The 1,153,433-nt window shown below is 32.6% G+C and overlaps 1 protein-coding gene, 1 non-coding gene and 1 pseudogene across 3 annotated transcripts; 1 reads left to right on the forward strand and 2 right to left on the reverse strand.

Moving 5' to 3' along the window:
- LOC100919581 overlaps positions 1 to 4,172 on the forward strand; it is a 27,020-nt pseudogene extending 22,848 nt beyond the window's left edge.
- Positions 4,173 to 116,736: 112,564 nt separating this feature from the next.
- Positions 116,737 to 903,544, reverse strand: SNTG1 (syntrophin gamma 1). 2 transcript variants are annotated; one of them, XM_031946418.1, is made up of 18 exons: positions 903,440 to 903,543; positions 710,116 to 710,169; positions 691,122 to 691,256; positions 672,202 to 672,258; positions 657,158 to 657,215; positions 654,734 to 654,777; positions 654,587 to 654,628; positions 565,976 to 566,078; positions 561,930 to 562,012; positions 519,738 to 519,868; positions 511,113 to 511,242; positions 421,708 to 421,746; positions 297,452 to 297,568; positions 292,804 to 292,875; positions 245,733 to 245,885; positions 238,826 to 238,918; positions 189,047 to 189,157; positions 116,737 to 119,485 (listed from the first exon to the last, which is right to left on the reverse strand). In XM_031946418.1, the coding sequence occupies exons 2-18, from the start codon at positions 710,140 to 710,142 to the stop codon at positions 119,321 to 119,323; spliced, it is 1,560 nt and encodes a 519-aa protein (XP_031802278.1). In that variant the 5' UTR covers positions 710,143 to 710,169; positions 903,440 to 903,543; the 3' UTR covers positions 116,737 to 119,320. The 2 variants fall into 2 exon arrangements, with proteins under 2 accessions (XP_031802278.1, XP_031802279.1); XM_031946419.1 differs by lacking the exon at positions 672,202 to 672,258 and having other exon boundaries at positions 903,440 to 903,544.
- Positions 903,545 to 1,056,528: 152,984 nt separating this feature from the next.
- LOC111719464 lies at positions 1,056,529 to 1,056,647 on the reverse strand. Its single transcript, XR_002769599.1, has one exon. It is a non-coding gene; the product is annotated as a 5S ribosomal RNA (ribosomal RNA).
- Positions 1,056,648 to 1,153,433: the final 96,786 nt, after the last annotated feature.

Raw genomic sequence — 1,153,433 nt, forward strand, 5'->3', positions numbered from 1 at the left:
AGGAAATTAAAGGCATTTCTTGTTATATGAAAAAATGTTCTAAATCACTATTGATTAGAAAAATGTAAATTAATACAATGCTGAAGTTCCATCTTATACCTCACAGATTGCCTAAAATGACAGGAAAAATAATGAGAAATATTGAAGGGGATATGAGAAAAATGGAACACATGCATTATTGTTGGCATTGTGAAATGATTCAATCATTCTGGAGAGCAATCTATAACTATGCCTAAAGGGTAGTAAAAGTGTATGTACCTTTTGACCCAGCAGTGCCATTATTGGGTCTGTAACCCAAGGAGATCATAAAGGAGGGAAAAGGACCCACATGTGCAAAAATGTTTGTTGCAGCCCTTTTAGTGTTAGCAAAGAATTGTAAAAGGAGCAGTTGCCTATCAATTGGGGAATGGCTGAACAAGTTGTGGTGCATGAAGGTAATGGAATATTATTGTTTTATAAAATTGGTGAACAAGCTGATTTTACAATGGTCTGGAAAGTTTTACATGAACTGATGCTAAGTGAAAAAATCAGAACCAGCAATACATTGTATACAATAACAGCAGAAATCTGTGATGATGAACTATGAAAGATTTTGTTCTTCTCTGTAGTTCCAATCCAAAGCAATCTCAAGAGACTTTGGACAGAAAATACCATCTGCATCCAGAAAAAAAAATAATTGAGGAGACTGAATGTAAATCAAAACATACTATGTTCACTTCCTTTTCTTTTTATGTCTCCCAAGGTTTTTTCTTTTTTGCTCTGATTTTCCTTCCCAACATGTTTCATAAAGTAATGTATATTAAAAATAAATAAACATACCACTATAAAAAGGAGAAGGAAGAGATGGAGGAGGGAGAGAAGGAGAAGAAAAAGAAAAAAATGAGGAGGAAAAGGAGAAGAAGAAGATGATGATGAAGATGATGTTAATAACTATGATTACTCATGCCACCTTTTGTATGTTACAGAAGTTTTAGTCACTGGAATTCTAGCACTTTAAATTAATAAGTGAATTTACCTGTAATATATATGTTAACTCTAGAATTTTAACATTTATCTTGGTTAGCTTTAGGTTATATTCTCTCTAATCTCTGACTTTTTACATGAATTTATTAAGGATATCAGTAGTAACTATTTAAGTCCTGTGACTAAACAAGATGTAGCTATTACTTTTAGTTTGCAGATGCAATTTTATTGAAAAATCAGATAGGTCATAAAGGAAAAAAAAATCAACAGTGTGACTTCAGGTTAACACCACCCCACAAGCCCTTAAAAGAGTTTTGAAACACACCCTGTTGAAGATGCTTAATCAGTATTAAGTTTCTAGGATTATGTGTATTCTATACAGTATAGGTGATCTGGTTAGTTTTAGGCATAGACACATTTGGAAACTAAAAGTAGAAAGGACATACCATCGGGCATAGGATTCTATATTTACAACTTGAAGGAACTTTATAGGCCATCTATTCCAATTTTGTCATTTTTGTTATTTAGCCATTTCAGTCATGAATGATTCTTTGTGACCCAATTTGGGCTTTTCCTGGCAAAGATAATGCAGTAGTTTACCATTTTCTTCTTATTTTTTTTTCAGGCAAGTGGCTTGCTTATGATTATACAACTTAGTGTCTCAGGCTAAATTTGAACTCAAGTCTTACCAACTCCAGATCAGTATTCTATCCTTTAAGCCATCATCTACTAGTGTTATTTTAAAGATGAGAAAATTCATCTGGCTGCAGAGAATTAATCTGATTTGCTCAGGAATACACAATACTTGGCAAGCCAAGATAGGGAAACTAAGTCATCCAACTCTATTGTACCAACACTGACTTATTTCACATGTTTTTAAAGTCAGTTCTTTATAATAATAAATAAAAACAAAAACAATTTTAGGATATATTTATTATATGCTTATTAAGATAAGGTATTCATAGATAAAATAGAAAGTCCCATTAAGGGAAAACAAGACTAAAGTTTGGAAGAAAATTTTGGTTGAAATGAAAATTATGATATATCACTTCTAATAAATGACTATGATAATTCTATATCGACATTAATATATTCACCCCACCTTTTGTTTTTCCTGACTGCTTTACAGTCAGTGTATGTAAATTCCAACCTGATATCATTTTTCTACTTATACCATTTATTTTGTATTCATCTGTTCTTATTCTTTCTCAGTTCAGTAAACAACCTTTCTTATTGAGCTGACTTATGAAAACTGATGTTTTCCTAAAATTGCCCTGACCTTTCTGTTTTGAATTTGCCCTTTAGAGAGTCACCAGGTGAATAATTCAGTGACTTAGAAACATGAGTCTCTTTAAACAAGCCCTATTATTTTACACCTCAAATACACATTAAACAAAATTGACCCACATGAAGAGAAAGGGAAAGATATCCTCTTTGAAAATCCCCTTTTACCAAATGTAATTAGAGTTGATATTCCTTTGGAAGGTAGATGAATCAATTGCAAGAACATGGTGAGAGAAACAATTGACTTAACACAAAGCTAATTAACTACTCATCTCACAATACTATTCTTACAAAATGGTCAAGTGCAATTGATTCATTCCACTCTAAAAATTCATCTAAAAGTAACCTACTTCTTCTTTCCCATGACTCCTATTTGAAACTTCAATTGATGAAGACATTCGCAGAGGGAGGATAAAACTGTCACATATTATCTAGGTATTGCTTTTGAGTGAATTCACATATAATAACTATTAACTCTTTTTTAAAGATTGGAGTAAGGGAAAGGAGAAAAATAGGAGAAAAAGTTAATTTTACTGGCCTCCCTAATTCAATCTCCTCTTTTAGCCAATTTCTTTAAGATTCATATGTTGCAGAAAAGGTTCTGACCTACATTCTTAGATTTTCTCAGTCAATGTCTGTTTGTTAACCCAGCTCTGTGATTGTGGCAGTGTAGGCATCCTGAATTCCTTTCTCCCTCTTTGCCCCCTGTTCCCTCTTTGCCCCCTGTTCCCTCTTTGCCCCCTCCTTTTCTTTGTCCTGTTCCTCCTACTTCTCCAGGCTTTTCAACCCTCCACTCCCACAGGAATCACACAGGTTAGATTCTTTCTGCTTCTGGACTCGTACTGCATTCCAACCTTGAGGAAATAAGGTACCAAATTGGGATGCTATCTCAGTCACCAAGGAGGAAATGGTGGCAAGATGGACAATTCCAAGAAGATGTTCTTATCATTGGTATCATTGACCAGGATGGTTTGTATTTGGATGAATTCTTCTTGGGAGGTGGTGATAAGATCTATGGAATTATACCTCAATTATATTCCTTCAATGCCAGTGGATTGGCTATCTCTTTAAGAACCCCCAGATTCATATTGAAGGAAATATAAAATTATATTATGCAGCTCTCACTGAAAATACTTGAAGATAATGATGTGAAACTTGAAGAAATCTACTAGTAAGAAGCCCACTCTACAGCTTCTTGATTCAAGGAAGACTTGTGGGCTGTGAAGTTCTACCAAGTCTTAACAAGTAAACTTTATGGAAAAGTACAAGAAATACAGTAAAAGAAAACTAACCCTTTTAATCTTCTCTCACCATTTGGAGCAGCAAAACTATGCTTACTGAATTTTGGTGAATTTCTTCAAGGCCTCCAACCTGTTTGTTGTGAATGGTATTTTTTTCAAACATGAGAATCCCTGGGATTAATTTTGTAACTGTAAAAATTAGCCAATCTGTAGTTGAGATTCACCATGGACAATTGGAGAGTTTCGGTTTGGGGAATCTGGATCCCAAGCAAAATTGGGGCCATACCAAGGACACTGTTGAGAGTATGCAGCTAATCCTTAGGCTGATGAGCCAAAACTTTGCTGTTGCAACTGATGAAGTCCACAATGTTCCTGAATTTTTAGTTAAAACATTTTTTTTTACATTGGGAAAATTATTGTGTAGGAAGGAAAGTATAAGAGTGAGGTGGATTGATGTAAGATGACTGGCAAGATCCATGTGACTGTAGATCTAGTGCAAGTATTACAAGTATTATTACAAGTAATTATAACTATTACAGGCCAATTGAAGTGGACTTTCTGCAAGGAGATTGTACTAAAGCAAAACAAAAACTAAACTGGAAATCTACTGTCACTTTTGATGAACTGCTGAAAAACATGGTTGAAGCTGATGTGGATCTGTTGAAGCACAAATTCAATGCCTAAGATTATGACTTCTGATTCCCATTTGGGCAACTGGTTTCCTGAAGAGACATGATCACCTTAATCAACCCTAAAGTTAAGATGAAGAGTTCATTTTTATTTCTTGGTGTGGTAGAGAGGAGGAAGATTTAGTCACCTCCAACATTAATTCCCCCCCCAATTCTTTGAACCTATTGATTGTCTCTTATTGTCTGGGAAAAGTATAATCTTTCACTCTCAGAAAGACTGTAAAATGAAAACTATGACCATACCAATGCCTCGTTCCACATTGTCTCATTATAGATGCTTCATCCAAAAGATTTTATGTAATAGATAGGATGGTTTTAATTGGAAAGCATTCATTTTACTGAAAATTATGTCATTAGACAATAGAAAGAGTGGGTCTTTAAGTTGTCTTCTTTTTTCATATTAAATTGGTCTTTCTACAAGTCAGGATTAAAAAAAAAACAAAAAAACTCAACCAAGTTTGTTTTCTCATCCAGAGATTCCCTGTACCAATGAAATCATAAGTCCAGTCCCTAATCCTAAATCATTTTAAGACCTGAAATCAATTAACTAGTTAAGTAAAGAATAAGGAAAATATCTGCAGAGATAGCTTTTAAAACCCATTTAAAAAAAAACACTTTTCCAATGTTTGATAGCTCCTTGAGGGTTAGAATCTCTGTTGTATTTCTTTCTTTCTATACCCACCAAATAAATATATATTATATGGAACTGATATTTATATTTGTTATTTCATACTTAGGAAAACCATCCTTGTGTCACCAAGCTAAATTCATTTCTTTTAAACACTCTGGCTATCAAACTGTCAAAATTTACATGTTTACATGTAAACATGTCATATTTACTTGGAGTGACTGAATCCATTGTTTTGATACAGTGCTTTGAGGCAGCCAAATTGTGCTGCCAAGTGGATAGAAGGTTGTGCCTGAGATCAGGAAGCTGTTTGACCCTGGGTAAGTTACTTAACTCTTTGTCAGCCTCAGGTCCCTCATTTGTAAAATGGAATAATAATATCTACCTCACAAGATTGCTGAAATAATCTCTTGAAATACTATTTATTTATTTTTTTAAAATTATAACTTTTTATTGACAAGACCCATGCCTGGGTAATTTTTTTTACAACATTATCCCTTTCACTTACTTCTGTTCCAACTTCTGCCCTCCCTCCCTTCACCCCCTCCCCCAGATGGCAAGCAGTCCTATACATGTTAAATATGTCACAGTATAGAAATACTATTTATAAAAGCACTTAGGGGTAGGTTGAATAGGTCAGAAAATTCCATACTCTCCTGATTTCCTCCACAAACAAAATTAAATTGTACCTCAGGGCTAACACAGATGGTAAAGAACAGATAAGACTTGGAGAAGAATAGGCATCTTTCTAAGACAACCATAGAAGGCATAGAAAAGAATCCATTGAGAAAATTGGAATTATGCTGAATGGGTTATCAAACTGTGTATACCTTTTGATACAGGAGTGTTTCTACTAAGCTTTTATCCTAAAGAGATACTAAAGGAGGGGGGGTACAACTAGGTGGTGCAGCAGATAGAGCACTAGTCTTGAAGTCAGGAGATCTTGAGTGATCAAATCTGATCTCAGAACTTAACACTTTCAGCTATGTGACCCTGGGCAAGTCATTCAACCTCAATTACCTCAGCAAGAAAGATAAAAAATAAAATATCCCAAGTTGTCCCTGAAAGTTTGTTTACAGCATCCAGAGGCAGTGAAGTAGGTTAGCTGACACTGAAGTTCTTGCTTTAGGATTTTAGATCAGAGGGGAGAACTGAAGTGATGCTAGAGACACTATTGCCTTGCTCAAGAACTAAAGGTGATTACACTATTGAGTTATTATTAAAAAAAAAAAAAAGACCAGGAAAAGAAGAAAGAACCTGACCATAGAAAGCTACTATGGAAACAGGGAAGAGCAAGGTTCATCTTCAAAGGAGGATATTGAAGTAAAAACAAAACAAAACAAAAACATCTCAGCTACTTCAAAGTTTAACATTAAATGACTACTGACTCAAAACTAATTTTTATAAGAAAGCTAAAAAAAAAAGAATTTCAAAATCAAATGAGAGAAATTAAGGAAAAGCTAAAAAAAAAAATTCAAGAAAAAAACAAGATCATGATAAGTAAGTCAACCAACTAGAAAAGGAGATCCAGAGTCACAAAGAAGAAAGATTCTTTGAAAATTACTCTTGATCAAAGGGAAGCTGCTGAAATTACAAGTAATCCTGAAATAATAAAATAAAATAAAAAGAATGAAAAAAAATAGAAAAGAATGTGAAACATCTCATAAGAAAAACAATAGATCTGGAAAACAGATCAAGAAAAGAAAACAAGAATAATTGGATTATCTGACTGTTGCGACAAAAAAAAAAAAAAAAAAAAAAAAAAAAAAACTTGATTCAATAACATAAGAAATAATTAAATTGTCCTGAAGTAAAACTTGAAATAGAAAAAAAAATCCACCGATCACTACCTCAAAGAGATCCTATAAAAAAAAAAAACAGATAGAAATATTGTTGCTAAATTTCAAAAACCCCAGATCAAAGAAAAAAATTTATAAGCAACAAAAACAAAACAAAAAAACTATTCAAATATACTGGCATTACAAGAATAATTGTATGGGATTTATCACATGCTACAAAAAAGAGCCAGGGAGGGAGAAAAAAGGATAGACTCATTTCTGAGATGTTCCCAAAAAGAAAGAGATTGATGTGAGCCAGATAAATTGTATTAATACATATTTTACAGCTTCACAAAAGAATGGATTTTAAAAAAAAAATATTCCAAATGTGTCTTACATATATGTTTAATAATAGCTTTGCTAAGGGATAATTTAAATCTGGCATGTAAATTGACATCTCTGCTTTTTCTCCATTGCCCTTGTTCCGCACATGAGAAATTTAAAAGATCTATTCTCCTCCTCACCCTCAACCCTAGAAATACAATAGAGTCAAGGGTATTGATTAAAAAGAAAGTCATGACCCTAAAGGAGAGCTAGGCAAGAGAGGTGCTATCTCTTGTTACCATTCTTTCACTAGAAATAGCTGGGCAATTTTCCTATTTTACTAATAAGCAAAACAAAACTCAGGGTAAATTAGGTAGCACAGTGGAGGAATTGCCAGAAAAACTCATCTTTATGAGTTCAAATCCTGCCTCAGACACCTACAAGCTATATGACCCTGGGCAAGTACTTAATCATGTTTGCTGCCTCAGTTTCTTCATTGGTAAAATGAGCTAGAGAAGAGAATGACAAACCCTTCCAGCATCTTGATATTAAATAGGGTCATGAAGAATTGGACTGGGATCTTTCCACCTTTGGACTCAGAGTATGCTTGTGTGTGTGTGTGTGTGTGTGTGTGTGTGAGAGAGAGAGAGAGAGAGAGAGAGAGAGAGAGTGTGTGTGTATGTGCATGTGCATGAGCACACACAGATCAACCTGCTGTTTCTCCCCAAGGACAACAAAAACTGAGTTTTTCATCTCCTAACAAAAGACCTATCCTTTTGCCTTCTTAAATACCATCAGTTAAACACTGTCTCTGAATTCTGGACAGATGAATTTGTGATATCACTTATTCACTTTTCCCAGTTCTTCGGGGGTCTTTAATTACAATGCTAACACAATCTTAGATTATCCAAAGGATTAGTCTGAATAATATTTCCTTTTACATGCATTTAAAACACACTTAATTAGAATATCTTTGTAATTCACATTTGAATATTATTTTATATTTTACAAAAAGCCCATCTCACTATGACTCAGACAAGGAGGCAGAAGGTGGATTATGCCATTTATCTTACTTTTTTGGAAATTGGGTCTCAGAGTGTCAAAGTGACTCACTAAAGAAACCCCCAGATAGAAAGTACTGGAGCCAAGACATTGGACCCATGCCTCTAGATGTCTTTTCCAATGCTTGGTCTTTCTAAAAAAAAGTTTTATTGATGTATTTTGTTTTCATATTACAAATATTTAAAACATACTTTTACATCACTAGAAATCACTGAAGTCTTGTTAAAAAGGTAAAATCGTTAAAGGAAAACTAATAATAGAGGGACTTCATCTGAAAATACAAGAAACAATTTATATCTGCAATATTCTCCCCCACTCCTAACACCTTCTATTAATTTCAAATTAATAGCAATATGTTCTCTTTACCTTTGATCCTTCACTCCATTGGAAAAAAAGAGGAAACAAATTTCTTCTTCCTTTTTTTTTTTGGGGGGGGGGAGGATAAGGTAATTGTGATTAAGTCACTTGCCGAACTTTATGCATCTAATAAGTATTTAATGTTTGATGTCAGATTTGAACTAAGATCATTCTGACTCCAGGGCTGGTGTTCTATCCATTACACCATCTAGCTTCCTCCCAAAACAAAATTCTTTGAAACAAATATGCATAGTGAAGAACAAATTTTCTCAATAGTATAGAAAATTATATATTTACAACATAGAAGCATATGGTAATATGTGTGTGTATTTCTTATTTGGTGCCCTGTCACATAGCTATGATAAATAGCATATTTCATCATCTGTCATCTGGAGTCATGAATATACATAACAGTTCTTCAATGTTTTAAAATTATTTGTTTTTACAGCATTTAAAAAAAAATTATCCCCCCGGTCCTTATCATTTCCTTTTACTTCTTAGTAGTTCTTTATTTAACATTATTTTTACTCCTTTATAATCACAAAAATATGAAATTGTGGGGGTTTTTTTGCATTTCTGCAAGGTTTTTATGTCTTAAGACATGATAGATTTTTGTAAAGGTGCCATACTCAGCTGAGAAATAGTTCTATCACTTGCTCTTTCTATAAAATTATACCAGGGGAGGGCAACTCCTTAATGAGAAATAGTTATCTTTTAACCAAAAGCCTCAAATGCTTTGGGTCCCAAAGACTCATGACTAATCATGAATAAGTCATAAACTATAAAATGTTCAAGTTCTGGAAACATATCTTTGAAACTTTAAGTGGTTATTCTGCATCTAAGCAAGTACAGTTTTAACCAGTGATGCATCTGAGATTTGTAGCTGAGAAAATGACAGAAAATGTTAAACTGCGTTTTGGAAACACTTTCATAGGCACGTTTAAGGGAAAAAGAAAAAAAAGACGTGCTTGATATTCACATCACTGAACTGATGAAGAAGGAAAACTTATGAAAGTCAAAAAATAGAAAACTTTCAAGCTCTTTAAAATAGATTTTGTTTGAAATCCAAGTGAACATGTTGTTTTATTTTAGCCAGTGCCTGATAGCATTGCCAAACCTCCTAACCATCCTCATCCATTACACCCAACTTTCCATTCAGCCCACACAAGCCTGCTGTTACTTTACTTCTATCATTGTAAATCACTGACATCAGATAATGCTAACTCCAGAGTTACTGACAATGCCATTTCCCCTATTAGAATGAATTCTATATCATGCTAAGCTTTTGATTTGATTTCTTCCATTTTTGTTTGCTGGCCTTTTCCCTTTCAATGGATTTGTTATATGAAGAAAAGGAGAGATTTGAAATGAGATGCTGAAGGCTTTTTTTTTAATCTAGCAAATTTTAATTTCAAAGGGTGAAGAGAACTGATGTTAAAGGATTTAGAAAGCACTTGTTACTTGTGAAGAATTGTGGCATTTTTCCTATTATCTTCCATTTAGCCCATTCATTATGTAATGGGGACAAGCTGGAGAGCTTTTGTATTTTTCATTCTTTAAAATGCCAGGGCCTGGACCAGTGCTCCACCTGTTCCTGGTCCCAGACTTGGTTCTGTTTAGTTATATTTATATGTCTATACTCATATGCAGAAAACCAGGCAGATGTGAATATTGTTTCTCTGGCGATCTTTTGTCCCCATTGTTGTTTTTCCTATTATTTTTCTTATCTAGACTTAATTTAAAAGAGGGAAGGCTGAGATTACTTGCCTCACTTTCTCCTCCAGAGTCATGTGGATTCAATGAGCAGACATAGAGGTGACTCTAGATGTAGCACAAAGATTTCCTCCTTTCAAAGCTAAGGTCTTTAACAGGTCTGGGTTTGACTGAGGTCACCCATTTAGTGATTAAGGCTGGGTAGCAACTGAGGCAAAAATGATCTCTTTCACTTAGTCAAAAAAAAATAATTAATCTTGGAGAGAAAGATCCTCAGGATTTTTGGCCAAACACAAATGATTATTATTTACATTCGCTCTGAGTCAATCAAGATGCAATTCACTTGCTTAGCATCAACTCCCTGAAGTCATGGTCCTGATGTGGTACAGTCCTTAAGAAGGATATAGCACTAACTCTAAAGCCTGCTTGCCTTGGGAGTAATATACTTAGAAATGATGAATTTTTCTCCTAAGCTATCCTGCCCCAGTTTATTCTAGATGACCAGAATACTAAGACCACAAATATTGCTGGCTGTCACAAAAGAACCTGCTGCCTGTGATAAGGAGGTTTTTGAAACTAATAAGCAATAATAAGGAGGTGCTTAAAGTTGACATAGGCACAGAAAAATTTGGGTGTCCACCACTTGACCTAGGTGACATTTAAATCCTAAAAACACACCACCAAAATGTTCCCCATGAGCTCTACCTAAATAATTACTGGTATTGTATAAAGTCAGACTTGAACCACTCTTCAACACCACCTCTAAAGTATAAAATTACCTTATCAGTGACATGAAGCACCTGATTTCTTTAACTTTTCCTTATAAATTTATCTTTCTGCTCCTGATTTTTTGCTAACATATTTTGGAATTTTTCCAGCTCTAATTAACATCGAAATTAAAATAAACTTTGCTCCTTGACTTGGAAATGGGTCTGAGCCTACAAATTCTTTTGAAACATTTCACAACAGCAGCCTGGAAACCAATCAATTCTCAAATGGAATATATCAGTTTCTTCATTGTCTTGACTAGACTCTGCCAAAAAGCTATGGCTTCTTCATGGCTAGGGTTAATGTGATTATAAAAACCAAGCTAGCTGGCCTAGAAAATAATGACCTTAAAAATGCAACCCTTGAGGATAATGTTGTATATGTTTTCTTAGGATTTAGATATCTCTGCCTTTAGATTATTTTGCCCTAGTTTATGTTTTATGGCCAGCTTTAATAAGATAACTAGAATGAGATGCCCAAACTAACCAATCCCCAACTTCACCTCTAAACTATAAAATCAATATATCATTTATAGTCTGGAGCTAATTAGTAACAATAATGAAATGCTTAATCAAATCACTCCCCAACTACACTTCTAATATCAGTGACATGAAGCACCTGACTTTCTCTCACTTTTTTCCCCTACAAAAATTACCTGTTGACTTTTCCCTGCTTTTTCACTAGTTCCATTTTGTAACTAAAGCCTTGGCTTTATAATAAATAATAATAAAAAAATCTTACCTCTTGATTTGGAGATAATCAAGGCCTATAAATTATTTTTTTTAAATAGCTTTTTATTTACAAGTTATATGCATGGGTAATTTTATAGCATTGACAACTGTCAAACCTTTTGCTCCAATTTTTCCCCTCCTTTCCCCTACCCCCTTCCCTAGATGGCAGGATAACCAGTAGATGTTAAATATATTAAAGTATAAATTAGATACACAATAATTATACATAACCAAAATGTTATTTAGCTGTACAAAATGAATCAGACTCTGAAATATTGTACAATTAGCCTGTGAAGGAAATCCAAAATGCAGGCAGGCAAAAATATAGGGATTGGGAATTCAATGAATGGTTCTTAGTCATCTCCCAGAGTTCTTTCACTGGGTGTAGCTGGTTCAGTTCATTACTGCTCCATTGGAACTGATTTAGTTCATCTCATGGCTGAAGATGTAGGTCTATAAATTCTTTTGAGACACCCATGATTGCCAAAAAGGACAGAGATTGAACCTGTGATTTTATTTTATTTCATGTAGCTCGCAGGGAAAGATATTTTCTCCACCAATGTTCCCTTTGCGAATGCATTTCTGCATCTTTTCTGCAACTTATAATTGTGATTTAGAGAGTAGCTTAGAGCATCAAAAGAGCAAAAGCACCAAAAGATCTAACTAAAATTACAAAGAATATTTGTTTCAGAGACAGGGCTTGAATTCAGGTCTTGCTGGATTTAATGTTAAGACAGGTCTCTCTTTATGCTAACTCATAATTTCTTTTTTTTAACTTTCCTTTTTTTAAATGTATTTATTTAATATGTCTCCTACTTACATTTAAAGCAATTTTTACATTTGTTTCTAAGATTTTTTAAATTTTAGATTCGCTCCTTTATGCCCACCCATAATTAAGAAACCACTTGTGAAGTTATACAAAACATTTCCAAAAAAGTCAAGTTGTGAAAGAAAAAATACATTTCTTACCCTAATGAAAATAAAAATTCTCAAGAAAAATTAAGTTAAAAAGAGACAGACAGAGACAGAGAGAAAGAGAGAGAGAGAGAGAGAGAGAGAGATACAGAGAGAGAAACGAGAGAGAGAAAGAGAGAGAGAGCTTTGATTTGTATTTCAATTCAATTAGTTCCTTCTCTGGATGATAGGATTTTTCATCTTTCTTTCCCTTCTTACTTGATTTTCTAAGCCTCTTGAGCTTTTCCATGTTCTGTGTTCAATTCTTATTTTTCTTGGAGATTTTGGATGTAGGAGCTTTGACTTTGTTATCATCTTCTGACTGTGTGTTTTGATCCTCTTTGTCACCATAATCATTTTCAATTGTAAGAAACTTTTTTTTAAATCTCTACTCATTTTTCCAGTCTATCACTCTGTTTTTAACTCTTTGTTAAAGTAGATTTGTGTTTCCAGGGTAGAGGGTACACTGTCCCAAGCTTCAGGAGTTTTATGAAGCTGTTTTCAGAAATTCTTTTAGGAATTTGACCACAATCATGCTTTTCTATCCTGGAGCTATTAGTTGTGTCCCTGCCTCACAATAGCTGTAAAATCTTGTGTGCTGGCCAGTGTACTGCCTGGGGAAGCTGAAAAATTTGCTACTCTGTTTTTAGGTGTTATGATGCTCTAAAATCTATTTAGAGTTATTATTTTAAGAAATTCAAAGCTGTTTGTGGAGGAGGTTGGACAAGTTCCTGACTTCACTCTTCCATCTTGGCTCTGAATCTCTCTGAGGTATCATAATTTCTTCAACTCAACAAGGCAAAATGGTCAGAACTAAAAACTTTGCTTCCTATGAGTCCTTCTTCTCACTCTAATCCAACTCCACTCCTCTAATTGAGGATGCTTCCTTGTGGTGAGGTAGTGAATATTTAACAACCAAATCTTGGGGAACGGAGAATGTAAACATAACACATTGAATGTTTAATCTTTATTAATATTTTCTTCATCATTTCAGAAGTCTAGTCAATCATTAAAACAACTAATCAAACCCTGATTGGTAGTGTTTTCCAATTTCCAAAGCACATGTTGTAAAAACTTAATAATTAGCCCCTACCAACTATTTCAAGTTGAATGTAGCTCAACCTGGATTGTCCCCCAAAGTCTAGGGTCTCATAGAGTCATTTTATTTGTTTACTATATGCTGTCTAAGAGGTCCCAATAGCCTCACCAATCAAACTATTGCCACTACAAAGACAATTACCAATTCTCCTTATCTAGTTCAAATCTCTTGCCAACTCCATCATTTAATTTCCAATTCCCTGTAAAACCTCTCCTTCAGGATGTCCATACAGCTTCAAACTCAATATGTTTAAATATAACTTTTAATCCTATCCTGAAAATTCTAAATAATCCCTTTGACTTCCTTTGTTCTACTAGAAGCCCCAAATAGTCCTCTTATGAGATAAGTTTTCAACTTTGGTGTAATTCTCACCTCCCCCTCTCCTCCACTGCAACCCTCAAATTCAATGAATTGCCAAACTTTGTCAGGTTTCTCCCTTTTCCCTTCTTTCATGAAGTACCATAATAGATTCTGAATTTGTTTTACTCCTTTCAATATCTTCTTTCTCCAATTCATCATATTTACATCTATAAGCACACAAATGTAATATATAAATCATATTTTCCTTTAAAAATCTCCTTTTGTAAAAAGAAAAATTTGAGCCACAGAGTTATAAATAAGTGTCTTATAAAAGTTCATATCATTAATCACAATGCAAATTTTCCAAAACTAGGATCCTCAAAATGTTGGTATCTTGCAACCATGTCTACAATTAAATTAATTTCTAGAAATTTCATTTCAGCATATTTAGAGTATTTGAAATATTTCTTCTTTTACATGTTAGAAATTTATAAAAATCTTTAAAAGGAATCCTTCAACATTTAATTGTATACATCAGCAGGACCATTTAATAAGGAACTTCTGGATGTATAGGGACAAATGATAACTACTCTATTTGCTCAGTTTATCTAATTAATGTGTATTCTTGTATAACAGAGAAAAATGATCTTAAATTCAGGAATCAGTCAATCAACAAGCATTTATTAAGAGGCTTTTAGATGCCAAATATGGTTTTGGCTAATGAGAATAGAAATGCAATAAAATCAAATACATACTGATTATGACTCTGAGAAAATCACTTAACATTTCAGTACCCTGGACAGCTCTCAGAACAAATGTCATTCTCCATTGATAAGTTAGATGGGTTTCTCATCAGGAATTCACTATTATAGCATTAAAATTAGAGTTCCCCAAAATACTCTATGTATATTCATAATTGATAACTATATGCACACCTGTATCCCTCAGATATTATAAAAATGGAGCTAGAACTGGATGTAGTAATATGACAATAAACTAATTGCACACATATATCAGTGAAAGTGCAAATCTGGAATCCATTTTTCCTGTAAAAAATAATGAAATAAAAGTGTCTAGTATGTATTACAAAATGCATGCATTTTCATGAGAAAAAAACTCAGTTCTTTTCCATCTTCTTGCTGTCTGAACTAAGAACCCAGTTGGGCATAAAGAGGTTGAATGTATTTTTCATAAGATCTCTTTGAAAATGCAAATGCATTTATTTTCTAATTTATTCTTTCAAGGGAGACGTTTTCTCTAACTCACAGCTGCTGTCAATAATGAACAAAACTTGTTTCTACTAGATTTCAAACTCACATTTCTACTGTTAGAATGTTTATAAAAATATAATGGGCTTTCTTCTTCCCTCTTCAAAAAAACAAACAAACAAATAAAATCCACCAAAAAAAAAAAAAAAAAAACCCTAACAACAACATCAATAAAAAACTTGAAGGATGGGAATGGCACCTTTTCTGAAGAAATTTAAAATTGTTCATTTGATTTAAAAGAAAAAAAATATTTTTAAAAGCACCAAGCAATATTACATGGGACTCAGTTTCTGTTATGCCACTTGACAGGTGAGTAGCATTTCCCCATACCTGTTTCTTTGCATTTCACTTTGATCGAGACAAGGAATGAATAGGATTTAAACTGACATATAATTCATATCCTGACTATTGATCATCTTTTAATTCCTCCTTTCAAAATCAGATGGTAAGTCAAAAAGCTCCTAAGACTTAAACAATCCAGTCACATTTAGGGCATAGAAACTTTAACCAGATAAAAATGTATGTCACTTTCAGCTGCACCTGAAGCAAGTAAAAATTAAGCTTTTTATTTACAAGAGATAAAGAGTAGTTCTTATAATAACAATACAACTGCTTATTCTTCATATTTTTGTTGCAACTGTTTTTGAAAAGCTAGAAGATTTAATTTCTGCAAATTTAATATGGTAGATAGGTGCAATATCCATGTTGAGTGATAGATTTAGGCAAATATCCTTATCATTCCCTAATGAAAAATGTATTCCTTATTTCTTTTCAGTATATTTCTGTATTTTTATGTTTGTTAATGCTTGTTTAGTTCATAATAAAAGACATACATACATTTCAACATAATCCATATTAACTTATTAAACCAGAAACTTCAAAAAGCAGCATTACTTATTTAATAATTTATTAAACATGCAACATTAACAAGGAATTGTGTGGGGTTGTCCCTCCTCATGTAGTACCTTTTTATCTAATGAGTCATACTCTATATCAGATTCATACATTTAAAGATGGAAAGGACCATATAAACTGTTTCTTCTTAAATATCTTTATTTTTTCTCTTATCTGGCTTCTTATCTTATTATTGAAGTGAAATTTCTCACTCCAAAGTTCCCAGTGATCTCTTAATCACCAAACACCTCTCAATTTTCATTCTTCTTGATCTCTCTTCAGCTTTTAGGTCATTTTTTCTCTTTCTCTTTTAAGCTGAGTTCTCTGATGTAAGGGCTGCTGGGCCTTTTCTTTCTACCATTGGTATCCACCTGATCCACCTCACTCTCGTTTGTACTCCAAAAAGCTGTAGCATGCGCAGCAGTCTCACCTTGTAAAACATTTTGGTAGATGGGCTAAACCAGGGTTAGGGTAACTGAAGGATCTTTTTTTTTCTTAGCTTTTTATTTTCAAAATACACATAGATAGTTTTCAACTTTCACCCTTGCAAAACTTTGTATTCCAGGTTTTTCTCCCTCCCTTCTTCCCACCCTCTCTGTTAGAAAGCAAGTAATCCAATATGTTAAACATGTTCAATTATATACATATTTCCACAACTATTCTGCAGAAGAAAAATCAGATCAAAAAGGAAAAAATGAGAAAGAAAACAATCAACTGAACAACAAAAAGAATGAAAATACTATGTTGTGATCCACATTCAGTGTCCATAATACTCTCTCTGCATGAATATGGCTCTCTCTGTCACAAGTCTATTGGAATTGGACTGAATCACTTCCTTGTTGAAAAGAGCTGCATCCATCAGAATTGATCACCCCATAATCTGCTTGTTGCTATTAACATTCTCTAGACCTACTCACTCCACTTAGTATCAGTTCACTTAAGTCTCTCCAGGCCTTTCTGAAATCATCCTTTCTTATAGAACAGTACTATTCCATTACATTCATATATCATAATTTATTCAGCCGTTCTCCAACTGATGGGCATCCACTCAGTTTCCAGTTTCTTGTCACTACAAAAAGATGAGCTACAAACATTTTTGCACATGTGGGTCTTTTCCCCCATTTTTATGATCACTTTGGGATACAGACCCAGTAGAGATACTTCTAGATCAAAAGGTATGCACAATTTGATAGACTTTTGGACATAGTTCCATATTGCTTTCCAGAAAGGTTGCATCAGTTAACAACTCCACCAACAATGTATTAGTGTCCCAATTTTCTCACATTATCTCCAACATTCATCATTATATTTTCATGTCATCTTAGCCATCTGAGAGATGTGTGGTTAACTGAAGGATCTTAAACCCATCAGTGAATCAAGGGGCTATTTTCCCCAAGCATGTAAAGACTTCTCTTGATGGGTAGATGAGAGCAATTTGTTCCAATTGATCATGAGGTAGATGAAGCAGGTATTGCAGATCACTTAGAGCTTAGTTAGGCAGGAAGATGTCAAACTAATCTACTGCACCTCAAATCATCACCAGTTATCATGCCACTAGACAGTGATAACTTTGGATGACAGAGTGAGACTGACTTCAAGCAACTGTGCCTCACTTAAAAACCAACTTACACATGAATCAGAAAACATCACTCAAACCATTTTAGAATTTCTACCTATCCCAAAGTCCTGTAATGATAGGAAAGTAATGACAGCCAATAAAGCAGCAGATGTGGATACACTGGGAGCTCTAGTCACAACCCTGCACATAGGTGCCCCATGCCATAAGATCATCTTCTCAGTGGAAGCACCAGTGGTGTTTGGCAGTTCCCTGGCTGTCTATACAGAGAGTAAAATTCCATCAGATTAGCCACATTGTTCTAATGCCAAACTTAAATTTGTCTAAAAGATAATTCTATGGAGAACTTACACGTGACAAATGTTCATATGATGGTCATTAAAAGAAATACAAGGACAATCTCAAAGTCTCAAGAATTTTGTAATTGATTGTGTGACATGGGAGGCAATGGTATAGAACCACAGAGCATGACATGCCCTCATGAGAGAAAGGGCTGTGCTTTCTGAGCAAAAAAGAATTGAAGATGTATAGAATTAGAGAAAGCACCCCAAGTGCTCACATGGACTATTCATGCCCAACCTGTGGTAAAGCATTCTGAGATGGTCTTGGCCTGATCAGCCACTGTATCTTGAATCTAACATAGTGATATCATTTTGGTCCTCTTTGAGAATGAAGAACAGCCAACCAAACCTCTTTACATGTCCAAAATAAAAACCATTATTTCATTTCCTTCCTATCCTGTATTCCTAACTATGCTACTACTATTGAGGGCACCATCATCCTCCTATTCTGAAAATCATTCTCAACTCCATGTTTTCTCTTTTCTTTCCATATTGAATTAGTGTTAAGTCCTTACTGTTTCTACCTCTCATATAGGCTTCCTTCTCTCCTCTGCCACAGAATACAAGCCCTTATCATCTCATAGCTGAACTATTGGAATAGCCTAAATGTTAGTCTCCATGTCTCAAGTCTATACTCAACTACAATCCATGACCCAATAATCTGTCAAATTGATCTTCCTAAAATACATACCTGACCATTCTATATCCTTATTCCTTTGACTTAAGGGGTTCTTTATCATTTCCAGAATCAAAGATAAAATCTTCTACTTGGCTTTTAAAGCCTTTCATAGCCTGACCTATTTCTACTTTCCTAGTCTTATTGTACCTTATTCCCCATCTAACCTGATTACATACTTTGAGATACAGGACACTGTCCTCCTTGTTGTTTCTTGAACATGAAATGGGATCTCTTAATAAGGAGATTTTCACTATTTGTCTCCATACACGGATTTCTTTCTCTCTTTTCTATTTTTTGGCTTCCCCAACTTACTTTGAGTTTCATCTAAAGTCTCACCTTTTACAAGAAGCTTTTCCAAATTCTCCTTAATTTTAGTATCTTCCTTCCTAATTATTTCCCATTTATTCTATATATTTCTTGTGTATATACTTGATTGCACTTTACACACACATATATAGACATAGTCCTACATTAAACTGTAAGATTATTGAAAAGAGAGCCTTTTTTGGCCTTTCTTTGAATTCTCTGTTGTTGTTCTATTTTATCATAATCCCTGGCATATAGAATTGCTTAATGATTGACTGCTGAATCCTCATTTTAATTTTTGATCATTTATTTTAATTTATTTTAATTTTTTCTATTAGTATTATTTATTCTATCATTTCTTTCTCCCCACAAAAAGAAAAAGAGAACCCTCATGGTAAATATTAATAAACAGAAAAAAAAACTAATCCCCATTGAACATATTAAAAAAAAAAAAAGTGTGTCTCATTCTGAATCTGAAGTCCATAAACTTTCTGTCAGGAGGTTGATAACACAGTTCGTCATTAATCTTCTTGAATTATGGTTGATCATTGCATAAATCAGAATTATTAAGCCTTACAAAATTCTTCATTTGCACAATGTTTTTTTGTTTTTATATAATTTGTTGCTCTGGTTCTGTTTACTTTGCATCAGTTCAAATAAGTGCTCCTAGTTTTTTTGAAACTCTTCATTGCATACTTTCTTATGATATGATACATATGCCTTTAAGTTTATATAGTATAATTTGTTCAACTATTCTCTAATTATGGACATCTGCTTTATTTTCAGTTCTTTCCCATTACAAAAGAGTTGTTACAAAATTTCAATATAGTTAGATCCTTTTCTGTTTCCTTTGCTCTCTTTGAAGGCCTAAGTCAATTAGTCCAAATCCCTGATTTTACAAATGACAGAAGGCCCAGAGTAGTTCTGTGACTTGCTCACCATTATAAAGGAAGTAACAAGAAAAGATGAAATTTAAAAACAGTGTTTGGTTCTAAATGCAGCATCTTTTCCTGTGCATAATACTTCCTTCTGGAACAATAGTAATTTCTTCTTCCATATGGCAACACTTTTAATTCTTTGAAGATATGTATAATTCAATTCATGTCAATATCTCTAAAGTGAACAAAATTCTGTATTAGGTACTGGGGAGATAATAATGCTAATAAAGTTTTCAGCATAGTTGGAGGCACCTATACCAATAATGCTAATACAAAATACTATTTGATAAAAATGATAAAGATGGTAAACAATGTTTTAGGAAGCTTAATGAGGATCCAATCATTTCCTTCTGGGCTTATCAGGAAAGAATTCTCAGGATCAGGAAGGGAATGTGAGTTAAGCTCAAAATATTTTTTTTTTGGTTTCAGCAGAAAAAGAGATGGAGAAAAGATACTCCATACCAGAGAACTCAAAGTCTCAGATGTAAAAAAAAAAAAAAAAAAAAAAAAAAAAAAAAAAAAAAAAAAAAAAAAAAAAAAAGAAAAGAAAAAAAGAAAAAGCTATTGTATTCCCCTGTATCTTCCATTGTTTAGGCCAAATATCTCTAATTCCTTCAACTGTTTCTTATATCACTCTATTTCCAGACCTCTCACTCTCCTTTTTGCTGACCTCATTTGTCACTGTGCCTCTTAAATCTCAGCAACCCAAACGCTGACAATACTATTCTAATAATTGCTATGAATTTTTGGTCTATTCCCTGCCTTGATCTGGACACCATGCCTCTAATAATGCAGTTTGACATTGTATTTAATTATTCTGGAAGCTAATGTAAATAAAAAAGCTTTCATGCAGAAAGAAAAAATGACCAAAGGTCTGCAGTGAATAAACATACAATAATAAAAAGAATTCTGAATTGTCATCCAATTGCTAAGGTAGATGAGCCATTGAAAAAGCAATTAAGAAATCTGATTGGTCTATGAAGAAATCATCAATTATCTCAAGATATCAACACAAAAGTAATCCATACACCTCTTTTAATTGAATTCTCATTCATTAATGAAAATAATAACGTAAAGATAGAACATTTCCTAAAGATTGATGTTTGGCTGTTCTATCGATTATTCCTATGTTTGCCATTTATCCCTAGATATTTTCCAGCTCCTTGATCATTACTGCTAATTTAGAAAATGTAGCTATGAAACCATGAGACCATTACAAATCAGCTAAGACAAAAAGACAAGAGTGATTAAAGGGCACTTTCTGGAAAAGTATATTCAGCAAATAAGTCCTTCCCAAACAATATTGTTAATTGGCTCCACTATGGTCATCCAAGGCCTTAACTCCATGGAGATTGCAGAAAGACCCAATTTACTTAGAAGAGCCATTTTAGAAAACTTTGAATTTGCAGTTTAGATCTGCCAATTCGTAATTCTGTAAGTGCGGATAAAATGTAGGACTTGAATTTCCTTACTTATAAAACAGGGGCAATAATATTTACAATATATTTCACAGTGTTGTGAAAAAAGTACTTTGTAAAATTAAAGCATTTATGCTTTAAAGCAATAATGTTAACTGTTGTTTCTGATATCATCTGATATCATCATCATCGTAATCATTGTTGTTTTTTACCAGGGTGTCTAGGGATCATGAGACTTTTAAGGTACTCACTCTCAATTTTAGTTCTAAAAAAGTGGATGATAACATATCTTCAGAAAGTATGTCTCCCTGGTCTCAAGCCACATAAACTAAGCAGAGATTATGGAAATTTTTTTTTAGGTTGACAGGGAGTAGGAAGAGGGGCAGAAATGGTACCATCTTCTCTACAAAACAATCTATGAGGATGTACTTTCTAAAAGTGTATAGCCTTCCTTCAAATCTTGATCATGCTCTCCCACAAAATAGACCATAAAAAATCTAACCAAAAGTAATTAGCTATGCTCCAAATCTTTGAATATTTTGTGGGTGTCAGAGAATCCCTGGGATTGTTATTCTCATTGTATTGCCAGTTTACATTCTTGTTATAAATGTTTTGGATGATAACTGAATTTTTTAAATTATCTTAGCAAAAATAAATGGGAAAACTATTTAATAAGAAAAAAATCGCTTCTTTATGAGAACAAAAATCTAAATTTTTGATATTCATCATTCCTTACGTTTCAAAAATATTCTATTATATACCAATACTATTTGCATATCCATTTCTCATTCATTGTGTATTTATTTGTTTCAAGTTTGTTTTTGTTTTTTTTTTTGCTATTACTAATGACAATGCTATTAACATTTTGTAAACTGATAAAAACAATAACTAAAAATTATATAGCATTTTTAAGATATACAAATTCCTGGACATGCTTTTCTTTTGATTCTTATAACAACCTTGTTCAAACTTATTCCCATTTTAAATATGAGAAAATGTGTTGAGAGATCATATGAGTTGCCCAAGTTCATAGAGTTAGGAAGTATCAACTTGGGATTTGATTTCAAGTTAATTCTTCTTAGACGGTGCTGTGTATAGCATGCCAGCCCTGGTGTCAGGAAGATCTGAGATGAATTTGGTCTCAAACACTGATTAGCTGTGTAACTCTGGGCAAGTCATTTAACTCTGTTTGCCTCAATTCTTCATTGCAAAATGAATTGGAGAAAAAAATGGCAATTTCAATATCTTTGCCAAGAAAACCCTAAATATTGTCACACGTTGCCAGATAAAACTGAAATGATTAACCAAGAAGTTTAAACAAAACAAGAAGTCTTGCTTATTTTAAATACACTACTCTCTTTATAGCTATAAAAACAGCAATATACTTCAGGATACACTACTAATAGGGTACACTAGCCAAGAGTTATAAACAATTTTTACCACTTTCCTTGTATAATTTCAGATTATTTTCTAAAACAGTTGAAGCAATTCAGAATTCAATCAGCATTAGAATGTCTCTCTTCTTAGAACTTGTCCAATAATGCATTTGACCATTTCTATTTTTTTTTTCAAACTCTATGGACTGTATTTCAGAGTTTTTTTTTTAATATGCATTCCTGGGGCACCCAATTAATGTAGTGGGTAGAGCACCAGCACTGATGTCACGAGGACCTGAGTTCAAATTTGACCTCGGAGCCTTAACATTTCCTGCCTATGTGATCCTGGGCAAGTCACTTAACCCCAATTGCTTCAGGAAAAAAAAAATAATGTATTCCCTTTATACTTAATTGGTCTATAAGAAATGATCAGGAGAATGATTTCTGAGAGGTCTGGAGAGACTTAAATGAACTGATGTTAAATGAAGTAACAAAATGAAACAACAAAATTATGTAACCACAACTCTCATGAACTTGGCTCTTTTCAACAATGAAGTAATTTAGGCCTATTCTAATAGACTTGTGACAGAGAGATGTAAAGGGCTGAATCTCTGAACAGATGCACTTGGATAACTGAGCACTTAAGGCTAATTACCAATTGGACAATATTCTATTTGCATTTGCTTGGAAAATGGCCCACCCTACCATTTTGTATGGGCTTGATCTGTTGGCCTATAGAAAGATTTGGAGGAGGGATTAAAGGGTAGAGTAGGACTAGCAAAAGGTGACTCTAGGCAGAAGAAGAAAGAGAATATTCCTGTGTCCATTCTTTCTCCTCTCCCTTCCACAAAGAATAAAGATCAAGGACTTTTGCTTAGCCTGACTCTGGCTGATTTTAAAGTATCCAGGGTGCTAATGCTGTCTTCACAGAGAGAGCCATCTGCATCCAAAAAGAGGAGTGTGCAGACTGAATGTGGATCATAATGTAGTATTTTCATCTTTTTGTTGTTGTCTGGCTGCTTTTTTATTCTTTCTCATTTTTTTTTCTTTTTGTTTTGCTTTTGCTTGTGCATCATGATAAATCTGGAAATACATGTAGAAGGAGTGTACATGTATAACATGTATTTTATTATTTGCTGTCTAGGGTGGGGGGAAAGGAAGAGAGAAAAACTTGGAACGTTTTGCAAATGTGAATGTTGAAAGCTATCTTTGCATGTATTTTAAAAACTAAAAGCTATTATTAAAAATAAAAAGAAAAATATTTATTTGATAATTAGTGATTCTGAAATAAATTTTACTGGTTGTATATGAATTTCTTTAATCTTTTGAAAAAAGTTTGTTCATATATTTGATTATTTGTCAAATCATCATTGATACTTTCCTGCAACTATTCTAACCAATGCTAGTCCTCTGAGTCATAATTTTGATTCTCTAAGTTTTAGTATTCCATGTTTTGTTGCAAGATAGTACTACCAGGAGAAAGTTTATGTCAAAAAGATTCATGTTTGTATTAGACTGAGATTACTGAAATCATGGTATGATTTCCCAAATGTAATTTAACTTATTCCCTTCATTCTTTGCATTTCTGGGCTGATCTCACTCTTCATTCAACAATGCAACAACTATTTATTAAATATCTAACTCATGTAAGGTGCTATGTTGGGTATTGTGTATCCAAAGAGCACTACAAAATACTCTCTAATATACCTGTTTGTTTTTCATATTTAAATGTTTTCCTCGATTTCTGTCCTTCCGCACTTTTTAGGCTACTTAGGAGATATATTCACAATTAAATATAATTCAAAACTATTTGAGGAGAGAGAGCAACTGGGAGAATCAGTGAAGGCTTTGCAAATAAGGTATATGATAGGCTATGATTAGAGTTATGTACATTAAAATAAAAGTGGTAGGTACTAGGTAGTAAACAGGATTTAAGGAGCAAAGCTTTGAGTAAGCATTTAAGGCCCTAAAATATGGTTTTCCATTGTTTAAGAATATCTGTTTCACAGATATAATGTTAATTGCTAACAAAAACCATATGAGAGTATAAATGAACAGAGACCATGGTTTAACTATGCACCTCAACCCCCCCCAAAATTTGAGATTTATAAAGACTGATTTAAATTCAGGGGCTTTTCACTAAGTATCTCTCCTTTATTTCTTCCTTTCGTAATTTTTTTTGGAAGTGTCACTACTTGCGTTGTTATTTTCCATTCAGAATTTCTCCTATGAACATCAAAATTTGGTTTATTTCTCAGACCCTAGATTCAGTTGTATTATCACAAAAAAGAAGATTCTAAAGATGTGCCTATGTAAGTGCATGTGGTAGTCTATAAATTGGCATTTGTGTATGTGTGCGTGTATGTGTGGTGTGTGTGTGTGTGTGGTGTGTGTGTGTGTGTGTGTGTGTGTGTGTGTGTGTGAGTATGTGAGAGAGAGAAAGAGAGAGAGAGAGAGAGAGAGAGAGATAAAAAGAGAGAGAGAGAGAGAGAGAGAGATAAAGAGAGAGAGAGAGAGAGACTTGTTAGAGTTGCTTCTTTTAGTGACAATTGATCTTATTCAGTAGCCCCTGTACCATTTGGAGTTTATTCATTATGATAACACCATTCATAATGAGAAGAAATTGCAATCTCTCAGTATTTATATGGCATCTTCTATTTTGGACTCTGCTCACAACATCTATGGCACTGGTGACCACCTTTGTTAGTCAATCTACAAATTTTATACTTCAATTAGCATCAGTAATCATAAGATTGTAGAACAAAGGTGTCTGGTTTTATTTCAGCAAAGAATATTATTTGCTCTTAACATATCATAGTGGATAAAGTGCTTGACTTAGGAGACAAAAAGAGAAATTCAAAATCCCCTGTATAATGCTGCTTGAGTAACTTAACTGCTTCAGTTTCCTCATCTGAAAATGGGGATAAAAATAATTCTCATCTCCCATGATTGTTTTGTGAAGTTCCTTTACCATTTATATACTACAATATATCTTACTGGAATTGAATTTTCACTCTTGTGCAATTCTGGGTTAAATGAACAAACATTCTTGACAAGCAGGAGAACCTACTACTGTGTAGTATTTTCACCTTTTTTTATTGTTGTCTGCTTTCTTTTTTCCTCTTTCTCATTTTTTTTTCTTTTTGTTCTGTTTTTTTCTTGTGCCACATATATTCCAGAAATGACAAAAATGCACTTTCCATTTACTTGTATTATTTTACACTCCAAGGATCTGCCGTTTCCTAAGCACAAACACTTCTTCCCCTTGTGTGGGCCATAGGTCCTATTCATGTAATAGCTCATCTTCATAGGTTATGGTGGTAATGAGACTAAACTTGTTTGACTGACCTCATGTGGCAGGTAGTCCTTAAGAGTTCATGGCAAAGACCATGCTTGAAGTCTTTCAGCTTGATATGGTTTACCACAGCTTGTGTCCAATTGGTCTAGCTTCTAGAATCTAGTCTCCTCCATGGCAAAATAAAACATTAGCATTTGGCACGAGTGGAAGTGAGCATCTCCTATATCACTACTGTAGTTCTGTAGGAGGCATAAGAGTTAAAACAGAAGCAACTAGTTGCTCAGACTTTAAAATAACATTTTTACATGGACCCTTCTGTGTTACTTGGGGCTGTCCTCATATAGGCTTAAGGCATCCAATTAAATTCAATCAGCATCCCATCATATTTAGTTCAATAATTGGATTCAATAAACCTTTCAATTTGATTCAATATATTTTAACTAAATCCAAATAATAATTATTGAATGTTCCCTTGCTTTGAGGTGCCCAGATCATCCCACTGTTCTTGGGTTGGGACACCTTTTAAGAACAATTCCAGGAAAATAGTGTCACTAAGCTTCTTGTTTCTGGGTTAATTTCTGTTTTATTTCCTTAGTACTGCATTAATGATATTTTTAAGACCGTTAATAATGATTGGATATTGCCTCATAGAAATGACCTAAAATGAATTATAACATATTAAAAATAATCCTGTGGCTTGTAATAATCACATGGATGCCTCTGAGATATCTACTGAGCCACTTTTAAAGATCTGAAGGAATGACTGTTAGAATCTAGAGCATGAATGTTTTCCTTTGATGTCTGTGTTTCTATTGCAGATATTGATTTTTCTTTAAGTCAGTTACCTCATAACAAAGCTGTAATGTGTGAAATGGGATTTTAATTACTGCTTGGTGACAACTCTTTAGGCTATAATTTTTCTTGTTGATATGAACGCTTTTTAGAAAGAAAACCTATTTTTCAGTTTCCTTTAATGATTAAGATACAGTCTCTCTTGCAACTCTTGGGACTGGCTTATCACAGCAGAATATGATGAATTTGATTAAGCTAAGTGACAGCAATACATTATAGGCATGGCAAGTTTTTCATCCATTATCCTAAACAAACACGTTTATGTTGAGACAGGAGGGGTTGGGCATCACTTTTCCTTTGGAAATAGTTGAGTATATTTTGTTTTCATTTTGCTTAAACCTTATAGGATGATGCTGGTTTTCATTAAGGATGCTTGGGAGCTCCTTATTTAATGTGCAAATCTCATGGGCAATTACATTTGAGCTGCATTTTTTAATTATTATTACCAAGAATGAACTAGTAGGAAGAACAGAGAATTACGGATCTGGATTCCTTCTGTAATTTTTATAGTGTGATCATATGAGTTATTAATCTTCCCTTTTACTATTCAGAGCTGAGGATGGAGAGTAGATGGTATTCAGGGAATTTAATGAGATATTACAAAATTGCTTTTACTACTATCAATGAAAATAATGAATAAAATGTAAATATAAGCAGATTGCTTTCATTTTAAGTGTGTTGACAAATAAGAATACTTATACTAAGGCCATTTTTAAGTGAAATCATATATGTAAAGCAGTTTATAATGCATAATGTACTACACAAATATCATCAATTATCATGATAATCATTATCATTATATTATCATTATTGTCATCTAAAATCTTACATTCATGCAAAATGACTAGGAATTAAAGAGGAAGCAAAAAGGTCTCAAAACAATAAAAAAAAAAAAAAGAACTTATTTATAGGCAATCTATAAGCAACTCTTTTTCAAAAAACTTTACATAGTTTTTTGATCTCTTCTGAAATCACATTTCATAATATTAATCATAATGAAGATAAAACATTTATAAAGTGAATACAATTTTGAAAAGTTTATAATGTCTATCTCATTTGAACTTTACAATAACTTTCTAAGATAGCTACCATTTTAAATATGAAGAAGCTGTGAGTCTGAGAGATCAAGTATCTTATCATTACTTAGCTAATATTTCTAAGAAATTCAGACTTAGACTTCAACTATAAATCTAGTGCTCAATCCATTATATAGTTTTATTTTTCCTTTGACCAAGGTCAAAGGAAACATTTTTATATATGTGTGTCTGTATACACACACACACACATACACACACACTATATATATAATGTATGTATATATATATATATATATATATATATGCATATATAATCTCTTCCTCCCATGTAAATTTCTTTAGATAAGAGTTATGCTTTCCTTGTCTTTCATTTTCTACAATCAGCACTGGAAATCTCTACAACCTTGCCTTATGCAAAGTGTGATCAGTTTGGGGATGATATTGATTTGAGTATACATATGTGATTATCAGATCAGTTTTTAGGATTACATCATTATATATTCATACTAAATTGATAGCTTTCTTAAGTCACTGTTCCTTTCTATCAGCACTTTTTATCCATATCTTAAGGTCCAAGAAAATTAAAGATGGCTATCCCGGAATATGAAACTTGTCTGATTCTTAATCGGAGCTACAATCTAGGACTATAAACTAAGTTTTGTAAACCCAAATATTCCCAATCCATTCCTGGAGTGAGGGGAAGACACAATTTTTGTTCTATTACATTTGTAAACCACCAGTGGCCATGGCAGTAAAGGTTTTGAAAATCTTGTCAAACAAATAACATCCTGTATTTTTTTTTTCATTCTTCTGATTGTTTATATCCCCCATTCCAAGTCATCATTTTCCTCATGTCTAAACTATATTGAGTAGTGAATACAGTAATAACCTTGGAATCATGAAGATCTAAGTTCAAATTCTGTTAAAAAATTCTTATTAGCTGGGCATTTCACTTAATCTCATTTTATCTTATTTACTTCACATTTAGAATAAAAGGATTAGATTTATTGCCTGTTAAGATCAAATCCAGTTCTAAATCCATTATTCTATAGTAATTTTCTCATAAAAGATTCCTGGCTGTTCACTGTCTAATCTAGCCTATGGTTAGCACTATTTACCACTGTTAATTTAATATCCTTAAGACAAAGGTTTTCACATAACACAATGGTGCTTAAAATATTTTTAATGGCTTTTTATTGCTTTCAGGGAATATCAGAACTTCTTAGTCTGTAATTTATGCATATCCTCTATCAGGTGGTATTCTATATTCCAAACTTATCTCCTGATGCTGCCATACATACATCCACTGCTTTGATGGAATTAACCATTACTTTTTAACCATGTTTCATGCCTGCCTTTATGCATTTGTTCTTCCTACTTTCCTATCTGGTATGTCTTTTCTACTTCTTTCAATTTACCTAAGCCTTCTTTAAAGACACAACTTTTTAAATTGAGTAAAATTAAGCAGCTATGACAATTTTGTATGTATTTACCTTTATGTTTTGTTTTAATTTGATGTTTAAATCAGTATATAATCCAAGAGTTCACAGACAGTTGATTCTGAAATACTGCTAAATCTGTAATTAATTATCTTGCTTTTTCTAGCTTCTTCTAGAGATGATAATGATAATGATAGCTAGTATTTTATCATTTACATAATGTTTTACAACTGGTATTTCATGGGGCACTACTTTAGAAAGTGCAGTGGATAAAGAACCAAGTCAGGAAGACCTGAGTTCAAATCTGTCTTCTGACACTTAAAACAACCTAGCTTTTGTGACTCTGGACAAGTTATTTAATTGGCAATTGTCATGCAAAACAAAGAAAACCCAAATATTATCTCACAATAACCTTAGGAGGTAGGTGCTGATATTATACCCATTTTACAGAGGAGGAAACAGAAGACAAGAAGTGACTTGCCTATTCACATAGCCAGTAAATGTCAGAATTTGACTTAATTCTTTGAATGTAGACTTGTTATTAATGTCAGAGTTTTTTTTTTTTTTTTAATGAAACAAACTTCAAATCTTCTTTATAAGACTGTTTTCATGGGGGAAAAGTGAGATCCAAGAAACCAATTCACAAAATAAACTTTTAAAATATAACATGTTTGTAAGTCAACAATTGTTTGTATAAAATATATACCACACAGATAATGCATTTCATTTTTTCAAGTAATGATTTTTTAAGTACTTCATTTCTACTATTTTCCAACTCTGTTCTTGTGGAGTAGATCTAAGTTCTATGAGTGTGCTATTTCTGTGTGATCTCCAATCTTTGGACATTTTCAGTTTCTGATGCAAAACCATAGTTTCCAAAGTAGGTTTTACTGTCATTCATTGAGCTTATTTTCTTATTGAAGTAATAAGTAGCAAGATATATTTCTAATTAATTTTGAGGATCTTGTTGAGTTCTTCACAGAATACTGATCTTTTTCTCATTGACAACAAATGCTGACTCAAAATTTACAATAATTTAGTGTTTGCTTTTGCTTACTGTGAGCATAAGTACACTTTACTTACAGTGTTTTTTAAAATTCCTCTTTTAACATCTCTATTTTGTGTTAATTCTTCAATGATGTCATCTTATTCTTCCAACTTAAAGTTTTCTTTCCTCCTATTAAGCAAGAGTTCTGTGAAATGATATGGCTTGTTGATTTCAATTGTGTGGGAAAAAAATTCTACAAAACAATTTATTCACCTGGCCAAAGAGAACTTTCTGACTTTTTTTTTCTATTTAGCTGTAATGTCATATCCTTTAGTATTATTTATGAGAATTTCAGCATTCAGCAGATTTCTCCAGTAAATTATCAACTCAATGGTTACCAGAAAAAGATTTAACAATTAAAATAATTGTTAATCTGACTCTATTTCTCTTATTTAAAGAGATCTAGAGAATCATAAATTCTCATTGTTAAGAATGGACTTCACTGATAAAACCTATTATTACCCTACTTGCACAGAGATAATGAAATCAGGGTACTGAATGAAACATAAATTTGTACAAGTACAATGCTGTATTTTTTTTCTGCTTGATTTATACATTAACTAATATGTTAACTAAAATGATGTAGGTTGAGATAAATAAATTTTTGTTCATTAAAAATAATTATAAAAAATCAACTTCATATTATTTAGCCCTATATGTAATGGAATAGGAACAGCTAAGTGGTCTAGAGCACTGCTTCTGGAGTCAGGAAGACTCATCTTCCTAAGTTCAAATTTAACTTTGGATAATTACTAGCTATGTAATCCTCATAGCTAGGCAATGGCACTAAAGCTTGTTTGCCCCATTTTTTCATCTATGAAATAAAATGGAAAAGAAAATGGCAAAAACACTCCAGTATCTTTGCCAAAAACAACAAACAAGCCAACAAATCCAAAATGGGGTCATGAGGAGTTGGGCACAACTGAAAAACAAAATAAGATTCTTTTCTATAATATTCATATCAAAATAATCATCTGAGAATTAAAATTCTCTAACTTTGGGAACTTACTAACTTCCAAGATAGCCAATGCCCCTTTTATACAATTCTAAATATTAGAAAGAACTCCCTTCCCCTCTTTTACATGAACATAGATTCTTCTTTTCTACATCTTTTCACATTGATCCACATTCTTTCCTCTGAATCCAATAATGAAAGTCTAGTGCTTCATCCACAGAATGGGTTTCCAATGACTAATTGTACATAATTGTACTAAACCATATTTCTTCTGTTTTTTTCTCTCTAAACTAAATAGTTTCAGATCTTTCTAATAATCTTTATGTGTCATGTCTTTTACTTTTTTATCTTTTTTATTGTTTTACATAGTATTTTTCCTAAAATGAGGTACCAACTGTGTCAAATTTATAAAAATAATAACCAGCCCCCAGGTGACAAATGGTCAGAGAATATGAACAGGACATTTTCAAAATATATTAAGGCTATCTTGTGAAAAAGGCTATCTTGCTCTAAACAACAACTGACTAGAGAAATGAATATTAAAACATCTCTGAGATACTGTGACACACTTATTAGATTGGCCAATATGACAGAAATGAAAAATGACAAATACTAGAGAAGATGGAAATACTGGAAAATTCTATCCATCTCCAGAAAGAGAATTTATGAATTCTGAATACTGATTGAAACACACTTTTTAAAGTTTTATTTTTCTGTTTTTTTTTCTTTTGTCTTTGTTTTCTTTTTTTACCATGGCTAATATTTCTATATGTTCTGCATGATTTTACATATTTAATCAATATCAAATTCCTTGCTTTCTCAAAAAGGGAGGAAGATTTGAATCTCAGAATTAAAAAATGTTATTTTTAATATATCATTGACAATTATTTAATGAAATAACTTTAAAATTAAAAGTGAAATGTGGCATTGAGAACACAATCTGTCAGTTATGGTTGTGATCACATAACTCTGGATACTTAGAATTCAACAATTTAAAGTATAGATTAGCATCTTGATATGATTGCTTACCAAAACAATTCATATTGTTTAAGTGCAGAAAGAGCTTTTGGCAAAAACACAGTATCCATTTTTATTAAAAAACATTAGAGAGCATAAAAATAAATAGAGTTATCCTTAAAATGATAAGTAGTATCTATCTAAAATCACCAGCAAACATTATATGTAATGGAGATGTAATTGAAGCCTTCCCATTATGATCAAAGGTAAAACAAGGATTCTCATTATCACTTCTATTATTGAATATAGTACTAGAAATATTGGCATTAGCAATAAAAAAAGAAACAAAGAAATTGAAAAAAATTAAATAGGCAATGTAGAAACAAAACTAACACTCTTTGAAAATGATATGATGAGATACTTAGAGAATCAAACAAAAATTACCTGAAATAATTAATAACTTAGCAAAGTTGTGAGATATAAAATAAGCCCACCTAAATTAGCGAAGTTTCTGTATTCTACTAATGAAGTTCAGCAACAAGAGATGGAAAAAATTACACTTAAAATAACTATAGACAATATAAAATATTTGAGAGTCTGCTTTCCAAACAAATTCAGGAGCTATATGAACAGAATTACAAGGTCTTTTTTCATGGAAATAAATTCAGATCTAAACAATTAGAAAAATATCAATTGCTCATGGTTAAGCCAAGCTAATATAGTTACAATGATAATTCTATCAAAATTAATTTACTTATTCAGAATCATACCAATGAAACTACCAAAAATATGTTACAAAGCTGGAAAAATAATAACAAAATTCATCTGGAAGAAAAAAAGATCAAGAATATCAAAGGAATTAATAAAAAAAAATAATGCTGATGAAGGTGGCTTAGCTGTACTAATTCAAAAATTATATTTAAAAGCAGAAATCATCAAAACTTTTTGGTATTAGCTAAGGAATAGAGTGGGGGTATACCAGTGAGATAGGTTAGGTTCAATATCAATTGCTCATGGATAAGCCAAGTGGATTTAGTAACAATGATAATTCTATCAAAATTAATTTATTTATTCAGTGTCATACCAATGAAACTACCAAAAATATTTTACAAAGCGGGAAAAATAATAACAAAATTTATCTGGAAGAACAAAAGGTCAAGAATATCAAAGGGATTAATAAAAAAAAAATAATGCTGATGAAGGTGGTTTAGCTGGACCAATTCAAAAATTGTGTTTTAAAGCAAAAATCATTAAAACTATTTGGTACCAGCTAAGGATTAGAGTGGGGGTATACCAGTGATATAAGTTAGGTTCATAAGACATAGTAGTCAAAACTTCAGTTTCTGCAAAAAGAACTATGTGACAAAAGCTGCTGGGAAAACTAGAAATAGTGTCAGAAACTAGGCATTGACCAATAATTCACAATATGTACCAAATTAAGATCAAATTGGGTACATGTTTAAGACATAAAAGATGATACCATAAGCAAATTAAGAGAACAAGGAACAATTTCTCTGTCAAATCTATGGAAAAGGAAAGAATGTGTAAGCAAACAAAATTTAGAGAACATTATGAAATGCAATTGAATAACTTTGATTAAATTAAATTTTAAAAAAATTTTTGCACAAACAAACCTTAAGGATCATGCCTAAAAGAAGGGGCAGGTCAGTTCTCCAAGACCCTCCACAATTGTGAATCATAACACTTAAAAGAGTTGCAAAGTATCCTTCACAGATATTCCTTGTGGATTGGGAATGAAATAAATTGAAGGCAGAGGGAAAAGGAGAGAGGTTAGAGAATGCAAATGCCTCTCGGTTTCCTTGTATCATCATCATCCTTTTACATGAAGAGATCCATTCTACAGGTCTAAGTTAGACCTCCAGCAGCCACTGGCAGGTGGCTCCTGTATCACAACAAAAACTGATGTAGCCAAAATCAAAAGGAAAGCAGAAATCTGGAAACAATATTATAGCCTGTGTTTCCAATAAAGGTCTCATTTCTAAAATATAAAGAGAACTTGGTCAAATTCATAAGAATACAAATTATCACTTCCAATTGATTAACAGAGAGAGGATAAGAATAGGCAGTTTTCAGAGAAAGAAATCAAAACTTTATAGTCACATGAAAAAAAAATGTTCTAAATCAATAGTGATTAGATAAATATAAATCAAAATATCTCTGAGGTATCATCTTACACCTTCAGTTTGGCTAAGATGACAGGAAGGGAAAATGATAAATTTTGGAGAAGATGTGGGAAAATAGGAATGCTAATGTATTGTTGGTGGAATTGTGAACTGTTCCAACTATTCTGTAGAGTGTTTTGAATTATGCCCAAAGAGAAATCAAACTGTGTTACCATTTGATCCAACAATACTAATACTAAGCTGTATCCCAGAGATCATAAAAAATGGAAAGGGCTCACAAACATAAAAATATTTATAAGTTATTTTTGTAATGGCAAAGAATTAGAAGTTAAGGAATTATGCAACAATTGGGCAAGTTCTGAATAAATTGTGGAATATTAATAAAATTTTTCCATAAGAGATGATAAGCAGATGAATTTCAGAAAAACCTGGAAAATCATAGGTGAACTGATATTGAATTAAGTGAGCAAAAGCAAAGTATCATTATACATAGTAATAGTAACACTGCATGATGATCAGCTTTGCTAGACTCAGCTCTTTTCAGCAATTCAAAGATCCAAGACAATACCAAAAGCTTATGATGGAAAAAAGCCAGTCACTTGTAGAAAAGGAGTGATAAAGTCTGAATGCAGATGCAAACATACTATTTTTACTTTTTCCCCTTTCTTATAGTTTTCCTTTTTTGTTCTGAGTCTTTCTTTACAAGATGATCTATGTGGATATATGCAGCTATATCTATATCTATCAATCATATTGCAGTCCATTTATACATTCCCAATCTCTCCTGTTTATCTTTATATTTTCCAATACATCCTGCAAAAAGTACATATATATATATATATATATATATATATATATCCAATATATTAAAGATTAAATATCATTAAATATTTCAGGGGTACTGCTAATATAGACTGTGTAACTGTTGTCATTTGACTTGATTTACCTTATTTTCTGACATGTTTTCTGAATGATTTCCTTTTTGGAATTTCTTGCATAAAAGTCATATCATATTGCATAGAGAACTAAACTTGTAGTCAAAAATACCAGAGCTTAACACTTCCTAATGAGAATTTCTACCTTTGAGACCCTAGGCAAGTCTTTTAACCTCTTTTTATATAGTAGATTTTTATTTTCAAATAGATGAAAAGACAGTTTTCAACATTCACCCTTGCAAAACTTTGTGTTCTGTAGTGTGCTTTCTAAAGCCCCCAAGTTGGGGTGCCAAAATATACCATTCAGACTACCTCTCTGGAGGCCCTTGGGATAAGCTGGAGTCCTTGGTCTTAGTAGAGGAGTGAAGAAAGCAGGAGACCCATGAGGAGGGTCATAGATGGAGTCTGTTTATTTCAAGTCCTCTCAGCCCCTAAATATCTTAGTACATTCATATCACTACAGCACACTAAGCAGGTGAAACTATAGAACCATTACATCACCACATCACCACAGCACACTGTGCAAGTGCTAACTATAGTAGCATTACATCACCACAGCATGTGTTAACTATAGGCACCCTGCTATAGATATGAAAATGCTTTTTTACTGTAAGTATCCTTGCTTCAAGTAGAACACAGGTGGGCACATCCTCCTTGACTTCTCAGGAAGGATGAGAGCACCAAAGGGAGGTGGGGAGCTGAACCAGATATTGTCAGCAGGTCCCCTCTAGGCTGAAGGGTCTTATACCTTACCCATAGTTCTCCCACTATCTGCAGCCCTCCAAATGTTTCTCCCTTCCTTTCCCCTATCCCATTCCCTAGACAACACAAAATTTAATAAAGGTTAAACATAGGCATTCTTCTAAACATGTTTCCACATTTTAACATGCTGCACAAGAAAAATCAGATCAAAAGGGGGGGAAAAGCAAGCAAGCAAACAACAACAACAAAAGTGAAAATATTTTATTATGATCCATATTCAATCCCAATAGTATTCTTTCTAGATGCAGATGACTCTCTCCATCACAAGTCTACTGGAATTTGTCTGAATCACCTCATTGTTGAAAAGAGCCAAGTCTATCAGAGTTGATTGTCACATAATCTTGTAGTTACTATGTACAATATTCTCTTGGTTATACTCATTTCACAGTTCATGTAAGTCTCTCCAGGCCTTCCTGAAATCATCCTGAGATCTTTTCTTATAGAACAATAACATTCATGTACCATAACTTATTCAGCTATTCCCCAACTGATGGGCACCCACTTATTGACCAGTTCCTTGCCACTATAAAAAGAGCTATTACAAACTTTTTATTTATTTTTTTGCAAATATGGGACCTTTTCTCTTTTTTATGATCTTTTTTTGGGATATAGACCTAGTAGAGACACTGCTGGATCAAAGGGTATGCACAATTTGATAGTCCTTTGAGCATAGTCAAAAATTATGCTTGAAAATTAACTTCTTTTTTAAAATCTGTAAAACAGATAATAATATACGAAACTAGGATATTGTGAAACTCAAATGATATAATGCATGTAAAACACTTTGCACATCTTTTTTTTTTTCACTTTGCACATCTTAAAGTATTGTGTAAATGGTTTTCATAAATATTTTCTCTTAGATTGTATTTCATTGTTTCTATTTTCTCATGTGCCTTTTAACATATTAAATTCATAAATATCTACTAAGTACTTTCTATATGCCAGGTACTATGCTAGGCATTGAAGATATAAATAATAGTAAAAAAAACAGTCCAGGATCTTTAGGCTAATTAGGAAAGAAAACATGCAAAAGGAAGCTGGACAGCAGGGGTGGTAGGAATATACCATGGATAACCTGACAGGGAGTATCTTGTTAAAAGGAAGCAGAGTTATAGATCTAAAGTAGGGTTTGAAAATCTAAATGCTGCCTCTTTGGAAGAAAGCAATGGGAGTTCAGTGTTCTACCCTCTATCCAATAAATCAGAGGGGAGAAGAGACTGAGATGGGGAGGAGGTAAGCATCTAAGGCTGACTTAGTAGCATGATTATGAGATTTACAGTAAGTGACTCATTCTTGGAGGAGCATGTTATTCTTTGGAGTTGTAAACAAGCAGAGTAGCAGAAAGATAGTGAATAACTTAACAGTTTCCTATTTTTCCACATTGATTGTTTATACAGTTTTCAACTTCTTTCTTTAGCAGGCATTTTGTTTTTGTCATCATAATTTTAATTTAAGAGTATGAGAATATTCTTACTGTCTTGGGTTGACTTCCTCTATAGAATATTAGATCATAAGGTCCTTCTTATTCTCAGTAGATATCCTTTGATATCTATTCCTGAAAAATCCAAAGTCTGTTTCAGTCTACCCTTAGCTTTCTCTTCTTTCTCTATCATGAATTTCAAAATGGCATGGCCATTTTCATTCCAAAGTTTCTGTCAGTACCACTTCCTGAAAGAATTTCTGTTTTTTGGTCAATATCAGTCCCATTTGTGACTTCTTCCACTTTGGAAAAATTAACTTATCTTTAAGTAAAATGTAAACAACCAACCACCAAAATAAAACAAAATAAACTTATTTTTAAAGCTTTTCTGCTTATGGCACAGGTAGCTCTAGAAGATGTTGAAGGTAATTGAAGTATTTTCTTACTATTTCATATTTTCAGGTAAGATTTGTGATTTATGTTTTCTACTTATACATTTTGACTAGATTTTTTGTATAAAACTATATTCAAAATATATTTGTTTCTACTTCTACTGATGTTCATGCAAATTTTATTAGCATAAAGAACTTTAAATTATGGTTCATTGTTTTCTTCAAATAACTATATCTTCTTGAGGAAGAATTCTGTTCTACCACTTTTTTATATAGTTCATGCGTTTTGCATAAAACATTCCTTTCTGCTGTGATGCTCCAGATACCAGTCTCTACTTCACATAATCTAATCATTTCAGTTTGTGAGACACAGAATCTTGTAGAACTATTGAGATCCATTATCTAGTTATGTATAGTCTTACTTAATGGGTACTATTAGTAAGAGCATAATCACATGACAATCCACAACATATTTTTAGTTTAAAAGTAGTTAGTTTTCAGACCCAAAAATGTTTTGAGCCAATTATGCATTCTCCATCTTAGTCATAAAGAATGATTCAGATTTCATCTCTGTGACTTCGTTCACACTGTCCCCCCCTCAGGAACAGACTGCCCTTATCCCTCCTCCAGTATTCCATCTGCTGAAGTTTCTCTCCTCCTTATGTAAAGCCCAACTCAGATTCTACCATTTTCACGAAGCTTTCTGTGACCCTCTTTGGTTCCAGAATAAAGTGATCTCTCTTCAAATTTCTCTTAGCTTTTTGTGAGGCCTTTTCTTGGACATTTTCCTCATCTTACCCTTACCCTACTTAGATATGGAGAGTTTGTAATCTCATTAAGCCTAGGTAGCATCTATCTATCTATCTATCTCTTTATCTCCTTTTATAACATCTATATCTATGTACTTAGAATAGTATCATGGATATAATATGTGTATAATCCTCACATACATTATCTCTGTCTCAAAATATCTATATTATATACCTGCGAAAGAAAATAGGGCAATGGAACTTTGCCTAACGGTGCCAAAATACAGTGAATACTGTGTTCTACTGTGCCAACTCTCTGCTCTACCTCCTAACTATGCTTTCTCTCTAGATTTCATGTCTTCTCGCTTTTGGTTAATGCTTTACATGTTTGGCTGCTTTTTCCTTGCAAGACCATAATCCATTATAGGTCTGTCATTTTGAGAATACTCTAAGACCCTATTCTAAGCGATGTGTTTTTTTTTTTTTTTTTTTCTATAGTCATTTATTTGGTGATCTCACACATTAACGTGAGTTTAATGATTCTTTCTATGAAGAAGATTTATCACTTTATTTACTCTATTGTAGTCCTCTAGTCTTAACTTCTCCATTGTCAAATTCCTGTGGAAAATTTCTGAAAAAAATTTATTTATAGGAACATCAAACTAAACAGGTCCAAAACAAACAAACAAAAACAGGGTCTACTTTCACCAAGACATAGCCCTGTTCTGAATTTCTCTGTTTATGTGAAAGTCAACACTATTCTTTTAGTCAATCAGTTTCATAATTATGATTCTCAACACCAAGTAGTTGTTCCATATACTCAATTACTTGTCAAATCTTGTTATTTATGTTAACAATATCTCATGTATATATCTTCTTCTCTATACTTACAGAACCATATTCCTAATTCAGGTCTTTATCACCTGAACATTTTAAATATCTTCCTTGGAGTATTAGTTTTGTCATCTATAAAATGGGGTTGGGAGATGAGGGAAGACCTTTTTGAAAGCTCTAAATGTATAATCTAATAATCTTAGGTCCCATGATTCTATAGTGTTCTTTTTCTCTTCTTTCTCAGGGATTTCAAGCAGTTAAGAATAATTTATTAAGCACTAGTATGGTACTGTTCTAAGTATCAGGGCTACAAAGAAGGAAACAAAATAGTTTTTCTTAAATACCTTTTAGTCTAATGGAGGAGATAATGTATCAACCCCAGCTTCTTAAACTGGTTCACAACCACATATGAAGTCTTCTAACTGAATGAGTGTGTGGGGGTGTCACAAAATGATGATTTGTTATTGGTAAATGTTTGATTTATATACCCATTTTATATCCCTATGTACCTAAAGGTACACAAAAATTTCTTGGGTGAAAAGAGGTAATGAGTGGAAAAAGTTTAAGAAGTTCTCATATAAACAACTATCTGCAAAATGACAAAACTTATAGATAGCAACCGGAGGTTATTTAACAGGTGAACAAGGGACTAGAGGCAACATTCAAAATGTTTAGTGAAGTAGCTGGGATGTGAATTAAGGAAATTTAAAGTTTAAAAACTTGAGTTTAAAGAAGTCAAAAAAGCTAGGAGGAAGGAGGAAATGGAAAGAAGTAAGCATTTATATAGCAACTACTATGTTCAAGGCATTGTGCTATATATTTTTTTAACAAATGTTATATCATTTAATCCTTACAAAAACCCTATGAAGTACCTGCTATCACTATTCCCATTTTATCATGAAGGAAAATGAGATAAAAATAAGTTAAGTGACTTCATTATTTATAGTAAATGTCTGAGGTTGGAACTGAACTAAAGCTTTCCTGATTTCAGGCTCAGTTCTCTAGCCACTGTGTCACCTAGCTGTAGAGGGGAGAAGTGAGAATATTTCAGGCATGGGGAAAATAGTGAAAAGGCTTGAAGTGGGAAAGATAGAGCATCCTGTTCCAAGCACATTAAAAGAGAATAGCATGAAAGTCACAGTTGTTGGGTGGTACAGCATGTGGATGAGACTAAAATATAAGAAGATAGAGAAGGTTGAAAGGTACCAAGTTATAAAAGGATTTTAAAGCCAAACAGGGGTCATATTTGGTAGTAGAAACAACTCATTCAGTGTTCATAATTTTGAACATCATCTCTATATAGATTATTCTCAAATTTACATACCCTGTCCTAATTTTCCCCTTGACTTTCAAACCCAAACAGTGACTGCAGGAAAAATTTTCCCCAAGATCCCATAATATCTCAAACTCAACATGGCAAAAACAAATATATTATCTTTTTGACCATCCCCTCGAAAGGAACCCTGAAAATCTCCCCATGTGATGCTTTTATTCTAAAAGTTTCACTACCATGCCTTGAGTAATCTTTTTCCTCATCTCCACTTTATAGAACCCCTAACTCCTTTCCAAGTACAACTTAGATACTATCTACTATAAGAGGCATTTCTTGTTCCCCAAAATTAGAGCTGTGCTTCCTTCCTGAACTAGTTTTTATTTATTATTTATAAAATTTTGCATATGGAGCAACACAGAGAGAACTGACCTCAGAGCCAGGAAAACCTGGATTGAATTCTATCTTGGTAGTGTTTCACTGGGCAAATGACAACCACCAAGGCAAGTTTAAGAACTTAAAAAAAAAAAAAAAAAGGTTCCTAATCTTTACTGGGAGAGCAAGTTACTTTGTTTTGAAATTCCCATGATCTATGGAATAATAGATGTAGACTAAATTCAAGCAGTTTGTATGCATGCCTCTTTAAGATGTGTGTGTGTGTGTGTTTATATATGGTATGAGATGGAGTATTTAGTATAAGTGTGTGTATGTTGCTTTTCCCCAGTAGAATTTGAACTCCTTAAGGCTATAAAGTTGTTTCATTTTTTTTTTTTTCATTTTCAAGACCTTCCACATAATTGTCATTCTATTTATTTTTTAATTGAATTGAACCTAAATGAAATGCATATTTCTTTCTTGTTTGCATGTTAATGTTTGGGAAGAATATATCTCCCTGTCATGTAAAAAGAACTCTTCCAGAAAAGTATGCAAAAACTATTTCCTCCTCAGAATAAACAATTTTGAGTTCCTTTGAAGAGCCTCAGAGTATGTATGAAATGGCAGCTTCAGTTTCATTAAGCTATTTTCCTGATTCAGAGGAATGTAAGTGTGTCTTTTCAGTGATCTACTCCCATCTGCCACACATCAATTCCCTAGAAAATAATGTCCAGTGGTAGATAGGAGCATAAACTCTTTCAGGTATGAAAAATAGAGCCAAACGTTGTTTAACCAATGCAAATTTATATTATTCTCATATCATAATAAATGTTATGATCACTGCCACTGTTTTCTTTTAATACTACCAAGCTAGCAGAAGAAAGTTTATGAGTTATCAACTTAAAAGCTAGAAATTCAATGCATATAATAAAATAAGACAATGGAAATTTTATAAAAATGCTAGGTTCATTTTATAGCAAGATAAAACAAAGTAATACCATTGTAGCTGTTAATGTTATTGCGATACATACAAAATTAGTTCTATACACACTGGTTTCTTACTAGACAAAAATGTAAGTACTGAATTATTTAATTCATCCACCTTTATGAATACAATGAAATGCATAGGCAAGTATAAATCCCACAAAATGAGAAGAGATCATTCTTATTTATATATTTATGTTTGTCATTAGAAAAATAATTTTTAAAGTTTTTCAAATCATCTTGCATTAGAGTGGTGCAATGTAAAGAGCATTGATTCAGAGTGTTGAACTTATTTTTGTGGTCTCTAAATTCAAATCTCAACTTTGCCACTTACTTTTTAAATAACTTTGGGTAAGTCATTTAACCTTTGTGGAGTTCAATTTCTTCATTTGTTCAATGAGGGAGTTATACTAAATGAATTTTAAGGTCTCTTCTAGTCCTAGAAGTATAATCGTGTAATATATACATGGAATGACCATTATATACTATGGGGCTCCACATACTTCACACTGGGAATTTAGATAACTAATTATTTGCTAAACTGATTTACTCATCCCAATCTGTTTTTATACTGACAAAAGGAAGATCCCAGAGAAGAACAACCACAGTAATCTCAAACTCTGTCATAAACATAGGAGTAACTTTGTTGTGGGGGGATATATTTCCTACTTACTGCTATAGTACTTAAGTCCCCAACAGGTACTTCCATTTACACAAACCTCTCTCCTAACAAAGATGGGATATTTAGGTCTTAAAATTTACTATTTACTTAACCAAAAAAAGGGAAAAGAAATAGTGTCATTATAGGAACTCCATGTTAAAAAAAAATTACAAACAATAACAAACATACCACACTCTACACATAGATACATACATATGTACATATCTACATATAAACCTAGGTCACATTTTTTTCAACAAATGTACTTGCTAAAAGAGAGAAAAAAACATATACTTAAAAATACCTCAAAAAGAATATGAATATACAAAAATGTATTTAGGGTAACTTGCAATGCTGAAACAGTAAATTTTGAGGTTCTGTTTTTAATCTCAGAAATTATATATAAAAATCCCTTAAAAAATAACTTCATTGTTGGGCAGTTGCTTCTATTGTTAAGCTGATAAAATCCAGTCTGCTTTTGACTAATCCCTAACTATGCATAGCTTTCAAACTGTTTGATTTCCTGAGTGATTTCTCTGATTCTATGCTTCTGATCTGTCTCTTTCTTCTCAGTCTCTCAGTCAGTCTTAATCCTCAACAGGAATCTTAGTATCCATAATTTTCAGCTTCAGGTTTAGTTGATAAAGTCTAAAATCTGTCTTTTCACTTCTCTTATTGTTGGAATCTTTACAAAGTGGTAAGCCATTGGAGTTGATTTGATCTTAGAAGAAGATATTTTGGGCCAGAACTTGAACTAGGTACTAAGTACAACTGATGGAAACAATGCTTGTGTTCACACCTTTAGAGAGCTCTAAGAACTCAATGGAGTTCACAGTTTGGGAGATTCAGGGTCTAGGAAGAGATATCTGAATTCACACCTTCCTTAGGACCAGAGAGCACTCTGGGAGATAACCCAGAATCCCTCTCCCTCCAGAAGGTGGGGTTAACCTTTGGGAGATCACACAAATATAGGGAGCTTTTGAAGCTTGAAGTTACTTCTTCAGGTGGAACTGACTGGAGGTACAGAGAGATTCATTGCATCTTCCAACTTGGTGCTGGCTGGAGGCTGAAGAAAGCAGAGTCAGAAGCCAAGGACAAAGCTGCAAGATCTCTTGGAGCCAGGCAGAGAGAAAGGCCTCAACTAACCGGGCTAATTTGGAAGGAGAAATAAACGTTTGCATTTTTACCAGCTGGCTGTGATTTTGGAGTAATTATTTATTTCAACTGAGACTAAGGCTGCCTCCCAGGAAAACCATCACACTTATTTTCTTGGATTCAGTTATGGGTCCTTTCTGTGAATAACTCAACCTAAGTTTTTGACAAATAATCAAATTTCAATTTTTTTCTTCATGGCCAAATAAATGCTATTTATCCCATACTCTTTATCCCTGGTTATTAACCCAAAAGTTCTCTGTTTTTCCATATACAAATCACAGAAATATATTGCGTTTTAAATTCATTACAAAATTCAAAACTTATGATCTTTAAAACTGAGCAATTGCTATCCCAGAACTCTGAGTCAGGCAATTTCAGCAACTTATTTTTTTAGAATTATAAACACACCTATACTCCTAAATAAAAGATCTATCAACTCAAACTTAACTCATAAACTGCTTTATCTTAGAAGACTTGTGTCCCAGAAAAGTCAACTGTCATAGCCTTATAAATCTATAGCAGATGTAAATTTCATCTATGATTTTTTATCTTTTCTGTAAATTTGCCTTTTTCAGGTTTTCTTAAAAGTGGATAATTTTTTTTTTAATTTTTTTTATTTAATAGCCTTTTATTTACAGGATATATACATGGGTAACTTTACAGCATTAACAATTGCCAAACCTCTTGTTCCAATTTTCACCTCTTCCCCCACCCCTCCCAAATGGCAGGATGACCAGTAGATTTAAAATATATTAAAATATAACTTAGATACAAATAAGTATACATGACCAAAACATTATTTTGCTGTACAAAAAAGAATCAGACTCAATTATTGTACAATTACTTGGGGAAAAATCAAAATGCAGGTGTGCATAAATATAGGTTGGGAATTCAATGTAATGGTTTTAGTCATCTCCCGAGTTCTTTTTTCTGGGTATAGCTAGTTCAGTTCATTATGCCCATTAGAAATGATTTGGTTGATTCGTTGCTGAGGATGGCCTGATCCATCAGAACTGGCTCATCTAGATTGTTGAAGTATATAATGATCTCCTGGTCTCTCATTTCCCAGCATCAGTTCGTGTAAGTCTCTCCGGCCTTTCTGAAATCATCCTGTTGGTCATTTCTTACAGAACAGTAATATTCCATAATTTCATATAACAATTTACAGCCATTCTCCAACTGATGGACATCCATTCAGTTTTCCAGTTTTAAACCACTACAAAAGGGCTGCCACAAACTTGTGCACATACGGTTTTCCCCCTTCTTTATAATCTCTTTGGGATATAATCCCAGTAGTAACCTGCTGGATAAAGGGTATGCACAGTTTGATAACTTTTGAGCATAGTTCCCAAACTACTCTCCAAAATGGGTTGGATTCGTTCACAACTCCACCAACAATGAATCAATGTCCCGTTTTCCCAATCCCCTCCAACAATCATCATTATTTTTCCTGTCATCTTAGCCAATCGCAGGTGTGTATGGTATCTTAGAGTTGTCAATTTGCATTTCTGATTAATAATGACTTGGAGCATCTTTTCATATGACTAGAAATAGTTTCAATTTCTTCATCTAGAATTGTCTGTTCATATCCTTTGACCATTTTTCAATTGGAGAAATGGCGATTTTTTATAAATTAGAGTTAATTCTTATATATTTTGGAAATGAGGCCTTTATCAGAACCTTTGACTGTAAAAAATATTTTCCCAGTTTATTGCTTCCCTTCAATCTTGTCTGCATTGGTTTGTTTGTACAAAACTTTTCAGTTTTAAATAATCGAAATTTTCTATTTTGTGATCAGTAATGATTCTAGTTCTCTTTGGTCATAAAAGACCTTCCCTTCCACAGGTCTGAGAGGTAAACATCCTATGTTCCTCTAATTTATTAATAATTTCATTCTTTTTTTGTGGTCTGAACCCATTTTTATTTATCTTGGTGTCGTGTTAAGTATGGATCAATGCCTAGTTTCTGCCATATTAGTTTCCAATTTCCCAAATTTTATCAAACAGTAGTTCTTATCCCAAAAGCTGGGATCTTTGGGTTTTCAAAGACTAGGTTGCTATTTTTTGACTGTTTATCCCTTGAACCTAATCTATTCCACTGATCCTAATCTATTCCTTAGCCAATGCCAAATAGTTTTGGAACTGCTCTTATAATATAATTTTAGATCTGGTACATAAGCCACCATCATTTGATTTTTTTTTCATTTTCCTTGAAATTCTTGACCTTTTGTTTTCCATATGAACTTTGTTGTTATTTTTTCTAGGTCATTAAAATAGTTTTGGGGTCTGATTGGTATAGCCTAAATAAATAGATTAGTTTTAGGTAATTTTCATCTTTATTATATTTGCTCCCCTATCCAAGAGCATTTAATATTTTCAATTGTTAGACGATTAATTTTTGGGTGAAAAGTGGCTTAATTTTGCTCATAAAGTTTTGATTTTCCCTTTGGCAGATAGATTCCTAAATATTTTATATTATCAGTTTACTTTTAAATGGAATTTCTTTTGTAACTCTGACTGTTGGATTTTGTTGTGAAAAAGAATGCATGCTTATGTGGGGTTTATTTTATAACCACAACTTTGCTAAAAGTTGTGGATTATTTCTAATAACTTTTGCAGAATCTCTGGGGTTCTTAAGTATACCATCATGTCATCGGCAAAGGATAATTTGGCTTCCTCATTGCCTATTCTTATTCCTTTAACTTTTCTCAGCTCTTATTCTATAGCTAGGTTTCTAATACAATATTAAATATAATGATAGTGGGCAACCTTGTTTCCTCCAGATCTTATTGGGAATGGTTGCAGTTTGTCTCCTTACATATGATGCTTACTGATGGTTTTAAATAGATGCTGCTGATTATTTTAAGGAAAGTCCATTTTTCCCCAAAATTTTTAATAGGAATGGATGTTGGATTTTATCAAATGTTTTCTGCATCTATTGAGATGATCATATGGTTTTTTTAATTTGGTTATTAACATGGCCAATTATATTGATAGTTTTCCTAATATTGAAACCCCATTCTGGTATAAATCCTACTTGATCATAGTGTATTATCTTTTGGAGATGATTTTCTGTAGTCTTTTGTAATATCTTAAAGATTTTACATCAATATTCATTAGGGGATTGGTCTATAATTTTCTTTCTTGTTTTCAGCCTACCTGGTTTTATCAGTACCCATGTCTGTTCATAGAAGGAATTTGGTAGGACTCCTTCTTCCCTATTTTATCAAAAATTTATATAGCATTGGGGCCAATTGTTCTTTAAATGTTGGTAAAATTCCATTAAACCATCTGGTCCTGGGGATTTTTCTTAGGGATTGTTTTTGCCTGCTACTTTTTCTGAAATGGGACTATTCAACAATTTACTTCTTCCTCTTTACTAAGTCTGTATTTTTGGAGGTAGTCATCCATTTATTAGGTTACAAAACATAAAGTTGAGCAAAAATTCCTTATTATTTCAATTTCCTCTTCATTGGTGGAAAGTTCTCCCTTTTCATTTTTAAGACTACAATTTCATTTTCCTCCCTCCCTAATCGATTTCAAAAGGCTTATCTTTTTATTGGCTTTTCATAGAACCAACCTTAGTTTATTAATTAGTTCAATAGTTTTTACTTTCAATTTTTAATTTCTCCTTTTAATTTTAAATTTAATTTTATTTGATTGGGGTTTTTTAATTTTGGTCTTTTTTAGTTTTTTAGTTGCAAGCCCAATTCATTAATCTTTTCTTTCTCTGTTTTATTCAAGTAAGCCTCTAAATATAAAATTTTTATTACCCTTTGGCTGCATCCCCAAATTTTGGTAATTGTCTCATCATTGTATTATCTTAGTGAAATTATTAATTGTATCTATAATTTGCTGCTTCACCCAATCATTTTTAAGATGAATTGTTTAGTTTCCAATTCTTTTTGGTCTATTTCCCCTAATTTTTGTTGAATGTAGTTTTTATTGCATCATGATCTGAAAAGAAAGCATTTACTATTTCTGCTTTCCATTTAATTTGGGTCTTTATGTCCTAAATATTAATTTTTGAATGGTTCATGAACTGCTGAGAAGAAAGTATTTCCCTTCTATCTCCATTCAATTTTCTCCAAAGATCCAATATACCTAAATTTTCTTATTCTATTTACTTTTTAATTTCTTTTTATTTGTTTTGTGGTTTGATTTGTCTAATTCTGAGAGTGCAAGGTTGGGTCTCCTACTATTACAGTTTGTTTCTATTTTTCTTGCAACCCTCTTCTTCTCCTTTAGGAAGTTGAGGCCATACCATTGGTGCATATATGTTTAATATTGATATTGCTTCTTGTTTATGCCCCTTTAGCAGGATGAGTTACCTTCCTTATTCTTTTAATTAGATCAATTTTTTCTTTTTGCTTGATCTGGATAAGGATGGCTACCCTTTTTTGACTTCACCTGAAGCATAATGTTTTGCTCCAGCCTTTTACTTTTACTCTATATGCATCCCCTGCTTTAGATGTGTTTCTTGTAAACAACATATTGTAGGGTTCTGACTTTGATCCAGTCTGCTTCTGCCTCCCTCTTTTGGGGAGTTCATCCCATTTACATTTGGTTAAATTACAAATCTTTTCCTGCCATCCTAATAACCCCAAGTTGTGTTTACTTATTTTTTGCCTCCCCAACCCTCTTTCCCTTTTCCTTTTCCCCTCTTTACACATTTATCCTCTTTTAATCCTCCCTCCCCCCCTTTCCCCTTCCTTCCCCTTATTCTTTTTCTTTTCCCCTTTTTCCTCTCCCTTTTAATACAAATTTTTCTAAAACAAATTCAATTATTTTTTTACCAACCAGAAATAAATTCCAAATTTTTTAAATTCCCTCAGTTTAATTTCCTTAGTCTTTTTGGGTTTTTCTTTTTTCCTTCCCACCTTTCTGCCATTCCCTTTTCCAATCACTTCCCTTTTTATTTATATCAATTTTTTCAAATTATAATTATTCTTTTTTGTAACCACCAAAATCTTTTCCTTATTTTTACCTTTCGATTTTGGTTTTTTTGGTCAAATTTTTTTTTAGTTCTGGTTTTTTTAAAACAAATGGAATTCTTTGTTTATTAAAATTTTTCTTCCCGGAAAATGCTAACTTAATGGGTATTTATTCTTCTCATCTCAGTTCTTGTGTTTCGGAAATATATTAGGCCCTTTTTTCCTTTAATTTTAGAAGCCAATCTTGGGTATCCTTAGTCATCTTTTAAATGGTTTTTTGGTGCTTGTTTTTTTCCCTTTTTTTGTTCTGAAATTTTGCCCAATATTCCTTTTTTTTTTTTAGGGTTTTTTTAAAGGGTTTATTTCTTTCAATGCCCTTTTCCTTTTTCATTCACTGGGCTTTTTGATGTTTTTGGGAAAATTTCACTCTTTTTTTTATTATTTTCTCCAAAATCCCAGATTACTCTCCTTTATTTTCTCTTTTTTTTTTAATTCTGGTTTTTCTTTGCAGTTTTGTCTTTTTCTTCTCAAAATTCAATTTCAATTTGTTCTTTAATTTTTTTAAAAATTATTTTCTTCTAATTTTTACTTTTTCTGTATTTCAATTGGTTTTGAAGTTTTTTTTCTTAATTTTTTCTTTTAATTTTTTTTTTTATGAATTATTTTTTTAAAAACAATCCTACTTTTTGCTTTTTTGTCTTTCAATTCGGACCTCTTTTCTTCCCAAAAGTTTTGCCAACCACAAACCTCTTTCCTAGGTTCTTTTTTTCAATTCCCAACCCCTGAATTTTTTCCAACGATTTCAGGAAGTTGGCTCCGGGCTTCTCTTTCCTCCCAATCCAACTCTTTTGAGACTTTTAATGGCTCTTTTGGAGATTTGTTAAGGGGACTCTGAACATTTTTGCTGTTTGGGGCCTTTTTGTGACCTGCTTTTTTCGCTGAAGTGCCACCACAAATTTGCTAAGCTTTGCCTGATAAAATGGGGAAAAAGCTTATGGAAGGGCTCCCCTGCATTGGCTCCCGGGCCCCCCTGGTAATAAATAAGGAACCCCCTGGGGTTGGGCCCCTTTTGGACTGTCCTTACCCTCAGTTTTTTTGATAATTTTCTCCCCGTTGGACCCCCGGGGAAAACCTTTTTTAACTCAGTTTTTTCCCGGGAGTTTTTTCCCTTCTTTTTTACAATTGTGGGGTCAAGAATTTTTCTCATTAATTTGATAAAAGGGTAAAAAATTGAAAGTGCTTACTTTCCTATTTTCCCCCCCAAAAATGGATAATTTTAAAATATATTTTACCACTTTTTGCTAAAATTAATATCCTTTTCACTTAACAGTAACAAAAGTTTTATTTTTTTGTATATATTAATGTCCATAGACCAGGAAAATATGGTTGGACTTCGGGTTAGGAAGACCTCAATGCAAATTTTGTCTCTAATACTTACTAGCTATAAAACCCTGGAGAGATCATTTCTGTCTGCCTCAGTTTTCACAATTGCAAAATGGGGGTAAGAATGTCTCCTATCTCATTGAATTGTAAGGATAAAAGGAAATAAAATTTGTAAAGTGCTTTATAAGCTCTGAAGTCCTATATAAATACAAACTATAATAATGACAATAATTATTAATAATGATAATAATTTTATTCACTTTTCTGCTTATAGATTTATATAAAAAGCTTCATTTTAATATAGTAGAATAAACTTTCCTAAAAATCTCCATCCTCTAGTCTATGTACCTTGAATACTTCACAATTACTGTATATTAAGGTATCACATGATTCATCGTACGAACAAGAGAATTGCTATGTATGCTCCAAGAAATTTCTGTGGGTGAACACCTGCCTCATCCTTTTCTTAGAGATGTATAGCATAGATAATCCATCAGGGAAAAGGCCAGGTGAGATGAATCATGTTTTGTTCTGTTTTATTTTTTATTTTGAAGGAGAATTTATAATGAAGACTAAGAAATTATGATGTGGCCTTAAACTGTTGTTCAGTCATTTTTTACTTCTTTTTGACTCTTTGTTACTTTATTTGGGGTTTTCTTATTAAAGATTTCAGAACAGTTTGCCACTTCATTCTCCAGCTCATTTTGTAGATGAAAAAAAGTGAAACAAACAGGTTAAGTGATTTGTCTGGGGTCACACAGGTATTAAGTGTTTGAGGTAGATTTGAGCTCAGAAAGGTGGAAACTTCCTGATAGTATGTAGCTGAGTTTTCTAGGCCACTGTGCTACTTAGCTGCCCCTAGATGAAACTATGCAACCACCAGCATGTTTGATAGGAGACTTAACAACCCCTTGTAAGAATTTATTTACCATTTGACATTTCAAATTTTAATGGAGAAAGCATGATAAAGTGGATAGAGAGCTTGCCTGTGAATCTGGAAGACCTGTGTTCAAATTTTTCTTCTGATATATGTTATCTGGGTTACTCTGGGCAGGTTAAGTACACTCCCAATGTCTTGGATAATTATTCTGGGATAAAGTGAACTTCGTCCTTGGAAGTTTATATATAAAATGTATTTTAAAAATTAACATTGTCAAAGGTTTGGGAATTTTTCAATACAAAGTATCCTGATGTCTAAGTTGGTTAACTTGAAGCTTGAAGAATTTATGAAAAATGAAATTTATAAACTTAGTAGAGAAGTAAGAGGTCTAGAATAGAGAAATGTCTTGTGCAAGAAGGAAGATCATAGTGTACCCAGAGGGAAGTGACATAAAAATATAAGAAAAGTGAAAAGAGGACTTTATATTTGATTCTGGAAATTCCAGGGAGTCAATCTAGCTCATTAAATGGTGGGGGGGGGGGAGGGCTGTTGTATTCCAAAGAAATTTGGCCAAAATTATTCACTTGATTACAAAAAGAGAATTAAATCCTATTTCTCCTGGCCCCTTGAACAGGATGTTCCCCTTATAGACTCTCCTCATTTTAAAATGGTTTGGGATGCTAAGGAATACTACAAATTCCTATGCCTCATCATTTATTTCTGTCTCTCAGACCTATGATTAAATTTTATTTCAACACCCAAATTCTTCCCTAGAGTCCGAAATACTACTTAAAAATATAAACATATTATTATCATATTTTGGATATATATTAACATCTGCCTTAGTATTTATCAGTATTTATCAAAATCAAGTGCCTAGAGTGATTATACAGCTGCCTCTGTAATGAATTAATCCTATACCTTTCATGTTCTTCAGTCTATTTAATTAATGTGTTTGTTCAGGTCTATATATTGAGGAGAATATTTAATTCTTTCATAAGATGTCAAGAACAAAGAGTTGAGAACTCTTTTACTTGAATCACTATGAATAGGTTCCCTAATATTTCCGAGTTTCGGGTTTTTTCATCTGTAAAACAGATATAATTCTAAGTACTTAGATCACACTTACAGTATCATGGGGAAGCTCCTTAACTTCTTTTGAATTGATTTCCCCCTTTCTAAAATCAGGAAAATAATATCCATAGTTATGATGGAGGATTGTTGTGAGGTCCAGGTGACCTAATATATGTAAAATGCTCAGCAAAACTTGACATAGTTGATTCTTATAATTTTCCTTCCAGTACAATTGTGAAGAAAGTTCAGACAGATCACCCCTACATTTGCATTTTCAGTTTTAGCCTCATTTGAACTGCAGACCTTTAACTTTAGCTACCTATGAGATTTTCCCATTTAGTACATCTAAAAGCTACAAGACATGCCCACCTGAAACACATCCAAAACTAAATTTACTAACCTTCTTCCACAACCTGACTCTTTTTAGCTTCATTATTTCTATTTTCATTTCCTCAAGGGTTTTTGTTATTCTTCCATATTGAAACTCATCTATCATATGCAGGCCATTACTTGGTCTTGCCAATTTTGTCTCTTCAATATGTCAAAAAAATCTATCCAATCAATGATTCAATCAACAAGCATTTATATGTGATAGGCACTCTGCCAGGTGCTAGACATCTAAAGGCAAAGAATAAAACAATTCCTACTCACAAGAAGCTCATATTATAAAGAAGAAAAAAACAAGTGCATATCTGAATATTTAGCATAAATTTAATCTATAAACATATATTAAAATTATATGACTGCCTATTTCAACTAGTCTGGAAGAGGCAGTGACATTCATTGACAGAATATCACTGCTATTTGGAACAGAAGATTTCTAATATATTTCAGATCCTGAACCAACTTTCCTCATGCAGCCTAGTATTCTTTTCAATCACTTTTCTAAATAGCAACAAAAGTTGACACTTGGCACAAATCGTTAGGATTGCCCTATGTAACTGAAAATACTTCACCTTTAAATGATGCCTCTGAAATGGGTAAGATACAAGAGGAATGAAAATTATATTATCACCATAATCTCATACTCACTTATATGAGGCTGAGATAAAGATGATTCAACTTGCTATATTGTTATTATTCCTTGATATATAAAATGTTCTACAGACAATTATTATACAAGTAGGTAAAATAATTGATTTTTATATTTAAATAAAAATATTGGAATGTGAGCTCTTACTTTGTAGGCTCATGGAAATCAGTTTTACTACAACTCCAGTACCAGATGGAACAACAAGGATAGCATATATCTTAATTTGTTTTCATATAATATCAATCTCCTTGGCCTCAATATTTCAATTTTTTTGTGTGTTTTCCATAGCTTGGACATTATAAGTTTTTTGTTTAGTGTCATTTTAAATTTTTTTTTGTATGAATCAGAGTTATATCTGGGTAATTGTGGCCAATAGTTTGCTTTGTGATAATGATCTGGTTCCAATACAGTTTACTGATTGTGATCTTTGGGAAATTTGGAAATATATATATTTATAGTATGGAAATTTGTTACCTCTCAGTTCATGAAAAATGACATATCTGGATGGCACATAATATTCTGGTAATATAATAGATTCTAATTTTTTATAGTTTATAGGTTTTTGCATTTCTCTGCATAATCTACACTGATCACCAAATCCTGGCTTCTTAAGGAAAATCTTGATATAATTTTTCCTAGTAGCCATAATCTCCTGATCTTAAATGATTATAATAAATTTTTCTGTTTTTAGAAACAAATATGAACAATTCAGTCGAGTTTAATGCTTCTTTGTTAATGTATTACTGGATGAGTTCATATGGATATTGTGCTTGGAAGGTCTGTAGATTCTGTTAGTGGATTTTAGCTTTTGGATAGGGTTCATCTAGAGGACATAGGAGCATAATGTACATAATAAACAACTTTGGGTTACATTTGACAAACTCAATGGCTTGAGTCTGTTATCAGCCTTTGCCACTTACTGCTTTGAAACCTGCTTGTGGCAAAAGTATGTTTCTAGGATTTTTACATATTTATCATAGTCTAGTTGTCATTATATGACCTTCCAAATTGGAATTTTAAATTGTGTCCTCATTGTTTTCTCAATAAGAATGAGTCTTTGATTTTGTTTTAATTTTCATGTTAGAAAATATGTAATTTTGCAACATTATGTTCTCCTTTATTACAAGACATTTCTCTTTACTTTTCTATACTTTATATTACATTTTTAAAAAATTCTTATTGCTGATTTTAAGCCCTCGGCACTGCGAGTTTCACATTTGCTTTACCTTCATCCTGCAATTTGAAAGGATCTCTTTGACTCCAAATATCTAGAATTGGCACCTTATATTTTTTAGGGAATTAAACTGATAACAAGGGACTGAATTAGTGTAGGGAAAATGGAAATAAATGCATTAGACTCACTGTGTAGATTGTATATGGACTATTTATAGAAAATAAGACCAGAATCACAGAGGGGGAGAAAGTATCAGGAAGGGTTTAATCTGTGTCACTGGAAGAGAAACCTACAGTGATGGCATAAAAGATAGCTCTTACTATCTTAGCAAAATGTTAAGCGGTAGTTAGAATTGTATATCAGAAATATATAATCTTTCATGGACTAAGAGATGACAAATTTCCATGCTATAAATATATATATTTCAAATTTCCCCAAAAATCTCAATCAGCCAACTGATTGAATCTAGTCACTTCTTACAATGTAAAATATTCCTCAACATTACCCAGATATAACTGATCCATTCAAATGCAAAAACACAAAATAGCAATTCAACAAAATAACGCTAAACCAAAAATTTATAATGTCCAAGCTGTGTGAAACAAAACAAACAAACAAACAAAAGAAAACTTTCTTTAAAAAAAGAATAAATAGAGTTGAGTTGTGGAATAATGTAGATTCATGCATTTTAAGCACATTTGGGGAATTTCAAGAAATATTTGAATATTTTAAAATTACTAAAGTTTAAATTGTCTGAAAAAAAATCAAAATTCTACCTAATGGAAGTGTAGTTGCATATATTAGCAGTTACACTTTATAAAATAAAATATAAAATGTTAGGCTTACCAATTAAAGTAATTTAAGTAAATTCAAAGGCCGGAGGGTGGAATGAGGTGGGAGATACTTCCCAGAGAAGTGAATAAAGTTGATAAACTATCTATAATAAGTAACCAAGCTTTTCTTAGTGACATGCCAAGCGTACACATACATATAATGGCATGTAAAAGGTCAGTCTCACTCTTAACTGCCAAATAAAAATCCCAAATGGTGTTCTTTCTTTTGCCAAAACGCAAACAGACCTTTGCTTTGTGGTAATTCATTTACTACATAGAACCAGGACAGCAGGAAACAAGATGCCTTTAGCTAGGTCAGATGGAACAAAGAGCTTCTAGGGAATGCTAAGATTTCTAACATAACCATTTCCTAATCTATTTGACTTGGAGGAAATGTGGAAAAATTGGATTTAAAGTATGCTCATTTCCAAAAGCATCAAAAAATGTTAATTTGTTTTAAAAGGAGCCAAATGAGTGTGTTTTCATGTATTCATAGAATTACATATATTGAGAATTTTAACACAGAGAGAAATTGAAGGTCACACTCAAAGTTCTGTCCATTAATATTTTTTCTATGATCATTTTGGGAATGTGAGAAAATTTAGATTTGAACATGACACCTGCTGAAAATGTTAATGTCTGCGCAAGTGCAGCTGTGTGCCCAATTAATCCAACAATTGGCAGAATTAAATATGCACAAGAGAGCATATCTTTTAAAACCAAAGCAGAAGTGCTTAATTGAGGCAAATACTTTCTATGGTGTGTCCTTCCTTGGAGGAAGAAATGTCTGAAAGTTGCCAAAATTTACTCATGCAGAGAGAAGATATTGATATTATTAGGGTCCAACTTCTAAGCCCACCTGACTATCTACGGTTGGAAGCATATAGATCTCAGCCATTTTTCTCCATGGAAACAGGTAAACATCTGTAAATTTAATAAGTCAAAACAAACCCACTGTTTAAATATACAATCAAGCCACTTTATTTCTTGCTAAAGCTTTTAGACCTCTGTTAAGAAAAAGAAAAAAGAAAAAAAAGGCATTTAACATCACTTGTTAATGTCATTTGCTTTTATCTATCCTCTAGACTGAATGGGTTTATGATAATTTTAATAGAATGGGTTTTAAATTTAATTTGAATGCTTCATTCAACCACGGTTATCTCAGAGAGTGTACACACTTGCTTGAGGTGCTATTTCATTAAATATTTTCTTTTCTTGATAACACTAGATAAATTCTGTCCAATTCACCAGAATTTGCATTGTAAAATAAAAGGGCCTCAATGATAAAGCATCATTTTCCCTTAGTATTTTTATATTTGAAGTTGAATTTTATTTGTGGAGTATTTGATTTTATATCTCTTTAAAGATCTTATCTTTAAATCTTTTAAGGTATCATTACTTATTCATGTGACCCTTGAGAATTGTGTGGCATTGGTGAATGGATACTTAAAAAAATAAACAGAAACTAATCTACATATCCAAGGTAAAAGCCACTTTTAAAACAGCAAATGTATAGGAAAAATAAACTAGTCAATATGGAAAAACCTCTCCCATGAAAAGATCGATCTTACATCTCCATCTCTTTCAACTTAAATTCCCTTTTTGCTGAAGATTCGTTTTAAACTAACAAATGCTTCTGGATCATCTCCACTTGCACTTCCTCTGGATATGTCAAATCTCAAACTAACCTTCCCAAACCATGCTCATGTCCTTGCAACAAATGGGCTGAGGCTTGAGTTGATTTACTGATGTCCCAAGCACGTGAGGCTAAATAGTAATTGGACCATACTCTATTAATATATATGCTTGGAGAAAGAATGGCCCCTGCCCACTCTTTGTGCATGTCTTGATGTGTTATTTAGGAAATGACGATTTTGGTGGGTGATAGAGGGGCAGGAAGAGAGGCGGAGAGAGACTGCTAGCTGTGTTCTGGCCTGGTGGCTTCTGGTCTAGCTGGCTTCTTGATGCAGCTGCTGACATTGCTAATCTCCCTTTACCTCCAATCCTTCTTCACCTCTTCTGAGAATAAAGATTGAAGATTTTCCCTTAACCTAAATTCCTGACTCAGGCTGATTTTAAAATACACAGTCATCACACTTGCACAAACCACATACCCTATCTATTAACTGAATTTTACTAATGATTTATTCTCCCAAGTCAGAAATCTTGAGGATAAGCTTTGTCTCCTTCCTTATCACCTGCATCCAATTTCTCATTAAGTCATATTATTCTTTTTTTCAAATGTTTCTTATTGGTTTCTAGTAAAAGCCCTAAACACCATACACTTGGATTATGGCATTAACATTAGAATTGGTATCTTTGACTCCCTTCTTTTATTTTAATGAAAAGTCATTTATTCTTATCAAGATAATTATTTATTTATTCACCCCTTCAACAAATATCTATTAAGTGATTTCTATGTGCAAAGTATAATGGTCCCTGATGCTGGGTTGCACAGGAGTTATTTTAGAAGTTGATATAAGCTTTGCCCAAAGATGACAATAGCCCATCAGTCTTAAAATGTCAATTCCAGTCTTGTGTTTCCCGATCAAAACAAACAAAAAAACAAAGAAACAAAACCAATTTTCTATTGCTTTCTTGTCAAGTCTAACTTTCTTTACCTACCTATCCAGAACCTGTATAGACTAACCTCTGCCTATATAATTTCATTACTCATCACTTCCCAATATTATACCTTTCTGATTCAAACAGTCCATTCTCCTCATTTTATCGTCAATACACAATATTCATCACCACATCCCTACCTTTGCTTCTACTAGCTTCTATGTTTAGAATCTCTTCAAAGCTGATAGATCAACAAGTATTTCCAGTGTCAAGGAGTATGCTAAAATCCTGGGGATTTACAGAAAAACAACCATAGTCCCTGCGCTAAAGGAGCTCACATAATAATGGATAAGGTCATGGATAAATAAGTACATAAAAGTGGATAGAAAATGACTTCAGAAGGGAAAGTTTTAGCAACTGCAGAAATATCTTCTGAAGTCTCATTCTGAGGTAATTTTTAAAGAAAACCAGGTAATCTAAGAGGCAACAGTGACGAGTGAGGGCATTGGAGGTATTGAGGAAAGTCAGGGTAAAGACTCAGAGAGGAGGGATAGAGTATTTTGCATTAAGAAATAGCAGATAGGTTATGTAAGTTCTTTGTCTATCTAAAATTTATACATCATGTTTTCTAAATCTTCTATCAAAACTGAGACTTCTATAATCAACATCCTACCCCTAAATATCTTCCTTCTTTGAACTGCTGCATATGGGTTCCAGATCAGACAGATCCGTGTTTATTTTTTCTTTATTCTAATTGTGCTAGCCTTGTCTCTCCAGCAGAAGATAAGATCTTTAAAAGCAATGAGTTCTTATTTCTGTGTCCTCCATTGCACAGCACCATATCTACTTAGAATACCAGGTAGATTGCCCATAAGTACTATTTGATGGATTATTTAATTGAGAAATCAGTTGAGTTTTCAGATAGTTTACAGTACAAAAATTAACTCCTGCTAAATGTGTCCTATTTCATAACATCCATAGTCTTGTGCAATAATATTGCATTATGGCAGGTGAAGCGATTATCCCTGAGAACTTTGACCTGACTAAAAGATTTGGTAGGTCAAGAATAATTTACTACTACTGTTCCTGGTGATACATGCATAGTAGGAAGAGATTCATCTTAGCAACAGGTGTTATACCAGCAATAGCATAAAACATGGAGAGAAAAGGTCTGGCTTAATTTTTTTTATGATTCTTACTATCTGAGTAACTTGGGGACAGTTACTAAACATTCCTCCTGCTGTCATGTCATCTGCAAAAGGAAGGATCCCTAAAATCTCATCTAGCTTTCAATCTTTTTCAAAATAAACATTTCTTTGACATCCAAATCAATATCAAAATAAAAAAAAATCTGTGATTATTAAAAAGGTTTGAGAAATGTAGTTTTTTAGGTGATTTATCATTATATTAATAAGACCAGCACAATATTAATAAAAGGATGGTCATTTGGCTATCTATCTTAGATCAAAGAAAATCATGGTGGCAGAATGACAATTAATATATCCTTCCAAGAATAAATGTTAGTCATGTGCTGAAAGTGATATCATGTTATCTTTGTACAGGGAGGCTTATTTTTATGACCAGACCACCTTTATCTTTGCACATTCTAGTCAAAAAATATAAATACCAAAAAATTTGAACAAAACACAATGGCTACTCCATTTGGGTGGTGTCTGAACAAGAAAGTTCAATCTTGTCACCAACAATGTGCTTCAAGAGACTGAACTTTTAAAATCAGGACTTTAGAAAAATTGAAGATGAGGGACACTCTGGATCTTCCCAAATCATTGTTTATAATAGTCATTTCTCTAAAATCTGAAGCCAAATATAAATAAAATTATAAAGCAAAACAAAACATTGTGTTGAATTCTACCCCACCCTATTTTCCTGACTCTTCTGTGTATTTATGGGTGTGTTATTTTTTCCTAGCTCCTTTGTATCCCTGGTGTTTAGAACAGTACTTGGCACATGGTAGACACTAAATAAGTATTTATTAACTTAGATTGGATTATGTTGGGAAAGAACTGAAGGAATTTATCATTCACACAATTTTCTAATCATTTAAACTACATATCAAATCACTAAGATAAATAATATAGTATATATGATGTATGTCGGTATCTATATTTATCTACACATTGATAAATTGTAATAAAATTACATTTTTCTGTTTTAGATATAGTAATCCATATGAAGAAAAAAACGATCAATATGATGATGGATAGCAGCTGTCTAATGAAAAGCTAAGACTCAATGCAATCAGCAGTACAGACACACACACACACACACACACACACACACACACACAGTTGAATCTGGGATGAGCCAAGCAATAAAATAAGAGTGATGAATATCAATAGGACTGAACTCTGTGGGATTTAGATATAGTCAGTGCTATTAAAATGATATAAAAGGTATTCTAGGACAACAAGCTCAACCTTCAGAGAAATCTGTATTTTGGAAGAAAAAAAAAAAGGAAAAGATGCAGTAATGCTTTTTCAGATAAAAGAAGATTTAGACTGAGGGGCACTCATGCAGAATATTAGTGTCACCAAACACAATAATAAGGGAACAGAATGTTGCTCAGTATGTAGTATATAGCAATTGATCAGTGCCAAGAATATGAAAAGGTAATTGTAGATATGAGAGCCACCTGTTTCCTGCTGTTCCTACTATTTTTGTGTAAACACTAATATCTATTGGAATATATCCTGGTAGTCATTAGTTTATTTAATTTTTTTTTGTTTGCTTCATTTTTAGATTTGTTTTCTAACAAATGAACAAAACATGATAGCACAGCAACCCTACAGATTTTTTTTTTCAGTTTGGGTTTATAGAGGTAGCTTTGACAATTTGGTGCATTTTTGATCCCATTTTAATTTGCCTAGATGAACAAACCAAAAATCACTATCTTTAAAGCTGTACAGTTACATTTGACCTCAAGGCTCTTTCTTTTTTAGGGGGAGAGGGAGTGGTGGTGAGAGAAGACACTGTAGAGGAAAAGAGTGATGTTGGTTAACAAATACTTATTTAATTAAAAATTCCTCTTGCTAAACATATTTGGAAGCCTTCAAAATTCTTAGGCATAAATTGTCACCATTTCATATATTAAAAGTTACTTTAAAAAATGTTTCAATTATCCTATTTGGGGAAATTGTAGTGAAAGGAGTGTTGGACTCAAAGTTAGGAGATGGAGGTTCAAAGCCTAAGACCTTGTGCTTATTACCTGTGTGACTGCAGATGTCAATGTACCTGAGACTTAGTTTTCTTATCACTAATGGGAATAATAGTGGCTGAATGTCCTATCTCAGAATTATTGTAATGAAAATACTTTGAATATAAACTTTTGTATACATGTTACCATCAGTTTTATTATCCATCATACTTACTTAAAGGGTTATAATTCCATTCCACATATACCAATTAATGGAAAATACTATAGCCATTCTTCTTTTGTTCAGATTTTATTCCACATAAAATTGCATTACACCTGCATTACATCAACTGGCATTACACAACAGACCTGCAAATACATGTGCCTCTAATATTAAGAAAGGAAGTAGGGAAGGATGTAAATATTTTTTAGTATTTATTATATATTGGCAATTGTGATAAATGTTGAAAAGAAGAAAGTTTTGTCAAAGAGTTGAAGACTCAGATGGTCAAGAATATGAATTTATGCCACAATGTCATATACAATTTTATATTTTTAATTTATGACTGTTACTTTAATCCTCAAAAGACCATTTTTAGCAGTAATTGCACTTAAACTTTCATAAAATTTTAGTTTTTCTTTTCCATTAAGTTGATTATTTCTACAGAATATTTTTGAAATTGTGCATTCAATAGCACTAGCTTGCCTATTGAAAACATCTTAAACTCTTCAGGGGTCAATTAAGACTTGTCCAATATAGCTTCTACCTCTCTCCAAAATCTTGTTTTTAAAGTTTTTCATCATCATCAGACCCTCCATTCTAGTAACTAATCTATTGGAATAGCTCATCTGTATTTATAATTTGTCATGTCCATCCTTTCATAGATGGTAGAAAACATTCCATCTTATTCAGTTGGTAATGCAACTCCTTCTTCCTCCATAATGTCTTCACAGATACCTTGGCTTGAAAGCCTTTTCTTTAAACTCATATAGCACTTGTTACATCAAGCTTTGGGTTTCCTTTGTAATTTTATGCATGATTTATTTCTTAAAGGAAATTATAAACATTTTAAAGAAAGACAGCTTTTACTTACTCTTTGTGTATCTAGTACCTAGGTCAGTATTACAGATATGGTAGATGTTCTGTAAGTTCATTCCTGTAAAGATGGAAGATGATATTTATAAATGTAAAAGCCAATATCAATTCTAATGGTGATAAATAATTATGCAGAAAATAGATTCATTAAGATAAAAGATTTAAAAATAGAATTTTCCATTATACTTTTGTTTGATTGCAATCTGTTTAATTATGAAATTCGTAGCCAGTTTTCTCTGCAAACAATTGTTATTGAAAAATCACATTTTAATATAGTATCTATCATGTGCCAGGAACTGTGATAAGTGCTTTATCATGATGATCTTATCTGATCCTCACAACAACCCTGGGAGAAAAATGCTATTGTTATCCCTATTTTACAGATGAGAGAGGTAGGGCAAACAGAGGGTAATACACTTGCCTAGGATCACATAGCTAGTAAATGTCTGAGACCAGAATTGGAGTTGGATCTTTTTGATTCCACGTCCAGTATTTTGTTCACTTAGACTTGAAGATTCTACTAGGACAAAAAGAAAAACAATCACTTCCTCTTGTTAAAATATAATCGATTATACAAAAACATATATATCTAAGTTTACAATAAATAATAAAGGACATTGGATAAAGGACATTGCAGTGGAGAGAGCCAACTTTGGAACAGAAATGCCTGTGTTCAGGTTCAATCTCTTATACATACTTGTGTAATATTAAACATGGAATTTAAATTCTCAGTGCTTTCAGCTATTTTCTAAGATTATCAATTCTAAACAAACTGCTAAACAGCATTGGCATCCTCATCTGGAAATTATCTAACACCATGAAATTTTCCTCTCTGGAATTAAAATGGATATGAAACTTCAGTAAATAATTTGCTTTATTCTAAGTACTTTAAATAAATAATGCTTATTTCTCAGTAATTGACAGTGAAAAGTTTTAAATGAGGATGTTTGGATATGGCAAGTTAAAGTGAATTTTGAACAGTTGCAGCACTGTTCAGAAGGTTTAGATAAACTTATCCATAGTACCAGGTTTTTCTATAACACAAAAAAATGACTCATATCCTTTGGTTCATAGAATAATTTATTTTATTATTATGGGTAGAAAAGTCAGTACCCTACAAGTATCCATCTTATCTCATCACAGATTATTTCCAGTCTTCTTCTTCTTCTTCTTTTTTTTTTTTTTTCCTGAGGCAATTGGAGTTAAGAGATTTGCCCAGGATCACACAGCTACTAAGTGTTAATATCTGGGATCAGATTTGAACCCCGGTCCTCCTGACTTCAGGGCAGCTTTGCCATCGAGTTGTCCCCTTTTTATGTTAATCACACAGGCAGGAAGTATTAAGTGTCTCAGAATGGATTTGAACTCAGATCCTCCTGACTCTAGAACTAGTGCCCAATCTACTGCTCCATCTAGCTATCGCCTTTATTCTCAAGATGAAGAATGTCACTGGACTATGCTTTGGTTAGAAGAGGGCAGCATAACTGGAAGAAAAAGTAAAAAAAAAAAAAATATATATATATGTATATATATATATGCCTTAGTATGGTATAGTAAGTGGTCACTGAACTTTGTCAAAAGATTCTAGTTTACAGACAATTTCTGATGCTTGCTAGTTCTCTGATCCAATTCAAGTAGTTACATGCATTTTCTAAACACTAGTTTCCTCATCTTTAAAATGGTGGTGACTTCTATTCCAGAAGATAGTAGTAATAAAAGTATTTATAATGATATGAAAGTAAGTTTTGCTATTATTTTTTATTAGACTCGATTTTCTCAGTAACAATAAAATGATAATAATATTTTTTATTCAGCTCCAAAAGTAGTCATTTGTTCAACTTCACTCTAGTTTCTAAAACACTAAATAAAACAATAAGAAGACTTGTAGCATAACAACTTATTCCTTGGCTATATAATAAATGAAGGACATTTATATTTTACTTTAAGGTTTGAAAGTACTTTGCAAAAATTATCTTATTTGGGTGGAGCCAAGAGAGCAGAGAGAACACACACTTCTTTCTGATCTTCTCCCTGGAATCTCAACTAATAAGCAAATTCAGCCTCTGAAATAGTTCTAGATTGGCAGAATTCACAAATATTGGGAGTGCAGCAAATTACCAGCAGAAGATAATTCCAGAGATCACCAGAAAATTTCTGTTTGGGTTGGGCCAGAGGGAGGTGGCCAGGTGCAAGACACTAGCATACTCTGTGCAGACCTGGGGTGGGGTGTGGTCTCCACAAAGTTGTGCAGAGTCTGCCTAGTAGAAAATCTACAGGGAGAACTCTACCACAGTGTTGGCTGCTCTGCCATGGTTGCAAACCAATAGATCAACAGAGAAGTTATAAAACATCCAACAAAACACAAAAGGTAAATAATGAATCACTAAGCACTGGAGTCTCATGGGACCTGGCCACACCTACCCAGCACCAGGAGTGAGTCAGCATGATCTCATGCCATGGCCACTTTTAGAGGAATCTTGGAAAACCTCCCTTACCCTAAAAGCAGATCCCAACTTAAATAATAATAATAATAATAATAATAATAAGCATTGTGATATGGGAGCCATCTGCCAATGGCTGCTGGAGGTCTAACTCAGATCCTCATAGAATGGGTCTCCTCATGTGAGAGGATGATGATGCTATAAGGAAACTAAGAGGCCATTGCTATTCTCTGATCTCTCCACTAAGAGACCGTTGTGTTGTCTGACCTCTCTCCTCTTCCCTCTTCCTCCAATTTATTCACATTCCCAATCCACAAGGAACATCTGCATCAGCAAAGGCTGCCCTGCAACTCCTTCAAGTGTTATGATCCACAGCTGTGGAGGCTCTCAGAGAATTGACCTGCCCTTTCACCTAGGCATGGTCCTTAACAATTCCCTATTTTTTTGTTTTATGGAAACACAATTATTTTCCCCCACAGCATGGTCAGTTGGTACACACATTAACTGTTATCTAAGTCCGCATGCTAAAACATATCTGAGTGTGCATGCTAGGGAGTGCAAACAGCACTATAGCAGGTGTTGAATCTTGTGAGATGTCATGGAGGCAAACTTTCAAACAGAGAAGAAGATTATAGGAAAAAGATTTTCATAATTCTCTCATTAGTCTTCTAGCTCAGCCCTTTGATGTTTTGGCCCACTTAATTACCCCGACTAAAAAAGTCTTACCAAGCCCCTTCTCCCTTTCCTTCCTCACTTGTTACCAAAGGAAATATGGGAATTCTACTCATGAATAGTTCTCAAGACCTGCTGCTTCTGAATTTCTAGGCCAAGATGAAGGAGAAGGCACATGCAACTTTCTAAAGTCCTCTCATGCCCTCACAACCAACATTAAATTCAGCCTCAAAAATAGCACCTGACTGCTAAAATTCACAAAGATTGGAAGCACAACAATTCGCCAGCCAAAAATAATCTGGAAGATTGCCAGAGCAGGTTTACCCTGAGGGGTGGGAACAGACTAGCACAGGCAGGGAGATAGGAGAGACTAGCGTCCTGAGCAGACCAGAGGCAGAGGTGACTTCTGTGGCTAGAGAAGTTATAGAGACGACTGTGCCATAGGCTTACTGCTCTGCCTTGATTACAAAGCAATAAACTGGCAGAGAATTTAAAGCCAGAGACAGAGGTTATACTCTAAAAAATGCCAGAACCTAACAAGATCTGGCTATACCCACTCAAAACCGGAGTGACTCAGCACTGACCACAGCAAAACTGTGCAGCTGCATCCTGCAGGCAGTTACAAATCTGCATGTCAGGGGGGCACAGCCCAGGGCAGCCTCTAATCTGCCCAGTGGGGGGCTCAGCCTGGGCAATAGAACTTTCACAGCTGACTGTGCTTCCCTGGGCAGGGACACTTCTAGTCCCTAAGGGGCTATTCACTGGTCAGCTGCTAATACCCACAGCCCCACTGCAGGCTTTGGACTGGGGTAGTGCACTTTCACTGCTCAGTGTCTAGCCCCAGGGCAGTTGTTAACCCACACAGCAGAACGCTTCATAGGGCACTCCCACAGCTCGGCCTAAGTCACTTCTGGTGGGGTATTCTTTCCCAGAGTACTCCCATACCTTGCTGTTCTTTGTAGCTGGTTGTCAGGACAGCTACCTGTCCACATACCTCTCACTGTTCTGCAGAGGAAGCTGGTAACCTCCTGGCCCTGAAAGCAGACCCTACAGGCTTTAAAAAAAATGAGTAAAAAATCAAAAGGATGATTGATAGTTTCTATACAGAAAGAAAACAGGTTTTCAACCCTGAGAAGGCTAATAGCAGACAGTCCCCAACACAAAAGGCTCTCCTAGAAGAGACTATTAAAAACCTTAAAAGAGAGCTAGAAGAAAAATGGGGAAAGGAAAGAGAAGCTATGCAAGAGAGTAACAACTTCCTGAAATGTGAATTGGAAGAGGTAAAACAACTCCCAAGATGTGCAAGGAAACAGAATTTGTGAATTGGAAAAGGTTAAGAATTCCCAAGAAAGTAGGATTTGTGAACTGGAAAAAGAAAATAACTCGCAAAAAAAAAAATTAGTGAAATGGAAAAAAAATTCCATAGAGCAAAACAACTCATTTAAAAACACAATTGGACATATACAAAAAGAAGTTAAAAAAAAAGTTGTAGATTATTTCTAATAGTTTTTTGTTAAGGACCATGCCTAAATGAAGGGGCAGGTCAATTCTCTGAGAGCTTCCACAACTGTGGAAAATAATACTTGAAAGAGTTGCAAAATGGCCTTTAGTGGCACAGGTATTATTTGTGAATTGGTGGCAAGAGGGAAGAGGAGAGAAGTCAGAGAATGCAGCTGTCTCTCAGTCTCCTTGTGTCATCATCATTCTCTCACATGAAGGTAACTATTCTACAGGTTTGAGTTAGACTTCTAGCAGCCACAGATACTGATTCCTTTTTTTTTTTTAATTTAATAGCCTTTTATTTACAGGATATATACATGGGTAACTTTACAGCATTAACAATTGCCAAACCTCTTGTTCCAATTTTTCACCTCTTACCCCCCCACCCCCTCCCCTAGATGGCAGGATGACCAGTAGATGTTAAATACATTAAAATATAAATTAGATACACAATAAGTATACATGACAAAAACGTTATTTTGCTGTACAAAAAGAATCAGACTCTGAAATATTGTACAATTAGCTTGTGAAGGAAATCAAAAATGCAGGTGTGCATAAATATAGGGATTGGGAATTCAATGTAATGGTTTTTAGTCATCTCCCAGAGTTCTTTTTCTGGGCATAGCTAGTTCAGTTCATTACTGCTCCATTAGAAATGATTTGGTTGATCTCGTTGCTGAGGATGGCCTGGTCCATCAGAACTGGTCATCATATAGTATTGTTGTTGAAGTATATAATGATCTCCTGGTCCTGCTCATTTCACTCAGCATCAGTTCGTGTAAGTCTCTCCAGGCCTTTCTGAAATCATCCTGTTGGTCATTTCTTACAGAACAGTAATATTCCATAATTTTCATATACCACAATTTATTCAGCCATTCTCCAACTGATGGACATCCATTCAGTTTCCAGTTTCTAGCCACTACAAAAAGGGCTGCCACAAACATTCGTGCACATACAGGTCCCTTTCCCTTCTTTATAATCTCTTTGGGATATAATCCCAGTAGTAACACTGCTGGATCAAAGGGTATGCACAGTTTGATAACTTTTTGAGCATAGTTCCAAACTACTCTCCAAAATGGTTGGATTCGTTCACAACTCCACCAACAATGAATCAATGTCCCAGTTTTCCCACATCCCCTCCAACAATCATCATTATTTTTTCCTGTCATCTTAGCCAATCTGACAGGTGTGTAGTGGTATCTTAGAGTTGTCTTAATTTGCATTTCTCTGATTAATAATGACTTGGAGCATCTTTTCATATGACTAGAAATAGTTTCAATTTCTTCATCTGAGAATTGTCTGTTCATATCCTTTGACCATTTTTCAATTGGAGAATGGCTTGATTTTTTATAAATTAGAGTTAATTCTCTATATATTTTGGAAATGAGGCCTTTATCAGAACCTTTGACTGTAAAAATATTTTCCCAGTTTATTGCTTCCCTTCTAATCTTGTCTGCATTAGTTTTGTTTGTACAAAAGCTTTTCAGTTTGGTATAATCAAAATTTTCTATTTTGTGATCAGTAATGATCTCTAGTTCTGTTTTGGTCATAAAGACCTTCCCCTTCCACAGGTCTGAGAGGTAAACTATCCTGTGTTCCTCTAATTTATTAATAATTTCATTCTTTATGCCTAGGGTCATGAACCCATTTTGACCTTATCTTGGTGTACAGTGTTAAGTATGGATCAATGCCTAGTTTCTGCCATATCAGTTTCCAATTTTCCCAGCAATTTTTATCAAACAGTAAGTTCTTATCCCAAAAGCTGGGATCTTTGGGTTTCTCAAAGACTAGGTTGCAGATACTGGTTCCTGTATCACAACAGTTTTTAATTTGATTCTCTAGGGTTCTCTAAGTATACCATCATATCATTTGCAAAGAGTGATAATTTGCTTTCTTCATTACCTACTCTAATTCCTTTAATATCTTTTTCTTCTCTTATGGCCAAAGCTAGCATTTCTACTACAACAGTGAATAGTAATTGTGATAGTGGGCAACATTTTTTCACCTCTGATCTTATTGGGATTGGTTCCAATTTATCCCCATTACATATGATGTTTTTGCTGATGATTTTATTGTCAAGTCGCAGGAGTCTTCTGCAGTGAGCATCACCACACAGAAAGAAAGCTCTGCTTGAGCATAGAAGCTCCAGACAGCATTGACCATGCCCTGGGAGTCAAGCGGGCTCTCCCTGCTATAGAAAGGGTGAGGTAGTGGCTTACCAAAAAGAAAAAGAAAAACAAAAACAAACAAACAAACAACAATTAAAAAAAAAAAAACCTAGTGAACAGTCACCAAATGGGAAATCAGCTATCACTAGAAAGACTGAAATCCTTGACTTCTAGTGAAAAAAAAAATAAATAAAAAGCTTTAGTGTTCTCCATTCAATAGCTCCTCACCTGACTCTAGACAGTATCCAGATTCTATAGTCCCTCGTCCTTCTCTAGAGAGAGGAGAGCAACAAAATGCACCTTGAGCTGTAATGCCAGAGAAATTGAGGCAAGATAGAGATCAGTTTAAGAAAACTGAGGCAGTAAAAGAGAACTATGGCACAATAGAACAAGGGAGAATTTGTCAGGGACCAGCTATAGAATAGAGAACAAGTCTAGAGAGAGACACAAGGGAATTCTGCAAGCTAGAGAAAAGGCAACAGGAAAGGCCTCTTTTCCTTTAAAGGTGTTCACCAAATTGAAAGTAGTTAAGGAGTTTTAAAATAGTTTCAGTCTCTCCCTCTAACTCATTTCTTGCTGCAGTCAGAGTAGAAGAAGAGAAAATAAAGAAAGACGTTATCTTCACTCTTAACAATTTAATTAAATTTGTTTTGGAATTTTATTCCCCAACCATCGTTCCAAAGGTCTTTCTTGAAGCTGCAACCTGGCCAGTGTTGAAACTTAGAAAATAAACCTTTAATTGCTGGCAGGGACATAGAATGCCAATCCAGAAAAATAGGAGAGAATATACTAAGAGCAAAAATTCTTGGGATTGAGAAAATTAGAAGTGAAAAGTTCCCACCTGAAAAGTTGGGTAGGACAGTGAGAGAAAGGACATAACCTGCTTTCCACAGCTAGGCTATTCATCTCCCCACAAAGAGCCGAGGAATTAGCATTTTAACCAAGTGCCCTGAGACTAGGGTAAAAAAAAAAAAAAAGAGAGAGCAGTTTGGAATCCCCTGTCTTTAAAAAGGCTGTGACAAGAGGCACTGCTCTAAGGCAGGATGGCTAAATCAGGGAAACCAAGTCCCATTTAAAACATTTGGGACAAGCATGCTTCCTGAGAGGACAGGAAGCTGCCACTCTTTAAGATCCCAGGCAAAGGTTCTGGGAGGGGCATGACCCACTTGTCTGGATTGCTGGTAAACTTCTATTAGTTTAAAAATTGGTGAAAACTTTTCCAAAGATTTGAGAAGATAAGATTGAGTCCCCAATCTCCCACTGTACAGTACCCCAATAAGGGGACAGTATGGGAGCATTTAAATAACAGGTTGCCAACCCATATGAGTGAGATCTGAAAAAGGCCTTGATTCCTTTGCAATCCCCACTCCATGGAGGAGGGGGAGGAAAGACCAGAGGTGCAGAGTGAGGGTGAGGGAGAAAGAAATGCAATCTTACCCAGGGTTCCTCTGTTGATTCCACGTTGGAGTTTCTGGGAGTAGCAGCCAAGGGTAGAAACATGTCTCCAAGCTTGCTCCAGTTCAGTGACCTTTCTCCTTGTGGCTACAGCCTGATCATTAAAGACCCCAGTATATGTAACAGTGGAGTGGGAGAAGAGCTCAAGCATGGCTTCTCTTAAGTTTCTTCATTTATCTCCCAAGATAGATCAAAGAGAGTGCTGTCCTTGGACCTCCGAGAGGGGTCCCCAGAACAGACATGTGTCTCCTTGGTCTGAGGAGAGGTTAAAGAGACACTTCCTCTCCGTTCTAGGAGTTCCTGCCTGAGGGCAGGGCTTTCTGGTGAGAGAAAAAGGAATTTAAGAGTGCTTTGAGATCCAAAGGAAGGTCCTTTGTCTCTGGAGGGGCTGGACAAAGGGAGTTTCCTCAAGCCAAATAACTCTGCTGAAGGAAGGATTTTTAGAGGCAGAGGTGTTTCTAGATTGCAGGAAGGCAAAAACTTTTGGTTTTCCCAAATTCTTGAAGCATCTCTTGTGTGTCTAGATTCGCTACAAAATAGAGAAAGAAAAAAGGTCTTTTATCTTGTCCAGAGTTAACTCCGGTATTCTCTATGGGAGAATACTGCTTCAACAGCTCAAAACCCAAATTGGTTCGGAGTGTCCAGAGTTTTAGTATTCTGTTCAGTTGCCAAATGATATCTAGTTTTTTTGGGTTCTGTTTGGTCAGGGAACCAAAATGATAAGGTTTAGATTTATGGAACCAAAATGAGATTAGGGTTTCTGATGGTCAGGGGGTTAAATGATAAGGTCTAGTGGAAGGTTCAGGGTTCAGGGAACCAAATGGAGAGGTTTGGCTCCCCTGCAACCCCTTGGGATTTGGCACAAGGGTAGGGAGTTTTGGGGACTCCCTTTTGGCGGCACAGAGGTTCTCTGTAAAGGAATTTACAGACCGGAAAATCTACATTGATAAAAGGTTTATTATGGGGATTGGAAGTAAGGTTAGAAATACCAATAGACAGGCATAAAGTCTGGTTAGGGAAATAGGTGAGGGTAAACAGAGAATAGCACTGGAAAGAATATTCCAGTGGACAGAAGCTCCTTGGCATCCAAAGCATGGTATAGCTCGCATGTTTGTAACCTCTGCCTAGCAAATGCTTTTTCTGCATCTATTGAGATAATCATATAGTTTTTGTTAATTTGGTTATTGATATAGTCAATTATGCTAACAGCTTTCCTAATGTTGAACCAGCCCTGCATTCCTGGCATAAATCCTACTTGGTCATGGTATATTTTCCTGGGGATTATTTTCTGTAATCTCTTTGCTAATATTTATTTAAGATTTTTGCATCAATATTCATGAAGATTGGTCTATAATTTTAGGTATCACTACCTTATCTGAGTCATAAGAGGGATTTGGTAGGAGTCCTTCCTACCCTATTTTTTCAAATAGTTTATATAGTATTGAAATTAATTGTCCTTTAACTGTTTGGTTGAATTTACATGTAAATCCATCTGGTTATCGGGATTTTTTCATAGGAAGTTGATTAATAGCTTGTTCTATTTCTTTTAAACGGGACTAAAATTTAAGTAACTTATTTCCTCTTTTGTTAATCTTGGCAATCTATATTTTTGTAAATATTCCTCCATTTCTCTGAGATTTATTAGCATAAAGTTGGGCAAAGTAACTCCTAATTGTTGCTCTAATTTCCTCTTCATTGGTGCAAAGTACTCCCTTTTCATTTTTGAGACTAACAATTTGATTTTCCTCTTTCCTTTTACTAATTAAATTTACTAAAGGTTTATTTGTTTTGTTGTTTGTTTGTTTTTTTATAAAACCAGTCTCTTCTGTCCTAATATCAGTTTTTGTATAGGTTCCATGGTCTACTATATGTTTCTATATTTTCTACTAAGAAGAAAGTGTACTCCTTTCTGTCTCCATTCAGTTTTCTCCAAAGATCTATCATACCTAACTTTTCCAGTATTCTATTTACCTCTTTAATTTTTTTTATATTTATTTTGTGGTTTGATTTATCTAATTCTGAGAGAGCAAAGTTGAGAGCTCCCACAGTACAGTTTTGCTTCTCTATTTCTTCCTGCAGTTCTCTAAATTTCTCCTTTAGGAATTTAGATGCCATCCCACTTGGTACATATAAGTTTAGTATTGATACTGCTTCATTATCTATTTTACCCTTTAGAAAGATGTAGTTTCCTTCCTTATCTCTTTTAATTAGATCAATTTTTCCTTTTGCTTGATGTTTGAACAGGATGGCTGCCCATATATATATATATATATATATATATATATATATTTACTTCACCTGAAGCATAATAGATTCTGCTCTAGCCTTTTATCTTTATTCTGTATTATCACTCTGCTTTAAATGTGTTTCTTGTAAATAACATATTGTAAGATTCTTGCTTTTAATCCAGTCTGTTATCTGCTTCTGCTTTAAGGGATAGTCCAACCCATTCCTATTTACAGTTAAAACTACCAATTCTATGTTTCCTGTCATTTTATTAACACCAAATTATACTTTTCTCTTTCTTTTTCCCCTTTCTCTCATCCCTAGTATTTTACTTATGACCATTACTTTCCTCAAGCAGCTCTCCCTCTTTAGAGTCCCTCCCTCTTTCTTATACCTTTCCCCTACTATTTCTGTTTTCCCTTCTATTAAGCCTATATCTTTTCTTTTCCTTGTTGCCCTCACACTTTTCTATAAGGTGAGAGAAGTTTTTCAGTGGGCCCAAATATGTTTAATATTTTCTCTTTGATCCAGATCAGATGAGAGTAAGAGTTACACAATGTTCATCCTCCTTCCTTCTTTCCTTCAGTCATAATAGGTTTTCTTTGCCTCTTCCTGACATGTAATTTTCCCCATTTTATCTCCATTTCCCCCTTTTTCTGGTACAATCCTTTTTCCACCTATAAGTTCTTTTTTTATATTGTAACTAAAATCACATTATATATGCATTTTCTATGTATACCCATAACAGAGATACAGTTCTCAAGAGTTTTTTTTTTTCTTTTTTACCTTTTTATATTCTTCTTGAGTTCTATATTTGGAGTTTAAATATTCTGCTTAGCTCTGGTCTTTTCATCAGAAATAAATGGAATTCACCTATTTCCTTGAATGTCTACCTTCTTCCCTGAAAGGAAATGTTCAGTTTGATGGGTAATTTACTTTTGGCTGCATTCCAAGTTCCTTTTCCCTTCAGAATATCATATTCCATGCCCTTCGATCATTTAAAGTGGAAACCGCTAGGTTCTGAATAATCCTTGTGGCTCCTTGATATTTGATTTTTTCTTTCTTTTTCTTTTTCTTTTCTTTTCTTTTCTTTCTTTTCTTTTCTTTTCTTTTCTTTTCTTTTCTTTTCTTTTCTTTTGGCTGCCTGTAATAGTTTTTCCTTGGTGTGATAGCTCTGAAATTTAGCCGCAATATTCCATAGAGTTTTAATTTTGAGGTTTCTTTCAGTAGGTATTCAGTTAATTTTTTTCAATAGCTATTTTATTTTCTGATTTTATGACATCACAGCAGTTCTTTTTTTTTTGATGATTTCCTGAAAAATAGTGTCTATGCTCTTTTTTTCATCATGGTTTTTGAAAGTCCAATAATCCTTAGATTGTCTTTTCTATATCTATTTTCTTGGTCAGTTGTTTTCCCAAATAAGTATTTACCTTTTTTCCTATTTTTAAAATTTTTTTTGGAGTTTTATTTGACAAATTCTTAATGTCTCATTGAGTCATTCAGTTCCATTTGCTCAGTTCTGATTTTTAGTGAATTTTTTTTCTTCATTTACTTTTTTTTACTTATTTTTGTACTTGTCCAACTGAGTTTTTAAATGAGTTGTTTTGTTCTATTTTCCATTTCACTAATTCTATTTTTCAGGGAGTTGTTTTCTTTTTAAGGAGTTATTTTCTTTTTCTTTTTCACAAATTCTGTTTTTGTGGAAGTTGTTTTCTTTTCCCATTTTGTCAAATCTATCTTTTAATGAGGTATATCTCTTTTCCAAATCCTCTTGCAAAGTTTTCATTTCCTTTCCCCATTTTTCTTCTAGCTCTCTTTTAAGAACCTTTTAAATTTCTTTTAAGAGAGCCTTTTGTGATGAGGGCCACATTATATCACTCTTTTGGACTTTATCTGAAGACAATCTGCTTTTAGTCCCTTCGGGTTTTGATATCTATTCTTCTCTTTCACTATAGAAGCTATTTAAGATTAAAGTTCACTTTGCTTTTTTACTCATTAAAAAAAAAAAAGAAAACAAAATAAGTTGAGGACTGCCTTTAGGTCAAGGGAGGTTTTCCAAGCTTCCTCTACAAGTAGCTGTGGCTGTGCTGGGTTAGTGCTGATTCACTTCTGTTGCTGTCTGGGCATGGCTAAATCCCATGAGATTCTGGCACTTTGGGGTCCACTATTTACCTTTTTGTGCTTGTGTTGGATGTTTTACAACTTCTCTGCTAATCTACTGGCTTGCAACCAGAGCAGAGTAGCCAATACTGCTGCAGTAGATTCCTCCCTGTACATTCTCTGCTTATGGAATTTCCACCACTGTGGGACTCTGCGTTGAGCTTGTTTCCTGCCTGCTTGTATTTGGCCTGCCTCCCTCCTTGCAGGATTGAAACAGACCATTTTTGGCAATCTTTGAAATTATCTTCTGGTGGCAATTTGTTGCAGTCCCAATAGTCATAGATTCTGCTGTCCAGAACTCATTCAGAGACTGGATTTGTGAATTAGTCTGAGGGTTGTGAGAAAAGATCAGAAAGAAATGTATGTCCTCTTCACCATCTTGGCTCCACCCCAAACTCCCTCATTTTTAACCTAAAGTGGTAAAGTGATTTTATAAAGATTATAAGATTGTACACAACTGCATTGATATTTGAACTTAAATCTCACAACACTCAACCTTGTGAGTGTTTCTTTCTTTTGAAAATTTGAAAATTATCCTTTTACTTACTGCAGCTTCCTTGTTTTTCTTGTGTCTTTTGACACTTACAGTAATAGAATTTAGTTATTTTGACAGCATTCAATTCATTTGTAATTAGACAAAGATCTCATACATAGAAAAGCAATGATAAATCAAGCTTTGTTGCAGTCTAATCTTTATTCCCAGATCCTTTTGGCTCACTAACCTTTTTTTTAATTGTTTTTAAAAAAAGAATTCCAATTTTTTTTTTTTTGTTTTGCAAGAGGAAGGGGATAACACAAAGTGAAGACTAAAGTTTTATTTGTTTCTCAATCTGACATGACCAAAAGCATTAAGCAACTTGGTTAATGTGCTAATGATTAGTTTCACCATAATTTCTAAGTTGTTCCTCAGAAAGATGGCATTGTTTGTCCCTGCAGATAGAGTTAAAGACTTTCCTAATTGGCAGAAAATGCCAGGCTTTCTGTTCACCTCAAATAGTTAAGCTCTTAGACTTACTTCTGAGACAGAACAAGGCATGAGAGTAGAGCTTTTGTTGATTTAACATATTTAATTTAATTAAAGCAATAATTCTTTCCAGGTAGTTCTTGTTACTTTCCTTTTGACTCTATAAGTTTTCATTAAAGTTCACCCTATAATAACATACCTTATTTACTACCCTGTGATCCTGGACTAAGCCATTGTACCTCATCTACTTTAATTACTGGAGTATCAAGATTCTTGGGAGGCAGAGCCCAGATGGAAGGGTAAAGGCCGTGACTTATCTGAGCTTTCCCAAATTCCTGTCTAAACAACTTTAGAATAATGCCATAAATATAATTATGGAGTGGCAGAACCAACAAAACATCAAGCTGAAGGAATTTTCCAGCCTGTGGTAATTGAGATGGTGGGCAGAAAATATCTGGCCCACCTGTATGTTCTGAATCTAGAGCACTGTGGAATACAGTATACTCTACAGTAAATCATCATCACAATTTGGGGGCTTCTGCATCAAAGGTCAAATTCCTTTAGGAGTTCTCAGTCCACAGACAGGAAAGGGATCAAACAATTGGTTGGGAGATTACAGGAGACTGCTGATACAGAGTACAAGGCTGTGTTGCATTGCCCAAATAAGATTCGGGTTCATAATTTCAGGATGAAACTCAATCAGGGAGCAGGGACCCTAAAGTAAAGTCCGAGGAAGAAAATAATACTAACACTTATGATCATAGGAGAATAGAAGCATGAATCACAATTCTAGGATCAATGAGTGAAAGCACTTGTATTTACAGGGGAACAAAAGCTCTTTTCACAAGTCCAGAATAGAAAAGGGTACTTGTGGTCACTCACAGAGCAGGACTTAGAACATACTTCTACTTAGATCATTCCACCTTCATCAACATGTTAAATTCTATACATATTTCCACAAGAAAAATCAGATCAAAAAGGGAAAAATGAGAAAGAAAGCAAAATGCAATCAAATAACAAAAACAAAAAGTTAAAATACTATGTTGGGATTAATACTCAGTCCCCACAGTCCTCTCTCTGGATGCAGATGGATCTCTGTCATAAGACCATTGGAACTGGTCTGAATCACCTTGCTATTGAAAAGAGCAATATTGGCCAGAATTGATCATCATATAATCTTGCTGCTGCTGTGCAATATGTTCTCTTCATTCTGCTTTTTTACCTTAGCATCAGTTCAAGTAAGTCTCTCCCAGGTCACTCTAAAATCATCCTGCAGATCATTTCTTATAGAACAATAATATTTCATAACATTCATATACCATAATTAATTCAGCCATTCCCCAACTGATGAGAATCCACTCAGTTTCCCATTGCTTGGTGCTATAAAAAAGGCTGCTACAAACATTTTTGCACATGTGAATCCTGTACCCTTTTTTATGATTTCTTTGAGGTACAAGCCCAGGAGAGAGACTGCTGGGTCAAAGGGTGTGCACAGTTTGATAGTACTTTGGGCATTGCTATGTGGCACAAATAACTATTTCCTACTGGAACAAATAACTTTCTCTACACAACAAGGCTCTCTATAGATTAATCTCTAGCCTGCCTCTCTATAGAAATGATATATAACTTCATTTCTCACTATTTCTGAACACTCTCCATTTTCCTTATTGTAATTCCAACACATACACAAAAACACATACATATACAGACACACACAGAGAGAAACAACTTATCACCACCTCCATGGCTTTGTTCTACTATTTCCTATGCTTAAAACATCTTTACAATCAATTAATAGATCAATAAACATTTACTATTCCAAAGAGTATACCAAAGTCCTGGAGATACTAAGAAAGGCAAACATAGTTCAAAATTCATATTTTAATGGGCAAGATAACAGTAAATAAGAATAAAAGTTAAGTAACATCAGAGGAGAAAGTTATAGAAGCTTCAGAGATTAGAAATATCTTATGAAAAGATGAGCATTTGATCTGATTCTTATGAGAAATTAGAGGCAATAGTGAGAAGTAACAGTATTTCAGGCAATGAAAAAGTCAGGATAAAGACTCAGACTTACGAGATACTCTGCCTATCCAAAATGTATACATCATATGATCTAAATCTTCTATGAAGATGGAGCCTCCTATCATCAGCATACAAGTACTTCTGTCTCCCAATATCTTCATATCAAGACAATCTGGTACTAGTTAAGAAATAGGGAGTAGATGAGTGGAATAGATTAAATAAACAACTCAGTTATTTAGTTGTTTCATCAGTTGTTTGACTCTTCATGGTCCTATTTTAGTGATTTCCTTGGAGCTATTTTCTAGTTGAGCTTATAGATGACAAAAAAGAGGCAATCACAGTTAAGTGACTTGCTCAAAATCATCTTGTTAGGAAGTGACTTAAGGCCAGAATTTAACTCTGAAAGGTGAATTTTGTTGATTTCAAGTTTAGTGATCTATCTCTGTGCCAGCAACTGTCCCTATACACAGTAGTAGATGAACATAATAATCAAGTGTTTGATAAATGAGAACAAAAAGTCACTATTTTACAAAAATTGTTGCGAAAACTAAAAAGCAGTTTCACAGAAACTAGGTATAGACAAACCTTTATGTGCAAAGTTAAGGTCAAAATTGTAATGTAATGGACATAGTGGGTTATATCATAAACAAATTAGGGGAGCATGGAATGTTTTATCTGTCAGATTATGAATCTGCTCAGTTTGGAGTGAGTAAATAAAAAAAAAAAAAGAATAAAAAATTTCTCTTTCTGTACCATGTCAATTCCTCTATGAAGTCTTCCCTGATTTTTCAAACTAAAAACAAATACTGCCTCTTCAAATTTTTCAAGCCAGCACATATAGACATTGCAATTATTACATTTTAATATATTTGTGCATCTTATTTGCATCCAATAGATTGTAAACTCCTTGAGAGCAAGAGCTTTGTCACTGTTTACTTCATTATCTCTAAAAAATAGCATTGTTCCTTGAACATAGTAATTGCTTGATAAATGTTTGTTAAATTCTATGAAACTTTAGATCTTTGATCTCCTGTCTGGTATTACACTTTCATCCACAATCACTGTTTTTGAAAAAAGTTACTGTTGATTATACTTCATCACAGAAGGAAAAAAAAATATGAATACTATGCAAATGCAATGTGATACACCAAATAAATATCCATAAAGCAATGAAAAAGGTACTTTACTAATCACTGAAGATATACACAGATGAAAAAAGGCATTACTCCTGCCTTCAAGAAATTTATAATAGCAACAATAATAACTAATGTTTATATAGTACTTTAATATTTAAAAATTATTTTATATATGTTAACTCAGGAACAACAAAGGTAGAAAAAGATGATTTTTTGGTTCTAGTAAAACAATACAAAGCTATTCTTTATTCTAGATAATATAAAAAACAATCTTAGTATAGACAGAAGTAATTTTTTCTAGCGCAATCTATTGTCAGAAGATTAGACTATTCCAGCCTGGGAAAAGAATCGTCCTTACATCATATCTTATATGGCAGGAAAATTATTTCTCTACTTTTCTCTAATACAGAAAAAAATAGAGATAGGCAACTAAGTGGTTGATAGGATGAGAATTTCTATGAGTGGTATTTAATTATTCCAATGAATAAGATGGAGAACAATTAGTTTAGAGCATGAACAGATCAAATATCATGGGGTCATTGGCAGTGATATAGCACTAGGTATATTCCATGACAGACATAGAGTGTTTGTGTGAAAAGTGAAATAAACATTGAGTAATCAAGGCAATGTTCATCACTAATTGTACAGTTTAATCTTAGGCCTCATCAAGATGTCATGGATATGTGTGTATGTGCATGTATATGTCTATGAAGGGGATGGAAATAGGAGATATATGCATGAGCATTTATGTTGATCTGGATAAGTGATTTGTACTGCAATCTTATTCACCTCCTTACTCTAATTTAAAAATGTATAACAATACGGAAAATGAGTAATGATGAAGCTGTGATGTCAGTTCTAATCCAATATTGACTAGCAGAAGAGTACCAGCTGAGTTTTTTCCTATTTCTAGAACAGAATGCTAGAAATGGATATTTATAATTTAGTCGTTGTTTCTTTTCCTCAGAGACAGTGTAGTGTAGGGAATAGAAATGATCTCGATTCAAAACATAGTTCTGTCACTGATCTCTTGACTCTAATAAATCACTTAACTTTTTAATGTCCCAGATATTTTTCTACTACTATTGGTTGCAGAGAAGATGCCATCTTACACTCAAAAAGGGAAATTCCTTCATTGGGAAATTACTTTCCCAAAGAAATCAGAAGTACACTTTCTATCCTTCTTCAGACTTTTTTTTTTCTCATGTCATCTGAGTTACTTTTTTTTTTTTTGAAGGGGAATCAGAAGGTAGTTTGTTATGTCTGTAGTTCTATTTTCTTTAAAAAAAGAAATGCTTGACAGCTAATGAGGCAAGTTTAGTTCCTCCTAAATATTCATATAGGAATTCTCAGTGTTTTTTTGGCACTCTGCTTCAATTGTCATACCAGTCTAAGACATTCAGGATAGGGAAAACACCATGTACAATCTGAATAGATATTGAGGGAAAAGCTACAGAGTTTGAACAATATAAAGTTGATTAAAACCAATATTTGACCTTTTCACTTGCATTCACCATCTTCTGGTTTCAACTATTTATTTTTGAAGAGGAAGAAAAAATGATCTTTATCTTGAGATAATGTCTGTATACTTTGGAAGAGGCAACACCATTCTTTGTACTATTTCAGCAAAACCATACATAAAGCACATGTAACTTCAATTTCCCCTGCATTCTAAGTACCAATCCAAAAGAGATTCATTTTCAGGTTTTGCCATTCATTTCCAAGGGTAGGAATACAATAGAACCAAAATTACATTCTTCTCCCTATACTTTCACATGGGTGAAACCAAGAAGTAAAATATTTCCCTCCTAAATAATCTAACACTGTATTAAAGAAAATTATGTGTGTATTGCAAATACACACATGTTTAACATACACATCTTCTATTTTAACTTTTATTCAGCTTAGAGATTTCATCTGAGCCATTATATTAGTATAGCTTATGTGGTATTCTGTAATGATCAGTTGAGCTTAAATGTCTATCTTATGTCTATCTTATGTTAATTGTCTATCTTATGATGTTAATTTTTCTTTTCATTAGGCTATGTAATTATGTGGTGGAGAATAGCATAAATAAACAAAAACAAAGCCTCATGAGTTTAGGGGAAAGCTTTTGGCAAAGACACCCATGGATATTTGTATTTCATGTTCTGCTGAGTCTTTTAACTTTATTTAAGACACCTGGTTTTTGGTAAAGAGAATGCTTTTATGCTTATAGACGCGGATACTTTTGCTGATTCAGCTATTCTTCATGTCTTTCCTCCACTATCATTTCAATATATCAATGCAGATTATAATGAAGAAATGTTCAACTAACCACATTTCCTAATATCATTTATTTTTGATGACATTTTCTTTATGATTTCAAAATGCTACAAAAATACATACAATGTGGAAATATCTAGCTCTTATTAAAACAATTATTAAATGTTCTTTTTTATATTCATTACACAAATCAACTTTTCATTCATTTTAATACATGAGCAAGTTTCTATGAGCAAATTATTTAATTTAAGAAGTTAACTTGTTAGTAAGTTAAAAGTCTTGTGTGTATATATTTTTGCTCTTAGAACATAAACACATGGTTATGTACCCTAAGTTAGTGAAATGAAAACCTCCTAGTGTTATAGGTACGGAGACATAGAGCTGTATGGGATATCAGAAGCTGTGTAGTCCTACTCTCTTATCTTACTTTTCTGGAAACTGAGCACAAAATTGAATGACTTGTACATTTATAATTATAGATTTTTAAATGTACATATACCTCACTGCTAATGAAACTAGAATCACTCAATGATTAATCAATAATTAACAAAATATTATTAACTATTTGCTACATGACAGATACTGTGCTAAATACTAATGATCCAAAGATAATAGTGAAATGATTGCTGAGTTCAATTAAGGGGTTTGTATTCTAATGGAGAAGAAAACACATACAACTACAATTATACAAAGTAGTTAAGGGAGGAAAATCATTAGCTAACAAGGGCATCAGAAAAGGTTATAGATGTTAACACTAGCTGAATCTTGAAGGAAAGTTTAGATTTCAAGAAGTGGTGGTATGGAGAGAGTACTTCTTAAGAATGAAAAACAATCAATACAAAGAAAATTTAGCATATAGACCTTCAGATAGACCAGTATCACTGAATTCTTATGGAAGAATGGAAGAATGGAAAGGGAGTCAGATTTTGAAGAGTTTTAAATATATGTAGATATATACATATATATTTGCTCTGATAGGCAAAAAGGTAGCCATTGGAATTTGCTTATCAGGAAAGATAATATGATGAGAAAAATTTTAGGAAAAATCAAGTAGGCAGTTATATAGAGGATGTCTTGGATTGGGCAGACCTGAGAAAAGAATATCCAATAGGATGCTACTGTCATAGTCCAGGAAAGACATGATAAAGCGCCTGAAGAAGGAGGTTGTTGTATGAAGGCATAAAAAGAAACAAATGCAAGAAATATTGTAGAGATAGGATCTAAGTTAAGCATATATCAGTTCAGCCACTTCTATAATTTATACAAAGTGTTATTAGCTGTTGAATGTTTTCTACTGAAACAATAATTTACTGAATCAATTCTTTCTGGCCTAAAGGAATGCAATTTTGCAAAGACATCTACCATCTTAGGAAATGGCCTTGATTCTTACTGAACTTAATTAAACCCCTGATAGAAAGTGAATTAGTCTGCAATTCATATTTACTAATTTTCCCATTAGGGAAATATTTCAGGTAATGCTGAATTGGACTGAAATAATTAGGGAAACATTTACCAGTGTTTGCCAGTGTTAACCAGTATGTTATGTACCTAATATATAAGTTCATGACTCAGGCACAGGGGGAAAAAAAACATATTTTGTTGTTTAAAGGGACACACATGTTCTTAATTGTTGGTATAGTGTCAGAAATAGTCATCATGGCTAAAATAAGGACTCACTGCCAAAGGGGCTTTAAAGAAATGGTCATTTTTCCCCAAAATATCCAAACATTATTGGGGCAGCTTCCATTCATAATGAAGAAAGGAAAGAGGAGGAGATATTCAAACTGGAAGCTTTATGTCCCTTAGAAAGCTGGAAAATGCATATTAAGCTTTTTTCTATCTGGAAGCTTCAAAGTATATTCAAAAGATTAGCCCTCTCCTCTTTTTATTTTTAAACATGGTAATCTGATACTATTCTTGTTGAAGATATTTTTTCCTAAAAAATTACTCCATTAAAAACATAAGTAGTAAAAATATTTCAAATTTCTGCAATATGTTATACAATAAAATTTATATATACTATTATGTTTCATCTTCATATAAACCCTGAGAGGTAGGTACCATTATTCTCTCCCTCCCCCATTTTATAGAAGAAGAACATGAGAAAGAAAGAGGTTAAGTGGCTTGTCCAGGAATACATCTTTGTATCTAAGACATGACTTAAAGCTCTTCTTGACTCATAATTTAATTTTCTATACAATACATGAGAAAATTATTTTCAGTGGTACTTCTTCCTCTAATCAACATAAGCTTTTACATCAGAGGGTATTATGTTGTTGTTTTAATTAGATATAAAGCCAAAACTAAACTCATATTATTAACCACTTAAAACTAAAGTTCTTGTACAGCCTTATCTTTGATATTATCCCTAGATTCATATATAGAAAAAACATGGAAGAAATATTTTAAACAAAAATGTGTGCTCTAAGCACACATACTCTTAGATGATAAAGGTGGCATTTGAACTCTATCAGTAAGTGGAAAATACTTGTGGAGGCTGTGTCATTGATTATAGTTTCAACTTCATCCTTAAGAGCTGAAAGTTAACTATGTGCTTAAAGGTTAAAGAAAAAACCAATAGGAGATGAAAACACTAGAAGAGGCAATCTTCTGAAAGTGAAAAGTATCTGCTGAATTGGCAAGCTAGGATAATTAAAGAAGAACAAAATCATCAAACTAGAAATAAAAATTGGGCAAAACAAAGTCTACTACAGAAAAGTCTCCAAACAAAATGGAAGTGACCTACAAATAAAAGTCTTATCTAGAGACAAGTTGGAACAAATTTGAAACTGGTCATGTAAATTTGTTATTATTTTATACTTTAAGACTAACCAACTTTATATTATAATTATTTTTATCTTACTTCTTCTCCCTCTCTTCCACCTATGAGAATAGAAGCTCCATCATGACAAACAACTCAGAATTCTTGGAAGAATAAATACCTGGGAAATGCTTGTTGATGATTCTTTGCAATGACTTCTAGACCTGAACCTACTGCTGGAAAGCTCCATCTTAGAGTTCAAGTTCATGCCTTCAAAATTCATTCTTCATGTTCAACCAGAAAGCTATTTTCTTGTTAACTTCTCTAATTTGTGAAGATCAAAAAAACAATATTATCTTCAAATCACCCAGGCACTTAACTTTTAGCAGACTTTGGATTAGCCTCTTTTAAATACTTCCATATCCACTAACCAAATTTATTAATTCTGCTTCCAAAGCGTCTTTAAAATCCATCAACTTCTCTCCACTAATATTGTCATTACCATAGTTCAAGTCTTCACTCACTAACCTATCAAGATAGGCTTTTGCATCCATGGAATAACATATGGATTTTTGACAGCATTTTTTATTGTTTGTGTAATATTAGGCAAATTATCTAACTTTATTATTATATTATCATAATTATCTAACTATCTAGGACAAACTTTCATCTTTTATACAATGTGAGGCTGCACAAATGATCTTGAAGGCTGCAAAATCTCTGAACATTAAAAGAGAAGAAATAAAAATCAACAAATGCATAAGAAACCAAAAAAACATTAGAACAGAATACAAAAAAATGAAAAATAAAAGAAAACATCAAAAATCAAATCATATGAATATCATAATTTGGAAAAAGAGTCAAACAAAAATACTTTAAAAACCATTATAGTTCCTAAAAAACATGTTTTAAAAGTCTGGAGACTAAATTTCAATAAAATATAAATTGAAACGTTCCAAAACTATTAGAAAAAGAAAGCAAAGAAAATAGCAAGATCCCACTGTTTATCTCATGAAAGGACTTATAAAATAAAATCTCCCATGAGCACCATAAGAAAAATATTTTCCACATTAAAAATATTATTGCAAGCAGATAGAAAGGAGTTTAAGAAACTTCAGGGGAACTTATACAAATCTTCTAGCTTTCAACTCTAAATGAGAAGATGCTGGAATGCAATATTTATCTATCTATATATTCTTAGAATTAGGAATAATAACATGCAAAGATGAATATAATATCATAGAAAAAAGTAGATCTTTTATAGCATGGAAGACATTCAATGGTTTGAAAGACCAGAGATGAATATGGATTTTGAATGCTAATACAAGAAATCAGAGAAATCTATAAAGGTAAATTCAGTCAAGCATGAATTGCCATAAAGTGTAATCCTTGCTGTCACCATTCAATGAGCTAATGTTATCTATAAGCCAGAAGTTTTTTTTTTTTTTTTAATTAAGATTAGTTTTAATGAAAGAATGTCCATTGTCAATAAGAAATAATAGGAATGTGAAATGGAAAAGGTGATTAATAATTAATTTTAAAGTAACTGTTTTCCCTTTAAACATTTGTTTTATTTATGTAGTATTTTATTTTCCCCTGATTACTTGCGAAAATAGATTTTAATATTCATTTAAAAAAATTTAAGTTCCAAATTTTCTCTCTCTCTCTTAGTTCTCCTCATTGAAAAAATAAACAAAATGATATGTTAAACATATATAATAAGGAAAACATACTTTCATATTTACTATATTATAAAACATTGACCAAAAAGAGAGAGAGAGAGAGAGAGAAATAAAAAGTAGGCTTAAATTTGTATTTAGGTACTATTAGTTCTTTCTTTGAGAATGGATAGCATTTTCTATCATAAATCCTTCAGAGTTGTCTTGCATCATTGAATTGATAAAAATAGCTAAGTCATTCATAGTTGAGCATCTTATAGTATTGCTGTTACTGTCTACAATGCTTTCACAATTCTACTAATTTGACTTTGTATCAGTCCATTTAAGTCTTTCCAGGTTTTTCTGAGAGCATCCTATTCATTATTTCTTACAACACAATAGTGTTCCATCACAATCCTGTACTACAACTTGCCCAGGCATTTGTTGGATAATTGTTGAGTAGACCCTCAAATTCTAATTCTTTGCTATGTGAAAAGAATTGCTACAAATATTTTTGTACACATAAGTCCTTTTCCATTTTTTAACCTCTTCTGGTGTACAGTACTAATAGTATTTGTATTCAGCCAAAGCATTTTACATGTTTTTATAGAATTTGGGGCATATTTTCAAATTGTGCTCCAGAATGATTGGATCAGTTTAGGACTTCATCAATCATGCATTAATCTCTCAATTTTCCCACATGCCCTTCAATTTTTGTAATTTTCCTTTTCTGTCTTATTAGTCTATCTAATAGGTACAAAGTAGTAATCTTAGAGTTGTTTTAATTAACATTTCTCCAATCAGTAGTGATTTAGAGCACATTTATATGATTACAAATAACTATTTCATCTGAAAATTTTTCATATCTTTTATTCATTTATCAATTGGAGAATGGCTCCTTCTTTTAAAAATAAATTTGACTGAGTTCAATATATATATTTGAGAAATGAGGTCTTTATAAGAAAAACTTACCAATAAAAGTTTTTCACAGTTATGATTGCCAACTATTTCCCTTTATTTTATTTCCCCACTGTTGCTTTTATTCTCTCTCTCCTTTCACCTTATCCCTCCTCTAAAGTGTTTTCCTTCTGGCTACACCTCCTCTAATCTATCTTCTCTTCTGTCCCTCTCCTTTCTCTTATCCTTTTACTTTTCTGTAGGGTAAGATAGACTTCTATACACAATATTCTATATGTTATTTCCTCTTGTAGCCAATTCCAATAAGAGCAAAGTTAAAGCATTTTCCATAACTTTCTTTAGCTTTCCCTCCATTATAAAATTTTGTCTCTTTTCTGTGAGATAGTTTAGTCCATTCTAGCTTTCCCTTTCTGCAGGCATCACTCTTTTTCATTCCTTAATTTTATTTTTAAAGATATCATCCTTTAATATTTAATTCATACCTGTACCCTCTTTATATATTCACTCTTTCTAACTACCTAAATAATGAGAAAGTTCTCATGAGTCTCAAGTATTATCTTCCCATGTAGAAAAATAAATAGTTCAATCTTATTGCATTTCTTATGATTTCCCTTTCCCAATTATCCCCTTATGCTTTTCCTGTATCTTATATTTAAAAGTCAACTATCTCTTCAATTCTAGTCATTTCATCAATAATATTTGAAAGTCCCCCACTACTTTGAATGTTCATTTTTTTTCCTCCAAAGGATTATACTCAGTTTTGCTAGGTAGGTGATTTTGCTTGTGATGCTAGCTTCTTTTTCCTCCAGAATATCATATTTCAAGTGCTCTAATCCTTTAATGTAGAAGCTGGTAAGTCTTATGCTGTTCTGACTGTGGCTCCACAATACTTTGTTTCCTTTCTGTTGCTTCCAAATTTTCTAGGAGCTATGGAATTTGGCTACAATATTCCTGAGAGTTTTCATTTTGCAGTCTCTAGAAAGTAACTGGTATAGTCTTTCAATTTCTATTTTATCCTTTGGTTCTATAATAGCATAGTAGTTATCCCTGATAATTTCTTTAAAGATGATATTTAGGCTATTTTTTTTATCATGGCTTTCAGATTGTCCAATAATTTTAAATTATGTGTCCTGGATCGTGATTTCAATTTTTTGACTTTGTTTTCTTCTTCTGAGTGTGTTTTGATCTTTCTTGTCACCATAAAACATTTTTCAGTTCTTGGCTCATTTTTTTAGTGTATTTCTTGACTTTCAACTCTTTGCTAAAAGTGGGGTTCTGCTTTCAAGTTGGAGCTATCTGAAGCTTCAGAGGTTTTGCACGGCTATTTTCTAGAGAGCTGTAAGTTTTCAGTTCTTCCATGTAGGATAATCTAAGGTAAGGTATGTTTTAGCTATTTTCCTGGACTGCCCTCTGGTCTATGAGCCACCAAAAGCACTTTTTTCTTCCCTGGAACTGTGAGGAGAATCCCCACCCCAATGCATTTCTAACCTCTGGTATGCTACTGCTCCTTTTTTCCCTGGGACTGTCACCTTCCATCTGGGTATGGGTATGGACAAAGCAACAGAGTCCTGATCCCAGTACCAGCAAGGAGATCCCTATGATCTCCTTCTGACCAATTGTTTAATTTCTTTACCATCCATGAGTTGAGATCTCCAGAAGCTGCTAATTCTGCTGATTCATTCACTCTCAAGGCCTCCTACTAGCTTGCTGAGGTTTGGTATATATCTGTGTAGAATGCACTGGCATAACTAGCACTGGCAAGACCTACAATGGACTGTGGTCTACTTTTACCTTGATGAGACACAGTTTTTCTGTCAATCTTCTAAGTTGTTTTGAAAAAATACTTCATCTCATCCTTTTGTGAGCTCTATTGCTACAGAATTTGTGTTAGGGCATTATTTATTGGTGTAGTGAAGAGTTTGATGGAGAGCTCAGGTGAATTCATAACTTTTCTCCATCATTCTGGCTCAAAAGTCTGTAACCTTTTATTTTTTAAAACAAATGTGATCTTGAGGTTACACAACCATGATTTTCTCTCGATATAGACCCACTATTCTTATGATTACTTTAGACATAAAGATAATATTTATTAAAATTAAACTTTTGATTACTAATTTAGCATGCAAGAAGTTACTTGAGGAGAGCGACCAAGTGCAGGGATAATCAGGAATTGATTACACTTTGAATTCTTAGGAAACCTTTATTTAAAAAAAAATGTAAAAATGACTTTTTTCATTTAAGGTGTACTCAGGATAAGAATGACACTGATGTTTTAATTCTCAATTTCTATATACATATCCAAAGGAAACTGAATCATAAATAATTATGAGCATATGCAAGCAAAATCTTTTCAATAAAAATGGAAAATGTGTGAAGTAGGATCATGTATTCAACTTTATTTTTATGTCTCAGTGCAGTATATATATATGTACATACATATATATATACCAAATACTTTGCAAATGTAAATTGTATTATATTAAATATATTATCATTAAAAGGTGCATAAAAGTAGATGAATTCCTTTCCCAGAGGTTTCACACAGATTAATTAATCTGCTTTTATCCTTCTCTAGATATTATTAATCAAAACACAGGCAACCAGGTGTTCTTGAAATACCTATTCTCTTCTGGATATTATATACATGACAATATATGAATTTGGCCTACTCCATCTATTATGATGTTATCATCCCTAATTATTGTGATTGTGATATATTGTCAAGTCCTATTAAATAAACCTCATTATTTTCTCATCATGTCACCTGCTGCCCCAATTATAGATTCCATTATCTTTGATTTCAACATTTCCTTAAATAAAATTATACATTTATTAATGTTTTAAAAGATATGCCAGGATGAATATTATTAGAGCCATAGTGAAAAATTTCAATTATAATTTGAATTTAATTGTAATTATAGTTTATAAAGGAGTTTTATGTGCACCATGTTATGTTCTGCCTTAATCCATGGTGGTCACTTACTGAATGCTGTTGATGGGCACACTTGCTGTCTAGGATTTGATGCTCAATTTTAATTGTAGGAGGGAAATGCTCACGATAATAAAGTTAGCTAAGATTACCTAAATATTAATTCCACTTGAATTTAACAGAAAGAAGAGATCTAAAGATTTCTCAGTCTAGCCATCTCATATGATAGTTAGGAAACAAGGGTAAAGAAAATTTAGCAAGTCTTTCCTCTCTACATTCCTTTCATACAGCTATCATAGGGATATTATTAAGACAGGTCTGGGGGCGGAGCCAAGACGGCGGAGAAGACACACGCGACTTTCTAAGCTTTTCTCTTACCCTCTTTATCAATATTATATCGCGCCTCAAAAATAGTCTTGACTGCTACAATTCGTAAAGATAAGAAGTAGAACAACTCACCGGCCAAAGAAAATCTTCAGTCTCGCCAAAAAAGGTTGGTTCCGGGGCCAGGGGGGAGATCGGCCCAGACAGGGAGAGAAATTAGGTTCCGAGGAGAGTCTCAAACCGAGGGTGAAGGCACAGATCTCAGCACAAGCGCACAGCCCCAACCTGCAGTACGGACTTTTCCTTGGGGCAGTTGTGATCCTGCACGGCAGGAGGACGCAGCCCGGGTTAGCCTCCAATCTGCCCAGTGGGGAGCTCAGCTTGGGGCCATAGAGCTTTTCCAGGGCCGATTTGCATTGTGCAGAGACACTGGGGCAGAGTTCTGGGCGGTCTGCAGTCTGCGGTCTGCGGTCTGCGGTCTGTGGTCTGCGGTCAGCTGCTAATACTCACAAAACAAATAAGAAAGAAATTAAAGAAGTAAATAGAATATTAGAAAAATTAGGTATGTTGGATCTTTGGAGAAAATTGAATGGAGATAGAAGGGAATATACTTTCTTCTCAGCAGTTCATGGAACCTATTCAAAAATTGACCATATTAGGACATAAAGACCTCAAAATTAAATGCAAGAAAGCAGAAATAGTAAATGCTTTCTTTTCAGATCATGATGCAATAAAAACTACATTCAACAAAAAGTTAGGGGGAAATAGACCAAAAAGTAATTGGAAACTAAACAATCTCATCTTAAAGAATGATTGGGTGAAGCAGCAAATTATAGATACAATTAATAATTTCACTCAAGATAATGACAATGATGAGACATCATACCAAAATTTGTGGGATGCAGCCAAAGCGGTAATAAGAGGGAATTTTATATCCTTAGAGGCTTACTTGAATAAAACAGAGAAAGAAAAGATTAATGAATTGGGCTTGCAACTAAAAAAACTAAAAAAAGACCAAATTAAAAACCCCCAATCAAATACTAAATTGGAAATTCTAAAATTAAAAGGAGAAATTAAAAATATTGAAAGTAAAAAAACTATTGAACTAATTAATAAAACTAAGAGTTGGTTCTATGAAAAAGCCAATAAAATAGATAAGCCTTTGGTAAATCTGATTAGAAAAAGGAGGGAGGAAAATGAAATTAGTAGTCTTAAAAATGAAAAGGGAGAACTTTCCACCAATGAAGAGGAAATTAGAGAAATAATAAGGAGTTATTTTGCTCAACTTTATGCCAATAAATTTGATAACCTAAGTGAAATGGATGACTACCTCCAAAAATATAGACTTCCCAGACTAACAGAGGAGGAAGTAAATTGCTTGAATAGTCCCATTTCAGAAAAAGAAATAGAACAGGCAATTAAACAACTCCCTAAGAAAAAATCCCCAGGACCAGATGGATTTACATGTGAATTTTACCAAACATTTAAAGAACAATTGGCCCCAATGCTATATAAATTATTTGATAAAATAGGGAATGAAGGAGTCCTACCAAATTCCTTCTATGAAACAGACACGGTACTGATACCTAAACCAGGTAGGCTGAAAACAGAGAAAGAAAATTATAGACCAATCTCCCTAATGAATATTGATGCTAAAATCTTAAATAAGATATTAGCAAAAAGACTACAGAAAATCATCTCCAAGATAATACACTATGATCAAGTAGGATTTATACCAGGAATGCAGGGCTGGTTCAATATTAGGAAAACTATCAATATAATTGGCCATGTTAATAACCAAATTAACAAAAACCATATGATCATCTCAATAGATGCAGAAAAAGCATTTGATAAAATCCAACATCCATTCCTATTAAAAACACTTGAGAGTATAGGAATAAATGGACTTTTCCTTAAAATAATCAGCAGCATCTATTTAAAACCATCAGTAAGCATCATATGTAATGGAGACAAACTGCAACCATTCCCAATAAGATCTGGAGTGAAACAAGGTTGCCCACTATCACCGTTACTATTTAATATTGTATTAGAAACGCTAGCTATAGCAATAAGAGCTGAGAAAGAGATTAAAGGAATAAGAATAGGCAATGAGGAAGCCAAATTATCACTCTTTGCCGATGACATGATGGTATACTTAGAGAACCCCAGAGATTCTGCTAAAAAGTTATTAGAAATAATCCACAACTTTAGCAAAGTTGCTGGTTATAAAATAAACCCACATAAGTCATCAGCATTCTTATATATCACTAACAAAATCCAACAGTCAGAGTTACAAAGAGAAATTCCATTTAAAGTAACTACTGATAATATAAAATATTTAGGAATCTATCTGCCAAGGGAAAATCAGAAACTTTATGAGCAAAATTACAGACCACTTTTCACACAAATTAAGTCTGATCTAACCAATTGGAAAAATATTAAATGCTCTTGGATAGGGCGAGCAAATATAATAAAGATGACAATATTACCTAAACTAATCTATTTATTTAGCGCTATACCAATCAGACTCCCAAAAAACTATTTTAATGACCTAGAAAAAATAACAACAAAGTTCATATGGAAAAACAAAAGGTCAAGAATTTCAAGGGAATTAATGAAAAAAAAATCAAATGATGGTGGCTTAGCTGTACCAGATCTAAAATTATATTATAGAGCAGCAGTTACCAAAACTATTTGGTATTGGCTAAGGAATAGATTAGTTGATCAGTGGAATAGATTAGGTTCAAGGGATAAAACAGTCAACAAATATAGCAACCTAGTCTTTGACAAACCCAAAGATCCCAGCTTTTGGGATAAGAACTTACTGTTTGATAAAAATTGCTGGGAAAATTGGAAACTAATATGGCAGAAACTAGGCATTGATCCATACTTAACGCCGTACACCAAGATAAGGTCAAAATGGGTTCATGACCTAGGCATAAAGAATGAAATTATTAATAAATTAGAGGAACATAGGATAGTTTACCTCTCAGACCTGTGGAAGGGGAAGGTCTTTATGACCAAAGCAGAACTAGAGATCATTACTGATCACAAAATAGAAAATTTCGATTATACCAAACTGAAAAGTTTTTGTACAAACAAAACTAATGCAGACAAGATTAGAAGGGAAGCAATAAACTGGGAAAATATTTTTACAGTCAAAGGTTCTGATAAAGGCCTCATTTCCAAAATATATAGAGAATTAACTCTAATTTATAAAAAATCAAGCCATTCTCCAATTGAAAAATGGTCAAAGGATATGAACAGACAATTCTCAGATGAAGAAATTGAAACTATTTCTAGTCATATGAAAAGATGCTCCAAGTCATTATTAATCAGAGAAATGCAAATTAAGACAACTCTAAGATACCACTACACACCTGTCAGATTGGCTAAGATGACAGGAAAAAATAATGATGATTGTTGGAGGGGATGCGGGAAAACTGGGACATTGATGCATTGTTGGTGGAGTTGTGAACGAATCCAACCATTTTGGAGAGTAGTTTGGAACTATGCTCAAAAAGTTATCAAACTGTGCATACCCTTTGATCCAGCAGTGTTACTACTGGGATTATATCCCAAAGAGATTATAAAGAAGGGAAAGGGACCTGTATGTGCACGAATGTTTGTGGCAGCCCTTTTTGTAGTGGCTAGAAACTGGAAACTGAATGGATGTCCATCAGTTGGAGAATGGCTGAATAAATTGTGGTATATGAATATTATGGAATATTACTGTTCTGTAAGAAATGACCAACAGGATGATTTCAGAAAGGCCTGGAGAGACTTACACGAACTGATGCTGAGTGAAATGAGCAGGACCAGGAGATCATTATATACTTCAACAACAATACTAGATGATGACCAGTTCTGATGGATCAGGCCATCCTCAGCAACGAGATCAACCAAATCATTTCTAATGGAGCAGTAATGAACTGAACTAGCTATGCCCAGAAAAAGAAACTCTGGGAGATGACTAAAAACCATTACATTGAATTCCCAATCCCTATATTTATGCACACCTGCATTTTTGATTTCCTTCACAAGCTAATTGTACAATATTTCAGAGTCTGATTCTTTTTCTACAGCAAAATAACGTTTTGGTCAGGTATACTTATTGTGTATCTAATTTATATTTTAATATATTTAACATCTACTGGTCATCCTGCCATCTAGGGGAGGGGGTGGGGGGGTAAGAGGTGAAAAATTGGAACAAGAGGTTTGGCAATTGTTAATGCTGTAAAGTTACCCATGTATATATCCTGTAAATAAAAGGCTATTAAATAAAAAAAAAGTTTAAAAATAAAATTATTTATTTTACACATTAATTAAAATAAAAAGACAGGTCTGAAAATTGTCTCTTGCACAAGAAATTCTTTTGGTTTCCTGTTACCTTTTGGATAAAAGTTTAACATTTACAATATGTCCCAAATTTATTGTACTAGTTATTATATACTCTTTAGTAAAAACTAACTGGTTTTCCTGCTGTTTTAACATAGCCCTCAATTTCTTATCTCTGTGACTTAGTATGGACTGTCATCCATGCCTGGAATGCAGACAGCTCAACAATTTCTCTTCTAATCCTTATTTTCCTTGAAGGTTCAGCTCAGATAAGACTTTCTACATGCTGCTTTTCCTGATGTGCTAATAATCTGCTTCTGTAAATTGACTGAAACCCACCCCCTCAAAATACAGAGAAATCCAGCTAAATTGAAAGCAGAATAGTTTTAATTCAGAGGAAAACCAGGCACTTAGTACTGAGGCACCCCAGTAAAAAGTGCAAGGGAGCCCACAGCCCAGGAGAGTCAGGGGAAACTTATGCTTGAAAACCTCAAAGGGGAGGTTCAGGGAGGAGTTGAGAAAAATATTGGACAGTCTTTTCCAGTAATATGTGGGACAAAGGAACAGCTGATCATATGACTGGTTCTTCTAGTTTGGAGATGAGTGTGATATGCACGGCTCAGCAAGATCAGTCAGAGAATTTCATCAAAGACAACTGGGAGTGATTAAGATTTTGGCTCACTGCAGGTTCCTTTTGACAGATGAGATTATTCTTTATATAGTGCACCTGCCCTGATAAGGTACCTCCTAGGAAATAGACATATTAACCTCAGGGATACTTCCACATTTCCCTCCACCATATTATCTTGTTCTTATTTTGTATATAGGTATGTAGAGACAGTATCTGCTTATTTGTAGAGAAAATACTGCTCTTTTTGAATTTGTATCCTCAATATCTAGCCCGGTGCTTGGCATGATGCTAGATAGGTGGATTGATTGACCCACCTAAAGTCATATAACTGATTATTAATTATTTTAAGACTGGTACTCTTTCAATAAAAAAAGAAACAGACAAAAGGAAGTCTAACATATACAATGCTTAATTTTTAAAGGAAGGGATAATTTGTGTGAAATTCATAATGAAAAAACAGAAACTATGAATTGGAGATGAAATAACTTTTTGTTGAACTAAAACTTTAAAAAAAATTATACATAATTTTTCATAGTTCTATCAACTGTTTTATTTAGATAAAATGAATTCTTGACTCTATACCTAATTTCACCTTGGACTGACTAGCATATAATTCTGATTAGAAAAGCAAACAAATTTACACATAACTGGGTCATAAAAATTACCATTTTAAAGACTATCTCTTGTTCATAAATATGCATATATATTTGAAAAAAAATTTCTTTGGGAATATAAGTCATTTCAATCTAAGAAGACTTACTTCAAATTCAAAAGAATATATGCCTTCAATTTTTCTAAATTTAAGGAGAATTTTTTTCTACTTAAAACTCTTCTGAACTGCCAATGAAATTGCAGCATGTATTTTGCTGAAAATATATGTTTCAATACATTACTTCAGTTGGTTCTTATGTGTTTTATAGAAAACAAAGTTAAGGAAAAGTCTAGGACTTATTTAAATTGAAAAACAACAGCAAAGATAAGTCCACTATCACTAACCAAAGTAATAGTTTTCATTACCCAAAAGCTTAAAAAATTAAAATAACTTTTAGACAATGCTATTGTATTACATTTATATGTTATAGTTTATTCACTCATTCCCCAATAATGGAGAATCCACTCAATTTGAAATTCTTTGCCACCTCAAAAAGAGATGCTATAAACATTTTTTGCACATGTGTATCCTTTTTCCTTTTTTATGCTCTCTTTGGAATACAGACCCCAGAGTGGCACTGATAGATCAAAGATTATACACAATTTTATAACACTTTGGGCATAGTTCCAAATTGCTTTTCAGAATAGCTGCATCAGTAGATTTTCCACTAACAATGTATTAGTGTCCCAGTTTTCCCACATTCACTCCAACAGTTATGTTGAATAAAATATAAGGATCTTTTTCTATCATATTAGCAAATCTTATAAGTGTAGAGTGGTATTTAAGAGTTGTTTTAATTTGCATTTCTTCAATCAATAGTAGTTTAAAGCATTTTTCCTCCTATAACTATTCATAGTTTTAATTTCTTCATCTGAAAACTCTTTGCTCATATTCTTTCATCATTTCTCAATTATGGAACAGCTTGTATTCTTAGAAATTTGACTTCATTTTCTCTGCATTTTAGAAATAATACTTTACTCATTTCTAAAATATACAATTAACTAAATTTATATTGCACATGAAGAATTGCACTTATTTAACATATATTGGATTAGCTGCTGACCAAAGGAGTGGGGGGAAAGAAAGGGAGAAAAAAAATGGAACACAAGGTCTTGAATGGGTAAATCTTGAAAACTGCATATATTTAGGAGAAAAAAAGAAATGAGGTCTTTATCAGAAACACTGGCTGTACAAATTGTTTCCCAGCTTTCTGCTTCCATTCTAATCATGCAACCATTGACATTTGTGTAAAAACTTTTTTTCCTCTGATGTAATCAAAAATATCCATTTTATATTTTATAATGTTCCCTCCTGTTTGCTCATAAATTTTCCCCTTCTCCATATATCCAAGTAAATTATACCTTATAATATTCTTATAATTATATATTATAATATTCTTATAATATCAACTATACAGTGAGATGTTGGTCAGTGCCTCATTTCTGCCATATAGTTTCATAGTTTCCCCAATAGTTTTTGTCAATAAAGAATATTACAGTACCTAAAGACCGGGAGTCTTTAGTTTTATTAAACAATATATTATATAGTCACTAAGTAATGTGTCTTGTGTACCTAATCCATTCCACTGATCCATCACTATTTCTTAAGTAGTAGCAAATGGTTTTGACAACTGCCACTTTATAATATAATTTTATATCTGGTATAGCTATGCCCCCATCCTTTGCAATTTTTCAATACTTCTCTTGATGTTTTGATATATTATTTTTGCAGGTGAATTTTGTTATTTTTCTAGCTAATAAAATAATCTTTGATAGATTGATTGGCATTGCATAGAAAAGTAAATTAATGTCGATAGAATTGCCACTTTTATTATATTAGTTTACCCATTCTGTGAGCAATTGTTAGTATACCAAATGTTTAGATATGAGTTTATTTGTGCAAGTATTTTTTTAATTATGTTCATATAATGTCTGAGTTTGTCCTGGCAGGTAGAATCCCAAATACTTCATATTGTCTACAGTTAATTTAAATAGAACTTTTACCTCTTATGCAAGGCTTTTAAAATAAAATATGGAAATAATGCAGATTTATGTGGGTTTATTTTATAGCCTGAAACTTTGCTAAAGTTGTTAATTATTTTAAGTACTTTTTTCAGTTGATTCTCTAGAATTTTCTAAATATAACTATCATGTCATATGCAAAAAGTGATAGCTTTATTTTATTATTGCCTATTCTAATGCCTTCAAATTCTTTGTCTTCTTTTATTCCTAAAGCTAACATTTCTTGTATTATATTGAATAATAGTGATCATGATGGACATTCTTTTTTCAATCCTGATCTTATTGGGAAGGTTTCTAGTATATTCCCATTACATATAAAGCTTGCTGATGGTTCTAGATAGATACTGATTTTCATTTTAAGGGAAAAAAATCAATTTATTCCTATACTCGCTAACATTTTTTATTTTTTTAATTCAGTAGTGTTTTATTTTTTCCAAACACATTCAGAGATGGTGCACAAAATTCATTCCTGTAAAATGCTGCATTCCAAATTTTTCTTCTCCTTTTTCTCCTCCCCCAAGACATTTGCTATTACTTTTATGGGAACTATTACAATCATCTCAGTAACTAAATTTGCAACTATGGTATCAGACTTGATTCCTCACTCACACTAACATCAAACATCAAATTTATTTACCCAACTTATCATTCAACCTCATCATTCCGTATTCAATAAACACTGGTGATTCTTAATCACTTCCAGGATCAATATAAAATGCTCATTCATTTGAAGCTCTTTACAAACTGAACCTCTCCTATCTTTCAGTCTTCTTACATCTTACTACTCCACATCCCCACCCCTTCCTCCCACTTCCATATGCATGGGTTCCTTGGTTTTCTTTTATTATTATTATTATTATTAAAGTTCTTTTATTTTCAAAACACATACAAAGACAATTTTCAACTTTCATCCCTGCAAAACCCCACATTCCAAACCCTTCTTTTCCCTCCCTTTCCCTCAGACCCTACCCTAGAAAACAAGCAATCCAATATATGTTAATTATGGGCAATTCTTCTATACATATTTCCATTTTTTTCTATTTTTTCCTTTTTTTTTTTTTTGTTTTGTTTTGTTTGGTTTATTCCTGAACTTCTATATAGTCATTCATTTCCACTTGTTCTATTCCAATTTTTAATGAATTATTTTCTTCAGTTTCCTTTTTAATCTCTTTTTTTCCATTTGGCCAGTTTAACTTTTAAATGAGGTGTTTTGTTCATTAGATTTTTTTTTCCATTTCACAAATTCTATTTTTCAATGAATTGGTTTCTTTTTCATACCTATTTTATAAGGAGTTATATGCTTTTTCCATTTTGTCAATCTATTTTTCTAAGATGTTATTTACTTTTTCCATTTTATCAAATCTATTTTGTAAGAAGTTAGATGATTTTTTCCATTTTCTTTCTATACTCCCTAGTGTTTTTAATAGGAATGGTTGTTGGATTTTGTCATATGCTTTTTCTGCCTATCTTGAGATAATCATATGATTTTTATTAGTTTGGCTAATGATATACTCAATTATTCTAATAGTTTTTTTTTTTTTTTGAACTAGCACTGCCTTCCTGGTATAAATCCTATTAGGTCAAGATGTATTATCCTGGGGATAACTTGCTGTCATCACTTTGTTAAATTTTATTTAAGATTTTTGCATCAATATTCATTAGGGAAATTGGTCTATAATTTTCTTCCTCAAAAGTGTTTTGACCCTACCTGATTTAGATATTAACCCCATAAAAAGAATTGGTAGGATTCCTTCTTACCCTATTTTTCCAAATAGTTTGCACAACTGGAATTAATTGTTCTTTAAATGTTTGGTAGAATTCACTTTTAAATACATCTTACTCTGGAGAATATTCTAAGGGATTTCATTAATACATTATTTTCTTTTCTAAAATGGGACTATTTAAGTAATTTATTTCCTTTGTTAATTTGGGCAATCTGAATTTTGGTAAGTATTCATCCATTTCACTTAAATTATCAGATTTATTGGCATACAGTTGGGCAAAATACTTCCAAATTATTACTCTAGTTTCTTCTTCATCAGTGGAAAGTTCATCCTTTTCATTTTTGATTATAAAAATTTGACTTCTTCATTCCTTTTTCTAATCAAATTAATTAAAGGTTTATCTATTTTCTTGATTTTTTTCATAAAAACCAACTCTTAGTTTTGTTTCTTAGTTCAATCGTTTTTTTTTTTTTTATTTTCACTTGTATTAATCTCCACTTTTATTTTCAAAATTTTAAGCTTGCTATTTAATTGGTGGGTTTAAATTTGGTTTTTTTCCTAGTTTTTTTTTTTTTTTTAGTTGCACTCCCAATTCATTGATCTTCTCTTTCTCTATTTTATGCAAGTAACCATCTAGCAATATAAAATTCCCCTAAAAACTGCTTTAGCTGCATCCCATAAATTTTGGTATGTTGTCTCATTATTGTCATTCTCCTGGATGAAATTTTCAATTATATTTATGATTTATTGTTTCACCCACTCATTCTTTAGGATTGATTATTTAGTTTCCATTTAATTTTTAGTCTATTTTTTCCCTGTCACTTTATTCCATGTGATTTTTATTGTCTCATGATCTAAAAAAGAATTCTATTTCTACCTTTCTGCATTTGATTTTAAGGTTTTGATGCCCTAACACACAGTTAATTGTTGTGTAGGTTCCTTGGACTGACAAGAAAAAAGTGTCTTCCTTTCTATCTCCATTCAATTTTCACCAAAGGTGTTTGAATCAGATTTAATGAGATCAATACAATGCTCACTCCCACTACCTTCTGTCCCTCAGTTGTATTAGGTCCATTTTGCCCATGATGTGATATAATTTACCCCATTTTACCTCCACTTCTCTATTCTTCCAGTATGATTGATTTTCCATCCATATCTTTTTTTAAAATATCATCACAGTAAAGTCAAATTATACCCATGCTCTCTAAGTATAGCCCTAACAAATATACAGTTCTCAAGATTTAACATGCTATCTTCCCTTTGGGGCATGCAAGCATTTTAACCTTTAAAAGACTTTTTTCTTTGGTTTCTTTGCTCATAAAAGCTTCTTTTGTATTCTATTTTTGAAGATCAAATTTTCATGCTTTGTAGACATGGGTAAGTCCCACATTATGCTGGGGTTCACCTAGCTATTTGGCTTTTGTAGTTGCATTGGATGTCTCACAGCTATTCTGCTGATCCACTGGCTTCTGAACCAGGACAGTGTAGCTAGGGATCCAGTAGATTTCTCCATAGCATAGATGCCATTCCTGTTCTGTGCTTGGGTTTCTTGAGTTGCCTCATCTCTCCTCACCCAGCCAGATTGAAGCAGACCTTTTCTGAAGTTCTTCCAGAATATCTTTTGCTAGAAACAGTACACTCCAAATGTTTGCAGGTTCTGTCACTCCAAAACCTGTTCAGAAGCTAGATTTGGTATTGATCTGATGGAAGCTAGGAAGAGTTCAAACAAAGACCTGTATTTTTTCCATCATCTTGGCTCTACCCCCAAAGAAATTATTTTCCTTAGTGGATTTTTTCCTATTTGGGCAACTGTGTTTTTTAAGAAATTATTTTCTTTAGTCAACTTTTGTTTTTCTTTTCTTTTCAAAGCTATTGACTATTTTATTGCATACTTCTCACTTTCCCCACCAATTTTTCTTCTATTTACCTTATTTATTTGACTTTTGAGATTCTTTTTGAACTCTTCCAAGAAGACTTTTTGACACTGAGATGAAGTAAAATCCCCCTTTGATGTTTAGGTATTTTTGCCTTCCTCTGAATTAATGTTTTGATTTTCTTTGTCACAACAGCAGCTTTTTATCATCAAGATTCTTCTCTCTGTTTCTCTCTCTCTGTTTCTCTCTCTGTCTCTCTCTGTGTGTCTCTCTCTGTTTCTCTCTGTGCTGTTTTCTCTATTTATCTCCTTGACCATTTTTTTTCTCTCCCTCTACTTCATGGCTTTTAAATATGAGTTGTACCCCTGGGATTCTGGAAGCACGATAATACACTTCTTGTGCTGGAAACCACATGCAGGGTCACTGGCTTTGAGCTCTAAGATCTTAGTTATTTAGTGTTTTGATAACTGCACTGGGATATTCTGACTTAATTTTGCTTATTGTTGCCTGGTTTTCAAGGATTGGGATTTGCCTTCTGAACTGGGGCTGGAATTTCCACAGCTGGTTTGCTGTGGCACTGTCTTATCAAATGGGAGCAAGGTTTTTGGTTGTTGATCTATGCTGTGACTAGTAGCCTTCTGCTGGCTTGCCTGTACACCATCTGCACAAGGCCACACTGGGCTTTCTTTCCCTTTCACCCAATTGAGACCCACCTTTCCTAAAGTCATTCCAAACTATTTTAAGCTGTTTCATTCTATTTCTTTTTAAGTTCTGTTTGGCTCCTGATTTTTTTATTTATTTAATGGCCTTTTATTTACAGGATATATACATGGGTAACTTTACAGCATTAACAATTGCCAAACCTCTTGTTCCAATTTTTCACCTCTTACCCCCCCCCTCCCTAGATGGCAGGATGACCAGTAGATGTTAAATATATTAAAATATAAATTAGATACACAATAAGTATACCTGACCAAAACATTATTTTGCTGTAGAAAAAGAATCAGACTCTGAAATATTGTACAATTAGCTTGTGAAGGAAATCAAAAATGCAGGTGTGCATAAATATAGGGATTGGGAATTCAATGTAATGGTTTTTAGTCATCTCCCAGAGTTCTTTTTCTGGGCATAGCTATTTCAGTTCATTACTGCTCCATTAGAAATGATTTGGTTGATCTCGTTGCTGAGGATGGCCTGATCCATCAGAACTGGTCATCATATAGTATTGTTGTTGAAGTATATAATGATCTCCTGGTCCTGCTCGTTTCACTCTCTCCAGGCCTTTCTGAAATTATCCTGTTGGTCATTTCTTACAGAACAGTAATATTCCATAATTTTCATATGCCATAATTTATTCAACCATTCTCCAACTGATGGACATCCATTCAGTTTCCAGTTTTTAGCCACTACAAAAGGGCTGCCACAAACATTGGTGCACATACAGGTCCCTTTCCCTTCTTTATAATCTCTTTGGGATATAATCCCAGTAGTAACACTGCTGGATCAAAGGGTATCACAGTTTGATAACTTTTTGAGCATAGTTCAAACTACTCTCCAAAATGGTTGGATTCATTCACAACTCCACCAACAATGCATCAATGTCCCAGTTTTCCCACATCCCCTCCAACAATCATCATTATTTTTCCTGTCATCTTAGCCAATCTGACAGGTGTGTAGTGGTATCTTAGAGTTGTCTTAATTTGCATTTCTCGATTAATAATGACTTGGAGCATCTTTTCATATGACTAGAAATAGTTTCAATTTCTTCATCTGAGAATTGTCTGTTCATATCCTTTGACCATTTTTCAATTGGAGAATGGCTTGATTTTTATAGATTAGAGTTAATTCTCTATATATTTTGGAAATGAGGCCTTTATCAGAACCTTTGACTGTAAAAATATTTTCCCAGTTTATTGCTTCCCTTCTAATCTTGTCTGCATTAGTTTTGTTTGTACAAAAACTTTTCAGTTTGTATAATCAAAATTTTCTATTTTGTGATCAGTAATGATCTCTAGTTCTGCTTTGGTCATAAAGACCTTCCCTTCCACAGGTCTGAGAGGTAAACTATCCTATGTTCCTCTAATTTATTAATAATTTCATTCTTTATGCCTAGGTCATGAACCCATTTTGACCTTATCTTGGTGTACGGCATTAAGTATGGATCAATGCCTATTTTCTGCCATATTAGTTTCCAATTTTCCCAGCAATTTTTATCAAACAGTAAGTTCTTATCCCAAAAGCTGGGATCTTGGGGTTTGTCAAAGACAAGGTTGCTATATTTGTTGACTGTTTTATCCCTTGAACCTAATCTGTTCCACTGATCAACTAATCTATTCCTTAGCCAATACCAAATAGTTTTGGTAACTGCTGCTCTATAATATAATTTTAGATCTGGTACAGCTAAGCCACCATCATTTGATTTTTTTTTCATCAATTCTCTTGAAATTCTTGACCTTTTGTTTTTCCATATGAACTTTGTTGTTATTTTTTCTAGGTCATTAAAATAGTTTTTTGGGAGTCTGATTGGTATAGCGCTAAATAAATAGATTAGTTTAGGTAATAGTGTCATCTTTATTATATTTGCTCGCCCTGTCCAAGAGCATTTAATATTTTTCCAATTGGTTAGATCAGACTTAATTTGTGTGAAAAGTGGTCTGTAATTTTGCTCATAAAGTTTCTGATTTACCCTTGGCAGATAGATTCCTAAATATTTTATATTATCAGTAGTTACTTTAAATGGAATTTCTCTTTGTAACTCTGACTGTTGGATTTTGTTAGTGATATATAAGAATGCTGATGACTTATGTGGGCTTATTTTATAACCAGCAACTTTGCTAAAGTTGTGGATTATTTCTAATAACTTTTTAGCAGAATCTCTGGGGTTCTCTAAGTATACCATCATGTCATCGGCAAAGAGTGATAATTTGGCTCCCTCATTGCCTATTCTTATTCCTTTAATCTCTTTCTCAGCTCTTATTGCTATAGCTAGCGTTTCTAATACAATATTAAATAGTAACGGTGATAGTGGGCAACCTTGTTTCACTCCAGATCTTATTGGGAATGGTTGTAGTTTGTCTCCATTACATATGATGCTTACTGATGGTTTTAAATAGATGCTGCTGATTATTTTAAGGAAAAGTCCATTTATTCCTATACTCTCAAGTGTTTTAATAGGAATGGGTGTTGGATTTTATCAAATGCTTTTTCTGCATCTATTGAGATGATCATATGGTTTTTGTTAATTTGGTTATTAACATGGCCAATTATATTGATAGTTTTCCTAATATTGAACCAGCCCTGCATTCCTGGTATAAATCCTACTTGATCATAGTGTATTATCTTGGAGATGATTTTCTGTAGTCTTTTTGCTAATATCTTATTTAAGATTTTAGCATCAATAATCATTGGGAGATTGGTCTATAATTTTCTTTCTCTGTTTTCAGCCTACCTGGTTTAGGTATCAGTACCATGTCTGTGTCATAGAAGGAATTTGGTAGGACTCCTTCACTCCCTATTTTATCAAATAATTTATATAGCATTGGGGCCAATTGTTCTTTAAATGTTTGGTAAAATTCACATGTAAATCCATCTGGTCCTGGGGATTTTTTCTTAGGGAGTTGTTTAATTGCCTGTTCTATTTCTTTTTCTGAAATGGGACTATTCAAGCAATTTACTTCCTCCTCTGTTAGTCTGGGAAGTCTTTTCCAATTCACAGATCCTACTTTCTAGTGAATGCTTTATTTTTTCCAATTCACAATTCTTACTTTCCTGAGATTTTTTTACTTTTTCCAATTCGTATTTCAGGAAGTTGTTGCTCTCTTGTAAGGCTTCTCTTTCCTTTCCCCATTTATCTTCTAACTCTCTTTTGAGACTTTTAATGGTCTCTTCTATGAGAGCATCATGTAAAGGAGGACAGTCTGATGCATTTTTGCTGTTTGAGGTCTCTTCAGGTTTGCTGACCTGCTCTTTTTCTGCATAGAAGCTGTCGATTGTTCTTTTCATCTTTTTATTCATGTTTTAAAGCCTTTAGGGTAGGTCTCCTAGGCAAGGGGGTTACCAGCTTCCTCTGCAGAGCAGGGAAAGATGTAAACAGATTTCGGGCTCTGAGGTATGGGAGTGCTCTGAGTGAGAGTTTTCCCTTCCCCCAACAGGAAGTGGATTCAGCACTGGCCCAGCTATCAAACTGCTTAGTAGGGCTGAGTGGGTTAGCGATTGCCCTCGGCTAGAGACTAAGGGGTGAAAGTGTCACTGCCCCAGGCCGGAGCCTCTTGTGGGACTGTGAGTATTAGCAGCTGACCACAGACCGCAGACCACAGACAGCAGCCGCCCGGAACTCTGCTCCAGTGTCTCTGCCCAATGCAAATCGGCCCTGGAAAAGCTCTATGGCCCCAAGCCGAGCTCCCCACTGGGCAGATTGGAGGCTAACCCGGGCTGTGTCCTCCTGCCGTGCAGGATCACAACTGCCCCAAGGAAAGCCCGTACTGCAGGTTGGGGCTGTGCGCTTGTGCTGAGATCTGTGCCTTCACCCTCGGTTTGAGACTCTCCTCGGAACCTAATTTCTCTCCCAGTCTGAGCCGATCTCCCCCCTGGCCCCGGAACCAACTTTTTTGGCGAGACTGCAGATTTTCTTTGGCTGGTGAGTTGTTCTACTTCTTATCTTTACGAATTGTAGCAGTCAAGACTATTTTTGAGGCTCGATATAATATTGATAAAGAGGGTAAGAGAAGAGCTTAGAAAGTCTCGTGTGTCTTCTCCACCATCTTTGCTCCGCCCCTTGGCTCCTGATTTAAAGTTTTTTTGTTTGTTTGTTTTTTTCTCCCAGGGAGCTTAGGTAAATTTTTTGGCTTCTTTCCATCATCCTGTAGCCACCCCACCTTTTTTACTTTTTACACTTTTAATCCAGCAACAGTGGTCTCCTTGATGTTCCATGAATAAGAAACTCCTTCACTTGGTTGTGGACATTTTCTCTGGTTATTTCCCATTGATGGAAAGATTTCCTTTCTTCATCTCTACCTCCTAGCTTCTGTGATTTTGTTCAAGTTTCAAATAAAATCTAAATTTCTCCAGAATGTTTTCCCCAATCTCTCTTAATTCTGATGTTTCTCCCTTTTAATTATTTTTGTTATATCTTATATAGCTTATTTTTATTTACTTATTAGCTTAGTCTTTCCCCCATTAGATTATAAGAAACATGAATAATCAGAGTAGCAGCTAAAAAAGCACTGGGACTTTAGAATATTTATTGAATGGCTTTTAATAAAGGGAATAGCTAGAAATCTAGTTGCACATAAACTGGAATGAATTAAGATGTGATACTAGATAGAAGACTAAAGTTCACCCACAAAATAGCATACACTTTGAAACATAGACCTGGTTCATTGTTAGGGATAAGGAAGATAAATGCAGAGTTGAAACAATATACCTTTTTTTTTTTTTTTTTTTTTTAAGTGGGCTTAGTTGTCATGTTTCCAGAAGTATTCAGTATTTTGGTTAGAAATACAAAAGGAAGTAGGTGGGTATGATAAGGGATAAACTTACTATGTACAAAAGATTTTGCCAAGTATCTCATTGGATTCTCATGATAGCTTGTGAGGTATGTAGATGTTATAATAGTTTTACAGTTGGGAAAAGTGAAGCAGAGCTTAAATGACTTTCTCATGGTTACATAGCCAGTAAATGTGAACTCTGCTCTTCCTTATTTCAGATCCAACTACAAGATCAAGATTGTGAAAAGAACATAATGATGCTAGAACTGGGATGGCAGATTTGAAGAACAAAGAAGTGGTATTACAATGAGGATAAATAAGAGAATGGAGTTAAGATAGGGAAAACTATATGTTTAGAAAATTAACATCAAAGATGGGAACTTGTGAGTTGAAAATACAAAAAGTTATAGCGAGTGGGGTGAGGCAAAGTTTCATTTGATGAACTGGGAGACCTTGAGTTTTAGAGGATATTGGTGTGTATTTTGAAGTGCCCAAGTGAAAGAATAAGAATGTGTTAGAAAGAAAAAAAAAAATCCTACAAGTTTGGAAGTTTGTGGGAAAGGGAGAATATGAAAGTTGGTAAATCTTATCAACAAAAATATGGCTAGATTTTGTAAACATATTGGAATAATCCTGCAGAGGAAGGGTCTGTAAGTGACACTAGTATGGCAACTTCTTCTGACTCAGTTTGTGTAGGGATGTAAGAGAAAGAACAAAAAGCCCTAGGGAAGGTGGTCAGTTATGCATTGTGTTCCAGAGAAAGAGATCCATAATTCCAAGAATATGGAAAGAGTATATATATAAAAAGAGAAATCAAGAGAATCAAGAGAAATTTATTACCAATGGAAAAGACATTTAAAGAAAGTAAAAATAGGAAAAAAAAGGGATTAGAGAACATCAAGACTAACTTGGTTGGGGACAAGAATTTAAAAAAAGGTAGAAATGAAAGGAGAATTTCATATTCAGGTAAATTAATTCCTGCTCATTAAGACTGAAGACATAACAGGGCATATGTACTTGTTAAAAATATCAACATTCCATATTTCTGTGACAGCAGATGATGATGGTGCTTTATTTCTTCCTCATACATTAGAGATCTGGGCATTGGTATCAGGGAGTGGCTAGAGATCTTGGTCCCCAGGAAACGGAATGATTACCATGTGGTACTAGAAATAAAGAGTCTTGCCCAGGTTTACAAAGTTAGTGAGTATCTTTGGCCAGATTTAAACTCAGTTTTTCTGAATCCAGCTTCAATGCTCTATCTAATCTAACTAACTAAAATCATCTAACTGCATGATGTAATAATTATAATAAATATACATTCCACACATGTCAGATTGGCTAAGATGACAGGAAAAAATAATGATGATTGTTGGAGGGGATGCGGGAAAACTGGGACATTGATGCATTGTTGGTGGAGTTGTGAACGAATCCAACCATTTTGGAGAGTAGTTTGGAACTATGCTCAAAAAGTTATCAAACTGTGCATACCCTTTGATCCAGCAGTGTTACTACTGGGATTATATCCTAAAGAGATTATAAAGAAGGGAAAGGGACCTGTATGTGCACGAATGTTTGTGGCAGCCCTTTTTGTAGTGGCTAGAAACTGGAAACTGAATGGATGTCCATCAGTTGGAGAATGGCTGAATAAATTGTGGTATATGAAAATTATGGAATATTACTGTTCTGTAAGAAATGACCAACAGGATGATTTCAGAAAGGCCTGGAGAGACTTACACGAACTGATGCTGAGTGAAATGAGCAGGACCAGGAGATCATTATATACTTCAACAACAATACTAGATGATGACCAGTTCTGATGGATCAGGCCATCCTCAGCAACGAGATCAACCAAATCATTTCTAATGGAGCAGTAATGAACTGAACTAGCTATGCCCAGAAAAAGAACTCTGGGAGATGACTAAAAACCATTACATTAAATTCCCAATCCCTATATTTATGCACACATGCATTTTTGATTTCCTTCACAAGCTAATTGTACAATAATTCAGAGTCTGATTCTTTTTGTACAGCAAAATAATGTTTTGGTCATGTATACTTATTGTGTATCTAAGTTATATTTTAATATATTTAACATCTACTGGTCATCCTGCCATCTAGGGGAGGGGGTGTGGGGGGGGTAAGAGGTGAAAAATTGGAACAAGAGGTTTGGCAATTGTTAATGCTGTAAAGTTACCCATGTATATATCCTGTAAATAAAAGGCTATTAAATAAAAATAAATAAATAAATAAATATACATTCCAAATATTTGTAATTTCAAAATACATGGAATTAAAAAGCTATCAAAATATAAGTACCTAACTGAAGATCAAAATTGGGGTAAAAGAATGGAATAAATATCCTCTCTGTTACTTTGTCTGCTGTTGAATCTATACCAAGAAACTTTGAGAAATGTCTTATTTCTTAGGCTTCAGTTATGAATCACTTATTGCCTGTTGAACATTTCATATCAAATGCTCCTAGAATTATCTTAAATTCAATACATATAAAACTGAATTTAATATATTTCCCAATTTTATTCTTTTCTAAATTTTTATATTTTATAGAATTACCAACATTATTTCAGTGGCTCAAATTTGTCATCTTATCCTTATTGCTGACTTCTAATTCTTTTCTACTATATATCCAATCATTGCCAAGTTGATATGTCTATCTTTGTTATATCTCCCAGAACTGATTTCTTTCCCCCACTCTTATAGTTACCACTTCACCTCCGCCCCTGATCACCTCTTACCTAGATTATTCTGGTTGGCCTTCTAGCCTCAAGCCTCTTATTACCCTATTCTTATACTACATATTGCAGCCAAATTTTCCTCAAGCACTGAACAAACCCTGAGATTCCTTTACTCAGCTAACTCCAGTGGCTTCTTATTGCTTCAAAAACAACAAAAACAACAAACTTCATCTATGCATACTCTCTATATATCCTTTCTATCAACAAACATATTCATATGAATATATATGTATATATATTTACATATGTGGAACTACACACATATGTACATAGCTTTTAAAGCCTGGTAGAACTTGGTTCTTTCTTGGAAGTTAGTCTCTACTCTATGCCATAATCCAGAATAATTCTATTTATATAACTATATCACTCCTTTACTAAAAACTCTCCAGTACATCCTTGTTGTCTCTTAAATAAAATTGAAAGTCCCTTTCCCTGGTCTTCAAGATTTTTCTTATTCTAGATCACTTATTCTTGCAGTATATCTCATATTTTAATTCTATTTTTATTGAACACTCTAGCCAAACTGGTTTTCTTCTGACCTTTGTTTATACCTTTCCCCATTTCTGGAATGCTTTTCTTCTGTTTCATAGCTCCAATGGCATGTACTCCAAAAAGACTTATCTAATTCTTCTTCTTCACTTTGTAGGGAAAAAAGAACATTTCTATATTGTAACTTTCTGAGCCTTTTAATAAGTCTTATATTTCATTTATTACATCATATTTTATGTAATAATTGTGATTATTTCTAATCTTTCTAATAAGTTGCTTTTACAGAAACCTTGTTTTCTCCAAACTTTGTATCCATTCTAGCACCTAGCACTGTGCTCTACAAATTCTAAGTTCTTTATAATTATTTAGTCAACCCATGACTTTGGACTATTCTGTGTATACCATCAAAAGCCATTAAAGGATAACAAGTGGCCAAAATCATGAGTTACTTAATATGGTTAAGGTCTCTATCCTAACGAATCTTATCATTTTAATGACAAAAAAAAAATCAACCTAGCTTTTTGGAGCTAAGTCCACTTTATCTTACAGAGGTCATATAGAGAGTCTGTGTTAACCTTAAAGTTTCAAATAAATTTAAATGATTTTCATTTCAAAGAAAAAAAAACAACACTGTGAATTGACATTTCTGAGAAGGTAACTGACTAAATTCTTCTATACAATATATGGAAGGAAGATTCATTGTGAAGATTAATGAATAAAAATGATTATAAATAATGTTGAAAACATAAATATCCCAGATGTTTCAAAACTGATAAAAACATGGGATAAAACCCAAATTCTTTTGTTTTATTAATTAGTAAAATCTTAGTTGCAAAATCATGAATTTAAAACAATAAGGTTCTTGACAGATTATAAAATCCATTCACTTGAAGAAACTGAGGTCCAGAGACAGGGATGTTAAGTGACAGATATGAGATTCAAACCCATGTCCTCTGTCTCTAAACAAATGCTTTTTTCATTGTAAAATACCATCCTGTTGTGTTACATGATTTAATTACAAGTTCTGACTTTGGAGATATTTTGAGTAACTTTTAAACAGTCAGAAACAACTTTGAGTAAATATTTTAAAATGTCTATGAAATATGTAATACATATATAAGTATATGTACTTATGATTCTGGACCTTTTCACTAAACCTGCAATATGGTTATTTAGGGTAGTCAGTAATGCATTTTATAGCCAGAATCCTTATCCAGTAAAATGTTTTTTTTTTAATAGAAAACATAAAATCAATATTAAAAGCATGTAATTGAATTATGAAAGTATAAAAAAAATTAGCAGCAATAAGGGACTTATGGGAAGTGAGTTTTTCCACCTGGGATTACAAAATAGTGTCTCAGACCAGGAAAGCCTTGCGACTTTTGAACTGCAAGAAGATGAAAGAGATCTGAGATGGATATACACTGATGATGAACCAATAGCAAGTGAAGAGTACTGCTAAAATTGAACATAATCATGAACAGCTGGAGCTTTGTCAGTCTCACTGATCTGCTTAAGCACTGAACTGCTTTAGACAGATTTTGTTCTTTGACTGAATATGTCTGATTTGCCACTCCATGGGAAATGCTTAGAGTATCAATTCTCCCTCCTTCTATTCTCCTATTTTTAATGCTACCGGTATAGCCTGAAGAATAACAGTTAGAAATTTTCTGAACACATACATAGACACATAGGTTTTCTATCTGTATTTTTATAATGGGTTTTGTCTCTAGATAGCAATAAGCTGTTTTTTATCGTCTGAATGATTTGTGATAAAGAAGAGTACAAAGTATATTCATAGTGAGGAAAGAATAAAGGATAAAAGGGAACCTGTGAGACCAATTGTTCTAGATATTAAACCTTCTCTCCAAAAACTAAAAAAGGAAGGTTTTAACAAGGGAAACACAGTAGGGATAGAAATTTCTTGGCCTTTTCTATTTGGAATTCTAAAGCTCTATTTTATTTTTAAATCTAATATTTACGTTTCTTGATTTTATCTCTAATTTTCTCCATATTTTACCCAAATTAAACATTTTTATGGATAGGAATACTTTTGTATTGCATTGTATTTTAGCTGAACAAGCTAAATTGATCAGTTTGTACATTGTTTTTTTGGTGATTAGTTAAAAGTTGTAATTATTGATGCATATGATATATTTTTGACAGCAATGCTTTTAAAATATGTTAACTTTTTTGTTGTTGTTCTGTCATTTCAATTGTACCTGATTTTTTGTAACCCCATTTGGAATTTTCTTGGCAAACATATGGGAGTAATTTGCCATTTCCTTCTTCAGCTCATTGTATTTATGAAGAAACTGAGGCAAAGTTAATAAGTGTCTAAGAACAGATTTGAACTCAGGAAGATGACTCAGTCATCAAACCCAATACTCTACCTAGTGTTCCACCTAGCTACCCATACTGTCAACTAATAAATGATAATATTTATAAGAAATTACTGATGCTGAGGCAACCTTGAGAAAAAGAAGGAAGGCATTATAAATGTTTTTAAGAATAATGTGAAGTTATTTTGGGGGACTTCAGAGTAATCCATTTAAGGATATTAACAAATGCATACTAAGGATATTCCATGTTTACTGCCAGACTTATATAGTATCATATATTCATCTAATACAAAAACAGAATAATACCTTAGTATTGAACTTGATCTTCCATAAGGGGAAAATAATGTAATGACAAGAAATGAAGTAGTAGAAAAATTTTACTATATACACAAGAAGATATGAGTTCCTCCTCTTACTTTGTGGAAGTAGAATAGAAACTCTTCAGAGAAAACTTATTTGCTACTAATGAAATGCTCCCATTTCATTAAAGGCCTGTGATTTCATTGTGTATTTAAATTTCAGGTGAAAAAATTTCCTCTGACAATTCAGGTCTATGACTTCTATGCAACTTATAGACAAAGTTTAAGTCATCTGCCCTGGATCACTTGGTTAGTATGTATCAGAGATAAGTTTTGAATCCAGATTTTCAGTGTTTGGAGGCCAGCTCTCTACTATACCAGAATACAATTTTTATACTTACCATATAATCAAATCAAATCAAATATCTCTTCTGTTTAATCGCTCAGTACATCTCAACTGCTAGCAGATGGGATCTGCTAACTCCTTGTATATAGACTGGAATATGCTAAATTCTTGGTTTGAGACCATCAGTATTTATTTTGTCTTTACATTCTCCAGTATTTCAGTTCAGTCTCTTGTATCATTCTTTAATTTTATTTCCCCTTCCCTCCCCGGGGTTCCCTCTCATCCCCCATCAAAAATATCAACTATTTAAACCCTCTCTTTAGTTAAGGATTCCTTATCAAATCTTGCCAATCAGATGTCACCAATCTGTAGTCAGAATAAAATTTTCTGGGGAATGTAACCCCGGGAATTTTTCTCTTGGCACAAAGCACATTGGGAAATATAGTTGAATTCATCTGAGGAAAATTAAAAATCCATAGATCTTGCAAATTATTTTGACTGCTAAGAAATATCTATAAGCACATATTATAAATATCATTTTTTGCTTGGAATATATAACAATCACAGGTCTTTTAAAAAAAAAAAACTTTTTTGGACAATAAGAAAAATGGGAAATGAAGTTCTATTGGGCTTTTTTTAACCTACAATAATGTGGAGCCAATATATGGTGATAGGATCAAGTTGTCATTGAGAATAGTATCACATCTCTGAGTACAGGTGATAAGAATCTTAAACAGGGATAATTATAGGCAAGATTGGACCTCAGACAAAATTTGTCTGTCACCTTTCCATTTTCATAAGAAAAACCCCAGATTCAGCTTCTGATAATCTCAATAACTTATTTTCTCATTGCCTTGCCCTCAAGTATTTATCCTATGGAAATTGATTTGATGAATATATTCATAATGATGACAATAATAACAATATTTATGAAAGCTCTGAAAGTATTTCTAGAAGATTTCTATAGAAACAAACTTAAATGATATAATTTCACATCTTACAAGATAGGGATAGGCTAATATTTTTGAAAGAAGAGTCTCTTCAATTAAGCACTTAGTAGTAGAATTAACATTAAGTAGCATTCTATAAAAATGTCAAGAAATGTATCTGTACCTTCATATGCCTTCCCTGTCTCATTTCCTCCATAACTAACATAAGCACATGCATTGATTTTTATACCCAAGTCATAGAAATAAATATGCAAATCTAGTAAAAAGTATTTATTTTCTATTTTCCAGTATGCTCCAATACAAAAGTACAGTTTATTAGTAGTACATTAATGAACTTAAACATCTAAGTGACTGTTTGTCACAAATATTAATTTACATTTTACAAACATCCACCAAAACAATTAAAAATGAAATAAATATATTTATAGTTTAACTTTCTATTTTCATTGCAGTTTTTCATATTTATAAAATATATAACACTTTTAAATTTTATTTTCAAAAACAAATTTAAGTGTGCAAATGAATGATAGGGTGTTTTAAATTTTTTCAAGAATAGAAATAAATTAAAAAGTCAAGATCTTGGAGGCATGAAATAGTAATTCTTTAAGAAGGCCTGTTAAGGATAATGATGTTCGTAGAAACTCAAGGGCAGTGGTTCTAAACTATGAAAGTGTTTCCACTTACCTTAAAAAAACACAAGACTTTGCTTGTACTTTTTAAGTTTCTTCTGCCTTCTGCCTTCTGACAGTAGACCTGAATTAATCATTATGATTACTTTTTTCAAGGCCAGTGCAGTGTGGGCTTCTTTAAAATTTTAGGATTTGACCTCTAAATTATAGTAGTGGAAAGAAAGGATTATATAAGAACTAATGAACACAACTCTCTCTAAAGTACAATTCTCTGCTGACATAGCTAACAGGGAATTAATGCAGTTTTTCAAGTAGTTGCTGAATGGAAATCCAATGAAAACATATTTTCAAATTGTAAGTTAGAAACACTTCTGAAACATGAGCAAGGAAAGATTTCTTTTTTCCACATAAAAACTTTGGCAAGATATTTTGATGTTAATACTTAGGTGATATGTTCTTTTTTTCTCTTAAATATTAACATTTCCTCCAAAAAATAAATATCCTTTGATAGCTCCTAAAATGGCATATCCTTTAAAAAAAAAAAAATTCTATAGCTAAATGCTAAATGGAAAAAATAAAATAGAAGTATCCCAGAGAGCAAACCATATTACTGTATAGATATTAGGAAGGGTATGAAGTGATACTTAAACCCCTTCTATGCTAGATAATGCTTCAAAATGTCCCTTTTAGATCTGAAGTATGTACACTATTGTACAAAGAGGAGGACTTAAAAGTATTTTTATAATGCAAAAAAACTCCAAGGCACTGAAGGGGTTAACATTTGTAATGTATATTTAGGTGCCTGAAGGTTCTACTATTCAAGTGTTGTATTACATACAACTGTAGATGTCTCTAGGGATTGTAATAAATAAGTTTCATGCAGCTAAATCTAAATTATATGGGAATATTGTTTACCTGCTCACTATTTCATCATTTCTAAGAATTCTCATTCATAAATTTTAAACAATAATAAATAATAGTACTTAACATTTATGTAACAAAAGTAAAATGAAATTATTAATTGTCCAATGAATGGAATTAAAATACATTTTCTAATATGAATGATGGTAATCATGTAACATAATTTTGCCTTGTGACTTATTAAAACATCAATAATAAGAATATGGAAAGTGTTATGAATTTTAGCTCAAGGTATTTTTTGTATTCTAAATTAGGAAAAAAAATGTGTGCATGAAATGCATGTATATTAATAGGTCAGCATTTATAGGGAATATTTTTTGTAGTTTTTAATCATCAGTTTTCATATTATGGGATACAAATAACATTTTTTATACACTTCTCATTTGAGTACTAGACTAGGCAAAAAATCAGTAATCTAGTATCCAGTGAGTTTCACAATGAATTGCCCATTCATTTTTTTCCTTTTTAATCACAATTTAAAAAGGTTAATGTTGATGTTCCAAATTAGTTTTCCAATATACTAGTGCTTTACATTGAAATTATAGTATTACAACAGTGGAATTTTTTGCTTCCTGTAATAGTGATTCCTTATTCCCCATAGGCCAGTTCTCATACTATATAATAGTGCACATGTTTACAAAACTCAACATAAGTTTGAGGCAATGGGGATAGGTCAGAATCAGTGCTTAAATATTTGGTGGATTTCTACTCTACCCCTACAATGCATACTACCCAGTTGTCCGTAATTGGGCCTATGAAGATTGCATTTATGAAGACTTCAATATGATTATGTTTGTCTAAAATTGGCTATTTTGATAAACTGGGAACATGAAGATGCCAATTCTGCCATTTGCACAAGAATAGGACAGCTTCTAGTGAAGTGAGCTGGTCACTGTGAATCAGTTTTGCCACCCACAGAGATTCAAGGCTAGCTAGTCTTACTAACTGACACATCTGATGTGTCACATCTTGTTTCTCATTGAAATCCTAGAGCCTCTGTTAATAATGAAACTCATTAAATTAGTTTGCTGGTAAATGTTTAACAACTGGCTCTCCAAAAACATCCACATATGATATACTTAAGTTTAATCTGAATTATTAACATCATCTCCATTGCTTTCTTAATGAACCAAATAGATAAACCTCAATTTGTAACATTTGGCAATTTCTTATGTTTAAATGTTCATACTCATTTTAACAATTATTTCTTGAGATCTCATAGGAATTCCAGCACTTCTCTGCTTCATTATCTAGATTTCTTAAGCCCCACTGCTTCTAGAGTTAGAGAAAGCTTTTTATAGAATTATCCAAATAGAGAATCTGACCCTATTTACATGAATATGAAAAATATCAGATTTGGCTTTCTTTTTCTAGTTGAATCCCATCATAATTAGAACCAAAAAAACTGTGTCAGTGTACTCTTGCCTCACCCTGACTCCTGAAAAAAGAAAAAAAAGATGTAGTTCTCAGAATAATTTTATACTTACTCATTGATACTTTGAAATCTAAAATAGAAGATTAAATAATATCTCACAAAATATTTTCTCATTCTATTGTATATTTGATTTTGAATACTTTCTGTCTTGGTGAAAATTAATTTTTAGGTCACAATTTTATATGATTTGAAAAAAGTTAAAAATTAATGTTGACATTTAAGACTTTTTACTTTTTTATGTCAAATATCACCAATATACCTTAGTTAAAAGATATCATTATGAATTTTCAGATGGAAAAAGGATATTAATAAATATAGAGCATATTTCTATCTCAGCTTTTAGAAATTAAATAATTACTTCTGCCTCAGATCAAATCCACAAAATTTTCCCGGCTGACCATTTATAATTCAATTGAATTGTGACTGGTAAACTGATCTGGTCTCCTAAATATATATACAAAAAAAAAAAGTATATGCAAGTATTTTGGTTGATAAGCTCAAATCAACAACCATTATTCAGCTACCTGATAATATTAGACTAACTAGCTTGATTCCCAAATGGTTGTTCTATGCAGAACACCATAAACATGTGCTATGTAATTTGAATGTTCTAGCCATTCAGAATTAAAACTAATAAAAATAGAACTACAGAAGAAAATATAACATGTTGAAATTGGGTTATTCATGAAGGTTACTTTTTATCAATAACTCAAAAGATATTTTCCAATAAATTTCATTAAATTATGATTGCTTCACATTTAGAACCTTTGGAAAGTATGCTTCCTCATATATGTATTGGAAAGGTAATTTTGCACACCTTACATATGTATGAGAAACAATAACCACATACTTAGAAAATATTTTCATAACTAAATTCTTCAAGACATAAAACATTTAGATCGCATGTCAATTATGGCATACATTCCAAACACACTCAACATACTATTATTAGACCCAAACCTTCAAAGAGCTAAGGCAGAGTGGTTTAAAAACAATATCAAAAAATTGAAAGCAAAGCTCACCATTGCCTAATAAGCAACAACTGACTGTTGAATTCAGTGATATCCTACAGTAAATGAGTTATAAGAAAATGCTTTAAAAGTGGAAAATTCTACTTTCTTTGCTGGTTCTTCTTGGTCCTTAGAAATGTTTGCCATTCAGCACATTTGAGAACCATTCAGGAATAAAATAAAATAATCACTAGTTACTCATATTCATAAAATCAATGGAAACAATAAAATATGAATGTAAATTTCATGTACTCTCTATAAATAGAGTTCTGGTTTAAACTCTCTTTTAAGGGAGCCTTCTTTGCTTTAAAGAAAAGATTTTCCATCTTTTTTCAATATTAGGTCACACACACATAGTAAACATTTTGTCATATTCACAAGCGTGTGTTTGTGCAAAATTAATTTGAAAAAAAAAATGAGGGGTGAGGCTTGAATATTCATACGATGCTCCCAGTAAAGCCATAGCTTAGAACCAAGAAGATGGTCCAGGGTATTCAAGTAGTGTGTTTTTGAAATCTGACCAGTGGTAGAAGCACTAACTATTCCAAATTTACAGCTCCTCCATTTTTACATTCACCATGAGTCAAAACATCAAGAATATACAATACATTCTTGTATTATGAGCAAGATGCAATCTTCAGAGAGTGAAATGTCTGTAAGATAATATTGTTCTATCTTCATAGCTTACTTATTTCATTTTCCTCTAATAGTGATATTATAAAGTAGCCATGCCATTGAACTAACAAATCCCTGGCTATAAGACTGTTTTGTAAGTAAATCTGAGTACCTGATTGATTAATCAAATCTGAATGACAAAGACTCCCTCTCCTGTTTTCTCTTATATATTCTAACCTTTTTAATAATGAAAATTTCATTGGGTCACAGACACTAGGCTATTTCAATTAGGTCAATAAAGTACATTAGAATAAAAATAAATTTCCCCACAATAAAGATAGAAAAAATGAATACCAAATCCAGTTACATTACATATAACTAAAATGATGTGTATTTCATTTTCAATCGGCATTAAGGCCTATGTCTGGAAAGTTATTACAGCAGTGATCCAAGAAGTCATTTCATATTTTGTCTGTGATGAATCAGCATGATTATCTGTTACAGATGGATTACAAAGGACTAAAGATAAAACAATGAGAACAGAATGACAGTGTTACATACACTATGGAGCAGGGGTATAGGTAAAAATTTATAATAAGAATTAAAGTGCTTTCTTCTTTGAGGAGATATTTAGACAAATGTTTTTCATGCTAGTCTCCTTGTAGCCATAGGGATCTGTCTTTTTCTTGCTTTATGTCACTTATAATACATAGTTGGGATATTGTTCAGATTCAGGGTCTAGCACATTGTCATAAAAAATAACCTGGAAACAAGAAAATGACCATTCCATTTGTAGTTTCTTATTGGGCAGTTGAAAATTTTATTCCATATTTGTGTTTCTTCATGTTATTAATTCTTTTGTCTCTACTTTTGCTTAAAGTGGTAGGTTGGTACAAATAGATCACTGTAAAAGCATATCGATCCTCTGCTGGGTTTTCAGCTAGGGTTATTTACAGATGTCTTGCAGAACTGAGAGTAGTTTGTGATCCATTGGGACATTTCTTTTGCCAAAACTGCAGTATGAACTTGTCTCTTGGATTAGTGAATTTGTGGTTTTTCCAGGGTCTGTAGTGATGAATATTTGTACACAGTTTATTTGTGGCAGTATGAAATATTGGGTATCAAGTTGTATATTTTACTTTGCCAGTAGCAGCAGAGGAAGCAGAAGTAGAAGCTGAGGCAGAGGCCTGGTTGCCTAAATATAAAGGGTCCAAACAAGCTACTTTGGCAGCAAAGAAGGAATGAATACAATGGAGAACAGCAAACAGATTGGAAAACTCCAGCTCCTGAAAGGAAAAGCAGAAACCAGGTTACATGAAAATAAGCCAGCCACTGATTCTTGAGAAAATTCACAATAGCAGTGAATATATCTGGATATCAAGCCAGGAACAATGATTGATTATATTTAAGATATAAAAACTACATGTATTCTACCAGTCTTAAAAAAAAACAAAACAAAAAACAAAAAACTAATTCTATATTTCATTCTCTGCAGCTCTGCAAGCTTATTTCAACTAATGGAGGAAAAGAAAATTAACATGTATAGACTATAGTTTCCTAAGTTACTTATTTATTAATGAGCAATATATGGTATTAAATCGCCAAGTTATAGTATTATTAAAGTGAATTCTATTTTGGGATGAGTAAATTTCACAGTCAGAAAGGCTGAGTAGTTGGGTTGAGGCAATAAGTCCACCAATAGTGCTAAAGAGAGCACCAATCCCTTTCACACTCTGAGGCTGCTTGTACAGAGAACCCAAACCCATGACATTTTCATTAAATTAGACTTTTTCCCTGAAATGTCAAAAGTAATGCTTTTTGGAAGAAAGGAGAACAAGGAAACTAAATGATCTCCCTTCAAAGCCCAGTAATTTGGCCCCAGGGTATGGTACCTTCTCCAATTTGCCATTATCATAATCTTTTTTTGTTGTGTACGTCTATGTGGAAGACTTTTTCTATTGGGTTTCAAGACAAGCTACACCATTTATAGGGCAATTCAAAGACAGAAGTTAATATATTAGCTTAAAGAGAGCTCAATGTGAGCAGTTATTGAGTGCTAGTCATAGAGTTAAGAAGACCTGGGTTCTGCTTAGGGTTGAGGAATACCCTCAAACATTTTCTGGGGCACTTGGGTAATATGATTCTGGTCAAGACACATAACTTTTCTCAGCCTCAGTTTTATAACATTGTAAAATGGAGGTAACAATAGTAATTAAGAGGATTGTTGTGAAAATTGTGGAAGCATAGTAAAATGATTTTTTTTCATTTCTCTAGAAATGCTAAAGATAGTTTTTCTGATGACTAATTTTCTAAAATGGCCTTTCCAGTCTTCAGGTTTAAAGGTGGATTACTGAGGACAAAAGGGCTTTCTAGGTAAAGTAAGCTATAACCAAAATTTGAACAAAGAATAACTCATGTTCCTTTTAGATTATGCCTTCCTCACCCAGGAAGTAATTGAGCTCTAGATCTAGCTAAGGGCTGTGTTTTTTTTTTTTTTCCTTATTTCCTGAACTGTTTGATTCTATGGCCCACTTTTCTCTTTTGAGAAAGGATTTAAGATACTGATATCAAGAAAAGGTCCTTTGTTTTATTCCTGGAAAACACTTTGAGAGTATAGTCTAGGGAGGAAGGAAATAGTGTCTAATTTTGGGGGGATGTTATTACCACAGACTGTATTCTAATATATTATAATGATTTTCTTGTTCAAAATTCTCATTAAATATTATTTAACATGATCATGCTATAGAAAATCCTGTCTCAAGGTATAGAAAGACTATGTCATTTTGGAAGCCTTTTACACTAGGTTAAAAATGCTTAGATATTAGATTACTATTAAATTAAATGTAATTCTTTTGGTAGTCTTGTGCCTATAGTACAAGACAGAATATTTTCTTCCAGAATCAAATGAGATAGTATGTGTATCCAGCTTTGCAACACTACCAACATGGAAGCTACAGTACTAAAGGGCTATAATGATGATGACTTTGTCACATAATATCATCAAGATCAGTGTTCTTGACAAAATTTGAGGTTGGACTAGATTGTCTTAGATTTTGTCTACCTTTCAATCTTATGACCTTTTAAAGATTTCATGGAGTTTTAGAGCTAAAAAAAGACCTTAGAGAACATATATTTTAAAATCCCTTACTTCTCTGTGAAAACTATATTTAGAACAAAATAAATGCTTTACACAAATTCACATAGACAATGCTAAGTCTCAGACCCCTGTCTCCTGACTATTCCATCCAGTGTTTCTTCTTTTATATCAAATCTGCCTTTGGTTAGCATTTTGCCTTACCTAACATTCAGTAAATCAGTTTACATTATTATTGGAGCAGACCTTATGACATCTTTTGTCATGGTTTTTGTTTTATGAAGCTGGAATTTTATCAGTGTGGGGAAGTTCTGGTATAGATTTGTCTTCAATTGCAGCACATCAGGAGCTAATCTGTACTTTGTAGTTTTAATTATCTAGCCCTTTTAGATGTTAAGTGACTTGACTGAATATCAGTGGCAGAACTTGAAAACAGACTTTCTCTCCTTAAGACAAGCCACAATGGCTGGCTGCCTCTCGAGGTTCTGCATGCTTTACAATGCACTATATAGAACTACAAAGGAATCAAATGGCATCATTGATGTCACAGATAAACAGAGTACTACAATTAAAATGAGAAAAAAGAGAGATTACAAATACACTGTTTGCAACTGTAAACTCTTTTCTCCCATCCACTTATCACTCCAACCTAGCATGGCATTTGTTTTGTTCCCTCTCTCTTTGGATAGCCCAGTACCCAGCATTTTGCATAAAGTTAGGGATACTTCAGGGGTTCCATCTCACTCAGCATGAGCATTATAGTCTGTCTACTTTCTTTTCTCTGGTTAACCCCCAATCTTTTGCATTCTGGCTTCCAACCTTACCAGGTAAAACTGCTCTTTCCAAAGTTATCAGTGATCTCCCTGGAAATTCTTTTCTCAATTGTCTTGTCCATTCTATGCTACATTTAGCATGACTGGTCTCTGTCTTTGCTGGATAATCTCTCTTCTCCAGGTTTTGTTGACATTCTAGTCTTTTTTTCCTACCAGTGTAATTCTTCCTTCTTAGTCTCTTTTGGTAGTTTATAATCCATATCATGCCACCTAAATGCATTTAGAAGTATTCCCCAAGGCTGTCCTCTGAGCTAACATCTTTACACTCTTGTTTGGGGAACCTTATCAACCCACTAGAGTTTGATTATCAATTCAGATGACTCCCATTCTTAAATAACCATCACCTTAATTCAAACACTTTTCATTTCTTACCTAGATTATTGCACAGATTTCCTATCCCAATTGGTTTCCCTGAATGAAATCTCTCTTCATTCAATTCCATTCTCCTCCAGACTACCAAAGTAATTTATATTAAGCATAGATCCCTAGATGTTATTCTCATCAATAAAATCTACAAGCTTCCTATTATAACAGGATGCTCAAACCAAAATAATTTCTCTATTCCTTAGATATAACATTGCAGAATCTCTCAATTCTGAGCTTTTTCATGGGCCATCCCTCATTACTGCGATGCTGCCTACTGCATCTTTATAGAATAAATCTTTTTCAAGATTCAAGCAAAGGATGACAATACTATCTATACTGATCTATTTATTTAGGACTATATCAATCAAAGTCCCAAGAAATTATTTTACTGACCTAGAAAAAAATAACAATAAAATTTATTTGGAAGAACAAAATGTAAAGAATTTCAAGGGAATTAATGAAAAAAAAAAAAAAAAAAGCAAATGAAAATGGCCTAGCTATGTTGTGCCAAAGTTCCCTTTTAATGTCCTGACCCAGTTTCTCCAATTGTCCTATTTAGTTATTCTGCCTCAGGTTATAACCTTTCCCCCTTAATATTTGATGAGATAAAGATCTACCTCAGTTGCTCTGCTCCAAAACCCCAGGCTATAATCATTCCCTCTTAAATGGTTGATGAGATGAAGGTTTTATATCTTTAGGTTATAGACATTCCTTCTTAAAGTTTGACAAGATAAAGGTTTATCTATTTTAAATGTCATTAGGATATCAGTAACCTCCCTCCATTGTGTCATTCTAGGGGCCTCCCCCACCATTAGGTTATCCCCATCTTCTCCCCCATTATGTCATTGTTCTTGTTATCTTATAAAAAAGCTTGCTGTGCCAATACTCTGGGGTGGATTCTTTGAGATGATAGTCTTGTCTAGCCCTGGGACCAAGATCCATCTCTCTCCATTTAATAAACTATTGAATTGGTCTCTAACCTCTGTCTTGCTCAGTTTCTTTGGCATTACAGCTACACCAGATTTAAACTATGTTATAAAGCAGTGGTCATCAAAACCATTTGGTGCTGGTTAAGAAATAGACTAGTTGATCAGTGGAATAAGTTAGGTTCACAGAACAAAATAGTCAATTGCTTAACGACTTAGTGTTTGACAAATGCAAAAATCCCAGCTTTTGGGATAAAAATTTACTATTTGAAAAAAACTGCTTGGAAAATTGGAAAGGAGTATGGCAGAAAGTAGGCATTGACCTACACATAACACCATATACCAAGATAAGATTGAAATGGGTTCATGATCTAGACATGAAGAATGATGTTACAAAGAAATTTAAAGAACATAGTATAGTTTCCCTCTCAGATCTGAGGAGGAGAAAGGAATTTGTGACCAAAGAAGAGCTAGAGATCATTATTGATCACAAAATAGATAATTTTGATTATGTACAAACAAAACTAATGTGGACAAGATTAGAAGGGAAGCAACAAACTAGGAAAATAGTTTTATATTTAAGGGTTCTGATAAAGGCCTCATTTCTAAAATATATAGAGAACTGACTCAAATTTATAAGAATTCAAACCATTCTCCAATTGATAAATGATTAAAGGATATGAACAGACAATTTTCAGATGCAGAAATTAAAACCATTTCTAGTTATGTAAAAAGGGGCTCTAAATCACTATTGATCAGAGAAATGCAAATTAAGATAACTGAGCACTACACACCTCTCAGATTGGCTAAGATGACAGGAAAAGATAATGATGAATGTTGGAGGGGATATGAGAAAACTGGGACATTGATACATTGTTGGTAGAATTGTGAATGGATCTAGCTCTCCAGTGATCTGGAAAGCAATTTGGAACTATGCTCAAAAAGTTATCAAACCATGCATACCCTTTGACCTACCAGTGTTTCTACTGGGCTTATACCCCAAAGTGATCTTAAAGGAGGGAAAGGGATCCACATGTGCAAAAATATTTGTGGCAGCCCTTTTTGTAGTGGCAAGAAACTGAAAACTAAATGGATGCCCATCAATTGGAGAATGGCTGAATAAATTGTGGTATATGAATATTATGGAATATTGTTTTTCTATTAGAAATGACCAGAGAGATCTGGAAAGACTTACATGAATTTATGTTAAGTGAAATGAGCAGAACTAGGAGATCATTATACACGGCAACAACAAGATTATACAATGATCAATTCTGATGGATGTGGCTCTTTTCAACAATGAGATGATTCACATCAATTCCAGTTGTGGAGTGATGAAGAGAGCTATCTACATTCAGAGAGAGGACCATGAGAACTGAGTGTGGGCCACAACACAGCATTCTAACTCTTTGTGTTGTTGTTTGCTTGCATTTTGTTTTCTTTCCCAGTTTTTTTTTTTCTTCCTTCTTGATCCATTTTTTGTGTGTGTGTGTGTGTGCAGCAAGGTAACTGTATGAATATGTATACATATATTGAATTTAACATATTATTTTAACATATTTAACATGCATTGGTCTACCTGCCATCTAGAGGAGGGGGTGGGGGAAGGAGGGGATAATTTGCAACAGAATGCTTTACAAGGGTCAATGCTGAAAAATTACCCATGTATATGTTTTGTATATAAAAAGTTTCAATAAAATAAATTAAATTTAATTTAAAAAGATTCAAATAACTATTATCTTCTATGGGAAGACTTTCCTAAACTTTCCAAAATGCCTTCTCTCACTAACTATATTTTATTTTTGAATTTACTTCTTATTTTTCTGTTTACTCTGCATACACAATTACATGCATGCACATATATATGCACAGCACATATATACATTCATACATTCATATTCACAAGGGTATAACTATCCATGCATTTATATTTATATACATGAATGTATATAGACAAATACACATATACATGTGTGTGTGTTAGTGTGTGTATTATATGTGCTTGCTTACACAGGGTTCCTTGAGAGTAGGGATAATGTTAAGGACTATGTCTAGGTGAAGGGGTAGATCAATTCTCTGAGACCCTCAACAGTTGTGATTCATAAACTTGAAGGAGTGACAAAGCAGCCTTCACAGATGTTCCTTGTGCATTGGGAATGAAATAAATTGGAGGCAAGAGAGAAGAGGAGAGAGGTCAGACAATGCAACTGCCTCTCAATCTCCTTGTATTATCATCATCCTCTCACACGAAGAGATCCATTCTACAGGTCTGAGTTAGACCTCCAGTAGCCACTGGCAGGTGGCTCTCATGTGATAATTACATTCTTTATTTGTATTTTGTATGTTCACAGCTTAGCCCAGAGTAGATACCTAATACATGTGAATACATATTAATTTATTAAAAATAAGTTGCTTTTTTCTAGTATTCTGTTTACTGCTCAGAATCTGGTCCATTCACAAATAATTTGTGCTTATTTACAAATCACCCACCCCCCCAAAGAAAAAAGAAAAAAAATTGAAATTGAATTAAAGGGTGATTTGCAATTAATTGAAAAAAATCAATAAACTTTCAAAAAATTATTAATGCCAGACTGATTGCTATCTGAAATCAGTCTTTGAATCACAGGCATTGATGAATGAAGCATCCATCTAAAAAGCTTGACCAGATAAGGATGATAAAGTTGGTCATGTATCTGAAACCTATATTATATGAGATGTTCAAGGCAATGAGGCTGTTTTAGCTGCAGCAAAGAAGACTGAATGGAGATATTATAGTTGGCTTAAATTCTCCAAAATATAATAAATAAAATGTGGAAAACTAATTAAATTTATTTTCTGTAACTTTAATTGAATTGCTTTAAATCAGATCACCATCTTTCTGAGAACTTGTCATGTGGGAATATTCACTGGGAAGGTGACAGGGGAAGTGGAAGGAAAGAAATTGAAAAATACAATCACATGTGATTTTTTAGAATCTTTTCTATAGTAATGTTAAGGACACCTTTCACTTAATGACAACTGAAATTTATATGAAGATTTAAAGGTTCCAAAATAATTTACATAAATTATCTTATTTAAGCTCAACTTTTTGATATCCTATGGGTTCCACAAATATTACTTCCCTATTTTATAGATGAGACCAGCAATCTTCAGAAATAACTTTGCCACAGTTACACAGTATCAAACAGCAAGATTCAAATCCAGTTTGCATTAGGCTACATTTTTAGTATAAAATGCCATATTTTCTCTCAATATCATATAGCTTCTTACACATTTATAAGTGACATTTAAATTCAATTATGTTATATTTCATCTTGCTTAAAACTACAAAAAAATTATCATCTACAAACTGTTTCTTTCCTACTTTTTAAAGATAAAAAATCTAAATTTGAGAATCAGTGTTGGATAAGCATTAGAGGTATGTGGGAGATGATTAATTTAAATTCCTGGTTTACTTCCAATTAGTAATATTCAGTTGAGTTTAATTCCAAAGGGAGAACGATTATTATTGCTGCACTTGTCTTTTGTAATATAGTTAATCAACCTTGTGAGTCCACTTGTTTAACCAATGCTTAAGGAGCAAATGACCAAGCCTGATATGATGAGATAAGCAACCAGGGGAAGTCCCCACTCACCCTTTACCCCAACCCTATCCTGCTCCCACTTATTTTGGATTGTTTCTCCACCCTTATTATCCCTTCTCTAGAGACATAGCCCTGTGGCACTTGGTCAACTGATCCTATGAGCACTTGAACAATGGATGACCCTATTTCCACATTGCAGGAACTGCCTGAAAAACTATTTCCCAACCTATTGTCCATCATGGGACCAATGAAAGACCATATGTGAAATGTCAAAATAAAGATCTACCAACCAAAAAGACTAAATGTTTTACTTTACCTCTTTTGGATTATCTGGGTAGCAAGCACTTTAAAACTAAGACTTTAAAGAAAGGTGATATCTCAGATCATAAGGAAGGTCAGAGGACAACTTCATCAGAGAGAGCCTTAATAAAGCAGAAATTTCTTCCTCAGCTTTTTTACTGCAATTTATACAATTTTAGACCTCATAGATATTTTGTTTGAGTAAAGATCTCTATTCTGGTCTTCCTTCTTTTATACTCTTATTATATTACCATGAACAAGTCTCTTCATTTTTTAATGATTTCATGTAAAGGGAATCTATAAAAAATTGTTTGTCCTAATTCAACATTAAATTTCAGGTCCGGATCTCTCATCCCTATCCACATTGAAATCTCTATCCTTGTTTTTTTAATAGTCTAATATTAGAACACCATGCCTTTGATAATAAGAAAATAATGACTCCACCCTTCTGCATAACTCATTCTGTGAGATACACCTACCTAGTAAGAAGTATATTCAAACTCCTCTACTACTTAATAGATAAGTATTAAGGCAAAAGTTCCAAATCTTTCTTGAATCATGGTACTTTAAAGGCTCAGTATTTTTTTTCAAAGCTCCCTTAGGCCAAAAGTTATACCTAAGAGTCTATTAAGCAGTTAGGTTCAAACAACTCCATAATCTATACACTAAAAGCTCAGTGGTCATTAGAAACAAATGGATAAATTGAAAGAAATAACAATATTTTTATTACATTCTTAAATATAGTTATTGACTAAAAGGATGAATGTGCCTATTGAGCACTATTAAACTTTTTAAATGAGATTGAATACTCCTACCCTCATTTCCTTTTCTACAAAGATTATTTTTATTGCAGCTACCAGAGACCAGGTTTGCAAAGTTACAACCTTGCAAAGAAAATGATCTAAAAATTGTAGACATAGCTTAAAGCAAAAATAATAAAAAAATAACTCAAACATTGGTGAATATAACAGATGTGGAACACTATTGTGTTTCCCTTGAAAATCTAAAATAGGAGCAGCTAGGTGGTACAGTGGATAGAGCATCAGCCCCGAAGTCAGGAGGAGCTGAGTTCAAATCTGCCCTCAGATACTGTACACTTCTTAGTTGTGTGACCCTGGGCAAGTCACTTAGCCTCGGGGGGGGGGGGGATATATGTATATATATATATACATATATGTATATATATATATACATCCAGAGATACTAAGTACACAATTTGAGCTTGTAATTATTAGAGAGTTGTTGAAGTAAATAATGGTAAAGTGCAGATTTGACCAATATTATACAAACAGTAATTGCTGGAAGTTATGACCCTAAATGTAGTAATCTAATAAATACATTGCTGAACAATCACTACTGATCTTGCTTTTACCATTGTAAGGGTCACAGGAAGAGGAGGAGTCATGCACTCCACAGTCAGGAAGTTAATAGAGTCTTTGAAACCCTGAGATCCCCGGATGTGATTTGCTATGAGCAAACAGGGACCGTCTCGTGAGTGGGAACTCTGGCCACATTGAGATTGCATCATCAATGGGAAGTGTCTCCTTCTCTGACTGGCTGTGAATATGACCTCATAGATCCTATTTAAGCAATGGGATAAGGAAGTAGGTCCTCTCTGACCTGGTGATCATTTGGGAGTCAGCAGAAGGTCATCAAGAGGTAAGCTATGAACACATGAATAAAAGACCTTGAGCTTGCATGTGTCTGTTTTCTAGCATGCTACTATGTATCTAAACCATTGTTCTTATGAATGAAACAATGGCCAGAGATCTCTTAAGATCTCAGACAGAAGTAAGCTTGGTAAAATTGGTTTAAGCACTGCAAAAGACAGTGACTGGAGATTCTCTGAGGGCCTGGGAATTTGGAGAGATGGGCAATAGTAAATGCAGAGTAGTACAAGGGTGTTCACAAATGAAGTGAATGCCTAGAGTAAGTATTTACATACCATATGTTTAGATTTGTATCTCTTCTAGAAATCTTTTAACTATATCCATTCCAAATGTGAATGATTCTTGGTATAAGGAATTTTTTCTTTCTAAATACATACAAGTGTGTTCCACTTCTATGGTAATAGGAAGGGAAGAGTTAGAGCATTTTTTTCAGCAAAGAAAATGCATTCAATTCCTTTTATAATGCTGAATTCTAAGTAACAAAAAAATTAGCTTCACTAAGGAGAGAATAATAAGTTATGTTAGATAATATATCAGGGAAAATAATTCTTAGTAGAACTAAACTGTGAAATTTCCATAACTACTACTAGGTAAGAAGCTTTTTTGCAAATAGATGCTTTTTCTTGTTTGCTTTGAATATCTACTAATAGAAAGTTCCATATCTCTTCAAGTAAATAAACTTCAAATATGATATTACAGCTATGTTATTATTAACATAACAGTATACAATTTATTAATTTACTTTTATGCTTTGCAACTTCTTTAAAAAAAAAGTTTTTTTTTTAAGTTAAATACTCACTAATAATTTATCCACATGTAGATTTTTTTACAAATCCATTGAAATATATTGGCTATGGAAAATATATGGGATATGGAAAATGTATGAGAAGGAGGACTGGGGAAAGGAGGGCAGCAATGGATGTTTTGAAGAACCTTTGGAAGGTGGAGCCAACATTCTCCCCCTAAACTCCTCCAAATACCTTTAAATAATGACTAAACAAATTCTAGAATTTCAGAACCACAAAGAGATGGGAATGAAACAATTTTCCCGCTGAAGACAACTTGGAAGATCAGCAGAAAAGGTCTGTTGCACTTGGGTGAGGGTGGAGCACAGACTATTGCTCAAAACTAAGGCTCAGATCTGGAGGGAATTTGGAGCAATGCCCCCTGTAAAATATCTCATTTAAAAAACAGCCAATCTAGAAAACATCCAGAAGAGAAAATTTAACTGTATTAAATGTATATGCACCAAGTGAGCAATCAAATTCATAGAGAAGATTTTGAGCCAGTTACAGGAAGAAATAGAAAGCAAAACTATTAGTTGGGGAATTCAACCTTTCCTTGTCAGAATCAAACATATCTAACCACAAAATAAACTAGAAAGAAACTAGGGAGCTTAATGGAATCCTAGGAAACCTAAATATGATAGACTTCTAAAGAAAATAGAATAGGAATAGAAAGAAATAAATCTTTTTCTTGGCAGTACATGGCACTTACACAAAAACTGACCATGTATTAGGGCATAAAACAATCACAATCAAATGCAGAAAGGTAGAAATAGTAACTTCTTCCTTTTTAAGACCATAATGCAATAAAAATCATATTCAATAAATCAACAGGGAAAGATAAACTAAAAACTAATGGAAAATTAAATAATCTTATTCTAAATAATAAGTGGATCAAACAACAAATTATAGAAATAATTCATAATTTCATACAAAAGAATGACAATAATGAGCCAACATATCAAAATCTATGGGATGCAGCCAAAGCAGTTCTTAGGTGAAATTTTATTTTTCTAAATAGTTACATGAATAAAATAGAGAAAGAAGAGTTCATTGAATTAAGTATGCCACTAAAAAAGATAGCAAAAGAACAAATGAAAAACCTACAATTAAATATCAAATACAAATTCTGAAAATCAAAGGAGAGATTAATAAACTTTAAATTAAGAAAACTATTGAGTTAATAACACAGAGGTAATATTATGAAAAAATCCAACAATATAGATAAACCTTTGTTTAATTTGAGTAAGAAAGAAAGAAAAAAAAAAAACAAATTACCAATATCAAAAAATAAAAGGATGAATTTACCACCAATAAAAAGAAATTAAAGCAAGAATTAAGAGCTATTTTCCTCAACTGTATCCTAGCAAGTCTGACAATCTAATTGAAATGGATGAATACTTACAAAAATATAGATTGTCTAGCTTAACAGAAGAGGAAATAAATTACTGAAATAGTCGTATTATAGAAAAAAAAATTAAACATGCCATCCATGAACTCTCTAAGATAAAAATTCAACAGGTCTAGATAGATTCACAACTGAATTGTATCAAACATTTAAAGAACAATTAATTCCAATATCATGCAAACTATCTGGAAAAGTAGAGAAAGAAGGGGCACTGTTGAATTCCTTTAATGATACAAATATGGTATTGATAGCTAATCCAGAAAAAGCCAAAACAGAGAAAATTACAAAAAAAAAAAAATCCTTAATTAATGTTGGTACAGGGAACCAAGCCAAGATAGTAAAGAGTAGACAAATCTTTGTCTGAGCTCTTCCTGGCTTCCACCAGATCAAGCCCCTAATGGGTTTTGAAATGAAAGAATCTACAAGTATTTGAAGTGAAACATATTTCCAGCAGAAAATATTTGGAAGAATTTTAGTAAAAGTCTGTCTTAATCTGGCATGGGGTGAGTTGTACAAAGTGCAGGGAGAACCTGAGTAGATAGGTTTCCATGTGCTTGTGGAATCCAGTGAAAGAGTCAACCAAAATGCATCAGTTTTTGCTATTCTATCCTAGTTTAGAAGCCAGTGGATCAGCATACTAGCTGTGAGACTTCCAATGTAATAACAGAAAGCAAATAGAGAGCCCTGAAACCCCAACATAACAAGCAGGACTTAGCCATGTCCACTCAGGTTGGAAAGAAAGATGACGGCACTGACTCAGGCCAGCGTGAAGCCTCTGTTGACTATAGAGGAAGCTTCTGACAATTATCTTTTTGCCATAAGGGCAGACCTCGACTTTTAAAACTGAGCAAAGCAGCAAAAAAGAGCTGTAAACATAGATAGCTATTAGAGAGACAAGGAATAACAGACCTCAAACCCTGAGGACATTAAAAACAAAATGTCTCCAGATGAAATCTCATAGTTTCACACATAGAGTGATATGTGTTGCTCTCCAACTCAAAAACCCTCTTGGAAGAATTAAAAAAGGTTATTAAAAGAAAGTTAAAAGAAAAATGGGGAAAGGGATTTATTGCTCTGGAAAAGGAAAAACAGAAATTACGTGAAGAAAATGAGCCCTTAAAAAATATTATAATGGGAAAAAAAAAACAACTCCTTGAAAAAAAGAATTGGTGAAATGGAAACTGAGAACAACTCCCTAAAAAATAAAATTGATAAAAATACTTCAAACGGCCAGAAATAAACAATTCAAATATCGAGGAGTCACAATCAGGATTACCCAAGACTTAACAGCATTTTAAAGGCTCAAAAGGCTTAAAATATTATATTCCTAGAAGGGCAAAGCAGTTTGCTATATACCTATGCAGCAAAATTATGCACTATTTTTCAAGGAAAATATGTACAATCAATAAAATAGGGGAATTTTATTTATTTTTGATGCCCTTCGGGCATATTTCCAAATTGTTCTTCAGAATGGTTGGATAAACTCACAATTCCTCTAACAATGAATTAGTGTCTTGATTTTCCCACATCCTCTCCAACATTTATCATTATATTTTCCTGTCAGCTTAGCCAATCTGAACAGAAAATTTGATCTTCAAATATAGAACTCAAGAGAAGCATAAAAATGTAAAAACAAAGGAAAAATAAAAATTTTAAAGATTAAAAATTTTACATCCCTATACAGGAAGATGATATGTTTAATTCTTGATAACTGTAATTTTGTTATGGATATGTAGCTATAATTTGACTTTATTGTGATGATATATAAAAAAAATTAGGGATGGAAAAGGAATTGTACTGGAGGAAGAGGAAAAGGGAGGTAAAATGGGTTAAATTACATCACATGAAGAGGCAAAAATATAACAATTGATATTTATCTGAGTATTGTGTGAACTTTAATCTCATTAGATTAGGCTAAAAGATATTTAATAAAAATGAAGTAATAATATCAGACATATCTAGTTTGATAGAGAAACTTGTCTCACTCTATAGGAAAGTAGGAGGGGAAAGAGAAAGGAAAGAGGAAAGCTAATAGCAGGGAGAACAGAAGTAGAAAGGGAAAAAAATAAGAAAGGGGGGGGCTATAAAGGAAAGGACTAATTAAAGGACATGGTGGTCAAAAGAAAAATACTGGAGAGGAGTGAAAATGGGAAAGCAAAGAGAAAAGTATAACTAGGGCAAAGTTAAATAACAGGAAATAGCAATTTTAACTGTAAACGTGACTTGGATGAACGCTCCCAGAAAATGGAAGCAAATAACAGATTGTATTAAAAGCTAGAGTCCTACAAAAAAAAAAATAAAAATCCTTGTTTGCAAGAAATACATTTAAAGCAGAGTAATACATGAAGAGTAAAGGTAAAACACTGCAGAAAAATTTTATTGTGCTTCAACTGAAGGTACCAATCCTGACCTCAATATAAGCAAAAAAGAAAAATAGATTTAATTAAAAGAGATATGGAAAGACATGACATTTTGCTAAAAGGGTATCATAGACAATGAAATAATATCAATACTAAACATATATGTAAAAAGTGATATAACATCCAAATTCTTAGAGAAGTTAAGAAAACTGCAAGAAGAATCACAGTAAAACAATACTAGTGAGACATCTCAAACTTGCCCTCTCAGAATTAGATAAATCAAACCACAAAATAGACTAGATAGAAGTTAAAGAGGCATATAAAATTTTAGAAAGTTCAGTATGATAGACCTTTGGAGAAAATTGAATGAAGACAGAAAGAAATGTGCTTTTTCCTCAGGATATATAAAACCTACGCAAAAATTGACAATATATTAATGTATAAAAACCTAAAAATCAAACATACACCAAAGCTTATTTGGAAACTAAATACTCTAATTCTAAAATGAGAGGGCTAAACAACAAACCATAGAAACAATTGATAATTTTACCCAAGATAATGACAATCATGAGAAAACATAATAAAATCTATGGGTTGAAGCCAAAGCAGTTTTTAGAGAAATTCTTATATCTCTAGATGCTTACTTGAATAAAATAGAGAAAGAGAATATCAATGAATTGGGCAAGTAAATGGAGTTTTCCTTAAAATAATCAGTAGGATCTATATGAAACCATTAGCAAGCATCATATGTAATATGTACATAATAAACTAGAAGCATTCTCAATAAGATCAGGGATGAAACAAGGTTGCCATTACAATTCAATATTGTAGAAGTGTTAGCTTTAGCAATAAAAGAAGAAAAAAAGAAATTAAAGGAAATCAAATAGGTAATAAGAAAACAGATGATATGCAGATGATATGAAGATAGAATTAGAGAATCAACTAAAAAAACTAGTAGAAACAATTCACAACTTTATAAATTTACAGAATACAGAATAAATCCACATAAATCAACAGCATTCCTCTATGTTACCAACAATGTCCAGTAGCAAGAAATAAAAAAAAAAATCAATTCCATTTAAAATAACTATAGATAATATAAAATATTTTGGAGTATTTATAGATAATATAAAATATTTGGGAGTCAGGAATTATATGAACACAATTACAAAAACTTTCCACACAAATAAAATCAGATCAATCAATTGGAAGAATATCAAGTGTTCATGAGTAGGCCAAGCTAAAATAATAAAAATGACAATTCTACCTAATTAAACTACTTTTCAGTGCCATACCAATCACATTGCCAAGAAATTACAGAGCTAGATCATCAATGGAATAGGTTAGGTTCACAAGACACAATAAATAGTCAATGACTATAGCAATCTAGTGCTTCATAAACCCAAAGAACCCAGCTTCTGGGATAAGAATTTACTATTTGACAAAAATTGCTAGGAAAATTAGAAGTTAGTATATCAGAAATCAGGCAGTGACCCACATGTAACAATCTATACCAAGATAAAATGGCTTCATGATTTAGACATAAAGAGTGATATTATAAGGAAATTAGAAGAACAAAAGATAATCTCTCTCTCAGATCTGTGGAGAAGGAAGGAATTTGTGGCCAAAGAAAAACCAAAGTGCATTATGGAATGCAGAATGGATGATTTTGATTATATTAAGTTAAAAAATTTTTGTACAGACAAAACCAATGCAAATAAGATTAGAAGGGAAGCCATAAACTGGAGAAAAAAATTACATGCAAGGGTTCTGATAAAAGCCTCATTTCTATAAAGAGTTGACTCAAATGTATAAGATTTCAAGCCATTCTCCAATTGACAAATGGTCAAATGTTACCTACAGACAATGAAGAAATAAAAACCATTAGTATTCAAATGGAAAAAATGTTCTAAATCACTAATGCAAATTAAGACAATTCTGAGGTATTACTACACACTTCTCAGATTGGCTAAGATGACAGGAAAATATAATGATAAATGTTGGAGGAATATGGGAAAACTGGGACATTGATACTTTGTTGTTTTAGTTAACTTATCCAACCATTCTAGAGAGCAATTTGGAACTATGCACAAGGGGATATCAAATTGTGAATATGCTTTGATCCAGTTGTATCTCTACTGTAGTATCCCAAAGCAATCATAAAAAAAGGAAAAAGGATTCACCTGTACAAAAATGTTTGTAGCAGACCTTTTTGTAGTGATAAAGAAATGGAAAGTGAGTGAATGCCCATCAGTTGGGGAATAGGTGAATGATATATCAATGTTATCAATTATTATTGTTTTATAAGAAATAATCAGCAGGATAATTTCAGAAAGACCTGGAGAGACATGCATGAAATTATGCTAAATGAAATAAGTAGAACCAAGTTAGAACATTGTACAGAGGAACAAGATTATGTGATGATCCATTCGGATGTATGTGGGTCTTTTCAACAATGAGGTGATTCAGGCCAATTCCAATTGACTTGTGATGGAGAGAGCCATCTGAATCCAAAAAAGTGAATTGTGGTGACTGAATGTAGAACACAACATAGTATTTTCACTTTTTTATTGGTATTTTTCTTCCTTTTTGTTTCCTTTTTTTCCCCTTTTTGATCTGATTTTTCTTGTGAAAATATGTATAGAAGAATTAAACATATTTAACATATATTGGATTACTTACTGTTGAAGGGCAGAGGTAGAAGGAAGGGAAGGAGAAAAAATTTAGAACACTATGTTTTGCAAGGGTGAATGTTGAAAATTAGCCATGCATATGTTTTGAAAATAAAAAGCTATTATTTAAAAATAAATTTCAATGTAAACGTTAAATAAAATATTATGAAAGATTATAACAATTTATTAGCATGCTAATATATTATATATAATAATAATATATAATATACATAATATATAATAATATAAATAGGTGAGATTTATAACAGAAATGCAGGGTTGATTCAATATCAGGAAAACTATTGCCATAATCAACCATAGCAATAACAAAATTTACAGAAGTCATATGATAATCTTAATAGATGCAGAAAAAGCTTTTTGACAAAATACAGGACCCATTCCTAATAAAAACATTAGATAGCAGAGGGATAAAAGGAGTTTTCTTTAAAATAATAAAAAGTATGTATCCAAAACTGCAAACATTATTTGTAGTGGAGAGAAGCTGGTCACATTCCCAATTAGATCAAAGATATAACAAAGATGCCCATCATCAATGCTATTATTCAATATCCCACTAGAAATATTGACTTTAGCAATAAGAACATAAAAGAATTACAATAGCAAAGGAAGAAATAAAATTATAATTTTTTGCAGATTATATACTTAGAGAATCCTAGAAAATCATATAAAAGCCAACTCAAAACAAGTCACAGCTTCAGAAAAGTACAGTATATAAAACAAACTCACACAAATCATCAACATTTCTACATATTACTGATAAAGCCCAGCAGCAAGAGATAAAAAGATAAATTCCATTTAATATTACTAGACAAAGCAAAATCCTTGGAGGTCTACAAACCCAGGAACTATATAAACACAATTACAAAATATTTCTCCCACCAATAAAATCAGATCTAAACAACTGAAAAATCTCAGTTGCTCATGGGTATTCCAAACTAATATAAAAAATAACAATTCTACCTAACTCGGTCTATTTATTCAGTGCCATACCAATCAAACTGCCAAAAATTATTTTATAGATCTAGGAAAAAAATAATAAAATTCATCTGGAAGAACAAAAGGTCAAAAATATCAAGATAATTAATGAAAAAAAAATACAAAGGATGGTGACCTAATAGTGCCAGACCTAAAACTGTATTATAAAGTAGTAGCCCTCAAAACCATTTTATTTTGGCTTACAAGTAGAATGGTGGATCACTAAAAGGTATATATATATATATATATATATATGTATATATATATATATATATATATATATATATGTCACAAGCATACGACTTTAGCAATGATTATAGCAATCTAATATTTGACTATAGCAATAACTAGAGCAGTCTAATATTTCATAAATCCCACACCCCAGATTCTGTGATAAGAACTCATTATTTAACAAAAAATGCTGATTAAACTAGAAATAATATATCAAAAATTGGCATAGACCTATATCTCACACCCCATACCAAAATGAGGTCAAAATGGATATCTGATTTGGGCATAATTTTTAATACCATAAATAAATTAGGAGAGCAAGGGATAATTTATTAACAGATCTTTGGAGCAGGAAGGAATTTATGACCAAAGAAGAACTAAAGAACATTATGAAATGTAAAATGGAGAACTTCAATTACAATAAATTAAAAGGTTTTTGCACAAACAAAAGCAACAAAAACAAGATTAAATGGTAAGTCCAAAGCTGGGAATCTTTTTTTACAACCAGTGTTTCTGATAAAGATCTCATTTCTAAAATTTATAAAGAATTTTTAAGAATTCAAGTCATTCACCAATTGAGAAATGGTCAAAGGAAATATTCAGATAGCAAAACTAAAGTCAATAGTTTTTTTTATGTATAGTTTTATGAAAAAAAATTATTGAAAAAAACTCACTATTGATGAGAGAAATGCAAATTAAAACAATTCTGAAGTACCAACTCTCACTTCTTAGGTCGACTAAAATGGCAAATGTTGGTGGGATTATGGGAAAACTGGGACACTAATGCATTGTTAGTGGAGTTATAAAATGATCCAATCATTCTGTGGAGCAATTTGGCACTATGCCAAAGGACTATAAAACCATGCATATCCTTTGACCCAGCAATGCCTCTACTAAGTCTGTATCCCAAGGAAGTCATAAAAGAGGAAAAAGGAGCCACGTATGCAAAATGTTTGTAGCAGCTCTTTTCATGGTAGCAAAGAATTAGAAATTGAGTAGATACCCATTCATTGGGAAATGGCTGAATAAGTTGTAATATATGAAGATAATGGATTATTATAGTTCTATTAAAAAAAAAAAAAAAAAAAAAAAGATGAACAGGCTGATTTTAAAAAGGCCTGAAAAATTTGCACAAACTTATGCTGAGTGAAACAGGGCAGAACTAGGAATATATTGTACACAATAACAGTAAGAATGTGTGATGATCAACTACGAAAGAGTTGGTTTCTCTCTGTGGTTCAGTAATTCAAGGCAATTCCAACAGACTTTGGATAGAAAATGTCATTAGTCTCCAGAAAAAGAACTGTGGAGATTGCATGTAAATCAATACAACTATGTTCACTTTTTTTCTGTTCTTTTTTTTTTTTTTTTTTTTTTTTTTTTTTTTTTTTTTTTTTTTAACCTTCTCATGGTTTTTCCCTTTTATTCTGCTTTTTCTCTCCCAATATCGTTATGGGCCAGAATTTGAAACAAAGTGCTAAGTCAGTGGAATTGAGACAATAGTTATCTAATTTAGAATGGTGCTTAACAATTCTCTAGTTCAGTACATGTATTTAGTACTTACTATAGTTCTACAATATTCACATCTTTAAGAGAGCATATATGTTAGCAGCCTCAGCCAGATTTCAGTCAGGGAGATTCAGGAGCCAGAGAAGACAGGTGGGAGCTCAAGCTCTCAGAACCAAGGCCAGACAGCTCTCCAGAAAGCTGCCCAGCCCCAGGAAGGAGATAATAAAGGATCTGTACTATAAGAAAGCTAACTGGGCTGCAAGGAAAGAGACAAGACTTGGAAAGAGACAATAAAGGATTTGGACTTTAATCTCTGCCTGCACTTTGTGTGGTGATTACTGAACAGAAAAGAAGGCTGCTCCCAGAGACCCCCAAAGGGAAAAAAAAAAAAAAAAAAAAAAAACAGAGTCGAGAATATTACACACCATGAGTCATAAAGAAGTGTATATTAAAAAAGTTAATATACGTGTATAACCAGAAAAAAAAACAATTAAAAAAGATTAATTGGAGTGCTTTTTACATCAGAAAATAACTTCTGAATCACAAGAAATCAACTCACAAAGTAACTTTTGAAATACAATAGTAAATAGGCAACTGTTTGTAGGCATTATTATAATTTAAGAAACTCATATATTTCAAAAAAGGAATATGTTGTGTTGTAATGGGCTGAGGTTTGAGTTGATGCACTGAGGTCCCAAGTACGTGAGGCTAAATAGTAATTGGGCTATACTCTATTAATATACATGATTGGATAAAGAATGGTCCCTGCCCACTCTCGGTGCAAGTCCTGATGTGTTGTATAGGAAATGACGATTTTGGTGGGTGGAGGCAGAGAGGGAGACAGGAAGAGAAGCAGAGAGATTAGGGCTGGGTTCGAGACTCCAATATGCTGGTTGTGTGGCTGCTGGTTGAGCTAGCTTCTTGACTCAGCTGCACACATTGCTATCGCCGATTCTCTTCCACCTCCTATCCTTCTTCACTGAGAATAAAGACTGACGATTTTCCCCAACCTGAATTCCTGACTCCTGCTGATTTAAAAATACATGATCTTCACATTTGGCGCCCAATGGTGGGAACCAAGGACTGAAGAAGTCTCCGGTGACCAGGAACTTGGATGAGTATTGTTAATAGACAAATAAGGAACTTATTTTCTTAAAAACTAAACCAGTAATCTTTTTTTTTGGCTAAAATGGGACAAATGCTAGCTAAAGACTCCCATCCTCGCCCCAACCCCACCCAAGAGTGGTGCTATAGAAGCATGCATAAGCTGATAGAAATACATGGGTTACTTATAACTTGGGAACAGATAGTGAGATTTGTGGGTATATTAAACTGCATCTCCCCTTGGTTCGTAGAGGAGGAGCAGATCTCTCGAGATAACTGGTCCTGGGTTGGACAAGAGATGTTCATGCATTTCAGAGAATGTGGTTCTCACTCAATTTCCATCTAGGCATTTTATTTATACAATATATTTCAGTTAGCACTAAGAAACCCTATCCCTAGAAGAAAGAAAAAACCCATTGCTCCAGCTCTCAGTAGCCAAGTAGGGAGGCCTGATATTAAGGAGGAAGACAAGGAAGAGATTAATGACCATATCCCCACAGGGCATGGAGACTTAAGTGAGCAAGGGTGTGGTGACCTGCCCCCTCAGGAGGCAGCTTCCCCACCCCAGGAGCAAGTGATTGACTCTCCTCCACCAATCCACCTCCGGGATGGAGGGAGGAGGGGCAGTGGGGGGGCGGGGCAGTGACAGGACCAATCATGAGCAGACTGCAAGAGGGCTTAATGAAGGCCAAAGAAAAGGGTGTGGACATCCGGGAGCTTCAGCCACTTATCTGTCAGGTAATTTCCCAGTCTAATGTCTCAGGTCAACAAAGTCGAAGATACGCCCCTTTTAACATAGAAATCATTAAGATCTTAAAAGGCCTGCTCTATTTATGGGGCTACATCAGCTTATGTTAAGATGCTGTTACAGAATTTGGCTTTGAAATCTTTTACTCCTGATGACTGGAAATCTATAAAGGTGCCTAAACCTGGACAAATTACATGTGGCTTTCGAAATAGTGAGTTCCTTAGGTACAAGCCCAACAAAATAGTCAAAGTTGTTCATGCTGTGATCACCTGACCTACTATAAGGTATAGGTCCATATGCGACGTCACAGCACAGGTTAATTATTCAGTAGCAGCATATGAGCAAATTGTTGCTAATGCCATCAAAGCGTGGGCTTCGATTCACAATAAAATGACAAGGTGAGGCCTTCATTAAAATAATGCAAGGGCCAGGATGAGCCTTTGCTGACTTTTGTGGGACGTGAGACTGCTACCACAAGAACAATGGGAAAATCCAACAAGATGTTTTAATAAGGCAATTGCTAAGGAAAATGCTAATGAGGTGGCAGAAGGATTATACTAGGACTGCCCAAGATGCTCCTTTGAGGAGTTCATAAGACGCTTGCCACAGTGGCACAAATGCCTTTCTAGCCAGACCATGATGCAGACTTCCCCAAGATCCCAACATGGTAGACAGGGTCCCTTCCGCAAGGGACTTCTAGAGAACACTCAATGCTTTAGTGTGGTAAAGTAGGGCATCTGAAAGCTCAATGTTGGTATAGAGGCAGAGTGAGAAAACAGGGTGGGAGAACAAGACCCAGTATCCCATGTCCAAAACAGAGGCTTCCATTGGGCCTCAGAATGTAGGGTTCAGGGAAACGGGATGAGGGACCAGCCCCAGGGCCCAGTTTCAAAACACTTGAGATGGCAGCCAATGGTGCACCGAGAGTGCCCTAGACGGCCAATAACCCAATATGACAATCAGCAGGAAGCCAATGATGGCAGAAAGGGATTACACTAATCAGCCAGGAAGCAACCTGATGGGAGAAAAGGGATTACAATTAGGAGAATAGAGTTGTGGCGAGTGAGAAACTGAGATACTCCCTGGAGAGGTGAAATCTGTTCCTCGCCAGCCTATGGATCCCTTGCCCCAGGTACAGTAGGCTTGACCATTTTACTCCTGAGAGTACGTAAAACGGTCCATCCACATACTGATGTGCAAAACTGGGGAATGTAAGATAAATTCCAGTCACCAATACAGGCAGACAATATGTGACTTATCACCCAGGAGAAATAGAGCATCAGGTTTACCTACAGAATCCTAAAGCAGCCTGGTGATAGTTCCCAGATTCTGATTCCAGATCACAAAATCCGCAATTTACTGGACAGCAAGCTGTAAAACTGACCGACCTATGCTCACAATCTATATAAAATGGCCTTCCATTGAAGGATTGGTAGACACTGGTGCAGATCGGATTGGTCATTAGAGGTGCCAGCTGGCCCAGTCATGGCCAAAGATTAAAGCAGACACCTACATGTCTGGGGAGGATCTAGCAGCTGGAAGTTAGTGCTGCCCTATGAGATGGACTTTTGAAGGTAAAACAGGAGTTTTTACCTTTTATAGTTGAAAATCCCACAATCTGTGGGGAAGAGACGTTTTACAGCAATTAGGGTTAAAATGAGTACTTGGTTTTAAGCAGGTGCTGTTGAAGGCCTGCCAACCTTACCTCTTCCATCCAATGGAAAACTGATACACCAGTGTGAATAGAGCAGGGCCCTTAAGTAAAGATAAAATTCAGGCCTTATTAGATATAGCAGGAACAGTTGAAGGACACAAAACTTCTCTAAGTCCTTTGGAATTCCAGTGTTTGTTGTGAAAAAGAAATCTGGAAAATGGAGGATGTTAACGGTTTTAAGAAAAGGAATGAACAGATGGAAACTATGGAATCTTCACCTGGAATTCCATCTTCTACCAGTTGCCTAGAGAATGGCCTCTTTGGGTCATAGTATTAGGATTGTTTCTATTCTATCCTCTGGATAAGAAGGATATGAAAAGATTTGCCTTTTCAGTGCCCAGCATTAACTTAGCTGAGCCTTATAAAAGATATGAATGGATAGTTTTGCCACAGGGAATGAAAAAACAGCCCTACTATGTGTCAAATGACATTTTGGGATGTGCACCTGAGGAACAAATGTTAGAGGCATGTCTACAAAAGACCATAGAAACACTAAGGAATTACAAATTATACATAGCACCAGAAAAATTCAAAGACATGCCCTTTCAATATTTAGGATATAAGTATACCCTAAGGTGCTTATAGTTCAAAACTCCTTAAAACAGAAAAGCTAAAACATTGAATGATTTTCAGAAATTGATAGGAGATATCCAATGGATGGACCAGTGTTAGGCTTGACTACCTTATCAGTTACAACTGTTATATGACATTTTAAGGGGAGACAGTGCTTTAAATTACCACGCCACTACAAAAGAAGCTCAAGAGTCTTTGAGAGAAGTTGAACTGGCTTTATCCAATGTGGTTGGAAAGAGTCACCAAAAACCCTTGGAGATACTGCTTTTACACAAGAGGCACCCAGCAGTCCTTCATCAAGGACACAGGTGATAGGGGGTGAACCTCCTCACAACCAGAACAAAGCCTTACACCCTACCCAGTGCTTGTGGTTAGCATTTTATTAAAGGCACTAAGGAGCAGTACAATATCTGGGACAAGACCTGACAAGATATACACCTTTAACCAATACACAAATTAATGTTGTGAGACCATCCAGAGTGGAAATTTTATTAGCATGGTCCAAATTTTTACATGGGTCTCATTAAAGATAACTGATATTACATAATTGTAAATGGATTCTTGAAGAAAAAGTTTCTAAGTTCTCTTAAAGGACAACTACTTCACGGATGATCCAAAATAACATTTGTGCTGTGTACCTCATGATCTAACTCTAAAGAGAGTAGTCAGAACTCCTTTTCAGTCCACTCAGCAGAATGAATTGTACGCGATCATTCTAGCCCTTACTTATTATCCAGGAGACATAAATATAATATCTGATTCGGCCTATTCAGTAGGTGTGGTACAAAGAATTGCCAAGCCCAAATAAAATTTGCAGTTCTATATATCAGCTCTTTAAGAAACTTCAAGAGCAAGTGAGAAAAGCATCCAGGTAGATCTATATATTACATGTCCACTCTTATAGTGGACTCTGATCCCATATTTGATGGCAACCAAAGGCAGATAGCCTTCTAACTATGTTGGTCAATACCCTTTGTTCCAAGAAGCTCAGGCATCTCATTCTAAATATCATCAGGCTGTTGAGCTTTATGTTTACAATGGAATAACAAGAGAGGAAGCTAGGAGCATAGTAAAAGCCTGTACGGCTTGGCCTTCCTTTCCACGCTCCTACACTGCCCAGGGAAGAACCCTCGTGGTTTGAGACCCAATGAAATCTGGCAAATGGATGTACCATTACAAATCTTTTGGTCGTCTGTCTTTCATCCATGTTGTAGACACCTTTTCGGATTCACTTTTGCAATGCCAGCAGCAAAGAGACAGCCGAGGGTCACTGAATTCTCATACAAGCATTTGCCATTATGGGTCTGCCACAAGCAATAAAACAGACAATGGTCCTGCTTATACTTCAAAACATTTTGCACACTTTTGTGACAGTATAAGATTTTAACACCACGGCATACCTTTTAATCCTCAAGGACAGGCAATAGTGAGAGGAGAAACAGAGTATTAAGACGCTACTCCAAAACAAAAGAAAGGGGGGAGCCACAGGAACCCTAGAGAACATCTAAATCTAGCTCTTATACATTAACGTCTTGATTTTGGACAAAGATGCACTGGCTCCGGCAGACAGGTTTTATAACCCACCGGAAGGTCAGTGTCCAGGTGCGAGCAGCTCCACTATCTTTGATAATCGCCAGGTGATGTGGAGAGACCCAGAAAGTGGTGAATGGAAAGGACCAGATAGGCCAACTGCTTGGGGAGAGGTTTGGATTCTACAGGTGGAGAAGGAATCAGATGGTGCCAACGAGCCATATTCGCCTTGTCCATCGCAGAGAGAGGAGCAGACCCTTGAAACAAAGGAGAAGACCCAAGAAATATCGGTTGGTTCTATTGTGATTGTGCTCACCATTGAAAGAGTGTGGCAGTTATGGCGTTTGACTCATGGACATCAAAGATTGTCGGATTTAATACCTCAGGAATCATTGATTCTCTTGAGACATAGGACTTCGAAACCCTCAGGAATCATTGGACTTGGCCATAGACTTGAAACCCTCAGGAATCATTGATTCTCGAGACAAGGGATTTGAAAACTTCAGGAATCATTTGATTCTCTGAGAAATGATAAGACTGTTACATGACTTAAAATCTGCTGGAATCATTGGATTCCCTAACACATAAAAAGACTTTTGCAGGACTTCAAAACTAGGGGATCATTGGATTCTGACATGAAACAATGGACAATAGATTGGTTTTGGACTATTCTTGGTTGCTGAAGAAGGTGTATGTGTGACTGTTGTTTCAATACCTCCTTCTAGGACTTGGTGATCTTTTCCAACACCATGTTGATTTATATTGTTTGCTTTCTGCTACTATGTGTACAATTCATGTTTGTTACACCACATCGAGCCTGCACTGACTGAGGGGAGGGTCATCCCTATAGCCTCTGCGTTAGCTATGTTGTTGTAATACCTCCCATGCTGATGGGTTTGTGAAAAGACCCTTCAGCCCAGAAACCCGCTACAACACCCATTTCCTTTGGTGCTTTCATCTCCCTTCCTGAGATGTCAGGTAGGGTGATCATCTCCTTTTAGTGCTTTCACCGCCTTTTCTGAGAAGTCAGGAGGCTGTGATCACCTCCTTTCGGGCTTTCACCCTTCTGAGAAGTTAGGAAGGCTGTGATCACCCCCTTGGGGGCTCTGACCTCCTGAGGAGTCAGGGGATGGCATGACCACCTGTGTTCTAAAATGAAAGAAAGTGGGAGATGTAATGGCTGAGGTTTGAGTTGATGCAATGAGGTCCCAATGTGAGGCTAAATAGTAATTGGACTATACTCTATTAATACACATGATTGGATAAAGAATGGTCCCTGCCCACCCTCCGTGCAAGTCCTGATGTGTTGTATAGGAAATGACGATTTTGGTGGGTGGAGGCAGAGAGGGAGACAGGAAGAGAAGCAGAGAGATTGGGGCTGGGTTCGAGACTCCAAGCTGCTGGTTGTGTGGCTGCTGGTCGAGCTAGCTTCTTGACTCAGCTGCACACATTGCTATTGCCGATTCTCTTCCACCTCCTATCCTTCTTCACTGAGAATAAAGAGACTGACGATTTTCCCCAACCTGAATTCCTGACTCCTGTCGATTTAAAAATACACGATCTTCACATTGTGCTTATAAATACAATAATACTAAAATAATAATAAAGCATTTACCATGTGTCACATTCTAGGCTAAGAATTTTTCTTCAATTATCTCATTTGAGCCTTGCAACAACCTTATGAAGTAGGTGCTATTATTATTCCCATTTTGAAGATGATTAAATTGAGACAGATAGAAATTGAGACTTCCAGGGTAAGCAAATGTGTGGGGCTTGACTTTATGAGCCTGAATTTTAACTCATATTAAACTCGATCCATGGTACTATGTATATATGATTATGTGTACTGAGCTACTGATTTCTTTATAGCATCACAGAATCTATCTTGGGAAATATAGAAATACTAGTTTGTATAGGAATTCAGCATGTGGCATTGGTTAAGTCTTTCTCTTCTATGGGCCTCACTTTCCTCATTTTGGAAATCAGTAGCTTGGACAGAATGGACTAAGGTATGTTTCAACTTTAAAAATCTCTAAATATAGTCTCTTTTCATTTCCAAGAATAATAAAGTTATTGTGAATTTGCAAATAAAAGCAGTACTTCTCATTACTTTGATGCAAAACATTATACATTTTCATTCCACCCAGGAATCTTTAAAAGTTATTAAGAGACTTTCAGAAAAAAGAGAAAGAAAAGATAGAATTATTGGCTTTCTGATTAATGAGGCGAGAATTTATGAGTTTCTGCTGTCAGTGATAAAAATAAGTTGACTACCTAGTTGCAATATCATGTTTAGACACAGAATATAGAGAATTAAAGCAACAGAACAACAACAAAAAACAAATATGCCTTTGGATAGTCAGCAGAATTGCTAACTTCCTCATAGCCTAATTGTATTCAACAATCATTTCTGAAGCAACGATTTAAGTTTTCTCAAGGACACCATTGAACCCTCATATATAGAAATACTAATCAGTATGCTTTCAACAAATTTTGCTCCAAATAATGTATAATAAAGAGCCAATAACTAACATACCTGATATTAAATAGCATAAAAGGGCCCTTTTTCACCTTATTTCATATGCCCCAATTTTATGGTAGAAATACAGATTTTTAATTTTTTTCTTTCTTCCCAGTGAGTTTGCAATTATCACTAGTACCACTTCTGAATCTCTGAAGGGATAGAATATAAAGATTTTTTTTTGTAATTTTATAAACATTCTAGTAACATTAAACGTGCTTGTTATCTGTTCCTTCTGCTTTCTTTTTCCCAATTGGGTGTAGATAGATTAAATCTTTGTCTCACAGTGATTTAACAAGTAATCACAATGTTCTTTCACAGGATCCCAGAATAGCATAAATATTTCTCCTTCTGTACCACCCCAATACCTATTTAGTCTTCTCTCTCTGACTTGGCTCACTCACTCTTCAGAAAATTTTCCTCCTTGATCAGATCTTAGAGAATATTGGTGATGGCTATTTTCTATTACTTCACTTGTGTCTTTTAAGACTAAGTATATTTCACTTGCTGACTTGCAGAACCAATATAATACAATAAAACACTAGATTAGCTGTCAAGAAGTCTAGATTTTACGCACAAGTCATCAACTAATTAATTGGATAACCTAGGCCAAGTGACTTCACCTCTCCAGGACTAAAATTCCTCATCTGAAAAAAAAGAGGATTAGATTATAATATCTCTAAGATACCTTTTAGTTTTAAATTTCAACAGTCTTAAAATTAATCAGAAACATATATGTGTATATACATATATGTACATATTTATACACGTATGATTGTGTGTATACACAGCTATATATACATATATCTGTGAGTAATCTATTACACAAAATGAGTTAATATCACTAAATGTTTGGAAAAAACACAAAATGCTATAAGAGTTTCAGTAGACTAATGTAATAACTACAGTGCTTTGCACAGTGCTTTCACAAATTAATACAATGTCTGGCACAGAGTAGACATTTAATAAATGTTTATTGATGATTTGTTTATTTATTAAAGCTTTTTTATTTATAAAACATATGCATGGGTAATTTTTCAACACTGACCCTTGTAAAATATTCTGTTCAAAAATTTCCCCTCCTTTTTCTCACCCCCTCCTCTAGATGGCAAGTAGTCTAATACATGTTAAATATATTAAAATACATGTTAAATCCTATATACACACACACGTTTATACAGCTATCTTTCTGCACAAAAAAAAATCAGAAGAAAAAAAACTCAAAGAAAACAAAATGTAAGCAAAAAACAACAGAGAGAGCGGGAATGCTATGTTATGATCCACACTCAATTTCCACAATCCTCTCTCTGGGTGTAGATGGCTCTCTTCGTCACTGAACAAGTGGAACTAGTTTGAATCATGTAATTGTTGAAGAGAGCCACATCCTTGATGATTTATTAAAATCAACATGTTCATGGGGATACTTTCATTGATTACTAGCTTATATTTAAAATATTTTCATGTTGCAAAGTGCTGACATTCTAACAACTTGATGAGGTACATAGTTCAAAGTTTATCCTCTTTTTAGAGATGAGGGAACCGATGCTCATCATGAATAATGATTTGTCACTGATTGAGTGTTAGAGACATACTTCAGACCTGTTTTTCTTATCTTCAAATGCAGTAGACTTTCTGCCTTATGCAGTAAAGAAAACTGCACTAATAATTTTGGCACATCTTCTACAATATCTTTATTGATTGATTGATTGTAGATGATGGTTGATTTTTTTTTTACAAATGAATAGTGTTCAATGCTTGCAACTTTGAAATAAATTGAGACAGTTAAAATGAAATATTCCACAAAATGTAGAAAAAGGGTTATACAAGTAAATGCACTTTTTCTTTTAAAATCACCTTCATATTTCCTACTTAATTATAATCTATTGCCCAGTATAAGTTATTTGCAACCCTTGTATTAAGAGCACAATAATGTAGAAGACTTTTACATTAAGCCAATGAACTCTCAAATAAAAAAGAAAAGATTTAAAATTGAATACATTGGAAAATTTCTAATTTTTTTTTGTAGTTATTCTAATTATTCCCTCTTGAAGAAAAGGTGTCTATAAACTTAAACTGCATGAAGAAAATATGTTATTTGTCAAAATGGACCCGTTGAATTAAATTTTTCCATATTAGAATTTTTTCTCATGTCTCGATCCATATTCTTTTTTTAAATTAAACTTTATATTTTCAAATTTTATGTATGAACTATTTTCAACATTCACCTTGCAAAACCTTGTGTTCTAAATTTTTTCCTTCTTTTCCCTCAACCTCCTATCCTACATGGCAAGTAATCCAATCTATGTTAAACATATGCAATTCTTCTACACATATTTCCACAAATATGCTCCACAAGAAAAATCAAATTAAAAAGGAAAAAATGAGAAAAAAAAAAAAAAAACAGATGCAAGCAAACAAAAACAAAAAAAGCAAAAATACTATGTTGTGATCCCTACTCATTCCTCTCTCTGGGTGCAGATGGATTTCTTCATCATAAGACCTTTGGAACTGACCTGAACCATTTCATTGTTGAACAGAGTCACATCCATCAGAACTGATCATTGTATAATCTTGCTATTGCCTTGTATAATTCTTGATACATATCCTTGCTGCTTTGTGTTGTAAAAAAAAAAAAAAAAAAAATCTGGTGGAACTCCTTCTTCATTTATTTTTTTCAAAGAGTTTAAAAAGTATTTGAATTAATTGTTATTTAAATGTTTAGTAGAATTCCCTTGTACATCCATCTGGCCTTTAAGATATTTTTTTTAGGGAGTTCATTGATGGCTTGTTCAATTTTTCTTCTGAAAATAGTGTTATTTATTTTATTTCCTCTTTTAATTTGGACAATTCACATTTTGAAGATAAATTTCTGTTTCGTTTAGATTATCAAATTTATTAGCACACAATTGGGCATAATAGCTCCTAATTATTTCTTTAATTTCTTCTTCATTGATGGTGAATTTATCCTGTAAACTTTTGATTCTGTTACTTGGGTTTCTCCTTTCTTCAAATTTACCAAAGGTGTGTGTGTGTGTGTGTGTTTACAATAAAGACAGCTTTTATTTTTATTAATCAGTTCAATAGTTTTCCTACTTTCAACTTTGTTAATTTCTTTTTTATATTTAATTGGAGATTTTAATTTGTCCTTTTTCTAGCTTTTAAAATTTTATGCCCAATTCATTGTTTTTTTGTTTTTGTTTTTTTCTTCCTATTTTCTTTCCTCAACTGCTTTGGCTGCATACCAAAAGTCTTGGCAACTGTTACATTATAGTCATTCTATTTGATAAAATTATTGTTTCTATTATTTGTTGCTTGATCCACTAATTGTTTCTGATTAGGTTATGTAGTTTCAATAATTTTGAGTCTACTTTTGCATGGCTCTTTATTACATGTGATTTTAGTTGCAACATGTTTGAAAAAGATGCATTTAATATTTCTGCTTTTCTGCACGTGAATGTGAGGTTTTACGCCCTAATACATACTCTATTTTTATGTAGCTATATTTTACCACCAAGAAAATGATATTATAATATTTTATACTCATTCAATTTTTTCCAGAGCTTCATCATGTCTTTTTTAGACTTCTATTTACCTTCTTACCTTCTTTCTTATTTTGTAGATAGAATTATTTAGTTTTAAGAAGAGAAGGTAGATATTCCCCCACAAATGTAGTTTTTTTTTTCATTTTAAATGGCATCTAAGGGAGAATTAAGACATTAATTTTATCAGAGATGAGTTTTCACTGGGGCATTATTACCTATGAGTTTTCTTGTTGTAAGGTTATCTCTGTGATACCTAGAATAAAGTAAGAAATCACCATATATAAAAAACACCAAATAAAAATTATATCTTTTGTAGAGTTACTTCTGAAATGGCAGAACAAAAATCGGATCCTTAAATTTATTAACCGTTTTAACTTGTTAAAAAAGTAATTATGATAATATCTTTTGATGGGTGTGCTATTTACAATGAGAGCAACAATCATTATATCATATTTTCTATTTGCCATGTCCTTTAATGAGACATAATTTAGGCCAGTGGTTCTCAAACTTTTGTTTTCAGTATCTTTATCCTATTAAAAATTATTATTTCTCCAAAGAGTTTTTGTTTATCTGGATTATATTGATAGACATTTACCATATTGGAAATAAAAACTATTTTTGAATTTGTAGACCCTCTAAAAGGGTTTCAGAGATCCCCAGGATTCTCTAGACCATACTTTGAGAACCACTGATTTAGGCTGAAACAACTCCAATTGATATAATATGTAGTTTGATGATTGGCAAGAAGAAAGAAATGGTATCTTAGATGGTGATGTGAATATATTTTTTTACAAGTTGAAATAATAGATTTAGATCATTAACCTTTTCAGCAGTCTGATTAAACTTAAGGACCCCCATCTCAGAATAATGATTGCAAATGCATATCATAAAATATACATAATTTCAAACAAAATCAATTACATATGCACATATTTAATTATATATGCATATATACATATATGAGTACATACACACACACACACACACACATAGAGAAAAAGAAATGAGACAAAGAAAAAGAAAGAGAAGGAAAAGGGAAGGAATGGGGGGGGAGAGAGAGAACTATCAAAATATATATTATTTGTTTATCAATTTATTTATTATATTTACTCATTAATATTTATCATTATTTATTATTCTTTATTTTAAAGTTCATAGACCCCAGAGGAAGAACTCTTGATATATGTGTTTATATTCAGATATGGAAAATAATGTTGATCTTTTAGAATATATTCCAGATTGGAAAGGAAAATAATGTCCTTTTTAATTTTTGCCTTTTTTGGAGTTTCTAACATGTAGCAAAAATCGTGTGCTCTAACATTTATCAGAAAAGTTGGTGCACACAAATATATACACACATTAATACATATATACACATCTACTGATACGTACATGCATATATACACACATATATCTGTGTGTATGTAACCAGCTAGGTGATATAATAGATATATCACAGGGCTTGGAGTAAGGAAGATCTGAGTTCAAGAGTGGCCTCAGACACCTCTAAGCCTTGTGATTCTGAGCAAGTTGCTTAATCACATTTGTCTCAATTTCTTCAAATATAAAATGAGCTGGAGAAGAAAATGGCAAACTACTTCAATATCTTTGCAAATAAAACTTCAAGTGGGAAAAAAAGATATATGCATATACATACATACATACATAGTTACATACACACATATATTTGCCTACAACCATAATTTTACTAATGGCTTTAAAATATCTTAGTTAAATATCATAGTTAATATATCATAGTTAAAACTAATAAACTTAAAAAGGTCAAGAAATGAAGCTTTAAAAATATGAAATTTAAAATATCTAATTTTCCTCCCTATATGTGTCTACTTTTGTAAGTACATAATTATTTTTAGATAAGTCTTATCAAGGAGATTTGCATTCACATCCTGACCCTGACATATATTAGCTATGTGATTCTGAATAAGAGCTTATTTAACTTTTACAACAGTAAGAGTATTAATTGAAGAAAAGTTGTCACGATACATTAGAAGGGGTTTCTTACATCAATGAAACCACAGGTCTACATAAAAATAGGTATCTAAATGTACAAATATCTCTGTGTTTTAATGTTTTATAGTTGCCTTATTTTACTTTTTATTTATATTTATGAAAGAGAACAAGTTGTCTGTTATGGGCCAGAACTCTGAAACAAGGATTCTTACAAGATGTTAAGTCAGTGGAATTGATGAGATAATGGTTATCTAGTTTAGCACTGTGCTTAATAGTTCAGTATGATTGATTTAATCTTACAACAAATAAGTGATATAATGATTACTTTATACTCAGTGTAGAGCATATAAGCTGGGAAGCTCAGTCAGATACATAGCTAGGGAAATCAAGCAGACTGGAGGCTGAAGCACAAGCCCTTGGACTCAGATTCATTCATCCCATCTCATACCCTGTGGTGGCAGGCCTGTCCTCCTGCATTTTCTCCACTGAAACACCAGGCCCCAAGAAAGGAGACAAAACTTTGAAAGAGATAATAAAGGATTTGGACTTTAACCCCTGGCTACTCTTGTGGTGATTACTCAACTGAAAAGAAGACTGCCCCAGAGACCTCCAGAGAAAACAAAGTGAGAACATTACAGCTATGCAACATCATCTTTCCTTTGGTTTGCTGAAATTCCATATTTACATATGAATACACACATATTATCTGATGTTTGAATGATGAAAACTTTCTACTCTGTTGGATCTTATACAATTCTGATATAAAACCCTTGTCATCACTGTACTCAACTCCAGCTATGTACATAATACAAAAATAATTTGGCACACAATTATATTTGGTTCACAGCCTTTACTGTAAGCCTTATGATGTTTACTGACATCCTCAGATTCCTTTTATGTTGCTTACTATATCAGAACTTTAGAAATATGTATGAATTTGCAAAGAGCAAATACTAAAAAATTCTCTTACAAGTTTCTATGAAAACCAGATGAAATGAGTTAAAAAGACAGAAAACATTGATGTTATTTTCAGAGACTGATTTTCATTATTCCACCTGCATTTATTTAATTTTTGGATAAATGAAAGAATGCTGATTCCCCTTATGGTTTTATTTTGTACTTATTTCATAATATTTACCCTGGAAAGAAATGCTCATGTTTTCACAATATATAATCAATTCAAAAGAACTTCAGAAAGAATTCTTAAGTCTGTAAAGATTTTACTATTAAGCATGTGTATAGGTTACTTTAAAAAAAATAACTTCAGCATATAGCTTTCAAAACATTTTCCATAAAGTCTAAAAAAATCAATGGAATAATTTTGTCCTCGTCATGTGACTCAAAATCACAAAGGAATAAACATGTCTGATTGGTCACATATTTCTTCTATTTCTGAAAATAGTCATCATTTTTCCCCTTGAAGAGAGTCATGTACTTGGGGAGGAAAAATATAGCATGGTACTATAAAAGGAATAGATAAAACCCACATATTGGGAATTTGGAGAAATCATCTCCTCAGGGGGGGAAAAAAGTAGCCATTAGAGGTCAAAGAAACAGAATTGTAGGGTTGTGTTAGTAGATAGACTCTCAAAATGTATTTTAATGCAGCTAGATAAGTCCATTGATTCTATTTTCAGGGAAGGGTCTCTCATTTTTGGAGACCTCCTGTTCTGATGAGAATAATTGGAGACCTTTTTTATCTCATGCCCCACCAAAATGCTTTGATGGAATTGATGGAAAAATTCCTACTAAAACAAATCTGATTTTTGCTTATCTAAACAACAAAGTTAACAATTTACATTCTCAAGATTAAGCCTTTGTACTACTCACATCACTTGACATGCTTTCCTTTTTATTCAACTTTCCCAAGTAACTGAACAGCATCATTTGCTAGTTTACATTTGCCACTTGTACTGTTGCCCTAAAGTTGTATTTTAAGTGCTAATAGAGTTACTGCCCTAGCAATAGTTCACAAGCTGATGCCAATTGAATAATTTTATCTTCTAATGTCTTCCTCTTCATTTATTGATCTTCAGCCAAATGGACTAAAGTATGAGGAATTATTCTCTGGGAGAATTGTGAGATCTCTGAATTGAGGAATTCTTCAATGCTATAACAGACTATCAGTACTTCTCCCTCCCCCCTCCCCCCCGTATTTCTATAATAACTATTGATGAACTAGAATTGCTTCAAAACTTTCTCCATTCTTAGTATAGTAATAGGTCTATGAAGAATTTTGTCATTATGCTAAAGGACTTTTATTTTTATTTTTAATTTCCTTTTATTATTTGTGACTGAGGGTCATTTCTTTTACAAATTTTGATTCAATGAAAGTGTGTTTTCAATTAATATTAATTTTACCTGACCAAAATCTGACTCATCAAATAAAAGAAGATTATTTGATGTTCCCCAGACAGAAGTCAAAGATGAGACAGAGTATTTTAGTTATTTGTTAACTTCTCTAGCTAACTGTTGAAAGATTTTCCTGTACAGTCTTTTTGGTTATCTTGGTGAGCCCCCTCAAACCTGCTAAACATTACATAAACATAACCTGGTAAATATTAAACTTTAAATTGACTTAGCTAACTTATAGAATTTTTTGATGGAATTTATTTCCTTAGAGTTTGTATGAGATTAGAATTATTTAAAAAAAATTTTTTTTCACTTTCTATAGCATTGGAGGCAGTGAAAATGCAACTTAGGTCAGGGGCTACCATAATACTCTACTTTGAAGTAAGTTCATTTTTATTATCATGATTAAACTTTGCAACAAGGTTGGTATTTACATTATGATATTATTATTTGTGACTTGGATTTGAGCAGAAATGGTGGTCAATTATTTTAAGCAATAATAAACTCAAAAATAGAGGGGAAAGCCTGATAAAGTAGAGAGTAATATGCAAGTTGGATAACAGATGAAATTTTGCTTAGGAAATATGAAAAGTACTATTTTCATGTTTAAAAATAAATAAAATTATTATTTATTTTGTTTTTGACAAAGATTAATTTTACCTGAAAGGAAGTTAGTCATTATTCTTGAATCAATTTTTCAACACAATTCTATTTATATTCCTTTGAAGTGGTTTTGGTATTTTTTTTTTTTTTTACATTCTAGTGAAATCTTTTCCAGAGTTCATTTTCATGCATGTTAATAAGAATGTACCCTGGATTATTGTGTGTGTGTGTGTGTGTGTGTGTGTGTGTGTGTGAGAGAGAGAGAGAGAGAGAGAGAGAGAGAGAGAGAAAATGCTCAATAAATATAAAAATAAAATTAAAAACTAATGGAAAAATAAAAATATAAACCAGGTTGTGCTTCTCATTCTATATTTTAGGCAATTACATAGAGGATAATCTTATGACTCAAGTATTTTATTAAAGTCCATATTGAAATCTGAAATCCATAATATAGATTCATATGTACATTTTTGGCATAATATATATATATATATATATATATGTATATGCATATGGTATATGTATTTTATAATTACATATGTGTGTATGTTTGTGTATGTGTGTGTAATTTGTGGTAGTCTACATAATTGTTTTATATAGGAAATAAATATCTATACATTTAACAGATCTGGAAATATGCAGGTATTGAGTCTTAAATCAAGAATACTTTGATATGATTCACAAAGATGGGCAAATTAAAAAAAACGCTTAATCTCATAATTTTATATTTTCTTAACAATGACTTGACATGTTTTTAATGTGTTTTTTTAACAATGACAACATAACAATAACAAAGAAGGCAGAATAGATGAAAGGAATTAAGGGCATTTCACATAAATAGATCTTGTAGTAAACATATCTTGTCTGATAAAGTAAAGTTGCTTTACTGCTCACTTTTCAGAAATCTGTATACGTTTTATGCTTATCCAATTAATTCCCATATTAAAAATAAAATTATATTCCATGGAGGAAGTATTTATCCAAGAAAAAAAATTACATTTAAGAAAATATTATTTTCCCCAAAGATATACCTAATGAAAAGCAATAATCTCTTGAGAAAACCTTGATAAAATTTAAAAATAAACCACAAAATAGAAATACCAGATACTCAGAATTCTTTGGGGAGTTTTTCATGTCAAAGATTCTTACTGCAGTTCCATTTCATTCCCAAGTGTGACCACTCCGCCTTTACTTTATATAGTCATGATTCAGTCAAAATTTTATGTCTCAATCATGTGGATTTAACAAGAATGAGAGTGTTCTCTTATCGAACTTTTCTTCTTTTGAGTGACTAGATGGAGATGTTAAAAGCTTCTAGTTGATGAGCTTTTGCTTCCTTTAGAAGTAACAATTTAGAAAGTATTCAAAGACTTTGTAATTCTTTACAATCTTAATCTTTAAATTTAACTCCCTTGCCTTCATGTCATTTCATAATGAATGAAATAGTGAAGTAGCATATTCACATTATAAATATACAAAGCAATTATATCAAATAAAATATTTTTCTTTCTTTATATATTATTGAGAAGCAACATGATATAGTGGATAGAGAACCATCCTGAAAGGGAAAAAAAAATATTGGGCTCAAATTTTATTTCTGTTGCATACTTACTTTGTCATATTTAGTAAATGGCAACTTTTCTATTCTTCAGACAATTCTCAAACATTCTAAGCTAAAAAATTGCTAGCTAGTATTTTTGGAATGCTTTAAATTCTGTGAAACACTTTTTCATATATCTCATTTAGACTACATAACAATCCTTATATTATACATTTTGCAGATGACAAAACTGAGGCTGAGGCAGATTTGAATTCAGGTCCTCTCACTCCAAATCCAACAGTATTATCCACTATTTAATCTAGCTGTCTATATGTCAAGATAGTTACTAGTGGAGGGAATTTCCCCATTAGGATTTCTCTACATAAAAGAAATCAAAAATCTGTCTTGTCTCCTCTCCTTCCTCCCAAGTAAACTTTAATAATCGTTTATTTTTCCAAGCATATGCAAAAAGTTTTCAACATTTACCTTTTCAAATTCTTGTGTTCCAATTTTTTTCTCTCCCTCCATTCTCTCCTTTCCTCAAGCAATATAAGTTAAACATGTGTAATTATTCCAAACACATTTACATATTCTTTATGCTGTGCAAGAAAAATTAAACCAAAAGAGGGAAAGAAACATGAGGAAGAAAACAGATCACAACAGCAAAAGGTAAAAATGCTATGCTTTGATCCACAGTCTCCACACTTCTCTCCCTCTTTATACAGATGGCAATTTCCATCACAAGTCTATTGGAATTACCTAAATAATTTTTTTTAAAAAGGTTATGTTATACTTTCATAAAAATAGAAGAAAGATAATTTTATCTTTAGAATGATTGGCTATGGACTGAGATCACTTCACTTCAGATAGGTAGAAAAGACAATGATATAAATGAGGGAAAAGTAATTCTTTAATTGATTACTACCCTTACTCTTCTCCCTATTAAGTTTTTTTTTTTTTTGTCTCCATCCATTATTCTTTTTTTGTTTCCTTTTGCATTTCTGGATATACCTGTTCATATTTCTAATGGTTTGAGTTGCATGATCAAATTTATGAATTACTTATTTTATCACTCATGAATAAAGATAACAGATAATTATCATAAGATCAATCAAATATTTTGAAAGTAAAAACAAAACAATAAAAAAGTCATTGACTCAATAATGGGTTTATATGATGATCATGCATTTATTATAATTTCCCCCTCTTATACAATTATCTTCATTTTCTCCTGATAAGGATGGATAAGCAAGGTAGGTGAATGATAGTTTAATGTTATTCTAGTTTTTTCCTTAATACCTAAGAAGAACTAGAAATATGACAAATAAACTATAAAAATAACAACAACAACAAATTAAAGAGGAGGAAGATATCTAATAAGGAAGATTATATTATAGGGGAAAATCAACTGAGAAACTGAATAATTTAATCAGCAAAAAACAATGATATGGTTTATAAATACTATAGTATAAAAGAATTTCATGATAAAAATTAAGAAGAGAATAATTGTACAATAATTAGATAAAATCATGATGGAGTATGGAATGAAAACAAGAACCCTAAAAATAGTTTCAAAGAATTTAAAAATGGAAGGAAGGGATAGCAGCTAAAATAGAAATATTGCATGGAACAGAAGGTCAGGGATTTAGGAAAGTAGCAAAGACACTTAAAAGTAAAAGGAGTTAGATTTGAAAAATCCAACAATATAGCAAAGAACTGGAAAATCAAAAGACAGCAAACTTGAAAAAAATCAAGTACCCAAGCAAGCACTTAAGGCCTTACTATAAGCTTAAAAGTCTGTTAGACTCTGAGGAAAATAATAATAATAAAATAAAACCTGTCCTTTAAGGAGCTTACATTATATCACAGGAGATATTTATTATAACAATTCAATTCAAAATCAGATCTAGGGAACAATTTTAAAATTTTCATGTCCTCAAAAACTGTTTTTTTTTTTAAAGCACCTGAATACTGTAATATATTGAATCCAAAACAAATTATCAGAAGTATTAGGTGAGAACAGAATGTAAATTAATAAAATTCATAGAGATAAATATGAGGGTTCAGTACTTATATTCAGAAAGCTGAATTAATTTCAGTTAATTTTTTTATCCTGACTAGTCATTAAATTTTGAAATATTCTGGGAAAAAAGAAGAGGAGGAGAGAAATACATTTAAAACTCTTCATAATGTAGAAGAAAGGAAATCACAAATCTGGACTTTAAAAAAGGAATGTTAAAGAAGACAGGAAAGGACTGGAAAAAAAGAGACACAGACACTGAATCATAGACTGAGAAACAGAGACAGAAGTAGTCTGAAAGAGATAGACAGAAAGAGGTATAGAGGATGAGTGAGGCTACATTTAATGCAAATATATAAATTAAACAACAGTGGATATTTTTGAGTTTGGGAATAGAGGAAAAAAAATCCAACAGATATTTACATCACTGATTTAAAAGAAAAAACAAGGTAAAAACAATTATGCTACATTTGAATTGAAAGAGAAGTGGGAATTAAAGTAAGAGGATGAAACTATTCTAATATATATTAATCACTAAAATATAGTAAAGATTGCATATATTTCACAAGAAACACTATAATAGAATATCTTGCAGTGTATTTTTAAATAATTATTCATATTAATGTGACGGCATTAACTTACTCATAAAATGAATGAGGATGGCAGAAAGGGTTAGGAGACTAGCCCTAAAAACTTATAGTGTATAGTCAACAAAAGTTTTAAAGAGAACTAAAATTAGGAGTTGGAATATAATGCATTATGTTTCAGTTCAATTTTTTTTTAATAGAGCATGACTGACAATTTTAATCTTAGAAAAAATTCTCCATCACACAGATATAGCTGAGAAAGACAAGAAGGGAAGTAATATTATCCTTAAAGTATAAATGATAGAATAAGAAATAGTAAGGAAGATTCTGGAATGGCATCTAAGGAAAATCTAATTAGAAGGCAATCACTGTTGGTGACTTCTACATATGCCTTTCCTCACAACTATATATACCAAACCTACAGGCACCAAAAAACCAACCAACCAAAAAAAACCAAAAAACAAACAAACAAACAAACAAACAAAAAACTAATTAGGCATTCAGTTAATTGTGGCATTATTTATACTTTTATCACTAAAAATAATTTCTAAACTACCATTTTCTTATCTTTCTGATGTATGTATTTTGGTGGAATATGTATTTCCAAATACTAAACTTTCAGGAACACATCTACACTTTGGAATTGTATTTTATTTGTGTTTTACTTCAAATAAAAATGGTGAGGAACACAGTTGTTTTTTGCTATTAAAATACTCAATTCGGGGGCGGAGCCAAGATGGCGGAGAAGACACACGCGACTTTCTAAGCTCTTCTCTTACCCTCTTTATCAATATTATATCGAGCCTCAAAAATAGTCTTGACTGCTACAATTCGTAAAGATAAGAAGTAGAAAAACTCACCGGCTGAAGAAAATCTGCAGTCTCGCCAAAAAAAGTTGGTTCCGGGGCCGGTGGGAGATCAGCACAGACGGGGAGAGAAATTAGGTTCTGAGGAGAGCCTCAAACCGAAAGTGAAAGCACAGATCTCAGCACAAGCGCGCAGCCCCAACCCGCAGTACGGGGCTTTTCCTTGGGGCAGTTGTGATCCTGCACGGCAGGAGGACGCAGCCCGGGTTAGCCTCCAATCTGCCCAGTGGGGAGCTTGGCTTGGGACCATAGAGCTTTTCCAGGGCCGATTTGCATTGGGCAGAGATACTGGGGCAGAGTTCCGGGAGGTCTGTGGTCTGTGGTCTGCGGTCTGCTGTCTGCGGTATGCGGTCTATGGTCAGCTGCTAATACTCACAGTCCCACATGAGGCTCCGGCCGTGGCAGTGAGACTTTCACCCCTTAGTGTCTAGCCCAGGGCAATCGCTAACCCACTCAGCCTACTAAGCAGTTTGATAACTCGGCCAGTGCTGTATCCACTTCCTGTTGGGGGAAGGGAAAACTCTCACTCAGAGCACTCCCATACCTCTGATTAGCAAAAGGAGGGAGGAAAATGAAATTAGTAGTCTTAAAATGAAAAGGGAGAACTTTCCACCAATGAAGAGGAAATTAGAGAAATAATAAGGAGTTATTTTGCTCAACTTTATGCCAATAAATTTGATAACCTAAGTGAAATGGATGACTACCTCCAAAAATACAGACTTCCAGACTAACAGAGGAGGAAGTAAATTGCTTGAATAGTCCCATTTCAGAAAAAAAAATAGAACAGGCAATTAAACAACTCCCTAAGAAAAAATCCCCAGGACCAGATGGATTTACATGTGAATTTTACCAAACATTTAAAGAACAATTGGCCCCAATGCTATATAAATTATTTGATAAAATAGGGAATTAAGGAGTCCTACCAAATTCCTTCTATGACACAGACATGGTACTGATACCTAAACCAGGTAAATTGAAAACAGAAAAAAGAAAATTATAGACCAATCTCCCTAATTAATATTGATGCTAAAATCTTAAATAAGATATTAGCAAAAAGACTACAGAAAATCATCTCCAAGATAATACACTATGATCAAGTAGGATTTATACCAGGAATGCAGGGCTGGTTCAATATTAGAAAACTATCATATAATTGGCCATGTTAATAACCAAATTAATAAAACCATATGATCATCTCAATAGATGCAGAAAGCATTTGATAAAATCCAACATCCATTCCTATTAAAACACTTGAGAGTATAGGAATAAATGGACTTTTCCTTAAAATAATCAGCAGCATCTATTTAAAACCCCAGTAAGCATCATATGTAATGGAGACAAACTGCAACCATTCTCAATAAGATCTGAGTGAAACAAGGTTGCCTACTATCACCGTTACTATTTAATATTGTATTAGAAACGCTAGCTATAGCAATAAGAGCTGAGAAAGAGATTAAAGGAATAAGAATAGGCAATGAGGAAGCCAAATTATCACCTTGCCGATGACATGATGGTATACTTAGAGAACCCCAGAGATTCTGCTAAAAAGTTATAGAAATAATCCACAACTTTAGCAAAGTTGTTGGTTATAAAATAAACCTCACATAAGTCATCAGCATTCTTATATATCACTAACAAAATCCAACAGTCAGAGTTACAAAGAGAAATTCCATTTAAAGTAACTACTGATAATATAAAATATTTAGGAATCTATCTGCCAAGGGAAAATCAGAAACTTTATGAGCAAAATTACAGACCACTTTTCACACAAATTAAGTCTGATCTAACCAATTGGAAAAATATTAAATGCTCTTGGATAGGGGGAGCAAATATAATAAAGACGACAATATTACCTAAACTAATCTATTTATTTAAGGCTATACCAATCAGACTCCCAAAAACTATTTTAATCGACCTAGAAAAATAACAACAAAGTTCATATGGAAAAACAAAAGGTCAAGAATTTCAAGGGAATTAATGAGAAAAAAATCAAATGATGGTGGCTTAGCTGTACCAGATCTAAAATTATATTATAGAGCAGCAGTTACCAGATTAGGTTCAAGGGATAAAACAGTCAACAAATATAGCAACCTAGTCTTTGACAAACCCAAAGATCCCAGCTTTTGGGATAAGAACTTACTGTTTGATAAAAATTGCTGGGAAAATTGGAAACTAATATGGCAGAAACTAGGCATTCATCCATACTTAACGCCGTACACCAAGATAAGGTCAAAATGGGTTCATGACCTAGGCATAAAGAATGAAATCATTAATAAATTAGAGGAACATAGGATCGTTTACCTCTCAGACCTGTGGAAGGGGAAGGTCTTTATGACCAAGCAGAACTAGAGATCATTACTGATCACAAAATAGAAAATTTTGATTATACCAAACTGAAAAGTTTTTGTACAAACAAAACTAATGCAGACAAGATTAGAAGGGAAGCAATAAACTGGGAAAATATTTTACAGTCAAAGGTTCTGATAAACGCCCATTTCCAAAATATATAGAGAATTAACTCTAATTTATAAAAATCAAGCCATTCTCCAATTGAAAAATGGTCAAAGATATGAACAGACAATCTCTCAGATGAAGAAATGGAAACTATTTCTAGTCATATGAAAAGATGCTCCAAGTCATTATTAATCAGAGAAATGCAAATTAAGACAACTCTAAGATACCACTCACACACCTGTCAGATTGGCTAAGATGACAGGAAAAAATAATGATGATTGTTGGAGGGGATGCGGGAAAACTGGGACATTGATGCATTGTTGGTGGAGTTGTGAACGAATCCAACCATTTTGAGAGTAGTTTGGAACTATGCTCAAAAGTTATCAAACTGTGCATACCCTTTGATCCAGCAGTGTTACTACTGGATTATATCCCAAAGAGATTATAAAGAAGGGAAAGGGACCTGTATGTGCACGAATGTTTGTGGCAGCCCTTTGTAGTGGTTAGAAACTGAAACTGAATGGATGTCCATCAGTTGAGAATGGCTGAATAAATTGTGGTATATGAAAATTATGGAATATTACTGTTCTGTAAGAAATGACCAACAGGATAATTTCAGAAAGGCCTGGAGAGACTTACACGAACTGATGCTGAGTGAAATGAGCAGGACCAGGAGATCATTATATACTTCAACAACAATACTAGATGATGACCAGTTCTGATGGATCAGGCCGTCCTCAGCAACAAGATCAACCAAATCATTTCTAATGGAGCAGTAATGAACTTAACTAGCTATACCCAGAAAAAGAACTCTGGGAGATGACTAAAACCATTACATTGAATCTAATCCCTATTTATGCAACCGCATTTTTGATTTCTTCACAAGTAATTTACAATAATTAGAGTCGATCTTTACATCAAAATGTTTTGGCATGTATATTATTTGTATCTAAGTTATATTTTAATAATAATACTGTATCCGCCATTTAGGAAGGTGGGGGTAGAGGGAAAATTGGAAAAGAGGTTTGGCAATTTAAGCTGTAGTTACATGTATATCCTGTAAAAAAAGCTATTAAAAAAAAAAGGAAAAAAAAAAAAAAAAAAGAAATAACCACAACTTTAGAAAGTCGCTGTTATAAAAAACCCCATAAGTCATCAATTCTTATATATCAAAAAATCCAACAGTCAGAGTTAAAGAGAAATTCCATTTAAAGTAACACTGATAATATAAATTTAGAATCATTCAAGGGAAAAATGAAATAGAGAAAATTAGACCACTTTTCACACAAATTAAGTCTGATCAATAATTGAAATATTAAATTCTGATAGGAGCAATAATAAAGAGACAAATACCAAACTAATCTATTTATTTAGGCATACCAATGATCAAAAGTATTTTAATGACGTAGAAAATAAAACAAAGTTTATATGGAAAAAAAGGTCTAGAATTTCAAGAGAATTAAAAAAAAATCAAATGAAGATGGTAGGTACCAGATCTAAAATTATATGATAGAGCAGCAGTTACCAACTATTTGGATTTAGAAAGATTAGTTGATCAGTGAATAGATTAGGTTAAGGGAAAAAGTCAAAAATAGAACCTAGTCTTTGAAACCCAAAGACCCCAGCTTTGATAAAACTTACTGTTTGATAAAAATTGCTGGGAAAATTGGAAACTAATATGGCAGAAACTAGGCATTGATCCATACAAACCACCAAGATAAGGCAAATGGGTTCATGACCAGAAAAGAATGAATTATTAATAAATTAGAGGAACACAGGAGTTTACCCGACCTGGAAGGGAAGGCTATGACCAAAGAGAACTAGATCATTACTGATCCAAAATAGAAAATTTTATTTACCAAACTGAAAAGTTTGAAAACAAAACAAGAGACAAGATTAGGAAGCAATAAACTGGAAAATATTTTACGTCAGTCTGATAAAGGCCATTTCCAAATATATAGAGAATTAACTCAATTTATAAAATCGCCATCTCCAATTGAAATGGTCAAAGGATGAAAACCTGATGAAGAAATTGAAACTATTTCATATATGAAAAGGCCCAAGCTATTAATGAGAATGCAAATTAAGACAACTAAGATACCACACACACCTGTCGATTGCTAGATGAGAAAAATGATGATTGTTGAGGGGATGGAAAACGGGACATTGATGCATTGTTTGGAGTTTAACGAACCAACCATTTTGAGAGAGTTTAACTATGCTCAAAGTTATCAAACTGTGCATCTGATCCACAGTGTTATACTGGGATTATATCCCAAGAGTATAAAGAAGGGAAAGGGACTGTAGACGAATGTTTGTGGGCCTTTTGTGGTTAAAATGAAACTGAATGGATGTCCATCTGAGATGGTGAATAAATTGTTAAGAAAATTAGGAAATTACTGTTCTGTAAGAAATGACCAACAGGATAATTTCAGAAAGGCCTGAGAGACTTAACGAACTGATGCTGAGTGAAATGAGCAGGACCAGGAGATCATTATATACTTCAACAACAATACTAGATGATGACCAGTTCTGATGGATCAGGCCGTCCTCAGCAACAAGATCAACCAAATCATTTCTAATGGAGCAGTAATGAACTTAACTAGCTATACCCAGAAAAGAACCTGGGAGATGACTAAAACCATTACATTGAATTCTAATCCCTATATTTATGCACACCTGCATTTTTGATTTCCTTCACAAGCTAATTGTACAATAATTCAGAGTCTGATTCTTTTTGTACATCAAAATAATGTTTTGGTCATGTATACTTATTGTGTATCTAAGTTATATTTTAATATATTTAACATCTACTGGTCATCCTGCCATTTAGGGGAGGTGGGGTAAGAGGGAAAATTGAACAAGAGGTTTGGCAAATTGTTAATGCTGTAAAGTTACCCATGTATATATCCTGTAAATAAAAAGAATTAAAAAAAAAAAAAAAAGGAAAAAGAAAAAAAAAAAAAGAAATAATCCACAACTTTAGCAAAGTCGCTGGTTATAAAATAAACCCACATAAGTCATCAGCATTCTTATATATCACTAACAAAATCCAACAGTCAGAGTTACAAAGAGAAATTCAATTAAAGTAACTACTGATAATATAAAATATTTAGAATCTATCTGCCAAGGGAAAATCAGAAACTTTATGAGCAAAATTACAGACCACTTTTCACACAAATTAAGTCTGATCTAACCAATTGAAAAATATTAAATTTCTTGGATAGGGCGAGCAAATAGTATAAAGATGACAATATTATCAAACTAATCTATTTATTTAGCCATACCAATCAGACTCCAAAAAGTATTTTAATGACGTAGAAAAATAACAACAAAGTTTATATGGAAAAAAAAAGGTCTAGAATTTCAAGAGAATTAATGAAAAAAAAAATCAAATGAAGATGGCTTAGCTATACCAGATCTAAAATTATATGATAGAGCAGCAGTTACCAAAACTATTTGGTATTGGTTAAGGAAAGATTAGTTGATCAGTGGAAAGATTAGGTTCAAGGATAAAACAGTCAACAAATATAGAACCTAGTCTTGAAAACCCAAAGACCCCAGCTTTTGGATAAGAACTTACTGTTTGATAAAAATTGCTGGGAAAATTGAAACTAATATGGCAGAAACTAGGATTGATCCATCTAACACCGAACCAAGATAAGGTCAAAATGGGTTCATGACCAGGATAAAGAATGAAATTATAATAAATTAGAGGAACACAGGATAGTTTACCTCAGACCTGTGGAAGGGGAAGGTCTTATGACCAAAGAGAACTAGAGATCATTACTGATCACAAAATAGAAAATTTTGATTATACAAACTGAAAAGTTTTGTACAAACAAAACTAATGCAGACAAGATTAGAAGGAAGCAACAAACTGGGAAAAATATTTTACAGTCAGAGGTTCTGATAAAGGCCCCATTTCCAAAATATATAGAGAATTAACCTAATTTATAAAAAATCGCCATTCTCCAATGAAAATGGTCAAAGGATATGAACAGACAATCTCAGATGAAGAAATTGAAACTATTTCTAGTCATATGAAAAGGTGCTCCAAGTCATTATTAATCAGAGAAATGCAAATTAAGACAACTTTAAGATACCACTACACACCTGTCAGATTGCTAAGATGACAGGAAAAATAATGATGATTGTTGAGGGATGTGGGAAAACTGGGACATTGATGCATTGTTGGTGGAGTTGTGAACGAATCCAACCATTTTGAGAGTAGTTTGAACTATGCTCAAAAAGTTATCAAACTGTGCATACCCTTGATCCAGCAGTGTTACTACTGGATTATATCCCAAAGAGATTATAAAGAAGGGAAAGGGACCTGTATGTGCACGAATGTTTGTGGCAGCCCTTTGTAGTGGTAGAAACTGGAAACTGAATGGATGTCCACAGTTGAGAATGGCTGAATAAATTGTGGTATATGAAAATTGGAATATTACTGTTCTGTAAGAAATGACCAACAGGATAATTCTCAGAAAGGCCTGGAGAGACTTACACGAACTGATGCTGAGTGAAATGAGCAGGACCAGGAGATCATTATATACTTCAACAACAATACTAGATGATGACCAGTTCTGATGGATCAGGCCGTCCTCAGCAACAAGATCAACCAAATCATTTCTAATGGAGCAGTAATGAACTTAACTAACTATACCCAGAAAAGAACTCTGGGAGATGACTAAAACCATTACATTGAATCTCTAATCCCTATATTTATGCACACCTGCATTTTTGATTTCCTTCACAAGCTTAATTGTACAATAATTCAGAGTCTGATTCTTTTGTACATCAAAATAATGTTTTGGTCATGTATACTTATTGTGTATCTAAGTTATATTTTAATATATTTAACATCTACTGGTCATCCTGCCATTTAGGGAAGGGTGGGGGTAAGAGGTGAAAAATTGGAACAAGAGGTTTGGCAATTGTTAATGCTGTAAAGTTACCCATGTATATATCCTGTAAATAAAAGGCTATTAAATAAAAAAAAGGAAAAAAAAAAAAAAAAAAAAAAAGAAATAATCCACAACTTTAGCAAAGTCGCTGGTTATAAAATAAACCCACATAAGTCATCAGCATTCTTATATATCACTAACAAAATCCAACAGTCAGAGTTACAAAGAGAAATTCCATTTAAAGTAACTACTGATAATATAAAATATTTAGAATCTATCTGCCAAGGGAAAATCAGAAACTTTATGAGCAAAATTACAGACCACTTTTCACACAAATTAAGTCTGATCTAACCAATTGGAAAAATATTAAATTCTCTTGGATAGGGCGAGCAAATATAATAAAGATGACAATATTACCTAAACTAATCTATTTATTTAGCGCTATACCAATCAGACTCCCAAAAAAGTATTTTAATGACGTAGAAAAAATAACAACAAAGTTTATATGGAAAAACAAAAGGTCTAGAATTTCAAGAGAATTAATGAAAAAAAAAAATCAAATGAAGATGGCTTAGCTGTACCAGATCTAAAATTATATGATAGAGCAGCAGTTACCAAAACTATTTGGTATTGGTTAAGGAATAGATTAGTTGATCAGTGGAATAGATTAGGTTCAAGGGATAAAACAGTCAACAAATATAGCAACCTAGTCTTTGACAAACCCAAAGACCCCAGCTTTTGGGATAAGAACTTACTGTTTGATAAAAATTGCTGGGAAAATTGGAAACTAATATGGCAGAAACTAGGCATTGATCCATACTTAACACCGTACACCAAGATAAGGTCAAAATGGGTTCATGACCTAGGCATAAAGAATGAAATTATTAATAAATTAGAGGAACACAGGATAGTTTACCTCTCAGACCTGTGGAAGGGGAAGGTCTTTATGACCAAAGCAGAACTAGAGATCATTACTGATCACAAAATAGAAAATTTTGATTATACCAAACTGAAAAGTTTTTGTACAAACAAAACTAATGCAGACAAGATTAGAAGGGAAGCAATAAACTGGGAAAATATTTTACAGTCAAAGGTTCTGATAAAGGCCTCATTTCCAAAATATATAGAGAATTAACTCTAATTTATAAAAATCAAGCTCATTCTCCAATTGAAAAATGGTCAAAGGATATGAACAGACAATTCTCAGATGAAGAAATTGAAACTATTTCTAGTCATATGAAAAGGTGCTCCAAGTCATTATTAATCAGAGAAATGCAAATTAAGACAACTTTAAGATACCACTACACACCTGTCAGATTGGCTAAGATGACAGGAAAAAATAATGATGATTGTTGGAGGGGATGCGGGAAAACTGGGACATTGATGCATTGTTGGTGGAGTTGTGAACGAATCCAACCATTTTGGAGAGTAGTTTGGAACTATGCTCAAAAAGTTATCAAACTGTGCATACCCTTTGATCCAGCAGTGTTACTACTGGGATTATATCCCAAAGAGATTATAAAGAAGGAAAGGGACCTGTATGTGCACGAATGTTTGTGGCAGCCCTTTTGTAGTGGCTAAAACTGGAAACTGAATGGATGTCCATCAGTTGGAGAATGGCTGAATAAATTGTGGTATATGAAAATTATGGAATATTACTGTTCTGTAAGAAATGACCAACAGGATAATTTCAGAAAGGCCTGGAGAGACTTACATGAACTGATGCTGAGTGAAATGAGCAGGACCAGGAGATCATTATATACTTCAATAACAATATTATATGATGACCAGTTCTGATGGATCAGGCCATCCTCAGCAACGAGATCAACCAAATCATTTCTAATGGAGCAGTAAAGAACTGAACTAGCTATGCCCAGAAAAAGAAGTCTGGGAGATGACTAAAAACCATTACATTGAATTCTAATCCCTATATTTATGCACACCTGCATTTTTGATTTCTTCACAAGCTAATTGTACAATATTTCAGAGTCTGATTCTTTTGTACAGCAAAATAACGTTTTGGTCATGTATACTTATTGTGTATCTAAGTTTATATTTTAATATATTTAACATCTACTGGTCATCCTGCCATTTAGGGAGGGGGGGGGGGTAAGAGGTGAAAAATTGGAACAAGAGGTTTGGCAATTGTTAATGCTGTAAAGTTACCCATTTATATATCCTGTAAATAAAAGGCTACTAAAAAAAAATAAAATAAAATACTCAATTCATTTTTATAAAAGTTCCTGTAGTATGTAGATATGAAAATATAAAAATAATTTTAAAAAAACTCCTTCTAGATACCACAAGGAATAAAACACTAATGGGACTACAGTTCTCCCTGTCACATATAACATTGAGTTGTGAGCGTGGAGCCAAGATCCTGGAATAAAAGAAGGCAATGGCTCTAGCTCTCCCAGTTTCCCATATAAACCACATGAAACTAAGCTTCTGAACAGAGTCTGACAGAATTAACCACTCTCAAGTTCAAGATAGATTGGAAAAAACTTTGAGAAAGTCAGTCTCTTTAGGGTGAAAAGGATGCTCAGCCCAGTTCAGACAGAGTCTGGAAAAGCCAGTGAGAAGTGCTTAATCACAGCAAATCAAGACCTGAGATCCTCAGTGCTGGGTCAGTGCAAGAATAGATCAGTAGGGTTGCTTTTAGTCTCAGTTCATAAGACAAACTCTGAGAAATCAGGCTTTTTCCTAAAAAGAGCAGACAAAGCCTACCCCTTGCACAAACAAGGGTGCTTGTGCTCAAACCAAAGGGTAAGAGCTTGGGATAGTGACTGAAGTAACCAGGCAGAGTTACATGAAAAACATAAAGAGTCTAAGAAATTACAAAGAAATAAGAAAAAAAATCAAATGAAATGTGAGAAATAGAAAAGAATCTTGACCACTATTATGGAAACAGGGAAGAGCAAAATACCAAATAAAATAAATACAAAATGTCCACAGAGGAAATCTCAAAGAGTGGTATGATTTGATCAGTGAAGCCCACTTGTCTATCGTAAAAAGTCACTACAATATAAAACCATAACAAACAAAACTATAAAACCAAATAAGACCCAGTATAGAAAAAACGAGATAAGAATATGAGAGATATTCAGAAGACTAACATTGCCTGTAAAATAGGAAATTCCTAAAATAAATTGGAAAGAAAACAAAGAGCATTAAACCGATATTAGACGGAACAGAGATTAAGGTCAAAATTAGAGGTAACAAGGAAATCTAAGTATCACTCTTTTTAGATAATATGATTATATACTTAGAGAACCCTAGAAAATCAACTAAAAAAATTAGAAATGATCCATAATTTTAGCTAAGTTGCAGGATACAAAATAAATCCACATAAATCAGCAGCAATTTTATACATCACTAACAAAGTCCAACAACAAGAGATAGAGAAATTTGATTTAAAATAACTGTCAATAGGATAAAATATTTGGGAATCTTTCTGCCAAGGAAAGGTCAAGAACTATGTGAACAAAACTACAAAACACTTTCCACACAAATACATTCAGATCTAAACAATTGGAAAAATATCAAATGCTCTTGGATAGCTTGAGAGAATAAGGATGACAATACTATCTAAGCTAATCTATTTATTTAGTGCTATACCAATCAAACTCCCAAGAAACTATTTTATGGAGTTAGAAAAATAGTAACAAAGTTCATCTGGAAGAACAAAAGGTCAAGAAATTTAAGGGAATTAATGAGAAAAAATGCAAATGAATGTGGCCTCGCTGTACCAGATCTAAAACTATATTATAAAGCAGTAGTTATCAAAGCCATTTGGTACTGGCTAAGAAATAGAGTAGTCAATCAGTGGAATAGGTTAGGGTCATAGGACAAAACAGTCAATGATTATAGTAATCTGGTGATTGACAAACCCAAAGACCCCAGTTTTGGGGATAGAAATTCACTATTTGTCAAAAACTGCTGGGAAAATTGCAAACTTGTATGGCAGAAACTAGGCACTGATCCATACCTAACTGTATAACAAGTTAAGATTGAAATGGATTCATGATCTAAATATAAAGAATGATATTAGAGACAAATTAGAAGACCATAGTATAGTTGATGTCTCAGATTTGGGGAGGAGGAAGAGATTTTTGACAAAAGAAGAAATGGAGATCATTACTAATCACAAAATAGATAATTTTGATTATATATATATATACATATATATATATATATATATATATATATATATATATGTATATATATATATATATATGTGTGTGTGTGTGTGTGTGTATTGTACAATCAAAACTAATGCAAACAAGATTAGAACAGAAACAATAAATTGAGAAAACATTTTTTACAGTCAAAAGTTCTGATAAAGGCCTCATTTCTAAAACACATAAAGAATTGACTCAAATTTATAAAAATTCAAGCCATTCTCTAAGTCTCATCTAATTCTCTAATAAATGGTTAAAGGATATAAACAGACAACTTCAGATGAATAAATTAAATCTATTTCTAGTCATATGAAAAGGTATGAAAAGATGCTCTAGGGGTGGAGCCAAGATGGCAGAGAGGATACAAATTTCTTTCTGAGATCTCCTTCTACCCTAACAGTAATTACAAAATTAAATCTCTGAAATAGTGCTGGACTAGCAGAATCCATGAATACTGGAAGTGCAGCAAATTATCAGTAAAAGATGATTTCAAAGATCAGCCAGAAGCGGGGGGCTCAGGGAGGGAGGAAGAGCACAGAGGACAGTGCATGCTGTAGACCTGGGGCAGGGTGCATTCTCCATAGTGTGGTGCAGACTTCATGCTGTGGAGAGTCTACCAGGAGGACTTTACCACAATGTTGGTTACTCTGCCCTGCTTGCAAGCCAGTAGATCAGCAAAGAAGTTAGAAAACATCCAACATAAACACAAAAGGTAAAGAATGAACCCCAAAGCCCCATAGTATCATGGGACCTGACCACACCCACCCAGCACTGGGAGTGAATCAGCTCAATCCCAGCTCACCTCTGCCATTTCATGGTGCCTGTAGAGGAAGCTTGGAAAGCTTTCCTTGCTCTAAAAGCAGATCCCAACTTTTTTAAAAAATGAGTAAAAAAGCAAAATTCACTTTAACCTTAGATAGTTTCTATCATGAAAGAAAAGAACAGATTTCAAACCCTGAGGAGACTAAAAGCAGATTGTCTCCAGATGAAGCCCCAAAAGATGACATAACCTGGTACCAATCACACAAGGTATCCTAGAAGAAATTAAAAATGATATTAAAAGAAAACTAAATGAAAAATGAGGGGAAAAAAAGGAAAACTTTGCAAGAGGGTTTAGAAAAAGGAATATAAGTCATTAAAAGATAGGTTTGATAAAGTGGAAAAAGAAACAAACTCCCTAAAAAAACAGAATATGTGAAATGGAAAAGGTAAAGAACTCCCAAAAACACAGAGTTTTTGAATTGGAAATGAAAAACAACTCTCAGGAAAACAGAATTGTGAATTGGAAAAGCTAAACAACTCTCAGCAAAACAGAATATGTGAAATGAAAAAGAAAATAACAAAAAAAAAATTGTGAAATGGAAAAATATTTCATAGAACAAAACACCTCACTTAAAAACCCAATTGGACAAATTCAAAGAGAAATTTAAAAAAAAAGTAAATGAAGAAAATAACTCACTAAAAATCAGAACTGAACAAATGGAAATACATGACTCCGTAAAAAATTAAGAATCAGTCAAGCAAAACCAAAAAAAATAAAAAAAATAGAAAAAATGTAAAATACCAACTTAGGAAAACAACTGACCTGGAAAATACATCTAGAGAGATAATTGAATTATTATTCATAAAATCAGAAATTAAATTAGCCATTGAAAGAATTCCCCAAACACTTCCTGAAAAAGAACCCAAAATTAAAACTCCAAGGAATATTGTGGCTAAATTTCGGAACTATTAGGTCAAGGAAAAAATATTACAAGAAGCCAGAAAAAAACAAACAAACAAACAAACAAAAAAACCCAAAAAACCAATTCAAATATCTAGGAGCCACAATAAGGATTACTCAGGATCTAGAAGCTTCTGCCTTAAAAGAAAGAAGGTCCTTGATCTGATATTCCAAAAGGCAAAGGAACTTGGAATGCAGACAAGTATAAACTACCCTGCTAAACTGAGTATTTACTTCCAGGGAAAAAAAGATAAATATTCAACAAAGCAGGTGAATTACATGTATTTCTAATGAAAAGACCAGAGCTAAGCAAAAAATTTGACCTCCAAATATGAGATTCAAGAGAAGCATAAAAAGGTTAAAAAAAAAAAAAAAGAACTCTTGAGAATTATATTTCTGTTATAAGAATACATAGAGTGCATGTATAAACTGATTTTGCCATTATAACATAGAAAAGGAACAGACATGGAAAGAGGATTGTACCAGAAAAAGTGGAGGTAAAAAGAGGGAATTTACATCTCATGAAAAGGCAAAGTAAACCAATTATATTTGAGGGAAAAAAGGGAGGGAAATAAAAATTGTGTGAATCTTACTCTCATTAGATTTGGCTCAAAGAGAAAATATTAGACATATTTGGTTTACAGAGAAACTTCTCTTACTTTATTGAAAAGTGGAAGCAGAAAGGCAAAAAAAGGGAAGGGGTAGGCTAAATAGAAGGGAATACAAAAAGAGAAGGGGAAAGGTATAAGAACGAAGAAGGGAATCTAAAGTGGGAGGGATTGTACTGGGGGAGGGTTGCATAAAGCAAGTGGTACTCATAAGTTTCATAATGAGGAGGAGGTAAAGGGAAAAGGAAAGAGAAAAATATAATCTGAGCATAATAAGATGGCAGGAAAAACAGAATTAGTAGTCTTAACTGTAAATTATGAATGGGGTGAACTCTCCCCTGAAGTGGAAATGGATAGGAGACTGGATTAAAAGCCAGAATCCTACAATATGTTGTATGTAAGAAACACATTTAAAACAGAGTGATACATACAGTGTAAAGGTAAAAGGCTGGAGCACAATCTGTTATGCTTCAGGTAAAGTTAAAAAAAAAAAAGCAGGGGTAGCTATCCTGATTTCAGATCAAGCAAAGGAAAAAAATTGATCCAATTAAAAGAGAGAAGGAAGGAAACTATATCTCGCTAATAGGTATGAGAAACAATAAAGCAATATCAATACAAAATATATATGCATCAGGTGGTATAACATGGAAATTCCTAAAGGAAATGTTAAGAGAGCTACAAGAAGAAAAAGACAGAAAAACAATAATAGTGGGAGATGTTAACCTTACACTCTTAGAACTAGACAAATCAAAGCACAAAATAAATAAGAAAGAAGTTAAAGAGGTAAATAGAATATTAGAAAAGTTAGGTATGATAGATCTTTAGATTAAATTGAAAGGAGACAGAAAAGAGTACACTTGCTTCTTGGTAGTTCATGGAACCTATACAAAAACTGACTATATATTAGGATATAAAGACCTCAAAATCAAATGCAGAAAGGCAGAAATTGTAAATGAATTTTTTTTCAGATCATGATACAATAAAAATTACATTCAATAAAAAACCAGGGGAAAATAGACAAAAAAGTAATTGGAAAATAAAAAACTCATCCTAAAGAATGATTGGGTGAAACAGCAAATCATAGAAACAATTAATAATTGCATCCAAGAGAAGGACAATTATGAGACAACATAACAAAATTTGTGGGATGCAGCCAAAGTGGTAATAAGGGGAAATTTTATATCTTACTTGCATAAAATAAAGAAAGAGAAGATCAATGAATTTGGTTTGCAACTAAAAAAGCTAGAAAAAGATGAAATTAAAATCTCCCAATCAAATACTAAATTTAAAAATATAAAAATAAAAGGAGAGATTAATATAATTGAAAGAAAAAGAACTATTGAATTAATAGATAAAACTAAGAGTTGGTTATATGAAAATACCAAAGAAATAGATAAATCTTTGGTAAATTTAATTAGAAAAAGGAAAGGAGAACATCAAATTGTTTGTCTTAAAAATGAAAAGGGAGAACTTTTCACTAAGAAAGAGGAAATTAGAGCAATAATTTGGAGTTACTTTGTCCAATTTTATGCCAATAAGTTTGATAACCTAAGTGAAATGGAAGAATACCAACAAAAATATAGGTTGCCCAGATTAAAAGAGGAGGAAGTAAATTGCTTAAATAGTCACATTTTAGAAAAAAAAGAGAAATAAAACAAGCTATTAATCAACTCCCTAAGAATTCTCCAGGACCAGATGGCTTTACATGTGAATTCTGTCAAACATTTAAAGAACAATTAACTCCAATACTATATAAACTTTTGCAAAAAATAGGGAACAAAGGACTCCTACCAAATTCCTTTTATGACACAGACATGGTACTTATATTTAAACCAGGTAGGATGAAAACAAAGAAAGAAAAGTATAGACCAAAAAGTATATACCAAGAAAAATATATAACAAAAGTATAGACTAATAAATATTGGCCCAAAATTCTTAAATAAAATATTTACAAAGAGGTTACAGAAAATCATTCCCACAATAATACACCATGACCAAGGAGGATTTATTCCAGGAATGCAGGAATGGTTCCATATTAGAAAAACTATAAGCATAATTGACTATATCAATAACTGAATTAACAAAAAACATAAGATCATTTTAATAGATGAAGAAAAAGCATTTGATAAAATCCAACACCAATTCCTATTAAAAACACTAGAGAGTATAGAAATAAATGGACCCTTTCTTAAAATAGTCACTAGCATCTATTTAAAAGCATCAGTAAACATCATATTTAAGGTTCATAGGATAAACTGGAACCATTTCCAATACGATCACAAGTAAAACAAGGAAACAGTTAATCACCATTACTATTCAATATTTTATTAGAAATGCTAGCTTTAGCAATGAGATGAAAAAGAGATTAAAGGATTTAGAATAGCCAATGAGGAAACCAAATTATTACTCTCTGCTGATGATAGGATGGTATACTTAGAGAACCCCAGAAAATCAAATAAAAGCTATTAAAAATAATCCACAACTTTATCAAAATTGCAGGATACAAAATAAATTCTCATAAAACATAAGGGTTTTTACATATTATTAATAAAATCCAACAGCAAGAGATACAAAAAGAAATTCCATTTAAAATAACCGTGTCAATAGTATAAAATATTTCAGAATCTATCTCCCAAGGGAAAATCAGAAACTATATAAGCAAAAGTACAAAACACTTTCCACACAAATAAAATCAGATCTAAACAATTGGAAAAAATATCAAGTCCTCTTGGATATGTCAAACAAATATAATAAAAATGACAATATGACCTAAAGTAATATATTTATTTAGTGTTATAGCAATCAAACTCCCAAGAGACTATTTTACTGTCCTAGAAAAATTAACAACAAAATTTCTCTTGAAAAACAAAAGGCCAAGAATTTCAAGGGAACTAATAAAAAAAAAATCAAGTGAAGATGGCCTACCTGTACCAGATCTAAAACTATATTATAAAGCAGCAGTCATCCAAACTATTTGGTACTGGCTAAGAAATAATCAATCAGTGGAATAGGTTAGGTTCATAGGACAAAACAGTCAATACTTATAATAATCAAGTGTTTGACAAACTCAAAGACCCATTTATTTCTATACTCTAGTGTTTTTAATAGGAATGGGTGTGGGATTTTATCAAATGCTTTTGGGATAAGAATTCACTACTTGAAAAAAACTGCTGGGAAAATTGGAAACAAGTGTGGCAGGAATTAAGCATTGACCCACACTTAACATTGTATACCAAGATAAGATCAAAATGGGTTCATGATATAGACATAAAGAATAGTATTATAAATAAATTAGAAGAGTATTGGATAGTTTATCTCTCAGACCTGTGGAGAAGGAAGTAATTTGTGACCAAAGAAGAACTAGAGATCATTATTGATCACAAAATAGAAAATTTTGATTATATAAAGTTAAAAAGCTTTTGTACAAAGAAAACTAATGCAGACAAGATTAGAAGGGAAACAATAAACTGGGAAAACATTTTACATTTAAAAGCTCTGATAAAGACCTCATTTACAAAATATATAGAGAATTGACTCAAATTTATAAGAAATCAAGCCATTCTCCAATTGATAAATGGTCAAGGGATAGGAACAGACAATTTTCAGATGAAGAAATTGAAATTATTTCTAGTCATATGAAAAGGCTCCAAATCACTATTAATCAAAAAAATGAAAATTAAGACAACTCTGAGATACTACTATACACCCCTGAGATTGGCTATCCTGACAGGAAAAGATAATGACAAATGTTGGGGGAGTTGTGGAAAACTAGGACACTGATATATTGTTGGTGAAACTGAATGAATCCAACCATTCTGGAGAGCAATTTGAAACTATGCTTAAAAAGTTATCAAACTATGCGCACCCTTTGATCCAGCAGTGTTACCACTGGACTTATATCCCAAAGAGATCTTAAAGAAGAGAAAGGGACCCACATGTGCAAAAATGTTTGTGGCAGCCTTTTTTGTAGTAGCTAGAAACTGGAAACTAAATGGGTGCCCAACAGTTGGAGATTGGCTGAATAAATTGTGGTATATAAATGTTATAGAATATTATTGTTTTGTAAGAAATGATCAACAGAATGATTTCATAGAGGTCTGGAGAGACTTACATGAATTGATGCTCAGTGAAATGAGCGGAACCAGGACATCATTATACAAGATTATATGAAGATCAATTCTGATGGGCGTGACTTTTCTTCACAATGAACTGATTCAGACCAGTTCCAATTGTTCAGTAATGAAGAGAGTCAGCTACACCCACAGAGAGAACTATGGTAAATGAGTGTGGACCACAACATAGTATTTTCATACTTTTGTTGTTGTTCACTTGCATTTTTGTTGGCCTTCTTAGGGTTTTTTCTTTCTTTCTAGATCCAATTTTTCTTGTGCAGCAAGATAACTGTGTAAATATGTATACATATATTGGATTTGACATATATTTTACACATAGTGCAGTACCTGGCATCTGAGGTGGGAGTAGGGGGATGAGGGGGAAAATTTGGAACAGAATGTTTTGCAAGAGTCAATGTTGAAAAATTACCCATGCATATGTTTTGTAAAGAAAAAGCTATAATCATCATAATAATAAAAATAATAAAAAGGGGCTCTAAATAACTATTGATCAAAGAAATGCAAATTGAGACAACTCTGAGATAGCAATACACACCTCTAAAATTGACTGAGATGATAGGAAAAGATGATGATGAATGTTAGAGGGGATGCGGGAAAAATGGAACACTAATATATTATTGATGGAACTATGAATGGATCCAACCATTCTGGGGTGCAATTTGGAACTATGCTCAAAGTTATCAAACTGTGCATACCCTTTGACCCATCAATGTTTCTACTGGGCTTAAATCCCAAAGAGATCTTAAAGGAGGGAAAGGGATCTATATGTGCAAAAATGTTTGTGGCAGCCCTTTTTATAATGGCAAGAAACTGAAAACTGAATGGATGTGCATAATTGGAGAGTGTTTAAATAAATTGTGGTATATGAATGTTATGGAATATTATTGTTTTGTAAGAAATGATCAACAAGATGATTTCAGAGAGGCCTGGTTTGACTTCTATGAACTGATTCTGAGTGAAATGAGCAGAACCAGGAGATCATTATACAAGGCAACAACAAGACTATATGAAAATCAATTCTGATTAGATGTGGCTCTTCTCAACAATGAGCTTATTCAGACCAGTTCCAATTGTTTAGTAATGAAGAGAGTTACATATACCCAGAGAGAGAACTATGGGAATTGAGTGTGGACTACAACATAGCATTTTCACTGTTTTTGTTGTTGTTTGCTTGCATTTTATTTTGCTTCTCTTTTTTGCCCCTACTGGTTTGATTTGATTTTTCTTGTGTAGCAAGATAGCTATATAAATATGTATGCATATATCGGATATAACATATATTTCTACCATCTTTAACAAATATTGCACTACTTGCCATCTAGGGAAGGGTGTGGGGGAAGGGGGGAATTGGAACACAATTGCAAGAACTAATGTTGAAGAATTGAACACATATATGTTTTTAAAAAATTTTTAAATGAAATTAATTAACTAATTAATTAATTTAATTAAATTGGCCAAAGGGAAAAAAAATCCACTAAAAAAAACTTTTAAAAGTAGAATTAACCAATTGGAAAAACAGATACAAAAGCTAAGTGAAGAAAACCACCTTTTGAAATGAGGCAAATGGGAGTTAATGACTTTGTAAGATAGCAATAATCAGTCAAACAAACTAAAAAGAATGAAAAAATGGAAGAAAATGTAAAATACCTCATTGGGAAAAGAGCAAAGTCAATCTAGAAAAATAGATATATAAGAGGCAATTTAAAAATCATTGATCTAACAGAAGGCCCTGATGGGAAAAAAAAAAAAAAGACTCTAGATATCATTCTTCAAGAGATCATTAAGGAAAACTAATATGCATTGAAAGAATCCATCAATTACCTTTGGAAACAGGTTCCTCAAAGAAAACCTCAAAGAATTTTGTTGCAAAACTCCAAAACTACAAATTTTTTTGTTTTTGTTTTTGTTTTTTATAGTTTTTTACTTATAAGATATATATATATATATATATATATATATATATATATATATATATATAGGTATATATATATATATATATGGGTAATTTTTCAGCATTGACCCTTGCAAAACCTTCTCTTCTAACTTTTCCCCTGCCTATCCCAACCCCCTCCCCTTGATGGTAGGTAGACCAATACATGTTAAGTATGTTAAAGTATATGTTAAATACAATATATGTATACATATCCATACAGTTATTTTGCTGCACAAGAAAAATTGGACTTAGAAATAAGGTAAAAATAACCTGAGAAGAAAATCAGAAATGCTAGCAGACAAAAACAGAGGGAGTGGAAATGCTATGTTGTGGTTCATACTCATTTTTCATAGTTCTTTTGCTGGGTGTAGCTAGTTCTCTTCATTACTGAACAAATGGAACTGTTTTGGTTCATTTCATTGTTGAAGAGAGCCATGTCCATCAGAATTGATCATCATATAGTATTGTTCTTGAAGTATATAATGATCTCCTGAATCTGCTCATTTCACTCAGCATCAGTTCATGTAAGTCTCTCCAGGCCTTTCTGAAATCATCCTGCTTGTCATTTCTTACAGAACAATAATATTCCATAACATTCATATATCACAACTTATTCAGCCATTCTCCAATTGATGGGTATCCATTCAGTTTCCAGTTTCTAGCCACTACAAAAAGGGCTGCCACAAACATTTTTGCACATACAGGTCTCTTTCCATTCTTTAAGATCTATTTGGGATGTAAGCCCAGTAGTAACATTTCTGGATCAAAAGTTATGTACAACAAAACTACAATTTTAAGCAAAAAATACTGCAAGCTTTCAGACAAAACCAATTCAAATATTAAGGAGGAAAAGTCAGGATTACCCAGGATCTGGTACATTCTATAATAAAGGATCAGAGGGCTTGGAATATCATCTCACAGAAGGCAAGGACCTGAAGTTACAAAAAGGATTAACTACCCAGCAAGACTGAGCATCTTTCAGGGGAGGCAATAGATCTTTGATAAAGTAAGAGACTTTCAATCAATTCTATTGAAAAAAATCCAGAACTCAACAGAAATGTTATCTATCAACACAAGACTCAAGAGAAGCATAGAAAGATATATAAGGGGAAAAGAAAGATATATCATTTAAAGGTTAAACTGTTTACACCTCTGGAAGGGAAAATGATATCTGTAATTCTTGAGTATTGTGATTTTTACTGAGGCAGACAGAGTGGGGCATCACTTGGACTGAAGATGTGGTTGTGAATGGAGTCTGATGTGATGATATCAAAGAAAAAGACATTAAGGGATGGAAAAAATATGTATTGGAAGAATAGAAAAGGGGAGGTATAATGCAACAATTAGATCATATGAAGAGGCCCAAAAGTCCCATTCCAATAGGGGAAAAGAAAGGAAGGGGATGAACACTGACTGAAAATTGATCTCATCAATTTTGACTCAAAGAGGGAATAACTTAATTATTCAGTTTGATATAGAAATTTGTCTAACTCTATAAAGTAGGAGAAGAAAGAGGAAAAAAAGGAAGGGAACTGATAGAAGGGAGACAGAAATGGTAGGGGGGAAAAGGTGAAAAAAGGGGCAGGGGTGATAGAAGGTAACAGTGGATGGGGTGGGTTTAAAAAACTGCTCAAAAATGTAATGACAAGTTGCAAAGAGAGAACAAATGTATTTAAAGAGGAGACAATAAGGAGGGGAATACAGAGTTAGTAATCCTAAATGTGAATGTGAATGGGATGAACTCTCCCATAAAATGGAAGGAATAGGTGAGTGGATTAAAAAAAAACAGAATCATACAATGTGTTGTTTGAAAGAAACATATTTGACACAAACAGGTACAAACAATAAACAAAATTTATTGTTCTTTAGCTGAAGTGAAATGGAAAAAAAAAAAAAAAAAAACATCAGTATCAATCCTGATCCCAGATAAAGCTAATGCAAAACTGGATCTAATTAAAAGTAATGAGAAAGAAAAGACCATCTTGATCAAAGATACCATAATCAATGAAATAGTAGCTAAATATTAAATGTATATGCACCAAGTAGTAGAACATACAGTTCCTTGATAATTTATTAAGCCACTTATAGGAAGACATAAACAGCAAACCTCTATCAGTGGGGGATCTCAAACTACCCTCTCAGAATCAGAAAAATCTAACCACAAAATAAGCAAGAGGGAAACTAGGGAGCTTAATGGCATCCTAAGAAACCTAGATATGGTAGACCTCTGGAGAGAACTAAGTAGAGATATACAGGAATACATGTTTTTGGTTTTTGGTTTTTTTTTTTCCTTAGCAGTACATGACATTTACACAAAAACTGATCATGTATTAGGACATTAAAAACTTCACGATAAAATGCCAAAAGGCAAAAATAATAATTGCTTAATCTTCCAACCATGATGCAATAAACATATTCAATAAAGAGGCAAGGAGAAATAGACTAAAAAACAAATGGAAATTCAATATTCTAATTCTAAAAAAATGAGTGGGTCAAACAACAAATCATAGAAACAATCCACTACTTCATCCAAGACAATGACAATGCTGAGACAATACCCCCAAATTTATGGAATTCAGCCAAAGCAGGTCATAGGGAAAACTTTATATCTCTAAATAGCTACATGAATAAAATAGAAAAAGAGAAGATCAATGAATTGGGCATGCAACTAAAAGAACTAGAAAAAAAAAAGACAATTTACAAAAATTAATTAAATGCCAAATTAGACATTCTAAGACTTAAATGCTAACAACATTGAAATTAAGAAATTTATTAAACTAATAAAACTAAGAGTTGATTTTATGAAAAAAACTATAAAACTGGTTAATTTGAAAGAAATTAAAGGAACAATCAGGAGCTATTTTGCTCAACTGAATGGCAGCAACTCTGACAATCTAATCAAAATGGATGAATATTTACAAAAATGTAAATTGCTCAGATTAGCAGAAGAGGAAATAAATTAGTTAAATAGGCCCATTTTGAAGGAAAAAAAAAAAGATTGAACAAGCCATTAATGAAATCCATAACAAATATCTCCTGGATTAGATAGATTCACAAATGAATTCTATCAAACATTTAAAAACAATTAAGTCCAATGCCATGTAAACTATTTAGAAAAATAGGTAAAATAGGAGTCCTACCAAATTTCTTCTATGACAGAAATATTGTACTAATACCTAAACCAGGAAGAACCAAAACAGAGACAGAAAATTATGGACCAAATTCCCTAGTGAAAATTGATGTAAATATTTTAAACAAAACATTAGCAAAGAGATTATAATGATGTACCAGCTATGACCAAATGGGATTTATACCAAGAATGCAGGGCTGGTTCAGTATCAGGAATACTATTACCACAATTGATCACATCAATAACAAGACCAACAGAAACCATATGATAGTCTAAATAGATGCAAAAAAATACTTTTTGGCAAAATACAGCACATATTTTTATTAAAAACCATAGAGAATATAGGTATGTGTGTGTATATATATATATATATATATATATATATATATATATATATATATCTTTCCCCCTTAAATTAATAAGTAGTCTCTATACCTAAAACCAACAGCAAGCGTAATGGAATGAAGTTGGATGCATTTCAATAAATTTCAGGGGTGAAACAAGGATGCCCATTATCAGCACTATTTATTCAACATTGTACTAGAAATGTTGGCTTTAGTAATAAGAAAAGAACAGAAATTAAAAGAATTAAAATAATTAAGAGTAAAGAAAATCACCAATCTTTGCAGATGATATGATAATATACATAAAGAATCCAGAAAACCATCCAAAAAACCTACTGGAAACATTTCCCAACTTTATAAATGTTTCAAGATATAAAATAAACCTTCAAAAAAATCAGTATTTCTGTATATTATTGACAAAGCCCATCAGCAAGATATAGAAAGAAATATTCCTTTTAAAATAATTTTAGACAAAATAATATATTTGAGGGTCCACCTGCCAAGACAAATCCAAGAACTATATGAACACCATTACAAAATACTTCTCACACAAATAAAGTTAGATTTAAACAACTGGGAAAAAATAGCAGTTGCTCATGGGTAGGCTGAACTAATAAAATAAAAGTGACAATTCTGCCTAATTCGATCTACTTATTCATTGTCATATCAATTAACCTCCCAAAAATTATTTTATAGAATTGGAAAAAAATAACAAACATCTGGAAGAATAAAAGATCAAGAATATCAAAGGAATTAATGAAAAAAATGGAAAAAGATGGTGACTTAGCAGTACTAGAAGTAAAACTATATTATAAAGCAGCAGTCATAGAAACCATTTGCTATGGGCTAAATAAAGTGTTGAATCAATGAAATAAATCATATACACATGACTCAATAATTAAGCCTATAAGTAATCTAGTATTTGATAAATCCCCAAACTCCAGCTTCTGGAATAAGGACTCACTATTTGATAAAAATTGGAAAATAACATGTTAAGGACTTGATATAGACCTACATCTCACACTCCATGCCAAAATAAGTTCAAAATGGCTACACGATTTGGGTATAAAGGATGATACCATACACAAAATAGAAAGCAAGGGATAATTTATCTATCAGATCTTCGAAGAAGGGAGGGATTTTTGACCAAAGAAGAACTAGAAAACGTTATGCAAGGCAAAATGGACAACTTTTATTACATTAAATTATTATTATTTTTTCCCAAACAAAACCAACAGAACCAAGATTAAAAGGGAAGTACAAAACTGGCAAAACAAAACAAAACAAAACAAAAAAAAAAACTTTATAACCAGTGTTTCTGATAAAGGCCTCATTTTAAAGATTATATAAAGAACTGTGTCAGATCTATAAGAATACAATTCATTTCCCAATTGATAAATGGCTAAATGTTATGAAAATATAATTTCCAGATGAAATTAAAGCCATCTATAGTCATATGAAAACATGCTTTAAATTACTATTGATTGGAAAAAAGCAAATTAAATCAACTCTGAGATACCACTTCATACCTCTTAGATTGACTAAGATGACAGGAACAAATAATGATAATTGTTGCAGGAGGTGTGGGAAAACTGGAACACTAATGTATTGTTGATGGAGTTGTGAAATGATCCAAATATTCTGAAGATTATTCTGGAAGTATACTCAAAAGGCTATCAAACTGTGCTTATCCTTTGACCCAGCATCACCACTACTGAATCTGTGTCCTAAGAAAATCATAAAGGAGGGAAATGGACCCACACATGCAAAATATTTGTAGTAGCTCTTTCTTTTAGTAACAAAGAAATGAAAAATGAGTAGTAGCCCATCAGTTAGGGAATGGTTGAATAAGTTGTGATATATGAAGATAATAGAATATTATTGTATATTAAAAATGATGAAAAAGATTTTAGAAAAGTCTGGAAAGATTTAAACAAACTGATGCTGAGTGAAACAAAAAGAACCCAGAATACACTGTGTACAATAATAGTAAGACTATGTGATGGTCAATTATAAAATACTTGGTTCCTCTCAGTGATTGAGTAATTCAAAGAAATCCCAATAGACTCCGGACAGAAAATGACATCTCTGTCCACAAAAGGAGATATGGAGATTGAATATAAATCAATACATTTTATTTTCACTTCACTTTTCCTCTCCCATGGTTTTTCCTTTTTTTTCTGCTTTTTCTCTCCCAATATGATTCACAAAGCATAGTGTATTAAAAATAAACTAATTAATAAATGAACTAAATATCTATTTACATAAATAAAACATTCTCTTCCTTTAGCAAATATGATTTTAACTCACATGAAGCCATTTTTCAAGAAGACTATGTTTTAAATGTAGAAATACAAAGTAACTGAACCTCAGCAGTTGCTCCTGTTAGAAAAGTATTTGTTTTCTGTATTTTATGCTTTGGTTGAATCGTTAAGAGGTATATTTGAAAGACCTACTCCAAATTGGTCTTCAGTAGATCATTTTAATAATTTCCTTTTTGTCAAATTATTGTAGAAAGAATGCTTTTAATATTGTCCAACATAGTGACATCAATGTGAAACCGAGAACTTATGTAACATATTGTATAAATGCTTTGACCTCAATGATGATGTCAAGAGTCCCTGAGTTCCTAGCAAAGGGCTTGTAGTAAAATTTTTATTATAATAAAAATGGTGGGGAAAACTAAGTGTAGGTAAAATTGTATTTAAAGTACATTATTTGTCTTATGCATGTTAATTATTAATTATAATAGTATAAAGTAATATGTTGAATGATAAGACTGAATCAAGAAATCTTAGAATTATAAGCATCCTTGAAACTCATCTAGTCTAACCTGTAAATAAACAGTACTCTTTTTCTACTACATATCTAAGCAGTAGCCTGTCCATTGATTTTGTATCCAGAATACTTCTTGTATCTCAGCATTCTTTTTCAATTATATCATCATTTTAGTTTGGTTCCTCACTATCTTTTTTTTTTTTTTTTACTTTTCTATTGTACTTGCCATTAATTAATGACCCAGACTTTATTTTCTCTCTTTCATCTTTCATATTGGTATAAATGTAGCCTTTCTAAAGCATAGTTCTCATTCTCAGACTTCCAGCAGGTTTACAAATGGTGTTTACAATTGTCTATCAAAGAAAATCCAAATTCTTTCATATGCTATTTAAGAGCCTCTATAATCTTGTTCCAATCTACATTTTGGGGGCATATTTCATAGTATTGACAACAAATTTAGAAGTGGAAGAAAACTAGTTTATCTAAACCTCTTCATTTTCTAGACTAGGGCATAGATAGGATATTGACCTAGATCTGAGTCTAGTGCATTAATTCACTAAACTACATGGCTATCTGCTTATATATTTTCTGTTCTTTAGTCAAAATTGATGAGAAGACAATATGGTATAATGTGAAATATATTGACCTTAGAGTCAAAACATTTGTGTTTAACATTCAGTTTTATATATTCGTTAACTGTATGACTTTGAACAAGCTCTTTCTCTCACCTGGGTGCGAGTTTTCTTATCTCTTGGTCCATTGTTACCACAGGTTTGTGTCTAAGCTAACAATGTGTGTTTCTGTGTCTATTCATGAATCTTATTTTGTTCTCTTTGGTCTTCATGCACACCTTTCTCTGTATCTAGAAGGTCCTGTCTCCATTCTAATTTATTGATATACATTTCTTCCTTTAAAGCTCACGTCAGGTATAATCCTACATAATTAGTACTGATCTTTTCAGTTAGAAGTGACCCTTTCCCCCCTTGAATTTCTTGAATTCCTCTTTATGATTACTTTTGTGGACTTAATTAATATCAAAGTTATAGTTATTCTTATCATTACTATACTAGAATATAAGCTCTGTAATCAATGGTGTTGTCTTTTTCATTTTTATATTTCTTAGTACATTGTTTTGTACATAATTAAAGCATATCAAAATTTAGTTTTAGAAAATTATAAGGAAAGTACTTTTCAAGCTGTGTATATATTAATAAAAGAAACACATTTAAAACATAAATTTATGATTTTTATCACCAAAATAATTTGTTTTATTTTGAACAGTGTTGTTTGGCTTTTTTCAAGTTTATTTCTTTACACTAATTTTACCTTTCCATTTTTTATGCTCTCAAATACCATATCTAGGATGATAGTGTATAAATATATAGGACCAAAAGTCTTAGAGTGCTTTGACTCCAATCCCTTAATTTTACAAATGAGGAAAATAAGGCACTCAGGGTTATCTAAAGTTGAATTTGAATGGAGGTCTTCTTGACTTCAGGTCTAGTTAGTGCCTTCTTTTCTCTACCAGACTGCTTCCCATGTACTTTCTTCCTATGTTGTTTGTGGTGTAACTTAAATGGTGATGTTTATTTGAAGTCATATTAAAGTCATGTTTTTGTTCCCCATACCTAAATATGCTAAGAAAATTAGTGACAGATATTCGGAATATTTAGCATAGTATATTAACTTTATAAAACTAAAAATTTACAATTGGGAGAAAGAAAATTGGTCTCACCCCTTTTATTCCATATGTACCTGCTGAGGTAAAATGTATCCTGTTATTAAATATAACTCTTAAGGTTAATAATATTTTGCATTTCTTTAGAATAATACAAACACATCACAAATACATATTTATAAATGATTTTTTTACTAAAAATACCATGATGTATATCTAAAATTCTCCATTGCAAATTACAAAGTGATTAATGAAATAGTTTACATTCTAACAAATTGTTGTGGCCTCATGTGCATATAGTTTATAAGATTAGACAATGAAAACATAGAGTAACTTTTCTCTGTTCAGATTTCTTTTCTTTTTTTTCTTTTTTTCCCCTTTTGGTTTGGTCAATAAATAGTCATTTCACAATTGTGAATCCATCCCATGTTTTTGGGACATGATGGACTTTCAGAAGGAATAAGTACCCTATTGAACTTTTGACTTCACCAGTTCACTCAAGTTTTCTGTGCTTCCTATGGGTTTTGATACAATTATAGATGAATAATAGGATAGATGTTTTGCTTTTACCTTTGCTTCAATCTGCTTAGTATCTGGATTCTGAAACAAAAATTTGATTTTGCTTTTGCCGTCATCTGAAGAACCTTTAAGCTGAGAAAACTTGTACCTCCAAAGTACAGCCTGAAGGGGAAAAACACACACACATACACACACAAAAAAAGATACATGTCAATGAAATTAATATCAAGCTGTGGAGAAAACTAAAAAAAAATTTTCTTCTTTAAAAACAACATTATATAATATGAAAATAATAAGTCATTTTATCTTAATTTTAGAGTGACTCACATTTCATGGTAGCCAAAGCACATAAATATAGGTATTTATCATAATATCCTTTGGTTTCATGACCTTTCTAGCCATCAGACTGGGCATATCCCCAAGTTTACAAATGACTTAAAACTACAATCACTCAGATACTAATGAATTCTTTTTAAAAAGATAAATTTCACTTTAATAAGAGGTATTGTTTAAAAATGCAAACACATTACTTACTGCTTTAGCATTCAATACTAATGTGATCATTTTTTATTTGGTAATGCTGTAACTTCCTGATAAAGTTCTAAATGACAATCTTTATCACATGATAGATATGTTTTCTAACAAATAAAAGGTAAGATTACATAGGAATGAAAAGACACAGCATTCTTGTGCAGTAGGAATCCAAAGAACATTGTTGCTGCTATTCCCTCATCATCATGTCAATTCTTTACTAGTGAGATCTCTAACTATAATTGATCTGTGAAGTATCAAGTGGGATAAAGATACTGGAAAGTAAGTTGTGAGTTTTTTAAATAACAAGGCCAGAACAGAGAATATTTAAATGACTAATCAGGGAAAATAACCCATTGAGGAATAATGTTCCTTGTTCAGTCTGCTAATCACTGAATCCTCATGCTTCAGCAGGGTTAGTTATAATACTTGATACTTCAGAATGACCACAGATAAAGGAGTTCAAATAATAAATGCCTACAGATTGAAGAGTTCAAATAATAAAAGCAATATACTTAGTGTCAATGACATGTTGGAAACCAGAGACAAATATAAGTACAGAAGTAAAATCATAGACATACTAATAAGTATACTACTTAATATTTCACTCCTCATTCATTCTTTCTGACTCTAGATCAGTCACTGATGTGGAGAATAACAAGAATGACTTCAGACCTCTTAGTTATAGCTACTTCAGCTGACATTGGAGAATAGGTGGCTGAAGATGTAAAAACTAGCTAGATATTAAAAAAAAATGAGAGCAAAGGGGACAAACAACATCATAAATACTGACCAGTTATGGCCCATAGACAACTCCAGCTTTAAACAGAGCATAAATAAATACTTTTCTCTACTCACTCATTTAAGTCCTTCCTACAATGTCTTAAAAAAAAGGTAGAGCCACATTCCATTCTAACTTCATGTAAGACCTGTAAAATGCTATTATTATCTTCATTTTACAGATCAGTAAACTGAGCTAAACAGATTAAGTGGGTTTGCCTAAGGACATATAGCTACTAGGTTTGAGATCAGAATTTAGCTTAAATTTTCTTGAATCCAGGTCTGAATCTCTATCCATTATGCCAACTAGGTAGAAGGGAGCCATTGTGAAATCTCATGAGTGAATCTGAAGTTAGCTGATTTTCTGAACAGGGCCAGTAGTGGTTATCCCATAGTCAGGCCCCTAAAAACAGGTCCTAGCTGTGATCTATAAGAACAGAAATGAAGAATAGAAAAAAACAAAAACAAAAACAAAAAACACTTTAGGTCACTGTTTAGGGAGACAGTGTGGAGTTAGTACCTGAAAACAATGAGAATCACAGGAAAAAATACTGTCACTTGGCATCCAAGTAGCAACAGGAAGAGGCCTGAAACAAATGTGCTCTCCAATATCTTGCTATATACTCTCAGGGCCCCAATAGGAGATAGAACCAACTCCTGATTGGTTATTGTGTAAAGAAGAATAACAGAGAACTGAATGCATGATATATAATCAGCAAACCAAGATGTAAGCTGGGACAGAAACAATGAGTTCAAGCTAATACCAATTACTCTATCAAAATTGGTAGAAATAGTTGGATTCAAATCCTAAAAGAGATAGTAGCCCAAAGTTCCAGTAAATATTAGATTGGCCATAACATAACATACCAAGACAAGAACTAAAGTTGAAAATATGAGTGATCTAAAGGCAGCAGAGGTGGTGATAAATATTATTTAGTAAGAAAAACACGAAAGAAAGCAGAAAGAAAAAAAGAGCTAAAGAAAAGACAAGGTAAGCATGGGTTTATAAGTATCATCATGTAAAATTTTAATTATAAACTCCCCCAAAATAAGCTAAACAAAGTTAAAAAGAAGAAAAGTATAAATAACAGATTTACAACTTCATTTATAATCCTGTCATAATAATGTTAAATGTTCATGTTTGTTGATATTTATGCATTTTGTAATAAAAAATGTAACTTCAACAATTGAAAAAAAGTAGAGTGGTACAGACCTCATTCAATAGAAATTGAGTTTATATCAATTGTTTAAAGATGTGATTTATGGTAGGAAACCATATTCTTTAAAATAAGTAAATGTATTTTTAAGTAATACAATATCTTCCATGATATATATTTACTTAATTTCTCCATAATTTCTGTTTCTCTTCTTCTACCTTCCTATCTCTCTTTCTCTCCCTCTCTGTCAGTCTGTCTTTCTCTTTCTGTCTCTGCCTCTCTCTCTCCCTTTTTCCTGCCCCCCCTCTCAGTTTGTTTTTTTTCTCTTTCTCCCAACTCCCTCTTTTATAATATATTGCAGCCTTTTATACCTGCAGTCTACATACCATATAGTTTTCCATTGTCCTCCTTCCATTGGTTAATCATTTTTTGAGACTAGTAGCATTCCATATCTCACAATTATTCAATAATCTTTGTACAGTATTAATATTAAAAAAAATACCATTCATTTCAAAAAGTTTTGGGACACTAAAAAGGCTACTGAAGTTTCCTAAAGGTAAACAATCTATTTCACATCTCATGATCTGTTCTAGTTCCAACTTATTATCCAATTGCAATATCTAGTCAAGGTGCACACATATACTCACACAATAATGGATGAGCTTTTTAGGTTGCCCAGGCATTTAAAAAGGTACATGAGCAAAACAAAAAATGCACTTCTTACCTGGCAACATGTTGAGAATAAGGGATAACTCCTTTGGTATTGTTTCAGTTATGGAAGGTAGTTAAGTGACTCAGTGTGAGGAGTATCAGACTTGGAAGACTTAAATCAAGCCTCAGATAACTACTTAAATTAATCTCGATCTGTCAGTTTTCTCATCTGTAAAATCGGTATAATAATAACACCTATCTCTCAGGTTCATTATGAGGGAAAATGGGATAATATTTGTAAAGTTATTTGTAAACCATAAAATATTACATAACTACTAGTTGTTACTGTTGTTGTTGCTAAAACATAGGAAGCCTTTCCTTTTTTTAAGGTAAATTAGGTGGAGAGCTATTTTTTTATAGTAGAGTACTAGAAAACATGGTTTCAAATTCTTTTTTCAAATCCTCACAAGCTGTATGAATCTGAGTAAGTCACCTAACCTCTCATACTTAGCTGACTGTAAGGTAAGGATGGTAAGGAAGGTAAATGGCTAAGGAGGAAATGAAAAGTTGAACTCTGTGACCTTTTAATGTACCTTTTAGCGCTGTATCTTTGACCCTATGTCTTGGAGTGGTATAGACAAAATTCACAAATAATGGATTACAATCATTATGTTGGAAAGAATGTTCACATTTTTTGAGTTCACAGTTCCACTTGAGTAATTTAAAAATATTCGACAAAGTAACTAAAGCATTATCCCCCCTAAGATTCTCAGAGAATTTAAATTCAACCAATTTCTCAAAAGTTCTAACAACTTTAAACTACATTCTGTAATCACAAGGTACCCAAATTACTATGAAAGGTAATAGCAGAGCCAATTCACTCCAAGATAAGCAGATCTCCACATGCTTCTCTCTCTCTCTCTCTCTCTCTCTCTCTCGCAATTTTTCCCTCTCTCAGAAATCATGAGGCATTTTGTTTTTCATACTTGGTTACTTTATGGAATAAAGATAGACAGGAAGGGGGATCAAAAAATTATCTTTCTACACATGAAAACCAACATTCCCATATTCAAAAGGAAGGATTTGTACTGTATCATTTAAAAAAGAATAGAAAATGTATTATATCTCAACCATAATAATTTGTCCTTATTTGTACTGTTTAAAACTCTATCTTGATACGGTGGGTCTTTGAATGAGGGCATGCTGCTTGGCCTGGCTCTCAAAAGCACATTATATAACATATGGTCCATTAAGTACTCATTTAATAGTTATGAAAAATGTAATAGCTAGTCTTAGATAAAGTATGAATTGCTACCAACCGTGTTTTCTGAAGGTGAACAAAGCAATAATTTGATGGTTGGCCAATCTAGAGCTCTAAGGAAAGTATTAATTTTTTTTTCATTCTCTTTCCTCCCATTCTCAGTGGCAAGAAGAATAAATTGCTTGACATTTCAAAGAAAGTTTATCAGCTATTGATTGCCATATAATCTTTAAAAACAACAGAAAGCATTTATAAGTTTATTAATACTAGTTTGTTGTTCAGTCTTTTCAGTCATGTCCAATTCTTCATGATCACATTTGGAGTTCTCTTGACAAAGAAAGTGGAGTGATTTAACTTTTTCTTTTTCAGCTAATTTTACAAATGAGAAGACTGAGACAAACAAATAATGTAGGAAGAGGCAGCATCACATGAGAATATAAGCCTAATACAATGACTAGTTTATAATAGGTATTAAGTTGTTAATTGATTAATTGATCCTTGATAAAGTCCTAAACACAGAATCATATTGACCTGAATTTCAAGTTCATCCTTTGACACATTAAACTTGTTTATATAGAGCTAATGGACTTTATTGTATAGGGGAGTGATATGCTTAGGCATTCTTTGTGAAAATCATTAAGTGTGTATACAGGAAAGATAGGAGAAGGGAGAGACGTGAGCTAGAGAAGACAATAAGAAGACTGTTTCAATATCCTCTGCAAAAAGATGTGAGGATTTTAAATAAGGCAATGAGTATGGAAGTGTTTAGAAGCAGTTCATTGAAAGAGACATTGTAGTTAGAAATGACATAATTAGGCAGTTTATTTTATATAGAAGTTGAACATGAATAAGGAATAGAGAATAACTGATTATGAAACTGGGTGATTGGAAAAATGGTGATGCCTTTTACAGAAATAGGGAAGGGGAATGATTTTGAGAGAAAAGATAAAGCATTTGATATTCAACCTTTTTTGTACAGTTATCCCTTCTACATTGTGACTTTCTCCATCACAATTTTGATATATATTTTGGTTGGCATAAAAATTAAGTGAGAATTTTGAAGAGGACTTTTGTGAAAGCTACAGATGACATGCAAAGGCTAGCAGATGATAGAAAAAAAAACTTTAGAAACTCATAACTGCATAAAAATATATGTATAATATTGCATAATATCAACAAATTTTATCTTTTCATACCATAATAATTCAAACTTCTTTTCTGGTATGAAAGGGAGGAGCAAAAATTTTATGTGGATTTTCCAGACCACTAGGTGGTGGTGGGAGGTGCCATGCCCCTAACTTTTGCAATGTGAAAGAGATCATTGTTAAAGAATTTATCCTAGTGAGCAGATAAAAAGTGTGATCACATGTCAGCTATGCTCAGTGGGGTATCTTGTTTATGCATTAATTGGATCAGATGGTTGTTGAAATGTTGAGATGCTGGAATCATGGAAACTGTTTACTGCTTGATTTATAGTTTTGTGCTAAATCATTCCTATAAAGAATCCATGGAACCTGGCATACCATCTTAACATCACTATTTCTGAATTGAAGTCAATTCCCCCCCTTCTTCTTTCTTTTAGAAGGCACATTTTTAAAGCTATAAAAGCTCACAGTGCTTTATAATTCTTTTCCAGTCCTGAAGCTTAAATGAACTCTTAGGGAGGACTGCTGTAGAACACTAGGAAAACAAATAATGTATCTACATTCCTGACTATAAGATCATCAGATTATATGATTGCAATCTTTCAAAAATGAATTATGCAAAAGGATGTTTTTTTCTAGAAGGCATCCAAACTTTAATTTTTATTTTAATGAAAACTTCATTTAGCTGTTTTGAATATCAAATAGTAACAGATCTATTTGTTTACGTCTATGCTTTTTTAAATAAAATTGTCCAAATTTTATCACAGAATTTTGACAACATGTGGAGTGAATCTAAGTGGAATAGTTCTAACTAAACATAAGGAAAAAAAGTCTAACTTAATTAAGTAGATATGTTCTATTGATGCTTTAAAAAATCTTTTACTTTAATTCAAGAAGCATTTCTTAAACACAAACTATGTGGCAAGAGAGGCAATATATCTCAATAAATACAGAACTGGTTTTAGAGTTAGGATACCTGGATTTAAGTTATAATTCTAACCCACTATCAATGATATATTGTCTGTGAGTCCCTGGGAACATCACTTCTCAAACCCTTAGGTATTATAGCATATCATAAAACTGTCGAAGTGTACAAGTGTTCAGGAAAGAGTACCTCTTTTGGTACTAGGTGTTAGGGCTGTTGAGACCTTTTTAGGGCTACTTTCCACCTTTTGTGTCTAACGAATCACCCAAATTTAGATTGAGAGTAAGTATTGGAATATAAATTACTGAACAGTTATTGATCTCCTGTAGCCTCCCATCCAGAGGTTTTGGTTACCAGTCATGCCTAATTCCTAGGCCTTCAGAAAATCTCTGTCCACTTTCTCATACAGTGGTTCTTTACCAATCTTACCTCAATCAGAGGTCTTCAGAGATCTCTGGCCGCCGCTTCACCAAGCGGTGGTTTTAACCATCAGCAGAGCATCCAAGGACAGCATCTTGCAAGCTCAAGATCTTTATTCCACATGTTCACATCCTGCACTCTCCTGAACTCTTACTGACCTCCTGCTGACTCCTAGTGATCTCCCTTGAACTCCTAATGAACTCCACTTACATCCTAGTCCCCACTACTTATACAGCCAATTAGAGAAGGAGATTCCTCCCATTGATGATGCGATCTCAATGAGACCAGAGCTTCTGCTCACAAGGCAATCCACTTTATTCACAGAAAACCACATCTGGGAACCTCAGGCTTCAAGGTCTTTGTATTTCCTGATTGCACTGTGGGAGTTTTCTCTTTGGACTCTTATAATCTCCTTTGCTAATTTTTTTCCCCAATTTGGAATCACTAACAACACTGAAAATACAGAGTCAGAATATCATTCACTGTTCTCCCAACATGAATCCTCCCCCCCAAAAAAAGTGTCATACACATGCACAGCTTTTTATGTATATACTCCATTCTCACAAGGAAGATATGTTGTGCATATGTCAAAGACAATATAGTGCATTACAATGTTCACTAGATCTAGAAGTCCAGGGACATGGGTTCCACTTCTGATAAGTCTTAGCCATATATTAGAGAAGACATTTAAAAGTACCTGGGTCTAAGTTTTGTTGCCTATAAAATGATGGGTTTGGACTTCATGACTAGTCTTTGAGATTCTTTCTAGATCTAGATGTAAGAACTATGAATATGTGCACAAGGTGAATAAAACATCTCTAAGATACTACCTTACACAGATCTGATTTTCTAACATGAAATAAAAGGAAAATTTTAAATGCTGAAAAATATGTGGAAAAAGAGGTTCAGGTTTGTGAACTGATCCAATCATTCTGCAGAATCTGGAACTATAACCAAAGGACAAAAAAAAAAAAAAATCTGCTCAGGACTTCTAGGGGTGTAGCCAAGATGAAATGGAGCCAGAAAGCTGCTCAAGCTCCCTCAGTTTCAATAAAAAACATGAAACCAAACCTTTGAACAGACTATCACTACATGAAACCACTCCCCAGCTCAAGAAAGACTGGAAAAACTTCAAAAAAGATCATTCTCACTAGGGTGAAAAAGATGTTCAGCCCAGCACAGACAGACTCTGGGAAAGCTGTAAAAGGGTCTTAATCATAGCAAATCAACAACTAATATCCTCAGAACTGGCTCAGGAGAGGAGCAAATTGCGGGGGGGGGGGGCAGTTTCCAGTCCCAGTTCAAAAGGCAAACTCCAGAAAACCAGGCTTTTTCCTGAAAAGAGCAGGCAAAGCTACCCCCCTGCAAACACAAGGGCCCTCTTTGCTTAAAGCAAAGATTTAGAGCTACACAGCAAGCTCACCTCCTTTACTAAAGGAGCAGAGTTCAACCATAAAAGTAAATGAGAAAATGCTAAAAGAAAAAGAAAAAAAAATGAGCAAAAAAAAAAAAAAAAAAAAAAAAACAGAAAAGAACCTTGACCACAGAAAGCTACTGTGGTGAAAAGACAGACAATATAGAAAATGACAAAATGTACACAGAGGAAAGAGTGATATAAATTGGTCTCAAGCCCAAAGAGGCTTTTTGGAAGTGGTCATAAAAGAAATTAAAAGTCAAAATAAGAAAGGTAAAAGGAAAATAAGAAAGAAAATGAGAGGCATTCATCAGAGTCAACAGCTTAAAAAGGAAGGAAAAATTGCCTGAAGAAAACAACTCCTTCAAAAGTAGAATTAACCAAAAGCAAAAAGGGACACCAAAGGTAACTGACAAAAACCACACTTTAAAATATAGAACAGAGCAAATGGAAGCTAATGACTCTGTGACACAGCAATAATCAGTCAAACAAACTAAAATGAATGAAAAAAATTGAAGAAAATGTGAAATATCTCATTGGAAAAACAGGTGACCTGGGATATAGATCTAGAAGTGACAATTTAAAAATTATTGGCCTACCTGAAGACCATGACCCAAAAAAGAGCTTGGATAGAGTTCTTCAGAGATCATTAAGGAAATTGCCCCAATATTCTAGAAACAGAGGGGGAAATACTCATTGAAAGAATCTATTGATCACTTTCAGCAAAAGATCACACAAAGAAAACCCCAAGGAACATTATTGCAAAACTCCAGAACTGTAATATCAAGGAAAACCTGTTGCAAGCTTCCAGACAAAAACAATTTGAATATCAAGGAGGAACAGTCATTATTAAGCAGCATTTGGCAACTTCTACAATAAAGGAAAAAAGGGCTTGGAATACCACATTCTGGAAGGCAAAAGAATTAAGTTTGCATCCAAAATCTAACTATTCAGAAAGACTCAGCATTTTCTTTTCAGGGAAAGGAATGGATATTCAATGAAGTAAGAGACTTTCAATCATTTCTATTGAAAAAAAAACAAAACTAAACAGAAAATTTAATCTATAAACATAGGACTCAAAAGAATCATAGAAAGGTATGTGTGAAATATATATATATATATATATATATAATTTAAATGTTTAACTATTTAGATACCAAGATTGGAAAAATGATATATGGAACTCTTGAGAACTGTATCTGTCACTGGGGCAGACAGAGGTAGGCATCACATGGTTGAAGGGTATGATTGAGAATGGTCTCTGATGGAATGACATCAAAGAAAAATACATTCTGGGGTGGGAAAAGGTCTGTACTGGAAAAAGGAAAGGGAAAGTATAATGGAACAATTAGTTTACATGAAGAGGTACAAAAGACCTTTTACAAGCCAGAGAAAGAAAAGAGGGAGATGATTATTGTCTGAATCTTGATCTCATTAGGTTTGGCTCTAAGAGGAAATAACTTCATCATTCATTTGGGAATAAAAATTTATTTTACCCTATACAGGAGTAAGTGAAGAAAGAGGAAATAAAAAGGAAAGGAGGGTAGAAGAAAGGGCAGAAATGCTAGGGGAAAAGATAAGAGAAGGGGGAAAAAGGTGATGCAAGTTAAGGTAGTGGGTGGAGGGGGGCTAAAACCAGCTACTGAGACAAGGGGGAGAGTTGATAGGAGATAAGGTAATCACTGTGGTGAGTAAAAATCATCTAAGGATAGGGTGGAAATAAAGAACAAAAATATATCCAATGGAGAACATTGGGTGGAGGGAAGCATGGAGCTAGTAATCACAATTGTGAATAGGAATGTAGCAGAGTGGATTAAAAAAACAAAAAATGTGTTTTTCCGAAAAAACACATTGGACACAGAGAGACACATAACAGAGTAAAGGTAAGAGGCCGAAACAGAATTATTATGCTCAATTGAAGTTTAAAAAAAAAAAAAGCAGGGATAGCAATTCTGACTCAGATAAAGCAAAAGTAAACACAGATCTAATTAAAATAGCTAAAGAAGGAAAGTAGATCTTGATAAAGGGTACCATAAACAATTAAGTAGTAAGGATACTAAACATATATACACCATATGGTAGAACAGCTAAAGTCTTAGAGAAGATTTTAAGCCAGGTACAGTAAGAAATAGATAGCAAAACTATAATATAGGGGACTTCAACCTTCCCTTTTCAGAATCAGACAGATCTAACCACAAAAGACACAAGAAAGAAATTAGGGAAGTGAAGAGAATCCTAGAAAACCTGTATTTCATATACCTCTGGAGAAATTTCAATATGAACAGAAAGGAATAACCATTTTTTCAGAAGTACATGACATCTATATAAAAATTTACCACATATTAAGGCATTAGAATCTCACAAACAAATGCAGAAATAAAGAAATAGTAAATGCTTCATATTCAGATAACAATGTAATAAAAATTATATTCCATGAAGAGGCAGGAAAAGATAGAATAAAAACCAAGTGCAAATTAAATAATCCAGTTTTTAAAAATGAGTGAGTCAAACACCAAATCACAGAAACTTTCAATATATTCATTCAAAAGAAGGACCATAATGAGACAACATACCAAAACATATGAAATGCAGCAACAGTAGTTATAAGAGAAAAATTTATATCTCTAAATACCTTACATGAGCAAAATAAAGAACAGATCAATGAATTGAACATGCAACTAAAAATCTAGAAAAAGAACAAATTACAAACCTTCACTTACATAATAAATTAGAAAATTTTAAACTAAGGAGAGATGAATAAAATTGAAGATAAAACTATTGAACTAATAAATAAAACTAAGAAGTGGTTTTATAAAAAAAATAAAACAAATAAACTTTTGGTTAATATGAATAGAAAAAGGAAAGGAAAAAAAATCACTAATATCAAAAAAGGAAAGCATGAACTTATAACCAATGGGAAAATAAATTAAAACAACAATTAAGAGCTCTTTTGCCCAAATGTATGGTAGCATATCCAACAATCTAATGAAAATGGATTAACATTTGCAAAAGTATAAATTGCCCACATTAATAGAAGAGCAAATAAATTACTTAAATAGTCCCATTTTAGAAAAAGCAATAAGACACGGCATTAACAAACTCCCCAAGAAAAAAAAATCTCCAGTGCCAGGTGGATTCACAAGTAAATTCTATCAAACATTTAAAGAACAATTAATTCCAATACTATGTAAACTATTCGGGGAAAAAAAAACACTTAAAGAAGGAATACTGCCAAATTCCTACTATGACAGAAATATTGTACTGATACCTAAACCAGGAAGAGCCAAAAAAAAAAAAAAAGAAAAAGAAAAAAAAAAGAAAATAAAATTTCAGACCAATCTCCCTAACAAATATTAAGGCAAAAATTTTAAATAAACTATTACCAAAGAGATTATAGCAACACATTGGCAGGACAATATCCTATGACCAAATGGGATTTATACCAGGAATTCAGAGCTGGTAGAAAACTATTTCCATAATTGACTACATTAATAACCAAATGAAGAGAAATCATATGCTAATCACAATAGATGCCAAAAAAAGATTTTGACAAAATATAACATCTATTCTTATTAAAAATACTAGAAAGCATATAGATAAAGGGAGCGTTCCTTAAAATAATAAGCAATATAGGGACAACTAGGTGGCACAGTGGATAGAGCAAGATTATTGAAGTCAGGAGGACCTGAGTTCAAATCTAGTCTCAGACACTTAATACTTCCTAGTTGTGTGACCCAAGGCAACTCATTTATCCCCAATTGCCTCAGCAAAATAATAATAATAATAATAATAAGCAGTCTATTTAAATCCAAAAGCAAGCAATATTTGTAATAGAGAGAAGGTCGACACATTCCCAATAAGATCAAGAGTGAAATAAGGATGCCTAATATCATCACTATTATTCAACGTTGTACTAGGAACATTGGCTTTACCAATGAGAAAAGAAAAAGAAATTCAAATAATGGGAACAGGCAATGACAAAATAAAGCTATCACTCTTTGCAGATGATATAATGATACATTTAGAAAATCCTAGAAAATCATTTAAAAACATACTTAAAACAAATCACACCTTTAGCAAAGTTTCAGGATGTAGAATAAACCTACACAAATCATCATTTCTAGATGTTACTGAAAAGCCCATCATGAAGGGATAGAAAGAGGAATTCCATTTAAAATTGCTATAGACAAAATACTTGGGGGGTCTACCTGCCAAGACAAACCCAAGAACTATATAAAAACAATTACAAAAAACTCCTCACACAAATAAAGTCAGATCTAAACAATAAGAAAAATACCAATTGCTCATAGATCAGCTGAGCTAATATAATAAAAATGACAATTCTCCCTAAATTGGTCTACTTGTTCAGTGCCATATTAATCTAAAAAATATTTCATAGAACTAGGAAAAATAATAACAAAATTCATCTGGAAAAACAAAAGGTCAAGAATATCAAGAGAATTAATGAAAACAAATACAAAGAATGGTGGCTTAGCAGTATCAAACTTAAAACTATATTATAAAGCAGCAGTCATCAAAATCATTTGATACTGGCTAAGAATTAGAGTGGTAGATCAATGGAATAGATTAGACTCACACAACACAATAATCAAAAACAATAATAATCTAGTATTTGATAAACTCCCAAACACCAGGTTCTGGAATATGAACTCACTATTTGACAAAATTTCTGGAAAACTGGAAAATAATGTCAGAAATTCAGCATAGACCTACATCTCACAACTCATACCAAAATAAAGTCAAAATGGCTACATGATTTGGGCATAAAGGATGATACCATAAACAAACTAGAAGAGCTAAGAATAATTTACTTATAAGATCTTTGGAGAAGGGAGGAATTTATGACCAAAGAAGGATTAGAGTACATTATGAATGTCAAAGTGGACAACTTTGATTATATTAAATTAAAAAGCTTTTCTGTACAAATAAAACTAACACAAACAAGATTAAAAAATATGTACAAAACTAAGGGAAATATCTTTACAGCCAATGTTGCTGATAAAGGTCTCATTTCTAAAATATATAAAGAACTGTGTCAAATCCATCAGAATACAAGTCATTCCCCAATTGATAAATGGTCAAAGGATATGAAGAGAAAATTTTCAGATGATGAAATTAAATCCATCTACATTCATATAAAAATGCTCTAAATTAACTATTGAACAATGTAACAATTCTGAGGCAGCACATCACACGTCTCAGATTAGCTAAAATACAGAAAAGGTCCTGATCCACTGTAGAAAGAACTTCCTTATCTAGGTAGTCTTTATGCTTATGAAATTACAGTTTTTGTTCATTCATTTTTCAGTCATGTACAACTCTTTGTGACCTCTATTGAGGTTGTTTTGGTAAAGATTAAAATTATTATTATTAGTAGTTGTAGTAGTTAAATAAAGAGTAGTTTGGCATTTCCTCCTCTAGCTCATTTTACAGATGAGTAAATTGAGGCAAACAGGCTTAAAGGACTTAGCCAGGGTCATATGCTCACTAAGTGTCTGAGGCCAGATTTGAACTCAGGAAGATGAGGCTTCCTGACTCCAGGTCCAACACTCTATTCACTATGCCACTAGCTGTCTGCTCTACAATTCTCTATCTTTCTACATTGTACTTTCAATCAAAACATTTATGTTTTAATCTATATTTTTCTTATACACATTGAGAAATTACTTATATTTCTTGAATTAATTTGTTCATTCTTGATATATTGTTCTTGAAAGATAATCTTATGAACCAAAGATCATCAAAGTGATTGTTCTAAAAAATTATATTTAATTTTTAATTTCCTGGTGAAGGAGTTAATGTATTTTATAAGTAACTAATAAATTCTCAACTCCTGTCTTCTTGATCCATTAGTATTTTTCCCAAGTTTTCTCTTAATTTAAAATATAAGTTACTTTTATTCAGGAAAAATTTTTTTTTATGTTTTCTTTGTATCCTAGCTTATGAATATCTATCACATGTTCACTAAATGATCATTTGATTGATGTTAACAATATCTTCTATGAAAGAAAACAACTCCTGATATCAATGTAAACATTTTCTCCTTTAGAAGAAGATCACATTAGAAGTATCATAAACTCAATAATTTTCCTACCTAAAGATCCTTGACTAAGACATTATCCTTCCACAAACTATATTTATTTTTCTCAATCAGAAAAATAAATTAATCAATACTTAATTCTTATATCTTCAATACTATCACCATCACAAATATCTTTATTTATGTGGCATTTTTGTGTGAAGCATACATTTATGTTACTGTTAAATATTCATGAAATAAATATTTGTATTGCATATTTATAGAGAACAGAAATTATCTTGCTTATATTTTAAATGGTACCCTAACAAATTTTTTTTTCATTATTTTGTACTACACATGGGTTTTACATACTTTGGTTCAGATATAGTTTCATATCAGATAATCTCAGAGAAAGAGATGGCTATGATGACAGGCTTGTGAAATTTTTTTAACTACAGGTTTAATTCATTTGATCTTTGTAATAACACTATAAATTAAATGCTTTATTAACCCCCTTTAAAAAATAGAAATTGGAGCACAGCGAAGATGAATGACTTGCCCAATATTAGGAATCTGGCATGTATCTGAAATGAAATTGAAGTTTGATCTCCTTGATTCCTAAAACTACATAAATGTACTCTTCTTAACAAACATAGGTCTTCACTCTTACCATATAGTATAATTAGTGTATAACATTAATAATATGATTACAATGATCCTCATTTTAGAAGTGTTCATGAGTTCTAAGTTTCAATATGGATAAGGTCAATTGTAATACAAGTTGGTTAATGAGGGAGAATCCTCTGAAGGAGGATAATTTAAGAATATCTATTTAGAGTTGCCTAGAGCTCATTGTACTACACTGGAAAGCAAACTTCATTAGCAATCAAAGGAGCTAGTTTCAAATTTAAGTTTTGCCTCTTCTTCTCTGTATGACCCTGGGCAATCCCTTTACTTAACTAGACATTAAATTCCTCATCTATAAAATGTGAAAGTTTGACTAAATAGGCATTAAGATTCAATCCAGCTTTCAAGTGAAAATATATCTTTCAGTAAAATATCCATCTTAAGAAAATCATGAGTATAAACAATTGGACAGTTTCAATTCTACTCATGCATAATACTTCTGGATAAAAAGGAAAACATTTATTATGAATTAAAATTCCATGAGACAGTTATAAAACCACTCTAAAGCTTTAAAAAGAAATATTTTTTAAAAAATCCAAAGAACTGTTGCTGATATTTATAATCACTTAACTAACCAACAGAGCTAGGAGGCAGCCTTTGGAAAATGTTTCATACATGACATCATATTGTCAGCACTAAACTGCCTCAGCTGTATTTCTTACTTCCCTTGAATGTATTTTTATTCATGGAAAATTGTTTCTGAAAGATGATCCTATGGAGAAAAGGTCACCAAAATGATTGTCCTAAAAACTGTATTTAATTTTCATTTTCTGCTCAAAGGAGGGGGAGGAAGACAGTAATGCAACTTAACAATAAGCAACAGGAATTTCTATTAGAATTTTGGCACTAAATGTTTAAGGATTCCCTACTTTACAAAGAGCTACAAGAAAGCTTTTCCTCAGTCGTCTTACTGTCAACTCTAAAATCCTTCTTGTTGAGCTACCTGATATTTAACTTCTCTCTCTTTTTTTCTCTTTTTATATTTATTCTGTATATAATTTCATACAGCTTCATGCAATATCAAGTCTCTTCCATTAGAATTTAGGCTATTACTGAAAAGGAATACTTTCATTTAGTGTCAAATGCCCAATTCTTATCACAATGCACAGGAAGCAATTAATGAATGCTTATTGATTGATTGATAAATTGAAAAATTAGTTCTCTCCAGATTTTCAGTGAAAATTAAACCTAAGGTGATGTCTATAGCAATTCAGTTCACACCTAGGGAAAAAATATTAAGTGAGCCATATGACTGAATATTTTAATAATACTTTTCATTGTTTTAAAAATATAGTCCCCCACAACCCAAAACAATTCCATCTGACTGAAATATGGAACCAACACATTGAGGATCTTTCATTATTTTTCTTATGAAAAACACAAGCATTTTGAATTCACTTTCTATGTTAGGCTACATAAAAGGCACAATGAGAAATAAAATCAATTCTATTTTACTGCTAAATGGCACTTGGAAGTTAGAAAAAAAGTGTTTTAATTTTATAAAGAGATGCTAGTGTAGGCCATGTGTTACTAATTTAAAAATCTTGAGCATCATGGACATTGAATGGTGATTGCTCCTTTTCTTTTCTTTCTTCACCACTGCCTCTCCACCATTCCAAAGTCAAGCAGAATACTTTATGTGCTGATTTGGAGAGACTCCTCTTCATAGCATGGATGGCAAAGAATCGACCCCTCTTTATGTCCAAATCATGTACCCATTTTGACCTTATTTTGGAATGTGGTGTGAAATGTAAGACTATGTCAAGTTTCTGACATATTATTTTCAGGTTTTTCCCAGGAAGTTTTATTAAATAGTGAGATCTTATATAAGAAGCTGGAGTTTGAGGGTTTATCAAATACTAAATTACTATAGACCTTAATTATTGTGTCATGGATCTCTAATCTATTCCACTAATCTACCATTCTATTCTTTAGCTAATACCAAATGATTTTGATGATTATTAGTTTATAATATAGTTTTAGGTTAAGTACTGCTAAGCCACCATTCTTTATATTTGTTTTCATTCCCTTGATATTTTTTTTGTTAGTTTTTAGTTCTGTAAAATAATTTTTGGCAGTTTGATTGGTATGGCACTGAAGTAGACAAATTTATGCAAAATTGTTATTTTTATTATATTAGCTCAGCATACCCATGGACAATTGATATTTTTTTCCTATTGTTTAGATATAACTTTATTTGTATGAGACGTGTTTTGTAATTGTGTTCATATAGTTGTTGGGTTTTCTTGGTAGATAGACCCCCCCAAATATTTAATTTTTCTATAGCTATTTTACATCAAATTTTTCTTTCTATCTCTTGGTGATGGGATTTTTCAATAATAGAAATGCTGATATATGGGTTTATTTTGCATCTGCAACTCTGCTAAATCTGTGAATTGTTTCCAGTAGGTTTTTGGATGATTTTCTAGGATTCTCTAAGTATGTCATCATACCAGCTTCAGGAATGAGCAGGTCTTTCATAAGCTAGGTAAATTTTTGCTTCTAAACAACTCAGAATTAACTGTATATCTAAATCAATTGATTTAGAATAACTAAATCAATATTTGGTCTCCTCTAATCCCATCAAATTCTCTGCATAGCTCACCGGAGGGGTCTATTCTTTGCCATCCATGCTATGAAGAAGAGTCTCCAAATCAGCACATAAAGTATCTTGCTTGACTTTGGGGTATTACAGAGGCAATGGTGAAGAAAGAAAAGAAAAAGAGAAATCACCATTCAATGACCATGATGCTCAAGATTCTTAAATTAGTAACACATGGCCTACACTAGCATCTTATTTTCTTGAATTATATGTATCATAGAAATCTTAAACTCAACACGATCATAATTGAACTCATGGTTATTTCTTTGAAGCCTTCTTTCTTCCTAACTTCCCTACTATTTTAGAGGGTACCATCATCTTAGTTAGAATCTAGATGTCATCCTCAATTCTTGAGTCTCTCTCATTCTCCTTATGCAATCTTTTACTAACTGATTTGAATTCTATTTTTAATTAAAGCTTTCAATTTTCAAAACATTTGCATGGATGATTTTCAGTATTCATCCTTGCCAAACATTGTGTTGCAATTTTTTTCCCATCCTTTCTCCCACTCCCTCTCCCAGATGCCAAGTAATCTAATATATGTCAAACATGTGTAATTTTTCTATACATATTTCCTCAAATATCATGTTGCACAAGAAAAATCAAATAAAAAGGAAAAAAGAAAGAAAACAAAATGCAAGCAAACTATAACAAAAGAGTGAAAATACTACGTCTATACTCAGTTCCCACAATTCTCTCTCTGGTTACAGCTGGCTCTCTTTATCACAAGACCTTTGGAAATGGCCTGAATCATTTCATGTTGAAGAGAGCTATGTCTATCAGAATTGATCATCATATAATGCTGTTGCCATGTGTAATGATCTCCTGTTTCTACTCATTCCACTTAGCATCAATTCATGTAATTCTCTCCAGGCCTCTCTGAAATCAGCCTGCTGATCATTTCTGATAGAACAATAATATTCCATAAAAATGCACATACCATAATTTATTCAGCCATTCTCCAATTGATGGGCATCCATTCAGTTTCCAGTTTCTTGCCACTACTATAAAGGACTACCACAAACATTTTTTACACATGTGAGTCCCTTTTCCTCCTTTATGATATTTTTTGTCATAGAAGTCCAGTAAAAGCACTGCTGGATCAAAGGGCATACGCATATTTGATACCCCTTTGGACAAAGTTCAAGTTGCTCTCCAGAATGGTTTAATCAGTTCACAACTCCACCAACAATGTATTAATGCCCCTATTTTCCCACACTGAGAAACAGCAATTTTCATTATCTTTTTCTGTCATCTTAGCCAGTCTGAAAGATGTGTAGTGTTCTCATAGATGTTTTAATTTGCATTTCTCTGATCAATAGTGATTTAGAGCACTTTTTCATGTGACTAGAAATGGTTTTAATTTCTTCATCTGAAAATTGTTTTGTTCATTGGCTTTGATCATTTATCAGTTAGAGAATGGCTTGAATTATTATAAATTTGAGCCAATGCTCTCTATATTTTATAAATAAGGCCTTTATCAGGATCCTTGAATGTAAAAAAAAAAAAAAATCCCCAGTCCATTGCTTCCTTTCTAATCTTGTCTGCATTGGTTTTGTTTGTACAAAAACTTAATGTGATCAAAATAACTTTTTTATATTTAATAATGTACTCCAGGTCTTCTTTAGCCAAAAATTCCTTCTTTCTCCATAAATCTGAGAGGTAAACTATCTTTTGTTCCTCTAATTTGCTTATAGTAGCACTCATTATGTCTAAATCATAAACACATTTAGTTCTTATCTTGATATAGAGTGTTACGTGTGGGTCAATGCCTAATTTCAGCCCTATTAATTTCCATCAATTCTATTTTCAAAACATCTCTCATCAATATCTTTTTCTGCTCCAAGGCCTGATCACCTTTTGCCTGGATGCTTCATTTCTGTATGAGTCTCTTTCTACTCCAGGCCATCTTCCATTCAACTATGAAAGTGATCTTCCAAAACTCAGATCTGACCATATCATTCCCTTATTCAACAATCACCAGGGGCTTCTTATTACATTCAAGATCAAATATAAAATACTTATTTTGTTTTTTAAAGATCTTCATAAGCTGGTCTTGTCCTACCCTTCCAGGCTTAAAAGGTATCTAGGTGGATGAAAGTTTAGATACAATGAAATGAGCAGAAGCAGGAGATCATTATGTACCTCAACAACAATACTGTATGAGGATGTATTCTGATGGAAGTGGATTTCTTTGACAAAGAGAAGATCTAACTCAGTCTCAATTGATCAAAAATGGACAGAAGCAGCTACACCCAAAGAAAGAACACTAGGAAATGAATGTAAACTGCTTGCATTTTTGTTTTTTCTCCCGGGTTATTTATACGTTCTGAATCCAATTCTCCCTGTGCAACAAGAGAACTGTTCGGTTCTGCACACATATATTGTATCTAAGATATACTGTAACCTCTTTAAATGCATGCTTGCTATCTGGGGGAGGAGATAGAGGGAGGGAGGGGGAAAATTAGAACAGAAATGAGTGCAAGGGATAATGTTGTAAAAAATTACTCTGGCATGGGTTCTGGCAATAAAAAGTTCTTTAAAAAAGCAAAAAAAAAAAAAAAAAAAGAAAAGAAAGTGTAGATACAATATATGCATAGAACTAGGAAAAGCTGAGTTTAAATATGAAGTCAGAAACTTACTAGATGTATGATTCTGAACCAATCACTCAACCTCAGTTTTTCAATATAAAATAGAGATAATAATAACACTAATATGCAGGGTTGTTATGAGGATCAAATGAGATTAATATCCAATTTTTAAATTACTTTGCCTCTGTGGGGGGTACATAGTAGGCATTTAATACTTATAATCTTTCCTTCCCTTCATTCTCCTTTGTCCCTTACAAATATTGTAATCTTCAGTTACATTGGCCCCCTTATTGCCCATTGTTTAATGTCCAATTCTTCCTTTGTTCATTTTTACTGGCTATTTCCCTGTACCTCAATGTTCCCCTTTTCATATCATCCTTCTAACATCCCTGGCTTCCCTTAATTCCCAGGTAAACCATACTTTCTAATTGTTGTTAATGCTTTTCCTCTGAGATTATTATCATTTTATCTTGTTTGCATGTTGTCTCCCCCATTAGATTGTGAGTTCCTTTGTCCATTTACTTTGTATCCCCTGATAATCTCATTTCCACTAAAACTAATCTTATTTCATTAAGTTTTTTGGGGATTTATTAATTGCTAAATTGACCAGACTTTTCTCAACCCTCATCCTTCTTGATTTTTCTGCGGATTTGACATTATTGACTACCTCATTCTCCTGGATACCCTCTCTACTGTGCTGCCCTCGTTTCCCTACTGCCTCTCTTACTCTACCTTTCAAATTTCTTGGCCAAATCATCATTCATGTCATTCCATAGCCTGGAGCTTACTGCTGAAACAAAAACAGGAAGCAAAAGTATAACAACACCAGTTCCTATACAAAGAGCTTCCAGTTTTGACCTGGAATCTTTCTCAAGGAAAATGTGTTATTATATTTCTTCTTTACTTGCTTCAGTTTATCCATATCTTCCACCTTCTTTGACATGCAGAACAAATAAGCTTCAATCTCTGCAATTTTCCTATTGGAGTCTCAATTGTTTTGATTGGTGAGTGCTGCTCCTGCTCCATTGCTTCACCAAACCCTAGGAAAGTTTCTGCTACTACTACTACTACTATTACTACTACTACTGCTGCTGCTGCTGCTGCTGCTGCTGCTGCTGCTGCTGCTACTGCTGCTGCTGCTACTACTACTACTACTACTGCTACTACTACATCTACTATTCTTCAGCTATCTTCCCAACAGTAATCTTGCTGCCATGTACATACATTTTAAAACAAACATCCTATTTCAAGTCAAAGCTAAGTTCCTCATGCAAAAAGCTTTTTTTCCAGTTCTCCTTAATCTTAGTGCCTTCCCTTTGTGATTATTCCCAAATTATTGTTTGTATGTCTATATATGTACCTGTAGATGTATACATATGTAGACATATGCATATATGTGTGTGAGTGGCACATAATAGGTACTTAATAAAAGTTGATTCTAGAATTTAGTTTGAGGACACTACCATCCTTCTAACTAGCTAAGATCAAAATTTTGGCTTTATTATCATTTATTTTTTCCCTTTACCCCCTTGCTTCCCATTTAATTAAAGTCAAGTCTTATTGATTCATTTTTCATCTAGACTTCTATGGTAGCTTCTAGATTCCTAATTTATATTCTTTCCTTCAACTTTTCACACTATGTTATTACTCTCTCCTTTTTCAAATAATTATTGGTGCATATATATGTGTATCTACATATATTTATTATCAATGTGTACCCAAATATGTATTTTATCTCTCCATTGGAATGTAAGCTAGTTCACAGCATAGATCATTTTGTCCTATATTTTAATCTTTATCACCAATCACATTGATGTGCATATAACAGACACTTAATAAATACTTGCTGACATATGGTGAATTGGATTCAAAGCTACTAGATAATCTTCAGAAGGAAGCTCTTTCCCATTCCTCACTGATCTATTCATTGTGGTATGCTGGAACCTAACTCCAACTTTCTTACTGAACTAAGGGTGCTTATTCTGTCTCTTGTGTTAGGTTCAAATATCACTCCTTGCAATTCTGAGACAGAGAATGGCATTATAATAAGTGAGATATGGTGCACTACTATGCTAATTTGAATAGTATAGAGTGATGGCCTATATATGCCTCCAAAAATCAGTATTACATACTGGTAAGGAGATAATCTCCTTATAACTCTTGTTATGATCTTTTATTTATTTTTTTTATTTTACATTTTAAAATAATATGAGAATATAGTCAGAAGCTATTGTGCTATAATATGATATAGTTCTGTGAAATCTAGAACAGAAGTTCTTAACTTGGGAGTCATGATTTTTTTAAAGTTGGCAACTATATTTAAATATAATTGATTTTCTTTCTAATCCTAAATTTAATTTTAGGCATTTAAAAATATCATTCTGAGTAGTCTATAGAGACTACTCTGTAGTCTCAGAACTACTAAAGGGGTCTATGACACAAAAATTATTCCCTTAAGGTAAACAAACCTCTTAACAAGTAGCAAAGACACTGTTATTAGGCAACTCAAGAAAGATTTTTATAAAGTCCTAATTGTAGGTATATTAAAATAGTTAACAGTGTGCTTACTTCAGTTCAATATTAGTAATCAGGATGATTTAGCAGTCAAAATGTTAATGTGATATAAGGATATTGACTAGGGAGTTGATAGGTTTGTTTGCTTGTTTTCTATCAGATTACTTCTGAAATAGTCTTCCACTTTGGATCACACTGCAAATATGCAAAACAAGGCAATAAGGACTGCGTGAGATATTAATGCTGTAAGATAGGTGAGTTTTAGTTTAAAGAACCAGGAATGATTACTCAAAGAACAGCAGACTCATAACAAATAAGAAGTTTCTACTCATATCTGAAGGGATATCATGTAAAAATGGGAATAACTGTGCTTTGCTTTCCCTTGGAGGATAAAACTAATTGAAAATTCAAAGAGGAGAAAATTAAACTTAATGTTAAGGAGAAAAGGCTCACAATATTGCCTGAAAGTACTATAGGCTGCCATCATAGGCTTTAAACAATCATAGATCTTCACAGACCCAATTCTAGATAAAGAATAATATAATTAAGATTTTTATTTTGATCACCTTTGCCCATTTATTTGAGCCTTACTATCAATATTCAAACATTTAAGAAAAAAAAAGTTAAGTGACGATATATATATATATATATATATATATATATATGGCTTAATTTCTTATAGGTAATAATAATAAGGGTATCAATATTCAAAAATTATATGGTATTTTAAGGTTTGCAAAGTTTTTTTTTAATGCAAATAACTCCTTTGCTCTTCACAACAATGCTGTGAGGCAGATATTATTATTATAGTCATTTTATGCCTGTGGAAAATGATACACAGAGAAGTTGAATGACTTGCCAGGCTCAAGATAACATACCTATTAACTGTCAGGCAGGATTCTAACTCTGGTTTTCCTGATTCCAAGTGCAGCTGTAGTATTAGAAGTGAGATTGCAAATCTCACATGCTGTCAAGGCTCTAACAGAAATAGGTGTCTTTAATTATACATATGTGGATGTATGTGCATATACATATATGTAAATATCTATGCATGTCTGTATATGTATATGAATGTTTTGTTTTATTTTAGAAACTGGAACTTTCTACAATGTAGAAGCAATAAGGCTATTACTGAAGATTCCCACCCACCCACCCCCGGAAAGAAAACCAGAATAACAAAAAATCAAATAATCTTTTTGTCTGGGTTGCTGAAATTAAAATATTTTATGGATGTCAAACAATGAATTGGACAATTCAAGTTTATTTTAATTATAGAGATTGTATGCAAGGAAGAAGTGGACTGTTTTGGTTTCCATACCCACTGGACTCTTAGATTTAAGGTCAACACATTCAATCACAATAGTAATCCAGGTAAATTAGTTACAATTAATAAGGGATCTATGTGAGCTATATTTCTTTGATGAAGAGATGTTAAAACGTCAGGCAGCAGTGTCATTCCTGCGAAGGGGAAATAGTCTAGACTTATTATTCATATTCAATAAGGCCAATGAATTGAAAGATATCTAAAAGAAAAGAAAACCATCACCGAAATTAATTTGCTATTTTCTTCAGCTATTAAACAAGGAGATATATCTCCTTATTATTGGATAGATATCTGGCCTTGAAATCAGGAAGAAATTTGTTTCAATCAAGCCTATATAAATGTGTGATCCTGGGAAAGTTATTTAATCCCTTAGAGGTATTGGCAACTCGAAGATAATCAGAGAAAGTGCCAACCTAAATGAGTAGAAGATAATTCCTCACTTGGGGATGGAGGAAGTCCCATTATCAATAAAATTACAGATCCAGTTCTTATAGTCATCTCATAAATAAGAGCTAATAAAATAATAATAATAGTATAATAAAATCCCCTCTTGGCTATATCCAATTGCTTTCAATGAATGTAAACAAATAAATTTGTAGATTAGTCCTTCTAGAAATTTAGACAAGATTTAGTATAGAAATGTTAAGCTGGCTGCTCCTGTTGCTAGAGTCATGTCTGACTTTTGATTATTTCTTTTGAGGTCATCTTAGCAAATATAACAGTAGTTTTTCATTTCCTTCTCTGTAAAGGGCTGAAACTCCAAAGAGGTGTGCTTGAATCAGACAACTGAGCACTTAATGCTAATTACCTATTCGATATGAGACAGTGACTATTAGCATATATTTGGAAAAATGGCCCTTCTCACCATTGGTGCTGGCTCAATGTTTGGGGTTAAGATAATCATAGACAAGGATTAAAGGGTGAGACAAGCCAGACTCACTTGGAGGCAGGATGAGGAGGAGAAAGGTGGAGATTCTGGACTTCAGAATAAAGAAGAGATCTTTGGCAAAACTCCTGGCAGTCAGTCTGCCTGCTTCTTCCCCTAAAATCCAAGGACTTTTACTTAACCTGACTCTGGCTGATCCTGAGGCCTCTATAAGGAGCTAGCGCAGACTTAAGGCTTCTTCAACTCTTTTAGGAAAACAGAGTTAAATGACTTGCCCAGGATCACATAAGAAGTGTATGAGGCTATATTTGAACTCAGGGCCTCTTACTCCAGGGCTGGTGTTGTATCCACTGCATCATCTAGCCACCAATTGTGTCCCTCTAGTAAATTAGAAGCTTTTTTTGAGTTCAATAATTACAGCATTTAATTAAAAAAAAAAAAAAAAAACTCATCCTTATCACTCCAGTACTTACCTCAGTGCCTTGCATATAATAGGATGCCTTTTAAATCTTTTTATTGAATTATTGTCACATAATGCAAAACTGAAACCATTGATAGAGTTTATATTTTTAAGTTCAGAATAGACAAAGCAAGAAAATCCAAATAAACTAGTGTTATCAAACCAAACAAGATCTTGATCTCTAACTTTCACAACTAAAGACTGTAACATTATAATTTAGGATGAAAAAATGTGTTTAAAATATATTGATGCCTTAGGTGTCATTAAAAACAGGCCTGGAATTCATTATATTTACATTTTTGCATTCTAAGGTCTTCTAAAACAATTTATAAACCATATGAGTTATTCTTCCTATTAGGCTTTATGAAGCAAAAATTCTGCTGTTTGGCTCATAGATAAGGAGATATGTTTTAAATTACCTTAACTTTAGCAGTTGCTCTTGCTAATTTTTTAGATCATTCTGTTTAAGGTTCAAGAATAAATTTTGCTCTGTCTTTAAAGTCCCTACAATACCAATCATATAATCATATGGCATTTGACATTAACCCAGACTCCCACCAGTAAAAACTACAACCTAAATGTTTTTTGTTTTGTTTTATTTTTTATCAATTCTGGTTAACCAACTTCCTTGTCAAGCAGTCTTATTTTCCAATATGACAACATTTCTTTCTTGTTCATCCTGCTTTTTTTGCCAATAAGAATAAGCAGAAATAGATAAAATACAAGATAATTGTCTGTCTCTTGTCATTCTCACCACAATTAACTCACAAGAGACATTATTGCCAAAAAGACAAAACTAGTCCCCAAGAAAGCGATTATGCAGTACAAAAAGTACTAAGGTTTTCTGGACCTCTGATAGGCATATGTTTAGGATTGAGAATATTTTACTCTTGTTTCATATGTACACTTTCTTATTTATTTCCCATTTATATGAAACACATTATCAATAACACAATTTATAGTACTATTTTTTCTATCTATAAACTCAAATATATCTGTTCATGAAAAGAATGGAAGCAAAATTGTTGAAAGATTCAGAAAAATGAAATTACTGAATAATATTTGGAATATAGATATAGATTGTCCTCAAAATCTTAGAACAGTTCAAGTTTTAATAAACTTAATTTGTACTGTTAGGATGGTCTGTAGATAGACAGACATATATATATATATATATATATATATATATATATATGAATTGTGATGTGAACAGGGAAAAAAAATATATATATATATATACATATACACAACATATCTGATTAGAAGCTGAAAAATGACACATACATTTCTGTTACTAAAATAATACAGAACAATACCACAAAAGTTATATATAGAAGAATTACACATGTTTAACATATATTGGATACTTGCCTATTAGGGGAAGGGATCAGAGGGAAGGAGGGAGAAAAAAGTTTGGAATATGAGGTTTTGCAATGTTAAGAACTATTATGAATATATTTTGAAAATAAAAACCTTTATTAAAAAAACAAACATTCCTACAAAAGTCTTTGACTACTATCATGTTTTGAAATTTTTCAAGCATTGATGTCTTCTATAGTTTTAAATATATCAAAGATTCTACAAGTTTTCTTCTCTTTAAATCAATTTTATTTTCATGTATTATGGCTCTGGGATAAGGTTATTCCTTGGGTTTTATCCAAACACTCTTTAATACTGAATGTTTATAGAAACAGTTGAATATCATCTCATGGGCTTTAATGATATGAAATAATCAATTTTTAATAATAATTGTATTTACTTTAAATTTTTTTAGAATCCCAGAGTCTCAGACTTGGAAGGTACCTAGGAGGTCATCCTACCCAAAATAGAGCAGGAAACTCTTTTATAATGTAACTGATCAGTGACACCAATGCTGTTTAAGAATATTTCTAATGATGTAGAACTCATTACTTTAAGAAGCAGTCCTTTCCATTTGGGGCCAGCCTAATTTTTAGTGATTTATTTCTTTTTCTCATATGTAATTGAAATTTTCTTTTCATTAGATATCCTCATTACTTATAATACTGCCCTCTAAGGGAAGCAGAACAAGTCTGATGTAAATACTTGAGGAAGGCTATTATTCTTCACCTATGTCTCCTTTTTCCCCCCAAGTAATTTCAGTTGTGCCTGATACATGGCATGGTTTCAAGTACCTTTACCTTTGTAATAATCCTCATAAAGTGCATACCACTTTATCGGTGTCTACTTGTAACATATGGTACATATGAATGCAATTTTTATATGTGGTCTGACCAACATAGAGCATAGCAGAAATATTACCTTCTTTGTCCTAGATTCTGTGTTTTATCAATAAAGCTTAAGATCAGAGTTTTTTTTTTTTTTTTTTTTTGTTATTGTTGTTTGTTTTGTTTTTGTTTTTTTTGCATGTGGTTGTTTGTTTGTTTTTGATTCTTTTAGCTGCCATGTCCCACCATTATTTTTGGGTTTTGGTACTTAAGAACAAATGTCCATTTCCCCTGTGCTAGTGACAGTTCTAAACCCAAATATAGGACTTTACTTTTGTCACTATAGAATATGATGACATAATCATCAAAGTAGAAAGACAGCAAGGTTAGAAATCTGATTTCAAAATCCTCTTTCTGACACATACTAGCTGTACAAATCACTGAAATTCATTTAGTTGTTGATATTTTTCCTTCTTTTTTGAAGAGGACAAGTGACATCACAAATTATACCCTGACTTGCACATGAATTGAAATGAGGTAAAGTTGTTACATAGTCAGCCTCCTTGTCTTTTCCTGAGTCATTGAAGTCCAATATCAAAACAAAGGGCAAGACAATCAGTGATTGTCCAAGATGCAGTGAAAGTTGACCCTGGTTTCTTTGGTGACTGGCAGAGCTCTAAGACTCCACAGCATCTGATTCTATTACTTTTCATGGCTATTGGAATAAATTTTTCTCATCTGTCTATTCTGCTGGGGAAGGTCTTCATATGCTGAGATTATACAGAAGAGTGGAATATCCACCAAGTTATAGGGAAAGTATATTGATAAAGGCTGTTTGTTCATGGGGGAGTTTCTTATACCAATAAATTAGTCCAGTCCCATTTCTATATTACTAAGGAAAGTAGAGAATGGTTCAACTGTTCTTTTTTCCCTGCCAGAATTTGAGCTTCAGCAAATAATGAGATAGTTTGCTCATTTTCTCACTACTTCAGTCTTCCTTGTTTCTGATATTTATTCATTCATTTATTAATTTGTTTATTCATTTACTTATTTTTAGTCCTTCCACATGGGAAATTCTGCAAGATACTATCAACATAATCTTGTTTCTGGTCTTTCCCCTATTGTTACCCAAATATTCACTACTACGTTTCTAGTCCCTTTCTTCCCACCTTCAAGGAATCCTTCTAGAGGTACATTTTCTTGATCTATTGGATCATTGCATTTTGTTCTTTTTGAATAAGGCATATCCTTCCTAGATTCCAACCATAAATCACATCCCACCAAATCTCAGCAATATTTAAGAGACTGGGTTTATGGATTTTTTTTGTCAATATCTCTAGTTTCATTTTATTGTCTATTCACTGTGTATTTATGTAGCAATTATCTTAGATCATGAATACTATTAACTATTCTCCTTCCTGGATGAGGTAATGAGGCATAGTAAACAAAGAAGACTTGAAAGACAGAAATTTCAAATCCTTTCCCTGTGAGAATTGGCTCTGACACTGTAAGTCACTTCTCACAGATCTTAGAACAACTCATTAAGATAATAAATTACAGAAGGAGTATTGATATCTTTTAGGAAGGGGAATTTCCTTACTTAAGAATTCTTTAAACCAGTGAAATATGGGCCAGTTCTCTATGCAAGAAAACATGAGATTCCTCTTATTGTTATATTTTTTGGCCTTTATAGCTGTCACACTGTAGAAGCTCCTTCCAGTGGTCTCTTACTTTGACTGGCCAGTTCCTGTGGAACTTTCATTATAAGGAAGGACCAAGTAGGCCATGTTTACTCCTTCATTTCTTTCCATCTCTGCTCCTGGTTTTCTGTGTTTCTTTTTCCATCATTTCTAGCACTTTTCTTGTCTTGGACCTTAGATATCATGTCTAGTAGATTTGTTACCCTGGAAGATAGTTCTGAGATAAATCTTTTCATTCTGTAACATCTTCTGCTTCAGTAACTTCCCAAATCCCTTTTTTGTTTCCTTTTATATGTTGTCTTTTTTCATTGGATATAAGCTTCTTAAGAGTAGCGGTTGATTTTTTTACTTTTTTGGGGAGGTAATTATTTGTATTTTCAGCTCTTAGCACAGTGTCTGGCACTTAGTAAGTGCTTAATAAATGCTTGTTGATTTAACTACTACATTCCTTCCCCTCAAAAAAATTCATTCTCTCTCTCTCTCTGCCTCTCTGTCTCTGTTTCTCTCTGTGTTTGCCTCTTCTATCTCTGTCTCTGCCTCTATGTCTTTGTGTCTCTGTGGGTATTAGATATACCCACACTTCATTTAATTTTCTTGTACCTCAGTTTCCTCATGTGTAAAAATGAGAAGGCTGGATAAGATTGTCTCAAAAAAATCTTCTAGTTGTCATATTCTATGACTCATTTGGTAAAGATCTTCCCAGGACAGCTTAAGGAAAGCTATTTTCCATCCCAGGTCTCTATAGAATGTCTCAGTCTTTGGCTGGATAGGCTTACCTTTCCCTGGACCCAACTTCTCTTTATTCTTTGGGAAGAACTAACTAAAATGTGCCATTCACTATGATAATCCATCTAAAACCAGGAAATTCCTGGGAGCTGTTTCCCACCTTGGAGTAGGTTATCAAAATTTCTAACTTTGTACCCAGTAACAGAACTCTATTTCTCACAACCATTACTCACAAAAGAATTGAACAAGTAGCAAAAAAAAAAAATTAAAAAAAAAAGCTAAATCATACTTATCAAACTCTCATGTATGTCACCATGTTCTCCCTATACACCTCCCATAATCTATCCTAAGTTATCCCTGCAGAAAAGAAATATCCAGCATTAATGGTAGATTCATGAGTATTGCAGATTCCAGGTCTACAATGATTTATCAAGTCAGAGTCAGATATTTGGAAGTATATAAATTCATAAGCAGAAATATGATAAATTGTGATGTGAACAGGAAAAAAAAATAAAGTTGTCTAAGATTTGACAGAATCTAAGAACTTTTCCCCTTTTCCTCACTTTTAGCTCCCTCCAGTCCTATTCATCTAACTCCATTGATAGGGCAGAAAATTATCAATTAGCTAGAAATGAAGACCTCTCCCAACCCTTAGTGGGGATGGGATTGATTTCCAGGCCTGTTATTAACAAAAATAAAAGAAGCAAATGGGGAAGGGACTGCTATCCTATGAATTCTGGGGGTTGTTGTAGATGATATGATCCTGGAAGGAAGCCATGTGCAGGGGCCAGGGTGAAGGATGAATATTGCATTTCTCTTCTCTTTCATGAGTCTAACTGATCTAGAACTTCTGGGGAAAAGAAGGGTATGGCTAGCTTGAGTCAGAAGCTTGGTGGTCATATAATGGTTGCTATAATCAAGGCCTGATGTGATGTTATTGGCTGGTAGAATGGAACTTTTTTGATAAAGAGCAAACTACAATATATTTTGTAACTGTTTACAATATGTATGTGAACATGGTAACATGTGAAATGTGTATACTTAATATGATTAAACAGCTTTCTGCATAATATATTTTATATATGCAAGACAACATGATAAAGTACATAGCCTTGAAGCCAAGTCTTCACTCTAACATGTATTGATAATGTGAATGCAAGGCAAAATTTGCTAAACTCTCAGTGCCCCGGGCATCCCTACATGATTATAAAACACAAAACAAATGCTAATGTTTCTTTGTAGCTAGAATTTCTTATACCTGGGTAATCTCAGTTTCTGTTTTCCCCTCCCTAGCACCCACCAAAAAACAGTGCTGCATTGGAATGATATGTTGCACTGTTCACATTACAAGATAAAAGGATCCAAAGTAAGCTTGAACAGCCTAGAGGATTCTGTTTATTTAATAAGAGAAAAGCTGAGTTCCTGTGATGAGGAAGCTTAAAGGAAACTTCTTGTGATCACCAGATAGGGGAAAAATGATTGAGGTCCTGGCTATGGAAACTGGATTTCCCAAAGAAAAACCCTGGAGGTTAAAAAAAAAATAAGAAAGAAAAAGAAAGTTCAAGAGTGACAAAGAAAATTGCATAACCATTTTTTCTTCTAAGTTCTGTTAAATCAGTTGAAAATCAATTGACTTTGATAGTGCCTAGAAAATAAAAGTTGATATACTCAAAGTCCTGCTTGTCAAGAATTGCCCCATGCATTGTAAACTTCAAAAAATCATCCTAGATCTTAAGTTATAATTCACACATGCCTGAGAGTTTGAGCCTGATTAATCAAGAAAGAGGGAGCTTCTAAGTCATTTCTAGTCACTGACATTGCTACTCTCTCTATCTTGTTCCTTTCTTTTCTTCTCCCTCCCTTTTTTCTCTCTAGTAACAATAATAGTTATTCAGCTTGATGGTTCTATGGATAGTGTTAGATTTTGATTCAGAAAGTCTTTAGCATTCTGTCTCAGATAATAAGTTTTGTTATTACACAGCAATTCACTTACCCTCTCTTTTTCAGTTTCCCGATCTATAAAATGGGAATAATAATAGCACTTAGCCCACAAATGAGTTAAATGTCAAGAGTTTCGCAATTATGAAAAACTAAAGAAATACTAACTATTATGTTTTTAGTGTGGCATGAGGGGAAAACAAATATATAACTACCTACTATTTACTAAGTGCTATATATTGTCTCACTTGAGCATTTTTTAAAGATTTGAAAAACTCTGTTTCCATTTTATGATATATAGTATGATATATGTAACATTATCCATATCTAGTAATTAGTCCAAACTAGCAGTTAGTAAATGTCATAAGAAGGAATTGAACCCATGTTCCTCCAGATGTCATTCCATAACCACAAAACATGGATATTATTCATACATGAATCCTAAATAATATCTATTAGTATTTAATAAAACAAAAAAAATAGGTCTTTTGTAAAATCTGTTGAATGCTCAGAATTTGAAATTGAACCACTGGTTGGGTTTCATATCAAGAGATATCATTGCTTTGTGGTTGTAACTACAAAACTGAACATCAGCCCAGGAAATGTTTCTAGGCCAGGCACATGTAAAAGTTGTAAACGATATTCTCTGAATACTGAGAATCTGTTTCAGTCTGTATTTCTTCCTTTAAAAGCCAAACACCTCCGATGAAATTCTGATTGTTACATGACAGATTTCTTTGTCCTGGTTATTATTTCCTTGCAACCTACAGCTATGTCACATTATTTGGATCTGGGCTTCTGTGTGTCCTTTAAATTATTTCCTTGGCTTTCAGTTGTTACTATCTTCTAATCTCCTTTAACATGTAGAAGCTACTTGTACACTGCATTTTTCATTATGATGGAATTCAAGCATGATGAACATTTTTCCAATGACAGTAGCCTTGTTGCTATAATAATAATAATAAATGATAATAATAATTTCTAGTATTTACATAATACTTTAAGGTTTGCAAAATTCTTTACAAACATCATCTCATTCTCCCCCCCCCAACACACAATAACCCTCCTAACAAGTAGATGCCATAATTATTCCCATTTTACAGATGAGGAAACTGGGGAGACAGAGGTTAAGTGGCTTGCCCAGGGTCACAGAGTTGCTAAGTATGTGAAGTGTAATTTGAAATTAGGTCTTCCAGCCTCAAGGTCCAGTGCTCTAGCCACTCTGACACCTAATACCTACTGGGGTATCCATGCAAAGGAACAATAATCTCAATCTCTTTAGAATATCTATTCAGTTTTAAAGCATCCTTGAGAGTTTACATGCCACAACAAAATTGTACTTCCTTTAAAAGTCATTTATGTTAGAATCTGTTAAGTCTGCAGAACTTAGTGAAGGAGTAATAGTGAGCAGTGAATGTATGATTATCCATTTATGAATCATGTGCTCTACTGCATTGCAAACTTCTTGAGAAACTATTTATGTAATCAATTGATCAACAAGCATTTATCAAGCACCTACAATGTGCAAAGTCCTGCCTTTTTAAGAACTTACAATCAATTATAACAATTTGTATTTTATTGAATATTGTCATTGTGGCATCCCTATTTAGCAAAATGTACATTACTAGGCATTCTATAAATTTTGGTTGAATGAATTAGGGTATACTTGTAAATAATTTTGCCATTAAACAATGATACCTGATAGCAAGATTAATAAAGGGAAGTTCTGCTTTCTAAATAAAAAAAAAATACCCTTGATCAATCATCCCACAGAAATCAGAATGCCTATACAAGCATTTATGTGGTGATCATAATTCACATCTTGCCTTTGACATTTATGGCTTGTGTGACTTTGAGCACTGACTGAGCCTCCCTGGCTCTCAGTTTCTTCATCTTTGGATCTACTATGATTGCTCTTTAGATTTGAAATTTCTTTGGATATGACCAAAAAAAAAAAAAATCCAGGAAGCAAGGGACTGACTGTTAGGTACTAGTTGAGTGAGAATATTCTTTCAAGTAAATTTTTGCATGTGACTTTCTTCCTTTTCTATAACCATCCTTTAGTGTCTCTGGATCCATGAACTTAAAAGTTATTGAATAACTTCAGAGCTCTTTGTAATGCTAATATTGTCACTGTAAGCAACATATGCCATTATAGGAAATGTGGAAGAACTGATTACAAGTCAACTACTCCCCCAAGGTAAATTTATAAAAATGAATTTGCATATGGCTTAAAATAACTATGTACTTGCATATAATTGATAAGACTGAAAAAGTACACAAGGGCAGGATTTCACATTATGTGTCTTCTCCCAATAGGCCTCAAGAGAAGCACAGGGAGACAGCCTAAAGCAAATACTTTATATTTGAAGAATTCAGCAAGTGCTACTAAAGTCTGGTACTTCAGAAATGGTTCAATAAAAGCAGATAAAATTGGATTTATGTCTTGGATAGTTTGAAACAACACCTCAAAGCTAATATTAACTGGGGATTTTGACTTTTTCAAGATAAAACTTTAGAAAGGTCAACAACTTTTATCATTTTACAACTTTTTTTCCCCTTTGGTGAGATATATATTCTTTGTTGATTTTTTGTCAATTATTGACTTCAGATATTTTTAAGATGGACACTACTTCTTTTCAATTAAATACAGAAATTTCCCAATATCATGATTTTATACATCATGTCTATATTTACATATCATAAATTTGTATTTACAACTCTAAGCAATTCAGAATTTTACCTTTAATCAGAATTGAAAAATTAATGAAAGCATAACATTTTTTTTTACAAAACACTTTATGTGTAGAATTTTGTGATTTTTTATGAAGATATAGGATAACCTCTTTGAAAATAAAGCCTGCTACTTTTGCAGGTGTTTTCCTGTATCTCCCTAGATCTGCCACTTACTATCTGTGTGACCTTGGGCAAATTACTAAATCTGAGCCTTGGTTTCTTATCTATAAAATAATGGGGTTCCACTATGTGACAGATACACTATAGGACAAATGTGGAGGTCCAATATTCCTAAGTAGCTTTTCCTTAATGTCAGTATTTGTGTTTTTCTTCATAGTTTTTCCTTAATGTCAGTATTTGTGTTTTTCTTCATAGTATCTGTGCCTGATAATGGAGTGACAGAGAACAACTTTTGGATGATGGCATTTCTGTGAAAAGATCAATCATAGACATAACCTTGAGCTTTTGAGCCCTTCTCTATTAGAGGACAAATGATGTCAGATATGAGGTGATTCTTCTAGAATTGTGGTACTGCCCTACACATTTGAAGGAAGTATAAATTCTCACATTCTAAAAGTAGAAAATTTATTGAGCTTTAGAAATGATTTTTTAGATCTGTTAACAGGGAGAAATAAAAGATAATGCATTCAATTTCAGTTTTTGGAAACAAGATTTCTGTGCATCATCTAGAATCTGCTTTAACTCATTTTTACATAAAGACCCCCCCTAACATTATATAGTATTAAGAATGCCTAATTTACAGTCAGAAAACCTCAGTTCAAGGTCTCAGTTTATCATTTACTGTTATATGATTGGAAAGTTACCTCACCTAAATCTTTATTTGTCTAACCTCCCTTACTTTTACCTGAATCTCATAGTTACCCAGAAATAAAAGTATATGGAATTGTGAATATCTTTCAGTGGCAACATAACTAGCCTAAGGAAACAACTGCATTCTACTTGAAAGGTTCACTTATTTGATAAAACATGTTTTTATGAAATCAAAATTATATTCTCCACTTTCAACATTAAAAAAAAAATCCTTGCCTCAGATGTAGAATGAATATTAATTAACTTGTTTAGTTATGATTATATATTTATAAACTATGTCTGCATTTTTTTCTTTAAGCATGGAAAAATCCAGGATTATGTTTTATGCATTATGTTGACATAAATCATTATGGATGAATCTTTACCAACATCAAGCAACAGATATTTTCAAAAAATGAACCCTATACTTATTGACAAGTATTTCAATTTTGATCATATGTTAGATATTCCAAAAATTATTTAAAAGCCAATCTAAGTGTGGCTAAAATTTTTCTGAGAAGATATACATTATTATGTCTTCTATGAGATTAGAAATTATAGCAATTTACAAGGCTGTATATTTATTTAAACATTTAGCTATCTAAACAAAAGCTTTATTATTTTCTCTCTTAAAAGGTTACTGCCCACCACTATGGCAATAGTATGGTAGAGTAAGTAAAAGTATGGTAGAGGAGTAAGCAGTGGTAAGAAGTTGATTCCTCTAAAGTAGTGATGATATGAATTAAGTGTGAGTAAATTATAGGGTGCTACCTGAATAATAAAAGAGAAGGATTCTTAATGGTACAAAAATTATATATCAAGAAAGTAAAGCAGAATGTCATTTATTATTTTTAAAGCACATACCAAACTTAGTTAACATGAAAGGAATACATTAGGAGTATGAAATAGCATATAATTACTGCAGGCCCAGTTATACATGGTCACACTTTGGATTTTTCTTTTCCATGTGTAGCTCAAGTCATTTTCTTAATTATTATCAGCGAACCAAAAGCAAATTATTAACTAAAGCAAATAGTTCTCTTCTATAGTTAATCGTATGTTATTATTATCTATGCATTTTTAACAAAATGGCCAGCTACATTTTTGAAACATTCATGCTCTTTACTCAGGAAATTTGTTCAGGGAACATAAACTAGAGAACTTGGAGATTATCTGATAAAAATTCTTCCATTTAACAGATTATAAAACTGTGGCTCAGAAAGGTTAAAAAGTGTTTAAGTTCATATTGATGTTAAGTAACCAATTTAGGATTGTATCCAAGGTTCTTTAACTACAATCTAATCTGCTTTGACCAAATTACAAAAATGCATGACAATTCAATATTTAATTATAAGAAATACTATTGTTAGAATCTAATTATTAGAAATACTATTTATTTGAAGTTTTAATATTTATAAATCTCTTTACTTAAGCTCTCTTGTTTGATAGATTCACATAGGTGAGTGTCTATGCCGAAGACAGGGGGAAATAGATGAGGTTTTACTTTGTAAACTTCTTGAAGGAAGAAAGTGTTTCTTTAATAAATCAGTAGTCACCAAGTAGGTTTAACTAAGTGATACAGTGGAAACAGTACTGGTCCTGGAGTCAAGAAGAGGAATCGTCCTGAATTCAAATCTAATTTCAGATACTTGTTAGCTACACAAGCTTATTTAAGTCACTTTACCTGGTGTTCCTTAATTCATCATCTGTAAAATGAATTGGAGAAAGAAATTGCAAACCAGTTAAGTGTCTTTATCAAGAAAACCTCAAATGAGATCATATAGCAACAGACACAACTGAAAAATGACTAAACAATTGAAAATAATCAGGCCTTTTTTAAGAGCTTATTATGTCCAAGATACGTTACCAAATACAAAAGAGACAGTTACAAAACATTTTCTATCCTCAAGGAACTTGTGTTCTTTAGGGGAAGACAGATGTGTTTGTGTGTATTAACATCAATATGAACTTAAACACTTTTTAACCTTTCTGAGCCACAGTTTTATAATCTGTTAAATGGTATATATATGTGTGTGTATGCATGTATGTAAATAAAATTATGATGAGGTCCTTGGTAGCTAGTTGGACATTGGTAGAGTCTGAAATATTGTAAACAATCTGTAAGCCAAGCTACTCTCTGAGGCAAGCAAGGAGGAGCAATGATATAATTATCTTAGGGTCCTTGCATTAATAAAATCATTAAGATTCCATAGTTTACTAAGTTAAATTAGAAATTATGAAGTCCATTCTGGAGGTTATATTTCCTCTATAAAAGAACTTACTCTTATAGTAAACCACACATTATCTCCCCCTGCCACACACACATACACAAATACACAGACTCTAATTCCTTTTTAATATTGGCTTAACCCCAATATAGTATACCTTATGTAATGTGGGTTCAGGAATTTACCATGTCTTAATGGAGTCTTCCTTCTTAATGACATTTTCTTCCATTTGTGCATTCAGCTAGGGAATCTAGTTCTTGTCTTTCCCCCTTGTTAATTGCTAAAAACCCTTATGGATTTAGTCCATCATTAACAGCATAATAAAATCTTTGCATCTTGATTCGGAGAAGGCCTAAGACTACAAATTCTTTTGAGCAATCTTGCAACAATGGCCCATAACCCAATATAATTTGTGGAGTAAAATCTTTTTTCCCCATCATTTGGTGGCTAAACCTCAACTAATGTAAAGAAATTAAACACAAAATAATTCAAATGGAAAAATCTTGTGTATGAGTTGACATTTAAATTGAGCTTTGAAGGAAACAAAGGATTTTAAAAAGTAGAATTGAGGACAGTATTTCTAGAAAACTCATCAAAAGAAAAACTTTCTAGTTATTTTTAAATAGCTCTTGATGTGCTTGTATTGATGCACAGAAACAGGAAAGGGATTATTATGGGTGAGAAACATTAAGAGGATCATTTATCCAAGAACAGAGCACAAAAAGAATTAAAAAAAAAAAAGAAAAAACAAAACCTGGTCCTTTTATAGGAAAGGGGGGGAAGGGAATAAGCACCTACCATGTACTAGGCCTAATGCTAAGTGCTTTATATTCATTTGATCTTTAAAATAACCCTGTTAAAATAAAATAAAATGGTAGGTCCTGAGGCATATAACAATTAGGTGATTTGTCTATGGTCATGTAATTAGTAAATGTTTGAATGAAAAATTTGAACTCAGGTGTTCCTAATTACAGGGCTACTGCTCTGTCCTCTCTGCTTACTAAACTGTCTCTAGTAGAATCCAGGTCATGAAGGGGTTTAAATGACAAAGATTGGGGAAAATAACTGCTTAAACAAGAGTTGGCATACTCACACCTATAGAACAGTTTGCTAGACATAGCAACAGTTATGTTAAGTCAAGTAAGTGCTTGACATAGGAGAATATTCTATCCTCCTGGACCCTATCATTTTTGGGTTTCTGTGACACAGTTTTCTCATGATTATAATCCTATTTGCCTAACTACTTCTTGTTGTTTCTCCACCCCTCCCCCATTTTCCCTCTCCTCCAGAGTAGTTTATTATCATGTTTAAGTCCCAAGCTTCTGTTCTAGGTCTTGTCTTTTGTCACCTCAGTTTCCATGTTTTTTACTAGTATCTCTATGACTCTTAGAGCTTTTTCTAGCCTGAATCTCCAGAGTACCAAGCCCATAATATCATCTTACTATTATACATTTCAAATTGAATATTATATAAGCATGTCAAAAATAGCTTAACCAAAGAAGCTTCATTAATTTTCCCTCTGAACCTGTCCAGATTCTGAACTTCTCAATTTTCCTTGAGTATACCACCCTTCTTCCAGTTACCATGACTCTCCCACTTTCTCCATAATTGAGTCAGTTGCCAAGTCTTTTCAATTCTACTTTTCCAAAACACTCCTAGTTCTTCCTACTCATGTGGCCAGCATTCCAGGCCAGATATGCATTATTTCTCATCTGAAAATGCTGTAGTAGACTCCAAGTGATCTCTCTCAAATAGATTCTTTTTTTCTTTTGGGGTGGGTGGAGATATGGGAGGAGAATGGCAAATAGGAGAATCTGAATATATGACATATATAAATATATGCAAATTTTAAAATAATTTTTTTATTTTAAAAATGCAAAAAAATACATCATTTATATTGGAGGATTATTAATGTGTAATGATCATAAATTTAGAGCTAGAAGATATCTGAAATATTTCTTGTTTCAACACCATTATTTTATCGATTTGGAAACTGAGGCAGAAATTGTTACATTACTTAGCTAAGGTTACCATAACAGTGGAAATAAATTTAAACTGAAGCAGCAAAGATCCAAGTAGGATCTATTTATTAGTTAGGCTAGCAGTAGTCAATAATTGGAGTCAATGACTTTTCAGTAATCAAAGACCCCAACAGAGAGGAGAGGGATTAAAAGAATGACAAAGAATACTTTGAGCAATATAGGTGTGTTTTATGATTGGTTAGAAAATTTAAAACCCTTTGATATCAGTTTGATATTATGATTGCTTGAACCTCTCTTTCTGAAACCCCCTTAACCATAAAATTTGTTTTGGATCACAAGACTAAATGATTATTAGTCAGTCATGTCTGACTCTTTGTAACTTCATTTTGTTGTACCAAAGTTCCCTTTTAATGTTGTGACCCAGTTTCTCCAATTGTCCTATTTAGTTATTCTGCTTCAGGTTATAACCTTTCCTTCTTAATATTTGATGAGATAAAGGTCTACCTCAGTTGTTCTGCCCCCAAACCCCAGGCTATAATCATTCCCTCTTAAATGGTTGATGAGATAAAGGTTTTATATCTTTAGGTTATAGACATTCCTTCTTTAATATTTGACAGGATAAAGGTTTATCCATTTTAGATATCATTAGAATATCAGTAACTGTGGTGTTTTCTTTTATATAATATATAATCGTTCTCTGTGAGCAGGTTTCTTGGGGAGGTTTTCTGGAGGTAGCCTTAATTTCAGTTCAGAGTAATAATCACCTCAAATACAGACAGCTGATAAAATCCAAATATTTATTTTCTCCTTCAGAGTCTTGTCTCCTTGCTTGGGGCTCGGTAGCTTTCTGAAGAGCCTTTCAGACCAGCCTTGGTCTCAGTGGGGGAAGTGCAGGAGGCTAGCTACCACAGTGGTGTGAGATGAAGTGAATGAATTTGGTTCTGCCTCCCACTCTGAACTGATGCTCCTCCAGTCTGAATCTTTTCAACTGAAATCTGCTGACTGAGCTCACCTGTTTTTATGCTCTCTCAAAGGTTGACTCCTCCTCTGAGAGAATGCGTTTCTGATTGTGAATCTCATACAGAAGACTGACTTGTGAATTTCCCAAAAGCATGAACTCCAATGAGTACTTAAATCATTAGTGAGCTAGAGAATGCTAAATTACCATGCTAAATTAGGCAACTGACTTATCACTTTGTAAGGATTCTAACAAGTAACCTCCCTCCATTGTGTCATCCTAGGGGTCTCCCCCAATTAGGTTATCCCCACCCAGGTACCTCCTCCATTGTGTTGTTGTTCTTGTTATCCCATAAAAGGCTTACCCTCTGAGTACTTCGGGACCGGACTCTTTGAGATGATAGTCTTGTCCAGCCCTGGGACCAACCATGGATCCATTGGTCCCAGTATTTCTCTCCATTTAATAAACTATTGAATTGGTCTCTAATCTCTGTCTTGCTCATTTTCTTCCACATTACACTACTTCCAACCAAAACTGAAAAGTAGATCCATTATTATAGGTGAGGGATCAAGCTTAATAAGGTTTGAAAGAATGAACTCTCAAATTTTTATTGTGAGAATCTACACCTCAGAAATTGGCAAGATTACAAATCAGGGGCTAAATTATTGTTTTGTTGATTTTCTAGATTTTAGAAAATAATGAGAAAATTTTAGTAATGAACATTAAACATAAAAGGTGAATGCATTTTTTTTTCTGCCTATAGAACCAGGTGCTAAATATTTGTCAACACTTCCCTGAATGTATTCTAAAGGTACTGTGTTATTTATCACAAACCTTTTTCACTTAATTTATTACTGATTGTCTCCTTGGCAAAATATATTAAGAACCATGGCAGAATTAAAATACAATTTTGATGCATGAGGGGAAATAGGAAATATCTGGCTGTGTTCCAAAGTTAGAATCCAAAGAGATAAAACAAAAGAATATCTATCTATCTATCTATACACACACACATATACATATGTATGTATATGTGTGTATATGTTTGTACACACAAATATATAGATAGATAGATACAGATACATAGATATTGATATTTTCCTGTGTGAAATCTTCCTTGTTTCTCTGTCTCTTTGACTTCCTTTTGATTCAGTTGTTATTTGAACAACTTCTTTTAATCTCTGACTGAAGGTAAATTGTGACCTAGAAATACCCTTAAAAAGATAATTTAATACAAAATACTAATCTAAAATAAAATTTTAGAGGTGAAGAAAATTATAGAGGTTACCTAATCAAACACATTCAAAGAAAAAATTCATTAAAACACATTTGAGAAATTTTCATCTAGATTTTGTTCAAAGAAATCCAAAGAGAGGGAACCTATTAGCTCCATTGATAGAACCCATTTCATTTTTACATCATGATAATTATCAAGATGCTTGTTTTCTCTCCTTCCACATTTCCCACTTGAAGTCCATTGTTATTAGTTCAACCCTCTGTGGAGTAAGTAATTCAGCTCTATTCCTTTTTCAGTGAAAGTCTTTCAGCTATTCATTTTCCCTCTGAAGTATATCCTCAATTTAAAGCTTTCTATTTCTTTCTCTTGATCCCCTCATGATGTTTTAATAAGTGAGACCCATTACATTCTTGGCTGATCAGCTTTAGTTTAGGTTAAGGAGTAGAGGTGGGGTATTTTGTAATAATTATTTTAAGTTTCAATCTACTCTCTCTGAGACTAAATGAATCTTCAAAGGGAAGATTGTGTCTCTGATTTGGAAGGAGTTAGATGAATGTTGTTATACTACAATCCTTGCTGTACTTTTTTTTTGCTACATGTAGTTATTAGGTGATACAATGATTAAAAGACTGAATCTGAAATCAGGATAAACTGGAATTAAAATTCAGCCTCAGATACTATTCATGTGAATGTGGGTAAGTAACTTACTTTCTGTTTGTTTCAGTTTTTTCATCTATGAAATGAGGGGAGAAATTGGCTTCCCAGAATTATTGTGACATTAAAAAGATAATCTACTATTTATAAAATATTTTTGAAAGCTTAAAGTACTATATTAAGTTGTTATTATTAAGTTGTTTTTCAACAATATCCAGCTCTCTGTGAGCCCATATGGGATTTTCTTGACAGAGACACTGGAGAAGTTTATGTCATTTTCTTTTCAAGCCCATTTTATAGATAAGGAACAGAGACAAACAGACTTAAGAGACTTGTCTAGGGTCATTCAGCTAGTAAATGTCTGAGGCTGGATATAAATTCATGGAGAAGTGTCTTCCTGACTCTAGGCCTGGCACTGTATCTACTGTGTAAACCTACATATTTTTCAGTATTGTGAAAATGATTGAAATTAACTGGTTAAGTGAAACTGGGAGAAATTTACTTGTTAAGTGATATTAGGGAGCACAAAATATGGGAGTTTATGAATGACAGTACTAGTAAAATCTCATAAAATACTTTTTAAGTCTCTTTCATGTAATTGTCAATGGATTCTTTCTATTTCTACTTTGTTCTCAGTTTCTAAGAGTCGAGATAATTTTCTAAGATATTTTGCTATATGAAATTTAGGTTTTGATTTTAGTTCACTGTGTTCAGATTCTTATTTTTTTCTCTTTTATTTTTTTTCTAGGTCAATTATTTTGTTATGAAATACCTTATATCTTCTAAGTTTGTGTTAATATTTCTCATTGTCTAAAGGAGTCATTAGCTTTTATCTGGTTGATTATAATTTTCAAAAGTGAATTTGTTGCTAGTATAGGGTTTTGTACCTCCTTTGCCAAAGTTGTGTCCAGGTCTTTCTCACATAGTTCCCATTTTGTCCATTTTTCTCCTCTAACACTCCCATTTTATTTACCAAAACAAAACCCTTTTTGAATCTCTGGCTTTATCTCTACTATATACTATAGTTGAATTCTGGAGTCCAAAATATATTTTTATTTGAGTTTTGCTTAGAAATGTTGTGCATTCAACACCTTCTTCTGAATTTATGTTTTTCATGGCTCTGTCACCATGATAGCATTTTTTGTATCCCCTCATTTTTTCTTCCTCCTTAATGGACATAACATTAAAGCCTGCCTCTGCACACTTTTGGAGGGAACATTATGGCTGATTTGGTTGCTTTCTTGGCATAGTAAGTATTACCCAACACTTAATTTTAATAGTCATCCAGAAGAGACAATTAGCCCAAAGTAAAGACATTTATTTACTAAGATAATACTAATAATAGTAGCTACACAATATTACTTCTTATGCAAATACACATCGCATCACTTGGTAGTATATTAATGAGCTGAAAATATGCTAGCAGTGAGGCATATATGTAAGAAACTAATAAGAACAAGGCCAGTGGATACATATATGTGTTACATTTTGTTTAACATATTAATACTTTGTTTACCTTGCTTATCTAACCCCTATTTTTTTTTTTTTTGTGATTATACCAACTAGGTTGAAGGAAGAATTAACTTCTCAAACTATATAAGATCTATTTGAACACTGTTAAAACTGAAATATCATACAGATTTATTTTTATTAATTTTACTTTAATTTCATTATTACAGCTTCCTTTATATTTATGTAGAGAAAAAAATAGGGACAAAATCTATGATATGTTTATTACACTGAACTTTTAAATGAAGAAACAACCCCTACCAATTCATGTTGGTATCTTTGACAAACTTCATATTTTATATTTTGATCTGGTTATTGGTAGTTGAAGGTAATATAAAATTATGGAATACTACCCAGTGCTATACTAATGAAAAAGATATAATAATATTAGTTATTTGTTAGAAACTTAGTTAGGTTTTGGACTGGTTAATGAACTAGACACAATAAATAGTAACTGAGAAATTTATATGAATATGAAAATAATTGATGAGTAGAATTTTCCCATGATTTGGTCTTGGTCCTTTGCAATTTCATGTTTTAAAGTCAATGAGTTGTAGAATGATAGAAATGGCATGATTATCAAGTTAGATGGCACAGAACTGGGAGAAATAAGCCAATGAAATAGTTTTTTTTTTAATGGAATTAAATATAACTTAACACATATACATGTGAAATTCCTTATGGTTTGAAAATTAATTGTGCAACTATAGAAAGCCTAAGACATGGCAAAAAAAAAAAAAAAAAAAAAAAAAAAAACAACACTTAAATGGGAAGTTTTAGCAGCTTTTAACAAGTTCAATTCAACTCAACAATAAAACATGGGATTCCTCCAAAAGAATAAAAACTAACTTCTAATACAATATTAGCTAATTACTACATTCATAAAGGCATGGTGATTTAAAAAAAGTTATATATGACAATTCTGCTATACTTTGCCTTGGTCAGACCATACCTGGAATATAATGTTTATTTTCAAGTAGTTATTTCAGGAAAGACACTGACAAGCTAGTGCAACCAAGTGTGGGTTTCAAAAGTATTGAAAAAATTGGAAATCATGCCATATGAGAATTGGTTGAAGAAATGAGGGATGAATTTGGACAGATTTTAAGAAAATATGATTGCTATCTGCAAATATTTAACAAACTGCCAAGTGATAAAGGAATTAAACTTGTTGAGGTAGCTAGAGATAGAACTAGGAATAGTATTTGAAAGGTTAAAGGATAAGATTTTTTATTATATAAAGGAAAACTTTCCAACAATTAGAGATACTGAAAAGTGGAAAAGGTTGTGTCAAGAAGTGGTAAGATTTCCATCATTAAAGGTCTTTAGTTATCTAAAGGCTGAATAATCACTTGCCAATTATGTTGTAGAGAAAAGTCATGTTTATTCATCAAATATCAAGCTCTGCTTTCCCTTCCAATTCTGAAATTCTTGGTTTCTTTCTTCATTTAAAGATAAGACTCAACTCTTTGATGGCAGTGATATTTGTTAAGTCTTTTACATTAAAAAGCTTAAACTAATATAAATTCTGCTAACCTAAAAATGACTTTAAGAATGACAATGTTGATATCTATCAGTTTGAGAATGGCTGAATGAGTTACGATATATGAATGTAAGGGGATGAGATGTTATTGTTCCATAAGAAAAGATGAGCAGGCTGAAAAAGTGGAAAGACTTACAAGAACTGAGACTAAATAAAGTGAACAGAACTAAGAGAACATTGTACACATTAAGAACAAGAGTATGTGATGATAAATTGTGATGGACTTTACTCTTTTCAGTGATTCAAGGCAACTTGAATAGACTTGGGATGGAAAATTCTATTGGTATCCAGAGATACAATTGTGGAGACTTGAATGTGCATCAGAGCAAAGCATTTTCACCTTTGTTATTATTGTTCTTGTTTGTTTGCTCATTTTTTTCTTTCTTGTGATCTTTTTTCCTTTTTTGATCTGATTTGTTTTGTACAACATGACAAATGTAGAAATATATATTTTAAAGAATTACACATGTTTTACCTAGATCAGATTCCTTGCTGTCTTGAGGAAGAAGGTAATAAAGAAGAGAGGAAGAAAAAATTGGAACATGAAATATCACAAAAGATGAATGATGAAAACTATCTTTATATGTATTTGTGAAAAATAAAATGAAATTGGAAAGCAAACAAAATAAGAATGACAATTAGTGAATTTAAGAGAGAAATAATTTGCCATTTTCAACACATTATTTGGCTCTCTGGCTGTCTCTAGATATGTCCACCTTTTGTAAAGTGCAAAGAGATTACTGTATTTTCCTTCTTCATTCCAAATTATCATTCTTTCATTAGCCAGGTAAAAATCAAAGAACATAAATTTTCAGAGAAAGTCATTGATGTGAATAGAAATCATTTTTTGGTTCTTTTTGTCTAGCAATATATGTCATTGAAGTAGAATATAAACATCATGTTATATTATACTTCTAGGTTGTATCATACTGAGTACTTGTTTTTTATTCATCTTTTCCCAGCTTTTTTTTTCCTTTTTAAAAAAATTTGAGCTTTGCTCTAAGGGTGGAAGGAACACTGTTTCAGGTTTCTTGTGCCTGTAGCTGGCAAGACTAGGTTGTTTACCTGGTTAAATGGTTAGAGCAATTTCCTGCTTACTTTGCCATCTTGGCTCCCAGAAGTGTACAATTATGTCTATATCTAATAAATAGAGAAGTTACCTGATATAAATTTTATCTTTCCTCTCTTCTACTGTCCTTTTCAAATGGTGCAAAAAAAAAAAAAAAAAAAGAATTCAATTGAGAAAGAACATGGAATAGATGGAAGCAGGGAAAGAGGTAAACTGAATATGATTAAAAACTTGCCTGGATAATATTGAGTTCACTCTATATTCTCATTGTCAATATTGCTGAACATATTATGACATCAAATGCTCTTTCTTGGTAAATAATTTTTAAAAATTACAAGCCAATAATGGAAAATTGGGCTTCTTTAATCAGAGTAATTATAGAAAGAAATCCCTCTGGGAAGAAGAGAACACCAGCTTTCTTGTTTCTATGAGCTTAGTTCTCAAAACCAACATTTTAGTTCTACTCAGCATTTTTCTATTCACTATCAGTATGTTTGAGTAGAAGAAAATAATCAATAATTGCTTTTGCCTGCTATTTATGAAAGAGACTATATTCATTTTAGTTAGAAAGGGTAACAGATATGAAGGAATGGGGGGGGAATTGAAAAAAAAAAAAACAACAAAGTATTTTTTAAAAAGTTTGGAGAAGTAGGGCTACACTGATGTTTCTGTTATTTATGTACCCTTTCATGCATTCCATACCTTTAGGAAGATTTTTTATTTATAAATCCATTTGCTTATGACTCAAAGACAGAAAAACTTAAACTGATAGGTGTAGCATTAAAGAACTAATTTTCAAAATACAAGGACTTGGATTCAAATACTGCCTCTGACACACCTGATAATATGATATTAGGGAAATTACAGAAACTCTCAGTGCCTTAGGAAACTCTTAAAGAATATGAATATAAAATTATTAAAAATAATGATAATAATAATTAATTGAATAATACTAATATTGGTAGAAAATTTCCTCGTGGAAGATCAATGAAATCTATATTTTAATTACTTGAATTTCAATCACCAGATTGTGATATTTTTTGACATACAGGAAATTCACTTATATTAAAGAAATACTTTATTATCAATTAATTTATTTATTAATATAACAAGAATTTTCACAATATAATATGACTGCCACCAATACAAAAGAAAAAAAAAAAAGGTTGCACATTAAATCAGAAATCCAATATGTACAACTTGTTATCCTAAACTGATATAAAATTTATGATCATTATTCGAAGGAAATATGAATAAATTCATGTCGCTTAGCCTCTGTGGCCCTTATTTACCTCATCTGTAAAATGCTGGATTGGGGTAGTTGACCTTTAATATTCTTTTCAGCTCTAGATCTATGAATTCATGAACACAGGGGACATAGCAAATGCTTTGGTTCCACACAATCCTTAAATATCTTTAAATGTGAATGTTCATCATGGTGGAGTGTGATGACTAATGGTAGAGATTATTGCGATTCCTTTTACTGCTTTGGACTTTCTCCTTGTCAAATTTATTTGGACTCAACCTTCATTTCTCACTAAGTGTTTTTGCCCCCTAGATGGAAATACAATAATTTTCTTAGCATTTACCAACTAATCAGATTCACTAACTGCTTCCTGGCTCCTTCTGGGAAACTTGCCAGAATACCCATGGTATGAGTAAGCACATAGTGATATACATTGTTTGAGACATTTGTATCCTCATTATCCTCAAGCTGTACAAGTCACAAAAGTTGAAAATCAAGACATCAATGGCTTTGATCTGTCTTGAAGATAGAGCAATAAAAGCTTTAGGCTCTCAAAAAAATGCATGTAAGGCTTTTAAATAGACTTCCCCAAATTTATTTGATTGCTATAATGATGCCTCTGATGTCATTAAGAATCACAATGCAATAAGACTACCCATGGAGTCAACACATGTATGTAATAATTCTTTTTGTTCCTTTCTGAATTTGATTTTGTAGGTCTGACCTTTGAATTTCATTTAAATTAATGTTTTGCATAAATATACATATGTTGAGTACATGTTATTTTTGTGTGCATGTCTCTGTGTGTGTTGTATGTGTGTGTGTGTGTGTGTGTGTGTGTGTGTATGTAAGAGAAAAAAAGAGAAAATGAGTGGGGTAAGGGATGACAGAGAAAGACAGGAAGGGAGAGAATTTCAGTAATACCAGAAAGCTCAGCTCTCAAACATTCATCTGTGTTTTCATGCCATAATTTAGGATTAATTCTTTTATTTTAAGTCTTTGCCTGCTCTTAAACAATGGTAATAATGATAGCAAAAATATCAATGGTATGATTTTAATCATATGGAGGGGACATGCCACAAAACCAGATCAGTAATTAAGGCTTTAGTATGAAAGAATTTACTAGATCATTTTCTGAAAACAAGTTTTGACAAATAGCTAAGTTCAAATAGTGCAAAGACACCAGGTGCCTGATGCAATAGAAGGCTCTATTGCAGTGGTTCTCAAACTCTTTTTCTCAGTATCTTTACAGTATTAACAACTATTAAGAATATGTCCAAAGAGTTTTTGTTTATATGGGTTACATAATAGATATTTATCATAAATAGAAAAAAAATTAATTTTGAATTTGTAGACGCTCTGAAAGGATTTCAGAGACCCTCCAGTATTCATTGTACCACACTTGAAAATGGAATAAAGACTCAAATTGTTTATCTCTAAAATTTCTTCCAAATCAGAGATTCCATAAGTCTGAAATAGTGATTAGGAAGGTAAAAGCACAAAAAAACCTTATCATAAAAAAAATTACTTTTATGCCAGCAATTTTTATATAGTACAAGAGAAATAGTTTAGAGACATCTTTAAGGCAATTCTTATTACTGAGACACATTTTTTCCTTAGAATAAGGGAATAGCTCACTGAAGTGCAAATAACTACAATAATCATTTACTACATTTTGGATTTTAGCAGCATAAATACTTATTATCTTATCAGTTTTTATTTTGAATATTCTATAATCAGATTAAAACACTACTCAGCCCATTTTAACTAGAAAACAACCCCTTAGTTTATGCTATAACCTAGGGAACTGGCAAAAGATAATTGGCTATAAAATTATAAGAAAATGTTTTAAGTATATTTGTTAAAGTCCAAAGTCTGAATGCCTCCACCAATATTATTAGTCAGGAGTGAAAATTTTACCTTTGTTGCAGCATCGAAGCAGACAAATCCCATACTAAAGTCAATAGTTAGTCCCATTAGATGACTTTCCAATACACAGGCATAGGTCTTGCACTAGAAAGATTAAAAAAAAAAAGTTACTTTATATGAGAGAGATCTAAAGAGACTGTTCTGCCTCACTGCACAAAGCTGCTATAAGAATTGCTATATATTGACAGAATCATACTGAAGATATTTTTAATAAGTGGTATTTCTGATGCCTTTATGTTATAGTTTTTCTTAAACACTAATGAAAATTTTGTTTAAAATTCTATCATATTATGTAGTTTTGGGATCCTCTGATTCACCAAAATATACCCTGAAGCAAAGAAATATAATGGAATTCATGACTTGGTGAAAGGTCTATAATTTGAGCCATGTGCTAAACTGATATAAAGAGATGGCCTTTCATAGTTTTTGAACAGAAAACTATAAATATGTTGCTAATATAACTGTAGTCTAAGAATAACAAAAGAATGACCATTCTTACTTAGCAAGACCAATTTACAATCAATAACATTTTAATGAAGATGGAAGCATAACAAATCTCCTTCCATACACTCTAAATGTCTAATCTACATTGAATGTTTTCTTCACTATACCTTCTGAATTACTGAGAAAAAGATTTGCAAAATATACATTTCATCCAGTTAGCTATTACCATAACAAGAGAAATATTCTAGAGACATTTTTAAGAAAACCTTATCACTGAAATAGATATTTTTAAAAGTAAGAATTAGGAAATTAGAAAGTCAAACTTCATTACAAAAAAGTATTTGATTAAATTTGATAGGAGAAAAGCATGTAATACCATGCTAACTCCCATTATTTTCCTATTATAAGAATTGGAAGATATTTCCTATTGGTATAAAGAATGAACATCAAAGTTCCTATAAATTTAAGTACTTCATTGACATGTCTTCAGTTTAGTCAAAACACTCATCATTTCCTTCCCAAATTTCTTCAAATGTAATTCAGTAAAGAGGTGAAGTGTATATACTGACAATCTGAGTCTTAAACACAATTTGCCTAACTTCTTGAGTCTGCATTTTCTTTCTTGATTCTATTTGTATCTCTTCTATTTCATTATCTAGTATTTCCAGTCTAAAAACAAAAATGCCTTTTAAAATTAATCATGTAAGGGATAAGAATAGAGGGCACCATGCTCTATTTATATAATATGATGTATGATTATATTTGTGGACCAGTTGCTTTATTTGCATTTAAAAATGATCTATAGAGGAATCTTGACAATGACAGATAGTCTTATTTGGAGCAAAATAGAAAAAAAAAATAGTCACCAAATCTATTGTACTTCATGCTTCAGACCTGCATTACCAATTTTGACTTCATTAGAACTGAACATAGTTGATTTTTTAAAGTGCCACTACACTGTTCAGTCCTTGTAACACTTTGTAATACTATTTGAGGTTTTCTTTGCAAGGATCTTGAAATGAGTTGCTTTTACTTCACCAGCTAATTTAATAGATGAGGAACTAAGCAAACAATGTTAAGTCATTTGCCCAGGGTCACAGAATTAATAACTATGTGAAATCAAATTTGAACTTGGGTGTTCCTGATTCCAGGTTCTATGTGCTATCCACTGAGCTTCTCATACCACTGCATTACATTAATCAAGTTCTGTATTACCTAAATGGCTCCATTCATACAGGCCACGCTAAAACTTTTATTACTTATATGATCCTTACTTCCTAAAAAAGAAATTTCTTCAGTAATATATTTATGAATAACTTCCTCTTTATAAGTATAAACTCATTTACAACAAGCAAAAAGTGAACATAAAGTTACCCATTTGTTAAACAATAGCAACATTAAATAAAGGAAGATAATATCAATGACCCAGTTAAGGGATAGGGATTTGAGCTGTTATTTCCCTAATATTGAGCATTCTAGGTGTAGACATTCTCTTTAACATATAGATTTGTACCTTCTCTACAACTTATTTGCCTAGACAAGATCAGAAAGTTACTAGTCCAGGGCCACACCACAAGTCAGAAGCAGGGCTTAAACTCCTGGTCTCTTGGCCACGAGACTAGTTTTCTATTCATTATGTCACTCTATTTATCATGGTACAGTGAAATAAGGGCTAAATCTTGAGTCTGAGCACATGAGGTCAAATCCCAGCTCTATTGCTTTCTATCTGTGTAACTGTAGGAATCTCTCAGGCTTAAGTTTCTCATCTATAAAAATGAGAGGTTTAGACAACATGACCCTGTGATGTTCTGACTAAAACCCACTTTTGGAAATGCTTATTAGAAGCTTGCAATTTAATGATTATAATATAAACTCCTTGAAAACCAGACTTTTTTTTTTTTTTTTTTTGGTATATATCCCCAGCATCTAACACAGTATTTGGCACATAATATGCACTTCAATACTTGTTCATTGATATTTGCCCTAATTTCCATAGAATTGCTTTTTTAAATTTTGTTTTTGTCTTCTTACTTTTGAATTTTTAAGAATTAATATACTTATGATTTCCTTGTGAGGAAGTTTTTCTACCAGCACCTTCTCTGCAGCATACAAAATATTAGAACATTGTCTTTGGGTATTTAAAGATAAGTGATACATCACTTGATGTTAAAGTTGAAGCAATGGTTTTCTGACTCAGCAGCTAATTCTATATGTACTATATTACACCGTTTCTTACTTTAAATGGAACTAGGTGGCACAGTGAATAGAATGCTGGGCCTAGGATGAGTCAAGAAGCATTTATTAAACACTAACTTGGAGACACAGTTACAAAATATAAGTCCTGCCATCAAGACAATGTAACAATGTGATGTGATTATTGCATTATAATTGTTAAGAAAATATTTTTGCATATGTGTGTGTATATATGAACATATGTGAAAAATGGAAAGTAGATGGAAAATTATTTTAGAAAGGATGGAACTAAAGGGTACAGGAAGACAACAGTCAAAGGCTTTACATTCAAGAAATTTAAATTCTATCAGATAAGAAAATCTATCAATATATTAATATGATCTATAGAATAATTTTAGAGAAAAACACTGGAGTCAAGAGTGATTGGCAAAGACCTAATAGAGGAAAGATTGAGTTGAGTTTTGTAGAAATTTGGTAACTATCCTTCAGGAAAAATAGAGGACTTTCTTTCCTCTCCTCTCCACAAAAGAAAGTTAAAATAATTCTGTATGAAATAGATGACTAATTATTTCCTTGTACTCAAAACATTAATTTTAATGTACTTGAAAAAAATTAAATCTACTTGCAAAAAAATTCCTCTTGGTTTGAATTTGGGAGGATTTCTGAACAATATAAATGAAGAGCATAAAAAATATTAGTGATGATTGCATTTGGGGAATATCTGCTACCATTATTCAAATAGGTTTCAAATTATAATAGAAACATGATTTCTCTTTCAAAATCAATATCTAATTTACTCATTGCAATGTTTTAGAGAATTCACCTGAAATTTTCACATGGACTGACTATCTGTGCCCAACCTGTCATAAAGCATTCTGACCTTGTATTGGTCTGATAAGCTATACTCTGGGATGTAGTAGCTTGAATTTAGTCCTCTTTGAGAACAAAGGACAACAACTAGCTAATCACTAATTGATTTTTACTGCCAGCATTTAGCAAAGTATTTGACATGCAGTAGATAGTTAATACATGATTATTGACTGATTGATTAATAATAGGTACTATTATGTGATCTTAGGATATATAAAGATAGATTATGAGTGAAAAATATTTTAGTTTTCTTTCTGAGCAGATTGATTTCAGAAAAAATAGAAAAAGTGATAAAATAAAGTGCATGAGGATTAGTAGAGAGATAATAATCTTTCTATATTCCCATATAAAGGAAAATCCAAAATAAACATATTTTTAACAAGGAAAGATATCATTCATATTCTTCTTTACTCGTTTACTTTCCACTGGAACTTACTTTACTCATAGTCTTTATTTCCATATAAATTTCAGGGTCCTGAGGCTTTTGTGCATATGAAAAAACTAAACAGATAATCTTCAGTAGGTAGACATATTCAAATTCTTGCAATTTTAAAAGATTTTTTCTCCAAAAATGTAATAAAGTGAATTATATTTGATTACATATTTCTCATAGGAAAAAAAAAACACAAACAACATGAAACATGATAAATTCTAAATTAAAAAATAGATATTTCATTTCTCATTTCTACTGCACTCCAAGTGCAATGCATCTCAAATTGGCTTATGAATAATTCACCACCATAAGTACTTCTTGTAACAATTCAAAGCTTTATGCAGTTGCTCAGACCTAAAGCTTAGAGAATATGCACCACAGATCCAAAGTTTAGAAGAAATGAGACTCTCAAAATATTAACTTCCATTCAGGCAAACATTAAAAAAAAAATGACCCTATAGCCATTATATGGCCATTGATCTTTCTAAATGAAAACAATCAAAATGATAATTAAAGAGGCATGAAGGTGAAATAAATACATTCCCCTATCAACTTCTATTCAATTAAACATTATTACTAATGTAAAAAAAATTAGTGTTGAGATTTCATCCAAGATTCTAGGAGTAAGATATTATTTTAAAATAAAAGATTCTTCTACTTCAATTATTCAGAGTCAATTTTTTAAATTATATTTTGTATTAAAAATTAGCAAACATTGCAGTATGTTTAGGCTGTGTTAGGTTCTGAATAGTTTGTATAACAAAATGTTGTCACTGAAATAATCTTTCATTCCTAGTATATTTTTTCCACAGGTACATGAAGAAATGGGTAGAGTTAATATAGACAGACTGAAAAAGAACTGAAGCACTCTTATGCCACCTCTGCCATCATCCCTATTATACAACAATTGTTACACAATAGTTTTATACAAAGAGGTGAGTTGGAAAACATTGAAATATGTTTCATACTTAATCAAAAAATAATAATGATACTGGTTCTATGGGTTTATGACAAATAAATGTACTAAAGATACTGAAAAATTACTTCTGTGAGGTGTAAAGAAGATTTTTTTTTATGAAGTGAGAATTTCAATTCATGAGTTATACATTCTAGAACATCTATTCATGGCGATTGCTAGTATAATAAATTTGTTTGTTTAAATGACAGCAATCTTTTTGGATGGGTTTTCAAGGAAAGAAATTACTAGCAAATCTTACATCAAATACTCACTTTTCACAATGCCTAGAACACAGTAACTTTAGTTCTTTTTTTTCTTTTCCTCCTCCTTCTCTCCCTTGCTCCCTTCTTTCCTTCTTTGCTTTTTTTCCTTTTTTCCTTCCTTCTTTCCTTCCTTCCTTCCTTCCTTCCTTCCTTCCTTCCTTCCTTCCTTTCTTCCTTCCTTCCTTCCTTCCTTCTTCCTTCCTTCCTTCTTTCCTTCCTTTCTTTTTTTTTTCTTCCTATCTATCTATCTATTCCTGTTTACTCTTGGCTACCTTGAGGAAGACAAAAACATAAAGAAAGGGGCATTACACAACCAAATATATGTAGAAAGTTTTTTTTTTCCTTGAAAAAGCAAACATATTGTAAATATAATTGATGTCCATTAATTGGGGAATGATTAAACCAGTTGTGGTACACTGATGTCATGAAGATTTGTGAGATTTAAAAAATGATGAATTATGAAGGATTCATGAACTGCTGCAAAAGTAAATAAATAAAACAGAAAATAATGTATCTGGTCTTAAAGACAAAAGATCAATAAAAACCTCAGATTGACATAAAATGGCTGATTTTCTAGCACATATTAGTTCTATAAGTAGACCACAGAAATTTAGACAGATTTAATGTTTAAATCTGTGTGATTAACACATATAGATATAGACTTAAGTTTTTAACAACAATTGCATTATTCCTCACAGATTTCATTACAGAATGTGTAACTTGTTAATGGCATTGTACCTTCCCAGAAAGATATATTTGAAAAATTATCATTTTTATAGTTTAAATTTTAAAGTTCAAGTGTTTCTGCCCCATAAAATATTTAAGGTTTGTTAATAATAAAGTACCCAATCTCCCAATAGTCATGTTCTTAATCTATTATTATCTCAATTTGAAAATATTGATTCATTATTTTGTAATTCTATTTAAAATGCCTCATCACTCAGAATTTGTCTCTTTACCTAGGCTGGTCATTTCCATAGCAACTACATTGTCTTAGATGATTGTTTGTTTGTTGTTGTTGTTTTCATGTATAAACTGTTGATATACACTAATGTTTTTCACACAACAAATGTTTAGTAAATTCTATTTATTTAAGTTACTGGAAGTATGTAAACATGTATTACACAACCTCCTATCTACTCTCAGAAATCTCCATCAATACGACCTGCATCCAAAAAGAGAAATATGGTGACTGAATATGGATCAAAGCATACGATTTTCACTTTTTTGTTGTTTCCTTTTTCTTTCTCATGGTTTTTCCCCCATGTTCTGATTTTTCTTTCACATGATGTATATGGTATTATTTAGAGTGATTTAGATGTATAACCTATATCAAATTTCTTGCTGTTTTGGGAAATGGGATGGTAAGGAAATAAGAGGAAAAAAATTTGGAACTTAAAATTTTATAAAAACTATCTTTACATTTGTTAGGACAAATATAATACTAAAAAAATTTCTTTAAGCTATGTATCTTCTGGTACTTTTCCCCAGCTGCACAAATATTGAAGGGATAATGGTTAAATGATAAAATTGTTTTGTCTTCCTCAATTTATCTTCAATTCATTTTAATATAGTTTTAAATTTAATATTCAAATATTGCTTTTTATAAATTCAACTCTATAGCATACAGGAAAACATAAGATTCTTTGCTACAGGAAAATTCAACTTCTTAAATTAACTTTATTTCTTTTAAAATTAAAAGGTATTCCCTAAAAGAGGCACTCAATTGGTTCTTACCTGTATCCTTTCAACTTCTAAAAATGTTGCTGTTTGGAAGGCTTTCTCCCATTGAGCAAGGTCACACTCTAACTCCACTGAAAAGTAGAGGTCCTCTCCAGTTTCTGATTGAACCCCAAAGCAGTGTTTCCGACGGTCCAGTAGATCACTGTCCTGATGAAAACCTGAAGTTATATAATCTGGCATACATCAATTCATATTTCTTATATGACCATGCCTTAAATATAATTCTAGTAAAAACTAGGTAATCCAAAGAGAGAAATATTAAAGGATATCATGAAGTTTTTTTTTAAATATGTAAGCTAGTCAAATGTGTTATTTGTTGTTCCAAAATGTTTCAACTATGTGATTTTGAGTAAATCATTTTAGCTTCAGTTTTTTCATGGGTAAAACTGGGATGGAATTTCTATTTTAACTCATAGAAAGGATTATTGGAAGTATGAGATGAGATTTTGTATATCAAAGACTTTCATTTGTTTTTTAAACAATACCCCTGTCAAGTCATGTTCTCTTTCAGCACTTTATGCAATCATACTTGTTGAAAAAGGAGTTTCCCCACTAAGAAGTTCCTAATTTCATGAAAATCAGTAGTCCTGATTCTGAAATTTGGTCCCTATAAAATCTGATATACACATGGATTTATATCTGAAAAATAATGTGGAATTAAAGATAGAGAGCTGGTCTGAAAGTCAATGAGGACCTGTGTTCAGTTTTCATCTCTGATTACTGTCAAATTCTCAATCAGAACCCTAAGCAACTCGCTAAAAGAATAATTTATAGATTAAGAACCAAGGAGGCAGAGGGAGTTCCCTCATTCGTAGTTTCTTATATCAATGAAATTGGAGGTCTGGTAGGAAATCAAATTAAATAATCATTATTATTATTTATTAAAATAGTAATATCATCTCTAAAATAAAATTTTCAATCAGCTTTGATATAAGAAAGTAATTTGTCTGCACATAAAAGAAAATCAACAACATGTATCTATGAAATATTTTTTTTACTGTACTATTCAACTATTTTTCCAATAGTGTATAAGGTCTTTGACAGTAAACCTTGTACTTTGCTGCTACCTATAACTTATTTGAAGTCATAGAATTATATGCATTCAAAACACACAATTAAAAAAAAAATCACTGGAATGTTAAGTTCTTGTGGTGAAGGATTGAGTCATTCTTTATATCTCTAGTACAGTGATTAGCACATAATAGGCACTTAATAGATTTCAAATGATTCCTTTGAATCATTAAAATAGACACATCCTTCACTTTGGACAAAGCATATAAATGTCTGCCTCATATTTAATCATATTCTAATGTGCATTAAAGATTTTTGCTTCTCTTCCAGTGGAATGTGTGCTATTTGTGTGTAGGCATCGTGTCATTTTTCATCTTTGCTTTTCTAGCATACTGCTGAGCATAGTATATTGGACACTTAATGTATATTGAATTTAATTTTCTCCCAAAAAGTTCTTAAGGTTAAACTTTAGATAACCTAGTCTATAAATAATCAATATTTATCAAAAAATTAAACAAATCATCCCATTCTCTCATTATATGCAAGATAAAAAGATAAGAATTCTCCAATATTCCAGAAAAGTGATTGAGAATAGATTGAAGGAATAGACCCCCAAAATAGTCATCAATGGTTCTATGTCAACTTGCAAGGAGATAGATATCTTATGGATTGTACTTTTTTATTATAGCTTTTTATTTTCATAACATAAGCACAGATAATTTTTCAACATTAATCCATGCATAGCCTTGTGATTCAAATTTCCCCCTCCTTTCCCCCATTCCTCCCCTAGATGGTAAGCAAATAGATTGTACTTGATATCTACTCTTCTCTTGATATCTACTCTTCTACCCAGTATGGTAAGAATGTTGATTCCCTTGGCATAACTGAAATTTGTATTAGGCCAACAATTTGTGATAAAATGTTTTATATTTGTTTGTTTTCTTTTTAACTTGTTGGTAAAAAAAAACACATATGTTTTATTAACTTATTTTATTAATATATGTAACTATTAAATGTATGAGATCTCCAGAAAGGGCAGATAACCATGGAAAATTTGATAAGTAACTTCATCATTAGCTAGTTATTAGGTATCAATTAAGTTAACTGATATAATTAATTAATTGTTTACAGGTACTAATCAGAACTTGGGGAAAAAGAAGCTAAAGTCCCTTTACAATAGTTTAAACTTATAAGAAACTCACCAGTCTCTAGCCTCCAGCCTCCTCTTGAAATAGATATTCCCCAGCACCTATAGTTCAAGTATTGTGCTAGATACTTGACTTGCCAGGCACACACACTGCATTGGGAGACTTAACAATCTCTAATTAGCCTTAGAGGAATCTTGTCATTGAGTACTAGTATGAGATACACTTACTGAGAAGTCCATTGAAATCAGGTAGATAATATAAACTAAGGTTTGCACACATTGAATAATAAAATTTTATTTCTGGCATTGATTATTGTTAGTTTAATCAGTTCTTTGGTCACAGTAGTTAGCCACAAGTAATAGTAAATTAGTTTTGTGTGTGTACCGTATATTATGCTTGGGCTGATTCATATTCTCATGAATGAGGTGAAATTTGTATTTTAAATCTTCAGAGCATTTCATATGATGATTGATAAAAAGGTACTAGGGTTGCTAATCTCATAGAAGAGAAAACCAGGATAAGGCATAAGCATAGTAATCATCCTTCAGTATTTTAAGAACTGTGGCTTGTTTTGTTTTATTCCAGAGGACAGAACTAGGAGTAAAGGTTAGATGTTACAAAGAGGTAAATGTAAGCTGAACAGAAAGAAAATTTATTTAACAATTAGTCTATCCAAGGACCTATGAGGCTTCCTTCCTTTCACTAGATTTTTAAGCCAATATCTTGATTGCTAGGTTTCTAATATTGTAGAGCACAACTTTTTAAACTGCGTCATGACCCTATGTGGGATTTCATAACAATATATGGGGGTCATAAAATTATAATTTGTTATCAATAAATGTTTGATTTGTATACAATGTTCTATACATATGTTTTGTATGCTTGAGGTCATGTGCAAATGTTTTGGGCAAAAGGGGATCATTTGTGGGAAAAGTGTAAGAAGCCCTGTTGTAGAAGACATTTGAATAAAGATATGCATTGGATGAGATGGTCTCAAGTTATACCTTTTAACAATGAGATGACTTGATTCTGTAACATATCATTTACTAATACCATTCACAAGTCAACTAGTCATACTTCTAGATGGTTGCAAGATGTAAACTTTCTCCCTCTGCTATTTATCTTCATTTTATCCTCTATATAGCTTGTCTGTATATTGTTGTTTGCATGTAATATCTTCCCCATTAAACAAATGAACTCATGAGCAAGGACTGTCATTTATCTTTTTTTAATATCTCCACTATTTAGCATAGCACCTGGCACATTGTAGACACAATAAATATTTATTGCTATAAGGCAATGTGTGGGGAATAACATGTAGCTAGGAATAGGAAATAGGGATAAAGTAAATGCAAGGGCAAGGAGGACTTCTTTAACTAGAGTCTCCTGATACCACTGAAGGAGTAAAAAAAATATTGGCTAGTTGGTTCTAAAAGGCAAACTAATGGAAGCAGTTTTATCTGTAGCACTTTGAGATGGTTTATTTAAAAAAAAAAAGGATGCCACCTGTAAGTTAAGAAGAATATATCATTCAGTATTTTTTGATAATTTGGACTAAATAATGGATTTTAAAATGTAATGAAAATTACATCTGTAAAATAAGTGTTCTCTAACATTATTTAACCAAAGTATGCTCAAATATGTAATAGAACTGACAGATTGAAAAATGCCCGATCAGTTCTTTAACTCCTACTTCCAAGTCTGGTACTTTTCTTGATACTGATGATGATTCCCATATCTTCTTTGATAACTTTCTTGATAGCTGTTTTCTCCATCACTGATGCATTATGGTTATTACATATATTTTCCAAAAGTCTCTTTAAATGATAATACAGACATGCAACTGGACACTTTTAATAGAAGAACCTACAGCTTCATGGAAATATAAAAAACACATTTTATAGATCCTTTTAGCTTTTGTCACTTTTATCCTTTATTTTGATGCCCTTATTCTTCATTATACTCCATTACAAAAATCAATCTCATTTCTAGACAGAAAATATTAGCCTTATTTTTCATATCAAAAATTGTCTTGGATAATTTAAAAAAAATACTTTTGAGTTTAGATTTTTTTTTCTTTTTCAGTTCATTTTTATTTTCTAAAAATTCCATTATAATTTTTCTCATTACACTACCCCACTAAAGTATTAGTGAATTATATTTATATGGAACTTGCAAGTTTACAAAATATTTTACACAGACACTTTTAAGAAGGGAGAAAGATCTTTAAATGGGGAGATCTGTTTGATGGAGGTGGTGGTCAGAAACAAAATACTGGGGAGGAAGGAAGGGGGAAAGGAAAGAGAAAAGTGTAACTTGGGTTAAATAAGGTGGTGGGAAATAAAGAATTAGTCATTTTAACTGTGAATGTGAATGGGAGGAACTCTCCCATAAAATGAAAGTAGATAGCAGACTGGATAAAAGGCCAGATTTCTACAATGTGCTATTTATATGAAACACATTTAAAGCAGAGTGAAACATACAGAGTAAAGATAAAAGGCTGAAGCAGAATCTATTATGCTTCCAGCGAAGTGAAAAAAGCAGGGCTAGCCATCCTGATCTTAGATCAAGCAAAAACAAAGATAGATTTAATTTAAAGAGATAAGGAATGAAACTATATCTTCCTAAAGAGTAACATAGATAATGAAGTAATATCAACACTAAATATATATGCACCACATGGTAGAGCTTCCAAATTCCTAAAGGAGAAGTTATGAGAGCTGCAATAAGAAACAAAGAGCAAAACTATAGTAGTAGGGGATCTCAACCTTGCTCTCTCAGAAATAGGTAAGTTGAGTCACAACAGATAAGAAAGCAGTTAATGAGGTAAACAGAATTTTAGAAAAGTTAGGTATTATAGATCTTTGGAGAAAATTGAATGGACACAAAAAGGGGTACACTTTTTTTTCTCAGTGGTTCATGGAACCTATACAAAAATTGACCATATTTTAGGACATCAAAACCTCAAAATCAAATTCAGAAAAAAAAACAAAAAAGTAAATGCATCATTTTCAGATCATGATAAAATAAGAATCACATGCAATAAAGAGTCAGAGGAAAATTTAAACCAAAAATTATTTGGAAACTAAATAATCTTATTCTAAAAAGTGAGTGTGTGAAACTACAAATCATAAACACAATCAATAAATTCATCCAAAAAATGACAATAATGAGAAAATATGCCAAAATTTATGTAGCCAAAGCAATTTTTGGGGGAAGTTTTATGTCTATAGATGCTTACTTACTTGCATAAAATAGAGAAAAAAAAAGATTATTGAATTGAGCATCCAACTAAAAAAGCTAGAAAAAGAACAAATAAAATATCCCCCAATAGTACCAAACTTAAAATTCTGAAAATAAAAGGGATGATTAATAAAATTGAAAGTAAATTAAGAAAAAAAAATGCACCATTTTTATGGAAAAAAATAGATAAACTTTTAGTTAATTTGATCAAAAATAAAAGGAAAGAACAAAATCAAATTGTTATTATCAAAAATGAAAAAGATGACCTTTCCACTAATGATGAAAAAATTGAAGCAATAATTAGGAGCTAGTTTGCCCAAATATTTGCCCATAGATATAATCATCTAAGTGAAATGGATGAATATTTTAAAAAAATAGAGATTGCCCAGATAAACAAAGGAAACAAATTACTTAAATAGTCCCATTTTAGAAAAAGAAATTGAACTTGCTATTAGTTAACTATAGGGCCAAATTAATTTACATGTGAATTCTACCAAACATTTAAAGGACAATTAATTTCAATATTATGCAAACTCTTTGGAAAAATAGGGAAAGAAGAAATTCTTCCAATTTTTTTTTAATGATACAGACTTGATGCTGATATCTAAACCAAGTGGGGTCAAAACAGAGAAATAAAATTATACTCCTATTTCCCTAATGAATATTAATGCAAAAATCTTAAATGAAATATTAGCAAAGAAATTGCAGTAAGTTATTGCCAGGATAATATACCATGAGTGAGTAGTATTTGTACCAGGAATGCAGAGCTGGTTGAATATTAGGAAAACCATTAGCATAATTGATTATATCTATAACCAAACTAACAAAAATCACATTGTTATCTCAAAAGAAGCAGAAAAAGCATTTGACAAAATCTAACACCCATTCCTATTAAAAACACCAGAGAGTATAGGAATAAATGGAATTTTCCTTAAAATGATCACTAGCATCTATTTAAATCCATCAGCAAACATCAGATGTAATGGCAATAAACTAGAACCATTCCCAATAAGATCATGGATGAAACAAAGTTGTCCACTATCACCATTACTATTTAATATTTTATTAAAAATCTTAGCTTTCATAATAAAAGAAGAAAACAAGATTAAAGAAATTAGAACAGGTAAGGAGGAAACCAAATCATCACTCTTTGCAGATGATATGATGGTATACTTAGAGAACCTCATAAAATCAAAAACTACTAGAAACTATTTACAACTTTAGCAAAATTGCAGGATAGAAAATAAATGCACATAAACCATCAGCATTTTTAGATATTATTAACAAAGTTCAGCACCAAGAGATACAAAGAAATAACTCTAGGTAATATAAAATATTTGAGAATCTACTTGCCAAGGCAAAATTAGGAACTAGATGAACACAATTACAAAACACTTTTCACACGAATAAAGTCAAGCATCATCAATTAAAAAAATGCCAATGCTCATGGTTAGTCTGAGCTAATATAATAAAAATGACAATACTACCTAAATTAATCTACTTATTCAGTGCTATAACAATCAGATCCCCAAGAAATTCTTCACAGAGCCATAAAACATAATAACAAAATTCATCTGGAATAACAAAAGGTCAAGAAATTCAAGAGAATTAAATAAAAACAATGCATATGAAGGTAACCTACCTGTATCAAACCTAAAACTATATTATAAAACAGTGATCATCAAAACTAGTTGGTACTAGCTAAGAAAATGAATAGCCATTTACGGCCAAGATGTCAGAGTGGAGGCACACAGCTGTGTAAGCTCTGTGTTTTCTCTCAGAATTCATTTCATGACAAGTATCTGAATTAATGCCTGACTGAAAAAAAAAATCCCCACAAATAGTTACCAAGAGAAGACATCCTTGAAATTGGCCAGGAAAGGTCTGGTTTTGCTTGAGGGCAGGGACAGTTTTAGATTGGGCGCAGGCTGAGGGCAGGCAGCAGCAGCAGGAGCCGAGCAGACCGGAGGGGGGAATTGGGTGTGATCTCAGCCATCTCTGTGGGGAGAGCTTTGCTACAGGATTGGATACTTTGCCCTGGCAGCAAACCAGCAGACATGCAGAGAAGCTAAAAACACAGAGGGTGAATAATACAACCCCAACCAGCTGGAGTCTCTCGGGGACTTGGTCACCCTCCCCCACAGCATCTCAGCATGGTCTTAGAATCTCAGAGCTAGGTGCAGCACAGACATTGCTGTCCTAGTGCCTCATTGCTATTGGGCAAATAATGAATTCTTATCCCAAAAGTTAGGATCTTTGGGTTTGTCAAACACTAGATTGCTACAGTTGACTATTTTGTCTTAAGAGCCTATTCCACTGATCAACTAATCTATTTCTTAGCCAATACCAAATGGTTTTGGTGACTGCTGCTTTATAATATAGTTTTAGATCAGGTACAGCTAGGCCACCTTCATTTGATTTTTTTTTTCATTAATTCCCTTGAGATTCTTGATCTTTTGTTCTTCCATATGAATTTTGTTGTTATTTTTTCTAGCTCATTAAAATATTTTCTTGGAAGTCTGATTGGTATAGCACTAAATAAATAGATTACTTTAGGGAGTATTGTCATCTTTAATATATTCGCTCTGCCTATCCAAGAGCACTTAATATTTTTCCAATTATTTAAGTCTGACTTTATTTGTGTGGAAAGTTTTTTTTTTTTTTGTTTTTTTTTTTTTTTTTTTTTTTTTTTTTTTTTTTTTTTTTTTTTTGTAATTTTGCTCAGATAATTCCTGACTTTCCTTTGGTAGATAGATTCCCAAATATTTTATGCTGTCAACAGTTATTTTGAATGGAATTTCTCTTTGTATCTCTTGCTGTTGGATTTTGTTGGTGATGTATAAAAATGCTGAGGATTTATGTGGATTTATTTTGTAACCTGCAACTTTGCTAAAGTTATGAATTATTTCTAATAGCTTTTTAGTAGTATCTCTGGGGTTCTCTAAGTATACCATCATATCATCTGTAGAGCGATAGTTTGGTTTCCTCATTACCTACTCTAATCCCTTTAATCTCTTTCTCAATTCTTATTGCCGAGGTTAGCATTCCTAATACAATATAGAATGGTGTACCAGATCTAAAATAGTATTATAAAGCAGCTGTTACCAAAACCATTTGGTATTGGCTAAGAAATAGACCAGTTGATCAGTGAAATAAGTTAGGTCATAGGACAAAATAGTCAATAACATTAGTAATCTAGAGTTTGACAAACCCAAAGACCCCAGCTTTTGGGATAAGAATTCACTGTTTGCCAAAAACTGATAGGAAAATTGGAAATCAGTATGGCGGAAACTAAGCATTGACCCACACTTAACACCGTATACCAAGATAAGATCAAAATGAGTTCATGATCTAGGCATAAAGAATGAGATTATAAATAAATTAGAAGAACATAGGATAGTTTATCTCTCAGACATGTGGTGAAGGAAGGAATTTGTGACCAAAGAAGAACTAGAGATCATTATTGATCACAAAATAGAAAACTTTGATTATATCAAATTAAAATGCTTCTATACAAACAAAACTATTCAGACAAGATTAGAAGGGAAGTAATAAACTGGGAAAACATTTTTACCATCAAAGGTTCTGATAAAGGTCTCATTTCCAACATACATAGAGAATTGACTCTAATTTACAAGAAATCAAGTGATTCTCCAATTGATAAATGGTTAAAGGATATGAACAGACAATTTTTTCTTGAAAAAATAGAAATAATTTTTATCCATATGAAAAGTTGCTCCAAATCATTATTAATCAGAGAAATACAAATTAAGACAACTCTGAAATACCACTACATACCTGTCAGATTGGCTAGGATGACAGGAAAATATAATGCTGAATGTTGGAGGGGATGTGGGAAAACTGGGAAACTGATGCGTTGTTGGTGGAGTTGTGAACGAATACAACCATTCTGGAGAGCAATTTGGAATTATGCTCAAAAAGTTATCAAACTGTGCATACCCTTTGATCCAGCAGTGTTACTACTGGGTTTATACCCCAAAGTGATCTTAAAGAAGAGAAAGGAACCTGTATATGCAAAAATGTTTGTGGGAGCCCTTTTTGTAGTAGCTAGAAACTGGAAATTGAATGGTTGCCAATTATTTGGAGAATGGCTGAATAAGTTATGGCATATGAATGTTATGAACTATTATTGTTCTGTAAGAAATGACCAGCAGGATGAAAATAGAGATTCCCAGAAAGACTTATATGAACTGATGCTGAGTGAAATGATCAGGATCAGGAGGTCATTACATACTTCAACGACAATGCTATATGATTATCAATTCTGATGGACATGGATTTCTTCAATAATGAGATGGACCAAATCAGTTCCATTTGTTCAATAATGAAGAGAGCCAGCTACACCCAGCAAACGAACCATGGGAAATGAGTATGAAGCACAACATACCATTTCCACTCCCTCTGTTTTTTTCTGTTTGCATTCTTAATTTCCTTCTTAGGTTATGTTTACTTTACGTCTAAGTCCGATTTTTCTCATGCAGCAAAATAACTGTGTGTGTGTGTGTGTGTGTGTGTGTGTGTGTGTGTGTGTATTGTATTTAACATCTACTTTAACATATTTAACATGTATGGGTCTACCTGCCATCTAGGGAGGGGGGTGAGGGGAAGGATGGGAAAAGTTGGAACAGAAGGTTCCAAGGTTACAAGGGTCAATGCTAAAAAATTAACCGTGCATATATCTTGTAAATAAAAAGCTATCATACAATTAAAAAAAGTAAATAAAATATTATGAATTATCACAGGCTAGCAGATCCCTATTTTGTTTCATCAGCCTAATTACTACAAATTGTATAATAAAATATGAAAGTTTATCTAGTTTCTCACTATTCTCAGCAAGCTTTTCATCAGATTTGAAAGAACTCATTGTCACTTATCAATTTAATTCCCATGAAAGGCTTATGGTAAAACATTTGAAACATTTTAAATTGTTAAAATAAAAGCCAACAAAAACAAAAAAAGTAGATCTTTTCTATCATAAACAAGATATTTGCAAAGTCATGCAAATGAATTTATGGATCTGGTGATGTCTACATTTAATACTTGTAATCAATAATGACTTTTTTAGAAATATGCATATGATTATTTGATAAAAAATTCTATTATTTTAGATGATTTAGTAGCCGCTTTACCAAGATAACTACTAAGCATCATTAACATTGTTCCCATATAAATATTTATATTAATTTAAAATGGTGAGAGTCATGAAATATCAAGAAAACAAGTCTGCCATAATTTATGAATTAGTTTCATATAAATACCAGAAACTTTTCAATATGAATCATAAGACATATAAAACAATATTGCAGCAATATTAATAGTAATAATATGACATACATTTTTATGCAGTTAATAATTTTATGATTAATTTAGGTTCTGGCATGTTTTCTTGATTTTAGAAATGTAGAATTAGAGACATTGAATCATACCTGATGAAATTGTAAGGGTGAGATTTGTGTTGCAGAAAAATATCAAAATTTGAGATCTAGTCAGTCTGATTGCATATGTAAAGTGATTTGGGACTAAATTAATTGACTATAAAGAATTGTAATCAAAGTTTTTTTTTTTTCTTTTTATATATGTACAACTTGAAAGCCAATGAAATGGTTCCATTTCATGGTGATTTAATGATAAAAGATTATTTATTTTCCCCAGACACATTTGCAATAGGACTATTGCTTCAAGCTCTACCTTTGAAGTGATATTTTGAAATAATTAAAATATAATTTCAAAAATTAATATTAGTTTTTTTTTTCTTAGACTCACTACTGTCAAAAGAACCATCACGTTAAGCTATCATGTATAAGTAACATATCTTATGGTTTGAAACAAAATAAAATCCACAATTTGAAAATGAAGTCATTTTCAAATAAAATTTTAATTTCAAAATAAAATATCTGGTTTAGGATATTAAAAACTAACTAAAAGTATTCTCAAGTTACTAACTTGCCAAATCTGTAAGAAAATCTGTATGACTATAGTGTAATACAATTTCTTTTGTATGCCTTGGAGCTTGATATTATTAATTTTTATGATCCCACACTTTGTACATGGAAACTTGGCAAGTAATTTAACTATCTGCCAAATACTTAGTTCATCAGAACATTGCAGTTGCCTGACCATGCTAGAGAAAGGAATTAGATTTATAACAATTTATGAGTAACATTATTTTTATGCTCCTATATGCTCAACCATTTTGCTTCCCTTTAAATACCAAAAGAAATACAGAGCATGAAATGAAGTTCCCATTATGGATAGTAGCTGGATATATGAGAAAGAAGAAATAGACAAGAATAACAAGTATTTTGAAGGGCTTGGCATCTTCAGATATGTAAGTTACATACAATGCCTGAGAATGTTTGATTTTTTTTTTTTTTCATGTGGCAATTGGGTTTAAATGACTTGCCCAAGATAACACAGCTAGGAAGTGTTACGAGTCTGAGGCCAGATTTGAACTGAGGTCCTCCTGACTTCAGGGCTGGTGCTCTATCCATAGCACCATCTAGTTGCCCCTGAGAATATTTGATTTGACTCTAAAATTGGCAGAATTGTCTGGATTGAGATGCATGCTTTACACAAGATTTTTTTTTTCATGAGATGTTTCTAGTATTGTCTCATACTTATTAAAAGCAGTTATTATGAGAGCAATGGATAACCTTGACACTTGTGATTAGGGCTACATGTATCCAGAATATTTAAGGGTAGTAGATAATATAAATATTACTGAAATATTCTTTAGTAAGTAAATTCAAATAAATACAAGTTTACCTAAAATATGAAATATAAATACCTATGCTTGTTCAATAAATTTACATTTAAATTCATTTCAAAAGTAAATAATTATTGAATCAAAATAGTTATTTGGGTATCTGAGTTGTTTCGAAGACTTGCAGAGAAAGTATATATCAGTCTCTTAATCTAGGAGCTACATTTACAAATGAACTCTGAGAACTAGAATCTAATTTTGCTATTTTAAATACTATAATCATTTTTCTGTTTCTCTTTCTAGTTCTCATCAGGGATTCTTGAAATTTTTCATTTACTTTCTTTTACAGAATTCTAGTGTACTACTTTCACTGAATTATTTCACAAAAATCTTCTGGTCTCTGTTTTTCTCTGTCTCTGTCTCCATCTCTGTCTCCCTATCTCTGTCTCTCTGTATTCCTTTACATTTGCCCATTTTAATTGCCTTGACTTGAAGACAGATGACCTAGGTTCAAATTCTAGTGCCATCACATATTACTTATATGACCTTCTGCAATTCATTTAGCCTTTCTCAAATTCAGTTCCTTCATCTTTAAAGAAAGTTTGACTTGATGTGTAAGTTTCTTTTCAGCTTGAAATCTATGATACAGGATCATATTATTTGTGTGCGTTGATTTACATAAACATTGTCCTGCTAAGACATTCAATTTGCTTCCAGTTTTATTTTTAATTACTGGTAATTCTCCTATTTAAAATATTTAAATCTCCATAATGATGGAATTACTTGGTCAAAAGGTATCATTTGTATAACCTTTACTGTATGTTTATTGCCAGATATATCTCCAAAAGCCTGTACATGTTAAAAGTCAACACAGTTAATATATTTTGTGAAGCACTTACTGACTAGGATTTCTGTTCATAGCTGAGATCTTGAGCGGGGATTGCAGGGAGACGGGGATGTAGCTGCTGCAAAGTATGTTTTAGGAGAGTTTTCCATTGCTGACTAACTAGCAGCAACCAAGTAACAGTAAGTTCTTATCCCAAAAGCTAGGATCTTTGGGTTTGTCAAAGACTAGGTTGCTATATTTGTTGACTGTTTTATCCCTTGAACCTAATCTATTCCACTGATCAACTAATCTATTCCTTACCCAATACCAAATAGTTTTGGTAACTGCTGCTCTATAATATAATTTTAGATCTGGTACAGCTAAGCCACCTTCATTTTATTTTTTTTCATTAATTCCCTTGAAATTCTTGACCTTTTGTTTTTCCATATAAACTTTGTTGTTATTTTTTCTAGGTCATTAAAATAGTTTTTTGGGAGTCTGATTGGTATAGCGCTAAATAAATAGATTAGTTTAGGTAATATTGTCATCTTTATTATATTTGCTCGCCCTATCCAAGAGCATTTAATATTTTTCCAATTGGTTAGATCAGACTTAATTTGTGTGAAAAGTGGTCTGTAATTTTGCTCATAAAGTTTCTGATTTTCCCTTGGCAGATAGATTCCTAAATATTTTAGATTATCAGTAGTTACTTTAAATGGAATTTCTCTTTGTACCTCTGACTGTTGGATTTTGTTAGTGATATATAAGAATGCTGATGACTTATGTGGGTTTATTTTATAACCAGCAACTTTGCTAAAGTTGTGGATTATTTCTAATAACTTTTTAGCAGAATCTCTGGGATTCTCTAAGTATACCATCATGTCATTGGCAAAGAGTGATAATTTGGCTTCCTCATTGCCTATTCTTATTCCTTTAATCTCTTTCTCAGCTCTTATTGATATAGCTAGCGTTTCTAATACAATATTAAATAGTAACGGTGATAGTGGGCAACCTTGTTTCACTCCAGATTTTATTGGGAATGGTTGCAGTTTGTCTCCATTACATATGATGCTTACTGATGGTTTAAATAGATGCTGCTGATTATTTTAAGGAAAAGTCCATTTATTCCTATACTCTCAAGTGTTTTTAATAGGAATGGATGTTGGATTTTATCAAATGCTTTTTCTGCATCTATTGAGATGATCATATGGTTTTTGTTAATTTGGTTATTAACATGGCCAATTATAGTGATAGTTTTCCTAATAATGAACCAGCCCTGCATTCCTGGTATAAATCCTACTTGATCATAGTGTATTATCTTGGAGATGATTTTCTGTAGTCTTTTTGCTAATATCTTATTTAAGATTTTAGCATCAATATTCATTAGGGAGATTGGTCTATAATTTTCTTTCTCTGTTTTCAGCCTACCTGGTTTAGGTATCATTACCAAGTCTGTGTCATAGAAGAATTTGGTAGGACTCCTTCATTCCCTATTTTATCAAATAATTTATATAGCATTGGGGCCAATTGTTCTTTAAATGTTTGCAAAATTCACATAGTAAACCACATCTGGTCCTGGGGATTTTTTCTTAGGGAGTTGTTTAATTGCCTGTTCTATTTCTTTTTCTGAAATGGGACTATTCAAAGCAATTTACTTCCTCTTCTAGTTGTCTGGGAAGTCTGTATTTTTGGAGGTAGTCATCCATTTCACTTAGGTTATCAAATTTATTGGCATAAAGTTGAGCAAAATAACTCCTTATTATTTCTCTAATTTCCTCTTCATTGGTGGAAAGTTCTCCCTTTTCATTTTTAAGACTACTAATTTCATTTTCCTCCCTCCTTTTGCTAATCAGATTTACCAAAGGCTTATCTATTTTATTGGCTTTGTCATAGAACCAACTCTTAGTTTTATTAATTAGTTCAATAGTTTTTTTACTTTCAATATTTTTAATTTCTCCTTTTAATTTTAGAATTTCCAATTTAGTATTTGATTGGGGTTTTTTAATTTGGTCTTATTTTAGTTTTTTTTAGTTGCAAGCCCAATTCATTAATCTTTTCTTTCTCTGTTTTATTCAAGTAAGCCTCTAAGGATATAAAATTCCCTCTTATTACTGCTTTGGCTGCATCCCACAAATTTTGGTATGATGTCTCATCATTGTCATTATCTTGAGTGAAATTATTAATTGTATCTATAATTTGCTGCTTCACCTAATCATTCTTTAAGATGAGATTGTTTTAGTTTCCAATTACTTTTTGGTCTATTTCCCCTAACTTTTTGTTGAATGTAGTTTTATTGCATCATGATCTGAAAAGAAAGCATTTACTATTTCTGCTTTCTTGCATTTAATTTTGAGGTCTTTATGTCCTAATATATGGTCAATTTTTGAATAGGTTCCATGAACTGCTGAGAAGAAAGTATATTCCCTTCTATCTCCATTTAATTTTCTCCAAAGATCCAACATACCTACTTTTTCTAATATTCTATTTACTTCTTTAATTTCTTTCTTATTTGTTTTGTGGTTTGATTTGTCTAATTCTGAGAGTGCAAGGTTGAGATCTCCTACTATTACAGTTTTGTTGTCTATTTCTTCTTGCAACTCTCTTAACTTCTTTAGGAAGTTGAGTGCCATACCACTTGGTGCATATATGTTTAATATTGATATTGCTTTGTTGTTTATGCTACCCTTTAGCAGGATGTAGTTTCCTTCCTTATCTCTTTTAATTAGATCAGTTTTACTTTTGCTTGATCTGAGATAAGGATGGCTACCCTGCTTTTTGACTTCACCTGAAGCATAATAGATTTTGCTCCAGCCTTTTACCTTTACTCTATATGTATCCCCCTGCTTTAAATGTGTTTCTTGTAAACAACATATTGTAGGAGTTCTGACTTTTGATCCAGTCTGCTATCTGCCTCCTCTTTATGGGGAGTTCATCCCATTCACATTTACGTTAGAATTACTAAATCTGTATTTCCTGCCATCCTAATAACCCAGATTGTAGCTTTACTTATTCTTGCCTCCCCAACCCCTCTTTCCCCTTTTAAACTTATGTACCCCTCTTGTATCATGATACTTATGCACTTTATAATCCCTCCCTCCCCCCTTTGAGTCTTTCCCCCTTCCTTCCCTTATTACTCTTTTCTTTTACCTTTTCCTCTCCCCTGTTTTAATGAGGCGAGAGAGAATTTTCTCTAAACAAATGTCAATTATTTTTCTTTGAGCCAACTCTGATGAGAGTAAGATTCACACAATGTTCCTCCCCTCTCTAAATTCCCTCAGATATGATAAGTTTCCTTAGCCTCTTTGTGGGATGTGGTTTCCCTCTTTTTATCCCTCCTTCCCACCTTATTCTGCCATCATCCCTTTTCCATATCTACTTCCCTTTTTTATGTTATATCAGTATAATCAAATTATACATGTATTCTTTTTGTATATCCACAACAAAAATACAATTCTCAAGATTTATTTTTACCTTTTCTGCATCTCTTGAGTTCTATGCTTGGAGACCAAATTTTTTGTTTAGTTCTGGTTTTTTCTTCAGAAACAAAAGGAATTCATTTGTTTCATTAAATGTCCATCTTCTTCCCTGGAAGAAAATGCTCAGCTTAGCTGGGTAGTTTATTCTTGGCTGCATCTCAAGTTCTTGTGCCTTTCGGAATATCATATTCCAGGCCCTTCTTTCCTTTAATGTAGAGGCAGCCAGATCTTGGGTGATCCTTATTGTGGCACCTCAGTATTTAAATGGCTTTTTTTTGGCTGCTTGTAAAATTTTTTCCATAATCTGATAGTTCTGAAATTTTGCCACAATATTCCTTGGGGTTTTTATTTTAGGGTTTCTTTCAGAAGGTGTTCGATGAATTCTTTCAATGCCTATTTTACCTTCTGATTCTATTACATCTGGGCAGTTCTCTTTGATGATTTCTTGTAAAATAGTATCTAGGCTCTTTTTTTCATCATAGTTTTCAGAAAGTCCAATAATCCTCAGATTATGTCTCCTAGATCTATTTTCCAAGTCTGTCGTTTTACAAGTAGATAATTCATGGTTTTTTCCAGTTTGTCATTTTTTGTTTTTGCTTGACTGATTCTTGCTGTCTCAATGCATCATTAGTTTCTATTTGTTCAGTTCTAATTTTTAAAAGAATTATTTTCTTCATTAGCTTTTTTACTTCTTTCTGTATATGTCCAATTGAGTTTTAAATGTATTGTTTTGGTCTGTGGAATTTTTTTCCATTTCACTAATTTTTTTTTTAGTGAAATATTTTCTTTTTCCAATTCACAGATCCTACTTTCTTGGGTGTTCTTTGTCTTTTCCAATTCACGGATCCTACTTTCTTGCTAGTTCTTTGTCTTTTCCAATTCACAAATCCTACTTTCTAGTGAATTCTTTATTTTTTCCAATTCACAATTCTTATTTTCCTGAGATTTTTTTACTTTTTCCAATTCGTGTTTTAGGAAGTTGTTGCTCTCTTGTAAGGCTTCTCTTTCCTTTCCCCATTTATCTTCTAACTCTCTTTTGAGACTTTTAATGGTCTCTTCTATGAGAGCATCATGTAAGGAGGACAGTCTGATGCATTTTTGCTGTTTGAGGTCTCTTCAGGTTTGCTCACCTGCTCTTTTTCTGCATAGAAGCTGTCGATCATTCTTTTCATCTTTTTATTCATGTTTTAAAGCCTTTAGGGTAGGTCTCCTAGGCAAGGGGGTTACCAGCTTCCTCTGCAGAGCAGGGAAAGATTTAAACCGATTTCCGGCTCCAAGGTATGGGAGTGCTCTGAGTGAGAGTTTTCCCTTCCCCCAACAGGAAGTGGATTCAGCACTGGCCCAGCTATCAAACGGCTTAGTAGGGCTGAGTGGATTAGCGATTGCCCTTGGCTAGAGACTAAGGGGTGAAAGTGTCACTGCCCCAGGCCGGAGCCTCTTGTGGGACTGTGAGTATTAGCAGCTGACCGCAGACCGCCCCGAACTCTGCCCCAGTGTCTCTGCCCAATGCAAATCGGCCCTGGAAAAGCTCTATGGCCCCAAGCCGAGTTCCCCACTGCACAGATTGGAGGCTAACCCGGGCTGGGTCCTCCTGCTGTGTAGGATCACAACTGCCCCAAAGAAAAGCCTGTACTGCGGGTTGGGGCTGTGCTTGTGCTGAGATCTGTGCTTTCACCCTCGGTTTGAGACTCTCCTCGGAACCTAATTTCTTTCCCCCTTTGAGCCGATCTCCCCCTTGGCCCCGGAACCAACCTTTTTTGGCGAGACTGCAGATTTTCTTTGGCCAGTGAGTTGTTCTACTTCTTATCTTTACGAATTGTAGCAGTCAAGACTATTTTTGAGGCTCGATATAATATTGATAAAGAGGGTAAGAGAAGAGCTTAGAAAGTGGCGTGTGTCTTCTCTGCCATCTTGGCTCCGCCCCCTTTGCATTAATTTCTGTTACTTGTTATGTTACAACTTTTTTTTAAGTTATTGCCTGAGAAACTTATGACAATTTTCACTGTGATCCACAATTATGTTAATCCTGATTATATTTATCTTTGTCCTGATTGTATATCAATCCATCAATCTAATTAATTATAGATACGTGATCCAGGGAAGGCAAATATTTCAAGGATCAAAGCAGGTAGTGATAATTGTAAAATTATAAATAATACATTTACTGTGTGATAAGGCTTATTTTTAATAAATTTACTTGGCTTTGATAAGACTTAACTGAGCTGGGGGGCAGAGCCAAGATGACAGAGAAGACACATACTTCTTTCTGAGTTCTCCTACTACCCTCACATTAATTACAAAATTCAGCCTCTTAAATAGTGTTTGACTGGCAGAATCCACAAATATTGGGAGTGAAGCAAATTACCAGCAGAAGATAATTTCAAAGATCACCAGAAAAGGTTTGTTTTGATTGGGCGCAATCACAGAAGGAGACCAGGAGCAGGTGTGGTGGGAGGGCATGGATGCAGAGCATGGAGGCCAGCAGATGCTGAGCAAACTGGGGATGGGGTTGGGGGAGATCCTCCAGGGATGATTCCATCAGACTGTTGGCTACTCTGCCCTGGTTGCAAGCCAGTAGATAAGCAGAGAAGTTAAAAACATCCAACACAAATGCAAAAGGTAAAGAGTGAACCCCAAAGCTATGGAGTCTCAGGGGACTTGGTTACACCTACCAGCATTGGAAGAGACTCAGTGAGATCCCAGGGCAGCCATTGTAGTTTCTTGGTCTATAGAGAAAGCTTGGAACCTTCTTGCCCTAAAAGCAGATCACACTTTTTTTTTTTTAAATGAGTAAAAAGGCAAAGCTAGCTCTAACTATAGACAGCTTCTATAGTGAAAGAGAAGAACATATTTCAAACTCTGAGGAGACTAAAAGCAGATTGTTTCTATATTAAGCCCCAAGGGGTGATATAATCTGATCCACACCCCACAAGGCTCTCCTAGAAGAAATTAAAAAGGATCTTAAAAGAGATCTAGAAGAAAAATGGAGTAAAGAAAGGAAAACTCTGCAAGAGGGTTTAGAAAAGACATATAACTCATTAAAAGAAAAATTTGATAAAGTAACTCCCTGAATTGTGAATTGAAAATGGTAAAGAACTCCCAGGAAAACAGAATGTGTGAATTGAAAATGGTAAAGAACTCCCAGGAAAACAGAATTTGTGACTTGGAAAAAGAAAATAACTCCTTAAAAAATTTGTGAAATGGAAACAAATTCCATAGAACAAAACAACTCATTTAAAGACTCAATTGTACAAAAAAAATAAGCAAAACAAGTAAATGAAGAAAATAATTCATTAAAAATCAGAACTGAACAAATGGAAATGAATGACTCCATGAGACATCAAGAATCAGTCAAGCAAAACCAAAAAATAAATAAATAAAAAGAAAAGAAAAGAAAATATAGAAAATTGTTAAATATTTACTTGGGAAAACAATGGATGTGGAAAATAGATCTAAGAGAGATAATCTAAGGATTATTGAACTCCCTGAAAATCATGATGAAAAAAAGAGCTAGACACTATTTTTCAGGAAATCATCAAAAAGAACTACCCAGATGTCATAGAATCAGAAGGTAAAATAACAATCGAAAGAATTCATCAAACACCTCCTGAAACAGACCCCAAGGAATATTATGGCTAAATTTCAGAACTATAAGACCAAGGAAAAAATATTACAAGCAGTCAGGAAAAAAACAAAAAAAAACTCCTCAGTGGGGGGGAGGAGGGGGTAACAATAAGGATTACTTAGTATCTAGCAGCTTCCACATTAAAGGATCAAAGGGCCTGGTATCTGATAATCTGAAAAGCAAAGGAACTTGGAATGCAGCCAAGAATAAACTACTGAGCTAAACTGAACATTCCCTTTCAAGGAAGATAGGCATTCAATGAAACAGATGGATTCCATTTATTTCTGATGAAAAAAATCAGAGCTAAACAAAAAATTTGACTTACAAATATAGTACTCAAGGGAAGCATAAAAAGATAAAAATAACTCTTGAGAACTCTTGAGAACTGTATTTCTGTTATGGGCATATATAGAGAGTGCATATAGAAATTGATTTTACTGTTATAATATAAAAAAGGAACTAGAGGTGGATAGGGGATTGTACCAGAAAAAAAAAATAGTAGAAGCAAAAAGAGGGAAATTACATCTCACAAAGAGGCAAAGGAAAGCTATTGTATCTGAGGGAATTTAGGGAGGGGGATGAACATTGTGTAAATTTTACTCTCATCAGATTTGGCTCAAAGAGAAAATATTAGACATATTTAGTTTACAGAGAAACTTCTCTCACCTCATTGAAAAGTTGGAGGGGAAAAGCAAAATGAGAAGGGGTAGGCTAAATAGAAGAGAATGCAAAAATAGTAGGGGAAAGCATAAGAAAGGGGGGGGTAGATTTCTAATGGGGAAGGATTCTAAATAGGGAGGGCTGCTTGAGGCAACTGTTGCCCAAAAGTTAAATACTGGGGAAGGGGATAAGGGAGAAAGGAAAAAGAAAAGTATAATCTGGGGAAAATAAGATGGCAGGAAATACAAATTAGTAGTTTTAACCATAAATGTGAACAGGGTGAACTCTCCCATAAAGAGGAGACAGATAGCAGACTAGATTAAAAGCCATAATCCTACAATATGATGTTGCCAGGAAACACACTTAAAGCAGGGTGACAAATCCAGAGTAAAGATAAAAGGCTGGAGTAGAATGTATTACACTTTAGTGGAAAGTTAAAAAAAAAAAAAAAAGCCAGGGTAGCCTTGGTGGTCTCAGATCAAGCAAAAGCAAAAATTGATCTAATTAAAAGAGATAAGGAAGGAATATGTATCTTGCTAAAGAGTAACATAAATAATGAAGGAATATGTATCTTGCTAAAGAGTAACATAGATAATGAAGCAGTATAAATTATATAACATATATTCACCAAGTGATATAACATCTAAATTCCTAAATGAGAAGGTAAGAGAGCTTCAAGAAGAAATAGATAGAAAAATTATAATAGTGGTAAGAGGTCTCAACCTTGCACTCTCAGAACTAGATAAATCAAACCACAAAATAAATAAGAAAGAAGTTAAAGAGGTAAATTTAATACTAGAAAAGTTAGATATGATAGATCTTTGGAGAAAACTGAATGGAGACAGAAGGGAGTACACTTTCGTCTTGGTAGTTCATGGAACCGATAAAAAAATTGACCATATATTAGGACATGACCTCAAAATCAAATGCAGAAAGGCAGAAATAGTTAATGCATTATTTTCAAATCATGATGAAATAAAAATCATATTCAATAAAAAATCAGGGGAAAATAGACCAAAAAATAATTGCAAACTAAATAATCTCATCCTAAAGAATGAATGGGTGAAACAGCAAATCATAGACACAATTAATAATTTCATCTAAGAGAATGACAATAATGAATCAACATACCAAAATTTGTGAGATGCAGCCAAAGCGGTAATAAGGGGAAATTTTATATCTCTAGATGCTTACTTGCATAAATTAGAGAAAGAGAAGATCAATGAATTGGACTTGCAACTAAAAAAGTTAGAAAAAGCAAATTAAAAATTCCGAATCAAATACTAAATATGAAATTCTAAAAAGAAAAGGAGAGATTAATAAATTTGAAAGTAAAAAAAAATTGAATTAATAAATAAAAGTAAGAGTTTGTTTTATGGAGAAAAAACTAACAAAATGGATGAACCTTTGCTAAATTTGATTAGAAAAAGAAAAGAGGAAAATCAAATTGTTATTCTTAAAAATGAAATGGGAGAACTTTCCACCAATAAAGAGGAAATTAGAACAATAATTAGGAGTTACTTTACCCAACTTTAGGCCAATAAATTTGATAACCTAAATAAAATGGATGAATACCTACAAAAGTATAGATTGCATAGATTAACAGAGGGGGAAGTAAATTGCCTAAATAGTCCCATTTTAGAAAAAGAAATTGAGCAAGCAATTAATCAACTCCCCAAGAAAAAATCCCCAAGAGTAGATGGATTTACATGTGAATTCTGCCAAACATTTAAAGAAAAATTAATTCCAATCCTATATAAACTATTGGAAAAATAGGGAATGAAGGAGTCCTACCAAATTCCTTTCATGACACAGACATGGTACTGATACCTAAACCAGGTAGGATAAAAACAGACAAAGAAAATTATAGACCAATATCCCTAATGAATATTGATGCTAAAATCTTAAATAAAATATTAGCAAAAAAAAAATTACAGATAATCATCCCCAGGATAATACACCATGACCAAGTAGGATCTATACCAGGAATGCAGGGCTGGTTCAATATTAGGAAAACTATTAGAATGACTATATCAATAACCAAATTAACAAAAACCATATGATCCAACACATATTTATATTAAAAATACTAGAGTATAGGAATAAATTAACTTTTGCTCAAAATAGTCAGTAGCATCTATTTAAAACCATTAGTAAGCATCATATATAATGGGGATAAACTGGAACTATTTCCAATAAGATCAGGAGTCAAACAAGATTGCCAACTATCACCATTACTTTTTTAATATTTTATTAGAAATGCTAGCTTTGGCAATAAGAGATGAAAAAGAGATTAAAAGAATTAGAGTAGGTAATGAAGAAACTAAATTATCACTCTTTGCATATAATGTGATGGATACTTAGAGTACCCCACAGTATCTACTAAAAAGCTATTAGAAATAACTTACAATTTTAATAAGGTTACAGAATACAAAATAAATCCACATAAATCATCAGCATTTTAAAATATCACTAACAAAATCCAACAGCAAGAAATACAAAGATAAATTCCATTTAAAATTACTGTTGATAGTATAAAATATTTGGGACTCTATCTGCCAAAGGAAAGCCATTAATTATATGAGCAAAACTACAAAACACTTTCCACACAAATAAATTTTGATCTAAAGAATTGGAAAAATATCAAGTGCTCTTGTATAGGTAGAGCAAATATAATAAAGATGACAATACTTTCCAAAGTAATCTATTTATTTAGTGTTATACCAATCAAACTCCCAAAAAACTATTTTAATGACCTAGAAAAAATAACCACAAAATTCATCTGGAAGAACAATAGGTCAAGAATTTCAAGGGAACTAATGAAAAAAAAAAATCAAATGAAGTTGGCCTAGGTGTACCAGATTTAAAACAATATTATAAAGCAGTGGTCATCAAAACCATTTGGTACTTGCTAAGATATAGACTAGTTGATCAGTGGAATAGATTAGGTTTACAGGACAAAATAGTCAATAAGTATAACAATCTAGTGTTTGACATACCCAAAGACCCCTGCTTTTGGGATAAGAATTCACTATTTAATAAAAACTGCTGGGAAAATTGAGAACTAGTATTGCAGAAATTAGGCATTGACCTACACTTAACACAATATAGCAAGATAAGGTTGAAATGTGTTTATGTATAGATCATAAACACATTTCAACCTTATCTTGGTATATGGTTTATGTATAGATCATAAAGAAAGATATTATAAACAAATTAGAAGAAAGTAGGGTAGTTTACCTCTTAGACTTTCCTTTTCCACATATGGAAAAGGAAGGAATTTGTGATCAAAGAACGAGAGATCATTATGGATTGCAAATTAGATAATTTTTTATCATATTAACTTAAAAAAGTTTTTGCACAAACAAAACTAATGTAGACAAAATTAGAAGGGAAGCTATAAACTGAGAAAACATTTTTTACATCCAAAGGTTCTGAAAAAGGCCTCATTTACAAATTACATAGAAAACTGACTCAAATTTATAAGAAATCAAGCTATTCTTCAATTGATAAATTGTCAAAGCATATGAACAATTTTTAGATTGAAACTATTTCTATTCATATGAAAAGGTACTCCAAATCATTATTGATCAGAGTAATACAAATTAAGACACCTATGAGATACCACAACACACCTCTCAGATTGGCTAAGGTGACAGGAAAAGATAATGATAAAAGTTGGAGGGGTTGTGGGAAAACTGGGACACTGATACATTGTTGGTGGAATTGTGAATAAATCAAACCATTCTGGAGAGCAATTTGGAACTTTGCTTAAAAAGTTATCAAACTGTGCTTATCCTTTGATCAAGCAGTGTTATTACTGGGCTTATATCCCAAAGAGATCTTAAAGAAGGGAAAGGGACCTGCATATGCAAAAATGTTTGTGGGAGCCATTTTTGTAGTAGCTAGAAACTGGAAATTGGATGGATGCCCATCAATTGGTGAATGGCTAAATAAATTGTGGTGTATGGATGTTATGGAATATTATCCTGTAAGAAATGATCAGCACAGGCCAATTTAAAACTAGCTCAATTTTCTGCTAGAAGGATTTGTAATAACTTTTTATTTTTTCTAACTGCTAAACTGGTGAGCCTAACTTCCTGGCTCTGAAAACTTCTTTATTTTGAGAGAATTAAAGTTACCTTTTTGTATGTGAATTAGTTTCACATGATACTAAATTTAGTTAGTGATGATAGTATTCAAGTAATCATGTACCTTTGTTTTATTTTATTTTTTTTTAATTTAATAGCCTTTTATTTACAGGATATATACATGGGTAACTTTACGGCATTAACAATTGCCAAAACTCTTGTTCCAATTTTTCACCTCTTACCCCCCCACCCCCTCCCCTAGATGGCAGGATGACCAGTAGATGTTAAATATATTAAAATATAAATTAGATACACAATAAGTATACATGACGAAAACGTTATTTTGCTGTACAAAAAGAATCAGATTCTGAAATATTGTACAATTAGCTTGTGAAGGAAATCAAAAATGCAGGTGTGCATAAATATAGGGATTGGGAATTCAATGTAATAGTTTTTAGTCATCTTCCAGAGTTCTTTTTCTGGGCATAGCTAGTTCAGTTCATTACTGCTCCATTAGAAATGATTTGGTTGATCTCGTTGCTGAGGATGGCCTGGTCCATCAGAACTGGTCATCATATAGTATTGTTGTTGAAGTATATAATGATCTCCTGGTCCTGCTCATTTCACTCAGCATCAGTTCGTGTAAGTCTCTCCAGGCCTTTCTGAAATCATCCTGTTGGTCATTTCTTACAGAACAGTAATATTCCATAATATTCATATACCACAATTTATTCAGCCATTCTCCAACTGATGGACATCCATTCAGTTTCCAGTTTCTAGCCACTACAAAAAGGGCTGCCACAAACATTCGTGCACATACAGGTCCCTTTCCCTTCTTTATAATCTCTTTGGGATATAATCCCAGTAGTAACACTGCTGGATCAAAGGGTATGCACAGTTTGATAACTTTTTGAGCATAGTTCCAAACTACTCTCCAAAATGGTTGGATTCGTTCACAACTCCACCAACAATGCATCAATGTCCCAGTTTTCCCGCATCCCCTCCAACAATCATCATTATTTTTTTCTGTCATCTTAGCCAATGTGACAGGTGTGTAGTGGTATCTTAGAGTTGTCTTAATTTGCATTTCTCTGATTAATAATGACTTGGAGCATCTTTTCATATGACTAGAAATAGTTTCAATTTCTTCATCTGAGAATTGTCTGTTCATATCCTTTGACCATTTTTCAATTGGAGAATGGCTTGATTTTTTATAGATTAGAGTTAATTCTCTATATATTTTGGAAATGAGGCGTTTATCAGAACCTTTGACTGTAAAAATATTTTCCCAGTTTATTGCTTCCCTTCTAATCTTGTCTGCATTAGTTTTGTTTGTACAAAAACTTTTCAGTTTGGTATAATCGAAATTTTGTATTTTGTGATCAGTAATGATCTCTAGTTCTGCTTTGGTCATAAAGACCTTCCCCTCCACAGGTCTGAGAGGTAAACTATCCTGTGTTCCTCTAATTTATTAATAATTTCATTCTTTATGCCTAGGTCAAGAACCCATTTTGACCTTATCTTGGTGTACGGCGTTAAGTATGGATCAATGCCTAGTTTCTGCCATATTAGTTTCCAATTTTCCCAGCAATTTTTATCAAACAGTAAGTTCTTATCCCAAAAGCTGGGGTCTTTGGGATGTACCTTTGTTGTTAAACTCCTCATAAATGTTTATTATAATTCTTTATTCCTAAAATTCAGTTCCCTAATTTTAATTTCAGTTTTTCAATGTTAAATTTTAGTTCTTTGTAATCCATTTGAAACTGGATTACTTCCTTCTTTTATTATAAATTTGACCACCTTATCTGCATAGTATAACTTCCTTATTTACATTTTTGAATACAAAAGACTGTCCTTAATCTCAGTCTTTGTCTTTCTTACTGTGAAGTCACTGGAATAATTTATTGATAAATTGCTAGCTTTGTTTAATAAATTAATCATACTTAGAATTTTGTGGCTCAGTTTACCTCTCTCTCTCTCTCTTTTTTTTTTTTTTATTGAGGCAATTTGAGTTATGTGACTTGCCCAGGGTCACACATATAACTAGGAAGTTTTAAGTGTCTGAGCCCAGATTTGAACTCAGGTATTCCTGACTTCAGGGTTAGAACTCTACCCACTGTGCAACCTACTTTTATTTCTCATGTACCATCAACCAGGTACTTGGCAGGTTAATGAATTTGGAAACTGTAATATTTTGATAATTGTTGTTCATTTGTAATTGTATGTTTGTGTTTTTCACATTTAAAAATATTCTTCTGAAATGGCATTCATATTTACCAGATTGCCAAAGGGAATCATGACCAAAATAAATAAATAAAGTTAAGAACAACTTAACCACTTTGTTCCTCTGTGGTAGGGCAGAGGCTAGGATATAATATATACAAAGATCTGTATGCTGTACTTTAGAATGTTATGAGGGCAAAGGAAAGCTCTTTTAAACAAAATGACAGTAAAATCTGAGGGAGGAGAGGATAATTTTAAATGAAGCCATTATGGAAAATTCCCTGATTAAGGTGGAACCTAAGCTGAGTTTGAAAGGAAAAGATCCAGAATGGCAAAGATGAGGAAGGAATACATTCCTAACTTTGGAAACACCCTTTGCAAATGCATAGAGGATAGAGAGGGTATTTTCAGAATAAGAAAGACTAAAAAACTGAATAATACAATTCATGAAAGGAAACAGTATGAAATAAGGCTTTTAGAGCGGGTTAGTGCTGGATTGTAGGAGGCCTTGAATATCAACCTAATAAGTTTGTACTTTGTCTTATAAGAAATAAGGAATCAAAGAAGTTGTGAAAGCAGAGGATATTTGCATATAAAGTTCATAATTTTGGCAAATTTATCAATCAAGGAACAAGTATTAAATTGATCAAATGGACACCCTGAGTACTACTTAATCCAGATGAAAGGTGATGAGAGCTTGAACATGGCAAGTTGTGACATTGTCCATAAAGAGAATAAAACAGATGAAAAATGTCTTATGGAGGTAAGATTAAGAGAATTTAGAACCTTATTAAATGTAGAGGGAGTAACTATGAAGGAAGAATCAAAGATTATTCCGAAGTTTTAAGTGTAGGCAAAAGAAGATAGTGGTACCATAAACAGAATTAAGGTATTTGAGAGGGCTGATCCTGAAGTGAGAAAGACATGAGTTCAAATTCTTCCTCTCACATATACCAGTTGTGTCCCTATTTGCAGTCATTTTACATCCCAGAGTTCCAAGCTCCTCTTTAAGACTATACGTTATAGAATCTGCATTGGCAGGAGGAATCCCTATGCTATAAAAACTGTAAGTCTGAACCAAATAAAATCTTGTAAAATAAATATATAAGAAATTAAGAAGACCATAGTATGCTTATGAAACATTAGAGAAACTCAAGAATGGAAATTGATATTGATAGAAGGAGCTATCTATCTATGTAAATAGATAAATATATAGATATCTCTTTATATGGGAGGTAGAAGGAGGGATGAAGGGAGAGCCAGAGACAAAGAGACAGAGACAGACAGAGGCAGACACACAGAGACAGACAAAGAAAGAAACAGAGAGAGACATACAGAGAGACACACAGGAAGAGAGAGAGAGAGAGAGAGAGAGAGAGAGAGAGAGAGAGAGAGAGAGAGAGAGAGTTACTCATTTAAACTGAAGCAATAACTGAATTCATAGCAGTCAGTGAAAGCATTATGAAACAGACAGAGGCAAAGTAGTCAATAAGCATTTATTACTATGGGCTAGACAGTGTAATAAGGAAAGATTTCTAGGGGATAAGTACTTTTCATGGGGAAAAGGTTTATGGTGAAAGAATAACTTGAAAGGGTGATTATATGTCTCTCACATTGTCTCTGCTTTTAGAATGTAGCACAGATAGGAGGTACAGTGGATAGAGCAATAGGCCAGTCAAGAAAACACATCTTGAGTTCAAATGTGAGATCTAGCTGTGTGACCCTGTGCAAATCACTTAATCCTGTTTGTCTCACTTCTTCACCTGTAAAATAGGCTGGAGAAGGAAATGGTAAACCATTCCAGCACTTTTAAATTTTCCTTTTTGATTTGCTTTTGTCCATTATTGAATCATAAAGGCACATTAGAAAATGTTCAAAGTTCAAATTGAGAAAATCAAGTTCTATAGTCAACTTTGCTCATTTCTAACTAGATTAATTAGGCTATTGAATTGAAACTTGAATGTTTGCCCTCAGTCTTGCTTTTTCCCTCTCGTTCTCTTTGAATGAAATTTAAAATCATTCCCCTTTAATGTCTCCTCAGTGGATATTGAAAACAGCTGGTCATTGCTCTCTAAAAAAAAAAAAAATAACCTTCCTTATACTTGAATACCATTATTGGGTCACTTCTTAGCTTTCGCTTGCTAACACTAAATGGAACCATTTCTTTTACTCTTTCCTCATAGGTCCTATTTTTCAACTCTTTAATTATCGTTGTCGTTATCCTCTGAACCTTGTCCAACATTTTCTAATCTCTTAAGTACCAAAAGTCTAAAACTGGGCAAAGTACCCTCACAAGTATATGACCCTTTGTGGAACACAAAGGGAATTACTTGTGTCACTTACCAACTGCATTTCTATTTATATAACCTAGTATCATGAATTAGGATGCCTGGGGAGGGATAAAAAGATCTAGGCAATTGTGAGCAGCTATATTTGGTCAGAAGAATGCCTCAAGAAATTGGTTCCATTAATATAGCACATTTTGTCAGAGTGAGGAGGATGTTTCTGGCCATATTGTTCAATTAGTACTCATTAAGAGAAAGTGGTCTGTTGGCCTAACTCCTGAATACCCTCAAGAAAGCCAGTGGATAGAAGGACTCTCATACTTCTGGACTGGGAACTTTATTTTATTTTATTTTGGTGACAAGCCCAGAAAGACTTCTCACTGTACAAAAATAAAATAAAAATTGTAAATACATAAATATTGTGTCCTAAGTTAGATATAACCATAGTTACTTTATTACTATTCTTTAAAATATTTAGTCTCATATAGGAACATACTACTGAGGTGAATATTTCTTGTTCAAATTGCATTAATATTACTCCATAAGTCTGCTGTGTATAGAGAACATAGGGTCCAGAAGACAGATTGATAAATAATCGACATTCATTCAGGAAAAAGTTGTATAGTAATACTCTCTGAATTGTATATTTTCTGTTCCTGAATGAAGGTGAGATAATTATTTTGTATAACATCAGTTGTAATACATGATTTTAAGCCATGAACAACAACTCTGAGATACTACCTCATACATTTCAGATTGTCTAAGATGACAGGAAAAGACAATGATTAATAATAGAGGGAATGTGGGAAAACTGGGACATTATTGCATTGTTGGTGGAGTTGTAAACTGATCCAACCATTCCAGAGAGCAATTTGGAACTATCCCCAAAGGGCTATAAAAGTGTGCAAACACTTTGACCCAGCAGTGTTTCTACTGGGCCTGTATCCAAATGAAATTATAAAGGAGGTACAAGAACCCACATGTGCAAAAAAAGGCTTTTAGCAGCTCCTTATGTGGTAGCAAAAAATGGGAAAAGGACTAGAACCCCAACAATAGGGGAAACAAGCATACTCAGAATGCATTGTACACAATAACAGCATGATTATGCAGTGATCACTTATGAAAGACTTGTTTCTTCTCAGTGCTTCAGTGATCCAAGGCAATCCCAATAAACATTTGTGTGTGTGTGTGTGTGTGTTTTTTGTTTGTTTTCTTTTTAGTATTTTTTTCTCTACGATGTTTATGACATAGGACACATACATGACCTTATTATATTTAATAGTCTTTTGGGGATAATTTCAGGTTTCTCTTAAGAATGCTCTACATTCAAAATTCCACCAACAATGCATTTGTGTCCCAGGTTTCCCACATCTCTCCAACAATTATCATTACCTTTTCCTGTCATTGTATTCAATCTGAGAGGTGTGAGATGGTACCTCAGATTTATTTTAATTTGCATTTTTGAATTAATAGTGATTTAGAACATTTTTTCATATGACTATAGATGGCTTTAATTTCATCATCTGAGAATAATCTGTTCATATCCTTTGCTATTTACCAGTTGTGGACCAATAAACTTTGGATACAAAACACTTTCTACATCCAGAAAGAGAAATGTGGAGATTGAGTATAAATCAACATATGCTATGTTCACTTCTTTTTTCTGTTTTTTTTTTCTTATGGTTTTTCTGTTTTGTTCTGATTTTTTCTCTCCCAACATGATTCATAAAGAAATGTGTATTTAGAAAGTTAATTTACATGTATAACTAGAAAAAATAAAAAGAATATCTCCAACTAAATATTACATTATATGTATTCAGAATATACTCAAGTATTCAAAGGATATGCAGACTCTTAAATATGGGTTTCCTATATCTAAAACAATATCTTTTCCAATGTTCTCTCACAAATTCTCCCCAATGGGCTCATCCAACATGTTGAAGACTCTCCTAAATTAGCCCCTAACATCTGGAGGGGCAACTTTAAGCATTTGGGCCATGCATTAATTCCTCCTCAAATTCATATGTAACAAGCACGATTTATATATACATATATATGAGTGTGTATATAATTATTTTATAATACTCCACTATCTAAAAGAAATTATTAATCTCTGTGTTTTCTCCTACTATGTAGATAACAACATATTTACTTTTGTCCATTCTATGCACCTGTTATCTATGTCCTTGTAAAACTTTTCTGTAGCTGTTTCATCATGCATGTGGCCTTCCTTATTTTCTTTTAATATTTCAAGGGTATCAATGGAACAATCTGATCATCCTTTTACCATCCTTTAATTTTGCCATATTATAACCCATTTTCCTTTTTTATCATATAATTCATTAATGTCAACTACCCTTTTTTTAGTATTACTTATTGGTGATATGTTACTGACTGTTTACACCTACCATTTACATATGTTTTATATCCTGTTCCTTGCCATGAGTGATGATCATCTTTTGCTCTTTGGAAGTAGTATGTTCCAGGTCTTGCCATAAATCAACACTGGTCAAAAATGTTAATTTGACAAAATAGGCCTTTGCTATTAGAGAAACTTGGGGATCATAATAAGTATTTTATAACATCTTGAAAATGATATTCCCTGCTTTTTAATTTTGTGTTCAAGTCATAATTCATTTGTACTTTCTGTCCCAGAACCACATGTTGCCCAAAAAAAGAAAAGTTCCTTAGAATTTCTCCTTAAATACATCTTGAAATCTGGACAATATACTGTCTTCATCTATTTGATCTTTCCTACATGAATGCGTAGACCAAAATGCTACAAAGTTGCCACAGATTTCTTCTTGGAGTCAGTGTGAGATTATGTGACTTAATGCAACATCATTTATATACAGTAACATCTCGAGGGTCTTGCCATCTATAAGGAATCATTCCACAGCCTTGACTCTTCTCGAGGTCTCCTCTGTAATGCTGGTAATTATTTTTGAAGAGCATTTATCTCTGTTTCGTCTCATTTGACATTTATTATCAATCTTTTGAACAGAGTTATCTCATCTTCTAAGGGATTTTGAATGATATAGTTATGTGCACAGGGGACATCTTTTTGTAAAAGAATCTGAAAAGGGCAGCTAAGTGGAGCAGTGGATAAAGTGATGTAACTTGAGTTAGGAAGACCTGAGTTCAAATTCGGTCTTAGAATGTGTTATCTAGGCAAGTCAATTAACTCTGTTTGATTAAGTTTCCTGAGTTGTAAAAGGACCTTGAAAAGGAAATACCTAACCACATCAATATCTTTGCAAAGAAAATTCCAGAGCACATAACAAAGAGTTGAATTCAACTGCAACAGCTCAATAACAGAAACAAAAAATGATGTTTGGGCCTGCCAAGATGAATGCTTTTTAAAATAATTAACAAAATTACAAAATGGGATCTTTATAGTAATTTTATCTTTAAATCAATTATGAAGCAGAAAAGATGTGGTTCAGAATTGAACATGATATAGATTTGAAGCTCATAAGGATTTTATATAAATAAGAGACTAGGCATTTATTTTGTTAGATGTTGCAATTTTCTTGGTCCCTTTTAAGAATCCATAAAGTCTGAAATTTGTCATCACTTCTTTGCTCTCTTTACCTACTTTAGACACCATGTAATAAAGTCCTTCTAAAAACTTCACAATTATATTTGCTCCCTTCTCTCTCACTGTTCTCTTTGTTACCATTTATATTTCCTCTATAAGCCCCCCCAGGGAATAAAATTTTAGAATCACTTGACAAGAATTTAAAATCTTGATTGCTTAGATTAAGTTTAAAAATCATGTAAAAGTAGTGTGATACTTAACATTCTCTGGCTCCATTTCTATCATTCTGACTCTGTCTCTACACAAAAAGAAGAGACCCTATACAGCACCTTTGTCTCATGGGTTGCCATAAACAGAATTCCTCATCAGTCTACGTGGGTTGTCTCTCTGTACTCAGCTAAGCTTTTTCCCAGAAAGCAGATATGGTGTATTATTTTGACCTACACTTGAAGTCTTTCCAGAATGGTGCGACTTACAAGAATAAGTGTTTTTATCAAATTGGACTCCAAAATATTGGGTCAACAAAATTTTTATAGGAAAAATGCTTTAGGCACTAATTTCTTACATGATAAAAATATACTTTCCATCATAAGAATTTAGATTTTACAGTTAGTATTGATTTTGAAATAATCATGTTTTATTAGCATTTAAAAACTGCTTATTTTATGATTTTGAATAATGCCTCATTGAAAAATAATCTTGGAATTAATACACTTGGACTGCACCTCCTCAATCAATACAAAGAGAAAGCTCCAATGACAGTTTACAAAATGAAATTGGGCTGAGGTGATCAAATTGATCAAATATAAAATAAAGAAATAAGACCATCTTAAGGGATCTCAGAGATAACAGTTTGAAATATAAAAAGGGGCATTGGAATGAAGAAACAAGAGAATGAAAAAGATCATGGATGATGTACAGGGAGAATAAAGGACATGTCTTAAAGCATAAGTTTTATGTCTACTTTCTCATTTGTATGAATATTTACGGTAATAATAAATAAACAAATCTCAGAGTATATATGACAGCATCCTTATTTGGGATATAGAATTGGAATGGGAATGAAGTTAAGACTAGAAGGTGATATATTGATGTATAACCAGATAATAGAAATGGACTCCCCTATTCAAATTATTGATACTATTTCCTTGTCTTATTATGACACTATTTAAGATGTATTATTGATGAAAGATTTTTATATCTGAAATCTAAAAGTCAAAAGTCAAATATACTGTGGAATTGTGGAATTAAATATTTATGTTTTCTTCCCTTTGGCTCTTACCTGAACTTCAATTCTACTGACCCTTTAGCTTTGGAGTTTCTATTTACAAGCAACTTTTTTTCTATTACTATGATGAAGGAGAAAGAGATAAAAGTTGTGCTCTTGTGAGCATGGGCAGAGATAGAAAAAGAGATTGCTAACATTCTGTCACCAGATTTAGCCTGAAACACTCTGACTATAAAGTTCTATGGATTTAACAGTTTCCTTTTAAGGGAATGACAGGAATGCTTAAAACAGCAATTTTACCAACAGCAACAGTTCATAGTATAGATAGCAACCTTAAGATAAAATTAAAAATCCAATTCTTTTTTATTTTAATCTTTTAATAATTTGATAATGTTTTAATATTTTGAAATTTTTAAATGGTCCAAATTAAGTCTGTAGAAGAATTTCTTTCAAAATTTTATATTGGATTAATCCTGTAATGTTTCATTGTAAACAATCTGCCTATCACAAATCTAAGGCTTTTCTATTGTTGTGTTTTTTTTTTTTTTTTTTTTTAAATCTTGTCTGTTCTACTGGGAATGTGCAATATGAGAGTTTTATTTTGATTAAAAGTCCTTAAATTGTTGTTACTATAGTAATTTGTAGAAAAGAAAATTCCATCTATGGCTTGAAATTCTTTTTATTTTTGAAGGCATATTATTATAGAATGGTTTATTCTTTCTCCTAGTGGCATGCAGATTTAACAGACAGATCAACAAAGTGAAGAAGTGCTAATGATCGAGAAAATTACTAGTCTCCAAAAAGGTTCTCATAATGGAGGGTAGCAGACAGAACACTGCCCTGGGAGTCAACAAATGAGGGCTCTATTTTTATCTCACCCACAGACTCCTTGTGGGATAAAGACCTTGCAAGTATGACAATTTAAAAAAAAATATATAACACACACATGCATACACACACACACACACACACACACACACACACACACAAAACCCTTTTTGGGGGAAGGAGCAACAATACTATTGCATTTTTCCAGGGTCATGAAAGATTTTTAACTAATAAATGTTACCTAGTTCTTTGAGCCAGTTCCTATGCCTTTTTTAATGCAAAGTATTATAGGAAATAGACCTTGCTATCATACCCATCTGATATTAATTGAAATCAATTTATCTAATTCCAAAATGCCTTCCACAGGAATGAAGCTTCTTTGAGAGTCACAAAGATATTCAACAAACTACAAATCCATTTCCAAAGAAATCCAATTAATTATTTTTTAAAATATCTGGAACGTGTTCAAAAGACTGTCTTGTGGCACATGTGGTAAAAGTCCCAATACAACAGATGTTCACTTTTATCGTTACAATTTTTTTCAGCTTTTTTATAGGTACTAGAAAGCCCAATAATTAAGAAAATGTTGGAAAAAAGGAAAAACAAAAATATTGGATTGATGTAATTATTAAGTGAATATTTTAACATGCTATGCCTATAATTAACATCATCTTAGGGCTATAATTCAATTCAAAACATTAAACACTTATGAAGCAATTATTATGTATCAGACACTATACTAGGCAATGGAAAAATAAAGACAATACTGAAAATATCTCCAACCCTCAAAGAACTTACATTTAATGGAGGGAAGTAATATGTATGAGGACAAATAAATATAAAATACATAAAAATAAATATAAAGCAATTTTTGATTGGGAGTTCTAACAGCTAAGGTAGAGAAATGATTAAGAAAGGCATCATGGAGATATAACATATATATTTTGAGCCTTGAAGGAAATTATAGATTTCAAGGAGTTGAGATAAAGAGAAGGAGCATGGGACACAAATTTTTAAAAGGACAAAGCTGAAAAATAAAATGTCATTCAGAAGAAGTAGAAGTGAGCCAGTTTGTCTGAAATTGAGTGATTGAAGAGTAATAATTATTGTAGGTTTCATTGTCTATTGTGAAACCATGCAAATAAAAATCAATTTAGCTTTAGCTAATGAGTTTATAAAAGGTAATAGCCTCATAGACTGAAATTTCAGCAAAAAGTTAAATAAATATCAAATTAATGCACAGAGGTAGTATGACAATGCATAAATAAATGCCTTGAAGCTAGGAAACTCTAAGTTCTAGTCCTACCTCTGATACAAACAGCTTTTTTTTTTAAACCTGGGAGAAGATCTCTAGCCACTCTTTAGCAGGAACAAGTCTCAGGGGGTGGGGAGAATCAGTGGTAGCAGTGGGGTTTACAGATCTCTCAGCTCACAGATTATAAGAGTATCTGACAATGGGTCAGAATATTTACAGGTTTCCCTTTGCTGCACCAGGAGCAGAATTCTGTTGCATTATGTATATTTGGATTTGGGTCACACAATTCTGGGTCTTAGTCTCAGTGAAAGGGGAGTACTACCACTGTAGAGCCTGGAGCCCCAAGAGAGCAGGCACTCTGGTAACAGTTCAAGAGCTAAAAAGAATGCCTAAGGTCACTTACAAATAATTTCATAGTATAGGAATAAACAAATCTCTCCTAGGTTATACCACCTTGAAAGTTCCAAACACAGGTTCCCCAGATTTACCTCTAAGACTAACTAACTAAATAACTATTATATATATATATATATATATATATATATATATATATATATATATATAACCCTGAAGCTTGGGAAACCTCATCTTCCTCCACTTGGAAAGCAAAGCTTAGCATGGAATTAAAAGTATAGAGTTAAAAGTCAAGAAATAGACTGGAAAATGAGCAAACAATAGAAAAAATAATTCTAAGCATAGAAAGATACTATGGTATCAAGGAGGATCAAAAAATACATTTAGAAGAAGACTGTTGATCAAGGTCAAAATGAAAAGTAAATTCAAAATTTCTTATTGAAAACCTCAAAGAAGAATATAAATTAGTTTCAGGTCCTGGTAGACTTCAAACAGGATTTTAAAAATCAAATGAGAGAATTGAAAAGAAAAATGAGGGTGATGCGAGAATAACATGAAAATATAGTCAATATGATTGTAATGGAATACTATGCTGCTTTAAGAAAGAATGAGTAAAATACTCTCAAAGAAACATGGAAAGATTTACATGAAGTGATATAAAGTGAACTGAGCACAACCAGGAGAACATTACGTACAGTAAAAGCAATATTGTATGATGATCCAACTATGAATAACTTAGCTATTCTCATCAATGTAATGATCAGACTATTCTGTAGGACTTATTTTTTTTTCCACTTTTTTTTTTATTTAATAGCCTTTTATTTATAGGATATATACATGGGTAACTTTACAGCATTAACAATTGCCAAACCTCTTGTTCCAATTTTTCACCTCTTACCCCCACCCCTCCCTAAATGGCAGGATGACCAGTAGATGTTAAATATATTAAAATATAACTTAGATACATAATAAGTATACATGACCAAAACATTATTTTGCTGTACAAAAAGAATCAGACTCTGAATTATTGTACAATTAGCTTGTGAAGGAAATCAAAAATGCAGGTGTGCATAAATATAGGGATTGGGAATTCAATGTAATGGTTTTTAGTCATCTCCCAGAGTTATTTTTCTGGGCATAGCTAGTTCAGTTCATTACTGCTCCATTAGAAATGATTTGGTTGATCTCGTTGCTGAGGATGGCCTGATCCATCAGAACTGGTCATCATCTAGTATTGTTGTTGAAGTATATAATGATCTCCTGGTCCTGCTCATTTCACTCAGCATCAGTTCGTGTAAGTCTCTCCAGGCCTTTCTGAAATCGTCCTGTTGGTCATTTCTTACAGAACAGTAATATTCCATAATTTTCATATACCACAATTTATTCAGCCATTCTCCAACTGATGGACATCCATTCAGTTTCCAGTTTCTAGCCACTACAAAAAGGGCTGCCACAAACATTCGTGCACATACAGGTCCCTTTCCCTTCTTTATAATCTCTTTGGGATATAATCCCAGTAGTAACACTGCTGGATCAAAGGGTATGCACAGTTTGATAACTTTTTGAGCATAGTTCCAAACTACTCTCCAAAATGGTTGGATTCGTTCACGACTCCACAAACAATGCATCAATGTCCCAGTTTTCGCGCATCCCCTCCAACAATCATCATTATTTTTTCCTGTCATCTTAGCCAATCTGACAGGTGTGTAGTGGTATCTTAGAGTTGTCTTAATTTGCATTTCTCTGATTAATAATGACTTGGAGCATCTTTTCATATGACTAGAAATAGTTTCAATTTCTTCATCTGAGAATTGGCTGTTCATATCCTTTGACCATTTTCAATTGGAGAATGGCTTGATTTTTTATAAATTAGAGTTAATTCTCTATATATTTTGGAAATGAGGCCTTTATCAGAACCTTTGACTGTAAAAATATTTTCCCAGTTTATTGCTTCCCTTCTAATCTTGTCTGCATTAGTTTTGTTTGTACAAAAACTTTTCAGTTTGGTATAATCGAAATTTTCTATTTTGTGATCAGTAATGATCTCTAGTTCTGCTTTGGTCATAAAGACCTTCCCCTTCCACAGGTCTGAGAGGTAAACTATCCTATGTTCTCTGTAGGACTTATGATGAAAAGTGATGTTCATTTGCAGAGATTTATATCCAGAGTTATAATTTGTAGATCCTTAATGCAGATCAAAATACTTTTTCTTTACTTTTACTTTTTTTCCTTTTTGTTTCTGCTTTCTTTAACAGAATGATTTAAATGGAAAAGTGCTTTGCATTACTATACATGTATAACTATATATGTATAATTATGGAAAGCAATTTGACATGGTGAGGAGAGGATGGGAGATAATTTTGAATTCAAAATTTGAAAAAGAAAAAGCTAAAATTATTTTTACATGTAATTGGGGGAATATTCAGTAATATCAAAAAGATTTATATCAACTAAAAGTATACTAAGTGTTAAATCTATCTCTTTATACCAGTTCCAAAAAATAAAGCACACACATACCCATACACACACACACACACACACACACATGCATATCCAATAACTGAACTGAATTAAATAAGCTAAGGATAGGCCAAGAAATTCTCATGGGTTAGGAACAAAAACAAAATATTGCAACTGAATTAAAAAGAAATTTTAAACACTATTTAAATCATGAAGCATATAATAGAAATAATAGTCCTACTGGCTAAGATTTTAATATCAATGAATAAGGACAAATGATGGCATGACTCCAGGAAATTGGATCCTTCTTTTATTGTGATCAATTGCAGAATCATTTAATCCTCTAAGTCTCAATAATGGGTATAAAATGGTGGAATGAGTATTGATTTTGTTATTCAAAGTATACAAATACAGAGTGAGTTTTCAATAAATCATGCTGACTGAGTGTGAACAATAGTCAAGAGTTAGAGAGCAGATCATTTATTAAAAGACAAAGTAGTGGCAGAAGGTTTGCTTGCTACTCAGAGCTACCAAAGGTATCTGGACAATCCCTGTGATACATTTGTCTATTCCCCGCCCCCCAAAAAATAATTGCTAAAAGACCTAGAACAAAACTTCTATGGCTTTTATAGACAATCTTTATAAAGTTAAAAGAGGAGTATCAGAGCATTGAAGAGCAGTTAGATTATTAGCCTTGGAGACAAGGAGATATAAGATTAAGTCCTTTCACCCATTCTACCCATGTAATCCTCAGCAAACCTCTTAACCTCTCAGTATCAAAGACAGCTCTCCGAGATGACAAATTACAGTCCTAAATTCTGGACCTTGCCTGATAAAAAGTTTCCATAAGTCAATGAAATTACATATCCTGGGAGAAAATAAACATTAATTACATAGAACTAAAAGCCTGGGATGAACCTGGACCTCAGGAGAACTGGAGTGGGGCTAGGGTGGTGGGGAGGGAAAGGTGGGAGTTATTAGGCCAGAGCCACTTTGGAGGGAAAAAAGATAGGAGTCACTGAAGCAGGGAAGGGGGAGAGTTTGGATCCCTAAACTAAGAGACGCTGGGAAAGGACTTGACCTCCCAATAGCCAAGGAACCCAAGAACCTGAGCCTATTGACTTGGGGGTGGGGCTGCAGAACTGAGTCCCTCCCAAAGCAAGGACTCTCCTGAAAACCTAGAACCAAAACCAGTGCAAGGGCCTGTCCTCCAAGGGGATCCACGCCTGAGCACCCCAATAGGTGCTTTCACCTATCTCTACCTACTGCTCCAGCCTCCAGGAGAGGCTGTGCAGCCTCAGGGGACCTTGGACCCTGGAGTTCTGAGCACCCAGCGCCCTCAGCCCCTTGTCCCCCCTGCTGATGGCCGACGACCCACTGGGAGCTTCCGAGAAGGGAGAAATGGCTCCTGGGACAATTTGTTGTTGTTGTTGTTGTTTCAGTTGTGTCCTATTTTTTTGTGATCTCATATGGGGTGTTATTGACAAAATGGTTTGCCATTTCCTTCTGCAGCTCATTTTATTGATGTGGAAACTGAGGAAAACATCATTAAGTGACTTGTCCAGCATTACCCAGATAATAGGTGTCTAAGGCCAGATTTAAACTCAGGAACTAGAATTCTAACCACTGTGAAACCTAGGTTCCCTGTGAAGTGAGTATTCACGGTGATAAGAACACAAATCCATATTAAAATTTGTGAGTTACCAGAGGTACATATATACTTACTAAGAAGCAATCCTTAAGATGTATTCAAAATGTTCCTATTGCCTTCTTTGATTCTTTTGAATAAATACTTTGAGACAAAGGAGGAAATAACTAGTCCCAACAAACTGTAAATGCTCAATTTTCCTTTCGCTTCTTTCTTAATATGCTTAATACAATAAGCACTTCTCAGCTTGAGAATTACATATTCTATTATTTAAAGATAAGAAAAAAAATGAAAACACTACCAAATGCAATTCTATGATAATAGTAATTCCTGAAAGATTATTAAATAAGTCCATTAAGAATATTTTTAGAGGATCTAAAGGAATGATAACAAGGATTGACGTCTTGAGAGGGAAATCTAACATCCTTTGAGAATCCAAGCTTAAATGCAGAAAAATGTCCTTTTTTTGGTCTGAAAAAGATCTACTTATATCAAATTTCTCTTCATGTGTACTTTTTTGAAATATCAAGAGGTATCAGTCATGACAGAGGAGGAATTTTAAATAACTAACTTGTTTTGCTGAATGAAATAAGATGATTGGAATATAATAAGAATGCTTCCTGTAAATAGATTTAGTATTCCAATTGAAATTATTTTAACATTCAAAGATGTTGATAAAATAAATGTTATAGTAGAAAGAGTACTAAATACATAGTAATAAAACCTGTATTTAAATATTAATTCTTTTTTGTCAAATAGTTGGACCATGGACAAGTCATTTAACATGTCTGAGACTTTCTTAACGCATGCTTTGATATATATTAAAACAATAATGATAATAATGATATTCTACTCAACACACAGGATTCTTATGAGGAAAGTGGTTTACAAATTCTGAGATGCTATATGCATGTTAACTACCACAAAGTATTACATATTGAATTAAAATCTGGGCTGGAAGACAAGAAGACCTGAATTCAAATGTTGTTCCTGAAACATAGTACATATGTAACTATATCACTGCAGGCTAGTTATTAATTTTTCTACCTGATGTAGAAAAGGGCAGTTAGTAGCAGAATGTATAAAATGGTGAGTCCAATGTCAAAAAGATTTATCTTTCTGAATTCAAATCTAGCTTCAGATATTTACTACTAATATGATCCTGAGCAAGTCACTTCACCCTGTATGCTTTAGTTTCATCTTCTGTAAAATGAGCTGGAGAAGTAAATGGCAAACCACTCCAATATCTTTGCTACTCAGAGCTACCACAGGTATCTGGACAATCCCTGTGATACATTTGTCTATTCCCCGCCCCAAAAAAACATTGCTAAAAGACCTAGAACAAAACTTCTGTGGCTTCTATGAAAACCTAATAAGGGGGTCACAAAGAGTCAGATATAGTTGAAAAGTGACTGAACAAGAACACATGACCTAACCAATTGTTTAGTAATATAAGTTACAGAGAAGTCATCAACCTATATCAGAAGAGGTAGACTCTTAATTTGAACATTCCATATAATAAATAAACCACAGGCCCCATCCTTATCCAGATTTCCAACATTATTTTCACTCATTTTCTAAATCCGGTTATAATGCATCTGTCTTACCTTTTATTGTTACTTTAAAAAATATAAAACAATGATTCCTAAGCATCCCTGATAAATTAAGTTTGGTGGAAAGGCATCTCAAAAAGAGATGCTATTCTTGATAAAAGAATAAATATTTGGTAATTATCTGATTTGTTTCATTTTGAAAGGATCTAATAGAATTCCAGTTTATTATTTTATCTTCATTCATGTGTACCAATCTAATTTATGCTTGAAACAAAATCTTCTTTGAAATATCATAAGCAATGTAAGATTTGCACTAAACTTAAGAGATTTCTGATGGAAGGCACCCTTTTCTCCATTAGTATACAACTCTGTTTTAAAATAGATAACTTATGCAGATGTTTTCTTATAAATGTTATTCCTTTACTTTATACTTAAGTTAAAATACTCATTGTTTTATATCTTCAGTTTTACACTGTGTTGGCTCTGTGCCTCATGGGTATTGCCATACCTTAGAATACATTAAATATACACAATGATTAAATCACATTAATATGAAAAAATTATTAAACAATGAAATAAATGAATATTAAATAAATGGGGGGGTAAAGAAACTAGATGCTTACTAATTGTCAAATCCCAAGTAATACTATTCTCAATTGTAGTCATTTGGAAACATAATACAGATAGTACACAATGGCTATATCAATTCACAAGTCCATCAATAGCTCATTGATATTCCTATTTCTCCGAAGCCTCTCTAACTTTGACATAGCATAGGTCTATAATCCAAAAGGATAGAAAAAGAAAAGAGAACGATATAAATTAAAATATTTATAGCAACTCTTTTTGTGCTAATAAAAAAGCAGGAAAATATGAGGGTGCTCACCAGGTTGGGAACTAGATAAATTATGGTTTATGAAAGAAGGTAATAAGTTAATACCATAAGAAATAAAAAAAAGGATTGATTCAGAGAAATCTTACAAGATTTGTATGAGTTGCTACACAGTGAAGTAAGCAGAACTATGAAAATATTTACATACAAACAACATTAAAAAGACTAACAACCTTAAAAAAAAAAACAAGATGTCAATGCAATGAACAGCCATGATGTCAGAGAACTGATATAATTCATGCTACTCAACTGAGAAAAACAAGATAATTAATTCAAAATTTAAAATAGGACTTGTACATATGTGGACATGTGGGGATTTGTTTTTCATGACTGTATATGTTTTTACATGACTTCTATTTTTCTTTTAAATGGGGGGAAGAGAAAATAGATGCTTGTTAATTGAAAAAGAAAATGAAATAAAAATAAACACCATGTACAATCACATTGATTTTTCTGTTGCTCAAACTTTATTTTTTGTCATTGAAAATTTAACCTCTCACCTTTGCTATCTATTTATTTTTTAGCCAGTAGAATTAACATGGACAACTCTAGAGGACATGCCATGTCAAAATAAAAATTGATATGCCATTATTGACAGAGTATTGGAAGATAAGATATTGACATCTACTCAAGAAATCAGAGTAAGGAAAAAGTGGGCTTTTTTGAATAAAAAAATCAAAATACTAGAATTCCCCTTTGGGACTAGATTTGTTAGTATTTGAATAACTGAGGCACTTTATATTAAAATCCTCACATCTGCAGGAAAAAAAAAATCAAGTCTTACTATAAGATAGAATGAAAAATTGATGGACTCAAAGAGCAATAAGATTTTATAGCATGATGTGAACTGACAAAAAAAAAAAAAAGCAACCTATAGGTGATGTTTCTCATGGACATGTGAATGGAAATGAATTTGCAGGAGGGGAAATCCAAACTGCACTTATGGAATGACAAGCTTTAAGTAAACCATTTATAAAGCTATAAAGGAGTTGAGGAGTCTTGCTAAAATATTTCTTGGAGATATTGGTTTAATTTACAGTTATTACCCTCAAACAAAAATAAATTTGCTATTATCCAGAGATATAATGGGAAAACATACATGCAATATACTTTCTTGATATTTTGTGAAGTCATATGTTCATCGCAAGTGTCATGTGAAAAATTCAATTCATGAGATTACCATTCCTTAAAACAGATATAATAGAGGTGAAAGAGTAATAAAGGAAGGAAGGAAGCACGATCAAGGGAATGGGCACTGAGCATGCAAAGACAACCTGAAAAGATGGGAACAATTGAATCTGGTCAGGTAACAACTAGGAAAGTATATAATCAAAGTAAAATAAAATTTAGGTATCTGAATACAGACTCATTCAAGAATTTTAGAGCACTAGATAGAATTAGGAAAACTTTTGAAGCTTAAAAGTACTCTTATTTTACAGTTGATGAAAACAAACATTACTTTAGACACCAGGCATTAAACTTATGGAACTCATTACTTTAAGTCTAAAAATATAAATAGTTTTAAAGCAAAGTCATGGAACGATAAAAATGCTTATGGCACATAATGCTTAATGAAGGGATGCCAAACATATCCAGTAGGAGGTGTCCATCTTTTTTTATCACTGACATAGACAGTAAATCATTTTCTTATTGCCACTTTCAGAAATAGGAAATTATACCACAAAGGTCATATCTCTGAGCCAATATGACAATATAAAAAGGTGAGTGAACAGACTAAAGCAAACACCAAAAAACCCTGATTTATCTTAGTTTTATCTGAGGAAAAAAGAGTTGAAAAAATAAATTTGTGAAATGAATTAATAACCTTAAAGATAGGCAGTTCTATTAATTCCAAAAATAACAGATTATTTAGAACTTCAAACTCTTTTTACAATATTTATCATTGGTTCTCTTCAACAATGAGATGATTCAAACCAGTTCCAATTGTTCAGTAATGAAGAGAGCCATGTATACCCAGAGAGAGGACTGTGGGAACTCAGTGTGAACCACAACATAGCATTTTCACTCTTTCTGCTGTTTGCTTGCATTTTGTTTTCTTTCGCAGGTTTTTTTTTTCCTTCTTGATCCTATTTTTCTTGTATAGCAAGACAACTGTGTAAATATGTATACACATATTGGATTTAACATATATTTTAACATATTAAACATGTATTGGACTACCTGCCATCAAGAGGAGGAGGTGGGGGAAGGAGGGGAAAATTTGGAACAGAAGGTTTTGCAAGGGTCAATGCTGAAAAAATTACCCATGCTTATGTTTTGTAAATCAAAAGCTTTAATAATAATAATAATATTTATCATTAGGGAGGAAAAGTTTCATATATTCAGAATGTTATGGAAACATTTAGATTTAGTTATTTAACTTACACATGCGTGCACACACACACACACACATGTATTACCCTTAATGTATGCCTTCATAATGGTTTCAGCATTCTCTTTCAAAATTAGCATTTATGAAATAAATATTTAACTTCATTATATGTTATGTTCTACAAAAACTTATATTTTTGAATATTTACAGTGTTAAACTGGGATAAAGAAGTTAATTTTCATAAATTTTGTAAGAAAATAAGTTACAATGCTTTCAAATGACTTATTTCTCGATTCAATTTTTTCAAACTAGGGTAATGCTGTGGAAATGAAAGAATCTTTGTTTCATAAGACTTGTCAAAACTTGTAGTTCTTTTTGAATTTTTTTTGCCCCTGGTTTTTCAACAATTTTTGATCATTTATTTCTTGTCTATTCAAAGAATCTATTTTCAGAATATAAGGAGTTAAAAGTATACTGAATAGTTTGCTTAAAATTGTATTAATAGCGATAAAAGTCATTTATTTTATATGAGTGGAATGTGGAGTTGTGTTTATATTGCAGAAAAGAGGACTGATTTTGTAAGTAGGAGAAACTTACATCTAAAGTGCTATTCTGACATTTTCCTAGCTATGTGACTGTGGGCAATTCATGTAACCTCCTAAGAGTCAATTTACTTACCTGTAAAATGAGATAAGAATACTTTCATTATGTATGTCACACAGTTGTTATGAAGAAATTATTTTAACTTAAAATACTATAGAAATATAAAAGAATATAGCACAAAGCTTTTGGTAGAATTAGAAAGAATATTAATTTAAACTAAATGAAAATCTTTTTAACACTGTAAATATGCTGATAGATTTCTCCATTTTAAATTGGTTTTAAAATCACATCTCTATTAGCTTGGATTGTTACTTAAAGGTCTTTGACTAAAGTAAGGAGAAAAAGTTATCCAACTTAATTTTTAATGCACCTACTATGTATCTCACACTATTCTAATTGTAAAAGATACAGACAAAATGAAACAATTTGTCCCTTCAAGGAGATTATGATGGAATTCAAACATATATTATTCTTAGACATTGTAAAATGAATGACTGCAAAACTGGTTGAAAATTGGGAATTTTGGCATACCTAGATCATTTGGCTTGTGTCTGTTCATTTTGGCACATATTTCTTTGTGCTTCAGGAGAGTCTAACTTCACAATATCTCTTGTATGGATCTCTTGCTCTCCATTCATATGATTAACACTCTAGTTCAAGTCCTTAATTCTATTCACTTAGATTAATAGTCTTCCAGTGGTCTCCCTGCTTCTCATTTCTTCTCATTCCAACAGCAAAAACTGGCAATTTAATGGCATACTTTTTTTGTTTTGTTTTGTTTGCTTGTTTTTTTTTTTTTTTTTTCTGACCTATTTGCAAACTAAGTCCTCTAAATTATTCAGTGAATATTGTTCTGGCCCATCAATGATAATAGTAAAATATACAGTTAGAAATGTTCATTTAGCAGCTGTTTCTATTTAGGTCAAGTTCATTTATTTTGTTTAATTGTGGAGCCTTTTTGGTTTTATTCATATTCTACCTGTAATGCTTAAGAATGTCTCGATGCTTAATACACATACATACAACTAACAAATAAAATTTTACATATATTTTTCATACCTTGAAGATTTTAAACATAATCTCATAAACTGAGAATGTTTTTTCTGCTCGTGTCCAGTCCCAAGTGGTTACCTTAAAAAAATGAGAAAATTTTATGGTAATATCATAATTGTTAGGCATAAAATTCATTTTTATTTCCTCTAATCTTTTCTCCACAAAACACAAAGTATTTATTCATAAAGACTTTTATAGATGAATTTTGTCTTGCCTTTCTTCAAATATGTTTACAGAAACCAGTATGTTAAAGTATTTATTTGTTTTGTTAATGCTGTAAAGTTACCCATACATATAACCTGTAAATGAAAAAAAAAGTATTTATTTGTTCAATTCAATTGCTACTTTTTCTTTCCTCATTCCTTTTCTCACACCTTCAAAAAATACTTTATCATTCATTAGGCAAAAGGCCTAATGTGTCTGCATATTTTGCATTATTCTTTGACTTTTAATTTTTTTAAAAAAATATTTTGTTGATTATTTCCCATTTCATGCAAAAATTAACATTTAAGAAAGGTTTTTTTTTTTTTTTTTTTGTTTTTTTGTTTTTGTTTTTTTTGCTTAGCTAATTGGGGTTAAGTGACTTGTCCAGGGTCACACAGCTAGGAATTGTTAAGTGTCTGAGACCAGATTTGGACTCAGGTCCTCTTGACTTCAAGGATAGTGCTCTATCTACCTAGCTGTCCCCAAAGTTTTTTTTTTTTTTTTTTAAGAGCGTCAAATCTCTCACACCTGTAAGCTTCTCTCCCCTCCTTGAGAAGACAAGCAATCTGATATGGATTTAAAAAATGTGAAGTCATGCAAAATATATTTTCAGATTAATCATCTTGCAAAAACAAAACAAAACAAAACAAAAACATAAGCTACTACAAATGAAAAAAAAAAAAATAAACCAAAAAGGTACACTTCAACTTGTCTTCAGAATTTATCAATTATCCTGTCTGTAGGTGGATAGCATTTTTCAACATAAGTCCTTTGGAATTGTGTTGTATCAGTCTTAATCAAAATATCTAGGTCTTTCACAGTTGATCATCCTTACAATACTGTTGCTATGGTGTATAATGTTTTCCTGCTTCAACTCACTTCACTTGCCATCAGTTCATTAAAGATTTTCCCAAAAGCATACTGTTCATTTTTTCTTATAGCATAATAGGCTTCTATCACAATCATATATCATAACTGATTCAGCTATTCCCCTATTAATGAAAATTAACTTGATTTCCACAAAAAGAACTGCTATAAATATTTTTGTACAAATAGATTCTTTTTCATTTTCTTTGATCTATTTGAGATACAAATCTGGTAGTAGTATTTTGAGATGAAAGGGTATGTACAGTTTTATAGCCTTTTAGGTATGGTGCCTAATGTTCTTCAGAATATTTGGACGAGTTCACGGCTATACGAAAAGTGAATTGACTCCCCAATTTTCACATATTCCCTCTCGTATTTGTCATTTTTCTTTTCTGTCAAGCCAGCCATCTAGTAGGGATCAGGTGGGATTTCAGCATTGTTTTAATGTATATTTCTCTAATCAGTAGCAATTTAGGGCATTTTGTCTGCATATTTTAAATGTATATTTGAAAGATATTAAATTTCCTAAGTATTTCACAAACAACAAATGATGATGTTTCATAAATCCTCTGTGAAATATTAGTTTTCTTCCTTTTATTCTCTTCCTCTCAGTCTCTTTCCTTTCTCTCTTTCTTTTGCTTTCCTTCCTTTTTTTCTTCCTTTCCCTGGTAAACAAATCAAGGAATTATAGAGGAGTTCATCATAAAATGAACAAACATAGAGCTTTCTCTGTTTAAAATAATGTTTCTATCAAAGGCTCAAAAATATTTAATTCATGAAAATCAATTGGATTTTCTCACTATGGTATCATTAATGCACAAATAATTTGAAGATGATTCACGTATACAAAGAAGTATTTTTACATTTTATAAGATAATGAATTCAAAAGTCTTGGGAATTAATGAAGGGATCTAAATTCCTTTTTATTCCTTTTCGTAGATCTCAGAGAAGGCTATTGAATTTAGAGTTTACTCAGATTCTATTATAGGAAGTGTGTAATATAAGAATTATAATATTAGCATTTTAATGAAAGTTGGTTTTCTAGGACAACCAACTTTTAAAAGCTGATCTAATTGATAGTTGATCTAAAGCTATCATAGAGATAATACTATGATAACTAACCATCACAAAGGTTTATTAAATGCTTCTCAGGTTCTAATTTTAGCTATGACAATTTTTTTCTTGAAGGTTTTTTTTTTTATTTTCAAAACATGCAAGCACAATTTTTCAACATTGACCCTTGAAAAGCCTTGTGTTCCACTTTTTCATCTCCTTCCCCTACCCATGATTACATATAATCCAATATATGTTAAACATGGTACAAAATGTTTTTATGTTAAATCTAATATAGGTATATATATATATATATATATATATATATATATATATATATATATATATATATTTATACAATTATCTTGCTCCATAAGAAAAATCAGATCAAAAAGCAAAAAAAAAAAAAAAAAGAGAGAGAGAGAGAGAGAGAGAGAGAGAAAGAAAGAGAGAAAGAAAATAAAATTCAAACAACCCACAACAAAAAGAGTGAAAATGCTATGTTGTATATGCTTTCAGTTCTCACAGTCCTCTCTCTGGGTGTAGATGGCTCTTATCATCAGAAGATCATTGAATCTGGCCTGAATTAGCTCATTTCAACTTCATAAAAGCAGTTTCGAGTCTCTCCCTTCCCTAACTCCTCAACAGCAAAATTAGAAAGAGAAAAGGCAAGGCTGAGTAGAGCTAGGACTTATGCCAGGAGATGCCTTTCCATTTGATTTTCACAAGTTTAATGGTGCCCAATGCCCTTAGAAATCAAATAATCAGAGTAGTGAATTTAGGTAGGACATACTAACTGTTGTTGAAATGCTTTATTTGAATAGCTAATGACAACAGATGTACTTTAAATGCAAATTAAAATACAAGAGTTGCTTGATAGTTTCAATTTACCAGACAAGAATATAGTTTAAGTGTGTATGGAAAATAATTAATATTCAAATAAGTTCTATTATGTAATGCAAATAGGGAAGTTATTTTCTGGCTGACTGACCAGTGATTGTTAAACTTTGTTCTATACTATTTCCATGGAAATTTAGCCATTAAAATAGAAAATATTATTTGTTTTCTAATCCTTTAAAAAAACGTAATTCTTATTCTATCTGTTCCTTTTTGTGTTACTATTGGAGCTTCTAGCTAATGTATTAAATCTCCTTAAAATTCTCCTTTGGCATGAATTATCTATAAATGTACTGATTAATCAGAAATTGAACTAATAAAATCATTGCACACACTTCCTTTGGCCCTTCCTCCAGGAATTCTTCTTTGTAATGCTCATACACAACATGAGTAGATGATCTTGCTCTGGTAGCTTTTCATTATGTAAAGTTCATGGTCTGTTGGAGTCCATAACTGAATCCTGAGGTGAGAGGTTGACCATTATCATTGTTTCTAAGCTTTACATTTTGAAAAAAAATTCAAATTTTTCATGAGTTACCAAAGTTAAGGAAAAAAAATTCAAGATAATTCAATCCTCTGGTGAAAGTTCTTTTGGATAGATTTTGGGCTCCAAATTTAAATTATTTTATTTATATTTACTTAGATTTTCTTTAAAAAGAAACATTTTATTTTTAATTTATATAACAAAACAAGGATTTTCAAAACAGTATAATAAAAAAGATGATTGCACATGAAACTTCAAATTCTTGCATAATTTCCTATTTTTAATACAAAATACAGTTCTATAAATTCATTTTTTCCTTCCCCACTATCACCATATTATCCCTCCATCTCTCTTTCTTTCTTCCTCTTTTCTTGATTATTCTTATTCTTTTTCCTTTCTTATCTTTCTTTTTCTTGTCTTTTTCCTTCTTTCACAAAATCATAGAATTCAAGAATAGGAAGGGAGGTCAAGAGATGCCTAATCCAATCATACAAAAAAAAAAAAAAAAAGAATACCTATTTAACTTAGCCAGAATGTGATTATTCATCTTGTGATTGATGGTCAATAAGTACATTTCTCTAACTATCCCATTATACTTTTGGAGAGCTCTGTTAGGATATTTTTCCTGATCTCAAGCCTGTAGTTGCCTCTTTGTAGCTTTCACTCATTTTATTTTTCTTGGTTCTGTCCTCTGGAGCCAAAAAACAGAAGTTTAATCTTTCTTCTGTGTGATAAGCCTTTAGATAATTCATGACAGCAATTTTTAGTTTCCAGCCTGACCATGCCAAGTTCATTCAGTTGTTCTTCATATACGTCCTTCTTCTATTTTTTTTTAAAATCTGGATTTATAATTTAATTATTTTGGAAAGTTCCTGAGGCCCCCTGGAATTCCACCAGTGGAGCATGACAACTCTTCTCTAAATTATTATCTTAGAGATTAATTAACTTGTTGATGGTTGCCTATCTAGGATGTCTCAAAAACCAGACAGATATCTAGATTTATTCTATTTCTGAGGCCAGCTTTTCTTAGGATATGCTACAATGGTTCATATTGATATTTAATAATAGAATTAAGTTGAGTATGTGATACATTTCTATATATTACAAGAAAAAATCAGTTAAAATAAAAATATGAAAAAATATACTTACTGGAGGTGCCAGAAATTTATAAAGAGAAGAGCCTCTCAGTGCTAAAAACTTTGGCGTGTATTTCCTATCTTGAAGTGAATCTTGTTCTCGTTCTTCAGTCCAGCCCATGTAGACTATCTGAGAGGGAAATTAATAATTTCGGTCTTTGTTATGCAAATATGATAAAGTATTTCTAACTTTTGACTAAATATTTTCAGTTAAAATGATAAAAAGGCATATGTTGAAAATTATTTTTCCAAAGCACATAAGGATAGGTGTCATAAAAACAAAAATATAGACCAATATTTTCAAACATTTTAGACCCAAGATTAGAATGGTTTGAAAATCCCTATAAAGACAATAAAGTGAAAGACATGAAGACCTGTTATGTAAGCCTGAGGTTTTCTGTACTATCTTTCTATCTTTCTCATTGAAAGGTGATAACTTCCCTTATTGTCTGGATATGAGAAACTAAGCATATAATGATTTTTCTTCTTATCCAAGAGGGAAATCTGCTACATTATTTACTGCTCTTAAACTTGGGTAGAAAAAGGGAGTAGGCCTGAGATTCAGTTCATTTGTATGTGAACTCCCCATATAAGGAAATTCCTCCTTTTGACATCTTCAATTTATAGTCTTAGAGGTTGCCTAGAGCCCTGGAAAATTAAGTTTCTTGCCCAGAATCAAAGAGCTGCTATGAATCAAAGATGGAATTTAAACTCAGGTTGTCCTGAATGACTCCAGAGCCAGTTTCATATATACTATAACATATTGTTTCTTAAAATAAAATTGCTATATTTCTGGTAATTAGTAACATGAAACAAACTGCTCTCTTTTTCTCTATATATATGACATATATAAATTGTGTAAGCTCTTTATACATTTGCAAGTGATATAATAATGCCAATTATGATTTATACTATGTAAGCTCTTTGAGGGAAGGAATAATTATTTGTACTTTTGTCCTTTTTCCATAACCCACCTGCTTAGCTTAATGTCTGTGATGCCTACACATTCAAGGAGACTCTTAGCTAAAATAATATGCTGCATTCTTTCAAGTAGTTTCTAATTCAGAGACTGGTATTTAGTTCTATAATCTATCACAGTTACAATTTCACTATGCTAAGCTGGAGAATTCCTGGGTGATTTTTGGAGGGAGGCTGACAATTGTTCAAAAGATGAAACATGAGAAAGAAGAACAGAGTCAAGAAGGCAGAATAAGAATTAGCAATTTTGCATTCATTCCTTTACATTATCCCCTACAATAATTGCTGGAAAGCAGAACAAAATCTGATGCTAGAAAGCCAAGTACAAGATACAGTGAGTCATTTTTTCCACACTTAGGGCAGCTCAAGAAGACTGAAAAAGAAATCTGTAAACATTGAGTTGAGGATTGGCCAGGAGCTCAAAAACAGGTGTGTGATAGCATTCTCGCCCATTTCCCATTTCTAGCTCATAGTTCCAGGGTAAGAAAAAAAAGTAGTTATAGTATTGAGGGAACAGAAACCCTATCTGTTTAAGGAGCAAGGAACAAATTTCTGGGGAAAAAGTAGTTTTGTAATTTTGAGCCCAAGAAAGGAGTAAGAATCGAGTTCTGACCTTTAGCCCCATACAGAAGCTTATAGTACAATAGAGTAGAAGAAAAAAACAAGGAAGAGACTGCAGATTAGAAACTTCCAACAGTGTAACTAACTATGACTAAGTCCAGCAGCAGTTTATAAAAATTGAATCACACCCACGTCAACAAACACAAAATGGATCAAAAATTTTCAGAGTAGAGGGCAGTAAAGAGAAATTTTCCTGGATCATATAAGGTTAGAAATACCAGAATATTACAAGTCCTTAGACTAAGAAATGAAAGCAATAGAATATTAGAGACAAGACAGAAGCAGAGTGAGCAGAAGACAATATTAACATAACTTCCAAACTCAAAAAAAGACTGGAAATGTGAATAAACAGAACAAAACAAACAAACAAAAAAAAAACAAATATAAAAAAAACCTTCTATGATTATAAGAAAGCTCAAGGCACAAATACAGAAGACAATGATCTGAGAATATCTATAAGTAAAGGCTCAAAAGAAAATACAGATTGTACACAAAACCAACAAAATTCCTAGAACAGTTAAAGATAGAAATAAAAGAGCAAATTTTTTTATTATACCTTTTTATTTACAAGATATATGTATGGGTAATTTTTCAGCATTGACAATTGCAAAACCTTTTGTTCCAACTTTTCCCCTCCTTCCCTCCACCCCTTCCCTCAGATGGCAGGTTGACCAGTATGTGTTAAATATGTTAAAGTATATGTTTCATACACTATATGTATACATATCCAAATAGTTATTTTGCTGTGCAAAAAGAATCAGACTTTGAAATAGTACAATTAACCTGTGAAAGACATAAAAAATTCAGGCAGACAAAAATAGAGGGATTGGGAGGTCTATGTAATGATTCATAGTTATCTCCCAAAGTTCTTTCACTGGACGTAGTTAAGTAGCTTCTTAACAATTGAAATTGTCCAAATGGAAGCTAATGACTTCATGAAATATCAAGAAACATTAAAAAAAGTCAAAAGATGGGAAAAATAGAAGAAAATGTGAAATGTCTCAAAGGAAAAATGACTGATCTGGAAATAGAACAAAGAAAGATGATTTAAGAATCATTTGACCACCTAAAATAGTTCAGTTCATTGCTGCTCTGTTGGAACTATTTGGTTCATCTCATTGTTAAAGAGGGCCACGTCCATCAGAATTGATTATCATATAGTATTGTTGTTGAAGTATATGATGATCTCCTGGTCCTGCTCATTTCACTAAGCATCAATTCATGTAAGTCTCTCCAGGCCTTTCTGAAATCATCCTGCTGGTCATTTCTTACAGAACAATAATATTCCATAATATTCATATACCACAATTTATTCAACCATTCTCCAATCGATGGGCATCCACTCAGTTTCCAGTTTCTGGCCACTACAAACATTCTTGCACATATAGGTCCCTTTCCCTTCTTTAAAATCTCTTTGGGATATAAGCTCAGTAGTAACACTGCTGGATCAAAGAGTATGCACAGTTTGATAACTTTTTGAGCATAGTTCCAAATTGAAGAACAAAAATTACCTGTAAAATCAAATAAGAGTAGTAGCACACAAATTGGGAAAAGAACAGAGAGAGACATGCAAAAATATTAAGAGAAGAAAACAATATAGTAAAAAAGATACAAAAATACCCCCCAAAAGTAGCTTTTTTAATTAAAGTTTTTTATTTACAAAACATATGCATGAGTAATTTTTTTTTTTTTTAACATTGACCCTAGCAATGCCTTCTGTTCCAAATTATCCTCTCCTTCCACCAATCCCTCCCCTAGATGGCAGGTAATCTAATACATATTAAATGTGTTAAAATATATGTTAAATCCAATATATGTGTACATATTTATACAGTTATTTTGCTGCACAAGAAAAATTCGATCAAATAGGAAAAAAAAGAAAGAAAATAAAATGCAAGTGAACAACAACAACAACAAAAGAGTGAGAATACTATGTTGTGATCCACATTTAGTTCCCATGGTCCTCTCTCTGAGTGTAGATGCTCTCTTTGTCACTGAACAATTGGAACTGGTTTGAATGATCTCATTGTTGAAGAGGGCCACATCCATCAGAATTGATCATTGCATAGTCTTGTTGTTGCAGTGCAGGAGAGAGCAAGTGAGGGAGGGAGCAAAGGAGGGAGAAAAAGAGGGAGAGAGGGAGAGAAAGGGAGGGAGGGAGCAAGTAAGGTAACGCACTGGGGAGCAAGCAGGAGCACACGGGGGAGAGGAAGGGAGGGAGGGAGTGAGGGAGGGGGCAAGGGGGAGTGAGGGAGGGAGCTAGGGAGGAAGAGAGGGAGAGATAGATGGAGGGAGGGAAGGAGAGAAAGATAGAGGGAGGGATAGAGGGAGAGAGGGAGGGAGCAAGGAAAAGAGAGAGGGAGGGAGCAAGTAAGAGAGCAAGGGAGGGAGCAAAGAAGAGAGTGAGGGTGAGAGTGAGGGAGGGAGTGAATGAAGGAGCCAGGGAGAGAGAGGGAGAGGAAGAGAGGAGGAGAGGAGGAGAGGTGGAGAGGGGGAGAGAGTGAGAGAGGGAGGGAACAAAAATGGAGGGAGAGAAGGAGGGAAAGATGGAGGAAGGGAGGGAGAGAGAGATGGAGGGAGGGAGCTAGGTACTCTGGCAATGAAGTATGGAGTGTTTTTTGAATTCAGTGAAATAGAATGGGGTGAGAGATAGGAGTAAATAATATGACTATGCATAGGGTGGGACTAGAATGATAAGCAATGAGAGGGAAAACTAGGAAAAAAATATATATCCTTAAATCTATTTCCATGTTCAGCATAGGCATGAATATGTTATAGGATCATGCTTAAACATATAACTGTGTCCTGCACACTTGGGGATAGGAGAATAAGTTACCAATATTGGATGTTTCACTAATCCCCTAAGAGCATTATCAACATTTTGAAGACTAATAAATAAATATCTTGTTGTAAAGATTTTTAGAGTTCTCTGTATCTGATCAATAAAGACATATAATGCTTAATTTCTCCTAATATATTAGGGAGCTCAATGAATCTTTGTTAAATGAAAGAGAGTGCCAGGGGAGAAGTCAGTGAACAGTTTGATACTAGCATAAATGGAATATGTATTTGAATTAGTATCATGAGAAGGTACAGGAAAGAAGTGGGGTGAGGATTCTAACATAAAGGAGGTCTGTGTACATTAAGTTTATAGTCTGTTTCATGTATGTATTTTACATCTCCAACTTAATTACAATTAATATGTTAATATAATTAGTGTGTTAATGTATCATATTAATTAAAATATCCTGCTGGTCATTTATTACAGAACAAAAAATATTCCATAACATTCATATACCATAATTTATTCAGCCATTCTCCAATTGTGGACATCCATTCAGTTTCCAGGATGATTTCAGAGAGGCCTTGGGGAGACTTACAGGAACTGACACTATGTGAAGTAAGTAGAATCAGAAGAACATTATATACAGCAACAGCAAGATTATATAATGATAAATTTTGAAAGATGTGACTCTTTTCAACAGTAAGGTAATTCAGGCTTGTTCCAATGGTCTTGTGATGAAGAAAGTCTTCTCCATCTAGATAGAGAACTGTGGAGACTGAGTGTGGATTACAACATAATATTTTCACCTTTTTTATTGATATTTGCTTGCATTTTGTTTTCTTTCTCATTTTCCCCTTTCTAACTGATTTTTCTTGCATACTATAGTAGTTGTGATTGCACATGTTTAAAATATTGGATTACTTGCCACCTAGGATAGTCTACCTCTCAGATCTGCAGAGAAGGAAGAAATTATGGCCAAATAAGAACTACAGTACATCATGGAATGTAAAATGGATAATTTTGATTATATTAATTAACATATTACAATATAATACACTAATACATTACTGGTGGAGTTGTGAACTGTTCCAAACATTCTGGAGAGCAATTTGGAACTATGCCCAAAGGGCTATCAAACTGTATATATATATATCCTTTGATCCAGCAGTGTTTCTATTGGAATTGTATCCAAAAGAGATTTTAAAAGAGGGAAAGGGACTCACATGTGCAAAAATATTTGTGGCAGTCCTTTTTATAGTAGCAAGAAAATGGAAACTGAGGGGAAGCCTATCAGTTGGACAATGGCTGAACAAGTTATGCACTTATGAAATAAGATTCCATAACATTCATAGGGCCATAACTTCTTCAGCCATTGTCCAACTGATGGGCATCCCCTCAGTTTCCAGTTTCAGTTCATAATTCCACCAGTAATGTATTAGTGTACAAGTTTTCCCACATCCCCTGCAAGATTCATCATTATTTTTTCCTGTCATCTTAGCCAATCAGAAAGGTATCTCCAAGGTTTTAGTTTGCATTTCTCTGATCAACAGTGATTTTGACCATTTTTTCATATGACTATAAATGGTTTTAATTTCATTCCGTTCATGTAATTTGACCATTTGTCAAATGGAAAATGGAATGAACTCTTATAAATTTGAGTCTTTTTTATATATTTTAGAAATGAGGCTTTTATCAGAACCCTTGGATGTAAAATGTTTTTTTTCGCAGTTTATTGATTCCCTTCTAAACTTGTCTGCATTGGTTTTGTTTGTACAGAAACTTTTTATTTTAATATAATCAAAATTATCCATTTTACATTCCAAAATATACTGTAGTTCTTCTTTGGCCATAATTTTTTTTCTCTTCTCCACAGATCTGAGAGGTAGACTAAACTTTGTTCTTCTAATTTGCTTATAGTGGCATTCTTTATGTATAAATCACAAACTCATTTTGATCTTATCTTGGTATAGGATGTTAGGTTTTGGTCAATGCCTAGTTTCTGTCACATTATTTTCCAATTTTCCCAGCAATTTTTGTCAAATAGTGAATTCTTATCCTGGAAGCTGGAGTCTTTGGATTCATCACACACTAGATTAGAATAATCATTGATTATTATGTCTTATGAACCTAAACTATTCAATTGATTTGACTACTCTATTTTTTATCCAGTACCAAATGGTTTTGATGACTGCTACTTTATAATATAGATTTAGGTCTGGTACAGCAAAGCCACTTTCATTTGCATTGTTTTTCATTAATTCCCTTGAAATTTTCATCTTTTTGCTGAGTGAAATGAGCAGGACCAGGAGATCATTATATACTTCAACAACAATACTATATGATGACCAGTCCTGATGGACCTGGCCATCCTCAACAATGAGATCAACCAAATCATTTTCAATGGAGCAGTAATGAACTGAACCAGCTACGCCCAGAGAAAGAACTCTGGGAGATGAGTAAAAACCATTACATTGAATTCCCAATCCCTATATTTATACACACCTGCATTTTTGATTTCCTTCACAAGCTAATTGTACAATATTTCAGAGTCTGATTCTTTTTGTACAGCAAAATAACAGTTTGGTCATGTACACTTATTGTGTATCTAATTTATATTTTAATATATTTAACATCTACTGGTCATCCTGCCATCTGGGGGAGGGGGTGGGAGGTAAGAGGTAAAAAATTGGAACAAGAGGTTTGGCAATTGTTAATGCTGTAAAGTTACCCATACATATAACCTGTAAATAAAAGGCTATTAAATAAAAAAAAGAAATTTTTATCTTTTTTACCTATTTTTTTCTAGTTCTATAAAATATTTCTTGTGAGTTTGATTGGTATGGCACTGAATAAGTAGATTAATTTAGGTAGTTTTGTCTTTTTGTTATATTATCTTGATTACCCATGAACAATTAATATTTTTCCAATTGATTAGTTGTGTGGAAAGTGTTTTTAATTGCATTTATATAGTTTGGTCTTGGTAGGTAGACTCCCAAACATTTTATATAATCAAAAGATAGTTTAAATGAAATTTCTCTTTGTTTCACTTGCTCCTGGACTTTATTGGTAACATATAAAAATCTTGATGATTTATGTGGATTTATTTTGTATTCTGCAACTTTGCTTAAGTTGTGAATTGTTTCTAATATTTTTAGTTGATTCTCTAGAATTACCTAAATATACCATCATCTCATCTGCAAAGAGTGCTAATTTGATTTCCCCATTACCTGTTCTAATTTCTTTAATTTCTTTTTCTTCTCTTATTGCTAAAACTAACATTACAAATATAATACTGAAGAGCAATGGCAATAGTGGGCAAATGTTTCATCCCTGATCTTACTAGGAATAGTTCTAATTTATCTGAAATATAATATGATGCTTTAAAGTTTAAATAGATGCTATTGCTCATTTTAAGGAAAATTATATTTACTTCTATACTCTCTAGTGTTTTTAATAGGAATGGATGTTGGATTTTGTCAGATATGTTTTCTGCATCTATAGAGATGATCATATGATTTTTTGTTAGATTGATGATTGATATAGTCAATTATGTTAATAGTTTTCCTAATATTGAACCAGCCCTGCATTCCTGGTATAAATCCTACTTGGTCATGGTATATTATTCTGAGGATAACTTGTTGTCTATAATATCTTTTGCTAATATTTTATTTAAGATTTTTGCACCAATATTCATTAGAAAAATTAGTCTACAAGTTTCTTTCTCTATTTTGTTTCTTTCTGTTGTTTTAGGTATTAGCACCATATCTGTGTCATAAAAAGAATTTGGTAGGATTCCTCCTTTCCCTAATTTTCCAAATAATTTGCATAGTATTAGAATTAATTGTTCTTTAAATGTTTAGTAGAATGCATGTGTAAATTCATATGGCCCTGGTGATTTTTTCTTAGATAACTGATTCACTTACTTGCATAAATACATGCACACAACAATACAGAAAATACAAACATATTCTCCAGGTTTTTCATATTTATATGTTTTCATATTCATAATTATATGTTTCATTTATGCTTTTATTTTGTGTGTATCCTTATTTCACAGGGTTTTGTATACTGTCTACCCATATAATTACATTATACATTGCTACAGGGCAGGAACTTTTTCTTCTGGTTAAAATCTCTCCTACTGTGCAAAGCACACTGGAGTCAAAATAAACATTGATTAGCTTTGTGTTTCTATGCCACCTGGTATGAGAAAGAGTGGGAGGTTAGAAAGGAAGAGAGCATTTATCCCACTGGTGTCAGTCTTGACAATGGTTAAAATATCTAACATTTTGAGAATTGTCATCCTAAATCAAACTATGTTCTATCTAGCCCAGTACTCTAGCACTAGCTAGAGTATTTGGAATCAAGGCATTTCATATGAAAATTTTGCTTTTCACAGCATCGGTGTTAAACACAGATTCACAAAGTATCCCTGGCTTCCCTTGATAAACCACTATAAATGCATCATTCATGAATTAATTCAAAAGATTCTAGAAACCATTCATATTTTCAGCTTACGCCACTTTTTGAAATAATAAATTCTCTAAGTTTACTATATGAAGCAATATTTTCTTCTATTTATCCTAACATTCCTCTTTCAAAATCAGCGAATTATCCCTCTCCCACTTTTCTCCACAGCTTTAACATACCAGGAATTTACAAACAATTCTATATGTTTCTAGATTTTGAAGATCCTTTCTCTCCTTTATCTGTCATTTCAGGCTGAAGAATCTGAACCAATGTCTGCTAGAAATTTCATCTTCCTGATCATTTAGTTGACTTTACCTAAATCGTGCTATTGTAAAAGTGGATGACCTGATTGTGCTTCATTCCTGAGAGTATGTGTGTAAAATGTAAAAGAAGACATTTTTATGATTTTGCTTTGATGATTCTCACCGTTTGCAAAGGTGATAGACTCAACTCAACCTACTTTTGTGAATAGCTGCAATGACAGATCTTCCAAAATGAAAGTAGAACAGGGGCACTGTCAAATGTGCCAGAATAGTAGCAGAATGGTTAAAGGGAAAATGTCAGGGATTCCAAAATCCTTGGTGAATGTAGTGCAACAATTCAATAACTTATGTTGCATGATTTTACTCCAAAACCTCGACATAATGCATCATGCAATTGAAATATAAATTATTAGTTATTGCTATGCAATAATTATACTTCTGATTCCCCAATACATATATGTTTAATTAAGATTTGGTCATATATTAATTCGAGTATCTAGGGCTAAATATAGCATTTGGCTTGGGCTCAGGAAAAATCATATTTGTAAATTTAAATCTAGCCTCAGGTAGCTCCTTGACCCTAAACAAGTTTTCCTCATCTGTAAAGTAAGCTGGAGAAGGAAATAGAAAACCAGTTTGATATCTTTACCAAAAAAACCCCAAATAGATTCACAGAAAATCAGACATGACTGAACAAAAATTTTATGATTGCAGGCCCAAGGGGCTCTATCCACTGTACTATCTAGTTGCCTCTGCAGTGAATGAAATTTTAACATGTCAAGAAGTCACTGGAATAAGTTAATAAAAAGCTAAAGTTTTTTTTATTTTTTTCTACTTTTCTATTATCCAATTTGGTGTTCTCTAAACATCTGAAACTTTGTATGTATAAATCAGTGAAAAGAACTGGAAAAAAGAAATCTGAGCATAAGCAGAATTCCCATTAAAAAATTAACTGATCTAGAACAATATGGTAATAAATAAAAGGAAGGAATGCTGAAAAATCCTATTGAATCACTTTAATTGGAAAGTAAAGAAAAGGCCTGCAGAGCACATCTTCTGATGGATGCTCAAACTGATTTCAGATGCTAAAGGCTTAATGTAAATGATAAGCATGCTCTCATATTAAAGAAACAGCAACTTTCAAAACTGAAGGAAACATTGATTCTCTAAATTAAAAAAAAATGAAATATTGAACAATAGCTATGAAAATGAATGTCTTCTTTTTGGAAGCCAGAAAAGACAAAAAGAAATATTTAAAAATGTTGACATGAGTTACATGCCAGAGAAATGTACATAAAACATGAAAAACAAACCAAAAAAGAAGTGGAAGTTATGAGTGGAGGAAAAATAAATTGGAAAATTATTAGTCTCTAATTCTCTGGTTTTTGGAAGCCAAAATCCAATGCTTGAATCTTGTCAGGGAAAGAAGAAAAGGTAATCTTTAAATTCTTATCATACTTTTGGAATAATAGTGTTTCCAATAACATCATATCTTGTAGGAATGTGTTTTCATTCTGACCATGTCCTTCATCTACTGTTGTGTTGCTGTTCATCCTTCATAGTCAAAAAGGACCAAAGACATCACTATGTTGAAATCAAAGTACAATGTGTTTGTGGCTAATCAGTCTAATATGAGCTTAAAGATTCTACCACTTATGGGGCATACTCCATTTGAATATTCATAATCTTTCAGAGGACTCCCAAATTCCTTATCATCTCTTACTTTTCATGTTTAATCTCTTGCGAAAGCCTATTTGTTTTACATTTCCAACATCTTTCAAATATATCCTCTTCTCTCTCATGACAGTGTCATCATTGTGGTTCATGCTTTCATGTGATAGTGATGTTGGTAGTGGTGAATTTGCCTGCCTCGTTTTTTTTTTCACTCCACTTCATACTCCATTTCGTTGTCAAAACAATTTCCTTAAAGCACAGATCCACTCATATCACTACCTAATTAATAAACTCTAGTGGCTCCATATTGCTTCCACCCTAATTAGCCACCACATATTTTTTTTTTGTGTAAAAGAAACTAGCTTCCTGGCTCTTCCACAAAAAAGACATTCCATCTCCTTCCAGGTATTTACTCTGGCTATCCTCCATACCAGGGATATTTTCTCTCCTCCACTCTGCTTACTGAATTCCTGAGCTTACTCTAAGTTCTAGAAGTAATTTCCAATATCTCTTAATTCCAGTGCCTTCCCTTTTCAAATTATTTCCTTTGCATGTTATTTATACATTATCTGTACTTACTATTTTTTTGTGTGTGAATTACTATCTCATTAGATTATGAAGTCTTTGAGGGCAGGAACTTTTTTGGCTCTTTTTGTATCCCTGGCACTTAAAATGCCCAATATATACTGCTTAATAAAGAACTTTTCTGATTCAAACTATGACAATTTGTGACACCACTGAAATTCTCGCTCAGCTTTAAGTAAAATGGGGTTAATGAAATCATCTGTAGCATTTCACAGAATTTGGGGGAGTATCATGTACAAAATGTATACAAAGTATTTTATGAACATTATAATTAATGCTCCAAGCCTGTTTTATTAGGAACAATATGTCTTTGTTTGGCAACTCTTATTGGCAAAGAGTTGACCATCATGTTACCAATTACATTTTTTTGGCCTCAGAAACTCATTAAAGTGCCCTCTTTAAAGGTTGCATGAGATAATTGCAGTCTGTATTACTAGAACATTTGCTCCTGTGGAATCATTAGACCTTGATATTTTGAAACAAAAAAAAAGAAAAGAAAAGTATAGCACTATTTAATTGTAAGCTCCTTGAGATTACAGAATGCATCTTTTTAAAAATCCCTTTATCTCCACTGATTACTATGATGATTTGTACATGCCAGATACTTCATAGATGTCAATTTAATTAAATTGTATTGAATCAATTAAAATAAATTTTGGGTTTAAAATCTGTCAATAAACAAATTACTTAGACTGAAGTGAAAGTCTTCTTTTAATAAAATAGTTAATCAAAGCTATTTAATAAATATAATGTAAGAATTTGTGGCAAAAATGTTAAAGTTAGCAATAGCAAGGAATATTCTGTATGCTCTTCATAATTGGTTTTTATGAAATAATAAATCAGTAATACTGAGAAATTGGAAAGATTATATGAAATGATGCAAAGTGTACAATAGGCAAAGAGAACAACATATCCAGTGACTATAATATGTAAATGATAACAGTGAAAAGGCAGTTTGACAATGATTTATAGCCTAAAATCTTGATCCTAGAGAATGAATAATAGAATATGCTCCTCTTATCTCAGTGGAAATTTTGGGGAGTATGAATGTGTGATATGGCATAGATATTATCAGGTGTGATTACTAGGTTGATTGACTTGCTTAAATACTTTTGTTATATTATAAGTACGGTTGGAAAAGAGGTTTAAGGAGAAATATCTAAGGTATCAAACAAAAGACAACAACATTTTAAAAAGAAACTAAAATAGTTAAATTAAAAAAAATTTAGGATTATAATTCAAAGCAAATAATTCAAATAGGATTTTGATGAATTATTATAAATTGTTTAAATCACCATGCAAATGATTTTAAAATATTTTAATAGTAAATATGGAAACTAATAAACAGAAGTGTTAAATTTCTACTGAAGGTCACATGGTAGGTAAAGGTCCAATCTACAAATACATATCTTGACTCCCAGTACATTATTCACTTTTGAAAATTATGATGTTGGAAGATTGTGTTACTATCTTGTCTTTGTTAAGATGCTCAATCACCTTTTTACTCCTAGCCTTGTGGAAATTACAATTGTTTTAAAATGACTTGCTTATATTGGCAGATTATTTCATTTAAAGTAAATTAATTTGTGCTCTATTCAGAACATTTGAACGGAATAATACATTATTTTCATTTCTTGACTTGTCAGAATTAATTTCCTCTGCTCCTTACTACCAGTTTGCTTCAAGAATAAATACTTCCATAAAAGACATAAAATTCGGGTCAGCTAGATGGCCCAATGGATAGAACACCAACCCTGAAATCAGCAGGACTTGAGTTCAAACCTGGTCTCAGACAATTAACACTTCCTAGCTGTGTGACCTTAGGCAAGTCACTTAACACCAACTGCCTCCCCAAAATAAAATAAAATAATTTAAACTCTAACACCTGCAATGAAAAGAAAAAAAATGTTTTTGCCATTTGAGTAATTAGTAATAATGATCACTTTGCAGGTTTTCACGAAATTCAAATTGATTTTTGATACCATAGGGAGATTTTGTATACATAATAACAAGTTCATTCTTATGAAAAGAAAAAAATATCATATTTATACAATATATAGAAATTGAATATATAATTTAAGATTAATGCACAAAAATACTATTGTTAAAATATATCAAAGCATGGGCAAAGCATGGGCAAATCCTGAGGGATAAGGTAACACTTTTCTTTTAATAAAAGGTTTGGTCAATTGCTGCACTGGAAGAGAGGAGTGTGTACTATTTACTTCCCTAAAATATTAGAATACAAATTCCTCATTAATAATTCTCCCATTCTTTTCCACACCCACCCTGGGACCACATTAATGCACCAATGTATCAATGTAAGTACATTTTCATATAACAAATTATTATTGTAAATTTATTTCACACCTTAAAAGCAGCAATGAGATTTTTTTATTTCCTTAATAAAGTTGAAACATATGAACTTGATGCAATAAATTCTTGGAACAGCTAAAAAATAGTTATGGTTAAAAACTTGGAGTAATCTACAAAAAGGATTTCCAGAACTTTTTGATGTATATCATAATCAAGATTAAGAGGCAGCCTAATCATCTGTGGTACACAAAGCCATGCAAAAAAACCAAAATAAATGGATTCATCAATACATTTGAAAATTATACTTTCATTTTTCATAGAAGGTGGGAGAAATAGGCATAGAGCTGATATGGTAAGTGGAAAAAGCATTGTGTACAGAGTCAAAGGACAGACATTTTATTAAATAATAAAACAATTAATAATAATTATTTTTATATAGTTTTAAGGTTTGCAAAGTGCTTTCCAATATTAGCTCATCCAATCTTCACAACAGCTCAGATGAAGAAATTGAAAAAAGATGGAGGTTATATGAATTGATCAAGACTACATAGCCAGTTAGGTACTTGAGAATAGACTTGAATTTGCAGGTCTTCTTGGCACCAGGTTCACTATGCCACCTAGTTACTGAAATCTTCCCTGCCTTGTGTGACTTCATTCAGGCCTTTAAGTAATTTCATTATTAAGTTATCCATTTAGGCCTTTAACCACTAAAGGCCTCAATTTCCTCCTTTGCTAAATGAGTAACTTGGAAGTGCTAGGTGGTGCAATGGATAAAGTGCTGGACCTAGAGTCAGCAAGATTCATCTTCCTGATTCCAAATCTGACCACAGATACTTAATAGCTATGTGAATTGGGGCAAATCACTTTACCCCATTTGGCTCAATTTCCTCATCTATAAAATGAGATAGATAAGAAAATTGCAAATCACTTTAGTATCTTTGCCAAGGAAATTCCAAATAACATCACAAAAAATAAATGTCAATGCAAAAGACAGGACAATTATAATCACAAAATGAGAAGGATGAACTAATTGAGTTATTCATTCCTAATTCTAAATTGGCCTCTACTTTAAGAAGTTATTCTCAGTAAAAGTCTGTTTATTTCACAGTCCAGAAATGTTGCTTTAGCAGACATTAGTAATACAATTAATTATCCTTATTCTCAGAGTCAGAGAACTCAGAATAATAAGTACCCTAGAGCAGGTAATGCATACTGCCTGGTACATAGGAGGCACTTAATGTATGTTTGATTGATTATTGAGTCATTGAGCTCAAAAAGCATCTAGTCCAACTCACCGTTGAAACAAGGATCTGTTTGATGACATATCTCACAAGTAGTCTTTATAATTTCTCTTGAACTCCAGTGAAATAGAAGCCTTTATCCAGTATATTCTTAAGCAATTTTCTAATTGCTGGGAATTTTTTTTTCTTATGTGAAATTTACATTTTTCTTTTTTCAATTTACCCCCATTACTTGTAATTCTGCCTTCTGGAATTAATAACACAAGTCTAAAACTTACTATTTATTAATTGACCCTGACAGAACTAAGAAGTGTGGAAGATGTAGGAACTTTCAATTAAATCAAAATTAAAATCAATTCAATCAAAGGCAAGAAAACCAAAGAGATCTGCCAACACACTGGTCACATTTCAAATCAAAGTTATTATACTGTATATAAGCTAAAGATATTGGCAGACATGGTTATAATATTTTAAACCAGGATTCTTATAGTGTATGTCTTTGAAAGCCTCATTCAAAGCATATTTTTATATGATTTCAGAATTTAGAAGAGAAAGGGAGTAAATTGAGTTCAAGAGATGACGGATTAAGGTCATAGATGAATTAAGTTTCAAAGGAAGGAATAAAATCCAATTCTTTTGATTCAAAATCAGGTGTTATTTCTATTAAACCATGAGGCTGTACCAAACAATATGCAATCTAATGTTATTTTACACATAGAAAGGGGAAGAAACTATGTTTGCATTTAGGACTAGTTCTTCCAAACTTGGGGGAAAAAGGAACAAAACAATAAAAAGGCTAAGATAGAATCACATAGTTTTACCATTTTTTGAGAATTTCTCACCATCCTCAAAGGTTCTATTTAATTTCCCAACCTAACAGGAAGTTGAAATAAATTCTCTAAGATAACAACAAAGGAACACAAATATTAACAATCTGGAAATGATTGGGACAAAGGCCCAACAATAATAGATTGTAGTGGGAACCATATTAAAAATGTACTTGAAAAATATTTGAAAAACTAAATAAAATACAACAAAACATAAGTATTATTAAAAAAAAACTAATGTAATACATGACCCACAAGGATCCTTACATATGACAGATTAATGGTCCTATTTCTACTTGAGTTTGACATCATTCTAAAAGACAATAGTATATGAAAAGTATTTTTACAAAATTGTAAGAAAAGTCCTCTATGAGATTTGTGGGGAAAATATTTATTGACTTATGAGAGTGATGCAGGAGAGACTTCATGAAGAAAATGACATTTGTACTGTGCTTCAATGATGAGTAGGAATTCAAGAAGCAAAGAGGAAGAAAAGAGCATGTCACACATCAGGACCACCTACCAGTACAGAAACGTGAAGACACAAGTCATATACAGAACAGAAACACCTATTGATTTTGAGGAGTATTTTTTGAGACTTAGTACCTCACAAAACTAAGGTAAAGAATTGTGATCTGAGAAATCTTTTAAGAAAGTACATCAAAGTGTCATAGAAGTCTAAGATCAGAATTTTTTCAGATATATTTTAACATAAAACAATTACTAGTGAATTTGTTCTTAAATATTTGCCTACTGTTCTTCGAGTTAGTATCAAATTGTAAAGAAAATAGCCCATGACTAGAAAGGAACATATTTTGATATAATTTTCAAAAGAACTCATCAGGGGCTCATGATTTCTGAATTCTTGAGTACCACAATTTTTTGGAATGGGAATGCCCCCATACAACAGAGAAGAAATTGAATGATATTGTTAAGGATAGAGACATAGTTTATCTTGGACATAAATTTGAACTCAGGAAGATGAATTAGTCTTTTTGACTTTAGACCTGCTATGTTATCCATTCTGTCATCTAGCTGTCCCTGGCTTGAAGGGGTGTTTACTGTTAAAACTACTTAATTATTCCCTCTTCCCCATCCATACTTTCAGTGTTCTGCCAGGAAGAGAAGACTATTGATTCCCAAATTCCCCTTTCTTTCTGTGGCTTCATTGCAAAGTAAAGAGGCTTAACTTCAAAAAAAGTCTCTACAACAAGAAGTTTTCTTTACCCTTAAAGAATAGGCAACTGAACTGTTCATATGCTGCATTTCACACAGCAGAGGTGACTAATGGCTGACACTGTTACCAATGCAACTTGTCTAAATCAAGGTAACATGGAGATTTCCTGAACTACTGAATTCTAAATAATAACTAAATATGTTCCAAATTATTGTCTTGAGTTATTCATTCTACCTGGTGAGTAGAATTGATTTCTTACCCATCAATCATCTTTTGTTCTGCTGTAATTTTCAATTCTAGGATTATCTAACCCAGCCTTTTGCAAATTATGTTCCAGGAATCCCTGGTGATCCTCAAAACATTTGGGGGTATATGGAGTCAAAACAACTTTCATAATAATACTGAAAAGTGTTTATTTTTAATACAATAAATATAATATTGCTAGATATGAGTTAACAACAACAAAAAAAAAACTTTTGAGGTAGTACTCAGTCACTTATAAATTTAAAGCAGTTCTTATACTAAACAATATGAATACCATTGCTTTGCTCTGCTCCCTAGCAAGCTGTGGATGGTATAATTTACAAAAATACTGGAATCATTCATGGCTTATACTTGTTTAGTTTGCCCTTTATCCCTAACCCTTAAATCATAAACTGACTAAAGCATTTACATGGAAATATGGATTTTGGTGTTATCATCAATGTTATGGGTATTGTCATCAATCTTCCTCAAAGATGTTTCCTTGTATTCTAGATTTTGGTCACAAAACTGTAATTTCAAGTTGAGAGTTGCCCTGTGTTTAATCATGATGTATGCATTCAAATAAGAATCAACTTAATTTCCAAATGAAAACTTCAAGAGATTATGAAGCACTCCATGATTTTAAAGAATATCATTTCATATCCTTTTTACTGTACAATTTTTGTGGGGGGGTAGGAGGAAGCTTGTAGTAGTAGAAGTAGTAGAGAACTTGCATATAGTTCTTTAATAATGTAAAGCATTTTGCACATACCTCATATGATCCACTTAACTCTCTGATGTGTATTTTATTTTTACCCTCAATACCCTCCAATTGATAAATGGTCAAAGGATATGAACAGACAATTTTCAGATGAAGAAATTAAAATCATTTCTAATCATATGAGAAGGTGCTCTAAATCTCTATTCATCAGAGAAATGCAAATTAACACAACTCTGTGATACCACTATACACCTCTCAGATAGGCTAAGATGACAGGAAAATATAATGATGAATGTTGGAGGGGATGTGGGAAAACAGGGACACTGATACATTGTTGGTGGAACTGTGAATGGATCCGGCCATTCTGAAGAGCAGTTTGTAACTATACTCAAAAAGTTATCAAACTGTGCACACCCTCAGGTCCAGCAGTGTTTCTATTGGGTCTATATCCCAAAGAGATCTTAAAGGAAGGAAAGGGACCCACATATGTAAAAAATGTCTGTGGCAAGCCCTTTTTGTAGCGGCAAGAAACTGGAAACTGAGTGGATGCCCATCAGTTGGAGAATGGCTGAATAAATTATGGTATATGAATGTTATGGAATATTATTGTTCTAGAGGAAACCATCAGCAGGATGATTTTAGAGAGCCCTGGAGATATATGAACTAATGCTGAGTGAAATGATCAGAAGCAGGAGATCATTGTACATGGTATCATCAATATTATATGACAATCAATTCTGATGAATGTGAATCTTTCCAACAATAAGATGATTGATGTCAGACTGGTTCCAATGATCTTGTGATGAAGAAAGCCATCGACACCCAGAGAAAGAACTGTGGAAACTGAATGTGGATCACAATATAACATTCTCACTCTTTTTGTTGTTGTTCATTTGCATTTTGTTTTCTTACTCATTTTCTTTCCTTTTTGTTCTGATTTTTCTTGTGCAGCAAGAGAATTGTTTGTTTGTTTGTTTGTTTTTTTGTTTTTTGTTTTTTTATAGTAACTTTTTATTGACAGAATCCATGCCAGGGTAATTTTTTTCTACAACATTTTCCCTTGCACTCACTTCTGTTCCGATTTTTCCCTCCCTCCTTCCACCCCCTCCCCTAGATGGCAAGCAGTCCTATATATGTTGAGTATGTCCTAGTATATGCTAGATACAATGTATGTGTGCAGATCCAAACAGTTTTCTTGTTGCACAGGGAGAATTGGATTCAGAAGGTAGAAATAACCTGGGAAGAAAAACAAAAATGCAAACAGTTTACATTCATTTCCCAGTGTTTTTTTCTTTGGGTGTAGCTGCTTCTGTCCATCATTGATCAATTGAAACTGAATTAGGTCTCTTTGTCAAAGAAATCCACTTCCATCAGATTACATCTTCATACAGTATCGTTGTTGACGTATATAATGATCTCTTGGTTCTGCTCATTTCACTTAGCATCAGTTCATGTAATTCTCTCCAAGCTTCTCTGTATTCATCTTGCTGGTCGTTTCTTACAGGACAATAATAATCCATAACATTCATATACCACAGTTTACCCAACCATTCTCCAATTGATGGGCATCCGCTCAGTTTCCAGCTTCTAGCCACTACAAACAGGGCTGCCACAAACATTTTGGCACATACTGGTCCCTTTCCCTTCTTTAGTATCTCCTTGGGGTATAAGCCCAGTAGAAACACTGCTGGATCAAAGGGTATGCACAGTTTGATAACTTTTTGGGCATAATTCCAGATTGCTCTCCAAAATGGTTGGATTCGTTCACAACTCCACCAACAATGCATCAATGTCCCAGTTTTCCCGCATCCCCTCCAACAATCATCATTATTTTTTCCTGTCATCTTAGCCAATCTGACAGGTGTGTAGTGGTATCTTAGAGTTGTCTTAATTTGCATTTCTCTGATTAATAATGACTTGGAGCATCTTTTCATATGACTAGAAATAGTTTCAATTTCTTCATCTGAGAATTGTCTGTTCATATCCTTTGACCATTTTTCAATTGGAGAATGGCTTGATTTTTTATAAATTAGAGTTAATTCTATATATTTTGGAAATGAGGCCTTTATCAGAACCTTTAACTGTGAAGATGTTTTCCCAGTTTGTTGCTTCCCTTCTAATCTTGTTTACATTAGTTTTGTTTGTACAGAAGCTTTTGCAGCAAGAGAATTGTATAAATATGTTTACACATATTGGATTTAACACATATTGTAACATACATTGGATTGTTTGCCATGTAGAGAAAGGGGTGGAGGGAAGGTCGGAAAAATCTGAAACACAAGGCTATGCAAGGGTCAGTGTTGAAAAATTACCCATGCATATGTTTTGAAAATAAAAACCTTTTTTTTTTTTTAATAAATAAATATAACTGCAGGAAAAAAATCAATCCATATTCATTCTAGGCTTTTATTTAAAAATACATATCTCCCTTACCAAATGAAAATTAATTTGAGATTTTTCCTAAACTCAGTGATTTTCTTTCAGCCTCAGGAATGGCTATACCTAGACATGAATGCATTCAGTAATCTCTCATATAGATAATAATCTCAGAGTGGCGACTATGAGTACCATACTGGGCCTGGAGCAATCTGAGAAACTTAATAGCTGTATGATCCAGGACAAGTCATTTAACCTTTGTCTGCTTCAGTTTTCTTAACTAGAAAATGGGACTAATAATACTATCTACTTTACAGAGTGTTGAAAAGGATCAAATGAAATAATATTGGTAAAGCACTTACATATAACATATAAGCCCTTAATAAATTTTATATTCCCTTCGGCTTGCTTCCATTCGCATCTTCATATCTCAATGATCACTTCATCTTTGATAGCAACATAGAAGCTTCAGTAAGTAAGAAGTTAAAAGATTTATCTGAAATGTGTTACAACTTTTAACCCAGAGTTTCTATGCTAATTTCTTACTTCAGTGAGGTCACTGACACAAAACTTAGATATACCGCAAAAAATTTTATAGCAGCACTTTTTGTGGTAGTAAAGAATTAAAAACAAAGTGGATACCAATCAACTTGAGAATGGCTTAATAAATTACAATATATGAATATAATGGAATATTCCTGTCCCATAAGAAGTAAAGATTATATTAAATAAAGAGAATCATGGAAAGACTGATCCAACATGAAATAAGCTAAGTCAGGGAAACAATATACAAAATGAGTAAAATAATGTAATGGAAAATAGAATAATTACAAGTTATTACAAAAGTTGCAATTGAGTATTGCAAAATTATAAACAATAAACTTGGCCCTTAAAAAGATAATTTTCTCAAGAACTTCTCAGGAAGCAAGATGGCAGAATGAAGCCAGGAATTTGCTTGAGCTCTTCCTGTTTCCCTGTACAACCACCTGAAACCAAGATTCTGACCCAAATCTAAAAGAATGAAACCACTTTCCGGCTTAAGATAGACAGAAAAAAAAACTTTAAGAAAAGTTAGTCTCACTGAGGTGAAAAGGGTGTTCAGCATAGGTCAGACTCTGGGAAAGCCAGTGAGGTCTCAATCACAGCTGAGACCCTCTGCCCTGGATCAGTAGGGGAGCAAACCAGAATGGCAGTTCCTCAATCCCTGGTCAGGAGGCAAATTCTGGGAAACCAGGGTGTTTTCTGGAAAGAGCAGATAAAGCTAACTACTGCAAATACAAGGGGACCATGTGCTCAAGGACAAGGTTCAGAGCTTCACAATAAATTTAGGAAAGTGCTCCTTTTACTGGGAGCAGAGGTTGACCTGAAAAGTAAAAATAATAATGATAAATACCAAAATAAAAGGAAAGAAAATGAGCAAGAAACAGAAAAGAACCTTGATCATAGAAAGCTACTATGGTGACAGGGAAGACCAATACACCAAATTAGATGAGGACAAAATGTCCACAGAGGAAATCTCAAAGAATGATATGAATTGATCCCAAGCCCAAACAGGCTTTTTGGAATTGTTCATAAAATAATTTAAAAAACAAATAAAAGAAGTAGAGACAAAATGAGAAGATGCAAGAGAGAGTCAATAGTTTGGGAAAGTAAGGTAATTTCTTAAAAAATACAATTGTCCAAATGCACAAAGAATCCACTGAAGTAAATAAGACCTTTAAAAATAAAAGTAACCAAAAGGAAAAAGAGATACAAAATTTAACTGAAGAAAATCACATATTAAAAACTAGAACAGGGCAATTAGAAGGTTATGACTCTAAGATACAGAAAGAATTAGTCAAACAAACTAAAAAGAATGAAAAAAATGGAAGAAAATGTAAAATATCATATTAGGAAAAGACCCAAACTGGAAAATAGTTCCAGAAGGGCCAATTTTAAAATTGTCTACCTGAAACTCATGACCAACAAAAACAACAATAACAACAAAACAACAATAACAACAACAACAAAAAAAACGAGCCTGCATAGCATTATTCAAGAGATCATCAAGAAAAACTGCCCTGACATTCTAGAAATAGTCATTGAAAGAATCCATCTATCACTTTTGGGAAGGGATCCCACAAGGAAAACCTCAAAGAATATTGTGGTAAAACTTCAGAATTACACTCTCAAGGAAAAAAAACTGCAAGATGCCAGATAAAAACAATTTAAATATCAAGGAGCAGCAGTCAGGAAAATATAGGATCTGATAGTTCTACAATAAAGAATTGGGGAGGCTGGAATATAATAATCCAGGAGGCAAAGGATATGTTAATAATTAACTACCCAGAGAGACTGAGCCCTTTCAGGGGAGGCAATGGATCTTCAATGAAGTAAGATACTTTCAATCATTGCTATTGAAAAAAAAAAAAAACAGAACTAAACAAAAAAGTTAATGTTCAAAAACAAGACTCAAGAGAAGCATAGAAAGATAAAAGTGGGAAAATATTGTCTCTAGATGGCAAAATGATATCTGTAAGTCTTAAAAACTGTATCTGTTATTGGGACAGGCAGAGAGCAGTATTAGATAGAGACAAACTGTGGTTGTGAATGAAACTTGATGTGATGATATCAAAGAAAAAGACATTAAAGGATGGAAAAAAGGATTGTACTGGGAGAATAAAGGGGAGATGTAATGGGACAAATGAAATCACATAAAGAGGCATAAAAACTTATTACAATCTAGGGAAAGATACAAGGGAATTGAGAATTGTTTGAAGCATGATTTCATCTGTTTTGGCTCAGAGAGGGAGTAACAATCATTCAGCTGGCTATAGAAATTTATCTAACCCTATAAAAAGTAGGAGAAAGAGGAAAGAAAATGGAGAGGCTGAAGAGAAGGGAGGGCAAAAACATAACAACAACAACAAAAAAAAAAAAGGTAAAAGAAGTGTATATGATGATATAAGGCAAGGAAGTGCATGGGGTGGATTAAAAATAACAAAACACTACTAAAAGAAGGGACTGGGGTGATAGAAGATAAGGTCATTCATGGGGTGGGTCAAAAGTATTATCAAGGACAGGGCATAAAGAGAGAACAAAAATATATACAAGAGAGAGAATCGAATGGAGCAAAATATAGATCTGATAATCATAACTGAGCATGTGAGTGGAATGAACTCTCCTATAAAACAGAAGCAAATACTAGAATGGATTAAAAAACAGAATTCTGTAATATTTTGTTTACAAGAAACATATTTTGACACAGAGAGACACAAAACGAGTAAAGGTAAAAGACTGAAACCAAATTTATTATGCTTCAGCTGAAGTAAAAAAAAAAAAAAAGCAGAGGTAGCAATTCTAGTTTCAGATAAAGCAAAAGTGAAAAAAGAGATTTAATTAAAAAAGATAAGGAAAGAAAATGCATCATGATAAAGGATTATCACAAACAATTACAGCAGTAATGATATTAAATGTATATGCGTTAGGTGGTAGAACATACAAATTTCTCCAGTAGATACCAAGCTAGTTACAGGAAGAAATAAACAGCAAAATTATGGCAACTCTATCTTCTCTCAGAATCAAACAAATCTGACCAGAAAATAAAAAAAGGAAAGAAACTATGGTGGTTAATGGGATCCTAGAAAAGTTAGATATGATTGACCTTTAGAGAAAATCGAATAGCAACAGAAAGTAATACAACTTTTCTTGACATTATATAGCACCTACACAAAAATTGACCCTATATTAGAAGAGCAAAACCTCAAATCACATTCCAAAAGGCAGAAATAGTAAAGGCTTTCTTTTCAGACCACAATGCAATGAAACTTATAGACTATGGAAAGATAGGCTATAATCAAATGAAATTAAATATTCTAATTTTGAGTGACCCAAACGACAAATCACCAAAAAAAAACCATTACATCCAACAGAATTATAATAGTGAGATAACATACTAAAACCTATGGGTTCTGCCAAAGCAGTACTTAGGCAAAATTGTATATCTCTAAATAGCTACATGAATAAAATAGAGAAAAAAGAGATCAATGAATTAGGTGTGCATGAAAAAACATTAGGAAAGAACAAATTAAAAGCCCCTAGTTAAATACCAAATTAGAAATTCTGAAACTGACAGGAAAGATTAATGGAACTAAAAATAAGAAAACTTAGATAAACCTTTGGTTAATTTAATTAGAAAAAAAAGAAAGAATAAATCAGATCACTAGCATCAGAAATGAAAAGGGTGACCTTAGACCAATGAACTAAAGCAGTAATTGGCAGGTATTTTGCCCAACTGTATGGTAGCAAATTTGATAATCTACTTGAAATGAATGAATATTTACAAAAAATATAAATTGGCCAAATTAACAAAGAGGGAATAAATTACCAAGTAGGTCAATTTTGGAAAAAAAAGAAATTGAATAAACCATTAATGAAATCCATAGCAAACTATCTCCCTGGCCAGATGGATTCACAAGTGAATTCTACCAAACGTTTAAAGAACAATTAACTCCCATACTATATAAAATATTTGGAAAAATAGATAAAGAAGGAGTCCTTCCAAATCCCTTCTATGACACAAATATAATAGTGATAGCTAAATCAGGAAGAGCCAAAACAGAAAAAGAAAATTACAGACAAATCTTCCTAATGAATACTGATACCAGATTTTTAAATAAAATATTAACAAAGAGATTTCAGTAAATTATCAGTGGGATAATACATTATGATCAAGTTTAATTTATGCCAGGAATGCAGAACTGCTTCAATATTAGGTAAACTATTGCCATAATAAACCATATCAATAATAAAAATCAAGAGAAATCAAATAGCAATCTCAATAGATGCAGAAAAAGCTTTTGATAAAATACAGGACCTATTTCTATAAAAACAAACAAACAAACAAACATTAGAAAGCATAGGTATAACAGGAGTCTTCCTTAAAATAATAAGCAATATCAACCTAAATCCAACTGCAAGCATTATTTGTAATGGACAGAAGCAGTTGATATGATGATATACTTAGAGAACACTAGAAAATTATCCAAAAACCTACTGGAAACAATTAACAAATTTAGAAAAATTGTAAGATATAAAATAAACCCACACAAATTGTCAACATTTTTATATATTACTGACAAAGTTCAGCAGCAAGAGATAAAACAAAGAAAATTTCATTTAAAATAAGTGTAGGCAATTATTTCCAAAATATATAAAGAACTGACTCTAATTTATAAGAAATCAAGCCATTCTCCAACTGATAAATGGTCAAAGGATATGAACAGACAATTCTCAGATGAAGAAACTGAAACTCTTTCTAGCCATATGAAAAGATGCTCCAAGTCATTAATCAGAGAAATGCAAATTAAGACAACTCTGAGATACCACTACACACCTGTCAGACTGGCTAGAATGACAGGGAAAGATAATGCCGAATGTTGGAGAGGATGTGGGAAAAAAGGGACATTAATACATTGTTGGTGGAATTGTGAATACATCCAACCATTCTGGAGAGCAATTTGGACCTCTGCTCAAAAAGTTATCAAATTGTGGATACTCTTTGATCCAGCAGTGTTACTACTGGGCTTATATCCCAAAGAGATCATAAAGAAGGGAAAGGGACTTGTATGTGCAAGAATGTTTGTGGCAGCCCTCTTTGTAGTGGCCAGAAACTGGAAACTGAGTAGATGCCCATCAACTGGAGAATGAGTGAATAAATTGTGGTGTATGAATATTATGGAATATTATTGTTTGGTAAGAAATGACCAACAGGATGATTTCAGAAAGGCCTGGAGAGACTTACACGAACTGATGCTGAGTAAAATGAGCAGGGCCAGGAAATCATTATATACTTCAACAACAATACTATATGATGATCAAGTCTAATGGACCTGGCCATCTTCAGCCATGAGATGAACCAAATCAGTTCAAATGGAGCAGTAATGAACTGAACCAGCTACACCCAGAGAAACAACTCAGAGAGATGACTAAGAACCGTTACATTGAATTCCCAATCCCTATATTTTTGCCTGCCTGAATTTTTTATTTCCTTCACAGGCTAATTGTACAATATTTCAGAGTCTGATTCTTTTTGTACAGCAAAATAACAGTTTGGCCATGTATACTTATTTTGTATTTAATTTATACTTTAATATATTTAACATGTATTGGTCATCCTGCCATCTAGGGGAGGGGATGGGGGGAAGGAGGGGAAAAATTGGAACAAAAGGTTTGACAATTGTCAATGCTATAAAATTATCCATGCATATAACTTGTAAATAAAAAGCTATAGAAAAAAAAAGAAAAAGAAAATTCAAAAAAAATTGTAGGCAAAATAAAATATTTAGGTGTCTATTTGTCAAGACAAACCCAGAAAGTATATGAACACAATTACAAAACACTTCTCAAACAAATAACATCAAATCTAAACAATTGGGAAAATATCAAATACTCATGGACACACTGAGCTAATATAATAAAAATAACAATTCTGCCTAAATTGGTCTGCTTGTTCAGTGTCATACCAATCAAACTGCAAAAAAAAAAAAAAAAAAAGGTATTTTATAGAACTAGAAAAACAATAATCTTCATCTGGAAGAAGAAAAGACTGAGAAATTAATGGAATTAATGAAAAAAAATACAAAAGATGGTGGTTTCACAGTACAGAACCTAAAACTATATTATAAAATAGCAGTCATCAAAACCATTTGGGACTGGGTATGAAATAGAATGGTGAATAAGCAGAATAGATTAGATACATACAACACAATAATCAAGTACTACAGTAGACTAGCATTTGATAAACCCTTAAAATCCAGCTTCTGGAATAACAACTCACTACATAACAAAAATTACTGGGGAAAAAGGGAAAATAATGTCAGAAACTTGGTATAGACCTATATCTGATACTCCACACCAAAATAAGCTCAAAATGGGGGACATGATTTGGGCATAAAGTATGATACCATAAGGGAATTAGAAGAAGAAATGATTTACCTAACAGACTTTTGGGGATGGGAGGAACTTATTACCAAAGAAGAACTAGAAAACTTTATGAAAAACAAAATGGACAACTTTGATTAAATTAAATTAAAATTTTTTGCACAAATAAACCCAACAGAATCAACATTAAAAAGGAAATAAAAAACTGGGAAAAAATCTTTCCAGCCAGTGTTTCTGATAAAACTTTTATTTATAAAATATATAAATAACTGTGTCAGATCTATAATAATACAATTCCCCAGAATATAAATTGTTAAGAGATACAAACAGACAATGTTCAGCTACTGAAATTAAAGCTATCTTTGACCATATTAAAAAACACTCTAAATCATTATGGATTAGAGAAATGCAAATTAGAACAACTGTTAGATCCATCTTACCCATCTCAGATTGGCTAAAATGACAGGAAAAGGTAATGATAAGTGTTTCAGGGGATGTGGAAACACTAAGAGCTAATGCATTGTTGATGGAGTTGTGAAATGATCCAACCATTCTGGAGAACAATTTGGAACTATGCCAAAAGGGCTATAAAACTGAGCTTACCTTTTGACCCAGCAGTGCCATTAGTTGGTCCATACACCAAGGAAATCATAAAGGAAGGAAAAGGACTCACATCATAAAAAGGGAAAAGTGTAAAAATTGCATTTCTTTTTGTGGTAACAAAGAACTGGAAAACGAGTTTATGCCTATCAATTGGTGAATGGTTGAACATGTTGTGGCATATGAAACCAATGGAATATTATTTTTCTACAAAAATGATTAACAAATTAATTTTAGAAAGCTGGAAAGATTTACATGAACTGATACTCAGCAAAATAGGCAGAACCAAGAATACATCATACACATGTGTGAACACCTATGAAAGACTTGGTTCTTCTCAGTGATTCAGTGAGCCAAGCCTGTCCCAATAGACTTTGGATAGAAAATGTCATCTGCATCCAGAAAGAAAAAAAAAACCATGAAAATTGAATGTAAATTAACACATGTTATGTTCACTTTTTTTTTTTTGTCTCCCATGGTTTTTCCCTTTTGGTCATATTTTTCTCTCCCAACATCATTTATAAAGCAATGTGTATTTAAAAATAAGTAAATAAATGAATTTTAAAAATAAATATTTTTCTCTAACTTCTTCAGAGATGGGGATTATGGACATAGATAATTGCACCTAACTTCAGGTTTTTGTGTTTGTTTTGTTTTGGATGTTGATTAATTTATTAATGTGTAAAGGGGATACTCCGGGAAATATAAAAAAATAAATCATAGCAAAAACTCCAAATAAACAAAGGGGGAAAAAAATCCAGATCTCCTACATGTTCCCAGCTACTGGTTTTTCCTTAAGTCCATTACTAAAGCACCTTCCCACCTATACTTTTTGTGGAACCCTGTCTAGGGGTTATACATATTCCTAATGCCAAGACCAATAAATCTCTTGCATCAAGACACCTTGTTCAGGAAAAGTAAGACACCTCTACTCCCTAAGTTGAGTTACATACTTCTGCCTTAGCCTATCTGCTCTAAGGTCTTCTGACCTTGCCACAGGATCTACTACCACTATTATATATATATATATATATATATATATATATATATATATATATATGTACATTTTCCCAATTACTTCTTTCATAATCTACAGTCAATTGAATTTCAGAAATGTTGGAATCCTAGTGTCAACTCAACATGAAACAAGGTGAAAACTCAAGGGGCTTGTAGAGAGGCAGACCACCTTGGTATATCTAAAGATATTGGAGCTGCTCGCACTGGATACCACTCTTCTGGTGGATTATAAAACCTGTCTTCTGGAGGCAGTGCATCTTTATCAAAAATTTAAAAAATCAACGGTATAGAGAACTAAATTTAGAAGTTCTCTAGGGTTACCCATGGTAATTCAGGACTCTGATGTCACCCTTGAGTTTTCACCTTGTTTCAAGTTGAGTTGACACTAGGATTCCAACATAGAAATCTGAGAATAGGAAGACTAGTTTAGAAGATTTTCAGAGACAGTTGCATAGAGACTCTATATCAGAGCATTTAAATTTTTGTTATATTTTTATTTCATTTTATTTTTCATTTTCTCTGTGAACTTTGAACAATTTGGGCAGAATATTTTGATTTTTTCTGTGCCTAATGTGAATCACTTAAAAAAAGTTTACTAGACCTAGAGTCAAGAAGACTTGACTTCAAATTTGACATCAAATACTGACTAGCTATACAATCATAGACAACTCACCCAATCTCTGCTTAGGTTTTCTCTGTCATAAAATAGAATAATAAAAATATCTACGTTGCAGTGCTGTTGTGAGAGTTAAATGAATAATATTTGTAAAATCCTTAGCATAGGGCCAGGTACATAGTAGAAGCTACATAAATGCTTATTATTTTCCCTATTACTTCTGCTGCTCCTATTGATAATTATAATAATTGGGAGGTCAGGAATAGCATAGTGAATAGATAAATAGTTTTAGAGTTAGGATGACAGCAGTTAATGTCCCATTTTAAACATAAAGTTGCTATGTAGCAGATCATTCAGTGTCTCATTGTCACAATCAACTCTCTAAGACTATAGATTGTAAAACTTTTCCTAATCAGCATGAGTAAAAAGAATTTCCATAGCTAGGGCCTCCCTATACTGACAAAATCACAAGTATGTATAAACAAATGGATATTGCAAGTGCTCATAGACTTTTACTATTTAGAGTGTCTTACAAGTATCCTAAAAATACTTAAAAAACAAAAAATATATATATCCCCATGTGCTGTGTGTATTTGCTAAGGATATTGAATTAAAAAAATGTAGCACAAATAAGAGATATAGGCTGGTTATGATTTGAACCCAGAGAAAAGAGTACCTACAAAAATGAGGTGTGAGATTAATTCAAGTAATTAAACCACAACAGTTCACATTTACCAAGTCATTTCCTCTTAACAATCTTGTAAGGTAGACAGTACAAATATTATTTTATAGATTACAAAACAAGTCCCAGAAATCTCAAGTGTTTGAGCCTGAGTATTGTATATTAGAGTGTCAGAGCCATAATCAAATTAAGGTTTGCAAGATCACTGTAATTTTCATAATACCCACTTAGATTGAAAACATTTCTAAGGAACAGTAAACAAAATATCTTCCATCTAACATCTTAATTTATATGTCTTTACCAATCTTGATTCATCAAGTCTGTAAACTGCTGAATTCAAGATATATATCATACACAAACTTTTTCAATGACATTTAACATGCTTTAAATAAGGGTTGCTATTTTGTGTCTGTTTTATAAATTTAAATATGTTATCAGTTCATAGAGTAAGTTGCTAATAAAAATGTCATTAATTTTATTAAAAAGATGGTAGTAATATGGATAGATAATCACTTCAGACATTATTTTGTTATTGTGTTACTATTATTGTGGTTTAAAATGAATATGAACATGGAAATGCTTAGACTTGATAATCTACATGTTCTGTCTTCTCATTATTGGCTATATATTCAGCTCATAAAACGTAAGTACCATTGAAATCTTTGTCTCCTAGTGTTTCTATTTCAAGGAGACTATCTCTTCTTAAATTCATCCTTAATGCCTAATCACTTAGCATGCTTAACATGCATTGGAGGAGCTTTAATGTAGCTCTCCTGTAAAATCAGATTGCAGTATGTACTAGACTTGGGTATTGATTTAAGTGTCTACTTCATCAAAATGGTAGAAGGCAGGCTATGGCAATGAAAAAAGGTTCTGCAGTGCCTGCATTATGTAGTATAGATTCAATCACTTTTTATAAACTCTATATGGAGTAGATGGGTCTCTTAGGCCCAAACCTCCTTACTATGCTTTTCTGTACCACTAATTACTTATATTTCCTTTCTCAGCTGAAGGGAATTTGATTGATACTTTCATATAAAACATTTGAAAAAGAAATAAAAGAAGAATGATTCATTTACTGTATTACCCTACATTGATTAAAACTTGATTTATTTTTAATGTATAAATTTTCCTTGCTTTCTCATATCTAACATCTTCACAACATATTTTAAGTTATTAGAATCAGCTCATTTGTCTATAGGATTGAGAGGCTTTCATTAATTTAATAAGGCCAATAGGTTATAAAACCTTAGTGACAAAGAAAAGGTTCTGTGTTGTTAAAAAGAGAGAGAGAGAGAGAGAGAGAGAGAGAGAGAGAGAGAGAGAGAATATCTGCTAATTAAAATGCCTTTCCCCTGTAAATTAAATCTCATGCTCAATGAAAAGCTTAAGAAAGAACTGATCCATTTTCTCTTCTTCATTCCCAATCCCAAACTAAATCCATACTCAACTTCTCTTTTCAGCTAACTACAGCTATGTTCTTTCTATTACTTTTTCCTTACATTTTAAGATTTTAAGGGATAAAAAGTATGTCAATTGACATCATTTTTTCTTTTTCTTTTTCCTTCTGAATGGAATTTCAAACTTAGGTTCTCATTTTCCTTCTTTTTTCTGCAAATGAAGTAATTGTAGGCATGAATTAAGATTTGAAGCTTTTATTCTTTATTCTCCATTCTTAGATTTGTTTACCTGCTCCTTCAGCTTCTTAGTAAATTCCCTTCCCAACACACACACACACACACACACACACACACACACCACACACACACACCACATACACACACACAAACCTTTTAATAGCCTTTATCTTTACTCTCTATAATATATATACACACATGTGTGTATGTACATATATGTATAATATACATATATCGAATTGACTATTAAATACAGTTTGTAGTTTTCTTGACAAATCTGTAATCATTAGCATCTATTCAAGTAAAATTATTAAGTTATTAAACCGAAGTTATGAAGTCTTTTTCTTTGTACCCTGAAAAGAAGGAAATATAGATATCCTTTTTCTTTTGGACTACAAGCGAGTCTATGAGCTCATCATAGTCAGTGGCAAGAGACTTAGGATGAGTCCATGTAAATACAGAATTAGAGAGCAGTTTATTCTGAACAAGAATTTGTAAGTGAATAGCATGAAGTTTTAAACTTAGAGAGGACTGTGGGCCCCAGACATAGATATAAACATGATCTTCAAGGAATTATGATAAATAAGAAAACTATTAATGAGCTGGGCTAAGGAAAATGACTTAATTTTTTAAATGGGAAACAAAATAGATAATTTGAATTATTCTTCTCTAACCTTGGCATTACTTCTTCAAAAATTCCAGGACTAATTATTAAAAAAATTTTTCATGAGTACATAAAAAGGAATGGGGGTGGGGAGAAAAATAGCTATCAGCATAGTTATCAGTGAGAAGTCATAACAGAATAGCCTTATTTATTTAACAGGTTTAGTAGAAAATTAGATTCAGGAACCATTTCAATAAAGTATTTTGCAAAATATCTCATACCCTTAAGGACAATATGAACAGACAACAAAGGATTTTTTTTTAAAAATTAGAATTTCAGGGTTTCCAGGGTCCCTAGTGTTATTTAATCTAATTTATAGCCTAAAGGAATAATTTCTCTATGATATCTCACATATAATTACTCAGCATTTCTTGAAGCCCACAAATGAAGGGAAAAGTCATCATATAATAAAACAAAACACTCCAATTTTTGAGAATTTTAATTATGAAGAAACAAACTTCTCATGTTGAATCCAATTTAAATTTACTTCTTTTTAACTCCCTTCCATTCGCTATTTGTTAGCTTTGCCCAGGAGGAACAAAGTGTAAGCTCTTTTCCAAGTGATAGCCTTTAAAATATCTGAATACAACTACCATGTACCTCCTAAGTTTTCTTCAGGCTAGTTTCTTCAAGCAATCCTCACATGTCATTATTTTGAAGTAATTACTCTCCTCTGGATCCTCATCAGATTGCTAATGTCCTCCCTAAAACATGGTAGTCTTTAGTATAGTAGTTCTCTCCCAGTAGTTTCTTATCCCAGAAATTATCTCTATCCTTTTCTCTTATAATTTATTTTCTTTTAATTTATGTAATAAAACAAGCATTTCTTTAGCATAATACAATAAAAAGGTGAATGCACATGAAACTACAAATCTACTATGAACAATTTGCTATCCCTTTCACATATGCAACAAAATTATTATATAAATTTCTCTTTTTTTCTCTCTTTATCCTTAAATCATGTTTATGCATTATTTTATCAGTTCTGTCTCTAGATACAGATAGTAATTTTTTTTAGATTCATTTTAGCTAATTTGAGTATTTATGTATCTCTCTTAATGAAACAAATCATTTTACAAATTTTTTCTATCATATTGAGATTTAGGTGCATCAAAGCCCAAAAATCTGTTATGACTGAGAGGGGAAAGTACTAGTGGAATAATAAAAACATTCTGTCCTCAACCCTGTTCTACTAAACATTTTAATCAATTATTTAAATGGAATTATAAATGGTTTGTTTATTGAATTAACATGACATGATATTGAAAGGAATTGCTATTACATTGCATGACAGAATTAGGATTAAAATATAGTCAATTCTGCTTTAACATTTGTTTTGAAAATACAAATTTGTTCCGCTATGATTACTATATTAGGCAATTATTTGAGCATAAAGCAAAATTTGTGTTTGCTTATCCTTGATTTCCTCTTCAAGAAACAGTGAGAGAACACAGAAAAGTGAAAAATTTCACAATAATTCATAAGCTGCATCCTTTCTATAAGCAAACCACATATTTTTCAAGATAAAGTGTCAAATATTGTATATTTTCTAGTGAGGCAGGAGCTGTGGCCTAAAGAAAGTTGAATCACCCTCCCCCCCACATCTTCCACCACAGTCAAGATGCAATTAACCTGGGTCACCAAAGGCACTGTGCTCACATTCCCAGGAATTCCTGTGGAAACTGGGGCTCAAGAAGACCCGAGTTCAAATTTACATTAAGATATTTACCTAGTTGTATGACCTTTTCAAGGTACTTAACCAGTGTTTGCCTCAGTCACCTCTAATGTAAAATGGGAATGAAAAATACTACTTATCTGATAGGTAGTTCTGAAGAACAAATGAGATGATATTTATGCACCTCTCATCATAGTGTCTGACAAATAGTAGGTGCTTAATAAATGCTTATTTCATCCATCCATAGCAAAAATTGAAGGTTAAAAAAGAGGTATAAAAGTTCAGATATGCAATCAAATCTGGGATTTAGGTTCACCAAAGTCCAAAATTTTTTATAACTGAGAGGAAAGGCATTACTGGAGTTAGTGGGGAGAAAAACACTAGAACTAAGAAAATAGGATAGCAAAGAATGAGCAAATTGGAAAGGAAATTCCTATAAAACACCATGGATTTCACAGTTAATTTGTATTGATGACATAAAATGAAGAACACTTTTTTTTCCTAACTTGTAAAAGTGGACTTTTAACCATGTATTGTCTAATTAAAGGTGTCTGCACAAGTTATCCTCTATGGCTGGAATGAACTACATTCTCATAGCTCCTATTTAATGTCTTCTTTTCTATTATGGTCTCTCTATTCATATCACCCCCATGAAGCATTCACTGATCATCTCAACTTAATGGTACAATTTCTAAGTTTCTCCTAAAATACTTGTTTTCTACTTAATGCTTATGCCATTCTAATATTGGAAAGAAGTATTATATGAACTGTCATCCTTACTTAAAAGTCACTTGCCAACCTGTTATTTTACTCAGTCACATATTTAATCTTAGCATCTTGATGTAGAGTTATATAGAAATATGCCTATATATTTGCCCATTAATTAATTCATTTTCAAAATATCTATTAATCAACTAAATTCAGACACTGACCTTGGTTCATCATATTTTTAATAAACTAGAGAAGACTCCATTCATAATAGTCACACAAGTCACTCTGTATTAAGTTCCATAACATTTTAGGATTAACTAAATAAATAGTAAAGTTATCTCACTAAAACTGCAAATGATTTTTCTTCACTTCTGAAAACAGTGCTATCACTTAGTCCATTTAAGACAACAAAGAATCTCTTGATCCTTTTTAGAAGAGACATCATGATAAGCTTTTATAAGAGAGAGATCATAAAAAGAAATCCTTTTTATATCTTTCTTTGCACCACACTCAATTTCTCTCCATCCAGAAAAGAAAAATAAACTTTTAAAAAATGACTTCTCATAGAATAGCTGTTGCTTCTACTACTATTATTAATATCATAGCTTCTCTGGACTTAAATAGACAACAGTTTTTTTTAATGATTTCTGTAGTAAATAGATTATTGAAACAAGGCCTGCCCTTGTAGTATAATGGCCAAGGGAATTGACCAATCAGAATTCAATTCTTGGTACATATACAAATATTCTCTTATTGGTTATATAACATCAGGTAATCAGTCAGCATGCATTTATTAATTATCTTCTATATGTCAGGCACTGTGCTAAGTGATTCACTACCTACTAAGTATAATCACATAAATATTTTGGAGTGCTATTTCCAGCTATCTTTAATTGAGTGGTTGCTACTAAATATTGATGTTTTTTAATGGGTTTTAGAAATCAAAAATTTGAGGATTCTGGAGTGACTAGTTGGGCAAGAATTGTGTACGTATATAAAAGAGATGACCTGTCCCACTCTCACTCTCTCACTCTTGGTGACTTTCCATGTAAAGGAATGCTTTGGCTTTCTGGGTAGCAGAGAGACAATTAGGTGAAATCCCCCAATAAGACACTATGTTTTCACAGGCTATGGGTTAATCTCTTTTGTGTTTTGTTGTTTCTGTACTTTAATGAACAAGTGTTCTGAAATGGCAGTGCCCAAAAGATCATGTAATTTTAGAAGATCCTGAGGTATCATTAGAGGGTGCTTCAGCACCAGACTTGAAAGCAAAATCCACTAAAACGTGTAACAGTAAGTTCAGGAATTGGGAGAAAGCCAAGCAACATCTGAAGATACATATCCCCAGGGAATGACCTTGTAGGCATTTGAAGGAATTATTAAATTGTGTTGAATGGCCTAGCCTGCAATAGCCAAACCAATTGAGGAAACATTATAGCAGTTAGAAGGCGAGTAGCATCTTACTCTTCTCAGGAACTCAAGCACAAAAGAACATTAGCAGTGGCAGAATAGCTCAAGACAGTAGATAGTTGAACCTTTGAGGAACCAGATAATTGAACCTATGAGGAACTTTTATGAGGACTCTACAAAGTGTGAAAAGTACTTCTAGGTCTCAGATGTGGAAAACACAACTTTGTTAAGTGTTTTGTTTGTTTGTTTGTTTGTTTTTTAATGCACATACTTGGCTACAATTTAACTTGGAGCTCACTTTCCACAGGGATCTTGCCTGTCCAAGGTGAAGCACACTACTGGATTAAGGGAAATGTTTCATGCACACCTATTCTTGTTATATTTTCTCAGTAAATCCCATTTGTAAAAGCCAGAAGGGTTAAGCTGATTGAGAAATACTTAGGAGTACTCTGATATCAGCACATGAAAACTAACAGAAGTCAAAATATAAAGTTATCCTAAACATCCTTTGAGTTATCCTAAACCTGCAACATTCAGCTATAGTCTATGAATGCCAGTGTTGCACTGATCAAGCAAGTCCCACAGCATGTGCTACATCTGAGTAAATTTCATTTACTTATAAATAGCTGAAGTAGATTATAAAAACAGGACACCACATTTGTCATCTGTAGACCTGGTTAATATTTTCAACTTTGTTTACTGACTGTGTAAAGCTGAATAATAACTTCATTTCTGGGTCTGAATTCCTACACCTATAAAATAAGGAGTTTGAATTAAATTATCTTTAATACTATTGTAGCTCACAATATAAAGTAACTTTACTGAGGACAAATTAATTCTTCATGTTTATATTCCCTGTTTCTAGCATGGTGTAGTGGCTCAGTAAAGGTTTTATTTAATTCAATTGGACTAGAGACATATCAGTAGATTGTTGTATAAATAAGTTATATGCATTCTTAATTAGTTGAATATTATTTAAAACAAATACTCATATTCTGCTCTAACATTTAATTTAATTCAAATATTCTAGCTTGATAACATTAATACATGGATAGACTTCTCATACTATACTTTAAAGATGATCCACTTACAAATCTTAATAATTTTTCCTAATACACTATAAATCCTTTTTTTTTTAAAATCAGGAGAATTGTTTTGGACTCTTAATTCTTACAAAGGTAGAGCTATTATTTCCAAGCAAAATTTAAAAGATATTATTTTGAACACAATTAGCTTTCACTTGGAAAACACAGACTAATTAAACTTTCTTTTATCTAGTTCCAAATACCCAAATTGAGTAAACAAAATATCGCTATGGTAATTATATCTTAGTCTTAGTACTGATTCTATTGCACATTGCTATATTTCCACATTAATTTTAATAGAAATTACCAGATACTTTAAGGAAAATGCCTGAATTAAATATAATTAGATGGAATATTAGAGAAGTTAGAACTTTCATGGAAAAAAAAATCTTTTAACTGGAAATAAGAACATTTGATAAATACCTTTTTAAAGGAAGATTATTCTTTATATAAAATCAATTATATATGTTTTTGATAAGAAAGTCACTGCTGAAAGTTTTTTTTTTTTCCTAAACTGTATCTTAGATCATGAGTAATCTTTCTAAACAGCACTTTGAAGACTAATGCTCCATAATAAAAATAATTTTCATGAAGAATAAGGAAGGGAAACTATGAAATTTACTGTTTCCTGTTGATATAATCACAGATATTATGACATAAATATCTTTAATGTAACTTCATAGTCAATGTGATTTAAACATTTTCTTGGTAAAATGTTCTGTGCATAATATTTCACAGCTGTGGAAGGATAGTAGAGTCACTGAATGAGATGAAGTTTTTCATAGCAGTCTTAATTGCATGGATTTAATAGCTGTTTCAGATTATTAAAGTAGTTCCATTCATTGATGATGAATTCCAAATAGTTTCCTGTCATGAGAGCATCAAGCAAGATTCAGAATCATTGTAAATCTGAAATTGGAGTTATTTTTGGATTCTTGCCTTTGCATGCTGAGTATAATATCAATGATCTTAGTACAAAAATTAGGAGACTTTACTAATGTCAAAAACTGTATACATTCACAACAAATTGAACTAAATACTGCAATACTCCTTGGAAGGATCACTTTTCTTCTAGAATATTTTATATTTGTTCTAGTTTATCTGAATTATTTCACCATTTTTTCCTAAAACTATGATTGAGAAGACCACAATAATTATGGGATATATGAAATATTTTATTCATAGTATTCTTCAGAAAAAAATGCAATGTTTGAAGAACATACAATTTACTGCCCACTCTATTTTGTTTTTCCTCTAAAACAAGGCAGCAAATTTATGGGTTCTATTCTAAGAAGAAGAAAATTGCACATTTGTTACATTTTCAAAAAAGGATTTTTTAAAAGCTCTTCCTGCTTTAAGAAATGAGTCCAATCCTAACATAAGTTCTTTTCTCTCATAGATAGTTTTGGACATCGATTCTAAAACATATGAGTGGAAATCAACAAGAATTAAAAAGGAGAGGAAGAGTATATAATATACACATTGGATTGTTTAATGACTCATTTTAAGGAAACAGTTGAGACAGAATCATGGATTCATATATCTAGAGCTGGAAGGATTCTCTTTGACACTAGTTGTATACTGGATCCTGGTAGCACGGTGGTAAAGTATTGGATCTAGCATCAGGAAGACCTGAATCCAATATGGACAGAAACACTTACTAGCTGTGTGGCCATGGGAAATTCACTTAACCTCTGTCTATCTCAGTTTTCTCATCTACAAAATGAGGATATTAATGACATCTAATCTGTGTAAAACATTTAGTGGTACAATGGTGGCGTTACTGCTGTTGATCCCTATAACTACATACTGATTTGGAAAACTAAATATTAACAATATGTTGTACTGTATTTTAATTTATTTTGTTAAACATTTTTCAATTATATTTTAATCTGGTTTGTGGCTGTACTGAGGAGTTTTACCAGGCAGGATGAGCACTGTGAGGTGATGGCACTAAAACAGTACTGTCTATGAAATAATCTTGAACAAGTTACTCTCATTGGTTCTCAGTTCCTTCACTTATACAATGTGGTTCATCAGAACTTTATCACCTCAAAGTGCTATCTTCTCCTTTTCTTTTATCTCTTTCTACCACTACCTTAAATCAAATCTGACCACTCGGTTTTTGTGTCAGTCACAGATCTCACATTTGAAGGTCTTACAACGTGGTGGATATTGAAAACAAAGAATCTGAAGTTGACCAATAAGATATGGAGGAGGTTGAAGAAGTGGACAGTTTCAGTGAATTAAGAACATGATGAACCTATTCTGAAGCAGTTGAAAAATATCAAAGTGAAGTTGTCAGATGCTGGTCAACCTATCAACTTTTATGTTATATATTTACTTTAAGCTCAGTAAATATTTTAGAAAAAGGATGTGGTTGAAGAATATATCATAAGAAGTTAGAATCAGATGGTGCTGATCCTTTCTTCTTTGATGCACCTGAAGTTTTGAGTTATATAGTGTCAGTAAGATTTGAAAAAAGAGGGAAATAAAACTTTGAAACACATGAAAAGGAAAAAGAAATGCAAGAGACATGGGACTGTTTGAATTGTGACAGAAACTATTTCTACTGATTATTTCTTCATTTTTTTCCCCTCCTGAAGTTCCTGAAAGTGGAATCTTGTATAATGACATGAATACTATCCACTCTGAAGATTTGAAAATTGGTCACTTTTTCTGTAGGCATATTGTTCTGGGATAAGTATTTTAATTCACAGGAGAAGTTATGAAAAATAATGAAGATGATGAAGGTGAAGAGGCAAATAATGAGGAAATAGAAGAAAGAATGTGATGAGGAAAATGATTCAGAATTTGACTCACAAAAAGACCCAAGACAGCTGAGTGCAAACAGCAGTTAACAGTGTGTGCTGTGTCCTTGAGGATTACCACACTACCTAACCCTACACAAACCTCCTGGTTACTTACAGCCTTATGTTTTTCATTTTCTTGGTAAAATCAAGTAAATAATTTTTCTTAAAAAAGAAAAAGAAAGAATGTTTAAAACCCAGTGTAACTATAGACCCATTCTATGTAACAATTTAATAAGATAATTTCTGCCAAATATGTAGAATGCATTCATCACCCATTACATGTGCATTGCTGCATAGTTTGATTTTTGGAAAGTCTTTTGTTATATGGTAATTAGACTACAGTTGCAAAAAATTATCAAAATTATTCATTGCAAATAATATTTGCTTAGAAATAAATCCTTCTGAAGAACTAATCAAAGTTATTTTTTTAGCCCAGTAATTGAATTGGCTTAAGTTTGCTTGCATTAACTGTACCTTTATGAATTTATTAGAGAAAAGCAGTGAATTGTACTAACTAGGAGACAACGCATTTTAAAATTTGATTTTTAAAGAGATTAGTATGTGGTTAAGAATTTCCAATTAAAACTACATTTAATGTTCATGATTGTTGACTTGCTTATGGATTTTTGTATTTTAATGTAACATAGTGATCTGGAAATAAACTTAATCCTATTAAGATTATTCTTAACTACGTTCATGTAAACAAAATCTAATATATTCAGAAATTATCATCCCTTTATATTTGTGTAAACCAGTGCATTCAAACTGAAAAGTACTCTCCTTTTCTTTGTGGTACTGTGGTATACATTCAATGAAAATGATCACATATAATATAATCACATTATGTTATTTTGTTGAAATTTTAAAATAAGTTAACAACAAAAATTTTAGTTCTTATAAGCTAATGTCTAATTTTTGACACATTTGGATATCTACCTTGAGAGCTGTAAATAAAGGACATTATTTGGAAGGTTTGGACATTATTCAGATCCCTATGAGACTTTAAAAAAGCAGTCCTATATTTATCAATGTGTAAGTGTAAAAGAATCAATAGGAAAAAAATCATATAATAATTCTTTTTTCCCCTCAATTTTACTTTTCCACACACACATTTTCTTGGTTGTGTTTACTTCCCTCAGCATCAGTTGATGTAAGTCTTTCCAAGCTTTTCTGAAATTGGTGTTCTCACCATTTCTTATAGAACAATAGTTTACCTGCAAATTAAGACAACTCTGAAGTACCACTACACACTTTTCAGATTCACTAAGATGATAGGAGCAGATAATGATAAATGTTTAAGGGTATGTGTGAAAACTGGCACAATAATACATTGTTGGTAGAGTTGTAAACTGATTCAACCATTCTAGAGAACAGTTTGGAATTATGCCCAAATTGCTATCAAACTGTGCATACTCTTTGATCCAGCAGTGTGTCTACTGTGTCTTCTTCATAAAAAGATCATAAAAATGGAAAATGATCCACATGTGCAAAATTGTTTTAGCAGCCCTTTCTGCAGTAGCAAGGAACTAGAAACTGGGGGAATGCCCTTCATTTGAGGAATGGCTGAATGTTATGATATATAAATGTTATGGAACAATTTCCATTAAAAATTATCAGCAGGATTTCAGAAAGGTCTGTAGAAATTTATATGAACTGATTCTAAGTGAACTGAATAGAACCAGTCAAACTTTGTACACAGAAACAGCAAGATTGTGTGATGATCAACTCTGATAAATGCAGCTCTTTTAAACAATGAGCCTTAATCAATGAGGTGATTAAGGGTAATTTCAATAGACTTGTGATGGAGAGAATGATCTGTATCCAGAAAAAGAATTGTGGGGACTTCATATGGATCACAATATAGTAGTTTCACCTTTTTGTTGTTTGCTTGCTTTTTATTTTCTTTCTCATTTCCCCTCCCCGCTTTGATCTGATTTTTCTTGCACAGAATGATAGATGTGGAAATATATCTAGAAGAATTGCACATAGTTAACATATATTGGATTACTTGCTTTCTAGGAAGGATGGGGTGAAGAGAGGGATAAAAATTTGGATCATAAGGTTTTGCAAGGGTGAATGTTTAAAACTGTTTTTTATATCTTCTGAAAATAAAAATCTATTATTTAAAATAGTTTTCTATTATACCTTATTACTTATATTATTATTATATTATAATGTATTATATTAGTATAATTAGCTATAATATCATAACTTATTCAGCCATTCCATAATTGATGGGCACCCACTTAATTTTAGTCCCTTTCCACTACAAAAGGAGCTGCTACAAAACATATTTATTTGCACATGTGGTTCTTTTTCATCTTGTATGACCTATTTGGGATATAGACCTAATAGTGACACACTTCTAGATGAAAGAATATGCACAATTTTATACCCCTTTGGAAATAGTTCCAAATTATTCTCCAGAATGATTGGATCCTTTCATAACTATACCAACAATGTATCCAGTGTCCCAGTTTTCCCATACCCCCTCAAACATATTTTATCTGTCCTTGTCATCTTGGTCAAATTGATACACGTAAAGTATCTCAGAGTTGTTTCTCTGATCAATAATGATTTAGAACATTTTTTCATAAAACTAAAATAGATTTAATTTCTTTATATGAAAATCGTCTATATTGTCAGGTACTTAAAAGTAAAATTCTCTAACCAGAGAAATTATTCAGTATATTATGGTAATATGGGAGAAGAATTAGTTTTCCAATGCTTCCCAAAAATGAAGTCATAAGCATTCACGTAGTTGTGTGCCAGCTCTTGATTTCCAAGAAAAAACAATAATTCTCAAATATTCTATAGATAAAAGCTGTTTCACTTGTTCCTATAGTTGCCTGTCAAATGGTTAAGTAATGATATCATCAAAGACTTATGATTCAAATATACCATTGGCTCATGGTTTAATTTATCAAAATATTATATTAAATATGTAAGGTATGTAAATATGCAGGTAAATGGTGCAATATATAGAGTGCTGGCCATCAAATGAGGAAGGTCCATATTTGTGAGTTTAAATCTAGCCCTAGATACTTAATTATCTGTGAGACATTGAATAAGTCACTTAAGCTTGTTTGCCGATTTACTTTCCTCATCTGTAAAATGAGCTAGAAAAGAAAATGCTAGCCATTCCAGTATCTTTGCCAAGAAAGCCTAAATGGAGTCATGAAGAGTCAGACAGGATTGAAACAAATGAAGATCAAAAACAAATTACTTTGGAAATTATCTAAAAATATGGAGCGAGATATTGTTCTAAACTAACTTTGATTAGACCATCCTTTTAACTATCAGATCTTTGACTTCAAATATGTAGGCCCAAATTGGTTTGATGTTTATAAATTAGATTATAGTGTCTCCGTGCATTCTTCTTTGGAATGAATCTTTTAGCTATACCAGCTCACATGTTTTCAAATGGAATAGACCATAATCTGCATCTTCCTGGAGAAGGTCAACATGAAGAAGATCCATGTACATATTTAAGTGCACACTTAGGTCCCTATTGGTATGAATAATAAATTATTCAAATTGGTCATGTGTTCAAATTTTGAATTTCCATGATTCCCTTTGTTTCATTATGAAATCTCACTCATTTCCTATACCATGCCAATCCCTCAACCAATTAATTATATCCCAGATATTCATTCCTGCATTAGTCATACCCTCCTCATTTTCTAATATTGTGTATTGATGAATAAGTATAACTCTATACTCTTTTTTTTCCTTCAGCCCTTTGCACCTTATTATGCAGTTGAATGTGCACTGTCAAGTCTCAGGCAGGGAATTATTCTAGTTTCTACTACCTTTACTCCTGTAATATATAGATTCCCTAAATGAATGTAGGGAAAATTATATTACTTTCTTTTCTTGTTCCATTACAGATTCATATTACACAAAATTAATGAGCCCTCACTACTCCTAAGTAATCCTTTTCTACCTTCCTAATTAAATTTATTATCCCAGTTATGTTATTGGCTTTTCTAAACTTTTTAATTCCTTCTCAAGCTTTCCATGATTTTCCCTCACATACTTTCTCAGCTAACAACATTGGCATATATTCTACTGAAAAATTAAGAATATTTACCAAGATTCCCTCTCTGCTCCTCTTCCTTATCTCAGATTACAAAGATGGCTTTTGCCACTATCCTCTCTTTTGTTCCTGTATAATTCAATAGTATAATAGCAGAAGTCAGTCTCTTTACCTATGTAAGCAGTACTATTACATCCCACTTTCACCAGCAAATTGCTCCCTTTATCATAGCTGATGTTTAATTTATTTTAATCTTTCTCTGAGGTGTAAGGTGCATTTAGGGAAAATGAATACCTGTGGTATGAGGACTGATCTCTCTTCAGGACTGTGTTCTACTTTTGTTGTCTATCTTATTGGAGGTAAAAATGAATCAATACATGATTGACAATAGTGATACAGAAAAGGAGTGGACATCTTTCAGAAATTTGATGTACAGCATTGTTGTTGCTAATCTGCATGAGAATACTGTCAAGTGTCAAGGCTAGTTTGAAAAAAAAAATGATAGAAATTCCGAACCTGCTAAATGAAAAATGAGAATTCCATGAGTTTTACCTGTCCATTTGTCTCTAAGAGAGACAACATTTAGCTCCATCAAAAGTAAAGTACAAGTAAAGTTTAGAGAAATGCAGAATTCTTGGCTTAAAAAGGCTGATGAAATTCAGTTTTATGCTGATGGTAAAAATCCAGAGTACTTTTTATAATTCCCAAAAAGCTCTTTATGGGCTGAAGAGGTTTTGAATTCATTTTGATGACTTTCATGTGTCAAAACACTGGGTATTGATTTTATTCCAACTCAGATTTAAAAGGTGAGAGAAGATTGCTCATAAAAAGAAATGGCAAGAAGAGGTTATCCCCCAGAAATTCAAAAACACCTCCATTATCTATCTTTATAAAGATAATGGAAATATAGTGTTCTATGACAATCACAGGAAGATCTTTGTCTTAGTCGCTGCTGTAAAAATTCTTGTCAGAATCCTCCCTAAGAGGCTGATTCTTCACCTAGAACATGGGCATCTATCTTAGAGCAAATGTGTCTTCAGAGAAGTTCAATATCCTAAAGTGGCAGTCATCAAAAGCACTTGATAATGGGATGGCTAAGAAATAGAGTGAGAGATCAGTGTTAGTCAATGACTATAGTAATTATTATTTGATAAGCCCAAAGACTCCAGCTTCTGAAATAAGTACTCACAATTTGACAAAAATTCCTGGAAAAACTAGAAAATACTTTGGCAAAAACAAGGCATAAACCAACATCTCATAGCTTTTATCAAGATAAGATTGAAATGGATTTGTGATTTCAACATAAAGTATGGTGATATAAGCAAATTAGGAGAGCAAGGGATAGCTTAAGTAACAGATCTTTGAAGAAGGATGAAAATTATGAACAAATGATAGAGAACATTATAAAAAGTAAAATGGATAATTTTGATTACATTAATTTTTTTTAATTGCACAAGCAAAATCAATGCAGCCAAGGTTATAAGGGATGCAGAAATATGGGAAACAATTTTTCTAGTCAGTGGTTTTTTAAAAGGCCTCATTTCTAAGTTATTTAAGAGAATTGAATAAAAGGCATTCCAAAATTGATAAATGGTCTTTTTTTTCTTTTTCTTTTTTTTTTTTTATTTTATTTAATAGCCTTTTATTTACAGGATATATACATGGGTAACTTTACAGCATTAACAATTGCCAAACCTCTTGTTCCAATTTTTCACCTCTTACTCTCCCCACCCCCCCCTAGATGGCAGGATGACCAGTAGATGTTAAATATATTAAAATATAACTTAGATACACAATAAGTATACATGACCAAAACATTATTTTGCTGTACAAAAAGAATCAGGCTCTGAATTATTGTACAATTAGCTTGTGAAGGAGATCAAAAATGCATGTGTGCATAAATATAGGGATTGGGAATTTAATGTAATGGTTTTTAGTCATCTCCCAGAGTTATTTTTCTGGGCATAGCTAGTTCAGTTCATTACTGCTCCATTAGAAATGATTTGGTTGATCTCGTTGCTGAGGATGGCCTAATCCATCAGAACTGGTCATCATCTAGTATTGTTGTTGAAGTATATAATGATCTCCTGGTCCTGCTCATTTCACTCAGCATCAGTTCGTGTAAGTCTCTCCAGGCCTTTCTGAAATCATCCTGTTGGTCATTTCTTACAGAACAGTAATATTCCATAATTTACATATACCACAATTTATTCAGCCATTCTCCAACTGATGGACATCCATTCAGTTTCCAGGTTCTAGCCACTACAAAAGGGCTGCCACAAACATTCGTGCACATACAGGTCCCTTTCCCTTCTTTATAATCTCTTTGGGATATAATCCCAGTAGTAACACTGCTGGATCAAAGGGTATGCACAGTTTGATAACTTTTTGAGCATAGTTCCAAACTACTCTCCAAAATGGTTGGATTCATTCACAACTCCACCAACAATGCATCAATGTCCCAGTTTTCCGCATCCCTCCAACAATCATCATTATTTTTCCTGTCATCTTAGCCAATCTGACAGGTGTGTAGTGGTATCTTAGAGTTGTCTTAATTTGCATTTCTCTGATTAATAATGACTTGGAGCATCCTTTCATATGACTAGAAATAGTTTCAATTTCTTCATCTGAGAATTGTCTGTTCATATCCTTTGACCATTTTTCAATTGGAGAATGGCTTGATTTTTTATAAATTAGAGTTAATTCTCTATATATTTTGGAAATGAGGCCTTTATCAGAACCTTTGACTGTAAAAATATTTTCCCAGTTTATTGCTTCCCTTCTAATCTTGTCTGCATTAGTTTTGTTTGTACAAAACTTTTCAGTTTGGTATAATCGAAATTTTCTATTTTGTGATCAGTAATGATCTCTAGTTCTGCTTTGGTCATAAAGACCTTCCCTTTCCACAGGTCTGAGAGGTAAACTATCCTATGTTCCTCTAATTTATTAATAATTTCATTCTTTATGCCTAGGTCATGAACCCGATAAATGGTCTTATGATATGACAAGAGAATTTTCAGATGAATAAATTAAATCCATTTCTAGTCATATGAAAAAAATGCTCTAAATCACTATTGATTAGAGAAATGCCAATTAAAACAATCCTATTAAAGCATGCCTATCAGTTTGGCTAAGATTACAGGACAAAATAGTGATAAATGTTGGAGAAATGTGGACAACTGGAACATTAATACATTGTTGGGGAGCAGTTCTGTTGAATAATTTGGAACTATGAGAAGAGCACTATAAAACTGTGCATAGTCTTTGATCCAGCAGTGTTATTTTGAATCTGTATCCCAAAGAGAACATAAAATCAGGAAAAGGACGCACATGTGCTGATTTCGTGGGACATCTGCAGACAGCTGTCATATGAACTATTTTTGAAAATATAGCAACAAAAATTATGACAAGACAACTTGCTAAAGAAAATGCTAATGAGGTTTGTAGAAGAATTATACTAGGACTACACAAGGATGCTCCTTTAGATAAGATCATAAGGTACTTCACCACAGTGGACACAAATACCTTTTATACCCAAGCTATGATGCTGGCTTATCAAGATCGAAATATGGGAAGACAGGGTCCCTTTTGACAAGGGATATCCAAAAGACAGTGTGGGAGAACAAGACCCAAAACCCTCTGACCAAAATGCAACAGAGGCTTCCATCCATTGGGCATCAGAATGTAGAATGACTCAGGGAAATGGGAGGTGGGGCCCAGCTCCAGGGCCCCAGGCAAAAAGCACTTGGAACATGATGGCAGCTATTTGTTACACTCAGAGAGTCTTTAGAAGTTCCTACATAATCAATCAGCCAAGAAGCTGATGGGGGAAAGGGATTACATGATCAATCAATCAAGAAGGAAACTGATAGAGGAAAGAAATTACAATTGGGGAGAATAGAGTTATATGCAGCTGTGACTACTGAGATATCCCCTGGAGAGGTGAAATCTGTTCCTCTCCAGGCTATAGATCCTTTGCCTCCAGACATAGTAGGGTTGACCATTTCACCTCCTAAGAATGCTTATAGAACAGTATCCATACAAATACTGATGTGGGAAACTAGAGAATGTATAGCTAATATCCCAGTCATTAATATAGGTAGACAATGTGTGACTTATCACCCAGGAAAAGTAATAGCATCAGCTTTACAGATACACACTCTGGATAGGCAATTTGGTGATATTTATCCAGATTTTGACTACTGGCAACAGAATCCAGGAATATTCTGGACTGCAGCTGTGACAGCTGACCATCCTATGCTCAGTTTCTGTGTAAATGGAATAACATTGGAAGGATTGGTAGACAGAGGTGCAGATTGACTTTGGCCCAGTTATTGGCCAAAGATTAAGTCAGACATCTATATGTATGACATAGGAGGATAAATAGTAGCTGAAATCAGTGCTACCCCTTTGAGATAGACATTTAAAAGTGAAATAGGAGTTTTTACTCCTTTTGTAGTAGAAACAATCCCCATCAATTTTTGTGGAAGAGACATCTTAAAACAGTCAAGATAACAAATGAGTACTTAGGCTTTTTAGGCAGGGCTGCCATTTAAGGCCTGCCTGCACTCTCACCTGTTCCCATTTAATAGAAAATTAATACACCAGTGTGGGTAGAACAGTGGCCCTTAGCAAGTGATAAAATTCAGTCCTTATTTGATATTGTACAGGAGCAACTTGACCAAGGACACATACAACCTTCTCTAAGTCCTTGGAATTCCCTGCATTTGTTGTAAAAAAGAAATCTGGAAAATGGAGGATGTTGACTGATTTAAGAAGTAAATGAACAGATGGAAACTATCAGAACTCTTCAGCGTGGACTTCAGTCTTCTATTCAATTGCCTAGAGAATAGTCTCTTTGAGTTATAAACATTAAGGATTTTTTTCTATTCTATCCTTCTGGATAAAGATGATATGAAAAGATTTGCCTTTTCAGTGCCCAGCTTTAATTTAGCTGAGCTTTATAAAAGATATGAATAGACAATTTCCACAGGGAATGAAAAAGAGCCCTACCATGTGTCAAATGTATGTTGTTGCTGCTCTTACTTCAGTAACAAAAGCATTTCCAAAAGTTATGTCTTTATTTAACATGGATGATATCTTGGGGTGTGTGTGCCTGAGGAACAAATGTTAGAAGCATGTCTACAAAAGACCATAGAAACACTAAGGAACTACAAATTGCATAGAGCTCCAGAAAAATTTCAAAGACACTCTCCTTTTTAATGTTTAGGACATGAAGTATATCCTATGGTGCTTACAATACAAAAATTTTCCTTAAGAACAGAGAAGCTAAACACCTTAAATGACTTTCAGCAATTGATAAGAGATATCCAATAGATGTGTCCAATATTAGGCTTAACTACCTATCAATTACAACCATTATATAACATTTTAAGGGGAGACAATGCTTTAGACTCACCATGCCAGCTTACAAAAGAAACTCAAGTGACTTTGAGAGAGGTTGAACTGGCTTTATCCAGTGTGGTTGAAAGAGTTACTCAAAATCCCTTGGAAATATCAGTTTTTCCTACAAAAGAGGCACCCGCAGCAGTCCTTCATCAAGGAGACAGTGTGATAGAGTGGGTGAACCTCCTAGCACAATCAGACCAAAGCCTTACTTCTTATCCAGTGCTTGTGGCTAGAATCTTATTAAAGGCCATTAAGCGAGTTGTACAATTATCTGGGATAAGACCTGACAAGATACACACCTTTTATACCAATGTACAAATTAATGTATAATGTGAAAACATTCCAGCGTTGGAAATTTTATTGGCCATAGCTCCAAATTTTATACACGAGTCTCCGTTAAATATAACCCAAATATCTTAATATATAATTGGCAATGGATTTTTGAAGAACAGTTTTCTAAGGTTCCTCTTAGAGAACCAACTATCTTTACAGATGCATCCAAACATAACATTTGTGCTGTATACTCTCTTGACTTAACTATAAAGAGAGTAGTCAGAACTCCTTTTCAGTCCACTCAGCAGAATGAATTGTATGCAATCATGCTAGCTCTTACTTATTATCCAGGCAATGTAAATATAATATATAATTCAGCTTGTTCAGTAGGTGTGTTATAAAGAATTGCCACAGAGCAAATAAAATATATTTTGCAGCTTCATATATATATATATATATATATATACACACACACATACAGAGACAGCTAGATAGATAGATATAGATATCATCTATTTTCTAATATATATGTATGTATGTATATCAGTTCTTTAAGAAACTTCAAGAGCAAGCAAGAAAGCATCCAGGTATGATTTATATCTTGCATGTCCACTCTCAAAGCGGACTTCCAGGTCCTATTTTTTATGGTAATTCAAAGGCAGATCACTTTCTAATCATGTTAGCCAATACTCCATTATTTCACGCTGTCCAAGAATCTCATTCTAAATATCATCAGGCTGCCTGAGCTTTCCATTTGCAATTTGGGACAACAAAAGAGGAAGCTAGGAGCATAGTAAAAGCCTGTACAGCTTGCTTTCATTTCCATGCTTCTACACTTCCTCCAGGGACAAACACTTGTGGTTTGAGACTCAATGAAATTTGGCAAATGGATGTGATCCATTATGAATCTTTTGGTCATCTGTCTTTTATCCATGTTGTAGTAGACACCTTTTCAGGATTTACTTTTGCAATACCAGCAGCAAAAGAGACAGCTCAAGTAGTCACTGAATTCCTTATACAAAATTTTGCAATTATGGGTGTGCTACAAGCAATAAAAACAGATAATGGATTTGCATATACTTCTAAACATTTTATACACTTTTGTGCACAGTATCAAATTTTACATACCACTGGCATTACTTTTAATCCTCAAGGACAGGGAATAGCAGAGAGGAGAAACAGAAACATGAAGAAACTCCTCCAAAAACAAAAGAAAAGGGGAGCCATAGGTAACCATAGAGAACTTTTAATTTTAGCTCTTTATACAATTATTTTTTTTTTTATTTTTGATAAAGATGCAGTGGCTCCAGCAGACAGGTTTTATAACCCACTGAAAGGGCAGGATCCAGTACAAGAAGCTCTACTATTTTTAGATAATTGCCAGGTGATGTGACGAGATCCAGAAAATGGTGAATGGAAGGGACCAGATATGTTAACTGCTTGGGGGAGAGGGTTTGCTTGTAATTCTACAGATGGAGAAGGAAGCAGATGGGTGCCAACAAGTCATGGTGCCTTGTCCATCAGAGAGAGAGATGGAGAAGATCCTTGAAACAAAGGAAAAGACCCAAGAAACATAGGGTGGTTCCATCTCTGACTACATGTACCACTGAAAAAGCATGGCTGTTAACCCAATGTGTATAGCAATTGACTCATGAATGTGAAAAATTGTTGATGAGACTGTCGCAAGCTTCAAAATCTGCAGGAATCATTGGATTGCCAACCCATGATGAGAATGTTGCAGGACTTCAAAACTTGCAGGAATCATTGGATTCTCTAAGATGTGAAGTAATAGGCAATAGATTTGTTTTGGATTATCTTTTGGCTTCTGAAGGAGGTGTATGTGTGATTGTTATTTATATACCCTCCTTCTAAGACTTATGGACATGAATAATTTCTCATGTTGATCCATGTTGTTTGTTACATCACTGCCAGCCTGTGCTACATTTCTACCTGAATTCACAACACTCCTGAGTACTGCCCAAATCAGATTAAAATGTATATGTGAAATATATAATAAAATAAATAAAAACACAACAAAATATATAATATCTCATTATAAAACCATGTAATAATTCTAATGTATGGAATAGTAGTTCCTATTTCTTTTTGAACTTGACAACAGTTGGCTGGATGATCACTCATGTTACTCCAATTATAAAGTATGTGATTAGCACTTAGATCTTGATCTAGAGTTTCAGTTGTTTTTAAATTTTCTGAGGGATGTGTCATAATTTAAAGAATTAAAAATTTAGAATTGGAAAGGATTCCAGGAGTGACTTAACCCAACTTTCTGATTGTATTCATAGAGAAACTATGGCCCAAGAAGGTTAAAGGACTTGTCCAATGTGACACAAATGCATAATACATGGTAAGGTGCTAGTTTACCCATAATAACTATTGAGCTTTTGGCCGAGCCAAAATGGAAAAATAGAAAGAGTCTATCTGAATCATTTCAAAATTCCCCTCCAAACAACGTTAAAATAAGGCTTCAAATTGAATTGTGGAGTAGCAAAGCTAATAAAAAAAATCAGAGTGAGGCATTCTTCTGTCCCAAGATAACTTAGGAGGTTCGAAAGGGAGATCTATGACACAGGATGGAGGCTGGCCCAGAACCCATGTGAATGAAATATTAGTGTTGGAATTAGGTAGAAGAAATAGAAGAGGCAGCAGCTTTTGCATCTCACAAGTGAAAGATATTAAGGGGACTTGTTAACAGGTTAAAAAAAAAAAAGAGGCTCCAGGTTACTCCTTTATTAATGGTGAATATAGGACAAGATGTTGTTTGTCAATTCCCTTGTCTCTACCTATTTCCATAGGCAATTCCTTGCTCATAGTTCAAGAGCAAGAAAAAGCATTTTCGGTCAAGAAGCAGTAGAAGTTTTGAAACAGAGTAATACTTTCAATCCCAAGGGAATCAAGGATCCTAGAGAGCAGTATAAATTATAATTCCAAGGGCCCAATGAGAGGGCCCTTTCTGTATGAAAACAAAATTCAGAGTAGGAGAACAGAAACAATAAAATACCTCTCCTCATACCATGACACCTTAAAGCAGTGAAACTTCCAAATTGCTAGGCCTAGCTCTGAAAACAGTAATGAGAAAAAAGCCTGAAGCTTAAGACGGTTCCAAATCAAGAAATAGGATAGGAAAACAAGCAAAGCAACCAAAGATCTTGACCATTGAAATCCACTATGGTGACTGGGATGATCAAGACACAATCTTTGAAGAAGACAATGAAACAAAAATAGTTACAAGCAAAATCTCCAAAAAAACAAAAACAAAAACAAAAACAAAATAAAACCAAACAAACAGTGAATTGGACACAAGATTCTTAGAATATTTTTAGAAGAGATAAAATAATTTTAAAAATCAAGTAAGAGTATTAGAGAAAAATCAGGCAAAGAAATGACATCAAAAAAAGAAAATTATGATAAGATAAATAATGGCTTCGTAAAAGAGGCACAGAAATGCCAGAGAAAGTAATATTTTAAAAAACAGAATCAGCCAAATGGAAGATGTATAAAAATTCACTACTGAAAAAGTCCATAAAAATCAGAAATAATTAAATGAAAAAAGAGATGTATAAAAGATCTCTGAAGAAAATAATTCCTTAAAAATTACAATTGGGCAAGTGAAAGCCAGTAACTTCATGAGACATAAAGAAATACTAAATAAAATAATGGAAAAAATATAAAAATCTGCTAAATCCAGGAAAAACAAATGACCTGAAAAATAAATTAAGGATTGGTACCACCTCACACCTATCACACTGCCTAATATGACAAAAAAATAAGATAACAAATATTGAAGGGGATGTGGGAAAGTTGAGATACTGTGTTGGTGAAGTTGTGAACTTAATCAACCTTTCTGGAAAACAATTTGGATCTCTTTCCAAAGGGATACCATGTTCACCTTCTGAAGCTCAGCTTAAATGTCATCTTCTAGACAAAATGTTTCTTTATCTTTCCAGAGATTAGAAACTTGCCCTCTAAGATTAGGTTTTACAATTTCTCTCTGTCTCTATCTCTGTCTGTCTGTCTCTTTTTCTCTCTGTCTCTCATTCTCTTTCTCTGTCTTTCTGTTTCTGTCTCTCTGTCTCTCTGTCTCTGTCTCTCTCTCTTTCTCTCTCTGTCTCTTTGTCTCTTCCCCCCTCCCTCCTTCTTTCCCTCCTTCCCTCCTCTCTCTCTTCTACATTGGTACATATTATTTTCCCCATTGGAATGTTATTGAAGGGAGGAACTGTTTGAATTATTTATTTTTAAAAATCTATTAACACAGCACAATATCAGGAATATAGGAAAAATGTTAATACATATTTTATTTATATCATTATCATCATCATTTTTGGAACTAAGTACTACATCTTCAATAACTCTTTTATGTTATTTTCAATAAAATATTTCTTGGCGGTATTATTGTCAGCTAGTTGTTTGCAAGGACAGATTTAATCAATATTGTAAATGTTGCGATACAATTTTTTTCCAGGTTTCTACATGGAAGTGAATGGGACTGATTGGATAAAGTTTTCTCTGTTTATGAGACTAGACCTAAGTCACATGATCCTAATTCCCATAATTGGGAGATCAGGCCTTTGACCCTGAGTCCAAGAAAGACCCTGAGAAGTTACATGATCTCTAAAAAGTCAGATCCTAAGTTATAGGAAGTGACAGGAAGTTACAGGAAGTAACATGACTTGTGGGGAGCAGAAAACATTGGTGACCATTGGTCAAGTATGGTTACATCCTTTTAGTCTATCCAGTGAAAAGGCTTGGGTCTTTTGCTTTTTAAATCCCAAAAAGCCACAAGCTGTTCAGGTTCCACAAACACATGACAAGAGCTAGGATGACTCCCAGGTGTGTGTCTAGGTCTGTCCGTGCACGCACTAAATAAATGCTTTCTCTTTGTACCTGAAGATGTCTCTGATTAGTTAATTTGGGAAAAGTGGGTCTTGTACCTGTCCCACACAGAATTAAGGAGGTCTTGCACGGGGAAAGCAGACATTTTCCCTAATCATACCTAGACTTTTATACCTTGTAAATCATTGAGAACACAGATAAACTCATGAGTAAGCTAAAATGAATAAAGAAGTGGGTAAATCTGTGAAAAACAAAGCACTGATACCAATAAAAACCATATGACTCTTTTGAAATTTCAGTTCTGCTATTAAAACACCTGTGTGATCTTCCTTCAAGTCATTTAACCTCCCTTGGATTTAGTTTCCTCCTCTATAAATAAAAACAAAATAGACTATCATCTTAAAATTTCCTTTCAGCTTTAAATCCTATGAGGTAGCAATGCTTAAATATTTGTGTTTACAACAAACAAAAAATTCTACTTCATTTTTCATAGAGATTAATTATTTTATTTATATCTTATCAGAAGAAAATATTCAATCTAACTCAAAGAAAACTGTCAAAGCCAGTTTATAAATAATATGAGCTAAAGAGATATAAGGCAAAGATTTTTTTTTTCTTATCAGGTTAGTAGTTTATAGATACAACGTCCCCATACTCCTCATCATATTTTCATTAATATTTTCTCAGTAAAAGAGAGAAAAAAAAGAATTTATATAAATTTGAAATGTTCAACATAGAGATAGAGACAGACAGAGAAATACACAGAAAGACAGAGGCAGAGAGAGGGTGATGGAGGGAGGGAGAATGGAAGGAGGAGGGATGGAAAAAGGAGGGAGGGGGGAGAAAAGGATAGGAAAAGAGAAAGAGAAAAGAGAGAGAGAGAGAGAGAGAGAGAGAGAGAGAGAGAGAGAGAGAGAGAGAGAGAGAAGTGTTTTTTTTTTTCCCTTGTTTTTCATACATTTGCTTGGAAAAGAAATGATTGTGAATGATTACCTCAAATGATAAATGACTGCATAAAATCTTTTCTTTGGTGGTTCTTTCACATATCCTGAAATGGAAGTTCTTATATGCTAACAAGTTCAATAATATAAACTAGCTCAAGAATAATTTTAATATATGAAGAAATTTAACAAAACTAAATTATCAAAGTGTGTAGAATCATTGTAACCATAGAAGCAACTAACAGAAGAATACTAGGATGAGTGTATCCTAAATGAGACTCTAACTTGATTAATATCTTTGACATTAATATTCTCTGTGTGTCTCTGTTTCTGTCTCCACCTCTGTCTCCATATATATCTCTGTCTCTCTTTCTCTCTTCTTTCCTACTTCTCCCTCCTTCTTTCATCCTCATCCTTCAACTCCCTTCTCTTTCCTCATAATTATGTGTCTATGCATATATACGTATATGTATGTACTTATGTCTCATTCACATTGAACTATTGCATATAGAAATTAATTAGATTCTTTATTTTATAAAACATCTATTTCTCTCTAGTTATCTATATAAAATGACCCCATTTCTTAAAAATTAAACAAAACATTCAAAACTAATTTAAATAAACAAGAAACACTGCCCCTCTCCTCTAGCTTCTACAATTTCCACCCCCTAAAACACCATCAATGAGAAAAACCTGTAATTCCTTCCTTCTTCCAACTTGCTAAAAATTTAAAAGTCATCATGATCATCATCATAATAACAAGCAATAAATAGCAACAATAAACAATAATGATAAGCAGGACTATTTCTTACTTTCCCCCTTTGACTTCCAACTTAAAGAAGGAAAATGCTAAATTTAAAAGGAGAAGAAATTTCATAAAAATTGCACTGAAATGAGATTTTTTGGTCCTTTTTATATTATGCCACTTTAAAAGGGACATGATGAAAATAGTATCAAGCAGGGGATTATGAAGATTGGTTGTTTTAAGTGGTAAGAAAAATGATTTGTAATAACCAATGATTTGAGGAAAGTTTTTTTTGTGATGATGATTTTTTATTTTTTTTTTTTAAAAATCTTTTTCAGGATTTTAATGGTAATTTTTTCCCAAAAAATTTTTCCAATTTTTACCTTTTTGATGGGGATGACGTGATATTTATAAAAATTCAGCCGCGGGCCAAAAATTATTTTGTGCAAAAGAACAGCGTTTTTTAAATTTAAAATTGCGGCTTTGGGTTGGGGAATTTAATGTAATGGTTTTTAGTCCTTTTTTTTTTGGGCTTTAAATTTTTTCGCTCCTTGTGATTTGGTTGATTTTGGGGAGGATGGCCGACCTGAATGGTTCTCTAGTTTGTTGTTGAATATTTGTTTCTTTGCCTTTTACCGATGTTCGTGTTTTGGTTTGAAATCTTGTTGGTTTTTTCGAAATAATTTCCTTTTCAAACCAAATTTTTTAGTTTCAAAGTGGAATTTGTTTTGGGGCCCCAAAAAGGGCGAAAAATTCGGCAGGTTTTTTTTATAATTTTGGGAAAATGTGCATTGGACAAAGGGTTGCAAGGATAAGGAAGTTAAATATTCAAAATGGGGCCCGTTACCTCCACCCGCTAATTAGTTTTCCCCTTAAAATTCATTATTTTTTTGTATTTTAAATTGAAGGTGTGGTGGTTTTAGAGTTGTTTATATTTTGAAATTGATTGGAGATTTTTTATTGAAGGTTTTTTTTCTTGGAAATTTTCTTTTTGCCATTTTTTAAGGAGAATGGGATTTTTAAAATTGATTTTTTATTTTTGAAAACCTTTTGAAATTGTAAAAATATTTTCCCGTTTATTGTTTTTAACTTTTGCTTAGTTTTGGTAAAAATTTTAGGGTTGTTTTTTTTTGTGATGAATGATTTTGTTTGCGGCTAAAGACCTTTCCCGGTTGGAGGTAAATATTGTGTTTTTTTTAAATACTTTTTGCCGGGGTATGCCCATTTTGTTTTTGGTTCGGGTTTTGGATAACCGTTTTGCCTTTGTTTAACCGCTTTTTTTCCATAAGTTTTATTTGGGCGGGATCGGGGCAAAGCGGTTTTTGGATGTTTTTTGAATAATTTTTCCTGCAACAACTTTTTCCCCAAATAGTTTGGCTGCGTTTTTTTTTAGACGGTCAGTGCCCCTATTTGTTTTTTTCTTAATTTTTAAATTTTGATTTTGCCTTGAATTTGGTTTTTTTTTGGTTTAAAAAGTTTTGGGAAATTTAAGGCTTTGTTGTTTTTTTATTGCTTTTTTTTGTCGCCCATGGTTTTTTTTTAAATTTGACTTTTTGGTGGGGTGGTTTAATTTTGTTTTTGATTTTTTTGGGTGATTTAAATTTTTAAAGAAGGGTTTTTGTTTTCTTTTGAGATGTTGGATTTTGTTGTGTTAAAAATGCGGACTTTGTGGGTTTTTTTATAAAGAACTTTGTTGTGGATTTTTTTAAAACTTTTAGAGAATTTGGGGTTTTGTATTAATATGTACGGGGTGAAAGGTTTTTGCCTTTTTTTTTTTTTATTTTTTTAAAAGCGTTTTAATTTTTGAAAGGTGTGTGGGAAATTGTTTTACTAAATTTTGGGGGTTGAGTTTGTTTTCTTGATGTTCGATGGTTTTAAAGATGCGATTATTTTGGAAAAGTCCTTTTTTTCCCGTGTTTTTGGAAGGAGTTGGATTTTTTGCTTTTTCTGAAAGAGTCATATGGTTTTTTGTTTTTTTTAAATGGCCAATTATGATGTTTTTTTTAACCAGTGTTTTGGGGTAAAATCCATTGGATTGTGTAAATTTGGAGATGATTTTTTTTGTGTTTTTTGCTTTCTTAAGATTTTTAGCCTTTTCTTAGGGTTGGTTTTTTTTTTTTTTTTGCCTATGTTTAGGTTCGTCCATGTTGTTAAGAAGGAATTTGTGATTTTTTTTTTTTCAAATAATTTATATGTTGCCTTGTTTTTAAATGTTTTAAATTAATGTAAATTTGGTTGGGATTTTTTTTAGGGAGTTGTTTAATTGTGTTTTTTTTTTTGAAATGGGATTTGCAATTTCTTTTCTGTTAGTTTGGGAAGTTATTTTGGAGGTAGTTCCTTTTCCTTGGTTATAAATTTTGGATGTTGAGAAAAAATTTTTTTTTTTTTCCTCTTCCTTGGGAAAGTTTTTTCTTTTGACTACTTTTTTTTTCCCTCCTTTTTTTAATAGATTTCCAAAGGGTATTTTTTTTGGTTTTTTTAAACCAATTTAGTTTTTAATTTTTTAATAGTTTTTTATTTTTTTTTAACTTTTTAATTTTAAATTTCAATTTAGTATTTGATTGGGGTTTTTAATTTGGTTTTTAGTTTTTTAGTTGGAAAATTATTAATTTTTTTCTTTTTTTCAAGTTTTGGTAAAAAATTTCTTATTACCCTTTGGGGCTTTTTGGTATGATGTTTTCATCTTGCTTATTTAGGGAAATTATGTATTATAATTTGTGTTACCAATTTTTTAAGATGAGATTTTTAAGTTTCTTATTTTGGTTTTTCCCTTTTTTTGTTGAATGTAGTTTTTTTGCTTTTTGGAAAAAGCATTTTTTTTTTTTGCTTTTTTTGGTTTTTAATATATGGTAATTTTGAATAGGTTCCATGAATGTGAGGAAAGTATTTTTTATTTTTTTTCTAAAGACCATACTTTTTTCTAATTTCTTTTTTCTTTTTTTTTTTTTGTTTTGTGGTTTGATTTGCAATTCTGAGGTGCAAGGTTGGATTCCTCAAGGTTTTGTTGTTTTTTTTCTTGCAATTTCTTTCCTTTAGGGGGGTGCCTCCACTTGGTTATATGTTTTTTGAATTGTTTTGTTTATTTATTTAGAGGATGGTTTTCCTTTTTTTTAATTAGATAAAGTTGATTGAGAAAGGATGGCCCCCGTTTTTTTGATTCCCCAAATAATAATTTTGCTTTTTTTTTCTTTTTTTTCCCCGCTTTAAATGTGTTTTGTAAAAATATTTTGGGTTTGATTTTGTGTTGTATTGTACTTTTATGGGGAATTCATTTTTTCTTAGTTAAAATCTGTTTTCCTGCCATTAATAAAGATTTTTTATTTTTGTCCCCAACCCTTTTATTTAAATTTTTACCCTTTTTAGATATTTTATCCTTTTATAATCCTTCCCCCTTTGGAGTTTTCCCTTTTCCCTTATTTTTTTTTTTTCCTTTTCCCTTTCCCCGTTTTAATGAGGAAGGAGAATTTTTTAAAAAATGTAATTTTTTTTTTGAGAATTGATGAGGTGATTCAAAATGTTTTTTCTAAACCCTCAGATTATAAAGTTTTTAGCCTTTTGTGGGATGTGGTTTTTTTATCCCTCCTTCCCATTTTCTGCCAATTTCCTTTTTCTATTCCCTTTTTTATGTTATATCATAAATAATTTTAATGTTTTTTTATCCACAAAGAAATACAATTTCAAGAGTTATTTTTTACCTTTTCTGCATCTTTGGTTCATTCTTGGAGATCAAATTTTTTTGTTTAATTCTTGGTTTTTTTTCAGAAACAAATGGAATTATTTGTTTATTAAATGTCCATCTTTTCCCTGAAGAAAATGCCAGCTTACTGGGTAGTTATTCTTGGCTGATCCCAAGTTCTTGTGCCTTTGAATATCATATTCCAGGCCCCTTCTTTCCTTTAATGTAGGGCAGCCAGATCTTGGGTGATCCTTATTGTGGCACCTCGGTATTTAAATGTTTTTTTTTTGGCTGCTTGTAAATTTTTTTCCTTAATCTGATAGTTCTGAAATTTTGCCACAATATTCCTTGGGGTTTTTATTTTAGGGTTTCTTTCAGAAGGTGTTCTGAACTTTTCAATGCCTATTTTACCTTCTGATTCTATTACATCTGGGAGTTCTCTTTGATGATTTCGTAAAATAGATCTAGGCCTTTTTTTCATCAAAGTTTTCAGAAAGTCCAATAATGTGATTATCTTCCTAACTATTTTCCAAGTCTGTCGTTTTTAAGTAGATAACCATGGTTTTTTCCAGTTTGTATTTTTTTGTTTTTCTTGACTGATTCTTGCTGTTCAATGCATCATTGTTTCAATTTGTTAGTTCTAATTTTTGAATTATTTTCTTCATTAGTTTTTTTACTTCTTTTTGTATATGTCCAATTGAGTTTTTTGAATGTATTGTTTTGTCTGTGGAATTTTTTTCCATTTCACTAATTTTTTCTTTGTGAATTATTTTTCTTTTTCCAATTAAGATCCATTTCTTGCAAGTTCTTTGTCTTTTCCAATTCACAGATCCTACTTTCTTCAAGTCTTTGTCTTTTCCAATTACGGATCCTAATTTCTTGCAAGTTCTTTTGTCTTTTCCAATTCAAGATCCTACTTTCAGTGAATGCTTTATTTTTTTTCCAATTCTTATTTTCCAGTTTTTTCTTTTTCCAATTGATTTCAGGAAGTTTTGCTCTCTTGTAAGGCTTCTCTTTTCCTTTCCCATTTATCTTCTCTCTTTTGAGACTTTTAATGGTCCTTCTATAGGGATCATGTAAAGGAGGACAGTCTGATGCATTTTGTGGAGGTCTCTTCAGGTTTGTGACCTGCTCTTTTTTCTGCAAGGGGTTTGATTGTTCTTTTTCATCTTTTTTTAACTGTTTTTAAACCTTTAGGGAGGTCTCCCAGGAAGGGGTTACCAGCTTTCTGCAGAGCAGGGAAAGATTTAAACCGATTTGGCTCCAAGGTATGGGGGTTGGGAGTTTTCCCCCAACAGGGTGGATTCAATGGCCCAGCTATCAAACGGTTTAGGGCTGGGGATTAGCTGCCCTTTGGCTAGAGACTAAGGGGAAAGTGTCACTGCCCCCAGGCCGGACCTCTTTGGGACTTGGTATTAGCTGACCGAGACCGCAACCGCCCGAACCGCCCCAGTGTTCTGCCCAATGCAAATCAGCCCTGAAAAGCCTATGTCCCCCCGAGCTCCCCACTGTGCAGATTGAGGTAACCGGCTGGTCCTCCTGCTGTGCAGGATCACAACTGCCCCAAGGAGAACCCCGATGCGGGTTGGGGTTGGGTTGTGCTGAGATCGTGCCTTACCCTTGGTTTGAGACTCCCTCGAACCTAATTTTCTCCCCGTCTGCGCCGATTCCCCTGGCCCCGGAACCAACCTTTTGGGAGACTGGATTTTCTTCCGCCGGTGGTTGTTCTCTTTTATCTTTACAATTAGACAAGACTATTTTGAGGCTCGATATAATATTGATAAAGAGGGTAAGAGAAGAGCTTAGAAAGTTGCGTGTGTCTTCTCCGCCATCTTGGCTCCGCCCCCGATGATGATTTCAATATCTCAGTCTCAGAAAGTTGAGATAACTTTCTCATCTATCACATATCTTCTTAAACTGTCACAGACCTAAGTGGAGTCACTTAACTGAATGTGAAGATCACAAAATTATGACGTATTATCAATATTTTTATTTGTATACTGATTGTATGTATCTATATAAGCAGGTTTGTGTAAAAATGTCTTTCGTGAAAAGGGTGAGAGTGGGAAAAAGTTTAACAAACCTTGCTCTATTAGACCCCATCCCAATGGGAAAATCATTCTGCTCTACTCAGGATTGAGTGAAGATAAATTATTTTAATAAATTGCTCAAATCTAAATGACATGATCAGTCCCTCATTGTAATGTTTGTTCTCTCATTAATTATTAATCAAAGTTGATTCCCACTTGTAGAAACACTCCTCTCTTCCAATGGATATATGAACCACAAACCTGCCACCATGATTGTCTTTGGTCTAAGAGAAAGCCAGTCATATGACCAATTTTTAATTAAAATGCTAGCATTATTAGTAAAATGACTAAAACACATAGAAATTAGGTCACTTGAACATTTTTAAATGCCACAGTAGAATTGATCTGATTATTTTCACTAGATGTCAATCAATTATATCATGAGATAAAGAATAGGTAGTGAACTGTGTTATACTGCAGAATGTTCTTTGCATTATTCATTCACAATAGGAAATATGATTAGGTTTCCTAACCACATGTCACCCTTGGGGATAACAGAAAGACAGTATTTAATTGATGAGAATCTGGAGGAGGAAACTTAATTTGCACTGAATAATAAATACTGGACAATAGTCACCACATCATTTAGCACTTCACCCATTCTTCTGAGAGAATACAAGAGTTATTTTTTTCTTTATTGTTTACCACAGACTTGAGTAAGATATGTCACAAATTCTTCTATTTATTTTCTCTCCCCTCTCTCTTTCCTAATATGCCTCCCATTTTTCAGTGTATTCTCCAAAATATATATTTGTACATATTTGTTATATTCATTTATGGCATAATTAAAAATAGTTGAGACTAAGGCTAGATTATTTTTGTTTTATTTATATTTTATTATATTTTGAGTATTAGAGGAGAATTTAGATGAGGATAAGGATTGTAGTATGATATGAGTATTTTAGGGAATTTCCATGTGAAGAAGCTGCTTTCACCAAGGCAGGCTGCACCTTGTTTAGGATAGAGAGTCACCTAAATCACTGAAATGATGAATGAATTAACTGAGAATCATACATTTCTCAGAAGGTGGACTTAAACCAAGATGTCTCTGTCTCTGAGAATAGAATTTTATTCACATTCCATGTTACTTTTTAATGAGTGTAAGAGTTGTACATGTCAGTGAAATATATATTACGAACATAATAGAGGTTGAACCTGAGAAGTCATGTAACCATAGGATTATAAGGTCACTGATCCATAGACCTAGAGTTAGAAGAGATTTTAAAGGACTTCTAATGCATACTCTCATTTTATGGATAAGGAAATTAAGACCCTTAATAGTTGTTACTTATGAAAGGTGACACATTTATTATATTGTATTAACATTCTACTTAATAAATTCATACTTTTATTTGTATTATTTTAGCTATGTTTCAAAAAAAAAAAAATTATATCTAATAAAGATAGTCAATTGTATTGTATTTAATCAATATAAAAATTTTTTAATATACAAACATATGTATTTGTAAGTACATTATATATAATGCATATATATCCTTATATGCCTATATATAATTATATAGATACTACACTTAAATATAATAATTATATACTTATACAAAATTTTGTAATATTCTTATTCTATAAATATAAATACTTATATATAATCAAATATAAATTAATGTGATTAGATTAGTCATATGGCATTTTCAAGAATATAAACTTGCCTTATATAAAACGAGCAATGGAAAACATTTTTGCAGATTTTTGATAGTGTATATATGTAAATATTTTTGTTTGTCCAGAACAAACATGCATATGTATGTGTGTATATATACACATATACATGTGTATGTAGTTAAACGTTTCTTAATCTCTCTCTCTTTTTTATTTATTTTAATAGCTTTTTATTTACAGGTCATATGTACGGGTAACTTTACAGCACTGACAATTGCCAAACCTCTTGTTCCAATTTTTCCCCTCCTTCCCCCCCCTCCCCCAGATGGCAGGAACAATGAAAGAACAATTCATTGTTTCAGAACAATGAAAGGCTGTATATAAAGCAAGGGGAAAGTGCTGCTTCTTTATTTAGATATTTGAGTTTTAAATGTTGGCACTATTATTTAGTCCCTGAGTGACCTTTGGCAAGATGTTTACCTTCTGGGACTTTAATTCCTCACTCTCTCAATATATGTGAGGAAATTATATATATACATATGTACATATATATATATATATATACACATATGCATATATGTGTGGGTATATTCAAGTCCTGTCATTTCTACTTCAGGAACATTCCTCATAGGCATCCCCTTCTCTTATGGCACTATTATAACTCTGATACAGGCTTTTATCATCTCACACTTAGCCTATTGCAACAGCCTTCTCATTATTCTCCCGTTTCATATTTCTTTTCTATTTAATAGATGCTTCACTTAGCTGACAAATTGATCTTCCTAAAAAGCAAATCTGATCATCCCTACCATTTCTCTCATTTAGTACATTCCAATGGCTCTCTATGTCTAGTATCAAATATAAACTAATTTGTTTAGTTTTTTTAAATATTTGAAATGTTTTTTCCTAACTATCTAGACTTTTAACAATATAGTCCCCTTCAAGGAGTCTTTGATCCACTGACACTGATTTTCTGACTGTTCCTCCCATATGATATTCCTTCTACTAAGAGAAGTAAATACAGAATAAATTCAAAAGCAAAGGAAGTGATTTGTAGAGAGCATCACAAACAAATCAGGGAATAAGAAATATTTGTGAAACTGGGAGGGTGGGAGAGAGGAAGAAAAAACATTGAAACAGGTACTGAGATATTAATAATGCCTAGTGTTTATGATGTAGACTTTAAGGCAGTTCATTTGGTCCCCCTTATCAGGATAATAAAAGGAGCCTGTCCTGTCTTGTTTGAATAGAATGAAGCTGATGTTTACTTGACTTTGTAATCCATACTGTATCCAACCTCTGTGATTGTCTAGTTAGCATCTTTAAACAACCTTTGCCCAGACAGATTCAATATCTCAATTCACTCCTCCCTTGATCCTCTCTCACACTCCTCCATCTCACCTGGCTGTAAAAGATTGTGTTCCTCCACACCCAATTGCTCAGTCAGAATGACTGCCTAAAGTGATATGCCTGCTTGACCTCATGAAGCTATTTTCATGTAAAATAAATAGCTCTGAAAAAAGTTCATGTCCAGAATGAATTCTACCATATCTATTAAAGTGCTCCTGCTGGTTGAAAGCTTTCTCATATTCTTTACATTTAGATTTCCCTCTAGGGTGAATTATCTGATGTTTCTTAAGGTTTCAGCTGTACAAGAAAATTTAATGAAAATGTGTTTTTAGGAATTACAAGAATTATTTTTTCATGTAGGAATGTAAGCAGTTTTTCTTCACTAAAATTTTGAGGATTTATCTTTCCTTTTTACTTTTTTACACTTCTTTTATTTCTTATATGTGAAAGTCAAGCTGTCCTTTCAACTTTAATGTTTTCATCAGGAAATATTTCAAAGTGTTTTACTTTGGGGAGGATTCAAGGAAGATAATGGAATAGATCAGAAAATTCCAAGCTCTCCAGATTTCCTCCTTAAACAAAATAAAACAAAATTGCACCTCAGGGCAAACATTTGCCAGTGAAAAACAAGTAAGACTCAAAGCAGAACAGGGATCCACCTAGGACAACCAAGAAGACCCAAAGAAAGACCCAAGGACAGAATTTTAACCATTGTGAAGTGTTAACATCTCCAGGGCTAGCTGTGCAAAAACAGCAACTTGCAGCCCTGGGGCTAGTTGAGTTCAGATTTAGACTCAGTCCAAACTAAAGGAATTTTTACCCATCCTGACAACATGGCAACAGGAGAAAGAACCCAAACATAGAAACTTACTATGGGAATAGGGAAGACCAGGGCTTATATTCAGAGGAGGATATTGAAATATAAAAAGCCTCATTTACTCCAAAGTGTAAAGTGAAATAACTATTAGTCCATGAAGAATTTATAGAATTTAAAAAAGAATTTAAGAACCAAGTGAAAGAGTTTGAGAAAAAACTAAAAGAAAAAATAAGAATTATCTTTAAAAAAGAGAGAAAAAAGAAGATAAACAAAAATCAACTAACTAGGTAAGGGGATTCAGAATTTTAAAGAAGAAAATGATTCTTTGGAAATTAGAATTGGACAAAGAAACGGAAGCTATTAAAGATCAAAGAATTACAAAACAAAATATAAACATTAAAAACATGGAAGAGAATGTGAAACATAAGAAAAACAACATGTCTAAAGAACAGAGTAGAAAGAAAAAAACATAAGAATAATTGCACTATCTGAAAATTATGACTAAAAAAAGAGCCTTTGTTACATACAATACACAAAATAATCAAAGAGAATTGTCCTCAAATGACAAAACAAGAAAGTAGAAATAGAAAAAAAAAAACCTATCACTTGAAAGAGATACTACTAGGAATACCTATAGGAATATTATTTCAAACTTTCAAAACTCCAAGATCAAAGAGAAATTTTTACAAGGATCAAAAACAAAACAAAACTACAATAAATAATTAAAGTATGTTGGAGCTATAAGTAGAATTGTATAGGATTTATAAGTGGCTATGATAATATATCCCTAATCCTGGTATATTATATATTGACAATCAAAATAACTAGGCCTGCATCCAAAAGTATTTATTCCAGCAAAATATTGAATGAGGGGGAAAAATAGGACAATGAATGAATTCCCAGACCTGAACTCAATAGAAAATGTAACACATAAGAGCTAACATCAAATACTAATTTGAAGGGACTCAATAATGACTAACTGTATATGTTTTATTAGTGGAAATGCAAACAATATGTCTAAGACTAGCATTAGTAATTGGGTACTCTAAAAGAAAAGTTGAGGCAGAGCTGAGTATTATCTGAATCTAAAAAGCAAAACAATCTCAGAAAAGGCAAAAATAATAAAGTGATCATAAAGAACTAAGTGGAGAGGGAATAGGATAAGTTTGGATATAGAAGTGTTTGTAAATTTACAACAATGGGATAAGATATGTATATTAATGAAAAAGAAAAAATGAGGGAGGGAAAGGGTAAAATAGGATAAGTAGGATAAGAGTGAAGATATAGGCTACAGAATGGTGTTTAGATTAATAGGATTAGGATAAAGAAGGAAGGGATGGGTAGGGAGAGAAGATAAAAGAAGGATTATTGGGTGAGGGAAGGTTAAGTAATTGCAAGGTAAGTTAAGGAGTAAAACTAATGTACCAGAGTTAGCTAGGATAGAAAATAAGAAATACACACAATAACAATGATTAGGAATATAATTTATGTTTAAAAAGTAGAGCTAGATCTCAGATAATCCATCGAGACAACTATGTCAGCCATATTAATATGTCTAGATTTGTGTAAAGGCATTTGGATGTATGTGCCTATATGTTTATAGTTATGCATGTGGGTGAATATATGGTTATAGAAATGTGTATGAGTGCATGTATATGTATATATTTGTATACATAAATATATCCTTGCTTAACTGTAGCCTGCCTGGAGGGGGGTGGGGATGAAAAGAAAAAAATAAACTTAAAATTGCACAATAGAGACTAAAAATAATAATTTATAAGAAAGCAAAGAAAATATGTACAATCATGAATATAATGTCTTCTATTATTATATGTTCTCTTTAAATAGTAATTTATTGTTACTTATTTTGAATGTTCTTCTAGGCCCAAGATAATTTTTTCCCCTTTTTTCTTTCTTTTTTTCTTTTATAATTAACTTTATATTAATTTTTTTAAAAAGGATTCTATTTCATTAAATGCCCATCTCCCCTGAAGGTTGTACTTAGTTCTGCGAGGGAGGTGATTATTGAGTATAATCCTCTCTTTTTTTTAATCATCTAAAATATATTTCTACACCTATTATCCTTTAATGTAGAAACTGCTTAATTTTGTGTTATTCTGACTTTGACTCCATGATATATGAGTTTATTCTTTCTGGCTGCTTGTAATATTTTCTCCTTCACTTGGAAACTCTGGAATTTGGCTAAAATATTCCTGTGATTTTTCATTCATGATCTCTGTTGGAGAGGAGATCAGTGTATTCTTTCAATTCCTGTATTACTCTCTGGCTCCTTTTGTGCCTCCTTTACAAAGCTGTTGACTCTTATTTTCATGATCTTGCCTCATTCTCATTTCTCTTCCCAAGTTTTCTCTACCTCTCTTACTTGATTTTAAAAATTCTTTTTGAACTCTTCAATTGTGTAAGACCAAATTATACTTTCTCTTTGATACTTGGCATATAACAGTTTTGATTTTGTTATCTTCTGAGTATGTTGTGATATTCGTTGTCACCTTAGTAACTGTCTATGGTCAGAATATTTTTGGCTTACTCACCCAATCTATTTCTTTCTTTTTAACTCTATGCTAATGTGGAATTCTGCTTCTGAGGTGGAAGGCACATTTTCCTAAGCTTCCGGGGTTTTTTGTAACTGTTTTTAGAGGTAGTTCTGAATATATGTAAGCTTTCAGTTCCTTCAAGGGGTATGATCTAAGGAGTGATGTGTTCACTATTCTCTTGGACTCTGATCTGTGAGTGCCCACAGATACTCTTTTCCATCCTGAAAAGTGTGCCCATGGTTTCTTTTGCCCTACTGTGATAGTTTTCTGCATAGGCTTAAAAATGCCACCAAAGACCCATGCCAGGAACTGAATATGGGCAATAAAATGGAGTACTGCCCCTAATGCCAGAAAAGGGAATTCTATAATCTTCTTCTGACCAGTTGTTCTACCCTCTTACTATCTACAGTCTGAGAGCTCTCTAAGTAACACTGCCTCTTCTGCTTCAATCATTTTTAAGGCTTATTCCTAGTCTGTGCTAATACGGACAATACTAGACTGCACTCCCCTCTTATGCTGCTATGATAGACCTTTTATAATGACAATCTAAGTTGTCTTGGACTGGGAAATTGTTTTTCCTCTGTGTTTTGTGGATTCTGCATCTCTACAATTTGTTATGGGGATCTATTTAAATTTATTTGGAGAAGAATTTGGCAGAGCACAAAGAAGTCCTTACCTTTTCTTTGCCAAATTGGCTTCAACCTCTCTTAAAGGATGATATCTTAAAGATGATCTTTTTATTCCAGATCCATTTTAAGGTCTTTTCTGTAATCTTTTTGCAAGGGCCAACTCAGGAGCGCCTGTGAAGTTTTCTTTTATTCTCAAGTTTCAAGTAGCATTTTGCCTCGTTTTCTTTAGACTTGTCTCATTCTCTATGGTTTCATACTTATTGTATTTCTTTTCTTGCCATTTAGATTACAATAAGTACTTTAACAGAGGTGCTACATAACATATATATTTGTTCCTTCTCAAAAAACAAAACACACAATGGTCATAATATCTGAAATGAATTAGATATTTACTAAATGTTGAATTTTATTGAATTGAAATATGTTGATTTTATTTGGAGACAGATAATAATGGGAATAAGAGTGGAAGAAAACAGACTTGTATCTCTAAAGCACCACAAAGACCTATTTGTCATTCCAATTTGTAGGATGGAGAATTAGGATTGAACAAATTGTGCTTTGTCATCAGCAGTGAGCAAATAATGATTACTAAACATGATGGCCTCTAGTTAGTTTTTAACTTACATCCCCAGTAATAAAGCAAATTCTATTGATTTCCTTATTATTGTTTTCATCAAAATATTTTGTACTCTGTTATGGGCCAGAACTCTGAACTTGAAACAAAGGATTCTTACAAGGTACTAAGTCAGTGGAATTGATAGAGACAATAGTTATCTAATTTAGCATGGTTCAGTAAGATTGATCTAATCCTATAAGGAGATGTTATGGGCCAGAACTTGAAACAAGGTACTAAGTGGAACTTAGGAGAAAATGATTAAATCTAGTTTAGCATTGATTTAATCCTACAACAAATAATGGTATAATGATTGGTTTGTACTTGGTATACAGCATATAAGCAAGAAGCTCACAGGGCCAAAAAAAGGACAAGCGCACTAGAGGCTCTTGGAGACTGAGACAGATTCATTCCATTGTCCACCTTTGTGGGGCTGGTGGTGAAAGCCAGAGCACAAACCCTTGGACTCAGATTCATCCCATCTCACACCTCCTTGGTGGCAGGATCTCCTCCTTGGCTTATTCACTGAAATCAAGATTCCAGAAGGCTTCCAGAAAACTAGCCGAGCCCCAAGTGAAGGAGATAGGACTTTGAAAGAGACAGTAAAGGATTTGGACTTTAACCCCTGGCTACTCGTGTGGTGATTACTGAACTGAAATGAAGGCTGCCTCCAAAGATCCAAAGAAAACCCAACAAGAGAACATTACATTTTAGAGAGAACACTACAGTAATCTATGAATTCCTTCCTTTCTCCAATCTGGGAATTGGTATTATGTTCAAAACAGATTTATAATATTCCAAAGGTGGAGAAAGGTTTGATGCCTTTAAGAAAAATAGGAAATACTATGTTAAGAGAAAGTCAGCTATAAAAATCTTAGAAAATGTTAAGGTAGATTATTTTTTTTTCTAGGTTTTTTTTTTTTTTTTTTTTTTTTTTTTTTTTTTTTTTTTTATATGTTAGTGATGAATTTCAAATAGGATGAGTACATAACTACTGGCCTTATTGCCTATTGTGACTAAGATAAACTTTGATCCTGATTGGAATGAAAGATTATTTTACTAGTATACTTATATAGATTCCATATTTTTCTCAGTGTTGTTTTGAAATATGAAGTAAAGATAAAACAGAAAAATGGCAAAGAAATCTAAGCTAAGCTTTATGCCCAGAGAAGAAAAGTTGCCCTAACCTGGGACAATATCTTATTAAACAGAGAATGACAAGTAGGGGTAGGCCATAGCCTGCTGAGAAATAAGTTCTGACACAGTCCAAAGAAAGATTAAGATTATTCCTAAATATAATTCAGGAAAATGCAAAAGAGAGAAACATTTAGAGGATTAATATATCATAAAATAGCATCAACTCCTTTGCTAGTCTTTGCCTAGTAATATGTAAAGCAAATATTCTTTTCTTAATTGGAAATACGCATCCAGTTATTATTTATAGCTCTCTATACATGGAAATCATTAGAGAAGATATGAAGAATGACTGCTTGAAAGTAACTAAACTTCTATAGGTTTTAAAGGGAGGAAAAGGGATCATTTCTACTACTGGTTCAGTTGCCAAAATAATAATAATCATAATCGGGGCAGCTAGGTAGTGCAATTGATAGAGCACAAGCCCTGAAGTCAGGAGGATCTGAGTTCAAACCTGGTCTCAGACACATAATGCTACCTAGCTGTGTGAACCTGGGCAGGTCACTTAAACCCAACTGCCTCAACCAAAAAAAAAAAATAATAAATAATAATAATAATAATACTCTTTTTATTCATGCATAGCAAGCTTCTAATAGCAGTTCAGCTTGAGAAAACTTGGTTTTATTTGTTGATTGCCCTTTATTTTTTATCAAAAGAATTATGGTTTAAAGGAACTACAGCTGCCATATAATATCGCATTGTGAGTGCATAGTTAAAATAACATTTACTACAGAAATGATATTATAAATGATCTCTTCTTGACCATTGTAACTCAGCAAATTTGTTGTAGCAATAACAATAGTAGTTCATATATGTTCATTAGCTAATGATTTTTGAGGCACTTTATGGAATTATCATGTGCTTTTTGAAAGAAATTTCAGGTTTAATATGCTAAAGTCCATTAATTGCCCAATCATGTTTAATCCATCAATACTGAATGCTTATCCTTTTTGTCCCCAAGCTGACTGCCAATGATACTTCCATGATAAACTTTTTCGATTAAAAGCATTCCAGTTATCAAGTTTATGTAGCAGATCCTGCTATCCTGTTATATCTTCTAATTTTTTCCCAATTGGGGGTGAGTTTAGAGATGAAAAATTAACCAATTTTCTCTGCTTTGGGGGGGTAGTTATTTATGCTATCATCACTACCAAATCATACCCCTCTCTATAACTTCTGAATACTCACAATCTCTATTTTCATTTTTCCTGAAAATAATGTCACAGAATTGAAATAGATTTAAGTCCTTGAGAGCTTTCAGAATAAAAAGGAAAACTACTTCTCAAAGGTACTATAGAGAATGTTCATGCTTTAATTAAGAATTGCATGGCTACTGTGATCTCTTCCAAATCTAATGTATAATAATTAACATAAAATGTAATTATATTAAAAAAAAACCCTCAGGAATGGAAAATGCCTTGATTACGTGGGCCAATGTGTATCTGAAGAGGAATATCCTCTTGAGCATGTCTAATAAGTAGATATGTAAATTCTGCTTAATAATGTCCAGTGACAATGAATATTCTACAACTATATACTGAATTCTTCATTCATCCCTAATCACTTAAGCATATTTTTCTAACCTGTTCAGACATTTTTAGTTCCTGACTTTGTCATTGTTATTCTTTCTGACTTTATATTATCTGAACATTTGATGTGCTTTATATGTTTGTCTTCATCAGAGTAATAAATAACAATACTGAAGAGCTCAAAACCTGCAGCTCCCCATTGGAACTTTCCTTCAAGTTGAAACTACCTCAGTTAAGAACTCTTCTTTGAGGCCAGCTATTTAATGAGTTCCAAACATGTTTAGCATACACTTATCTATTCCCTTCCCTACCTCATCCCCCCAAAAGGAAAACACAAGTCTGTCAACTGATTTATTTACAGAACTCTTATGAATACTCTTAAAGGGACAGGTACTAGACCTTTGCTTTTATGGATATAAGGAACTCCTTAGTGAGGGAATTTCATCTATCAATGCAAGTCAGTAAATTCTCTGATTATTATTCTAATAATCTCTGATTATAATATTGAATGAATTGAATGAATATAATATAATATAATAATAAATGATTATAATATACCATATTATAGTCTTAGACTTCCAAAGACTAAATAGAGTAAATACTTTACCAGGATTCACATAGTCAGTATATGAAACAGGCAAGATTGTATTGCAGACCTTCTTGGCTTTTAGCACACATCTCATATTGAAATATATGTTTAGTAATTACCTTATGAAAGAGAATGATGTCAGTTTGATGAGATCTGATGCTGGGGAAGCCATGATGGCTCAATGATTATCAGAAGCCTTGTTAATGTTCATATACCAGTCCTGCAATATTACTTCAAAACATCAACAGATTCTTGATCTATGTCCATGTTGATATTGCTTCTGGTAATAAAAAACAAAACCTATCTAGACCTCATTCTAAATGACTTTGGGCTATGTCCTGAAAAGAAAAGAAAAAAGAAAAAAACCTCTAAGAATAATCTATTCCAATGTACAAGAACCAATTCTTTCTGAATATTCTTTTTTTTCCTATTATTCTTTCTATATATCTCCTTTCCAATTATGTTTTTGCTATATAATATTAATATCACTTCTTTCACTATATAACACATATGTATGTGCATATGTATATATGATGTATATAACATATATAATATATAATAATATATCATATGTATGTGTCTACATACATATCATATACACACACAATATACATACACACATATATGCATACACATATGTATGTATTGTATGTTAGTTATCACTTTATTACTATTTGGGTCACCTACAACTTTGACTTTTCAGAGTGAAGTAGTCCACAATCTTCAACCATATTATATCACCAACAAAATGTTGGTGTTAGAAAGATGGACTTTTAGTTTGGCCAAAGACTTGGGATCAAAGTTTTATACTATTTTTCAAATACTATAAAGCTCATTATGTTTCTTTATTATGTCTTTTTTTTTCTACCTTATCTTTTATGTCAGTCTAAGCATATCATAATCTAGACAGTAGGTTTTCTTTATCCCCTTGGGTTTTGCTGCATAGATACATGGACTGCTTTTTAATTTAAGGAAACCTTTTTTTGCTGTGTGGATAAATGGATTGCTTATTATTTTAAGGAAAGCTTCTTTAATTCTTATGTTCTCTAGTATTTGTAATTGGAATGGGTGGTGTATTTTGTCAAATGCTTTTTCTGCATCTATTGATATTAGTTTATGATAGCTGTTGCTTTGGTTATTGATATGGTCAATTATGGTAACAGTTTTTCTAATATTGAACCAGTCCTGCATTCCTGGCATAAATCGCACTTGAGTCATAGTGCACTATTCTTCTGAGATTTTTTTTTAATCTTTGCTAATATTTTATTTAAAATTTTTGCATCAATATTCATTATGGAGATTAGTCAGTAATTTTCTTTCTCTGTTTTGCTACTTCCTAGTTTAGGCATTAGTGCCAATTTGTGTTATAGAAGGAATTTGGCAGTACTACTTCTTTACCTATTTTTCCAAATAATTGACAGAATATTGGAATTAATTGTTCTTTAAATGTTTGGTAGAATTCACTTGTGAATCCATCTGGCCCTGGAGATTTTTTCTTAGGGAGTTAATTGATGAAAAATTTCTATTTCTAAAATGGGACTATTTAAATATTTTATTTCTTCTTCTGTCAACCTGAGCAATTTATATTTTTGTAAATATTTATCCATTTCTTTAGACTGTCAGACTTGCTGCCAAAGAGTTGGGCAAAGCATCTCCTAATTATTGCTTTAATTTCTTTTTCATAGGTGGTAAGTTCTCCCATTTCATTTTTGATGCTGGTGATTGTTTTTTTTTTTTCCTTTTTCTGATCAAATTAACCAAAGGTTTATCTACTTTGTTAGTTTTTTCATAAAACCACCTCTTAGTTTTGTTTATTAGTTCAATAGTTTTCTTAATTTCTATTTTATTAAACTCTTCTTTGAGTTTCAGAATTTCTAAACTGGTATTTAATTGGGGGAGTTCTAATTTGTTTTTTGCATGCCTACTTCACTGATATCCTCATTCTCTTTTTATTTATTATAGCTATTTCAACATATAAAATTTTCCCCAAGAATTGCTTTGGATTAATCACATAGGTTTTGCTTTGTGGTCTCATTATTGTCATTTTCTTGGATGAAATTATGGATTATTTCAGTGATTTCTTAGTTGACTCACTCATTCTTTAGAATTAGATTTTTAAAATTTCCAATTAGTTTATAGTCTATCTTTCCCTGGCCCTTTATTGAATATAACTTCTATTCCATTGTGGTCCCAAAAGAAACATTTATGATTTCTGCCTTTTTGCATTTGATTGTGATGTTTTTATGCACTAATGCATGGTCAATTTTTGTATAGGTGTTATGTACTGCCAAGAAAAAGGTGTATTTCTTTCTGTCACTATTCCATTTTCTCTAAAGATCAGGCTTTTCTAGGATTCTATTAATCTCCCTAGTTTCTTTCTTGTTTATTTTGTGGTTAGATTTTTCTGATTCTGAGAGGGAAAAGTTGAGGTCCTCCACTAGAATGCTTTTGCTGTTTATTTCTTCCTTTAATTGGCTTACAATATTCTCTAGGAATTTCCTTGCTCTACTACTTGGTGCATACACATTTAGTATCATTACTACTTCATTATTTACAGTACCCTTTATCAAGATGTGTCTTCCCTCATTTCTTTTAATGAGAGATATTTTACTTTTGCTTTATCTGAGATCAGAATTGCTTTCCCAACTTTTTTTTTTACTTCCATTGAAGCATAACAAATTCTGTTCCAGCCTTTACCTTTAGTCTGTTTGTGTCTCTCTGTGTCTTGTGTGTTTCTTGTAAACAACATATTGTAGGATTCAGTTTTTTAATCCATTCTGCTATTTGATTCCATTTTATGGAAGAGTTCATCTCATTCACATTAACTGATGTGATATCACTACCATCTCTGTATTTCCATCTATCCTATTTTCTGTATATACTTTTTTCTCTTTTTCTAACCTATCTTTAGTAATACCCAGTACCTTATCTCCTATCACTTCTCTCCCCTTCTCTTAGTAGTATTTTTTAACCCACACCAATCACTACCTTATCATCTATCAACCAATCCTTACTCCATTCTCTTACCTTTTATCCTAGTGTTTCTGCCCTCCCTTCTCTCTGGGCCCTCCCTTTTCTTTTCCTCTTTCTCCTCCTACTTCTTCATAGTGTTATTTAAATTTCTATATCCAACTGAATGATTAAATCATTTCCTTCCATCCAAAACTGATGAGATCAAACCTCAGACAACGTTCATCCTTTCTTTTCTTCCATTGTAATAGGTCTTTTGCACCTTTTCATATGAACTAATTTTCCTATCACAACTCCTATTTTCTCTTTTTTCCACTATAGACCTTTTTCCACCTTTTAATGTCTTTTTCTTTGATGTCATCATATCAGAGTTCATTCACAACCACAACCTCAGTTCATGTGATGCCCCTACTCTCTGCCTCAGTGCCAGATACAGTTTGGAAGATTTATAAATATTGTTTTCCTATCTGGGGATATAAAAATTTTTAGCTTTAAATATATATTTCCCCCTTGTTTTCCTTTTTATGTTTCTCTTGTGACCTATGTTTCTAGATTAAATTTCTGTTTAGTTCTGTTTTTTTTTTCAATAGAAATGATTGAAAGTCTTTTACTTCATTGAAGATCCATCTCTTCCCCTGAAAGATTATGCTGAATCTCACTGCATGAGATGAAACATGAAACATTGGCGTAATCCTACTTCTCACTGTCATAGCAACAGCATTTGTAGGGTACGTACTTCCCTGAGGTCAGATATCATTCTGAGATGCCACTGTAATTACCAACCTACTATCCGCTATCCCCTACATCAGCATTAAATTCTTGGTTGTAACCCCAAGGGTTAGAATATTGGGGCAATTTTCCTAATGAACTCTTGTAGGATGCTATCCAGGCTCTTTTTTTGGTCATGGCCTTCAGTTAGGCCAATAATTTTTAAATTGTCTCTTCTGGATCTATTTTTCAGGTAGATTGTTTTGCTAATGAGGTATGTCACATTTTCTTCCATTTTTTTTCATTCTTTTTACTTGTTTGATTGATTCTTGCTGTCTCATAAAGTCATTAGCTTCCATTTACCCTGTTTTAGTTTTTAAAGTGTTATTTTCTTCACTTATCTTTTGAATTTTTTTTTTCATTTGGTTCATTCTATTTTTTAAAGAGTTGTTTTCTTCAGACAATGCTCCCTTCCTTTTCCAAACTGTTTCTCTCATGCAAACCTCTCATTTCTTTTTTTTTAATTTTTCTTCTACTTCTCTTACTTGATTTTTGAAGTCTTTTATGAGCTTTCCCAGAAAACTCTTTGGGCTTGAGTCCAATTTATCTCACTCTTTGAGATTTCTTCTATGGACATTCTGTTCTCCTCTGAGTTTGTTTTTTTGGTCTGTCCTGTCACCATAGTAGCTTTCTATGGTCAGAGTTCTTTTCTGCTTCTTTCTTATTTTCTTTCCTTTTCTTTTGGTATTTCCTCCTTTTTATTTTAGAGGTGGAGCTCTACTCCTGGGATAAAGGTCGTGCTGTCCCAAGTTTAGTGCGCACCTCTCAGTCTTGACTTTGAGCCTTTGAGCACAAGGGTCCTTTGTATTGGGAGGGATAGCTTGGCAGCCTTTTACAGGAAACAGCCTGCTTTCCCAGAGTTTGTCTTCTGAGCTGGGACTGGAAGCTGCCCTCTTGATTTGCTTCTCTACTGAGCCAGGATTGAAGGTTTTAGTTGATGATTTGCTGTTATTAAAACCCTGTCTGACATAGGCTGAACAGCCTTTTTACTCCAGTGAGACTGAGCTTTCTTTTTTTCAGTCTATCTTGAGCTGAAGAGTGGTTTCATTTCATTAGATTCTTTCCAGAGGTTTGGTTTCTTGTGTTTTTGAGGGAAACTACAAGAATTCAAGCAGCCTGATTTTACTCTGCCATCTTGGCTCCACCCCCAGAATGCCTTCTTAGCTAATACTTATTAATCATCTATTAGGTTCCCAAAATTATGCTAGATATTGGAACTAAAAATTGAAAAATTAAGCATCCCCTAACCTAATGGAGCTTATATTCTATTGGGGAAACAACAAGCACACAATAAGTATATATACAAAATAAATACAAGGCAAATTTATTAGCAGGAAAAAACTAGCAGTTGGGTTAATTGGAATAGTTTCATATAGAAATTTGGTGACACTGTCAACAGAAATGGTCAGAAGTGGGAGAGGAATTTTTAGGGGGAATAAAATAAATTATCTTTTTTGATATATTATATTTACAATGCCTTCAGGCAATCCAGATAGCAATGACTGGAAGATAGTTGCTAGTGTAGGACTAATTTCAGGATATAGCTAAAATCTAGAAAAATAGATTTGGGAATTTTCTGCTTAAAAGTGATAGTTCATCTCAAGGTTCACTAAAAGTATTTACATCATGGTTAATGTCTTTTGCAGCTTACAAATGAAAATTGAATTCCCTATAGATAAATTCTTCAGATACTTTTTTTGTGGTAGATAATATTGTGCTAAATGGATTGTTTCTAAATACTCAAGTGTCTCCTCAGTAACAATTACATTCAATAAGAAAAAGATTTAGCAAATTACATTCAGAAAATCAGGAGGATAAAAAGTATGAATTGCCAAAATTACAGTACCTAATTGGTTGGGCCGCCAATTGATTTAGTCAGTTAGCATTAAGTCACATTCAGCCCAGTGTCTGTTTTTGAGCTGAGTATTTTTTCTTCTTTTTAAAAAGATTTTTAAGAGCTATAAAACTGTATTTAAGATGCAAAAACCATCCTTAGCTCAAGGGCTGTACAAAAGGTGCTGGGCCAAATTTACTGTTTGGGACAGTATATGTCAGCCTCTAAATTAGACATTTATCTTGGACAAACACTGCAGTTATTCAGTGAACTGGGTCTAGAATTGAACAGGAATATGTTAACAAATTTGATTGCATTTGGGAAATTATATACTAATTGAGATGGGATTTATGGTGAATTGCATAGTTTTGTAGCAGTACCAACATTCTATAGAGGCTCCTTTGCCCTACAAATGAATCTTTTCTATGCTGAAATCCCACTGTGCTCCATAGTTTTGAATTGTAGTACACTACTATCTCCAACAAATCAATGTTGAACTAATTAAAGATCACCAATAGAAAAACTCCTGATAACTATTTATATATGCTGTAAATCTTTACTAGTGATGCCTTGTGTACAAAAAGTGCCATGAACAACAATATAAAAGATATATGTGGTCAGAAAAAGTGGAAAGCTCATGTAGATAAAATTAGGAATAATAGATGGACAGACCAAATATTGTTTTGATATCCACAAAATGTTAAAATATATATAGAGAGATTTCCAGCACATAATATTGATGTTTTGGGCAGTATGGCAGGAAATAAATTCATAGAATAGGAAAATATAGAAATTTTGAATTTTGCACTGGAAGAGAAAGTATCCACAACATCAAGATCATATATTTTCTTCAATTTCAAAGTGTAGCTAATAATTACATAAAATTACCAATACAATTGTTGATTTTATGGGACCATCAATTCTAATATGTTTTCTTAACAAAAGATCAATAAACTTTATTTTCTAATATTAGAAATTATTTTATTAATGCGCCTCAATTAAAGCGCCTCAACATTTGGTTTCAATTTACTACACTGGTAAAAAGAGATATCTAGTCTCTGTCTCTGAATTTACAGTTCAATGCTTGTCCTCGGCCATTTTACCTATGTTCATTACTCAATGACATTTACTAATCATAAAGACATTGGAACTCTTTACCTACTATTCAGTGCCTAAGCAGGCAGAATTGGCACAGCTCTAAGTCTCCTTATCCGAACAGATATTTCTAATAGGACTTATTTTTGATTCATTATTCAAAATAGTTGTAGAAATGCAATATTATAAAAATGATCTCAATGGCAATAACCTATATGTTATAAGGAGGTTTGAAATAGGAATAGCCTATATAAAGGTAAGCATATTTTCTCATGAAAGTAGGCATTCTGAAGTTCAAAATAAAGAAAAACATTCTCTCCTGTATATCTATTCCTTCTACCAGATACAATTTCAAATACCACTAGGTAGTATTTAAATAGTTGAAAATAAAGAATCCTTATTTTTTCTGAACTTTCCATAGAATATAATAATCTTCATCATTTTCTCCTCCTGGATTATCTCTTTATTCTAGGCTTTTGAGATATTGCTTTGTCTCTTGTTCTTTGCTTCCTTATTTAAAGTTAGTGGCCTTTGTTGGATTTTTAAATTCAGTAACACCTATTAAGCATGGATATTCAAGATTCTGTCCTGAGCTCTTTTTTTTTTTCCTTTTTGGATGATAATTTTTCCTTAATAAAAAATTAAATATAATACAATTCTCCTTAGTGAATTCATCAGCCTGCCTGTATTGTTGTAAAATATATGTGTGTATATATACTATATATATGTATATATACAAATATATGTAAATATATATATATATATAGTATTCTCTTACTTGTTTAACCTTTATAAGCATTTCACTAGTCTCACTACCACCTGCCTCTCCCCATTGCAATACATTCTCTACTCAATTACAAAATGAATTTTCCTAAAGAACAGGTTTAACTATCATTGTTTAATTATGACTCCTTTTTATTCCATTGGCTATTACTCCAAGAATCAAATATAAAGTCTTTTTTTTTTTGACATTTTCAAATGTCATCTGGTTCAATGGTATATTTCCAATTGTATTAGACTTTATATTATGACTCATCTTTGATTACTGAAGACAGATTTTCTCAGTGAATTCTCTACTGCAATACAAAGTTTGCCAATAATAGAAAATGATTTTTGTTCAAGTTTCATAATGGAAATCTAAAGTGAATTCACAAATATGATTCCTACAATGCTTTGAGCAATAACATCATCATTAAAAAATATAGTCTCCTGTGGTGACTGTCTTGGTTGGAAGTTGAAAATGGAGTGGGCCTTGAAGGGCAGGAATTTTAATAAGTAGAAGCACAATGAAAGGCTATTCTAGCTTAAAAGAATAACTGATACAAATACAAAAAGTTGTGAAAATAAGTTTAAGAAATAAAAAAGGTTGAGTCTTCTAGTTTGACATGAGCACTTGTTAAGATTGAGAAAGAATCAGCAGTTCCCCAAATTACAGAATCATAATATTCAAAAACATGAATTAATTTTAGTAGACATTGAATCTAAGTGTGGTATGAAAGGATGCCATTCTCACCATAATATACATGACACTGAATCATCCAGCCTCTATTTAAAAGTTTAAAAAACATAAAATAAAAAGAAATTTATCTACTCTATAGGCAGCTCATTCTATTTTTGAATAGCTCTAATTTTTTTTATTTTTAAATCACTTTATTTTTTTTCTATTTCAAAAGCAGCAATCATGATTGAGAAATTTTATACTATAGATGGCAAGTCAAAATAAAATTAGCAAGGACAAACTTCTAAGTGCAAATAACGAGAAATCAAATACATAGGAAAAAATGTTCTGATTGTTCAATGATCAGAGTATAAAATCAATAGTCAAATTCTTTATTTTCTAAGAGTTCAAAGAATTACTGTGCCTAACAGTTAAATGACATATTCTACAATTATAAAATACTGAGTCTATAAATGAGGAAAGGCACACATATTTTAGCACTTATATCAAAAATGTACTTGTGTACTTGTTTATAAGTTTATATCAAAGTAGGGCCTGACATTACAATTGTTTCACAAAATATAGTATTTCTCTGATTAATATATATGTTCATTGAAATAATGAGCTACCTCCAGAGTGCAGTCAATATAAATACCTTAAAGCAAAGCTTTATCACTTTAAAACAGGCAAGCTAAACTCTTCTGCTACTTTAAATTTAACACATTAGATAACTGAATATTTTATTATTCTATGTTAATGGAGAATAGCTCCAATTATTTAGGAAGTTTTTGTTTTTTTTCCTAACATCAGGCCAAAAATTTCCCTCTTTGCAATAATGGCCACTAATTGTTCCTGATTATGCCTTCTCTATATATTACTTCTTTAATCTCAAAATATCCCTGTGAAATAGTCACCTATTTTACAGATAAGAAAACTGACAGAGAAGTGACTTGCACATAGTACCAAAGCAAGTATATATCAAAGATAAGATTTGAAGTCAGAAATTCCTGATACTTAGTCCAGGATTCTATCCTCTGTACAAAATTTGTGACCAAAATAGCTAAACATCGAGTTATTATTGAAACACACATATATTTCAGGGAAAAGACATTAGAAAGTACTCACTGTCAATGTATTTGTATTTGTTACAGACAGAATATGATGCTTCCACATACTTGATAATATCCCTCTTCCAAAAACAAAATTTCCTCTGTCCTCTATTCTTTCAAAGCACATAAGTCCTTGATCTTTCTTTATAAATTTATATTTTATAAAATTCCCCATATATAGGTGTTGAATGAATTATTCCTCTGAATCTTCTATAAACCTTGTCCCATTTCAGGGGGAAAACTTTCAGACTGAGTATTTGTCTGATGGCTAACAACCATATAAATTTCAAATCAGACAGAGCTCTGTTCCTTAGAGCATTATATACTCACCCATTGAATTCCATTAAGGCATCTGATTTGATGACTTTTTGTTGCAATTTACCCCTTAAAAATCTGCAGGCTGAATTTGTTTTTATTTTGAATCGGTTGAGATTTAGTGTTGTTTAAATATATTCATATTTTAATTTGAATTCTTCCCCATCTATTTCCTAAATGGTATACATCTTTTTAAAATGGCAAATCCAGGCATTAACAAATCATTGAATAGCAGTAAGTCTAACTTACATATGCCTATCCAATCCAATAACTACATTTATACTCAGCAAGATATATATATATATATGTATATCTTGCTGAGTATAAATGTAGTTTATATATATAGATATATATCTATATATATATATAGGTCTATGCACAACATTTCCCACTTACATTTTCATAAATAATACATTTTTTCTATCCTGCTTTGTAAAATGTTATAGATATGTTTCCATGGCTGCAGAAATAATGAATACTATATAGTTTATTATTGAATTAATATATCCAACGAAAATGTTGATTTCGTGGTAAAGAGAAAGAAAAGGAAGGATAGTAATACAGAGAAAGACAATAAGAGATAAACTATGTAATAGATTAATAAAGGGATAAAAACAAGAAGAAATTAATAAAGAAAAAGTGAGACACAAAACAAAAGGAAAGCATAGACCTGGTGCAGTGAGTAGTGGGGAGAAAAGCAGAAGAAAGTTGCTTACATAGATAGAGACATAATTATACATTCTCAAACAAAAATATTCACTGATAAATATCTCATCTCATATTTTAAAATTTTAGAATACTTCCATTATTTAGAAATTTGATATCAAGTTGCTCTTTTAAAATTTGGAATTAATTTGACATAAAAAGAATAAAGCTAAAGAACAATTTAAGCCATGGGATAGAGTTGGACCAGTACTGATTTAATGGAAATCATATCATGAGCAATCTTTGTGCAACAGATAACTTTCAGAGATAACTGACATATATGAGTAAATAGAATTTTTCATATCAGAATCTCCTTAATTGAATTTATAGATCCCGTACTGCCTTCACATCCACCTAAAAAAGTCTATACATAGTTATTATGCTATACTTATATCACATTTAGAGTACTATGTTCTCTATTAGAAGGTGAAAGAAGACAACATTTTCAATAGTGCTTATGTGATGAAGCACATTCAGAGGAAGGTAATCAAACGTTTGAAGACAATAAGCACTATGCCACTGGTTGAAAGAATTGAGTGATGTTTATGCTGAAGAAGAGGATATTCAGGGATTCAAAAGAGGTATCTTCAAATATCTGAAAACCTACCATGTGGAAATTTTGATGACAGAAGCAAATGGTGAAAAGGGTTATTTATCCTGTGAACTGAGTTGTCTAAAGAGGGAAATGGTCAACGTATATTTTTAAAAAGTCAATTTGACTCTAATGATAGCATTCAATACAACAAAAAAAATTTAAAAAGTCAATAACTTGTAGGAAAAAGGTAAATTAACTTGAATACAAAAACAAAGTACTCAATTATTAGACTTAAGAACAAAAGTTAAAAAATAACCTCAGCTTTAGCACTCTATGTTAATCACTTATTTTTATGTTTTATATTTTGGATACAAGAAGAAAGAAATCTGCTCTCTTGTATCTTTGGACCTAGAGGCCTAATACATGTAAGCTAGTAAATGTATGAGACAGGATTTGAACTTATATCTTTGTGAGTCCAAGTCCTTGGCTTTTTAAACTAGGCAGCTGCATTGGCCTCTAGGTTTGCTTGAATTATGAAGGTTCATTTAAACTGGACAAATCTTTTACAACAAGGTAATTAGATCAATTGATATTAAGGATGATAAAGACATTGCCTATATGGATGCTAGCAATTTATTTCACAGGTTTTCATGAGAACCTTATGAACACAATGGGATAATATAATGTTACATGAATCCTAGATTTAGAAATACGTGGGACCCTAGAGACCACAAATCTAATATTTCAGTTTATAGATGAGAAAACTAAAGCTCAGAGAGTTTAGATGACTTGCCCAGCATTATATAGCTAGTAAGTGTATGAGGTAGAATTTATACTCATGTTTATATGAGTATAGCCCTAGCCATTGCAGTGCCATTGGTATAAGAAAGAATGGTATCACCAATAAGGAGTATCTTGGAGGTAATGTCTTTTTCTCTTGTTACTTATAAGGGTGGGTAAGAGTAGTACAATAGACAATAAGGAAAGGCATTTCAGATGTAGAAAACAAAAGTTGCAGGGGTGAGAGATGTATGTTCTGATACCAAACAAATACATTTTGGCTTTAGCTTCAAGTGATTGCAGAAGAGTACTCTGAGACAAACTTAGTGATTGAAAGTCAGCAGTGATAATGAAAAATGGATCTTCCAGTCAGTCTAACCTAAAATTAAGAAGTCCTGCCTCTGACAACATACCAATTCTGTAACTCTGAGCAAGTCTCTTTGCTTATTTCAATTCTCATAATTCTCTAAGGCTGAGTTACAGATACATTTTTAATATGAATTGGTGAAAACAGTTTTCACTCCAGGAAAAATTGTTCCACTAATGAAATCACAAATCTGCATTATTGGGGATTAGTAAAGAATGCATAGTATAGTGGAAAGAACATTAATTACCAAATCAGAGAAACTGAGTTCAAAATAGACTAATGAGGACAATTAACTATAACTGTGATTTCATGAAAACATTGAATCTTTCTTGTCCTTATTTCCTTTTCATTTCCCTTAAATAGTTCTAGCTCTGCTTAATGTCCACACCAGAAATATCACAAATCTCATCATCAATATCATTACTACACAAATTTTCTTTGAAACTCAAAACCTCAGCCCTTTTAGCCTCTTCTTCCCTCTAATTGGAGGATTGTGGAATAAGAGCAATAAACACTTCTTAAAGCCTTCTTTTATGGAGGTCTTAGAACTTGTGAAGGAAATCTTCATTTTTCACAAACAGTTCTACCTGGTTCCCACTGCATAAACTTCAGCATTTTTCAGCAGGCTAAACTGCTCCAAAACGTCATCGTAAAGATGTCCACCTGATTATTATCTTGTCTACAAAATCCTGAATTTTGTAGACTGAATACCTGAAGTCCTCATTTCTTCAGCTCAATATTTTTAGCTTGTAGCATAAATTTTCTTTAAAAGCCTTAATGATTGCATTCTTCAGGGAGCAAATTTTCCCTGTCATAAAGAATCAGGAACAATCCTTCACTTTACTCTAGTTGTGACAAAAAAAAAAAAAAAAAAAAAACCCTCAATACATTTTTTTCTGCCAAAATTCCCAGTCTCATGGAACAATCAGTATGAAAATCTAGTATAGTTTTCGGGGTTGAAATATTTTAAATAATATGCATACTTTTGATTCATATCCTTTGTTTTTATCCTTCTGCTTTCAAAATCACCTACATCCCCAAAAATGTTTCTTGCAATTAAATAAGATGATAGGTAAGTCACTTTTCAAAACTTAAAGAGCTATATAAACATTAGCTAATATTATTAACTGCTTTCAATTCAATTTTTCTGTGAAAATGTGAAGCTATCAGTTGGAAGCCTTTCAATACAATGTTTTTATATATTGGGACCAGAAGGGGCACAAAGACAATTCACAAAAATGAAACAGTCTTGTCGTCTTGGAATTTCTACTTCGCTCAACTGAAATCTCTTCTACTCTAGAAGGCCTTGTTCTTGTCCTGTAGGTGCTAGTGCCTTTTTCTCCAAGATTATCCTGAGTTTGATTTGTAAATGTAGTATAAATATCTAGAATATAAGAAGGAAGTCTTTAGCTTATGCTTGGTACATAGTAGGTGTTTAATAAATGTTTTTGATTGAAAGAACAATATCTAGCAATATTGATCCTCTAATATAGAATTAGCCTACCCTAAACTCCTTGAGGGAAGGCCTTTCCTTCTTTGAAAATCGAGTTCCTAACTACAATTTCAGTTACAAAAGTGATGCTTTAAAAATGCTTTGTTGTATTGAATGCTATCATCAGAGTCAAATTATACAGTCATTTGATTATAGAATAATGATTTCTTTTCTGTTTATAATCAGCAATTATTTTTAAGTTGGAAGGATTTTCCTTCAAAAATAAATAAGGAAAAATACACACTGATGTTCTAAGCTATCTTCATATATTAGGCAATGTGGTGCAGTCTAGTATAGTTGCCTAAATGGCTGGCAATGTACTCTGAGTGAGTTATCACAACATAAATTCACACCCTTCTGAGTCTCATTGCTTAATTTAACAGCAAGACTACTCTCCCCCTGTGTGTTTCAATAAACATTTAGCCATGGGAGATCCATTTCAGAATGTTCCTTTCTAAAATGAACTTGATCGAAATCCAGTCTGAGACAACAGATGGAGAAGTCCCAGATGCACTGAAGACTGGAAAAGTTGCTGTTTTTAAAAGGTGCACTGGAATTATTCTCCTACTGATTTAAACAAGAATGAAGGAGCCAAATAATAACCTTGATTTAATGTTAATTGTTAGAATTCTTTTAGAATCATGCACTTCATAATTTTATTTCTTAAATAAAAGGTATTCCTAAACTTTTTCCATACAATATTTTGGGATTCTAAGGGCATTTAAACTTGCTTATTCATTTAAGGTATAGTCCAAGGAATTATTCTTTTGTTTTATCCTATTTGAGAAACATATTCCTAAGAGAATCGCCTAATTATTGGCAAATAACATCTAAGATGAAGGCTGATCATTTCACTTCTCAGCTCCAAAATCTTCATCTGTTTCTTATTACTTTTCAGATAAAATACAAACTTCTCAGTTTGACACTTCAAACCCTTAAAAAATCTGTCTCCAGCCTATATTTTCAGAAAACTTTTTCTATATTTACTAACTCAATATTCCAGCCAATAGCTCTTTCCCAGAATTGGGTATTACATATCCCATCTTGGTGTCTTCAAATAGATTTTCTATAGTAATAACAATAAAAATAAAAATAACAGCAATAAGCATCATTTACATAGTGCTTTTAGATATGCAAAATTCTTTAAACTATTAACTCTTCATCACCACAATTAGTGTCTATGATTAACCCATTTTAGAAATGAGAAAACTGAGGCAAAAAGCAATGCAGTGACTCAATGAGGGTCACACATTAAGTGACTAAGTAAATAAAGTGACTAAATTTGAACTTAGGCCTTCTTGACTGTAGGTCCAACTTTTTGTCTACTTAATATTCACTTTTTTCTCTTAGAATTTATGTCTTTCTTCAATTAGCAGTTCAGATGCTGTTTCCTTTAAGAAGCCATTACTGATTGCTCAGTTGCTAATGCTCTCTTCTCCCTGTTTATAATTATGTGTGTATATATATACTCAAGTATATATATATATATATTTCTTCCTGATCTCCTCCTCTTCCTTTAGAATTTAAGATTCTTCAATTGTTTATAAACATAGTGACTATCATTGTGCCTTGTACAAAGTAGGCAACTTGGAATGTTTTATTAAGTGAATTCATGGTTATTGATGTTATATGAAGAGATCTATACATATTTTCTTTTTTAATAAATTTATTTTTAAATATAATCTGCAAAATAACTGTCAGCGTGCTTAAATAGACTAATAAAATTAGAAAAAAGTGCATTAACATCAAAGGTTTTGGTATCAGTTCAAAATTACAGCATAAGAGTATATCATCATATATTTACTCATATGTTATGAGGATGGGGTAGTTCTAAGAAATATGAAGATATAAATAAATAAATGACAGCTCATGATTTTAATGATTTTTTTATTTTAGTGTTTTAAAAAATTTTACATTGTTTAAATGTTTTATTTTTTTCACTTACATGTAAAGGAATTTAAAAACACTTAGTTTTAAAATTATGAATTAATTCCCCCCCTACTATTGAGAAGGCCTAGGTGATACTGTACAAAACATTTCCATAAAAGTCATTTTGCCAAAGAAAACATAGATTCCCCCCAAAAAAAAATCCACATGGGAAAAAGATAGTTTAAAAAGTATACTTCAATTTGTATTGACATAATCAGTTCTTTCTGGGTATAAATAGCATTTTCATCATAAGTTCTTCAGAGTAGTAGATCATTGTATTGCTGAAAATGGCAAAGTTATTTACAGGTAATCATCCTTCAACTTTGCTATTATTATATACACAGTACATTTCACTCTGCTTGAGCTCATGGAGGACTTCTCAGGTTTCTCTGAAAGGATCCCGATCATCATTTCTTATGGAATAATAATATTCTTTCTCACTTTTTTTGGTAAATTTGACTCAGTTTCCTATACATTTGAAAAATGAGGCCTTCATCAAAAAAGTTGCTTCAAAATTATTTTCATAATTACTAATGCTAAGTACATTTTCCTACTGTTTACTGTATTCTCTCTTTCCTTTCACCCTGCCCTTCCTCAAAAGTGTTTTGCCTATGATTAGTCCTTCCTCTGCTGTGCTCTTTCTTCTATTACTCTTCCCCTTCTCTTATTCCCTTCCCCTTCACTTTCCTGTAAGGTAAAATTGATACCTATACCCATATAGATCATATATGTTATTTCATCTTTAAAACAATTCTGATGAGAATAAAGTTCATTCACTGCCTCTCCTGTCCTCTTTTTCTCCTCCACTGTAAAATTTTTTCCTTGCTTTTTTATGGCAGACAATTTACACCATTCCACCTTCCCCTTTCCCTTTGTCTCAGAACTTGATTTTATTTTCTCTTATTAGATATCATCCCTTCCTATTGAAATCACACATGTGTCTTCTGTCTATGCCTTCTAACTGCTCTAATAATGAGAAAGTTCTTATGAATTACAAGTATCATCTTCATATATAGGAATATAAACTGAGAGATCTTGTTAAATCCCTTATGATTTCCCTTTCCTCATTACCTCTTTATGCTTCTCCTGAGTTTTCTATTTGAAAATCATATTTTCTATTCAGTGCTTGTCTTTTTATCACAAATGTTTGAAAATCCTCTTTTGCACTAAATGTTTACCTTTCCCCCTGAAACATTATTCTCATTTTTGCTGAGTAGGTGATTCTTGCTTGTAATCATAGTTCCATTACTCTGCAGAATATTTTATTCCAAGACTTCCAATCTTTTAATTTCAAAGCTGCTCAATGTTCCATAATCTTGTATGTGGCTCCACTACACTTGAATTGTTTCTTTTTGGATGCTTGCAATAAATTATCAAAGAAAACTTCCTTGATATTCTAGAACCAAAGGATAAAATAGAAAATCAAAGAATCTATCAATAATTTTCTGAAAGAGATCCCAACATGAAAACTCCTAACAATATTATGGCCAAATTCTGGCACTCCCAAATCAAGGAAAAAATATTGCAATTAGCTTCCATTTGCTTAATTCTAATTTTGAAGAAATTAATTTCCTCAGTGAGCTTTTGTACGTCCTTTCCCTTTGGACAATATTGCTTTTTAAGGCATTCTTCTACTCATTAGTTTTTCATATTTCCTTTTGCATCACTCATTTCTCTTCCCACTTTTTCCTGGACCATTTTTACCTGATTTTCAAAATCCCTTTTGAGCTCTTCCATGGTCTGAGACCAATTCTTATTTTTCTTGGAGGCTTTGTAAATAGGAGATTTGACTTTGTTATCATCTTCTGACTGTGTATTTTGATTTTCCTTGTCACCACAATAACTTTTTATGGTCAGAATTTTATTCTGTTCTTTACTCATTTCGCCAGACTATTATTTGGCTTTTAACTCTTTGTTAAATTAAGTCTCTGTTTCCAGGTTGCAGCATCCCAAATTTCAGAGGATTTGTTCAGCTCTTTTCAGTGATCCTTCTATGGATATGTATTCTGGGCCAGCACTGCAACCCAGATCTGATTAGGAGAAAACCACAGAATCCTGTTCCAGTGTCAGTAAAGAGGCCCCCTGCGATCTCCCTCTGACCAGCTGGTCTGACTCCCCTACTTGTGTGTGTTAAGATCTCCAGAAGCCCAGTGACACTGCTCTAGTTCATCTCATTGTGATTTGTCACTGTTGTTGATTCAGTGGTTCCTAAAGCTGGATCCTGAGCTGTGATTCTCCTCATATCCTAGTAGCCAAACCTTTCCTGCTCAGTTGTCCTTGGCTTTATGGGCTGAGGGGTCTGAAGAACACTAACACTTCCTGCTTTCATGAGGCTATATTGGGCTGGTATGCTTTTCACTGAGACTGCCCTCCTGACAAACTTTCAAGTCTCTTTCAGCTGAAAAATTGTTCCACTCTTTTTTCTGGGTTCTGATGCGCTAAAATTTGTCGATTCATTGTTCAAAGTTATTGGTAGAGGAATGGGGAAGAACTAGGGTAAGTCCCTACCTTCACCCCACCTTCTTGGCTTTGTCTCATGTTTCATAATCTCATTAGAAAAACATTATCTGTACATAGACTGACTCTATAAGGCAATATGTAAATGACAAATGAGTGACATTGAAGTGAGTAATATAAACATTCAGATGAAGAAAATAAGTAGGCGGAGCTGGTGGCACAGTGAATAGAGCACCAGCTCTGAAGTGAGGAAGACCTGAGTTCAAATGAGACCTCAGACACTTAATATTTCCTAACTGTGTGACCCTGGGCATGTTACTTAACTCAATTGCCTCAGCAAAATAAGAATCCCCCCCCCCAAAAAAAAGAAAATAAAAGAAGTCAAATATATTTATTTGGTGTCCCTCATTTACTGAGAAAATCTCAATGAGTATGGAGAATAACAATTAAAAAATAAAGTGAAAATAAAGTGTATGAAACCTATTCTTTTTTTTTAAATTTGCATTTTCAAATGGACCTATAAGAACTGAATGATCATCAAGAAATCGAAAGCTTCAGTTAAAGAAACTTTCAAGAATTTGAAAGGGCAGTTATAAAAAGCAAGCACTGATTTGGAAATCCTGAACTTAAAAGTATAACTTTAAAAATAAGCTAAAACAGAATTTCAGTTTAGGGGAAAAGTTTGGATTATGGGCTTTCAAAGTCTTCATAGGAATGTTCACTGACATTTACAATTTTCATCTTCCCCTCTCAGAACCCTTCTCTTCCCTCAAGACCTACCTCAGGTGTCACTTCTTCCATCAACCTTTTCCTGATCCCTTATGGCTGTCCAATTCTATCAGTTAATATTGTTCCTTCTTTCTTCAAATTATCTTTACTTATTTATCTGTATGTATGCTATGTCTCCCCAACAAAATGAGGATAGGAAATTTTACTTTTTTTTTTTCTTTGTAACCTCTAAGTATATTATGAGTCTTTACACAAAATTAATATTTCATATGTGACTTTTAAATGACAAAGTATAGCTGCAGAATCATGTTTCTGTATGTGGTGTATAAAATATTGAGTTAACACTTACAATTTCTAATACAGTTATTAAAGATATTAGCTCCACTTAAAGGAGTGTTCTGTGAGTCTTTGAAATGAGTCTGCTTCTTTTCCACCCAGTGTCCAAGCATCTTATCATAAGAATAGAGATAACAGTAAATATGGAGACATTGCCTCTGACCACAGATCAGGTCCCATACCATCATTTATAAAATAATTATTATTGAAAGAGTCAAGGCAAAACAGGCATATTAATACTATGCTGGTGGAGAGACATAAAACAGATCAAGCTTTCTGAAGAACTATTTGGAAGTTGGAAAAAAAAAGATTTCAAATGATTCATATCAGTCAAAAATCATCATTAGTCCCATTATGTGTGAAATATCATGCTAAGTTCTGGATATAAAAGGATAAAAGCTAAACATTGTCTACCTGTATAAATTTACATTCTAATGAAGGAGATCACAAACCCATACATCAATACACAAAATAGTTGCAAGGCAATTTTGAAGTAAGAGTAACTGGAGTGGAGAAGGGTTGATATAGAACATTGTATTTGAGCTGAATTTTAAAAGTCAGAGATTTTCTGACATAGAGTATTCTGAAGGTTTTTTTTTCCCATAATAAAGCTTGAAAGGCAGGTTGTAGTTGGGTTATAAAGAATTTTAAATGTGAAATAGAGGAATTTAAATTTGATATTAGAGGAAATAAAGAATTGCTAGGGTTTTCTGGTACTGGTGTAACATGGGCAGACGTGAGGTCAGTGGGTTAAAGACTAAATTAGCAAAAAATAAAAGAATTATCTTTCTGCAGTGAGGGAACTGCTGAGATTAGCTAGCATAAATTTGTAATTTCTTCATTTGTGTGACTTCCAGTAGCTCTTTTCAGCAGAATATGAGTAGGAGTGAAGAAGACAGATGGTAGGAATAATACAAGGCTAAAATTTGCAAGGCATGAGCATCAATAGGACAAAAGATCAAGAATTTAGAGTGCAAAGGACAGAATAGAGTTAAATTCTTAACTACGGAGGAAGAACTATCAGGGAAAGAGAACAGAAATAATAACCTGATTTTTGGTGTAACAACTATGTCTGAATCCCCTTGACCAACATGCTGTAGAAGTGAACCCTGAGTCATATAGCAGACTGTTAGACTGTTATTGGAAAAGTTCATTGTGAACTTTTGAATTTAGCATTATTGTTACTATTATATTACAAGTGTTAGAATGGGGAGGGGGTATTTTGTTTATTCCACTCCAATAAAAATAATTACCTGAGTTAGGTATTAAGACTATTTATAGCTATAGAAAGATAGACTAACAGACAGACAGACTGATAGATAGACACACATACACACATACACACATATATATGTAATTTCTCTCAATTACATGTTAAAATAATATTTTAATTATTAAAGTTTTGAGTTCCAAATTCTATCACTCCCTCTTTCCCTCCATTCCTTCAACCCTAAGACTGAAAGCAATCTAATATAGGTACAATTATGTAAAACATTTTCATTTTAGTTATGGTGTACATGAAGATGATAAAATTCTTGATATATTTAATCAAGTAAAATTAGATATGTGAGAAGGCCCAGACTTCCGGATCAATGAAATTTTCAATTGAATCTGTTCTTATTGGGTGAGGGAAATTGTCACATACCCTGAGGTGATAAAGATTTAAGACTTTGGTAGTGAAAAGGAAGAAGTTGGTGCATCAAGAGAATTAGCAGTATAGGGATAACCAATGAAAAGAAAGAAAATTTAGCATTGAGGAAAGGTAGATATTGGACAGATTGAGTACGTTTTTGGCCCAAATTATCTGTAAGCAAGGGCAGCTGAGTGGTGAACTGCATTGAATGCCAGGCCTGAAATCAGGAAGATTCATCTTCATGAATTCAAATCTATCTTCAGACACTTACTAGCTATGTGACCTTAGGCAAGTCACTTTACCCTGTTTGTCTTGGTTTCCTCATTGATAAAATGAGGAGAAAAAAATGGTAAACCAGTCCAGTATCTTTATTTAAAATATATATATATATATATATATATATATATATATATATATATATATCAAATGGGGTCATGAAGAATTGGACACAATTGAACAATAAATCTCCAAACAGAAAATATAAGCAGATGCTTTCCACCTCCTCAAATATTATTTGTTCCTAATTGCCCTTCCCATTCCCATATGTAAACAAACAATGTAATATACTCTGTTGCTTCCCTTAACTTTAGTTTTGCTGCTACTACAACGACGCCAAAAGTTACATAGGGATCAATACAAATGTAAACTAAAGCAAAGAACCAACTCTTTACCTAAGGTTTATGAAATATCTATTTAAGGGATTTTAATAATTATGATTATCCTTCTAACATTTCATTCAATACAAACTCTCTAAATCAGCAGAAAGAGGAACAGAAGTTCAAACATGCTAATTCTAACAAATAGCACAACTAGGGTTGTGTTATCCTAGGCAGATCACAAAACCTCTTAGTACCCTAGCCAAGTCCCTACTAATAAATGCATTATAGAGCAAGTGCCAATCTGCATAGTTAGAAAAGAATTCATTACTGGAAGTTTCCTATATCTGTCATAAAATAGATCTGAAAAGAAAATTGAAGCATAATATAATAATAGGAAAATATTTTCAACAATTTTAATTAATGATTAAGTGAAAATATTTTCTTGACTAGTGGTGATATATGCCAATAATTAAAATATAGGACCATAAAATAATCAAACAATTTGAAAAAGATATCATGTTTCATTGCTTGGCAATTTGTGATATCCTCTGTGGTTCTGCTCTTATGGATGGGTCTTCCATTTAGAATCTACCAGACTTCTAGAATAACGTCCTTTTACAATGACAGGCTATTCAATATCAGTTGCTCTGAAATCATATCCTTTAGTTATTCCAAAATTCTTCAGTTACTGCTATCTATTTCAGGTGATTCATTTAAATATAGTTGTCAAATAAGTTTGTAATATTCCATGCATTCATTCATCATCATATTTGTTAGTATCAAAACATACTTTGGAAATGAAGTTTGCTGGTTAAGTTCTGATTTTAGAAATGACAGAGGGGTCTTCTCAAAGATTTAGGCCTCATGTTATACTGGCAGAACAGTCCCTTATCAATTCTTTCAGATAAGGGATTTATAGTGTCATTACCTTATCATTGTTCTGTTCAAAATGTTGAGGCAAGACTCTGACTTAATGTCTCCTTGTAGCAACAAAATGTTGCATACCTAGAATTTTCTCTCCTTTTGCCATTAATATGTGCCTTCCCCCTAATTCCCAACTTTTTACTTTTTTCAACCCTGTCATCTACACCTGCTGCTTTTGGAACAAACTCACTGCACCACTACTGCCAAGTCTTGCTACAAATTATCATAGAGCTTTCTTGCTACCATTCTTTTTTTCTCATCTCTTTTCACTGCCAAATTTCTAACTGAGTGATGTATTCCTGCTGTTTCCAGTACCTTATCACCCACTCATTCCTCAACCTCTTATAATCAGCTGCCATCCCTATCACTCTATAAAAATTACACTACTGAAAGTCACCAATGATTTCTCAATTGTTAAATCCAATTTTTAAAAAATCCATTATTCCCATTCTTGACCTTTCCAAAGCATTTAATATTAATTACCATCTCTTCTGTCTTAAAATTCTCATTTCTCTCAGTTTCCTTGATATGACATACTGTGTTTTTTTTTTTTTCTTTACCTTTTCTAATCTCTGCTTTAAACGTTTCGGTCTCCTCTTTCTTCTCCTACTCACTAATTGTGGAGACTTTCTAAAAATCTGTTCTTCTTTCACTCCTTTTTCTCCCTCTCAGAGACTATATGTCCAATTTTGTTATTCGGATTTTACTTCTGTGGTAAAACTAACTGTGGCTAACTCTTAAGTTCTTATTTCTACTCCTGGCATCTCTCACATTTCTAAGCTCATTCCAAACTGCAAAGTGGACACTTTCATCTTAAATTCAATAGTTTTAAATTAAATCCATTACTCCCATTAGTTATCTATATGAACTAGTTCTTTATTCCCTAATTCGGTCATTATTCTATTCATCATCTTGACTTTATATTTCAGTATCACTGAATCTTAGAATTTAAAAAGATGTGTTAATAAAATCATCTTTCCTTTACTCTCTATTTCAACCATTTAGGAAGCCTTAACACTTCTTTTCTCTTCTTTTTAATATTATACTAATTCAGGAATTAATTGTTTAATACTTAGAGTATTTAATAGCTATTTCACTAACTCTCCTCAACCCCTTTCCCACTATGCTTGACTTTCTTGAAAAGAAAGGTCATTGAGATTTGGCTGACTCAGGAACTAAAGATCCAGACTGTCAACATAACTTTCTTGTTCACTGCTTTAAAAAATAATTACAATAACGTTCAATTTCTTTTTCTCATTCTTGGCTAGTTAATCATGATAGGAAACTCGGACAAGGTAGCTTCCCTCAGTAGAATCAACTCCTGTCCTCTTATAAAATAGCCTTCTCCTACTAAGTATATCTCATTTTTGTTAACTGATCAGTGACCTATGACTGAATCATTACATTCTAAAACCAAACCTAACCTACCAGAGTATTTGTGTGAGTCATAACAGCTCAGGAAAACATCTTAATGGATCTTCTTTCCTCCAATCTATTGCTTCCTTAAATGCATTTCATGCATTCTGACCATATTCTTTTTCTCAAGGTAATCTCTCTGTTAATAAAGACTTAAACCAGGAATTCTGGCACATAAGCATTTCTTAGAGTTTCCTAAATTTCCAGGAGTTTTGATCTTGGGGGAACTACCTTCTGGTAGAGTAGCCATACTTGGTGAAATGCAGAGAAATCATAATGGAAGGTGGAAGAGGAAGACTGGGAGCCATGCTGCTTTATCCATCATGTAATGAGGGATATTGAGTGCTGTCCCTGGGATAGAAATTAAGGAAATTGAGTAGAATTAAGACCTTCTGATGTAACAAAGCATATATGAAGGTAATTACATGTATATGTGATTAAAGGAGTGAGTAATAATGGATTGAAATAAAAGAATTCTATGGAAATCAGGAATTGTAGTGGTTGATAAGACAAGTCACCAGGGTTCAATTCACAATATCACTTCATCAACATTTTCTCAAGTTACTTCCCAGAAAATCTCTTAGTTCCCCTTTTGTATTGGACTAATTCTATTTCGATTTCACCTGTTTACTAGAGAGAAGATTTGGAAGAGGAGAAGTGATTCAACCCTGTCTCCTTGGTTTTTGGCATCACAGACTGCAATGGGAAGGCTCCTCCTTTAATCTGTTATGTAAATTCCTGTTGTTTAAAGATGTTATTGAAGAACACGGCCACATAGAATTATCTTAGTCCAAATTGATAAAAGTGGTTTGAAGAGGAAGTTCAAGCAAAAAGTAAAGTTAAAGGATGAAATTGGGGAGAACCATTAAAGAAAGAGTTTCTAAAGTTTTACTAGCCCCTGAACCATTTCATAAATCAGATCTCTTTTGAAATTGGAGAGCTAATTAGGAAGTAGTAGTCAAAAGAGGTACATGGTAATCACTCTTCTCAGAGCACACACTACACATATGATTTTAACATTCATAGAAGTCCTATCCCCAAAAGAACCTACATGTAAAAAAACATATAAAGGAGCTCTTTCAGTGATAGCAAAGAATTGGAAAATGAGTAGATTCTATCAACTGAGAAATGACTGAACAAGTTGTGGTATATGAAGATAATGGAACATTAGTGTTCTATAAAAAATGATGAACAAACTGATTTTAAAAAGGCCTCGAAAGATTTACATGAAACTGAGTAAAACAAGCATAAGCAGGAATATATTGTACACAATAACAGCAAGAATGTGTGATGATTAACTATGAAAGACTTGGTTTTTCTCAGTGGTGCATTGAACTAAAGCAATCCCAATAGACTTGGATCAGAAAATGTCATCTGCACTTAGAAAAGAACTATGGAGACTGAATGTAAATCAACACATGCTATGTTCACTTCTTTTTTTTTTCTTTCTGGTTTTTATCTCTCCCATGGTTTTTCCCTTTTGCTCTGATTTTTCTCTCCTAGCATGATTCATAAAGCAAAGTGTAATAAAAACAAATTAATTTGTTTTTTAAAAAGAAGTAAAGGGAGCCAAGATGGTGGAGATAGCATATGTTACTTTCTAAGTTCCTCTCATCCCTTCACAACCAACTATTAAATTCAGCCTCAAAAATAGACCTTGACTGGTAAAACCCATGAAGATTAGAAGCACAAATCACCAGCCTAAAATAATCTGGAAGATCACCAAGAAAGGTTTGTCCTGAGGGGCCAGGAACAGACCAGCACAGGCAGGGAGAGACTAGCGTCCAAGAGCAGACCAGGGGAGGGGGAGACCTCTGCAGCTAGAGATGACTCTCCCATAGGCTAACTGCTCTGTCTTAATCATTAAACAGTAAACTGGCAGAGAAATTAAAGCCTGAAACAGAGGGTATTCTCTAAAAAATGCCAGAACCTAACAAGATTTGGCTGTAACTACTCAAAACCGGAAGTGACTCAGGAAGACCCATAACACAGCCCTGTAGCCACATTCTGCAGTATGGGACTGTTGCAGGGGCAGTTACAAATCTGCATAGCAGGGGGCCACAGCTCGGGAAGTGTCTAATCTACACAGTGGGGGATTTGGCCTGGGGCAATAGAACTTCCCCAGCACCTGTGCTTCCCAGGGCAGAGACATTTCTGGTTCCTGAGGGCTATTCACTGCTCAGCCACTAATACCCACAGCCCCAGAGTGGGATTTGGCTTGGGGTAGTGAAACTTTCACTGCTCAGCATCTAGTCCCAGGGCAGTTGTTAACCCACACATCAGGGTTTCTTTGCAGGGCACTTTCCCAGCTCAGCCCTGTGGGCTGAGTTACTTTGGAGGGGGAACTCTTTCCCCGAGCACTCCAGTAAGCTGCTCTTTGTAGCTGGTAGGTAGGACAGATACCCATTCATACACCTATCGCTGCTCTGCAGAGGAAGTGTGGTAACCTCCTGGCCCTGGAGGCAGACCCTACAGGCTTTTAAAAATGAGTAAAAAAAAAAATCAAAAGGACAATTGATAGCTTCTATACAGAAAGAGAGCAGCTTTTTAACCCCAAGGAGACTAATAGCACACAGTCTCTAGACAATTGTTGGTCCCCAACACAAAAGGCTCTCCTAGAAGAGACTATTAAAAACGTTAAAAGAGAACTAGAAGAAAAATGGGGAAAGGAAAGAGAAGCTATGCAAGAAAACAACAATTTCCTGAAATGCGAATTGGAAAAGGTAAAAAACTCCCAAGAACTGCAGGGAAACAGAATTTGTGAATTGGAAAAAGAAAATAACTCACTAAAAAAAAAATAGTGAAATGGAAAAAAATTCCATAGAGCAAAACAACCTATTTAAAAACTCAATTGGACATATACAAAAAGAAGTAAAGAAGCTATTGAAGAAAATACCTCACTAAAAATCAGAATTGAACAAATAAAAATGACTGATTCATTGAGACATCAAGAATCAGTCAAGCAAAACCAAATAAATAAATAAATAAATAAAAGATTGGGAAAAAAAAGTCAAATATTTACTTAGAAAAACAACAGACCTGGAAAATAGATCTAGAAGAGATAACCTGAGGATCATTGAACTACCCAAAAATTATGACAAAAAAAAAAAAAAGAGCCTAGATACTATTTTACAGGAAATCATCAAAAAGAACTGCCCAGAAGTAATAGAACCGGGAGGTAAAATAGGCGTTGAAAGAATTCATCGGACACCTTCTGAAAAAGACCCTAAAAGAAAAACTCCAAGGAATATTGTGGCCAAATTGCAGAATTGTTAGAATAAAGAAAAAACTATTACAAGCAGCCAGGAAAAAAACAATTCAAATACTGAGGTGCCACAATAAGGGTCACTCAAAATCTGGCTGCCTTAACATTAAAGGATCGAAGGACCTGGAATCTTATATTCCAAAAGGCAAAAGAACTTGGAATGCAGCCAAGAATAAACTACCCAGCTAAGCTGAGCATTTTTTTTCCATGGAAGAAGATGGACATTTAATGAAACGGAGCAATTCCATTTGTTTCTAAGGAAAAAAACAGATTTAAACAAAAAAAATTGATCTCCAACCATAGGACTCAAGAGAAATAGAAAAAAGGTAAAACAAACCCTTGAGAACTGTTTCTGTTGTGGATATACATAAAAGCCACATATATAATTTGATTTTACTTATATAACATAAAAAAGGGAAGTAGAAATGGAAAGGGGATAGTGTCAGAAAAAGCAAAAGGGGAGATAAAAAGAGGGAAACTACATGTGACGATGAGGTAACGGAAACCTATCATGTCTGAGGGAATTTAGAGAGGAGGAGGAACATTGTGTGAATCTTACTCTCATCAGAGTTGACTCAGAGGAAATTATTGACACATTTGTTTTACAAAGAATTTTCTCTCACCTCATTAAAAAGTAAGAGAGGAAAAGGGAAAAGGAAAAAGAAGGGTACAAGAAAGGGGAAGGGATTCAAAGGGAGGAGGGAGCGATCCTAAAGAGGGAGAGCTGCGTGACTCAAGTGGGACCCATAAGTTTAATATTGGGGAAGGGGGTAAGGGAGGCAAAAAAAAGCATAATCCGGGGATATTAGGATGGCAGGAAATACAGAATTAGTCATTTTAGCCATAAATGTGAATGGGATGCACTTTCCCACAAAGCGGAGGCAGATAGCAGACTGGATCAAAAGCCAGAACCCTACAATATGTTGTTTACAGGAAACACATTTAAAGCAGGGAGATACATACAGAGTAAAGGTAAAAGGCTAGAGCAGAGTCTATTATGCTTCAGGTGAAGTAAAAAAAGCAGGGGTAGCCATCCTTATCTCAGATCAAGCAAAAGCAAAAATTGATCTAATCAAAAGAGATAAGGAAGGAAACTATATCTTGCTAAAGGGTACTATAGACAATGAAGCTATATCAATATTAAACATATATGCACCAAGCAGTATAGCATCTAACTTCCTAAAGAAGAAGTTAAGAGAGTTGCAAGAAGAAATAGACAGAAAAACTATAATAGTGTGAGAGTTCAATCTTGTACTCTCAGAATTAGATAAATCAAACCACAAAACAAATAAGAAAGAAATTAAAGAGGTAAATAGAATATTAGAATAATTATGATAGATTTTTGGAGAAAACTGAATGGTGACAAAAAGGAGTATACTTTCTTTTCAGCAGTTCATGGAACCCATACAAAAACTGACCACATAATAGGACATAAAGACCTCAAAATTAAATGCAGGAAGGCAGAAATAATAAGTGCTTTCTTTTCAGATCACGATGCAATAAAAACTACATTCAACAAAAAGTTAGGAGTAAATAGACCAAAAAGTAATTGGAAACTAAATAATCTCATCTTAAAGAATAATTGGGTGAAAGAGCAAATTATAGACACAATTAATAATTTCACTCAAGATAATGACAATGATGAGACATCATATCAAAATTTGTGCGATGCAGCCAAAGCAGTAATAAGGGGAAATTTTTTATCTTTAGAGGCTTACTTGAATAAAATAGAGAAAGAGAATATCAATGAACTGTGCTTGCAACTTAAAAAGCTAGAAAAAGAACAAATTAAAACTCCCAATCAAATACTAAGCTTGAAATTATAAAATTAAAATCAGAAATTAATAATATTGAAAGTAAAAAAAAGAAACTATTGAATTAATAAGTAAAACTAAGTTGGCTTTACAAAAAAAAAAAGAATAAAATAGATAAACCTTTGGTAAATCTGATTAGAAAAAGGAGAGAGGAAAAGAAAATTGTTAGTCTTAAAAATGAAAAGGCTGAACTTTCCACCAATGAAGACGAAATTAGAGCAATAATGAGGAGTTACTTTGCCCAACTTTATGCCAATAAATATGATAACCTAAGTGAAATGGATGACTACCTCCAAAAATATAGGCTTCCCAGATTAAAAGAGGAGGAAGTAAATTGTTTCAATAGTCCAATTTCAGAAAAAGATATAGAACAAGCTATTAACCAATTCCCTAAGAAAAAATCCCCTTGACCAGATTGATTTACATGTGAATTCTACCAAACATTTAAAAAAAAAATTAGCCCCAATACTATATAAGTTATTTGAAAAAATAGGGAATGAAGGAGTCCCACCAAATTCCTTTTATGACACAGACATAGTACTGATAACCAAACCAGGTAGGCTGAAAACAGAGAAAGAAAATTGTAGACCAATTTCCCTAATGAATATTGATGCTAAAATCTTAAATAAAATATTAGAAAAAAGATTACAAAAATCATCCCCAGGATAATACACTATGACCAAGTAGGATTTATACCAGGAATGCAGGGTTGGTTCAATATTAGGAAAACAATTAGCATAATTGACTATATCAATAACAAAATTAACAAAAATCATATGATCATCTCTATAGATGCAGAAAAAACATTTGATAAAATCCAACATCCATTCCTATTAAAAACACTTGAGAGTATAGGAATAAATGGACTTTTCCTTAAAATAGTCATGAGCATATATTTAAAACCACCAGTAAGATCAGGAGTGAAGCAAGGTTGCCCACTATCACCATTATTATTCAATATTGTATTATAAACACTAGCCTTGGCATTAAGATGGAGAAAGAGATTAAAGTAATTAGAGTAGGTAATGAGGAAACCAAACTATCACTCTTTGCAGATGATATGATGGTATACTTAGAAAACCTCAGAGATTCTACTAAAAAGCTATTAGAAACAATTCATAACTTTAGCAAAGTTGCAGGACACAAAATAAATCCCCATAAAACCTCAGCATCAAAACCATCACCAACAAAATCCAATATCAAGAGATACAAAGAGAAATTCCATTCAAAATAACTGTCGATAGCATAAAATATTTGGAATCAATCTACCAAAGGAAAGTCAGGAATTAATATGAGCAAAATTACAAAAAAACTTTCCACACAAATAAAGTCAGATTTAAACAACTGGAAAAATATTAAGTGCTCTTGCATAGTCCTAACGAATATAATAAAGCTGACAATATTCCCTAAACTAATCTAATTATTTAGTGCTATACCAGTCAGACTTCCAAGAAAATATTTTAATGATCTAGAAAAAATAACAACAAAATTCATATGGAAGAACAAAAGGACGAGAATCTGAAGGGAATTAATGAAAAAAAAAAATCAAATGAAGGTGGCCTAGCTGTACCTGATCTAAAATTATATTATAAAGCAGCAGTCACCAAAACTATTTGGTATTGACTAAGAAAGAGATTATTTGATCAGTGGAACAGGTTAGGTTCATAAGACAAAATAGTCAACTATAGCACTCTAGTGTTTGACAAACCCAAAAATCTTAACTTTTGTGATAAGAATTTATTATTTGACAAAAACTGCTGGGAAAACTGGAAATTAGTATGGCAGAAATTAGGCATGGACCCACATTTAACAGCATATACCAAGATAAGATCAAAATGGGTCCATGATTTAGGCATAAAGAACAACAGTATAAATAAATTAGAGGAACATAGCATAGTTTACCTCTCAGACTTGTGGAGGAGGAAGAAATTTGTGACCAAAGATGAACTAGAGATCATTATTCATCATAAAATAGAAAATTTTGATTGTATCAAATTAAAAAGCATTTGTAGAAACAAAACTAATGCAAACTAGATTAGAAGGGAAGCAACAAACTGGGAAAACATTTTCACAGTTAAAGGTTATGACAAAAGCCTCATTTCCAAAATACATAGAGAATTGAGTCTAATTTATAGGAAGTCAAGCCATTCTCCAATTGATAAATGGTCAAAGGATATGAACAGACAATTTTCAGATGATGAAATTGAAACTATTTCCACTCATATGAAAGTATTCCAAATCATTATTGATCAGAGAAATGTGAATTAAGACAGCTCTGAGATACCACAAGACACCTGTCAAATTGGCTAAGATGACAGGAAAAAATAATGATGAATGTTGGAGGGGATGCAAGAAAACTGGGACACTGATGCATTGTTGGTGGAGTTGTGAGTGAATCCAACCATTCTGGAGAGCAATCTGGAATTATGCCCCAAAAGTTATCAAACTGTTCATATCCTTTGATCCCGCAGTGCTACTACTGGGCTTATACCCCAAAGAGATACTAAAGAAGGGAAAGGAACCTGTATGTACCAAAATGTTTGTGGCAGCTCTGTTTGTGGTGGCTAGAAACTGGAAAACGAATGAATGCTCATCAATTGGAGAATGGTTGGGTAAATTGTGGTATATGAATGTTATGGAACATTATTGTTCTGTAAGAAATGACCAGCAGGATGAATATAGAGAGGCTTGGAGAGACATGAACTGATGCTAAGTGAAATGAGCAGAACCAGGAGATCATCATATACTTCAACAACAATACCGTATGAGGATGTATTCTGATGGAAGTGGATTTCTTCGACAAAGAGAAGATCTACCTCAGTTTCAATTGATCAATGATGGACAGAAACAGCTACACTCAAAGAAAGAATACTGGGAAATGAATGTAAACTGTTCTGAATCCAATTCTTCCTGTGCAACAAAAGAACTGTTCGGTTCTGCACACATATATTGTATTTAGGATATACTGTGATGATTTAACATCCATAGGATTGCTTGCCATCTGGGGGAGGGGGTGGAGGGAGGGAAGGAAAAAGTCAGAACAGAAGTGAGTGCAGGGGATAATGTTGTAAAGAATTTTTTTTTTCAAAATAAAAAAAGAAGTAAAGCAGAAATCTAGAGAAAATGTTTTATGCCAAATGCTTTTAATAAAGTTTTCATTTGTCAAAAAATAAATTTACCCCATTGCTGAATTACAATATTGTTAAAAGTTATAAAACTGAATGAAAAAATTGTTAGATTCCAGCTTGTGGCTATAGGATAGACTAAGCAGTGAGAATCTAGTTACCTGGTGATGATGACTAAAGTAAAATAAAATAAACCCACAACTTTTGAAAGCAGTCTATATCTTCCTGGAAGTTATTAACTTTTTTAAAAATGCCTTTCATTTTTTTTTCTTTTTACAATGTTTTGAATTAGTCATAGTTCCATCTTTTTAATTCAAATAGATCTGTGTTTTTGTGCTGCCATTAATAATATTGAAATAAAGTTGACATAAATTTCAAAAATATCAACCATATACATTGTATATGCCAGATTATCTTAATTTCTCAGAAATGTATTCTTTCTTTGTGAGTAAACATCAATCTTTGCAAAGACTATAATTTTATGTAAAACACTATGTTTTTACCTTTTTTTCTTTTTTGAATTGTGATACCATATTTCCAAATTTGAGGAAATGTTCTATGAAAACTGAAAGCCAATATCCCTTCTTAATACTTTATTCAATAAAGGAAATGTGAATTGAAATTATCAACTGATTGAAGATTTGAGAAGTTTAAAAAAGAATGTGATGGATGCATGCTATAAATGAGTAAGCTAGCCATCTTTAAATAAGTAAGCTAGCCATTATAAATATTACATTATTATATCAGTCAGGTCAACAAACATTTATATTTTGTACTTATTTTGGGCAAGATACAATGGCAAGTGACATATTTAAGATATAAAAACATATATTTGTGTATCTGTATGGCATATCCCAGTATTTTATGGAAAAGGAAAAGTCTATTTATTTATTTATTTATTTTTTGTATAATGATAATTTACTTCCTCCCATGGTCTGTCATTTTTGTGGCTAATATAACAACTGCACAGCAGTGATGTGTTCCAAGAAAAGAAAACACACATCTGCTGAGTTGTGCTTCCTGTTCCACCTTGCCTAAACAGATTTAGGCGTCCTTATCTGTCACCTTGTCATCTGCTTGTCTAACTTTATAAAAAACTTGCATAGTAAATTATGCGCTATTGACTGCCTGCCTTCAAAGAAGGGGTTTAGTCTCAAATATAATCTGTTTACTATTGGAATATTAGAAGCCTATGGCACACTGGATTAATAATTTTGTTTTTCTGTTAATCAGTTATTAAAAGAAAATTAAGGGTACATATGAATAACATTATTAGACTTAAGTTCTAAACTATATAAAATCACAGTTCATATTTCTAATGATAACTTCTACTCATAGCTTCTATTAATACCCAGAGCTTTCTATTCACACCCCCAACTTTTCTGTATTTTAAATTATTTTAATTCATTCCCTATTCATTTCAAACTTTTTATGCACATTTAATAATCTATTGTTTTTATTCACTTTATTATCACTAAAATCTTTGACTCCTTCTTGCCCTTCACTTCTCACACTCTATAGTTTAGTAAGTCTGTAATTTTACTGTCACTTTTTTCCCTTTTTTTTTGTGTCAATTGATTGCCCCCCATCCCGTTTTGCAAATAACCTAAACAACTTTCCCACTGTATCTTAATCTTCCTTGGCCTTTGTAAAATGAAAGAGTTGGAGCAAATAATCAAAGGTTCCCTCTACATCTAAAGCCTATGATTTTAAGATTATTGCACGAGTTTCTTTAAAGGTAATCTTCCATTTTTTTCATAGAACAAACTTTCCTTCACACTACTCAGAAATTTTTCTTGCTCATGATAGTGTCAAAATTATATTATACAATTAACCCCATGTATAGTTAATTCATCTTACCAAAAAAGGAACTGAAATTTTGAGAGTGCAACTGATTTGTGTAGGATGGCACAATTAGAACATTTTCAAATCTGGAGTTTTCCTGACACCTCGTTCATGTCTTTTCCAGGACCCTATAATTGATGACCACATATATTTGGCCCTAGCATTACACTCTTCAGAACTTTTAAAAAGCATCTGTTCCTACTAAGTTCTTTGCCTGGCATTCAGGACATTTGCTAATAAGCAAATACTTTACAGACTAATTTTCTACTATTCTCCATTATTAGATTGATTACTCATCATTTCTTTAATATGAATTCTGTTTTATAGAGACCATGTCTTTCCTTACACTGCTTCTTAGGCTTTAAATCCCCTGCCCACTCCTATTCTGTATTGAATTCCTACTTATCTGCAATATATATCACAAATGCTGCCTTTTCCAGGAAACTTATTTTGACCTATAGCCTTTTACTTAATATCAGCCCTGTCTAACATTGTATTTTCCAGAGCACCAGCCTTGCCATCTGTCCTTTCTGTTGTATCCTCAGCATTAGAGACCTAGCACTGGGAACTTAATTATCTCAAAACTTGAAATCTTAATGTGAGCTGTCCAGACTGGTGAGTAGACTATGTCAAATTAAATCCAGCCTGTTTCACACTGTAGCCTGGCCATCCTCTTGTCATGCACTTGAGAATGTACCCAATGCATACATTACTTTCCCTATAACTTTTGAAAATAAATACTCTTTCTTGACCCTAAATTACAATAAATGTCTAACCTCTAAAATGCTTTTGTTATTTGCTCATTTAACACACACATTGCTCCACTCCTCCAAAATGCTTTTAGAAAAAATCCACAGTGTTGAGATTTAAGTTTTATTTGAGAATCTCTTATAAGGAGGAACCCACCATACCATGAGGGAAAGCATTTCACTCTTGGAACTCTATAATTGTTAGGATGTTTTCCCTTCCTTTGGTCTAAATTTGTCTCTTTAGCAGAACAACCCTAATTATTTTCCACATCAATTTTCCAGTCAATTAAAGACAACTCTCATGTCTTCTCTGAAGTCCTCTGTTGTCCAGGCTAAATGTCCTTAATTCCTTCTAGTGATTTCATGTGCTGTGAACTCAAGGTCCTTCCTCATCCTGTATGCCTTCATTCAAGAACCTGTTTAATTGTGAAGAGATTAATCTCCAGAAGACTTTCCGTAATAGCAAATGGAGATCATATACTAAGATGTTTTGCTACCATAGTCTTGGGAGAATTAAAATCACCACCATATCATTATGAAATATTAAAGAAAAAAGAAATCTTAATTATAAAATGTGAAAAGGGATAATTTGTGATTGAATTTTAGTTCCTTTTATTTAATTATACATATATTTTCCACAGATCCTTAATGTTTACCTTTTTAATTATTTTCTTCCCAACATAGATTTATACAATGTCACTTGTCACAAAATGTTCAAAGCTTGATTTTTTTAGATAGAAAGAATTTAAAAGAAGCTTAGATAACATATCTGTCTTTCTAGATAACAGACCCACTTAAAAATAATAATAATTTTATTTTCAAAAGACTTTCTACCATGTATCATTTGTTTCTAACTTGCACAAGGGAGATGAGTTATTGTTTTTTTTTTTTTTAATTCTTGTATTAACTGGATGCATAGATTTTCTGGAATCCTTTAGCCCTATTGTAGCAACTGTTTTATATTGATAAGATATCTTTAGGAAGTTGAAAAAAAAACAATTCTTTTTAAAAACTTTTGTAAATGACATTTTTTTTTTCAGAGTCAACAGCTTTCAAAAACAAATAAGTTTTGGTTTCTAGAATTACATAGAGTTTATTTAATCTTCCTGCCTCCCTCCATTTCGTCCTTCCTTCCTCTCTCAGATTCACTGTCCTATAGTTCAAAGTGGTCACCTCTTCATTTTTGAATTTATCTTCTTCCTCCAATGTTCCCCCCGTTTTCATCCTTTCAAAATTGTTCAGACTTTGAAACTTTCAATCATTCTAAGCATCTTAATTTTTGATGTCACAGCCTTTATTATTTTTGATAACATTTCAAAATCTTCTGACTTGAAATTTAGGGCATGTTCAATTACAACATATCCCATATTAGTTGTAGTATAAAACCCTACAACCTTTTTGTATCCACCTTTCTCCTAACTTACTCTTTTTTTTTTTTTGAGTCACCTGAAACTTTCATCCTTTTGATAACTTGGTGGTGGAGTTATGAGAGAAAACACATCCCAAAGAGAATAGTAAGAAATTCAGAAAGGAATATCAAAAATCATGGCAGTTTTGTTTCTATCATGTTAAAAAAAAAAAAAAAAAAAAAACTACTTCAGAAATTGGAATAGAGGTTTGCAATTATATGTATACACACATACATACACATATATGATATAATACTTGGGAATGAATGATAGTTTCAAGAGAAAATTGGAAAAATATCCAATTCCAAAAAGATTAAGTTCCTACTGTTTATTAGGCAACATATGAATGTAACATCGAAAGACAAAATGATCTTTCCTCTGAGAGAACTTGCAATGCATTTTTGTTGTTGTTCTTTTTTTCTTTGTTGTAATATTCTTTCTTTGTTGTGACTTTGTTTTTCATAATATATCATGCCTATAAAATAGTATTATATTTTTAAAAGAGAGATGAACTGATAATCCATATAATGATAACAAAAATAAATAGGGTAATGTAATACATATACTATATATATATATATATATATATATATATATATATATATTTATATATATGCATGTACATGTATACTCACATACAAACATAAACATATGTATATATGCAATTTCTGTACTATTTGCAAAAATATAGACAGATTTTTATGATACTCTTATGTGTGTATGTATGCATATATATATGTATATACATTATATATACATATATATCTATATATATATATATATATATATATATATGTTTGTGTGTGTTTGTATCTATCTATCTATCTATCTAACTATAGATTTGTTCTGACCAGACAATAGGAGAAAATGAAATGGCTTAGAACTAAGTAGGAGGGAGATTGTACCAGATAATATTTATAAAATTATGCACTGCTTTCAATAATCCCATTCTGTTTCCTTCTACTTCTGTTTCCTATAGAAATAATAAACTTCTTTGTTGGGAGGTTTAGATTCTTTAACATTTCCAGAATTATTTTACATTGATTCCCTCAACACTATGTTCTTTAAATAAAATTTAAATCTATTCCCCTATCTTGTTCAACCAGCTTTTATCTCCATTTATCAATACAAGCATTGTATCATTGTGTCCTTCTTCACTAGAACAAAACTCTTCATTATCTATTCCCATTGGACTTTCTTGAAGATGTAATTATATGTTACCTCCTCCAAAAACTATTTTCTGACCCATCTTGTTGAAAGTAGTCTTTCTTTTTAAAAACTTTCTTAAAATACCTCATCTGAATCACTCCTTTTTAACATATTATCTTTACTTTATAACATATATATGTATATATGTATGTATGTATGTATATGCACACATTTACATATTTCTGATCTATCCCTACCCCTCTAATGTATGTTGGGACAGCTAAGTGACATAATAGATAGGGTGCTGGACTGAAGTCAGGAATACTTATCTTCTTGAGTTCAAAACTGGTCTTAGACAGTAGTTTTGTGACCCTGGACAAAGAATTCAACCCTGTTTGTTTCAGTTCTTTATCTATAAAATATAAATTAGGGAAAGAAATGGCAAGCCACTTCAATATCTCTGACAAGAAAAACCCAAATGAGGTAACAAAAAGATAGATGGACAGAAAATAATGAACAAAAATGCATTGCAAGTTCTCTCAGACGAAAGATCATTTTGTCTTTCAATGTTATATTCATATGTTGCCTAATAAACAATAGGAACTTAATCTTTTTGGAATTGGATATTTTCCAGTTTTCTCTTGAAAGTATCATTCATTCCCAAGTATTATATCATATATATATAATGGCATAATGTTGCAATAGTTTGATATTGATATTCACAGAAATGTCAATACTAGACACCCTAGAAATTGACAAATAAATAGATTCTTGAAATTAAAGGGTAGGGATGATATTTAAGAAGTAGATGACTCTCAGTAGTCACTGAGCGAAAAAAGCATAATTCCCTTGCTTGAGTGATCAATAGACTCTATTCCTACTCTGGAACCCATTTTTCTAATTCACTGGAATTCCTCCATTCATTCTCTCTCGGCTCTTTGTACCTATATTCACCATCTGTCTGTATATATAATATTTTTCAAACTTGGTTAGCATATTACTGTTTCTTCTTTAGTACTTCACTCCCTGTCCTGTTGCTTTCCTATGTACAATTCTTCTACTTCCATTTCAGATGGTCTGGTTTATACTCCCAGTGCCATGTTCCACTACTTATAGGTAATAGTGAATGAGATAGTGCCAGATCTTTCTTAGCAGACAGTCATGAAATTGTGGGGATTCATTTTTTCCTCACAACATTATTCTTCTTCACCTTATTTTTCCTTTTAAGCAGTAGCTAATAATTGATATATCTAAAAATTGTTTGTCATTTGGTGTATAGGGCTACAGATAGTGAAGAACTCTGGGTAAGGTATAAGACCATTTAGCCCAGAAGAAACCCATTGACAATATCTGGTTTGTCTTCCCATTTCCCTTGGTGTTCAGACCTTTTCCTGAGAAGTCAAGGAGGGTGTGACCATCTTTGTTCTACTTTAAGCAAGGATACTTACAGCAGGGTGTTTACTCAGTGTGATTGATGAGATAATGGTTCTCTAGTTTGCATATACTTAGTGTGATATGGTGATGTAATGGTTCTACAGCTGGCACATGCTCAATGTGTTGTAGTGATGTAATTGTACTAAGATATTTAAGGACTGAGAGGACTAGAGAGGAGAAAGCGTGTGTCTGAGCTCCATCTCAGATTCAGAGACTCAGACACAGACACAGAGGAAACTCCAGACTCCATCCTTGACCATTCTTATGGTGGCTCTTCTGCCTTCATCACTTCTCCACCTAAGACCAAGGCTTATCCAGAGATCCTCCAGAATGTTAGTCTGGACATTATAACTTGGGTTTTCCATCAAATAATCAGTTTTGCATTTTATGTCTATATTTTAAGACAAAATGCTTAAAATAACTCATGCCATTTCATTCCTTAGTTACATACTATATTAATATGTTTCCAGCACTTTATATGGTAAATACCCCCAATGATTAAAAAAAGATTTTGGCCAAAAAATATTATTTTGAAAAATTGTTTAATAAAAGTTCACTATATCAAATAATTACAAATATATTATTATGATTTAATATTTCGGTATATTTTAAATCTGTTCCATCCAATTATTTGATAGTCTATATCATTGTAATGTTTAATTAAATATATATAACCTACACATATCCAGAAGAACCAAAATAACAACAAAAAATTTAACTGCATTTTATAATAAATAACTTAAGAGGCAAAATTTGAAATTCGATGTCTATGTTGAATTTAGTTATAAGATACTGGGGGAAAAGTAGTGTTATATTACATACTATCCAGAATTAAAAAGTATAGTTAATATATAAAAATAATGAAGTTTAGCCATTCATTCTACATGTGTATACTTTTTATACTTGAGTAAATCAATCTTTACTTTTGTAAAATGTATTCCAAATTTCAAAAATGTTAAATTCTAATCAGTTTAGAATAAATATCTGCTATGAAAACAACTGAATATATCTATGCACTCCAGCAGGTCTCCAATCAAATGCTTTTTTCTGAACCCTAAAACCCATAGTGGAGAATGTATGTGTGTTGTTTTAGTTTTTTTTTTTTTTTTTCTCTAAAATGCCTTTTTTGGTGAAAATATATTCAGTAAAAACTAATCAAACCAAACAAAACAAAATCCCATTCATAAACAAATCCTCTCCTGAATACTTGAAGGCTTGTTATATTCCAGAGTTTACCAACTATATACCGTTTTGCTTCCCCCCACCTTTCTTCAATTATAAGTTATGTTTTTTAAAAAGCCAATTGTTGCTAATTTATGATACTTTCAAAAAAAATTGACTGCATTGGGTGACATTCCTGAAAAATCTCCTTGGTTATTTTTTTTGTATTGTTGTAATGGAAACTAATTAAGGAAAACTATTAATTTAGGCTTTCAAACTTTCAACATATTCAGCATACAATTATGATTTTTAACCTACTAAGCTTCTAAGAGACAAGAACCAAATGCCAAATGAAACAGTAAGAGAGAAAGCAAAAGAAGCAAAAGCTTAAGGATAGTAATGAACTTGCTTGCAAAGAAATGGGAAGTTATTTTTGTTATTCTTATAGTAACTAAAACTGATTATGTTTATTTAATAAAGTCATAATTATTAAAATAAATTTAAACTTTTAAAAATACTAATTCTTTTTTGTTTAATATATAAATCTTTGTTTTATAATTACCATTTAAATTTATATCTATAGAAATTAACATTGGAAAAATTTCTTAGGAACTCAAAGTTGCCATCTTGTGATAATTATTTCATTTTGAAATGAAGTTGTTTCAAAGATAGATTAGTTCTTTGTAGTTAAATGAATGATATTTACTATCATAACTAGTGACCCAGGGCACTAGAATCTAGATTCATGTATACCAGGTCAATTCTGATCTGTATTTGATAGGTTTCCATCCAGAGTATTCTGTGGCAAATCTCTGAATATAATACAATTATGTATCTCCAAAGATTAGAATGAAGGTTCATCAGATCCTTTATGAGTATTGAATATAAAAAAGTGCATTTACAATTAAAAAAAACATCTTTTATTTGATCTCCACAATTAGTCAGAAGTTGCAAAGATTTCACAAGAGCCCATAAAAAAAGAAAAAGACATAGAAAGGACTCAGGGTAGTTTTTAAATTGTCAACAAAATTTTCTTCCTTCTCTGATGAATATCACTTTTCTAAAAAGTCTTGTCCAGTGTTTCCCTTCCTTGGATTCATTGTGCCACTTTCTCTTTTATAACCCCCTCAAAACTTTAGACTTAGAATTGCTAATGAGAAAATACATTAACATACTAGTGAGTAAATTTTGATCTCTCTTGGATGGGACTTCCCTTTATGTAAATTATTCATGGAAATACAAGTGTATTAGAGCAACTAAATGGTTCAATAGTTAGAATACCAGCTTTGGTGTCAGAATAACCTGACTTTAAATGAAACCTCAGAAACTTAACACTTCCTAGCTATGAGATGCTGAACAAGTCACTTAAGTCCAACTGTCTCACAGGGAAAAGGGGAAAGAAATAAATGAAAGGATAAAATCCAAGTTTTTAGGTCCTTCCTTCTTAATCTTTTGCTTTTTGACAATCTTCTCTCTCTTCTCTTTAAGACATATGCTGCACTAGAACTGTCCCATTTCTAGATGCAAGAGTAGATCCACAGTACAGCCAAGATGGTGGAGTGAAGCCAGGAAGCTGCTTGAGCTCTTCTAGTTTCCTATGAAAATCACCAAGCCTTTGTACATAGTCTGATGGAATAAATCTACTTTCCAACCCAAGACAGATGGGAAGAATGTCAGTAATGTCAGATCACTGGGTAAAAGGGGTGTTTATCCCAGCCCACAAAAAATCTGCAAAATCCAGTGAGAGCATCTTAAACAGCAGATCAGTAGCTGAGACCTTGACTCTTGACTCAGAGATGAAGCACATCAGTGAGGCCACCCTTTTTCTAGTTCTTATGTCAAATTCTGGGAAACCAGGCTGTTTCCTGAAAAGAGCAAGCAAAGCTAGCCCCTGTAAATACAAGTGGCCCTTGTAGTTAAAGCCAACACTCAGAGTTGCACAGGAAGCTTGGGAGAGCACCCCCTTCACCCCAGGAGCAGAGCTCAAACCATAAAGTAAAAAAAAAAGAAAAAGGAAATACATAAAAAGGAAAGAAAATGAGCAAAAAACCCAGAAAAGTACATTGACCATAGAAAGCTACTATGGTGACAGGGAAGACCAAAAGACCAACTCAAATGAGGACAAAATGTCCACAGAAGAAAATTTAAAGAATGATATGAATTGATCTCAAGTCTAAAGAGGCTTCTTGGAAGTGCTCATAAAAGATTTTTTAAAGTCAAATAAAAGAAGAAAAGGAAAAAAATGAGACTAGATGAGATATATGCAAAAGACAGTCAATAGTTTGGAAAAGTAAGGTTATTCCTTAAAAAATACAGTTGATTAAATGTATTCCCTGAAGAAAACAACACTTTGAAAAATAGAATTAATGAAAATGAAAAAAGAAATACAAAAGTTAACTGAAAAAGATCAAACATTAAAAACTAGAACAGGGCAAATGGAAGCTAATGATTCTATAGACATCAAAAATCACTCAAAGAAACTAAAAAGAATGAAAAAATGGGGAAAAATGTAACTTATTTCATTGGAAAAGAGCCAACCTGCTAAATATATCCAGGAGAGACAATTTAAAAATTGATGGTCTACCTGAAGACCATGACCAATAAAATAAAATAAAATAGAAAGCCTGGATAGCATTCTTTAAGATATCATCAAGGAAAATGTCCCTGATACAGTAGAAACAAAGGGGGAAATTGTCACTGAAAGAATTCATTGATCACCTCTAGAAAGATATCCCACAAGGAAAACCCAGAAAACATTGTTGCAAAACTCCAGAACCATAATCTCAAGGAAAACAAATACTGCAAGATTCCAGACAAAAGCAATTTAAGTATCAAGGAGTATCAAGGAGTCAGGATTACCTAGGATCTGGCAAGGTCTACAATAAAGGGCCTGGAATACCATATTCTGGAAGGCAAAGGATCTGAGGTTACAACCAAGAATTAACTACCTAATGAAACTGAACATCATCTTTCAAGGGAAGAGGTGGATCTTCAATGAAGAGACTTTCAATCATTTCTATTGAAAAACCAGAATGAAATAGAAAATTTAATCTTTAAACACAGGACACAAGAGAAATATAGAAAGGTAAACATGGGGGAAATATCATTTAAAGGTTAAAATGCTTACATCTCTAGATAGGAAAATGGTATCTATAGTTCTTGGGAACTGTATCTCTTATTGGGGTAGTTAGAGCAGGCACCACATGGACAAAGGCTATGGATGTTAATGAATGCTGATGTGATGATATCAAAGAAAAAGACATTAAGAAGTAGGAAAAGGATTTACAGGGAAAAGAGGAAAGGAACCAGGGGAGATATAGGATGGAGGGAAACACAAAGCTGATAATCATATCTGTGAATTTGAATGGGATGGACTCTACCATAAAACAGAAGCAAATAGCAGAGTGGATTAAAAAACAAAATTCCACAAAATGTTGATTACAAGAAACACACTTGATGCAGAGAGACACATATAGAATAAAGGTAAAAGTCTGGAACAGAATTTATTATATTAAACTGTAAGTTAAAAAAAAAAGAAACAGAGGGGTAGCAATTCTTATCTCAGATAGCTGACACTAGGATCTTCGAGGCAAGAGATTCATTGCATCTTCCAACTTGGTGCTGACTGGAGGCTGAAGAAAGCAGAGGCAGAAGCCAAGGACAAAGCTGCAAGATCTCTTGCCTTGAAATAGGGCTTGTGGGCTCTCTCTGACTCCAAGTAAAACTCTCTCAAGATCCCAGAGTTTCTAGTAACTCCTCAAGTAACTAACTCAAGTAAATCCCCAAGCTCTAAGAGCTCCCTCTATATATGTGATCTCCCAAAGGTTAACTCCACCTTCTGGAGGGAGAGGGATTTTGGGTTATCTCCCAGAGTGCTCTTTGGCCCTAAGGGAGGTGTGAATTCAGTTATGTCATTGTAAACCCTGACTCTCCCAAACATGTGAACTCCATTGAGTACTTAGATACTTATGAGCTCTCTAAAGGTATGAACACAAGCATTGTTTTCATCAATATTAGCAACTTATCACCTTGTAAGGATTCACTCTAAGGTGTGAACCAATAAGCACTGTATCAATTCTATTGAGTTAACACCAGCATTCTGACATCACCATGGGTTTTCACCTTGCTTCAAGTTGAGTTGGCACTAGGATTCCAACATCAGATAAATAATAAGTAACAATATATCTGATTGAAAGAGATAAGCAAAGAAGCAATCTTATTCCAAAGTACCATGAACAATTAAGTAATAATGATGCTAAATGTATACGTACCAAATGGTATAGCATATTTATTCCTAGAGAAGATATTAAGACAGTTACAGGAAGAAATAGACAACAAAACTATATTAGTGGGGAACGTCAACCTTCCCCTCTCGGAATTGGATAATTCTAACCACAAAATAAGAAGAAATTAAGGAGCTTAATAGAATTCTACAAAGCCTAGTTATAATAGATATATATAGAGAAACTTGAATAGAGATAGATAGAAATACACCTTTTCCTCAGCAAGACATGATACATACACAAAAACTGACCATGTATTAGGCCATAAAAATCTCACAATCCAATCCAGAAAGGAATTAGAAAAACAAATTGGAAAATAAATAATCAAATTCTAAAGAATAAGTGGGTCAGTGAAGCAAGAATGCCTCTTAACACCACTATTCTTCAACATTGTACTAGAAACGTTGACTTTAGTAATAAAAAAGGAAAAAGAAAATAAAGTATAATAGACAATGAAGAAATAAAACTATCATTCTTTGCAAATGGTATGATGATATACTCAGGAAATTCTAGAAAACCATCCAAAAATTTATTCAAAATAATTAAGTTTTAACAAAGTTGCAGGATATAGACTACATCCACAAATATCATCAGCATTTCTATATATTACTGACAAAGCCCATCAGCAAGAGATAGAAAGAGTGATTCTATTTAACATAACTATCGACAAAAAATGTATTTGGGTGTCTACTTGCCATGAAAAACTCAAGAACTTTATGAATGCAATTATAAATACGCCTCACACAAATAAAGTCAGATTTTAAAAAAATTGAAAATAATTGTTCATGGCTGGGCCAAGCTAATATAATAAAAATGATTATTCTGTCTAAATTGATCTACTTGTTCAGTGCCATACCGATCAAACTGCAAAAATAATAATAATAATAAGGAACTAGAATAAATAATAACACAATTCATCTGGACGAACAAAAGGTGAAGAATATTAAGGGGATTAATTTAAAAAAAATACAAAGGATGATGGCTTAGCAGTACCAAACTTAAAACTATATCATAAAGCAGCAGTTATCAAAACCATTTAACCTTGGCTAAGATATAGACTGATGAACCAGTACAATAGATTAGCTACACATGACACAATAATGAAGGCCTATAATAATCTATTATTTGATAAACTCCTAAAATCCAGCTTCTGGAATAAAACTCACTATTTGACAAAACTTCCTGGAAAAACTGGAAAATAATATCAGAAACTCAGCCTAAATGTACATCTTATACCCCATACCAAAATAAAATCAAAGTGGGGACATGATTTGGCCAAGAAGTATGATATCAAAGGATACCAAAGGATAATTTAGCTATCAGATCTTTGGAGAAGAGAGGAATTTATGATCAAAGAAGAACTAGAGAACACTATGAAAAGCAAAATGAACAATTTTGATTATATTAAATTAAAAAGTATTTGCACAAACAAAACCAACAGAAAGCATGAAGATGAGGAAAAAAAAAAACTTTACAGCCATGTTTCTGATAAAGGTCTCATTTCCAAAATATATTTAAAAAACTGTGTAAAATTTATAAGAATACAAGTCATGCCCTAAATGATAAAGGATATGAATAGACAATTTTTACATAACAAATTCAAAGTCATCTATAGTCATATGAAAAAATTGCTGTAAATAACACTTCATTAGAGAAGTTCATCACTACTTCATTCCCAGATTGTCTAAAATGACAGGGAAAAAATAATGATAAATGTGGGAGGAAATATGGGAAAATTTGGATGCTAATGCATTGCTGTGAAATGATAAAACCATTCTGAAGAGCAATTTGGAACTATGCCCAAAAGGCTATAAAACTATACAATTGAGCCAGCAATGCCACTACTGGGTCTTTATCCCAAGAAAATCATAAAAGCAGGAAAAAGACCCACATGCACAAAAAAAAATATTTTTATCAGCTCTTTTTGTGGTAGCAAAGAACTGGAAAATGAGTAGTTGCCCATCAGTTGGGGAATGGCTAATAAGTGGTGGTATATGAAGTTAATGGAAGAATCTGATTTTAGAAAGGCCTTGAAAGGCCTTTACATGAACTGATGCTGAGTAAAACAAGAAGAACCATGAATGCATTGTACACAATATGTGTGATGGTCAAGAGCAAAAATGTGTGATGATCAACTATGAAAGTTTTGGTTCTTCTCCGCATCCAGAAAAAGAACTATGGAGTTTGAATGTAAATTAGCAATGCTATATTCACTTCTTTGCTCTGACTTTTTTCTCTTCCCTGGAAAAGAACTATGGAGTTTGAATGTAAATTAGCAATGCTATATTCACTTCTTTGCTCTGACTTTTTTCTCTTCCCTGGTTTTTCCTTTTTCTTCAATTTTTGTCTCCTAACATGATTCATAAGTCAATATGTATTAAAAATAAATTAAAAAAAGTGGATACATAATTTTCAAAATTGGGGTATATTAAGTATTTCAAAACTTGACATTGTTTAACAAACATCTGACTTAATGTTTAGATTCTGTGATCATGAGGTCTAGAATATTCCCAATTGTACCTAGAAGGTTTTATATCATGCCAATATTGGCTTAGAATTAACCCCCTCTACCTCCATATCCATACTTTAATCAGAACACTAAGGTTAAGAAACAAAACTATGAAGAAAAAATGTTTTATGTACAATTTCTCCTTTATATTTATGTTTTGTAGACAATTTATCTTCTGACAGAGTTTTCTCTTTTTCAGCCTTTTCTCTGTTTGATCTCACTTCTTTCTTAGGAATATTTTTTAAATGCTGTGTTTAGAATCATCTTTCTTCAGATGTTTTTCATTTTTTAATGTACTTTTTTGTTTCTGAATTTCTTCAACATTCATCTCAGATTTTTCCAAATGTCTTTTAACATCTCTCATGTCAGTGTCCTGCTGAGCTCCTTCCATTGGAAAGGAGGTAGATGTCCATTTTTTCTGTTCCTTTTCCATCTTGGATTCACTTTTGTTTTCATCAACTGAATGTAATGATTCAGAAAGTCTCCAAGTAGGTTTGCTTGTGTCACTTTTGGTATAAATATGCTTCAGTCTGAAGTTGCACCAATTAAACTATACAATAATAGTTAGGAAATAGGGGAAGAGAAAAGTAATCAGGAAATAATGACGTGAAAGAGCTCTGAATAGAGAGGAGTGAAGGTCATAATGAATATAACATATAAATATCAGAGGAATGAGACATCAAGAATTGTGGAAAGATCAGAGGTTATATTGAGGAATCCTGTGAGTTTAACAGGTATGTTTGATTGTGTAGAGAAATAGATTCACCTCTGTAATCAACCAATGGAACCATTTCAGAGTTTGTTTTATGCCAATTCACATGGATAGAGAAGGGATTTTTCTTCATAGATTATTATTCTTCTTATATGTTATATTCATTATGACCTTCACTCCTCTCTATTCAGAGCTCTTTCACATCATTATTTCCTGATTACATTTCTCTTCCCCTATTTCCTAACTATTATTGTATAGTTTAATTGGTGCAACTTCAGACTTTTCTCTAATCTGTAATCTCTCAATTCTTTTTCATATCACCACTCATGTTTTCCTAAAACCTGTCCCTAGATTAACTTCATTATCTTTCTCCCCTGCTCCATATTTTTTAATCTTAACTAGACTCTCAATACCACAAAGAAATAAACAATTATAACTGAATGTCTTGCATTGTTACAGCAGTTATTCCAAACTTTACCTTCTCTCATCAAGTTCCCACATTTCTTTCCTCTCTGTATAATCTTCAATCTCTTTTTTTCTACTGTTCCTTCTTTGTCACCTAAAAATAAGTTTAGAATGACCTCATCCTTAAAACACTCAAAATGATATTAGGATCACCTACTCATATTAGGATGCTTTATTTTGCCTTCCTTCTGCATATTAGTTTCTTAAATAAATCTTTTATACCTATCCTCCGGGAAAGGCTAAATGGACATGGTCACACACTCTATAGAGATAGATACACAGGTAAAAGTTGCAAAGAAATTCTCATTTCCTTGACTTATTAGTTTCATGTGAATTAATAAAAATAGAAAAAAAAATTGCTAACGTAAAAAAGCCTATCCTTTTTAACATTAAAAGCAGTATATATAAATATAAATATATATATATATATATATATATATATATATATATATACTATAAAAACAGTATAAAAGTGCCCTCTTATTACAATCACTGTCTTACATGATTAGACATTGAGTTCAGGACTTTTTTTTTACATAAATATTTTCATTCCTCCTCACAAAATTACACTTTTACTACAATGAATAGTTCAAAAGTATCCTTGACACAGTATCCATTTTTCCAAGTCTAGCATTTTTAATATTCCATAAATTTTCAAGGGGGTTAAAATAAACAAACGATTGAAGAATTTTTTCTCCAGATTTTGTATAAATGCCTTAACCTTTTATGGTTTGTGGCATGATTCTAGGTTATACTTCAACATGGCCTCTCCATTTGGGAATTTCCATGATTTTAGAATAATTCCTCCCAAATCAGCAGTCATTTAATTGTATGGGTTAAAAGCTATAACTTCTGTATATTTTCCTTAAAGTAAGATTCATAACTTAAAAGAATAAGTTTTAGAAACACAATGAAAAAGAGAACTGAAATATATATAGTGCAAGAAATCTGAATTCATATGACAGAAAGGTAACAAAAGGTAAGGAAACCAACTCAAACCTCTTTAATCTTGTAAAGGTCGAATATTCTGAGTCTGCATAGTTTCAGAAGAAAAGAAAACATACTTGCATGAATATTATTGGTATGAAATGAAGCTACAATAAGATTAGTTCTTCAAATAATCTTCAAAGCAATATAAAAGTTACTGGGAAATCACCTATCTGTTCTTAATATTACAGATATAACATAAAATCATGCTAAATAGAATAAAGAAAATATTTACTAAAACAAAGTTTTATTCAATCATAATTCTTAAAACTATTTTCATTGAGTTAATATATCTGAATTAAAAAGATATACCTATTGCCATTACAAGAATTTATGTCAATTGTGAACCTGTTCCCTCATCTGGCTGTTTTAGAGCTATTTTCAGATAGATAAATAGATAGATAGAGATGTAGATATGTATACAAAGATACATTGCAAACACAGAGATACATAAATGTGTGTATATGTATATGTATATCTATCTATGCACATATATATTTTTCTATCTATGTTAATAGATAGATACATAAATCTTGTTTTGGTGTTAAATTCATACCTTATGACTCTTTCCAGTTCTAGAATCATTCTTTAAAGAGAGAAGGTAGAGTAAATTTTGACATTGTACTCACATATAAACCATTTTTTTTGGCTTTCTTATAATTCTGATTCAATTAGTTATTTATTTTAAAAAATATATTCTTTAAGTTTACTGAACACAAAATAATAAAAAATGAAGCTTCTCTTGTATTTGAGAAGCTTATTCATTGGCAAATACACTAAATTTTAAAAGAGAAAGAAAGGAAATTAACATTGGTCAAGTGAACTAGATTGCAAGATCCTAGAACATTTTTCAAAAAAAAAATTATGAATTTGGAAAGACTACAAAGTAAGTTGGGTTCATCATGACATTGCGGTACTAACCTAATCTATAAAACTGGGGCAACTACATGGCATTATGGATAAAGCACCTGCACTGTAGTTAGGACAAATCTGGTCTCAGATATTTAACACTTACTAGCTATGTCACCCTCGGCAGGTCACTTAAACCCAATTAACTGAAAAAAATTCTGAATAATTTATATTTGTTTCTGTCAACTATACTAATGGATTAGAACTTCAGAAAGATACACTACAAAGTATTTTGTAACAACATTCTTAAAAGAGTAAATTGATACATATTAGATTAGAATTGGAGACAGTGAAGTGGCTCAATGGAAAAGAGAGAGCTTACCTTGGAGCAAGGAAAATCTGAGTTCAAATATGACCTCAAAAATTTATGAGTTTTGTGACCCTGAGCAAATTACTTAATATTTGGTGGCTTCAATTGCTTCAATTCACTGGAAAAGGAAATGGCAAATGACTCTTGTATCTTTCCCAAGAAACCCCATAGATAGTTTCAGCACAATATGGTCCATAGCATTTCATAAAGTCAGACATAACAGAACAAAATTAGAATTAGGTGACTAGTATTTGCTTGGATAATTCATAATCAAGTAGTTTTAATTGATAAATTACTGTCAACTTAAAGTCTCCAGTTGAGTGCAACAACAAATAATAATTGCTTTTTATTTTTCAAAATACATGCAAAGATAGTTTTCAACACTTTTCAAAACCTTGTGTTTCAAATTTTTCTTTCTAATCCCTCCTTCTCTCTTCCCCTAGAAATCAAGTAATCTAGTAAAGGTTAAGTATGTTCAATTCTTCTAAATATATTTTCACATTTGTCATGCTGCATAAAAAAAGTCACATCAAAAGGAAAAAAAATGATAAAAAAACAAGCAAACAAACAACATCAAAAAAGGTGAATATATTATGCTTTGATCCACATTCAGTTTTCACAGTCCTCTCACTAGATATGGATAGCTCTTTCCATCATAAATCTATTGGAATTGCCTTGAATCACCTGATTGTTGAAAAGAGTCAAGTAAATCATATTTGATCATCAGGTAATCTTATTCATGCGTACAATGTTATGTTAGTTCTACTCACTTAATTTAGGATCAGTACATATTAAGTCAAATCAAATTTATTTATTTATTAATTGTTTGGATAACTCATTAGGGGTTACTGGTTATGTTTAGCTTTGGGAAAACAGGTTGGTAAAGCAAGTTAACTGAGCATCTGAAGAACTGTAATACTGAAGAAAAACTTGGAACATAAGTGATATTTGTAGAGGTATAGATTCAGGCTAAATGTAATTTGTTCCCCAAATTAGTGTAATTTTAAGTTTTAATAACTTGAGGTTGAGGGGAGTTCTAGTAATTATAGTTACTCAAGAGCAAAACAGACTTCTTAAAGAGGAAGCATGATCTCCCTCACTAAAGCTCTTCACAGCAAGACTAGAATTTAGTTTGCTTGAGGGGGTAGAAGGAATTGTACTTCAGAGTAGTTGGAGCTATATGTTCTGATTTCCCACTTAACTCCAATTTTCTGTAAAACTGAATAAATACCTTGAATTTTCCTTCATGCTACTAACTTCAGTGGCATTTAAAGCAGGTGAATATGCTTAAAGAAATGATTTTCTGGATCACTAATTCAAAGTTCTGATATCTGAAGTCATCTATGTGAATATAAAGAAAGGGAATGATAACTGCACATACATCTAGATCAAAACCAATTTTATAATGTCTAAATGTAGGTACAACTTTACATTTGCAAAAAAATGATCTTTATTATTTATTGCTAGTATGAAGATAATGAATATAATGAACAAATACATCTCACATCAGAAAAAAGCAAAAAAAAAAAGACAAAACAAAACAAAAATAGATTGTCTTGCAAAATAAGAGATGAACAGTCAACTAGACCACTTTGACTATAAATTACATTCATTAATATTATATTATATTATATAAATATTGATCTACATATATTTGATTTTACAAGTATTTTCTCTATCTTACCTGCTGGTTTACAGGGAAGTTTCTGTTGATTTTTTTAATCTGTAAAAAAGGAGAAAAAAAATATAAAACCTCAAAGCATGGAAAGACAATATAATTTAATATTAATATAATATAATAACCCCAATAATTTTTTTCTGGAAATGATATGTAGAAAAGTGCCTATATTGTCAATGATTATAATGCAAATACTTCTCTAATCAATGCTTGCTTGTAAGTGTAATTGCCTTCATTATTTAATTTAATTACAATTTAAAAGCTCCTATGAAAATAATTCAAGGGGATCTATTTATGCTATCCTGAGAAATATTGTGTAGGTACTTTATTTTTCTGGTGCCTAGTTTTCTTTGCTATAAAAAAGATGGATTGTACTAGAAAATTTCCATTTTCCTATCAATCATTATCTTTTCTGTGGTCCTTTGGTTTGGAAATCAGAACCATTTATAAAAGCCCTGTCAAGAAAGAAAACTGCTTATTAATACTTTATAGAAAATTAAAAAAAAAATTATACCTATTATTTTAATTTTTAAATATATGGTAGAATAAAAACTCCTAGTGATATTATTTTTTTTCTAAGCTATCCACCATCCTGTTGTTTTTGACTTTTATGATTGCTGAAGAAATAGGCAATCTAAACACTGAAGGATAAAATATGTCACTTTATATACTGTCAGTCAGACCCCCAAATAGAACATAACATTTACACTAAGTCAATTTAATATATGATATTTTATCATAACATAAGCTAATCTTCTGAGAAAACATTTCCTATATTACCTGATACCTAATCAAACATTTCCACCAAAATGGCAATACTCGCGTATTATTTTAAAGTAAACCCCATAATTCTGCCGACACAATGCAAAAATGTCTTATTTTAACACTATTTTTTTTTACTCCTCTACTGAGTTTTCAGCATAATGTGGAACTAAGTCTGGATTCTTGAAGGATATGTCAGATAAGTACCAGCTTTCACAAGTCTCATTAAATTGGAGGCAGAGAGGCAAGAGGAAATGAATATAGATTTAGGCACTTCCTAAGATTAATTAACTCCATAGTGGGCAACAATTGAAAAGTTGGCCACCAGATTATTATTTTTTCAACATCGATGCAAGGATATTCCTTGAAGGGAATTGAAGGGAATGCTCACATCAGTTCTTTTTGTTGGTTTTTGCTGTAGTTATTAAGTACCAAGGGATTCTATTTTCCCCGCTATTTCTAATATTGTTACTATAAACATCACACATGATATAATTTCCCCAGTACAAGCTATTTTCTTATAAGAGTTCTGACAAGCAAGTAAATTGAATTTCAGTGAGGAGGGTTTTCTTCTCCAAAATCATTTGGGTCCAGTATCCAGACAGATCAAAATGATGGAAAATAGTTCTGAATGCAGTGAGAAATTTTGACTTTTTTAAACTAAAATCTTTAGAAGGTCTCAGTTTGACTGAGGCAACCACTCATTCAGTAATTAAGACTAGAGAAGAAAAAAAATGAAGCAAAAAGTGGCTTCTTTTAATTTAGTCAAAATAATCTTGCAATCACAGATTTAAGCTAGGAAGGAATTTAGGAAAATTTTAGTCTGACTTCTTCATTTTATATATGAAGTAGCTAAATCTCAAGGACAACTATATGGTGCAATGGATAAACTATCATCTTTGAAGTCAAAAGAACCAGAGTTCAAATATGACCTAAGTACTTACTAGGTATGTAACCTCAGGCGAGTATTGCTTCCCAAACCAAAATCAAACAAAATCAATTTAAACAAATAAAACAACTACAACAAAATGATATATGATATAAAAATCATTGTTTCCCATCTGTGAAACTGAATAGCTTTTTCATGAAGAAAATTAATGTGAATAGGTCAAGAAGGGAAGCAATTTTTTGTCAATATCTTTAAAAAGATTTAGTTTTTTTTTTAAGATTATCTTTATAAGACTCAAGCCATTTCATAATAGAGAAAAGGTAAAAGGATATGAACAAGTTGTCTTTACAAGATGTGCAAACTTTTAACAATAACAAGCAAGTCTAGAACTGTACGTCATTCCATATTCCTTTTACCACCACAAAGCTAGTCATAAATGAATCTTCCAGTCTTGACACCTGTAAATTCTCAAGACAAGGCATCCCTTCCTGGCTATCATTCTTCCTTATGTTTTGTTTTCTGCTTCTTGAAGAAAGGAATGTTGTATCACTTTTGTGTTTGTATTTCCAGCTTTAGAATATTTTTGGATATATAGTGAGTGGTAAAAAAATACTTTCCATTCATTCATTTAATTAAAAAACAGGAACAAACAATAACAAGCTAGATTATTTTGAATCACTACTAAAAATACTAATTAAAACACCTTTGATATTTTAGTTTTCATACAAACAAATTTGTAATCATGATAGAGGGAGGGAAGAGCCAATGTTGGAATTTTTTGGTGGAGTTGTGCATTGAAACAGCTATTGTGGAATTCAGTTTGGAACTATGAACATTAATGGACAGTTGACTTAACTGTGAATTGGGTTTAAGAATTTTAGAAAGCAACTTGGAATTATAAGAAAGTGACTACAATGTACATTTCTTTAGGCATATACTTTAAAATGATCAAAGATTTTTTTCGTGTACAATTATTTTATTTTATTTTTTCCGGTGATTTTATTTATTATTATTATTATAGTTACAAGATATATGCATGGGTAATTTTTCAGTATTGACAATTGCAAAACCTTTTGTTACAACTTTTCCCTTCCTTCTCCCCACCCCTTCCCCCAGATGGCAGGTTGACCAATACATGTTAAATATGTTAAAGTATAAGTTAAATACAATATATACATACATGTCCAAACAGTTATTTTGCTGTACAAAAAGAATCAGACTTTGAAACAGTGCACAAAAAAATTCACCAATCACCCCCTCAAAGAGATCCTGTGTGGAAAAACACAGGGATATTATTGCCAAATTTCAAAACTCCCAGATCAAAGAGAAAATTTGGCAAGAAACAAGGAAAAAAACACAATTCAAATATGCTAGAAATACAATTAGAATTGTACAAGACTTATCAATAGGTACAATAAAAAGACTGCAGGTCCTGGATCATATCTATCAACAATCAAAAGAACTAGGCCTGTGACCAAAAATATCATATCCAGCAAAATTACCTAATCATGAATGAGAAAAAAAATGGACTTCAATAAACTTGCAGATTTTTAGGACTTTCTATCAACCAAACTCAAACTTAACAGAAATTTTAACATATAAGAGACAATATGAAAGATCAATTTTAAGAAACTTACAATGGATAAACTGTTTAAACATGGATAAATTATGTTTTTATATATGTATATATATATATACACACACCCTTATATATGTATGTGTACACACACATACATACACACACACATGTATATATATATATATATATATATATATATATAAACATGTATGCATATAAGATTCACATCAACAATAGGATAGCTCAAAAGAAAGATTGGCAGAGTTAAGTTAAAAATATCAATCATATTATAAAAATGAGGTGCACAGGAACAACAGACACAAAGGCATTAGAAGGGAGAGGAGGTCTCATAGTTCTGAAAACTTTCTCACATCAGGAATGAGTTCAATAGGTAACACTACATATATACCATGAAGGGTATATCACCATCCAAATTCTATAAAGAAATAAAGAGGGAAGAATGGTTGGATGGAAAAACAAAGGGTGAGCAAAAAAGACAAGGGAGGGATCCTGGACTGGGAGAAGGTTAAGTAATAGCAAGGCAAGTTAGGGAGAAAATTTTAATTAAAGAGGCAGAAGGACAGAAAAGACATGTATGTGGGGGTAGGGTGGGGGTGAATATGTGTATGTTTCTATATATTTATATATGTATACATTTATATATTTTTTTTGAATGTAGCTTGCTTGGGATGAAGGAGGGAAGAAAAGAATAAAATAAATAAGGTGAGCAGCAGAGAACCAAAGAACAATTTACAAAGAAGTAAAGAAAAAATGGTCATTCATGAATGTAATTTCTTGTAATAATATATATACTTTCTTGATCTGGTAATGTGTTGTTTTATAATGTGAATCCTCTCTAATATTCTGCTGAACACATGATAACTTTCTCTTTTGTTTTGCTTCATTTTGTTTTGTATTTTTTCCATTTTCCATTTGTTCTTATTCTGTTTTTTTCCCCAAATAAAAAAATAAAAAGGGGGGCAAAAAGTAAAATGTTATTCTTGTGCCTTTATATAAGCTTCTATAGAGATTATTGTGCCATAATCTGAAGAATTCTTGTTATTAGGGATAACTGAAATATTAAAATAGAAAAAATTAAAATCCTTAAAAAGTATAAATTTAATAATGAAGCAAACAATATAAAATTATTTCTCACCTTAAAAAATAGCAATTGTAAATCAAATAATGAACACTGATATTTTCATATTTTTCTATGAACAGATAACTCTAATGTCCATGCCATTTTCAACAGTTGAGGAAAAAATGATTTTTTCTTTAATATATACAAAAATATTTTAATAAATTACCTTATTTCATTTTTACAACAACCATGTGGCTATTCTTATTTTCATTACATGATAACGAAATTAAGGTTGATATTCACTGAATAGACTAAGATCCCACAGCTAATCATTTTCAAAGATGATATTCTAACCTAAGTATTCTAGATTTCAGATTTACTAATTTATCTGAAATACCAATTGTATCTCATTTAAAGAAAAAAAAAATGTTTTACATGCATATTGAAACTATATTGCAAAGATGATGAAATGTTATGTTATGACAAAATGAAAAATTAGTATCATCTTGAACAACATGAATACTTGCCAAAATATAATGGCTGAAAGAGATGAGATGAAAAAAAAATGGCTATTGTACTTTCCATTACATGAATATTGCTTATGGGATAAATTACTGAAGTTATCAATTACGGTTGGCTTGGTTTTGTTGTTGTTGTTTTTCCGCAAAGTAGGCTGAAAGTGATTTAGAAATCACAGGAAAAGTGTCAGCCTGTAAATCAGAAATGTATTTATCCTGTTCACATGTACTTTAAAGAAGAACTGATATGCTTAGGGAGTAAAATGTCAGGTGTTATGAGCTGGTCTTAAGGAAAATGTTTCAGAGAAAATAGAATATAATTTCTTTTAATTCTTATACTAGAAAAGATGGAAAAAAAATTCCATATCTGTTTTCTTTACACCCTCTTTTGAGGAGAGAAGCAGCATATAGCAGGGGATAGAACAGTGTGTTTGGAGAAAGGAAGAACAAGGTTCAAATACTTCAGATATTAGTGTTGTGGCCTTCCAGAATCACTAATTTTGTGCTTTACTTCATAACTAGAAATCAAACATTGCGACTTAATATTTTAATTTTTCTCTTATTTATAAATCTATGGTTTTAAATTGGCAGAGATTATATCTTACATTACTTTGTATCCATAACCATTGACACTTTATAGAATCACTTGCAATAAGTTTTATCATTCAGTTGATTAAAATTTATCATTTTCTTGAATCAGATTGCTCACATCAGTTTCCTCTGAGCTCCAATACAAAATTAAACAGATCTACTATGTTGATTCATATAAGAGATTCCAAGGTTAGTCATTAGAAATTATCTCTAATGCCTTTCTTCTTAATCTTATACATTTTTTCTAGATAAGTTACAATTCATCAATGTAGGTTTCAAATTCTCCTGATTAATTTTACTATTCTTCTGAGTTTCAGATAAGTCATGACTGATACAATGAATAAAAAATAGTGTGCAAAACGAATGGCTGCTTTTATTGGGTTAAACAGGGCAAAACATTTAAATAGTGGCATAAGATATAATTAAAATCACTTCCTGCTATTTTTTTTTTTCCTGCCAAAGTCATGCACCTGAAAGATCCTCCTACCATCCGGTGGAGGTCATCCTCATGGAGTTAGGAATTCCATTATGTCTGAGAATTAAACCTGTAATATGGAAAAATAAATAAATTGATAAATATGTATAAATGTATATATGTGTGTATAGGTATATATGCATATTTATGCATGTATACACATATATATGTATTTGGCACATCCATGCATATGTATTGTGTAATAATGTAATACACTCACACATTAAAATTGTGATGTACTACATTTGAAATGGTCAAGGATATGAACAGACAATTCTCAAATGATGACAATAAAGTCATCTACTGTCGCGATAAAATGCTCCAAATCATCATTGATTAGAGAAATGCAAATTAAAACATCTCAAATAGATCAAATTGATTAAGATGACAAGAAAAAATAATGAAAAATATTGGAGGGGATATGGGAAAATTAGGACACTAATGCATTTTTTAGTCAAGTTGTGAAATAATCCAACCATTCTATGCACCAAGGGCTACAAAACTGTGCATACTTTGACCCAGCTAGTACCACTATTGGTTCTGTATCCCAAAGAAATAAAAAAAAAGAGAAACGGTCTCACGTGTACAAAAATGTAGCCACTTTTTGTGGTAGCAGAGAATTGGAAAAAAAAGTAGATCAATTGGGAAAGTGTTGAATAAGTGATGGTATATGAAAGTAATGAAATATTATTTCTAGTTTAAAAAAAATTATGAACAAGCTGATTTTAGAAAGGCCTGAAAAAATTTACATGAATTGATGCTAAATGAAGCAAGGAGAAGCAGAAATACATTGTACACAGTAACAGCAAGATTGTGCCATAATCAACAATAAAGTTTGGTTGTTCTCAGTGGTTCAGTGGTTCAAGGAAACCTCAATAAACTTTGAATAGAAAATGACATCTGCATCTAGAAATAGAACTATGGAGACTGAATGTAAATCAAGACATGCAATGTTGACTTTTTTCTTTCTGTTTTGTTTCCTTCTGTTGTGATTTTCCCTCTTTATTCTGATTTTTCTCTCCCAATATGATTCATAAAGAAATGCGCATTTAAAAAGTTAACATGCATGTAAAAATAAAATAAAATACATATGTGGGACAAATTATGATATTTTTAGCATGCAAAAATAATACTGCAAGGAGATGGGTTAGATCACATCCATTATTTTAATGTCTATGCATATGTATGTATACACCTCTACATATTCATAGTATGTATGCATACTGACTCCTTAGTATGGCCTTTACTGTCAGATGATTTATAATTCCCCCTTCCCCTTTCCAAAGTCATCTCCCTAAGAAAGTCTGTTACAAGTTACATTAACGCCTCTTTCTTTTACCATGAGTACCTTTAATATTTCGTGGGTTTCTCTTAGTTTTGCATACTGAAATTGAGTCAAAGTTTAATTGGGAAATGTCACTTCATGGTCTTAACAAACAATCAACCAAAAAAAAAAAAAAAAGATTGATTTTACTTACTGGATGAAATCTGCTAATGAATTTGTCCCTTAATCATAGCTCCCCACCCCTACTAAGTTTGTTCAATATGCTTTTCTTTGGACTGCTTTGGCTACATTTTAATCTCTAATGAAGACAGTGGCTTTTGTTCAATTGTCATACAAAGACAGTATTTTGATTTTAAAGTTTGGAAACTGTAGGCTCTATGTAATTAATAATTGAAAAGGCTATAGACATAACTGTCAAATTCTAAGTTCAGCAGGGAATTTTTAGTCTAGGGAAAATTCTGTGTTTATATATAAAGAAAATCTTTAATCACAGCTCAGAAAATTCTTTGGAAAATAGTGATTCCAAGATAGAAAGATGCATGGACATCTTTAACAGCATGCAAAGTTCAAAAAATAAACATAGCCATCTGTCTTCAATAGCAACATATGTAGTCACCATGAAAGTTATTTGTAAACTATACAATCTACTTGTTATTGACTATATGTGATTTCTACCCCATGAGCTCCTTAAAGAATGAAAGCAGAGTACTTTCTTTTTTTTTTTTTCTTAACTTGGCATCTAGTAAAGATTGTCATGTATACAGCAAAAATAGAAGCAATACTTGCTGCTGACCATAATCATATGACGCTTTCTATGCTCTTTCTATACAGATAAACTCGGTAAGTACAGGCACTATTAAAATGTTGCATACTACTTGAAAAACAGCAACTGTTTGTTAACAAGTTTATGTATAACCAATATTTACATTAAAAAATTGAGATTTAAAAAATACATTATGAAAGTTATCTCATTTGATCCTCATGGCAACCCTTAAGGTAGGTACTATTAGTATCTTCATTTTACGCATGGGATCAAGGCAAGTTAAATAAATTTACCAAAATCATATAATGAATAAGTTGCTGAGCTAGGACTTGAACCTAGGTCCTCTGAATTCTATTAACCAGACTGCATTCAATAATATTATTCATTCCTTTTCATCTCTATCTCCAGAAATTTTCATAGGCTACCCTACCACTCCCATTTCCCCTGCACTATTCTTTTTTTTCATTATAATCCATTATTTCAACCTTTGAGAATCCCTAGCTCTTTCCAAAACCAGTTCAAGAAACTTCTTCTACGTTAGACCTTGGATGATATTCTAAACTGTTAATATCCTTCTGAAAATTATTTTACATTTACTCTGAATATATTTTATATATTCATATGTTGTTTAACCTGGTAGAATATAAATTCCTTGAGGCCACACTAAGTTTCCAATTTGTTTTTGCTACCTAGTGCAGTTAATACTCTATTAATACTTGGTAATTGGCTGGATCTTTCTTCATTACAATATCTAGCATGATATTTTTGAAAATCATATTGCTCCCAAGTAATTTAATGCATTTCTTGGGCCATTTATGACACTAGATTCTAGTAAATATAAAAAAGAGCAATGAGTATTATTCATTTCTTTGTTATTGTTTCTATTGTAGATTTTTTCTGCTTTCTATTAACTATGGCAATGTCCTAAATTCAGCTGATGATCCATAATTACAGTTGGCTTGTAGTCAGGATACATGAATCCCTACATGATTAATGACTATAACAATGATTCCCTCTCACCCTGCTCCTAAACCTCAAATAAACTGCCAATAACCTATATTGGATGCATGAAATACTACCATTAGAAAAGAGTTATTTCAGGTTAAATAATTGCTAGATATAAAATGAGTTCTTACCAATAGATACTTAACTCATGCTACGAGATTTTAGATCAAGGATAATAAGTAATGGATTTGAATAAATAAACTGCAATCTCCTTTTTAACTATCAGATTTTATGATTCTCTGATACTAAGGGTATATCTTAGGGATCATTGGTTTGGATATGGCCTTAAAGTGTTAAGATCTATTCAACTAGGGAAGATGGTATAGTATGAAGATACTGAATGTCTTGAAGAAAGATTTTTGTTATTTAACTACTCATTCAGTGTTTTTTTTTTTTTTTTTTTAATAGCCTTTTATTTACAGGATTTATACATGGGTAACTTTACAGCATTAACAATTGCCAAACCTCTTGTTCCAATTTTTCACCTTTTACCCCCCCACATCCTCCCCTAGATGGCAGGATGACCAGTAGATGTTAAATATATTAAAATATAACTTAGATACACAATAAGTATACATGACCAAAACATTATTTTGCTGTACAAAAAGAATCAGACGGGGAGCGGAGCCAAGATGGCGGAGAAGACACACGCGACTTTCTAAGCTCTTCTCTTACCCTCTTTATCAATATTACATCGAGCCTCAAAAATAGTCTTGACTGCTCAATTGTAAAGATAAGAAGTAGAACAACCTCACCGGCCTAAGAAAATCGCAGTCCGCCAAAAAGGTTGGTGCCGGGCCAGGGGGAGATCGGCGCAGACGGGGAGAGAAATTAGGTTCCGAGGAGAGTCTCAAACCGAGGGTGAAGGCACAGATCTCAGCACAAGCCCGCAACCCCAACCCGCAGAGGGCTTTTCCTTGGGGCAGTTGTGATCCTGCACAGCAGGAGACACAGCCGGTTAGCCTCAATCTGCGCAGTGGGAGCTCGGCTTGGGGGCCATAGAGCTTTTCCAGGGCCGATTACATCAGGCAGAGACGCAGGGCAGAGTTTGTGGCTGTCTGCAGTCTGGTCAGCTGCTACTCACAGTCCCACAAGAGGCCCGGCCTGGGCAGTGACACTTTCACCCTTTGTCTCTAGCCTAGGGCAATCGATAATCCACCAGCCACTAGCAGTTTGATAGCTCAGCCAGTGCTGAATCCACTTCCTGTTGGGGGAAGGGAAAACTCTCACCAGAGCACTCCCATACCTCAGAGCCAGAATCGGTTTACATCTTTCCTTGCTCTGCAGAGGAAGCTGGTAACCCCCTAGCCTAGGAGACCTACCCTAAAGGCTTTAAAACATGAATAAAAAGATGAAAAGAATGATCAACAGCTTCTATGCAGAAAAAGAGCAGGTCAGCAAACCTGAAGAGACCTCAAACAGCAAAAATGCATCAGACTGTCCTCCTTTACATAATGCTCTCATAGAAGAGACCATTAAAAGTCTCAAAAGAGAGTTAGAAGATAAATGGGGAAAGGAAAGAGAAGCCTTACAAGAGAGCAACAACTTCCTGAAATACGAATTGGAAAAAATAAAGAATTCACTAGAAAGTAGGATTTGTGAATGGGAAAAGACAAAGAACTCACAAGAAAGTAGGATCCCTGAATTGGAAAAGACAAAGAACACGCAAGAAAGTAGGATCAGTGAATTGGAAAAGACAAAGAACACGCAAGAAAGTAGGATCTGTGAAATGGAAAAGAAAATAATTCACTAAAAAAAAAAATTAGTGAAATGGAAAAAAATTCCACAGACCAAAACAATACATTCAAAACTCAATTGGACATATACAGAAGAAGTAAAAAGCTAATGAAGAAAATAATTTTTAAAAATTAGAACTGAACAATTGAAACTAATGATTCACTGAGACAGCAAGAATCGTCAAGCAAAACAAAAATGACAAACTGGAAAAAAACCACGAATTATCTACTTGCAAAAACCACAGTCTTGTAAAATCGATCAGGAGAGATAATCTGAGGACTATTGGACTTTCTGAAAATTATGATGAAAAAAAGAGCCTAGATACTTTTCTACAAAAATCATCAAAGAGAACGCCAGATGTAATAGAACCAGAAGGTAAAATAGGCATTGAAAGAATTCATCGAACACTTCTGAAAGAAACCCTAAAATAAAAACCCCAAGAACATTGGGGCAAAATTTCAGAACTATCAGATTAAGGAAAAAATTTTACAAGCAGCCAAAAAAACCATTTAAATACCGAGGTGCACAATAAGGATGACCCAAGATCTGGCTGCCTCTACATTAAAGGAAAGAAGGACCTGAATATGATATCCGAAAGGCACAAGAACTTGAGATGCAGCCAAGAATAAACTACCCAGCTAAGCTGAGCATTTTCTTCCAGGGAAGAAGATGGACATTTAATGAAACAAATGAATTCCATTTGTTTCTTGAAGAAAAACCAGAACTAAACAAAAATTTGATCTCCAAGAATAGAACTCAAGAGATTCAGAAAAGGTAAAAATAACTCTTGAGAATTGTATTTTCTGTGGATATACAAAAGAATACATGTATAATTTGATTGAATGATATAACATAAAAAGGGAAGTAGATATGGAAAAGGGATGATGGCAGAACAAGGTGGGAAGGAGGATAAAAAGGGAAACCACATCCCCACAAAGAGGCTAAGGAAACTTATCATATCTGAGGGAATTTAGAGAGGGGAGGAACATTGGTGAATCTTACCTCATCAGAGTTGGCTCAAAGAAAAATAATTGACATTTGTTTTAGAGAAAATTCTCCGCCTCATTAAAACGTGGAGAGGAAAAGGAAAAGAAAAGAGTAATAAGGGAAGGAAGGGAAAAGACTCAAAGGGGTGAGGAGGGATTATAAAGAGGATAAGTATCGTGATACAAGAGGGGCATAAGTTTAAAGGGAAAGAGGGTTGGGGAGGCAAGAATAAGTAAAGCACAATCGGGGTTATTAGGATGGCAGGAAATAAAGATTTAGTAATTCTAACCATAAATGTGAATGGGATGAACTCCCCATAAAGAGGAGGCAGATAGCAGACTGGATCAAAGTCAGAACCCTACAATATGTGTTTTCAAGAAAACACATTTAAAGCAGGGGGATACATATAGAGTAAGGTAAAAGGCTGGAGAAAATCTATTATGCTTCAGGTGAAGTCAAAAGAGGGTAGCCATCCTTATCTCAGATCAAGCAAAAGTAAAAATTGATCTAATTAAAGAGATAAGGAAGGTAACTACATCCTGCTAAAGGTAGCATAAACAACGAAGCAATATCAATATTAAACATATAGCACATGGTATGGCACTTAACTTCCTAAAGGAAAGTTAAGAGAGTTGCAAGAAGAAATAGACAACAAAACTGTAATAGTAGGAGATCTCAAACATGCACTCTCAGAATTAGACAAATCAAACCACAAAACAAATAAGAAAGAAATTAAAGAAGTAAATAGAAATAGAAAATTAGTATGTTGGATCTTGGAGAAAATTGAATGGAGATAGAAGGAATATACTTCTCAGCAGTTCATGGAACCTATTCAAAATTGACCATATATTAGGACATAAAGACCTCAAAATTAAATGCAAGAAAGCAGAAATAGTAATGCTTTTTTCAGATCATGATGCAATAAAACTACATTCAACAAAAAGTTGGGGGAAATAGACCAAAAAGTAATTGGAAACTAAACAATCTCATCTTAAAGAATGATTGGGTGAAGCAGCAAATTATAGATACAATTAATAATTTCACCCAAGATAATGACAATGATGAGACGTCATACAAAAATTTATGGACTACAGCCAAAGTGGTAATAAGAGGGAATTTTATATCCTTAGAGGCTTATTTAAATAAAACAGGGAAAGAAAAGATTAATCAATTGAGCTTGCAACTAAGAAAAATAAAAAAAGAACAAATTAAAAACCCCCAATCAAATACTAAGTTGGAAATTCTAAAATTAAAAGGAGAAATTAAAAATATTGAAAGTAAAAAAACCATTGAACTAATTAATAAAACTAAGAGTTGGTTCTATGAAAAAGCCAATAAAATAGATAAGCCTTTGGGAAATCTGATTAGAAAAAAGGAGGGAAGAAAATGAAATTAGTAGTCTTAAAAATGAAAAGGGAGAACTTTCCACCAATGAAGAGAAATTAGAGAAATAATAAGGAGTTATTTTGCTCAACTTTATGCCAATAAATTTGATAACCTAAGTGAAATGGATGACTACCTCCAAAAATACAGACTTCCCAGACTAACAGAGGAGGAAGTAATTGTTGAATAGTCCCATTTCAGAAAAAAGAAACAGAACAGGCAATTAAACAACTCCCTAAGAAAAATCCCAGGACCAGATGGATTTACATGTGAATTTTACCAAACATTTAAAGAACAATTGCCCAATGCTATATAAATTATTTGATAAAATAGGAATTAAGGAGTCCTAACAAATTCCTTCTATGACACAGACATGGTACTGATACTTAAACCAGGTAGGCTAAAAACAGAAAGAAAATTATAGACCAATCTCCCTAATGAATATTGATGCTAAAATCTTAAATAAGATATTAGCAAAAAGACTACAGAAAATCATCTCCAAGATAATACACTATGATCAAGTAGGATTTATACCAGGAATGCAGGGCTGGTTCAATATTAGGAAAACTATCAATATAATTGGCCATGTAATAACCAAATTAACAAAAACCATATGATCATCTCAATAGATGCAGAAAAAGCATTTGATAAAATCCAACATCCATTCCTATTAAAAACACTTGAGAGTATAGGAATAAATGGACTTTTCCTTAAAATAATCAGCAGCATCTATTTAAAACCATCAGTAAGCATCATATGTAATGAAGACAAAATGCAACCATTCCAATAAGATCTGGAGTGAAACAAGGTTGCCCACTATCACCGTTACTATTTAATATTGAATTAGAAACACTAGTTATAGCAATAAGAGCTGAGAAAGAGATTAAAGGAATAAGAATAGGCAATGAGGAAGCCAAATTATCACTCTTTGCCGATGACATGATGGTATACTTAGAGAACCCCAGAGATTCTGCTAAAAGTTATTAGAAATAATCCACAACTTTAGCAAAGTTGTGTTATAAAATAAACCCACATAAGTCATCAGCATTCTTAATATACTAACAAAATCCAACAGTCAGAGTTACAAAGAGAAATTCCATTTAAAGTAACTACTGATAATATAAAATATTTAGGAATCTATCTGCCAAGGAAAATCAGAAACTTTATGAGCAAAATTACAGACCACTTTTCACACAAATTAAGTCGATCTAACCAATTGAAAATATTAAATGCTCTGATAGGGCGAGCAAATATAATAAAGATGACAATATTACCTAAACTAATCTATTTATTTAGCGCTATACCAATCAGACTCCCAAAAACTATTTTAATGACCTAGAAAAAATAACAAAAAGTTCATATGGAAAACAAAGGTCCAGAATTTCAAGGAATTAATAAAAAATCAAATGATGGTGGCTTAGCTGTACCAGATCTAAACTATACTATAGAGCAGCAGTTACCAAACTATTCTGTATTGGCTAAGGAATAGATTAGTTGATCAGTGGAATAGATTAGGTTCAAGGGATAAAACAGTCAACAATATAGCAACCTAGTCTTGACAAACCCAAAGATCCCAGCTTGGGATAAGAACTTACTGTTTGATAAAAATTGCTGGGAAAATTGGAAACTAATATGGCAGAAACTAGGCATTGATCCATACTTAACGCCGTACACCAAGAAAGGTCAAAATGGGTTCTGACCTAGGCATAAAGAATGAAATTATTAATAAATTAGAGGAACATAGGATAGTTACCCTCAGACCTGTGGAAGGGAAGGTTTTATGACCTAAAGCAGAACTAGAGATCATTACTGATCACAAAATAGAAAATTTCGATTACTAAACTGAAAAGTTTTGCACAAAACAAAACTAATGCAGACAAGATTAGAAGGGAAGTAATAAACTGGGAAAATATTTTTACAGTCAAAGGTTCTGATAAAGGCCTCATTTCAAAAATATATAGAGAATTAATCTAATTTATAAAAATCAAGCCATTCTCCAATTGAAAATGGTCAAAGGATATGAACAGACAATTCTCAGATGAAGAAATTGAAACTATTTCTAGTCATTGAAAAGATGCTCCAAGTCATTATTAATCAGAGAAATGCAAATTAAGACAACTCTAAGATACCACTACACACCGTCAGATTGGCTAAGATGACAGGAAAAATAATGATGATTGTTGAGGGGATGTGGGAAAACTGGGACATTGATTCATTGTTGGTGGAGTTGTGAACAGAATCCAACCATTTTGAGAGTAGTTTGAACTATGCTCAAAAAGTTATCAAACTGTGCATATCCTTTGATCCAGTCAGTGACTACTGGGATTATATCCCAAAGAGATTATATAAGAAGAGAAAGGGACCATGTGACGAATGTTGTAGCAGCCCTTTTGTAGTGGCTAGAAACTGGAAACTGAATGGATGTCCATCAGTTGGAGAATGGCTGAATAAATTGTGGTATATGAAAATTATGGAATATTACTGTTCTGTAAGAAATGACCAACAGGATGATTTCCAGAAAGGCCTGGAGAGACTTACCGAACTGATGCTAGTGAAATGAGCAGGACCAGGAGATCATTATATACTTAACAACAATACTAGATGATGACCAGTCCTGATGGATCAGGCCATCCTCAGCAACGAGATCAACCAAATCATTTCTAATGGAGCAGTAATGAACTGAGCTAGCTATACCCAGAAAAGAACTCTGGGAGATGACTAAAACCATTACATTGAATTCCAGTCCCTATTTATGCAACCTCACTCTTTGATTTCCTTCACAAGCTAATTGTACAATAATTCAGAGTCTGATTCTTTTTGTACAGCAAAATAATGTTTTGGTCATGTATACTATTGTGTATCTAAGTTATATTTTAATATATTTAACATCTACTGGTCATCCTGCCATTTAGGGAGGGGTGGGGTAAGAGGTAAAAAATTGGAACAAGAGGTTTGGCAATTGTTAATGCTGTAAAGTTACCCATGTATAAATCCTGTAAATAAAAAAAAAAAAAAAAAAAAAAAAGATGACAATATTACCTAAACTAATCTATTTATTTAGCGCTATACCAATCAGATTCCCAAAAAACTATTTAATGACCTAGAAAAAATAATAACAAAGTTCATATGGAAAAACAAAAGGTCAAGAATTTCAAGGGAATTAATGAAAAAAAAACAAATGATGGTGGCTTAGCTGTACCAGATCTAAAATTATATTATAGAGCAGCAGTTACCAAAACTATTTGGTATTGGCTAAGGAATAGATTAGTTGATCAGTGGAATAGATTAGGTTCAAGGGACAAAACAGTCAACAAATATAGCAACCTAGTCTTTGACAAACCCAAAGATCCCAGCTTTGGGATAAGAACTTACTGTTTGATAAAAATTGCTGGGAAAATTGGAAACTAATATGGCAGAAACTAGGCATTGATCCATACTTAACGCCGTACACCAAGATAAGGTCAAAATGGATTCATGACCTAGGCATAAAGAATGAAATTATTAATAAATTAGAGGAACATAGGATAGTTTACCTCTCAGACCTGTGGAAGGGAAGGTCTTATGACCAAAGCAGAACTAGAGATCATTACTGATCACAAAATAGAAAATTTCGATTATACTCAAACTGAAAGTTTTGTACAAACAAAACTAATGCAGACAAGATTAGAAGGGAAGCAATAAACTGGGAAAATATTTTTACAGTCAAAGGTTCTGATAAAGGCCTCATTTCCAAAATATATATAGAATTAACTCTAATTTATAAAAATCAAGCCATTCTCCAATTGAAAAATGGTCAAAGGATATGAACAGACATTCTCAGATGAAGAAATTGAAACTATTTCTAGTCATATGAAAAGATGCTCCAAGTCATTATTAATCAGAGAAATGCAAATTAAGACAACTCTAAGATACCACTACACACCTGTCAGATTGGCTAAGATGACAGGAAAAAAATAGTGATGATTGTTGGAGGGATGCGGGAAACTGGGACATTGATGCATTGTTGGTGGAGTTGTGAACGGGTCCAACCATTTTGGAGAGTAGTTTGGAACTATGCTCAAAAAGTTATCAAACTGTGCATACCCTTTGATCCAGCAGTGTTACTACTGGGCTTATATCCCAAAGAGATACTAAAGAAGGAAAGGGACCTGTATGTGCACGAATGTTTGTGGCAGCCCTTTTGTAGTGGCTAGAAACTGGAAACTGAATGGATGTCCATCAGTTGAGAATGGCTGAATAAATTGTGGTATATGAAAATTATGGAATATTACTTTTCTGTAAGAAATGACCAACAGGATGATTTCAGAAAGGCCTGGAGAGACTTACACGAACTGATACTGAGTGAAATGAGCAGGACCAGGAGATCATTATATACTTCAACAACAATACTAGATGATGACCAGTTCTGATGGATCAGGCCATCCTCAGCAACGAGATCAACCAAATCATTTCTAATGGAGCAGTAATGGACTGAACTAGCTATGCCCAGAAAAAGAACTCTGGGAGATGACTAAAAACCATTACATTGAATTCCCAATCCCTATATTTATGCACACCTGCATGTTTGATTTCCTTCACAAGCTAATTGTACAATATTTCAGAGTCTGATTCTTTTTGTACAGCAAAATAATGTTTTGGTCATGTATACTTATTGTGTATCTAAGTTATATTTTAATATATTTAACATCTATTGGTCATCCTGCCATCTAGGGGACGGTGTGGGGGGGTAAGAGGTGAAAAATTGGAACAAGAGGTTTGGCAATTGTTAATCCTGTAAAATTACCCATGTATATATCCTGTAAATAAAAGGCTATTAAAAAAAAAAAAGTCCATTTATTCCTATACTCTCAAGTGTTTTTAATAGGAATGGATGTTGGATTTTATCAAATGCTTTTTCTGCATCTATTGAGATGATCATATGGTTTTTGTTAATTCGGTTATTAACATGGCCAATTATATTGATAGTTTTCCTAATATTGAACCAGCCCTGCATTCCTGGTATAAGTCCTACTTGATCATAGTGTATTATCTTGGAGATGATTTTCTGTAGTCTTTTTGCTAATATCTTATTTAAGATTTTAGCATCAATATCCATTAGGGAGATTGGTCTATAATTTTCTTTCTCTGTTTTCAGCCTACCTGGTTTAGGTATCAGTACCAGGTCTGTGTCATAGAAGGAATTTGGTAGGACTCCTTCATTCCCTATTTTATCAAATAATTTATATAGCATTGGGGCCAATTGTTCTTTAAATGTTTGGTAAAATTCACATGTAAATCCATCTGGTCCTGGGGATTTTTCTTAGGAGTTGTTTAATTGCCTGTTCTATTTCTTTTTCTGAAATGGGACTATTCAAGCAATTTACTTCCTCCTCTGTTAGTCTGGGAAGTCTATATTTTGGAGGTAGTCATCCATTTCACTTAGGTTATCAAATTTATTGGCATAAAGTTGAGCAAAATAACTCCTTATTATTTCTAATTTCCTCTTCATTGTGGAAAGTTCTCCTTTTCATTTTTAAGACTACTAATTTCATTTCCTCCCTCCTTTTTCTAATCAGATTTACCAAAGGCTTATCTATTTTATTAGCTTTTTCATAGAACCAACTCTTAGTTTTATTAATTAGTTCAATAGTTTTTTTACTTTCAATATTTTTAATTTCTCCTTTTAATTTTAGAATTTCCAACTTAGTATTTGATTGGGGGTTTTTAATTTGGTTTTTTAGTTTTTTAGTTGCAAGCCCAATTCATTAATCTTTTCTTTCTCTGTTTTATTCATAAGGCCTCTAAGGATATATAAATTCCCTCTTATTACTGCTTTGGCTGCATCCCACAATTTTGGTATGATGTCTCATCATTGTCATTATCTTAGTGAAATTATTAATTGTATCTATAATTTGCTGCTTCACCCAATCATTCTTTAAGATGAGATTGTTTAGTTTCCAATTTCTTTTTGGTCTATTTCCCTAACTTTTTGTTGAATGTAGTTTTATTGCATCATGATCTGAAAAGAAAGCATTTACTATTTCTGCTTTCTTGCATTTAATTTGAGGTCTTTATATCCTAATATATGGTCAATTTGAATAGGTTCCATGAACTGCTGAGAAGAAAGTATATTCCCTTCTATCTCCATTCAGTTTTCTCCAAAGATCCAACATACCTATTTTTTCTAATATTCTATTTACTTCTTTAATTTCTTTCTATTTGTTTTGTGGTTTGATTTGTCTAATTCTGAGAGTGCAAGGTTGAGATCTCCTACTAATACAGTTTTGTTGTCTCATTTCTTCTGCAACTCTCTTTAACTTCTCCTTTAGGAAGCTGAGTGCCTGACCAATTGGTGCATATATGTTTAATATTGATATTGTTCGTTGTTATAGTACCCTTTAGCAGGATGTATCTTCCTTCCTTATCTCTTTAATTAGATCAATTTTTACTTTTGCTTGATCTGAGATAAGGATGGCTACCCCTGCTTTTTGACTTCACCTGAAGCATAATAGATTTTGCTCCAGCCTTTACCTTACTCTATATGTATCCCCTGCTTTAAATGTGTTTCTTGTAAACAACATATTGTAGGGTTCTGACTTTTGATCCAGTCTGTATCTGCCCTCCTTTATGGGGAGTTCATCCATTCACATTTACGGTTAGAATTACCAAATCTGTATTTCCTGCCATCCTAATAACCCCAGATTGTGCTTTTACTTATTCTAGCCTCCCCAACCCTCTTTCCCCATTTAAACTTATGTACCCTCTTGTATCACAATATCTTATCCTCTTATAATCCCTCCCTCCTCCCCTTTGAGTCTTCCCCTTCCTTCCCTTATTACTCTTTTCTTCTCCTTTTCCTCTCCCCGTTTTAATGAGGCGAGAGAGAAGTTTCTAAAACAAATGTCAATTATTTTTCTTTGAGCAACTCTGATGAGGTAAGATTCACACAATGTTCCTCCCTCTCTAAATTCTCTCAGATATGATAAGTTTCCTTAGCTCTTTGTGGTATGTGGTTTCCTCTTTATCCCTCCTTCCCACCTATTCTGCCATCATCCCTTTTCCATTCTACTCCCTTTTTATGTTATATCAGTACAATCAAATTTAATGTATTCTTTTGTATATCCACAACAGAAATACAATCTCAAGAGTTATTTTACCTTTTCTGCATCTCTTTGAGTTCTATTCTTAGAGATCAAATTTTTGTTTAATTCTGGTTTTTCTTCAGAAACAAATGGAATTCATTTGTTTCATTAAATGTCCATCTCTTCCTGGAAGAAAATGCCACTTAGTTGGGTAGTTATTCTGGCTGCATCCCAAGTTCTTCTGCCTCGGAATATCATTCAGGCCTTCTTTCCTTTAACGTAGAGGCAGCCAGATCTTGGGTGATCCTTATTGTGGCACCTCGGTATTTAAATGTTTTTTTTTGGCTGCTTGTAAAATTTTTCCTTAATCTGATAGTTCCTGAAATTTGCCCATATTCTTGGGGTTTTTAATTTTAGGGTTTCTTTCAGAAGGTGTTCGATGAATTCTTTCAATGCCTATTTTACCTTCTGATTCTTTTACATCTGGGCAGTTCTCTTTGATGATTTCTTGTAAAATAGTATCTAGGCTCTTTTTTTCATCATAATTTTCAGAAAGTCCAATAATGCTCAGATTATCTCTCCTAGATCGATTTTCCAAGTCTGTCGTTTTTGCAAGTAGATAATTCATGGTTTTTTCCAGTTTGTCATTTTTTTGTTTTTGTTTGACTGATTCTTGCGTCTCAATGCATCATTAGTTTCAATTTGTTCAGTTTCTAATTTTAAAGAATTATTTTCTTCATTAGCTTTTTTACTTCTTTCTCTATATGTCCAATTGAGTTTTTGAATGTATTGTTTTGGTCTGTGGAATTTTTTTCCATTCTCACTAATTTTTTTTTAGTGAATTATTTCTTTTCCAATTCACAGATCCTACTTTCTTGCATGTTCTTTGTCTTTCCAATTCACTGATCCTACTTTCTTGCGAGTTCTTTGTCTTTCCATTCCAGATCCTACTTTCTTGTGAGTTCTTTGTCTTTTCCAATTCACAATCTCTACTTTCTAGTGATTTTATTTTTCCAATTCGTATTTTCGGAAGTTGTTGCTCTCTTGTAAGGTTCTCTTTCCTTTCCCCATTTATCTTCTAACTCTTTTGAGACTTTTAATGGTCTCTTCTATGAGAGCATTAAAAGAGGACAGTCTGATGCATTTTTTGTTTGAGGTTCTCTTCAGGTTTGCTGACCTGCTCTTTTTCTGCATGTAGCTGTCGATCGTCTTTTCATCTTTTTATTCATGTTTTAAAGCCTTTAGGGTAGGTCTCCTAGTGCAAGGGGTTACCAGCTTCCTCTGCAGAGCAGGAAAAGATTTAAACCGATTTCTGGCTCAGAGGTATGGGAGTGCTCTGAGGAGAGTTTTCCTTCCCCAACAGGAAGTGGATTAGCACTGGCTGAGCTATCAAACTGCTTAGTAGGGCTGAGGATTATCGATTGCCCCTAGGCTAGAGACAAGGTGAAGTGTCACTGCCCCAGGCCGGAGCCTCTTGTGGGACTGTGAGTATTGCAGCTGACCTCAGACTGGACACAGACCGCCAAATGCCCAGTGTCTCTGCCTGATGCAAATCAGCCCTGAAAAGCTCTATGGCCCAAGCCAAGCTCCCACTGTGCAGATTGGAGGCTAACCTGGCTGTGTCCTCCTGCTGTGCAGGATCACACTGCCCAAGGAGAAGCCCCTACTGTGGGTTGGGGCGCGTGCTTGTGCTGAGATCTGCTGCCTTCACCCTCGTTTGAGACTCTCTCTCGAACCTATTTCTCTCGCCTGCGCTCGATCTCCCCGCTTCCGCACCAACCTTTTGGCAGACTGCAGATTTTCTTCGGCAGGTGAGTTATTCTACTTCTTATCTTTACGAATTGTAGCAGTCAAGACTATTTTTGAGGCTCGATATAATATTGATAAAGAGGGTAAGAGAAGAGCTTAGAAAGTTGCGTGTGTCTTCTCCGCCATCTTGGCTCCGCCCCCTCATTCAGTGTTAAAAAAAATACTGCAAGTAAGTAAATAAGCAGATCAAATAAGGAATAAAATTTTATCAAATTTGTTGGTATTTCATAAGAGTTCATAGATTTAGAAATGGAAGGACTCTGAGAGGCTATCTAATCTAGCTCTCTCATTTTATATGTTATTTCTGTTAATGTTTCAAATTTATTTTATTGCTCATCTTCAGTGCAATAGTTAGATGTACCCCAAGACATAATTATAATTCTCTTACCTATTTATTTTTTTATTAATACTGTGCATATATAATAGGGATTTACTTATACACCACATCCTCATCCCTACATTCAACCTTGACAAAGAAAAACAAGTAAACAAAACTAACCAATAAAGCACCCATGTCCAATACAATAGTAACCATGCTTCACACAATATTCACCTATATGTTATGAGAAGAGAGAGATATGCTTCATCATTTTATCTTTTATCAACAAGGTTATTTTTTATAATCAATATTCAGTTACTTTTATTGTTTTACATATATCTATTAGTCATTATTAACCTAGAAGGGGAGAAAAAGCAGGGTTTGGAGTAAGGAAGACCTAGGTCTACTTCTGACATTTAATAGTTGTATATAATTGTCACTCATTTAAGCTCTTACTGATCCAGAATTCACTGAGATTATAATTTTTGGAACAAATGATGGTCTGATTCAGTATTTAGAGTTTGCTCACCATGAGGTTCTTTTAACAATTTCCTAAAGGCAATTCAATCTATGCTATTCCTACTTAATTCTTTAACTACTTTGTTGTCCATAGGTACTACATCTATACCTGTCTCTATAAACACACAAAAATTATTTGTATTTATGTGTATGTATCTATTTTTACATATCCACATATACATATATATGGATATGTTTGTATACCTAAACAAATATATGCGCATGTAAACACACATATATGACTGTGCACAAACATAAACAGAGACATGTCTTTCCAAATTTATGGCATAATTTGTGCACTACTCATTCTTCTTCCACTTGGTCTTTCACATGTAGACTGTAAGGCCAAACTTCCTTGAATAATAATGTGTCTCTTCTAAGTAGGTTCCCAGTGTTCTTGAACTTGACAAAAGCAGAATATTAATCTTCAAACAGGACTTTCTAGAAGAAATACTGCTACTTTGACAATGCTACCATTTCTTACCATATTGGTGATTTTTTTTTTTGGAGAGAAGTGGTGTATTTCTCTCTGCTTATACCTTGCATGATATAGACAATCAAGAAATTATTGATAAAATGTATTTCTTTGTTATATCTCTTAAGGATTCCCGAATGATTTCTGGGTTAATAGGAGATGCTTTGTGGGAATAACCTTTAAAGTAGTGCTTTATTCTATTAAAATAAATGATTTCTCATAATCAACAAATGATAAATACTGTGAGATTTTATGTTCTTTACTTCTTATGTACATTTTAAAGGTCATCAAAATACTGTATATTGTTAAATATCATTTGTGAAAACTCCTAGCTCTCTAGTATTAAAGATGATATCATAAAGATATTTGTTTAAATAAGAAAATACATTGTTCTTCTCAGGTAAACTATTTAGTTGGTATTAACAAGGTTTAAGTATTTTTCTATTGTTTGGAGTTTGTCTTAATGCTTTTTCATTGTTCTGTTTCTAGCAGCGATCCCTTCAATGTATGTTTGTTCATATCTGGCTGCTTTCCACCTTTGTTCTTGTTAGTACCATTTATAGCTCTTCTATAAAGACATCAGAAATTGTCATGGTAGAATCAAAGTGGCTGCACTATCCTTGATGGTACAAAGCAACTTGTTATATAAATCATTGGGAATCATTTTATTTTCACTTGTTTTTCTTATCCTCCATTGCTTTTCATATTTACCTGCCCCCAGGATTACTTTACTTAGTTGAACCTTTGATCAATCTGTATTTAAATTGAATTTGTTTTTAACTGATTACTCTCAGCTTTAAGAAGTGGCTCTATTTACAATTATTACATAGTACTTTTGTTATTATAGAATATTCATTCTGCTCACATCTTTTTAAATAAAATTTATGAACAAGTTCATAATCTAAAGTAACATTGCCCTTTGCCACCGTTTCTGCTTAGCTATTAAGTTGCATCTTCTGACTGAGTTTGTTTTGTCCTTATCTCATTATGAAAATTTATTTACATCAGTTCAAATTCTAAATAAACTTATTATAATTGATTTTGATATAATTTTGTTGTTATCCATTTATCATTATAAACTACATGTTTAAATAATTTCAAATTTTGTGAATTTTATTATGTAACTTTTTCAAATCATCATTCTTTCTTTTGACTATTTGCTAAGTATAATCTTTACTCTATGAAGTTAGTGGTCTGATTGTAAATTCAAAAAAGATTTGGGGATGACTTCCATATCAGAAATGATTTTATTCCTATTAAAATATTTTTGTCAATAAATTTTTTGGCATGTTCACAGCTAAACTATTCTTTTTTCTCAGAGAAAAATTAATCTAAAGACACAATGCTTCGGTATAGTCTGAAAATCTTTTTGTTTTCCATTCCTTCTTGATCCATGCTTTCTGCTACGTTTCTTCCTATCCTCACCTATTCCTCTTGGAACAATTAAGTCACCAGATATCAAAACATATATGGGTTTAATTTGAAGGTTCCACTTGACTTTTTCACTTCATTTCCCTACCTTTTCATCCTCTGCAAATAATAATAATGAATAGGCAGCAATTATTTTCACTGAGATTACAAGTTCATGGTTTTTTTTTAATGAAGACTAAATTTTTATATTTAATAATTTTTGCTTCAGCTTGTGAAATAAAATATTTCCTAAATAAATAAGCAAATATTATTGTTATTTATAATTATGTATGTATAAATAAATTGTATAATTATGCACAATTACATACAATTAAATTTTAAAATGATTATTAATTTTTAGTGAATAATGATTTTACTACCCAATATTTTCAAGGCATATATTTACTAAACATAAATCTCTGTAAAGGCCATATTCTGATCTTCCAGACTTTGTTTTAGCTGCAGGTTTATTTAATTGCATTCCTGGGGTCTTCTCAACTTGTAACACTTATTTCTCATATTAGCCCCCTTTCTTGAAGTCTGCATTTTGGGAAGAAAGTAAGGTTGGTTAGTATTTGGCATTTCTTTCCTTTTATTATTGTCAAGCACATTTCATTTTTAAATGATTTTCCTAATATTTAAAAAAAATAATGTATAGAAATGCATGTTATTTGTGGGTTAATCTTACTTATTTTAACAAAAATTGTTGCTACCTCTCTTCATTGTTGATTATCTTGAAATTACTAGATATGTGAAATGCATCATCTAAAAAATAGAAATTTTTAATTTTTGTGGCCAATGATTTCTGCTTTAGTTTATTTTAATATCTAATGGTTGTTACTAAAATTTATAAAATCATAGTACATAGGACTAATAGGAATACTCTATTTTATATTTATTTCTTCTGAGGAATGTTTCAGTACCATAGTTTTTTACCATAGAATTTTGTGGCCCCTAGTTCATCTTGGTTATTTTATTGATTAAAAAAAGTGAGGCCTCATTTCTCAAATCTATTCATCCATGCATCTATCTGTCTATCTATGTATAATTTATGATTACAAGTTATTCCTCAATTGATAAATGGTCAAAGGATTTAAACAGGCAGTTTTCAGATTTTAAAAAAATGAAAGTTGTTTATAGCCACAAAAATCACTATTGATAAGAGAAATTCAGATTAAAATAATTCTAAGGTATCATCCCACACCTATTAGATTGATTAATATGATAGAAAAGAAAAAAATGACAAATAGTGGAGGGAATGTAAGAATCTTGGGACACTAAAGCAGTATATCAAGTTGTGAACTGTTCCATCGATTCCAGAGAATGATTTGGAACTGTATGCAAAGGGATATAAAACTGTGCACATTCTTTTATCCAGAAATAGGGATCTGTATCCCAACTAGGTCTGAATCTTTAAGATATTTTTCTAGAAGAAAAGGATTTATTTGTTCCAAAAAAAAATATTTATACAGCCCTGTTTCTGGTAGAAAAGAATTGGAAATTGAGGAAATGCCCATCAACTGGGTAATAACTGAAAAGTTGTGGTATATAATTGTGATAGCATACTATTATGTCCTAAGAAATGACAAGCAGGATTCTCCCAGATAAAACCTGGAGAGACTTAGATGAATTGATGCAAAGTAAAGTTAAATAACCAGGAGAACACTGTACACAGTAACAACATTCTACAATTATCAAATATAAATGACAACTCAGCAATAAAATAGTCTAAAACAATTCTGAAGGATTCATGATGAAAAATGTTGTTACTCAAATTTGGAGGAAGAATTGATTGAGTCTGAATCAAGATCAAAGCAAACTTTATTTATTTTATTTTTATGTGTTTTCTTTCACAACATGATAAAAATGGAAATATGTTTTGCATGACTATACATATAACATATCAAAGCCTCATTGACTATTGCTCATTTTCTGTGATTCTATTATCAGACAAAACTGGTCTTTTCCATACTCTTCACTATGACACTTCATTTACTATCTCTATGTCTTTATTTTTGTGCTTTATCCTTACTTCAACCTCAGATAGTCTTTTTCTTCCTTTAAGAAGCACCTTAGTACACCTTTTACATAAAGTATTTTCTGTTCCTTAATTTCTAATATCTTCCCTCCAAAACTACATTGTATTTAACTACTTTGCATGTGTATGTATATCTATTACATTTATATTTTTCAACATGTTCAGCTTCACAATTATAGATTCTAGATTAGACTAAAGACTCATTGAGAAAAAGGAATGTTTAATTCTTTGTGCTTTTGTTCATAGCATATAGCAGAATACCTGGTAAATAGTAGGACCTTAATGATATTTATGGATTGCTCAACTGTCTTACTGAAATTTTTTTTCTATTTTTTCCTTTTTTTTTCTTGTCATAACTATGTTGGTGATATCTTCTAAAGAGAAAACATTTTTATACCTATCCAAAAGTTCAGTTTTCAGTTTACACTTTAATTTGTTTTGTACATTTAGAGAAAATGAATAAGCCACTATTGTGGAAGTAAATCAAAGGCGATATATATGTATATCTAAATAATTAATAATGACAGTGCAAATATCATAATGTTTGCAAGAGGCTTATTCAATAAATGCTGTCTTAATAATGCTTAGAATTTCCTGTCAAATTTTCTTTTGCTCCTGACTATTTTCTAATTCACTTTCATAATTGTTTTAGTGATAAAAGTTGACATTCTCTAATTTACAAATTGGGCAAAATTTGCTAGAGGTCAGTGCTTGTCAACATTTTGAGATGGCAGATAATTAAAGGATTCTCTTAAGTATGGTGGAATCACTTGTGTCTGAAAGGTAACTTTCATAATGCTTAGCAGGTGATTCAAGCACCTCTGTCATTTGAGTAAATAATGATGAATATCATCTATTGTTGTCACTTTCCAGTTTTGCCCAGAGGCTAGATTTTCCTTGAAATAAATAGATTGTTGTTCATTATTATAATTGTGCTATTACTGGATCTGTATCCCAAAGAGATCATAAAAAAGGAAAAGGACCACAAGTGTAAAAATGTTTGTAGCAGCCTTTTTCTGTTGTGGCAAGGAACTAGAAACTAAATTGATTCCCATCAGTTGGGGAATGGCTGAATAAGTTATGGCATATGAATATTATAGAATATTATTATTCTATAAGAAATGATCAGCAGGATGATTTCAGAAAGGTCTGAAGAGACTTACATTGACTAATGCTAAATGAGGTGAGTAGAACCAAGATAACATTATTCACAGCAAAAACAACATTATGTGATGAACAGCTCAAACAGATGTAGCTCTTTTCAACAGTAAGGTGGTTCAAGGCCAATTGCTCATCTTCTGTGATTCTGTTATCAGACATCATTACAAATCTAATAGACTTGTAATGGAGAGAGTCATCTGCATTCAGAAAGATGACTTTGGGGACTAAATATGGATTACAACATAATATTTTCATCTTTTTTGTTACTCTGCTTGCTTTCTTATTTTTTTTCCTTTTTTGATTTGATTTTTTTGTGCAACATGATAAATGTGGAAATATGTATAAAAGAATTACATATCTTTAAGATATATTGGATTACATACTGTCTATGGGAGGGGATTGGGGTAAAGGAGGGAGAAAAATTTGGCACACAAGCTTTTGCAACAGTGAATGTTGAATCTATTGGTCAACCTGCCATCTGGGGGAGGGAATGGGGGGAAGGAGGAGAATAATTGGAACAAAAGTTTTGGCAATTGTCAGTTCTGTAAAATTACCCATGCATATAACTTGTAAATAAAAAGCTATAATAAAAAGTGAATGTTGAAAACTAACTTTACATGTATTTTGAAAAGAAAAAGCTATTTAAAAAAAAAAAGAAATTGCTTTTTGTGGGACCATAGAATGTTAAAACTACAATTGCTTCCTAAATTCTGTATTTTATATTTCTTTTCACTTCCCTTTCTAAGAGTAACATGTATCCTTTGACCAATTATAAATTGGGGAATGAGTTGTATTCTTATAAATTTGACCTAGTTCTTTATATATGTTAAAAATAATATTTTTATCAGAAATACTGGTTATAAATTTTTTCCCCAGCTTATACTTCCTTTTTAGTCTTGATTCTGTTGATTTTGTTTTTGGGGAAAATTTTAATTTAATGTAATCAAAGTTGTCTATTTTACTTTCCTAATGTTTTCTAGTTCTTCTTTTGTCATAAATTCCTCCCTTCTGCAAAGATTTGATAGGTACATTATCCCTTGGTTGTCTAATTTCTTTATGGTATCATTCTTTATGCCCAAATCATGTCCCCATTTTGACCTTATTTTGGTATGTGGTGTGACGTAGGCCTATACTGAGTCTCTAACATAGTATTTTCCAGTTTTCCAGCAATTTTTTTTTTTCAAATACTGAGTTTTTATTCCAGAAGCTGGAGTTTGGGGATTTATCAAATGCTATATTAGTATAGGCCTTGATTGTTGTGTCATGTGTATCTGTTTTATTCCAGTGATACACCAGTTATTTCTTATAAAGTACCAAATTGTTTTGATGATTCCTGCTTTATAATATAGTTTTAGATTCAGTACTGTTAGCCAGCCACCACCTTTTGTATTTTTTCCTTTAATTCCCTCAATATTCTTAATTTTTTTGTTCTTCCAGATGAATTTTGTTATTTTTTTTTAGTTATATAAAATAATGTTTTGGCAATTTGACTGGTATGGCATTGAACAAGTAAACCAATTTAGGCAGAATTGTCATTTTTATTATATTGGCTTGGCCCAGAAATGAACAATTGATATTTTTCCAATTGTTTAGATTGTACTTTATTTCTGTGAGAAATATTTTGTAATTGTGTTCATATAATTATTGGGATTGTCTTAGCAGGTAGATCCCCAAGTATTTTATTTTGTCTGCAGTAATTTTAGATGGAATTTCTCTTTTTATCTCTTGGTGATGGGCTTTATCAGTAAAATATAGAAAGGTTGATGATTTATGTGGATTTATTTTATATTCTGCAACTTTGTTAAAACTATGAATAGTTTCGAGTAGGTTTTTGGATGATTTTTAAGGATTCTCTAAGTATATCATCATAACAAAGAGTGTTTTTTTTTTCCTCATTGCCTGTTTTAATCCCTTTCATTTTTTTTCCCTTTTCTTATTGGTAAAGGCAACATTTCTGGCTTAAAATCTTCCCTAGGAATTTGCCTCCTTTACCTCTTGGTGCATACATATTTAGTAGCATTATTATTTCATTATTTATGGTACCCTTTATCAAGGTATACCTTTCTTCCTTATTTCTTTTAATAAGATATATTTTTACTTTTGCTTTCTCTGAGATCAGAATTACCTCTGCTTTTTTTTTTTTTTTTATACTTAGCTGAAACATAATGAATTCTGTTCCAGCCCTTTACCTTTACTCTGAATGTGTCTCTCTGTGTCAAATATGTTTCCTGTAAATAACATACTATAGGATTCTCTTTTTTAAATCCACTCTGCTATTTGTTTCCTTTTATGGGAGAGTTATTCCCATTTCAATTCCCATGTATGATTACTAGCTCTGTATTTCCCTCTATCCTATTTTCTCTCCTGTATATACTTTTGTTCTCTCTTTTCACCCTGTCCTTACTCATCTCACCCATTACCTTATTTCCCACCACCTCTCCTCCCCTCTCTTAATAGTATTTTTAACCATTACACCCATTACCTTTTCTTCTATCAGCCTTTCCCCCCTTCTCTTATCTTTTCCCCTGGTGTTTCCTTCTATCCTATCCCTCCATTTTCTTTTCCCCTTTCTCCTTCTACTTCTTTATAGGATTAGATAAATTTCAGTAGTCAACAGAATAATTAAGTTATTCCCTCTTAGAGTCAAAACTGATAACATCAAGCTTCAGACAATGCTCATCTTCTTCCCTTCTTTCCCTCAATTATAATAGATCTTTTGCTCTTTTTCCTGTGAACTGTCCCATTATATCTCTCCTTTCCTCTTTTTCCAGCCCTTCATGATGCTGAATCTCACTGGGTAGTTAATTCTTCATTATATATCCAGGTCCTTTGCCTTTCAGAATATAGTATTCCTGGCCTTCCAATCCTTTATAGTAGAAACTGGCAGATCCTGGGCAATCCTGACTGTTGCTTCTTGATGTATAAATTGTTTTTATCTTGCAACTTGCAACATTTTTTTTTCCTTGAGAGTGTAGTTTTGGAGTTTTGCAACAATGTTCCTTGAGGGAATTTTTCTTTTTGATGGAACTAAGATGGCTTAGAGGGCATCTTCTGAAATCCATTCTCTGAATTAGTTCTGAACTGGTAAAATCCACAAATATTGGGAGTGTAACAAATTACTAGCAGAAGATAATATCGGAGATTACCAGAAAGGTATGTTTCAATGGGGCATGGAGGGAGGCAGACCAAGCACAAAAAGGCTGAGAATAGATGCCAATGCAGACAGTGCAGACCCGGGCAGTGTGGACACTGGAGAATCTATGGGGAGGAATCTACAGCAGTGTTGGTTACTCTGCTCTTATTGTAAGCCAATAGTTCAACAAAGAGTTGACGAAATGGAAAAAGAAAGCAACTTCCTAAAAAAGAGAATTTGTAAAATGGAAAAGGAAAATAATTCATTAAAAAACAGAATATGTGTAATGGAAAAAAATTCATAGAACAAAACAGCTTATTTAAAAATTCAATTGGGCAAATACAAAAAGAAGTAAAAATAAATAAATAAAAGTAAATGAAGAAAATAATTCACTAAAATTCAGAACTGAAAAAAATGGAAATGAATGACTCAATGAGACATCAAGAATTATTCAAGCAAAACCCCCAAAATGAAAAAAAAAAAAGAAAAAATGTAAAATATCTATTTGGGAAAACAACTGATATGGAAAACAGATCTAGGAGAGATAATCTAAGGATTATTGGATTTCCTAAAAACCATGATGGAAAAAAAAGAACCTAGACACTATTTTTTTTCAGGAAATCCTCAAGTAAAACTTCCCAGATGTCACAGAATCAGAAGGTAACTATCTCTGTTTACATAGAGAGTGTATGTATAATGTGATTTTAATTGTTAAAATGTAATTGTTATATTGTTATATTATTGTTATAATATAAAAAAAAGAAACTATAGTTAGAAAGGGGATTGGATTGGGGAAAAAAAGGAAAGTGGAGGTAAAATGAGGGAAATTATATCTCATGAAGAGCCAAAGGAAATCTATTATATTGGAGGGAAAGAAGGGAGAGGGATGAACATTGTGTGAATCTTACTCTCATCAGATTTGTATCAAAGAGAAAATATTAGATATATTTGGATTCACAGAGAAACGTCTCTTACCTTATAAAAAATCAGGGGGGAAAGGGGAAAAGGGAAAGGGTAGGCTAAATAGAAGGGAAAACAAAAATAATAGAGGAAAGATATAAGAAAGAGGGAGGGATGCTAAAAGAGAAGGGCTGCTTGAGGCAAGTGATGCTTATAATTAAAATACTGAGGAGGGAAAGAGGCAAAGAGAAAAGCATAATTTGGGATTAATAAAATGGCAGAAAATAATTAGTAGTTTTAATTGTGAATGTGAATGGGATAAACTCTCCCATAGAGTGGAAGTGGATAGCAGACTGGATTAAAAGCCAGAATCCTATAATATGTTGTTTACAAGAAACTCATTTAAAGCAGAGCAATACATATAGAGTAAAGATAAAAAGCTGGAGCAGAATCTTTTCTGCTTCAGGTGAAGTTAAAAAAAAAAAAGCAGGGGTAACCATCCTGATCTCAGATCAAGCAAAAGCAAAAAATTATCTGATTAAAAGATCTTGCTAAAGGGTACCATAGATAATGAAGCAATATCAATACTAATCATATATGCACCAAGTGAAATAGCATGGAAATTTCTAAAGGAGAAGTTAAGAGAGCTGCAAGAAGAAATAGACAGCAAAACTATAATAGTGGGTGATCTCAACCTTGATCTCTCAGAATAAGATAAATTAAACCACAAAATAAATAATAAAGAAGTTAAAGAGGTAAATAAAATACTAGAAGAGTTAGATATGTTAGAAAAACAGAAATAGTAATTGCATTTTTTTTCAGATCATTACATTCAATAAAAGACCAGGGGAAAACAGACCAAAAAGTAATTGGAAAATGAATAATCTCATCCTAAAGAATTAATGTCTGAAAGAGCCCAGCTTTTAGGATAAGAACTTACTGTCTGACAAAAATTGCTGGGAAAATTGGAAACTAGTATGGCAGAAACTAGACATTGACCCACACTTAACACCATACACCAAGATAAGGTCAAAATGGGGTCATGACCTAGGCATAAAGAATGAGATTATAAATAAATTAGAGGAACACAGGATAGTTTACCTCTCAGACCTGTGGAAGAGGAAGGAATTTATGACTAACGAAGAACTAGAGATCATTACTAATCACAAAATAGAAAATTTTGATTATATCAAATTGAAAAGTTTTTGTACAAACAAAACTAATTCAGACAAGATTAAAAGGGAAGCAATAAACTGGGAAAATATTTTTTACAGTCAAACGTTCTGATAAAGGACTCATCTCCAAAATATATAGAGAATTGACTCTATAAGAAATCAAGCCATTCTCCAATTGATAAATGGTCAAAGGATATGAACAGACAATTCTCAGATGAAGAAATTGAAACTATTTCTAGCCATATGGAAAGATGCTCCAAATCATTATTAATCAGAGAAATGCAAATTAAGACAACTCTGAGATACCCCTACACAAGACTGGCAGACTGGCTAGAATGACAGGTAAAGATGATACAGATTGCTGGAGGGGATGTGGGAAAACAGGGCCACTGATGCATTGTTGGTGGAATTGTGAATACATCCAGCCATTCTGGAGAGCAATTTGGAACTATGCTCAAAAAGTTATCAAACTGTACATACCTTTTGATCCAGTAATGTTACTACTGGGCTTATATCCCAAAAAGATCATAAAGAAGGGAAAGGGACTTGTATGTGCAAGAATGCTTGTGGCAGCCTTCTTTGTAGTGGCCAGAAACTGGAAACTGAGTAAATGCCCATAAATTGGAGAATGGCTGAATAAATTGTGGTATGCAAATATTATGGAATATTATTGTTTGGTAAGAAATGACCAACAAGATGATTTCAGAAAGGCCTGGAGAGACTTACATGAACTGATGCTGAGTGAAATGAGCAGGGCCAGGAGATCATTATATACTTCAGCAAGAATACTATATGATGATCAATTCTGATAGACCTGGCCATCTTTAGCAATGAAATGAACCAAATCACTTCCAATAAAACAGTAATGAACTGAACCAGCTACACCCAGCGAAAGAACTGGAGATGACTAAGAACCATTACATTGAATTCCCAATCCCTATATTTTTGCCTGTCTGAATTTTGGATTTCCTTCACAGGCTAATTGTACAGTATTTCAGAGTCCGATTATTTTTGTACAGCAAAATAATGGTTTGGTCATGTATACTTATTGTGTATCTAATTTATACTTTAATATATTTAACATCTACTGGTCATCCTGCCATCTAGGGGAAGGGGTGGGGGAAGGAGGGGAAAAATTGGAACAAAAGGTTTGGCAATTGTCAATGCTGTAAAATTACCCATACATATAACTTGTAAATAAAAAGCTATTTTAAAAAAGAAGAAGAAGAATTAATGGGCAAAACAGCAAATCATAGACACAATCAATATTTTCATCCAAGAGAATAACAATAATGAGACATCATAGCAAAATTTGGGGCATGCAATCAAAGCAGTAATAAGGGGAAATTTTATATCCCCAAATGCTTACTAGCATAAAATAGAGAAAAAGATCAATCAATTGGGCTTGCAACTAAAAAAAAACAAAACAAAAACAAAACAAAAAAAAAAAAAAACCTAGAAAAAGAACAAATTAAAACCCCTCAGTCAAATACCAAACTTGAAATTCTAAAAATAAAAGGAGAGATTAATAACATTGAAAGTAAAAGAAAAAAAAAACTAATGATTTAATAAATAAAATAAGTTTGTTCTAAAAAAAACAACAAAATAGATAAAACTTTAATTTGATTAGAAAAAGGGAAGAGGAAAATCAAATTGTTAGTCTCAAAAATGAAAAGGAAGAACTTTTCACTAATGAAGAGGAAATTAGAGCAATAATTAGGGGTTACTTTGCTCAACTTTATGCCAATAAATTTGACCACATAAATGAAATGAAGGAATTCCTACAAAAATATAGATTGCCCAGATTAATAAAAGAGGAAATAAATTACTTAAATAGTTCCATTTTAGAAATAGAAATAGAGCAAGGTATTAACCAACTCCCTAAGAAAACACCTCTAGGACCAGATAGATTTACATGTGAATTCTACCAAACATTTGAAATTAACTCCAATATTACATAAACTATTTGAAAAATAGGAAAAGAAGGACTTCTACCAAATTCCTTTTATGACACAGAGATTTGATACCTAAACCAGGTAGGAAGAAAACAGAGAAATAAAATTATAGACCAATCTCCCTAATGAAGATTGATGCAAAAATCTTAAATAAAATACTACCAAAGAGGTTACAGAAAATCATCTCCAAAATAATACGACAGGAAAAATAAGATTTATACCAGGAATGCAGGGCTGGTTCAATGTTAGATAAACTACTAGCATAGTTGACTATATCAATAACCAAATTAAAAAAAAAAAAAAAAAACACGATTATCTTAATAGATGCAGAAAAAGCATCTGAGGAAATCAACATCCATTCCTATTAAAAAGACTAGAGATTATAGGAATAAATGGATTCTTCCTTAAAATAGTCAGTAGCATCTATTTAAAATCATCAGCAAGCATCATATGTAATGGGCATAAACAGGAACCATTTACAATAAGATCAGGGGTGAAACAAGTTTGCCCACTATTACCACTACTATTCAGTATTGTATTACAAATGCTAGCTTTGTCAATAAGAGAAGAAAAAGAGATTAATGGAACTAGAGTAGGTAATGAAGAAACCAAATTATCACTCTTTGTAGATGATATGATGGTATACTAAGAGAACCCTAGATAATCAACTAATAACTTATTAAATATAATCCACAACTTTTAGAAAAATTGCAGGATACAAAATAACTTCACATAAATCATCAGCATTTTTATATATCGCTAACAAAATCCAACAAAAGAGATACAAAGAGAAATTCCATTTAAAATAACTGTCAATAGGATAAAATATTTGGGAATCTATCTGCCAAGGGAAAATAAGGAACTAAACTATATGAGCAAACTATAAAACACTTTCCACACAAATAAAGTCACATCTAAACAGTTGAAAATATCAAGTGCTCTTGGGTAGGTCAAGCGAATGTAATAAAGATGATAATACTACCTAAACTAATCTATTTATTTAGAATTGTACCAATCAAACTCCCAAGAAACTATTTTACTGACCTAGAAAAAATAACAACAGAATTTATCTGCAAGAACTAAAGGTCAAGAATCTCAATGAATTAATGGAGAAAAAGCAAATGAACATGGCCTAACATTACCAGATCTGAAATTATATTATAAAGCAGAAGTCATCAAAACCATTATATGTGATGGGGATGAAGAGGAACCATTAGGTACTGGCTAAGAAATAGAGTAGTTGATCAGTAGAATAAGTTAGGTTCATGGGACAAAATAGTCAATGACTATGAAAATCTAATGTTTACCCCAGCTTTGGGGAAAGGAATTCATTATTTAACAAAAACTACTGGGGAAATTGGAAACTAGTAGAGTAGAAACTAGGTATTGACCCACACATAATACATATACCAAGATAAGGTCGAAATGGGTTTATGATCTAGACATAAAGAATGATATTATAAGTAAATTAGGAGAACATAGAATAATTTACCTCTCATATCTGTGAAGGAGGAAAGAATTTGTGACCAAGAAAAACTAAAGATTGTTATTGATCACAAAATAGATAATTTTGATAATATTAATTTAAATAGTTTTTGTACAAACAAAACTAATGCAGACAATATGAAAGGGAAGAAATATACTGGGAAAAGATTTTTACATTCAAAGGCAAAGCTTCTGATAAAGGCCTCATTTCCAAAATATATAGAGAATTGTCTCTAATTTATAAGAAATCAAGTCTTTCTCCAATTCATAAATAGTCATAGAATATGAACAATTTTCAGATGAAGAAATTGAAACTATTTCTAGTAATATTAAAAGATGCTCCAAATCACTAGTGATCAGAGAAATGCAAATTAAGACAACTCTGAGATACCAATACACACCTCTCAGATTAGATAAAATGACAGGAAAAGATAATGACAAATGTTGGAGGGGATGGTGGAAAACTGGAACATTGATACATTGTTGGTGGAACTGTGAAAGGTTTCAGCCATTTTGGAAAGCAATTTTGAACTATGCTCAAAAAGTTGTCAAACTATGCATACCCTTTGACCCAGTGGTGTTTCTACTGGATTTTTATCCCAAAGAGATCTTAAAGGAGGGAAAGGGACCCACATGTGCAAAAATGTTTGTGGCATCCCTTTTTGTAGTGCCAAGAAACTGATAGCTGAATAGATGCTCATCAAATGGAGAATGGTTGCATAAATTATGGTCTATAAATGTTATGGAATATTATTGCTCTATAAGAAATGATCAGATTTCAGATTATTTCAAAAGGCCTGCAAAGTCTTATATGAACTGATGCTAAGTGAAATGAGCAGAACCAGGAGGTCATTATACACGGCAACAACAAAATTATATGATGATCACTTCTGATGGATGTGGCTCTCTTCAACAATGAGATGATTCAAACCAGTTCCAATTGTTCAGTGATGAAGAGAGCCTTCTACACCCAAAGAGAGGATGGTGGGAACTGAATGTGGTTCACAACATAGCAATTTTCACTCTTTTTGTTGTTGCTTGGTTGCATTTTACTGTTTCTTCTTCTTTTTTTTACTGGTTTGATGTGATTTTTCTTCTGCAGCACAATAATTATATAAATATGTATGCATATATTGGATTTAAAATCTCAATGATGATGTGGGGGAAAGGAGGGAAAATTGGAATATAAAGTTTTGCAAGGATTAATGTTAAAGAATTGTCCATGCATATGTTTTGAAAAATAAAAAGCTTTAATATAAAAAATAAATTTAAAAAAATTATGTTCCTTGAGGTTTTCTTTGTGTGATCTTTTCCCACAGATGATGGATATTCTTTCAATCAGTATTTCCCCATCTGTTTCTAAATATTAGTGCAGTTTTCTTTAGTAATCTTTTGTAAAATGCTAACCAGGCTCTTTTTTTTTTTTTTTTTTTTTTTTTTTTTTTGGTCATGGTCTTTAGCTAGGCCAATAATTTTTTTAAATAGTCTCCTCAGTATCTATTTTCTAGGTTGGCCGATTTTGCAATAAGGTATTTCATATTTTCTTCCATTTTTTTTCATTCTTTTTAGCTTGTTTGACTGATTCTTGCTGTATCACAAACTCATTAGCTCCTGTTTGCTCTGGTCTAGTTTTTAATGTGTGATTTTCTTCAGTAAGCTTTTTATCTCTTTTCCCATTTGGTTAATTTTACTGTTTAAAATTTTATTTTCTTCAGACAATTGTTTTCTTTCCTTCTTTCAAGAGTGATTCCTTCTTTCACTCTAGTGCATATCTCTCATTTCCTTTCTCATTTTTTCTTCTACCTATCTTATTTGCCTTTTAATGTCTTTTAAGAGCATTTCCAAAAAGCCTCTTTGGCCCTGAGGGCAATTCATATCACTTTGAGATTTTTTCTGTGAATACTCTGTCCTTGTCTGCTTTTGTGTTTTGGTCTGCCCTCTCACCATTGTACCTTTCTATGGTCAAGATTCTTTTCTGTTTCTTGTTCATTTTCTTTCTTTTTCTTTTGTTACTTTCACATTTTTTATTTTTATTTTTATGGTTGAGCTCTATTTCTGGGGTAAAGAGGGTTTCTGTCTCAAGCTTCCTGTGTAGCTCTGAATTTGACTCTGAACTCAGAAAACCCTTATGTTTGCAGGAGATAGATTTTGCTTGCTTTTTTCATGAAACAGCCTGGTTTCCCAGAGTTTGTCTTCAAAACTAGGACTGAAAGCTTCCCCACTAATTTATTCCTTTACTGAGCCAAGACTGAGGGTCTTAGTTGTTCATTTGCTGTGATTAAAACCCTCTCACTGGCTTTCCCAGAGTCTATCTGAGGAAGGCTGAACACCCTTTTCACTCTAGTGAAATTGAACTTCCTTGAAGTTTTTCCAATCTATCTTGACCTGGAGAATGATTTCATTCCATTAGAATCTGTTCAGAGGGTTGGCTTCATGTGGTATTTAAGGGAAAACTACGAAAGCTGGAGCAGCTACCTGACTTTATTCCATCATCTTGATCCCACTCCCAGAAGTCAGCCAAATTCTGTCTTCTTTTTTTTTTACATTAGCAAGGGATTTCATATATAATTTTTGATGCAAAATTCTAAAGTATTTTCTAAAAAATATATCTAATATTATGGTTAAATATATTTTTTCCATAATGGCTATAGCTTATTTCTGTTTTGCTAATTGATTTCATATCCTCAAATTTTTAAAAATGATTTATCAAAATTCCAGTTTATTTATGTTTATCGTTTCAAAATCCTATACATCACTAGCATTTTTCTTCATTTTTTTTGCTATTAGGAAATTGTTAAATATTGATGTTTAATGATTTCAAGTTATTGCATTTTTCCTCCCTTTAGATTTTAGTAGCTCCTTTATTTTAGGTATTTCATCTACTCAAGGCTTAGAGATGTGATTATTTCTTGAAGTTTCTTTGTACTGGTCTGGAATATATTTATTATATGGCTTGCAAATGAGACAAAATTATCGCAGAGCATCTGCCTATACTGTTAGGTTGTGTTTCCAATGTTGTTATCATATAGTGCTGTTATATAAAAAATATTAATTTCAATCCATTTCTTTAGTAGTTGCAATTTTCCAGACATTATGATCATGGAAAGATGCACTAAGACATTTCCAGTAGATTGAATATTGATATTTCTGATTTATAACTGGATCTTGCCTTCTTGTGGCATCAGAATATGAACACCTACTGGTTAGCTTTCTGGAGGTCTCAGGGCCAGGCTTAATTTCAACAGAATAATCATCACAAGAATAGTCAGAAATAAAGTCCAAAGTCTGTCTTCTTCACCTGGGGCCAGGGTAGCTTTCTGAAGAACCTTCAGATGGGTCTTGGTCTCAGTGGAGGAATGCAGGAGCCACCAGGAGGCTGGTTAAGTCTTCTCTGTCTTTGGCTGAGTTTGTCCCCAGTTTATATACTCTATTACAATTATATTACAATATACTGAATATAAACCAATCATTATATCACTAGGGAACAATTATTTTTTGTAAGATTGAATCAATCATAGTGAACTAGAAAATATTAATCACCATGCTAAATTAGATAAGCATTGTCTTATCAATTCCACTAAGTTAACACCTTTCTCCAGAGTTCTGGCCCAATGCAACCCAGCGATCACTTTGCTACCTTACATAGAAAACTACCATCATCTCAGTTAGATAAGGACCATGCTAAAACCCATAGCACTTTATAGTGCTATGGTTTGACTTTTAATAATAGTAGTAGTATTACACAAAATATGATACTGATTGAATCAATGTTGTCATAAGATATCAATATAACAGTGTTCCTACTACTATAATGATTCAGAGTTTAAGTCCTTATCACTTCTCAGCCTAGCTGACATTCCTGGTTGACACATTTAGTCCACATCATCTTGTTCTTCACTCCAAATTTCAAAGCATGAGCAATGTTTTTTGACTTTTCTTAGGGCTTATCATTATCATCACCATAATCACCACCTTCATCATATCACCACTATCACAATAATCATTATTTTTACTTTAATTGAGTTATGTGAGGAAGATTCATTCACTGGACTAAAAAAATCTCTAAAATTATACCTGTATGAATTTCTGCATAATGTGCAACAAACAATGCCCCCCCAAACCATCTAATCTTTCTAAAAATCAAAAATAGGCAATCTTTAAAAAAGAAGCTTTATTATACTAGCCATAATGAAAAGACCAGACGGAACTTTAAAATGACAGACGTCAGTCGGATACAATGAATTCCCACAAAAGGAGATTTCCTGAAAGAAGTCTAAACTGTGATTCATAGTTAAAGGTATCATGTAGCTTTGACAGGCATAAGTTTCACCTATGTTGATAGTTTTTTCTTCTTTTTTTTATAATAACAGGTGACAATTTTAAAACTTTGAAATAATATCCAAAAGGTAAGTGTATTGATTTTTAAAATGGATCTTTTTAAAATATATATAACATTGACTTTATTAATGCCAGGTTTTTAAAATTTATAATACAATTCGGTTATTAAGAATGTACAATTTAAGTGCTTATACAGTAATTTTACTGCAGCACAGTCACTAAAAAAATTACTTATAAAAATTATAATTTCATTTTTAACAGTAAAATAATCACATTTCCTACCTGTATTGTAGTCAATTTTAGCACTATATGAATATAGGGATGGTGTCTACCATCTCTATCACTACCAAAAGTAATTAACAAATATCTTTCACTTATGAGCAGATAAAACTAAATGTTAGGCATCTCAAAATTAAACCAAAAAGTTACTACATTTTAGAAGAAATAATGTCAACTTATTTTCAGTGAGATCAAAGTATCTTTGATGGCTTGATAAGAAAGGAAAATTTAGCCTTTTTACAGACTTTTTTTTCCCTAATAGAGAGCCACAGTTTTGTTATTGATTGGAATGTGTGAAAATACAAAAATCTCATTATGTTTATTGTTTGTTGATTAGAAGCAATTGATTTGGTAGAAATATCCTTCTTTACACAGAATGATACTTTCCATATATTAAAAACAACCCTTCCATTCATAACAATATAAAGCAAATAAAAAATGAGAAATATGTTTAACAAAATTATCACTATCATGAAAAATGTAATAGGCAATGGGATAGAGACAAGCAATTTTAGATTTTAATTTGGATTGGGAATCATTTTTTTTAAGTTTGTGATATATAGAACTGGAGCTTGTGGGAAAAAATAATGAGTCCTAAAGTTATCTCCAAGTTTAATTATATATATATATATATATATATATATATATATATATATATATATATATATTCCACTAAATCTTTCAAAAAATGAAGTGCAAAAGAGATTCCTTATACATGGTGAGATTCTTCAAGTACCCATTTTTCAATTGTATTAACTGGTGATGGTCTGTTGAGAACACTGTGGAAATGTTCAGTCCATCTCTCTAGTATCATGTCCTCATCACTAATCAGTGCGGCACAATCATCATTGAGTAGTTGAGTTATACCATAGGTTTTTGGCCCATTGTGTCATAAATACTCTTTGGATTGTTGGTATCAACGTAAAGCTGAATTTAGAGCTAGAACTATTTTAGGATGTTTCTGAAGATGACCTGGCAGGATAAGATACTAGACACTGAAGTCCCCTCTAGAATTAAACTGCCAAGCATTCCAACTCTACTGAATAAAGGACAACTGGGTTGAGTTGACTACCATTGACTACCAAATGCCAAATATATGCTTGTCAAAAAATATTCTTTTATGGAGAACTCACATAGGACAAGCAATCACAAGGTGGTTTGAAAAAGTGATACAAAGACACTCTCAAGGTATCTCTTAAAAACTTTAGAATCAATTGTATGATATGAGAGACACTAACACAGCATTGCCCAGCATGGCATACCCTCATAAGAGAAGGTACTCTGATCTATGAGCAAAGCAGAATTGAATTAGTCCAAATGAAACATGAAATGCACAAAATTAGAGAAGATACTCCAAAATTTCATATACACTATTTGTGTCCTACCCACAATAGAGCATTCCAAACTCATATTGGTCTGATCAGCCATAATCAGGCACACTGTAAGTCTAATATATATCTAATTAGATGTAATTAGACATCTAACATTTTGATCCTCTTCAAGAAGGAAAGATAACAACCAACCCATATTTCTGGATAAACAATATGCTAATTGAATTATAACCCTGAACATTCTTTTTAAAGAGACGCAAGATTTTTCACATTTAATTAGAAAAGCATGTCACCTGGGAAAATCATTTAAATCAATAATGCCTAACCAATCAGATTATCGTATGCATTTGATTGAGTTGGAGAATCATCATTTATAATCTGAACTGGCATTAATAATAGACATTCAACTATGTTTAAAATGTACATGAAAAGGGAAAATTTCATTTAAGAAATTGTTAATTGTCTTCAGTGTTTCTAAGATGTGCACTAAATTGAGGAAAAAAGGTAACCTCCCCCTTTTATTTGCAACACCAATTATTTCCCATTGATAAGAATTTGACCATTAATAATAAAACATGATTTCATTAGAATAAATATATAGGTAATCTAAAAAGCAATGGAGAGATGGATAATAAGTTTACACAAATTATAATGCATTAGCAATGAATTCTGTGTGAGAAATACCAAATAATACATCATCTAGGATCTCATGAGGAAAGAAAGAAAGCCAGTAATGAAACTGATGCTGAAGCAGGAAGTCTAATTATTGGCCTTGTATGTAAAAAAATAGCAAAAGTCCCCATTGAAATTTTCCAGTTCCTTGGGTAAAATCTTTGTATATAAAAATTCCTTGAAGATATGTGTGTGTGTGTGTGTGTGTGTGTGTGTATGTGTATATATATATATATATATATGTATATATATGTGTATATATATATATATGTATATATATATACATATATATATGTATGTAGATGCATACACCTATCTATACATATATAAGAAACTGGATAAAATTATGAAGGCTAAGAATTTATGTATAGATTGTATGGTAAAGATAGTATACACAAAGACAGGATCACAGATCCATTCAAATCTTGAAGTACCATTACTAAAAACTAGTAAAAACAAAAAAAAAATTCTCTTTTCATCTCAATAATTCATTCAATATACAATAACCTAAATAGTATAGGAATAGGGATATGGTTGTCTGAGAATATGCACTATAGATGAAAGCTATGAATTCATAGTAATCCATTATTGTAAAAGCAAATGCAAACAAAATAAGGTCATTAAGATAAACAGAGGAAAACAATGTTCATGTTTGGGAAAATAAAGTTTCAAAAACCTGCTTTAACAGGAACTCATAATATTCTTAAGAATTCCATTCATTATGGATGCCCATCAGTTGGAGAATGGCTGAATAAATTGTGGTATATGAATATTATGGAATATTATTGTTCTGTAAGAAATGACCAACAGGATGACTTCAGAAAGGCCTGGAGAGACTTACACGAACTGATGATGAGTGAAATGAGCAGGACCAGGAGATCATTATATACTTCAATAACAATACTATATGATGACCAGTTCTGATGGACCTGGCCATCCTCAGCAATGAGAGCAACCAAATCATTTCCAATGGAGCAGTAATGAACTGAACCAGCTACGCCCAGAGAAAGAACTCTGGGTGATGACTAAAAACTATTACATTGAATTCCCAATCCCTATATTTATGCCCACCTGCATTTTTTATTTCCTTCACAAGCTAATTGTACAATATTTCAGAGTCTGATTCTTTTTGTACAGCAAAATAACGGTTTGGTCATGTATACTTATTGTGTATCTAATTTATATTTTAATATATTTAACATCTACTGGTCATCCTGCCATCTGGTGGAGGGGGTGGGAGGGTAAGAGGTGAAAAATTGGAACAAGAGGTTTGGCAATTGTTAATGCTGTAAAGTTACCAATGCATATAACCTGTAAATAAAAGGCTATTAAAAAAAAAAAAAAAAAAGAATTCCATTCATTGCTGAGGTACATGGGATTAAAGTATCCCCAGAGTGCCCTATGTTATACTTAAACTTTAGAGACAGGCCCAAAGGATGACCAAAATATCAAGGGCATTAAATAAATATGATAGAAGAAAGGTATTAAAAGTGAGGGTCAAAGTATTGCCTTTAGAGAAAAATCATTTTGGACTATTGAATTCACAATACAAAGACAGCTTTATCAGCAGCTTGCAGAAAGGGTAATATTTTCCATGGTGGTACCCAAAGGTAGATATTATTTCTAATTTGTTGAATTTGTTGCTATTAAAATAAAAATTTCTAACATTCCTTCCAGATCTGTTAAATAGAATTGTCCCACTTCCCTCTGAGCTTGGAAAAAAATTCTCTTAGCTTCCACAATGACGATTTATTTTCAGAAATACTTAAGACCACTTTCCTCTGTGTGTGTATATATATGTATACGTTTTACTAATAGCTCCAAATTTAGCTCAAACTTAGTACAAACATTCACCAAGTTGCATTAAAGTTGTTTACACATATTTTCAGACATTAAAACATAGAATTTTACAATAACCAAAAGAGTTAGAACTAGAAAGAAATGGATTGAAGGATACATCTTAAGTGAACTATTACTATTTAACAGGAAATTAGATTACATTATAACTCAAAGTACTAAAAAATATATTAAAACTTCAAGAAATACAAAAGAATTCATGATTTTTTTTTTTACTGAAAACCTACTGCCAGATCCCTACTAGATGGGAGGAATTAGGCTAAATTCAGAGATTTAAAAGACTGAAAACCAAGCAAATACTTTCACTCAATGAACTTGCAGTCTCTTAGTGAAGATGGAAAATACACAGGACAAAATATTAATATTCAAAATATTAATTCAGTCAAAGTGTTTTGAGAAAGTTGAGAAGGAAGAAATCCCTTTTATATGAAGAAACCAAGGCAGGATTGATGAAGGAGAGTCAGTAGTGTAGCTGGAAATTTGAATTAAGAGAAAGAACTTAATAAGAAGAGTTGTTGAAAGAGCATATAACAAGCAAATGGATTGAGGCAATAGAAGGTACAGCAGGAAATAACTCAGTTTGTCTTAAATGCTAAATGACGAAAAAGAAGAATATAAAATATGGATATAAAGTCAAATTGGAACTATAAGAAAAAGGCCATAAATTAAAGACTAACAATTTATTACTTTGTCACATGGGCAAAAAAGAATAAAATATAATTTTTGACCCATTGACCAATGATAAGAGTTAGAGTTAATTCTTGAAATTTGTAATTAAACACTCTATGTTACTATTTTACACCTGAAGCTAAGAGAAAGTATGGAAGACAATAATAAAGATTTCATTCCTTTTTTTGAATGCAATAGTATTTTTTCCAATCACATGCAAAAAATAATTTTCAACATTCATTCCTGTAAGATTTTGAGTTCCAAACTTTCTACTCCATGTTTCAGTCATCTCCTCCCTCCCCCAAACAGCAAGTTATCAGCTACAGATTATGCATGCACAATCATTTTAACATTTCCACACTAGTCGTTTTATAAAAACAAAATAAGACAAAAAAAAAAAAAAAACACATGAAAGGAAAAAAGGGTGAAAATGATAAGTTTGTATCCACATTAGGTGTCCATAGTTCTTTCTCTGGAAGCAGGTGACATTTTCTATCCCAACGTTGTTGGAATTTTCTTGGTTGTTGAGAAGAATTGAGAATACATTCAGTGTTGAGAAGAGCCAAGTCTATCACAGTTGATCATCATATAATCATGATGTTATTGTGTACAATGTTCTCCTGATTCTGTTCACTTTACTCAGCACTAGTTTTTCTAAGTCTTTCTAGGCTTCTCTAAAATCAGCCTGCTCAACATTTCTTATAGAAAAATAACATTCCATTACATTCACATACCACAACCTATTCAGTCATTCCCCAGTTGATAGGCATCCACTCATTTCCATTTTCCTTCCCATCACATAGAGTTGCTACAAACGTTTTTACACCTGTGGGTCCTTCTCCGTCTTTTATGATTTCTTTAAGATTTTATGACAATGCTGGATCAAAGGGTATGCATTATAGAATTCATTCTTAAAAACAACAATAATAATGATATACATGAGACCATGGGTTAATGTATTGAAAATACAATAGTCTTCCAAATAAAACGACAGAACTTATAGAGGCTTATATTTATTAATTTAATTATAAATATATTTTAAAAATCAGAGAAAACATTTCTAGATTCTCCTTTGTGCAAATTGTTTGCAAACAACCTTACTATCTTAGAAGCAGGTGTGTAATTTTCTTTATATCAATTAAAGTTGCAACACCTCAAGGCATTTTTCTGAGATGCTTGTGTGATTAAACATTTGATATAAAGTAAAGATCAAAGAAAATGAAATAGAGAGGATGGAAGAGAAAAAATGTTCTGTATAATTCCATTTATCAAATTCAAATTTGTACATATTCTACAAATAAAAGGTTGAAATGCACTTAAGCAAAATCAAGCAGATGTTCCATTTTAAGACTGCTATATACTGCAAAATTTAGTGAATGCATTATGAAGTGATAATGTCTGAATGATTACAATGATAACTGATAATATGGTCAGAAACATAAAATAAAATATAGGGTATAAATGATGTTTCAAAGTATCTTTAGAAAAAATAATACATTAAGTTTAAATTTCAAAGAAAAGTTTTTATTGAAATAATTATTAATTCTATTATATGTTAAAATTTCAAATGTTATAAATAATAGGGTTTTTTTTTTTAGGAATAGCGTGGGAATATTTTGTCCCTTAGGAGTTCTGATCTCATCTTGGATCATTTAGTAATAACATGGCAAAGAACCTTGAGCCATGTTTACTTACCTTCTTAGCCTGTATAACTTTCTTCCATGACCTGAAAATCTTCCCCAGAGGATCCATCCAACATATGATGAAACTTCTTCCATATCTCTTGATATTATGTGACTATCAATAAGACATACAGACTTTTCATTGATTACCTTTCACTCTCAATTGTTGGCTGGGCTAGCAATCATCTTTTCTCTTATTCTTTTCTTTGATAATATCTTATTTTCAGGGTGGAACCAAGATGGTGAAGAAGGCACACAAGACTTTCTAACCTCTTCTCTTACCCTCTTTATCAATATTATATCAAGCCTCAAAAATAGTCTTGACTGCTACAATTCATAAAGATCAGAAGTATAACAACTCACCAGGCGAATAAAATCTGCAGTCTCGCCAAAAAGGTTTGTCTTGGGGTGGGGGGGGAGGGGGAGGGGAAGATCAGAGCAAGCTGGGAGAGGGAAGGCCCCGAAAAGAACCTCAAACCGGAAGTGAGAGCACAGATTGCAGCACAAGCTCACAACCCCAAACCTACAGTATGGGGCTTTTCCTTGGGGCAGTTGCAAAACTGCATGGCAGGAGGGCACAGCCCAGGTTAGCCTCTAATCTGCAGTGGGGGGCTTGGCTTGGGGCCATAGAGCTTTCACAGGGCCAATTTGCATGGGGCAGAGACTTTCAGGCAGACTTCTGGTAGAGCTGGCTACCTGTGGTCAGCTGCTAATACCCACAGCCCCACAAGGGGCTCTAGCCTGGGGCAGTGACATTTTCACCGCTTAGTGTCTAGCCTTAGGGAAGTCACTAACCCACACAGCCCAACTGGGCACTTTGATAGCTCCCCCAGTGCTGAATCCACCTCTGGTTGGAGGAAGGGAAAACTCTCACTCAGAGCACTCCCATACCTCGGAGGCAGAAGCCAGTTTACATCTCTCCCTGCCCTGCAGAGGAAGCTGGTAACCCCCTTGCCTGGGAGGCATACCCTAAAGGCTTTAAAAAATGAATAAAAAGACGAAAAAATTATCGACAGCTTCTATGCAGAAAAAGAGCAGGTCAGCAAACCTGAAGAGACTAATAGCAAACAGACACCAGACAATACCCCAAAGGGGAATCTCACCCATCCCCTTTTACATGATGCTCTCATAGAAGAGACCATTAAAAGTCTCAAAAGAGAGTTAGAAGATAAATGGGGAAAGGAAAGAGAAGCTTTACAAGAGAGCAACAACTTCCTGAAATATGAATTGGAAAAGATAAAAAATTCCCAGGAAGTGCAGGGAAACAAAATTTGTGAATTGGAAAAAGTAAAAAAATCTCAGGAAAGTAAGATTTGTGAATTGGAAAAAATAAAGAATTCACTAGAAAGTAGGATTTTTGAATTGGAAAAGACAAAGAACTCACAAGAAAGTAGGATCTGTGAATTGGAAAAAGAAAATAATTCACTAAAAAAAAAATTTAGTGAAATGGAAAAAAAATTCCATAGAGCAAAACAATTCATTTAAAACTTCAATTGGACATATACATAAAGAAATAAAAAAGCTAATGAAGAAAATAATTAATTAAAAATTAGAACTGAACAAATAGAAACTAATGATTCATTGAGAGAGCAAGAATCAGTCAAGCAAAACCAAAAACATGACAAACTGGAAAAACCATAAAATTCTTAAACTTTGCACCGTGGTTGCCTTCCAAAGGAAATTAAGGAGGGTTGAAAAAAAAAAATGTTAGTGGGAGTCCAACCCCCCAATTGGGAAAATAACCCCAAAAACAAATGAAAGTTAAAAAGAAAAAATTTAGAAAATTATAGAGACTTTGGAAAATTGGGGCAGAAAAGAAAACTTTCCTGCCCCAGGAACCTATTAAAAAAGCCTAAAGGAAAAAGACCCAAAAAATTAAGAAGGGGAAAAGAAACCCTTTTTAACTGAGCAATAAAACACACAACAAAAAGGGAAAATAACCAAAATAATTGGAAATAAAAAACCATTAAAAATAGGGTAAAAAAATTTGAAAAAAAAAAGAAATACAAAAGGGAGACCTCCAAATATGGATGAGAAACGGAATGAGGGGAAATTTTATTTGAGATTAAAATAAAAAAAAAAAGTTAAGAATTGGGTTGGGAAAAAAAAATAAAAAGAAAATTAAAAAGAAATATAAATTTGAAAAATTCTAAAAAAAAAGAATAAAATATTGAAAATAAAAAAAAAAACTATTGAATAATTAATAAAATTAAGCGTTGGTTCTTGAAAAAAAGCCAAAAAAAAATAAGCCTTTTTAAAATCTATTGAAAAAGGGAGGAAAATGAAATTAGTGGTCTTATAAAGAAAGGAGAATTTCCCCCAGAAAAATTAGAGGAAAATAATGGAATTTTGCCCAACTTTAAAACCCAAAAATTTGATAACCTAAGTGAAAATACACCCAAAAATATAGACTTCCCAACTCTCATGGAGGTAAATTTGAAATCATTTAAAAAAAAGAAATGGGAAAGCCAAAATAACTCCCTAAGAAAAATCCCCAGGAAGATGGACATTAATTTAAAACAAAAGAACAATTGGTCCCAAGCTAAAAAAATTTTTGATAAAATAGGGAATGAGGAGTCCTCAAATTCCATACAAACATTTATGATACTAAAACCAGGTTTGGGAAAACAGAGAAAAAATTATAACCAATCCCCCCTAATAATATTATCTAAAATCTTTAGATATTAGCAAAAAGACTACAAAAATCCCAAAATACCAATCCAAGTAGTTTATACAAAATGCAGGGCTTTCAATTTAAAAGGAAAAACTATCCCAAATTTTCCATATTAAAAAAAAACAAAATTAACAAAAAAACCAATATACTCTCAATAATTTAAAAAAAAACATTTTAAAAATCCAAACACCCTTCCAAAAAACGAGGAGATAAAGAAAAATACTTTCAAAAAAAATAATCAACAAACCCATCATTTAAAACCAACATAAGCATCATAGTTGGGAAAAAACTCAACCATTCCCAAAAGACTATGAAACAAATTGCCCACACCCTTTCTTTTAAATTTTTAAAATACTTTAAAAAAAAAGGCAAAAAAAAAATTAAAAATAAGAAAGGCAAAACAAAAATTTACACCTTTGCCACAATTATTTATAAGATAACCCAAAGTTTTTACTAAAAGTTATTGAAATATCAAACACAAGTTTATTTATAAACAAACCACAATAATCATAGCATTCTTAATTCAACTAAAAAAATTCAACAGATTACACAAAGAAATTCCCCTTTAAAAAAATAACTATATATATAAAATATTTGGAATCTCTTCCCAAAGGGAAATCAAAACTTTAACAAATTACAGACCACTTTCCCACAAATTAAGTCTATCAACCAATTAAAAAAATATTAAAACTCTTGGATAGGGCGACAAATATAATAAAATGACAAACTACCCAAACAAATTTGTTTTGGCCCAATACCAACAACTCCCCTAAAAACATTTCAAAATGACCAGAAAAATAACAACAAAATTCATAAAAACAAAAAGTTCAAAATTTCAAAGGGAAAAAAAAAAAAAAATCAAAAAAGCCCAGATGGGCCCAGATCCCTAAAATTATATTAAGCAGCCATTGCCAAAACCATTTTTTGGCTAAGGAAAAAAATTAATGTTGATGAGTGGAATAGGTTCAAACAAAACATTTCAACTATGGCCCTAAAAGTTTAAAACCAGTTTTTGGTAAAAACACTTTTGACAAAAATTTCTGGGGAAATTTGGCAAAACAATAACAAAACCCAACCAAAGATAAGGTCAAAATGGGTTCTGACCTAGGCATAAGAATGAGATAATAAAAATTGGGGAACACAGGATGTTTACCTCTAGACCTGTGAAGGAAGGAATTTATGACCAAAAAGAACTGAGAATTTGATCACAAAATGAAAATTTCATGTACCAAACTGAAAATTTTTGTACAAACAAAACTAATCGACAAGATTGAAGGACAATAAACTGGAAAAACTTTTTTACAGTCAAAGGTTCTGATAAGAGCCTCATTTGCAAAATATATAGAAAATATATAGACTCTAATTTATAAAAAATCAAGCCATTCTCCAATTGATAAATGGTCAAAGGATATGAACAGACAATACTCAGATGAAGAAATTGAAACTATTTCTAACCATATGAAAAGATGCTCCAAGTCATTATTAATTAGAGAAATGCAAATTAAGAAAACTGAGATACCACTACACACCTGTCAGATTGTCTAGAATGACAAGGGAAGATGATGCGGAATGTTGGAGGGGATGTGGGAAAACAGGGACACTAATACTTTGTTGGTGGAATTGTGAATGCATTCAACCATTCTGGAGAGGAATTTGGAACTATGCTCAAACAATTATCAAACTGTGCATACCCTTTGATCCAGCAGTGTTACTACTGGGCTTATCTCCCAAAGAGAACATAAAGAAGGGAAAGGGACCTGTATGTGCATGAATGTTTGTGGCAGCCCTTTTTGTAGTGGCTAGAAACTGGAAACTGAGTGGATGCCCATCAATTGGAGAATGGTTGAATAAATTGTGGTATATGAATATTATGGAATATTATTGTTCTGTTTGAAATGACCAACAAGATGATTTCAGAAAGGCCTGGAGAGACTTACATGAACTGATGCTGAGTGAAACGAGCAGGGCCAAGAGATCATTATATACTTCAACAATAATACTAGATGATGACCAGTTCTGATGGGCCTGGCCATCCTCAGCAATGGGATCAACCAAGTCATTTCCAATGGAGCAGTAATGAACTGAATCAGCTACTCCCAGCAAAAGAACTTTGGGAGATGACTAAAAACCATTACATTGAATTCCCAATCCCTATATTTTTGCCCACCTGCACTTTTTATTTCATTCACAAGCTAATTGTACAATATTTCAGAGTCTGATTCTATTTGTACAGCAAAATAACGGTTTGGTCATGAATACTTATTGTGTATCTAATTTATATTTTAATATATTTAACATCTACTGGTCATCCTGCCATCTAGAGGAGGGAGTGGGGGGTAAGAGGGGAAAAATTGGAACAAGAAGTTTGGCGATTGTCAATGCTGTAAAGTTACCCATACATATAATATGTAAATAAAAGGCTATTAAATTAAAAAAAAAAAGATAATATCTTATTTTCTGTTTCTTCTACATAATTATTTTTCAATAAAATTTTTCAGGTTTCAAAGATGTTTTTTCTCTGACCAAAGAATAATCATGAGACAAATATTTTAACATGCAAACAAAAATCATTGAAACTAAATTGTTGTCTTTTAAATGAGTACATTAAATTTTTAAAAATTTACATCAAAATTGTTCTATTTTCTATTCCCAAACTCCATTCTGTCTACTTTTTGTTTTTTATTAATATGCTTTTATTTTGATGGGATTGTTTTTTTTTTATTTCAGGTGTGTCAATATCCACTAATTCCATCTCCTGCAACAAATCTCTGCCTTATAGAAACACATAGAAAGATGTATACATGTAAAACAAATCTATTTGTTGACTATATGTAAAAACATCGGCTTAGTTCTATATCTCTATATCTTTCCATTTCCCTTTTTCTTCTTCTCCTCCTATTCCTTTTTCTCCTGTTAATTCTTCTCTTTCTACTTTCCTCCCCCATATCATAGAAAGAAAAAAAGATCAATGCACAACAGTTGCTTTCAGTTGATCACTTCACAATTATCTCTCAATACCCCCTTTTTACTCTAGTTTGCAATTACACCACTTGATAGAACTATGTTCTCCATGATTACTAATGATCACTCAATTGTGAAATCTAGTGATCATTTCTTCTTTCTCATCCTTCTTGTCTTCTCTACAGCAGTTAACATGATTGACCATCTCCTCCACTCACTGACTTTTCATGACATTGCTCAGTTATAGGTCATTTGATCCATTTAACCACTGTTTCATTCTTCTCTGCTGCAACATTAGGCACAGTTTCAAACCTATCCATGAGTATTTCCTTTTAAGTTCTCTGTGCCTCTTCCTCTCCCTTTTCTTTGCCCTCTGTGTCTCTGTCTCTGTCTCAATCTGTCTCTTTTTCTCTTTCTCTGTGTGTGTGTCTCTCTTTCTCTATGTATCTCTCTATCTCTCTCTGTGTATGTCTTTCTTTGTCTTTCTGTCTGTGTCTGTCTCTGTTTCTGTCTCTGGCTCTCTGGCTCTTTGTCTCTGTATCTCTCTCTCTTCTCCCCTTGTTTCTTTTTCTTTTGTTCCATCTTTATGTGTGTGTCTTTGCTTCTCTCTGTGTCAGTCGGTCGTGTTTCTCTATCTGTCTCTGTCCATTTTTATCTCTGTCTCAGTCTGTCTTTTTCTATGTCTGTTTCTGTCTCTATCCCTCTCCCTCTCTCCTCCCCTTTTTGGTGACCTATCATGAGCCATCATATCTTCAGTTATTATGCCAGTGCAAAAACTGTTTATCTCGCACTTAACTATTTCCAAACTCCTTAAGTAAATAAATATTTTCCATCTGGAAATAAAATATAGATCCTAACATAAGGGTTCTATATTAGGCTCAAGCTTTAATGTAATGCTCATTACTTATTTATGGACCTATGGAGCTTACTTGCATAACTGCAACAATACTGACATGGAAAATTCTCCATCGTATTTTCCTCAAATTCCATGATCATACCAAGCATGGATGTTGACATGTTACAGAAAACTTCCCCTCCCCATTCTTGGTGCATATGCATAGCTTGTACAATCTCCTCTTGCTTAAGCTTAGGAAGAACCCATCCATCTTGTGACCATTTCACCCCGAAAGAGAAAAAAATAATGAAAGATTTTTATGTGAGGAATATCCAAATCAGGGTGTCTCTGATGGAGGATACTCAAAGGATAGGATAAATGTTGGCATGGAGGGAGTAATCCCAAAGTTAGAAGAAAAACTGGAATCCTGAAAAACAGGTCTGGAGTTGAGGAAAGAGAATAAGTATTTAACTAATGTAAAATAATTTTAACCTGTTTAAAAATTATAATGAGAAATCCATATAATGCGAGGCAAAGAATGCTCTTAGAATTCTCTATCGGAAATAAGGGAGAAAAAAATAAACTCATAATAACCATTAGTACAGTGGTGATTAGTTAGCAGTATAATATGGTTTCTATTTAAATGGAAAGGGAAAAGAAGAAGAAAAACCATACACTTGATGATATCTGTCTTGATGAGTGAAATTGATGAAGTGGACCTTATGCTGAACTTGAAATCAGGAAGATCAGAGTTCATATATTACCTATTAGGTATGTTATCATAGGAAAATCACTTAACCTCTATCTGCTTCAGTTTCCTCATTTTAAAACAGGGATAATAATAGTACCTACCTCATAGGGTTGTTGGAATCAAAGAAGATAACTTAAATAAAGTGGTTGTAAACAAAAATATGTTTTGAGAAAGGTAGGCACCCACATGGCAGACCAACCACTGGAGAACAAAGACATAAGGGTCTTTTTATTCTCATAACTTAAAGTGGAATAAATTAGCCAGAGGGTGAGGTGTAGATCAGTTTATAGTTAAGAATAATTATATTTGTATCACTCTTTGCCGATGACATGATCGTATACTTAGAGAACCCCAGAGATTCTGCTAAAAAGTTATTAGAAATAATCCACAACATTAGCAAAGTTGCTGGTTATAAAATAAACCCACATAAGTCATCAGCATTCTTATATATCACTAACAAAATCCAAACAGTCAGAGTTACAAAGAGAAATTCCATTTAAAGTAACTACTGATAATATAAAATATTTAGGAATCTATCTGCCAAGGGAAAATCAGAAACTTTATGAGCAAAATTACAGACCACTTTTAACACAAATTAAGTCTGATCTAACCAATTGGAAAAATATTAAATGCTCTTGGATAGGGCGAGCAAATATAATAAAGATGACAATATTACCTAAACTAATCTATTTATTTAGCGCTATACCAATCAGACTCCCAAAAAACTATTTTAATGACCTAGAAAAAATAACAACAAAGTTCATATGGAAAAACAAAAGGTCAAGAATTTCAAGGGAATTAATGAAAAAAAAAATCAAATGATGGTGGCTTAGCTGTTACCAGATCTAAAATTATATTATAGAGCAGCAGTTACCAAAACTATTTGGTATTGGCTAAGGAATAGATTAGTTGATCAGTGGAATAGATTAGGTTCAAGGGATAAAACAGTCAACAAATATAGCAACCTAGTCTTTGACAAACCCAAAGATCCCAGCTTTTGGGATAAGAACTTACTGTTTGATAAAAATTGCTGGGAAAATTGGAAACTAATATGGCAGAAACTAGGCATTGATCCATACTTAACGCCGTACACCAAGATAAGGTCAAAATGGGTTCATGACCTAGGCATAAAGAATGAAATTATTAATAAATTAGAGGAACATAGGATAGTTTACCTCTCAGACCTGTGGAAGGGAAGGTTTTTATGACCAAAGCAGAACTAGAGATCATTACTGATCACAAAATAGAAAATTTCGATTATACCAAACTGAAAAGTTTTTGTACAAACAAAACTAATGCAGACAAGATTAGAAGGGAAGCAATAAACTGGGAAAATATTTTTACAGTCAAAGGTTCTGATAAAGGCCTCATTTCCAAAATATATAGAGAATTAACTCTAATTTATAAAAAATCAAGCCATTCTCCAATTGAAAAATGGTCAAAGGATATGAACAGACAATTCTCAGATGAAGAAATTGAAACTATTTCTAGTCATATGAAAAGATGCTCCAAGTCATTATTAATCAGAGAAATGCAAATTAAGACAACTCTAAGATACCACTACACACCTGTCAGATTGGCTAAGATGACAGGAAAAAATAATGATGATTGTTGGAGGGGATGCGGGAAAACTGGGACATTGATGCATTGTTGGTGGAGTTGTGAACGAATCCAACCATTTTGGAGAGTAGTTTGGAACTATGCTCAAAAAGTTATCAAACTGTGCATACCCTTTGATCCAGCAGTGTTACTACTGGGATTATATCCCAAAGAGATTATAAAGAAGGGAAAGGGACCTGTATGTGCACGAATGTTTGTGGCAGCCCTTTTTGTAGTGGCTAGAAACTGGAAACTGAATGGATGTCCATCAGTTGGAGAATGGCTGAATAAATTGTGGTATATGAATATTATGGAATATTACTGTTCTGTAAGAAATGACCAACAGGATGATTTCAGAAAGGCCTGGAGAGACTTACACGAACTGATGCTGAGTGAAATGAGCAGGACCAGGAGATCATTATATACTTCAACAACAATACTAGATGATGACCAGTCCTGATGGATCAGGCCATCCTCAGCAACGAGATCAACCAAATCATTTCTAATGGAGTAGTAATGAACTGAATTAGCTATACCCAGAAAAAGAACTTTGGGAGATGACTAAAAACCATTACATTGAATTCCCAGTCCCTATATTTATGCACACCTGCATCTTTGATTTCCTTCACAAGCTAATTGTACAATAATTCAGAGTCTGATTCTTTTTGTACAGCAAAATAATGTTTTGGTCATGTATACTTATTGTGTATCTAAGTTATATTTTAATATATTTAACATCTACTGGTCATCCTGCCATTTAGGGGAGGGGGTGGGGGGGGTAAGAGGTGAAAAACTGGAACAAGAGGTTTGGCAATTGTTAATGCTGTAAAGTTACCCATGTATATATATCCTGTAAATTAAAGGCTATTAAATAAAAAAAAAAGAATAATTATATTTGGTTAAAGAAATTAATAGCTTTTGGAGGTTTAAAGTAGCTCACTTCATGCTGTGCTCTGACAGCCCAAGTTTCAAAACAGTAGGAACTGATGAAAACAAATAGAAACAACAGAAATCTTACTGAGCTTTGACTAGAATCAATGTACCATAAGAGAAAAAGTAAACTAAGATATTTTATGTGTAGATTTAGTTACTTAAGATTGGCAACAAATAGCAACAGGAAAAAAAATCATATTTTATAATTTTCAAAAAAATATGTTTTTCCAATGTTACCTATTTTATATTAAATGGTCTTTGTAAAATGAATAATAACATGGAAAATTTGGGTTATGTACCTTAATCTCTGATGTCCAGTCATACACACCCAAGAATAATAAAAAAGGAAGTCACACTCTAACCCAGCCAGGGATGGCTACCAGAATGAATTTCTATCTCTAAATAGGTCTCTGGTGGAAATCATTGTAAATTCAACACAACAAAAATCACCTAGGGAGTACAAGAGAAAAACATTACCTATTTTGCAGTTTTACTTCAAATACTTTCTATGTAATCATAGAATAAAACAACTATAGTATTCCAGCCCTTAAATTCATACACTTAAAGGATTTAGAGGTGAGAAGAGCCTTAGAAATTGTTTAGTTCAATCCTTTAATTTTATAGATGTGGCAACTGAGGCTTGGAATCTTATTCCGTGTCAGCAAGACCATATGTAGTTAACTGGGGACTTGGACCCAAGTCTTCTAACAACAAATTCACTGTTCTCCCTTCCTTTAAGCATTCACTCAGCACAATATGTCAGTCAGCCAAATCATAAAATTCATAATATAAAATTAGAGTGTATTCTAATTTAATTTCTTGTGTAATTAAAAAAAGATATTCATCTTAGTAAGGTGACATATTGGATTGGAAAAGATACCGGAGAAACAAGATTCAAATCCTAGTTCTGTCTCTTATTGTGATGTTGTGCAAATTGGCTCTCTCTTCTTGTCTCTGTATCTATGTCTGTGTCTGTCTTTCTGTCTTTCTGTTTCTTTCTCTGTCTTTGTCTCAATTGAGGGACTTGGACTAAAGGACTAAAACCTCTTTCATATCTAAATTTATGTTCCCATAGGATACACTCTGACTAATTTTGTGTTATGATTTTCAGTAAATTGCAATAAAAATAATATGAAGTTTCAGATTGTATTTTTAAAGATGTGGGATATTTAGCATCCTTTTCTCCTTTTTTTTTTTTTTTTTTACCATTATTGAGAATATAGAAATGGGTTACTGATAATCATTTTGTGTTTTTGTCTATCACATAACTGGCTCCAATAAAAAAAAAAATCAGCACTTAATTGCATGCTGTTGATAAATATTTCTGAAATTAGCTAAATTGACACTATACACAATAATGAAACTTGCAACACGGGCAAAATCTGAGAGGAAATTTCATATGCATTAATGTAAAGTTAAGAAAACAACAACCTTGTAAGTACATGATGGAGAAGAGGAACCTATAAAGCTACTTATCTAAAAAGGATCTTAGGGGTTGTACTCACAAAGCAATGCATTATGGCTGTCAAAACAAAACAAAACAAACAAACAAAAAAAAACTAAAGTGGCCTTAGTCTGCATTAAAAAAGGCATAATTTCCAGAAATAAGGAAGTGATATGTTGCTATGATCTGTCCTGGTTGCATCACATCAGAAATATTGAGTTTACTTCTGGGAAGGACAAGGATGAGCTGGCAAACATCCAGAGGAGAGCAACCAGACTGGTAAAGATTGTCAAGATCATGCCATAATTAATTATTAAATTAAGGAAGAAACTGGGATTATTTAACCTGGAAAAGAGAAATTTTTGTAGGGTCATGATAGCTATCACTTCAAGTATTTGGAAGGTTATCAAATAGAAGAGGTTGTGTTCTTTTTCAGCTTATCCCAGAAGGGAGAACTAGGAACAGAACTATGGAGGTTTAAAAAAAAAAAAGGCATATTTAATTCTTATTTACTGAAAAACTTCCTAATAATTATAAATTTCAAAAAGTAGAATGTCCTGGGGCATTTGAGATTTTACCTCATTGTAAATTTCAAATACAAGTTAACAAAACACTTTACAAATACTATCTTTTTGTGACGTTCAAAACAACCTTTCAAAGTAAGTGCTATTATTATTTATTTCCATTTCACATATGAGTAAACTGAAGTTGGGAACTGAGATGACTTGTCCAAAGCCACACAAACCATCTACTAAATGTCTCGAAAAGGATTTGGACTCAAATCTTCCACAACCAATATAGTGTTCTGTTATGCTACCTGATTGGTTCATTAATATGAACATTGTCTATTGTATTATCTACCATTAATATAAATCCTATTCCTTGTTTGATCTCCACCCCCCACCATAACCATATTTTAAAGCTTCATTTTTTGTATGTAGCATCCATCATTAAACACAGCTGATTCAGGAATTTTTCTGTCTTTATATTATTCTTATAGCTCAGTGTTATTCTTTGAAAAACAAAACTGTTCAATGAATTTATTGTGAATCCATATTTATAGAATTTTCCCTTTTCCTTTCATGATACTTTTTGCTTTTTGGTTATATTTTCATGGTCTCATTTTTGATAGCTTCTTTTTCCTCTCAAGCTGAATTTCATTGAATAATACACAATGAGATCCTAACTTTATTTTTCTTTGGATGATTGAAATATGCTTTCACAAATGTAAAATACCTTTTAGAGTATGCCTGATTTCCTCTCTTGATTTATCATAACTTTATGAAGAAGTTTTTATTTATTCTTATGATCACCATCTTTTCAATTTCCACAGACAGCTATATTAGTCAGAATAACAACTCCCAAATCAGTTCTCCTATTGGCTCCTTTTGAAAGCTGAGGTCATCTTTAAGCCAATATCAACTACATATTTTGGGGTATGAGGAAGACAGAGGAAGAAGGGAAACGAGAAGAGGAAGTAGAGAGGAGAAAAAAATTAAGGGAGGAAAGGAGGAAACAAAGACCAGGAATAGAAGGAAAAATTATATTCACTCCACAATAGATAGTTGAGGTCTCTCACCACTATATAATCTTTCAAATTTGTGATCTGTTTGTTGAATCCTCAGCCAATCATTTTTTCCCAACTAGCAGCTCTCTATTAAACTACTATGACATTAATTCTTCTCCCCTGCTGCTCTCCCACACTCAATATTCTTCACCATTTTCTTCCTTGTGTTCCTTGATTTGTCTCATATGAATATATTAAATACCTTAGTACATAATACTACTCTACCTCTTGTTCTATTTATTCTGATTATTTTGAATATGGAATATCCTTCAAAAGCCATAATCTGGCCATTAGGCTCATCTCATAATACTAAAATGTCAATTTTTTTTTTCTGTAAAATTCAGTCTGCTTATAACCAACAATGCTGTATTTGCTTACAGAAAAAGGAGCCTATGGAATAAGAGCTTGATATGATCTTACATACGATTTCTTAGGAATATCCAGTTCATTATTCTGATGTTATTCTTCTAATGTTGTACTTGTTACTCTATTGTATCTGAGATGATAGATCACTGTTCTCCTTTTAGCTTAAAACTCTCTTGATCATGAGAGTTCAAGTAAATTTGTTCCTATAAGACTTTTTTGGGTATACTTTATCCTTGTACATATATATCTGGAGTTATGGTTCAATAATGCAAATCTATTTTTCAAATTTTATCTTCATAGATAGTCACTTCTAAAGTATACTTTTCTTTTTTTTAAATTTCACTAACTGTTGTCAAAGGACCTGAATCTCAATCTCATTTTAAGGTTGATGGTTACTTCCTCTGGGACCTCAGGTAAATTACTTATACTTTGTCACTTAGAGCTTTGTCATCTACAAAACAAGGGCATTAGATCAGATGCCCTCTGACATCTCTTCCAAGTTTAGACCAATTTTTTTATGAATATATTGCCCATTCATACTAAGGTCTTGAGATTTTTGTTCTATTGTTTGACAATTCGTTGAGTTATGTTTTGTTGTTTTCCTCCTCAATTTCATAATCATTTGAATTACTTTTTATGTTCCATCCAGTGGCATTCTTCTTCTTCACATAAATCAAAAGACTTCAGTAATGGCTGTCAGATTCTGTAAATCTAAGGTTTTCCTTCATTCTAGATACTTCATAGCTAATGCCCATTTGTGACTGAAGCCCTATTTAAAAAAAATGTCACCAGATACTAATACTTCTTCTTCCTCTGATCATTATCAAATGCTTTATATTCATTCAAATGATTTCTATTTTGGCAAAATCAATATTAATACTGTTATTTCTCTTATCATCAACTAGGTATTACAGTGTTTAAAATGTTGAACTTGAAATCAGAAGAACTGAGGTTAAATTCTGCCTCAGGCTTTTACTATCTTTATGACTTTTTAGATTGTAGGTTCCTTGAGGATAGAGACTTTTTTTTTCCCCCCCTTCTTAAATTGTAGTCTTAATACTTAACACACTTAAAGGTACTCAACAAGCATTTAGAAAATGCTTCTTAATTTGATTTAATTTGATCCTAGGAAAACCACTTGACCTTTCCCTACCTCATTTCCTCCTCTGGAAAATAGAAGATAATAGCACCTACCTCAAAAGGTTTTCTTGAATATCAAAGCAGATAACCTATTCAAAATATTTTTAAAGCATATATAAAGTATTTTGTAAACTTTAAAGTATTATATGATTGTAGTTATCATTATTAGAAACAACAATATCTAACAAATCTAAACAAAATTAAAAAACACAAAAAAATCTTAAAAAGAAATTAATATTTTTAAATGAAAGACTGAACAATGTGAATAAAATAGAAATTTACATGGCCTCAATTAGAACTAATTTGGAGAAAATATTCAATTTAATCAGCCTTTGTTTCCCAAATGTCCCAATAATATGTATTTTCCATAAAAACAAAATAAAATAATCTAAACTTTAAAATACTAAGACCTCACACTGATTCATGTATTTAAGACTACTCAAAGACAGTACTAGATTGAGATTTAAATTTCAAAAGTATTTGGAGACCTACTCAATTTGTCCTGTGTTTATTTTTATGTCTTAGTTTTATTGCATTTCTATCGAGTTTAATCTCACTTTTCATGCCTCCTCTGTAACTACTATAGTTGATTAAAGTATAATTGAAAATACCACTTTAAACTAACTGAAAGAGTAGAAGAGCAATCAAGATAAATTTGCCTCCTGCTACATCTATGAAAGATATTTTGACTTTTAGACTATAAAATGACATCTTTGTTTTTCCCTGACATCAAAAATAATGGTGAGAAAAATATAAAAATATTTAAGTTTTCTTTGTTCTTACATTTTACTTTATTTGGCATTTCAATTACATTTGTTTTCCATAAATTGCATTAGTCCCATTTTCAAGGTTTAATGAATTATAGTTGTGAAATGAATTGACTCACTTTAACTTTATATTATGAAATTCTAAAATGAATTGCTTTTTTACTATTACAACTATCAGTGATAATAAGTTATTGAAATGAGGAATGTAGTGTAGGACAATGTAATAAATATTAAACAATAACTTCACTACTCTGGGTCTTAGTTTTCTGAAAAATGAAGGATTAAAATAAGTGAACTATAAAAGACCTCCTACTTCCAACTTCTGGGATAGTCCTAATGGTCATTACTTTGATTGGCCATCTTGAATCAGATACTTAATCTAATATCTGTATGAGGCAGCTTCAAAATCTACTCTATTTCTTGCTATGCCATACAAGTCCAAAAGTATATCAGAAGCCTTTTATTCTTTAATGGCTACAAATGTTAAAATATTGCCTCAGAAAAGAATATATCTATTAATGTATAAAGAACAGAAAGGTAGTGTGGTACGGCACATAGGGAACTAGACAATAGGACTTGTATACAAACATAAACTCTAATAATTATCAAATATATATATATATATATATATATATATATTTATTTATAATTCTAGGAATATTATTTGAATTCTCTTTGTTCTCTCTGAGACTATAATCATAGGCTTTGGCCCTAGGCCTGTATACAATGTTTTTATTTACTGCTTCATTTACCTATGTACATTTGCTGTAGATACATACAATAGGTTTTTTTTTCCTAATTCTACTTCAATCTTAAAAATAATTTCTATTTTTTTTTGTTTTTATGTCATCTTCATGTGTATTTGTATATATATATATATATATATATATATATACATATATATATGTTATATACACTATGTATATCATGTGTGTATATACATGTACATATACATAGATATATAAACATACATAAGATATCTCTACCTATATATAATATATCTATATCTATGTATCTATCGATCTATCTATACATCTATCTATCTGACTACCCATCTAACTACCCTTCTCTTCCTAAACAACAAAGACATCCCTGGAAACAAAAATAAATAAATAGAAATAACAAAGAAAACAAGCAATTCTGTAACATTGACTAATCTAGCAAAAGGCTGACAGCAAATGAAATTACACATATCCATAGTCCTCCTCCATTTGGACAAAGAAAGTGGAAGACCAGTACATTGTTTTATCTCTTTTCTAAAATAAAAAACACAGTTTCTATTTTTGTTCTTATTGTTTACATTGTTATAGCCTTGTGAATATTATTTTTCCAAATCTGCTTACTTTACTCTGTAGTAGTGGATTTTTAATATTTTCAGATTATTAATATTCATTGGTTATGATTGCAAAATAATTTGCTGATCTATACCCCAAACAATGTCTACCTGCTTAGTTTTCCATTTTATTTTGTTGTTTTTAACCATATGATATATTAGGAATATTTTGTTATATTTGGGACCTTATATTCTATTTGACTTTTTGGGAGACATATACCTAAAAATGAAATCTCTGAGTCAAAGGGTTTTATAAGAACTGACTTAAAATGAATTAAAGTAAACAATGAAAAGGCTATACATAAGAACTATCATAATATAAATCAACAACAGTAAACAAAGATAAAAAAAATGTTGTATAACTTTTAATGACCATGTTTGACTCCCAGTTGCAGAGGAGTAATGATGAGACTCTTGCAGGACTTCAAAACTTGCAGAAATTAAAAAAAAAAAAAAAAACTTGCAGAAATTATTGGATTCCCTGACACGTGAAGTAATGGAAAATAGATCAGTTTTGGACTACCTCTTGGCTGCTGAAGGTGGCATATTTGTGACTGTTATTTATATACCCTCCTTTTAGGACTTAGAGACATGTATATATACATATTGTTTGTTATATCACTATGTTGATTCATGTAATCGTAGCATTACTACTAGCCTGAGATATATTAGTATGTGCTTGTATAATACCTCCCATGCTAATGGATTTATGTATACCTACTTCAATTTCAGCCCAAAGGATACCTGCTAATAATATCTGGTTTGATTCCCCATTTCACTTTGGTGTTTTCATCTCCCTTCCTGGGAAGTTAGGGGGTGTGTGATCACCCCATTTTTGGTGTTTTCACCTCCTTTCCTGAGAAATCAGAATGTGATCATCTGTATTCTAAAATAAAAGAAAGTGGGAGATGTAGAGGGATGGAACTCTGAAAACCAGGTATACTTAAGACTCAATATAATTGATGAGATAATGATTCTCTAAGTATATCCTTAGTGTGATACTTAATATGATGTAATGATGTAATGCTCTACAGCTGGCACATGCTCAGTATGGTGTAGTGATGTAATCATACTGAAATATTTAAGGGCTGAGGGAGGGACACAAGAGTCTCTCAGACACAGCTCTCAGCCACTGACACAAGAGAAGATGCCAGATTTCAGATTCCATCTTTGGCCAGCCACATGGTTAGTTTGTCTCCTTCACTATTCCACTAAGACCAAGGATTTGGGCTGATCCTGAGGTGCTTCAGAGACTTGGTCCGGACATTACACCCAGTGAAGAATGTGAGAATATGGATCTTTTCCTTCAGTGTAGAGATGGGAGGACTGTGGGAATGAAATATTAAACATATAATATCAGACTTGGATAATTTATTGGTTAGTTTTGTTTTACCTTTTTTAGTTGCTTTTTTAAAATTCATTTATGTTTTATAAGAACACTTTTCTGGAAGAGAGAGAAAACAGATGTATTGGGAACTATAAAAAACAAATATTTCAGTAACTTAAAAAATTTTTTATTACTGCCATTCCTTTGCTACATTACAAAAAAAGAAAAAAAAAAACTCCCATTATTTTAATTATTTAGTAGGTCAGTAACTGTACTTTATATATATATATATATATATATATATATATATATATATATATATATATATTTATATATATAACATTATATATTTATATATAACATTATAAAGTACACATATCTTCAACATAGTATTTTTCTCTTGAAATCATTCTCCTAAGTCCCTCCACATCCAAGAAACCTGACCTTCTAAAATTATGAAGATTTTTGTTGTCATTTTGTTTATTATGAGTCCATTTTAACCCTCAACCCTAGAGGATTTAAATATCACTGTAGACAGATGTCAAACAATTGATAATACAAACTTCAGCTAATTACTTGAACACATCTAGCTATTCTTTTATTAACTAAATGTGCCAGAAAGAAAAATTGTAATTTCTAGATTAAACCCTGAGGTATTTATTAAACAAAGAAAATTAATGGATAACATTCTGAAGAAAAGAAAAAAAAATCAAAGCCATAGAAGTTCCTTAAGATGAAGTGCTCTGAACTTCAAAGATCTAGTAGGAAATAAACTTGGAAGTTGGGGACCAGGACAGGAACTAAGTGACTAAGATCAAGATAAAGAAGCACTTTAAAAATCACAACATGAGAGACAGCCTGGCCTTGGCACAAAGTCCTAATTTAGGCCCTGAGATTAGAGTGTTAAGTAAATTGGAAAAAGGCAACCACTATTAACATCTATGTTATTCCCAGAGATGTTCCCCAAATCCAATCCAGAAGACTAGGGTAACACTATATAAAAAAAAAACAAAAACAAAAACAAAAAAAGAAGTTTTCTACAAGGACCACATATAGTGATGTACTTTGAATGGTAAACCTAAAATTAGGAAGACCTGATTTCAAAGATTATCTCAGATATTTATTCTTCCTGTAACTCTTTATAAGGCACCCAATCTTTGTCTGTTTATTCATCTGTAAAAATAATAGTACCTACTTCCTAGAGTTGTGAGCATAAGTAAGAAATTATTTGTAAAACACTTAACAAATGAAAATGCTACATAAAACTATAGTTTTAATTCCTAGAATAAATTATGTGGGGGATTAAAAATGAAATAAAAATTTTAAAGGAAAGAATTTAAAGAATAAATACTAGCTTAAAGTAGAAATTCACAAATCTTACCCAAGTTTCAGATTCTCTGCAAACTGGAATAGATTAAACAGGAATCAATGGATAGAAAAAAAAATAAATCTAAATAAAAACACTGAAAAATGAAGACTCACAATTTGAGATATCAAAAACAACGGAACGGGAAAACATATCATGAAGAGATAATTTAAGAATCATTCAACTCTTTTGAAAACCATGGAATTCTATTTCAAAAAATCATAAGTGAAAATTATCTAGATCTTTTAGAACCAGAGAGTAAAAAAAAAGAAAAAGAAAAAGAAAGAAAGAAAGAAAAAAAGAAAGAACATAACCAGTCATCTTCTTAAAGAAACTGCAAAAAAAAAAAGTTTCAGGAGCATCATAGCCAAGATCACAATGTCTACATGAAAGAAAAAAAAATACTACAAACAGAAGAAAACCAAGGAAATTCAGAAGTCAGCACAGAAAAGAAATTAAGTTTTGATAACTTAAATATTAAATAAAGTCACTTGGTTTTACATGTGGAGTCTTCTTTTTATACTTTTCTGTATACATGGAAATAACCGGTTTTAGTGTTTAATTTCAAAAGTGATTTTAAAATTTAAAAGGAAAAAAATGGAGCAGCTCCTGTGGAAGCAATTTCCTCTATCCAGGGTTGTACTTGTTACTAGGTTACTTGTTACAATAAAATTAAAGAACAGAAAATCTCATAGTATTTTTCTATATTTTCAATTCTCGGAAACTATGCAGAACTTTATCTCCATTATTCAAGGAAATTTCTTGCCTGTTGCAATTGTTTTTTACAATACCCTTATAAAGTAGGTGGAGATATCGTCATCATCATCACCAGCATCTCTATCACAAAATTTTAAATGGCACTTTATATGAAACAGAGGGAATGCTAAATACTCTTTTATATTCACTCTTTTGATCCTCCCAACAACCCCATAACATAATCTTTATCTCATAGACAGTGGAATCAGAGAAAAGAGAAATAAAGTGATTTGTGGCAATTTTCACAAATAATAAGAGAATATGACTAGAATCTGGGCCTCCTGAGTTTGATGCAATATATTACTAATAAGTCCAATTCTCATATTGAAGTTGCAACATCATACCATTACCAATTTGAGTTTCTGTCAGCTTTTCCCAGACAAAAAGATTCCATTGGCAAATCTTATTCATCAGTGTGGTAGTTCTTCATTAAGGCAATTGGGAACCTCATCTAAATGCTAATAAGTCTTAGATCCTTGATCGACAATCAAAGATATTTACCCATGGTCAAATAAAAAGTTTCAAAAGCAGAATTTGAATACAAATCAAGTATTCTATCCATGGCACTAGGAGTTAGAGATTCGTTTATTTAATTTTTTAATTCTTCTTAAGACAATTGGAGATTTTGTGGAACTGGATCTGAAAATACCATGTTAGTTTGCATTCCTTTTCTAATGGTTATTGCCCTAAGCGAGCAGATCAGTTAAGGTAGCCAAATAGAATATTTTAAAATATTGACCAAAATCTCTTATTTATATTCTTCAAGGTATCTCATCATATGATTACAGATGTAAAATCATAATTGTGAACCTCTTATTAAATGGGATTTTATTAGTTAGAAAACTGAGGCAAAGAGGGGTTAAATGATTCACCAATGTGTGTAAATTATTAAATGTCTTAGATGAGATTTGAACTCAGGTCTTCTAATGCTTTATTGACAATACCACCCACTATCTCTATTCAAAACTATTATAAAAATGTAATGTAATGAAAAATTCAACTTTTTAAAAATGTCTATTTAATTGTCCTTTGTGTTGGTGTGGAAGAGACCTCTGTCTTCCAATGACTATTTCAGAGAAGCATAAGATCTGGAAGTTTCTACCATGAGGGAGAAGCTTTGCTTATAATCCAATAACAGATTATGTCTTTCTTTGGAGGATCAATTTAGGAACAGCTAAGTAGCACAGATGGCCTCAGACACTTGTTAGCTCTGTGACCCTGGGCAAGTCCTTTAACCCCAATTGTCTCAAAAAAGAAAAAGGAAAAAGGATCAGCCTAGTTAAGCATGTAGGTTCTCAGAATGAGCCATTAGTTCATGAATTCTCTCACTTTGGCAATCTATGAAACCAAAATATCAAAGTTACCTTTGATAATTTAACTTGAATGCAGTAGTGACCCCATTGGTATTATAAGGATTAAAGTCATGTTTTACTTTCATGCACATAAAAACATACATTTTTTATATTAATTATATTTCTATGTACAAATCTGTTTTGATATTTTTTGTCTTACATATAAACCTTTTTTTATTCTTTCTGGAGTCTTAGAGTAAGTATAAAAAATAGAGAAAATATATATACAGGGTAGAGGGTGGTGACTATAGTCCAAACATGAGTAAGAATTTAATAATATGCCTTATAAAAGAGATTTCTGTTAAGGTAGAGGTATTTTTATATGATTTCATATGCTGATATACATATATCATAACTATATATATATATATATATATAATATATTAAAGATGATACTTCCATTTCTAGTTTGAAAATTGAAAAAGTAGGAGCAAAGCTAAGATGGTAGAGCTCTTCCTGGTTTCTCTCAAATGAACAATAGATCAAGCATCTGAACTGGTCTTGAAGTGAGAGAACCCACAAGTATTTGAAGGGTAACAAATTTCCAGCAGAAGAGATTTTGGAAGAACATCAGGAAACATCTGTCTTAATGGGCAAAAATGGGGGATGAGGTAGGGGAAGGCAAGATTTGGGGAGGAGGGTTTCCAATACAGCTGCAGGTACAACAAACATAGTGCAGTGTAGTGCAGGGAGACTCAGGGCAGAGAGGCTTCCTTGAGCTGAGGGAATCTAGTGGGAGGCTTGTAGGCAAAACACAGCAGCATTTGCTACTCTGTCCTGCTTTAGAAGCCATTGGATCAGCAGATTAGCTGTGAGACCTCCAACACAACTACAGAAGGCAAATAGTGATCTCCTGAACCCTAGCATGACAAGCAGGAGTTAGTCATGCCCCTCAAACACAGGAAGGATGCCAGTAGCTTTGGCCATGGGGTAGCATGAAGCTGCTTTTCTCTTTAGAGAAAGTTTGGGACAATCTCCCCTTTGGCATAAGAGCAGACCTCAAACTTTAAAAGTGAGGAAAAAAGCAAAAAGATAGCTTATAAGGAGATGGGGAAGGACAGACCTCAAATCCTGAGGACACTAAAAACAGACTACCTCCATATGAAGGGTCAAAAGGTGATATAAATTGATCTCCATCTCACAAAGCTCTGTTGGAACAATTCAAAAAGGATGTTAAAAGAGAATTAGAAGAAAAGTGAAGAAAGAAAATGAGTCCTCAAAAAGGAAACACAGAAATTGTCTGAAGAAAATCATTCCTTAAAAATTAGTTTTTGTGAAATGGAAAAAGAAAACAACTCCATGAAAAACAGAATTTGTGAAATGGGAAAAAAAATCCAATGAACATAATAACTCATTTAAAAATTCACTTGGCTAAATGCAAGAGAAGATTTTAAAAAGCTAACAAGAAAAAATTCACTAAAACTTTGAACTGAATAAATGGAAGTGACTTATTCAATGAGACATCAAGAATCAGTCAAAAAATGAAAAAAAAAAAGAGAAGAAAATGTAAAATATCTCATGGAAAAAGCAACTGACCAAGAAAACATATCTAGGAAAGACAATCTAAGAAATATTGGACTACTTGAAAATCTGGGAGGGGGAGAAAAAAAAACTAGACAACATATTTCCAGAAATCATCAAGGAAAACTACTTTAATGTCATAGAACCAGAGGATAAAATAGGCATTGAAAGAATCCACCCATGACTTCCTGAAATAGACCCCATAGTAAAAACTCCAAGAAATGTTGTATGTAAATTCCAGAATTATCAAATCAAGAAAAAAAAAAATACTGCAAGCAGTCAGAAAAAAAAATTCAATATCAAAATATCAAAGAGCCACAACCAGGATTATCTAGGACATAGCAGTTTCCAATTTACAGGACTGAAGGCCCTGTAATATGATATTCCTCGGGGTAAAGGAATTTAGAATGCCACTAAAAATCAAGTATCCAGCAAAATTTAGCATTATTTTTCAGGGGAAAGGATGAACATTTCAAGAAACTGGGAATTTTCAATTATTTTTGATGAAAAAAAATTAAAGCTGAACAGAAAACTTGATCTTCAAATACAGAATCCAAGAGAAGCATTAAAAAGGTAAAAAGGAAAGAAAAAAAAACCTTTTATTTTAAAGATAAAAAGTGTACATCCCTATATTGGAAGACGATGTGTTTAATTCTTGAGAATTGTACCTTTGTTGGGGTATACTTAAAGGTGTAGGTCAAAAGTAATTTGACTTTACTGTGATGATAAAAAAAAAAAAAAGAAACTAGGCATGCAAAAGGGATTGTACTGGAAGAAGAGGAAAGGGGAGATAAAAAAGGGGGGAAATTACACCACATGAAGAGGCAAAAATACCTATTATATTTGAGGGAAAGAAAGGAGGGGAATGAACATAATATGAACTTTAATCTCATCAGATTTGGCTCAAAAAGAGAATATTAGACACATTAAGTTTAATATAGAAATCTGTCTCATCCTATAAGAAATTAGAAGGAGAAAAGGGAAAGCAAAGGAAGAGGTAATTGAAGGAAAAATAAAAGTAGGAAAAGAGGATAAGAAAGGAGGTAGGCGCTGTAAAAGAGGAGGACAGATTGAGGGAGATGGAAGTCAAAAGCAAAACACTGGGGAGGAGGAAAAGGAGGAAAGGAAAGAGAAAAGCATAACTCGGGGGAAATAAGATAATGGGAAATACAGAATTAGTCATTTTAACTGTGAATGTGAATGAGATGAACTCTCCCATAAAACAAAGGCAGATAGCAGACTAGATTAAAACCCAGAATCTACAATAAGATGTTTACAAGAAACACATTTAAAGCAGAGCAATACATAAAGAGTAAAGGTAAAAGACTGGAACAGAATCTATTTTGTTTCAGCTGAAGTAAAGAAAAAAAAGCAGGGGTAGCAAACCTTATCTCAGATCAAGCAAAAGCAAAAATTAATCCAATTAAAAGAGAAAAGGGAGGTAACTACATCTTGCTAAGTTTAGTATAGTTAATGAATATCAGTATTAAACATATATGCACCAGATGGTATAGCATCCAATTTCCTAGAGGAGAGGAAGAGATAGACAGAAAAACAATACTAATGGGGAATTTCAACCTTACTTTATCAGAACTAGATAAATTGAACCAAAAATAAGCCAGAAAGAAGTTAAGGTAGTAAAAAGAATTTTAGAAAAGTTAGTTATGATAGACCTTGGGAGGAAACTGAATAGGTACAGAAAGGAATATACATTTTTCTTGGTAGTACATGAAATCTATACAAAAATTGACCATGTATTGGGGCATTAAAAAAAAAATCCCTCAAAATCAAATGTAGAAAGGCAGAAATAGTAAATGCATCTTTTTTTTTACATCATGATGCAATACAAATTACATGCAATGAAAGACCAGGGAAAAATAGACCAAACATTGATTAGAAACTAAATAATCTAATCCTAAATAACAATTGGGTGAAACAACAAATCATAGAAATAAACGATAATTTCATCCAAGAAAATGACAATAATGAAACAACATACCAAAATTTATGGTATGCAGCCAACAGTTCTTAGGGGAAGTTTTATATCTCTAGATGCTTACTTGCATAAAATAGAGAAGGAGCTCAATGAATTGAATGTGCAATTAAAAAAGCTAGAAAAAGAACAAATTAAAAATCCCCACCTAAATACCAAATTTGAAATTCTGAAAATAAAGTGGAAAGTTTGGTCACTGGTCAGCTACTTTATTTCTTACCCAGTGCCAAATGTTTTCGAGGACCATTGCTTTATAATATAGTTTTAGATTTAGTACAACTAGGCACCCTGCATTTGCATTTTGTTTCATTCATTCCCTTGAAATTCTTGACCTTTTGCTCTTCCAGATGAACTTTGTTATTATTTTTTTCTAGCTCTGTAAAGCAGATTCTTTATAAGGTCTAGGTCAACTTTAATGTCCAGACTGACTCTCTGGGGGGCCTCAGGATCAGTCAGAGTCAGGATCAATCAAAGTCCTTGGTCTTTAGGGGGAGAAGTGAAGGAGGCAGGCAAGCTGCCATGCGGCTTGCCAAAGATGTATCGTGGATTCTGGAGTCCAGAGTCTCCAACCTCTCTCCTCCTTGTCCTGCAGCCAAGTGACCCTGACCTTTCTCCCTCAGCCCTCCAATCCTTGCCTAAGATTACCTCACTACCATCCATTCACCAAGTGCTAATCATGAGGAGAGCCATCACATTACCCTATCATCTAAGTATATGCTTTTAGAGCCATATCTCACATCCAATATACAATTAACGTTAAGAGCTCTGCTGTCTGATTCAAGTACACCTTTTCAGAGTTTCAGCCCTCTACAATTGTTGGCAGTGTGATTGGTATGGCACTGAAAAGGTAGATTAATTTAGGTAGCATTGTCATTTTTATTATATTAGTTTGGCCTACCCATGAAAACTTGATATCCTTTCAATTGATTAGATCAGATTTTATTTGAGTGAGAAATATTTTGTAATTGTTTTTATATAGTTCTTGGGTTTGTCATGTCAGGAAACACCCAAATATTTTATTTTGATTATATTAACTTAAAATTTTTTGTTCAAATAAAACCAATACAGACAAGATTAAAAGGGAAACAGAAACCTAGGAAAAATTTTTATATCCAATGGTTCTGATAAAGACCTCATTTTAAAAATATATAGAAAATTGACTCAAATTTATATGAATACAAATCATTCTTCAATTGATAAATGGCTAAAAGATATGAAAAGACAATTTTCAGAGGAAGAAATTAAAACTATTTCTTGCATAAAAGTGCTCTAAATCACTATTGATCAGAGAAATACAAATTAAGACAACTCTGAAGTACCACTACAGAACTCTCAGATTGTAAGACAGTAATAGATAATGATGAATGTTGGAAGGGATGTGGGAATACTGGGACATTAATACATTGTTGGTGGAGTTGTGAATTGATTCAATCATTCTGGAGAGCAATATGGAACTATACCCAAAGGGCTATCAAACTATGAATATCCTTTTGTCCAGCAGTGTCTCTACTGGGCCTGTATCCTAAATAAATCATAAAAAAGGGAAAAGGACCCACATGTGCAAAAAAATGTTTGTAGCAGCCCTTTTTGTAATGTCAAGAAACTTAGTAGATACCCATCAGTTGAGGAATGGTTGAATAAATTATGGTATGTGTATATTACAGAATCGTATTGTTCTTTAAGAAACGATTAGCAGAATTGTTTCAGAAAGTCCTGGAGAGACTTAAAACTAATGCTAAATGAAGTGAGTAGAACTAAAAGAGCATTATACATAACAACAAGTTTATACAATGATCAGTTCTGATGGATGTGACTTTTTTTCAACAATGAGGTGATTCAGACCAATTTCTACAGGCTTGTGATGAAGAGAACCAGAGAGATGACTGTGGAGTCTGAATGTGTATCAAAACATAGTTTATTTTTTATTATTTTTATCTTTTTTGCTGTTGTTTGCTTACTTTTTTTCTTATTTTTTTTTTCCTTTTTGGATCTGATTTTTCTTGTGCAGCATGACAAGACGGAAATATATATAGAATTGTACATGTTTAACATATATTGACTTGTTTGCTGTCTAGGAGAGGGGGTGGGGAAAAGGAGGGAGAAAAAATTTGGAACCTGAGATTTTGCAAGGATGAATGTTGAAAACTATCATTGCATGTATTTAAAAAAGATATTATCTAAAAAAATCATTATTACATATATACTGGCATGTACAAACTTGAGCTTCTATTAAGCAATAGATTTGACTTCTTATTGTATGTCCACTCTTTGAAAGTTTTTTTCTCTCTTCTAGACTTCCCCTTCTCTGCATAGTTAATTAAAAAAGTATAAAAATGAATGATAATAATTCATAATAGGTAATAGATGTATTATGTATTTTCTGTGTGCATATAATAATACTAATTATTGGGAAGATGTTACAAATACAAGCAAAACAGTTCCCATCCTCTGGGTACTTAATATAATGTAGAAAATATAAATATTTTTGTGCCTATGTATCCATATTTCCATAACAATCTTTAGGGTTGCTCATTTTAAAAAAATATATTGCAAGATTGAGGATACATTGTCATCTCACTAACTAGAGGCTTGTTACATCTCAGTGTCCTCTTTGCAATTCTTCCTTCATAGAGTAATCAAGCTCATCTTCCCAAAATGGAAGTCTGACTATGCTATTCTACTCAGGAAGATTGAATAATGCCTCAGCAATTTAAAGATAAAATTAAAAATTAAAAAAAAAATCTAGTGTTTAAAGCTTTATGTGATATTATTACACTTTACTCCTCCTCACCTTTTCTATATTGTATTTTGGGTTTATTCCTGCTCACATATTCTATATGCTCTGCTGTGTATACTATTTCTTGTGCATGACTTTACATATTTTGTCTCCATGTCTTTTTAGAGACTATTTCCCCATATCTGGAGTAATCAACCAATACTGCTACCTTTTGAATTCTGTAGTTCCACATTTGACTCAGCTCAAATGTCATTTTCCTCAAATGCATTTTCTTATTTATTTACCTATGTATTTTACTATCTATCTCTCATTTGTCTTTTTATCTAATCTAGTCTGTATTTACTTCTCTGTGAACATACATTGTTTTATCTCTAGCAGACTATAAACTTCTTGAAGACAAGATCTGTCTCACATTTGTATTCACAATTAGTATAACATTTAGCCCTGAGCAATTCATTTTTCCATCAATTTCCAGTTATGTCTGATTCTTAATGATTCCATAACAGGTTATTTATAATTACATACTGATTGATTATATATTAACCTGATCAGAAAGATGCCTTATAACATTTGTTCTCAACTTTCACTAAAGTCCTCTTTCAAGTTGTTACATAGAGATAAAATTGCTCTTTAGAGGTTATGTTAGGGAGACAGAGCCCTAACATGTCAAGTTGGACAGGTATTATATAGTTCCTTGAGAGAGCCATCTCCATTTATTCTGATCTATATCTTGCCATTAAATCCAAATTGCTGAGAAAGTAAGGCTAATGACTTTGCACAGCCCTCCCTCACTTAAATTCAATTCATTTGCATTTCACATAATCACCTCCTTGATGTCATGGTCCTCTTTGAGAATAAAGTACAAAGGAAAAATTCTGTGACCAATAGTAGTAGCAACTGCCCCACTGGGGACCCAAATGAAATTGGTCAGTTGAGTAACTTGGCTGTTCTTTTTTTTCCTTCCTTCTTTCCTTGTTTTCTATTTCCTTCCTTTCTTTCTTTTTCCTTTCCTTCCTTCCTTCTTTTCTTTCTTTCTTTCTTCCTATCCTTTTCTTTCCTTTCTTTTCTTTTTTTTCTTTTCTTTCTGTTCATAATAGGGTATCATACCATATATCATACTATAATAGGGTATCATGTCCAAAGGAATATAAGTTTTGATTACTGAAGCCTCACAAGATCTTCGGGTTTATGGGATAAATTTTTTTCTTAAGTTCTATGCTTTAAATCTCATTGATTAATGAACAATAGGTGCCAGGGCAAGTCTCACTTGGTTAATGTTTAGGCCTTGGTGGCTCAGAGTGAAAATGAATGTGGATGTCAATTGTGTCTGTTTTGGCTAGAAATCCTGAGGCTCTTCAGCTCCCAGATTGATTTTTTTAACTAGTAAAAAAGGCCATCTATGCCTCAATTCTTACTAAACTTAGTAACTTATTTGGCATTGCTTCAATCAAACTGAGGCCTTAGCTTAAAAAGCCCAAGATCTTCCATTGCATCTGGGACCCCATCTCTAGTCATCTTGATGTTATCTTGCCACTGGTGCCAGATGGCTTTGGAGGAGAAAGTGAGACTGGTGACTTTGCACAACTTATCCTCACTTAGATCCAATTTATTTTTATGTTTTGGCACCATTTACTTGATGTTATGGTTATCTTTGTGAATAAAGGACAAACAAATCCCTAGAGAATAAGAAAAGATCAACAATTTGAAGGCCAACAACTTCTCTCTCATGTCTTTGGAAAGCTTTGCCCTTTCTTATATATTTTAGCCATTTTCTACCTATCAATTTTCTCTGTTAGAGAAAGAAAATACTTTGCATGAAACTGATCACCACATTTCCCCAGTAAATAAAACTGAATTATGGTGGTATTTATAATAAATCTCATGAGATCTCATGAACATTCTTCCGCTAACTCTACAATTATTTTATGTCACCAGGGAACATCTTGAATGATATATTAGGTCTCTAACAAATGGCTTTGAAGTAGCAAAATTTTAACCTTTTTTACATGAACATCAGTTTATAACATCTGTTGGTATTTAAAAAATAAAGAACTAGAGAGATGATCATTTCCTCATTTGCTTTCATGGATATATGTATATGAGACCCATAAATGGGGCAAAATGAGCTATTAATTAAATAAATTCTAATGAAAAGAGATTTAGGGGCTTAAGACTTAGCTCACTATGGAAATAAATAAATGGGAGTTCTTGCTAAAGATGCTTGATCATGGCACTGATCATAATAAATGACTAGATAAAGAAAAATGCAGGCTGTATTTCTACACTTAATGAAGTAGATTGTTTTTGATTTGGCACTTCATGAAACTTAACTTTGAAAAATCTGTACAGACCACCTTGCCCTAAAATTCCAACACATATGAATAGAGTAAAAGTAAGTAGCAATAAGATAAAACTGAGAATCATAGAATCTCAAAACTGAAAATAGCCTCAGCTATTTTAGTAAAAAGAACTCCATAGCGTTTATGCAATCCTATACCTTTACTGAAAAACATCTAATGAAGGGGCACTCAATACATGCTGAAATTTCCCATATCATATTTGAAGGGCTTGCTTAGTTTCTTTTCCCCCCTCTGAAATAAAGTTTAAACGTGTCTCTATGCAACTTATACCCCACTGTTCCTAAATCTGCTTTTTGGGTCCCATCAGTTGAAACTATTTTTCACATGGCAGGCCCTCAAATACTAAAAGATATCTATCAATTTCCCTTAGGTTTCCCTTCATCAGGCCAAACATATCCATCTCCTTCAATTGACATCAAAGTCCTTATTCATCTTTTCCCTGTGCTTCAGGCTTCATTCTAGAATATTTGTCTTTTCAGTGTCCCAGATTTGATTCAGGCAGAGTATATCTGGACTCTTAACTTCTCAATGTAGTACACTGTACCTATCTTATTGCAATAGAAATTCAAGCTAGATTTTTTTGATGCTTGAGTCACATATTGAGATACTTATCCACTAAAATTTAGATATTTTATTGAGTGCTCTTTGAAATAGAAATTTAGTGAAATGCAATTTTGCATTTTTGAATTGACAATGTTCAAGAGGTCAGGTTTGCCTTATTTTGACATTATTTATTATCACTGTTTTCAAAGTCCTACAAGATGAGATAAGAAAACATTATAAAATCAACATAAAAATCTTGAACTAAACAGAAAGTGAAGCATTACATGTCTTGATATAATAATCATTGAAAAAAATCTTTTCCACACATTCAATATTACAGTGAGTATATGTCCCCCCAAAATAGATATATAAACCTATCCTTATCCCCTTGCTATGCATATACTTAGGCATACTACATAAATATAACAATAAGTGGAGGCAAGATGATAAAGTAAAGCTATGAAACTGTTTGAGCTCTCTCAATTTCCCTTCAAAACTACATAAAATCAAGCCTCTAAATAGTCTGACAAAATTAAATCACATTGTAGCTGAAGATATATTGGAAGGACTTCAAAAAAGGTCAGTCTTTCTGAGGTGAAAGGGTATTTTGCCCCTGGAAAGAAAGTGAGAAGGTCTTAATCACAACAAATCAGCAACTAAGACCCTTAGTTCTAACTTAATAGGGGAACAGTCCCAGTCATAAAGCAAATTCTAGGAAACTAGACTATGTCCTGAAAAGAGCAAGCAAAACTATCTCCTTCAAACACAAGGAGGTCCTATACTCAAAGTCAAGACTCAAAGCCACACAGAAAGCTTGGGACAGCAAACACTTTATCCCAGGAGCAGAGCTCAATCATAAAAGCAAAACAGAGGGAATACCAAAGGAAAAGAAAAGAAAATAAAGAAAATGAGTAAGAAATAGAAAAGAACCTTTACCAAAAAAAAAAAAAAAAAAAAAAAAGCTATTATGGTGACAAGACAGACTAATACACCAATAATTCAGATGAGGACAAAATGTCTACAGAAGAAATCTCAGATATGAATTGGTCTCAAGCCCAAAGAGGCTTCTTGGAAGTGGTCATAAAAGACTTTAAAAGGTAAATAAGTGAGGTAGAAAGAAACATGAGAAAGGAAATGAGAGGTATGCATAAGAGAGTCAACAGCTTCTAAAAGGAAGGGAAAAAAATTGATTGAACAGAACAATTCTTTAAAAAATACAATTGACCAAATGCAAAAAAAAAAAAAAAACTAAAGAAAATAACTCCTTCGAAAGCAGAATTAACCAAATGGAAAATGAGATACAAAAGCTAACTGAAGAAAACCACACAATTAAAAACTAGAATGGGGCAAATGAAAGCTAATGACTTTATGATACAGCAAGAATCAGTCAAAGTAAAAATAATTAAAAATGGAATAAAATGTGAAATACCTCATTGGAAAAACAGCTGACATGGAAAAGAGAACTAGAAGAGACAATGTAAAAATCATTGGCCACCTGAAGGCCATGACCAAAAAACAAAAAAAAAGAAAGAAAGAAAGAAAAAAGAACCTGTATAACATCATTAAAATGATCACCAAAGAAAATTGCTCCAATATCCTACAAACTGACAGGGAAAGTCTCATTGAAAGATTCCATCAATAATCTTTGGAAAGATATCCCACAAGGAAAACCACAAGGAATATTGTTTCAAAACTCTAGAACCACAATATCAAGAGAAAAAAAAAAATATTGTAAGCTGCCAAAGAAAAACAAATCAAGTATCAAGGAGCAATAGTCAGGATTACACAAGATCTGGCATGTTCTACAATAAACAATAGGAGAACCTGGAATACCATATTTCAGAAGGCAAAGGACCTAGGCTTACAACAAAGAATTAACTACCCAGCAAGACTCAGCATCATCTTTCAGGGAGGTGATGGATCTTTAATAAAGTAACAGAACTTCAATCATTTCTTTTGAAAAAGACCGAACTAAACAGAAAATTTAATCTACAAACATAGGATTCAAGAGAAGCATAGAAAGGGAAATATATGTTATTTAAAGATTAAACGGTTTACATCTCTAGATGGGAAAATGATATTTGCATCTCTTGAGAGCAGTATCTGTCACTGGGGCAGACAGAAAGGGCCATTTACATAGACTAAGAATATGATTGTGAATGGACTCTGATGTGATGATATCAAAGAAAAAATCATTAAGGGATGGAAAAAGGTCTGAACTGGGAAAAGAAAAGAGAGGTATAATGGAAAAATTACGACACATGAAGAGGCAAAAAGACTTATTACATTAGAGGAAAAGAAGGGAGAGAGATGAGCATTGTCTGAAGCAAGATAACATCAGTTTTGGTTCTAAGAGGGAATAACTTAATCATTCAGTTAGGTATAGAAATTTATCTAACACTATAATGAAGTAGGAGAAGAAAGAGGAAAGAAAAGGATGGGTCAGGATAGAAGAAAGGGCAGAAACATACCAAAAAGGTAAGAGAAGGGGGAAAGGGTGATAGAAAATAAAGTAGTTGGTGGGGTTAAAAAACAAAATACTACTAAGGACAGAGTGGAAAGAGGAACAAAAGTATATATAGGAAAGAAAATAGGATGGAAGGAAGTACAGAGCTGGTAATTATAACTATGAATGTGAATGGGATGAACTCTCCCATAAAAATGAAGTGAATAGCAGAGTGAATTAGAAAACAGAATCCTTGAATGTGTCATTTACAAGAAATACATTTGATACAGAGAGACACATACAGAGTAAAGATAAAAGGAAAGAACATAATTTATTATGCTTCAACTGAAGAACAAAAAGCAGGGATTATAATTCTGATTTCAGATAGAGTAAAAGTTAAAAAAACTTATTAAAAGAGATAAGGAAGGAAATACATCTTGATAAAGGGTATCTATACACAATGAAGTAGTAATGATAGTAACTGTATATGCACAAAGTGGTAGAGCAAACAAATTCCTAAAGAAGATTTTAAGCCAGTTATAGGAAGAAATAGACAGTAAAAGTATACTAGTGGAGGACCCCAACCTTCCCCTTTCAGAATCAGACAAACTAACCACAAAATAAATAAGAAAGAAATAGGAAAGTTATTAGAATCCTAGAAAATCTAGATATGATAGGCCTCTGGAGAAAATTCAATAGAGACAGAAAGGAATATACCTTTTCCTTAGTAGTACATGGCACCTACACAAAAACTGACCATATATTAGGCCATAGAAACATCACAATCAAATGCAGAAAGGCAGATATAGTAAATACTTCCCTTTCAGAACATAATGCGATAAAAATTATATTCAATAAAAGGCCAGTAAAAAGTACACTAAAATCCAATTGGAAATTAAATAATCTAATTCTAAAAATAAATGAAATGGTCAAACAACAAATCAGAGAAGTAATCCATAATTTCCTCCAAAAAAAATTGAAAATAATGAGACAACATACAAAAACCTACAAAATATAGGCAAAGTAGATCTTAGGGAAAATTTTATATCTCTAAATAGCTACTTGAATAAAAGAAAGAAATAGCATAGCAATGAATTTGACATACAAAGAACAAATTAAAACCTCCCAATTAAATACCAACTTGGAAATTCTGAAACCCAAAGGAGAGATTAATAACATTGAAACTAAGAAAACTATTGAATTAATAAATAAGAGTCCATTTTATGAAAAAAACAACAACAAAATATATAAACCTTTGGTTAATTTGATTAGAAAAAGGAAAGAAAAAAATCACCAGCATCAAAAATGAAAAGGGTGAATTTACCACTATTGACAAAGAAATTAAAGCAATAAATAGAAGCTATTTTGCCCAATTGTGTGGCAGCAAGTCTGACAATATAACCAAAATGGATGAATATTCACAAAAATATAAGTTGTTTTTATTAACAGAACAGGAAATAAATTACTTAATTAGTGCCATTTTAGAAAAATAAATTGAAAAAGTCATTAATGAAGTCCCTAAGAAAAAAATCTCCAGAGCCAGCTGGATTCACAAGTGAATCCTACCAACCAATTAATTCCAATACTATATAAACTATTTGGAAAAATAGGTAAAGAAGGAGTCCTTTTAAAATTCCTTCTATGACACAAGTATGGCACTGATACTTAAACCAGAAAATGTCAAAATAAAAATAAAAAAAGAAAGAAAATTACAGAGCAATCTCCCTAATGAATATTGATGCAAATATTTTAAATAAAATATTAGCAAAGAGTTTGCAGCAACTTATCAACAAGACAATACACTGACTAAGTAGGATTTATACCAGCAATGCAGGGTTATTTTGGTATGAATAAAACTATTACTATAATTGACCATATCAATGAGAAAACAAACAAATCATATGATAACAAGCATGCCGATTATCACCACTATTATTCAATATTGTACTAAAATACTGGCTCTGGCAATAAAGAAAGAAAAAGAAATTAAAGTAATGGAGAAGAAAATGAGAAAATAAAACTATCACTCTTTGCAGATGGTATAATGATATACTTGGAGTATCCAAGAAAATCATTCAAAAGCATCCTGGAAACTGTTAACAACTTTAGCAAAGTTGCAGGATATAAAAAAAGCACACACAAATAATCAGTATTCCTATATATTACTGACAAAGCCCATCACCAAGAGATAGAAAGAGAAATTCCATTTAAAGTAAATGTAGACAAAATAGAATACTTGGGAGTCTGCAAACACAAACCCAAGAACCACATGAACATAATTACAAAACGCTTTTCACACAAGTGAATTTAGATTTAAACAATTTGAAAATTATCAATTGCTCATAAATAGGCTGAGATAATATAATAAAAATGATAATTCTGCCTAAATTAGACAACTTGTTCAGTGATATACCAATCAAATTGTCAAAAAATATATTTTTTATAGAATCTGGAAGAAGAAAAGGTAAAAATATCAAGGGCATTACTGAAAAAAAAATACAAATACTATTGGCTTAGCTGTAATAAACATAGAACTATATTATAAAGCAGCAGTTATCAAAACCAATTTAGTCCTGGCTAAGAAATAGAGTAGTGGATTGATGGAATTGATTACATAGACATTACACAATAACCAAGGCCTATAGTAATCTAATATTTGATAAACCCCTAAAATGCAGCTTCTAGAATAAGGAGTAAATATTTGATAAAAATTGCTGGGAAAACTGAAAAACAATATGTGAGAAACTTGGCATAGACCTACATCTCACACTTCTTACCAAAATAAGGTCAAAATGGGGACATGATTTGGATATAATGGATGATGCCATAAATAAATTAGGAGAAAAGGAGATAATTTACCTATTAGATCTTTGAAGAAGGGAGGAATTTATTATCAAAGAAGAACCAAACGACATTATGAAAGGAAAAATGGACAACTGTGATTACATTAAATTAAAAAAAAAGAGTTTTGCACATACAAAACTAATAGAAACAAGATTAAAAGGGAAATACATAGTGGGAAAAAATCTTTATAGCCAGTGTTTCTGATAATGGTTTTATTTTTAAAATATATAAAAAACTGTGTCAAATTTATAAGAATACAAGTCATTCCCTAATTGATAAATGGTCAAAGGATATGAACAATTTTCAGATGAAATTGAAACTATCTATGGTCATATTAAAAAAATACTCTAAATCACTATTGATTAGAGATATGAAAATTAAAACAACTCTGAGGTACCACCTCACACCTCTCAAATTGGCTAAGATAACAACAAAAGAATGATAAAAATTAGAGGGAATGTGGGAAAATAATAGAGGGAACATTAATGCATTGTTGGTGGAATTGAGAAATGAATTGTAGAGCAATGCGATTACTAGGTTTGTATCCCAAGAAAATCATAAAGGAGGGGAAAGGACTCATGTGTGTAAAAATACTTATAGCAGCTCTTTTTGTGGTAGCAATAAATTGGAAAATGAGTAGATTCCCATCATTTGGGTAATGGTTTAAGAAGTTGTGGTATATGAAAATAATGGAATATTATTGTTCTATAAAAAATGATGAACAAACTGATTTTAGAAAAGCTTGGAAAGATTTACATAAACTAATGCTGAGTGAAATAAGTAGAACCAGGAATTCATTCTATCCAACAACAGCCAAGATGATGTGATGATCAACTTGGTTCTTCTCAATGGTTCTGTGATCCAAAGTAATCCCAATAGACGTTGGATAGAAAATGCTATCTGCATTCATAAAAAGAACTGGGGAAACTGAATATAAAACAATACGTGCAATGTCCACTTCTTTTTCTCTTTCTCTTTTTTTTTTTTTGTTTCTCCAATGTTTTGCTCTGATTTTTCTCTTCCAACATGATTCATAAAACAATGTGTATTAAAAATAAATAATTTTTTTTTTAAAAATAAAAATTTAAAATTTAAAATGTAAATATAACAATGTCCATGACCATTTTAAAGGATGGTATATGATATAGAAAATGGCAATATGTCCATTATAATTATTATAATCTAATTGGCTTTCCTTCATTTAGATATTCTACTGATTTTTCAAGGTGACACAGATGCCACTGTCTTTGTGAAGGTTTTTCAAATTTCTTCAGTGTTATATTGAATCTTGACTCTTGTCTATCCTAAATCATATTGTAATTTTATATGTATATTTTATACTACTTTATAGATTACAGGTTCTGTCTAGAAAAAAAAATTGACTTACCCATTTTTTGTATATTACTCATATCCTTACAAATGATAGGTGTTTGGTCAATATTTGCAAAATTCAGTTGAATTGCAGGGAGAAAAAAAATTGGAGAACCTTTCGGGAAGGAATAATGATGATTTTTTTCTCTCTTTAGATCATTTGGTGCAAATTTGGGGAAATTAAAAAGGAAATAATTTTGAAATCATCTTCCCTAACACTTCACTATTTTCTTGTTGTATGTTTTAATTTGTTTGATTTGTCTACATGAAGCTACAACTTCATGCTTCTTCCTAAAGTCAATGTGACTTTTGTATTATTACTCTTAGTACAATTAATAATAATAGTCCTTTAGATATATACACTCTTTTATAGCTCAGAATGCTTTGTAATCAATAATGCTTTGAAATATTAATGAATAACAAAATCAAAAGGACATGTAATTAGAGATAATCATACTTAGAAGTGTAACTACACACACACACACACACACACACACACACATTCCTATATTATCATAATAGCAAAATGAGTTCCATAGTAGTTCAGATAATTGAGAATAGCATCTGCTATATTAGATACTCAGAGAGACTTTCAGCATTGGAGAAAGGCAACCATTACAAGAGTGAAAATCCAGCAGTAAAGTGTGCTTATGCTTCATGGAATTGTAGAAATGGAACAAATGTATTGCATGTTCCATATTTTCTTTTACATGTGATGCTTTGGTTTTTACAAATTGGAATATTGGCTTATACATGTAGATTTTTGAGGGTATTAGATCTTCATGATATGTACATAGTAAATATGGTATTTAATCCATTGCCAATTTGTGCAGGTTTTCAGAAAATCTCCCCCCCCCCAATACCTGTCTATTCTTCTATACCTCATTTTCCTACACAGTCATGCTTTCTAGTAAGATTATACCTAAGTCTGCCCTAATCTTTGTTATGAGCTACCCAATTACTAATGTCAATTTTGAACAATAAGATATATGCTTCCATGTAAAAAAATCATAAATAAATTGTCTATGTTAAGTTTATTGAAATTATTCTTTGATATTGGCTTTTATACATTAACTTTTCTATTAAATTTGAGTTTGGTTGAAAGTACTGAAGATTTGCAAGTTTATTAAATGTCCATCTTTGTTTCATTCATCATTATGGATAACTTTCATGCATATGATATTTTTGGTCACAGGTCTACTTCTTTTGATCGCAAGTATATATGATTCTAGGACCTGCAATATTTTATTGTGGCTACTGATAAGTTTTGTACAATTCTAATTGTAGCTCCATTATATTTGAATTGTATTTTTTGTTTTGTTTTGTTTTGTTTTGTTTTGTTTCTTGCAAAGTATTCTTTTTGACAAGAAGATTTCAAAATTTGGCAATAGCATTCTTATGTGTTTTTCACAAAAGATCTCTTTGAGGTAATCATTTGAATTTTTTTTCTATTACTACTTTCATGTTCTATCACTTCAGTGTAATTTTCTTTGATTATTTCTTGCATTATTGTGTCAAGATTCTTTTTATTTTGATCACAGCTTTCAGGTAGTTATATTCTCTCTTCTTGATTTGTTCTCCAAATTTCTTGTTTTTCTTTAGTTTCACATTCTGTTCTATTTTTTCATTCTTTATATTTTGTTTGCCATTTCTTGAATTCTCATAACTTTACTGGCTTTCACTTGTCCAATTCTAATTTTCAAAGAATTATTTTCATCATTAAGATTGTGTATCTTCTTTTCTGACTGGTTAACTTTTTCTTTTCATAATCTTGTTTTTTCTTGGATGGCCTCTATTTATTTAGTTAGTTTTTCTCAATCTATTTAATTTGATTTTTAAAGTCTTTTATGAGTTCTGTGAATTCTTGCTGGGCAGGGAGCCATTTAACATTACTCCTTGAGGTAGAAGATCTTTTTCTTCAGTGTCCTCCTCTGAAGATGAACCTTGGTCTTCTCTATTCCTATAGTAAATTTCTGTGGTTGGGTTATTTCTTCTTTACTGGTTCATTTTTTTAATGAGAAGTAAGCTCTAATCATGGGGTGGAACAATAATTCCTCTAGCTTCACTTCATCTCGATCCTCTGATCTGGAACCCTCAATCAAAAGTTTCCTCTTCCTGCAGGTGCCAACAGCCAGCAGCTTCCCTGTCTGCCTTTGCATTAATGGATGTTAGCTTCTTCTCATCTAGGGCTGGGTCTCTGCAATACAGCTGGGACTGGCATTCCTAAGCAGCTGAGGTTCCTTCGGTCTTCCTGGACTCAGACCTGCAACTCCACACAAAGGTGAAAGAAGGTGAACATTTCTGTGGTTCCTGCTGAGGCTCCAGGAAAACCCAATTCATCCTAGGACTCCTTACTTGGTGATTCTGCAAAACTAGCCTGGAGGGATTTGTTCTTCACACTGGTTAATTGCTGACCTCAAGTCTTTCTTTGGATCTTCTTGGATAGCATCAGGGGGATCCCTGTTCTGCTCCAACTCTGCTTGGTTTTTCTCCAGTCTATGTTCACCCTGAGGCACAAAATTATCTTTTTTGTGGGGAATCTGGAGAGCTTGAAATTTGCTGACCACCATCATCCCAGAATCCTTCTTGCCCTCTTATTTGAATATAAATGATTTTCAATAGGTAATTTATTATTCTATGCAGAAGGTTTAATTCAGAATAATTATGCAAACTTCGGTGATGGAAAGGGTGGTGGAAGGAAACAAATGGGAGGCAGAGTGAAATAAGATGATTAAAAAAAAAAAACAGAATAACTTGAGGGGATTTTTTTATACTTGGTCTACACCTCTGGTGTTGACCTCTGCCATGTTTGTTTGTTTGTTTAATAATAGTACCAACTTAGACTATCAGTATCTTTTTAGAATTTTGTCTATGAATTTTCTTTTCCCCCTAGCTTTTCAAACATTTACAGACTCTATCCTATAGAATATAAAACTAATAAACCTGCCAATATCACCCTGAAATTCTTTAATATAAGCATACTTCATTTTGTTATAATTCGCTTTATTATACTTTGCAAATATTGTTTGTTTTGTTTTTTAATTGGAGGTTTGTGGTAACCCTGCATTATATAATTCTATTGAAACTATTTTCTTAATAGTGTGTGCTCACATCTTATCTCTTTGTCACATTTGGGTAATTCTTACGATATTTCAAACTTTTTCATGATTTTGATGATGTTTAACCTTTCATGTCTGACTCTTCATGCCTCCATGGACTATAGCACTATAGATCTTTCTATACTCCCCTATCCATCAAAATAAGTCCAAGTTCATATTTGTTGTTTCCATGATATTATCTATCCATTTCAACCTCTGCTAGTCCCTTTTCCTTTTGTCTTTTATCCTTCCTGAAATCAGAATATTTTCCAATGAATCCTTTCTTTCTATTTTGTGTACAAAGCATTTAAGTGTTCACTTTAGGATCTGTTCTTCCATGAGAAGTATGAATTAATTTATTTAAATATTGACTGGTTTGATCTCTTTGCTGTCCAAGGGACTGTCAAAGTCTTCTCCAGCACCACAATTCAAAAACATCAGTTCTATCACACTTGTAGTTTAACTTTTATGGCCACATATTGCTATTGGAAAAAAAAAATTCTTTGCCTGTATGAATGTTTTATAGGTAGCCAAAGTCATGTTTCTGCTTTTTAATATGTTCATTATTATTATATTAATTATGATCACTTGTGATTAATCATCTTTAATATTTCTATTGTAATTGTTTGGGGATAACACCAATGACAATTATATAAAAAGGTGAACTTAATTGACAAATATTACATATATTCTGGCTGTTCTACAAATCAGTTATTCCACTATCTTTCTCCTCAGGCCACTACAATATTGAAGAATATTATATAAATTTAGTTGATGAAGTAATGGGAAGGGTTGAGAAGATTGACTCCAATTTTGAAAAAAAAATATTTTATTGTGGGTAAAATGTTATCAAGTAGCATCACACGCTAAAGAGAAGTCTTTCATAAAGAGCCAGTCAATGTGGCAAACTTCATTGTTGTCTTATTTTAAGAAATCGCTACTGATACTCCAACCTTCTCTAACCACTATCCTGATCAACCAATAGCGATCAACATCAAAGCAAGACCCTCCACCAGCTAAAAGTTTACTACTTGCTATAGCCTCATATGATGGATAGCATTTTTAGACATTATGTATTTTCAATTAAAATATTTACATTGTTTTATAGACATAATACTATTGCTCATTTAATAGACTATAGTGTGGTATAAAAATAATTTTATATACTCTATAAAACTAAAAATAAAATGTGTCCCATGGTTTACTGCAATATTCACTTTATTGCATTGATCTAGTATTGATCCTGCTATATCTACAGGATATGTGTAGAGGGCTGAAAGTATTGGGTTGATGCACTGAGATGGGGACTGCTGAGTGTTTGAGGCTAACTACTGATTGGACAATATTCTATGGGCATATGCTTGGAAAATGGTCCTTTCCACTATCCGTGCTGGTTCAATGATTGGTGTATAAAGGATTGTAGGAGGGAATAAGAGGTGGAGTAAAGCTAGCCAGGGACACACACTCTCAGCAGTAGACTAGGGGGAAGGGGGGCGCAGAGATTCTGCTTCCATCCTGTTCAATCCTGCGTCTAAGACCAAGAATAAATACGGACTTTTGCTTATCCTGACTCTGGCTGATTCTGGGGTGTCCTGCGTGTTAGCAGGTCATTACAGATATGTCTCTACTTGAGTCAAGAAAGCATATATTTAATTGCATTTAATAAGCATAGCAAGCATAAGAGTATATATATTGAGCATAACTAACATTTGTCATGAACTCCTGCTGGCCATGTACTGGTACCTTGTGGAAAAAGTACTTTGTTCTGGTCCTGGTAAGTAAGGTCCTATAAGATAGCTTAGAGTAAAATGATAACCCTTTTGGTTATCCACCCTTTCAGCTATCCAAAATAGTTGCAAAGATAGAATTGGAATTGGCTACTTTGTGGAAGCTCCAAGCAATGCTTATGCACAATTAAGTCTAGACTGAAACTCAAGAGAATTTTACAATAGTTTTTATTCAATATGAATGGGAATCCTTCCAATCATTTAGGTTCATACTTACATTGTGCTTTGTGAGGTTTGAAATATTTGTTGCTATTGCTTGTAGCCAATCGATGCAGTCTTCAGTAGAGAGACATTGAATTATTCCACTGCAAACCCCATCCACAGCAATTACTTGAAATGCGTTCTGTCTGTCAATATTCATAAAAGATCAGATCAGAAAATAATCTTATTTATCTAAACATTCATCTCTTTGCAACACTTGTTGGAAATATTTTATTCTTAACAGTGTAATAAAAGCATTTGATAAAATCCAGCATCCATTCCTAATAAAAACACTTGAGAGTATAGGAATAAATGGACTTTTTCTTAAAATAGTCAGGAGCATATATTTAAAACCATCAGTAAGCATCATATGCAATGGCGAAAAACTGGAATATTTCCCAGTAAGATCTGGAGTGAAGCAAGGTTGCCCACTGTCACCATTACTATTCAATATTGTATTAGAAACACTAGCCTCGGCAATAAGAGTCGAGAAAGAGATTAAAGGAATCAGAATAGGCAGTGAGGAAACCAAACTATCACTCTTGCAGATGATATGATGGTATACTTAGAGAACCCTAGAGATTCTACAAAAAGCTATTAGAAATAATCCATAACTTTAGCAAAGTTGCAGGTTATAAAATAAATCCCCTATAAATCCTGCAGCATTTTATACATCACCAAAAATCCAACAGCAAGAGATACAAAGAGAAATTCCATTCAGAATAACTGTCGACAGCATAAAATATTTGGGAATCAATCTACCAAAGGAAAGTCAGGAATTATATGAGCTAAATTACAAAAAACTTTCCACACAAATAAAGTCAGACTTAAACAATTGGAAAAATATCAAGTGCTCCTGGATAGGTCGAGCAAATATAATAAAGATGACAATACCCCTAAACTAATCTATTTATTTAGTGCTATACCAATCAGACTTCCAAGAAAATATTTTAATGATCTAGAAAAAATAACAACAAAATTCATATGGAATAATAAAAGGTCAAGAATCTCAAAAGAATTAACGAAAAAAAATCAAATGAAGGTGGCCTAGCTGTACCTGATCTAAAACTATATTATAAAGCAGCAGTCACCAAAACCATTTGGTATTGGCTAGGAAATAGATTAGTTGATCAGTGGAACAGGTTAGGTTCACAAGACAGAATAGTCAACTATAGCAATTTAGTGTTTGACAAACCCAAAGATCCTCACTTTGGGATAAGAATTCATTATTTGACAAAAACTGCTGGGATAACTGGAAATTAGTATGGCAGAAATTAGGCATGGACCCACACTTAACACCGTATACCAAGATAAGATCAAAATGGGTCCATGATTTAGACATAAAGAATGAGAATATAAACACATTGGAGGAACATAGGATAGTTTATCTCTCAGACTTGTGGAAGAGGAAGAAATTTGTGACTAAAGACGAACTAGAGACCATTATTGATCACAAAATAGAAAATTTTGATTACATCATATTAAAAAGCTTCTGTACAAACAAAACTAATGTAAACAAGATTAGAAGGGAAGCAACAAACTGGGAAAACATCTTCACAGTTAAAGGTTCTGATAAAGGCCTCATTTCAAAATATATAGAGAGCTGACTTAATTTATAAGAAACCAAGCCATTCTCCAATTGATAAATGGTCAAAGGATATGAACAGACAATTTTCAGATGATGAAATTAAAATCATTACCACTCATATGAAAGAGTGTTCCAAATCATTATTAATCAGAGAAATGCAAATTAAAACAACTCTGAGATACCACTACACACCTGTCAGATTGGCTAAGATGACAGGAAAAAATAATGATGAGTGTTGAGGGATGGGAAAACTGGGACACTGATACATTGTTGGTGGAGCTGTGAACGAATCCAATCATTCTGAAGAGCAATCTGGAATTATGCCCAAAAAGTTATCAAACTGTGCATACCCTTTGACCCAGCAGTGTTTCTACTGGGCTTATACCCCAAGGAGATACTAAAGAAGGGAAAGGGACCAGTATGTGCCAAAATGTTTGTGGCAGCCTGTTTGTAGTGGCTAGAAGCTGGAAACTGAGTGGCTGCCCATCAATTGGAGAATGGTTGGGTAAATTGTGGTATATGAATGTTATGGAATATTATTGTTCTGTAAGAAATGACCAGCAAGATGAATACAGAGAAGCTTGGAGAGAATTACACGAACTGATGCTAAGTGAAATGAGTACAATTGATTATTTTGAGTACCACTATTAGGACCCCTGCCTACACAACCTCTTGCTAGAAAATACACTCTCCCCATTCCTCCCTCCCCCTCCTCAGAGGCCTGAAACTCAAGGATCCCCAGGCTGGAAAGATCATTATAGACGTCAACAACGATACTGTATGAAGATGTAATTTGATGAAAGCGGATTTCTTTGACAAAGAGACCTAATTCAATTTCAATTGATCAATGATGGACAGAAGCAGCTACACCCAAAGGAAAAAAAAAAAAAAAAAAAACACTAGGGAAATGAATGTAAACTGTTTGCATTTTTGTTTTTCTTCCCGGGTTACTTCTACCTTCTGAATCCAATTCTCCCTGTGCAACAAGAAAACTGTTTGGATCTGCACACATACATTGTATCTAGGATATACTAGGACATATTCAACATATATAGGACTGCTTGCCATCTAGGGGAGGGGGTGGAGAGTGGGAGGGAAAAAAATCGGAACAGAAGTGAGTGCAAGGGATAATGTTGTAAAAAAAAAAAATTACCCAGGCATGGATTCTGTCAATAAAAAGTTACTATAATGAAAAAAAAACAAAACAAAAAAACAAAAACAAAAAAAACAATGTGATACACACATTCTAAACTCACATTTGATTGCTGTACTATTTTATAAATGCCTAAGTTTGAAAATGGAAGAGTAAAGATCAATTTAGGCAGTACACAAATTCAAGACAGTAGAAACTGTTCTTGAAGGAAAAAGAAATATTTGCCAGAGAAGTGTTAATTATGTTCATGGCAGAGGTCTGAAGAAAATTTAAATAACAAACAATGCAGAATTAACCAGGTAAATTTACATAGGAGAAGCTATGTCATTATATCTGTCTGCTTTTAAAACCACTCATTGGTTTGTAGTGTCATCAAATACTTACCTGGGGAGGTCATTGAAATAATGGTTATAAAGAGAGACCTAATTACACTAAACTAATAAAATAGAATCACAGAAATATAGGATTTAGGTCTGGAAAGTGACTTTGGAGATCATTTCTTCTAACCTTTTCCTTTTACAGAAAAGTTTTATTTTGTTTTGTTTTGTTTTATTATTTACTACTTAACTTTGGATAAATTGCTTAACCTTTCCAGGCTTCAACTTCCCCAACTGTAAAAAGAATTTAGACAGTGATCTTTTAGGTCTCTTCATGGATAATAATGTCTTTTATCTCTTGTGTAAAGTTTGTGATTTTCAGTAATGACCAAAGTTTTCTTTAGAATGAAATGAGCAGTGTTTAAGTACCCCTCATGGGCTTTCATTGATTATGTTTTTGTTTAAGAAAATGAAATGATCCTCTTCTAAATTGCTTATGAAAATGCTGTAGAATTCCAAGTTACTCCACACAGCTTTAATGATTTCATTTTACATTGTGCTTTTGTATTGTTTGGACATAAGCTAGGCACAACAGAAGTGTGAAAGACATTGAAATGAATGGAAACCATCCAAGCCTTTCATGCCTCTCTGTTCCACTATGTGCATTTGCCATAGCATATTGAATTGCATAACAAACCATGTTTAAGTTCCAAGCAATTACAAAGCAGTAGAAAACTTCTGCCATTCAGTGTTCAAAATGCTATAAAAGTTGTACACATTTCTCAGTTTTCAATAAACATCCTTTTTGGCTTTCATCCTAAAAAAGCTTTGGAAGTGAAGATCCATGGATATTAGATATTATTTCATTTCCCAAAACAAACAAATTTAAAAAAATACAAAGCATATGGTAGGTACAGAATGCTTCATTAGGCATTCTGCCACTCTCCTCCTCTCTGTGTTCAATTCATAGTTTATAACTTGGGCTCACAGTGATGCCATTGGAATGTGAGACTGCACACTTATCCAAAGTTCATTTTGTTTTCATGTGAGTCCTAGTTCTGAACTCCTGGGTATATATTTTCCAATTTTCCTTTCATAAATCAGAGATATTCTACTCTTCAGGTATACCTGTGCCTCTTATAAAACATATAAAAATCTACCTCAGCAAGAAATATATAAAAATATATTTGTATTTATTTTGAGTTTATCATGAGGCAAAACTATTTGTAGCCAGAGGAGACTAAGGGAAACAATCAATAATTACATAACTTTCTTGGCTTCAAGGACAATGATAAGCAGAATGAAATATTTCAAAACAAATAAACTTCAGAATTTAATTAATCACTTTATAGAAATATAGAACTAATGGATGAATGGTGATATGTACATTTATCACCTCTTTTTTTTTTTTTTTTTTTTTTTTGAGAGCAGGAATTCTTAACCTAGAGTTGATTAGCTTTAAAAAAAAAAACAAAACCTGATAAATCCCCCCCCCCAAAAAAAAAAAAATAAAGTTGTTTTCTTTGTAATTCTGTGTATTTTATTTTATGGATTTAAAAATATCATTTTGGGAAAGGGTTCATAGGAATTACCAGACTTCTATAGAGATCCATGAAATAAAAGGTTAAGAAATTCTAACTTAAAAGGCATCATGTAGCTGGAAAAAAAAAGCATATTTTAAAAAATTACGACTTTTGTAAAACAAATACATCTGGGTAAAAAAAGTATTGATATATTATGTATTAATATCTGATTCAAATAATATTCATTTAGATCAACTTTTGGACTATAAAATTATGCAATATCCCTATATAGTCATAATTATATATAAACATATGAGTAGCAAGATGTAAATAATTTCAAAATGAATTTATAACTCATAAATTATATATAAGCCACTATATCATTTTTCTTACTCTCTTAATCAACTTTTCTTTATTTTGAAGTAAATTCTTTTTGATATGCCAAATGAATTAACTCAATTTTTTTTTTAACTTAAATTTGGTCTCTTGTCCATGACTTTTTCAAGTGACTAGATGGATTAAGAATCCAGAAAGTATACTTTTACCACCTTTTTGACCACCTAATTAAACAAAGTGGATAGATCATAGTCTTCTTATATTTCAATTTCCTCACATTATATTACTGCTGTCTGCTGTGATGTACTCAAAGTAATGTTGATTGGTCTTGCAATACTAACACTGTGAACTATTTTTGGCTCATAATTTTCAAAGACTCATGTGTATTCTAGAGATAGGTATTACAAAAGGAAAAAAAAAAAGATTGAATTTAATTTCAAAAAGACCAAATTATTGGATGTGAAGTAAATGGTAATAATTAATTTATTTAGTTAATAGTTTATGAAAATCTTTTCTGAAATCAATATCTTCCATTACCTATTTATTTAGTATAAAGGGACATTAAACTTTAACAAAGTTGGCTATCCTCTTGAGAACATTCAAACTGTTTAAATGATTCTTTCTCAAAAAGAAATATATTTGGTAGAAAACTACCTGTAGAGGGCCAGAACTTTGGAGAAGTATACTTGAAAGAATGTGTTAACTTAGTGGAATTGATGAAATATAATAAGTATGCTGTAATGATGTAATTACAATAAGCTATATAAGAATAAAAAGGACTGGAAATGAGATGTTCTATCTTTGACCATCCTCCTAGTGTCTCTCCTGCCTCCTGCACTCCTTCCACTAAAATCAAGACTGGATCAGACTGTGACAGGCACAGATTGTAAGGAGACAGACAGTGAAGGAGACAATAAAAACTCTAGACTATTCCTGACCATTCACGTGGTATCTATCCTTCTGAGATTAAAGCCCATTGGAAGGATCTCCAGAAAGAGAGCCCAGATATTATAACTACATAATTAAAATGTTATGGAAAATGTAATTTTGCCTTTATATTTTTTATTCCCCTTTATATTTTTATTTTTATCTTTTCAATAATGCTTTGAAGTCTTTAAGGATTCCTGTTTATGTTTTTGAAAAATGAATTATTCTTAACAACTGTTGTATTTCATAACAATTTCAGTAATTTAACTCAAAATTGTAGTCCAAATAAAGTGAACTACCCTACAGTTTGCAGGCTGTGTTTCCTCTTTAAGTTAGAGCCATAGATAGAAATATGATATTACTAGTTAGTAAATTTTGTCCAACTTTTAGTTGCTAACTAAATATTATGGTTTTAGAAATGGTTATTAAACCATCATTACATAATTAAAATTAAATTTCACCTATGAATTTTCAGAATTCAGCTTTTTGGTTTAGGGAAAATAGAAGAAGATCAAGAGGGGAATCCATTGTTCTCTGAAAAGCAATCTAGGGTTATATTTACTATTATTAAAATCCCTCAGTCACCTTTATCCAGTATTTATATGAATAAAGAGTTAGCTGTAAAAACAATAATTTCCTTCTGCTTACACAGATTTTTATGGATAAATGCCTTGCATGAGTACCATTGTAGTTAAAACTTCTTGGGTTTAATTTAATGCTTGTGGAAGAAGATTCATTTTTGAAAACATATGGAGTATAGATAGACATTGGTTGACAACATTGTGGCATTATTTTAAGAATTACATTTGCTTCTGCAAATATAGCATAAGCATCATGATGATGTAGCAACTTAAAGTCAGAAAAACCTTGATTTAAGGTCCATTTTTAATGCACTTAGTTGTGTGACTTTCAATGCCTCAGGCAACTCAACAAGACTAGAGATTCGAGGAAGCTGTAAATAAACTTCTGTGGGGAGATTTTCTACACTGAGAATTTCCATATGCAGATGATATGGCATGACTCTAACAAAATCACTATGTCTTTAATGATATTTATATGAAAATAATTTCAAATAAAGTAGGAATAATAATAAGGAACAGCTAGTATTTATATAACATCCAGTATATGCTAGGTACTATGTTATGCTTTATAATTATTATCTCATCTAATTCAGACAACAATCTGGAAGATCAGTATTTTTGTGATGTCCATTTCACACAATAATTTGTGTCTGATGCCATATTTGAATTCAGGTGTTCTAATCCTGTAACCCAGTATTTTATTCTCTGTACCACCTAGCTGCCTGTAAATATAGTATAATATTTACTACTATATAATATCATGACATTAAAAAATAAGATTCTATTGGAGCTGTAAAGTTTAGTGTTTTCTACATTCAAATTATATAATCAGATAGTGGGAAATTTTGATAAATTTCCAGATAATTTTCATTGATGTTTTAGAGAAATAAATGGAAAGGGGAGGTGAGATATGTAGAACTGGACATGAAATTGACATTAAGTTCTCTAAATTTGGGAGGTAGCTAGTCAAAAAAACTCACCTCGGTAAGTTCAAATCTAAACTCAGACACAGTATTGTGTGACACTGCACAAGTCCCTTAAACCTATTTGTTCCAATTCCTCATCATAAAATAAACTAGAGAAGGAAATGGCAAATTACTCCAGTATAGTCTTAGAGTTGAAGATGACTGAAATGACTGAAAACAACACCAAAATCCCTAGTTTTAGTTATTCAATATTTTAAGGTTTATTGCTGTCTTTTCCTGCCAAGATTTTTTTTATAATTTATGACCAATATGTTTGAATTTCCTTTTCATATCAGAGTGATTTTATTCTTTTGCAAAAAGAAGCAAGAATGACTTTTCTCTTTAATGCACAAACATAGCTGAATTACAGCGAAAATAAGTCCTTTTAAGAAGGAATTTGTTGTTTTAGTTATATACAAGTTTTTTTTTTTTTTTTTGTGTGTGTGTATGTGTGTATGTAACTGCATTTGTGGTTTTCTTGGCAAGGGTACTAGAGAGGTTTTGTTATTTTGTTTTCCACTTCATTTTATAGCTGAAGAAATAGAAATAAATGGGAATAAGTGACTTGCCCTGAGTCTATAAGTCTAGTAAGTATCTATAAGGTCTTCCTGCTTCTAGCTAAGTGCTCTATAAGTTTTCACCTTCTAGTTGCCCCTTAAAAAGGAATACTCTCCCTCCAAACAAATTAAGTAGTTCTATGTTCCCTAGTGAGTGGGAGGCAGTGGAAAGACATGGGTTCAAACCTTGTTCCAGACAACTTGTTACCTATATGACTTTGGTCAAGTCATTTAACCACCCTAGGACACAGTTTATTTATCAGCAAAGTGAATGGATTGTAGTAAATGACTTTTAAAGTTCTGTCCAGACATAGATATACAGTCATTTAGAAATAAGTATCTGCCCATTCATTTAAATATCAAAAACAAACAAACAAACAAACAAAAAAAAAAAAAAACAACCAAACAATGACAACAAACAATTATGCTTTGGGGTCTGCAACTGTCAGTTCTTTCTCCATCTCTTTTGAGTTCAAGTTGTGATTAATTAGTGAACTTACATGTCCTGTCCTAAAGATGAAGTTAAGCAAAATCAGCATACACCCATTCACATTATACACATACACACATGCACACATTCATATTACACACACACACACATATACACACACACATACACACACACACACACTTCAAAAAATCAATTTATAAACACATTTTCTAGCTAATAGAATATTAATATGGAGGCACTCACCGACACAAATCTGATCCAGGGAGGTACTGGGAGAAACGTGAGTGAAGTAAGGGGATTAATCGAAGGTCACACCATCTCTTTTCCCATCTCAGACCTGGTGAAGTTGGCCATGAAGAGCATGATAGTGTATCCTGAAAAGAATTCAGAGGCTCACAAATCTTTCCAAATGTATATTAATGAATAAGTACTATTGTATACTCTTTGAAATTCTATGTCACAAATATCTATCAATTTGAAGAAAAACATTTTTCTAAATGATCATAATTTTAATTATATACTTCTAAAAATGTATCCGTAGTTAGCCATTTGTTCCTCATCTTTTTTGATGTGATGAAAACTGATCAGGGTAATTATATCAAACAATGTTCAAATCTACTTGAGTACTATATTTGTGACATAGAAATAAGGATGAGATATGACAAACTCTAAGGAAATTCAATATTTCTATAAACCTTTCACAATGAATATTTTAATATGATTAAAAAAATTATTACTTCTAACTAAATTCTTAGCCCAGGTTTCCTAGCCTTGTTGTTATTTTTAAATAATATTTACTTAAATATGTTTCAATAGAAATGGTTTCCTTTATAATTCTATTTAATTTTATGTTTTTAAAAACATGCTGTAAAAAGTTCTGTAGGTTTCATCAGTTTGCCAAATGGGTCAATGTCACGTGCAAAAAAAAGAATCTCTGCTCTAGATGATGCTTTTCCTTCCATATAATTGAAGATTATTATTAAGTCACTTAGATTTTTGAGCTCCAGATTTTGATCTTAGTCTTATAATGATGAAAGGAGGAGAAAAGATTACAAGAAATTAAGAAGAGGAGTGTGTACTTAAAAAAAAAGTAAACCAATATAACAGAAAAAAGGAATGAATAGGAAAAAAGTAATAAATAAGACAGAAAGGTAATTTAGATTTAAGATGGGGATATCAGTCTGAAAGAAGAATGATGGGATTTGAGTGGTTATGCAATATACAGAATAATGAGTCAATACTAAATCCAGTAAAGCTAAAGTCCTATATTGGTACCTCTTGAGAGCAAAGTCTGGGGAATCCTATTTAAGCTAAAAAATATTTCCCTGTGACCCAGATATAAGTTGTATGTATATAATTCTAAGTGAGATTGTTATCTTCATTAAACCAAAAATCCCTTATACTATAACATATTTAACATGTATAAGACTGCCTGCCATCTAGGGAGGGGGTGGAGGGAGGAAAGGGAAAAGTTGGAACAGAAGTGAATGTAAGGGATAATGTTGTAAAAATTACCCATGCATATGTACGTCAATAAAAAGTTATTTAAAAACAAAAACAAACAAACAAACAAAAAAAGATCCTTGAGAATAAGATTTTATTCCCCACTCTTTTTATTTGTATTCCCAGGGCTGGTCGGTGGCCCAGCGGATAGAATGTCTATCTTGTAGTTAAAAAGACTTAAATTCAATCCCAGTTTCAGACACATAGTAATTGTGTGATCCTAGATAAATTATGTAATCCTGTTTGGTTCAGTATCCTCATGGAATGGAAATTCACTCAAGTATCTTTGCCAAGAAATATCCAAATGGGGTCATAGAGAGCTGGACTTGATTGAAATGACTGAACAATACTACCAAAATCTGTATTCCAATATGTAGCAGAGTGCCTTCAACATAGTAGACACTTACTTAATCAAAACTTCTTGGTTATTGATAATCAACTGATTATTACCTGCTTGTTTTTACAGCTCATGAAAACACTATACAAAGACTTTAGTCACTCTTCACGTAAATAAAAAGAAGCAAGGAATCTCAGATCCTTGAAACATTGAATTAAGGAAATTTAATTAGCCAAATAAATTTATAGTTCTTGAATATTTTCAGTGATACCTATAATAAATTATTATAACAAACTTGAAAAAAATTAAACTTCTTTTTTGGTTACCTGGTATATTCGATACCGTGTAATGACAAAATAAAACATAATTGTTCCTCTTTTCATGGACCAGATTTTGCTTTCATTTATTTAGAGAACAGCTACTCAGGAAGTTTTCATCTCCCAATACAAACAGGAAACTTTTACCATGTATAATCTCACTTTGGTGACACTGAATATAAAAAGAGCTAAACCTAGTATCAGGAAGACCTGACTTAAAATTTGACCCCAGACACTTGTCTTCTAAACACTAGTCATTTAACCTGTTTGTCTCAGTTGTCTCAACTGTAAAATAGTGCTAATAATCACACCACCATCTCAAAGTTATTGTAAGAATAAAATGAAATATTTCTAAAGCACTTAATAGAGTATGTAGTACATAATAGGCACTGTAAATATTAGCCATTACTATTACTATTATTATTACTTTATTCAACATGTTATTACCCTTTTCCTTTGGAAATAGCACTTAAATGCATTTCATTCTTACCCCAAGACTTCATTTCTCAAAATAGTGATATCTATATAGATATATTTATATAAAACTTTACATAGGACTATATTTATATACATTTCTATACATAAACAATAATTACATAAAATTTTAAAAGTTTACAAAGTTTTTTTCATGTGAAGTGGAGCCAAGATATCAGAACAGGGGAAGTACTAAAGCTCACTTCTCCTAATATTCTCCTCCAAAAACTTTATAAATAAATGATACCTTAAATGAAACTGTGGGGTGGCACTGTCAACAAAAAGTTGAGGGGAGAAAATTTTCCAGCTAAGGAGAACTTAGGAGGTTGAAAGAATGATCTGTCACACTGGGAAGGAAGTTAATCCAGAACACATGTGGTAAAAATACCAGTTGTGGGCCTTGGAGGTGGAGGCAACAATGGCACCAGCTGATTCTGTGAACTTCTACCAAGATCTGGTAAGGGGACCAGACAACTGGTCAGAATTAGAATACAGGATACCTCTCTTCAAGCATTCTGTGCAGGAAAGGATGCTTTTTGGCATCTCCAATGTATGTACCCACTTCAGGTAGCAATTCCAAGATAGAGAGGAATACTTACTATGGCAAGGGAGAAGGGAACTGAGGAGCAATTGTGTTGCATCTATGAGGGAAGAGTCTCTTCCTAGATAAGAACCAGAGTACAGACCAGGAGAGCAGTGACCATACCTCTGCCTAGGAAATATCACCTTGGAAAAAACTGAAAACTTCCAGTTGTCCTAAACTACCTTTGAAAATAGTAGTGTAAAATAGCTTGAAGCTTGGGAAAATACTCCTCCCTCATGATGGGCAAAGATTCCAATTTAAATATAAAGTTCAAAGTTAAGAAATAGATGGAGAGGCAGCTAGACACAGTGCATAGAGCATCAGCCCTGAAATCAGGAGGACCTGAGTTCAAATGTGACCTCAGACATTTAATAATGATGCTAGACAAGTAACTTAACCCCATTTGCCTCACCAAAAAAAAAAAAAAAAAAAGGAAAAGAAAGAAACAGGCTGGAAAAATAAGCAAATAATAAAAATGACCAAGGAAAACTACTAAGATGACAATAAAGAACAAAATACAAATTCAGAAGTAGATAATGCTAGAAGCAAAGTCTCAAAGGGGGAAGAAAAAAAAAAGGAAGAGAATTGGACACAAGCACAACAAGAACTCCTAGCTAAGAAATGATGTTTAAAATCAAATAAGAGTAGTAGATGAAAAATTGGATGAATTAATGAGATCAAGGCAAAAACTTAGGACAAGACAATTAACAGCCAGAGAAAAGAAGCACAAAAATACAGAAGGCAAAATGAGCTAGGATAATAACCAAAAATATAACCTGCCCAACAAAACTGAGAATAATCTTCAAGGGAAAAGTGGATATTTAATTAAATAAAGTACTTTAAAATATTGCTGATGAAAAGACCAGATAAAATTTAAAAATTGACTTTGAAATATGAGAGTCAGGAGAAGCATAAAGAATTAAATATGGCACAGAAATCATAAGGGATTTAGCTTAAGCTCTTCATATTCCTATATAGGAAGATAATACATGTAACTTCTAATATAATTCTAATATAATTAGGACAGTTAGGAGGTTTCTACATAAATAGAAGTTATGGGAATATGTCAAATATTAGGGCTGACATAAAAATAAAACATTGGTGAGATTGAGGGATTCACTGGAAAGAAGTGAGAGTAAGTATGGAGGAAAATATCTCATAGAAAAGACATGGGCAAGGAAGAGTTTTATGATGGAGGAGGCCATGATTGAAGATTGGGTATAATGTCAGGGCTAGCTTTCTGGAGATCTTTCATACAGGCCTTGGTCTCAATAGGATAGACACCACAAGAATGCTCAAGAATAGAGTCTAAGATTCTTTATTCTGACACAGTCTTGATCTTAGTGCAGGAGGCATGAGAGCCACCACGAGGCTGGTCAAAGATAGAATGTCTATTTTCCAGTCCTTGTTAGCCCTTATATACCTTATTGTAATTACATCATTCACAGCATACTGATAATGTGTGAACTTAGAGAACCATTACATCACCATACTAAGTATTAAGTATATGTGTGAACTAGAGAACCATTATCTCATCAATTCCACTGAGTTAACACCTTGTTTCAAATATACTTTTCCAGAGTTCCAGTCCTCTACAGTTAGGCAATGCTGAAATCTTACTCTCATACAGATTAATAAAAAGAGAGGAAAATTTATATCATACTGCATTGGGCATAGAAATCTATTTTATTTTGAATATAAATTGGATGAATTCATTCATAAAAGACACAGATAGGATAAGTTAGAAACTAATTCAAAATGTTAACACAAAAAATACACTTGTTGCAGAGAAGCACATAGAGATGTAAAATAAGGAAATGGAAAAGAATGTATTATGCCTGAACTAAATTAAAAAAGGCAGAAGTAGATATCACAATGACAAATAAGAAAAAGAAAAAAAAAAAAAAAAGAAAATAGACCTAATTAAAACAGAAACAGATTGATAAAAAAGAACCATAAATTTGGATAAATATCTATGTGAAATATACATGAATCAAAAAGCATACCATACAAATTCTTTAAAAAAATAAAAATCAAACAAAGAAAGAAATAAAAACTATACTAATGGGAAAACTTTACTTTTCCCCTCTCAGAGTTAGATAAATGTAATTTTAAAAATAATAAAAATTTAAAGGGAATGAATGGAATCTTTTAAAAGTTTCATCTGGAAAAACTGGAATAGGAAGATGTATGTCTATAATGCAACTTTTTGGGGCTGCAAATTGTTTTAGGGCATAAAAAACTCCTAATAATGCAGAAAAGCAGAAAAATTAAATTCACCCTTTGAAGCCATAATGCAACTACATTGTACTCCATAAAGTGCCTTGGAAAGCATTTATTAAAATTAATTGGGAAGATAATAATTTAATTTGAAAGAATGAGTCAAAGAATAATTCTTATAAACTATTATTAAGTTTAAAAAAAAAAAGACAATGAGACAACATATCAAAATTTGTAGGATACAGCCAAACTAGTAGTTAGATCCTTAGTTAATTTTATTATTTTTTTAAATAAGAAAACCAAATTAGAAAGAATAAAAAAAAAAAAAAAAGGATAAAAGAACCATAAGTGCAGAAGAAACTGAAATAAGTATTAGGACCTATTTTGCCTAGCTAGATACCAGTAAAGCTGGCAATCTAAGTGAAATGTATGAATATTTACAAAAATACAAACTAACCTAATTAACAAAATAAAAATTAGAATACTTAGCCCTTTGTTTGGGAAAAAAAAAAAAAAAAAACTTAACCCAGAAAAATCCCTAGGATTGGATGTATTTTACCAATTGATATGAATTGGATGAATTTTGCCAATTATATGAAAAAAAAATAATTCTAATATTATTTTTTCACTTGGTTCAGCCATGTCTGATTCTTCAAGACTTTCCTAAAAGTTTTCTTAGCAAAAATACTGGATTAGTTTATCATTTCTTTGGCTCCTTTTACATATAAGAAAATTATGGGAATCAAGGTTAAGTATCTTGCCCAGGATCACACAATTACTAAGTGCTTTGGTCTAGATTTGAACTCAAGAAGAGTAATCTTCCTGACTATAGTCCCAGTACTCTATCGTTGCACTAGCTGCCTAAGATACTATAAAAACCTATTTAAAAATAGGTAAAGAAGTACTACAAAAATCCTTTAATGATACAAATGTTTTGATACCTAAACCTTGAAGAGCAGAAACTGATAAAAAAAATTATAAATTTCCTTAATTTATCTCAATAAAAAAAAAAGTTTTAAATAAAATACTAACAAGGAGATTATAACAGTATATCACAAAGCCATACACCATAACCAAGTAAGATTTATACCAGGAATGCAGGGATGGAAAACTATCAGCATAATTGACCACATCAAGAATAAAAAGAACAAAAATCACATGAATATCTCCCCAGATAAAGAGAAACCTTTTGATAAAATACAATAATATCCTTTTCTCTGGAAAAATATTAGAAAGCATACGAATAAATTGTGAGCATTTCTTAAAATGATAAACAGTATGTATCTAAAAGTAAGAGCAAGCATCAACTGAAATGGGGATAAATTTGAAGCCTTTCCAACAAGATCAAAAGGGTAAATGATGTTCATTTTCACCACTATGGGTGAGATGAGTGCTAAACTCCCTTATTCAAATTAACTAATCAGAGACATCTTCAGATACAAAGAGAAAGCATGTATTTGTTCCTTAAAAGGAGAGGCCCAAGCACACCTGAGAAGACATAGAGTCTCTCAGTTCCCATCTCCCAGAATGTTCCTGGCCTACTGAGCTGAAAATAATGAATCTGGTAAAATAGCAAAAGACTCAAGTCTTTTCATTAAATGGACTAAAAAAGAAGCAACCATTATTGACAAATGTTTAGCAATATTGCCTGTTTCCTGTGGGTCACAGCACTTCCTGAAGCTTAGACCTAGAGTCTGATCTTTCTGCCCTATGGAACTCTAGGCCTAGAGATCATAAGACTTCCTGCAATTTGGGCCTCAGACCTGCCTTCTTGCCCTGCAGACCTCTGGGAATAGGGATAACAGGACAGGCCTGAGGGCCTAAAGTCTGACCCACTCTATCTCATAGACTTTTTGAGAAAATTTCACCTGGTCCCATTGAACTATTATTCAATATTGTATTAGAAATGCTAGCTTTGGCAATAAGATGAAATATATATATATATATATATATATATATAAAATTCTATTTTTTTAATTAAATTTAATTTTATAAAAATTCCTAGGCCATATGAATTCTGCTTTCTCACTTTTGAGTTTTTCATAAATGGTTTATTTTAGGCTCAGGCAAACTGACTTATTTTCCTAACTTTTAATTAAATTCTCATTGCAAGTGCTATATTTTGTATGCAAATGAGTAGAAATTAAGGTAATTTATTTCCATTATATTTTAATAGACTTTAGCCACATTATAATTCACTTAGGGAACATTTGTTTTTGTCTTTCGAATTATGACAAACTAATGTAGAAGGGACACATGTATGATCTTTGCAAAATACTTCTACTCCTTTACTTTAAATAGTAACAACATTTCTCCCCCAACGTATTTACAGCAGTTAAGTCATTTCTCTATGTTAGAATTTTTCTCAAAACAATTCAGAGTGCATTTCCATCAATCAGTGCCTATTAAAGAACAGAGAACACTTTGTTAAAATTCAAGTCATTATGAGCTCTAAGTGGGTCAAGTCTGACTTTGATCAGTGAACTGTTGTCATAGATTTTTTTTTTCTTTTTTTGCTAGTCACAAAATTTTAGGGATAAAGTCAGCCTCAGAATATTTTCCCCAAATAGCTGTTGAATGTCTTACAAATGTAAATTCTGTTGTTTATTAGCACAGTCTATATAATTGTAGATTTCATCATTTTCCTACATTTTAAATTTCATTAAAATGACTGCATTTTTAAAAATAATCATCACAAATAAAATTCTGGCAAATACAGCCTTAAGAGTTATAATTCTGAATGTAACATTTGTAATGTTAGCTGAAAAAAGGATTTTTTTTTTTAATTTTTTTCAGGCTAAAATTGATGTGGGAAAGATTCCAATCTTTGATTCCCAACCCCCCTAGCTAATGTAAATTACCCTTTGACTCACAAATCCTGGTCCCTTTGAATTCCAATAGAAGGCCCGGACCTGTCCCAGCCCCACCTGGATCTGAGCCAACTTTGGGGCTACACCCCAAAGCCCCTTGAGCTAAGTCTCTGACTTAAAAGGACCACACTGGGAACCCCTCTTTGCAGAGATTTCAAACATGGTCGCCATGTTAGGACCCCTGTCCACTGGACCCTCTGTCCAGTGCCCTCCGTATCTCTACCTTCACCTATCTCCTACTTCTAAACTCAGTAATAAACCTCTTTTATTAATCTAGCTCTCTGGGCCAATAAATGCTTTTATTGGGAATTCCATGCCGCTTCTAGACCTCATTTACCGCCGTATCCTTGCGCCGAATCCGAGGGGTTGCAGGGGAACTCTGTTTGACTCCCTGTACCCCAAACCTGCCACTAGACCTTAACTAAACCCTAATTTCATTTAGGTACCCCAAATTTAGACCTCAATATGTGGTCTACACCTCAACAAAATCATGGTCTGAATTTTTATAAAATGAAATATGAGTCCAAAATATGACTTTAAATAAAAAAAGTCAATACATGACTTCAAAAATTAACTGCATATAATAAAGATGATGAGGCATCAGTTAATAGCATTTTATTTCAGAATAATTTCAAAGCACCAGGAGACTGAAATATCAAAATGAATCCTAAACCTAAGTATCAAAAGTGAAAAGAATCAATAACAAAGCTATTTAATCATAATATCATCATAGTTTTCATTTATATAGGATCTTAATATCTGTAAAGTATTTTAAATAGTTAATTTGATTCTAAAGACCATCTCATCTTGCAAGGTAATGCTGTTATTATTCCCTTTTTTCAAATAAGGATGCAGAGATTCTGAGGTTATTTACCTAGAATCACAAAGCTAGTTAAGTATCTAATGCCAAATTTGAATTCAGGTCTAGAAGACTCCAAGCCCAGTACTGTAGTTACTCTGTCACTTAACCTTAATATAGATACAATCAAGATGGGGGTGATATGAAGGAATTCATTGGTAAGGCTCCCTTAGTAATCATTAATTGATTGATAATTATACATATTTTTTTTGTATGAACAAAGTAATCTTAAATTTAAGTCAGATGTTTACAGCCTTATCTGACAGTTAAATTACTTTTCCAGTCTTAATAGATAAGTTCCCCTTTTCTTGAAATCTCTAAAGTAAGATCCCTTTTGTTGGTCAAATTACAGGTCCCTTAAAAAGTAATACTTCTCATTACAAAAACCACTGCTGCAGTGCAAGATTTTTTATCTCTCTTCAATGGAGAGATTATAGACCTAGGCACTAATACAATAGAATATCAGATTTAATAGTTCCTCCCTCCTCCCCCCCAAGAATGCCATCTTACACTAAGATATACCTACACTCTAAATGTTGGTCATAACACCAAATTGTATTAGGAAACCCCTAGGGGACTGTGGAGGCCAATGAAAAGGGGACAAGTAAACTGCTCAGATGACATGTATAATTCAATTGACTTTTGTTTAAAATAAGTTTTCTATGATTTCTGTAATTTGTAATTACTCTTTTCCATTTAAAAAAAATAAGTTCTGTAAATCATTCTTTTGTCTCTGAACACTGAGGAGTCAGTAGAATTAATTTGATGGCAAATGTTACTCTTACAAATCATTATTCTCAGAAACTTTGTACTTCAGCCCTTTTTTGTTTCAAATATTAAATTAACATATAGTCCCCATTGTATTCTGTCATATATAAATATCTGTTCCTTTCTCCCACCATCTTTTAGAAAGCACATTGATAAAATAGAGAAAATGTAGAGGTGTGTGCGAGAATAATGAGAACACTTAAAGATAATGCTTTAAAGATGGCTAAAGCAATGGACACATTTAGTGTGGAGAAGACACAGTATAAAAGGTGAATATTAATGTGGAATTTGAAACCAACTTATTCTCTTGCTCATGAGGAAATGCGGGAGGTCCTCCTGCTATTATCAGCCATCATCAACTTTACAAAAGGGTACAAAAAGCAGGTATTTCCTGTTTGTTTAGAATGTAAGGTGTAAAGTTTTTATCAGCCTCCTTTCTTTAGAATTCCAATCTGGGGAAGGTCTACTTAGAATCTTAAAACAAACTTTGAAATGAGGCAAATAGGGCAAAATAAATAAATAAATAAAAGAAATTCTTTGGATTTTGTCCATGACCTTTTCTAGTGAATAAAGAAAGGTATCATTTGGCAAAGAGAATGCCATTGTGATTTCATCTCATGCACCTTGTGCCCTGCACCTCACTTTTCAGATCAGGAATTGCTCTCTTGAACCTCATTAGATATATAAATATTTTCCAATATTTAAAGGATTGTCATGCTTTGTCCTTTTGTTCCTTTATCCAATCTCTGTTTAGTGCAGGTGGAGTTTTTCCAACCTTTGAATTCAATGAACCTCAGGAGAAGTTTAATATTCTGAGTTCTCCTAATTTTGTATTTCCCACAATTGGTGGCAGTGGTATTCAAAATCATATCAGCATGCCATCTCAGAGTCACTGGACCCTGGTGGACTCTATACACTTTTAATCTTCTACTCTGGTAATAAGAAAAAGAAATTGGGTGACTAGAATTTATTTCTATTGTATTTTATTTGAGTAGTTGGGACTCCTTTTCTAGAGGATTAGAATTATCCCGATGTCCTTGATAAAGGAATGACAATACACTTAATCTGATCTTTTGAGGTGAGATTTGGGTTAGATTTATGTAATGGGCTGAGGTTTGAGTTGATGCACTGAGGTCCCAAGTACTTGGGACTAAATAGTAATTGGGCTATACTCTATTAGTATACATGATTGGATAAAGAATGGTCCCTGCCCACTCTCCTTGCAAGTCCTGATGTGTTGTATAAGAAATGACGATCTTGGTGGGTGGAGGCAGAGAGAGAGACTGGAAGAGAAGCTGGGAGAGATTGGGCCTGGGTTCCATTCTCCTAACTGCTGGTTGTGTGGCTGCTGGTCTAGCTAGCTTCTTGACTCAGCTACACACATCGCTATCACCGATTCTCTTCCACCTCCGATCCTTCTTCACTGAGAATAAAGACTGACAATTTTCCCCTAACCAGAATTCCTGACTCTGACTGATTTTAAAATATGCAATCTTCACAGATTTACAAATTATCTTTTTTTTTTAAAATCATTGACTTGGCTAGTAGGTATTTTTGTCCATATTGTTTTATATGTCTAAATAAAGTTTCTTTATATTTTCTAAGGATGCTGTGAGTTGGACTCCTGATTAAAGAATTTTCTACCCAAGATCTGGAGAGACTTACTTGAAATGATGCTAAGTGAAGTGAGTAGAACCAAGAGAACACTGTATACAACAACAAAATGATTATATGAAGATCAGTTCTGATAGACATGACTCTTTTCAACAATGAGGTGATTCAGCCAGTTCCAATAGACTATCCCAACTGCAGGGCAACCCCTGACACCATGTTTTGCCTGCTCCATCTTGTTCAACTGAAAAATATGTCTAGTGTTTATGAAATGAGCTCAGACTCAATCTTCACAGGATATCCAGAATTATACCTCATTTTTTCCTGGCCAGTAGCCACCCAGACATATTGGTAAACATGGGCATTAGGTCTGGACTCATTCACTTTGGGAAGATTTTTAGTTTAGTGAGTGAAATTTGTATTTGGCAGACAGTAAGGTGGGGTTGATAGGCTCCCACTTCAGAACGTCTCTAACATACAAAGTGTTTTTACATTAAAGAACTTTAAAATGTAACAGTGTCAACCATAGAAAACAAAAGCAAAAACAAAAAACAAAAAATGAGACAGCACAGAAATTGATCCCAGACAGGTGGGAAAAGATGAAGTCTCAAAAAAATCTCTTTTGTCTATTAGTAATAATAAGTGGAGATGTATTCACACTGACTTTTTCATTAGATTTTCAGTGGAAGAGTAGGAGGAAAATTTTGAGATTCTTGCTTTCTCTATGCCTTCATAATTGTGAATGCCATAAGCCAAGGTGGAGCAGAGGTAAAGACAGACAAGAAAAGAGAGCTGGGTAAATCCCTTCTTTGTAGAAATTTGACATTGTAAATAAAGAGCAAAACTTATAACTGAAATATAATATTACTGTATTTTTCCAAATTATGGTAACTGTTAAAACATTTTTGGAGATTTGAAGCCAAGATTAAGATTAATGCACCTGTCTCCTCTTTCTGAACAGTAATAGATATATGGTTCTAAGAGAAAAGCTACTAGCTTATAAACCAAAGCAAGTTAGTTTAAAATAATTAAACATAATTTAATTGTTCAGATAAAATACTAGCAAAATGACCTAAATTGGTATAAACTAAGCAATTTCAGAAGTGAAAGTATAGTGAATTGGTATTATATATCTGTATAGGAGAGACTCAATGAAATAATGAAACGAGAGTATGATTAAGAAATAAGATGCATTTAAGAAAGAAATCAATAAGTAGAAAGAAAGAATTAAAGAGTAAAATAATAGTTTTAAAGTTGCTTTAATTTAAGCCTACTAAAACAGTTAGAAAACATAAAATTGATTTTAGTTAGTAGAAAAAAAGCAGGAGAATGGTTGGAAAGTTAAAGAAAATTGTAGTCTACACTGACAGTGTGACTAGAAGTTTTGAAAGTCAAAAATTTAGAATTTTGGGAAATGGTTTCAGTATATTTTCTATTTCATTGAGATAAGAAGGCTTTGAGAAACTTTTTTATAGAAGTACCAGTTACCAATTTCAGATAGAAAATATTCTATCAAATTATTGAATGGAAACCACAGAAATAAATTGACAGCATTAAATTTATGAATTAGAACTTTAACATGCTGTCTCCCAGCTTCTTCCAGAACTGATAAAATCTTATGTCCTTATCTAAATAGAAAAAACCAAGAAAGGAGGATTCTAGGAAGATGGCAGAGTAGGCCAGTAAATTTCAAGCACTCCAGATTTGTCCCACAAATGATAATAACAGCAAAAAGTGCTCTTCAGAGTAAACTAGTGAACTAGTGAACAACAAATAATACTTGATCTAGAACAGAGGACCTCCTTTGACAGTTGGTATAGAAAGACCCTAGGACTGGGGGTTTAAATGATGTTAAATGTAAATATCTTTGCCAGCTCGACAGAAACAGAAGCAGGAGCTAACCAAATTTGGCTGCAACCTCAGCTGGAACAACAGGAACTTTCACATCTGGAAAATTTGGGGAGTCTAGGTTTGAGCTATAGAAGATTGAGGGAACTTTGACTGATTACGAATGCCAGGCTCAGTATGCTGCTGATTTATGGCTTTGGAAGAGAAGCTACCAGCACAGCTGGTGAGTGAAAATCAGTAGGGCAGGGATGCAGCTAACTGGAGAGTGGAGCTTTTGGTTTCGGGTTTAACATCAAAGGAGAGAGCTGAAGTGAAGCTGGAAGCATTATCTGCCCTACCTCAGGATTAGAGGTATTTACACTAATACTTCTCATCAAAAAAAAAAAAAAAAAAAAAAAAAAAAAAAAAAAAAAAAAAAAAAAAAACTGACAAAAAAAAAAAAGAGAGAAAGAGAGAATTCAGCCATAGAAACTTAACTATGGGAATAGGGGAAAATGGGGTTCTTCTTCAGAGTGAAATAAAAAAAAGGCTTTTCTACTCCAAAGAGCAATATTAAATGGCTACCTGACCAGAAAAAAGGCATCAAAAATCAAAAGAGAGAGATTGAGGGGAAAAAAATCCATCAATCAATTAATAAATAAGAACTATCCAAGAAAAACAAGAAGATTATGAAAAGAAAGTCAACCAACTAAAGAAGAAGACACAAAGTCTTGAAGAAGAAAGTGATTCTTTGAAAATTAGAATTGGGCAAGGGGGAGCCAGTGAAGATACAAGAATTCAAGAAATAACAGAACAAAATATAACAAATGAAAAAATAAAACAGAATAGGAAACATCTTTTAAGAAAAACAACAGATCTAGGAAATATATCAAGAATAAATAATATAAAAATAATTAAACTATTTGAAAGATGTGACCAAAAAAAAAGAAAAAGAAAGAACCTTGACACAAAAATGTAAGCAATAATCAATGAAAATTATCTTGAAGTAATAGAACATGAGGGGAAAGTAGAAATAGAAAAACCCAATCAAAGAAATCCTACATGGAGAAAACACATGGGGATAGTATTGCTAAATTTCAAACCCCTTAGATCAAAAATTCTCTGAGAAACCAAAAACAACTAAATAATTCAAATATGCTGGAGCTACAATAAGAATTGTACAGGATATACCAGCAATTACAATAAAAGACTGTGAGTCCTAGGATTATATTTTTATATATGTATGTATGAAATCAAAATGAAAAGAACTAGGCCTGCAGCCAAAAATATCATACCTAGCAAAACTAACTATAATATTATAATATAAAAATAAAAATTTTAATTTTTTTGGTTGTTATAATATTAAAAAACCAAAAAAAAATTAAGCATCAATGAAAATGCAGATTTTCAAGATTTCTCAACCAAACCTGAATTTAATAGAATATGTAACATAAAAGAGTCAAAGTAAAAGACTAATTTCAAAGAACTTAACATGGACAATTTGTTTATGTTTTTTGCATGGAAATGTACACATGAATGAAGAGTAGAGGAAAAATAGACATGGAGGCACTACAATAGGAAGGAAGGCTCACATTGGGAATGAGTTAAATAGGGAACACTACATACATATACTGTGAAGGGTATAGCATCCTTCAAAATCTATAAAGAAAACAAGGGCAGGAGAATAGGATAAGGTAGAGTATAGAAGGCTGTGAAGATTTATAGCAGTGGGACAAGGTATGTAGATTAATGGTAGAGGTATAGAGTGGGGGGGGGCATGGCATAAGATAAGGTAGGGTACAGAAGGGTATTGGGAGAAGATAAGGGAGGGATCCTTGGGTGGAGGATAATTAAGTAATAGTAAGACAAGTTTGTAAAGGGCTGGAACTTGGAGAAGTATAATTGAAACAAGGTGTTAACTCAGTGGAATTGATAAGATAATGGTTCTCTAATTCATATATATACTTAGTATGGTGATATAATGGTTCTCTAAATTCACACATAATCAGTATGCTGTAATGATGTAATTACAATAATGCATATAAGGGCTTACAAGGACTGGAAGATAGACATTCTATCTTTGACCATCCTGGGGTGGCTCTCCTAATTCCTGCACTATGGGGGAGACTAGTTGAGACTGTCAGACTGTCAGACTGCTGTAGGAGACTAGGTCAGACTGAGACTGGGCTAGACTATGACAGACACAGACTGTGTAAGAGACAATAAAGACTTTGGACTCTATTCTTATCCATTTTTGTGGTGTCTATCCTGCTGGGACCAAGACCCTTCTGGAGGAACTCCAGAAAGCTAGCCCAGACATTACACAAGTTAAAAAATAGAATTAAAGTATAAAAGTTAGCAGGAAAAAACACTACAACAAAGATCATGAGTAGAATTTATTAGAAATTAAAAAAAAAGTAAGGCTAGTAATAACTGAACTCAGACAAAGTCAGATTTAAAAGATTTAATCAAAAGAAAAATCTACATTATACACCAGCCTATTAATAATGTTTTAGATGTACATTTACATATGTGTAAATTTATATAATATAAATGCATTTATATGTGTGCATATGCATGTAGTTATATGTATGTGTATATATAGATATATAGGTGTGTGTTTGTGTGTATGTGTTTAAATATATACATATCAGTGTTTAACTGTTACCTGATCAGGGTAGGATGAAAGGAGAGAAAAATAAATTAAAATGTACATATCAAAGAATAAAATAATTACCTAAATTAAAAACAAAAGACAGGAAATCATAGATAGGATATCTTCTATTATTATATATACTTTCTTGAAAGAGAAATTTATTGTTACATATTTTTAATACTTCCTGATGTTCTACTGGACACAAGATAATATTTTGTTTTGTTTTGTCTTATTTTCCTTTTCTGTATCTTTCTATTTTTTTCTTGTATTTAGTATTAAATAAACAAATATTTTAAAATAAAAGTGCAAAAGAACTTCACAGATAAGAATTATTAAAATGGTTTATCCCAATCATTGCAGTCTCACGGGCTCCATAAAGAGAGGGAGAGGAATGTGAGATTATCACCCTGAATCTTTGAAAGTGAACTAACTGAAAGCAGTGGCCTCTAGAATTAGGAGTGTTGGCAGTTTATGGTTCTTGGAAAAATTTCCAATTTTGAATATTACCATTAATGATTGTAAAACCAGATTTGATTTTGCTGAAGTTTGTCCTAAAATTAAATCATATTGTGGTCTCAATTTCAGCAAAATGTGTTCTCCAGTGTTAAGGGGTATTAAGGATCTTCTGAACTTATCTTTTTTTAATTGCCATAATAACACTAAACCCAGAGAATGCAGGAGGACCTGAATGTGTCAAGGATGAAGTCCCATCTCCCTCCATTTGACATAATTTGCTGTTTGTATCTCAAACTGGATTCCCTGTGTGTCCTTGGAGGGCAAGAGAAGCAGCAGCCAATCTGTTCCAGGCTGGGAAGAATGCTGGTGCAGCTGGGGTCTTTTGCAGATAAGCAAACACTCTTATCTTCGTTGTCTAGCAGTTTCCAAAGGGAAAAGAATGTGACTTTTGCCTTTGCCTTGTTCCTGCCCTTCAGGATACCTTTCCCCTTTTATGCCATAACCTTTCCTGTTTTCTCCTCGTCCTTTTGTTGTATAGTCATAAATGTGCAAACTTCTGGAAGGACTGAATTCTTTAAGTTCCAGGCAGGAGACTCTTAACTCAGTTTCCCCACTGTGCTATTTGCCTTCTGAGCAGGAAATTTTCCTATCTGGCTAAATCTGAGCCTGGCTATTCACAAGGTTGTGAAAAATGTGGAAATTTGCTGTTATGAGTGGCTGTGAACTAAAACTCTTAACCTGGAATCAAACAGAATATTACAAAATGTCAAAGGGAAGATGCTTATGGTGTGCATTTAGTGTATGTCATGACTTTGGACAACAATTTTGTTGCTGTCAGAACTTAGTAGTTGTAAATGATGGCGCATTCTTTCTCATCTGACCCTCTATCTATGAGCAATATTCATGCAGAATCTGTAGCAAAAATTGTAATTCTTGGTGACTATATTCACACTTCTCAGTTTCCTTTCTCCCTTCAGTCAATTTTGATCCAGTGTTTTTCTCTAGCCACTTAATAACATTTCAGATACTTGTCCTGGCACCCTTAATAGGCCTCCTGGACTGCCTTTAGACTCTCTCCCAACTCTGATGGCCTATATGCATCTAAGGCCAGACGACCTGTTATAACTCATTTATTGTTTTTTACATGGGTTCCTGAGGTCCACTCTCTGTCTCACACAAACCAAAGAGTGGTGATGGCTGAAATCCTCAGGGATTGAGAGGTCCCAGGAATAATCCAGTTAGTCAAACTAGTTTGCCAACAATGCCATTTTTGCATGCACACAGGGAAAAGAGTAAAAAATGAGTTCGAGATATAATAAAAACCTTGGGGTCCCTTCATCAACATCAGTGTTCAAATAAATTTCACTAAAATGCCACCCCTGAAAGGGTATAAATATGTTCTGATCTTAATAGACTCTTTTCCTGTAGGAAGACAGATTCTGTCACAGTAGCTAAGAAATTACTGACTGATTTTCTAGGTAATCATGACATGCGTCCAGTATCTTACCACCTGCCTCTAGAGCTTTCTACTCATTTTCATGGTGCTATATTAGCAACCAACTCTGAAGTATCAAGTACCTGCTAAAACCTATTACGCTTCTTTATATTCTGATCCTGGGAGAATTAGGAAACTATGAGTTCCACTACTTCCCATACCCCATTCCCCCTCATAGCCCACCTCTCTTTCCACATACTAGTCCTTGCTTATAGGAATTCTCTCCCTTGAAATATAAGTTATGAGTTAAAGCATAACAAGAGTTAAGGGAAGGAGTCAGAGAGTGTGGAGGGGGAAAGAAGTGAAGATCCTGGATCATAAACTGAGCATTATTCCCTCCATCATTTTAATAACTAAATGACCTCCTTACTATTTTCTCACTCCAATAAAAACATCCCATGTGATAAAAATCTGTTCTAGGAGACTTCAAAATAGTCCTAATTTTAGTAATCATTGTGATCATTCATATCAAGATAACATTTTTTTTTCAATATCCTCTTCCTATCTCCTTTTTCCTAAAGCTTTTCCTTTACTTTGCACTTTAAGCATACAACAATATATATTTATTATATTATAATGTGTATATATTATTATAGTACAAAATATATATTCATACATATATTTTAAGCATATATAAACTTTGTCTTTTTCTTCCTTCAAGGAGTCTCTTACTATGAAAGTGGGACTCCCTTGCTACTGAACCCAATCTCAACAAAAGTCTGATAACTCTGGGGTCTTGTTATTCTTATCTCATTCACAAGAGTTACTTAGAAGCAAAGTCACCCTCCCAAAACAACAACAACAACAAATTTTTTGCTTAGAAATGGAAAATAGAATATAGTCATTTAGACTTAGAGGGAATAGTTTTATTATTTCAAAGAGGCTAATGATCTAGAAAGAATCTGGAATTCTTTCAGGGAAACAGGTGCTTCACTATTTACAATTAACATCTGGGTCCAAAGGAGATTTCTGATATTTTGTTCCTTCAGAGAAATTAAGTCAATATATTTTGTAAAAGTCTGTTTTCCATTATTGTTTTTGAGCATAGTTGGCTGCCATTTTCCACAGAAATACTAACTGCTGGGCTTTTGCATTCTTACATTTCTTAATTTATCTGTGTATTCTCCTGAGTGCCTTGCAAATAGTAAACACTTCACAAACATTTGTTAAATGAGGAAGTAAATGACATTGCACAAAGAAGGGAAGGAATCTTAAGCCCAAAGGGTAGAACAGTCTCTGGAAGTCATATTTCCACTGACAACTCATTTATTTTATACAGTTAGAAAAAGGCATGCATCGGAGCACATATTTAGGGCAGTGTTATGCATTGTAGAAAGTGCTGAAAAAATGCTTGTTGAACTGAATTAAATTCAAATGAAGCAATAAAAAATGACATTTGAAAAGATTTTAGCAACCTTTCCTTCAATTTTTATGTTGCTTAGCTACAATTTTGGAAAACCCGGAGGACAGGGGATTTTGTCTTTACTACATAGTAAGAATTTATTCTAAGTAGCTGTAAATATTGAAATGGTTAATTTTGGAAAATATTTTCTCAATTACAAAAACACACAAATTTGATTTTTATATTTGAATCTAATTATTATGTTCCACAGAAATATACATTCTTTTCCTTCCCTCACATGGGTAACATAATTTGAACCATCAAAGGAAATCTCAGATATACTTCAAACAAGAGAAAGGAAAATGTGGCAATTAGTAATGAAAATACACTAAAAGCAAATGCATTTCAAAAAAAAAAAGTTGAAAAAGATTGGCTTTTTATTAAGAACTAGGAAAATTTAAAAACAACAAAGCCTGTCATCCAAGGAATTTTGTGGATCATTTTCTTTTTCAGAGAAACATAACATGAAGATACTGGATTCAATTAAAAAACCTCCAAAAATTCAAATTCTTCCTCAGATAAGTCTTGGACCTATAAAGGAGTGTATGAGTCATCTAGTTCAGGGCTTCTTAAACTTTTTCTACTCTGGCCCCTTTTCATGTGAGAAATTTTTATGTGATGCTGCATGTAGATATACAAATCAAACATTTAATGATAACAAATGATAGTTTTGCAGTTTCCACATTCACTTACATGACCCCATATTGGATTGTGAGCCACAATTTTAAAAGCTTTGATTTAGTTCATCATTCTTTTACAAATAGGGAAATTGAGTTCCAGAGAAGTGAAATTGCATGTACAGGTTCACTAAGTTACTAAGTGTCTGAGATATATGTGAACTTAAGTATTGTTGTTTACTCTAAATGCAGTTTTCTAGTACATAATACATAATCTGACTTCTAAGTTTATTCAAACAAAATTGCACTAGCAAATTTGAAGTGTTCAAGAAAACTAGCATTTTGGTGTGAAGGCTTACCAAACCCTGTTTGTGGTTGCTTATCCATCTTTTGTGTCTACTTTATTCACCCAAACTTTATTTGTGGTTCAATGAAGTAAAAACATGAGCAGCAGCTACACCCCACTAAACCATCTTGACAGATGGACTGAAACAAGTTGAAGCTGATAAACCTCAAACTTATTAATAAGTTAGGAGGATGTCTATGCTAAACATATGAAGACTTTCCCTGATGGAATAGGTGGGAGAGAACAATTTGTTTCAACAACCATGAAGGCAGCTGAAACAGGAGCTGTGAAATGAGTGTTCAGAGCTTGGTCAGACATTGAAGTTGCCAAGGTCATCTACTGCATCCTGAATCATGACTAGTCATTTGACTTTTGTCCTGTCACTGGGCTTTAATGACTCAGGAAGAGAGAATTAGATTAATGATTTTGTGTAACTCTGCCTCATTTAAACTCAATTTACACACAAGTCTAGACATCACCAATGATGTCATTAGTCCCCTTTGAAAATGGACAAACAACAACAACAGCAAACTACCTGGCTTAAATTGAACACTTAATTTGTATTCAGTTCTCTATAAGATTTTAAGGGTGGTACAAAAGAAATATCACAGATACTTTTTGCCCTCAATGAACTTGCAGTCTCCTTGGCAAGACAGAAATATGAAACTGAAATAAGAAAACTGAATGACTTGCAAATTTTAAATCACTATGGAACTGAGAGGTGGTTATGTCAAAAGGATTAGCAGAGTCAATAAGTGCCATAGAATATTACAGTCTGAAGAAACCAGTGTCATACCCTTTGGATTAGTAAAATGGAACTTGACATATGTCTGAAAAAAGAAACAGCATTTGGGTTAGGAAAAAATAGTTTTCACATGAAGGAACTAGTGAAGGCAAATAGCAAAGAAATGAGAATGAGTATAACATATTTTTTTAGATTAGCTTGATTAAAGTAAAGAGTTAAAAATTTACCATATCTTCTCATTCTCTCAACTTCTGGGCATCCATTATAAATGAGTGGCAAAAACATTTATTAAACACTTACTATGTGCCAAACCCTGTGATAACTACCAGCGGAAAGAGAGAGAGAAAGATGAGAGAGAGAGAGAGGGAGAGAGAGAGAGAGAGAGAGAAAAAGAGAGAGAGAGAGAGAGATAGGAACAATAGTCAATGATAATGATAAAAAAAAATAATATTTATTTTCCAGAAACTTATTAAATTTTATTTAGTTGAGAGAACATTACAGGAGAGAGGTGACTAGGGAATGCAATTTTGTTCTGGAAGATAACCAAATGGAGAGTCAATTGATAGGTCCTTTAGAAAAGCAAAATTAAGTTTGATTTCTGTTCCTAAAGCAAAAGTTAGAAATCTGAAGGAAAGTATTAAAGATGCAGTAGCTTGGATAGAAAATGGCAGAGAAGAATCCTAGTTCAAGGTCATTGACTAAGTTGGTGTAATGGGGTAAAATTAATAAATGCAACATGGTTTCAGGGTTAAGATATAAAAATGAATGACTTAGCTACTCCAGGACATTGTCTCTGTGGGTCTAGCTTAAAAGATTCAATATAGCATGAGGATAGCTTGAATGAAACATGGTTAAAGGACTGAGGTCAACTATGTCTTGTGGGTTCATAATCACCAAGTTAGAAAACTGTATTTTGTTTTCCCATAGCTTCCTGGCACCAACTAGGAATTGCCCCACCAAAAGTAAATGAATGTCAATATGGACTTCTCTTTACTCCCCCTCCCCTCCTCTTTCCCCCCTTCCCCCGCCAAAAAAAAAAAAAAAAAAGTAATTCTTAAAAAATTATTTATATATATGTTTCATTCAGTTGGAGATATGTGTTCCAAGATGACAACTAGTCATTTGATAATATGTTTCACAAAGGTGTTCATGGTTAGTCAATGTAATTATGAGCTTTCTACAAGTTATTTGAATTTTTATAATGGTTTGTTAGAGTCTCAATGCCAATAAGATAAGTCTCTGGATATAAAGTTGAATGTTTTACAGCATCTAGGAAGATAAATTTTGGCAGCAGAGGCTTTTGCCAGTGTTCCACAAAGCACACCAAAAAGGCAACTATCCACTTCAGCTACATGTGAGGCCATTAAAAAAAATCAAAAAGCATTTTCTAAGTTCTTACTAGGTGGCACACATGTAATTCTTGCAGGCAATATAAATACAAAAATAAACAAACAAATAAATAAATAAAACTATGCCTATTTTCAAGGAGTTCATATTATTTGGGAAAGAAGATATACAAACATACATATAGAATTGGGGCAGCTGCATGGTGCAGTGAATAGAGCACTGGAGTTAGAGTCAGGAAGATATGAGTTCAAAACTGGCCCCAGATACTTGCTAGCTATGCTATGTTGGGCAAGTCACTGAATCTCTATTGCCTCAGTTCCTAGTCTGTATATTGGGGCTCAAAATGGAGAATGAAACAACCAACCTCTTCAGGATCTTTGCCATGAAAACCCTAAATGGAATCATTGAGACCATATGACATGACATAACTGAAATGATTCAGGACAGCTAAATGGCACAGTGGATAAAGTACCTGGCTTTGAGGTAGGAAGATCATCTTCCTGAGTTCAAGTGTTGCTTCAGACACTTACTAGCTGTGTGAACCTGGACAGGTAACTTAACCTTGTTTGCCTCAATTTCCTCATCTGTAAAACGAGCTGGAGAAGGAAATGGTAAATAACTCCAATATCTTTGCCAATAAACTCCCAAATGTAGTCACTAAGAGTCATATACAACTGAAACAAATGAGCAAAAGCAACAAAAGTGAATTAGCTTTCACTTTATGTGCAAATACAATTGTTGTGATATATATATAATTGCAGGTTATGAGAGAGATGAGATTGGATAGATTTTGGAATATGAAAATAAAAACTATAATCTTCAGAGGGATTGCACTGACTGAATAGGTGAATATTTATTTGTAGATTTTCTAGATGAAAAGTTCAGTATTATGTTTTCATTTGTGAAAAGAATTATAATTCAGATTTATGGAATTTCAAAAATCATATTGTGTTTATATACCACATTCTCATTTATATATATTTGTAATGTAATAACAAACAAGTTTTTCTATATAATGGCATGTACAAATAGAGAGTCAAGGCTTATATATACTAATTTTCTTCACTAAACATGCATCAAGTCAGGTAGAACCAGACAAAAAAAGGGAGGAAAATCCTCTTTAAAACTCTATTCACATTAAAAAGATTTTGATGAGTTTGAGAATACATAGATCTAGAGATAAATATTCAGTTTCTGATCCATAAAAATTCCTTTGAGTAGTATATTTTCCCTGTTTTATCAGAAAAGTAAATATTTAGAATCATAGAGCCTTAAGGCTAAAATGAGCATTCCAGATCATCCATCTCTGTAAACTGAAGGGGGTGGATCAAATAACTTCAATGATTACTTCCAGATAAAAATCTAAGATACTATCATCTGATCTAATTACCTCATTTCACAGAATAGGAACTTGATGTCAAGAGATACTAAGTGATATATGTTCAAGGTCATTCCATTTTCTAGCAACAGGATTTCAAATAAAATCTAGATAGATGTCCAAACTTCCAGATATGTTAGCACCTTCTGCTGTGCTATGTGGAGCAGATGTTGTCAGTTGTTTCAGAATTAACATTTAAATAATCTTCAAGATACATGACAATTTATTCTCAGAAGAATCTTAGGCTAATTGTTCAAGTTATGCCATTTCATTCATTATTTTCCATATCATTACAATCGTAGTAAGAGTTAATTTTCTTATAGAATTTGTATTATAATAAAGCTTCACTCGCTAGGGATTTCCTAATAAGTGTTAATTAGTGACTTTAAGAATGTCTTCTATGATAGTTTTCAGGCTCAAATTAAAAAAAAAAACATTCAAAATTTATAGGAGAAACTTTGATTAGATACTTCAGAATATTTTTTTTTTCCTTCAAGTATTTCTTTTCAATTATTGGAGAATCTCCTTTTTTTTTTGACACTTTTTTTTCCCAGATCAGGAGAGATATACTTCTGTGTCATAAAAAGATTGAAACAAAAATATAATTCTTATTTAGTTGATTGGCATTGGATACAAGATTGTAATAAATTAGGTTAAAAAACATGTTCTGAGATAAAATTATATAAATATTCTGTAACAGCTTTATTGATATCATAAAATTATTGTGTTTCAAATCTCTGATAATGATTATATTCAGTTGGTTCTCATCAAAAGAAATATCTAAGTCTTAAGCCACTCAGTCCCTGACTTCCTCTGGGGGAATTCTTAAGTAAGGCTTGTTTTATGGAAAATCTTTCTCTAATGAGGAATAGGAAAATCACAAGAACTTGGTCAGACATGTCTATAAAGGGATGTCCTCTAGTAGGGGGAGAATGATTAATTCTGTCATCCCCATAGGCAGAAGGCAAACATAGAACTGAAAATAAATGCTACAGAAGCAATATTGGTCTCATTAGAGTAGGGGTTGTGAATGATTTTTGAGCCATGGATTCCTTTGGAAGTCTGTTATCGCCTATGGACCCATTCTCAGAATATTTTCAAAAGCATGAAGTAAAATACACAAGATTAAAAAGGATAAAAATTATGTTGAAGTAGTTATAGAATACTTTGAAAAATAAGTCCATAGACCCCAAATTAACTATCAGAGGAGACACTACAGCTAAGAAAGGATAATAAGAAATTTTTTTGGAAGGGCTAGGTATCTTACATAAATAATGCAATGAATGATGCTGGAAGAAAATTGCCAACATATATTAACCAGACAATATGCTATATACATAATACAAAATGTGACTTTTAAGTTTATACAAACTAAATTGTATTCACCAAATCCAATGGCCTGTTCTCACTAATTAATCTCCTTTATCTCTACAGCATTGTTGATGACTCACTTCTCCCTGTTACTCTCTTCTTTCTAGTTTTTTAGGACACAAATTTCTTTTGGTTCTTGTCCTACCTTTCTGATCACTCCTCTGTCTCCTTTGCTGGATACTTTTTTCAGATCACTGATTCTAACCATAAATTTCCCTCAGAATTCTGCCCTCACCTCTCTCCTCTTCTGCCTCTATTCTATTTTACTTGGTAATTTTATCACCTCTCATGGATTTAATTGCCATCTCTATGCTAATGATTCTCAAAGGTCCCTAATCTGCTCCAATCCCTCTATTTACCTCCAATATCACATCTTCAACTGTCTTTCATACTACATATATACATAATAAGTACTTTAAAATTATTGATATAAAGCAAATACAAAATAGAAGAAGAAAAATGAAATAGAAGCAGAAAAGGAGCATTACCATATGCATAGAAGAACATGAAAGGATTCAGAATATGAAACAATAAACATTTTAAGAAAGTATGTATAATAAACACTACTTTATAACAATAACTTTATAAATATGTATACATATATTGTATTTAATATATATTGACATATTTAATATATATAATACAATATATGTATACATATTTATAAAGTTATCTTGCTGCACAAGAAAAATCAGATCAACAGGAAGGAAAAAAAAAAAAAACTGTGACAGAAAAAAAAAATGAAAGCAAAAAATAACAGAGAGAGTAAGAATGCTATGTTGTGGTCCACACTCAGTTCCAATAGTCCTCTCTCTGGGTGTAGATGGCTCTCTTCATCACTGAACAAGTGGAACTGGTTTGAATCATCTCATTTTTGAAGAGAGTCATGTCCATCAGAATTGATCATCTTTTAGTCTTATTGTTGCCATGTATTTTGTATTTTTATCTCCTGGTTCTGCTCATTTCACTTAGCATTAGTTCATTAAGTCTCTCTATGCCTCTCTGAAAGCATCCTGCTGGTCATTTCTCACAGAATAATAATATTTCATAACAGTCATATACCATAATTTATTCAGCCATTCTCCAATTGATGATCATCCACTCAGTTTCCAGTTTTTTGACACTATGAAAAGGACTGTCACAAACATTTTTGCACATGTGGGTCTTTTCCCTTCCTTTAAGATCTCTTTAGGATACAATCCCAGTAGAAACACTGCTTGATCAAAGAATATGCACAGTTTGATAATATTTTGAGCATAGTTCCAAATTGCTCTCCAGAATGGTTGGATCCGTTCACAGTTTTCCCACATCCCCTCCAACATTCATCATTATCTTTTCCTGTCATCATAGTCAATCTGAGAGATGTGTAGTGGTATCTCAGAGTTGTCTTAATTTGCATTTTTCTAATCAATAGTGATTTGGAGAATCTTTTCCTATGACTAAAAATAATTTCAGTTTCTTCATCTGAAAATGATCTGTTTAGACCATTGATCATCTGTTTGACCATTGATCAATTAGAGAATGATTTGAACTATTATAAATTTGAGTCAATTCTCTATATATTTTAGAAATAAGGCCTTTATCATAACCTTTGAATATAAAAATGTGCTCCCAGTTTTTTACTTCCCTTCTAATCTTGTCTGCATTACTCTTGTTTGTACAAAAAATTTTAACTTAATATAATCAAAATTATCTATTTTGTGATCAATAACAATCACTAGGTCTTCTTTGGTCACAAATTCCTTCCTCCTCCACACATCTATGAGGTAAACTATCCTATGTTCTTCAAAGTCGTTTATAATATCATTCTTTATTTCTAGATCATGAACCCATTTCGACCTTATCTTGGTATACAGTGGTAGGTGTGAATCAATGCCTCATTTCTGGCATACTAGTTTCCAATTTTCCCAGCAATTTTTGTCAAATAGTGAATTTTAATCCCCAAAGCTGGGCTCTTTGGGTTTGTCAAACACTAGATAACTATAGTCATTGACTATTTTGTTCTGCGAATCTAACCTATTCCACTGATCAACTGCTTTATTTCTTAGCCAGTACCAAATGGTTTTGATGACACTGCTTTATATTATAGTTTTAGATCTGGTGCAGCTAGGCTACCTTCATTTGCTTTTCTTTTCATTAATTCTTTTGAAAGTTTTGACCTTTTGTTCTTCCACATAAATTTTGTTGGTATTTTTTTCTAGATCAGTAAAATAGTTTTTTTGGGAATTTGATTGGTATAACAATAAATAAATAGATTAGTTTAGGTAGTATTGTCATCTTTATTATATCCGCTCGACCTATCCAAGAGTACTTGATATTTTCCCAATTGTTTAGATCTGACTTTATTTGTGTGGAAAGTATTTTGTAGTTTTGTTCATATAGTTCCTGACTTTCCTTGGCAGATAGATTACCAAATATTTTATCCTATCAACAGTTATTTTAAATGGAAGTTCTCTTTGTATCTCTTGCTATTGGATTTTGATAGTGATATATAAAAATGCTGATGATTTATGTGGATTTATTTTGTATCCTGAAGCTTCACTAAAGCTGTTGATTACTTCTAATAATTTTTTAGTTAATTCTCTAGGGTTCTCAAAGTATACCATCATATCATCTGTGAGTAATAATTTGGTTTTTTCGTTACCAACTCTAATTCCTTTAATCTCTTTTTCAACTCTTATTGCCAAAACTAGCATTTCTAATACAATATTGTATAATAGTGATGATAGTGGGCAACCTTATTTCATCCCTGGTCTTTTGAGAATGGTTCTAGTTTGTCTCCATTATATATGATCCTTGCTGATGGTTTTAAATAGATTCTATATTGATCATTTAAAAAAAATATATTTATTCCTATAGTATCTAGTGTTTTTAATAAGAATGGATTTTGGATTTTATCAACTGCTTTTTCTGAATCTATTGAGATGGTCATACGTTTTTGGTTGCTTAGTTATTCATATAGTCAGTTATGCTAATAGTTTTCTTATATTGAACCAGCCTTGAATGCCTAGTATAAATCCTACTTGATCATGGTGTATTATCCTGGGGATGATTTTCTATAATCTCTTTGCTAATATTTTGTTTAAGATTTTTGCATCAATATTAATTAGGGAGATTGGTCTATAATTTTCTTTCTCTGTTTTCATTCTACCTGGTTGAGGTATCAATACCATATCTGTATCATAAAAATTTTTTGGTTAATTCTTCTTTCCCTATTTTTTCCAAATAATTTATATAGTATTGGAGTAAATTGTTCTTTAAACTTTTACTAGAATTCACATGTAAATCCATCTGGTCCTGGGGATTTTTTTCTTAGGGAGTTCATTAATAGCTTGTTCTATTTCTTTTTCTAAAATGGGAAGATTTAAGTAATTTATTTCCTCTTCTGTTAATCTGGGCAACCATATTTTTGTAGGTTTTCCTCCATTTCACTTAGGTTGTCAAATTTATTAGCATAAAGTTAGGCAAAGTAGCTCCTAATTATTGTACTAATTTCCTCTTCATTGGTGGAAAGTTCTCCCTTTTCATTTTTGAGACTGTTTGGTTTTCATATTTTCTTTTTCTAATCAAATTAAAAATTTATCTATTTTATTGGTTTTCTCATAAAACCAACTCTTAGTTTTATTTATTAATTCAATTGTTTGTTTTTTATTGTCAATGATTTAATCTCTTTCTTTTATTTTTAGAATTTCAAATTTGGTATTTGATTGTGGCATTTTAATTTGTTCTTTTTCTACCTTTTTTTTATTTGAAAGCCCAATTCATTGATCTTCTCTTTATTTTATGCAAGTAAGCAACTAAAGATATACAATTTCTCCTTATTACCTCTTTGGTGGCATCCCACAAATTTCTATATGTTGTCTCATTATTGTCATGTTCTTGGATGTGAAATTAGTGATTGTGCCTATGATTTGCTGTTTCACCCATTCATTCTTTAGGATGAGATTATTTTGTTTCGAATTAGTTTTTGGTCTATTTTCCCTTAGCCTTTTACTGAATGTAATTTTTATTGCAACATGATTTGAAAAAAAATGCCTTTACTATTTCTGTCTTTCTACATTTGATTTCGAGGTCTTTATGTACTAAGATATGGTCAATTTTTGTATAGGTTCTATGAACTACCAAGAAGAAAGTGTACTTTCTGTCTCCATTCAATTTTCTCCAAAGACCTCTCATGCTTAATTTTTACATTATTTTATTTACCTCTTTAACTTCTTTATTAACCTTTTTATAATATAATAACCTTTACATGAGGTTATTATATATAATATATATATATAAAGTTATATAATATAATAATACAATAACCTTTATTAACCTCTTTAACTAGTTAGTTTTATCTAGAGAGAGCAAGGTTAAGATCCCCCACTAGTACAGTTTTACTTTCAATTACTTCTTGCCCCTCTCTTCACTTCTCCTATAGGAATTTAGATGCCATATCACATGGTGCATATATGTTTAGTATTGATATTGCTTCATTATCTATGGTACCCTTTAGCAAAATATAATTGTCTTTCTTATCTCTTAATTAGATTAACTTTTGTTTTTGCTTGATCTGAGATTAGGATGGCTACCCCTGCTCGCCTGAAGCATAATAGATTCTGTTCCAGTCTTTTGCCTTTACTCTGTATGTATCACTCTGCTTTAAATGTGTTTCTTGTAATTAACATATTGTAGGATTCTGGCTTTTAATCCAGTCTGCTATCAGCTTTCACCTTAAGGGAGAGTTCATTCCATTCATATTTACAGTTAAAACTACTAATTCTGTATTTCCTGCCATCTTATTAATTCCAAATTATACTTTTCTCTTTCCTATTCTCCTTTCTTTCCTCCCTAATATTTTACTTATGAGCACTGCTTGCCTCAAACAACCCTCCCCTTTAGAGGCCCTCCTTCTTTCTTTTACTTTTCCCCTATTATTTCTGTTTTCCCTTTAATTTAGCCTGCCCCTTCCCTTTTACCCTTTCCCCTCCCACTTTCTATGAGGTGAGAGACTTTTCTCAGTGGAACCAAATATGCCTAATATTTTCACTTTGAACAAAATCTGATGAGAGTAAGATTCACATAATGTTCATCTCTCTCCCTTCTTTCGCTCAAATATAATAGATTTCCTTTGCCTCTTCATGAGATGTAATTTCCCTCATTTTCCCTCCACTTCCCCTTTTTTCCAATCCAATGCCCTTTCCACATCTAGTTTCTTTTTTATATTATAACAGTAAAATCAAATTATACATGCACTCTCTATGTATACACATAATAGAGATACCGTTTTCAAGAGTTCTTTTCTTTTTTTTTTTTTTTATTTTAATTTTAATTTTTATTTAATAGCCTTTTATTTACAGGATATATACATGGGTAACTTTACAGCATTAACAATTGCCAAACCTCTTGTTCCAATTTTTCACCTCTTACCCTCCACCCCCTCCCCCAGATGGCAGGATGACCAGTAGATGTTAAGTACATTAAAATATAAATTAGATACACAATAAGTATTCATGACCAAAACATTATTTTGCTGTACAAAAAGAATCAGACTCTGAATTATTGTACAATTAGCTTGTGAAGGAAATCAAAATGCATGTGTGCATAAATATAGGGATTAGAATTTAATGTAATGGTTTTTAGTCATCTCCCAGAGTTATTTTTCTGGGCATAGCTAGTTCAGTTCATTACTGCTCCATTAGAAATGATTTGGTTGATCTCGTTGCTGAGGATGGCCTGATCCATCAGAACTGGTCATTATCTAGTATTGTTGTTAGAGTATATAATGATCTCCTGGTCCTGCTCATTTCACTCATCATCCAGTTCGTGTAAGTCTCTCAGGCCTTTCTGAAATCATCCTGTTGGTCATTTCTTACAGAACAGTAATATTCCATAATTTTCATATACCACAATTTATTCAGCCATTCTCCAACTGATGGACATCCATTCAGTTTCCAGTTTCGAGCCACTACAAAAAGCGCTGCCACAAACATTCGTGCACATACAGGTCCCCTTCCCTTCTTTATAATCTCGTTGGGACATAATCCCAGTAGTAACACTGCTGGATCAAAGGGTATATGCACAGTTTGATAACTTTTTGAGCATATTTCCAAACTACTCTCCAAAATGGTTGGATTCGTTCACAACTCCACCAACAATGCATCAATGTCCCAGTTTTCGCATCCCTCCAGCAATCATCACTATTTTTCCTGTCATCTTAGCCAATCTGACAGGTGTGTAGTGGTATCTTAGAGTTGTCTTAATTTGCATTTCTCTGATTAATAATGACTTGGACATCTTTTCATATGACTAGAAATAGTTTCAATTTCTTCATCTGAGAATTGTCTGTTCATGTCCTTTGACCATTTTCAATTGGAGAATGGCTTGATTTTTATAAATTTGAGTTAATTCTCTATATATTTTGGAAATAGGCCTTTATCAGACCTTTGACTGTAAAAATATTTTCCCAGTTTATTGCTTCCCTTCTAATCTTGTCTGCATTAGTTTTGTTTCTACAAAAACTTTTCAGTTTAGTATAATCAGAAATTTTCTATTTTGTGATCAGTAATGATCTCTAGTTCTCTTTGGTCATAAAGACCTTCCCCTTCCACAGGTCTGAGAGGTAAACTATCCTATGTTCCTCTAATTTATTAATAATTTCATTCTTTATGCCTAGGTCATGAACCCATTTTGACCTTATCTTGGTGTCAAGGCGTTAAGTATGGATCAATCGTAGTTTCTGCCATATTAGTTTCCAATTTTCCCAGCAATTTTGTCAAACAGTAAGTTCTTATCCCAAAGCTGGGATCTTTGGGTTGTCAAAGTCTAGGTTGCTATATTTGTTGACTGTTTTGTCCCTTGAACCTAATCTATTCCACTGATCAACTAATCTATTCCTTAGCCAATACCAAATGGTTTTGGTAACTGCTGCTCTATAATATAATTTTAGATCTGGTACAGCTAAGCCACCATCATTTGATTTTTTTTCATTAATTCCCTTGAAATTCTTGACCTTTTGTTTTCCATATGAACTTTGTTGTTATTTTTTCTAGGTCATTAAAATAGTTTTTGGGAGTCTGATTGCTATAAGCGCTAAATAAATAGATTAGTTTAGGTAATATTGTCATCTTTATTATATTTGCTCGCCCTATCCAAGAGCATTTAATATTTTCAATTGGTTAGATCAGACTTAATTTGTGTGAAAAGTGGTCTGTAATTTTGCTCATAAAGTTTCTGATTTTCCCTTAGCAGATAGATTCCTAAATATTTACATTATCAGTAGTTACTTTCAAATGGAATTTCTCTTTGTAACTCTGACTGTTGGATTTTTTAGTGATATATAAGAATGCTGATGACTTATGTGGGTTTATTTATAACCAGAAACTTTACTAAAGTTATGGATTATTTCTAATAACTTTTTAGCAGAATCTCTGGGGTTCTTTAAGTATACCATCATGTCATCGGCAAAAGTGAATTTTGCTTCCTCATTTGCCTATTCTTATTCCTTTAATCTTTTCTCAGCTCTTATTGCTATAGCTAGTGTTTCTAATACAATATTAAATAGTAACGGTGATAGTGGGCAACCTTGTTTCACTCCAGATCTTATTGAGATGGTTGCAGTTAGTCTCCATTACATATATGCTTACTGATGGTTTTAAATAGATGCTGCTGATTATTTTAAGGAAAAGTCCATTTATTCCTATACTCTCAAGTGTTTTTAATAAGAATGGATGTTGGATTTTATCAAATGCTTTTTCTGCATCTATTGAGGATGATCATATGGTTTTGTTAATTTGGTTATTAAAATGGCCAATTATATTGATAGTTTCTAATATTGAACCAGCCCTGCATTCCTGGTATAAATCCTCTTGATCATAGTGTATTATCTTGGAGATGATTTTTCTGTAGTCTTTTGCTAATATCTTATTTAAGATTTTAGCATCAATATTCATTAGGAGATTGGTCTATAATTTTCTTTCTCTGTTTTCAGCCTACCTGGTTTAGGTATCAGTACCAGGTCTGTGTCATAGAAGGAATTTGGTAGGACTCCTTCATTCCCTATTTTTTCAAATAATTTATATAGCATTGGGGCCAATTGTTCTTTAAATGTTTGGTAAAATTCACATGTAAATCCATCTGGTCCTGGGATTTTTCTTAGGGAGTTGTTTAATTGCCTGTTCTGTTCTTTTTCTGAAATGGGACTATTCAACAATTTACTTCCTCCTCTGTTAGTCTGGGAAGTCTATATTTTTGGAGGTAGTCATCCATTTCACTTAGGTTATCAAATTTATTGGCATAAAGTTGAGCAAAATAACTCCTTATTATTTCTCTAATTTCCTCTTCATTGGTGGAAAGTTCTCCCTTTTCATTTTAAGACTACTAATTTCATTTTCCTCCCTCCTTTTCTAATCAGATTTACCAAAGGCTTATCTATTTTATTGGCTTTTCATAGAACCAACTCTTAGTTTTTAATTAGTTCAATAGTTTTTACTTTCAATATTTTTAATTTCTCCTTTTAATTTTAGAATTTCCAACTTAGTATTTGATTGGGGGTTTTTAATTTGGTCTTTTTAGTTTTTTAGTTGCAAGCCAATTCATTAATCTTTTCTTTCTATTTTATTCAAGTAAGCCTCAAAGGATATAAAATTCCCTCTTATTACCGCTTTGGCTGCATCCCACAAATTTTGGTATGATGTCTCATCATTGTCATTATCTTGAGTGAAATTATTAATTGTATCTATAATTTGCTGCTTTACCCAATCATTCTTTAAGATGAGATTGTTTAGTTTCTAATACTTTTTGGTCTATTTCCCCTAATTTTTTGTTGAATGTAGTTTTATTGCATCATGATCTGAAAGAAAGCATTTACTATTTCTGCTTTCTTGCATTTAATTTAGAGGTCTTTATGTCCTAATATATGGTCAATTTTGAATAGGTTCCATGAACTGCTGAGGAAGAAAGTATATTCCTTTTATCTCCATTCAATTTTCTCAAGATCCAACATACCTAATTTTCTAATATTCTATTTACTTCTTTAATTTCTTTCTTATTTCTTTTGTGGTTTGATTTGTCTAATTCTGAGAGTGCAGGTTGAGATCTCCTACTATTACAGTTTTGTTGTCTATTTTTTCTTGCAGCTCTCTTAACTCTCCTTTAGGAAGCTGGTGCCATACCACTTGGTGCATATATGTTTAATATTGATATTGCTTCATTGTTTATAGCTACCCTTTAGCAGGATGTAGTTTCTTCCTTATCTCTTTTAATTAGATCAATTTTTTTTTGCTTGATCTGAGATAAGGATGGCTACCCCTTTTTGACTCACCTGAAGCATAATAGATTTTGCTCCAGCCTTTTACCTTTCTATATGTATCTCCTGCTTTAAATGTGTTTCTTGTAAACAACATATTGTAGGGTTCTGACTTTTGATCCAGTCTGCTATCTGCCTCCTCTTTATGGGGGAGTTCATCCCATTCACATTTACGTTAGAATTACTAAATCTGTATTTCCTGCCATCCTAATAACCCCAGATTGTGCTTTACTTTTCTTGCCTCCCCAACCCTCTTCTGCCTTTTAAACATGTACCCCTCTTGTATCACGTACTTATCCTCTTTAATCCCTCCCTCCCCCCTTTGGTCTTTCCCCTTCCTTCCCTTATTATTTCTTTCTTTCCTTTTCCTCTCCCCTTTTTAATGAGGAGAGGAATCTCTCTAAAACAAATGTCAATTATTTTTCTTTGAGCCAACTCTGATGAGAGTAAGATTCACACAATGTTCCTCCCCCTCTCTAAATTCCCTCAGATATGATAAGTTTCCTTAGCCTCTTTGTGGATGTGTTTCCCTCTTTATCCTCCTTCCACCTTATTCTGCCATCATCCCTTTTCCATATCTACTTCCCTTTTTATGTTATATCAGTACAATCAAATTTTACATGTATTCTTTTTGTATATCCACAACAGAATACAATTCTCAAGAGTTATTTTTACCTTTTCTGCATCTCTTGAGTTCTATGCTTCAGAACCAAATTTTTGTTTAGTTCTGGTTTTTCTTCAGAAACAAATGGAATTCATTTGTTTCATTAAATGTCCATCTTCTTCCCTGGAAGAAAATGCTCAGCTTAGCTGGGTAGTTTATTCTTGGCTGCATCCCAAGTTCTTGTGCCTTTCGGAATATCATATTCCAGGCCCTTCTTTCCTTTAACGTAGAGGCAGCCAGATCTTGGGTGATCCCTATTGTGGCACCTCGGTATTTAAATGGTTTTGGCTGCTTGTAAATTTTTTCCTTAATCTGATAGTTCTGAAATTTTGCCACAATATTCCTTGGGTTTTATTTTAGGGTTTCTTTCGAGGTGTTCGATGAATTCTTTCAATGCCTATTTTACCTTCTGATTCTATTACATCTGGCAGTTCTCTTTGATGATTTCTTGTAAAATAGTATCTAGGCTCTTTTTTTCATCATAGTTTTGGAAGGTCCAATATCCTCAGATTATCTCTCCTAGATCTATTTTCCAAGTCTGTCGTTTTTGCAAGTAGATAATTCATGGTTTTTACCATTTTGTCATTTTGTTTTGCTTGACTGATTCTTGCTGTCTCAATGAATCATTAGTTTCAATTTGTTCAGTTCTAATTTTTAAAAATTATTTTCTTCATTAGCTTTTTACTTCTTTCTATTGTCAATTGGTTTTTGAATGTATTGTTTTGGTCTGTGGAATTTTTTCCATTTCACTAGTTTTTTTTTAGTGAATTATTTTCTTTTTCAATTCACAGATCCTACTTTCTTGTAGTTCTTTGTCTTTTCAATTCACAAATCCTACTTTCTGTAATTCTTTATTTTTCCTATTCGTATTTCAGGAGTTGTTGCTCTCTTGTAAGGCTTCTCTTCCTTTCCCCATTTATCTTCTAACTCTCTTTTGGGACTTTTAATGGTCTTCTTCTATGAGAGCATTATGTAAAGGAGGACAGTCTGATGCATTTTGCTGTTTGAGGGTCTCTTCAGGTTTGCTGATCTGCTCTTTTTCTGCATAGAGCTGTCAGTCGTTCTTTTCATCTTTTTATTCATGTTTTAAAGCCTTTAGGGGTAGGTCTCCTAGGCAGGGGGTTACCAGCTTCTCTGCAGAGCTGGGAAAGATTTAAACCGATTTCCGGCTCTGAGGTATGGGGTGCTCTGGTGGGAGTTTTCCCTTCCCCAACAGGAAGTGGATTCAGCACTGGCTGAGCTATCAAACTGCTTAGTAGGGCTGAGTGGATTAGCGATTGCCCTCAGCTAGAGACTAAGGGGTGAAAGTGTCACTGCCCCAGGCCGGAGCCTCTTGTGGGACTGTGAGTATTAGCAGCTGACCACAGACCACAGACCGCAGACAGTAGACCGCATTCTGCAGTCCACAGACTGCAGACCGCAGACTGCCGCAAACTCTGCCCAGCGTCTCTGCCTGATGCAAATCGGCCCTGGGAAAGCTCTATGGCCCCAAGCCGAGCTCCCCACTGCGCATATTGGAGGCTGACCCGGGCTGTGTCCTCCTGCTGTGCAGGATCACAACTGCCCAAGGAGGAAGCCCGTGACTGCGGGTTGGGGCTGCGGCTTGTGCTGAGATCTGTGCCTTCACCCTCCGTTTGAGACTCTCCTCAGAACCTAATTTCTCTCCCAGTCTGTGCCGATCTCCCCTGGCCCCAGACCAACCTTTTTGGCAGAGACTGCAGATTTTCTTCGGCTGGTGAGTTGTTCTACTTCTTATCTTTACGATTGTGCAGTCAAGACTATTTTTGAGGCTTGATATAATATTGATAAAGAGGGTAAGAGAAGAGCTTAGAAAGTCGCGTGTGTCTTCTCCGCCATCTTGGCTCCACCCAAGTTCTTTTCTTTTTACCTTTTTATGCTCTTTTGAGTTCTATATTTGGAGGTTAAATTTTCTCTTCAACTCTTGTCTTTTCATCAGAAATAAATGGAATTCACCTGTTTCATTAAATGTATATCCTCTTCCTTGAAAGAAAATGCTCAGTTTGGCAGGGTAATTTATTCTTGGTTGCATTCCTAGTTTCTTTGATTCCAGGTCCTTCAGTCCTTTAAGTTGGAAGCTGTACAATTGAGTTTTTAAATAAGTTATTTTGTACTATGGAATTTTTTTTTTCCATTTCATGAATTTCTGTTTTTCAGGGAGTTGTTTTCCTTTTCCATTTCACAAATTCTATTTTTTAAGGAGTTATTTTCTTTTTTCATTTCACAAATTTTGTTTTCCTGGGAGTTGTTTTCTTTTGTAATTTTATCAAATCTACCTTTTAATGAATTATATGCCTTTTCCAAACCATCTTGCAAATTTTTCATTTCCTTTCCCCACTTTTCTTCCAGCTCTCTTTTAAGGTCCTTTTAAATTTCTTCTAAGAATGTCTGTGTGGGGCCCAATTTATATCACCCTTTGGGGCTTCATCTGGAGACAATGTGTCTTTAGTCTCCACAGGGTTTGTATCTGTTATTTTCTTTCACCATAAAAACTGCATGATCAGAGTCCTCTTTGTTTTTTTACTCATTTAAAAAAAATAATTTCTGATTATAGAGCAGGGGAGGTTTTCCAAGCTTTCTCTACAAGCAGCCATGGCTGTTCTAAGTCTGTACTGACTCACTCATGGTATTGGATGGATGTGGCCAGGTCCAGTGAGATTCTGGCTCTTTGAGATTCACTATTTATCTTTTGTGTTTCTGTTGGATGTTTTATAACTTCTCTTCTGATCTACTGAGTAGCCAACAGTGCTGTAGATTCCTCCCTGTAGATTCTCTGCTATGCATAGCTTCCACCATGCTGGGTCTGCAATGCCACACTGGCATCTGTGCTTGGCCTGCTTGTGCTTGGCTCGCCTCCCTCCATGCCCAATTGAAACAGATCTTTCTGGCAATCTTTGAAGTTATTTTCTGCTTGGAATTTGTTGCATTCCTAATATTTGTGGATTCTGCCAATCCAGAACTCATTCAGAGGCTGGATTTGTGAATTAGTCTGAGGATTGTGAGAGAATATCAGAAAGAAATGTGTGTCTTCTCCACCATCTTGGCTCTGCCTCCCCTGCTTTTTTTCTAATAAATTCTACTACTAACCATTATTGTTTGTGCCTTTATCATGTATCCTATTTCTTCTGACTCTTCTGCTTCACTTTTTCCTACTACCTTGTTTTGCTTTTACTTAACCTACCTAGTTTTCCCTCCCCCACCAGGTTCCCTTTCTTATCCTTTCTCCCCATCCTCATCCCATTCTTATTAAGCTACATACCTTACCCCATTCACATTAATCAACACACCCTTCTATATCCTACCTTATCCTCCTTCTCTTATTTCTTTATAACTTTAGAAGACTTTTATACCCTTTGAGATATATATACATTGCTTCATCTTTAATCATTCCTCATTTGACTAGAATTTCAAAACTACTAGCCTCTGTGACTTCCTCCTCTTGCACCTCATTTGTATAATCTAATTTCACTTTTTACCTTTTCTTACATGAAAATGACTAATCCAGTCATTTTTAACTACTCAATTACTAATGACAATCTTAGACACATAGTTAATATTTCCACATATAAAATATAAACAATTTTTCCTTATAGAGTCTCTTGAAATTAGTCTTTGAAGTTTATCTTCTATTTCTCCTGGATCTCATATGTTAAATTTTTTTTTTAAGTTCAGGTCTTTTTAAAATAACATTCTGAAAATCTAGCAGTTCATCAAATATCCCTTTATTTTGGTGTCAGGATTATGCTTAATATTTCTATATATGATATTTTCATACACAATGCTAGTTCTTTTGTTCTTCAACACACACACACACACACACACACACACACACATATATATATAGTCGTCCAAGTACTGTGGTATTTTAATATTACTGCTACAAGGTCTTGTGTGATGCTAATAGTGGCTCTGCCATACTTGAATTTTTTTTTTCTTGTTTTCTTTGACCTAGGGCTTTTAGAATTTGGCTATGATGTTCCTATAGATTTTCCTTGTAGGATCTCTTTCAGGTGATGTTGAGTGAATGTTTTTCTATTTCTACTTTTCTTCTTGTGTTAATACTGCAAGCATACTGTTACTTGTATTATTATATCAAGATTATTTCCTTTTATTGTAGCTTTCAATGGTCTTATTATTAAGTTTTCTCTTTTTGATTTGGCCTCCAGATTAGTTGTTTTTCTTATAGTATGAGATTCACATTCTCTTCTTTTCATTATATATATATATATATATATATATATATATATATATATATTTAATTTTTTCTTTGTGTCACAAATTTCCTGGTTTTCCCTTGCCCAATTTTGGTTTTCAGGGTCACTTTCTTCCTTAAGATTCTGTATCTCTTTTTCTAGATGATTGACTTTCTTTTCATAATCTTCTGTTTTTTTCTCAATTGTTCTTATTTATTTATTTTTTTTCCATCTCTCTCATTTGATTGTTAAAGTCTTTTATAGAGTTATGTGAATTATTTTTGGACAGAACCCTGGTATTCTCTATTTCCAAAGTATCTTTCTATAGTGGAATTCTTTTTCCTTTGCCTGATGATTTTATTTTATTTTTTTAACTTTATAGCAGATTTAATTAGTTCTAGTCCTGGGGTATAGGCATACTATTTCTGGTCTCAGGTCCTCTTTCAGTTCTTCTTTCTGGCCTGGAAACCAAAACCAAAGGCACCACCCTCTTCTAAGAATCCATAGCCAACAACAGTCTGCTTCTCTTTTTTCACTCCCCGAGCATATGCTGGTTCCTTTTCACCTATCTTGGAAGCAGAGGTGGATGTCGTGTCCCTTTTCAGCAGAGGTTCCCTCAGTCTTTTTCAACTCAGGTTCCCAACTCCCCATACTTCTAGGAAGTGAAGATTCCTATTGCTGGGGCCCATGCAATCTTCTAACTGGGCTAGCAGCTTGCTGTTTCAGGCATACTAGCCTGGAGATGTTTGCACCTCACAGTAAACAAATCTGTGTTCTGATATCTTCCTTCAGATCTTCCTTGATTGTCCCATTAGGACCACTGCTTCCCTAACTCTTATTTATTTTTAGCACTCTGTATTTGCCCAGAGGTGCTTTTTTGTCTTATTTGTGGGGGAAATTCTGGAGAGCTTGGAATTTTCTGACCTACTATTCCCAGGATTCTCTCCCATAATAAGTACTGGTTAGGAAGAAGACTATCTAAGCTAAGAACCAGTAGTAAAAAACATGCTCTCAAGGGTAGCTAGATGGTACGGTGGATAAAGCACCAGACCTGGAGCCAGGAAGACCTAAATACAAATTTGGCCTTAAACATTTAACACTGACTATTAGAATCCTTACAAGCTGTTAAGTCATTAGAATTGATAGAGATAATAATTATCTAATTTAGCATGGTTCAGTATGATTGATCTGATCTTACAAGAAGATATTATGGACTAGAACTTGAAACAAGGTACTAAGTGGAATTGATAAAACAGTGCTTGTGTTTACACCTTTAGAGAGTTCATATAAGCAAGAAGCTCTTATGGCCACAGAATCCTTACAAAGTGATAAGTCAGTTGCCTAATTTAGCATGGTACTTAGCAAATTCTCTAGCTCACTAATGTATTTAAGTACTCACTGGAGTTCACATTTTTGGGGATTCACAAGTCAGTATTCAGAGTCAGAAACCCACAATCCTACTCTCTTGGAGGAGGAATCAACCTTTTACACCAAGCATAAAAAGAGCTTCAGTGAGTCAGTCAGACTCAATTCAGAAGGTCACTCTCAGAGGCGGAACCAGATTCATTCACTTCATCTCACACCACCGTGGTAACTGGCCTCCTGCACTTCCCCCACTGAGAGCAAGGCTGGTCTGAAAGGCTCTCCAGAAAGTTTCCCAGCCCCAGGCAAGGAGACAAGACTCAGAAGGAGAAAATAAATGTTTGGATTTTATCAGCTGGCTGTATTTGAGGTGATTATTACTTGGAACTGAAACTAAGGCTGCCTCCAGAAAACCTCCCCAAGAAACCTGCTCCCAGAGAGAACCATTATATTCTATAAAAGAAGAGAACACCACATCTGACTAGCTGTGTGACTCCAGGCAAGTCATTTAACATCAATTGCCTCCCAAAAACCAAAAAACCAAAAAAACAAAACCAAAAAACAAACAAACAAACAAACAAACAAAAAATGCTCTCATATGTCTATACACAAAAGTACAAAGTGTAAGTTAAGTGACAGGTACTTCCAGCCCCATGTTGATCAATGTAGTAATTATAATGGGAAGATGAAGAGTTAAATGTATAAAAAATATGGTTTGTACTCTTGTGATTGCAGAGATATAAATGTCTTAGATAAAGTCAAGAAGATAATTTTTTAAGATAATGAAACCAACCCACGTATTTAAAAATTTTGAGGAATTTCATCAGTGAATTTCTCTAACAATGAAATAATCTAGTAGTAGACAAATCCAAGTACTTCTGTTGATATTTTCAGTTTGACAGTTAATCCTTCTTTGTACATCTTATAAGTATTTTTTTTTCTCTTAATGTGAACTCCTGAGAGCAGAAACTGTCTTCCATTTTCTTTTTGTATCAGCAGTGCTTAACATGATTTTTCTTTGCAAATTGTAATTGCCCAGTACTTTTTTTTTTCATTCGTTCATTTGTTCATTTATATAAATGTGAATTGTTATGTCATTTTTAATGGGTTTAGACACTGGGCAAGTCACTCAACCTCTTAGTGCCCTCAAGAATTCTTTAAGACCATCAGTTTCAGAGAAGGTACTAACCTACATAAATAGATAAAGTTTGTTCATCTGAGAATTCCTCATATTACTGCAATAATTCTAGTCACTATACATCTCACAACTTTGTATTTCTGAAATTATGTTGTAAAATCATGACAAATCACAAATGTGGTACTAGAATCTCACATTATATATTAGTAGATAAAAATCAATTTCAGCCCTATAATTTTAAAATATTCCATCAGTGGTAAAACTTCTTGGTTGGTATAGCATTTAGAAAACATGCCTAGTAAACATTACATTTTGGATCCAGAAATTCAGGTATATTCTTTAGATGCCTGATATTAGAAAACCTGATGAAATGCTGACTCATCAAGAGAAAAAAAGATAACAGAAAAGTTTGACCCATTTATTTTTCCCTTCAGCTTATTGTACAAATACATAATGAAGCAACCAAGAACTTAAATCTCCATGACTCAGGATTAGTGAAAGTTCCTAGCTATTGATTAAATTTGATTCTTCTCTGGTTGCTCTTTTTGTTCTTTCTTCTTATGTTTTATTCATGCATCAGACCTCTTACCGTGTTGGTAGGATGGTAGTTGAGATGCAAACCACTGTCACAAAGAGGAGAAGATGTACCACTGCTCTGATCACTTGGAGCACCTACAGGAAAAAAAAAAAAATCTCTGTAATTTAAATGTTTAAAAGAATACATTTTTGATTTACATTGCCACATTAAATATACTTTTAACAATATGATTCATGATCTCATGTTTCCTTCAAGTCTCAGCTAAAATCTCATTATGTGCAAGAAGTATTTTCTCTAAAATACTTAGATCCCCATTACTAGTTCCTTTTCTCTCCAACATATTTGACAGTGATTTGGTTTGTACATAATTGTTTGTATGTTAGTGTACAGTATATAGTAAATGCCTGTCGACTGTTAGCAATGAAGAAATAAGTTAACTACTTCACTGAAAACAAAACATATTTTGATTGAAAAATTTCTGTATTGTTTAAGAGGGAATAGATTTTATTTTTTTTCCTTAAAGTTGTGATCCTTTAGTAGTAATTTTATATTTTTATACTTGCTTTACTATGTAGGAGATCCTTTCAAATAATGTTTCCACTCTAATATGCTATTTAGAGAAGCCCTTTTATATAAACCAACTCCAGTAAATGAGTTAATATAAAAGTCTTAATTTCTTTGTGTTAAAATGTACTTAGAATATATCATATCATTTCAAAGCAGCAACTGTTAACTTTTTTGTGCATGTATTATGGATGTCTCAGAATCATGTTTTAAAGACATAAAATACTTAGAATTACAAAGAAAATCAGCAAAGTTAAAATGAAGTTTATCTATTTTTTTATCCATGCAAATTGATAAAACAAGTTCATGGACTCCATGTTAAGAGCCTCTGTTTTATAAATGTATTTTGTAGCCAATTAAAAGAACCATAACTGAGATACCAATTTGATAACTATAGGTATACTCTAATGTGACGACCGCACTAGCACCCAGGATACTCCAGAATCAGCCAGAGTCAGGATAAGCAAAAGTGCTTAGTCTTTATTCTTGGTCTTTAGATGCAGGATTGAACAGAAGAATCTCTGCAACCTTCTTCTCCCTCATCTACTATCAAAGAGTGACTCTGGCTTGTCTTACTCTACCCCCTAGTCCCTCCTACAATCCTCTGTATACACTAATCATTGAGCCAGCACAGGATAGTGGGAAGGACCATTTTCCAAGCATATGCCCATAGAGTATTGTCCAATCAGTAATTAGCCCTAAGTGTAACCTCGGTGCAAAGACTCAAGAGTTTCAGCCCTCTACATCCTATAATAGAACATGTAAAACATCCAAAATTAAATCCTATGATAATTTTTACTGAACATGCAGTGAAGGGTTGGGAGAGGAAGGATGATCTCATGCAAAAAAATTTCGATGCAATCTGTATTAATGCTTTTCTTTTATTTTTTTAGGCTGTGGGAGCAGTTTAAATTTTTTCTAATAAATTTAGATCACTGAAATGAATGTCACATTTTAAGATTCAGATTCTCTATCCATTGAAGATGATAATTAGTACCTTAATTACAAAGATGAAATTGATGTGAGTAAGTTGAAGGGTAAAAGTACTTAGAGGTTCTGTTCTCTATGTATCTGAGCATAGCAGTTATTGTAAAATTAGTGTAGTAAGTAGCTGGCTTTTATAGATTACCTATCCTCAGTTTCTAGATAGTTCTTTTGGTAATTTTTAAGATTCTTTGTGATTAGAGGGAACAGCAATGAGTGTTTAAATTCTACCTCAGATGCTTACTTTCTATGTGAAACTAGGCAAGTCAGTTAGATTCTTTCCTCCTATTTCCTTGTTATAAAATGGGGATAGCAATAGTTCCTACCTCACAGAATTTTTCCAAGGATGCAAGGAGGTATCATGTTTAAAACATTTTCCAAAATTTAAAGTGCTATATACCAGCCATTACAATCTAGATTTCTAAGCCTTGTTCTGCTTGCTTTGGTATTTATTGGTAAAGTTCAAAGCTAAGATTCACTTACATGGATATTCCAATCCAATAGTATTTATTAACTGCTTAATATATGACAGATACTATGCTAAGTGGGCAGATACAATTAATAGATACAAGATCCTCCCTGCCTATAAACTACCTATAGGGGAAACAACACACAAAAGGCAGGAAAAGGATATGTATAAGGGGAATTCAACAAAGGGGTATCTTATTCTGTGAAGCTGTAACCAAGTGGAACAGCAGATGCAGATGGAAATGAGCCAAAAAGTGTAGTTTCTGCCTTCTATAAAGGAAAGAATTGGAAGAAGTTTGGAAAGTACTCTAGGAGTACTCTTCCTGTCTAAATTCCATTTATTATTTTCTTTTGTAAAAAGTTGTTACAAGATGTATGTGATCAACAATGTACTGTTCTACTTTTATTTGATTCAATTTGATAAATGAAACTAAGTCATATGTACTTTTCATTTAAAAAATGGGATCCCTCCAATAAAGTTCTCTTCCAATTCCTGATGGCATAAAAGTGACCCTGGGATCCTGAAGGCAATGTCTTCAAGGGAGTCCAAAATCTGGCAGGGCCTACCAAATTAGAAAAGCTTTGGGAATGAGAGCCATTAATCAAGTTCAGTATGAGTCAGCAATTTGATGTACTGCCAGGAAAGCTAATTCCATCATGGGTTGAATTAAGGAAAGTAAGAGCTTCCAGAAAGAGTAAGTGATTATCTCACTGCACTTTACCCTCTTCAGCCCCAATCTGGGTTGTTATGATCAGTTCTGGACACCATGGTTTAAGAGAACATATAGAAGCTGGAGGGTGTCCAGAGGAGGGCAGAGAAGGTTAGTAAAGGAGAGGCTATGACATATGAAGATTAATTGAAGAAAATGACCATCCTGAGCCCAAGGAAGATTCAGGAAGGAAATGCAAATTTTCTTCAAGCATATGAAAGAGAGAAGTTATGAACATATTCTATTTAGCATCAAATTATTGAAAGAGAAGCAATGGATAAAAGTTACAAAGATAAAACTTTAGACTTGATGTCAGGGAAAACAAAGAAGAGACAAATACAAACTTCCTAACAATTAATATTTTCCAAAGTGGAGTGAGCTTCCTCAAGAACTGATGCATTTCTCATTTTTTGAAATTTTCATTGAGGACCTAGATAACTATTTTTCTGCTACATATAGTAGAAATTCCATATCAACACGTATACATACATATGTATGTACATATAACACACATATGTATATATGTACATAAATGCATATACATATAATGTATATATTATACACAGATATATGTTTTATATATATATATAGGTAACACATATAAATATAAACATACCCACATACATATACATAATATAATATGAAACTCAATAGCCACCAGATTCCTTTCCTACTTTGAAATTTTTAATTCTCTAAATTAATTCTGTTTCTATTGTCAAAGATCTACTAAGAATATAGAACATCCTCTCTAAGAAGAGAGCAGCTAGATCTTGATTTTTTCGAAGTTCACAGTAACTCATATGAAATGAGAAAGAGGCAAAGGGTTGAATATTCGCTAGTGAAATCATGAGTCATTTTAAGAAAGAACATTTGGGTTCTATTTTTATTTATTAATTTAGGAAAGGAAGGTTGAAATGAGGCAGATAAAAGTAATTTCAGAAACATATTATATATAATTGATTATAATTACAAAGAGTTGACTGCATCCTTCCATATTCTTGCTAATGAAAGGCAAGTAAACACAAATCTTCATTAAAACATTCTCTAATCAAATTAAAAATGCAAAAATTTTTTAGCTCTAGCAAATCTCTTAACAAAATATCTTGATTGGAATTAAAATGGAGGTACAAAGTGGATGTGATATGATTTATTTTTTTTCCTGTCAAATCTTGGCATGGGAAAGTATCTTTAAATACTCTGAATTCTTCCTATGGAAAAGATAGTGTCTATTACCTTTCCCCAAAATGTTAATAAAGTACCTGGTAATATAAAATGTTCACAGACCATAATCCTGACTTAGAAAGGAAGAGGTCAATCACTGTCAGAAGTCATGATATAGGCATTTTCTTTCAATTTGTTATAAATGCTTACATGCACAATCTTCATTCAGCAGCAGTTTGAGAAAAGCAGGTGCTCTTTTTAGGAATGACACAGTTAGGGTTACTTCTTCGCCTGCATTCCGAAGAACCTGAACCTGAAGAATCAATGAAAACAATAATGTTAGACTTGGTTTTCCACAGCCTTTACCTTTAACATATACTTTGACATTATTTAGCTTCTCTCTCTGCCTGTCTTTTTCCCTCCTGCATATAAATTTCCTTCCTTGTTCTTCCTTCAGCCCTACAGAAATGATATGAAATGACAGAATACAAAATTTGTCAGTACAGGTGCCAGGTAAACAACAGGCTTCTTGTACACATCATCACCATTTTTATCACCTGACATATACTACTAAGCAAATAATCTTGCTTGGTTTATCATTTTATGTTAGCTAACCTGGGAGTTTATATATATATATATCAGATAAAATTAATCTCCTATTTTCTAAGCCCTTAAAGTTAATAGGAGATTGGTACAAGCCCTTGTTGCATGAATGCAAAATTTTGGTTACTAAGGCTACTTGCAAATGCACTTAATAGCAATAACATTCTTTTTCTTCTATTTCACTAATAAATCCATTTATTCCCCTTTCCAATTGAAGCACAAATAATAGTGGTAGTGACTACTATTACTTTGATGTCTGAGTGCCTTTTTGAACATTTATTTTAACTTTTTGGACTGGTTTTGTGCTTTCTTAATTATATGAAATTCCTTGATATGACAACTTTCTATATCAATGCAGATAGGTATAATCTTTACCCTAGACTTAGTGAGCTTGACTGAGGTAGTAAGAATTTAAGCCACACAACACTGTATGCATCAAAAGTGGAATTTGAAACCTGGCTGTTCAGACTGTAATGGCACTTCAACATTCACTTCTCATACCTTGTGTACATAGCTCATGAAAATTAAACATTTGACACTCTCAGTAACAAATTGATAATTTCCTTTTCTGCAGACACATCTGCTCTCTTAGAACATTAAGTTTAGTCCCCATCTTCTCTAATATGGACTCCTGCAATAGTGTTCTAACTGGACTCCATGACTCAAATCTATCCTTATACCACTCTATATATATCAATATAGCAGTCAGTTTTTTTTTAAATTCTGACAATGTTAAACCCCTGCCAAAATACCAATGCCTCCTTAATACTTATAATATCAAATAAAATACCTCTTATAATCAATTTAAGTCCTTCATAGAGAATAGTGGCTTGTGACTAGAATTATGGCAAATCACATTTTCTGTAATGTCTTTATCTCTTTAACCCTAAAAACTAGAACAAACAAAAATAATTATGCACCAGTTTTAGAAGAATTATTGTGAATCCAGGGAATAAAAATTACTCTGAAAAGATAAAAACCTTCTGATGTAACAATGGAGAACACTAAGTCTTAAAATGTCTATTTGTACATCTCCCTCAACACCATGCAAGAAAACAAGTGATCTCTTTCATTTTGTATCTTGTATCTTAAAAAAAAACAATAATAATTTATGTAATAAAGCAAGATTTTCTATAATGTAGCATAATAAACAAATATATGATTGAACATGAAACTACAATTCTATTATGTATGATTTGTTATTCTTTTTAAATATATAAAAAATGTGTCATACCTAGAATCTTTCTTAAGATTTTTTCTTTCTCTGATATAGAAGAAATTATGAGATAATTTCTTACTTCCATCCTTGCCCAATTGTATGTAAATGAAAAGGAAGGACAGGAAGGCTAAAAAACAAACAAACAAACAAACAAAACCCTTCTATTTTCTGAGAGGGGATCTAATTTTTGGAACCCCAGAGCTGCAAAGATTCTTTCTTGAACATTCATCCATGCTTCCCTTCACCCCACCAAAAAAATTTCTCACTGGTTCTTCCCAGTCAGAGGAGGAAAGAAGGTCATTTTGTACAGCTATGTTTGGCCTAAAACAGTGTTTCCCAAACTTTTGACATATGTGTACCCCTTCTATAATTTTCGTAACACTTAGTACCCCTTGTCAAAAAAATGGATGTATTTTAATAACAATCAAAATATATTTATTTTTTCTTTTTTTTGGTACATACACAAAATACTAATAAATGAAAAATAGAATTATTCTTAATAAAATATAAATCCATGCCAGAAGGTTTGTTGCATGCGGAAGAAGATCAGTTGTTGGAATTGGCTTCAGAAAGATTCTTGAAAAATAAACATAAGGAATGTACTTTAACATCATTCTGGTTACAAATGCAACATGTGTACCCTGTTTTAACAGAAAAAGTTCTGAAATACATCTTGCCTTTTCCAACTTCATATTTATGTGAAGTTACTTTTTCAGCATTTGTAGACATTAAATCAAAAAAAAAAAAAAAAAAAAAGGAACAGACTATTGGACGTGGAGTTGCAGCTCAGATTAAAATTAACAACCAGAGAACCAAATTATGACAATCTGTTATCTCAGAACAAACAATTTCATCCTTCTATATAAAAATAATCAAAATCAGTGGGACTTACTAAAGCATATAACAAACCTTTTCTATAAGAAAAATCGCACAAAAGCTAAAAATACACAGGCACCTGGAGAAGCCACTAACTATTAAGGAAGTAAGTTGTCTCTGTAATGAAGTGCGTTATATTCATGCCATGTCACACCAGGCTATCTCACGCCTCACAAGATTGTCTTGACTTGACTCATGAGAACATAGAATTAGGAGCAGCTAAGCCCGGTGCAGTGCATATCCCTACCAAACTTTGGCACAGCAGTGCATATCCCTACCAAACTTTGGCACATCGTGTACCCCCACTAAACTTTTCCTGTAACCCTGGGGATACACATACCACACTTTGGGAAATACTGGCCTAAAGGAAAAGGCACTAAGAAGGGCAGTCCAATTCTGCTCATACTCCTCCCCCTCAAGCAACACAAGGATAGGGACAATGGATGGAAAATCCTATAATCCCCAATTTAAGGAGTCTGTAGCCACCTGTAGCCGCCCTGTAACTCATCTGAGGAGATATAAAAATCAGCCAAAAGAAATTGAATAATGGAATACTGTTTTGAAAGTTTAAAACACCAGAGATTTCAATAGAAAACATCTTTATAAAAGACAAGAACACTAGAAAACTTATCAGTAGACAAGATCTTAAAATAAAAAGAATGATTCTATCTCTTTGAGTAACTCTAAAGAGAAAACAGACGCTTAATTTAAAAATAATCCACAATGGAGATTTTAATAACATAAATAACATAAATTAGCAGATTTGGAACATATGAATATAAAATATAGAGAAAATTTAACAGAAGAAAAAAGGCAATAGATTAAAAATAACATAAAACATAAAAACGTTTCAAAAAATTTTGACCTTGAAGACAGAATGGACAGAGACAACTTAAATATAATAAGATATGATAGATCTTCTGTTAGAAAAACATGCCAGATTAAAGTAAAAACATGATCATAACATAAATAAGTAGTAAAACTTTTTTTAAAAACTAATTTCTTGAATACAGAAAACAAAGATCCAATTAAGCACATTCACAAATCATTCTGTACATCAAACACCAAAACATATAATAATTATATTTAAGAATTTCTAAAACAAGAGCTAAAGAGAATATTTTGTTCCTTGTAAACCATAAAGTTATGTTCACCCTAATGCAAAGATTAAGTTTTCTGAAATATATTTATGGGGCTTAGATGGTTTAAGTGGGTCAATGGATGGAGTGTAATGCCTGAGAAACTGAGCAAGATAGAGACTAGAGAGTATTTAATAATTTACTAAATGGGAGAGATATACTGGGACCAATGGATCCATATTTGGTCCCAGGGCTGAATGAAACTATTGTCTCCAAGAATCAACCAAACAATGAGAGTTCTCAATGACATATATACTCGTGGCTCAGACACAGAGAGTAGACTGAGGCAGGGGCAGAGTCAGGGTGCTGAAAGTGGAAACAGGACTCTGATGATATAATCAGGGGGAGGCATCTGGGACATGGGGAAAGGCATCTTGATATGACAGTATCTGACAGTCTGATACCTGGGGATTGGAGAGGCATTCTGATATTCTAAAACATAAGCTCTTTTATCCTTATCAAATATTCTGATAAAGAGGGAGGGGAGGTTTTGCAGGACTGGGATTTGACTGAAGCAGAGAAACTGAGTCAGAACTTGGTCAGGATAATTAGGGAGACTGAGAACTGTGGCATAACCGGAGGACTGAAATTGTGAAATTCTGATTTCAAATGCAGTCTCACACACTTGCTGACTGTGAAACCCAAGGCAAGTTACTTAACCCCCATTTGCTTTAATTCCTTATCTAAAAAATGAAGACACACCAGAGAAGGACTTTTGTTATTTTTGCCAAGAAAAGTCCATTGCAAGTCCATGGAGTCACATAGACTCAGATATTTCTGAAAGATAACAGCAAAAATCAGCAAATTTTATCTATTTCTGTTTATTTTATTGATCTGTTTTATTTATCTTCTATCCAAGAGATAGAATTTCAAAAATAAAGCAAAGGGAATTCACCTAGCATGGATTATTTTCTAGCTAACAACAACAAAGAAAATTGCAGGGATTTGAATATTATATGCAAAATGTAAATGAGGTCAAGATGCAGCTTTGAGCCAGTGTAGATAATGTAGACAAAATGCTGATTTAAATAAAATAGTAAAGGGATAATTTTTTTTTAAAAAGCATTAAAGAAACATATGTAAAAATATTCAAGTAACTTCTTTTGCGAATGAAAAATAATCTAATAAAATCAGAATGGAAGATGGATGGAAAAATAAAACTATTCTCTATAATTTATAAGAAACATTATTAAAAAACAATCACAGATAGAATGAAAATGAGAACTGAGAAAAAATATTATACTTTAAGTGAATCAAAAAATACAGTAATTGCCATCTTGCTATCAGGGAAAAAATAAAAATAAAGATTTGTGATATCAATAAAATGAAGTTATATTTTGCTTAAAGGAATGAATGTATGAATTTATACCATATTAAACATATATGCATGAAATAAGAAGAGAGCTAAATTCATAATGGCAAAGTTAATTGAATTGTAAAAAGATATAGAAACTAAAATAACATTGGTAACAGTTCTTCTCTTAGAGGTAGAAAATCTAACAGAAAGATAAAGGGTGAAATATAAAGCTGAAAAATTTATTGGGGTATTTAGGGCCAAAATATTTTTTCAAACTTTTGGACAAAAATTAATAATATTCCCATTTCTCAAGATCACATGAAATCTTTTTTAAAAAGCTTATATGGTACAGAAATTTTAGTGAAATTTAAAAAAAACAGAAAAAAATCTCCTTTATAGATATAAAAATTAAAATAGTAATTAAAGCAAAAGTAAAAAAGTAATTACAACAAAAAGACACAAGCTTAAATGGAAAGTTAAATAATTAGAAACAATAATCAAATTAGAGAAAAAATATCAAATGTCCTTCACAGAATGTTTAAGGGATCAGTTCTTAACCAAATAAGTGAAATAAATTATTATTAAAAATATAAAATATTAATTAGATATATTGAAAAACTTTTGCCTAACAAAAGTAATACAAATAGGAAAAGAAGTAAATAAGATAAACTGAGGGAAATCTTTGAATCCAATATTTTTGATAAAAGTGTGATATCCACAGTTTCTACACAAGTATCAAGGGTATGTGAGGATAAAAACTATTCTCCAACAAGTAAATAAGATAGGAACAGTTTTCAAAAGCACAATTGAAAAATTTTAATAACTGCATTAAACTTTGCTTGAAGCCACTAAGAATAAGAATATCAGATAAGACAATTGTGCAATTTCATTTCATATCCAGATATTAATAAAGATAAAATATGGAAATATCAGTGTTGGAAAGCTTGTGGAAAAATAAGAGTACTAATTCTTTCAAGTAGAGTAGGATATAATTTGTAAATATTCTAATAAAGTGTATGTGAACTATGCATGTCCTTTAACTCAGAGTTTAATGCAAGGTGTACAACCTGAAAGGTCAGTTGAAGAATTAGGGAACCCATGTACATTAAAATGTTTGTAGAAATGTTTTGGGATTAATAATAAAGAATACAGAATACGGTTGATGTCCAATGATTGGTTAATTCCTAAAGATTGTAGTGATTTAATATAACATACATTTACTTATGATGATGAATTTAGATTTAGAAATGATGAATGTGAATATAGAGAAGCATTATAAGACTATATGAACTTAGGAAAATAGAAGCAAGCAGAGACAGGAGAAAAAAGATTGATAGAACACACATGTGTTGTCTGTGTGTGTGTGTGTATATGTGTGTGTGTGTGTAATACACACATACACAGATAATGTATAAATGTATTATATAACAAATTATATATATATATATATATATATATAGTTTACTATAATTAATAATAGATAAATAGATAATGGCTTTAGCAATGTAGAAATAAAGAAAAGGAATGGTAAAGCAAACAAAAGTAATGTTATAGTTAGCATTTAGCAAATTTGTCAACAGCCAAAGAGATGTGGGAGAATTAACCTCTTTCTTTTTTGTAGAAAAAAATTCTGATTTCAAATGCAGTCTCACACACTTGCTGACTTTTGTAGAAAAAGAGTCTATATGTCTAGAACATTAGAGGTCATAGCAGATTATTTGATATGCTGATTGGTTTTCTTGAATTTTTCCTTTTCTAAAACAATTCTGTGTATTAAGGGATAGTTCTCTGGGAAAGAGGAAGAAGTTTATATTAGGGAATGGGGGTGACATTAGAATGGTGATATTGGTGGAAATTTATACAAAAATAAAAACAAAGCCAATTAGAATCTTGCCCTTAATCTATCTTTATTGTTGTTCAGTCATGCTCTATTCTTGGTGATCCCAGTGATCTTAGACACTACCTCCATTTCCCTGATCCCTCTGATTCTAGTGTGCTTCCTCCTACAATTCTATTTTCTTCATATACATTCTGTATATATTTTCACATATATGGTATCTTGTATCAAGTGAATGTAAACTCACTGAAGACAAGGACTGATATAGGGCTTAACAAACACATGTGGATCAACAAAATATTGAAAAAGGTAATGTCCTGAATGTATTCTCCTAAACTACAATAGTTAATATATTTTTCTGGAAGAACTAACACTAATATTTGGACTTAGTCCTTAGCTACAAAGTTGGTATCAGATAGTACTTTTCTTAGACTCAGTGAGTCATAAATTTTCACTTGTAGGGAAATACAAGTCTGGTTGTTTTGAACTTCATTAAACTATTAATATAATTTTATAAGGCACAGTAAAGCTGAATTCCCATTCTCCCTTGTGATCAAAAGTCAGTGATAAACATTTTAGCTACTGGAGCTGCCCAGTCAAGTAAAATGGAGATCTTTCTGCCCACTGATTCAGTTTAAATGGCAATATAACACTATTTCTGTTGATAATTTCTCAGGTATCACTTTTGTAGTGATAATTTAAGTCATGAGGTGAATTTGGTTATCTTTTTGTAGGACAAATCAATGTCTAATAGGTTTATTGTCAATTATATATGCATAATAAAAGCATGAATTTAGGTCAGATGGATGATTTGATAAGTTTCTGTAATCACTTAGAATTTATTTATTCAAATTCATTTCCATGTAAAGATATGAAGTTTTTTATTTTGTTTTGGAGCATTATTTTTTTTGGCAGGGGAGCTGGGCATGGAAGTACACAAATATGATGACCCAGTGACTATTTTGAAGATTATCAGATTTATCCTGAACTAATTTGAGGAGAGTACAGATTACCAATTTAAAAATCAAACAAAGAAAAAAAAACAACTTTTTTTTAAACTTAAAAAAAAAAAGCAACTGCATATGAGGAGGGCCTACCTTTTTAAAAGTTATAAAACTGAGTCTTTGAGGCTAAGATAAAAGAGAAATGTCAGTGCTCATATTTTATGGGTAAGAAGTATTATCTTAGACATGGACTTGAGTTGATTCCTAAATGTCATAGAAAGTAGCAGTGAGTAGAAAATATGGTATATCTTTGGGATATTAGAAGAGACATAATATAACAACCAAGGTGCCAGCCCAAGAGAGAGCTGGATATAGCAGAGATCAAGCCCAGAGAATGATTACATCATCAGAAGACATCTGTTGTCCTGCAACTTCAGAAGTATACAAGTTTTCTTGTCACATGTTCCTCCATGCAGGTGCTTTAGCCACATGTACAGTGTGCACACACACATTTCCTGTGTGTATATAACTTCCCCAAAATCATTAAATAAATTATATTGTTGCTTTTAAAAAATGAAACAATTTCACTAAATATGTTCCCTTTTAGCCAGATTTTGTTTTTCTTAACTAGTAAAAGTAGAAATAAAAAATAGCAGAGACTTGTGAGTCACAGTTTTAATGGAGTGTATAAAGTATTTTAAGCTTGAAGTAGCTTGTCTGAGAGCCTCTCATGAGAAACAGAGATGACCAAGAAGTTACATTTTAAATATTATAGAAGATATAATTTGTCTCAAAAAATCTGCTGCTCATTTGAGCCCAAAAAACTATAACACTGTGCATACCCTTTGATCCAGCAGTGCCACTACTACTCTGCAAACCAAAGAAATCATAAAAGAGGAGAAAGGACCCACATGTGCAAAAATGTTTGTAGCAACTCTTTTTGTATTTTCAAAGAATTGGAAAATGAGTAGATGCCTATCAATTGGGAAATGGTTGAACAAATTATGGAATGTTAAAGTAATGGAATATTATTGTTCCATAAAAATGATGAACAGGTTGGTTTTAGAAAGACATAGAAAGACACACATGAACTGATGCTGAGTGAAACAAACAGAATAACGAAAACATTGTACACAGCTAGGAAGTATTGTGTCTGAGACCAGATTTGAAGTCAGATCCTCCTGACTCCAGGGGTGGTGCTCTATCCACTGTGCCACCTAGCTGCCCTAGAGGATTACTTTTAAAGGAATCACCTGAATTGGACCTAGAAGGAAGACAAGAATTCTGAGAGGTAAAAATTGGAAGAAAGTGCATATAAGGTATGTGGCAGAACAATGAAAGGGGAGAAGAGGATAAAGTATTAAATTCAGGATTCTAGGTATAGAGATGGGTGAGATGTCTGGAACTATCCACTTAAAAACCCTCATTTTACAGATGAACAAACTAAGTACCAGAGGTTTTAAGTGCCTTACCAATGTCATCTAAATACAAAATATTGGATTTGAATCTAGGTCCTCACATTTGAGTCACAACTCTTTCTCCTGTTCTATATTGCTATTTTAAGTAGCTTATAACTCTTTGAGTTAGTTGGAAACTATAATTAGCAAAAAGAAAAAAGTTTAGAACTAAAGTTGGAAAAGTAAATTGGAATAAAATTAAGGAATATCTTAAGTATCAGGCTTAGAAATCTCCATTTTATTCCATAACTGATGTGGAAACAATGAAAATTATTGAGCTCAGGATTAATATGAGAGAAACCTGTCCTGTGCTTTAAGAAGATTATGTTTGTTTCTGTTTAGAAAATGAATCAGAGTGGAAACTAGTTAGGAGGCTCTAATAATCAGTTTTGTGAGAATTTGAAATATTATAGCAAGTAAGTTGTTTACGAAATTGTGATAATATTCACTATGTAAGCTAAATAATAGTTTGTGATAATATCTCCAGATAATTCCTAATAGAATTGGGGTTATTAAGAATAAGAACAGGTTAATTAACTTTTTAAAAATAAAAGTCAAGAGCCTTGCTTTCCTATCAAAACTAAAAGAACTTTTTTTGAGGGAAAATAATGTCTCTCAAACCTTCCAGCTTCCAAGAATGCCTGAATCTCTAGTGCAAAGACTACAGTTAAGTATCTATTTAAAACCAGATCTCCAATAATTAATGCAAATACTCCAACATTAGAATGTTTACCTATTTGACAATATTCCTTTAATTAAGAAGACGACGAAGTACTTATGTGTCTAGAATTCAAGCATAGTGTTTTAATTTCAGAGTGCTAGTAGATAGTTTTATATAGATATTTTAAGTAATTACTTTATTTTTTTTATTTTTATTTTTTTTTTTAGTTATCATGATAAAAAACTTTTTTTTTTTATTTAATAGCTTTTTATTTACAGGTTATATGTATGGGTAACTTTACAGCATTAACAATTGCCAAACCTCTTGTTCCAATTTTTCACCTCTTACCCCTCACCCCCTCCCCCAGATGGCAGGATGACCAGTAGATTTTAAATATATTAATATATAAATTAGATACACAATAAGTATACATGACCAAACTGTTATTTTGCTGTACAAAAAGAAACAGACTCTGAAATATTGTACAATTAGCTTGTGAAGGAAATCAAAAATGTAGGTGGGCATGAATATAGAGATTGGGAATTCAATGTAATGGTTTTTAGTCATCTCCCAGAGTTCTTTCTCTGGGCGTAGCTGGTTCAGTTCTTTACTGCTCCATTGGAAATGATTTGGTTGCATTTTTGATTTTTAAGAAACTCTACATAGTGAAGAAATTTTATTCATGTGGTGTGATATTTTAAGAGTTTTTCCTAGTCTTGATTAGTAATGTGTTTATGCACCTTTTGGAAGGGGAATCATATCTTTGCTCAATGTTCATTCTTATTAGACCTGCTTCTTTTATTTTGACTGATAAAAATCTCGAATTTTAAATTTAACATCTTCCAGTTTTACATATTCAAGAGAAGAAATAAGAAAACAAAGAGAAAACCTAAGACCTGATATAAGAAACAGACAGGAACTGGCTTTTTTATTAGATTGATGTGGGGAAGTATTAGATGAGCTCCTCTATCGATACAGATAGATCCCTTCCCTCCAATCCTGAGTCTTATAAAAATGATCACTCTGCCAGTATGCAGTAAAGGAGTGGCTAGAATCCGGATCTTTTTTACTTCAAGGACATTTCTCTATCCTGTTTTGGCTTGAATTACTAGGACAATAAGAAAAAAAAAATTCTTGATTAATTGAATACTACCAAAATATAACTGTGTTTATAAAGGGAGATTGGAGTATATGCTTGCAAAAGATCTGGTTTCAGAAGATATAATTCATTTATCTGGGGCAGTTGCTCCTGACTGTACTTATTTTCAGTGATGAAACCATTATTTTCCAATGAATCATTACATTGATGAATCATTCTAAAAGAAACAGATTTCTCCTTGTACTAAACTGACAGCACCTTTGCCAGCTTTTGCTAATAAAAATCTCACTTTATGAAGTAATATTACTTTTCTGAGGTTTGGTATAAGATATATACACACACACAGACACACACACACACACACACACACACACACACAGTTGATCAGAGTGTTTATTCCCAAGTCAAGTCCTCTCTTCCTTTGTGATACCTACTGTTTTCTAAACTTCCTTTTTTCCTCACATCAGGAATGCACTATTTTAGTCTAGGAGCTTCTTATGTGTTAGCGGATTGTTGTCTCACGCTCTCTATTTTCAGATATGAGAAAACAATATAACTTTGTGTTCAGCATTGTTCTCTTACCATCACCCCCCCCCCCACACACACACACACACATACACACAAAGAAAGAATGAAAAACAAAATAAAAAATGACAACAAACAGACAACATCAAAAGCCCTAAGCTGCTTTGATAAAGCTGTATTTCTCCCTGAGATCAAGTTTCCCTGATTATGGAGCTACTCCAGAATTCTAGATACATCATAGATTAATCCTGCAGATCTTCTGAAGACCTTATTCCCAAGGTGTCTCAGTGATGTTCTTGATGAATCCCTTTGTGGCCCTTTCCTAGTTACACTTTGAAATCATTTTTGTCCTGCCTTAATGTGCATGGAATCAATGGATTGACCTTGTTTGAAGATATCAGTTGCATCACCAATGTAAGGTTGTGGGCATTCTATACTAGTGGTTTTTCCTTATTATTTTCCTTTCCTCTTTTTTCTTCCCTGAGTGTCTTCAATTAAATCACATAGTTTTTCCTTATACTTGCCAAATAAAAAGATAAATTGTTTTTCTGCATTGATTGGCTTTTATGAGACCTTTTTATATCAATATACTTGAATGTGGCTAAGTAAAGGGAAAATTAAATATCGTCTGAAAACACTTTTATTTTTATCGTATTTCATTCTGTGATCTCTGATTTTATTATAAAAAGTAAAATTATAATAGATTCTTACTGATATTACTCCTCATTGTATATTCCAGTATATAGTCTGGATACCTCACTGTCCTCCATTTGGGGCTTATAATTATCCCATGTTGCTCATACTTTATTATAGGTCTAGAATGCTCTTTTTCTTATCCAAATATATCTGTTGAAATCCTACCTATCCTTTATGACTCACCTTAATGGTTATTGCTTCCATGATGTCTTTCCTGATTGTATAACTTTTCCTAGAATCACAATTGGTTGTGACTTCAACTTCATCTGAACTACTATTATTTTACTGCAACTCTCCTTTCTACGTATGAATATTCTAATTTGAATTATACTTATTTCTGAATCTGTCATTCCTTTCTAGACAATAAGCTCCAAGATGTAAAAATCCATTTCTTATTTATCTTTTAATTTAACCTGGGACCTAGCACATTTTGCTATGTATAGTAGACAAATTTTGCATACTAAAATGGCAATTGAATAACAAGATATAATATACTGAATAAAAAAAAACTTTTTTATCAGATAATTTATCATATTCTTGATAGTGATAAATAGAGATATAAACATAAAATAGATATAAACATTTATATTTATGCATGTTCATATAGCATTTTGTCCATGGAAAAATAGTGTGGTATAGAATAAGCAGGATTCTGTAGTGAAAAAAGCATTGGCTCTGCACTGTGGATAATTGATTGAATCTCGGTCTTGCTGTATACACTACTCTTTTGTTACCTGTAATTATAAGTAACTCATTTCATATCAAAACTAAGTCTGAATTAGAGTGACAGCATTAGGCTAACACCTAATATATGACAAATAAAAAAAAATTCTGAATCCCTTATTCAATATTATATTACTTCATAGTAACACATAGTAACACATAGTCACACAAGTCACACAAGAACACTATCTAAAATTTTCAAATAGAGACAACAAAGCATTAATTAAATTTTTAAAAAATTGACAAGAAAAACACACACACCTATATTATATATTTTAAGACACAAGAAGTTAAGTTTTAATTTTTCAGTGGTTAATCAATCTTCTAAGCAGTAATGATGGCAAGGAAATTACTAAACACACTTAAGAAAATTTTGCAATCACAGAGAATTGTAAAAGGAGATGGAATAGTACATTCTAAAATAACAGGAGTCTAAGCTGCAATTAACGATATATCCTACAATCAAATAAAACAACCAATTAAAAAATGGGGGTGTCAAAAGGAGAGTTTCTGAGCTACTGGGGGAATGATATGAAAAGAATATTTAGCTTTATAACATTTTAAATTAAATAAACACCAGAAAGTTCAATAAGAACAATTATTTCGGAAAGAAAAATCAATAAAATTAATTATTTGTATTGTTTAAACTTAGAAATATTAGACTGTGGGGTGATAAATTATAAATACTTTGCAAATTTAAGTTATTTTTATTTTCTAATGAATACAAACAACACTTACATTCATTACAAAGACTCATTATTTACCTACTATACAAATTGATGAAGATATAAAGAAAAAGGTGAAACAGTCCCTACCCTCAAAAAATCTTATGTTCTAACAAGGAAAACAACATCTGTATACAAAAATAGGGAATGAGGATGGGTTTCAAATAGGAAAAAGCTCTTGAGTTATGTCTTGAAGGACTGCAAATACAAAACTGTCTTATTTAATGATAAGTTCATCCTAGTCATTGGGGTCAGAGAATGCAAATATATGTAAAAGGGAATGGTATATATGAGAAACAGTGAAAATAGCAGTTGAACTAGAGCACATAATATAAGTAGGGGAGTGATTTTAATAAGATTATACAAATAGTTTGGGACCAAATTGTTGAGGGCTTTAAATGCCAGATCAGAGTTTCTATTTGAGTTAGTAGGGTTTATTGAGTAGAGTGATAACATGATTACATCTGTACTTTAAAGAAGTAATTGGCTATGATTATATGTAAGCTTTGAGCTTGAGAGCCAAAAAAGAAATAATAAAGGTCTGAATTACTGTGATACCTGTGTTTGTGGATAGAGTAGGTCAGATGTGTGAAAAGTTATAAAGATAGATGGGTCAGCTGATTTGATATGTAAAGAAGAGTGAGAGGAGGAGTTGAACACAAATGAGGCTGGCAGACTGTGTAACAGAAAGTATAGTGGTGCACTTGACAATAATAGGGAACTTTGAAAATGAGGCAAAATCAGCATGAAGAATAGTCATTCCTGTTTGAGACATTGAATTTCAGCTGTGTAAGGCATATCCCAGTTAAAATCTCCTCTAGACAGTTAGTGTTGTGGGACTTGAAACTGTAGGGGGACTCTAAAGCGGCATTTGTAGATCTAGGATTAATTTACAGTGATCATAATTAAATCCATTAATGCTGATATGGTTGTTAAATTAAACTGCAGCAACAGAAAGGAAGAAGCAAGGATAGGCCAGTGTTATATACTCATAGTCATATACTCAAGTCAGATGTAGATCTGGTAAAGAATACTGAGAGGAGTTATCATACAGTAAGGAAGAGAAGGAACAGGAATAATGGCTCAGAATTATAGAGAATATAGATAATTGTTAAAGAGAAGGTATTGAACACCGTTATATCCTTCAAATGAAATCAGGAAGTGGGAAGAATGAGAAACAAAGCCATAAAATTTAATAACTTCAGAAAAAGTAGTTTTGATTGAGTCAAAAGGATACCATAGTATTCTTACTGAAAATAAGTATTCATTTCAATTTTTTTTTCATGAAAATGTTTCAAAAATTTTTGAGGGGTTTGTAAAGATTGAGCATTGACCACATCAATGTTTACAAATGCTTTAATATTAATAATGATATTAAATAAATAATTTTGATGTTCAGTTTTTTAAATTGTTTTTTCAACATGGCTGATTCCTACAATGAAAAGTTAAATGTATCATGCCTTATGTGAACGGGATTTTATGATATCTGGAACTCTTATTAAGGTTGTTAACTGATAATTCCAACTGAGAGTAAAATATTTTTCTAACGGTCTTAATGCCAATCTGGGCAGCTTTTCCTGCTAAATATCTTAAACATTGATTTGTTGTGTAAACTGCTGATTTTAGATTAAACAAAAACTGACTCTCCCTTTGACGACCAGTTATTGGCATCAGCAAAGTAAAGTACGACATAGCCCAATGATCTTAACCTATATCATCCTGCATAACAACAACAACAACAAAAAAAATAACTAAAATGTAGGCTTATATTTCCTCACCAAAAAAAAAAAAAAGAAAATGGCATAAGGCCTTTTAAGGATTTTTTTTAATCGAACAGATTTCTTTTTCCTTGTCTTTACTGTTTCAAAGAACTTTGATTTTTCTCACCACTAGATCATTATCAATTGTTTCATCTTCTCCCCCTTACTATAGCAAAATAGAGTTCTAAAAGTGAATCTGTTTCATACTTAGTAGATGAAGGAAAACAACTTATTAGGTCATGTTGAAATTTTTCTTTCATTTCAATGCAAGATATTGTTTAGACTACCTAGATAAATACCATTTACTGCTAAATTTATCTCCCTAATTCATAGGTATGACCATCTCAAACCCCTCTTTTCCACTTCAATAAACTCTATTTGCTGCCTGTAACCTTCAAGATCAAATATAAAACCTTTTGTTTTAAATTTGAAACCACAGATAATCTGTTTCTCCTATTTTTTCCACTCTTTTTCACTCCACTCTCACTACCTACCCATGTACTCTATGCTGGTATCTTTGTTGTTCTTCCCACAAATAAAATACTTTAATTATTTTATTGGCTTGCCCCTCATACATATAATGTTCTTCTTTATCATCTCTGCCTCCTATATTTTCTAACTTCCTTCAATATAAAATTCTGCCTTCTGAATAAAACCTTTCCTGAACCCCCTTAATTCTCATACCTTCTCTCTGTTGATTATTTCAAGTTTATCCTATAATATTTTGTACATTGCTGTCTACATATTCTCTTCTGATTGGACTTGAGTTCTTAGGAAAGGAATTTTCTTTTCTTTTTTTTTTTTGTTTGTTTGTTTGTTTTTGTTTTGTTTTGTTTTGTTTTTTTTTTTTTGGTATCTCCAAAGCTTGGTACTTTGTGCAGCCCATAAAAGACACTGAATTATTGACTTACTACTCCTTTTTCTTTGGTTTAGAGTAATTTTAGTAAATAACAAAGGCTTAATTAATTTGTGGTACTGTTACACCTATAAAAATAAATATTGCCTAAACAAATGTTGCACTGTAGAATTTAAAAATTAAAAGAAAAGTTTAGCTCAATTTCAGTTTGAGATATTCTCTCTCATAAAAGTCAAAAACACAGGTAAATAAATACACTAATACATGTAATTTCTCTATCAATATTTACTGTGGGAGACAAAAGGAACCCAAAAGGAGAAGCAAAAGTGTACACAAACACATAAAATAAATTGATGATTATACAGGGTGACTAAAAGAGATCAATGCAGAAGTAGATGTTATGCTTAGATGGTTTATTCAGACACATTCAAATTGTTTTATTTCTTCTTGATCAAAGATACTAAAATAGGGCAATCTTCAGAAGCAGATGTAAATAATGACCTAGAAAGTAACATGAAATGAAAAATCACTATCTCAGTCTGTTCAAGAAAGATTTTTAATCAGACCAGTGTTAGGTTATTTCATTACACATTACATGCACAGCCATTCAGTAATGAACCAGACTTTACTCAGAGGCAAAAATGCTTCCCAATAATAGAGTTTAACATTCAGAGAAAAAAAAAGGAAATGCTCTCAAGTAATGTTATTAAAAATATATCTATTTGATTTCTTATCAGAGCCTACTTCAATAACTTTAATATGCCTAAAATACTAATTCCTAAAATATCTTAAAATTATGAGTGGGATTCACAACTACAGTGATTACCAGAAGGAATCATTGAGTGAAGAAATGCACAAAGTAATTTTCTGATGCCTTTTAAACATTAAAAATAAGTTTTAAAAGATATTTATAAAAATTATTATTTAAATGTTACTATAATAAGGATTATTTTATAAATTTCACTCAAACATTTTAACCCATAGTTAAATTATTCAAAAAAGAGTTCAACATACAGACATATCTGCCAAGAAGCTCAAGAGACAACTGTGTCCAAACTCAGTTCTCCACAATGAATTATGATAATAACTCACTCTATGGTTAATAATTTCCAGGAAAGGATAACTAGTTCCTGAAAACTTTTAGCACTGTATTTCAATAAAAGTTTATTCATTTATATTTTAATCTATATTTCCTCCTTGCATATCTTTTTTTTAACATAAGCCTTATCTTTCTTTAATATAAAAGAATGCTAAAGAATAATAATAATAATAATAATAATAAAAAAACTTCTGATGAGGATCCCAATTTTTTTTTTCCTCAAGAGTATTTTATTTTTCCAAATCCATGTACTTTTTAGCATTCAGTTTTGAAAGTTTTTCTAATGTTTTTCTCCCTCCTCCCTGCAAGAAATGTGATATAGATCATATGTGTACAGTTTCTTTCCAACATATTTTTTTTAATATTTGTCATATTGTCCAAGAAAAACCAGACCAAAAGGGGGAAAAAACATACAATAGAAAACAAACAAACAAACAAACAAAAAAGATCAAAATATGAAGCTCAGATTCAAATTCAGTCTCCATAATTCTCTTTCTGGACGTGGATGACATTTTCCATCTTAAGTCTATTAGAATTGTTTTGGATCGTCACATTGCTGAGAAAAGCTAAATCTGTCTTAGTTGATCATCATATGAGCTTTCCATACTGTGTACATTGTTCTCCTGGTTCTAGAAGTTCACTTCATTTAACATCAGTTGATATAAGTTTTTCCAGGCTTTTCTGAAATCAGCTTAGTGCTCATTTATTACAGAACAATAATATTCATTTATATTCTTATACTATAACTTATTCAGCCTTTCCCCAATTGATGGGCATCCACACAATTTCAAATTCCATTCTCCTACAAAAAGAGTTGCTACAAGCACTTTTGTACATGTGGGTCCTTTCCCCTCTTTGATCTTCTCTATCTAGAAAATGCTGGATTAAAGAATATGCACAGTTTGATAGCCATTTGGGTATAGTTCCAAATTGCTCTCCAGAACAGTTGGATCATTTCACAATTCTATCAACAATTTATAAGTGTTAAAATTTTCCCCACATCCCCTCCAATGTTTATTCTTTTCATATCATCTTAGCCAATTTGAGACAGATAAAGTCATACCTCAGAGTTGTCTTAAATTGCATTTCTCTAGAAAAAAATGATTTAGAACACTTAGAACACTTAATAGTGATTTAGAATTATAAATAGCTTTAATTTCTTCTTCTGAAAATTTTGTGTTAATATCCTGTGACCATTTATTAATTGGGAAATGACTTGTATTGTTATAAAATTGACTCTGTTCTCTATATATTTTAGAAATGAGGCCTTTACCAGAAATATTGGCATATATTTTCTATATATTTCTCTATATTCCCCTCCCCCCCACCCCCAGCTTTCTGTTTCTTTTCTAATCTTGACTGTATTGGTTTTATTTGTGCAAAATCTTTTTTAATTTAATGTAATTAAGATTATCCATTGTGTATTTAATAATGTTTTCCAGTTCTTCTTTGGCCATAAATTCTTCCCTTTTCCAAAGACCTGATTAGTACACTATCCCTTGCTCTCCTGATTTGCTTATAGTTTCACCTTTATCATGAACCCATTTCAACCTTATCTTGATATAGGATATGATCACAATATTTTAGACAGTCTTACATACTTATAGATTTTCCCCCTCTTAGGCAATTAGAGTTAAGTGACTTGCCCACGGTCACACAGGATACATTAAGTATCTGAGAACAGATTTGAACTCATGTCCTCCTGACTGGTGTTCTATCCACGGCACCACCTACCTCCTCACAGACGTATAGATTTTAATAAATATTGCTTTTATCAGATACTATCTTTTCTTATCCAGAAAATTAGAAAAAAAAAAAAAAAAAAACTTGAAATGAAAAGGTTCCACTAACAAAATGCAAAGTTGCAAAAAAATATTTTGAACTCTCTATCAAACTAAATTTTGGTAATGTTGACCTTTTCTCCACTCAGAAACAAACAAAAACTACTATGGAAGTAATTGAACTAAATATATATATATATATATTTAAAACTTTTAATGAAATTCTCTGAATACAATTTGAACTAAGTTGATATTTTATTTGTTGCTCTAGATTTTGGTTTTATGTACAATTTTAAGAAACTCTTAATTATTATTGTTTTAAATGTGTTCTGTATCCAGGATTGGAATTGATAGATGTTTACTCAATTATTCTGTGATGTTAGGATTACATATTTTATATCTGAAAATTCCTTAGGAAAATACTGCATCCTCAACTTTCTAGTTATTCAGAAAGGAAAAGACCCTCTAAAAAACCATTGTGATTTTTTTTTTTATAACACTTTGATATTTCAACTGTTCTACAGTTTCATGGATACAGAGGTAACCCTTCCACTGATGCTGATTACTTGTCTATAAAATTCAATAAATATGTCATTGGTAGTTCTCAATTAGTTGAGATTGTTTCTTTCAAATATCCGATATTGATAGATAGTAGTGGAACAAATATGCTCTCCATATCTTATTCTTTATTGTTCCACATGACTGTCTCTTACTTTATTTTCCAGTTCTTTGTTATAAGATATTCTGTGAATTATTTTTTTATGAAAATTCTTCATTGTGAAATCTCCTGGCATTTTCATGATCTTGAAAGCCCTTCCAACTCACACTCTTTGATCCTTAGCACAATAGAACTTTGTAGTCTCTGCAAACTTCAGTCAATTGTATGACTATAAATAATGATTTGCAAATGACTATTTGTTCACTTCTTTTAATTCAATCAAATATATCTTAAATAGCTGTGTATTATTTTTATGATTTATAGACATGGAGAAGTAAGCACATGAGTCAGGACTTGTTTATGATTTCTCAGTTACTTTATTTGTTAAGAGAAATAAAAAAAGTATGACTTTTCCCAAGCAGTTGGGTTTTATGTCTTTTTACATATATTCAAAGAAGCTCTCAGCATTGTTACATTTGCATCATTGAATATGGATCCCAAAGCATAATTGATCTTGAGCTGCTTTTGATCTCCATAATATGTAGGTATAAGACAATGGAATTGTCATAACATTTTTGTTTTCTATCATTTTTTACTCCTAAATCATTTTTTTTCAATATATATTCAAGATCTTGCTCATGCCTTCCTCTGAATTGATATTACTAACATTAATGTGTATGCTAATTTACTTTGAAGGATCTTTTGGAACTCCTTATTGAATGTTTTTAATATTATTATACTCTAAAGTAGATATTGGTAGATGAATTCAATAGCTGTGATTTTGTTTTGCAAATAATTACTGTTAGTCCTAAAATGAGATAATAAATATCACCATAAAATGATGTTTCTTGTTTCCTTTGGATGTATCAAAACACACACACACACACACACACACACACACACACAGATGCAATTCTTTCATTTCCTTCATTGCTTTTTTACAACTGTCCTTTAAACTGAAACTTCCCTTTAATTTCTGGCTTTGTGAATAACAAAAATGCATTCTTACACATATTAATAAGATTCAGCTTTCCATTAGTATTTAAATCTTCCCATTGGTCATTGTAGAAGGATTGTATAGACTTTCATGTTTAGAGGATTAACAGCTAAATTAATGTTTGTAGCAGATCTAAGAATTGTACAACTCTTTGTACTTCTGCCTTTGTTTCTACTATTCCACCATTTTACCATAGAAAGGAAAAGAGGATTTCAAAAGAGTGAAAATTACTTTGTATTTTTGTTTCATGATTTGTCATAGTCAAAGAAGTTATTTACCAGGTGGTCAATCAACCAGTGTTTAATTTTTCCACATTTAGCTAAACAAGCACTGAATAACCATAAACAAAGCTTTTTTAGGACAATATTCTTTCTCTTCCACTGAAAAATTTTTAAAAGATCAAATGCCACCTCTGTGTCATAAAGTCTTAAGAAACCTACCATCCCTTAATGTATCATTTTATAGCTCTTTTCCCCCTTATATACACATTGCTATAAAAAGTTGTATACAGGTATTTTCTTTCAATCACTCTTAAACTCCTTGCAATCTGCCTTCCAATATAATTTTACTGAAGTTGCTCTCTCCAAGGTTACCAATAATTTTTAAGTGCCTAATTCAAATGTCTTATTTCAGTTCTCATCATTCTTGATTTCTCCACAACATTTGACACTGTTAACCATCTGCTGACTGTAATGAAATAATGTTTCCTGTTTTCCTTGGATACATTATTGCCTCTCCTAGTTACCCTTTTCTTCCGGGGTTTTCATAACTCTGCTCTATAATAATGTTCCTCTTGTCAGACTATTCCTTCCAAGTCTCCTTTGAAGAATCATCATTTTATATACATGTGTATTTCTGGTACCTGTTCTGTATCATCCTTACAATCTATTTCAGGAATTTCACGAATTACATTACTTATTGGATTTACATTACTATTTCTATATCATCAATTCTCAGTTCTATATATAGCCATATATACATATATATACTCATATGTATATAGCCTCAAACTCTCCATGGTGCATATACAGAAGTATCTATTGAGCATATTTATCTGATGACATATAGGTATCTCAAACTTAATTTATCAAAAATAAAACTTATTTTCTTTTCTTTGAAACCTTGTCCTCTTACTAACTTTACAATTTCTATTCTTTTGGTCAACCAGTTTTGCAACCTCAATGCCATCATTTCCCTCTCCCTCATATCTAGCCAATTTTACCACTACCAATATATCTTTTTAAAATAATATTTTATTTTTCCAAAGTTCATTTTTTAACATTCACTCTCTAGAATTTTGAATCTCATTCCCTCTCCTCTCTCCATCCATTCCCACACTTTCTAAGATGATATGGGTTATACAAACATCCAAAATATATTTCCATACCAACAATGTAGCTTGCACTTCATTTGGATCTATGGCAAAATACATGCTATGGAATTCTAATTGTAGAGAGAATGAAAAGGAGGAATGTTACCTTTTTGTTTTTGAGGATTAACTCTACATAGTGTTAAAGAATGTAAAAAGATATATAGAGAAAATTTGAGATAGAGGGGTTCAAAGGTTCAGTTAGAATCCCCTGAGATTTTCTAAAAAAGGTGTCTTCCCTCTCCTTCTACATCAATTTATAAGAGTTGCTTAGAAGTCCTAGGACTTCTTGGAGTTGAATTTAGTTATTAAGAATTTGAAATATTCTAGCAACAATTTTCAAATATTGTTTCTGAAAAAAAAAAAAAAAGTGGATACATGAAGGATCTACATTTTACCACAAACTGAGAGGCACAGACTAGTAACTGGACAGAAGAGAAAAAGAGCCATCATTGATTACCTAATTTGAATAGCAACAGATATTAAATAACTACAAGAGAACTCCTTTGAATCACTTTTCAACTCTATATTCTGGGAGCTAAAATTAAAGACTATCTGAGTAAATATTTCTTTTTAACCCCTCTCCTTTCTCCTATACTTTGACAATCCTTATTCTCACACACACACCTACTTTATATTTTTGAACTGTTTCACCTTGTAAAGTTAGTGGAGATGGTATTAATTTCAAATTAATTTAATAATATTTAAAGAGGTTATAACCTGAATAGGGGATAGAGACAAGATATGTGGTTACATCAATGTAGGAAACTCTAGGATGAAGAAATCTGTTCTGCAATTTAAAATCTAATAAAATAATAGAGCTTTTTTGAAGTATTAAGAATTTAAATTTATTGACAAGGATCATAATGTCAGTGCGTGTCAAAGGTGAAATTTGAACCCAGGTCATGTATGTATGCATGTGCAGATGTGTACATGTATATAGCATATATATTATTTAGCATACAAGTAGCAGAAATAGGAATTAGGATAATTGATTGGAGGAAATTGAAGAAATTGAAATGGAGGAAAAAGAATGAAATTATGGTTTAAGCAAAAAACAGAAAATATAAAATATGAACAATTGTTATTATAAAGCTTAAGTATAATGAAATAATGTTTAGAAATGAATGTTCTGCAGCAGTTGAAGATGTTACCAAATATAAACAAATGATTTAGGTAAAGTATAATATATTTTTCCCAAATTCTGATGATTTTTATTTAAGTTGAAAGATCAGCTTTGAAAGATAGAAGAAATATAACTTTCAATATCCCATTTAGGCAATGTCATAGAGTTTAGCTTACAGATTTGGCTTGGTTTTTATTTTAGGTTAGCTTGAAGTCTAATTAAATTCTTAGTAATTACATGATGAAAAATATATACCTATTGCAATTAGCCATGATAAGTGATATATTTTAATATGAAGTTCAATCATGGACCTAAACTATTTTTCCATAAATAAAAAGATTATTGTAGGGATAGAATTTGTTTATAATTTATGGAGCAATACAATCACTAAACATTAACCTTGCAGCTCACCTTAAGGGCAAAGGAGAATTCTAAAGTGCCAGAAGTATTTTCTGCATCGTATTTTAATTCAATTAATTAATTAACTAATTTTATTACAGATAGTAATTTTAAAGAACAAGCACTGGTTAAATTCTAGGTATCCAAAATCAAAACAAAAGAGCCCCTTCCCTCAATTGGTTCATATTATCTTGTTTCTCCTTTTTTCTGTAGATCAGTGACATTGTTGGTGATGATGATTTGAGCACAAATTAATTTAATTGAGGCAGAGTTGTACAAAGTCATCAGTCTCACTGTGCCTTACAGTGTCATCAAAGTCCAATGACAGGATAAAAGTTAAAATGATTGGAATGCAATGAATACACTCCACAGCCTTCATACTCATTGGAACAAATCCTTTCCACCCATCTATTCTGCTGTGTGAATGTCTTCACACACTTAGAGCAGACATTCCCTTAATGCACCAATGAATTTGAGGCCTATTGGTTACAGTCAACTTGGTTTATCAAGGTGCCTTTAGCAGGGTGGGGCCTTTGTGCATGTTATAACTTCTTGGAGCCACAGGTGAGAGCTGGGTGAAAGATGAGCCTCAAAGGTGGCTAGACATTCTTGAAAGGGGCTTGTCAAGCCCTCATACCAGAGATGCTAGTTCTCCTTCAACACCTCTTGTATTGTAGTTCATATTCTGCTACATGAGGGATACAACACTCATCAGAATAATTCTAAGAGTGTTCATAAATAGTGAAAAATGAATCTGTAAAATTAACAATCAGCTTTGAAGCTAGAGGAAACATGAGAGGCCATCTAGTTCAATCTCCTCATTTTAGAGAAGAGGAAACTGAGAACCAGGAAAGTTAATTGAATTGGTTAAGGTCATCCTGATAGTATCCAAGACAGGATTTGAAACATGTACTCTGAAACATGCCAGTTTTTGTCTTTGTTTTTATTTTTTCCCGGTATGCCATCCTCCTATATGGAAAGAGAAAAATGGAGGCATAAATGAGAAGAAGAAGAAGAAGAAGAAGAAGAAGAAGAAGAAGAAGAAGAAGAAGAAGAAGAAGAAGAAGAAGAAGAAGAAGAAGAAGAAGAAGAAGAAAGAAGAAGAAGAAGAAGAAGAAGAAGAAGAAGAAGAAGAAGAAGAAGAAGAAGAAGAAGAAGAAGAAGAAGAAGAAGAAGAAGAAGAAAACAGAGAGAGACAGAGGCAGACACACATACCCACATGCACATACAGAAAGAGACAAACAGACAGAGACAGAGAGACAGAGACAGTGAGAGACAGGGGGGTGTAGAGGAGTGAAATTATTGATTTTGAAAGAAGAGAAGAGAAGCTTTGTATTAATATATTGAAACAAGAGTGGAGAGGGTCATAATAATCATAATAGCTGGCATTTTTATAATACTGTAAGGCTTACAAAGTGCTTCAAAAATATTCTCATTTTAACCTGATGACAACCCTTAAAGGTAGGTGCTATTATTGTTACCCTTTTACACATGAGGAACTTGAAGCAAGCAGAGATTAAGTAACTTGCTGAGTGTCATATCTCTAAGTGTTTGAGGGTGAATTTTAACTTTAGTCTTTGAGACTCTAGGTTCAGTACACTATCTAGTATATCACCCTCCTGTCCTGTGTAGAGAGCATATGAATTGTGGAGAGGGAGACTAAAGGAAAATTTATGGCAATTGGCCTTAATTTTGACAATTAATTAGGAATCAAATTTGCCTGCTGAGAGATGGTTTGAAGAGAAAAGAAACTAGACCCAGCTGCTGTGGGAGCTATGAAAAAGAATAAATCACATAAAAATAAAAGGAATGCCAAGCATCAGTGAGGGCCAAATTAATATTATATATCAAGATTTTGTATTGGTCTCAGTCATAGTGGCTATATGAGTTTATCCAATAGCTTTCAGCAACTTAGAAGCAAGAAAGGAGAGAGTGAGGCAGTTCAGAGTTGCAGGTTGTGCATAGAAAGGGGTTCAGTAAATGTTTGATCAGAAAATATTTTCCTTTGTAATAAGATAAGAGCATACCAAGTGTGGCTATGATACTTACAAAATAGAAAAATGTAAAAAACAAAATAAAACAAAAAAGCCCCCAGTGTTTTAGGCACATCATATAGAAGTAATATGTGAGAAGGTAACAAGCATTTATTAAGCACTTAATATGTGCCAGGCACTGTGCTAAATGCTGTACAAATAATATTTTGTTTGATCTTCATAATCACTTTCTGAGTTAGGTGCTATTATAATCTTCATTTTACACTTGAGGAAACTGATGCAGATAGAAGTAAAATGACTTGCCCAAGGTTATATAACTAACGTCTGATGCCAAATTTAAACTCATGTATTTTCACTCAAGAATAAGCACTTGATCCACTGTGTCACCAGAATCACTCAGGATAAAGATTTATGGCTGAGTTGTAATCTCTACCATGCTGTGAACACTGAAGTTTTGAAGTATGAAATTCTTCTTTTTTTTTATTTTCTTTTTTTTTTTTTTATTTAATAGCCTTTTATTTACAGGATATATGCATGGGTAACTTTACAGCATTAACAATTGCCAAACGTCTTGTTCCAATTTTTCACCTCTTACCCCCCCACCCCCTCCCCTAGATGGCAGGATGACCATTTTTTTGAAGTATGAAATTCTTGTGTTGCCTATCTTTCATTAATAAATAGTATCTTTTCTATGGTTCCATTCTACATAAATAGAAGTATTTTTTTTAATTAAGGACATATCATGTCATTCAATCATGATTGAAATATAACCATTAAAATTGCATATGTCATTTCCAGAATTCCTTTTATATATTACTGAATAAAAGTAAAATATCTACAAATTTATCAAAGTCTTCATTTCTTCTAAACTTTTTCTGAATGATAAATCAGGTATGTGGTTATCATTAAATATAATCATAGATAATGAATTAGGTTCCAAAAACAACAACATTAATTGCTTTTTAGATAATACTTATTTTCCTTGATTTAAACTTTTAGCTTTTTGGGGTCAATACTCAATAACAATTAGACATTTTACTGAATAATTTTAAAGTTCTACCTAAGTGGACTCTTAGCAATGAAGAATTTAGTGAGAAGTTCAGTAGAAACACATTTTAAAATCTGACACTTTTTTATAACTTTTAGAAAATTATATACTCTCTGTAGATGAATAGGAAAATAGGAAACTAATTCAATTTATTTGCCAAACATTTTAACTCCCTATTGTGGATAAAACACTGTCACTAACCCATTCTCCCCCCTTTACTTCAAATGTAGATGTAGTATACCCTACACTAAACTATTATTAGTTCCAGCAGTTACTTAGCTCCCTATACACACACACACACACACACACACACACACACACATTAGGCATATGCATATATATATATATGAATATGTTATTCAGCTCTTTTAGTCATGTCTGACTCTTTGTGACCTCATTTGAGATTTACTGGCAAAGATTATTCTCCAGCTCATTTTACTGAAAAGGAACTGAGAGAAAAAAAAAAATTTAAGGGACATGTCCAGAGTCATACAGCTAGCAACAGACTGAGACTGGAATGAACTTAGCTCTTTCTGACTCCTTGTCCAGTCTTTTATTTACTATGTCACTATATATATATATATATATATATATATATATATATATACACCGTGTATTTTTAAATCAGCAGGAGGCAGGAATTCAGGTTAGGGGAAAATCGTCAGTCTTTATTCTCAGTGAAGAAGGATGGGAGGTGGAAGAGAAACGGTGATAGCAATGTGTGCAGCTGAGTCAAGAAGCTAGCTAGACTAGCAGCCACACGACCAGGAGCTAGGAGAATGGAATCCAGGCCCAATCTCTCCCAGCTTCTCTTCCTGTTCCTCTCTGTCTCCACCCACCAAAATCGTCATTTCCTCTACAACACATCAGGACTTGCACAGAGAGTAGGCAGGGGCCATTCTTTATCCAATCATGTATATTAATAGAGTATAGCCCAATTACTATTTAGCCTCATGTACTTGGGACCTCAGTGCATCAACTCAAACCTCAGCCCATTACATATATATATATGTATGTATATGTGTGTGTGTGTATGTGTGTGTGTATATATATACATATATATGTATGCATGTATGTGTGTATATATATATATATATATATACACACACACATGCAAATGTATATAAAAACACATTTAAATTATGGATTTCCACATAAACATACATACACACTCTGTGTGTGTTTGTGCAAATATATATAGTTTGCTAAGAACATCCTCTCTTCCTGGAATGTTCTTTGATGTCTTCTTTCCGTCTATCTCATTTTTCCACATTTTCACCTGTCAAATTTTACTCCATTTCATCTCAAATGCCATCTCCACCATGAAATTTCTTGTGATCCCCTTAATCAGAAGTCATCTCTCTTCAAGTAGCACAATAACATTCTGTAACATTAGAGTGAACATTCACATAGAACCATGTGTCATAAATATTTATGCATTAATTTAACTAACATTTCCTTACAGAGGCTGTTTGGGGCCTCTGTCTGTGAGCTTATATGTTTCATTCAGCAGCACTATAAGTAGGAATTTTTTTTTTTTTTTTTTTTTTTTTTTTTTGCACACAGGGTAAGCACTAGAAGCCATGTCTGAGAAAAGATGCATGAAAAGAATCCTTAGTTAAACCAGGGTTGAGTAGCCACAATATACTATGGATATGTCAGAAATCTTGGCCAAAACAAGAATACTTCTGAGAAAGAAGGGGAAGAGGAATATATAAAATTACAAAGGAAATCAATTATATTGCAATGAAGTTTTTTTTTTTTTTTTTTAATTCACAGACATGAAGTTAAGAATTTTTGAAAAAGAGTTCTTTCATTTTATAAAGCTGCAATCAGAAGCCCTATGAGGAGAGGTGATTTGTCCCACTATAGAGAAAGACTCATCCAATTCTTACTTTTATTAAGACTGAAATGATAGAGAGTCAAATGGAGTCCATGTTGCACAGATAATTTGAATCAAAAGGGACTTAAAGACAAACATATTTAAGTCATACATTTAAGTCAAGTCAACAAGAAATTGATAAGTAATGAAGTATGCTAAGTGCTGGGCATACAATGGAAAGAAAAAGAAGAAGAGCAAAAGGTCTAATGGAGAGACATGTACAAAACTATGTACAAACAAAATATATGGGTGCATATATATATGTATACATATATATGTATATATATATATATATCTACAAAAATATAGAAAGAAGAGAGAAGAGATATAGATATATGTATGTGTATACATGTATGGCTATCTATATCTGCATGTATATATGTATATATCTATATGTATGTACATCTATATCTGTACATATATATCTATCTGTATATGTGTGTGTGTGTGTGTGTGTGTATTTGTGATAAAGGAGCAGTAATCTAGGATATTCACTACTCTTCCATCATTCATTAGGTCAATGGTTTTTTAAGCCCAGATAGTGGCTCTTTGGTAATAGGTTCCTAGACAAGTTGTTTGCCATATTTTGATTTCCTTCCTTAAGGTGAAATTTGGTTTTGTCAGCCTAGACTTTCACCCACTCTCCCTTCTCAGAGGAACAGCCCCAGCTGTGCAGTCCCCAAACATGAATGTTGTCAATATCCTGTGATACAAGGCATCAAAAGCATGTGAAGGCTTCTTTCTTACAGAAGTACAAAAACCATCATCATTCCAAGATCACTTAATTCTTACTCCTCACTTAATTCTTACTCCTGTGGCAATGATTTCTTTTGTTATTTGAACTCACATCTTCACATACTGTAGTAAATTAATAGTATTCCCATTTCTGGATAAGTATATTTTAAATAAATTTTCATATAATTTCAGTTAAAATTTGATTATCATAAGATCCAAATTTGTCTGTGTGCAGTGATCAATAAATATATAAAATGTCTTAGTAGAAATAAAGGAAATCATTGTTCTGACATAAATCTAGAGCTTGTTGTATTCAATCATGTCTAGTTCTTTATGATCTAATTTAAGGCTTTATTTTTTTTCTTTTTTCCTGAGGGAATTGAGGTTAAGTGACTTGCCCAGGGTCACATGGCTAAGACGTGTTAAGTGTTTGAGGCCAGATTTGAACTCGGGTCCTCCTGACTTTCAAGACTGGTGCTCTATCCACTGCATCACCTAGCTGCCTCAATTTGGGGTTTTCTTGACAAAGATATTAACATAGTTTGCCATTTCCTTTTCTAGCTCATTTTACATATGAGGAAACTGAGGCAAAAAGAGATTAAATGATTTACTTAAGGCCACACAGCTAATAAATATCTAAGGTCATATTTGAACTCAAGAAGATGAGTCTTCCTGACTCCAGGCTTGACACTCTATCTAGTGCATCAACCAGCTGTCCCAAAGATTAAAAGCTAACCTGTCATAAATCTTCAGAGGAAATTCTTCCATGGATTTATGTGATGATGATGGAAGGTGGGAATTGGGTTGGGGAGTCAGTAGAGAAATAATATTTCCTACCCTATTTGGAAATGAAGAAACTTTTTATATTATCTTTCTCTCAATTTCTATAGAATATAAAGTTATCATTCATGCTTAAAACATTTTTCTATAAAGTATTCTATTTGAATGACCTATAAAGGAGTGAGATTAGATAATAGCATCTGTCTAAAATTTACTCTTTTTGAACATTACATAGAAGGGAGGTTAAGGTGATATTTGGCTTATCTTATTGAGAAGTAAACAACTTCTCTCTCTCTCACTCCCACTCCTCTCTTCTTTTCAATACCTCTTTATATTTTGTCTCTCCCATTAGAATATAGGGTCCTTGAAGACAGGAACTATCTTACTTTATATGTGTGTGTGTGTATACATCTATAAACACATCTATAATATTATATATTAATTACATTTAACGTAATACCCCATATGTGTGTGTGTGTGTGTGTGTGTGTGTGTATACACACATTCATATATTTATGTTTACATTATCAGGAATCAATACATTGTGTGGAACAGAGTTAGCATTTAATAAAGGTTTCATCTATCATTGCAAGCTAATAGGGATCTTAGAGATCATATAGTTCAATCCACTAATTTTACTTTTCCAAAGTCATATAGGTATTAAATATTATAGTGAACTTTATCTCAGTAAACTTTCTCCACAAATCCTAATTCAGTATCCTTACCATTATACAATGCTGTCTCACAGTTACTGAATTTCTAGCCTCCTCTTATCCTTATCAAATATTCTGATGATTAAGAGGGAGGGGTGGTTGAGAAGAACAATTAGAAAGTTGAGGCAGAACAATTCAGGGAAACCGAGGCAGGACAATTTAGGGAAACTGAGTCAGGACAATAAAAGAGAACTGTGGCACAAAAATAGAAAACAATGACTAATAACTAATTAGCAAACATGATTACTAGGGTGTCTGCACTACTATTAAGATCTCCAAGTATGTTTATTCATCAAAACCAAAGATAACAACTTGTTTAGCAGTTGCCTGTTTTAACAAATAGGCTTCATTTTGCCCCAGGGCAAAAGCATTAAATGGTTACTATACAGTCATGGTCAAAGGGTGACCTACATTCAGTCTCAGGGGAAAGATTTGGTCCACAAGGATCCTAGCTTCATAGACTTGGATCTGGAAGAATCTCAGAAGCTATCTAAACCACACCTGCAATTTAACAGATGAGGATTCTGAGATCTAGAGAAATTGTTACCTGACTAATTTGCCCCCTATAAGCACATAATTCAACTTGGAGCTTACTATTTAATGTAAGATCAGGAGCCATTACACAAAACAGAATAAGACAAAAATTTGTCAGTATCCCTAGAATAAGTTTGTGATATTCCAAATGTCACAGAGTTAATGGATTCAATGTCTGTCATGGCTTAATATCAAATGATAAGTATTCCAAATTTAATTTTCTATACCCTGCCACACAAATTCAATATAATTAGAGCATAAATCTTTGCCCCCAATTAATTATCCAAACCTTTTAATCCTGGTGAAACAAGTTTTAACTCAAATTTGGACTTTATCGTAATGGTTTTTAATTGATTTTGGTCAATCAATCAACAAGCCAACTCATATGCAAAGTACTCTCTTAGACAAGATTGAGGGATAGTATTAAATGTGGCTTTTGCTCAAGAAATTTTAAATCTAGTGGGAGAAAAATGATATATCTGAAACATTTAAATAACAATACAAAATAGCATGTAACCAAGAAAAACACTGTTAAGTCCTATGTGATTTTTTAGCAGGAGGGGAGCTGAATGTTGAAGAAGTTGTTAGGGAATGCTTCAGGGAGGAGTGAGACTTCATTTAGGCCTTAAAGTACATAAAATTAAGATTAGAAAGAGTAAAGGTTGAGGAGGGCATTTCCAGAAGATTATAGTACAAAAAGAACTGTATTTGAAGTCAGTAGACCTGGTTTCACATTGTGTTTCTGCTATTTATTAGTTTCATCACCTTGAGAGAATTTTTATTCCCTGGTCTTCAGGTTCCTCATATATGAAATAAGACTACTGGAAGGATGATATACTGAATAAAGTACTGAATTTTAATCAGTCAAACTTGGTTCAAACCTTATCTCAAGTAGTTTAGCTGGCTGATCTTTAACTTAAGTTTTTTCTGTCTCATTTTTCTTATCTATAAAGTGAGGAGGTCGCCTAAGATCTATCTGAATTTTAAAGGTATAATCCTATAATCAACAACATGAACAAAAACATGCAGATTGGAATGAGAATGGATCATGGATGGTGTGAGGAAAGTAGAAAGTAGTAAATATAAAAAGTTAGGTTGCCTTTAGATTGTAAATGGCCTTGAATGACAAATTGAAGAGTTTGGACTTTATTCTCTAGGAAAAAAGAGCCATTGGAATAAGTGGCAACATAATGTAAGCCATTGCATACCACAGGGTTCATGATGGTTGAGAATAAATAATGTGAACCTACTAACAAGGCCTTAAAGGTAATATAATATGGTAGGTGTGAGCAGGCCACAGTACATTACAGTTAAGGAATTCTATAGGATGATGAAGGTGGGGAGGGGGAAGAAGATGGGCCAGTCACCTAAAAAAGCTGAAGGATAGCTAAAGGAAAGTTTATGAATTTCATTGTTATCCAGACAATGTGAAGCAATCTATAGAAAAGGTTCCATTAAGTAGAACTTTGTATTAGGTTTAAAGGAGAACCTAGAGGAGTTTCATATAACGACAGGCACATTTCAGTGGATGGGCACCCAATGATACAGTTTGAATCACTGGAGGTAGGACTCACAAACTAAAGTACTTGATCCACTAAAATACCTAATTGGACAAGAATATGCATATAGAAATGGAGATGAGGGAGAGTGGTAAGAAATATACTTCTAGAAAAATCCAAGTATGAAGATGAAATAGCCCAGATTATGTTGGCAACAGGGTAAATCTACAAGATCAGAACTGGCTAATAATGATTGATATGTAAATAAATTGTTTACTTTCTCAAGGAGAGGTGTGAAAAGGAGATAATTTGGACCTCAAAATAAAAAAAAAAAAATGATTGCAAAATTTAAGGTTAATTACTACTTTAAATAGTCTTTTTTTTTTTTTTCCTTTCAGGATGATCATTGTCCTTTATTAAGTGGGTTAACATTATGGTCAAAAGAGTGAATAAGGAGAATAGAGTTCAAACCTGTCATATAGATACTTGTGAATTCACAAGCAAGCAATGGACACCTCCCAAACTCATCTATGAAATGTGGATAATAATATTTATAGGCCTTCCCTTATGAAGTTGCTGTTATGATCAAATGAGGTTAATTATATAAATTCTATATATATATATAATAATAATGTTATATAAATAATATAAATAAATTATTAAAAATTACACAAAATATAAATAAATATATAAATATGTAAATAAATAATAAGTTATATAAATAAATATAAAATAAAAGCATTTATATAATTTATGCTGTGCCAGTCCCAAAGCGTTTATAGAGGCTGTCTCTAAATCATAGTATAATTTTAAGCTCCTTATTTTTTTTTAATGTTGAAAAGCAATTTGCAGCAGGTAGTAACTTCAAATGTGTTTCAACATATTATCAGTCACAGATCTGAAGTTAAAATCCATTTGTAGGACATAATGTGTTTTACAATTTGGGTAATGGGATATGAATTGAGATTTTAGTCTTGTATCTTTTTTTTCTTTTCTTCTTTTTTTATGTAATGAGGGACTCTACAATGTAGCCCTATGGTGTACTTGCTATTCTTTGCATACAATATTCCATCTTCTAACTGTAGCCACTGGTTTTTGCCTCATGCTTGAAATGCTTTCCTTCCTCACCTAGGCCAACTGGCTTATATGAACACATACTTCAAATCCTGCCTTGTAGGAGTCCTTTCCTGGTATCCTTCCCTCTTTGCTCTATCCCAGTGCTATACTGCTAAAGTTTTCCTTATACAATTATTTTCCATTTACTCTACATTTATTGTATATGTTTTTAAGTTTTTCTTTTTTTGTTTGTTTTATCTCCCATTCAGCTATGTGATTGCTGAGGGCGGAGGCCTTATTTTTATCTTTATGATTCCAATCATTGATTTATTGTTGTTCATTCAATAGTATGACCCCTGTAGGTCATAGCATGCCAAAGATGTCCATGTATTCTTGGCAAAGATACTAGAGTAATCTGCCATTTCTTTCTCCACTTGATTAAGGCAATTAGAAGTTAAGTGACTTGCATAGCATCACAAAGTTAATGCATGTGTGAGCTGGATTTGAACTCAGGTCATCCCAACTCCAGGTCCAAAGTTCTATTCACTGAGCCATCTTGTTGCCTACTATATGGTAAGTGCTTAATAAATTATTATTATCTGACCAGTGTAATAATCAGTTGGGAATTCCTGTCTTTAAAATGCATGATTAGCCATTTTCTCCAGTTTCATTCCATGCATATAGATATTTTCTTCCTATTGAATTGGAGCCAAAATATTCTTAGTTATACATTTCAGTCGTGTAAATTAAATAGCAATATTTGAAGATATTGATGAAAGAATGAAGCAATGGAATTAAGAGGGAAATGACATTTCTTTGGTACCTATCATGTTTGGTCCTAAGTATTTTTACAAGTATTATTTCATTGGATCATCACAATAAATCTGTGAGGTAGGTGCTTATTATTATCCTTATGGGGTGTTGGTCTGTGAAGTGTTCATGGAATATATTCCTGGGTTGGAGCAACTATGGCTTAAAAAAAAGTTTTTTTACACTCTAATGTAAAATAACTATTGACATTAAATTTACATTTTTTTTTAACCTTAAAGTACAAACCTTGTATCTCTATCTCTTATCTCTAGAGAAAATTAAGTAGGGATAAGAAGATAAAGTCCCTTATAGCTCTTGGACACAAATACTCTGATAGCTCTTCCTCAGTTCATTATCCTCACCCTCCTACCTAGTGGACAAGTCCACTATGTAAATTACTGCTAAAATATAAATTCTCATTTACCAGAGCAGAGTACTATTAACACCTCAGAGGCTTAGCATGGTTTCAAGTAACAAAGCTCTTTCCTCACAAAAACTTTGGTAGGCAAGTAGAATTTTAAGCATGATATTTTATAGATTAGAAAACAAACTCAGAGAGGTAATTCAGTTATAAATCACAGCATTAGAGTCAGAGAACTACTAAATTTTTTGACTCCTGTGTTCAGGACTCTTTCAATATTATCTGTCTATCAACAGAATATGGTCTCTTGAAGAAAGTTCCTTGTTAGTATTGAAATCAAGACTATGACTTAACAATAATCTCAATCACAAGACAATCACATGCTTAATAATTGGCAGGACTTTCAATGATCATTTACTCTTAGAGTAAGATGTACATGTCAACCAAAGAGACTCTTTCCCTTTGTTTTCAGTAGTTGAAATTCCAAAGTCTAACATCAAGGAACATCAAGCCCTATCTTAGTGGATTGGCAGAAATAATGTTCTCGACAAAATGTCCCATTTTCAGAAAATAATAGGGGGTAAATAGCCTAAATAATTATTTTGTGCTGAATTCAGCAAACATAGTTTTTGCTTTACTGAAATTATATTTCTCCAGTGTACTATTACAGGCTAACAACTTCAATTGACTCTCATAGAAAAGAAAACACCATAAAGTAGAAAGTTAATGGGCACTTAGCACCAATCACAGAAGCCAATATCCTCTCAGCATTTATGCTCTGATCTTTAAACAGAAGAATGATAGCTACCTAGATAACTAGATAGATAGAGATAGATACACACACACACACACACACACACATATACACACTCATATATGTATGTGCATGCATACATATATTTTTTCAAATGTTTTCAAGCATTTTGCAATTACATTACTGTGTAGAGTGTGTGTGTGTGTGTGTGTGTGTGTGTGCGTCTATGTGTGTAGGAAAGATGAAAGAGTAAAGCTAACAGAACTCATTGTACTTCTACAATTCTAGTTAAATCAACAAACTATCAAACATTTTATCAAGCTCCTACTGTGTGGAAGTGACTGTGCTAAATGCTGGAAAATACACAAATGGCAAAAACAGATATTGTCCTGGAAGACTTCACTTTCCAATAGGGATTCTAGGGTTTTTTGATGATACTGCAAAGTCTACTTTTCTGACCTTATCCCATGTTGCTATCCCTTAACCCTAGTCAAACTGGACTTATTTATATTCCCATATATTGTTTGTATTTTTCTGCCTCCATGACTTTGATCATTCTCCTCTTCCCTTGATGAATTATTATGCATCCTGTAAAATCCAATTAACATGTCATAACATTTTTATTGATTTATCTGCTGGGCAAAAACCTTTCCTCTTAGAATTTATATAATATGTTTGTTCTTTACCTCTCAAATATGCTTGTTATGTAACATCATACATTATAATTATGTTCTTTGTGTTTTAAGCACTATTTAAATTATTAGTTCCATGAGGGTAGGTATTACACTTATCTAAATTTTCTATTTCCTCCATGCAATACCAGAGTAACTATCAGGAAAATCAAGTGCTTAAGAACAAAATAACAAAAGAAAAAAAAAAAAGTAAAATGCAGGTTTTCTGGTAATTTTGATTTCCAGCAATGTTTTTGATAAAGGCTATTTATATACTTAAACATTTCCAGGTTTATATAATCTTCCTGTGGAATTTTTTTCATATCTTTCTCCCACTCTCTATTCCCCCAAGAATAGAGTTAGTTTATAGATAATTTTGTTTTAATTATGGAATAGGGATGGAATGGCAAGAAGGGGGAAATTGAGAATATAGTTTATTCTGTTTATAAGAAAACTCATGTAATTTTAATGCCCATTGCTACAACATATTTTGCCAAATAAATGTTCAGTGTTGTAAAACTAAATTGGTCACAAGCATACATTTGTTCATTCATATAACTATATATGATTGTTAAAAACTGGGATATCTATAAATATCTACTACATCCAAGGAATCTCTAAACAAGTATGATATTTAATAGATTCAGGTTGCTCCACTTCTCTCTTGCTCCTCCTCCATTATTCCACCCTTGGTTTCAGGCAATACTAGTAATACAATCTCCCAGGCATGAGAGGATAATGAATTTCCTCTTACTTCTCTCCTAGATTTTCTAGGACAGTTAGAAACTGTTATATTCAACTATGCTTCTAATTTTGTGGTATAAATCTGATAATTCCTTTAGGATACACTCAATTAATTAACAAATTTCTAAAAATAATTCTTGATAACCTAATAAAAGCTAGCAATATAGAAACTGATGCATATTTAGGGGTAGAGACAAAACAGGAAGGGGGGATTTAAAAATAACATCCATTTAACTAGTCTGTTTTCTTTGAGGGCAAAGACCTTCTCTTTTTAAAATTTGTATATATCTCAGTACTCTGTAAATAATAATTACATAGAATTTATTGAATCTAGTTGAAAAACAGAATTACCAGGAATGAAATAAATAGAGAAGATGAAATAACAGGCCATCTTAATAATGGGTAATGATGTCAGACATATGGTAGAAAATGGTTTTTGAAGATGAAACAAATTGGAACTGATAGCCATACAAGGATTATTGAGGCCTCTAGCTCTCATTCTCTACCTTTTGGTATTGGATTTTTGACAATACAATGGCACCACACAGACAACAGATCTAAAGCATTTTAACTGTGCCCAGGCATATGGCTAAGTTATACATAACAGAGAGCCATATGCACAGACCCTAGTTCAGAGTTTTGGACTTTGTCAGAACAGATAGGTTTTCTGAGACTGGTAGAATAGCCTGTAAATTCATTTGCCTCTGCTATAGTACTCTGAGAATCATCCAAGTATTCCCCAATGTTGATATAGAAAATCAATTGTAAATTAACTTTTTTTTTTTTGCTCTTAAACTATAGATCAGACAGAGGAAATAGATGACAACATAAATGTGATTTCTCTTGCCAGAAGATGTTGGATCTGAGACTGAATAGAATGTGCCATCTTACATGCAGTTCATGTTTCTGTTTTTTTTTTTTTTTTAAGTATTTATTTAGTAATCAAATGATGCTATGCATTGAAATTCATGACTTGAGTAAAGGTGATTGAACTAAATAGCAGAAAGAGAAGACTCAAGAAAGGATGGAGTGTGTAGCTAGAAATCAAACTGGATATTTAATATGTAATACTCCATATAAATAATATGAAGACTGAAAATTCATAATGTGGGAAGCACTTGAGTGATAATGCTATGCTTAGGGTTCTTAGTATTGAATAGAAGCAGGCAAACATACACAAGACTTAAATTTAAGGGCAATAGAGTAAAAGAAGGGGTAGGGACTAAATAAATGATTATGCAAGAAGTAGGCATTGAATATGGCATTTAGTCATTTGATAAATATTCCCTCTCTTGGAATATGATTTCCTTTCTTTCTTTATGACAGACAACTTTCTAAACTTAGGTTGAGGGAAATGGGGCATTCTTAATACACTTGGAAAAAAAACATAAGGTTCCTATATGCCTTAAAACATTCTTCTTTTTTCTCCCTCACATATATTCTGTTGTGATTCAGGAGCCACCTACCAGTGGCTGCTGGAGGTCTAACTCAGACCTGTAGAAAGGATCTCTTTATCTGAGAGGATGATAATGATACAAGGAGACTGAAAGGCAGTTGTGTTATCTGACCTCTTTCCTCTTCTCTCTTGGCTCCAATTTATTTCATTCCCAATCCACAAGGAACATCTGCATAAACAAAGGCTACTTTGTGTAATGTTTAGGCTAGCTTTCTGGAGGTCCTTTGGAAGACCCTTGGTCTCAGCAGGATAAATACCACGAGAATGATTAGGAACAGAGTTTAGAGTCTTTATTCTGGCCCAGTTTTGATCTTAGTGGAGGAGTGTAGGAGGCAGGAGAGCCATCAGGAGGATGGTCAAAAATGGAATGTTTCATTTCCAATCCTTCTTAGACCTTATATACTCTATTACAATTACATCATTACAACATACTGATTATGTGTGAACTAGAGAACCACTACATCACCATGCTAAGTACTAAGTATATGTATGCTAGAGAACCATCATCTCATCAATTCCACTGAGTTAACACTTTGTTGTATGTATCCTTGTTTCAAGTATACTTCTCGAGAGTTCTGGTCCTCTACATATTCTGCCTATACATTTTCCCTACAGAAAAGTAAGGAATGGAATAGGGATAATGAATTTCCTTATTTAGGGTCTTTTTCTTCCTTTTCATTGCTATTCTATGATTTTCAATCATAGACAACTAAAGCATAGGGTTTTATATCCCTCTAAAAGAAACCTAGAGAGAGAAAAATGAGAGACAGAGAAAGATAGAGACAGAAAGGTAGAGATAACAAAAAAGAAAAAATGCAAGAAAGGAAGGAAGAAAAAAGAAAACAAAGGAAAAAAAATAAAGTAAGCTAAGAATGAAAGAGAAAGAATGAAGGGAGGAAAGTGAATTTGCAGGTGAGAGAAAAAACTGAGTTCTTATAATTATATCCTACAAGATGTCTCATTCTGTTTGGGATATGTGTGACAATGTAGATATACTAGCAGAGTATCTTCAGAGCAAAATTAGTGGCCTGAAATACTTGTTTCTTTCTGTAAAATATCTGTCCAATTTCCAGAATCTCAATTCTTTTCATTTTTACTAGAAAACTCAAACCTTCAGATATCCTTATCAGTTATGAAATATAAGCCATCCAGCATACCTATTTTGGTGCACTCAAAAGTTCCTGGAGCCTTGTGATGACCCCTTCTTATTTCCATCACTTTTCCTCCTGGACTTAATCAAATGAGACATACAAAGGGAACATGTCTCACTACTGGGAAAACAGTCTATTTTAACCTCATTCATTTTATGGGCCAAATTGTCTCCCCTTCATTGATTTTCCCTGCTCATTGAATATTGTTTGTCCAATCATTTATTACCTGTTAGTCATTTTTACACCTTAGTGCTTGCCTTCATCCCTAAAAGAAAGGCTTTCAAATGAGACTATGCCCATGTGTAGATGATGTGAAAATTGGAATAAAAAGATAAAAATTATGCTCCATACATGTTAAAATGCCTCCAAAAAGTGATTTATTTTTTTATCTTTTCATCTAAATATGTGTGTGTGTGTGTGTCATGTATGTGATGTTGTGGGTGGCTATAAATGGAATTAATAATACATCGCTAATTGCTATTCAGGACAGCCAGGTGGTACAATGGATAGGACACTGGACTTGGAATCAAGAAGACTCATTTTACTTGGTTCAAATCAGGCTTCAAATTAGGCATAAAGATAATTACTATCTGCGTGACTATTTGTGCAAGTCACAAGCAGACTTGCCTTAGTTCCTTATTTATAAAATGATCTGGAGAAAGAAATGACAAACCACTCCAGTAATTTTGCCAAGAAAATTCCAAATGGGATCATCAAGAGTTGTATATGAGTAATTGACAAAACAACAAATATAATTATTCAATCAATTTATGGTAAAACTTGAGCAGTCTTGCAATATGACACTATTAGAGAGTCACCTACATTTAGAAAGTATTTTCATAAAAAGCACTTTTAAAGCTTAATTGCCCTAAAGGCAAGCTAAAACCAAATGATTGTCAAAACCTAAGAGAAATACAGAATTAAAAAGCTCAAGATTTTGGAGACAGAAAAAAGTACATTTGGAAAATGATGTAAACATATGTAAAATTGCCAGGTTACTCCCCTGTTCTAGGAACAGCTAGATAGTATTCCATAGTGATTACATGAAAATATAATTGGATAGACTAGCCCCTTCATTCAGAGGCATTTGGAAGATACATTGAGTGAGAGTGATGAATAAGCAACTAGTAAATCTGAAGGAATTCTATTAGTCTCAGTGTAGCCTTACCTGTTAACCTTGGATCAATGTATTTGCAATGAGCATTAGTTCCCTTTGTCAATGGCAGGATAAAAATTCACAGGAGAAAATAACTTGAGGCCCAGGGTCCAACCATCCCCTTATCTAGAAAGAACTCTTATCAGACAAAATTGGAGCCCTAATGGTTGTAAGAAAGTTGTGTTCAAGTCTGTCTTCTTGAATCTTCCCTGTATCTATATTTTATTTTTATTTATTTATTTATTTTTTACTGAGGCAATTGGGGTTGTGACTTGCCCAGGGTCACACAATTAGGAAGTGTTAAGTGTTTGAGGACAAATTTGAACTCAGATCCTCCTGACTTCAGGGCTGATGCTTTATTGACTGAGTTACCTAGCTGCTCTTCTATATTTTTATATAGTGAATATATTATTCTTTAGCTAGTTTTAGGTAGATATTGCCAGGATTTTCATTTCCTTCCTACTTAGGCTTTTTGTCTCTACAGTCTCTGCCACCATCAATCAGTCTGAGGTCTCCTTGTCCTAGAACATCCCACTACCATGCCAGTCTCCTTTGTATATTGCTGGGTTCTCTTCAGGGGCTTACATTTTTGAGAGTCATGATTCCTCCTAGCAATGCTTCTGCATCTTTAGATTTTTCTGACATACCTCTATGAATGTACTTTTCTCTGTCTCACTGATTTTATTACGTATTATCTTCCTTTGTTAGAATATAAGTTCCTTGAGGGAAGAAATTTTTTTTTTTTTGCTTATATTTTGCATACTACATCTTTTAGCACAGGGCTTGGCACCTGGTAAGTGCTTAGTAAATGTTTATTGCCTGTCTTTCTACGGCTCTGTTCCTTAAAGCCTCAAGTTTTATGGGATAAAGATTCTAAATATAGTTCCATTTTTAGAGTAGGTAAGACTAAGATTCTGACAGGTTTAATTATTTTCTCAGTGTTTTGCAGCTGTAAAGTGACAAAGCAAGTAATAAAATCAGCTTTTCTGACAATTCCAAAAGCAATGTTTTTAAAGGATAACTATTTAAATTAATCTTAATTATATCCTTTAAGGCTTACAATGTATTTTTCTCAACCATCACATTTCATAATAATATAATACTTCTTTATGTGGATCTGGACAATGAGGTATAATAGGATAAGCAACTTGCCTGTGGCCATACCTAGAGAACAGCCTTGCACATAGCCAGAGAATGTCAAAATCATAATCCACAACCTGATCCTTTTTTGCTAAATCTAACACCCATTGATTGAAAATGTTGCATCTCTATTCTCTGAATCAAAGAATCAGAATCAGAATTTTCAGAACAGATGGAACTTGAGATATCATCTTTTCAAACTGTATTTGTACAACTAACCTGACAAATGATAACACAGCCTCTGCTAAAGGATTTTCAGTAAGAGGAGTCCATGACCTTCCATGACAGTACCCTCAACATCTGCATGACCTTAATTGTTAGGAAATTTTTTCTTAACATCAAATCAAAATTCACTTCCCTGAAACGTATACCCAATGTTCCTTGTTATGCTGGCCATACAACACAGAATATATCAAATCACTTTTTCATGATACAATCTTTCATGATACTTGAAAATAATCCGTAAAGCAATCAATCTATATTTATTATTGTCTGCTGTATAGTAGTCACAATATTAAGCATTGGGAATTGGAAGACAGAAACAAAAACAGTTCCTGTCCTTAAGGAGTGTACAATCTAGGAAAAAGAGCTGCGTGAAGGGTGTAGAAGTATAATATCTTTGAAGAGAGGATATTAGAATTTAGAGATATCAAGAAAGTCTTCATGTGGAAGAAGGCAATTTGAGCTGAGTTTTGAAAGTAGAATCTTTGAATGATGGAACTGATGAAGGAATGCATACCATCCATGAGGTACAGCTACTGCAAATCTACTGAGTGGAAGGTAAAGAATTATGTATAAGGAAGAGAAAAGTTAAATTTGGCTGAAGTGTAATTTAGAAAAGATAAAATTTGTTGATTACTTGGATATGTTGGATGAATGTGAGTGAGGAGACAAGAATAAAGGGGATTGATCAGTGAGAATATGAGGATGGTGGAACCCTCAACAAAAATAGGAATATTCAGAAGAGGATAGCTTTGGATTAAAGAAAAAAGAATCAGTTTTTGACATGTTGATTTTGAGATGACATTTATTTTGCGAAGGACATTAATTAATTAGTGATATGGGACTGAAAGGTCAAAGTTATAAATATAGGTCTAGTAGTCATTTGCGTAGGAATAATAATTAAACCCAAGTAAACAAATTATAACAATGAAAGAGAGTTTAAAGAAAAAAGAAAAGAGGATTTAAGACAGAGTCTTGGGCTAGCTCTTAAGTGTAAACTTAAAATAATATTATGAATGATGACCAAGAAAGTAACAAAGAGGATTTGTTCAGAAAATCTAGAAAACAAAGTACTTAGGATCAGGAATTGGTCAAAAGTATCAAATAAATCTAAAAATTCAAGAATTCTTCTTGAGACTAAACATATTTATTTGCTTCAACTAATCATCTTACTATATCCACATCCAATTTATGATATGTGGCCTGGTTTCCCTTTAAGGAAGGAGGAACACCTTCCTTGGAATCACTCTGATAAGGTTTTCTTAATGCCTGAAGTAAAAAAATGGGCCTCTTCTAAAGGAAAGTTACTATTGGCAATTTTAATAGAATTTCTCTTGTCTTGTGAGAAAGTCTTTATGTTTCAGCTTGACTAGTTACTGTAGGGAATTCAGAGATGGAAGGGAGTAACCGTTTTATCTGAAATGCCCTTAAATGTCTTTTAAAAAGACATATTATTGAATTTATGTATAGTAAGCATTTAAGTATTTCATTCTATTTTAATCCTGAGACTGAATCATTCAATTTGTCTGAATTAAGTCAGGCTCAGAATATCTCTTTAAACAAACTCAGGACACTGAATCCTCTTACTTGTCCTCTTGGATACTCTTCAGTTTGCCAGTTGACTTCTACAACATATTTTTAATGTACTATAAATAGTTCCTAATACAATAAAGATAGAACAATATCGATTTTTGCAAGTTGCTTTACATGTTATCTCATTTGATACAACAACCCTGTGAGAGAAGTACTACTATTAACTCCATAATAAATGTGTAAATTGAGGCCTAGGAAAGTTAAGTAATTTGACCAGAGTTACATTATTAAGAAGGGTTTGAAGTAAGATTTAGCCTCAGCTCTTTCTGACTCCACATCTAACAATTTATCTACAGTATTGTATATATTATGATTTAAATAATAAAAACGTTTTATAAAGCATAATTAATATGTCAGCATGGCTGGAAGACAATTGGCCTCATTTATTATCTATCTATTATTATTATTTATCATTATCCTCATTTATTCTTAAAAGTACATGAATCTTCCAACCATGATGGCTAGATGAATGGGATAAGGAACATCTAGTTCTCTCTTCAACAAAATCTTAAAGTTCACATCAGATTGCATAATTACCAAAAGATCCAGTGAGAAACTATAGTAAGTTACTTTTCCCATGCTAAAGCTATAAAAAAGTATAACTGAGAAATTGCTCCTTGTCTTTTCAATAAAGCCAATATCGACACAGAGCAACTTTCCAAAATTACTGAAAGGCCAAGAACACAAACAACCAAATAATACTGGATCTCGATGCACCAGTACAGACCTCTCCTAAGAAAGCCTCATTGTGGTCAGAAAACAGTTTGGTGAGAAATTCATAATGTGAGGACCTAAAAAGTATTGAAGATCATCATTAGGAAGCAAACAGCATACTGGTAAAGCATTGAGACCAGAGCAATGGCTCTGAGGACAGTGAGATGCAAAAGAAGTACTAGAAAACAAAGTAAAGAGACAACGAATCTACCTCATTCCCTCCTGAAAGGAAAACTGAATTAAAACTTTCAGGAATGTCATAGCTAATACTCAAACATCCCATGCTGATGTAAAAAAAAAAAGTTGCAAACAGCCAGAAAACACTTCAAATAATTAAAAAAAAAAATAGTGAAAGCCTCACATAAGAATTTACAGCCTGAACTAAAAATGAGAGGTCTATGAATACAATGTTCTCAAAAGAAAAAAATGCAACTAATCCTATAAGATTTTTAAAAATGGAATTGTAAAGTTTCAAGCATTTCTGATGAAAACATCAGAAATTAATAGAAATTTTGAAATAAAAACACAGGAGGCTAGAAAATATTAGTTAAGCAAGTATATTTCAGCAATTGGAAAGAACTCTATGATGATTAATGCTAATACTAAAATAGGTCAAGAAAAAAACATTTTTCTTCTAAAATTTATTATCTTCAAAGGGAATTAAATGAAGGGGGGAAAAAAAGTCCTAATGATGAGGTCCAGATTTAGGGTGGTCAGAGAACCAAATGATGATATTAGATTCAGGGAACCAAAATGAGATTAGGGGTCCTGGTGGTCAAGGAGTTAAATGATAAGGTTAGTGGCAGGTTCGGGGTTCAGGGAACCAAAGGAAGAGGTTTGGCTCCCCTAAATCCCCTTGGCATTTGGCATATGAGTAGGGGGTTCTGGGAACACACCTTCTGGCGGCTCAGAGATCCTTTGTAAAGAAATTTATGAACCTGAAAAGCTAGACTGATTAAAAAAGAAGTGTATTATTAGCACATTCTATGCATGAATAAAAAGGCTGAATTCCTCAGTGGCAGAGTCCCAACAGAGAGATCTAAAGTAAGGTCCTGACAGGAGAGTAAAGTAGTGGAGTAGTCCTGGCAGAGAAGTAAAGTTTCTAGTAGAGAAATCCCCACAGAGAGATATAAAGTCTCATTAGGGAAATAGGTGAGCATAAAAAGAGAGTAACACTGGAAGAGAATAACATCCCAGCAGGCAGAGGTTTCCTTGGCATGGCCTGGCATGTTAGGTCCTCTGCAAGGAGAGGATTTAAAATTGCCATTTTTATAATATAAGTCTTTGGCTTCAAGCAGAGGTCTTCTCCCCCTCCCATGAGGCTGGTGAGTGGAATTTGAGCTGGAATTGAATAGAAAATCTTCAATTGAATGGGGTGTTTCTCCAATTCAATAGGATTGGTATCTCCAGCTCAGAACTCAACCAGCCCCATCCAGACAACAGAATGAAGCTGCTTGTCCTTGTGCAGGTGGGGTACCCACAGGATTCAAGGAGAATTTGTCCTTCAAGAAGTTTTAGAGTTTTGGGGTCCCTTCACTAAGAGTGAATTAGTTCTATTCTGGTAGTTTTAAGGAGGAAAAGAGAAAGAAGGGTAAAATCAACTACAGTATATAAACAAGAAGAAGAAGGAAGTGAATATTATTAGGTACATGAGGAGAAAAGGTTTTTTTGTTTGTTTTGTTTTGTTTTGTTTTTTTAATGGAGAGTGTAATGGGGGAGTACACTAATAACCTTACTCATAGCTGAAGTACATAAAGAAGAACACACTTTGCTGAGTTTGGCATAGAAATATATTAAACTGAAAGGGGAAATAAACAAGCATGGTAGGGGGAATGTTAAGATGAAGGATAATATCAAGAAAGGAATTGTTATAACCTAAAATAAACTACTTGATTTTGAAAGGGAAGTAATAAAGGAGGAAAAAAAAATTATTAGAATTTAAATAATTAGAATCTATTTATTTTTGGCTGAACACATTTTGATATTGAATCTTAGAAAATAATGAAGAGCTAATTGCAGAAAATTCTGAACAGTATAAACTAAAATATAGTGAAATAAACCACAAAATAAAATTAGGAAAACAATTAATTTGAAGAGAGCAATGTTGCAAAGAAAATAATTTTGAAAGACTTAAGAACTCTGACCTAAACAATGACTAACCAACTTTCCAGAGAAAGCATGTTATTCACCCCCTGCAAGAAGGTAAAAGGTGTAGATAGAGAGATGCATTTTGGGATGTGACTAATATCAAAATTTGTTTTACTTAACTACATTTATTGTTACAAGATTTTTTCCCCCACTGTTTTTAATTTAGCAATAGTAATGCCAAAAAAAAGAGGGTCACTGTGATATTTTTTTTAGAAAACTGAAGAAAGTTCAAAAGGAAGCACATACAAATAGCACATACAAATACTGCAAAGTTCTTCCAGGGATGGAGACAAAATGGCAGAAGTAGGTCAGGAGTTTGCTCAAATTCTCCCAATTTTGTTCAAAAGTTACATGAAACCAAGCCTCTGAACAGAGTCTGATGGAATGAAACTACACTCAAGCTCAAGATAGATTGAAAAACTTCAATAAAGGTCAGTGTCATGGAAAGATGGAGGAAAGGAGGGTGGTGGTGGTGGGGGGGGGGGGTTTGAAAAGTATATTTAGCCCAACTCAGATAAAATTTGGGAAAGCCAATGACAGAGTCTTAATCACAGCAAATCAGCAACTAAGACTCTCAGTCCTGGCTCAGTAGAGGAGCAAATCAGGGGCGCAATTTCCAGTCTCTGCTCAGAAGGCAAACTCTGGGAAACCAGGCTATTTACTGAAAAGAGCAGGCAAAGCTACCCTCTGTAAAGACAGGGACCCCTGTGTTCAAAGCCAAGACTTAAGACTGCAAAGAAAACTTCGGACAGAACCTCTTTTACCACAGGAGCAGACATTACTCATAAATATTAAAAAAAAAAAAAAAAAAAAAAAAAAAAAGGAAATACTAGAATTTTGCAAAGTTGCCTTCAAATGCATGTAATCATAGCAGAATAATATATCCAAAGTTTGGGAGACAATTTTTTCTTTTTAACTAACTCAAAAGAAATTTCTCTGTAACATTCAAGGAAGGGGACATTTCCCTTTGACTCTACAAAGGATACATCAGTAGCAAAATATATTGCAGTAAAAAGGGGGTTTTATAATTTATATATAATTATAATTGTTTATAATTGCTTTTTCGGCAAGGGTACCCAGACTGATTTTATTAGTATAGTAACCTCTCAGTGAAGCAAGTCCCTCTATCAATGCAGATAAGTACTTGCTTCTTAGTTAATAGTCTCATAGAGTTATATGGGAAATGAGAAGTTAAGGGGCTGCTCTGGATCAGATAATGTGTCAGAGATGACACTTGAATCTGGATTTTCCTGATTCAAAATTCCATTGCTCTTGTGCAGAGCTCATGTAGATTCCTGGGGGGTGAGGGAGGGGGGGGGGAGAAGGTAGGAGGGAGGGGAAAGGAAAGAGAGGGGAGAAAGAAAGAAAGAAAAATAAGTGACTGGTTTTCAGTTTAATATTTCTTCTCTGTGTATTAGAAAAATTCCCTCTTTTATCTGAAATGTTCCCATTATCATAATATGACTAGATCTCTAGTTTCTGTGCTGATAAGCTGGCTAAAATGTTTTTTTTTTCTTTATTATATAATGATGTGACTAAAAGCCCTGACGTTGCTCTCATTACCTGGTATGCTGAAATACCCACATATATTTTGAAGAATGCTATTTTCCAGCTTAGTTATTCTGCTGGCATCATGGTCATAACTTATGTCTTTTGAAAATTTTATGGCAATTATTACACTGACAAGGATGGCTGTGTCAAAAAAAGAAGAAAACATTTTTATTGAAGATTAGTAACAGTGAATCTTATACTGAAATGCCAGTTAGTCACAGTACCATTAAGTCATACTGTAAAAGGTTTTCTTCAAAAACTTATTTTTTATCTTTTTTTCATGAACATACTGATGCATGTCTTCTCCTGGATTTTGGCAACACATGGAAGGCCATATCTGTAAACTTATTATCCAGAGTTTCTATATTTTTTTTTTTTTTCCTGAGGCAATTGGGGTTAATCGGCTTGGAAGTATTAAGTGTCTGAGATCACATTTGAATTCAGGTCCTCCTTACTTCAGAACTGGTGCTCTATCCACTGTGCCACCTATCTACCCTGAGTTTCTACACCTTCAACATTTTCCTTTAAAGTAACATATCAAGCTCTATTTACTAAATTTATTTGGGAAGAGGATGGCAGTGGGGCAGGAAAAAGGAAGGGGAAGGCTATTTTGATCTGAAACTTCTGTGACTTCCCTTCAAATTTCACAGCATATTAAATTTGTGAGAGCTCTTTCCTCATACATTATTTTCGGTTACCATTTATTCCTTCAGTCTATTAATTATTTTGAATTTTGTGTCCTTTATGTATACTCCAGCCATTGTATAACATTTGGAACAATGATTCACCTAATATTAAGCTTTTTGACAATGATGTCCAGAGTGCTGTTTCTGCAAATAAATTTGCTGGAGAAACTTACCCAGTTACTGTGCCAGCATTACTCTGAGAGAAAGAAAAAGAAGACAATGGAATTTTAACTTCCCAATCTGTTTCTTTAGAGATTAATAGAATCATTCATTGTTAGAGCTGGTAAGAGACCATTTGACCTAGAACAGCAAAATCTTTCTTTTCATTTTTAAATGAAGACAGTAGGGTCCAGAATTCTGAAGTTAATCTCCCAAGGTTATACAATTAACCATTGGAATAATTGCAATTGGAAAATGGAACCAAAGTCTCCTTATGCCTAACCAGTCCTTTAACTCTTTCTTCTACACTCTACTGTCTTATAATACTGAATAAAACTGGAAACCTGGAATAAAGTCATAAGTTAACTAGCTAGTTAATGGATAATCAGCTCTTTAGTATAAAGAATTCCTGAATGAATAATCTTTATCAATGAGTATTGACAATTTCTTGGCAACTTAAATGCTTAGAGAGTTTTCCTAGAGGATCCAGTGATTAAATGAGTTGTCTCCTAGTCAGAATGATCAGAGATGTTTCTCAGGCCAGCTATCAATCCTCTATGTTTAAAATCAGCTTGTACTGACTTTGGCATAATTAGCATTAATTAACTATGTACAAAGTGAGCTATATAAATATGTTCCCTTGAAGTTGGTTGTGTTAAGCCTAACTCAATTCAAAGAATATAGGATTTCATAATATACACAAATAATTACATAACACATTTGTCTGGTGTTCTTAATTTTTCAAGACACTTTCACTGCTGTATGCATATTACTACCCTAGGAGATAATGTTCCTCTTATAGAGCACTCTATACATGCTTATAAATAATACTGTTTATGAATAGCCAATAGATGATGCTACTTTGCAGACATGAAGATGAAGATTGTTCTTTGCTGTCAGTTTTACCCTGAAATTCTGAAATTCTATCCCTTAGATTTAGTACTCATTTGAATCATCAGCTAAAAAAAAAAAAAAAACTCTTATGAATTTGTGCCAGACTTATCTACCTGCTTCTGTTAATTCCCTGAAGTCTACAGCTTTGTCAAATACTGCAGGCTTTGCCTCAGAATGTTTTAAGAATAGATATTTTGTTATCTTTTGTTTGGAGTTATTATATCTATGCATAGAAGATGAAATTGAAAACAGAAAGATTCTTCTTCCACTAGTTGTTTCCTGAAATACTCTAACAATCAATCTCACTCCATGACTCATAGCCCATCAAGGTACTACCCAGGAATTGGGGTGTCTTATTTAAAAAATTGTTACCAAAAATGGTCTCGACATACCAGATAGGTCCATGTAACAAAATTGTAAGTGGTTTAAGTTGAACTACTATATTCCTTAAATTTAAAGTGGGAATGGGACCACACCATGCTGATGCCTTAATCTAACCTCTGGAATTAAAAAAAAAAAAAAAAAAAGAGCTCCAGTCAAGGACAGATGTTTGAAGTGAACTTATTGCCTATAAATAACTAGAATCATACATATATGACCACCACTATCATTGCTTGTCCTAAGTAATTCATATATATGTGACAATCCTGTTATTATTTACTATAAGGAAAATAACATGAACACAGATTAATTAATACAAAATATGTACACAATAAACTGATGGTCAGTTTAGTAAATTGGTCAAGTACTCAGCATCAATATGACCATCTTTGTTTAAGTATCATTTTTGTCAAATCATGGTTGTGTGAAGTCGAAGAAATAACTATTTCTCAGTACTGTAGACAACTAAGACTTGTAATGTTCTTCTCTAAAATATAATATTCTCTGCGAGGAGGTTTCTTGGGGGGGCTTCTGGGATCAGTCTTCCTTTTGGTTCAATGTAATAATCACCTCAAATGTAGCCAGGAGTTAAAATCCAGTCCTTTATTGTCTCTTTCAAAATAGCCTGAGTAGCTTTCTTAGAGGCCTATCTCTCTCCTTGGTTCCGAGAGCCCTGGTGGCTTGTCCTTTGTCTCTGCCAACTTCTGTCTCTAGCTCCCTCCGAATCCAAAGCCTTCAACCAGCACAAAGGTGGAAGTTGGAATGAATCTGACTCCTCCTTCAAGAGTGGGCTTGTGGGCTTCTGACTTGGGAATCTCCCAAAGTCAATCTTAGTTGAGGCTCCTAGCTTATATATGCTCTCAAAAGGTGTGAACTCTCTTAAAGGTGTGAATGCTAAAGGTTTGAACTAAGTACATAAGCATTGTCTCTATCAATTCCAGTGACTTAGTACCTTGTTTCCAAGTTCTGGTCCATAACGAAGAATGTGTTGTCTATTAGTTGTTGATCTCAATTCAAAGACATAATTTTCTCATCAGAAAGCTTCCTATGTTGATGAAAGGTATTTTGTTGATCTGTTCCCTTAAAACTATATATTTCATGAACCCTCATCAATGTATTTCCCTAGGAGCATAAGCCAAAAGACATACTATACTATACTATACTATACTATACTATACTATAAGGCCATAGGGGTAAAAATAGCCAGGAAACAGGAAGCTAGTTCACACTCATTTACAAGTACACCCAGCATCAGTAAGGAAAATGAAGAGACATAAAAGAAGCAAAAGGAAAGCTATATATAGATAGAATACATATTATCAGAAGGCACATAGAGGGAAATGTACATATAGGAAATATGTAACCAACATATATGTAAGAAGGCATAATTCAAGCTATTTTGTTGTGGTATTTTAGATATATTCCTGACTTCTTATGCACTTTGGTCTTGTGGTTTCATACAGATGCTTCTGTGTCATTCAAGGCCTTAATAGGAGTTTCAAAATGTTTTTTGTTTTTGTTTTTGTTTCTGATTTTTTTTTAGTGAGTCAATAAAAATCTTTCATCAACACAGGAAGCTGATTAGTTTTTCTACAGTACTGAGAAATAAAGTCATTTGTTCTACTTCACACAACCAAGATCTGACAAGAATGATACTTAAATTAAAGACAAAGAAGGTTATAATAACTTTGAGATTAATATTTGACCATTTTACTGGACTAACCATCAGTTTACTGTGTATTTGGTGCATTGGATATTATTGGATTCATATATGATCTACTAACAACTATCTCCCAATTCAGCATCAGCTGAAATCCTTGTATAGAGAAATACTATCCTACTTTAGAAAGAGCAGGAATGTTTATATAAGTTTTTATGCCAAGTAAGCTAATATGTAAGAACCATGTGGGTTTCTCCAAGGAGGAGGATGAATCAATACATTCTTTATCACTAGAAATTCAGCCCCTATGAGTCACTAAGCTTGTTAAGTCTTACACTTCAAATTATCTCAGAGGTTATTTTTAAAGTTGGTGTTATACCAGAAATCTCTTTTCTCTCTTAAAATGCTAGATTCTACAATATTTATGTCTAGGGAATTAAAAATTTTGCCTCCTCTATGTGGAAGGTTGGAATTCAAAGATATACTCTTGAGTTCTCCACTTAGCCTGCATATGAATCTTTCATAGCCATGTGCTTTTGCAATATCACCATCACTGTTTAATTGTTTTTTGTTGTTGTTGTTTGTTTGTTTGTTTGTTTGTTTGTTTTGGGGGGAGAGCTAGTGGTAGAGAGAGGCAGAGAGTAAGAAATCCTTTACAATCCTCCTCCCTTTCTCTCTTCAAGAAAAAAGGATGAAAACTAAGAGCATGGCTATAGTGAAACAATCTTGCTTTATATCCATGATCAGTGTGGCTGATTCTTATTCACCAGTAACTAAGAATTTTCTTTGATCCAAATTTTTCTGATAGGGTTCATACTAATATAACAGACATATTAAAAAGCTTTTTTCAATCTAATTAGTGGCTAACAATTACCCACATCCAATTAATTATGTTTTCAGGATGTTTAGGAAATTCCTTAATTTGATCAGGGACTTCCTTGATCCACTTCTTTTACTTTAAGAAAACACAAGAAGGTTACATTAATTTAATGTATTCACTGTTTAATTTTGAATCTCTAATAAACTGGAATTCCCTCAAGCTTTGGTTAAGAAAATAGTATCAGTACTGAACTTATAGAATAATTATTATGTTAGGCTTTGCCTGTATTCATTTTGCGTGGCATATCTAAATATGTACATGAAAAACCATTGAGAAATTGAATGTTTTAAGTTTATATTTAAAATTATAATTAGAATAATTCCTTGAGATAAATGACTAATCTGTTCTTGCATCTAAATAAAATAATTATATAATCTATGAAATGACTTCTTGCTTTTTAAAAGTACAAGAGTTGAGAAAGCGCTGATTAAAATATATGTGTCATTTAACTACACCTGAATTTATAAATCCTCACACAAAATTAAAGCATAATGATATCTCTTAGATCTGAAAAATAACATTTTAACACTAACACCCCCACATTAGAATTACAGCTGCAGAACATGCTTGCTAAATATTTGTTTATGCATATTTTTATAAACTGTTTGCACAACACATAACAAAAAAACAAAATCATTTAGAACTGTTTACACTCATTTCTACCATATACTGTCATTTCAGACTATCAGTGCATCATTTAAGCAAGTTATGTTTAATTTTAAATGTCATCACCATGCCTTGCACATTAAGTACAATATAAATATTCTGATACCATTAGTGGCATTGTTGATGGCACTCTGTAGATTAAGTGATGTCAGCATTTCCTTGTAGAAGCCGTTTTGCAAGGAGCCCAACACAGCTGTATGCTGTGCTTTCTTCAGAGCCCTTTTAACTATGTAAGAGCAGCTTAGAAACTTCCATATCAAAGGGAGAGAAATAACAAATGGGAGTTGTGGAGATGTTACATAGTTTCTAAGTATAGGAAGCTAGAAATATTCTTACTAGTAAATGTAATAATTTAACTTCTTTAGACAAATCTCCTAAGTACTCAAGAACTATAAAAGCCACTTGTCAGAAGTATTCCTCATACTCCAAAGGAGTTTTGCTAGAAGTATAGTTTATATAATAGATGATCAAATATCCTAATAAGATGACACCAAAGTCATCACTTTCCCACATTGCAAAAAAGAATAACTAGCCAGGATGGATAGTACTATTTCCAAGGAAATGTTATGGTAAGAAATAACTATTATTATTCTATTATTCACCATCTTCCTTGCCAACTTCCCTCTTCTTTTCTTTTCTTTCTTTTTTCTTTTTTAGCTTATTTATTTTTAATACACATTGCTTTATGAATCATGTGGGTAGTTTAAAAAAAAATAAGTCTATTGGGGTTACTTTGGATCACAGAACGGAACCTCTGAGAAGAGCCAGGTTTCACATGAACTGATGTTGACAAAACAAAGAGAACCAGGAATTCATTGTACACAATAATAGCAAGAACGTATGATGATCAACTATGAAAGACTTGGTTTTTATAAAAATCAGGTCTTTTATAAAATCAGCTTGTTCATATTTTTTTATAAAACAATAATATTCCATTCCCTTCATATACCACAACTTGTTCGGCCATTACCCAATTGATGGACATCTATTCATTTTCCAATTCTTTGTTACCAAAAAAAGAACTGCTATAAATACTTTTGTAGTGTGGCACTACTTGGTATGCACAGTTTTATAGCCTTCTGGGCAAAGTTCCATATTGCTCTCCAGAATGGTTGGATCATTTCAAAACTCCACTAATAATACATTAGTGTCCCAGTTTTCCAACATTCCTTTCACGTTTATGTTATATTTTCCTGTCATCTTAGCCAATCTCAGAGGTATCTCAGGGTTATTTTAATTTGCATTTCCCTAATTAAGAGTGATTTGGAGCATTTTTTCATATGACTATAGATGGCTTTAATTTCATCATCTGAAAATTGTTCATATTCTTTGGCCATTTAGCAATGTAGGGAATTACTTGTATTCTTATAAATTTAACACAGTTCTTTATGTATTTTAGAAATGTATTAAATTATGTATTAAATGTATTTAGAAAAGTATTAAAACACTGCCTATGAAAATTGTTCCCAGTTTTGTACTTCCTTTTAAATTTCGTTTCTCTTGGTTTTGTTTGTGCAAAAACTTTTTACTTTAATATAATTGAAGTTGTCATTGCACCTTTCCTAAAGTTCTCTAGTTATTCTTTGATCATAAATCCCTCCCTTCTCCAAAGAGCTGATAGATAAATTAGTGCTTTCTAAACTAATTTGTTTATGGTGTCACCCTTTATGTCCAAATCATGTATTCATTTTGACATTATTCTGATATGGGGTGTGATATATAGATCTATGTTGAGTTTCTGACATTATTTCCCAGTTTTCTCAGGAATTTTTATTCTTATCTTTTGTTCAAGGATAAGTTCTTATTCCAGAAGCTGGTGTTTGGGGGTTTCTCAAATACTAGATTATTATGGGCCTTAGTTATTGTGTCACATGCATCTAATTTATTCCGGTCTTTTCCCATTCCATTTCTTAGCTAGTACCAATTGGTTTTGATGACTGCTGCTTTATAATATAATGTTAGATCTGGTACCACTAAGCCACCTTCCTTTGTATTTTGTTTTCATTAATTCTCTTGATATTCTTGACCTTTTGTTCTTCCAGATGAATTTTGTTATTGTTTTTTCTAGTTCTATAAAATATTTTTTGGCAGTTTGATTGGTTTGGTATTAAACAAGTAAACCTATTTAGGAAGAATTAACATTTTTATTATATTAGCTTAGCCTACACATGAACAATTCATATTTTTCCACTTGTTTAGCTCTGACTTTTTTTGCTTGAAAAATGTTTTGTAATTGTGTTCATATAGTTCCTAGATTGTCTTGATAGGTAGACACCCAAACATTTTATTTTGTCTATAGTTTTTTCGAATGAAATTTTTTTCTATTTCTTGTTAATGAGCTTCGTCAGTTAAATATATAGAAATGCTGATGATTTGTGTGTGAACTTCCCTTTTTTCTAAGTATACTTTTCCATTTATTTTTCTACTTAAATATTTTCAGAGAACCTCAGGATCTCCAATTATTTTGACTCCCCTTTGTCTGATATCATTGATGAAAACACCCTGCTTCTACTGCTAAAGACTTCTGTACCCTCACCTACTTCTTCACACTTAAAATCATGAAATTTTTAAGAAATTTAAATATTGAGATCATTTAACCAAAAAAAAAAAAAAAAACCTTCATTCTAGAAATAAAAATTTGAAGTTTAATGAGGGAAAAGATTGTTTGCCAAGGTCACAGAGCTACTAAAAGTTCTACTGACACCCTATCTAATGTTGTTCCCCAACAGATGCCTCCTAAATGGCTTTGTATGTAGGGAAGTTATGGCACAGTGGATTGAGAGCCAGACCTGCAAGTTAGGAAAACTTGAGTTTAAATCTGTTCCACCACACTAGCTAGTTCTATAATGCTGGGCAAGTAACTGAACTGTTTCTCAGCTTCCTCATCAGTAAATAGGAATAATAACATCATTAACCTACTGAAGTGGTTGTAAGGATCAAATGAGATAATAATTATAAAGCTCTTACCACAGTGCCTGGTATATAGTAATCACTACATAAATTTTAGTTGTTGCTCTTGTTGTTGGTATTATTAATATTAATGTTATTTCCCATTTCTCAGGGTAATGTTAGAAAACATTCAAGAAATTAAACTAAGGAAATTCTGCCACTATAAAAGTTCCTATTGAAATGTCATCCTGAACATGGTTTGAATTCCCCTCCCTAGTAACATTACACAAAGTTATTCTAGTCTGCAGAATCCTTTTGATCATTCAATTTTGGCTTATAGCTGTGAAATGAAGTTTTGAGAAAATCACTGTCACAGTGACTTACTGGCTAAATTCACATGTGTAAAATACAAGAGTATAAATAGCAGTACAAAATGAGGCAATTTAAAAAAGAAGGATTCTAGATGGTATTCCCACCGATCTTTCCTCTTGGTAAGTAGGGGTTTATACCCTACTGCTTTTTCCCTGAGCAGTCAGCTCACTAACCATTTTGAATCTTTAGAGTAGCAATACATAATCTCCCCTACTAATTAAGATGAAAAACTCTGGTAAGAAGAGCACTTTCTTTCCTGAGTAATAATGGGAGAAAGCTGCCATTGCTTTCATATCTATTATTACTGTGGTTTCCATAGTAACCAGGGGTTGATTTATCACAGATAGAGCTCCATTGCAACTACAACTTAGTGTGGGTAAAGGGAGGCAGGGTGAAGACATTTTGACAGATTGATTGGGGCAACAATTTGTCAGATCACTGGACTGAAAAATATCTACAAGTCTACTCTGTCTCTATCTTAGCTTCATAAACTATAGAATAAATAAATATGTCTATAAAACATGGGTTGTAGCATTGAAAATTTAGTATGTAAGTACATTATCTTGGATTAGAATGAACTACTATACCTATATTACTATAATGAGATCTAAAGGCTAATTGATAGTGATAAGAATAACTATCAAAAAATTAGCAAAAAAAAAAAAATAAAGTGCTTCCTTACATTTGCTATCTCTTTCTATGAGAAGCTCAAAATGGATTTTAGACATCTTCCATAAAAATAAATCATATGTCCTTAGCAAGTTGTATCTAACTAGATTCCCATTTTAGATTTGTTCAATGACCACACTTTCAAAAAGCAAAATTTGCGCACAAGATCTTACAGCAGATATTCCTTATGAAAAGACATTAAGTATACTTTCTTTTCTTTAAATCAGCATTGTTCCAGTTTTGGAGAATTGTTATTACCAGCATGCATCAAGGGATAAGATCCTAAAAAGGTTAAGCAATTTCTCCTAACTCAATAGGTTTATATATTCTTATATATGTAGTTCTTCCTCATGTTACTCTTTTTTTTCTCATCTTCTCTCTTCTCTTTTAGTATCTCTTTCTCCTTTCTTCTGTCTCTCTTACTCTCTCTCTCTCCTTTCTCCTGTTTTCTATTCTTTCATCTCTTTTTTCTCTCTTTTACCATTTTTTCTCTCTCAACCTCTCTGTCTCTCTCACACACACATATATATTCATAGTTGTATATCACATACATACACTTTTCTCTTACTTGTATTTCAGTGTATTTGTTCTCTCTGTAAACTTAACAATATATAATTTTTTAACCTGAAAAATTCCCACAAAGATAGTTATTGCTGTCTATACCATGTAATTCTTAAAAATCAAACTCACAATAGATAATATCTGCTTTTAACATTTTCTTTGTGTGCCAACAGCATGCTGCTGATCTGATCTGCTACAGGACAACAACTTAAATGCTAAGTTAATTTTGGACCACAATCATAGATTTTTTTAAGAACAACTTTTCTTAAGGGTTAAATGTAAAATATAGATATAGATATAGATATAGATATAGATATAAATATAGATAGATTCAACCCAATAATTAGGGGAAAATGTACTTTTTCATTTTTATTTATTTTGCTTTGTATTTTTGTTTTTATTTTCCTGTCTTACATAATAAACATATAAAATGGTAATGGATAGAGTCTAATAACTCTTTTAAAAAAAAAGATGCTTCCAAAGAAACATCCTCCATGATTAAATTCCAAGACAATCACTATTTTCCCCCACAGGAGCTTTTGGATCAGATGGGGGTGAGGGATGGGGAGGGAGGTTGTACCCAAGTGTTGAAATGAAATAAAAACATTTCATTATAATTTTGACAAAATTTAAAATAGAATATGAATTTTTAATATAAATTATCAGAGGATATAAAACCACTCTTTTGCTTGACATTTAATGTGATATCCCTGTGAAAGAGAAATATTTGAATTATTATACATAACTTATATAGGGTTTTGACAGGTATTTTTGGACCAAATAATTTATTTTTCATAATTGTCACAATGCTAAAGGTATTTTTTCCTCTTTTTTTTAAAAAAAGTAACTTATTGTAACACAATTTGTTATTCTAGAGGAACAGACTATACAAGAAACAATTTAAAATAACCCATGTAACCGTGTAGTTTGACACAGAAGATTATCTCCAGATTTTGCTTTTCAATGGTTACCTTGAGAAGAGAAAACTGGGGACTGGTTGAAGGCATGAGAGCAGTCTTCTAAGTATATGAAGAGCTATTATACAGAGGTAGACTTGATTTCAATAAAAACTTTCTACCAGATAGAATTATTTGTAAGAGACAAAGATTGCTTTGGCAAATAAGAGATTCCTATACAGTGATTTTCCTATGGAGGCTATATAACTACTTGTTTGGTATGTTGTAGATTGGATTATTTTGTAGTTACAGACAAAATATTCACGGAGTTTTCTTTTTCACCTCCCATGCTATAAGCACATGCTTCATTTAGCTTCTCTTTGCCATGTCTCGCAGACATCTTTGTTTTATGTTTCTGACACCATTCCACACTATTGGTTTTAAATTTCTTAATCATTGAGGTAAATAATGAAATTTTGGTAAAACCTTTTCATTGATGATTGTTAATAATTCAATTCATTTCCTATTCCTATCTGCTTTTGAAAACACAGGGAAATGCTAAAGAAAAGATATCCAAATAAGTAGGTAACACAAAAACAACAAAAACAGGGAAATTTGCATTTTGGAAAGGGAAGAAAACATGCTTAGTGAGACAAATGTTTTCATGAATAGAAGAATATAGTCGTTAAAATAGTGTGCATATCAAAGAATGTTTAAATAGAGAAAAAGCAAACAAAATGTTGAGATAAAACCTAGGGACTTTGATATATGAAATAATGAAGATGAAATATTATCACACCAAAGGAAATGAATTATATAAAGGGGAGATCATAAGTGGTGATGAAATTATATTGAGCTGTGTTCAAGAAATTCATTTTCATATGGGAAATATACTCCTTTCAAATCCTCTGTGTCATTGCTTGAATATTTTAGGATATGTACAAAGGGATAAAGTAACAGTATGCTTTCTTCCAGGGTACATATTTGGAACTAAGATAAATAAAACTTGAAATTCCTATGTAGATAACCCAGGAAGTTAGTCAAAATTTGACTGGAACAGGATAAAGATTTGCTTACATATAGATAATGAAAGGAAAATATATATCTTTAGCCAGTAAGAATAAATAATCTTCTAGGCTAATTTGCGTCTTCATTTTGTGTGTTATCTGATTAACTTAGTCATACCATACTAGTGTAGATCAGAATTCACCTATGAGTTATTTTTGCAGAAATCTTCCATAAACATCTGTCCAAATATTGGAGGACTTCTGGCTCTAGTAATATAGAGGATGCCACTGTGATCCTCAATTTGTTCTTCCCTCATTCTTGTTGTGGAATAACACCCACTATCCTTTACAGTTATAGATAGATAGAGATAGAGATATATGGATAGATATTTACACATAGATAGATATAGATATATATTATTTAGATATTATATAGTGTTTTATACTCTCTCTCTATACACACACACACACACACACACACACACACACACACACACACAAAATACTATACATATAGATACTGCATGAGGATATCTGTCTATATATGAATAGATATTTATAGATAGAGAAATGTGTTTTAATACTATATGATGAACAATTCTGATGGACCTGGCCATCCTCAGTAATGAGATGAACCAAATCAGTTCCAATGGAGCAGAAATAAACTGAACCAGCTATGCCCAGTGAAAGAATTTTGGGAGATGACTAAGAACCATTACATTGAATTCCCAATCTCTATATTTTTGCCCACTTGCATTTTTGATTTCCTTCACAGGCTAATTGTACAATATTTCAGAGTCCAATTCTTTTTGTACAGCAAAATAACGATTTGGTCATGTATACTTATTGTGTATCTAATTTATATTTTAATATATTTAACATCTACTGGTCATCCTATCATCTGGGGGAGAGGGGAGGGGAATGGAGGGGAAAAATTGGAACAAGAGGTTTGGCAATTGTCAATGCTGTAAAGTTACCCATACATATAACCTGTAAATAAAAGGCTATTAAAAAAAATAAAATAACGTGCTTTCAGAAACGCCAAAAAAAAAAAAAAAATGTGTTTTATAATAGTTTTACCAACTTTTGTTACATAAATTATCCATTACTGATTGCACATTTCAACTTACTTAAGTTGGATAGATCTTTATGGTCTGCTTGTCCCTTAGTTACCTAGAATTTCGACTCTTCTAAGATCAAAGGTTGTCATGATTTGCTGCCAAATAGTGAAGATTATGAGTAAAATAATGGATTGACAGAATGGTAGTAACTTAGGAGCTCTGTAGAGAAAAGCTTCCCCAAAAGCAATCTAGACTTATCACCATCTATTTAACAATAACAACAACAACAAACTTCAAAATGAATATTCATTTAAAATTGAAATCTGGTCATTAAACATAGATATTTTTTCCAGGATACTTTCAGTTTGCCCATCCATAGTGGTTTTCTTCTGAGACAATAATTCTCCAATGAATGGTAGTATTGATATTTCTTTGTGCTAGAGATTAATAATAGGGATACCTTGTGATTTTTAAAAATCTATTTTATTTTCTCTACTTCTCAAACACTTGTTTTAATGATTTACATGTTTTCTTTGGGAAAAAAAAAATTTTTCCATTTTGTGTGCTTCATATAAAGAATCATTGGAGCCTGATTTTTTTTTTTTCTCAACTCAGTGAAATGTGTTCCCCCTCCTGGCATTTTAGTTTAATCCTTTGTTGTTCCAAGCTGCTGAATTTAATTTCATTTATTGAGACTAGTGGGTATTGAACAATTAAATGGTTCACTGTGGGAGTCAGTTGTGTTAGGATTTCCTATCTTTAGCCAGTAATATAGTAAAGAGTTTTTCTTCTAAATTTCTACTTTTTTTTTGGTGATTATTATTTTTGTTGTTGTCTGGTCATGGGACATTCATGGGAAGTGAAGTAGGGCCAGAAGCTACCTGAGAGAGGAGTGATGTTTTGTGGCATGAAAACTGAAGAGGGAGGCTAATGAGAGAGCTGGAAAATTCATACTGTTCTATAAAGGAGGATCCAAGGAAGAGTCTTTTGCTCCACCCTCCAGCCTTCCAAATGTAAAGAAGAAGTAACTGAATGTATTAAGAAAATGCTGAGTGTAAAAGCTGAAGCAATCTCCATGATGATGAGATATCTGATGATAAGTTTATCCTGAGGGAATTTATAGATAGAACTCACATTCCTTTCATTTCCTACCACACTAAATCTTTCTTATGTAAAACTTGAATACAGCCTACAATTAGTCAAATATGTTTAGAATATATCTGCTATATTCTCACCCCTTTAAAAATACTTTACTAAATAAAGCTTCTTAATAGCTTTATTGTTATAGCGAACATAGAAATTTGTACAGAATACTAAGACATCACATTAATTTTGCCACTGACACTGAAGTCATACAAGTTCAATAATCCAAGGAAATCTATATGTAGGATAGCTATTATAGAATTCAGTTGAGAAGACAGATAATAAATAAATCGATGGATGAATGGATATAATTTATATAGCACTTTTAGATCTATAAAGTGTTTTTCATGTTATCTTATTTCATACTTATGACTACCTTGTGAAATATAAGCTATTATTATCCCCATTCTACACACAAGAAATTTACAGAGATTAAGTGACCTGCCTCAGATCAGGGTAAACAATGGAATTGATTATGCCAATAAAATGCACTAAAAGAGTGAAATGCCATTGAAGGCAAGGAATGTTTCTTTTTGTATTTTCATCCCTTTAAATCTAGCACAGAGTAGTTGGCATTTGATAAATACTTTATAAATTTATGAATAAACTCCCCATACCTATGTTTTTTTTTTCATTGTGTAAAATTCCTATTCATATTTATCATATTTCCAAAAAGAGTCTTCCCAATGCATTGGAAGTCTTCTTCTTGTTCAGTTAACATGTTTATTATACAAGTACTTGGTTTTGTAACTTTTGTTCATAATTTATATTGTCTTTTGACTGACTTCTTTTTCTAGTTATAGATAGATATAGATTTTTTGATAAACACACACACATACATAACACATATACACAACTCCCCCACCAGGAGATATACTAGATGTACATATATACATATGCAAACATATATATGTGTGTATACAATTATGTGTGTGTATATACATACATATATCTATGTATCCATGCATGTGTTTCTTGACAGATAAGAGATAAATATTCAATAATACATTTTTTTTCCTACTTGGCATTTAATGATAAGTAATGAGAAAGAGATCCATTAATCTTTCTTTATTCACTTCAAAGTAATTACCTTTGTTAGATAAAAATATTTCTTGATTGAATCAATAAATCAGAAACAAGTGTGATCAAGGTCTATTTACCTCTCTGACTTAATCAAAGCTACTGCTGGAGATCTGCTCATGACTTAAGGGACATAAATTAAAAAAAAAAAATCATGGAATTTTAGAGGTTCAAGAAGAAGAGAGACAGAAATGAGGATATGGAGATAAGCCAAGGACCAGCAAACACAGGACAATCAAAAAAGTGAAAGGAAAGGTAGGACAGAAAAGTGGCTTAGAAGGATAACATGGAGGAGGACCACCAATCACCAAGGGAAGAGAAATCCAGAGAAAAAATCTACTGTCTTTTCATCGTCCTCTCCTGGTGCCTCTCCACAGACAATGCTCTTTCCTCACTCAATTTTTTTTTTTCCAGGAAGTTGAATTTTGCTTCACAATGAAACAAAGGGTTGACTTATAAATGACTTATAAATGTAAAGATTAGTTGGACCAGTGGTATGGGGGAGCAATCAACATACCTCTACCTAAATGTTGACTGAACTTATAACTTTGTGTCTAAATAAATATGGCAAAATCATCAAAAAGAGAACTATGTAGACATTTAGCGTTATTATGTTTCTCCTTTGTCTTAAAATCTGTTAGACACACAATACTTCAATAGACATGTTTCAGGTACCTACTATGTCTGATGTACTGAGGATACAAAGAAAGGCAACAGAGAGTCCCTGATCTCAAGGAACTCACAATCAAGTATGGGAGAAAATGATCATTCTCTAAAACAAACTCTATGTTGGATGATTTTGGAATTAATTAATGTAAGGAAGGCAGTAGGATAAAGGGATATTATTGTAACAGGGTGCTATACATATATTATCATGTAGAAGGTCAATGGATCTATGCCCATACTGGTTCACCACCTCTAACAGGTGTACAGGGCCAGTAAGTCTTTGCCCATACTGGCTTAACATCTCTTCTATCTTTGAAAGATGTATTCTGAGTAAAATTTAGCAGAATGCATGCTAAAGGAAACAAAGCATTTCAACTATACTATTTACCACTTAACAGTGCATTAAGGACATACTTAAGGCAAACACATTAGTATGATAATTTCTGAATAATTTTTGGATAGATACACACACAGAGTTATTTACTATGCTGTTTCAACAAGTACCTTGGTAATGATAAAACATTGCAGGTACTTATATGTGATGACCACGCTAGCACCCAGAACACCCCAGAATCAGCAGGAGTTAGGATAAGCAAAAGTCCTTAGTCTTTATTCTTGGTCTTTAGGGATAAAAGTGAAAAGGATGGAAGCAGAATCTCTGCAACCATCTTCTTCCTTGTCTACCGCTAAAGTGACCCTGGCTCATCTTACTCTACCCCCCTAGTCCCTCCTACAATCCTCTGTATACACCAATCATTGAGCCAGCACAGGATAGTGAGAAGGACCATTTTCCATGCATATGCCCATAGAGTATTTGTCCAATCAGTAATTAGCCCTAAGTGCTTGACTGTCCTGACCTCAGTGCATTGACTCAAGAATTTCAGCCCTCTACACTTATAATTCTGTTGATATTGATGAGCATCAGAACTAGGCTATTTACAATTCTGTGTTGATAAGTATCTTGATATTGATGGTTGGAGTGGATACTGAAATGTCAAAGTATGGAATGTGCATTAATCCTGGAGAGATAATGATGTCAACTGAAGGTAGCTAATGTTGTAACACTAATCTAAATGGGTAAGACTGGCATTTCAGATTAACAAAGGAAAATGGCAAAGCAAATCTTCTGCCTAGAGTAGGGTATTCACACTCTTAATTTTCACTGGAGCTGGACTCCAACATTATGGACTTTAACATGTCCAATATTAGCCTTACCTTTTGTGTCCTTTTGAAATCTTTGCAAACATAGAATATGATTAGAAAAATAAAGATGTTAAAAAGATGATATTAAGGGGGAAAAGAGGTTTTATTAAAATTAATCCCCAAACATATTTCAATTGATTTTCTTTAACTATATGTTTCCTTTTAATATTTTGTCAAAGAAATGGACTAATACTAGGTGAATTGTTCACATTGTTTCTAGAAGTTCAATATCCTGGTGTTAGGACTGTATGTATTTTTCACCTATTTTGATTTTCTAGTTGAATTCTCAGTTCATTATTTTTCCTTAAACATATAAACTAACTAATCACAGTATATTTAACATATTTGGGTTTGTCAAACATGGAATGTTTGGATATATCTCCTTTGTTTCAACTTTGTTAGGCAGTTAATAAGTATTATGTGCCGGGCATTAAACTCAATGCTTGACAAATATTATTTCATTTGATAGTCACAGTTACCATGAGAATTAGGTGCTAGTATTATCTCTGATTTAAATTTGACGAAACTGAGTCAGACAGAGATTAAGTGATGTGCCCAAGATCATACACTTATTAAATGTATAATTAGAGATTTGGACTCAGATCATCCTAACTCCATATCCAGTGTGCTCTATTTACTGTTGCATCTAACTGACTCCCCTCATAATCAGAAAATTTGTAAGACAGGAGAAGGAAGAAAATGAGTTCAGTTTTGGATTGTTGATTTTGATATTATTTTAGTGATTATTTTTTATTTTATGAGTATGCAGTTCTCACAAAAGAAACATAAGGGATTTTCTTTTTCAAATTTGAGATCCTTTGCAGATATCTTATCCTTAGCAGTTAACAGTTTCTTGGTATGATTCAAGTTACCACACTATCATATACATTAGAGTTTGAAAGGACCTTATATGCCATCTACTTTAAAACCTTATTTCACTGATGAAGGAACTAATACATAGGGAGTTTAAATGACTTCCCAAGGTCATAAAATGAGTAAATATTTTAGTGTATAATCTAATTTAAGGTTGCTGACTATAGAGTCAGTGTTTTTTTCCCACTATACTATTTTTCATCTGCATCATCATTATCCTCCTCCTCCTTAACAACTTCATATAAACAAAGCAATAACAAATTACCTTTATAGAACAGTTTATCATTTAAAAGACAATTTTAATGTACATTATTTTAATCATCACTAAAATCATTTTAGTTATTTATGTAATAGCGCAAGATTGAGGAATTTTAAAGTTGAAAAAACTGAATCTCAGAGAAAATAAGTGGCTTATTCGAAGTCATAAGGATAGTTATTAGAAGACTCTAAGAAAGTTAGTACCTTTTTAAAATCAGTTTATTGGGAAAAAAGTATGAATTACATCAATTCTACATCATTTCTTCATGAAAGACAGAATACATGCTCATTTATGATAAGAACTATGCTGGGTAAAAGATTAAATTTCCTTTATTCACATGGAAAATTTGCCAGTATTAAGGCTATCAATGATATTCAATAAACACTCTTCCTCTTCACACTCCTCAAACACTTGCAAAAGGATGCCGTTGAATTAGACTTGATAAACAGCTGCACACTTGAACTACATTCATTGAAATCAGATGAAAAACTTAGAAGTGCTTTCAAAATCCCAATATCACTATATTAAATATTGTGCCATATTTCAAGTACTTAAGTTAAAGAATTGGTTGCACTTGAGAATGTCTGTGTGGAACAAGTGTTCTTTTATCAAACTCACTTCCAAACCAATCAACACTGGAAAAGAAAGATGTGGTTTAGGTTTAGTTCACTGTATGTGAATTAACATTTATTTCTGTTCAAAACAGATCCATGACCATTTATTGGTGAATTGATACTTGTGTATAACAAGATTATATGTGTCATATTTCTCTTATTTTTATAATACCATAGTATAGCAGATAAAAAGTTATCCTTGACAGAAAGTAACACATCCTAGCTGAGTGTTTTAGACAAGTGATTAATCTTTTAGTGTCCTATATGAGCGAGGGTGGGGCCAAGTTGGTGGAGTGAAGCCAGGAAGCTGCTCAAGCTCTCCCAGTTTCGCTGGAAAATCACATAAAATCAAGGTTCTCAACAGAGTCTGAAGGAGTGAAATGACTCTCCAATAAAAGATAGACTCCAAAAAATTCAAGGTCAATCTAATGGGGGTGAAATGGGTGTTCAAACCTTGCTCAGATAGACTCTGGGAAAGCCAGTGAGAAGGTCTTAACCACAGCAAATCACAAATCAGCAACTACAACCTTCAGCCCTGGTTCAGTAGAGGAGCCAGTCAGTGAGGCAGTTTTCAGTCCCAGTTCAGAAGACAAACTCTGGAAAATCAGATTGTTTCATGAAAAGAGCAAGCAAAGTTACTCCCTTCAAATTCAAGGGAACACTGTGCTCAAAGCCAAAACTCAGAGCTGCACAGGAAGCTTGGGACAGCACTCCTCTTACCCCAGCAGCAGAGCTCAACCTTAAAAGTAAAAAAAAAAAAAAAAAAAAAAAGGAAATATCAAAAATCAAAAGAAAAGGAAAGAAAATGAGCAGAAAAGAACCTGACCATAGAAAATTACTATGGTGACAGGGAATACCAAAAGACAAACTCAAACAAGAACAAAATGTGCACAAAAGAAATATCAAAGAGTGACATGAATGGGTCTCAAGCCCAAAGAGGCTTCTTGCAAGATCTCATAAAAGACTTTAAAAGGCAAATAAGAGAGGTAAAATAAAAATGAGAAAGGAAATGAGAGGTATGCATGACAGAGGCAATAGTTTGTTAAAGGAAGGAAAAACAATATCTGAAGAAAAGAATTCCTTAAAACAGTAAAATTAACCAAATGAAAAAAGAGATGCAAAAGCTAACCAAAGAAAATCACACATTAAAAACTTGAACAGTGCAAGTGGATCTGTGAGACAGCAAAAATCAGTGAAACAAATTAAATTAAACATTAAACTATTACCATAATTGATGCTATCAATTATGCTATCAATAACAAACCCAACAATAATAATTGATAAACTCAGTAGATTAAAAAAAAGCTTTTAACAAAACAGCACTCATTCCTATTACTAGAAAATCTAGGGATAAAAAAGCAGTATCTATCCAAAAACAACTTCAAGCATTGCTTATAATGGAGAGAAGCTGGATGTGTTCTCAGTAAGAGCAGGAGTGAAACATGAATGCCCATTATTACCACTATTATTATTTATTAGAAATGTTGACTATTTAGCAATAAGAAAAGAAAAAAAGAAATTAAAGACATTAGAATAAAAATGAAGAACTAAAACTATCATTCTTTACAGATGATATTATGATATATTTAGAGAATCCTAGAAAATCATTCAAAAACTTACTGGAAACAATTAACAGCTTTAGCAGATTTGCAGCATATAAAATAAACCTACAAAAATCACTAGCATTTCTATGTATTACTGATAAAACCCATCAGCAAGAGATAGAAAGAGAAATTCCATGTAAAATAATTGTAGAGGGACAGCTTTGTGGCACAATGAATAGAGCACCAGCTCTGAAGTAAGGAGTACCTGAGTTCAAATCTGACCTCAGACAATTACCACTTTCTAGCTGTGTGACTCTGAGAAAATCACTTAACCCCAATTGTCTCAGCAAAAATAAATAAATAAATAAATAAATAAATAATAAAATAATGTAATATAATTGTAGATAAAATAAAATATCTATCTATCTGCCAAGACGAACCCAGGAACTATAAGAACACTATTATAAAACACTTATCATGCAAATAAAGTCAAATCTAAACAACAGGGAAAAATCAATTGTTAATAGGTAGACTAAGCTAACATAATAAAAATGACAATTTGGCCTAAATTGCTCTATTTGTGCAGTACCATAGTAATCAAACTGCCAAAAAAAATTTATAGAACAAAAAAATTTACAAAATTCAAGTGGAAGAACAAAAAGTCAAGAATATCAAAGGAATTAATGAAAAAAATTATATAAAGGATGGTAACTTAGAAGTAACAGACCTAAAATTGTATTATAAAGCAGCTGTCATCAAAACCATTTGATCCTGGCTAAGAAATAGGATGTAGATCAATGTAATAGATTAAATATATACAACACAATAATCTAATATTTGAGAAATGCAGTAATTTAGTATTTGAGAAAATCTCAAACTCCAAAATTGCTGAGAAAATTGGAAAACAATGTCAGAAACTCAGCATAGAAACATCTCACAATTCATACCATAAAGGGTGATACCATAAACAAATTAGGAAACAAGGGATAATTTGCCTATCAGACAAGGGAGAAATTTATGACAAAAGAAGAACTAAAAAACATTATACAAAGCAAAATGGACAACTTTGATTACACTAAATAGACAAGGTTTTGTACAAACAAAACCAACAAACAAGACTAAAAAAGAAGCACAAAGCTAGGGAAAATTTTTCACAGGCAGTGTTTCTGATAAAAAGTTTCATATCTAAAATATACAAAGAACTGTGTCAAATTTATAAAATACAAGAGTTTCCACAAATAATAAATGTTCAATATGAAGAGATAATTTTCAGATGGCAAATTTAAATCCATGTATAGTCATATGAAAAAATACTGTTAATCACTGTTGATTAGAGAAATGCAAATTAAAACAACTCTGAGATACTACCTCACTCCTGTATGATAGACTAAGATAGTAGGAAAAGATTATGATTAGTGTTGGAGGGAATGTGGGAAAACTGGGACTCTAATGCATTATTGGTGGAGTTGTGAATTGTTACAACCATTCTGGAAAACAATTTGGAACTATGCCCAAAGGGCTATAAAACTGTATAAAACTATAATACATACTTTTTGATCCAGCAGTGACACTATTGGATCTGTATCCCAAGGAAATCATAAAGGAGGGAAGAGGATCCATATGTGCAAAAATATTTGTAGCAGCTCTTTTTGTGGTAGTAGAGAATTTTAAAAATGAGTAGATGCCCATCTTTAGAATTAGATTATTTAATTTACAATTGGTTTTTAGCCTGTCTTACCCTCGTCCTTTATTGACTATAACTTTTATTGCATTGTGATTTAAAAACAAACACTATTTCTGTCTTTTTACATTTTATTGAAAGGCTTTTATGACCCAATACATGGTCAATTTTTGTTAAGGTGCCAGATATGGCTTAGAAAAATGTATATTCCCTTCTGTCCATATTCATATAGCTCATATTCATATTCATAAAGCCATATAGATTTAAATTTATTTATTTATTTAAATTTATTTTATTTAATTTAAATTAAAATTAAAAGTATTTAAATTGATAGTTTTAAAATCAAAATCATGCAAGGTGGTATGAACTGATATACAAGCAGATAAAGAATCCAAAGCCATCTTAACTTTAAAAGAAGTACTTAAGTAATAGAGCAGGTAAAAATATTTCTTCAAAATTCATCAGGAGACATATTCCTATGAAACATATTTGTGGATAAAAGCACTGATTAGATTTAAATCCTTCTTGTAATTCTTATTACCTGTCTGATCATGGTCATATAACTTCCTTGAGGTCAATTTTCTGATTTGGAAAATAATGGGGTTGTACTTGATGCCATAAGAGGTCGATTCACTCATTAGAGCTAAAGTTAGAATCCTAATAAATGATTTAAATGGAAGTATTCAATATCTTTGCCAAGAAAACTCAAAATAGGGCCATAATGTATTAGAAATGACTGAACAACAATAATAGCAACTTAAAGACACATTGAATTAACACCAGAATCTCATGTTTTCTAACCAGTGAATTATTTATGCTAGTTACATGAAACATCTTAAAGCATCTTATAACCAAATATCAAATCATCATAGAATACTTTTCATTCTTATTACAGTCATCTACTGACTTCCTTTTGTGTGTGTATGTGTGTGAGTGAGTGACAATTACAAGACTTAAAGTTGTCCTGTCTAATCTATCTTTCACCATCATTGCAGCCAGTCTTTACTAATTGCAAAGTAGAATGGATTTCAGAAGACAATGAGCCTAGGTCCCTAGCAAACAGAATTGAACTCCAAGAAATTGAAATATCTTTTTTCAAAATCATATGCAGTTGACAAATTCAGATTTAAATCTATATGCTCTGTTTCAAAATCCAGTGCATTTTCTATTATATTGCTGATCACATTTCTAATAAGCTCACCTCACAGTTCTTAGACATTCTCATTTCTAGGAATGTCAAATTAATTCTGTGAGGAATTAACTGAATGAAGACTCTCTCTCTTGGGAATATAACCTTAAACTATACTTTATTTGTGAATTGATATTTTATAATAACAAATAGAGATATAACTACAAGTTGTACGTGCTGACCCCTCCTGATTTCCTATTAACCTTTGCAATAATAGTCTTAAGAACAAAATGTACTGGGAAGGACAAAAAGAAAATGATTAAATACTGTTGTTTTGTTTCGATATAGGTGCCTCACTCAGATGAGAAGTCTTCTGGCCCAGGTACGAATCTTTGGAGGTTTAGAAGCCGAAGGGAAGTCAATTCATTTAAAACCATTAACTATTTCCTCTTTTCTTGGCCCTCTTTGGAGGGAGCTTAAGCAATAGGAAACACAATAGTCTTTGTGGAAAGACTAGCTTGCTAGCTTGTTTCAATCCTTAGCTAGAAGAGCATATGAAGGATTGCCCACAGGGATAGAGGGAATAAAAGATCTGCTCTCTCATAGGAAAAAAGGAGTGTCAAGGGTTCACTGAAAGAACACATCCAGAGCCCTTGATAAATTTTAGACTAGACAAAGTGGAATTGATTTTCTTGACAGATTGGGGAGAGGGAGAAAGAAAAGGGAAGGGGGGAAGTCCCAGATGGTCCAAAGAAACTCTCTTAATTTGGGGTTTAATAAAGAATTTTTATTGTACTTCTTATTGAGATTTTGGAATTAGAATATGCTGGGGTACTGACTTGAAGGAAATTCCTGCTAGTCCCAGAGGTAGGTGTAACCAAATTGTCTGTCCAATTGATACCACAGGATTCTCAGATTATACCAATCAGAGGAATGTTATTATTGAGAAAGGAGGGAGTAAATAGAATCAATTCTGAGATTTGGGCTAGGCCCCATAATAGAGGTGAAAAAAAAATTAACCCCCATTAAGAGTTAAATTGAAGGACCTGATTACGGTATTTAGAGTTATATCATATCCCATTCCTTTGGAGGGAAAAAGAGGACTACAACCTTGGACAGTAGTCCAAGGAATGGATAGATTACTAGAACCTTGCATATGTCCTTATAATACCCTAATGCTACCAGTTGATAAGGGAGATGGATCCTTTAGGATGATGCAGAAGTTGAGGGAAATTAATAAAATAGCCTTCCCATTTCATCCAATAGTACCAGATCAGTATACAATAATGGGAAAGATTTTTGAAACCAGAAAGTGATTTAGTGTTGTAGACTTAAAAGATGCCCCCTGTGCTTGTCCACTAGATCCTGAAAGCAGGGGTGTTTGCCTTTGGATGGAAAGGGCTGGACATTGGAAGAAAACTGCCTTATAGGTTATACATTCTACCCCAGGGATACACTGAATCCCTTAAGCTATTTGGGCAAGTACTAGAAAATATTATGGGAAAATTTAGAGATTCTCCAGTACCCAGATCTTGCAATATATTGATGAAAAAGAGGTCAGTGAAGTCTCCATTGAATTGAATGAATCCAATTGAATGAAATGAATCCAATTGAAACTAGTAGGGAGAGAGGAGCTCAGAATCTCAAAAGGATATTTGGGACACCTAATTAATGAGTGAAGTAAACTTTATGTACTCAGTCCAGCACTGAAGTTATTGGAAAAGGAGAGGAATGTTTATGCCAAATCCAAGTATGCCTGGGGGAAGAGGAGGAATGCATGTTTTTTGGAAAAATTTGGGGAAGGATAAAGTCAAAAATCTCTTATTGCCTGAGACCACTGCTATTGTCCATGTGAATGGGCATCAACCTGATGCTAGAGGAAACTATCTTGCAGATAAGGAAACCAGAAAGGTAGGGAATGAGGAAATGGAACAGATGACCCCTTGTTGGTCTTTATCTCCTTCTTTTCCCCAAGCTAGCCATTCTACCTTTGTTAGAAGAGAACAACAGGATCAACAGTTGAGAACCCAATAGGACTGTAAAGGTACCTCCCTCATGGCCAGGAAGTGCTAAATGAGGCAAATAGGAGGCAGATTTTACATCAGGGCAGCCACTGGGAAGTTCAACATCTGTGCAATGCAATCTTGATCCAGTTCATATCTCTTAGCCTGTATATTCTTGTATATATTGTTGCCTTATTTGTCAAAGGACAAATAAGTCTGCCCTGTGCCAGGCACCAGTAGGAGAAAGGCCCATAGGAATCAGACCTTTTCAGATAGACTTTACTGAGCTGCCTTTAGTAGGTCACCTCAGATACCTGCTTGTCATAGACTGATTATTGGTAGAGCCCTTCCTAGTGACCCAAACTACTGTTCCAGTTGTTAGATTTCATTGAACCAAATTCATCTCAGAAATAGGAGAGGATAAACTTGGATCAAGGGACTCCTTTTACCTCTATGGTTCTCTAGTACTTGGCAAAGGTCTTGGATATTACCTGGGAGTTTCATATTCTTTGGCACCTCCTTCCTTGGGTAAGGTGGAAAGAATGAACCAAGAGATCAAGAGGCAGCTCACTAAATTAGCATTAGAATGTCCTTGGCCCTCCTCAGAAGTGATATTGTATTATCCCCTTATGAATTCCTCTTTGGATATCCTTGTCCAAGAAGAGGAGAGGGAAACTAGTACCCCATATTTGAATTATGTGTGTTTTCTGATAAAACATTGACTGTGCTGCAGAATAAAAGGCTGAATTGCTCATACTCTCACTAGGGTTTTCTGATCACAAATTTCAGCTTGGGGAACTGAGTGCTGATCTGGATGTGGAAAGAATTAAAACACATTCCCTCCCAGGAGGGACTTTTCCAAGTCTTGCTGATGTCAGACAGTGCTGTGAAGATCAAGGAAAGAGGTTGGTGTATGTGCACAAATTTTTGTGGCAGCCCTTTTTGTAGTAGCCAGAAACTGGAAACTGAATGGATGTCCATCAGTTGGAGAATGGCTGAATAAATTGTGGTATATGAATATTATGGAATATTACTGTTCTGTAAGAAATGACCAACAGGATGATTTCAGAAAGGCCTGCAGAGACTTACATGAACTGATGCTGAGTGAAACGAGCAGGGCCAAGAGATCATTATATACTTCAACAACAATACTATATGATGACCAATTCTGATGGACCTGGCCATCTTCAGCAATGAGATCAACCAAATCAGTTCCAATGGAGCAGTAAAGAACTGAACCAGCTACGCCCAGAGAAAGAACTCAGGGAGATGACTAAAAACCATTACATTGAATTCCCAATCCCTATATTTTTGCCCACCTTCATTTTTGATTTCCTTCACAGGATAATTGTACAATATTTCAGAGTCTGATTCTTTTTGTACAGCAAAATAATGGTTTGGTCATGTATATTTATTGTGTATCTAATTTATATTTTAATATATTTAACATCTACTGGTCATCCTGCCATCTGGGGGAGAGGGTGAGGGGAAGGAGGGGAAAAATTGGAACAAGAGGTTTGGCAATTGTCAATGCTGTAAAGTTACCCATACATATAACCTGTAAATAAAAGGCTATTAAATTAAAAAAAAAAAAAAAAAAAAAAGGAAAGGACTCCTTTCACTCACCACACTCAGACTAAGGAACAATTACCACTCTGGATTCAAACCATCCAGGTGATCTTCCACTGGGTGGATATGATGTAGGAGAGACGGCAGTGACTGTGAAACCCTTTTGACTTAATTGTGTTCTTGTCTGTCAATGATTGTAAAAATCCTCTGGCCTAGGAATGTAAGTGCCCTTGTTTGTCAATATTATCCCTTATTATTATCCCTTAAATAATTCTGAAGCCCCTTGACCTAAGGGTGGTCTTAAATTGACAATCTGTCTGTCAATAATTGTAAGTCTTCTGGCTTTGGAGGCCAATGCAAACATTGCTGACTCTCAGATGGATAAAATGTTGGTCAATGATAACCAAATTCCTGAGACCACTCCTCGGTTCTACCCCTACATCATAAGATTAGCAAATAAGTAACATCAAGCTCCTGATCTCTCTTTTTTCCTATAAATTTATCCTCTTGCTCTTGGCTTTTTGCTAATCTCTTCTGGAGTTTAGTCTGCTTGTAATGACATTACAATTACAAATAAACTTTGCACTTTGACTGGGAAATGGATTCAAGTCAGCAAATTTTTTTGAGACACTTCACAACACTGGTCTGTGACTCCAAACTGTTGGGGTTTCCCCTTTCCCAATCTCAACAGATACATGAGCCTCGAGAATATGTGTAGGAAGTGTGTGATCTGTCTGTTTCTTTTAGCATTTCTGTTGTTGCTGACTTAAGTGATAGACATTTTTACTCTAATTATTGGGGACACAAATGGTTCGTGTAATAGATGGCGCCAGATAGGATAAAAGTGGAGAGATTGCTTTTCCCATGGGGAGAAAAAGCCAGGCTGGGGGTGGGGACAGGAATTCTGCTTTTAGGCTATTAATCTTGTATTTGAAGTTATGCTTTGCACTTCTTTGCTGACAAACACCTTGTCAGATGGAAGATGCCCTTTCTCCCTATCTCACAAGACCTTAATAAACTCCTTTTTGCTTTTTCTTACTTTCAGTCTTTGATTGTTTTTGTGGATACTATCATCCCACACAATTCCACTTAAATCATTTGGAGGGTTATCCACGTTGTAAAACTAATAATCAATTCATATACTCCCAAGATCCTAAGATGAAGAAATTGACCTTTCTAATTATGATGTTCCATCTTTCAGCTTAACCTCTTCTTTTCAAGATTGTGTTCTTTGCACTTACAATTTCCAGTCTTTGAAACTCTCCTAATTTGACCTATTACAACTATGTATTCTATCAAATTGATATTTAGCCTTGATCTCAAAGTTAGCCATTTTATTTCTAATTTTAAACATTTACTTGGTCCATTCATTCTATCTTTGTTGTCCTATCTCCCTTGGAGACTTTCCACTTTGCAACCACAGCTCTGCTTCAGTCTCTGCCACTAGCAGGATAAACTGATTATCTCTAATCTCATCACCATAGTGCGGTTGTTCTTCCTTCTTTCTTTAAGAGAGCCATGATACCAGGGAGGGGATGTAGACATGAAAGTGAGTTGGATTTAAGTGAGGGTGGGCCAAGTGGGACTTGACACTGAACCTTTTATTAGTCAGTCAATAGATTCCAGGCTCAGTCTTAATTAGTCATTGTTTTGGCCCTAATTGACTCAAAGTAAATTAAATAAGAATTGTTGAACTGAGACATCTTAAAGATCTTAGTTTAAAAAGTCCAAGGTCCACCATTGGCTTGAGGGCCATCTCCAGTTGTCCTGATCTATATCTTTCCACTGGATCAAGATGGCCCTGAAGGAAAAGGTGAGTGTGGTGACTGGGCAGCCCCCCTTCATTTGAATGTCATAGCATCACCTCCCTAATGTCTTGATCCTCTTAAAGAATGAAGAACAAACAAAAACCTGTGTAAAGAGGAAAAGGAGCTGCCCTACTGGAACTGCAACCGATCAGTTGGGCAACACAACTTTTCTTTTGTCTTGCCTCTCTTTCTTCTTTTCTCTTCCTTATATCCAGAAAGGGACACACCTACACAAACACACACACAGACTGCATATGATATGCCTAAAGAAAAGTGTTTGCTGTTATTTTGTTTTGTTTTTTTTAATGCTGAAACTAGGGTTTACTAGCTAGAATTCTTAAGGCTCATGCTTTCAAGCACACTGCTAACTCTGTCTTGAATATCCAACAATTTATACTCCTCCCTCTATCCTCTTTCTGCAACATTTAACCTGGTCTTTAATATTAAATAGTACTTTCCCCCCCTGACTAAGAAGTAGAGGTGAGACTGGGAATGGAGCTTGGACTGAAGATTTTCTATCACATAAGCTTAAATCTCTTGAGTTTGTTGGACAGGCAAAAACATGGAAAAAATGACCTAAGTGATGGGGCACTAGCTTCCCATTGATTGGTTAATTAGACAATATTTGGTTGTTTAGGATATTGATACTATCTATGCCAAGCTTCACAAGAAGATGGTGTCAAAATTAAAGTGAAGAGATAAATTAATTTTAAGTAGTTAGAAAAAAGGCTATTCAACATTAAGATGTTGTACATAATATATACAATTTGCAGCACTCAATTTTTAAGATGCATGTGCATATGTATTTATGCTTATTTATTCTTCCCTTCCAATACCCTCTAAATTAGTTATAGCTACAGAGCTCTCACTGCTATCAGCAATTGTACTCTCTGTGGAAAGGACAATTTCTCAGAGGTAAGAATTGTTGCAGAATTGAATTTGTTACTTCAAAAGAAATTATCACTCTTTAAATAACACCCACAGAACACTAATAAAAGAAACATAAGCATTTATAATGACTAAGATCTTATTTTTATTGTTTGGATCATGGTTTATTAAGAAATAATTGCTCCTAATAATATTACTTTGGATGTACATTCCCAAAATAACTGGGCCATGGTAAGCATTGAATGATTTCATGCATGATTTCTTTCAGTGATAGTACATGCAAAGGAAAACAAATGTTCTTCAACGATTAGTCCTCTTTAAGAAAGTATTTATCAATTAGGTTTTGAAAGCCTTTTTCCAAAAGACTGAAAACAATGTAATTTTTCCAAGTTAAGCAAAACATGATTTGTTAGTCAATAATATTTCAACAACTGTTATAAAAATCTAAATGACTTGTTTGCCAAATCTATACCTCTAAGCTACTCCCCTGTGACTCATAAAATCTCTAGTGTTCCAACACATATATTTATGCTGTATTCTCATAATGGTCTTTCCTTCTAATTTAAAAAAAAAGTATTTTGGACTTTATGCATAGGTTTTATATTAATTATAAATCATATACAATTAAATGTCACTATTTAGCATTTACCCATAGTTTGCTAAAAAGGAAAATATTTTGTTATTAAGGTTAGAAATGTTATTATATACCTTTCACATAATTCTGCTGTTTTTTCTGCTTTGCTCTTGCAGAGAATTATGCATGTCTGTGATAACCATTTATTTCAATACTTAGTGGAAATTATGACTTCAGAATGAGAGTAATAATTATTGCTACTTTCTGAAATCCATTGGGAAATCCCAATGCCTTTGGAGTCATGCTGCTTAAGAAACACCATTAGGGTCCTTAGAAGACAAAAGTAATGGATATTCACTAAAAGAATTATTGAATTAATATCTGTAATCAAAATTAAATTCAAACATTCTTACAGTAAATGACTTTTTATATTTTTATCACCAAAATCTCCCAGTATTTTTTCTTCTCCACATTCTGACAGAGAGCCATCCCATATCACAAAGCATATTATTTAAAAAAAAGAAAAGAAAAGACATAAAGATGAAGGAAATCAACCAAAATGATCAAGACATCCAAAAAATTGAAACTATATATTACTGATTCATGGGCTTCTACCATCTGTAAATTTGTATTTAGTCTTCTCATTCTTTTTCTTTGGAGCCATGCTTATCCTTGGCAATTCTGCAATAATCTATTCTATTTATATTTCTGTAATCATTATGTATAATTTTTTTGACTCAGTTTACTTCATTTTGCACCACTTCAGGTGGTTTTTAATTGGATCTCTGTATTTATCATTTTTATAGCATAAAAATATTGTATTACATTCATCCACTACAATTTATTTCACCCTGTCCTTATTAATAGGCATCTATTTGCTTCTACTTGTTTGCTACAACTAAAATAAATATTTTGGTGCATATGGAAACTTTCTTCTTCTCCATGGCTTCTTTGAGTCATATCCCATATCTGGTTTACTTTTAGTCACTTTATTTACATAATTTGTCTTTTGTTTCCAAAATGACTGAACTGATTCTCTGTGATATGAGGCAGGTTTCTTCTCCCTCCTTCCCACTTTCTCTTTCTCCTTCTTTCCCTCTAATTCTGTCTCTGTCTCACCTCTGTGTGTGTCTCTGTCTTTCTGTTCCTGTCTCTTTCTGTCTTCTTCTTTCTTCTCCCTCCCCCCCTTTCTCTCTCTTCCTCCTTCCATCTCTTTCAGAGTACTGTTGTTTCCACAGATAAATCATATGAGTTTCTGGTTTTGAATTATTTGACAATACTTTGCAAAGGTCTCTGACGACAAGGACTTTGTTTTCTGAGCCTTTAGCAGATGTAACTGTATCATCTGTAGAAGCTACTGCTAGGCTGCACATTTATGTGAATTGCTCCCCAGAATGATGGCTTTAGTCATTCTAGTGGAAGCAATGCTATTCCAAAACCTTTTAGGTTCTGGGTCCAGGCCTTTCTTCTTCAGGGTATGAAAAGGGATTATAGTGGACATGGTTTAAAATGGCAGATTTATTTGCTTGGCATAGGGGTGCCTCTTAAGCTTTCCTCAGATGTTTTTCTCTTTCATGTACACTGGCTTACAGGCCTTGTGAATAGCATATAGTTGGCTCTTGGTAATGATTAGCCCCCTTTCCACTGGTGTTGCCTTGTTGGACAATGGTGTGATTTCATCTTGTACCTGTTATTTTGATTTAACTTACTATCCTATTTAAAACAATAAAGCTGACTAATAGTTTATCATTTTTTTTTGTCTTTTCAAAGAACAAAGGTTTAGTTTTATCATTTCTATTCTTCATAGTCTTTTTGTTTTCTAATTTACAATTCTCTAATTTTTAGTAACTCCCTTTTTGTGCTGACTTGGGTATTATGTGTTAGAGTTCTAAATTTTAAGTACATATTAAATTTGTTAATTCTTTTATTTTCCATTTTGTTAAGGAATGCTTTAGGGGATTTTTTTCCCCTTCAGAAATTGTTTTAACTATTTCCCAGGAATTTTGATATGTTGTTTCATCAGTATCATTTTGAATATAACTCCTGTCCTCAAGGCCCATTGCTACAGAATTTTTTCTTTAGTCATGGTGAAGGCAGGGGTTGATTTGGTGGAAGGAGGAGAGCAGCATTTTTCAATCTTCTTCAGAGCTCTTCAAAGTTCTACTTTCTTCAGGTACTTCTGGCTTGAAGCTTCAAGATGGAGTGTAGGTCAACCCCACTTTAGGCTGCATGAGAGGAGCTGACATTTTCCAGTATATCTTTATTTCTATTTCTTAATTAGATACCTTGGGAAACTTCCCTTTGGGTGAGATCTTGAGCTCTCTCTCTTTGTTAACTTATTTCATTGCCAAATAAGAACTCCTTTACTGTGTATTGTGTGTTATTTATTCTCCTATGTGTACTTTCTCTGGTTTCCATTTTGCTACCATTTCTTTTTTATTTCTTATTTGTATTCATTATGGAATTATTATTTGGTGGAAAGTTAGGTTAGTCAGATGCAAAGCTTGGAGTCCTTTCCCCATCACTGAAAAATCCCAATCACCTAATCACATCACTAGACAACAATGTTTAAGGAATAGGATTAATATAATTTTGTTATGGGCCAGAACTCTGAAACAAGGATTCTTACAAGGTGTTAAGTCAGCGGAATTGATAAAGACAATGGTTATCTAGTTTAGCAATGGTGCTTAGTGGTTCTCTATTTCAGTATATGTACTTAGTACTTAATATAGTTCTACACGATTCACTCCTATGATAATATAATTATAGGAGAGCATATAAGCTGGGAGCCTTAGCCGGAGTCAGAGACAGAGAAAACAAAGGATTGGAGGTGGGAGCTCAAGTTCTTGGAGCCAAGAAAAGAGATTCATTCCATCTTTCGTCAGGTTCCTAGTGGCATGGCCTCCTGCACTTCCCCACTGAAACCAAGACTCCTGAAGGACCTCCAGAAAGTTAGCTAAAGCTTCATGCAAGGAAACTACATTGTAAATGAGATAATAAAGTTCAGGCAAGGAGACAAGACTTTGAAGGACAAAATAAAGAATTTGTACTTTAATACCTGGCTATTCTTGTGGTGATTACTTTACTGAAAAGAAGGCTGCTCCCAGAGACCTCCAAGAGAACCAAAAGAACATTACATAATTCTAGCCTAGAATACCCTCTCTCTGTTCAGAATAGTGATCTCTGACCCTAAATTCCTGAGTTCCTCTTCCTGGCAAGAATGAAAGTTTCCTTTGGAGAAGGATCCAGGGGAAAGAGGATAGATAGATCTATTTTGTTTGCCTTTCAGTCATATATGGGCATTACTTGCTGTAGGCTGGGGGGTATAGATTCTTATCACATATGAATCTTGCTACATATGTGGTTTCCTTATATTTACATCAATTTTTAAATTCAATTTTATTAATGTATTTGTTTTTCACATCAACAGAATTTCTTCCAGAACTCCCCTCTCTTTATGCAGAAAGCCATTCCACATAGTAAATGTTTTATTTTTAGTGAAAAAGGAAAGGGGAAATATCAATACATTGAAAAAGTCTGAAAATATGTTCCACATGTGTGAACCTTCTAAGACTATAAAAGAGTTTGCGTGTGTGTGTGTGTGTGTGTGTGTGTGTGTGTTGGGGTAATGGGTCTTAATATCTTTTCTTTGGGACTATTATATAAAGAAAATCCTAACCCTTTCCCATGTAAAAATGAGGAAAGTTTTTTTTTTTTTATTTGCTTGCTTGTTTGTTTTCTTTAAAAGTTCTTGAGAAATCCTCAAGACTTTGATGACTTAGGGTATTAAGAACTCAAATTGTTCATGTTATTTCATTACATCAAAAATCAGTCATAAAGAGCAAGATACAAGGTGTACAGATGTTTTCTGTTAGTGAATGTGATGAAACTTTACTCAGCTGAATTTTGTTCAAGTGTTTCTCAGATATGAAATATCTCAAGGATATCCTCACTGAATATTCTTCAACAGTGACTAAGTAAATTTAAAAAATAATAAAATTCTTAGATCACCTACAAAGGTCTCATTTTATTCCAATATTGTACCTGAACCATGAAGGAAGGGGCCTACCCTGAATCAAGCTCAAACTAGATGAGGAACCATGGTTATTGCTTATAATTTTGCAATATTCTAATTTGATTGTTTAGTGATTGTTCTTTCTTTTTGCACTATTGTAAATGTTTATTTTTTTTTCATAGCTCTCCTTAATTTGTTCATCAACAGATAATATAAATATTTCCATTTTTCTCTGTTTTCACATTCTTTTATTTCTCACAGATATTTATTTATGTTGTAAATTTTTGTTTTTGCTTTTCTGATACAATGATTGCAACTCCCAGTTTCTTGGATACTGGTTTCTTGGATACTGATTCAATCAGTTTTATTTCAGTCCTTTATTTTTATTCTTTGCTTGTATTTGTTTGCTTAATTGTGCTTCTTATTAGCCACAGATTACACGATTTTGTTGTGTTATCAAATGTGTAACCTTTGTTTTATTGGGTTTTTAATCCATTCCCATAACAAAGTTTTATATGTTAGGTAAGTTTAACAATTGGCTTTCTGTGGGGGTAAATGTGACCACAGCAAAGCTTTTTTTTGCTTTTTTGCTGAGGCAATTGGGGTTATGTGACTTGCTCAGGGTCACACAGCTAGGGTAGTGTTAAGTGTCTGAGACCAGATTTGAACTCAGGTCCTTCTGACTTCAGGGCTTGTGTTCTATCCACTGTGCCACCTAGCTGCCCCCACAGCACAGTTTTAAGTTCAATCTCTATCATTGACATTTTCTTAAGTCACGACAATCAACAACAACAACAAAAAAAGGAATCGAGTCCTAATTTGTATCATTTTCTGATTTCCCAAGTATAAATGCTTTCACTAAAAATTAACAATCAACTCTTTCAAGTCAATCCAAACCAGTTCTAGCACACACACACACATATATATATATATATATATATATATATATAAATGGTCATATATATTGTATGCATATATGTGTGTGTTTATATGCTTGTGTTTTTATGAATATGTGCTTCAGAATGTCTGGCAATGATACAAAAGATATCAAATTATTGCTTTAAAAATTAGAATAGTCTTTTTTTGTGTAAAATTGCTTCTTAAACTAGATATCTTTTTAGGTTGTTGACTTTGAATAAGAAATGCAATGAACAAGAAGACTTTACTAAAATATCTTCATACTGTGAATATAGTCTGTCTTTTTTTTCTGTCCATGTTGTTTTAATTATAAAAATTTAATATCAATTACAGCCCCAATAAGGGAAATACTCTATTTATGTAATAATAAGGGAAGATAATGAAAATGCAAAAATAGATCATTATTGGAAAATCATAGATCACAAATACATAAGTATATTAGCATTTGCATTTTTATTCTGTAATGTCCCTTAGTAGAGGTTAAAAATAAATAAGTACATTACAGAGGATCACTTATCATTTGTAACATATTCCCAAACGCCTTTTCTCTAAAACAGAATAAGCCCAGCAAGTCTTGTTATTAGTATATTCTAATCTTTTATACTTCACTAATCTGTTTCACCACAATTTGTCTAAGCATGCTGCCTACTTCTGAAGAACAAATTGCAAACACTATTCCATCTAATAGCATGGGTTTTTTAAAATAGATCTGACTTTTTCCCCTTCCTGGATAACAAGTATAAAAACTCTTTATACTTACAGCACAGGATAAAATTGAAAGATGTTTGCTTAAAAAACAAAAACAAAAACCTTCTATGGTCTATAAAAAAAAAATTAAATATAAACGAAAACAAAATCAAAGTCTGGTTGGCCATGTGAAATTCTTTTCTCTTATTTATATGTGCAAAAGTAATATTCCCCTATATTATTCCTGAGAATTGATAAAGAGGCAGCACAGTAGATAGAACACTTGCTTTGGAATCAAGAGAGACCTACCTAGCTTCAAGGGCAGCTAGACACAGCAGATAAAATACAGGTCTGGAGTCAGGAAGACTTACTTTCCTGATTTCAAATTTGGCCTCAGACACTTACCAGCTATGTGTGACACTAGACAAGTCACTTAACTCTGCCTCAGTTTCCTCATCCATAAAATGAGCTGGAAAAGAAAATGACATACCATTCCTCTAGCTTTGCCAAGAACTCAAATAGCTTCACAACTTGTCATACAAAACAGACTGTTCCCAAAGTAACTTCACCCCTTATTAGTCCTAGGTAATTCTCTCAGACCACTATTAAATCATGCATACTATCCTGCATTAATAGAGGGAATTTCTTACATCATATATTGATGAAATGAGTCTGATAAGAAAAGTGATAATTGATTTTTTAAAATTTTATTATCATCATTAAATTTAATTTAATGGTCTTAATTAGAAAGTAATGCTAAGGTTATATCAGTTTATAGAACATGTGGAAAACATTAAGGTTTGACTATGTATGTTTTTTTTTTTTTTTCTAGTAAGTGCTTCAACTTCCCCAAGAGATAGTTTTCTTAAAAGGTAACATTTTTATACAAATAGATTAGAGTAGAATTTTCCCCCAAGCATATTCTAGGAGCTACTGAGAAACAATGTACCCTGTAAAAAAAATTGGGTTTTCTTTTATTAAATTCCCAGGGAGTTTGCTTTTTGAGGGTAATGAATTCCTACCAATATTTTACATAACTAGAAATTCCTAATATTGCCACTGGACTATAATCGCCATAAATGACTGTTTTTGTCTTTCAATATGATCTTCCTTTCAACATCTAAACCTTCATTTGGGAGCTAGAAGGAATCTCTGATGCTATCTAGCCAGACTTCTCATTTTGTTGTTCAGTCATTTAGTAATGTCTGTCTGTCTCTTTGTGACTCTGTACTGTCCACAGGGTTTTCTTCGCAAAGATATTTAAATCATTTGCCATTTCCTTCTCTAGTGGATTAAGGCAAATACGAGTTAAGTTATTTGTCCAGGGTCACAAAGCTAGTAGATGACAGCAGCTACATATGAACTAAGGTCTTCCTGACTCCAGGGCCAATGCTCAATCATATTAAAGCAACTAGCTATCTTCTCTTTTCATCTTTCTACTTGTGGTTGTTCAGTCACTTTTCTGTCATATCCAATTCTTTGTGAACTCATTTGGGGTTTTCTTGGCAAAAATAATAGAATGGTTTGCCATTTTCTTTTCTATCTCATTTTACAAATGTAGAAACTAAGGAAAACAGAATAAGTGACCTGCTCAGGATCACATAGGTAGCAAGTGTCTGAGACCACAATTGAATTCAGGAAAATGAATCTTCCTAATTCCAGGGCCAGCACTCTATTCAGTTCCTTTGCTCCCTACCCGCTCATTTTAAAGTAAAGAAACTGACATCCATAGAGGTTAAATTACTACTCTACCTTCACAAAACTAAAAAGGCAACAAAGGAGTTCAAACACAGACCCTGTGACTCCAGATTCAGTGTTTTTTTCCTACCATAATCCTATTTACTTCTAGCAAAAGCAATCCTTTTAACTGAATTTACATGGCAACATTCTCCAAATCTTTCCATTAGAATGGTGAACTAGGCTAAACCCCAGCATATATCTCCTGGTCTCTTCATATACACAAATAAAGAATCAACAGGAAGCTTTAACCTCTTTTGTCTGAGGGTATGCCTTAACCCACTTATGGTAAATCAATAACTAGCAAATATTCCTGACAGTCTTAGAAGTTATAAATACTCCCACTCAGGTTCCAAAGGATCTAATGATGGAGTAGAGCTATTGGGATGCTTTATAGATTCCTGAAAAAAAAGTGGGGATATTCCTTCTGGGGAGTTATCATAGCAACATGAATCCAGAATGGGAAGAGGCTTTGGAGATTATCTAGTCCAGTGTTCTTGTTTTATAGAAGAGGAAACTCTGAGCAAGGAAATTATGTGACTTTAGAAAATCACACAAATAAAATGCTTCAGAAACAGGAGTTGAATGCAAGTCTCCAGATTCAGTGCTCTAGAAGAAAAGGCTATCTTTATCATTTTCATGTGTTGGAGGACATCAATTTTTGTGTTCAACATATTTTAACTTGGAGATATAATAAGGACTCTTCTGAAGGAAGAAAAAGAGGAGATACTGTCAAAAAGTGTAGTATGCTTAGAGGCTGACAAGAAAGAGAAGAACCTAAATAGGAATAAAGGAGAGACAATTGCAGAAAAAACATTCTATTTTTCAACTGCCTTTAACTGAGTAGAGAGGAAGAATCTAAGAATTGTATGCTTTTATGCCTTCCCTCAAAAATTATCCTATTTGGACTTGATGTTGTAGAAAGGAATAGGTCTGAATTGTGCATGTTTATGAAATCAGAGACATTGGATTCAAATTCCAGGTGTCACACTTACTAAATCTGTGACTATACATATATACACTTCTCTCAATTTCAGTTTCATTGTGTATTAAATAAGGTGATTAAATTAGGTGATTTCCCAGAGATTTCAGCTCTAAGGCTATGTATAATTCCATGGTCCCATGATGTCGGAAGTGCCCTCCAGACATAGATCATGTAGTCCTATAAGACCTTTACTAGATATAATGTGGAATTGCTAGAGACGTAACCATGGGTATATTGTTAAGTATTTAACAACTAAATCTTCTCCAAACTGAAAAATACTTTTATGTTTCAATGACTTTTCCCCCACTCCATCACAGTATTAGGTCTAGAAAAAAAAAATTAATGAATCAAGCCATGGTAGGCAGTATTTGAAGATTTCCAAGTTGTAAATGCTTACACTGAAAATTTAGCAATCTGCTGGCAAACAGATTGTACTCCAGCATATTCCTAGTTGTGATAGACTCAGGGAATATCATATTTCATAACAAAGAGAGAAAGGTATTTTTCTTAAGAGGAAAAACAAAAAAAAAAAAACAAACATGTCACTCATGGATAGAGCAAATTTTGCCCTATCAAAGAATTTGTAGGAAGGGAGTAGGAGGGAGTTGAGGGGAGTTTCCTGATTAAGTCTTTTGGGCAAAAATGAACTTCTAAAGAAGTCCTAATGCTACTGTTAATAGAGTACAGTAAGGTTAAGGTAAATGACAGCTACAGGCACCATCAAAACTGTTTGTGGAGAAAAACATATAGTTTGAGAAAAACCTAAATATTCAGAACTCTAAGTGACTGGAGATTTACAGATTTGCTTGAGGAACATGGAAGTTTTCACAGATTTCTTGAACCTCCTAAGTACTTATTTGTGTGTTTTCCTCTTTTGTTTTCTTTTTCTTTTAATATAATTTTCTTATAAAATCTCTAGACTTAATACAGGAATTTTGTCTCTGGAAATCAAGAGGTATCAGTAATATTTTCTGATTTTCATGTGAACTAAGATCAATGAAGAAAATCTTTAAAGTCTACCTAGCCCATTCTTTTCCCTAAACCTTCTGATGGAAGCATGACATCCATGATAAATGCTAATTTCTTAATAGGCAATAATATATACAATACATAGTGTTATTCTTAATATTTAGTCTTCTCTTTAACATTATTATATTATCATGAAAATATGAGAAATAACTCTTGCAGATGAGTAGACAGTTTTACCCACAATTCTCATATGTTTATTGATATTGAATTTGGTATTGGGAACAAACTCTGAATGCTCACCCTGGCCATTGTATAGCTCTTATCTTGGACAACTGAAGCCATGACCCAATCCTCTACAACATTTCAACAATGTTTCTGCCTCTCTCACCAATCTATGTGACCAGACAAGATGTATGGACCCTAATGACCCTACATCTCAATGTCCTTATCTAATACCAAATTTATCATTATTTGATACTTTGGGGGGATGTTTAACTTCCATATTTACTTACTGCATTTTGCTTTCCCATAATAATGACCACAATTATATCATGATCATGAAGGGTTATACTACATTCATATAAAAATGTATAGAGAGTGAGATAGAGAAGATATGTTTAACATTTGAGTATTTTGTCTCATTTTTGTTTAAAAAGTTTTAATAGCAGGGGCTGTAACTTCCTCCCCCCAGGAGGGGGGAGGGGAAGAGAAACATCAACAATAAACAACAAAAATAAAACCAAAAAATTGCTTACTTCTTCAAATGTTAGTGACTATCTCAGTAGTTTTCAATCCTTTTGGTCACTACATAATTATCAACTGGTAATGAGGAGCTCTATCATTTAGCAAGAGCTAAACAATGGTTGTTAATGAATGCAAAAAAATGAAACAAATGTTCACAACTAACAATTCCAAGTATTCATTCAAAAAATCTAGCTAAATACTTCATTTGAGACTCGGTCTAATAAGGTGGGAGAAAAAAAATTGAGAAAGATGTGCTTTCAGAATAGATATTTGATCTAGATGTTAGGCAAATGCACATCCCTATTCTGAACACAAAGAGGCTTTCTTCAGTGGTGTATCAAACACTTGTTTACACAAATGCTCCATCATTAAGAAAAATAAAAGCAAACTTACCACTTCTTCATGCCTGCATTTTCTCACATTAATTCCATTAATCTGCAAAGGAAAAAAAAAATCTTGGTCTGCATCTTATAAAGTGAGTTTGTATTTTTCTTTTAATGAGAAACTATGCCAAAATATACACCTACTATATTTACGTACCTGAAGAATGGCATCTCCTATAAAGAGCAGTCCTGAAAGTTCAGCTACAAATAGAGAAAAAATAAATTATTCCTTCATTTTTGCCTTGGTGAATTAGAGTTTTGACAATTGTTTCATACATCTAGTACCAGAACACAAAACAAGTAAAAATTCAGAGTTCATATAATCCAATCCTGATTTTTTTAAATAAATGAGGAAACTAAGGAACAGAGATATAGTAGGATTTGCAAGAGGTCACATAGGTAGTAAATGACAAATCAAGGTTCAAATCTAAGTCCTTTGACTTCAAATCCAATATTCTTTCTATAGTATCACAATAAATGCCAAATATAATGGATTTAACAAAATCCTTATGAAACTGAACCAAACTTTTCTAATTAAAATATGCACTTAGAAAATGTCTTTCCAGATAACTATATAGATATTAATGTCTCCTACTTCAGCACAGCATAGCATTACAATATATTATATGAAGTCATTAAAGTAGAAAATGATTCTTTGATAGTTTCCTTTGGATGAGGAAATCAAATTCTCAGTCTCTTTTGTAATTATTAAGAGGTCTTGTGTATGCAGATTTCTGACACTCATGTTTCAAATGCACTAGCTAGAGAACTAGCCTCAATATTTCAATTTAGCTATCATTTAATTTCATTGATTTTCAATCTAAGTGGGGAAAGTAGCTTCCAAATTATGCCTAAATATATAATATGGTGAACTTTGATTTGAAAAATAAACATTAATTAGGTGTAATGATTAAGAAGGTTAATGTGAGTTTCATATATTCAAAATTAACTGCCAAAATGAATTGGGCTTATTCATGTTGTAGAGAGTTCCCCACACTGAAACTTTCCCAGTGAAGTCTGGATGGCCATATTTTAGAAAACATACAGATCCAAGCACTAGTCAGGTTAGATGATCTAGTGGTCCTTTTCAATGCATAAACTCTGTAAATAACATACATTTTAAAAATTGAATGAAACAAAACATCCACAAGGAGTGGGTGTTGTATAGTAGGAACAAATTTGAATGTAAAGTCAAAAGACATGGATTCCAGTCTTGCCTTTGTTATTTTGTAAATATGTCTTTCTTTATAAATTAGGAGGGGAGGGGGAATCACTTGTCCAGTAAGGATATAATGTAACTCATCTATTAAATAGATTTTTTGAACAAATTGATTTCTATGGTTCCTTCTAGATCTAATAAGAAATGAAGTCTAAAGAGGTACTTTTCATTGGTTGCCTTTTTGTAAAGTGATTCATTTGCCATCAAAAGGAAGGATGGAAGAAAGAAAGAAAATTAAGGACTTGATTTTCAAAGAAGAGGCAAAGGCAAGATACAAGTATATAATTTTTGTATGTTCACAAAATGATGGGACAAGAGGTAAAGTAAAATAAAATACAAATACAATGGAAAGAGGACTCATCCTGAATTCAGGGACATAAGGTCAAATTCTAACTCATAATTATCACCTATGTGACATTGGAGAAATCATTTAATTTTTCTATATCTAAGTTTCTTTGTCTGTGAACCAAACACCTAGACTAAATAGCTTCTGAGATCTCTTTCCAGTTTTGGATCTTTGCTTTGTTTCAGTGAAGTGATATATTAGAATTTTACAAATGGATTTGCAAACTCAGGAAGTTCTGAGTTTGAATCCTGCCTCAAGTTTTTATAGCTATGAAAGAAACCAGACAAATTACTTAAGCTCTTTATCTTTATATCTATATCTTTATATCTATATCTATATCTATATCTATATATATAAAATGCTTTGCAAAACTTAAAATGCCATATAAATTTTAGCTATTATAAAAAAATACATTTTTCTTCCTAAGTGGTTTTCTGATCAGCATTTCTTTCTTTACACTATCTCTGTCAGGTCCTCATTTAAATGAATGTTGATTAGAATAAAAAGCACATTCTATATGCATAGCTCTAGTGAATTTATAAATGAGGGGAGCAGAGAATATAAAGTGATGCTGGGAAGAGAAAAAATATTGGATGCTTCCTTGAGTTGCCAAAAAAATATGAGAAGGCACTTGACACTTTGATTATGAAGGATGGAATTTGTTCAAAAGTGTTTTGTTGATAATGGGAAAAGAGAAGATCTAAGCACAGTGATGTAAAGGCATGGGAAAAGATCTTATTTATTATGTTATCTATAACTTTTGAGAACATTTTTATTAAAAAAAAAAACATTTTTTTTTTTTTTTTTTTTTTTTTTGCTGAGGCACCAGAATCACATAGCTAGGAAGTGTATGAAGGCAAATTTGAACTCAGGTCCTCATGACTTCAGGTCTGGTGCTCTATCCACTGCACTACCTACCTGCCCCTTAAACTTGATTGTTATAGCATGTTTTTTAAACAATCACATTTAAGAGCAACTTAGAAAGTGATAAGAATTACTGTTAGATTAAGACATACCTCTTTGTTCTTTGGAAATTTTTGAAATTACAACTGGAATGTTATGTTCCGCTCCTCCCTGGAAAATAATAAAAATAATTGCTTGTTTAAAAGTTTAAAACACATCCATAACTAAGAAATAAGCAATTAATTCACAAAATTCATTTATCATGTTTTCAGTTAGTGAGTGGAATGAAACAACAAAAAATTGTCCTCCATATTTCATGAATATTTTGAAAATGAATGAAAATAAATGAAAAATTTTTACTTTTTACTTTTAAATAATATCAGATAAGATCCAAGTAGCATGTTAAGTGGGTAATGTGCATATTTTGAGATAGAAATATAAATTATTTTTCTTATAGTTTCCTGTCATTTCTTATTAAATTAATTGCTTATGAAGGTGCATTAAATAATTTAAATTATAAAATTACTGTATTGAGTTTTGAATGAATAACATTGATTTTTAAAGTGTTTCATGGTTCATTTGAATTTCATGACTAATTGCTTCAACATTTCAATATATGTGCATAAGCTGTCAAAATAATACAAAAATAAAATGAATACTTTGTGATCAAAATAGCAAAAGAGATACGCTTTACAAATTAAACAAAACAAAAAATTAAAAAAAATAACTTTGCTCATGGAACTTCTGCTAGTCAGTTATGATTAGGTTGTTGGAAACAAAATCTGACCAAAATAGATCAAACATCATGAGAGTAAAAATGAGTTATGAAAAAATAGTGGAAATATTTAATAGGGGAATATTAGAAGTTTATCATTTACACAATGGAATTATCCTTTTTTCCCCAGAATTTGAAAGTGTGCTTTGTATTAATTTCCTCCAATATAAAATTCCTTCAAAACAAACCTTTCTTCTTTAAAAGAAGCAATAAGATAACCATCTGGCAATATGTTCATATCTCACTTTAGTAAGCTTTTATGTAGAAATTTCCTCTCATAAGCAGGGAAAAAATTCCTGAAGGGCTCAGTTTCTTTTAATAAACTGCTTAAGAATTATGTATAGGATGCATTGGAAAGATTTGCCATAAGACCTTCCCTTTGCAGAAATTCCTTCCTCAGGGTATACAAGTGTTTCCCAATTCCATTAACTCTATAACTGAATTGAAATTTAGAGCATTACAAGGGTAGGTTAGTTTATGCAATGCTGCCTAAGCATTCTGAAATCACCTCCAGAGAACATCAAGCATATATTCAGAAGGAAATCTTGGTGATAGATAGGTATCCTCCCTGATATGCTGATAATGGATTTTTCAAAATAATCAATTAAATTCATTTTTCACTGAACTCCAATAATTTGTGACACTAAGTACCTCACTACTTTGCTGCAGGTTCTTACATAAATGTAAGTAGTCACCAACTTCCTCATGAGTTATATTTTAAGAGTTCATTTGTAATTTGAGGTTTTAAATGTTAGAACCTATTTTATCTATGGAAACAATATAAGAAATTGTGATGCATTCCTGAGCCAATCCAGAAACACAATTTTAATGCTAAATACTGCAAATACTGTAAAACTATTCAGATTAGCTTGATACTAGGTGCTTACTAGGTTTATTAATAATACTTTCTATTGTGAGTTATGGACAATGCAGTGTTATATGGATAAAGAGTTGAAGGAGAAGAAAAAAAATGAGGAAGATATAGGCAAGAGAAAAAAAAGAGGAATAAGATAAGGAAGAAGGGAGCTTCTTTCTTTAAGTAAAGGAATAGCACTAGGCAAATTTTAAAAACAATTCCTGATTAATGTGAATAATGTGAATTGGTCACATTTGCACTGCATATTTCCATTGGGCTGGAACCAATTATCATAACTGCATAAGTATAACTTTGAAGTTGAATTTGAACAATACTTCAAAATTATTATTTTTTTGGTACAAATTGATACTGAGCTGTATTAATTTTTGTTCATTTTTGTTTGTTTCTTACATTGTTTTTTTTCCCCTAGTTTCTCCCTTTTTCATAAAGCTCCCACTTGCCATTACAGTAGTGTCTTCATTGTGTGTCCTTGAAAGTATCCTCTCATGCCTACCTTATCCATCCATGAAGTCCATGCTCTAAAATCAATCCATTCTTAATCTAGGCAGTATTCTAAATGGACTTAGAATGAGAAGGCCGATTAAGAACCCTCCATTAACCAGCTCTTTATTACTTAGTAACCAAGTGATCCTGGATGATCAGTTTTGCTACTCTGAGCCTAAATTCCCCTATTTCTTAGGTAGTAATGTTATCTACTTGTCTGGGTTGTTATAAGGAAAAAAAGCTGTTTTTAAAGTGTTTTATACATGTCAGGTACTGCTATTATTCCTTTAGCACAATGTGTATCCTCTAGATTCTAGTAGAAAATTTATTAGATGGAACTAATTTATTTTGCTGAGTTTTACTACACCAAAAGGATCAACAATTACATTTATATTAGTAGATATTCTGTTCCTCTATTTTTTTTCAATCTTCTATGGGAAGATAGTTTATAGGACCACAGAGTCTTTGGGTATGTCTATGTATATGTATACATGTGTGTTTTCTGTTTTATAAGTTGATTTAGCTAATAAACAAAACAAAACAACATCAACAAAAAGAAAACAAATACTCATTGTGATCAATTTGGTAATTATCTTCTCAGTATTTGAATGCAGACAAAAAATACAAAGATTATCGTTAGGACTGTATTTCTAGCATTTCCAGTTTTAAAAATTTTCAGAGCTTTCCTTCTATTGACATAATCTTTAGATGAGATTTTGGAAATGAGTTTTCATGGAAATTATGTCCACTATGATAGATATTCCTGATTTTCAAAGTCTTCTTTGCATCTTCTACTTCTGACTCCACATAGTTTTCCAAGATCTTTAGTTTATAAGATAAAAGATTTAAAGCTGGAAAGAACCTTAAAGGTCACCTATTTAATCCCTTCATTTTATAAATTAGGAAATTGAATCCCCAAAATGTTATGCAATTTGTCAAAAATCACATAGTAAGCGGTAGTACTTGGATTTGAATACAAGTTCTGAACTTCCCTTTGTGGAGAAAGAGGAAGAGGGAATAGTTGCTATTTATATATGTATACATCAGCTATAAATTGAAGAATACTTATATTCAAATTTTGGTTGTTGATTGATTTTAAATGAATATTATTTTTCATTGATTTCCATTATAAAATAACAGGAAGTTTTTATATAGGTTATTCTTTATAGAACTTTATTTTAATTCTCCCAAATTGTTGCCCTCTTCATGCCCATCCCAGAAATATTCTTATATAGTTAATCTGATATCATAAAATGTGACTTTATTCCGATACATCTATATATATAATGCCAGACATTTTCCTGTACTAACACAGCCTTTTAATGAGGTATTGGAGAAGGGCTCAAATGGAAATTATTTCCACTATGATAGATATTCTTGATTTTAGAAGGCTTTTTTATATCTTATACTATGCAAATGAATGGTTAAAAAATATATATCCATATAGCTTTATCTGTCTGCTATCTAAAAGTTATGCTGATACAGTATGCTCCCCAATAGATGTTATTATACAGTACAAAATCATTAACATTGTAAAATCATCTCAATATTAATGGTTAGGCCTTTGAAAAAATAATGTATCATTTGGTTCTATTTAAATGTTTAGAATCCCATAAAATTTGTGAAGGAGGATCTATGTTTTCCCCAAAATAATTTAGAAATAGTCAAACATAATTAGTCTTGATGTTACTATAACAAACTATGGCCCAGTAAATTTTTTTTTTTCATATTTTACATATGAAGTGACTACGGAATAGAGTTTTAAAATATACTTGTATATATAATATATGCATATATATGTATATATAACCTATTTATACATATGTATGTAAAATATAGTTTGGGGGCAGAAAAGATATGTGGACCAACTTGTTAAAAAAAGATGATACATTCTTAGTTAAACCTCAAATGAAAGTATGGCTATTCTAAGTAATCTGTCAACCTTGTCATAATTTTTAAGAAATGTTTATTTTGTATCTGTTTTTTGTATTATATTATGAGGAAGAGAAAATAATGAGTTGGGTTCCATTTTTTTACCCAGGAAGAGAGAATTTGCTTTCTCATGATCAAAGATATACATCTAAGCAGGACATATCAGCCGAACGGTAACCTACAAAGCCCAGCAAATGGAATTAAAGCTGAGCCTACAGGTCTTCTTATACATTATTCCATGTATTGTAATTGCCATATATTCCAGATTGTCCAGAACTGCTTTGATTTTCAAAGGTATAGATTGTTAGACCTAGAAAGGATCTTAGAGATAATCTACACCAGTTCATTTAAAATGAAGGAATCCAGGACTGTTGAACTGAAAGGAATTAGCAGAAAGTCATATAGCTGCTTAAAAAAAGATGCTAACTCAGTCTTTTAAATCCAAGTTTAGTACATGCTTCTCACTATTTTACATTGTTTATAGAAGAAAAAAGAATGTGCTTTCAGTGAGTTTCTATAGTAATAACATATATTGAATCATGTGTTCTGAATTTGCATTGTAAAAGCTCAGTCACTATACTACTTGCTCCAAGTCTCATTTATCTGTTTTTATTGCCATTTGCTTTGTTTCTTAAGTATCAACCCACTAAAGAATAGGGGAATTTTTTTTTCTCTGATTGGTTTCTAAAGGGATTGACTTAAAATTGAACAAGACAAAATAGTGATAATGATAAAAGTACAAAGCAACTTTACTTCCTGAGTGACTAGAATTTCATCTAATTCTAATAAAAGAAATGTAGTCACTTCTACTAATGCACAGGTCTCATCAGTAGCATCTTCATATTTCTTCCCTTCCCATTTTTTTTTTTTTTTGTTATTTTCCTCACTGGGAGTCTACTCCTAAAATCACATGAAAAAATTTCTAAAAGGAAACTATGTAGTTTTGGACTTCATTTAGTGATATAGATGAAGAGAGAAAATGGAAATTATTGGAAGGGACTTTCTGTATGGAAAGAAGAGTGATTCCGGAGGACTGGTCCTGATATTTAAAAAAAAAAAAAAAAACATGAAAAATTTGGTGGACTTCTCAAGAACAAAGATAAAGATATTGTTGCTGAAAATTAAAATCTAGCTTCTCCTATACAACCATGACTAATGGAATTACCAATGCTAGATATGAAAATCTTTGTGAAACTTTTGTACTTCCACTTTAAAAATCTTTTTGTTTTCAGTTTCTACAAATATTGCTAGTAGAAAAAGCCTTAGAAAATTAAAAGAGGAGGGAATTGTTTTTTTTTAAATTTACTTCAGGGACAGGAGAATAAGGAAGCTATAAATATGTGTTTTGTTGTATGAGAGAAGAAATCTGAATCTGGAACAGCAGATAGGAACAGTACAAAGAGATGAGATTAGTGCATAGAAGAAAAGAAAAGAGCTTCCCAGGGAGCTAATCATGACTGGAACATTTTTCTTTTTGAAAACATTGTCAAATTTCAAATAACTGACTCACAAATAAACTTTTGGAATATAGATTATTTATAAATTGGAGCCTCCATATAGGTAAAGTTCTTTGTTGGAGGATACTTTGTTAGAGAATTTGTATGCATTCAGTGCAAAAGTTTACCTATTGCACATATGAAAAAAATCTATACCATAAAAAGAAAATAATGTCAATATCTTTTAGCCCATAGGACAATGTTAAAAAGTGCCAATGTTATTGTTTTCACAGAAAAAATATTAATTTACTTTTTAAAATAGTAGAATGGATACTTGACAATTATTCAAATTGATTATTTTTTTTTTTTTTTTTTGTGAAAACTTCTTAGTTTGTTTGGGAGTCATTTAACTCATCCATCAGTGGATAATATATCATATTTAGAGTACTAAAAACAGTTAAACTTTTTTAGGCTACCTAAATATGATATATAGGACTGTTAAGTGTCCCAGTGGATAGAGCATCATCCCTGGAGTCAGAAGGACTTGAGTTCAAATTTAGCTTTAAACAATTACTAGTTGTGTAACCCTGTACAGTTACTTAATCCTGTTTACCTCAGTTATTTATCTGTAAAATGAAGGGAAAGAAATGGCAAACCACTCCAGTATCTCTGTCAAGAAAACCCCAAAAGGGGTGACAAAGTGTCAGATATGACTGGAAGAAAACTAAACAAAAAAATATGATAATATTGTATAATTCTTAGCACCCTTACTATTCCCTTTTATTATTCTGCCTCCATTGGAAAAGCAGAAAGGCGATCCAGAGAAGGCTATTTTTTTTTTTTTTTGTTTTTTTACTTTTTCATTAAGCCTATTGGTAATGAGTTTTTTTTTTCTGTTATGGAATAACATGGATAAGCAGTTATGAATGGACAGAACTTTGCATTTTTGGAGGAAATACAGATATATTTGGGATCCCAGTAACTGAAGTACCATAGTATGAACTTGACTATGGTTTGTATTTGAATAACTCAAGTAGGTGTTTTATTCATTCTTATAACAACTCAATTTTGAGAATTAAGAACAAGAACTATGAACATAGTTGTAGTAGAATATTCAGTATTTTAAGAAAACACTTCTACCTAATTATATTTGCTTTTATTTTAATATTGCACAAAATCTTAAAATTTCAAAACAAAATCAATTAATATATCCTCTTAAAAGATGTTAGAAAATACATCAATTCAAATATTTCTATTTCCATCTCTTCACTTTATATAATCCTTTGTCTCTGATTCTGTCTTTTGGTCTTTCTGTGTTTATCCCTCTTTCTCACTATCTCGGTGTGCTCTTTGTTTATGACTCTACCTCTGTCTATTGCTGTCTCTACTTGACTCTCTCTTTCTTCTCTCTTTCTCACTCTCCCCCATCCCTTTTCCTCTGCCTCTCTGTGTCTTTGTCTCTGTGTCTCTGTCTCTTACTAACACACACATACACATGCAAACACAAACACAAACTCACAAACAGAGCTGAGTGATCTGCTTGGTACATCAAATTGTCTTTTTTTGTTTGTCTTGTAACGATTATGATCATATGTGTTAGTATTTTGGAACTTAAATTCAAAATCCTATTGTCTTAGAGAGAGTCAAAATTGTAAAGAACATCTGACATCTGAGCAAATATTTTAGAGGATAAAAGAAAATAATAAAGGGAAAGAAAACAAAGTAATTAATTTTGATAATATTAAAAGGGAAGGAATGGTAAATTTAGTGAAAAGTTTGCCTATGTCTTTACCATTAAAAACAAAACAAAACAAAACATTTTACATCAAATGATGGATTTTTTCCCCCACATTCACCTGTCTTCATTTATACCCTACAAATAAAAACGGACATATTTTTTTAACCTACATTTCCAAATATATACCACCCTTCTCCCCACCCTAGAGAGTCATCTCTTATAAGGAAAACATAAAAAAGAAAGAAAAACAAAAATATGTCAGGGACAGTAAATATCATATTAACAGTTAACAAAAGTCTATGCATTCTTTCACACTTATAATCTCCAACCTATTCAAAGAAATAATGTGTGACAAGATGCAATGTGGTATGGTAGAAACAAATTTGAGGACCCTGGTTCATATCCCACTCCTGGCAGTTACAACTGTGTCACTTTGAAAAATTCATTCTACTGCTTTGGAACTCAGTTTCCTCCTTTGTTAAATGAGGGAGTTGAGCAGATAATGTATAAAGTCCCTTTTGTTTCTACATTTATGATCCTAGTAAAGATGAATATTCTCATTGCTTCTTTATAGCCATATCTACTTACCAAATTTTTTTAAGAACTCAGAATATTAAGTACATTTTGGGTTTCCTTAATATAGATGGTTAAATAAAAAGATGTTTGTGATTCTTTAAATAATTTTGAAAAAAAACAAACTTATTTTTGAAAGATGAAATAAAAAAATGTAATGCAGTACATTTTAATTGTGTCAAAAATCTGGATTATATATGAATGTTGTGGTTCTTTTGCTACATACATTTAAACAATCCCACAATCCATACTTTCTACTTATATTACTTTATTTTAAATTCATTTTGTTTTATTTACATCACAAATAAAAAGAATGCAGTATTTTTATAAATAATACTGGCTGGTACACCCTATAAGAAACAACAATTGAAGTTGCTTAACTGATGAGAGTGAGAAGGGGAAAAAAAGAAGCAAAAATTATATTTTGTTGATGCAGATTGCTTGAAACAAAAATAAATGTCTACAAACTTTTAATAAAAGCAAATATGACTTTAAAATTAGAATAGTTTAAAAAATACTTTAATTACAGATGCCTTTATGTTTGAAATTGAAAGATGCCCATGACAGTGAGGTAATATCCATAGCAACAAAGTTAGGGACGGGCCAAATTCATGCTGTGTTAAGAATAGCTGAAGGAATTGAGGAACTGTCTACTCTGAATGTCAGAACACTGGTGAAAAGAGTGCATCAATAGCTAGCTTTAACAATTTCAAGATCTGTCATGTGAAAAAAAAATATGTTGGCTTGTAGATGGCTCAGTGGATAGAGTTCAGGGCTTGGAGCTAAAAAGACACATATCCCTGAGTTCAAATATGACTTCACATAGTAGCTGTATGACCCTGGACAAGTCCTTAACTCTGTGTACTTCAGTTTGTCACTTAACTCTGTGTACTTCAGTTTCCTTATTTTTAAAGTGAGCTGAGGAAGAAAATGGGAAATCACTCTAGTATCTTTGCCAGAAAATCCCAGATGGAGTCACAAAGTCAGACTTGATTGGAATGACTACATCATATGTATATCAACATTTGAATATGTGTTACTACATATGGATAAAAAATAACATGAAAAGGAGTTAGGCATATTTAGTTTGATATTTGAAGACAGAGAGAGCTAGGAATAATGTATAAATGCTGAAAAATGGCAAATTCAAGGTTGGTGTAAGGAAGAACTTTACAATTAGAATTCTGGGACACTGATGGGATGCTTGGGAAGCTGGTCAGGCTCCCTTTACTTGAAGAAGGGTTAAATAAACATGTCAGGTATGTTTTGAGATTCAATATTTTGCACATATGGGATGCACAAAATGACTTATGATATCCCTTCTAACAGAAAATTCCCATATATCCAATTAACTGTATTAAAGGGCAAGCTTGTTTCTCATTGCTACTTCCAGACTTTTCCTTAATTAATATCACTAAGCAATCAATCCTCTTTCTAATATTTATTCTTTCTGAATTTATGACCTGAGTTAGAGATTATTTTCTATCAATCCCCTAGCCCCCAAAAGAAAACATTTTCTTTCCTTTCTCAATAAGTTCAGTGTCTATTTTTTATTCTTCATCTCTACTCCAACTCCTGGTTTTATATTAAAAGGATTTCAGGAATATATGTGGATATCCCTTCAAATACACTAAATAATCAGTTCCTCAATCCACTAGACTTTTATGATTATTCCTTTTCACCTCAATGACACACCATGATGATTATACTTGTCACCCAAAACTATTTGTCTCATTATTTTGAATTCTCCTCCTAAGTCAATTATTTTCCCCTACTGTGACTCTCCAATCTCCCCATCACTCAGTATTTTCTCCAGGCAACACCTTTTTTCTTTCTACATTTTTTTTTCTTTCCCTACCTCAGCATCTAATTTCATTTTGCCCTATCCTCTGATCTTGGATTGCTTCTAACCTTCCACCATATTACACCTCTACTCTTACTCATATGCTATCAAATGAACCGAAGGAAGTCATGGAATTATACTAGATATTGTCAGAACAGGACTAATTTCCTTTCCCTTCTAACCTACAAACTTTTCTATTACTACTAAGAATACCATACATACACACCCAGTCACAGTGCCCCACAACATTTATTCTTCAATTCCTCATGTATAATTTACCCCAGTGACTCTAGCTATTGCCAAACTTATTTTTACCTCCTCAACATTTTTAGCATACATACATTTTCTCCATCTATTACTCTATATTGGGCCCTTGTTACCTCTCACCTCCATTGGAAAATGCTTGCACCTCCACTGAAAAATGTTTCTAAAGATTTTCCTTGCTTCTAATATCTTCTACAAATCGACAAAATGACTTTTTCTAATGCAAAGCTTCTTAAACTGTGGTTCATGAACTCACAAAGGGTCATTTAATGATGTGGGGATCTTGAAATTATGATTTTTTTAAATCATCAAATGGTTTATTCTTATATCTATTTTATACACCTATATATGTGGAGTTACATAAAAATTTCTTGGGTGAAAAGGGGTCATGAGTGAAAAAAAAAAGTTTAAGAAACCCTATTCTAAAGCACAAGCCTGACCATGTCATTCCTTCCTCCTTGCTACTCAATAATATCTACTGGCTCCCTGATACCTATTGGATCAAATATAAATTTCTCTGTTTGATCTTTAATTGTCTTTATAATGTGTCTTCATTCTATCTTTCCATCTCATTTACACATTACTTCCCTTAATGCCTATGATTCTATGACCAGTGAATGTCTCTGGAAAATTAGCTAACTGATTCTGGGGTTAAATGCTTAGTAGCATAGTATGGCCTAATGTAGCATCTAAGAAAATAGTAATATATTCAGCTGTAACACCAATTATTTGGTTGTTGTGCATGTTAATCAAGACCTAAATAGACTTCCTTTGTCTAATTTGATGTTTCACAATAACTTTATGATATATTTTTTTGTGCTAATTGGTGAAGAATTTGCATATAAACCCACATTTTGAAACAGAAGTCATCAATAAAACCTATTGCCTTGACTAAGAGAAATAACAATTATTTACCTGAAAATGTGGCATGGTTGTAGACTGTTTGGGGTAGGAATATTATTGTTTCACTTTTTACAATTAAACAAAAAGAAAAAAAAAAAAAAGCAAGGGCACAACTTAATCATATTTAAAATTATCACTTCTTTCCCCCAAAAGATAATGTTTTCATTTTCAGAACCATACTGTCATACCCCTTTTTGAAATATACATATCTATATCTATATATCTCATATTTGCTTGACTTGAAATTAAGAAAATATGAGTTTAACTCCAGCAGCTAATAATTTTTATCTTTATGATCTTTTGAAAGCCTCAATTTCCTATGAAATGTCCTTCCTTAACTGTAAAATGGGACTAATAATTTACATATTACAACTACTTTCTAGGATTGGTGCATAGCTCAACTTAGATAACCTATATGAAATATCTGCAAAATCTTAGGTGAAAGAAGAGATTTGCCTCAAATGTTACCTACCCTAATTCACTGAATGGGTGAATATCTGTTGAATATCTTAGCTTAAAAAGGCCAAGTACTACCACTACATCCAGGCCATCCCCAATTATCTTGATCTGTATCTGGCCATTGGACTCAGATGGCTCTGGAGGGGAAGGTGAGAAGGTGACCTTGAATAAACCTTCTTCACTTAAATCCAGTTCACTTGTATGTCATGTCTTCTCCTCTCTAATGTTATGGTTCTCCTCAAGAAGGAAGGACAAACAACAAAACCTAAACCGTTCTATAATATTTCATAATAATAAAGTCATGGCATAGTAAAAAGAACACTGCCTGTAGACATGATTTCTGATGCCACCTGTAATTCTTATTACTTGTATGCTTTTTGACTAGTCAGTCAGCCTCCTAAGATCTCTCTTTGCTCAAGTACAAAATGAAAAGCTTAGACTAGATAATCTTCAAAGTCCCTTCCATCTCTAAATGTATGAACTTGAGCTCTGTATTACACTACAGAGTTTGAGGTAGTAAACAGGAGATAAAACTGCTGCCTACCTAAGAGAATATTAAGCATGCTTGCATACTTGAATAAAGGGACTACATGGAGAATATACTAAGGTTGATGAAGATGTCAGAGATGGTTGAGCATGAGCAAGTATGGGCTTTTCAATAGCTATTGGACATCTCCAAGTTGCAGACATTTAAAAGAAGCCACTATCATCCTCAACCCCAACTATGCATTTATACATAGACACTCTCTTCCTTTCCCTCTCTTTTTATGTCCTTTAAATTCTAGTGCTTGTATTTACAGAGACTGTTGAAAATAGATTCCCCTTAGTCAGTTCCCTTTTAGATTGAGATTAAATGTTTTGTCTTGTTTTTAGCCAAAGAAATCCTTTACTATTGTGTATTGTTTGGTGTATTTTAATCTGTATTGTAATCATGAGTACCCCAGCTTTTTCATTTTATCTGTAAGTCTGTTATCTATGACATGATATTAGAAGAATGATTTACATTATTCCCCACCATGTAATATAAAAGAAGGGTAGGAGAAAAAGACTTTCTGATAAGCTGTATTTCCTACTAAATATGGTAAGGAGGAAGCAGCATGACCCTGATATGTGTGACCAATTGAATTTAAAATATACAGAATATCACACAAAATATTGAAATTTCAGATATAAATTGACATAAGGATTACAACTGAATGGTGTGTGTGTGTAAAAGAGAAAGAGAGAGAGAGAGAGAGACAAAAACAGAGACAGAGAGAAAGACACAGAGATAAAAAGGGAGGGAGGAGGAAGAGGAGGAAGTGAAAGAAGAGGAGGAGGAAGACAAGAAGAAATACAAGAAGGAAAGAGAAATCTTATAGGCTATATAATGAATGTGAGAATACTGATTTTTTTTTGAGAATAAAGATTTTCTAACATAAATCTACAGAGACATCAGACTTCTCAATACCTGACACAAATACCATTTCCCATTAGATTCCCAAACTCTGAATATATGTAATATGACATAATACCTTTTAAATATTATGCTTTAAAAAAGAATGAACTATAAAAAATGCTGCTGTTAAATAGTTCAGTATATTTCAGTTCAATTCATTTAAAAATGTTCAATATATTTTTTAAGTAAACAAGATTCCTTGGTTTACTTCTATATTGTTTCATTTTAATACACAGTTCTTTACGATGATAGTTATTTTGAGTTTCCATTAGTTGTGTGTTAAATGGGGCACTGTATATTTAAAAAAAATAGAATGACATTCCCAAGTGGTGTGCATATTATGATAGCTTGACTAAGTAAAGTGGGAAGAATGCCAGTGCACATATAATTACTCTTCCAAAATAAGTCAATCATTTCCACATAATTTTATATAGTGACTCAAACTCAAGTTGTATATTCTTTTCATATGCCTAAAGTGCTTCCTCAACATTCTTAGGTGGAGTTGAGCATATCAGAACAATTAAAATACATATCCTTGCAGCATTAAAAAGGATTTTCTTATCCTTAGCTTGACTTAATGTTTAAGAAAATCTGAGCAGAATATAATTATTTGTTTTCGTGAATAGAAGACATCTGCTATATCAAAAAAGAAAATCAAAGAACAAAGTGAAATTTAAAAAAAAATTCCACCTGGAAATTTTCTTATAATAGGTAACAAAAGGCAAATACACATTCATCTTTCTGAGTCATTTTTTATAAGATCAGCTAAAATCACATATTCACACAAATGGTAGTTTCACTTTGTAGGTAAATTTTTAATTTATTTTTCATGCTTTGAGATATTTCTTCTTAGTTCTTACATACTGCTATAGTAATCTGAAGATAACTACACTGACTGAGAAGATGAAAAATTCATTTCTTTTGTGTGTACTTAAAAGGTTGAAATCAGGTATAATTGTTAGTGTTTCCTCTCTCTTCGAATTTGTCATGTATATATTTACCAGTTTACCCACTATATGCCCCCAGGAGAATATAAATTGCCTGAAAGCAGGGGTTGTTTGTAGTTAAATTTTTTGTATCTCCAACACAAATATGAAAGCACTAGACTTTCAAAATGATAGGGGCTTAAAGTGTGTTTTTGTTCTTTTTTTTTTTCCCCCTTCTGGTCTTTCTGACTTCTTTCTCCCTGTTTCTCTCTTTCTCTCCTTGCTCCCTCCCTCCAGCCCTCCCTATCTCACTATCTCCCTTTTCCCTCCCTCCCCCCTTCTTTCCTTCCTTCCTTCCTTCCTTCCTTCCTTCCTTCCTTCCTTCCTTCCTTCCTTCCTTCCCTTTTTCCTTCCTTCTTTTCTTTTTTTTTTTTTAGTGGAATGAATTGGATACAAACAATTTGATTTTGTTTGATTTAATACAATAGTGATAGTAAATTAAATAAATAAATTAAAGTAATTAAATAGTAATAACATTGTTAAATATTTTTTTTAAAAGAAAGGGTCTTTTTTTACAACAAAATAACTATTTGGACATGTATACATATATTGTATTTAATTTATACTTTAACATGTTTAACATGTATTGGTCAACCTGCCATCTGGGGGAAAGGGTGGGGGGAAGGAGGGAAAAGTTGGAGCAAAAGGATTTGCAACTGTCAATGCTGAAAAATTGCCTATGCATATATGCTGTAAATAAAAATATATATAATAAAAAAGAAAAAAAGAGAGGGTAATAAACTACATTGATAGTCATCTCTTTACTAAATAAATATCAGAGAAAGAATAGCACCTTCAGTTTTATTAATGAATGAAAATTAATGAATAAAAGAGTCATCTAATCAAATGAGATAATATTTCTAAAGCACTTAGCACAGTGCCCAGCACATAGGAGGATCTATATAAATAAGAGTCATTTCTCTTTCCCATCTCTTCCTCTTATCTTCTCTTTTTCTGAGAGTTATTACTAAACTGATTCTTCCATGGATTTGCCTTTGTGAGATGAAATTTTATTGAACTTTAAATCCACAATAGAAACAAATAAAATTAGTTAAATGAAATTTTGCTGCCATATCTTAATGGATATGGACCTTATTGGAGATATCTTCCCCCTGTTTCACCCACTAATAGGTACAACCTATGGTATATTTATTCATTACAAAATGATATATAAAATGCCCTTGGTTTTAGAGTAGAAAACAAAGATGGAACCCCATTCCAGAGAGAGGTGCAAATCCCAATTACTTTTTTTCCCTCAACTCACTCAATTAAAAGAAAGGCTTTATTTGATATTTTGGATTGCTTAGCCCAATTTATTCCCTAAGTCAAATAGGAGGGGGTGCTTCACAGCCTTCTCCTTTGCTTTCTTTTTTATTCACAAAATAAAATGCATGATAAGGCAGGCATTAGAGCATGGCCTATGCGATGATAGACTGAAATGACATGCTACCTTTATGCTTAATCCAAATCCTCCTACAGTTTGTCTTCTAATGGTCACCGTTCTTTCCTGAAAGAGAGGGTTTTTTTTAAAGTGGTTAGTAGATTCTAATACTGTACTTACATTTACATTTCTATTCTCTCTCGGTTATTTGATCAAATAACATCAGAATTTAGATTCTTGCACATAAAAAGATTAATTTTAAAAGTTATAATAAAACTAATAACCTAAATCTCAAATTACTGAAAAATGAATAAATTATTATTATACTTCATTGTAAAGTAAAAATTAAGCTCTGTTCAAACCATTTATTCAAAATCTAATGCTTCTCAAACCTCTTCATTATATCATGTTGTACTTTCCTGATAGCACTTATGAGGCTCATGTTTTTACATATACCCAACTACTGGTTGTCCACAGTAGAGACCACATAACAATCAAAAATAACTGATCTACCATTATTTGACCAAGTTTCAGCTTTGGATGGTAAAGGTAAGTAAGGAATTAAGCCTAGGGATAGAAGTAGTTGACAAAAAAATATATATTTCCAAATGCATTTTTTGTTTTGTATGCATTGTAAAACTGTAGAATATTAGAAATAGAAAGGAGAATTTTAGGTGCAATTCCAGTATTATTAAGCAGTAAACTTAAACCACAATGATGCTATGTGACTAACTTAAAGTCAGTTACCTGTAATATGAATAGAATAATTTCCTATAGGAAAAAATAGTCATGAATCTCACTCTATTTTAAACCTAAATTAAAATAATTTAAATCTACTTTTTCAATTGCATAGGAATCTTTATCCTTCAAAAAGCAAGCAAATATTAACTTTATATTTGAATTTATATCATCACAGGTAATTTTTGGTCCCAAATAAATATGAACATACTTCTATCTACATATTCAAGCTCTCTTAAGCAAATTGCATATTCTGAGTTATAGAGTTATTAAAGTTATAAAAATAATTTTGGAAATCAAAATATTCCATGATAGGGCAACTTGAAGCCTCTTCATCTGTTCATCATCCTTGGGTCACCCAAATGAACTTTCTTCTTGGATAAATATATTCTATTTAGTTCTAGGTGTTACAGAGTCTTAAGCATTTTCCTCTATTTCAGCAAGATTTTTTTTTTCTCTCTTATCGTAGTTCTGGTATTACAAATACTTTCAGAATAAAATACGTTGAGAGAGAGAGAGAGAAAGAGAGAGAGAGAGAGAGAGAGAGAGAGAGAGAGAGAGAGAGAGATTCTAAAAAGAAGGAAAAGAGACTTGTTTCTAGTAGTGCAGGAGCACAGTCTACATCTTCATTGTGTTTTGTCAAATTTGCACATTTTCTTAAGCATAAGCTAGTTTTCATTTAAACAAACAAACAAAAAAGGAAAACTCCTTAAGGACAAAGTTGTATTATGTGAAAGTAAAGTTTCTTAAATCTTACATAATATATATTCCAACAAGACAGCTATGCCAATTTGCATACAGAACTTAATTTCTCTTTGGCATAAGACATAAAAGATATTAAGAGCTAGATTTTTATCACAATTAATAAATTAAATAGAAAACATTCAGCAGTAAGTATATCTGATCTTTTAGAAATTGTTACTATACACAATCCTAAAAATAATTTTTATATTTTCACAATAAATTACTTTTGATCAGAACCTTTTATCAGAATAAATCTATTTTAAATTCTTCTTTTTACATATGGGGAGAAAAGTTACAATCAATTTTAATACAAATAAAAATAATACAATGAATATTTTCTTAAAATTATAATTAATTTAACATATGACCATATAATTCTTTAACTAAACTGTGATTTTCAATTATGCCTGTGTTTGAATATAGTGTACTGGGTGGATGAAAAAAATAGTTTTTCTTGTAAAATTCCATATATATGTAATGTATATTGATATACCCAAAATAGAAAATAGTTAAATTAGTTTTTATACATAAATATGTATATGTGTGTGTATACATGTAACATTCGAATACAATTTTAAAGTAATTAAATAATTATTATAAATTGATTTTATATTTAATAAGTTAGACATGAATTTAAGTCAGACAGGGCACAGAAAGCATTTAAAGAAACTATTTGATTTATCCCAATCATGGGATCCCAAGCATAAATATTAATACACAAGATACAGTATAACATACAACAGACATATCAACATAAAAGCATAACATAAAATGAAAGTGTGGAATAATCAATAGACTCCTTGTATATAGCTCTGGATCCCATGTTAATTATTCAGTCCACAAACTTTTCTTTTTAAAAAAATATTTATTTTTAATACACATTGCTTTATGAATCATGTTGGTAAAGAAATATCAGAGCAAAAGGAAAAAAAAAATCATGGGAGAGAAAACAGAAAAAGAAGTGAACGTAGCATATGTTGATTTACATTTAATCTCCATAGTGCTTTTTCTGGATGCAGATGGCATTTTCTGTCCACAGGATTGCTTTGGATCACTGAACCACTGAGAAGAACCAAGTCTTCCATAATTGATCATCAAACATTCCTGCTCTTATTGTGTACAGTGTATTCCAGTTTCTATTTATTTCACTCAACATCAGTTCACATAAATCTCCCCAGAGCTTTCTAAAATCAGCTGGTTCATAATTTTTTAATAGAACAATACTATTCCATTATCTTCATATACCACAACTTATTTAGCTATTCCCCAATTGATGGGCATCATTCATTTTACCACAAAAAGGGCTGCTACAAACATTTTTTGCACGTCTGGGACCTTCTTTTCCTCTTTTATGACTTCCTTGGTATACAGACCCAATAGTGGCACTGCTGCGTCAAAGGGTATGCATAGTTTTATAGCTCTTTGGACTTTGTTCCAAATTGCTCTCCAGAATGGTTAGGTCATTTCACAACTCCACCAACAATGTCCCAATTTTCTCATATCCCCTCCAAAATTATTCATTATCTTTTCCTGTAATCTTAACCAATTTGAGAGATTTGAGTGGTACCTCAAAGTTGTTTTAATTTGTCTAATCAATAATGTTTAGAACATTTTTATATGACTATAGATGGTTTTAATTTTGTTATCTAAAACTTGTCTGTTCATATCCTTTGACCATTTATCAATTGGGGAATGAATTGTATACTTATAAATTTGACATAGTTCTTCATATATTTTAGAAATGAGACCTTTATCAGAAACAATGGCTGTAAAGATGTTTTTCTCATCTTTGTACTTCCCTTTTAATATTTCTTCTGTTAGTTTTGTTTATGCAAAACCTTTTTAATATGGTATAATCAAAGTTGTTAATTTTGCCTTTCATAATGTTCTCTAGTTCTTCTTTGGTTTTAAATTCCTCCCTTCTCCAAAGATCTCCACAAGTCTTTCTTTATCTAACATTTATTGTGTTCATATAATATGCCAAGTGTCAAAAAAAAAAAAAAAAGGCCAAAACAAACAAACAAAAGAAAGAAAGAAAGAGAGAGAGAAAGAAACCAGTCACTGCTCTCAATGAGCTTATTTTTGAATAAAGGACATAATATGTAAATAATGGGCACATTCAATAAAAAAATAAAGAATATGGGAGAGAAGGTGCTAGCAAACTGAGTTGGATCAGGAAAAGATGGCATGAATGTTTTATCAGGATAAGCCTTGAAGGCAGCTGGGAAAATTAAGAGATGGGAAGGGAAGGAACAGAGAATACCAAGAACAGGAGATTGCTAGAGGAAAGGAACAGAGATGGAGTGTCATGATCAAGGCACCCTAAGTAGGATAGATTAGCTAGAAACAAGAGTATATTGTTGGGGAAAAAAGAATAAGAAGACTAGAGAGTCTCCCTTTTGAAGAAGAGAACAGTTCATGAAGAACTTTAAGGGCCAAAAATATAACTTTATATTTGATCATTACAGGTCATTAAGCAGAGGAGCAACAGACCTAATCTTTAAACAAAATCATTTTTGCAGCTGCTTGTATGATGGCTTGAAATAGAATGAGACTTGGAATAGGGTGGTTTGTTAAAAGATTATTGTAACCGATCATATAGGGAACAATGGAGCCCTGAAGTATAGTATCAGCTGTGTAAGTGGAAAGAAGAAAAAAAAAAAAAAAAAAAAAAAAAAAAAAAGGTGAAGGAGAGTGAATGGTTGAGAATGACATCAAAGACTAAGACCTCAACTGGTAGATTGGGATGATGGTGGTAATAAATAATAATTATAAGGAAGTTCAAAAAAAGGGAAAGTGTGGATAGGAAGATCATTAATTCTTTTAAGGGAAATCCAGTCTGAAACATCTAATTTGCAGTTTCAGTTTCAGGACTGAATGTAAAAATAAACAAAAGAAACCAAGGCTTGCTGTATAAAACTGGGAGTTGTCTGAATAGAGATAACAATTGAAGCTATTGGAGTTGATGATATTATCAAGTGAGATAATAATGAAGTGGAAAAAAAAATAAGAGGAGGGTTTAGAGACTTGTGGGCTATACAAGGATAGTACCTGTGACATGTATAAAAAACGAGCAAAGAAGAGTAAGTAGCCAGACACCCTAGACATAAGCATTATCACTCACATATACATGCACATGCACACACACATAATAGAAAGTATGTAAATAGAAAAGAAAGTATGTAAAAGAAAAATTATTGATAGAGTCAAATGTTTCTAAGAATTTAAGGAGAATGAAGATTGGGAAAATACCAGTATATTGAAAATTAATAAAATGACATTGACAGCTTGGAAAGGGTAGTTTCTATTAGTTGATGATATCAGAGACCAGGTTGTAAAGAGCATAGAAGACAGTAAAAGAAGAAACAGGGATGTTGATTATAGAAGGCTTTCTGAAGAAATTAAGACATGAAGGAGAGTTAAAATACAGAATAGTAGTGGGAACAGATAGAATAGAACTTTTTGTTTTGTTTGGTTTTAGTTATACCTTTTTTTTTTTTTTTCTTTTTTTCCTGAGGCAATTGGGATTAAGTGACTTGCCCAAGGTCACATAGTTAGGAAGTGTTAAGTGTTTGACACCAGATTTGAATTCAGGTCCTCCTAAATACAAGGCTAGTGCTCTTTCCACTATGCCACCTAGCTGTTTCTCCACCTCTTTTTTTTTTTTTTTTGAGACACTTTTGGGGTTAAGTTATTGCTCAAGGTCATATAACTAGTAAGTGTGGAGTATCTGAGGCTGCATGTGAACTCAAGTCTTCTTGACTCCAGAGTCAGTGCTCTATCCACCAGATCATCTAGCTGCCTCTAATTTCAGTTCCTTAATGATGAGGAACCATGCTTAGAATTTTAGGTAGGAGAGAAAGTGCCCATTAACAAAGACTGCAAATAAAGGAGAGTAGAAGTAAGAGTTAATGGAGGAAAATTGGAAAGGGATAGAGATCAAGAATGTTTATAGAGAATTTTGCTTTGGCAAGGAGATCAGACACTATTTAATCAGATATTAGGGTAAAAAATAACTGGAAGGGGGAAATCATATCTGAGTGATATGAGATATGAATGTGGAGAAAGGAGAACAGAAGGTTATTGTCAGAAGTTTAAAGAGAGATAAGAAGGTTTAGAGCAGAAAAGTGGGCTGGTGAAACAATTGGGGAAGAACATAATTTTAGAGTAGAGGATAGTATAGGATTCAATTTGATCACAGAGGTAGAAACACTGAAGAAAGGAGAATGCCATCAAGTGCAAGGATGATGAAAGTATTGAGGAAGAATTAGTAAAGGGAATAGGGGTAAAACAGCCGTTAGACTAGTTTTTCCTTAGTTTGCAAGAAAACATTGTGTCTCTGTTACTAGGTTCATTCCCTTCTGGGCTAAGTCAAGTAGGATATTTTTCAGTGTTGATTCTTTACTAAACTCAGCCACTTCAGTCACTGGCAGACTGCTATCAACTCTGGTCACAACTTCTAATCTTTCAAAGGTCAGAATCGTTTATCCATTTCTGTGTATTCATTCATCCAATTTCATGTAGAAATAAATAGAAGAGATAAAGAAAAAGGTACCATGCTCTTACAGTCAAATAACAACTTGGATGGGGAGATAAAGCAATTATAATCTCTACTTCTGTCCCTCTCTCTCTCACCTTAAGGCACTCAGCTAGACAGGAAAAATGCAAAAGAGACTGAGGATCAAATATATTGAATTTTTTGAATGGGAAAAAAAGTTCCAGGTCCATCATCAATCCTTTTAGCTCCAAAGCCAACCCTAAAATTTCTTGTCCTTTCATTTTGGATTGAAATTGAAAAATAAATAGTGTGTATTCTGTGTACAACACATCAGGAAGAGTATCATGCTTGTATGATCTCAGGACTGGGCCTTCATTAACTGAGTAACCTATGCTAATTTTTTAAGCATTTAAAATGATTTAATAAAGAAATAGGCTTTCTTACACATTATACTTTCATTCTTTAAATCAAAAAATATTTTTGAGCATTTATGAGATACAAAGAACTCTACTTAGCACTGTGTGGTATATTATTATTTTTTAAAGGTAAGACATGGCCCTAGCAATGATAGAGTTCGTATCTAATAAATACTTATGTCATTATGATTCTACTTGATGAAATTTATTAGCACTTCCATTTTTCCTTTAATTCCAAATTAGCATTTCACTGGTCTAGGGAATACTTGGAAAAGAAACTCTAGCAATAAAAATATGAAACTTAAAGTCTCTGAGAGTTGCCTGGAGAGCAGGCAAACCCTCAAGAGGTTTAAGGAGGTACCCAGTGTCACAAAGTCAATACATGTCAAATGTGGGACTTGAGCCTCTGTCTTCTCGACACTAATTTATCTCTCTATCTCTATCTATTAGTATACAGTAATCCTTGAACAATTCCTAAAATTTATAGAAAGAAGTACCCTAAGCAGGTGGGAGAAACCAGCAGCCTAGTGAGCTAATTCGTCATTTTATTCTGTTGAAACTGGCAGGAACTCTTCTTTCAAAAAATTCCTTATCCACTAATAGCTACTCTTGGGCTACATCAACTATTTTCTTAACTCTTGTTCTGTGGATAATAAATAAATGCTTAAAATAGAATCAAGCCCAGTGGTGAAGTCAATGCAGGCACAAAGCATCAGCAGTATCAAGATGAAGTTTTCAATCTGTCAGAGAAAAATGCATTTTAATTAGCCAGGGTCATCACCCAAATTACTTAGAACATCTTGCATAGCAATAATTAGCATTGAACACATTTTGGTCAGTTAGTTTTGTTCCATAGCTGATTTTGTGCTGGCACACTGATTTCCTTGGATGGTAGCCGGCAAGCATACCAGGGTTATCAAAGATCTTTCTTCAGTGTGCCTTCTCATTTCCTACAATCCTGGTTACAAAATCAGTGAACATTTAGAACATGTTCCACTACAAAAGAGCTGATGTGGATTGGTAAAGTACATAGAGAGTCAGCATAAACTACAGAGACTCTCAGAAATAACACTTATTTTGATGGTTTTTTTTTTATTCTTTTTTTTTTAACATATAAACCTACTCCAATCCATATTCCACATCTTCAAATCACATATAAAGCATGGAATTTAAAACAGATCATATTTGCTGAATTATAAACATGAAAAAAAAATCTTTCCCATTGAAACACCATCACTTTTTAAGCAATATGAAACATAAAATGAATCATAAATCTTTTCTCAAGATCAGTTCTTCTCTAATGATACTAAACAGATTATTTCAATTTCCCAAATTCTATTCTGATTTTGCTGTGCTTAGTGAGCACATGTTTTTATTGGTTCACTGAAAGACCAAAAATATGTCTCTAGCCCCGTTTATACTCCTCTCTCTTTATTCCTTTCTGCTTTCCTAGGAGAAAGCAAAAAATCAGATTTCCAAACTTAAAACATAATGTTTTGCAAGGGGAAAGTTGAAAATTATCTATGCAAATGTTCTGAAAATAAAAAAAGTTTTAATTACAAAGATTTATCAAAAAATAAATAAAATGGGGGTTGTCAATATTTTCTTTGTTATCCAACTCATTAATTAGTCTGTTCCTAGGACCAGGATTTGAAATATATTTAATAAACACATGTAAGATACTGTAAGCCACATAGTATTTGTCTGATTATAAGCTACATAAGTATTTTGGGAAGCTAAGGTCTAGAGTCTATCTAAACTTTAAAGTTTCATTAAAACTCAAAGCTAAGGATACAAAGAACATGTTGTATATTTAAATGAAGGAATTTACTATAATTCTTTAAAACTTCGTAGAATTGAAAAGTTTGAATTCAAGAGGACTATTATTGTATAATATTCCTTTTGAGTACAACATGTTGGAATGGTAGAAATAACCTGGTTCATGTCTCAGTTTACTAATCCCTAAAATGGCAATGGCAATACCTGTCAATTTCCTCTGTAAGACTGTTGTAAAGATCAAATGAGATAATCTATGTGGAAACAGTTTGTAAACTGTAAAATACCTATATGAACTATCAAATCTGTGTTCTTGTTCTTCATAATTAAAATATTTAATGTCCTTAATCATACTTATATTTTTTGTTGGTACTTAAAAAATAGTAATACATTCTAGATCACATTATTTTCTTTAGGAGGGTATGATCTTTAAATGACATAACTGATCCACAATAGATATCACAAATGTAAAATACACACAATATAACCTATCAACCTGTATTTAATATGTGTTTCCTTAGTTTCCTTAGATGTAAGATATATATCATAAACTCATAATCTTCACTATACCCCCAGGCTCCTTAACTCTAATATTATGAGCATTTCAATCTTAAGCAATAATCATGAAAAAAACCTTTGTATTAACAATGCATTCACAATGAGATAGCATTTCCTAAAATTTTAACGAAAATAAATTATTACTGTACTTCACATTTCTTAGGTATGACTATCACTCGAGAATTTCTTTCTCTGATGCTGTTTGTACATAGTGGAAACAGAAATGAGCAATTAAATAGCCATTCATTCTTTCATTCAACAAACACATGAACGTCTTACATTTTTCAGGCAATAGGATAGTTGGTGTGAACAGCTCTGCTACTTAAAAGCTGGGTCATCTTGGGGCAAATCATGTCATGTCTTGGACTCAGTGTTATTATCTATAAATGGAAAAGTTTGGAGTAGATGACTTCTAACTTCCTTGAGAACCTAAAGATGTGAGCCTTGTTCCTGTGCACACTTACTTCCTTTCATGAACAGGTAATGTTTTAAAGAATACTTCCCAATAAATAACCAGATTAAAAAAAAAAAAAGAAAAAGAGGGGCAGATACTTGGTGCAGTGGATAGAGCACCAGCCCTGAAGTCAGGAGGACCTGGGTTCAAATCTGACCTCAGACACTCAACACTTCCTAGCTGTGTGATCCTTGGCAAGTCACTTAACCCCAATTGTCTCAGAAAAAGAAGAAAGAAAAGGAAGAAAAAAGATCACTTCTTAGTCATTGATGATTCTCCTCATATCTATTACATCGACAAGTAACAAAAAATGAAAATGACACATGTTGGAGGGACTGTTACCTTCCCCTTACCATACCTACTGAAACAGATGCTTCATCATTTGTAACTTGTGTCTCTGTCTACTTGCACCATGCTACAAACTATGATAGAAAATTTCTATTTAATACATTGTTTTCAAGTATTTTAATATAGTTTGATATCATTATTAAGATGTTTTTGTTTCAAAATACATATACATATATATATATATATATATATTATTTTTAGCTGAAAAAAAAAACCCAGTAACCTCAAATGAGTGACTTTATAGTTCTAAAATGAATTGTGAGAGATTTATAAAAAAACTTATCCTGCTCATAAAAAGACAATTCAGCTTTCAGATACATTCCAGTCAAGGTATATCTGTCACTACCAGCTGATGTTCATTAGTGAACCAATACTGTGTGGGCAGAACAGACTTAAAAAACAGACAGCCCCCAGCAGTTCAGAAGCAAATGAAGCATTCTGTACAAGCTTCATAGAGCCCATGCCAGTCCTGCTGATTTGCCAGGCTTGCTTGGCTCTCACTAAGTTAATTGATTAATGCTTTGCATCTGATTCTTTCTCATCACTTCTTACCAGTGTTCTCTTCACCTGCTGTTATGATTTGATTCCTGTCAAAAGGCTAGGAATTAGACCTCTCTGGGCCTATACCCTCCAATCAACCTATATCCCACAGCAGGAGTCTGTATCTAACTGGCTTCTATATCCCTTCTAAAACAAAAATTATACCATATAAAGGTTCTGTGATAGATTTTCTATTTGCCAGGGTCCCCCAATATCTCTGAAGTATGGATTAAGCTAGTAGCAGATGAATCCCTGAGTTTATCAAAGGGAACCAATCTACTACTAGAGATTCTCCATTCTGTCACTACTGGATAAAAAGGATTCATTGACTGAAGTTGCTGGTCCATTGCATTTATATGCATCAACATGCTGCCTCCAGTAGAAAATCCATTATTAAAGCCAGAATAATCATTGTAACATCAAGTATTGAGCCTTGCAGGGTGATTGCTATCTCATCTGGTGTCTGTGCATTGTAAGTGATTTAGTAGCAATGTGTAGACTTAAGAATTTTGTTAATCAAAACAAGGAAAGACTCGTTTTCTCTCCACTTCCTAAATTGATAGTATGTTTGGACAGTTTTCAACTAATTAAATAATAGTTCACATTTCTAAAACACTTTTTAAAATACAATGTCCTCACAAAACTCCTGCTATCATCCATTACATAAATAAGGAAATTGGCTTAAAAAGAATACGAGAAAAAATTTCAGTCAGAAAGGATCTCAAAAGCTGTCTAAGACAATTTCTAGCTGAAAAACTATTCCTTCTGTCAATTAATAGTTAAAACAGTTTCTATTTATATAGAGTTTCATGGTCTGCAAAAATATTGTATATATTTACAGACCATCCCCCGAATCTTAGTGGAGTTTTAAGCTTCAATTGCTTAAAATTGCACTAAAATTTTTAGGACACCCTGTATTATACTGTTTGAACCTCATAACATTACTTTGAGTTAAAATGCTGCTTTTATTTATATTATGTAGATGAGGAAACTGGAACTGAGAGAGGTGATTTTTCAGAATCACAAAGATAATTAGCATCCGCTATAGGCTTTATTTTATAATCTTTTTTAATTTATTGTATAAAGTAAGCATTTCCATAACACAGTACAATAAAAAGATGAGGAAAAATTAAATTTTATTTATTGCAGTATTTGATCTCAAGTATACCTGCCTTTAAACATACTAGCATATTCTCTGACATGCCCAACCAACAACCAATAAGCAGTTAATTAATGTGAACGATGTGTCTGTAATTGTTTAATACCAGAGGATACAAAATGGTATTAAAAAAAAAAAACTAGCCTTCACTATCTAGAGGTTTGTAATATACTCTACAATCTTATCCAACATGTTTCTATCCTTTACTTGAAAATTTGCAATGATGGCAACTCCAATAGCTCCCAAAGTATGTCATTCAACTTTTGGAAAACTAATTTCTGGGAAGATTTTTTTTTTCCTTCTTTTTTTCCCCTCAGAAAAGCCTAATCCTGTCCTTTTGTAGACAGAATCATAGTTTTCTATGTGAATGAGGTGACAATTTCCAGAGGTATAATCTGCTGTCTGACAGAGCTGCTCCAGGTTCCTGAAATTCCAGGAATTTCAGTGGAATCGGCCCTGTACAACCCATCTTTTATGAGGTTCTCTCAAGTTGTGTTTGCCCTTTTATTTTTGTTGTCTTCATTCCTTTCCTGGCAATTTCCTGTCTGTGGAAGAAATCTGTAAAGTTTGGTTAAGCTTTCTGGTTACTTCTGACCTACTTGACAATCTTCCAGAATGTCTGCCATGTCTGCAATGTTTCTTGCCATTTTTAAGGTGTTATTTAATACATTAACGGGATCACTAGGTGGCACAGTGGATTAAGTTCTTGGTCTGAAATCTAGGAAGACTCATCTTTGTAAATTCAAATTTGGACTCTGACCCTTACTATGTGACCCTTAGCAAGTTACTCAACCATATATGTCTCAATCTCCTTATCTGTAAAATAAGCAAGGGAAAGAAATGACAAACTGCTCTAGTATCTTTGCTAAGAAAATTTCAAATGGAGTAACAGTGTTTTACTCTACTAAATAACTAAACAACAACAACGTAAAAATTACATATGAAACTAATCCAAGCTTCCTCATATAATGGCTTTATAAACTCACATTACACATCAATGACATGGAAAGCACCATGCTTGATACCCATCTTAATTACATAGTTCTTATAAAAATACATTAGTAGACATAGAGCATCACTGGTTTTCATTACATAAACAGTTATTTCCTTTTAAAGAGGAACATTGAAAAAATGGTATCTTAATGACAAAATTATTCATAACTTCCAGCAAGTTGACTGAAATGTCAGAGCAGCATCAGAAGAGGTAGATTTTTTGATCATCAAAACAAAATGAAGCACATCTTGAGCAAATGGATCTTACTTGAGGCAGTGGAAGAGGTACTGGTATTAGAAGCATAGTTGGAATCTTGACTAGTCTATGTACCACAGTGTGCAAGTCATTTCTCTTAGCTTCCTTGTAAAATAGTGAGTTCAAACACATTGGATGTCCCATAGATGACACCTTAACAGAAATTCTGTTGACAAGTTATATAAGTAAAAGTTGGAGTAAATGTCCCTGAGGTCCATCTTGACTGTAGCATCCTTTGATTTTGTTTGACTAGATGATTGTTATGTCCATCCCAGGTTAAAAATCTTGAAATTCTGTGTTGCCGTATATCATTCTGATTATAGATATGATTATTCAATTATCATCAGAAGAGGGTTCTTCTCTACTATGTGCACAACGTTAGTACCTGAATCACAATGGTTATAGCTTTTGTGAGATATAATGCTATAAAGGCAGAAACTCTAGGCATTCTCCCCTCTGTGATAGGACATACACTTCTGTGAATACATGCCTAGGTCTTTGCTTAACCTAAAATTTGTTTTATCATTTTGGGTGAAAAGATAGTGTCTTCTTGGTATACAATATGCAGGTTTTGAAGACAGCTGAGGATGTATACTTTGAAGAGCAAGAAATAATCTTTGGAGCCTACCTTTAAATGTCAATTTATGTCAAATGGGCTAAATTTAAGTTTACTTTTCTAAGACATGAAATGGAGATAGGAAAGAGTAAACCCCCAAGGTATTGGAGAGAAACGTTTGTACTTTTATTCTTACCTGTGTAAAAGCTAATAGATGCAAGTCTTAAATGGAATTAGGGCACTAGTCACTGATAACTAGCTTTGGGAGAGAAGCCTATCCAGTGAGTACTTAAGTTAAAGGTAGTAAAGTAATATCCATATGGTAAGGTAATAAGTATTTGTTAAGTACTTACTACTACATGCTAGAAATTGTGCTAAGTGTAATGAATAAAAATACAGCAAAAAGTAAGATAACTTTTTCTTTCAAGGATATTTATATTCTAATAGTAGAAGTCAATATACAAAAGATCATCCCAAAGACCTTTTGGAAAGATAGACATAGACTCACTCTGAAATAGTAGGCCATAGCATACTTGCTATGGAAAAAGGTGACTGTAAGTTGGGGGTGGCAGGGAATGGATGTAGTGTGTGTGTGTGTGTGTGTGTGTGTGTGTTCATTTGCATTCTGGACTAATGATAAATTGCCTCTTAGGAAACAGGATTTTATAGTGGATAAAGAATCCTGTTTACACAGAAACTTTTTGGTTCAAGCCTTATCTCTGACATATGTTTGTTTAATGACTTAGTGCTCCAGGTAGTTCTGCTAATTTGTAAAGTTTAGAAAATGGATTGATCTGCATTGGTAGAGTTTCATCACTGGGAATTCTTCTACCAAAAACATCACAGGAACAATCTAATCTAATAAACATGTAGTTGTGTTAAACTCTTGAGATTAAAAAACAAAAAAACAAAAAAAAAAATCAGGTTTTAACCTGAATGAGCTATAATCTAAAGTGGGGCACAACCACAAAAGGTGGAAGAGAAGTAGTGGGAAAGTGGGGAGGTGAGAGGAGGGAAGATTTAACAACAGGAGGTACTATAATCCATTGAGTTTAGAACAATCAAAGCAGCTAGAAGGTAAAATGGATAGAATTCCAAGTCTGAAGTCTTCTTCCTTAGTTCAAATATGGCTTAGTTCAAATATATACTAAGCTACATATACTTAGTAGCTGTATGACCCTGGGCAAGTCATTTAATCCTGTCTGTCTCAAGTTTCTTCACGTGTAAAATGAGCTGTAGAACAAAAAATGAGAAGCCACTCTAATACCTTTCAAAGAAAACCCCAAATGGGATCACAAAGAGTTAGGCTCAACAACCAGACAGTAGATGCAAAGTGATATGATCTCAAGGTTTAGTCTCTCTAAAGGATGACACTGGAAAGCATTTGGTATTTTGCCTTCCAGACCTCTCAAGAAAGGAGAGAGAAAACTGAGCCAGGCATAGTTAGTCCAGGTTTGAGTTAGCTATTTGCTGATGCGATTAGAGGTGATGAATTCATGCTGAGAGTAAACATCTTGTTTCATAGAGTTGAGACTAGGCAGGGCAATAGGTACAAGGTAGAGTAAAAATAAATTATCAGCAGGACAAAATTGCAGCCTGATTTTATTGCCATAAGAAACATTCAGTATCTTTTCCTCTTCAAATATCTGGATCTCTTTTTAATATTTCAAGTTTAATTTATTTGTCCTTTCTTCATTGGCTTTTAAGTGCCTTGTTATCAGAGGTATGGCATAACTAACTTTTTTTTTAATTAGTGCCTCTCACAGTGTCTGGGACATAGGAAGCAATTTGTCATTCTTGTGACTAATCCTTCATAAAATTAATTACTTTCACAAATTTTTTAGAAAATGTTTATTGCAAGATTTCATGTATATAAGTGAAATGTGTAGAGTTAGTTAATCTGATTAAAAAGGTAGTACATATCCTCCAAATCTAAGCATTATTCTTAGCTTTTCTATTGTAGATAACAGTAGCATACAATACTGGTGATTTTCATTTTTCTAAGTGTCTTTGGACTGATGTAAGTGTGCAAATATAAGCACAAGATTTGAAATTCTGGATTTATATTGTCATTTCTTTCTAATTAAAAGAATTTTGCAGTACTATGTGAATTATGACAATCTCTATAGATTTCATCAGTACCAGATGTTCTACCAGATGAGAGTGGTTATATAGCACAGAATATTTCATGTTCTGGGATGTCACAAATCCCACAACAGTGATATGTCACCTTTAACTTCGAGAACATAGTAAGGCCATAGAAGTTAAACTGAGATGACTAAGTATTATACTAAAGTTCATAGTAATATGAATAATTCTAAGAATGCCAGATGTTTATCTTTGCAGAGTAGGGAAGTAATGTCTGAATATCATGGCCCATCAATTGATTTTAGGCCCTCAGAGAACTATTTCATGTCATTATTTTGAAGTTTGCTGAAATCTAGTTGTCAATTTCACCCACCATATTGTTTATATGGATTGCATGCCAACTTCTTATCATTCCATCATCAATCCAGGTCAGGCATCTGTCATATATACCACTATAGTTTATCATAAGCTGCCATCATTTTAATGAAACATATTCTGGAATCTCTGACTCTTTTAGCTAAATGTATTGAAGAAGAGAGATCTTTTATAGATTAAACAGTTTCAAAGTGTGGTAGCTCTTTAAGTGGATTTAGAGTCTGATACCTTGCCATCACTGTATTCTGACAGGTGGGACTCATAAAGACATGTCGATTAGAACAGAGGAAGGTCCTGAGGAAATATGGTATTAAATGGTTCATTTTAAATAGGTGCAGTAAAGCAAAGTAAGTGCAGCTAGGTGGCAAAATAGAGTACCAGGTCTAAGTCAGGAAAACGGATTCAAATCTAGCCTCAGACATTTACTAGCAGTGTGACTTTGGGCAAGTTACTTAACCCTATTTGCTTCATTTTTCTTATTTGTGAAATGAACTGGAAAAGGAAATGGCAAATCACTTCAGTATCTTTCTTTACCAATGAAATTCTGAATGGGTTTATGAAGAGTTGTACATGACTGGAAAGACTGAAGAATGACAAGAATGTCAGATTCTCACCAATCACTTCCTTAAGCAAGTATTTGATTATAAAACCACCAAGGGCACCAAAAGGGGTGGAGAGTGTTGAAATAATGAATCAAGAATGCCAATTTTTGCCTCCTTGATAGCTATGTTGGATATTATTCAAATGTAGCTAATTAACATTAATATTATAAAAAGAGAGTCTGGATGAATCTTGGTGCTGAACTTGATTCTAACTTCTATTTCTTTGCCTATCTGATTATCACATCACTTTGATAATACTTTTCAGTTTTGAAGTTCAAAGAAAGTCATTGGCTTCATATATGGAAGTAGAGACATTCTTAGTATGGAGTGGAGATCAGTATTCTTTTGCAAAATTAATAGCTATGTGAGGACTCTACAAAATGATCTGTGATCTCAAGTACATAATATACATGTCTATATACATATACACACAAATATACATTTATACATATGCACATATATGCACATAATATATAATGTATGTATACATGTGCACATAATACACATGCACACAAGCATATTTTATGTATATATGTGTACATGTACATATCTTTATATGTGTATGTATGATATATATATATATATATATATATATACATATATATATATGTAATATATTCTCAGATTGTAGTCATCATTATATAGTAGCTTTAGAAAAAACAATCTCTGTCTTTCAACACTTTAAAACTGAAAGGATTCCCTGAAGAATCAGGATAGTAAATATCAAATTTCAAGGTCATCATTTTGTTGAGAAAGTTCAAAAAATAATAGAATGATGTGGACCTTTATTATATCTCCCTTATTCATAGTTTCAATGGAAAGCAATAGAAATAACAAAATACTTTGTCTTGATGTGCTGGCATGGTTTTAGCTTGTCAGGGCCTCTCTGGCCACCCACATCTATTTAGTAGTCTCTTGGATCTGATACTATCAAATGATTTTAGAGAGGGCAAAGAACAGAATATAAAGCTCTTGATATAAACAGTTGAGATAGCTTTTCCTCTAGCTGTCTTTTCTCTGATCATCTCCTCTTTATGACAGGCAAAGAATATGTCTGCTGTGCAGTGGTGAATGAGTTTTCAGTCCCACTCCCAATGTTATCATTGTTCAAAGCAAAAGGAGAAAGTGCAATATCTTGAGCTATTGATTTGATGCTTTACAAACATAACAGGTTGAATTCTTTGTCATGGCTTTTGATCTGTTTCCTCTGTCATTTTGAGCTCTCCTCATTTTTTTTCAATCCCCCTTAATACTTAGAAAATGTCTGTGCACTGCTGTCTAAAAAATTGTTGTCTTCACTGACAAGACCCACAAATAAACAAAGATATTTTTTAGTGCTGGACCTGCCGGAGTGCATACATTCTAGATACAAGCTAAAATAATGTTGACTTAAATAAATCATACAAGTGCAAAATATTGGTGTTACTTTCTGAGAATACAAAATAAATTCTCCACTATTCTGTCACTAACAAGGTAAAGGAAGAGTAGCCTTATGGGATTTTCCCTAATCAGCTTTGACAACTGGAGCACTTGATTCAGGATGATTTAAACTGTCTGTGACAAAAAAAAAAAGATAGTTAACAATCTGTGAAATGTCCATTATCCTTAGTTGGAAGAATCCTCCTGATTTAACACCTTGCCTTGGTCCCATGGGGCATTAGAGAGCACGGAAACATTAGTTCAACAACAACCAACAAAGAGTAATCAATCTGAGCTAAAACTGTTAATGTTTTGTAAATGTGTTCTGAATACCCAAAATGAGCAGCTTAATCTATAGAGCAAGATAAAATAGGTTACTCAATGTCCCGTCTTTAATAATGTTCTCTAAGTAGATAGAGCAACTGTTGTATAACTAGGCCCTAGAGTGGTACTCCATAGACTTTTAATAATTATAGTCCATTCAAAATGGCATTTCAGACTCTTCTCTCTTGGAGGGGAAAGGATCATATGTTCTCAGTAAGGGGTAGCTAAGGGGTGGAGTTAAACTTTAAATTTGTAGGAACTCCTCATCCTTAATTGCTAAGCAAGAGTGTTCATTTGGACTATAATTCCCATAAAACTTCATTCTGGAGTTATACTTAGAAAATAAATCCTTTTATGTTATATTGGACTGAATTTGGCACAATCATATAATCATATTTTAAAAATGAAAAATACAGGCTAAATAAGAGAACTTATGTTGAGTGGTCAATACAATTAAATTTTTTTAGTCAATTTTATTTTAGTTACTTCAATTTAATTTGATCTAATTAAATTAAAACGTTGGTTCAAGGAAAATTTAAAGATTGAGATAAAATTCACAGTCGTTTACTAGACTAATAGTTTAATGCCAACAGGATAAAAAAAATACAACTTTGGCATCATTCTATCAAAGATATTCATGCAACTATTTATATATGATACACTTGGGAAAATCATTCACACAAGGTTCAATGAAATACTATATTATCAGCCTCATGCTTCACTGAAAATGAGTAAAGCAAATTGTGTAAATACTGATCCCAAAAGTAAAATGTGATGGCAATAGAATACCAATATCAGGGCAGAGTAACCCATACATTGCTCATGCAGGTCCCATGGGAAGTGGAAGGAGAGTTGGGCATGTCATTTGAACATTTTTTGGTGACTTGGGTGAATGAAAGCTACTCTATTTATGTAATAAAAATAAAAGACAATATAACATCAAATTATACAACAACCCTTTGTGTTCAGTTCTAGGTCAATAAGGCATTATATCAAAGGAAGAGTTCTTTCTCTTAGATTTAACAAAAGGTACATGTAGTCAGAGCTATTATGTTGTTCTTGCAGGTAAGAACATTGAGCAAGTTCTCTGAATAGAATGACTTTTTTTAAAAAAAGAAAACTTCAACAGAAGAAAAACTACTTACACCAGAATAGAAAGGCTCGCCAGACACACATATCACATCCTGCTCTTGGATCATCAAAATATCTTTGGCTAGGTGCAGTCGCACTTTGAAAGGCTCCTGATTACCATCCTGCAGCAAACAAATTCCTGTCTTTGTCTTTAGTAAAAAAAAAAAAAAAAAAAAAAAAAAAAAAAAAAAAAAAAAAAGGAAAGAAAGAAGGGGAGGGGGAAGTATGCTTAGTTTCCAGATTGTTATTTCAACAGCTAAATTACATTAAAACATCATGAATAAATTGCATTTATGAGCAGGCAAAATATCCCATTGAATCGAGGATCAAAGCATTAACAATACTGCTTTTGCACAGGAAAAATAAAACTATTTAAATTTATACAAAGATCTAAGGAAATGAAATTTGTGTATCAGAAAATGAACCCAAGATTCTCTTGTAAATTTTGTCTTGAGTTTTCCTAAATAAAAGAAGCTCTAAACTTGGTTTTGAATGGTTTTTAATTGCATGGTGACAATATAGAATATGAATTGTCTTTCTTAATATTACTTTTGTCCTTCAATAGTTACTCATTCCCTTTAACACAACTACATGCAATAGAACCATAATATGAAGTTGACTTCTCATGGATCTGGCTGTGAGTATTTTGTCTCCACAGGCAGGAATACATATGCTCTGGCCCTTTCCTAAACGGCATAAACAATCTGTGTAGAAAGCAATCTGTTAATTCATGCCCTTTAGGAAGGGGCCAGAGCATATGTGTATCTCTCCATTGAGCCAAAGTATTTAGATCCAACTCTATGGGAAGAATTTCAATCCATCACCATCATTACCATCACTACTATCACTATCACCCACACTCTACAAGAAAAAAAAAAAGATTAAAAAGGATTGAGCAAATTGGTTCTGTAGAGAGAGAAGACAAAGGAGAGGAACAAATTATTTGGGGCATTTTAATCACCTACCCTGATTCTTTATTATATTTTAGAGATGATCCCAAATTTTTAAGGTCAGTGCCAAAGGATTAAAATCCTATCGAGATGGAAAAAAAATTTCCAATGTGGGTATAGCACATGATTAGCTTCCAAAGAGCAGCCTTTCTAGGATGGAAACTCATTTCAGAAAGTTTCCCATTAAGTGATGAACATTTTCAGCTATCTTATGTCATTCAAAGAAATAATTAAGGCATAAAGGAATTCTAACCTGTCTCAGTGCTAGAGGAAATAAATGTACTGATGAAACCACAAATACTTGAAGTGGAAAAATAAACCAATTAATCAATAGTTTCTTTTGATTTTGGGGGGGCCTCCTAAATCTTTGATGTTAACCCAGCTACATAGAATACAAAAATCAAGCCAGAGAAAATACTTCACTCAAACTCTCTCATTCTAAGAGATCTTTATAAGAATTGAACACAATAATAAACACTCAAAATAAAACACTGGATATATTTCATAAAGGGGTTCAGGAATTGGGGAAGGTATTTACTCAGTGCATGGATTCTTCTCATAATTACTTAACCGCTACAATTATAGTAGGAAGTCTCCCTCAATTTTCATTTCCATGTACACTTTAAAATACATCTTCACTGTATCAAAAAAAAAAAAATACAAGATAAAACACAGAGTGATGTAATGATGCCTGGGCTTAAAAGGGAAAATTGCCCCTAGAATTCCTGGTTATCATTAGGTTTTAGAATTTTTAGAATTGTTGATGTCTTGTCACTTAGAGCATCTTCTTTCAAAAAAAAATTGTAATATTTTCTCTAAAATGTAATAGTCTAAAATGTAAATAATGTTTTCTTGGGGTCTCTGGGAGTAGTCTTCGTTTCAGTTCAGTAGTCATCACAAGCTAGGGGTAAAAGTCCAAATCCTTTATTGTCTCTTTCCAAGTCTTGTCTCCTTTCCTGGGGCCGGGTTAGCTTTCTTAGAGGCCTATTTCTCTCCTTGGTTTCGAGTGCTTAAGCTCCTGCTACCAGCCCTTTGTCTTCTCTGCTTTTGCCAGCTTCTTGAGGTCCTCCTGAATGTATCTTGGTTTCTGTGGGGGAGGCAGGAGGACTGCCACCCTGGTCTCTGTTTTCCCTAATTCAGATTCTGGCTGAGTTTGTTCGAGCTTATATCCTCTCTAATCAAAGGTGTGAATCTTGTAGAACTATAGTAAGTTCTAAGTGCATGTACTGAACTAGAGAACTGTTAAGCACCATGCTAAACAACCATTGTCTCTATCAATTCCACTGACTTAGCACCTTGTTTCAAGTTCTGGCCCATAACAAAAAAATTGTGTTCTTGAACATTCATGAAATTATTAATTCTATTTAAATATATAATAGAAATGCTTGGAAGGGAATTCACCATTATTTTGGCCAGAGGGTAACAGAAGGTATTGACAGAGACAAAATTTGTATCAAAATGTTCTCCTACAAACTCTTCATATTATCCATAAAGAAATTGAGGCCAAGGAAAGTAAAATGACCTAGTATATATATATATATATATATATATATATATATATATATATATATATATATGTGTGTGTGTGTGTGTGTGTGTGTGTGTGTGTGTGTGTGTGTATGAGAGAGAGAGAGAGAGAGAGAGAGAGAGAGAGAGAGAGAGAGAGCGTTGGGTGTGTTACATAGTTCTTTCAGTGTAGATAATGATCTTTCTTTATTGAAATGTTTCTCATTCTTCAAAGCCCAACTCAGCATCATGATCAAAATCTAGACACAACCTCAGCTTTCTTTGAATGTCTTAGGACATTGTGACCTCTTTAATTTTTGTTTTTCAGTAGTTTCAGTCATACTTGATTCTTCATGACTCCATTTGAGATTTTCTTGGTAAGGATCTGGAATGGTTTTTATTTCATTCTCTAGTTCACTTTAGATGAGGAAACTGACACAGAACTAAATGAGTTATTAGACACAGCAAGTGTGTGAAACTAGATTTGAACTCAGGAAGATAAATATTTTTTATTCTAAGACTTTTAGGGGCTAACCCAAAACATGATCAAAGGAAAGGAGGCAAAAAGACCACAAGAAATATTTAGGGTTATGGTGAAGTATAACAAAATATTTTTGTTTGGCTTCATTGTGAAGAGAATAATAAAAATTACAACAGAAATGGAGGTTGTTAGAGGGTAGGGGTGCATGTACTTCTTACTGTAAATCGCTTGAATATCAGGTAATATAGATTTTGCTAATTTTTTACATTTTTATTTAAAGTTTTCAATTCCAAATATCTCTCTCCCTCCCTCCTCTACACCCTCTAAGATGGTAAAATGATCAGATATATGTTATATATGTGCAATTTCTCTAATCACTACTTACAGAGTATTTTATCTATGACTAGATAACTTGGATTTCTTTGTCTGAAAACTGTCTGTTCATATCCTTTTACCACTTATAAAATGGGAAATGACTTCTATTCTTATAAAATTTGGCTCAGTCCTCTATAAATTTGATAAGCAAAGCCTTTGTCAGAGATAATTTTCAGAATTCCCCTCTGCCCTATGGTTTTTCTTTTCTTTATAATTTTGGTTGCATTGGTTTTGTTTATGCAAAGCCTTTTTGGTACTATATACAATCAAAATAATCTATTTTACATTTTAACATTTTCTCTATGTTTTCTTTTGTTCTAAATTCTTCCCATATCCATATACATGAAAAATGAACCATTCCATGCTTCCTTAATTTGTTAATTCATCACCTAGTGTACAACATGTATTCATTTTGACCTTAACTTGTTATTGGGTGTGAGATGTGGCTATCTGTTTATGCCAAATTGTTTTCCAGTTTTTCCAGCAGTTTTTGTGAAATGATGAATTTTTCTTTCAAAAGCTTGGATCTCTGGATATATCATATTTAGAGGGCTGGAACTCTGGAGAAGTATACTTGAAACAAGCTGTAAACTCAATGGAATTGATGAAATAATGGTTCTCTAGTTCACATATATATACTTAGTACTTAGTATGGTGATGTAATGGTTCTCTAAGTTCACACATAATCAGTATGCTGTAATGATGTTATTACAATGAGGTATATAAGGGCTAAGAAAGACTGGAAGATAGACTTTGATATCTTTTTGATATGTCTGACCAGCCTTGTGGTAGCTCTCATGAGTCCTGCACTAAGATAAAGACTGGACCAAATTAAATAATCTAGACTCTATTCTTGACCATTCTCGTGGTGAGACCTGCTGAGATCAAGGCCTTTCTGAAGGACATCCAGAAAGCTAGTGGGAACATTACACTCATATACCAAGATTTCTATGGTTATTTATTACAATGAAATTTGTTTCTTATCAATTCCACTGATCCATCACTGTATTTAGTAGCCAGTACCAAATTGTTTTGACAATTATTGTACTATAATATTGTTTAAGATCTTGTATGGTTAAACCACATTATTTTCATTTTTTTTTCTTTGATGCCCTTGGTATTCTTGAGCTTTTGTTTTTCTAGGTGAATTTTATTATTTTTTTCTATCCATATAAAATATTTTTGGTAGTTTGATTGCTATGGCTTTGAATAAACAGATTAATTTAGGTAGAATTTCAATTTTATTATAAAAACTTAGTTTACCCAGAAGCAATTATATTTTTCAATTGTTTAGAACTGATTTTATTTGTGTCAAAAATGTTCTATAGTTGTGTTCATCTAATTCCTGGTTTGTCTTGACAGGTAGACTCCCACATACTTTATACTATCTACCATTATTTAAAATTGAATTACTTCTTCTGTTTCTTGCTGCTGGATTTTACAGGTAATAAATAGAAACACTGATGACTTTTGTGAGTTTTTTTGTATACTGCAGCTTTGCTAAATTTATTAGCAATTTCAAGGAGGTCTTTAATTGATTCTTTAGGATTTTCTAAGTATAGTAATTTATCCTCTGTAAAGAGTGATGGTTTTGTTTCCTCTTTACTTATTCTAATTCTTTTAATTTCTTTTTCTTCTGTGATTTCTATAGTTAACATTTCTAGTACAATATTATATAATAGAAATGTATCTTTTGTCACTTTTATTGGGTTATTGTTTTCAAGAATATTTCGTTTCCCCTGATTATCTTGGGAAGGGATCTCGCTTATCCCCATTACAGACAATGCTTGTTGATGATTTTAGATAAATATTACTTATTGTTTTAGGTAAGTCTCATTTATTCCTATAATTTTTAGTGTTTTTAATAGCAATAGATGTTGTATTTTCTCAAAGGTTTTTTCTGTTCCATTGCTGCTCTACTCCAGGGATGGGGCCTTGCTTCTGGGTTGTCATGGTAACAAAATCTTTGGGGTAGCTGCCTCTGAAGGAGGGATCTTATTGCTGGTCTGCCCATCCCTGCTGTTGGTAGATTCCAGGGGTAAAACCTACCTGTTGCTCAGACATAGAGAAGGGCTTCACTGTTAGTCAGCAAGTTAGTCAAGCCCTGGCTAGTGATTAGTTCTGGGGGTGTGATCTTTTAGGTGGAGACTTGCTGTGCTGCTTAGACTATTTACTTTCCTAGAGGACTGCTATTGGATTGCAAAAGACTTGTAGACTTGCAGCAGGTCCCCCATAATAAAGACAGTTGTTGTTCCTGCGCTTGTATCTTGCTCACCTCCCACCCTAGTGAGACAGACCTTTCCTCATCTGCTTGTAAGCTACTTCCTTTATCCTAGATTAATTTTGATGCAGTTTTCTGGTTGTTGGTTGGTTGGTTGTTTCTGGAATTTCAAAAAGCTTCAGCTTTCTTCCTCATTCTACCATCTTGGTTCTAGAAATACCAGATAATAGATTTTGAATTAAAAAGATAGAAGGAGATACTGAAGATTTTTGAGCAGAGGAGTAACATAGTCAGATTTATGGATAAAGAAGTTTCTTAGTTTGTTCTTTATATAAACCATGGATTCAGGGGGAGATAGTGAAAATGAGAAAATCTATTCGGTATCATTTTCAAATATAAAGAAGACCTGTGATTGTAGCTGTGGGAATACAAAAAACAAAACAAAACAAAAACAAAAGCAAAAACAAAACAAACAAAACCAAAAACCTAATGTATCAATAATAATATCCACATAGGTTGCAGTAAATAGGATTTTGAATGATCCAAAACTTAAGGTAAAGGAAGCAGAGGAAGGAAAAATAAGGGTAATACTGAGTTTTTGAATATGCAAGGCTGAGTATGTAGCATTGTCACTAACAAAAATAAGGATGAGAAAGATGAATACGTTTTTTTGGGAATGATGTTTAACTCAGGTTGGGTTATGTAGGGTTTTACATTCCCAGCAGGATTTCCAAGAAGTGCCTTATGAAAGTAGGAAATACAGATCAGAAGATATATTTGTCCATTTCTCTGGGGAGATGATAATTTAGATAACTGTACAAATTCTCTCCAGATACTTCTTCAGCATATGTGATAACATGGGAAGTAGTATGTTGGGGTTCATTAAGTCCAATCTTTCTGCTTATTAGTTGCTATTATCCAGACATTTTTTTCAGTTATATCCAATTCTGTGGCTCATTTTATATATGAGGAAACTGAGGCAAGCATGCTTAAGTGACTTTCCCAGTGTCACACAACAAGTAAGTGTCTGTGACCAGTTTTGAATTCAGAAAGATGAGTTCCTGACTCCAGGCCCAGAACATTATTCACTCTCCCATTTAACTGTTCCTCTTTCCCTCCCACCCTTCCCACCTACTCCACCTTTCTACCCCTACTTTCTTTTAAAATTTACTACCCTACATTTAAAATTTACATTCAAGGAAATAAAGATCCATTGAGTTTATATCACCATGCCAAAATTCAGACAGCTCGTTAATTGAAGACAGGAAATAGCCCAGGCCCTGCTATCTCTCAGATCAACATACTTTGAACTACATCACAATTACATTTCTTCTATAAGCAAAACTCAACAGTCACTTGAAGAAAGGATAAGGTTTTGCCTGATATCACCTGGGAGTCACAGATATAAATCTAGATTCTTTCCAGCTAACAATTTTCCTTATTCAGTCAGGTTCAGTAAGTTTTAAAGTGAGCAGGTTTCCAAGGAGGCAGGGGGAAAAGAGAAATTAAGAGAAAATCAAAGAAATCATTTTACTACTTCCTTAGTCCCTTATACTTAAGAATAATTCTACGTCACTTCCAAGTAAGATCAAGTTAGAACAAACAAATCCTGTCTGGTATTTCAAAACTTTGTAAGGAGCCTCAAGTACTATTACCTCCATTGAAGTCTATCTTCAGTTTTCAATTATTATTTCCCACATACATTAACTATTCTAGTATCAGGATATAAGAGGTGATCTTTTTTTCCCCCTTTACTCAGAAAAATTTGAAAGGCAGAAACTTTTGAAGTTATCTCCAATAAGTTCAGTATATATTTTAACTTAACTTAAAGTTTTTTGTAGCTTTTAAAGTATGCCATTTAGAATATATTTTAGAATTTTGATGAAATTATGCTCATTTCAGCATGTATGTTTCCTCCAATAGATGAGATGCCAAAATGTTCATGTCCTCTCATCTTATGTGTGACTTTTGCTCATATACTTCCACAAGTGGTTTGGGTGAGGGGTGGTGGTTATTAAATGTGAGTGCAACTTCCATAGAAGTTTTGAAATTATGTGGATATCATTGAAGTATACAAGAAAAATAATATAGAGGTTATTTAAACCATATCTTTAAAAAGTATAGTGATGCTATTTTTTTTTTTTTTTTTTTTTTATTTAATAGCCTTTAATTTACAGGATATATACATGGGTAACTTTACAGCATTAACAATTGCCAAACCTCTTGTTCCAATTTTTCACCTCTTACCCCCCCCCACCCCCTCCCCTAGATGGCAGGATGACCAGTAGATGTTAAATGTATTAAAATATAACTTAGATACACAATAAGTATACATGACCAAAACATTATTTTGCTGTACAAAAAGAATCAGACTCTGAATTATTGTACAATTAGCTTGTGAAGGAAATCAAAGATGCAGGTGTGCATAAATATAGGGACTGGGAATTCAATGTAATGGTTTTTAGTCATCTCTCAGAGTTCTTTTTCTGGGTATAGTTAGTTCAGTTCATTACTGCTCCATTAGAAATGATTTGGTTGATCTAACTCTAATTTATAAAAAATCAAGCCATTCTCCAATTGAAAAATGGTCAAAGGATATGAACAGACAATTCTCAGATGAAGAAATTGAAACTATTTCTAGTCATATGAAAAGATGCTCCAAGTCATTATTAATCAGAGAAATGCAAATTAAGACAACTCTAAGACACCACTACACACCTGTCAGATTGGCTAAGATGACAGGAAAAAATAATGATGATTGTTGGAGGGGATGTGGGAAAACTGGGACATTGATTCATTGTTGGTGGAGTTGTGAACGAATCCAACCATTTTGGAGAGTAGTTTGGAACTATGCTCAAAAAGTTATCAAACTGTGCATACCCTTTGATCCAGCAGTGTTACTACTGGGATTATATCCCAAAGAGATTATAAAGAAGGGAAAGGGACCTGTATGTGCACGAATGTTTGTGGCAGCCCTTTTTGTAGTGGCTAGAAACTGGAAACTGAATGGATGTCCATCAGTTGGAGAATGGCTGAATAAATTGTGGTATATGAAAATTATGGAATATTACTGTTCTGTAAGAAATGACCAACAGGATGATTTCAGAAAGGCCTGGAGAGACTTACACGAACTGATGCTGAGTGAAATGAGCAGGACCAGGAGATCATTATATACTTCAACAACAATACTAGATGATGACTAGTCCTGATGGATCAGGCCATCCTCAGCAACAAGATGCTATTTTTTTTAAAGACCCAACATGGTGTTCTTTGGAAGTCTTATGATTTTATTGGTGTAGGGAACCCCAGGTGAGAAAACTCTCCCCATCAATGAAAAAAACAAAAATAAAAACAAAACCAATCCCCTCCCCCGCAACAACAACAACAACATAAACAAAAAACTTCTTTTGCTACTGATAGTTTTTTTTTTAATTAAAGCATTTTATTTTCTGAAAAATATGCATAGATAATTTTTCAACATTGAAACATGCAAAACTTTGTCTTCCAATTTTTCTTCCTCTTCCCCCACCTTCCTTGATAGCAAATAATCCAATATATGTTAAACATGATAGAAATATATACTGAATCCAATATATGCATACTTATTTATACAATTCTCTTGCTGCTCAAGAAAAATCAGATCAAGCAGAAAAAAAAAAAAGAGAAAGAAAATAAAATGGAAGCAAACAATAACAAAAAGTGTGGAAATGACATGTTGTGAACCACACTCAGTTCCTCCATTCCTCTTTCTGGGTGTAGATGGCTCTCTTCATCACAAGATCATTAGCACTGGTCTGAATCATCTCACTGTTGAAAAAAATCATGTACATCAGAATTGATCATCATATAATCTTGTTGCCATGTATAGTGATCCGGTTCTCTTCATTTCACTTAGCATCATTTCATGCAAGTCTTTCCAGGTTTCTCTGAAATCATCTTGCTGGTCATTTCTTACAGAGCAATAATATTCCATAACATGCATATACCGTACTCATTCAGCCATTTTCCAATTGATGGGCAGCTATTCAGTTTCCAGTTTCTTCCACTATGAAAAGGGCTGCCAAAACATTTTTGCAATGTGGATCTCTTTCTCTCCTTGAAGATATCTTTGGGATATAAGCCCAGTAGAAACACTGCTGGGTTAAAGGGTATGTGCAGTTTCATAACTTTTTGAGCATAGTTCCAAATTGCTCTCCAGAATGGTTGGATTCATTCACAGTTTCACCAACCATGTATAAACGTCCCAGTTTTTTCACAACCTTCCAACATTCATCATAATCTTTTCTTATCATCTTAGCCAGTCTGAGAGGTATGCCGTGGCATCTCAGAGTTGTCTTAATTTGCATTTATTCACAGTTTCACCAACCATGTATAAACGTCCCAGTTTTTTCACATCCTTCCAACATTCATCATTATCTTTTCTTATCATCTTAGCCAGTCTGAGAGGTATGCCTTGGCATCTCAGAGTTGTCTTAATTTGCATTTATCTGATCAATAGGGATTTAAAATTTTTCATATAACTTTGCATAAGACTAGAAATAATTTCAATTTCTTCATATGAAAAATGTCTATTCATATCCTTTGATCATCTATCCATTGGAGAATGGCTTGATTTCTTATAAATTTGAGTCAATTTTCTATATATTTTAGAAATGAGGCTTTTATCAGAACCCTTGAATGTAAAAATGTTTTCCCCATTTATTTCTTCCCTTTTAAACTTGTTTGGATTACACCAAGATAAGGTCAAAATGGGTTCATGACCTAGGCATAAAGAATGGGATTATAAATAAATTAGATGAACACAGGATAGTTTACCTCTCAGACCTGTGGAAGAGGAAGGAATTTATGACCAAAAAAGAACTAGAGATCATTACTGATCACAAAATAGAAAATTTCGACTATACCAAACTGAAAAGTTTTTGTACAAACAAAACTAATGCAGACACGATTAGAAGGGAAGCAATAAACTGGGAAAACATTTTTACAGTCAAAGGTTCTGATAAACGCCTCATTTCCAAAATATATAGAGAATTGACTCTAATTTATAAGAAATCAAGCTATTCTCCAATTGATAAATGGTCAAAGAATATGAATAGTCGATTCTCAGATGAAGAAATTGAAACTATGTCTAGCCATATGAAAAGATGCTCCACGTCATTATTAATCTGAGAAATGCAAAGTAAGACAACTCTGAGATACCACTATACACCTGTCAGACTGGCTAGAATGACAGGGAAAGATAATGCGGAATATTAGAGGGGATGTGGGAAAACAGCGACACTAATACATTGTTGGTGGAACTGTGAACACATCCAACCATTCTGTAGAGCAATTTGGAACTATGCTCAAAAAGTTATCAAACTGTACATACCCTTTGATCCAGCAGTGTTACTACTGGGCTTATACCCCAAAGTGATCATAAAGAAGGGAAAGGGACCTGTATGTGCACAAATGTTTGTGGCAACCCTCTTTGTAGTGGCCAGAAACTGGAAACTAAGTGGATGCCCATCAATTGGAGAATGGCTGAATAAATTGTGGTATATGAATAGTATGGAATATTATTGTTCTGTTTGAAATGACCAACAGGATGATTTCAGAAAGGCCTGAAGAGACTTACACAAACTGATGCTGAGTGAAACAAGCAGGGCCAAGAGATCATTATATACTTCAAAAACAATACTATATATATGATGATCAATTCTGATGGACCTGGCCATCCTCAGCAATGAGATCAACCAAATCAGTTCCAATGGAGCAGTAATGAACTGAACCAGCAATGCCCAGCAAAAGAATTCTGGGAGATGACTGAAAACCATTATATTGAATTCCCAATCCCTATATTTTTGTCCACCTGCATTTTGGATTTCCTTCACAGGCTAATTGTACAATATTTCAGAGTCTGATTCTTTTTGTACAGCAAAATAACAGTTTGGTCATGTATACTTATTGTGTATCTAATTTATATTTTAATATATTTAACATCTACTGGTCATCCTGCCATCTCGGGGAGGGGGTGGGGGGAAGGAGGGGAAAAATTGGAACAAGAGGTTTGGCAATTGTCAATGCTGTAAAGTTACCCATACATATAACCTGTAAGTAAAAGGCTATTAAAAAAAAAAAAAAAGAAAAGAAAAGAAAAGAAAAAGAAAAAAATAAACTTGTTTGGGTTGATTTTGTGTATACAAAAACTTTTAAGTTTAATATAATCAAAATTATCTATTTGGTGTTCAGTAATGAGTTCCAGTTCTTCTTTGGTTGCAAATTCCTTTTTTCTCCACAGATCTGAGATGTAAACTATCCTATGTTCTTCTAATTTGCTTATAATATCACTTTTTTATCGACATGAACCAATTTCGACCTTATCTTGGTATAGGGTATTAGATGTGTATCAATGTCTAATTTCTGCCACACTCGTTTCCAATTTTTCCAGCAGTTTTTGTCAAATAGTGAGTTCTCATTTAAAAAGCTGGGGTGTTTGGGTTTGTCAAACACTAGATCGCTATAGTTATTAGCTATTTTGTCCTGTGAACCTATCCTATTCCACTGATAGACTACTCTATTTCTTAGCCCATACCAAATGTTTTTGATGTCTGCTGCTTTATAATACAGTTTTAGGTCTGGCACAGCTAGGCCACCTTCACTGGCATTTTATTCATTAATTCCTTTGAAATTCTTGACCTTTTGTTCTTCCAGCTGAATTTTGTTATTATTTTTCTATATCTGTAAAATAATTTCTTGGGAGTTTGATTGGTATGGCACTAAATAAATAGCATAATTTAGGTAGTATTGTCATTTTTATTCCTTTGGCCTACCCATGAGCACTTGGTATTTTTCCAACTTATTAAATCTGACTTCATTTGTGTGGAAAGTGTTTTGAAGTTGTATTCATATATGTATTCCCTTGGCAGAGAGTCCCAAATATTTTATACTATCAACAGTCATTTTAAATGGAATTTCTCTTTGTATCCCTTGCTGCTAGACTTTCTTAATGATATATAAAAATTCTGATGATTTATGTGGATTTATTTTTGTATCCTGTGAATTGTTGTGAATTATTTCTATTGGTCTTTCAGTTAATTCCCTAGGGTTCTCTAAGTATACCATCATATCCTTGCAAAGAGTGATAATTTGGTTTCCTTGTGATCTACCCTAATTCTTTTAATCTCCTTTTCTTCTCTTATTGCCAAAGCTAAAATTTCTAATACAATACTGGATAGTGATGGTAATAGTGGCCAACCTTGTTTTACCTCTTATCTTATTGGGAACGATTCTACTTTGTCCCCATTACAAAAGATGATTGCTGATGGTTTTGATTAGATGCTATTGATCATTTTAAGAAAAAGTCCAATTATTCCTGTACTCTGTAGTGTTTTTAATAGGAATGGATGTTGGATTTTATCAAATGCTTTTTCTGCATTTATTGAAATAACCATGTGTTTTTTGTTAAATTGGTTATTAATATAGTCAATTATGCTAATAGTTTGTCTAATTTCGAACCAGCTCTGAATTATCCTGGGAATGATTTTCTGTAATCTCTTTGCTAATATTTTACTTAAGATTTTTGCATTAATATTCATTAGGGAAATTGGTCTATAGTTTTCTTTCTCTGATTTCATCCTACTTGGTTTGGGTATCAGCACCATATCTGTTTCATAAAAGGAATTTGCTAGGATTCCTTCTTTTCCTATTTTTTCAAAGAATTCCTATTTTCCCCATCTATCTGTCAATAAATTTTTTAATCTAAGTGAAATGAAGGAATAGCTACAAAAATATAGATTGCTCAGGTTAACAGAAGAGGAAATAAATTGTCTATATGGTTCTATTTTAGAAAAAGAAATAGAACAAGCTATTTATCAACCCCTTAAGAAAAAAATCTCCAGGGCCAGATGGATTTACATGTGAATTCTACCAAATATTTGGAGTTAATTGTTTTTTAAATGTTTGGTAGAAAATAACTCCTATTTATTGCTCTTATTTCTTTTTCATTGGTGGAAAGTTCTCCCTTTTCTTTTTTGAGACTAGCTATTTGATTTTCTTCTTTCTTTTTTTTCTATTCTGTAATATTCTTCTCTAAAATATAATCTTCTCTCGTTGGGGTTTCCTTGAGGGTCTAAGGAGGCAGCCTTAATTTCAGTTCAGTTATCACCCCAAATGCAGCCAGGAGTCCAAATCCTCTATTGTCTTCATCAAAGTCTTGTCTCCTTCACTTGTTTTTCTGGAGGCCTATCTCTCTCCTTGGTTCTGAGAGGCCTGCCTTCTCTGGCTTCTGATTCTCCTGGACTGAATCCTGGCTGAGGTTCCGAGAGCTTCTAGTGGGCTTGTCCTTTCTGGCCCTGAGAGCTCCTCTTATATGTTCCACACTGAGTATACACCAATCATTATATCACTAAGGAAACATTACTTCTTGTAGGATTAAATCAATACTAAACTAGATTTAACCACTGTCTCCTCAATTCCACTTAGCATCTTGTTTCAAGTTCTGGCCCATAACACTATTCAAATCAACTAAAGTTTAATCTATTTTGTTGGTTTTTTCATAAAACCAACTCTTAGTTTTCTTTATTAATTCAATAGTTTTATTACAATTTTATTAATCTCCCCTTTTATTTTCAGAATTTCAAATTTGATATTTAATTGAGTGTTTTTAATTTGTTCTTTTTACAGCTTTTTTAGTTGCAACACCCAATTCATTGATTTTCTCTTTCTCTATTTCATGCAAGCACACATCTAGAGATATAAAATTTCCCCTAATATCTGCTTTGGCTGCATCCTACAAATTTTGGTGTGTTGTGTAATTGTTATCATTCTCTTGGATGAAGTTATTTATAGTTCCTATGATTTTGTTTGTTTGTTTGTTTGTTTCACCTATTCATTCTTTAGGATTCGATTATTTAGTTTCCAATTAATTTTCAGTCTATTTCCCCCTAGTCTTTTATTCCATGTGATTTTTATTGGATTTGCTGAAAAAAAAAATGCATTTACTGTTGTGTCCTTTCTGCATTTGATTTTGAGGTTTTTTTATGCCTTAATACATTATCAGATCTTATGTAGGATTCATGTACTTCTGGGGGAAAAAGTGAACTCCTTTCTGTCTCCATTCAATTTTCTCCAAAGATCTATCATATCTCACTTCTAGTATTCTATTTACCTCAAATTCTTTCTTATTTATTTTGTACTTAAATTTTTCTAGTTCTGAGACAGCAAGATTGAAATCATCTACTAGTATAGTTGTGCTGTCTATGACTTCTTTCATCTTTTAACTTCTCCTCTAGGAATTTGGATATTATACCAACCACTTGGTGCATTATGTTTAATATTGACATTACTTCATTATCTTTGGGAGTTTTTAGCATGATATAGTTTCCTTCCTCATGTCTTTTAATTAGACCTGTTTTTGTTTTTGCTTGATCTGAGATCAGGATCACTACCCCTGCTTTTTTTTTTTTACTTTACCTGAAGCCTAATAAATTCTGCTTCAGAATTTTTTTTTACCTTCACTTTGTATGTATTGCTCTGATTTAAATGTATAAATAACATATTATAGGATTCTGGCTTTTAATCCAGTCTGCTAACCCTTTCCATTTTATGGGAGAGTTAATCCCATTCACATTCAGTTAAAATCACTAATTCTGTATTTTCTGTCATTTCATTTACCCCAAGTTATGCTTTTCTTTTCCTTCTCTCCTCCCCAGTATTTTGCTTCTGACCACCACCTTTCTTGTACCTTTCCCCTACTACTTCTGTTCTTCCTTCTTTTAGTGTTCCCTTTTCATTTCCCCTTTCTCCTCTCACTTCCCTATAAAGTGAGAAAAGTTTCTCTGTGAAACCAAATATGTCTGTTATTATCTTTTTGAGCCAAGTCTGATGACAGTAAGATTCACACAATGTTCTTCCCCTTCCCTTCTTTCCCTCAATTATAATAGGTGTTTTTTGTCTCTTCATGAGATGAAATTTCCCTCATTTTACTTCCATTTTCCTCTTTTTCCAGTACAAATTCTTTTCCACCTCTAGTTTTTTTTCATATTAAACTCCAAATATCTATGGGTTTTGTTACTTCAAAACCAGTTTAGAGGCTTAATCTGCTGTTGGTGTGAGAGAAGGTGGGAGATGTCTAGATATAGTCGTGTCAACTCTCCATTATCTTGGCTATGCCCCTTGGCCACTGACAGTCTTAAAGAAAATTTATGTGATTTTTCAGGTCAACAAAGCCAAAATATGTCAATTGGGACTTCCAGACTTTGAAGGAGGCTCCCTATTCACTCTATCAGACTGTGCCTCAGTGCAGTTTTCCTGACCAAAATTTTTCTTTACTATATTCCTAAGTCCTTCAACAAAATGAAAGGTGTTAAAAAGTTTAAAATTTCTTTCACATATTACATCCAGGCCTGAAAGAAAATTATCACAAAAAAACAGTTTGAACAAACTTTAAGAAATGAAATTTAAAATAGATTCTCAGTACTGGAGCATAGTCCATAATATGTATTGTTAAATAATATGCACTATAGCCTCAGAAATAAAAATTAACATGCTTACTTCTGGTTCATAATATATAATTTTTCAACCATGAAACTTCACAACTTTTAATGAGTGTGACATTTTGTACATTGTAGAATATTTAAAAACAAATGAGTATATTGAAGTTTATTTCATGCAAGGCACATATAACTAGATTTGAATTTCATTATTTGCCTTTATGCTTGGTGATTCCTTGTTTAGAATTCCTTCTCTCTCCTCTCTTTCTAGCTAAATATTTGCCCATTCTTTGATGCACATTTGTCCTGCATTCTTCAAAAACCACTTCATTTGCTCTCTCCTCAAATATCATGCCTTTAATAGTCCATAATATTTATCATACAATTAGTCTTAAATAGCTTCATTACAGCATCTGTTTTGTTGATTTTGTTTTTATTTAAACAAAATTCCAAAGCACCCATGGTATTACCTTTCATAAGTAAGCACTGAATAAATATTATTCATTATATCTTAATAAATAATTTATTTAAATAAAATAGCTAAGAAACCTGTTGAAATACTTATTTTAAGAAAATGTCTAATTCTTTCTTTTACATCTCACACAATGCATAACTCATAAAGAAGACATTAAATAAATATTTGCTAAATAAAGTTTGATTTTCCCATTTGAAGATGGAAATAAACAAGCAACTAGATTTGTACTAGATATTTTAAAGAAGAGCCTAGTCAATATAGTATAGTAAATAGAAAACTAAAAGCAATTAGGTCATTTCTACTACTTGTTTAGAAGAAAAACCCTTTCTAGCACTGTGATATGGTTAAAAAGAAAATTGAGGACATAGTATCAGAAGATCTGGTCCTGCCATAAATTAATTATATGATTTCACTGACTTAGACTATTGGGTTTTCAGGACCTACATTCAGGATCCTCCCCTCTGGGCAAATTTCTTATAATTTCAGAGCCTTAGATTTTCCTTCTCAAAGTGTAAGCAAGACCAGTTAGTCCTAACAATCATTCAGCTCTTTAATTCCATGATGACATCTTAAAGAAAAACATAGTTGACACTGTCACTTCACTCCTTAGAGAGGCATAATATGATTAGTCAATTGTTTTGAGTCTCAGCCTATAACATCAATGAAGAGGGACAATGCATGACCCAGTACAAATCTTTTTTTGGATTATGCAGATCCAATTTAAACTATGGAAATTACCATCTTTTTCTTTTTAATATTCCTCTTTGCTCTTGATGTCATAATCATTGTCCCCATTACTCAGAATTAAAATAATAGTCATATTTGACTCTTTCTAGTTCGTCAATGTCTTGATGCCTTCAGTCATCTAAAGAGAGCTTCACAGTATTTCTCTAATGTATCTCTTCTAATTGATCAGCAAGCATTAAATACCTTCTGTTGGAATCTTTACAAATTGTTAAGTCATTAGAATTGATAGAGACAAAAATTATCTAATTTAGCATGGTTCAGTATGATTAATTTGATTCTACAATATGTTATGGGCCAGAACTTGAAATAAGGTACTATGTACAACTGATAGACAATAATATTTGTGTTCACATCTCCCTTGAAGTTCTTAGGGCCAGAGAGCACTCTGGGAGATAACCCAGAATCCCATTCTCCCAAAGGTTAACTCCTCCATTTACCTACTATATTATGGACACCTTTTTTGGATGACAGAGATTGAAACAGAAAAATTAGACAGTTCTTACAATGTTATTGCCTAGTCACTATAATATAACTTCTGTTCCAGGAAGCCAGTAATTCGTAAATATAGTTATATGAAAGAAAACTATTTTCAGAGCAAGAGACAGTTTCTCTGTCTCTGTCTCTCTGTCTCTGTTTCTGTTTCTCTGTCTCTGTCTCTTCTCTCCTCTCACATACTTCAATTTTATATGAGTTTTGAAAGTATGAGGTATAATTTTTGGTAAGAAATATTTTGATTTTACTCCCTTTCTCCTACATGAAATATAATATTTCTCTTTTAACTTAATAGTCATTACATTTCCAAGGATTTCTTCATATATGTAGCTAACATTGCATTGTAAGGGGAAAAATGTTATATCTTAATTTTAATTGTAGTGAAATTAAAATGTAAGATTTATATCAAGTAATAGGCAGATTTTTAGAATATCAAAAAAATAGAACAAAAATATTTAAACAACATTTTAAAAGATTAAGCTCTTATAGAAATATAATAAAGGGACTTTGAAAATAAAAATTAGAAACTCATTTGCACTTTTACTTCATTAATTTTTTTTTTCATATTTTATTTGATGTTTCTTTTTTACCCCCTGTCTATCTCTTCATCTTTATCTTCTTTTCAACTCCAATGTATAAAGCAAAATTCACTTATGGGAAAATCTAAAGTTTTCATCAATTTTAACCCAGGACATTCTTGATTTCTAAATAAGTGGGTTTTTTTTTCCCATGATACACTATAATAGACTGACTCTCAAAAAATAAAACCTCACGAGTATCCTATTCTTTAATGTTTTGCAGTATCTATGACTTCATTAATACAAATTTTCTACTAATACATATTACAGCTCCTCTGTCCTTCATACTGTATGATTCTTGTCCTTGTTCTCCAACAAAAAGAATCTATATAAGTAAGAAGTCCTTCCTCCTGATAATGTATTCATGTTTAATTAGCATTTTTATCATTTGTTTCAAAAGAATGATTTCAGAATAATTTTAAAGGATATAATGATGAATAAAGAGAACAATTCAGTCAAATCAATGATCTGGTTGACAAAATTTATGTTGAAGACACAATTATCTGGGCAAACAATGGTTTCTGCATAGTGGCAAGAAGGTCATATTACTTCAGTGGCTAAATGGATCAACACCTTAGTGCACATTCCAAGATGCTGTGGATCCAGTCACACAAAATTAGGTTGAAATAACTTTTGCTTGTATTTTTCTTGAGGGAGACTTGGGAGTACAGTGAACAAACCACACAAAAAGTAAGCAAACTTTTCACCTACCTCTTCACAGCTAGTCCTGAAATCCATGTGCTATGGCACAATAAAGAGTATTGTCTGAAAAGATAGAGAGATAGTATGCCATTAAATTAAATATTTGTGGGAACATCAAAAAAAAAGAATTATAAAATTATGAAATGAATATCATAGTCATCTTGTAGAATTGTGTTTCTGACTATGCATAATTATCAAGGACACTAAGAGTATAATGAAGTGAGAGGAATAAGAGGAAAATAGATTCTAATAGTAGCTTGTATAAAATATAAACATCCTGATTTTATTCACTGTGATTAAGAAAGAAATGAATGAAGTCATAGATTAGTAGAAGAAGGCATCTGGGTGATGTGAAAATGAGGATGGTACAAGAGAGAGCTCTTGGAGAGTGGCATTTTTTTAAAAGTAAAATAGGAGGCAAAGTTCTTAGCTAAGAGGTTAGAGTGAAGAAATGTTGGAAAAGAGATGAAAATGTTGAGAAAATATTCTGTGGTGAGTGGGATAGTGAATGAATTAGGTAGGAATAAAAAGTATAGAAACTGCCCTTTATTAACAAAAAACATATGATCATCTCAATAGATGCAGAAAAAGCATTTGACAAAATCCAACATCCATTCCTATTAAAAACACTTGAGAGTATAGGAATAAATGGACTTTTCCTTAAAATAATCAGCAGCATCTATTTAAAACCATCAGTAAGCATCATATGTAATGGAGACAAACTGCAACCATTCCCAATAAGATCTGGAGTAAAACAAGGTTGCCCACTATCACCGTTACTATTTAATATTATATTAGAAACGCTAGCTTTGGCAATAAGAGCTGAGAAAGAGATTAAAGGAATAAGAATAGGCAATGAGGAAACCAAATTATCACTCTTTGCCGATGACATGATGGTATATTTAGAGAACCCCAGAGATTCTACTAAAAAGTTATTAGAAATAATACACAACTTTAGTAAAGTTGCTGGCTATAAAATAAACCCACATAAATCATCAGCATTCTTATATATCACTAACAAAATCCAACAGTCAGAGTTACAAAGAGAAATTCCATTTAAAGTAACTACTGATAATATAAAATATTTAGGAATCTGTCTGCCAAGGGAAAATCAGAAACTTTATGAGCAAAATTACAGACCACTTTTCACACAAATTAAGTCTGATCTAACCAATTGGAAAAATATTAAATGCTCTTGGATAGGGCAAGAAAATATAATAAAGATGACAATATTACCTAAATTAATCTATTTATTTAGCGCTATGCCAATCAGACTCCCAAAAAACTCTTTTAATGACCTAGAAAAAATAACAACAAAATTCATATGGAAAAATAAAAGGTCAAGAATTTCAAGGGAATTAATGAAAAAAAAAATCAAATGAAGGTGGCTTAGCTGTACCAGATCTAAAATTATATTATAGAGCAGCAGTTACCAAAACCATTTGGTATTGGCTAAGGAATAGATTAGTTGATCAGTGGAATAGGTTAGGTTCAAGGGACAAAATAGTCAACAACTATAGCAACCTAGTCTTTGAGAAACCCAAAGACCCCAGCTTTTGGGATAAGAACTTAGTGTTTGACAAAAATTGCCGCGAAAATTGGAAACTAATATGGCAGAAACTAGGCATTGATCCACATTTAAGACCATACACCAAAATAAGGTCAAAATGGGTTCATGACCTAGGCATAAAGAATGAAATTATTAATAAATTAGAGGAACACAGGATAGTTTACCTCTCAGACCTGTGGAAGGGGAAGGACTTTATGACCAAAGAAGAACTAGAGATCATTACTGATCACAAAATAGAAAATTTTGATTATACTAAACTGAAAAGTTTTTGTACAAACAAAACTAATGCAGACAAGATTAGAAGGGAAGCAATAAACTGGGAAAATATTTTTACAGTCAAAGGTTCTGATAAAGGCCTCATTTCCAAAATATATAGAGAATTAACTCTAATTTATAAAAAATCAAGCCATTCTCCAATTGAAAAATGGTCAAAGGATATGAACAGACAATTCTCAGATGAAGAAATTGAAACTATTTCTAATCATATGAAAAGATGCTCCAAGTCATTATTAATCAGAGAAATGCAAATTAAGACAACTCTAAGATTACCACTACACACCTGTCAGATTGGCTAAGATGACAGGAAAAAATAATGATGATTGTTGGAGGGGATGTGGGAAAACTGGGACATTGATGCATTGTTGGTGGAGTTGTGAACGAATCCAACCATTCTGGAGAGTAGTTTGGAACTATGCTCAAAAAGTTATCAAACTGTGCATGCCCTTTGATCCAGCAGTGTTACTATTGGGCTTATATCCCAAAGAGATTATAAAGAAGGGAAAGGGACCTGTATGTGCACGAATGTTTGTGGCAGCCCTTTTTGTAGTGGCTAGAAACTGGAAACTGAATGGATGTCCATCAGTTGGAGAATGGTTGAATAAATTGTGGTATATGAATATTATGGAATATTACTGTTCTGTAAGAAATGACCAACAGGATGATTTCAGAAAGGCCTGGAGAGACTTACACGAACTGATGCTGAGTGAAATGAACAGGACCAGGAGATCATTATATACATCAGCAACAATACTATATGATGACCAGTTCTGATGGACCTGGCCATCCTCAGCAACGAGATCATCCAAATCAATTCCAATGGAGCAGTAATGAACTGAACCAGCTACGCCCAGAGAAAGAACTCTGGGAGATGACTAAAAACCATTACATTAAATTCCCAATCCCTATATTTATGCCCACCTGCATTTTTGATTTCCTTCACAGGCTAATTGTACAATATTTCAGAGTCTGATTCTTTTTGTACAGCAAAATAACGTTTTGGTCATGTATACTTATTGTGTATCTAATTTATATTTTAATGTATTTAACATCTACTGGTCATCCTGCCATCTAGGGGAGGGGGTGGGGGGTAAGAGGTGAAAAATTGGAACAAGAGGTTTGGCAATTGTTAATGCTGTAAAGTTACCCATGCATATAACCTTTAAATAAAAGGCTATTAAATTTAAAAAAAAAATGATAAAAAAAGAAAAGAAACTGCCCTTTACCAATATGGGACTAGTTGAGGTTATGCAATATGAATTTCTAATGGAACAAGTTAGCATAGTTTTTATTTTTTCCAGTTTCTTTCAGTAGCATATATGTAGGAGTGAAGGAGCAAATGATAAATCATCTAAAGCTAAGACTTGGTAGAGTACAATCAGCAACATGATTAGGGGTAAAGGGATTCAAATAAAGAGGACAATATAGAATTGAATTGACTCTCTGAAGAGTCAAGATGGGAAAGAAGTAGAGTGTGGCTACTTTAGAGATAACCTGGGAAAGAACTTAGAGATCAAGGGATTGCAGTTCAAAATGAGGAGATAGAGCTTGATTTGGAGTGAAAAAAAGGGAGAAGGAATAGTGGCAGTTCATGATCTTAATATTTTTCCAGAGTTCTGTCTATGAAAGACAGAGTTATTTAACTTTTATTCCCCCTAACAAGCAAACAGATACATGTGGAAATAACAGTTAAAACTGAACTGGTGTGAGTTTAGGCAGCAGATATTATAAAAACAAAAATCACAAATCAGGGCATGGAGCATAATCTCATAATGATTTAACAGGTCCAATCATTGTTTCCCTGGGCCAGATTGTTTCTCAGAAAACATAATATGGTCTGGACACTGGGTTGGGGAGGGTTTAATATGAGTCAATCTGAGTTGATTCTGTAGCACAGCAGGGGAAGTTCTGGATTCAGCAAGAAAACACTGAAAAGAATTTCTGATATGCCCCAGTTTAAGGAACATTCACTTTACTTCCTGCTTGTTTGATTCTGATTCCCAGGTTAGTATAGCTTATGGAAAGTAGGGAAACTTGAGCAAATCAAGATGGTTAGTAAAAATCATTAACTGTTTCAGCTTCTCAATGATTATATAAGGGAGAAAAAGAACAAAACAAACAAAAAAGATGAAAAATACTATGTTTCTATCCATCTCTCTGAATTTTGAATGTATTTTCTATCCAAGTCTATTGGAATTTCCTTGAATTACCACATTATTGACTAGAGCCAAGTCCACCACAATTGATCATCACATAATCTTGTTGTGTACAATATTCTCCTGGTTCTTGCCTCACTTCATTTAGCATGAATTCATGCTGTCTTTCCAGGCTTTTCTGAAATCAGCCTATTCATCATTTCTTGTAGAACAAAAATATTTCATTGCTTTCATATATAATTTATTCAGCTATTTCCCATCTGACAGGCACCCATTCAATTTCCAGTTTCTTTGCCACTATAGCAAGGATGCTATAAACATGAGGGGAGGATTCTTAGTCACTGAACTATAATTTAGATGGATTTACATTGTCATGTTGGTTTGGTTCCAAGGTATATTTCTTTTAATGTTTTAAGAATTTCAGTATTCATGAAGAAGTTAGCTTTGAACAACATAGGATAAATAATAGTGTAATTTAGAAGATTAAGCCCATCTTCTTAATTAATAATAGTAAATACTTAGCACATTCCCAGGCACATAGTAGAAACTTAATAGATATGTATTCATTGATTTTCAACTACAGAAACGTCTATGAGAGATTCCTGATCTGAAGAAAATTTAGTTAGTTAATTGGTAATTCATTTCACTGCCTAATCAGCTTCAGATTTTGAATGAGATAATAAACTTAAACTGATATTAAGGAAAAATTTTTATATAATTCAAATCTTTGGTGGAAAAAATCTGCATGGAAATATTTGTTGAATTCTTTCAGTCTTATGTTTTCATAACATCCATGTGGTGAGTTATATATAATTGGGTGCCCTAAGACACAGTCCTAGGTTATAGTGACAAGCAGCAAATAATGGTGTTTAGGCACTACAGAGTAAAATCAAACTGATTATTTGCTACCTTGAAATAAAAAAGGGGATGCTTGTTGTCTTCTTGAAACAATTATATAGAACCTGAAAATATCCCAAGACTTCTCAGTCGTATTGGATATTATCTCCTCATGATGACTATTTTCTTTTTCTTTTCTTTTCTTTTCATTTATTATAGCTTTTTTATTTACAAGACATATGCATGGATAATTTTTCAGCACTAACCCTTGCAAAACCTTCTGTTCCAACTTTTCCCCTCCCCCCAATCCCCTCCCCCCAAACCCCTCCCTTATATGGCAGGTAGACCAATACATGTTAAATATATTAAAGTATATGTTAAAGATAATATATGTATACATATTTATACAGTTATCTTGCTGCACAAGAAAAAAAATAGATTTAGAAATAAAGTAAAAATAACCTGAGAAGGAAAAGAAAAATGCAAGTGGACAAAAACAGAAGTAGTGGAAATGCTAGGTTGTTGTCCCATTTCCCATAGTTCTTTCACTGGGTGTAGCTTTTCTTCTTTATTGAACAATTGGAACTGATTTGATTTATCTCATTATTGAAGAAAGCCATGTCCATCAGAATTGATCATCATACAGCATTGTTGCTGAAGTGTATAATGATCTCCTGATTCTGCTCATTTCACTCAGCATCAATTCATGTGAGTCTCACCAGGCCTTTCTGAAATCATTCTGCTGGTCATTTCTTACAGAAAAATAATATTCCGTAACATTCATACGCCACAACTTATTTAGACATTCTCCATTTGATGGGCATCCATGCAATTTCCAGCTTCTAGCCACTTAAAAAATGGCTGCCACAAACATTTTTGTACATACGGGTCCCTTTCCCATTCTTTAAGATCTCTTTGGGATATAAGCCTAGAAGTAACACAGCTGGATCAAAAGGTATGCACAGATTACATAGTTTTGAGCATAGTTCCAAATTGCTCTCCAGAATGGTTAGATGCATTCAGAATTCCACCAACAATGTATCAGTGTCCCATTTTTCCCACATCCCCTCCAACATTCATCATTATCTTTTAGACAATCTGAGAAGTGTGTAGTGGTATCTCAGAGTTGTTTTAATTTGCATTTCTCTGATCAATATGATTTGGAGCATCTTTTTATAAGGTTAGAAATAGTTTTCCTTTCTTCATCTAAAAATTGTCTGTTCATATCCTTTGATCATTTGTCAATTGGAGAATGGCTTGATTTCTTATAAATTAGAGTCAATTTTCAATATATTTTGGAAATGAGGCCTTTAATAGAATCTCGGGCTGTAAAAATGTTTTCCCACTTTATTGCTTCCCTTCTAATCTTGTTGGCATTATACAACTTTTTAACTCGATATAATCAAAATTTTCTATTTTGTGATCAATAATGATCTCTGGTTCTTTGGTCAAAAATTCCTTCCTCTTCCACAGATCTGAGAGGTAAACTATAGTATAGTTTTCTAATTTATTTATAATCTCATTCTTTACAACTACATCAGGAACCCATTTTGATCTTATCTTGATGTATGGTGTTTATTTGTGGGTCAATGCCTAGTTTCCGCCATACTAATTTCCAATTTTCCCAGCTGTTTTTTGTCAAAGAGTGAATTTTTATCCCAAAATCTTGGGTCTTTGGGTTTATCAAACACTAGATTATTATAGTTATTGACTATTTTTTCCCTGAATTTAACCTATTCCACTGATCAACTAGTTTGTTTCTTGGCCAATACTAAATGATTTTGGTGACTGCTGCTTTATAATTTAATTTTAGATCTGGTACAGCTAGACCACCTTCACTTGATTTTTTTTTTTTCATTAGTTCCCTTGAAAGTCTTGCCCTTTTGTTCTTCCAGATGAATTTTGTTGTTATTTTTTCTAGGTCATTAAAATAGTTTTTTGGGGGGGAGTCTGATTGGTATAACAGTAAATAAATAGCTTAGTTTAGGTAGTATTGTCATCTTTATTATATTTGCTTGACCTATCCAAGAACATTTAGTATTTTTCCAACTGGCTAGGGTCTGATATTATTTGTGTAGAAAGTGTTTTATAGTTTTGCTTATATAGTTCCTGACTTGCCCTTGGCATATAGATTCCCAAATATTTTATACTGTCGATAGTTATTTTAAATGGAATTTCACTTTGTAACTCCAGCTGTAGGATGTTGTTAGTAATATATAAGAATGCTGATGATTTATGTGGATTTCTTTTGTACCCTGCAATTTTGCTAAAGTGGTGCATTGTTTCTAATATCTTTTTAGTAGAATCTCTCTAAATATACCATCATATCATCAGCAAAGAGTGATAATTTGGTTTCCTCATTACCTACTCTAATGCCTTTCATCTCTTTATCAACTCTTCTTGTGGAAGCTAGCATTTCCAATGCAATATTGAATAGTAATGGTGATAGTGGGAAACCTTGTTTCACTCCTGATCTTATTGGGAATGATACTGGTTTATCACATTACATATGATGCTTACTTATGGTTTTAAATAAATGTTCCTGACTATTTTCAGGAAATGTCCATTTTTTCCTATATTGTCTAATAGGAATGGATCTTGGATTTTATTTTTTTTTTATTTTATCAATCAATCAAAAAGATTATTTTTCTGCATCTATTGAAATAATCATACAGTGTTTGTTACTTGGTCATTGATACAGTCAATTATGCTAATAGTTTTCCTGATATTGAACCAGCCCTGCATTCCTAGCATAAATCCTACTTGGTCATGGTGTATTATCCTAGGGATGATTTTCTGTAATCTTTTTGCTAATATTTTATATAAAAAATTTGCATCAATATTCATTGGGGAGATTGGTCTATAACTTTCTTTGTTTTCAACTTAACTGTTTTAGGGATTAGTACCATGTCTGTGTCATAAAATGAATTTGGTAGGAATCCTTCATTCCCTATTTTTTTCAAATAGTTTATATAACATTGGAGTTAATTATTCTTTAAATATTTGGTAGAATTCACATGTAAATCCATCTGGTCCTGGGGATTTTTTCTTAGGAAGTTGATTAATAACTTGTTCTATTTAGTTTTTCTAAAATGGAACTATTTAACCAATTTACTTCCTCTTCTGTTAATCTGGGCAGCCCATATTTTCATTTTAGTTTTCGAATTTATGGCATAAAGTTGGGCAAAATAATTCCTAATTATTGCTCTAACTTCTTCATAAGTGGAGAGTTCTCCCTTTTCATTTTTAAGACTAACAATTTGATTTTTCTTCTTCCTGTTTCTAATCAAATTTACCAAATTCTTATCTATTTTTTTGATTTTTTCATAAAACTAACTCTTATTTTTATTAAGTTAATATATTTTTTACTTTCAATTTTTATTAATTTCTCCTTTTAACTTTAGAATTTCAAATTTAGTATTTGATTGGGGTTTTTTTTAATTTGCTCCTTTTCTTTCTTTTTAAGTTGCAAGCCCAATTCATTGATCTTTTTCTCTATTTTATTCAAGTAAACTCCTAAAAATATAAAATTTCACTTTATTACCACTTTGGCTGCATTCCACAAATTTTGCTAGGTCGTCTCATTGTTGTCATTCTTTTGGGTGAAATTATTAATTGTGTCTATGATATGCTCTTTCACCCATTCATTCTTTAGGATGAGATTATTTAGTTTACAATTACTTTTTGATCTATTTTCCCCTAGTTTTTTTGTTGAATGAAATTTTTATTGCATTGTGATCTGAAAAGAATTCATTTACTAATTCTGCTTTTCTGCATCTAATTTATGAGGTCTTTATGTCCTAATATATGGTCAGTTTTTGAATAGGTTCCATGAACTGCTGAGAAGAAAGTATATTCCTTTCTGTCTCCATTCAATTTTCTCCAAAGATCTATTATACATAATTTTTCTAATATTCTATTTACCTCTTTAATTTCTTTCTTATTTGTTTTGTGGTTTGATTTGTCTAATTCTGAGAGTGCAAGGTTGAAATCTCCCACTATTACAGTTTTGCTGTCTATTTCTTCTTACAATTCCCTTAACTTCTCCTTTAGGAAGTTAGATGCTATACCACTTGGTGCATATATGTCTAGTACTGATATTGCTTCATTGTCTATGCTACCCTTTAGCAAGATAGAGTTTCCTTCCTTATCTCTTTTAATTAGTTCCATTTTTGCTTTTGCTTGATCTGAGATAAGGATAGCTACCCCTGCTTTTTTGACTTCACCTGAAGCACAATAGATTTTGCTCTAGCCTTTCACCTTTACCCTGTATGTATCTCCCTGCTTTAAATGTGTTTCCTGTAAATAACATATTGTAGAGTTCTGACTTTTGATCTAGTCTGCTATCTGCCTCTTCTTTATGGGAGAGTTCATCCCATTCACATTTACAGTTAAAATTACTAATTCTGTATTTTTTGCCATCCTAATATCCCCAGATTATGCTTTTCTTTTTCTTGCCCCCCCAACTCTCTTTCCCTGTTTTATACATGTGCCCCATTTGCATCACGATGCTCACCCTCTTTAGAATCCTTCCCTCTCCCTCCTTGAATCTCTTCCCCTTTCTTGTACCCTTCCCTTATTACTCTTTTATTTTTCCCTCTTCCTCTCCCCCTTTTTAATGAGGCGAGAGAGGATTTTCTCTAAAACAAGTATGTCAATTATTTTCTCTTTGAGCCAACTCTGAGATTAACACAATGTTCCTCTCCCTCTCTAAATTCCCTCAGATATGAGTAGTTTCCTTTGCCTCTGTGTGGGAAGTGGTTTCCCTCTTTTTATTCTTCCTTTCCCCCTTTTCTGTCATTATCCCTTTTCTATATCTACTTCCCTTTTTTATGTTATATCAGTAAAATCAAATTATACATGTATTCTTTTTGTATATCCACAACAGAAATACAATTCTCAAGAGTTCCTTTTACCTTTTCTGCATCTCTTGAGTCCTATGGTTGGAGATAAATTTTTTTGTTTACTTCTGGTTTTTTCCTTTGAAACAAATGGAATTCATTTGTTTCATTAAATGTCCATCTTCTTCCCTGGAAGAAAATGCTCAGCTTAGCTGGGTAGTTTATTCTTGGCTGCATTCCAAGTTCTTTTACCTTTTGGAATAACAGATTCCAGGCCCTTCAGTCCTTTAATGTGGAGGCAGCCAGATCCTGGGTGATCCTTATTGTGGCACTTTGGTATTTAAATTGTTTTTTTTTTTTTTTTTTTTTTTTCTGGATGCTTGTAAAATCTTTTCCTTAATCTGATAGTTCTGAAATTTGGCCATGATATTCCTTGGAGTTTTTATTTTAGGGTCTTTTTCAGGTGTTCGATGAATTCTTTCCATGCCTATTTTACCTTCTGATTCTATTACCTCTGGACAGTTCTCTTTGATGATTTCTTGTAAAATACTATCTAGGCTCTTTTTTTTAATCATAATTTTCAGAAAGTCCAATAATCCTCAGATTATCTCTCCTAGATCTATTTTCTAGGTCTGTCATTTTTCCAAGTAGATATTTCATGTTTTTATCCAGTTTATCTTTTTTTTTTTTTGGTTTTGCTTGACTGATTCTTGCTGTCTCAATGAATCATTAGGTTCTATTTGTTCAGTTCTGATTTTCAATGAATTGTTTCTTCATTAGATTTTTTTTTTTACTTCTTTCTGTATATGTCCAATTGAGTTTTTAAATGCATTGTTTTGCTCTGGAATTTTTTCCATTTCACTATTTATTATTATTATTTTTTTTAGTGAATTATTTTCTTTTTCCATTTCACAAATCTTACTTTCCAGAGATTTTTTTTTTTTTTTTTTTTTTTTTTTTTTTACTTTTTCTGATTCACAAATTTTGTTTCCTTGCATGTCCTGGGAATTTTTCATCTTTTCCAATTCATATTTCAGGAAGTTGTTGCTCTCTTGCAAAGCTTCCCTTTCCTTTCCCCATTTTTCTTCTAACTCTCTTTTGAGATTTGTAATGGTCTCTTCTATGAGCGCATTATGTAAAAGGGGACAGATAACATTCCCCTTTGGGGTATTGTCTGGTGCCTGTTTGCTATTAGTCTCTTCAGGGTTGCAGACCTGATCTTTTTCTGTATAGAAGCTGTTGATTGTCCTTTTCATTTTTTTATTCATTTTTTAAAGCCTTTAGGGTATGCCTTCAGGGTAAGGGGGATACCAGCTTCCTCTGCAGAGCAGGGAGAGATGTAAACCAGTTTCCACCTCTGAGGTATGGGAGTGCTCTGGGTGAAAGTTTCCCCTTCCCCCAACCGGAGGTGATTTAGTACTGGCTGAACTATTGAAGTGCCCAGTTGAGCTATGTGGTTTAGCGACTGCCCTAACGCTAGAGATTAAGTGATGAAAGTGTCACTGCCCCAAGCCAGAGCCCCTTGTGGGGCTGTGGTTATTAGTAGCTGACCAGCAAATAGCCTGGCTAGGACTGGAAGTCTCTGCCTGGAAGCAATTTGCCCTGCAGAAAGCTCTATTTCCCCAAGCTGAACCCCCAGTGTGCAGATTAGAGGCTGCCATGGGCTGTGTTCCCCTGCCATTCAGGTTCACAAATGCCCCAATGACAAGCCCCATACTGTGTGTTGGGACTGTGAGCTTGTGCTGCAATCTGTGCTCTAACCTCAGGTTTGAGGTTCCACTGCTCCAGTCTTCTCCCTGCTTGTGCTGATTTTCTCCCTGGCCCCAAGGACAAACCTTTTCTGGCAAGACTTCAAATTATCTTCGACTGGTGAGTTGTTATAATTCTAATCTTTATGAATTGTAGAAGTCAAGCCTATTTTTTGAGGCTGAATATAATATTGATAACGAGGGTAAGAGAAGAGCTTAGAAAGTCGCATGTGCCTTCTCCACTATCTTGGCTCTGTTCCCCCCCCCCACTTACATTTTTACTTCTTTTTGGATATGTCCAATTGAATTTTTTTAATGATTTGCTTTGCTCTATGGATTTTTTTCCATTTCACATTTTTTAATGAGTTATTTTCTTTTTCCAATTCATAAATCCTACATTCCTGGGAGTTTTTTTTTATCTCTTCCAATTCACAAATTCTGTTTCCCTGGGTGTTCTTTACATTTTCCATTTCACATTTCATGGAGTTGTTTTCTTTTTCAAATATTTCTTTTAATGAGTTATATGCCTTTTTCCTACTCTCTTGCAGAGCTTTTCTTTCCTTTCCCCATTTTTCTTCTAGCTCTCTTTTAAGATCTTTTTAAATTTCTTCTAGGAAATCCTTGTGTGCTGGGATCAGGTTATATTCCCCTTTGGGGCTTTGTCTGGAGATTGTCTTCTATTAGTCTCCTCAGGCTTGGAAATCTATCCTCTTTCAATATAGAAGCTATCTAAAGTTAGAGCTTGCTTGGCTTTTTTACTCATTTTGTAAAAAAAACAAACTCTTGGGGGTCTTTTTTTAGGTCAAGGAGATTTCCATCTTTCTCTACAGAACAGAGATACATAGACATCAGCTGTCCTGCAAAGAGGCTGTGAAGGCTGTGAAAGTGCCACTATCTTGGTAAGAGGGGCTGAGCTGAAGAGTGTGGCTAGCTGCACTGTGATCATGCTGAGTCACTCCCAGTGCTGAGTGTTTATGGCTAGGTCATGTGAAACTCTGGCATTTTGGGGTACACTCTACCATTTGCGCTTGTGTAACTTCTCTGCTGATCTACTGCTTTGCAACCAAAGCAGAGCAGTCAATCTGTGGTAGTCTTCCCTACAAATTCTTCACCCATGGAGACTGCACCCCACCCCCAGTCTGCTCAGTGTTCGCTGGCCTCCATGTTCTGCCTCCCTGCCTGTGCTCACTTTTTCCCACTTGATCAAGACAGATCTTTTCTGGTGATCTTCCAGATTATCTTCTGCTGGTAATTTTTTGCACTCCCAATATTCACAGATTCTACCAGTCAAGCACTATTTCAGAGCCTGAATTTTATACTCAGTAGTGAGGGTAGAAGGGGAGCTCAGAAAGAAGCATATGTCCTTTTCGCCATCTTGGCATGATGACCATTTTCAAAACAAATTATATAACAAGTAGAAACATTGCTAAAAATTATGAAGTCCTAGATAGGACACTGAAAATCTTGAGGGCACAAGTCAAGGTTTCTATTTATCTGTTAGAACTACCAAAAGTAAAGGTTCTCTTTAAAAGCATTAATACTTCAGTGGTGGCTAAAAAGGGAATTTGAATTTCTAGACTTTGACTTAATACATGGAAATGATGGAATTTCAATTAAGAATGAAGTGTACTAAGTACCTTTTGGTTAAATATACATTTGCGTAAACTACAAATAAAATAAAAAATAGCTTTAAACACACAAAAAATGAGATGGGAGTGGGGCAATATCTATGTGTTAATGCCAAAGAATTAAAGTTAACAGTAGTTATTGCCTTTCTTTATCTTTTCTTCCCCATTTTTTCTCCCTTGTCTCTGTCATTCTTTTTCTTTCATTCTTCCTGCCTTTGTTTGTATCTTCCTGTTTCTCTGTCTGTCTCCGTTCCTGACTTTGTCTCTGACTCTTGTTTCTATCTCTTTCTGTATCTCTGTCTCTGTCTTTCTCCAATTAGGACTGGTTATTACTATTTGAACCCATAGGGACTTTGTCCTCTTATATAGAAACTTCTTGGAGTTGGAACTATGACAATAAGGTATTTTACATCTATTAGGCAGAGTCTGTAAGTTCTAGACTTACTCTGAGGGAACTGAATACAAAGACCCAGTATGTATCCAATTCTGTCCTAGGCATACACTTGTATACCAAGGATTGCTCTGATAATTATCTATTATATTTACAATTCCACAGAGTCCTATGGATGAGCTTAAATCATCTATATGATCCATACATGGGCATATTTTTCCTGTTAATTTGTTGTTCAGTTATTTCAATCATGTCTGACTCTTTAAATTTTTATCATCTCTCCCTTCTAAAATTTCACAATTTCTGTTAAGGATTTGATCATCCTTCCAGTCATGAAGATTCATGAACTACATATCATATCATTTTTAATTTTCTCTACATTAACCTACATAGATAATTAATATCATGTTGTTATTTCTTTAAAACCTTTCATACACTTATCCTTCTTGCAGCTAACCCATGAGAAGATGGTTGTTGAGAATGGTACTGTGTTTCTTAATGTTTGTAAGTGAAATATTGAATTAGAAAGCATATTTGTATCTTGGGGCTTTATTGATTTGCCATATCCTTCTTTAGCTCCCTTTACAGATGAAAAACTAAGAAAAACAAGATTAAGTAACTTATTCAGGATCACACAGATAGTAAGTTTGTAGAATTAGATGTGAACTCAGATTCTCTTTATTCCAGGACTGATTATTTATTCACTGCACTATCTAGTGTGCCTCCTCAATAAGTTGTAAGGTCTTTTAGGTCAAAGATTATGAGGGGGAAGTTGGTCATGAATTTTAGGAACAAGGCATAAACCAAGATACCATGAATCAGATAAAGAAGGTAGAGTGAAGTATGTGAAGAAATACTAATATCTCAGCCTAGACAGATTGCCAAGTTTGGGAAGAGGAATAATATATACTAATAATGGAAAAAGAAAGAAATAAGTCAAGGGTGGATGCAAAAAAAAATTTAGAAGATAAAGAGAAGCTAATATTTGGCTGGCAGTGCAACAGTACTTCCTAGTCAAGAAATGGAAATACTAGTATAAAGTTAAAGAAAATCCCTGATGAAAAATAGGGCCTAGATAACAGTTTTTCAAGAAATGATCAAGGAAAACTGGTCTGATGTCCTAGAACCAAAGGATAAAATAGCCATTGAAACAATCCACCAATCATCTCCTGAAAGGGACCTCAAAATGAAAACTCCAAAGAATATCATAGCTAAATTTCAGAATTATGAGATCAAGGAGAAAATACTGCAAGCAGCCAGAAATAAACAATTCAAATAACAAATAGCCACGTTCAGGATAACCCAGGACTTATCAACTTCCATTTTAAAGGATCAAGGACCTAGAATATGAGCCTAAACCAGGTAGAGTCAAAATAGAGATAGAAAATTATAGACCAATTTCTCTAATGAATATTGATGCAAAAATCATAAATAAGATATTAGGAAAGAGATTATATTAACGTATCACCAGGATAATGGACCATGATCAAATGGTATAAATTCCATGAATGGAGGGCTGGTTCAATATTAGGAAAATATTTGCACTATTCACTATATCAATAACGAAACTAACAGAAATCACATGATAATATCAACAGATTCAGAAAAAGCATTTAACAAAATTCAAAACCCATTCCTATTAAAAACACTAGAGAGCATAGGAGTAAATGGAGTTTTCTTTAAAATGATCAGTAGTATTTATTTAAAGCCATCAGTAAGCATCATAGGCAATGGAGATAAATTAGAATGATCCCTAATAAGATCTGGGTAAAATAATGTTGCTCACTGCCATCATTAATATTTAATATTGTATTAGAAATAGTTTTAGTAATAAGAGAAGAAAAAGAAATTAAAAGAATTAGAACAGGTAATAAGAAAAACAAATTATCACTCTTTGGAGATGTTATGATAGCATACCTAGAATCCTAGAGAATCAACTTAAAATTTACTAGAAGCAATGAGCAACTTTAGCAAAGTTGCAGGATACAAAATAAATCCACATAAATTATTATATTTCTACCTGTTATCAACAAAGTCCAGGAGCAAGAGATACAGAGAGAGGTTCCATTTAAAACAACTGGGGATAATATAAAATATTTAGGAGTCTATCTTCCAAGACAAAGAACACAATTACATAACACTTTCCACACAAATAAAGTCAGATTTAATAAAATGAAGCAATATCAGATACTCATGGGTAAGCTGGGTTAATATATCAAAAATGACAATTCTACCTAAATCAATATACTTATTTAGTGCCATACCAATCAAACTGCCAAGAAATAATTTTACAGAGCTAAAAAAGATAAAATGAAAGTTCATATGGAAGAAAAAAATGAATTTCAAGGGAATTAATGAAAAAGAGTTTAAATGAATGTCATTAAAACCATTTGGTATTGGCTGAGAAATAGAAGAGTTGATCAGTGTAATAGGTTAGTTTCACAAGACAAAATAGTCAATAACTACAGTAATCAAGTATTTGATAAATCCAAAGACTCCAACTTTTGGGATAAGAACTCACTAAGAACTGGGAATATTGGAAAATAGTGTGGCAGAAACTAGGCATTGAACAACATCTATACCCTATACTAAGATAAGGTTGAAATGAGTTCATGATTTAGACATAAAGAGTGATACTATAAGCAAATTAGAAAAACAAAAGATAGTCTACTTCCTAGATCTGTGGAGAAGGAAGGATTTTGTGGCTAAAGAAAAACTAGAGTACACTGTTAAGTGCATAATTTTGATGATATTAAGTTAAAAAGTTTTTGTGAAAACAAAACTATTGCAGACAAGATTAGAAGGGAAACAGGAAACTGGGAAAAAATTTACATTCAAGGGTTTTGATAAGGGCTTTGTTTCTAAAATCTATCAAGAACTGACTGAAATTTATAAAATACAATTCATTTTCCAGTTGATAATTGGTCAAAGGATATGAAGAGACAATTATCAGATGAATAAATTTAATTCATTTCTAATGATATGAAAAAATGCTCTAAACACCATTGATTAGAGAAATGCAAATTGACAACTCTTAGGTACCACTACACATCTAAGATTGATTAAGATAACAGAAAATGATAATGATGAATGTTGGAGGGGATGTGGAAAAACCCTTACGCTAATACATGATTAGGGGAGTTGTGAGTTGATCTAACAATTCAGGAGAACAATATGAAACTATGCCCAAGGAGCTATAAAACTATACATGCCCTTTAATCCAGCAATGCCTCTGTTGTGCCTATATCTCAAGATCATTAAAAAGGGGAAAGGATCCATATGTACAAAAATATTTGTAGCAGTCCTTTTTGTACAGTGGCAAAATAAAAAAAAAAAAAAAACTGGAAACTGAGTGGATGCCCATCAATTGGGAAATGACTGAATAAGTTATGACATATGAATGTTATGGATTCTTATTGTTCTATAAGAAATAATGAGCAAGATGATTTCAGAAGAGACTCACATGAATTGATGCTCAGTGAAATCAGTAGAACCAAGAGAACATTGTACACAGCAAGAAGATTGTGAAATGATCAATTCTCAGAGACATGTCTCTTTTCAAAACTGAGTTGATTCAGGCCAGTTCCAATAGGCTTGTGATGGAGAGACATTTCATCCAGAGAGAGTAGTCTGGGGACTAAGTGTGGATCATTACATAGTATTTTTACTTTTTGGTTTTTTTTATTTGCTTTGTATATTTTTTTTTTGTTTTGATCTGATTTTTCTTGTGCATCATAATTGTGGGAATATGTTTTTTGTTTACTTGATTTTTTTGTTATTGTTTACTTGCTTTATGTTTTTTTTTTCATTTTTATCTGATTTTTCTTGGGCATCATAACTGTAGAAATATGTATAGAAAAATTGTACATGTTTAACATACATTGGTTTACTTGACATCTAATGGAAGAGGTGGAAAGGAGGGAATATATTTGGAACACAAGATTTTGCAGGGGTGAATGTTGCATATGCTTTTTTTTTTAATTATAACTTTTTATTGACAGAACATATGCATGAGAATTTTTTTCTTTACAACATTATCCCTTGCACTCACTTCTGTTCTGGCTTTTCCCTTCCCTCCCTCCATCCCCTCCCCTAGATTGCAGGCAGTCTTATACACATTAAATATGTTATAGTATATCCTAGATACAATATATGTGTGTAGAGCCATACAGTTCTCTTGTTGCACAAGAGGAATTGAATTCAGAAGATAAAAATAACCTGGGAAGAAAAACAAAAAATTGCGTATGATTTGAAAAAAAAAGCTATTTTGAAAAAGAAAAAGAAAGGAATACTCCAAATGATTGAAGATGTGGAACAGAATGAAGATGGTGGCTAAGTAAATTTCAAGAAGGGTATGCATATGAAAGGTGTTACAGAGGTAGAAATGACAAGATGACATCTAATCTGATACATAGATTAATGGATAGGAGAATAAAAATGATATATATTTTGTGAATCTGAGTACCTATAAGGATGGTCAAGTTCTTGCAGAAATACTGAAATTTTGGAAGGGGGAGATAATGAAAAGGCAAAAAATACTTTCCATTGTGTACATGTTGAGTTTGAGTTAGCTGTGAGAGATAGTTTGAAATATCTAATAGATTCAAGGGAAAGGTGGAACTACATGAAAAAAAAAAATCAGAACATGTATTAAGTCAGATAGAAGGAGTTGTAATTTGTGTGGAGATGATTAGTGAATCCAGGGAAGCTAATGAGTTCACCAAGTAAAAGTTTAGAGTGAGAATAGAAGATCAATCAAGTTAGAGCTCCTCAGAAAATTAAGGAATGTGATATGAAAGATAAAATCAGCCAAAGAAACCAGGGAAATACCAGACAGATAAGAAAATAAACAAGAAAAAATTTGTTATTAAACCCAGAATGTAAAGAGAATCCAGAAGGAGGAAGTAGTCAACAATTTCTTTCTATATATTTAATTATAAAGAATTATGATGAATCACCATTTTGGTGGGGGGTTTTTTTTGGTGTTGTTATTGTATTGTCTTTATAAAGTCAGTAATTTGTCCTATTAGTAAGATAATAAATAAAAGCAAAATTTATCTAACGAGGACAGAAGCCATCATCAACAGGTTGAAATCATGAGTCACTATCATGGATGATTTATGCAAATAATAGGATAAAATTTAAAGCTTTTGATTCAAATTAGACTAACTCTTATCATTTTACTGAAGAGAAAACTGCTGTTTGAGATATCTCCAAGTAGAAAATTACAGGAGCACTATATGTAAACAGTTCTTCGGGATCCAAATAAGTTTATCTTTGCATTATATCTCACTGACATTCTGATATTCATTCCAAGAATTCAGTGGTGACCTGTCTATTTCAGAGCAAATTTATATCTTAGAATAGCATTATTTGATCATATATTATTTTGTCCTAAACCTATTGAAGAAATCAGATTAATTACTTCCATTTTTCCTTTGTCTTGGCCTTGAAATAAGGAGTTGCAATGTTCAGTACCCTTGTTCTTTTCTTTCTTTCTTTTTCAGATTTTATACTCTGTTGTCCAGAAATATGTTGATCATCTGATAAAATCAATGAAATCTAAGTAATCCTTAGGTGAGCCTTAAATTGGTATCCTTCTTCATCCTGCATTTTATTACAGTATATTTAAAAAAATGAATATGAAAAAAATTAGAAAAAGCAGATATCTGTGTTTCTCTAGTATATAAAGCTTAGTCATCCAATTCATAGATTTACATAAGATACTTAGATTCCCTGATAGGTTTAAACTCTTATTCATTTTAAAAAAAAATAGATTTATCCAGTTAGCCAGTTGTATAATAAAACTTTGAAAAATCTTAGTGCTGAAATGATGAAATGGTTTTTGTTCTATGACAATATAAATATATGCTTCTTTAATTCAATATTACATTTTCAAACATTAAGTACTTGCAGAGTCATCTCAATAGCCATCTTGTCATGTGGATGAATTCAAAATTCCTCCAATACAAACCCATTATTTTGATTGGTGAATAACTCAGAGGGTGTATCATATTTAGGCCAGCTCTAGCCATCCTTCCCTTTATTCCTACTTTGAAGCCATATACCTACCCTTGGTCATATACTTCTTACCATAAATCAAACCAATAATTCTATTTTTTAAAAATATGGGTCAATGCAATTCCATGTGATTTATCCATCATCCTTGGAACTTATAAAATCAAAACACTTTTCATTACCCATCACTTTCATTTCTCCCTATTAGAATATAAACTCCTTTTTTTTTTTTGGAAGATTGTTTTAGTCTTTATATTTGTATCCCCAGTGTTTATCAAACTGATTTTCATACATTAAATGCTTAATGAATGTTCCCTCCACACTAACTCAAGGTATTAATTTATATGCTAAAGATAAAAAAAAAAAAACAAACAAAAACACAACATAAGCTCAACCCAAAGTATTTTTTTATTATTTCATGAAGAGCTACAAAAAATTTTCATATTTGCTCTTTTTTTCAAAGTGATTTTAATATCATTTTATGTAGTCTAGTGCAAGGTTACTAATTATTCAAACCTAGCTCAATTTCCTATCTATGCTGATCATAAATTAAATTATAAAATTCACAGGAGTGAAGGAATCTGACTTTGTATCTCACCTTATAGTATAGCTAACAAATAAGTAAATAGAATTTTGTTTTTGATAAATTGTGAAGAAGTGTGATGTGTGGAAATGGAATTGGACTTATGATCAAGCAACATGAATCCTGGACAAAATAATGTGAACTCGGGGATTTAATGTTCTTAGCTATAAAAATGAAAAAATTGAACTGGAAGATCATTTAGCTCCTAATTGACAAAAAGGAGAACAGAATGGTGAGGAGGATAGAAAAGAGATATGAATAAAAGAAAAGAGAAAAACAAGAAAGCTATAATGACAATAATGTCAAGTGAGAAATACAAGAACATTTTGGGTATTGCAAGAAGGTGGGATGCCTTAAAGATCATATAGCCACTTAAAGCAGTACCTTTGATTTTGTAGGGGGATCAAAGTAAATCCATTCCAACTCATACCTGCCTAAGAGTACGCTCTACAATTTAGCAAACATCTGGACATTCAAACCTTGAAAAAAACCTACAGTGAGAAAAAAGCTAATACCTCCTGAGGAATTCTACTTTTGAACAGCTCAGATTACAAATAATTGCAACAAGATTTGAGGGAAAATATTTTTCTTCAACTTCCATACATTGTATTAATTTTTTTACCCTCTAGCTCTGAGTACAATAAACCTTATCACTCTTTCACAAATCATGTTTTTGATATCTAAATACAATTTTCATACCCTTGTTAAGTCTCTTCTTCAGGTTAAATAACCTTTCTTCAACTAATTCATTATCTCAAAGACTTTTTTTTTATTTTTCAATGTTATTGCCTTCCTCTAAATGCTCTCTAGCTTGTCAAAGTTCCTCTCCCTCCCCAAACTGTGTTCATACAAACTGAATACAATTTTCCAGATATTTCTTAATAAGATCGTAGCACAGAGTCTACTGAAACATCTGGATTTTTCAGAAAATTTGTCTGATTTCAGCTTCCCCATCAAGAACACGTGAAATTGAATATATTTGATTCATTTGTAAGACCTTATATTTATCCCTGTTGAATGACAATGTAGTCAGCTAATTGCTCTGGCTGCAAGATAGATTTGGCTCTGAGCCTTGCACTTAATTTTTGATATACATCCCATCAATGTATTTGTCCATTCCTTAGTTATTGATAAAAGTATTAAGCAGTATAGATTAAGCCTGATCTCTTCCTTCCACTGAAGACTTTAGACTAAGTTTACATTGATATGTTACACTTGGCATAATTTCTAGACCATCCACAAGAGCTTTCCTCCTACATTACATTGACCTGTTATACTTGGTTTAATCTCCAGTCATTAAACTATTTCCAAATCCACCCAGTTTTATATTTCTTTAGCCCACATCTCTCCATTTTTGTTGATAAAAATAAAAAGAAAGTGTTTTGTAAAATATTTTACACAAAATAAAATAAACCATACCAATAAACATTAAACTATCTATTAAACTAATAATCTTGTCAAAAAAGCAAGTCTAGCATATATATTTTTCATTAAGCTTTTTCTGGCATTTTGTGACCATTGCTTTCTTTTCTAAAGGTTTATTAACCTTTCCTTTAATCAGATATTGAAGAATTTGGCTGGGAATTAAATTTAAGCTCACTGTCCTTTAGTGGGCAGATTCTTTTTGATTTCTAACTCTTACCTATATAATCTGTGGCTTTAGTATATTTAAAACTCCGTGGGTGTACACTGTTCTTGTACCTGTTATGAGAGTATAAGCATGCTGTCCTGGTGTGATGACCTGATATGAAAATGTTGACTGTTGCCCTAGTTTGAAGGGAAAAGAATATACAGTCTTCTGAAATCTCCTACGTACTGAGGCATCTTGAAGTTAATGATTTGTATTTTTTATTGATGGACTTCCATATTATTCTACACAAGACAATGGTAGATATTGATTTTAAGACAAATCATTGATCATCACAATATCTTTGAGAATCAAGAAACTACAACTTATAAAGTTTTTAAAAAGATTAAAAAAGGGGTTTCAAGTTCACAAAAAAGATATTTACACATGTGGTTTTTTTCATAGTTGACCTTAATACATTTCTATGATATTATAGTTTTCCCATGTGCTATTTGGAGAATTATTCCCAAAGGCACTTTTGTATCAATTTGCTTCTTTAACATTATATTTGTGATAGTCAGTATTATGGGATAGTATGTATTAGAGTATATACTATACCCAGTGCTTCTCTTTTCTTTGTGAGAAAGCCAAGCAATACAGTTCTCTTGGGTACAAAAGGCTGAAAAAGTATTCAGAGCACTCCAAGGACATTTCCTAGTCTAGTTTTAGAATGACCCATTTTCACTGTCTAGGGGACAGAGAGATTCAAGGAAGTATAATCCACCTATGCAATCTTCCCTGGCAAATAGCTGTATTTTTTTCAGAAGAGTCAAAATTCATCCACCTAAAGGATAAACTCCTAAATGGCATTTGAATAAATAAGAATACAATACATTTTTTTTAGTATGTAAATATATGTGTTTAAATGCTACAAATCCTGTTTGTTCTGCTTCTTTTCACTCTGAAACAGATAGTAAAGTTTTGACAATTACCAATGGTACAGTAATGAGAATATATCCAAAAGAAAGTCAAGAACTGAGAGAAAAAGAATTAAGTGTTCATGAATACTTATGGCAAAGAATTTGAAATGTAATACCTATTTATTTTGTTATGTAAAGGTAGTAAAATAAAATATGTATTTATTAATTGGGGAATGTCTTTAAATAATTTGTAATTAATTGAAATTTATGAACAATTGTGATTAATGAACAAAAAATGAGTATAACATAATCAGAAAGGCATGGGAAGGCTTGAACTGATAGTAGTCAACAAGCATTTGCTAAGCATTAGTTATGTATAGAGAATTGAACTAAGCACTGGATATATAAAGAAAGCAAACAATCATGATTATGCCCTCAATGTTGTTCACATTTCAGTTAAGGGAGACAATATGCAAATAATTATATATATATATATATATATATATATATATATATATGTACATATACATATGGTATAATAGATAAAGGATAAATTTATAATGCATTTGTACAGTCATGTATTTATATATATATACATATAATATATGTATATAGATATAGATAGATATAGCTACACACATACAAACACGCTGATTAAATGGAAGATAATATTAGAGGGAAGTCATCAACATAAGGAATGAAGATTGGGGAGCATCATGGAAACTGTCCAGAAGAAGATGGGATTTTGAACTGAATCTTGAAGGTATGGAAGGAGATTATGAGGTGTAAGTGAGAAGAGAGAGTGTTCCAGGTATAGGATTAAATAAGAAAAAGCAGAAGATCGATATCCATGATAATAAAAAAGTAAAAAACAAAACAAAACAAAAAACACTGAAAGATCTAGGAACACTAATCAAAGCAGAAAATATTTGTGAATTTAGAAGAATGATGATTAACCATATCTCTTGATTCTTGGCAAAGAAGAGAAAGACTAGAGATACAGAATAAAAAATGCACACACACACATATACACCTACCTGTCTATATACATTATATATATATATATATATACATACACACATACAAATACATATACACAAAAATGCATATGAATGTACACACATATATGTTATACTGAGGACTTCTAAATCCAGGATAGGGTCAATTAATGAGTGTCAGTCTAAGGACATAAAAAAATCAATTAAAATATTTTTAACATAAAGAAAAAAGGAATAAAATATAAATTGAGCTATTTTATTACTACCTTATTAAAATATCCATCCATATCATCATATATATTTCTTTGTAATTAAACTATCCTTTATTCTTTATTCAAATTTTATTATTTCTTTTGTGAAATTGTTCTTATTTGTATATGAAATGTTCATGATTCTTAAGTTGATATTAAAAATAATTATTCACACACATGTGATCAGAAGACAAATTTAACCAGATGGCCCCAACTTTCCAACTCTAAAGTGATGACTCTCTAAACTGTATGAAAAAAGAACATATTATCTAGTTGGTTAACTGTTTCAGGACTTAGGTTCAAATAAGATACACTTTAAATAGCTTTTGAAAAGTTTCTTAAACTTTTGGTACCTCCATTTTCTAATCTGTAAAATGAGGGGATTGTATTGGGTGGGATATAATGTCTTTTGTGGCTTCATCTATGATCCTATGAAGGAGAAAACAATTAGACATGGGTTATAAAATGGAAATAAAAGTATTCTGATCAGATCTTATTAAAATTCCTTCTGAAGTTTAAAAAGTAAGCTCTACTTTCTACTTTAATTCAAACAATATCAACAAACAGAAGAATATGAAACACAAATATACCTATGAAGGCAATTTTGATCTCTATATTTCATAAATATATAATATTGATTTTATATGTTATAAATATAACAATATTTTTTAAATACATGGAGAATTTGGGCATGAAAAATTTGTTCTTTCTGTCTTTTAGAACAGTATAAAAGCTATGTAGAATCTTTTTCCTAGAAATTTGAGACAGTTTTTAAAATTAACATGTTCTAACAATTACATAATTATGGAAGATGCTGATTATACAATAATTGTTTATCATGAGGCAGATGGAAATAATTATATCTTGCATTTATAATATCTACCTCTTTCATATCCATTAGCTAATATATTTTCACTAATGTGAGTCAGTTATTATGGTGTCTTTGATTTACGTATATGGAAACTGAGAGCAAACATTACAATTTAAACAATAAGTCCATTTGGAAGACTTAATTACACATATTATCCATTCCAAATTTACTCAAAATTTATCAAGTAAAACATAACTTTTACTGGTTCTAAAGCTAGGTCTCTATCTATTGGACAACACTGCTTATCACAAACAGATCTTGGAGGTATTAGCAAATAGAGTTAAGATCCATGCTGTGTGAAAAGGGATAGGAGGACAGGGTCTCATTCTTTAAAACCTGTAAAAGACTTCAGTGGGGGAGAATACTAAGAGGGTCTATAGTTTTAGTCTTTAAACTAGAAGATTTCCTAGAACTTCTCTGATCTAATTCCCCAATATTACAAATGAGGAAACTGAGGTTCAAAGTGGCTGTGACTTGTCCAAATTCACATACCAGTTTGTGATAGAAATGGAACTGAAGTTCAAGTCAACAGTACTTCTGTATAGTACCTATGTTGTGGTTGTGGTTGTTGTTTTTATTAAAGCTTTTTGTTTTCAAAACATATCTATGGATAATTTTTCAACATTGACCCTTGCAAAACCTTGTGTTCTAAACCCATCTGTTTTAAAATAAATTGAAAGAGAGATCTAAACAAGTTTGTCAGTTTCAAGGCCCATCTCTGCCTTTTAGGAATGTCAAATTGGCCACAATGTCCCTTCCACAAATAGGGACTTGATTTACTTGTTGATTGCCTGGACTTAAAGTGGTAGATTTAATGCTGCAGATTAAACTTAAAGTGTGACATGAAGTAAGACAGACAGATAGACAGACAGAAGATAGTCATAGAGATAAAGGAAGAAGGAAAGAAAGAAAAAGAAAGGAAGGAAGGAAGAGAAAGAAAGAAAGAAAGGAAGACAACAAAATCTTTGACCTTAATTCTTTCTAGTTACTAAGTTCCTTTGTGGCTGCAAGGTAAGATCTGTATGGGATATGATATGTTCTTTTATATACAAAAAGTCTTGCTATTTTTAGCTTAGTGAAAGAAGGTTGTATGGAAGGTCTTGACCCAGAGAAGGAGATGACAAAAGAGAAAGAGGAGGAACTGTGAAGGATGTTTGAAGGGTTTTATAATTTTAAAAAGAACAGTGATTAATTTTGGAAAGAGGAAAATGAGAATACTCAAATAGAAGTTGAAGCAGGAAGAAAACATAGAAAAGAACTCAAGTTGAAGAAGGACTAAAGGGGAAAGAGTTAAAACAATGAAAGGATCTCAAGCAGAAGGACTTGAGCAGGAACAGAAGGATAAGGAACACACACACACACACACACACAAAATGAAAGATAAGGAGAGGAACTCAAGGAGGATGCTCAAGATCAAGTAAGCTTAGTAGATAAGACATAAGAAAAAGTCAGCCGTGACAAATTAATTAAGCTTTGTTATTGTTTTTAATTAGATAATACCCTTAGAGTGCTAAGTGATAAGGTACTAATTGAGATAAAAGGAAAAGAGTAATACCTCTTTAAGGAAACAGTAGCGCACACACACACACACACACACACACAAACAATTGACATAGGATCAAAATTTCAGAAAGTATGGTGAGCTTGATGACACATCTCTTTTCAAAGTGCATGCTGTACCAGAAATATAAGCAATGCTCACTCCCTACAGGTTACTGAAAAGTCCATTATATTATCCATAGTTTCTGTATACAAACTCTTTTCTGCATGGGTTAAATGAATACAGGAGATGAAGGATGAAAGAGAGCTGCTCAATTTACCATTAGTATCCTTAACAAAGGATGATTATTTTGGGATTTATAAAAGATAAAAGAAAAGTGATCATAGAATTCCATGAAAAATAGAGAGATGGTAAAGAGCAACTAACTGCTCTTGATGAATTAGAGTAAAAATTCCTAGATTAATTACTTAGGAAGAACTGGCAGGTTTGATTGCTGATTTAGCTAGGGGAAAAAATACTTGTAAAATTGAGGTCTATGTAGACACTATTTTAAACCATAATTCATATTGTTAATCAGTAAGCATTTTCATGTGACTTGTTTTAAAAATGCTTATTAAATTTAAAATAATTGCCATGTTTTGCATTGAAGTGAAAGTGGGGGAAGAAGCAACTTGACTAGTGAGATTTTCCAAAATACACATGATTATGCGATTTTCCAAAATACACTGATAGAAATGAACATCCATGAAGTTTTTTTTAATATCCTTCTCTTGGCAGTGAACTAGCATATGGATATAGTTAGTTCATTCATGAATTCAGGATTTTCTTTTCTATGTTGCCACTTATTATAGCAATTAACAGAGTATATTCATAAGAATATTGGTGTTAGGGCTGGAATGTCTTGATACTTTGTACCTCTTAGGCAAATTCTCAATTAAATTTCTGATTGATTAAATTTCTGATTGATAAGGAATAACTTCTTACATATAAGTAAAACTGTGCATTTTTACTATTCTAATTGAATGGACCTCTTATTGTCCTTAGTAAAATATTCTGAATTACATAGTATCAATAACCTTTGATTTAAACAAACAAGATAAAAACTACTATATGTGATGTCTGGAACAAATCGATTAGTATGTCAGTATAGAAGGGCAAATATTTTGTTGATTTTCAAAAGAAAATAATAAAATTTTTAAACTATAGACATGTGATTTCTGATTTGATTCCTGCCAAAATTACAGAAAATATATTGTTAAAGGGATGACTTTATATATTTAGAAAAGGAAGCAGTAACTATAAAAGCCAGCAAATAATCATCAAAAACTAGTTATACCAGACAAAGATAACTCTTTTTTTTTTAAACAGTGACTAGATTGTTATAGATCAATGTAATGCTGTAGGTACAATTTGTCTAGATTTTAGCAAACATTTGGCAAAATCTCTCATGCTAATTCTGTAGACAAGATAAATGTGGGCTATGTGAAAGTATAGTTAAGTAGATTATGAATTAATTAAATGACTAGACTAAAAGCGTATTTATTAATGGTCCCATATCTCCACTTAATTTCCCAGGATCTATGCTTCTCCCTGTGCTATTTAAAATACCAATTACTTGAAAAATAATATCAAGTTTGTAGATTTCGCATATTTGGAAAATGTAGCTAATACAAAAGACCTTGAACAATTACAACATTGGATTTAATCTAATAAAACTAAAATTCAATGGAGATAATCATAAAGTCTTATACATGGATTCATAAAAACTTCATAAATATAATGTATAAGTAGATAGATAGTAACTTATTGAAAAAAAAAAAGATCTTGGGGTTTTAATGAATTTCAAAATCATTGTTAATGATTGGCTCTCCCAAGTTATTTAAGCTGTCTCCAGCATACCACTGGTTAAGGCCTTGACCTAATTCAGCCTCTATTTTCTAACTCAACTTCTATTTGCAGGAAGTGAGGCTAGTTAGTGTAAAAAGAAGGCATACAGGAGGAATGAGTGCTCTTAGGTTGCATTGTTTCATCAACAGCATTTCTTGATTTTGTCTCCACAGAATATCACACTCTTCCAGAAAATGATGATCATCTGAAATCTAATCGCCATCAAGAAAACCATATCGAGTGTTGACTATAGCACACAGAAATTCAGTGACTTCCCCAGGGATGTGTAGCACCTGTCAGAGGGAAGACTTGTACTTAAGTCTTCCTGGTTCTAAGACCAGTTTTCTAGCAACGACATGATTACACTTCACACTATTTTCATAAGCATTATTTTCTTGGGAAAACACTATTATTTTCAACTTGCTCCTCACATGAAAAAAATTTAAATAGTAACGGTTATTCCCTAATTAAGTTCAGATGATTATTGCCAATGAATCTCATTCTGTGGTTCATTCCCTATGGGAATGCATACCAGTTTTTTTTTCCCCTCTGGAAGTTGTTCAATAACACTGGCATGTTATATAGATATTAAACTCAGATAACAAATCAGGACATTGAAAATCACCATATTCAATAAGCTTAAAAATCTCTGGGGGAAGAAAGGAAACTATAATGCTAATTCAGCGTAAAGTATTAAATGATGTTTTTTCTGTAGCTAAATTCTTTTGAATGGTTAAATTATTTGCTATTAATTTCAGATATAGACAGAAGTGTTATAATTAAGAATATTATAAATGAAACTGAAAAATTTGATTGAGTAGAGGAGGTTACCTTTCAGCTTATGCCAACAAAATTCATACTTAATAATTGGGACTTCAATTTTCTTTCCATTCTCTACTTAATTCTACAGTTTGACTTCTACCACAATACTCTATATTTTTTCTCTAAATAAACAAATAAATAATAAAATTCTCTGTTTCCTTAACCCTGATCCTTCTTGACATCTCAGCAGAAATTGACATTGTTGATCATTCACTGCTTAAAATTATATTCTTAGCTTTGGCTTAGCCTGCCTCCTTCTGTCTCTGATTATTCCTTCTTTGATTATTTTAATATTTCTTCCTTCTCCCATTCTGAAGAAAATCATTGGGAAAAGTTGTGATCTATTTTTTCCTCATTCTCTCTTCATATTCTTTCCTTCAGCAACATTGTGAACACTTTTAAATATCACCTTTATGTATTTGTTTACCAAATAAATGCTTATAATATGCCCTCTCTCTTTAGATTAATATTTCAAATTTATATAACACTTTAAAATTTGTAAATTTTGTCTTTGGATCCTCCCAACAGACCTATCAAGTAAAGATTAGAGGCAATGGTATTAGCATTTCCTCCTTTCCATTGAGTCATGTTTTTTTTCATTCTCCAACCTTCTATTACTCCCATTGTCAACTTCACTTCTATTTATATGATCATGAAAAGAGTTAAATAAAATCACAAAATTACACTAATTTGGACCAAATATTTTGTTAATAATCCTAAGTGCACCCCAACTAAACCAAGGAAGTATTTTTATACTATTGTAATATTACAACATTTTTCATCTATTTTTAAGCTTCTAATAGCTTAACCTGTAATAATTCATACTCCTGCTCCTTCCAAAAAATATTGAGACCATTAACTGAGAGATGTTTCTTTTCTATCCCTCATCTTACATTTTACATCACTGGAGTATCTTTTGCAGGATTTTTTTCTTTTTGCAGCTCTCTAAAAAAGTGGTGCTTTTTTCTCTTCTGCAAGGCAAACACCTCTCTATATACCTTTGATTCCATTCTATCTAATCTTCTTAAGCTCATTGGCTTCTATCTTTCATAACTACTCTCCAATTTTTAAATTTCTTCTTATCTATTGGTTGCTCTCAAACTGCCTATAAAAATAACTGTCTCCCAAATCGTTGTAAATAAGCAATAACAACAATAGGGTCATTTCATAAAACCTCTTCAATCATTCTCCATATTGCCCTATTCTTCCCCTCTCTTTTGTGGCCCAAATCCTTACCAAAACTTATAAGATTTCCCCCTTTCACTTTTACAGTATCTTCTGATTTTATCATTCAGTTTAAACTGCTTTCCCCAAAGTTAACTGTTATCTCTTAATTACTAAGTCCAGTGATCTTTTCTCAAAATGTTCATACATTTTGACATTTTTGCAACCTTTGAGCACCATGATATCCTGGATTCTCTTTCCTCTCTATGTTTTTGTGATACTGTTCTTCCCTATTCCTCTCAACTATCTATCTGATGGCTCTATTAAATCTCCTTTACTGGATCTTCATCCAGATTACAGCTACTAATCATGATGATCTTCCAAGAGTCTCTTTTTGACCCTCTTCTTTCCCTTTCTACTATCTTGCTTTTTAATCTCTTCAACTGCCATGGGTTTAATTATCATCTATGTGCAGATGATTCTAAAATTTATTAGGCCTAATTTCTCTACAGAAACTATTCTTACATTTCCAATTGCCAATGGTTGTCTAGAATATGTCTGAAAGATAAATTATTCCCTCTCTTCTAAAATTGTCTATTACTGTTGAGACTACTACCATCTACCTAGTCACCTTAGCTAATAATCTCCATGCCATCCTACTCATAGTTAACCCATATATCTGATCTCAGTAAGAGTTATTACTTCGACATTCACAGCATTTTTCACACATTTGCTTTTCTACCTCCTCATACAATAGCCACCATGGAGAGGTCTCTAAATACATAACACCCAGATAATTACAAGAATCATTCTAATTGATCTTCCTGTCCCAAACCTGCCTGTTTCAGTCCATTCTAGTCTCAATGATCAAAGTGATTTTCTTAAAATTCAGGTATGACTATGTTACTTTTCAAACTTCCTTCTTTCCTACCCCAACTCATAAACTTAATACAATAGCCCTATTTTATCTGCAAGATCAAATATAAAACTCTGCTTAGCTTTCAAAATTCTTTACAACTTTTTTTCCCCTTTTTTCTGCAATCTTCTTATACTTTATTCCTTTCTGCATATTGTAAAGTTCTGCAACACTGGCTTCCTTGTAATCCCTTGCACAATATTCTCCATCACTTGTTTCATTGCCTTTCCAATGAATATCTCCATTGTCTAACGTATTATCAATTCTACTTAACTTCCTTTAAGATTTAGCTCAAACCTTGCCTTCTACATGAGCTCTTTCTCAACCTCTCCCCTTCCAGGGTGTGGGTTGGACTTCCTACTTAAATTATTGCCTAGAAATAATGTATGCATCCTACTTATATACAGTTGCTTGTAAAATGCTTTCTTCATAAGGACATATTTCTCTCAGGGTTGAGACACGTACATACACACGCTCTCTCTTAAAAGATCAGTATTATGGATGTTACTACTACCAGTATCTCTTATGCTACTGCTTTTGCTGTCATAAGTTACTGAGAATACAAGATGAATAAATTACAATCCTTTCTCATATGTAGTTGGAACATCCAGAGCAAAAATAAGGCTTAATATAGCCTTAGGCAATCATCAAATATCAAGAATTACTTTTTAAGTCTCCATTATGTGCCAGGCACTGTGCTAAGGCAGAACATAATAAAGGAATAAAAGGAAAATAAAAATATCATCATAATTATGAGGCATTGGGCCAAGTAGAGATATTAAGATATTAGAGTTAAGATAGTAGAGATATTAAGATATATATATTATACACATATACATATACATATACACATACACACATGTATATCCAAGTCTTAGATGTCAAAATGCATATTGTACAAGGGGGAGATAAGTGTGAGTTCTAGAAAACTTATTAAGACCAAAGAGATTTCAAAAATTAAGAATATGTACTCAAATGACAAAGGAGGATAGAGTAGAACAAAATACAGGACCTCACTTTATCTCTTTTCAGATAGATGAAAGACAGAGGGAGAGACAGAGACAGAAAAAGAGAGAATGAATATGTGTTTGTGTGTGTGTGTGTCTATCCTAAAAGAAATCACATCCTCATGGAGAAAGCAATTTACAAACAATCATATACATGTCGGATATACACAATATTACTAGATAGTAATCTAAGCAAAGAGTCTACCCCACTCCCTGGAAAGGAAAATGTTGAGAAAGGCCTCATTTAAAAGGTAAGGTTTGAGCTATGTCTTGAAGGAGGCCAAGTAGAGTTGATAACATGTTAGATAAGGGAGATATTCATTGAATTGGCAAAGAAATAAGTGATAGAGTATATTGGGCAAGGCATTACATGGAAGCTAGTGTTGCAGAATTTTACAATACACAGAAAGGTAAATTGAAAATTATTTTAATAGACATTATTTTACCAAATATTCATGGTATACAAGGTACATGAAACAAAAAAGCCTTTCAAACTATAGATTCTTAGCAGAGAAGATCACAAATGTGAATAAAGGACAAGATTCATATAATTTCTATTGTTCTTTTTGCTCCTGAAGCTATGCCAAGGATACTTTCTTTATAAAATGACCTTATGTCCTAGTTTTTTTATTCAGCTACAAAAAGGAGTTATTTTTAAGTACCCAGGCAATAGTGTATAAAACATTAGATAAATTTTCCAAAATTAAATAAAATAACTGCATAACAATTGTCCCAGAATTATTTATATTTAGGTGCCATTAAAAAGAAAAGACTGAAATGACAACATAAGAACCATTTACATCTTGAATCTTATTGCACAAGATATATTAATACTTAAAAATAATAATGGTGATGATGGCAGATACATGCATTTTATACACAGACCAGATGAGCACTACATGGTAAGTTTGAAGGCTTAAGTTCAAAACAAAATGTTAATTTTAATGAGCTATGTAATAACATGTAATTCACTGAATCCTTCTGAGTCTTGACATCATTTGGGCACCTAAGAGATCAGCTGTTTTAACTTAATTCATAGGATTTTGAAGAAAATTCTTTATTAATTTAAATGTCAACTTACATACTGTTAGTAGCATTTCATTTGCCATGAATATTTGTTGAACTTGAATAAAGAAAAAATTGATAAGGAGAGAAGGAAATAAAATAGTGATATCACAGAATCTCATGGATGGGAGGGACCTTGGAAGTCATTTGATTTGACCATATTCCTAAACAAGAATCTTCACTAAAATATACAAGTCATAACTCAAGCACTTGATCCCTTCAATGTAAAATCTAAGAAAAGAGGAAGAAGTCTAGAAATGTAAGGATGGACAGATGAAGGAGGAAATGTGACATAACTGATGGGAAGAAGAAAATTGAAAAAGAGAAACAAGAATTAAGGAGATAAATATATCAAAGTCATAGAATATGTTTCTATATAAAAATTTCCAAGGTCATTCAATATAAATGTTTCCATTTTGTCATTTATTCTAAGTGTATTAAACAATGCTAAAAAAATTTCAAAATAACATTCTGAGTAGCCTTACTAAATTTGTTTTAGTACTACCCACTTTAATTTTGACCACTATCAAGTTTTGCTATATTCTACTGAGAACAAGCATTTAATTCACTAGATCATGTTGAGTGGAAAATGGTATCTATAATGCATTCAAGAAAACAGCCTCAGAGTAAAATTTCTTTAAAAGACTTGTTATATCTTAGACAAGCATGGAAAACAAAGATGCAGATAACCAGACTTCAACTGGAAAATTTCCCAGCATGCTAAGAAGCATAGTGTGCCAGTTAAAATGCCAAGAACCTATAAAATGCTGATAAAGAAAACAGATTGCATGGATTTAAATCAAGTTCAATTCAAATTCCAGATATCAAAAAAGCATACTAGTGATTATAAGAGTTAGATAAGTGAGAAGTGTGACAATGAAATTGCAGAGGAATATGATGAACAAGAAAATCTGAGATCCAGAAAACCTGCCAAGAACAGAGATTTCGCAGATTAAGTCAGTGAACTCAAATGACAAAGGAAAATAGAGTAGAACAAAAGGCAGGGCTATTTTAGGAACTCTTGGCATTCAGTTACACAAGGAAAGTCCTGGGTGTCTGTTCCTTATATGACAGCAAAACTAATGCTTAAGGGAAACCAGGAAGGACATGGTGCCCGGAAATGGCAGAAATGTTCAATCGAATATGACACAGGAGTCCAATATGACATAGTATCTCACAGATGAATAGCAAATAATGTCAAGGATGTCATTTTCAGAGGGCACAGAATATAAGCAAATCATTTTATTTATGCTACTCTATAGATAGACATATATATGTATATCCATATATACATGCATACACACACATATATATCCTTATAAGAAACACACATGTACACATGTATATATGTGTGGATGCATGTATATATATATATGTATATATGTGTTTCTTTTTTCTATGAGAAACAGCATAATACATCGGAATATTGATTATCTAGATTCAAGTGCTTCATCTCATATTAGCTGTCTGTATATAGACAAATTCTTTAATTTTTCTGAGGTTCAGAAAATGTTCTAAGATAATAATATGTAGACAGCAACTATTCATTTAGATGGAGAAATCTCATATTAGGAGGTTCTATCTCATTAATATCAGCTCCTTAAAATTTTGATTGTTTTACTTTAAACAAAACAGAGATCCAGTTATGTCCTAATGAATTAATTTTTTAAAGCCAGATTATAAGTTTATCTAAGACCAACACTTTCCCTATGTATCTGATATACTTGCATATGAATATAATACACTATATTAAAAGAAACAACAAAAAGTTAAAAAAAAACTCTTGAACCTACACTTTTGTTTGTACAAGAATCACATGTGAAAAAAACTCAGTCTACCTTTACAGATCATTACATTTGCAACTTACAGTCAAGTCTCATTCAGAGTGTCACATGGAAAAGTCACTTTCATTTTTGTTTATTATTTTTCCCTTTTATTCTATTTTTCCATAACAAGAAGAATGTTGAAATATATTTAACATGATTGCAAGTATATAACCTTAAAAAAGAAGACAATAGAAAAGGAAAGAAAAGATGTGTCAAAAGTGGAATTTAAACCAAGTTTTCTTGACTTTTATGTTAGCTCTCTAACCATGATAACAAATTGCCTCTCAAAATACACATAACTATGGTTTTAAACATAGCCCCAGGTATAACAGGAGCATAGAATCAGAGAATTTTGTTGTATGTATTCTTCAAATTTAACATTTACAAAATAGAATCTCTTCCCTAAACCTTTGATTTTATATCTACCAATGTCAATGTCAGTATCCAAGTTTAGTGTAGAGAAAAGAACATTGGGATTTGAGGAAAACCTAGCTTTTAATTCTCTCTGTCTCTGTCTCTTCCTTCCTCTCTCCCTCCCTCCTTTCCTCTCTTTTTTTCTTGCATTCTCTTGTTCTCTTTGTTATTCTCTTTCTCTCCCTCTCTCATTCTCTCACTGTGTCTCTCTCATTTTCTTTCTCTGTATCTGTATCTCTCATTTTTTCTCTCTTTTATCTTTTATCTCTGTTTCTGTTTGACTTTGTCTTTCTCTGTCTCTGTCTCTCTCTAGTTCTCTCTCTCACTTAGGAGCTATGAGTCTGTGGACAAATCACTTATTCCTGAGCTTCCATTCTCTCAACTATAAAATTATAGTAATGCCTATGGCACTTACATCACAGGTTTGTTGTCAGGATTATATATATTAATAAATGTAATTATTTTGTGGTATATAAAGTGATTACATATTAGCTTTCATTTTCATTCCTGCCTGCCTTTTCTTCATTATTACTTTGTTTATAATCATAGGTCATGCTTAGCTCCATGTTATCAGTTATCTAGTCTAATGATAGTACTATGAATTCTCCTGCTAATTGAACTATTTTAATGTCCTCTCCATTCCTGATTCTACTTAGTCAAGGCCCTCAATACTTCTCAGCAATACTACTGAAATAAATAACCTTCTATAAAATGTATTCTCTATTGCTTTCCAAGGTTGAATTAAACCTTTGGTTTCTTATTGGCCTCCTATATTTAGTACGTATTGAATAGGATGACTTTCAAGCCCCTCACAACTTGGCTTTCATTTGCCATTTCCATTTCTAAGTCTATTCCAATTAATATTAGTCAGTGAGTAGACAGAGAAGGATTGATCAAAGGTGAAGAAGCAGCATCAAAATGCTACTTTCCAAAATCCAAGAGAATAAAGATTATGAAGAACAGAAGAAAGGGTCAATGTGTTTGAATGTTAAATGATGATGCTTTCACTCATAGACAAAAGATGCATTTGAAAAGCCACCATTTTCTGCATTAAGCACTGACTTTATAGTGTATTTATCAAGCACTTAGGTTGTTTAGGGCAGATTATTTGAGATAGGAAGTTATTCACCAGTGCCATTCATCTCACCATCATTAATAGTCATGTGGGGCATTTACCTTTCCAAGGAAGCACAATGCTAAATAGGAAGACATCAACAATTTCCAGAAAATAAAGTACTTTTCTAAAGTAACTATTTCAGTATAATAAATAGCTCAGCCTGGACTTCAGTTCCACATTAGAGCAATATTCTTTTCTTAATATTTCAGTCATGGTCACTTTTTTTCTTTTTAAACTATTGATCCGTTTTGTTTTCAAATAATCTTTGACAGCCTTCTTTCATAATAAAAAATCAAAAAAAAAAGAGAAAAAAAGTTCAGTAAATACTGATCAAAAGTGTCAAAAAATTGTGATGTCACATGCAAAGTTCATAACTAAAATTCCCCACTTTTGCAAAGAGAAGAGAGAAATCTCTTAATTTTGGGTTATATTTTTAATATTACTTTGCAACATTCCTTTTTTGATAAATTTGCTTTCATTGTTCATTCTATTTCTATTATAGTCATTTCCCACATTATTTCCTTGATTATACTTCTTTCATATTGTATTTTTTGTACTCCTGCTTTTCTGTACTCATTTCTTAAAGCAAATTAATATCCTATTATTTTCCTATAATGCAATCTGTTTTTGCCCTTCTCCCAATAAGAAATCATAATACCTTCTTAATCAAGTTAATGTTCCTAGAAGCACGAGAGTGGCAGCTTGTTGTCTCAATGGATAGAGCACCAGGCCCCAAATCAGGAACATGTGAGTTCAATTCCAGCCTCACACATGTATAAACTGGGTGACTCTAGACTAATCTCTTAACCTGCTTTGCCTCAGTTTTCTCATCTATAAAATGAGCTGAAGGAAATAGCAATAGCACTTCAGTATCAACCCTAAATGAAGTCAGACACAAGTGAAACTAATGAACAAGAAGCAGAGTAGAGGTAACTACTAGCTCAAGCCCCCTTTTCTTTTGTAATCATCCTTCTACAATATGAGTAGTAGGGATAGAGAGTCTACATCTCTCAGTATACTCCAATCAGAAAAAAAAAAAAATCATCCAAGTGGAACATCTGGAAAGGTTTAACTGCATTATAATAACTGTTAATTTATATTTAAAACAAGACAATAACATATTTTGATTTTTTTGCATTAACTTGATTCCCTGCTTCTGTTTACAATCCCATATTTTAAACATATCAAGACATTAGCTGATATTTAAACAGTAATTTATAGTTCCCTTAGGTGTTCATGTTGATAATCTCATTTGATACTTACATACCCCTGGAAAGTTAAGTAATCCAGGCAGTAGGGTTAACTATTTTACAGATGAGAAAATTCAGACTCAGAAATATGAAGTGATTTGTACAATGTTACACATTTATTGAGTAATAGAGGTGGTGAAATGGAGAAAGCACTAGAGATTAAGAGGTAATGAGTTCATACCCCAACTACCTTAGACAGTAACTATATAATCCTAAATAAATCACTTAATCTCCTTTGTATTTCTCCATCTATAAAATGGGGATGACAATATAATGGTTATATAATTATATATAAATATAATACAATATAATTATTTAAATAATATAATAATAGTAATTAGCTCACAGAATTGTTAGAAGGATAAAATGATATAACTGTAATGTTCTTGTTTAGTTTTCTGGAGGTTTTGGAAGCAGCCTTCTTTTCAGTAGAGTAGTCACCAGGAAAATAGCCAGGTCCAAATCCTTTATTATCTCCTTCACAATCTAGTTTCCTTGCCTGGGGCTGGGGCCAACTTTCTGGAGAGCCTTTCAGAGTGGCTTTGTTCTCAGTGGACAAAGTGCAGGAGGATAGGCCAGCCACCATGGAGCTGATGAAGATGGAATGAATCTCTCCTTGGCTCTAGAGCTTGAGCTCCTGCTTCCAATCATCTTGCTTCTCTGGCTCAAACTCTGGCTGAGTTTGTCTAAGCTTATATGCTGTTTTATAATTACATTATCATAGGTGTGAATCTTGTAGAATTATCTTAAACACTAAGTACATGTACTGAACTAGAGAACTATTAAGTACTACACTAAACTAGATAATCATTATCTTTATGAATTCCACTGATTTAACACCTTGTAAGAATCTTTATTTCAGAATTCTGGCCCATAATAGATAACGTTCTTCGCACATTTTAAAACATTACAAGCCATACCACCACCACCACCATTATAACTCCCCCTCATCTTCCTCTTTGTCTTCTTTATGCTCTTTCTCTTCCTCTTCCTCCCTCTCCTTCATTATTCCTCCTCCTACTTCTTACTGCTTCTGTTGCCAATTCAAATCACAATAGGGACATTCTGTCAGAAGGAGATTGATTTTTGGAAGTACAGAAATTCCCTGTGATTTGGAATTGAGAAAAAATATCATTTATACCATTCATGTTCATATAAAATTGACTATTGGGTAAATGAAACTTTGTTTAAAAAAACCAATTAAATAATAACTAAGCTTCTGTGATGTGCCAAGTGCTCAACTAGTTACTTGAAGTACAAACAAACAAATAAATAAACAAATCATATACCTCTTCAGGAAATTTTAATAAATTTTCATTAGAAAGAAATCTCAATTGGGATGTGAGAAAACTGAGTTTTGTTATAGGCTCTGATAACTTATTGTTTGGTTTTGGATCATATATTGAATTATTCTAATCTAAGGTCACTCACTTATGAATTGAAGAAATGGATTTCACAAATCTCTTTTGGTAGTTTAATTTTCCCATTGGTGTTAAATCAATAACATGTTTTTTATTTTTAAACAAAATTTGAATTTCTTATCCATTTTCCTTTTGGGATATGAAACATAATTAGTAAGAATAAATTTGTCATAAAAAAATAAAACAAACTTTTGTATCTTTAAAATCACTATGTTCTTTTAAAATATTTTCTAGATTATTTAAGACATGTATAGTAGTTTATCTCGTGCTAATTTAGAATAATATTTTTTTGTGTGCCAAAGAAGTACAGTTCCACATTTGGTTTTCCATAGTCTGTCATTAATTTAGGGAATACAGGACTAGTAACATCTTACTTCCAAAGCACTCTTCCTCCAATACTAACATTACTTCATATGGACTAAATTTTTTTTACAATCCTTATATTAGGGACATCTAAATTATGTATGTGAATTTGTATACATACATATGTATACATATTTATATCTACATATGGTTCATATGGCACATGTATATACATATATATAGGTACATGTGTAAACATCCAAGTGTAAATAAAAATTAAATGTGAATTAATGGCATATGATATATATAGCAGGGATCTCAAACTGTGAAAATGAGCTACTTTTAGTTATCTATGTGATAGCAAAAATCACTTCACTCTAATTTGATATTTAAACTCCCTGAATTCTAGCAAATGTCAGAGTGGTATTAGAAAAGAAGTGAGGGGAATGGCTTCAAGAACTAACCTAGAAAACTACCAAGTAAAACTTTAAGGTCTATAAACTAACCCTAATATATTGATTGCAAAACATCATTATAGGGGAAAGAATCATTTGCCTGCCATAATTAAGTAAAGTTCTAATTATTTGAAACTTGTAAAATGCAGAATGGAACTAACTCTAGATGAAAAATATAACTTTACTGACTGGATTAAATAAAAATATAACTAAAAATTCTTGAGGCTGATATTTATATCATGAGATTCTATTCTCCCCAGTTTAATGTAGATTTTAAAGAGTGATTTAAAGTTATTTTATGGGAAATATTGGGAGAGTTCATTTGGATTGCTCCTTATACTCCACCACATTGCCCTCTAATATCATTTGTTTTTCATCATTAAGAATCTCCGTCTAAAATCCCCCAGACAGTCATATCATATAATTAATATTTTGAAAGAAAAAAAAGAGAGAAAAAAGCAGCCAAATTGGTCAATGTATGTATAAGCAGTTTTAAAATGTTTTCTAAGTTGAATACACTAATTCACAACTCAGCTGATATCTTAGATTCAGGGGTTAAATTGAGATTAAAAGAATCCGCTGTTCATTTTCTAAAAGAGATCCTACAGAAATAGTGTAATCATATTCCAGAACTGCCAGGTCAAGGGGAAAATATTGCAAGCCACAAGATAGAAACAATTGAAATATCTTATTGCTAATAAACATAATCACAGAAGTTTTAGTGACTTCTATTTTTGAAGAGCTAAGGGATTGGGATATGATATTTTGGAGACAAGAAAAATAGGAATAAAACCAAAAATTACCTAACCCAGAAAAAACTGATCTATTTTTTTCGGTTCCTGTTTCTTTCTCTTCTTTTCTGTCTTCATTCTCAAAACTCATATGCTTTTGAATAATGCCTTCCCTAATATACTCTCCCTTTTGAACATCCTCATCACTCTTATCTATAGCCCTCATTCCCTTTTTTATTTCCCAAAAGGAAATGGAAAAAATAATGGAGATAAGTGTATAATATAAAAGAGGTAGGTGATGAAGGGTTTTTACAGTGTGGAGAAAGACAGGGTGGAAATGCAGGCAACTCTTGAGCCTAATGTAATTATCATCAGATTCAGTTCAAATAGTAAAAACACACACACATACATAGGAACAACTGAATATAATGGAAGAAGATACAGAGTGATTTTAACTGTAAATGTGAATGGATAGGACTCACTTATAAATGGAAGATAGAAAATAGATTAGAAACAAGAATCTAATAATATATTTTCATAAGACTCATTTGAAATAGAAACACACATAGAGAGTTAAAATAAAAAGTTAGAACAAAATCTATTATGCTTCAGCTGAAGTAAAAAAGGTAGGGGGAGTGATCATGATCTCAAACAAAGCAAAAACAGACCTAATTAAAATAAATAATTAGGGAAATTACATTTTTAGTAAAAGACAATGAAGCAATATAAAAGGAATTATAGCAAAAACATTTTTTTCTGATAAAGGCTTCATTTCTCAAATATATAGAGAATGAAGTTTAGTTTATAAAAATAGGAACAATTCCCCAAATTAATAAATGTTCAAATGATATGAAAAGGATTGTTTTTAGATAAAAAATTAAAGCTATCTATAGTAATATGAAAAATACTGTAAATCACTGTTGCTTAGAGAAATGCAAATTAAAGCAACTCTGAAGTGTCACCTCATTCATTCTTATTAGACAACTACTGGAGGTGATGAGGAAAATCAGATACCCTAATATACTTTTGATTTATGAACTAGTCCAAACAATCCATAAAACTGTAGAAAACCTTTAATCCACCAATAGCCACTACTAAATCTCTGCCTCAAAGATATCAAAGAAAAAGGATCTATATGTGCAAAAAATACTTATAGCAACTCTTTTTTTGGAATGGCAATGAAGTGGAAATTGAGGAGATGTTCATTAATTGGGGAATGGCTGAACATATGATATATTATTATGATGGAATACTATTGTGTTATAAGAAATGAATAAGGGGTGGTTTCAGAAAAAATTGTGGGGAGGCTGATATGAATTGATGTCAAGTGAAATGAGCTAAATCAGAAGTTTGTTGGGCTCAGTAATAGCAATGTCACAATGATGATCAACTGTGAAATACATAGCAACTGTGATTAATACAACAATCTAAGCAATTCCAAAGGACTCATGATGAAATAATGCTATCTACTTCCAGAAAGAGAACTGATAACTGAATGCAAATTGAAGTATACTTTTCTCAATTTATTTTTTTTCCTTTTCTTTGTGTGTGTGTGTGTATCTCTGTGTGTAATATAGCTAATATAGGAATACGTTTTGTATAACTGATAGCATTTGCTAGCCTTCTCAGTGAGTGGGGGATTAGTGGGAAGGAGAGAAACAAAACAACGTGAAATTCAAAATTTAAAATAAGAATCTAAAAATAAATTATATATATAACAAAGATTTTTTTAAAAAAAGAATTTAGGATCCTGACATACTTAAACTGTAAGAATGTTATCTTCCCTCTTATTTGGAACCTTTAAAATGTGCAATAGAATTAGTTATCCCTTCATAAGGTCCACTTTGGTTCTACAGCTGGGGAGTTATTTTCTGACAAGTCTCAAAAGAACATGGCCTAAATACATCTTTACTTGTGAGATTCGTTCAGTTGGCAGAATCAGAGATCACATCAGAAAATGATTAAAGAGGATTTCATCTGCATAATAAGACCTTTTCCAGCTTCCATTTTTTTTTGTTTCATCTGTAAACTCTAGAGGAATAGTACTCTTCACTAATTCAGAAGTCATATTTATCCAAACAATTTCCAAAGGCCTAAAACTAATGACTCCCAATATTGAGGACTGAGACCATTTGTAACAAGATTTAGCACCACTAACTTTTTTCCTTTACAAAACGAAATAATATAAAGGAGTCACCTATAAAGGTAAGGAGGGCATTGGAAAATTTTCCTTACCTATGATTTGATATGTGTTCATAAATGATATGAACACATTTCTTCACTCATTAAATTGCTATTACTTACTGTGTTTGCATGATGCTTTCAACAATAAAAAAGAAAGGGTAATATCCCAGGATATTATTTACTTGAGTTGTATGCATTTCTTTTCTTTTAAAATTAATCACAATGTAATCCAATGGTAGATATAAAGTTATATCAATTGTCTCATAGATAATTTTACATGTTCTGCCTAATCAATTATTTATACACTTAAAAAAAACCCTAACCCTAAACACAATCTCTCAAACTCTCAACTTTATCATTGTAAAATTTTGTCAAATGGGGGATTAGACTACACATCTAAATTAGATTAGACAACTACAGTAGATCTCTAAACTCCACTCTAACTCTTAACAATATATAATTCATTTCTAGTGCCCTAGTTCCTAAGGATTAGGCAGGAAAAAGACTTTCAGGAATAATATGTAAATTAAGGAGGGAAAGAAAAAAGATTGTCTTTATATTTCATATATCACATGACATAAGTGAAGGTACTTTAAGGTAGGGTTATCTCATCTTTGTAGGAATGTTTAAAAACAAAACAAAACACATGCCCAATCATCAGCGCATAGAGAGCAAAAACTCTACGTTGAAAATGGGAACCTACTAATCTTGACATGTGGTAGCATAATGGATATGGCACTAACTGTTTGTGACAAAGATAAAAGAATACTTCAAAGCTATAAACCTTGGGGGAGAAAAAAAGGTATAGGTTTTCTGTAGTGATGGTTAATAAAGGTACACTCAAGTTTGCCTCAGCAGGAGTTAAAGCAGAAAACACACACACACACACACACACACACACACACACACACACAGATCTTTCTTTATCTAGGTAGTGAAGGACAGCATATCCTGCAGAGAAAAGTTCAGCTCTGGCAATAATAGAGCATATAGTTAGTTCACTTGTCTGGTACTTCACAGATAGATACATGCCCTGCTGAGGGTTTATGGGCCTCCCTCACCCTGGGGAATCAGATGCACACTATCAATTAGTCTCTCTAAAGCAGCATGAGTTTCTTTTGGGGACTAGTGAGTAAAGTAATCCCTTCAAGCAGTTGTATGAATTGGGTCTGAGAAAACAAAATTTTAATCCATACTTTCCTCACAACTCTTTTTGCTTTGATTTACTCATGTAATATATGTGCTTGATGCTCCAATTCAAAATGTTACTCATGTTTACAGACTAGGCTTTTCTCTCTCCCTTCCTTTCTCCTTCCCTGTCTGTCTCTCTGTCATCTCTGTCTCTCTCTCTCTGTCTCTCTCTCTGTCTGTCTCTCTGTCTCTGTCTCTCTCTCTCTTTCTCTGCATGTGTATGTGTTTTTCGTCTTCTTTATTCAACGGGAATAGAAAGTGATGTCATATGGCCTCAGTGTGCTATTAGTCAATAAAAAGAAAGATTCCACTTGACCTTCATAATGCCTTTGACATCACTGGCAAATGTACTTAAAATAAATGTCCTTTTTCTAAATTTATCATGTGGATCAGAGGAAATAAAGCACACTATGGCTTGCCATTTCCCAAGAAAGGGCATGTTCTTCCTTGTTTTAACTTTCAAAATAAAATCATTATTCATCAAGAAATTAGTGAGTACCACCTGCCTATCATAATACAAAACATTTGCAATGGTCTTGATCAGTTCTAGTGCTATTACATATTTCCAATTCGCAGCATAATTACTAAAAGTACACTTATAGTGCATCTATTTTTAAAAGCTAAAAATGCTTTACAAATAGTCAAAGGCACACCATTTCAAATACTTAATATTTGCCTTAATTAGTATATTGGTTCTTTTTCAGGACATAATGAATGGAAAAATAATTATTATAATTTTAGTTATATCACATGACAGTGAGCCATGGAATCCCCTACCATTGTAAGGAACTCTGCAATCTCATTTCATTCTCTGCAAGAAAAAGAAAGTTTAGCAAAAGTCCTCTCTCTAAGCTAAATAAATCAAGGCAGTCTATGTTCTATTTCTCTTATATGACTATTACATTTTAAATGTTATCCTTCATACATTTCTATATAAAATTCAAACTAATTGTCTAGTTTCAGTTCATATTAGAGCTTATTTTGGGCAAAATTCTTTTCCATGTGGGACTTCCTTATCTTTACTTATAGATTAAGGGATTTACTAAATGTCTATAATCTCTTTCTTCTTTAAGGTCCTATGAATTTTATTCTCCCTTTTATTTCCTGGAATAGATAGTTTTATTTCCTTGTCAAAGATGCAAAGGTTTTTTTTATTTTAAGTGTATAAATAATTGATTAGGCAGAACATGTAAAATTATCTATGAGACAATTGATATAACTTTATATCTATCATTGGATTACATTGTGATTAATTTTAAAAGAAAAGAAATGCATACAACTCAAGTAAATAATATCCTGGGATATTACCCTTTCTTTTTTATTGTTGAAAGCATCATGCAAACACAGTAAGTAATAGCAATTTAATGAGTGAAGAAATCTGTTCATTCATTTATTAAATATTTATTAAATGATTTCTTTATCTAATAAATGATGCTAGATTCTGGTAATTGCACTAAGAGCAAAGAAGAATTTAGGGAAGATATGAATACAATCAGCATGATAATACATGGAACTAATGATTTACAAATTCCAACTCTCAAGCAATTTAGATTAATGAAATTTGGAATATCATATAATATTTTAAGAATCAATTGTAAATAGGCATTCTCTTAAGAAACACAGTAATAGCATTTTAGATTTGGAAATTTACTTAAAAAAGATTAAAAGCTATAAGGAACCACAAAGTTTAAGGCCACCCTATTATTTATTGGGTGAGGATGTCAGCGGCACAGAGTATTTGTGACCTGGCCAATATCACACAGAAATAACCCCAATTTAAACTTAGAGCTTTTTACTCCCTTTTGAATACTCATCACTATATCTTCTTATATTTCAATAGTCATTGAAGTCATTCTCTTCTTAAACAGTATTCCCCACTAATGGGCATGTATATCTCTTCATCAAGTTTGTTTAGGGTCATACGTGCATTTATTAATTCAAGCCTCATGACATGATATTTTATCTCCATTTTTTTAATAGATGAGGAAATTGAAAAACAGAGCATTGTTACGCATAGTCACCCAGCTTGTGTCAGAAAAATAATTAAGCAATTTAAACTTAGCTCTTCCTAATTGAAAATCTAACATTTTAAGTTGCCTTTTTATAGAATCCTTGACAAGTGGTCATTTAACCTCCTCTAAAAGACTTGTGTTAGAAAAATCATTATCTTTCAAAATAGCCAAGTTTGGGATAATTTTAAATTCCTAGAAAATTTGTTCCCCTATAAAATAAATCAATACAATCATATGTTTGAAAATCTTACCCATTATTTTAGTCCTCTCTGGGATGGAGAACAAACTTATTGCTTCAAATACATCATTGAAGATTATAACACCCTCATCAGTCTTTCTAACCTAAATATATCCATTCATTTCAAATAATTCTTTTATGGAGAGTTTCCAGTTTATATCTATCATTCCCATCACCACTGCTCAGTTTATCAACATCTTTCTAAAATATGATGCCTAGGATCTAACCTTCTACTCTATTTTGTAGTTTTATCAAATTAGGGAAAAGTGGGACTATCATGTTCCTCATTGTGGACACTATATATTTCAACTCAACAAATTTATAAAAATCCTGTATATAATTTTTAAGTATGCATATTAAGAAACATGCAAAATAATATATTAGATGGTGATGATAAGAGGAAACTCTGCCTTCAATCAGTGCAACATTAGAATAATATTGCCTGATCACATCAAACCCAAGTATTCTGTCCAGTCTACTAAATCTGATCTAGAATCAATTCAAAAAGTTTAGCTGGGGTGGGGGCAGCTAGTTGGTGTAGTGGAGAGAGTATCATCTGTGAAGTCAGGAGGATCTGAGTTCAAATCTGACTTCAGACACTTAATATTTAACATTTCCTGGCTGTGTGACCCTGGGCAAGTCACTTAAGTCCAATTGCCTCAGCAAAATAAATAAATAAAATAAAATAAACACTTTACCTGGGTTATTCACATAAGAAAAAAGGGGATGCCTACTTTCCAGGCTAAGATATGCAGTTGGATGGGCAGCCCAAAGAGCAGTTCAATCAGCAAATATATGCGTATATAATACATAAACACATATATTTGCAAATGTATATTAATGTATAAATGTACACATTTATACATCTGTGTATATACCTATATGTATATGTGTATGTATATAAAATCCCAAACTTCTCCCTAAACAATGATCAATCATTTTGATATCAACATTCTTTTGAAGATATGTTTGGAGTCAAGGAATAACTTAGTCTCCAAATAATTAAGACAGATTGTTACAGAAGAGGTAAAAGAGAGGCATATGTTGAAATTGAATTGGCTGTAGCATATCTTCAATAGAGAATTGGGTGGAAGAAATAGATAAAAATACATCACCACAGAGAAAGTGAGACGAAAAAATGTGACCATGTTTCATAGATATTATGGGATAACCAATGAACAGTCTTGTGTTTTTAAACTAAAATATAAGACTGCATTTATTCCTAACAAATTTCATCTTAGATGATTCAGCCCACCATTCATGTCTTTTAAGATTTAAAAAAAATAATTATCCTTCTAAAATGGTAACCATTTAAAGAGTTTTGCTATTAGGAGAGAAAAAATCTAAGGCCAACTATGACATCATATTTGTAGGTTAAATTTAAATACCCCACCCCCATTGCTCACCCCCCTCCCACCTCCACCCCAGTCTAGAATTACAACAAAAATCAAAGCTTAGGAGCAAAGCTTTTTTTTTTTTTTTTTTTTTTTTTTTTTTAATACCCTTTTATTTACAAGTTATATGTATGGGTAATTTTACAGCATTGACAATTGCCAAACCTTTTGTTCCAATTTTTCCCCTCCTTCCTCCCACTCCCTCCCCTAGATGGCAGGATGACCAGTAGATGTTAAATATATTAAAGTATAAATTAGATACACAATAAATATCAATGATCAAACCGTTATTTTGCTGTACAAAAAGAATCGGACTCTGAAATATCGTACAATTAGCCTGTGAAGGAAATCCAAAATGCTGCCAGGCAAAAATATAGGGACTGTAATTCAATGTAATGGTTCTTAGTCATCTCCCAGAGTTCTTTTACTGGGCATAGCTGGTTCAGTTCATTATTGCTCCATTGGAACTGGTTTAGTTCATCTCATTGCTGAGGATGGCCAGGTCCATCAGAATTGGTCATCATATAGTACTGTTGTAGGAGCAAAGCTTTTAAATGAAGTTAAAGGCTCTATGTTTAAGGAAAAAAAATGAGTTTTAGAATGTTGTTTCCCCACAAATTCTCCCCTGGCTTGAACTACCTTAATACTGTTGAGAACACCATTATTCTTCCATATCACATTGACTCAGCTCTCTCTCTGTTCTCTGTTTGTCTTTCTCTCCTTATATCTGTTTCTCTGTTTCTCTTTCTCTGTCTCTGTCTCTCTGTCTCTGCCTGTCTCTCTTTCTGTCTCTGTCTCTGTCTTTTTCTCTGTCTTTCTCTGTTTCTCCTTTTCTCCCTCTCTTTGTCTCCTGACATATCCAATCAGATGCCAAATATGATTTTTTTCTACAATATCTGTCACATACATCTAATTCACTATATTCACTATTTTAGGCTTACATTTTTTCTCTGTGTAATAAATTTCTAATTGGTCTCCCTACTTTTACGTATTCCCTTCTCTAATTCAACCTTGATACAACTGATACAGTGTTTTTGTTAGTTTATTTGTTTATCTGTTTGTTTTCTGAAAAGTAGGACTGATCTCTTCAAAATCCTGCTCAAAAAACTCCAGTGGTTCCATATTACCTCTAGGATCAATTATAATTCCTGTTTGGATGTGAAAGTTTACACAATCTGGCCCCTTCCTACTCTGCTAATATTCATATATCCTATGCCCCCAAATTGAGATAATATGAATAAAATGTTTAATGAAATGGCTTTTCATAATAGGTGCTTTCCTTCTCTTCTTATTGGCCTACTGTCTGTTCCTTACAAATGACACTTTATCTTTTGTTTCTATGTCTTTGCAATGGTTGTTTTTCATGCTACAAGTGCTTTCTTTCCCAAACTATGACTCCTACAATTCCTAGCTTCTTTTAAATACACAACTGAAGTGCCATTTAATCCAGAAAATTTTCTTAATACCCCCTCTCTTGCCAATTGCATACTTTCTATAGTTACCTTCTAGCTAATCAGTATTTATCTTGTATGTTCTTATATGTGCCTGAGTATGTATGCATATATGTGTATCTGTGTGTGTCTAGAGAGACTTTCCCTTAGATGATTCTAAGCTCTCTACAGAAATAAGGATTAGAAGATTTTTACTAGGTGTTTTGGTTTACTCTGGGAACCCTGATGGTTACAAATTCTCCTGTTTTTGAAAGTTGTGGTGGATATATTCTTACCAGCTATTTTTATTTAAGTTTGTTAGCAGGAATTTCTTAATGCCTGTATGTAGGAGTAAATTTTCAGTATTTCTTTTTTTTAAATTCTTTATCCTTGAAAATTTTCCAAAATACTCATTGGAGCTTGAAACTTCATACGGAAATAAAGTTACTCTTTTACCATATAATCTTTCTGAATGAGGACATATATGCTATTGTTGAGTTATCTCTTTTATGAAATATTCTAACTCTTGCTTTTACTATCTTTAATAAATCTTTCAGTTCCAGTGTTCCTCAACCAGAGGAAAATCTAATCCTTCCTTAATATTTGCTTATAACTTCTGTGTAAGGTCAACTTTATCTGTCACTGTCTGAACAGTGCCTTCATCATTATCATCTAAAGATCCCAGAAGGTAGGTTTTTTTACTTATATCCAACAAAATAATAAGACCAAATCACAATTTTACATCATCTTCAGAAATTTTGGTAGCCATCAGCACTTTCATGTGACTTAGAGCTAGAAGTAATTTTGGAAATAACCTTGACTGACAAACTCATTTTAAACATGAAGAAACCAAGATGCAAAGTTATGTTCGTGTCACTTATTACTTGAAATAAGTAGCTGAACAAATATTCAAACTCAGCTCTGTTGATTTCAAATGCAATAGGTACTCTCTTCATTGTCCAAAATATTGTATACTAAAAAGAGATGTTTAAAAATTTCCCTGTGTGCATTTGATCATACTTTTTTTTTACTTTAACAAACTTAATATCAATGTTGGCATTCCCGAGCACTTGACAATTTTGTCTTTCTGCAATTTTGTGCTGTGATTAATTACCCTTGCCCTACAAATTTGTATTTACCTTCTGATTCAAATAAACGTTATTGACAATTCAGTTGGTAAGATACATTCTGGTAGGTTGCCCTTATGCATGTGCCCTTATTTATTTATCATTATTTTATCATTCATTCATTCATTCATTTATTTGTTTGTTCATTTATTTATTTATTTGGTTGCCCTTAACATGATTTCCTTTTATAGAAAGGGGAAAATATATGCAGAAATAGGGAATACATTATTTCCTCAAGTTACTAACAACAATAACCCCAATTTCTCTTTAGCCTTGATTTATGGCTTATTGTTGAATTTGTTAGATAGGGAAGTAGAGTGCATTTATCAAATCTGTGATGGCACTAAGATTTAGGTTTTCAATTCTTTTAAATCAAGAATATGACTGGAAAAATGTTTGCTTCATTTTTTCAGGAAATATAACTATGTATAATCTCTTAAAATAGTAAATGTTCACAGGTCCATGCAACTCTATATCTATTGCTTTTCCTGATCTCTTCATTACCTTTATTAAGGCTAAATTAGTATGAAAGAAAATTTATTCCACCAATGAAGAGGAAATTAGAGAAATAATAATGAGTTATTTTACCCAACTTTATGCCAATAAATTTGATAACCTAAGTGAAATGAATGACTACCTCCAAAAATATAGACTTCCCAGATTAACAGAGTGAGAAAGTAAATTGCTTGAATAGTCCCATTTCAGAAAAAAAAAAATAGAACAAGCTATTAATCAACTCCCTAAGAAAAAATCCCCAGGACCAAATGGATTTACATGTGAATTCTACCAAACATTTAAAGAACAATTGGCCCCAATGCTATATAAATTATTTGATAAAATAGGGAATGAAGGAGTCCTACCAAATTCCTTTTATGACATAGACATGGTACTGATACCTAAACCAGGTAGGCTGAAAACAGAGAAAGAAAATTATAGACCAATCTCCCTAATGAATATTGATGCTAAAATCTTAAATAAGATATTAGCAAAAAAAAAAAAAACTACAGAAAATCATCCCCAGGATAATACACTATGACCAAGTAAGATTTATATCAGGAATGCAGGACTGGTTAAATATTAGGAAAACAATCAATATAAATGGCCACATTAATAACCAAATTAACAAAAAACATATGATCATCTCAATAGATGCAGAAAAAGCATTTATAAAATCCAACATCCATTCCTATTAAAAACACTTGAGAGTATAGGAATAAATGGACTTTTCCTTAAGATAATCAGCAGCATCTATTTAAAACCATCAGTAAGCATCATATGTAATGGGGAAAAATTGCAACCATCCCAATAAGATCAGTAGTGAAACAAGGTTGCCCACTATCACCATTACTATTCAATATTGTATTAAAAATGCTAGCTTTGGTGATAAGAGTTAAGAAAAAGATTAAAGAATTAAGGGTAGGCAATGAGGAAACCAAATTATCACTCTTTGCCGATTATATGATGGTATACATAGGCAACCCCAGAGATTCTACTAAAAAGTTATTAGAAATAATCCACAACTTTAGCAAAGTTTCAGGATACAAAATAAACCCACATATGATTTAATGATATAAATTCATCAGCATTCTTCTATATCACTAACAAAATCCAACAGTCAGAGTTACAAAGAGAAATTCCATTTAAAGTAACTACTGATAGTATAAAATACTTAGGAATCTATCTGCAAAGGAAAATCAGAAACTTTATGAGCAAAACTACAAACTACTTTTCACACAAATTAAGTCTGATCTAACCAATTGGAAAAATATTAAATGCTCTTGGATAGGGCGAGCAAATATAATAAAGATGACAATACTATCTAAACTAATTTATTTGTTTTGCGCTATACCAAACAGACTCCCAAAAAATTATTTTAATGACCTAGAAATAATAACAACAAAGTTCATATAGAAAAACAAAAGGTCTAGAATTTCAAGGGAATTAATGAAAAAAAAATCAAATGAAGGTGACTTAGCTGTACCAGATCTAAAATTATATTATAGAGCAGCAATTACCAAAACCATTTGGTATTGGCTAAGGAATAGATTAGTTGATCAGTGGAATAGGTTAGGTTCAAAGGACAAAACAGTCAATAACTATAGCAACCTAGTGTTTGACAAGCCCCAAGATCCCAGCTTTTGGGATAAGAACTTAGTGTTTAACAAAAATTGCTGGGAAAATTGGAAACTAGTATGGCAGAAACGGGGAATCGACCCACACTTAACACCTTACACCAAGATAAGGTCAAAATAGGTTCATGACCTAAACATAAAGAATGAGATTATAAATAAATTTGAGGAACACAGGATAGTTTACCTCTCAGACCTGTGAAAGAGGAAGGAATTTATGACTAAAGAAGAACTAGAGATCATTACTCATCACAAAATAGAAAATTTTGATTATATCAAACTGAAAAGTTTTTGTACAAACAAAACTAATGCAGACACGATTAGAAGGGAAGCAATAAACTGGGAAAATATTTTTACAGTCAAAGGTTCTGTTAAAGGCCTCATTTCCAAAATATATAGAGAATTGACTCTAATTTATAAAAAAAATCAAGCCATTCTCCAATTGATAAATGGTCAAAGGAGATGAACAAACAATTCTCAGATGAAGAAATTGAAACTAATTCTCCCATATGAAAAGATGCTCCAAGTCATTATCAATCAGAGAAATGCAAATTAAGACAACTCTGAGAAACCACTGCACACCTGTCAGACTGGCTAGAATGATAGGAAAAGATAATGCGGAATGTTGGAGGGGATGTGGGAAAACAGGGACACTAATACATTGTTTGTGGAATTGTGAATACATCCAACCATTCTGGAGAGCAATTTGGCACTATGCTCAAAAAGTTATCAAACTGTGCATACCCTTTGATCCAGCAGTGTTACTACTGGGCTTATATCCCAAAGAGATCATAAAGAAGGGAAAGGGATCTGCATGTGCCAAAATGTTTGTGGCAGCCCTCTTTGTAGTGGCCAGAAATTGGAAACTGAGTAGATGTCCATCAATTGGAGAATGACTGAATAAATTTTGGTATATGAATATTATGGAATATTATTGTTCTGTAAGAAATGACCAACAGGATGATTTCAGAAAGGCCTGGAGAGACGTACACAAACTGATCCTGAGTGAAATGAGCAGGGCCAGGAGATCATTATATACTTCAACAACAATACTATATGCTATATGATGACCAATTCTGATGGACCTGGCCATCCTCAGCAATGAGATGAACCAAATCATTTCCAATGGAGCAATAATGAACTGAACCAGCTACGCCCAGTGAAAGAACTCTGGGAGATGATTAAGAACCATTACATTTAATTCCCAATCCCTATATTTTTACCTGCCTGCATTTTGGATTTCCTTCACAGGCTAATTGTACAATATTTCAGAGTCTGATTCTTTTTGTACAGCAAAATAATGGTTTGATCATGTATATTTACTGTGTATCTAATTTATACTTTAATATATTTAACATCTACTGGTCATCCTACCATCTAGGGGAGGGGGTGGGAGGAAGGAGGGGAAAAATTGGAACAAAAGTTTTGGCAATTGTCAATGCTGTCGATGTACAAGTGTACCCATACGTATAACTTGTAAATAAAAGGCTATTAAAAAAAAAAAAGAAAAAAAAAGAAAATTTAAAGAAAAAAGAAAGATCTTTATTTCTGTGTTTCTAAATTCCCTTTGCCTGAAAAATATTCTACTCTATCTTTTGGGGTATTCTGATGCTTTAAAATGTGTTTTGAGTCATTATTTAAAGGAATTTGGAGCACTTTGGAGGAGTGGTTGGGCAAGTTCTTGCCTTTGCTCCACCATATTGGCTCCATCTCTCCATCCATTTCTTTAAAAAATGAACAGTATATAAATTCTTTTTTTTTTACTTTCTATTCTATAAAGCCTTAGACACTATTTCTTATAAAGTCAAATAAACAAACAGTTATTAACTACCTACTAAGCACCAGGCACAGTATATAAATAGGAAAAAGAAAGATAGTCCTTTCCCTCAAAGAGCTAAAGAACTCGATAGAGAAAGAGAGAAGGGGAGAAAGAGAGAGAGAGAGAGAGAGAGAGGGAGGGAGGGAGGGAGGGAGAGAGAGAGGGAAAGAGACAGAGACAGACATTCAGACAGAGACAGAGACAGAGACAAAGACAGAGACAGAGAGAAGGAGAGAGGGAGTGGAGGTTAACACACATATCAGGTGGCATAATGTTCTCTGGATTTGAAAACAAGCAGTCTGTAGATGGCAAGTGGAGTGACTTACAAAGTTCAGTCTCTACCATCAATAAAGGATAACTTTTGATGGAGTTGAGTGTTCTAACCTCCAACTCTACAACCCGAAGAAAAAGGAAGTCAAGGAAAGTAGCAAAATGTTGAATATCCAAGACTGAGTAAATTACTTTGAAATGAGATCTTTAATGATCAGGTTATCCTGAGAGGAATATCTTGTTCTGTGGAATAAAAATGTGTTCTATCTACCTTTAGAGTTCTTATTTTAAAGCCCACCAACATAAGTACAATCTTTGTTAAGGGGAAATGCCCTGTCATACAGAATTCACCAAAGTTAATGCTTGAACATTTTCAATTTAGAAGTATGCAAATAAGCTACTTCCAGATTAATGCTTTGTGGTGTACTAAATTTTTTTTATTTAATCGCCTTTTATTTACAGGTTATATGTATGGGTAACTTTACAGCATTAACAATTGCCAAACCTCTTGTTCCAATTTTTCACCTCTTACCCCCCACCCACTCCCCCAGATGGCAGGATGACCAGTAGATATTAAATATATTTAAATATAAATTAGATACACAATAAGTATACATGACCAATTTTGTTGTACAAAAAGAATCAGACTCTGAAATATTGTACAATTAGCCTGTGAAGGAAATCAAAAATGCAGGTGGGCATAAATATAGGGATTGGGAATTCAATGTAATGGTTTTTAGTCATCACCCAGAGTTCTTTCTCTGGGCGTAGCTGGTTCAGTTCATTACTGCTCCATTGGAAATGATTTGGTTGCTCTCATTGCTGAGGATGGCCAGGTCCATCAGAACTGGTTATCATATAGTATTGTTGTTGAAGTATATAATGATCTCCTGGTCCTGCTCATTTCACTCAGCATCAGTTCGTGGGCGTAGCTGGTTCAGTTCATTAAATCATCCTGTTGGTCATTTCTTACAGAACAATAATATTCCATAATATTCATATACCACAATTTATTCAGCCATTCTCCAACTGATGGGCATCCACTCAGTTTCCAGTTTCTAGCCATTACAAAGAGGGCTGTCTGGTCTACTAAATTAAAGCTGATAAATAGGTTTTATTTTTCTCTTTTACTTTTTTTTTATCAGGTTTAAGGGAATTATCTCTCAAAAAATTCAAAAAAATTCAATCATAACAATAAAACTTCACAAAAAATTAATAAAATGTGCTGGGTTTTTATTTTAAGAATATATCCGAATGTCAGATTTTTTTGATAGTTTTGTATTTTTTTAAAAGGGATAGAGAGGAAATGCATATCTGGTAAGTCAAACTACTACTACTACTACACCATCACCTCTTCCACTTTGACCATTAGACCCTGATGGGAAGTGGGCAGTCCAAGATCCTGAAGCCCAAAGTCTTGAAAATAAGTAATGTTTCAAAAATTGCATTTTTGCAATTACTCGGGCATATGAAATCTTAGGAGGAATAATTAACACAATCGACAATAGAGTTGAGATTTAAAAAATGGGCTGCAATGATAAACTAAATAGATAATAAGATAAACTTAATAGAGATAAATGTAAAGTCTTACATTTGGGTTCAAAAATCATATGCAGAAATATAGATGGGCAAGACAATAACTTATGTGGGGAAAAATTTTAGGTATTTTCTGGACTTGAAATTCCAAATGAATAAATAGATAGTTGGCATTTTTTTTTCTGTTTTAAGAAAAAAAAGGAGGAATAGAATCTAGGACTAGAGATATAGATTTGACTCCAAATATTTCCAGTTTTTGGTAGAATATAAAAATTAAAGAAGCAAATTTTAAAATTATTATCTAATATTTTAACACAGCAAAGATGGAAAGATATCTGCTTTATTTTGTGCCCTTAGTTCCACCTATCACTAAGTAACTTTTAGAAAATAATTTAACTATTTCTTTTAATAATTACATTTCCCTTTTAACATAGTTGTAGAATCAGCCTTCACACCTCATCAGTATCCCTCCTATACTTTTGCCTTTCTGATTGGAGAGCTGGAGGGTGGGGGAAAAATTCCTCTCATTTCCTCCCTTTATAGGAAATTCAAAATGCCACATATCTCTTTTTTGTTACCAGCTGTTCTGATTAGCTTTGACTGTACCATCACCTTCATCATGTCCCGTGGCTGGATAACCTCTGTCATTTTTATCCTCCCTTTTCAGATTCCTTTATATATTATCTTCCCCATTAGGGAGAGCTTCTTAGATGCATGAAGTGTCTTTCTTTTTCTTATTTGTATCTCCAGTGCTTAGAATACAGCATGGCACTTTATAAATATTTATGCTATTATAACACAGGATTACTGATTCTAGAACTGGAAGGAACATTGAGAATAGTTGTTTAGCAAAGTTCTAAAACTCTGTAATAATGGGTGGTTAATGTCATGATATTTAGCACGATGAAAAAAGTACAGGTTTGAAAAATAGAGTATCATGAAAATATTCATATGTAACATCAAAAAGTTCAATTTGGCCATAGGTGCTGGGCTGTCTGCTGGCCCTCGAGTTTTATCTGCAGCTTCTGTAAATCTCCCCACTCTCGAAATTCCTATTTAATGTCTCATGCCAACTTTCAATATGTAGAAACCACAATGAGGAAAATTGGTTTGTAGAAGCATAACTGTACAGGACATTTGATATCTGAGGGTCATCTCAATTTTAACTAATTAAAATATTTTTTATATTTCCATATTATGCTTACATGGATACAAAGCATGAAAAATGATATTTGAACTTATGTCTTGTGTCTCCATGCATGTTATTGTCTTTTTTATTCACAATTAGGTGGAAGATACCAACATCTTTTAAATACATTTTTGGGGGTGGAGTGGGGGGGCATAGTCAGGTTTCAGAAGAGAATTGTATGTGAAAAATTTATTAACTGCTTTAACTTAAAACACTACATTTCTGCCAAAACCTACCCCTATTCTGAACATTCATACATGAAGCAGCAGCTAGGTGCCACAATAGAGAGAGTACTGCAACTGAAGACAGAAACTTAGCAAGTGTGATCCTGGACAACTAATTATTACCTCTGATTGGTTATCATCTTGAAAATAGGAATAATGATAGCATCTACCTCCCAACAACTTATGAAATGATATTGCAAAAGCCTCTTAATTTGTCTATCTGCCATTAGTTTCTGCCTATACTATCTTGTCCTCTCCAAGGTTATCAAATGTCTTCCCAAGAGGTCATGTCACATCAAATCTACACAACTAGAATGTAAGTTATTTGAGGACATGACCAGTTTCACTTTTTTTCTTTGTGTCCCCAATGGTTAGTACAAAACTGGTACAAAGAAGATGCTTGTTAAATAATTGATTAGATATGAGATCTAACTCTATGTTGAAACTATGGCTTACAAAACTCAGTTCTTTAAATCATGGAAATCATAAAGGCAGATGGGAAGTAGAGACAAGGTAGAGTTAAACTAATTCATCCCACTATTCATTAGTACTACCACCATGAAGTTATTTGAAATTGTGCAGTTATTTGATGACATCTTTCGAAAATTATTTTGTCCCACAGAAAGAGTTGAACAAAGGTTTTTCTGCTTATTGACTACAATATGCTACATTCCCTTACATGTATATATTTTTTTTTAAAAATTCTATCTTGTACTTTCACATTCATTTTATATGCTTAAGAGAAGACAAACTGATCAATTTTACTAAGATGGGAGATGGAGAGTATTAGGTATCCCTGCTTTCCATCTCATCCCCAACTTCAAACATGTTCAGGGCTTTCTTATTCTAAAAAGATGAAAAAATCTTCCAATAATCTTGTCACTACTTAAGCTTTAATACTATATCTGTCCATCCCAACAAAAGTAATTCTCTAAAAAGAGTGACCTAAATTTGTTTCCAGTATTTCATGATTTTCATTCAGTGATGCCCTGTAATCTTCGTTTTGTCTTCACCACCACTGAAACAATTCTCTCCAAGACTATTAAATCCTCTTTTTTCTATCTTATTTGTTCTCCATCTTTTTTTAAAAAACAAATTTGAATGCTAAAACTTTACTCCTTCTTAATATTATATACTCCTAGTTCAGTTTATGAGACTGTATATTCTCCAGCTTCTCAATTGGACTGTGTTGTCCATTTCCTTTATTAATTCATCTTCTTTTACTCCCCCCTGAGTGAAGATATCACTCAAGGCTCTGCCCAAATCCTCTTTAATGAGTTCATCGGCTCTCTTTAATTACCATCAGATATCATCTCTATGCCAATAGCTCCCAAATCTACATGTATAACCCTGAGCTCACATTTGCACTTACCTGATAACCTGTTATACATGAATATCCCTACAGTACTTCAAATTTACAATCTTATAAATTGAATTAATCATCTTCCCATCAAAACTCCCCCTCTTCTCCAATTTCAATATGTCAATTGATGGTATCACTAGTCTCCTTGTCACCCAGGCTAAAACCTCACAGTTAAATTTGACTCTTCCTTTTCATTCATTCTCTACTACCCAACAATTATTGAGCCCTATTGATTTTATGTCCAGAAAACATTTCACATCCATTTATTTTTCTTTTCTCATGCTGTCTCTATCCTATTTTAGGCCTTCAACACTTCTTCCCTGTCCTATTAAAATTGACTCCTAAATCTCCAGTCAGCCATTCATTTTTCATAGTGTTAAATATAATTTTTCTGAATGCATGAGTTTGACTATGTAATTGTCTGGCTCAAAATACTGAGGTTTCTATCAAACATAACTATAATAAGAAAAATTCACTTTAGTTTGACATTAAAGAACCTGTTTAATCTGTCTTTAGTTGCTTTCTAGTCATATTTCCCCAAATTCCTTTTTATATGTGTTACATACCAGTCAAATTGGAAAATTAACTATTTTTATTTCATTCTGCACTGTTATACCTCTAGAGGTCAAATGTCTTATGAAAATACCCTCTTTTCTCATCTCCACCTGTTGAAAGACTTCTCCTACAACTCATATTCTATCTTCTTTATTATATTATCTCCCTCATCTAGGCAAAAATGGTCTTTACCTTCTCAAGAAAATCTTAGAATACTTTGTGTCTCTTGTTACTGTTATATTATATATATAAATAGTATATAATAAATATTTTGAAAACTCCCTCAAGAAAAGGAATACATAATTGTTCTTTTTTGTATCCTCATTTTCTATAACCAATTAAAGTACCCAGGACTTTGTACCCAGAATTATTTCTCCTTATTCTTTACAACTTCTTTCTCAGTGGTCTCACTAACTCTCATAGGTTCAGGTATCAAAGTTATGAACTATAATTCCTCCATCTATCTATATAATCTCAGTCTTTATTCTGACCTCCACTCTTGAGGCAGTATACATCTAGTAGATATTTCAAAGTGAATATCCTATAGGAATCACAAATGTAACATGTCCAAAACAGAATTTTCTTTCTCCTCTGAACATTTTTATTTCTGTCAGCATACCAACATCCTTCCGGTCATCTAGAATTTCATTCTTAGAGTCCGTATGAATTTCCCCCATTCCATATATATGATATGCTGCTGTCAATGTTTTTTTCTGCAGCATCTTTTGTGACCTTTCTTTTTTCTATTCACAAAATCACACAAGCCATTCACAGGCCCTTTTCAACTCTGAACTGGATTATTAAAATAATGTTTTTGTTCAGTCATTTCAATTATGACTGATTCTTTGTGACACCATTTAGGGTTTTCTTGAAAAAATTTTTGAAGTACTAATTAAGACAACTCTAAGATACCACTATACACCTGTCAGATTGGATAGAATGACAGGGAAAGATAATGTGGAAAGTTGGAGGGGATGTAGGGAAAACTGGAACACTGATACATTGTTGGTGGAATTGGAAATACATCCAGCCATTCTGGAGAGCAATTTGGAACTATGCTCAAAAAGCTATCACACTGTGCACACCCTTTGACCCAGCAGTGTTACTACTGGGCTTATATCCCAAAGAGATTTTAAAGAAGGGAAAGTGACCTGTATGTGCATGAATGTTTGTGGCAGCCCTCTTTGTAGTGGCCAGAAACTGGAAACTGAGTGGATGCCCATCAATTGGAGAATGGCTGAATAAATTGTGGTATATGAATATTATGGAATATTATTATTCTGTAAGAAATAACCAGAAGGATGATTTCAGAAAGGCTTGGAGAGACTTACATGAACTGATGCTGAGTGAAATGAGCAGACCAGGAGATCATTATATACTTCAACAGTACTATATGACGTTCAATTCTGATGGACATGGCCCTCTTCAACAATTAGATGAACCAAATCAGTTCCAATAGAGCAGTAATGAACAGAACAAGCTACACCCAGCAAAGAACTCTGGCAGATGACTATGAACCACTACGTGGAATTCCCAGTCCCTCTATTTTTGTTCTCCATTTTTTATTTCCTTCACGAGCTAATTGTACACTATTTCAAAGTCCGACTCTTTTTGTACAGCACAATAACTGTTTGGACATGTATACATATATTGTATTTAACTTATACTTTAACATATTTAACATGTATTGGTCAACCTGCCATCTGGGGGAAGAGTAGGGGGAAGGAGGGGAAAAAGTTGGAACGAAAGGATTTGCAACGGTCAATGCTGAAAAATTACCTATGCATATATCTTGTAAATAAAAAGCTATAATAAAAAATTTGAAGTACTTTGCTGTTTTCTTCTTTGGCTGATTTTATAGATGAGGAAACAGAGGGAAAAAGTTATTTGCCAAGGATGACAAAGTCATTAAATGAGTTCAGGTTTGAAGTCAGGTATTCCTGACTACAGACTTATCCTATTCAAAGGACAATCTACCTGCTCAATGAATCACCCACCTGCCTATTACATAATATTAAATATATATATATATATGTTATGTTTTGATTACAATAATAATATATAATATTTGTATTCTATTAGGCAAACCTACTCTTTTCCCCTATAGAATATAAGCTCCTTGAGGGCAGGCACTTGTCTTCTTTCCCAAATACTTTATATAGTACCTAGAAAATAGTAAGCAATTAATGAATCCTTGTTGATTAATCCATACACTTTGAATGATATTAAAATAATTCAAAAATTTCCTTAACTACTGAAAATGTATTAATATAATTACATATTATGCCACAAGTAATATACCTCTTATATACAATGCCTACATAGGTACTGTTTTCCATGTGGTTTCTTTTTTTAATCTCCAAATTTGACCTGTTATCATATAATTTTCCTCATGCTTTATATTCATTTGTTTTTTGTACATAATTGAATTATTATTTTAAGTCTAACACTGAATTCAAGTTCATTTGTAGATACTGAAATCATAACAGGTCACATGATGAGATTTTCATTGTTTAGCCTTTCTATAAGTTTGGCTTATAGGTTCCCTCAGCAGTAAATTTCCTTTTCTGAACTGCAATGATACTGGTTTATTTTCATAAGTGAGAGAGAGGCAATGTCATGACATGCAAGTGAATTGGACTGAAGCGAGGATAGGCTGTGCAAGGTCATCTGCCTCACTTTCCTCTTCAGAGCCTTTTGGGTTCAGTGGCAAGATATATATCAAGATGACTAGAGATAGAGCCCTAAGGAACCAAGAGCCTTAGATAACAATGGTTCCAGCACAATCAAAAACCATCTTCTTAAAGGCAATACACATAGAAATGTGGCAAATAGACAGGTATTGAACACCTAGAAAAGAAAGTTCTCACAAAAGATCTTGATTGACATTATCAAATTGTTCAGCATCAGAAATTGCTATGACTTTTATTAAAGCTTTTTATTTTTCAAAACATATGCATGGATAATTCTTCAACATTAATGCTTGCAAAACCTTGTGTTCCAATTTCCTCCCCTCTTCCTATACCCCCTCTCTTAGATGGGAAGTAATCCAATATATGTGAAACATGGTAGAAATATATGTTAAATGCAATATTAGCATACATATTTATACAATTATCTTGCTGCACAAGAAAAACCAAATCAAACCAGGAAAAAAATTGAGAAAGAAAATAAAATGCAAGGAAACAACAACAAAAAAAGTGAAAATTCTATGCTGTGAACCACACTCAGTTCCCATAGTCCTCTCCCTGGAGGTAGATGACTCTCTTCATCACAAGATTATTGGAATTAGTCTGAATCATCTCATTTTTGAAGAGAGCCACATCCATCAGAATTGATCATCATATAATCTTGTTGTTGCCATGTACAATAATCTGGTTGTGCTCATTTTTTTAATTGTTACGATTTTCTTTATCCATGGAAATGACCTTAAAAAAGATGTTTTTAACTTCTGCTTTGCAACTACTCCTTAAGGTCTATGGGGCCTTTCTCTCTAATTTACATTTAAAGCCTTTCTATGTGTGGTGTCTCTTCATTAGAATGTGATGAGGACTGTCTAACTTTTCTATCTATCCTTTGCATAAAGTAGGTATTGGATAAATTCTCATTCATTCTTTCATGTCATATCCTCACTAGAAAAATCTGGCTGAATCATTCAGGCAGGAAAAATTAATCAGGAAAAATTAGTGCAGCAAGTTATATGTATTAACTGTTGTAGCAGAGGTATACATTCAAACTGACAGATATATAAAAGTCTATACAACTTATTTTTGCACTCATCTTAGGCAGCTATATGATGCAGTAAATAGAACATTGGGCCTGGAATCAGGAAGATATGAGTTCAAATCAAGCCTCAGACACTAACTAGCTGTGTGATTCTGGGAGTCATTTACCTTCCATTTGATTCACTGTTATCCTCATCTATAAAACAAGGATAATGACAGTACCTATCTCCTAAAATTCTTGTGAAAATAAAATGAGAAAATATGTGAGAAGTGCTAATACAATTCCTAATGAATAGTAGGTACCATATATATGTTAACTATCATCATTATTATTATATAAACATTATTATTATCTTATAGGACAAAATAAACATTTGACATATATCAAACTGATTGCAAGTAGGGATCTAAGTTAAATGATTAGTCAACAGCACTAAGAAAAATAAAATTTTGCTCCGTTATTTTATAATTTAAGACTAAGAAATCAAAGCCAACTTTTTTTTTTCTTTTAAAGCTTCAAAGTTTCAAATTTCAAACTTCAAAGAATTCAAAGCTCTGTTATATACATTAACTATTTTATTTCTCATAACAACTTTATGAAATAAATAGGGATGAGAAATAACAATATCTCTATTTTACAGATAAAGATAAGAGCTCACAAAGTTTATGACTTGCCCATTATCACATAAATAGGAAGTGTCATAGGAGGGAACTCAAAATCTAGGCTAATCATGGCTGTAGGTCTATAATGTTGTCTGCTACTTCTGATGAAATTTGAAACATTTCAAAAACTTGTTTTTATTACTAAAATAGTCAGGCTTCACAAGGTTGCTGGGTTTTCTGATTTTCTTGTTAATAATTATGTTGACAATAGATGTACATTTTTAAGTTATGAATTTCTTAGAAATATAGGTATAAAATTCACTGACTTCAAAACAAATAAAATCATATTGATATCTAAATCAAGTTATTTAATGTATTTTATATTTCCAGCTTGAGGACAAATAAGAAATGTAATTGACCAAATGGCTATGCTGGTTAAGTGAACAAAATAACTATATTTAAGAAAAGAAGAGCAGTTTCAGCAGAGTTGTACTATATGTCTGGACCTTTTCTTTTGACATTGTAATCATTGAACACTATGAAAGCCTGAAACATTTTTGACATTAACGCTAGCTACTGTACTGTTCCTTTTACTCCAGAGACCAAGGCATAATCTACTCTAATGGCACTCAATATGAATTGCTAGCAGAGCTTTCATTTTAATTTAAGAAACAGAAGGCTGCATTAGTGAACCAGTCATGCGTACCTGGAACATACATTATTAATGGTGGATGACTTGATATTTTGACGTAACACCAACTCCATGTGGAGAAGCTCATAATCACACAAACAGGCAAAAGTTGTTTCCTTATTATTATAAATCTTTAGGTCTTCAGAACTGTTATACATAAAAGTCAGGTTGATTCTTCCATTTTGGAATTGATTTTAATTTTCAATTTCACTTCTAATAAAGAAAAATAGGACTTCAGATAATTTGTTTTAATATTTTGAGTGATTTGCATTTTTTTGAATAGCGAGACTATTAACTGTATTAAAAGATCATTACCCCATCTAGGCCTTATAAAATAGTTTTATAACTTCTGTGGTTAAAAATAGTCACTTTTTGGACAAGATTCCAATGATAAATATTTTTGAAATTAGCTAAGGCAAGCCCTTGGAAAAGAATTTTACAAAGTTATCACTAAACCCATTCTGAAAATGTTTCCAATTTAATAAAAACAATAAATGTTTCCATTCTAGTCTTTGAGTTTCTCAGACTTACCTCCAAACCAGAATGCTACAATGAGTAAGAAAGTTAAGGGAATGTAGTTCATAAAATTAATAATAATATTTCATGGGCTTACTACTATTATTTCTACAAGTACACCATTAATTTTGGGGGAAAGAAAGCTATGTTATCATAATGTTTTTGAGAAATTTAAATAAGTCATTAAAGGTATTGGAGAAATAATGATTTTTTTAGTCAAGTTCAGAGTTTAGACATTAATACATTTAGTGAGCAAGATTAAAGTGAGAAGAATTTTCACCTAATAGAGTGCTTCATATTTATCTGAATCTGAAGTGTAAATGGGAAGAAATGATCATACTTTATCTTAGATTATTTGAAAATTCTTTAAAACAATAAATTTCAAGTTCATCTTTGTTATTTAAAAACCTTCAATAGCTTTTCATTTAAATTGAAATGCATTTCATAATTAATAACATTAATGTATACACAAAAAGTAGTAGCTTTTTAGTCACCAGCATGAATCTTCCTTCTCTGAATATAACTTTTTTTTTTTTTTGTAGTTCCTCAGAACCATAAAACTCAGGTCTTGAAATGAAAGGAAAAATAACCTAACTAAAAAGTTATTCAGTTATTGGTATTGAGATGTAAAGTCCTTTTGAAATTACAATTACAGCATGAGAAAATGACAAAGTACATTTCACACCAGTGACTGTACATTAGATAAATGATAGAAAAATCATGAAAGCATCTGAATTGTCTTTGAACTACAATTCATAGAAATACCTTCTGTTTTTTCTTAAAAATTGAGAGCATATCATGTCTTTTGCTCCCACATGTATGTATAATCTTGCATTTAGAGACATTATTTCCCATTTCGTTTTCTGTTCATGAATCCCATTCTTTTCATGTGAATGACTTTGGGGAAATCAAAGAGGAAAAAAAAAAGCAGGAACCTATAGATCATTAAAGAACTTTTTAATGTTTTCATTAATTCTTTGCTTGCTCACTGATCACTTCCTCTTTTCCCTTTGTGTAATAATGATTTCTTCAACATTATTATTCTTCATCTTTCTCCTCAAGCCTGAGAAAGAGAAGATGGAAATTATATTCTGCTCAAACTTTATGTTCAAACTGTATTAAAATCCTCATGGAGAGCTGTCTAATGAATGGCCTGTCTTTAGATTACATTAATGAAGGCTACTTGAGGACTGAAGTAAAATTTCAAAGGAAATGGTTCCAAATTCCAAACAGCTAAAAGCAGTGCCTCCATTATTTTCTTTTCATCCTTTTTAAATGTTTAATTTTTTGTGCTTGTTGTTACAGTACACATTACCATAGTCATTTTTTTCTTATTTAAACAGAGAGGTATCACTTTTACTTATTGTAACTTAAATATATATGAAATGTTGACTATATGTTAGAAATTGTAACAGGTTACAAGATGAAAAGATGAAACATGAAAAAATCCCTGCTTTCAAGAAGTTTATGTTCAACTATAGATATTTAATCAAGCAATTAATCAACACATATCTTTTAGGTTATTAAGAGCATTGAATGTGAAACACAAGTTAATATTTGATCACAAAGATGAATGGGGACTCAAAGAGCCACTAGAAGGGAAAAAGAGAGGGAGAGAGAGGGATGGAGAAGAAGAAGAAAGAGAAGAGGGAGAGAAAAAGGGAGACAGAAAAACAGAGATAGGAAAAGATAGAGACAGAGATCAGGAGATAGAAAAACAGAGAAAGACACACAGAGAGACAGAGACAGAGAGAGACACAGAGACAGAGACAGAGACAGAGACAGAGATACAGAGAAAGACACACAGAGACAGAGAGAAAGAGAGAAAAAACAGAGGGAGAGAGAGAGAGAGAGAGAGAGAGAGAGAGAGAATTAGAAAGAGAGAAAGAGAGCTTTTTAGGGATGGCATGACTAAAACTTCAAACAGGTAGGAATGGAATGAGATGAACTCCCGACAAAATAGGGAACTACAAAACAAATAAGCAGAATTCAATAATTTGCTATTAATACGAAGTATTTAAAATATAAAGATTCACGTAGAATCTTTATAACAGATTCATATAAAATTTGTTATTCTTTATATTATCATTTTTTTAAAGAGGAGAGAATAATGATTTCTGACACCTGGATGTTGTTTAAAGAATTAGGACAAGTTTTAACAGCAAACATATTCAATAGTAGAGCATTTATTTCTTTTATAAGATCACATCATTGAGGACACTCAAAGATACTCTAAGCAATGAGAAATTAGTATAAATGATCTTCTCAAAATGCCATCATAAAAATGTAAGTTAACAGCTTCATGATATAACATGGTTATAACTGTTTCCAATGTAGTATCTATTTTAAGTCCAATATGATTTTCAAATAGTAAAAAGAAGAAAAAAAACACAGCCTTTGAATTAGTCCATGAATCTGTCTTATTGAACAATATTACTTTTTAACACATATAAAGACAATAAAATAAATGAAAACATTAAATATGTGTGCGGCAACCTAGATCAATATATTAAATTATTATCATATAATGATATAAAATATATCAATATATTAAATAGAATATGCAATAAATATTTATGAACATAATGGAATAAGGATGGTGGAGAACATTTAGGTGTGAATGAAAGGAAGGAGCAAGTTATACATTACAGTCCACCAAATCAGATGGAAGCAATAGATGAGCTTTCTAATTTAGGCATGGTATTCTATTCACTGTGCCACCTACATGCCCTAAGGAGAACTGATTAGAAAAAATAAAAATTACAGGAAATTTGGGACAAAATTTAATATTAAAATAAATAATGATATGTTATTATATTGGATAATGTAAGGTGTGATAATAAAAGAGGGATTACAAGCTAAAGTTGTTATTTATACTGTAGAACTTAAAAGAATTGATTTTTAATAAGTTCAGAGATAATATAGTCAACTGATATGACCTGAGACATGCAAAGTGAAATAAGATAAGAAGGGATAAAAGATACTCAGGAGGGAAAATTTTATTACATAATTTATATGATTGAAAATAATAAGAAATGAAAGAGAAACCTAAATAAATGTTATAAGATATTTATATGAAAATGAGTTAATAGATATAGATGAAGAAGAATTTTCAGTTCTGCTTTTCTCCTGTTTTTTTTTTTTCCTATCAAAGAAAATAAGGTAACTTTTAGGATAGATAGATAGCACAGTAGATAGAATGTGTAATCCAGAGTAAGGAATATCTTAATTCAACTTTAGCTTCATATACTTAATATCTATGTGACCTTGAACAAGTCACTTAACTCTGGTTTGCTTCAGTTTTTATGTGTAAAATAAGTTTATGTGAATATCAAATAAATTAACAATTATAAAGCACTTAGAACAATATTTGGCACATATTGGCACTATATAAAATTATTTATTTATTAATGATACATAGATGAGAGTATATAGATCCAGAAGAGGTAAAAGGGAATTGCAATAAGATAAGTAGAGTTATATCAAAAAGTCTTTCCAACTCCATGAAGGAAGGTCATTAGTATAATTTTATTATTCTTTCTTTTTTTTTCTTTTTTTGTTCTCTATATTTTAAAAATAAATTGTATTAATTTAGAAGAAAATTTGCATATATATTGTAGGCAACATGAAGTTGTGAGGGGATTAAAAATTTTGGATGAGAGAATCAAAATTCGAAACAATCTTTACATGCCTTATTAATATGTTCAGTTTAATAAGAAGGAATAAGATAGGGATAAGTTTTAAAATATTAAATAAATTATATAAGTACAAATAAACTAGATAAATACAAAATTGGGAAATTATGCTCAACAGTTAATATTATTTTAGCCTATAATTAAGCATAGTGCCCACAAAAAGAGAGATTAATGTGCTACAATAAAATGGCCTGATTAGACCATTTAAGAATTGTTTTAAACTTTTTTGGTCTCCTTGTGAAAAAGTATTTATATTAGTTAAACTTCTAGAGTAAGGTTTTTTTTTTTTTTGTTTTTTTTTTTTTTTTTTTGGCTCTCTTGCCTATTACTATGAAGGAAGATTTGACTTTTTCTATTTTATTCAATTGAGAAAACTAGGAAAAATGCGTGCAACTTGCAAAAATGAAAACTGGCTTGATCTATGGGGGAGGAATTCTTAATAATTACATAATGAATATAAATCCATTGCAATCATTATATTCAGATTCATCACTTCAAATAGTCCAGTTGAATCAATTATTTGGCATTAAAAAGAGAGGATATTCAGAAGATTGACAGTCACTGACAGAAGTGACTAAATTCTAAATTTTGATGATTTGATGGTCTTCTGAGTCTTTTTTATTGAATTGATTATCTAGGCATATTTTTAAATTCTTGATTTCAGAGTGAAGAGTCAATGGCAATTAAAAACTTAAGAAATCATTTAGTTAAATCATCTAGCATAAACCGGAGACATAAAGATAATTCAAATGACTTGGTTATGGTTGACTAGTTATTTCCTATCTCAGAAAGAAGTACAACCCAATTTTCTGTTCTTATTTCGATAACATTATACCACCTTAGCAACTGCAATCTATAGTCATGGAATGTTAATTGGTAAGTTGGTATTGTTTAGTTAAATATCTCAGTCTAAAGCTTCTATTTTATAACATTATCTTATCTGCTTGGTGGTCACTCTGCTTCTCCTTATACACTTCCAGTAATACTCTATTGAATATGGAAAAAAAAAAAAAAACTTCTCTACAAACACTATTGAAGAGATATCATTAGCAAAAGAGAAAACTGAACCACTTATATAAAAATAAGTATGTTTTACAAAGCCTAAACTTTCTTACCACCTTGCTTTTGTATAGGGTAATTGAAAGTCAATAATGTTGGGAAAGAATGTCTTCCATCTGTTCATCTCACCAGAGAGCAAGAGTTTATTTTCCCTTTGGGGAGCCAACCTGGAGTTTAAATCTTAGTCCTTGGACTATTTGGCCTTGTCTTTTATACTTTAGGATTCTTGAGAGCTTTAAGCAATCACTCTATCATGTAAGTTTTTTTTTTCTCCCAACCTGGTGAGAGTCAACAACAAAAGTATGCTACTTTAGAAACTGACATTTTTTTTTACAGGTTTTTACACGAAATTATTCAAACCTTTATTTCATCTTGTGTCCTTGAGGCAAAGATCAGAAATAAACATTAAAAATACCTAATGCCATAAAATACCATATTTATAATTGTGGTTTTAACTAAGATCACATGGTTATTTTTATTACATTTAGTAAGTTAAGCAACAAAGGGAAAGAAGATAAAAATGTGCATTTCTCCCCAAACAAACACTCTGTAAATATATTCTCCTAGTCTTACATAAATAAAATTGATGCAAACTTCGGCTTGGCATCATTTTTTTTGTTATTTTTTTTCCATGGCAACAACAAAGAAATTACTCAGATTGGATGGTGAGGAATAGAAAGCACACTAAGATATGTCATGTGTGGAACATTATGTGGAGAAAGTAAGTGCATTTTTATTAGCAACATGTTTGAGAATTTAAATTAAATTAGGGCTAATTTTCATGGTAGTGTGGCAAGCATAAAAAGGAGAGATTAATTGTGGGGCAGCCAACCAGAAACTGTCATTCAAAAAGCTGAGCTTTAAAACATTGTTCAAATCCTTTTGGACAGACAGCTCTTAATTGCACAGACTGTGCTTCACATAAAGAAGTGTTTCAAAGCACTGTGGATTTAAGCATTCAACAAGCATGTAAATAATATTTTTCTATTGTTCACGATTTAGAAATAGACTTGTGTCTTGCAACTTACTAATAGTAAAGACATTTTCTTATATTTGTAAAAAAAAGTGTGTGTGTGTGTATATATATATATATATATATATATATATATATATATATATATAACTTTCCATCTGAATTTACTTATCCAACCCCTACTTCCATTTGAGGTTCAGGTTCCCAGAGATATTCCCAGGGTCCTTTGAGTTATTTCAAGGGAATGTTTCCAGTACTGATTCTCCTGAAACTCTATTGGTGTGTTTTCCATTGACAATCAGACACCTGAACTTAATTTACTTCTAAAGAAATTATTATTATTATTAATAGTAGCACTTTTTGTGAAAACTAAAAATTAGAAACAAATCAAAGTCAATTGGAAAGCTATTTACTAATCTCAAGAGTCCAGCTTCTGGGATAAAAAAAATCAGTATTTGACCAAAATTGCTGGGAAAATTAGAAAATAGTATTCAAGAAAATAGGCATAGACCGACATTTCATACCCTAGTCCAAGATAAGGTTGGCATGGGTTGATGATGTAGATATAAAGGGTGATATTTTAAGCATATTAGGTGAATAAGAGATAGTTTATTAGTCATATCTATGGAGACAATAAAAACAACAAAAATTGGTTCAAAATATAATAACTTCCCCTCTCCCAAAGTTCAGAGAAAACTGTCTCAAGTTCACATATGTGTATAGAAAGAATGGGCTCAAATTTAGAGTATGGAGGTAGAGAGACACATACTTAGAATGCTTCTGTGGCAAAGGAGTAACTCAATCCATGAAGAATTATGATTTTTTTTTAATTTTTATTTATTTATTTATTTTGTTGAGTCTATAGTCAGCACTCTTTTCTGGTAAAAGTGATCATGCCTTTGAAACTCCTTTTTCCTTTGGATGAATGTTTTTCTATGTCACTCTTTTCCTTAGTGTGTGTCCTTTTTTCTGCTCACTGTTGTTTTCTATTACTTGTTGAATCTCTCTGATGAAATGGTCAATTCTGGGAAGGAAAGAAAAAAATGGCTACTCTCTCTAAGAAGATTCCATTTAAAGAGCGTAACTTCATTTCTTGAACTATAATCCTTATTTCCAAATTTGGAGTACCACATCACTACGTTTTTGTTTGTTTGTTTGCTTGCTTATTTATGAGTTAGGTTTTTTGGTTGTTGTTGTTGTTTTCTAAATAGTATTTATTTTTCCTAAATACATGTAAAGATATTTTTCAACATTCATTTTTGTAAGATTTTGTTTTTCAAATTTTTCCCTTTCTACTTTTACTTTTCTTCTTCCCAAGACAGTGAGCAATCTGATATAGGTTATATATGTACATTATTTCAAAGGATATTTCTACATTTGCCATGTGCAAAAAATATAAAACCAAAAGTGGAAAAAAATCTTGAGAACTAAATAGCAAAAAAAAAAAGTTTAAAATATTATGCTTTGATCCACATTCAGTCTCCATAGTTTTCTGTCTGGATATAAATGGTATTTTTCATCCCAAGTATATTTCATCTCAAATATATGCTATCTTGGATCACCATACTGCTAAGAAAAACTAAATCTATCACAATTGATCATCACATAATTTTGCTTTTACAGTGTATATTGTTCTCCTGGTAATGTTCACTTCTTTTTTTTTTCTGTTCACTTCACTTCACTTAGCATTAGTTTATGTAAGTCTTCACAGGATTTTGTGAAAACCATCTGTTTATCATTTCTTATAGAACAATAGTATTCCATTATATTCATATGCCACAACATATTCAACCATTCCTCATTTGATGGTTTTCCATTCAATTTTTAATTATTTGCCACAATAAAAAGAATTGCTAAAAACATATTTGCATCTGTGGGTCTTTTCCTTTGTCTTATGATCTTTTTGGGATATAGATCCAATAGTGACACTGCTGGATAAAAAGGTAATGCAGAGTTTTAGAGTCCTTTGGACATAATTCCAAATTGCTCTGCAAGAATAGGTAGAACTTTTCACAACTGTCAACAATGCATGTTCCCACTTTTCTCATACCCCCTCTAGAATTGATTATTACTTTTTCCTGTCATCTTTGCCAATATGATAGTTATGACATAGTATTTCAGAGTTGTTCTAATTAGTATTTCTCTAATCAATGTGATTTGGAGCATTTTTATATTACTATAGATAACTTTAATTCTTCATCTAAAAACTGCTTGTTTATATCCTGAGGTCATTTATTAATTGGGGAATTACTTGTATTTTTATAAATTTGATTCAGTTCCTTATATATTTTAGAAATGATACCTTTTTCAGAAAAAAAAACTGGTTGTTAAGAAATTATTGAAAACCCCTTATTTCATTGAATGTTCATTTTTCTCCCTGAAAGAAAATGCTCAATTTTTCTGAGTAGTTAATTTTTCCTGGTTTGGTCTCTTTTGCCTCTGAGAATATCATATCCCAATAAATGGACTTTTCCTTAAAATAATCAGGAACACCTATTTAAAACCATCAGCAAGCATCATATGTAATTGGGATAACTGGAACCATTCCCAATAAGATCAGGAGTGAAACAAGGTTGCCCACTGTCACCATTGCTATTCAATGTTGTAATAGAAATTCTAGCTTCTGCAATAAGAGCTGAGAAAGAGATTAAAGGAATTAGAGTAGGTAATAAGGAAACCAAATCATCACTCTTTGCTGATGATATGATGGTATATTTAGAGAACCCCAGAGATTCTACTAAAAAGCCATTAGAAAGAATTCATAATTTTAGCAAAGTTGCAGGATACAAAATAAACCGATATAAGTCATCAACATTTGTATATATCACTAAAAAATGTAACAATTACAGTTACAAAGAAAAATTCCATTTAAAGTAACTACTTTGCATGTTCCACACTTTCCACACAAATAAAGTCATATCTAATCCATTAGAAAAATGTCAAATGCTCTTGGATAGGGCAAGCAAATATAATAATGATGACAATACTACCTAAACTAATTTATTTATTTAGCACTATAACAATCAGACTCCCCCAAAATATTTTAATGACCTGGAAAAAATAACAACAAAGTTCATATGGAAAAATAAAAGGTCAAAAATTTCAAGGGAACTAATGGGAAAAAAATCAAATGGAGGTGGCATAGCTGTACCAGATCTAAAATTATATTATAAAGCAGTGGTTACCAAAACCATTTGGTATTGGCTAAAAAAAGAAACTAGTTGATCAGAGGAATAAGTTAGGTTTAAAGAACAACATAGTCAATAATTTTAATAGTCTAGTGTTTGACAAGCCCAAAGATCCCAGCTTTTGGGATAAGAACACACTGTTTGACAAAAACTGCTAGGAAATTTGGAAATTAGTATGGCAGAAACTAGTCATTGATCCACACAACACCGTACCCCAAAATAAGGTCAAAATGGGTTCATGACCTAGACATAAAGAATGAAATTATTAATAAATTAGAGGAACACAGGATAGTTTACCTCTCAGACCTGTGGAAGAGGAAGGTCTTTATGACCAAAGCAGAACTAGAGATCATTACTGATCACAAAATACAAAATTTTGATTATACCAAACTGAAAAGTTTTAGTACAAACAAAACTAATGCAGACAAGATTAGAAGGGAAGCAATAAATTGGGAAAATATTTTTACAGTCAAAGGTTCTGATAAAGGCCTCATTTCCAAAATATATAGAGAATTAACTCTAATTTATAAAAAATCAAGCCATTCTCCAATTGAAAAATGGTCAAAGGATATGAACAGACAATTCTCAGATGAAGAAATTGAAACTATTTCTAGTCATATGAAAAGATGCTCCAAGTCATTACTAATCAGAGAAATGCAAATTAAGACAACTCTAAGATACCACTACACACCTGTCAGATTGGCTAAGATGACAGGAAAAAATAATGATGATTGTTGGAGGGGATGCGGGAAAACTGGGACATTGATGCATTGTTGGTGGAGTTGTGAACGAATCCAACCATTTTGGAGAGTAGTTTGGAATTATGCTCAAAAAGTTATCAAACTGTGCATACCCTTTGATCCAGCAGTGTTACTACTGGGATTATATCCCAAAGAGATTATAAAGAAGGGAAAGGGACCTGTATGTGCATGAATGTTTGTGGCAGCCCTTTTTGTAGTGGTTAAAAACTGGAAACTGAATGGATGTCCATCAGTTGGAGAATGGCTGAATAAATTGTGGTATATGTATATTATGGAATATTACTGTTCTGTAAGAAATAACCAACAGGATGATTTCAGAAAGGCCTGGAGAGACTTACACGAACTGATGCTAAGTGAAATGAGCAGGACCAGGAGATCATTATATACTTCAACAACAATACTATATGATGGCCAGTTCTGATGGACCAGGCCATCCTCAGCAACGAGATCAACCAAATCATTTCTAATGGAGCAGTAATGAACTGAACTAGCTATGCCCAGAAAAAGAACTCTGGGAGATGACTAAAAACCATTACATTGAATTCCCAATCCCTATATTTATGCACACCTGCATTTTTTATTTCCTTCACAAGCTAATTGTACAATATTTCAGAGTCTGATTCTTTTTGTACAGTAAAATAACGTTTTGGTCATGTATACTTATTGTGTATCTAAGTTATATTTTAATATATTTAACATCTACTGGTCATCCTGCCATCTAGGGGAGGGGGTGGGGGGGTAAGAGGTGAAAAATTGGAACAAGAGGTTTGGCAATTGTTAATGCTGTAAAGTTACCCATGTATATATCCTGTAAATAAAAGGCTATTAAATAAAAAAAAAAAGAATGAAATTATAAATAAATTAGAAGAACATAGGATAGTTTACCTCTCAGACCTGTGGAAGAGGAAGGAATTTATGACCAAAGAAGAACTAGAGATCATTATTGATCACAAAATAGAAAATTTTGATGATATCAAATTGAAAAGTTTTTGTACAAACAAAACTAATGTAGACAAGATTAGAAAAGAAGCAATAAACTGGGAAAACATTTTTACAGTCAAAGGTTCTGATAACGGCCTCATTTCCAAAATATATAGAGAATTGACTCTATTTTTTTAAGAAACCAAGCCATTCTCCAATTGATAAATGGTCAAAGATATGAACAGACAATTCTCAGCTGAAAAAAATTGAAACTATTTCTAGCCATATGAAAAGATGCACCAAGTCATTATTAATCATCAGAGAAATGCAAATTAAGACAACTGAGATATCACTATATTCTGTCAGATTGACTAGAATGACAGGGAAAGATAATACAGAATGTTCGAGGGCATGTGGGAAAACTGGGACACTGATACATTGTTGGTGGAATTATGAATACATCCAGCAATTCTGGAGAGCTATTTGGAACTATGCTCAAAAAATTATCAAAATGTGCATACGCTTTGATTCAACAATGTTACTACTGGGCTTATGTCCCAAAGAGATCTTAAAGGAAGGAAAGGGGCCTGTATGTACAAAAATGTTTGTGGTAACCTTCTTTATAGTGGGTAGAACCTGGAAACTGAATGGATGCCCATCAATTGGAGAAAGGCTGAATAAATTGTGGCATATGAATGTTATGGAATATTATTGTTCTGTAAGAAATGACCAACAGGATGATTTCAGAAAGGCCTGAAGAGACTTACATGAACTGATGCTCAGTGAAATGAGCAGGACTAGGAGATCATTATATACCAACAACAATAGTATATGATGATCAATTCTGATGGACATGGCCCTCTTCAACAATGAGATAAACCAAATCAGTTCCAATAGAGCAGTAATGAATTGAACCAGCTACACCCAGTGAAAGAACTCTGGGAGATGACTAAGAACCACTACATATAATTCCCCATACTTCTATTTTTGTCCACCTGCATTTTTGATTTCCTTCACAGGTTAATTGTACATTATTTCAGAGTCTGATTCTTTTTGTACAGCAAAATAATTGTATGGACATGTGTACATATATTGTATTTAAAATATACTTTAACATATTTAACATGTATTGGTCAACCTGCCATCTAGGGGAGGGATTAGGGGGGAAGGAGGGGAAAAATTGTAACAAAAGGTTTTGCAATTGTCAATGCTGAAAAATTATCCATGCATATATCTTGTAAATAAAAAGCTATAATAATAATTATAAAAAGAGAATATCATATCCCAAGCCCCTTTGATTCTTTAATGAGGAAGCTGATAGTTTCTGGAAAATCCTGATTGTGGCTTCTGAATATTTGTATTGTTTCTTTCTGGCTGCTTGCAGTATCTCCTCCATGATCTTATTGTTCTGGAATTTAGCAACAATATTCATTGAGATTTTCATTTTGGAATCTGTTTCAGGAGGTGATTGTTTGTATTTTTTAATGATCTTTATCCTCTGGTTCTAGAACATCAGGACAGTTTTCCTTGATTTGCTGAAAGATGTTATTCAGGCTCTATTTTAGATCATGACTTCAGATAGTTTAATAATTCTTAGATTATCTCTCCTGGATCTGTTTTCCATTTTTTTGTTGTTGTTTCGTTTTTTCTAATTGAGGTATTTTACATTTTTTTTTAATTTTTATTTTTCATTGACATTCATCATTCAATTTTCATTTAATTGATTTGATGTCTCATTCATTTCTCTTTGTCCAATTCCAATTTTTAGGGAATTGTTTTCTTTAGACATCTTTTTGTAACCCCTTTTGCATTAATCAATTGTACATTTAAAGTTCTTTTGTTATGTGGATTTTTTCCATCAATTCTACTTTTTAGGAATTTTCTTCATACGCACATATTTCCATTTTGCCAAATCTATTTTAAGTAGTTTTCTTCAGTAAATATATATTTTTCTATTTCCCCAAATCTATTTTTAAGGAGTTTTATTTTTTTCCAGTAAATTCCTATGCTTCCTTTTTCGAGCTGTTGCCTTTTTTATTTTTTACCAAACTATAGTTTTCTTTCTTTAATTCTCCTGTATATCTCTCATTTCATCTCAGTTTTTCTTCTCTCTTTCTTACTTGATTTTAAAAATGCCTTTAGAACTCTTCCAAGAGAAACTTTTCAGATTGAGACCAGGTTATATCACCCTTTGAGGTTTCATATGAGGCATTTTCCTTTTGTTGTTGTCCTCTTTTGGATTTGTGTTCTGATCTTCCCAGTTATCATGATAGCTTTCCATAGTCAGGGTTCCTTTTTTCTTTTTGTTCATTTTTAAAAGCTGAACTCTGCTCCTCGGATACAAGGCAGATTGTCCTAAGCATTTTTTGCATAAGGCTTTTCAATGACTTTCAGCTCTGGGGCTAGTGGTGTTGTCAGTGTTTCCCTGTGTTTGTTTGGCCTGGCCAAGTCCTGTCTGTTAAACTTGGGTTCAGTCTCACAATTTTTCTTCTATGTTTGGATTAGAAATTTCACAGCTGGTCTGCTAAGCCACTGGCCCTCTGAGCAACGACAGAGGGAAAAATTCTGCTGATTTGTACTTTGGTTAAGAGCCTTCTGAATTCCCAGCACCATACCTATCTGGGCTGCCTTTCTCCTGCCAGACTTTTCTTGAAATCCTTCCAAAATACCTGAAATTCGAAAATTGTTTCACTCCAAATATCTGTGGGTTCTGTCACTCCAGATTCTGTTTAGAGATTTGATCTAGCATTCATTCCTAGAATTCCCAGGGGAATTCTCCTGAGGAGAGCTCAGGCAATGTTCTGGCTTTTCTTAGCCATCTCGACTCCACTTCCCATTATGTTATCACTTCTGCCAAAATGTTCCCAGGTATTTTAGCTCAAGAGACTCAATTAGTTCATTTGAGCAGCCAATCCTCTATCTCTTCTTGAACCAATCATAGATAATTACATATCAAAATGCATCAAAGGTGCAAACCATATATTTAAAGTCTCATCATATCCTTATATTGATTGTATTACATTAATTTATATTGGGTTTAGTGTTAATTCTAACTCTCTGGAAAAATCTATCCCTAAATTACCTCTATTATGGTCATCCTGAGTCTAGCAATTAAATCTTTAGGTACTGACTAGACTATGTGCAAGGTATATAACTTGCTGAATTTCTTGAAGAAAGCTTGTAGTGTTGACGCAAAATTATCCTATACTCCTTTAGAATTTTTGTGAACTGCACCTTTTCTATTCTACTAGTAATCATTAATTGCTAAATCTATTGTGTTAATTTATGTTCCAGATAAGCAAACTGATTCAAGTTGCTTTGTTTTAATCACTATTTTTAAAGGGTGTTTATTTAGTCATAATGTGATTTAGTAAGGAATGTTACTGAGTTTTGGAAACTTCCATTTTAATAACACATTTAATTCCCAATATTAATACTAATTAACATTTCTAATGATGAACCCCTATTCTTTTGAATAATAGCTAGGTGACCTTAAGATAAGTCATTTTACCTTTAAAAAAATTCTGCATTATTTTCATCATTAAGAGGAAAAAAATAACATTGACATTATCTATTTGTCTGGGTTTTTGGGAGAACCAAGTGAAACAATACGAATGAGAATAATCTGTAACTATAAAGCAGTAAATAAATTAGTTCTCAAACTATGGACATCAAAAAGAAGCAATAATGCACATATGATTCTTTTCTATCTATAATATAGCCATGTTAAGTAGAGAATTCAGTGATATTGATATGGTAACATAATAACACAGTAAGGACAATGAAAGATGTATTTTTGAAGGTTAATTTTATAGAGATTATAGAGATTAAGGATATAAATCATAAATCCTTTTGGAGATTGTACAGTTTAAAAAGAGAAAATTGGAGTGATTTCAAGTAACGGAAAATGTTGGCATTGTCAAATACTTTGCATGCATTTAAAAAGATATTTTCTTAAAATATTTTCTGTAGATTCAACTCAACATCAAAGTCAATTCAACTAATATTTATTAAGCATGCAAAAATGCTAGAAATACACAGATAGACAAGAAATATAGTTTCTATTCCCAAAGAATCGATGAGAGAGGAACACATGCATAAATAATTATGATTAAAGAAGACAGAAATAAGAATAAAGGAAAAGACCAAGACAAATTATTAGGAGAAATATCAAGAAGAATATTATATATAAATATAATAATAACATACAATATTATATATATATATATATATATATATATATATATATATATAAAGAAGTATATTATATTTATCTGTGAATTAGGCAAAGTCATCAAGGAATTGATAGTAACTAAGTTGGACCTTAAAGAAAAGCTTCTCCTACATAGGCAAAATTAAAGACCAAGGCCAGAAGAAATCCATGTTAGACATTGAAGACAACATATCCAAAGTAATTGAGATTTTACCAGGGGAAAGGAAGGAGAATGAATAATATAGCATAATCTTGATAGGTAAATTGGAGTCAGATTATAGAGGACTTTGAATGATAAAATTAGAAGAATTTATTTAATTCAGTAAACAATAGGAGATGGGTTATGGTTGATACATTAAAGTGCATTGGATAATGAAATCCCCACAAATTACTTGCTAAGGCTAAATAAAAATAAAAAATAATTGGATAAGTGAGGCCAAAAGAAATGAAAGGGCCATAGTTAAATCATTATCATCACTCTTCAATCCTCCTATTGTGGTATACTAAATATACCAGTTGACTGAATTTCAATCCTCATATTTACCTTCTTTTAAAATTATACAAACATGTTTATATGAAACAATGCAACTAGCTTGGAAAGAAATAAGGCACACATAAACTGTCTAAAATGTCTATACCCTTTGAATAAAATATTCTCCTTTCCAAGATTATACTTCAAAGAGGTCATTCACAAGAATAAACTTCCTATGTATATTTAAAAATGTTTATATAAGCACTTTTTTTAATAGCAAAGAGTTTTCTAACTCTTTCCAATTCTATAAAATAGATGTGATTTTTTGAGGAATAAATATCTAAACAAATATTGATACATGAACAGAACTGAGCATTAATATAAGAAAAGGGAAATATCATGAAAACAGAAGCACATGGAATTATTTATAAGATCTCTTATAAAAGAACACAATTAGCACAATATAAGTGAAAAGAATAATCACAAAACAATAAAACATTAATGCTATAAAGTATGGATTCTAAAAGTTTGACTGAATTGCCATAGAAACTGAAGGAGAAAAATTCAAATAAATATGCAGAAAGTTGTTTGATGAGGTATGGAAGCTCTTCAAGGATAGAGATTGCTTTCATTTCTGTCATTATATTCTGAGTGCTTAATAAATACTAAGAGTTTATGAATGCTTACTGAATTTAGTTAAGGAGAATTGAGTATAATTGTTGGACAAGAAACTTCCATGTATGATTTTAATTTAACTCCATGTCTTTTGATTAAAAAGTATTTCTTCCCTTTTCCCATTCCAAACTGCATCTGTATTTTCTTGAAAAAGAAGGTGGGGTGAAGAAGATTAAAAGATATAAATAAATTAAGTAAAGATAGGAATAAAATGAGAAACAGAAACATTTTTGTTATTGCTTTTTCCCCATGCCTCAAACTCAAAAGATACATGAAAAATACTTCTGACCAGGGTTTAAAGCTATCCTATTCGAGATAAATATTCTCTTAGAAAGTACATAACTGTGAATGGAATAGGAAAGATGCAGTCATCATTGATTGCAGGGTTTTTCCCTCTTAATTCCCACTTGTCTGAATTTCCAGGTATCATTCCTGTCATTACAATTTTAAAAAGTAAAGAACTCTCTATGTGTGTAATTGGTTCAATTGCAGTGCACACCTGTTCACTGTTAAGTTTAATTGCACTGCAGATGTTCATGGCAAGAATAAAAGAAAGTGGAGTTTTAATGATTTGCTGTCTTCACATTTATAGTTCATTGTTTTCCTTTTTAGTAGTTTTAACAAGGAAGTTAGTTCTAAAGCCATGGCTACTTTCCATAAAATAGATGAATCAGAAATGGAAAGGTTTCAACACAGAACTGCAAGCTTGCAATTATAACCATTCAACAACCTTAGTCCATGACTGTTTGCTTCTTTCTGTGATCCCTAATGCTACCTGATCTGCCTAATTACCCATCTATGTTTCTTTTTCTTTCTTTTAATATTTTTACTTTTAAAACTCTAAGATATAACCTATTCTAAATCATAATTTTTGTTGCAAATAAAAATATATTATATCTGATCCTGGTGATAATTCATCCTGCTCAATGATGCCTCTTCCAATCTCTTGACTTCTTTCAAGATTCAGCTGAAATCCTACCTTCTCTGCAAAAGGCCTCTCTTGGCCAACACACAACACACAGTTAAAGTTCCTTCCATTATCAGATGGCTTCCAGGCTACTCCAAATATATATTCTTTGTGTCTATTTATAAGCATTTTACTTCTCTCATTAGAAAATGAGCTACTGAGACCAAAAATTAGCTTTTGCTTTTTTTGCCTTCAGAGTTTATCATCATTCACAAAGCATAATAAGCCCTTGATAAATACTGGTTGATTTAGAGGGTCTAAAAATAGGTGATAGTAAAACAAAACAAAATAACCTGGCATTTGAAGACCAGTATTCTTCTTGACCAGAGCCATAAAAGCTTTTCCTCAAAGAACTTTTGGTTTTTCTATATGAATGACATTTCACAGAATCACTCTGGAAATTTTAGATTTCTAAAATTGTTAGAAGATAAATTTATAAGAATTACACTGCTTACATTGTGACAAAAGAAAAAGTCTATTTTGGGGTAAATGATGTTCTGTTTGATGCAATGTTATTTCTTATTATCTCTATATATAGGCCAAGATAAATTTTTAACTATATAAGATAATGTCTTTGAAGAAGAAAATTATGGTACATAGCCATTACCTGAGTATCTAAAGATTAGATTTTCCATACTATACAATACCATTGTAGTGTTCATATACAAGGGAGCAATAATGTCATTGAGGACTGAAGCACTGAAAGGACCTTTTCTAAATTTAACAAAAATCAATAGTTAATTCCAAAGGTGTTTTCCTATTGTAACCATAGAAACAGATTTTTGAAAATAATGGGAGCATTATTCATGAAAAATCAATAACAAAGGAACTAAAAGAAAAACTATAAAATGTCAGGAAAAGAGAGCAAAAATGATTGTGAGAAAGAGATAAACAAAAACATGAAATTAGAAGGTAGAGCAGAAGAAAGAAATGATTGGTTAAATAAATGAGGGTATAGTATGAAAGCAAGCACTGTGATAAGAGAATTGAATTATCTATCATTTGTGTAGACATCAGAGACATTGTAGAGTTCATAACTACTTCCTGCCAAGTTTTCATAATCTACTAAGAGCTCAATTTGGGTGGATTGATCATGTAATTTAAATGCCAAAGACAAATGTCTAAAACACTATTTTCTGGAGAACTCACTCAAAAGAAACACTCATATGGATATTAGAAGAAGCACTACAAGGATACTCTCAAAGTTTTTCTGAAGAACTTTGGAAACAATTATGAGATATAGGAGACACTAATGCAGAACAGCCAGTATGTTGTGCCTCCACTAATAAAGGTGCTATGCTCTCTGAGCAAAGCAGACTTGAAGTAGCTCAAAAGAAGTGTGAGATGTGAAACTTTAGAGTTATCTTTACTATAAATGCTTATATAGATTATTTATGCTCCACCTGCAGTAGAGCCTTCTGAGTTTATATTGGTCTAATCAGCCATAGTGAAATATATTTGTACTTTGAATACAACATAGTGAAGTCATTTCGGTCCTCTTCAAGAATGAAGGAAGAGCAACCACCAATGAATTTGCAAGTTATAATAAATTACTGTAAAGTCTCTTCTAATCTGAATTCTATGACTAAATAAAAGTAACAAAATACATAGGAGAAAAGGGACAGCTAGGTGACATAGGAGATAAAGTGTCATACCTGGAATCAGAAAGACTGTTCTCTTCCTGTGTTCAAATCTGGTCTCTGACACTTACTAGCTATGAGACCCTAGGCAAGTCATTAAACCCTTTTCCCCTGAGTTTCTCCTTTGTAAAATGGACTGAAATCAGAAGTGGTGAACCAATTAAGTATCTTTTTCAAGAAATCCTCAAATGGGATTATGAAGAGTCAGACAATATTGAAGTGTGTCAACAACAACAAAAATAGGAACTGAAATACTGGATCAGGAAAAACCCCATCCTAAATTTCCTGTACTCCAAAAAAGCTGTTTTTTCAATATTGTAACCTATTTAAACTGCAATACTTTTCCGGTTTTTTCTCTTTTCAAATAGAAGTACTATAACTACTCCATTTTTTCACACTAACTCAACTTGACTTCTTCCTGAATTTTAGTATATTAGGAAACATTTTTTTGAAATAGTTAATGACTTCCCTTCTTGCCATAGTTGCAAGTTCTTTCTCACATCCTGTCTTCAGCTATGCGGATTATTTTTTCTGCAGTGAATTGGGAAATCTTCAAGGGCTAAGTGCTTATTTACATTGTCCTTTTTTTTCCCTGGAGGTGATCACCTTAATCTTTACAAGCTGCACTTACTAACACATGGCTCTGCTCAGCACAGACTGAGCATGTAAGTAATCTGCTATGCTGATCATGGGTTTGTGTATCCAAGGAAGATGTTTTTATGAATAGAATGAGAAAGAACTCAAGTCCTGTGTAATGAAAGGATTCAAGATTTCACCCCTGCCCTCTGCAACAGAAGCATGGAAAAGCACTTCACATAGCCCTAAAAATTAAACTAAAGGTTTAGTGATAATCTCTCTTCCTGATAAAAGACTGTATGTAGTGTGGTAGGGGAAAAAAAAGACAAAACAAAAACAAAAACAAACAAACAAACAAACAAACAACAACAACAACAACAACAAAAAAAAAAACTGGTTTTGAAGTAGAGGACCTGAATTGAAATCACACCTCTAATGATTATTACCTGTACTATGACTTTAGGTAAATCACTGCTTCCCTGACTAGCAAACTAATATTTACTAGAAACAAGGTTTTAGAACATATGGCCACTGAGATTTCTTCAAGATCAAGATCCATGATGTATGCTGAGCTCAATACATGTTATTAACTAACTGGCTCTATGGAAATAGGACCCGAGATATTTCTAGATCCTAGTGATCAAGATTTAGGTAAGCAGAATTCACAAGTTGGTATTCTGACCCTCACAGCTGCATCTTCTTCAAATATAAATAACAAATAAGAAAAACCTTTTGTCCTGAGCCTCAGTTTTATGTTACATTAGCACTTTTATTACAAGGAAGCTTGTAATGGCATTTCCAAAACAGCAAATAGCTATTTAAACAGAATATGGAGAAGAATATAAACCTAGAAATGACAAATAAATTGAATGCTAAGAATTATTAGGAATTATTAGAGACTATTTATCACTAGAGATTGAGAAAGAACCAAAGAAGCCCAAACTGATTACTGTCCAGAAAGATAATATGCTTACTGAATGAACCAGGACTAAAGAGAAAGAAAAAAAAAAAATAGAAGATGGATATTGAGAACCAAGACAGAACAATACAAAAAAAAAATTAAACTAGGAAGAAATAAATCATCAAAATCCACTGAAGTTTCCAGAAAATGAAGACATAGGACATATACGGCAATGAAATAGAAACACATTAATAAATTAAGTAAAATATTGTTGTTGTTGTTGTAGACTAAAATTATTAGTACATAAGAAATAAAATATGACAGAAGTCACTGAAAGTAACTGAACAAGAGAATATTAACCTGATTATTAGGACTTGAAATTCAGAGAATATTTGATGTTCAAAAAGCAAAATAAAGTTAATTTTTATTGATATGGGATGTTTATTTATACTATCCTAGTTAGAATCCTAGTTAGTCCCTTTTTAGTCCCCCAACCTTAATCCAATTTGCAACTCAGAGAAGGTGTTAAACTGCATATTCTACCTGGGCTTTAAAATTTTTTGTACCTGAGGAGACTGTGGGAGATTGTGTGTTTTGTGTGTATTCAAAAATTGGCCTTTAATTAGTACTCTCTCCCTCTCTAGAGACTTACCAAACAAGCATGAACAGTAAAAAAAAAAAAAAAAAAAAAAAAAAAGAGGCGGGGGTGTCATGACTTAAAAAGGAATCCATTGTCCTGCAAAACAGACCTGTTTTCTAATTTACTGATGGCTATGGGGGAATAGAATGAAAATTATCGATTTTTCCATGATCACAGAGATCTGAGCAAGGAGTTTAAAAAATACTCACTGTGAAAAATCTGATGAATGAAAAACCCGAGACATGCCAAACTGGGAATTTCATCAGTATCTGGGAACATACAGAAGAGGCAAGACACAGACAACTTATTTTTTATTTAAAGGAAAATATTTTATGAAGCAACACTAAGGTTGTCTTCACTGACTTTGGCCATCCCTCATTTAGACTACAGAAGAACCTTGATCCTGCACAGGTCTTATGCTAGAGGAACATGAGTTTTTTTGTTTGTTTGTTTTGTTTTTTGAAAAACTCTATAGGGTTTCTTATCTGGAATCAGAATACCTAGGCCTGTATTATTTTAGATTTTCTTCTCCACATTATTTGAAAGCTTGTTTTCATCACCAATCTTCTTAATATCCCAACCTTCCTTTAAAGAATAGCTCAGGTGACAGCTTTTACTTTGGATCTTTTACAATTGAGGAAATCAAGGCTCAAAAATGGTATTTGACTTTCCTAATAACACAATGATAGAAAAAAAATGAGTTCTAATGAAATTGTCCAACTCTAATATTCAGTTTGAGAATTGTTTTAAAGATAACTATGCATTAATTTTTATTATGGAACACTGTGTAGCATTCATAAAATTTCTATGTTTATTAATAGACTGAGCCTTTTATTTCATGGATATAGTAAACTTTCAAGAAACTCTTTCAACATCAATATAAGCCAGGACATTCTCTGCTATTTTAAGTCTTATTTAAAGATACCTAAAGTCTTAGAAAGTTTCCTAGTGAAATGAGATGTTAGCTGACTTACCCAGGGTCATATAGTATATATCAGAAATGACACTTGAATCCAGGTCTTCTGGCTCAGAGGTCAGTACTATTTTCATTATGTTATACTGGTTCTCAGTAATTACTGGGGCTAATTTAGATTGCATTGATATCCATATGAATGGATAACACATGACTTTAATATCTTTATTAGGAAAGCAGAAATTAAAATATAGGTATTTTGTGATTTTAGTAATATGGATTAAATTTATCACACAGAGATATAAAATATGTTTATTTTGTCAATACATGGGAACAAAAACATTCATGCACACATATACTCGCATCTTTTTTCTCCCATTTTTGCTCTTAATTAGGCTACATAATTCAAAGATCAAACTACTTTTTGACAGAACCTTATAGCTATCAAAATATAGCCTTTCTACAAGTTGAGTGTAAATGTGCAAATGTAATTTTCAAAAATAGTTCTTCCAGAATACAGATACAAAAAAAATAGTGAAATATGTCATAAAAATAGAGAATGTTGACAAATGTTTTTGATCTTTTAACATCCAAGATGATTTGCATTTTTACTGTTACACAAGTGAAAGACAAGACTTTTTTTTTGAAGAGAAAGTCATTTGCAGCTACAAAACAATTCTGCAGTATGAATAGGCCAGTTATTTGTAAGTATGTACATAGATCCTACTCAGACTAATCACTTCAAGTTCTACTGCTAATGAAAAGTTAATTTTGCTTTCAGTCAAATGTCATGTATAAATACAAACTCTATCAAAATGTGATTAGAAAAGCATTTTTTTTCTACATTTAAAATGGAAAATTAGAGAGATTAATCAACACAAACATAGTAGACCAGAATGGGACATAACCTCTTCTAAAATGGTTTACAACCTATGTTTTGTCATTCTCTGTTGATGGATGCTTATAAAAGGACCCAATTAGTGAATGCAGCCAAAGTTGTAGGCCCTTTGACCATTGAAAAAGAATCCCTATAAAGAAATTAAAAAATAAAATGAAACTACCAGAGAAACCATTAAAATTCAAATGATTAAATAGATTCATTTGATTGTCAATTAATTTAATTATTAATCATTTTGATATTTCATTGTTATTAAATAAAAATAAATTTATTTAATAATTAAGACAATTAAATTAAAAAGAATGGCTTGACCTAGACACATAAAATATGATAAAGGAAATTTTATATTATGTATATGTATATATATATACAAATATACATATGTGTATATGATATTTTATGAGGAAATGAGTTATTTTAAACAAGCATATTAGAATTGTTATATATCTTTATGTTTTGCTGCCTTGAAAACATACATTTATTTCAAAGATGTGACCATTACCCAAAACTTTATTTATTTTGAAACAAGTTTCCAGCTTTTAGAAATGTTCAGCAGTAACAAATATTCATTCTTGATAGCAGTACTGTTAATTTTTAGAAGTGAATAAAAGTCATTTGAAACAAAAATTATTAAATGTGACAAACTAGTTGAGCAATTGTTTTTGTTTAAATTGTTTTTTTTTTCTCTTAGAGAATACTGTAGGCAAAGATTAATGTAGGGTTCTTTTATGTGTTTATGAAGACAATTTTAAATGAGAACTTTTGAACATTTTCTAAACATTTCAAAATTAAGGAAAGTGATATGGTTTCAAAAGTGACTGCACTGATGAGCAACATACATAAATTCCACTATGCTTGTTTATAAAAGTATTTTATTACTTTCTAATTCTTACTTTTTTGCATTTTTTGCACTTTTGGAGTACATGTCCATTTGTTCACACATATTCATAGACATTGATAGTCATAAAACAGAAATTTTAATTCTGAACTTACTTTATCTTTTCTTCTTGATAACTACATTTCAGTTTAACTGACTTGCTTTGTAATGCTATATATTTTATTTTGTGCATTTAAAAATAATCTTCTGAATATAAAATCTACCCACAAGTTTAAACAGACTACATATAATAACAAAAGACTATGATGAAAAGAAGAAAGAAAAAAAAAGAAAGAATGGAAGTATTCAAGGAAAGAAGGAAGAAAAATATAGAGAGGAGAAAGAGAGGCAGGGAGGGTGGGAGGGAAGGAGGAAGAAAGGAAGGAATGAAGGCAAGAAGGAATGAAGAGAAAGAAATAAAAAGAAAGAAAGAAAGAAAGAAAGAAAGAAAGAAAGAAAGAAAGAAAAAAAGAAAGAAGAAAGGAAGGAAAAGAAGGAAAGGAAGGAAAAGAAGGAAAGGAAGAAAGGAAGAAAAAGAAAGAGTTTGAAGAAAAGAAGTTTGAATGCAGAAAAGGGGGTCTGTATTTTTATAGTCAAAGCAATAATTTTATATGAAATGTCAAGATAGTGAACACAGAAGTGTTCAAATTATTTAAATCATTGACTGGTCATTTTTCAATTGTTTTACTGCTTGCACACTCAAACCTTGTGCCTGGATTTGTATAAACATGTGTAAGCATAGAGTTAGTGAGAGGACTCAAGCTACTTCTTAACACATGCTGCCTCAATACACCCCCCCCCCAAGAAACATTTTGTCATTGGTGTTCAATCACTTTTCAGTCATGTCTGACCCTTTCTAATCTCTTTTGGGGTTTTCTTGGCGAAGCTACTAAAATGGTTTCCAACTTCATCCTTCAGCTCATTTTATAGAGGAAGAATCTGAGGCAAAGAGGCAAAAAGTGATTACCCATGGTAACACAATAAATTTGTTTGAGGCCACAGTAGAACTCAGGGAGATGTCTTCCCTCACTTAAGGCTCAATGCTGTCTCCATTGTACCACCTAGCAGCTCTCTACAACAGCTGCATTTATACAATTTTCTGGATATCTGGAAAGAATGGTATTTGGATCTACCTCATTTCTAAAATTAATTCAATTTTCTATTCTACTTGATGAGACAGACCTACTTTTAATAAGACTTAGGCACATACCAGCACAACTATGGCATACTTGTTCTACTACTATTTTTGTTAGGCAGTCAGGAAGCTTTTTGTATACTTATTGCAATAGGAAAGGAACTAAATTGATTGGTGGAATGAATGAGTGCAAGTGATGTGAACATTTTTCCTTCTTTTTCATAAATTAATTTAATAATTTATCATTTAGATTGTAAGTTCTTTCAAGGAAACCTTTGTTTTACAAGTTTTATCCACAAGTTCCTACTACCAACTACTTTTGGGATGATAATAATGTCATCATTATCATCAGTCATAGTTTATTTAAAATATAAAAAATTTTAATTATAATAATTTAAGTATTTATTTAAGTATAACCTTCCCCAATCCTTATTTCCTAGCATGCACAGATGTATTTACCTAGCTTACATAGTAGGCTATGTAGCAGCTCTAAGGGACAGGAATCTGGACATTTGCTTTGCAGGAAAAGCTGATGGTCCACAGTGTCCCAACTGTAAGGAAGAGCTGATTTTTGGGTCAGCAATGAATCAGGAGTCCTATATCTCCTATCCCCACAAGCAGTCACAGAAGATTATGTACATATTTAAAGTGGTGGGGGTTAAATACGATTTGCCAAGATAGGTACATATATTATCTTATTTGTCTTTTAGAACAATTCTGTGAGATAAGTAATATGTATTATAATTTCCATTTTCTTGATGAAGAAACATGCTCAGATAAGTTAATTGACATGATCACACTCACATAGCCACTAAGTTGTAGGGCAAGGATTCAAAACCTCATTAATTGATTGCATGTCTCACTCTCTTTCCATAAAACACTGCACTTCTCTTTTGTATGTAATATAAATTAATATGAATGCTATAAGGCCATCTAATTTTGTCAATGTTAAATACTATATAGACAAGATTCTTTCATGATAAAAAAAGACAAAAAAATCCTTTTATAGCAACCATGAGAATAAGCTTCTAGTCTGACACTTGCTAGCTAATCTTAGGGACTAAATCAACTAAAGTCTGATCATCATCCTCTCATGTATGATGATATTCCTTACATAACTGATCTCACAAAATTGTTGTGAAGATCAAATAACATGGTATGTAATGATAGAATTTGTAAATTGAAACACTTTATAAATTCCCCTTAATTGTTATAGATCATTAGTTATTCTGGCAAATAATACAGTGACTGAGTGAGCAAAAAGAAAGGAAAAAATATATACATACACACACACACACACACACACACACACATATGAATGAGATTTCCATGTTCCAGGAATTCTTACAGTATTTTCTTGCAAACCAATTATTTTTCTCCTACAGATAAAGTATAGTATATTTAACATTTAGAAAGTATAAAACCAAATTGATTTTTAAAAAAGATACAACTAAATATATAACTTTTCTTTTATCAGGACTTACTACCCTTCTTGATTTTGGAAATCATAACTATGTGTCACAAAGGAGGGATAAGCCTGGATCCCTTTTCAACACATAGTTTTGAGCACATGCTATTTCTTCATCACATGAATCCTAAGCTTGATTAGGCTCACAAAAGGTCTATGATGCTACAGAATAGCTTTAGAAAAAAAAAAAAAAAAGAATCACTGATTGCTTGTAAGTATTAGCTGTTCCCAGATGACTTTTAAATCTCCTGCAAATGGCTGGAAGTCACAAAGATTTATTTGCCTCTTTGAATCCCCTCCAAAGTCACCTTTGAATGTGTGGATCAACACTACTGGCTCCTAGTTCTTGATAAAAGGAATTGGTTTACAAAAAAGAGCCATCATTTAGAAAACAAAAAGCCACAAATCTTCAATGAACAAAGTAATTCAATATGGTTTTCCACCATTCACCATATACAGGTTGAAAACATTGTTAGGGAGAAATAAAAATGTTCTCTCATGTCCCCCACATGACAATTTAAACTCCTTAAAAGCAAAGATTTGTTTTGTTTCTTTCAATGTCCTCATATCACAGTGCCTTAACCTAGAGTATGCCTAGAAAATCTTTCTTGAGTTGGAAATATATATATATATATATATATATAAATTTCCATATACACACACACATACACACATGTAACTGTCTATCCATCCATATACACACATACTATACACACATAATATATATTTATATGTGTGTGTGCATGTGCATAGATATATATATATATATGTGTGTATGTATATATATCTATATCCAATTTAACATATATATTTTTGATTCAACAAAGACATATAATTATATGTTATGTATGCTATACGTTATATACACAATATCCTTTTTATAATAGACATGTAATCTATGTATATATGTGTATGCAATTTATATATTCACATGCATAAATACATAGATATGCATATACAAAGAGGCTTACACATATAAACATATAAATATAGTCTCAAGTACTATGCCACTTATCCTACTTTTTTCTCTTGGGGAGAATTATATATACATAATGAGTACCTCTTTTTATGTCTTTCAGCATTGAGTTACATTGGAAAATTTCACTTCAGAAAAATCAATGGATAAGTTGTTAGTAGAAAGTAAATTAGTTATAGGGCTACTGAGTGCTACATATACCCAGCATATTTTATCTATTATTAGGAGTTGATTATAAAAATGGGGAGGTGAAGTGAAAAAGGCCTTAGGAAAACAAGGCAACATTTTATTTGAATCCCAACTGTTTGAGAGAGTTATCCAGTTTTCTTGGATTAAAGTAAGTCTTGGTATGCATAAAACATGGTCATATTGTTCAAAAAGATAAAGGGTGTGCCCAGAGAAAGTGCAGTTCTTTCTAAATAAAATACATTTAACAAATATTTAATGAATTAAATTAAGAACTCACTGAAGAGTTTGTGAAGATCTCAGATGTTTTTCACCACCAAATCAATTCCATTGTTAAAAATAATAATAATAAACAATTATAAATTAGCTATTCTTTGCCAGGCACTGTGCTAAGTGCTTTAAATTTATAATTTCTTTTTCATCCCTTTCATCCCTAAATTATTATCATTTTACAGATGAGAAAACCAAAGAAAACAGTGATTAACTGATTTGCCCTGGATCACATAGCTAGTAAGTATCTGAGGCCAGATTTAAGTTCATATCTTTCTGACTCCAAATCAGGTACTCTATTGACTGCAACACCATTAACTTATATTCCTATTGTAATTTAAATTTTTTAAAATGATTTCTATAGTAAAACTCTTTAAGATAGATTGTATACATATTTGCATTTGAATATGAAAAAAAATGGAGTTCAGACAGCTTAGATAGCTTGTCTAAAGTAAGAGAGGTAGAAAATAAACTTTATGGAACTCAAATCACATTTCATGACTCTACATCTAAAATTATAGATATCGGCATTATATAATTACATTTTAAAAGACAATCTTTAAAGTATTTGGGCTCCTTTCATACAATAAGACAAAAATATTAAACCCAACACAGGAAAAGCAAAAGTTGTTTTTAATATCTTAGATCCCACAGAAGTTGTACTTGGGACTGAGGCAAATTCAGGACTTTTCTTATTGCTTTTATAAACTAACTGAAGCAGAGAATAAAATGAGGCCAAAAAAGCAAATGACTGAAAAGCAATACCAATAGCAGACTAATATTACCTAGGGCCACAAAGTCGATAGATGATACGGCTGAAGAAGTTGATTAGCTGGTCCCTTCATTTCTTCTCTCCTCTTGACTGTTCACTGTCATCAGTGCTACTGGATCATTAATGCAAGTTTATAACCTTCCAAGTAGCAGTCCTTAACCCCTACCCCTCATTTTGACTTTGGTCCACTGCTTTGCCCACACTGTGACACTAATCAGCAAAGAGGACTGCTGTCTCATCACTGAAAGGGAAGGTGACATGAGGTATGGAGTCTATCAGAATGCTAATATGTGGTTTGTCAAATTACTGAAAATGGATAAAAACATATGAATGGATAAAATAATGCCTAAATTATTCATTGTGTCATAGGCTTTAGTGGCACAAAAGACCCCTGAGATCATTTAATCTAAACCTTTCATCTTATAAATGAAGAGACTCAAAGAAGGGAAGTAAAAGATCATATTACCTATAGGGAGGAGAACTTGGATTTGAACAATGGTCTTTTGGCTATATTGGTTAAATAACCCACTGATCTTTATACAGCATAATATGAAGGTTTCTTTCCAATCTTATTTCTCTTTTTAATATTTCCTTCAGTATATCAATGGCCTTTGAAAAATGTAGTGACATGAAGTGAACACTCTGGGTGTGATATGACTAAGGAAGGTGGAATTATTATCTTATGTGTTCTCTATACCATATTTCTGTCAGTATAGCCCAAGTTCTCATTTGGTTTTGACAACTCATATTGAATTCTCAGTTTAATAAAATTCCCTATATCTATGCAACTTATTTTCTAGCCATATCTTCCTTATCCCTATATTTGTGAAGTTCTGATTATACATATATTTGTCAATTTTAATTTCTTCTTACTTGTATCATTTAAAAAGTAGCTATCATTCCACTGAAATTTATTTAGAACCAAAGTACAATATATTAGCTAACCATCCTTTCGTGCAATCTGCAAATTTGATCAACAATATGCCACATATGCCTATATTTATGTCAATGATCACTATGTTAAAGAGCATAGGGCAAAGAGAGAAAGCTGGAATAATCCATTAGAAATCTCTTCCCAAAGTGATCTTGATCCATGATCACTGTTTGGATTCATCTATTCAAACATTTCTCAATCTCCTTACAAAAACCATTATCCAAATCCCTCTTTTCCCATCAAACCCCACAAAGAGAACATGAAAGATTCTGTTACATTATTGTAGTTCCACCTTTACTTCTAAATAGGTGGTTACATTCATTCATTTGCTCTTTCACGTATAAAATAAAGATTCTCTATTAACTGTGGCATCCTACTTATTGTGGTCACTATTCTGATTTCAGAAAAGCAGAAAAAGGCATTTTGAAATTATTAATCATATTTATAATTTTCATTTGAAACTTATGTCAGGTGAAGTCAAATCTTGAATAAAGAAGCAGAGGAAAAATATTTATTATAAGACTCAAAGCTTCTGATTGTCTCATAAATTTCTAGCTCTATACAAGAGTGACAAGTACATAGGGAAATTTGGTAAGTTGTGTATTTATTTATTATTAATCTAAATGAAATCTACTCTGCCTTGTTCTAGCACTATATTTACAGCATCTGCTCAATAGCTGTACTCTCTTATCTCTCTGGACCATGTCACTGTGCTCAATAAGATTCCCATTTGCTACACAGGCAATGCTCTAGGAAAGCCATTCTCTAATCCTGCTGCTGAACAGCATTATTGCATTTAATCCACATAATTCTTGCCTTCATAAGAAGTTGTCAGCAGTGGATAAAAATCTCATTGTTGAAACAGGACAAACCCGGGATGTTACACAAAGTGCAAACACATCTCTTTTGATATAATTCTATTCCAAGACAACATAATACTACTTTTCTTACTGAATGTGGGAAAAGGCAGGGTTAGCATTCCATGGAACTCTTTTGTCTAAAGTAACATAATAGATTGGTGTTAATACAATAGGTTTTGTTGCTTCTGATTGTAATGTGAAATAAAATTAAGTTTATTTGCTAATATAAAAATCACAAAAGGACATGTTTTGCCACATATAATCAGAAAAAACTCTCTCTAATGACATAGGAAAGGTAAGAAAATCCTACATCTCATAAACATTCTCTGATTAGAAAATACTTCCCATAAACATTCTCTGGGAAAATAAGAAAACTATTTTTCCTTAAAAGAAAATCCAAATCTATTTATTACTTGAAAATGTTAAAAAAGGAAGAATTATTTACATTTTTATTTCCTTTTTCTCCTTAGTAAAGTGGTGATGTTAGAAAAATTGGCATTACTTATGTCTTATTTTGAATTGCGTTCAAAGAATTTATTTTGCATCAAATCTTATTTTTTAAACTTGTAATCCCATTTTCAAATGGAATCCACTATGTTTTTTTAATAACTTTATGAATATGATCTCTAATATTTTATGTTATATTCTATTTGTTGGGAGTTTCCATGTGTCCTTCATTTTGGATACCTTGTAGGCATTGAATTGATAATAGTTTATTGAAATATATTTGTTACAATCCTTCCTCACCACAATTCAAATTCTACTCTAACAAATAATTTTAGCATAACGATAGTTTTGGGACTTTGGAGGTACTCAAGAATAGGACAATCACTGGCAGCAACTCCCAAGCTTGAAAGACATCAAGCCTAGGTAAGGAAATGAGTCTCTTTTGGATAAAACTAATTCATTCTCATTCAACTGAGAAGAAAACAAGAAAAATGGTCAAGTACTTAACTGTAAAGAATATAAGTAAAGACTTACTTTACTCTAGGTTGTAAGATTTATTCCTGAGTCAGGTGTCTGTGTATAGTAAAACTATCATCATAACTAAATGAAGAATTAGTTTTAAAAAAAGAGTGCAGAAAAGATATGACATACATTTACATTTAAATCATTTAAATACATTACTAGAAATCAACAATGTGAAATAGAAAAAAAAAATTCAACATCTAATATAAAAATTTCATCATCAGATCTAACCATTGCAAATTAGTTGTTGCAAAAAGACTAATAGAATCTTTGTCTGCAAACATTTCACTTACTTACCAAATCTTAAAAGATGTGGGCCAAAGAGAATAACAGGTCATAATGTAAACTCATATATAAAATGTTATGAAGTAGATTGATAGACTATTATAGACAACATAATTTCCTAAACCATAGCGAAGTAATAAAGCTAAAACCAGTTCAAAAAATCTTGGCAAAATATCAAATCAAACAAACTAATTCCCAAGACATCTGAGAATGAAAATGAAAGAAGATGTTAAAAAAAGAAAAGAAAAGCAAACGTTTTCAACAAATGTTTAAATAAATGGTTGACTACATCAATAATGGAGAAAGTAGAAACACTAAACTTGGATTCTTATGTTACAATTAGAAAGAGTACTACAGTAACCACCAACAAGTATCATAAGTAAAGGAGATAAAACAGAACCATTCGCAATAAGATCAGAAGTGAAAGAAAATTGCTCCCATCACCATTATTATTCAATATGGTATTAGAAATGTTATCTTAAGCAATAAGAGAAAAAAAAATAAGGTAAAGGAATTAGAGTAGGTAATGAGGAAACCAAATTATCACTCTTTACAAATGATATGATGACATACTTAGAGAATCCTAGAGAATCAACTAAAAAACTACTAGAAACAATTCACAACTTTAGCAAAGTTGCAGGATACAAAATAAATTCACATAAATAATCAGCATTTATGTCACCAACAAAGTCCAGCAGCAAGAGATACAAAGAGAAATTCCATTAAAAATAACTGTAAATAATATAAAATATCTGGGAGTATACCCACTAAGACAAAGTCAGGAACTATATGAGCAAAATTGCAAACAGTTTCCACACAAATAAAGTCAGATCTAATCAAATGGAAAAATATCAAATGTTCATAGGTAGGACAAGCCAATATAATAAAAGTGACAATTCTACCTAAATTATACTTATTCAGGTGACATGCCAATCAAACTCCCAAGACATTATTTTACAGAGGTAAAAAAAATTAATAACAAAGTTCATCTGGAAGAACAAAAGGTCAAGAACTTCAAGGGAATCAATGAAAAAATACAAAGGAATGTGACCTAGTTGTACCAGATCTCTATTGTAAAGCAACAGTCATCAAAACCATTTGGTACTAGCTAAGAAATAGAGTAGCTGGTAGATACACGCTTTTGAGAGCACTGAGGTTTCATTTTATGAGGTATCTGAGGGAGAAGAAATATTCAAACTTAAAAACAAAAACAAAACACTCCAAGATATTAATTATGGTTTAAAAGGTGACCAATCACTACGAACTTTTATGTTCAATGAATCAACATGCATTTTTTCTTTGGATCAGGTGGTATATTAAATTTTAAGGTTATAAGAAATCAAAACACATCCTCCCCTCACAGTATTCACAATGAAAAAGGAAACTCAAATACAAAATAATTTGGTATGTATAAGATGTATTTAGAGGAAATGGAAGACAATCTCAGAGGTGAAGGCACATAATATATTTAGAGAACAGGGAAGATCTCTTGTAAAGGTAGAATTGAAAGAAACCTTGAAAGAAGCAAGAAAAATCAAGAACTTTAGATGAGGGGACATACATTTTCAGACATGAAGAATATCCAGTGTAAAGACCTTGGAATATTATATGAAGTATTTTATTCAATCAACTCCAATTAAACATGATATAGATGGATTTACAGTGAGTTGATAATAGCAAATTTTTAATACTGGAAATGGAGAGAATTGAGTTATGGGGAGTTTTAAATGCCAAATGGGAGTATACATTTCATCTTAAAGATGATATGGAGCCCTTGGACTATAGAGGTGATTATCAGAATTTTCTGAAGAAAAATTACCTTCATGAACTGATGCTGAGTAAAATGAGCAGGACCAGGAGATCATTATATACTTCAACAACGATATTATATGATGACCAGTTCTGATGGACCTGGCCATCCTCAGCAAGGAGATCAACCAAATCATTTCCAATGGAGCAATAATGAACTGAACCAGCTACTCCCGGAGAAAGAACTCTGGGTGATGACTAAAAACCATTACATTGAACTCCCAATCCCTATATTTATGCCCACCTGCATTTTTGATTTCATTCACAAGCTAATTGTACAATATTTCAGAGTCTGATTGTCTAATTTATATTTTAATATATTTAACATCTACTGGTCATCCTGCCATCTGGGGGAGGGGGTGAGGGGTAAGAGGTGAAAAATTGGAACAAGAGGTTTGGCAATTGTTAATGCTGTAAAGTTACCCATGCATATAACCTGTAAATAAAAGGCTATTAAATAAATAAAAATAATAATAAAAAAAAGAAATGGGAAGTGAACATAATTTAAAAAACAAACAAAAAAAAGAAACAAAAAAAAAAAAGAAAAATTACCTTAATTTTATAGTAGTAATTCCAGAATCAATCTATACATTATGTGATCTGTGATCAGAATGTTGTTGATTTCAGTAAGAGGAAAAGTCACATTAAGTGTATTGCTAAAAATAATTTGTGATTAGGCCTAAGAAATACTTCTTGTGAAAGTAGTTTCCCAATATCTATACTGTTTGAGAAAAGCACAGAGCTGTTCATTAATACTAAAAGCCTTTCTACTGGCCAGTTTGTATACTGTAATGGTAAACTTCTGCTAAATATTGGATAATAGCCTCCAAGGCAGCATTATTCCCCAAATAACATTATGTGCTCTCTAAAACAAAAGACTAGTGACCTGTGCAAGCATTGTGCCATAATGATATCCCATAATCCTGAACCCAAGAAAATATTGGTGAAGGTACATTCAGACTTTAAGAAACTAGTTGATTCATACAGAAAACAAAGTGCTAATTGTTTTTATTAGAGGGGGTTTAATTGAGAAATGCATTCTTAAAGATCATATTTACTGCAAATATAAGACTTAGAGGATATGATGACCATGTCTGAGATGTGACCATGAACCTTGTGGAACATTCCTTTAAAGTAGGTTATTACCAGCATTTTGGAAAACCATCCATCATTTGAAAACACATTCCAACTGGATTCAAGGTCACCCATATTGTTGCCAAGCACACTGGTCAGCTCTGAGATATGCACACAATACAGAAGAAGGAGTGAAAAGACCCCATATCCTGACAAGAAACATTAGTTGGAAGGGGAAAAAAAAGAAAAAAAAAATCTTGGTAGGATACTAGAGAATAGATCTGACTGAGAAAAGACTTGTTAGGGATACGAATTAGAAGGCTAGTCCAATAGTTTGGATGAAGTGGTAAGTTCTGAACTACCCATGACTTGATATAATATTATTATATACACTATGATATTTCAACATGTGTTATATAATGTAATAATATATAGTAAAATATTTCAATTCTTCTTTCATGTTGCATTGTTCAACACAGTCTCCCCTAGCTTCCCACAATCTCTCCATCTCCTTACCCTTAGTTTCCAAAGCCAAAACAAATAATAGCTCATATACCCTGAATCTAACATGTTCTTACAATGAATCTAAATCTTATACTCTTTCATTCATTTTTCACAGAAACAGATTTTGTGTAGACTATTAGCAACTAGGTCACAATTCAGTCCTGATCATTGGTTTGCCCTCTATTATCTCCAGAACTATAACTAGGTAAAAATTATTGGGGTCATATCCAGAAGACAATCTAATTGCATGTACAATAGAAATGTGGTGATTTTGTCATTCAGTGATCTTAACCCTTATTTCCATAGAATTAGAGGTCCATAGAATTACACTAACAGGAGCCTTTTCCAATAGCTTAGGAAAATAAGGGCTAAGTCTGGTGAAAGATTGTGAAACAAAGTATAAGGGTGTTTTGTGTTGTGAATGGTGAGGTATGAAGGTGAGCATATACTGCTAGGAGGTAGAACTTTCAGATTTTGATTCTCCACACCAGGGCTTCTTAAAATTTTTCCACTGGTGATCTTTTTCATGTAAGAAATTTTTTATACAATTCTTGGCCCATACATATATAAAGTAAGTCTACAAATCAAGCATTTACTAATAATAAATCTGAAACAAATTAATTTTTTTAAATTCTTTGGTATACCTATAAGTTTACCATTTGTTAAAGGAGAAAACAAATTTGCATACTAACGAGATGGATGTGAATTATTTAAGTGTACATAAAGAATTAAATCTTGTTGGAATATTTGATACTTTTTACTATTACAATTTTTTTTGTACCTCCCACTTTTGGTTAAAACCCCATCTGTAGTTGCAACATATGGTTGAGCGACTTTGCTTTACACCAAAGCCCCATTCACTACTGCACCCAAATGTCTATGGCTCTGACTGTCCCTTTTAAATATATCTCACAAAACTTTGTATATGTCCCATTACTCAAATGTAACTGTGTTCATTTTCAGCCTACTATCAGCAATTCTCTTAAGTCTTTTCCTAAGATGTACTGGCATATTCCGGAAACCTGGTACTCTTATTCAACCATTGATTTTTCACGAATACTCTTAGACTTTAACACACACACACACACACACACACACACACACACACACATCCTGAGAGTACACTCTCATAACAACTCTGACTCTCCGTTTAGCTACTGTACCCACAACTCCACAACTGCTCTCTTCAAAGCAAGAATTTACAAACACCAATGTAGAGTATCTTTCTAGCACTGGCAAATATGCCCTGTGGAACTGGAAATATTCTTTCATTGTTATTTGAAGTCATATCAGATAAATAAGTAGGTATGAAGATATCTCCCTTCTCAATTTCCTTCTCAGTATCTTGAAATTTGAAGATTCTGTGTTTTCAACATTTGTGTATACTTTGTCATATCCCTCTATACTTTATTAGGTATAATAAAGCACTATTAAGCATAATTACTCTTATCTTATTAGGTAGTCTTTGTAATCCTTTTCAGGTATAAAAACAAAATGAAAACTAAAACCTACCATCATTTTATTAAGTTTTTGGTTGGTTTCAAGAACTTAAATGGATTTGTCTTCATAAAAAAATTATGCAGATCATTGCTCCTTACACTCAAAGCTTTTCCAGCTTTGTAGGGCCTATCAGAACTGCTACTCTACCATTTTAATCCTTGTGAACTAAAAGTCAGTCCATAATATGAAAGAGCATTCATAAATTTGTAATATTGAAAATCAAGATCTATAAGATTATAAGAATTTTTTTCATTTTATCAAAGAAACTTCAGTTCTATAATGACTTTACCACAAACAATATCATAATCTTAATAAAGTTTAATTCATCATTATACAGATTAAATTGATAAACTTTTAATCTCTCATAGTAAAGACTTATTTTGTCATGTTTAGTTCTGTCCTTACTGATGACTTTGCTGAAAGTTAAATTTCAAAAGAATCTATTCTTAATCCTTCTTATGACTCTGAGGTATTTTATTTTGTTGTCTGAACTTTAATTAAAGGCTACAGTGTGGAAAAAAGAACAAACAAATAACTGGCAGCATACCCATGAGGCAAAATGCCAACTCGTTTTAATCACCTACCTTGTATTTTTGTTTTTGTCCTAACATTTGCCAAAAATTCTTATTTTTAAGAATTCAGTTAGTGATCTCAATTTATTAAAATTAAAATTCAATAGGATCAGCACCTCTACCATAATGAATCATAAGATGACTTCACATATCTGCTGCTGGTCTCTGGCCTTATTAATGAACTAAATGATAGGTGAAACCTTTATAAGGTGAAATTTTCTGAATTTCCCCTAATAATTTCCTTTAGAAAGCAAGCAAACAACTTTTGAGGGGGTTTGGGGTGGAGGTAAGTTTCTCTGATAAAGTTTGAACATCAAAAATGACTGGCTTACTTTCTCATTTCTCAAATGTTATCAACATTATCATCATCATCATGTAATTATAAATTCAGATTAGGAAATTATCTCGGAAGTTTCTAATCCAATGCTTATCTGAAGTGAAAGCTCAAGTATGAAATCTGTAAGAACTGGTTGTTCAGAATATGCTTCAAAATATCATTTTTAATAGCTTTAATTGTTAGGAAGCTTAGTTTAATTGATTTTAAATGTCCTTCCCCTCAGATTACAACTAATTATAAATTTATCATTGAACAAATATGTGTAAAATGTTTACTATGTTTTGGGCAATATGGTAAGAGTTAGGGATGCAAAGAAAAATCATTTAAAAAGTACAAAACAAAAACATACATTTCCAGTCCTCAAAGACCTCACCCTTTATGGAGGAGAAAACATGAACACAAACAGTTATATAAATGATACACTCAAATTAAATTTGAGGATAGCAAGTATACCAGTATGGCCAGAGAATAAAACACATTAAGAAAATTAATATGCAAGACAACAAAGAATATAGGAAGGAAACCAAGTTGTGAAGAACCTAATTCTGCCCCGCCCCCAGAAAAAAATTAATGTTACCATTCAATTAATGAATTACCATTTAAAATAAATTTTATTTTGTTTTGTCCTTTTGTCTGATTTTTCTTGCCCAGCATGACAAATATTGAAGTAAGTTTAAAAGAACTGCACATATTTAACCTATGTCAGATTGCTTATTGTTTTGAGGAGAAGGAAGGTAGAGGAAGGAGGGAGAAAAATTTAGAACACAAAGTCATAAAAATAAATGTTGAAAACTAACTTTACATGTATATAAATAAATAAAATACTATTGAAATAAAAAAAAATTCTTATTTCTCATTTAGAAATGGGCATCCTCAAGACATTCAGAAAAGTGGAGTCCTTCCCCTCACTCCATTTTTTTCCCTCTGGGAATAGAAAAGATTCATATTGGAAAATCCACTTTTTAGAGATGACTATTAGAAATGTGTTCATATTAATAGAGAAGACTAATGAAAGTTAAAAAGGTCCTCTAAAATAGATTAAAGGTGGTTCATATTAGTGTATTTTTTGAATTGTTTTCTTTTTCTTCCCTCATATATCAAGGGAACTTTGAGAATCAGAGAAAACTATCTGAAAATATAAAATCAATAAATGACAGGAATTTGATTAGGACAGTCAGATGCATGATATTATTATTTTTGTTAAAACTTTTTATTTTCAAAATATATACATAGATAATTTTCAATATTCATCCTTGAAAAACCTTGTGTTCCAAAATTTTCCCTTTCCTTTCCTCCCTCCCCTAGATGGCAAGTAGTACAATACATGTGCAGTTTTTTTGCATATATTTCCACAATCATTATGCTGCACAAGAAAAATCAAATCAAAAAAGAAAAAAAAATGAAAAAGAAAATAAAATTCAAGCAAACAACAACAAAAATGTGAAAATACTATATTGTGATCCACACTCTGTTCCTACAGTGCTGTCTCTGGGTGCAGATGGATCTCTTTATCACAAAAACATTGAAACCATCAGAATTAATCATTATATAATCTTGCTGTTGCTATGTACAATGATATCCTGGTTGTACTCACTTCACATCACTTCACGTAATTCTCTCCAAGCCTCTCTGAAATCATCCTGCTAATCATTTCTTATAGAACAATAATATTCCACAACATTCATATACCATAACTTATTCCACCATTCTCCAACTGATGGGCATCCACTCAGTTTTTAGTTCCTTGCCACTACAAAAAGGGCTGCTACAAACATTTTTTTTTTGCACATATAGGTATTTTTCCCTTTTTTATGAACTCTTTGTGATACTGGCCCAGTAGAGATACTGCTGGATCAAAGGATATTTGATATCCTTGGTTTGATTCCCTTGAGCATAGTTCCAAATTGCTCTTCAGAATGGTTGGATCAGTTCACAACTCCAATAACGTATTTGTGTCCCAGATTTTCCACATCCCCTCCAACATTCATCATTATCTTTTCCTGTAATCTTAGCCAGACTGAGAGGTATGGAATGGTACCTCAGAGGTGCCTTAATTTGCATTTCTCTGATCAATAATGATTTACAGCACTTTTTTTTCATATGACTATAAATGGTTTTAATTTCTTCCAGATATAGAATATTATTTGCTGGATTTGAAGACAATTTGGGTTTGAAACCTGGCTTTTTTGTGTCATATTATGGTATTCTGTATATATAAATACTATGTTTCCTTAAGAAACCAGAAAGTATAGTTGAAAATATATTAAATTTCATGTCAGAACACCCAAATTCAAATACTGAATGTGTTACTACTTGTGTAACTTTAACAATAAGATGTCCTTGCTTATTATTCTGATTTAGTGTAATCATGAATTAGTTTAGGTTAAGATTATGATACATAGCTTGTTCTAAGATCTTCATGGGATCTTTTATTTTCCTTTCTGTGTTGCAGTTTAACTATATATAAAAATTAGGTGATTTTATTAGCATTTAATTAAGAGATTATTCTTAAAGTTCCTTTAGCTCTGCTTCCATAATAGAATTGCTGCAGAGAAACCTTTTCAATGTTAGAACCATTGTTTCAGACTTTTAGAAAAAAAAATCTTACAGCTTCTTCTTGTACTTTGGGTTTCGCATTAAAGTAGTTAAATAGAATTAAAGTAGAATTGTCTTCTCAGAAAAGGCTTTAACTTGGCAGAACAAAATGGCCAATTAAGTTTAGAACTCAGTAAGTTTTAATTAAGTTTTTAGAAATCTAGTGAGATATATATGAACATTTTTTACTTTCTGAGTTAATATTTGATACACATAAAGAAGTAGAGTATCAATTTTGTTCTTTCTTAAGGTCAGCCAAACTCTTTAGTCAAATAACATAAATAAAATGTAACCCAAACAGGTGACTTCTTGGAAATGCATTTTAAAAAATTATCAACATAATTGGATTTTCCTCTAACTCTAGCAGGCTATCTTGTATGAAAGAAATACCTTGGTGCCATAAGTAAGATATTTGTTCAAGAAAACATAAGCATTATGTAAATGTAGCTCAAGTAAATTAAAGAAATAGATTTGTATCATTATTAATCAGCTTGAATTAAATAACTTAATTAACACCAAAACCAGGTCCTATTTGTAAGAACTATTAGGCAGGAGGTAACTTTTTCTAGTGTCTTAAGTATTTTACTTACCCCTTAATTAAAAAGATGAGCTCTTTCTTGTCAATCTTTTTTACTTAGCTGTTTCTATAAGACTTTATCATGAAGAATACTCTTTTATTTTTAAGCTACACAGAAAATGACTTTTTCAAATCCCTGTAGTACAAATAGACAAGTAATTGTTGTAGCATAACTTCCATATGTATTTACCATATGTTGACTTCATTGCACTATATTCATAGAGCCTTTTATATTTTCATAGAGACTTGTAATTACTACTTACTTAATTCATTAACATACTTCTTGCATGTCATCAAACAGAAGAGCAATGAGAACTGACCAAAACAAAACAAAACCAAACTTTAACTTTGGAATAAAAACAAAAGCAAAAACAAAAACCAAGTTATCTCTTAGTAAAAATTTTCTCTTCAATATTTTTGGAAAGGAGAGTAATTAGTTATGAGACACAACTAACTCTTCTCTCAAACTGTCATTTCTTCTTTCTCGAAGTACCTATTATTTCAGTTCTTACTCATGTAATGCTCTAACAGCATGTGTTATATAAATATAAGCCTATATTGCTTGTACTAGTCTGTGTACTCCATAGTCTTCAGCACTATTTTTTTAACAAGACTTGAAATTACATTGGAATAGGGAAATCCTGGTGAGAAAATTCTAGTGAAGTAAATAAATCAGTGGATATAAGATATATACAGATTAGGTCACAGAGAGAAGGTAATTCAAAAACTTAGAAAGGTGTTCTGGAGTAAGCTAGATGTAAGAATAATAATTGAACAATAGCTAGCATTTACAAAGAGCTTATTATATGACACATCCAGTGTTAAATACTTTACAAACATCTCAAATGATCCTCACAACAACTCTGAGAGGTAATTGATATTAATATCCCATTTTACAGATGAGGAGACTGAGGCAAATAGAGGTAAATGTGGGTCTTGAAAGAATCTAGGGAAACCAAGAGAGAGAGAGAGAGCAAGGACATGGTTAAAGACTAAGAAATGGATAAAAAAAAATAAAATATGTGTGTCATGGTCAAGGAACTAGAAGTTGGCAAGTATTTTTGTAACATAGATTTTATAAAGAATAGTAAAATGAAAGAAAACTGGAAAGATAGGAAGTAGAAGGTTATGAAGTGAATTCACTAGAAAACCAAGAAGTTACATTTCATTTTGGAGTTACCAGAAAAGCACTAGAATTCATCTATCAGGTAGATGATATGGTTGGACCTACTTAAAAAAATTGTCCTTGTAATGCTATCCATCTCCAGAGAGTGAACTGATGAACTCTGAGTACAGACTGAAGCATATTTTTCACATAATATTTTGAGCTTTTTTCTTGTCTCTCCTTTCTTGAAAAATTTTTGCAATACCACCAGTATGAAAATATGTGTTGCAAGACCACATTTATAATTTATATCATGTTTTTTGCTTCCTCAATTACTGGGGGAAGAGAGAAAATCTAAAACTCAAAAATTAAAAAAAGAGAATGTTTAAAACAATAAAAAGAATTAAAGGGGGGAACATTATCATGAAGTAGACAAGAAAATGTTTTGAAAGGAGAAAGATCTCTTAGTAGGGTTTGAGGTAGTTCAAATGGGAGGTGATCCAGGGTTGTAGCTATATTATAGCAGAGAAGTGAATGCAAACAAAGGAAGTTGCAAAGGTATATAATGATAAGATTTGGCATTAATTAGGATATATAGATTAAATGAGATTGAGGATTACAGCACAATCAACATCTTGCTTGTGGGCCCACAGAGATGAAGAAGCTAGGAAATAGGAAGCCTATGGGAGAATGGTAATGAATTTTAATTGTTGTTACTTGGTCATCCTAGTCAACTCTTTGTGTTTGTTTGTTTGGGTGATGGGGGGGGGGCAAAGATACTGTAGTGGTTTACCATTTCCTTAGACAACTCATTTTATAGATGAGGAAACTGACTTGCGAAGGGTCCTATAATTAATGCCTAAAACCAGAGATTTGAACTCAGGTATTTGTGATCCCAGGTCTGGTGATATTTCCATTGAGCCACATAGTTGATCCATACTGTGGACATATTGTATTGGGGATACTGAACATCTAATTAGAGATGTAAAAAGGACAGTTAATAACCAGAAACTAAAATCAGAATAGAGACTAGCCCTGGAATTGTGAATAATTTGTATAGAGATTTCTCCTGATACTAAATTCAGTGCTTTTCTGTCTTTTAACATTATAGAAAACATAAAACAAAAACCCACAACAAAATGAAAAACACTATTTCTCAGTTCTGAATATTTACTTTTTGTTATGTCAAACTCATACAGGCAGCTAGGTCAAACAGTGGATAGAATTACAGTCCCGAAATCAGAAGGACTCATCTTCTTCAATTCAAATCTAGCCTCAGACATGTAAAAGCTATGTGACCTTAGGCAAATCATTTTCCTGTGTTTGCCTCAGTTTCCTCATCTGTAAAAGAAAATATATTGCTATCAGTCTTGATACCAATTGATGTAATTAGATACAATTTCATCAGTTAAAGAAAGGCAAGAGGGATGAGAATTTTTTTTTTAAACTGAAGGATTTCAGAATGAGGATAGCAAGGGATAGTGATGAATAGGAGCTAGAGGTGGTATGATTCAAAGAGATAAGTTGGTTTCAAGAATTGGGCTTATTTTGAAATTTGGGTCGCATTTTCTATTCAACACTGAATATCATTTTGTGCACTATAGCAGTTGTACCTGCTATTGGTTAACTGTGCCTGTGCTTTTGCCTGGAAATTTAGAATTATTCCTTTAGGCCACTGTGCTTTAGCCCAGTTTCTCAATTCCAGATTTTCTTCTTTTCCTGTACACTGCTGAATCATTAGTATAGAGATGGCATTCAATGAGCATAGTCACACAGCTTGTAATTGTCAAAGGCAAAATTTGAATTAAGATCTCTGCTGATTCTATGTCCACAGCTATTCTTTCCTTTACATATTACAGAATCCTAGCTCCTTGACATTAATAGCTTAAAAGTGAACAGAGACTTTGGGGAAATGATGTATTTTAACCCAGGCATATCAACTAGAGCCATAACCCCATATGAAGTAAATAAGAAAAGAAGAGCTAATGTTCCTTCCTTTCCTTACTCTTCTATTACATTCTATCAATTAGAATCTGATTTAATTAGTCATCATTTAAATACAAAATTCAAAATAGGGAAGTGCAGTCTACAGTCAGATAAAGAGTTATAGGTTCTAAATTTCTTCAAAAATAGCCTTTAAAAATGTATATATCATTTCAAAAAAAACTCTCTCTTCCTTTAAAAAGTCCCTTTAAATATTTTTTTCTTTTCCTTTTCATTTGGACTACTTGGGGGTATACTTTCAGGAGAACCTGGATTGAAGATCACAGATATAGAACTGGGAGATGTTTTCTTCTGGCCTGTTTATTGAAAGATGAGAAAACTAAGACCTAGAGAGGATATGTGACTTTTAAAATGTAACAAAAGCTAATCAGCAAAGCTAGGATGAAAACTGAGGATACAATTCATTCTACTAAATGATACTATCCTTTATCTCCCATTTCATTTTCCCTTTTGATGAGTCAAACTTTGAATTCATACTTCAATTATCAATATTTATGAAAAACTCCTTCCTTAATGGCCATGGTACATGGCCAATGCTCATGCCATGATTATTATGGACACTAAAATAACATTATTTATTTCTCATTCTTATCTGACATTTTATTCCACCATCAAGTTTTTTCTTTGTTAAGCATGATTAGCAGCTTCCCTCTTCACTATTGTCTCCTGAAAGATGAAGTTAAAAGAAAAGAAATTTGTCAATGTATCTGAAAAAAATCAGTTTGTAGTGAAATTAAACTTTGAGTACCTGGTTAGTTAGTATGAATAGTTCTTATAATTTGCCTTAGGGTTAATTCTATGTTTTGTATTAATAAGTCATCATTGATTAAAAAAAACACTGATTTAATGCCTATTATATTACATAAGTCAGGAATACAAAGTAAAAAAAAATGAAACTTACATTCCATGTCCATAACTACCATTCTAGAGAATCTTCAGTCATCTTCTGCTTGAGCTTACCCCTAAATCTTTCCATGACAGAGCTGAGTTAGAGAGCAGAGCCTTTTTTTTTTTTTTTTTTACTTTTGAATAAAGTATACTCCTCCATAGATGTATCTTAGTCTCAGGTGACATTCTACTAATTTCAAAGATAATTTATGAAGCTTTTTTTTTTCTCCTATAGAAGCAGAGCAGACTAACTATAGAAGAGTATTTTTATAGATTTATCTAATGTAACTCACTCTACTTATAAACTTGAGGAAAGACTCAGAGACATGAATGACTTTCAAGTTCACCCAGCTGGTAAATGACTGAGATGAATCTGAAAACAAAATCTTTAGAGTCCAAATTCAGTGTACTATCCATGAAACTATACTTCCTCCCACTTAAAGCTTCTCATTCACCAATTGCTCATTACTCATGTACTCACAAAGCCTCTTTTTTTTTTCTTTTGAGTGTCTTGTAAATTATATCATTTCTTTACTTTTCTATTATAAAAGCCATTAAAACCTTGGAACATGAACATTAGAATTGATAAAAAAAATAACCTTCTAAAGTCCATCTTTGTGAATTATCATATTTTTTTCTCATGATAATTTTTTCTCCTATTTTGTTATTGTTCAGTCATGTTGACTCTTGTGGCCTCATTTGGATTTTTCTTGACAAAGACAATACAATGCTTTACAATTTTCTTCTTTAGTGTATTATACAGATGAGGAAACCAAGACAAATGAGGTTGAGTGACTAGCCCAGGTCAAGCAGCTAGTAAATGTCTGAGACCAGATGTGTGTTCTTTATTACTCTGGCCCCAAAATTCTCCACTATACCATCTAGCTGCCCCCTTTCTCCTTTTAGTCTATTACAAATGAGAGGATAGGATTTTGGGTAATGTGGTTTTCCCTGATTTTATACCTGTATATATTATATAGGATAATATATAAGGGGAAAACTGTGTAACTAAACTAGCCAGGAAGCAAAATCTGCAAGCTGTTTCATTCAATACAACTTTTGATAATAACCAATGACAAACTGTTCTGTTTGAGTATTGAACTGACAGGGAATGAATATCAATAATATTATTCAGAATCAGACTAAATCCTTCAAGAAAGCTAGGAAAATTCTAAGACTAAGACTCTTGAGGATTATTTTGCTGGGCAGCAACTTCAAAAATTTCTTAGGGCAATTAGAAAGGGATATAAAAGGGAGGAGGTTTTTTAACAACCAATTACTGACTACATTAACAAGTAAATCTGATGCATAATGAGTGATTTTTTAAATTAACAATGGTTTCATTTGATCTTTACTGAAATTAAATCATCCCCATATTATTTTTTATCTATGTCAAATTCTTCAAAGATATGCAAAATCAGGATCATATTTTTTACAGTCATGGTCAAGATCACTGCCTCACATGGTTATAAAGAAATTATTCTTCAAGCTCAATCTATGTCACAGATGTGTTACCTTTTTGTTTTGTGTTTGTGGAATCTCTTGGTAGTTTTATGAAGGCTATCAAATGCTTGAAATAATATATTTAAAAGATTAGAATAAAATATTCAGAATAAAAAGGAACCAACTATATTGAATTAAATGTATAATTGTTTTTCCCTATCCTACTGACATATAATAGACCCTACATAAATGCTTATGTGTATTCCCTTCTTTTCTTTCCCTTTCTAGTTCCCTTCTCCTTTTTTACTTCCCCTTCCTGTTTTTCTCTAAAATTTTCTTTAGATAACTTTGCTTTCTTACACTAGGATATCAGGATATTAAAAATATTTTACACTTGGCACCTTAAAGTAGAAAATTGATTTACATAGATCATCTCATATTCTATGCATAACAACACCAAGAAGTAGGAAAATTCCATTTCACAGATGAGGTAACAGTGGTTGACAAGTTGAAGATTATGGAAAATAGAAGAGATACCGTAAGATTAAAAATGGTAAAATGTTGATTAAAAAACAAACAAACAAACAAACAAAAAAAAAACCAAATAGAAGAGACTAGGATCTGCAAAATATAAAACACTGTATTTGACTTTCATTTCACTGAAAAATTTAGAACAACAGATTAAAGATGTGACTGGCAAACAACCTGAAAATGAAGCATTAATAAAAACAAACAAACAAATAAAACAAAAAACCCTCACATGATTTCATCAAAAACAGGTTGTTTAAAAAAAATCCAATTTTTTTACATGAATACTACATATGCTAGATAGATAATTGAATAACATTGTAGTAAAATTTTTGATGGAGTGTTTTATATTGTTCTGCGGAGAAATGGTGTTTGTTTTTGGTTTTGAAGGTAACCAAAGACATGTTGAGCTGATGTTTTAATTCATGTATGAATTGATTTAATAGTTTACACACAGTTGTCAACCTCACTTTCTTGAGTCATGAAATTTCAGTCACGAAAGAAAAGGGCTACTTTAAGAGAAACATAAATTCCAGAAACAAGAAAGTGGTGGACCCCATGTTTTCTACTTTCATCAGATCTTTTTTAGAGTATTGTATTCAGTTCTTGGCACCGAAATTTAAGGAGATTAATCATCCAAAGACATTCCAAAGAAGGACAACTGGAACTATGGATATTGCAAAATTATGAAGTACATTACAAAGGTAAAAGATACATGACTGTGGAACATTAAACATTTTTCCAGATTTTTTCAATACAGGGTTTGGATTTGCTGATTTTTTTCCCTCTTCTTTTGAAAACAAAATTCTTCTTGTAAGGAATATCTCTCTGACATAAGGAGAGATTCAGGTAGATATTTATGTGTACATATTTAATATTCTATATGCATATATCTAAATATATAGATGTAAATATAGCAGACATTTACATTTATATAAAGGAGTACTTCTTAACCTGAGATCCATAGAATTTCATCCAATGTTTCATGAATTTAAAAATAAGGAACAATAATTATATATTTATTTTAACATAATTGGTTCCTTTTTTAAAATATTAAGTATTTTATTCTAATCATTTAAATATAGTAGTCTTAGGATTTTATAGGTTTTATAAAAGTACCAAGAGTCTATGGAACATGTACAAAATATCATGCTCTCCTGACATAGGTAGAGCTTCAAGGTTTACAGAACAATTTCCTAACATATTTATGAAGTAGTGAAGAATCTTGAGTTTAGATCACATGAGGAACTTTGGAAGGAGCTGAGCTTATTAAATATTTCCAATCATATTATTTTGAAGGTACCTTAGTTCAATCTTGTCCAACATGTGTTATAGTAGAAATCATGTCTACAATCTAGTCAACAAATCTTCATTAAATCTTAACTTGAAAAACTCTTGCAAGAGGGAATCCAATACCTCCTGAGTTATTTTATTTTTAGAGAGCATTATTTTTTAGACTTTCTCTTGTATCACCTAGTTTCCTAGAAATTCTACCTGTTTCCCTAATTCTTCATTCTGGGACCAATAATTCTTCTCCTACATAAAAGTCCCTTAAATATTTAAAGACAATTATGATTTTTCCTTTTCTTTCCAGGGCACATCCATTTAACAAGTCCTGTGAAAAGTGAAATATAAGTAGTCAGTCAATAAAGGGTAGCTACTTGAAGCTTCATGGATAAACCATTGGCCAGGAGTCTGGAAGATCTGAGTTGGAATGCAGTCTTAGACACTAACTATATGACCCTTGGAAAATCACTCAACCCTGTTTGCCTCAATTGCCTCATCTGTTAAAATAGGTAAAGAATAAAATATCAAACCATTATGCTATCTCTACCAAGAAAAACTCAAAAGGAATCACACAGATTCAGATAAGACTGAAATAACAAAAAGCAACCAACAAATTCGCTCAATGCCCTCTTTCTTTGGGCAAAGAAGTGAGGGCCAATAGATTTTTTTAAATCTAGGTGTGTTCTTCTGATTGTCCTATCTGCACAGCATTTGGACCTCCCCTCTCAATGGTAAAACAATTTTGATTAATAGTCATTTTTATGAGGAGATAAGATTTGAGTAGCTCCAGCTCACCTCTTTCAGAAAATAGGAATACTGATTAGGTAGCTAACAATGGGTGTAATTTGAAGTAGCAACTTTGTTTGAAACCATTAGAATTCTGGTTGAATGAATGCAGAGTGAGATTTCAAAAGAATTTGCATTTAAGTCAAATGGAAAGTTCAAAGGTGGAGATTCAATAATAGAATTTAGATTCAAAAAATGGAAGGTTATTTGAATAAAGAACACATGTAATTATTAGGAAAATTCCCCAGAATATAAGTGAAGAATAAAGTTACAAGAATAAGGCATTTAGACTCACAACACATAGGATGGATTTAAAATTATATCAGTTTTATTTTATTTTAAAAATAGAATTAAAATGTTCAGTTTTACAAATATGTGAAAAATAATGCATCCTACAGAATATCAAATAATTACTTCTCTGTCTCTTGTTCTAGTGAAAGGAAAACTAGTCAATTTCTTTTTCCCTCAAACCTGACCCTTTTCACTAACTCATCTAGGCAGCTCATTCCCCTTTGGGATCATTTTGATTATTAGGAATTTTCCCATTGAATCAATCCTAAGTGTATTTTTTAGCAATTTCTAATCTTTGTTCCTGGTCTTGCCTTCTGGAGCTAAGTTAAACAAAACTGGACGTTTTTCTAGGTAGTATCATGATGATCGATTTTTCTGAAATGAATAGACTGAGAAAAATAAGAGAATAAGAAAGAGATATCAAAGGAAAATTTCAGGCAAAAATGAATATGACAATTCATGGAAATAGTAAGCATTAAACAGAAGCGGAATAGATTAAGAGATGGCAAGAATCAACAAAAGAGAACTTAACATCACTGATAGATAATCAAGATGGTGTGATTATTGATCCGGAACTATTCTGAGGAAAGAAATCAAATGGGTCTTAGGAAATGTTGCTCATGAGAAGATTAGTGGAAGTTTGTTTATCGTCTATTTCTAAAGAATAGCTACATCAAGAAATGTCCAAATTTTTGAATAGTTGTATTCATTTCACATTCCAGTAACAATATATATCAGATTCTACGAGCACACAGGATTCAGCAATTTGTGAACTAAGAATTACCACAAGAGCAGAATGATTTTCAAAGAGGCAGAGAAACTAAAAAAAAAAAAAAAAAAAAAAAAAAAAAAAAAAAAAAAAGAAATGTGAATATTCCCTTTTTTTGAAGAGAACAAGGAAATTCCAGAAAACACATCTTTTTTTTTTTTTTTTTTTTTCTTGCTTCATTGACAACACTGAATTCTTTGTGTGGATCACAAATTGTATTGAAAGAGATGAAAGTATCAGATGATTTTACTTTTCTTCTGAGGAACATGCAAGCCAAGAAGAAAGAGCTATGCAAATAAGATGATACTGTTCTGATGTCAGAAATTGAAACCTCTTAAAGAAAGTGCAGAACAAGAGTGTAAAAACTTCCTGGAAACTTAACAACAAAAAATTAAGAATTTGGCAATTCTTTCACTTTCTAGAAAATAAAGGAAGAAGAAATGGAAAAAGTTTAAGATTTTATATGCTTGGGCTCAAAGATCACAGTAGATTGTGGTTATCACCATGAATTTTAAAAAAGATGCTTGTTTTAAAAGGAAAGCTATGACAAATCTGATTGCATAGTAAAAAGTAGAGACATCACTTGTTGACAAAACTTCTGTAATAGTCAAATCTATGGCTTTTCCAATAGCAAGGTAGGGCGGTGAGAGGTGTAATGTAAGAGACCCTATTTTTCTGAACTAAGGTCTAGCAAGAAGGCACTGCCCTAAACTTGACAAAAAAATATTTTGTGTGTATTCTAGATGATTTCACTCTCTAACAGAGTATATTGTTTTGACCAGTATCAGGTGTTCAATGAGGGTTTCCCCTATTCCCAGAGACCTGAATGTCATTCATTACATCTCTTGACATATTTACATTCCCTATTTCTTGTAACTGGCTACACTCTTGTTCCTATCATGCTCATTCTGTTTCTGAACAATCACAAGGCTCAATGACCATTACTTGACAAAATAAATTTGAAGATATTCCAGTGGACCCAGGATTGCATGTATTTTCCATGCATGAACCTGCTGTGAGAACTTCTATTCAAGGATTAAGAATGATTATGTTGTATTCCAGAAAACTTGAACTTTTTTAGGCCCTGTCCTTGTCCTATTATGGTAAGGCCTTCTTCTGGGGCAGGGAAGAGAAGGAAAAGGCTTCAACTTGCAAATGTTTTCCTCACTCTGAAAATTAATTAAACTTTTGTTTCATCTTTGACTCTATTGTATCTGACCTACTCTGTCCAGCTCTAATCGTTCACAATTTAGATGGCAATTCTAATGAGGTTGACAAGGAAAAGCTGAGCATTGTGTAATTAACAGTTTTGAATGTTGGTATTAGAGAAGACTTTTGAGAGTCCCTTAGACAACCAAGAGAACAAATCAGTCAATATTTAAAGAAATTAATGGGTGAAGCCAAGATGGCAGCAAGTAGACAGGATTTTATCTAAGATCTTCCTGGTTTCTCTTAAAATTAATATTAGATCAAGCCTCTGAATGTATTTTGGAGTGACAATTCACAAATACTTGTAGGATAATACATTTATAGCATAAGATATGTTGAAAAGACTTCAGGGAAGTCTCGTTTGGGCAGGAGGGGACATGGAGCAGGCTCCACATGGGGAGGCCAAGGGCAGATAGGCTCTGCATGGGGAATCTGGTGAAAGGCACTTAGCCAAAATGCAGCAGCATTGGCTACTTTGTACTGATTAAGAAGGCCGAAGGATCAGTGACTAGCTGTGAGACTTCTAACACAACTAGAAAAGGAAGATAATGAGCCCCTGAATCCTAGTAAAAAGCAGGTGGAACTTATCCAGTCCCATTCAGTATAGTGGGAAAGCCAGAGCACTCCCTGTCCCCAGGCAGTAAGAAGCCCTAGTCAACTTGCAGATAAAGCTCAAACCAATCTCCCCTGTGCCCTAGGAGTAGACCACAACCTTTAGAAATTAACAAAAAAAAAGGGGGTGGGGGAAGATCTCTGACCATAAATAGCTACTATGGAAACAAAGAAGAACAGAACCCAAACTCTGAGGACATTAAAGGGAAATGCCTCCAGATGAAGCCTGAAAGGGAGATATGGACCCATCTCAAACTCAAAGTACTCTCTTGGAAGAATTCAAAAAGGATATTAAAAGAGAATTAGAAGAATTGGGAAAGGAAATGAGAGCTTTGCAGGAGAATTTAAAACAGGAAGCACAGAAATTGACTGAAGAAAACAACTCCATAAAAATAAATTTGGTGCTATAATCACATGAAAAAAATTCTCTAAATTACTATTGATCAGAGAAATGTAAATTAAAACAACTCTGAGGTATCATCTCATCTGTCAGATTGTCTAAGATAATAGGAAAAGATAATGATAAATTTTGAAGGGAATGTGGTAAACTTGGGACATTAATGCATGGTTGGTGGAGTTGTGAATTGATCTAACCATTCTGGACAGAAATTTGGAACTATGCCCAAAGGCTATAAAATGTATGCATATCATTTGACCCAGCAGTGCCACTACTGGATCTGTTTCCCAAAGAAATCATAAAGGAAGAAAAAATATCCACATGTGCAAAAGTATTTGCTGCAATATTTTTGTGGTAGCAAACAATTGGAAAATGAGTAGATGCCCATAAATTTGGGAATGACTGAATAAGTTGTGGTATATGAAGATAATGGAATATTATTTTTTATTATAGCTTTTTATTTACAAAATATATGCATGGGTAATTTTTCAGCATTGATAATTGCAAAACCTTTTGATCCACTTTTTCCCTTCCTTTCCCCAACCATCTCCCTCAGATGGCAGGTACACCAATACATGTTAAATATGTTGAAGCATATGTTAAATACAATATATATACATATCCATACAGTTATTTTGCTGCACAAGAAGAATCAGATTTAACCTTAATCAAAAAAGCCCCTTGATGCAGAATGCAGCTCCATAGCTGTGCTGTGGTCTGTGCTGTGTCACTTCCAGTGCTGGCTGGGTGTAGCCAGATCCTGTTAGATTCTGGTGGTTTTTTTTTTTTTTTTTTTTTTTTTTTTTGAGTACACTATACCTTTGGCAGTTTTGTAACTTCTCTGCTGATAGACTGCTTTTCAACCAAAGCAGAGCAGCCAATCTGTGGTATAGTTCTCCCTGCAAAATCTCTACCTGTGGAGACCAACCCCGCCCCTGTCTGCTCAGTGTTCTAACCTCTGTGTTCTACTTCCCTGTCTGTGGTGGCCTGCTCCTGCTGATCAGGACAAATCTTTTCTGGCGATCTTCCAGATTTTCTTCAGTGGGTAATTTGTTGTTTTCCCAATATTTGTGAATTTTACCAGTCAAGCACTATTTCTGAGGCTGAATTTGGTAATTAGTAGAGAGAGTAGGATAGGAGCTTAAAATGAAGCATGTGTGTCTTCTCCACCATTTTGGCCCTGCTCCCCTGGAGTATTATTGATCTTTAAAAATGACGAATAAGCTGATTTTAGAAAGACCTGGAAAGATTTACATGAACTGATGCTTAGTGAAACAAACAGAACCAGGAATATATCATTCACAATAACAGCAAGAATATATGATGATCAACTATGAAAGACATGGTTCTTCTCAGTGGTTCAATGATCCAAGACAATCCCAATAGACTTTGGATAGAAAATGCCATCTGCATACAGAAAAAAGAACTATGCAAATTCAAATTAAGTTAATAAATCTATATTAATTTCTTTTTTCTGTTTGTTTCTCTCTTTCAAGGTTTTTTCCCTTTTGTTCTGTTTTTTCTCTCCCAATATGATTCATCAAGCAATGCATACTAAAATTTAATTAATTAATTTAAAAATAAACTTGGTTAAATAGAAAAAAAATATCGAAGAAAACAACTTCTTAAAAATATATCTGGCAAAATGGAAAAAAGAAATTAATTCAGATTTTTCACTGGAAGGTAAATACTGAAGTTTAAATAATTTTTTCACATGAGAATACAGAACTCATTGAAAAAGATGTTGACATTAGGAAATAAAAAGGCCAAAGAAAAAAAAGACGCCAGAGAATGGAATGATATCATAAGAACAATGAACATGAAGCTGAACAGAATTAAAAGACAGTAAAGGACAGAAGATCTTTGTTTTGATATGGTTCATAAGGTCACAATGAGTTGAATATGACTAAATGACAGAGCAACAACATCCCTTTCTCACTAGTTATACTGATTTAGGACTTTGAACTTTATCATGCCTTCCTTCTCCAGAAAACTTATCACTGGGAACTATGATCCTAAAAGACAGAATGTGCCTAATCTTCATATCTTGTAAGTACCCGCTGTCCCTCTGACTGGACCCTTTTAACGAGAGGGAAAGCTGAGTGCTTCAATACTTTTATTTAAGACAGTAACAACAAAGCCTCCTTTCCCTTTTCTACAAGCTATATTGGACTTTTTCATCATGCTACTCCCCTAAATCTTAATGTGCACTTCTTTTCCCTTACCTCCCATCTTTTCTTCTTCCTTTTGTGGTTACCTTCCCCCATTATATTGTAAACTTTTGAGAGTAGGGACTTTCCTTTTTCTTAAATTTGAATTTATGGGGTACTGTTTGCTATATAATAGTCACTAAAATGTTTATTGACTGAGTTATCAAGTAAGCTTAAGTCGTTTCAAGACTCAACACTTTTAGTTTATTTATTCATACTTCATATGGCATTATTTTGGAGCACCTAATGACTTTGGTTGCTCATATTTGGATTGTCCTATAATTTATCAGTTACATTTCTCAGCTGTTACCTATAACAATATAAAAAAAAATACTCTAGATGTGGTTTAACAGAGGCAGAGCAAAGCAGAATTATCACTTCTTTCATCTTAAACAATATGGTTCTTTTAACAGCCCTTTTGTGCTACAGAAAATAGATCACTAACTCAGAGATTAGGAAGACCTAAGTTCCCATACAGCCTCAGATACATTCAGGCTATCTGACCCATACAAATCATGTAATGTCTCTCTGCCTCAGTTTCCTTGAGTTATTGTGAGAATCAAATGAAATAACACTTGTAAAGTATTGGCGTGCATTACAATACTATATAAAGGCTATTGATATCATTATCTCATTATTGTCAAAGATTGTATTAGCGTTTTGGCTTTAATGTACATAGCTTAATAATAATATGGGAAGCATGATACAATGACTAGAGCACTGGATTTTGAGTCAAAAAAGATTTAGATTCCATTATTACTTTCTGCCATTTATTATGACCATGGATGTGTTACTGGCATTCTATCACCTCATCTATAAAATTGCAAGGAAACTGCCTTTCCAAATATTATGAAGATTAAATTAGATGCAAAAATTACTTTAAAGTTCAAATGGAATAACACATGAAGAGCCCTTTGTGATTTTTAAAGAGTTCAATATAGAAATATACATCTATAAAATTTATTCACAATCCCCTTAAAACATACATGTCTTTGTCAGTCAAATTGCTATGTGATCAAGTATCATACATCCTGTACTTGTTAAAAGCATTTTACCCCATTTAAAAAAATGCATATGCATTCTTTTAAAATATATTATTGTGAGATTTGAACAAATATTTTTGCCCAGAGAGATTAAAAAAATTCTGTTATATCTGACTTATTCTGAAGCATTTCTTTGGGAGGGAGGAAAAAGGGGAGTGACTTTTAGAGTGAAGGAATGAGAGAGGGAAGAAAGAAAATTAGAAAAACTGAAAGAAATAAGAAAAGTAGAAAATGAAGGCAGAAATAAGGAAATATGGGAGAGAAAGAGAGAAGGAAGGAGAGAAGAAAGGAAGGAAGAAAGCAATGAAGAAAAAGAGGAAGAGAGGAAGGGAAAAAAGGAGGAAGGAAGAAAAAGGATAGAAGAAAGGGAGGAAGAGGAAAGTTGGAAGGAAGGGAGGGAGGGAGGGAGGGAGAAAGGGTGGAATGAAAGGAGGAAGGGAGGAAGAAAGGAGAAAAGAAGGAATGGTGGGAGAGAGGAAGATTCAGGTCTTTCTTTAACGTTTCCTCTATACTAATATGCTCTTTTGCCTTAACATATTATGTATCCTATTTTTTTAAACTAAGATTTAGAGAGGTTAAGCATTAACTAAATATAGACATACATGCAAATTAGGACAGAGAGCTTAACTTTACCTTGACAGTTAGGAATTTACTGACTAGGTTCTCTGATTAATTGGTGGTACTAATTTTTCTTCTGATATAGATTATAAAAAGTAACAAAGAAGGGAATGGATGTGCCAGGTAGACTAGAGAGGTCATTACTTTTTTTTTTTTTTTTTTTTTTTAGTTCCTAGGCTAAAAAAAGGCATTGTGACTGGGGTGTGGCTAATTAAATCTCCATAGATAATGGACTAGGAAGGAGAAAGTTCTGATAAGTACTCCCCACTGTGCCCTCCACTTCAGTACCTTCAACCATTATTGCTCTATCAAGCTGTTCAGAACTGTTAGAAGACATTCTAATTGCCCCCAAATAAACAAAGGGATTTTTAGCTAATGCAACTTGTGAAAGAGATTCATTTTTCCTACTAGTACAAAACCAATATGGCTTTTTTGCAAGACATTTTTGCCTTTATTGTCTTTATTGATTTAAAGTAGATAATAGGTAACTGTGCCTGTTTTAATATCTATTAAGTTTTCCATAAAATTTGGCATGCTTAGAAGGAATGATTAGTAAGAATATATCCATATATGTAATCAAGTAATTTTTCCTGAGAATATTATATTTTATGATTATTGCTGATGATCCAAATACTTAGTATAAGCTCTAAAAAAGTTCAAAATATCATAACATTTAACAATAGTTTCTTGTTTTCTTTTCTGCTACATAAATTCAGACTCCCAAATGCTATATTTAATGTCAATTATTTTTTGGCCTTGGTTTCAATACCATGACATATAATGCATGTGATCTTCTCTACACAAGAAAGAAATGTTGATCTGTATGACATTAACTATTTCAGATCAGGTCACAATTTTGAGATATTCTAAATATTTCCTTCATTTACTAATGTATAAATTTATGCTATTATCATCCTCCACACCCTGGAATAAGAATAAGAACTAGAACACTGTGAAAAACTTTTAATGAGCTAAAACTCTTACCTATTGATTAAGACCATACCAACATAGTTATCCTAAGTGCCATTTTGTTATATTGATACATAATGCCATGAATTTTACTGTATCTCTCTCTCCCTCCCCAACTCCTCTGTCATAGAGATAAATGTTTATGTATATATTGGTAAATATTGTGTATATACATATACATATAAGTATAAGCTTATGCAATACATATATACAAGTATACATGTGTTCATACCTTCATGCATATATAAATGCACACAAAAATATAAAACTATTTTAACTTCCTACTCTTTCATGATTAAAATCAACTGCCTTAAAGAAAAGATCATTCTCATATTTTTCAAACAACTAGACCAAAGGACTCGAAAGAAAATAATAATAATTCTAAATTAAAACTTGTTTTTATCATGTGAAAAATATAGAGAAATTCAATTTTGGTCAGAATTATATCCCAGAAAAAATATTATAAACAATCTTATGTATATTGGATGCTCACTCTACATTTTTAGTGCCAGTTTTTTCCTCAGAATTTGGCTAAGCTCTAAAAGTAGGTCTCATTTGATGTAGTTATAGTAGTGTCTTTCTAGTATGAAACCTCATAAGGTGACACTGTTGGCATGCTCCTACCCTGCCATCATGGCTGTCATTTTATAGCTATAAATCAGCCAGGTAGCTTTTTAGAAAGACATATTTACAAAAGTAGGATATCTATGTGGAATATTTCATAGGGTGCTAGGGCAGGAATCAGGAAGAGCTGAGTTCAAATCTAATGTCAGACACTCACTATCTGTGAGTGACCCTGGTCAGGTCACTTATCCCTGTTTGCCTCAATTTCCTCATCAGTAAAATGAGCTAGAGAAGGAAATGTCAAATTATTCCAGTATCTTTGCCAAGAATATAGCAAATGGGGTCATTAAGAGTCAGACACAACTGAAAAAAATGGAACAACAATTTACTAAGGTGGAAACATAATAACTATTAATAGAAAACATCCCCACCCAAAGTCTACTTATAATCTACCTAATATATACATAGTCGAAGAAAGAATTAAGAGTCAGACACAACTGAAAAAAACTGAACAACAATTTACTAAGGTGGAAACATAATAACTATTAATAGAAAACATCCCCACCCAAAGTCTACTCATAATCTACCTAATATATAAATAGTTGAAGAAAGAACATAGAACACATTAACAAAGAAGAAAAATCTCACCAGAAGGGTTGTAACTTTATTCTAACATTGCAATGTCATTTTGGTCCCCTTCCAGGGTGAAGAACAACTACCTATCAACCAATAGGAAACTTAGGAAGAAAAAAAAATGCTTTTGTCTGGGGAGAGGATTAGATAATGAATTCAGCATTGAAAATGTTGAGTATGAAATGTTGATTTTTTTCCACAATCAACATTTCTCTGTTTTTATATTTATTTCTATCGGGGAAGTAATATTACATTCTATTTCTATGCCATATTTGGTTTAGGTTTTCCTCAATCAATAAACATCTACTTTGTCTCCAATTCTTTGTTGGTCCCCAAAATGCTGCTATAAATATTTTGTTGTATATGGAGATTTTCTTCTTACAATTATTTCCTTGATTCCTATATAGTAATGTGATCTCTGGGTCAAGAGTTTTAATTTTATTATGTGAAAAACAGAGATTTAGATAACATTACTTCTAAATGTTATGTTCTCATTCTAAAATATGTAATGTAAAATATTAAAATATAGAATAGGCATTATACTACAGTGGTATGCCACATGCTCAATGATATAGTGATAGATACTGAAAGAAAATTTAGGATTATAAAAAAGTAGTTAGATGAATAACTACCCCCAAAAGAATAAGGATATTATAGACAATTTGGATTAATTTAGGATTTAAAATGTACTAAACATTTGTGGGCTGTAAGACCCAACTTTATCAATCAAAAATTAAAAGAACACAATTCTAGACTTAAAAATGGATTTAATTTTTATTACCTTTAAAAATATCAAAGAAGAAAATCAGCTAGAGTAGAAGCTACTCCTAAGGGACAGTAAAAGCTAAGTCAATCTTTTAAACTAATTTCCCCCCAGGCTTAGCCATTTATACTTCTGGCAGAAAGAGAAAAAGGCCAGCTTCTTCCTGGGTCAGTTTAGTTAATTTAAATCAATTTCTTAGCTACAGAATCCTGGGGCAGGTCTTTTGATCGAAAAATAGGAAGCACAAAGGGGCAAAGACAAATACTAAAGAAGGAGGAATTTCAGACTACAAATGAATTTGAGCTGTAAATATAACCCTGCCCTTAAAAGTACTTAGTCAGGTACCTATTCCTGGTAGTATTCCCAAAATTAAAACAATCTCCTAATAGAGTAAATCATTAATACCCTGGAGCACAATACTGACTACAAATAAATCCTGACAACTCCATTAGGCTTGTCTGACTTTCTCTTGATTAGAATTCTCAAAAGTAGGTAGGTTTTCACAAGCTTGCAATCTACCTCAGTCTATAGTCCAGAGCCATAAAAGTCAATGGGCCATTTAAAAACCAGCATTCAAGTTGAACTTATTGTTTTTGTTTTTGTTTTTGTTTTGTATATTACTACTATGAATATGTCTAATTCTTAAACCATGATGGAGCAAGCAGAGATGACCTTGCAGTGAAGATGTTCATGTCTTATATTCTTTCTAAAAGAGTGTTATAGAATCAGAACACCATCAAATTGAAACAATCTTAATGATCTTCAAGTACCCTACCAGATAAGTAACCACTTCATCAATATCTGATATATAACTTATCAGTCATTCTTACTAGTTCTGTCCCAAGTTTAATGTCTCTTTCTGGGGGAAGTATGAAATACTTGAAAATTACTCTATTGTGTCTCAATTACATCCTCTTCTACAAATTAAAAATCCCTGGTTCTTTCAATTTTGTCATAATATGATATGAATTCAAAATCTTTCCCCATTCTGATTGTTGTCCCCAATACGTTCTCTCCATTTTATCAATACTTTCCTAAAATGTGGCATAAAAGGTGGTGCAAAAGGCTGGCCCTCAATACACAAATTGTAGTTTATCCAGAGCACAGCAGAGCCCAAGCATCACCTCTTATTTCCTAATTTTTAAAAGTCATTTTTTTCCTTAATGTGTTCTACGGGTGGTTTGAATTTCACAATAAAGCCTATAATTGAGTTATTAGGTATTTCAAAGCATGACACTTTGAAATACTTAATCCTGACTAAATCATTCAGTAACCTTGAGATCTATAATCTAGTGATAGCCTAGTCTTATTGCAAATGTCAAAAATATGTACAATTAAAAAAATATATGTACATGGAGGATTTTTCTTTTCCATTTGCTAGATTTCCTAGTGATTAAGGCATTAGCCTGAAGTAAGCATGTTCTGAGTTCAAATTTGGTCTTAGAGACTTACTATGTGGCCCTGGGCAAATCACTTAATCTGTTGTCCTCAGTTTCTTCATCTGTAAAATGAGCTGGGAAGGAAACAGCCAAATACTTCATTGTTTTTGCAAGAAAACTCCAGATGGGGGTCATAAAAATTTGAACATTATTCAAATGTCTGAACAATGTTATCCTTTTCCATACAAAATAGTTTCTTGAACAAAGATAGTTAGTTATATGATAATTTCAGCACCAGATACAAATTAACTATGATGAGATTTGTGACAATTTGGTATCATATCTTTCAATTGAACATGTCCTTATTAGTGATGTCCTTAAACAAAACCAAGGTTCAATTACCATGTTTAATTTAAGGAGATGATATCCTCCTTAAACTGAAAGTTAGTAACATGCAATGTGCAAGGTCCAGCTGCTAATTAAAAGATAAATTTCACACTATATTAAAAGCCTAGGGTTCAACTGTTAGATACTTGCAAATATTTGAGTAGCAAAAATTAGTCTTAAATTTCATCACAATCCATGTAAATGAACTGGAAAAGCTTTCACCTCTCTTTTTATCCTTTATTTTCCTGGATTTACTTATACAAAGGCCAATATTTTATAAAGTGCTATGTGTAAGATTTAATATAATTAAATCCTTCCAACTTTTCAATGAAAGATTTTGTTGAAATTAAGTGAAGAATATTAGTATATGCAATTATTTCCACCTTCTGTTGTAGTATATTTTCTCTTTAGTTCTTTCTCATCTTTTTTTCCCTCCTTTGATCTGATTTTTCTTGGGCAGCATGATAAATATGGAAATATGTTTAGAAGAATTGCATATGTTTAACCTACACTGGATTGTATGTTATTTTGGAGGGAGAGAGGGAGAACAATTTGGAACACAAGGTTTTGCAAAGGTGAATGTTGAACACTATCTTTGCATGCATTTGGAAAAATAAAATACTATAAAAATATTATTAAGTACTACTTTCTAACATGGATAACATCTCTTTTCTTTTTAAGGAGGGAATATAACCCATAACATTCTTTTTCAAGCTAATTACCAAATTGTCCTACAGGCAATTTCTCTCATATAACATTCCATTTCCTGTTACTTTTTGAATGAAGTTTTCTACAGCTATTTTTCTGCTGTATTTTCATAGTCCTATCCCCTTTCACATTCTCCATTCTTCTCCCAGAGGTCTATTTGCTGTGTTCAGTAAAGGACATTCCATTTCCCAGATTCACCTCTATCTCTTTTAATTTTTTTTTATATTTTACTTTTTCTAATTATACATACAATAACTTTTAACATTCACTTAAAAATAGTTTAATATAATGCATATATATTGAATATGTTTATTGTCTCCATCAGAACATAAGCTTCTTTGTAGGGATTATTTCAATTTTTATATTTAATCTTCAGTGTCTCATACTCAATAAGTGGTTGATAAATGCTTGTTGGTGGATTGGCTCATTGATACATAAATATTGTACAGAAAACTTTTTAAAGCAATATCTTCTTAGTTCTAGAGCTGTCTAGGATCTCATTAGACACTGATATATACCATATCCATTTCTGGTCTGTACTACTCTTTAAAAATGAAAAAAAAAAAAAAAAAAAGATCCCCAAGGATGTCATCAAATCAGTGACAAATATTTCACATAATTCCTTTAGTGAGAAATAGAAGTTCAGTGATCAGAAATCATCATCCCAAAGTTTACAGAGATAAATTGTAAGTGCATGCTAAATATATAAATATCCATTGTGCCAGAGGCCTAAGCATAGATATTCTTAATATGTGAAGAGCTTTCTCTTTCCTTCACATATAAAACTTTATTTTCATTAAATGTCCAGGAAAAAAAAATCTATCTTTTCTGCAATTTCTTTTTGCTTCATTATTTTGCTCACAAAGTTCCTTTATTGCGTGCATGAGATTATTGATTTAGTGTCCATTTAATGAACCTGGTATCTTTATATAATTGAGAGGTTTCTAACAAAGGACAATGTGTTGCCAGATAGGAAAGTAGGATTCAGTATGAATCAATATGTATAGTTTTATATATAACTTCAAGAGTCCTTGTTTATGATTCACAATAAATTCAATCAGGAGGAGTTCTGAAGAGATTTCCATTTCAATTATGCATGCTTCATTATCATACTTTTAGTGAAGCATAAAGTGCATTAGAAGGTGAGAGCTAACAGGGTAAAGAGAGAATTCAAATCTACCAAGAAAAAATTTTTGATGTATTTTAAACACTGAATGAAAGATATAAATATATTAGGCAGCCAGATAATCTACCCCTCTACTTCTGGGAATTTTTGTTTTCATTCATTTTGAAAGAGTGGCTTTCTTTAAGTCTCTCAAGAGTACAGTCTATGAATGGATTTTATGATATGAAATCCATAACTAAGCATCCTTTCAGTGATCATGAAGGCCTCCAAAGAAAGAATATAAGATGAGATAACTTTCCTTTTGCCAGAATAAAGAATAGGAAGATAGTACCACTCTCTAGGAATGGAGTATTAATATCTGTGGCAAATACTTCATTGTGGCTTAGAGATAAATAACTCTACTAGGCCATCCAATATTACCTCTAGATGTCCCCTAAGCAATCCAAAAATCCTTAGATAAACCTCTAAATTCCATCATAGATCTTAACATAGGCAAGTCAGTTTAAGTTCAAAATACACTTAGTAGGACAGTAATCTCTGCCTTTCTTCTCCTTGACCCTAAGATACTGAGCATTGAAGTCTAGACAAGCCCAGATCTTTCTTTCTCTAGGCCTTTGTTTACAAGACAGCAATAGCACTCTCTGCTCAAGTCTGGCAGGGACCTCAGACTTCTCCAGTATGCTGGTAGCTTAGCCCTGCACCAGAGGGAATCATTTTAATGTATTCCTAGGCAATCCTTTTGTAGCACTCCTAAAAACAAAGCCTGAGACTATCTCAGTTTCTAGAGTAATATTCCAGCCCAGACCTAGCAGAAAAAGCAGTCTCAAATGATATTAATGACAATCTCCAAACTACAGGAGAAAGTCTCTATAAAAAAATATATCCTGAGCACTTCCAGACACCCTATAGTGTGAAACCAACACAGAAGTAAGTACCAAAGAGAAAGAACCTACACAGAGCACTATGTAGTGAGAGCTTCCCAAGAACCCTATAAAGGAAATCCTCAGATAATATCCTTAGAACTCCAGTATCCCTAAAAAGTATGACCTAGTTTGGCTCACTACACTTATGCCTACCAAGTCAGTTTGCAAAACTTGATGTATGCTGTGCTTCCCCTAAAGCAAAACAAGGAAAATTCAAACCACTATGACTATATACCTGTTTTAAAGAGATATCTATGTGATATAACACCTATTCCTTCCCAAGAGAAGGACCATTTACCAAATCCAGGTAGTGTCAGAAGGAAAAAAGCAACGAACAACAACAAAAACAATAACAACAACAAAAACACCCTGAAGATAGGAATTGTATGAGTCCACCTAGGAAATGAAATCACATCTACAGAACAGAAAAGTTAAGAACAAAAACTTGCAAGGAAAATTGATGCTAAATAGAAGAAAGGATAAAGAAAAAAATTCACAGTAGAATGGAGAATCAAAGAAGCTTCTACAATATCTATTCTGATTTTATTTATTTATTTATTTTTTGGCTGAGGCAACTGGGATTAAGTGACTTGATCAGGGTCACACAGTTAGGAATGTCTGAGGCCAAATTTGAACTCAGCTACTCCTGACTTTAGAGCTGGTGTTCTATCAACTACACTATTTAGCTGCCCCTGTTCTGAATTTCTTTAAGAAAAGGAAGTTATGAGGATAATGGACCAGGAGTTAGGAAGACAGAAATTTAAATCCTGTTTCAAATACTTGCTGTATCATTGTAGACAAATCATTTAACTTCTCTTGGGCTTAATTTCCTTATTTCTAGAATGGGATAGATATAGTATCATAGTCACACAATTTGAGAATCAAATAAGATAATATATATGTAAAGTGTTTTGGACACCTTAAGCATTGTATGCATCAAGTATTGAGAAAATGGAAAGTTGTGTCCCAATCTATAATTTCCCAATTTAAGTGTCCAAATACTTGAAATCAGAAGAACTTGTGTTCAGTTCAGCCTTCTGATATTTACAATGTATATGACCCTGGGCAAATCACTTAACATTTCTAAACTTATATTTCCTTTTCTATAGTCAGGGGACACTGGTACTTACATAGCCTATTTCACAGGGCTGTGGTGAAGAACATTATTTGAAAACCTTAATATATAAAAGACATTGAGGTGGAGAACTGGCTTAGAGGCTAGAAAACCTAGGTCCAAGTCATATATCCTAGAGAAGGCTAGATATATGAACATTAGTGGTAACTCCCCAATCTCTTAAAGCTCCAAATAATTTCTCTATTATAAATTTCAGAGAAGGTACTGACCAGTTCTGGTAGATGGAGTTTCCTCAACTGGATATTTCTCATGAAAATGAAATCACAGTTCTAGTCTCTATTAACTTTTCTTCTTAACAGAAAAATCTAATTAATTTGAACCACAGATGATTTTAGAATAAATATAAGAAACTCACTTTAGACAAGGGTATTTCCACACATTAAGTAGATTTAAAAATAAACAGATGTTTTATGTTTTTCTACTGAATAATCAGAAAACAAACAGTAGAAGATACATGATAAATATTATCAATATAGTTTAATAGCAATACTTAATCATTAGCTAGGTAACACCAAGTTTTAAAGGAGCTTAGGCCTCCATCATCTTTTGCCTTGACTATGATGATAGTTTCCTAAGGTCTTAGTATTTCTATTTTCTCTCCTCTTAATCCTCCACACATCAGTTAAAATAATTTTCCTAAAATACTGTCTGATAACATATTTGGCAGAATTTTAAATATAAACTCTTCAGGTTGGCACTTAAGGGCTACCAGAATCTGAGTCAAATTTAATTTCCTTTCTTTACTTTCTTTTTTGGGGAGGAGGGTGTATTATAATCCTTCATATATTCTATATTGTATTTCTGAATGCTAGCTATTTCTCAAATTCAGTATTCAACAACCCCATCTAGATTGCACAGTGAGTAGAGCACTGATCATGGAGTCAGATAGTCCTGGATTCACAAATCCAGTTTCATACATTTTTTAGCTTTATGATTCTTGATAAGTGACTTAAAAATCTGTCTTATTGTCTTCAACTGTAAAATGAGGAAATGAATAGCATTTATTTCTCTGTTTACATTTTACAGTTAGCTGAAAAAAGTATAGAATATAAGTGCTTAATTTTTATTGATTATGGAAGGACATTTGATTTGGTAGATCAAAATGTTGTTTTAGAGCAAGGACAGGGAACTGTTTTTCCTGCCAAGGTACATTTGGATATATAAAACACTATTTAAGGGCCAGAGAAAATTATCAACTTACAGAACTCAAGCATTAGGAGGTTTTTCTATCTAGCTTTCAACTCATTATCTCCTGTGGTTGCCTTAACAAATAATTTTCTATACTTATAAGGGCAGTGGGCTGAATGTTCTCCACCTGTGTTTTAGAGGTTTCCATGAATTTAAAATTATTCAAGATGCCTAAAAATAGAAACGACTGTTCAAAAAGAGCTTAATGACCTTTGTTCAATGACAATACATATATACAAAATATTAAACAAGGAGATTTAATCTCTCCAAAAGTATGCATTACTGTGATAAATGAAAATCAACAAGCACAGATTGCAAGACCACGTGGAATTCCTGAGAGAAAGCAAAATTCTCCAGATATTTCTTGCAAGTGATTTTTGCTGAGATTCAGCAGCTGAGATTGCTTAAGCTTCAAGCTTAAGAACATTATAGAGAATCCTGAAAAGGATCCTAATCACTTAAAGGAGTTTGTTATATACATCTATGAAGAAAAACCAAGTGGTTGAAGAATATCTCTAGCTCAGATTGAAGAGGGGATCTTGAAATTGTAAAAATCCTTAAAGGAGCAAATCTCCTTCAACTCTGCCTTAGCTAGAGACCTCACCCCAAGGATAAACTGTTTCATCTTTGTTATCTGGGTGGGGTTGGCTCAGTCCTGAAACCCACTGAATTCAATTCAAATTCCAGCTCAAAGTTGAAATCCAGTTAGGAGCCAACTTGGGACTCCACCCACGAGCCCTCTTCAGCTTGTAGCCAAAGCCCTGTATTATAAAAGAGCTAAACTAAAACCCTGTCTTTGCAGAGGTTCCAAACATGCCAGCCATACCATCCTTGGCACCCCAAGGAGCTTTTATCCACTGGAATACTCTTTTCCAATGCCCTCTTCTCTTTACCCTCACCTCTTTCCTTACCAGACTTTAACCTTACTTCCAATCCCCATATTTTTATCTGTTTTATCAATTTTTACCTGTTTTATCAATCTAGGTTTTCGGGTCTGTAAATTCCTTTACAGAGAACCTGTGCTTGTGCTGAATCCCAAGGGGTTGCAGGGGAGAGAAACCCCTCCCTTCGATTCCCTGAACCCCAAACCTGCCACTAGACCTTATTTAACTCCCTGACCACCAGAAACCCTAATTTCATTTGGGTTTCCCAAATCTAAATCTCATCAAGATTATGACATGCATTTAGATAGATAATTTATACAATTTCTCCATCAATATGTATACTTGGCACATACAGTGCATATGGGCCATGGGTGGGGTTCAGAGTTGAGCAGATAGAGGTCAAAAGAGTAGATGGCTTTCAGGCAATTACAAAACTCCTTTATTGATTCCATTCTATTGCATCACCTAATAAAAGTTCATCTTTAAAATACTAATACTTTGCTGATATTTATATGTTGTAGACGTACAGAATAATTAGAAGTAAAATGAATATAACAAAGGAAAATCAAAACATAGTTAATAGGTGAGAGCTCATTTTTCCATGTAATTTAGGTGAGGCAATAGAATATTAGACTTGAAGCCAAGAAAATTTGAGGTCAAATCCTATGTCAGATATTTTATTAGACAAGAGATTCCATAGAAGTCATTTAACTTCTGCCTACCTTGATTTCTTCCCCTATAAAATGGTGATAATATTAGTATTGGGTGGATCTCCTGGGGCATACTTAAGGAAGCACATGCACTATTCTTTAGTACCACAGGATAAACAGTCATGGATAGTTGTAATCTATATCACTGGAGAATATAGCCAAATCAGTGATAACCAAGAGGTATTTGAGTGTGTTTGACACAATTCATCATACTTGATTTAACCCAACAGTTTAGACTGTCAAGATCTTTATAGATCCCAATTTTACCACAAAACATGTCAATGATTCCTCCTTCATTTTGTAGTCTATGATTATATTAACCTTAATAAAGATGCTTTTTTCAAAGAATTTATAAAACTGTTAAAATCCAAAGACTTAAAGAAAGCTAGCTGAAACATTTCTTTTGAGACTTAGTTAAAAGCTTCTGAACATTCCTACAAGTACAGCCATTCAACTAATTCCATGTCCACTTAACTCTATTGTCTTCTAAACCATTCATTTACATCTTGCCCATATCAAAAGCATGAGACCTTGTTAAATGTAAAGCATTTAACCTAAAGGGCTAAACTCAAAGTAGATTTGACTAAACTGGAAGTGTTTGAGTTATGTTTTTATATTCTAAGAACATTATGCAAAATAGGACCTTGATAAGATTCTTCAAATTTAAATTGAATAATGCACTTTACAGGAGCTAAGATACTTAGTGTGTCAGAAGATTGTATAACTCATTGAACTTTGTGTACAGAAAGTGTGGTAATAAGTACCTCTTCTTTAATTAGGGTATAAAAGAAGTTCATGATCAGTCACTCTTTTCACAGACTGAACAAATCAGGATTGTACAAGGTTGTAGTTTTAGAATCCACATTTTGTGCAATGAGTCGACATTTCTGACTTATGAAAGATTTTTTAAAAATGCTTAAATATCAGTATTCATCTAGAAAAGATGAAATTAAATATATTTTTAAGGAAAAATGAAAAAGTCAGAATTAAATTAGTTTTATGAAATTTTTAAAAGATAAGCAAAGTGAACTTGATAAATTATGTGTTTATTTAACTAAAACATTTTCCTCCTACTAAACCAAATGTAGCATGTAATAATTGCAGTGTTAAATATCAGCCAATACTTTCACTATCAAAATTATCATCTGTACTGTTAAGGACATTACAATGTATCTTCATTTATTCAGTGGTTATATATATAAACATATATCTATAAATCAAATGATATCTTGATTATATTTGGATGGTGTGAAGTTTTTTTTTTTTTTTATTTTTGCTTTTAAATTAACAATAATTTTGTATAGAGTATAATTATCTTCTAATTTATTTTGTGAATTTGGATTTTCATACATTAATTTTTTTAAGAGTATGAATGAATATACCATACTAGGTTTCTAATTATAACTCTACAGGATTGAGAGGATTCTGTAAAGATAGAGAAGCAGATCAGAAAAATCACACAAAATTCACATTAATTTGTAAATTTTCTCCACAAATAAGACACATTTAAACTTAGGGAGAATATAGACCAGTTAGAAAGAAGTAAGAGATGGAACAGAATAGTGGTCCATCTAAGATAACCAGAGAAAATCCAGGTTTTTGTCTAAGCTCTTCCTGGCTTCCCTCAGCTCCACACAAGATCATACCTCTGAACTAGTTTTGGAGTGACAGCATCCACAAATATTTGGAGTGTAACAATTTCCAGCAGAATATATTTTGGAGAAACTTTAGAAACATTTGTTTCAATTGGGCAAGGAGGGGAGATGGCCATATGTAGGTGTAACACAGGAACACAGCAATGAAGTGTCCATGTGGTAGGGGAATCTACCTGGTGGCTTTTAGCCAAAATATAGCTAAGCTGTCCTGGTTCAGAAACCAGAGGATCAGCAGACTAGCTGTGAAACATCCAATGCAACACCAAAAGGCAAATAGTGAGCTCCTGAACCTCAGAATAATATGGGAGTTGGCCAGACCCACCCAGCCCAGGAAGGAAGCTGGTAGCATCAGAACCAGCACCACGAGAAGCCTCTGTTGCCTATAGAGGAAGCTTGGTACAATCTTCCCTGTGCCCTAAGAGCAGACCACAACCTTTAAAAAGAAGCAAAAGAAAAAAAATAAGCAAAAGAAAAAGAGCTCTGAACATAGATAGTTTTTATGGAGAGAGGGAAGAAAAAATTTCAAATCCTGAAGACACTAAAGGCAAAATATCTCCAGATGAAGCCCCAAAGGTTGATATGAGTTGCTCTCCATTTTACAAGGCCTGCTTGAAAGAATTCAAAAAGGATCTCTAAAAAAAAGTTAAAAGGAAAATGGGAAAAGGAAATGAGAGCATTAATGGAGATTTTGAAAAAGGAAGTACAAAGTAATCAGAAGAAAACTTCTTAAAAATAACATATAACTCCATACAAAATAAATGTGAAGAAATGGAAAAAGAAATCAACTCATTGAAAAAAAGAATTTGTGAAATGGAAAAAAAAAAAACAAATAAACAAAACAACCTATTTGAAAGTTCAATTAGCCAAATGCAAAAGAAGATAAAAAACTAACTTAAGAAAATAATGCACTAAAAAATTAGAATTGAACAAATGGAAGTGAATGAGTCAATGAGACATCAAGAATAAGTCAAACAAAACCAAAAAAAAAGAAAGAAAATAGGAGAAGATGTAAAATACCTCATTGAAAAAACAACTGACCTGGAATTGGATTCAGGAGAGACAATGTAAGAATGAAAACCATGAGGGAAAAAAACAATGGACAATAATTTTTAGGATATTATCTATCAAAAAATAAAACAAAACAAAACAAAACAAAACAAACGAACAAACAAAAAACCTGCACTGATATCTTAGAACCAAAATGTAAATGAATGTAAAAAGCCATTGAAAGAATTTATCAATCACCTCCTAAAAGAGATCCCAAAATGAAAGCTCCATGGAATATCATTGCTAAATTTCAAAATTATGAGATCAAGGAGAAAATATCACAAGCAATAATGAAGATACAATTCAAATATCGAGGCGCCACAATCAGAATTACTCAGGACTTAGGAAGTTCTATTTTACAGGATCAAATGACATGGAATATGATATTCCAAAGGGCAAAGGAACTTTGATTGGAGCCAAGAATCACCTATCCAACAAAATTAAGCATTTTCTTTCAGGGAAAAAGATGAGCATTCAATGAAACAGGTATATTTCATTTATTTCTGATAAAAAGACCAAAGCCGAAAAGAAAACAATCTTCAAATAAATTACTCAAGAGAAGCATGGAAAGGCAAAAAGGAAAGAAAAAAAATAACTTTCTTTTAAGAATTAAAACATTTACATCCATATATAGGAAAATGATATGTTTAACTCCTGAGAACTGTTTCTTTTTTATGCGTATACTTAGAGGGAATAGGTATAATTTGATTTTATTTTGATGACATAAAAAAGAAACGAGGTGGAAAAGGGATTGTACTTGAAGAAGAAGAAAATGGAGGCAAAATGGAGTAAATTAGAACTCATGAAGAGTCAAAAAAAGACCTCTTACAATTAAGGGAAAGAAGGGAGTCAGATGTAACTTAAGGTAAGTGAAAAGGGATTCTTATATTGGACAGGACAAGATTTGTGGGAATTAGGGGGATGTGAGAGAGAAACAGACACAAAGACAGAGATGGACAAAAACAGAGAGGCAGAGACAGAGAAAGAGAAGAAAATGAAGGAAGAGGGAAAGAGGGAAGGAATGATGGAAGGAAAGAGAAAGGCATGAACTATGAGGGAAGTTATTCTGAATTATCCATTATATAGAAACTTAAATTTAAAATATCTAGAAAAATTGAAATCTATATCAAGTTTAACAGTTCATTATCTAAGTTGTGCTAGAACCATTAAAAATGATTTTAATGTTATTTTCTATTGATTTCTCTGAAGACAATATATGCCTAGAAAGCTGAATGCAGCCTTTTTAACAAAGTAATCATTGCTAGTGATTTCATAAATAATAAGATTGCTAAATTGTCAGTGCTTCATATTAATTTTAAGAATATTATAACATATGTATATATGTGTGTGTGTATATATATATATGCATATATATATTCAGAATAAGTCATAGGGAAGTTTTATAGATTTATACTCATATAGACATATGAATATATGCATGTGCATATATATATATATTACCAAATATATAATATAAAAATATACATAATTCTATATGCTATATGTAATATTATATATATATGTGTGTGTGTGTGTGTTCTTTCAAACATATAGCTGAAAAGTTTCTCAGTTCAAGATAAAACTTAATGAGATACATTTTGTAATATAGTACAATGCTTAATTTATTTTTTGTAGCTTTTGAAAATAAATGTCTTTTTTTATCTGCTTTTGAGAATATTGATGGACATTCAGAAACATTTCAAAGGTTTAGAAACTCAAATCTCAAATCTTATGAATTTTGAATAAAATCAAACTCTCCTATGTTTTTATAATCTCTGTCTATAAATACACTCATTACAAATTTAGCTATTACTTTCAATGGTACTATCCTAGAAAAATTAGCTTTATCTATATTTCTTATTGAACATGCTATCTTCCTTCTGAATACTTTAAATTGATGGTTCCATCCACTAGCAAACAACATATTTTAGGCTCTTTTATTTTATGACAACCACTATAAGAGATATTTTAAAAAATAATAATATTCAGGAAGTTTCTATTTCACAAAATCCCTGGCATTATTTTTAGCTCTTTCTTTGTATTGCTAGAACCACCATTTACTTTTCTCATTTTAACTTATAAAATCTCATAATTATTCTTAAACTCTCCCTTATAGTCAGATGATTGGAATAGTGGATAGAATGCTAGATGTGGAGTCAGGAAGAACTGAGTTCAAATAGAGATTTAGACACTATTAGCTGTGTGACCTTGGGAAAACTTGTTGACCTTCCCTGTCTGCCTCAGTTTCCTCATTCACAAATTAATTTTGCAAATGGTTGCCAAAATATATAGTTTTACCCAAAATAATATAGTTATCCAAGACTATAAGGATAAAAATCTGGGGTGAGATCTTCATAGAATTTCTTGAAGTGTTTAGAGTAGGAAAAAAAAAAATAATCATGCTGTTAGCTATGCTCTGGTTCTTTAAACCGTTTCTGCTTGATAGATCTTGAAAAAGTTTGTACTCTTAAAAAGAGAGGCCCCTCTATAAAATGATTCCACTCTTAAAATACCCCCAAATTTCAAATTACTGAATACTGTTTACCAATAAATAAATATTTATTAATAAAATACTATGTGACAAAGTGATAAATGCTGGGGATACTACAAGTAGAAGAAAATAAAATAGGTGCTGCCCTCAAGAAACTTATACTCTAATGAAGAAGACAAGAAGCAAAAGATAATGCATGCAACGAGCTATATAATATACATTTTATCATCAATGTGGGAGCTGACTTTGATTCCATGTTTGACCTCCTTAAAAGCATTTGAAAACATGCCTGAAAACATCATGGTAAAATAAGCATGGGAGCAAGCACACAATCTTGTTTCACTCCATTGGTGTCTGGAAAAGCTTAAACACATTGTCCATTGTCCAGAATCCAGGCAAGCAAGCCATTATGAAACTGATATACTACACTGATGAATTTCTCTGATCAACAAAATTTTGACATACTTTTCTATAAGCCTTCATGACTTATGCTATCAAAGGGCTTGGCTAGATCTACAAATGTATACAGAGCTTTTGTTCTGCCCCTGACAGTTTTCCTGGAGTTGTCAAGAAGTAAACATCCTAACTGACTGTTGTTCAACCTCTTCTAAAGTTACACTGGATTTTGGATAGATGACCTTTTTCCAAGTGTAGGATTAGCCTGTTAAGGACTTTGGCAAGAATCTTGCCATCAATGACTAAGAGAAATATTCCTTCCACCCTCCATGATTGTCACAGGATCATCTACCTTTATAAAGATGGACAAATGGAGGGATTCTTGAACTCCTGGGACATAACTTCCTCTTGTCATAAAAATCTGGAAAGATGTGAATGTTGGTGCATGATTTTTTTTGTTTTCAGATAATTGTGCACTCAATGCAGCCTCTGAAGATGAGATTCAACAAAGTATGAATTGATTCTCTGCTGCTTCTATTATTTTTTTGTCTAACACCACCAAGAAAACATAGATTCTCTATCAATCAGCACCATGTCATCCATATGTAGAACCATAAATTACAGCAAGTGGTGAAGTTTTGGATGCTGTGAATAAGTTCTCTTACCTTTGCAGTAAACTTACCAGGGATGTCTACGTTCATAATAAGATCAACATACACATTGCCAGAGCTAAATCAGGGTCAGAAGGCTCTGAAAGCAAGTATGGGAGAGAAGTATTATCCTGACTGCTAAACTGAAGATCTACAGTCATTGTGCTGATTTCATTCTTATTATACCTGTAAAATCTGGACTATATCCCAGAGCCATGCCAGGAAACGGAATTATTTCCATTAGAATTGTCTTAGGAAGATTCTAAAGATCATCTGGCAGGATAAGATACCAGACACTAATGTTTAATTTGTAAATTTCCAAGCATTCCAATTCTACTGCAGAGAGCACAACTCTATTGGGCTGGTATTCAAATGCCAAGAATACATTTGCCAAAACGATTATTTTATGGAGAACTCACACAGGACAAGCACTCACAAGGAAGTCAGAAATAGTGATGCAAAGATGTTGTCAATATTTCTCTTAAAATTTTAGAATTGATTGTATGACATGGGAGACATTAGAGGAGTACTGCTCAGCATGATGTGCCCTCATTAGAGAAGTTTCTGTGTTCTGTGCGCAAAGCAGAAGTGTATTAGCTCAGAACAAAAACAAGTTGTGCAAAGTTAAAGAAGCCACCGCAAATATTGATAGAAACTATTTGTGTCTGACTTATGGCAGAACATTCAAAGCTTGTATTGATATGATCAGCCAAAGTCAGAAACATTATAACTCAACTCTAATATAGTGATGTCATAATGGTCCTCTTTGCAAACAAAGGACAACCACCAACCACCAACCATTATAAAATAAATAGGAAATATTAAAAGAAGAACTTCACTTCAAAGTTCTTGACCTTAGGCTTTCCTGATTGGACATTGGGACATTCCGAAATTTCTACCCTACTATTTTCTGACTATGAAGAAGACTTCCCATGCTAGTCTCTACTCTTGCTTTGTTTTCAATCCTGTATCCTTGAGAATTACACATGATCTATCTATGGTTTTACTGATAGACTGCCCTGTGCTAACACTGGCATTGCTGGTAGAACCACTGTCTCATTTTCCTGTGCAGTTCTGACTGATTTATTTATTTGATTTTTGGTTTTATCAGATCTGACCTGAAAGAAATAACTAACTATAGCTTTTAACATTTATTCAAATCTAGTGAAAGTTTTGCTGGAGTAGGTTTATTGGAGAGAGAGAGAGAGAGAGAGAGAGAGAGAGAGAGAGAGAGAGAGAGAGAGAGAAAGAGAGAGAAGAGAGAGAGAAAGAAAGAGGAGGGAGGGAAGGAGAGAAAGACAGAGACAGTGCCAGAAAGACAGAGACAGAGACATATAGAAACACACACACACACACACACACTGAGAATGGGAATGATAAATGCAATGAAAAAGCATCCCAAAGGAAAAAGAAGAAGACGGGATATAAAGGACATATCTACAAGAGCAGTACCATCTATCACCTCAAGAAAGAATGAAAAGAAAGATGGAAAGAGTGATGAGGAGTGATCATTCTGAGAATGAGGAGAGATTTGAAACAACTTATGGGAGATGGGATATAAATTTAACTAAAGATGATTAAAATGTCATGCAAAGGAGAGTGTCCATTTGAGGTTAGATTGCTTGAATTTACAATGGACCTAGTTACTATGTTAACATCTCTTTCTAAATCAGTATGACTGACTAGTGGAGGAGGGAACAAACTCCATGGTTGAAATGATCAATCTTTGGGGCTAATTGTCCATTATAATAGGATAACAAGGAGACAAGTTATTCCCATAATAGAAGATATCTTCTCTTTTTTAAAGTTTTTTTTTAATTTTCAAATATATGCATAGATCATTTTCAACATTCATCTTTGCAAAACCTTGTTTTACTTTTTTCCTTCCCTTCCTTTTACCCCTCCCCCCGCAAGTAATCCAGTATGTTAAACATGCAATTCTTCTATACATATTTCCACAACTGAAGATAATATCTTCTTAATATGGTTGACTTTAAGATCAAGATTGTTCAGAGAACAAAGAGAATCTTATACAAGGAAGGACTGAGTAAAAGAGAACTAGTTTAGGGGGAGTGATAGGGAGTGATAAGAGACTGGCATCAGAATTTTGGATCATAGAACAATTTTTAATGCTGATAAAAATAATAGCTGAACTGAGGGAGAATGATATTGGAAATTAGGAATTTGATACTCATGCTCTTAGAAGGATTATCAACATGGCCATTTCAATACCCACTTATGAGGATATAGTTTTGTTTGAAGAAGACTGGAGTTAAGTGCTAAATCGTTTTGGAAAGGAGGAGAGTACCCAAGATGTTGGTCAATGACAACCACAAAGTTCTGGAACAGGTTGCTATAATTTAATTTCAAGACTACAAAGAAGGAAAAATGGTTGAGGGATGATAACAGAGCAAGATCTGGAAATGGAAGTGGGGAAGGAGCAAAAAACAACCTGCCTCTTCCTCTTGATCTTGATCTTGATCTTGAACACATGTAAGAAGAAAGCCAGCCTTCCACAAAAGCTGGATGATGCTTTGTCAAGTATGTGAGAGAGAGTATCCTTGAACAAGTATGGTTTGAAATAAATGAACTGTGAGTCCACTGTCCACTTTTAGATTATGTGATTTTATGAATTGTGGAAGTGTACATTTTGGAGGGTTTTTTTTTTGAGGTGAGGGGTAAAGTTCAATTGAAATTAGAAGGTTCTAGAATCAAAGGACTTGGGTTTAAATCCTGCCTATGATACTTAGGGGCAATGTGACCTTAAATAAGTGACTTAATCTCTTTCAGTTTTAATATTTTTTAAATGAAGGGATTGGGTAAGGTTGCTGCTATAATCTCCTTCCTACTTTAGATCTATGATTCTATAATTTTTTAGGTATTACTTATAAGAGTTTGCTCCTGAGGTCTCATATAACCTTGAAATTTGATAATCCTTTGATGTCATGTCTTGAAGGGAAAGTCAGATTTCAAATAATGCCATAAGTAGAAGAGTAGGAGGAATAATGAAAGACATTTTGCTAACAACGGAAAAGAGGTTGCAGAGAGAAGAGCAGAAGTGGGGATCAGAGATTCTAAATGTGAGGATGTACAGTTCAGTTTATGGATGAAAATAAGGGATAAAGCAAAAAAATCTTAGTTATGGCTTTGAATGACAAGCATTAGGAACACAAGGGTTTGTTCCTTGCTAGTCTATGTATAGACGAGTTTCCACATAGGCAGAAATGTTAGCAGAGAAATGCAACATGGCTCACTTACAATATTTCTATGACTCTACCTTTTCAGGCTTCCCATCCTGCTCATTTGATTATAGCAGGAGAGGGCCAAAAGTTACAACGTAGAGATGAGAATGTTTAAGGAAGAATGTCTTCACCATAGTAGGCAAAATGGATTTGGAACACATAATAGCAACTGGGTGACTATTTAAGAGACAAATGCAATCTATCAAGTGTGGTGAGATAAGATCCTATTCTAGAGAGGCAGGAATAGAAAGTGAAGAGAAACTAAACAAAACTTGGTGGCTATGTGTGTTCAAAAATGATTTCAAGGATTTGAGTCTGAATAACAATAATAGTAATTGTATGACAATTTCAAGAAAACAGTTCATATAGACTTGCTTTAAAGCATATGAGAGTTTTATAAATTTTGTAATGCAGTCTAACAAATACTAACGAGTTTTAATTTCTATATGAATTTGTCACAAATTGACTATCAAAATACATTCAATTACATAGAGGAAATATTAGGAACAGAGAGAAAGAAGAGGCAGTAAAAAGAAAGAGAAAGAACCAAAGGAAGAATTCATCACATGGATTGATATGGTAAAGGAATCTTCCAGATGAAGAAACTCCTTTAACCAATAAATACCTTCTATGCAATTTGTACATATACACAGGGACATTTAATCAAGGACTTTTATCTTTTAGAAACTGTTGTGATATAAGCGAAAGAAATGAGGCCATTGAAAAAATAAATCAATTCAAGATATCTAATAATGTTCCTCTGCCTTGTGATTAAGCAACTCTAATTTAGGTAAGTTCAGAAAGTTTTACCCTATTGCTGTGATGTAAAAATATTATAAAAAAAGAATTTGGTGTACTGAAAAATAGCAAGCCAAGCATTTCCATTTTCAAACAGAAGATTTAAGATGGGAGGAAAGAAAAAAACTTCATATTTTGCATACTTTATATGCATATACATATATACACATACATGTATACATGCATACGTATACTTAGATGATAATATCTTTCATTTTTTTAAAATAGAAATGGGTTTCTCAAGTATACATAATATGCCATTTTGGATACGCAATATTTTGGATAGGAATGTATATTCTTTCATAATCATATCTCATTACTTATTAAACTTTTGAATTTCTTAGAAAAATAATTTTCAGAGAATATAAATCACTTTTAGATGAAGTAATTTCTTCTGCAGTATACTCTACATGTTGAGCTTATGTCCTGTTAACATGAATTTCAAAGTTTTTTAATATTTTATATTATGCTATATTTAATGTAGCACATCTCATAAAATGTCTGCAAAGAGAAAATCTAGACTTCAAAATTAGTAATTCTTAGTCAAAAGGTCCAGCTAATATGAATTTTTACTAAGTCTACTCTGAGTTAGAAGGAACTACTTTATGCTTTCATGATGTGGTAAGATAAAAATTTTACCTTTAGGATAAAATTGCTAGCATTGTAATGGTCCCCAGGGATCATTCAGTCCATTTTTTTTTTTTTTTGGTTTGGTGAGATAAGTGATTTACCCAAAGTCTTACAGAAGTACTATTAATGATATATCAAAATGATATTTGGAAAAGACAAGATAAAAGTGGTTATAAAAAACTAGTATTCCATGAAATATCATAGTAATAATATATATGATTAAGATGAGACATGGACAAATAAGAAATTAAATCATTCAATAAGAAAGGGAAGTATCTACCTTTTTTTTTTTCTGAAAATCAAATATACATTTGTCAGTTAGTCTATATATCTAAGTGGAAAGGCACTAAGATAAAATAGTAAAAATCTCCTTCTAGAATAGGATTTTAGTTAAACCTGATGAAACCCAGGGAAGCCAGGAGGCAGAGTTGAAGAGGGGGAGGGTTCAAGGAAAGGGAACAGTCAGTGAAAATGCCTAGAGTTGGAATATGGATTGTCATGTTCACGGAATAGCAAGGAAGTCAAAGGTGTGAATATGGTTTATGAAGCCTTAGAAGGTATGAAAAGATTTGAAAGTCAAGCAATACTTATATTCTATTCACTAGTTAATAGGGAGTTCCTGGAGTTGAAAAAAGGGGAGGCATGGTTAGATTTTAAAAAGGTCAGTTTTATACCTTACTGGCAGAGATATAAATTAACAAGATAAATCAGAAAGCTATTGAGTAAGAAGAGGAATGAGGTGATGAGAATGTCTACACATTAGGTCTCGGTATCAAATAATAGAAGGGAGTATTTATGAGATGTAATGAAAATAGGAATAGAGCTTGATAACTTATCAGAAATGATGTAAGAAAGTGAGGAATCAAGGATGTGCTTGGTCAAATGAGCATATAGTAGTATTCTTTATAGTAATAGGGAAATCAGTAAGAGTAGATTTGGAAGGAAAGATAATTTATTATTCATGTTGAATGTAAGAATACCTGTAGGACATGTCTGTAGAACATGTCTGTAGAACACAAGACAAATGAAAATATCAGTAGAAAAATTAGGGCTGGACATATACATCTGGAAAACATCTGCATAGAGCTGATATTAAATCAAAAGACGTGGTGAGATCACCAAGCTTAACAGTATATAGGGAAAAGAGAAGGCCTGGGACAAAGCCCAATGGACAAAGCCTTTGGTGAGCTAGTGAAAATTCAACAGTAGAGACTGAGAAAAAAAAAAAATTTAAAAAGAAGGAGAAGAATGAGGGAAGAAAAACATCACAGAGATAAGACCATAAAAAAAAATGATTAAAGTGTCCAAGGTTGAGAAGAGTTCAAGACTGAGAAAGAGTCTTTACATTTGGCAGTTCAGACATCATCAGTAACTTTGGAGAAAGCAGTTTCAAATGAATGATGGGGTTGGAATATACATTACAGAGTTAAGAGACTTGGAGGAAAGGAAGTAGAAGTACTGATTGCAAACCGTTCTTCAAGGTGATTAATCATGAAAGAGAGGAGGGATAAAGAATAACATCCAGTGGAAAAGAATGGATCAAGTGAGGGCCAGCCATTTCTTTATTTCCCATGAGACTATATTCTTTTAGACTGTTTGACAGAACACTCTAGAGAAGCCTCTTGTTCCTAATCTTCACTTCAGTCCTGTAACTGGGACCTTAGAAATACCTTTTGACCCTGAGATTCCTGTTATAATTATAAGACAAAGAACTCATCCCAATCCCTCCATTTAAGGAGGAAGTTCAGTCCTGATATCTTTTATTTCCTACAAGGTTTCCTTCTCTATCACACACAGTTGGATACTATATTCTTCCACCTCCTAGTCTGTATATTGTCTTCTTCATTCAAATACAATCTCTCTGAGCTCAGGGAATGTTGTTCCTTGGTAGTTGTACTTATATTTTTAGTGCTTGACACAGAACCTGGCACATAGTAAGCATATAATAAATGATGGTTGACTGATGATTTTTTTTGAGGATGGGGAGACATAGTTTCATCTATAGATAGTGGGGATAAGCCAGATGACAGGGAGATATTAAAGATTCATGAGAACATAAGGATGCTAGTGTGCAGTCTCAGAAGCAGGCACTCACTATCTAATTTGGTCTGGACCTGTGATTTCACTAGTAAAATGAAATCCTCTATGAGGAAATTCCTTTTACCAATACAAATCCTGAATTATTCTGCTACTTAATAGTTAGAGAATTGTCAGAGGCACGAGAAACTAAGAGCTTGGTGGCTCAGTCAGTGAATAGAGTACTGTGCTAAGAATCATCTTCATGACTTCAAATCCAGCTCAAGGTCAAAAGTCAGTCAAAAATCCAGACTCTGAGTTAAATGCTTCAGACATTTATTAGCAATGTAACCCTGAGCAACTCACTTATCGTTGCTTACCTCAATTCCTCAGAAGCAAAATGAATTGGAGAAGGAAATATCAAACTATTCTCTTTGGCATGAAAACCCAAATGGGGTCACAAAGTATTGGACACAATTGAAGTGACTCAATGACAACAATCTTACCCATGGCAACACATCAATATATGTCAGAATCTGATTTTTCTGACTCACGTTTATTTTCTATTATACTGTACTATTTCTTACCTACTTATTAATTTTTTTCTTTTTTTATTTATTAAATAGCCTTTTATTTACAGGATATATACATGGGTAACGTTACAGCATTAACAATAGCCAAACCTCTTGTTCCAATTTTTCACTCTTACCCCCCAACCCCCTCCCCTAGATGGCAGGATGACCAGTAGATGTTAAATATATTAAAATATAAATTAGATACACAATAAGTATACATAACCAAAGCTTATTTTTAAAAAAGACTCAGACTCTAAATATTGTACAATTACTTGTGAAGGAAATCAAAAATGCAGGTGTGCATAAATATAAAGGGTTGGAAATTCAATGTAATGGTTTTGTATTCCCAATTCTTTCTCTGGCTAGCTAATTCAGTTCATCTCTCCCTGGAAATGTTGGCTGATCTCTTGCTGAGGATGGCCAGGTCCATCAGAACTGGTCATCATAAGTATTGATGAAGTATATAATGATCTCCTGGTCCCTCATTTGCTCAGCATCAGTTCGTTGCTCTCCAGGCCTTTCTGAAATTATCCTGTTGGTCTTTCACAGAAAGAATATTATAATATTCATATACCACAATTTTTCAGCCATTCTCAACATGGACATCCATTCAGTTTCCAGTTTCTAACCACTACAAAAGGGCTCCCAAACATTGTATACAGGTCCTTTCCCTTCGTTATAATCTCTTTGGGATATAATCCCAGTATTCTGATCAAATTGCACAGTTTGATAACTTTTTGGATAGCTCAAACCTCTCAAAATGGTTGCATTCGTTCACAACTCCCAGCAACAGTGCATCAATGTCCCAGTTTTTGCGCATCCCCTCAACAATTATTATTTTTCCCTGTCATCTTGCCAATCTGACAGGTGTATAGTAGTATCTTAGGTTGTCTTAAGCATTTCTCTGATTAATAATGACTTGGGCATCTTTTCTATGATAGAAATAGTTTCAATTTCTTCATCAGTTGTCTTTCATATCCTTTGACCATTTTCAATTGGAGAATGGCGATTTTTTATGATTAGGTTAATTCTCTATATATTTTAAATGACCTTTATCAGAATTTTGACTTAAAATTTTTCCCTTTATTGCTTCCCTTTAATCTTGTCTGCATTGTTTTGTTTTTTAAAAACTTTTTATTTATATAATAAAATTTTCTATTTTATAAATGATCTCTAGTTCTTTGTCATAAGCCCCCCTTCACAGGTCTAGAGGTAAACTATCCTGTGTTCCTCTAATTTATTAATGATTTCATTCTTTTATCCCTGGTCATGAACCCATTTTTGACCTTATCTTGGTGTATGCGTTAAGTATGGATCAATCCTAGTTTCTGCCATTTGTTTCCAATTTTCCCACAATTTTTATCAAACATAAGTTCTCATCCCAAAAGCTGGGATCTTTGGGTTTTAAAAACTAGGTTGCTATATTTTTGACTGTTTTATCCTTAAAAATCTATTCCACTGATCCTAATCTATTCCTTGCCAATACCAAATGTTTTGGTAACTGCTGCTCTATAATATAATTTTAGATCTGGTACGCTAACCACCTTCATTTGATTTTTTCATTAATTCCCTTAAATTCTTGACCTTTTTGTTTTCCATATGAACTTTTGTTTTTTTGGTCATTAAAATAGTTTTTGATCAAATTTATAAGCTAAATAAATGATTAATTTGGTAATATTTTAATCTTTATTATATTTTACCCCTATCAAAGGATTTAATATTTTAATTGGTTAGATCAGATTAATTTTGTGAAAAAGGTGGTCTGTAATTTTTTCATAAATTTTGATTTTCCCTTGGCAGATGATTCCCTAAATATTTTATATTATCAGTAGTTACAAATGGAATTTCTCTTTGTAACTCTGATTTGGTTTTTCTGATATATAAGAATGCTGATGACTTTGGGGTTTATTTTTAAAGCAACTTTGCTAAAGTTGTGCATTATTTCTAATAACTTTTTAGCAGAATCTTGGGTTCTTAAGTATACCATCATGTATAAAGGTGATAATTTGGTTTCCTCATTGCCTATTCTTATTCCTTTAATCTTTTCTCAGCTCTTTTGCTTTAGGTTTCTAATAATATTAAATAGTAACGGTAGTGGGCAACCTTTTTATAATCTTTTGGAAGGTTCGTTTGTCTCCATTAATATGATGTTACTGATGGTTTTTGAATATATGCTGGATTATTTTAAGGAAAAGTCCATTTATTCTATACTCCAAGGTTTTTAATAGGAATGGATGTTGGATTTTATCAAATCTTTTTCTGCATCATTGAAATGATCATATGGTTTTTTAATTTGGTTATTAACGGCCAATTATATTGATAGTTTTTCAATATTGAACCAGCCCCATACCTGGATAAATCCTACTTGATCTAGTGTATTATCTTGGAGATGATTTTCTGTGTCTTTGCTAATATCTTATTTAAGATTTTACATCAATATTCATAGGGAGATTGGTCATAATTTTCTTTCTCTGTTTTTCAACCTACCTGGTTTTAAATTATCATCCATGTCTGTGTCATAAAAGGAATTTGGTGGACTTTCATTCCCTATCTTATCAAATAATTTTATAGCATTGGGAAAATTTTCTTTAAATGTTTGTAAAATTCATTATAAATCAACTGGTCCTGGGGTTTTTTCTTAGGGAGTTGTTTTTCCTTTCTATTTTTTTTTAAATGGGACTATTCAAAACAATTCCCTCCTCTTTAGTCTGGGAAGTCTATATTTTTGGACGTAGTCATCCATTTCACTTAGGTTATCAATTTATTGGCATAAAGTTAAAAAATAACTCCTTTTATTTCTCTTTTTCCTCTTCATTGGTGGAAGGTTCTCCCTTTTTCATTTTAAATACTAATTTCATTTTCCTCCCTCCTTTTCTAATCAGTTTACCAAAAATCTATTTTTGCTTTTCATGAACCAACTCTTAGTTTTTTAATTGTTCAATGTTTTTTCCAATATTTTAATTTCTCCTTTTAATTTTTAAATTTCCAATTTTAAGTATTTGATTGGGGTTTTTAATTTGGTTTTTTATTTTTTTTACCCAATTATTAATCTTTTCTTTCTCTTTTTATTCATGTAAGCCTCTAAGGTTAAAAATTCCTCTTATTACCCTTTGGCTGCATCCACAAATTTTGGTATGATGTCTATCATTGTCATTATTTGGTGGAATTATTAATTGTATCTATAATTTTTTACCCAATCATTCTTTAAGATGGTTTTTAGTTTCCAATTACTTTTGGTCTATTTCCCCTCTTTTTTTGAATGTAGTTTTTTTTCTCATGATCTGAAAAAAGCATTTACTATTTCTGCTTTCTTGCATTTAAAAGTTTTATTTAATAATTTAATTTTTTGGTTCCATGAACTGAGAAGAAAGTATTTTTTCCTTCTATTAATTTTCCAAGATCCAACTCCTAATTTTTCTAATATTCTTTTATTCTTTAATTTCTTTCTTATTTGTTTGTGGTTTGATTTGTCTAATTCCGGGTAAGGTTGGATCTCCTATTTCAGTTTTGTTGTCTAATTTTCTTGCAACTCTCTTAACCTCCTTTGGAAATTGGATCCTCCATTGGTATATTTTTAATTTTTCTTGTTTATTACCCTTTGCAGGATGTAGTTTCCTTCCTTACCTTTTAATTAGATCAATTTTACTTTTGTTGTCTGAGATAAGGATGCTTCTTTTTTGACTTCACCGAAGCATAATAGATTTTACTACCTTTTACCTTTACTCTTATGATCCCCTTTTAAATGTGTTTCTTTAAACAACATATTTGGGTTCGACTTTTATCCAGTCTGCTATCTGCCCCTCTTTATGGGAAGTTCATCCCATTCCATTTACAGTTAAATTACTAAATTTGTATTTCTTCCTAATAACCCCCAGTTGTGCTTTCTTTTCTTGCCTCCCCAACCCTCTTTCCCCCTTTTAAATTTATGTCCCTCTTGTCGATGCTTCCCTCTTTTAATCCTCCCTCCCCCACTTTGGTCTTTTCCCTTCCTTCCCTTATTACTCTTTTCTTTTCCTTTTCCTCTCCCTGTTTTTTAATGGGGAGAAATTTTCTCTAAAACAAATTAATTTTTTTTTTTGGCCAACTCTGTGGGGGTAAGATTCACGTTCTCCCCTCAAATTCCCTCAGATTGGTGTTTCCTTGCCTCTTTGGGGTGTGGTTTTCCTCTTTTTTCCCTCCTTCCCACCTTGTTCTGATCATCCCTTTTCCATATCTACTTTTTTTTTTATATCAGTACAATGAAATTATACATGTATTCTTTTGTATATCCCCGGAAATACAATTCTCAAATTATTTTATCTTTTCTGCATCTCTTAGTTCAGCTTGGAATCACATTTTTTTTTTAGTTCTGGTTTTCTTGAAACAAATGGAATTCACTTGTTTCATTAAATCCATCTTCTTCCCCTGGAAGAAAATGCTCAGCTTAATGGTTTTTATTCTTGGCTGCATCTAAGTTCTTGTGCCTTTAGATATCATTTCCAGCCCCTTCTTTCCTTTAATGTAAGACGCCAGATCTTGGGTTTTTTTTACCTCAGTATTTAAATGTTTTTTGGCGCTTTAAAATTTTTTCTTAATCATGTTCTGAAATTTTGCCCAAATTTCCTTGGGGTTTTTATTTTGGGTTTCTTTCAGAGTGTTCGAGAATTCTTTTGTTTTCCTTTGATTCTATTCATCCCTGGGCAGTTCTCTTTGATGTTTCTTGAAAATGTATCTTTTTTTTCATAGTTTGGAAAGGTCCAAAAATCCTGATTACCTCTAGTCTATTTTCCCAAATTTTTTTGCAAGTAGATAATTCATGGTTTTTTTCAGTTTGTCATTTTTTTGTTTTGCTTGACTGATTCTTGCTGTCTCAATGAATCTTAGTTTCTATTTTTCATTCTAATTTTTAAAATTATTTTCCATTAGCTTTTTTACTTCTTTCTGTTATGTCAATTGAGTTTTTTAAATGATTGTTTTGGTCTGTGAATTTTTCCATTTCCTTTTTTTTTAGTGAATTTTTTCTTTTCTTCACAGATCCTCTTTCTTGCGTGTTCTTTGTCTTTTCAATTCACGGATCCACTTTCTTCTAGTTTTTTCTTTTCAATTCCAAAATCCTACTTTCTAGAATTCTTTATTTTTTCAATTCTTCTTTTTCCTGAGATTTTTTTACTTTTTTCAATTCGTATTTCAGGGAAGTTGTTGCTCTCTTGAAAGGCTTCTTTTCCTTTCCCATTTTCTTTAACTCTCTTTTAAGCTTTTGAATTCTTCTAGGAGCATCATGTAAAAAAGGACAGTCTGATGCATTTTTGCTGTTTGGGGTCTCTTCAGGTTTGCGCCTGCTCTTTTTCTGAAAGTTTGGATCATTCTTTTCTCTTTTTATTCATGTTTTAAAATTTAGGGTGGTCTCGGCAAAGGGGGTTCCTTCCTCTGAGACAGGGAGAGTTAAACCATTTCTGGCTCTAGGGTTGGGGGTGCTCTGAGTGGGTTTTCCCTTCCCCAAAAGGAGTGGATTCAGCATGGCAGACTATGGAAGTGCCCATTGGCCTGTGTGGGTTAGGGTGCCCTTGGCTGGGGACAAGGGGTGAAGTGTCCTGAGCCCGGGCCCTTGTGGGACTGTGGTGTGGGCTGCGCAGACTGCCCTGACTCTGCCCCAGTGTCTCTGCCTGTGCAAATCGGCCCTGGAAAGCTCTTGGCCCCGCCGGCCCCCCCTGGGGGTTGGAGGTAACCCGGGTGTGTCCTCCTGCCATGCAGGATCCCGCTGCCCCAAGGAAAAGCCCTGTACTTGGGTTGGGGCTCAGTGTTCTGCTGGATCTTTGCTTTCACTTTCGGTTTGACTCTCCTCAGAACCCAATTTCTCTATCTGCCTTAGTTCCCCCTAGGAACCAACCTTTTTTGGCGTGCTGGGTTTTCTTTGGCTGGTGAATTGTTCTGCTTCTTATCTTTACGAATTGTAGCAGTCAAGACTATTTTTGAGGCTCGATATAATATTGATAAAGAGGGTAAGAGAAGAGCTTAGAAAGTCATGTGTCTTCTCTGCCATCTTGGCTCTGCCCTTACCTACTTATTAAGAATTCCTGAATAAAATACTTAGGGGGTATGCATTTGAAAGGCTGAAGACAAAAAGGGTAGATATCTCTTATTATATCTTCTTTTCTCATTTCAGTACAAAACAAAATCTATTTTCTTCATTATTGTATTTTATTCCTCATTTGATTGTGAGATCTAAATAGCCTTTGTCCTTTTCAAAGTGAGTTCTATCTAAAGATTTTCTGAGTCACAATGGAGAAATCTGTACAAGCTCTTGAATTTCCCACTGAGAGGGAAATATGAAAAAAAGAAAGAAAGAAAGAAAGAGAAAAACAACATTCCCTTCCATCCTCAGCCATATGAATGCCAGCACAATGTCTTCAGCTATCTTATAAACAAGCTGAAGGACATAGCTGTATCTTTCCATTTCTTGTTCTCACTTCTCATCAGAGCCAAAAGACTTAGGTGGAGGTGGAAGGTTCCAGAGTCCTGGAAATATTTTCCTTCCTGTCTGGTCCATTGGGAAGATTTCTTTTATTTAAGTGAAAGTTGCTATATTTAGGTAATAAACCTTGTATCATCTCTCAACTAAGAATACACATTTTTTCCTAACAAGTATAATATTCTTTTTGTATAGCCACTTGTGTTTATGAATAGCCATTTTTCATTTCTTTATTTCCTACAATGTTACTTTGAATAATGTTTAGCTTATGAAAGCTACCCTAAAAACTTGTATGTAAGGGAATACTTATGTCATGCTCAGGGTAGATTGCCATCTATCTTGCAATCTGCCTTCTCAGCCTCAATAAACAAGTGCTTGTCTCAGTCTTAATTGACTCCATACTGCTATTTTGCCACTCTCAACCTCAAGATTCCAGTTTAATGACTAATGATCCAATTAGGTCCCTAAAAAAACTCTATACATTCCTCATAATTTGATTCCCTTCTCCTTTTTTTCCAGTCTTTTTGTTTGTTTGTATTCTATTTTTAACATAAAATACAAAAAAAACCACTTCCATAAGATAGCATAATAATTATAAAAATAATGACTGCATATGAAATTGCAAATCTATTATGTACAATTTGCTTTTTTTTTTTTTTTTTTTTTTTTTTTTTTTTTTTTTTTTTTGTTTTTTTTTTTTTTTTTTTTTTTTTTTTTTTTTTTTTTTTTTTTTTTTTTTTTTTTTTTTTGGTTATTGTTGTTGTTGTTGTTGTTGTTGAGGCAATTGGGGTTAAGTGATTTGCCCAGGGTCACACAGCCAGGAAGTGTTACATGACTGAGGCCAGATTTGAACTCAGGTTCTCCTGACTTCAGGGCTGGTGCATCACTTAGCTGCCCCTGATATTCTTTTTAAATATATAATAAAGTTTCTAGGTAAATTTCTTTTTTCTTCTTTTTTCTTCTCTCCCTCACCATCTTATAGATGGCTATGGTTAGACATAAATAGGTATATATAATAGAATTATTCCATACACATTTCTATTTATCAGTTTTTTTTTCTGGATGTAGAAAACATATTTCTTCATATTTTCTTTATTGGTAATTTGGATGTTTTTAGTAGTCAAAATGATTTATTTGCTCAACAATGTTCATAAAAGTATCACTTTTACTATGTACCAGGGCTTTTTAAACTTTTATTACTCATAACCCCTTTTCACCTGAGAAAATTTTACCTGACCCCATCTCAAATCTGAGCCAAAGTGTTTTTGTCAGTGTTCAGGCATGCTCAATGCAAAGTGTATATGTTGTGTGCTTAGAATCAAAGTTGCAGTGAAGTCATGTGATATACAGAAGCAAGTGCTGCTAGAAATATTTTGGATTCATTACGTGTTTGATTTTAATTTAATTTTGGTACCTATAGTGAGAAACTTGTTACTATTGTCAAATCTTTTATGACCCCAATATTCAATTAAGTGAACCCATATGGGGTGGAAGCCCACAATTTAAGAAGCTTTGCTGTATACAACATTTTTCTTGGTTCCTCTAATTTCACTCTTCATTATTGTATACAAATCTATCAAGATGATCATTTTTTGTAGCACAGCAGCATTCCATCACAATCTTGAGCCACAATTATTCCCTATTGAAAAGCATTCTCACAATTTCCAGTTCTTTGCTACCACAAAGAGAGCTGGTAAGAATATTTCAGAACACATAGGTTCCTTTCCTTTTTCCCTAATCATTTTTGGAAACAGACCAAGTAGTGAATCAAAGGGTTTAGTCTATTTAATAATTCTTAGGGAAAAATTCCAGATTGATCTCTAAAATGGCTGTATCATTTCACAACTGCACTAACAATGAATTCAGTGCCCCAATTTTTCCACATCCCCTTAAACCTTTGTCACTTTCTTTTTCAATCATGTTAGCCAGTCTAATAGGCATAAAATGATAACTTAAGGCTATTTTAATAGCCATATAAAATTGCTCTAAATTTTCCTTCTTATCTTGATCTCTTTGCCTCCCAGGCTTCCTTTAGATCCCATTTAAAATCCTACCTTCTGCATGAAGCTTTTCTGCCTTAATACTTACTAGTGCATTCCCTCTCTCAATTGTCTCTGATTTATCCCATATATATTTTTATTGTACATAGTTATTTGCATGTTTCCTCCCCTATAAAACTGTGAGCTACTTGAGAACAGGAAATGTCTTTTTTTTTCTTTTTCCTTTTGACTTTCTGTGTGTCTTCCCTGCCTATATGCAGTAGATGCTGAATAAAACAAAAATACTGCTTGACTGACTTATGTGACTGAAATAAGCCATGTATGTATGTATGTATGCATACATATATGTATATCCACACTTATACACACATATATAGACATAGATATATAGATATAGATACCTATACATATGTGTTTGTGTACATATAGACTATATAGCCTGAATTTTTTGTTTCCTCTTTACTCTTCCCCCTTATCGAAGATAGATGTTATCATTACTATATTGATCTGGGTCACTATATTGATTAGAAAGTTGCTTATTTTCTCTGCCCAGGTACCAATTTGAAATCAGAATGTAATTTAAAGACAAACAGTAGGAAAGAGAAGACCTTAGTTCTAGTCATGGAACTAACTTTGATTGTAAAGATCAATAAAATAATGCTGGATGTAGAGGGCTCCCTGGTACTTAATTTATTGAGTTGCCCTATTTTCCACAGATGAAGGTTCTTCCCCTACCCCAAAAAAATAACATAACAATTTTCTTTTGCAACTAAAATCTATTAAATTTTCAGTGCTTTGAAGTCAAGTCAGCTACAAACCTGGTCCAGTCAGCCTAACTCAGATCTATAAGCCATTTGTGCAGTTGAGACTTTTTAGACAGGCAAGACCATATTACCTTCAGAGTGTAGTAGTTCACAGAAAAGACCCTAATCCTGCTTCACTTTTCTCCTGACTGGACTCTAATAAATTTCCTCTTTCCCTACTTCTCTTTATTCAATTTCCCATTTTTTAAAATATAAAAACCAAGGCTCTATTTGTATTGTGGGCTCCTTTGTACTTGGTTATAAGGAGTTCCACCATGCATGTAACTCTCTTGTAATAAATCAAGATACTATTTATATCTTGTGGAATCATGCTTTTGGTTAACATGGGAAAGGACTTAACAAATTATGATATATATATAAGGAGGACAACTAAGAAGTCAGAGTTGTATCTGAATTTTCTGTGATAATAAAGCCTTATTTTTCTAATATTACTTATCCATTATCTGTCTTTTGAAAGTTCCAGTATCCTTCCCTCTTTGGGCAGAAACTGAGAGAAATGTTTGTAGGGAAGGGATTATGAGTATGAGTATGACTGTCAGATTGATAAACTTTCCTATGCAAATTGACCAGGTCATATACCCAGCAATGTAGGAGGCACTCTTGTCCAAACCTTCCATCCCCTATATTATTCAAGTACTTGTCAGTATAATTGGCCATGCACTGTTACCCTTTCCTATGGAATATATATTACAGTCCTGACAACAATGGAGAGATTATAATGCAGAGGAAGAGCAATACCACAAACATCCAAATATGTCTTGAGAGACCAACATTGGAAATTTCCCAGTTTTGTTTAGGGAGAATGAAAAAATAATATAATATGCAATAATACAATAATGTATCAATTTTTGTTAAAATTAAAAAAACAAAAATAAAACGAAGCAATATTTTTTGCTAGATGAGAAACACTTGAAACTTTTTTCTAAATTGCTGCTTTGACCCTGCTGTCTTGGTCACAATTGAGAAAGAGCTTTATCATTTCTTTCTTGATCTTGAGCACAGAATTTTCTCGTTTTGATCTCAAACCTTCCAGTTGTATTGAAATATTATCTCACAAACTTCCCTTTTCCTCTTGGCTGATTCCCCCTTTTTCTATTTTTTTCTGTTCTGTAAAAATCATTTATCCCAGGTTGCCAGAGAATGTTACTGATTGACTGTGTATTCTTGGATGAAAAGTTATAAAAGGTTATAATGGTTTAAAAGTTTATAAAAAATAAAATCTATACCTTATGAATCTGAGGCTCCTATGAGCAAGTAGTCTTCCTTAGCTTATTAGTAAATTGTTCCCCCACCCTTTCATTTTCTGTTTGGTTGCTCAAGTTATTCAACCCTAAAAGTGGATGTTGCTGGTGGGTGATATTCTCCTTCAAATGCCTAAGAGCCAGAAAGACTCACCAACAATAATCATATAGAACATTGCTATAAATTTGTCAGGTAAGTCAGAGATGATAAACAAAATATGAAAACCATGGACAGCATAGGAACATATTTTTGTCTCTTGCTCTATTTATGAAATCCAATGTAGACAGAATAATCCTTCCTTTTCCTCACAGAACATTCTATTTCCCCGTTCAAAATATTTTGATTGGCTTTCTGCTAATACCTGATATTCTCTCCTTTTTTGACATCTATGAGTCCTTTCAAGCACCAGTTAAAATTCTGCTTTCTATAAGGAGTCTGCCTCGTTAGACTGTCATTACTTTTTTAGATTGTTATTGTTGTTTATCTTTGTAGCAGTAGGGCTTAACATACTGGTTACCCCAAAGTAGATACCTGATTAAATGTTTGTTGGTTATTTAAAAAATACTAAAGTATATTGAAAGCTTCCTTACTGTGGGTCAAAATAAAACAAACCAATCAGCCAAGGGGGGAAAAACCTTTGTAAGGCTTTAAGAAGGTTTTGCCAAGAAACTGAACAGTTAGTTTAAAAGAACAGAATTCCATACACTACTATCCATTTGCTTCACCTGGTAAATAGATTCATTCTTTACAATGTTTCATTCATAATGAGGCATTTAAAACCTAATTTTATTTATAAGCTGAGAAGGAATAGGTTGTCTTAACTATGAAAATACTTTAGGGTCAGTGTATCATCAATTTTTAAATAGAAAATAAAAATTCCTATTGGAATGTAGAATATACAAAAATACGTTTAAATGGAAAACATGTTTTATAAAATATTAGGGATGAAAGTAAAGTTGAAATAAAAAAAATAATTTATACTTTCTTGATCCTACTTAATTGTTCTCCAGAATTTATAAGTGAAAGCTCTAAATGTCTTGCTAATGGAACACACCTTTCTTTGGGCACAAAACAATATGTATCTACTTGCCTATTTATCCATCCCTAGGAGGAAGAAGGTTGGTTCTCTATGAAGCAACAAGACAAAGAAAAACAAAACAAAAACAAACAAATCCTGATGTGAAAGTCCTATCAGATTCTTATACATTTGGTAATTAGTCTAGTAGCATAAACACCTGACACTCCCAGTCAACTTTCAACAAATATTTGATGAATATCAATGGATGTTTGATTTTTCCAGCTTAATATCCTTACTGACAAAATACTTCCTTCTTCCTCAATCCTTTTTTAAAAATTATATTTCTTTTAATAGACAACCATCTTTTAATTATTTTTCTTCAATTATACCATCATTTCTTCCTTCCTATTCACTTGCTTTTCTGTTTTTAATTTCTTGATGGGATTGAGAAAGATTAGAATTTTTACAATAAACTTTACCTTTCATCATTGGTAAATTTAAATCATTATTATTAAACATAATTACCACTTTTCATTTTTTTCACTGAAAAATTATTTTTTCTGATTTTTTCTTTAAAAGTACATATATACAGAAAGTAATCTTGTGTTTTAGATGCTTAACTGTTTTTTCTTTCATTTGTTTTTGTCTCATTTTAATGTTTTCTTTCAAAGTCCTATGGTTGTTGCATTAGCCAGTGACTTGGGATGCTATTTAGAAGAGGAAAAGAAAGGAAGAAAGAATTTAAAGAATTTATTCTTTAAAGATTTTAAAGAATTATTTTGAGATTTATATTCAATCATATTTATAGCACCAATACCATCATCACCAGATCAAAGGAATATGACTTCCACCTTTCTTCATATCACAATCCTTCATGTTGAGGTAGGACAGAGAGAAACTAGTGAAAATGATACAAATGGCAATATTTGAAAATCATGATTAATTTTAGGAAAAATATGATGAGTATTTTTTTTCCTATTTTGTGTTTAAAATGCCTATGGAAAAATCTAGGAGGAATAATACAGTTGGTATACCATATAGGCCTGGATCTAGACAGTTGTTTAATTGGCAAAGTGATAATTAAATTAATAGGATATGATACAAAAATGATTTTAACTTTTAATGAAATATGAAGCCACTATAGTAGTTTTGAATGTTTATGCTCTCAAAAACATCGGGGAGCAAAAAAATCCATCATTTCAAAACTAATAATATAGGTTTTATTTTAGAAACATGAACCATCGAAATAATTTTCCTAAAACCTGTCTTAATCCTAAGAAAGCAAACAAGATTTTTTTCTCATTAAATGCCAATTAATGCTTATTTAATTGGGAATATTTAATTAGAAATAATAGTTTTATATATGTCAAATTTAGAAAATAGAATTGTATTTTTATGTGTTTTGTGTGAACTTTGTCAGGAATTGTCCCCCATACCTTATCTCTCTGTAAAAATAAATTTTTGCTCATTTTATTTTGTATGGTCTTATTGCACAGTTTTAAAAGATTATAGAAATTTATGTGATATTTTATTAATCAGATGTGAGATTTACTTGACACTGGGTTTTTGGTTAGAAATTAATCTTTGAATTATATCATTCCTGTTTTTTTTTGTTTTGTTTTTTTTTTATTTAATAGCCTTTTATTTACAGGATATATACATGGGTAACATTACAGCATTAACAATTGCCAAACCTCTTGTTCCAATTTTTCACCTTACCCCCCCCACCCCCTCCACTAGATGGCAGGATGACCAGTAGATGTTAAATATATCAAAATATAACTTTGATACACAATAAGTATACATGACCAAAACGTTATTTTGCTATACAAAAAGAATCAGACTCTGAAATATTGTACAATTAGCTTGTGAAGGAAATCAAAAATGCATGTGTGCATAAATATAGGGATTGGGAAATCAATGTAATGGTTTTTAGTCATCTCCAAGAGTTATTTTTCTGGGCATAGCTAGTTCAGTTCATTACTGCTCCATTAGAAATGATTTGGTTGATCTCGTTGCTGAGGATGGCCTGATCCATCAGAACTGGTCATCATCTAGTATTGTTGTTGAAGTATATAATGATCTCCTGGTCCTGCTCATTTCGCTCAGCATCAGTTATGTAAGTCTCTCAGGCCTTTCTGAAATCATCCTGTTGGTCATTTCTTACAGAACAGTAATATTCCATAATTTTCATATACCACAGTTTATTCAGCCATTCTCCAACTGATGGACATCCATTCAGTTTCCAGTTTCTAGCCACTACAAAAAGGGCTGCCACAAACATTCGTGCACATACAGGTCCCTTTCCCTTCTTTATAATCTCTTTGGGATATAATCCCAGAAGTAACACTGCTGGATCAAAGGTATGCACAGTTTGATAACTTTTGAGCATAGTTCCAAACTACTCTCAAAATGGATTGGATTCGTTCACAATTCCACCAACAATGCATCAATGTCCCAGTTTTCCCGCATCCCCTCCAACAATCATCATTATTTTTTCCTGTCATCTTAGACAATCTGACAGGTGTGTAGTGGTATCTTAGAGTTGTCTTAATTTGCATTTCTCTGATTAATAATGACTTGGAGCATCTTTTCATATGACTAGAAATAGTTTCAATTTCTTCATCTGAGAATGGTCTGTTCATATCCTTTGACCATTTTTCAATTGGAGAATGGCTTGATTTTTTATAGATTAGAGCTAATTCTCTATATATTTTGGAAATGAGGCCTTTATCAGAACCTTTCACTGTAAAAATATTTTCCCAGTTTATTGCTTCCCTTCTAATCTTGTCTGCATTAGTTTTGTTTGTACAAAAACTTTTCAGTTTGGTATAATCGAAATTTTCTATTTTGTGATCAGTAATGATCTCTAGTTCTGCTTTGGTCATAAGCCCTTCCCCTTCCACAGGTCTGAGAGGTAAACTATCCTGTGTTCCTCTAATTTATTAATGATTTCATTCTTTATGCCTAGGTCATGAACCCATTTTGACCTTATCTTGGTGTCGACGTTAAGTATGGATCAATGCCTAGTTTCTGCCATATTAGTTTCCAATTTTCCCAGCAATTTTTATCAAACAGTAAGTTCTTATCCCAAAAGCTGGGATCTTTAGGTTTGTCAAAGACTAGGTTGCTATATTTGTTGACTGTTTTGTCCCTTGAACCTAATTTATTCCACTGATCAACTAATCTATTCCTTAGCCAATACCAAATAGTTTTGGTAACTACTGCTCTATAATATAATTTTAGATCTGGTACATTGCTAAGCCACCATCATTTGATTTTTTTCATTAATTCCTTGAAATTCTTGACATTTTGTTTTCCATATGAACTTTGTTGTTATTTTTCTAGGTCATTAAAATAGTTTTTTGAGTCTGATTGGTATAGCGCTAAATAAATAGATTAGTTTAGGTAATATTGTCATCTTTATTATATTTGCTCACCCTATCCAAGAGCATTTAATATTTTTCCAATTGGTTAGATCAGACTTAATTTGTGTGAAAAGTGGTCTGTAATTTTGCTCATAAAGTTTCTGATTTTCCCTTGGTAGATAGATTCCTAAATATTTTATATTATCAGTAGTTACTTTAAATGGAATTTCTCTTTGTAACTCTGACTGTTGGATTTTGTTACTGATATATAAGAATGCTGATGACTTATGTGAGTTTATTTTATAACCAGCAACTTTGCTAAAGTTGTGGATTATTTCTAATAACTTTTTAGCAGAATCTCTGGGGTTCTCTAAGTATACCATCATGTCATCGACAAAGAGTGATAATTTGGCTTCCTCACTGCCTATTCTTATTCCTTTAATCTCTTTCTCAGCTCTTATTGCTATAGCTAGCGTTTCTAATACAATATTAAATAGTAACGGTAATAGTGGGCAACCTTGTTTCACTCCAGATCTTATTGGGAATGGTTGCAGTTTGTCTCCATTACATATGATGCTTACTGATGGTTTTAAATAGATGCTGCTTATTATTTTAAGGAGAAGTCCATTTATTCCTATACTCTCAAGTGTTTTTAATAGGAATGGATGTTGGATTTTATCAAATGCTTTTTCTGCATCTATTGAGATGATCATATGGTTTTTGTTAATTTGGTTATTAACATGGCCAATTATATTGATAGTTTTCCTAATATTGACCCAGCCCTGCATTCCTGGTATAAATCATACTTGATCATAGTGTATTACCTTGGAGATGATTTTCTGTAGTCTTTTTGCTAATATCTTATTGAAGATTTTAGCATCAATATTCATTAGGGAGATTGGTCTATAATTTTCTTTCTCTGTTTTCAGCCTACCTGGTTTAGGTATCAGTACCATGTCTGTGTCATAGAAGGAATTTGGTAGGACTCCTTCATTCCCTATTTTATCAAATAATTTATATAAGCATTGGATGAATTGTTCTTTAAATGTTTGGTAAAATTCACTTGTAAATCAACTGGTCCTAGGGGATTTTTCTTAGGGAGTTGTTTAATTGCCTGTTCTATTTCTTTTCTGAAATGGGACTATTCAAGCACTTTACTTCCTCCTCTGTTAGTCTGGGAAGTCTGTATTTTTGGAGGTAGCCATCCATTTCACTTAGGTTATCAAATTTATTGTCATAAAGTTGAGCAAAATAACTCCTTATTATTTCTCTAATTTCCTCTTCATTGGTGGAAAGTTCTCCCTTTTCATTTTTAAGACTACTAATTTTCATTTTCCTCCTCCTTTTTCTAATCAGATTTACCAAAGGCTTATGTATTTTATTGGCTTTTTCATAGAGACCAACTCTTAGTTTTATTAATTAGTTCAATAGTTTTTACTTTCAATATTTTTAATTTCTCCTTTTAATTTTAGAATTTCCAATTTAGTATTTGATTGGGGTTTTAATTTGGTCTTTTTAGTTTTTTTAGTTGCAAGCCCAATTCATTAATCTTTTCTTTCTCTGTTTTATTCAAGTAAGCCTCTAAGGATATAAAATTCCCTCTTATTACCGCTTTGGCTGCATCCCACAAATTTTGGTATGATGTCTCATCATTGTCATTATCTTGAGTGAAATTATTAATTGTATTTATAATTTGCTGCTTCACTCAATCATTCTTTAAGATGAGATTGTTTAGTTTCCAATTACTTTTAGTCTATTTCCTAACTTTTTGTTGAATGTAGTTTTTATTGCATCATGATCTGAAAAGGAAGCATTTACTATTTCTGCTTTCTTGCATTTAATTTTGAGGTCTTTATGTTCTAATATATGGTCAATTTTTGAATGGGTTCCATGAACTGCTGAGAAGAAAGTATATTCCTTCTATCTCCCATTCAATTTTCTCCAAAGATCCAACATACCTAATTTTTCTAATATTCTATTTACTTCTTTAATTTCTTTCTTATTTGTTTTGTGGTTTGATTTGTCTAATTCTGAGAGTGCAAGGTTGAGATCTCCTACTATTACAGTTTTGTTGTCTATTTCTTCTTGCAACTCACTTAACTTCTCCTTTAGGAAGTTGAGTGCCATACCACTTATTGCATATATGTTTAATATTGATATTGCTTCGTTGTTTATGCTAGCCCTTTAGCAGGATTAGTTTCCTTCCTTATCTCTTTTAATTAGATCAATTTTTACTTTTGCTTGATCTGAGATAAGGATGGCTACTCTCTTTTTGACTTCACCTGAAGCATAATAGATTTTGCTCAGCCTTTACCTTTACTCTATATGTATCCCCTGCTTTAAATGTGTTTCTTGTAAACAACATATTGTAGGGTTCTGACTTTGATCCAGTCTGCTATCTGCCTCCTCTTTATGGGGAGTTCATCCCATTCACATTTACGGTTAGAATTACTAAATCTGTATTTCCTGCCATCCTAATAACCCAGATTATGCTTTGCTTATTCTTGCCTCCCCAACCCTCTTTCCCCTTTTAAACTTATGTACCCTTTTGTATCCACGATACTTATCCTCTTTATAATCCCTCCCTCCCCTTGAGTCTTTCCCTTCCTTCCCTTATTACTCTTTTTCTTTTCCCTTTTCCTCTCTCCCGTTTTTAATGAGGCGAGAGAGAATTTTCTCTAAAACAAATGTCAATTATTTTTTCTTTGAGCCAACTCTGATGAGAGTAAGATTCACACAATGTTCCTCCCCTCTCTAAATTCCCTCAGATATGATAAGTTTCCTTAGCCTCTTTGTGGGATGTGGTCCCTCTTTTATCCCTCCTTCCCACCTTATTCGGCCATCATCCCTTTTCCATATCTACTTCCTTTTTTATGTTATATCAGTACAATCAAATTATACATGTATTCTTTTTGTATATCCACAACAGATATACAATTCCCAAGAGTTATTTTTATCTTTTCTGCATCTCTTGAGTTCTATGCTTGGAGATCACATTTTTTGTTTAGTTCTGGTTTTTTCTTCAGAAACAAATGGAATTCACTTGTTTCATTAAATGTCCATCTTCTTCCCTGGAAGAAAATGCTCAGCTTAGCTGGGTAGTTTATTCTTGGCTGCATCTCAAGTTCTTGTGCCTTTCGGAATATCATATTCCAGCCCTTCTTTCCTTTAATGTAGAGGCAGCCAGATCTTGGGTGATCCTTTTGTGGCACCTCAGGTATTTAAATGGTGTTTTTGACTGCTTGTAAAATTTTTTCTTAATCTGATAGTTCTGAAATTTTGCCACAATATTCCTTGGGGTTTTTATTTTAGGGTTTCTTTCAGAAGGTGTTCTATGAATTCTTTCAATGCCTATTTTACCTTCTCGATTCTATTACATCTGGGCAGTTCTCTTTGATGATTTCTTGTGAAAATAGTATCTAGGCTCTTTTTTTTTTTCATCATAGTTGTTTCAGAAAGTCCAATAATCCTCAGATTATGTCTCCTAGATCTATTTTTCCAAGTCTGTCGTTTTTGCAAGTAGATAATTCATGGTTTTCCAGTTTGTCATTTTTTGTTTTTGCTTGACTGATTCTTGCTGTCTCAATGAATCATTAGCTTCTATTTGTTCAGTTCTAATTTTTAAAGAATTATTTTCTTCATTAGCTTTTTTTACTTCTTTCTGTATATGTCCAATTGAATTTTTGAATGTATTGTTTTGGTCTGTGGAATTTTTTCCATTTCACTAATTTTTTTTAGTGAATTTTTTCTTTTTCCAATTCACGGATCCTACTTTCTTGTGAGTTCTTTGTCTTTTCAATTCACAAATCCTACTTTCTAGTGAATTCTTTATTTTTCCAATTCACAATTCTTACTTTTCCTGAGATTTTTACTTTTTCCAATTCGTATTTCAGGAAGTTGTTGCTCTCTTGTAAGGCTTCTCTTTCCTTTCCCCATTTATCTTCTAACTCTCTTTTGAGACTTTTAATGGTCTCTTCATGAGAGCATCATGTAAAGGAGGACAGTCTGATGCATGTTTGCTGTTTGAGGTCTCTTCAGGTTTGCTGACCTGCTCTTTTTCTGCATAGAAGCTGTGGATCATTCTTTTCATCTTTTTATTCATGTTTTAAAGCCTTTAGGGTGAGGTCTCCTAGGCAAGGGGTTACCAGCTTCCTCTGCAGAGCAGGGAAAGATGTAAACCGATTTCTGGCTCGAGGTATGGGAGTGCTCTGAGTGAGAGTTTCCCTTCCCCAACAGGAGAGTGGATTCAGCACTGGCCGAGCTATCAAACTGCTTAGTAGTGCTGAGTGGGTTAGAGATTGCCCTTGGCTAGAGACTAAGGGGTGAAAGTGTCACTGCCCCAGGCCAGAGCCTCTTGTGGGACTGTGAGTATTAGCAGCTGACCTCAGACCACAGACCGAAGACCACAGACCGCAGACGGCAGACTGCAGACCGCAGCAAACTCTGCCCCAGTGTCTCTGCCCAATGCAAATTGGCCCTGGAAAAGCTCTATGGCCCCAAGCCGAGCTCCCCACTGTCCAGATTGGAGGCTAACCCAGGCTGTGTCCTCCTGCCGTGCAGGATCACAACTGCTCCAAGGAAAAGCCCGTACTGAGGGCTGGGACTGTGTGCTTGTGCTGAGATCTGTGCTTTCACTTTCGGTTTGAGACTCTCCTGGGAACCTAATTTCTCTCCCTGTCTGGGCCGATCTCTCCCCTGGCCCCGGAACCAACCTTTTTTGGCGAGACTGCAGATTTTCTTCGGCTGGTGAGTTGTTCTACTTCTTATCTTTATGAATTGTAGCAGTCAAGACTATTTTTGAGGCTCAATATAATATTGATAAAGAGGGTAAGAGAAGAGCTTAGAAAGTCGCGTGTCTTCTCTGCCATCTTGGCTCCGCCCCCTATATCATTCCTGTTATTTGAGTATATGGCTTGATTTGGGATGATACTTTTATAGCAGGTTTAAAGAAATATAGCATTTAGGGATCAAAATTGCAGAATATTTCTTTTTCTGTCTCTGACTCTCTCTTTATGTGTGCATGTGTGTGTGTGTGTTCATGTATGTAAGCAACTTCATCCTTTGTAGCTATTCCTATATGGAAGATCACTGCTTCTGGGATTCATGATAACATGTAATGTAAGTGCCCTGTAGAGACTTTGAGTATGTGAAGACATTTTGTAATTAGTTCTTTTGTCATCACTATGTGGTAGACATTAGTTTCTTTAATTGACTTCAGTTGAGGAATTAAACCTGGGGTCATGGATCTGGACCTAGAGGTGACTTTAAAAAGCCTCAATTATCTCAACATCCTTTCCTCTTTTGGTATATTTATGTTCTTGGTCTAACTCCTTTCCTGATACAAGATAGTCACAACTGTAAGGAAAGATGACATAATTGCTACAACCCATAGATTGAGAGTTAGAAGTGACTGTAGCAGTCATGGAAGCTGATTTTTTAAAGAAGTGAGAAAGACTCAGAGAATTTTAATGAGTTGCACAAGGTCAGACAATAAATTATAAGAGCAGAATTTGAACCTAGTATGCTGACTGTTGATTCATTTGGAATCATGCCATATTATAGGTTGTTTTTAGTTAATGAGTCAATAATCATTTTCTAAGCTCCTATTATATGCCAGACACTGTGCTAAATGCTAGGGATACAAATACCAAAAAAGAATGACTGACCCTAACCTCAGAAAGTTTAAAATTTAATGTCAGAATAATAAGACCCAAATTTGAAATTGGAAGGGATGAGGTATTTGATATAGATGCATAGTAAAGAAATCCAAAGAGTCTTAAAGAGGGTAAACAAGTAGGAAATGAAGAGATAACTGGCCTAGAACCCTCTTTAAATGGAAATTTATGGAAAAGATTTTTGCTCTGAAACTTTGCCACACTAACCTAGACTTTTCAATTTGGGAGTTGTTAATTATAACTAAAAATGAGGCATTAAAAATGAGAATTTATTCAAATTTAAACCATTCATTTGTTTCTCTGTGTTTTTTTCATTCCTATCATTTATTAGATTTGTCATTCTCAAATAAGTAATTTTCCCTTCTTATTATATGAAAAGACTTGGGCTTTTGCAAAGGTGATTCTTAGTATTGTACAATCATTACTCTTTCTTTCTTCCCTTAACAATTTACCTTCTAAAGAAAAAGACATTTAATAATCCACTCACAATCCTTAGAGAGCTTTGCTGATAATGGTTTTATCTTTTTTCCTTTCATGTTTCCCTCTTTTAGAGCTTTTTATTCTCTTACATATAGAAATAAAAGCATATTTTAGTTTGTTAAATATCCATTTTGGCAATAGCAGTTCTGTAAATGCTATGCAGATAGAGCTAGGTCCATCGCCATAGGCAAGAAAACAAAGACTATGAGAGAAAAGAGAAAAAGAAATTATATTCTAAAAAAAATACTGTTTGGGAAATAGATTTTTTAAGTACACATTGTTTTGACAATTATAAATGACCCTTTATTATGTTATAGTTAAGTGTCCCTGCACCAAATTGAACTGCACTTGAAATTTTTGTACTTGTAAGTGTTGTCAATTTTGTATATTTGCTGCACTTGTGATTCACATTAACAAAAGCCATAAATGACTAGAAAAACAAATGACCAGAAGTTGAATTCCCAATACAAGTTGGCAGAGACCCTATGCACACTTCATGCTGTGAGTTCTTCCCAAATAAATGATAATTTTCCCCCTCAATGTTAATCATTCTCCCAGGATTTTGAAATGAAAAAAAAATCTATAATTTTTTGGAACAAAATTATTTAAATATGCCATGCTTTCTCTTCCCCCCCGCCATGTTCATTATAAAATCCATTTCAGGTCCATATTTACATGTTTATTATTTTTCTTGTTTTTCTCTCCTACATTTTATGTGTATTTTCAGAGAGAGGTAAAGAAACAGTCTTGTATTAGAACTAGTAGGGTTCTATGTGGGGGAGAATGTGGGCCTCTTGAGGTGGGCATGGGGAATATGGCTATGTCTTCTAATATGGTCAGTCTGATTAAATCACAGTTATGAAATTTCATTATAGCACTAGCCAGATATTTTACACCATATAATTATAAAACCGAAAACTAATTTCTCTTAGAATCTCCTTTTAAGAACAATTTAAAGGACAGAAACAAGTCATAATAAGTTTGAAACTGGAGTAGATCATATCACATACATTTTTTCTTCACAGCATAATCCACTCTGAATACATTAGTGTAATAGAAACATTAACCAAGGTAACCCTTTTAGAGTAGAGTTGAGATACAGAATCTGTCATTATTTTGCAAGTCTGGAAATTCCTGCTTGTTAACTTGTAATGGGCTGAAGCTCGAGTTGATGCACTGAGATCCCAAGCACATGAGGCTAAATAGTAATTGGACCATACTCTATTAATATATATGCTTGGAGAAAGAATGGCCCCCGCCCACTCTTTGTGCAAGTCCTGATGTGTTGTATAGGAAATGATGTAGGGACGATTTTGGTGGGTGGAAGCAGAGGGGCAGAGAGAGAGGTGGAAGAGACTACTATCTGGGTTTGTGTTGTAGCTGGTCACATTGCTATTGCCATCCCCCTTCACCTCCACAAAGAATAAAGATTAAAGATTTTCCCTTAACCTGAATTCCTGACTCTGGCTGATTTTAAAATATGTGGTCACCACATTTGGCACCCAAGCATGGGAACCAAGGACCCTACTTTCACTGAAGAAGTCTCTGGTGACCAGGAACTTAGTTGAGTAATGTAATAGACAAACAGGGAACTTATTTTCTCAAGGACTAAACTTTTTGGCTGAAATGGGACAGATGTTAGCTGAAGATTCTCCTTCATCCCTCCCCCCGGTCACCCCCCACCCAGGAGTGGCACTATAGAAAGCATGCTTAAGCTGATAGAAGAACAAGGGCTACTTATAACTTGGGAACAGATAGCTAGACTTCTGGGTACATTAAAACACACTTCCCCTTGGTTTTTAGAGGAAGAGCAAATCACTCCAGATAATTAGACTTTAATAGGGCATCAGCTCTCTGAATATTACAATGAAAACAAGTGCTCATTCAATTTCCATAGAGGCATTCTATGTATACAACATAATACAGTTGGCCTTAAAACATCCTATGAGTTTTTGAAGAAAAAAAAGAACTCTAGGAAGAGCCAGGCAAGGAAGCCTGAGATAAAGGAGGAAGACAATGAACAGATTAATGACCATATTTCCACAGGACATGGAGACTTAAGTGAGGCTCAATGGTGTGGTGAATCTGAGACAGCTTTAGCCCCACCTAAGGAGCAGGTAATTGACTCTCCTCCACCAACTCCACCTTCCGGGATGGAGGGAGGAGGGGTAATGGGGGAAGGGGCAGTGACAACACCAGCAGCTCCCTCCCAGCTTCCAACCACTCCTATGACTAGATTGCAAAAGGGACTAATTAAGACCAAGGTGGAAGGGAGAGATGCAACTGAACTCCAAGCTCACATTTTTCCTGTGATTCAACAGTTTAACTCTTCAGGTCAAGAAAGTAGAAGATATGCTCCTTTTGATCTAGAAATCCTCAAAGACCTGAAAAAGGCTTGCACTCTTTATGGGGCTACATCAGCTTATGTTAAGATGTTATTACAGAATTTGGCTTTTGAAATCTTAACCCTTAATGACTGGAAATCTATAGCAAGGGTATGCCTAGAACCTGGACAAAACTACTTGTGACTTTCTAAATATAGTGAGCTCTGTAGGATACAAGCCCAACAAAATAGTCAAAGTGGAGTTCATACTCCAATCACCTGTGACCTACTAACAGGTGTAGGTTCCTAGGCAGACATCGCAGTATAGATTAATTACTCCATAGCAGCATATGAGCAAATTGCTGCTGCTGCTATCAAAGTGTGGGCTTCTTTTCATAACAAAGACAACAAGAGTGAGGCCTTTACAAAAATAATGCAAGGGCCAAATGAACCCTTTGCTGTGTTTGTGGGACATTTGCAGATAGCTATCACAAGAACTAATGGTGAAAATGCAGTAACAGACATTTTGATAAGGCAACTTGCTAAGGAAAATGCTAATGAGGTTTGCAGAAGAATTATACTAGGACTGTGCAAGGATGCTCCTTTAGAGGAGTTCATAAGACACTGTGCCACAATGGGTACAAATGCCTTTTATAGCCAGGCTATGATGCAGACTTACCAAGATCCCAACATGGGAAGACAGGGTCCCTTCTGGCAACGGACTTCCAGAGAGACTCGTCAATGCTTTCAGTCTGGTAAAGTAGGGCATCTGAAAGTTCAATGTTTGCATAGAGACACAATGAGAAAACAGGATGGGAGAACAAGACCCAAAACCCCATGTCCAAAATGCCACAGAGGCTTCCACTGGGCCTCAGAATGTAGACAAATCCAGGGAAACAGGATGAGGGGCCCAGTTCCAGGGCCTAAGAAAAAAAAATACTTGGGGCATGATGGCAGCCAATGCTATACCCAGAGAGTGCCTAGAAGTCCCGTACCCAGACATGACTAATCAGCCAGGAAGCCATCTTATGGGAGAAAGGGATTACACAATCAATCATCCAGGAAGCAACCTGATGGGAGAAAGGAATTACAATTGGGGAGAATAGAGTTGTATGCAGCTGGGACAAATGAGATACCCCCTGGAGAGGTGAAATCTGTTCCTCTCCAGCCTATGGATCCCTTGCCTCCAGGCACAGTAGGCTTGACCATTTCACCTCCTTTTTGTACATACAAAACAGTGTCCATCCACACACTGATGTGGGAAACTGGGGAATGTGTAGATAATATCCCAGTCACTAATACAGGTAGACAATGTGTTAATTATCACCCAGGAGAAGTAGTAGCATCAGGTTTACTCATACAGAATCCTAATGAGCAACCTGGTGATAGTCACCCAGATTCTGACTCCAGACCACAAAATCGAGGAATATACTGGATAGCAGCTGTAACAACTGACCGACCTATGCTCACGATATATATAAATGGCCTACCATTAGAAGGATTGGTAGACACAGGTGCAGATTGTACAGTTATTAGAGGTGCCAATTGGCCCAGTCACTGGCCAAAGATTAAAGCAGATACCTAAATGTCTAGTGTAGGAGGATCAATAACAGCTGAAGCTAGTGCTACCCCTATGAGATGGACTTTTGAAGGCAAAACAGGAGTTTTTGCTTCTTTTATAGTTGAAAAAAATCCCCATCAATCTGTGGGGAAGAGACGTTTTACAGCAATTAGGGTTAAAAATGAGTACTTCGCTTTTTTAGGCAGGGCTGCTGTTGAAGGCCTGCCAACACTTTCACCTGTTCCTATCCAATGGAAACTGATACACCAGTGTGGATAAAACACTGGCCCTTAGGTAGCAATAAAATTCAGGACTTATTAGATAATACAGGAGCAACTTGACCAAGGACACTTACAACCTTCTCTAAGTCCTTGGAATTCCCCAGTATTTGTTGTAAAAAAGAAATCTGGAAAATGGAGGATGTTGACTGATTTAAGAAAGGTGAATGAACAGATGGAAACTATGGGAACTCTTCAGCCTGGACTTCCATCTCCTACTCCATTGCCTAGAGAATGGCCTCTTTGGGTCATAGATATTAAGGATTGTTTCTATTCTATCCCTCTGGATAAAGAGAATATGAAAAGATTTGCCTTTTCAGTGCCCAGCGTTAACTTAGCTGAGCCTTATAAAAGATATGAATGGATAGTTTTGCCACAGGGAATGAAAAACAGTCCCACTATGTGTCAAATATATGTTGCTGCTGCTCTTGCTCCAATAAGGAAAGCATTTCCAAAAGTCATGCTATTATATTATATGGATCATATATTGGGATGTGTACCTGAGGAACAAATGTTAGAAGCATGTCTACAAAAGACCATAGAAACACTAAGGAACTACAAATTGTACATAGCTCCAGAAAAATTTCAAAGACATGTTCCTTTTCAAAATTTAGGATATGAAGTATACCCTAAGGTGCTTACAGTACAAAAAATGTCCTTAAGAACAAAGAAGCTAAACACCTTAAATGATTTTCAGAAATTGATAGGAGATATCCAATGGATACTACCAGTGTTAGGCTTGACTACCTATCAATTGCAACCGTTATATGATATTTTAAGGGGAGTCAGTGCTTTAAATTCACCATGCCAGCTTACAAAAGAAGCTGAAGAGGCTTTGAGAGAAGTTGAACTGGCTTTATCCAATGTGGTTGAAAGAATCACTCAAAAACCCTTAGAAATATCAGTGTTTGCTACACAAGAGGCACCCACAGCAGTCCTTCATCAAGGAGACAGTGTGATAGAGTGGGTGAACCTCCTGGCATGGCAAACCAGAATAAAGCCTTACTCCTTACCCAGTGCTTATGGCTAGAATTTTATTAAAGGCCATTAAGTGAGCAGTACAATTATCTGGGACAAGATCTGACAAGATACACACCTTTTATACTACACAAATTAATGTGTGCTGTGAGACCATCCCAGAGTGGCAAATTTTATTAGCCATGGTTCCAAATTTTACACATGGGTCTCCATCAAAGATAAACAGACTATTCCATAATTGGCGATGAATTCTTGAAGAAAAAGTTTCTAAACTTCCTCTTAAAGGACAAACTATCTTTACAGATGCATCCTAACATAATATTTGCACTGTATACTCTCATGACTTAACTATAAAGAGAGTAGTCAGAACTCCTTTTCAGGTCACTCAGGAGAATGAATTATATGCAATCATTCTAGCTCTTACTTATTATACAGGAGACATAAATATAATATCTGATTCAGCCTATTCAGTAGGTGTGGTACAAAGAATTGCCACAGCCTAAATAAAATTGGCAGCCTCTAATAAATATATATCAGCTCTTTAAGAAACTTCAAGAGCAAGTGAGAAAGCATCCAGGAAAGATTATATTTTGCATGTCCACTTTCATAGTGGTCTTCCAGGTCCCATTTCTGATGGTGATTCAAAGGCAGATACCCTTCTAACTATGTTGGTCAATACTCTTTTATTCCAGGAAGCCCAGGAATCTCATTCTAAATATCATCAGGCTGCTTGAGCTTTACATTTACAATTTGGGGGCTCTCAATGATTATAGTTTACTTCATGTTCAGCAATGAACAAAAATGTGAGTTTTTATGTAAGAATCAAAGAATTACAAAACTTCAAAATTAAAAGGTAAACTCAGAGATCTACTTCAACACAAAGCCAAACAAAAATTCTCTGCACAATATATATGGCATAATGGTCAACCAGTCTTTGTTTGAAGGTCTTTAGTGAGTAGAAGAAACAAATAAATATTTTTGAAGATCATTGAAAAATTTCCCTTGAATCAAATATGTTTCTCTACAACTTTCTTTCATCATTGCTCTTTTTTTTCTCCTCTGGAGTCAAGCAGAATTCCTTCTTTCACATGACAGACCTTCAAATACTTTTAAAGAGGCATCATGGCCTAATTATCTGGGGATTTTTTGGACTCAACATCCCCTATTTCTTCCAAATAATATCCTGAAATCCTAAATAAATAAAGTTAAATAAATTTGACTTTCTCAGAACATTTTCCAGCTTATCAATATCCTTTATAAAATATAGATTCCTTAAGCAGTATAAGAGATACTAACCAAGAAAAGAAAATGAATCTGTTATGCAGTAAGATTGATAGATAACAGATGAAAAAACAGTGTGGCAAAATACATGCAATTCCTATATAAGATCCTTTTACTGGATACTTGTGGGAAATATAAGAATGATTACCAAAGTATTGGATAGGTTTGGCTAAGTATCAATGGAGAGTATACTTACAGCAATGAGCTACTGAAATACTGATGTGTAAGTTTATACTTTTAGTTGATCATTATGTATAATGGAAAGACCTCTGAAAAATGATTTAAGATATGTGGTCTCCATTTCTATTTCTCCCAATAATAATCTTGTAATTTTAGACTATTCATTTCACTTCCTTTATTGTTTCATTTGTAAAATATCAGGGCAGAGTAAATCAATTTTATGGTCTTTTCCACTCTAACAATCTGTGGTTCTAATCAGGTTCAAGCAATATATTATCAGAATTTTATTATAATCTCTTCCTGGAAAATAGTAGCAGTACCAGAGAATAACAAAAAGTATAATTATAAAATGAGATTAAAACAAAATCTAGGACATTTCTTGAATCTGGAGAGTGTTTTTAGTTTTAGATATTAAAAGGTAATGTTATGATAGGTGAGAACAGTAATTTTGCAATAAGAAGAAATGAGTGTGAGTCCCAGATTTGACTCTTTTTTTTCCTGATATTTTCAAATCACCTAACTTCTTTGGACCTTAGTTTGCCAACATTTTAAATAGAAATGAAAATATCCATGCTACCTAAATTGCAAGTTATAGAAAAATATTTTGGAACTCTCATAAAATTAATCAAATGTGAGCTATTAAGTAAATTCTACAATAATAGAATTTAATTCAGTAGTCTACATTTAGTTATATTTGTCCTTTAATGGCAAAGTAGAAAAAAAGAAATAAATATATATATATAGTATCTTATATAATTCACCATATCTTTTGATTCTACTGTAATTGCTATTCAGCAATAAACACATAATAAAGCATAATGTTTGCAAGTTGCTGTTATCACTTAAAATAATATTCAGAAATGTCCAATTCTTCATGATTCCATTTGGGATTATTCTGGCAAACGTACTAGAGTGGTTTGCTATTTCCTTCCCCAGCTCATTTTACAGATAAAGAAATTGAGACAAACAGGATTAAGTGACTTGCTCAAGGTCAAGAATGGTTTGGTGAACATGATGACTAATTAATCTGGTTCTATTAGTACTATAGGGTGCTTCACTGTATCAAGATGTTCTACAGGTCTTTGGCTGATAATTAACCTTCAGGGCATCAAAAAGTGTTTTGGATTATTACTATCAGCATAGAACTGAATTTTATCTGCTTTCTTACTGAGCCAAGAATCCTGCATTTCTCTAAGTTTCACTTGCACCATCCTTTTGATGCAATTAATGTTGCCTTCTTAGAGAGGGATTTGCTGTTTTTTGGGTATACCCTGTTAAGTTCTCATTCTTCATTCAGAACCTTCTGAATTTCCCCATCATTTTGTTGCTGTTTGAAAGTGTTCTGATCCAGAAGAAAAAATGAAATGATACACACCAAATCTCTGAAAGCTACCTACTTTTGTTCTGCTTCATAGTTGCCAAGTGTATGTTGGCTCAACTTTCCCTCCTAATTAGTGCAAATTGTTATGGCTTTGAGAAGTAACCTATTGACATTAATTTTTCTGGTAGGAGAAGCTAAATGGTGCAATGGTTAGAGTACCAGCACTAGAGTCAGAAGGGCCTGAATTCAAATCTGGTCTCAGACACTTAACACTTTCTAGCTGTGTGACACTGGCAAGTTACTTAACCCCAGTTGCCTCAGGAAAAAAAAAATCTTCTGGTAAAATTTTTTTGCTTGAATGTTAATACTTAGCTTTGAAAAGATAAGTGCATAATTAGTCTAGCACTCTGTACCACATATTGCCTTTGTCACTCTCACATCTGTTTGTCACTTTTCCTTACAATCACATAGTCTATTAAATATCATTGTTTTTTGCATGGGTATATTTATAACATTTTATTATGTTTAGATAAGTGGAAGATATTATTAATGAAGAGACCATAATGAGAAGCATAAGCCTTCAATAGTGACTATTGCAGTTGCTGTTTCCAACTCCATTCCTCTCAAGAACTCTGCTATGTATAAAATTTGAGGCTACTCTAGCATTAAATTCATCCAGAATTTTAAGCTTTGTCTTCTTTTGATCTCCAGGTCTTCAGAAAATTTTTCTTTGAGCTCATCAGGGCTTGTCATGGTGGGGGTACAGGCACTGCTGATGGTGATGTGGCATTACATTGATATGGGCCTGCCATTCCCTCCTTTTAGAAGCTTGTTGATTAGATGAGTTTTTTATTGCAAAACTTACACAAGCTTCATGGTGCTCCCCTTCCACGTGTCCACTACAGAAAAATAGATATCCAGCTCTGCCTTTAGTAAGCTGGCCTTCTTTTGCCATCCTTGTTTCACTCAAGGGTGCTGATACCTTGTGAGTTTTGTCATGATAAGAATTGATCATCTTGCAGATAATCTTGATTTCATGTTGTCTATTAGTGTGTGCATATTTCATGTTTTAAAGGTTAGTGGAATCATCTTTGCAGATATTTTTGTACATTTTGTGTATATGTGCTACATTCATGAAGTGGGATCCCTGTCTGCTGTGGTAATTAGGCCAGGATTGGAAAAGCAATTTTTAGCACCTTTTCTAGCTCCTTCCTCACAACAAAAGATGAGCAGTGTGATCCTTAAAAGGCTTCTTAGATACCCAGGGAACTGCCAAATACCAATCCTACTTCTTATGCCCTGGGATGCCTTTGTACAGGTTTGTGACTATACTTCCCAGTGTATCTGCTCTTGCTGCCCATTAATTTGCCTATTAGCACAGGACTTTGAGATAGGTAGAAATGGTTAAATGGCATAGGTGATATTTTCTAATCCTTATGTAAACTGGATTTAAGTGATGTAGAATTGTGCAGACATTGACCTGTCTGACTTCCAGATCCATCAATTCTCAGTGGCTAGACTGGGTCAAGATGACTGATGATGACTCAAGATGCAGTGGATGGCCTTGGTGTCTGATGTATAACCAAGTTTTAATAATTCCATAATTCCCTCTTCAGCTGCCTTCATGTTCATGGGAATAAATTGTTCTCAATTGGCCATTCAAACAGGGAAAGTCTTCACACGTATGCGGTATACACGCCCCTAACTCACCAACAGGTTTGAAATTACTTGGTCACTCTCAGTCTGATTTAGCCTGTAATGTTCTGCTTAGCCCTTAACAAAGTTTCCTTCTTGTGTATTTTTGTACTTACCCTAATTCTGGGTCACTAAGACTTTTCCACTGAAGTCAGGATCATGTCAGTATGGACTGCTGAATATAAATCCTTAACCCCATGTTGGGCACCAAAATTTAATGTTCTGGTTAGCTTTCTGGAGGTGTTTGGACTAGCCTTCATATCAGCAGAGTAATCACCATGAGAATAGCTAGAAATAAAGTCCAAATTCTTTATTAACTCCTTCACAGTCTGTCTCCTTCACTTGGGGCCTGACTAGCTTTCTGGAGGCCCTTCAGATGGGACTTGTTTCCAGTGGAGAAATGAAAGAAAGCCACCAGAAGCCTGATCAAAGATGAAATGTCTCTCTTGTCCAGTCCTTGTTGGTTCTTATATACTGTGTTATAATTACATAAATATAGGTGTCAATCTTGTAGAATAAATGTCAGTCTTGTAGAACTATATTAAATACTAAGTACATGTACTGAACTAGAGAACTATTAATCACCATGCTAAACTAAGTAACCATTGTCTTATCAATTCCACTGAGTTAACACCTTCTTTCAAGTATCCTGCTCCAGAGTTCTGGCTCTCTAGGTTAGCCCATCTGCCAAAATAGTTTAGCAAAGTAAACTGCTATCTCCTGTGCATTCTGTATACCAAGGGTGAAAATCATCTTTGAAAAGGCTAACTAACACCTCTCACAAAAGAGGTACGAAATTTCCCAGAATACACCCTACATAGAGCGAATAATGTCTCTAAGTTTAGATTTGAGCTCAGAAAGATATCTGCCTCTAAAACCAGTACTTTATCTACTATACCACTTTGTTGCATTATAAAATAGAAAAATAGCTCTTCTAGAACTACATCAATATATTAAAAGAATATGTATTTTGACTTTATTCACCTGTAAAACATACAAATCTTGGTTCACATCCAATGTGGACTAAGAGTCTGGTAATTTTTTAAAATTTTGTCAATAGTGTTGGATACAAACAAATATTTATTCATTTATTTTGAGTTGGGTAGAGCACAGAATTTTGTCTCAAACAAAGTAAAATATTTTTGCCTCTTCTCAACCAATACAAAAATAGATAATGTATTTTTAATTAAGTCTGGAGAAGCACCAAAACAGAAATACATAATTCTTGAAAAATATCATAATAAAAAATTGTTAGCTATTCTGTCACAAGAAGATACTTTCCTTATGATTTACATTTCATTTATATTGCAATATTTTTACCTCTATTATCCCTACCCTTGTCTACCTGAGAGATTGTTCCCAAGGGGGAATAATGACATTCTCTAATCCAACTTGCATTAAGCATAAGAATTCTGTTCATGGGGTGGGGGTATGGAGTCTACTAGTAAAATTGATAAACAGTTCACAGGTTTCTATAGTTTGAATTTTCTACAAGTTAAAGTGGATATGATTTAGTTTTGGCTATTAAGTTTTTGGAAAGGAAGTTTGTAGAGCACATGCTGAACTCTACCCCTAGGTCCTAGAGTAGCTTATGAACATTTCTAAGATAAACACTTTCTAAAATTATTAAAATAAATACATTTAGACTTTCTGGATTCATAGAAGGAATGCTTGTCCCAAAAACTATTCCTTGAATCCAGATAACCAAGTTGAATATTAGTATTATTAGACTTTCTGGGTCCACAAGAAGGAACACTTGCCTCTTAACTATTCTTTGAACTCAGGCAACAAATTGTTGTTTTCTATTTTTAACAGATCCTGTGTCTAAGCTACTGTCTGAGAAAATATTCTGTTTTATCAGCCTTAGTATTCCTAATATGACACAGAGTCAAAATTATGACATATAAACTTTGTCCCTCCTGACCCTAATTGCCAATTAGTTTCCTATACTATTTTGCCTGCCCTTCCTTTAGTGACATAAGGCTTTAACTTAAAAGATAATTCTGTGAGTATTCTCACTAAGATTCAGAACCAAAATTTTAGCAAAGACGGCCTTGAAAATCAAATTATAGTATATATTGATGAAAATTAAGACAAAAAGATTTTCACCATTTTATGTGTGAGATGATGTTTTTCTGAACTCACTAAAATTATTGGACTGTTTGAATTAAAAGTGAATGGTAAAGTAAAAGTTAATATGCTAGATCTAGAATCAGTAGGTCTGGTTTGATTTCCCCTGCTTGAAACTTGGTGGCTCTTTAGTATTAGATAAATTGATGAGGTCCTGAATGGTGGGTATGGAGAGAAGAGAGAAACTGGAGAATTGAAGGATATTTTTCCTGCAGAAGTCAGGGAAAAAGTTCTGATAGAGATCATTTTAGCTCCATGGTTTCACCCTGTGTAGAGAACTCCAGTCAGAAACTCAAGCTATGTGAAGTTCTTGAGGTCCACCTTCTGTGGAGATCCTGGACAACTCAGCTATGTTCTGTCAGAAGTCCCAGGCATGTCCCTAAGGTTAAATTTCTCCTTTGTCTATAGCTCAGCTCATCAGTGCTGCTCTGTTTTGGATCAGTCTGCCAATCTGGGACTGACTCATAATTGTGAATGTTTCCTTGGCCATTTACTAACTTGCTACATAGTCATGTTTACAGAGGAGACATTCATTTTCATGTCTTCATTTTTATTTCCTTTTCATCAATGTCTTTTTCTTATATTTCCAGTAGCCCATTCAATATCTCTATTTGCAGGTAGTATCAGGAACTATAATGCAATATTATCCAATAAAATGTTCTTTTCAATGAAATGGTTCTCCTCTCTATTTCTATGAAAGCTATCACTTTTTTTTTATTTCTCCACCTTTCAAAATGTCATGGTTATACTTGCTAGCTTCCTCTCTGATTGCAGACAAGAGATTTAATTTCTCAGGTTCCTCACTTATAAAATGAAAGGATTATAATAGAGAATTGTCTATTGTCCCATATAGATTTAAATAATATGATCTCTTAACATAACCATGAAGGAGCATGTAGTTATGAATCCCGGTAACCAAAGTGTTACTAGTTGCCATTCATCCCACAATCTCTACCTGTGTCTTTTGATAATCTAACATACTTCAGGTATGTCCAAGGTATTTGTCAGCTAATTAAATTGGCTATCCTGTGCCCCTATCTCACCATGTTCTCCTTCCTTTCCTGAGCAATTTGTCAAACATTCTCAAGCTATTATTAGTAATTATTATCTTTGTAAGCAGCTAAATGGGAATAAGTAAATAGTAATAATTTTGTTTTCTTCTTTTTTACATTCAACAAAGACTGCATTCTTTTTAGTCCCTGGGAACAAATTTTTACGAAGGAAGAATTCCTATCTAAACTATGATTCATTTAATCTCTTGTTTCCCTCTTCCCTCTCCTTTTCTGCCTCTGTGATGAAGCTACTCATAATCATCTTAAAGTAGAAGTTAAGCTCACATAGTAATGCCAAAGGTTATGAATGTAAAACTGATAGCAGCAAATAGAAGTTGCCATTTGGTATTACTGTATCCTCCAAATCTGTTTTGTTTAGTCTTCAAAAGACATACATACAGGGACACATATTCTTCATAGTGGTTTTCCACAACCTTTTGAAAAAATAAGAGATCATACCTAATTCTCTCAGTTTTAGAAATGATAAAAATTAGATTCAAAAAGGCTAAATGACTTGTCTGATGTCAAAATTAGCTCCTCGTTTTTGTTTTTGTTTTTGTTTTTTAAATTTTCCAGAATGTTTCTAGGATTTGATTCCATTTGTCCATTCCTACTGTCATTATCTCAAATATATGAATATACTTTACATAGCTATACGGATTTTTAAGTCACATTAATCTAGGTCAAAACGTCCTAATATTACAACACAGTAACAACTTAATAATTGTCTAGCATTTAATTTTTCTTTCTAAATTATCTTTCATACCACTGCCATACTAATCTCCATGACACAGCATTGCTTCTCTTATCATTTCACTACTTAAAAATAAAAATAAAACTTAAAATGCTTTAGAACTCAGTATTCTATCAAGTCTAAATTTTCTACATAACTAACTTTACAGGCCCTCCATATTTGTATTTTACCTACCCATAGTTATGAACCATATGCTTTAATCCAGTTATTCTCTTATAAATCAAGGGTAAGACTTAAATCCAATTCTTCTTGAAACCAAGGTCAATCTTTTTTCACCAATTCTTGGTAGTATATTACTAAGTAGTATCAGTTATAATGAAATAAGTATTCATTGTATTTAATATAGCTATTAACTAATCAACTACTACTACCAAGTTTGCCTTTGGAAATTATAAGATTTCCAAAAGACTTTGCCTAAGGAATATCCATTATGTACTACCTTCTCCCAAAGAAGTAGTTCTTCAAAATTTGAGAATATATGTTGTTGTCCTAAAACTAAAATAATTCTTGAGTCCATCCCACAACATTAAGGAGCTTATCTTTAATAAGCAACTACATTATTCAGTTTTTTCCTGGATTCAGGCAAGCCCTGATTTTGAATCCAGCTTTAAATACTTATTATGTGACTGAGCAAATCAGTAAAATTCTTCTTGCCCGTTTCATGCAATGGCAATAAAACAATATAAAATGTGAATGAGTAGGCCATAATCTATTATAAACAAGAAATTTTGAAGGTCTTTGATCACCTATGTGATCAAAAAAAAGGAGATGGATTACTCACAAAATAAAAGTGGAGAACAGCCTAAAGATAGTTTGTTATGCTAGACTTGAATTCTCACTATGTAAAGAAAATGAGAAAAAAATCTCTATTATTTTAATGACACTCCTATGCCATGCAAATTGCAAAGTTCATTCAGAAGGGGGAGGCATGAATGACTTTACAAAAGGACAAGAATGAATTATGTAGGATAAGAGGGTCAAGATGAGTTGATAAATTGTAATAAACACTGAGAGAATATCTGCAGTGATAAGTTCATAGGTACAGAAAACTATGAAAGTACTGAAGTTTTCTAATGCACTCTAAGAAGATAAGGAACATAAATTCTTAAATTTAAGAACTGTACCTGTGAGAACATTAGGATTCTATTTTCAATTATGCTATAAATTAGTTTTGTGAACTTGGATAAGTCACAACTGTTTGGATTCCAGTTTCTTGTCATTTGTTGATTTGGCACATATATATACTGAGAGGCACAGTGGACTTACCAAGAAAACTGAGGTTCAGATTTGTTTAGATACCTGTGAAACAATTCAGACAATATACTTGTTTAGCTTTAAAAAAAAGCATTTACTAAAATAGTATTGCAAGAAGAGAGCTATTAAACATTCTCTCCATTTTCGACACAGTAAGACTGGGCTTACTCTTGCACACAAAAATACAAATTTATAGTATATTCATTTGTGACATATACATATGGGCAATATGTAGTGAACTTTGATATCTCTGGTACTGAAATCCCTGATATCTTTTCTCTTCTTATGGACTCTTCACACTGCTTTCTTATTAGGTTCCTAATTGACATGGGTAATTTCCCCTTGGATCCATTCATGGCTCTCTTCTCTGAAGTCAGAAATCATCTTGAAACTTTCTGGCTTGGAATTCAACAGTTTCTCTAAGTGTGTTTTCTGGAAAGTGTATATATTCCTGTCTCCTGAAATACCCCACTAAATACCATGTCTTCTACTGAATGTATAGATATGATACAAAACAGAATGGTCCCTAGGTGAAAGGAGGTGAATCCTCAGAATGGGGGATGAACAGAGGAAAAAAATTGTTCCTCTGCATTAGTGGGCTCTGGCAGGGTTTCAGATGTCGCACTTAACATACCTGCTCCTTGCTTAACTTTCAAAATATGTTGTCACTTGAATTGTGATCAAACGTTTACCAATCAATATCCAAGTTTCCCCTCTAATTCTGAGGGAAAATTCCCTCACCTCTTATAAGAAATAAAAGGATGTTAAAATGTCTACATTTAATTGGTATGTTAATATCACATTCTCTCTGATATTTGCCTCTTAATTTTCTCTAATGACATAAAAAGAACCTAGGGAGGACCAAATTATATCTATCCCTGCCATACACCTCCCCTATAAGTATACATCTCTATCTCTGTATCTTTTTAGAGATAGAGATATATGTACACATGTCTTAGTATATATATATATATATATATATATATATATATGTACATACATATATAATATACATATGTATGTTCAATTTATATATGCATATCTAGATAGATAGATATACATACACATATATAAACACACATGTAAACATCTAGATACACATATATACATACACAGAGCTCCTTAGTTTATATGTGTGTATATAGATATATATAACCATATATGTTTGTGTATGTGTGTGTATCTCTATGTGTGTATATCCCCTGAGCCTTACAAACAACTGTATAAGGAAGATGTTGTCTGTATTACTGTCTCTACCATAAAGATGGGAAAACTAAGGGCTCAGGGAGCTTAATTAACTTACATCTGGTCACCTAGCTAGTAAAAGTAAAAGAGACTATGTACGAACTCATCTTTCTGGGTCTTAATATACCATAGACTACCCCATGTCCTATTGCCTCTATAAAGATTTGTATGAAAGAGGGTTAGAGAATTTAAATTCAATGAACCACGGAAGATTGGGACATCAGCATTAATGTAAGATCCCTAGGAAATCTCCTCTAGAGGGGAATCAAATATTATGATTTCTTAATATTTCTCATGAAGTGAAATCGATTTTTTCCTATACTCCCGATAATATTATTTGCCTTAGCATTAGACTTATTTACCCGAAGTTATAAACTTTTTACTTTATTTCAGCTGCATGATAATCAATAATTCTGCTGTGCATAGCTTCTAAAGTGAACAAATTCTATCCTGATCACATTTCAACAACTTTTATTACATTTCAAACATGTCACATGTCCCGCAAAATTTCTACTTCAGTGACTATAAAGAGGCTAAGTAAAATTTGCGTCCTGTCTATGAATACAATAAATATTCTGTACTTTCCCTTTCCAGCGTTAAGGTCTATACTAAAATTAATGAAAACATTAGTTTTCATACTTTCATGATGATTTGCACACACAAATAAAAATACATATTTTTTTTAATGTTTAAAATATATCACTGTTGGTAATGAGAATCACATTGTAGAAGTGCCTTCATTTTTCTCATTTCCATCCAACAATTATTTATTAAGAATCTATTATTTGAAAACTTCTGTGTTATAAAGAAATATATAAGAGTAAGACATAATCCTATTTATAAGGCAGCATACAGGTATGGAAATAGTATAATAAAAATAGAATATAAAATGTATGCACTACAAAGTGCTGTCATTCTTTGGAGTCCTGGGAAATCACATCACATCAGTAGAAAATAGGGAAACTTCATCAAGGAAATTGTATTTAAGCTGATCTTTAAAGGAAGAATAGCATTTTGATACATGGATAAGAAATTATAGTAGGGAGGAATGGTACATGTAGGAGAAGTAGACAAAAGTAACCTCATCAAATGAACCCCAGAGTCTGACTTCCATAAATTTCCTAAGTTTGCCAATTTTATTGAGTCTCCTCAATTCTTTCACTTCAACATCATTTACTAACCTCCCATTTTTTTTTTTTTTGCATGAGACATAGACCCTTGCCTGCTTAAAAATAGGACTGCTTATACCCCTTAAAATCTTTTTTAAATACCATCACATGGAAGTGAATATACCCACATACTTTGTCTATGTATACTTCTAATTGCCCTAATAAAATATACAGATCCCAAGAGTTATAAAAATCATCTTCTCATGTAGAAATATCAACAGTTTAATCTTTAAATACAATGTTTTTTTTTCCTCTTCTTTCTGCTTTACTTTTTTTATGCTTCCCTTGACTTTTCTATTTGTGGATTTAATTTTTTGTTTAGCTCTACTCTTTTCAAAAAAATAAATTATTGAAAGTCCCCAACTTAATTGAAGATTCATCTCCTCACCTGAAAGATGATGCTTAGTTTGATTGAGTAGTTGATTCTTTGGATGTAATCCCAAATCCTTTGTCTTTGAGAATATGGTATTCCAGGACCTCTGATCCTTTATCTGTCTAATTTCTTTTATCTATTCCTTTTATTTATTTTTAAAAATCTGATCATCTTTCTTTATTTTCCATTTGACATAAAGTGATCCAATATTTCATTTTACACACACACACACACACACACACACACACACACATACACACTACTCATATACTTATTGTACTTATATACATATATCGATAAATATAGATATAGATATGTGCGTATACATATGCACATGCATATAGATACAGACATAGACATAGATAATCTGTTATCAGGTTAATTCTGAAAAGAGGTGATAGAATTTTTATCATTGTTAGTTACATAACACTTTACCAAAGGGCTTTGTCCTTTAAACAATGGCAACATAATTGAGGATTTCTATATTTTGAGCTTTTGTTATCTTCATTTCTACATGATATTGAACAATTCATTTTACTTTTCACTTGAAAAATGAGAAATTTGGACATTATAAAAATGGTAGTCTTCCTCATTTTTTTTGTTTAATTTTTTTTTATACATTAGTACATGAATCATGTTGGGACAGAACAATTGAGAAAAAAGGAAAAACTATGGGAGAGAGAAAAAAAAAACAGAAAAAAAGAAGTAAACATAGCATGTGTTGATTTACATTCAGTCTCCACAGTTCTTTTTCTAAATGCAGATGACATTTTTCTCCAAAGTCTATTAGGATTGTTTTGGATTACTGAACCACCCAGAAGAGCCAAGTGTTTCTTTTTTTTTTTATTTGTTTGTTTGTTTGTTTAATAGTTAACAAAATAAGATTTATTTAGCTATGGTGTGAATTGAACATTATGATAAGGAAAAGAATCTAGGATATAGCCTTAATTCAACTAAGTGCAGCATTCCTGTACCAAAATTGGCCATGATACTGGTCTGTGAATATAAACCAAAAGTCCCTTGGGTCCTGATTGATTTTGTGCTCACATCACTATGAAGATACATCAGTGGTCTGAGACCCAGTGTCCTGAGTCAATTAAAAATGAGGACAACTTCAATACCTTTTAATATTAACTAGCTATGGATAGGGCCTTAGTATATTGTGCTCATGATAGTCTACCCCTTAGTAATAGTTCTTAAAGATGAAGAACCAAGTGTTTCACAGTTGAATATTCTTGCTGTTATTGTGTACAATGTTTTCCTGGTTCTGCTTGTTTAGCTTAGCATCAGTTTGTTTAAATCTTTTCAGATCTTTCCAAAAGCAGTTTGTTAAATTTTCTATAGAACAATAATACTCCATTATCTTCTCAAAGGGTATGCACAGTTTGATAGCTCTTTAAACATAATTCCAAATTGCTCTCTAGAATTGTTGGATCATTTAACAATTCCACCAACAATGCATTAGTGTTCCAGTTTTCTCACATCCTCTCCATCATGTCATCTTTTCCTTTCATTTGATGTGAGGTGGTTTTTCAGAGTTGTTTTAATTTGCATTTCTCTGATCAATAGGGATTTAGATGGCTTTACTTTCATCATCTGAAAATTTTCTGTTCATATCCTTTTAACATTGATCAGTTGGAGATCCTGGCTATTCCTGACTTTGACTCCTTGATACTTGAATTGTTTTTACTTATTTCTTCATAGAGTTTTATTGTCTTTGTTTTTCTGAAGCTTGTATCATTTTTTTCCCTTGACTTTATAATTCTGTAGTTTTGTAACAATATTTCTTGGAGTTTTCCCTTTGGAATGTTTTTCAGATGGTCAGTAGATTCTTTCAATGACTATTTTGTCCTCTGCTTCTAGGCTGTCTATGTAGTTTTCTTTGATAATTTCTTAAAGAATTCTGCCCAGGCTCTTTTTTTTTTTTTTTTTTTTTGGTTGTGACTTTCAGGTAGTGCAGTTGTTTTTTCCAATGAGGGATTTTACATTTTCTTTTATTTTTTCATTCTTTATAGTTATTTTATTGATTTTTAATGTGTCATAGGGTCAGTTGTTTCCATTTGCTAAGTTCTACTTTGTAATATATTATTTTTTTTCATTTAGTTTTTGTGTCTCCTTTTACATTTGACTATTTCTAATTGTAAAGTGTTGTTTTCTTCAGAAGATTCTCCACACACCACATTTGACCAATTGTATTTTTTTAATAGCCTTTTATTTACAGGATATATGCATGGGTAACTTTACAGCATTAACAATTGCCAAACCTCTTGTTCCAATTTTTCACCTTTTACCCCCCCAACCCCTCCCTAGATGGCAGGATGACCAGTAGATGTTAAATATATTAAAATATAAATTAGATACACAATAAGTATACATAACCAAAGCGTTATTTTGCTGTACAAAAGAATCAGACTCTGAAATATTGTACAATTAGCTTGTGAAGGAAATCAAAATGCAGGTGTGCATAAATATAGGGATTGGGAATTCAATGTAATGGTTTTAGTCATCTCCAGAGTTCTTTTTCTGGGCATAGCTGGTTCAGTTCATTACTGCTCCTTTGGAAATGATTTGGTTGATCTCGTTGCTGAGGATGGCCTGGTCCATCAGAACTGGTCATCATATAGTATTGTTGTTGAAGTATATAATGATCTCCTGGTCCTGCTCATTTCACTCAGCATCAGTTCATGTAAGTCTCTCCAGGCCTTTCTGAAATCATCCTGTTGGTCATTTCTTACAGAACAATAATATTCCATAATATTCATATACCATAATTTATTCAGCCATTCTCCAACTGATGGACATCCATTCAGTTTCCAGTTTTAGCCACTACAAAAGGGCTGCCACAAACATTCGTGCACATACAGGTCCCTTTCCCTTCTTTATAATCTCTTTGGGATATAATCCCAGTAGTAACACTGCTGGATCAAAGGGTATGCACAGTTTGATAACTTTTTGAGCATAGTTCCAAACTACTCTCCAAAATGGTTGGATTCGTTCACAACTCCACCAACAATGCATCAATGTCCCAGTTTTTCCGCATCCCCTCCAACAATCATCATTATCTTTTCCTGTCATCTTAGCCAATCTGACAGGTGTGTAGTGGTATCTTAGAGTTGTTTTAATTTGCATTTCTCTGATTAATAATGACTTGGAGCATCTTTTCATATGACTAGAAATAGTTTCAATTTCTTCATCTGAGAATTGTCTGTTCATGTCCTTTGACCATTTTCAATTGGAGAATGGCTTGATTTTTATAAATTAGAGTTAATTCTCTATATATTTTGGAAATGAGGCCTTTATCAGAACCTTTGACTGTAAAAATATTTTCCCAGTTTATTGCTTCCTTCTAATCTTGTCTGCATTAGTTTTGTTTGTACAAAAACTTTTCAGTTTGTATAATCGAAATTTTCTATTTTGTGATCAGTAATGATCTCTAGTTCTGCTTTGGTCATAAAGACCTTCCCTTCCACAGGTCTGAGAGGTAAACTATCCTGTGTTCCTCTAATTTATTAATAATTTCATTCTTTATGCCTAGGTCATGAACCCATTTTGACCTTATCTTGGTGTATGGCGTTAAGTATGGATCAATGCCTAGTTTCTGCCATATTAATTTCCAATTTTCCCAGCAATTTTATCAAACAGTAAGTTCTTATCCCAAAAGCTGGGATCTTTGGGTTTGTCAAAGACTAAGTTGCTATATTTGTTGACTGTTTTATCCCTTGAACCTAATCTATTCCACTGATCAACTAATCTATTCCTTAGCCAATACCAAATAGTTTTGGTAACTGCTGCTCTATAATATAATTTTAGATCTGGTACAACTAAGCCACCTTCATTTGATTTTTTTTCATTAATTCCCTTGAAATTCTTGACCTTTTGTTTTTCCATATGAACTTTGTTGTTATTTTTCTAGGTCATTAAAATAGTTTTTCGGGAGTCTGATTGGTATAGCGCTAAATAAATAGATTAGTTTAGGTAATATTGTCATTTTTATTATATTTGCTTGCCCTATCCAAGAGCATTTAATATTTTTCCAATTGGTTAGATCAGACTTAATTTGTGTGAAAAATGGTCTGTAATTTTGCTCATAAAGTTTCTGATTTTCCCTTGGCAGATAGATTCCTAAATATTTTATATTATCAGTAGTTACTTTAAATGGAATTTCTCTTTGTAACTCTGACTGTTGGATTTTGTTAGTGATATATAAGAATGCTGATGACTTATGTGGGTTTATTTTATAACCAGCAACTTTGCTACTCTTTGTAACTCTGACTGTTGGATTTTGTTAGTGATATATAAGAATGCTGATGACTTATGTGGGTTTATTTTATAACCAGCAACTTTGCTAAAGTTGTGGATTATTTCTAATAACTTTTTAGCAGAATCTCTGGGGTTCTCTAAGTATACCATCATGTCATCGGCAAAGAGTGATAATTTGGTTTCCTCATTGCCTATTCTTATTCCTTTAATCTCTTTCTCAGCTCTTATTGCTAAAGCTAGTGTTTCTAATACAATATTAAATAGTAACGGTGATAGTGGGCAACCTTGTTTCACTCCAGATCTTATTGGGAATGGTTGCAGTTTGTCTCCATTACATATGATGCTTACTGATGGTTTTAAATAGATGCTGCTGATTATTTTAAGGAAAAGTCCATTTATTCCTATACTCTCAAGTGTTTTTAATAGGAATGGATGTTGGATTTTATCAAATGCTTTTTCTGCATCTATTGAGATGATCATATGGTTTTTGTTAATTTGGTTATTAACATGGCCAATTATATTGATAGTTTTCCTAATATTCAATTGTATTTTTAAGGAATCTTTTAAGTCACTTTTCCCTTCTTTATGCAAGCTGTTGACTCTTTCTTGCATACTTCTTGTTTATTTTCCTAATTTTCTTTTACTCCCTTATTTGATTTTTAAAATCCTTTATGAACTCCTCCAAGAAGTCTCTTTGGCTCTTTCTTTCTTTCTTTCTTTTTTTCCTTTCTTTCTTTCTTCTTCCCCCAATTTGATACCTTTTAATGTTGATGCTCCTGGGGCACAGGAATCATTTTCCCAAGCTTCTTGTGTGGCTTTAAGCTTTGGCTTTGAGCCCAGGGGCCCTTTGTTTTTGGTGATTTGCTCACAGTGCTGGGAGCAGACTGATATAGGTCCACATGTTGTTGCCTGGTTACCTAGACTGGGAATTTTCCTTCTCTGGGACTGGATGTTGCCCCACTGGTATGCTCTGCTACTGTTTGAGTCAGAATCAAGACTCTTTCTTGGTTGTTGATTTCTGCCATGATTCAGACTCTCCACTGGTTTTTCTGAATACTGTTTGATCTAGACTTTCACTCCAATGAGATGGACTTTTCTTGAAGTTCTTCTAACCTATCTTTGCGATAGAAAATTGTTTCCTTTCCATTCTTTGTAGGCTCTATCCTTCCAGAATTTGTTCAGAGACTTGTAATGTGATTTTCAAGAGAATCTGGGAAAGTTCAAGCAGCTTTCTGGATTCACACTGCATTTTGACTCCACCCCCAGAAATAGATATATATTTACAAAAATATATATATAAATTTCACATAATATCAGAAATGCAAAAACAATTTAAATAACTTCATTTTAGAAAATAAAAGAAATTGAACAGATCATCAATGAACTCCCTAAGGAAAAAAAAAAATTCAAGACTAGAAGAATGGGCAAGTGAATTATACAAAACACTAAAGAATAATTCATTTTAATACTATGCAAACTTTTTAGAAAACTATACAAAGGAAAAGTCTTGCCAAATTACTTTTATGAAACAAATATAGTGCTGATACCCAAACCAGGAAGCGACAGAAAAGGAAAATTATAGACCAATGTTCCTAATGAATATTGAAGCTAACATTTTAAACAAAATATTAGCAAAAAGATTACAGCAACTTATCAGCAAGTTAGTATATTATGACCAAGTGAGATTTATGCCAGGAATATACTGCTGCTTAAATATAAGGAAAAGTATTGAAATAATTGACTATATCAATAACAAAACTAACAGAAATTATATGATAATCTCAATAGATGCAGAAAAATCTTTTGACAAAAAAACAGCAACAATTACTATTAAAAAAAAACACTAGAAGCATAAGAACGAATAGGGTTTTCCTTAAAATGGTAAGTAGCATCTATCTAAAACTATCAGCAAACTAGAACTATCCAGTATGATCATAGGTGAAACAAAGATACCCATTATCACCACTATTATTCAATACAGTACTAGAAATGTTGGCCATAGCAACAAGAAAAGAAAAGAATGAATTAGAGTAGGAAATAAGAAAATAAAACTATCATTCTTTGCAAATCATATGACAGTATACTTAGAGGTATACTTCAAGATACCTAGACAATCACCTAAAAAACTATTTGAAACAATAAACAACTTTACAAAGTTGCAACATATAATATAAAACTCACATAAATCATCAGCTTTTTTATATATTATCAACAAAGTCCAACAACAAGACACAGAAAAGAAATTCCATTTAAAATAACTGTGGTAAAATGAAAATGTTTAGAAGTCTAACTGTAAAGACAAATCCAGGAATTATATGACACAAATATAAAACACTTTTCCCATAAATGAAGTAGTATCTAAATAATTGGAAAAAAATATAAATAGCTCATGGTCAAATTAATATAACTAGTATAATATATAATATAATAAAAATGACAGTTCCACCTAAATTATTTCACTTTTTCAGGGCCATACCAAACTGCTAAAATTATTTTAGAATTAAGAAAAAAAATAACAAAATTCATTTGGAAAAAGAAAAGGTCAAGAATATCTAGGGAATTAATAGGTGGGATAAGAAGTATGTTTTAATAAGTTCTTTTTGGATAGAAGTAGAGGTAGATGATATGGAACTGTGAAAGTTGGCCTAGCCTTTGGGTCCCGTTTTTTTGTTTTTTGTTTTTTTTTGTATCAGCTTAGATCAAGGAGTATGGTAGTGACGTGTTGACCTATTTGTAGATTTGCTTACAGATTTAGTTGGTGGAAAATGTATGTAAAGTACCCTAGCTAGTACCCTCCCTAGGAGGAAATGGAAAGAATGGTGGCATAGAAGTACCAGATCTAAAACTCTATTATAAATAGTATTCATCACAACCATTTGGTACTGATTAAGAATTAGAGTGGTGGGTTAGCAAAATAAGCTAGCTACCTGAGACATAATAGTGAATGACTATTGTAATCCACTGTTTGACAAACTCCAAAACTCCAGATTCTGGGATTAGAACTCAACATTTGACAAAAATTCCTGGGAACAGGGTGTCAAAAACTAGCCATAGACCAATATCCATATGCCATACCAAGATAACATTGAAATAGGTATATGATTGGGTATAAAGGGTGATATTATAAGTGAATTAGGAGGGCAAGAGATAGTTACCTGTTAGATCTTTAAAGAAAGAATGAATTTATGACATACAAGAAAAAGAGAACATTACAAAATGCAAAATAGATAATTTTCATTAAATTAAATTAAAAAGGTTTTGCAGAAATAAAATCAATGCAGCTAAGATTAGAAGGGAAACAGAAAACTGCAAAAACATTTTATAGCTAGTATTTCTGATAAAAGCTTCATTTCTGTAATATGTAAAGAACTAAATCAAATTTATAAAAATATAAGTCATTATCCAGTTGATAAATGTTCAAAGGATATGAACATATGCTTTTTAGATAAAGAAAGTAAAGCCATTTATATTCATAAGAAAAAATGCTCTAAGTCACTATTGATTAGAAAAATGCAAATTAAAGCAACTTTGAAAAACCATTTCATACTTATTAGATGGGGAAAGATGACAGGAAAATATAATAATAAATGTAGGAGGAGATTTGGGAAAACTGGGAAACTAATGCATTGTTGAAGTTGTGAATTTATTGAATTCTGGAGAACAATTTGGAACTATGCCCAAACTCTTCAATCTTGAAAAGCAATTACTTATTCTGTATCCCAAAGAAATCATAAAAGAGGGTAAAGGACTCACTTATGCAAAAATATTTGTAGCTACTCTTTTTGTGGTAGCAGAGAATTAAAAAAAAAGAGTGGATACCCATCATTTGGGGTTTGGATGAATAAATTATGTATATGAAAATAATGGAATATTATTTTTCTATAAATAATGATTGATTTTAGAAAAGGCTGGGAAGATTATATGAACTGATGCTGAGTGATGTAAGCAGAACCAGGATATATATACCCAGTAAAAGCAATATTGTGGGATCAATTGTGATAGACTTGGCCCTTCTCAGTAATTCAGTGATCCAAGAAAATGACAAGAAACTTTGGATGGAAAATGTCATCTGCATCCAGAGACAGAATTATGAAGACTGAATGCAAATCTAACCAAATCATTTTTACTGCTTTTTATCCTCTCACCATTTCCCCCTTTTGTCTTATTTTCTCTACCAATATATATGTACATGCATACATATGTATATGAATAAAAATAAATAAATTAATGAATATACATTTACAAACTTAAAATAAAACAATAAAATAGAAAAAAAAAACAGAAATGGTCCTGCTTCAAGTTGTTGTGACTTTATTTTGCTCTGCAGCAGCCATTTTGCTACAAAAGACTTTTGATAGAATATAAGGCCAGCTGTAACACCTAGTATAGTTCATTCCTTCCTTTTTGCCTCTTATTAATTGAAAAAGAAACAAAAAGAAGAAAGAAGAAGAAGAAAAAGAAGAATAAAAAAGAGAAGAATTAAAATTACTTTAATTTCAAATGGTGTTTATCTTTTGAATATTGTTCTAAAGTTTGTATATAAGGAACCTCTAATACCAGTTTCATTGTAGATGTCATCTATTTTGGTATCTAATCTGGCTAACTAAAATAAATGGCTGCTTGCTTCATTCTTAATTTATTCCTTATTGCTATTTTATAACCCAAACATCAAGAGCTAAGATTGATGAGCACTGACCCTCTTGGGACGCTCCTAAATTCTACTATACATGATTGAAATCATAATTACCATTGAACATATTTCAAAAAAGTAAATAGTATGGTTTGGCTGAAACATAGGATATGTATAAGTAAGTAGCTTGATATAAATTTAGAGAGTATTGCTTGATATTGGCAAATGAAAGCATTTCAATATAAAGTTAAGGAGTTTTAAGTTAATTTTAATAAGTAGGTGATGAGAACTAGGTAAGTGAGTGTCAGAGCTATGCATTGTGAAGACTGATCTAAAAATGTATCCAGGATGAATGGAGAGATGTGAAGATTGCAGGTGGGAAAATATGTTAGCAACTACTTTAAGGCCTGGGGACAATGAGGACCTGATTTTGAGCTGTGATAACATGAATGGGGACAAAAGAAGGGATATATGAATTGTGTTCGCTATTTCAGATTGTGGAAACACAGAAAAAGGCAATTTATTACATGTATCTAGTAAGGAAAAAAGACTCAAAAATAACTCTGAGACATCAGGTTTGGATACATGAAAAATTTCAGATTATTTTTGCTTTATTTTCTTCCCTTTAAGATTTTTGACAGCTCAGCTTTATTTGATTTTGAGAAACCCAAATCCTCTTTTTCAAAGAAGCACTATGGCAAGGTTATCATAATATTATAACACATTAGGTTGCAAAGTATTTTTTTCATTTATCTCAAAACTTCCTTTTATAGAAGAACAAAAATGAAAGCCTGGAGACATGAAATGACTTACCCAGGAGCATGTGCCAGTTAGTGAAAGAGCCAAGAGAAGATGACAGGTTTTCTGACTCCAACTTCAATGCTTAAAAGCAAAACCATACAAAAATTTAAAAACCAAATATGTATTGTGTACATATACATATACATATATTTAAATATCACGTCATTATAGATGGATAATATCTGATTTTGTTATGAGAAGTTTTTGAAAGTAAAACATAGTTCTTTGATATTTATGAAAATGTCAGAGAATCAAAAACAACACACTATTGTTTAGAATTTATGCATTCACATGTAATCATACACAAGTGGAAAAGAATAACTAAGTAAGCATAATGATTAATTTCTCATAAATATATATATAATATATATATACATCACATAATTAATTATATTAAATTACTTATCCTCTAATTTGTGCTTTTCTTAGATTCTTATTAAAGTGTATTTGCAATTCACACTACGAAAATGTCAAGGGAAATTTAGCCTGCTTTGTGATCATATATTTACATTCTGAGAATAATTTATTAAGAAAAAATACTATTTTTTGTTGACTTAAATCTTTTTGATTCAATGTACAGTTTTAGAACAATCAAAAGTAATTATAAGGAACTAAGGAACTATACTAAGGGAGACAGATACAAAGACAAAAGGGGGAAGATATAGATATAGATATAGATATATAGAAAGAGAGAGAGAGAGAGAGAGAGAGAGAGAGAGAGAGAGAGAGAGAGAAGTATATATGAGAACCATAAATGAAGTGACTTTTCCAAGGACACATAGGTATCAAATTGAAATGTCAAATCCACATCTTCTGATTAAAAACCTTCAACCCCTTACAAGAAGAAAGACTGGACAACTTCTCTACTTCTCTTGTACTATTTGTAACTTCATGAAGGATAGTACTTCAGCTAGACTGCTGAATTGAGAGTAAGGAAGACATGATTTCAAATATTGCCTCAGACACTGAATAACTCTGTGACTCTGGACAAGTCAAACAATCCCTCTTAAATTCAATTTCCTCATTTGTAAAATGGGATAACAATAGTGCTTATTTCACTGGATGGTTGTGAAATAACAAAGTTTATTTCAGATATCAAGGTACCATATAAGTGCTAATTATTATTGTCATTATTATTATTATTATTATATTTAGTGAGATAACATCTCATTGCTTCTTTAGATCAAAGAATCCATGTCACCTATACTACAATTTTGTTACTTTTCTATGGTTAATCATTAACAAGGACAGTAGATGAAGAATTGACCTCTAAATGAGGAAGACCACTGTTCCCACAGTAATTATAAAATTATGACTGTACACAATATTAAAAAAAAATGTGCTTGAATAAGATGCTATGCATCAAATGAAACTAAAAAAGCAGGTGTTGAAATCATGCAATACAGCAAAACAAAACATTTAAATCATACAAAAGATAAATAATGAAACTAAAGTGTGTTGAAAGGAATAATAGGCAATCCGATATCACTATCAAATGCATAGATTCTAAATTAACATCTAAATTCATAAAGGAAATATTAATTGAAATATAAGAAGACAAAAGCCATAAAATAAAAGTGACAAGAGATTTCAATGTCCCTCTTAGTTTTAAATAAATAAGAGAAAGATTGGGAATCCAAGAGATCCATAGTGAGAACACCAAAAATCATACTCAAGGTCAATAACGATCCTGCCACAAAACCATAGTTCAGAAATTAAAGTTCAAAAATTCAAATAACCAAGAAGATACCAAATATCACCATCATCATCATCATTATCATCATCATCAAGATGTAAATATGCTGGAACTTTCAGATCAGAGATCTGAGTAACTTCATAACAATTATAGAGACTCCAAGAGGGAAAAAATTGTTACCCAAAGATTATGGAATATTCATAATAAATTAAGCAAAAGATAAAAATAAAATAAAACTTTTAGAGGAAGGAATTGAAAGAAAAAATAGCTCAGAAAAAAGTGGTAATACTTTGCAAAGTAACAGGCTCTGAAAATCACAATAAATCAAATTGAAATCAATAATGCCATGAGGTAGCAAGGAATAATAAAATAAATTTAAAAGATTCAAAAAGTAGAAGAAAATATAAACTGTGTAATATACATATGTGTGTATGTTTATATACTCACATTCATATACATATATACACAAATATATACACACATTAAATAGGCCACAAGATAATTTAAGAGAGATTGAACTCAATAAAAATCATGATTAAAAAAAAATCCAAGGTAATATAGTTCAAGAAATTATACATTTAAAAAAAAAAAAAGTCCTGGGGTGGGGGCAAAGTATTCATAAAGGAGTTAACATGCCAGGAAATTACAGTCTACATTAAAAAGATCAGATAGCTTTTAAATGTAAAGATATTTTAGAATATAGTATTCCAAAAGGTAATACATTGTTTTAAAATTAATAATTTTCTCCTGTAAAACTGAGATTAACTTTTAGCGAGAATATCAGAGAAAAATATAAATACTAGGTCTAGTATACACAGCTGGGTGATGCAGCGATAGAACACCAGCCCTGAAGTCATCTGAGTTCAAATCTGGTCTCAGACAATTAACACTTCCTAGCTATGTGACCCTGGGCAAGTCACTTAACCCCAATTGCCTCAGAAAAAAAGAAAGAAAGAAAAGAAACCCAGAGATGTATAGAAACTTATATGATGAGTTAGTGTTATGATTCAATAAGAAGAAAAATATTTTGCCTTCATAACTTTGATATCTTCAAATGATAAGTTAAATACAAATAACTGAGGAACTGGGTTTCAATTGGGTCTGTATGACAGTCTTGAGAGAAGAAGCAGAAAGGATGTTTAAAGGAATATATTAATAAAGAAAGAAGAGAGTAGGAATTGCATTTCTTCTACTTAGCATACATCAGGGAAAAAATGGGAGAAGAGGTAGGAGAAAGGTTATCAAATGAATATAAGTATATGCTGGTAAATTTTTAATAACCTGCTATTAAACAAAATTTTAAATAACACATTAAATTACCTACATTATTATAATTTTCTCAGATCACTTTCTTAAATCTAGATAATTAGCAAAACCAAAAATTAAGTCTATTGAAAAATTTAATATTTCACTCTTAAGGGTAAATTTGGGCTGATTCCAGCAATCCCTTGAATGAATCTCATTCTTATATGAAACAAATAAAGCTGGACTGAAAGCATATACACAAACATGCACTTGTAAAACTACATCAAATTCAATAGGAAAATAAGTGGAAATAGGAAAGGAAGACAGGAAGACAGTCCTTCCTGCTTAATATAGGAAGGGTATAGTCACAAACAAAACAGACTTTCCGATTGCAAATGAGATTATTAAAAGGAAAAAAGAAAAGAAAAGGGAAAAGGATAGGAAAGAAGAGAAGGGAAGAAAAGGAAAGAGAAGAAAGCAAATGTAAAGAAAAAAAGAAAAGAAAAGAAGGAAGAGTAGGGAAAGCATGACAAGACAAGAAAAGACTAAAGAAAAGAGAAATATAAACTAAAGGAGATACCTTTTAGAAAAATGGAGAAAAACAACAATGTATAAATATAATTGAATATTAGTGTTATAAGAAATGATAAAAGAGATAATTTCAGAGAAATCTGGGTTAATTAATGTATTAAATTAATGTAGAACCTGACAGATTTGTGAAGGACCTGGTACTTGAACTCAGATCTTTTTGACTCAGGGCTCAACTTTCTAGCCTGTCTACTGTGAGAAGCTCCAACAAATAGTTAATTTGTGTTTTGTGTAGAAAATGAATTCTGCTTTGAAATGCTGAATTCTGTTCCCTTTTTCATTTAGTCCCCAATATTAAACTAAAACTCTGCTCAAGTATTCCTCCTACATGACGTTTTCCAAAAACCTTCCAGTAATAGACTATTCCACTCTCAAAAATTTTTTGTCTATGTTTTGGTCATACTTACTTTGAATATTTGAAGCAGCAAGGTATTCTAAGTAAAAGAGTAGAAAAAATATCATGGTTCAGCAAGTCAAACTATCAGGGCCACCTCCAGCCAGACACTGAAAGAGACATCCAAAGCCAATAATTCCAAGAACTGTGGTATTAAAAATGCTCCTCAAAAAGACATGCCTCCAGCCAAGGCCCCACAACCAAAGAAATAATAATGGAAAAAAGACTCAAAGTGCTTACTACCACAAGCAATGACTGTCAAGAAATTATCACCAATAGGCAGAAGCAGAGAATTACAAGACCACTGATAAGGATGGCAACCCATTCTCTCCCCTCTGGACACTATAATCATGTTTCCATCCTAACACCCACAGGAATTAATCAGGGAAGGAATTTATTTGAAGAAATGAGTCATCTCCACTCGTAAATCAAATGCCCCTCAATAGGAAGAAAAGTTAATCTACTAAAAGCAGTTAAGTGTCAGGAGAAAAGGTAGGAACCAACACGTATCAGAAATGTCAAACCACTTAGCTCCTTGACCAATGTCTCACCTCAGACTGTTGGAATCTTTACTAAAGTATTAAGACATTACTTTACAAAGTGTTAAGACATTGGAGTTAATTTACTCTTAGAAAGAATTATTTTGGGCCAGAACCTGAAACAAGATACTAAGTGGAACTGATTGAACAATGCTTGTGTTCATACCTTTACAGAGCTCATAAGTATCTAAGTACTCAATGGAGTTCACACAAGAATTCAGGGCTGGCTTACTCTGAATTCACACCTCTCTCAGGACCAGAGAGTACTCTGGGAGATAACCCAGAATCCCTCTCCCTCCAGAAGGCGGAGTTAACCTTTGGGAGATCACATAAATGAAGGAAGCTCTTGGAGCAAAAAAAGAATTTCTCCGGAACATCAACAGGGCTCTGAGACAGAACACTCTGGAAGAAAAGACTACTCGCCACAGATTGGAGATTGAGAAGCCACGAGTCAGAGCTGGCTGGAGGCTGAAGAAAGCAGAGGCAGAAGCCAAGGACAAAGCCGCAAGATCTCTTGGAGCCAGGCAGAGAGATAGGCCTCAACTAACCGGGCAAATTTGTAAGGAGAAATAAACGTTTGCATTTTTAGCAGCTGGCTGCGATTTTGGAATAATTATTGATTGCAACTGAGACTAAGGCTGCCTCTCCAAAGAAAACCCCAACATCAGACATTGATGAAGACAGCCCAGGAGCCTGAACTTAATAACTTTAGGAATAGCAATGCTTCCAGACTAATGCGTGAAAATATCATCATGAGGGAAAAAAACAAAACAAAACAAAATAAACAAACAAACAAACAAAAAACAACCATGGAGATGGAGCCTGGACACTACTTCTATAGGTTCTGTAGACAATTACTAAAGACCTAGAAAAGAAAGTTTTTGTTCCATCAAAGTCCATGGTACTGTCAAAAGTTCAACTCCAGAGACATCAGATTTTATGTTGAAAATTACATTAAGGAACAGGCTTTACTATATGTTTTTCTGCTGTGCCTTTCTATGTGTGTTGTTTGTTCTATGAGAATGTGGGTTTCTTGAGAGTAGGGACTATTTCACTTTTTAAATTTGTATCCCCGATAATTAGCACAATGTTGTGCATTTAGTAAATTCATAATAAATGTTTTTTCTTCTTCTTCTTCTCATTTTTGCTTATTCATGTTATTTCCACTCAGGAGAATATAAGCTAATTGATGGTAGGGACTATTTCCATTTTTGGCTTTGAATCCTCTTTGCTTTTTCCAGTGGCTGACTTTACAAATGATACTTAATAAATACTTATTGAAATCAGTTAAAGGTTCATGTGCTTCAATGTATAATTATTTTTCATGTATATTTCCTTAAAAAAATCACTTAGATAAGTCTTTTTATTAACATTTTGCATTTTAAAACTAAATGCACCATACCCTTTGATCCAGCAGTGTTACTACTGGGCTTATATCCCAAAGAGATTATAAAGAAGGGAAAGGGACCTGTATGTGCACGAATGTTTGTGGCAGCCCTTTTTGTAGTGGCTAGAAACTGGAAACTGAATGGATGTCCATCAGTTGGAGAATGGCTGAATAAATTGTGGTATATGAATATTATGGAATATTATTGTTCTGTAAGAAATGACCAACAGGATGATTTCAGAAAGGCCTGGAGAGGCTTACATGAACTGATGCTGAGTGAAATGAGCAGGACCAGGAGATCATTATATACTTCAACAACAATGCTATATGATGACCAGTTCTGATGGACCTGGCCATCCTCAGCAAGGAGATCAACCAAATCATTTCCAATGGAACAATAATGAACTGAACCAGCTATGCCCAGGGAAAGAACTCTGGAAGATGACTAAAAACCATTACATTGAATTCCCAATCCCCATATTTATGCCCACCTGCATTTTTGATTTCCTTCACAAGCTAATTGTACAATATTTCAGAATCTGATTCTTTTTGTACAGCAAAATAACGGTTTGGTCATGTATACTTATTGTGTATCTAATTTATATTTTAATATATTTAACATCTACTGGTCATCCTGCCATCTAGGGGAGGGGGGGGGGGTAAGAGGTGAAAAATTGGAACAAGAGGTTTGGCAATTGTTAATGCTGTAAAGTTACCCATGCATATAACCTGTAAATAAAAGGCTATTAAATTAAAAAAAAAAAAAACTAAATGCACCAATATTTTAATTTAATAAGAACTGGGAAAAATTAGCCTCATAAACCCTTTGGTTCATTGCAGAAGTTCATGGAACTCTTTTTGTGGAACAGATTTGTGACAAATAACTTTTAACCCTCAATTTGGTTAAGTTCTTTGGGAAAAATTCCAGGAACACACTTTAATTAAATGAGATTTTAAAGGTTAGAGCAGCAGCTTTGGAGACTTCTACCTCACCTTTGTGTGATTATCATGTATTGTGGATCCATTCACATTCTTGTGAATCTGAAAAAATCCCTTCACATATATGATGATTGATATATATATATATATATATATATATGTATGCATATATACATATGCATACATATACATACATATATCATTAAAATAAAATCAATTACATTAAAAGTTATCAAAATATTTTTAAAAATTAATGTATTAATATATTTAGAAGAGTTGCACATGTTTAATTTGTATCAGATTGTTTATTTTCTTGGAGAGGGGGAGAGAAGAAGTGAAAGAGAAGGTTTCTAAAGGTGAAGGCTGAAAACCATTTTTGTGTGTATTTTGAAAAATGAAATACTATTAAAAATTAAAAAAAAATAATTAATGCACCCTAAGGTTAAGAATCCCTATTCTAATGAACTCCCAAATACACTGAAAGTTAATAACCATGTACAAAAAAGCTCTCATTAAGAAATGCTGTTTCTAAGAATAATAAAAACTTAGCTAGCAAAATAGATTCAATTTAAAGTGCATGAATATGCACTCAAAGGCTTCAGAGCTGCTCTACCTATAATAACTTCAAATTCAGTAGCAGTAGTAGAAGCAGCAGCAGCAGCTTCAACAGCAGCAGCAGCAGCAGCAGCAGCAGCAGCAGTAGTAGTAGTAGTAGTAGTAGTAGTTACAAAAATAATGATCAATATGACTAATATTTATGAGGGGTTTCCTATGTTCTAGTCATTGTGCTAAAGCTTTACAATTATCTCATCTGATCATTATAAACTAATGAAGAGATATAGGAGCTATTGTGATCCCCATTTTACAGATAGGGAAACTGAGGCAAAGAGGTTAAGTTACTTATCCACAACCACACAGATAGTATCTGAAGTCACATTTGAACTCAAGTATTCCTGACTTTAGGGCAGATACTCTACTGTACCACCTATGTGTAATATTACATAATCTTTCCTTAGGGGAATGCATCAAACTTCTTTATCTTTCATACTAATTTTACCAAATAAAATAATTGTTGTTATTGTTCATTTCCTTCAATCATCTTGTCTCTGACTCTTCAAGATTACATTCTTATAAAAAATATTGGAATGGTTTGCCATTTACTTCTCCTGCTCATTTTATAGATGAGGAAAATAAGAGAGAGTTAAGGTTCACAGGGTTGGTAAGGTCAATTTGAATAGTTCCTGATTCCAGGCTTGATACTCTGTCCACTGAGCCACCTAACTGCCTCTAACTGTGTTGCTATAGTTTAGTTGTTTTCTATAATGTTCTACTCTTTATGTCTCCATTTGAGGTTTTCTTTTTTTTTTTTTTTTTTGACTTTCAAGTTTTCCCAGTTAAATGTAAAGCATATTTCATATTTGTTTTTAAAATGTCAAGTTCCAGATTTTCTCCCTTCATCACTCTTTTAGAAGACACATATAAAATTATGCAAAACATTTCCATAAAAAGTCATGTTGTGTAAAAACACATAGACTCCCCCCCTAAAAAAATAAAAATCTCAAGAAAAATAAAATTAAAAATTATCTTCAGTCTATATTCAGACTAAATTCAATTCTTTCTTTGTGTATGGATAGCACCTTTCATCCTAAGTCTTTCAGAGTAGTTGTGGATCATTACATTGCTGAATATAGTAAAATCAATCACAGTTGATTATCCCACTACATTGCTATTACTCTATATACAATACATTTCATTTTGTTTGCACTAATGAAGCATTTTCTGTTTTTTTGTTGTTGTTGCTTTGTTTTGTTTTGTTTTGTTTTTTCTGAGAGCATCGTGCTCATCATTTCCCATAGAATAATAATACTCCATCCTAATCACATATTGCAGTTTATTCTGCCATTCCTCAATTGATGGGTATCACCTCAGTTTCCAATTCTTTTCCCTGAGAAGAGAGCTGCTGTAAATATTTTTTTGTGCATAAAAGTCCTTATCTTTTTTCATTTTTTAATCTCTTTTTGGATTCATGCCTAATAGTTCTATCGTTGAGGTTAAAGGTTATGTATAATTTTTAGCCCTTTGGGGATAGTGCATATCATTTAATCATTTATAAATTGAGGAATGGCTCTTATTATATTTTTATATAAATTTGATTCAGTTCCCTATACTTTTTTTCCCCTGAGGCAATTGGGGTTAAGTGACTTGCCCAGAGTCACACAGTTAGGAAGTGTTAAGTGTTTGAGGCCGGATTTGAACTCAGGTCCTCCTGACTTCAGGGCTGGTGCTCTATCCACTGCACCATGTAGCTGTCCCAGTTCTATACATTTGAGAATGAGATTTTCATCAGATAAACTTACTTCAAAATTCTTTCTCCTTGGCAAAGATCTGGAGGTGGTTTGCCATTTCTTTCTCTAATAGTTTTTTTTTTTTTTTTTTTTTAAATTGAGGAAACTGAAACAAATAGAGTTAAATGATTTATCTAGGGTCATAGAGCTACATAAGTCCTACTGACTCCAGGTTTGGAACTCTATTTACTGTGACCTAGAAGCTCCTAAAATAATTATATCTGTTGTTCTAATCCTTAAATTCAGAACTGTATTCCCATTAGGTCAGCTAAAAACTTCTTCTTGTAATCATAAGATGCTATGATCAGAATCTTGAAAGAAGTTTCCTAGTTAAAATCACCAGTCACTTAAGTGAGACATATTTCAGAGAGTCTGTCTAGTAGACAACCTCAAGCATATAAACATTGTTCAAAGTTATGTTTTATTTTCCTACTAGAAGGAAACTAACATAATTAGGAGCAGCCAAGTGGGTGGCTCAGGTAATGAATGAATATCCTCTTAGACAGATGCAGAAGAGGTCATGCCAGAAGAAAATCAAAAAACATTTATAGGACCATAGGAAAAAAAAGGAAAGAACTACAGAGAAATCTAAGTAACGTAAACTTTTAAATATCATTTTTTGTATAATATTAATCATTCCCTTCAAAAATACTGTATCAATCAGAAATACAGAAAGTTTCTTGTAGACAGTGCATGAAGTATTTGAGAGCTTATGGAAATAAAAGCAAAAACTTAATGTTTTCATGGGAAATGAAGCACACAGAGCTTAGGACAGTATATATGTTTGTTTTACTATAGTGTATATGTATATATGTATGTGTGTGTGTGTGTTGTGTGTGTGTGTGTGTGTGTGTGTGTGTATAGATAATCAGAGGTAAGTTATTTGTCCACAGTCAAATAGCTGTTAAATATGTGAAGCTGTATTTGAATTTAGGTCCTACCAGCTCCAAGGCTAGTGCACTAACCACTGTGTTACTGAACTGGTCCAAGATATAATCTGTTTTTGTTTTTTTTTTCTTAATGTTTATTTTAATATTTATTTCTAAATCAATGAATAACTAGTATGGTGGCAGATGCAAAAAAATCTCTGAAATGAATACATTGATGAATGAGTGCTACATTCAGAGTAGTATCTGGGATAGTCATAATGTATCATATTGTATAGATTTTATTTTTTTTTAAATAATAGCTTTTTATTTTCAAAATATAGGCAGAGATTTAGTTTTTAACATTTATCCTTGAAAAACCTTGTTATCCAAATTTTTTCTTCCTTCCTTCCTCCATTCCCTCCCATAGACAGAAACTAATACAAGGTATGCTAAACATGTGTAATTCTTCTAGACTTATTTCCACACTTATCATGCTGCACAAAAAGGGAAAAAAAAAAAAAAGATGAAAATACTATGCTGTGATTCACATTTGGTTCCCATAGTCCTCTTTTGCCATATGGATGACTCTCTTCAACACAAGTCTATTGGAATTGGCCTGAATCACCTCATTGTTTTTTGTTTGTTTTTAGTTTTTTTTAATTGATTCTTTTTTTTCTGATTATACATGTATATTAACTTTTTTACAACACATTTATAAAACATATTGAGAGAAAAAAAATCAAAACAAAAGGGAAAAAATCACAGGAGAGGAAAAAAAACAGAAAAAAAGTAGTGAACATTGCATGTGTTGATTTATATTCAGCATCTTTCTGGATGCAAATGATGTTTTGCAACTGAAGTTTATTGGATCACTGAACCACTGAGAAAAACCAAATGTTTCATAGTTGATCATGATACAATCTTACTTTTACAGTGTACAATGGATTTCTGGTCTGCTTGTTTTACTCAATATCAGAAGATACTTTTTAATTGAAGATAATTTTTAATTCCCATTTAATTTTCTCCAGAGATGATATCTAATATTTCTAAAATCCTATTCACCTCCTTAGCTTCTTTTCTTATTTGTGATTAGATTTAACTAGTTCTGAGAAAGGGAGGTTGAGATGCCCCTTTAAAAAGTGGATGTTAAACCACTTGAGAATTATCTCATTGTTCAAATGAGTCAAATCCATTAGAGTTGATCATTACATAGTCTTGTTGCTGTGTACAATGTTCTCTTGGTTCTACTCACTTCACTTAGCATCAGTTCATGTAAGTCTCTCCAGAATTTTTAGAAATCATCTTACTGTTTATATTTCATAGAACAATTATATTCCATGGCATTCCTATACCATAACTTATATGCCCAACTGATGGGGCATTCACTCAGTTTCCAGTTTCATGCCATCACAAAAATAATTACTACAAACATTTTTGCACATATGAGTCTCTTTACCTTTTTTATGATATCTTTAGCATACAGACTCACTAGAGACATTGTGTAGTATGTTTTTTAAGGAATAAAAGTATTTTCAATAATTATATCCATTATATTACAGTCAAATTCCATACAGATTTAATTGCAGATGATTGGATCATAGAAATAAGATGTAGAAGAGATCTCAGAGATTGTTTGCTTCCTTAGTGTGAAAAAAATTAAATATATTCTGATAATACCAACCTTTTGTGCTCCTAATGATAATGAAATACTTTCATTTCCTTTAAGTTGTCTCCCCACTATTTTTTTTTCTTGCCTAATTCCTGCCTTTAATAATTATGCCTAGAAAGTAACATTAAAATCTATAATCTATTCAATGTTCATATTATCATGTTAAGAATTCATATTATGATGCAAATGGCCTGAATTTGAACCAATAATATATAGAATCCAAACTCTGGAACAAAAGGTACAAACAGTTCACATTCATGTTTGATCTGAACTCACAAATACACATAAATAATTAATAATTTGTGATAGATTTGTGAACAAAGTATGCACATAAAGGGGAAAAAAACAGAAAGGGAAAGTTGCCAGAACTAATTGTAACAATCTCTAGTAATAATAGAAAGCCATCCTCAAAGATGGAGAACAAGAGACATGCTGTTAAACATCACTTTGCTTAGAGAACAAATATTGGACCAAGATTGGTTTTCTGGTTGCATCTGAAGGAGAATTTCCCCTCATCCAGTATTAGACACATGAGCTTTTAAATATAATTTATAGCCAATTAACAAAAAGACTGTAAGGTAAGTGATTTGCCAAACTATTTCAAATTTAAAATTATGCTCATCACAGATAATGCAGTCAGATGAGCTCATGTGAATTAATGGAATAATGCTGACTCGCATTGCATACTAAACCAATCATTTCCAACTGCTTGATGTTTCAATATGTAGCACTAATATTTTAAATGCTATTCCCCTATTGGACTACAATGATTTTTCTGATAAGGCAAAAAATTATTCCACAATGTGGAATATAATTACTTAGATGTAATCTACATTCCCTAATATCATAGAAAGGTCACACTTGGAGTTGTTTGAAGCAGAAATGATTTTGTTTTTCTTATTTTTAAGGAAAACATTCTTACAACGAAGATACCTATAGATAAGAGACATCAAAGTTATGTGTCAATAAATTTAGTAAACCAACAATCTTTAAATATTTTTATAATATACACTGAAATAAAAAAGAAAGAAAACTGATGAAAAAGCATATAGAAAACAAAGAGGAAAAGGTGTAAATCATTTATTTACCAGGATTACATATTAGAAGAATAAATTACTTATTGACTTCTTTTGGGGGTTCAATTTCACCTTTGGATAGCGCCAAATTTCCCATTATAATTCTTGTCATTCTATTTTTTACCTCTGAGACTCTTGGAACACACTAGGAACTTAATAAATGCTTAATGACTTGACTCACTCAACCTCTTTTAACATAGAGAAGGAACAGATGGATTCTTCTCATAAAACTCAATTCTTCAACTTTGTGAAAGGCTCTCTTACCCCTGCAGCTATGTATATCACTTTTGAAGTATGACATTATGAGTGTGTGATTCTCTTAAATATTATTGGAGAGTTGAGGGACTACTATTTCTCTCAATAAGATAATACCATACAAAATAGAGTATAAACTTAGATCATCATTTTTAAAAATATAAATGCATTAGTCTAGGTTTTCTTTTTCTTTTTAAAGGCATTTATAAATTCTTTCACTTTTCCAAATGAACATATCCCTATTCCATGGGGGAACATTAGAAAATTAAGGCAGAGTCTTCACTGTTATGCTCAAGCAGCAACAATTTGAAATAACAGGAGGGGTGAACCTCAAACTGATTAAAGAAATTGACCCTTGCAATTTGATAAACATAAAACATAAATCAGTTCAGTTATTTTACTGCCCAATATGATTATTCCTTAATTGGACGTAGCAGGTGGGATGCTATGGGAGCAATTTTAGTTTGTGACCTAGAAATAGTTATTGAAGACAAGCCAGAAAACTCTTTGCTTATGTATGTATGTATGCTGAATTTTAACTTGATACACTTAGCAAACATACATTGTAACTATTAACTAAAAGCCAGAAAAAGTAATCAAGCTAAGGCTACCAACATTGCTTTGTCCTGCCTTGGATTTTTTGAGTATAGGATAACAAGAAAAAAGTACATGAAAACAGTCACCACCTGAATTTCTAACTGGGCTAGACAGCTGCCTGAAGTACAAAATTGGCTTTGGAAAGTAACTAAAGCAAAGAAATGCTTCCTTGCTCAAAGACTTACTGTGAATGACATTATGGAATGTGATAGCTAAAATGTATCATTTTGGGGCCAGTTTATTGGAAGAGAAATGGCCATATAACTATGATGAATAAACTACTCCCTCATCCTCATATCTGAATCAGAAGAGATATATGTATGCATGCATGTCTATATACACACACATATAAGTCTATCTGTCTATCTCTGTCAGACAGAGAATAAATAACATTCTACCTATTGAACGCAGCCTTTGAAAACTAACTACTAGAAAAGACCAAGCTGAGAGATACCTTTTCAGTGCAGGCAACATCTACATTTCCTGACTGTGAACTTGTAGAACAACACAAAGTACATAACAATAATACACTGAAATTGTGGATTGATTGACTCCAGTGTTGTTGCACATTTCTTATCTCCCACAAGTGGACTTTCATAAACGCACTGAGTTCGGAATAGGTAGTCTGATCATACTACAATAGTCTGCTTTTGGGAAGAGGCCAATGATGCTATCTATCTATCATAAAATGAGATTTTTTTGTTTTTTTGTTTTTTGCAGACTGAAAAAAAAAACTATATTGATTTTGGGCTAGAAAACATACTAAAACAAGCTTGAGCATTGAGAATATATGCTGCTATGCTTGACAGGATCATGTAAAATGGCCAGCATTGTCTATATTTTAAAATGACACTCAAGGTGTTTTCTTTGACTTATTCTTTTACCTTTTTCTTTCCTTCCACAAAGGAAAAAGAGAACTGCTATTTTTCTTATTTGATTTCTTTATAAATTGTTTTACTTTATCCCTTTCTATTTACTTTATTTCTTATGCTTTATATCATTCTTCTTCCATTTGACATGTGACAAATAGTACTCTTTTTTAAATAATTGACAAGCAAACTAATCCTGTGCTACTATACTGTCTCAAAGACCATCTTTGCTAACCTATATTCAAATATAAAGATTATTTTGTTTGTGGATGTCATTGTCCTGAGTGTATTCAACCACAGAATATTTCAGTCTTCTAAATGAGATTAATTACTGTTCAAAAGAACTTGGTGTAATCAAATATATGGGAAAAATTAGTGAAGAATGATATGCATTTGGATACGTAGCCAGTACAATTCATGTTTCTATCTATCTATATATATATCTATATCTATATCTATATCTATATCTATATCTATATATATCTGAATCTGTTTTTGAGGGCAGACAGTGAAAATGTTAATGCATTAACCCCAGAACTTAACAAGATGAAGAAAACACATTTTATTAGCCTTTGGAAATTGGGAAGTTCTGTTAGAGACCTTGAAATTCAACCTTAAATGAAGACACATTTTTTGACATGAATATTTTTGAAGTGATTGACATATGTCTACAATTAAGAAACATTAAGGTTTTTAAAGATTAAAACTAAGCATCATGTAATGGCAATAAAACAATATAAAATGTGAATGAGTAGGCCATAATCTATTATAAACAAAAAAAATTTGAAGGCCTTTGATCACCTGTGTGATCAAAAAAAGGAGATGGATTACTCACAAAATAAAAGTGGAGAACAGCCTAAAGATAGTTTGTTATGCTAGACTTGAATCTTCACTATGTAAAGAAAATGAGAAAAAAATCTCTATTATTTTAATGACACTCCTATGGCATGCAAATTGCAAAGTTCATTCAGAAGGGGGAGGCATGAATGACTTTACAAAAGGACAAGAATGAATTATATAGGATAAGAGGATCAAGATGAGTTTATAAATTGTAATATACACTGAAAGAATATCTGCAGTGATAAGTTTACAGGTACAGAAAAGTATGAAAGTACTAAAGTTTTCTAATACACTCCGAGAATATAAGGAACATAAATTCTTAAATTTAAGAACTGTACCTGTGAGAACATTAGGATTCTATTTTCAATTATGCTATAAATTAGTTTTGTGAATTTGGATAAGTCACAACTGTTTGGATTCCAGTTTCTTGCCATTTGTTGATTTGGCACATATGCTGAGAGGCACAGTGGACTTATCAAGAAAACTGACGTTCAAATCTGTTTAGACATTACCTGGGAAAGTACTTTAACCTCTATTATTCAATTTCCTTATCTACAAAAATTGGAACTGATCTTGATAGTCTCTTACCTATGATATCATCTTATGGTCTATGTTTCTTATGTATGAGGCAGCTGAACTTGGAATCCAGAAGAATTGAATTTAAATCCTATTTCAGACATTTACTGGACTTCCTGTTACTTCCAGGAACAAACACAAAATTCTCTGTTAGGAATTCAAAGCCCTTTATAGCCTGTTTCTCTCCCTACCTTTCAAATCTTCTCACATTTACTCTAATTTGTAATCTACAATATAATGACTGTGGCTTTCTTGCTATTCCCTAAACAAGACATTACAAGTACAGACGATTTCACTGGTTATTATTCATACATGAAATATTCTTTTCCTTTATCTCCGCTGTCTGGCTTTTTTCAAAGAGCTAGCTAAAACCTCATTTTGTAAGGAAAACCTTTCATAATCTTCCTTAATTCTATTGTCTTCTCTTTATTATTTTCAATGTATAATGCATATAGCTTGTATGTAAAAATTATTTGTATATTTTCTTTTTCATTATAGTAGCTCCTTGAGATCAGAGGATTTTTGCTGTTTTGTTTTCAAGGTTTTGATTTTTGTTTTGCTTTTCTTTGTATTTTCAAGGCTTAGCACATTGGCATCGTGTAGGACCATTACTATTTTTATCACTTTGGATAAATAGTTAACCTTTGTCTGCCTCCATTTTATTATCTGAAAAAAAGAAATAATATTAGCACCCCTATCACAAGGTTGTGCTACAGACAAAATGAAATATTTGTCAAGTGCTTTACAAACCTTAAAACTATTAAGAAGGAAAAACTTCCTTGTGGAAAGTAACTTGTAAGGAAAAAATGATTAGTGAAATAAAAATGAAGAGCTCTCTGAGCCTGTTTCCTCTTTTATAAAATAGATACAGCATATACAATTATATTCCAGGGCTAGAGAAACTATTGATTCCATTAGATTTCCACAAATTCTTGTAAAACTTTATATAATTTTAAAGGAAAACCAGTAAAATTTAAAATTTCTCCAACTTACACTGAATTCATCAACATAAAATGATTTCCCAAATACCTCTACAATTCCTTTTGGGAAAGAAAAGGTAAGCATTCCTCTAGGGAATTACTCCACAGGGGAAAAAAAAAAAAAGAATTAGCTTGGTTGTAAGTAAACTTTTATATGTCCTCCTGCGTTATAGTAAATCTCGGAAAAAGAAAGAACTTTCTTTGTTTTCCCCTGCAGAATATTCTTTATTTTAATTAAAGCTTTTTATTTTTTAAAACATATCCATAGATAATTCTGCAACATTAGTCCTTGTAAAACCTTGTGTTGCATTTTCCCCACCCTCCCACCCCTCTCCCCTAGATGGCAACTATTCCAGTATATGTTTGACATGGTAGAAATATATGTTAATTTCAACATATGCATACATATTTATACAATTATCTTGTTTTACAAGAAAAGTCAAATCAAACAAGAAAATAAAATGCAAGCAAACAACAACAAAAAGAGTGAGAATGCTATGTTGTGAATCACAGTCCTCTATCGAAGTGTGTAGATGGAGCTTTTGATTGAAAGACTGAACTGATCTGAATCAGTTCATTGTTGAAGAGAGCCATTTCCATCAGAATTGATCATCATATAATATTGTTAAAGCCTGTACAGCTTTCTATCCTCCTATGCTCCCTCCAGGGAAGAATCCCTTGTGGTTTGAGACCCAATGAAATTTGACAAGTGCATGTGATCCATTATAAATCTTTTACTCATCTGTCTTTTATCCATGTTGTGGTAGACAACTTTTCAGGATTTACTTTTGCAATACCAGCAGCAAAAGAGACAGCCTGAGTGGTCACTGAATTCGTGATATAAGCTTTTGCAATTATGGATGTGCCACAAGCAATAAAAGCAGATAATGGATCTGCATATACTTCTAAACATTTTGCACACTTTTGTGCACAGTATAAGATTTTACACACCAATGACATATCCTTTAATCCTCAAGGACAAGCAATAGTAGAGAGGAGAAACAGAGACATTAAGACGCTCCTCCAAAAACCAAAGAAAGGAGGAACCACAGGTAACCTTAGAGAACTTTTACATCATCATGCCAAGTACTAAGTATATATGTGAACTAGAGATCATCTCATCAATTCCACTTAGTTAACACCTTATTTCAAGTATACTTCTCCAAAATTCTGCCCTCTGCAATGTACAATGATCTTCTAGTTCTGCTCATTTCACTCAGCATCAGTTCATGTAAGTCTCTCCAGGCCTCTCTGAAATCATCCCACTATTGTTTCTTACAGAACAATAATATTACATAACATTCATATACCATAACTTATTCAGCCATTCTTCAACTTATGGGTATCCATTCAGTTTCCAGTTTCTTGCCACTACAAAGAGGGCTGCCACAAATATTTTGGCACATATAGGTCCCTTCCCTTTCTTTACCATCTCTTTGGAATATAAGCCCAGTAGAAACACTGCTGGGTCAAGGGTATGCACAGTTTGATAACTCTTTGGGCATAGTTCCAAATTGCTCTCCAGAATGGTTGGATCACTTCACAATTCCACCAACAATGTATTAATGTCCCAGTTTTCCCACATCCCCTCCAACATTCATCATTATTTTTTCTTGTCATCTTAGCCAATTTGAGAGGTGTGCAGTGATATCTCAGAATTGTATTAATTAGCTTTCCTCTGATCAATAATGATTTAGAGCACCTTTTCATATGTTTGGAGATAGTTTCCGTTTCTTTATCTGAAAATTGTTTGTTCATATCCTTTGACCATTTATCAATTAGAGAATGGCTTGAATTCTTATAAATTTGGGTCAATTCTCTATATATTTTAGAAATGAGGCCTTTATCAGATTCCTTGAATTTAAAATTGTTTTCCCAGTTTATTGCTTCTGTTCTAATCTTGTCTGCATTAGTTTTGTTTGTACAAAAACTTTTTACTTTAATATAATCATAATTATCCACTTTATGATCAATGATGATCTCTAGTTCAAGTAAGAACTTTCTTAAGTGAAAATGTGCTTATTTTGTAGAGAAAGTTGATCTTAGTCAAAATGGTAAAGTATAGGTTTCCTTGGAAGCCTTCCTACAGTATCTCTCTACTTTCATTTCATTCATCTAATTTCCTCTCCTTCTTTCCATTTATTTTCTGTCTCTTTCTGTGTTTCTCTCTCTCTCTTTCTCTCTCTTTCTTTCTGTTTCTGTCTCTGTTTCTGTCTCCCTGTCTCTCTTTCTCCTACTCTTTCTCTCTTCTCCTTCCTCTTTCCTTCTTCCTTCCTTCTCCTCTATGTGACGGGCAACAGGCCAATGTGCCCAGACCTAGGAAAATACACACAATATTCAGATGAAATCATTTTTGTTTTGGAATACGTGCAGACACTTGGAAGGCACTTTGAAATACATGCAAAAAATTATGTAACTGATTCTAATCTATTGTTCATAAACTGAAAATTGACCATTTAAAATTTTGCTACATGGCTGATGATGGGAGTTTTGACAAGTCTTTGATCCACTAAAACCCCTTACCTTTGATCTATCTCATTCCTGCTGGATAGCATCTGGTAAAAGAAAAGAGACAATTTTCTGAAGGGAGAAGCCTAGTGTTATCTCCTTTTCAGTATGGCTCAGTAATATGGGTCTTTGTTCTTTATAGAGCTTTTCATTTATTTTGGTTTTAGGCAATGGAGATTAAAGATAGAGATTGGAGATAAGAGATTTGTAAAATCCCCACCTAAAATCTGGGAGTCAAAGTGAAATAAAGGCTTAATTTTGCTGATAATCCAGCTTTGAGGTGCTGAGAAAAAGGGAACAACCTTCAAAACCCAGCCTGTCAGGAGGTGAAACAATAAAACTTCCAGCAAAAATGTCTTTTTTTGGAAGTGAAAGTAAATGGAACCAATCCTTTGTAGAAATGATTTTACACATGATTGTACTCTCCTCAAAGACTGAGGTGGTACTGTAAGGAGAGTGTACTCCTCAGTTTTAGAGTTATAGATTGTTCTTACTCTACTTTCAAAGCTAATTTTGTTACCATTCAGTCATTTCAGTGGTATCTGACTCTTCATGAGTTTTCTTGGCAAAGATACTGGAGTGGTTTGTCATTTCCATCTACAATTCATTTTATAGATTAGGAAACTGAGACAAAAAGGGTAGTTAGAAGACTTCCTAGGATCACATAGCTAAGAAGTCTCTAAAGTGAGATTGAAGTCTTCCTGTCTTATTTGGTTCTTTATGCACTGAACTATGTTCTTGCCCTCGAAGTAAATATTCTTTGTAAAAGCTTTTAAAGACAACATAGCACAGTGGAGAAATAAATGCTGTATTTGGAGTTAAAAAAAAAAACTGATAAGTAAAACAGTAGAGAACATATAATTAGTTTCCCTTCTGTTCTTATATTTTCAGAGAATGGAAAAATGTCAGGCACACAGTCAGTAGGTGCCTAATAAATAACTGCTTGCATGATTAATTCTATTTTATACTTCTGAAAATGTCTATATAATATTCCTGATAAAAATCTTATGTGTTACATGCTTCTTCAGTCTAGTCCAGTGTCAGGCACATTAGGGTTCTAAGGTACTAAGGGAGAAAAACAAAACAAAACAAAACAAAATTTTGAATCTGGTTTAAATTCCTATACCAGTTTTTCACTAACTTTCATGTGGAAAAATTACTTCTCTTTTAACTTCAACTTTCTCATCTATAATAAAAAAATATAAAAATAATTGAAAGAAATGATGTCTAAGGACCCATCTAGTTCAATCTAATTATTCTTTTATCTGCTAAGGGAGGGAAACGATAGGTCAACTTTGGGCAAGGTCATACATTGGGTTTACTTTCTGAGCAGCATTGGTAAATGCAAAAAAAAATCTTTCATTAAGTTATTAAGGACTGTTATTAAGGCTCTACTGTCATCAGCTCAATATGCTTCATACAAGAATATTTCATTTTGCCACCATATATTTTTATCTTTTTTTGGGGGGGAGGGAGGTTAAAGGATGATGTAGTTGTGTGTTATCAAATTTGAGTTAGGAATTTTGCAGATGTGATAAAGGATCAGAATCAAAAATTAAACTCCAAACTTCATTAAACACATATTCTGAGCAATGCACTGTCATAGGTGCTTGGGATAAAATAAATAAATAAATAAAAATTGAAAGAAAAAGTCTCTACTCTCAAGGAAACTAAAAAAAAAAAAGAAAAGAAAAAGAAATAGTAATATACAAGGCAAAAATCAGTGGAAAATTTATGAATCAGGAAAAGTCTGAATTTGGTTACCATGTTTCTTCTCATCCCAACTTTTGGTTTCCCCTTAGAGGAATAACAGATCCCTTTTACTCTCTCTTCTTCAGTTGCTGAGCTCATTTAAATATGTATTTCACCTTCCAAGTGGTGAATATCTGGCACATTATGTATTTAAATTCTAGCTCTTATTGCATTAATCAGTAAAAAACAGAATCCATTTAGTTTCTGTTCTGACATTTCAGTATAAGTACTGTAATTTATGTCTAGAATTTCCAAATCTTATGTAACTTTATGCTTACATTCAATTCAGTCTCTTCTCTAATATCTCGCAGGCTTCTTTTGCTTCTGGGTAAATGCCACACTATACATAGCAAGATACAACTGACACAGGAAATCTGAAGTCACACAATATACTGGAGTTTGAATGTTGTTAATTCCCCTAATACTCTGAATTATAATCTCTAGGCAAATGTAACAATACCTCCAAAAATATTTACAAATAGCCAGCATAGTAGGATCAAGAAACAGATAACATTTGTATTTACAATATTAATTTAATCTTATGTGTCACTTATTAATACCCAGAGTTCCAAAAAGCAAATTACTATATCAACAATTAATGATGTTGTACTGCGCAAGAATATAAAAGGTTTTTAAAAAAGCTTTTTATTCCACCCCTCCAAGAAGCCAACACTCTCCTATTTTTTGAGATTTCTAGTGACTTTTTCAATTTCTGTTTATTTCAATCTGATTTCTTCTCTCATCTATTCCATTGCTGCTCCCTATCCTTTCCCTCTCCCCACTTTGTAAGTGAGCCTTCCTAGGAGAAAAGAAAGAAAAAACATTCCTCTAGTATTAATTCAAACTAAATGAGTCTAAATGCACACACACACACATATATATTACACATATATGTAATATATAGATATATAGATATATACAGAGAGAGAGAAAGAGAGAAAGAGAGAGACAGAGAGAGAGAGAGAGAGAGAGAGAGAGAGAGAGAGAGAGAGAGAGAGAGAGAGACTGGTTTAGAATTTTCACTTTGTCTTTAACGACATTCAACAACTGTATAATTAAATCAGATTTATCCTGCAGATTTAATTCTATATTAGAATATTGTTATCAAGAACAACAGAGATGGATCTTTAAAATAGTCAGAAAATTTCTTATTTGACTTTTGGAGTCCACTCCAAACTACTTAAGGGAAATCTTGACAATGAATTAGAAAGATATCCACTTGAATTAGAAAGATGTCTAATGCTAATTGCCGCCTCAGTGATGAACAACTTCTCAAATTTAAAGTCACCAGAAAAAGTGCTGAGAGTCATGGAGGGAATGGGATATTTCAATAGGGGTGAAAATCTTCTATATTCTCTATGCTGTAAGAACACATTTATATTATAGTGATAATAATAATAGTATTTATTTAGTAATATAAGATTTTTGAAAGATTTTATTATTTTATAAAATATTATCTCATTTTATCCTTATAAAAACTCTTGGAATTAAATAATATAAGTTTCCTTGTTTTATAGATAAGGAAACTGAGGCTGAGGGAGGTTAAATGATTTACGTTCTAAGTGTCTGAAGCAGGATTAGAATTCAGGTCTTTTTTACTACAAATTCATTGCTTTATTAACTGTGTCAACTAGTTATTTTATTTACCAAATTTTTTTTGTTTGTTTTGTTTTGTTTTGTTTTTAGAAAGTTATTAACTACAGGGGCAGCTAGATGGCACAGTAAATTGAGCACCACCCCTGAAGTCAGGAGGACCTGACTCCAAATATGGTTTCAGACACATAATAGTTATTACATGTGTGACCCTAAGCAAGTCAATTAACCCCAATTCCTTTGCAAAAACAAAATATATGTATTCTTCTTATATAAAGAAGAAAATTATTAATTATAACATAATAGAAAAGAGTATGGAATTTGGAATTAGAGAATCTGAATTTGAAATCCATCTCTTGTCACTTACTCAATATCTCTGTAGTCATGAGTAAATCCTAAACCATCTCAGTTTCCTCATTTGTAAATGAAGATATTGGATAAGATGGCTTCTAGCAACCTATAAACCTCTAACCATTATCAAAGCTTTTAACTCAATGTTGCAAAGGCTATTTTGAGGTTTATCATATAAATTGGAATGCAAGTGCTATTGAAGCCACATTTCTCTACTTGAATCCCTTGAATGCATATAAAGAAAAATATCTTGGGGAAAAAAAAAAGAAAAGGTTTTCTGTCTCATATTAGGTAACTAAATATCAATATCCAAGGATCTAACTAGGGCAAAATTTATGAAGTAGCAAAAACCTGAATTTGATGTTCTCTCACCTTTCCACCCATGACATAGTTATCATCTCCTTCCAAAATAGCTCAATAAGTTCCCATTGAATTGTATCTATTATTAGCCATTCTCTTTGGTTCGTGTTTTATTTGATATGTCAAGAGGTTGATGCCCTTTTAAATTTTGTTTCTGGGTTTTTCATTTTCTTACTTATCTATTCTTTTTTTTTTTTTTTAAACAGACAATGTTTCCATTCATCAGTAGGATATGTAACAAACATATACAATACTGAATGTAAAGTCCAAAAGGCTTAAATTCAAAACTCACCTCTAATAATATGCAGGAACCCAGTTAAGTCACTTATTTTCTCTCTCAGTGCCCCAGCTACTTATCTACAATTAACTATTTAGACTTTGTGAACAGTTATTTGGGGAGGACATATCTCACACTGATAAAACCATCGATCCTTAGAAATTCATCCATGTATAAACACTCAGAATCAAAAACTTATCTTTTGTAATTGTTCATTTTTCCAGAAAAAAATACTTTTATTTATTTGGTTTTGCTTTGTTAAGTGCCTAGGATCATTTGGCAAATAATCAGATGTTTACATATAGAATATTCTTCATTCATTTTTACTTTTAGGGTTCTGCTATACCAAAGTAGACAAAGTCAAAGGCTAAGAATGTGGCCCAATTTTAAAAGGCAAAACAATGTTTGGCAATGTGTCATTATATTTATTTCTGAAGTATTTTGCATTTCTTTAGTAGACCAAATACCTCTTTCTTCTGCCACTATAGATATTCTTATTTTGGCAAATATTAGTCTGTTACAGTTTATGACAACGTTCTAAGAATCTAAGATCACCCTCTAAGAAGTAAAAAGGGGTGTCATCAAGTAATTTTCAGAGACTGGGAAGTAATGATAATTTTTAAAATCATCCCACTTTTCTGCAGTTTTATATGTAGATTAAAAAAATCAACAGACATAGTACTATGAATTCTGCAAATGTAATCATTTAAATTCACACATTGGCACCTAGAATGGTAATGCACATATCCTTAACCTGATACTATTGGGAAAATGGCATTTTCATTCCCAGCCTCATACAAATTATTTACAATGTAAAGTCACTGAAAGAATTATATTCCCCAAATAATAATTTGGGATAAGTTACTGGGAAAAGCTTCAAAATATTCATTGCAATTACATTTTGGTTTTTAGTCTAATTGTGATGTGACATTTTTTTTAACATACAGAAAATCACTCCAGATAAGACTAAATGTGAACTTGATAACTAATTTAGGATTCTAAGCAACTAAGCTATCTTATTTGCCTGATTAACCTCTGGGCCTTTTGTCCATGTTAAATTTAGCACCAGAATTAGTAAACAGAGTGGTTTATGTACCTTACATTTTGAGAGGAATTTTATTAAAATTATTTTTCTTCAACATATTTCTAACTGGTATTAATATTTGTACTGCAAGGGGGTTTGTCCTTATGCTAGCTAAACATCTACTTAAAGGAAATTATCTTGAATTGCCAGTCTGGAATTAAGCGAATCATTCCCCAGGAAAAAATCAGGAAGGATACATGAGTCATGGTTAATAGTCTGAGCATAGAAGAGTTCTTACAGCATTCAGCCAGGCAAATAATAGGTGTCAAAGATCAACTAGTCCTGGTATGTGTCACATTTTCTTTACTAATGAAGAGGTTATTCTTGAAATATTTCATCAGAAAACCAGAAGTGCACAAAAGAGATATATGAAGGGAGAAGTTAGAAGACAAAATAAAGGGTAAGAGGGAAATGGTTAAGAAAATAAAGAGAAACAATCTATGTTTAAAAGAAGACTATAGAAACCTGGTCTCATGATCTTAGGCTAGATAATATAGAACAGAGGTTCTTAACATGATCTATATGAAGTGGCATGTGTCTATATATTCATATAGTTATCGATCCATAATATTCATGGTTAGTTAGGGGGCACAGGGAATAGAGTGCTAGATCTAGAGTCAGGAAGTCTCATTTTCCTGGGTTCAAATCTGGCCTCAGACACATTCTAGCTGTGTGACTCTGGGCAAGTCACTTAACCCTGTTTGCCTCAGTTTCCTCATTTATAAAATAAGCTAGAAAAGGAAATGGCAACACCATATGGAGTCTTGAAGAGTCTAGACATGATTGAAACATCTAAACATTAAATAATATCTAAATCTGTGCCTGCACCTATATTTACTTATAGATATATAAACCTAAGATAAAAGTGTATATATATATATATATATATATATATATATATATTTATGCATGTTTATATATATACTATTTATATGATTGTTACATATATATTTTATAACAATATTTCAGTATAGCATATTATCTTTGTGATACTATGTATATTATTTTATTTATTTCAAAACATTATTCTGAGAAAAAATCCAGAGGTCTCACCAGTCTACCAAAAGTTATAAACAAATGTTAAGAACCTCTGGTCTAGAGCATTACTCTTGTGGACAGATCTAACCATTAAAAGATACATAAATAATTTTCCTTAAGCAGATGAATCTGGAAAAAGTGGATGGTCAAGAATGGAAGAAAGGTCAAGCATTCAGGGACAGAGTATTGAGAATTTGAAACTTTATTATAGAAAGTACAATACAAGTCAATGTGTATCTATCAAGAAAAGTTCATGCCAGAATGATCTTAGTTCCTTGTGTGATGGAATTACTAGACTGAAAGATCAACAGAACTGGTGGCACAGGGTACTGGATATCAATGATGAATTTGAAATGTCTTATGTATATTTTTACTAATATTTGTATTAATTACTTGTATTTGTATTACAGATGTCACAAAGAAGAGGGGAAGAGGTAACTAACATATAGGATAAGGGTCAGGGTTCAAAAAAGATTTTTAAATGCTAGAGTTATGAACTATCTCGAATAAAATGAAAATTGATATGAATAAACATATTTATCACTTTAAGTTCAAACACTACAATTTTTCCTTTTCTTTTTTGCAGATGAGGTGAGACTAGAAAGCAATATATTAATACAAATATATGCATATTAATAAATACAATATATACTTTCATAGGAAATATTATTTATAATACGATATAATCACCAGTATTCTTGTAGGCAAAGACTACTCAGTTTTGTCTTTGTATCCATAATTTCACAAACAATCTCTAGAATGTAACTACTATTTGCTGGCAATTGATGCCTTTTGCACAAAATGGAAAAATCTGAGTTAATTTGTACAATATATAATGTTGTTTTAGAGCTAAAAAGTGACTAAACCTACATCAAATTCATTAATAGGTAACTCTTATTATGAAGAGTGGTCTCTAATGAAGAGCTTCAGGACCTGTATTTATCAAGTTTACAGATATCACAAAACTAAAGGGAAGAGGTAACTAACATGTAGGATGGTCAGGGTTCAAAAAAGACTTTGTAAAAAGCTAAAGTCATAGATCTGTACAATTTTTCTTTTTTTTTTCTTTTTCTTTTTTTTTTGGAGATGAGGTGAGACTAGACAACAATTTATCAATGAAATTCTGGGAGCTGTACTTAACCACAAATTCAAAATGAGTTAACAGTGTGATGTTGCCATCTAAACCAACTAATGCTATTATATTCTTCACTAAAATGGGGGTAGAATCCAGGATTAGGGAAATGATAATCCTATTATATTATTTTTCTATTAGACTATATCAATAGTATTGTACTTTGTTCTGAAAATTACATTTTAGGAAGAATTTTGAGAAAATAAATATATCCAAAGGAAGAAAACCCAAATGATTAATTCTTACAGGTACTAATTCAAAATATGCCAAGTAATAGGTGACTTGGAGAAAATAAAACTTGAGGTAAATTACATTGTTACATTTTTAAAAATTAATTATTTGAATTGTTATTATATTAAAGTTCATTTAACAGAGTTTTTCTCAGCCTTAGACAATACAACTGGGATCAATGGCTCTAAGTTGTGAAGAAGACTTTAGCTCAATATAAAGGGAAACTTTTCTACAAACAGAATTGATCTAAAATAAATTGGATTAATTGAAAATGAAATAATCTAATTCTCAAGAATAAGTGGGTCAAATAACAAATAATAGAAAGAATAATTTCATCCAAGAGAAGGACAATAATGAAATAGCATACCAAAGCTTATGGGATACAGTCAAAGCAGTTTTTTTGGGGAAATTTTACATCTCTAGATGCATATACAGATATAACAGAGAAAGAGAAGATCAATGAACTAAGCATATAACTAAAAAAGCTAGAAAAAGAACAAATTAAATCACCCTCAATTAAATGCTAAATGAGAAATCCTGAAAATCAAAGGGGAAATCAATAAAAGTCAAAGAAAATTATTGAACTAACAAACAAAACAAAGAATTGGTTGTATGAAAAAAACTAATAACAAAATAGATAAACCTTCAGTTAATTTTATTATCAAAAGAAAAGGAAAAAACCAAATTACCAGCATCAAAAATGAGAAGGTTGATCAACAAAGAAGAAGTAATTAAAGCAATAATTAGGAGATATTTTACCCAATTGTATGCCAATAAATTGATAATGTTAAGTGAAATAGATGAATATATACAAAAAATATAGACTGCCCAGAACAGATGAGAAAATAAATTGCTTACATAGTTTCAGTTCAGAAAAATAAATTAAACAAATTATTAATGAACTCCATAAGAAAAAAATTTCCAGTGCCGGATGAATTTTCAAGTGAATTCCACCAAACATTTAAAGGATAATTAATTCCAATTCTATATAAACTATTCAGAAAAATAGGGGAAGGAGTCCTACCAAACTCCTCTTTTGTCACAGAGTACTGAAATCTAAAGCAGGAAGAGTCAAAACAGAGAAAGAAAATTATAGACAAATTCTCCTAATAAATATTGATGCAAAAATCTCAGGTAAAATGTTTGCTAAGAGATCATGGTAACTTATCACCAGGATTATACATATATAACAGGAATACAGAGCTGATTCAGTATCAGGGAAAAAAGCATAATTGATCATATCAATAACCAATTAGCATAAATTATATGATTATCTCAATAGATGAACAAAAATCACTTGACGAAATATAACACCTATTGCTACTGAAAACACTAGAGAGCATAGGGATAATGGAATTTTCCCTAAAATGATAAGCAGTATTTATCTAAAACTGTCATCAAGCATTACATGTAATGAGGATAAGCTAGAAGCATTCCCAATAATAACAGGGGTGAAACAAGTTTAACCATTATCACTACTATTATTCAATATTGTACTAAAATGTTTGCTTTAATAATAAGAGAAAAAAAAAGGAAATTGAAGAAATTAAAGTAGGTAATGAGGAAACACAATTATCACTCTTTGCAGATAATATGATGGTATATTTAAGAATCATAGACAATCAACTAAAAAACTGTAATGTTCTGGTTAGATTTCTGGAGATCTTGAGACCAGCCTTCCTTTCAGCAGAATAATCACCATGAGAATAGTTAGGGATAAAGTCCAAAGCTTTATTATTTCCTTCACAGTCTATCTCCTTCACCTGGAGCCCTACTAGCTTTCTGGAGGCCCTTTGGAATGGGTCTTGGTTTCAGTGGAGGAAATGCAGGAGGCAGGAAAGCCACCAGATCACTATCTTGAAGTCTGTATCTATCTGAGTTTGTCCCAGTTTATATACTCTATTATAATTACATCGTTACAGTATACTGAGTATAAACCAATCATTATATCACTAGGGAACCATTATTTGTTATAAGATTAAATTAATCATATTGAACTAGAGGACTCACATGCTAAACTAGATAACCACTGTCTTATCAATCCCATTGAGTTAATACCTTGTTGTAGGATTAGATCAATCATACTGAGTTCCTGACTTTTACAAAAAACTCCTAGAAACAATGTTTTTTTTTTAACAAAGTTGTGGGATATAAAATAGACACACATAAATGATCACTTTTTCTACATATAACCAAAAAAATTCACTAAGCAAGAGGTAGGAAGAAAAATCCCCTATAAAACAATTGTAGACAATATAAAAATATTTTGGAATCTATCTGCCAATTCCATGACACTTTTCACAAAATTGAATTTAGCTCTAAACAACTAGAAGAATATCCAGTGTTCATGAGTATGATGAGTTAATATAATAAAAATGACAATTTTACCCTAAATCAATACACTTTTTCAGTGCCACAGCAATCAAACTGCCAACAAAGTACTTTATAGAACTAAATAAAATGATAACAAAGTTCATCTAAAAGAACAAGAGGTTAAGAATTTCAAGGCAATTAAAGCAGAAAAAAAATACAAAGGAAGGTGGCCTAATTGTACCAGACTTAAAAACTGCATTATAAGGCAGCAATCATGAAAACTATTTGAAACTGGCTAAGAAATAGTGCAGTGAATCAGTGGAATAGATTAGGTTCACAAAGTGACTATATAGTAATCTAGTGTTTGATAGACTCAGAGACAGACTGATTTCTGGCATGGGAACTCACAAAAATTACTGGGAAAATTGGAATATAGTATGACAAAGGCTAGGCACTGGCCACCATTTAGCAGCCTATACTAAGATAAGGTTGAAATGGATTCATGATTTAGATATAGAGGGTGATACTATAAGCAAATCAGGATTAAAAAAAGGATCATCTGCCTTTCAGATCTGTGGAGAAGGGAGCAACTTATGGCGATGAAAAGCATTGAAAAATGTAAAATGTATAATTTTGATTGCATTAAATTAAAAGGCTTTTTGCATGTCAAGGCCAATGTAGCCAGGATTGGGGAGGTGTGATGAGGAATAGAAAGCTGGGGGAAAAAATTGCAGGCAGTATTTCTGATAAAGACCTTATTTTAAAAAAAAATAGATATTTACTCAAATTTATAAGAATACAAGTCATTCCCTAGTTGATGGGTTGTCAGGAGATATGAACAGATAATTTTCAGATGAAGATATTGGGGGCATTCTAGTAATGTGATGACATGCTCTAGATCACTGTTAGTTGGAGAAATACCACTTAAAAGAACTTTGAGATATCTCTCACATTGTCTAAGAAGACTTTTTTTTTCAACAATGAGGTGATTCAAGGCAATTGCAATGCACTTGTCATGGAAAATGCCCTGTACATTTAGAGAAAGTAGTTATCTCTGAGACTGAATGTGGATCAAAATACAGTATTTTTACTTTTTTGTGGTTGTGTTGTTGCTTAATTATTGGATTTTTTTTCCTTCCTTGTGTGCTTTTATCATTTGATGTGATTTTTTTTGTGTGTATGCAGCATGACAAATATGGAAATATATTTAGAAGAATTGTACATGTTTAACATATATCAGATTGTATGCTGTCTAAGGCAGGAAGGGAGGGAAGAAAAGGAGAAAAATTTGGAACACAAGGTCTTGCAAAGGTGAATGTTGAAAGGTGACTATCTTTGTTTGTATTTGGGAAAAAAAATAAAACTAATGAGAAGTGAAAAAAAATAAAATAAATTGGGTTATATCAATAGTAGATAGTTCCTCATCACCAAAGGTTTTCCAGTTAAGCATAGCTATAACTGCTGAGGTTATCTCAGGCAGTTATATCAACTATATTTTTTGTTTGTTTGTTTGTTTTGAGGAAGGCTGGGACTTAAAGATTTCCAAAAGAGAAAAAAAAAATCCAAGCAAGCTTTATGAGGATATGGGGAAACGTCTCCTCATTTTTCTCCTCATTAGCTTTTTGTATTTCTTTTTGCACTTTTCTCAATTCTTTCCCTCATTTTTCCTCTATCTCTCTTACTTGATTTTCAAAGTCCATTTTCAGCTCTTCCATAGTCTAAGCCAAATTCTTATTTGTTTTGAAATCTTTGGATGTAGGACCTTTGACTTTGTTATCATTGTCTGAGTGTGTTTTGATCTTCCTTATCACTATAATAGCTTTTAATATTCATATTTTTGTTGTTGTTTCAGCCCATTTTCCTACCCTATTACTCTGCTTTCAACTGTTGATTAAAATAGCACTCTATTTATCCAGGGTGGAGGGGCCATTATCCCAAGTATTAGGGGTTTTGTTTCAGCGTTTTCTGAAATCCTTTTAGGAATCTGACCACAAGCACTCTTTTCTGTCCTGGAGTTGTTAGGAATGTTCCTACCCCATTGTAGTTGTAAGATCTAGTGTGCTGCACCTGTCAGATTGGCTAAGATGACAGGAAAAAATAATGATGATTGTTGGAGGAGATGTGGGAAAACTGGGACATTGATGCATTGTTGGTGGAGTTGTGAACGAATCCAACCATTTTGGAGAGTAGTTTGGAACTATGCTCAAAAGTTATCAAACTGTGCATACCCTTTGATCCAGCAGTGTTACTACTGGGATTATATCCCAAAGAGATTATAAAGAAGGAAAGGGACCTGTATGTGCACGAATGTTTGTGGCAGCCCTTTTGTAGTGGCTAGAAACTGGAAACTGAATGGATGTCCATCAGTTGGAGAATGGCTGAATAAATTGTGGTATATGAAAATTATGGAATATTACTGTTCTGTAAGAAATGACCAACAGGATGATTTCAGAAAGGCCTGGAGAGACTTACAGAACTGATGCTGAGTGAAATGAGCAGGACCAGGAGATCATTATATACTTCAACAACAATACTAGATGATGACCAGTTCTGATGGATCAGGCCATCCTCAGCAACGAGATCAACCAAATCATTTCTAATGGAGCAGTAATGAATTGAACTAGCTATACCCAGAAAAAGAACTCTGGGAGATGACTAAAACCATTACATTGAATTCTAATCCCTATATTTATGCACACATGCATTTTGATTTCCTTCACAAGCTAATTGTACAATAATTCAGAGTCTGATTCTTTTTGTACAGCAAAATAATGTTTTGGTCATGTATACTTATTGTGTATCTAAGTTATATTTTAATATATTTAACATCTACTGGTCATCCTGCCATTTAGGGAGGGGTGGGGGTAAGAGGTGAAAAATTGGAACAAGAGGTTTGGCAATTGTTAATGCTGTAAAGTTACCCATGTATATATCCTGTAAATAAAAGGCTATTAAATTAAAAAAAAAAAAAAAAAAAAAAAAAAAAAGATCTAGTGTGCTGGCCAGGATGCTGACCAGGGTTGCATTAGGACCACACACTAGACTCTCCTCTCATTTCCACAGACCTTCTCTATTGACTCTCTGAGTCCTCCCTGCTATTTCCAGGCTGAGAGATCCAGAAGCCTCCAGCACTGTTGCTAATTTAGAGGTCCTGCCTGGTTAGAACTGGTATCTGGGCTAGAACTGCACCAGCCTATCCTCGGTCACAGACATTTTCAGCTGAGCTTTACATTGCCTATGGCTGGAAAATGTTCTATTCAATCTTTTGACATGTTCTGATGCTCTAAAATTTGTTTAGAGTCATTACTTAAAGGAAATTAGAATATTTGGGGGAAAATTTGGGAAAATTCCTGCCTTTGCCATCTTGGCTCTGCTCTTCAAATTTTCACTTTTTGAAAAAGTATCTCCCTTTCTTTAAGAATCAACTCAGATTATTTATTTATACAGCATTCCATGCTTCTCCCAAATGAAAGTAAACTCTTCCTCCACAGATTGTTCATGGCTTTTTCCCTATGTCTATATTTTTCAATTATATGTGATAGGAAAAAGCTATTATAGTAATAAGGAAGATCAAATATCTATTGCCATCAGAGTATCTGGAATCAGATTCTTCCTCTGAAGCTTATACTCTCTTTAATTTTGAATAAAAGTCACAACTTCTTCTGTGGAGGATAGTGTGTAGAGTTGAAAATTCAAGATGTTATGATCACTTATATCATGATTTCTATATACCTATCCCATAGTATATAAGATGTTCATCAAAAACAAGAAGCATACCATATATCTCTTTATATATAAATGTCTTTAACACATCACTTTATAATTATTCAGTCAGCACATGTTTATTACTCTTTCACTATACAAAAATATTGCATGTGCTAAGTGTATTAATAGATGACATAGGTCCTACTTTCAAAGGTCTTATAAGCACTTATGAATTAATTAATTTAACAGGCATTTTGAAATAACCCCCAATATAAATTTAGTCTTATTGTTTGCCTTTTGTAGATTTTGTTCAAGTCTGATATACCTATTCAGTTGTATAGAGTCCAAAATTCTTCAATAATTATCTTTCTCCATTTGTCTGGTGAACAAAGTAGGATGTTGTTTTGTCTTTATTTCCTGTGACACACGAGATGCCAAATATATTTATACTTTTAAACCTTCACCCTGGGATGTTTCTCCATCTAAAGAAAGGATTTAACTCAGGTATTCTTACCATTTAAAAAAAATGGCAGTCTGGTGAAACTTATATATATCTTATATTCTTATATGTAAACAACAAAACAACAAAAAATCTTTAGAATAACAAAGAAAAATAATTATATTGAAATGTTTTCAAAAATATATTTTAGATACTCCATGAATCTCAAGTTAAGAATCGGTTTTAATTGTTTCATCTTTAACCATGATTATGTAGAAAACCTCTTAGGGACTTCTGTCTCTATTATCACCTATTCTTGTTCACTGATGAGTCATTTGTGTATATATTATTTTTTTCCTTCCTTCCTTCCTTCCTTCCTTCCTTCCTTCCTTCCTTCCTTCCTTCCTTCCTTCCTTCCTTCTTTTCTTCCTTTCTCCCTCCCTCCCTCTCTCCTGCCTCTTTTCTTTCTTTCTTTCTTTCTTTCTTTCTTTCTTTCTTTCTTTCTTTCTTTCTTTCTTTCTTTCTTTCTTTCTTTCTTTCTTTTCTCTTCTTTTTCTTTATACCTATGTATATAGATAAATATAGGTAGATAGAGAGATAAATAGGCTATTCTGCATATAGACTTGCAGACTATTTTAGTTTTCTCAAATTTCAAATAGCCTTTAGCTAGGCAAAATTACTCATATTGTTATTCACTAAATTTCAGTGAAAAGCCAACTAGTGAGGGGAGCAGGGATGCAGAAGAAGGTATAAAAGACGAATCTGCCTATAAAAGAAAACAATGAGTAAGAGCTCCAGCCCTAATCCTACTTTTCCATTTCCCCTTATTAAATGTCTTTCTCTTTTGCCTTAATCATATTGAAGCTTGAAAATCAACAAAATTTTATTGAATGCCAAAGGACTTCAGTACTAATGTCACCAAGGGAGCATATTGCTGAACATGGAGTTGAATGCAAACTTAATCTCAGGCAATATATTCTGTGTGACCCTGAGCAAGTCATTTTACCCTGCTTGCCTTAGTTTTCTCATTTATAAAATGAGATGGAGAAAAAATGCAAACCAATCCAGTATCTTTGTTGAAATGGTGTCATGAAAAGTCATATTTTACTGAAACCACTGAACAATAACAATGACCCCATGTCATTAAACCTTAAAAATGAATCAACTCTTGAAAAATCACAGCTTCTGATTTTTTTTTTTTTTTTTAGCATTTCAACAGTGTTATAGCACAATGACAATTTTTTTTGCATTTTTTTTCAATTTTTGCATTGGCAATATACATTTTTGCAATGAAATTATGTTGGAAAACTACATCTACATATTTATATATGATTAAATACAATTTTATATGTATAATGATGTAGAACTACATTTAATCATATATTAAAATGTAGACATATTCCTCAAGGGAAAAATGAATCATTAAATCACTTTTCTTAAAAGGAAGCTATCATAATTACATTTTTCCATCCTATTCCATTTCATGAACATTGTTTCTTGCATTTCCTTTCTCTTTAATCATACATATAATTTTTTATAATAATACTATAATAATTTTCTATAATAGTATGGGTTTAAAATGGAATTATCCTTTGGTTCAGTACTATATTTTATCTTGTTCTGGAGGCTGTAATCTAGCAAAAAAAATTAATATATAACCCACAATAGAGAATAAAAACTGATATTATTTTCAATTTTGGAAGCATTATTTATCTATACTGTATCTATTAAAATATTCATTGTAACAGAAAAAATGTCAGAGACAGTATGTTAACATGTAAAAATAATGAAATTGTGCTTGTGTTTATGAAATAAAGAATTTAGAAAAATGACTTGATTTTTAAAATAGCTATTGATATTCTAGCCTGCTTCCTTAAACTCAAAATGCTAATTCAAATTTGTGACATAGAAATAAATGAAAAAAGTTGGAATATTTGGCCTTATAAATTGCAATGTTCACTCTGAATCTTTTTTTTTTTTAGCAAAGATAATGCAAATGCTTTCAATTAAAATACACTTTTCATTTTCTTCTGCTAAAATTATGTCAACCACAAATAAAATACTCAGGCCCCATTCCACAGAAATGGGAAAAAATGGAATATAAAGATATGGTAGCAATAAGGAAACAAACACAAAGAGGAATAGGATATAAAGGGAAAACTATTCATGAAAAAAATGGAATGCCTATGCCCAATGTATATATAATGCCTGGTAAATAAATGTCAGAATCCTGTTGTTGTTATTGTTTTTAATGATAGATATATAATTAAAACATCCATATAGCTTTAGCTGTTTTAACCACATCCATTTACTTCTATTTACATTATGAAATTTAAAATAATAATAATTAATATTTACATAGAACTTTTAAAACTTCTATATTTAAATTAAAATTTGTTTATTTTAGAACTTATTATTTATTTAATAATAATATTTTTGGTAAATTTTGAGTTCCAAATTCATTCTCTCCTTTCCCCACTTATTGAGAAGACAATGATAGTAATTATACATATGAAATCACGTAAGACATATTTACACATTACTATGTTGAAAAAAAGGAAAATATGGTAGAAAAAATATACTTCAATTTTCACTCAGAATTCATCAGTTTTCTTTCCAGATATAGAGGTAAATAACATTTTTCATCATGAGGTCCAAGAATAGATAGGTTTTTCACAGTTGGCCATCTTTACAATGTTCCTCCTGTTTCTATTCACTTCATTGTGAACCAATTAATCTAAGTCTTCCCAGATTTTTCTGAAACCATCCCCTTCATTATTCTTTATAGGACAATAGTATTCCCTTATAATCATAAATTTCAACTTGTTCAGCCATTCCCCAATTGATGGGCAGTTCCTGAATTTTAATTCTTTGCCAACACAAAAAAAGCTGCTATAAATATTGTGTTTGTTTTGTTTTTCTTTATTTTTGTATAAGTAGAACATTTTTCCCTTTCCTTAACCAGTTTGGGAAACAGATCTAGTAGTGATATTGATAGGTCTATCTTATGTTTCCAAAGTCAAAAGTCAAAAGAATGGGGGGAAAAACCCTTTGATTGCTCAATGCTACTTTGTTTCCTTTTTAAAAATTTAACCAATTCTGCTTTTTGAGGAATTTTTCTTTTCTTTAGTGAATTTTTGTACCTCTTTTACCATTTGGCCAATTATATTTTTAGTGTATTTTCACTTGTATTTTTGTATTTTATTTTTTACAAACTTTTAATTTTCTTTTCTTATTTTATTGAATAAATTTCGCTACTTTCCCCCATTTTTTCCTAACTCTATTATTTCTTTCTTTTATTCTTTCAGGAATTCTTGTTGGACTTGTACCCAATTTTAAGATTGGTAAATGGGAGGTAAATACTTTCCATAAGGATAGAGAATAACCTGAAATAGACTGACTGCTCACTCCCATCCAAAAAGAGAGCCCGCATTTTTAAAAAGTTTATTAAAAGAAAGAAAAAATAACAATATAAACATAACAAATGTTTCACTTTCCAAAAAGAAGTCAGTGGTTTTTAAAAAGGATATTGTTTTCATAAAATATTTGATTATTTTAATTTATTTTATATATTATGACTTGTTTTTAAAAATATGGCACTTTCCTTTAAATTTACATTCTCAAACTGAAATTCTCAAAAGCTTTTCATTGTTGATTTGACTTCACAATCAAAATTGTTTCATAAAATAATGATTTCAAGTGGCCATTTTGTAAATGTTAAGGTCTATTTATGTAAATATCTCTATATCCATTCATGATTGGATAATGTTATGCATATATGTGGCATGATTATAAGATTCACTTTTACATTTGGAATTCACTTTTATATTTGGATTAATTATAATTAGATTGTACCTTATAATTATATCACATATATGTAATAAGTTTGTGAATCATAAATTCTAGATATAGAACTTAGAGATGACACAATACAATGCATTTATTTTATACACCAAATCAACAATGATTTTTAAAAATGATACTATATTTTTTCCAAATACATGCAAAGATAGTTTTCAACATTCATCTTCACCAAAACTGTTTCAAATTTTTCTCCCTTTGCTCTCCCATTTCTCTTTCCCAAGAGAACAATTTGATGTAGATTAAATAATTAAATATGTGGAATTATGTTAAACATTTCCATATCCATCATGTTGCACACACACAGAGAAACACGCACACACACACAATCTGATAAAAAAGGAAAAAGAAATACAAGAAAAAAATAAGTCCATCACAGTTGATCATCACATAATCTTTCAGTAAGGATTTTTAAAAGTTCTTATTAAATGTCAAGCACCTTGATGAAGTTGCTGTTTGCAATGGAAAAAAAAAATACAATCTGGCATCAAGCACTATAAATTCAAATGAATGGAGAAAGCAATGGATTCAAATAAGATAAATGAAATAAATAAATAATAGTTGAAAAATCTCACCTTAAAGAGCATATCAATAGCATCAGGGGTGATAGAAAAGTAATATTTATGCTGGCTTTAATGCCTTTCCCAAATTATCAGTAGGAAAGCAAAATTTCTATGTAGGTCTTGTCTCTGAATTCAATGCTTTATTTATTTTTACAACAGAAACAGTTTTCTCTTTATTTAGAATTTTATTTTACTTAAGTAGCTTATGAATCCTATGGGCTAAGTATCACAACTTTTATTGTTGCCATTTTATACATGAGGAAACTGAGGCCCAGAAATTCTATGCTTTGCCCATTTTTATATAAATACTTCATTAAAAATAATTTACAAAAATATTAAAATTGCTGCTTATGTCTAATGTTTAAGTAATAAAAAATATTAACAATTTGTATGAGATGAAATTTAAAAGATTAACAAAATTGTTTTAATAAGAAAAATATAAATTTTTGAATTTTTGCCTTGTTTACAGTAAACTGACAAAGCTGAAAGTCAATATAGAAGATGTTGGGAACATAGAAACCCTAGTAAACTGTTGGTAAAGCTGTGAAATGGCATAGCAATTCTGAAAAATGATTTGAAATAATGTTTTAGAAATGCTAAAATAATCATATGTTTGGACCAGAATCCCATTGCTAAGAATAAATCCCCAAAGAAGTCTTAAAAAAAATAAAATTTCTGTAAATACAAACATTCATATCACTTTTCATGATAGCAAAAAACTGGAAACAAAATAAGTACCAAATTGTTTTAATTGAATATAATGTAATATTACCTTGTTATAATATATGAAGTTTTTACTAATTTTAAATATGAAAAAATATTTGAACTGATGGACAATAAAATCAGAAGAACCAATAAAATACATGCACACTAATTAGAGCAATGTAAAAAAAAATGACAAAACTAAACCAAATTAGTATGTAATTATAATGACTAATTTTGAGTGTAGGGACGAGTTGATGAAATTAATTTGGGAGAAATTGAAGTCTATAGTTATAGAATTTTACAATACTATGTACTCTATCTGATGCATTGGTTGTTTTTGCTTATATATTTTTTTAATCTTTGGCATAGGGAATGACTTTTGGAATTGGATAGAACAGAGGAGGACTATGTTGTAAAAAAAATTAATGTGAAAAAATGTATGTGAATTAAAAATTGTGACCAAAGCATTGGTTGTACCTAGACTTACAGATTTATTTTCTTAATTATTTTTCAATGTTTCCATATTAAACATATTATATGAACTTGAAGGAAAATAGTAATTTATAATTATCCAAACCTCTGCAGTTTTCAATAACTTTAAATAAGATATTTTGATTAAGCTGCTTAGGTCTAATGACAATTTGAGCAGGGAATGTAATCAAAATTTGCAATGATTCTTTTTGAACTGTCATTTTATGGGAAAAAATAATGAATATTATTTTGTACAGGATATATATGTACAAAATATGTACAGAAAAAAAAGTCCCCAAGTGTTCCAAATTCCAAAGCTCTAAGTAGATCTCAAATATTCACTAAGCAAAAAGTTCCTTAGCTAGCTTTGCAACTAGGAGTGCTTCATTGTTATCAACAGAAGAAAACCTTCTTTCAGAGATTCTAGTCCTGAAGCAAAGAATTGATATTGCTACCAGATTTTGCAAGGATTTCTGGTGTAGAGGAAATTTTTTTTCCAAGTACATTTTTGTCGTAGATGAGGCATTTTGCTATGAGTTGAAATAAGCTGAGAATAATATAACTAGGATGCTATAGGATGGTGTGTGTGTGGGGGGGGGAGAAGATGAGAGTCATCAAAGTGCTTTGTAAAGTAAATATTTATTTTAACATTTAAAAGAGCTTCATTTAATATGTTTGTAATATATTTAATCTAATCTAGCAAGGAGGACAGTCTCTTTCACTCATGTGTACTGTGCTTGCTTCATATGTAAGTGGAGAATTTAATGAATTGTTATTGATTTAATAACAACATAAATCACATGTTTTCTAAAATTCCAGTGATAAGCCTCTCCGAATTTTTGCAGGTTGATGTTCAGGTAAAAGATAAAGTCCATTATTTGGCTCAGGCTTGAGACTTTTCTGGTTACATAGGGGCTATCAGAACATGCAATGTCTTGGTAAAATTTCCCCAAGAAACAAGGATTATCTACATGTTACTGTGATACCTTAAAGAAGAATTTAGCTAATTTCAATAAAAATTAAAACTATGAAAAAACATACTTGCAATAGGCATTTATCTACCAGGATAGTGACACTCTGTATTAGTTAAATATGCATAATTTATCTTTCAACATTATTTGACCTTGGAAGGACAACATATTGAAAGACATGACATACAAAAGGGGACACCATGAGGAATTAAAAGAATAACAGCTATGTACTAAGTTTTTAATATCATTTATGTAACATAATTTTGCCAATAACTTTCTGTGAAATGTGGCAGTGAAGGGATGAGGAAGAGGAATTTTTCTGAGAGCCAGAACCATATTTTGATTAAATAATGTACAAATAAAATTCACAGAGAGGTTCCTAAATTGTGTCATGGTCCTCTTTCTATAAAGAGGACTTTCTTTCTCAAAATAATGTTACAAAACACATAAAATAGGAAAACATATTGAAATATAAACTGAACTAATTTTTTTAATATAATGATGATAAGAAGCAATATGGAAAATTATACATATAGAACCAAGCAATATGGAAAACTATATATATATAGGACCATGACAGCTGCAGCATAGTTTGTAAGAGACTTTAGCCCCCAGCTGTAGTTGATATTCAAGAGTGGAGGTAATCAAACCCCTCCATTCATAAGTACTATACAATATCAAATTTTATAAATGGAAAATATTTAGCAAAATGAATAAACATGCAATTGAACATGTCAACATTTGGATTTATAAAGTCTATCTATGCCTACTATATTTCTTATATACAATTTGTGAATATTGATCCAGAGAATTCCTTAACAGCTGATACTCACTGCATCTGGTAAAAGTAAAGCAGAAACCCTAAGAAGAGTCCCTGTCAATTTGGTCCCAGAAACCCTATTGTTTATGTAAATAAAAATAATAATGAAGATCAGATGGATAGTAATGCCCAATTCTGGTATTGGAGACCAGATAAAGAATAACACCTCTTTCCTTTCCATAGAGAAGCACATATTATCAGAATCTGTTTGTAAGATAGCTGTGGTAAGTTAATTTTCCATGGTTCAGTGTCAGTAGGGAGAGCATGTAAAAAAGTATTGTGTTTTTTGAAAATAGTTATGAATAAAACAATTTAAAAGTGTAAATTATCCCACTGTTATGTAAAGGGTTGAAATTCTTAAAAGGTATTCTTGAATCAGACAACCAAGCACTTAAGGCTAATTACCTATTGGACAATGATTCTATTAGCATATGTTTGGCTGGCTCAAAAATTTGGTTTATACAGATAATCATAGGAAGGATTAGAGGGTGTTGTGAGACCTCACTTTTCCACAGGACTGAGGAGGAGAAAGGTTGGTGGTGAGCCTGTGGCAATTTGTCTGTCTACTTCACTTCTCCCCCTAAAGACCAAGGATTTTTACTTATCCTGACTCCAGCTGCTCTTGAGGCCTGTAGGGAGCTAGCCCGGACTTTACACTGTTACATGCTATTTTTTTCCCTGAAATTATAAGGTTATCTCATTTTATAGTTGACATATTTCCTGACCTTTAATTCATATTAATTTGAAAGCAGAAAATGGTTAGAAGATAATTGTTAAGGGCCAGGTCAATTGTCTGAGAGCCTCCACAGTTGTGAATCATAATATCTGAAGGAGTTGCAAGGCAGCCTTTGCTGACACAAGTGTCGTGGACTGGAAATGAGATAAATTGGAGGTAGAGGGAAGAAGAGAGAGGTCAGACAATTCAATGGCCTCTTAATCAGAGAGCTCAGAGAACAGCAACTGCCTCTCAGTCTTCTTGTATCATCCTCTCACAAGAGGAGATCCATTTTTGGTTGGATTTCCAGCAGCCACTGTCAGGTGGCTCCCATATATTACAACAGCTCTCCCGTGTATTCCAACATATAGTGCCTGAATGTGGGGCAGAAGATAAGACGAATTACAAGAAGAGCCAGAACTGTTCATGAGAAGGATCCTTCCAGAGTTAAGGAAGAAGAGTCCTGGTGAGACTTGTTTAGTTGGGGTAAATAAATGGGCCATTACATAAAAGGGATGAGCCAGGACACTGATGAGAGATTTAAATGCCTATTCTGACTACAATCCTCTTCTCCATTTGAAAGTTTATCTTGATCAACATCTGCTACAACCATCCAGAAGTGATAGTGCTGCTTGCTTTCCTCAATGTGCAGACCAAGCTGTGGGAGGAAAATAACAGCAAAACAAAAAAAAAAGGGAGGGGGGTATTGTTAAGGGACAGGTCAATTCTTTTTTTTTTTTTTTTTTTTTTTTTGTGGTAGCAAATAAAGCTCAGATATTTATTGTTCCAACTCTGCATTTTTAAATGTCATTCCTTTTTTTTTTTTAGTATTGATGTGCTTTACCTATATTTTCTTTTTTTTTTCTTTTTTTTTTTTATTTAATAGACTTTTATTTACAGGATATATGCATGGGTAACTTTACAGCATTAACAATTGCCAAACCTCTTGTTCCAATTTTTCACCTCTTACCCCCCCACCCCTTTCCCTAGATGGCAGGATGACCAGTAGATGTTAAATATATTAAAATATAAATTAGATACACAATAAGTATACATGACCAAAACGTTATTTTGCTGTACAAAAAGAATCAGACTCTGAAATATTGTACAATTAGCTTGTGAAGGAAATCAAAAATGCAGGTGTGCATAAATATAGGGATTGGGAATTCAATGTAATGATTTTTAGTCATCTCCCAGAGTTCTTTTTCTGGGCATAGCTGGTTCAGTTCATTACTGCTCCATTAGAAATGATTTGGTTGATCTCGTTGCTGAGGATGGCCTGGTCCATCAGAACTGGTCATCATATAGTATTGTTGTTGAAGTATATAATGATCTCCTGGTCCTCTTACAGGGCCTCCACAGCTGTGGATCATAACATCGGAAGGAATTGCAAGGCAGCCTTTGCTGACACAGGTGTTGTGGACTAGAAATGATATAAATTGGAGGCAGAAGGAAGAGGAGAGAGTTCAGGCAATGCAAAGACCTCTCAGTCAGAGAATAGCAACTGCCTCTCAGTCTCCTTGTATCATCCTCTCATAAAAGAAGATCCATTCTGAGTTGGATCTCCAGCAGCCACTGTTAGGTGGCTTCTATGTATTCCAACATCTTTCCCATGTACTCCAACAGATAATAATTTGAATTTCCTACATGGTAAATATACTTCATTAAAATAAGAAAGTTAAAAACTAGCCATAATTTCCCTTATATGCTCCATTGACAGTGCTCATAGTAGATAATAATGAGAACCCATAAATTAATCTCAAGTATCAAAGTTGTGACAGATAATGGATATACTTTGGCTAAAGCATATTGCCAATGATGGTCTATATAGCATAAAAACATAAGAATTATCAAAGAGAAAATGTATTATCACCCCTTCCAAAACAAATAAACAAAAACAACAATAATAAATAGTGAGAGAGTATGGTGAAATCCTGACTGTTTTATTGGTACTATAAAAGGAAAGGAAAAAATACCTAAACAAGACAATTCTTGTTTATTTAGCATATATATATATATGTATTTAGGAAATATAAAAGAAGACAGGTAGCAATTGCACAAAATGAGAGGCATGGTTTCACAACTATATAGGTGGTAGGACTATCATAATGAGAGATCACAGAATTATTAAGGTATTAAAGCATGTTTTTATTGAAAAATCTATAAAAATATAAGCTATTTCACTGCTTAATTTTGTGGTAGCCTCTATCATATCTTTCTTGAAAGATAAAATAATACATTTATGATCATCCTTTGATCTGATGTTCTTAAAAGATAAACATACAAGTGAATATCATGTTTTATAAAGATACGATTGCAATATATAGACAAAGAATGTTATATAATCTATGCTTTAAGAATTTTTTAAATCCCTAATTTTTGGCTATATAATAGAGAAACAAGTTCATTCAGCCATCAGTTTCCTCATCTATAAAATGAAGAAAAATGAATCAATGACTCCTAAAGTCCCTTCTACTTTAATCTGTGATTGTGTAATCTAAAGTCTATATTCTGTTATTTTAGACATATTTCTAAATGTTTTCATTATATTTTCCCAAGTAAATGACAAATTAGAAAATAAATGGGAACTTCTAGGGGACAGATACCAACATCAATAAGAAGTAGCAGTGTACAGTCTGAAAGATAGGAAGTTGATGAAAACTAAGAAATATAAATAGGAATTTTTAATGTACATTAAAAGGTGAATTTTAAGTTCAAAAATGAATAAATCTATTTATGGAAGCCTAATAACCTTAGTAGCTCTTACTGAGAAAAATACAAAGTAATTAATGTTCATCCATAAAAGGTTAAGTTATATGTGGAATATTCTTGAATTAAAGTCTTATTCATGTTTACTTGGCTTTGGAAATGAGCGTGGGTTCTCAAAACTACACAAAAAGAATGCTAACTCTCAAAGTTTCATACTGTACTAGAAAAGTTTGAAATTGTGGTCTATAACAGATTCTGTCATCTGAGGACCAAGCTGACTCATCAGCTTGTCTTATGACTCATCAGGCCATGTCTTATGAGTTCTATGAAATCAAGTACTACTAGATAGTACTGGAACTACAATTTGTTTTAGTGCAAAGAATAATTAAATATATATATTTGTTTAAGAAGATAGGAGATAGTGAAATTTTAGAAATATTTTCATCCAGATGGCTAAATATATGTTTGGTTAAATAATGTGCTGCTCAAAAGCCAAGGTTCAGTTATTTTCAACTTTCTTATGCATGCATGGAATCATCATATTTGATAAGTGAACTGTGATTCTACTTGTATTTTCAGTAGAAATACAAAAATGTATTTCTTGAACTCTAGTATCTAATCTGAATAATTTTTTTAAAGAAAGGGAGAAAAAAAACACTTCTATATTCTGAACAAAAGGCTTTCTTTTATCTCTCAAATTTGGATTCCCTGGGTGAGATCTGTGAATCATTTTACATTAAAATGAATATTATAGCTCAAGGCTTTTACATTACATCATTATAGTATTCATGAAAAATGAAAGGATCTGAATTAAAATATAGTAGCTAGAAACTGAACAAAAGTAAAGGTAAAAAGAAAGAACAAGTTCAAGGACAGAAGCTCACATGATATAATATTTTCTAACTAAAATATAAACTCCAGTGATCTGTGAAATATCTTTTCATCTTTCCTGTAAGTGCCACTTATTCTAATCCCAAAGTGAGTTAATTAAAAAAAAAAAAAAAAGCAAGCTACTGTGTGCTTACCAACAATTGGAATTGTTGTGTCATTTGGGCTAGAGCCAAAATATCAAATCAGGGTGAAAAGCTTCACTTGCTAAGTGAAAAAATAAAAGGTTAGTGCTCAATTCTCCTAAATTTTCATCCATCAAGAATCAGTATTTTATGTATCAACTCTTTGTGCTGGCTCAAAGCCATTTGGACTAGGATAGAACTTTAAATCTCACTATGCAAGAAATAGTTATTAATTTAGCTCCATGGGAGCCTTTGAAAGAAAGAAAATACCCCCATATTCCCCAACTCTCTTTGGAAGAATTTGAATTTAAAGCATATTGAGCAAGGGATTGGAAAATTCAGGTCTGGAAATGATACTTCTGCCTCTGTCATGAATCTAACTTTTGAGTCAGGCTATGTCATGTGATCTATCCTTATCTAAGTTTTCTCATTAAATGTTTTGAAAATGTCCTGGGGCTGCAATATATTATCAGACAGGGAGGCACCTCAATATGGCTGATTGCAGAAAATTCGCCTATAGGCTGACAGCAATCTCCACTGTGGCTCTCTCTGAATCCTAATCTGAAATCAACTAGAGATAATCCCATTTTTTCTCCTGATTCATATCAAATAACAAATCCATGAGCAGCAGCAGCTATTTCCTCATCCTTTAAAATTAATTTATACCTCATGCACAAGTGTAGCACTAAATATTCTGGTGGTTGAGAGTGGAAAGGAGATACCTCAAAAATGCATTGCAAGTTAATAACTATGCAGAAGACATATATAAAAAAAGCAGTGATTAGTGAGCTGCCCCTGAAGCCAGGAAGATCTGAGCAAAAATTTCACCTCTGATACATATTGTTTATGTGTTAGTTATTGGACCCTGGCCAATTCATTTTACATCTCTGGGATCCAGGCACCTGTAAGACTATAAGTTGAAGGAAAAGTTCTGACTTGAATGAGAAGAGGGAGTTTCCTCATGAGAATTCCGTGCACCAATAAAATCACAGGTCCAGGTTCTATCTTAGACATATTATTGACTCTTTTGGAAGAAAATTGTTCTAAATTAATTTCTTTTTTTATTTAATTTAATTTTTATTTTTTAATAACTTTTTATTGACAGAACCTATGCCAGGCTAATTTTTTACAACATTATCCCTTGCACTCACTTCTGTTCTGATTTTTCCCCTCCCTCCCTCGACTCCCTGCCCCAGATGGCAAGTAGTTCCTATACATGTTAAAGAGGTTACAGGATATCTTAGATACAATATATGTGTGCAGAACCAAACAGTTCTCTTGTTGCTCAGGGAGAATTGAATTCAGAAGGTAAAAATAACCTGGGAGGAAAAACAAAAATGCAAACAGTTTACATTCATTTCCTAGTGTTCTTTCTTTGGATGTAGCTGCTTCTGTCCATCCTTGATCAATTGAAACTGAGTTAGATCTTCTCTTTGTCAAAGAAATCCACTTCCATCGGAATACATCCTCATACAGTATCGTTGTTGAGGTATATAGTGATCTCCTGGTTCTACTCATTTCACTTAGCATCAGTTCATGTAAGTCTCTCCAATCCTCTCTGTATTCATCCTGCTGGTCATTTCTTACAGAACCATAATATTCCATAACCTTCATATACCACAGTTTACCCAGCCATTCTCCAGTTGATGGGCATTCATTCATTTTCCAGTTTCTAGCCACTGCAAACAGGGCTGCCACAAACATTTTGGCACATACAGGTCCCTCTCCCTTCTTTAGTATCTCTTTGGGGTATAAGCCCAGTAGAAACACTGCTGGATCAAAGGGTATGCACAGTTTGATAACTTTTTGGGCATAGTTCCAAACTGCTCTCCAGAATGGCTGAATGTGTTCACAATTCCACCAACAATGTATCAGTGTCCCTGTTTTCCCACATCCCCTCCAACGTTCCACATTGTCTTTCCCTGTCATTCTAGCCAATCTGACAGGTGTGTAGTGGTATCTCAGAGTTGTCTTATAAATTAATTTCAATGACTTTATTATACTTTTAGGATAGTTTTGGCAGAATCAGAAATAGCAATTTTTTTTTACTAAGTTCAAAGGAAGAAAACCTCAATTAATGAGAAAGGAGTGGTGTAGATCATAGGCACCGGGGTGAGAAGTAGGAAAAGTTCAAGACTGTAGACACCATAGTCTTGTGTTCTGTTATTGAGCAAGTCTTATCTGTTTGCTATGCAGGAGATATAGAAGAAAAATGGGAAACAATTATGTCTTTAAGAGCTTAAATTTTAGTTTTATGGGGACAATAACAATTTCTAGTTTGGATATTTTGAAATAAAGTTGCCTATAGGTATATCCAGTTGAAGAGATAATAATAGCTAGTTTTTTTTTTAAAGGTATTCAACAGAGTTAAAATGAGATTGGATTTCAAGAGAGAAATTAGATCTAGGTGTGTATGGGGTGTATATGTATATTTATGAAAATTATCAGCAAAAATATGATAATTACCTGGAAAACTAATAATATCAAGAAAGAATTATGATTATTAACCTGGAATTCATAAACTTAGATGGAAATATACATATATACATATATATGTTTCACACACATGCATACACACAGATATTTATTTGCATATACATATATGATTAAATGGACTTTATATCTATATATGTTGATTTCTATTAACCTTTGATTTTTGTAATCCTATATATTTTGATATCAATTTAAAAACATTATTAATTTTTAAAAGGGTTCATATATTTGACCAGACTATGAAAGAGGACTCTGACTTCAAAAAGTTAGAAATAGCATTTAGAGAAAAGAGAAAGTCTAGAACACAATTTTTGTAGACAACCATGGTTAGCAAGATATTTCAGCAAAGGAAATTCAGGAATGATCAGAGATGTAGAAGAAGAATGGAAAGGAAAAAAATTCCCTGTAGGCAGAGGGAAGACCAGATCCAGGAGAAAAGATTGGTCAACAGTACCAAAAACTGTAGAAAAACAAAAAGGAAAGTGTTATGAAAAAGGTTTGTAGACGTGGCAATGATGATTTTGATGAAGGCAATTTAAGTGGTGAGAATAGAAAGCAGATTACAAGATTAAAACACAGTCTAGCATATTAAGTGCTGCTTTCCCTCCCTGCACATAAGGAATTTTGCAGTAATGGGTGGTTATAACTTGCTTTTTATCTATTTTTAAAAATTAGATATTATTTAGGTTGTCAGGTATTTCCAGGATAGTAGATGTGAGAGAGGGTATTCTAATATCCTTTCCCCCAAACATGCATCAATCTCCAACACCACCATCCATGTCTTCATGCCCTCATTTCTATCTTCTTTTCCTCACAGATGGGGGGTATTACACATCTCAGACATGGAGTGGCAAAAGTCCGGACTCCTTCGCAATATGAAAATAGGAGAAGTGCCCATGAATCAGGCCAAATGATCCATGCCAAAATGTCCTCACTTCTGTTGTGGGAGGATGTAATACATGTTGGTAACAGAAGAAAGCAAATGCTTGTCCGTCCTACCTGAAACCTCATACTTTAGTTTTACCACTTAACTGTAGGGGGAAAGAGTTTATGAGTTGAGACATTATAAACACTAAATGTTTATAAAAGATTGACTTCTACAGTTCCTTACCCACTGATTTCTTTTCTATCTTTTTGCTGTTTTTGATATTTTTTGATCTTCTTTGATTCCACTGCCTGGTCAAAGACTCCTCTCTAAATAGGGCATGTCTCCACACCAAAAAGATTTAGTAATGCACCACCCATATTAAGTTTATACTCATTCTCCTAGACCAAAGTCATCATATTATGGAACTATAAATTTAAGGGTCCACCCAACAAAACACTGCCTATGAACTCCTCCTAGTCTTGGAAGGAAGGTACCAGGGTGTTGGAATAATGTCAGCTGGTGGGAACTAATCCTTTCAGTCCTCCAGTCAAGAGAGAGTGATGAGCATCATACATTCACAGGAGAAACATAAACTGAACAGAGCCATTAAGCCTAATCCTCCCTATTTTCCCAGCTTCTTTAGCATTTCATTTGTAGGCCTAGACCTCATAATTGATATTATATTTAAAAACAAAGCAAGTTTATATTATTTATGACTTTCCTAACATGAGACAATGCCACAGGTAGAACTAAACATATGAAAGAAATATATGAATATATTGAAGTATTTCAGAGGCAATTGAACTTGATCCTCTCATTTTATAACAAGAAACTGAAGACCAGAGTCAGTGTCTTTCCATGTTTTTCTACTATCTTCAGGACTGAGGAAAAAGATAATTAGCTTGAATTCTTCCTTGATAAAAATATGTTTGAACCCTTTCTTGTTACATTTTTAAAAGCAGAGAAGATTTGAATGAACACACAATAACGCTTAAGTAATGAGGTCCGATGGGTAAGCATTATATGGGTGAGGAAGACCTCAGAAGGCAGAAGTAATGATTGCAAGTAACAAACAACCAAATGACCTACTTTAGGATTGGGTGTAGGAAAACATTCCTACTATTAAAGATTTTTAAAAATGGAATGGGTTGCCTTTTAGGTAATAGATTCCCACCTCACTAGATACCCACTATATAGGGTTGAATGAGAACTTATCAGAAAACAAAACAAAACAAAATTGTTTTTGTGTAGAGTTCTAACAAAAAGATCTCTGAAGACCCTTTCTACTTTGAGTTTCTGTGATAGAGGTAACTATTTCAGCAGCATCCTTTCATTTCCTTATCACCTACAAAACAGAATGAAGTATGGAAGGAAAGGTCAAAGAGCGCTAGGGCTCCCTGCTTCTTGTTTCTACAGGCTAGACCTGTTTATACTTCATACTTTTAAAACCCCAATCTTCTAAACTTTCTTCTGATAGTCTAGGATTGTCCTACAAGGTCCCCACTTGTCCCAAGTCTTCTATGTTCCCCCTTTGGTGCAATTTTATTTATTTGGGGGGAAAATCTGGAAATCTTGAAACTGTGTGCCCTACTCCACGATCTTCTCAGAATCCTCCTCTATCAATTGTCTTAGAAGACTATGGTATTAGTGCTGTACTTGAGATAGTTCCCTAATATTTTCTACTCATGTCTTTTCTAATTTTAGTTTCATACCTACCCCTTACTTCCCCTTTAATAATAAAGATAGAACTTTTTTTTGTAACAAAAGATAGGCTAAGCACTGCTTAGCAAAGCAAATAATAAACAAATGAAGTTGTGGTTGAAAGAGTCACTCAAAAACCCTTGGAAATATCAGTTTTTGCAACACAACAGGCACCCACAGCAGTTCTTCAACAAGGAGACAGTGTGATAGAGTGGGTGAACCTCCCAGCCTTACTCCTTACCCAGTGCTTGTGGCTAGAATTTTATTAAAGGCCATTAAATGAGCAGTAAATTATCTGGAATAAGGCCTGACAAGATATACACCTTTTATACCAATGCACAAATTAGTGTATGCTGTGAAACCATCCCAGAGTGGCAAAGTTTACTGGCCATGGCTCCAAATTTTACACACAGGTCTCCATTAAAGATAACCCAACTAGTACATAATTGACAATCGATTCTTGAAGAAAAGGTTTCTAAAGTTCCTCTTAGAGGACCAACTATCTTTACAGATGCATTCAAATGTAACATTTGTGCTGTATACTCTCATGACTTAACTATAAAGAGAGTAGTCAGAACTCCTTTTCAGTCCATTCAGCAGAATGAATTGTATGCAATCATTCTAGCTCTTACTTATTATCCAGGAGATATAAATATAATATCTGATTGGGCCTATTCAGTAGGTGTGGCACAAAGGATTTCCATAGCCCAAATAATATTTTTAGCTTCCAATATATATCAGCTCTTTAAGGAACTTCAAGAGCAACTGAGAACGCATCCAGGTATGATTTATATCTTGCATGTCCACTTTCATAGTGGACTTCCAGGTCCTATTTTTGATGGTAATTCAAAGGCAGATAGCCTTCTAATTATGTTGACCAATGCTCCTTTATTTCAGGAAGCCCAAAAATCTCATTCTAAATATCATCAGGCTGCTCAAGCTTTACATTTGCAATTTGGGATAACAAAAGAGGAAGCTAGGAGCATAGTAAAAGCTTGTACAGCTTTCCACACTCCTACACTCCTTCCAGGGAAGAACCCTTGTGGTTTGAGACCCAATGAAATCTGGCAAATGGATGTGACCCATTATAAATCTTTTGGTCATCTGTTTTTTTTTTTGTTTTTTTTTTTTTTTTTATCCATGTTGTAGTAGACACCTTTTCAGGAATTATGTTTGCAATACCAGCAGCAAAAGAAATATCCCAAATGGTCACTGAATTCCTTGTACAAGCATTTGCAATTAGGGATGTGCCACAACCAATAAAAACAGATAATCGACCTGCATTTACTTCTAAACATTTTGCACACTTTTGTGCACAGTACAAGATTTTACAAACCAATGACATGCCCTTTAATCTTTAAGGACAGGCAATAGTAAAGAAGAGAAATAGACATCAAGATACTCCTCCAAAAACAAAAGAAAAGGGGGAACCACAGGTAACCCTAGAGAACTTTTAAACTTAGCTCTTTATATAATTAATTTCTTGATTTTTGACAGAGATGCATTGACTTCAGCAGACAGATTTTTTAATCCACCAGAAGGGCAGTGTCCAGTGCGAGCAGCTACATTATCTTTAGATAATTGCCAAGTGATGTGGAGAAACCCAGAAAGTGGTGAATGGAAGGGACCAGATAGGTTAACTACTTGGGGGAGAGGGTTTGCTTGTATCTCTACAGATGGAGAAGGAATCAGATGGATGCCAACGAGCAGTATTCACCTTGTCTATAGGACAGAGATGGAGCAGACACTTGAAACAAAGGAGAAGACCCAAGAAACATCAGGTGGTTCCATCATTGATTGTGCCCACCACCGAAAGAGCATAGCAGTTATGGCAATTGACTCATTGACATCAAAAATTTTTGGACTTCAAAATCTTCAGGAATCATGGGATTCCCTAATACATAAAAAGACTGTTGCAGGACTTCAAAAACTTTCAGGGACCTTTGGATTCCCTGATAACAGATTGATTTTGGATTATCTCTTGGATGCTGAAGGAGGCATATGTGTGATTGTTATTTACATACCCTCCTTTTAGGACTTCTAGAAATCTTTTACAACACCATGTTGATTTATATTATTGGTTATATTACTACTTGCATGTCCAATTCATGTTTGTTACACCACGTTGAGCGTGCACGGGCTATGGGGAGAGTCTTCCATCACTGCTAGCCAATATTTTATTTCTATGTACTTGTGTAACACCTTTCATGCTGATGGGTTTGTGCATACCTCTTTTTAGTAAGACCCTTCAGCCCAGAAACCAGCTAACAATATCTGGCTTGACTCCCCACTTCCCTTTGGTGTTTTTCATCTCTCTTCCTGAGAAGTCAGGGAGAGTGTGATCACCTCCTTTTTGGAGTTCTCATCTCCCTGAGAAGTCAGGGAGGCGGTGACCACCTATGTTCTAAAACAAAAGAAAGAAAAGAAAAGATGTAAAGGGCTGAAACTCCAAATAGGTATGTTTGAATCAGACAACCTAGCACTTAAGTCTAATTACTTGTTTGATGTGAGACAATGACTCTGTTAGCATATATTTGGATAAATGGCTCTTCTCATTGCTAGTGCTTGCTGAATGCTTGGTGTTAAGATAATCAGAGACAAGGATTGGAGGGGGAGGAAGATAGGCAGGGTCACTTGGCAGCAGGACATGGAGGAGAGAAGTTGGTGACTGTGGGCTCCCAAATCCAGGATTCTGCTTTCCTGCCTCCTTTACTTCTTCCCCTAAAGACCAAGGACTTTAACTTATCCTGACTCTGGCTGACTCCGAGGCCCTACAGAATTTCAATTTTTTAAAAATGTTCTAAGATTTAAATAAAAAAAAATCAACTCCTACACAATTGGTGTCACAGGAAGTATAAGCTTCACTTCTACCTTAACTTATCCAGATAACCTGCTCTGTTTAAAGAATTCTGTCTCTCCAAACCATCAGAGCCTTTTGTTATAAAATAAAGTGACTTTTAATACAGTGATAACTTCAAAATAAACATAACATGTTGCAACTCTAAACAGGCCTCCTGCAATGCACTGTAAACATATGGATTAGAATTTGCATGGGGCAATTGGGAATATCAAGGTAATAGTGGCTGCCTTCTGAAACTGCAAGCTATATCAACATGATAAGAAGGTTATTGAAGTTACTTTGGAAGACTTTTCCTCCAAACTAGTCATTACAGGATGTGAAAGGTGATCTGTAACACATATTGAATCGTTTTAAAAAGACACAACAATTAAGCTGATAATAGATTAGCTGTTTCAGTTAGAAAAAATACAACTTCAATATAGCATTATTTATATCATGGTCATACCCCTGTTCATTAGAATCCATCAGAAAGTAGGAAGTGGCAGAGGATAAAACATAGATGTAAGGTGATTATGTTTTAAAGCTATAACCCTGGAATAATGGCATAGTTGCATAATCAGTATATGTTAAAGAGTAATCAGATTGAGATGTGTTGCCAAAAATCAATTAGGGTGACATATTTTCATTCCTCTTCATTATATTCATAACACATCTAATATAAACTTATTATGTGGTGATGTGTGGCTGAAGACTGATGCTATTATTCACTTGCCTTCTGTTTACATCAAGTTCCAAGTCAAAGTAAAATTAAAAATAAATACTATATTGCTAGCAAAAGCTTAAGTGTCAAGATTAATTATGGCCTTTTGTATTCCTTTATTTCTCTCCTGCCTCAGAGTTCTGGGAAAATCAAACTAAAGAAAATGGTGTTAGAGACTCTGCTTTTAGACTGATTGACTAAAATGCTTCATTCTTTCAAGCATGTCCATGTGCATGTGTACCATTCATCTCTCTAATCAATCAACATTTATTGAACATTGGGAACAAGCATACAATATAAGAACCAATCCTCACTGTCCTATCATCTGTCTTCTGCCCTGGTAGTTCTAGCAAATCCCCAATCACAGCTACAATAGACTGAGATCATCAAATGAATAAATATCATTGTTTTATGATTGACTCTCTATTTTTAGAGTTTTGTCAAAAGAAATAAATTTTCCATGTCTGTTAATTACTCTTATATTAACTAAGGTAAATGGTTTTATGTTTTGAGTGATTATTTATACTTTTTGCAGAAGTTTGTGTTTAAGGGAAGAGTATTTTGGTAAAATTTGGATATATTGGTGAATATGACTCAATTTGCCATATACATATTCATATATATATATTTTTTCATAAATATATTTTTCTGTCTTCAGAGATACATATACGTTAACTGGTCTACTGACTATTTACTAAAAGAAAGCCTTTAATTCACAGAATGTTCCCTGTCTAAAGAAAAATTATCTTCTAGCTTGCTCCAAGAGTAATTCATTGATGACAATAAGGAAAGATGAGGAAGGAGAAGGCAGACTGATTAACATCCCAACAAATCTAGCAAACCATTAATATATAAATCAAAACAAATTATTAAAGCTACTGAATAGACATGGTAATTTATAATCAGTGTGCAAATTTGGAGGGATAAATAGGTTTCTGAAGCAGTTCTACTAGAAAATATAGTGTAGTTTTTCTTTATTTGTAAAATATCAGGTTTCAGACTAGTTAGAAGTATTGCAATTGGGACTGTGAAATTGGATAGGGGAAAAATAAATATGCTTGATTTCTTTTCTAATTCTATATATTTTATGTATTTAAAACATGCTTCTGAAAATGTTCGTTGACTTTACTAAGTTACCAAAAGTTCCATGACATTAAAAATATATGTTATAACCCCCTGAATTTCCAGTATCCCCTCAAGTTTGAACATTTTATGAATTTAATAATAATAGTTGATAATCATCCTATTATCCCCAAAAATGAGTGATAAAGAAACAAGAAACGGAAAATGATTAAAGTTTTCATGGTCAACCATCAGGCTTATTATTGAATCATCAGCCAATGGCATAGAGTTAAAGTATAAGAGTAGTAACACCATCTTCTTGATTAGTCTGGTTAGGAAAAGTAACGTACAAGACTAATTGACTTCAGTTAATTAAATAGGACCATGTTAAGGACCATGAGTAGGTGAAGGGGAAGGTCAACTCCCTGAGAACCTCCACAGCTGTGAATCATAACCCTTGAAGTAGTTGCAAAGCAGCCTTTGCAGATGCTCCTTGTGGATTGAGAATAAAATAAATTGGAGGCAAGAGGGAAGAGAAGAGAGGTCAGAGAATGCAACTCCCTCTCGGTCTCTTTGCATCATCATCATCCTCTCAAATGAAGAAAACCATTCTGTAGGTCTGAGTTAGACCTCCAGGAGCCACTGGCAGGTGGCTCCCATATCACTACATTTTGGTGCCTGAACAGAGACATCCAGAAGGACACTACATTTTGGCGCCCAATGTGGAGCACTATACATGAGTCTCTAGATGTGAGGTCCTACACTCAGCAGCTTAACTGAAGTGATTGGGAAGTTTAATGGAGAAGTCCCAGTGACCCAAAAATAGGGTAAGTACAAAAATAGACAAGCGGGAAAATTTGGTAAGGGCTAAACTATTCACTTTCTTTTTTTAGGCGAAAAGGGACAAATACTAAGAAAAGAGGCTCTCCCACCCCAAAGGAAGTATGAAATATGTGTAGTTAAGTTAATAGATAAGCAAGATTTGTTGGTATATCAGAAGCAGATCACTGGGCTCTTAAATATATTAGAGTGCATGTATCCTTGGCTCTCTAAGGAAGAAAAATTAGAGCCTGAGATGTAGAAAATAGTGGGAGAGCAACTAATTGAGTATTATGAAGCTATGGGTCCTGATTCAATTCCCAAGGAAACATTCATTATGGACAATATGATACAATTGTCTTTAAAGAAGCCCACAAGTTTAAAAGAAGGAAAGATTTTAATGTGGAGGGCCAAGGAAGTATGGGGCAAAAAAGCAGGAGGGAGATGGTACTGATAATACTGGAAGGCACTGACCAGTTGGGCAGGAAAAATGTTAAGTACCTTTAAGGACAGTGCTAATGAGCTTAAGGGGTATGGTGCTTCTCACCTTCACAGCTCAGTTTCACCTCCACTTCCACTCAAGGAAGCACCCTTAGGGTCTTCCCCATCTTCTGATCCTCCTACTTCAAATTCACCTTCATGGGCAGAGGGAGGATGAGTGGGAGGGGCAGTGATACCATCAGCACCACCCATACAGCAGTTTTGCCCACCCACCATGTCACCATTACAAGAGGCATTAGTTAAAGAGGAAGGATAGGATACATCTGATTTGAGAATAGAAATGTACACTGTGAAGAGTTTGACTCTTCTGGTCAAGTCAGGAGAAGATACACAGCGTTTAATCTGGAAATTATCAAAGATCTGAATAAAGCTTGCACTCTTTATGGGTCTACATCATCTTATGTTAAGATACAATTAGAGAATTTGGCTTATGAAATTTTAACCCCTAATGATTGGAAATCTATAGTAAAGACATGTTTAGGACCTGGACAAAACTTGTGGCTTTCTGAATATAGAGAACTCTGTAGAATACAAGCCCAGAGAAATAGGCAACCTGGAGTTAATATACCAGTCACCTTTGACCAACTAGCAGGTGTAGATCCTTATGCAGACACTTTAGCACAGATTAATTACCCTTTGGCAGCATATGAGAAAATTGCTTCTTCTGCTATCAAAATATGGGATACCCTTCCAGGAAAAGAAGATAGAGGGGAAACCTTCAAGAAAATAGTGTAAGGTTCAAATGAACCCTTTGCTGATCTCGCAGGATGTCTGCAGACAGCTGTCACACGAACTGTTGGTAAAATGTAGCAACAGAAATTATGATAAGACAACTGGCTAAGGAAAATGCTAATGTAGATTGTAGAAGATCTGTAAAAACAGATGCTCTTTTAGATGAAATCATAAGATGCTGAGCCATAGTGGGCACAAATACCTTTAATTCCCAGACTATATTGCAGGCTTTTCAAGATCTTAACATGGGAAGACAGGGCCCTTTTGGGGAAAGTACTTCCAAAGAGACTTATCAGTGTTTCCAATGTGGTAAGGTAGGGCATCTGAAAGCTCAGTGTTGGCAAAAAGATAATGTGAAAGAGCAGAGTGAGAGAACAAAACCCAAAACTCCATATCCAAAATACAAAAAAAGTGCTTCTTCTGAGTGTCAGCATGCAGTGACTCAGGGAAACAGGAAGTAGGGCTCAGCTCCAGGGCCCTGGGCCAAAGGAAAAAAAAAAACCACTTGGGGCATGATGGCAGCTAATGTCACACCCAGAGAGTCTTTAAAAGTTCAGTACTCTAACATGATCAATCAACCAAGAAGTAACTTGATGGAGGAAAGGGACTGCAATTAGGGAGAATAGAGCTGTATGCTGCTGGAACTACTGAGATATTCCCTGGAGAGCTGAAATCTGTCCCTGTCCAGCCTTGCCTCCAGGCACAGTAGGCTTGGCCATTTCACTTCCTGAGAGTGTGTACAAAACAGTGTCTATCCATACACTGATTTGGGAAACCTGGGAATGTGTAGCTAATATCCCAGTCACTTATATAGGTAGACAATGTGTAATTTATTACCCAGGAGAAGTAGTAGCATCAGTCTCCTGATATGCAATTTGATGATATTTAATATCTTTAGATAATCACCAGGTGATGTGGAGAGGTTCAGAAAGAGGTGAATGGAAGAGACCCAATAGGTTAACTGCTTGGGGCAGAGGGTTTGCTTATATCTCCACAGATGGAGAAGGAATCAGATGAGTGTCAAGAAGCTGTATGCTTTTTGTCCATCAGAGAGAGACAGAAAAAGAGAAGACCTTTGGAACAAAGGAGAAGACCCAAGAAAGAAATTGTTTCATCTCTGACTACATGTGCCACTGAAAAAGCATGGCTGTTACCCAATGTGTATGGCAATTGACTCACGAACATCAAAAATTGTTAATGAGACTGCTGCAGGATTTCAAAACCTGCATGAATCATTAGATTCTATGGGACATGATAAGATTGTTGCAGGACTGCAAAACTCACAGGAATCATTGGATTCTCTGACTTGTGAATTGATGGACAATAGATTGATTTTGGACTATCTCTTGGCTGCTGAAGGAGGTGTATGTGTAATTGTTATTTATGTACCCTCCTTCTAGGACTCATGGAAATCTTTTATAATACCATTTTGATGCATATTGTTTGTTACATCACTACTTGCTTGTGTAATACCTTCCATGCTGATGAATTTATGTATACCTGTTTCAACTAAACCAAAAGAAAGCAGGAGATATAGAGGACTGCAGATAGTGAGAGATCTCTGGGTAAGGTATAAAACCCTTCAGCCCAGAGGGAACCTTCTGACAATGTCCTGTTTGGTTCCCCAAACTCTTTGGTTGCGTGCTCTCTCTTTGGTGCTCTCATCCTTCCTTAGAAGTCAAGGAGGGCATGACCACCTGTGTTCTATTTGAAGCAAGGGATATTTACAGTAAAGAGATGCATTTACATATCAATAGCAGGGTACTTATAGTTAACACTTGCACAGAGTGCTGTGGTGATATAATACTACTATAGTTAGCACTTACTTAGTGTGATGTGATAATATAATGGTTCTCTAGTTGGCACATGCTTAGTGTGCTATATTGATGTAATCATACTAAAGTATTTAAGGGCTGAGAGAACTTGAAATAAGAATTCCATCTTTGAACATCCTTGTGGGTCTCCTGCCTTCTTCACTCTCCATTAAGACCAAGGACTTGGGCTGATCCCAAGATGCTCCAGAGAGCTAGTCCAGATAGTATATTTTGGCACCCCAATTTAAGGCTCTAGAAAGCACACTACAGGCCATATGAAGTCAATAACGTTTTTCCAGTAAATATAGGTATGTCTATACTGTGTTATCATCAGGCTAATAAACAATATAGTTCTGGATAAATTTATTTAAATGAATGTCTTAAGTTTAAGAGAAGGGGAAAAATAATCCATTTTTTTCTCATTAATTTAATCTAATAAGTGGCATAAAGAAATGGCTTTTAAAAAACTCTAACATGGAAATTAGAGAAAAGAAAAGTACCAGGAGAAATATAATCACTTGATCAAAGGGATTTTTTTTTTCTGGAATAAGAAACTTTAAGACAAATGAGTTAAAACCTTAATACCATAGAGATGATAATACATGACTCAGAGGAACATTAAAAAAAACCTTATAAGATAGTCAGATTGTTGTAGTAGTCATTTGATAGAAGAATATGTTTGATAATATATCCTGGGACAGGGTGAAAGAAGAGAGAGAGAGAGAGTTAAGAACCATAGTTAAATGAAGGTGAAGGTTAATTCTCCAGGATTAACACCTCCACAGCTGTGAATCATAATGAGTTGCAAACTTGAAGGAGTTACAAGTAGCCTTTACCAATGTCGATATTACTTATAGTTGGGAATGAAATATATTAGAGTCAAGAGGGAAGAGGGAGGTCAGAGAACACAACTGCCTTTCAGTCTCCTTGTATCATCATTATTCTCTCACATGAAAAGATCCATTCTAGAGGTCTGAGTTAGATCTTCAGCAGTCACTGGCAGGTGGTTCCCATTTCACAACATATGGCACCCAAACATGGGACACAAAAAACATAAGAAACAAAGAAGCAGCAGTGCCTGAGAGCTGTTTGTGAGTAGAATCCTCCCAGGAGAGTTCCTTTGGTAACCCGCAGGGAAGGAAAAGAAGAAGAAAACCCATAAGACTTTTTTAATTGGGATAATTAAATGGGCCAACACATGAAAGGTCCAAGCCAAGAGACTGATGAGAGAATTATGAAAAAAATGCCTGTTCTGACTACAGTTCTCTTCTCTGTTTGATTTGCCTCCATCCAGAGGTGATAGTGCTGTTTGCACTCCTCAGTGTGCAGACTCAGATAACAGCTAATGCACAAATGTACTCACTATGCTGTGGGGGGTTGGGGGAAGGGCAAATAATCACATATCCATAAGACAAAAAAATGGGGAATTGTTAAGGACTATGCCTAGGTGAAGAAGCAGGTCAGTACTCCAAGACCCTCCACAGCTATGAATTATAATACTTGAAGGAGTTGCAAAGCAGCCTTTATTAACAAAGATGTTCCTTGTAGATTGGGAATAAAATAAATTGGAAGCAAGAGGGAAGAGGAGAGAGGTCAGAGAATGCAGATGCCTCTCAATCTCCTTGTATCATTACCATTCTCTCACAGAAAGAGATCCATTCTACAAGTCTGAATTAGACTTCCAGCAGCCACTGGAAGGTGAGCTCCTGAACAAGAAAAAGAGGAAGAATAGCGTAAACAGGGATGGAGTTGGGGTAGAGGTTAGAGATAGGATGAAGGGAAATATAGAGTAATCAAAACTATGAAAAATATTATAAGAAATTTCTCTGATAAAGAACTCATTCCTTAAATATATAGAAAATGGAGTAAAATTTAATTTAAAAAAGAGTCATATTTCAATAGATAAATGGCTAAAACATATGCACAGTTTTCTGATGAAGTAATCAAAGTTAATTACAGTCACATAAAACAATGCTGCAAATCACTATTGATAAGAGAAAAATGGAAATTTAAACAAGTCTTAGATACCACTCCCACAACAATCATATTGGGTAATATGACAGAAAAGGAAACTGACAAGTGTTAGAAGGGGAATGAGAAAATTGAGATACCACTGTAGCCTTAGTGGAGTTGTATATTGATCAAAACATTCTGTAGAGCAAAAAGCAATCTGAACTATGCCCAAAGGGCTATAAAACCCATGCCTACTTTTTGACTAAGAAATACCTCTACTAAGTTTATTGCCCAAAGATTAAAAAAAAAAGGAGGGGAGGAAGGACCTATATCCTAAAAAGTAATTATATCAGCTCTTTTAGTAATAGCAAAGAATTGGAAACAGAACATGCACATTGAGGGGAGTGGTTGAACAACTTACTGTATATGTTTGTGATGTGTATATGTTTGTAATACTTTTGTGCCATAAGAAATGATAGGAGCCTATATGGCAGAGAGTAGACACATTTTTATCTGAACTCCTCCTAGTGTCCCTCAAATCAGCATCAGATCAAGCCTCTGAACTGGTTTTGGAGTGTCTTAACCCACAAATATTTGGAGTGTGACAAATGTCCAGCAGAAGATACTTTGGAAGAAGATCAAAAAAGATCTGTTTCACTCAGAGAAAGGGAGGGGAGGGGGGATAGAGGCAGGTAGGTAGTTGAGTGCAGAGACAGGGCAGTGTGGAGTTCACTCACCAAGGAATCTATGTCAAGGCTCTTAGACTACTCTATCCTGGTTACAAATCCTGGATCAGCAGATTAGCTGTAAGATATCCAAAGCAAATACAAAAGGCACAGGTAAATAGTGAGCATCTGAAACCCAGATCAATACAGGACCTGGCCATGCCTACCCAGCACCAGAAGTCAGTCAGCTGCATTGGTAAGTAAGATGCTCTCAGAAATAAAACAAACAAACAAAAAAACACAACAATGAAACACTTATATGAACATATGCAAAGTGAAATGAGGAGAACCAGGAAAAACTATACATAGTAAAAGAAATTCTGTAAAATTAATAGCTGTGAATGATTTTGCTATTCTCAGCAATACAATGATCCACTGCTCCAATGGAATTGTTTCCATTCAACTTTTGATGAAAACTGCTATCCATTTCCAATAAAAGAACTGATGAAGTCTGAATATAGATTAAAAACATTTTTTCCCCTTTATTTTTCCTTCAAGGCAGGGGAGGTCTCTCTCTCTCTCTCTCTTTCTCTCTCTCTCTCTCTGTCTCTCTCTCTCTCTCTCTCTCTCTCTCTCTCTCTTTTGTAACATGACTAACATGTAAATATATTTTGTATGACTAAACACACATAATCCATAGTAAATTTCTTACCTTTTTGATGAGGGAATGAACTGGAGAGAGAGAGAGAGAGAGAGAGAGAGAGAGAGAGAGAGAGAGAGAGAGAGAGAGAGAGAGAGACAGAGAGAGAGAGAGAGGGACAGAGAAAGAGAGAGTTTGAAACTCAAAATTAAAAAAATAATAATAATGTTAAACTTGTTTCCACATGCAATTGAGTAAAAGCAAAATAATATTTCTTTCAAAAGCATAGAAAATACTTCAGGATTTAACATGACATAAAAAAGGGAGAGAAACATAAACAAGAATTTTTTAAAAATAGTGATTTCTGAAGAATTATATTCACTGCTGTCTCAGTGGATAGAACACTGATCACGAAGTCAGGAAAACGTGAGTTCAAAATGGGTGTGTGACCCTGAGTAGTAAGTCAGTTAACCTCTGTTTGCCCTAATATATTGGAGAAAGAAAGGCAAAGTACTCTAGTATCTTTGTTAAGTAAATTCCATGGATCTTATAATCCATGGGGTCATGAAGAGTCAGACATAATTGAACAACAAAAAATGTTTATGTGCACATATATATATATATATATATATGTGTGTGTGTGTGTGTGTGTGTGTGTGTGCGCATAATTGACATTAAATATATTTATTTTAATAATAGCTTTAATTTGTAAGATCACGTTCTAATTGGTTTTAACTAATATTTGTATATAGGTTATCCCACCTCTTATCTCTAGTCTTATCTTCCTTCTTGAATTCCAAACCCAATTTCTAATGACTACCAGATGTCTCAAATTAGATGTCCAAGTGGCTCATAAAATTAAAAAATGATTCCACACAAACTAATTATCTTTCCAATTAACGTGTTTTTGATAGTGATATTGCTCTCCACTCAAACACTGAGATTAGACAAGTTGGTCATATTTTTCTCTCTCCTCTCATTCACAGAATTTTATCAGTTTTGGGTCCCATTCTATATCAACCAATTTTTGACATATTTTTTTGCCCTTTGCATCCTTAATACCATGATAGTTCAGAACTTTATTCTCTTTCAGATGGACTATTGGAGTGGTCTTAAAACTACTCTTCCAACCTTCAACTGCCATTCTCCTTTCACCAATCATACTCATTAACAATATAGCACTGCTAATGTCTCTCTCACTTAATGTGATTGTTTGCTGGAATTGAGAGGCCACTGTGATCTAACCTGAAACTTCTTTTTTTTTATTCCTATCTCCTATAAATTCAGTTTCTTCTTATACCTTAGTCTTATCAATTATTTCATTTGCCAAGGATTTCTTTCCCTGAATTGGAGTTCTAGGATGCTGCCTATTCTTCAAGTTTTAATTCAAATGCCACTTCTTAAGTGAAGATTTCCTTCTTTTTTTTCCTCCTTTTCAAACCTTTTTTGGACTTCTAGACTTCAGAACCTCTGCTGTCTCAGAATGTTGTTGTGGCTTTTGCTTTGTTCTCAAAGAAGGCCATGACATCAGCAATATGAATTGAATTTAAGTGAAAGACTGCAAGATCACCTGTCTCAATTTTTCCTCCAGAGCCTCTGGGTCCAATGGTTACATATAAATCAGAGTGATCAGAGATAGCCTTAGATGCAGTGGGAGACTTGGATTTTTAAGCTAAGATTTTTAGCAGGTTTTAGTGTTACTTAGGCTACACCATCTGGGGATTAAGTCTAGATAAAAAGCTGTTCTCAATGTACTGGAGGCCTTCTCATCCTAGAATATCCAATTATCGCTGTAGTCTTCACAACCTAGAAAGTCTTTCCAGAAAACTTGAAAATTTTTTCCACTGGGGATTGCCTGTTGGGATCTTCATTTTGTGAACAAGTCCAAGTCTGCCTTCATGACTTCCTGACTTCAAAATAATTCTTCTATGCCCTTCATATTCTGCCTCCATTTTGTATGTCACCTTATCCCACTGTAATATAAGCAGGCATGATCTTTATTTTTTCTGTTTGCACTTGTATCTATAATGTCTATTATAGTGTCTCGCACATAATAGGTATGAGATAAATGCTTTTTGATGAAGTGACTGAAACATCTAGCACATACCCAATAAATATTATTTGGATTGAATTGAGTTGAAGTGAATTAAACACTAATCTAATTTATATAAAAAAGTATCTTCAAAGTAGTATTACAAATAATGAATATTCATTGCTAAAATATTTTATACATTTTGCAGTAAAAGGATTATTGAACCTAGAGACAGGATATACGGGATTTGAGGCCTAGCTCTGAATCTTTTTATCTATGTGACTGTTGTCAAGATACTACATTTTCAAAGTTTCATTTTCCTTATGTGTAAATCAGGGATAATTATACTGCCTACTTTCTCAGTTAATAATAATCAAATAATAAGAAAAGCACTTTATAGATTTAAACTCCTACAAAATGGTAATATTGCATTAAAGTTTGCAAGTTCCTTCATATATAGTCATAATAATTCATATTCATATACTTCCTTAAACTTTGCAAAGCACTTTATGTGCATTATCTCATCTAAGTCTCAAAACTACCCCTTTAAGTAGAACACACACACATACACACATATACACACACACAATCCCCTTTCTTTCAGATAAAAATGAATGAAGTAAGGATATGACTTAACCATGATCATTCCCTATTATTAAGTGATGGAAGCAGAAACTAAACTCAGGTGTTCTTGACTTCAGAAATGTGAGCTATTAGCATAATTATTTTCTTTGCTTAAAAGACTGCCTACTTTTAAATGCCTCCTGAGAGTATATCCAGGAATAATTTGAATCTGTCACTTCCTGGAGAGCATCCTCTTGATAAAGCTTTAAGCTGACAGGCACTAGTAAATGAGGTTTGCCACCTCATCTACTGTTCATGCTTGTCAATTTAGAATTATTTGCTCTCTATTTGATCCCTTTCAGCCTTGATTCTGAAATACATCCATGTGTAACACTCATTGTAATTGCTAATCATGTCATCTAAGCTAAGCCCCACAATAAAACTTCTCAATAGTAGGGCTTTAATATTTCATTTTATTAAAGCATCATAAGATTCCATATTTGTGAAGAATGATTTCCATTTGCACATTATTACAGCCATTTCTTTAACATACTCAGCAGATTGAAGTTTGTATATAATACAAATAAATTTATACTGCCTTTCTAAAGAATCAATGTCTTCACTGGTTTTTAAAACAAAGACTATTGCCACTTACATAAGATACAGGCAAATATGTCAGTTTGGTCTTTTATTTAAATAAAAATAATCACTATTAATATGACATTGAAGATTTAGTTTTATATTACTCAGTCAGGCTCCAGACAGCAACCAAGTTATCATAAGCTAAAGATATACTAAACGTTTATTTCCTTTAAGGGGTGGGAGTGGGGGCAAAGTATCTTAATGGATGACTTTTCCTCACTATCTTCTTTCTTACTTATCAGAGAAATCATGAATATAACATTTTTATCCTATGTATTTTCATTGCCAACTGATAAAGTAATTCTTCCTCTGGCAATCTCAATCTTGTTTTCATGTATACACATCTTCTATTCCCTGCTTTCCCATTTCCATTTTATTTTCAAAGTCTTGATCAGTAACCTTAGGAAATCTTTACTTCTCTTCAATAGGATTAAAGCTTCCAAATGACCTTAATTATGACTGATAAACACAAGAGGCCTATAGATATTAAGCTTAAATAAAAGAAAAGTAAGACCATCACTTTAAATATAATTTGATCATTTAGAATCAATATCATTAATGTGATATTGAATATATTTAAAAACCTTTTTCTGAAGTTTTATATTTTCTGAATGATCAGCCAATCATTCAATATTTAGTCTCAATATTTTATCTGTTTTGTTCATTTCCTAGTATTTTAACCACATTACTTTCTACTTATTTTTTTCCCCAGAAAATTAGGACTAGATTTCCTTATTTTACCTAGACTGGAAAAACAGTGATTATTTAATGGCCTTATGCAATGCTGATCTGATTCACTGTATTTGCACCCTTAAACAGTGCCATTCCCTTCTATTCTCCAGGCCTCACTATATTGTGGTTAGACTTAGAGTTGGCTCTTAACTGGCTTTTGCCTTATACCTCAGTTCTGAAACCTGAGTTAAAGAGATCATCAATCTCCATTTCACTTCTTATGGGAGCAGGGATTATAGGTGTACAACCCTATTATATTTTATTACATGACTAGAGTAATTTATCTAATTTGATGTACAAATTTCCTATGGTAACAAATGACAACTCCATATAATCCTCTTCATCCTCTGTGATTGTCAGCCATATATTTCAAAAAAAAAAAAAAAAAAAAAAAAAAAAAAGCTTTCTAAAACAAATAGATCCAACTAGCTTGGAAATCTTCACTTCTTGTGTAATATAAATCTAAATTCCTAAAAGTGTAGATTGCTGCAAACCTTTTAAGATTGATATCTTTCTAGTGCATATACTTAGAATTTTCTCAGCCACAAGTGTTCTTACTCCCTGAAGTTACTTCTTTCAACAAGTGGTTATCTTTCTTTGTTTGTGTCTGTATATGTTTCTCTTCAGTATATCTGTCTCTGTTCAAAGTTGGATATGTTGCCTCCTATTGGCCCAGCCTCTGCAATAATATTAATGAATATGTATGAAAGAGAGAAACATCTCTAGAATTGTAAGGGGCTGAAAATCTTGAGTTTATGCACTGAGGTTAGGACAAGCAAGCACTTAAGGCTAATTACCAGTTGGACAATACTCTATTAGCATTTGCTTGGAAAATAGCCTGCCCCACTATTCTGGGTGGGCTTGATCTGTTGGTGTGTAGAGAGATGAGGAGGAGGGAAAAAAAGGTGGAGTAAGAAAGCCAGAGTGACTCCTGGCCAGATTCATTTTGCCACTCCTCTCACTTCATGTCGCCATTCCATTCACAACCACAAAGAATAAAGATCAAGGAGTTTTGCTTATCCTGACTCTGGCTGATTCTAAAGTATCCTGGGTGCTAACACGGTCATCACATAGAATGGTACCCAGTCAGGGCTGGACTTCAATTTAAATCCTCAAATGAAATCAAATCTTTTATTTCTGGTTTAGACCTCTCTGAACTATGGAAGTGAATAAATTCTGCTATTTATTTTCCCCACAGGTATAATTGGCTATTTTTTTTTTTCATTCTTGGTCTAAGGAAAGTAATTTTCAATGCAGGGAGTTTTGTTCAATTATTTTCAGTCACATACAACTATTTGTGATCCCCTTTTAGGAATTTTTTTTTAAACAAAGAAACTGGAATGGTTTGCTATTTCTTTCTCCAGTTCAATTTACAGATGAGGAAACTGAAGTAAACAGGGTTAAATGAGTAAGTATTTAAGGCTAAATCTGACCCCAGGAAGATGAATCTTCTTAACTCCATTCTATTTACTTTGTTACCCAGCTGCCAGACCTAATTGGGTAGATGTTTTTTGTATTATTATTATTATTTATACAACATTCACTTGATTGATATTTAATTTGGAGAAACATCCTAATCTGATAAAGACATCAGGGTATAAAGCATCTTATTAACTGAAGTGGGATGTAAATTATCATTGGTTTGTGTTATGGCCTTCATTTGATTACTAGGCATTTTCCATTTTGTAGTTTGTTTGTTCATTTATACTATGGTTTAAATAGTTTTTTATTGGCTTGCCAATAAATCATGATTTTTATTGAAAAAAATGTTGAAAGGGGAAGAGAAATGAATATAAATTTATTAAGGCCTACTATGTGCCAGGATGTATGCTAAGTAATTTATAAATACTATCTTATTTCATCCTCACAACTCTTTTAGGTAGGTGTTATGATACTCATTTTACAGTTGAAGAAACCGCAGTAGTCCCATGGTTATGGACTTAGTCTCTAAGGCTAGATTTGAATTCAGATCTTCCTTTCTCTAGCTCTGGAAAAACTTAGAAATCTTCAAATAGGAAAGTATGTGACTGAACCTGAATGAAAAAAGTTAAAAGGACATTTCTACAGAGATCACTTCAGTATTGGGTCCCATATGTAGTTTACATTTTTAATTGGAAAATATATTTACCCTATAGATAAGACTTTAACCAATGTCAATAGAGAGTTGTTAAAACTAAAAATTATTGAAATCATATAAAAGAATGCTTCAACTTACAAATATTAAAGGAAATATAAATTAACTATTTCTAAGGTTTTACTTCATCTATCAAATTGCAAGGATGACAATGATTGTAGTCAATGTTTGAGTAATTGGATGATGACAGCTACTTTTGATTAAACTGAGACAAGCCATTTTAGAAAGCAATTTAGAATTATGAAAAGAAAATCTACACCCTTTGATTTAGAGATTATATTGATAAGCATAAAAACCTAAGTCAATAATAAGGGAAACCCTACAGACTTACACAAATACAAAAGTTTAGATAAACTAATTCAAAGTGAAGGGAAACCAAGAAAGAAAAGAAATGTACACAATTTTCATTGAAAGAACAAGAATACCAACACCAAAGCAACTAAACAGAATGCTATGAATAGCATGATAAACAAATGACACCAAAAATGAGATATGAAACTCTCTTGCTCTTAACTATTTGCAGAACCTGAAAGATATTTCAATTTTGGCTACTGAACTATTTTAACTATTCCTTCTACTCCCACTTCGATTCACTGTTATAAAGGAGTATTTTCTGAATATGTGGGAAGGGATCCACTTGGAAAAACAGGTATCTAAAGATAACTAAAAAATAAATAATGACCAGATGATAAAATTAATATGAAAACCCTGGGTATAATGTAGGAACTGAAGTAAATCTGAATGACAACTCTGCAGTAATTTTGCAATGCTATTTGAAAAAGTTGTAGTGAGGAATGCCTTAGTTTACACACATACATTCAGTAATACATGCTAAATTAATTCAATTAAACAAGGTTTCAAGAAACAAACTTAAGTAGGTTTTTAAAACATTATTAAAAAAACATTATAAAATTTGTATCATATCAAAAAAATCAACAAACACTTCTCAGTTATCATTGTGGGTAAAAACAATCTCACAAAGCTTTCACAATCAAAATTATGAATAAAACTATTTAATTATAAAAATAAAATCCAAATTTTCAAACTTATATCAAATAATACCTTCCAACACATCTGTAGTGAATGAGGCATATCAGCACTGAAACTGGATGCCAATCACAAGTCCAACAATGGATCCTAAACCAGAGTATAATTCTTTGGGGTATTTGAGCCACTGCCTTAAATATGGATGTTAAAATTTCCCTAACTCTCCCCTCTCCCAATATCCCTTTCACTTACATCTGTATAGGCTTCATAATGATTCCTGAAGCCCCTTTAATACAAAACTTCTAAAAACAAACTGCCTATAATATATTTGTATGAAGTCTTGCCATAATGAACAATAGATTATAATTCCCTGAGAGACAGATAGATGAAGCATATACAATACTCTTCTTAATCATTGACTTTGATATAATTAGCTTCATTATTTATTTATTTATTTTGTTTTTAACAGTGTTAGCTATTTGGTGTGTGGAATTCTTAGGGAAGGAACTCATTCTTAGCAATCTAATTTAGCCATTATCCTTTAGGTAAAACATTGTTTGGGAAAGGGAGAAATAAAGAAATTTAACCCTGCAGTACATGATTCCAGTGCTCATTCAAGATAAGACTTTAATTCTACTGTTGTTTACTCTAAGACTTGCACAACCATGGGATAGTACCAGTCAGTATAAAACTTTAAGGGGATGGTTATCATGAAACATAAATTATAAGTAGTCACAAATTTTGAATATAAAACCAGAATACAAAAAGACAGCTGAAGGTTCTCTGAATAATGGAACTGAACTTTCTGCATTCAGTGCTTTACAATGACTTGAAAGAAGAAAGTCACTTAAAGTAATAAAACTTACCCTTCGAAATTCATCTCAAAAGAAATCAACATTTATTTTCTACTAATCAAAGGGAAAAAAAAAAAAAAACTAAATCTTTTCCTCAAAGATTCAAAAAAGCTTGAGAATGACTAAAGCCATTATCATATTCAATCCAATCCAATCATGAAAAATTGGGTAGGGGGCAAGGGAAGAAGGACAGAGGGGTATGTCTTCAAATCCTGAGGATTAGTGAAAAATTCTCAACAGATTTGGAATAAGTAGTTCAGATATCCATTTCAATGTTCAAAATTATTAGGGCAATGGCCAACGCACATTAAATGTAATGAACTGATTAAGTACCAAAAATGTAGCATTCTCCCATTTTTCTCTGCACATACATCAAGTGTTTTCATTCATATATAAATAGCAATACATAATGCATAATAAACTAACTCAGGCAAGGGATATTTTTAAATAACCATGAATTTGACAAAATCCATTTCATTTTAAATGAATAACTTAAATGAATTTATTATTAAAGTGTACAATTGAGGTGAGATTTAAATAAGACAAAGATTTTACTCTTTCAATGATAGACATTGATAGACAATCAGAGACATATCAATTGATAGACAAAATAAATATGTCTTTTCTTTCAATATCTAAACTATACAATTATAAATGAAAGCTAAAGCCTAAAGGATGGGTTCAGACATCAAACCGCTATCTAGAAAGATAAGATGTAATTATCTTTGGCTTCCTACAAAGTCTTTAATTGTAGCTCTATTAGCCCTTTAAAAGATAGTGAATCAATGAATCAAGCATTTATACATAGCCTACTAATATGGGATAGGCACTGAGCTAATTGCTAAAAAAAAATATATTCTTTGCCTTCAGGGATTTTACATTCTATTGGGGTAGACAAAATTTATACATAAAGACTAAAATACTAAATACAAGTAACTGGGATGAGTTAATTTTCGAAAGAATCAAGAAAGGCTTCATGTAAAAGGCAATAAGCTTTTATTTTTCTTTTTTTTTAAAGGAAAATAGTACTCCTAAGAAGTTGAATTGACATGGGGCCTAAAGGTCTTGTCAGACCTAGTGCACTTGCCCCAATAAATCATTTTGTGGCTTAGAATTAATTATTCTAAAGGCATTTTAGCCAGCCTAGTCTTTTTGACCTTAAATAGAATTGAAAATTTCTTCAAATTATAGGTACCAAATACTGTAGGGAAATTATTATAATTCTAGCAGCATGGATGAGAGGTTTCTACAGAGATGGCTGATAACTCTGGCTCAGATTTTATTGTCATCCTCTGAAAGAGACATTGCATATATTGTGATGCCCATTTTACAGCTAATAAAGCTAAGGCTATTTAAGGGACATAAAGATCAAAGTGGAATCAGGATTAGTTGTTTTTGTTTTGTTATCATTAGGAGCTTTTACTTGGGACTCTAAAATATTACCTTTTCCTATAATTCAATTCAATTCAAGAAAAAGTCAATGATCATCTACAATGTACAATTTATTGTATTATGTAGTAGGGATACAAAGATAAGGAATTCGTGCAATGCATCTGTGAATATGATTAATTTTTCACAATTTGTTTCTAAAATTGATATCTTATATATACTTAAAGTATTTATATATATATACATGCATACATATATAATTGCTTTTAAATATTCTTTTTTTTAAAGCAATACCTTCTCAAACCTATTTTTATCTCAACAATTATTTTAAAGTCAATAAGCTAATATCATCAAAACTGAGATCCACCCATCATTTGTGTTTACAGTGATGGTAAGGGGTAGAAATGATAACTATACATCTCAAGAAAAAAAATCAATGAAAAAAAAATTTTGCATTTTTTAAAAACAGTTATAAATGTCTTTTGTATATTTAGATTTTTAAAGAAATGTGTGTTTGAGGACAAAGCATTAATTAAAATTATAAGAATAATATACTTCACATTACTGTTGAGAAAATATGGGAAAGAAAAATGTCTCATTTATTGACTTCTGTCTTTTTTTTTAATTTATTTTTGTAGATGGTTACAAAATAGCACAAATAAGTTTTTTTTTTTCCAGAAACTTTAGAAAATTATTTTCTGATATGGATTTTGAAAAATTTCCTCAGTACACACTTTGGGGGTAGCCATCTGCATAGGTGATAGAAAATAGGCCAAGGAGTCAGGAGGACCTGAGTTCAAATCTAACCTCAAACACTTAATACTCACTAACCATGTGACGTTGGGTAAGTCACTTAACATCAAATACCTTACAAAAAAGAAAGAAATCACACAATACTCATTTCCAGATAATTTCAACTTTTTTAAAATTTAAGTGTTTTTATTTGTTGTTTGTAAGCAGAGGTGTTATAGAAAATAATGTTAGTAATGTACTGGCTGAAATTTAGAAATCTTTTTGATAGACAATGGAAATTTCATTCTGAAGGTATTTCATATATTAGAAACTTAAAATGGCATACTGCAAGATGCCAATATGAAATTGGAAATAGCCTTGCAATCAAGAAGAAAAGAGTTCAGATACTGAGTCTAGCATTCACCATTTTGTGATGAGGATAAGAATGATGATAAGGGAGGTGACAGCATTTATACAGACCTTTAACATTTGCAAAGCAATTTAAAAATATTCTCTCATATATCCTCACAAAAATGCTGGGAATCAAGTGCTATTGTTATCCCATTTTTCATTAAATAGATAAAGGTTAAATTACCCCATTTTTCATTAAATAGATAAAGGTTAATTGACTCGCTCACAATAACATAGCTTCAAATCATTTGTAGTAGGCTTTGAATGCAGGTCTTCCTGACTCTATGACCAGTTTATTATATACAATATAGAATCATCTTTGTGTCATCTATGTAATCTTATGTAAATTACTTAATGTCATCCCTCAAGAGAAGAGTCCAAAACCAAAAGTTACAAAGAGGGCACATAGCTCCTCTGATAGATGAACTTTTTCTGTCTTCAAACTTCCTATAACAATGAAATCACAGAGATATTATTTATGTATACACACCAGCGCCCCCCCCCACACAAACCCTTTCATTTAACATCATTTTTAGACATCATTTAAATTATTTGTTTTTCAGAAAGAATTTTATTCTAGGACACTAGATTATGAATTTTTTGACTGAAGATTTCATCAGTATTTTATTTTTCCTTGGCATCTCTCATTTGATAGGATTAGTAGAGAATTATGTTGAATGAATTATATTGAACCAATGTGCCAATAGGACACAAATTACTTAGGTAAATATTTTTTATAATTTAAAATGATATTATTAAGATCTTCTTACATTCTAGATCAAATATGTGATTTTGTTATCTAATTTTGAATGCTCTACACTTCAGAATTTCAAGAATCATTTTTTTTTTTAAAGATAATCTCTCAAATGCAAATTAAGAAACTCTGAGATACCACTATATACAATGGGATGTGGGAAAACTGGGATACATTGTTGGGGGAACTGTGAATGAATCCAGCCTTTCTGGAGACCAATTTGGGACTATGTTCAAAAAGTTATCGAACTGTACATAACCTTTTGATCCAGCAGTGTTACTACTGGGATTATATCCCAAAGAGATTTTAAAGAAGGGAAAAGGGCCTTTATGTGCAAGAATGTTTGTGGCAGCCCTCTTTGTAGTGGCTAGAAACTGGAAACAGAGTGGATGCCCATCAATTGGAGAATAGCTGAATAAATTGTGGTATATGAATATTATGGAATATTATTGTTCTGTAAGAAATAATCAAGAGGATGCATTCAGAAAAGCCTGGAGAGACTAACATGAATTGATGCTGAGTGAAATGAGCAGGACTAGGCGATCATTGTTTACTTCAACAACAATACTATATGATGATCAGTTCTGATGGACATGACCCTCTTCGGAGATGAGATGAACCAAATCAGTTCCAATAGAGCAGTAATGAATTGAACCAGTTACACCCAGCAAAAGAACTCTGGGAGATGACTATGAACCACTACATAGAATTCCCAATCCCTCTATTTTTGTCCACCTGCATTTTTGATTTCTTTCACAGATTAATTATACACTATTTCAAACTCCGATTCTTTTTGTACAGCAAAATAACTGTATGGGCATGTATATATATATTGTATTTAACTTATACTTTAACATATTTAACATGTATTGGTCAACCTGCCATCTGGGGGAGAGGGTAGGGTCAAGGAAGGGAAAAATTTGAGACAAAGGGTTTTGCAATTGTCAATACTGAAAAATTACCCATGTATATATCTTGTAAATAAAAAGCTATAACAATAATGATAATAATAATAATAATAAAAAGATAATCAATCTCTTTGCTAACATTTAGCAATTTCTGCTCATAAGTTAGAACAACTAGGTCTTAGTTATTCTTTGTTCATTTTGTTTTGGTAAGATAATTGGGGTTAAGTGACCTTTCCCAGGGTCACACAGATAGTAAAAGTTAAGTACCTGATGTACTCAGGTTCTCCTGATTCTATAAGTCTCCATTATTGTGAATTATGAATCCCACTAAGTTGAACTCACAATAGGTTGGAACTAAGTGCTTTGTCCTATATCATAAGTATGAAAATTATGAATTTGAATACATACTATCAATTTTCTGAATTTATTGTTCATGTTAATTGGGACTTAATGGTAGGCAATTTCATTTGTTGTTATGGCCCCCAGAATCATTGTTCTGCTTATGCACCATTTAGTGATGATATTCACATATGAACTGTGTTTGTCATTGTGGTTAGCTTGTTGCTAGAAGTTTATTCAAAGGCTTTCAACATGCTTTGACTATTTCCCCCTCTTCCAGAGGCAGAACCAATATTGCTGAGTATAAGAACCATTATTGCTAAACTCTCCCAACTTCAGTTTCCAAGCAATTTTAAAGTTATTCCTCAAATTAAATTCTGAAGTGGTAGAACCAATAAAATGTCAGAATGAGACATTCTTCTAGCCTTAGTCAACTTATAGGAGGTCACAAGGAGAGATCTATGACAAAGAGGAGAATCTGGCATAAAGTCCATGTGAATATTATGCCAGTGCTGCAACTGCAGTAAAAGCTTCAGAAGCTCTCAAATCATATGATAAGCATCACACAACTTGTCCAAAAGAGATTACGAAAGGTCCATGTGCTAGCACTGGGAACAGAACAACTCTTTTACCTCTCATCAATCCCAGATCATAGTTTAAGATCATAAAGGAGCACGTTTAGTCATAAAGGAATAGGAGCCTTGAGGAGCAATAGTACTTGTTATTTCACATATGAGGCATTCTATCAAGATAAGAAAAAAAAAAGAAAAAAAAAACAGAACATAGATTAAGAAGGCAATGCCCACATATCTACCCAGTTAATATCACCTTGGAACCCACAACAATTTTCAAATCCTTAGAACTACTTGTAAAAAGAAAAATGTAAAACCCTGAAGTTTGGGACAATGCTCCTTGAGCAAATCCCACAATGAGAACAAATCACAAATTTAACTTAAAGTTCAAAGTCAAGAAATAAACTGGGGAATTAGCAAACAACAACAAAAAGAATATAACCATAAAAGTCGACTATTGTGATTCAAAAGATTAAGACATAAACTGAAAAGACGTCAATAAAGTTAACATACCTACTAGTAAAGCCTAAAAGGGAAAAAAAAGTAAGTTGGATACATCTTCAACAAGAATATCTTAAAAAAATTAAAAAAATATTTTCAAAATCAAGTATTAATGATAGGAAAAAATAGGTATTGAAATTAGAATGATGCAAGAAAATTTTGACAACTGGGTAAAAGAGGCATTAAAATACTGAAGAAAGTAAAACTTTAAAAATAAAATTGTCCTCTGAAGAAAGGCAAAGAAATCTACTCAGGAAGATAATTCCATTAAAAAGTAGAATAGGTTAAATGGAAAAGGAGGTACACAAATTCACTTAAGAATAGAACTTTTGAAAGAACAGAATAGATTAAATGTAGAGACATAAAAAAAAAAAAATCTTCCTGGAGAAAAAATTTAGGGATTATGCTCAAAGGACGATAAAACGGTGGATGCCCTTTGACTCAGTCATGCCACTACTAGATCTATAGCTAAGAGAAAAGAAAAAGGAATATGTGTATTCCTATATGTACAGAAAAATTTCAAAAAGGTTTTTTTTTCCCTTATGTTTGGCAAGGCATTGGAAATTGAGAGGACTCTAATCAGTTGGAGATTTACTGAAAAAACTGTTTTGTTAAGATGGCAGAGTTGGTAATTGCATAAAGTTTAAACCTTTACTCCCAGAGGTTCAAACCCTCTTCTTAATAAATGTTTACAATAAACCTTCTGCTCTATATTATTCCTATCCTCCTAGCAGTAGCCTTCCTGACACTCATTGAATGCAAAGTGTTAGGCTACATACACTTCCGAAAAGGACCAAACATTGTAGATCCCTATGGCCTCCTACAACCATTCGCTGACGCAGTGAAACTATTCACAAAAGAACTACTTCATCCACTAACTTCTTCCATCTCAATATTTATTATTGCCCCCATTCTAGCCCTCTCCATTGCCCTAACAATTTGAACCCCACTACCCATACCCAACAGTATGATGGAGTATTAGTGTGGCATACGAAATGATGAGGGAGTGGTTTCAGAGAAAATAATAACCACAAAATCCAAATATGAAAGTGAAATGAGAAGAATAAGATCATTGTGCACAATAAAAGAAATGTTGTAACGATTCATGATGAAAAGATGCCAGTTCCAAAGAGAGAAATGATAGACTCTCAGTATGAAATGAAGCATACTTTCTCCACTTTCTTTACTTCTCTTGCTTTTCTTGAAAAATAACTGATATGGATATATTTTTGCAAGATTCCTTATGTATAATTGGTTTATTTCTTGCCTTCTCAATGAGAGGAGAAATCCATTAAAGAGAAAGATGGAATTTGAAACTCAAAATTTAAAAAGAAATTAATGTTAAAATAAATTAATTTAATTTAAAAGAAATTTTTGTCAATTTTGGGGTTAACAGTTAAATAATGACTATAGAAAAAAAGGTTATACAGGATAAAGAAGAGGAAACGATAACATTTTCTCAAGTTTAGATACAAAAGGGAAGAGATATATGATCACGAGGGAATGAATAGGTAAAGTATGGGTTTTTTGTTTTGTTTTTGTAAGGGTAGGGGAGGTAAGATATTTTTTTAAGTAGCAGAGAAGAAAACAATAGACAGTGAAAAATTAAAGGTCAGTGGAAGACTGGGGATATTAGAGAAGGCAATCTATTGGAGAAGACAGAAACCTAAGTGTATTAGTAGATAATAGTAATTGGTCTCTGATTAGGAAGATCTGAATTTCAAATATGGACTCAGATCATAGTCAAACCATTTGATCTCTGTTTGCCTCAGTTTCCTTAGCTGTAAAATGAAGTTAATAATAATATGCAACTTAAAGTTTTGCTGTTAGGATGAAATAAGATTATAATCATTAAGCACTTAGCACAGTATTTGATACATAAGAAGAATTTTTAAAATTCCTACTTTCCTTCCTTCCTTTCTTCCTTCCCTCCTTTCTTCCTTCGTTCCTTTCCTCTTTCCTTCCTTCCCTCTCTTATTCCTTTCTTCCTTCCTTCCCTACTTTTTCCTTCCTTCCTTCCCTCCTTCCTTACTTCCTTCCTTCCCTCTCTCTTTCCTTCTTTCATTCCTTCCTTTTTTTTTAAATAAGTAATATTTATTTTAAAACCATCAACAAACATTATCCATAATGGAGATAAGCTAGAATTCTTCCCGACAAAATCATGGATGATGCAAGGATTCTGATTACCAACTCTGGTATTTATTTATTTTATTTCTTTTTAATACACATTGCTTTATGAATCGTGTTGGAAGATTAAAAAAAAAACAGAGCAAAAAAGAAAATCCATGGAAGAGATAAAAAACAGAAAAAAAAGAAGCGAACATGTGTTGATTTATATTCAATCTCTCTAGTTTCCTTCCTTCCTTGTATCACAACTTAGCATTAGCAAGAAGCAAAGCCTCCTTCTTCAAGTGAACCTAGGATGAAAGAGGAGATGGTAAGAAATCTAAATGATGTGGGATGGGGAAAGGAGGGCAAATAATTTTTATTCAGTAAAGTATGAGGAAAGTCTCAGATAAGAGAGTAGGAGATATGATATCATAGAAAGTTTGAAGACATGAGAAACAACTTTTTAAATTTTGGCTCCTTTTTTGTCTTACATTTGCCTTTCTTTCTTTTTTAAAAATTAATTATTTTTTCAATAATTGATTTTTGTTTTAAAAATATATGTAAAGATAGTTTTCAATATTTACCCTTGCAAAGTATTGCATTCCAAATTTTTCTCCCTCCCTTCTCCTATGTCCTCCCCTAGACAGCAAGCAATCCAATATATGTTAAACATATGCAATTCTTCTATATATATTTCTACATTCACATCAAAAAACCACATCAAATAGAAAAAAATCAAGTAAATAACAATAAAAAATGTGAAAAAAAACTATGTTGTGTTCCACACTCAGTCTCCACAATTGTCTTTCTGGAGGCTGACAGCTCTCTTCATTGCAAATCTATTGGAACTGGCCTGAATTAACTAACTTTTATTTGGTTGTTTGTTTTATTTTCTTCTTTTTTAATGGTCTTATTTTTTCTGGTTATACACGCATATTCACATTTTAAATATACATTTCTTTACATATTATGTTGAGAGAGAAAAATCAGAACCAAAATGGGAAAACCACAGATAGAAAAAAAACGAAAATAGCATGTATTCATTTACATTCAATCTCCATAGTTTTCTTTCTGGATGAAGATGACATCTATCCAAAATTTATTGGGATTGCTTGGATCCCTAAGAACCAGGCAATACTATGACTTAAAATCATTGGTCAGTGGAATGAGGTATACTTTTTAAGGACATCATTTTTACCCTTTATGCAATTTAGTGGAATAGTTGGGAACTAAGTATATTTTGGACCCCCCAAAATTGTGAAATGATATCACCATGTGAATTCCATTTAACATCCTATAATCACTGACTTCTGTGTATATTGAAGAACAAAAGACAAGCAAACATAAAGTTATAACCAACTTATATCTGTAAAATATAAAATGTATTTATATATATGTTATGTATATAAATACGTACACACACACACACACACACACACACACACATATATATACATATATATATATACTGTATATGGAGATAGATGGAATATGAGACGATATATTCTCTATGTTATAGATTTATTTCATTCTAAATGTTTCAATCTTTAGTGATTCTTTAGCCAAAAAATATAAGCTCTTTGAGAGGAGGGCAAGCATTTATTTTTGTCTTTCTATGACCTAAACACAGTACCTTAAAAATCATAAGACTTTGATAAATACCTGTGAAACTGAAATGTATTAATTTTTTTTAACTTTTTTTTTATTTTTTTATTTAATAGCCTTTTATTTACAGGTTATATATATGGGTAACTTTACAGCATTAACAATTGCCAAACCTCTTGTTCCAAGTTTTCACCTCTTACCCCCCACCCCCTCCCTCAGATGGCAGGATGACCAGTAGATGTTAAATATATTAAAATATAAATTAGATACACAATAAGTATACATGACCAAAACGTTTTTTTGTACAAACGTTTTGCTGTACAAAAAGATTGAGACTCTGAAATATTGTACAATTAGCTTGTGAAGGAAATAAAAAATGCAGGTGAGCATAAATATAGGGATTGGGAATTCAATGTAATGGTTTTTAGTCATCACCCAGAGTTCTTTCTCTGGGTATAGCTAGTTCAGTTCATGACTGCTCCATTGGAAATGATTTGGTTGATCTCATTGCTGAGGATGGCCAGGTCCATCAGAACTGGTCATCATATAGTATTGTTGTTGAAGTATATAATGATCTCCTGGTCCTGCTCATTTCACTCAGCATCAGTTCATGTAAGTCTCTCCAGGCCTTTCTGAAATCATTTTGTTAGTCATTTCTTACAGAACAATAATATCCATAATATTCACATACCACAATTTATTCAGCCATTCTCCAACTGATGGGCATCCACTCAGTTTCCAGTTACTAGCCACTACAAAGAGGGCTGCCACAAACATTCGTGCACATACAGGTCCCTTTCCCTTCTTTATGATCTCTTTGGGATATAAGCCCAGTAGTAACACTGCTGGATCAAAGGGTATGCACAGTTTGATAACTTTTTGAGCATAGTTCCAAACTACTCTCCAGAATGGTTGGATTCGTTCACAACTCCACCAACAATGCATCAATGTCCCAGTTTTCCCGCATCCCCTCCAACAATCATCATTATTTTTTCCTGTCATCTTAGCCAATCTGACAGGTGTGTAGTGGTATCTTAGAGTTGTCTTAATTTGCATTTCTCTGATTAATAATGACTTGGAGCATCTTTTCATATGACTAGAAATAGTTAATGTATTAAAAATTAAAAGACACCTAGTTTTTTTATATATAAATTGTAACTAACACCAATGATATTAATGAAATTAGGTCAAGATTTTTTTATGTAAGAGAAGCTAAAATTATTCAAATTTGGCCTCAATATGCATTGATTCTCTCTCACACACATATACACACACTTAGTATTTTTGCTGCATGTAATGACATAGTCATAAACCCCTACAATTCTTTGTTACATAAGGGAGGATTAAAATGTTCAGGAATATTTCAGAAGCCAGAGAAATGACAGGTTCATGTTAATAGACATATCAATCACATTTTCCCCTTACCATTCTCTAAGGATAGTAGTAGATCATTGATCAAGTTCCCTGAGTTAAAAAGTGAAAAGGTGCTATTCCTGAAAATTGGAGCAGATGGGAGCAAAGGAGAGAACATGAAAAACAGGGGAAAAAATAAGAGAAAGAAAAGAATAATAGCATGGCAAAACAATAATAAATAATTTTTGATGGAAGACAATTGTAAGCTACACCATTGAACTGCTACTGTAAAGAGGAAATATAGCTCATTTTTGTTATAGAGATGATTTTCTCCTCTCGACTTCTCCTGATGTAGAATGATTTGTGGTGAGAATGAAATATAATGGAAGGAAGCCATCCTTCAGGAAACTGCTTCTTTCCATGCTTTGAGTGAGTCTCAAAAGAAAGACTATGACAGAAAGCAAAATTTTGCCCATGTCTTTCCCATTCTGAAAAGCAAGGTAGATTTTAGCTTAGTGCCCCTGTGAATAACAGCCTGTGGAAGTTCATTCACTGTGTAGATATTTGAAGTGATACCTCTGGAGGCTAGGTTCTTGGCAGAGCTTGGCAGGAATGTGATAACAGATGAAATGCATGAAATTTCATATATGGACAAAATAATGAGATATAAGTAAAGCTTTGATTCAGAGGTAGTCAATCCTGGGATCCATCAATTTCAAACACTTAACCTGGTGTGATTATGAAAATATGTCTGTGTGTTTATATAAAAGATAGATATATCATAATTATTTTAAAACACCCTCAAGAGTTCCTAAGGCTATGTTTATTTTGTATCCAAACAGCCAGTCAAATGAATGAACTGTGAGTCAAAACAATTAATTGACAATATATAATTAGGAGAAAAAAGATCATTTGACAAAATTTAACTTGTCATCTGGTACTGTTAGGAAACCTCCAGATAATATTGGTCATATATTTTCCTCTGAGAAAGATGCTTGTTTCCCAGATGTTTTGAAGCACCAATAAGGAATGTAATATAAACTCATTGGGGTCACATTAATCAGAGTCTTGATTAGCTATGCTACACTGAATGTAAATCTTTGAAAAATTCATGTTATGAAGGGGAAAAAATCATAGCACTAGTTAACTGCCATAAGGAGACAGAAAGAGACAAATTTTGCATAACCTTCCAAAACAAACATGTGATTCTGATGCTGAGGAAGTTACCTCCTTTATTTGCTTGAAGGGAGCATAGCAGACATGGTGCTAAAACTCAATTTTTAATATTTTAATTCCTCTTCATATATTTAAACATCTGTCAATATTAATACATCCAAAACTTGCCCCAGGAGTAAGCATTTTCTAAGACATGAATCAATAGGAAACAATTTCAAGGCAAAGGAGGGGAAGTTAGGGGGAAGCAATAAAAATAATAACACTATTATTTTTAAAAGTCATTTTTTAATGAAATAGCCATGACTAGGAAATATGTAGGTAAACTAATTTTATACCATTTTTTTTGTCTATCTGTGCTCACCTCCTCCAAGGAATTTTTTACACAAATATAATTCATTTTCAAATATAGTTAGCAAACCAAGGGTGAAGAGGAGGGTAATAGGAAGGATGGGCAACAATGAAAGAGAAGAAAAAAAAAATGTAACAAAATAATTTGGCCCAAGTGCTTTTTGGAAGGCATTTCTATAATTCTATATATCTTTCCTGTTCCAGAGTTTCACATAGGACAGTCCTAAAATCTTACAGTTTATTGGTAGTTCTTTAAGACTAGAAATCCATTTATTTTCTAATAATTTCTCACTCCTCATCACTATTCCCTATCTTATAATATAACTTCCAATTCCATTATGTTACTGAAAATATTATTTTCTAAGGTTATAAATAGCCTTTCAGTGGCCAAATCTGATGACCTCTATGATTTCTTCATATATCTTAATTTTGCAGTAGAATTTGGCATCTGTTTCCTTTTTAAGTTTGTTTCCTTCTTGTCTTCCGTGAAGCTGCTAAGCTTCCTTCTTACACATAATTCACTGACTTATCCTGGTCACTTCTAGTGTTTTCTCTTCTTTTTTCTACTGTCCAAATACTGAGGCTATATGGAGATATTTTTATCCCTTTTTGGAATTAACTTAATTGATAATTTAATTCATTCCCTCTGAAGGAAGCATAATATAGTAGAAAAGGAGAGGTTATATATATATATATATATATATATATATATATATATATATATATAATATATATATATATATATTATATATATATATATATATATATATATATATATATATTAGTGGAGAATTTGGATTCATATACTGTTTTGCTACTTATGGTGACCTTTTATGACAAATCAGTCTTTCTGGACTTTTATTTTCTTACTAATAAATTAAAGATGTAAAGTAAAATTCCTTTTAAGGTCACTTCTATCTTTGAATCCATGCTCATATGATTCCTTATCAAGTACTCCTTCTAGTAAATCCAATATACAGTATAGATCAAAAAAAAAAAAAAAAAAAGGAAAGATTGGAAAGAGGAAAAAGGAGCTTGGGAAATGGAATTAATGATTTGCTGATGAAGGTTAGAAGCTGTATAAAGCATAAAAGGTTTTTGGTTGGGTTTGTTTTGTTTTTCCTAGAGCATAACTTGGGGATAGTGGAACCGGACCATACAGTTTTATTGAAATCATTCATATTTGACTTGAAACTAGGCCCCCCTCAAAGGGACCAAGATTGTAAGGGACTGAAAGAGAAAATTAAACCTAAATATGGGGCTTTCAAAAAAGAAATAAGGCAGACTAAGAATAAAGGTTAATAACTCCCAGCAATGAGGGTTTAGGATAGGACTCTGAATTGATTAAGGAATAAAATAGAAAGGCCTGGAAAAAACTGATTTAAGTTTTATATATAAATAAAATAATAAATAATAGAAATGGACTTGTGATTTAATCTCGCAGTCAATAGTCGTTACCTTTAAAGTTTCTTCACAATATTGTAAGTAAAATTTTTTAAAATAAATTAACAATCAGTGCTGGATTTGAATGATCCAAATATAGATAGAAATGGGTAGTTTCAGTCAGTCAACAAGCATTATTAGTCCTCTAATATGTGTTAGGCTAAGTTCTGAAAACACAAAGGAAAGAAAAGATAATAATCAATAATAACAAACTAGTCATTATCATAGAAGAGAAACTGATTAGAGGCCAGTGATTAAGAAAATCCTAGGGCTTCTGAAGAAAAATGATAGAGACATAACTAGAACAGTGCAATCAGGGATTCTCCACACTGTACCAAAACTCATAAGATCCTAAAAATCACTTTGCCTCTTTTTATATGTTAGAAACAACTGAATTAAGCACCTAGTTAACAAGAATAATTAGTTAAACTAGGAATCTACCAGATGGTATGCTTCCCCTTCCAACTGCTGAGATATTCCATTCCCTGAAAATGTGTCATTGGAGATTTGTACCAATGATATTGGCTAGAGTCAGAGCTGGGAAAAAATAGTTTTTCTTCTCATGAACTTCATGATTTATGTAATTCTTTTATCATATAACTGATATTTTCCTAGAGTCTTGGTCTTTAGTAACACGATGGCACAGTAAGTCATTTTACTCTGAACCTCAGTTTTCTCATATGTAGATACTATTACTTGTACCCATATCACATTATTATAAAGTTCAAATGAGGTATTTTTTATATAAAACACTTTGTAAACTTATAGTAGCATATAAATGTCTCTAGTTATTATTATTTTTATTATGATGGTATTTGCATAAGATTACTTAAAAATAATCAAAATATAGAGTTTGGATGGGGAAAAATTGTGCATGTTCACTAGGTTAAAAGTGATTTAATTACATTTTAAAAGATCAAAATAGAAGACATAAATCCTTCATAGTCACTATTTACTCAGTTAACATGTAAGATCCTTAAATATAGCCTTTGATAATATAATTTGAAATAATATTATATGGACCATGCTTTGTGATTCCTTATGTTCTGCCTTGTAATAATTATCATAGTAACTTGAATTTAATGGGCATTCCAAAATAATTGGTTGATTAATTATTAGAATTCTTCTGAACTACAACCAATATCTTATCATTTGTTTTTTTTTAATTTCATTTCTCACCCCCCAGAAGTTGTCAATTCTTTTTGTCTGTAATTAATTTCAACATATTCATAAAACAAAAGATTACAGTAAATTTGAATAAATTCTTGATAAATATCTGAATTTGGAGGAGATAATTTAAAATTAAATGAAACATTTAAATTTTACCTGTTAAAAATCAATATGAATTCCCTCCCAAATATTATCAACTCTCCTAAAATCATATTTTTAGGCTAGGGGTCTATGGTCTTCCAAATGATTTAGGCTTATATGTAACATAAAGGTAATTATTTCCCCCCAAAACAAAAGAAATTTGGAGCCTGACAAGTTATATCAAATAAAATGGAAAATTTCTTTCCTTCTTTATCTTATTTTTCTTTTTCATCAGAATGTAGGAAAATAGTTTGATATCCAACAAAGTATCAATGATGTGAGCCATCTAATGAAATAGTTCTTGTTTTCTTTTTGTTTTGTTTTGTTTTGTTTTGTTTTGTTTTGTTTTGTTTTTCCTAGTGGATCCTGATGAAAAGCATTCAAGTAATGATTTCAGTATTCACTTTGAAAGGTTCTAACTAAGGGAAATGTTTGAAATTGTAAAATCAGTAATACTTTTAGTATAATTAGGAAATGAGCTTCTGTGTCAAGTATAGGCAAATATATGATTTTTATAACTTCTTTGTAGTATACAAATTATCATCACTATGAGAATCTTGAAACCTCCCCGCCCCCTTTTTAGGCAATTGGTTCTCTTTCTATATATGATTCCTTATATTAACACAAATCTGTGTTGGTGGAGGAAGTTTTTGTGGCAAGGGAATCAAACAATTTTTGTAGGTGTATAAAATATTTTACTACATGCTAGGAATACAAAGATAGTGTTGCCTATCATGTTTTTATATTTCTCTATTATAAATATTCTGATTCAAGGAAGGGAAGTAAAAATTCAATAATTGTCTTTGACTACCATGTTGTCATTGTTTAATAAAATATTTTTGGTACATACTAAGAAATTAATTAATTTTTTTATTCATTTGTCAAGCATTGTGCTTGTTTTCCAATAGGTCTTTCAATTTTGTTTTAGAAATGCTATATTTTAGATCTGTGATGACTTCCATGGTTTCACTTATCAAAAGAAGAAAATTAAATCAGTACTCTCTTCTACCTAGTCCTTTCCCCTACACTTGAAGAACTGAAACATTGGGGTATACAGAAAAATAATTAGAATCATAATATTTCTAATAGAAATATGTTTTTTTTCCAAATCCAGTTTAATAAAACTATTTGATATTCTTATAAAACAAAATAAAACAAAGCAAAAATCCTTTTATGAATGCAGTCTCTGCTAAAGTGACTCATTAGTCAGAATTACCTGGAGATCACAAAAGTGTCTGTACTAATAGACCAAATTTCCATTAAATTCTAACAAAGTAACACTCCCAATAATAGATTGTATTTATGTTTTCTGAGACCCATACTACCTAAGTACATCAAGATTAATGCACAAAGGCTTGGCAAGAAGATGGTTATGTTGTAAATAATAGCTACTTGCTTTTTTTTTTTTTATTTAATAGCCTTTTATTTACAGGATACATACATGGGTAACTTTACAGCATTAACAATTGCCAAACCTCTTGTTCCAATTTTTCACGTCTTACACCCCACCCACTCCCCCAGATGGCAGGATGACCAGTAGATGTTAAATATATTAAAATATAAATTAGATACACAATAAGTATACATGACCAATCTGTTATTTTGCTGTACAAAAAGAATCAGACTCTAAAATATTGTACAACTAGCTTGTGAAGGAAATCAAAAATGCAGGTGTGCATAAATATAGGGATTGGGACTTCAATGTAATGGTTTTTAGTCATCTCCCAGAGTTCTTTTTCTGGGCATAGCTAGTTCGGTTCATTACTGCTCCATTGGAAATGATTTGGTTGATCTCGTTGCTGAGGATGGCCTGGTCCATCAGAACTGGTCATCATATACTATTGTTGTTGAAGTATATAATGATCTCCTGGTCCTGCTCATTTCACTCAGCATCAGTTCGTGTAAGTCTCTCCAGGCCTTTCTGAAATCATCCTGTTGGTCATTTCTTACAGAACAGTAATATTCCATAATATTCATATACCACAATTTATTCAGCCATTCTCCAACTGATGGACATCCATTCAGTTTCCAGTTTCTAGCCACTACAAAAAGGGCTGCCACAAACATTCGTGCACATACAGGTCCCTTTCCCTTCTTTATAATCTCTTTGGGATATAATCCCAGTAGTAACACTGCTGGATCAAAGGGTATGCACAGTTTGATAACTTTTTGAGCATAGTTCCAAACTACTCTCCAAAATGGTTGGATTCGTTCACAACTCCACCAACAATGCATCAATGTCCCAGTTTTCCCGCATCCCCTCCAACAATCATCATTATTTTTTCCTGTCATCTTAGCCAATCTGACAGGTGTGTAGTGGTATCTTAGAGTTGTCTTAATTTGCATTTCTCTGATTAATAATGACTTGGAGCATCTTTTCATATGACTAGAAATAGTTTCAATTTCTTCATCTGAGAATTGTCTGTTCATATCCTTTGACCATTTTTCAATTGGAGAATGGCTTGATTTTTTATAAATTAGAGTTAATTCTCTATATATTTTGGAAATGAGGCCTTTATCAGAACCTTTGACTGTAAAAATATTTTCCCAGTTTATTGCTTCCCTTCATCTTGTCTGCATTAGTTTTGTTTGTACAAAAACTTTTCAGTTTGGTATAATCGAAATTTTCTATTTTGTGATCAGTAATGATCTCTAGTTCTGCTTTGGTCATAAAGACCTTCCCCTTCCACAGGTCTGAGAGGTAAACTATCCTGTGTTCCTCTAATTTATTAATAATTTAATAATAGCTACTTGTGAAGAAAAGCTCCAGAAGTATGAGGATTGTGTTTTCATGGAAGGAAGCCAAATAAACACCAATAGGTAACAGAGTATATGGAGCACAGGACGTGGAGCCAGTAAGACTCATCTTCCTGAATTGAAATCCAGCCTCAGATATGTACTACTTGTGTGACCTTGAAAAGTCACTTATCTCTATCTGCCTTTGTTTCCTCATCTATGAAATGAACTAGAAATGGCAAAACAAGCCAAAACAAGCCCCTCCCCCTGCAAAAACAAAACAACAACAACAACAACAACAAAAACAGGATCAAAAGGGGTTGAACACAACTTTAAATAACTAAACAACAACAAAAGTTAATGAGGTTTGTGAGGAATAGATATTTTGAATGTATTTGAGATTTTCCACAGAATATAGCATTTGAATAGGTGAATAATGAGTAAAGGGAGGGAGGGCAATGAATTCTGAAACTGAAGTTTGCTTATATATGCCATGAATATGCATAAGAAAACTGTGTCCCAAATGTATAATCATAAATAGGACAAAGAAGCAATAGTTTAATACAGAGGTTCTAAACTTTTTGTATCATAGACTCCTTTGGAAATCTTTTGAAAACTATATGTCTCTTCTCAAGGCTTATTTTTTTTTTAATTTGCAAAATATGTAGAATTATAAAGGAAATTATTTATATTGAAATATAATCATCTAAATACATTTTCAGAAAGTTTATAGATCATGGATTTAAGAATTCGTGTTTTTAATAATATTGCAGTAAAAACTAAAAAGAAATATCAAGAAGAAAAGACCCCCAGAAATGAAAATTGAAAAACTCTATTAACCTTCAGAATGGTTGGATGGATTCACCCACACAAACAGATCTATTTATCTATATTGGTGTGTATGTGCATGTGTTCCTTTATAACATATAGTTTAGAAATAGATGGGAGCAGCTATTTGGTATAGTGGATAGAGCACCAGTCCTGAAGTCAGAAGGAACTAAGTTCAAATGTGACCTCAGGCACTTAACAATTTTTGATTGTGTGACTCTGGGCAAGTCACTTAACCCAATTGTCTCAGTAAAATAATAATAATAATAATAACAAACAAAAAATGAATAGAGTGGAAAAATCTTAATAAAGATGAGATATGATGAAAAGGGAAAAGGGAAAGATGGAACCATACATATTTGAGCAATCTAAGACTGCACAATTAGAATGTTACTTGGAGCGACTACAACCAAAGCAACAAATTTTGAAGATTTACTTCAAATGAAGTGAAAATTTGTTTCTTTCTGCAAACTAAAATAGAGTAAATATACTGAATGATATATTGAAGGAAATTTTTTAAGAAAGAAAATTTAAAGCATGCCCACTACTTTGATGCCACATTATCATAGCTTTAAATCTACACAATGGAATGTCCTCTCTATTAAGTAAATATCATTAAAGTTTTAGAGTTTGAAAAGACTTTGTGGTAATTACATCCAATCTGCTTTTTATAAATAAGGAAATGGAGGCTCTGAAAGCTTAAATGATATACCCATGGCCATATGCATGGCTAGTAGTAGAGCTAAAATTTGAATCAAATATCTTGGTTCTGAGGGCCAGAATAAATCTGGAGAGGTTTATCTTCAGGCTAGCAATACAATTTCCCTCTTTATTGCTAGACTATCTACTAAATTATATAATGTTCAAGATGAAAAACATGAACATGTTGACAGGATTACAGAAACATCAAGTATTGAGACCATTCACTATGAATTTCTCTTCTCTTGTCTTCCCCATTTCCTATCAATCAGGTATCTTCTGCAACTCTCTTTCTTTACTCCATCTCACATGATGAATTGGCTTTCCTCTGTACCAAGGCTAATCTATTTATTCAAGCAATCCTTCCTCCTCCAACAGACTTCTCCCTCTCTTTAATGCTTACATTTTTGCTTATTTTCCCTCTTTTCCTAACAGGCTTAGGCTTATCCTACAAACATTACCATTTCTTCCCATACTGCATAAATCCTCATTTGATCTTTTTATTCTCACTAACTATTATTCTTTTTTTTTCATTTACTCTTTGTAGTCAAACTCCTTGAAAAGGCCATCTACATTATGTCTCCACTTGATCTCTAACTCTAATCTTTTAAAATTCAACTTCTAACTTTATCATTCCACCAAAACTGTTCTCTTCAAAGTTTCTACTGATCTCATTTGTCAATTCTAATGCCCTTTCCTCTATCCTAATTGTCTTGGGCATCTCTGTAATTTTCATCCTGGAGCCTTCCCTATCTTTCATTCCCTGTGAGTAGTTTTTTTTTTGTTGTTGTTGTTGTTTTTGTTTTTGTTTTGTTTGTTTGTTGTTGTTGTTGTTGTTTTTTTGCCAAGGCCTATGGGTTTCATTTTTGCAACAACTCTCTTATACACAATCTCTGTATACAATATTATTTTGCAACCTGCAGGCTTCAGGCATTTCCTACAGCTGTGTGTGCTCCTCCACTCTGACTACTGACCTCTTTGGCTTCCTTTAAATCCAAATTAAAATCTTATTTTCTACAGGAAGCCTATTCCAGCCCTTCCTAATGCCAGTTTTCTGCCCTCTGCTACTTTTTCTTATTTATGCCATCTGTGTCGCTGTCTCTAATATCCAAATACACACACATGTTCTCCACATATATTTTAGATTATAAGCTCCTTTAGAAAAATAAAGGTATTTTGCCTCTTTTTATAACCTCATTAGCATAGTACCTGACACATAATAGGCTCTTAATAAATGTTTATTGCTTGATTGACCAGTAGAAGTCAAAGAAGCTCATTGTTGTCTTCTCTTCTCCAGATACAATTTCACTAGATAAGGTGTCCAAATCCTAGTAATTTATGCTTTTAATTGAAGAAAAAGTTCTCAAATTAACTTAATCTTCTGAATAATAGGTTACCTTTATTTCAATCAGTTGGGTTTTAGAAGCTGATGTGGGCAGATCACAAAACTGGTGTTACAAACTGTTGTAACTGATGTTACAACATCACTAATTGTCTTTGACTTTGAACAATTCACTTAACTTTTCTGAATATCATTTTCACATCTTTTAATGACAGGATTGACTTAGGTTATCAAGATTATCAAGGATGATACTTCCAAATGTACAATAATGTGACTGAAATCAATACTACTCATAGATTTAAAATATTAAAAAATAATAAAGTGAACATCCTTAAGAAGATGGAGAAAATGAGAATGATTAATGCTATTCTGACCAATAAGGAGGACTTCATTACCATATTAGAAATTAATAGAATCTTATTTTGAGATGACCTATATCAAATTGCACCAAAAAACTGACCTCTAGGGTCAGTAGGTTTTCTATTTTTATGTTTTTTTTTCCTGTTTTGTGAGTGTAGATGAAAGTAGATGAGGAAGGAAAAAATACAGGATATCATTCAAAAAATGTGTAGAATAAAAGACTGTTTGTTTTTTTTTTTCATGCTGGCCTTCCTTTCTTCAACTTTTTCCATTTATGAAACTATATGTAGCTTGTTCTGACTTTCTTTTCTGCTTGCTGGAAATGCAGAAGCTGATTTAATATCAGAAAAAAAAATTATTAGCATAATTGACTATCTCAATAACCAAACCAACTGAAATCACATGATTATATCAATAGATACAGAAAAAAAGATTTGACAAAAATACAACACCCATGCCAATTAAAAACACTAGATTTTATAGCAATAAAGGAGTTTTCCTTAAAGTGATAAGTAATATTTATCTAAAATCATCAATAAGCATTATATGTAAGGGGCATAAACTAGAAGCATTCCCAATAAGATCAAGGTTCCCAAATCACTATTACCATTAAATATTATGCTAGAAATGTTAGTTACCAATAAAAGAAGAAAAATAAATTGGAGAAATTATATAGCTAACAAGGATACAAAAATTATCATTCTTTGTAGATGATAGGATGGTAAATTGGAGAATCTTTGAGAATTAATTTTAAAAAACTACTAAAAACAATTCATAACTTTAGCAAAGTTGCCAGATACAAAATAAAATCTCATAAATCATTGACATTAGCCCTGCATCCAAGAAGAAAATGAAGAGATGTCTATGCTTAGCTTGTTCAAAAAGAGCTGTTTTAGAATTCATGGCTCTGTCTTCCAATCCAAAGGTAAAGATCAAGTCTGTATATGAGGTCTGATTAGATCTTGTAGCATAATGAAGGTTTTTCTAATGTAAACCTTTTAAGAATATGGAAAGTAATAAAAATCCTACTCTAATTTAGCCAAATAGGAAATGGTTACAAATGATTTCAGAATGTGTTATTTTAATTTTACACACTCACATACCCTTATACATGTGGATATTTGCATAAATATATATGATTACTTCTATATAGTGTACATATGTAAATCTATATACACATGTGTCGATGGATATATATGTATATAAATTGTGTACATAAATATATAGAAATGTATATAATATATATGTGTATATATTATATATATGATACCATAGATGATGTGTTTCAAAAACTTTAATGGAATAATGATAATTTGATCATATGACATCTGTGTGAACATGACAAGTTACTTAACTTATCAAAACCTCATGCAACTCACTAATACTTATTTGCCATTAAGGTATCATAATAGCTAGGATTTATATAGAGTTTTTATGGTTAGCATAGTACTTTACAAATACTATTTCAAGTGATCCTCACAACCACATGAAGTTGGTACTATAACTATTTTTATTTTATAGATGAGGAAACTAGATTTGATAAGAAGTTGTCACTTGGGGAAAATATGAATCATAGTCATAGATTGGTCTGGTTTTATTTTTATTTTAAATATAGAGATATCTCTCTTTAAATATTTCTGTTTACTGTTCTGTTAAATATACAAAGAGTTGCTAAGGAGAACTAAAAGGTTAATCAGCAATTTGTCCATCATCACTGGGTTGCTAGATTTCAAGAATTGGGAGAGAGGTGTTTAAAAATAGAACAAAAACCATTTTAAAAAGTATTTTACAACTACCTATCTATACACATATACATATGTATATATATAGTGTGTGTGTATGTGTAAATCTAATGGGCATACATATAACATGAAGCATTAATGTTATTATATGTTATAGTGCAATTTATACAATCCTATAATTTGGAAATTGGAATTTTCAACTAAGCACATAAAGAATAATCAAATGATGCCTTGAATGAGATGGTATGATGTATGACCTAAATAGGCAGTGAACCAGTTATAAATAAGAAAATGTCAACAGATGGACAGCCAAGTGCTCAAATAGTAATTTGACTAGAAAAAAAGTACATGCCCAGGTGGAGAAAGCTTAGGCACATTGTAATTAACAGGATGCAGAGGGTATCCCCATGCACATGTCTAAATTTCTCAAACTATGAATAATATTCACAAATGTCTCTATCATTCTATTGTTCCATATATATTTTATTTTAAAGAGCTTTGCTGAATTCCATTGAAGATTTATAGTACTGAGTGAAAACCAGACACAAAGACAGATGCATGTGGGTCCTCAAAAAGTCAGATTCCATTCAGAAAGGTCTCAAAATAGATTCTGGTGACTGCCACCCACAGACAGTCACGACAGACAGTAGAATATGAATTAGAGCAACTCCATAGGGATCTTGTTTCAACTTCTTCCTTGATCTGGGAGTGAGAAATAAAAGGAGACTATAGCTTCATTATTTGTAAGTATGGAAAGCACCATTCACTCAACAAGTAGCAAGCAGTCTCATAAAGATAACAAGCAAGAGCTCAATAAGGCTTATTTTAGATTACCTACAGGATAACCAAAGCTGAAGCTAGGAACTCAAACAGCCATCATGGATAAGAGAAGAAGATATTTTATTTGGGAAATCTCTGGATCTAGAGAATCAGAAAACTTGGTTTTGAGCATATTTTTTTTCTTATTCCTTAGTTCTCTGTCATTAAGTCACAATAACATGATTGATCCTAATTTGTCTTATGAATAGATCTGTGGATACTAGCATTATCTACATCACAGGATTGTTGAGCAGAAAGAAATTTGTAAGTCCCCAAAATATTAATAAATGTTATCTATGCTCTATGATTTAGAACTACATATTATGTTATTTAATTATATTCTCATATGAGAAAAATGAGAACAGACTTGGAGAGGATAAATGCCTTACCCAAAATTTCACAGAAAGCATCAGACTAATAATCTGACCATAGTCACTGATTCTAAGGCTTCTGAGTGCACTATAAATGTATTCAGCATGCATTGAAACTGCTGCCGAAACAAAAAGTAATAGTGAATTATTAAAATGGAACAATTTTTCATTAACAAAGGATAAATTACCCTTGACATGATTAGTATTTGTAAATTCTTATTTTAGGATTAGTAAATTCTTAGTAAGTATTTGATGTGTAAGTACAAGAGATAACTCTATAATCAAAAAGAAATTAATTGTTTATTTAATTGTTAAAAATTTTGAAAGATCCAGCAATTATTGTATATTACTCAAATTATATAACTGCAGAACAATAATTGATATGCTTCATGGGGGGAGGGGTTCTCAGTAGAATTACCTTGCATAACGTAAATCAGAACACCAGACCAAAATGAAAAACAATGATTTTCATAATCCAACTCATAACACAAATTATAAAATGTTTCTCATCGTGTACTCAACAAGTGCCAAAAACTTCAGCAGTTTCTTATTAAATAACTAAATTATTTTGCCTAGCATTCAATACCCTGTCAAAATGATTTTCTCTTATTCTATAGAGAATATTTTCTTTGATTCAATTGGTACTAAAGAGCCAGTGAAATTGAATGAATGGGAAGTGACATTATCAGATTTTTGCTCTAGGAAGTCATCTTGACAGATGAATGGAGTTTACACCGGAGGGAGCACAGAGTCAGGAAAACCAATCTTTAGTATTAAATAGTATACAGCATAACCTAGAAACATGGATTTTATTATATAAGGTGGAAGAGGAAGAAGAGAAAGAGGAAGAGCAGAAAAAGAAGGAGAATAGCAACAAAAACAATAACAAAAAAAGAAATAAGGAAAAAAGAGAGGAGAAAAGGAGAGAGGAATACATTTTATAATGATTGAAAATTTACAAAGTTTATCTATATTATCTAATTTTATCTTCAAAAAATTTTGTGAGATAGGTGCATTATCCCTAATTGCAGATGAGGTAACTGAGTTTGAGAAAGGTTAAGGTACTTACAAAAAATCATGTAGTTTTCTATGGAAAAAAAATCAACTTTCCTGAATGTAAGTTGTCTGCTATATCCATTCTGTTATCCAGGTACCCATTTGAGTCAGTATTTAATTTTGGCCAGGTTCTGAATTTGTTTTTCATATATTTTGAAGACCATGTGCATTTTATTATATGGGATTATATAAAGTTAAATTGCCATAAAGTTGATTCTTCAGGGAGTTTTGTTTCTAAAAAAAAAGTAAGATTTGAATATGATTTTGTTATGAAAAATATGGTTTTTTAAATGGACTTTTTGAAAGTTGAGTTGATTATGATATATTATGGAATCAAAAATTTACAGTTGGAAGTACCTTTGATGCCATTGAATTGAGTTCCCTCATTTTATAGATGAATGAACTGAGTCAATAAACAAGGATAAGTGACTTTTCCAGGGTTACACACATAATTTCTAAGAGAAGAACACACTACTCAAATAAGAGCATGAAACTTAAAGGTAATGTAAGATTGGCTAAGATGACAGGAAAAAATAATGATGATTGTTGGAGGGGATGCGGGAAAACTGGGACATTGATGCATTGTTGGTGGAGTTGTGAACGAATCCAACCATTCTGGAGAGTAGTTTGGAACTATGCTCAAAAAGTTATCAAACTGTGCATACCCTTTGATCCAGCAGTGTTACTACTGGGCTTATATCCCAAAGAGATCATAAAGAAGGGAAAGGAACCTGTATGTGCACGAATGTTTGTGGCAGCCCCCTTTGTAGTGGCTAGAAACTGGAAACTGAATGGATGCCCATCAGTTGGAGAATGGCTGAATAAATTGTGGTATATGAATATTATGGAATATTATTGTTCTGTAAGAAATGACTAACAAAATGATTTCAGAAAGGCCTGGAGAGACTTACACGACCTGATGCTGAGTGAAATGAGCAGGACCAGGAGATCATTATATACTTCAACAACAATACTATATGATGACCAGTTCTGATGGACCTGGCCATCCTCAGTAAGATCAACCAAAGCATTTCCAGTGGAGTAGTAATAAACTGAACTAGCTACGCCCAGAGAAAGAACTCTGGGTGATGACTAAAAACCATTACATTGAACTCCCAATCCCTATATTTATGCCCACCTGCATTTTTGATTTCCTTCACAAGCTAATTGTACAATATTTCAGAGTCTGATTCTTTTTGTACAGCAAAATAACAGATTGGTCATGTATACTTATTGTGTATCTAATTTATATTTTAATATATTTAACATCTACTGGTCATCCTGCCATCTGGGGGAGGGGTTGGGGGGTAAGAGGTGAAAAATTGGAACAAGAGGTTTGACAATTGTTAATGCTGTAAAGTTACCCATGCATATAACCTGTAAATAAAAGACTATTAAATAAAAAAAAAAAGAAAGAAAATTAAAGGTAAGTTGCATTCCATCTAATGACCAGTTAAGCATTGATGACTTTGCAAAAAGATGACAAATAACTATTGGGCAAACAAGTACTATTATAAGGTTTTTTAAAGGTCTTTTCTTTTCTTGGAAATTTTAACAGTTTCATATTTACTTATAGATATGCAACAATGAACAGAAAATCAAAATAACCATCTACATAAAAATTTTATAATTATATTATGATAGAGTGGAAAGAAAATTGACTCAAAATTCAGAGAATCTGGATTCCAATCCTTCTTCTGATATTAATTTGTGATATTGGTCAAGTCCTTTAAATTCTTTGAGACTTTAAAATGAGGTATTTGGCTTAGGTAATCTCTGAGTTCCTTTCCAAATTTAGATTTAATAACCTGTAACCTAAATAGGAAAAAGCTTGAATATTAAAACTGAAGTAATTATGCTAATACAATTCCAATCCTGATTTTAATAATAATAATCATATGACCTTAAAACAACGACAACAACAACATTTAACTGTCTTTCAGGTTCTTTTTTCTCTGAAATGAGATGGTTGAATTATGTTGAAGTTTATATACCTTTCATTTCAAAAATGTTATGCTTGATTGTGTATTGTCACAACCAAAGAATTGCTACCCGGTGACTGAAAATGAGCCTGACCCTCAGGAAACAGATATTATCTGTTATTTGGACCACACTGAATGGATTTTCATGACATTTCCCCCAAAGATATTAAAGGTCCTTGGGGTCATGAACTATTTCCCTTCTTACCTCTGATACCTCTCTTGGTACATGCTAATATCTGCACCTAAAAATAACCTTATAAGACAGAAACTAGTAATGGATGATTTTCATTTTGTAGATGAGAAAACAATGGTTAAATGGCTTGTCCGTATCACACATTCTGAGTTACTATTTGTATAGCTTTATGGTTTTCAAGGTACTTTACAAATATTATCTAGTTTGATCTTCCTGATAACTCTTTGTGTCAGGTGCTATTATTATCTTCATTTTTCAGATGAGGGGGAAAAAACGAAAACAACAACAACAACAAAAAACAAAACAAAACAAAACAAACAAACAAACAAAAAAAAAAAGTAAAGTTACTCGCCCACTGCACCATCTTATAAGACAAAGTACATGAGACTTTATACATTGAAGAATTATTAGAGATTAGAATAATCTAATTTATGCTAAAAGTTTATTCAGTCAATCAACTGACAAGTGCAAGTGATCAATAATTAGGCGTTTTATTACTTTTATAGTGATGTAGTTATTAATGACAGCCAAAAAGCATTTAGATAAAAAAAAGGGAATGCCACTCACTGGGATAAAAGTGAAGAGGAAGAGTCTGAAGAGAAAGTCAAATTGAAAGCTTTATTTAGAGTCAGATCCTCTATCTTTAACTGAGCTGGGAAACAAAATTTGTATGTTGATGTCTTTTTTGGTTGTTCTTGCTGGTTTTTTTTTAGTTCAATGTGGCTGGCAATTGGGTAACTGGTTATTATAATTCATGATTTCATTTTTCACATTGCTGAATTTGAATAAAATAATTTTGCTGTCACAAGGTTTATTAATTGAAGTTTCACTGTATATGAAGGATTTGACAGCCAGTAATAAGCAAGAAAAGGAAATGCTTGACCTATCTCCCTGTGGGCATTAGCACTGAATAAATAGTACTTATTTACTATTTAATCTCTATACAGACATGCATTCATTAAATTGAATAAATTTTCTTAAGAAATGCCACAATAAGATTAACTCACACTTACTTTTATCATGGCTTGATTAGTGCATTTCCTACATAATTTGTAATCATTTAAACATAAAATGTGTTATAGATATTAGAAACAATGTAATTACCTTTAAAGACTAAAAAGCTATTGCTATGGAAGATGAGGGATTTCTTAATATTTTCAGAATTTACATGGCCTTGCTTCTAACTATATCTAAATTATTTTGGTAAGAATTTCATCTTACATTTTGATCTAGAACTTGAATACTGAGTTCTTGACATTAAAACACACATATGTTAACTCACTAATCCACCTACCACCCATATGAGAAGCATCAAAATTTGGATCTTAACTAAATGAATATTTTAAGAATTCAAAGGGGTGGGAGGAAGAAAATTCTCTCGCATTGTTAGTTTCCTCTTCAATAAAAGACATAGCCTGTGGGCCACATTGTACAGTTGGAACCATATTAAAATGTTTTGGGAAGCATTCCACAAAATAAATAAAAATACAATATAATGCAATAATGTCAATATATGTTTTCCCAAGTCAGTAGATGACCTCCAAGGACCCTGTTTCTATCTGAATTTGATACTTTTTTTTGAGTGATGCTGATAGTCTTGAAAGAATGTACCTATCAGCTTCTTGAAAGATAAAAAATATTCTTAAATTATTATCTATAATAGATCAGATTTAGAATTGATATGAAAATCATATGATTTTCATATCAATTCTAAATCTGATTGTAAGCCTTTATTCTGACCATGTTGCTGACCTATCTTATGTGACTAAGTGGTTCAAAATCCTGCTTCAGATACTTCCTGGTTATGTCTACTACAGGCAAGTTGATAACGTACAGCACCTAGAATAGTGGATTAAGACCCCAGAGAACTGAATTTGATATTTAAGTTGCATGATTATAGGCAAATCATTTAACATCTCAAAATCTCACTTTACTCATCCACAAAATAGCTATGAATAACTTAATAAGTTAAATTTCAAATAATTTCAGGAAAATTACCTTTTCCCCCTTGCAATCTATAGTCAGTAAATTTGAAAGCTTTTCAATAACTTTGTTGGATAGAAGGGATGTTTTTTTCTCTTTTATTTAAGGACAATTATAGTTGAGTCTAAAACAATTGTAGATTATCAGCCAATATAAACTTAAACTCAGTTCTAAGCCTGCAAAATCAAGATCATATCACTTTTCAGCTCTTTAAATTTGGAGGTCAAGTAGATGACCATACAATATTAAAGTAGGGATTTTATTTAATCACATATTTAAGAAGAGGAGCAGTATGAAATTCTGTTTTGCTTCATGATGCAACCTACCAACATCATTCACTTACTAATACTATGGGCTGACAACTGTTCTGTTATAACTGATATCAATAATGAAATTCACAACATAAAAATGCATATATATGTGTATATATATATATGTACAATACACATTTATGTTTAAACATGTGTAACATATTTTGATTTTATCTATGACAGTTCCCTATTATTTCTTATATTGTACTTAATGAATAAGCTTCCTCAAAATATTTTTATTAGTAATTATTTTTGGGGTGCTGATATTTTTCAGGGTGGTTTATAATAAATTCAATATAGTATGCTGCAAATACTTAAAGTTTTAAAATGTTACTGCACATCAAAAGGAAAAGAAATAATCCATCCCCCTGTCCCCCAGGTAACAATACCAGTGGCACCAAAGATCAGCCACCTATCATGTTATCTCAGCCTAAATACATACACATATATGTGCAAAAATTCATACCTCTATAATCGTCCTATTTTTGTGCATCACTACTGCAAAAACCATCAGAAAAGTGCCCTTTTATTGTATTTGTTAAGGCCAATGAGACAAAACAAAATTATTTCTCACTAAAATCCAGAACAGAAATAAACCTACTTTCATTTTAAAAGTTAACTGTTCCAGATTGTTTATAATTTACATTGAATTATAATCCATTTTCCTTGAATAAGAACCTCTGCTCCTGATGGTGCATTTAGTGGTTTAACAATGCTGATATTAGCAACAGGATATTATCAAAAGAAAATTATGTGAAAGGGAAAGCAGCCTCAATATTCACTATACTCTAAAGAGGAAATCATTTAACATTTAAACATTTTAATAAATTAAGTTTATATAGTCTTATGATTTGCAAAGAAAGATGCAAGATTGATACATAGACATATAGAAACATAGATAAGTGGAGATAGGTATAGATGTCATATAATATTCAAAAACATTCTAGGAATTAGATTTATTTATCCCTGTTTTATGAATTACAAAATTCAGGCAAGTAAAATGATTGCTCTGTGATTAAACAGCTAGTAGATATCTGATGCAGGATTCAAATTCAGATCTTGCTGATTCCCAATCTAGTAATCTAGCTAGCCACTCTCAGAAGCTGTCCACTATAATATGTGCTAGTGATAAAATACAATCAAAAATGACAACCATTACCTTCAAGTAGCTTACATTTTATTGAGAGAGACAACATATATTCATATACCAAATAAATACAAGATAAGTTTGGTGGAAAGGTCCTAGCAGCTAGGGAGATGAAGAAGATATAGGAATTCAATAAAACTCCTGACAGGTAAGCAGAACTATGATCAATAACTATTAACTTATTGGAGTTTTCATGGATTTCTTCTTGACTGATTTCCTTGTTTATTTTTAGTATTATAATTTTATTTCCTTTCTCTGTTACACTTACTTTCTTTTCCCAAATCACAGTGTGAAAAGAAGACTTCTGCTGTGGTATCACTTTAGTCATGTTAGACTCTTTGAAACATATTTGGGGATTTCTTGTAAAGATATTTGAGCAGTTTGCCATTTCCTTCTCCATAAGAAGTCCTCTAGTCTAATATATCATTTAATCAGAATCTCCTCTAGCATATCCCCAACAAATGTGAATCTAACCTTTATTCAGAAATCATCATTAGCTGAGGCGAGATATTTAGCTTTTTGAACACCAGTAATTTTTATAATGTTTTTCCTTATATTGAATGAATTTGCCTTTGTCAACCCACTCTTTGTTCCCAATTTTTCCCTCCAGAGTCAAGCAGAATGAGTCCAATTTCTTATCTCCATTTCTTATATCATTCATATACTTTAACACAGTTTTTATAGTGCCCATAAAACTTTTCTTCTCCAGGTTAAACATCTACTTTTCCTTCAATCATTCTATTATTAGTAATTGTTATTTTTACTAAGATCCTACTTGCAACATATCACCAGAGAAGAACTAGCTAGAAGGAGTGGGATCGGAGTATAGAATCCAAAGGGTTATAGAACTCATAACCGATGGGGAACCTTCATGCCTCATTGGTATCCAAACAATGATGAGAGTTTTAGAAGAAGACCCCAAGAATATTGGATGGATCCTGCAGGGAGATTTACAAGAAGCCATGGATGAGAGTTCCATGGTGTGCGCTACTTGCCAAGTGGAGAAAACTGCCCTGTGTTTGCAAAATTCCAATCTGAATCCCACTGCCATAACCCTCCGCAAACACCAGTTGAACGTGTTAATGTTCACAGTATTTCTGTATTCTATAATATTATTTGCACATCACATGGCTTTACACTGCTATAAGATTGGATAAAGTCTATATATTCATATTTATCCAAATATGTACTTTCCTAAGTTTTTTTTTCCCCTTTCTCTCATTTTTCTTTGTCTTGCAAGGGAAGATCATGAAACAGAAATATAGAGCATTCACATGTTTTGCTGGATAATCTCTAAAATTCCTGCTAGTTCCAACATTTTAATTCTAGAACTTTATATAATATGATATTCTATATACTCATTATATTTTGTGGCTCCAAATCATTACTATCATTTCTAGAGAGACTTAAGTGGGCAGAAACCAAGTGTTGCTATATGGTATCCACATTGAATATTATGTGAATTTTAGCTGCTTGAATGGTTTACCAGAACTGTTACTTTTTCTAATATATACATCTATCAGATGCTTGCATTCATCTAGAACTGGGTTAGTTGCAAATCACTAGGTTTTATTCAATACTATCATAATTAAACATAAAGAAATAGATGAAGACAATGAGGAGGAAGGTTATATGGAAAGAAAAGCACAAGTTAAATATCACAAAAAAAAATCTAGGCTATGATTCACATTGGTGATACCTCTTCTATTTACCCAATTTCAATCATTCTTTGAAATCAAAAGATAATAATTTAATGGATGCGAAAAAATAAAAATCTGACACTTCAGAAGTATAATTGTGCTTTGGTTATATTTAATTTAAACTTTTTTCATATACATTTATTTTATATATTAAGCACCTAGTCTTCTAATTTTGAATTCTACCACCACTCTCTTAAGACGAACCTATTACTCAAAGTCTTAAATGAAATAAAGCAAAATAATTCCTATAACTTTTTAAAATGTTTTATAGATAAAACTTTTTTTTTAATTTAGTGTCACAGGTTTTCTGAATTCTATTAATAACTCTCCTCTAAGCTAGCTAATGTAAAAGCATATGGTTCAATGACAATGTCCCCTTTATCTCTTGCTTAGGTAACAGATTTGTTCTTATTTTGTGTTCTATTGCTATTGTGGAGCAAGCTATTAATAATAATTATAGTTAAGTAATACATAGGTGAAATATTTTAAGACTTCAAAGTGTTTCATTTTAAGTAATAAATAAAGTTGTTTTCTGTTGTTTCCTTATGCCATGGAGTTGATTCTAGTGTATTGAAGAAGTAGAGCAGGCTCTAAAAAAAAAAATTAAGTGGAACACAGAAGGCTACAAGATCAATTTTGCTTGGTTATTCTTCTGCTTACATCAGAGGCTTTAATTAGCTGATCTCTAAATTCCATCTTAATTTTGACACATAAGAATTTGAGCAGTTTTTCATTCATTTAACCTTGCATTTAGCCAAGTCATTATAACTCTGCCCTTGTTTCCCTACTTTGGGAATTTATTAACTTAGCTTTTATATCCATGACATCAGAATATATTTCATTAAAAACATTGATATTAAAAATGAAGGTAAAATCTGAGACAAAATAGGTTACAGTTCCCCAATATTTAATTAATAATTTTATGTTTCTTGTATCTAAGTTGTTAGAAAACGAAAATTTTCAGCAACTTCCATAGTACTTTGCCTTAGTAAAGGAATTACCTTGGGTTGAATGTCACTGTAAAGTTACATGAAAAACTGTTTAGTTTAATTATCTTAAAATCAATTTTTGTCACTGAAGAGGCAGAGAAGCAGGGAAATTGATCTGTGGAGAGGAAGTTAGCAGCTGTTGTCAATAGTCATAAAAGAAACATCTACTTCTTTGCCACATACTTCAATTATCACAAGAAAGTAAGGAGAACCTGAACTTTTGGACTAGATTTATGCTGATTCATTATTCTATTACATAATACTGAGCATAGTTTTCTGATCTATTTATTTGACAAGATGATCAAGAAAACTAATATTCTTCAGACCAGAGTAGTAAAGTTCTTGGTAGTCAGGTGACTTTTACAATTTCCTCAGTTTCTATTCCTCTGTGGTATATTTTTTCCACCTGTAATTGGGGACATAATATAATCTGCTTGAATCACAAAATATTCCTATAGGTTAAAGAGCAATGCCTTTGTGTCACAAAGTATCTATATCCTCATCAAGAAAAGAGAGTAATATAATAAATAAAACCCTGATTTGGAATCAAAACATCTAGGCTAGAATCCTGGTTTTGTAAAGAAACCTCATAATATGGTATAAAAAATATGTTGGATGCAGAGTCCAAAATCTAGCTCTGTCCCTTACTGCATATATAACCCTGGACAGTCACTTGATGTCTCAAAGGCTTCAAGTCTTTTTATCTCTAAAGTGAAAGTCATGTTCTATGTGACTTCAAAGTCTTTTTCAACTTTGAATCTAAGATTTTTCCTATTAACTTCAAGGGCTTCAGCAAATCAAATAACTACCAGATTCTTCATCTATAAAATGAGTAAATTGAATGAAATCATCTCATGTTACTCTTAAGTTTTAAATCTATAATTCTATTGAGTACTTCCCTATTTTCTCTGTAATTTGTATCCCAGTAGGAGTAGAATAAGTTTAATTGGGACTTGGTGGTCCCATTACTTACAAATACAGAAAATGATACATAACACATTGCAAAAAAATTGTGTTGCATGAGACTTTTTTTGTTTGTTTGTTTGTTTTGGGCAGGGGAGAAAATGGCAGAGAATAGAGAGGGCTTTGCCTGAGTTCTTCCTGACTTCAAACCTCTGAACAGATTTTGGAGTGACAGAACCCACAAATATTTGGAGTATAACAAATTTCTAGTAGAGGAGATCTTCAAAGCACTTCAGAAAAGGTATGTTTCAATTGGGTGGTGGGGGAGAACACAATCCAGCATAATGTAGTGCAGATAGGCCCAGCGTGGAGAGGCCCAGTGCACAGGGAATATAATGGGAGACTCCCAGTCAAAATATAACAGCATTGGCTACTCTGTCCTGGTTTAGAAGGCCAGCATATCAGCACTCTAGCTGTGAGACCTCCAATGCAACTACAGAAAGCAAATAGTGAGTCCTATATAGAGACATCTTAGGGAAAGAGAAGAACAGATCTCAAACTCTGAGGTTATTAAAGACAAAACACCAATAGATAAAACCTGAAAAGGGAATATAAATGGGTCTCCAACTCAAAAGGCTCTTTTGGAAGAATTCAAAAAGGATCTTAAAAGATAGAAGGAAAGTAGGAAAAGGAAATGCAAGAGAGTAAGACAAAGGAAACAGAAAATGACTGAAGAAAACCACTTCTTAAAAATAGATTTGATGAAAAGAAAAAAGAAAAAAATTCTTAAAAAATAGAATTGGTGAGATGGAAAAAGAGAACAACTCCTTAAAAAGAGAATTGGTAAAATGGGAAAAAAAATACAGTGAACAAAATACTTCCTTTAAAAGTACAATTAGCCAAATGCAAAAGGAGATAAAAAGCTAACTGAATAAAATTTGTTAAAAATTAGAATCGGACAAAAGGAAGTGAATGACTCAATGAGACATCAAGAATCAGTCAAACAAAGCCCCTCAAATTAAAAAAAAAATAGAAGAAACTGTAAAATATCTCATTGGAAAAATAACTGACCTGGAAACAATTTGCAAGAAAGACAATCTAAGAATTATATGATACCTGAAAACCACAATGAAAAGAGTCTGGGCAACAACTTTCAAGAAAGCATTAAGGAAAACTGCCCTGATTTCCTAGAACTAGAGAGTAAAATAGCCATTGAAAGAATCCACCAATCACCTCCTGAAAGAAAAAAATCAAAATGAAAACTGCAAGGACTGTTGTGGTAAAATTCAAATTTATCAGATATAGAAATGTAGAGGGCCAGAACTCTGAAAAGGTGTACTTGAATCAAGGAATGCAGGGTGCTTATAGTTAAGCACCTATTCAATGTGAGATAATAGTACTCTCAACATATACTTAATGTCATATGGTGATGTAATGTTTGCACATACTCAGTTGCTGTAGTGATGCAATTGCACTGAAGTATTTAGGGGCTGGAAGGACTGAGAATGAGCCTCTCAGCCATAGACACAGAAGAGTCTTAGACACAGACAGAGAGAAGATTCAGGATTCATCTTTGACCAGCATGATGTTGACTCTCCTACCTTTATCACTTCTCTCCCTAGAGACCTAGGCCCATCCTGAAACCCTTCAGAGAGCTAGCCCAGACATTAGAAAGAAGAAAAAATTGCAAGAAGCCAAAAAATAAACAATTCAAATAGTGAGAAGTCACAGCTTCTAATTTAAATGAAAGGGCCTGGAATATGATGTTCTGATGGGCAATGAAACTTGAAGCAAAGCCAAGTATCAACTACTTAGTAAAATTAAGCATTATCTTTAAGGGCAAAATATAGATATTCAATGAAATAAAGGATTTTCATTTTTTTTTTTATGAAAAGACCAGAACTGAACACAAAACTTGATTTTCAAATACAGAACTCAAAAGAAGCATAAGAAGGTAAAAAAGGAAGGAAAAAAATATGTTTTTTAAAGGTTAAATTGTTTACATGCCTACATGGGAAGATGATATGTGTAACTCTTGTAAACTATATCTTTGTTAGGGGTATTAGATGATATAGGTATAAGGTAACTTTTATGTGATGATTTAAAAATTAAGTAGGGGTGGAAAAGAGATTGTACTGGAAGAAGAAGAAAGGAGAGTTAAAAAGGGATAAATTACATCACATTAAGAAGTAAACAAAGATCTATTACAGTTGAGGGAAAGAAGAGAGTGGGATGAGCATTGTTTAAAACTTAATCTCATTGGATTTGACTCAAAGAGGGAATAACATACATTTATTTTGATATAGAACCTTGTCTCACACCATAGAGAAGTAGGAGGGGAAAGGGGAAAGGAAAAGTTCTTATGGGCCACAACTCTGAACTTGAAACAAAGCATTCTTACAAGGTACTAAGTCAGTGGAATTGATAGAGACAATAGTTATTTAATTTAGCATGGTTCAGTATGATTGATTAATCCTACAAGGAGATGTTATGGGCCAGAACTTGAAATAAGGTATTAAGTGGAACTAGGGAGACAATGATTAAATCTAATTTAGCATTGAATTAATCCTACAACAAATAATGGCTTCCTAGTGATTTAACGATTGGTTTGTATTCGGTGTATAGCATATAAATTAGAAGCCTCAGTCAGGGAGATTCAGGGATTCAGAGACAAACTGACAGAAGGCTGGAGGCTGAAGGCTGGATCACAAGCCCTTGGACTGAGACAGATTCATCCCATCTCACACTACCTTGGTGGCAGGCTCTTCTCCTTCGCTTCCCCACTGAAACCAAGACTCTGGAAGGCCTCCAGAAAACTAGCCGAGCCCCAAGTGAAGGAGAAAGGACTTCGAAAGAGATAATAAAGGATTTGGACTTTAATACCTGGCTGCACTTGTGGTGATTACTGAACTGAAAGGAAGGCTGCTCCCAGAGACCCCAAGAAAACCTCAACAGAAAACATTACATTTTAAAAAGAACATTACAGAAAGTGTTTATTAATAGAAGGGAGAACAAAAGTAGAAGGGGAAAGGAATAAGAAAGGGTGGAGGGGCTGAAAAAAACTAAAAAAAGATTGAGGGAGGTGGTGGTGAGAAGCAAAAGCACTGGTGAGGAGTGAGGGGGAAAAGGGAAGAGAAAAGTATAAGGTGGGGAAAATAGTATAGAGGGAAATCCTGCATTGATAATTTTAACTGTGAATGTGAATAGGATGAACATCCCCATAAAATAGAAACAGCAGACTGGATTAAAAGTCAAAATCCTACAATATCTTGTTTATAAGAAATACATTTCAAGTAGAGAGAAACATATAAAATAAAGATAAAAGGCTGGAGCAGAATCTATTATGCTTCAGCTGAAGGAAAAAAAAAAAAAGGTTGTGATTCATATATCAGATCAAGCAAAAATTTTTAAAAAAAGGTATTATTAGATAAAGAAGAAAACTACAACTTGATAATGGGTACACAGACAACAAAGTAATATCAATACTAAATATATTTGCACAAAGTGCATTCCTAGGTGAAATTAAGAGAGTTTCAAAACAAAATAGAGAGCAAAACTTACTAGTGGGAGATCTCAGCCTCCCTCTTTCAGAACTAGATAAATCAAACCACAAAATAAACAACAAAGAAATTAAAGAGTTAAATAGTTTGAGACTTTAGACCTTTGCTTTTGTTAATCTTTTATCAATACATTATAAAGCTCCTTTTTACTACGTTCTTGTATAACTGATGTTACTTTCAAAACATGAGTATTATTATAGCTGACATATATAGTGTTATTTCCTCCATATAGTTGTTTATATGTAATTTAATTTTATACTTAATCTATAATTTAGAAATTTTTTTAAAAAATCTATGAAAATAATCAGCTTGATGTCAATTCTCATTAAAAGTTTCTTCTTTTCTGTCTTCCCTTTCAAAAACAATTAATGCACAGAAAAATGACAAGCAATTTGTCTTCTTTGAATGACAAATGACCTGGAGATGTCCATAGTGGTTGTTCACTCAATATTATTTGTATTGACCTATATATGACACATAAGGCAATGATAGTACTGATTACATATTTTCAATAATAAATGACATTTACTTAATTGTATCCTTGATATTGTAATATGATCACCATTAAATTTGCTTCTCTAAAAAGATATTAATTTATTCTGAAATTCTAAAAATTATTTGTTTCTGTATGAATACTTAAAAACAACAACAAAAGACATAGTGTAAAAACAGCTGTTATATGCCTGGGTAATAATTAATCTGTCAAACTGGAAAATAAAAGCAAAAACAAACAAACAAATAAAGAAAAAACAAGATATATAGATCCTATGTTGTATGTGTGTGTGTGTGTGTGTGTGTCTATAAAATGTATTTCAATGACAAATTTCTCAAAACACAATATTAATTACGTTATTTTATGCATTGATTTTCACTGTGAAATGAGCACTAATATAATGAAAATCAAAGGTCTAAAAGAATACCAGATCCTTTCTTGTCTTGGTTTTCATAATTCTAAAAGAGAAAGAGCAGATTCAAACATATCTTAGATCTAGTTCTAAATTCATTGTTCTATATAACTAATAATCAGATCTTTTAATTTTTTTAAGAATCTGTGAAGATAATATTAGTTTCTTATCAAAAGAAAAAATAATCCTAGGATCTTTTCACAATAGGGGCTTTATAGATATAAACTGATTTGAATTATATGAAGTATGACTCAAATTATGTTTTTTAAAAGTTTATTTTGAAGTCCAATCTTCCTATGGTTATATATTGCTTCTTACAAACCTACTTCTTCTGTAAGTAAAATAAAAATTAGTCTTCCCTTAACTTTAGATTTTATTAGATTTGTACACTTTAATATTTCTGTCTCTTGTTTATGGGCATATATCCTATAGATACATGATTTCATCAGTATAATATTACCTTTACCAACCAAGTCCTTCCATAATTAAGTTGACTGTTTTTTAAAAGAGTTGCTCTTCCTGAAAAATTCATCACCTGAAACAGTCAGAGTTTCTCATAAATTAGCTTGGCTGGTCTCAAGATGAAAGTTATATAGTATAATTGTTTTTAGTACACAAGAAATCAGTTAGTGATTAATAAATCATTAGCTGTAATAAATAAAACAATACCAACAATGACCACAGGTGGATACCATGAAAAGTAACTTAAATAAATCTTTTTTTTGTCCCTATAATCAATAATTTAATATTTAAACAGAGGGTACTGAATAGAAATACATGAAACATTACATAGGCATACCATAAAATAAAAGAGGTTTTCACCTGAAGAGGCTGTGCTAAAAATAAATAAAAACTTATAGAATAAGCTTTTGTATATAGAAGGTAGAGGACAATTATGAACAAAGAATATAACAGAAAAGAGTCAGAAACATAGGGAAATTAAATAAATATTAACATAAACATTGAAATTTTTGGAAATACCAGAAGTATGTGAGGAGGGAAAACACATTAAATAAAGTAAAATGACCAGACTAAAAGGATAATAAATAGGTAAACTGAGATTTTGTCATTATCTTACTATGAGTGAATTTAAAAGGATAGCTTCTTATAAAAATGCATCACTAAAAATATAGTTTGTTTTATTGGATTTGTAAAAGAAGCAAGATTTAAAAAAAAAAATTGTGTTTCTCCTAAAAATGAAGATGGTACTTTAAGCCATAATAAAGCTTATTTTCAAACAAAATAGTATCAGAGATCAATTATAGTCTTCTCTTATTTGTATAGCACAAAATTGAAAGACTATTTAGTCCAACCTTAAAAATAATCAAAGTAACAATAAAAGCAACAACTAATAGGAAAATTAACATCAGAGAAGTTAAGTGATTAGCACTAAGAAAAACAAATAATTTATATAATTCAGACTCCAATTCAGGTATTCTGGCTGGAAATTTAGTGCTCTTTACATGATACTAAGTAGAATTATTAACAATTAAGCTATAAGATGGTTTATAGCAAGATGGAATAGCAGATAGACTGTTGGACATGGGAGCAGGAAGATCTAAGTAAGGCATTTACTGATTATGTGTTCATGAGCAAATGGCTTAAGTCTCAATCTCCTCATCTCTTAAAAAATGACAAGAATTAATTACTGTAAAATAAGTCTCAAAGGTCTTATCTATTATTATTATTTTATAAAACATATTGATAATTACCTCATTTTTCTTTCTCATGTTTGGTACCTTCAGAGAACTGTCCCTCCCTCTTAAATGATTTTAATGATATGAAAAAATATTCTAGGTGAATATTTGAGTATGATACAGTAATAAGCAAGAACTACCTTTACAATGTAATGTGGAGTCACAATAGGCTTTTATAAATGTTTAGCAAAATGCCTAGAACATTGTAGTCCCCTAATAAATATTTATTGACTTACTGACTGATAAAGTAAGTAGAGAAAATCATTTGGAGGTCAACTGGAGAGGAGGTGGCTGCTAATAGTTCAAATCAAAGATGACTAGATCTTAGGTTAAGATTCTGGACATATCAGCTAAAGAGAGAATAGAGAGGGAAAATTATCAAGATGAGATACAATGAGATATTGGAAGGGAAAGGGAGTAGGAATCAAGGTAAAAGTTGCAAGTTTAGAGAACAGTAAAATCACCCAGAGAAAAGAAAGGAAATATTTCAAGAAAAAATTTGAGAAGCATTATGCTCACCGGTTTAATTTGAGTTGTACATAAAACATATATTTGAAAGAAACATCATGGAATAGTGGATATTGAGCTGACTCCCAGTTAAAAAGACCTTGTCTGTTCAAATTCCTCCTTTGACACTTGATGGCTTACATCAGCCATGGGCATTTTACTTGTTAATGTTCCACTATCCCTTTTAGATTTTAGATTACAAATTAAAGGGGCAGAATTAAGATGGCAGAGTGAAACCAGGAATCTGCTAGAGCCTTCCAAGTTTCCATCAAAAACACATGAAATAAAATCTCTGAATAGAATCTGATGGAATGAAAACAATATCCAGCTCAAGATACATTGGATAAGCTTAAAGAAAGGTCACTCTAACTGGGATGAAAGAAGTGCTCAGCCCAGCTTAGATGGTGAACAGGAAAGCCAACGAGAGGATCTTAATCACAGCAGATCAGCAACTGAGATGTAGATTCCTGGCTCAATAGCAGGGCAGACCAGTAGGACAGCTCCAGTCCCAGCTCAGAAGGCAACCAAACTGTTTTCAGGAGAGAGAAGGTAGGACTATCTTCTCCTATGAGAAAATCCAAGGGGCCCCTGTGCTCAAAACCATGGCTCAGAGCTGCACAAAAACTTTGGGAAAGTGCCCCCTTCTACCTATGAGTAGAGCTTGACTATAAAAATCAGAAATAAACAAACAAAACCAATTCAAGGAGTAGAACTTATTACGTTTCAGTTAAAGCCAAAAAAAGCAGGGATAGCAATTCTGATCTCACAAATTAACAGCAAAAAAGATCTAATTAAAAGAGATAAGGAAGGAAAATACATCTTGTTGAAAGGTACCACACACAATGAAGTTACATCAATACTCAGTGTATATGTACCAAGGTACAGCATCCAAATTCTTAAAGAAGTTCAGCCAGTTACAGGAAACTATAGTAGTGAAGCACCTCAACCTCCCCACCTCAGAATTAAATAAATCTAACCACAAAATAAAAAAGAAAGAAACTAGGGAAACTAATAGAATCTTAGAAACCATACGTTGGAAGAACTCTGGTGAAAATTGAAAAGAGATAGAAAGGGATATGCTTTTTTTTTTTTCTCAGCAGTACATGACACATTAAAAAGTAACTATTTATTAGGGCATAAAAAATCTCACAATCAAATGAAAAAAGGCAGAAATAGTAAATGTTTCCATTTCATATCATAAAGCAATGGAATTATATTTAATAAAGGGCCAGGGAAATATAGACTAAAAACCAATTGGAAATTGAATAATCTAATTCTAAAGAATGAGTGGGTCAGACAAATTATATAAAACAATAATTTTATACAAGACAATGACAATAGTCAGACAAAATATCAAAATCTATGGGATGTAGCCAAAGCAGTTCTTGGGGAAAATTTTATATCTCTAGTTACATGAATAAAATGGAGAAAGAAGAGGTCAATGAATTTGACATGTAACTAGAAAAGCTAGAAAAAGAACAAATTAACTCCCCCCCAATTAAATACCAAATTAGAAATTCTGAAAATCAAAGGAGAGATTAATAAACTTGAAAGTAACAAAACAATTGAACTAATTAGTAAAGCTGAGTTGCTTTTATTTAAAAAAAACTAACACAATTGATAAACTTTTGGTTAATTCAATTAGAAAAAGAAAGAAAAAAAATTACCAGCATCAAAAATGAAAAGGTGAATTAGCACCATTGAATAAGAAATTAAAGCAATAATTAGAAGGTATTTTACTATATGGCAACAAATCTGATAACCTGATTGAAATTGATGGATATTACAAAAATATTAGTAGCCCAGGTAATAGAAGAGGAAATAAATTACTTAAATAACATCATTTTAGAAAAAAAGAAATTAAACAAATCATCAATGTACTCCCAAAGAAATAAAATCTCCAGGCCAGATGGATTACAAGCAAAGTCTACCAAACATTTAAAAAATAAATAATCCCAGCACTATGTAAACTATTTGGAAAAATAGACAAAGAAGGAGTTTTCCACATTCTTTCAATGACATAAATATGGTGCTGATACCTAAACAAAAACAAAGAAAGAAAATTACAAACCAATCTCTCTAATGAATATTGATGTAAAAATTCTAAATACAAGATTATCAAAATAATTACAACAAATTATCAACAAGATAATACATTGTGATCAAATGGGATTTGTACCAGGAATATGGGGTTGATTCAATGCAGAAACCATATCAATAATAAAATGAACAGAAATGATATATTCTTATTAGATGCAGTAAAAAAAAATGTTTTGACAAAATACAGCACCCCTTCCTATGTAAAAAAAAAAAATGAAACTAGAAAGCATCGGAATGAATAGAGTTTTCCTTGAAATTATAAGCAGTATCTATCTAAAACCAAAAACAAGCATTATTTGTAAGAGGGAGAAGCTATACACATTCTCAATTAGCTCAGGGATAAAACAAAGATAATCTTCATCACCACTATTATTCAATATAGTACTAAGAATGTTGGCTTTAGCAATAAAAAAACAAAAAGATAAATAGATGCCCATCAATTGGAGAATGGCTGAATAAGTTGTGGTATATGAATGTTATGAAATATTATTGTTCTGTAATTTCAGAAAGGCCTGGAGAGACATATATGAACTGATGCTGAGTGAAATGAGCAGAACCAGGAGATCATTATACACTTCCAACAACAATACTATATGATGATCAATCCTGATGGACTTGGCTCTCTTTAACAATGAGATGAACCAAAACAGTTCAATTTGTTCAATAATGAAGAGAACCAGCTACACCCAGTGAAAGAACTCTGGGAAATAAGTTTGAACCACAACATAGAATCTTCATTCCTTCTGTTTTGTCCACTTGCATTTTTGTTTTCCTTCTCAAGTTATTTTTACCTTATTTCTACGTCCGATTTTTCTTGTGCAGCAAAATAACTATATGGATATGTATACATATATTGTATTTAATATATACTTGAACATATTTAACGTGTATTGGTATACCTGCCATCTAAGGGAAGGTGTGGAGGGAAGGAGGGGAAAAGTTGGAACAGAAGGTTTACCAAGGGTCAATGCTGAAAAATTACCCATGCTTTTTATTTACAAAAGCTGTTGGAATCCTTATGAAGTGATGTCAGTTGCCTAATTTAGCATGGTACTTAGCAAATTCTCTAACTCACTAATGTATTTAAGTAGTCATTGGAGTTCACAAATATGGCAGATTCACAAACTTAACTTTGTAATTTTGTGAATTCACACCTCCCTTAATCCCTCCTTTAGAGGAGGAGTCAACCTTTGGGAGATCATATATAAAGAAGCTCTTAGAGCTTCAGGTCAATTACTTCAGAAGAAGCCACGAGTTGGAGTTGGGCTAGAGCCAGAAGTCACTTTGAAAGATTGACAGAATGAGAGAGGACTCTGGGAGGAAGCCCACAAGCCCACTCTCTTGGAGGTAGAATCAGATTCATTCCAACTTTCACCTTGGTGCTGGCTGGAGACCTTTGGAAGAAGAAAAACTGAAGCTGGCAGAGGCAAAAGATTAGCAGCAAGAACTCTTGGAATCAAGCAGAGAGATAGGTCTCCAAGAAAACTAATCGGGCTATTTTGGAGGAAGTAATAAAAGATCTAAACTTTTAATACCTCGCTACATTTGAGGGTGATTATTTCTTTTAACTGAAACTAAGGCTGCATCCAGAAAACCTCCCCAAGAAACCTGCTCCCGGAGAGAACCATTATATCATAAAAAAGAGAATACCACAAAAAGCTATAATAAAAAAGAAAAGATAAGATAAAAAGAAGATTAGAGGGCAATGAGGGTATAAAACTATTACTCTTTGCAGATGATATGATGGTATACTTAAAGAATCCTAAAAACTCATCCAAAAATCTATTTGAAATAATTAATAGTTATAGCAAAGTTGCAGATTATAAAAAAAAAAGCCACACAAATCTTCAACACATCTATCCTAGCAGTAAAAGATAGAAAGAGAAATTTCATTAAAAAAAAATGTGGATAAAATAAAATATTTAGGTATCTACCTATTACAACAAACCCAGGAACTATATGAACACAATTACAAAACACATTTCACGCAAATAAAATCAGATCTAAACAATTGTAAAAATAGGAGTTACTCATTGGTGGGATAAGCTAATATAATAATGAGAATTCTGCTAAAAATTGATTTTTCAGTACCCATACCCATTAAACTGCCAAAAAATTATTTTATTGAGTTAGAAAAATGATGACAAAATTCATTAGGAAGAATTAAATGTCAATAAAATCAAGGGAATTAAAGGAGAAAAAAATGAAAAGGCAGTTGGTCTTACAGGAGCAGACCTAAAACTTTACTATATAGAAGCAGTCAGTCAAACCATGTGTTACTGGCTAAGAAATAAAATGGTGGATCAGTGGAATAGATTAGATACACAACAAGATGTAAAAATCAAATACTACATTTACCTTATATTAGATATACCCCAAACTCCAATTTCTGGGATAAGAACTCATTATTTTATAAAAATTTCTGAGAAAACTTGAAAATAGTATGTCAAAAACTTGACACAAATCTACATCTCATATACCATACCAAAATAAGGTCAAAATTATTACATGATTTAAGCATAAACAAGAGAACAGGAGATAGCATACCTATTACATCTTTGGAGAATGGAGGAATTTATTTCAAAAGAAAAAAAAATAGTGAACATTATAAAATACAAAATGGACAGCTTTGATTACATTAAATTAAAAAGTTTCTGCAGAAACAAAACCAATGCAGCCAAGATTAAAAGGGAAGCAGGAAACTGGGGTGAAATTTTACAGGTAGTGTTTCTGATAAAGGCCTCATTTCTAAAAATATAAAGAACTGTGTTAAATTTATAAGAACACAAGTAATTTCCCAATTGATAAATAGTCAAAGCATATATGCAGACAATTTTCAAATGATTAAATTAAAGCCATTTATAATAAGATGAAAAAATGCTTCAAATCACTATTGATTAGAGAAATGCAAATTAAAACAACTTTAGATACCACCTCATATCTCTCAGATTGGCTAAGATGACAGAAAAAGCTATTGTCAAATCTTGGAGTGGATGTGGAAAAAATTCAGCACTAATACATTATTGTTGGAATTATAAAATGATTCAACCATTCTGAACAGCAATTTGGAATTATGGTCAAAGGGCTATAAAACTGTGCAGGCCTTTTGATCCAACAGTATCACAACTGCATCAATATCCCAAAGATATCATAAAAGAGGGGGAAAGACCCATATGTGCAAAACTTTTTGTAGTAGTTATTTTTGTGGTGACAAATAATTAGAAAATGAGTGAGTATCCATAAATTGGGGAATGGCTGAATAAGTTATGGTATTGGAAATAATGGAACATTATCATTCTATAATGATGAAAAAGCTGATTTTAGAAAGACCTGGAAAGGTTTGCATGAACTGATGCTGAGTGAAACAAGAAGAACCATGAAAACATTGTACACAGCCATAGCATGATTGCGCCATGTTCAACTATGACAGGCTTGCTTCTTCTTTAATGGTCCAGTGATACAAGGAATTCTAATAACCCATACAAATTCAGAGAGAGAACTATGGAGATTAAATGTCTGAATGTAAATCAATGCTTACTATGTTTACTTTTGTTTTAGGTTTTTCTTCTGCTTCTTTTTTATTCTCTCAGTTTTGCCTTTAGTTTTGATTTTTTAAAATGGTCATAGCAGTTTCTTTTCTACCCATAAGTCTTGAAACTAAGATATCAAAGTCTAAAATGATGATACAATTCTTTAAAGTGGTGAAAAGTCCTTCATTTTTGTGACTATCTGTCTCCAAACCATGAACTACAAACAATAGTAGGCAGAAAAAATTCAGCCATGACACTTCTATTTTTATTTGGTTCCATTTTCAGAGCTGAAAGTTCAAGAGACTATCAATCTCTCTTCTATTCAAGACAATTACAAGAAAAAGAAAAAAAAAAGGTTTTAAACAGAATAAATACATCATAGCTTGAGGTATGCTAAAATTTGTATATCATGTTTTATTTCAATGTTTCTATTTCAGTGACTTGTATTTAGTACTTAAGCTCAAGATGGAATATTTTGGAAATTCCAAAATGTATATTTAAATGAAATATGTGGGATAGAAAAACAGCAACAAAATATTTCCCTGAAAATTTTATTAATAAGAGAAATATGGGATATGAAAAATTTGGACTGGAAGCTCATGGGAAAAAATGTACTACTTCACTTTTGTCCTTGAACTTTTAGCTGTTAACACAATGCCCAACACACAAGCAAGGACCTAATAAAAACTTTCTGAGTAGTAATAAATGTTTGTTGATTCACTGGCCTAATTAATCTGGGAATTTAAAATTTAGAGAAATTAAATGTTTTACAAAAATTTTTCAAAAATAATAAAGTAGCCAATCTGAGGATTGAATACAGATTCAACCAAACTTAGATGCATATTCAACACTAATTTAAGAGTTAGTGGGTATGTTTCTTGCAACTCCCTGGAATATAATTTGATGATACTTGCTTTCTTAGATTCCATATTCAGCATCCTTTTTTTTTTAATGGCAACAATGTGTAAATGGTGTTTATAGATAGATAGATAAATAGATAGATTTACACATATACAAAATGTATAGAGGTATACATGTATATGTATACCTCTATATATTTTTTAATCTTAAAATTTCTTGTTACTATCTTCATGTTCACATGCATACCTAGGTCCTCTGTGAAAACATTAAAAACACCCAGAAAGGAGAAAGGGAAAACAGGAAGTAGAGGAATAGAGAAACTAATTTAAATGCAGAATAATCAGCAAAAATTTAGATTTCCATTTTATTTAAAGTTCAACTGTCTTAATAAAATTTAGCTATGTTTCAAAATGAAAAAGTATCTTTAGAGATAATGTGGATTTTTGTTAATAGGGGTATAATTAATTGGCTGGGTATTTTGATGTCTAAAACCTAACATTTCAGAGATGCCTGGCTCTGTACAAATATCCACAGAGTAAAAGGCAGAAAAGAGGGGCAAAATGGTGGTGAGAAGGGAAATTGTTGTCTTAGCTCTTCCAGGCTTCCCCCAGATCAACAAAAGGTTAAGTTTCTGAATTGATTTTGTAGTAACAAATCCACAAATATTTGGAATATGATAAATTTCCAACAGAAGGTATTTTGGAAGAACATCAGGAAAGGTCTATCTTAATTAGGTAGTGAAGGAAGATATTTACAGACAAGCACAGGTACAATGCAGTACAGATCAGTGCAGAGAGACTCAGGGAAAAGATGCTTCCATTTTGGGGATCTAATGGGAGGCTTACACCAAAATACAGAAGTTTTGGCTACACTGTTCTGGTTTAGAAGCCAGTGGATGAACATACTGCCTGTGAGACCTCTAACACACCTATGGAAGGCAAATACTGAACTTCTGAATCCCAGTTCATTGAAGAATTTACCAGTCAGCACTGGAAGGAAGCCAGAAGCACTGGCTCCAAGGCAATGTGAAGGTGTTGTTGGCTATAGTGGAAGTTTGGCACAATTTCCCCTTTTTTCCTAAGAGGAGAACTCAACCTTTAAAAATGAGCAAATAAATAAAGAGCTCTGATCATAAACAGCTTTTATGGAAACAGAAAATAATTGACCTCAAACCCTGAAGACAGTAAAGACAAAACATCTCCAAATGAAGTCTCAAAGGCTCTTGGAGATCTTAAAAGAGAGAAGAAAAATGAGGAAAGAAAATGAGAACTCTGGAAAAGTAAACACAGAAAGTGTCTGAAGAAATCACTCCTTAAAGAATAGTTTTGGTGAAATGGAAAAAGAAAACAACTCCTTGAAAAAAAGCATTTCTGAAACAGAAAAAAAAAACCAAATAACAAAACAAATCATTTATAATTTCAATTGGCCAAATGCAAAAGGAAATGAAAAAGCTAACTGAAGAAAATAATTCATTAAAAATTAGAATTGAATAAATAGAAGCAAATCACTCCATGAGACATCAACTGTCACACAATACCAAAAAATGAAAAATTAGAAGAAAATTTAAAATACCTCATTAGAAAAACAACTGACCAGGAAATAGATCCAGGAAAGATAATCTAAGAATTATTGGACTACCTGAAAAACATAACAAAAAAAAAAATAATACAAAAACAGCCTACACAACATCATTCAAGAAATCATCAAGAACAACTGGCTAGATGTCCTAGAAGAAGAGTGTAAAATAACCATTGAAAGAATTCACCATTCACCTTTTGAAAGAAAACCCAAACTGAAAATTCCAAGGAATGTTGTAGTTAAATTCCAGAATATCAGGTCAAGGAGAAACTCCTGAAAAGCAGTCAGAAAGAAAGAATTCAAATACCAAGGAGCCAGAATTACCCAGGATTTAGCAGCTTTCACTTTAAAGGATAGAAGAGCCTGAAATATGATATTCTGGAGGGCAAAGAAACTTTGACTATAACCAAGAATCAAGTAACCAGCAAAATTAAATACCTTTCAGAGGAAAAGATAGACATTTAATGAAATAGGGGATTTGATGAAAAGACCAAAGCTGAACAGAAATATTGATTTTCAAATAAAGAATTTAAAAGAAGCATAAAAAAGTAAAAAGAGAAGAAAGAACTATTTTTAAAAGTAAAAATATTTTCATCCCTACATAGGAAGATGATATGTGCAACTCTTGAGAACTATATCTAGACTATACGTATAATTTCACTTTACTGTGATGAGATAAAAAAGAAGCTGTGGGTGGAAAAAAATTGTAATAGAAGAAGAGGGGGTAAAATGAGGTGAAATATATCACTTGAAAAAACAAAAAGACCTATTAGAGATGAAGGAAAAGAGAGGTGAAATAGGTATTGTATGAACTTTAATCTCATCAAATTTGGTTTTAAGAGATAATATCAGACATATTTAGTTCAATACAGAAACTTATCTCATCCCATAGGGAACTAGGAGGAGAAATGGGAAATGAAAGAGATAGGGAATAGAAGGGAGAACAAAAGTAGAAGGAGAAAAGGATAAGAAAGAGAGTAAGGACTAAAAAGTGAGAGGACAGATTGAGGGAGATAGTGGTCAGATGCAAAACACTAGTAAGGAAGGAAAGGGGGAAAGGAAAGAGAAAAGTCTAAGTCGGGGAAAATATAGGATGGGGAAATACAGGTAGTAATTTTAATTGTGAATGTGAATGGGATGAACTTTCTTGTAAAACAGAAAGAGAAGACTTGGATTAAAAGTCAGAATTCTAATGTTATATTGTTTAGAAGAAACACATGTGAAGTAGAGTTACATACAGAATAAAGGTAAAAGGCTAGAGCAGAATCTAACCTTTTATATACACTTACCTTATACTTCAGGTAAAGTACAAAAAAAAAAAAAGCAAGGATAGTCATCCTTATCTCAGATAAAGCAAAAGCAAAAACAGATCTAAATCAAAGAGATAAGGAAGAGAAACTATATCTTACTTATAGATACCATAGAGAATGGAGTCATACCAATATTAAACATATATGCACCAGGTGGTATAGCATCCAGTTTTCTAGAGGAAAAAATAAGTAAGTTACAAGAAGAAATTGAAACTAGACTAGTGGGCATCTCAACCATGCTCTATCAGAAATAGATAAATTGAACCACAAAATAAAAAGAAAGAAAGGAGGTAAATAGAATTTTAAGTAGGGTAGACTTTTGAAGAAAATTGAATGGAGACAAAGAGAAATATACTTTTTTTTCAGTGGTACATGGAACCCACACAAAAATTCATCATGTATTAAGGCATGAAAACCTTATAATCAAATGTAGAAAGGGAGAAATAGTAAATGCATCTTTTCAGATCATGATCATGATGCAATAAAATTACATGTAATAAAGATCCAAGGGAAAATAGAGCAAAAATTAATTTAAAACTGAATGATCTAATCCTAAAGAATGAGTGGATGAATATTTGTGACAGCCCTTTGTTTAGTGGCAAGAAACTGGAAACTGAGTGGATGCTCATCAGTTGGAGAATGGTTGAAGTAAGTTATAGTATATGAATGTTATGAAATATTATTGTTCTATAAGAAATAATGAGGAGGATTTCAGAGAGTTTGGAGAGACTTACATGAACTGATGCTAAGTGAAATGATCAGAATCAGATCATCATCTATGGCACCAACAAGATTATACAATAATCAGTTGAGATAGATGTGGCTCTCTTTAACAATGCGATGATTCAGGCAAGTTCCAATGTCTTATGATGAAGAGAGGTATCTATACTCAGAGAGAGAGCATGGTGGGAACTGAATGTGAGCCACAAGATATTTCTTTCACTCTTTTGTTGTTGTTGTTGTTTGCTTACATTTTGATTTCTTTCTCATTTTTTTTTCCTTTTTGATCTGATTTTTATTATGCAACATGAGATTTGTGGAAATATGTATAGAAGAACTACACAAGTTTAACATATATTGGATTACTTGACATCCAGGGAGAGGGTAGGGGGAAGGGAAGGAAAAAATTTGGAGCACGAGGTTTTGCAAAGGTAAGTGTTAAAAAATATTCATGCCTCTTTCCAACAATGAGATGATTGAGTCCAGTTTCAATGATCTTGTGATTAAGAGATCCATCTACACCCCGAGAGAGGACTGTGTGAACTGAGTATGGATCACAACATAACATTCTCATTCTTTTTGTTGTTATTTGCTTGCATTTTGTTTTCTTATTCATTTTCTATAATTTTTGATCTGATTTTTCTTGTAAGCAAGATAATTGTATAAATAGTTTACATATATTGGATTTAACATGTATTTTAACATGTTGAACATATATTGGATTACTTGCCATCTAAGAGAGGGGGTAGGAGAGAAGGAGAAGAAAATTTGTAACACAACTTTATGTAAGGGTCAATGTTGAAAAATTAACCATGCATGTGTTTTGAAAATTAAAAGCTTTAATAAAAATTGTTCATGCATGTTTTAAAAATTAAAAAAGTATTTAATAAAAAGAATGAGTAGTAGAAAAAACAAATCATAGTCCCAATTAATAATTTCATCCAAGAGAATGGCAACAATGAAACAACATAGCAAAATTTATGGGATGCAGTCAAATCAATTCTTAGACCAAAGAAGAACTAGAGATAATATTGATCACAAAATAGAAAATTTTGATTATATCAAACTAAAAAGCCTTTGTATAAACAAAACTAATGCAAACAAGATTAGAAGGGAAACCATAAACTGGGAAAACATTTTTATAGTTAAAGGTTCTGATAAAGACCTCATTTCCAAAATATATAAAGAATTGACTCTAATTTATAAAAAACCAAGCCATTCTCCAATTGCTAAATGATTAAAGGATATGATCAGACAATTTTTAGATAATGAAATTGAAACTATTTGTACTAATATGAAAGGGTGTTCCAAATCAATATTGTCCAAGAAATGCAAATTAAGACAACTCTGAGATACCACTACACACCTGTGAGATTGGCTAAGATGACAGGAAAAAATAATGATGAATGTTGGAGGGGATGTGGGAAAACTGGGACACTGATACATTGTTGGTGCAGTTGTGAATGAATCCAATCATTCTGGAGAGCAACCTGGAATTATGTCCAAAACGTTATCAAGCTGTGCATACCCTTTGATTCAGCAGTGTAAAGGGACCTGTATATGCCAAAATATTTGTGGCAGCCCTTTTTGTAGTGGCTAGAAACCGGAAAATGAATGGATGCCCATCAATTGGAGAATGGTTGGGTAAATTGTGGTATATGAATGTTATGGAATATTATTGTTGTATAAGAAATGTCCAGTAGGAGGAACACAGAGAGACTTGAAAGACTTACATGAGTTGATGTGAAATGAGCAGAACCAGGTACATTTCATTGTACATTTCAACAACAATACTGTATGAGGATGTATTCTGATGGAAGTGGATACCTTTGACAAAGAGAAGTCATAATTCAGTTCCAATTGATCAATGATGGATAGAATCAGCTACATCCAGAGAAGGAACACTGGGAAATGAATGTGGACTACTTGCATTTTTGTTTTTCTTCCCAGGTTATTTTTACCTTCTGAATCCAGTTCTTCCTTTGCAACAAGAGAACTATGTGGTTCTGCACACATATATTATATCTAACGATATACAATAACATATTTAATATGTATAAGACTGCCTGCCATCTAGGGTAGAGAATGGAAGGAGGGAAGGAAAAAGTCAGAACAGAAGTGAGTACAAGTGATAATATTATAAAAAATTACCCAGGCATATGTTCTGTCAATAAAAAGTTATAATAATAATAATAATAATAATAATAATAATAATAAAAAGAAATGATAATACAATGGTTATCTAGTTTAGCATGGTGCTTAATAGTTTTCTAGTTTAATATATGTACTTAGTACTTAATATAGTTCTACAAGATTCACACCTATGATAGAGCATATAAGCTGGGAGCCTCAGCCAGAGTTAGAATCAGAGAACATAGGAGGAATGGAGGCAGGAGTCCAAGGTCTGGGAGCCAAGGAGAGAGAGATTCATTTCCATCTTCATCAGCCTTGTGGTGGCTGGCTTGTCCACTTGCATTTTCTTCACTGAAACCAAGTCTCCTCTGAAGGCCAGAAAGCTAGCTGAGCTCCAGGCAATGGAGACAATAAAGACTTTTGGACTTTAACAAACCTGTCTATTCTTGTGGTGATTACTCTACTGAAAAGAAGGCTGCTCCAAGACCTCAAGAAAACCAATAAGAACCTTACAGTTAGCACCTAATAAATGCCAATTGACTAAGGCTTTGATGGTGTCCATCTACATATTAGCTAAAAACAAAATAATGATGAACAGTTCAACAATTTTAGATATATTTTTCTAAATAGTAGAAAGCATCTGTTTTAGGGCCAAATTTCCTAAGCAGAGTATATGTATATTAAAAAACCTAGAGGAAGAAATCGAGTGTATTTAATTATAAATATTTAGTTCAAATAATGTATTTATGTAAATTCTGCCTTTGAAATTGAGATAGAGTTTGTAACTTTAGAAATTTTCCATATTAATTGGCTCTTGCTTAGAGTAAATTTTGAAATATTTCCAAGAGACTTCAGGATTTTTAGAATTGGAAATTAGTGCAGTTTTGAACTTGGACAACTTAAGAAGCCTATAACAAATTCTAGAATCAGGGGTGCCATTCTAAAATTCTGGAGAGATTAATCCTAGATTAGGATTTGGGAGATACACAGAGAAATGACAAATGAACTGCTGGTGGCACCAGAGTTCACTAAAGGAAAGAGTATCTAGAGAAAAAAAGAGGCTTTGAAAATAACCCATAGTCACAGAGAAAGATAAATGACAATCCTGGGAATGAGATGGTGATTACAGGGAAAAAAACAGGAGGGAAATGTATCATGGAATCAAAAGAAGGAAAGAGTGATGGATGGTATCAAAGTCTTCAAGAGTCAAGAGGATGATTTGGCATTTAAACTATCCTAGTGTGAGAGTCTTTTTACACAAGGTTTAGACTAATTGACTTCCTGAGATGCCTAAATTGTTAAAGATAAGAGGTGTTGTATTTCTGCCAGTTTCAAGAAGAGAAGCTGATGTGAGATCAAAAGCTGAGGGGAATTTTTTGTTTTGTTTTGGTTTGTTTTTTGATAGAAAATGGAAGAGATAGGGAAAAAAAATAAGGAAATGAAGGGCTTCCTTCTCATTTCAACTCTCCTCCAGAAACATATTTGAAGGATCAGAATGACAAAGGTAGTTGGGATAGAGACATCCAGCATTTTCCTCTACCGATCCTTGTCTTTTTTTATGTCTTTGGTAACATAAAAACTAAAGCAGCAACTAAAAATTTGTATTTATTGGTGTTTTGTTTCTCTGTAGCCTATGAAATCAAAATTGGATCTCCTAATTTGTATCAAATATCCAGCTAAAAATAAGAATGCCTAAATAGTTATAATACATATTAGCAGCTAAAAAGGGTCTAAGAATTTCTCTAGTGAGTCTAAATCTTTGATTTTTATAAACAAGAAATTTGATATCAAGAAAAAATAAAGTAGTAGAGGTAAGAGTCAAAGCTAAGTCACTTAGCTCCTTTTCCAGTCACATTTTCATAGCAAAATGTTGCTTCTAAACAACAACAACAAAAATTGGTAATGTCAGAGAGAATATTTGTAAAAGAGTTTAGTGCTGGGAAGCTGTATTGCAAAGGGTTGAGGAGAAATGGATGCTGAAACTAGACCAAATCCATCTGAGTCCTTCTCGAAGTTTAACACTGAAGAACTGAAGATGATCATATAGTAAAGTAACTTGAAGATATGGTAGATTTTTTCACTTGTAAGAAATATTCACAATATTTTCTTTTGGTAAAGAATGAATCAGAATAGATATGAAGATATTTAAGTGAAAGAGATGAAAGGAATAATTAATGCAACAAATATCGGAAAGAAGAAATGAGGGGATTTGTTTCTATCAGTCCAGTCATAGCAGCCAGGCAGCCAGTGAGATTTAGAGAACAACTATGAGTTCCCCCCCCCAAGGCGGGGGGGGGGGGAGAGGGAAGGAAGGGCTGGAAGAAGAGCTGAAATGAAACAGGGGTAAGGTGGGGGATGTGAAGAACAAACTATGTTTATTTATCTGAAGGTAAGGGTTTATATATCTTTTACCAAAACAGCAACATGCACTTTCTCATGGGAACATTAACCATGAAGTTACCATAGTTGTTTCTTCCCTTTCTTGTAATTTCCAAGGACATTCTTTTCCTAAGAGACAGAACAGAAAAGTGATAAACCAACACACCTAATTCCCATAGCCATCGAACAGAGGACAAGTAACAGGGAGAACCTGATCTGGCTTTTATTTTCTGACCCCTCAGTGCTGCCCCTCAACAGGGATTAAAGTCAAATTTTAGAGGGAAAATAATCTTTGTAGAGGAGAAAGGTCACATTTTCCTCAGAGACAGTGACAAGTGGATAGGGAAATATTAAATATGAGGGAAAGGTAATAACTGATAGTATAGAAATGCAAAGTTAATTGAAATAAAAGGGCCCCACTTAAGTTGCTTATAGCTTATGAGATCTATAGGCAAGAGAAACAGAGACAGAGAGACAGAAAGAGAGAGAGAGAGAGAGAGAGAGAGAGAGAGAAGATTTTGGTCAAACCTATTTTTATAAATCTTGTTAATCATTTTAGCTGCAAGAAGAATGGTATTATCACATAATCAAACTATGACATTTTTCTTTCTCTTTTTTCTTTTTCCTGAAGAAATTAATGGTGGAAAAACTGAGTTTGATTATATATAAGAAGAGATTGGACAGAGACTTCTTCATAGTTGTTTTCTAAGAATTTGGCTGCTCTACTACTTGGTGCATTTACATTTATTATTATTACTACTTCATTGTTTAGGGTATGCTTTTCCAAATATATATATATATATATATATATATATATATGTTCCTTTTTATCTCTTCTAATAAAATCTAGTTTTACCTTTGCTTTGTCTGAAATCAGAATTGCTGCTCCTGCTTTTTATTATTTTTTTTACTTCAGCTGAGCATAATTAATTCTGTTCAAGTTTTTTATCTTTACTCTGTATGTGTTTCTGTCTCATATGTATTTCTTGTAAATAACATATTGTAGAATCCTTTTTGTTTTTTAATTCACTTTGCTATTCACTTCCATTTTATGGGAGAATTTAACCCATTCACATTCACAAGTTTGATTATCAGTTTTGTATTTCCCTCCATCCTATTTTCTCATATGTACATAACTTCATTCTCTTTTCACCTCGTCCTTAGTTGTGTTTTTTTTTACTCCACCCCATCCACTACCTTAACTCCTATCACCTCTTCCCTCTTCTCTTAGAAGTGTTTTTTATCCCACTTTACCACACTATTTTGTTATATTATCAATTCTCTCCTTCTCTTATCTTTTCCCCTAGTGTTGCTCCCATTCTGTCCCTCTCTCTCTCTTTTTTTTTTCTTTTTCTACTTGTACTTCTTAGTAGATTTAGATAAATTCTATACCAACTGATGATTAAGATCTTAGAGCTAAAATTGATGAAATCAGCATTCAGAAAATACTCATCCCCCTTTCTTCTTTCCCTCCATTATCATAGGTCTTTTATGCCTCTTCATGTGAACTAATTTACCCATTATATATCCCCTTTCCTCTTTTTCCAGTATAGACATTTTCCTACCCCTTAATTTCTTTTTCTTTGATAGCAGCATATCAGAGTCCATTCATAATTACATCCTCATTCCATATGATGTCCCTCTTTGTCTACCCTAGTGAGAGATAAATATCCCAAGAATTCCAAATATTGTTTTCACATCAAGGGATGAAAAGAGTTTAACCTTTAAATAATATATATTTCTCCTGTTTACCTTTCTATGTTTCTCTTCAGTCCTGCGTTTGTAGATTAAATTTTCTGTTTAGTTCTGATTTTTTCAAAAGAAATGATTGAGTATCTCTTACTTCACTGAAGCTACGTTGCCCCTGAAAGATGATGCTGAGTTTCACTGGGTAGTTAATTCTTGGTTGTAACCATAAGTTCTTTGATTTCTAGAATATGATATTCCAGGCCCTCCCATCCTTTCTTGTAGAAGCTGGAGATCCTGAGTAATACTGACTGTTGCTCCTTGATAATTTGAATTGTTGTTTTCTGGGTGATTTAATTTTTCTTTTTCATGACATTGTAATTCTGAAGTTTCACATCAATGTTCTTTAGGGTTTTCCTTGTGAAATCTCTTTCCAGAGAAGATTGATGGATTCTTTCAAGGGTATTTCCTTTCCTTTTTCTGGAATATTTGGGAAATTGTCTTATGAAGACATGCCATGTCTTATGACATGAATGTCTTATGTCATGAACCTTATGAAGAATGCCATGGTCATGGCCTTTCAGATAGGCCAATAACTTTTAAATTGTCTCTTCTCAATCTATTTTCCAGATCGGCTGTTTTTCCAGTGAGGTATTTCACATTTTATTCCATTTTTTTCTTCATTCTTTTTAGTTTTCTTTGATTCTTGCTCTCACAGTCATTATCTTCCATTTACCCTGTTCTAGTTTTTAATGTGTGATTTTCTTCAGTTAGCTTTTGTATCTCTTTTTCGATTTGGTAAATGCTACTTTTTAAGGAATTATTTTTTTCAAATTTTTTTCCTTCCTTTTTAAAGCTGTTGACTCTCTCATGCATGACCTCTCATTTCCTTTTTCATTTTCTATCTTTTTTATTAGCAATTTAAAATCTTTTATGAGCACTTCCAAGGAGCCTCTTTGGGCCTGAGACCAGTTCATATCTTTGAGATTTCTTCTGTGGACATTTTGTCTTCATCTGAGTTGGTATTTTATTCTTCCCTGTCACCTTAGTAGCCTTCTATGAGCAAGTTTCTTTGCTGTTTCTTGTTCATTTTCTTTTCTTTCCTTTTCCTTTATTATTTACTCTTTTTATATGAACAAGATCTGCTTTTGGGGTAAAGATTGAACTGTCCCAAGCTTCCTGTGCAGCTCTGAACTTTGGCTCTGAATACAAGGGCCCCTTGTAAATACAAGGGCAGGTAGTACCTTTGCCTGCTTTTTTCAGGAAATAAACTGGTTTCCCACAATTTGCCTTCTGAGGCGGGCCTGGAAGCTATCCTACTGATTTGCTCTTCTACTAAGCCAAGGCTGAGGGTCTTAGTTGCTGATTTACTATTATTAAGATGCTCTCACTGGCTTTTCCAGAGTCTGTCTAAGCTTGGCTGAACACCCTTTTCATCCCAGTGAGAATGATCATTCTTGAAGTTTCTTTCTATCAGTTTTATGTGGTTTTTGAGGGAAACTGGGAGAGCTCAAGTCGTTTCCTGTCTTTCTTCTGCTATTTTGGCTCCAGTCCCAGAAGTGCATAACTACTCTTATTATCAATGCCAATTTCAAAGACAGAAAGTAAAAATAAAGAGAAGAAAGGGACAGGTAGGTGGTGCAGTGGATAGAGCAGCAGTCCTGAAGTGAGGAGAACCTGAGTTCAAATTTGGTCTCACACACTTAACACTTCCTAGCTGTGTGACTCTGGGCAAGTCACTTAATCGCAATTGTCTCAGCAAAAAATAAAAAATAAAAAAATAAAAAAATTTAAAATAATGAAATAGAGGAAAAACACCTTTCAAGATCATCTTTAAAAATTAGCCTCTCTGGTTGCCTCCAGGTTTGGATAAGAACAGGTGTAGTCAAAGAATTGGATACTTCTTTATATTAGCTACTGTGTTATGATTGTAAAGAATAACTCAAGGAATTAAATATGACATCTCAAAAAAAAAAGTTATAAAGCAAGTGCAGGAATTGAACCCAAATTTAAGTAGATTTTTCAAAAATGAAAATTTCTGCCACCAAAATTTGTGTACTAAGTATGACCAAAGGTCTTAAAATGTCAAATGACATTGAGACCAATAATAACATGTAATCATGTACTGGGACAATATATGAAAGTTAGGCAGCTTTCATTGATCACAGAATAAATGTAAATAAAATGAATTAGGGGCTGTTAAAGAAACTCTGAAATGGAGACAAAGGAAGATTAAGGACACTTTAGTCAAAAGAAGACCATAAAGGTTTAGCAAACTTTAAAGGCTGGAAGGATGAAGGTTCATGAGACAAATTAACTTCACACTGAGCTAAATAAACAAGCCCATTTGAAATAAAATCCCCTAGCTAAAATGGAAAGACCTGAAAGAACCATATGGTTTACTCTTGTATTTTGACGAATCTTATTTTCTTAATGGCTTAAAGGTAAATTTAAAGTTAAATTAGACTTAGAATGCAATTGGAAGTTAAATGATGTGTAAATTAATAGTTCAATTTTTAAAGTAATGCTATTAGTTTGGGTTTGAAGGTAAACTGGTGTAAACCACAGATGTGCCTTATATAGATGTTCTCAACTTTCTAGAACTTCATTGAAATAGTTTGCTTCTAACATCACAAAGAAATTGATTGAAAAGAAAAAAAGTATTGTAACTTGATACAAAATAACTGTCTCATCATGATTTACATACTGAAAATTGTTTCAATTTTTAAAAAAAGGCACACAGACACACACACACTCCTTTATTTTTAAGTCCTACATATACTGACAAAGGCCAAAGGAGAAACAGGAAAAAAGAACTTCTAAGTCTCAACAAAGATTAACTTTTCATTTTGATCAAATTCATGAACTCCATTTTTTTATGGATGGCATTGCTAAACTGGCTTGACTACTTTTTTTTTTTCTCTAGGAATTTCTGCATAATGTATCATTAATTGAAATCATCTGGGATGTGATAATGCAAATAATATTGAAAACTCAGGAATGGGGCTGAGGGAAATTACTGGAAAGTAGAATTCTTGCATTTGAGACTTCCCCCACTCCAAGTCACTCTCCAATCGGATGGCATGATTAGATAGTTACCACCAGTTCAATGAACTCCAGAGACTCCCTATTGTTTCCAAAATCCAATATGAAACTGTCCCTTAAAGTTCTTTATAACTCGGTCTCTTTCTACATTTCTAATTTTCTTGCTCTTCATTTACGCACATGTACTCTACAATACAGGAATATTAGCCTATTTCAGTTTTTTAAACTCTCTCACCTACCTCGTTGAACTATCTTCCCATGCCTAGAATGCCATGCTCCTCTCTACTACTGAGATTTTTGTTTATTTGTTTGTGCTTTCTTCAAGGTTCAGCAAAAATATACCTTTCTCTGTTCTCACTCATTTTACTCAGCAGCTTCCCATATCAGATTACCTTCCAGCTACTCTATATGTATCTAGTTATTTACAGATAGTCTACCTCATTAAACTATACTTAAATAGAAGTCTTTTGTTTTCATTCCTTGTATCCCCAAACACTAGCAAAATAATTGGCTCATAATAAGTATTAAATAAATGCTTAATGAATAAATGCCCCTCAAATTGAAAATCACACACATACAAGCACTTGCACACAAACTCACACATACACAAATATAGTATAAGTCTTTTATTTCAGAGAAATTCCCCACTGATTAGTTGCTGAATAGGGAACTTTTCAGCCAACCATGGCAGACTACGTTAGTGAGCTGTAGAAGACTGGTGATATATCAGTCAAAGGCATTCCTGCATGGCTTAGATCACATAGATATGTGATCATAAATTGTTGTGCAGGTAAATAATAACAATGTTTTTGACCAAAAGTTTGTGTCAGAGGATTTGCTGACAGTCTATTCCCACTGAGATGCAAAAAGAAAGATTTTTCAAGAATTATGTTGGAAGGCAAGTTAGCCACTAAACCCCTGTGTATCTGAAATACAGTGTTAATTATTCTGTTACAACTCCTGGACACTAGATTTGTTATCTCTATATTTTGGTAATGAAGAAGGAATCTCTTTAGTACAGTTCTTCTTAAGGGACATAAAATGGAGTTTAAAGTAAAAAATGGGGTGAAATGAAGAGGCAAGATAAAAGCTGCTTCAGAGTCCTTCACAGGTCCATTGTTAGCTGAGAATGGTTCATAAGTTTATAACAAGGAGAATGACCATTTAGAGGACTTCTTGTTTATTCAAGTAAGTTGATCATAAACATAAAATGAATAAATATACTTTTAAAAAAATTCTCTGTAATTTTGTTTGCTTTGATTTTCTTTTACTTTTTTTTTTTCCTTTTCAAATTCCTTACTATTTTAAAATCAGAAAATCAAACATTACATGCTTAACCTTGGATAGGTTCAGATAATGCTGACACATTGCAAATAGAAAATCAATATATTCTGGTAGCTCCTAATCTCTAAAGAAAAACTACATAAAAGTAACATTTTATAATGTGTTTCCCATGAAACCTATTGCCTTAGTAGAAGAGAGTCTTAACCTTTCCACCCAGACTTAACAACTAATCAAACAAAAGGCTCCTCACAAAGAAAGAAAACATTTTTTTCTTTAAAATAAACAGTAAACAAAACAAAACAACAACAACAACAACAAATAACCCTCACTTTTCAGACCTATCCCAACAGTTTTTACATCCTAAAAAACTTCTTGGAATCTTGATGATTATATAAAAAAGGAACCTTTTTCCTTAAGTCCTTGTTGGACAGATGAGGAAATAGTCTTAAAGAGTTGCTTTGCTCCTTTGCTCTGCTCAAGATGTGACAACCATTTTCCTCTTCTGTTATCTATCCTGGGGCTTATTCTACTTAACTCAGTGAAAGAGGCATGATGAGTTGCAGTAAAAATGCAGCCATGCTCTTAAATTAAGACAAACTCCTGCAACAATGAACATTCCCAAAGCAACTAATGTTTTTAGTACTTCATCTCCATTCTTTAAGTAAAGTACATGACCACTTGTTTGTTTAAACAGTCACAAGTAATATCAACAAGTATTACCAATTTATATACCTTCAATTTTCTGAGAGTGGTTTTTAATTAGGTTTCTGTAATTTTCCATTAAAGGAATCATAACATGCATGATCAAGGAAACCCCTGATTGATTTTATGGGCTCTTATGTCCACTTGATGAGATTGTAAGGGACTGACTTTTGTGCAACTTTTGCATCAAAGGGGGGATTGACTGGACCACAAAGCTCATTTATAACTCTGACTGATGCTTAATCATCATATGATGCCATTTGAGTCCTCTTTTAGTACAAAGGTCAACTACCAATTCTTAGATTCAGATATCTTTAAGTTCAAGGCCTCCCTTTACCATATCCCTGTTATCTGTGTGACCCTGAGATCACTCAATCTCTTAGAACTCTAGACAGTTCTAAGATGTTAATTGGTGAAAAAGGTGCTACATCACATAGTCAATAGGAATTTCTTCCTCTAGGAATTTCCTATGACAATAAAATCATAATCCTGTTCTTCTCCTTATTTAGCTTAATTATGAAATGAAAAATACCTGAACAAATTTCACTTTGGCTTATAAAACAACTCCCCCCTCCACAATTCCTTATATTCCCTAAAGAATTAATAAAACTATGGTCACTAGCATGGCCTATTTTACATCAATAAACTGCTGACATTAGTGATGTAAGGTGCTTTATTCTTCATGTAATTCCATTTCTCAAAATTATTTCCCATCCACAGAGAATTACATACCATTTTAATTCATCCTGCTTTACTGCATACACAATCTAATTTCTTAATGTAAAAATCAGCTGCCAATATCAGAGAGCTATACATTATGTGATAGTGAATATAATAGATGTTTGAAACTGAACAAAGCAATACTTCATATCTTATTACAAGCACTTTGGCTTGTCCATTTTGTACTTACTGATCATTCCTTCTGAAAATTCCCCTATAATATATTCTATGCAACACTGACATAACTTACAAATTCACTAATTCAGAATGTTGAAGTCATTGCAGCATATTTTTTTCTACACACGTGACTAGACTGACCATGGAATTAGAATCAATACTACACTTAAGCCGCACCCCCCTACAAAAAAAGGGGGAAAAAGAGGAAAGAAAGAAAGATAGGAAGGAAGGAAGGAAGGAAGGAAGGAAGGAAGGAAGGAAGGAAGGAAGGAAGTAGTTAAAGACAAGAAGGAAAGAAAGAAAGAAAGAAAGAAAGAAAGAAAGAAAGAAAGAAAGAAAGAAAGAAAGAAAGAAAGAAAGAAAGAAAGAAAGAAAAGAAAGAAAGAAAAGAAAGGAAGGAAGGAAGAAACAAAGGAAGGAAGGAAGAAAAAGAAAGGGAGGAAGGAAGGGAGGAAGGAAGGGAAGGAAGAAAGGGATGAAGGAAGGAAGGAAGAAAAGAGGAAGGAAAGAAAGGAAGAAAGAAGGAAAAAAGGGGGGAAAGAAAGGGGAAAGGAGAAAAGGAGGAAAAGACAGAAAGAGGCATATAGGGGGAAAAAAAATTAAGTGTTGTTTGTCTGTGTTATGCTGCTGATAAAGACCAAATATCAGCTTTGTTCCCAACAGGCAAAGTACTCAGCTAATCCATTAAGTGTTTTAATTTACACTGTTTCCTCTCCCCTCTTCTCCCCTCTTCCCCTCTGTTTTGTTTTGGGTATTTTTGCTTATTTAAATCCAAGGTTCTATCTTGATAAAAAGTCCTTGTATAAAGTAAATGTTTTGTGTACAGGTTTCATTTGATCAAGGGATGGGTCATTACCAAAGAGGAACATTCAGCCAACAATTTTTAACACTAATGCTTCTAGTTGAAGAAGGGACTTATTTAAACAAGACTAAATGGATTAAGAATAAATAGATTATGGAAGTAAAATTAGAGTAATGATATCTAGGTTCTAGAACCAGATATGCTACTAATTAAATATGTCATCTTGACTAAGTAACTTGGGTCTCACTTTCTACATCTTTAAAATGAAGAAGTTTTTACATATGGTGTACGCTGGACGCCAAAGAGAAGGGACACAATGATATCTTTCCTTTCTAAAATTATATTACTTTATCATAAGTTGTTCCTTACACTTTTTTGTAGGTTTTTCCACATTGTCTTACACACGAACTTGTAAGTATTATTCTTAATCTATTTGAGCTTATTAAGTATTTAGCTTTTGACACCACAGAAAGGCTAGATCAAAGTTAAACATTGGAAGAGAGCCTCTGGAAATTAACCCATAAGGAAGATCTCTAAATGGTGATATTTAACATCAAAAAAAAAAAAAATTCTAAGCTTCAGACCAGAGTTGTCATATACTAGATGTATAAAATTGGACATTACTTAACTTCCCTAGAGGGATTACTAATTTATAAACTGAAAGGATTTTATTATTTTTAAGATTCTTTGTAGATGTAACATTTTTTCTGATTTTGTCCTTTGATTTAAAAAAAAAAAAAAAAGCTATCTTGATTGGTGACTGAGTATGAAATTGCCCACTTGGCCCTCAGTATCTATTCAGACCATGATTCATCTTCACATTCCAGCTAGTTATATACTGTGTTAACGTGTCTTGCCACATCTCTGCCTTATACTAATTAAGTCTATTGCTCTTTTCTCCACCTTTTGGTTTGGGCATAGCAGTAGAATTTATAGCACTATATTTCATGAGAAGATCAAAATATCAACTCAACCCTTATCTATCTCAGCAACTCCATATAGAGTAAAACAGATCATTTGCTCTATTTTAAATACTTTTTTTTAACAATCTAGTGGGCACAAAAGAAGAATTATGCAAATTCCAAGGGGCAGTGTCTCATAGTAGGAAGAACATTTGATTTTTAGAATAAGAAAACTAGAAATCAAATGTCAATGCCGCCAGTTACTCTCTATGTAACCTTCAATAAGCACACAATTTTTTTTTCAATTCCATATTCTTTCCTAAAAAATTGGAATACCATATTCTGTATAATTCACTAGAGTTTTTGCTAATCAGTAGTTAAAAACTTGAAAAATCTGTGTGTAATAGTATTAGTATGAATATCACTTCCACAGCCACAGATATCTACTTCTCTTCTTGTCTGATTAGACAGTCTCTACTGTTGTAGTGTCTCAAAATTCATTAAATGGTGGCCCCTTCAAATGATCATATTCTATGAATCTAGCTAATCTGATTTCAGGAAAAAATATCAGGCAAAGCTCAAAGCCTCCCATCTTGTTATCACCTAGGGGAGCTTGTGCTGCTTTAACCTTGTTTTCAAAGATCCAAGTTACATTGGATTTCCATGCCATTAAGAATAATCTGGAGCAAAAGAAACCTGAAAGGTCATCATCTAATTTAACCCCATCTTTTTTTTTTTTTTTTTTTTTTTTTTGGTCATTGCTGTTGAAGGAAATAGCCCTACAGACTCAACATGACATGTTCAAATTACACAATAAGTGAAAAGACTTGAATTTAAATCAAGAATTTCTGCCTTCACATCAGTTTTCTTAACTATATTACCTTATTCAAAGTAAAAATTGAGTACATTTGAAAAGGAAACAAGTTAACATATGTAAAATGAGAGTTATAAGAACTGAATGAATAAAAACTTTAAAAATAATGAGTGCAAAATATGTACAGAATATTATGCTCTGCAATGGAGGAAATATAAAGAAGTCTGTTCTCAAGTAATTAATGGAAAGAAAATTAGGGTTACTGTGCATAAATAAGTATAATTAAATACAATTTGAGTAGTATAAATATAATAGAATAATGAATTTAGGGAGAAAACAACTTGCTGAGATTCTGACCACTTCATACTATGGGATCTCACCTCTCAGTATCTTGTGTTTAAAATGAAGTCTTTGGGCTAGATGATGTCTAAAGATTTTTGTTTGTTTGTTTGTTTTTAATTTTTCCTAATTAAATACTAGTTTTTGCAATACTTGTTCTTACATGTAACTGGAGAAAATAAAAATTTTAAAAATTAAAATTTAAAAAAAATCATTAAGGGTAAGGAGTATAAAAGACAATTGAGAAAATACCTTATGTGAGATACAGTTGAGTCAAGAGGCCTATGTGTGAAAAAACAGTAATACTATCAAATAGTCTGGAGATATACTGTTTCCCTATCACACTTGACAAAGAGAAAAGTGTGGTATTTGATTATATATCAATTCTGTTTATACTTTGTAGGTTTGATTGTAAGTAAAGTTGATGCTACTATTGGAAAGGCCAAAAAATGTTTAAAACCCTGGTTCCAAATAGGGTAGAAGCTTAATAATATGGACATTTGTTTTATTTTCCATCTCCCATTTTATAAGCACTCAATAATCAAAGTATTACAATTTTCAAATATTCCCTGCTTCATTTTCTCTACTACATCTATCATGCAACATGAACTTTATATGGCTTAATGAGCTGTAAACAACTAATGAATTAAAAAAAAAAAAAAAAAAAGTTAAAACTCCATCTATCTTTTCCAGGTAACACATCTATTTTTGTAGCATGTAGACTTGTATTGTATTTCTACCTTCATATTTTGCTTTTGAGTTTAATTAAAAGTATCATTGAGACAAGCAATGATACTATTTACTATTTCATCTCAATCTTTTAAATACAAAGGGATTGCTTTGTCTCCCAGGGAGCATATAGAACTTTACTGCTAGGAACAAAGGGAGCTAAAATTGATATATCATCAAATATCATCCTTTTCTCCTTGTCAAGGGTGAAATGGAAACAGAATGTCTCCAGACTATTTGATATAATTAGTATTTTTTCACTCATAACTGTATCCCACACAAAGACAATTTTCTCAATTTTCTTTTACTCTACTTACCCACAGTATTTTTTTAAAAATTTAATGTTTAAAATTCTTATTTTCCCCAGTTACATGTAAAAACAATCTTTTTTTTTATTATGAGTGTACATTCATTTTTTTTTAATACATGTTTTACATTTTCCTTAGGATTAATTTTGGGAGAGAAAAAAGAAAAAAAAGGAAAAAAAAACTATAAGAGGAAATAAAAAAGGAAAAAAGTGAACATAGCATGTTGATTTGCATTCAATTTCCATAGTGTTCTCTCTAGATGTGGATGGTATTTTCCATCCAAAGTTTATTGGGATTGATTTGGATAACTAAACTGCTAAAAAGAACTAAGTCTTTTCATCACCTAATCTTGCTGTTAATGTATACAATGTTATCTTGCTTCTGCTTGTTTCATTCAGCAGCAGTTCATATAAATCTTTCCAGACCTTTCTGAAATCAGCTTGTTTATCGTTTTTAATAGAAAAATAATATTCCATTACTTTCATATACCAAAACTTATTCAGCCATTCCCCAATTGAGAAGCATCTAACCAATTTTCCAAGTCTTTGTTAATGCAAAAATAAATAAACATATATTTTTGCACATGTGGGTCCTTTTCACTTTTTTATGATTTCTTTGGTATACATATTCAGTAATGGCACTGCTGCTTTTTAAAGTTTGGAGTGGAGTAAGAAGAACTTTGTGGCTTCAGAACCATCTTCAGCTATTTTGAAAGGAAACAGGTTACCTTATCTGCCCCTATGGGGAAGATTCATATCTCTATTAACTGTTTTGATGCATGTACTTAGATGATTATTAAGGTACAGTTCCTCTGTGCTGCTGGATTTTATTTATTTATTTATTTTTGCTTTTTATCATAGTTCTTATACTGTCTTCAAAAATCTTACTAATAAAAGAAAATCATAATTTAATAGTTCTCTAAAATGAAATATATCCATGTAAAACAAATGGATCTACAGACATTCAATGAAATTCATTTGTACTTTATACATAAGAGAAGAGAAAAAAATACTTCTCTTTGGAAACAAAAACAGAAGAACATAATACAATGAAAAAGTAAGAACAACAATTTACCATAGCAAAAGCTACATAATAATTTACCTGCAGGAAAATTGTCTTTTTCTCCTCCTTAGGATTTAATGAAATACAAGAACAATAAGTTCCCACTTGACATACTTGAAAAACTGTAAAACCTCTGATTAACTCAGTGTTTTATACTCAAAGGAATACTCTTTGCTTAAAAGAGGAAAAAGTGTAATAGAAAAGGGCAAAAATGATTAAAAACTGGGATAAAATACAAATAGTAGGAGCATTCCACTTTTTTAAATACAAATTTAAATCGGTTTGGGTTTGATCAGTCACATTAAATATGCTACTTTGGTTAATTATACTGAGCTAGATTTTCATAAATTAAAAGAGTTTTCCTTTCACAATATCTATATTTTGGGAATTGAAAAAACCTTTTTTTTTTTTTTTTTTTTTTTTTTTTTTTATTTAATAGCCTTTTATTTACAGGATATAAACATGGGTAACTTTACAGCATTAACAATTGCCAAACCTCTTGTTCCAATTTTTCACCTCTTACCCCCCCACTCCCTCCCCTAGATGACAGGATGACCAGTAGATGTTAAATATATTAAAATATAAATTAGATACACAATAGGTATACCCAAACAAAACATTATTTTGCTGTAGAAAAAGAATCAGACTCTGAACTATTGTACAATTAGCTTGTGAAGGAAATCAAAAATGCAGGTGTGCATAAATATAGGGATTGGGAATTCAATGTAATGGTTTTTAGTCATCTCCCAGAGTTCTTTTTCTGGGCATAGCTAATTCAGTTCATTACTGCTCCATTAGAAATGATTTGGTTGATCTCGTTGCTGAGGATGGCCTGATCCATCAGAACTGGTCATCATATAGTATTGTTGTTGAAGTATATAATGATCTCCTGGTCCTGCTCATTTCACTCAGCATCAGTTCATGTAAGTCTCTCCAGGCCTTTCTGAAATTATCCTGTTGGTCATTTCTTACAGAACAGTAATATTCCATAATATTCATATAAGACAGTTTATTCAGCCATTCTCCAACTGATGGACATCCATTCAGTTTCCATTTTCTAGCCACTACAAAAAGGGCTGCCACAAACATTCGTGCACATACAGGTCCCTTTCCCTTCTTTATAATCTCTTTGGGATATAATCCCAGTAGTAACACTGCTGGATCAAAGGGTATGCACAGTTTGATAACTTTTTGAGCATAGTTCCAAACTACTCTCCAAAATGGTTGGATTCGTTCACAACTCCACCAACAATGCATCAATGTCCCAGTTTTCCCGCATCCCCTCCAACAATCATCATTATTTTTTCCTGTCATCTTAGCCAATCTGACAGGTGTGTAGTGGTATCTTAGAGTTGTCTTAATTTGCATTTCTCTGATTAATAATGACTTGGAGCATCTTTTCATATGACTAGAAATAGTTTCAATTTCTTCATCTGAGAATTGTCTGTTCATATCCTTTGACCATTTTTCAATTGGAGAATGGCTTGATTTTTTATAAATTAGAGTTAATTCTCTATATATTTTGGAAATGAGGCCTTTATCAGAACCTTTGACTGTAAAAATATTTTCCCAGTTTATTGCTTCCCTTCTAATCTTGTCTGCATTAGTTTTGTTTGTACAAAAACTTTTCAGTTTGGTATAATCGAAATTTTCTATTTTGTGATCAGTAATGATCTCTAGTTCTGCTTTGGTCATAAAGACCTTCCCCTTCCACAGGTCTGAGAGGTAAACTATCCTATTTTCCTCTAATTTATTAATAATTTCATTCTTTATGCCTAGGTCATGAACCCATTTTGACCTTATCTTGGTGTATGGCGTTAAGTATGGATCAATGCCTAGTTTCTGCCATATTAGTTTCCAATTTTCCCAGCAATTTTTATCAAACTAGTAAGTTCTTATCCCAAAAGCTGGGATCTTTGGGTTTGTCAAAGACTAGGTTGCTATATTTGTTGACTGTTTTATCCCTTGAACCTAATCTATTCCACTGATCAACTAATCTATTCCTTAGCCAATACCAAATAGTTTTGGTAACTGCTGCTCTATAATATAATTTTAGATCTGGTACAGCTAAGCCACCATCATTTGATTTTTTTCATTAGTTCCTTGAAATTTTGACCTTTCTTTTCCATATGAATTTTGTTGTTATTTTTCTAGGTCATTAAAATAGTTTTTGGGAGTCTGATTGGTATAGCTAAATAAATAGATTAGTTTAGGTAATATTGTCATCTTTATTATATTTGCTCGCCCTTATCCAAGAGCATTTAATATTTTTCAATTGGTTAGATCAGACTTAATTTGTGTGAAAATGGTCTGTAATTTTGCTCATAAAGTTTCTGATTTTCCCTTGGCAGATAGATTCCTAAATATTTTATATTATCAGTAGTTACTTTAAATGGAATTTCTCTTGTAACTCTGACTGTTGGATTTTGTTAGTGATATATAAGAATGCTGATGACTTATGTGGGTTTATTTTATAACCAGCAACTTTGCTAAAGTTGTGGATTATTTCTAATAACTTTTTAGCAGAATCTCTGGGGTTCTCTAAGTATACCATCATGTCATCAGCAAAGAGTGATAATTTGGCTTCCTCATTGCCTATTCTTATTCCTTTAATCTCTTTCTCAGCTCTTATTGCTATAGCTAGCGTTTCTAATACAATATTAAATAGTAATGGTGATAGTGGGCAACCATGTTTCACTCCAGATCTTATTGGGAATGGTTGCAGTTTGTCTCCATTACATATGATGCTTACTGATGGTTTTCAATAGATGCTGCTGATTATTTTAAGGAAAAGTCCATTTATTCCTATACTCTCAAGTGTTTTTAATAGGAATGGACGTTGGATTTTATCAAATGCTTTTTCTGCATCTATTGAGATGATCATATGTTTTTTGTTAATTTGGTTATTAACATGGCCAATTATATTGATAGTTTTCCTAATATTGAACCAGCCCTGCATTCCTGGTATAAATCCTACTTGATCATAGTGTGTTATCTTGGAGATAATTTTCTGTAGTCTTTTTGGTAATATCTTATTTAAGATTTTAGCATTGATATTCATTAGGGAGATTGGTCTATAATTTTCTTTCTCTGTTTTCAGACTACCTGGTTTAGGTATCAGTACCATGTCTGTGTCATAGAAGGAATTTGGTAGGACTCCTTCATTCCCTATTTTATCAAATAATTTATATAACATTGGGGCCAATTGTTCTTTAAATATTTGGTAAAATTCAGATGTAAATCCATCTGGTCCTGGGGATTTTTTCTTAGGGAGTTGTTTAATTGCCTGTTCTATTTCTTTTTCTGAAATGGGGCTATTCAAGCAATTTACTTCCTCCTCTGTTAGTCTGGGAAGTCTGTATTTTTGGAGGTAGTCATCCATTTCACTTAGGTTATCAAATTTATTGGCATAAAGTTGAGCAAAATAACTCCTTATTATTTCTCTAATTTCCTCTTCATTGGTGGAAAGTTCTCCCTTTTCATTTTTAAGACTACTAATTTCATTTTCCTCCCTCCTTTTTCTAATCAGATTTACCAAAGGCTTATCTATTTTATTGACTTTTTCATAGAACCAACTCTTAGTTTTATTAATTAGTTCAATAGTTTTTTTACTTTCAATATTTTTAATTTCTCCTTTTAATTTTAGAATTTCAATTTAGTATTTGATTGGGGGTTTTAATTGGTCTGTTTTTAGTTTTTTAGTTGCAAGCCCAATTCATTAATCTTTTCTTTCTCTGTTTTATTCAAGTAAGCCTCTAAGGATATAAAATTCCTCTTATTACGCTTTGGCTGCATCCCACAAATTTTGAGTATGATCTCTCATCATTGTCATTATCTTGAGTGAAATTATTAATTGTATCTATAATTTGCTGCTTCACCCAATCATTCTTTATGATGAGATTGTTTAGTTTCCAATTACTTTTGGTCTATTTCCCTAACTTTTGTTGAATGTAGTTTTTATTGCATCATGATCTGAAAAGAAAGCATTTACTATTTCTGCTTTCTTGCATTTAATTTTGAGGTCTTTATGTCCTAATATATGGTCAATTTTTGAATAGGTTCCATGAACTGCTGAGAAGAAAGTATATTCCCTTCTATCTCCATTCAATTTTCTCCAAAGATCCAACATACCTAATTTTTCTAATATTCTATTTACTTTTTAATTTCTTTCTTATTTGTTTTGTGGTTTGATTTGTCTAATTCTGAGAGTGCAAGGTTGAGATCTCCCACTATTACAGTTTTGTTGTCTATTTCTTCTTGTAACTCTCTTAACTTCTCCTTTAGGAAGTTGAGTGCCATACCACTTGGTGCATATATGTTTAATATTGATATTGCTTCGTTGTTTATGCTACCCTTTAGCAGGATGTAGTTTCCTTCCTTATCTCTTTTAATTAGATCAATTTTTACTTTTGCTTGATCTGAGATAAGGATGGCTACCCTCTTTTTGACTTCATCTGAAGCATAATAGATTTTGCTCCAGCCTTTTACCTTTACTCTATATGTATCCCCCTGCTTTAAATGTGTTTCTTGTAAACAACATATTGTAGGGTTCTGACTTTTGATCCAGTCTGCTATCTGCCTCCTCTTTATGGGGGAGTTCATCCCATTCACATTTACGGTTAGAATTACTAATTCTGTATTTCCTGCCATGGTCTGTTCTATGAGAGCATCATGTAAAGCAGGACAGTCTGATGCATTTTTGCTGTTTGAGGTCTCTTCAGGTTTGCTGACCTGCTCTTTTTCTGCATAGAAGCTGTAGATCGTTCTTATCATCTTTTTATTCATGTTTTAAAGCCTTTAGGGTAGGTCTCTTAGGCAAGGGGGTTACCAGCTTCCTCTGCAGAGCAGGGAAAGATGTAAACCGATTTCTGGCTCCGAGGTATGAGAGTGCTCTGAGTGAGAGTTTTCCCTTCCCCCAACAGGAAATGGATTCAGCACTGGCTGAGCTATCAAACTGCTTAGTAGGGCTGAGTGGGTTAGCGATTGCCCTTGGCTAGAGACTAAGGGGTGAAAGTGTCACTGCCCCAGGCCGGATCCTCTTGTGGGACTGTGAGTATTAGCAGCTTACCGCAGACCGCAGACCACAGACCGCAGACCGCAGACCACAGACCACAGACCGCCCGGAACTCTGCCCCAGTGTCTCTGCCCAATGCAAATCGGCCCTGGAAAAGCTCTATGGCCCCAAGCCGAGCTCCCCACTGCGCAGATTGGAGGCTAACCCGGGCTGTGTCCTCCTGCCGTGCAGGATCACAACTGCCCCAAGGAAAACCCGTACTGCAGGTTGGGGCTGTGCGCTTGTGCTGAGATCTGTGCCTTCACACTCGGTTTGAGACTCTCCTCGGAACCTAATTTCTCTCCCTGTTTGCGCTGATCTCCCCCCTGGCCCCGGACCAACCTTTTTTGGGGAGACTGCAGATTTTCTTCAGCTGGTGAGTTGTTCTACTTCTTATCTTTACGAACTGTAGCAGTCAAGACTATTTTTGAGGCTCGATATAATATTGATAAAGAGGGTAAGAGAAGAGCTTAGAAAGTCGCGTGTGTCTTCTCTGCCATCTTGGCTCCGCCCCCCCCCCCCACACACACAACCTTTTTTAATCAGGGAAAATCTAGTTCCAGATTTCCAGATTTCAGGAAAGTACTTAGGTAAAACCTATTGGAGCATGAGAGAGAACTTGATCTATTATCAAATACCTAGATAGCAAGGGAATCTGTTTATACTGCCAATGCCCCTTGGAAATCATAAACTTGGAGATGTCCTACTAGTTTAAAAAAAAAAAAAAAAAAGATATAATGTGTAAATGAATTGGGTGAAGAGTTGATGGTACCAAAAACTCACATTTACATAAAGTTTTATATTTTCAATATATATATATATATTTCCATTTAAAACAATCCTATAGGGAATATAATTCTTATATTACTACTTTTTTCTTTTGAGGAAAAGGAGGCTTGTAAACAATTTAAGTTTTCAAGTTACCATACAAGAATTCCAATCCCAACCTGTCTCTCAAACATTATGGTTTTGTGGCATTTTTTTTTAATTCCATGACACTTATAGAATGCTACAGCTGAAAGGTTATTATGAGACTATGTAACCAAATCCTATAATTCTATAGATGAAGAAATTCTAACTCAAAATGTTGTGATTTACCCAAGATTATACAGCTTATCAGTGACAAAGTCAGCATCAGATTCCACATCATTTGACTTCTTAATTCAGTCAACCATAGTACTAGGCCTCAATACTTTTAAAAAGGTCAGCCCTTATTATAATCAAGTAGAGTTTATTCCAGGAATGCACGGCTGGTTCAATATTAAGAAAACTAACAGCATAATTGACCATATCAATAAAAAAATAATAGATATATGATTATCTCAATAGATACAGAAAAAGCATTTGACCAAATACATCTATTAAAAACATTAGAAAACATAGGAATAAACAGAATTTTACTTAAAATAAATAGCATTTCTCTAAAACCACCAGCAAGCACTATATGTAAAGAGGATAAATTAGAAGCATTTCCAATAAGTTCAGGGTTGAAACAATGTTGTTCACTATCATCATTAATATGCAATATTGTACTAAAAATGTTAGCTTTAGTAATAAAAGAAGAAAAAAAGATTAAATGAATTAGAGTAGGCAGTGAGGAAACAAACTATTACTCTTTGCAGAGGATATGATGATATACTTAGAGCATCCTAGAAAATCAACTAAAAACCCATAAGAAACAATAATATTAGCAAAATTTCAGGTTATAAAAAAAATTGTCAGCATTTCTATATGGTACCAACAAAGTCCAGCAGCAAGAGATTGAAAAATAAATTTGATTTAAAATAACTGTATATAATTTTTAAAAATTGGGGAGTCTACCTTTTAAGAACAACCTGGGAAATGTATGAATACAATCACAAAACATATTTCACACAAATAAAGTTAGATCTAAACAACTGGAAGAATATCAAGTGTTCAAGGGTAGGCCAAGCTAATAGACTGAAAATGAGAATTCTACCTAAATTAACCTACTTTTTCTGTACTAAAGTAATCAAACTGGCAAGAAATTATTTTGTAGAGCGAGGGAAAAAAAAAACAACAAAATTCATCTGGAAGAATAAAAGTTCAAGAATTTCAAAGGAATTAATGGAAAAAAATGTAAAGGAAGTTATTAATTGTACCAGACCTAAAACTATATTATAATGCAGTGGTCATAAAAACCATTTGGTACTGGTTAAGAAGTAGAAGTGGATCAGTAGAATAGGTTAGGTTCACAAGACACAATAATCAATGGGCTATCATGATCTAGTATTTGATAAACACAACTAAATCTTCTCTGATCATTTGATTCTATCCAAGTTGGCCAATGATCAATTAATTGTCAAATTTAATATTTCCCCCTTCTTAACTAACCTCTGAAACATTTGACACTGTTAACACACATCTTTTTATTGATATTCTCTACATATGGGTTTTCATGACAATGTTGCCGGTTGGTTCATTTCCTACTGACTTGACCACTTTTCCTCCAGCTTCATCTACTGCTTGTTTTGTATATGCTACTCCCCTCCCTATGGATGTATCCCTAAGGTTCTGTCCTGGGCCCTCTTTTATTCTCTCATACATTCTCTCACATGGTGACTTCATCATTTCTTAGATTCAATTATTATTACTATGCAGACGAGCCCAATTTTATATATCCATTTTAGTATCTTACCTGAGTTCCACTCACTGATTTCCAGCTATCTGATGGAAATTTTAAACTGGATATCCTGTGGGTATCTAAGCATAGTATAAAAACTAGATATGATTAACCCAAATCAGAGAAATAAATAACATGGTTAGAAATTTAGTCCAAGATTTACCTCAATTGGAAATAAACTAGAGAGCTATCTGTCTAAGCAACCCCAATCAATGGTTAATTAAGCAATTAATACATACAAGGTATTTCAGGTAATGGCATGCCAAAATAAGGGGGGACATTCCAATAAGCATTCAATCCACAATCCAAGATCTCTGTAGAAGAGGGAGATCTTTCCTACAGTGGACTATTTCATCTTTGGGCATTTTTGATCATTAAGAATTATTTCTTTATATCAAATAAAAATATTTTTCTTAAGTAAAATTATATCTGCTGGATGGGGTCAGTTGTTACTACTTAGATACAACAGAACAAATCTAAGTGTTCTCTGATGGAATCCTGCAAATGTTTTTAAGATTCCCATCAAGTCCACCAAATATTCCAGTTTCCTTCAAAGGGTCATTTCAAAGGTCATAACTTTTGCTTCTTTCCATTTTTTAAACAAAAACAAGTTTGCTCTGGGTATCCTTTGGCTAACTTTTATTAGAATACTTCTCAGTTTGTCAGTTACTTATTAATGGATCTAAATACTCTATAATTGGTCCACAAGTACCTTTGGTTTGGGATTATCTCCACTTTTACATATGTATAGATGTGCTACATGTATGTAATTATGTTGTTTTGTAGTTGTTTTTGTCATGTCTGACTCCTCCTGTCCCCATTTGGAATTTTCTTGGAAAAGATACTGGAGTGATTTATTTTTTCCTTCTGCAGGTCACTTTACAAAGGAGAACTGAAACAAACAAGATTAAGTGACTTGCCTGGGGTCACAGAATAAGTTCTTCAGACCAGATTTGTACTAGGGAAGATCAGTATTCCTGATTCTAGTCCTGGTACTCTATGCATTGTACCACTTAGTTGCCTTGTTATATTTGATAGAGATAAGTCTATTATATATCCGTCATCATATTTAACAGACATATCTCTGTGAAATATAATAAAATATGTAATAGAAAGTATATATGTATATGTCTTGTGTATACAACTTTTGATCTCTTAGTATATTATATTTTTTTTTCTTATCTTTATATCCTAAGTGTTTAGCAGTGCCTGACATTTAATAGGTACTTAATATTTGTCTTGCTTTGCCTAGAATAGGGAAGAATATGTCAGGACTGCAAACTTCTTCTTTTCTGTTGCTGTTACTTCATCTTAAGATTGTAGATCTAACTGTTTTTAGCTGTCTTGTTATTTTGACAGCAAACTTTGCCAAAAGAGAGACTTTTAAAACAAAAAATGGTTTTTCTTGCATGGCTGCAATTTCATGTTATAACCAGTGCAAATTCTTGTCACTCCTGTTTGCATTTCTACTTGACCCCTGCAATATGTTACAGAATATCAATGTTTAGCTAATATTGTACATTTTTGGTAGCAGTTGTTTCCTTTTCCCAGTACAATACTGTGGGTACTTGGAAAATGATTATTGAAATGAATTGAATTGAACTCAAAGGGTCTTCTCATCAACATAAACATCAGGTTACCTCTGCACCTCTTTTTGTGGACAATGCAAATCATCTATTTTGTTTTAATTCACATAATCACCCTGCTACAACCCTCCCAGGCACATTTATTCATTGGAAACAATAGGACATCTGCAATGTGACCATTTAACCAACTCTACCCATGGTGTTTCTTAATGACCTTCTTTTTCCCCTTGCTTTTCACAGAGCCTATGAAATGAACACATATTTGGCTTTCCCTGACTGTCCTTTCACTTGATTATGGCAGGTGCAGAAGATGCTTGGGAGCATGCCCTGACTATTAACCTAGATCTCTTCCAATGGGACTCCATCTGGTTCCACTTGCTGTCAGGTTTGGACTTTTCAGCTTAGTCACAGATGTCCTTTTTAAAAATTTCACTGTATACTACACAGTCATTTGGATTCTGTTGAGATTTTCTGTATAGGATTATCATCTATTAAGAAATGCTGAGGTGGTTGAGGTCAGAAAGGTATATCCCCCTGCTTCATCATTGGAATTCCAAGTGATAAATTTTTGGAGTTGAATCAAATTGATGCAAGTGGGTATAAAGTTCTTTCTCTGGAGACAAAAACATTGATTTTATTTTTAAAAGATTATAATAGTGGCAGAAATATGACAAAGTCCCATTATCTTTTGGATAGTTTTTGAATTTTCAAGTGAATTATACTATATTTAAAACTTGTAATAATTTTATTTTAAAAAAATAGATTGCCCAGTTCAAATAACCAATACTTCACAATTTTTTAGATGTCATATATTCTACTGAAATTATGAATTTTTTACATAACTTTATTTGCAAGATAAATTTATATAGCTATATCCTCCTTCCTGTGTCTGAATATATCTCTTATACCAGAGAATCAAAGATAAGGGGAAAAAAAAGCTTAACAAATTTAAGCAGTGCATCAATTATATCTTATATTCAATGCTCAATTTTTTTTTCCATTCTTCTTCAGGGATAAGTTTGATCATTATAATCTTACAGCATTCAATTTTACTTTTTTATTATTATTGTTCTTTCATTGGAGGAGGCTGATCTAGGCTAAATGAATTTCATTCTCCTCCTAGCTTTACTCCTTACCTTTTGAACTTTTCCACCATGCCTAAAAAGCTAAAAACATAAGTAAATATGTACTTAATATTTACATATGTTTATGTTTATGTTTTAGTACATAATAAATATTCAATAAATAATTATTTTCTTTCCTTTCTAATTCCATAGACCTTGTAATTGTCCATATTATTTCCTGATTATATATAATTCACGTTATATTATTTCATCTGTGTTGCCATTTTTAATGTTCCATATATTTCTTATAATACAATGAAATTCAATTGTTAGTGAACCATTGGGTATTTGTCAATTTCCCAGTCTACAGTCATTGTTATCAATGCATCATGATCAGTCAGGAAAAAATGACTAAGATTCTTATATTGGCCAAAAAGACAAAGCCTATTAAAGGTAAAAGCACTAGGTAATAAACAGAGATTCAGATAAGTACTCAATTTTTGTAAGCAGTCTAACAACAGCAAATGAGTGCATGTCTCAAAGGTAAATAGAACAATGTCAGATGACTCTGGCTGGAGGTAAAAATTGGAAGACTAGGTAAGAGATCAGCATCAGGGAGGCCATTTAGTTGTTGGCAGGAAAGTCATACTATGTAGAGGGTAGAGGAGTTAGTAAGGACTCTCAAGCCAAAGAAACTGGAATGTCATACTGAGAGAAAAGAAAATGACCTAAACATATTCTCTGTCTCTGTCTCTGTCTGTGTTGCTTTCTCTATCTCTGTTTCTCTCTGCCTTTGTGTCTCCCTTTGTCTCTATATGTCTCTCTGTGTGTCTCTGGTGCTTTCTGGCTCTGTGTGTGTGTGTGTGTGTGTGTGTGTGTGTGGCAGCAAATGAACCAGTACTTAGAACAGGGATATGAAGTTGTGTGGTTATAAGGATCAAGAGAAAATAGATAGATGAGATTACAGGATCAACATGAGAGCAGAAGCAACATAATGTTGATGTTGAACTTTGAGCCAATGTCCATATTTTATTTCCAATAAATAATTTAACTGGCTAATGCAATTTTTAGATAAATTTATAGGGGTGAATTCAAGAGCTAAATTGGTCTCACAGTTAAGGGCAGAATTGAAATGCTAAATGCAAGTTGTTTTTACTAAGACAGGGTATTAAAAAGGTTTCCTGTCATGAAATTAGGCAGACCATTAATGAATTTTTTATTTTTATTACTGTGATCAATACAGTTTTACTATTATTTACTTAGTTTATTGAACTAATAGTTAAATAGTTTATTTAACTATTTAATAGTTTTACTATTATTTACAGTTTTACTATTATTTTACTTTTTTACCTGCTCCAAAGCTATCTTCTTATACTCCCCTAAGCATTCCTCCAAAAAAAAAAAAAAAAGTTTAAGGATTTAATTGCTTCATTTATTTGGGTGAGGAAAATAATTAAAATCTTTCTCTAACTTGCAGTTCCTTAGATATTTGTGGTTGAGCTCTTCTAAACATTTATGCCTACCTCTTGGCATCCTGTAGTCAATTGTTGATCATTGATTTACCTCTAGGACCACTGAACTATTTCTTATAACATCTCTGTGTTATAACCTGGTATACTGGATTTCTTTGCATTCAAATCAGTTGGCTGTAATTGAAAACTCTCTCCACTATGTTCCCCATTTTTGTGATTACCAATCAAGTAATATTTACTGACCACCTAAATGGCATTATGAGAGAAACATAGATGTACAAGGCACAATTTGATATGGATATAGATATAGACTAGAAAAAAAATTATAGGCCACTGCAACCTTTATTTTACAGATGAGAAAATGAGACAGAGAGAAGATAATTTCTTTCACAGAGCTAAAAACTATACATGTTTAAGGTGAAACTTGAATCTAGGATTACCTGAATCTAAGTACAATGCACTGTTTACTACACCAATGCCACCAGCTATCCTCAAGGAGAATGTTATCTGGTTGGGAAGATAAGATACACATGAGCTTTTATATTCTAATTATTCAAGAATTTTGTTTTGGAAATTCACAGGTCTATTTATGTTAGTCTAGTTGGCTTTTGCTTCTTGCTGTTACTATATTGTCTCCCTCAAGCTATACTTATGTATGATATTGCTGTTCTCTTCTTTCTTAATGAGGAGATAAGCAAGATAAACTTTGCATATTTAAGCATGGAAATGATGTTTTAACTTTGATAAAAAAAATGACTTGAAATACTGAAAAGAAGGTATAACACTTAGAAAACTGAATAGATCTGGAAAATATTTTGTTTGGAATTAATGATTATGAAGTTGGCTTTTCTAAGAAATTTCTAGAACTTATCATTTATAAATTTATAGGAAATTAAAGATTCACAAGGACATTTAACTAAAATTACAGGCACTAAAACATTGTTGGGCTTGGTTTCTTCTTCTGTGAAATAGACGGCCTCTAAAATCTCCAGCTCTAAATCTATAATCTGATGATGTTATGAATGGAATGAACAATTGGTATCATTAAAATTTCAGCTGGGAGCAAGGTTTGGAGGTACCTTGTATACATAAACAAGCCATAAAATATATAAAAAGAAATTGTGGCAAGAGACTGAAAGTATCCCCTTATCAGAAATGATAGTTGAATTGAGGATTCTGGATAAAGAAACTTATAAACACTTAAAAGGCTTTTCAACAGAGGTAGGGAAAGACCTTTCCTTTCTGGGGGCCCTTAACAATAGAAATTCACCTCACCTTAGGGTTAGCATAGAAGAACTGGAGTAAGGACCATAATTGAGGTCTATACATAAATGTGAAACTAAATAGTATAACTGTAATAAACTGATTTCACTACATTAATAATGATGGATCTGAGCTCAATCTTCTTTATCCTCTCAGCTAGTAGAAAAGAATGCCTAACAGTATAGATTTGTGAGATGGTTGTTTGGGGAGAAGTGAACAGAGTTTTTCTCTATGTGAAGCTAATTGGCCTACAGGGACTTTGAATCTGAAAGCTTAATCTTATTAGGCATAGATTCTAACCAACAGAGCCAACCAAACCAGACAAGTTTATAGTAATTGGAGAAGGAAAGGTCACTTAAATCATACAGTATAAATTTAAGCTCACAATTCTGTTAGTAATGCAAGATTCAAAAAGAAAAGATTTTCCTCACCAAAGCATTCAAATTAAAGTCTAGAACCACTACTATTCAAAAATACTAAAAAATCAATAAATTCTAATAATGCAAATGATGCAATGATACAGTGATATAAATGATACCAACCAAAACATACCTACTAAAGATAATCTAAATGTCACATATGTTGTTAATGCAATGTGCATTTTCTCAATATTATATAATATTTATGCTAATCAATACCACACCAAGATCAATCACAAAATCTTTATGAATAAATATTTTAGCATTTTTTTGCAGTATGGAATACATTTGTGCAACTTAAATAGTTTAAAAATCACTTATATACTACTCTGAATTTATAGTAACCTAAAAGGTTGGTGAGCAGGATCTGGAATCTAAATATAAAACTTAATGGGAGATATTTGTTTGGAAAAAATAAACCTGATTTTTCATATTTCTTAACTGGAGAGCTTCAGACAGAGTCCTTAATCTGGTTGTTACAAATATGATAGATTTTACAAAGCATTATAAATGGCAAAACAAAACTGATAGTAATGAGGAGGGAAACTACAACTTAATGAATTAAGAATGGCTTTTGAAAACAGACCAACATAGATAAATCCAATTCTAAACCAGTTAGTATAAATGTGAAAAGATTCTTAAGATTTTTCAAGAGAGAACAATTATAGATTCACAAAGCTTTTTTTTTTTAACGTACAAAATTAAGGATAATATTCAAGATGCTACTCTAACCATCTTCATACAGATGAATTATTTTCTGTTCAGTAATTTTTGTCAAATAAAGTGATTAAATTAAAAAAAAAAACTATTTTCTTGTGGCTCTCCTTTCTCCACTTGGGATGGAAGTCATATGATCATTAAATTCAGAACTCTTAGTTTAATATTGATTATATAAAAAGCCCAAATAAAAAGTTCCAATTTCAAATGGAAATATGAGGAATAAGGTAGGATGGACTATGAAGTAAGAAATTTAGTTTTACTGTTGTTGTCTTCATATGTAGTTAGTCTGTTAACTAGTCTTCTTAATTACTTATAGGCTCCATGCTAAACTCTACAAATACAAATAGATGGCAAAAAAAAAAAAAAAGAATAAAAGAATAATCTTTGTCCCCAGGACTTTACATTCAATGAGTAAAGATAACTCATTAAAAAAGAGGAAGAAGAAAAAGGAAGGGGAAAGTTGTATCATGGTTGAAATGATGTTATTGTTCCTTATTTTCACAACATAATTCTTATCCTCTCTATTCTGGGATGTCTAGGAATCAAACTGAGTGGGTACTGTTTCTTTTAGTGATGGGAATAAAGTTATTTTCTTCTTTTTGCCAAGGAAGCTCTATTGAAAATATGGAATATTTGGAAGTACTAAAAAAAGCTTATCAAGAATATTTTTATTTATTTATTTATTTTTAAGGCCTACAGCACCCGGTATTCCCAGTAGGTCTCCCATCCAAGTACTAACCAGGCCCGACATTGCTTAGCTTCTGAGATTAGACGAGATCAGGCACGTTCAAGGTGGTATGGCCATAGACAGAATATTTTTATTTAAATAAATATATGCAAACAAAAAAAAGTGGCTAATAATTCTCAGTTTTTCAGATCTTTTGATTTGACTGTTATTCTCTAATTTCATCAAAACATTTGAAAATTGGGTCTAAATACAACAAATATGATGAGATTTACATTTTTAATAAGCACTTAATATTTATTGTAGAAAATAGTATATATTAAGAGATGAATACCAGCTTCAACTTATGAATATAAGATATGGAGATGAAGGAAAAATTAGGAAGGAATGATCAGAACTTGAAAAAATTAGCCTCATTCATATAAAAATATTTCTATTAATTTTAGTCAAAAATAATCAGAAAATTGCTTTACTATTTGTTGCTTGCTCAGATCTCAAAATCTTTAGTATACTTGAGTATTTCTCTTTCTATCTCTGTATAACAATAATAGCCAGTATTTATGTCATATAGCACCTTATTGTTTGCATAGCATTTTGCAAAGATCCTCACAACTATGTGAGATAGATGTTTACTCTAATTTATATGATTGGATATATAATTTGATGAAGACACTTAGGCTCTGAGAGATTAAGTGATTAATGTGAAGCCATAGAGCTACAGATTTTGAAATCAGGTTTTCCTGAATCCAAGTTTAGTCCCTTGTTCAATGGACTACATAGTTGACTTAATATACTTAATCATTTTTCCCATGATTCTCACTCCTACTATCCCTTTCACTCTCTCTTCCCTCCTTCCCTTCATTCCCCTCTGAATCTGATCACATGAGCTATTTCAATAATCATAAAAGGCCAGTTCATAAATTAGGAAAGACATAATATAAAATAGACTTAAAGCCTAGGATGAGCTGTGCAGGCACCCTGCTATCCCTCCAAAATGTTCTTTGATGGAAATCATGAATCTGTCAGCCCATAGCCTTGGCTAATACAATTTGGTTTTGAGGGGAATCTGCAGGGTTATTTTGGAGGGGTTAGGGGAATCAGACACTAAGTACAATGGATGTAGATATAAACTCTAAATTATTTTTTCCTTCATATAGCTGGAGATTATTGGAAGAAAAGCAGAACATATGGAGAATCAGAGAAGTAGGTGAGTCAAACTATACAATACATATAAGCCACATAATATGATCTCTAATGATTTTTAAAAGCTTTAGGAGAAAGCTGTTCATATTTATTCAGATGGATATGTGGTCTCAATAATGTCAATATTCCTTTCAACAATACAAATTCCAAATCTTTAATGTCTGAACAAACTGACCAAACTTTTGTCTAGATAAGATAGGGGTCTTTCCTTAATTTTCCTAAAGGGTTGGACCCAAACATTTCTCATTTTTCCCATCATTTCTAGGAAATCATCCAAACAACTAGGTTGTCTAACAATTATTCCTCATTCTTATGCCCATAAATAGTCTACCATCATTTTTCTTTGAGGACATACTTTATTCCAGTACTTCCTGTCCCTTATTTGTGATCTATTGTATGTAGCCTGCTCATGTCTTTCACAAGCCCCTTAACTGCACTTGGAGTGAAATTAATTTTTAATGTTTTGGAAACTGAAGTTCTCTAAGACTCTCTGTCATGCAACATTGGTGTAATATTGATTTCCCTCCAAAAATGTATCAGTGTTTCAAGAACTTTAGTCATTAAAAATGTACCTAAATCAAGACAGTGATAGAAAATGGAAAATAGATCAAATATCAATGTCCTGTAATGGAGGTTTTCAATCCCACACAAAATCTTTTCCAATGAAAGTGCCCAAAATGATGGAAATGTCTTTGAAAAAATTATCAAACAAGAGAGGAACTATGATTTTTCTACCAGAAAATCATAGTTCATTTCTGTGTTTATCAAACATCAAGTATGTGCATGGTTGTGAAGTGGTTGGTACTGAAATGAATAAGCCATAAACCCTCACATAGCTTAAAAGCAAGCAGAAATAGATAAAATATATAAAGAGCTTATTATTGAATTATGATATCTCAAAATTCTTTCTCCAATCTTACCATCTTTCCAAAGTTTTAGGAATGGGTCTCAAAAGTTCATTTGACATTTTTATTTGCATATTCTACCATTACCTCAAACCTACTTTATCTAAAATGGCAATAATCATCCTCTTGCATAAATTTGCTTCTCTTTGTGAAGAATTAATTTTCAAGACCTTTTATTCACCTTTGAATCCTGGTGGCAATCCCCAACTTTTTGCTTGCTTTTCATAGTTAGTCAGTCACTAATATCATGACTAATATCCAGACAAGTGATCCTGGGCAAACCTATTTTGATCCATACAAGTCAATTTAATTTATCAAAATCTACTAAGTGGATGGTGCTGTGCTAGATGTGCTAGACCAGTATTAAAGAAACTGATATTTTACTAAGAGACAGAAAAAAGGAATGTCAAATGTCAGGAATGACTAATAAGCAAATTTGACAAGAATATAAAGTGTGTGAATAGAAGTGATATGAAATACCTGGAAAGGTGAGCTAGAAACAGATTGTCAAAGGTTTTAATGTCAAACTAAGAATTTAGCATGTTATTTTAGAGAAAATAGGGCCCTAAGATTTTTGAGCAAACAAACACCTTTCTAAAACCTGTGTACATAAATAACTCTTGGGTAGTTCTGGAAGAAATGGAATAGAGTAGGAAGAAACATAGAAAACAAAATAAAAAATTCAACTGTTGTATAAGTGGGAATAATGAGTATTTACACTAAGATAGTAGTTCAGAGAATAGAAAGAAGGTAACATATGCAATAGATGTAGAATTATAATGAAAAAAAACTTGGAAACTTCTTGGATATGAGTATGAGAGAAGGCTAAGGAGACTCAAGAACAATTTTGACTTGCACAACCAAATCCTGCAAGATTGTAATTGCTCTCAATATGAATGCTGAATAAGTATTGTTTTTAGCACAGAGGGAACTGAAAGGTGGCAGGAATAAGGACGAAGAGAAACCAGATTCAGGCTGAATATACTAAGGATAGAGACAGAAGCAGGGCTCAGAAAGAAGGAAGTACCAGGAAGCACCAATAAATCCAGAAAAGCAAGACAAATCTTACCAAGAAAAATGAAGAGCCAAAAGCCAAACAACAATTTTAATAAATAGCACATTTCTAAAAGAGGATTCTTTTTTCAGCATGTCTCTGTGTCCTAGTACTATCATTGGATCTTAGGAGACATGAGTCTGAATCTTGGGTTTGAAGCTCATTATGGAAATCAAGAAAAATCACATCTTCCATGAGCCAATTTTTTAAGATTAAAAAAATGTGAATGGGGCAGCTAGGTGGTGCACTATATAAAGCACCATCCCTAAAGTCAGGAGGGCCTGCCTTTAAATCTGCCCTCAGACACTTGACACTTACTAGCTGTGTGACACTGGGCAAGTTACTTAACCCCAAATGCCTCGGGGGGAAAATATGAATAGAATATCAAATAAAATAAATAAATAAAGCAATAAAAAACTATTTTTGAAAGAAAATTATAAAGTATTATATATACATATTAGTTATTCTTTAAAAAGCAAATGTTTCAAAACCAAAATCTTACAACTAAATGCTGCTAACATGATGTCCAATTCTGAAAATTTGCTGTCATCTTCCCTAAGCAAAACACAACTATTTTTGATTTTATTCCATTAAAAATCTGTTATGTGGATGTTCAATGGAAAGAGTACTAGGTTTTTATTTAGAACTGCATTTAAATCTTGCCTCAACCCTTTATTATTACATACATAATGGATAGTGGGCAAGTCACTTTGTCTCCATGAGCCTCTGTTTCCTCTTCTGCAAAATGAAACTATTATTCTAGTAATTGATAAGCCAATTACTCCACTGTTGCTATAAATTTAGCAATTCATTCAATAAATCAATAAAGAAGTATTAACTGTTACCATATGCCAGGCATTGTAGTGAGTACTTAAGGATAATTTTTAATTAAAAATTAAGAAAGAAAAAAAAATAGTCTTAGCTCTAAAGTTTTGTAGATTCCATTGGGGGAAAAAATCTACAAAAACCTATTTAAATAAATAAATTCAATATAATTTTGAAGGAAAAATATTTTTTCTTGTGTGAGGCAAGGGAAACTGAACTGGTTTTAATGAGTTATTTTTCTTAGGTTAAGCATTTGTATTTTTTTTCACCTCTTTTTTATTATATTATTGCTTTTTATTTACAAGATATATGCATGGATTTTTTTTTAGCATTGACAATTACAAAACCTTTTGTTGCAACTTTTCCCTTCCTTCCTCCAGATGGCAGGTTGACCAATATATGTTAAATATGTTGAAGTATAAGTTAAAAAAATGTGTGTGTATATATATATATATATATATATATATATATATATATCCAAACAGTTATTTTGCTGTACAAAAACATAATCTACATTATGTTTCAGACTTTGAAATAGTGTACAATTAGCCAGTGAAGGAAATCAAAAATTCAGGCAGACAAAAATAGAGGGATTGGAAATTCTATGCAGTGGTTCATAGTCATCTTCCAGAGTTCTTTCATTGGGTGTAGCTAGTTTAGTTCATTACTGCTCTATTGGAATTGATGTGGTTCATCTCATTGTTGAAGAGGGCCACATCCATCAGACTTGATCATCATATAATATTGCTGTTGAAGTATATAATGATCTCCTAGTCCTGCTCATTTCACTCAGCATCAGTTCATGTAAGTCTCTCTAGGCCTTTCTGAAATCATCCTGCTGGTCATTTCTTACCAAACAATAATATTCCATAATATTCATAAACCACAATTTATTCAGCCATTCTCTAATTGATGGGCATCCACTCAGTTTAAAGTTTCTGGCCTCTACAAAGAGGGCTGCCACAAACATTCTTGCACATACAGGTTCCTTTCACTTCTTTAAAATCTCTTTGGCAAATAAGCCCCATAGTGACACTCAAGCACTTGTATTTCTATAGAGGTCTTTAATACCACAAATTTAAGTTCTCAAAAAGCAAATTTTAAGTAATCATGACAAGACAAATGGGAAGACTTTGTAGATTTTTTTTTTAGCACCAATAGATTGTTACCTACTCAACTTCCATGGATGATTGATCTTAGCTATACTTTTCTCTACTCTTTCTCTACTCCTGAAGTACAGAGAGAAGTTATTTGACATTCCTAAAGCACAGAGGTGGTATTGAGAAATATTTCATAAATACTGATTTGCTAACTGACTGATATGAAAATGCATATATTTTTCCAAATGCATAAAGATTTTATTGATTTCATTTACTATAAATGTTGCAATCTTTACAAACTGTTAAGCCATTAGAGTTGATAGAGACAATAATTATCTAATTTAGCATAGTTCAATATGATTGATTTGATCTTAGAAGGAGATATTTTGGGCCAGAACTTGAAACAAGGTACTAAGTACAACTGATAGAAATGATGCTTGTGTTCACACCTTTAGAGAGCTCATAGAAGCAAAAAATATTTAAGTACTCATTGGTGTTCACATGTTTGGGAGATTTCAGGGTTTAGAAAGAGATATCTGAATTCATACCTCCCTTAATCCCTGCCTCCAGAAGGTGGAGTCATCCTTTTACACTCAGCATAAATACAGCTCCAGTGAGCCACTCAGGAGACTTACTCTGGAACATTGACTGGGGTTGGAGAATAGCACTCTGGGAGGAAGCACTCAAGCCCTCTCTTGGAGGCAAGAGAGATTCATTGCATCTTCCACCTTGGTGTTAGCTGGAGGCTGAAGAAAGCAGAGGCAGAAGCCAAGGACAAAGCTGAAAGAGAGATAGGCCTCAACTAACCAGGCTATTTTGGAAGGAGAAAATAAATGTTTCCATTTTTATCAGCTGGCTGCATTTTGGAGTAATTATTTATTTCAAGTGAAACTTAGGCTGCCTCCAGAAAACCTCCCCAAGAAACCTTCTCCCCCAGAGATAAATCTTATATTTTAAAGAAGAAAAAACACCAACATATAGCAGTTCAAATATAAGAACAAGGAAAAAATATGTGAAGGAAAGGTTCCATAGATGTCTCTGAATTAAAGTCTAAAGAAGTAATTTTAAAGAAAACTGCCACTATTTGAATGAAGGACCTGGAAATCTCTTTGACTACATAGGCAAATGCCAGCCAATGAATGTACATTCCATTATTTCAATAACATCAAAAGTAACACACACACACATGTGCACACATACACACATAACCCAAAAATTAAATGATGAAAAATACAAAGGTAAAAATGAACAAAACTGGCAATATGTATCTACTTAATTTTATACAACCTCATTTAATAGGTTTCTATTTCTGGACAGAAGGAAAGTGACATTCAAGATTATATAGATCAATAATCCAAGAAATTATTGACTTCTGATATAAATTCTAAATAATTTTATTTAATGGAAGATTCTTTCCCAAGAACAAAAGAATCCTTTAGAGTAGATAGCACCTTGCTATTTGTGTGTATACATGTATATGTTTGTGTGTATATATCTATATCTATTTATAGATATAGATATACATATGTATGTATGCATATGCAACTAGTTCCCTTATTAGTGTAAATAATGGGTCCTGTAAAGTGGTTAAATGATTTTAAATTTACACTAATCAAAGTTATAATTATGTTAATTGGCTCTATCACAATGGAAATATGCAGTAGGAATTTAAATAATGCAACCACTTAAGAAGGTTCATTATTATAATCTCTTTGGGACTAACCTATACTATACAAATAACACATATTGCCAATCCATCTATCTACCTATCTATCTATCCTTCCTCTAAATATCTTTCTGTCTCTTTTGTCTTTTTGAATCTATCTTTCTCCCTTTATTTTATTCGGTCTGTATATATATATCTTTCATCACACACTAATGCCATCAAATGGTAAAAAGGAGGCAAGAGGGCATAATATAAAGAGGTCATGTATAAAGGTTCAGCCTGGAAGATAGGAAGAGTTAGATTTAAAATATATTGGCTGTGTGATCCTGGAAAAGTCACTAAAATTTTCTATTCTGTAATTATTTTTCACTGTGTATTATTAGCATGTTCAGCATGAGATGTCTAGGGCTTTTCATCCTTGAGTGAAAAATCTCTATTTAATTTTAATTTTATAATTTCACAATCTAGAGAATCCAGTGGAATTATTATAACTCTCACCTTAAGATCTACATTCAAATTTCATCTCTGATACATATTGGCAATGTGACCTTATACAATTCATTTAAAATGTTACTTTTCTTGGAGTCTATCAAAAACTAAATCCCAGAGAAGATGCTGATCTATATTGGTACAGGGAATTCCCTATGGAAATGAAATCTCAAGATATAAGAAAAAGAAATTAAGGGGTATAAAAATGATTATATTGGGAGAAGAGGAAAGGAGAGGTAAAATGGGGTGAATTATATCACATGAAGGAGTTCAAAAAAGACCTTTAGAGTAAAGGGAAAGAAGGAAGAGGTATAAGCATTCTTTGAGCTTTAATCTCATCAAATTTTGCTCAGAAAGGGTGTGCATGTGTGTGTGTGTGTGTGTGTGTGTGTGTGTGTGTGTAGTTTGTTACCAAACCATAGTTTGATACACAAAGTTTGTTTTGCTCTAAAGGGAAGTAAAATGGGGAAAGGAAAAAGAAAATAAGAGGGATAGAAAGGAGAGCAGATTAAGGGAAGTGGGTGTCAGGGAGCTAAGTATGGAAAGAATTAAAGAGAGAAAAGTGTAAATGGAAAAATAGAATGAAGGGAAATACACAACTAGTAATCATAATTGTGAATGTGAATGGGAGGAACTCTCCCATTAAACAGAAGCAGATAGAAGCATGATTCAAAAGCCAGATCCTTACAATACGTTGTTTACAAGAAACACATTTCAAGCAGAGAGATATACATAGAATAAATGCAAAAGGTTGTAGCAGAATATACTTCAGCTGAAGTTTGAAAAAAAAAAGCAAGGGTTCTGAGCCTGATATCAGACCAAGCAAAAGCAAAAATAGATCTAATTAAAAGAGATAAAGAAGGAAACTATATCTTGCTAAAGAGTACAATAGATAACTTCTTAGAAAAGAAGTGAAGTAATTTGCAAAAAGAAATAGATAGCAAAACTATATTACTGGGGAATTTAAACCTCCCTCCATCAGAAATAGAAAATCTAAGCAAAAAATAAAAAAGAAAAAAGTTAAAGGGAATAGAATTTTATAAAAATTAGGTATGATTAAAAAAAAGTTAGGTTAGATATTTCTTTGGAGAAAATTGAATGCATTTATAAAGTAATATGCATTTTTCCTGATAGATGACACCTACACAAAAAATTGACCCTATATTAGGGCATAAAAACTCACAATCAAATGCAGAAATGCAGGAATAGCAATTGCATTTTTTTTTTCAGATCATGATACAATTAAAATGACATGTAATAAAGGACCATGGAAAAATAGACCAAACATTAATTGGAAACTAAAAATTCTAATCCTAAATGATGAGTAGGTCTAAGAACACATCATTGAAACAACCAATAATTTTATCCAAGAAAATAACAATTATGAGACAATATACCAAAATTTATGGGATATAGCCTGAGCAGTTCTTAGAGGAAATTTTATATCTCTAATTATTTACATGAATAAAACAGAGGAAGAGGAGATAGATGAATTAGGTGTAGAACTTAAATAACTAGGAAAATATCAAATTAACCCTGCCCCCAATCAAATACCAAATTAAAATTCTAAAAGTGAAAGGGTAGATCAATAAAACTGAATGTAAAAACCAAAAAAACTATATTGAACTAATAAACAAAATTAGGAGTTAATTTTATGAAAAACAAACAAGAAAGTAGATAACTCTTTGGTTATTTTGATTAGAAAAAGGAAAGAAGAAAACTAAATGACTTGTATCAAAAATAAAGTGGTAAACTTATCATCAATGAAGAGACAATTAAAGCAATAATTAGGAGTTATTTTTAACAAATTGTGTGCCAGTAAAGCTGATAATTTAAGTGAAATGAATGAATACATTCAAAAACATAGAATGCCCAAATTAACTGATGAGGAATGAGGTATTTAAATAAATCCATTTTAGAAAAAGAAATTGAACAAGCCATTAATAATCTCCCTAAGAAAAAAATGTCCAGGGCCAGATAGATTTTAAAGTGAATTCTACCAAACATTTAAAGAACAATTAATTCCAATACTATATAAACTATTCAGAAAAAAATAGGGAAAGAAGGAATCCTACCAAAGTCCTTTTTATTATACAGATGAGATAATGATATCATGAAGGGCTAAAATAGAGAAAGAAAGCTAAAGGCCAATTTCTCCCATGAATATTAATGCAAAAATTTTAAACAAAAGTTAGCAAAAAGATAACAACTTAGCCCATATCCTATGACCAAGTGAGAATCATACCAAGAATGTACAACTGGTACAATATCAGTAAAAAATGTCAGCATAATTGACCATATCAATACGAAAATATCAGAAATCATAGGATTATCTCAATAGATGTAGAAAAAATATTTGACAAAATACAACATTTATTCCTATTAAAAAACACTTGAGAGCACAAGAACAATAAGCAGCATCAATCTAAAACCATTAGCAAGCATTTTATGGCAAGGGGATACTCTAGAAGCATTCCCTATACGATCAGGAATGAAACAACTATGCTCATTGTCATCACTATTATTCAGTATTGTACTAGAAATGTTAGCTTTAGCAATAATAGAAGAAAAAAAAAGAAGAAATTAGAGTAAGCAATGAGGAAACAGAATTATCACTCTTAGCAGATGATATGATGGTATAAATAATCCTAGAGAATCAACTAAAACAAGAATTAGAAACAACTACAACAAAGTTGTAGAATATAAAAAGAAAGTAAAGGATTTACACATGCAAAATGTTTGTAATAGCTTTTTTTTTGTATTGATAAAAATTGGAAATTGAATTAATACTCATTGATGGGGGAATGGCTGAATAAATTATGGTGTTTGAATGTAATGTATTATTATTGTTCTATAAGAAATGATGTATATACTGATTTCAGAAAAGTTTGAAAAAAACTTTCATGAACTGTTGCTGAGTGAAGTAAACAGAATCATAAGAACACTGTACCAGTAACAGAAAGATTATGTGATGGTCAACTATGATACACTTAGCCCTTCTCAACAATGTGGTGATACAATACAATTTCTGTAGATTTGGGACAGAAAATTACATCTTCATTCAGAGAGAGAATTATGAAGACTGAATGTAGATCCAAACATAGAATTTTCATTTTTTGTTTGTTCGTTTATTTTACTTTCTCATTTTGTTGTTATTGTTGTTTGTTTCTTTTGTTTTTTTTTTTCTTTGTGATCTTATTTTTCTTACACAACATGACAAATATGGAAATATGTCTAAACATATTATACATGTGTAACTTATCAGATTTATTAATATCTTGGCAGGTGGAGAGGTAAGGAATAAGAAAGAAAAAAATTGAAACACAAAATCTTAGAAAAAAATTACTGTTGATAATTATATTTATATGTATTTGGAAAAACAAAATACTATTGAGAAAAAAAATAAATAAATGATAGCCCAGATGCAATTCCTACAAAGTCAATATCTTCATGGGGAAAGGTCATTCTTTATACTTTCTTCACAGAAATTATTTTGAATTCTCATTGAAATTACCACAAATCAGATTACAATCATTCATTTTTCAAGATAAAGCACCTATATTCTCCCTCAATTTATGTTGTAATTAATAAACAAAGAAACAAACAAAAAACTCCTACAAAAAGTTATATGAAAAGATGTGCTAAGCCAAGACATACATGTCAGGGGTGAGGAGAAAGAGAGAAAGAAAGTTGGGGAGGAGAGAATAGGATTAATAGTAAATATAAATAAACACCAATTATTATGAGAAAATAATATTTTACAAATAAGATATATGCAAAAGTGAATGTAATTGAAAGTTTATTGTTCTCTAGATGAATGCATTGTATATAGTAAAATTTATTATACATAAAGGAAATTAAGAAACTAAGGAGAAAATCTATAGCAGTAAACTCCTTGAATTCAAAGTGGCATGAATAACCATCACACAAATTCAAGTTACAGCTTATGAGAGAAGAATAAGAGTTAAAGTAGATCAAAACCTAGCATTAGGGAATATTGTAATTCCATTCCATTATGTAATAAAAAACTTTATCTTTCTAGTCATTTAAGTTTGAAGGGAAGATATAAATAATAGGATGAGGAAGAAAGTAGTTTTTTTTCACAATTCCACTTGCCATTTTCATTCAATTTAAAGTGAAGTGTTTAGTAGTAGATTGTTATTTTTCAGGCTTACTTAGTAGAGAAAATAATAATATTGCTCCCACAATAAGTTCTAGCAACAAATATATTTAATATGGTTTACGGAGTCTTGGACTTTTATAAGCCAAATTGAACAATATCTAACCTGAGACTAAACCTCCTTTAAGCTTCCTAGCCATCTTTAAACTATGAAATATTCAGCTTCCACTGTAAACCATGAAATTTTCCCATGAAAAAGTAAACTCAGATGGTAGAATTTGTCTTAATTGCTTACATTTTCTTCTTTAACATTTAGCATAGTTTCTGAAACATAGTAAGAACTCAATATATTCTTCCTCTTCTTTGTGCTTAATAAATTTTAGTTGAATATGGATGTTTATTTAGCACATCATTATAACGTTCCCTCTCCTTTCTGTATATCCACTCTTCCTAATATTTGTTTTTCAAAGTAAAAGATTTGGGAGAAAGAAAAAGAATGGGAACAAAACAAAACTATAATTGAAGTGGTGTGATTTTATACTTTTGTCCAGCTCTCTTAATCCATCTTACATCATGATAACTGGATTTTACTGTTTCTGCCTTTCATTTGAATCATCCCTTAAAAATTGCCCTCTTATAGTTGAATTTATTTTTTCCCCTTGGGATTATTCCTTATACATCTCTATCTTATCTCTTAAATGTACCTCTTCTCTTTCCCTGCAGATTTCTACACCAAAAACTTTTTGAGAATGTGTATTGTCTTTCTTGCATTTCCATATATTAAAGGGAAAAGATGAGATTAGATGACTTTTAGAGGACCCATTCACTTTCAGAGTATTAAAGTTTCCTTCCTAATTCCCCAAGTTTACAATATATTTCTCAAATCTTAGTGTTTTAGCTTTAATTTTTTTTATCAATTGTAAATTCATTTTTTTCTGACATTTGTACGATGAAAGCAGATATTCTGAAATTTTACAGCACATGTTTTGACATCCATTTTCCATTGAAAACTGCCTTCATTAATACTAGGAAATCTATTTAAAGTCACAAGTCATCTAACTTGAAAGATTACCAAATTAAAGAAATGTCCAATCTTCCTCCAGACCTGCCAAAAAGACAAACTAAACTCTGCAGGCCCTAAACTTGTTTTCCTTGGCTTAGATTAAGTAAACTATTATTTTTATCAAGTGTTGCTAGAATGTTTTCCCTTTCTTATTTTCTTCAAGAAAAGTCTAAAAAACACCTTCAGTTTTTACAGAATGAGGTAAAAATTTTCCCATAAAAAGTTGGACATATTTCATTAGATTTATTGGCTCTAAGATTTTTTTTTTCCTTTATATCCCTAACTATTGTGATAAATCATATATTTAGCCAGCACCTTCCTGCCATCTTTAAATTGTAGGTTTAGTGTAGAAAATGAAAAAATACTCTGAGGAAAAGACTTTCATAAAACAAGAGGTAACAGAAAAAAAACTCAGCAGAGAGAATTTGAGAAATGTAAAAGCAAATAAAAATTGCTGGCATATTTTCCTTTCCCTATTCCCTATTCCTGAAAATTATCATACTAATCACTGTTGTCTTCTACATATTTAACAAATTTTTTTTATCATTCAGTAAAAAGCATTGCAAAGTTTTCTTTTCTTTTTTTTTTTTTTTTGTATTGGGATTTATACATTTGTTGGCATGTGGTAAGACTGCTAATGGCTTGTTCACACCATTTGGTTCATTCATTTATTCAGGCAATAACTACTGATATAATATCTACTACACTGAGACTGATAAGGAGAAAAATACTTCATCTTTGCCTTTCCCTTCTCCCCCTATATTTATATTGAAAAGAAGGTCTTTGCTAAGTTGTGCATAGTCTTTATCCACCATTGTAATAGATTTAGCTTTAATTCACAAATTCCTATAATGAAAAATCAAAGAAGTTAATAAAAATAGTACTCAAAGATGCATCAGAATCCAGTTTGCTCAACACTTGATTTTGTAGATGAGAAAAACAAAGTCTACAGAGGGGAAATAACTTAGCCCAAGCTATATAGGTAATAAACATCTAAAGTGAGTTTTAAGTTCTTTTTTTTTTTTTTAACCAAAATAAATGAATAAAAAAACAAACAAACAGCAAATCTTCATATGGTAGATCTCTGGAGAAAATTGAATAGCAACAGAAATGATTACATCTTTTTTTCTCAGCAGTACATGGCAGTTACACAAAAATAAACCATGTTTTAGGGCATAAAGCCTCACAAAATATGCAGAAAGGCAGAAATAGTGTTTCCTTTTCAAATCCTGACACAATAAAAATTATATTCAATATAGGGCCAAAGAAAGATAGACTAAAAACAAGTTGCAAATTAGTCTAATTCTAAATAATGAGTCTGTCAAATAATCCATAATTTCATCCAATAGAATAATGATGGGACAACATATCAAGACCTATAACACAGCCAAAGCAGTTCTTAGGGGAAATTTTATATCTCTAAATAGTTACATGAATGAAATAGAGAAAGAGCATATTAACAAATTGGGCATACAACTAAAAAAACTAGAAAAACAACCAATTAAAAATCACCAATTAAATACCAAATTAGAAAATATGACACTCAAAGAAAAGATTAATAAAATTGAAACTAAGAAAACTATTGAACTAATTAATAAAACTAAAAGTTGGTTTTATGCAAAATCAACAAAATAGATAAACCATTGGCTAGTTTTATGAGAAGAAGGAAAGAAAAAAAAAATCACCAGCATCAAAAATAAAAAGGGTGAACTTAGCACCAATGAGAAAGAAATCAAAGTAGTAATTAGGAGCCATTTTATTCAACTATATGGTACAGATGTGATAATCTAACCGAAATGGATGAATATTGCCAAAATATAATTTGCCCAGTTTAACAGAAGAGGAAATAAATTATTTAGATAGTACAATTTTAGAAAAAAAGAATTAAACAAGGCATCAATAAACTCCCTAAAAAAAAAAAAAAAAAAAAAAAACACACACAAAAAAGGTCCAGGGCCAGATGGATTATCAAATGAATTCTACCAAACATTTAAAAAATAATTAATTGCTATATTACATAAACTTTTGGGGAAAAATAGGTAAAGAAGGACTTCTGCCATATCCCTTCTATGACACAAATATGGGTCTGATACCTAATAAGGAAGAATCACAACAGAGAAAGTACTATACATATTTTATCTCAATTGATCCTTGAAACAATCTTGTCAGGTAGCTGCCCCCTTTTAAAAATAAAGAAGGTGATACTTAGAGGCAGCTATCTTTTTCATTGGGTAGAATATTGTACCTGGAGCCAGGAATTGTTCAGGTCAGAATTAATTCAGATTCAATTTTTAGATTCAATTTTAGATACTAACTATATGAACCTGGACAAGTTACTTACTTACCTCATTTTTCTTATTTATAAAATATGAATAATAATAGCAATTATTTCAGGTAATGTAAAATTGATACCTGTGAAGATCAAAGTACATGATATAAAGTGCTTTGCACAGTGTATGATACATAGAATGTGCTATATAAAAGCTTGGGGGTGTTATTATTATTAATGAGAGGCAAATGATTTTCCCAAGATCATTCAATTCAATAGGATTTGAGACATTCAAACTTAAATCACCTTGAGTCTAGGTCCACTACTCTTTTTCTTGTGCCATACTGACTGTTTTATTCAAAGTGACAATGAAAAGAATTGATATTACCATGAAAATTAAAATATGTTCTTTTTAAACAAACATCTCAAAAAATTAATCTATTTAAATTCACCCAGCCATGGACTTAGACACTAATGTCTGAGAAATATAAGTTCATCATCTGCCATATGCCAAAGTTTCTTTTTTATTTCATATTTCATATTTCTGTATTGTTATATGGGTTAATAGTTTGCCATTGTTCCAAGAAACACTCAATACTTCTCTCTAGTGAATTTAAACAAACTAGAAGTGAATAGGATACCAGTGAAGTGAAACAAAGTGAGCCATAATCCTCAGAGTAACTACTTATTAAATATTTTACAGAATCTAATAATTAGAAAAGGACTAATTCACAGGCCATGTACTCTAACCTGTACATAGACAGAAATTTCTTCCACAGCATGCCCAAGACATGGTTATCTAACGTTTCTTTGAAGAGTTGAAATTATATGGGAGTCCACTATTGCTTTATGCCCTTCTTGTTTGTTTTTAGTACAACTCTAAACTCTAGGAAAAGTATTAGTTTTTATTGTATATGTAGCTTCTCTGCAACATCTGTTCATTGTTGCTATTTCTACTCTGAGTCTAAGAAAAAATAATTTTAATTTCTTTCCTACTCTACAATACTTCAGATAATTAGAGATGATGAGTGTGTCTTTCACAAATCTTTTCTTCTAACTAAAGAAAGTTTTAAATGATCCTTATATTTCATGATCTTGATTCAACTCCCTATTTTGACCAGTGTCCTTTAGGCATGATCCTGACATTATTCTTCATAATATGTGTTGTCCAGAATTGAATTCAGTACCCAGAATGTGGTCTGATTAAAGCACCATGATTATACTGGGATTTCCACATGGCTCATGCTAAATATCTATCAAAAATTCAGCCTAAGATTAAATTAAATTTTCAAATAAATTATCATTTTATAAATTGTCATTAAAAAGACACATACATGGATATATACACACATACACAGGCACATTTATGTGTGTATAAACATATCTGTATGTGTGTATGTCCTTTATATGTATGTCCTATATATGTATATATAAAAGTGTTCCAAAAGCTTTTTTGAAATTTTCTGTTACCAAAAACTTAAAATGTTCAAAGACATCTGAGACACTATAACTATATATTTATATTTAAATAAAACTATACCTAATTAGAAATATACACACATATATGCATATATACATATATACATACACATATATTATTATACATGCATATATATAAATATTTATATGCATATATGTATATAAGCATATCCATATGTGTATTTATTTATTGTACTTTGGAATAGCAAATCTCTTTAATTTAAATTTAGCATAAATGGGTTGACCTTGTCTTAAATTGTATAAAAAAGGCTCTTACTTTTTTCACACCTTTTCTATAGTATTACCAATTAAGTCATATAGGAAAAAATAGTTCAGAAATTCCTTGAAAAAAATCATGTGGGCAACAAATACGAATAGTAAGTTTTGACTTCTTTCCTATTTTTCCCACCCTGCTCCAACACGATTTTATATATTTTGAAGAATTTCATGTTTGTTCTTGAGAACCACAATGGACAATTGAGACTTCCCCCTCCACTCCAAATAGCTTCTCAAGTAATAAAGAAAAAAAAAAAAAAATCAATGTCCTGATTTCAGAAAAGAGCTGCTATTTCATGGAAACTATCCCTTTCCATCTAAAGATTGAGAGACTACTAAACTTTGACTGATCCTGACAGAATAGTGTTGACCCTACAAGAAAATTAATAATTAATTAATCAAAGTACCTAGAGATTTCAAAAGATCTCTCTTTGCCTTCAGTCTAAATCCAGGAACCAAAAAAAAAAAATCTAATGAAAAAGTGGCAACCTGAGAATACTACAGATGTATAGAATATTTCTACTAAAAGAGAGAAAACTTCTCTGGGAAGAATATAAATCCAATTAGATGCATATAGAGGAATTAAATAAAATCCCTAACATTTGTTGTCTATATCCTGATTGTACAACACTGAGTGGTTACAATTCAAATTTAATATACAATGTGAATCCTTATATAGCAGTTGTGACCCTTTAAAGGTTTTTTTTTTATTTATTATTATGTATATTATGAACTGTGAGCTAGTCTAGTGTTGCTATCCCATTCTAGCTCTACTATCCATAACAGGGATGACAATAAGCTAATGAAATTTGATACAAACAAACAAACAAAATCACTTTAAAACCAGTTTCATTACTTTTAGCCATTGTTGTAACATCTTTTACAGCTTTGTTCTTTTTGCAATCCATATATTGGCATACATACCCCCACCTTCCAACAGGAAGGTATTTGAGATACACATTTAAGTAGCCAGACTTTTGGCTCTCTGTATATATCCACTTAAGTAATATATATTCTTATTCTGGAAAATAAATAAAAGTACAGTGTAAGAAATGTGAAATATTATTGGATATTTATTTCTAAGGTAAGCAAGAGATATTAAAACAATAGAGGTAGCCAATAAGGAAGTAGCATTCTTGGTAAAGGTTGGCAAGTTAAGTAACTGTTTTACTCATAAAAACTTGAAATATCATCCCTGATCCTTTTAAACAATGTAAACAGCATCTGTAATTTTATTTTGTCCCCTACAGGTAGTTTGGATATCTATTAAAAGATATAGTTGATGTTGCCTAAGCAACAGAAAATTTTCTGAGAAACTATTCTGGGAAGTTTTTAATAAGTTTATTACAAATCAAATATTGTAGATAGCCATACAAAACCAGTTTGGATTAACATTCATAATTTATATCTTAAATTATTCATTCATTAGAAAAAGGATTACCATGTTGGTATTTCCTTTGGAAAACAAGGCTTCTTTTCTGTATTTATTAGTTATGGTTTAATACGTTCATTTTCAGACTTATGAAAACAATTGTTCACTTACTCTATGTGTTTTGTTTTTGTTTTTAAAGTTAGTTGAATGCAAGGTTATCAGCTGTGAAAAGTAGAGCAATTGTTTTTCAGGGTTCTATATACAATGAAAGTAGATTCATTTGATAAGGTAATATCAAATAATAATAATATAGCCTTCATAAAAAATATTCTTAGTTTAAAACATAACCTGATTAATGTATAATAGTCTTTTTTTTTTTTTTTGGAGGAGAGGTGGGGGCAATTTCTCCTCTATTGTTGATAGTATTTAAGTCATATAGACCGAATTGGAGTGTTTATTTTAAAAACAGTCTCTCCTATTTACCTTCAAAAGATGTTTTAGGTACAAGTTAGACTGTACTTATAATAGTGATGATGACTACTTACAATTAAAGTTCACATTCTAATGTGATATGAGTTATTTGCTCTACCTCTATAATAATGTTCCAATTGAAATCACCATCGATAGCAGCTTTTAAATAGCATGAACTAGAGCTTTGTGTTTAAATTGGAATTATTTGAGATATTTGGTTCCTAAAATTTGACTTGGCAGAAAATTCTAATTTTTCAAATAATGTCATCAAGACCATATACCAAACTATTCATTTTATTGAGTTAATCTCATAGGAATAGCCTTTTAAGATTCTTAAAAGTGACATAAAGATAAAAAAGCTCCCTTATATTTAGATAATAGTAGAGCTGAGGTCAGTGCCCTTTACACAGCAAGCAGAAAAGTGTCTTCTTGTTACTACTGTTGGTATCATGAGGAAAATAATGGTTATAGTAATGCTACTATAGAAATAACTAAGGGTCACAGTTAATAGAATATTGGACCTAGAGTCAAGGAAATGAGCTCCAATTTTCCCAAAGGCACTTATGAGATGTGTCCTCATCTGTAAAATGAAGATAGTAATAATAGCATGTATCTTCCAGGTTATTATAAAGTTTAAATGAGATAATAATTTAAAAATATTTAGCACAATGTTTGACACATAAAAATCTTTATAAATATTAGTTACTGCTAATATTATCAAATTATTCAATAGAATTTATATTTAGTACTATGGTAATAAAAAGTTTAACTAACATACATTCAGAGAGCTAAAGCTAGGAGAGACCTTTGAGATCAGTCATTTTTCTCATTTTTAGGATGATGAAATTAAGGCTAAAGGAAAATAAATCACCAACCCAAGATCACATAAGGAATACATATAAAAGATAGAATTTGAATTTATGTATTTTTAATTCAGTCATCTTATTCTATTGATTATTGGACATAGAGTTATTGAAGAAGAAGAATAAAAGACAAGTCAGTGGGATGGCTAACTTTAGACCAATACTGTGATTTGAGTAAGTCTATTTGAGGCTAATTTTATACATGGTCAAAGTCAGTTGCTTATGTCTTTTTCCTTAAGGATACCAAATGTGATTCTTCTTCCACTGTGGTTATACATTTTAAAAAAAACTTTTTTTTTTTTTTATAATTCTCAGAATGATATCAGTCACTGATATTTTGATATGCATTCATCAAAATGGACAATCTAAAAGAGTCTTGATAGGGCATAAGCAAGATAAAATTTTATTAGGAAAAAAATCAAAGACTAAAACATAGATTATTGCCAAAGAGTATCAGATCAGTTATCACAGAGACTAAAATAAATAGACTATAAATAGAGATACAATGTATTTCAGCTCTAAAACTCAATAAGACATATTAAATTCTCATTTGTTCCACTTAATACCTAAATATTTAACTTTTCAGAGGCTTAATTTGTTTTTCTATACATGCATGCAAAAAAAATTCTACTATATAACTACATTATAGAATGAATATAAATAACAGATATTGTATAATGGTACAGAATTATTGCATGCATCAGTAAATATATATGATTATTTGAGAAAAATATTGATATATAGTAAGAAAATTTTTATTAACAAAATTATTTTAAACTGATCTCAAGATTTTAAAAATTAGCTAGAGCAAGGAAAATATGACTACATATCTCATGTAGAGAAAAATGGGGGAAAATATTATGAAGATAATTAGCTATTGGTTCTCAGACACAGTATGTTGGCACCAACCCAACAAATTAATACTGCAAAACAGTTTGGAAAACATACTATCCTCAACATTACTTCCTTTTGCATAAAGGCCTCTTCAGAATAAACGATCATATGCCAAACTGTATTTGCACGGAAGCCTTAGTACCTATCAGAAGCATGAGATAATTAGCACCAGCTCATCCAAAGAATTCCTGGGGCTGAAACAAAACTTCAATGAAAACTCAAGTACAAAGCAGTAGGATACATTAGAACAAATCTATGGGATTTCTCAGTATTAACAAATTCAACCTAGGAAAATGCACAAGAAAATTTAGCAGTTGCCTTGTAATTCAGAATTTTAAAAGGAATTGGATTCCATTTAAATAGCAGTTAGCAAGCCAACAAGAATATATTGTGAATATTTGGGATGGATAGAGAGTAATTGTAAATGTGTTACCATTTCCCAGAAAACAGTATCTCACTATCCACTGATTTTTTTTTTCAAATGTTCAACAGAAATATAAAATTTAAAAGTGATAATTGCAACTTTAATTATCTAGTGTTTGACAAACCCAAAGACCCCAGTTTTTGGGATAAGAATGCATTATTTGACAAAAATTGCTGGGAAAATTGGAAATTAGTATGGTAGAAACTAGGCATTGACCCACACTTAACACCATACACCAAGAAAAGGTCAAAATGGTTTCATGATCTAGGCATAAAGAATGAGATCATAAATAAATTGGAAGAGCATAGGATAGTTTACCTCTCAGACCCGTGGAAGAGGAAGAAATTTATGACCAAAGAAGAAGTAGAGATCACTATTGACTACAAAATAGAAAATTTTGATTATATCAAATTGAAAAGTTTTTGTACAAACAAAACTAATGCAGGCAAGATTAGAAGGGAAACAATAAACTGGGAAAACATTTTTACAGTCAAAGGTTCTGATAAAGGACTCATTTCCAAAATACATAGAGAATTGACTCTAATTTATAAGAAATCAAGCCATTCTCTAATTGATAAATGGTCAAAGGATATAAACAGACAATTTTCAGATGATGAAATTGAAACTATTACCACTTGTATGAAAGAGTGTTCCAAATCACTATTGATCAGAGAAATGCAAATTAAGACAACTCTGAGATACCACTACACACCTGTCAGATTGGCCAGAATGACAGGGAAAGATAACGCGGAATGTTGGAGGGGATGTGGGAAAACAGGGACACTGATACATTGTTGGTGGAATTGTGAACACATCCAGCCATTCTGGAGAGTAATTTGGAACTATGCCCAAAAAGTTATCAAACTGTGCATACCCTTTGATCCAGCAGTGTTTCTACTGGGCTTATACCCCAGAGAGATACTAAAAAAGGGAAAGGGACCTGTATGTGCCAAAATGTTTGTGGCAGCCCTGTTTGTAGTGGTCAGAAGCTGGAAAATGAATGGATGCCCATCAATTGGAGAATGGTTGAGTAAATTGTGGTTTATTAATGTTATGGAATATTATTGTTCTGTAAGAAATGACCAGCAGGACGAATACAGAGAGGATTGGCGAGACTTACATGAACTGATGCTGAGTGAAATAAGCAGAACCAGGAGATCATTATATACCTCAACAACGATATTGTATGAGGATGTATTCTGATGGAAGTGGATTTCTTCAACAAAGAGAAGATCTAACTTAGTTTCAATAATTCAAGGATGGACAGAAGCAGCTACACCCAAAGAAAGAACACTAGGAAATGAATGTAAACTGCTTGCATTTTTGTTCTTCTTCCCAGGTTATTTATACCTTCTAAATCCTATTCTCCCTGAACAACAAGAGAACTGTTCGGTTCTGCACACATACATTGTATCCAAGATCTACTGTAACCTATTTAACATGTATAGGACTGCTTGCCATCTGGAAGAGACAGTGGAGGGAGGGAGGAGAAAAATTGGAACAGAAGTGAGTGCAAGGGATAATGTTGTAAAAATTTACCCTGGCATAGGTTCTGTCAATAAAAAGTTATCAAAAAAAAGTGATAATTGCATATTCAGGGTACAAGTAATGAAAAGATGTGTAAATTGCATGCTTCAAAACCGAATAATAATTATTAAAAAAAAAACTTGTCAACTGTATTGTAATTGAATACAATTCATCTCATTAAATATATTTTATTTATTCTTCTACTGTGAAACAAAGAGCTCATTACAAAGAGTAATTGCTTATATGATGCAAGAGATATATTTGTGTATTTCTCACAGGCAAAACTTACTGACAAAACTCATTCTCTCAGGTCAACACAAGAATAGCTATGTGAGAAATCAGGTATTTTGTGACTGAAAGCAAATCCCTAATGTGATTTACTGAGAAAGGAGCCTAACTAGAATTAAATCCCATCAATATTATACACTTTTGAAATTGTTTTCTTTCATTTTATGTTTCTTTTTCTTTTTACCTTAAACCAGGAGTTCTTTTCTTTTTTTTTTCTTTTTCTTCCTTTTTGCTTTCTTTTTTTTTTTTTTCAACATGAAAACCTTTGTCACTCTGGTGAAATGTACAATCCCTTTTTAAAACACTATTTTTAAATGTATAAAATACCTAGCATTACAAAAGAAACCATTTACATAAAAAAATAGTCTCTCTCTGTCTCTATCTGTCAATCTATCTATATACACACCAAGGTTAAAAGTCCTGGCTTCAGGCAAACATGATAATATTGGGAAATTTTTAAGTTTAAAGCAATATCAAAGAAAATGTCATCCAATGTCCTTTTACATATGAAGAAAGTGAGACCCCAAAATAATCCCTACCTCCAGCCTTTTGTCTTTGTATTCTCTTTAATCTTTTCATTGTCATTCTTTATCTATTTGCTTTAGCTGGGACTGGAAACCATTCTGGATTTACAATCAGATAGGGAATTCACCTGATATTATCACTCTAATATTATACTAACTTGCCCAAAATAACTTCACATTTTGGGGCCTCATTATTTTCATCTGGAAAAATTAAAGAGTTGTACTAAATGATCTCATAGATCCCTTCTTGCTCTAAAATCCATTATCATATGAACAATTTGGCCAGATTCACAAGGCAGTTAAGGTAAAGCTGAGGTATAAATGTTTCCTTATTTTCACTTCAATGTCATTTCCAACACTGAACAATAATTGTAATAGAGCAATGGAACACTTCAGGCAATTATGCATCTCCCCTAACTAGGGATCTTTGAAGCAAGGTTATATAACTTCTTCTTGTGAGCTTCATTGAGGACCTTCTCTTTTAGGTAGAAACTGGACTAGAAGGTCATTGAATTTATTTATGTTACTGAGGTACCTTGTGCCTTCGGTACCTTGCAATTCATAGATTTTTTTTTTTTAATCATCAGTCTGGAAGGAAAATGTAATATGCATCTATTGTCCAGAAAATATAATTTCTTTTGAAAATAGAAAATGGAATATTCTAAGTATAATGTTCCCCCCTGTGTAGAATGATTTCCCACTACTTCTCTAGCCATCTAAATTCTGTTAGTTCTTTCAGATCCATTCAATCACTATGTAAACCATTAATAAACTACACAACATCATTCACCTTATAATTTTAATTGTACTTTTTGTCTTTATTAAACATTTAAGTCATGCACTGAATAGTGCTTCATTCATTCATTTACTAATTCATTCTGAACTCACTTATTATACAAACAATATGCCCCACACATTTGACTAGATAATAGCTAAACAGAGCTAGGCACAATAATATTTTAAGTCAGAGGTTATATTCCCTTTAATAATACAAAAGACACATAAATAATGAATGAAAAAGTGTGTAATAAGTATTTACTGTGTACAAAACATTCTGCTAATTGCTAAGAATACAAATAGAAAAGTAAAAAGAAAGTAAAACATTTCCTACTTTCAAGAAGGTCCCATTCTAGTGAGAGAGCCAAGATATATGTAAAATTTCAACTACAAGTCAGATGAAAAGGTTGCATGATCCTTAAGGTACAATAGTAAACCACATGATAATTATACTAACAAATTATATCAGTCTTTCATGTTGAACCGTTCAACAATGCCAAGATTTATGGTGTTAATAACTTTCTTTTCTGGGCCTTCAGTATCTTTGACTACAGTAAATGCAGGATCATTTCTAGGAAAAATTTTCCATGGGGTTTGCTTTGCAGGATCATATTCTGGAATCATTGTTATTCCCAAGGTTATTGTATTCCAGATACTAAGATATTTTTCATCAGCAAGGTGAAAGAAAATTGTGGTCAAGGTATAGATGGTGGTTTGAATTGCCTTCTCCTTGCTGGTTTATCTAGCTTGATTTACTTGTCCTATTGGTGGACACTGATAGAAACAACGACCCCTCACCACCAGAATTGATTTTCCTGATGAAGGTTGTAATGATTGGACTGGATATTGGACAGCAAAATGTTGGGAAGATAAAAATACATTAAAAAAATAAATAAATACAAAGCCATGGGGGGAGGGGGATTAGAAAGACCTTAAATTTAAGGAGGTGACAACGTTAAAGGACATTAAAGAAACTTAACTATTCTAAGAGGTGGAGGTTAAAGGAGAATACATTTAAAATATAGGAGAATAGCTTGTGCAAAGGTGCAAAGTTGGGAGATCAAATACCACATGTAAGAAATAGGAAATAGATTAATTTGTCCTGATCTGGAGTAAAAAAGGGAAGCTTAAGTCAGATTGTAAAAGGTTTTGAAAATCAAAGGAGTTTTTGTTTTATACTAATAGCAATAGGAAATCACCTAAGCTTAAGTTAGCTTGTTCTTTTGAGTTTTTTGATTATTAAAACTAAACTTCCTACCTCTCTCTGGCTCTTTTTGTGCTCACTCTGTGTCTGCCTGTCTATCTATGTATGTTTGTTGGTCTGTATCTGTCTCTCTGTTTCTCTGTCTCTGTGTCTTTCTGTCTCTTTCTATCTATTTCTGTCTGTTCCCTCTCTTTCTTTCTTTCTCTCATTAAAGCTTTTTAATTTACAAAACATATGCATGGGTAATTTTTCAACATTGACCCTTGCAAAAGTTTGCGTTCCAAATTTTCCCCTTCTTTCCCTCACTCCCTCCCCTAGATGATAGGTAATCCAGTGCATGACAAATATATTAAAATATGCATTATAAAGTAATCTGGCTGCACAAGAAAAATTGGATCAAGAAGAAAAAAAAAACTAAGAAAACAATGTATGCAAACAACAACAGAAAGAGTGAAAATGCTTTGTTGTGGTCTACACTCAGTTCCAATGTTGTCCCACAGTTCCCTTATTGTCCTGCCTCAGTTTCCCCAATTGTTCTGCCTCATTTATCCTAAATTGTTCTGTCTCAGTTTCTCTGAACTATTCTGCCTCAGTTCCTTGAATTGTTCTGCCTCAATATCCCTGTTTGCATTCCTGACCATTAGAACTGAGATAATTAGCTTTATAGAGATCTGGCATTCCAAAAGATAAGACTCCAGATGTCCTATCTCAGATACCAAATTAACATCCTCTACCTCTATCTCTCCAGATTTCCTGGCTCTAGTTTGACTATCTCTTTTATTCCCAATTTGTAAGAATTCATGGCCCTACCCCACAACATGTCAGAACCAGATTGATGGTCCTTTCTTGGAAATTCCTGCTCACCAGAGTTTGGATTCTACCCCCCTTGCCTTTGTCTACCAGATCTTGGAGCCATATATATTTCATTGGAATCTCACATTTTTAATTGATGCTGATGCTGAAGCTGATGCTGTTGCTGAATGCTTTGAGATATCAGCCCTGGGGCCAAAATGGATCCTTTGGTCCAAGAAAATCTCTCCCTTTTAGAAATTTATATAAAATATTAAAAATTCTCTAATCTCTATATTGCCTCAGTTTCTCTGGCATTATACCCACAGTTCTTTCTCTGGGTGTAGGTGGCTTCTTCAGCACACAATCATTGGAACAGGCATGAATCATCTCATTGTTGAAAAGAGCTATTGTGTGGGTTATCATATAATCTTCCTTCCTTTAAGATCCCTTTGGTATATAAGCCCAGTAGAAACACTGCTGGATAAAAGAATATGAACAGTTTGATAACTTTTTGAGCACAGTTCCAAATTGCTCTCCAGAATGGCTGGATCCATTCACAATTTCACCAACAAGGTATTAGCATTTTTTCATATGACTAGAAGTAGTTTTAATTTCTTTATCTGAAAATTATTCATTTCCTTTGACCATTTATTAATTGGAAAATGGCTTGAATTCTTATACATTTGAGTCAATTCTCTATATATTTTAGAAATGAGGCCTTTATCAGAACTCTTAAAAGTAAAAATGTTTTCTCAATTTATTGCTTCCGTTCTAATCTTGCCAGCAATAGTTTTGTTTCTCCTCTCTCTCTGATCTCTTTAAATAAATTGTAAGTTTGAAAACAGAGAATGTTTCTTTTTTGAATCCTCTTCTGTGACTCCATAGAACAACAAATTACATATAAGTACTTCCCCCAAACTGATTGATTTTATTTAAAAAGAGGATAAGAATTTTAACTAATCTTATTTTTGTAAACTGTTCTTTTCTTCCCACTCTCCCTGAGTCTGTTAAAATGTGACCTTATATACCATAGATAAAATAAAGTTACATTAGAATACAATAAAATAAACTTCACACTAAAAAAGTATTTTAAAACCTCAGGATCTTTTCATTCGAATTATCATTCCAAGTATCATTTGTACTTCCTCTCTTCTCACTCTTTGTAATATGGATTCTAACATCATAGTATCGGAGGAAATCTCAAAAGTCACAGAAGATATATTAATTGATAAATGTGAAAATCTTCCTGAACTTTCTACTTTCTTTTTGCTTCAATCACAAACATCTCCTGAATATTATGTTTCCTTTGAATATCAGACACTATTCTGTTCTCATTCACTTCCTATCTATCTAGCCACTACTTTTCAGGATCCTTTGCATACTCATTATCCATATCATGCTCCATAACTGTAAGGAGTTAGAACCCTAAAAAGGTTTTCCCAAAAAGACTCTTTTATACTTTTTGAAATACTATTATATTTTTTCCAAGTATATGCAAAAATAGTTTTCATCATTCACTTTTGCAAAATCTTATCTTCCAAATTTTTCTCTTTCTTTCCTCCTTCCTTTTCCCTCCCCAAGACAGCAAGCAACCCAATATAGGTTAAATATGTGCAATTTTTCTAAACATATTTCCATGTTTATCATAGAAAGATCAGATCAATTGCAGTAGCAAAAAATTGGAAAATGAATAGATGCCCATCATCTGGGGAATTGCTGAAGAAGTTGTGGTATATGAATATAATGGATTATTACTGTTCTATAAAAAATGATGAACAGGTAATTTTAGAAAGACCTGGAAAGATTCACATGAACTGAATTTGAATGAAACAAGCAGAACCAGGACTACACTGTACACAATAACAGCAAGATTGTGTGATGTTCAACTATGAAAGATTTGCTTCTTTTCAGTGCTTTAGTGAGCCAAGGCAATTGCCATAAATTTTAAGTAGAAAATGCCATCTGCATCCAGAAAAAGAACTACAGAGAATGAATGTAAATCAACACATTCTAGGTTCACTTATTTTTTTTCTGTTTTTTTTTTTTCTTTCTCTCTCTCTCATTAGAACTTTTGTTCTCAGTTTTCTCTCCCAATGTGGGAACTGATGCTGAGTGAAACAAGCAGGGCCAAGAGATCATTATATACTTCAACAGCAATACTATATGATGACCAATTCTGATGGACTTGGCCATCCTCAGCAATGAGATCAACCAAATCATTTCCAATGGAGCAGTAATGAACTGAACCAGCTATGCCCAGCGAAAGAATTCTGGGAGATGACTAAAAACCATTACATTGAATTCCCAATCCCTATATTTTTGCCCACCTGCATTTTTTATTTCCTTCACAGGCTAATTGTACAATATTTCAGAGTCCGTTGTGTACAGCAAAATAACGGTTTGGTCATGTATACTTATTGTGTATCTAATTTATATTTTAATATATTTAACATCTACTGGTCATCCTGCCATCTGGGGGAGGGGTTGAGGGGAAGAAGGGGAAAAATTGGAACAAGAGGTTTGGCAATTGTCAATGCTGTAAAGTTATCCATACATATAACCTGTAAATAAAAAGCTATTAATAAAAAAAAAGAAAAAAAAAAGAAAGATTGGCAGAGTTAAGGTAAAAATATCAATTATATTATACAAATGAACTATAGAGGAAAAGTAGACTAAATGGCATTAGAAAGGGGAGGCTCATAGTTCTCAAAACTTACTCATATTGGGAATGGATTTCATAGGTAACACTACATATGTAACATGAAGGCTTTAGCACTCCCCAAAATCTATAAAGAAATAAGGGGCAGAAGGGCAGATACAAAAGCAAAGGGTGTGGGAAGAAGACAAGAAAGGGATTCATGGGTAGAGGAAGGTTAAGTAATAGCAAGGCAACTTAAGGAGCAGAATTAAAACAAAGTCAACAGGGATAGGAAAAATGTGTGTTTATGTAGTATGTATGTGTGCATCTACATATGTAGATACATGTAGATACATATTTGTATATATATATATATATATATATATATATACATACATATTCTTAAATATAGCTTATTTCAGGGGGCAGGGATGAAAAGAAGAAAAAATTAATAAAGTAAATAAGGGGTGCAGCAGAGAAGAAAAGAATAATTTATAATAAAATAAAGAAAAAAATGACATTCATGAATACAATTTCTTCTACTAATATATATATATTTTCTTGATCTGGTAATTTGTTGTTATATATTTTAAATCCTGCCTGACATTCTTTTGAACATGTCACAATGTTTCTCTTCTGTTTTATTTTATTTTGTTTTGTATTCCTTTTCTGTTTTTCTTTTTTTTCCTTACTGTTTGTTTTTTTAAATAAAATAAATTTTAAAAATTAAGAAATGTGTATTTTAAAAGTTAATATGCATGTATAATGAGAAAAAAATAAAGAAAAAATCAAAAAGGGAAAAATAGGAAAAAGAGAAAAAGCAAACAAACAAATAACAAAGTAAATACAAAAACAAAAACAAAACTATGCTTTGTTTCACATTCAATCTCCATGGATATTTCTCTGTATATGGAGGGCACTTTTCCTCATAAGTCTATGGGAATTGCCAATGTAATCTTTTAATATGCTGCTTTCTCACAAGCAAACTCATAAGCTAACATAGTTTTAATTATCATCTCTAAAATGTGTGTGGTAAATAGCAAGTAGTGGGCAAAATAGATAGAGCAATAGGCCTGGAGTCAGGAAGACCTAAATTCAAGCCTTTTAGGTTCTGTGCCCCTAGGTCAGTCATTTATTCCTGTTTGCCTCAGTTCTTCATATATTAAAAAAAAAAATAACTGGAGAAGGAAATGGCAAACCACTCCAGTTTCTTTATCAAGAAAATCTCAAATGGGATGATAAAGAGTTAGACATGACTGAAAAACTAAGCAATAAAATGTTTGTATGTGCAAACATTTCTGTGTATATAAGTAAGTATCTTTATTTTCATTAATCTTAGTTTTCCCCTATAAAGAATGAATTGTATTTTGTGAATTTACAATCATTATTCTAGATAGGGTTTTACTAGAGTACTTAAGGGTACCCTCAGGAATCCTTTTGAATGAGTTAGTGGACTCTATATATATCTGAGTTAGACGCCACTGGTCTAAATCATCGCTAAAGTTCCCTGAGCTTGAAACTTTTATAAGTAAATGTGATTTTGCCTGAAATTCAGTGGGAAATAATTTGGGTAATATAATGAAAAAGACAATTAAGATAATTGGCATAATAATTGAATGTAAATTATATCTAAAATGAATTGATTTTAAAATAATTTGGAAGGAAGGCAACGTTAGGACAGCATAACAGAAAAAAAAAAATAAAACAAACAAAAAAAAAACCTTGTCATAACTATTTTAAGCTCAAACCTATCTTCCTCAATTTATCTTTTTCTGACCCTTGTCTGACATTCCACATCAAGAAAGCTGTTAGATGAATTATTTGATCTAGGCAGTAATAAAACATCCAATGGGCCTATGACCAAAATGACTAGAGTTTCCCAAGGCTTGAGGAACTGAAGTTGTGGCTTCCATTTATAGAAATCTTTGTATATAATACTTACTTATGGTTGTACTTATAACATTTTATATGCTCATTGAAATACCCTAGGAATTCTGAACTGTTTCCTGACCTAGATTAGTGACTGGTGGCAGAATATAGTTTCTCTGGAATAACTATCCTATGAAAGCATTACCTTTATTCTCTCCAGATGGAGACATCAGAAAGATTGTTATCAAGCTGGAACCTAATACCACTAAATAGATCTCAATTATGAGGTCTCACTCTTTTGTCTAACTCCCCACAAGTCATACTATGTAGAAGGGCATCTGTTGACATTATACTGCATATGTGAAGTATTGTACTGATTGGCACATTGGAAAACATTTTTTTTTATCTAGGCTATAATATTTCATTTCATGATAACTTTTCTGAAATTTATTTTCCTTTAAGTTTTTTTTATATTTTCATTCAATTGATATGTTTTAGAGATAAAAGTCAGTATTGATAGTTTATTGTTATATTTCTAATTTACATTATAAATGAAACATTTAAAATAACTCATAACAATAAAACAAGCCTTATTTCTATACTGACAGTAACACTATTTAAGTGGAAATCTTTCCTTATGATACATTTTGAAAGGAAGCTATTACAAACTAGAAAAAAAAAATGGAATCCTTAAAAAGGATTAACCCACTGTCACTTTCTAAATGAATTCTATTTCTAAGGTATTATTTAAACTTGTTTCCCAAATAGAATGCCTATATTGCCTTTGTCCTCAAAAGGACAATTTTCCAGATTCTGTTACAATTCAACATCATTGTTAAAATTCCATTGCATTTATCTAGCTCATGATTGTTTCTACTTGGAATGCCTAATAATAATTATAGTGTAGGCTTCTCTTTGATCACTCCTCTCCCTGATCTCACTCCCCGCTGTACTCAGAGCCTTCCTTTTGATATTACATCAAAATTGCCCTGGATATATCTTGTATGAACACAATTGTTTTATTTTTTTTCTCTTTTCTTTTCTTTTTTTAATTATTATTATAGCTTTTTATTTACAAAACATATGCATGGATGATTTTTCAACATTGATTCTTGCAAAACCATTCAAATTTTTCCCTTCCTTCCACTTATTCCCTCCACTAGATGGCAGGTAGTCCAATATATGTTAAGTATGTTAAAGTATATGTTAAATCCAATATATGTATGTATATTTATACAGTTACCTTGCTGCACAAGAAAAATTGGGTCTAGAAAAAAAAACTGAGAAGGAAAACAAAAATGCAAGCAAACCATAACAGAAAGGGTGGAAATGCGATGCTTTGGTCCACACTCATTTCCCATAGTTCTCTCTCTGGGTGTAGCTGATTCTCTTTATTATCAAACAACTGGAACTGGTTTGAATCATCTCATTATTGAATAGATTCACATCCATCAGAATTGATCATCATATAATTTTGTTTTGCTATGTATAATGATCTGGTTCTACTCATTTCACTTAGCATCAATTCATGTAAGTCTCTCCAAGCCTCTCTGAAACCATCCTGTTGGTCATTTCTTACAGAACAATAATATTCTATAACATTCATATACCATAAATTATTCAGCCATTCTCCAGTTGATGGGCATCCACTCAGTTTCCAGTTGCTTGCCACTACAAAAAGGGCTGCCACAAACATTTTTTCACAGTGGGTCCCTTTCCTTCTTTAAGACCTTTTTGGGATAAAAGCCTAGAAGAAACACTGCTGGGTGAAAGGGTATGCACAGTTTGATAACTTTTTAAGCATAGTTCCAAATTGCTCTCCAGAATGGATGGATAAGTTCACGATTCCACCAGCAATGTATGTGTCCCACTTTTCCCATATCCTGTCTAACATTCATCATTATCTTTTATTGTCATCTCAGCCAATCTGAGATGTATGTAGTGGTATCTAAGAGTTGTCTTAAATTGCATTTCTCTGATCAATAGTGATTTGGACCACCTTTTCATTTGACTAGAAGAAATTCCATTTCTTCATTTGAAAATTGTTCATAACCTTTGACCATTTATCAATTAGAGAAAGGCTTGATTTTTTTTTTTATAAATTTGAGTCAATTCTCTATATAATTTGGATATGAGGCCTTTATCAAAGCCTTTGAATGTAAAAATGCTTTCCAAGTTTGTTGCTTCTAATCTTGTTTGCATTAGTTTTGTTTATACAAAACATTTTTAACTTAATATAATCAAAATTATCTATTTTGTGATCAATAATGATCTCTAGTTCTTTTTTGGTCACAAATTAATTCCTCCTCCACAGCTCTGAGAGGTAAACTATCCTACATTCTTCTAATTTATTTATAATTTCATTCTTTATGTTTAAATCATGAACCCATTTTGACCTTATCTTGGTATTATGGTGTTAAGTCGGAGTGAATACCTAGTTTCTGCCAAACTAGTTACCAATTTTCCCAGCAGTTTTTGTGAAATAGTGAATTCTTATCCCAAAAACTGGGGTCTTTGGGTTTGTCAAACTAGATTATTAAAGTTATTGACTATTTTGTCCTGTGAACCTAACCTATATTACTGATCAATTTCTTATTCAGTACCAAATGGTTTTGATGACTGTTGCTTTATAATATGGTTTTAGATCTGGTACAGCTAGGCCACCTTCATTTGATTTTTTTTTCTTTTGTGCCTTTGAAATTCTTGACTTTTTGTTCTTCCAGATGAATTTTGTTGTTTTTAGGTCAGTAAAATAATTTCTTGGGAGTTTGATTGGTATAGAACTAAATAAATAGATTAGTTTAGGGAGCATTTTGATATTTACCTCTAACTTTTTGTTGAATGAAGTTTTTATTGCATCATGATCTGAAAAGAAAGCATTTACAATTTCTGCCTTCCTGCATTTAATTTTGAAGTCTTTATGTCCTAATATATGATCAATTTTTTTATAGGTTCCATGAAATGCTGAGAAGAAAATATATTCCTTTTTGTCTCCATTCAGTTTTCTCCAAAGATCTATCATACCTAATTTTTCTAATATTCTATTTACCTCTTTAATTTCTTTCTTATTTATTTTGTGGTTTGGTTTATCTAATTCTGAGAGTGCAAGGTTGAGATCTCCCACTAATATATTTTTGATGTCTATTTCTTCTTGTAGCTCTCTTAACTTCTCTTTTAAAAAGAGAACATGTATACATGTTTAGTATTGATATTGCTTCATTATATATAGTACCCTTTAGCAATATATAGTTTCCATCCTTATCTCTTTTCATTAGATAAACATTTGCTTTTGCTTGATCAAAGATCATGATGGTTATCCCTGATTTTTTGCTTCTCCTGAAGCATAGTAGATTCTGCTCCAGCCTTTTACTTTTACTTTGCATATATCACCCTGCTTTAAATTTGTTTCCTGTAAAGAAAACATATTGTAAGATTCTGGTTTTTAATCCAGTCTGCTATTTGCCTCTGCTTTATGTGATGAACTCTCCCATTCACATTTATGGTTAAAACTAGTAATTCTGTATTTCTGCCATCTTATTATGCCCAGATTATACTTTTCTCTTTCCTTTTCCCCTTATCCTCCTTCCCAGTATTTAGCTTATGTGCACCACTTGCCTCCAGTAGCCCCTCCCTCTTTTTTATACCTTTCCTCCACTATTTTTTTTATTCCATTCTATTTAGCCTACCCCTTCCCTTTTCACTTTTTTCCTCTCAGTTTTCAGTAAAGTGAGATGTTTATCTGTAAACCAAATGTCTAATATTTTCTTTTTGAGCCAAATCTGATGAGAGTAAGATTTACACAATGTTCATTGCCCTCCCTTATTTCTCTCTAATACAATAGGTTTCTTTTGCTTCTTTTTGAGATATAATTTCCCTCTTTTTACCTCCACTTTTCCCTTTTTCTGGTACAATGTCTTTTCCAACTTTAATTCATTATTTATATTATAATAGTAAAATCAAATAATACATGCACTTTCTATTTATACCCATAACAGACATAAAGTTTTGAAGAGTTCCTTTTACCTTTTTATGCTTCTCTTGAGTCCTATATTTGGAGATCAAATTTTTTATTCAGCTCCTGTTTTTTCATCAGAATAAGTGGAATTCACTTGTTTCATTGAATGCCCATCTTCTTCCCTGAAACAAAATGCTCAATTTAGCAGGGTAATTTATTCTTGGCTTCATTCCAAGTTCCTTGGCCCTTCAAAATATTAGATTACAGGCCCTTTGATCTTTCAATGTGAAAGCTGCTAGATCCTGAGTAAACCTTAATGCGGCAACTTGGTATTTGATTTTTTTTTCTGGCTACTTATAATTTATGTTTTCCTTGGTCTGATAGTTCTGAAATTTAGACACAATATTTTCTGGAGTTTTAATTTGTGAGTCTCTTTCAGGAGGTGTTTGGTGAATTCTTTCAATGGCTATTTTATTTTCTGATTATATGACATCTGAGTAGTTCTCTTTGATAATTTCCTAAAACATAGTGTCTAGGATTTTTTTTTAATCATGATTTTCAGGGAGTCCAATAATCTTTAGGCTATCTCTCTTTCATCTATTTTCAAGATCTGTTGTTTTCCCAAATGGGTATTTTACTTTTTTTTTGGTTTTCTTTTCTTTCTTTCTTTTTTTTTCTTTTTTTTGGTTTTGCTTGATTGATTCTTGATGTCTCTTTGAGTCTTTTATTCCCATTTGTTCAGTTCTGATTTTTTATGAATTATTTTCATTTACTTTTATTTCTTTTTTGTATTTGTCCAATTGAATTTTTAAATGGGTTGTTTTGTTCTAATGATTTTTTTTCCATTTCACAATTTTTTTAAAGGAGTTATTTTCTTTTTTCCAATTCACAAATTCTGTTTTCCAGGGTGTTCTTTACCTTTTCAGTTCACAAATTCTGTTTTTCAGGCAGTTGTTTACTCTTTCCATTCTATCTTTTAATGAGTTATATGCCTTATCCAGAACCTCTTGCAAAGTTTTCCTTTCCCCATTCTTCTTCTAGCTCTTTTTAAAGATTCGTTTTAATTTCTTCTAGGAGAGCCTTCTGTGGTAGGGACCAGGTCATATACATCTTTCTGCTTTTAGTCTGCTCAGGATCTGAAATCTGTTCTCCTTTACTATAGAAGCTATTTACAGTTAGAGTTCACTTTGAATTTTTACTTATTTAAAAAAAATAAAGTTGGGGGTCTGTTTTTAGGGCAAGGAGGTTCCAAGCTTTTTCTACAGACCACAAAGTGATCTAAATTGGGCTGGGATCAGGATTGTGCTGAGTCACTCCTAAAGGTGGGTGCATGTGGCCAGATCCTGTGAGACTCTGGCTCTTTGGGGTACATTATTTATGTGGTTATGCTGATGTTTTATTACTTCTCTGCTGATCTATTGGTTTGCAACCAGGGCAGAGTAGCCAACAGTATGGTAGAGTCCTCCCCACAGCATGGAGATCCAACCCCTGGTTTGCTCAGCATTTGCTGGCTGCTGTGTTCTGCCTCCCTGTCTGTGCCCAGCCTCCTCCCGTACCCACCGATGATCAAAACAGACCTTTATCTGGTGACCTTTGAAATTATTTTCTGCACTCCCAATATTTGTGAATTCTCTCAGTCTAGCAATATTTCAGAAGCTGAATTTCATAATTTATGTGAGGGTCTTAGGAGAGTTTAGAAAGAAGTGTGTGGCCTCTTCTCCATCTTAGATCTTCCCATAATTGTTTTAATTTTAATGCCCCAATGATACTATGAATGCTTTGAGAGCAACGTATGTATGCCAATTAATATGTATTCAGCATATAGCACAGTGTCTGGCACATAGTATGCACTCAAAAAGCACTTCTTGACAACTTCACTTCTTGATTTCAGTGTTCTATTGACTTTCTGAATGGCTTTCCTTTCTGTGTTTTTCTTTTTCTCCTGCCTCCACAAGCATTGAAACTTAAAACTACCAATTTTGCATCCAAAAAACATTGCTCTGGGCTAACATAAGATACTCAGGATTGAAATTATTATTATTTTTTAAATTCCCTTTTCTTTCTAACTAGTGCTTAGCAGGGTACCTCATACAACATGTATTTGTACTAAAAACTTGTTGAGTTTAATTTTGATGCTTACTAAAAAAATTATAACACCTCAAAGTAATTATAATGGTTGGAAACTATCTAACCACAAATTCCATTAGTTAAAAACAAAAAGAAAAGACAAAATGATAGTTTATAGGATATGTCAGATTTGTAGCAGCAATATTACAGGCAGACTTTTTCTTCCCATGGAGTGACATAAAGGTTTTTGTTAATTCATGCCAAAGAAGGTTTTTCTTAGAATCCTTATCATATTTAGGAATTTATTTGAGTCTTGTAGGAAGGCAACTACAGTAATATACTACTGATAGAATGGTGAATGAGTCCAGCTATTCTATACATACATTTAGAATTATATAAGAAAAGTCATTCTTATATTCATGTCTTATGACAAAGTATTCTCACATGTTCAATTAATCCAAGTACAGCAAAAATCAGAAATAAAGACTTCATATATGTAAAAATATTCATTGTAATATTTTCATGGTTTAAAAAAATGAAGGAATGTATAAATTGATTGGAGAATGTCTGAACAAATTAGAGTACATGGATGTAACGAGCAATTGTCATACATTGTAAAACAACAAATGAGAGGAATTCAAGGAAAAAGTGAAAATTTAGGAAGTTATGTATAGACGCATCTAAAGCCAAGAAAACTGAGCCAGAACAGGAAAGTAAAAGAAAGGACATGAGAAGGGAACAAAAATAAGACTATTTGCAATGAAAAAATAGGATATTAGGACAGTTGGATGCATTGATTAGTCTTGCCTTATTGTATATGTGTGAGAGACAGAGAAAGAAAAAAGACAGAGAAGAACAAGAACAAGAATAAGGAGAAGAAGAAGAAAGAGGAGGAAGAAGAGAAGAAGAAGGAAGAGAAGGAGGAGGATGAGGAGGATTTTTTTTTCCTTTTTTTTTTAAATGTAAGGAAAGTCCAAGACACTGGAGACACAGAGAGGTCATGTACAAGAAGCCAGATGAATATTATAATAGTTTAATCTGGTTAAAACAGGTATGTGATATAGCAGATAGGACCTTTGACCTTAAATCAGAAAGAAGTCTTTGTGACCTGTATGACCTAGGCAAGTCACATAGCTTCTCTTTCTGCTTCAGTTTCCTCATGTGTTAAGAGGGAATAATGATATTATGGACCTCAAAAAGCTGTTCTGAAAATCAAATGAATCAATGTTTGCATTACTATATGGGTTACCTATTATTATGCATTCAAACTCACTCTTGTTCTTCCCCAATTCCCATTTCAACATTGCCTCAGTCCTTTATAGTTGTGCAAATGATGAATAGGACAAATTTATAAATTTCTAATCTTAACATAATCACTATTTTCCAAATTTCTTAGTGTCCAAAGGTTCCATTATTAAAATCACTCCTTCAATCAAAGAAATTACTCTGAAACCCAGAGAAGATAACACATCAATTTCTTCAAAAATATTACCACATGATCACTGATCAGTTTATCCCATTAGCTCATTATCCCTAACCAAAGAGCAAATTCTTGGGGGAAGGAGCAAGAGAGAATATTGGGATTCTATATTTTCTGACAAATAAAAACACAATCCTGATCACATTCTAATAAAAGTGATAAGAAATAGAGAAATAAACATATCAAAATAACCTCAAATTAAAGTATGATAAGCACATAAGAAAAATACAAAGTACTATGAAATCTGCTAAAGGAAAGATAATTTCTACCGGGGAAAATTCAGCTTATCCCAAAAAGCTGAATTCTAGCAGAATATCATCCATGGGTCAGTCTGTCTTGACTCTGTGGCTCTAGCTCTTCTCTGTATTTCTCTGTCTCTCTCTTTCTCTCCTTTTCTCATCACTTTTCTGTCTTCTCTCTTTCCCCCTTTTCTCCTCTTCCCTTTCTCATTTGTCCAACATGGGTAAGCCTCTTTTAAGGGTAATGATAGGTCTTTTAGAGAAGTCTACATTGAGCTTGAACTGTTCTTCCTGTTCCTCGGTACACCCAATTGACCAAACATTTTCTAATCCACTTGGAACACTTATTCTCAGACTCAATTACTCATAACCAGATGAGAACACTGGGAGAAGAAAGAAAAGGACATGAGGTAGAAGTTGGAATGCTTGAAAACCTCACCATTATTTTAGTGTATCACTGAGGCCATTTTATTAGACATAGAGGAGTAGCTCTAAGCTATAATAAAAAGTCATGGTCTAACCCAGTTCAAATTTATACTCCTAGGAGATTATAACCATTAGATCAGACTTCAGGGAACAATATAAGGGCACTCAAAGGCCTTCCTGGCTAAGTTTCAAGTGAATGTGCCAAGTGGAGAGGCAATTTTTGCTTGGAAATTTTCCAGAAAGAAAATGATAAATCAGTTTCATGCTCCCAGTAGCATTAGCACAATATGCTAATACAATGACAATTCTCCTTGTACAAAAAATACTAAGAATGATCAACTATAAGTTTCCATCAGTTATATATATTTTAGACACAACTCTCTTATAAGAGACTATTAGTGAAAGAGCAAGGCAATCGATATAAAATTGGAGTAAAGAATATTTGCTTTCCAAGATAATGCCATCAGTGGCACCACATTTATTTCATTATCCTTGAATTTAAATGTAATTTTATTTCAGCTACATAATGAAAAAATGCTCATAAACTCTGCATTCCATCAGTTTCCTATTGGAGTTTAAGTATTTCCCTGAAGACCATCTAGTCTTCTCACAGAATGACACATTTCTTAATGTTTATTCTGCAGGAGACTTATCTTATTTATGCTAAGAAGACAGAGAATATTTTTTGTTCATTTTAAAAATTTTGAGACAGTTTTAAATTACTTTTTTGACACTGATGTGTAAAGTAAGGCCAAAACCCTAAAGTGGTAGTTTAAAACAGTACAATCACAAACTATATTATTTATTTATTTGTTTATTCATTTATTCATTCATTTATTTATTTTTTACAAACTGTATTATTTAGAAACAATAGTTGGGTATCTAATTTTATTTTGCCCAAATATGTCATTATTTCTCACAAAATAGGCAATTCCCTCCAAATCTCAATTATTAAAGCTCCTATAAAAAAGAAACAATCATTTCACTAGAAAGCCCAGAGGTATATGTCAACTAAATAGTCATCTTCACATTTACCTGAAGAATTTAAGAAAAACAAATTTTTTATATGCTGCAATTCAATTTTCTCAAGCAGTGTGATACACTGATGTGCCCTTCAATATAATCCTTTATGCTTTTTTTATTAAGTTGTCAAGCAGATTTTAGGAATTGTGTCACAGTGGAGAAATGACTAACTTTAATGATGGGATGATTTGAACTTGGCCCTTGCTTCTGATATATGACTACAAGACTCTTGAAAAGTCACATAAATCTTTACTCTCTGAACTGTTGTTTTTAAGTTGCAAAGGAGATGCAAACCCTTTCTTTTCAGCTCTATTTTTGTTTTTCAAATTTTGACATTGTTGCTCAACTGCTGATCTACACTAGAACTTCCCTCTGTGTCTAAGTCCTCCTCAACCCAGAACATCCCTCTTCCTATCCATTTTGTGGAGGACCCGAGCCCAGTGAAATTTCATTTACCTTCTGCCTCTGCTTCTGACTGGGGCCTTTTTCATTCCTCCACAACTTTTGTATGTTGTATTTTTACATTACAATGTAAGCTCAGCAAAGTTGGAACTCTCCTTTTTACTTGCATATATTAGTAACCCAGTGCTTCATCCAGTCCTGACCATATAATAAATATGTAATAAATGATTGTTACCTTAACTTATATGAAAGTGATTATTTCATGCTTGCAGTTCCCTTTGCAAAAAAAAAAAAAAAATCACAGATCTACTTCCTATCCAGCCTACTTCTGTAACTGCTTATGTAAAAGATGATACTAGGGCCTGAGGATATGGAAGTTTCAGGTAAGATTCCCACCAAAAAAATGTAGAAGGATAACCTAAGACAGGCATTTAATCTTTGACTTTCAGTCCTTATTATTATCACCTGTACATAATAGGTGACCCATAAATATTTATTGAATTGAAATAAATAAAAGCAGAAAAGAGACTCTTTGCACCTTTTACTCTCATAGCATTCATGCTATTTTAGAAACCATAGAAATTTAAGTTCAGTCCCCTTGGTTTACAGATAAGGATGTTAAGGCTAAAAAAAATGAAAAAGAAAACTGACTTCCCTAATGTTATAAAATAGTTTTTGGCAAAGCTTGGTCTGGCATTCAGGTCTTCTCATTTTGGACTTTATTCACTAAACTACACATCTGTTCAGTGATTATAGAAGGGAGAAAAAAAGAGAAGGAAGAGGGAGGTGACAGAGAAAGAGAGAACAGTGCAAAGGAAGTGAAGAATAGCTGGAATAAAAATTGGAAAAAGGAAATATGAGAAAAATAAAGTATTTAAGTGTCAAGTGCAACATACTAAATATATGCTCTTTGTTGTGAAATTTTAAAAAATCATAGGTATTTAATGTGTTGTGTAGATGTGCATATATATACACACACACATATATAAATGCATATATGTATATGTATGTGCACACACACATATATATATATATATATATATATATATATATATATGCATATAGATTTAAAGGTTATAAGAATAAATTACATAGGTGTTATAGGATTTCAGGACAGAGAGAAATTTTATTTTTTTTTTTTTATTCAATTCAGCTTCACAAATATTTCCTGATTACTCAGATGTTAGAAAACACTATGTGGTAAGTGCATATGCACTTGGTAAGTGCATATGTGAAGGAAACTTGAGGAGGGACTAGGGAGATGCAAAGAACATTCAGACATGGAGGATGCTTTCATAAAGCTTATAGTTTGGGAGGCAGAGCAAATTTGTACACAACTGTTGTTGTTCAGTTATTTTACTGTCGTGTACAACTTTGTAACATCATTTGAGGTTTTCTTGGGAAAGACATTGGACTGTTTTGCCATTACCTTCTCCAACTCATTTTATAGATGAGGAAATTAAAACAAATAGTATTCAATGATTTACTCAGGGTCACACAGCTAGGAAATGTCAGAGGCCACATTTGAACTGAATAAAAATTGTTTTCCTGATGCAAGGTCTGGCACTCTAGCCACTTGTGCAACTTAGATGCCCCATATATACACATACTTCATGGTTTATAGGGACATAATTCTGTAACAAATGCAGAAAATTTATTTAAAATGATTATATCTTTGCTAAGATGATTTTATATTTTCCTTGCCCCAGAGGCCCATAGCTGTGTGTCATGTCAATTCACCTGAGGTACCCTTAACTCACACCATCTTGGGACTGCTCCTCAACATTTACATGGTCAACAGCTCCAACATCTGGTGTTCTACTAGTATATGAGTTTAGATAACTTAACCTTCTCCAGATCCACCAATTAGCCTGGACTGGAACAAATATACAGAAGAATATCAGTGTTAAGAGTGAATGAAAGAGCTTGTTATTGATAGTGACAGCAACCATCTGTCACCATATTTTCTGTTATATTAAAAGAACAGCTTCTTTCTAGTGAAGAAAATGGCAAACCATTCCAGTAACTTTGTTAAGAAAAGCTCAAAAGGGGTCATAAAGAGTTGCACATGACTGAATAATAGCAACGATAATAATCTAATATTTCTATTATCTGCTTCTAATGTTGGCTTTCCAGCCTTTACTCTTATTTTGGACAAGCAATAGTGATAAGGAGAATACTACAAGCTTTTCCCTTGTGCCCTTATTGATTATCTCCAACTTACTCAATAATATAGCATTTACATATATATATATATATATATATATATATATATATATATATATGTTTGAATGTGTGTATAAAACATATATATGTTTTATACACACATTCACATTTCCCCCTTTAGAATGTGAGTTCCTTTAGACTCAATTTTTTTTTTTTTACTTTCTTTGAACGTTCAACAAATAGAACAATGTTTGGCACATAGTAGGTACTAAAAATGTTTATCGAGTGACTGATTGCAAATATTGCTCTTTTGTTCTAGCTATCTTTCATGCCTGAAATATACTCGGTCCACCTCACAGAATTAATATCTTTATTTAAGAGGGCACTCAAACACCACCTTTCACAGAAGGTATTTTAAACTTTTTTTTTGTTTGCTTGTTTTTTGTTTTGGTAGCATCATTGTCTTTGGAACACTGATGAACCCTGTGGAGTTCTTATCAGAATACAGTTGCTTTTAGTTGTTTTTATTTATTTAATATTTAATTAACACCCAGTTACAGTCAAAACTTTTTTTTTTAATATTTATTTCTAAAGTTGAGTTCTAGGTTCTCTCCTTTATCTCCACCCACAATTAAGATGCAAAACATTTCCACAAAGGTCAAGTTGTGAAAAAAAAACAAACATAGATCTCCTACCCTAATGAAAATAAAAGCCCTTAAGAAAAAAATAAGTTAAAAACAAGAGAAAGATAAAGAGAGAGGGCGGATGTTGCGATCTGTATTTGGACACATTCAGTTCCTTCTCTGGATGTGGACAAGATTTTTCATCATAAGTCCTTCAGAGTTGTCTTGGTTGACTGTACTACTTAGAATAGCAAAGTCATTCACAACTGGTCAATTTAGAACATTATTATTATTTTGTATACAGTACACTTCACTTTGCTTGTGTTCATGGATGACTTCCCAGGTATTTTTTTTTCCTCCTGACAGCATCCTGCTCATCATTTCCCATAGAACAATAATATTCCATCATAAAACACACACCACAGTTTATTGAACCATTCCCCAATTGATGGGCATCCCCTCAATTTCCAATTCTTCCTCTGAGAAGAGAGCTGTTGTGAATATTTTTGTACATAGAGGTTATTTTACTTTTCCCCCCAAATCTCTTTTACTATTCATATCAAGTAGTGGTGTTTCTAGGTCAAAGGATATACATGAATTTATAGTCCTTTGGGCACACATTTATCAACTGGGGCATAGCTCCTGTTTTTGTTTTTTTTTGGGGGTTTTTTTTGTTTTTTTTTTTATAAATTTGACTCAGTTCCCTTTATTTGGGAAATGAGACTCAGAGAAACTTGCTTTAAAACTCTTTCTATAACTACCATTTCTAACTGTATTTCCCCCCATTTATTCTCTCCTTTCAACCTATTCCTTCCCTAAAAAGTGTTTAAGTACTGACCATGCCCTCCCCCAGCATGTCCTCTCCATTATCTTCTCCCCTTCCATATCCCGGTCCTCTCCCATTTTTCTACATGGCAGAATAGACTTTCATACCCTCATCAGAATGCTATTTTTAAATGCTTAAAATACAACATGTAAAATTAGAAAGAGAATTATGTTGAAATATAATTTCAAAATATCCATGTTCATAGAACCCAGGTTAAAAATTTCTGTTCTAAAGGAAGCCTTTCCTGATCTCTACCAAAATCTACTGTTTTCCTTAATTAATTACATTGTTTTAAACTATAGTTATCCTTTTGTGGGGGGTGTTCATAAATATGTGTTTATTTTGTATATTCACATACATATAATATAATGTATATACAACACAGTGTGTATATATACATATATATATATATATATATGAAGATTATAGACAGACATGTATGTGTATATATTGTGGTATATATACATGTACATAGATATGTGTATATGATGCATTTTATAAATTTGTATATATGTGTATGCTTATGCTTTATATAGTATATTTGGGTACACAGAATAAATGTATTCATGATAAACCTAAAAATAACAGGTAGTTAAATACCATATATTTAATTAAGGAGAACTTAACAATTGAGAGTTGGAGCAGAGATCAGATAGGGCTTCCTGTAGAACATAGGTGTTTCATCTGGGTTTCAGGGACTCTAATATTTTGAAATAATATTTCAACGTAATTCATTTCCTTTCTAATTTTTTCTCATTTTCTAATTTTACATGTGTGTGTATACCTCTATGCATATATACACATATACACAAAAATATACATATATGGCACACAACATATATTTAACAAAATCTTATTCATTGAAATCATTTTACTTTTAACCCTTTCTCTCTAGATTCAAGGACTTGGACTTGAAGATCTATGGGACTCGTACAGTTCTTGTAAATCAGAATTGACCCAGTCATGAAAGCATTGCTCTCTTATCAAAAACATAGTGAAATACTCTGGGTTCCTTACTACAGAAGGCACTGAGTTCTACTTTTCAAGAAATTTCTTTGTGTAGAGTAAGCAGCTCACACCCTGGGATGCATGTATCCTCAATTATATGAATGAGGAAGACATCTATAATTCTCATCCAATCCTACAAGTTCCTAAAGCCCATTTTTAAAGAGAATAAATAAGCAATCATTGAGTAGGCTGAAAATTCTGAATAATATACGTGAGGAAGCCAATAATTGGATGGAATTATTCTACGTTAAACATATTAGTGTGATTTACAAATATCTGTGCTAAACCAGTCCGTCAATGTAAACTAAAACTTCTAAAGATGAAAAGGAATTTCAATTGTAACATGATAGATGGAATTAGGATCCCTTTCAGTAAAAAATCATTTCATTCTATGAGGCTAAGTCCTATTCAAATGCCTCATAAAGAGTGAATGAACACAACACAAGCTTTGGAATGTCTAACCCAGCTAAAAAGATCTTAAGGGCTTGATAAAGAGAGTGAATGTCAATAATCCAAAGAACAATCTAGCAAAATTCAAAAAACTCTTTATCAGGTTGGTTACAAGGAAATGAATTTTTTTTAAAAACCACAGTTACTTTAGATGTATTATAATCTGCATATGTGGAGGGAGTGTCAACAATCAAATTAAGGAAGCATGGAAACTAAATCATTATGAAGAGCCAATTCAACCAACCACTCAGACTGCCTTCTGCATAATACTCTCAGCTATCCCAAGGATTTCAAAACATCATGTGTTTGGAATAGTTGAGTGTGCTTATTACTGAATTCAGAGACTTAGGATATTTTGGGACTATGTGAGTTTGAGCAAGACACAAATCTTAGGCCTTAGTTTTATTATCAGGAAAATGAAGCATTTGAAATATACAACCTTGAATGTCACGCTCAACTATAAATCTATGTATTTAAAATCTTCAAAATTAGTAAAAATTTGGCTTATTTTATGATGTGAGAAAATCTAATCCTTTAAGACTGATAAAAGGAGAGATATAAGAAGAGAAGTGAGCAGAGTAGTAGACTTAGGTCTGTAAAGTGGATGGAAGGTCAAAAAGATAAGAGGATTAATTGGTAGGATGTTACATATTGTCAAAAGCAGAAGCACATTTATGCAGCTGTCAAAAAGATCTCTGAACACAAATATATTCAGTTTTTGCCATCAATTTTCATTATTACATGAAATGATTAAATTAGAAGAGCAAAAACTTTGGGAAGTTAGGACCTGGCTTATTTAAATTTTGCACCTTCCTCAGCATTTAACAAAATGTTCCTGATATTTTAACATAATACAAGGTTATTGTTATTCTTGTTGCTACTGAGATTGAGACTTCTGCAAAATTATTTTTATCTGAAAAAATCATGTATTTAATCCATTATAAATCATCAATCACTATTCTTAAAGTCATAGAAAAGAGGTTGGAGGATTAAGAGGCTAAATAATCAATCCAAGGTCACATGGTAAGTATGCATTAAAAGTGAGACTTAAACTCAGCTATTTCTGAATACAAGGCCAGTTCTCTGTCCAAAATATCAAACTTCTGCCCCTCTAGTACTATTTAATTAGTAGGAGATGACAGTAAACAATTATCTAATTTGGTGATGATTATTCTATCAGAGAACTGAGAAAACCAAACATAGACTAAGTATTTTTGAATAAAGTGAAAGAATTTCCTCAGAATTAAGAGCATTGTTTAAGAGATCAGGCTTAATTAGAACATCACAAGGTTATCTGTGAGTAGCAAGATTACTATAATATGTCTTGGAAGGAAATGGAAGTGAATCATGAGAGCTCAAAAAAAAAGAAGTGGGAAAAGAGGAGTTGAGACACCTACATAATATTTTCTTGAACTGCTTCTGCAGTTGATGGTCATGTGCAGAGGACAGAGCTAAATGTCCTGCTCTGGAGAAGCATTCTCTCCCAAAACGATGAACTTATTTTCCCAGTTTATCCACAGCATTAAGAGTAAAGACAAAACTTAGAGAACATGTGGTAAAGAACAAGAATTTATTAAATGTCTACTATGTGCCAGACACTGTGCCGTTTTACAAATTTATTTAACCGATCCTCAGGAAAATGTTAAGAATTAATTGTTAATATCAAGTTGAGGACACTGAAGCAGTTAAGCTTCTTAACTAGTTAAGGGACTTGCCCAAGGTCACACAAGTAATATGTATCTGAGACTATGTTGAACTCAGGTCTTCCTGGCTCCAGGTCCTCTACGAAGATATGTAATTCTAAAATTAATTTATAGCTTACTAAAGTGTATAATATCACTAAAAAATAAGTGAATTTCTTCCTATTTTTTCCTTCCTCCATGTTTCTCCTCCTTCTTTCTTTCTTTCCTTCCTTCCTTCCTTTCTCCCCAGTGATCTATTTTCATTACTATGAGAAACTGTCCATGCAGAAATTCTATCTAACAATGTACATGAGGAACTTACTTGTAACTTATAGTTTAGAGAATGGAATGGAACAGAAGCTTAGACTTAGTCACATTTAACTTGAACACCTTAGAGATAACACTTTAATATATGTTGTCACTTTACTAATCCATACTGTCACTCATATATAATGAAGTAAACTATACTAAGTAGCAAGAAATGATTACTTTTTAACAAAGCTAAATAAGCAGAATTCATTCAACAAAATAGATTTATTATAAACTACCCTTTTAAATTAATCCTTTTATTTTTAGAATTCTTATTTTAAAATGTAAGGGATTGCCTGAGGTTCAATTGGCTGGCTTCCTCCTTGGATCAAAAAGTTAAACAAGCAAGCAAACAAAAACCCAGGAAGCAAACAAACAACAAAAAAAGAAAACAAACAAATATCCATTCACTGAAAAATGCAAAATCTTAGATTTTAGGCATTAAAAGACTTAAAAAAAAAAGATCTAGTAAATGGAAAACTCTAAATCCTTCCCTTTATGTCACATGTAGCTACTTGCTTTAGCAGACTATAAGGTTTCAGATCTTAGCAGAACATAATTTTTTATTATCATTTGATCTTTTCTTCTTCCAAGGGAAATCTAAGTCATTATGTAAGTTGATATGTTGAGAAGCCCTGAACACAGAATTTGATGTTATATACCATCAGAAGGCTTATCCCATTTTCCCATTATCCCAAAGTTTACATGTTTTTCCAAGCTTACTAGCTTGTTAATAGTAGCAGTAGTTGTTAACTTGAGGAGGAATATGATATCAGGGGGTGATGCCATGACAAGCAAATGACTTGAATTTAAGAGAGGGAAGGCTGTATAAGGTCACCTGCCTCATTTTCCCGGCTGGGGAGCCATCTGGGTTCAGTGGCCAGGTATATATCTCCAGATTGTCCCTGGAGATAACCCTGAATACAGTGGAAGATCTTGGATGGAAAGCAAATCTCTCTAACATGTATGTCTTGGCTGCTAAAATAATATTAAAACTAAAAGGATAGGAGAAAATCAAGAATATGAAGAATACAGTATTCACTTTTTAAAATGTGACTATCAATAATCAAATAACAAAGATTAATTTTTAGTCTTTTTTAATATCCTCTTTCCACTTTTGTACATTTGCAAGGAAGCAATGACCAATGAGTTCCTACATCTGAGCATCTTTACATGTATCCTTCAATTTAGTAAATATCTCTTGGTTTAATGAAATCAGACTGTTCTAAAAGAGATGAATCAGTGATATTGAGAATCTACCAAATTTTAAATTTCTCTTCTCTTGCCTATTTATGAAGTTCTTTAAAGACCAGAAAATGAAAGGATAATTCAATAAACATTATTAAGATCATAGTATGTTCAAGAATGCTTAATCTTTGGTTCATATTACCAGTACACTAGTTGCCATGTCAGTGGACTGACAGTGGAATCTGAAAGTGGTGATTCCTAATCTGGAATTGTCATATCCACAGAAGTTCTAGCTACACTGATAACTTTTCTTCCAACTCGTTTTCTGGCCTGGTACCCTTGTATACTGAACTACAGAATTTTATGAAGAGTTATAACTAAATATTTACAATGCATACATACAAGCATATGTTATATTTTTATAGATATGTATGTATATATGTGTGTCATATGTTTGTATACATGCACAAATGCACAAACACAAGTACATATACATATATACACATATATAATTTAACTCAGAAGAATTATTATACTACTAAATACTACTTCTAAACACTATTCAACTAAAATATCTACTTGAGAATTCAAGTAGACAGAAAAAAAGCAATGGCCTAGTTGCGTTTAAAAAAATAATTTTTTTTCTTTAAAAACTTCAGTTAACTCTTACTTTAGTAGATATAGAAAATCATAAGATAAGAAAGAAAGCTCAATCAGAAGATTACAGAGGAAAACTGCAAGATATTGGCAAGGATAGAATTTAAAGCATCTACCTCAACAAGGACAAAAGAAGAACTTTTCACTATAGTCTAGAATAAACATCGATAGAATGAGAATAATGTGAAGTGATTTTGAGATAAAAAATAGATGATTAGAGAAAAATTCTTGCAAATGACTTCTATTTTGTTGATAAAGTTTGAGGTAGCTTAGGGTAATTTAAATGGTGTAGTGGATAGAGATTTGGGCCTGGAATGAAGAAAACTTAATCTTAAATTGGGATTTAGGGGGTGAAGCCAAGATGGTGGAGAGTGGATATATCAATCTGTGCTTCTCCTAATATCCCTCAGATCAACATGAGATCAAACCTCTGAATTGGTTTTGTAGTGATGGGACGCACAAATATTTGGAGTATAACAAATTTTCAGAAGAGGATACTTTGGAAGAATTTCAGAAAGGGTCTGCTTCAAACAAACAGGGGGAGAGGCTGCTGAGTCCAGATACAACACAGGAAACTGGACAGGGAGCCAGGGCATTGTGGAGTCTTGGGGAATCTACTACAAGGCTTATCTACTCTGTCCTGATTATAAGCCTGTCAATCAGCAGATTAACTATGTGACACTCAAAGCAAACACAAAAGGTCAATAGTGTGGCTCTGAACCCCAGAAAAATGTGGGATCTTGCTATGCCTGCCCAGCACCAGAAGTCAATTGTCTCCCCTTTGCCTTAAGAACAGACCTCAAAAAATGAGAGAGAAAAAAAGGAAAAAGACCACAGACAGCTTTTATGCAGAAAGAGAACAAGAGACCTCAAATCCTGAGAATCCCAAAGGCAAAACACTGCCAGATGAAGCCCCAAAGGATGATATTAGTTGATCATCATTTCATAACAATCTCTTGAAATAATTCAAAAAGGGTCTTAAAAGAGATTTAGGAAAACTGGAGAAAGAAAATGAGAATTAAGCAAGAGTGTTTGTAAAAGGAGCAGCAGAAATTATCTGAAGAAAACTACTTACAAAATAGATATGAAAAAGAAACCAATTCGTTGAAAAACAGAAGCTTTTAAATGGAAAAAGTGAAATGAATAAAACACCTCATTAAAAGTTCAAGTGATTGGACTTCCGGACCAAGATGGTGGAGAGGCAAAACACTTCTAACTAAGCTCCTTTTTGCTTTCAGAATACTTTATTTCATGGCAAGGCCTCAGAATTAGGATTGACTGAAAAAATCCACAAATACATTGCCAACAGAAGACATCCTCAAAATTTGTGAGAAAAGGTCTGTTTTTGCTTGTGGGTGGGGATGGTTAGATCAAACGCAGACTAAAGGAAGGCAGGGAGAGTACAGCAGGCAACTCACATTGAGCAGAGCTGAGGAGCATGGGTGTGATCTCAGCTGTTTCTGCAGGGAAAACTTTACCACAGTGTGGCTACTTTGCACTGGTAGCAAGCCAGTAGATCAGCAAAGAAGCTATAAACACAGGGGATATAGACTATAACCACAAAAAGCTAGGGTTTCTTAGGACCTGGCCACACCCTCCTGCAGAGACTCAGCACACTCTCAGAGTCTCAGAGTGCAAACCCAGCACAGCCATTGATGTCCTGCTAGTGCCTCGCTGCTGCCCCCTGCAGTCTGTAGAGGAAGCTCAGTAATACAATCCAGCCCTCCTCTCCCCCCAAAAAGCTGACTACATTTGCTTTTTTTTTATTAGTTTGTTTTCATTGATTCTTTTTTGACAAAATGAGCAAAAAAAATAAGGCAAGTTCTAACAATACAGGGTTTCTATATAGATAGAGAGCAGACTTCAAACCCTGAGGAGATTAAAAACAGACTGTCTCCAGATGAATCCCCAAAGGGGTATATGATCGGCTCCTCAACACACAAGACTCTCATAGAAGAAATTAAAAAGACTCTCACAAGAGAGCTAGAAGAAAAATGGGAAGAGGAAAGGGAAGCTTGGCAAGAGGGTCTGGATAAGTCATCCTACTCATTTAAAAATAGAGTGGATAAAGAAATCAAATCCTTGAAAAACAGAATTAGTTAATTGGAAAAGGTAAACAATTCCAAGGAAAACAGAATTAGTGAACTGGAAAAAGAAAATAGCTCTCTTAAAAAAATAAAATTGGCAAAATGGAAAAAAAAATGCATAGAACAGAACACCTCACTTAAAAATTGGAAATTTAATTGGAAAATTAGAAAAATAAATAAAAAAGTGAGATAATAAAATAATTCATTAAAAATCAGAAATGAACAAATGGAATTGAATGACTCAAGGAGACACCAAGAATCAGTCAATTGAAAATAAAACAATGGGAAAAAAATGTCAAATACTTTCTTGAGAAAACAACAGACCTGGAAAAGAGATCTACAAGAGAGAATCTGAGAATTATTGAACTTCCTGAAAAATATGATTAAAAAAAAAGAGCCTGGACATAATTTTCCAGGAAATTATCAAAGAGAACTGCCCAGATGTTATAGAAACAGAGGGTAAAATACACATTGAAAGAATTCTTTGATCACCTATTGAAAAGGACCCTAAAATCAAAACTCCAAGAAATATTGTGACTAAATTCCAGCACTATCAGACCAAGGAAAAATATTACAAGCTGCTAAGAAAAAAAATAATTCAAATATAGAGGAGCCACAATAAGGATTACTGAAGATCTAGCAGCATCCACATTAAAGGATCAAAGGGCCTGGAATATGATATTATGGAAGGATAAGGAAGTTGGTATGAAGCTGAGAATAACTTACCCAGCCAAAATGAGCATTTCCTTAGGGAAGAAGATGGACATTCAATGAAATAGATTAATTTCATCTATTTCTGATGAAAAAAAAAATAGAACTAAGAAAAAAGTTTGATCTCCAAATATAGGACTCAAGAGAAACATAAAAAGGTAAAAAGAAATCTTGGGAACTATATTTATGTTATAAAGATACATAAAGAACACATGTATAATTTGTTCTAGAAACTAGAGGTGGAAAGGAAATTATGCCAGAAAAAAATGGTAAAGTTGGGGGAACTCCATCTCAGGAAGAAGGAAAGGAAACCTATTATATCTGAGAGAAAGAAGGGAGTGGTATTAACATCGTGTATATCTTACTCTCATCAGAATTGGCTTAAAGAGAAAATTATTTGACCTATTTGATTTACAGAGAAATTTCTCCCACCTCATTGGAAAGTGGGCAGGGAAAAGTGAAAAGAAAAGGAGTAAGCTAAGCAGAAGGGAATACAGAAATTATGAGAAAAAGAAGTAAGAAAGGTTAAGGAACTTTAAGGTGAGGTGAGGATCCTAAAAGGGAAAGCTGTGAGAGGCAAGTAATGCTCACAAGTTTAATACTGGGGAGGGGGGTAAGAAGGAAAGAAAAGAGAAAAACAAGATGGCAAGTAATACAGAATTAGTAATTTTAACCATAAATGTGAATGGGGTAAACTCCCATAAAGAGGAAGTGGATAGCTGACTACATTAAAAGCCAGAATCCTACAATATGCTGTTTATAGGAAACACACTTGAAGCAGGGCAATGCATACAGAGTAAAGGGAAAAGGGTGGAGTAGAATCCTCTATGCTTCAGGTGAAGTCAAAAAAGCAGGCATAGCCATCCTGATCTCAGATCAAGCAAAAGCAAAAATTGATAAAATTAAAAGAGATAAGGAAGGGCACTGTATCTTGTTAAAGGGTAGCATAGATAATGAAGCAATATCAATATGAAACATATATGCCCCAAGTGGTGTAGCATCTGAATTGTTAAAAGAGAAATTAATAGAGCTGTGAGAAAAAAGACAGCAAAACTATAATAGTGGGAGATCTCAACCTTGCACTCTCAGAATTAGATAAATCAAACAAAAAAATAAATAAGAAAGAAGTCAAAGAGGCAAATAGAATATTAGAAAAGTTAGATATGATAGATCTTTGGAGAAAACTAAATGGAGACAGAAAGGAGTACACTTTCTTCTCAGGAGTTCATAGAACCTATATAAAAATTGACCATATATTAGGACATAAATACCCCAAATTCAAATGCAGAAAGGAAGAAATAGTAAATTCATCCTTTGCAGATCATGATACAATGAAAATTTACATTCAATAAAAAGCCAGGGGAAAATAGACCACAATGTAATTGGAAACTAAATAATTTCATATTAGAGAATGATTGGGTGAAAGCAAATCGTAGACATAATTAATAACTTCCCCCAAGAAAATGACAATAATGGGACATGATACCAAAATGTGTGGGATGCAGCCAAAGCAGTAATAAGGCAAAATTTTATATCTCTAGAGGCCTACTTCCATAAACCAGAGAAAGAGAAGGACAATAAATTGAGCTTGCAACTAAATATGTTACTAAAGTAACAAATTCAAAACTCACAATCAAACAGTAAACTTGAAATTCTAAAAATAAAAGGAGAGATTAATAAAATTGAATATAAAAAAACTATTGAATTAATTAATAAAACTAAGAGTTGGTTCTATGAAAAAACGAACAAAATAGATAAATCCTTAGTAAATCTGATTTAAAAAAAGGAAAGAGGAAAATCAAATTGTTAGTCTTAAAAATGAAAAGGGAGAACTCACCACTAATGAAGAGAAAATTAGAGCAATAATTCAATAATTAGGAATTACTTAGCCCAACTTTATGCCAATAAATTTGATAACTTAAATGAAATGGAAGAATAACTTCAAAAATTTAGCTTGCCCAGATTAACAGAGGAATAAGTAAATTGGTTAAACAGTCCCATCTAAGAAAAAGAAATAGAACAAGCTATTAATCAACTCCCCAAGAAAAAATCCCCAGGACCAGATGGATGTACATGTGAATCCTATCAAATATTTAAAGAACAATCAACTCCTATACTATATAACATAATTGAAAAAAATAGGGATTGAAGGAGTTCTACAAAATTCCTTTCATGACACAGACATGGAAGGGATACCTAAAACAGGTAGGTTGAAAATAGAGAAAGAAAATTATAAACCAATCTCCCTAATGAATATTGATGCTAAAATCTTAAATAAAATATTAGCAAAAAAAGTACAGAAAATCATCCCCAGAATAATACACTATGACAAAGTAGGATTTATACCAGCAATGTGGGGCTGGTTCAATATTAGGAAAACTATTAGCATAATTGACTATATAACAATAACCAAATTAACCAAAACCATATGATCATCTCAGTAGACGCAGAAAAAGCATTTGATAAAATCCAATACCCATTCCTAATAAAAACACTTGAGAATATAGGAATAAATGGACTTTTTCTTAAAATAGTCAGGAGCATCTATTTAAAATTGTCAGTAAGCATCATATGTAATAGTGATAAACTGGAACCATTCCCAGTAAGATCAAGAGTGAAATAAGATTGCTCACTATCATCATTATTTTTCAATATTTTATTACAAATGCTGACTTTGGCAATAAGAGTTGAGAAAGAGATTAAAGGAATTTGAGTAGATAATGAGGTAACAAAATTATCATTCTTTGCAGATGATATGATGGTATACTTAGAGAACCACAGAAATTCTACTAAAAAGCTATTACAAGTAATTCACAACTTTAGCAAAGTTGCAGGATACAAAATAAACCCACATAAATCCTCAGAATTTTTATACATCACCAACAAAATCCAACAGCAAGAGATACAAAAAAGACATTTCATTCAAAATAATTGTCAATAGCATAGAATATTTGGGAATCTATCTACCAACGGAAAATCAGGAATTATATGAGCAAAATTACAAAATACTTTCCACACAAATAAAATCAGATTTAAATAATTGGAAAAATATTAAGTGCTCTTGGATAGGCCGAGTGAATATAATGAAGATGACAATATTATCTAAACTAATCTATTTATTTATTGCTATATCAATCAGACTCTCAAGAAACTATTTTAATGACCTAGAAAAAGTAACAACAAAAATTCATATGGAAGAACAAAAGGTCAAGAATTTCAAGGGAATTAATGAAAAAAAAAAATCAAATGAAAGCAGCCTAGCAGTACCTGATTTGAAACTATATTATAAAGCAGTGGTCACCAAAACCATTTGGTATTGACTAAGAAAAGGATTAGTTAATCAGTGGAACAAGTTACGTTCACTGGATAAATAAGTCAATAGCTATAGCAATCTCGTGTTTGACAAACCCAAAGATCCCAACTTTGGGGATAAAAATTCACTATTTGACAAAAACTGCTGGGAAAACTTGAAATAAGTATGGCAAAAACTAGGCATGGACACACACTTAACACCATACACCACAATAAGATCAAAATGGGCCCATGATTTAGGCATCAAGAATGAGATTATAAATTAGAGGAACATAGGATAGTTTACCTCTCAGACTTGTGAAGGAGGAGGAAATTTGTGACCAAAGAAGAACTAGAGATCATTATTGATCACAAAATAGAAAATTTTGATTACATGAAATTAAAAAGCCTTTGTACAAACAGAACTAATGCAAACAAGATTAGAAGTGAAGCAATAAACTGGGAAAACATTTTTACAGTTAAAGGTTCTTATAAAGGCTTCATTTCCAAAATATATAGAGAATTGACTCTAATTTATATATTAAAAAACCAAGCTATTCTCCAATTGATAAATGGTCAAAGGATATGAACAGACAATTTTCAGATTTTCATATGAAAAGGTGTCCAAATCACTATTGATCAGAGAAATGCAAATTAAGACAACTCTTAGATACCACTATAAATCTGTCAGACTGGCTAAGATGATAGTAAAAAAGTGTGATGAATGTTGGAGGGGATCTGGGAAAACAGGGACACTGATACATTGTTGGCGGAATTCTGAATGAATCCAACAATTCTGGAGAGTGATCTGGAATTATGTCCAAAAAGTTATCAAACTGTGCATACCCTTTGATCCAGCTGTTTCACTATATATCCTAAAAAGGCTTATGTCTTAAAGAGATATTAAAGAAGGGAAAGGGACCTGTATGTGCCAAAAGGTTTGTGGCAGCCCATTTTGTAGTGCCTAGAAACTGGAAAATGAATGGATGCCCATCAATTGGAGAATGGTTGGGTAAATTGTGGTATATGAATGTTATGGAATATTATTATTCTATAAGAAATGACCAGCAGGATGAATACACAGGGTCTTAGAAAGACTTACATGAACTGATGCTGAGTGAAATGAGCAGAATCAGGAGATCATTACACACTTCAACAACTATACTGTATGAGGATGTATTCTGATGGAAGTGGATTTCTTTGACAATGAGAAGATCTAATTTAGTTCCAGTTGATCAATAATTGACAGAATCAGTCACACTCAGAAAAGGAACACTGGGAAATGAATGTATCCTACTTACATTTTTGTTTTTCTTACCAGGTTATTTTTACCTTCTGAATCCAATTCTTCTTGTGAAACAAGAGAACTGTACAGTTCTGCACACATATATTGTATCTAGGATATACTATAATATAATTACCATGTTTAAGACCGCTTGCAATCTATGGGAAGGAGTGGAGGAAGGGATGGAAAAAGTTGAAACAAAAGCGAATTCAAGAGATAATGGGTAAAAAATTACCCATGCATATGTTCTGTCAACAAAAAGTTATAATCAAAAACACTAAACAAAGTTCAATTGACCAAATGAAAAGATTAAAAAAAAAAACTAACTGAAAAAATATTTTTAAAAAATTAGAATTAAAAACTGGGAAAACATTTTACCCCCAAATTTTCTGATATAGGTTTATTTCTAAAATATGTAGAACATTGACTCAAATTTATAAGAAATCAAGCCATTCTCCAGTTGATAAATAGGTAAAGGATAGGGAAAGACAATTTTCACGGTGAAGAAATTGAAACTATTTCTACTCATATGAAAAGGTGGTCTAAATCACTATAGATCAGAGAAATGCAAATCAAGATTACTTTGCACTATACACTTTTCAGATTGGCTAAGTTGATAGAAAAAGTAATGATGAATGTTGGAGGGGATGTTGAAAAACTGGGACACTGATATATTGTTGGTGGAACTGTGAATGGATCCAATCATCCAGGAGAACAATTTGGAAATATGCTCAAAAAGTTATCAAACTGTGCATACTCTTTGAACCAGCAGTGTTTCTATTGTGCTTATATCTCAAAGTTATATTCAAAGAGGGAAAGGGACCCGCATGTGCAAGATGGTTTGTGGCAGCCCTTTTATAGTGAGTAGGAACTGGAAACTAAATGGATACCATAAATTCTATAATGAATAATTTTTGATATATGAATGTTATAGAATATTATATTGCTTTGCAAGAAATGACTAACAGGATAATTTGAGAGAGGCCTGGAGAGACTTACTTGAACATGATGCCAAGTGAAATGAGCAGATTGAGGAAATCATTATACAAGGCAACACAAAGACTATATGATGATCAAGTCTGATAGACATGGCTCTCTTCAACAATGAGATGATTGTTCCATTTGTTCAATGATGAATAGAGCCATCTACACCCAAAGAAAGGAAGGCCAGAACTGACTGTGGACTGCAACATACTATTTTCACTCTTTCTGTTTTTGTTTCCTTGCATTTTATTTTCTTTCCCAGGGTTTTCTTTTTCCTTATGGATCTGATTTCTCTTGTGCAGCAAGATAACTCTATAAATATGTATATTTATATTAGTGTTAAAATATATTTTACCATATTTAACATGTATTGGACTACCTGCCATCTAGGGGAGAGGGTAGGGAGATGTAAGGGAAAATTTATAAACAGAATATTTTGCAAGGGTCAATGTTGAAAAATTACCTATGCATATGTTTTGTAAATAAAAAAAAAAGCTTTAATAAAAATTAAGAAAAAAGATTTTATATTTCATAAATTCAAATTGTTGAATCAATAATAAAAGAACTCTGGATTTATGTAAGAAACATGTTCTTTTTGTAGATTTAATTTTTAAAAATTAGTTTGTTACATTTTTGTAATTAAAATTGTTTTTGTGTGCCAAAACAAATTTGATTTCCTTCTAAAAAATATTAGAACTGAACCAATGAGAGTGAACTGAATGAGATTTCAAGAATCACTTAAACAGAAGCAAAAACAAATTAAAAATAGTAGAAAATGTTAAATACTTCATTGAAAAAACAATTAACCTGGAAAATATATTTAGGAAAGGCAATCTAAGGATTGTTGGACTTCCTCAAACCCAAGATGAAAAAAAGAGCCTGAACATTATCTTTCAAGAAGTCATCAAGGAAAACTACCCGGATATCCTAGAACCAGAGGGTAAAATAACCATTGAAAGGATTCACCAATCACCTCTGAAAGAGATCCCAAAATGAAAACTTCAAGGAGCATCATAGCTAAATTTCAGAAGTATATGATCAAGGAGAAAATATTGCAAGCAGCCAGAAGGAAATAATTGAAATATCAATGAGACACAATCAGGATGATTCAGGACTGAGGAGCTTCCACTTTAAAAGATCAAAGGTCTTGGAATAACATATTCTGGAAAGGCAAAGGAACTTGTATTGCAACCAAGAATCAATTGTCCAGCAAAATTGAGCATCATCTTTCAGGGAAAAAAATAGACATTCAAAGAATCAGGTGAATTTCATCTATTTCTGAAGAAAAGACCAGAACTGAATAGAAAATTTGATGATCAAATACACAACCCAAGAGAAGCATAAAAAGGTTAAAAGTAAAGAAAAATAACTTTCTATCAAAAGATAAACAGTTGGATCATAGCAAAGATGGCAGAGAGTAGACATAGATATATCTGACTTCCTCCAAGCTTCCCCTCAGATCAATAGCAGATTGAACCTCTGAACTGGTTTTGGAGTGACAGAACTCATAAATATTTTGCATACAACAAATTTACAGAAAAAAAAGATACTTTGGAAGAACTTCAGAACATGTCTGTTTCAGTTAGCCAAGGGTAGAAGTTTCAGAGCCCAGATTGTAGTGTAGGGAGCCCAACACAAGGAGATGGGACAGGGAACCATAACTTTGAAGCAAGGAATCTATTATGAGGCTCTTAGGCTACTCTGGACTGGTTGCAAGCTGGTGATATCACAGATTTGCTGCAAGACACCAAAACCTAAATACAAAAAGCAAAGTTTAAGTCACTGTACCCCTGAGGAATGTGGGGCCTGGCTGCAGTTACCCAGCACCAGAAGTCAATCAGCAGAACTTCCCCAAGGCAAACTAAAGCAGCTGTTGCCCATTTGCTTTAAAAGCAGACCTCAACCCTTAAAAATGAACAAAAAAGCAAAAAAGAACTCTGACTATAGACAGCTGATATGGAGAGAGAGAACCGACCACAACTCTGAAGTTTCTATAGGCAATCCAGTTACAGATGAAGCCCCAAAGGGTACCCATTTAACAATGCTCTGTTTGAAGAATTCAGAAAGGATCTTAAAAGGGAAAAGAAAAATGAAAAAAGCAAATGAAATCTTTGCATGAAGGTATGGAAAAGGAAAAACAGAAATTATCTGTAGAAAACTCCTTACAAAATTTATTTAAATTAAATGGAAAAATAACATATTAGACATACTTGCTTTCACAGAGAAACTTCTTTCATCTTATAGCAAATTGGGAGGCAAAAGGGGAAAGGAAAGGCAGATGTTAATAGAAAGGAAAAGCAAAGAAGTGGGGGAAAGTTATATGAAAGGAGGAAGGGTTTTAAAGGGGGAAGGCTGACTGAGGGAGGTGGTGTTCAGAAACAAAATATTGGGGAGGAGGGAAAGGAGGAAAAGGAAAGAGAAAAACATAACTTGAGATAAATAAGATGGCAGGAAATACAGAACTGGTTATTTTAAATGTGACTGTGAATGGGATGAATTTACCCATAAAACATAAGCAGATAGCACACTGGATTAAAAGCTAGAATCTTACAATATGTTGTTTACAAGAAACACATTTAAAATTACATTGCAATTTACATATAGAGTAAAGATAAAAGGCTGAGGCAGAATCTATTATGAATCAGGTGAAGTAAAAAAAAAAAAAAAAAAAAAAAAGCCTTGTGTATCAATCCTGAACTCAGATCAAGCAAAAGCAAAATTAGCTCTAATTAAAAGAGATACAAGATGGCGGAGAAGGCACACGTGACATTCTAAGCTCTTCTCTTACCCTCTTTATCAATATTATATCTAGCCTCAAAAATAGTCTTGACTGATACAATTCATAAAGATAAAAGTATAAAATCACCAGCCAAAGAAAATCTGCAGTCTCGCCAAAAAAAGACCCTAGGGGCAGACAGCTTAAACAGAAAATTAGGTCCAGGAGCCAAACCGAAAAGGCCAAGATCCAAAAGCTCGCAGCCCCAACCGCAGTACGGGGCTTTTTCCTTGGGAGTTAGAACCGCATAAGGGGGCACAGCCCAGGTTAGCCCTAATCCGCAGTGGGGGCCCAACTCCCAAGAGCTTTGCAGGGCCGATTTGTCTGGCAGAGACGTTGGGGCAGAGACACTGAGAGACTCCGCAGAATCTAGAACAGTGGTTTGGTCGTGCAAACCCACAGCCCCAAGAGGCTCCGTCCTGAGGCAGTGACACTTTCACCCCTTGTCCAGCCTAGGGCAACCCCTAACCCACACAACCCAACTGGGACCTCCATACTGGCCAGTGCTAATCCACCTCCTGTTGGGGGGAAGGGAAAATCCCCACCAGAGCACCCCAACCCGAGCCAGAACCAGTTTACCTTCTACTGTTCTTAGAGGGTAACCACCTTTAGAGAAACCCAAATTTAAAACATGAATAAAAAGATGAAAAGAAAACTAAATTTCCCTTATGCAGAAAAAGAGGTAAGCAAACCTTAAGAGACTAATAGCAAACTTAAAAGACTGTCCATTTTACATGATGCTCAAGAAGAGACCATTAAAAGTCCCCAAAGGAAAGAAAGATAAAATGGGGAAATGAAAGAGAAGTTAAAGGAGGCCAAAACCCTGAAATAGAATTGGAAAGTAAAAAATCCTGGAAAGAAGAATTGTGAATTGAAAAAAAAGAATTCACTAGAAAGAGGATTTGGAATTGAAAAGAAAAAGAACCCTCAAGAAAGTAGGACTTGGGAATTGAAAAGAAAAGAACTGAAAAAGCAGGATCTGTAATTGAAAAGAAATAAATTACTAAAAAAATTAATGAAATGGAAAAAAATCATAGATCAAAAAACATTTAAAAACTAATTGACATATAAGAAAGAAATAAAAAAAGCTAATGAAGAAATAATCTTTAAAAATTATATTAACAAATAGAAACTAATGATTCATTGAGAAAAAATCATACAAAACCAAAAAAATAACAAACTGAAAAAAAACATGAATTATCTATTAAAAAGACAGATTAAAATGACTAGGAGATAACTGAGGATTATTGACTTTCCGAAAATTATGATGAAAAAAAAGAGCCTGGAATTATTTTACAAGAAATCATCAAAAAGAACTGCCCAATGTATTAGGAACGAAGGTAAAATAATTGAAAGAACATCAAACATTTGAAAGAGACCCTAAATAAAACACCAAGGAAATTTTTTCAGAACTACTGATTAAAAAAAATTTTAAACAGAAAAAAAAATTAAATACGAGGTACCAAACAAGGATCCCAAGATCAGCTGCCCACATTAAAGGACAAGAGCCTGAACTGAATTCTGAAAGGCAAAAGAACTTGAATTAAAAGAAAAACTACCCGTAATGGTTTTCCCAGGGAACAAGATCGAATTTAAAAACAAATGAATCCATTTTTTCTAAGGAAAACCATAATAAAAAAAAAAATTGATCCGCATAGGACCCAAGGTGAAAGGTAAAAAGAACCTTGAAAATTGTATTTCTGTTGTGGATATACAAAAAATAATAATGATAATTTAATTTTACATATAACATAAAAAGGGAAGTATATAGGGAAAAGGGGATGGGCAGAATAAGGAGGGACGGAGGGAAAAAAAGAGGGAAAACACATCCCACAAAGAGGCAAAGGAAACCATCATATCTGAGGGAATTTAGAGAGGGGGAAAACATTGTGTGAATCTTACTCCAGAGTTGGCTAAAGAGAAAATTTACATTTTTTTGAGAAAATTCTCCCCGCCCATTAAAAAGGGGAGAGGAAAAGGGAAAAGAAAAGGAAAAGGGGAAGGAAGGGAAAAGATTCAAAGTGGGTAGGGAGGGACAAAGAGGGGACGGGATACAAGTTAATAAGTCCAAAAAGGGGAAAAGAGGGGGGGAGGAAAAAAAAGGCATAATCGGGTTAGGATGGCAGGAAAAAGAATTAGTAATTCCAATCAAATGTGAATGGGATAACCCCCAAAAGAGGAGGAGAACAGGATAGAACAAAATTCAGAACCCAAAATGTTGTTTAAAGAAACATTTTGGCAGGAGATACAAAAAAGGTAAAAAGGTGGAGCAAAAACAATTTTGGTGAAAGTCAAAAGAGGGGCATCCTTATTTCAGATCAAGAAAAGCAAAATTGATCAATAAAAGAGATAAGAAGGAAACCATCCTGCCAAAGGGAGCAAAAAACAAAGCAATATCAATATTAAACATATGCACCAAGTGGAGGATCCAACTTCCCAAAGGAGAAGTTAAGGAGTCACAAAAGAAATAGACAAAAAACTGTAAGGGGAGATCCAACCTTCCCCCAGACTTAGACAAATCAAACCACAAAACAAATAAGAAAGAAATTAAAGAAGTAAACAGATTATTAGAAAAAAAGGGGTTTTAGACTTTGGAAAAAATGGAGATAGAAAGGGAATATACTTTCTTTCCCCAGCAGTTCATGGAACCATTCAAAAAACTGACCAATATTAGACATAAAGACTAAATTAAATGCAAGAAAGCAGAAAGAAATGCTTTCTTTCAGATAATGGAAAAAAAACTAATTAAAAAAAGAAAATAGACCAAAAGTAATTGAAACAAACAACCCCATCTTAAAGAATGATTTTAAGGAGCAAATTATAGATACAATTAAGAATTTACCAAGATAATGAAATGAAGATATATACCAAAATTTGGGATGACAAATGGTAATAAGAGGGATTTTATACCTTAGAGGCTTACTTGATACAAAGAGAAAGAAAAGATTAATGAATCTTTGAACTAAAAAAACTAAAAAGACCAAATTAAAAAACCCTTAAATCAAATTGAAATTTAAATTAAAAGGAGAAATTAAAATATTGAAAGAAAAAACAACATTGAACTAATTAATAAAACAAGAGTTTTCATGAAAACCAATAAAAATAGAAAGTTTTGGTAAATCTGTTTTGGAAAAAGGAGGGAGAAAATGAAAATAGTCTTAAAAAATGAAAAAGGAGAACTTTCCACCAATGAAGAAGAAAATTTGAAAAAATATGAGTTATTTTGCCAACTTTCCAATAAATTTGATAACTATGAAATGATGACTACCAAAATATAGACTCCCAGACTAACAGAAGAGGAAGAAATTTTTTTAGTCCCATTTCGAAAAAGAAATAGATCAGGCAAATTAAACAACTCCCTAAGAAAAAATCCCCCAGGGACCAGATGGATTTCGTAATTCACCAAACATTTAAAGAACATTTTCCCAATGCATATAAATTTTTTGATAAAATAGGGAATGAAGGAATCCACCAACCTTCAGACACAGACATGGAATTGATACCAAACCAGGTAGGTTGGAAAAAAAGAAAATAAACTCCTAATGAATATTGATGCTAAAATTAAAAAGATATTAGCAAAAAAAGAAAATTCCCCCAGGAAATACACCCAGATCATAGGATTTATACCAGGAATGCTTGGTTCAATATTAGAAAACCAAACCAATCCATATTAATAACCAAATTAAAAAAAACCAATGATCATCCCAATAGATGAAGAAAAAGCATTTGAAAAATCCAACATCCATTCCTATTAAAAATTTGAGAGTATAGGAATAAATGGACTTTTCCTTAAAATAATAGAGACATTTAAAACCATCAAAGATCTATGTAATGTAGACAAACCAAACCATTCCCTATAAGATCTGAGGAAACAAGGTGCCCACTATCACGTTCGTTTAAATTGATTAGAAAAAGCATTTGGAATAAGAGCTGAGAAAGAGTTAACGCAATAAGAATAAAATCAATAAATTATCACCTTTGGACAATAGATGGTATACTTGATAACCCCGAGACCAAAAAGTTAATAGAAATAATCCAAACTTAAAAGTTTCCGGTTATAAAATAAACCCACATAAGTCACGATTCTTATAATCACAAAAAAATCCAAAGTCAGAGTTACAATGAAAAATTTATTTAAAATAACACTGATAAATAAAAATAGGAACTATCCCCAAGGGAAAATCAGAAACTTTTGAGCAAAATTACAGACCAATTTTTCACAAAATTAACGATCTAACCAATTGAAATATTAAATGCCTTCGATAGGGGAAAAAAATAAAGATGAAAATTAAAACAATCATTAATTTGTTATACCAATGACCCAAAACATTTTAATGATCTAAAAATAACAAAAAAATTCATATGGAAAACAAAGGCGAATTTAAGGATTAATAAAAAAATCAAATGAAGGTTTATGTACCCGATCTAAAATTTATTAGAAAGTTACCAAAAACCATTTGGATTGGCTAAGGAAAGATTAGTTGATCAGTGGAAGAGGTTAGATTAAGGGACAAAAGTCAAAACATAGCAACCTAGTGTTTGAATACCCAAAGACCCCAGTTTTTGGGATAAGAACTTTACTTTTGACAAAATCTGGGAAAATTGAAACTAATATAGAAACAATTGATCCACACTTAAACCGTAACCAAGATAAGGTCAAAATGGGTTCGATGTAGGCATAAAGAATGAAATATTAAAATTAGAGGAACACAGGATATTTACCCCTCCGACCGGTGTAGGAAGGAAAGACCAAAGAAGAACTAGAGACATTACTGATCACAAAATAGAAAAATTTAACTACCAAACTGAAAAGTTTTTGTACAAACAAACTAATGCAGAGAAGATTGAAGGGAAAAAAAACTTAAAATATTTTATAGTCAAATTCTGATAGCCCCTTTCTTTTCAAAATAAGAATTAACCAATTTAAAAATCGTTCATCTCCAATTGAAAATGGTCAGGATAGAAAGACAACTCAGATGAAGAAAGACACTATTTCTATCATAAGAAAAGACGCCCAAGTCATTATTAATCGAGAAATGCAAATTAAACAATCAAGATGTCACCACACCTGCGATTCTAAGATGACAGGAAAAAAATGATGATTGTTGGAGGTGATGCAGGAAAAACTGGGACATTGATATTGTTATGGAGTTGTGAAGAATCCAAACCATTCTGAGAGTAGTTTGAACTATGCCTGTTATCAAACTGTGCATACCTTTGATCCAGCGGGTTTACTCGTTATATCCCAAAGAGATACAAAGAAGGAAAGGGACCTGATTAGAATGTTTGTAGCCCTTTGTGTGGCTAGAAATTGGAAACTAAATGGATGCCCATCAGTTGGAGAATGGCTGAATAAATTGTGGTACATGAAATTATGGAATATTATTGTTCTGTAAGAAATGAGCAACAGGATGATTTCAGAAAGGCCTGGAGAGAGTTACACGAACTGATACTGAGTGAAATGAGCAGGATCAGGAGATCCTTATATACTTCAACAACAATACTATATGATGACCAGTTCTGATGGACCAGGCCATCCTCAGCAGTGAGATCAACCACATCATTTCCAATGGAGCAGTAATGAACTGAACCAGCTTCGCCCAGAGAAAGAACTCTGGCAGATGACTAAAAACCATTACCTTGAACTCCCAATCCCGATATTTATGCCCACCTGCATTTTTGATTTCCTTCACAAGCTAATTGTACAATATTTCAGAGTCTGATTCTTTTTGTACAGCAAAATAATGGTTTGGTCATGCATACGTATTGTGTATCTAATTTATATTTTAATATATTTAACATCTACTGGTCATCCTGTCATCTGGGGGAGGGGGTGGGGGGTAAGAGGTGAAAAATTGGAACAAGAGGTTTGGCAATTGTTAATGCTGTAAAGTTATCCATACATACAACTTGTAAATAAAAGGCTATTAAATTAAAAAAAAAAAACAATGGTAAAAAAAAATGTATTTGTGGCAGTAAGGAGGGGAACAGTCACTTGCAAATCTTATCTACATTGATGGGATGAACACCTATTCAAATAAATTTTGGAATATTAAAATAATAAAAAAGAGATACAAAAAGAAACTACATCTTGCTAGAGGATACCATACATAATAAGCAGTATCAATACTACACACAATATGAACCAAGTCATATAGCATCCAAATTCCTAGAGGAGAAGTTAAGAGAACTACCGGAAGAAATAGAAAACAAAACCATACTACTATGGGATATCAACCTAATTGTCTCACAACTAGATAAAGCAAATCAAAAAATAAATAAGAAAGAAGTTAAGGAGGTAAATAGAATTTTAGAAAATTTAGGTATTCTAGATCTTTGGAGAAAATCAATTGGGGGACAGCTAGGTGTTGTAGTGGATAGAGTACCACTTCTGAAGTCAGGAGGACCTGAGTTCAAAACTGGCTTCCTAGCTGGGGACTCTTTAACTCCAATTCCCTCAGAAAAAAAATGAATGGGGACAGAAAGGAGTATACATCCATTTATCACCTCCTGAAAAAGATCTCAAAATGAAATGGAACTATGCCCAAAGGGGTATGAAACTGTGCATACCCTTTGATGCAGCAGTGTTTTTCTCCTGAGCTTATATTTCAAAGAGATCTTAAGGGAGGGAAAAGGGACCCAAAAGTACAAAAATGTTTGCGTCAATCCTTTTGTAGTGGCAAGAAACTGGAAAACCGAGTAGATTCTCATCATCAGTTGGAGAATGGCTGAATAAGTTAGGGTTTAGGAATATTATGGAATATTATTTTTCTATATTATATTTCTACATAATATAATCAATCAGTAGAATGATTTCAGAGATGCCTGGATAGACTTAAGATTTTGAATCAGTTGTAGTCAAGGGAAGGCTTTAGAAAGTCAGTTAGGAAAATAATAAATATTAAACTTAATAAAATAAAAAAAGTAATAAAGACTATCTTCTAATGGGGATGCACATTAGAGAATAGAGGATTTACATTTGTTCTGAACTCTGTCAATATGATTTTCTAATTTCTTTTAAGTAGATAAATTAACAAGTGTTTATTAGGAACCTATTATGTGCTAGGCACAGGGCTATACATTATCCAGCAACAAGTGAATAGGAATAGAAAAGACAGATTGTGGAGTCAATTTGGGGTTGAAATTTAGCAAGGTACAATATGTAGAAGGGCCAAGGTCAAGAAAATTGAGAATAGAGGACAAGTTAAAATTGAACCACTTAACTGAAGAATCAATATTTGGAAAGGAGAATGTAACAGAAAAGCAAGGGTTATAACTGGAGGGAATCTATACTGAAAAGGATGGGCACTAGAAATCATCTTTAGAATGAAAAATAGGTTTTGGAGGAATGAATAAAGCTTATGGAAAGATAAAAAGAAAAACTTTCTTTTTAATTGTGAAAGTGGGACAGGTATGTAAATATACAATTGTCCTAAGTATTGTAGGATTTTACTTTCCATAATTCTGCTTGAACAACTAAGAAAATTGCTGTGAACAGGTTAGGGTTCCTCTTGTCATCTTTCATATTTACATGAGATAATGAAACTTTAATAATCATTTCACATATAATAATATTCTCATAGATTTACAATTACAAAATACGGGTATTTTCTCAAATGATGAATTTATGTCTTTCCATTCTTGCTTCTCTAATCTCAGTCACAGACAAATCTGTCACTGAAGTTCCTCTCATCATGCTAAAGTACATTTTTCAGATTCAGTTCATGTTGTGTAGATAAAAATGAAGCATACAATTTCCCCTTTCATTCTCTTTTGCTCTCGTTCCATATTTTTTTTAAATCTAAAATTACACTTATGTAATGGTATCTCTTACAACACTTCTACATAATTCCTGATTTACAATGTCTTATAGACTTTTCACATTTCTTCAATGCTCTTTGTGTAAACATCACTTTAATTTTTTGAAGACTATAATAATCCATGACTCACATCAAAACAAGTTCTCAAATAGAATTTAGGACTTTAAAGGGAGAAGCATTGTCTCAGAGACAAAGACCTTTGTGATTCCAAACACCACACTCTTAAGTAATAAAATACTTAGTTTCCAATAAGATTTTAAATCTAAATATTGTTTTGATCTCTAGGAAAGAATTTAAATATTTCTTACAAATTACATTAACTTGATATAGTGGATAAAGTGTTCAATTTGGATTCAAGAAGACAAGTTCAAATTCTGCCTCTGAAATTTTATAGTTTTATGACATTTGGCAAGTCATTTAATCTCTATGAACCTTTCAAAGTCAATAAGAGATTAAACAGAGGACATTTTTCTAAGAGAATACTCAAATAATTTTTCACAGTGAAGAAATTATAGATCCTCCCCAAATTTTATACAGGTATCAATATAGTATCTCTCATTCTGTTCAAAAAACTTTCACTTTAAAACTTTAAAGTTAGTTTGGAAACTTGTGTGCCTATTGCTTCATTATGGCGAGAACTTCTGTAGAATTTGCAGACAGCTAGAAGAATCCTTGATCACATAATTGATTCTTTGTCCACATTGATTTTTTAAATGATTCACCTGGAATCTTGGGTCACATTTTCATGTTCATAACTTGGTTAAAGTTATGTGGTAGAAGGAGTACTCCAGGGCAGTCTACAAGCAAAAAAGCTTTTTTGTTATTTTTGTTGCTGCTTATTCATATGATATGCTACAATAAAGAAAGTCTTACTCCTCAACAGTGTTATGACCTTTGAATTCATGGATTCTCCTTTTTGCATCCCTTATAACCCACTGCACAAGATTTTAATTTACTTTTATTTTAAACTCCAGTCATTCATTACTATAGCACAAAGAAATTGCATAGATCAAAGCATACATAACCTTAGTACAGGAAATTAACACATACACACACACACACACACACACACACACACACACACACTCTTTTCACATATTTGGCTCTGCACAAGTCTGAGGCATCACTTAGTGGCTTTCAAGCACTATATGTTTCCATTTCCCATACATAACTGTTCTAGTCATCTCTTTCTGGTTCCCTGGGTCTTCTCAGATATTAGATTATAATAAAAGAACAGTTGAAAACTCAATTATATTTCTATTCCTCATACTACAGTTAATTTGAGTATACTCCTAAATCATCATATGAACCTAGGAAAAGACAATTTTCATCACAGGGGGCATTAAGTCCTTTGAAGATGTGAACAACAATATGTATGGAGTTCTTCTATCTCTTTCCTCACTTTTATCCATATTTGCACAGGAATGTGAACAAGACATTATCAAAGAAGTTACTTGGTCCCTTTCTTCTCCAAGGAGTATGCCTTGCCTATTAGAGTTTATAATCTAAGATGATGCTGGCAGCTGCTTAGTAGTAGCTTTATGTAATTTTCTGATTCTCTAGGAGAAGAGTTAAGATAAGGAATTTGTATGTCTTAAGAAAACTTTGAAAAATGTGTATAATCACAGATGAACACATATGCCTTACATTAGAAAATTACATCACTCATGTATTAACATTCAATAGAGGTTAGTCATCATTTTGATATATACAATTTTACCAAAAACAAATGGGTATCTGCATTTCAAAGCAGAATTTTATGATATTAAATATATATATATCTATATATCTATATTTATATATAACTATCTAAAAGATGTCATTTAAAAGTACCTCTGATTTTACTTCACTTGTTATACTTTCATTTAAGTTGGCTCTCTTGTTTATTTTTTTTGCTCTTCAAAGGATTTTCCTTCCACTGATTACACTTTCTAAGGTGGTCATTTTGAGATATCCTTCATTTCAAAAGAGAAACGGTAACATCACAAGTGATGTGTTGACTTGTGTCTGAATGAAACTTAAAGCGACATAGAATTGCACAAAGTTGTCAGCCTCACTTAATCTTCCAGATTCATTAAATTCTAGTACTAAAACAAAAGTCTGCATTATTAGATGTCCTCACATGCAGTGGATGAACTTGAATTCTTTAATGTCTTACCAAGTTCTAAGTGCTCCACAATTTCCATTTCAGTTCCTTTCATGGATGTTGGAACAAATTGATCTCATCTGCCTATTCTGCCAGGGAAAGTCTGCACATGCTTGATATAGTCACTCCAGCTCCAGTAGTGTGTGGCTTCTGTTTATGCTATAGTTTCTTGGTGTCACATTTGAGAGTTGGGGCAGGTGAAAATCAAAGGTGTATGAGTCATCCTGAAAAGATCTTGAGAACTTTCATATCAGAAGTGCTAGTTCTCACCTTATAGAAATTTCCATTAAGTTAGATATTTGATAAACTCCACCTCTTCTCCTCAAAGTCTTGCTTTCATACAATCACAGTGGCAGGGTCTTCTCTCCTATGTGCTAAAAGGATGACACCAAAAAGCCAATTGTATTCAATATTCTCTGGATAACCTGGTATATCCATCACTTTTAGATTTTGTGGGATAAATTCCATTTTTATCAGACCTGAACCATTTGGCTAAGGAATAGGATATCTCAGATTAAGAAATGACCTTTTTAAAATACTTCTAGAAAATTATATATCAATAGCTAGGTTCTGAGTTCAATTAATATGTACCTAAATATTAATTTAATTTTTTAAAAATATGACTAGCATTTCCCTTACAAAGAAGCGATTTTAGACTATGAATAATATAAACATTAGTACAATGAGAAAATGACCATAGCATATAGCTGTATTCCCCCTATCAATAAGAATTCACTATCTATGTGCTTAGTTTTGAAATAAGACAATGAATGAAATCATTGAAGTGTAAACTACTCAAGAAAAGGAATTGTCTATTGTAGAGGAATGAAACTATTGGGATGCACTGAGATTGGGACTGCTGAACACTTGAGGCTAACTTCTGATTGGACAATACTCTGTGGGCATATGTTTGGAAAATGGTCCTTTCCATTATCCATACTGGCTCAATGATTGGTATATAGAGGATTGTAGGAGGGGACTAGGGGATGGAGTAAGACTAGCCAAGGGCACACTCTTGGCGGTAGACGAGGGAGAAGGTGCTTGTAGAGATTCTCTTCCATCCCCTTCACTTCTACCCCTAAAGACCAAGAATAAAGGTTAAGGACTTTTGCTTATCCTGAATCCAGCTGATCCTGGGTGCTAGCGCGGTCGTTACAGTCTATTGCCTTTTTTGTATCTACATCACTTTGCATAATGCCTGGAATAAAGTACATACTTAACATATTTATATTGCATAACAGTACAGACACAGTTGTATTTATAAACATCTTTTCTGCATTATACAAAAAAGTGTTTATGATGTTTTAGACATATATTTATATATATAGATATAGATATAGATAGATTTTTTTTTCAAGCAAGTCAACCGGATTGTACATTAAACATCATAAAATTACCTCTAAAACTGTTTAATTTATTTGTTTTTTTCACTAATGTCAAGGACTGTATTCCAGAAAATATTTTATATATATGTAAAAATTCTTGTCTTATTATTTGTGTATGAACTGTACATTTAAATAAGCTAATTTAACACTAATAATAAAGATAACATTAGTATTTTCTTAAAAATTAAGTACTTTTACATAAGTAAATGCAACAGAAGCTAAGGTGTTTCCTATCTCTCTCATATTGTGTAAATAATTTCTATTATATTATTTTATTATAGCTTTTTTATTTACAAAACCTATGTATGGGTAATTTTTCAACACTGACTCCTGTAAAACCTTCTGTTCCAACTTTTCCCCTTCTTCCCCCCACTTCTTCCCCTAGATAGCAGGTAGTCCAATACATGTTAAATATGTTAAAGTATGTTAAATCCAATATATGTATACATATTTATGCAGCTATCTTGCTGCATAAGGAAAACTGGATCTAGAAAGAAAGAAAAAGTTCTGAGAAGGAAAATAAAAATGCAAGCAAACAATAACAGAATGAGTAGAAATGCTAAGTTGTGGTCCACACTCATTTCCCAGAGTTCTATTTCTGAATGTAGCTGATTCTCTTTCTTACTGATCAGTTGGAACTGGTTTGAATCATCTCAGTTTTGAAGACAGTCACGTGCATCAGAGTTGATCATTGTATAATCTTGTTGTTGCTGTGTATAATGATCTCTTGCTTCTGCTTATTTTACATAGCATCAATTCATGTAAGTCTCTCCAGGCCTTTCTGAACTCATCCTGCTGGTCATTTCTGACAGAACAAAAATATTCCATAACATTCATATACCACAATTTATTTGCCCATTCTCCAACTGATGGGCATCCATTCAACTTCCAGTTTCTAGCCACTACAAAAAAGGCTGCCACAAACATTTTTGCACATGTGTGACTCTTTCCTTTCTTTAAGATCTCTTTGGGATATAAGCCCAGTAGTAAAACTGCTGGATCAAAGGGTATGCACAGTTTGATAACTTGTTTACCATAGTTCAAAATTTTTTCTCTAGAATGATTGGATCCATTCACAATTCTACCAACAATGTATCAGTGTTTCACTTTTCCCATATCACCTCCAACATTTATCATTATTTTTCCTGTCATCTTAGCCAATTTCCAGAGTTATCTTTATTTGAATAATGATTTGGAGTACATTTTTAAATGACTAGAAATAGTTAAAATTTCTTCATTTGAAAATTGTCTGTTCATATTCTTCTACAATTTCTCAACTGGAGAATGGCTTGCTTTCTTATAAATTTGAGTGAATTCTCTATATATTTTAGAAATGAGGCCTTTATCAGAATCTTTGAATATAAAAAATGTTTTCCGAGTTTATTCCCTTCTAATCTTGTCTGCATTAGTTTTGTTTGTACAAAAACTTTTTAACTTAATATATTCAAAAGTTCTTATTTTGTGATCAATAATAATTTCTAGCTCTTCTTTGGTCACAAATTCCTTCCTATTCCACAGGTCTGAAAGACAACCTATCCTAAATTCTTCTAATTTATTTTTAATCTCATTCTTTATGCCTAGATCATGAAGCAATTTTGACTTTATGTTGGTATATGGTGTTAAGTGTGGGTCAATGCCTAGTTTTTGCCATACTACTTTCCAGCTTTTCGAGTAGTTTTTATCAAATAGTGAATTCTTATCCCCAAAGCTGGGGTCTTTGGGTTTGTCAAACACTAGATTACTATAGTTATTGACTATTTTGTCCTATGAACCTAATCCATTCCACTGATTAGTCTATTTCTTAGCCAGGACCAAATGGTTTTGGTGACCGCTGCTTTATAATATAGTTTTAGATCTGTAAAGCTGGGCCTTCATTTGATTTTATTTCCATTAGTTCCCTTGAAATTCTTTACCTTTTGTTCTTCCAGACAAATTTTGCTGTTATTTTCTCTAGGTCAGTAATATAGTTTCTTAGGAATTTAATTGGTGTAGTGCTAAATAGATAGATTAGTTTAGGTAATATTGTCATCTTTATTATATTTGCTCGACCTGTCCAAGAGCATCTAATATTTTACCTGTTGTTTAGATCTGACTTTATTTTTGTGGAAAGTATTTTGTAGTTTTGCTCATATAGTTCCTGACTTTACCTTGGCAGATAGATTCCCAAATAATTTATACTATAGATATTTATTTCAAATGGAATTTCTCTTTGTATCTCTTGCTGTTGGATTTTGTTAGTGATGTATAAAATGCTGATGATTTATGTGGGTTCATTTTGTATCCCGCAATTTTGTTAAAGTTGTGAATTATTTCTAATAGCTTTTTAGTAAATTCTCTAGAGTTCTCTAAGTATAGCATTATATCATCTGCAAAGAGTGATAATTTGGCTTCCTCATTAGCTACTCTAATTCATTTTATCTCTTTTTCATCTCTTATTGCCAAAGCTAACACTTCTAATACAGTATTGAATAGTAATGTTTACAGTGGGCAACATTATTTCACTACTGATTTTACAATACTGGTTCCCCATTATATATGGAGCTTACTGATCATCTTAAATAGATACTATTGACTGTTTTAAGGAAAAGTCCATTTATTCCTATACTCTCTAGTATTTTTAATAGGAATGGATGTTAGATTTTATTAAATGCTTTTTCTTCATCTATTGAAATGATCACATGGGTTTTGTTAATTTTGTTATTGATATAAACACATGCTAATAGTTTTCCTAATATAGAACTAGCCCTGCATTTCTTATATAAATCCTACTTGGTCATGGTGTATTATTCTGGGGATGATGTACTGTAATCTCTTTGTTAATATTTTACTTAATATGTTTGCATCAATATTCATTAGGGAGATTGGTCTATAATTTTCCTTCTCTGTTTTCATCCTATTTGGTTTAGGTATCATTACCATGTCTGTGTCGTAAAAGGAATTTGGTAGGACTGTCTCCTTCATTCCCTATTTTTTTCAAATAATTTATATAGTATTGTGGTTAATTGTTTTTTAAATGTTTGGTAGAATTCACATGTAAATTTACATAATCCTGGGGATTTTTTCTTAGGGAGTTGATTAATAACTGGTTCTATTTCTTTTTCTAAGATGGGAATATTTAAGCAATGTATTTCCTCCTCTGTTAATCTGGGGAAACTATATTTTTGAAAGTATTCATCTATTTCAATTAGGTTATTAAATTTATTGGCATAAAGTGGGCAAAGTAACTCCTAATTATTGCTATAATTTCCTCTTCATTAGTTGAAAGTTTTCCCTTTTCATTTTGAAGACTAACAATTTGATTTTTACCCTTTCCTTTTTTTAAATCAAATTTATGAAAGGTTTATCTATTTTTTTTTCATAAAACTTACTGTTAGTTTTATTTATTAATTCAATAGTTTCTCTTTTTTAACTTTCAATTTTACTAATCTCTCCATTTATTTTTAGAATTTGAAGTTTAGTATTTGGAAGTTTTAATTTGATCTTTTTTTTTTTTTTAGCTTTTTAGTTACAAATCCAATTAATTGATCTAATCTTTTTCTATTTTATGAAAGTCAGCTTCTAGAGTTATACATTTTCCCCTTATTACCAGTTTGGTTGCATCCCACACATCTTGGTATGTTGTCTCGATATTGTCATTCTTGTAGATGAAATTATTTATTGTATCTATGATTAACTGTTTCACCTACTCATTTTTTAGGATGAGATTATTTAGTTTTCAATGATTTTTGGTCTATTTTCCCCTGGCTTTTTATTGAATGTAGTTTTTATTGAATCATGATCTGAAAAAAAAGCATTTACTATTTCTGTCTTTCTTCATATGATTTTGACGTCTTTATGTTCTAATATATGGTCAATTTTTGTATAGGTTCCATGAACTCCTGAGGAAAAAAAGTGTACTCCTTTCTGTCTCCTTTCAGTTTTCTCCAAAGATCTATCACGCAACTTTTCTAGTGTTCTATTTACCTCTTAACTTCTTACTTATTTATTTTGTGGTTTGGTTTATCGAGTTCTGAGAGTACAGGTTGAGATCTCCAAATATTATAGTTTTGCTGTCTATTTGTTCTTGCCTCTCTCTTAACTTCTCCTTTAGGAATTTAGATGCTATACCACTTGATGCATATATATTCAGTATTAATATTGATTCATTATCTATGATAACCTTTAGCACGATGTAGTTTCCTTCCTTATGTCTTTTAATTAGATCATTTTTTGCTTTTGCTTGATCTGAGATCAGGATGGCTATCCATGCTGGTTTTTTACCTCACCTAAAGCCTAATAGATTCTGCTCCAGCCTTTTACCTTTACTCTGTATGTATCACCTTGCTTTAAATGTGATTCATGTAAACAACATATTGTAGGATTCTGCTTTTTTTTTTTTTAATGCAGTCTGCTTTATGGGAGAGTTTACCTCATTCACAGTTATGGTTAAAACTTCTAATTCTGTATTTCCTGCCATCTTATTATCCCCAGATCATACTTTTCTCTTTCCTTTTCTTCTTATCCCTCTCCCCAATATTAAACATATGGGCTTCACTTGCTTTAAGCAGCCCTCCCCTTTTGCAATCCCTTCCCCTTAGGACCCCTCCTCCTTTACTATTTCTGTATTCTCTTCTATTAGCCTACCTCCTCCCTTTTCACTTTTTCCCTCCCAATTTTCAATAAGTTTCTTTGTAAACCAAATATGTCTGATATTTTCTCTTTGAGCCAAATCTCATGAGTAAAATTCACATAATGTTCATCCTTCTCCCTTCTTTAACTCAGATACAATAGGTTTCCTTTGCATTTCCATGAGATGTAATTTCTCTCTTTTTTACCTTTACTTTTCTCTTCTTCTGGCACAATTCCCATTCCACCTCTAGTTCCTTTGTTTATTATAACAGCAAAATCAAATTATACATGCACTCTCTGTGTAAGCCCATAACAGAAATACCGTTCTCAAGAGTTCTTTTTATCTTTTTATGCATCTCTTGCATCCTTTATTTGGAGATCAAATTTTTTGTTTAGCTCTGGTCTTTTCATCAGAAACAAATGGAATTCACCTGTTTCATTGAATCCCCATATTCTTCCCTAAATGACAGTGCTCAGTTTACCGGGGTAGTGTATTCTTAGCTGCATTCAAGTTCCTTTGCCATTCAGAATATCAGCTTCCAGGCCATTCAATCCTTTAATGTGGAAACTGCTATATCCTTAGTGATCCTCATTGTGGCTCCTCGGTATTTGATTTTTTTTTTAATGGCTGCTTGTAATATTTTTTCCTTGGTCTAATAGTTCTAAAATTTAGCCACAATAATCCTTGGAGTTTTAATTTTGGAGTCTCCTTCAAGAGATGTTTGATTAATTCTTTCAATGGCTATTTTACCTTCTGATTCTACAATGTCAGGCCACTTTTTTTTTTTTGATGATTTCCTGAAAAATAGTGTCTAGGCTCTTTTTTTCATGATGACTTTCAGGGAGTCCCATAATCCTTAGATTATCTCTCCTTAATCTCTTTTCCAGGCCTTTTATTTTTCCAAGTAGGTAATTTCTATTTTTTTTCATTTGTTTGGTTTTGCTTGACTAATTCTTATTAATTAATCGAGACATTCATTTCCATTTTTTACAATTCTGATTTTTAATGAATTATTTTTTTACTTTTTATGGTAATTGACCAATTGAGTTTTGTAATGATTTGTTTTTCTATGCATTTTTTTCATTTCACAGGTTTTTTTAAATTTTAATAGCTTTTTATTTAAAAGTTACATTCATGGGTAATTTTCCAGGATTGACAATTGCCAAACCTTTCATTCCAATTTTTCCCCTTCTTCCCCCCACCCCTTCCCCTAGATGGCAGGATGACCAACACATGATAAATATGTTAAAGTATAAATTAAATGTAAAATAACTATACATGTCCAAACTGTTGTTTTGATGTACAAAAAGAATCAGACTTTGAAATAGTGTACAATTAGCCTGTGAAGAAAATTAAAAATGCAGGTTGACAAAAATAGAGGGATTGGGAATTCTATGTAATGGTTCTTAGTCATTTCCCAGAGTTCTTTCGCTGGGTATAGCTGGTTCAGTTTATTACTGCTTCATTGGAACTGATTTGGTTCATCTCATTGCTGAAGATGGCCAAGTCCATCAGAATTGATCATCATATAGTATTGTTGTTGAAGTATATAATGATGTCCTGGTCCTGCTCATTTCACTCAGCATCAGTTCACTTAAGTTTCTCCAGGCCTTTCTGAAATCATCCTGTTAGTCATTTCTTACCTAACAATAATATTCCATAATATTCATATACCACAATTTATTCAGCCATTCTCCAATTGATGGGCATCTGTAGAGGGCTGAAACTATTGGGCTGATGCACTGAAGTCGGGACTGCTGAGTGCTTGATTGGACAATACTCTATGGGCATATGCTTGGAAAATGGTCCTTTTCATTATCCATACTGGCTCAATGATTGGTGTATAGAGGATTGTAGGATGGACTAGGGGGTGGAGTAAAGCTAGCCATGTACTCACTCTCGGCAGTAGACAAGGAAGAAGGTGGTTACAGAGATTCTGCTTCCATCCTATTTAATCCTGCATCTGGGGACCAAGAATTAAGATTAAGGACTTTAGCTTATCCTGAATCTGGCTATTTCTGGGGTGTCCTGGATGCTAGCACGGTCGTTACAGGCATCTACTCACTTTCTAGTTTCTGGCCACTACAAAGAGGGCTGAAGCAAACATTCTTGCACATACAGGTCCCTTTCCCTTCTTTAAGATCTGTTTGGGATATAAGCTTAATCGTAACATTACTGGATCAAAGCTTATGCCGAGTTTGATAACTTTTTGAACATAGTTCCAAATTACTCTCCAGAATGGTTGGATATATTCACAATTCCACAAACAGTGTATTAGTGTCCCTGTTTTCCCACACCCCCTCCAACATTCCGCATTATCTTTCTCTGTCATTCTAGCCAGTCTGTCAGGGGTGTAGTGCTATTTCAGAGTTGTCTTAATTTGTATTTCTCTGATCAATAGTGATTTGGAACACTTTAATATGAGTGGAAATAGTTTTAATTCTATCATCTGAAAATTGTCTGTGGCATATCCTTTGACCATTTATCAATTGGAGAATGGCTTCATTTCTTATAAATTAGAGTCAATTCTATATATGTTTTGGAAATGTGGCCTTTAGCTGAACCTTTGGCTATAAAAATGTTTTTCCAGTTTATTGCTTCCCTTCTACTCCTGTCTGCATTAGTTTTATTTGAACAAAACTTTTCAATTTGATATAATCAAAATTTTCTATTTTGTGATCAGTAATGATCTCTAGTTCTTCTTTTGTCATAAATTCCTTATTTTTCCACAGGTCTGAGAGGCAAACTATCCTGTGTTCCTCTAATTTGTTTATAATCTCATTCTTTATGCCTAGGTCATGAACCCATTTTGACCACATTTTGACATTTCACCTTATTGGCATTAAGTATGGGCCAATATCTAGTTTTTGCCATACTAGTTTCCAATTTTCTCAGCAATTTTTGTCAAACAGTGAATTCTTATCCCAAAAGTTGGGGTTTTTGAGTATGTCAAACACTAGAGTATTAAAGTTATTGACTGTTTTGTCCTTTGAATCTAACCTATTCCACTGATCAACTAATGTATTTCTTAACCAATACCAAATGGTTTTGGTAACTGCTGCTTTATAATATAATTTCAGATATGGTACAGCTAGACTACCTTCATTTGATTTTTTTTTTTCATTAATTCCCTTGAAATTCTTGACCTTTTGTTTTTCCATATGAACTTTATTTTTTCTAGGTTATTAAAATAGGTTTTTGGGAGTCTGACTGGTATAGCGCTAAATAAATAGATTAGTTTAGGTAGTGTTGCCATCTTTATTATATTTGCTTGCCCCATCCAAGAGCATATAATATTTATCTAATTGGTTAGATCAGACTTAATTTGTGTGGGAAGTGTTTTATAATTTTGGCCATAAATTTTCTGATTTTCTCTTGGCAGATAGATTCCTTAGTATTTTATACTATCAGTAGTTACTTTAAATGGAATTTCTCTTTGTAACTCTGACTGTTGTATTTTGTTAGTGATATATAAGAATGCTGATGACTTATGTGGGTTTACTTTGTATCCTGAAACTTTGCTAAAGTTATGAATTATTTCTAATAGCTATTTAGTAGAATCTCTGGGGTTCTCTAAGTATACCATCATATCATCTGCAAAGAGTTATAGTTTGGTTTCCTCATTGCCTACTCTAATTCCTTTAATCTCTTTCTTGACTTTTATTGCCAAGGCTAGCATTTCTAATACAATAGTGATAGTAGGCAACCTTGCTTCACACCTGATCTTACTGGGAACAGTTCCAGTTTTTACCCATTGCATATGATGCTTACTGATGGTTTTAAATATAAGCTCCTAACTATTTTAAGGAAAAGTCCATTTATTCCTATCCTCTCAAATTTTTTTTTTTTTAATTAGGAATGAATGTTGGATTTTATCAAATGCTTTTTCTGCATCTATTGAGATGATTATATGGTTTTTATTAGTTTGGTTATTGATATAGTTAATTATGCTAATAGTTTTCCTAATATTGAACTAGCCCTTCATTCCTGATATAAATCCTACTTGGTCATAGTGTATTATCCTGGGGATGACTTTCTGTAATCTTTTTGCTAAAATTTTACTTAAGATTTTAGCATCAATATTCATTGGGGAGATTGGTCTATAATTTTCTTTCTCTGTTTTCAACCTACCTGGTTTAGGTATCAGTACCATGTCTGTGTCATAAAAGGAATTTGGTAAGATTTCTTCATTCCCTATTTTTTCAAATAGTTTATATAGCATTGGGGCTAATGGTTCTTTAAATGTTTGGTAGAATTCTCATGTAAATCCATTTGGTCCTGGGTTTTTTTTTTCTTAGGGAGTTGATTAATAACTTGTTCTATTTCTTTTTCTGAAATGGGACTATTTAAGCACTTTACTTCCTCCTCTGTTAATCTGGGAAGCCTATATTTTTGGAGATAGTCATACATTTCACTTAGGTTATCAAATTTATTGGCATAAAGTTGGGCAAAGTAACTGCTTATTATTGCTCTAATTTCCTCTTCAGTGGTGGAAAGTTCTCCCTTTTCATTTTTAAGATTACTAATTTGAATTTCCTGTTTCTTTTTCTAATCAGATTTAGCACGGGCTTATCTATTTTATTGGTTTTTTCATAAAACCAACTCTTAGTTTTTTTTTTTCTTTTTATTAGTTCAATAGTTTTTTTTTTTTTTTTTTTTTTTTTTTTTTTTTTTTTTTTTTTTTTTTTTTTTTTTTTTTTTTTTTTTTTTTTTACTTTCAATCTTATTAATTTCTTGTTTTCATTTTGGAATTTCAAATTTAGTATTTGATTGGGGGTTTTTAATCTGGTCTGTTTCTAGCTTTTTTAGTTGCAAGCCCAATTCATTCACCCTCTCTTTTTCTATTTTATTCAAGTAAGCCTCTAAGGATGTAAAAATTCCCCTTATCCCTGCTTTGGCTGCATCCCACAAATTTTGGTATGATGTCTCGTCGTTGTCATTATTTTGAGTGAAATTATTAATTGTGTCTATAATTTGCTGTTTCACCCAATCATTCTTTAAGATGAGATTAGTTTGTTTTCAATTACTTTTTGGTCTATTTATCCCTAACTTTTTGTTGAATGTAGTTTTTATTGCATCATGATCCAAAAAGAAAGCATTTATAATTTCTGCCTTCCTGCATTTAATTTTGAAGTCTTTATGTCCTAATATATGATCAATTTATGTATAGGTTCCATGGACTGCTGAGAAGAAATTATATTCCTTTTTGTGTCCATTCATTTTTCTTCAAAGATCTATCATACCTAATTTTTCTAATATTCTATTTACCTCTTTAAATTCTTTTTTATTTGTTTTGTGGCTTGATTTATCTAATTCTGAGAGTGCAAGGTTGAGATTTCCCACTATTACAGGTTTGCTGTCTATTTCTTCTTGCAACTCTCTTAACTTCTCCTTTAGGAAATTAGATGCTATACCACTTAGTGCATATATGTTTAGTATTGATATTTCTTCATTGTCTATGCTACCCTTTAGCAAGATACAGTTTCCTTCCTTATCTCTTTTACTTAGATCATTTTTTGCTTTTGCTTTGTCTGATATAAGGATGACTACCCCTGATTTTTTGGACTTCACCTGAAGCACAATAGATTCTGCTCCAGTCCTTTATCTTTACTCTGTACTTTATGGGAGAGTTCATCCCATTCACATTTATGGTTAAAATTACTAATTCTGTATTACCTGTCATCTTATCCCCAGATTATGTTTTTCTTTTACTTGCCCACCCCCCCAACTCTCTTTCCCAGTTTTAAACTTATGTGTCCCACTAGTATCACACTGCTCACCCTCTTTGGGATCCCTTCCTCCCCTCTTTGAATCTCTTCCCCTTTCTTGTACCCTTCCCTTATTACTCTTTTCCTTTTCCCTTTTCCTTTCCTCCTTTTTGATGAGGTGAGAGAAGATTTTCTATAAAACAAGTATGTCAATTATTTTCTCTTTGAGCCAACTCTGATGAGAGTAAGATTCACACAATATTCCTCCGCCTCTCTAAATTCCCTCAGATATGATTAGTTTCCTTTGCCTCTTCATGGGATGCCTCTTTTTATCCCTCATTTTCCTCTTTTCTGACATTATCCCTTTGCCATATCCACTTTTCCCTTTTTTATGTTATATCAGTAAAATCAAATTTTACAAGTAGTCTTTTTGTATATGCACAACAGAAATACAATTCTAAAGAGTTCCTTTTACCTTTTCTGCACCTCTTAAGTCCTATGGTTGGAGATCAAATTTTTTTTGTTTAGCTCTGTTTTTTTTTTCCTTAGAAATAAATTGAATTCATTTGTTTCATTAAATATCTAGCTTCTTCCCTGGAAGAAAATGCTCAGTTTAACTGGGTAGTTTATTCTTGTCCACATTGCAAGTTCTTTTGCTTTTCAGAATATCAATTTCCAGACCCTTCAATCCTTTAATGTAGAGGCAGCCAGATTTTGGGTGATCCTTATTGTGGCACCTCAGTATTAATTTTTTTTCCTGGCTGCTTGTAATATTTTTTTTCCTTAATCTGATGGTTCTGAAATTTGGACACAATATTTCTTTGGAGTTTTTATTTTAGGGTCTTTTTCAGAAGGTGTTCAATGATTTCCTTCAATGCCTATTTTATCTTCTGATTCTATTATCTCTGTACAGTTGTCTTTGATGATTTCCTTTAAAATAGTATCTAGGCTCTTTTTTTCATCATAATTTTCAGAAAGTCCAATAATCCTCAGATTATCTCTCCTAGATCTATTTTTCCAGGTCTTTCATTTTTCCAAGTATATATTTAATGTTTTTTTCCTAACCTTTTTTTTTTTTTTGGGGGGGGGTTGCTTGACTGATTCTTGCTGTCTCAATGAATCATTGGTTTATATTTGTTCAGTTCTGATTTTTAATGAGTTATTTTCTTCATTAGGTTTTTTTTTTACTTATTTTTTGTATATGTCCAATTGAGTTTTTAAATGAGTTGTTTTGCTCTGTGGAATTTTTTTTCCATTTCACTATATATTTTTTTTTAGTGAATTATTTTCCTTTTCCAATTCATGAATCCTATTTTGTTGCAAATTCTTTATCTTTTCCAGTTCACAAATCCTACTTTCCTGGGATTTTTTGTAGCTTTTCCAATACACGAATTCTGTTTCCCTCCACTTCCTGGGAATTGTTTTACCTTTTGTAATTCATATTTCAGGAAGTTCGCAATCTTTCTTGCAAAGCTTCTCTTTCCCTTCCCCATTTTTCTTCTAACTCTCTTTTGAAACTTTTAATGATCCCTTCTAGGAGAGCATTATGTAAAGGGGGCCAGGTAACATTCTCCTTTGGGGTATTGTCTGGACACTGTTTGCTATTTGTCTCCTCAGTGTTGCAAACCTGTTCTTTTTTTGTATAGAAGGTATTGATCTCCTTTTGATTTTTTTTACTCATGTTTTAAAGCCTTTAGGGTCTGCCTTCAGGACAAGAGAGTTACAGCTTCCTCTGCAAAGCAGGGAAAGATGTAAACATGCTTCAGGCAGCGAGATGTGGGAGTGCTCTGGGCAACCCCCCCCCCCAACTGAAAATGATTCAGCATATGGAGAACTGAGCTGTGTGGTTTAGCGACTGTCATAAGGCTAGAGACTAAGCAGTGAAAGTGGCACCACCCAAGACCAAAGCCCCCAGTGGGGCTGTGAATATTAGCAGCTGCTCAGATAGGAGTGTCTCTGCCCTGAAGCAATTTGCACTGTGGCAGTTCTATTTCCCCAGGCTTATCTCTGCACTGTGCAGATTAGAGGCTGCCCTGAGCTGTGCTCCTGTGCTATGCAGGTTCGTAACTGCCCCAAGGAAAAGCCCCATACTGCAGGTTGGGGCTGCACAGTTGTGATATGATCTTTTCTGAGTCACTTCCGGTTTTGAGTGGGTAAAGCCAGATCCTGTTAGGTTCTGGTTTTTTTAAGAGTGGCTTTGGTTTCTCAAATGATTTACTGTTTTGCAGAGCAATCACTCTGTGCCAGTGTCGTCTCTGTAATTTTCTAACCACAGAGACCACTCCTGCCCGGTCTGCACAATATGCTAGCCTCTATTTCTCTCCCTGCTTACACTGATCTTCTCCCAGGCCCCTCAGGCCAAACCTTTTCTGACAAAATTCCAGATTATCTTTGACTGGTGAGTTGTATTTACAGTCTTTGTGGGTTTTACCAGTGAAGCATTATTTTTGAAGCTGAATTTAATGTTGATCATGAGGGTGTGATTTTTGGGGTTCACTCTTCACTTTTTGCATTTGTCTTGGATGTTTTGTAACTTCTCTGCTGATGTACTGGCTTATAAACAGGGCAAAGTAGTCAACATTGTATTGGAGTCCTCCTATAGATTCTCTACCCTGTGGAGACTGCCCCCCTGCCCTGGCTTGCTCAGCATTACTGGGTTCCATGTCTGTGCCTTGCTTCCTCCTATGCCCAGGCCTGATCAAACATACCTTTTTTGGCAATCTTCAAAATTATCTTATGCTGGTTATTTGCTGGACTCCCAATATTTGTGAATTCTATCACTCTAGTATAATTTCAGAGGCTGAATTAAGTATTTAGCATGAGGGCAGAAGGAGCACTCAGAAAGACGTGTGTATCCTCTTTGCCATCTTGGCTTTTCCCATGTATACATAATTTCTAGACAAAACTGTTTCTGAATGAGCAGTTAATTATGAACTTCTGCTGCAAAGAAAATGACTTGCACTGGAAAGGTGATTTTGAGAAAGAGAATTAATATAAAAACATAGTGTTTCAAATTGTGGTGTTACAATGTAATTTATTTAAATAAATATTAATTAAAATATTTAATTGTATATCACTGAAAACTATGTAACATGACAAAAGGAATATATTTACAAATGATTGAGCTAAGCTTGCCACCTATTGAGCAATGTTCTAAGTTATGACTTGCCTTTTGATTTGATTTGATTGAGCAATGTTCTAAGTTATGATTTGCCTTTTGATATTCTGGAAGTAGTATATGCTAGTAACAAAAAGAAGGCTCCTTAAAAATAATTTTTTACATAAATCTATTTTTACTTCCCTTCCTAACTTTTCTACTTCTGTCAGAATCTCCAATTCTCTATTCTCTTCCCCCGCCTCCCCCTTCCTTTAGTTTTCTTGTTGCATATGTTTGTGGGGAGGGATATCTATCAATTGACTGTAAAACAATAGTTATTATAGATTTAAACAAAGAATATAATTCAATATAGATGTCTTTTAAATATATTGTGTGAATATAAACCAAAATGAAGAAATTTTCCATCTAGACTGCTTGAAGTGAATCATTACTATTAGTCCAAAGAACATGGGATTTATTCATTAAACAGCCTTGTATTAAGATTATATGTGTAGGAGCAGCTAGATGGCCCAGTGAATAGAGTACCAGCCTTCAAGTTAGGAGGACCTGAGTTCAAGTCTGGCCTCATACACTTAATGCTTCAGCTGTGTGATCATAGGCATAATTTCAATTACCTCAGATAAAAAAAAAAAAAAAAAAAAAAAAAAAAAGATTGTATGTGTAAAACAACTTTTTAGGTAATGGGTGAAAACAGCAGTGAATACCGGCTTTTTTAAAGAGCTTTTTATTTTCAAAACATTTACATGGAAAATTTTTTTCAACATTGATCCTTGCATAGCTCTGTAATTCAAATTTTTCCCTCTTTCCTCCCACCCACTCCCCTAGTTGGCAAGCAATCCAATGTATGTTATAATTAAAATATATGTTAAATTCAAAATATGTAAACGTATTTATACAATTCTCTTGCTTCATGAGAAAAATCAGAGAAAAAAGAAATTAATGAGTAAGAAAACAAAATACAAATAAACCTCAAAAAGAAGGAGAATTTTATGTTGCGATCTACATTCAGTTCCCACAGTCCTCTCTCTTGATTTGGATAGCTCTCTTCACAAGATCATTGGAAGTGGCAGCAGTTATCTCATTTTTGGAAAGGGCCATGTTCATCAGACTTGATCATTATACAATATTGATATTGCCATATACAGTGATATTCTGGCTCTGCTCATTTCATCATCATCATCATCATCATCATCATCAGTTCATGTAAGTCTCCCCAGGCTTCTCTAAAATCATCCTCCTGATCATTTCTTATAAGACAATAATATTCCATAACAATCATATAACATAACTTATCTCTAACTGATGGGCATCCACTCAGTGTCCAGTTTCTTGTCACAACAAAAAGAGCTGCCACAGACATTTTTGCACATGCGTGTCCTTTCCCTTCCTTTAAGATCTCTTTGCAATATAATCCCAATAGAAACAGTTCTGGATCAAAGGATATGCACAGTTTGATAACTTTTTGATCATAGTTCCAAACTGCTCTCCAGAATGACTGGATCCATTCTCAGTTCAACCAACAATGTATTAGTGTCCCAATTTTCCCACATCCCTTCCAACATTCGGCATTATCTTTTCCTATCATTTTAGCCAATCTGAGAGGTGTGTAGTGGAGATACCAAGTTCCCAAAGTCTAGTACAAATATATTATTCCCTCAGCACTGATCATATTGCAAAATCATACATTTTAAGTGTGTATGTGAATTTAAAACAAGGTTTTATATGAGGTTCAAGTCAAGAGAGTTCATTTTAAAATGGAGAGTTTGAAAAAATTTCATGTAATGGTGAGGTCGAAGCTGGAATGTTTTCTTTGTGAGCCAATAATTGTTCCTCATTTAGGATGGAAATTAATTAATTTTTTTTAATTGAGACATCTTTTCAGTTCATCAGAATCTGACCACCAACTATAACCTGAATAAAGCTTTTTCTTTATATAAGTACTAAAAATGTGAGATCTTTCATGATACGTTGATTATTTTTTGAAGATATTATGTAGGAAGTATCACTTTCTATAAAACAGTACTATAATCAACCAAATCATTTCCAATGGAGCAGTAATAAACTGAACCAGCTACACCCAGAGAAAGAACTCTGGGAGATGACTAAAAACCATTACATTGAATTCCCAATTCCTATATTTATGCCCACCTGCATTTTTGATTTCCTTCACAAGCTAATTGTACAATATTTCAGAGTCTGATTCTTTTTGTACAGCAAAATAACGGTTTAGTCATGTATACTTATTGTGTATCTAATTTATATTTTAATATATTTAACATCTACTAGTCATCCAGCCATCTGGGGGAGGGGGTGGGGGGTAAGAGGTGAAAAATTGGAACAAGAGGTTTGGCAATTGTTAAAGCTGTAAAGTTACCCATACCTGTAAGTAAAAGGCTATTAAATAAAAAAAAAAATTAAAAATATATACTTCAAATAATGCATAAAAAATAAAAATAAAATAAAACAGTACTATATAATTTGCTACTTTTCATTTGAGAAATGTTTATTATACTAGTTTATTTTTGATGAAAGGTAATGAGGATTTCTCCCATAAGAAGACCCCAGGTTTGTATATATTTTATAGAAAAAAGTAAACCTTAAAATATAGTTTTCTTTTAAGCCAAAAATTTGGGGAAATTATCCAAAAATGTCATCTTCAACTTCCAAAGTCATTCGCTTTATGTCTATGATCACTATTATTTTCAAATTTAATTTTATTAAAATTAAGAGAAACTGCAAACAAAAGGCATGCTAGAGTAAAGCATTGTGCTTTTTTCTATATATCTGAATATTATTTAAAATTGGAATTTTTCATGCAGTTCACCTATTTCTTAAATGAGTAAAACATATACACAAACAAATGAACACAAGTTTTCACTCAGAAAAAGGGACCTACTGTTAAATGCTTCTTTAAAAAAATATTGATGAACCAATTTTGCTGAAGCAGAGAAAAAAATATTCACCTAATAAAAACGAGTCACAGTTGGATGTCAGCAATATGGTGTTCAAATTAAAACAGTGAAAAACAGTGCAGGAGATACTGTAAATAAAATAATACTGGCTCCCTAGGAATCTTTTTATAATTGAATGAATACTTCAGATTTGTCTTCAAAGATAAATTGTGAAAATTCAATAAAGACAGAGATTAGATTTGTGATTTTATACAGGGAACTCCCAAATAAGAAAATTTTTTCTATTAATGTAGGTCACTTGCTATGCTGTATAAAGTCTTAGAAAACAGCCTGGAGAGCATGAAAGGTTATATAATTTGTCCAATTTTAGAGAGACAGTTTTTTAATATGTTTCAGAGTTTGAACCTGATTCTAGTGTCTTGGTGATAATGTATAGAATATATTGATAATGTAGCAGAACACACAGAGCTAGAAGCATCCTCTCCTCCACACCCAAGGCCCTTTTAGTCACATCTCTTATATTGAATAATAATCTAAATGAGTATAAAACATAAGTCAATAGTCTAAGTCATTGGGAATATGCTATATTCAGGATAAGATATTAACAGTTATATAGACATGAGTAGCATTGCATCCTTCTCAATCAGATTCCTTACTTCTTAAATCCATAAAAGAGGTTCATTAATATATGAACTTAATTATCCCTCTGAAATTGGGGTCCACCATAAAGAGATCCTCTGAGGAGAATAGCAATTAGGAGGTCAACTTAAAAAAAAAAACTAAAAAGGAAGCATTCATATAAAGTTCCCTATATTCCTTTCCTATATACCCCTTAGAAGAAAACATGACAATGTTATTGACAGAAACTGCAGAAAATTTTTGTGTTCTGTTGGTTGTTAGGGTTGAAAGTGCTTGGAAGACAGAAAGGAATGAGAGTAAAATTGAATTTTCATGAAAAAGAAATCCAAATGGGACCTTAAAGAGCTGTAAAGAGCAAAAAGCTTATGGAATACAAATATTTAAATTTGTCAAATATTTTGAGGTCCTAATTTTTTAATTGCCTGAATCTAAAGATTTATATATTTAATTGGTTATTAATTTATCAACACATGTTTTCTATTTTAATTTTTAATTTGAAATGTTAGCAATATAATTTTATGTCAATGCTTTGAATTGTAAGAAAAAGAAACTACTATTTTATCTATATCCCTAAATTTGTCTTGCTTCATTTCTTTTATACACTGAGACTTTCTATTCACTTTCTACACATTTGCTTTCTATTCACTAAACAAAATTAATTGAGTTTCTTTGTTAAAATTCCTTATCTTCTCAAGTTAACATTTCATATAAATAATTAGCCATAAAATATAAACAGTCAAGCATAAACTTGAATCCACTAACTTTGAAGCTACACTTTGATTTTTATAGTATATTAAACTACTGAGCTCAAGATCTTTCTAATCATTAACTCTTTATTTGGTTAGTCATGACAGGATTTATCTTCTATAGATGGCATCTATGAAACTTCATGATTTCACTTTAGGGTAATTTAAACTTGTGTTTTGCCTTGGTAAAATTCACACTAAATATATATAAAAAGATTTAATGTTTTTAAAGCCATATATTTCCAAGCTTAATCAAGTTAAATATATTCCATTATAATGTAATTTTTTTGCCTGTAGGCTACTTTGATGTAATCTCATACCTTTTTAGCAGTAATTGTCAGGAATATGTGAAAGTATTAAAATAAATTATCTATTTGTCTTAAAAATTTACAACTCTGGCCACTGTTTAATTTCCATCAGTCAACTATTCATATCTTAAAGGATCTGTGATATGATCAATGTCTACTGACAGGGACAATAATAAGACTTGATACATCTGCTAATCTAAATAAGTCTTCACAATGTTTTTGCATTCATTCTCCAGAGGGAGCTACCTAATATGCTAGAGAACTTACCCTCAGTCTTTTTATATTTTGTAGGCACAACTGCACTCATTTCTCATTCTCACTACATAATTAGTTCAATTCATTTTCCAATCAGACTTTGTCTAAATAACATCCAGTTGGATAGAGCTAAACAAAATAGCTAAATAATTAAAATAATTATATTGACTCCATTTTTTTCAGAAGGTATGTTTATACCTTCTGAAACAATACTCCATGTGATAAATTTGTAACATTTTTTTTAAAGAAATAATTTTGTTTCAAATGGACTGAAAAAGGGGAAGGCAATAAAAATGATATGCAAATGAAAAGCACAGGGTGTTGAAACACTGCCCCACTCCTACATTAAATTCTATTTTCATACTTGTCATTTATATTCCATCTAACTTGGCAGGTATATTATTAGTTTTTGCTTAAATGGATTTTATATGATAGCCCAAAAGAAAAATCCAGTCTTCATGTCTATACTAAATGTATGGGGCAGATGGGAAAACAGATCAACATCAAAAAAGTCACCAGCTTTGGCATGACTGTGCCAAAAATGTTTCCAAACAGGCAAAAGTTCACAATCCTTCCAGTTCTGGAAAACTAAATCATTTCTTACCATCATCAACTAATTATAAAAAGTATAATGCATGCTAAGAAAGAAATAATTTAAAAGACAATATTTCCAGGCATAGTGGTTTGATTACTTTAAAATTAGATACTTTACTATAATACCAAAATTGAGAGTAGTTGGATCCAGATGCCCTAAAGATATCATAACCTGAGTTAAGTGCTACCATATCTTGATAAACTACATAAAAATTCAAGTAAAACTTATATAAAGTTGGAAAAATGATAGATTAATTCACTTAGTTGGCCTAAGTCCCTATTAATTTATCATAGAATATTAAAAGATTTACTCATATTAATAATATCAGCATTATTCCACTAAAACAATCTGCCTTACCAAATTACTGGAGAGTCTATGTACAAAAAGTCACACTCTATCATGTGTCACAAACTAAGAAAATTATTTTTTATCCTAGAAAGCAAGTACTGCAATAGCAATTTCCTGAGAACTTGTTCAACTACTATTGTATTTATTAAGCAAAAAAATTATATCCAATTTTAAAGGACAAATGTTACAAATTTCTTCATAGCTAAATAATTAAGTACAAGGAGTCTTCTCATAAGTCAGATTCCCTATGGCATCAGAAGTGATCATATAAGAATAATTATTACTAATTTAAAACACCACCCTCAAAATGAAATATTAATATAAAGTTAGGTTCTCTTTAAATTTTTGTTAAAAAAAAATTAGCTAATGGACCTGAATCTTCAAAAGTTTGTTGTTTTTGGTCAGTTTTTTCAGTCATGTATTGTTCTTTGTGACCCTATTTTTGGATTTCTTGGCAAAGATGCTAGAGAAATTTGCCATTTCCTTATCTAGCTGACTTTATTCAAAAGGAACTAAGGCAAACAGTGTTAAGTGTGAGCCCAGGCTCACACAGCTAGGTAAGTATCTGCAGTTGGATGTCAACATAGGAAGATGTGTTTTCCTGACTTTAGGAATAAGATTTATCCACTTAGCTGGTTAGTTGCCCCTTTAAAGGTTTATAATATTAAAAAGTATTTGCCATTACACTAATGGTTTAGAATTATTTATACAACTAAAATATATCTTTATTCTTATATTTGAATCCCATCACTGGATCATAAGATTATACATTTTTGACCAAAAAAAGAACCTAGTTCATCATCTTGTCCAATCCACTATTTTGCAGAGAAAGTTGATAACTGAAAGCTCCTAACTAGATAAAAAATTTGGGACATGGAAATAATGAGATTCCATAGACATCCATTTGAATCATCAATATTAACATTGTGATTTTTAAGCACTTTGTATCTCTGGGCCTCCAATGCTCATGTATAAAACAAACAAAAAATTAATTGTATTAATCAGCTTCACTCCATGATTTTGGGAAAATTACTTATAATAAAAGTTTTATATAACTGAATTATTGTCAGAATTCCCAGCTTTTAAAGTGAAAATGAATAAGAAAGATAATTTTAATTAATATTCATTATACACGAAGTAGAGAATGAGTTTGAGGGTAAGTAATTGATGAAAGTTACCTGGTAAGATACAGTCAGGTTTTCAAATTGCAAATCTATTACTCTTTTCCTTACAAACATAAATCTGCACTGCATTTTTCATCCATTCTGTTAGAGAGAGTATTATGAAAAATAATTTTAAACCATAAAAACAAATACCATTTTTTCTGCATTTTTCTATCACTATATGCCCTTGAATTTTCACTTCAGGCAAAATTTTCCTTGTTTAAAATTTTAATAGATGCCATGATCATTAGTATGCATAAATATTAAAATTAATTTATTGATATTTCATAGACTTGTATTTTTTTTCCTCAGGCAATTGGAGTTAAGTGACTTGCCCAGGGTCACACAGCCATAAAATGTTAAGGGTCTGAGACCAGATTTGAACTCAGGTTCTCTTGACTTCAGGGCTGGTGCTCTATTCAATACACCAATACCTGATCCTTGACTAACATTTTAAAATTTACAATTTCCCCAAACATTTATATATTAAAATAGATTAATGATCTACTTCTTTTATAAGCAGGGATTTCTTGTATCTTTAAATTATTTCTAGGTTGCAGATGATACAGATATTCTAAAGCAAAATAAATATAATTTCTATAAAATTTTCTTTATTACCAACATTAAATTTGAAAAAAAAAGATATTGTCTCAAAAGATATTGCTACCATCCATTCTCCTCTTCTTTAAAACAAATATAATTTCAAATGAAATCCCTATATGATAATTTTTTCCCTAAATTTTAACAGAAGAATTCAGGGCGAAAAATTTCCTTATTACAGCAACTATATCTACAGGTAAATGTCAGTGATTTTTTAAAAGTGTATTAGAAGACTTTCATGTGGAAAATATTCTTCCATATCAGGGTAAAAAACAAATGTTTGGAATGAAAAAGGCTTATATTTAAGGACAGTATGTATTCCAAAAACCCATTTATTAAGGTGGTTGTTTGGACCTAGATACACAGACACTCACACACACACATAAACAAACACACAATAATGTTATAGGTAGTACTGATATTCTCAAGTCAATTCACAATACACTACTTAATCTAAACCAAAGTTATATTTTAAACATACCATATATTTAAACATAACCAAAAATGGTTACATTGTGTATGGTATTTTTCCCATGGTTCAGGGAAGAGATGCATTTAAAGAATTATAAAAAAAGGCATCAAGAAAAAATCATCCATACACAGTAATGTTAGGATATAGGGACAGGCTTATTATAGTCATTTTGAATTGATCAGAAAATTGAATTTTCCATGAATAACAACTAAACAAATTTGTAGAAGAAAATAGTAGATAGATATTGCTGGAAGCTCTAAACAAGTAAAACAAACAAACAAAAAATAACGTGCACATTTAAACAAAAAAAGAGTGGTTAATTGAAGTCCATATTACAGCTCATATTAAGTGCTTAATGGGGGGCCAGGTTTGTTGTGGTGGTGGTGTTTTGTTATTATTTGTCCATTTTTCTTTTAATTTTTAATTTTGAAGGAAAAAAAACAATGATATTGTGGTATGATGTCTTGACATATGTGTAAATTGATTCAAATGAGGTGGACTTCTACAAAGTATCAGCCTTATTCTTTCTTCCAGTCATTGAAGTAAGGTGGGAAGACAAAAGTCAATGTAACCCATAAATACAGCGTATGACTTTACCATTTTGTGTGTGTGGCCAAGCTTTAAGTGCCTTATAAAGAATACTTCAGTTGTCTTCATGGCTATTGGAACAAATTGTTCTCATCTGTCCAGTTGCTCTGGGGAAATTTTGATGTACTAGGGATAGACATCCTTCTAACTCATGATCATATGTGTCAGTTACCCTTACCTGGTTTTTAGCCCATCTTGCAAGACAGATTCATTGAGGCATGGTGCATGCTACAACTTCTTGAAGCCAAAGGTGAATGTTAAATGCCAAGTACACATTTAAAGTACATAAGCAATCATAAAAAGAGACCAGAAAGCTCTCATACTAGAAATGCTAATCCTTCTTGAATATTCCAATACACTTTTGATTCTCAGATTGATTAATTATGTTGTGATATTTTGCATATTAATTTAATAGCATAATATGTATATATCCCATAGTAATAGAAGAGAAAATAAATATACAGATAAAAATTAAATTGCTTTTTGGGGAGTATAGAAAATGAATACCATTAAGTTATCTCACTTGTTATTAACCTAATAATTCTAGAGTGATTTAAAGTATTTGAAATAATAGTTTTCTTTTATTTTCTTACTTGGCTGGTCCAAAAAAGCCTGTTAGAACATTAAATTGCATCTACATCTTCAAAGTACAGAATGTAATTTTAAACACCTTTTAAAGATTAAAAGCAAGTCATTCAAAAAGCACCCATCATTTTAATGAATGAATGAATGTTGTTTTAATCACAAAGGATATTAAAGAATGAGGGATATCAATAACAAAATAAAATTTTCTCTATCTATATCTTTGTATTTTCAGCCCATGAAGTTCTGTTTTTCACTTATCTTATTGCTTTAATTTTCCATTATTTCCTTTTATTTTCTTTCCCTTTAGGCTTCTTTGTAACAATCTTTTAGAGTATTTCCATTTCCCTGTAACCAGTTACTGAAATATTTTTTTTAAATTTCATACACCTTCTCTTGCTACAACATCATATTTTTGTTATTAAAAACTTTTCTGACAGGAAGTCATTTCTGACTACAGGACATTAAAGAATACCTTTGTGTCAATTATGAGAGTAATTAGAAATTAAAAATATTACATCCTATTTTGTAATGTTCTTATTACTTTTAGAAAATTATTCCTTGAATCTTCACTTCATTTCCCATTGAATACCTTATCTATTGAATTAAAAGAAAAGAGAACAAACAAGTTTTTGGGCCATGGCAACTGTACTATGCTGCACATCCACCCCATCCAACTGAGACAGACTTTTACTAAAATTCTTTCAAAATATCTTCTGGTGTAATTTTGTTATACTTCAGGTATTTATATCTATGAATTAAAACCTGTTCAGACACTTGATCTGGTGTTGATCTGAGGAAGGCCAGAAGCTCTGAGACAAAGACCTATCTACTTTCTACCGTCTTAGTCCTGCCATCTGGAGTGTATTCTACAAAGTTGTTCATTTTATATTTCTTCTGAGCTAATTAAATTCTGCTTTACTTATAGAGCACAACATTTTCTATTATGAGGCCATGGCATGCTGGGAAATCCTGTGCCAATGTCTCTCATTCATAAAAATCTATTCTAAAATTCTTAAGAGAGACCTTGAAAGTATCCTTGTCTCACTTTTTCTGAACATCTTGTGAGCACTTTCCCTATGTTTTCTCCATGAAATAGTCTTTTGGGCAACAATACATTTAGAATTGAAACTTTTTGGCCAGTCCAATGAAGTCATGCTCCCTGAAAGAGTCTGAATGTTTAGCAAGTTAGTTCTGTAAAGACCCTTAGTGTCTGACATCTTCTGTCATGTGAAATCCAGACTCTTCCTAAGAACATTCAAATGGAAGTGATTCACTTTCCTGGCACAGAACTGGTATGCTGTCCAGGTTTCACAGGCATATAACAATGAGGTCAACACAACAGTTCTGTAGACCTTCAGTTTGGTAGTTAGTCCATTCCTCTTCTCTCCCACAATTTCCTTTGGAGACTCCAAAACACTGAGATAGTTCCAGCAATGTGTATGTCAACTTAACAAAGTTAAGTGTGTATGTATATCCATGGAAAGTCTGCTGCTAAGGTAAGGGAACTTATCCATAGCAGTAACGGATGGCTCCACATATGGTTGGTGTGGAGCTGATGAAGTATCTATATTTCTTTGTGTTAATTGTTAAACTAAAGATAACACAAACAACAAGGAATCAATTCATACTTTGTTGCATCAAAGCTTCAGGGCTGCATTGAGTGGACAAATATCTGCAAACAAAATACCATGCCTCAATACTCCCTTCACTTAATTTTCAGCTTGTAGCCCAATTTCAATTCGAAAAATTCACCATCATTTATTTTTAATTTATGGACTTAAACAAGCAATTACATAACACAGTATAATAATTTTAAAAAGATGATTGAAAATGAAACTGCAGATCTATGTACAACTTGGTACACTTTTCAAATATACAGTAAAATTATCATGTAACTTTTATTAACTTTCTTCCTTCTCCCCAGCTATGGCTAGTAATATATACAACTATGTATACATGTAAATTTATAAAATTCTTTATCTGGATGATGGTAGCATTTCCGTATGTCCATGACAGTAAATGTGGCTATTTACAATAGAGAAAATAATTTATTTCCCCAAAATCATTTTTAAAGCAATTGTTATTGCCATAATACATTGTTCTGTTGGTTGTATTCATTTTGCTATTTTTAATTTTCCACATGTTTTTCCATGTTTTTCTAAAATAATTGAATTCATCATTTTTTTTTTTTTTTTTGCCGCTGAGGCAATTGGGGTTAAGTGACTTGCCCAGGGTCACACAACCAGGTGGTGTTAAGTGTCTGAGGCCAGATTTGAACTCAGTTCCTCCTGACTTCAGGGCTGGTGCTCTATCTACTGCTTCACTTGGCTGCCCCAAATTCATCATTTCTTAAAGCACACTAGTATTCTATCACAATCATATACCACAGCTATTCCTCAATTTAAACCACAAAAAGAGTGTAAAGCCATTTTAGACCATATAGGTTGCTTTCCTTTTTATTAATCATCTTTGTAAACAAACAAAGTAATGTTATTACAGGGCATATACAAACTCTTTTTAATTTATTGTAACAGAAATTATTCATTTTATACTGCACACTGTGCTCTCTTGCTCTCTCTCTTTTTTCTCAGTTATTCATACATTAATGTTTTCAGTCATATTTCAACCAATAAAGAAGAACTGATTCATATAATAGAAATTGTGTGAGATTTGAAGGCAATTAAGATGAAATTTTTGAGTTTATGACTGATAAGAAACAAACATTTTATAGAATATAGCTATTTTCTATACTACAAAAGAAAATGACAAAATATTTTCAAAAATTATTGCTGGGGCGTGGAGCCAAGATGGCGGAGAAGACACACGCGACTTTCTAAGCTCTTCTCTTACCCTCTTTATCAATATTATATCGAGCCTCAAAAATAGTCTTGACTGCTACAATTCGTAAAGATAAGAAGTAGAACAACTCACCAGCCAAAGAAAATCTGCAGTCTCGCCAAAAAAAGGTTGGTTCCGGGGCCAGGGGGGAGATCAGCTCAGACTGGGAGAGAAATTAGGTTCTGAGGAGAGCCTCAAACGGAAAGTGAAAGCACAGATCTCATCACAAACTCACAGCCCCAACCGGCAGTACAGGGCTTTTCCTTGGGGCAGCTGTGATCCTGCACAGCAGGAGGACACAGCCCAGGTTAGCCTCCAATCTGCGAAGTGGGGGGCTCGGCTTGGGGA

The sequence above is a fragment of the Sarcophilus harrisii genome, chromosome 1 (genome assembly GCF_902635505.1).
Source record: "Sarcophilus harrisii chromosome 1, mSarHar1.11, whole genome shotgun sequence".
In the NCBI taxonomy this organism is placed as follows: domain Eukaryota; kingdom Metazoa; phylum Chordata; class Mammalia; order Dasyuromorphia; family Dasyuridae; genus Sarcophilus; species Sarcophilus harrisii.

Excerpts from the sequence above, each read along its gene's own strand:
- SNTG1 (XM_031946418.1), bottom strand. The coding sequence starts at position 710,142 with ATGGATTTCAGGACTAGCTGTGAAGAG. Across the intron at positions 672,259-691,121 it reads GCGAGCCTTTCTATTCTGGT|GAAAGAACGGTGACCATTAG; the intron begins GTAAGTAGTTTT and ends CCTCTCTTTCAG. Across the intron at positions 511,243-519,737 it reads CCTGGATCAGATTTGTGTCG|ACAGAACGCATTTCAAGTAA; the intron begins GTGAGTGCCTCC and ends GAATATTGACAG.